At 43.5% G+C, this 880,533-nt stretch overlaps 1 protein-coding gene across 4 annotated transcripts; it reads right to left on the bottom strand.

Annotated features, from left to right (window-relative positions):
- Positions 1-17,847: 17,847 nt before the first annotated feature.
- On the bottom strand, positions 17,848-604,725 carry COBL (cordon-bleu WH2 repeat protein). Of its 4 annotated transcripts, XM_040433733.1 has the most exons (16): positions 604,571-604,725; positions 599,642-599,791; positions 414,328-414,528; positions 374,323-374,533; positions 362,426-362,654; positions 327,891-327,973; positions 320,165-320,251; positions 265,720-265,914; positions 211,557-211,674; positions 178,255-178,428; positions 116,771-117,038; positions 93,034-93,143; positions 87,675-89,791; positions 74,562-74,669; positions 68,892-69,137; positions 17,848-18,016 (listed from the first exon to the last, which is right to left on the bottom strand). In XM_040433733.1, the coding sequence occupies exons 2-16, from the start codon at positions 599,668-599,670 to the stop codon at positions 17,990-17,992; spliced, it is 4,203 nt and encodes a 1,400-aa protein (XP_040289667.1). In that variant the 5' UTR covers positions 599,671-599,791; positions 604,571-604,725; the 3' UTR covers positions 17,848-17,989. The 4 variants fall into 4 exon arrangements, with proteins under 4 accessions (XP_040289667.1, XP_040289665.1, XP_040289666.1 ...); XM_040433731.1 differs by lacking the exons at positions 599,642-599,791; positions 604,571-604,725 and adding an exon at positions 420,132-420,366; XM_040433732.1 differs by lacking the exons at positions 599,642-599,791; positions 604,571-604,725 and adding an exon at positions 420,132-420,366 and having other exon boundaries at positions 320,165-320,248.
- Positions 604,726-880,533: the final 275,808 nt, after the last annotated feature.

Here is an 880,533-nt window from a genome sequence, read left to right as displayed (position 1 = left end):
TTAAGAAAAAAGATGGTTCTTTAACCACCTCAGCCCCCAGTGCTTAAACACCCTGAAAGACCAGGCCACTTTTTACACTTCTGACCTACACTACTTTCACCATTTATTGCTCGGTCATGCAACTTACCACCCAAATGAATTTTACCTCCTATTCTTCTCACTAATAGAGCTTTCATTTGGTGGTATTTCATTGCTGCTGACATTTTTACTTTTTTTGTTATTAATCGAAATTTAACGATTTTTTTGCAAAAAAATGACATTTTTCACTTTCAGTTGTAAAATTTTGCAAAAAAAATGACATCCATATATAAATTTTGCTCTAAATTTATTGTTCTACATGTCTTTGATAAAAAAAAAATGTTTGGGTAAAAAAAAAATGGTTTGGGTAAAAGTTATAGCGTTTACAAACTATGGTACAAAAATGTGAATTTCCGCTTTTTGAAGCAGCTCTGACTTTCTGAGCACCTGTCATGTTTCCTGAGGTTCTACAATGCCCAGACAGTACAAACACCCCACAAATGACCCCATTTCGGAAAGTACACACCCTAAGGTATTCGCTGATGGGCATAGTGAGTTCATAGAACTTTTTATTTTTTGTCACAAGTTAGCGGAAAATGATGATTTTTTTTTTTTTTTTTTTTTTTCTTACAAAGTCTCATATTCCACTAACTTGTGACAAAAAATAAAAACTTCCATGAACTCACTATGCCCATCACGAAATACCTTGGGGTCTCTTCTTTCCAAAATGGGGTCACTTGTGGGGTAGTTATACTGCCCTGGCATTCTAGGGGCCCAAATGTGTGGTAAGGAGTTTGAAATCAAATTCTGTAAAAACTGACCAGTGGGATGCTTACTGCTAAGTGCACTACTGATACGTCTTGACCATCAATGACTTAAATAGGACAACCTTTATTGCTGTATTACACCTAGGCATTGTGATGTGTAATTGATTGTACTTGAATGTGACTGTTTTATTGCATTTCTTGCTTGTTACTTTTCAATAAAGCGAGTTTAAAAAAAAAAACTGACCAGTGAAATCCGAAAGGTGCTCTTTGGAATGTGGGCCCCTTTGCCCACCTAGGCTGCAAAAAAGTGTCACCCATCTGGTATATCCGTATTCAGTAGAAGTTGGGGAATGTGTTTTGGGGTGTCATTTTACATATACCCATGCTGGGTGAGATAAATATCTTGGTCAAATGCCAACTTTGTATAAAAAAATGGGAAAAGTTGTCTTTTGCCAAGATATTTCTCTCACCCAGCATGGGTATATGTAAAATGACACCCCAAAACACATTCCCCAACTTCTCCTGAATACGGAGATACCAGATGTGTGACACTTTTTTGCAGCCTAGGTGGGCAAAGGGGCCCATATTCCAAAGAGCACCTTTCGGATTTCACTCGTCATTTTTTACACATTTTGATTTCAAACTACTTACCACACATTTGGGCCCCTAGAATGCCAGGGCAGTATAACTACCCCACAAGTGACCCCATTTTGGAAAGAAGAGACCCCAAGGTATTCGCTGATGGGCATAGTGAGTTCATGGAAGTTTTTATTTTTTGTCACAAGTTAGTGGAATATAAGACTTTGTATGAAAAAAAAAAATATATAAAAAAAATCATCATTTTCCACTAACTTGTGACAAAAAATAAAAAATTCTAGGAACTCGCCATGCCCCTCACGGAATACCTTGGGGTGTCTTCTTTCCAAAATGGGGTCACTTGTGGGGTAGTTATACTGCCCTGGCATTTTCCAGGGGCCCTAATGTGTGGTAAGTAGGTAAATGACCAGTGAAATCCAAAAGGTGCTCTTTGGAATATGGGCCCCTTTGCCCACCTAGGCTGCAAAAAAGTGCCACACATGTGGTATCTCCGTACTCAGGAGAAGTTGGGGAATGTGTTTTGGGGTGTCTTTTTACATATACCCATGCTGGGTGAGAGAAATATCTTGGCAAAGGACAACTTTTCCAATTTTTTTATACAAAGTTGGCATTTGACCAAGATATTTATCTCACCCAGCATGGGTATATGTAAAATGACACCCCAAAACACATTCCCCACCTTCTCCTGAGTACGGAGATACCAGATGTGTGACACTTTTTTGCAGCCTAGGTGGGCAAAGGGGCCCATATTCCAAAGAGCACCTTTCGGATTTCACTCGTCATTTTTTACAGAATTTGATTTCAAACTCCTTACCACACATTTGGGCCCCTAAAATACCAGGGCATTATACCTACCCCACAAGTGACCCCATTTTGGAAAGAATAGACCCCAAGGTATTCGCTGATGGGCATAGTGAGTTCATGGAAGTTTTTATTTTTTGTCACAAGTTAGTGGAATATGAGACTTTGTATGAAAAAAAAAAAAAAAAAAAAAATCATCATTTTCCACTAACTTGTGACAAAAAATAAAAAATTCTAGGAACTCGCCATGCCCCTCACGGAATACCTTGGGGTGTCTTCTTTCCAAAATGGGGTCACTTGTGGGGTAGTTATACTGCCCTGGCATTTTCCAGGGGCCCTAATGTGTGGTAAGTAGGTAAATGACCAGTGAAATCCGAAAGGTGCTCTTTGGAATATGGGCCCCTTTGCCCACCTAGGCTGCAAAAAAGTGTCACACATCTGGTATCTCCGTACTCGGGAGAAGTTGGGGAATGTGTTTTGGGGTGTCTTTTTACATATACCCATGCTGGGTGAGAGAAATATCTTGGCAAAAGACAACTTTTCCCATTTTTTTATACAAAGTTGGCATTTGACCAAGATATTTATCTCACCCAGCATGGGTATATGTAAAATGACACCCCAAAACACATTCCCCAACTTCTCCTGAGTACGGCGATACCAGATGTGTGACACTTTTTTGCAGCCTAGATGCGCAAAGGGGCCCAAATTCCTTTTAGGAGGGCATTTTTAGACATTTGGATACCAGACTTCTTCTCACGCTTTGGGGCCCCTAGAATGCCAGGGCAGTATAAATACCCCACATGTGACCCCATTTTGGAAAGAAGACACCCCAAGGTATTCAATGAGGGGCATGGCGAGTTCATAGAATTTTTTTTTTTTTGGCACAAGTTAGCGGAAATTGATATTTTTTATTTTTTTCTCACAAAGTCTCCCGTTCCGCTAACTTGGGACAAAAATTTCAATCTTTCATGGACTCAATATGCCCCTCACGGAATACCTGGGGGTGTCTTCTTTCCGAAATGGGGTCACATGTGGGGTATTTATACTGCCCTGGCATTCTAGGGGCCCTAAAGCGTGAGAAGAAGTCTGGAATATAAATGTCTAAAAAATTTTACGCATTTGGATTCCGTGAGGGGTATGGTGAGTTCATGTGAGATTTAATTTTTTGTCACAAGTTAGTGGAATATGAGACTTTGTAAGAAAAAAAAATAATAATTCCGCTAACTTGGGCCAAAAAAATGTCTGAATGGAGCCTTACAGGGGGGTGATCAATGACAGGGGGGTTGATCAATGACAGGGGGTTGATCAATGACAGGGGGGTGATCAATGACAGGGGGGTGATCAATGACAGGGGTGGTGATCAATGACAGGGGGGTGATCAGGGAGTCTATATGGGGTGATAACCACAGTCATTGATCACGCCCGTGTAAGGCTTCATTCAGACGTCCGGATGCGTTTTGCGGATCCGATCCATCTATCAGTGGATCCGTAAAAATCATGCGGACGTCTGAATGGAGCTTTACAGGGGGGTGATCAATGACAGGGGGGTAATCAATGACAGGGGGGTGATCAGGGAGGCTATATGGGGTGATAACCACAGTCATTGATCATGCCCCTGTAAGGCTTCATTCAGACGTCCGGATGCGTTTTGCGGATCCGATCCATCTATCAGTGGATCCGTAAAAATCATGCGGACGTCTGAATGGAGCTTTACAGGGGGGTAATCAATGACAGGGGGGTGATCAATGACAGGGGGGTGATCAGGGAGTCTATATGGGGTGATAACCACAGTCATTGATCATGCCCCTGTAAGGCTTCATTCAGACGTCCGGATGCGTTTTGCGGATCCGATCCATCTATCAGTGGATCCGTAAAAATCATGCGGACATCTGAATGGAGCTTTACAGGGGGGTGATCAGGGAGTCTATATGGGGTGATCACCACAGTCATTGATCATGCCCCTGTAAGGCTTCATTCAGACGTCCGGATGCGTTTTGCAGATCCGATCCATCTATCAGTGGATCCGTAAAAATCATGCGGACGTCTGAATGGAGCTTTACAGGGGGGTAATCAATGACAGGGGGGTGATCAATGACAGGGGGGTGATCAGGGAGTCTATATGGGGTGATAACCACAGTCATTGATCATGCCCCTGTAAGGCTTCATTCAGACGTCCGGATGCGTTTTGCGGATCCGATCCATCTATCAGTGGATCCGTAAAAATCATGCGGACGTCTGAATGGAGCTTTACAGGGGGGTGATCAATGACAGGGGGGTAATCAATGACAGGGGGGTGATCAGGGAGTCTATATGGGGTGATAACCACAGTCATTGATCATGCCCCTGTAAGGCTTCATTCAGACGTCCGGATGCGTTTTGCGGATCCGATCCATCTATCAGTGGATCCGTAAAAATCATGCGGACGTCTGAATGGAGCTTTACAGGGGGGTAATCAATGACAGGGGGGTGATCAATGACAGGGGGGTGATCAGGGAGTCTATATGGGGTGATCACCACAGTCATTGATCACGCCCCTGTAAGGCTTCATTCAGACGTCCGGATGCGTTTTGCGGATCCGATCCATCTATCAGTGGATCCGTAAAAATCATGCGGACGTCTGAATGGAGCTTTACAGGGGGGTAATCAATGACAGGGGGGTGATCAATGACAGGGGGGTGATCAGGGAGTCTATATGGGGTGATAACCACAGTCATTGATCATGCCCCTGTAAGGCTTCATTCAGACGTCCGGATGCGTTTTGCGGATCCGATCCATCTATCAGTGGATCCGTAAAAATCATGCGGACATCTGAATGGAGCTTTACAGGGGGTTGATCAATGACAGGGGGGTAATCAATGACAGGGGGGTGATCAGGGAGTCTATATGGGGTGATCAGGGGTGATCAGGGGCTAATAAGGGGTTAATAAGTGACGGGGGGGGGGTGTAGTGTAGTGTAGTGGTGCTTGGTGGGACTTTACTGAGCTACCTGTGTCCTCTGGTGGTCGATCCAAACAAAGGGGACCACCAGAGGACCAGGTAGCAGGTATATTAGACGCTGTTATCAAAACAGCGTCTAATATACCTGTTAGGGGTTAAAAAAAACACATCTCCAGCCTGCCAGCGAACGATCGCCGCTGGCAGGCTGGAGATCAACTCTCTTACCTTCCGTTCCTGTGAGCGCGCGCGCCTGTGTGCGCGCGTTCACAGGAAATCTCGCGTCTCGCGAGAGGACGCGCCGGCGCGTCCAGGAGGAATGAATCAACCACCTCCAGGACGCGTCTGTGCGTACAGCGGTCCGGAGGTGGTTAAGACCATGTCTGGATTTCAGGGAGCTGAACTGTATCACAATTCGTGACCCTTATCCGCTTCCTCTGATCCCTGACCTGTTTAACCAGATTGTTGGGGCTAAAGTTTTTTCTAAGTTGGATTTAAGAGGGGCATACAACCTTGTCAGGGTCAGGGAAGGGGATGAATGGAAGACTGCCTTCAATACCCCTGAGGGTCATTTCGAGAATTTGGTTATGCTCTTTGGTTTGATGAATGCTCCAGCCGTCTTCCAACATTTTGTGAACAGCATTTTCTATAATTTAATTGGGAAATTTGTACTGGTGCATCTAGATGACATTATGATTTTTTCTCCTGATTTCAAAACTCATAGGGACCACCTACGTCAGGTCTTGCTCATTTTGCGGGAGAATAAATTGTACGCTAAACTGGAAAAATGTGTGTTTGCGGTTCTGGAGATTCAATTTCTGGGTTTTCTTCTCTCCACTTCTGGTTTTCGCATGGACCCTGAGAAGGTCCACGCTGTGCTTGATTGGGAGCTTCCTGAGAATCAGAAGGCGCTGATGCGGTTTTTGGGTTTTGCCAATCATTACAGAAAGTTCATTTTGAATTATTCCTCTGTTGTTAAGCCACTCACTGATATGACTAAAAAGGGGGTCGATTTTTCCTCCTGGTCGGTAAGGCCTTTTCTAGTATCAAAGAGAGTTTTGCTTCCGCTCCCATCTTGGTAAAACCTGATGTCTCTCTACCTTTCATTGTTGAGGTGGACGCTTCTGAGGTGGGTGTGGGTGCGGTCTTGTCTCAGGGTCCCTCTCCTGTCAAATGGCGACCGTGTGCCTTTTTTTCAAGGAAACTCTCCACCGCAGAGAGAAATTACGATGTGGGAGATAGGGAGTTGTTGGCCATCAAATTAGCTTTTGAGGAATGGCGCCATTGGCTAGAGGGAGCCAGACACCCTATTACCGTGTTTACCGACCATAAGAATCTGGCCTACTTGGAATCAGCCAAGCGTGTGAACCCGAGACAGGCCAGATGGTCTTTATTCTTTTCTAGGTTTAATTTTGTTGTCACGTTCCGCCCTGGGGTTAAAAATGTGAAGGCTGATGCCCTGTCACGTTGTTTTCCGGGAGGGGGGAACTTTGAAGACCCGGGTCCCATTTTGGCTGAAGGGGTGGTCGTCATGGAAAATTAGCCAAAAAATTGAAATTCGGAAATTTCATCTCCATTTGCCAATAACTCTTGTGTTAACCCTTGCTTCCCTCCTGGAAGTTGGGTCCTAAGTTTATTGGGCCTTACAAGATCTTGTCCGTCATCAATCCCGTTGCCTTCCGTCTTGATCTTCCTCAGATTTGGAAGATCCATAATGTTTTTCACAGGTCCCTATTAAAATCGTATGTCCAACCCACTGTACCCTCCTCTTTGCCTCCTCCTCCGATTTTTGTTGATGGTAATCTTGAATTTCAGGTCTCTAGGATTGTGGATTCTCGCATTATCCGTGGTTCTCTCCAGTACCTCGTTCATTGGGAGGGTTAGGGTTATGGTCCTGAGGAGAGGATGTGGGTCCCAGTGGCGGACATTAAGGCCACTCGTCTCATCAGGGCTTTCCATAGGTCCCATCCTGAGAAGGTGGGCTCTGAGTGTCCGGAGTCCACTCGTAGAGAGAGGGGTACTGTCACCGCCAGCTCTTTGAGAAGGTCTGGCAGACGTTCTTCTGTACCTCTTGCATGATGTTCTTTGTTTTGGTTTCACTTTGTCATCTCCTTTCCTTCTCCCAGCTGTCATCTATTTACACTGATTGCCTCCCTTTATATTCCCTCCCATACTGCCTCACTTTGCGGTTTATACTACTTCCCAGATTGTGTTCACTGCTGGAGACTGCAACTTCTGATTCCTCAGATAAGTCTTTTTCCCTTTATTTGTGTTTCCTTGCTGGCTTGATTCTAGGTGACCCTGACTCCTTCCGTATTAAGTGCATGGAGCCGGTGGTCGTGTCCCCTCACTATTATAGGGTTTTCAGGTGTCACACAGTCTAGGTACGAGGGCATGCAATCGTCTACCATAAAGACCTTTGCATGGGCATAGCAGTCAGGGAGAGCTCTAGGGGTTTTATAGGGCTCACCCATATGTTCCTTAGTTTGGGATCAAGTCAGTCGCATGTTTATTTATAACTTCCAGTTTTCTTCAACACCATCCATGACAGGTGGTTGATCCAGGGAGTTATTCTGATTGCCTGATTGGTGTCGGGGAGGAATTTTTTTCCCCTAAAGTGGAGAAAATTGGCTTCTACCTCGCAGTTTTTTTTTTTGCTATCCTCTGGATCAACTTTCAGGATAACAGGCTGAACTAGATGGACAGATGTTTTTTTTTGGCCTTATAAACTATGTTACTAATTAGATTAAAAAGAGCCCAAGGAGCTGTACTTTTCCATGCTGGAGCCCAGCTGTACCTATCAGCAGTGAACCCCGCTCCTTCCCTCCTTTTCTACTCTCCATCTCCTAGCTGCACAGAAAAATATGAAAATATGACAGTTATCCTTTAACTGAACTGTGCATGCGCCAACAAGATTTGCGCGAGATTTGTAGAGGCAGCACATGGGTGGTGACAGATTCCCTTTAATACTCTGCGGCTTACAACTTAGTGTTTTCATTAAACAAAAGCCAGATAGCATTATCAATCTTATGTACAAAATTCATTTGCAAAAGGCAATAATTGAATTTCAATCCCAATTACTATGCTTAGAATAAAAAAGAGTTAAAAGAAGCTTTAACACTTGTTTTCATTTTCTAATGTAATTAGTTCAACAATTGCAATGTTCATGTTGTAAAATGCTATAGATGTCAGCCAACCCCGTAGGGCCCTCTATAATGCGACCCAGGTGTAGGAATGCTGAGTGGTATAGTGCGGCCTAAAATGTCTCTTTATGTGTGTCATGGTGCTCCTACCTAGATATGGCTGGACCCCAGGCTTTGGCTCCGAAGAATAAATAGTGGGAATAATTGAGGGATGAAAGAATAACTGGAGTCCAGACAAATGAGATGAAGTTCAATGGCAGCTTTACTTTGCATAAACGTTCTCCAAAACGGTTTACAGGCTTTGTCTTGGTTCCAGCAGGCTTTATCATGAAACTGGCAGGCAAATTCCACTCTGCTATACCTGTTTCTCTCTGCTGTACTGACAGGCTGGCTGTATAACTCAGCTTCTTCTGTGTGCTGCACTCCTTCTCTGCAGTCTGATTCTAGGTTATGCCAGGGAACTTTCCTCCTGGCTCATGAGGCTTCAAGCTTTGGCCTCCATGGCCAGCAGAGCTTAGGGTGCTCTGGCTGGCTTGGGCACGTTCAGCAGAGACATGCCTTGCACACACTTTCCCTATCTGGGGGTAAGCTAGACTGACTAGAACTTCTGCCCCAACCTTCCTGCAGGAAGTAGGGCTGGCCCACTCCCCTACAGAGGGGGGTCAGAATGGAATGGTAAGTTTCACTCTCTCTAACTATAGCTCTGCCATATTTGCTGTCACCTGCTGGTGAACCAGGCACATTACATGAGCAGTTACATAACATTAGAAATGCACAGTGTGGAGGACCTGGAATAAATGCATAAGATGACATGAGGTTAGACCAATAAAGACAGTAGCAAGGTGCAGAAGTGGTTACACTACTCTGGGTTGTTACATGTGCACTGCACCTTCATTACTTGTGATATATAAGAGCTTTACAACAAGTGTGCTATTTCCTGTGGTTTCCTATACATGGGTGTCTGTCTGTGGAGATGATTTACTTGGCAGCATAGTCTAGTACCATAACAGTATTCATGTACAGGACGATAACATGTTCTGATAATACAACAGTCCAAATCAGATGTTCATTTCTGATTCCTTTATTTGTGGTACAACACAGAAGAAATGATTTATTTCCAATATTTGGCTCATATATTGTTTTTCTAGTCCACAGCCTTTGCAGTACAGATTTTACATTTAAAAATAATCTGTAAGAAATAATTGCAAAAAAAAATATATAATATATTTATAGATATATCTCCAGACCTCTTTTTCTAGTGTTTTAGTTTAACAAAAATAAGTCATATTAACATTTAAGTTATAAATTTAATTTAATGCACTTAAATATACACATCACTGTGAACAGCTTATTACAACTAACAGCAAATACTGTTAAACATTTCCTAGTATAAGATACTGTCTACATTAAGAATAATTGAATAGACATTCAGTACATGGACAGCTACCGTAAATACACTGACTGCATTAATACAGCCTCAGGTCAAATCTACTAAGTTAGTGGTATATCCAATTTCTAAGTTGGTATATTAGACGATTCAATGCTTATTGTGGATTAGTACAGGCATTTTGAAACGTGTTATCATTTACAAAATACATGTTCCTGCTTTCAGCCTCTTTTGGTTTGTTGGACAAAAGGAGAAAATGTCTAGTGAACACCTAGATAGCACTACAGCGCTTGCTGACAGCTCCAACCATCAGCAGAAACTATTGGTTTCATGTTCACACCATCTACCATCTCCACTCCCTTCACTTGCAGGCTATGGTGGGCATTTCTTGTTAAGGCTTGCCTTTCACACTGGCAAAACACAGTATAGACAATGGGGGTCCTAAGGTACTAAGGCTTTACGTCAAGTTTTTGGTGTAAAAGTTGCAAAATTTGGCACACATGTTGCAACTTTTTGTGTTTTCCATTGCTCATGATACTTTAAAAAAAAAAAGTGGTCAGAGCCTAGCAGAAGGGGCTGGGGCCACAGCTGTCGAACACATTTACGGGCTTAAGTCATAACTGAAATCTATTCCAGCTCATATCTGGAGTGGATTTCAGTTTTCTGGAGCATAGACAAAAGAAGACGCAACAATTTTTTTTAAGATGTGTGCATCACTTAATAAACTGGTCAAATCTTCCTCCAGTGGGGTTTTTAGTAAGACTGGCTTGCTAAACCTTGGTCTTTGGTAAATGACCCCCCACATATATACATTTGGGGCATTTTGTTTTTCTAAAATAATGCATACTAAGGCCTCATGTTCATGACCATAGCCACTATGCAGCCTGCAAATTGCAGATCTGCAAAACATGGATACCGGCCATGTGCGTTCCACAATTTCCTGTTCATCACATCCTGCATACAGTATGTTAAAAATTACTATTCTAGTCCACAAAACGGATATGAATAGGACATGTTTTTTTTTTTGTGGGATGAATATACAGATGCGGACAGCACACAGTGAAATGGATGGGTCCGCACCTGATCCACAAAAAATGCAGATTGGGTGCGGACCAAAAATATGCTCATGTGCATGGGGCCTTAACTGAGTGATCTGTGCTGAAGACTAGTGGATATGTCTTAGGGCTCATGCACACAAGTATACTTGACAGTTAAAAACTTGTGGCATGTTTTATTGGACATTATAGTAGAAGATTGCGCATTCACAATATTCCTAATTTCTAAATGTATACAATGCCATTGTTTTTCCTGCAGTCTAAAAGGACAAACTATTACATAGTCATCAATATACAGTTTTAAATAAACACAGTAGTCAGTATACAGATGTAGCATTGCCTAATTCATCAGTGAACTGTTTTGTACCTTGGAATCAGATGCTACACTGTATACTCGGCACTGCTACATCTATACAATTATAGCAAGAAAATCATTGAGAGTCTGGATATAGTTATTCCCTTATCATTCATTAAAAAGATCATTAAAAAAAATAACAAGCGAGGATTCAGCAAACATATTCTGAGATATGAGATACTTCATTTTCCTTCACTAATACGCACAACATGTACCTGAATATCACATAAGATGTGTCAGCATAATTTTATACTAGGATTATTTATGTGATTAATCTATAAATCAGATGACTGTAATTTTGTTTGTTAGTTTTCTTCCATGAGTTTACTTAAAGGGGTTCTACAGTTAAAAAAAAATGCCACACTGGTAGAAACTGGGGTAGAATGTAACTTTCTTATATGAGCCCCTTCACAATTCTGCCTTTGGGTAACTATTGCAAAGCTTGCATAGGAAGTAGCAGTGTAGATGTAGCAGAGTTTACCTTGTTTAACAAGGACAGATAATCGCCAAATATACAGCAAGTTGATCGGTTCCCATTTAGTACATTTTAATTTATTGACATGTCCAGGTTTTTGCTGTCTTGCATCTGCACTGCTGCCCTCTTCTGTGGCAAGCCATGCAACCAGTGTACAGTCGTGGCCAAAAGTTTTGAGAATGACACAAATATTAGTTTTCACAAAGTTTGCTGCTAAACTGCTTTTAGATCTTTGTTTCAGTTGTTTCTGTGATGTAGTAAAATATAATTACACACACTTCATACGTTTCAAAGGCTTTTATCGACAATTACATGACATTTATGCAAAGAGTCAGTATTTGCAGTGTTGGCCCTTCTTTTTCAGGACCTCTGCAATTCGACTGGGCATGCTCTCAATCAACTTCTGGGCCAATTCCTGACTGATAGCAACCCATTCTTTCATAATCACTTCTTGGAGTTGGTCAGAATTAGTGGGTTTTTGTTTGTCCACCCGCCTCTTGAGGATTGACCACAAGTTCTCAATGGGATTAAGATCTGGGGAGTTTCCAGGCCATGGACCCAAAATGTCAACGTTTTGGTCCCCGAGCCACTTAGTTATCACTTTTGCCTTATTGCACGGTGCTCCATTGTGCTGGAAAATGCATTGTTCTTCACCAAACTGTTGTTGGATTGTTGGAAGAAGTTGCTGTTGGAGGGTGTTTTGGTACCATTCTTTATTCATGGCTGTGTTTTTGGGCAAAATTGTGAGTGAGCCCACTCCCTTGGGTGAGAAGCAACCCCACACATGAATGGTCTCAGGATGCTTTACTGTTCGCATGACACAGGACTGATGGTAGCGCTCACCTTTTCTTCTCTGGACAAGCCTTTTTCCCGATGCCCCAAACAATCTGAAAGAGGCTTCATCGGAGAATATGACTTTGCCCCAGTCCTCAGCAGTCCATTCACCATACTTTCTGCAGAAGATCAATCTGTCCCTGATGTTTTTTTTGGAGAGAAGTGGCTTCTTTGCTGCCCTTCTTGACAACAGGCCATCTTCCAAAAGTCTTTGGCTCACTGTGCGTGCAGATGCGCTCACACTTGCCTGCTGCCATTCCTGAGCAAGCTCTGCACTGGTGGCACTCCGATCCCGCAGCTGAATCCTCTTTAGGAGACGATCCTGGCGCTTGCTGGACTTTCTTGGACGCTCTGAAGCCTTCTTAGCAAGAATTGAACCTCTTTCTTTGAAGTTCTTGATGATCCTATAAATTGTTGATTGAGGTGCAATCTTAGTAGCCACAATATCCTTGCCTGTGAAGCCATTTTTATGCAACGCAATGATGGCTGCACGTGTTTCTTTGCAAGTCACCATGGTTAACAATGGAAGAACAATGATTTCAAGCATCACCCTCCTTTTAACATGTCAAGTCTGCCATTTTAACCCAATCAGCCTGACATAATGATCTCCAGCCTTGTGCTCGTCAACATTCTCACCTGAGTTAACAAGACGATTACTGAAATGATCTCAGCAGGTCCTTTAATGACAGCAATGAAATGCAGTGGAAAGGTTTTTTTGGGATTAAGTTAATTTTCATGGCAAAGAAGGACTATGCAATTCATCTGATCACTCTTCATAACATTCTGGAGTATATGCAAATTGCTATTATAAAAACTTAAGCAGCAACTTTTCCAGTTTCCAATATTTATGTAATTCTCAAAACTTTTGGCCACGACTGTAGATGAGACTAAATGGGGATGGGCACATATTAAAATGTTGCCTCCTATCCTAATCGCTCCCTATGGACTTTTATTAACCTGAATCCCTTTAAAATAGCATATATGATCTTTATATAAAGGAGGCAGTGATCAAGAGATACAGTATAACCCTACATGATGAAAACCAATTGCATCCAGTAGAAAACAAAGAATAAAAGGTAAGAATCCAAGCCTTACATTTAAGAGAAATCGAAGCCTATGGCTACAAAACTAAAATAAAGGTACAGTATACAGTCAGGGGTGTAACTACCATAGTGGCAGACCATGCGACTGCTATGGGGCTCAGGGCAAAAGGGGGCCCATTTGGGATCATCCCCTCTTCTACTGGACTCTACCCTCTAAAGCAGGAAACAGCAACCTCCGGCACTCCAGCTGTTCTAAAACTAGAACTCCCAGAATCCTCCTTTCACTTCCATAGGAGTTACAAGAATAGCCAGCCAAGAAAGTTTGCATGCTGGGAGTGGTAGTTTCACAGCAGCTGGAGTGCCGAAGGTTGCTGATCCCTGCTCTAAAAAAACAACTTTTAGCAAATGAGGCAGTGGAAAAAATGGCCCAAGGGTCATTGAAAGGGGTTTAGGCAGAAACCCTTCTATCCTGTGTGGGGGGCCTGGTTTGATCCTAGCTATGAGGCCATTACTTCCCTATGTACGCCACTGGATACAGTGAAACGTCTTTAAAAAGTAAGTGCAACGGAAAATGGTCTTCTAGAGACATGATCATCTCAAAGAAGAGTGCCAATATAATATATGGAACCTGAAGTCTCCCTATTTTTCCTTATTATTGTGTCATCTAAAAACTGGGAGACAATCCAGGGTCCAGTGAATACAAGTTTTACACAATATTTTATTGGTCCCAAAATGCTACTTAATGATACACAGAAGACCCATTGTTTAAGTCACATTATCTGAATAATGTGTAGCATGCGTGGCTTTTATTCTTATCATATCAATCTACACAGGTTGAAATAGCCACTGAGGAACTTGCTGTTGGAAATTATATTGTGAACATAAGTTACTTCTACTGCAAGAAATTATTTTTCTGTTCAGTAAGTTGCATTTATCATGTAGAGAAAGTTAATACAAGCCACTTACTAATGTACTGTGATTGTCCATATAGCTTCCTTTGCTCGCTGGATTATACACTGCTCATTTCCATGGTTATAGACCACCCTGCAATCCATCAGTGGTGGTCATGCTTGCACACTATAGGAAAAAGCATCAGCCTCTGGTGGCTGGGACGATGGGAGCGCACATAGGCCAGTGCTTTTTCCTATATTGTGCAAGCACGACCACCACTGATGGATTGCAGGGTGGTCTGTAACCATGGAAACGAGCAGTCTATAATGTGATGGAAAAAGGAATCCAGCCAGCAAAGGAAGCAATATGGATAATAACAATACATTAGTAAGTGCCTTGTATTAACTTTCTCTACACGATAAATGCCACTTACTGAAGTGAGACAACCCCTTTAACCTTCAAAAAGGAGGTAATTTTCTTTCAGATAATTCTATGTCTAGAGACAATATGTCAAAAACCTAAGAATATGAAGGTTAAATAAAATACCATGAAGAACAAATTCTGCAAGCTAATAAACGGTTATGCCGCCTTCCATATCCAATTGTGAAGAAAGCCACAGACTTGCAAATATGTTGGGTCCTATATTTTACTGTAGTATTGCCACAAAAAGCTGAATTGTGGTAAAATTTACAACCATGATAAATGTCTGCAAATAATGGAAACATTAGATGCCTCTGTTGGCCTGTATTGTCTGTTTTCAAGATCTGAGACAATTCTTGGCTAAAGGCTCCTTTACATAGCCCAATGATCAGGGCAATTATTGGCAAGGAGTACTCCTTGTAATCCTCCTTACTAATAACTGCTCCGTGTATAGGTGCCCAGTGAATAGGTGCAAATGTTCATCCATCGGGTAAAAGCATTGTTGATGTAGACACCAACATCATCATATCTGGGCAGCAGATCATGCTGTGTAAACACCAACCTGCTGACCAAAATCACAGATTCTCTATGGGGACAAACCTTACGCAGGAGATGATTGCTGCATGCAAATGGAGCTCTCACCTACTCTGATGAGCAGGCAATTATTGGGAATTAATTATTTGTTCCAAATAATTTCCTGCTGAGTAAATGAGGGAAATGAGGCCTTAAGAATAGTGATGTGTTGTTACCATAAGTGTAACCAAGCCTCATTGAACACACATTGTAAAATAATCAACACTAGAAATTATAACCATTTACCAAAAGCAATGTAATAAGTAAGTAAATAATCACCCTCAAAATATCCCATGCAATGTGTTTTCTACTAACTGGCTGCCCTTAGTAATGTCCTCTGTAGTTCTGTTTTTAGCCAGCTAAGCATGTGTGGTACAGCACTGATATTACTACAGCAGAGCTCCCTGTCACTCACTTGCCCTATGTAGTGAAAGTGGGCAAGCACAGTACACAGCAAGGATGGACATGGGAGTAGGGGTTATGGGAATTGTGATTTACAACTTTAAAATGGCGGCCACTTGTGCTGCTCTGAAGGAACGCCCAGCAAAATGTAGTACTGATGAGTCCAGCAAACAGAATGGAGAAACCAAGGGCGAATAGCAAATTTAAAAAATGTAACTGTCTAAGGCCATGATGCAGTATGTAATTAAGTGGGTATCGGACTCTCAATAACAAATGGCTGATTGTGGAATATCAAACAGGTTTTACTGTTTTGTTGCTTTTTCTACTTAAAGATGGATCTGCACAGGCAGCTAGAACAACTGCAATGTCACTGCTATCGAGGATGGCTTTGCTAAGTACCATGCTGGTGCTTCTTGTAACTAAGTTTTATCAGTGTAATGTTAATATTGTAAGGCTGCTGTAACCATAGACAACTTCATTACAAATTACATTATACATAATGGTATTTTGTCACAACAACATTGCAGCTGCATGAGCATGGTACTTAGGTTGAGTTCACATCACCGTTCAGCCTTTCCGTTCTCTTGCTCCGTTATAGGAACAGGAGAATGGAAAGGACGGATTCGGCACATAAATCGAGTCGAAAGGAGCCTGCAGGCCCCATATACTATAATAGAGGAAGATTTATAATAGAGGAAGTGGAGACAAAAGTCCTGCATGCACGACTTTTGTCTCTGCTTCAAATATCCTTCTCTGAGTGGGAACCTGATAGACCCCATTATAGTCGATGTGGTCCTTAGGTTCCGTTCGGCTCAGTTATGTGCCCAATCCTATAATGGAGCAGGAGAACGGAAAGGCTGAACGCTGATGTCAACTAAACCACTCTGTTCATACTCCTTTATATAAGGATACAAGAAAATGTAATTGTGGGAATGCATCTTACATCATGTTCTTAGCATACTACATAATTTGACATATCTTCAGAATAGCACATCACTATCTGATCATGGGGATTCGACACCCAGACCCCAACGATCAGCTGTTTGAGATAGTGGTGGCCTTCTCGCAGCTTTTCCTATGCCAGTGATGACACGTTCATTGTCACATGGCCTAGGAGCAGCTCAGCCCCACAGAAGTGAATAGGCCTGAGCTGCGATACCAAGCACAGCCGCTCTACAATGTACAGCACTGTGCTTGGTAGGCTGCAGTGCTCACAGGAGGGCCAGATGGAGCCTTCTCAAAACAGCTGATCGGCGGGGGCCCCCGAGTGTCGGACCCCCACCGATCAGATACTAACGACCGTTTTTAGGGATAGGTCATTAGTATTAAAGTCTCAGAAAACCATTTTAAACTTTCAGATCCATATCTGTGTGAATTTATTGTTCTGCTTGTTTACAAGTGTGTATATTTGACCTGTAAAATTTTGCAGTGTACTAAAATTGGCAATTGAACAATTAATTCAGTACACCTCAATAATTCCAATTTAATAAGATATACAGTATATAATAAATATACAGCAAAATCTCATGCTTGAATATTTAGGAACTGCCTGATTTACAGGTGAAACTCGAAAAATTAGAATATCGTGCAAAGTTCATTTATTTCAGTAATGCAACTTAAAAGGTGAAACTAATATACGAGATAGACTCATTACATGCAAAGCGAGATATTTCAAGCCTTTATTTGTTATAATTTGGATGATTATGGCTTACCGCTTATGAAACCCCAAAGTCACAATTTTGAGGTACCCTTTGCTCAGGGGGTATGGATTAATTAGCTGACTAGAGTGTGATACTTTGAGCCTAGAATATTGAACCTTTTCACAAAATTCTAATTTTAAGCTGCATTAATGCAATTCCTTTTAATTTGCATTAATGAAATAAATGGACTTTTGCACGATATTCAGTTTCACCTGTACATGTTTCTCATTTGTTTCAATAGTTTGCTAACCACATGAAGACATTTGCCAATCGTGATAAAATCATTTTAACAGCGTTGCTTTCGGCAAAAGGTGTATTGTTTAATTTCTAAGATTCATCTTGCCAACAAGAGTATTTTATTGGCAATCTCTGAATGCATTTCAAGGCAAAGCACATTTTTCTTGGCACATATATTGCACAGCATAGCAATACATTATTTTCTTTTTCAAACATTATTTTGAAACAGCAAACCAAGTAAAAAATTTGGCCAGTTGACAACATTATCAAGACAGACTTTGCTGTTCTGGACTTCTCAAGTGTGTCATTGTCTGGGCATCGCAAAAGGGTACAGATGCTTTCTTCAATTATTTTGTCCTACAACGTACGCACTGAAGCAGAGACCTGGAACAAGGGAAATGCACAATTAAATCAGCATGTTAAATCTAAGATATAAAACAGGATATGGATCTAATGTAGATTATCATTAGACAAGGCAATTTACCGCACAAATTAGACATCTGTTACATCATGAAATAATTTAACCCCACCCTCTTCCCAACATCCCCCCCCCATCCCCGAATATTACACATTTCACTTATAGGAAGTTGAAGGGAATGTGTCATCAGAAAATGAGCTGCTGTTTAAATCACTTTTTTAATGTTTAACACATATATTGCTGCTCCTGCCTGTGCCCCCGTACATGGGAACTCTGTACCCATGTGCTATGCCAAGAATAGCTGAGCGGAGCGGGCTCCTGCTTCTGCCTGCTTCGCTAAGCTAAGAGCTGACATGCAGGACTCTTAGCTTAGTGGAGCAGGCAGAAGCAGGAGCACGCGGCTCAGCTATTCCTGGAATAGCACATGAGTACAGGGTACCCATGTGTTATGACAAGAGTTAGTAAACCTCCGGTGGGCATGGGCAGGAGCAGCAATATGAGCTCCTGCCCGAACTCACTGCTGCTGCGGCCCCATTCTTAAATGTCATGTCTGTACTCCATACAATGCTGAGCACTCAGTGGTGTACAGAGAAGAGAATTTTAAGCGCACAGTGAAAGTGAAGTGTAATAAAAATACAAAAAGCATTAATAAAGTAGAATAGAAAAAGTGTTACTATAGCATGAGGAACATCTTATTAAAATTGTATTAAAAAATTGAGTTACTCTTTAATTTTCCATCTCACTTTATATACTCAAACTAAAGCCAAAAATCCTGCAGTTTTCGCACTGACTATTATGTCAAATAATTGGCGCCACTTCTTGGTTTGTAGAGATCACTTTACTGCAGTTAACTCATTCTAATCCCGCCTGTAATGATAGCACCTCAGTGTACAGATAAGACAGGATTCACCATTCACAATAGGTGATTGTCAAATCGTATCTATTCTTTCCTTGTACAATGACCTCTGCACAGGTCACACAGCATGCCTAGAAAACTGTCCTATAGAAGTCAATAAGGTCCCCTCATGACCATTGTGTCTATGGTCCATAAAGCCATTTTTTTATGCTGTATAAATGCTGTTAAGAACAACTCAGGCAACATAGCAGTCCCCATAATAATGTTCCGAAAATAAAATATTAATAAAAAATTAAATAAAAAATCTACAAAATGAAAACAGATTAGAAAATAAGGATGTGTTACTATCTGGTTTTAACTGGCAAATAAAATTTTTGGGACACATTTCCTTTAAATAAGGCTGCCAGTTTGGTTTCTCTAACCCCAAATGATCTGCTGGGGAAGTTCCATGTAGGCAGGGTGTCCTGATGCAGGCATTTGTGACCATGTCATTATGCCACCTGAGAACAAACACAGAAAGTCGTGGTGATGTCATCAGGACTGCTTGCGCCAGGATGCAGCAACTTAGGCCGCAGACCAGAAGAGGTGTATGGCCTGCAGATGCATTGCAGACGGCAGCACATAGTGGGACACAGGTATTTTTTATTTTTTATTTATATATTAGCACTACTGGGGGCACTATGGACTAATGGCGGTGGGGCTGAAGGCACTATATATACTACCACTACAGGGATTCATTATACTACAGGGAGGAGAGCATTATATATGTTACCTTTACAGGGGGGCATTATAATACAGGGAGGAGAGCATTATACATGCTACCACTACAGTGTGGCATTATATATTACCATTACGAGGGTCATTATACTACAGGGGAGGAGATCATTTATATACTACCACTACAGGGGATGGGGGGGGGGGGGGGGGGGGGGGGGGGTGAGAGCATTATAATACTAGCCCTACAGGGGAGCATTATAATACAGGGGCACAACAAGAAACATTATAATACAAGGGGTACTACAAGGGTCATAACACATATGGACACTACAGGGGGCGCATTATACATTCTGGGGGGGAATTTTAATACAGGGGACACTACAAGTGGTCATTATAACTACAGGGGCACTGCAATGTGGCTTTTTAAATATGGGGGCTACTACAGGGGGCATTATAAATACAGGGGCCACTATGGGGGCATTATAACTGCTATTGGCTCTATAGGGGTACCTTATAGATCAACCTTATTAATAATGGGGCTATAAACGGGTGCCTTATAGAGGGGCCTTGTTACTGCTGTGGACACTATAGAGGGGCCTTACTTCTACTAGAGACACTATGGGGGCATTATTAATACTTGGGGTACTGTGGGGACATTATGATTGGGCACAATATGGAGGGCATGACTACTAATGGGTGCACTCTTGGTGAGTATTCTTGCTATTGGGGGTACTGTAGGGGGGCACTATTTCCATTCAAGGCAGCCTGGAGAACTATTACTAAGAGGGGGCTATCTGTATGGTACTGTTATTTATGCAGCATAGAATTTGGGGGGGGGGGGGGAGGGACTGCATGTACAGTATTGGGGGTACAGCAGGACATCAATGTTGGGTCACCAGGAGGGGGAGGATGTTGGAAAAGAGAGGAACCTAAAATGTCTGTGTGGCAAACTCTGCACAGATGAGACACAGCTGAAAGAAGTGATCAAGGTCTACATTCAATAAGACATCACTGGATGTAATAGGTATGTAGTTCTGTATTACCCTGTATCAGGGCCGTTTCTTGGACCAGTCGGCCGCCCGGGGCGCTGTCAGAAGGGGGGCACAGCAGGAGATGAGTGCTGCGCTGCGATTGTGGAAGCGCTGACTCATCTCCATAGTCATCTGTATCGCCGGGGAGGGAGAGGTGTGTCCCCTCCCTGTTCCTCTGATAGGCTGCCAGCACTAGGCCAGTAGCCTATCAGAGGTCGGTGCAGGCGGCGCGATGACGTCATCGCGCCGCCTGAGCCAGCGAGGGACACAGGCCTGAAGAGGAGGTAAGTATGGAGGAGGTAAGTATAATATATATATATATTTTTTATATATATGTACAAATAACAATACTGGCACATAAGGGGGGCTACTGGCACAGACATAAGGGGGACTACTGGCACATAAGGGGGACTACTGGCACATGATAGGGGGGGTACTGGCAAATAAGGGGGACTATTGGCACATAAGGGGGACTACTGGCACATGATAGGGGGGCTACTGGAACATAAGGGGGAATACTGTCACATAAGGGGGGCTACTGTCACATAAGGGGGGCTACTGGCACATAAGAGTGGCTGCTGGCACATAAGGTGAGCAGCTGGCACACAAGGGGGGCTGCTGGCACATAAGGGTGGACTACTGGTACATAAGGTGGACTACTGGTACATAAGGGGGACTACTGGCACATAAGGGGGACTACTAGCACATGATAGGGGGGGCTACTGGCACATAAGGGGGGCTGCTGGCACATAAGGGGGGCTACTGGCACATGATAGTGGGGACGACTGGTACATAAAGGGGACTACTGGCACATAAGGGGGACTACTGGCACATGATAGGGGGGACTACTGGCACATAAGGGGAGCTACTGGCACATAAGGGGAGCTACTGGCACATAAGGGGGGCTACTGGCACATAAGGGGGACTACTGGCACATAAGGGGGGCTACTGGCACATGATAGGAGGCTACTGGCACATAAGGGGGGCTACTGGCACATAAGGGGGCTACTGGCACATAAGGGATGCTACTGGCACATAAGAGGGGGCTACTGGCACATGAAAGGGGGGGTGACTGGCACATAAGGGGGCTACTGGCACATGATAGGGGGGCACTCTAGCTACTGGCACATGATGGTGGGGGGCTCTTATTACTGGCACATGATTGGGGGCATCTATGGGGGCTCTTATTACTGGCACATGATTGGGGGCATCTATGGGGGCACATCTTACTGGCACATGATTAGGGGGCATCTATGGGGGCACATCTTACTGGCACATGATTGGGGGCATCTATTGGGGCACTTATTACTGGCACATTATTGGGTGGCACTGTAGGGGCATCTACTGAGGCTAAAAAGAAGGGGTATTTTATATGGGGGGCTCTATATAGGGGCATTTTATACTGGGACACATTATAGTGGGTACTATGGAGAAGGGGGGAGAGGAGCACTATGGGGTCATCTACGGGGGCACTGAGAAGGGGTATTTTTTATTGGCACATTATGGGAACATTAGCTCAACTGGGGGCATTACAAGGGGGTATGTTTTGCACATTATAAGGCCTCCTGCACATGACAGTATTTTTTCACGGTCCGCAAAACGGGGTTCTGTTTGTCCGTGATCCGTGACCGTTTTTTCGTCCGTGGGTCTTCCTTGATTTTTGGAGGATCCACGGACATGACAAAAAAGTTGTTTTGGTGTCCGCCTGGCCAAGCGGAGCCAAACGTATCCGTCCTGACTTACAATGCAAGTCAATGGGGACGGATCCGTTTGACGTTGACACAATATGGTGCAATTGCAAACGGATCCGTCCCCTATTGACTTTCAATGTAAAGTCAGGAGTTAATATACCATAGGATCGGAGTTTTCTCCAATCCGATGGTATATTTTAATTTGAAGCGTCCCCATCACCATGGGAACGCCTCTATGTTAGAATATACCATCGGATTTGAGTTAGATCGTGAAACTCATATCCGACAGTATATTCTAACACAGAGGCGTTCCCATGGTGATGGGGACGCTTCAAGTTAGAATATCCTACGAACTGTGTACATGACTGCCCCCTGCTGCCTGGCAGCACCTGATCTCTTACAGGGGGCTGTGATCAGCACAATTAACCCCTCAGGTGCTGCACCTGAAGGGGTTAATTGTGCTTATCATAGCCCCCTGTAAGAGATCAGGGGCTGCCAGGCAGCAGGGGGCAGACCCCCCTCCCTCCCCAGTTTGAATATCATTGGTGGCCAGTGTGCGGCCCCCCCCTCCCTCTATTGTATTATCATTGGTGGTCATTGTGCGCCCCCCCAGCCCCCCCTCCCTCTATTGTATTATCATTGGTGGCCAGCGTGCGCCCCCCCCGGCCCCCCTCCCTCTATTGTATTATCATTGGTGGCCAGTGTGCGCCCCCCCGGTCCCCCCTCTATTGTTTTAATATCATTGGTGGCCAGTGTGCGGCCTCCCCCCCCCCCCGATCATTGGTGGCAGCGGAGAGTTCTGATCGGAGTCCCAGTTTAATCGCTGGGGCTCCGATCGGTAACCATGGCAACCAGGACACTACTGTAGTCCTGGTTGCCATGGTTACTTAGCAATATTAGAAGCATCATACTTACCTGCTGCGTTGTCTGTGACCGGCCGGGAGCTCCTCCTACTGGTAAGTGACAGGTCTGTGCGGCGCATTGCTTAATGATCTGTCACTTACCAGTAGGAGGAGCTCCCGTCCGGTCACAGACAGCACAGCAGGTAAGTATGATGCTTCTAATATTGCTAAGTAATCATGGCAACCAGGACTACAGTAGTGTCCTGGTTGCCATGGTTACCGATCGGAGCCCCAGCGATTAAACTGGGACTCCGATCAGAACTCTCCGCTGCCACCAATGATCGGGGGGGGGGGGGGAGAGAGGAGGCCGCACACTGGCCACCAATGATATTAAAACAATAGAGGGGGGGCCGGGGGGGCGCACACTGGCCACCAATGATATTAAAACAATAGAGGGGGGGGCCAGGGGGGGCGCACACTGGCCACCAATGATAATACAATAGAGGGAGGGAGGGGGGGCCGCACACTGGCCACCAATGAAATTAATACAATAGAGGGAGGGAGGGGGGCCACACTGGCCACCAATGAAATTAAAACTGGGGAGGGAGGGGGGTCTGCCCCCTCCTGCCTGGCAGCCCCTGATCTCTTATAGGGGGCTATGATATGCACAATTAACCCCTCAGGTGCAGCACCTGAGGGGTTAATTGTGCGGATCACAGCCCCCTGTAAGAGATCGGGTGCTGCCAGGGAGCAGGGGGAAGTCATGTACACAGTTCGTAGTATATTCTAACTAGAAGCGTCCCCATCACTATGGGAACGCCTCTGTGTTAGAATATACTGTCGGTTCTGAGTTTTCACGAAGTGAAAACTCCGCTCTGAAAAAGCTTTTATGCAGACGGATCTTCGGATCCGTCTGTATGAAAGTAACCTACGGCCACGGATCACGGACGCGGATGCCAATCTTGTGTGCATCCGGGTTCTTTCACGGACCCATTGACTTGAATGGGTCTGTGAACAGTTGTCCGTCAAAAAAATAGGACAGGTCATATTTTTTTGACGGACAGGAAACACGGATCACAGATGTGGCTGCAAAACGGTGCATTTTCCGATTTTTCCGCGGACCCATTGACTTTCAACGGCACAATGGCCACGGATGCACACAACGGTTGTGTGCATGAGGCCTAAGGAGAATTATTTCTACTGGGGGGGCATTATGGTGGGCTTTATTACTCCCCCATGGTATGACCCCCTAGTAGCAGCACCAGCCTCTCCCTGCTCTGCTATCCCTCTGCCCTTTCTCCAAATCCTTATTATAAAATCTTACTCATTAGGATAAAATACAACAACAGCTCCACCGAGCCCGCGGCCGAAGTGTTGAAGTGGTGTCCGAGATCCCCAAGGGCCAAGCCAAGTAATTGTAAGTTTTCATGTGGAGTATGTTTATGTTATACACATATAGCCTACACTGTGCCACACAATATGCAGTATACCTTTACACTGTGTAGGGGTTATACTGTTTATTGTACAGCATGCCACAGAGGTTATATTGTCCGGCATGGTGTAACCTCCATACATTTTATGTACAGTATACAGTAATCCACCTTGCCATCTATGCTTTGAATCTGGTTTTATATGTTACTTGGTTTTTGTACATTTACTTGCGTGTGCTAGTTGAGACCTGCTGTTATTGGGTTTTAGTTAGTTATTAAATGCTAACATGACAGTTTTTTGGTTTTGCACATTATTGATGATTGTATGTCATGACTACTCTTCTAAGGGTATTGCCTTCCTTTATACTGCAGTTCTCCTGTACCACTCTGCCTGCGACTTTTAACAGTTTAACCTCTTCAGGACACAGGGCGTACAGGTACGCGCTTATGTCCTGGTACTTAAGGACACAGGGCGTACCTGTACGCCCTGTGTATTTTAGATCACCGCCGGGCGGTGATCGGAACCCCGTGCCTGCTCAAATCATTGAGCAGGCACCTGGGGCAAATGCGCCGGGGGGTCCTGTGACCCCCCATGTATGCGATCGCAGAAAACCGCAGGTCAATTCAGACCTGCGTTTTTTTGCGTTTCCGGGTTATTCGGGTCTGTGAAGACCAGATAAACCGGAGCAGGATGGTGATGGTGGTGTGATTTTAGCCCACCAATCACCATCCTGCGATCCTGAGTGGTGATGGTGACATCACCTCTCAGGATCGCCTCTGATTGGTCTGTGGGCGGGCCGGCGGGAGATTCAAAAGATGCAGGCGTTCCTCTCCTCCTCCTTTTGTGTTCCGGAGCTGGAGGAGAGAGGAGCTGCCTGCACGTGTCGTCCATCGGTGCCAACATCACCCCATCTGTGCCCCCCAGGACCCAATCTGTGCCCCAGCACCCCCCATCTGAACTTCAGGTACAAACCGGATTCCAAAAAAGTTGGGACACTAAACAAATTGTGAATAAAAACTGAATGCAATGATGTGGAGATGGCAAATGTCAATATTTTATTTGTAATAGAACGTAGATGACAGATCAAACGTTTAATCCGAGTAAATGTATCATTTTAAAGAAAAAATACGTTGATTCCAATTTTCACGGTGTCAACAAATCCCGAAAAAGTTGGGACAAGTAGCAATAAGAGGCTGGAAAAAGTAAATTTGAGCATAACGAAGAGCTGGAAGACCAATTAACACTAATTAGGTAAATTGGCAACATGATTGGGTATAAAAAGAGCTTCTCAGAGTGGCAGTGTCTCTCAGAAGCCAAGATGGGTAGAGGATCACCAATTCCCACAATGTTGCACAAAAAGATAGTGGAGCAATATCAGAAAGGTGTTACCCAGCGAAAAATTGCAAAGACTTTGCATCTATCATCATCAACTGTGCATAACATCATCCGAAGATTCTGAGAATCTGGAACAATCTCTGTGCGTAAGGGTCAAGGCCGTAAAACCATACTGGATGCCTGTGATCTCCGGGCCCTTAAACGACACTGCACCACAAACAGGAATGCTACTGTAAAGGAAATCACAGAATGGGCTCAGGAATACTTCCAGAAACCATTGTCAGTGAACACAATCCACCGTGCCATCCGCCGTTGCCAGCTGAAACTCTACAGTGCAAAGAAGAAGCCATTTCTAAGCAAGATTCACAAGCTCAGGCGTTTTCACTGGGCCAGGGATCATTTAAAATGGAGTGTGGCAAAATGGAAGACTGTTCTGTGGTCAGACGAGTCACGATTCAAAGTTCTTTGTGGAAATCTGGGACGCCATGTCATCCGGACCAAAGAGGACAAGGACAACCCAAGTTGTTATCAACGCTCAGTTCAGAAGCCTGCATCTCTGATGGTATGGGGTTGCATGAGTGCGTGTGGCATGGGCAGCTTGCATGTCTGGAAAGGCACCATCAATGCAGAAAAATATATTCAGGTTCTAGAACAACATATGCTCCCATCCAGACGTCATCTCTTTCAGGGAAGACCCTGCATTTTTCAACAAGATAATGCCAGACCACATTCTGCATCAATCACAACATCATGGCTACGTAGAAGAAGGATCCGGGTACTGAAATGGCCAGTCTGTAGTCCAGATCTTTCACCTATAGAGAACATTTGGCGCATCATAAAGAGGAAGGTGCAACAAAGAAGGCCCAAGACGATTGAACAGTTAGAGGCCTGTATTAGACAAGAATGGGAGAGCATTCCTATTTCTAAACTTGAGAAACTGGTCTTCTCGGTCCCCAGACGTCTGTTGAGTGTTGTAAGAAGAGGGGGAGATGCCACACTGTGGTGAAAATGGCCTTGTCCCAACTTTTTGGGAATTTGTTGACACCATGAAATTCTGATTCAACATATTTTTCCCTTAAAATGGTACATTTTCTCAGTTTAAACTTTTGTTCCGTGATTTATGTTCTATTCTGAATAAAATATTAGAATTTGGCACCTCCACATCATTGCATTCAGTTTTTATTCACGATTTGTATAGTGTCCCAACTTTTTTGGAATCCGGTTTGTACATAGCGAAAGCATAGGGAAAGTTTGGGTTAGGCAGGAAAAAAAAAGGGAAAGTTAGTTTGTAAAACTTTTTTTGCATCACCCTAAGTTAGGGTGTCTGGGGTCCACAGCACAGCTGTGTGACCCTAGACCCCCCAGGGGGGCTGCCGCTTGCCCCCCCTGCCCCCCCAACTTTTTTGGGGTGCAGGATTTTTTTTTTTGTGTACGCTGACTGTGGCCGGCACTCTTAGCGTCCGGCCACTGTTAGCGCATCGCACACCCCACCGCTGATCAACTTCGGACAGTTGATCAGCGGTTTAGAATTATTTTTTTCACATTTTTTGCCCTTTTTTTTTTTGTGTTAGTTTTAGGGTGAGTTCGTGAACACACGTGCCCCCACACACACGCACACCAAATAAAGTTTTACACACACGCACATACACACGCAGACACACACTCCCCTATGGCCCGCCGGATGTTCTCGGCCGAGGAGGCATACGCCCAGCTTGCCTCAGACTCCGAGAGTCCCAGTGAGGACGAGGATGACCCCACATTCCTGTTGTCATCCGCATCCTCCTCACCATCTAGCGATGATGAAGAGCCCCCAAGGCGGCGGAGCAAGGGGACCGCCATGTTAGGGACCCTGTGGCCCAGCCTAGTACGAGCAGCTCTGGGGCTCGTAATGGTTTCCCGGCCCACCAGTTAAATCCACCGGAGCACCCTGCCGGTGAACTAGTCTGGTGTAGCCCAGAGCGATACGAGCCCGTGATTCCTGATTTTGTAGGCCAATCAGGAATCCAGATTTCCACAGTGGGCTACACTGAATATTACTTTTTTTGTAATTTTTTCAGTGACCCACTGGTAAATCTGATGGTGGAGCAGACGAACCTGTACGCCCAACAGTCCGTTGCTCAACACCCGGGCTCCTTTTTGGCCAGGCCCGGTGGCTGGACGCCGGTCAGTGCAGCCGAAATGAGGACATTTTGGGGCCTCGTGCTGCATATGAGCCTGGTCAAGAAACCCAGTGTCAGGCATTACTGGAGTGGGGACGTTCTCTACCAGGCCCCACTTTACAGTACGGCCATGACACACTCCCGGTTTGAGGCCATCCGGAAATGTCTGCATTATTCCGATAATGCAGCATGTCCCCCCCAAGGTGATCCTGCCTATGACCGTCTGTATAAGATACGGCCGGTCATCGATCACTTTGGGGCCAAATTCATGGAGGCCTATGTACCTGGAAGGGAGGTCGCGGTTGATGAGTCTCTCATTGCGTTCAAGGGGAGACTCATTTTCCGCCAGTATGTGCCCTCCAAGCGGGCGAGGTATGGCGTGAAGCTATACAAAATTTGTGAGAGTACCTCAGGGTACACTTACAAATTTCGTGTATACGAGGGGCAAGATTCCCGGATTCAACCCCCAGAATGTCCCCCCACTCTGGGTGTTACCGGGAAACTTGTATGGGACCTTATGTACCCACTGCTGGATAAGGGTTACCACCTTTACGTGGATAACTTTTATATCAGTATCCCCTTGTTTCAGTCCCTTGCCGCCAGATCCACGTCCGCTTGTGGGACCGTGCGCAAAAATCAACGCGGCCTCCCTGCCCACCCCCTCCAGGTACCTATCCCCAGGGGTGAGACCCGTGCCCTTACCACTGGAAACCTGTTGCTGGTCAGGTATAAGGACAAGAGGGATGTCCTTATGCTGTCCACAATTCATGGTAACGGCATCACCCCTGTCCCTGTGCGAGGTACCGAGGCAACGGTCCTCAAGCCCGATTGTATCGTCGACTACAATTGGTATATGGGAGGAGTTGATCTCTCGGATCAAGTCCTCAAGCCATATAACGCCATGCGCAAAACCCGGGCATGGTACAAAAAAGTTGCGGTCTACTTGGTACAGGTTGCCTTGTACAACTCTTTTGTGCTGTCCCAGAGCGCTGGCAACACAGGGACATTCCTCCAGTTCTATGAGGCAGTCCTCAAGGCCCTGATCTTTTCAGACCGGGAAAGAGCAGGCCGGAGTACCTCGGGAACTGTAGGCGCCCGGATCGTCCCTGGCCAACACTTTCCAGGTGTGGTCCCCCATACTGGAAAGAAGGGACGAACCCAAAAAAAGTGCAGAGTGTGTCGCAGGAGGGGGATACGGAAGGACACCACTACTCAGTGCGACACGTGCCCCGATCATCCGGGCCTCTGCATTGACGGTTGCTTCAGGGAGTATCACACTTCCATGGAGTACTAAATTTATATCCCAATTTAGCACTGACATCGGATAAAAAAAACTGGTTCTCAGACTTGAGACACCCAAAAAAACTAAAATAATTTATTAAAAGTAGACATATTAGGTATCGCCGCGTCGGTAATAATCTCCTCTATAAAAATACCCCATGACCTAACCCCCCAGATTAACACGGTCCAGAAAAAAAATAAAAAGGTGTCACCTTACATAATACAAAGTTTAATAGCAAGCGATAAAAAAAGGCATATAGCCCCCAAAATAGTGCCAATAAAACCGTCCGCTCATCCCGCAAAAAATGAGCCCCCACATAAGATAATCGGATAAAAAAAAATTAAAAAAATGACACTTAGACTTTAGAGATACCAAAAAAAAATTTTTGTATCAAAAAGGATAATATAGTCAAAAACCTAAATAATTGTAAAAAAAAGTTGACTTATTAGGTATCGCCGCATCCGTAAGAATCTCCTCTATAAAAATATCCCATGACCTAACCCCCCAGATTAACACGGTTTAAAAAAAAAAAACTGCCAAAACCGCTATTTTTGGCACTTTTCCATTTCAATCCGTTTTTTCCGGTAACAAAACAAGGGTTAACAACCAAAAAAAAGTTAATATTTATTACCCTGATACTTCAGTTTACAGAAACGCCACATTTGTGGTCGTAAACTGCTGTATCAGTAAAAGGGAGGCCGCAAAAGGAAAGGACCGACATGGTTTCTGGAAGGCCGATTTTGATGGCCTTTTTTATTGACACCATGTCCCTTTTGAAGCCCCCCTGATGCCCCCTAGAGTAAAAACTCCCTAAAAGTGACCCCATCTAAGAAACTACACCCCTCAAGGTATTCAAAACTTATTATACAAACTTTATTAACCCTTTAGGTGTTCCTCAACAATTAATGGCAAATGGAGATGAAATTTCAGAATTTCAATTTTTGGTAACCTTGCCTCACAAAAATGTAATATAGAGCAACCAAAAATCATATGTACCCTAAAAATAGTCCCCAAAAAAATGCCACCTTATCCCGTAGTTTCCAAAATGGGGTCACTTTTAGGGAGTTTCTACTCCAGGGGTGCATCAGTGGGGTTGAAACAGGACACGGTGTAAATAAACTGGTCCATAAAAATCAGCCCTCCAAAAACCAAACGGCGCACCTTTCACTCTACGCCCTGCTGTGTGGCCGTACAGTAGTTTATGGCCACATATTGGGTGTTTCTGTAAACGGCAGAGTCAGGGCAATAAAGATACAGTCTTGTTTGGCTGTTAACCCTTGCTTTGTTAGTGGAAAAAATGGGTTAAAATGGCAAATTAGGCAAAAAAAATTAATTTTCAAATTTCATCCCCATTTGCCAATAACTCTTGTGCAACACCTAAAGGGTTAACGACGTATGTAAAATCAGTTTTGAATACCTTGAGGGATGTAGTTTCTTAGATGGGGTCACTTTTAGGGAGTTTCTACTTTAGGGGTGCATCAGGGGGGCTTCAAATGGGACATGGTGTAAATAAACCAGTCCAGCAAAATCTGCCTTCCAAAAACCAAATGGCACACCTTTCACTCTACGCCCTGCTGTGTGGCCGTACAGTAGTTTACGGCCACATATTGGGTGTTTCTATAAACTGCAGAGTCAGGGAAATAAAAATACAGTCTTGTTTGGCTGTTAACCCTTGCTTTGTTAGTGGAAAAAATGGGTTAAAATGGAAAATTTGACAAAAAAAATGAAATTCTCAAATTTCATCCCCATTTGCCACTAACTCTTGTGCAACACCTAAAGGGTTAACAACGTATGTAAAATCAGTTTTGAATACCTTGAGGGTGTAGTTTCTTAGATGGGGTCATTTTTGGGTAGTTTCCATTATGTAAGCCTCGCAAAGTGACTTCAGACCTGAACTGGTCCCTAAAAGTTGGGTTTTTGTAAATTTCAGAAAAATTTCAAGATTTGCTTCTAAAATTCTAAGCCTTGTAACATCCCCAAAAAATTAAATATCAATCCCAAAATAATTCAAACATGAAGTAGACATATGGGGAATGTAAAGTCATCACAATTTTTGGGGGTATTACTATGTATTACAGAAGTAGAAAAAATTAAACTTTGAAATTTGCTATTTTTTCAAAAATTTTGGTAAATTAGGTATTTTTTTTGTGCAAAAAACATTTTTTTTTTTACTTCATTTTACCAGTGTCATGAAGTACAATATGTGATGAAATAACAATCTCAGAATGGCCTGGATAAGTGAAAGCGTTTTAAAGTTATCAGCACTTAAAATGACACTGGTCAGATTTGCAAAAAATGGCCTGGTCCTTAAGGTGAAATAAGGCTGTGTCCCTATGGGGTTAAGCACTAATTTATGATTTTCTTTTGCTCTCAATAAATCTTGTGTTAAGCATAAAAAAAAATAATCTGATATGATTTCATCGAGCAGTTTTGATGGGGGGGGGGGGGGGGGGGGGGTTACACTCGTCCTGAGAGAAATTTTACCTAGAAACTGCACTGCCCTGTATGTTTCATAGAGCTGTATATAATTTCCATCCAGCAAAGAAGGCAATATGGAAAATCACAATATATTAGTAAGTGCCTTGTATTAACTTTCTCTACATGATAAATGCTATTTGCTGAAGTGAGACAACCCCTTAACAGTTTTGCCTGAGCTCTTCTCGGGGTTTCAGAAGAGGATTTAACAATTCAGCCCAAGCAGGGTAAGGTGCGGTGTATTGGTTTAACCCCTCATATCTAGGAATAGACATGGATATAGATATGGGCCTGGTTTTGAAAGCTGTCAGTCTATGCTTTAAAATATGGCCGGAATCACATCATCATCTTCGGGAGATATAGCTGTTAGAAATTGGGTCAGGTGTGACAGCAGATGAAAGTGAAAGGTTTCAGCGGCTTTCACTCCTGACGTGATGTAGTGAACATAATGCTGTGATTCTTTCAAACAAGACTGGTCATATCCCAGCCCAAGATATGAAGAGTTAAAGAAATGCTGACATGCTGCAGAGAGAAGAGAAAAATAATAATAATAATAATAATATATATATATATATATATATATATATATAAATTTGGCAACATCATAATCATAGTGACCCACAGAATAATGTCAATTATTTATACATTCACACGTTGAAATCCCACAAATAATGTTAAAATTGCGTGTTTTTTTATCTTTATCCCTAAAAATAAAATAATAAAAGTAATTTAATACATTATATGAAACTCAAAATAGTTTAAAAAAAAGTACAACTAAGGCTTCTTTCACACTAGCGTTAGGTTTGTCTGGCAGGCTGTTGCGGTTGCTTCCGGCAGTGTGCTGCGGTTCTTGTCCAGCCGCCTCTCTGCATGTTTGCCGTGCTGCAGCCGCATTTTATGCCTGTACCCATTATAGTGAATGGGGCCGGGCTGGACTTCCGGCAGCACACGTGTGCAAATGTTAGTACGGATCCGGCAGGCTGTTTCCCTGCTGGACAAGCCTAAAGCCTAACGCCAGTGTGAAAGAAGCCTAACCCTGCAAAATTCAATGTCTCATGCAATTAAAATGAAAATAAAAAGGTCATGACCCCTGAAACACAGAGGGATAAAAATGTTACCGGTCATTAAATCTAAAATGTATTATATAACTAAGGGGTTAAAGATGCACTTCAGTCATCTGATTTGTGTGCCAGCTATATTTACTTCAGAAATAAATTCAAAATCTACAATAAAAAAAGTTACATTTCGGGAGAGTTTTTCCAATTTTAAGGTGGCTGTTAAGGGATTAAAGTGGTGTTTTATTCTATCTCATACCAGAAGGCTAAATTCAGAATGCCAGAGAACAATGGATTATGGGAGCTGTCAAGTCACAGGAGTATGTAATGTGTGGGTAAACTACATACTGTTTCTGTGAAATGTTGTTTGAAAGGGGTATTAGCATTATTATAATGTACACTGTAAGTGTCTGAGCAATTAGGAAAATACATTTGTGCTCTTCTGATCAGCTTTCCATGGGCCAAGACTCTGATCTGTCTATTCAACAAACACAGGACAATCTTATCATCTAATTGTAGCACCGTCTTGTCAGCATTCTAGTAAGAGCTAATACAGTTCCTATAATGGATACTGTACCTTAATCTTCTCTATTAAGCTTCAACCCTCCAATTACCTACCTACATCCATTACTGTCTTGAAACTCTACAGCCCTTTCCTCATAAACTTTTATTCAGTTTTATTCATTCACTTTATGTGATTGTAAAAGGAAGCAATGGAATCCTGACATTCTTAATTTTATTGATCTGGAAAAGTTGAGAGTCATCTTCATGGCATCTGAAGTAGACTTCACCTTAATAACTGTTGTCATCTTTCAATAGTTTTATCAGTCAAGCTTTCTTTGTGGCAAGTGTATTATAATTATTATGTACTATTTAGGCCAGGTTCACAAATTATTTGGGCACTACATTTAGCATATAGAGGTATGTTGGGAAATGCACTTCCACTAAATTTATTGGTCAGGTTTTCTTGATGTCTAAACGTTTTAAACAATTTCAAGCGTTTTGGTTGAATTTATATTTTTTTGCTATTTGTGACAAAAATATAATTACTATGCATTGTATAGACCAGGGTTAAAAAATATTTGGACACAACACACATAGGGAAGTAGTCTTATTATTTTTGGCAGGAGGAAAAACTACTACAAAGGTCTGCCTGAGCTCTGGATATATCATATATACTATATATTGTGATTTACGTGACTATGATTACTGTGATTTTGTATGTGTCCTGGCTCTTGTGCATTATGATGCTCAACGCTTTAATTAGTACTCCTGGTGAACTGACTTTAGCTTGTTTCTAGATTGACTCTTAGTTTGCTGATTTGTCTTCTATTTATTCTCATTTGGCCTGTCTCTGGATTAACCCTTTGTCTACTGAGTTGGCTGTATATGTTCCTCCTGGTTTTGACCCTGCTTGTCAACTACTCTTTTGTACCTCACTAGTCATTCTGGTGGGTTTTCTACTAGTGAGCTTGCACCTGTTTTCTGCTACCTTTCTGTTTCCCTATTTATTCCTACACGAGCCCCAGTTTCAGTTTCATAGAATTAAACAGAGGGACTGACTTCCTGTCCACACATAAGACATTGAGTCAGTTGGAGAGTCAGTGTCGGTCACATGACACAGCTGAGGACAGCAGTGACTGGATGCCTCACAACTGCTGCCACTGGTAAAAAGAAAACCTTTATTCAATTTCCATCATGCATCTTTCTAATGGGCCAGAGAATACAGATTTTTTTTGAGAGTGCTTTAAATTGTTTGCATATGACGCATTGTCAATAAATTGCCAATACATTTGTATAACCCTAGTACGTGATTGTAAAACCTATTTTTCTCATCCACCTTGATTATAAAGTAGATTTCACTCTTGCACTTTGTGGTTGTCTAGTAGTAATATTACAGAAATACTCCAGACATATATGTCTAACGTGCCCAAACCTTTAATAGTATGACACAAACTAACAGATGAAATATATTTGACAAGTAAACATTATGTGGGAGAATGTATCCTGAATATTTAAAGGGAGTCATCAGCATTTCACGTTTGTAACCCTTCCCATAGCTTTCAAGCATGCTTACAGTTAATAAAAAAAAACATTACCTTTAGCATCAATCCTGGACTTATAAAACCGTAAAAAAACATCTTTGTAGCATATGCAAATGAGGGCTTGCAAGTGCCCAGGGGCGGCGTTATGCCCGTAGGTGCCCTGCTAGCTCAGCCTTTTCTTCGCTTCCCCCCGCCCCTTCCTTCCCTCCGTCCGCCCATCCTTTCCCTCTGAGCACCTATCTACTAACTTGTTGTTTCGCCGAGATCCTGCGCCAGCGCAGTCAGTCCGTCGGCCGGCGCATGCGCACTGCAATGCACATTCCTTGTACGGCATCACAGTAACTATTGCGCATGCGCCGGCTAACGGCGCGAAGCCGGCGCATGCGCATTAATTACTGTGATGCCGTACAAGGAATGGTCATCGCAGTGTGCATGCGCCGGCCGACGGACTGACTGCGCAGGATCTCGGCGAAACAACAAGTTAGTAGATAGGCGGTCAGAGGGTAAGGATGGGCGGGCGGGCGGAGGGAAGGAAGGGGCGGAGGGAAGCGAAGAAAAGGCTGAGCTAGCAGGGCACCTACGAGCGTAACGCCGCCCCTGGGCACTTGCGAGCCCTCATTTGCATATGCTACAAAGATGTTTTTTGACGGTTTTATAAGTCCAGGATTGATGCTAAAGGTAATGTTTTTATTAACTGTAAGCATGCTTGAAAGCTATGGGAAGGGTTACAAACGTGAAATGCTGATGACAGACTCCCTTTAAAAACAGTTTTGCTTTAGTTTGCAATGGCATACTTAAGCCAAATTTACCAAATGTCACATATTGTTAAATTCGGCACATATTTAAATCTAACACTTTTGTCTAGAAATGCTACCCCAGCTTTTCTACTCCTCCCCTTACTAGAGTGAGTTTGCAACTTTTTTTGTGACTTAAAAAAAGTCACAGTGATCAATCAGGGATGACACTAACACCTACTTTTCAAAACTGGAGTGAGTGAGGTCATAATAGCCCTATTTTGCAACTTTAGGCAGAATTCTGGTCTGCAGGTCATAATAAATTCCCCCAATATTTTTTATTTCAGCAATATGTTAACTGTACTGTATTGAAATGTAAAAACAACCATGCTATATATGCAATTGTATAGGCAATGCCTAAACATGCCAATGTCCTATTTAGTAATTGGACAATGTTACAATTCTAGGCACCAGTGGATACAGACGTGGATAACCAAGGTAATGGACTGAGTGGATTGCAGTACAAATATGGGTTAACCAACTTGGGGTTGTTCAATTAAAGAGGGGTTAGTTAAGAGAGGATTTAATTACAAAATAAAATATTTAAATAAACAATGCACAGATATTTGTAATTATTTTTTACACCCATTGCTGTAACCATGACAAGCAGGCATCCTCTAAGCTTTAGTGGAAAGATTTCACCATCGTCCTAGTAAGTTACTGTAAAGACAGTGAGACCATTGAACTTGCTGCCACATGATATTATAATGGTTTACATTTTACAAATTATAGAAAGGCCTGGATATCTTTCTTGAAAAATATAATATTACAAAGTGGATGTGTATCTGTTGTGTAACAAAGTGGATATGTATCTGTTGTGTAATATAAACAGATTTGCGTTGGGGCTACTCTTAAGAGCCCTAAATAGCTAATCTTTCTTAACTTCTCTACAGGGATCTAGACTCTACAAGGAAACTACCAGGAAGCATACTACTGCCACTGAACTTCTCCTGGGGGTCAAGAGCCACTGCCATAACAGCCAACAAATTATGAAAACTTTTTTTTCTAACAAGATATAAATCATGTTCCTGAATGGTCATATTTTAAGGTCATATTTAGATGATCAAATAATAGTATCTTATTAATCTGTTCATAGCAAGAAGTATTACTCTAGTGATACAAGATTTATTTTCAATAATACACACTAGTCCTTTTGCTAAGACATTTATTTTACTGTATTTTAAATGCGTGCATATTTTATGTCTGTTGAGTATTTTTGACAAAGTAAGGGAGCACATAAACCATAACTAGAACAACAGAATATAATTCCCAAATTTACAGTATTTTGTGTTACTGATCTGCAGCCAGCGGCAAAAGTGGAGAAAAAAACTAACACAGGTCAATGATCAAATACTTTGTATGCAGAAATGAAAGCTAAGCAAACCTACAAAAATTACATTATACCTGGTTCCACAGGAGGCAAACAGGAAATATACAATAGGGCAACTAATGTAGCAAGAAGGGAAAGGTATTGATTAAATTATTTATAAAGGCATAGTTTTTTTAAGTCACCCCTTATGTGTCTTTTCAGTGACCCTAATTTTTTGGGTACTGCATCCACCCATTTCCTTACATATTTTGGTTCTGAACCTGCTCCATCTTTACTGTGTTTCTCATTGAGACTCAGTCCAGCTTAAGGCAATATTGTACCTCTTTGGTGCTACACTGGCCTCCATTATGTTCTGGGAATGCAAGTGCCACATGTATGCTGTGCCCACTCTGTATTCCACCTATCCTAGTGCCAAATGGCTTCTAATAGATACAGAGAGAGCAGGCTACAGCTTTATACTTGCACTAATTAAAATCAGCCTATGGGATGGACAGGTTAAAGAGGTTCTCCGGGAATTAAGAAAATGAAAATACCAAAATATTACTTTATTATAAATATATTCCCAAATACATTTCATTAGCTATATTGGTTCGTTTTGTCTAGGGAGCAATCATTGGGAAAAATAAAATGACCGCTGTCCTATCAGTACACACAGAACCTGTCCTAGACACACAGTAGGGCAAGTTACTTCACCACAATGAGCCATAGTGCTGCCTCATCCTCCTCTCTGCTCTGCTTGTCAGAAATGATAAGATCTTCAGCCGAGGATGGACATACAAATGCTACTGCTCATTACTCATTTCTCCACCATCCTCTCTGTAGTTCATATCTTCTCATGAACTCCATTCCTACAGAGATTCAGCTGAAGCTCATATTAAACTGTATTCAGGATCATAATCCCTGACAAGTATAGCAGAGAGGAGCATGAGGCAGTTCTTTAGCTCAGTGTTGTGAAGTAACTTGTCCTGCTGTGTTATTAGGACAGGTTTTGGTGTACTAAAAGGACAGCGGCCATTTTGTTTCTCCTAATGATTGCTCCCTAGACAAAACAAGCCACTATAACTAATGAAAGGTATTTGAGAATATATTTAATCAGGAGTGCACAACCAATGGAGTCAGTCCGAAAATGACCTATTGTTTAAATTGTATGTTAAAGGGGTTATACAGGAATTGATAATGATGACCTATCCTCAGGATAGGTCATCATTATCGCATCAACAGGGGGTCTTATCCCCGACACCCCACTAATCAGCTGTTTCAAGGAGCCGCCGTGCTCACCAGAGCTTTTGTGAGCACAGCTGGCTCCCAGCAGCTTTCTAAGCACAGTGCCATACGATGTATAGTGGCTGTGCTTGAAATTGCAGCTCAGCCCCATTGACCTGAATGGGGCTAAGCTGCAACTAGGCCGTGTTACTGATGTATGGTGACATGGCCTAGGAAGAGACATCTAACAGCTGATCGGTGGGGTTCCCTGGTGTCGTACCCATATAATAATAAAAAAAATAATTTATCAATATAAATTCCAGAACAACCTATTTAAAAATATTTTTAAAGAATATTTTGTGATGTTATATTTAATATTTTATGTCACGATCTATTGTTCTATATAAAATAATCATGTTAAGGAAACAATTAAAAAAATCTACAATCAGAAAATAAAAACAGATTAGAAAAAAAGTATGTGTGTCACTATCTGAAAAAATTATAGGTGACACATTCCTTTTATGTACAATATATAAAAAGTCTATTTATTAAGGTATTTCTTCCTGCGGAACAAGAAGCTTTATGACATCTGGGCTAGATGACTTTTCTAGTCTCCTAGCACCCCCGCCAATCAGTTGATTGCACAGCATACAGCACTACAGAACCAGGTACAACTCTGTACAATGTTTATGGATTAGGTAATAAATTATAGATTATGCTTTCAAGGGCCAACACTTTCAGTTTATCTTTACATTTTATATCACTAAAAACAATATATATATTTTTACTTTTCTTACCATCTCGGCCACTGTTCTGCACAACCTGTACCTGCTATACTAATCTTACTGTAGTAGAAGGTATTGATACCCCCTTAAATATAGCATTATTTATAGAATATATGTAAATAGTTAATAAGAATTGATTTTACACTTAATAATTTTTACTCTACCAATTTGCTCCACACTTCTTCAATGGTCATTGTACTTTTTAAGTAACTATCCGAATAAAAACAGTAATGGCAGATACTGACTTGAAATGCTGGGAATTGGCACTGCATATTATTTTCTGTGGAAATCTAAGGTATATAAGACTCCACATTTGTCTGATAAATAAAAAAGACGTGCAAACGACCAAGGCTAATTGATATTTTGTTCAAGGTTTTAGAGGTGGGAGAAGGACCATCTGTTGCTGAAAATAAACCTGAAAATTACCTGAATAAAACATAACATCCTATCACAGCAAATTTAGGTTTTGCTACATGTAAGTACTCAACAGAGTACGTGACAAGAAGAAGGAACCTAGGGTATTGCAAAATGTACAGATATAACAAGTACATTTTTTAACAGACATAAATACTGGATGAACATACACAGTAAAGGCTCTTTCAGTTCACAGTTTATTTGCAATGGACTTTGTTATGGAGATTTATTATATACTTTGCGATAGTAATTCCCAAGAAATTTTGTGATAAACTTTACATTTGTAAATTAAAATAGAAGAAATATATCATTACAATAAACTTTCATTGGGTAAAAATGCTCACTCTATGGGTAATTGTATCTTTTGAGCAGTACAAATGATCACCGCTTTCCAGTGGCAGATTGTGCTGTGTAAACACAATCTGCTGCTCGGAAACAACAAGACAGTATGGGGAAGAGCGATGACATTATACTCTGGAGGAGATTGCTGCATGTAAATGGTTTCCTCCGCTATCGATCAGCAGATTGTTGGGAAGGAACGTTTCCTTCACGACAATCTGCTAGATCGTCGTCCAGTATAAAGGGACCATGAACTTGAAGATCCAGCACCGATTGAAGTAGATCATCTGATGTTTATTGTACTTAAAACATGATGAAATACATTGTTCAGGGGCATAGCTACCATGGAAGCAGTGGAAGCAGCTGCTATGGGGCCCGATCTCAGGAAGGGGCCCAGGAGGAGGACAAATGGATTTATTTTCAGGGCCCAGGAAGCAGCGAGTATGGTGCTTCTAGCCCTACAACTGGTATTACTCAACACTCCCGGGTTTTCTTCTGCATTAAGTCCTGGCTGCGCACAGCTTCAGGATGGGACAAAGAGTGTGTAGGAGCGCATTATTACCTGATGTCAAGTCACAGTGCAGTGCATGTCTACACACAGTGCAGCATGAAGAGTGGAGGCATCCGTAGTAAGAGAAGAGAGTTTTTTTTGGGTGAGTCTGGTGTGAGGTCTGCATTAAGGGGATAGAGAGTGACCCAATTCAAATTGTTCATAACTGGCTTAAAGGGGTTGTTTCACTTCAGCAAATGGCATGTATCATGTAGAGAAAGTTAATACAAGCCACTTTCTAATGTGTTGTTATTGTCCATATCGCTTCCTTTGCTGGCTGGATTAATTTTTCCATCACATTGTCCACTGTTCATTTCCAGCAGCGGTGGTTGTGCTTGCACACTACAGGAAAAAGCGCTGGCCTCTCTGGCAGCTGTGGCTGCAGGACTGCGCATAGGCTGTTCCTTTTTCCTATAGTGTGCAAGCACAGCCACCATTGCTGGATTACAGGATGGTCAGAACCATGGAAAAGAGCAGTGTATAACGTGTTGGAAAAATGAATCAAGCCAGCAAAGGAAGCAATAAGGATAATAATAATACATTGGTAAGTGCCTTGTATTTACTTTGTCTACATGATAAATGTCAATTGCTGAAGTGAGACAACAACTTTAGGTTTTCATTAGTATGCCTTAGTCATAGCCCAGTAAATTAAACTACAGTAAAATATGTTTTTTACATTACCTGAAATCAATAGTACCACTAAAATGCAATATATTTAGTGCCCTTTTACAAGTTGTCAAAACTTAAAGGGGTTCTGTCACCCCCAAAACCCTTTTTTTTTTTTTTTTGAGCTTGTTAAAATCCTTTTATAACGACTATTCCCTACATAGGGCTCTTACCTTTGGCTGTGGCTTCTTTTCCTTAAAAAACGATCTTTTAAAATATGCAAATCACTTCACTATGACGTCACCGAAAGAGAAGATGTCATCGGCGCAGGCGCACTGAGGAAGTGCTGAGGAGGCGAGCCTCCTTCTCTCAGAGCACCTGCACCGAATGAAGACAGGCGCGGGATTTGAAATGCTGACAGGGCCAGCCGGAGGAGGAGAGCACTCGCTGGCCCTGTCAATCAACAGGACGAGGGGTCGGTTTTTTGCGGCGGCTACCAGCAAGTAGACGCCCTACTTGCTGGTAGTGAAGTGATTTGCATATTTTAAAAGATCGTTTTTTGAGGAAAAGAAGCCACAGCCCAAAGGTAAGGGCCCTATATAGGGAATAGTCGTTATAAAAGGATTTTAACAAGCTCCAAAAAGAAAAAGGGGTTTTGGGGGTGACAGAAGCCCTTTAAGTCTTAAAGTTCATGTTTACTAGTAGAAGAATGTTCTTTGGCATTTCTCAAAGTAAAAAAAAGGAAATCATTAATCTATTTCCATCTAGAGCAGGTTAGAATGTGAATAATTACAAGTTAATATATCACGGGAATAACTTATCATGAGAAATACAGCAAACATGTGAGTGCATTGTAAAATGTGTGCTTTTCTAAATATCAGTATAAAATATACTATATATATATTTTTCCATTCTACATAGTCCTAAATATTTGGTGCTACATTGCTTTAGTTATGAAACAAGACATTTAAAGAGGTTCTCCAGGAATTGAGAAAATTAAATGATTGAAAATACTTAATTATTATTATACCACACTGTGGAACATACATCCCACTCAGCAGACGCAGCGGGACCTGACGCTTCACATGTTAACATTACATAATCTGGCTGGGAGCGCCAGGAGTGCAGACTGCCAGTGCGGAGCAAAGCTCTGTAATAGGCTTTTGCTCCACCTCTCTCATACCAGGGCATCCAGGAGCCCTGCAGCATCAGGAAGAATCTGCGGAGCTCCTCTGCCAGGTGGGTGTTCATTGTATTTCTGACTGGGCCCAATCTGACTGAATGTACATAGATTCAGAGCAAGAAGCAGCCGCTTGTCCTGCTCTGAATAGAAGCCCCGCCCACCAGCCACGAGTCTCCTATAGATCAGACTGGCAGCTGCTCCACACTTGGAGAGTCTCCCCTCTGCAGTGCCAGTGTCCCTGTCTGCCCTCATAAACATGTCCCCTACACAGTGAACCCCCCACCTGCCCAGCAGCATTACCCTGCAGACCCTGCCTAACCCTCCACCTGCCCAGCAGCATTACCCTGCAGACCCTGCCTAAACCTCCACCTGTCTTTGCAGCTTTCAGCTAGTAGTCAGTGTGGACAGGAGGGGGAAGGAGTCTGTAAACAGTCTGACCTGTTCTGTGCTCCCCAGACACCACCTCATGACTGAAAGCCCACATAACATCTAGCCACTTGCAGAAATGATGAGTGTACTGTATGTGTGATGTGTGTACACTGTGTTATACAGTCAGGTCCATAAATATTGGGACATCAACACAATTCTAACATCAAAGTATAAGTATTTAGAGAGGGCTCACCTGTATAATCAAGAGTGGAAAAGGGTGCACCTACCGAGAGGATTCACCCAATCCTCTAAAAACAATGGTAGAATCAAAAGAAAGAATGGTAGGGCACACCAATATTCGGTACCACACGGATGGTTAATATACCAATATTATTTCATTAGTGATATACACTGTTAAATATACATACATAAAAATTGCACTCTTAAAAATAATAAAATAGTAAAACTATTAAATACAATAAAACATAATATAATTATATAAATCTGCAATATTGTATATATAAATTCTATGCTTTATGCCTGAAAAGTTTCAATAGTTCTACTATATTTGCACCAAATTACGTTGAATGGTAAATAATATCCTATCAAATCTAACATGTTTGGCTCTATACACCACCACAATGGATTTGAAATTAAACGAACAAGATGTGCTTTAACTGCAGACTGTCAGCTTTGAGGGTATTTACATCCAAATCAGGTGAACGGTGTAGGAATTACAACAGTTTGCATATGGGCCTCCCACTTGTTAAGGGACCAAAAGTAATGGGACAATTGGCTTCTCAGCTGTTCCATGGCCAGGTGTGTGTTATTCCCTCATTATCCCAATTACAATGAGCAGATAAAAGGTCAAGAGTTCATTTCAAGTTTGCTATTTGCATTTGGAATCTGTTGCTGTCAACTCTCAAGATGAGAACCAAAGAGCTGTCACTATCAGTAAAGCAAGCCATCATTAGGCTGAAAAAAACTAAACAAACCCATCAGAGAGATAGTAAAAACATTAGGTGTGGCCAATACAACTGTTTGGAACATTCTTAAAAAGAAGGAACGCATTGGTGAGCTCAGCAACACCAAAAGACCCGGAAGACCACGATAAACAACTGTGGTGGATGACCGAAGAATTCTTTCCCTGGTGAAGAAAACACCCTTCACAACAGTTGGCCAGATCAAGAACACTCTCCAGGAGGTAGGTGTATGTGTGTCAAAGTCAACAATCAAGAGAAGACTTCACAGAGTGAATACAGAGGGTTCACCACAAGATGTAAACCATTGGTGAGCCTCAAAAACAGGAAGGCCAGATTAGAGTTTGCCAAACGACATCTAAAAAAGCCTTCACAGTTCTGGAACAACATCCTATAGACAGATGAGACCAAGATCAACTTGTACCAGAGTGATGGGAAGAGAAGAGTATGGAGAAGGAAAAGGAACTGCTCATGATCCTAAGCATACCACCTCATCAGTGAAGCATGGTGGTGGTAGTGTCATGGCGTGGGCATGTATGGCTGCCAATGGAACTGGTTCTCTTGTATTTATTGATGATGTGACTGCTGACAAAAGCAGCAGGATGAATTCTGAAGTGTTTCAGGCAATATTATCTGCTCATATTCAGCCAAATGCTTCAGAACTCATTGGACGGCAACTTCACAGTGCAGATGGACAATGACCCAAAGCATACTGCAAAAGCAACCAAAGAGTTTTTTAAGGGAAAGAAGTGGAATGTTATGCAATGGCCAAGTCAATTATCTGACCTGAATCCGATTGAGCATGCATTTCACTTGCTGAAAACAAAACTGAAGGGAAAATGCCCCAAGAACAAGCAGGAACTGAAGACAGTTGCAGTAGAGGCCTGGCAGAGCATCACCAGGGATGAAACCCAGGGTCTGGTGATGTCTATGCGCTCCAGACTTCAGGCTGTAATTGACTGCAAAGGATTTGTAACCAAGTATTAAAAAGTGAAAGTTTGAGTTATGAATATTATTCTGTCCCATTACTTTTGGTCCCTTAAAAAGTGTGAGGCACATATGCAAACTGTTGTAATTCCTACACCATTCGCCTGATTTGGCTATAAATACCCTCAAATTAAAGCTGACAGTCTGCAGTTAAAGCACATCTTGTTCGTTTCATTTCAAATCCATTGTGGTGGTGTATAGAGCCAAAAATTTTAGAATTGTGTTGATGTCACAATATTTATGGACCTGACTGTATGTACTGTATGTATATGAATATGTGTCTGCATGTAATGGTTATTGATGTGTGGAATGTGTATGGTAAAGGTATACACTATAGAAACAGCATAACTTGTGCTACATTATTTACTTAGCTCCCATTTACTGCAATAGGAATTATGCAAACAGCAGGCGCCTGCGCACTCAGCTGTTTACATAATCCCAACCACCTAGGGCCAGCGCTACTTTCACACTAGCGTTAGTTTGTCCAGGGGAACAGCCTGCTGGATCCGTACTAACACTTGAGAGGCAGACGGACATATACCAATGTGCGCGGCATGCTGCGGTATTTGTCCGGGCAACTCTCGGCACGTTTACCGTGCTGCGACCAGATCTCCTGCCCATCCCCATTATAGTGAATAGGACCAGGCCAGACCTCCAGACTTCCGGCTGGATCAGCCTGCCAGACAAACTAACGCTAGTGTGAAAGTAGCCTTTGTCCAATCTCGTCGTAAAAACGGTAAGCTGGGACAACCCCTTTAAAGCAGATATAACTGCTTAATATGCTTCTCTATGGAAAGGCAGCATATCACAGCTAGAAGTTTGAACTACTAGTAACTATTTGGCTACAAAAAGAGAATACATCAGTCTCATAGTATGACCCTGAGTATATACCTGGGTGTATGAGGTATATTATGACAAGATCACTCAGGGTGGGGATTGACAGGCTGCTCAGTATGCACATATCCACAGCAATTATGCTGAATCATTGCAATCTGTGGAAGAAGTGATCGGACAAATTGCATGGTAAAAGTGTAAAAAAAAGTTTAAAATGTTTTTAAAAAAATGTCCTTGTGGAATGTAGATTAAATTACAGCATACAATGTCAATCAGCTGCTTATAAGGCCACCAGGTTATTGTCATGCATTAAACGAGGCATCGACTCGCGGGGCAGGGATGTAATATTACCACTTTACAAAGCGTTTGTGCGGCCTCATCTGGAATATGCAGTTCAGTTCTGGGCACAGAAAGGACGCACTGCAGCTGGAAAAAGTACAGATGAGAGCAACTAAACTGATAAGGGAAATGAAGGGTCTTAGATATGAAGAAAGATTAAAAGAATTGAAATTATTTAGTCTTGAAAAGAGATGTCTAAGGGGGGACATGATTAACCTATACAAATATATAAATGGGCCATACAAAAAATACGGTGAAAAGCTGTTCCATGTAAAATGCGCTCAAAAGACAAGGGGGCACTGTCTCCGACTGGAGAAGAAAAAGTTCAGTCTCCGGAAGTGTCAAAGCTTCTTTACTATAAGAACTGTGAAGCTGTGGAATAGACTTCCTCAGGATGTGGTCACAGCAGGAACAGTAGACAGTTTCAAAAAGGGATTAGACGAATTCTTAAAAGTAAAAAAATTAATGCTTATGAAAACGTGTATAAATCTGAGTCTCAATTCCATTTGGGATTCGCATCCCCACCTATCCCTTGGTTGAACTTAATGGACATATGTCTTTTTTCAACCGTATTAACTATGTAACTATGAATAATTGCAATCTGTGGAAGAAGTGATCGGAAAATCACATGTTAAAGTCCCCTAGGAGGGCTTAAGTGTAAAAAAAAGTTTAAAAATGTTTAAAAAAATGTAAAAATCATATGATGAATGAAAAATAAAGATCATTGGTATTGGCCACGACCAAAAATGTGCAAACTATTTTGGAGGGTATTTCTACTAATGGACGTGGTGTTGAGGAGCATTATCGCTAACGTATTCCAAGTATGTCTTTAACCCCTTAAGGACTCAGCCCTATTTAACCTTAAGGACTTGGCCATTTTTTGCAAATTTGACCAGTGTCACTTTAAGTGCTGATAACTTTAAAACGCTTTCACTTACCCAGGCCGTTCTGAGATAGTTTTTTCGTCACATATGGTACTTAGTGACACTGCTAAAATTGGGTCAAAAAAGTTATTTTTTTTGCATAAAAAAATCCAAAATTTACAAAAAATTAGAAAAAATTAGCAACTTTCAAAGTTTCAGTTTCTCTACTTCTGTAATACATAGTAATACCCCAAAAATTGTGATGACTTTACATTCCCCATATGTCTACTTCATGTTTGTATCATTTTGGGAATGCCATTTTATTTTTTGGGGATGTTACATAGCTTAGAAGTTTAGAAGCAAATTTTTACATTTTTCTGAAATTTTCCAAATCCCACTTTTTATGGACCTGTCCAGGTCTGAAGTCACTTTGTGAGGCTTACGTAATAGAAACCACCCAAAAATGACCCCATTTTAGAAACTACACCCCTCAAGGTATTCAAAACTGATTTTACAAACTTTGTTAACCCTTTAGGTCTTCCACAAGACTTCATGGCAAATGGACATACAATTTAAGAATTTAGATTTTTTGGAAAATTTTCCAATATAATCAATTTTTTCCAGGAACAAAGCATGGGTTAACTGCCAAACAAAACTCAATATGGGTTGCCGTGATTCTGTAGTTTGCAGAAACACCCCATATGTGGTCCTAAACTACTGTTTGGCCAAAAACAGAAGGACATAGAAGGAGGGGAACGCCATATGGCTTTTGGAAGGCAGATTTTGCAGGACTGGTTTTGTTTATACCATGTGCCATTTCAAGCCCCCTGTTGCACCCCTAGAATAGAAATTCCAAAAAAGTGACTCCATCTAAGAAAGTAAACCCCTCAAGGTATTCAAAACTGGGTTTACAAACTTTGTTAACCCTTTAGGTGTTCCACAAGAGTTAATGGCAGATGGAGAAACAATTTTAGAATTTCGATTTTTTGGAAAGTTTCCATTTTAATCAATTTTTTCCAGTAATAAAGTAAGGGTTAACAGCCAAACAAAACTCTATATGGGTTGCCCTTTTTCTGTAGTTTGCAGAAACACCCCATATGTGGTCCTAAACTACTGTTTGGCCAAATGGGAGGACATAGAAGGAGGGGAACGCCATATGGGTTTTGGAAGGCAGATTTTGCAGGACTGGTTTTGTTTATACCATGTCCCATTTCAAGCCCCCCGTTGCACCCCTAGAATAGAAATTCCAAAAAAGTGACTCCATCTAAGAAAGTACACCCCTCAAGGTATTCAAAACTGGGTTTACAAACTTTGTTAACCCTTTAGGTGTTCCACAAGAGTTAGTGGCAGATGGAGAAACAATTTAGTAACTTCTATTTTTTGGAAAATTTTCCATTTTAACCCCTACTTTATTACTGGAAAAAATTAGTTAACAGCCAAACAAAACTCAATATGGGTTGCCCTGATTCTGTAGTTTGCAGAAATACACCATATGTGGTTGTAAACTACTATTTGGCTAAACGGCAGGACATAGAGGAAGGGGAACGCCATATGGTTTTTGGAAGGCAGATTTTGCTGTACTGATTTATTTACACCATGTACCCTTTCAAGCACCCCTGATGCACCCCTAGAGTAGAAACTCCATAAAAGGGACGACATCTAGGAAACTACGTGATAAGGTGGTTGTTGTTTTGGGACTATTCTAGGGTAAATATGATTTTTGGTTGCTCTATATTACACTTTTTTGAGGCAAGGTAACAAAAAATTTAAATTCTAAAATTGTTTCTACATTCGCTATTTCGTTTTGTGGAACACCTAAAGGGTTAACAAAGTTTGTAAAGTAACTTTTGAATACCTTGAGGGTTGTAGTTTCTTAGATGGGGTCACTTTTTTGGAGTTTCTAGTCTAGGCTACATAGGGGGGCTTCTAATGGGACATGGTGTAAATAAACCAGTCCATCAAAATCTGCCTTCCAGAAACGATATATCGTTCCCTTCGTTCTATGCCCTGCCGTGTGGCTATATAGCCATTTACGACCACATATGGGGTGTTTCTGCAAACTACAGAATCAGGGCAACAAATATTTAGTTTTGTTTGGCTGTTAACCCTTGATTTATTACCGGAAAAAAAGGATTCAAATGGAAATTTTGCCAAAAAATTGGTGTTTTGGCACAGTTTTTATTTAATATTTTTAACGCTGTTCATCCGAGGGGTTTGGTCAAATGTTATTTTTATAGGGCAGATTCTTACGGACGCGGCGATACCTAATATGTCTACATTTTAAAATTTATTTAGATTTTACACTATATTATCATTTTAGGAACAAAAATAAATTATCTTAGTATCTCCAAAGCCTGGGAGCTACAGTTTTTTTTGTTTTTTTGGGCGAATATCTAATGTAGGGGCTCATTTTTTGCGGAAAGAGATGGCGGTTTTATTGGCACTAATTGGTGCATATGACATTTTGATCGCTCGCTATTACACTTTTTGTGATGTTAGGTGACAAAAAATAGCATTTTTCCCCTAGAGAACATAAAAAACTATGGCTCTCAGACTTTGGAGACACGGAAATATTTTTTTTTTCCAGAAATATTAGTTTTAGTGCAGGCATCCTCAAACTGCGGCCCTCCAGATGTTGTAAAACTACAATTCCCACCATGCCCTGCTTATAGCTGTAGGTTGTCTGGGCATGCTGGGAGTTATAGTTTTACAACATATGGAGGGCCGCAGTTTGAGGATGCCTGCACTAAAACTAATATTTTTGGAAAAAATATTTGTTTCCGTGTCTCCAAAGTCTGAGAGCCATAGTTTTTTATGTTCTCTAGGGGACTGTTGGGGATTATAAAAATTTTGTACTCCATGGAAGTGTGATACTCCCTGAAGCAATCGATAACGCAGAGGCCCGGATGATCGGGGCAAGTGTCACACTGAGTGGTGGTGTCCTTCCGTATCTCCCTCCTGTGACACACTCTGCACTTTTTTTTGGGTCTGTCCCTTCTTTCCAGTATGGGGGACCACACCTGGAAAATGTTGGCCAGGGACGATCTGGGCGCCTCCAATTCCCGAGGTACTCCGGCCTGCTCTTTCCCGGTCTGAAAAAATCAGGTTCTTGAGGAATGCCTCATAGAATTGGAGGAATGTCCCTGTGCTGCCAGCGCTTCGGGATAGTACAAAAGCGTTGTACAAGGCAACCTGTACCAAGTAGACCGCAACTTTTTTGTACCATGCCCGGGTTTTGCGCATGGCATTATATGGCTTGAGGACTTGATCAGAGAGATCAACTCCTCCCATATACCGATTGTAGTCGACGATACAATCGGGCTTGAGGACCGTTGCCGCGGTACCTCGCACAGGGACAGGGGTGATGCTGTTACTGTGGATTGTGGACAGTATAAGGACATCCCTCTTGTCCTTATACCTGACCAGCAATAGGTTTCCACTGGTAAAGGCACGGGTCTCACCCCTGGGGATAGGTACCTGGAGGGGGTAGGTAGGGAGGCCGCGTTGATTTTTCCGCACGGTCTCACAAGCGGACGTGGATCTGGCGGCAAGGGACCTGAACAAGGGAATGCTAGTATAAAAGTTATCCACGTACAAGTGGTAACCCTTATCTAGCAGTGGGTGCATAAGGTCCCACACGAGTTTCCCGCTAACACCCAGAGTGGGGGGACATTCTGGGGGTTCAATACGGGAATCTCGCCCCTCGTACACATGAAATTTGTAAGTGTACCCTGAGGTACTCTCACAAATTTTGTACATTTTCACGCCATACCTCGCCCGCTTAGTGGGAATGTATTGGCGGAAACTCAGTCTCCCCTTGAATGCAACGAGAGACTCATCAACCGCGACCTCCCTTCCAGGTACGTAGGCCTGCGCAAATTTGGCATTTCCGGATGGCCTCAAACCGGGGGCGTGTCATGGTCATACTGTAGAGTGGGGTCTGGTAGAGGACGTCCCCACTCCAGTATTGCCTCGACCCATGTGCAGCACGAGACCCCAAAACGTCTTCATCTCGGCTGCACTGACCGGCGTCCAGCCACCGGGACTAGCCAAAAAGGAGCCTGGGTGCTGAGCAACGAACTGTTGGGCGTACAGGTTCGTCTGCTCCACCATCAGATTCACAAATGGGTCACTGAAAAAAAAACTAAAAAAGTCAATTTCAGTGAAGCCCACTGTGGGAATCTGGATTCCTGGATTGCCAACAAAATCCGGAATCTCGGGCTCAAAATCCACTGTGGGAAACCAGCTAAGTTCACCGGTAGTGGGCTACCGGCTTATTTGGTGGGCCGGAAAACCAGTACGAGCCCCAGGGCGGCTCGTACTAGTGTGGGCCACAGGGTCCCTAGCATGCGGGGCCCCTGGCTCCGCCTGGCGGCGTCTCCGCCGCCTTGGGGGCTCACCGTCATCAGATGATGATGAGGAGGATGCGGATGACAAGATGAACGTGGGGTCATCCTCATCCTCACTGGGCGGGCCATGGATTTGTGTGTGTGCGTGTGTATGTGCGTGTAAAACTTTATTGTATGTGCGTGTGTGTGGGGGCACGGGTGTTCACCTACTTTTTAGTAAAAAAAAAAAATGGACAAGTGTTAGAAAAAAAATTAAAAGTTCAAACTTGCTGATCAGCGGTACGTCCTAAGTCCTTAAGGGGTTAACAGTAGGGCTGGAGGGAAGGGGTTATGTTGAGAATTTGGCATGAGGGGTGGGGGCACTGTTTAAATTTTCACCTCAGCCAGCAGAAGGGCTAGGTGCACTCCTGATCACACAGAAGGCCAAGTTACTTCGCAACACTGAGATAAAGAGCTCCCTCATCCTCCTTTCTGCTCTACTTGTCAGGGATTATGAGAATCAATACAGTTTAATAAGATTTTCAGTTGAATCTCTATAGGAAAGGAGTTCATTAGGAGACATGAAGTACAGAGAGGACGGACAGGACAGACTGTGGTAATGGAGACTGCATACAAGTGCTGCTGCGCATTAGCCACATCCCCACCCTCCTTTCTGTACGTCATGTCTCCTCATGAACTTTTATTTTCTTAATTCCTGGAGAATCCATTTTTTTGTGGAAAATATGTAACGGGAAATAGGAACAGATATGACTTTATTCCTTTTGTTGAATGTACTTCTGGTTTTGGCCTCAAAAACCACATCAAGAAACCTGAACGTGTGTCACTACCCTTATTGTCCATGTCATCCAAAATGTGCAGCAAAAGGTAAGGTCTGACTATTCTTAAAAATATCCAAACATGCCAGGCAACAGCAAAACAACAATACTTGAAAAGAGACTGGCAAAAAGCTCCTTACGTATTCATGTATTTTGGACCTTGAAGGGGTTGTGTCATCTCAAGCACTGGTGGCATATCGCTAGGATATGCCACCAATGTCTGATAGCTCCAACTCTGGGACCCACAGCTATCACTAAAACGGAGCCCGCAAAGTGAAGAAGGGTGCACTGCGCAATCGATGCAGTCTTCCATTCGTTTCTATGGCAGTGCCGAAAATAGCTGAGCACAAAGTCCCTTAGAATTTAATGGGAAGCACACCGTGCAAGTACGGACACTGCTCCATTTAGCTTTATGGGTCTCATGGAAATAGACAAGCTGCTTTGCTATTTTTGGCAATCCCAAAGAAATGAAAGGAGGACAGCTACACAAGCGCAATCTGCTCTCCTTTACTTTGAGGCTTCGTTCTAGAGACAGACATCAGACATAGATAGATATTGCGGCATACCCTAGCAATGTTCCACCAATGTATGTGGTGAAACAACCCCTTTAACCCCCAATTTCACCTTAAAGACCTGGCCATTTTTTGCAAATCTGACTAGTGTCACTTTAAGTGCTGATAACTTTAAAACGCTTTGACTTATCCAGGCCATTCTGAGATTGTTTTTTCATCACATATTGTACTTCATGACACAGGTAAAATGAAGTCCAAAAAATTTATTTTTATTTATTAAAAAATTGCAAATTTACCAATTTTTTTTTAAAAATTGCAAATTTCCAAGTTTCAATTTCTTTACTTCTATAATACATAGTAATACCTCCAAAAATAGTTATTACTTTACATTCCCCATATGTCTACTTCCTGTTTGGATCATTTTGGGAATGATATTTTATTTTTTGGGGATGTTACAAGGCTTAGAAGTTTAGAAGCAAATCTTGAAATTGTTTAGAAATTTTCAAAAACCCAATTTTTAGGGACCAGTTCAGGTCTGAAGTCACTTTGCAAGGCTTACATAATAGAAACCCAAAAATGACCCCATTCTATAAACTACACCCCTCAAGGTATTTAAAACAGATTTTACAAACTTTGTTAACCCTTTAGGTGTTCCACAAGAATTAATGGAATATAGAGATACAATTTCAAAATTTCACTTTTTTGGCAGATTTTCCATTTTAATATTTTTTTCCACTTACAAAACAAGGGTTAACAGCCAAACCAAACTCAATATTTATGGCCCAGATTCTGTAGTTTACAGAAACACCCCATATGTGGTCGTAAACCGCTGTACGGGTACACGGCAGGGCGCAGAAGGAAAGGAATGCCATACAGTTTTTGGAAGGCAGGTTTTGCTGGACTGTTTTTTTTTTACACCATGTCCCATTTGAAGCCCCCCTGATGCACCCCTAGAGTAGAAACTCCATAAAAGTGACCCCATCTAAGAAACTACACCCCTCAAGGTATTCAAAACTGATTTTTTTTTTTGTGTACTTATAATCCCTATCCTGCCATATTGCCATACATTATGTTATTAATAATTTTCGTTCAGTAGATTTAGCAAAAAATGTACTTTTATGACATGCTAATTACCTTTCTACCAGCAAGTAGGGCGTCTACTTGCTGGTAGCAGCCGCAGAAAACCGCCCCTCCTTCTGTTGATTGACAGGGCCAGCCGCGATCTCCTTCTCCGGCCAGCCCTGTCAGCATTTCAAAAATGGCGCGCCTGTGTTCATTCGGCGCAGGCGCTCTGAAATAAGGAGGCTCGCCTTCTCAGCACTCCCTCAGTGCGCCTGCGCCGATGACATCTTCTCTTTCGGTGATGTCATCGGCGCAGGCGCACTGAGGGAGTGCTGAGGAGGCGAGCCTCCTTATCTCAGAGCGCCTGCGCGGAATGAATACAGGCGCGCCATTTTTGAAATGCTGACAGGGCTGGCCGGAAGAGGAGATCGCGGCTGGCCCTGTCAATCAACGGAAGGAGGGGGCGGTTTTCTGCGGCTGCTACCAGCAAGTAGACGCCCTACTTGCTGGTATCATAAAAGTAAGTTTTTTGCTAAATCTACTGAACGAAAATTATTAATAACATAATGTATGGCAATATGGCAGGATAGGGATTATAAGTACACAAAAAAAAAAATGAGTTTAGTGGGGTGACAGAAGCCCTTTAACCCTTTAGGTGTTACACAAGAGTTATTGGCAAATGGAGATGAAATTTTAGAATTTCAATTTTTTGGCAAATTTTCCATTTTAATCCATTTTTCCCAGTAACAAAGCAAGGGTTAACAGCCAAACAAAACTCAATATTTATGGCCCTGATTCTGTAGTTTACAGAAACACCCCATATGTGGTCGTAAACAGCTGTACGGGCACACGGCAGGGCGCAGAAGGAAAGGAATGCCATACGGTTTTTTCTAGACTGTTTTTTTTTACACCATGTCCCATTTAAAGCCCCCCTGATGCACTCCTAGAGTAGAAACTCCAAAAAAGTGGCCCCATTTTAGAAACTACGGGATAGGGTGGCAGTATTGTTGGTACTAGATTAGGGTACATATGATTTTTGGTTGCTCTATATTACACTTTTTGTGAGGCACCATTTTTATTTTTTGTTATTTACAACATTCATCTGACAGGTTAGATCATGTGATATTTTTATAGACCAGGTTGTCACGGATGCGGCGATACCTAATATGTATACTTTTTTTTATTTATGTAAGTTTTACACAATGATTTCTTTTTTGAAGCAAAAAAAATCATGTTTTAGTGTTTCCATAGTCTGAGAGCCATAATTTTTTAAGTTTTTGGGTAGGGTATGATTTTTGCGGGATGAGATGACGGTTTTATTGGCACTATTTTGGGGTGCGTGTGACTTTTTGATCGCTTGCTATTACACTTTTTGTGATCTAAGGTGACAAAAAATTGTATATTTAGCACAGTTTTTTTTTTACATTTTTTATGGTGTTCACCTGAGGGGTTAGGTCGTGTGATATTTTTATAGAGCCAGTCGATACGGACGCGGCGATACCTAATATGTATCCTTTTTTCTTATTTATGTAAGTTTTACACAATGATTTCATTTTTGAAGCAAAAAAAATCATGTTTTAGTGTTTCCATAGTCTGAGAGCCATAATTTTTTCAGTTTTTGGGCGATTACCTTGGGTAGGGTATGATTTTTGCGGGATGAGATGACGGTTTTATTGGCACTATTTTGGGGTGCGTGTGACTTTTTGATCGCTTGCTATTACACTTTTTGTGATGTAAGGTGACAAAAAATTGTATATTTAGCACAGTTTTTATTTAAAAATTTTTATGGTGTTCATCTGAGGGGTTAGGTCATGTGATATTTTTATAGAGCCAGTCGATAAGGACGCGGCGATACCTAATATGTATACTTTTTTTTTATTTATGTAAGTTTTACACAATGATTTCATTTTTGAAGCAAAAAAAATCATGTTTTAGTGTTTCCATAGTCTGAGAGCCATAATTATTTCAGTTTTTGGGCTATTACCTTGGGTAGGGTATGATATTTTGCGGGATGAGATGACGGTTTTATTGGCACTATTTTGGGGTGCGTGTGACTTTTTGATCGCTTGCTATTATACGTTTTGTGATCTAAGGTGACAAAAAATTGTATATTTAGCACAGTTTTTATTTTACATTTTTTATGGTGTTCATCTGAGGTGTTAGGTCATGTGATATTTTTATAGAGCCAGTCGATACGGACGCGGCGATACCTAATATGTATACTTATTTTTTATTTATGTAAGTTTTACACAATGATTTCATTTTTGAAGCAAAAAAAATCATGTTTTAGTGTTTCCATAGTCTGAGAGCCATAATTTTTTCAGTTTTTGGGCGATTACCTTGGGTAGGGTATGATTTTTGCGGGATGAGATGACGGTTTTATTGGCACTATTTTGGGGTGCGTGTGACTTTTTGATCGCTTGCTATTACACTTTTTGTGATGTAGGGTGACAAAAAATTGTATATTTAGCACAGTTTTTACTTTACATTTTTTATGGTGTTCATCTGAGGGATTAGGTCATGTGATATATTTATAGAGCCGGTCGATACGGACGCGGCGATACCTAATATGTATACTTTTTTCCCCCCTATCCTTTACCAATTTTTTTTTACTTTATTTTGGGAAAATGACGTTTTGGTTTATTTTTACTTGAAACTTTTAATTTGGGGGAAAACTTTATTTTTTCAACTTTTTTTCACTTAATTTTTTGTCCCACTTTGGGACTTGAACTTTTGGGGGTCTAATCCTTTACAATGCATTCCAATACTTCTGTATTGGAATGCATTGGCTGTATGAGTAATACTGTGTGTATTACTCATACAGCTTCCGGCCTGTGAGATCTAGGGGTCTGGATCTCACAGGCTCGTCACCGGAAGGCAGCGCGATGCCTTCCTTAGGCATCGTGCTGACTTCCATGCCATCGGGTCCCCCCTACAGCCGCATGGGGACCCGATGGCACCACCCGCCGCCGCCGCAAACGGCAGGTAAAAGCCGCAAACCGCAGGTCTGAATTGACCTGCGGTTTGCGGCGATCGTCGACACAGGGGGGGGGGGGGTTACAGGACCCCCCCGCGCATTTAGCCAAGGTACCGGTACGTCATAAGTCCTTAAGGGGTTAAAGGCTATGTATACCTTTGAGGATTTTTTTTTTTTAATAACTGCATTTTATTCACTTTGGGCTAAAATTAATTTTTTCAATTGGTCTTTATTAAAATATTGAGCCTTTCTGGCACAAACTGTCTAGCTGTGTGAATCATACTTCTTACTTTCACTTTGTGCCTTTACACGGGACAATGTACAAGCAGATTGTCAGGAAGGAAGCGTTCTTATCCGACAATCTGCTGTTCGCTAGCAGAGGTGACCAGTGCATTTATATGCAGCGATCTCCTCCAGAGTATGGGGAGGAGCGATCGCTAATGCCATCACTCTTCATAGACCCGTGTAAAGGGCCCTTAATGGCTATGTACACCTTTTGGGGCAATTTTTTAAATTATTTTTTAAATTGGTCTTCATTAAAAATATGGAATCCTTTTTTGTGTACATAACTGAGATGCTGTAGTAGAAGAATGTGGATTTTCTGTCATTTGGGGAGCTAACGGGAATCTTACAGTATCTCTGCTCTCTATTATAAACACTCATTATTCTGTAGCTCAGTTCTTATCTTACTGATAAGAATGTGGCTTAAATAAGTGTTTATGACCTCTTATTAGTTTAGAGATAAGGTTTATTAGATGACCAGCACAAAGTGAAAGTAAAACTACCAGTCACACAGTTAGAAAAACAGTTAACAGAATGACTCAATATTTGTTAATAAAGGCCAACTGAAAATATGATTTTCAGCTAAAAAAAATTGTAAAATGCAATCATAAACAAAAATTGCCTCTGAAGGTGAACATAGCCTTTAAGCCAAAGTCTTATCGTAAGGTAAGCATCTCAGCCCTGTACAGAATATAGGGCTCTATATTTTTAATAAACACCTATTTAAAAAATGATTGTTAGCTAAAATGAGTACAATGGAATAATAATGCCCCAAAGGTTTATAGAGCCTTTAAGGAAATATCTCTCTGAGAGTTATGACTTTTAGAATGTTTATAATTAACATAACAATATGCTGTTTTAGCAGAACAAGTTGTATTTTAATGGCAAGATTATGGTGCACATTTTGTGTAATAAAAAACTTCTTTCACATACAACAGATTAAGGGCACTTTCACATGAGCGTATGCCGTGAGGGTAATCCACTGCGTGAAAGACAGCCAAGCCCCGCTCCGGGCAGCAGAGACACGGAGCATTAACATGATTGATAATACTCTGTGCCTCTCTGTGATCTTTTTACTACAAAATCACAGTGAGATAAAGTTTTCACCGTGATTTTGTAGCAAAAAGGTCACAGAGAGACACGGAGTATTATCAATCATGTTAACGCTCCGTGTCTCTGCTGTCCGGAGCGGGATTTGGCTGTCTTTCACGCAGCGGATTACACGCACTGCATCCGCTCGTGTGAAAGAGCCCTAACTTTTTGTCACGGCCTCTGTGGTGTGCGCCATGACATGGTTGCCATGCATGCTGTTGCCAGCAGCAACGTGTTGTGGTTGCAGCATGTAGGTGCCTCCTCCTTTCTCCTGGGGCCTTCCCTGTCTGGTGCCGGAGGGGTTAATTATCTAGCTGGTGGGGATGTAGGTGTGTCCTGGGTGTTGCCACGAGGTTTATATTGCCTGTTGGCTGGGTTCAGTGTTCCTCAGGCCTTGCTGTGTGCTGGAGCTGTGCTCCTGCCAGGCCTCTACTATCTGCCCAGTGCTTGAGGGCCACCTTGTGGAACATTAAGGTCACCATGATGTCTCCCCTATGTTCCCATTGTTCTCCTTCCCTTCACTACCCTTCCATAAGTTTGGTGTTGTTTATGTATGGGTGGTTGTTGCCTTGTCTAGTGGTTGTTACATGTCTGGTCTGTTGGTGTTTATAGTCCAGCATGTTTGCTGGACATGTTCCCTGTGTGGTGTGCCTCCGGAAGGGGGTGTCCGGGTTCCCCAGAGGGGGAACTTCAAGTCTGGATGCTGCTCTGCCTGGGGCCGCCGTGCGTCCATTTTGCATGGGGGTTTCCAGGCCGTAACTGGTGTGCTGGATACCTGCGTGTGGTTGTTTGTACTGTGTCCTGTATGGTGTGTGGGCACCAGTACTCATGCTCGGGTTCCAGTCGGTGCTGCTGTGGCAGGTAAATGTCTTGTATAGTGTACTTACCTGCCGATCCAGTTACTGTATTCAGTCTCCACTGTTTCCTTGCAGCTAGCCCAGTAAGGGACTCCTGTTCATCTGTGTCTGGGATGAACAGGTCGTCTCTGCCCTTTCTTTATTTGAGGGATTATCAGGGCGACTCAGGGTTCTAGGTTTCCTGGGTGTGAGCCGTCCTACCATCCAGGTCCACTCATACGGTGAGGAGTTAGGACTTTTTTAAATTTTTAACTTTTTTAATATAACGCTTTGACATTAGTTTTTGCTTCTATAATACATTGCAATACTCCTGTTTTACATTAACAGACAGCTTATTAGGCCCTGACTTCAGCTCGGCTCTTCACTAGGTGCCCTGAAATTGCATTGGGGGGGTGTTGATAGGGTTATAGAGTCCTCTGTCTGACCATTTAGATGCTGCGGTTGCTATCAACCATGGCACTTAAGTAGTTAAATAGCTGGTATTACATTTACCTACAATTTCAGCCATTGCAGCTGTGTCAGCTCTATGTTACAACCAGCTGCAATGCAGCCTGCAGGGATCCTGTGTTCATGTCATCAATAGCTGTAGCTGGCATTAACTACATAGTGCAAGGGATGTAAAAATACTATTTTACACCAAGGGGTTAAAGTATATAGGTAGTAACTTATTGACTTTTCAATCCTAGACATAAAAGCAATGTCATTAATTAGTTAATTTGACGTTTTTCCTTTGTTCATCAGGCCAGTATAAACAAAATGATGCCGTTGCCACACAGAAGGATTGTAAATGCTTGCTAAAAATTGCTACATATTTACAGAAGAACTATAACTAACTTCAAAGAGACTAATAGTTTGATTGCTCATGCAAGCTAAATGGAAATTCTAATCAAGCAGGTGAGTCCAGAATAGAGCTCAATGCCAAAACAAAAGATAAGGAATATGCTCCTCCTACAGTCCTACATCAAAGCAATGCCATACCATTCCTCTATCTAACTATATGAGGGTTATATGATGATTTTATACTACTCTTTAATTTTTTATAAAAATAAAGCATAAAATTTACCATGTATGAGAGCTCTTTACTAAAGCACTTGTTATTGGAATTTTCCTCAGCAGTGATGTAAAATAACATTAAGTGACCACCCATACACCTTTCTACAGTGGTTACTAAGGGGCCTTAGACTAGACGCCTATCTAAGTGCCGATCTGGCCGATTTAAGTTCAATAGTAACTGCAGCATTTAAGCGGTATACAGAGGGAGCGTACTCAGCATCCCGCAAATAATATCACCTAATGAAGGCCCCAGCTCTGCCTGCCATATATCCTAGCAGGCAGTGCCTCTTTTTCACAGCCTAGTGGTGATCAGTATAGCACTGACAGTATAGTTCTTTTGTACTGCATGTGCAGTACAAAAAAAATTATAGAAGCCATCATGTATACTAATGTCAGAAGCCACACTAATACAACTGTAGAACTGGAAGTTGTAATATCTGAGAAGGACTATGACATAGTTGGAATAACGGAGAGATATCTGGATGATAGCTATGACTGGATGGATGGTTAACGTACAGGGTTACAGCCTGTTTTGACAGGATCGTTAAAACAGGAGAGGGGTAGGAGGTAGTATCTAAAGCCCATACTCTGGGAAGATATAAGTGAGGGAAATGAACATGTGGAGTCACTCTGGGTAGCAATACATGGAGGCAAAAACAAATAATAAATAAAATACTAATAGGAGTTGTAAGCCACCTAATATACCAGAAAATCTACTAAGGAAAATAGATCAGGTGGCAAATCATAATGAGGTTGTTATTGGGGACTTTAACTTCCCAGATATACACTGGGAAACTGAAAGCTGCAGATCTAACAATGGAAACAGGTTCTTGGCAATAACCAAAGACAATTACCTTTCCCAACTGGTTCAGGACCCGACTAGAGGGATAGCCATACTGGATTTAGTACTAACCAATAGACCAGACAAAACAACAGATGTGCAGGTTGGGGGACACCTGGGAAATAGTGACCATAAAATAACAACCTTCCAATTGTCATTTAAAAGAGTGTTTCTTCAGAAAACACAAAAATACCAAACTTCAAAAAAGCGAAATTTGACCAGCTAAGAGAGGCCATTGGCCTAACTAACTGGGACAAAGTCCTCAAAAATAAAAATACAGCCACAAAATGGGATATTTTAAAAGCATCCTAAAATCTAATTGTGAGAGGTACATACAGTACAGACCAAAAGTTTGGACACACCTTCTCATTCAAAGAGTTTTCTTTATTTTCATGACTATGAAGGCATCAAAACTATGAATTAACACATGTGGAATTATATACATAACAAACAAGTGTGAAACAACTGAAAATATGTCATATTCTAGGTTCTTCAAAGTAGCCACCTTTTGCTTTGATTACTGCTTTGCACACTCTTGGCATTCTCTTGATGAGCTTCAAGAGGTAGTCCCCTGAAATAGTCTTCCAACAGTCTTGAAGGAGTTCCCAGAGATGCTTAGCACTTGTTGGCCCTTTTGCCTTCACTCTGTGGTCCAGCTCACCCCAAACCATCTCGATTGGGTTCAGGTCCGGTGACTGTGGAGGCCAGGTCATCTGGCGCAGCACCCCATCACTCTCCTTCATGGTCAAATAGACCTTACTTTCAAAGTTTTCCCAATTTTTCGGCTGACTGACTGACCTTCATTTCTTAAAGTAATGATGGCCACTCGTTTTTCTTTACTTAGCTGCTTTTTTCTTGCCATAATACCAATTCTAACAGTCTATTCAGTAGGACTATCAGCTGTGTATCCACCTGACTTCTCCTCAACGCAACTGATGGTCCCAACCCCATTTATAAGGCAAGAAATCCCCCTTATTAAACCTGACAGGGCACACCTATGAAGTGAAAACCATTTCAGGGGACTACCTCTTGAAGCTCATCAAGAGAATGCCAAGAGTGTGCAAAGCAGTAATCAAAGCAAAAGGTGGCTACTTTGAAGAACCTAGAATATGACATATTTTCAGTTGTTTCACACTTGTTTGTTATGTATATAATTCCACATGTGTTAATTCATAGTTTTGATGCCTTCAGTGTGAATCTACAATTTTCATAGTCATGAAAATAAAGAAAACTCTTTGAATGAGAAGGTTTGTCCAAACTTTTGGTCTGTACTGTACCTTATGGGAAAAATGCTCTTCTATTATATAAATGGTAAAAAGTATAAATATAAAGGTATCAGCCCTTTACAAAGTGATGAGGGGGGAGTTGCAGAGAGAAATGAGGAGAAAGCAAAGCTATTATTTTTTTCTCCGCTGTATTCACTGAGGAAAATAAACTGTCAGACGAAATACAGAATGTAAAAGTAAATTTCCCATTAAAAGTGGCCTGACTAAGCCAGAAAGAAGTGGAGCTGCGTATTAAAAATATTAAAATAGACATACCAGATGGCATACACCCCCGTATCATAAGAGAATTAAGTAATATCATAGACAGACCCTTATTTCTGATATTTAGGACTCTAAATTGACAGGGAGTGTTCCTGTCAAGGAATGACACTTAGCAAATGTGGTGCCAACAGGGGCGGATTGGCCATAGACCTTACAGGGAAGTTTCCCAGTGGGCTGATGGCCAGGGGGCCTCCAGAAACCTCCTTACGGCCGGCTAGTGGAAGTTTTTGGGAATGTATTTTTTTCTGCTGGTGGCTGTAGTTTGATGGAATGTGGTATTTGGCTCTGTTGGGGTGGTATAATGTGCCACAATATGTATTGCTGGCCCTGCCTTCCATCAATATTGACCCAGGTACAAAACGGGGCCAATTTTAGTTCCCAGTCTGCCCCTGGGTGCGTATATTCAAAAATGGGTTAAAACAGAGCCCAGAAACTATAGACCGATAAGGTTAACATCTGTAGTGATAAGATAAGATAAGATGCCTTTATTGTCACTGTACAATACAATGTAATACAATGTACAATACAATGAAATGTTGTTTGGAGCAATCCTAGATGCCATGGACAGAGGAACAAGAACTGACATTTAAACTAAAGCATTACACTAGAAAAAAAAAAAAAACATTGCACTAGAAAGCATTACTATTCACAGTTCACAGCATATATATAGCAAGAGCAAAGTAGGAAGTGCTTATGAGTATATATACACACTGATCAGACACCACTGCAGAGAAGAGATCATCATGGGTTCATGAATGCAGCAGTCACTTTCAGTCTGTGGTAGTTTCTATCCTAGGAAGGGGCAATAATCTCCGAGCATTTAAGATACTGATTGTTTTGGGGTAAAAGCTGTTCTTCAGCCTAGTGGTGCGGGCATGTAGGGCTCTAAGACGCCTACCAGAGGGTAGGGGAATGAAAAGGCTGTGGCCGGGGTGAGTTGGATCCCCGCAGATAATTTTTGCCCTGTTGCTGCAGCGAGCAGTGAAGATGTCATCCAGTGATGGTAACTGAGTACCAGTGATTCTGCCAGCCATTCTGATGATGCGCTTGAGGGTCTTCTTGTCCTCAGAAGAGCAGCCGGAGTACCACACTGTAATGCAGTATGTGATAACAGATTCTATGGTGCACCTGAAAAAATTTACTAGCAGCTGTTTTGGGAGTTGTGCTTTCTTCAGACTCCTCAGAAAATAGAGGCTCTGAAGGCCTTTTTTGGTAATTTCTGTTGTGTTTTTTATCCATGACAGGTCCTGACTAATATGAACTCCCAAGAATCTGAAACTTTGAACTATCTCCACGTTTGCACCATTAATGCTAATGTAAGGTGTCCATTTCGTTTTTTCTTCCTAAAATCCAGAATTAGCTCCTTTGTTTTCTTGGTATTGAGTATGAGGCTGTTGTTCTTATTCCATCTCTCTAGGTTCTCAACCTCTTTCCTATAGGCTGTTTCATCATTGTTGGAGATTAGGCCTATCACGGTCGTGTCATCTGCAAATTTTATAATGGTATTGGTATTGTGAATAGGTTTACAGTCATTTGTGAAGAGGGAGTAAAGGAGATGGCTCAACACACAGCCTTGCGGTACCCCAGTGTTTAGTGTTAAAGATTAAGAAAAGTGCTTGCCCATGCGTACGATTTGTGGTCTTTTTGTAAGAAAATCCAGTATCCAGTTGCAAAGGTGTGAGCTGAGACCCAAGTTGTTCAGTTTCGTTGCCAACTTGTTGGGAGGGATGGTTTTAAAGGCCGAGCTGTAATCAATGAACAGCATCCGCACATAGCTGTCTCTCTGCTCCAGGTGTGACAGCGCAGTGTGAAGGGTAAGTGAGACAGCATCCTCAGTTGACCTATGTGCTCTGTAAGCAAACTGGTATTGGTCCATGGAGGTGCAGATCTTGCTCTTCATGTGCCTGAGGACAAGTTGTTCAAAGCACTTCATAGCAATAGGAGTGAGAGCAACCGGGCGATAATCACTTAAGGTCTTCACCCCTGCCTGTTTTGGAATTGGGACAATTGTGGAGGACTTCAGGCAAGTGGGGACAATGGCCTGCTCTAGTGAGCTGTTAAACATACTGGTAAACACTGTTTTCAGCTGTTTAGTACAGTTTTTTAGGACTTTTCCAGGAACTTCATCAGGGCCAGCTGCTTTGTGGGGATTAATGTAGTTTAAGGCCCATTCTACCTCATGTGCTCTCAGCATCAGGGAACATGATGGAGCCTCTAGCTGGGCTAATTTGATGATAGGCAGCTCATTGTCTTTGTCAAATCGTGCAAAAAAATGATTTAGGTCATCAGGAGAGAAAGAATTTCCGGTGTTGATAGAACAGGTGTTGCTCTTATAATTCGTAATGGACTTGATACCCTGCCACATGCGTCGGGAATCAGAGCTTTTAAAATGATGTTGTATTTTTGTTTTGTAGCAGTGCTTTGCCTCCTTAATGCCCCTCTTCAGATTGGACCTAGCTGTTTTGTACTCCTCTGGGACTCCCTTTCGGAAAGCAATGTCACGTGCCTTCAAAAGGTTTTGGACATTTCTGTTTATCCATGGTTTCCTATTTGGGAAGGTCCGAATGATTTTAGTATCAGTGACATTGTCCATGCAAAATTTAATATAGGATAGGACAGAGGAGGCATATATGTTTAAGTCTGTGTGATTTTCCTTTGTAGCTGCCTGTTTAAACAAATCCCAATCTGTGTCCTCAAAACAATCCTGTAATCTCATTGTGGCTCCTTCAGGCCAAACTCTGATTGTATGCAAAGTAGGCTTAATCCTGGTGATAAGAGGTTTGTATGCTGGAGCTAAAAACAAAGAAATGTGATCCGACCTGCCAAGATGGGGGGCAGGTGATGCTGTATAAGCATTTGCTATGTTGCAATGAACACGGTCCAATGTATTTCTCCCCCTAGTTGGGAATTTAACAAACTGGTAGAATTTGGGGAGCACAGTTTTGAGATTGGCTTGGTTAAAATCACCCGCTAAGATGAACTCTCCATCTGGATGGATATTTTGCCGACTGTTCATAATATCATGCAATTTGGACAGTGCCAGCCTAAAATTTGCTTGTGGAGGAATATAAACTACGGTGAGATACACGACTGTGAATTCCCTCGGTAAGTAGAACGGTCTGCATTTAAGTGTCATAAGTTCTAAATCAGCAGAGCAATATTGTTCAGCAATGACTGTGGAGGTGCACCAAGCCTTATTGACATAAATACACACTCCACCTCCCTTATTCTTACCGGACTCAGCGCTTCGATCCATTCGGTAGACAGTCCGATCCGCAAGTTTAATAGCCTCGTCCGGGATGTTAGTATTTAGCCAGGTTTCGGTGAAAAATGAGGCGCAAGTGTTCATCCTATCAGATGAGATCCTCAGTCTCAGCTCATCGATCTTGTTCACTATAGACTGGGTATTTGCCACGAACAGGCTGGGTAGTGCTTGCTTGTTTGGGGGGTTCTTTAATCGAGTATTGATGCCGCCCCTCTTGCCCCGCTTCTGCTTTCTTTCCCGTCTCCTCCTGTGCCGTCGCTTCGACGGTATAATCATCCAGTCGGGCACCGATGTCCTTAGAATCTCATCCGAGATACAGTGGGATGCGAAAGTTTGGGCAACCTTGTTAATCGTCATGATTTTCCTGTATAAATCGTTGGTTGTTGCGATAAAAAAATGTCAGTTAAATATATCATATAGGAGACACACACAGTGATATTTGAGAAGTGAAATGAAGTTTATTGGATTTACAGAAAGTGTGCTATAATTGTTTAAACAAAATTAGGCAGGTGCATAAATTTGGGCACTGTTGTCATTTTATTGATTCCAAAACCTTTAGAACAAATTATTGGAACTCAAATTGGCTTGGTAAGCTCATGGACCCCTGACCTACATACACAGGTGAATCCAATTATGAGAAAGAGTATTTAAGGGGGTCAATTGTAAGTTTCCCTCCTCTTTTAATTTTCTCTGAAGAGTAGCAACATGGGGGTCTCAAAACAACTCTCAAATGACCTGAAGACAAAGATTGTTCACCATCATGGTTTAGAGGAAGGATACAGAAAGCTGTCTCAGAGATTTCAGCTGTCTGTTTCCACAGTTAGGAACATATTGAGGAAATGGAAGACCACAGGCTCAGTTCAAGTTAAGGCTCGAAGTGGCAGACCAAGAAAAATCTCGGATAGACAGAAGCGACGAATGGTGAGAACAGTCAGAGTCAACCCACAGACCAGCACCAAAGACTTACAACATCATCTTGCTGCAGATGGAGTCACTGTGCATCGTTCAACCATTCGGCGCACTTTACACAAGGAGATGCTGTATGCGAGAGTGATGCAGAGGAAGCCTTTTCTCCGCCCACAGCACAAAAAGTGCCGCTTGAGGTGGGCTAAAGCACATTTGGACAAGCCAGCTTCATTTTGGAATAAGGTGCTGTGGACTGATGAAACTAAAATTGAGTTATTTGGCCATAACAAGGGGCGTTATGCATGGAGGAAAAAGAACACAGCATTCCAAGAAAAACACCTGCTACCTACAGTAAAATATGGTGGTGGTTCCATAATGCTGTGGGGCTGTGGGGCCAGTGCAAGGACTGGGAATCTTGTCAAAGTTGAGGGATGCATGGATTCCACTCAGTATCAGCAGATTCTGGAGACCAATGTCCAGGAATCAATGACAAAGCTGAAGCTAAACCGGGGCTGGATCTTTCAACAAGACAACGACCCTAAACACTGCTCAAAATCCACTAAGGCATTTATGCAGAGGAACAAGTACAACGTTCTGGAATGGCCATCTCAGTCCCCAGACCTGAATATAATTGAAAATCTGTGGTGTGACTTAAAGAGAGCTGTCCATGCTCGGAAGCCATCAAACCTAAATGAACTAAAGATGTTTTGTAAAGAGGAATGGTCCAAAATACCTTCAACCAGAATCCAGACTCTCATTAGAACCTACAGGAAGCGTTTAGAGGCTGTAATTTCTGCAAAAGGAGGATCTACTAAATATTGATTTCTTTTCTTTTTTTGTGGTGCCCAAATTTATGCACCTGCCTAATATTGTTTAAACAATTATAGCACACTTTCTGTAAATCCAATAAACTTCATTTCACTTCTCAAATATCACTGTGTGTGTCTCCTATATGATATATTTAACTGACATTTTTTATCATAACAACCAACGATTTATACAGGAAAATCATGACGATTAACAAGGTTGCCCAAACTTTCGCATCCCACTGTATTAGGGGGTGGTGGTGGAACAGGACCTTTCATTCTGATGTCCAGTAGCTCTTGCACACTATACGCTGTGTGTGCTGTAGCAAACTGAATACTCGCTGTGCTTAAAATTAAGGTAATAACTATGTAAAAAATAAGAAATTGGCATCTAAATGGAGAGCTCCAGGCTGCTGCGTCCATGCGCGCTACCATCTTGAAGTGGGTAAACTATCTTGGAGTACCTCAATGAAAATAAGCAAATAACGCCGTATCAGCATGGCTTCATGAGGAATCAGTCATGTCAAACTAATTTAATCAGTTTCTATGAGGAGGTAAGTTCTAGACTTGACCGGGGTTAGTCAATGGATGTCATCTTGATTTCTCCAAAGCATTTAATAGGGTACCACATAAAAGGTTAGTATATAAAATGAGAATGCTTAGACTGGGAGAAAACGTCTGTATGTGGGTAAGTAACTGGCTCAGTGATAGAAAACAGAGGGTGGTTATTAACGGTACACACTCAGATTGGTTCACTGTCACCAGTGGGGTACCTCAGAGGTCAGTATTGGGCCCTATTCTCTTCAATATATTTACTAATGATCTTGTAGAAGTCTTGCATAGTAAAATAAAAAAAATTGCAGATTACACTAAACTGTGTAAAGTAATTAACACGGAAGAGGACAGTATACTGCTACAGATGGATCTGGATAGATTGGAGGCTTGGGCAGAGAAGTGGCAGATGAAGTTTAACACTGACAAATGTAAGGTCATGCACATGGGAAGGAATAATGAAAGTCACCCGTACATACTAAATGGTAAAACACTAGGTAACATTGACAGGGAAAAGGCAGACATAGCAGAGCTGGAGAGGGTTCAGATGGGGGCAACTAAAGTAATAACTGGAATGGATGGACTACAGAACCCTGAAAGATTATCAAAATTAGGGTTATTCAGTTGAGAAAAAAGATGACTGAGGGGTGATCTAATAACCATGTATAAATATATCAGGGGTCAGTACCCTTGTAAGCTGTAGGCCGGTAGAGACCTGTGAATTCTACCTACAGACCTCTAGAGCTGAAGCCATCACTAGAACTTAAAGGACATCTGTCAGACTTGTTCCTATGACACTGGCTGACCTGTTCCATGTGCACTTTGCAGCTGAAGGCATCTGTGTTGGTCCCATGTTCATATGTGCCTGCATTACTGAGAAAAATGTCAATGTAAATGTCATCACGCCTGCTTGGCCATGTCGATAAAGTGCAGGGAGAGCTGAGTCACTAGAAGTAACAGTGATGCCCCTGTAGTTCCTAGAGGCTCATTTGCATATATTAAAACTTCCGTCTCATGAATGGGGCCACATATGAACATAGGACCAACACAGATGCCTTCAGCTGCCAAGTGCACATGCAATAGGTCAGCCAGTTTCATAGGTACAAAGCTGCTGACAGATGCCCTTTAAGAGCTTACTGAATACTGTTTTATTGTTGAGGTCAGCGTATTTACAGCATTCAGCATGCTCCTACAATCCCTGGGGGCTACAGATAGCCAACAAGTCTTTGCTGATGATTTGATACAACAACCACTGCAAAAAAATATTATAAATGTAAACAGCGCTTTATTTGATACCTATTTAGAGTAAAAATACAAAATGGTATTTAATAGTGGTCATTCATTATTCTACTGTCACAAAGCTCATTACTGTGCCAGATTATGAGATGTCTTCTGTAAAGAAAATTATAATTTATATATAGTATATGTACCTTTTTCAATCTGGAAGCACCTGCGCCTGAACGAATGGCTTCCAATAAAGCACCTCTTGTATCCACTGAACTGTTTAATGAGACTGGTGGTGATTTTGGTGCTGCGTTTAGTACTGGTGGTGGTGGAGGAGGTGGAGAAAATAGTGGGGAAGGATTTAATGTTTTCGCTGTTACAAATTCATTATCGATCTGCAACATTTCTTTACTTCTTAATGTCTGGAGTTCATCGGATGCAGCAGAAGATACCTAGCCAAAGAAAACATACTCATTAAAGTTCAGAGCACCGAGGGAATAGAGTAAACTTTGACAAACTTGTATATCATGAAACCATGAAATCATGTATCATGAAACCATGGTTTTATTATGATGAGCTAATAAAATGATTTTGGACTGGTGACCATATGAATTGTGTTTCTCCAATTATTGTCCTTTCAGCTATTTGGGTGTTTATATTTCAGAAATGGCAGGTTAAGGCTACATTCACACAAACGTATTTTGTTTCCGTGTCCATTCCGTTTTTTTTGCGGATAGGATGCAGACCCATTCATTTCAACGGGTCCGCCAAAAAGGCGGACAGCACACCGTGTGCTATCCGCATCCGTATGTCCGTTCCGTAGCCATGCAAAAAAATATAACATGTCCTATTCTTGTCCATTTTGCGGACAAGGATAGGCATTGTTACAATGGAACCGCAAAAAAAAACGGATGCCATACGGACGTCATCCATTTTTTTGGGGGGATCCGCAATTTGCGTACTGCAAAACACATACGGTGTGAATGTAGCCTAATACTTTCTAGGACTGTATCCATTCATCTTCCACACCTTTGTATGAATTTGTCACTTACTTTATTTTTCCGTTCAACTCTTCCAACTCTTACTGATTACTTGTGAATTACAAGGAAGGATATATTTATTTTCCTTGTATGCATGACAAATTCAAAAGTATCAATATATTTTACAGTATATGATGAAAATCGATAAAAAGGGTGATTCAATAAGGAAGGTGCAGCAGTAAGGGTCTGTAGTTAAAATAAACCTATTTAAAGGAACGAACATTAGAGTGGAATTATTCCTAAAAGGAACATGAAAATTAACATTCGTCAGGTGTTCATTAAAATTCAGATGGGAACACCAGCAGGTTGTTCTATTTTATCCCTTTTGACAGGGGGATTGTCAGTGCCTATGGAAAAGATGGGATGGGAGTTGGTTTTATTAAATGGGTTGTTATTTTATTGTCCTCTTAAGGCCAGAATCAATGCAAATTTAGAATTAATAGAAAGCTTAAGTTTGTCCTGAGGTACAAGGCAAGGGTGCCCCCTCTCTCCAATGTTATTTGCAATATGTATGGAACCATTGGCTTGCTTGACTAGGGAGGATATAAGTATGTGTGGATTTGGAGGCGAGGGGGTGAGAGATAAAGTCAGCTTGTATGCGGACAATATTTTGTTATTCATTAGTGAAACTTCCTCCTTACTACCCAAGGCAATTGAGGTAATAGGAGAATTTGGTGACCTATTTGGCCTCGAGACCAATAAGCCATATTTTGGATGACAATCAACATTTTGGAATTAAAATTTCTACAGATATCAGGGAATTTGTTGTCCTAAATGTAACAACTATTGTTCATAATATCAGAAACAAAGTCGTAATAGGGGATAGACTCCACCTCTCAAGGCCTGATGGGATTTCTCTAGACAAGATGGTGGGTCTTCCCCAGTTGCTATATGTATTAACAACAGATCCTGTGTGGATAGATAATTCCATTTTCAAGTTTATTGAAAATATCACAAATGCTTTGATATGGGGGAGAAAAAGGGTGCATATTAAGCAGCGATATTTGTCTTGACCTTCCTTTTTGTCAGAGGTATTATAAATGAGAGGGATAGGGTTTGTTTCTAAACTTCTTGCTAAGGCCTCATGCACACGACCGTTATTGGCTTCCGCATCCGTTCTGCCGATTTTAGCGTTTCAGGTGCGGACCTATTCATTTCTATGGAGCCGTTGAAAATGCGGATAGAGCACCGTTTGCCATCCGCGTCCTTGATCCGTGGTTCGAGTCCGTCAAAAAAATATAACTTGTCCTATTCTTGTCCACGGAAAACGGTTCGTGGACCCATTCAAGTCAATGGGACCGCTAAAAAACGCGGAGGCACACAAGATTGTCATCCGCGTCCGTTTTATTACGATCATTTGCATGGCAAACCTGTCTTAGACATTTTTTTTTACCTTCCCTTATGTCTGCTTGTCCTCCAAAAATAAAGGAAGACACACGGAAACAAAAACGGAAACGGATCACGGAACAACAGAACCCCATTTTGCGGAACGGAACACAACAACGGTCGTGTGCATGAGGCCTAAAACTGATGGGAAGTTTGATTCCATTTTTGAGTTACTGGTTACTTGGTCACAAACCTAATTAAAATATGTCCTATATCTAGAATGCTACATTTAGTTGGGACTGCATTTAAAAAGATATTGGATATCAAGTACTCCTGTTGTCTCACTGATATCTGAAATAATGTACAGTTGCAAGACAAAGTATGTGAACCCTTTGGAATGATATGGATTTTTGCACAAATTGGTCATAAAATGTGATCTGATCTTCATCTAAGTCACACAATAGACAATCACAGTCTGATTAAACTAATAACACACAAAGAATTAAATGTTTCCATGTTTTTATTGAACACACCATGTAAACATTCACAGTGCAGGTGGAAAAAATATGTGAACCCTTGGATTTAATAACTGGTTGAACCTCCTTTGGCAGCAATAACTTCAACCAAACATTTCCTGTTGTTGCAGATCAGACGTGCAGAACGGTCAGGAGTAATTCTTGACCATTCCTCTTTACAGAACTGTTTCAGTTCAGCAATATTCTTGGGATGTCTGGTGTGAATCGCTTTCTTGAGGTCATGCCACAGCATCTCAATCAGGTTGAAGTCAGGACTCTGACTGGGCCACTCCAGGAGATGTATTTTCTTCTGTTTAAGCCATTTTGTTGTTGATTTACTTCTATGCTTTGGGTCGTTGTCCTGTTGCAACAACCATCTTCTGTTGAGCTTCAGCTGGTGGACAGATGGCCTTAAGTTCTCCTGCAAAATGTCTTTATAAACTTGGGAATTCATTTTTCCTTCGATGATAGCAATCCGTACAGGCCCTGACGCAGCAAAGCAGCCCCAAACCATGATACCCCAACCACCATACTTCACAGTTGGGATGAGGTTTTGATGTTAGTGTGCTGTGCCTCTTTTTCTCCACACATAGTGTTGTGTGTTTCTTCCAAACAACTTCTTCAACTTTGGTTTCATCTGTCCACAGAATATTTTGCCAGTACTGCTGTGGAACATCCAGGTGCTCTTGTGCAAACTGTAAACATGCAGCAATGTTTTTTTTGGACAGTAGTGGCTTCCTCTCTGGTATCCTCCCATGAAATCCATTCTTGTTTAGTGTTTTACATATCGTAGATTCGGTAACAGCGATGTTAGCATATGCCAGAGACTTTTTTGACACTCTAGGATTCTTCTTCACCTCATTGAGCAGTCTGCGCTGTGCTCTTGCAGTCATCTTTACAGGACGCCCACTCCTAGGGAAAGTAGCAGCAGTGCTGAACTTTCTCCATTTATAGACAATTTGTCTTACCGTGGACTGATGAACAGCAAGGCTTTTGGAGATACTTTTATAACCCTTTCCAGCTTTATGCAAGTCAACAAGGAGAGTAGCAGCAGTGCTGAACTTTCTCCATTTATAGACAATTTGTCTTACCGTGGACTGATGAACAGCAAGGCTTTTGGAGATACTTTTATAACCCTTTCCAGCTTTATGCAAGTCAACAATTCTTAATCGTAGGTCTTCTGAGAGCTCTTTTGTGTGAGGCATCATTCACATCCTGCAATGATTCTTGTGAAAAGCAAACCCAGAACTGGTGAGTGTTTCTTATAGGGCAGGGCAGCTGTAACCAACACCTCCAATCTCATCTCATTGATTGAACTCCAGTTGGCTGACACCTCACTCCAATTAGCTCTTGGAGATGTCATTAGTTTAGGGGTTCACATACTTTTTCCACCTGCACTGTGAATGTTTACATGGTGTGTTCAATAAAAACATGGTAACATTTAATTCTTTGTGTGTTATTAGTTTAAGCAGACTGTGATTGTCTATTGTTGTGACTTAGATGAAGATCAGATCACATTTTATGACCAATTTGTGCAGAAATCCATATCATTCCAAAGGGTTTACATACTTTTTTTTGCAACTGTATATCTGAAAGAGTTTCTTACTTTTTCAGAGAGTTCTTTCTGGGTAAATAGGCGAGTTAGGTTTCTTTCACAGATTTTTTTAAGGAAAGGGATATTCTATTTATAGAGTTATAAAAATATGGCACATGTACATTGATCATAAAATATTATTATCAGATATGTCAAGCATTTACATCAACTAAGGATAAGTCACTTTTTATGTTCATAATCATGATAGTACTACATTTTGTATGCAAGCACGGGTGGAATCAGTGTCACTGTCATTAGTATAAAAAAACATTATTAAAGCTATGGCAGACAACATGAACATTAAAAGATATTGGGGAATCAATCAGTGGGGGTCAACTTACAGATGTATTAAAGCCTCATCGCTTTGTAGCAATCAGAGAATAAGTCAATTTAACAAGGTATACCTTTTATATTATACTCCGGCATTAAAGGGAATGTGTCATCGGAAAATACGGTTATCTGCTGTTTAAATCACTTTTTGATGTTGTTTTCAATTTTCCATGTATTTATATATTAAAACAAAAAAGATAAAATCCTGCAGTTTTCGCATTGGCCACTGTGTCTAATAATGGACCACTTCTTGGTCTATACGGATAACTTTACTGCAGTAATATATTATTCTAATCCTGCTAACCACTGAACCACTTTGGTTCTGATTGGTGTACAGGCTCATACTTAGCCCTCTACTCCAAAATTCTGGCTTCAAAAAGTTGCAAGTTGCAACCATTCACTCAAGTTTGGAAAAATGGGTAGAAGGGGTGGATGTGGTTAGCTACATTAATTAGTTTCCCTCGAGATTTATCACTGCACCTTTTTTTTAAAAAGTCACAAAAAGTCATAAACTCACTCCAGTAGGGCAGTGGCTTAAAAAACTGGAGTAGCATTTCTAGACAAAAGTGCGAGGTTTAAAGATGTGCCAAATTTAACAATGTGCACCATTTGATAAATCTGGCACAACGCATGCCAACACAGACTCAAGCAAAACTTATTTCAAATATTACCCTCATGATAAATTCCCCCATAGGCTTTCTATGAGCCAGTACAGCACCTGCTTCACTCTCCGGCAGCTCATCAGGACTAAATGGGCATAGCTCTTCTGCCACTTCAGCGGCAGTTACTTTTGAAATTATCCAGTGAAATATAATTTGTTCCTTAGCCTTTTCTAAATTAAACAAGAACATCTGATGAGCTCTAGTTTGAAATGAACGATCTTAAAGGGAACCTGTCACCTGCACATGGAGGCAGTATTTTTGTTACAAACCGCCACAGGACAACACTAGGGCATTTATATATTAGATATTAAATGTTCTGCAGTTCTACAGATGTAAAAAAAAAAATAATATTACAGAAATGAATATTGTTGGTTACTGAGGCAGTCAGATTTAACACGTTTCCACTTGCCTTGTTCAGCCTTGAGTTGCCATTATGAGCTCGAATTGCTGAAAGTAATGCAGATCTTTCATTCTCTGGCTCAGCAAACTTCTTCTCATCTCCATCATTTGATGGGCTCTAATGTAAACATGCAACAATTCTGTTATAGATTTATATTATAAGCCCCGGTAATTAATATACAGTGGTTAAAATATTCTATTTACTGATATTCACACTGCAATACACAAATAAAACTAGCATACATACGTTTGTTCACAAAATTGGGTCAAAAATAAAAATTATTTGACCAACCAGTGGACCTTATGTAGCAATACTTGTTTCCCAAAGCAACCAGTCATATTTCCACATTAAGGCTCCCTGCACATGATCAAATCCGCAAAGTTAATATGCGGTCAGTGTAAGATGCACATTCTTTGTGGACCCATTGACTTCAATGGATTCACAGTCTGCATTTTGCAGTATAGGACATGCTCTAGGCTTTTATGGAACAGACACTCAGATGCAGAAAGCACACAGATCATCTGCAAAATGTGGTCCATGAACCCAATGAAAACAATGGGTCTGCAAAAAAAAAACCACTGACAGCACATGGACTGCATCTGTATTTTGCAGATCTGCGATTTGAGGACTGCAAAACGGATTTGTTCATGTGCATGGGGCCTTAACTTTTTAATTTCTCAGAATATATGACTGCTGTGGTGTAACTGGTAGCCACTTTGTATCTAAGACCATATAAAACAAGTACAAGTACTGTACAATCATTGATTCACTCAATATCATCTAAATAATCACAATCTGACTATACTGAAGAAATCCTTCTACATTCTCTACTGTCACATGTACTAATATCAGTAGCAGCAAATGGATGAACAGTGTCACAAGGTTTTAGTTCAAACTTAGTGCTTGGCCTGATAAAGGGGACAGCTCGCCTCCAAAAACATCAACCCTTGTCACTGAGACAGCACAACTGTTTCTGGTAAGCACAACAAAATTGTTGCGATTTTTGTTAACATTTAGCAGTGCTTTTTTCTTTGTATATTAATGTTTTAGTTAAGGTACATCTGAAATTTCAATGATATCTAGATACCACTATACATATATATATCCTTGTTCAGGCCGGCCGGCGCGGGCAAGTCGCGGGCAGGCGTGTGTTCCGGGGGCGGCCGCGGGTGCCGGTTGCTAGGCACGCCGGCGGCTCCGCCCCTGGTTACGCTCGCACTGTTTTGGTAACCCCGCAGCCGGCCGGGGGTCTGCGGTCACATTTGCAGAGGCGCATGTAAGCCAGCACGTGCACTTACTAGGCACGTGGCTGGGTTTCATGGGAGCTGTCGCCCATTTACCCTGTTCCCAGTTTCTACAACGTGTGTTATTATTTATAGGTGCTTACATTACTGAACTCAACCTCTTGCAAATCATAATGGGAAATATCATGTCTGGGATTTGGCTTACTTGCGTGAACATTCGCCCCAAACGTATTCCACTGTCTACCTACATATAGGCTGGTTTTGGTACACCTTTCCACATAGAGCTGCTATTTAGTTCCCTGTCTGTGATTGTCATATATATATACCCCAAGCTTCTAGAGATCTTCTACTTTCCCTGCTCTGGAGCAGTGTTGTGGGGCTCTCCGTGCGGGAGCAGCAGTGCCTGCGTGCTGTTGGAAAGCTGGGTTGGGACCAAAAAAAATAAATAAAAATTTTTACATTTACATTGTTGTCATGCATCATCATATTGCAGTGTCTGCTTCTGGTCGGTTATCTGACGCTCCACTCCATTCCAAGGATTCCTTACTTGCAGTAGGTGGTACGTCCTGTTTTCTATACGGGTATGGTATGTGTCACGGGGGTTTGGCCGCAGGCACATTCACACGTCCCATATGTGATGTCCGCCGCACCTGTGGCATGTGGTCCCTCTGGGCACGTCCAGGTTGTCGTACCCGTTTCTCTCCCTCGTTGCTCGTCTGCTTGAAACGTTCAGGCGCTATTCTGTCGGCCACCCCGGTGGCACATGATTCTGCCTGGAACGTCCAGGTTGTCACTTTGTCTATTGTGGTACGTCTGCTTGAAGCGTTTAGGCATTGTTGCGTCCGCCACTCTGGTGGCATGTAGTCCTGCCTGGAACTCCAGGTTGTCGCTTTGTTTATTGTAGTACGTCTGCTTGAAGCGTTCAGGCATTGTTGCGTCCGCCGCTCCAGTGGCATGTGGTCCTGCCTGGAACTCCAGGTTGTCATGTTGTTTATTGTGGTACGTCTGCTTGAAGCGTTCAGGCAATGTTACGTCCGCCACTTCATGGCACGGTGTCCTGCCTGGATCTCCAGGGTGTCTTGTCATCTCATGTGGTACGTCCGCTTGAAGCGTTCAAGCATTATTATGTGTGGTCCTGCCTGGAACGTCCAGGTTGCCATACTCGTCTCCTGTTGCACGTCTGCTTGAAACGTTCAGGCAAAGTAGGTCTGCCACGCCGGTGGCACGGGGTCCTGCCTGGAACGTCCAGGTGTCATATTCATCTCCTGTTGCACGTCTGCTTGAAACGTTCGGGCAAATATTACGTCCGCCACCCCGGTGGCACGTGGTCCTACCTGGTACGTCCAGGTTGTCTTACTCGTCTCTTGTTGCACGTCTGTCTGAAGCGTTCAGGCAATGTCGCGTCAGCTGCCCCGGCGGCATGGTGTCCTGTCTAAGTACGTCCAAGTTTTTTTTTCCCACCAATCTTGGCACTCATCCGCCCATAGCAGCATGCAAAACCCAGCAGCACGCCCGGGGGGCACGTCATCCTGGTTTGTTGGCTCTTCTGTCCTCTTCATTGTTGCCTAAAACGTTTAGGCCATGTTTCTCTTTTACCCTTAGGGGCAGGTTGTAGGGCCTGACGCAACCAGGTTGGTTATATTCCCAGTGCATTTAGATTTTCATACTTGTTCTTTGTTTATACGGCAGCACGTTGGGGTCTCGGTGCCTTCGGTTTACCATAAACAAGGCCTCCACCTCGGTGGGTGGTACGGGCCTCCAGTACGGTATCGTTATCATTTTCATCAAATTCCATAACCAGGTGAGTATCAATTCAGGTCCGTCAGGCCGGCCATAATCTAGGGGCGGTCTTTCTGGTAGAGGCCAAAAGTGGGAGGGGCCATCGGGATGTCCAAGTCACGCCTGGTGTCCGCACAAGTAACAAAGGTTTTGTCCTCAGGTGATATCCAGGGAGTAGAGTTATTGCAGCGCGGTCAACATGTCCCAGGCCTCAGACATCGACGATGCCTCGTCCATCTCCGGGTCCGTGGTTTCCGGTCTGGCTGGTCATGGATCCCTGAGGAACTGGATAATTCCGAAACTGGTGGCTGAGTTGAATAGAAGGGGCATCAGTCACCCGGCTTCGGCCAGGAAAGCCGAACTTTATAGGCTGCTGGTTTCTAGCCCGGTTCCATCCAGCGAGCAACTGGCAGTACCTACTATCCAGTCATCACTGGCTCAGTTGAATGCCACTATGGGGAGTCTGGCTGCCTCGGTAGCAGACATCCAGCACAGGGTCATGGAGCTGGAGTCCAGGGCCTCCACCTCTTCGCAGTCAGTGGCGCCCGTGACGGCGGTGTCAGGGCCGTTGGCGGGTTCCCCAGGTATGTCTTCTACTCCACCGGCCATTGTCCCAGCTCATTTTGTGGCGGAGAATATCAGGAGGGATATACTGGCAGGCAAAGAAGTCAACCTGGCATCTATCCTCATAGCATCCCACGATGCAAGCGAGCACAGAACCATTGATTGCGGGGAGGTGTCAGTAGTGATGAAGTCCAAAGATACCCGACTGAATCGCAAACTGTCCATACCCGAGTTTGTACTCGCTTTCAGTTTGTTCAGGGATGTCATCTGCTCGGCACAGCCGAATAGGAGGGAGGAGCTGGACGCCTATCTATATCAGGTCACCGATTTGGGCCACAAGTATGGGGGCTCGGCGTTTTATGATTACCATCGGTCCTTCGCGGCTAAAGCCGCAGCCTCCCTAGCACAGTTTAAATTCATGACCAATTGGGCTGTGCTAGACATGGAGCTTTTCTGCAGGCATTTTGCAGGGTTCCGAGCCCCCACTTGTGGTTCGTGCCAGTCCATTTTCCATGCCACGGAATGGTGCCCCAACGAGGCGGCCTCCCGTCCAGATAGAGCCCTTCCAGGTACATCAGGAGTCCCCAGGGGTCCGGCCCTCATGGACAAGTTTGGCAAGCCGATTGTGTATCTGGGCAAAAGCCAGATATGCAATAATTTTAACTTCGGTCACTGCATGTTCAGTGGGTGCAGGGCCCTCCACGTGTGCACAGTCTGCTTTCGTGCACATCCAAGGTCCACCTGTCCTAAAAAGTCATCTAAGCAGGCATGACTGACCGACATCAACGTTGATCTCCTGGGGGCACTCCTAGAAGGGCATGGTGATCAACAGTTTGTGGTACATCTGATTACGGGTCTGTCACAAGGGTTCCATACGGGGTTGGTGGCCCTTCCGCATGCCAACTGGGAGTGTGAGAATCTCCTCTCTGCCAGACAGGATCTAGAGGCTGTGCAAGCTGCGATTTCCTTGGAACTGGAAAAAGGGTTCCTGATCGGTCCGTTTGATTCTATTCCCTTTAAAGTCTGGAGGGTTAACCCCATTGGAGTGGTGGCTAAGAAGGGCTCAAATAAAAGAAGACTTATCCATGATCTCTCGGCTCCTCATTCTTCTCACATACCCAGTATTAACTCCCTCATACCATCGGAAGAGTTTAGTATGAAGTACTCCTCTATCGATGAGGCCATTCAATTTATTCTCAAGGCAGGCAGGGGGGCCTGGTTGTCCAAGACTGATATTGCTGACGCCTTCAAACTGCTCCCGATCCATCCGCAACTGTGGCAATACTACGGCATCAAGTGGGCAGGCAGGTACTACTTTGCCAATCGCATAACGTTTGGCTCAAAAAGCAGCCCATGGCTGTTTGACCGTCTGGCCCAGGCCCTGCACTGGATCCTGGTCGAACATGGGCAGGCGCCCATGTGCATCCATTACCTGGATGACTTCCTGCTGGTGCAACACCCTTCCCAGCAGCCCTCCAGCTTATCCTCCCTGCTGGAATTATTTTCGGCACTCCAGGTTCCTGTCGCCTCAGGGAAGACGGTAGGTCCTTCCAAGACGATCACCTTCCTGGGGGTCATCCTGGACTCGGTGAGGTTGGAAGAAAGGCTCCCCGAGGAGAAGTTGCAGCAGATCCGGTTAGCCATCCTGGAGGCGTCCAAGGCCTGCTTCCTGAAAAAGACGAACCTCCAATCGTTACTGGGCCGGCTGAACTTCGCCATGAGGGTCATGCCCCAGGGACGTACCTTTGTTTCCCGGCTCTTGATGCTCCTACCATCAGCCCCAGAACAAGACAGTGTTATTCGGTTAGACCAACAGGCCATGGCGGACCTGTCCATGTGGAGTACATTCATGTCTTCATGGAATGGGGTAAGGTTGTTCATTCCCCCCCGGGACCCGTCCTCTCCCACGATTTATTCAGACGCAGCCGCATCCAAGGGCTTTGCAGCTATATTTGGCAATCACTGGCTGGCCGGTGCCTGGCCGCACCAGATCACGGTGGACAGGGAGGCTCTTCGGTCATCTCCCCTGTTGGAGTTATATCCGTTGGTGGCGGTGGCCCATGTATGGGGCCACGAATGGTCAGACTCGAGGGTGTTGTTTATCACCGATAGTCAGGACTTGGTTTACATCATCCGTAGTGGCAGAGCAAAATCCCCTAAAATCATGGCCCTCATGCGCAGGTTGGTTTGGCTGTCAATGGTGCATAATTTTTGCTTTGAGTGCTCCCACATTCAGGGTTCCAGGAATACGGCTGCTGATGCACTGTCCCGGTTTAACGCTAATGTCTTTTTTCAGAATATGCCGCATGCAGATGCAACCGGGACGGGCATTCCAGCTAACAGCGACCTGGTGTGGGATTAACGTCATTGATCAGGAGAGCAAAAGATCTCTTGCACCAGAGCCTTTCTGAGAATACAGTCAGGAATTATCGCACGGGCTGGAACCTTTATAAGGATTTTGCCAAGAATCATCCACAAGGCAACGTTCATCCACAATTGTCATGCCAACCTCGGTCTCGCGCACAACACCATCCGCCTTTATTTGGCAGGAATTCAACATCAGTTCACATTGAACAACCCTGCCCGAGTATCTTTTTTCACATCGCAGGCCATCAAGGCCACACTCCGGGGCATTGAGAAAGCCGGTGCAAGTAGGCCAGTGGTCCGTCAACCCATGTCCGGCTCCTTGTTTAGGCAGTTGTCCTTGGCTCTGGATGGTAATCCTTTTGGGCCCTTGGTTAGCACCGTCATAAAAGCCGCCCTATACCTGGAGTTTTACGGGTTCCTCCGGCCGGGGGAATTCACCACTGCCGTCCGGAACAGCCGTCATCTCCAGAAGCAGCACTTGACCTGGCATCACGACCATTTTATACTGAGCATCTTGTCTACCAAGACCGCTCAAACAGGACCTCCAACACTGGTAAGGTTTTACCCCTCGCACAGCGACTGGTGCCCGGTCAATGCGCTGCAGCAATTGTCTTCAGGGCTGCAGGCGGCGGCCCCAGGTAGTCCTCTACTTCCCTTTAAGGGGGGTCCATTGTCCACCTCTCAGTTCATGTCCCATGTCCGCTCCTTGGTTGCAGGGTTGGGTCAGGATCCCAAGGCCACCTCGGGCCACTCCTTTCGTATTGGGGCGGCCTCAGCCGCTTCTAGGCACAAAATACCACCGCATGTCATCAGGAGTATGGGGCGTTGGAGATAGTCTTGTTTCTCCAGATATGTTCCAAATCCTCAATGCGAGACTCGTGATGCGTTCTGTTCACTTGCCCTGTAATGCTACAATAAAGTGTTTGACAGTATGATTATGTCTCCTTTTTGGCCCCTTTTAGGCCTACCCTCGCTCCAGGCTCCCGGCATTAACCAGCCTCCGGTAAGCTCCGATTAGTACGTTCAAGGGCCATCGCCCTGACCACAAATATATATATATATATATATATATATATACACACACACCGTATTTTTCGCCCCCATAAGACGCAAGTGGGGGAAAAATGCCCCTACATGAAAAGGGGTGAATACTAATGAAGCGCTTCCATTTTGGAAGCGCTCATTAGTGCAGGAGGACCGGGAAGCGGCGAAGGCTCTGTACTCACCGCTTCCTGGTCCTCGACTGTGAAGGCTGCGCACAGTGTGAGGTTGCGCTGTGACCTCACGCTGTGCGCGCTGGGTCACAGCACAGCTGACAGCAGGAAGAAGACTGGAGGTGAGGAGCAGTGGCGTCCAGGAGCAGGAGAGGCAAGTGGGTTTTTTATTTTATTTGCTCTGTGGCACTGGGGCTCATACTGGGGGCATAATAAATGACACTGGGGGCATAATAAATGACACTGGGGGCTTAATAAATGGCACTGGGGCATAATAAATGGCACTGGGGGCTCATAAATGGCATGGGGGGGCTGATCTGAGGCATGGGGGTCTGATCTGAGGTCTTACTGGGGTCTTATTAACATTGGGGGTCTGATTTGAGGTCTGATTAAGGAGCTTATTAACATTGGGGGGTCTCATTGGGGCTGTCAGATGAGGTCTGATTAACATTTGGAGTCTGATTGCTGGCCTGATCTGAGATCTGATGAAAAATATTTTTTTCTTATTTTCCTCCTCTAAAACCGTCTGATAAGCCGGCGAAAAATAAGGTATATATATATATGTGCCATATATGTAAGTATGGGTGCCAGCGTTCTAGATCCTGATCAGGTATCCAAAATAATATCAGAGGAAGACCGCAAAACTCCAATGGCTCAGTTGAAAGTGTGAAAGTGCAAAAAACTTTCATGTTCCAGCAAAGTTTGAGTCCTATCACAGGACCTTTCTCAAGCATTGCGATACTGCATACTCGTGATTTTATGCATACAGGAAGTGATGACATAATCAAATCAATGAAATATACATGTGCAAAATGTAGTGCATAAAGTGAATAGTGCTGATATATATCCAACATTAGCTTATTCCTAATTCAATAAAAATTGTGAAAACATTAAAAACATGCGCATTTAGTATTAAAAAAACACCAAGCCAACACTGCTAATTTAAAGGGGTTGTCTCACCTCAGACATTGGGGGCATATCGCTAGGATATGTGTTTAATTGTATATCATACCGTGCAGGATGTTTTTATCTTCGTTTTTTCTGTGATTTTTTTTGTCTATGTAGTATTTGCTTGAGGGAGTGGCACCTTCAAGTGTGAATGCGCACCTATTTTATCTTGGGAGTAGCATTCCTCTGCACTTTTGCCCTTCCTATCCAATAGAGCGCCTTGATTAGGTGGTACATATAGGTGTGCTTGCTCCTCCCATTGGTTGCTTGATGCACATGGAGGTGACTAGGTGCAGCACACCACATGTGCGGCGTCTGCGCTCCTGAACATAGAAGCCCAACGATTTAGGTAGGTTTAGCGTAGGACCCGCCTGACCTGAGACCACCTTGGCGCTTGGTAGGCGGGCTCAGATGTGTTTTGATCAAAATATATTGGCTAAGTGTCTCAGATATTATCATTTCAGAGTGAGGACTCTGTCCATATATAATGCTTGCATCTACTTTACTAAGTGCATTATTATCTTACTTCTGTGATTTTCTTCAATAATATGGCCAGGGACATCCGCACATTTGTATATCATACCGTGCAGGAAGTTTTTATCTTAGTTTTTTTCTGTGATTTTTTTGTCTATGTAGTATTTGCTTGAGGGAGTGGCACCTTCAAGTGTGAATGCGCACCTATTTTATCTTGGGAGTAGCATTCCTCTGCACTTTTGCCCTTCCTATCCAATAGAGCGCTTTGATTAGGTGGTACATATAGGTGTGCTTGCTCCTCCTCCCATTGGTTGCTTGATGCACATGGAGGTGACTAGGAGCAGCACACCATATGTTCGGCGTCTGCGCTCCTGAACATAGAAGCTCAACGGCTTAGGTAGGTTTAGCGTAGGACCCGCCTGACCTGAGACCACCTTGGCGCTTGGTAGGCAGGCTCAGATGTGTTTTTATCAAAATATATTGGCTAAGTGTCTCAGATATTATCATATCAGAGTGAGGACTTTGTCCATATATAGGATATGTGTCCAATGTCTGATAGCTGCTGGTCCCACCTCTAGGACCTGCACCTATCTTTAGAACGGAGCCCGCAAAATGAAGGGGACGCACGATGCCTGTGGGCCAAACTCCATTCATTGCTGTGGGAGCACTGAAAATAGCCGAGTGCCGCACTCAGCTATTTTCTGCAGTCCCATTGAAATGAATGTGAATCACACTGCCTAAGCGCGACCAATGCTCCATTCACTTCTGACGGAAATAGCCGAGCCATTGCTTGGCTATTTTAGGTGCTCTCATAGAAATGAATGGAAGGCAGCCGCACATGCGCCCTCCTTCACTATGTGGCTCCATTCTAAAGATAGGTGCAGGACCCAAAGGTGGGACCTGCACCTATCAGACATTGGGGGCATATCCTAGCGATATGCAGCCAATGTCTGAGGTGAGACAACCCCTTTAATGTTCTTCCCTTGAATTTCACTGGTGAGCTGTCCATATCTCTTCCCATGGACATTTGCATAAAACTAATTGTTTTTCATGTTTACATTAATTATATGTATTATTTATGTATATGTAATAAGGTGTTATAAAGGAATGAACTAATGTTGCATATATATCAGCACTATGCACTGATTTGATGATGTCATCACATCCTGTATGTATAAAATCACAAATATGCAGTATCACAATGCTTGAAAAAGGTCCTGTGATAGGACTGAAACGTTGCTGGGTAGGCAAATAAACCGTCAAACTAAGTCATTGGAGTGCTGCGATCTTCCTTTGAGATATATATATATATATATACAGTGAGGAACAGAAGTATTTGAACACCCTGCGATTTTGCAAGTTCTCCCACTTAGAACTAATGCAGGGGTCTGAAATTCACATTGTAGGTGCATTCCCACTCTGAAAGACAGAATTAAAAATAAAAAAATTCAGGAAATCACATTGTATGATTTTTAAAGAATTTATTTGTCTTGCACTGCTGAACATAAGTATTTGAACACCTGAGAAACAGCGAGAATTCTGGCTCTCAAAGACCTGTTACTGTGCCTTTAAAAAGTCCACCTCTACTCCACTCATTAATCTAACATAGTAGCACCTGTCTGAGCTCTTTAAAGACACCTGTCCACCCCACAGTCAGTCAGACGCCAACTACTATCATGGGCAAGACCAAAGAGCTGTCAAAAGACACCAGAGACAAAATTGTGAACCTCCACAAGGCTGGAAAGGGCTACAGGGCAATTGCCAAGCATCTTGGTGAAAATAGATAGAGCAATTGTTAGAAAATGGAAGAGGCTAAAGACGACTGTCAGTCTCCCTCGGACTGGGGTTCCATGCAAGATCTCACCTCGTGGGGTATCACTGAGAAAGGAGAGGAATCAGCCCAGAACTACAAGGGAGGAGCTGGTCAATGACATGAAGAGAGCTGGGACCACTGTTTCAAAGGTTACTGTCGGTAGAACACTACGCCATCATGGTTTCAAATCATGCATTGCACGGAAGGCCCTGCTCAAGTCATCACATGTTCAGGCCCGTCTGAAGTTTGCCAATGACCACCTGGATGATCCAGAGGAGGCAAGGGAGAAAGTCATGTGGTCAGATGAGACCAAAGTAAAACTTTTTGGTCCAAACTTCACTCGTCGTGTTTGGAGGAAAAAGAAGGATGAGTTGCATCCCAAGAACACCATCCCTACTGTGAAGCATAAGGGTGGTAACATTATGTTTTGGGGGTGCTTTTCTGCGAAGGGGACAGGACGACTGCACTGTATTAAGGAGAGGATGAATGCGGCCATTTATTGTGAGATTTTGAGCAACAACCTCCTTCCCTCAGTCAGAGCATTGAAGATGGGTCGTGGCTGGGTCTTCCAACATGACCCGAAGCACACAGCCAGGATAACCAAGGAGTGGCTCCGTAAGAAGCATATCAAGGTTCTGGAGTGGCCTAGCTAGTCTCCAGAACTAAATCCAGCAGAACATCTTTGGAGGTAGCTGAGATTCCGTGCTCAGCGACAGCCCCGAAACCTGACAGATCTAGAGGAGATCTGTGTGGAGGAGTGGGCCAAAATTCCTGTTGCAATGTGTGTAAGCCTGGTCAAAAACTACAGGAAACGTTTGACCTCTGTAATTGCAAACAAAGGCTTCTGTACCAAATATTTACACTGATTTTCTCAGGTGTTCAAATACTTAGGTTCAGCAGTGCAAGACAAATACATTCTTTAAAAATCATACAATGTGTTTTCCTTTTTTTATTTTTTTTATTCTGTCTCTCAGAGTAGGAATGCACCTACAATGTGAATTTCAGACCCCTCCATGATTTCTAAGTGGGAGAACTTGCAAAATCGCAAGGTGTTCAAATACTTCTGTTCCTCCCTGTATAAACAGTCAGGTCCATAAATATTGGGAGATCGACACAATTCTAACATTTTTGGCTCTATACACCACCACAATGGATTTGAAATGAAATGAACAAGGTGTGCTTTAACTGTAGACGGTCAGCTTTAATTTGAGGGTATTTACATCCAAATCAGGTGAATGGTGTAGGAATTACAACAGTTTGCATATGTGCCTCCCACTTGTTAAGGAACCAAAAGTAATGGCACAGAATAATAATCATAAATCAAACTTTCACTTTTTAATACTTTGTTGCAAATCCTTTGCAGTCAATTACAGACTGAAGTCTGGAATGCATAGACATCACCAGTCACTGGGTTTCATCCCTGGTGATGCTCTGCCAGGTCTCTACTGCAACTGTCTTCAGTTCCTGCTTGTTCTTGTGGCATTTTCCCTTCAGTTTTGTCTTCAGCAAGTGAAATGCATGCTCAATCGGATTCAGGTCAGGTGATTGACTTGGCCATTGCATAACATTCCACTTCTTTACCTTAAAAAACTCTTTGGTTGCTTTTGCGATATGCTTTGGGTCATTGTCCATCTGCACTGTGAAGCGCCGTCCAATGAGTTCTGAAGCATTTGGCTGAATATGAGCAGATAATATTGCCCGAAACACTTCAGAATTCATCCTGCTGCTTTTGTCAGCAGTCACATCATCAATAAATACAAGAGAACCAGTTTCATTGGCAGCCACCACCATGCTTCACTGATAAGGTGGTATGCTTAGGATCATGAGCAGTTCCTTTCCTTCTCCATACTCATCTCTTCCCATCACTCTGGTACAAGTTGATCTTGGTATCATCTGTCCATAGGATGTTGTTCCAGAACAGGCTTTTTTAGATGTCGTTTGGCAACCTCTAATCTGGCCTTCCTGTTTTTGAGGCTCGCCAATGGTTTACATCTTGTGGTGAACCCTCTGTCTTCACTCTGGTGAAGTCTTCTCTTGATTGTTGACTTTGACACACATACACCTTCTGTTCTTGATCTAGCCAACTGTTGTGAAGGGTGTTTTCTTCACCAGGAAAATAATTCTTTGGTCATCCACCACAGTTGTCTTCCGGGTCTTTTGGTGTTGCTGAGCTCACCGGTGTGTTCCTTCTTTTTAAGAATGTTCCAAACAGTTGTTTTGCTATCTCTCTGATGGGTTTGTTTTGTTTTTTCAGCCTAATGATGGCTTGCTTCACTGATAGTGACAGCTCTTTGGATCTCATCTTGAGAGTTGACAGCAACAGATTCCAAATGCAAATAGCACACTTGAAATGAACTCTGGACCTTTTATCTGCTCATTGTAATTGGGATAATGAGGGAATAACACATACCTGGCCATGGAACAGCTGAGAAGCCAATTGTCCCATTACTTTTGGTTTCTTAACAAGTGGTAGGCACATATGCAAACTGTTTTAATTCCTACACCGTTCACCTGATTTGGATGTAAATACCCTTAAATTGAAGCTGACAGTCTGCAGTTAAAGCACATCTTGTTTGTTTCATTTCAAATCCATTGTGGTGGTGTATAGAGCCAAAAATTTTAGAATTGTGTCGATGTCCCAATATTTATGGACCTGACTGTACATACATTTATTTATGTTTTTTGTAGAGAAATCCATATAATACGTGTAACAGATTACCTGAATTTTCCGAAGCTTCTCTTTACCTTCCCCAGACTGAATAGCTCCCATTAGGGCACTATGAATTGAGGTATTCTTTAGCACAGGTTTCTGCACAACTGGTCGGAATCTTGTCTTAGATCCAAAGATATTACTGCTACTAGGACTATCTGGTTCATCTATTACTGTTGAAGGTATAATATCAATATCATATTTTTCTTCATTCTTAGGGGTTACTACAGTAGCAGGAGTTTTTATGGGGACAACTGAATTGGCTTGTTCTATTTTAACAGACTTTTCTCTAACAGCTTTCAAGAAGGCATTTGACGGCAGGCCAGAAGCTGGTCGAGAAACACGGAAAGACTCAGCTGGAGCAGAAGAATATATGTTTGCACTTTTAGTTGCACTTGTGTTCTCCAAAACACTCTGTGATCTATTGAAGCCATTCTGTTCAGACAACGACTTTTCTTTTTTAACTTCCATAAGTTGCTCATAACCAGAAATTATTTTAGCTGCGGGTTCCATTTGGAGATTTCTATTTATAAATTCCCCATTACTATTGCTAGAACTTTTCTTTAGATGTACAGTTGCTTCTTTCATAGCTTTAATTTCAAATTTTGGCTCCTCTACAATGTTTCCGTTGCTTTTTGACTTTTTGTTCCCATTATCACAGATTAAATCCAGTTTGGCCTCTGAAGTTTTTTTATTTACAGGCTCTGTATACTTAGATATAGCAGATGCAACATATTGGCTAGATGTCCTCTTGGAAGATTTTAGAAATGGCAAATCTTTTCTTTCCTTGTTTGGTTGCTCAATAATGATTACTTTTCCTTGCAAAGTTGTTGATGACTGAACTGGTTTGGTCTGTGGTAATACATAAGGCCTTTCATTAGTTGTAGTTTGTAGGCCAGTTTTTTCCTTCATTATGCTTTCAATAATGGTCATGTTTTCATTTAGACCTTTTGTAGGTTTTGTTTGCTGTATTCCATAAAATTTGCTATCAACTGTAGGTTTTTCAAATGATGCTTCTGTTCTTCCCTTAATTGTATTTTCAATTATAATCATCTTTTCCTGAGGAGTTGATGATTTTGATGCTGATTTTGTCAGCAGCATGTGATTATTAGTATCCTTTAATTTATTATCAGGTATCTGATGGCTTAAACCCATAAATGGTGTTGAATTTAGTTTATTTTCTGGTACTTGATTTGGCTTATAACTTTTTATGGAAACTAACTTTTTGACAGTTTGTTCTTTTGACTCCACAGCTTGAGATTCCAAAGAATTTGATCTCCAGAACTCTTTAGCTCTTTCCAAAAGAGGCTTCTCAACGAGAGTCTCATCTGTTTCATTAATGAAAGAATCTTTCAAATGGTTTTTATCAAAAGAAGACTGTGGGCTTATTAGATTCCCCTGATCATCTATCTTAATGGCGCTGGCTGAAAGGGAAACCTCTCTATCATATTTTTTTATATCTGGTTTAGGTGGGACAACTGTAAAAGTAGTCATGCCTACTTTTGTTTCATATGTTTGTTGTCGCCATAGTACTGGTCTAGTGGACTTTGTTGTCTTATGGACATTATTTAAAGAACGGTTCTCTTTCATTTCAATTTCCTCTTTATGTTCTGGAACTATGTTAGTTACGTTGATGGGTGGTCTGGTTTCTGGTAATACCTTGGTGGAAGGAGCAGGTATTATTGTATTAGATGACAGATTTTCTTTAATAATATATTGCTTTTCAGATGTACTGATACTGGAATTATTTCTAGATATATCTGATGTATTGTGATTTTCCAAATGTTTTAAATATTCAACTTTAGATTTTCCTTCTTGTGAAATAGACCGATGAGTTTTATATGCTATATTATTTATTTTCTGTGTTTTGTCTACTTCTGGAGGCACACCAATGCTCTGGCTGCTAGCAATGGCCAAAGATTGCTGTATTTCACGGTATTCCTTTACTGGAACAATGTTGTGCGGATTGTACTTCAATGCGTTTATTTCTGGAACTTCATCTATTATTGTCACAGGAACAGCAGCACTGTGTTCACTGGATTCATTATAATGACTTGACTCTTCCCCTACAGGACTTGTTCTAGTACCAGTATGGTTGCTCTCTTCAATGTCTCCATCATCCATATCTGAAAAGTATATAACATGATTGTACTAGTCAATAAACCTAGATCAAAGGATAAATTATTAGAGGGGATCACTTAGTGATCTGTTGCTTCATTCTGCATTTAACTGCAAATAAGCAGTTAAGGGATTCTCTGGCATCTGCTTGAAAATTGGCCCATTAAATTAACCCATGGAGGCAAGAATATTAAATTAGTCTGATTGCTATGCTGTGGATGTCACTGGAAGGCACTTTGGATGTTACTGGGGGCACTGTGGATGTCACAGGGGTCCGTGCACTGTGGATGTCACTGGGGACACTGTGGATTGCACTAGGGGCACTGTGGATTTCACTGCGAGGCACTTGGCGACACTGTTGATGTCACTAGGGGCACTGTGGATGGCACTGGGGACACTGTGGATGCACTAAGGGCACCGGATGGCACTAAGGGCACTGTGAATGGCACTGGGGGCACTGTGGATGTCACTTGGTGGCACTGTGGATGCCACTGTGGACACTAAGGATGTCAGAGGGGGCACTGTGGATTTCACTGCATGGCACTTGGTGACACTGTTGATGTCACTAGGGGCACTGTGGATAGCAGTAAAGGCACCAGATGGAACTGTGGATGTCACTTGGTGGCACTGTGGATGCAACTGTGGACACTAAGGATGTCAGAGGGGGCACTGTGGATTTCACTGCATGGCACTTGGTGACACTGTTGATGTCACTAGGGGCACTGTGGATGGCACTGGGGACACTGTGGATGCACTAAGGGCACCGGATGGCACTAAGGGCACTGTGAATGGCACTGGGGGCACTGTGGATGTCACTTGGTGGCACTGTGGATGCCACTGTGGACACTAAGGATGTCAGAGGGGGCACTGTGGATTTCACTGCATGGCACTTGGTGACACTGTTGATGTCACTAGGGGCACTGTGGATGGCAGTAAGGGCACCAGATGGAACTGTGGATGTCACTGGGGGCACTGTGGATGGCACCAGGGGAACTGTGGATAGCACTGAGGATGGCACTGAGGCGGCACTGTGGATGGCACTTCGAACCCATAGAAGTAAATGGCTCTGTAAAAAAAGCGGGTCACACACAGACCGTATACTTGTTTAGCGGATCTGCGACTTGCAGACCGCAAAACGGATATGGTCGTGTGCATGAGGCTTTAGATACGCATATCAGTAGGCAGTATTGCACATGAGAATCTTTGATACAGGAACAGTAGATTGTACTTTTTATCCAGAATGAAGCAATGGATCGCTAAATAAAAAAGTATCCAGCTGAACTTGCCCTAGAATGCATTGTAACTGATTAACAATGAATTTCCTGGTGACTGATTCCCTTTAAATCCACATTTATTGCTGAAGAGAATTATAAGATTTTATGAAGGTGTATATTTCATGCACCACAGTTTTAGTACAGTACGGAGGTTCTTTTGTGTCCTCATGCAAAAATCACAACATTTTAGACAAATATGTTTTGATATATTTATCCTATATAATCATTTCCTTATAATTATCTAAAGATAGATACATAATTATTAATTAGTATTTATGTTTATCTCAGCCATATTTAAATTTGCTTATTGTGGATTTTCCAAGAACAAATGCTGTACGTTTGTTCCAAGCACTACTACTCTTTCAGTAAATGAATGGTTTATGACATTGTTTCAGATTCTGCGTCTTGTTCTTGTACTTACATTCTATTAAAAACACTTCCCTACTGAACCATATTTATCCCTATCTTTCAAAATATTTAAAACTTTCAATAATTTTGCCCCTTTTCCTTCTTCACACCAGGCTATGCAAATTAACACTGCATACAGTATAAGGCTACTTTCACACCTGCGTTCGGTGTGGATCCGTCTTGTATCTGCACAGACGGATCCGCACCAATAATGCAAACGCTGGTATCCGTTCAGAACGGATCTGTTTACATTATTCTTTAAAAAAAAAAAAAAGTCAAAACGATCCGTCCTGACTTACATTGATAGTCAATGGGGGACGGATCCGTTTTCAATTGCACCATATTGTGTCAGCGAAAATGGATCTGTCCCCATTGACTTACATTGTAAGTCAGGATGGATCCGTTTGGCTCCGCATCGCCAGGCGGACACCAAAACGCTGCAAGCAGCGTTTTGGTGTCCGCCTCCAGAGCGGAATGGAGGCGCAACGGAGTCAAACTGATGCATTCTGAACGGATCCTTATCCATTCAGAATGCATTGGGGCTGAACTGATCCGTTTTGGGCCGCTTGTGAGAGCCTTGAAACGGATCTCACAAGTGGACCCAGAAACGCCAGTGTGAAAGTAGCCTAAGTGTATCTTTGACACCTTCTATAATTTTGTGTATCCCATTTTTGGATCCATTCTATTCTATCAATGACTTGCCATGAACATGGTACTCCACAGGTGGTCTTACTAGAGCTCTATAGAAAGGGATCACAATCCCTCTTTCAACTGTTCAACCTCTAGCTACGAAATCTAGCATCCTATTTTTTTATCCCTACTTTTAACAAATTTTAAAGAGATCAGTAAAAAATTATTTTGTCTCAACACTCCACATGGTTATGTGTTCCAGTTCTTGTAATCTACAACCTGGTTGCAACGCTCAAGCACTGTAACTAGGTTGGAGATTACAAGGAACGAGACACATAACTATGTATAGTGGTGAGACAAAATAACTGTTTTATTACTAGTTTGCTGTGTTTAACTGAGTGAACTGTGCATCATTTACTTCATAGCTCCGAGTCCACCCAATATATTTACTTGCATTTTTTTCTATAATACAGGAAAGAGAAGAGTCTGGTGTGACATTATTATGTATACATGAGCAATGGAAGCAATGCATGGCACTATTATTCAGATATTTTATGTATTATTATGTGAGCAATGCAGGCACTATTTTTGGGCATAGTGGGTTCTTATTAAAAGGAAATATTTTGAATTATTTGGGAACTGAATGGGATCACTAAATTTTATCTACTGGCTCTAATTTTTATTCAGTCAAATTTGGAATGGGCTGGGATGTCAAGAGCAGGAATAAGAGTAATCTATGGTCACTATACAGAATGATAAAGGATATTGTGCTTTGCTAAGTTCTGTCCCTGTGCAGCTATAGTAAGTCAAGAGTAAAGAACCAACAAGTTTTTTTTATACTTTTTAGGTCAGAAAATTCCTGCGAGTCTAAATAGCCTGTTATAAATTATACCATGACCATTGTATCACTAGTGAGAACATTTAACATAGGCCAGTACCTTCTGAGTCTTCATCAAGCTCTGCCAGTGTCTGCTGGAATTGTGCAGCTATAAAATGTTCTTCATCCCCACTTTTAACTAGAGACACTTCATCTTCTGCTCTGATAGAACTGCAAAACATTTGTGTTCATGTTCATTTAGTTTAAAGTAACTGTAATGAAAACGTATGCTCAACATTATCCAATGCACAGTACAATACAGCCACAATAATGCCTAAGGTTTTATAGCTTACACATAGCAGTTATCTTCTTATGTACTATTAAGGTCTGTTTACACAGGTTGATGATAGGAGCAATTATTGGGAAGGAACGTTATGAGGAACACTTATTCCAGATAAGTACCCTATGTAAATGTAGCACTGATCACCTGATGAACAAGCTCACGTGAACACCAACTTCTTAATTTTTAAGCAGCAGTTTGTTCTGTGTAAATAACTATCTGTTGCCCAGAGAGGACAAATGGGTACGGGAGCAAGCGATGACAGGTGCAATTGCTGCACCATAAAGCAGAGGTGATTGCTGCATGTAATTGCAGCTCTCACTTATGTTCTAGATTTGTTCCTGTAACTTACCTGCACAGTCAGCCCGTGTAAAGGAACTTTAAGAATTGACAGGAAAGGTATGTCTGTTATTTTGCTGTTAATAAATAATTAAAAGACTGCACCCATGATTTTATATAAATGTACAAAAGTTTTCTATTGCTCTATTATTCTCTTCAGACCAGTCAATAACAAGTCAATGACAAGTCAATAACTCGTGTTTTTACATTTGCATTTTAACTTTTTTACCAGTTAGCTATTTAGGGAGCTGTTTAATAATTTCTGCTATGTGGCTTTAAAAGGGGTATTATGGTTGACAGAAATTACAACTATTGGGTGGGTCCTACCACTGGGCCCCCCACAGATCATGAGAAGGGGACCCTATACCCCTGAGGGCCCCCTGAAATTTCTGGACCGGCAGGTTGGGCATGCGCACTGCTGCTCCATTCATTTTTTGCGAGAGTTCCAGAAAATGTTTTCAAATTGACAAGTAAAACTTTTACAGTACAAAGCACAGTGGTGTCTTTTGTTCGCTTTGTATATTATTGGTTTGTGTATATGTGATATGTACACTATGCATCGATAACACTGGGAAAAAAGTGCAGAAAACCTTGTAAACAATTTAGTTTTATGTCTTTACACAGTAAGTGTAAGCAGAGTGTGTTAGTCTACAGTCTCAGAAAAGACGCCTTTTTAAAATACCAGCAGGCTATAAGGTGTCCCTAGAGGCAATACAGACAGTGGTGTAAATTAATGGGATTCTGAAACAGTCCCCGTATTAGTTAGCTATAGAAGAGCGTAAAACCCTACATTTGCATATAAGAAAAAATGGCAGAACACAAACTCTCTATAGCTTTTGCATCAGAACCTTAGAGCCTCAAATTAAATAGGTTTTCTGGCGGTTTACAATTCTTATTTAACCTCTGAAAGGGAAAGTATCATCGGAAAAAGAATTTTTGAGATTATTTTTAATTTCACAAACTCAATATCTATATTAAAATAAAAACATAAAATCCTGCAGTTTTCACACTAGCCAAAAAGCCAAAAATAGGCGCCATGTCAAAAAATACAAATGGGGAAATTGGCTTTCTACTAAATTGACCCTAGTGTGCGTTGTATATTGGGGTTGAGCGCCTAGAAGGCAGCCACTGACTTTCCAGGGAGTCTTCACAACCACACACCTATACCTGTGCTTTGAGTTCCTGTGAGAAAAGTGCATTACAAATGTTTGTCATTCTTGGTCTGTACAGATCACTTTACTACAGTAATCTGCTTATCATTAACCCCTTAGGGACACAGCCTTATTTCACCTTAAGGACCAGGCCATTTTTTGCAAATCTGACTAGTGTCACTTTAAGTGGTGATAACTTTAAAACGCTTTGACTCATCCAGGCCATTCGGAGAATGTTTTTTCGTCACATAGTGTACTTCATGACACTGGTAAAATGAAGTAAAAAAATTTCATTTTTATTTATAAAAAAATACCAAATTTACCAAAAATTTGTAAAGAATTGCACATTTCCAAGTTTCAATTTCTCTACTTCTATAATACATAGTAATACCTACAAAAATAGTTATTACTTTACATTCCCCATATGTCTACTTCCTGTTTGGATCAATTTGGGAATGATATTTTATTTTTGGGGGATGTTACAAGGCTTAGAAGTTTAGAAGCAAATCTTGACATTTTTCAGAAATTTTCAAAAACCCACTTTTTCAGGTCTGAAGTCACTTTGTGAGGCTCACATAATAGAAACCACCCAAAAATGACCCCATTCTAGAAACTACACCCCTCAAGGTATTCAAAACTGATTTTACAAACGTCGTTAACCCTTTAGGTGTTCCACAAGAGTTAATGGCAAATGGTGATAAAATTTCAGAATTTAGATTTTTTGGCAAATTTTCTATTTTTTCCAGTAACAAAGCAAGGGTTAACAGCCAAACAAAATGCTATATTTATTGCCCCGATTCTGTAGTTTGCAGAAACACCCCATATGTGGCCGTAAACTACTGTAGGGGCACACAGTAGGGCGTAGAGGGATAGGTGTGCCGTATGGTTTTTGGAGGCCAGATTTTGCTGGACTGTTTTTTTGACACCATGTCCCATTTGAAGCCCCCCTGATGCACCCCTAGAGTAGAAACTCCATAAAAGTGATCCCATCTAAGAAACTACACCCCTCAAGGTATTCAAAACTGATTTTACTAACTTTGTTAACCCTTTAGGTGTTGCACAAGATTTAATGTAAAATAGAGATACAATTTCAAAATTTCACTTTTTTGGCAGATTTTCCATTTTAATATTTTTTTTCCAGTTACAAAGCAAGGGTTAACAGCCAAACAAAACTCATTATTTATGGCCATGATTCTGTAGTTTACAGAAACACCCCATATGTGGTCATAAACTGCTGTACGGGCACACGGCAGGGCGCAGAAGGAAAGGAGTGGCATACGGTTTTTGGAAGGCAGATTTTGCTGGACTGTTTTTTTTTACACCATGTCCCATTTGAAGCCCCCCTGATGCACCCCTAGAGTAGAAACTCCAAAAAAGTGAACCCATTTCAGAAACTATGGAATAGGGTGGCAGTTTTGTTGGTACTAGTTTAGGGTACATATGATTTTTGGTTGCTCTATATTACACTTTTTGTGAGGCAAGGTAACAAGAAATAGCTTTTTTGGCACCGTTTTTTTTTTGTTATTTACAACATTCATCTGACAGGTTAGATCATGTGGTAATTTTATAGAGCAGGTTGTCACGGACGCGGCGATACCTAAGATGCATCCAATTTATTTATTTTTGTTTTAGTGTCTCCATAGTCTGAGAGCCATAGTTTTTTCAGTTTTTGGGCGATTATCTTAGGTAGGGTCTCATTTTTTGTGGGATGAGATGACGGTTTCATTGGCACTATTTTGGGGTGCATATGACTTTTTGATCGCTTGTTATTACACTTTTTGTGACGTAAGATGACAAAAAATGGCTTTTTTTACACCGTTTTTATTTTTATTTTTTTACGGTGGTTATTTGAGGGGTTAGGTCATGTGATATTTTTATAGAGCCAGTTGATACGGACGCGGCGATAACTAATATGTATACTTTTTTTTTATTTATGTAAGTTTTACACAATGATTTCATTTTTGAAACAAAAAAAATCATGTTTTAGTGTTTCCATAGTCTAAGAGCCATAGTTTTTTCAGTTTTTGGGCAATTATCTTGGGTAGGGTATGATTTTTGCGGGATGAGATGACGGTTTGATTGGTACTATTTTGGCGTACATGCGACTTTTTTGCTCACTTTTATTACCTTTTTTGGGAAGTAAGGTGGGCAAAATTTCAATTTCCTCATAGTTTTTATTTTTTTATTTTTATGGCGTTCACCATGCGGGGAAAGTAACATGACCGTTTTATAGATCAGGTTGTTGTGAATGATCATGGAGATCCCCTCTATGTCTCTACAATAAGGATCTAGCACTGGTTGATTTACCATTCTTTGAATATCCTAGATATCTTATAATTGTACTAACTGCTAAGGACAAACATGAATATTGCACTAACTGCTAAGCTCAAACATGAATATGTTTGCACTTAGCTTTTTCTGTTGCCTAATTAAACAAACTTGTTCATGTTCTAGTTTTGTTGGTGGAACTTGAGAATATGAGAACTCAAAATGTAAAAATGTACAAACCATTTCTGAAATCCCTGGAACGCTTAAAATAGAAGTAAGATAAATCATAGGAATGGATTTCCCATCAGACTGTGCATAAACATTTTCTCATGTGTCAGGCACACAAGGAAGGATAAGGAAGTATTTCTTTCCGATAATGAATTCCTGACATGCTGGGCATTTCTCCGAGCAAGATGTTTAACACTGGAGTTAATTGTATTGTTGCCAACATCTGCACTTTCACTGCAGGACACACACTAGAGATCTTGGGTAAAGTGGTTTGTTGAGGAAGTAGTGGCTACAGTGTGAAAGCATGATGGCTGGCGTTACAGATCAACTTCTTTATTTATACTGCCAGTGTGCCATTTAATACTTTGGCTAAATTAACTTCATACCTAATTCGTACAATTTTCTCCTTATTCATGCACAATACATTTTTTATGTTTCCTATAACCCTCATACAAAATAAATTTATGAAATAACTGCTAAAGTAAGAAAAGGTAAACGGCGTCTCATTGCTATAATTGAATTTTTTCCTTTTTTTTCGTTTTTATTTTTTTTAAACAAAGACAGTAAAGGATTCTTAAACCTTTACTGAAAGCACAAAAGGTGCAGGCTAAAAATCATTTTTTCAAATCATCTTTATTAAAAATAATGAGGCGTTATCTCACAAAAGGTTAACTGTTTGTCTAGCTGTGTGACTGGTACTTTCAGTTTGTGCCGTTATCGAATAAACCTTATCTTTAAATTACTAAACGTCATAAACACTTATTTAAAGGGGTTCTCCAGACTTTTAATATTCCTCAGAATAGGTCATCAATATCAGATCAGCGGGGATCCGATCAGCTGTATGAGGGGAAGGCACATGCCATCTCCTTTCTCTCTTCCTGCTTGCCATCGACATAGCAGCAGTGAGCTGATATTGACCTATCGTGAGGATCGGTCATCAATATTAACCACTTCACATCTGGGCCATAAGTTCCAATAACTTTGGAACGCTTTTACTTATCCAAGCCATTCAGAGACTGTTTTCTCGTGACACATTGTACTTCATGATAGTCATAAATTTGAGTCAATATATTTCACCTTTATTTATGAAAAAATCCCAAATTTACCAAAAATTTTGAAAAATTCGCAATTTTCTAAATTTTCATTTCTCTGCTTTTAAAACAGAAAGTGATACCTCATAAAATATTTATTACTTAACATTCCCCATATGTCTACTTTATGTTGGCATCATTTTGGAAATGTCATTTTATTTTTTTAGGACGTTAGAAGGCTTAGAAGTTTCGAAGCAATTCTTAAAATTTTTACGAAAATTGACAAAACCCACTTTTTAAGGACCAGTTCAGGTCTGAATTTACTTTGTGGGGCTTACATAGTGGATACCCCCATAAATGACCCCATTGTAGAAACTACACCCTTCAAGTTACTTAGAACTGATTTTAAAAACTTTGTTAACCCTTTAGGCGTTCCACAAGAATTAATGGAGATAAAAAAAAAATATTCACTTTTTTGGCAGATTTTCCATTTTAATACAATTTTTTCTTTAACACATCGAGGGTTAACAGCCAAACAAAACTCATCATTTATTACCCAGATTCTGCGGTTTACAGAAACACCCCACATGTGGTCATAAACTGCTGTATGGGCACACGGCAGGGCGCAGAAGAAAAGGAGCACCACATGGTTTTTAGATGCCATGTCCCATTTGAAGCCCCCCTGATGTCCCCCTACAGTAGAAACTCTCAAAAAGTGACCCCATTTTGGAAACTAGGGGATAAGATGCCAATTTTATTGGTACTATTTTTGGGTACATATGATTTTTTGATCATTCATTATAACACTTTATGGGGCAAGGTGACCAAAAAATTGGTTGTTTTAGCAAAGTATTTATTTATTTATTTTTACCTGAGGGGTTCGGTCAAGTGATATTTTTATAGAGCAGATCGTTACGGACGTGGGGATACCTAATATGTATACTTTTTCTTATTTATTTAAGTTTTACATTCATTATAACACTTTATGGGGCAAGGTGACCAAATTTTTTTTTGTTTTAGCACAGTATTTATTTATTTTTACAGCGTTCACCTGAGGGGTTCGGTCAAGTGACATTTTTATAGAGCAGATCGTTATGGACGTGGGGATACCTAATATGTATACTTTTTCTTATTTATTTAAAGGGCTTCTGTCACCCCACTAAACAGTTTTTTTTTTTTGGTAACTTATAATCCCTATACTGCGATTTATGCATACACACTGTAATTAATCATTTTGGTTCAGCAGATTCTGTTAAAAACGTACTTTTAAAATATGCAAATTACCTTGCTACCAGCAAGTAGGGCGGCTACTTGCTGGTAGCAGCCGCATCCTCCTATCCTAAAGACGCCCCCTCCGCATGTTGATTGACAGGGCCAGCGGACGGGATCTTTCTCTGCTGGCCCTGTTTGCATTCAAATTCTGGCGCCTGCGCCGTACCTGTCTTCAGTCGGCGCAGGCGCACTGAGAGGAGGACGCTCGCTCGGCCGCTCCTTCCTCAATGCGCCTGCGCTGGGTGTAGATGCGACGTCATCGGCGCAGGCGCATTGAGGATGGAGCGGCCGAGCGAGCGTCCGCCTCTCAGTGCGCCTGCGCCGACAGGTACGGCGCAGGCGCGAGATCTTGATAGCAGACAGGGCCAGCAGAGAAAGATTCCGTCCGCTGGCCCTGTCAATCAACATGCGGAGGGGGCGTCTTTAGGATAGGAGGAGGAGGATGCGGCTGCTACCAGCAAGTAGCCGCCCTACTTGCTGATAGCAAGGTAATTTGCATATTTTAAAAGTACATTTTTAACAGAATCTGCTGAACCAAAATGATTAATTACAGTATGTATGCATAAATCGCAGTATAGGGATTATAAGTAACCCAAAAAAAAAAGAACTATTTAGTGGGGTGACAGAAGCCCTTTAAGTTTTACACAATAATAGCATTTTTGAAACAAAAAAATTATGTTTTAATGTGTCCATGTTCTGAGAGCTATATATATATATATATATTTTTTGAGTGATTTTCTTATGTAGGGGTTCATTTTTTGTGGGATGAGGTGACGGTTTTATTGGTACCATTTTGTGGGACATACGCCTTTTTGATCACTTGGTGTAAGGTGACAAACCGGATTCCAAAAAAGTTGGGACACTATACAAATCGTGAATAAAAACTGAATGCAATGATGTGGAGGTGCCAACTTCTAATATTTTATTCAGAATAGAACATAAATCATGGAACAAAAGTTTAAACTTAGAAAATGTACCATTTTAAGGGAAAAATATGTTGAATCAGAATTTCATGGTGTCAACAAACCCCAAAAAAGTTGGGACAAGGCCATTTTCACCACTGTGTGGCATCTCCCCTTCTTCTTACAACACTCAACAGACGTCTGGGGACCGAGGAGACCAGTTTCTCAAGTTTAGAAATAGGAATGCTCTCCCATTCTTGTCTAATACAGGCCTCTAACTGTTCAATCGTCTTGGGCCTTCTTTGTTGCACCTTCCTCTTTATGATGCGCCAAATGTTCTCTATAGGTGAAATATCTGGACTGCAGACTGGCCATTTCAGTACCCGGATCCTTCTCCTACGCAGCCATGATGTTGTGATTGATGCAGAATGTGGTCTGGCATTATCTTGTTGAAAAATGCAGGGTCTTCCCTGAAAGAGATGACGTCTGGATGGGAGCATATGTTGTTCTAGAAACTGAATATATTTTTCTGCATTGATGGTGCCTTTCCAGACATGCAAGCTGCCCATGCCACACGCACTCATGCAACCCCATACCATCAGAGATGCAGGCTTCTGAACTGAGCGTTGATAACAACTTGGGTTGTCCTTGTCCTCTTTGGTCCGGATGACATGGCGTCCCAGATTTTCAGAAAGAACTTCGAATCGTGACTCGTCTGACCACAGAACAGTCTTCCATTTTGCCACACTCCATTTTAAATGATCCCTGGCCCAGTGAAAACGCCTGAGCTTGTGGATCTTGCTTAGAAATGGCTTCTTCTTTGCACTGTAGAGTTTCAGCTGGCAACGGCGGATGGCATGGTGGATTGTGTTCACTGACAATGGTTTCTGGAAGTATTCCTGAGCCCATTCTGTGATTTCCTTTACAGTAGCATTCCTGTTTGTGGTGCAGTGTCGTTTAAGGGCCCGGAGATCACGGGCATCCAGTATGGTTTTACGGCCTTGACCCTTACGCACAGAGATTGTTCCAGATTCTCTGAATCTTCAGATGATGTTATGCACAGTTGATGATGATAGATGCAAAGTCTTTGCAATTTTTCGCTGGGTAACACCTTTCTGATATTGCTCCACTATCTTTCTGCGCAACATTGTGGGAATTGGTGATCCTCTACCCATCTTGGCTTCTGAGAGACACTGCCACTCTGAGAAGCTCTTTTTATACCCAATCATGTTGCCAATTGACCTAATTAGTGTTAATTGGTCTTCCAGCTCTTCGTTATGCTCAAATTTACTTTTTCCAGCCTCTTATTGCTACTTGTCCCAACTTTTTCGGGATTTGTTGACACCGTGAAATTTTGAATCAACGTATTTTTCCTTTAAAATGATACATTTACTCGGATTAAACATTTGATCTGTCATCTACGTTCTATTACAAATAAAATATTGACATTTGCCATCTCCACATCATTGCATTCAGTTTTTATTCACAATTTGTTTAGTGTCTCAACTTTTTTGGAATCCGGTTTGTATTTTTGACACAGTTTTTATTTTTTATTTTTTATGGTGTTTATCGGACTGGGTGGATCATGTGATATATTTATAGAGCCGACGGTCACGGACGCGGCAATACCAAATATGTCTATTTTATAATTTTTTTCTATTTTTAACTTTTTTTTTAAATTCCTCACTTGGGGATTTTTTATTTTTTTTTACATGTGAAACCTTTTTTTTATTTTTATATTTTAACACTTTATTTTTTTATTTTACACTCTTCGTCCCCCATAAGGTCATACAAGACCTCTAGGGGACATTTAACTTAACTTTTTTTTTTTTTCCACTACTGATATAGTAGCCCCAGTTACAGTGGATATACACTCCCCAGAGAGGCTGTACAGCACTATACTGTGCTGTACAGCCTCAGTGCAGTAGTGATCGAGGTCTGTATAAGACCTCACAGCTCCTGAACTCTCCCGGCCCCGGTGGGCTCGGTGAGCGCTGTGTATACAGCGATCTAGAAGGCAGGGACATCTGGGAACTGTCCCTGCCTTCTCTAAGGGTTGCCCTGCTGTCACTGACAGCTGGCAACCAGATCAGCAGCTGCACGATTACCGTGCAGCTGCGATCTCTGAATGGACATTCTAAAACATCCATTCAGAAATAGAGAACCACCTCCCGGACATTTATAGTCTATGGGTGAACGGGAGGTGGTCAAAAGCCCGGAAAACCCCTTTAAGACACATCAGTAAGAGAAGAATTGAGCTATAATTAGTGTTTAGGAGGTCAGAAGTCTGAGATAAGGAGCAGTCAACTGAGCTGCCTGATGGAACAGAGTGAAAAATTAGAGCCTAGAGAAACTCAAGGCAGCACAGAGACAAGGGTTTGACATTTTTAATAAAGACCAATTGAAAAAATAATTTTGTTTCAAAAAGAGTATAATGCAATAATAAAACAAAAAATGCCCCCAAAAGTGCACATAGTTTGTAACATTTTTGTCCCTATACAATATTAAAAATAAACTGAAAAAGCTGTTACACTTTAAGCATATTTAAATGTTGTCATGTAACTTTTTGACATGCCATGGTATAGTTTGTAAACTGAGTTTTCCAGGAAATTATTTTAAAAATAGGACTGGAATGAGTTAAAAATAACCAATGCTCACCCCTATCGATCTTCCATTACTGCTTCAGTCCCTGCTGTCCTGGACTCTACCATAGAGAATTGCTTGGACTGCCTGCCACCCAATCACTAGCTGCAGCAGTGACCCACTTTAGCCAGTGATTGACCGAGTGGGCAGTCCAAGCTATTTCCTATTGTCACGGCGGACAGGATACAAGATACACAGAAAATAAACAAACAAGTGTCTAGGCAAGAAGCTGGGGATAAAGGTCACCTCCTGACAAATCCCTACCAGCTTTCCCTAGACTTCTATGCCCACGTTTAGACCCTGATGGTGGGAATAACGTGTCCTCGTGCCTAGGCTGAAGATACCCTAAAATCCCTAAGATGGTGAAAGGGGGAAAGAGGCAGCCTGCTCCCTCAGAACCTGGAGGGGGCAGGCGTCTCTCTAACAGCCTAGACAGACAACCACAAGAAAACAAAAACCAACTTAGCTTTACTGAGCAGGAACAGCTCCTTCCTTCCTCTGAGCCAGACAGAAGCTATAACCCGCAAAGGACACTGGGAGAGGGTGTAATTTAAACTCAAACCAACGACCACACCCAGTGCACCTGAAGGGAGGCAGATATAGCTCAACTCCAAAACAAAACAAAAAGGCTACACCCGAGCTGCTAACCTGGCAGACCTCCGCACATAACCTATGTGTCAAGCCCAGGAGCAGGAAGTCAAAAGCAGTAGAGAAGGAATGGCAGCGGCGGGGGATCAGTGACAATGTTATTTATTTATTTTTAACTCATCCCACAAACATTACAGCTGTATTCTAATGGCCAATGGGTTGCTGAAGCTGTTTTTTTTAACATTGATTATATTTGAAATATTCCAAACCACAGTTATAATTGTGGGTCTCAGAATATAGACCCCAACAAGTGATACTTTTTTAGAATGTCTTTTGTATTTAATTTAGCATTGGAGTTATATGTACTAGTACATGACTAGTCTTTAACGTGAATCCTGACAGACTACACTACAGCAAAGCATTGTTTTGGCTTCAAATTTCCACACATTTCATCAACACAATTTAACATTCCTTTTCATGCAAGTCTAGGCATAGATGGAAACCACAGAAAAGTATGTTTCCCTTCTAAGCAGAACACTTTGCAGTGGTTATCTTTGACGGTTCATCTTTGGTTTGCTCTCAGGAATAATATGTCCTTGACTCCTACCACATTTAACATATGAAATAGCAGAGATTATTATATATCAAAATATAAAAAATTAACTCCACTATGATCACATTTTCTCAAGTTACATTTGCCAAGTTCCTGGGAACTTGCTTTTTCACAGCTTAGTGGCAGTTTAGGGCATGAGATACTCTATGAGGGGGGCTCCATCTTCCTAGAGCATACAGTACTTCCACACAGATGTGAATATATGCCCATTACCCCTCCCTCCCTCCCTGAGTAAGCAAACAATGGAGCATCAGGATTTGGTTCCCACTACAATGTGGCCAAATTGATGTTCTACTACTGCAGGTGTTTAATAGGATTTATGGAAGAATGATTGGCACCTTAGACCGCTGTATGGACTGTACTATGGAATGGACAAACAACTGATAGATGATATGTTATAGTTGGTGATTGCTGGGACTATACAATTAACAGGCCGAACTGGAAAATGTCTTTTTTAGGCCTTATATACTATGTTACTATGTTACTATATGAACACAACTGTATGGCCATGACTACAGATGAAATGATTATGTAAGTAGTACTAAAATGGGATGTAAAACTAACACGTAGTTTGCTAATTTTTAGAGTCACTAACAGAACTAACTAAATTCTCATGCATTACATACTGAGTTATTTCAGATTTTGCTGCAGTTTTGACCATATGAATTGAAAACAGAAAGATTTGTGGTGGAAATCCCCACTGCAGTTCAATTTCTGAATTCATATGGCTTTTTTTTAGCGTGTATTATCTATAATATACAGATCAAAAAATCTGAACTCACTACCTCAAGGGGGGACGCTACTAACTAATTAGTGCTTCCATTGTGGATGCGCTTATAAGTACAGGACAAGAAGTCCAGGGAGTGGTGAGTATGGCACCAATTCTACCGGTACTGTAGAAACCAGTACATTGTGCATGAGAATACATTATACGTGCATATAATATGTGCGTAAAATACTTTTTAGTCAAATGTTTCTTTAATAACAGTTGGCTCTGTAGCCTAATGGTTAGAGCATTTGCCTCCAATATAAAAGGTCTTGGGTTTAAAACCCAGGTGACTCCACATATTGAGCCAGCCACAGGGCAGGGGTTGGCCAATCATAGACAATCGGGGGCATATCTCTAGGCTATGCCACCATTGTCTGATAGGTGGAGAGAAGATTAGGAAAGCCATACTTACCCCCAGCAGCAACATTTCCACGATCCTCTTCACGTTCACATGACTGCTCCTGCAGCGTTTCCAGGGGCACTGTGGATAGCACTAGGGGCACTGTGGAAAGCACCGGGGGCAACGTGGCATTTGGAGGCACTGTGGATGACACTGGAGGCACTGTGGATGGCACTGGGGATGCACTGTTGATCGCATTGGTGGGCACTGTGGATGGCATTGGTGGGCACTGTGAATGGCATTTGGGGTGGGCACTGTGGATGACAAACTTATGAGGGCACTGTGGAGGTCACTGTTATGAGGCTGCTGAGGAGGTCACTGTTATAGGGACATTGTGGATGTCACTGATATGGGGCACTTTGGATGTCACTGTTATGGAGGCGCTGTGGAGGTCACTGTTATAGGAGCAGTGTAGAGGTCACTGTTATGGGGGTACTGTGGATGTCACTGTTATAGAGGCACTGTGGATATCACTGTTATGGAGGCGCTGTGGAGGTCACTGTTATAGGAGCAGTATAGAGGTCACTGTTATGGGGGTACTGTGGATGTCACTGTTATAGAGGCACTGTGGATATCACTGTTGTGGGGGCGCTGTGGATGTCACTGTTATAGGGGTGCTGTGCAGGTCACTGTTATTGTAGCGCAGTGGAGGTCACTGTAATTGGGGCGCTGTGGATGTCACTGTAATGGGGCACTGTGGATGTCACTGTTGTGGGGACACTGTGGATGTCACTGCTATGGGGGCACTTTGGATGTCCCTGCTATGAGGGTGCTGTAGAGATCACTGTTATAGGGGGCACTGTGGAGGTCACTGTTATTGGGCGCTGTGGGTGTCACTGTTATGGGGGCTCTGTGGAAGTCACTGTTATGAGGGCGCTGTGGAGGTCACTTTTACAGGGGCGCTGTGGATGTCACTGTTATGCGGGCGCTGTGGAGGTCACTAATGGAGGAGCGGTGGAGGTCACTGTTGGGACTGGACATATATATATAAATATACTAGCATAAGGCTTTGCACGGGTATATTTCATCTATTTCATTTAATGTTTGTGTATGTCAGTTACATCTACAGTACCCCGTCCCTTTAAAGCTGACCTAAAGCAGTGAAGAAAAATGGCTGGGTTATGGAAACCTGGTGTAAAACTGTGTGTATGTGGAGACTAAGGGTCTGCGAACTTAATTTGGCTGATAAGGGTCATGTGACCAGGCTTCTATTGGCTAATGCATTTTTTGCAAATATCTCACTCAAGGGATGTCCTTTTGAACAGCTCATTCTCAGATAGCAGGACTGTGCTGTCTGAGCGTGAGTTGCAGGAAGAAAGTCGCCGTCACTCCCACCCCTAAAGCTGACAGAAATTGATTCTTACCTTCATTTTTTCAATCCCTGTCGGCTGCAAAGTGGGAGGGGGCATGGTCTAACCAAATTGGGGACGTGGCTTATCTGGTCCTGGGGCAGGGTTTTTAAGTCCGTCTTTTGAGGGTGGCCTGGCTGGCTACCCTACCTGTCCCCTGAACTGTCACCTCCACAGCACTCCACTCCCTTAACAGTGTCATCCACAACACCCTGCCCCTTTAAAGCTGACCTGCAGCAGTGAAGAAAAATAGCTGGATTGTTATGGAAACCTGGTGTAAAACTGTGTGTATGTGAAGACTAAGTACCTGTGAGCTTCTATTGGCTGATAAGGGACATGTGACCATGTGTATGGAAGTTAGGATATGAAGAGAAAGACCTGCAGGCTTCTATTGGCTAATGTAGGTCATGTGATGTGCCATATTTGCATTTTTTGGGGAATATCTCAAGAACGGTACGTGCTAGAGAGCTGTGACCACCACAAGATTTCTTTCCAGGTAGCAAGGGATGTGTATACCAAGTTAAGCTGAAATCGATGGTTGCATTTTTGGGTGATAGTGGAACATACACACATACATATATACATACATATACGGTATATGTCCTTCTTTATATATATTTTTATATATATATATATATATATATACATATATACATATACAGTTGTGTTCAAAATTATTCAACCCCCACTGAAATTGAGTGTTTTGGCCAGTTTGACATTGATTTTGATCATTTCAGTCATCTTGTTTACAATTAAATAAAAGAGGCACTTGTAAGTCAGACAAATATAACATAACATTTATAATGAAATAACCACAAATGTCTTTTCTGTGCTCACATCATTATCAGTTTTATTCAACCCCCAAGTGACATTCAATCTTAGTACTTAGTACAACATCCTTTTCCAGTTATAACAGCTTTTAAACGTGAAGCATAGCTTGACACAAGTGTCTTGCAGCGATCTACGGGTATCTTCGCCCATTCTTCATGGGCAAAAGCCTCCAGTTCAGTCACATTCTTAGGCTTGCGCGCTGCAACTGCTTTCTTTAAGTCCCACCAGAGGTTCTCAATCGGATTTAAGTCTGGTGACTGCAATGGCCACTTCAAAATGTTCCAGCCTTTAATCTGCAACCATGCTCTAGTGGACTTGGAGGTATGCTTGGGATCATTGTCCTGTTGAAAGGTCCAACGTCTCCCAAGCCTCAGGTTTGTGACGGACTGCATCACATTTTCATCCAATATCTCCTGGTACTGAAGAGAATTCATGGTACCTTGCACACGCTGAAGCTTACCTGTACCTGTAGAAGCAAAACAGCCCCAAAGCATGATTGACCCCCCGCCATGCTTCACAGTAGGCAAGGTGTTCTTTTCTTCATAGGCCTTGTTCTTCCTCCTCCAAACATAGCGTTGATCCATGGGCCCAAACAGTTCTAATTTTGTTTCATCAGTCCACAGAACACTATCTCAAAACTTTTGTGGTTTGTCCACATGACTTTTGGCATATTGCAGTCGACTCTTCTTATTCTTTGGAGACATCAAGGGGGTGTGCCTGGGAGTGGAGGCCTTCATTACGCAGTGTGCGCCTTATTGTCTGAGCTGAAACTTCAGTACCCACATCTGACAAATCTTTTTTCAGTTCCTCAGCAGTTACACGGGGACTTTTCTCCACTTTGCGCTTCAGGTAGCGCACAGCAGTCGAAGTCAGCATCTTCTTTCTGCCACGACCAGGTAGCGTTTCAACAGTGCCCTTTGCCTTGAATTTGCGAATGATGTCTCTTGGTATGGTGTCTCTTGGTATGTTTAACATCTTTGCAATCTTCTTATAGCCATTGCCCTTCCTGTGAAGAGAAATCACCTCTTCTCTTGTCTTCCTGGACCATTCCCTTGACTTCACCATGTTTGTAAACACACCAGTAAATGTCTAGAAGGAGCTGAGTATCACAGTCCTTTTAAATCTGCCTAATTGGTGCTTATTATGCTTGATTGCTGCTCCTTGACATCCACAGTTGTTTTCAATACCTGATCGAAAACACTTGAAGAAATCACAAAAAAAACATTTAATACTGTATTACAAAAACAATTGATGTCATTTTAGTTGCATTTGGTCCTATAAAAAGTCCTTGTAAGATTTTATTCTGAACACAATTACAAATGTACACTAAATTCCCTAAAACCCTTTACAGCACTGGGGGTTGAATAATTTTGAACACAACTGTATATATATACACTGCTCAAAAAAATAAAGGGAACACAAAAATAACACATCCTACATCTGAGTTAATTAAATATTCTTCTGAAATACTTTGTTCTTTACATAGTTTAATGTGCTGACAACAAAATCACACAAAAATTAAAAAATGGAAATCAAATTTTTCAACCCATGGAGGTCTGGATTTGGAGTCACACTCAAAATTAAAGTGGAAAAACACACTACAGGCTGATCCAACTTTGATGTAATGTCCTTAAAACAAGTCAAAATGAGGCTCAGTAGTGTGTGTGGCCTCCACGTGCCTGTATGACCTCCCTACAACGCCTGTGCATGCTCCTGATAAGGTGGCGAACGGTCTCCTGAGGGATCTCCTCCCAGACCTGGACTAAAGCATCTGCCAACTCCTGGACAATCTGTGGTGCAATGTGACGTTGGTGGATAGAGCGAGACATGATGTCCCAGATGTGCTCAATTGGATTCAGGTCTGGGGAACGGGCGGGCCAGTCCATAGCATCAATGCCTTCGTCTTGCAGGAACTGCTGACACACTCCAGCCACATGAGGTCTAGCATTGTCTTGCATTAGGAGGAACCCAGGGCCAACCGCACCAGCATATGGTCTCACAAGAAGTCTGAGGATCTCATCTTGGTACCTAATAACAGTCAGGCTACCTCTGGCGAGCACATGGAGGGCTGTGCGGCCCTCCAAAGAAATGCCACCCCACACCATTACTGACCCAATGCCAAACCGGTCATGCTGGAGGATGTTGCAGGCAGCAGAACGTTCTCCACGGCATCTCCAGACTCTGTCACGTCTGTCACATGTGCTCAGTGTGAACCTGCTTTAATCTGTGAAGAGCACAGGGCGCCAGTGGCGAATTTGCCAATCTTGGTGTTCTCTGTCAAATGCCAAACGTCCTGCACGGTGTTGGGCTGTAAGCACAACCCCCACCTGTGAACGTCGGGCCCTCATATCACCCTCATGGAGTCTGTTTCTGACCGTTTGAGCAGACACATGCACATTTGTGGCCTGCTGGAGGTCATTTTGCAGGGCTCTGGCAGTGCTCCTCCTGTTCCTCCTTGCACAAAGGCAGAGGTAGCGGTCCTGCTGCTGGGTTTTTGCCCTCCTACGGCCTCCTCCACATCTCCTGATGTACTGGCCTGTCTCCTAGTAGCGCCTCCATGCTCTGGACACTACGCTGACAGACACAGCAAACCTTCTTGCCACAGCTCGCATTGATGTGCCATCCTGGATAAGCTGCACTACCTGAGCCACTTGTGTGGGTTGTAGACTCCGTCTCATGCTACCACTAGAGTGAAAGCACCGCCAGCATTTAAAAGTGACCAAAACATCAGCCAGGAAGCATAGGAATTGAGAAGTGGTCTGTGATCACCACCTGCAGAACCACTCCTTTATTGGGGGTGTCTTGCTAATTGCCTATAATTTCCACCTGTTGTCTACTCCATTTGCACAACAGCATGTGAAATTGATTGTCACTCAGTGTTGCTTCCTAAGTGGACAGTTTGATTTCACAGAAGTGTGATTGACTTGGAGTTACATTGTGTTGTTTAAGTGTTCCCTTTATTTTTTTGAGCAGTGTATATATATATATATATATATATATATATACATATATACAGTATATATAATTTTCATACTACTAAGATATATAACTGGGTGTAATACAGTATATACAGTTGCAAGAAAAAGTATGCGAACCCTTTGGAATGATATGGATTTCTGCACAAATTGATCATAAAATGTGATCTGATCTTCATCTAAGTCACAATAGACAATCACAGTCTGCTTAAACTAATAACACACAAAAAATTAAATGTTACCATGTTTTTATTGAACACACCATGTAAACATTCACAGTGCAGGTGGAAAAAGTATGTGAACCCTTGGATTTAATAACTGGTTGAACCTCCTTTGGCAGCAATAACTTCAGCCAAACGTTTCCTGTTGTTGCAGATCAGACGTGCACATTGGTCAGGAGTAATTCTTGACCATTCCTCTTTACAGAACTGTTTCAGTTCATCAATATTCTTGGGATGTCTGGTGTGAATCGCTTTCTTGAGGTCATGCCACAGCATATCAATCGGGTTGAAGTCAGGACTGGGCCACTCCAGAAGGCGTATTTTCTTCTGTTTAAGCCATTCTGTTGTTGATTTACTTCTATGCTTTGGGTCGTTGTCCTGTTGCAACAACCATCTTCTGTTGAGCTTCAGCTGGTGGACAGATGGCCTTAAGTTCTCCTGCAAAATGTCTTTATAAACTTGGGAATTCATTTTTCCTTCGATGATAGCAATCCGTCCAGGCCCTGACGCAGCAAAGCAGCCCCAAAACATGATGCCCCCACCACCATACTTCACAGTTGGGATGAGGTTTTGATGTTGGTGTGCTGTGCCTCATTTTCTCCACACATAGTGTTTTGTGTTTCTTCCAAACAACTCAACTTTGCTTTCATCTATCCACAGAATATTTTGCCAGTACTGCTGTGGAACATCCAGGTGCTCTTGTGCAAACTGTAAACGTGGAGCAATGTTTTTTTTGGACATCAATGGCTTCCTCTGTGGCATCCTCCCATGAAATCCATTCTTGTTTAGTGTTTTACATATCGTAGATTCGCTAACAGAGATGTTAGCATATGCCAGAGACTTTTGTAAGTCTTTAGCTGACACTGAGGATTCTTCTTCACCTCATTGAGCAGTCTGCGCTGTCCTCTTGCAGTCATTTTTACAGGACGGCCACTCCTAGGGAGAGTAGCAGCAGTGCTGAAATTTCTCAATTTATAGACAATTTGTCTTATCGTGGACTGATGAACAGCAAGGCTTTTGGAGATACTTTTATAACCCTTTCCAGCTTTATGCAAGTCAACAATTCTTAATCGTAGGTCTTCTGAAAGCTCTTTTGTGCGAGGCATCATTTACATCAGGCAATGCTTCTTGTGAAAAGCAAACCCAGAACTGGTGTGTGTTTTTTATAGGGCAGGGCAGCTGTAACCAACACCTCCAATCTCATCTCATTGATTGGACTCCAGTTGGCTGACACCTCACTCCAATTAGCTCTTGGATATGTCATTAGTCTAGGGGTTCACATTCTTTTTCTACCTGCACTGTGAATGTTTACATGGTTTGTTCAATAAAAACATGGTAACATTTAATTCTTTGTGCGTTATTAGTTTAAGCAGACTGTGATTGTCTATTGTTGTCTATTGACTGAGATGAAGATCAGATCACATTTTATGACCAATTTGTGCAGAAATCCATATCATTCCAAAGGGTTCACATACTTTTTCTTGCAACTGTATATATATATATATATATATATATATATATATAAAATCATATATATTAGCAGACAATAATAATTACAGTGTAGTGTATACACTATGTATACAGGACTAGAGAATGATACTGGGCTTATTAGAAATTTTAGTAATTAGATAACATCTATGGGACATGTACTATAAGTCTACAACTTTTCACCTCCCCATATGTGTAGGTTACAAAGATCTTATGCATATCAATACAATTTCCCCTACTCAGGTACCCACTGCATCAGAGTACCTCCGAAACCATCATACTCTGTGCACTTAAAAGCATAGCATGAGGACACTAAGTATCACACGGATTCATGGTGTCATCCCCTCAGCTCTGTGAACCCTCTGTGCTTCCTTTTACACATTTTAAAGATAAAAGTTTGGTTTCCACTCTCACCAAAAGGAGAACATATATATTTTCAAAAGCCTGTTAATGCACAAATCCTATGTAATTTTTGCTGAGTCTGAATGCCCATACATCACAGAATGCAGATAATTTATTTACAGGTGCTCTTTTGAAATTATTTTGCTAAAAGAAAGAAAAACGTAATGTTCTGCTCAGTAACAAGAATAAGACATTTCAGCACGGCTAGAACCCAGTTTAGTCAGCTTGCAGGGGCCAGATAATAAGCTCAGTTTAGTGGTGCATAGCTTGGGTCAGAGCCAGGCCTGGCACCCAGCCATTGATTATGGTCTACTATACTGTTTGATAAACTTTCCTCTAGAATAGCTACTTCACAAGTGCATGTGCATGAGCATAAAGATTCTGGTAGCTAGTATTCTACAGCCACTAATATTTATTTGCAGCAGGATACAGCAGTATGCAGTGTAATGATTCTACTGCTCCACTTAAACTGAGTATTATATGGTATTGGCAAATATGCCACAGCACAAACATTAACTAATTTGTGCATATCCGTTAATTATAAAAAATACAGGTTTAAAATATCTCTTAAAACCCCATCAGAGTAAAATAAATTACAATCAGGGAAGATGCAATCCACGAATGTGACAGTACAAACTTCTGCTTGGCTGACTACCAGTTTGGATGTGGGCACAAAACAGATGGACATCCTAATAATTTACAGTATTAGCATGAATATCACCTGGGCCAGGTATTTAATGGATATTTTGCTTGCATAAAGGCAGGTGGTATTGTTCCAAGGAAAACATTGCTTTCACCATAATGGGATTTTCTATCTCCATGAATTTTACTGGTTGACCCTGTTGTTAAAGGTTAGTTGAAGAGTTGAGATGAGCCTATTAGTCATTTCTACCACTGATTGATCCCCCCAAAAAGGACACCCCAGCTAGGAACTTCTCGCTGTCTCTAAGAGGCCGTAATGGGGGGAGATACATGTACTCCAAGAAGGGTTGAATGGTTGGTACGTGTTTTCTTTGGCAATTGGTACTGAACTCCTCAATATAGGTCTAGTATGATGGTCTGCAGCACCTAGGAGTATTGCATATATTTCACTTTATCTACTGTCCAGGGAGACCAGTCTCCTCCCTTAACGGGCATAAAGGTGCTCTATTGCCGTCATACTACATGATATATATTTTAATACTGTAATGTGATTTTATTCCAATCTATACCGGTAATATTTAATTGGAGTGCCCCGAATTGTATCTTCTGTTTTAGTTTTTTAACTTTTTTTGTGTATTTTATGTGTGAAAAAAATACAGGCTTTTTAATAGATTAATGGTGGGTTTACACGGCCAGAGGAGCAGCGATTATCATGAAGGAAGAGTTCCTTCCCTACAACTGGCTGCTCGTTCAGTGGGAGTGAAGCCCTGCATTTAGATGCTCACACAGAGTGCTTCCCAGAAACAATAATTTACTTGCCTACACAAATGACAGTTTCACCTAATGAATGAGCATTCTAGTCATTCATTGGTTGATTGGCTGTACCTTTAGACAGGCAGATTGTTGGGAATGAGCAGACATAGGAATGCTTGTTCCCGATAATCTGCCCGACAATCGGGTCGTTTAAACCCCTTATAAGTAAATTTTAGGTTTTAATTATTGTTTGCATACAAACCACTGTCGTATACAGTTTGTCTCTTTTTTCTCTTAAAAAGGCTTCTGATAGTTTATTATTGACGTTAGGAGAGACTAATGGTAAGGTGACTGATAGAGAAAAAGACACAGGTAGTCATATGACAGGTTCTGTCAGAGGTTGTATATGTATATAAGCAATTTTGTGTACAATACACATTGAAATGTTAAAGCAATTCGAAAAGGTTAAGTTTTAATAATTTTTTCATACCAGTCATCCTGATATATTGTTTGTCTTGCATTCTGGTGGTTTGGCATCACTCTGTTGCTAATCAACCCTCATTTGTGAATAATATCATTAAAAAATATGGTATAAAGGAAATAAATGAACAGCCTTTACAGAATCACCTGATTTATAGAGCTGCAGGTCAGGCTTAAGAGCATGTTGTTCAGGTTCTGAAGCTATTTTCTCTTCTGTGCTGCAGTTTGCACTTACAATTATGTTATTGACTTCCAAAACTGGACAGAGTCAGAGAGATGTGTGTGCCAGACACAGACCTTCGCTAGGACAAGGAGAATATGTACAGTGCTCAATTTCTTCAGTGAACTAGTACAGCAAGTGTGTTGTTTTGTTAGGAGAACATTCTCTATCTGGTCAAAGCACAACTGATCAGTCAGTTGTGCTCTTCAGACTGCATCATGATTCCATTTTTGTTTGAGAAGAACGGGACATTAAAGTACAGTAAAAACTTTTGATATGTCATAGTGACATAGTGTATCAAAGGTTTGTAGCTGTGTGGGTCTGACTGCTGAAATCCCTGCTAATCACTAAAATGAGAAGTTAAAAATGCTGAAATAGAGTGCTGTCACTCCTGAAGATGGACTAAAGGAGGGCTCATAGGCTCATAGCACTCTGTCAGTGTCCCTCTATGTCCTAATTTTAGAGATCAGTGAGGGTTCTCTTAGAGAGGAAGCAAAGGCATTGATACAGGATGATTTGTCTCTGAAAGCTGTGACAGTTATAGGGACAGAGCTGCAGAAAAAATAGACACCCTTCGAGCTGCCAGTCTAATGAACATCTAGCATAGCAATTGGAGCAATGAATGGGGAGTTCCCTGGATCCATGTGAGGTACAGGGCTGGTTGTAGTTTTGTTCAAAAGAGTTTTGGCATGTTTTATATGATTTTCATTTTTTACATAAATCATGGGATAACCCCTCCATTCTCAGTATTGTTGAGATTCCAAAGGTCAGACTCGTACCAATCATAATGTAATGACATATCCTAATGATGAACCAGCATTCATAAAAATAGATAATATGAATATGTTTTCTACAGGATAAATAGGAAAAAAGATGGTGCTAAAATACAACATTATTATGTGTGTGTCCCTCTGAACACCTGAAAAACCTATATGGATGCCCATCCTTTCACAATTTCATTTAAAGTGGTTTTCACACATTGATGAGAAATAAATGTCTGATTGGTACTAACTGTCCAAAAAGCCAAGTCAACACTGTCAACAAAAAATTGATTTTTTTTTTTAACAAGCACTGTTATCACTTTGCTCTTGCACCAAGAAAAAGACACAATAGTTGAACCCCACTGTTTGATGTAATATCCGAATGATCTCTGGCAGGCTGTTCCGGCAGGGAGCAGCCTACCGGAGAGATGTCTTCACCCTGCAATGCCAGATGCTACCTAACACCTGCTGGTACTATTAACTATCATGGAGATCGATGGAGAACCGGCTGCAACCCGGCAAACATGCAGTTGCTTCTTGGAAAGCCGGAATGCAGAGAAATCCAGCAGGCTGTTTCCTGCCAGAACAGACTGTCAGAAGTGTGAACAACTCGTCAAGGTGCTTGCTGGGTTAGCTATATTTTTATAATGAATATAAAAACATTTGATTTTATATAATGTGCATAAACATAAATATATACTGTGTCATTAGTACCAACAGACTTTTTAAGAAAAGGTGCACTAAAGTGAACCTGTCACCATGAAAATGTTGTTTGTTGTAGTATGTTATAGAGGAGGAGCAGCTGAGTAGACTAATATATACTTTTATAGGAAAAGATTTAGTATAACTGGTATTTTATTCATGCAATTTTGGAGTCCAGTGCCCAGTCAGTAAATGACATCTTTCCCTATCTACGTAAGTTTGCAGAGAGAGATAGCTGCCAATCACTGAAAGGACTGCCCCTAGGCCCCCGAAGCCAAGGATGAGCATGGTATTTACATGAATAGATTACAGGTTTTACTGGATCCTTTCCCATAAAAATATATATCAATCTGTTCAATTCCTTCTGCTCCATAACACACTGCTTGCAGATTGAACTGCAACTTCATGGAGACATTTTGTTTAAACCCCCCCCCCCCCAAAAAAAAAAAAAAAAATTTAATAAGTGTTTATATTTGGTGGATATAAATACCTTGTATTTAGCCTCCATGAGTCCTCGCTGTTAAAGGATTCTGCTCTGGCAGGCTGCACATTGTCTGTAGATGACTTGCATTCATCCAATTGATTGTCAGCTTTATCTCTTCTTTTGCTGCTATAATTTAGCAAATCTAGAGAGGTGCTGTCTGATGGAGAGCTCACAATGCCCGAATCCTCTGTGTAACTATTTACAGATCCAGCATCATCAGTTGTCAAAACTTCCTCCGATGAAACACTGCTGCATCGAATTAATCGCTTTTCACCTGCATTTAATTATAAAAATTTTTTAGCAATACTGTTTGACATCAAATCTGTAAAGTATATAGTGTATTTGGTAAATGACATACTGTATATGGAGAAGGTGGCAAATTGTAGAATTATATGCAGAAATGTGTAACCTCCTTACCGCTTCTAAAAAGGGTTCACACAACTGCTAAAGGCTAGCCAACTCATTAAATACCCTATTAGTGAATTTTATGTTAATGGGGCTCCTCCTGAACCCTCATCTAGTACCAGAGTGAAGGTAGGGTACAAAGAGCACTCCTAGCTCTGGAGAAACAGGCACATCTGTTCATTGAACCATGAGCCACTGATGGATTTGTTTTTTAATCGATGATTGAAATCTGCAGCTGAAACTCTGTATTATGGCATGGACTGCCCACACATAATTTAAGCCCCATTTACACGTCGGCAATTTCGTTCCCGCACTTCCGGGTCCGCATTTCCATTCCCTAAAAAAATTTAACATGTCCTATTCTTGTCCGCAATTGTGGACAAGAATAGGCATATTCTATTAGTGCCGGCGATGTGCGGTCTTCAAAATGCGGAACGCACATTGCCGTGTCCGTGTTTTGCGGATCCGCGGAACACGTTACAGACATGTGAATGGGGCCTAGCAGGATTGTAATTTAATATGTAAACAGGAACTCAGTCTGTCCCATGTGGCTGACGTCCTGTAAACTACAGGATCATCACCACCAATAACATCCCTCCAGGCACCCCTCAGGCCCCTCCCCACATTCCTCTGTATATCTTTGTATTCAGTTGGAGATATAGAGGGGTCATTTACTAACCAGAAACACACCTATATTAGGCATATTTCTGGCGCAGATTGCAGCGCAAAGGACCTTTGCGCCGCAATCTGTGACTTTTCTCTGCCCACACCAGGTCTATAAAAGTGGGTGTGGCGTGGGCAGGGAAGGAGATGGGCCAGAAGGCCCGTCTCATTTACCATTTTCTATGCCTGGTTTAGGCATAGAAAATGGTCTAAGGCCTCTTGCACACGTTTTTTTTTCCCGTTTACTTTTTTGCGTTCCGTATACGGTCCGTATACGGAACCATTCATTTCAATGGTTCCGCAAAAAAAAACGAATGTACTCCGCATGCATTCCGTTTCCATATTTCCGTTATTCCGTTCCGTTTTAACATAGAACATGTCCTATTATTGCCCGCAAATCACGTTCCGTGGCTCCATTCAAGTCAATGGGTCCGCAAAAAAAACGGAACACATACGGAAATGCATCCGTATGTCTTCCGTTTCCGTTCTGTTTTTTGCTGAACCATCTATTGAAAATGTTATGCCCAGCCCAATTTTATCTATGTAAATACTGTATACTGTATATGCCATACGGAAAAACGGAACGGAAAAAACGGAACAGAAACGGAAACACAACGGAGGCAAAAAACGGAACAACGGATCCGTGCAAAACACTGAAAAAGCCATACGGTCGTGTGCAATAGGCATAAATGTAAGACAGCTAGGAATCTGTCTTACATTTAGGGTCCATTCACACGTCCGTAAGTGTTTTGCGGATCCGCAAATTGCGCAAAACACGGACACCTGCAATGTGCGATCCGCAACTTGCGGATCCGCACATCACAGACACTATGATAGAAAATGCCTTTTCTGGTCCGCAATTGCGGACAAGAATAGGACACGTTCTATTTTTTCCAGGATCGAAATTGCGGATCCCGAAAAAACGGATCCCGAAAAAATGGATGCAGATCCCGAAAATACGGATGCGGATCCAGGAAATGTGGATTTGCATCCGTTCCAGCCCCATTGAAAGTGAATGGGTCCGCAAATTGCGGAACGAATGCGGACCCAAATTATGGACGTGTGAATGGACCCTTAGAAGCACCGGTGGATCCGCCTAAATTACCCCCAGAATTTCTCCCCTATCTAAAGGACCAGTAGTGCAGATAATTAGTAGTAATATAAACCTCCTGACTCACATTGCCTGTCTATACTATCTGTGTAGTCTCCAGTGTAGTTCTATGACATGTAGCTTCACACTGGTTTCCCTGGCTCCTACATGTAAGAGCTCACAGGAGAGAGATGACAGGGCAGAGTGGGCAAACAGGCTCAGGCAGCATTACATAGGAGAACATGGAAACCCTGCCGTGTGAGGGAACAGCAGTTCTGATTCACTGATCTGTCATTGCTGCCTCAGAGCAATGCAGTGTGGTGAAACCGCCTGCTCTGTCTCTGCAAAGCCAGGCAAGATGGGAAATGTAGGATTCATTAGGAAAAACATATACATTACTCACAAAAAGTGGGGATATTTGGCTTGTAGGTGAAATTTCAGCATTAACCTAAAATGCACTCTAACCTTTATAGGTGAACTTAGTGTAACCTTCTTTAAACTTTTGAATGCACATCTCCAACTGTTCAATGTTTCAGTACATTTTGCACAACTTGCTGTTCTCTAACAAGGAGCTTAACGGCAAAATTCACAACAGGTGCTTGCTCCATGAATTGCCCAATAAATGTCATGGTTCAATTAGAATTGGTATTTAACAGTCCTCCTCATCATGCTGTTCATATTTTGACATCATGAGACCAAGATGACACCTAACAACTGATCAACAGTACCTTGCCATTGCGAGGCTTCAAGCAGGATGTTCTCAGTCAGAAGAGGCCCCTGAGCTTAGAGTGTCACAAAGTGTCATCAGCAGGTTGAAACAGAGATATAGAGAGACTGGAAGATTCACAGAAAGGCATAGAAGTGGATGACAATTTTAGCACTAGGTGGCAGGGCTGAATCGTGTGAGCACTGCTACGTAACACCCCTTGTGCTCTGCACACTCCCCCCACCCCCTTGATTGACAGGGCTAGACATGCTGAGGGCAGAGCTGTGTGCTACCATCTATCTATCATATACTGTACTATAGCTTCACCACACTGAGATCTGCTCAGAAAGCTAATCTACATATCACTTCTTTATTCACAGGCATAATATATGATTATACAGACACCAGTGATATGTGTTAGCTTATAAGCTTAGAAAAAACCTATACTGTATCTCTTTGTGGTGATTTTATAGCTTAGTGGTATAGTGGTCTTCTATACATATAGAGATCTTAGATTCAAATCCCAGAAGAGGTGTAAGTTTTCTTCCTGTAATTTTTTTTTTGTCTTATTCAAAACTATATTAAAGGGCTATACTATAATATACAATCATATCATCATCATAATAATAATAATAATAATAATAACGCCTTACTATATTGAGAATAGAGTTTTTTTTCTGCTAAAGCCTATTACCTATTAATTCACAGACTCAATATATAATTATAAAGAAACCAGTAATATTTATTAGCTTTCTAAAAAAAAATACATTATTCTCAGTATGATTAGGACATAGACTTTTCTTATGGGATAAATGTGGAAGAAATTTTTTTTTATGCTTCTCCCAAGATTCAAACCTGTGATCTCTACATGCAAAATCAATCACTTAACCACCAATCTACAACATTACCACATAGGAAAGTAAGTGACACATATTACTGGTGTTTTTATAATCATACATTGTATGGGAATAAAGAAGTGATATGTATATTAGTGAATAAAGCAGTAATATGTTTATTAGCTTTCTGAGCAGATCTCATTGTGGTGAAGCTATAGTAGATAGTGTATATGATATTTACATGCTAGCACACAGCTCTGGCCTCAGCCTGATGTCAAGTCCTGTCAATGAAAGGGATGGGAGAGTGTGCAGAGCACAGGGGGTGTTACAGAGCAGTGCTCAGATGAGTCAGCCCCGCCTCTGGGTGCTCAAATTGCTCATTTGCATATGAATAAAAACTCAGGTTTATCTGTAGCTGTTTAACATACAGACAAAAGAAAGGTACAGTTTTATTCAGCATGATGAGCCCTACCAGCCAGTATGTATGGTTTAATAGGGTTGATCGTGGTGACAGAGCCTCTTTAAGGATGGTGAGAGGCTCCAGGTGTCACGTCAGACCATTCAAAACTATTTACATCAGAGTGGTCTGTGTGCTAGATGACCTGGAAGGGTACCTAACTACAGGAGTCATCGTCTTGCATTGGCCAGGGAGCATCTGTGCTGGACAAGGGACCAGTGGGCCTCAGTGCTGTTCACTAATAAAAGTTGATTCACTCTGAGCAGAAATTAAGGCCGCCAACAATGTTGGAGACGTCATGGAGAGAAGCATGCATCAGCCACTGTTGACACCAGACAAGCCTTCAGTGGTGTTGGTATTATAGTGTGGGCAGGTATGTCTAGTCAATACAGAACTGCCCTACACTTTGTGAATAGTACAATGACAAACCCATACTACTTGACTAACATTATTAATCCAGTCATTGTGCCTCTGCATAAACAACTCAGGCCTAATTTCATCTTTATGCACGACAATGCGCCAGCTCATCGAGGTCGCATTTGGGAATGGCTGCTGGAGACTGGGGTACCTCAAAATGGAATGGCCTGCACTTAATCCAGACCTGAATCCCAGATGAGTCGCTGCGTAGAGACTCACCACTTTTTACCCCAGAACTTCAGTGACCTGAGGACCGCCCTTCAAGAAGAGTGGGATACCATGCCTCAGCAGACAATAAGTCGACTTGTGAATAGCATGAGGCGTCGTTGTCAAGCTGTAATTGATGCTCAAGGCCACATGACAAGTTTTTGAGACATTGACATTGTTTGTGGAGTTATACCCACCACTGTTGTTGGCTTTTGTTTCAATAAATAGTTTGAGATGAGGAAATTACCATTGCATGCTTCTACTTAAATGCCCTACTTCCATGATATATCACTGTAGCGTGAACTTCTTACGTTTTCCATAAGTTTCACCCGAAAGCCAAATATCCTTAACTTTTTGTAAGTAGTCTATGAGGGGAAAAAGGAATCAAGATTGCAGACAACCCACAAATTACACATCAAATAAAACAGGTATAGACAAGTCATACACAAGAGCCTCTACCTTATTTCTTAAATAATGGCCTATCCTGCACTATATAGGCAAAGAAAAAAAAACTGGAGTACTTCTTTAAGTCATACGTTTTCTGAAATTATACTTATTTCCAAGACCACGGTTTTATGGACACAGCCATATTAAGGATCACATAGGCTCAAACAGTTCTCTTTTTCACTGATTCTTACGATACCCATAATAAAAAAAATGGAGATGTGTTTTATTGCATGTCACAACGTGCTGTTATTATCTCTAGGAATAATTGCTTCCAAGGCAGAATATGGTGACTCCACAGAGGCACAGATTGCCTGAATGTTTGTACTACAGAACTGCAGAGACTGTGTGTACTTGCTGTACAGGGTCTGCACTGGCGGATTAAGGTTACCATGGGCCCTGGGTTGAAAGAAGAATGAGAGGCCCCCACCAGTCTAATACTGCACAGATACAGTACCAATACCACATACTACATAGACACAGACCCAAAACCAACTTGACTACATAGATACAGTACCAAACTTACTACATAGATACAATAACAGAACCAAGACAACTACACAGACGCAGTAACAGAACCACACAGACTACATACATGTAGTACGAGCACCAAGATTATTACACAGATATGGTACAAGACCACAGATTAATTCATAGATATTGTACCAACTCAAGCTACTGCATAGATATGGTACCAGAACCAAGCTGAAGGGCTGATTCAAACAACTTTGATGAACCCTTGAAACATCGTCCACTATTGTTCACAGTCTCTATTTGATGACAGGCTATTACAGTGTACTGACACAATGATACACACAGTTTGGGTCAGGGGAGCTGCAGTAGGCCAAGGAGATGTGGCTGACACACAGACTGATTCCTAGACTGAGCACTTTTGTGTGAATCAGTCCAAACCAAAAGCTTACTACATATGGTAGCAGAACAAGGCTTCCTATATACACTACATACAGTACCAAAGCCAAACTCAGCGCACAGATAGATACAAAGTATTGGAAAATAGAGTGTCTGGTTGGAAAATTGCATGCACTCATAGTTGTGCCGTATAAAAGTGGTTTTCGAGGGATCCTAAAAATTTAATTTAATTGTGTAAACCTGTAACTCTGTCAACTTTTCTGAGTCCTCATTTCAGTCTCCATGCTCCCGCTGTGCTCCATTGTTTACAACCCTCTGGGTTGTGGGCACAGATGAGCTGAAGCCAGAACACTTCTCATAGTGCTGTGCACTGTAAGATCAGGCAAAGATGTAAACACCTACTACACCCTTTTCTTGGCCAAAAACTCAGTCCACTAAACCTTCTTTCATCCCTTTGCTGCCTGCTCCTAATGTATCCTCCCACGCAGCGTTAATGTTTCCTCCTACACAGCCTCAATATGACAAGTAGTAGACTCTACCTACCCTGCTTGTGGCGCAAGATCCATGGGTCTGACAGACCCATTTAATTCAGTGACAGAGGGCACCATAGGAGGCCTGGTTGTCACATCAGAGGAAATCCAGTCTCCACAGTGGGCACAGTACATGACCCTTCTCCCTATCTCCGGAGCAAGATAGAAAAAGTAGAGCAAGTACATTAATAAGTTGCAAAGCCTGACAGGTGAAGCACAGGGAAAGGGAAAAATTTATACCCGGATAATCCCTTTAAACGGCATGAGTTGCACGGACATAAACTGTGAAAGCTACACTAAATGTATAGCTATATGTAGTATAAACAATGAGAATTTTCTGCTGCAGAATTCTGTGCAGAAAATCTGCAGCATTGTACAGTAGCATCAAAGTGTATGAGATTAAAATCTCATATACTCACTGTATAGGAAATCTACAGTAGATATTGACCTGCGGTGCGGATTTTAAGCTTTCAGTATGCCAATTTAGGCTATGGATTTTCACTGAGGATTTCACCTTTTGCAATGCAACTATGGCAATTACAGATTATGGATTTTAGCCCAGGCTTTGCTGCAGAAATGCACAGCACAGTTGAATGCACAAATGTCACTGTGTGGTTATACCCTAAAGTTAAATAGTAACTAACAGTTTTTTTAAATACTTTTTGAAACTCCTATTTTCAAAGGTATACATAAAGTATGACATTGTAAAATAATAATAATAATAATAATAATACCATGACAACTACAGGTATACAGTAAATTGTTAAATCACACCACACCAGATAATACCAATAATTGTATGAATAAACCATATATTGCTGCAATATAACCATAGCCATACTACAGTATATAACCAAATATACTCTCCTAAAAACTGAAATTGTAAAACCAAGAAGCAAAAGTCATTGAATTATGGAAATCACAGGATCGATAGACAGGTTAATAATATGCAAATGATAACAAATGGAAACAAAATTTTCCGATTTATTCAATACAGAGTATGAGTGACACACACAGAAGTACATGCAATTACAATCCTTGAAATGCTATCAATTGGGTTATTAATGGTTGTCTGAGGAATGTTCTGCTATGCTGAATGCACTTGAGCATGCAAATCATCAATATCTACTGGCAGTTCCCTTTACAATTGCTGACCAATGACTTCCCACATGTGCCTGATGGGAGACAAGTTTAGAGACACTGCACGCCACGGTAGCATGTTTAGGCCACCCAGGTTGTTCATAGTAGCACGAGCATAATGACTGGTTCACACAGCCCAATAGTCGGGGAGATTATCAGGCACGAACATTCCTCCAAACTTCATTCCCAACAATCTGTCTAAAGCTGTAGCTGATCAGTCGATGGGACAAGTAAAAAAGCTTGGAGCAAGTGAAACTGTCATTCATGCAGGCACCTAAATTATTGTTTCTGGGCAGCAGATCGTACTGTCTAAACAGCAATCTACCGCCCAGAAACAATGTAGGTGTATGAGGACGAGTGATAGCAACCGCTCGTCCTCGTACTGTAGAGGTGATCACTGCATGTAAATGCAGCTCTTCACCTCACTGAACGAGCAGCCAGTTGTCGGGAAGGAATGCTTCCTTCCTAATAATTGGCTGCTCCTCGCCCCATGTAACACCACCATAACCTTGCAGCTTTTCCTTCTTGATCCTGCAATTTCAATGTTGAATGAGGAGTGTCTTTGGTTATATTGCAATATTTCGTTACAGTGCAACAATGGAAAAACTGCAGCAATAAAGTTGCATGCAAAAGTTTTGGCACTCCTGGTCAAAATTACTGTTACTATGAACAGTTAAGTTAAAAATTACATGATCTCCAAAAGGCATAAGGTTAAATATGAAACACACTTTCAAAATATCGTATCAATATCAATGTATTATTTTGGATTTGTACAATTTTACAGTGAAAAAGGGAAAGGAGTACCTTGCAAAAGTATAGGAACCCAAGGAGATTTTGGTGCTCAGATAACTTTGACCAAAGTCTCAGACCTTAAATAACCTGTTAGGCTTGTTCACAATCGTCGTTAGGAAGGGTCAGGTAATGCACATTTCAAAGCTTCATAAATACGCAGAATCCTCTAACCTTTCCCCAAAAAACAGCAACCAAGGGTTCTTCTAAGCAGCTGCCTAACACTCTGAAAATGAAAATGGTTGAGGCTCACAAAGCAAGAGAAGGCTATAAGAAGATAGCAAAGCATTTTCAGGTTGCCATTTCCCTAGTTCAAAATGTAATTAAGAAATGAAAGTTAACAGGAAAAGTGGAGGTCAAGAGAAGTTCTGGAAGACCAAGAAAAATTTCAGAGACAGCTGCTCGTAAGATTGCTAGAAAGGGAAATCAAAACCAGCTGCTTGACTGCAAAAGACCTTCAGGAATTTTTTATACAGACTCTGGAGTTGTGGTACATTGTTCTACTCTTCGATAACACCCGCACAAATATGGCATTAATGGAAGAGTCATCAGAAGAAAACCTCTCCTGCATCCTCACCACAAAATTCAGCGTCATAAGTTTGCAAAAGAACATGTAAATAAGCCTGATGCATTCTGGAAGTCCTGTGGACTGATGAGGTTAAAATATAACTCTTTGGCCACAACGAGCAAAGGTATGTTTGGAGAAAAAAAGGCACAGAACTCGAACACCTTTCCAACCATTAAGCATGTGGGTGGATAAATTATTCTTTAGGGTTGTGTTGCAGCCAATGGCACAGGGTAAATTTCACGGGTAGAGGGAAGAATGGATTCAAAGACATTCCAGCAAATTCTGAAAGCAAACATAACACCAACTGTAAAAAAGTTGGGGTTGCAAAGAGGATCGCTTCTAAAAATGAATAATGATCCTAAGCACACCTCAAAATCCACAATAGAGTACCTCAAAAGGCATAAGCTGGAGGTTTTACCATGGCCCTCACAGTCCCCTGATTTGAACATCATTGCAAATCTGCGAATAGACCTCAAAAGAGTAGTGCATGCAAGATGGCCTAGGAATCACCCGAGACTTTTGCAAGGGAGAATGGGTGAAAATCCATCAAACAAGAATTGAAAGACTCTTTAATGGGTCATCTTTAAAGGCTATATACACCTTCAGGTGCAATTTTTTTTATGATTGTATTTTACTCATTTAGGTCTAAAAATCTTTTTTTCAATGGTCTTTATTAAAAATATTGAGTCATTCTGTCAAAAGGGTTAACAGTTTTTCTAGCTGTGGGACTGGCACTTTAACTTTGTGCCTTTCATCTAATAACCGCTAAATTACTAAGAGGTCATAAACACTTATTTAGGCCCATGGAAGATGAGCGTGCATCATGCTGCGAGTCCGCAGCACAGCTCCTGGCCTGACCTCCCAGCACTGATGGAGTCACATAGCATTATATTGATTTATGATGCTATGTAACCCTTACAGTTCTGGAATGTATTAGATGACACTGACATAAAGCTGTTAGTGTCATCTAATACATTCCAGAACTTTAAGGGTTACATAGCATTATAAATCAATATAATGCTATGTAACCCCGTCAGTGCTGGGAGGTCAGGCCGGGAGCTGCGCTGCGGACTCACAGCGTGACACACGCTCGTCTGCAAGGGGCCTTAAGGGCCCTGTACACGGGCTGACAATTGAATGGATTATTACTAGCGAAGGTCTGGCAGTGTAAATGCACCGCAGATTACCTGATGAACGAACAAAACGCTCAATCATTGGGTAATGGAATCTTTTGTGCAGCTCAAAAGATCATTGTTTACCAGTGGCAGATAGTGCTGTGTAAACGTGATCTGCTGCCAGGAAACAACAAGACAGTATGGGGAAGAGCAAAGGCATTAGTGAGAGGAGATCGCTGCATGTAAATGCTTACTTCCTGACAATCTGCTAGATCGTCGTCCCATGTAACATTTTTATCAGTAAGATAAGAATTGTGCTTAGATAAATGTTTATAAGGTCTGAGAGCATAGATAAGGAGTTAGTCGGCTCCATGTTTAACAGAACAGAGAGAAAATTCAGATTCTGCTAGTAGAGCATCTCAGCACTGTAGAGAGAAAAGGACTCCTTATTTTTAATAAAGACCATGTTCACGGTAACAATAATTTTGACCAGGGGTATCCAAACTTCTGCATGGCACTGTATATGTTTTTTGTTATGATGTAGCTTCTGCTCCACCACTATCTTTAGTTTTGCCCTTGAGAGCAGAGAATTGTCAGGTGGGTGGTTTCCAGCGCTCAGGTGCTCAGACTAAGGTGCTGTTGCATTGACACTGAGCACTTGGGACTGTCCACCTCACAATTCAATGCTACTGGGCATAGGGCATGACTCCTGCAGCGGGCACTTCAAGGGAAATGTAGTACACATGGTGGTAAGTCAGATGACAGTGGTTATTTTTCTAAGACAACCTCTTTAAATATAGATTTGCAGGCATAAATACACAATAAATACACATATATAAAGACTCAAGTACTCAATCATTCACAAATACACATGTATACATATACAAATGTATATGTAAGGTAATATTTTCGGGGTAGGGTCACATTCATGAGGAAAATGTAGGATAATCTTCTGCTCTGTTGGTAACCACCACTGATCATCTTTGTTTACTCTCATAGGCAAAGTAAGGTCATCACTCACTGCCCTACAAGCAATGAAGACTGCATGGAAAAGATATGATCTGTACCACTGCTTTGCACTTAATTTTTTTTTGTGGCTATGACTGAAAACCCGAGGTTGGTCAGCATAGCCTGTATCAGTGGGACCCTTTGTTACCGATATGTAGTCTATTAACATGCTGGGCGGTGACCATGAGCCCCTTAGGAGATTATGGCCCTGGGAGGCCGACAAACCTCACATATAATAATCTGCTATGGAATTTGTTGAGTCCTTAAGCCCTTAGAACGTATAATATTCACAGAAATTAGTGTTGTACTATGTGTAATAATTTCTAAGAAAAAAAGATGCAATCTCTGGCTTAAAGAGGACCTTTCATCTGGCAAAAAATTCTAAACTAAGTGTCATGATCTGTACAGCGGCGCCCAGGGATCTCACTGCACTTACTATTATCCCTAGGCGCCGCTCCGTTCTCCTGCTATGCCCTCCGGTATGTTCGGTCACTTGGTTATAGTAGGCGGAGACTTAGGGGACTTGGTTATAGTAGGAGGAGACTGCCCTTGTTCTCCTGGGCGTCTTCTTCTCCCAGGCTGTGAGCTCTGCCCTGCGATTGGCCAGTGCTACAGCCTCCTAGGAGAAGGAGACGCCCAGGAGAACAAGGGCAGTCTCCTCCTACTATAACCAAGTGACCGAACATACCGGAGGGCATAGCAGGAGAACGGAGCGGCGCCCAGGGATAATAGTAAGTGCAGTGAGATCCCTGGGTGCCGCTGTATATATCATGATACTTAGTTCACAATTTTTTGCCAGATGAAAGGTCCTCTTTAACCCCTTAAGGACGCAGGGTGTACCGGTACGCCCTATTTCCCGAGTCCTTAAGGACTCAGGGCGTACCGGTACGTCCTAACTTTAAATCGTTATGCCGGCGCCGCAGGGGTTAATCGGAACGGGATGCCTGCTGAAATCATTCAGCCGGCATCCTGTCACAACGCCAGGGGGTTCATGTGACCCCCCCCCCGTATCGGCGATCGCCGCAAACCGCAGGTCAATTCAGACCTGCGGTTTGCTGCTCTTTCTGCAGTTTCGGACCGCGGGGATCAGAAACTTTAGTGTCCCTAAAATAAAGATTTTCCACCCCCCCTGCACCCCTGCATGATTTTATGGCGGCGGGTGGTGCAGGGGGGGAGTTGAGGGCAGTGGGGGCGGTGCGGGAGGCGGGCGGTGCGGCAGGATGGATCGCGATCCCCCGCCTGCCTCCTCTTAAAAATTCGTTGGTGGACAGTGGTTATACCAGGGTGTCAGCACATTGCTGACACCCTGGTATAAGCGGCTGACATCTGTGCAGATGTCAGCCGTTTAACCCTTTCCATACCGTGGTCCGTACGGACCGCTGTATGGAAAAAGTTAACAGTAAGAGGGAGCTCCCTCCCTCTCCCATCGGGGGGCTGTTGTGCCTTTGCAGCCCCCCGATGGAGAGGGAGAGAGCCCCCAGACAGCCCCGTCCTTACCCTTCCCCGTCTGCGAAGTTCTGACCACTACTGAGAAGACGGGGAAGGTTCCCATGGCAACAGGACGCCGTCTCAGGCATCCTGCTGTCCATGGTGCTGAACAGATCTGTGCTAAAGGCATAGATCTGTTCAGACAAAGTGTAAGTAAAATACAGTACAAAACACTATATGGTGTACTGTACTGTATTATACAGACATCAGACCCATTGGATCTTCAAGAACTAAGTGGGTCTGGGTAAAAAAAAAAGTGAAAAAAGTGAAAAAGAATGTAAAAATCAAAAAACACATTCCCTATACATGTTTGGTATCGCCGCGTCCGTAACGACCTGATCTATAAAACGGTCATGTTACTTTCCCCGCACGGTGAACGCCATAAAAAAAAAAAAAAAAAACTATTAGGAAATTTACATTTTGCCCACCTTATTTCCCAAAAAAGGTAATAAAAGTGATCAAAAAAGTCGCATGTACGCCAAAATAGTACCAATCAAACCGTCATCTCATCCCGCAAAAATCATACCCTACCCAAGATAATCGCCCAAAAACTGAAAAAAATATGGTTCTTAGACTATGGAAACACTAAAACATGATTTTATTTTGTTTCAAAAATGAAATCATTGTGTAAAACTTAATTAAATAAAGCAAAGTATACATATTAGGTATCGCCGCGTCCGTATCGACCGGCTCTATAAAAATATCACATGAACTAACCCCTCAGGTGACCACCATAAAAAAATTCAAATAAAATCGGTGTAAAATAAGCATTTTTTTGTCATCTTACGTCACAAAAAGTGTAATAGCAAGCGATCAAAAAGTCATATGCACCCCAAAATAGTGCCAATCAAACCGCCATCTCATCCCGCAAAAAATTAGACCCTATTTAAGATAATCACCCAAAAACTGAGAAAACTATGGCTCTTAGACTATGGCGACACTAAAACATTTTTTTGTTTTAAAAATGAAATCATTGTGTAAAACTTACATAAATAAAAAAAATTGTATACATATTAGGTATCGCCGCGTCCGTGACAACCTGCTCTATAAAATGGCCACATGATCTAACCTGTCAGATGAATGTTGTAAATAACAAAAAATAAACGTGGCAAAAAATCTATTTCTTGTTACCTTGCCGCACAAAAAAGTGTAATATAGAGCAACCAAAAATCATATGTACCCTAAACTAGTACCAACAAAACTGCCACCCTATCCCGTAGTTTCTAAAATGGGGTCACTTTTTTGGAGTTTCTACTCTATGGGTGCATCAGGGGGGGCTTCAAATGGGACATGGTGTCAAAAAAAACAGTCCAGCAAAATCTGCCTTCCAAAAACCGTATGGCATTCCTTTCCTTCTGCGCCCTGCCGTGTGCCCGTACAGCGGTTTACGACCACATATGGGGTGTTTCTGTAAACTACAGAATCAGGGCCATAAATATTGAGTTTTGTTTGGCTGTTAACCCTTGCTTTGTAACTGGAAAAAAAATATTAAAATGGAAAATCTGCCAAAAAAGTGAAATTTTGAAATTGTATCTCTATTTTCCATTAAATCTTGTGCAACACCTAAAGGGTTAACAAAGATTGTAAAATCAGTTTTGAATACCTTGAGGGGTGTAGTTTCTTAGATGGGGTCACTTTTATGGAGTTTGTACTCTAGGGGTGCATCAGGGGGGCTTCAAATGGGACATGGTGTAAAAAAAACAGTCCAGCAAAATCTGGCTTCCAAAAACCATACGGCGCACCTTTCCCTCTACGCCCTACTGTGTGCCCGTACAGTAGTTTACGGCCACAAATGGGGTGTTTCTGTAAACGGCAGAGTCAGGGCAATAAAGATACAGTCTTGTTTGGCTGTTAACCCTTGCTTTGTTAGTGGAAAAAATGGGTTAAAATGGAAAATTAGGCAAAAAAATGAAATTCTCAAATTTCATCCCCATTTGCCAATAACTCTTGTGCAACACCTAAAGGGTTAACGAAGTTTGTAAAATCAGTTTTGAATACCTTGAGGGGTGTAGTTTATAGAATGGGGTCATTTTTGGGCGGTTTCTATTATGTAAGCCTTGCAAAGTGACTTCAGACCTGTAGTGGTCCCTAAAAATTGGGTTTTTGTAAATTTCGTAAAAATTTCAAGATTTGCTTCTAAACTTCTAAGCCTTGTAACATCCCCAAAAAATTAAATATCATTCCCGAAATGCTACAAACAAGAAGTAGACATATGGGGAATGTAAAGTCATCACAATATTTGGGGGTATTACTATGTATTATAGAAGTAGAGAAACTGAAACTTTGAAATTTGCACATTTTTCAAAAATTTTGGTAAATATGGTATTTATTTATGCAAAAAAATTTACTTTTTTGACCCAATTTTAGCAGTGTCATGAAGTACAATATGTGACGAAAAAATAATCTCAGAACTGCTTGGATAAGTCAAAGCGTTTTAAAGTTATCAGCACTTAAAGTGACACTGGTCAGATTTGCAAAAAATGGCCAAGTCCTTAAGGTGAAATAGGGCTGAGTCCTTAAGGGGTTAACTTTGTAAAAAAAAAATAATAAGAAAAATGACATGCTCATCCACTGTTATTCTGGCCAACTAAGGACAAATTACAGCAGGGAATTTAAAATTACATCTGTATTTTATAGCAGAGTTACCTTTTCTAATCCCTCATGAAATACTTTGTAAAACATGTGGTCACAAAGTGCAAGCTATGTAAAGAAAATATAATTGATGTAAATAATATGGAGTCTGAAATTTCACTAAGAAAATCTGAAAATTCAGTTGAGGTTTCTTGCATAATGCTTTTGGCAGCAAATTATTTTGCTAACATTGAAACCAATAAAATGTATTGAGTTACAAATCACTCCTACAGCTGTAAAGGCTGACAAGCATTGATATTAATGACTGAGGACATTAAGCAATTTCCATTGTGATTCTGGTTGTAAGAAGAGGTCATTATACATGGGTCGTTTCAGACCCTTTGAGAGTCACTGTGCCAAGTGAGAACAGTGTGTAGTGCAATTTAAAAGTGTGTATACACAAAACGCTTCAGTGAGCGTAGTGGTCACCATATTTTTCTAGTCAACATAAATCAACAAGTACTTATACTCTTTAAGGCCATAGTGTTGGTGTCTTGGTGGGGTTTTGGTTACCACTGATAACATTCCTAAGTAAAAAGGTTCTAGTATAAGGTACATCTTGAAATCAGGTAAAGTAAGCTGTTTATCCTGCTGTGGGGTCTGTATGATGGTTCTTTTTCTATACTGTTTCTGGCATCGCAGCTCAGTTCCTAAGTTAATATGTTGAGTGGTGTTGTATTTAATTACTTTAGTATTACGCTGACATAGTTGGAAAAAGGGTGAAAAAGGTCCAACCTAAGATTCTACCATGTTGATCACGAGGAAGGAGAAAAACCCTATGGTGTAGATACTAATTTCACCATATTATAGGAAAATTACTTGCTGGCACCACATATGGCAATTAGAATAAATCCCTGTATCAATGATCTATCTCCATCACTACAGGGAGTGCAGAATTATTAGGCAAGTTGTATTTTTGAGGATTAATTTTATTATTGAACAACAACCATGTTCTCAATGAACCCAAAAAACTCATTAATATCAAAGCTGAATATTTTTGGAAGTAGTTTTTAGTTTGTTTTTAGTTTTAGCTATTTTATGGGGATATCTGTGTGTGCAGGTGACTATTACTGTGCATAATTATTAGGCAACTTAACAAAAAACAAATATATACCCATTTCAATTATTTATTTTTACCAGTGAAACCAATATAACATCTCAACATTCAGAAATATACATTTCTGACATTCAAAAACAAAACAAAAACAAATCAGTGACCAATATAGCCACCTTTCTTTGCAAGGACACTCAAAAGCCTGCCATCCATGGATTCTGTCAGTGTTTTGATCTGTTCACCATCAACATTGCGTGCAGCAGCAACCACAGCCTCCCAGACACTGTTCAGAGAGGTGTACTGTTTTCCCTCCTTGTAAATCTCACATTTGATGATGGACCACAGGTTCTCAATGGGGTTCAGATCAGGTGAACAAGGAGGCCATGTCATTAGATTTTCTTCTTTTATACCCTTTCTTGCCAGCCACGCTGTGGAGTACTTGGACGCGTGTGATGGAGCATTGTCCTGCATGAAAATCATGTTTTTCTTGAAGGATGCAGACTTCTTCCTGTACCACTGCTTGAAGAAGGTGTCTTCCAGAAACTGGCAGTAGGACTGGGAGTTGAGCTTGACTCCATCCTCAACCCGAAAAGGCCCCACAAGCTCATCTTTGATGATACCAGCCCAAACCAGTACTCCACCTCCACCTTGCTGGCGTCTGAGTCGGACTGGAGCTCTCTGCCCTTTACCAATCCAGCCACGGGCCCATCCATCTGGCCCATCAAGACTCACTCTCATTTCATCAGTCCATAAAACCTTAGAAAAATCAGTCTTGAGATATTTCTTGGCCCAGTCTTGACGTTTCAGCTTGTGTGTCTTGTTCAGTGGTGGTCGTCTTTCAGCCTTTCTTACCTTGGCCATGTCTCTGAGTATTGCACACCTTGTGCTTTTGGGCACTCCAGTGATGTTGCAGCTCTGAAATATGGCCAAACTGGTGGCAAGTGGCATCTTGGCAGCTGCACGCTTGACTTTTCTCAGTTCATGGGCAGTTATTTTGCGCCTTGGTTTTTCCACACGCTTCTTGCGACCCTGTTGACTATTTTGAATGAAACGCTTGATTGTTCGATGATCACGCTTCAGAAGCTTTGCAATTTTAAGAGTGCTGCATCCCTCTGCAAGATATCTCACTATTTTTGACTTTTCTGAGCCTGTCAAGTCCTTCTTTTGACCCATTTTGCCAAAGGAAAGGAAGTTGCCTAATAATTATGCACACCTAATATAGGGTGTTGATGTCATTAGACCACACCCCTTCTCATTACAGAGATGCACATCACCTAATATGCTTAATTGGTAGTAGGCTTTCGAGCCTATACAGCTTGGAGTAAGACAACATGCATAAAGAGGATGATGTGGTCAAAATACTCATTTGCCTAATAATTCTGCACTCCCTGTATATAATACTTATAACTTGTAATATATTTTTCAAGAAAGGCATCCAGGCCCATGTTGAACTTGTCTAATGAATCAATCATCACAATGTCCTGTGGAATAGAGTTCCATAGTCTCACTGCTCTTAAAGTAAAGAATCCTCTTCTATGATAATGGTGAAAAATTCTTTCTCCTTTGTGTCCTAGGTATAAAATGAAAGATCTCTGTACTGTGCATTTACATATTTGCACATTGTAGTTAAATATATTTAGGCAGTTTTACTAACCCATATATGGTGTACAGTACATGTAGAGTCTGTCTAGACATGCACCAAATTTATCACAGTGGCTCATGCTGGATGATAAATTTGGTGCATGGCTCAAGCTCTGTACTCCAGAATTCTGGCTTAAAAATGCCTCAAAATAGGGCTTTGAGACCTTTTAGGCTTACTTGCTAAAAAATGTTGACACATTGACTCACTCCAGTTTTAAAAAGTAGATGGGAAAGTGGATGTGGGTTACTTGTAAAGCTGATTTAAGACATTCATCAACTGAGACTTTTTTAAAAGTCACAAAAATTTCCTTATCTTATACCAGTAAAGGGGTGGCATAGAAAGTTGAGCAACCTTTGTCAGAAGTGTTAAATTTAAAGATGCAGCAAATTTATCAAATATCCTGTGACATTTGATAAATTTGTCCCAAATAACGTTTAATGTAGACTCCAGCAAAACTGATTTAAAAGATTTCTCATATAATTAATCTTAAATGGCTTTTTTCTGCAAGACTAATTCACTAAAGTAAATGGGTCTACAAGAAAAATGGACAGAACATGGACATCATCTGTGTGCGGCCTGTTTAAAAACGTGTATGTGTTCACTGGCCGGAACATTGTTCATCTGAAAAAGGCCTTAATGAAGTTCAATGCAATCTACTGTATAATAGTTCAATGGTGAAATAAATACTGTACTGCATTGGTTGGTTAAAGTCTTTTAAACTGAACAATTTTAAAAACTTAATTTCGTGATCTTAAGTTGGCTTTCAGAGGAATTCTTGGGGGTTGATTATTGTATCACTAATGACAGGACACAGTACATTCACATAAATGTAGTAGTAAAAGCTCAATAGAGTGCAACATATAACTACATTATACTAATGATATCCTGAATAAACTACAGAGATAAGCCATTAAGCAACAGCATAGATATGCACAAAGGCTTGTTCAAAATAAGGCTACATTCACATGATCATGTATGGTCTGTGAAATGCGAGTCCGAGTAACAGCCAGATTTGCTTGATAAACTACGGCTCACGTGTGCAGAACTCATTTATGATGCTATAAGTTCCAGGCCAACTCACAGCATCATGTGAGCATGAAACTGGGCTAGAACTCCCAACATCATAGATCACTATGATCCAGTAAATTCGGCTGACATTTGCCGCAGTCGGTTGGGGAAATGTGGCCACATTTCACTGACTGCACACAGACATGTAAACACAGCCAAAACTTGCATATCACTGGAGAACCATTTTGCACCAGAAATGTTGCAGCCTTTTTAGGGTTGCATGCGATTTTTCTATGTGTTCTGTGTTGTTAAAGCTTCTATACAAGCTATGCATTGATGCAATTCCCCCTCAACTTAACATCTGAAGGATAGTGAGCGGTGTAAAAAAAAAAAACTCTGTCAGTATTTCGTTTTAATTGTGAATATTTTCTGTGGCCACCATTAATTTCCAGCACTGCCTTAACTCTCTTGGGCATGGAGTTCAGTAGAGCTTCACAGGTACTCACTTTTGTGAGATACAGTACATTCTTGTCTGCCTTTGCATCCAAAACAAAAAACATTTATATGTTTAATTTTAAGGATGGAATAATACAAGAAGTCCAAAGTAGGACAAAACAGAGAGATGAACTCGGGAGTCCACAATCCTGTTGATCTGAAATTCCAAATTGCCGTCCACCATGACAGGAGCGGGAGGCAAGGAGGACGACTCAACAGGTTCAACACATTTCTTTAACAACGATTTATGAAATACGTTATGGATTTTTAATGCCTGAGGAAGTTCAAGACGGAAGGCTACAGGGTTAACAATGGCAGTGATCTTATATGGACCAATAAATCTTGGTCCCAACTTCCAAGAAGGTACCATAAGTTTCATGTTTCTTGTAGACAGCCACACAGAATCACCCACTCTCAGGTCCGGACCACTCATACCTCTCCTGTCAGCCTCACTCTTATATCTGTTGCCCATCTTTTCCAGGTTATTTTGGATTTTCCGCCAAATAGAAGACAAAGAAGAGGAAAATCATTCCTCCTCAGGAATGCCAGAATTATGAGCACCAGGAAATGTACCAAACTGTGGATGGAACCCATATGCCCCAAAAAACGGCGACTTATCAGTGGATTCCTGTCTACGGTTATTTATAGCAAACTCAGCTAACGACAAAAATGAAGACCACTCTTCCTGATTTTCTTAAACAAAACATCTCAAGTAAGTCTCCAGATACTGATTAGTGCGCTCCGTCTGTCCGTTCGACTGAGGATGAAAAGCCGAAGAGAAGGAAAATTGTACACTCAGACGAGTACAGAACGCTCTCCAGAATCTGGAAACAAACTGAGTCCCTCTATCGTACACCACATCAGAGGGAATGCCATGTAGTTTCACGATGTTGTCGACAAACACCTGCGCAAGAGTTTTAGCATTGGGTAGACTAGGTAATGCAATAAAGTGCGCCATTTTACTAAAACGATCGACAACCACAGAATCACAGTCTTTCCTGAAGAATTTGGTAAATCCGTAATAAAACCCATGGACAAATGGGTCCAAGGTCTGGACGGGATGGGCAATAGAAGCAGAGATCCGGAAGGCCGAGTATGTGTCACCTTAGCATGTGCACAGGTACCACAGGCTGACACATAGTCTTCAATACACTTACGCAACCCCGGCCACCAGAATCTGCGAGAGATTAGTTCGATAGTCGATCTGCTCCCAGGGTGCACAGCAAGCACCGTACAGTGATGTTCCTCGAACACCTTGTGACGTAATTCGGGGGGGGAACAAAAAATTTCCCCTGAGGACAAGAGTCCGGAGCATCCTCCTGTACCTCCAACACCCTGGCATCGAGATCAGGATAAAGAGCGGAAATAACTACCCCTTCAGATAAAATGGGACTAGGGTCATTAGACTCACCCCCCCAGGAAAGCTACGTGACAAAGCATCCGCCTTGACGTTCTTAACCCCAGGGCGGTAAGTGACGATGAAGTTAAATCTGGTGAAAAACAATGACCATCTGGCCTGCCTTGGGTTCAGTCGCTCAGCCGACTCCAAGTAGGCCAGATTCTTGTGATCCGTAATTACCGTAATAGGATGAATTGCTCCTTCCAACCAATGCCGCCATTCCTCGAACGCCAACTTAATGGTCAGCAATTCCCTATTCCCCACATCATAATTCCTTTCAGCAGTCGAAAGTTTTTTAGAGAAAAATGCACATGCGCGCCATTTACTGGGTGAAGGACCCTGCGACAATATTGCTCCTACCCCAACCTCTGACGCGTCAACCTCAACAATAAATGGCTGAGACACGTCCGGTTACACCAGAATAGGGGCCGAAGCAAAACATTCTTTCACAGCAGAAAAGGCCTGTAATGCTGCATCCGACCAGATAGAAATATCAGCACCCTTCCTAGTCATGTCTGTTAAAGGTTTAACCACCAATGAATAGTTCGAGATAAATTTACGGTAGTAGTTGGTAAACCCCAAAAACAGCATAAGCGCTTTCAGATTTTCGGGTCGATCCCAGTCCAACACGGCACGGAGCTTCTCGGGATCTATACAAAAACCTGAGGATGAGATCAGGTAACCCAGAAATTGCACTTCCTGTACAGCAAATACACACTTTTCCATCTTTTTTTTTAAACTCGTTTTATTGAAGTATAAATATGCATTATCAAAGTACATGACATTACAGCATATCAATGGACTCAATAGAGAAGTATCTTGACATCGATGTACAGATTGGCATAAATACAAGTACAAAAAGTACAAAGAATAAATGGAATAAAACAATATGAAACATTAAACATTTGTGGTACATTATTCATGTTTTAAAGTGCATTTTCCCATGGACATGGCATGGCCTCTTGCAGAGAGCAGTAAGGATTCATAATCTTTTCCCCATCCTTTCTTGGCAAGAATGTTATCTCTAGTGGAAATTTATTATAAAAGCACCTCACATTTCCCTACACTATCTGTATTAGCATATGGAGTCTCAACGAGAACTTAGCGTATTTGCGGACTCGCACCATTCTCCCCAGACTTTCTCAAATTTCTGGGGGCATCCCCTATGAATGTATACTACTTTCTCCAATGGGATAATCTGATTTACTACTTGTTTCCAGTGGTTAACATTAGTCATTCTATCAGCCATCCAACGAAGGGCTATAGCCTTCCTGGCCAAAAATAAAGTTTCCTCCAGAAATACCCTATGGTGGTGGGACCATTGCTCTTCGTCCATGATTCCTAACAAACACATCTTAGGGCAAAGGGGGACACTACCCGGCACTAGATCTGACAGTAGGGACGTCACATCTTTCCAAAATTTTTGAATAAGTCTGCAGTCCCACATCATGTGCCAAAAATTGGCGCCAGCTTGGTGACATCTTAGGCAATTGTCATTCTCAGATCTGCCCATTTTAAACAACCTACTAGGAGTAAGATAACTTCTATGCAGTATATGTAATTGTATCATCCTATTGTTAACTGAGGGGGACACTCTTGTAGGGGCCGCCAACGCCTCGCACCACTCTGTTCTAGAAAGAGATGGAATGCAATCCCTCCATTTATCCTCCACAGTCAATGGAGGTGTGTCTATCTTCGTAGTTATGAGATGCGTGTAGATAGCTGATATAAGACCTCTAGGGCCCTGTGTGGAAAGCACTCCAATCAGGGGGTATTTAGAAATCCTTTTTGAGCCCCTGCCAAACTGCGCAGATAGGGCATGCCTAACTTGTAGATATCTGAAAAACATGTGTCTTGGGGTATCAAATTTTTCTTGAATCTGAGAGTAGGATCTCAAGGATCCTTCCTCATATAAATCTCTCAGTGTGAGAATACCATGTTCCTTCCACATCGAGGCTCCTTCATGCCCAATTAGATGCTGAAACATAGGATTCTCCCACAAGGGTATTAAGTCCGGGATGTCAGTGTAGTGTTTTAGCTTGGCTGCCTCCCAAACCTGATGGGCAAGCTTATGTATCGGGAGGGCTTTCCCATGGAACAGACTAATATCTTCCAGAACCGGCCATAGGGAGTGTAGTTGGAGGAAGTTCTGCAGATAGAACTCCGTATTGGGTAAGGGCTGTGAGGATACCCAGATGACAAGGTAGCGCAGCTGTCCCGCTAGGAAGTATAAAAACAGGTCCGGTAATGCCGCACCTCCCTGCAGTTTAGGCCTCTGTAAAGTGCGTATCGCCAGTTTCCTTCTGGCTTTACCCCAAATAAAAGCTGACATCATGGAGTGAAGGCGGTCAAAGAACTTTCTAGGAACGGTTGTGCTTGCATGTTCTAGAACATATAGTGCCTTAGGAAGGAGAACCATCTTAATGAGATTCAGACGTCCCATCATTGAAATAGGAAGGGACTGCCATGCCGCAAACTTCCCAGTAAATATGGAGATTAAAGGCTCCGTGTTCAAGGTGTACGCTAGAGGGGGGTCCCTAGTAATTATAATACCAAGGTATTTAAACCTGTCTACCACCGGGAGGTTGTGATATACCGTATGCCAACCCTCCGGCTTGAGAGGCATCAGTGCTGACTTGGACCAGTTAATGTGTAATCCAGAGAAACGGCCAAAATTTTCAATCAACTCGATCGCTCTAGGTAGTGACTGTTCCGCCCTGTCCATAAAAAGAATCAAATCATCAGCGTAGAGTCCCACCCTATCCTCTCTATCCTCTAAGGAGATACCCCTGTATACCTCGTCCTGTCTCAGTCTAATTGCTAGGTGTTCTATTGCGATTGCAAACAGGAGGGGCGATAGAGGACATCCTTGTCCCTCTAGCCAGATCAAAATAATCTGAGTGTGCTCCATTCACCAGTACATTAGCTCTAGGCTGTCTATATAACATCTGTACCCAATTGATGAAAACTGGACCAAAGCCGAAGCAATCCAGTACTTCCAGTAAGTATGGCCACTCCACCGAATCGAAGGCTTTGGCCGTATCTAGAGAGGCCAGCACCCATGGCTTATCTAGGGCCCTACCTAATTGCGTGATAACTTGCGCCCTTCTAATATTGTTGGAGGTGGATCTCCCAGGTATGAAACCGGATTGATCCAGGTGTACAACAGAGGCGACTACCCTATTTAGTCTATTGGCGATTATTTTTGTAAGGACTTTGTAGTCCAGGTTCAGTAAGGATATAGGTCTGTATGAACCACATTCCAGTGGATCCTTATCTGTTTTCAAGATTACCACTATGGTGGCATCATAAAAGGAGTCTGGTAGTTTCTGTTGGGTTTTAGCCGCTTGTAGCATGAGTTTCATTCTGGGGGCTAAAATAGCGCTATATCTGCTGTACACCTCGATCGGAATTCCATCCGGTCCGGGGGCCTTACCAGTCGACAATCCTCTCATAGCTTCTTGAATCTCATCTAAGGTATACTCCCCCTCCAGCATGTCCCTATCTTCAGCACTCAATCGGGGGTATGTCACCTCCCGTAGGTAATCTGTTAGCTCTTGGGATGAATACTGTGCCACTGAACTGTATAGGTTTTGATAGAATTCTTGGAATCTAGTGATAATATCTGGTAACTTTTCTTTTATCTCTCCATCTAACCCCTTGATACGGAGGACTGGCGGGGCCGAGGCATTGTTTCTAGCAATGTGGGCGAGTAGCTTACCTGCCTGTCCCCCCTGCTCAAATGATTGTTGTTTAAGAAAAAAAAGTTTCCGGTCACTCTTCACCTGTAGGTGCTGCATATATTGCCGCCCTTTAAGAAGCCAATCTAACCTGTTTGCCTCGGAGGGGTTATCAGTAAAAACACTCTCAGCTACCTTACAGGCCTCCTGAAGTCCAACCTCCGTGCGGTGAGACTCTTTTTTAATAAATGCTATGGATGACTTTATACACCCCCTCAGGTAAGCCTTCAATGTCTCCCAGATCAATAGCTCATCAGTGGTATCACCCTGCACTTCAAAAAACATATGGAGTTGATCCGGGATTCGGTCGTTAGAGCCCATCAGTGTTAGCCAGAAGGGGTGTATACGCATCTTATTACCATTCTCTCTTCCATCCGCGAGTAAGAGTTTAGCGACCAGTGGAGCATGATCAGAAGGCCCCTGCGGACAGTACTCAATGCTCTCCAAATCAGTGAGAGACAGTGCATTGCCCACGATATAGTCTATCCTAGACAAGGCACCCCTAGAGGGGGTGAAGCAAGAGTACTGCACCGCCAGGGGGTGTCTCTCCCTCCATAAGTCGAGCCAGCCCATCTCAGTAACTACTTTGTGAAGTGCCGATGTGGAGCTAGTGGACATCCCCACTCTTGCTGGGTCACGAAATCTGTCTAATTCTGAGTTCATTAGCATATTAAAATCTCCCATACACAATAGTCTAACATTCGGGTATTGTACAACAAAACTCACTATTGCCTGTAGGACAGATGTGCTGGCTGGTGGGGGATTATACACATTGATGATGACGTATGGAGTGCAATTGATATAAGCATACATAAATATGAACCGTCCGTCCGGATCCACGACAGACCTCTGCAGTTCCCACCTGAGGCTGTTATGTATCAGAACCGCTACCCCTCTTGAGTATGAGTTCCCATATGCGTTAGCACTCCACTGTACCCACGGCTTCTTTATTCTGTTACCCGTTTCTATTGTCAGGTGGGTTTCCTGCAAGCCCAGGATATGTGGAGCAAACCGACGCACATGTGAAAACACTGCTATCCTCTTCCTAGGTCCTCCCAACCCTCTAACATTCCATGACATGACTTTTAGAGCCGCCATGCTATTCTAAGTTCCATGAAATGCATATTAATGTAACTTTGAGGAAATTTACTGAGCTTTCCTCTCTGCCGCCCCTCCTGCATGTCTGCTTCAGATAGGACCATGAAAATAGTATGTACCACAACATAAAACATAAAAAGAAAAGAAAAGGAAAAATAAAAATAAAAGTATTTAAACATATAACCGCTGGTAATTAGCAGGTCAATAGCCTGCTTCTTTTTTTTGAAGCAGGAAGGGACTGCCATGCCGCAAACTTCCCAGTAAATATGGAGATTAAAGGCTCCGTGTTCAAGGTGTACGCTAGAGGGGGGTCCCTAGTAATTATAATACCAAGGTATTTAAACCTGTCTACCACCGGGAGGTTGTGATATACCGTATGCCAACCCTCCGGCTTGAGAGGCATCAGTGCTGACTTGGACCAGTTAATGTGTAATCCAGAGAAACGGCCAAAATTTTCAATCAACTCGATCGCTCTAGGTAGTGACTGTTCCGCCCTGTCCATAAAAAGAATCAAATCATCAGCGTAGAGTCCCACCCTATCCTCTCTATCCTCTAAGGAGATACCCCTGTATACCTCGTCCTGTCTCAGTCTAATTGCTAGGTGTTCTATTGCGATTGCAAACAGGAGGGGCGATAGAGGACATCCTTGTCCCTCTAGCCAGATCAAAATAATCTGAGTGTGCTCCATTCACCAGTACATTAGCTCTAGGCTGTCTATATAACATCTGTACCCAATTGATGAAAACTGGACCAAAGCCGAAGCAATCCAGTACTTCCAGTAAGTATGGCCACTCCACCGAATCGAAGGCTTTGGCCGTATCTAGAGAGGCCAGCACCCATGGCTTATCTAGGGCCCTACCTAATTGCGTGATAACTTGCGCCCTTCTAATATTGTTGGAGGTGGATCTCCCAGGTATGAAACCGGATTGATCCAGGTGTACAACAGAGGCGACTACCCTATTTAGTCTATTGGCGATTATTTTTGTAAGGACTTTGTAGTCCAGGTTCAGTAAGGATATAGGTCTGTATGAACCACATTCCAGTGGATCCTTATCTGTTTTCAAGATTACCACTATGGTGGCATCATAAAAGGAGTCTGGTAGTTTCTGTTGGGTTTTAGCCGCTTGTAGCATGAGTTTCATTCTGGGGGCTAAAATAGCGCTATATCTGCTGTACACCTCGATCGGAATTCCATCCGGTCCGGGGGCCTTACCAGTCGACAATCCTCTCATAGCTTCTTGAATCTCATCTAAGGTATACTCCCCCTCCAGCATGTCCCTATCTTCAGCACTCAATCGGGGGTATGTCACCTCCCGTAGGTAATCTGTTAGCTCTTGGGATGAATACTGTGCCACTGAACTGTATAGGTTTTGATAGAATTCTTGGAATCTAGTGATAATATCTGGTAACTTTTCTTTTATCTCTCCATCTAACCCCTTGATACGGAGGACTGGCGGGGCCGAGGCATTGTTTCTAGCAATGTGGGCGAGTAGCTTACCTGCCTGTCCCCCCTGCTCAAATGATTGTTGTTTAAGAAAAAAAAGTTTCCGGTCACTCTTCACCTGTAGGTGCTGCATATATTGCCGCCCTTTAAGAAGCCAATCTAACCTGTTTGCCTCGGAGGGGTTATCAGTAAAAACACTCTCAGCTACCTTACAGGCCTCCTGAAGTCCAACCTCCGTGCGGTGAGACTCTTTTTTAATAAATGCTATGGATGACTTTATACACCCCCTCAGGTAAGCCTTCAATGTCTCCCAGATCAATAGCTCATCAGTGGTATCACCCTGCACTTCAAAAAACATATGGAGTTGATCCGGGATTCGGTCGTTAGAGCCCATCAGTGTTAGCCAGAAGGGGTGTATACGCATCTTATTACCATTCTCTCTTCCATCCGCGAGTAAGAGTTTAGCGACCAGTGGAGCATGATCAGAAGGCCCCTGCGGACAGTACTCAATGCTCTCCAAATCAGTGAGAGACAGTGCATTGCCCACGATATAGTCTATCCTAGACAAGGCACCCCTAGAGGGGGTGAAGCAAGAGTACTGCACCGCCAGGGGGTGTCTCTCCCTCCATAAGTCGAGCCAGCCCATCTCAGTAACTACTTTGTGAAGTGCCGATGTGGAGCTAGTGGACATCCCCACTCTTGCTGGGTCACGAAATCTGTCTAATTCTGAGTTCATTAGCATATTAAAATCTCCCATACACAATAGTCTAACATTCGGGTATTGTACAACAAAACTCACTATTGCCTGTAGGACAGATGTGCTGGCTGGTGGGGGATTATACACATTGATGATGACGTATGGAGTGCAATTGATATAAGCATACATAAATATGAACCGTCCGTCCGGATCCACGACAGACCTCTGCAGTTCCCACCTGAGGCTGTTATGTATCAGAACCGCTACCCCTCTTGAGTATGAGTTCCCATATGCGTTAGCACTCCACTGTACCCACGGCTTCTTTATTCTGTTACCCGTTTCTATTGTCAGGTGGGTTTCCTGCAAGCCCAGGATATGTGGAGCAAACCGACGCACATGTGAAAACACTGCTATCCTCTTCCTAGGTCCTCCCAACCCTCTAACATTCCATGACATGACTTTTAGAGCCGCCATGCTATTCTAAGTTCCATGAAATGCATATTAATGTAACTTTGAGGAAATTTACTGAGCTTTCCTCTCTGCCGCCCCTCCTGCATGTCTGCTTCAGATAGGACCATGAAAATAGTATGTACCACAACATAAAACATAAAAAGAAAAGAAAAGGAAAAATAAAAATAAAAGTATTTAAACATATAACCGCTGGTAATTAGCAGGTCAATAGCCTGCTTCTTTTTTTTGACCGTGTATACGGGCACCTGCACGGTGTAAATGGATGTTAACCCAGTGCAGGTATTCGCCGGGTGAGACCCTCGGTCATGCTCTGCCAAACAGCCCAAAATTCACTGGTACTAATACAGGAATTAAACATTTCAGTCAGACGTTAACTCCGCATATCTCAACAAAGAAAACGTGGCATTTATACGATACCAAAAGCTTAATATCGAAAGGGGAGTCCAGCTTTGAATAACAACGCAGGGCAACGTCCTTCTCAGGCCCACTCAAGGTAATAAATCAGCACGAAGATCTCAAGGCTGCTCAGGCCTGTGTCTCGGCCTTCCAGCTGCCCACTCGTCAGCCTCTCTCGGATCCGTGAAGAACAAGGATTTCCCGCCATCTACAACTCGGAGCCGTGCAGGATACGACATGGAGTACTGAACATTCATCTCCCGTAATTTCCTTTTGACAGCCACAAAGGTAGATCTTTTTTTCTGCAGCTCCGCCGAAAAATCAGGGAACAGAGAGATACTAGCGTTGTTAAAGGAGAGGTTCTGCGCTGTTCTGGCAAGATTAAGCAGCATATCTCTGTCCTTCCAGTTCAGGAGCCTGGCTAGCAGGGGTCTGGAGGGAGCCCCCGGTGGGGGAGGTCTAGCTGGGACTCTATGGGCCCTTTCTACAGCATATGTCGCTGAGAACACAGCCTCTGGGAATGTAGATTTGAACCAATTTTCTATGAAGGACGACGGATCCATACCTTCAGCCTTTTCCGGAAGACCCAGGATCCTGATATTGTTGCGTCTCGATCTGTTTTCTAAATCGTCGCATTTTTGCTGCCATAGTTGAACTCTCTGTTCCAGATCTGAGAGTTTGACCTGCATGGGTCTGGTGATATCTTCCAGCTCAGACACCCTGTGCTCCGTTTCTCTCGCCCTCTCCCTCAGCTGCTGTACATCATGCCTGAGGAGTCCCACATCCACTTTCACCTCCTCTATCTTACTTGTGAGGGAGGTCTGGCACATGGAGATCGCAGTAAGTAGCTGTTCGTGGGCCGCTTTAGGCGAGAGTTCTGGCTCTTCCTCACTTTGAGGATCTTGCTGCAGTGACTGGTTTCCGCGGGTCGCATGAGTGCGGGCGTTAGAAGGAGACGCGGCGCCATGTTGTGTCTCGGCCCTAGCATATTCCTTGAGCCGCTCCGCTGCCGCCTGCCCCTTGCTTGGGCTCATTTTACTCCTCCGGGTGTTCCCCCTTCGTTTCTGGACCTGCCACTCTATGTTTGCGGCTGATTAGCAGTCAGGATTGATGAGGATTAAGAACGGGTCTTGGAGCGGCGCTCAGAAGCGTGCGCTCATACCGGAAGTTGGTCACGCCCCCCACACTTTTCCATCTTAGCATACAACTTATTCTCTCTTAGGATCTGGAACACCTGTTTCACATGATCTTGATGAGTCTCCATATTAGGCGAATAAATTAGTATGTCATCAAGGTATACAACGACAAACCTCCCCACCAGATGATGAAAGATGTAATTGACAAAGTGTTGAAAAACCGCAAGAGCATTGGTTAACCCAAAGGGCATGACCAGGTTTTCAAAATGACCCTCAGGGGTATTAAATGCGGTCTTCCACTCATCCCCCTCCTTGATCCTTACCAGATTATATGCCCCCCTCAGATCCAATTTAGAGCCCTGGCACCAACAATCTGACTAAACAAATCCGGAATCAAAGGAAGGGGGTAAGGATCACGGGCGGTAATACGATTGAGCTCACGGAAGTCCAGACATGGTCTCAGGGTACCATCCTTTTTCTTTACAAAGAAAAATCCAGCAGCCACTGGGGACTTTGATGGTCTAATATGTCCCTTTGCCAAACTCTCGGTGACATACTCTCGCATAGCCTTTCTTTCGGGTTCCGAAAGATTATACAACCGAGATTTGGGCAATTTAGCTCTGGGAATAAGATTGACGGGACAGTCATACTCCCGGTGCGGAGACAACTCCTGATTACCACTCTCAGAAAACACATCAGAAAATTCAGAAATGAACGTGGGTACAGTTTTAGTGGTAACAGAAAGGTCCAAATCCTTTGCATTAAGACAGTTGTCCATGCAAAAATCACTCCACTCGAGAATCTGTCTCGCTTGCCAATCGATGTTAGGGTTATGTTTGCGTAACCATGGTAAGCCCAACACCAACGGAGCAGGCAGACCCTCCAATACATAACAGGAGATAGATTCCTGATGCAAATCACCCACTCTTAAATGAATGTCATTCACTACCTGCGACAGGCATTTTTGGGCGAGAGGTGCTGAGTCAATTGCAAAGACAGAAATACTATTCTCTAATGCATTAGTAGTCAACCCGTGAATGCGTACAAACTGTCCATCAATCAAGTTAACTCCTGCCCCACTGTCGATAAAAGCTTCGATTTTCACAGTTTTGGACTCTAGCGCCACCTCGGCTGACAGGAGAAATTGGGTACTACCAGTAAAAGACAAAAGTATGTTTTCTTGCTGCCCACCCACACTACCAATAGTAATTTGGGGATTAAACTTTTTTTCCTTTGGTTTACACCTTGATGCTGCAAGTACGGACAAATATTCGCAAAATGTCCCTTCTTGCCACAACAAAAGCAGACCCAAGCATTTGCCAGTAGTTCCAGGAGTAGCTCCTCCTAACTGCATAGGCTCATCACAAGGCACAACCACCCGAGTCTCTCCACCATAAGTGTCAAAGAAAGCAGTACCCTTATTGGACAGTACGTTCTGAAGGTGAGGACCCCTAGATCTCTCCCTCAGGCGTCTATCAAGACGTACAGCAAGGAAAATAGCTGCTTCCAATGACTCAGGATTTTCATGAAAAGCCAATGCGTCCTGCAGTCTCTCAGAGAGACCCTGGCAGAATTGGCTACGGAGAGCAGAATCGTTCCACTCTGTATCCGTAGCCCATCTCCTAAATTCAGAGCAAAAGGTCTCCGCAGAACGTTCTCCCTGCTGCAAACCCCGTAACTTGGTCTCGGCCTGAGAGATCCGATCCGGGTCATCATAGATAAGACCCAAGGCTCTAAAGAATTTATCTACCGACCGGAGGGACGGTGATCCGGTCGGCAGAGAAAAAGCCCAAGATTGGGAGTCCTCTTTAAGTAATGAAATAATCATACCCACACGTTGACACTCATCCCCAGAAGATTATGGAAGAAGCCTAAAGTATAATTTACATGACTCCCTGAACCGGATGAAATTGTCACTACCCCCGGAAAACCTATCCGGGAGAGCTACCTTCAGTTCAGGGCAGGCCTGGAACCCACCACCGGAACCAGCAGCCTGTGGGCTCTGGATAATGTCACGGATGTAGTAGGGGAGAACACCAAAAGACAACAAGACTGAAGGGAAAAGACACTAGGCCTCACCGCTAGGGAAGGAAAAGGGTCATCACCTATGAAACCCTGCTCCTGGCCCTAACTCCTATCCGTATGGGCACCTCTCGATGGTAGAGATGCCCATACACAGGAACCTAGAAAACCCTGGTGGCCCTCAGATGCCCTAGACTTAATGACAGGGCAGAGACAACCCGCTCCTACCCTGGTGAAGGAACCAGCGTCTCACTGAGGCCTAGTAAACAACAGAGGGGAAGGGGGGAATACAAAAAACAACAAGCGGAACACTTAACTTCTAAGGATGATGGATGATGGATGATCAGGACTTCAACTAGAACCACACTCCAGCTCTTCCAACACCAAATGAAGCTATCCAGAGCAAGGAGTGATGGGTGAAGTCAAACTAAATAGGGGGAGGAAAAGGTCACATGATCCACACCTGAACAGGAGGTGTGGACATACAAGCAACACACAGACAAAGTGAAACCAAAAGATGCTGTCAGATCACTAATGAGCAGATAATCTTTGTGTGACACTTACCTGGGGAACGCTGTTACCAAAGCGGGATTGCGCGGCTTCCGCTTCTGGACTGCTCAGATGCAGTGGTCACATTTGTCCACGGCATCTGAGGGGGGAAATGTATGCGATCAGCCTTATGGTGGGTCTCTGCTGATTTATGTTTTAAGACACAAGGTCGTGAAGGGGTTAATGGCTGTGTGTTGAGTTATTTTGAGGGCACACCAAATTGACCTTGTATTAAAGCTGCACACTGGCTATTTTACATTGTATCAAAGTGTTATATCTTCAGTTATAATAAAATATTTACAAAAACAAGAGGCGTGTACTCACGTTTGTGAGATATTGTATAATGGAACCATTTTATTTAATGTGACCATTACAAATAGCCTCTTTACCAGAAATCCAAAGTTTTTGTTTTTTTAGGTTGCTTTTTCCATTTCAATAACAGAGAGCCATGTGTTGTGTTAGGCCGAATGCACACAGCCGTGGAACACGGACGTGAGCGGTCCGTGGTATCCCATCCTGGCATCCTGCTGACAGCAGGAGCGCACGGCGTCATTGGTTGCTATGACCCAGTGAGCTTCATGCCGCCGCTGCACTACAGTAATACACTCGTATGATCTATACGAGTGTATTACTGTACAGCAGCGGTGGCATGAAGCGCACGGCGTCATAGCAACCAATGACGCCGTGTGCTCCTGCTGTCAACAGGATGCCAGGCTGGGATACCACGGACCACTCACGTCCATGTTCCACGGCCGTGTGCATTCGGCCTTAGCCCGACTCTAAACATCATGGATCTCCAACATGTTGGGGTAAGGGACTAACAAACATTGCACTTCACAGAATGTAAGTTCCTAAGGCTGCTAATCACTATAATATACATATGATTTCTCCTTGTATATGGCAGGTTATATTTTTTTACCACAGAAAGACAATGATGCCAGTGTTTTATATTTATTGGCAAACATGTCCTTTTGTTTCAGTTAGGAAAGTACTATAGAACTCTCACCAGTACTATTTATTTCTTACCTGTCTAGCCAAGGGGAGAAATGTAATTTGTTGTCGCCTTAGATGAACTGTGGAACATGAATCAGAGACACAACAACATTGGTCACCATCTCTGAGTTGCTTAGCATCAACTAACAAATGTTAATTTGGTACTACTTAAGTATTACATTTCCTCTGTTTCTTTTTGAGAATACATTCTAATAAAAAATGTTAACACAGTTAAGCTTCACTAATTATTAACGCTTGCTCTTGTTTTTACAATAGAGAAAAAGACTAATTTTAACCTGTTTTATTGTCCTGCAAATGTGACAGTTTCTATTTGCTTCCCATAACAGTTTGCCTTTGCTTGACTCTTATACACAGTGACATTGTAAATGTTACAGGAATGAGAAATCATTTGGTAGCTTTTATCCACTTTATCTTCTATTTACCGTCTATTTACCAAACCCTTCTATTTAACTATACTAAATACGTTTTGTTCATTACAACAGCTATAAAGTGAAGCCACTATATTTAGTAAAAAGTTAGCATAATGTCCATTCTTGCACTTAACACCTTTCTGAGCAGTGCTGTACAGGCAGGCCTAATGTCTGAGACCGGCGGTAATTATGATCACAGATTGCTTGTTATAGTTCCCCATAGTTTCCTATGGGAACTATAAAAAAGTGTAAAAAATAAAATAAAATAAAAATTAAAATCTCCCCCCTTTTCCCAAAATGAAAATAAAAATACATAAACAATAAAAATAAATACATATCATGGGCATCACTGTGTGCGAAAACGCAAAAGTCAAAATGGTAGAAAAGTAAAAATGGCCAGTTCGTTGTTATTTTTGGTCGCTTCACCTCCCACAAAAAAATGATCAAAAAGTCATACACACCTCAAAATGGTATCAATGAAAAGTACAGATCGCCCAGCAAAAAATGAGCCCTGTACCCATAACTACAAAAAATTTATAGGGGGCAGAATATGGTGACAAAAGTAAAAAATAAATTTCAAGTTTTTTATTTGTTTCAATATTAAAACACAAAAAAAACTATACATATGTGGTATTGCCATAATTTCATTGCCTTCGAGAATGAAAGTAAAAGGCCAGTTTTACCATGTAGGGAACAACGTAAAAACAAAACCCATAAAACTTATGGAATTTCTGGGGCTGAAAGGGTTGGGGGGAGGGGTTTACATGTGACCACTGCAACCACCAATCTGCATTACAAATTCAACCTTTAGCTGAGGCCTCCTGCTGTGCAGCCCAATTTATGGCAATCCCACTCAGAAACTAGTTCACCCTGAGAGGTCCCTGCTGGTGGTATGGAAGGTATGGAATCCTAGGCTGCATTCACAGGGTAGCCTATAACAGGTGGAGTGAACAGGAAGAGTGGTCCTACTAGCTGTAGTCATAACAATAGGAGGAAATGTCAAAGCCAAATCGGTCACCAGTATCCACAACAGAGACAAGCTGGGTCAAACCAGGAGAAACAAACAACACAGAAACGAAAGGCAAGAGATTAGTGATGAAATGGTCTGACCTCATACACAGTAGCAAATACTAGGGAGAAGGTGGGTAAATGAGCTGGGTGAAAAAATACAAGAATACTCAAAAATACACAGAAAGACAAACCAGGATAATAAATACTGGCATCAAGCAAAGGGACAGAAAGTTTTAAGTAGAGCACAGGTCTAACTGATCTCTCAAGCCAAGCCCCTTCATGCCTCTCTGCTCCATCTCAGAAGCTAGAACAAGTGAGCTACGTAGTCACAGCCCTCAGTCTAAACCACCTCCTGCCTCTTTGCCTGGCTTCTGGCGCAAAAACAGGCACAGCTATTATATATCATTCATTAGTTGGTTTTCCTTTTAGATTTGAATTGTTATTCGAATATCATGTTTCTACCTTGTATCAGCTCCGTTTGCTGCCTATATGTCCCTGAAGCTGAAGGATACTCCCTCCCCTACAAGTCATCACCACTCTAAATGAACACAAGTAAAAGTATGTAGCTGGTATACTATTCACTGATATAAAGGGCAGTAGTGGTTTTGACCAACAGTGGAGCAATATAACATATAAAAAAAATATTTACCATGCACAAGTCAATATCATCTTATTGCATTTTTTTTTAATGTTAATTGTATCGCATTAGGAGGTGTTGACTTATTTTATGTGTTAGATTTGACCACTATTTCTTAGTTCTTTTAATAATTCAGGGCTTATTTTAAGTTTTATCAAGTGATGTATTTAGTAGAAACATTAGATTAATACTTTGCAAGAGAACATTATTTCAGATCCAACAAATGTTCAATATCTTCAGTTCATTGAACCTGACTACAAAAATGGTATGACACTGAAAAGAATGCCAGTGTAGCAACAGACTTTAACAAGCTGTTAGCTGATAAAAGGTAGCTGTCTAGTAAAAGCTTATAGAAACATAAACAGTTTGAGACTTTTATCTTAAGGAAATGTTCTTGCTATGGTGTGTAAAAGTTGGAAAGACTGTTTCTTTTCTAATAAAATGACAAACTAAGGACATATGACTAGCTATATATGGTATGACTATGCTGTCCATACTAAAACATGACATTCAGTCACACCCGTCTTGATGCTCTCAAAAAGATAAACATATAAAATATTGTAGTTTGATACCTTTTAATGGCTCGCTAAAATAAACTATGTTATAGGGCAAGCTTTTGAGACTCTGAGGTCCCTTCTTCAGGCCAGAAATGAAAAAATCTCAAGAAAAATGAGTACATCCATGTTTCTTTAGAAATTTTTTCATTTCTGGCCTGAAGAAGGGACCTCAGAGTCTCAAAAGCTTGCCTTATAACATCATTTATTTTAGTTAGCCATTAAACGGTATCAAATTACAATACAGTTACTCTTTTTGAGAGCATCAAGACTTCTTACTACTGGCTAGCACAGTACCAAACCTTTTTCTTTTGATTCTATCACACCATTTCGGCAGGTTTGAATGCTGCAGCAGAGATGGATTCCGTAAGGTTCCGCAAATACAAAATTGTGGCATGCTCCACTGCATATGATAGGGAATAATTGTGTAATCAGAAGAGGTTTGAATTCTGGAGTTCCAGCTATTTACTAAAATGGGGGTTTATGTTCCTGTTTGAATGTCGTGCCAGATACATATACATGTCCTCTGCTCCACTCAACTCTATGGGACTGCTAGAGATAGCTGAGAGCTTGAAACAGGATTAAAAAGCCCCTGTTCTAGAGATTGACGAGGGTCCCAGCCAGGGGCGTAGCTAAAGGCTCATGGGCCGTGGTGCAAGAGCTTAGCTTGGGGCCCCCCTTCCCTCAGAGCTTTGTGGCCAGGGGCAGGGAAGCACTTCGCATTGGTACTGCCTGAAGCAAAAATTTAAATAGCACCCTCACCCCTGCCAAATTCTTGACCTAACCCCTAACCCCTTCCCTCCAGCCAGAGGTGCACTTTCTACAATACCAGTGTCTTCCTATGCAGCACAAGGGTCTTTGGCCCCCCTCAGGCTCCTGGGCCCGGTAGCAACTGATACCTCTGCACCCCCTATAGCTACGCCCCTGGTCCCAGCAGATCCCTTGGATAGGAGAAAGGTTGTTGTCATTGGGCAACCCAATCCAGTCAATTGCCTATCCAATATGATGGAATCTTATTGGCATATACATTCAATAATCAACAGTTCAATAGGCACAGTTGAAGAACTCCAGCAAATATTTTGGATTTATGATTCCACCTCAGCACTAATATTTTTGTATGGTAAATTGTTTAATCCCAGTTTATTTGCATCCTCCCTTCCCCACCAACCTCTGCCCCCTTGTTCCACTCTCTGTCCTCCATGTATAGAGTGATGAAGATGTAATTTCTGACATCTCTAAGGGATCAGGGGTGCAGTGCGTAGGTGAGTCCATACAGTGACTGGCTACTGCCTACTGACTTACACCAACTGTCTTTACTATCTCTATGTGCAGAATCTCCAGTGCATTTTTACTGTTTGTACGAACTGTCAGAGAGATAAATATCACAACCAGGTAGCAAGAAAGACAGACAGGGGGACAGAATTTCTGCGCCTGTACAATCTAATAAAAGCAAAAATGACAGTATCTCACCTATGGGGGAGGGAGAGGACCAGTGAAACAGAAGGGCAGACACAATATAGACATGATTAAAAAGCTAGCAATGTGTTATATCTCACCACAAATGCTTCATTCACATCACTACTGTTCAGTAATTCTCTGTGATGTCTTTTAAGGTGGTGATCCTGAGTGACTGAGAGAGAATTAGGAGCAAACTCTTTTGTCTATATGTGTAGTTTGTGGGCAGATATGATAACAGCTAGTTTTACCCACCAGCTCAGGGACACCTGCAAATTGCATATGTAGACTGCTAAAATGGTAAATACAAGTCATGGCATGAGGCCTTCCTGGATATTGAATCCTCTGGGCCATCACAGATGTAAGTCAGCACCTCTCAAATGCAATCTGTGGGTAACAACTGAAGAACATGAAAATCAGGACATGGTGCAGTAGTTTCTCCGGCCCAAATTCTGGAACACTTGCCGGAATGCTGGCATTAACCCCTTAAGGACTCAGCCCTATTTCACCTTAAGGACTTGGCCATTTTTTGCAAATCTGACTTGCAAATCTGACCAGTGTCACTTTAAGTACTGATAACTTTAAAACGCTTTGACTTATCCAGGCCATTCTGAGACAGTTTTTTCGTCACATATTGTACTTCATGACACTGGTAAAATGAAGTAAAAAAAAAATAATTTTTATTTATAAAAAAATACCAAATTTACAAAAAATTTGTAAAAAATTGCAAATTTCCAAGTTTTAATTTCTCTACTTCTATAATACATAGTAATACCTCCAAAAATAGTTATTACTTTAAATTCCCCATATGTCTACTTCATGTTTGGATCATTTTGGGAATGATATTTTATTTTTTAGGGATGTTCCAAGGCTTAGAAGTTTAGAAGCAAATCTTGACATTATTCAGAAATTTTCAAAAACCCAATTTTTAGGGACCAGTTCAGGTCTGAAGTCACTTAGAAACCACCCAAAAATGACCCAATTCTATAAACTACACCCCTCAAGGTATTCAAAACTGATTTTACAAACTTTGTTAGCCCTTTAGGTGTGCCACAAGAATTAATGGAAAATAGAGATACAATTTAAAAATTTCACTTTTTTGGCAGATTTTCCATTTTAATAATTTTTTTCCAGTTACAAAGCAAGGGTTAACAGCCAAACCAAACTCAATATTTATGGCCCTGATTCTGTAGTTTACAGAAACAACCCATATGTCGTAAACCGCTGTACGGGCACACGGCAGAGCGCAGAAGAAAAGGAATGCCATGCGGTTTTTGGAAGGCAGGTTTTGCTGGACTGTTTTTTTTGACACCATGTCCCAATTGAAGCCCCCCTGATGCACCCCTAGAGTAGAAACTACAAAAAAGGGACCCCATTTTAGAAACTACGGGATAGGGTGGCAGTATTGTTGGTACTAGTTTAGGGTACATATGATTTTTGGTTGCTCTATATTATACTTTTTGTGAGGCAAGGTAACAAGAAATAGCTGTTTTGGCACCCGTTTTATTTTTTGTTATTTACAACATTCGTCTGACAGGTTATATCATGTGATATTTTTATAGAGCCGGTCGATACGGACGCGGCGATACCTAATATGTATACTTTTTTTTTATTTATGTAAGTTTTACACAATAACAGCATTTTTAAAACCAAAAAAATGATGTTTTAGTGTCACCATATTCTGAGCCATAGTTTTTTTTATTCTTTGGGCGATTGTCTCAGGTAGGGGCTCATTTTTTGCGGGATGAGGTGACGGTTAGATTGGTACTATTTTGGGGTGCGTGTGACTTTTTGATCGCTTGCTATTACACTTTTTGTGATGTAAGGTGACAAAAAATGGTTTATTTAGCACAGTTTTTATTTTAATTTTTTTACGGTGTTCATCTGAGGGGTTAGGTCATGTGATATTTTTATAGAGCAAGTTATTACGGACGCTGTGATACCTAATATGTATACTTTCTTTTTATTTATGTAAGTTTTACACAATGATTTCATTTTTGAAGCAAAAAAAACCCCATGTTTTAGTGTTTCCATAGTCTGAGAGCCATAATTTTTTCAATTTTTGGGCGATTACCTTGGGTAGGGTATGATTTTTGCAGGATGAGATGACGGTTTTATTGGCACTATTTTGGGGTACGTGTGACTTTTTGATCGCTTGCTATTACACTTTTTGTGATGTAAGGTGACAAAAAAGTGTTTATTTAGCACAGTTTTTATTTTTTATTTTTTACGTTGTTCATTTGAGGGGTTAGGTCATGTGATATTTTTATAGAGCCGGTCGATACGGACGCGGCGATACCTAATATGTATACTTTTTTTTTATTTATGTAAGTTTTACACAAAAACAGCTTTTTGAAAACCAAAAAAATGATGTTTTAGTGTCACCATATTCTGAGCCATAGTTTTTTTATTTTATGAGTGATTGTCTCAGGTAGGGGCTCATTTTTTGCGGGATGAGGTGACGGTTAGATTGGTACTATTTTGGTGGGCAAACGCCTTTTTGATCGCTTGCGGTTGTACTTTTTGTGATGTAAGGTGACAATTTTATTTTTATTTAGCACAGTTTTTATTTGACATTTTTTACGGTGTTTATCTGAGGGGTTAGGTCATGTGATATGTTTATAGAGCTGGTCAATACGGACGCGACGATACCTAATATGTCTATATGTCTTTTCCCTATTTTTTTCCCCCCTATTTTGTACCCATTTTTTTAAACTTTATTTGTGGAAAATGACGTTTTTGTTTATATTTACTTGAAACTTTTAATTTTTTGGGGGGGGGGAAACTTTATTTTTTCAACTTTTTTTTTCACTTTATTTTTTATCCCACTTTGGGACTTGAACTTTTGGGGGTCTAATCCCCTTTACAATGCATTCCAATACTTCTGTATTGGAATGCATTGGCTGTATGAGTAATACTGTGTGGGGGCTGGATCTCACAGGCTCGTCACCGGAAGGCAGCGTTGATGCCTAAGAAAGGCATCGAGCTGCCTTCCATGCCATCGGGTCCCCCCTACCGCCGCATAGGGACCCGATGGCGCCGCCGCAAACCTCAGGTAAAGCCGCAAACCGCAGGTCTGAATTGACCTGCGGTTTGCTGCGATCGCCCCTGGCGTTGTGACAGGATGCCCGCTGAATGATTTCAGCAGACATCCTGTTCCGATTAACCCCCGCCGTGCCGCAATGTAGTTTTAAAGTTAGGACGTACCGGTACGTCATGGGTCCTTAAGGACTCGGCAAACATGGCGTACCGGTACGTCCTAAGTCCTTAAGGGGTTAATTACCATTGAAATGTATGAATGCCAGATCCGGTACCAAGTGTTCTGGAAAACCGGATCCGGATTCCCTCTCTGCGCATGTGCAGACCTTTAAAAATGTGGACAACGAAGGGGGTGGAGCTTGCCGATGGCGGAGTAAGCAGCACGCAGCTTGAGCTCCTGAACACCGCCGGCTTATATCACTCAGCCATAGCACTAAGAGGACCGCAGGATCCTACATGGGTCGCAAGAGGGGTCCACCTTCCACCCCAGCACCTGCAGCACGTGAATCGGGCGACATTTCAAGATTTTTCGGCCCATCCAGCCAGCCCGGGAATCCAGGTTCCGGAGCCACCGCTTCTAAGATGGCGGAGCTAGCGCATGAACCCAGCGCCTCAACACCAGTGACCAGAGGGAAGTCCGCAGCCCTCAGTTCCCGCATCCAGGGAGATCTTCTCACCGGAGGGCCTCCGGCTTCATATGCTGCAGTGGTGAGTCCTGCCTTGGTGTCCATATCCATCTCGCCTGCGTCTAGAGGCTCAGAGGCCTACCCAGGCCCGCAGCTTTCCCAGCGTGGTTCCCCAGCCATGTCAGCGGCTTCAGGCATATCACCTACCACCCACTCTCAAGACGATGAGTGGGACTGGAAGATGCATTTAAAATCTCTCCCCACTACCACAGAAGTGGACGCCTTGCTTAGTAGGATGGAAGCCTCCCACAAGCAGGATATGGCGGCCTTACATAAAGACAACAAGCACGTAGGGCAGAGAGTGGAGGATGTAGAAAACAATCAGGAGCAGATCCTTAATACCTTGGACTGCCACCACAAAGTCATAAATGAGCACGCTGCACAATTGCAGGACATTTTGACCCAGATTGATGACATTGAAAACCATAATCGGAGGAACAACCTCCGGATCAGAGGGGTCCCTGAATCTGTGGATGATCTTGCCGCTTGGGCGCAAAGCCACTTTTCAGCATTATTGAAGGTAGCTCCTACCACAACCATTGAGATTGACCGAATTCATCGGGCTCTCGGCCCAAAGCCATCTGATCCGAACCGTCCTAGAGACATCATATGCCGCATTCATTTCTACAAGGAAAAGGAATCTATCCTCAGAGCGGCCCGAAATGCAGCTGGTTCTAATATGGACCCAAACGCCATTCAAATCCTCCCAGATCTCGCAAGACGCACCTTACAGCTCAGGAAAGCTTTAAAACCTCTCCTGTCCATGCTTAGGGACAATGAGATTTTATACAGATGGGGTTACCCCTTTCAACTTTCTGCGAGAAAAGATGGGAGATCTGCCGTCTTCAAATCTATCGCCGACCTGCCCAAATTCCTGGCCGCATTTGATCTACCCCCAGTAGACCTTCCAGAATGGCCCAGGCCCCTCATGGTTCCTCCTTCCAAAGGTTGCGAAGAATGGCAGATGGCGACACCGAAGTCCCAGAGGCACTCCAGACGTCATCCTGGACCACCTGCTTGAGCCTGAAAGGCTTCCGCGGGACTCTACACCCTTCAGTGCGCTCGTTAAGTGCATATTCTTCATGTTCAAGTGTTACATGCTATGTGTTCTACCTTATTGTATTCTTGTTTACATGCCGGAGGTCAGTAAGGCTGCTGTCTTGCCCTTGACCTCTCCTCCCCTCACTAGGGATATCGACACCTGGTGTCGAACGTGACCATAGTCACATATTAGCTTACAATTGAGCCACAGTTTCTGTCTCTCTCCTTTTGGAGTCTTGTTTGTCTTTGTCTGATAGTTATTTGTCTGTTTTTGTCTCCCTCCCTTTCTTCGCCTTAGTTTCCTCAACTCCTCTACGTCTTTCCCGCCCCCTAAGTCCTCAAGCGATTCACTCAGTAGATGAGTTGACGTCCCTTTCTTTCTGCACTTATAATGCCAGAGGCCTTAACAAACCAGAAAAACGTAGCCAGATCTTATATCGCTTTCACCGGAAGCGGGTCATGTTTATCATGTTCCAGGAGACCCACTTTAAATTTGCCTCGGTTCCCAGGTGTGAGCGTCGTTACTATACCACTTGGTTCCATAGTCCCAATCCTGTCAAAAAATCAGGAGGTGCTTCCATAGCCTTCCACAAGTCCTTTCGCCCTACGGTTTTGTCTTCAGACATTGATGGTAGGGGGCGCTACATCTACCTCAAGCTGTTTGATGGTCATCATGTGCATACAATTGCTAATGTTTATTTTCCCAACCAGGGGCAGATACCGTTTGGCTCTAAGATACTCAGGAAATTGGCTCGCTTTGCAGATGGTTCCTCTATCATACTGGGTGGCGACCTCAATATGGTGATGGACACTGTCATAGATTCTTCCACTGGTAAGTCCGCTATCTCTCCGGCATCCCAGCGCTGTTTTAGAGAAGACCTGTCCTCTCTTTGCCTCGTTGATTTATGGAGGGTGTTGCATCCGGGAGTCAGAGATTTTAGTTTTCACTCTCACGCCCATAATAGTTATGCTAGATTAGACCATCTATTTGTCTCACATTCTTTATTGGACGCAGACCGACTCTGTTCGATGGACGGAATCCTTTGGTCAGACCACACACCTGTGTATGGCCTGCTCAGGTTCCAACAGACACGCCCCCGCCCCTTCACGTGGAGATTGAATGATAACCTTCTAAACCACCTAGTCTGCATTACTGACATTCGCACTGATATTACGGAATTCACCAATATCCATTAAAATTACCAGTCCTCCCCTCTGATAAAATGGGAAGCTTTAAAATGTGTACTTAGAGGAATTTTTATATCCCACGGTGCAAGACTTAAGAAGGAACAATCCGCGAAACTTTCCTCTCTCCTGATAGCACTCGACAATAAAGAAACATCAAATAAGCTCGCCCCTTCTGACCAGTTGAACGCTGACATCTCTCTTATCCGGCAGCAAATACTCTGAATCCTTGATCAGAGAACTTTATGTCTCCGTGATAAGGTTAAATTTGGGTTCTTTGAATATGGAGATAAAAGTGGAAAGTGGCTTGCTAGGGCTCTTCACCACAGACGCAGGTTACTTCGATTAATTCGCCAAATAAGGGCATGACACATACTCCCTCCGGAATCTCATTGGAGTTCCAAACTTATTATAGCTCCCTCTATGATCTCAACACCGGGAGAGACCCGACCTCTGATTCCTATACACTGGAATCTAGTGATTATTTGAGCCAATTTGGCCCCACACGTATTCCCAGTGAAGACTCATTGGCATTGGAAGATTATTTCTCTTCCTCGGAAATCATAGGAGTTATGAAAGATCTTAAAAACTGGAAGAGTCCGGGTCCAGATGGCCTAACCCCACGTTTTTATAAACTTCTCGCGGAAGAAATATCCCCTTTCCTCCTCCAGACTTTCAACTCTATATATTCGGAAGTCCCATTCCCACTCCAATCCCTACAGGCTCATATAACAGTCTTACCCAAACCTGATAAAGATCTTTCCCATTGTGCCAATTATAGGCCAATATCCCTTTTAACCACTTCAGCCCCCCTACCTTAAACACCCTTAATGACCAGGCCACTTTTTACACTTCTGACCTACATTAGTTTCACCGTTTATTGCTCGGTCATGCAACTTACCACCCAAATTAATTTTACCTCCTTTTCTTCTCACTAATAGAGCTTTCATTTGGTGGTATTTCATTGCTGCTGACATTTTAACTTTTTTTGTTATTAATCGAAATGTAACGATTTTTTTGCAAAAAAATGACATTTTTCACTTTCAGTTGTAAAATTTTGCAAAAAAAACGACATCCATATATACATTTTTCTCTAAATTTATTGTTCTACATGTCTTTGATAAAAAAAAAATGTTTGGGTAAAAAAAATGGTTTGGGTAAAAGTTATAGCGTTTACAAACTATGGCACAAAAATGTGAATTTCCGCTTTTTGAAGCAGCTCTGACTTTCTGAGCACCTGTCATGTTTCCTGAGGTTCTACAATGGCCAGACAGTACAAACACCCCACAAATGACCCCATTTCGGAAAGTAGACACCCTAAGGTATTCGCTGATGGGCATAGTGAGTTCATAGAACTTTTTATTTTTTGTCACAAGTTAGAGGAAAATGATGTTTTTTTTTTTTTCTTACAAAGTCTCATATTCCACTAACTTGTGACAAAAAATAAAAACTTCTATGAACTCACTATGCCCATCAGCGAATACCTTGGGGTGTCTTCTTTCCAAAATGGGGTCACTTGTGGGGTAGTTATACTGCCCTGGCATTCTAGGGGCCCTAATGTGTGGTAAGTAGTTTGAAATCAAAATCTGTAAAAAATGGCCGGTGAAATCCAAAAGGTGCTCTTTGGAATGTGGGCCCCTTTGCCCACCTAGGCTGCAAAAAAGTGTCACACATGTGGTATCTCCGTACTCAGGAGAAGTTGGGCAATGTGTTTTGGGGTGTCATTTTACATATACCCATGCTGGGTGAGATAAATATCTTGGTCAAATGCCAACTTTGTATAAAAAAAATGGGAAAAGTTGTCTTTTGCCAAGATATTTCTCTCACCCAGCATGGGTATATGTAAAATGACACCCCAAAACACATTGCCCAACTTCTCCTGAGTACGGAGATACCACATGTAAGACACTTTTTTGCAGCCTAGGTGGGCAAAGGGGCCCACATTCCAAAGAGCACCTTTCGGATTTCACCGGCCATTTTTTACACATTTTGATTTCAAACTACTTACCACACATTAGGGCCCCTAGAATGCCAGGGCAGTATAACTACCCCACAAGTGACCCCATTTTGGAAAGAAGACACCCCAAGGTATTCCGTGAGGGGCATGGCGAGTTCCTAGAATTTTTTATTTTTTGTCACAAGTTAGCGTAAAATGATGATTTTTTTTTTTTTCTTACAAAGTCTCATATTCCACTAACTTGTGACAAAAAATAAAAACTTCCATGAACTCACTATGCCCATCACGAAATACCTTGGGGTGTCTTCTTTCCAAAATGGGGTCACTTGTGGGGTAGTTATACTGCCCTGGCATTTTAGGGGCCCAAATGCGTGCAAAGTAGTTTGAAATCAAAATGTGTAAAAAATGGCCGGTGAAATCCGAAAGGTGCTCTTTGGAATGTGGGCCCCTTTGCCCACCTAGGCTGCAAAAAAGTGTCACACATGTGGTATCTCCGTACTCAGGAGAAGTTGAGCAATGTGTTTTGGGGTGTCATTTTACATATACCCATGCTGGGTGAGAGAAATATCTTGGCAAAAGACAACTTTTCCCATTTTTTTATACAAAGTTGGCATTTGACCAAGATATTTATCTCACCCAGCATGGGTATATGTAAAATGACACCCCAAAACACATTGCCCAACTTCTCCTGAGTACGGAGATACCACATGTGTGACACTTTTTTGCAGCCTAGATGCGCAAAGGGGCCCACATTCCTTTTAGGAGGGCATTTTTAGACATTTGGATACCAGACTTCTTCTCACGCTTTGGGGCCCCTAAAATGCCAGGGCAGTATAAATACCCCACATGTGACCCCATTTTGGAAAGAAGACACCCCAAGGTATTCAATGAGGGGCATGGCGAGTTCATAGAATTTTTTTATTTTTGGCACAAGTTAGCGGAAATTTTTTTTTTTTTTTCGTTTTTTCTCACAAAGTCTCCCTTTCCGCTAACTTGGGACAAAAATTTAAATCTTTCATGGACTCAATATGCCCCTCAGTGAATACCTTGGGGTGTCTTCTTTCCAAAATGGGGTCATTTGTGGGGTGTTTGTACTGCCCTGGCATTTGAGGGTCTCCGCAATCATTACATGTATGGCCAGCATTAGGAGTTTCTGCTATTCTCCTTATATTGAGCATACGGGTAATGAGATTATTTTTTTTTCGTTCAGCCTCTGGGCTGAAAGAAAAAATGAACGGCACAGATTTCTTCATTCGCATTGATCAATGTGGATTAAAAAATCTCTGCCAAAAAAAAAAAGGAGGGGAAAGGCGTCTGCCAGGACATAGGAGCTCCGCCCAACATCCATACCCACTTAGCCCGTATGCCCTGGCAAACCAGATTTCTCCATTCACATCAATCGATGTGGATGAATAAATCATTGCCGGGATTTTTTATTTTTTTTTATATATACAAAGTGTTTGCCAAAGCATTGGAACACCGCCGCCTCCTCAGCTCATATGCCTCGGCAAACGTATCTTTTACTGCAGAGGAGAAATCTCGTCTTGCAGCGCCGCATACACCGACTTGTGTGTAATCTGACAGCAGCGCAATGCTTCTGTCAGAATGCACATCAGTGCTGCAGCTAGTCGATCGGTTGGTCCACCTGGAAGGTAAAAAAAACAAAACAAAAAAGAAAAGAAAAAACCAGGCCGCAACGCAATAAATTTTATTAACTTTATAATAACTTTTGAACAGAACATATAAACTTTTTTTTAACTTTTTGAACTGAAAGTTAACTTTTTTGCTTACTGGTGTTTTTTTTTACCTTTATAGGACAAACCTCTCCTTCCCCATGGGCAAAGCGCAAATCGCCCAAAGATGTGGCGAAGTACGTTATGCACTTTATCCCAGGTGAAAGGAGAGGTTTGCAGCAGCTGTGAGTAAAAGGGCCCTAATAGCCCTGTGTGCCTGTCCTGTGAGATGCCATCCCTATGCTAAGTGTACCTGTGTGTGGTAATTCCGGAAACACTCTCCAAAGCATAGGGCAGGGTGGTCAGGGCAGTCAGGACAGAAATAGCGGGTGTCACGCCTTATTCAACTCCTGCTACAGACACAACATTTTTTTCGGGGTGGCGGTCGGTTTGAGGTACCAGCAACGACACTGGGGAAATGTCGCTCGTGTAGACGGCTCACTACACTGGTGGTTGGGGACACAGAACCTCCTGGATACAGGAGGTTCACGATGATCTCTTCCTGAAATTTGAGGAAGGATCCTGTTCTCCCAGCCTTACTGTAGAGAACAAAACTATTATATGCAGCCAATTGAATTAAATATACAGACACCTTCTTATACCAGCGTCTGGTGCGTCGGGAAACTAAATAGGGAGCCAACATCTGGTCATTGAAGTCCACCCCTCCCATGAGCGCATTATAGTCGTGGACACAGAGGGGCTTTTCAATGACACGGGTTGCCCTTTCAATTTGGATTGTCGTGTCTGCGTGAATGGAGGAGAGCATGTGAACGTCACGCTTGTCTCTCCATTTCACCGCGAGCAGTTCTTCGTTACACAAGGCAGCCCTCTCCCCCCTTGCAAGACGGGTGGTAACGAGCCGTTGGGGGAAGCCCCGGCGACTAGGTCGCGCGGTGCCACAGCAGCCAATCTGTTCTAGGAACAAATGCCTGAAGAGGGGCACACTTGTGTAAAAATTGTCCACATAAAGATGGTACCCCTTGCCAAATAAGGGTGACACCAAGTCCCAGACTGTCTTCCCACTGCTCCCCAGGTAGTCAGGGCAACTGACCGGCTCCAGGGTCTGATCTTTTCCCTCATAGATCCGAAATTTGTGGGTATAGCCTGTTGCCCTTTCACAGAGCTTATACAATTTGACCCCATACCGGGCGCGCTTGCTTGGGATGTATTGTTTGAAGCCAAGGCGCCCGGTAAAATGTATTAGGGACTCGTCTAAGCAGATGTTTTGCTCAGGGGTATACAAATCTGCAAATTTCTGGTTGAAGTGGTCTATGAGGGGCCGAATTTTGTGGAGCCGGTCAAAAGCTGGGTGGCATCTTGGACGGGAGGTGGTGTTGTCGCTTAAGTGCAGGAAACGCAGGATGGTCTTAAAACGTGTCCTGGACATAGCAGCAGAGAACATGGGCATGTGATGAATCGGGTTCGTGGACCAATATGACCGCAATTCATGCTTTCTGGTTAGACCCATGTTCAGGAGAAGACCCAGAAAAATTCGAAATTCGGAAACTTGGACTGGTTTCCACCGGAAAGACTGGGCATAAGAGCTTCCCGGGTTGGCGGCTATAAATTGAGTGGCATACCGATTTGTTTCTGCCACGACTAAGTCCAAGAGCTCCGCAGTCAAGAACAGCTCAAAAAATCCCAGGGCCGAACCGATCTGAGCTGTCTCAACCCGAACTCCAGACTGGGCGGTGAAAGGGGGAACTACAGGTGCGGCTGAAGTTGGTGACTGCCAATCAGGGTTTGCCAGCACCTCAGGGACTCTAGGGGCTCTACGGGCCTGTCTGTGCGGTGGCTGCGACGGGGTAACTACTGCACATGCCACCGTACCAGCTTCAACTGCCCTTCTGGTGCTCGCCACTTCACCATGTTGTACGGCAGTGCTGGTACTAGGTCCATGATGGGCTGCGCTGCTGGTGTATGCCTCACCACGTAATCCGACAGCGCCAGCCCCACTCTGCTGTCCTTGAAACGGATCCTGCGCAACCTGTGGTCTAGCAACAAGGGGCCGGGTACGCCTGGTGCTATCAGGGACCTCAACCTCCTCGTCCGAACTTTGGGTCAGACTGCCACTGCTCTCTACAGGTTCATATTCTGACCCGCTAGATTCGTCAGATGAGGGTTCCCATTCCTCATCCGACTGGGTCAGAAGCCTGTAGGCCTCTTCAGAAGAATACCCCCTGTTTGACATTTGGACTACTAAATTTAGGGGTATTCCCTGAGACTACCCAAGAAAAAAAGCAAGCCTGTCTTACAAAGGGGAGGCTAGCGAAGTACCGGAGGCCGCTGCGGTTGATAAAAAAATATAAAAACATATTTTTTTTATCGCCGCAGCGCTTGGAAAGTGATTGTGCAGTGATCAAAAAACCAAAAAAATTTTGTCACTGCGGCGGGGCGGGTGTGGGTGAACGCACGTGTGGGCGACCGATCAGGCCTGATCGGGCAAACACTGCGTTTTGGGTGGAGGGCGAACTAAGGTGACACTAATACAATTATAGATCTGACTGTGATCAGTTTTGATCACTTACAGATACTATAAAAGTACAAATGCTGATTAGCAATACGCTAATCAGCGAATCAGGGACTGCGGTGCGGTGGGCGCTAAACGATCGCTAAACTACCTAACCAAGGGACCTAAACTATCCTAAAACCTATCAGTCAATACCAGTGGAAAAAAAAAGTGACAGTTTACACTGATCACTTTTTTCCTTTCACTAGTGATTGACAGGGGCGAGCAAGGGGTGATCAAGGGGTTAATTGGGGTGATGGAGGGTGATCTGGGGGCTAAGTGTGGTGTTGGTGGGTACTCACAGTGATGTGTGCTCCTCTGCTGGAACCAACCGACGAAAAGGACCAGCAGAGGAGCACAGAAGCCATTTAACACATTATATTTATAAATATGTGTTAGATGGCTTCTGATTTGTTTTTTTGAAAATCATCAACCTGCCAGCAACGATCATTGGCTGGCAGGTTGATGACGAACTTGTCTTTTAAATTTTGCCGGCCCGTGATGCGCATGCGCGGGCCGGCTTTGCCCGAAATCTCGCGTCTCGCGAGAGGACGCATCGGCGCGTCCACCAAGAGTAACAGGACCGCCGCAAAGATGCATTCCTGTGTACGGCGGTCCTGAGCAGGTTAACCACCTCAGCCCCCAGTGCTTAAACACCCTGAAAGACCAGGCCACTTTTTACACTTCTGACCTACACTACTTTCACCGTTTATTGCTCGGTCATGCAACTTACCACCCAAATGAATTTTACCTCCTTTTCTTCTCACTAATAGAGCTTTCATTTGGTGGTATTTCATTGCTGCTGACATTTTTACTTTTTTTGTTATTAATCGAAATTTAACGTTTTTTTTGCAAAAAAATGACATTTTTCACTTTCAGTTGTAAAATTTTGCAAAAAAAACGAGATCCATATAGAAATTTTGCTCTAAATTTATAGTTCTACATGTCTTTGATTAAAAAAAAATGTTTGGGTAAAAAAAAAATGGTTTGGGTAAAAGTTATAGCGTTTACAAACTATGGTACAAAAATGTGAATTTCCGCTTTTTGAAGCAGCTCTGACTTTCTGAGCACCTGTCATGTTTCCTGAGGTTCTACAATGCCCAGACAGTACAAACACCCCACAAATGACCCCATTTCTGAAAGTAGACACCCTAAGGTATTCACTGATGGGCATAGTGAGTTCATAGAACTTTTTATTTTTTGTCACAAGTTAGCGGAAAATGATGTTTTTTTTTTTTTTTTTTCCTTACAAAGTCTTATATTCCACTAACTTGTGACAAAAAATAAAAAGTTCTATGAACTCACTATGCCCATCAGCGAATACCTTGGGGTCTCTTCTTTCCAAAATGGGGTCACTTGTGGGGTAGTTATACTGCCCTGGCATTCTAGGGGCCCAAATGTGTGGTAAGGAGTTTGAAATCAAATTCTGTAAAAAATGACCTGTGAAATCCGAAAGGTGCTCTTTGGAATATGGGCCCCTTTGCCCACCTAGGCTGCAAAAAAGTGTCACACATCTGGTATCTCCGTACTCAGGAGAAGGTGGGGAATGTGTTTTGGGGTGTCATTTTATATATACCCATGCTGGGTGAGAGAAATATCTTGGCAAAAGACAACTTTTCCCATTTTTTTATACAAAGTTGTCATTTGACCAATATATTTATCTCACCCAGCATGGGTATATGTAAAAAGACACCCCAAAACACATTCCTCAACTTCTCCTGAGTACGGGGATACCAGATGTGTGACACTTTTTTGCAGCCTAGGTGGGCAAAGGGGCCCATATTCCAAAGAGCACCTTTCGGATTTCACAGGTCATTTTTTACAGAATTTGATTTCAAACTCCTTACCACACATTTGGGCCCCTAGAATGCCAGGGCAGTATAACTACCCCACAAGTGACCCCATTTTGGAAAGAAGAGACCCCAAGGTATTCGCTGATGGGCATAGTGAGTTCATGGAAGTTTTTATTTTTTGTCACAAGTTTGTGGAATATGAGACTTTGTATGAAAAAAAAAAAAAAAAAAATCATCATTTTCCACTAACTTGTGACAAAAAATAAAAAATTCTAGGAACTCGCCATGCCCCTCACGGAATACCTTGGGGTGTCTTCTTTCCAAAATGGGGTCACTTGTGGGGTAGTTATACTGCCCTGGTATTCTAGGGGCCCAAATGTGTGGTAAGGAGTTTGAAATCAAATTCAGTAAAAAATGACCAGTGAAATCCGAAAGGTGCTCTTTGGAATATGGGCCCCTTTGCCCACCTAGGCTGCAAAAAAGTGTCACACATCTGGTATCCCCGTACTCAGGAGAAGTTGAGGAATGTGTTTTGGGGTGTCTTTTTACATATACCCATGCTGGGTGAGATAAATATCTTGGTCAAATGACAACTTTGTATAAAAAAATGGGAAAAGTTGTCTTTTGCCAAGATATTTCTCTCACCCAGCATGGGTATATATAAAATGACACCCCAAAACACATTCCCCACCTTCTCCTGAGTACGGAGATACCAGATGTGTGACACTTTTTTGCAGCCTAGGTGGGCAAAGGGGCCCATATTCCAAAGAGCACCTTTCGGATTTCACAGGTCATTTTTTACAGAATTTGATTTCAAACTCCTTACCACACATTTGGGCCCCTAGAATGCCAGGGCAGTATAACCACCCCACAAGTGACCCCATTTTGGAAAGAAGACACCCCAAGGTATTCCGTGAGGGGCATGGCGAGTTCCTCGAATTTTTTATTTTTTGTCACAAGTTAGTGGAAAATGATGATTTTTTTTTATTTTATTTTTTTCATACAAAGTCTCATATTCCACAAACTTGTGACAAAAAATAAAAACTTCCATGAACTCACTATGCCCATCAGCGAATACCTTGGGGTCTCTTCTTTCCAAAATGGGGTCACTTGTGGGGTAGTTATACTGCCCTGGCATTCTAGGGGCCCAAATGTGTGGTAAGGAGTTTGAAATCAAATTCTGTAAAAAATGACCTGTGAAATCCGAAAGGTGCTCTTTGGAATATGGGCCCCTTTGCCCACCTAGGCTGCAAAAAAGTGTCACACATCTGGTATCCCCGTACTCAGGAGAAGTTGAGGAATGTGTTTTGGGGTGTCTTTTTACATATACCCATGCTGGGTGAGATAAATATCTTGGTCAAATGACAACTTTGTATAAAAAAATGGGAAAAGTTGTCTTTTGCCAAGATATTTCTCGTGAATGGAGGAGAGCATGTAAACGTCACGCTTGTCTCTCCATTTCACCGCGAGCAGTTCTTCGTTACACAAGGCAGCCCTCTCCCCCCTTGCAAGACGGGTGGTTACAAGCCGTTGGGGGAAGCCCACGCAACTAGTTCGCGCGGTGCCACAGGCGCAAATCCGTTCTAGAAACAAATGCCTAAAGAGGGCCACACTTGTGTAAAAATTGTCCACATAAAGATGGTACCCCTTGCCGAATAAGGGTGACACCAAGTCCCAGACTGTCTTCCCACTGCTCCCCAGGTAGTCAGGGCAACCGACCGGCTCCAGGGTCTGATCTTTTCCCTCATAGATCCGAAATTTGTGGGTATAGCCTGTGGCCCTTTCACAGAGCTTATACAATTTGACCCCATACCGGGCGCGCTTGCTTGGGATGTACTGTTTGAAGCCAAGGCGCCCGGTAAAATGTATTAGGGACTCGTCTACGCAGATGTTTTGCTCGGGGGTATACAAATCTGCAAATTTCTGGTTGAAATGGTCTATGAGGGGCCGAATTGCGTGTAAAATGAATGTGCAGTGATCAAAAAATATATATTTTTTGTCACTGCGGTGGGGCGGGCGTGGGTGAACGCACGTGTGGGCGACCGATCAGGCCTGATCGGGCAAACACTGCGTTTTGGGTGGAGGGCGAACTAAAGTGACACTAATACTATTATAGATCTGACCGTGATCAGTTTTGATCACTTACAGATACTATAAAAGTACAAATGCTGATTAGCGATACGCTATTCAGCGAATAAAAGTGACTGCGGTGCGGTGGGGTGGGCGCTAACTGACGCTAACTACCTAACCAAGGGGCCTAAACTATCCCTAAAACCTAACAGCCTATACTAGTGAAAAAAAAAAAGTGACAGTTTACACTGATCACTTTTTTTCCTTTCACTGGTGATTGACAGGGGCGATCAAAGGGGTGATCAAAGGGTTAATTGGGGTGCAGGGGGGTGATCAGGGGCTACAGTGAAGTGTTTGGTGTACTCACAGTGATGTCTGCTTCTCTGCTGGATCCAACCGACGAAAAGGACCAGCAGAGGAGCAGAGAAGCCATATAACAGATCATATTTATTAATATGATCTGTTATATGGCTTGTGATTGGATTTTTTAAAAATCGCCAGCCTGCCAGCCAATGATCATTGCTGGCAGGCTGGTGACGAACTTGTTCTTTAACTTTTGCCGGCCCGCGATGCGCATGCGCGGGCCGGCTTGGAGCGAAATCTCGCGTCTCGCGAGATGACGCGTATATGCGTGACTGTGCGCAGCGCTGCCACCTCCGGAACGCGAATCTGCGTACAGCGGTCCGGAGGTGGTTAAATGTGGACTTAAAAATTTATGCCAAACGAATCGCATTGTGGTTACATCCCCTTATTCCGAAATGTATCCATCAGGAACAGGTGGGTTTCGTCCCTGGTAGGAAAGCACGTGATAGTACCCTGAAGTCCTTGGGCATTATAGCCAGAGCTAGGTCTACCGGGTCTCCTCTGTGCCTGCTTTCTGTGGACGCAGAGAAGGCTTTTGATAGAGTCAACTGGAGTTTTCTGGCCCAAACGCTAGACTGCGTGGGTCTCGGCTCTAAAATGAGTTTGACGGCTATTGCAGTCCATCCCGACTTACCCTCCTCGATCAGAAACATGCCATCATTCCGGGCTTCTCCCCCTTCCCAGATTCTACTAAGAATTTTTTTTAAAGGATCAGGACTTCTACCCCTTAATGATCTACCCCACATTTTTCTAAATTCTCCAAGTCGTTGGTTTCATTACCTCCAACTCCGCAGCTTTATAGGATCTCTGGCCCCCGGACCGCAACTGTCCGCCCCTCTGACAAATTTTGAAAAGCTTTGTGTTACTAGCACGGGTCCAGGACATGGTATATGTTTGATTTATGGTCTGCTTGGTGCCGGGGAGATGGGGGATAGGTCGTTAACCGACACATAAATCGACTACATCATGTCGTCTACAAGAGTTGAAATTCTCACACGTTGGTATAGGATCCTGTCAAGCTACATCAATTCTATCCATCGGTCCCCAACACCTGCTGGCGTTGCCAAGCAGCAGTTGGATCTATGCTCCACATCTGGTGGGACTGCCTGAGGGTCGCCCCCTTGTGGCAGGATATCTTTGCTCTTTACAATGCTCTATACCGGACTGCTATATCACCATCCCCTCTGCGTTACTTTCTGTTTACTCGGGCAGAATCCAGCATGTCAAAAAAGGGGCCCTTAGAACATTTGTCTATGAGGCAGATTATACCACGCCAGTGGAAATCATCGGATAGCTTGCGGAGAGTCACGTGGGTACGTGCCTTGGACGCTTTGATCCAAATGGAGGAGCTAGGGGCCGAGGCCCACAACCAGACCCAAATATACACGCTGACCTGGGAGCCCTGGCTACAATTTAGGAGCTCCTCTCGCTTCCAAACCTGGTTAGATACAGGTGATTACACCTGAAGACATCTTTGACAATTTCTCCAGTTTTCCCTCTCCCTTCCCCAGCCCGCCTTTTCTCCCTCTCCCCCCCCCCCCCCGTCTATTGTCTGTCTTTGTCTTGTTTTTTTTTTTTTTGTCCTTGTTTGTTGAATTTTCGTGTTTCTTACCTTGAGCCACGATTTTAAAAGCACTGCTTTTGCCTTACTATTAATATGTAAATTAGGAGCCTGACGCGAGTGCTTGGTACATTGACTTCCAGTATATTTGGCTCTCATATCCTGCATTCTATGTCGCCTTTTTCGCCAATATAAGAGATTGCACAGTATAGAACCCGTGACGACACATTTCCACCAGTTAGAGAGTTACTATGTTTCCTAGTCAGGGTTTATCTTATTTGAACGCCCATTATGGTGTAGGGGCCTCAGCCCCACAATTCCTATTAAGATGGGTGGAATTTCCAGATTACTATGGCGCAAAATGTGCTTTGAATTGAGGATTATGTTGTAATGTATTACTGTTAATGCATAGAAGCCTTTACCCTAAAATGGAAAAGATGGCATTTAATGTCTATATTGTCTTTAAAGCTCTGTGTCAATTGCTTTGTCCTTACATGCAATAAAAAGAGATTTAACAATAAAAATGCGGAAAACACCAGATCCGTTTTTCCGGATGACACAGGAGAGACGGATTTGGAATTTCAATGCATTTGTCAGACGGATCCGTATCCGTAATCCATCTACAAATGAAACCCGTTTGCATATGGATTTCCAGATCTGGCAGGCAGTTCCGGCAACGGAACTGCCTGCCGGATCCTCACAACGCAAGAGTCAAAGTACCCTCAGGCAGACAATAATTGTACAATGCTATTTGACGCAGGTAAACTAGTTGTTTGCTTTACGTTTATATTTACCGTATTTTTCGCCATATAAGACACACCTGCCCATAAGACGCACCGACGTTTTAAAGGAGGAGAATAAGAAAAAATAAATTTTTTCATTAAGCCTCAGGTCAGACCGCCAATCTGACCCCTGGTATTATTCAGACCTCAGCTCAGAACCCCAATCAGTCCCCTAATGTTAATAAGACCCTAAATCAGACCTCAGCTCAGACCCCAATGTTAATAAGACCTCCACTCAGACCTCAGATCAGACTCCCAATGTTAATAAGACCCCAATAAGACCTCAGATCATACCTCCAATCAGACCTCAGCTCAGACCCCAATGTAAATGACCCCCAATCTGACCTCAGATCAGAGCCCCAATGTAAATAAGACCCTTTATTCAGACCTCAGATCAGACCCCCCATGTGAATGACCCCCAGACCTCAGATCAGAGCTTTGATATGAATAAGACCCCCCTCATTCAAACCTCAGATCAGACTTCCAATGTGAATGACCCCCAGAACTCAGATCAGACCCCCAATGTGAATAATCACCAGACCTCGGATAAGAACTCCATGCTCAGAGCAAATAAAATGAAAAAATCAACTTACATTTCCTGCTCCAGACGCTGCCAATCCTAGGATCCAGGTCTCTATTTCTTCTTCTTCCTGCCGTGCACTGTGCCGTGACCCAACGTGCACAGCGTGAAGTCACAGAGCACCGACATGCTCACTCTATGGGCAGTCACAGCACAGCGAGCGGCCGAGGACCAGGAAGCACTTGGGGGGGGGGTGGGGGGGGGGTGCGTCTTATAGGGCAAAAATATGGTACAGTATACTGGTCATTTACTCATTAAAATTCAACTTCAACTTTTCAACTTTACTTGTTCTTACATGTAAAGGGATTCTAAAAAGCAGCTTGTTGGTCTATCTTACATATTCTTGAAGCCCATCCAAAAGCCCATCCAAACAGTATAACTGTGCCTTCAAATTATGTGCTGTCTCCTAAACTTGAAAGAGAATATGTTTGAATGGACCACCTAATGGCATGATGTATTGTGATTTCATATATCTTTTCTGGCATAAAAATAATTTACACAGTGCAGAGAATCATGAGTGTGGAAGCAAACAAAACTTTGTATTTCTAATCTAGAATAAAAAAATAAGCGCTCAATGCTGTCTATTAGCATCATTCACTTGCAAGCTACACACACACACACACACACACACACACACACTACAGTATGGGGCAGAGTATGAGGGGACTTGTCTACAGTCTCTTACTTTCTTCCTGCTGAGAGGTAAATGAATAGGTAGATGGACAGATAGTGTGGCAGAAAGATATGAGTGAAATAAAATATATATCATACCCCAACAGTACATTTTAAGTTGCCTTTGTGCCTACAGATGGAATGCTAAGTGTAAAAGGCTTGCAGGGACTGTGAGCAGGTTAAGGCTCTACTGTATATGCAACATGCTAGATAATTATCTACAACGTCATGTTGTGAATCATAAAAGAGAATTCTAGAGTTTCTAGAGAATTCTAAAAGTTTTATATAAGTACTATACATGAGGACCAAAAACTAAAAGAAAGCAGTTTTTTTTTTGTGCAAAACAAATTTGGATGAATATATACCTAATTTTAGACACAAATCATGGATAGGTCATTAATATCAGATCAGCGAAGGTCTGACACCCGGCATAACCGCCGTTCAGCTGTTTGAAGAGGAGCGCCACTTCCTGTTAATTACACTGCACTTTGTCTCGGAAGTGCAGTGTAATGACAAGTACTCACTCCATTCACTTGAAAGGAGTGAGTACTTGTAATAAAACTACGCCACAGCTCCACAGGAGACGATGCATAGTGTAATGACCAGGAGGCTGTGCTCGCCTACAACGCCACCTCCACTCCAAACAGCTGATAGGTGGGGGTGCCAGGAATTCGACCCTCGCCGATCTGACATTAATGACCTATCCTGATGACTGGTCATTAATATATATGGTAGGACAACCCCTTTAATGTATCTACAAAACTATTTTAAATTGTTATCTCCCTTTCTAGCATGTATTCAAACAAAACAATAGCTGATCTTAGGGAGACCAGCTACAGAAAACACTGTGGAGCCTCATTTAAGAGTCTCGACACAGCAATCCAAAGTGCAAAGCTCCCTGGGAAACAGTGATATGCAAAATAACCGTGGAGCCCCAGTTATGGGTCTTCAACACAGTGAAAGCCAGATATCCCTCAAAGGAAGGAAAACCGAGCAAAGGGGTGTCCCCATTACAGAGATCACAAAATCCACCATATTAAGTGGCCTCTATGTCAAGATCCCGCTCTTTTACAAGCTTTAAGGATGTGACGGGTCTCCCTAAGATCAGCTATTGTTTTGTTTGAGTAGTCTCCAAGGCATTGCTCCGGGTTAGCCAGAATCCTACTCCACACTGATGAGGGGCAACACCCCGAAACAGCTGTCTGTGGATGGATAACTGGTTTAGGTTTTCCCCGTCACATCCTTAAAGCTTGTAAAAGAGCAGGATCTTGACATAGGGGCCACTTAATATGGTGGATTTGGTGATCTCTGTAATGGGGACACCCCTTTGCTCAGTTTTCCTTCCTTTGAGGGATATCTGGCTTTCACTGTGTTGAAGACCCATAACTGGGGCTCCATGGTTATTTTGCATATCACTGTTTCCCAGGGACCTTTGCACTTCGGATTGCTGTGTCGAGACTCTTAAATGAGGCTCCACAGTGTTTTCTGTAGCTGGTCTCTCTAAGATCAGCTATTGTTTTGTTTGAGTAGTCTCCAAGGCATTGCTCCCGGTTAGCCAGAATCCTACTCCACACTGATGAGGGGCAACACCCCAAAACAGCTGTCTGTGGATGGATAACTGGCTTAGGTTTTCCCTGTCACATCCTTAAAGCTTGTAAAAGAGCGGGATCTTGACATAGGGGCCACTTAATATGGTGGATTTGGTGATCTCTGTAATGGGGACACCCCTTTGCTCAGTTTTCCTTCCCTTGAGGGATATCTGGCTTTCACTGTGTTGAAGACCCATAACTGGGGCTCCACGGTTATTTTGCATATCACTTTCTAGCATGTATGAGATTTTACCTTTTGTATTTGTATACATTTACACACATACATATGTGTCAGTGTTTGTACACACTCAAATAGCAGACATCAACCAAGAATTGGTACTTGTGTATGATATAGCATGTGCCGTTAACTCTGGAGAAAGCATTGCATAGAAAAATAAAAGACAGAATTGTAAAACAGCTCTGATTAACTAAAGTGACTATATTTATTGTTTTTAGAACAAAATCCTGAAAATCCTGGTAGATAAATAATACAAGCACTTTACAGTGAGGAAAATAGTTAGCACCCTTAGGTGCAGACCAAATAACTTTAGTCACTGAATCCTTTAGGAGGTTCTACAATGTGGACACGGCAACAAGAAAATCATCATAACGTCGTGATGTGAAATTAGAAAAAAACTTGGTATATGAACTGGCAAACACATTTCAAACCTTTTACAGTACAAGAGAATTTGTGTCATGAAGTGAGAGAGGAAAAGTGTGATAAAAGAAAGGACACATTCATTCCAACAGATGCTTTGAAGTCCACTAATCAGAAAGACAAGGACAGGAACAGTGGAGATCAGATGAGAAATGAGAAGTGTATAGACAGAGCCTGTTCAACAGCGCTTGGTATGTGAAGGGAATGATGCACAACAGTAAACTGTGGAGAAGAGAAACAAAAAAAGAATGCAGAATGAGTAAGTGTAGCTTTAAAGGTCATATCAGGCCATCCTTACCACTCTGCCCACAGGAAAACATGCAAAGGCAATACAATCAAAAACAAAAAATTCTCAGCAAACCACTGATGGTTAGTTGGGCTTTGGAGGTAAAATTAGATCATTCCAAAAACACACAATGAGTTACATGGCTGAAATGCATGTATCAACTTTACAAAAGAAGATATGAAAGAAAGTTTCAGATTGAAAACATGGGGAAGCTGGATGCGGTCTAACTTTTGAAGCATATATGCGATATTTCCAGCGGTAAAGTGTGACTTTTGTCTCAGACTCGGGAAGTTATTGTTTTGTTTTTGTTGAATGTCAATTTACTTACAAACTCTGCTCATTTATATTAGATAAAAAATAAATGCAGACTATTTTAATACTTACCTAACACTCCTTCCCACAATGAGTCGGTTTTGGCATGATGCATTTTTTATGGTGAAAATTTTGGAGAAAACAGTTGATATATTTGGCACAAATCAAAACGCCATTCTTTTTGCCTCATTTTAGGCCATAATTCTGTTGCAACATACTTAGTAAATGCCCCCATTGAGAACTTACATACTGTACAAGAGAAAAAAACTGTAACGCAGACAGCCACAAATGACCAATTCTCTAGCTGCAAACACTGTCAACATTATGTACCCAATCAAACCAATAATTAAACCAATATTAATACCATAAACTGTCCTACTTTGTAAATATTACCAAAACTCCAGTATGTTGCAATTTTTTTTTCAATATGATTATTAAACTTTAAGGTATACTCTGATATTGACCACTGAGGGTGAATGTTTTCTGCCATATACTGTACACTTCATGATTAATATTTGTTGACAGGATTATTTTATAGCAATATATGTTATTACTCATTTTGTGTCTTGTTAGCATTCAAGACCTTATCTTTCTTTATAAATTTAATATATCCACATACAGTTTCAGTGTTTTAGAAATCCCTTGAGAAATCTGTTCAATCTTAAATTTTTCAGTACCTCCGATATTCATTCGTTGGTTAAACTTGTTCGAAGTAGACATAATACCCCAAATATATTTGGCTTTCCAAATAATAATGTACAAACACATAAAATATATTTAAAGAAAAGTATATAGGAAAGGGAATACTGTATATAAGGAAAGTGATACCAAGGAATAGAATGTAGACCCATTAAAGATCACTGTTAGGGCTATTGACATTTTCCTTGAAAGACGGCACAGCAATTACATATCTGTTCATCTTTTTCTATAAGAAATTTCAGTGATCTGTTAAGACCCCAGATTGAAAGAATGTGAGGGAAAAGAAAAGAACTCAGAGACTTAAAGGAAAAATAGGTCACACAGAAGTAAAAGTGGAGCTGACAGGAGCATATAAAATATAGACTTGTTTGGAACCTACGTTTAGCAGGTATAGGTCTAGTTGGTCCTGTTACAGCAGCTCCATTTTCAAAGATTGGTGGGTCCACAATGTCATTATCAGGAGGAGGGTAAGGAGGGGGTGGGGGAATCATTAACTGGGGTGGGCTTCGGGAGTTTCCTCTTGGGGGCTTTTGTGGTACCTGCCGTCCATTACCTATATGAAGATACACAAGTTATTTAATGTGGACTTTACTATGATATGATGTTTTATTACTATATGTAGATTAGAAAACCTATATCATTAACAATCTGGATCTAATACTACATTACAGTGAGGTAAATATCATACTGCAGCACCTGTAAACATTTATGCTGGTAAGGATATTTTTCTCAAAGTTTTTCAAGTGTAATGACACTTTTTTCCATGAATGTTTCCACCATAATTGTAATGTTAGTAGTTTCGGCAATAAGTGCGCAAATAGGAAGCTGGCAGTAACGTGAGTTTGAATTCCTACCACGTCTCATGAGCCAAAACATGACGTCAAGATAACTGTAGCACAGAGACTTCAGCTGTAGATTCCAGTAAACAATGGTGTTTTGATAAAAAGTCTAAGTAATATAAATGGAGAAGAAGTATAAAAAAAAATGGAAGAAAATCTACACAACTGAATATTTCAATGCCGAAGTGAAAAAAATGGCTAATTACTTAAATGACACATATGATTTTCAATTGTTTTTTTTTTTTTTTTTTCATATCTATCTTCTCTAATGGCAATGTTATGATTTACTGCTTTGGATTGTAAATCTAAGGCTCTGTTCACACTACTGCATCCATCCATCAAGTTGCGGCAATGATGTTATACAGCTTGCTTTAGAGACGATTAAAGTCTCTTCTTCAGGTATTATCCCAGAGGAAGAGGACTAAGATGTCTTAAAAGCTCCCTATGTAACATTATTGCCTTTCATTTTGTTAGACATTAAAAGGTATCATACCTGCAAGACTCTTATTTGTATTCTCTTAATGAGAACAATAAACCAGTTGTCTACTGGCTGACACAGTACTAGACATTTTTCTTTCCATCCATCAGGGTAACACTGGGGTTCTGTTATTTTTGACTGCAAGAATTGGGCTAAAACCTGAATTATCCTTGTAATGAAAAGTTAGTGTGAATAGGGCCTTCCTTTTAAAAGTCTAGGAGTAACAATGGCTAAACAAGTTGCCAATTAATCACACAGCTTACACTATCTTTGCAGCCCTGCCTTTCACAAACTTGATGATTAAAATGTATAAAAACATTGTAAAAAGTATATGTAAAGGTGACAAAACCATTAAAATCAAATGTAACATTTAGCCATACAACACCAAGTTGTTCAACAATGAGTGGCTCTCACCATGTTTTGTAATGAATATATTTAGTTTGTGGGAAGAAGTTCAATTAAGGATAGCATGGGTCATTTAATATCCAGATAATAATTATCTGAATCTACAGTGCAAATTCATGCTTCTATTTGTGGCCACTCCATTTATCTAAATAGGTCAGGGTTGTTTAGCGGGATACATATTCTTCAAATGCAGGGGTATTTCTTACAGATCCCTTTTTCTAAGTAAAGCCACATCTTAGAAGAGATGACTTACTAGTGCAAGCTATTTTCTTCTAGGAATTGTCTAGCAATATCTAAAATGAGAGGAAAGCAGCCTGCTTACTGTCACCGAATGAATATCGGGGGTTCGACCACTTGGACTCCCACCAATTACAAGAACAGGGGTTCCTGAATCCCCTGTGGTAATAGATCAGTAGTGCTCAAATCTGCACCAGCCCCATTATCTGTTTAACGGTTCGGTATTTGTGAAGATGTTCAATTCACTAATTATCACAAAACAACTTCTAGAGAGAAGTCCTCCAAGTAAGACTCTTAAAGAGGTTGTCCAATATTTCAAAAACATGGCTGCTGTTTTCTAAAAACAGACCACAGCTGTCCATGGGTAGTGAGTATTGTAAATCAACCTAATTCACTACAATATAGCTGAGCTGCAATACCACATACAACCCATTGACAGGTGTGGTGTTTTTGAAAGAAAACAGAAAACATTTTCTAATCATGGACTGACCTTAGATGGCATCAGTATGCGTCATGAAAAGAAGGCAAGCCAGGGGAGGCAGTGGGATAATTTAGCAAATGTTCTGATGGGAAACCTTGACCAAGTAAACACTTTTATGGCAATGGTATCATCTAATGGTAGTGGCCTCTTTCATCAGAATAAGGTGCACTGTTACACTGCAAAAACTGTTAAGAGATGATTTGAGGAACATGACAAGGTGGTTAATTGGCCTCAAAATTCATAGATCTCAATCTGATCTAGCAAATGTGGGATGTGCCAAAAAACAAGTCCAATCAGTGGAGGTCCCACCTTGTAGCTTACAGAATTAGAAGTGTAGCCGCCACTTTAAAAAATTTTTTAATGTGTAACATTACATAACTTTTTCTGGTCTAAGTGCCAAATTATCAGATTGAACCAATCAGAAGGGGTAGTAGAAAAACTTAAAGGGGTATTACCATCTGAGATATTCAATGCATAGCAAAAGTATATGCCATAAATGTCTAATAGAGAATGGTTCCACTCCCAGGACTCCCACCTCTCTGGAGAATGAGCGTTCTCTTTCACCCATTTACACTTTGGAAAGGAAGAGACCCAGTTTGTTTTTTGTTTTTTTATATTTGATCAAAATCAGTTAATAACATACATTATAAAAATGTTTTCATTTTTATAATGTACATTAAGTGATTTTGATCAAATATTTGAAAAAATGGTTCTGAAGTTGTCCATTAGAAATGCTCTAAATGAGCATTGCTAAGGAAATTCTGTCTTCAGCTTGTATTACACACACTTAAGACAACTGACTATACATGCAGAGGCATGCTTCTCAGCTTCTAGTCTCTCTGCTGCTACTTAAATACATATATGTATATAACTGTCCCTATGTCATCTAAAACGCTTTCTCCTTGTCTTTCTATTATACCACTTCTGAGCGCTGATTGCTGTCTCTCCTCTATCTTCTTGGCATGTCTCAATGGCTAATTAGTAAGTGAGTATGCCTGGGAGATAGAATCATTCAGTATTGACAGTCAATATAATAACAAGGGAGAGTGGGAAAGGACATAAGTACAGTACAGTATACACATATGTATATCGGCAACAGCAGTGAGACAAGAGACATGCTCACCTGAATCTCTTCCCACAAATACATGCATGAATCCGCTCAGCTTCTCCTGCTATATAACATGGTGCTTTCAGATCGAATTTTATTTTTTGGTGACAGGTCCTCTTTAATACCCAAGTCATGCCTCAAGGACTATCTAAAGGGTTGAATACTGACTTATAGGATAGCAGCCTTACATCTGGTGGCATTAGAGGCAGATCTTGTTAAGAGCTCATTTGCATCCCTTTCTTCCCAGAATTCCAGAGGCGCATGGGCGCATGTATGTCCTTATAAGTCTCCTCATGCCGATTAAGGCGCTCTCTCCTGAAGGAGAGATAGTACCTCTCAAATCCTTTCCATTATGGTGTTCAGCACATGCAATTAAAGCATAACTGCTGTTTATTTTTTTTTATTTTATTTTTAGCCAATGTGTAGGGATAGTGACAGGGAACATTTTTGTAATATACTTTATTTAGGGAAAACGTTTATTTTTAGTAGAAAACTGGGGCTGAAATGTCCCTTAGCCCTCTCAAATGAGCGTTACTAAGGGCCATCCATCTTCTATTAACATAGCAGATACGGGCTGTGCGGGAGCTGTGGGCTTCTGCCTGCCCTGCCGCCTCACAGACTTGTGGGCACAGGAGCCTTATGTGTTAAAATTAAATATACATTCCCACTTTTTATTAAATATAAATGCACTTGTACACTATGTAAGCTCACTGACCAGTGTGGCCAGAGCTGTCAGGGAGCTGCTTTCCCCCTGCACTCCCAACTAACTAATGAAGCGGTAAGCGCTCACCTCAGACAGTGCAGGGGGAAGCTCCTATACAGTATATAAGGACATAACTGTCCTCTGACTGTCTGCACTGCCTGTAGTGAGCGCTTACCGCTCACACAGGCATCGCTCCCGGCGGCTGCTTCATTAGTCAGCAGGGAGAGCAGGTGGAAAGCAACTCACTGACAACGCTGGCTACGCTGTGTGTAGAATTGCATTATATTTAATAAGGGGAATGTATATTTAATTTTAACACAGAAGGCTTCTGTGCCCACAAGGCTGTGAGGGAGCAGGGCAGGCATAAGCCCACAGCTCCCGCATAGCCCGTCTCTCCTATGCTAATAGAAGATGGATGGCCCTTAGCATTGCTCATTTGAGAGATCAAAGGGACATTTCAGACCCAGTTTTCTACTAAAATAAACGTTTTCCCTAAATAAAGTATATTACAAAAATTTTCCCTGTCACTGTCCCTACACATTAGCAAAAAATAAATTAAACGGCATTACCGCTTTAATATTTCAGTTTCTTAATAGATCGGACATTTTTAGATGCAGCAATACCAATAATGTTTACTTTTCTATTTTTTTAAATTTTTATATGTAAAGTTGTGAAAGAGGGATTTGATGTTTTAATATTTTAGTTTTTTGATATGTTAAACTTTTTTTTTTTTAGTACCCTGGGACTTGAATATACGATCTTGTGATCTCTTGTACCAAAAATGCAATAGAATAAAATTGCAGTCTTTGTTATTTTGACAAATATTGAGAAAGGGTGGTTGAGCGGCACTCCTTTAGATAGTTGGCGGTGCTCAGTGGTAAAGGTGCATATAATTTATATCAAAAAACCACGGCACTCTATAGCTGCTTTTAAGTTGCTTGTTTTATTTCATTATTTCATTATATATCTTTTTTCATTTTTGTATCCATCCAAAAATAAGCCACTGGCCAACGTTTCGGTCTAGTCTTAGACCTTGTTCACGGCCTAATATATAGACAAGTAAATGTTTTAAATTAATATTTAGATATATACAACAATAGAAAATGGTTCTTTCTCAAATCACATAATATAGTTGACAATGCATGGATAATAACGTCATTATTGGGAAGAAAATCTCTGTCATGTAGAGGAGAATACAAAAACGGACCAAAATCATATAAGAACGGACCCTAGATCATATAAGCATATATATCTCATTCAGGTGGTCTATCAATAGCATGGTATGCCGCAGGGTGAGAGCAGTGGTCTAAAATGGGATGCTGTAATAGGGATATCCAAATAGCGGTGATGTAGGGTATCTGTGGAATCCAAACAGTATAATATTATTAGGTAGATATTGGGATAGTGTTCTAGTCATATAGGTGATACAAATTATGTAGTTCAGACCACTTAGATACGATGCCAATAGACTTAGATATAGAAATACTGTCAAATGAAGGTAACATGAAGGTAGCATAACGGTAGCATGAACACAGATATTGGCAGGATCATTCGCCATCAATTTTAGAAGCGCACATACCTTAGTCTGCATAGTAGGGAAGTATCTGGGATGGTATAGGGACGCTACTAGTCTGTGTGGTTTATGAAGGTAGCGAGGAGAGGCGTGGAGGGGCGTGTCTAGTGCCAAAAGCGTGCGCATATGCTAGTCCACGTGACAAGCGTCACGAGCGGACGCATGTGCAGAGCGACTTGGGCGGAGAGTAGCTTGGGCCGGATGAGATGTGTGCGGGCGCATGCGCAGTAGAGAGCGCTGGTCTAGAAAGGGAACTGGTAGAACGTTCTACCAGTTCCCTTTCTAGACCAGCGCTCTCTACTGCGCATGCGCCCGCACACATCTCATCCGGCCCAAGCTACTCTCCGCCCAAGTCGCTCTGCACATGCGTCCGCTCGCGACGCTTGTCACGTGGACTAGGAAGTCACTTTGCATATGCGCACGCTTTTGGCGCTAGACACGCCCCTCCACGCCTCTCCTCGCTACCTTCATAAACCACACAGACTAGTATTGTCCCTATACCATCCCAGATACTTCCCTACTATGCAGACTAAGGTATGTGCGCTTCTAAAATTGATAGCGAATGATCCTGCCAATATCTGTGTTCATGCTACCTTTATGCTACCTTCATGTTACCTTCATTTGACAGTATTTCTATATCTAAGTCTATTGGCATCGTATCTAAGTGGTCTGAACTACATAATTTGTATCACCTAATTAGTGATGAGCGGGAGGTGCCATATTCGGTTTCGCGATATTTCGCGAATATTCGCATGAATATTCGTGTTATATTCGTCGAAATCGAATATTCGCAATTATTCCAATTATCGCGAAATTATTTTTCGCATATTGCGAAAATTTATCTTGATAGTATAAGGCAACGTTCCTATGCTAATGACTATGGCTAGGCTAATATGTGTATATTACGAAATTTCGTAATATTGCTCTAACTTCGTCTCTTAGAATATTACGAATATTCTAAAAGACGAAGTTAGAGCAATATTAAGAACATTTGCAAAAGTCGAAATTGCGATGCGAGTAATATAACACGAAATAGTCGCATGAAGATTTAAACTTAGCACTGCTATATTCCATATTCTAGCCTAATATGGAATATAGCTGTGTTAAGTTAGCACTGCTATATTCCATATTAGGCTAGAATATGGAATATAGCTGTGCTAAGTTGAAATCTTCATGCGACTATTTCGTGTTATATTACTCGCATCGCAATTTCGACTTTTGCAAATGTTCTTAATATTGCTCTAACTTCGTCTTTTAGAATATTCGGAATATTCTAAAAGATGAAGTTAGAGCAATATTACGAAATTTCGTAAAATACACATAGATTGTATTTAAGCTAATATACTGCTATAGTAATAATTTTTAATAGTGTACATATTTTACAAAACTTAAGTTCAGAAGAGGCAAAAAAAATTACAGGAAAAAAAAGGGATTATAGCACTATATTAGCTAAATTACAATCTATATGTGTATTTTACGAAATTTTGTAATATTGCTCTAACTTCGTCTTTTAGAATATTCGTAATATTCTAAGAGACGAAGTTAGAGCAATATTACGAAATTTCTAAAAGACGAAGTTAGAGCAATATTAAGAACATTTGAAAAAGTCGAAATTGCGATGCGACTAATATAACACGAAATATTCGCATGAAGATTTCAACTTAGCACAGCTATACTCCATATTCTAGCCTAATATGGAATATAGCAGTGCTAACTTAGCACAGCTATATTCCATATTAGGCTAGAATATGGAGTATAGCAGTGCTAAGTTGAAATCTTCATGCGAATATTTCGTGTTATATTACTCGCATCGCAATTGCGACTATTGCGAAATTTCGTAAAATACACATATAGATTAGATTGTAATTTAGCTAATATGGAATATAGCAGTAAGTTGAAAACGCCACTGACTGGAGCAGCCAGGAAGCCAGGAATCCAAAGGACAGGTAAGAACAACTTTAGGGAAGTGGGAAAGAAAAAAATATAATAAAAAAAAAAAAGAAAAAAAACGAATATTCTATTTCGCGAATATATAGAACGATATTCTAAATATTCGCGAAATCTCGAAATTGCGATATTCGAGAAAAAAAATCGCAATTCGAATATTCGCGCTCAACACTATCACCTATATGACTAGAACACTATCCCAATATCTACCTAATAATATTATACTGTTTGGATTCCACAGATACCCTACATCACCGCTATTTGGATATCCCTATTACAGCATCCCATTTTAGACCACTGCTCTCACCCTGCGGCATACCATGCTATTGATAGACCACCTGAATGAGATATATGTGCTTATATGATCTAGGGTCCGTTCTTATATAATTTTGGTCCGTTTTTGTATTCTCCTCTACATGACAGAGATTTTCTTCCCAATAATGACGTTATTATCCATGCATTGTCAACTATATTATGTGATTTGAGAAAGAACCATTTTCTATTGTTGTATATATCTAAATATTAATTTAAAACATTTACTTGTCTATATATTAGGCCGTGAACAAGGTCTAAGACTAGACCGAAACGTTGGCCAGTGGCTTATTTTTGGATGGATACAAAAATGAAAAAAGATATATAATGAAATAATGAAATAAAACAAGCAACTTAAAAGCAGCTATAGAGTGCCGTGGTTTTTTGATATAAATTATTTGTTATTTTGACAGGCTTTCTGTGGCATGGCTTAACAGGCAGTCTGCCATGGCAGGCTTGTGAACCTTAACAAAGCCCCAGGCTGCCATAACAACCAATCAGCGTCCTGCAATTCAGGGTTCAGAGGACATAGCGATCCCCTGCTATTAACAACAGCATTGGAGGGGTTAAATGACCAGGATCAGAGTCATCTCCAATCCTGTTCAATGCTAGTGGGTATCATACAGCCAGCACTAGCAGTGTATGGAGTGGGCTTAGCTCATGGGCCCACCCATACATTCCTTTGACGCAAATGATGTACATGTACGTGATTTTGCCTTAAAGGGAACCTGTCATCAAGTTTAAGATGCCCATACTAACGGCAAAATAAAGTAGTGACAGATGAGTTGATTTCAACGGTCTGTCATTTATAGGTTAAAAGTAAGTGGTTGCCGAGAACCAACATCACAATCATTGCAAACTGGGCCTGGAAAAGAGTCCCGGCCACCTGAGAAGAGTCATGGTTATACATGGATTCCTGCTCTCCCTGCCCACCTGCTGATGATTGACAGTCTTCTACCTAGTTTTCTCCCTTTGTCTCTAGGAGAGAACTGCCAATCATCAGCAGGTGGGCGGGGAGAGCAGGAGATTATGTATAACCAGGACTCTTCTCAGGTAGATTTGACTCTTTTCAGGGCCTGGGCTGCAATGATTATGATGCTGGTTCTCGGCAACCACTTTTAGCCCATGATTGACACACCGCTCAAATCAGCATTTCTCTCAGTGAGGTCAGCATAAAGTTGATGACAGGTTCCCTTCAAGGGGTTAAAGTTGTTAAAAAAAATGTAACAGAGATAGTATACCCTGCATAGGACAGGGAAAGCAACTGACAGAATTTTATGTATCAAAGCTCGCTGCCAAAACAGCTCTGACTCGTTAAGGCATGTACTCCACAAGACCTCTAAAGGTATCCTGTGGTATGCAGCACCAAGATGTTAATAGCAGATCCTTTAAACTGTAAATGCCAGCTTTTTTAATGTGTAGAGGAAGTGATTACAAGTATTTTTGTAATATTCTTTTTGACCTGATTTTGTTCACTTTTGTTAAAAAAATGTCTCTGCAGATTTCCATGAGCAACGCTCTAACTGGACATTGCTACGGAAAATCTGACTTCAGTATGCACTGAATACATCTCACTATTACAGGTAGAGGCAGGCTCCTCATTTTAAATGAACAAGTATGGTCGAGAGAAAGAAAAGAGAAGGAGGGAGATTTCTCAAACTTGGTTTAAAGTAGAACTGGCTTAGTTGCCATAGCAACCAATCAGATACCACCTATTATTTTTCAGAGCACCTTTGGAAAATTAAAGCTGGAATCTGATTGGTTGCTAGGGGCAACTAAGCCAGTTTTCCTTTACTCCAGTTTTGATAAATCTTCCCCCATGACTTCAGTTCCAGTAGATATCACCTGAAAGTAAGTGGATTTACCTGCATTGTACATGCTAGAACACCTTTGATATGTTAACCGGATTGCATAAATTAGTTTTCATTTTCAACTTTTGCTATATATTAAGAAAAAAAATCCAAACTACTTGCAGTAGTTTCATTGAAATCACTTGTATACGGTAGCTATATAACCCAATTTACAAACATCAGTTTGAGGGTTCCCGTACATGATGCAGTCCAGTAGCAATGTTACTGCTAATTGCTGTGCTTCATCAGTACTTCCAGGGCTGTATCGACACTGGCTCAAATTATAAACATTATCATTATAACAACAATACAACATTTCTTTTAGAAGAAAACATGAACATAGGCACAACTGTATGCTTTTTATGCTAATTGTCTTTTTTAAAGGGGAAGCAGAGGGATTTGCCTCCTGAAGCACATCAAAAGCTATACTGTGAAACTGTATTCAAACGTATGCATAACTCATACCTACCTGTCTACTGTAGACAATACAAATAGAATGCCATACAGAGAAATACATTTCTATACTGCAATGTGGTGGTGTAAAAAAAGACAGAGCTTTAAGGTGTATGCTGGATCTTCAGCAATATGACACCAGCTTTTTGTAGATCATACTACAGACAGATATCACTGTATCAGAAAGAGTATATGGACACCAAGAGAATAGCATCATGTACAGACCACTGATTCTCTGGGCTCCCTTGGACAATGAATGAATTTTTACTTAAAGAGGACCTTTCACCTGTTTTAACAGTACAGTATCAATATTTGGCACGACTAGTTGTCATATCGCAAATTTTTGTTCAGATACGCTTCTCCGTTGCGGCGCAGTGCCCCCCGTTCTGTTTTGCCTTCCTGTATGCTAATCAATAGCATCAGTACAGATAGAAGGAGACAGACGCATTTCTCAGGGGGTGTCTCCTTCTCCCTGGCTGTGAGGATGCCACTTCACAGCCAGGGAGAAGGTGAGCCTTTTTCTCAATGGCTGTAATGTGGTCCACTGTGACTGGACAGCTCACAGCCAAGGAAAAGGAGACACCCACTGAGAAATGTGGCGGACTCCTGCATAACGGATACCAGGCGGATCCGTTATGTGGCCCATAGACTTCTATTATGACGGAATGCAAAACGGAATGCCTCTTAAAGGCATTCCGTCAGAGAATTCTATTATGGCCCGTGGTATCGAAATCCATAACGGAATTGTAATAAAACCCGAACCCAAACTTGTAAAACACAAGTTCGTTCACTCCTAGTCCTCTTTAACCCCTTAAGGACCGGGCTCATTTTCACCTTAAAGAGGACCTTTCACTGATTCTTACCCTATGAACTAAGTATACAGACATGTGGAGCGGCGCCCGGGGATCTCACTGCACTTACTATTATCCCCGGGCGCCGCTCCGTTCTCCTGCTATGCCCTCCGGTATCTCCGTTCCCTAAGTTATAGTAGGCGGAGTCTGCCCTAGCGCTGGCCAATTGCATTGCAGAGCTCACAGCCTGGGAGAAAATAACCTCCCAGGCTGTGAGCTCTGCGCTGCGATTGGCCAGCGCTAGGGCAGACTCCGCCTACCATAACTTAGGGACTGGTATCTCCGCCTACTATAACTTAGTGAGCGGAGATACCGGAGGACATAGCAGGAGAACGGAGCGGCGCCCGGGGATAATAGTAAGTGCAGTGAGATCCCCGGGCGCCGCTCTACATATCTGTATAGTTAGTTCATAGGGTAAGAATCGGTGAAAGGTCCTCTTTAAGGACCAGGCCATTTTTTGCAAATCTGACCAGTGTCACTTTAAGTGCTGATAACTTTAAAACGCTTTGACTTATCCAGGCCGTTCTGAGATTGTTTTTTCGTCACATATTGTACTTCATGACACTGGTAAAATGAAGTCAAAATTTATTTTTTTTTTTTCCACAAAAAATACCTAATTTACCAAAAATTTGGAAAAATTTGCAAATTTCAAAGTTTCAGTTTCCTCTACTTCTGTAATACATAGTAATACCCCCAAAAATTGTGATGACTTTACATTCCCCATATGTCTACTTCATGTTTGAATTGTTTTGGGAATGATATTTTATTTTTTGGGGATGTTACAAGGCTTAGAAGTTTAGAAGCAAATCTTGAAATTTTTCAGAAATTTACAAAAACTAAATTTTTAGGGACCAGTTCAGGTCTGAAGTCACTTTGCGAGGCTTACATAATAGAAACCACCCAAAAATGACCCCATCTAAGAAACTACACCCCTCAAGGTATTCAAAACTGATTTTGCATACATTGTTAACCCTTTAGGTGTTGCACAAGAGTTATTGGCAAATGGGGAGGAAATTTGAGAATTTCATTTTTTTGTCTAATTTTTAATTTTAACCCATTTTTTCCACTAACAAAGCAAGGGTTAACAGCCAAACAAGATTGTATCTTTATTGCCCTGACTCTGCCGTTTACAGAAACACCCAATATGTGGCCGTAAACTACTGTACGGCCACACAGCGGGGCGTAGAGTGAAAGGTGCGCCGTATGGTTTTTGGAAGGCTGGTTTTTATGGACTGGTTTTTTGACACCATGTCCCATTTGAAGCCCCCTGATGCACCCCTAGAGGAGAAACTCCCTAAAAGTGACCCCATCTAAGAAACTACACCCCTCAAGGTATTCAAAACTGATTTTACATACGTCGTTAACCCTTTAGGTGTTGCACAAGAGTTATTGGCAAATGGGGATGAAATTTGAGTATTTCATTTTTTTGCCTAATTTTCAATTTTAACCCATTTTTTCCACTAACAGAGCAAGGGTTAACAGCCAAACAAGACTGTATCTTTATTGCCCTGACTCTGCTGTTTACAGAAACACCCCATATGTGGCCGTAAACTACTGTATGGCCACACAGCGGGGCGTAGAGTGAAAGGTGCGCCGTTTGGTTTTTGGAAGGCAGGTTTTGCTGGACTGGTTTTTTGACACCTTGTCCCATTTGAAGCCCCCCTGATGCACCCCTAGATTAGAAATTCCATAAAAGTGACCCCATCTAAGAAACTACACCCCTCAAGCTATTCAAAACTGATTTTACAAACTTTGTTAACCCTTTAGGTGTTGCACAAGATTTAATGGAAAATAGAGACACAATTTCAAAATTTTACATTTTTGGCAGATTTTCCATTTTAATATTTTTTTTCCAGTTACAAAGCAAGGGTTAACAGCCAAACAAAACTCATTATTTATGGCCCTTATTCTGTAGTTTACAGAAACACCCCATATGTGGTCGTAAACCGCTGTACGGGCACACGGCAGGGCGCAGAAGGAAAGGAATGCCATACGGTTTTTGGAAGGCAGATTTTGCTGGACTGGTTTTTTGACACCATGTCCCATTTGAAGCCCCCCTGATGCACCCCTAGAGTAGAAACTCCAAAAAAGTGACTCCATTTTAGAAACTACGGGATAGGGTGGCAGTTTTGTTGGTACTAGTTTAGGGTACATATGATTTTTGTTTGCTCTATATTACACTTTTTGTGCAGCAAGGTAACAAGAAATAGCTTTTTTGGCACGTTTTTTTTTTTTGTTATTTACAACATTCATCTGACAGGTTTTATCATGTGGTAATTTTATAGAGCAGGTTGTCACGGACGCGGCGATACCTAATATGTATACTATTTTTTTTATTTATGTAAGTTTTATACAATAACTTCATTTTTAAAACCAAAAAAATGTTTTAGTGTCTCCATAGTCTAAGAGCCATAGTTTTTTCAGTTTTTGGGCGATTATCTTGTGTAGGGTCTCATTTTTTGCAGGATGAGATGACGGTTTGATTGGCACTATTTTTGGGTGCATATGACTTTTTGATCGCTCGCTATTACACTTTTTGTAACGTAAGATGGCAAAAAATGGCTTTTTTTACACCGTTTTTGTTTTAATTTTTTTACGGTGGTCACCTGAGGGGTTAGGTCATGTGATATTTTTATAGAGCCGGTCGATACGGACGCGGCGATACCTAATATGTATACTTTTTTTTTATTTATGTAAGTTTTACACAATGATTTCATTTTTGAAACAAAAAAAATCATGTTTTAGTGTTTCCATAGTCTAAGAGCCATAGTTTTTTCAGTTTTTTGGCGATTATCTTGGGTAGGGTCTCATTTTTTGCGGGATGAGATGACGGTTTGATTGGTACTATTTTGGCGTACATGCAACTTTTTTGATCACTTTTATTACCTTTTTTGGGAAGTAAGGTGGGCAAAATTTCAATTTTCTCATAGTTTTTATTTTTTTATTTTTATGGCGTTCACCGTGCGGGGAAAGTAACATGACCGTTTTATAGATCAGGTCGTTACGGACGCGGCGATACCTAATATGTGTAGTGTATTTTATTTTTTTAATTTTTATTCAGTGATAAATGTTTTTTTTTTATCTTAACTTTTTTCACTTCTTTTTACATTTTTGTGACCCAGACCCACTTGGTTCTTAAAGATCGAGTGGGTCTGATGTCTGTATAATACAGTACAGTACAATATATATTGTTCTGTACTGTATTTTACTTACACTGAACAGATCTATGCTTTTAGCACAGATCTGTTCAGCACCATGGACAGCAGGACGCCTGAGCAGGCGTCCTGTTGCCATGGGAACCTTCCCCGTCTGCTCAGAACTTCGCAGACGGGGAAGGGTAAGCACGAGCTGAGGGGGGCTCTCTGGGGGCTGTAGGGGGGCTCTCTCCCTCTCCATCGGGGGGCTGCAAAGGCACAGCAGCCCCCCGATGGAGAGGGAGGGAGCTCCCTGACCGATGACAGTTAACTTTTTCCATACAGCGGTCCGTACGGACCGCGGTATGGAAAGGGTTAAACGGCTGACATCTGCACAGATGTCAGCTGTTTATACCAGGGTGCCAGCAATGTGCTGGCACTCTGGTATAACCCACTAGAAGCCAACGATCGTTCATGGGGAGGCGGGCGGGGGATCGCGATCCCGCCTGCCGCACCGCCCGCCTCCCGCAACGCCCCCACCGCCTGCGACACCCCCCCGCACCACCCGCCGGCATAAAATCGTGCAGGGGTGCAGGGGGGGGGGGGTGAAAAATATAGATTTTAGCCACTCTAAAGTTTCTGATCCCCGCGGTCAGGGCCCGCGGGGATCAGAAACTGCAAAAAGCGCAGCAAAACGCAGGTCTGAATTGACCTGTGGTTTGCTGCGATCGCCGATACGGGGGGGTCAAATGACCCCCCCCTGCATTGTTACGGGATGCCGGCTGAATGATTTCAGCCGAAATCCTGTTCCGATTAACCCCTGGGGCGCCGGAATACAGATTTTAAGTCAGGACGTACCGGTACATCCTTGGTCCTTAAGGACTCGGGAAATAGGGCGTACCGGTACGTCCTATGTCCTTAAGGGGTTAAAGAGGAACTGCCACCATGAAATGCAGTGCAATCTGAAGGCAGCAGGTTATACAACAGAAGGAGCTGAGCAAATTCACATATAGCTAGAAAAACATGCTGCTGTTTCTGTGTTCAAAATGGCCTATTTGGCTATTATCAGTGAATGATAGCATTCACTATCTTCCTCCATGTACAAATAAACTCAGAAAGTGCAGGGATTTAAATGTATAAATTATAAGTTTTACTAAGTCTTTTCCCATAAAAACTATATATCAATCCATTTAGCTTCTTCTACTGTATAAAATGATTCCTGTCAATGGCACTGCATTTTGTGGTGATTGGTTCTCTTTACCCCTTTAAAACCGGGATTTTTTTAGTTTTTTTGGTGCCGTTTTTTATTTCCAGCCCTCTCAAAGTCATAACTTTTTTATTTTTTCATTCTCATAGCAGTATGAGGGCTTGGCACCATTTACGGCTGCATACAATGTGATGGGAAGCAGGAACAAAAATTCCAAAAGAGGTGGAATTATAAAAAAAAAAACATTACAGTTTTATGGTTTATTTTTACACCATTTCCTATGTGGTAAAACTGACCTGTTACTTTTATTCTTCAGGTCAGTACGATTACGATACCACATATGTGAAAAAATATTTTATTCTTTGCATTGCCTTATTCTGACTCCCATAACTTTTATACAGTCAGGACCATAAATATTGGGACATCGACACAATTCTAACATTTTTTGCTCTCCAGTTGTGGCCAAAAGTTTTGAGAATGACAAAAATATATTAGTTTTCACAAAGTTTGCTGCTAAACTGCTTTTAGATCTTTGTTTCAGTTGTTTCTGTGATGTAGTGAAATATAATTACACGCACTTCATACCTTTCAAAGGTATGTCAACGTTTTGGTCCCCGAGCCACTTAGTTATCACTTTTGCCTTATGGCACGGTGCTCCATCGTGCTGGAAAATGCATTGTTCTTCACCAAACTGTTGTTGGATTGATGGAAGAAGTTGCTGTTGGAGGGTGTTTTAGTACCATTCTTTATTCATGGCTGTGTTTTTGGGCAAAATTGTGAGTGAGCCCACTCCCTTGGATGAGAAGCAACCCCACACATGAATGGTCTCAGGATGCTTTACTGTTGGCATGACACAGGACTGATGGTAGCGCTCACCTTTTCTTCTCCGGACAAGCCTTTTTCCAGATGCCCCAAACAATCGGAAAGAGGCTTCATCAGAGAATATGACTTTGCCCCAGTCCTCAGCAGTCCATTCACCATACTTTCTGCAGAAGATCAATCTGTCCCTGATGTTTTTTTTGGAGAGAAGTGGCTTCTTTGCTGCCCTTCTTGACACCAGGCCATCTTCCAAAAGTCTTCGCCTCACTGTGTGTGCAGATGCGATCACACCTGCCTGCTGCCACTCCTGAGCAAGCTCTGCACTGGTGGCACTCCGATCCCGCAGCGGAATCCTCTTTAGGAGACGATCCTGGCACTTGCTGGACTTTCTTGGACGCCCTGAAGCCTTGTTAACAAGAATTTAACCTCTTTCCTTGAAGTTCTTGATGATCCTATAAATTGTTGATTGAGGTGCAATCTTAGTAGCCACAATATCCTTGCCTGTGAAGCCATTTTTATGCAACGCAATGATAGCTGCACGCGTTTCTTTGCAGGTCACCATGGTTAACAATGGAAGAACAATGATTTCAAGCATCACCCTCCTTTTAACATGTCAAGTCTGCCATTTTAACCCAATCAGCCTGACATAATGATCTCCAGCCTTGTGCTCGTCAACATTCTCACCTGAGTTAACAAGACGATTACTGAAATGATCTCAACAGGTCCTTTAATGACAGCAATGAAATGCAGTGGAAAGTTTTTTTTGGGATTAAGTTAATTTTCATGGCAAAGAAGGACTATGCAATTCATCTGATCACTCTTCATAACATTCTGGAGTATATACAAATTGCTATTATAAAAACTTAAGCAGCAACTTTTCCAATTTCCAATATTTATGTAATTCTCAAAACTTTTGGCCACGACTGTATACACCACCACAATGGATTTGAAATGAAACGAACATGATGTGCTTTAACTGCAGACTGTCAGCTTTAATTTGAGGGTATTTACATCCAAATCAGGTGAACAGTGTAGGAATTACAACAGTTTGCATATGTAAATCCCACTTGTTAAGGAACCAAAAGTAATGGGACAGAATAATAATCATAAATCAAACTTTCACTTTTTAATACTTGGTTGCAAATCCTTTGCAGTCAATTACAGCCTAAAGTCTGGAATGCATAGACATCACCAGACGCTGGGTTTCATCCCTGGTGATGCTCTGCCAGGCCTCTACTGCAACTGTCTTCAGTTCCTGCTAGTTTTTGGGGCATTTTCCCTTCAGTTTTGTCTTCAGCAAGGGAAATGCATGCTCAATCGGATTCAGGTCAGGTGATTGACTTGGCCATTGCATAACATTCCTCTTCTTTCCCTTAACCCCTTAAGGACTCAGCCCTATTTCACCTTAAGGACTTGGCCATTTTTTCCAAATCTGACCAGTGTCACTTTAAGTGCTGATAACTTTAAAACGCTTTGACTTACCCAGGCCGTTCTGAGATAGTTATTTCGTCACATATTGTACTTCATGACACTGCTAAAATTGGGTCAAAAAAGTAAAAAAATTTTCATGAAAAATACCATATTTCCCAAAAATTTTGAAAAATTTGCAAATTTCAAAGTTTCAGTTTCTCTACTTCTGTAATACATAGTAATACCACCAAAAATTGTGATGACTTTACATTCCCCATATGTCTACTTCATGTTTGTAGCATTTTGGGAATGATATTTTATTTTTTGGGGATGTTACAAGGCTTAGAAGTTTAGAAGCAAATCTTGAAATTTTTCAGAAATTTACAAAAACCCAATTTTTAGGGACCACTACAGGTCTGAAGTCACTTTGCAAGGCTTTCATAATAGAAACTGACAAAAATGACCCCATTCTATAAACTACACCTCTCAAGGTATTCAAAACTGATTTTACAAACTTCGTTAACCCTTTAGGTGTTGCACAAGAGTTATTGGCAAATGGGGATGAAATTTGAGAATTTCATTTATTTGCCTAATTTTCCATTTTAACCCATTTTTTCCACTAACAAAACAAGGGTTAACAGCCAAACAAGACTGTATCTTTATTGCCCTGACTCTGCCATTTACAGAAACACCCCATATGTGGCCGTAAACTACTGTACGGGCACACAGTAGGGCGTAGAGGGAAAGGTGTGCCATATGGTTTTTGGAAGCCAGATTTTGCTGGACTGGTTTTTTGTCACCATGTCCCATTTGAAGCCCCCCTGATGCACCCCTAGAGTAGAAACTCCATAAAAGTGACCCCATCTAAGAAACTACACCCCTCAAGGTATTCAAAACTGATTTTACAAACTTCGTTAACCCTTTAGATGTTGCACAAGAGTTATTGGCAAATGGGGATGAAATTTGAGAATTTCATTTTTTTGCCTAATTTTCAATTTTAACCCATTTTTTCCACTAACAGAGCAAGGGTTAACAGCCAAACAAGACTGTATCTTTATTGCCCTGACTCTGCCGTTTACAGAAACACCCCATATGTGGCCGTAAACTACTGTACGGGCACACAGTAGGGCGTAGAGGGAAAGGTGCGCCGTATGGTTTTTGGAAGCCAGATTTTGCTGGACTGGTTTTTTGACACCATGTCCCAATTGAAGCCCCCCTGATGCACCCCTAGAGTAGAAGCTCCATAAAAGTGACCCCATCTAATAAACTACACCCCTCAAGGTATTCAAAACTGATTTTACAAACTTTGATAACCCTTTAGGTGTTGCACAAGATTTAATGGAAAATAGAGATACAATTTCAAAATTTCACTTTTTTGGCAGATTTTCTATTTTAATATTTTTTTTCCAGTTACAAAGCAAGGGTTAACAGCCAAACAAAACTTATTATTTATGGCCCTGATTCTTTAGTTTACAGAAACACCCCATATGTGGTCGTAAACTGCTGTACAGGCACACGGCAGGGCGCAGAAGAAAAGGAATGCCATACGTTTTTTTGAAGGCAGATTTTGCTGGACTGTTTTTTTTGACACCATGTCCCATTTGAAGCCCCCCTGATGCACCCCTAGAGTAGAAACTCCAAAAAAGTGACCCCATTTTAGAAACTACGGGATAGGGTGGCAGTTTTGTTGGTACTAGTTTAGGGTACATATGATTTTTGGTTGCTCTATATTACACTTTTTTGTGCGGCAAGGTAACAAGAAATAGATTTTTTGGCACGTTTTCTTTTTTATTTACAACATTCATCTTATTTACAACATTCATCTGGTTGTCACGGACGCGGCAATACCTAATATGTATACAATTTTTTTTATTTATGTAAGTTTTACACAATGATTTCATTTTTAAAACAAAAAAAATGTTTTAGTGTCTCCATAGTCTAAGAGCCATAGTTTTTTCAGTTTTTGGGCGATTATCTTAAGTAGGGTCTCATTTTTTGTGGGATGAGATGACGGTTTGATTGGCACTATTTTGGGGTGCATATGACTTTTTGATCGCTTGCTATTACACTTTTTTGTGACGTAAGATGACAAAAAATGGCTTTTTTACACCGTTTTTATTTTTATTTTTTTTACAGTGGTCATCTGAGGGGTTAGGTCATGTGATATTTTTATAGAGCCGGTCGATACGGACGCGGCGATACCTAATATGTATACTTTTTTTTAATTTATTTAAGTTTTACACAATGATTTCATTCATGATTTTTGCGGGATGAGATGACGGTTTGATTGGTACTATTTTGGCGTACATGCGACTTTTTTGATCACTTTTATTACCTTTTTTGGGAAGTAAGGTGGGCAAAATTTCAATTTCCTAATAGTTTTTATTTTTTTATTTTTATGGCGTTCACCATGCGGGGAAAATAACATGACCGTTTTATAGATCAGGTCGTTATGGACGCGGCGATACCAAACATGTGTAGGGAATTTAATTTTTTTCATTTTTAATCAGAGATAAATGTGTTTTTTGATTTTTACTTTTTTTCACTTTTTTTTTTACCCAGACCCACTTGGTTCTTGAAGATCCAGTGGGTCTGATGTCTGTATAATACAGTACAGTACACTATATAGTATTTTGTACTGTATTTTACTTATACTTTGTCTGAACAGATCTATGCCTTTAGCACAGATCTGTTCAGCACCATGGACAGCAGGATGCCTGAGAAGGCGTCCTGTTGCCATGGGAACCTTCCCCATCTGCTCAGTAGTGGTCAAAACTTCGGGGAAGGGTAAGGACGGGTAAGGACGGGGGCTGTCTGGGGGCTCTCTCCCTCTCCATCGGGGGGCTGCAAAGGCACAGCAGCCCCCCGATGGGAGAGGGAGGGAGCCCCCTCTTACTGTTAACTTACTGTTAACTTTTTCCATACAGCGGTCCGTACGGACAGCGGTATGGAAAGGGTTAAACGGCTGACATCTGCACAGATGTCAGCCGTTTATACCAGGGTGTCAGCAATGTGCTGACACCCTGGTATACCCACTGGCCACCAACGAATTTTCAAGAGGAGGCGGGCGGGGGATCGCGATCCCGCTTGCCGCACCGCCCGCCTCCCGCACCGCCCCCACAACTCCCCCCCCCCTGCACCACCCGCCGGCAAAAAATCATGCAGGGGTGCAGGGGGGGTGGAAAATCTATATTTTAGGGACACTAAAGTTTCTGATCCCCGCGGTCAGGGACCGCGAGGATCAGAAACTGCAGAAAGCGCAGGTCTGAATTGACCTGCGGTTTGCGGCGATCGCCGATACGGGGGGTCACATGACCCCCCTGGCGTTTTGACAGGATGCCGGCTGAATGATTTCAGCCAGCATCCTGTTCCGATTAACCCCCCGCGGCGCCGGAATTGCGATTTAAAGTTAGGACGTACCTTAAGGGGTTAAAAAATCCTTTGGTTGCTTTTGCAGTATGCTTTGGGTCATTGTCCATCTGCACTGTGAAGCGCCGTCCAATGAGTTCTGAAGCATTTGGCTGAATATGAGCAGATAATATTGCCCGACTTTGGAGACATTGATTCTCTATGGGGGGTTACGGGATACAAAATCAACGTAGCTAAGAGCCAGCTTTTACTTCTGGGACAGGTGTCATTTCGGGTTACTCAGAACCAATAAAAGGTAGAGATTCGTGAGGACTACCTGACCTATCTGGGGATAAAAATAGGTCGCACACCGAAATCGGTATATACTTTGAATTATCCTCCCCTTTTTTTTTTTTTTTAATAGAGAGGGAACTGGGAAAATGGAAGGATTTACCTTTGTCGTTGTGCGGGAGGGCACACCTGATAAAGATAGTCAGCTTCCCAAAGATGTTGTACCCGTTACAAACGATCCCACTACTACTGAAGCACAAAGACATTTCACGTGTGCAGAAGGCTTTTAATGCCTTACTGTGGAAATCGAAAAGGTCTCGTATAACCTATGCAAAATTAACGATGTTGAGATGGGAGGGGGGATTACAAATGCCAAACATTCGTCATTACAACTTAGCAGCTCTATTCCGTCATGCTAGGGACTGGATATGGGGGACGGGACATCATTCCGCGATACAGATAGAGCAAGAACTGGCCCTGCCGTGGAGTTTGAGTGCCTTATTGCACTCAAAACTGCGGGAAATTCCCACATCCGGCAAACATTCCATCCTCTTGAAAGATACCATCATGGCATGGAAGGCTGCTAGGAAGATTTATGGACTTCCTTTTTATATATCGCCCCAGATGCCGCTATGGACGCTACCCTCTTTCCCTCAGGGTAGAGAAAACAGACTGTTCCAGGAGTGGAGGAGTAAAGGTTTACTATCATGGGAACAGGTGAAGGAGAGATATCGCTTTTCGGATGCCCATTATCTCCACTTTCACCAAATAAAGAGCTACTATATGGCGCAGGTAGGGACTCTGGGGGATACTGAAAGACTCACATGGTTCGCAGCCATTTTGGGCAAGGAGGGTACCTTTCTTTCTTTATCAGAGCTATACCGTAAGATCCAGAATACACAGACTATAGGCTTCGTGAAGGAAGCTTTTAGAATATGGGAAAGGGAACTTAATGATCAGAACCTAGCCAAAAAAATGAGAGAATGTCTCGATTTAGTTAGACGAGCTATGTATAATGAACAATGGAGAGAGACACAGCTAAGGATAATGCATAGGGCTACTTACGCCTTTAATTTATCATACCGTGATGCCCCAGCTCATTACCTGAGGTACTGCCCTAAATGTGACCTTTCTAAGGCGGGCCTCTTACATGCTTTGTGGGATTGCCCGAGAGTACAACCTCTGTGGCAACGAGTGGTGGAAACCGTTAAAGAAATATGGGACGAAATTGTGGCACTAACACCACAGCAGTGTATTTTCCATTTCATACCAAAGAACCAAGAGGAGGAATTGGGGATGGTGGTATCGACGGGGGGGATACACATCCTATTTATGTCAGTCAAGAAGTCACTCCTACGACGCTGGTTGCAAACGGAGGCAACGACTTGGAAAGAGGTTATGGGGACTATGAAAAATAGAAAGACTGGAAATAGAGCGGGACAAAGAAAGGTTGATAGAGAAATACATCAAGAAATAGAGGAAATTTATTGAGGCTAATTTATCAAAAGATGAAATCCGGGAACTTATGGCCCCTTTCACAGCAACGAAATGGTATCTTGAGTCGCAAATTGTGAACAAACTGGGGAAACTGGCAGGAAGAAAAAGGAGGGGGTGAGGATTATGGTATAGAGATCGAGTACTGTACTACACGAGGAAGAAAAGGTCACTTTCGAGGAGGGGATTGGTGTTCACACTGTTATGATGGTGTTGGGGGGAAGGGATTGATTGTTATGGGGTTGGATAAAACTTAAAATGGAATTGAGAGTTATGTACAATTATCAAATGGATTACTGTATGTCGATATTGTTGGAAGCTTTGATATTATATATTGCTCCATGAGTTATATGTATTCTATGTGTGATGGAATCTCAATTCAATAAAAAAATATATATATATATATTGCCCGAAACACTTCAGAATTCATCCTGCTGCTTTTGTCAGCAGTCACATCATCAAAAAACACAAGAGAACCAGTTCCATTGGCAGCCATACATGCCCACGCCATGACACTACCACCACCATGCTTCACTGATGGGGTGGTATGCTTAGGATCATGAGCAGTTCCTTTCCTTCTCCATACTCTTCTCTTCCCATCACTCTGGTACAAGTTGATCTTGGTCTCATCTGTCCATAGGATGTTTTTCCAGAACTGTGAAGGCTTTTGTAAATGTCGTTTGGCAAACTCTAATCTGGCCTTCCTGTTTTTGAGGCTCGCCAATGGTTTACATCTTGTGGTGAACCCTCTGTATACACTCTGGTGAAGTCTTCTCTTGATTGTTGACTTTGACACACATACACCTACCTCCTGGAGAGTGTTCTTGATCTGGCCAACTGTTGCGAAGGGTGTTTTCTTTACCAGGTAAAGAATTCTTTGGTCATCCACAGTTGTTTTCCGTGGTCTCCTGGGTCTTTTGGTGTTGCTGAGCTCACCGATGCGTTCCTTCTTTTTAAGAATGTTCCAAACAGTTGTTTTAGCCATGCCTAATGTTTTTGATATCTCTCTGATGTTTTTTTTTTTTTTTTTTCAGCCTAATAATGGATCTCATCTTGAAAGTTGACAGCAACAGTGTCACGGCCACGGTTTTGGCCGTGACTCCTTGGGAGTCGCATACAGTTGCCCGCGGTTTGGGTTGTTGTTTCAACCGCAGCTTGAGGCTTGATGTTGTTTGCCTCAAGTGCGGTTGCCGCGGACAACAGGTATGTGTGCGGTCCCTTTGGAGTTTGTGTGCGTGTATGTATGCACTGTCGTTTGTCTGTGTGCACTCTGTGTAGTGTGTGGTGTGCACGGACACCTTTCCTGCACTGTGGTTGCCCGTGGCAACGTTTGTCGTTGTGTACATGTGGTGGCAGTGTCCCGGCCTTGGGGCTGACTCCCAGGACACGGTTGCCACCCATGTCGTTGCCTGCGGCAACAACCACAGTGTGTTTGTTGTGTTGGACACTGTTCCTTTAAGTTGGTGTTTTCCCTTTCCTGTGGTGCTGGAAGGGTTAACTCCCTTCCCAGTGTGTGTGATGTCACTGGGTGTGTCTGACCGTTGGGTGTGGTCTCTTAGGCCTATAAAGCCTCTCACTTTGGCATGGCTCAGTAGGTTGCTTCAGTCATGCTTTGCTGTAGCAGCCTCCTGTGATTTCCATCTTCTTGTAAGGGCCACCCTTCCGGTCATAAGTTCTAATACCTTGATGTGTTGTTGATGTCTTGTGTCTCTGTGTTTTGTGCAGCTATGGATGTCCTGGTCCCTGTGTGTCTTCATGTGTGTGCTGTTTACCTTGTCTGTGTGGACAGCCTTTCCTTAGCACAGGTTCCAGTCAGCAAGGCTGAGACAGGTTTGTGTGGAACTGTTTGGTTCACCTGTCTTATCCATAGTCCTGTTTATGTACCCCCTTCTTCATGCTGCTTGGCCAGTGAGACTCCTGCTCCTCCGTGCCTAGGAGGAGTGGGTTGTCTTACCCTGCTCCTTAGCCCAAGGACCGGTCGGAGGGTAAGTCAGGGATCCGAGGTTCCTGCGCATGGGTCCTCCTACCATCAAGGTCGGCCCATGCAGGTAGGAGACAGGGTCAGTGTTAGGGACGCAACAGGAGGTGACCTGCTCCCTGATTCTGTGTTCCTGGCGAGTAGCGTCTGGACATCTTCCGTCATCGCACGGCTGAGGATTTCCCCCATCCTCAGCCGTGACAAACAGATTCCAAATGCAAATAGTACACTTGAAATGAACTCTGGACCTTTTATCTGCTCATTGTAATTGGGATAATGAAGGAATAACACACACCTGGCCATGGAACAGCTGAGAAGTCAATTGTCCCATTACTTTTGGTTCCTTAACAAGTGGGAGGCACATATGCAAACTGTTGTAATTCCTACGTCGTTCACCTAAATTGGATGTAAATACCCTCAAATTAAAGCTGACGGTCTGCAGTTAAAGCACATCTTGTTCGTTAAATTTCAAATCCATTGTGGTGGTGTATAGAGCCAAAAATGTTAGAATTGTGTTGATGTCCCAATATTTATGGACCTGACTGTATTTTTATGTGTATGAAGCTGTGTGAGGGTTAATTGTTTGTGGGACGATCGGTACTTTTCATTGATACCATTCTCAAGTGTGTATGATTTTTTGATAATTTTTTATTAAACAAATTGTGGGAGGCGAAGCGACCCCAAAAAACTGTGAATTGGCCATTTTGACTATTTCTGTTTTGCGGTTTGCCATATGGGATAAATGTTTTTATATTTTTATAGTACAGGCATGTTTGCATGGGCATGCCCATGATGTTAATTAAAAAAAAAAATGTATGTATTTGTATTTTAAATTTGTGGAAAGGGGGTAACTTGAATTTTTATATATTTAAAAAATATATATTTTTAAAAACTTTGCGGCAGCCTCATACCACCAAATTTTCCTGGGGTGGTCAGGAAGAGGTTAATCCATATTTATTAGTAAAAAAAACTTGAAGACACCTACCCTGCTGTATTATAAAAAAAAACTGCCTGAACACAGAAAGAAAGAACCACAAATTACATCTCAAAATACATTTACAGTATGTCACTTATTGGGCTTATATTATATTATAGTTACATAGTTAATACAGTTGAAAAAAGACATACGTCCTTCAAGTTCAACCAAGGGATAGGTGGGGATACGAATCCCAAAAGGAATTGAGACTCAGATTTCTACATGTTTTCATAAGCATTAATGTTTTGTACTTTTAAGAATTCGTCTAAACCCCTTTTGAAACTGTCTACCGTTCCGGCTGTGACCACATCCTGAGGAAGTCTATTCCACAGCTTCACAGTTCTTACAGTAAAGAAGCTTTGAAGCTTCCGGAGACTGAACTTTTTCCTCTCCAATCGGAGGCAGTACCCCCTTGTCTTTTGAGGGAATTTTACATGGAACAGCTTTTCACCGTATTTTTTGTATGGCCCATTTATATATTTGTATAGGTTAATCATGTCCCCCCTTAGACGTCTCTTCTTAAGACTAAATAAATTAAATTCTTTTAATCTGTTTTCATAACTAAGACCCTCCATTCACCTTATCAGTTTAGTTGCTCTCCTCTGTACGTTTTCCAGCTGCAGTGCGTCCTTTCTATGTACTGGTGCCCAGAACTGAACTGCATATTTCAGATGAGGCCGCACCAACGCTTTGTAAAGTGGTAATATTACATCCCTGCCCCGCGAGTCCATGCCTCATTTAATACATGATAATATCCTGGTGGCCTTAGAAGCAGCTGATTGACATTGTATGCTGTAATTTAATCTACCATCCACAAGGACACCCTTCTCTATAAGTGACTCTCCCAGTGCTACATCACCTAGGACATATAAGACACAGAGATTATTACTACCAAGATGCAGAACTTTACATTTGTCCACATTAAACCTCATTTGCCAAGTAGATCCCCAATCACTCAGAGTGTTCAAGTTAGCTTGTAGTTTATGGACCCCTTCCATAGACTGTACAGTTCTACACAGCTTAGTGTCATCTGCAAAAATAGATATGGTGCTATTAATCCCCTCATCAATATCATTAATAAATAAACTAAATAATAAAGGGCCCAGTAATGAAACTTGGGTTACACCACTGATAACCTCGGACCATTCTGAATAGGAATCATTGATCACAACTCTCTGGACACAGTCCTTCAACCAGTTTTCATTCCAATTACAAACTATACTTTCCAAGCCTATACGTCTATAATTACCTGTGGAGGACCTTGATCCTTTTTTGAATATGCGCACCACGTTTGCCTTGCGCCAATCACTTGGCATATTACCAGTACCTAGAGAATCTTTAAAAATTATAAACAGTGGCACAGCAATGACTGAACTGAGCTCTTTAAAGAGGACCTTTCACCAGAATAAAACCTCTAAACTGACTAAACAGACGTGTAGAGCGGCGCCCAGGGATCCCCCTGCACTTACTGTTATCCCCAGGTGCCGCTCCGTTCGCCCGGTATAGCCTCCGGTATCTTCATAGTTAGGCTCCACCCAGGGGAACCAGACGGCGTCTCTTTCTCCTATGCTGTAGCGCTGGCCAATCGCAGCGCTCAGCTCATAGCCTGAGAGAAAAAAAAACCTCTCAGGCTATGAGCTGAGCGCTGTGATTGGCCAGTGCTACAGCATAGGAGAAAGAGATGCTGTCAGGTTCCCCTGGGTGGAGCCTAACTATGAAAATACCGGAGCCTATACCGGGCGAACGGAGCGGCGCCCAGGGATAACAGTAAGTGCAGGGGGATCCCTGGGCGCCGCTCTACACGTCTGTATAGTCAGTTTAGAAGTTTTATTCTGGTGAAAGGTCCTCTTTAAGCACACTTGGGTGAAATCCATCTGGACCCGGAGCCTTGTTCACATTTACCCTATTTAACTTGTCTTGGACCATATCTACAGTTAGCCAATTGAGTATATCACTAGATGTACAGTCATGGCCAAAAGTTTTGAGAATGACACAAATATTCGTTTTCACAAAGTTTGCTGCTAAACTGCTTTTAGATCTTTGTTTCAGTTGTTTCTGTGATGTAGTGAAATATAATTACACGCACTTCATACCTTTCAAAGGCTTTTATCGACAATTACATGACATTTATGCAAAGAGTCAGTATTTGCAGTGTTGGCTTTGCCTTCTTTTTCAGGACCTCTGCAATTCGACTGGGCATGCTCTCAATCAACTTCTGGGCCAATTCCTGACTGATAGCTGAATTAGTGGGTTTTTGTTTGTCCACCCGCCTCTTGAGGATTGACCACAAGTTCTCAGTGGGATTAAGATCTGGGGAGTTTCCAGTCCATGGACCCAAAATGGCAACGTTTTGGTCCCCGAGCCACTTAGTTATCACTTTTGCCTTATGGCACGGTGCTCTATCGTGCTGGAAAATGCATTGTTCTTCACCAAACTGTTGTTGGAAGAAGTTGCTGTTGGAGGGTGTTTTGGTACCATTCTTTATTCATGGCTGTGTTTTTGGGCAAAATTGTGAGTGAGCCCACTCCCTTGGATGAGAAGCAACCCCACTCATGAATGGTCTCAGGATGCTTTACTGTTGACATGACACAGAACTGATGGTAGCGCTCACCTTTTCTTCTCCGGACAAGACTTTTTCCAGATGCCCCAAACAATCGGAAAGAGGCTTCATCGGAGAATATGACTTTGCCCCAGTCCTCAGCAGTCCATTCACCATACTTTCTGCAGAAGATCAATCTGTCCCTGATGTTTTTTTTGGAGAGAAGTGGCTTCTTTGCAAGAATTGAACCTCTTTCCTTGAAGTTCTTGATGATACTTTAAATTGTTGATTGAGGTGCAATCTTAGTAGCCACAATATCCTTGCCTGTGAAGCCATTTTTATGCAACGCAATGATGGCTGCACGCATTTCTTTGCAGGTCACAATGGTTAACAATAGAAGAACAATGATTTCAAGCATCACCCTCCTTTTAACATGTCAAGTCTGCCATTTTAACCCAATCAGCCTGACATAATGATCTCCAGCCTTGTGCTCGTCAACATTCTCACCTGAGTTAACAAGATGATTACTGAAATGATCTCAGCAGGTCCTTTAATGACAGCAATGAAATGCAGCGGAAAGGATTTTTTGGGATTAAGTTAATTTTCATTGGAAAGAAGGACTATGTAACTCATCTGATCACTCTTCATAACATTCTGGAGTATATGCAAATTGCTATTATAAAAACTTAAGCAGCAACTTTTCCAATTTCCAATATTTATGTAATTCTCAAAACTTTTGGCCGCGACTGTACTAACAGCCACGACGCCACAGATATCAGCTCCTTTCTCTTCTTTTGTATATACAGAGCTAAAAAAAACATTTAGTAACTCTGCCTTTTCCTTATCTTCAGTGACTACCCCCCCTTTACCATTATTTTGTGGACCTACCTGCTCAGACTAGGTTTTTTTTAGCATTTATATACAGTTGCAAGAAAAAGTATGTGACCCCTTTGGAATGATATGGATTTCTGCACAAATGTGATCTGATCTTCATCTAAGTCACAACAATAGACAATCACAGTCTGCTTAAACTAATAACACACAAAGAATTAAATGTTACCATGTTTTTATTGAACACACCATGTGAACATTCACAGTGCAGGTGGAAAAAGTATGTGAACCCTTGGATTTAATAACTGGTTGAACCTCCTTTGGCAGCAATAACTTCAACCAAACGTTTCCTGTAGTTGCAGATCAGACGTGCACAACGGTCAGGAGTAATTCTTGACCATTCCTCTTTACAGAACTGTTTCAGTTCAGCAATATTCTTGGGATGTCTGGTGTGAATCGCTTTCTAGGGGTCATGCCACAGCATCTCAATCGAGTTGAGGTCAGAACTCTGACTGGGCCACTCCAGAAGGCATGTTTTCTTCTGTTTAAGCCATTCTGTTCTTGATTTACTTCTATGCTTTGGGTCGTTGTCCTGTTGCAACACCCATCTTCTGTTGAGCTTGAGCTGGTGGACAGATGGCCTTAAGTTCTCCTGCAAAATGTCTTGATAAACTTGGGAATTAATTTTTTCTTCGATGATAGCAATCCGTCCAGGCCCAGTTGGGATGAAGTTTTGATGTTGGTGTGCTGTGCCTCTTTTTCTCCACACATAGTCTTGTGTGTTTCTTCCAAACAACTCAACTTTGGTTTCATCTGTCCACAGAATATTTTGCCAGTACTGCTGTGGAATATCCAGGTGCTCTTGTGCAAAACTGTAAACATGCAGCAATGGTTTTTTTGGACAGCAGTGGCTTCCTCTGTGGTACCCTCCCATGAAATCCATTCTTGTTTAGTGTTTTACGTATCGTAGATTCGCTAACAGGGATGTTAACATATGCCAGAGACTTTTGTAAGTCTTTAGCTGAGGATTCTTTTTCACCTCATTGAGCAGTCTGCGCTGTGCTCTTGCAGTCATATTTACAGGATGGCCACTCCTAGGGAGAGTAGCAGCAGTGCTGAACTTTCTCCATTTACAGACAATTCGTCTTACTGTGGACTGATGAACAGCAAGACTTTTGGAGATACTTTTATAACCATTTACAGCTTAATGCAAGTCAACAATTCTTAATCGTAGGTCTTCTGAGAGCTCTTTTGTGCGAGGCATCATTCACATCAGGCAATGCTTCTTGTGAAAAGCAAACCCAGAACTGGTGCGTTTTTTTTATAGGGCAGGGCAGCTGTAACCAACACCTCCAATCTCATCTCATTGATTGGACTCCAGTTAGCTGACACCTCACTCCAATTAGCTCTTGGAGATGTCATTAGTCTAGGGGTTCACATACTTTTTTCACCTGCACTGTGAATGTTTACATGGTGTGTTCAATAAAAACATGGTAACATTTAATTCTTTGTGTGTTATTAGTTTAACCACTTCCCATCTGGGCCCTTTGCCCCCTTCCTGACCAGGCCAAATTTTGCAAAACTGACATATCTCACTTTATGTGGTAATAACTTTGGAACGCCTTTATTTATCCAAGTCATTCAGAGATTGTTTTCTCGTGACACATTGTACTTCATGATAGTCATAAATTTGAGTCAAAATATTTCACCTTTATTTATGAAAAAATCCCAAATTTACCCAGAAATTTGAAAAATTCGCAATTTTCTAAATTTCAATTTCTCTGCTTTCAAAACAGAAAGTGATACCTCATAAAATAGTTATTATTTAACATTTCCCATATGTCTACTTTATGTTGGCATCATTTTGGAAATGTCATTTTATTTTTTTAGGACGTTAGAAGGCTTAGAAGTTTAGAAGCAATTCTTCAAATTTGTAAGAAAATTGCCAAAACCCACTTTATAAGGACCAGTTCAGGTCTGAAGTCACTTTGTGGGGCCTACATAGTGGATACCCCCATAAATGACCCCATTGTAGAAACTACACCCCTCAAGGTATTCAAAACCGATTTTACAAACTTTGTTAACCCTTTAGGCGTTCCACAAGAATTAAAGGAAAATGGAGATCAAATTTTTAAATTTCACTTTTTTGGCAGATTTTCCATTTTAATAAATTTTTTTCTTTAACACATCGATGGTTAACAGCCAAACAAAACTCAATATTTATTACCCAGATTCTGCGGTTTACAGAAACACCCCACATGTGGTCGTAAACTGCTGTATGGGCACACGGCAGGGCGCAGAAGGAAAGGAACTCCACATGGTTTTTAGATGCCATGTCCCATTTGAAGCCCCCTGATGCACCCTTACAGTAGAAACTCCCAAGAAGTGACCCCATTTTGGAAACTAGGGGATAAGGTGCCAGTTTTATTAGTACTATTTTTGGGTACATATGATTTTTTGATCATTCATTATAACACTTTATGGGGCAAGGTGACCAAAAAATTGGTTGTTTTAGCACAGTTTCTATTTATTTATTTTTACAGCGTTCACCTGAGGGGTTCAGTCAAGTGACATTTTTATAGAGCAGATTGTTACGGACGTGGCGATACCTAATATGTATACTTTTTCTCATTTATTAAAGTTTTACACAATAATAGCATTTTTGAAACCAAAAAATTATGTTTTAATGTGTCCATGTTCTGAGAGCTATAGTTTTTTTATTTTTTGAGAGATTTTCTTATGTAGGGGCTCATTTTTTGCGGGATGAGGTGACGGTTTTATTGGTACTATTTTGTGGGACATACGCGTTTTTGATCACTTGGTGTTGCACCTTTTGTGATGCAAGGTGACAAAAATTGCTTGTTTTGACACAGTTTTTTTTATTTATTTTTTACGGTGTTCACCCGAGGGGTTAGGTCATGTGATATTTTTATAGAGCTGGTATTTACGGACGCGGCAATACTAAATATGTCTATTTTATTTTATTTTTTCTATTTTTTTTTTTTTTTTTTTTTATTCCTTACTTGGGATTTTTTTTTTTTTTACATGTGAACCTTTTTTTTATTTTATTTTTTCAACACTTTATTTTATTTTTATTTTATTTTACACTTTTCGTCCCCCATAAGGTCATACAAGACCTCTGGGGGACATTTACTTCACTTTTTTTTTTTCTTTTCACAGTTGATTTCTCCTGTAACTGGGGCTGACATAGTAGCCCCAGTTACAGGACAAATGCACCCCTATAGAGGCTGTACAGCAGCAATCCAGCGCTGTACAGCCTCAGAGCAGGGCTGATCGAGGTCTCTGAGAGACCTCACACAGCCCCTGCACTCTCCGGTCCCGGCGGTCACATGACCGCCGGGCCGGAACAGGAAGCGCACAGCGCTTCCTGCTCTGCAGACACAGCGCTCGGTGAGCGCTGTGTCTGCAGCGATCGTGAAGGCAGGGACACCTGGGCACTGTCCCTGCCTTGTCTTAGGGTTGCCCGCTGTCACTGACAACGGGCAACCCGATCAGCAGCTGCACGATTAGCGTGCAGCTGCTATTTCTGACAGGACGTTTTAAAACGTGCTGTCAGAAATAGACGTCCACCCATAGGACGTTTATATCCTATGGGCGGACGTGAGGCGGTTAAGCAGACTGTGATTGTCTATTGTCGTGACTTAGATGAAGATCAGATAACATTTTATGACCAATTTGTGCAGAAATCCATATAATTCCAAATGGTTCACATACTTTTTCTAGCAACTGTATTTAAAGAATTTTTGGGGATTTGTTTTGCTCTCTTTTGCTACCTGCTGTTCGTTTTGTATTTTTGCTAATTTTATCTCCTTTTTACAGATTTTTTTAAGCCCTTTGTAATCTTCAATGGCTACAGCTGACCACTCAGATTTGTATTTTTTAAATGCTCTCTTTTTGTCTTTTATTTCCCTTTGTACAGTAGCTGTAACCCATAGGGGGTTTAATTTTAGCCGCTTATACTTGTTACCTAAAAGGATAAATTTTTTAGGGCATTTATTCAATGTGGATTTGAAGCTCTCCCATTTATCCTCAGTATTATTTTGTGACAGTAGCTTCTCCCAGTCTATACCTTGAAATGCTATATTATATGTTTAGAGATGGGCACACTCTAGCAAGTTACATATTTCTCTGCATGCTCTGTAAGTTGAGGGCAAACCACACTGCAATTCATCATTCCAGCCAGTTGTTAAAACATGATGGGGTAAATTTATCAATTCCTGTGCCTGCACCAGAAATTAGGCACCAAAAAGTCACACATTTTTGCACAAAACAATCAATGTGCGACATTTGGTAAATCTGGCACATACTGCGCCGATACAGACTCAAGAAATGTTGAATAAAAAAATTCCCCTCAGGATGAAATTATCCCAGTATCTTCACAACTGTTGCTTCTTACCAATGGAGCTTCTCCTGTTCTCCAAATCTTCATGCTTCTCATTTGGCATCTGAGAGGTTGGCGGTGGTGGGGCTCTGCGTTTCTTTTTCTGCTGCTCTTTTTGAACTGCAGCATATAACTGAAAAAAAAGCAATACTAAATGAAATCTAATTTGTAATGCAAGTAATTCTATATTGAAAATTTTACATAAATATTTAATTAAATATTAAAAACATAGGGGATCATTAATTTATATGAAATACACCTAAATTAGGCGTATTTCAGGCGCAGATGGCGGTGCAACGGTTAGCCTGGTTTAGGTGTACGAAATGGTCCAAATGTAAGACAGCTAGGAAGCTGTCTTACATTTAGAACTGGCGCTGGATATGCCAAAGTTATGGAGAGGCCTGCGCCTGTTCATAACTTCAGCGGATCCATCTCCAGCTATGGGCCTTTATTAAGCCCAGCGTCTAAAACACCGGTTTTAATAAATGTTCCCCATAATATATATTTTATATCAATTTTAAATAGTTTTAATCCCTTACACATCTGAATAATCTGTTAATCTACAATATATAATACCTTTCCTTTGTCCTGGCATTTCCCTCTCTCTTGCTTACAATGTTGTCTTTTGCTCACTTTTTTTTTGTTTTTTAGTTTTAAACTCGACTAGAGATGTGTGTAGTATAGACCAACATTTTCCAAACAGGGCTCCCTGGAACCCCAGTCTTCCTTAGTACCTGGCCAAAGGTTCCTCAACAAACAGCAGCAAGGGCGGTGATTTTTACAAACTGATGTCAAGATTGCACAACATAACAGTCAACCTGTGTCAACCAGAATACACAGTAATCCTAGGTAAGAATTACATAATGCTTTAGCTCAGTTGAAAAAAAAATGCTCAGGGGATCCCCCATGGCAGTAATGTTGGAAATCACTCGGTTAGAACAAACATTATGAGTTTTACTGCTGTGTTGCTGTGATTTTCCAAAATGTGATTCTATTTTTATGGGTATGCACATGTGTGTAGGTTTGTGTATGCACTTGGATGTGCACAAGTCTGTACATCTGGCTATACCTCATGAAAATCAGCTTTAGGAAATATTCACACATTATGCTAAAATATGAAAAAAACATAGTATCTGAATACGTTCTAGCACCAATTTATATGAGGAACTAATGAGGTATGAATAGGGATTTCCACTATAAACATTTATGGCATATTCATTGGATGCATTTAATTCCATGCATTTCTGACTACCAAGAATCTGATCTCTGGAATCTTCACCAACTGTCAGAATAAGAGTGAGTCAACTGCTTTCCAGCAGAGATGGGGCAGAGAACCTATCATTTCATCCCTACTCATAAAATTACGAATAATCAAATTATGATAACTAATGGAAGATGTCTATAAACCACTAGCTGACTTGGACACGCTGTGTTTGGGCATCCACTTGGCAAATGAGGTTCAATGTGGATAAATGTAAAGTTATGCATCTTGGTATTAATAATCTCTGTGCATCAAATGTCGCAGGGGATGTAACACTGGGGGAGTCACTTATAGAGAAGGATTTGGGTGTCCTTGTAGATGGTAGATCAAATAACAGCATACAATGTCAATCAGCTGCTTCTAAGGCTAGTAGGAAATTGTAATGTATTAATAGAGGCATGGACTCAGGGAACAGGGATATAATATTACCAACAGGGATATAATATTACCAGGGATATAATATTACCACATAGAGCTAGTGCAGCCTCTATGGAATATGCGGTTCAGTTCTGGGCACCAGTCCATAGAAAAGATGCTCTGGAGCTGGAAAAAGTACAAAGGAGCAACTTAACTGATAAAGGGCATGGAGGCCTTAGTTATGAGGAAAGATTAAAAAGCATTAAACTTATTTAGTCTTGAAAAGAAACATCTAAGGGGGGGGCATGATTAACCTATAAAAATATATACTGTAAATGGGCCATACAAAATATATGGTGAAAAGCTTTTCCATGTAAAATCCCCTTAAAAGACAAGGGGACACTGCCTCCAACTGGAGAAGAAAAAGTTCAGTCCCCAGAGGCGACAACGCTTCTTTACTGTAAGAACTATAAATATGTGGAATAGACTACCTTAGGACGTGGTCATAGCAGGTACAGTGAATTCTTAATTTAAATAACATTAACCACTTAAGGACCATAGGTTTATACCCCCCTAAAGACCAGGCCCTTTTTTACAAATCGGCACTACACTACTTTCACCGTTTATTGCTCGGTCATGCAACTTACCACCCAAATGAATTTTACCTCCTTTTCTTCTCACTAATAGAGCTTTCATTTGGTGGTATTTCATTGCTGCTGACATTTTTACTTTTTTTGTTATTAATCGAAATTTAACGATTTTTTTGCAAAAAAATGACATTTTTCACTTTCAGTTGTAAAATTTTGCAAAAAAAACGAGATCCATATAGAAATTTTGCTCTAAATTTATAGTTCTACATGTCTTTGATAAAAAAAAAATGTTTGGGTAAAAAAAAAATGGTTTGGGTAAAAGTTATAGCGTTTACAAACTATGGTACAAAAATGTGAATTTCCGCTTTTTGAAGCAGCTCTGACTTTCTGAGCACCTGTCATGTTTCCTGAGGTTCTACAATGCCCAGACAGTACAAACACCCCACAAATGACCCCATTTTGGAAAGTACACACCCTAAGGTATTCGCTGATGGGCATAGTGAGTTCATAGAACTTTTTATTTTTTGTCACAAGTTAGCGGAAAATGATTTTTTTTTTTTTTTTTTTTTTTTCCTACAAAGTCTCATATTCCACTAACTTGTGACAAAAAATAAAAACTTCTATGAACTCACTATGCCCATCACGAAATACCTTGGGGTCTCTTCTTTCCAAAATGGGGTCACTTGTGGGGTAGTTATACTGCCCTGGCATTCTAGGGGCCCAAATGTGTGGTAAGGAGTTTGAAATCAAATTCTGTAAAAAATGACCAGTGAAATCCGAAAGGTGCTTTTGGAATGTGGGCCCCTTTGCCCACCTAGGCTGCAAAAAAGTGTCACACATCTGGTATCTACGTACTCAGGAGAAGTGGAGGAATGTGTTTTGGGGTGTCATTTTACATATACCCATGCTGGGTGAGATAAATATCTTGGTCAAATGCCAACTTTGTATAAAAAAATGGGAAAAGTTGTCTTTTGCCAAGATATTTCTCTCACCCAGCATGGGTATATGTAAAATGACACCCCAAAACACATTCCCCACCTTCTCCTGAGTACGGCAATACCAGATGTGTGACACTTTTTTGCAGCCTAGGTGGGCAAAGGGGCCCATATTCCAAAGAGCACCTTTCGGATTTCACAGGTCATTTTTTACAGAATTTGATTTCAAACTCCTTACCACACATTCGGGCCCCTAGAATGCCAGGGCAGTATAACTACCCCACAAGTGACCCCATTTTGGAAAGAAGAGACCCCAAGGTATTCCGTGAGGGGCATGGCAAGTTCCTAGAATTTTTTATTTTTTGTCACAAGTTAGTGGAAAATGAGACTTTGTATGAAAAAAAAAAAAAAAAAAAAATCAGCATTTTCCACTAACTTGTGACAAAAAATAAAAAATTCTAGGAACTTGCCATGCCCCTCACGGAATACCTTGGGGTGTCTTCTTTCCAAAATGGGGTCACTTGTGGGGTAGTTATACTGCCCTGGCATTTTCCAGGGGCCCTAATGTGTGGTAAGTAGGTAAATGACCTGTGAAATCCTAAAGGTGCTCTTTGGAATATGGGCCCCTTTGCCCACCTAGGCTGCAAAAAAGTGTCACACATGTGGTATCGCCGTATTCAGGAGAAGTTGGGGAATGTGTTTTGGGGTGTCATTTTACATATACCCTTGCTGGGTGAGAGAAATATCTTGGCAAAAGACAACTTTTACCATTTTTTTATACAAAGTTGGCATTTGACCAAGATATTTCTCTCACCCAGCATGGGTATATGTAAAATGACACCCCAAAACACCTTCCCCAACTTCTCCTGAGTACGGCGATACCAGATGTGTGACACTTTATTGCAGCCTAGATGGGCAAAGGTGCCCAAATTCCTTTTAGGAGGGCATTTTTAGACATTTGGATACCAGACTTCTTCTCACGCTTTGGGGCCCCTAGAATGCCAGGGCAGTATAAATACCCCACATGTGACCCCATTTTGGAAAGAAGACACCCCAAGGTATTCAATAAGGGGCATGGCGAGTTCATAGAATTTTTTTTTTTTTGGCACAAGTTAGCGGAAATTGATATTTTTAATTTTTTTTCTCACAAAGTCTCCCGTTCCGCTAACTTGGGACAAAAATTTCAATCTTTCATGGACTCAATATTCCCCTCACGGAATACCTGGGGGTGTCTTCTTTCCAAAATGGGGTCACATGTGGGGTATTTATACTGCCCTGGCATTCTAGGGGCCCTAAAGCGTGAGAAGAAGTCTGGAATATAAATGTCTAAAAAATTTTACGCATTTGGTTTCCGTGAGGGGTATGGTGAGTTCATGTGAGATTTTATTTTTTGACACAAGTTAGTGGAATATGAGACTTTGTAAGAAAAAAAAAATAATAATTCCGCTAACTTGGGCCAAAAAAATGTCTGAATGGAGCCTTACAGAGGGGTGATCAATGACAGGGGGGGTGATCAATGACAGGGGGGGTGATCAATGACAGGGGGGGTGATCAATGACAGGGGTGTAATCAATGACAGGGGGGTGATCAGGGAGTCTATATGGGGTGATAACCACAGTCATTGATCACGCCCGTGTAAGGCTTCATTCAGACGTCCGTATGCGTTTTGCGGATCCGATCCATCTATCAGTGCATCCGTAAAAATCATGCGGACATCTGAATGGAGCTTTACAGGGGGGTAATCAATGACAGGGGGGTAATCAATGACAGGGGGGTGATCAGGGAGTCTATATGGGGTGATCACCACAGTCATTGATCACGCCCCTGTAAGGCTTCATTCAGACGTCCGGATGCGTTTTGCGGATCCGATCCATCTATCAGTGGATCCGTAAAAATCATGCGGACATCTGAATGGAGCTTTACAGGGGGGTGATCAATGACAGGGGGGTGATCAGGGAGTCTATATGGGGTGATAACCACAGTCATTGATCACGCCCCTGTAAGGCTTCATTCAGACGTCCGGATGCGTTTTGCGGATCCGATCCATCTATCAGTGCATCCGTAAAAATCATGCGGACATCTGAATGGAGCTTTACAGGGGGGTAATCAATGACAGGGGGGTGATCACCACAGTCATTGATCATGCCCCTGTAAGGCTTCATTCAGACGTCCGGATGCGTTTTGCGGATCCGATCCATCTATCAGTGCATCCGTAAAAATCATGCGGACATCTGAATGGAGCTTTACAGGGGGGTAATCAATGACAGGGGGGTGATCACCACAGTCATTGATCATGCCCCTGTAAGGCTTCATTCAGACGTCCGTATGCGTTTTGCGGATCCGATCCATCTATCAGTGCATCCGTAAAAATCATGCGGACATCTGAATGGAGCTTTACAGGGGGGTGATCAATGACAGGGGGGTGATCAATGACAGGGGTGTAATCAATGACAGGGGGGTGATCAGGGAGTCTATATGGGGTGATCACCACAATCATTGATCATGCCCCTGTAAGGCTTCATTCAGACGTCCGGATGCGTTTTGCGGATCCGATCCATCTATCAGTGCATCCGTAAAAATCATGCGGACATCTGAATGGAGCTTTACAGGGGGGTAATCAATGACAGGGGGGTAATCAATGACAGGGGGGTGATCAGGGAGTCTATATGGGGTGATCACCACAGTCATTGATCACGCCCCTGTAAGGCTTCATTCAGACGTCCGGATGCGTTTTGCGGATCCGATCCATCTATCAGTGGATCCGTAAAAATCATGCGGACGTCTGAATGGAGCTTTACAGGGGGGTGATCAATGACAGGGGGGTGATCAATGACAGGGGGGTGATCAGGGAGTCTATATGGGGTGATCAGGGGTGATCAGGGGCTAATAAGGGGTTAATAAGTGACGGGGGGGGGGGGGGGTGTAGTGTAGTGTAGTGGTGCTTGGTGCTACTTTACTGAGCTACCTGTGTCCTCTGGTGGTCGATCCAAACAAAGGGGACCACCAGAGGACCAGGTAGCAGGTATATTAGACGCTGTTATCAAAACAGCGTCTAATATACCTGTTAGGGGTTAAAAAAAACACATCTCCAGCCTGCCAGCGAACGATCGCCGCTGGCAGGCTGGAGATCAACTCTCTTACCTTCCGTTCCTGTGAGCGCGCGCGCCTGTGTGCGCGCGTTCACAGGAAATCTCGGCTCACGCGAGATGACGCCTATTGGCGTTAGCGTAGCCTGGGGGAGCCGCCGCAATGACGCCTTTCGGCGTTACAGTTGCGGGAAGTGGTTAAAGGGGTTTCCAGGAGTTTTATACTATACCTATCATGTGGATAGGTCACCAGTGTCTGATTGGTGGGGGTATGATGCCCAGGACCCGCGTCAATCAACTAGAGAAGGCAGCAGCACTCGCAGTAGTGCTGCGGCCTTCTCTAGCTTTTCCTAGGCGATGCGACGTCACATTCACCAGTTACATGGCCTAGGTGTAGCTCAGCCCCATTGAAGTGAATGGGGCTGAGCTGCAATACCAAGCACAGCCGCTATACAAAGCTACTGTGCACTCCACTGCTTTCTGATGGGCGGGTCAGAATTCTGAGTCTCACTCCCCTGTTCTAGAATTCACATCCTTACATAAGCTTTTTTTGTACTTGACATGTCTAGTTAACTTTGTAACTATGTGAACTGAGTCCTCTTCATCTCTTTATTTGATCCAAATCCAATTATTTTTCTTAGAAGACGGAAAATATGTTATCATCTGCAATGACTACATGTTTTATTTAATTTTTAAAATTGGAAAACAATTCAAATTCTCGACTACGTTCAAATTTCAGTTGTCACGACCATGGTCATGGTCGTGACTCCTTGAGCCGCATGCAGTTGCCCGTGGTCTGGTCTTGTGGTCAATCACAGGTGAGGGCTGTTAGTATGATGCCTCACGTGTGGTTGCCGCTGGCAACATGATGTTATTTGGCAGTACAGCAGCCTGAGCTGGTTGCTAGCTAGCCTCTGCTGGAAGCCTGTAGCTGAGGGGTACTCCAGGCATGTTATGCTGGAGTCATCCTCCTGGTATCCTGATGCCATCTATCCAGTGAGGGCCACCCTTGTGGTCATAAAACTAATGTATTGATGTTATGCTTATGTTTGTGTGGAGTCACCTTATTGCAGTTATGGATCTGGTTTCCTGTGTGAGTTATGTTGTGTGCTGTGTCCTTTTGTGTTTGGTGTGGATAACAGCTATTGAGCACGGGTTCCAGTCAGTGTGTCTGTGGCAGGTAGGTGTGGAAGTGGTTTTACTCGCCTGCCATATCCATATGCTGTTGATGTTCCCCTTTCCTTGCAGCTTGACCAGGGAGACTCCTGTTCCTCCGTGTCTAGGAGGAACCGGTCATCTTACCCTGCTCCTAGTCCAGGGATCTCTTGAGGGCTAGTAGGGACTCGTGGTTCCTGAGTATGAGCCCTCCTACCATCTGGGTTGGCTCATACAGTTAGGAGTCAGGGTCAGAGTTAGGGATGCTTTAGGAGGTTACCTGCTCCCTAATTCTGTTGTCCAGGCCTAGCAGCTTCCTTATCCTTAACATCGCACGGATGAGGGTTTCCCCCACTCTCACCTGCGACTGTATGACCACAATGGCTCCTTGCTGCGATACCTTCGAAAGAGGGTGCAGCATGTATCGCCATCTGTTGATGGGGTGCATGCGCGTTCTCCGGAGGGAGAGCGTTATGGGGGTTTTCACTGTTAACGGCGCGGTGAGTGGCTTTTCCCGGCCATTCCATTCTCACCGTTGTCTGTATTGGTGCCCCCTTACTTGTTATTCCCCTCCCCCCCTCCCATTGTTTTTAGTGCCCCACCAACTTTCCCTTTTTGTGGTTGGGGGGGGCTTTGAGGGGTCATGGTCGTGACTCCTTGAGCCGCATGCAGTTGCCCGCGGTCTGGTCTTGTGGTCAATCACAGGTGAGGGCTGTTAGTATGATGCCTCACGTGTGGTTGCCGCTTGCAACATGATGTTATTTGGCAGTATAGCAGCCTGAGCTGGTTGCTAGGCAACTTGCTGTCAAGTGCATGCGGTTGCACCTGGCAACCTGTCTTTGTAGGTGTGCACTTTGTATGTTTGGTGTGCACGGGATTTTAGTTATGTGTGCATTTCCCCTTTAAGTGACACTTACCTTCTTTGGTTTTGGAAGTGTTAATTCCTTTCCTAGTATGTCTGTGTGGGTGTGGCTACTTGGGCTATTTAGCCTCTGCTGGAAGCATGTAGCTGAGGGGTACTCCAGGCATGTTATGCTGGAGTCATCCTCCTGGTATCCTGATGCCATCTATACAGTGAGGGCCACCCTTGTGGTCATAAAACTAATGTATTGATGTTATGCTTATGTTTGTGTGGAGTCTCACCTTATTGCAGTTATGGATCTGGTTTCCTGTGTGAGTTATGTTGTGTGCTGTGTCCTTTTGTGTTTGGTGTGGATAACAGCTATTGAGCACGGGTTCCAGTCAGTGTGTCTGTGGCAGGTAGGTGTGGAAGTGGTTTCACTCGCCTGCCATATCCATATGCTGTTGATGTTCCCCTTTCCTGGCAGCTTGGCCAGGGAGACTCTTGTTCCTCCGTGTCTAGGAGGAACAGGTCATCTTACCCTGCTCCTAGTCCAGGAATCTCTTGAGGGCTAGTAGGGACTCGAGGTTCCTGAGTATTAACCCTCCTACCATCTGGGTTGGCTCAGACAGTTAGGAGTCAGGGTCAGAGTCAGGGTCAGAGTCAGGGTCAGAGTAAGGGACGCTTTAGGAGGTTACCTGCTCCCTAATTCTGTTGTCCAGGCCTAGCAGCTTCCTTATCCTTAACATCGCACGGATAAGGGTTTCCCCCACTCTCATCCGTGACATCAGTAGAAATATTCTGAAAAAAGTTAATTATTTACATGAACGAAATCCTCTTTTATGCATATTTGGGACAAGATCCATGTGAATTTGAAGGGTTTGCCTGATAATTTATACTGAAAACAACCCTGCTATCTACATGGTAACATAGTTTGGAAGGTTGGAAAAAGAAATACAATGAGGAACAGAAGTATTTGAACACCTTGCGATTTTGCAAGTTCTCCCACTTAGAAATCATGGAGGGGTCTGAAATTCACATTGTAGGTGCATTCCCACTCTGAGAGACAGAATAAAAAATAAAAAAATCAGGAAATCACATTGTATGATTTTTAAAGAATTTATTTGTCTTGCACTGCTGAACATAAGTATTTGAACACCTGAGAAAATCAGTGTTAATATTTGGTACAGAAGCCTTTGTTTGCAATTACAGAGGTCAAACGTTTCCTGTAGTTCTTGACCAGGTTTTCACACACTGCAACAGGGATTTTGGCCCACTCCTCCACACAGATCTCCTCTAGATCTGTCAAGTTTCGGGGCTGTCCCTTAGCACGGAGTTTCAGCTCCCTCCAAAGATGTTCTATTGGATTTAGGTCTGGAGACTGGCTAGGCCACTCCAGAACCTTGATATGCTTCTTACAGACCCACTCTTTGGTTATCCTGGCTGTGTGCTTCGGGTCGTTGACATGTTGGAAGACCCAGCCACGAGCCATTTTCAATGCTCTGACTGAGGGAAGGAGGTTGTTGCTAAAAATCTCACAATAAATGGCCCCATTCATCCTCTCCTTAATACAGTGCAGTCGTCCTGTCCCCTTCACAGAAAAGCACCCCCAAAGCATGATGTTACCACCCCCATGCTTCACAGTAGGGGTGGTATTCTTGGGATGCAACTCATCCTTCTTTTTCCTCCAAACACGGAAAGTAAAGTTTAGAACAAAAAGTTATACTTTGGCCTCACCTGATCACATGACTTTCTCCCATGCCTCCTCTGGATCATCCAGGTGGTCATTGGCAAACTTCAGACGGGCCTGGACATGTGATGACTTGAGCAGGGGAACCTTCCGTGCAATGCATGATTTGAAACCATGACAGCGTAGTGTTCTACCTACAGTGACCTTTGAAACTGTGGTCCCAGCTCTCTTCATGTCATTGACCATCTCCTCCCTTGTAGTTCTGGGCTGATTCCTCACCTGTCTTATCATCAGTGATATCCCACAAGGTGAGATCTTGCATGGAGCCCCAGTCCAAGGGAGACTGACAGTCGTCTTTAGCCTCTTCCATTTTCTAACAATTGCTCCAACAGTTGATCTATTTTCACCAAGATGCTTGGCAATTGCCCCGTAGCCCTTTCCAGCCTTGTGTAGGACCACAATTTTGTCTCTGGTGTCTTTTGACAGCTCTTTGGTCTTGCCCATGGTAGTAGTTGGCGTCTGACTGACTGTTGGGTGGACAGGTGTCTTTAAAGAGCTCAGACAGGTGCTACTAAGTTAGATTAATGAGTGGAGTAGAGGTGGACTTTTTAAAGGCACAGTAACAGGTCTTTGAGAGCCAGAATTCTTGCTGTTTCTCAGATGTTCAAATACTTCAAATACAGCAGTGCAAGAAAAATAAATTCTTTAAAAATCATACAATGTGATTTTCTTTATTTTTTTTTATTCTGTCTCTCAATGTGAATTTCAGACCCCTCCGTGATTTCTAAATGGGAGAACTTGCAAAATCGCAGGGTGTTCAAATACTTCTGTTCCTCACTGTACGTCCACCCAGTTCAGCCTCTTATCCTGCAAAGCTGATTAAAAGGAAGGCAATATGCCAGGCATGGCCAACCTGCGGCTCTCCAGCTGTTGTAAAACTACAACTCCCACCATGCCCTGCTGTAGGCTGATAGCTGTAGGTACTCTGGGCATGCTGGGACTTGTAGTTTTGCAACAGCTGGAGAGCCTCAAGTTGGCAATCCATGCAATATGCTGATCACTGCAGGTCTGTCTTCAGTTGATTTTCAGTGAAAGCTCTAGCTTTAAATACATTTGTAGTTTTACATGCCAGCCACTCAACTATTAGGACCCCCGAGTTTAAGGTTTGTGGGGCCTCCCTCTAACATTTATTTGCCTTACCAGGGCATATAAACAGAGTTTGTCATAATGAGACAACCCATTTGACACCTTTTGACCACCCATAAAAGTTTTATGGTAACTTTTAAAGGGCTCAAGGCAAAAGTGTGCATCAATAGTTCATGTGTTAGAGATAGCAGGAATTCCAGTAAAGAAGGTTTAATTTTTTTTTTATTGTGCTGTGCTGTGGATGGATACAATACAGCAGAGCTTCTGAAACTTCTAATGGGCCATCAAGAGTAACCTGAAAACCCACCTTTTCAGGAAAGCCTATCATCTGCCACCACACACCCACAAGAGCAGCCTATACCCTCACCTACTGTGTTCTCCCGTTCCCTTATAGATTGTAAGCTCTCGCGGGCAGGGTCCTCTACCCCCTGTACCAGTCTGTTATGTACAGCGCAGTGGAATTGATGGCGCTTTAAAATAAGTAACTAATAATAATACTAAAGAACAGGGTGAAGCCTGGGTATGATTAATGCAAATGAGGGCTTCAGTTCACAGAAGGGGAATTTTATAGAAACTTTTTATGATCTGGTTTTAGACGATTTTAGATCAGTCGACAAACTACAAATTGAGAAACACAATCTCAGTGCAAAAGAGAAATTGGCTCCAGGATAATCCGGATCTAATAATCCGCAATGCGGACAAAGGAGGTGGCATTGTCCTCCAGGATAGGAATGACTATATCAAGGAGGCGAATCGGATTTTGTCCGACACGGAATATTATCAACAGTTGACCGAAAATCCTATCATGGAACATCAACAGTCGTTCAAAGCTCTTATCAACTCAGCTTCCCATATCCTGAGTAAAAAGGAACATAATTACATTCTTATCACAAACCCAGTTATTGCCACCTTCTATCATTTACCCAAAATCCATAAGAGCACCTCTAATCCCCCTGGCCGTCCTATTATCTCAGGAATTTCATCACTCACGTGCAACTTATCCCACTACGTCGATATCCTCCTACAAAAATATGTAGTACAATTACCATCCCATCTGAGAGATTCTACTACCTTAATACAGCTCTTACGGAATATCAAATGGAAAGAAACATACCATTGGCTGACCCTAGACGTTACATCACTCTATTCGAATATTAAGCACGAACTGGGTATCAAATGCGTAAAAAGCTTTTTAGATACCGACGACCAATTACCAGCGGAACAAAATGATTTTATCCTAAGAAGTATTGATTTTATTTTGACTCATAATATTTTTAAGTTTGAAGATAATCTATATCTACAGACTAAAGGAACCGCGATGGGTACGCGTTTCGCGCCCAGTTTCGCTAATCTTTTTATGGGGGCTTTCGAGGACACTTTTATCTATAAATCAAAATTTTGGACACAAAATATAATTTTTTATCGTCGCTACATCGACGATTTGATTTTAATTTAGGAAGGCGACATTTTAACAATAAACGATTTTATCAAGGACCTAAACTCCACCAATTGGGGTCTCACCTTCTCAGGCTCAAGCGATAAATCCAAAGCTGAATATCTTGACCTAGAGCTACATATAAATGATGGATCCGTTAATACACGAACATTTTTTAAAGAAGTGGACTGCAACAGTTATTTGGACTATTCAAGTGAACATTTCAAGAAGTGGAAGAAAAATATTCCGTATAGTCAATTTAAGCGAATTAGGCGTAATTGCTCCAAGGACGAAGATTTTGTCACACAAAGTAATATAATTCGGTCCAGATTCCTACAAAAGGGCTATCCGACGGATGTAATAGATACAGCTTTCAATAAGGCACAAGCACTTACACAAGCAGAATGTCTGGCAGGAAGCAAGAAACAAAACGATACCAAATACCACAATACCAACTTTTTAACCACCTATAATAGCAACCACATAGATATCCGTAAAATTCTGTCTAGACATTGGTATATTCTAAGAAAAGATCCCTTCCTGAACTCTGAGATAACAAAACAACTGTCTCTAGTATTCAGACGAGCAAAAACATTAAAAAATATTCTAGCCCCCAGTAAACTGAAGAACAAACGTGAAGAAGTAGGCAGCCAAGTTAATATTAAAACTCTGGGGAGCTATAGATGTAACCAACCAAGATGTCTCTGCTGCAGATCTATGAATAATACCACTTCTTTCATGGGCCGAAATGACGAACTTTTTAAAATCAAGGACGAACTAAACTGTGGATCATCCAACATCATCTATCTCATCACGTGTCCCTGTAATCTCCGTTATGTAGGGCGCACCATACAGACCTTGCGCAATCGACTTAACAAACACAGATCCAATGTGAAGAAAAAATTCCTCCAGCATAGTATCTCCAGACATGCTACCGTCCACCACCAAGGCTCTTTTTTGGGATTCACGGTTACCCCGATCGAGCAAGTCCGATCCAACGGATACAACATTATCCAGACATTGAGGAAACGCGAGATGTACTGGATATACAAATTAAACTGCCTCAATCCATATGGCCTGAATGAGGCTTTCGAAATCAATTTATAAAATCCACCACTCCGCGTCAAGTTCATGCAAATACCCCAGCCCCAACAAAACCCCCCCCCCTTCCCCAATCATGTCCCATCCTCCCCCCAAACCACCCGTGGACAAACCCCCCCTCCGCCCCCCACCCACAACATCCCTCGTCCATAGAGGTCCCTCCAAGGACCCTCCATTAGTCATTAAAATTCTGCCATCCTTTAAATCAGACATTTTAGCGACGTAGCAATCCCATTTAGTATCCTTTTCATATACCCTGCTTCTTTCGCCATCCCCAAGTAATGAATAGAAATGTCACATACATTAAATATTACACATTTAAAATAATCCAGCCCATGTGACTTTCACTCTCTGACCCACTGATTGATTATTTATTTCCATAATATAGCCCAATACAAGTTCCATTAGTTTTAAATGCTATCCACACAATAGTTTTAAATTAATTTTATTTATATATCCATCCATTCAATCCATCTATTTATCTTATTTTACTCTCTGACCCACTGATTATTTATTTCAACCCTTGGACTTTTACCCTCCTACCCATTGATTATTTATTTCCATAATATAACCCAATATAAGTTCTATAAGCTATTTACACATATAACACATTCCATTCATCTATTTATCTCATTTTAGTCCAAAACCAGGTTCTCTATAAAGGTTCCATTGTATTCCAGTCTGTGCAGTACGTATGCACTGCTCTTCAGCCAGCCCGATCCGACACTCCCCCTCTCTGACGCTACAGCTCGATCCGACACTCCCTCTCTCTGATACAACAGCAGCGTCTGGTTGCTATGAGACGGAGTGTGACGTCTCCCAGCATGTGACCAGTCGCGGCCTTATGCGACCGCCTTCGCTCCCAGCGGCCGCCTCCCCCTCATACCCACGATCTTCCTCAGATGGCGGTCACATGGTACAGCCATGTGACCGCTTTGCATGACATCACCAGGGCTTGCAGGAACGCCCACGATCCAACCCTGACGGTGGTCACATGGTATAGTCATGTGATCGGATCACATGACAATACAAGGTCCTGCACCACTTCAAACTTTCTTTTAACTTCCCCTGTACCCTAATCAATAAGTAGAAATCGCAACACTAGGAATGATCTGCCCTTGAACAGGGACACCAAGTCTATATATCAAAATAAAGTTTGATAGGTAGTAAAGTATTTTAACCCATTTGTTCACACAGCTCTGAGAGCCTGTTCAGTACCGCCTACTGACCCGCCCCTACCCCGCCCCCTGTGTGTTTTTGGCGGTTTTTTACTGTATTTAAATGTATGCAATTTTACCAGTATGTATGCAAGCCAATTGTACCTGAAGAAGGGGTTAAACCCCGAAACGCGTTGTACCACTTGCTCAAATAAATATTAACCAATATCACTCCAACTATTGGGTGTTTTTTGCGCCGCGGGACACCTTTTCTTTTATTTGAACCACTGGCTTTCTGCGGGATTCCAGGCATCCCTGAACAGAAGTATCCATCCCGGGCTGCACACCATCCGTTGTGAGGAGTTCATGACACTTTGATATACGTCCACATTAGAGTTGTGCCTAAACTAGCACAACTCCATCAGGTGAGCCTCCCCAGTGGAGATACCTTTTTATCTATTTTCTCTACGATATTACCCTATGGTGCGCCATTCTTTTTTGTTCTATAGTGGAACGACGCCTGTTTCTGACCCTCAGTTCACAGAGAGGCAGGATCTCATGCATCTTAGCTGCTTATCCTTCCAGTGCTGGCCACAGGTATAATTTAATCAGTAGGATCAACCCTACTATGTAGCATGTCTAGTTGTATAGGGTTGATCCTGGTAACAGGTGCTTATTAACTAAACCAAGCAGGGCCCAGTTGTTTCCCCTACACCTATTTATACCATGACTATATGCAGCCATGAGTAAGACAATGTTTGGTGGAAACATGTTTGGTTGATGTTTCGTGCATCTCAGGAGGATGTTTTAACCATGTGCAACATTAACTTTACATCCTGGTAAGCTGGCTATTTCTCTATATATTTTCATTGACTATAAGCGGTGTCAAAATTATACATATTGTTGGTCGGAGTTGTTTTTCATTGGTTTACTATTTTCGGTGTACAAGTTGTAGTACAAAAATGATAAAAAATAAACCATAAAATAATTTATTATGCATTGCTTCTCTCCTAGAAGCAATGTATTGGCCATCCCATTATTAGGAATTAATAAAAATAAATGGCATACTTTGAGTATCAGTAATATATGTGCACAAAAAAAAAAAAAAAAAAAAAAAAATTTTTGTTAACCCACTTTCTTATCACTGCATTAGCCCTTGACACGCCATATGTTTATTCAGTCACAAATGTTTTCAGATCAAAAGTAATTGCTATCAGAATTTCTGGACACCATATTAAACATTTTGTCTGCTTTCAAGTGACTGTAAAAACATTGTAATAATAAATTATTAAACTGTTTTTCAACTTGGCTTGCATGCACAATACCAACAAATGTGCTACACTAGCCAAACCAAGAAGCCAAACCCCAGTACACTTTGTAAAAGTTAAAGTCCATTCAGACCATCATAATTTATTTCAGAAATACCACCACACTTGGCAGTACAAATTAATAATATAACACCCCCGTAGTTGTGACATGTAGACATTAACATTTAGGACAACACAGAACCACAAAAATATTTTGGCCTCAAAAACTGCAATAATAGCATGTACTGTATTTTACTTACAAAAATAATCTTTAGCTCATTCACAAAATATATGTACCCTATAATGAAAAAAGCCTTTGCATCCTTTAACGTAAAAAAACTTTTATACAAAATACTACATGAAATAATAAAAGAAACCTATTTATCTGATAGTTTCCACAAATTAGCTGAAACAAAAAACTCATTGATGAAAAATAACGTGCCCAGTTTTTTGCAAAACTTGGCATGCAGTTATCAGGCACATATGTAAATGCTTACAGCGCTGACCTGATTAGACACTAGATATTGTAAAAGTGGGTGTAAAAGTTCTTCCCCGATGCCCAATAAAAAGGTTCTCACAGGTTACTTTTAGGTAGTGTACCTTAGGCCTCATGCACACAACTGTTGTTTGGGTCCGCATCCGAGCTGCATTCAATGGGGCCACAAAAGATGAGGACAGCACTCCGCGTGCTGTCTACATCCGTTGCTCCTTTCCGTGGCCCCGCAAAAAAAAAAAAAAAAAAGAATATGTCCTATTCTTGTCTGTTTTGTGGACAAGAGTAGGCATTTCTAACATGGGCCGCTGGTTCCGCAAACTGCCACACACAGCCGGCATGTTTTATGATGAGAGATTGTTGACTGCTAAACATGCCTCTCTCTATGATGCACTCAAAGACAATGGGGGAGATTTATCAAACTGGTGAAAAGTAGAACTGACTTAGTTGCCCATAGCAACCAATCAGATACCACCTTTCATTTTTCATAGCTCCTTTGGAAAATGAAACGTGGAATCTGATTGGTTGCTATGGGCAACTAAGCCAGTTCTGCTTTACACCAGTTTGATAAATCTCTCCCAATGTGCCCAGTTAACAGATTTCGAGAGGGTGTGCATCATTGGACTGAGAGAACAGAGATGGTCATTTTGACAAAGTACCCACCATCTAGGCCTTTCTGACCTAGCTGTCAAGAGGTTTTGGGAGCATTGGATATGTGAGGACATGCATACACAGTGAAGAGGCTCTAGATGGCCTGGACAGACCACCAGTAGAGAGGATTGCTTGATCTGCCAACAAGCATGAGCAACTCCCACAGTATCATTGTCCACCATTCAGACACAGGTTGCACCTTCAATACACTGCCCTGTTATTGTCTAAGCCATTTCCAGGCACTTAGCAGAAGGACATTTGGTATCAGGGCAGCCACAAACTGTCCTGCCATTGATAGTCTGCCAGTGTCGCCTTCGTTTGCAGTGGTGTCATAAACTTGAAACCTGAACTAATTTGGACTGGAACAGTATTGTCTTCAGTGACTAATTCAGATTCTGTCTGGGATCTAATGACGCTCAGGTTTGAGTGTGGTGGTCTTATGGTGACTGTATCAATTCTGCCTTTGCTGTGAAACGACATACTTCCCAACTGCTGGTGTGATTATCTGGGCAGCCATCTCATATGACAAGGGTTTCCCACGGATGTCTCGGCCAGAAAACAACACTTCCTTGGCCGGCCCAGTCACCATATTTATCGCCAATCAAATATTTATGGGACCTGCTGGACTTCCAGCTTTGTCAACCTACGAGTGTGCAGAATCTACAGGCCTAGCTGCAATATCTGCAGGCAAATGTGCCACAGGATACCATACGGAACCTGTATGCCTCAATACACAACCGTATTTTATCTTATATTCTAGCTAGAAGTTGCCCAACAGGGGACTAGAGGCTCCTTTCAATTGTAGTTTACCCCCAATAAATGTATCCTTTTCGCTCTAATATTGTAATCACCTACATCTATCATTATTACATTCACACATAAAAAGTTTCATTTGATTCTAACACCTCCTACTTGGTCTGCATTTTTTTTTCTCAATTAGTGTATATACACTACTCACAAAAAGTTAGAGATATTTGGCTTGTGGGTGAAATTTCAGGATGAATCTAAAATGCACTCTAACCTTTACAGGTGAACTTAAAGGGAACCTGCTGACCGTACTGAGGACAGTATAAAGTAGTACTGCAGGTGGGCAGGGAGAGCAGGAATTCATGAATAACCATGACTTTTCTCAGGTAGATTTGACTCTTTTCAAGGACTGTGCTGCAATGATTACCATGCTGTTTCTTGGCAACCACTTACTTTTAGCTGATGTGTGACACACTGCTGAAATCAGCATTTCTGTCACTATTTTATACTGCCCTCAGTACGGTCAGCATAAAGTTGATGACAAGTTCACTTTAATTGTGACTTTTTCTAAACTCTTGAATGCACATGTCCAGCTGTTCAGTGTTTCAGTACTTTTTGCACAACTTGCTGTTCTCTAACAAGCAAAGTTCACAACAGGAGTTTGATTTATGAATCGCCCAATAAATTCCCTGGTTCAATTAGAATTGGTATTTAAACAGTCCTCCTCATCATGCTGTTCACATTCTGACATCATGAGACCAAGACGACATCTAACAATTGATCAATAGTACCTCGCCATTGCAAAGCTTTAAGCAGGATGTTCTTAGACAGAAGTGGCCACTGAGCTTAGAGTGCCACAGAGTGTCATCAGCAGGTTGAAATAGAGATACATAGAGACTGGAAGAGTCACAGAAAGGTATAGAAGTGGACATCCTTTGGACACATCCCACACTGATGACCGCTTCATTGTGAACAATGCCCTGCAGAACCGGATGATGAATGCCAAACAACTACAGGCACATTTAAGGGAGGTGAGAAGCACTCAAGTGTCACGTCAGAACATTTGAAACCGTTTACATCAGTGTGGTCTGCGTGCTAGACGACCTGCAAGGGTACCTGACCACAGGCGTCATCATCTTGCATGGGCCAGGGATTATCTACGCTTGAAGAGGGACCAGTGGGCCTCAGCGCTGTTCAATGATGAAAGTCTATTCACACTGAGCAGAAAAGAAGGCCCCAATAATTTTAAAGAAATCAACGAGAGGACTATGCATCAGCCAATGTTTGCCTTTGGTGGTGGTGTGTCTAGGCAGGTGTATCTAGTCAATAGAGATCTGCCCTACACTTTGTGAATGGTACAGTGACAACCCATACTACTTGAATAACATCATTAATCCAGTCATTGTGCCTCTGCATGAACAACACAGGCCTAATTTATCTTCATGGGAAAAAAATTGCCAGCTCATCGAGGTTGCATCATTAGGGAACGGCTGCTGGAGACTGGGGTACCTTAAATGAAGTGGCCTGCTCTTTCTTCAGACCTGAATATCATTGAAAACCTATGGGATCAGCTGAGTTGTCGTGTAGAGGCCCGTAACTCTGCACCCTAGAACATCAATGACCTGAGGGCCGCCCTTCAAGAAGAGTGGGATACCATGCCTCAACAGACAATAAGTTGACTTGTGGACAGCATGAGACATCGTTGTCAAGCTGTAACTGATGCTCACGGCCATATGACAAGTTTTTGAGACATTGACATTTTTTTATGGGGGTATACCCTCCACTTTTGTTGGCTTTTGTGTCAATAAATTGTTTGAGATTAGGAATTTATCATTGCATGCTTCTACGTAAATGCCCTACTTTTACTTTTATTATATAATATCACTGTAGCATGAAATTTTTATGTTTTCCATAGATTTCAGCCAAAAGCCAAATATCCCTAGCTTTTTGTGAGTAGTGTACATATCGAATTTTAAACATGCATTACTTATGTCACACACTTCACTTTCATAAATAATCGATATCATGCTTATACTTGCAATGGGATTGTGAAGCACCATGTCCCTACAAACTGATACATGAATACATGGCAGAGAAGTGCAATTAATCACTGACAAAATCAAAAACACAGGTTTTTCTGTAACTTAGTACCACAATTATCTATATATTTGAACAAATCCTGGGGCAAATTTTCTGTTCATTATGAGCCACAATTCTAGCACAGTTTGCAAAAAATTGTCTTGTACCAGGTTTATTAAGCGTTTTAGTGACTTTTACGCATAGTCTGACAAAGGTGGGTGACTTATTAAAAAGGGGCTATATTTCACATGGGGGCGTAGTTTATAAAAAGGAACATTGGGGACATTTCTCAATAATGCCGTAATTTGCGCCAAAAAATACTAAAGTTAGGCTACTGTCACACTAGCGTTTTAGTTTTCCGGTATTGAGATTCATCATAGGGGCTCATTACCGGAAAAAACGCCTCAGTTTTGTCCCCATTCATTGTCAATGGGGAAAAAACTGAACTGAACAGAACGAAATGCTCCAAAATGCCTTCTGTTCTGTTTAGTTGCATTCCCATACCGGAGAGCAAACCACAACATATTGTAGTTTGCTTTCCGATCTGGGATGCGAAGCAAGACGGATCCGGCATGACCCACAATGCAAGTCAATGGGGACAGATCTGTTTTCTCTGCCACAATAGAAAACGGATCCGTCCCCTATTGACTTTCAATGGTGTTCAAAACGGATCCGTCATGGCTCTAGAAGACATAATACAACTGGATCCATTCATGACAGATGCATGCGGTTGTATTATTGTAACGACAGTGACAGATCTGCAAAAAACGCTAGTGTGAAAGTAGCCTTACAATTTAAAACTGGTGATTTGTTTCACCTCATATATCAAAAGGTGCACACCACTTGTAAAATGTTACTTTTTAAAATGTCAACTTGATTATCCGCCTATTTCTCTTGATTTGCGACATTTTAACACCAACAACTAACCCTCTAAACTTTAGACTTTTGAAACATAATTGCGACTTTTAAAGCATATTTTTGAAATTTCCACTGGCAAAATGCAACTTTTATTTCACACTTGGGATGTTTTTGTTATTAGTAACATAGTAACATAGTACATAAGGCCAAAAAATACATTTGTCCATCCAGTTCGGCCTGTCATCCTGCAAGTTGATCCAGAGGAAGGCCAAAAAAAAAACTGTGAGGTAGAAGCCAATTTTCCCCACTTTAGGCCTCATGCACACGATCGTTGTTGTGTTCCGTGTCCGTTGTTCCGTTTTCCGTGATTTTCTGCGGACCCATTGACTTTCAATGGGTCCGTTAAAAACTCGGATAATGCACCGTTTGTCATCCGCGTCCGTGATCCGTGTTTCCAGTCCGTCAAAAAAATATGACCTGTTCTATTTTTTACATGGACAACGGTTCGCGGACCCATTCAAGTCAATGGGTCCGTGAAAAAACACAGAGGCACACAAGATTGTCATCCATGTCCGTGATCCGTGTCATTTGCAAGGCAAACTTGAATTAGATTTTTTTTTTCACTTTTCATGTCTGGCGATCCTCCAAAAATCAAGGAAGACACACGGAAACAAAAACGGAAACGGATCACGGAACAACGGAACCCCGTTTGCAGACCGTGAAAAAATACTGTTGTGTGCAAGAGGCCTAAAGGGAATAAGAAATTCCTTCCCGACTCCAATTAGGCAATCAGAATAACTCCCTGGATGAACTCTCTAGTAGCTATACCCTGTAATATTATTACACTCCAGAAATACACCCAGGCCCCTCTTGAATTCCTTTATTGTACTCACCATCACCACCTCCTCAGGCAGAGAGTTCCATAGTCTCACTGCTCTTACCGTAAAGAATACTTTTCTATGTTTGTGTACAAACCTTCTTCCCTCCAGACGCAGAGGATGTCCCCTCGTCACAGTCCTGGGGATAAATAGATGATGGGAGATCTCTCTGTACTGACCCGATATATTTATACATAGTAATTAGATCTCCCCTCAGTCGTCTTTTTTCTAAAGTAAATAACCCTAATTTTGATAATCTTTCAGGGTACTGTAGTTGCCCCATTCCAGTTATTACTTTAGTTGCCCTCCTCTGGACCCTCTCCAGCTCTGCTATGTCTGCCTTGTTTACAGGAGCCCAGAACTGTACACAGTACTGCATGTGTGGTCTGACTAGCGATTTGTAAAGTGGTAGGACTATGTTCTTATCACGGGCATCTATGCCCCTTTTGATGCAACCCATTATCTTATTGGCCTTGGCAGCAGCTGCCTGACACTGTTTTTTGCAGCTTAGTTTGCTGTTTATTAAAATTACTAGATCCTTTTCCATGTCAGTGTTATCGAGTGTTTTACCATTTAGTATGTATGGGTGACTTGCATTATTCCTTCCCCTGTGCATAACTTTACATTTGTCAGTGTTAAACCTCATCTGCCACTTATCTGCGCAAGCCTCCAATCTATCCAGATCCCTTTGTAGTAGTATACTGTCCTCTTCAGTGTTAATTACTTTACACAGTTTAGTGTCATCTGAGAAAATTTATACTTTACTATGCAAGCCTTCTACAAGATCATTAATAAATATATTCAAGAGAACAGGGTCCAATACTGACCCCTGAGGTACCCCACTAGTGACCCAATCTGAGTGTGTACCGTTAATAACCACCCTCAGTTTTCTATCATTGAGCCAGTTACTTACCCACATACAGACGTTTTCTCCCAGTCCGAGCATTCTCATTTTATATACTAACCTTTTATGTGGTACAGTGTCAAATGCTTTGGAGAAGTCCAGATATACAACATCCATTGATTCACCGCTGTCAAGTCTAGAACTTACCTTCTGATAGAAACTGATTAAATTAGTTTGGCAAGTCCGATCCCTCATGAAGCCATGCTGATATGGCGTTATTTGCTTATTTCCGTTGAGATGCTCTAAGATAACATCTCTTAGAAAACCTTCAAACAGTTTACCCACAACAGATGTTAAACTTACCGGCCTATAGTTTCCAGGCTCTGTTTTGTTTTTGTTGAATGTCAGTTTACTGACAAAACCCTGTTTAGCTCATATTAGAAAAAATTATTGCATCCTGTGTTTATACTTACCTATCACTTTTTCCCACCACAAGTTGGTTTCATTTTTTATAAATGCAACTTTATGACAAAAAGTTGCATCTTTATTCCATAAATGTGAATTTTTACACAAACCACCAACACATAAGCTGGTTTAATTGTCTGCAACAATTTGAGCCATTTCTGCCCATAAGAGGATGATAAATAAGATGTAATATGCACCAGTTTCATAGCCTCGCCCACTTTGACATTTACAACTCATTTCTTGCGTGATGCCTTCTTTATGGTGAAAATTATGGAGAAAACAGTTGATATATTTGGTGCAAATCAAAACGCCATTCTTTTTGGTGCATTTTACACCATAATTCTGGTGCAACATGCTTAGTAAATTTCCCCCATTGTGTCCCCAAAAAATCTGTGCAATTTTCTTGTACATTCACTAAGCCAACAAATAGGTAGTGTAAACTTATCATCCAGTATCAGACACTGTGATAAATCTGGCACAGTTTAAAACTGGCTGACTAAGTTTACACTCAGTGTCTGTCTCAGTGTTGGATATCATTAATAAATCTGCACACAGTGGAAGTTCTCATATTTGTAAAGCCCTCTTCAGATGTTTTGTCATGATTTATATTTAATAAATCTGTAGATAATATTGATGACAAAATAACACTATTTTGTCTTATTTTATATATTTTTTTAGTTTCCTTTCATACAAACTCACCACTGTGTTGTAGCTATATACTGCCAACAATAATAGCACAAATCACCATTTCTATGTAATACACAATTTTCATATACAAGTAATTCTGCATATATTATAATTTTATACATCTTTTCCAGGTTTCCGGATACCTAAATAATTAATGTCAGCAATCAGATGCAGAGTTGACTGTGATTTGTACATGAACCCTCTGAATTGTCAAGTGCTTCGAAATATAAATAAAGATTATTATTCTAACAGAGACGCACAAACGGCGCCCTGCGGCCACATGTGGCCTGTGATGCCATTGTGTGTGGTCCCCAAACCATCTGGTCACATGTTTGTCTGTGTCTAGTGGCTGCTAATTTCTATGTATAAGAAGAATGGCCCATAAGGAAAGAGCAGGGACAGGCAAGTACTAATGATGCACTGGTCATCTCTAAGACCTACATATACTTGCATAATGGAGGTCTTCTGATCCATGTGTAGCACTCCAGTAAGGGGTAGATGAAGTGGAGAGATGGTCATTCATTGTAATTTTTAGAAATAGTGAAACCCTCAATTATTTCAAAGACTTACTTAAAATAAAATGGAGAGAGTCTCCTACTGGAGTGTGAACAGGGGAGAAGGGGACCCCCAACCTCCCAATAACTGGGTGTCCTGGAGATGGATCCAGTGTCTATTGTATCTGGCATTTATATCATATACTTTCAGATGGTAATACCATTTTCAGTTTTATTGCTGCCCTTGGGATTAGTTAAACCTGTCAATGTGGCCCTCGGACCAGAAAAAGTTGTGCAGCCTTAAGAATATTTAGCAGAATCTGGAGTTGTACATTGTTCTACTGGTCAGTGACACCTGCACAAATATGGCCTTCATGAAAGAGTCATCAGAAGAAAACTACTACTGCATCCTCGCCACAAAATTCTGTATCGGAAGTTTGCAAAAGAACATCTAAACAAGCCTGATGCATTATGCAAACAAGTTCTGTGGACTGATGAGGTTAAAATAGAACTCGATGGCCACAATGAGCAATGATATGTTTGGAGAAAAAAGGGCACAGGATTTAATGAAAAGAACAACTCTCCAACCATTAAGCATGGGGGTGGATCAATGATGCTTTGGGGTTGTGTTGCAGCCAATGGCACAGGGAACAATTAACGGGTAGAGGAAGGAATGGATTCAATGAAATTCCAGCAAATTCTAGAAGCAAACACAACACCAACTGTAAAAAAGCTGAAGTTGAAAAGAGTATGGCTCCTACAATTGGATAATGATCCTAAATGCACTTCAAAATTCAAAATAGACTACAGTACCTCAAAAGGCACAAACTGAAGGTTTCACCATGGCCCTCAAAGTCCCCTGAGCTATAAATATGTGGATAGACCTCAAAAGAGCAGTGCATGCAAGACAGCCCAGGATTCTCACAGATTTGAAAGATTTGGATGAAAATCCCTCAAACAAGAATTGAAAGACTACTGGTTGGCTACAAAACGTGTTTACATGCTGTGATACTTCCCAAAGGGGTGCTACTAGGTACTAACCATTCAAAGCGGGCAAACATTTTTTTTTCGCCCTTTTCCTTTTTTTTTTTTTTTGATAATGTAAAAAATTGTTTTTGCTTAACCTGTTCCCAACCGCCCGTTCACTATAAATGTCCTGGGGGTCAGGACTTCTCTCTGAATGGACATTCTAAAATGTGTGTTCAGCTATTGTAGCTACATCCTAATCGTGCAGCTGCTGAGCTGGGGACCCACTGTCAGTGACAGCAAGGCACCCCATAGAGAAGGCAGGGACCATTCCTCTGTCTCCCTGCTTCTGAATCCCTATATACACAGCGCTAAATGGGCGTTGTATACAGCTAAGAAAGCACTATGCCGCTTCCTGTTCTGGCCCGTAGACTGGACTGGGAGACTGCAGGAGTTGCCAGGTCTTCCTTAGACCTTGATCAGCCCTGCAGTGAGGCTATAGAGCACAACATACTGTTTTACAGCCTCTCTGGTGGTTGTATGCCCCCTGTAACTGGGGCTACTATGTCAGCCCCAGTTACAGGAGAAATCAATAGTAAAAAAAAAAAATGATGTTAGGTGTCCCAAAGAGGTCTTGTATGACCTTATGGGGGACACAAAATGTAAAATAAAAAATAAAAACAAAAGTGTTTTATAAAAATAAAAAAATAAGTTTCACATGTAAAAAAGTCCTTTGTCCCAATTCAGTCACTTAAAAATTAGAAAAAAATATAAAAAACAGATTTGGTATCATCGCGTTACGTAATGACCAGCTCTATAAAAATATCACATATTCTACCAAATTAGGTGAACGCTGTAAAAAATAAAATTACGCTAAAAGAGCCTTTTTTTGTTACCTCGCCTCCCAAAAAAGTTATCAAAAAATCTTACATACCCAAAAATGGTACCAATAAAAAGTACAGTCTGTCCTAAAAAAACGCAAGCCTTCGGACTTCTATGTTGGCAGAAAATAAAAATGTTATGGATGTCAGTATGTGGTGATGCAAAATATAACAGATTTTTAATAAAAAGGGATTTTATTATGCAAAAGTTGTAAAACATGAAAATAACTATAAATTTGGTATCGCCATAATTGAATCAACCTTCAGAATAACGTTATATTATATATACCACAGGGTGAACCTCATAAAAATAAATAAATAAAAGCACTGACAAAATTTCAATTTTTGCCCACCTCACCTTGCAAAAAATCAGCCAAATCAGCCAAAAAAGACCATTTGTCCGGAGAAAAAGCAAGCCCTCATATGGCCACGTTGCAAACAAAAACAATTTTCTTTACATGTGACACCATTATTAAGCAAAATATGTAGAAATTAAAGAAAGTCTATATGTATTTGGTATCGTTGTAATTGTACTGCCAGTCCAACCCTGGATTTATGTGACTAGATACAGTCAGGTCCATAAATATTGGGACATCGACACAATTCTAACATTTTTGGCTCTATACACCACAACAATGGATTTGAAATGAAACAAACAAGATGTTGCTTTAACTGAAGACTGTCAGCTTTAATTTGAGGGTATTTACATCCAAATCAGGTGAACGGTGTAGGAATTACAACAGTTTGCATATGCGCCTCCCCCTTGTTAAGGGACCAAAAGTAATGGGACAGAATAATAATCATAAATCAAACTTTCACTTTTTAATACTTTGTTGCAAATCCTTTGCAGTCAATTACAGCCTGAAGTCTGGAACTCATAGACATCACCAGACGCTGGGTTTCATCCCTGGTGATGCTCTGCCAGGCCTCTACTACAACTGTCTTCAGTTCCGGCTTGTTCTTGGGGCATTTTCCCTTCAGTTTTGTCTTCAGCAAGTGAAATGCATGCTCGATCAGATTCAGGTCAGGTGATTGACTTGGCCATTGCATAACATTCCACTACTTTCCCTTAAAAAACTCTTTGGTTGCTTTTGCAGTATGCTTTGAGTCATTGTTCATCTGCACTGTGAAGCACCGTCCAATGAGTTCTGTAGCATTTGTCTGAATGTGAGCAGATAATATTGCCCGAAACACTTCAGAATTCCTCCTGCTGCTTTTGTCAGCAGTCACATAATCAATAAATACAAGAGAACCAGTTCCATTGGCAGCCATACATGCCCATGCCATGACAGTACCACCACCATGCTTCACTGATGAGGTGGTATGCTTAGTATTATGAGCAGTTCCTTTCCTTCTCCATACTCTTCTCTTCCGATCACTCTGGTGCAAGTTGATCTTGGTCTTATCTGTCCATAGGATGTTGTTCCAGAACTGTGAAGGCTTTTTTAGAGGTCGTTTGGCAAACTCTAATCTGGCCTTCCTGTTTTTGAGGCTGAACAATGGTTTACATCTTGTGGTGAACCCTCTGTATTCACTCTGGTGAAGGCTTCTCTTGATTGTTGACTTTGACACACATACACCTACCTCCCGGAGAGTGTTCTTTATCTGGCCAACTGTTGTGAAGGGTGTTTTCTTCACCAGGGAAAGAATTCTTCGGTCATCCACCACAGTTGTTTTCCGTGGTCTTCCACCTCTTTTTATGTTGCTGAGCTCACGGTGCGTTCCTTCTTTTTAAGAATGTTCCAAACAGTTGTTTTAGCCACGCCTAATGTTTTTGCTATCTCTCTGATGGGTTTGTTTTGCATTTTCAGCCTAATGATGGCTTGCTTGACTGATAGTGACAGCTCTTTGGATCTCATCTTGAGAGTTGACAGCAACAGATTCCAAATGCAAATAGCACACTTGAAATGAACTCTGGACCTTTTATCTGCTCATTGTAATTGGGATAATGAAGGAATAACACACACCTGGCCATGGAACAGCTGAGAAGCCAATTGTCCCATTACTTTTGGTCCCTTAACAAGTGGGAGGCACATATGCAAACTGTTGTAATTCCTACACCGTTTACCTGATTTGGATGTAAATACCCTCAAATTAAAGCTGACTGTCTGCAGTTAAAGCACATCTTGTTTCTTTCATTTCAAATCCATTGTGGTGTTGTATAGACCCAAAATGTTAGAATTGTGTTGATGTCCCAATATTTATGGACCTGACTGTATAAGATTTATTATGACTATGAGGGGGTCTTCTGCATTATCAGTATAAATGAGTTCCCGCAGATTAAACTTTTTTTGCAATATGTACATGACTTCATCACAGTGATATCTACTGTGGCGGTCTTCTTGCTCTGTAGAAATAAAGTACTGGGAATGCAGGAATTGACTGCCTTCACATACACATGTCTATCCAAATGAAACCTATGATTCACAGCCTGTGGAAGGCAGGCATAGGTTCTTTTGAGAGCTGCTGCAACCTGATAACATCTTATGTATGCAGTCAAAACAAAACCTGAAATAAATATGTTTTTACCCTGGCCTCGAAAAACCCCTCATTTTATAGAGCAGTGGAGGCCTCAAAAGAAACTTAACTGTACATTAGAATAGTGGAAAATAGAAAAAGGATAATTCCCTCTGTTCTTAGCTTAGCAGACTTCTTTCACATTTATTTAATGCATTCATGTTTAACTACTTAAGGACCACAGGTTTATACCCCCTAGTGACCAGGCCCTTTTTTACAAATTGGCACTTCACAACTTTAACGGTTTATTGCTCGGTCATGCAACTTGGCACCCAAATGAATTTTACCTCCGTTTCTTCTCACAAATACAGCTTTCTTTTGGTGGTATTTGATTGCTGCTGACATTTTTCTGAAATTAATCTTGGGGTGTCTTCTTTCCAAAATGGAGTCACTTGTGGGGTATTTATACTGCCCTGGCATTTTAGGGGCCCTAAAGCGTGAGAAGTAGTTTGGAATCCAAATGCGTAAAAAATGCCCTGTGAAATCCTAAAAGAATTTGGGCCCCTTTGCGCACCTAGGCTGCAAAAAAGTGTCACACATGTGGTATCGCCGTACTCAGAAGAAGTAGGGCAATGTGTTTTGGGGTGTATTTTTACATATACTACTGTGTGTGAGAAATATCTCTGTAAATGACAACTTTTTCCCTTTTTTATTTATACAAAGTTGTCAATTTACAGAGATATTTCTCTCACCCAGCATGGGTATATGTTAAAATACACCCCAAAACACATTGCCCTACTTCTCCTCACATGGTCATCACATGGTACGTCACATGATCTTTTACCATGGTGATGGATCACGTGATGACCGGAGTGACGTCATCAAAGGACCTTTACCCAGGTCCTAAAGAAATAATACAGAAGGAGATGCTGGCTGCGCTATCAAGTGGACTAAGGTGAGTTAATTTTTTATTTTATTTTTTTAACCCCTCCAGCGCTATTTTACTTTTCATTCTGTATTCAGAATGCTATTTTCCCTTATAACCATGTTATAAGGGGAAATAATACAATCTACAGAACGCCGATCCCAAGCCCGAACTTCTGTGAAGAAGTTCGGGTTTGGGTACCAAACATGCGTGATTTTTCTCACGCGAGTGCAAAACGCATTACAGTGTTTTGCACTCGCGCGGAAAAATCACGGGTGTTCCCGCAACGCACTGCTGTGGACTGCCGGGGATAAAACGGCTATCAAGCTGACGTGTCTGTACTATGGACTTTTTCATTGTGTGAATTAACACCAAAACTGTAATGAGTTGTTTTTATTTTGCTTTTTGTGTGAATAAACACTGACATTTTGATTTACGAACTTGCTTTGACTCTGTACTGCGTCCGCTTACCCTGCCTACCAGAGCAAAGCCTCACAATTGGTGGCTTGGAGCAGGCACACACAGTGAGGCTGGCGTAAACGCCAAAATATTTTTGTTTTCGTGTAAGGCTAGATGTCCTCGATTAAACTAGCTAAATTCAAACCTGTGTCACGTGACAAAATGGAGGCTGTAAAGAAAGTTCTTGTGGAGGCTAACCAACACCAGCAAGAAACAAACCAGCTGCTGTAACAACACGTGATGGCTTTACAGACAGCAGGAGCGTCCCAGAGTGTCCATGATGTCCGGAAAGCGGTCCGTGCGGCGATCCCCAAGATGACACCATCAGATGACCTCGAAACCTACCTGGCGATGTATAAGAAGGTGGCTACAAGGGAGAATCTACCCCGAGATAAGTGGGCTGAAGTTGTCGCTCCGTTCCTGACATCCGATTCCCAGTGGGTGTATTTCGTCTTGCCGGATGATCAAGCGGCCAACTACCAGAAAGTCAAGGGTGAGATTCTGGCAAGACTGGGGGTGAATGTGTTGGTCCGGGCCCAGTGGGGGTTTAAGCCAGCTGAGCCCGTGAGACCCCAGTATTATAACTTAATTAACCTCTTGCAAAAGTGTCTACAGCCTGAGCCCCACTGCTATGCTGGACCGTCTGTTGGCTGATATGTTCTGGAGGGCTTTGCCACCCCCTCTCCAGCAATGGATCAGCCAGGTCTCTCCAGGTAATGCTCTCAAGATGGTCGACCTGGCAGAGCGCTATGATGCTACCCAGAATCTACAGGGGGGTTCTTTTAGGAGGGGGGTAGTCAAATCCTATAACGACCGGCGATTTGTGCCCACCAAATCCTCCCGAGATGTACCCCCTATGAACCCAGCTCCGATAGTCTGCTGGCGGTGTCGGGAGCCTGGCCATGTACGAGCTGACTGTCCACATCAGGTGGTACCCATGGACACAAACTATTGCTTCCGTCAGTCGTTATATGCTAGGAAGGTGTGTGCAGCGGGTGCCCCGGAGACTCTGAAACACCTGTGCCAGGTGGAGGTGGGAGACACTCCAGCGGAGGCTCTGTTGGGAGTCTGGTGACCCTGGTAAGGGCTCCCCTGGTACAGTCCACTGAGTTTACTGGCCTGAAAGTCGGGGTCATGTGTATTCATGGAGACTTAAAAGACTACCCCACTGCTATGGTGTCTCTATCCACGGTTGCCGGCAGGTGGACCCACGAGGTGGCAGTCACTATTAATCTACACAACGAACTTATAATAGGGAGATACTTCCCGGCACTGTGGCCTGCTACGAGAGTGACTAATACCCATGAGACAGGGGTAACCCTAGCAGAGTGGCCCGGCTCAGGGGGAGAGACCAGAACCCTGGGAACCTGGGGCCAGCAGTAGGGGTGACCCCAGTAGAAGGTTCTGACTGACCAGGGGACCCCTTTTATGTCCAAGGTCATGAGGAAACTCTGTAAGCTGCTGCATATCAGACAGTTACAGACGTACGTATACCATCCGCAAATGGACGGTCTGGTTGAAAGGTTTAACAAAACTCTAAAAACTATGTTAAAAAGGGTGGTGTCTAAAGATGGGAAGGATTGGGATCTTCTTTTGCCCTCTACTGGGTTCTCGCCCTTTGAATTGCTTCATGTCAGACATCCTCATGGTCTGTTGGTCGTGGCCAAAGAGGCATGGGAACAGCAACCCACTCCACATAAAAGTGTCCTGGAATATGTAATCAAGATGCAACAGCGGATAGAGACCGTTTTGCCTCTTTTCAGGGAGCATATGGAGGCTGCTCAGCGAGCCCATAGTCGGATCAATAATCGTCTGGCTCGGGTCCGGATCTTTAACCCGGGTGATCGGGTTTTGGTTCTGGTACCGGCCGTGGACAGTAAGTTCCTGGCTAGATGGCAGGGGCCCTACGAGGTACTCGAGAAAGTTGGAAAGGTAAATTACAAGGTACATCAGCCAGGGCGGTGGATGCTGGAGCAGGTTTACCATGTTAATTTACTTAAACCTTGGAAAGATAGGGAGACCTGTACTGAAGACAGCCCGCAGACGGGTTTTCTAGGGAAAGAGGTTCCGGCTCCTATGTCTGATGCAAGGGAAGCGGTTGCCACAGTAAAAATTGCTGACAGCCTCTCCTCTAAACAGGCTCAGGAAGCCAGGGAGTTCGTTAGTCGGAACACGGATGTGTTCTCGGACCTCCCTGGACGCACTTCCGCAATCCAGGATGACATTGTCACTGAGCCTAAGGCAAAAGACTGGTTAAAGCCATACCGGGTACCCGAGGCTCGGCGACAAGCCATCTCGGAGGAGGTGCAGCTCATGCTGCGGCTAGACGTCATCGAGGAGTCTAAAAGTGAATGGGCCAGTCCTATAGTCTTAATACCCAAGCCGGACAGAATGCTACGGTTTTGTAACAATTTACGTAAGCTGAACGTGGGTATGGTGTTCTTTTGGTGATGTGCAGTGTTGTTTTTGCACCAAACATATCTTTTGGAATTATGGCCAAAAAGTTCAACCTTGGTTTCATCAGACCATAACACCTTTTCCCACATGCTTTTGGCAGACTTCAGATGTGTTTTTGCAAAATGTAGCCTGGCTTGGATGTTTTTCTTCGTAAGAAAAGGCTTTCGTATTGCCACTCTACCCCATAGCCCAGAAATATGAAGAATAAGGGAGATTTTTGTCACATGTGCCACACAGCCAATACTCGCAAGATATTGCTGCAGCTCCTTTAATGTTGCTGTAGGCCTCTTGGTAGCCTCCCAGACCAGTTTTCTTCTCGTCTTTTCATCAATTTTGGAGGGACGTCCAGTTCTTGGTAATGTCACTTTTGTGCCATATTTTCTCCACTTGATGATGACTGTCTTCACTGTGTTCCATGGTATATCTAATGCCTTGGAAATTATTTTGTACCCTTCTCCTGACTGATACCTTTTAACAATGAGATCCCTCTGATGCTTTGGAAGCTGTCTGTGGACCATGGCTTTTGCTGTGGGATGCGACTAAGAAAATTTCAGGAAAGACCAACTAGAGCAGCTGAACTTTATTTGGGGTTAATCAGAGGCACTTTAAATGATGGCAGGTGTATGCTGATTCCTATTTAACATGATTTTGAATGTGATTGCTTAATTCTGAACACAGCTACATCCCCAGTTATAAGAGGATGTGCACACTTATGCGGCCACATTATTTTAGTTATTTTTTTGTTTTCTTCCCTCCACCTAAAAGATTTAAGTTTGTTTTTCAATTGAGTGGTACAGTTTATAGGTGACATTAAAGGTGGAAAAAGTTCTGAAATGATTTATTTTTGTCTATTTTTTTTACAGCACAGAAACCTGACATTTTAACATGGGTGTGCAGACTTTTTATATCCACTGTGTATATATATATATATATATATATATATATATATATATTTCATTATTTGATGCTATTCATAGATCATTTATTGATTTAACTGTATTCTAAAGCTGACCATGAGCACTTGTTCAGCCAACAGCTATCTCTCCCCATCCTCCCATACATTTGCATGCTCAGCTTGGTGTATTAAATGGGAAGAGGGAAAAACCTCCCTAAGAGAAAAATGATTGGACAATTGAAATCTAATATGCTTGACTCATATCTCCCCCAATATCAGCTGTTGGGGAGAGTCAGTCAGATGACATACACATTAGATGCTCATCCAAACTTTCTGAAATAGACATGTTCAGCTGACACAGATCAAATGTATGGCCACCTTTAAGAATACTTTGAAATTTTCTTGTATTCATTCTCTGAATGGCACTTATCATTGAATTGTTTGGGTTTGTTCGTCTTTTGTCACCATCATGTTGTCAGTTGGAATCTCTGGCTGGATCATATTTACAGCTGCCACTACCCTAGGCAGTAAAGTTGAATACACCCCCATACGGTTAGGTCTCCAGAGGGCGGCCCCAACTTTGCCTTTCCTACTAAGGACAATGGGTATACAAATTTGCAGGTTTATGGTGCACTCACACAACCATATGTATTTTGTGGTCCGCAAAATGCAGATCCGCAAATAATACAGATGATGTCCATGTGCATCAGTTTTTTGGTTTTTCGCACTCATTGTAACAATGCCTATTCTTGTTTGCAAAATGAACAAGAACAGGATGTGTTCTATCTTTTTTGAGGGACTGATGAACGGACATATGCATGAGTTGTCTGCATTGTTTGTGGCCGCATTGAAATTAATGAGTCTGCATCCAATTTTTAAAAACTGCAGATCGGATGCAGACCAAAAATATGGTCATGTGAGGCCTAACCAGAGGTATTACCTTTAAATTTGTGGGAAAGGTTATGGCTACCATATCACAGCTGCCTCGTGAAGACCCAGACTAAAGCTGGCCATACACACTGCACAGAAATTGGATGATGGTTGAAGACCAGTTTATCAAACAAACATCTGGCGAACATTCGGCATTTGTTTCAAAGACACGACCTTATACACTTTAGCTCATATTGGCTACTACAGTTGTTCAAAATGCTCTTACACATTCAATGAAGTTGGACGTTGGATGAAAGATTTTTCTGGGAATGTTCTTTCAAAGAAAGATTTTTCATTCAGAACTACTGTAACTTTCTTTGAACAAAAGATATTTCACCTGACAAAAATATTTAATGGGACCAACTTCTTTTCAAACTATAAACGATCCATCGTTGTTAAATTTCAACGGAAGAACATTTGCTTTAGTTGAAATTGTCCATTTTGATCAACTTTAGACTAAATGTGTAGGGCCACCTTTTGGCATAGTTCATACGTTAGTGTAAGATCAGTGATGGTGAGCCCAAACCAGGAGTGAAGCCTACAAAGAGATAAGGTATAATGGAAGATTTGTTTTTGTTCTGTGTTTTTCACTTGCACCTGGTTTTGGATCACAATCACTGATCAAAATCACTGACCAAACACTGTTGTGTGAATGAGGCTTTAAGGGCCATTTACATTCACCAGTTATTGCCATGATTCACTTAGGCTACTTTCACACTGGTGTTTCTGGGTCCGCTTGTGAGATCCGTTTCAGGGCTCTCACAGGCGGCCCAAAACGGATCAGTTCAGCCCCAATGCATTCTGAATGGATAAGCATCCGTTCAGAATGCATCAATTTGGCTGTGTTTGGTCTCTGTTGCGTTTTTTAGACGGTCACTAAAACGCAGATTGCAGCGTTTTGGTGACCATCTGACTATGTGGAGCCAAACAGATCCGTCTAAGTCAATGGGGATGGATCCGTTTTTCACTGACACAATATGGTGCAATTGAAAACGGATCCGTCCCCCGTTTTGACTTAGATTATTTTTTTTTATGAATAAGGCAAACGGATCCGTTATTAACGAACATAAGCGTTTGCATTATTGGTGCGGATCCGTCTGTGCAGATACAAGACGGGTCTGCACAAAACGCGAGTGTGAAAGTAGCCTTGTTTCTGAGCAATCGTGATAATAGTTGATCAGTGTTAACAAAGGAGAAGACCTCCAGTGTCATATGTACATGTACCATGATCAGTTTCAGAGGAGAAGCCAGGTTTACTGGCGAAATGGCGTTGGGTCAGGAGTCGGCCGAGAGATCTTTGCACCATTCAGGGTATGTTTATATTTTGTCCTTTTCATTTCAACCTCAATCTCCACAATCGCCTCCTTTGCACTTTGTTTGGGGCGTTGCTGCTATAAGGTTTTGAGGTATGCTCTTTCAGCTAGCATTCTTTTTTCCTTGTTATTTCGTACACTGATCTCCCGGCCTCTCCTTGGGTCCTGCTCCTCATCTGTGTGTCCCGCCTTGTGCTGCCTCTTTTATTATACAGTACAGACCAAAAGTTTGGACACACCTTCTCATTCAAAGAGTTTTCTTTATTTTCATGACTATGAAAATTGTAGATTCACACTGAAGGCATCAAAACTATGAATTAACACATGTGGAATTATATACATAACAAACAAGTGTGAAACAACTGAAAATATGTCATATTCTAGGTTCTTCAAAGTAGCCACCTTTTGCTTTGATTACTGCTTTGCACACTCTTGGCATTCTCTTGATGAGATTCAAGAGGTAGTCCCCTGAAATGGTTTTCACTTCTCAGGTGTGCCCTGTCAGGTTTAATAAGTGGGATTTCTTGCCTTATAAATGGGGTTGGGACCATCAGTTGCGTTGAGGAGAAGTCAGGTGGATACACAGCTGATAGTCCTACTGAATAGACTGTTAGAATTTGTATTATGGCAAGATAAAAGCAGATAAGTAAAGAAAAACGAGTGGCCATCATTACTTTAAGAAATGAAGGTCAGTCAGTCAGCCGAAAAATTGGGAAAACTTTGAAAGTAAGGGCTATTTGACCATGAAGGAGAGTGATGGGGTGCTGCGCCAGATGACCTGGCCTCCACAGTCACCGGACATGAACCCAATCTAGATGGTTTGGGGTGAGCTGGACCGCAAAGTGAAGGCAAAAGGGCCAACAAGTGCTAAGCATCTCTGGGAACTCCTTCAAGACTGTTGGAAGACCATTTCAGGGGACTACCTCTTGAAGCTCATGAAGAGAATACCAAGAATGTGCAAATCAGTAATCAAAGCAAAAGGTGGCTACTTTGAAGAACCTAGAATATGACATATTTTCAGTTGTTTCACACTTGTTTGTTATGTATATAATTCCACATGTGTTAATTCATAGTTTTGATGCCTTCATAGTCATGAAAATAAAGAAAACTCTTTGAATGAGAAGGTGTGTCCAAACTTTTGGTCTGTACTGTACATGTATGTATTGTTTATATGTATTTACAATAAAGTCTTTTGGATTTTCATATATACGAAAGTCAGACTCCTTGGGGGTCCGTTTTTTCGACATTATTCTGTCCGGTTAATATTGGTTGACATGTTACTGTGGTAGAAGACACAACTTGACTGGAGCCATAAATGTCATGAATAAGAAAAAACAACCACACACTTTTAACAGCAGATATCTAAATCAAATGTCAGTTAATGCTGAATGTCCACCATCAACAGAGACACAGTGGACCACATTTATTCACAATGGCATACTACGGAGTGTATAAATTTAGGGTAGTATACCCTGCATTTATCCAACATGTTGCATGAATGTTGTATCTGGCAACCTATTCTAAATCTAAAAGTGGTAAAAACTATAAATTAGTGGTACATGCCTCAATGGTGTCAGGAAAAAAGAGGGGTCCGATAAGTGTATGTGCAGTTTGGGAAAAACATATGGCACAGGGTACCTTAGAACACAAGCCCACTATCGGATGTTTTTAGACCGACCTTATGAACATTTGAACTGTTCTAGTCTTGGCCACTACCATGTTAGTCTCCTCACCACACAATCACACTAGAATTAAAGGAAAAGGTTCATTTCCTTTAAGTCACAAATGTTCTCATTACACGCACTTTTGCTGAAATGTCAAGGTCAGTGGCTGTTAAACATTAATAAAGGCGTAATCTTTATCAAACAATTCACCAAGTTCAAGTGGATGTGTCAGGTAGGAAGTTACCCATAAACAAGACAAGGCTATTAAATGACTAAAATAGCTGAGATTTCCCTTGCTTCATGCGTCCCACTATTTCCTCGCTGTCTCCATCTAGTTGAGGAAGTCAGTCTGTGCTTTCACATCCTTGTCGACAAGAAGTCATGAATGTTTGCTTTGACAACGATGCTGGCTTCCTTTTATGCTTCCAATACAATTAATTTAGCTTATTTTTTACCTGTCTGATAACCTTTCACACACATTCATGATGTCTACAAGAAATGGCATTCTTTGTGTGAATGGTTACAAATATATGTGCATCATATTCATTACCATATGTGGTTTAATATACAAAATAATGTAATATAATTTTGATTTTTACTTTGTATGTCTAGATGCACCATTTGCCCTTTGCTTATCCCACACCAATCTAATAACACTAAAACCTCAGTTCACTGAGAGGAAAAAGAAAGCCATATAGCATTAGCCTTCCAGAAGAAAACCTCATTTTCTTTCTATGAAACTATTTCATAGTCTCTCGTAAAGATGGTCTGCCTCCTGCTGAAGACAAGTGTGATTAACTGCCTGTCCATTTCCGTTTTCTTTTACACATTTCTTAGGTCAGATAATAATATATAAAGAGGGTAAATGGTTCTCCCGTAGACTTAAATGTGCTACAGAAAATGATCAATATAGTTTAAATACACATATTACAAAGATTTATGCATGATTACTTTTAAAAAAATTGGCAATGCTTCCTTTATCTTTCTATATCTGGAGGTTATTAATAGAGAATAAGATTACATCATGGTGCCCAACGGCACTGATCTCATCATAGAGTTTAAATCTGTATGCTGGGAATTACTCGTCCTGCACTGGGAATTCAGGAGAAGAGTCTAGAAATTTAAGCTCAGAACGAAATGGTAGAAAATTTGACTTTTCAATGCTATGGTCTTGTTGGTCTTGAAAGTCCCTGAAAGGACAGGATATCATAAGATACATCAAACAGTCACAATGTTTAGAAAAAAAACATTATTCTAATTTGAACTATGTCATATGTTTATAGTAGGTGTCTATAGAATAGACCCACTATAAAGTATTCTCAGTGGTCTCAAATATCTGTTTATTATTAACTGAGTATGCCTTATTATACTTATTATAAGATTAAACTTTTATTCTTTATCATTTAAAATAATGATGAGACGGCTGAGTTTAGGTGCTGAAGGCAGTGGCTCTCACCTGTATCGATCAGGTCACTGCCGCATGATCGATACAGGTGAGAGCCACTGCCTTCAGCACCTGAACATCCTCTTTATTCCCTGAAGAGCCATACCTGGCGAAACGCGTCGGATGAAAAAAGGAAATCAACCGCAGAGAGGTAAGAGCATAGGGACTCTTAGTACAGGCCCGAGGTTCCTGAGGCTGGGGGTCGTCTTTTTAAAGACGAGTGCCCCGACTACAGCCACTAAGGTTATCACCCTGACTAGACTAGGTCAAGTAGGGTAAAGGCATAGGGACTTCTAGTAAAACTAACTAGGCTCTCCCCTTATATGCAACAGGCCTTTTAGACAGGTACACTACTCTAAACCAGTACTATTTAATTGGTCCCTCTACTCTCTCTCTAATCTAAATAGCGCAGCAGTTTCACTAAACTCAGCCGTCTCATCATTATTTTAAATGATAAAGAATAAAAGCTAAATCATTTAATAAGTATAATAAGGCATACTCAGTTAATAATAAACAATTATTCTAATTTGCTTCACTTTATCAGTAAATTATTATGACTCCAGGGCATTCCATTGCAGATTCTGAAAAAAAAAAAAATGGAAAAAAACAGCAGAGTAGGGTTGCACCGGGTATCAAATTATCGATACCCAATCGATACTTTTGTATCTCAGCGAGCGCCATGTTCCCTCAGCAGCACAGGACAGAAGGAAGCAGTCTCTCCCTCCCCTCTGTGGTGCTACCACCAATGAGAGGAGAGAGGGGCAGAGGAGGGGAGGAGCTGTGGCCACTGCGCCACCAATGAAGATAAGTAATCCATCAATACAGATACAGAAGGCGGGTGTCGGCTTCAGAATCACATAGCCGGCACCTGGCCTATATGACAGGGAGCTGCGATCAGCGGCAGTTAACCCATCAGGTGCGGCACTCCTCCCCCTAGTATTAAAGTCATTGATGGCGCAGTATCCACAGGATAGAGGATAACTAAAAGATCGGTGGGGGTCCTACCGCTGGGACCTTAACCAATAATGGGAACGGGGGACCCGTATTTCTTGCAGCCCCCCTCAAATGAACGGAGCGACCTGTCGCAAAATGCGTTCCATTCACTACAGCGTTCGGCTATGTCTGGAATTCCCATAGAAATGAATGGAGCGGCCATACACGTGTGCAACCGGCTGCTCCGTTCATTTCAGGGGGTTTCAAGGAATACGGGGCACCTGTTCTCATTATTGGTTGGGGTCCCAGCGGTGGGACCCCCACCGATCTCCTAGTTATCCCTATCCTGTGGATAGGGGATAACTTTAAACAACCAGAATACCCCTTTAATAATCAGACCCGGCATTGACATTCATTCTTCTGTTATTATGAAAGAACAGAAAGACAAAAAAGAATGCAAATATGAACAGAGCCAACTGAAGCCCAATTCTAACTCAGGTATAGATCCTGTTCTCATGCTTTGGTGTTTCATCCTGATAATATTCTGACCTTTAACTACTCCTTAAAGGGGTTGTCCCACAAAAAATATTCTACAGTTTTCAAACCAGCACCTGGATCTGAATACTTTTGTAATTGCATGTACCGTATTTTTCGCTTTATAAGACACACTTTTTTCCCCCCAAAAGGGGGAAAATGGCCGTGCGTCTTATAAAGCGAATACTTCGCTGGCCGCTATGCTGCACAGCTTGGCCAGAGAAGTATCAGTGACAGTGTGGAGGGAGGAGGCGGGGCCCGGTGCAGTGACTCTACTCTAATACACCGGGCCCCGCAACTGTTAAACATTCAATCTAATAGTATATGCTCTGTATGGGCGGCTCTTACTATAGTACCGTAAGTATAGCGCAGAGCGGCATCTCCATCGGTCATGCGCCGCTTGCCGCACCTCCTTCCTCATGCGCCCTCTGCTCCAGCTCCCTCTGTCATGCGCCGCCTGCCTGTTCATTCATAAAGTGAGATAAGCAGGCAGGCGGCGCATGAGGAGGGAGCTGGGGCAGGCGGCGCATGACAGAGGGAGCTGGAGCAGACGGCGCATGACAGAGGAAGCTGCGGCAGGTGGCGCATGACCGATGGAGATGCCGGTCTGCGCTATACTTACGGTACTACAGTAAGAGCCACCCGTACAGAGCATATACTATCAGATTGAATGTTTAACAGTTGCGGGGCCCGGTGTATTAGAGTAGAGTCACTACACCGGGCCCCGCCTCCTCCCTCCACACTGATGCATCTGATGGGGGATCTGTAGATGACACTTATGGGGATCTGTGGATGACATAAGTGTCATCCACAGAGCCCCATAAGTGTCATGCACAGATCCCCCCTCAGTGTAATGCACAGATCCCCCCTCTGTCATTCACAGATCCCCCCATCAGTGTCATCCACAGATCCCCCATCAGTGTCATCCACAGATCCCCCATCAGTGTCATCCACAGATCCCCCATCAGTGTCATCCACAGATCCCCCATCAGTGTCATCCACAGATCCCCCATCAGTGTCATCCACAGATCCCCATAACAGTGCGTCATCCACAGATCCCCATAACAGTGCGTCATCCACAGATCCCCATAACAGTGCGTCATCCACAGATTCCCCCATAACAGTGCGTCATCCACAGATTCCCCCATAACAGTGTCATCCACAGATTCCCCCATAACAGTGCGTCATCCACAGATTCCCCCATAACAGTGTCATCCACAGACCCCCATAACAGTGCGTCATCCACAGATCCCCCCATAACAGTGCGTCATCCACAGACCACCATTAGTTCAAAAGCTACCAAAAGCACACCTTTTGGTTCAAAATATTTTTTTCTTATTTTCCTCCTCAAAAACCTAGGTGCGTCTTATCATCAGGTGCGTCTTATAAAGCGAAAAATACGGTAATTAAAATTTTTGTATGGCTACTGAGTTATTCAATAAAATGTATCTGTATACGGCCACTTAATTTCTTATTTCTTTGACCTGCTCACTGAGAGGTCCACACATGCTCAGTTTCATCTCTCAACCTCCTCCTGAGCTGTGATAGGGAGAGCTGAGACACGCCCCCTTAGCTGCAGCAGGAAAGACACTCCCCTTGAGCTGTCAGCTTGATATAAATCTAGCAGAGCAATGAATGGGGAGATCTCTTGATCCATGTGAGGTACAGGGCTGGTTCTAGCTTTGTTAGAAAGAGATTGTCATGTACTATATGATGTCTGATTTTCATTTTTCACATTATTCATGGGATAACCCCTTTAAGTGAAATATAATTAAAAAAAATCAAGACAGCACTACTTGAGCTTGATAAAGACCTATGTGGTCGAAATGTGGCTACATTCGGTGTGAATAAAATGTGAAGAATTTCTGTATCATCGGACTGCCGCAGTTTTCTACAACATTCCCTTTAAGTGAAATCTATAGTAAAAGGGTGTCTTAGAAATGAACAGCAAATTCACTAGCTTTGCTCCCAGTATTCTTAATCAAGTCCAGAGTCATTATAAATAGTTCATTAGTATTACAGAATAAAGATTGGTTTCCTAACATGTCATTGTTCCAATGTGTTTACAACAGTTATGCAATGCCTTCTTGAAATGTCTTTATTCATTGTGGTCTACATACAAGCTTTCCATTCAGAATGTTATACAGTTGCAAGAAAAAGTATGTGAACCCTTTGGAATGGTATGGATTTCTGCACAAATTGGTCATAAAATGTGATCTGATCTTCATCTAAGTCACAACAATAGACAATCACAATCACATCTTAAACTAATAACACACAAATTATTAAATGTTACCATGTTTTTATTGAAAACACCATGCAAACATTCACAGTGCAGGTGGAAAAAATATGTGAACCCCTAGACTAATGACATCTCCAAGAGCTAATTGGAGTGAGGTGTCAGCCAACTGGAGTCCAATCAATGAGATGAGATTGGAGGTGTTGGTTACAGCTGCCCTGCCCTATAAAAAACACAAACCAGTTCTGGGTTTGCTTTTCACAAGAAGCATTGCCTGATGTGAATGATACCTCGCACAAAAGAGCTCTCAGAAGACCTACGATTAAGAATTGTTGACTTGTATAAAGCTGGAAAGGGTTATAAAAGTATCTCCAAAAGCCTTGCTGTTCATCAGTCCAAGGTAAGACAAATTGTCTATAAATGGAGAAAGTTCAGCACTGCTGCTACTCTCCCTAGGAGTGGCCGTCCTGTAAAGATGACTGAAAGAGCACAGCGCAGACTGCTCAGTGAGGTGAAGAAGAATCCTAGAGTGACTTGCAAAAGTCTCTGGCATATGCTAACATCCTTGTTAGCGAATCTATGATACGCAAATCACTAAACAAGAATGGATTTCATGGGAGGATACCACAGAGGAAGCCACTGCTGTCCAAAAAAAACATTGCTGCATGTTTACAGTTTGCACAAGAGCACCTGGATGTTCCACAGCAGTACTGGCAAAATATTCTGTGGACAGATGAAACCAAAGTTGAGTTGTTTGGAAGAAACACACAACACTATGTGTGGAGAAAAAGAGGCTGTCACGGCCATGGCTATGACCGTGACTCTTCAACCGCATGCGATTGTCAGCGGTTTGGTTTTGTTGTCAATCACAGGTGAGGGCAGTGGTATTTGCCTCACCTGTGGTTGCCGCTGACAACGCTTGCTTGTGGCAGCTTTCCTGCTGTGCATGCGGTTGCACCTAGCAACCCCTATGTTAGGTGTGTGTGTATTGTGTTCACTGTGTTGTTTGTCTGTGTGCACTCTGTGTAGTGTGTTGCGTGCACTGACACTTTTCCTGCACTGTGGTTGCCCGTGGCAACGTTTGGCTGTCTGTACATGTAGTGGCAGTGTCCCGGCCTCTGGGCTATTCCCCAGGACACGGTTGCCACCCATGTCGTGGCCAGCGGCAACAACCACAGTGGGTTGCTTTCCCTTTTATGTTGTGTTTTCCCTTCCCGGGTGTTGGAAGGGTTAACTTCCTTCCCAGTGTGTGTGTGTGTGTCACTGGGTGTGTCCGACTGTGGGGTGTGGCTTCCTGGCCTATATAGCCTCACTGTTAGCATGGCTCTGTGGGTTGTTTCAGCCATGCTTGCTGGAGCAGCCTTCTGTGTTACTATCTGCCAGTGAGAGCCACCCCTGTGGTCATAAAGATATTGTCCTTATGTTTATGTCTGCTGTGTGTTGATGTTGTATGTTATGTTCTGTTGGGACCTTTCTATGTGTTTGGTGTAGCTTACGGTTCTGGATTCCTGTTTGCGCAGGGATCCAGTCAGCAAGGCTGTGACAGGTTGGTGGAACTAATAGTTCGCCTGTCATTCCCGTAAGGCTGTATGAGTTCCCCTTTTCCCAACAGCTTGGCCATTGAGACTCCTGCTCCTCCGTGCCTAGGAGGAGTAGGTCGTCTTACCCTGACTCCTAGCGCAGGGACCGGACGGAGGGTGAGTTAGGGATCCGAGGTTCCTGCGCATGGGTCCTCCTACCTTTAAGGTGGCCCATGCAGTTAGGAGTTAGGGTCAGGGTAGGGACGCTGTAGGAGGTGACCTGCTCCCTATCCTGTTCTCCTGGCCGAGTAGGCCTAAAGCACATTGCAGCGCACGGCTGAGGATTTCCTCCATCCTCAGCCGTGACAGAGGCACAGCACACCAACATCAAAACCTCATCCCAACTGTGAAGTATGGTGGTGGGGGCATCATGGTTTGGGGCTGCTTTGCTGCATCAGGGCCTGGACGGATTGCTATTATCGAAGGAAAAATGAATTCCCAAGTTTATCAAGACATTTTGCAAGAGAACTTAAGGCCATCTGTCCACCAGCTGAAGCTCAACAGAAGATGGGTGTTGCAACAGGACAACGACCCAAAGCATAGAAGTAAATCAACCACAGAATGGCTTAAGCAGAGGAAAATACGCCTTCTGGAGTGGCCCAGTCAGAGTCCTGACCTCAACCCGATTGAGATGCTGTGGCATAACCTCAAGAAAGCGATTCACACCAGACATCCCAAGAATATTGCTGAACTGAAACTGTTCTGTAAAGAGGAATGATCAAGAATTACTCCTGACCGTTGTGCACGTCTGATCTGCAACTACAGGAAACGTTTGGTTTTAGTTATTGCTGCCAAAGGAGGTTCAACCAGTTATTAAATCTAAGGGTTCACATACTTTTTCCACCTGCACTGTGAATGTTTACATGGTGTGTTCAATAAAAACATGGTAACATTGAATTCTTTGTGTGTTATTAGTTTAAGCAGACTGTGATTGTCTATTGCTGTGACTTAGATGAAGATCAGATCACATTTTATGACCAATTTGTGCAGAAATCCATATAATTCCAAAGGGTTCACACACATACTTTTTCTTGCAACTGTATCTAGATGACACTGACTGTACCCAACAATGCAAGATACTTTTTGTTGCATTGCTTAAAGGGGTATTTCAGGATATCAAATGGTTATAAGAAAACTAGCTGAACATCAAATATTTTAAAAAAATAAACTAGATTATAGTCACCTCACCATCCCCTTGCCACTGACATCCCGATGGTTCCTGCTGCTTTCTTGACACAGCAGGAAATGGATGGGAATGCCAATCAGCCAATCACTGGCTGTAGCTATGTCCTGCCTTACCCAGTAATTGGCTGAGCAATACTCCCAGACATTTCCTGCTGCGTCAAGATTCCAGCTGGAAGTGGAGCACAATGGTGACCTGGGCACTATCAGAACAGCAGCAGCAGGGGATTGTCAAGGTGTGTAAGCTACTTTATTTTTTATAACCCTTTAATGGCCATAACACATTTTATTTGTAATGCAATACCCTTTTGAGCCCACATAAGTGTTTAAAATGTTTTTCCGGTCATCTTCGAGTACAGGTTGGCAGAAGTGAATGATAAGATAATTCCATTGATGCACCTTAAAATTGTGCATTGTTTATATGTGAACCAGGCCTTATATTCTATCTGTAAGGTATGATATACTGCATCACCTTTCTGATTCTGGCAACAGGTTGCTATCAACTCCTCTAGAAGTACATGCACACCAGCGTATGCCAACTTTTGTATAGTACATTCACAAAATGAGAACAGCAACCTGGGAACATTTTGCATGTTTTTATACTTTGTTTGAGAGACAAAAAAATACTCTTCTGCCCTTGAAAAAGCTGGCTTTTCTCATGCGTCACTACAAAATATAAGCTTGTTGCTCTCTTTCAGGATCTTCCTGTTAGCAACAGAAGCAGTAAAATATACTAAACAAACATGTTATCTTTTTAAGGAAGCCCCACTAATGAGGAATTGACGTTCTTCCCTACTGATAAAAAAAGCATTTGACTTCCTATAAATGAAAAGTTAAATTTGGAATCTAAAGAACATATTTTATTAGTCAAAAAAATCATCAAAAAAGTTATTTATGACAATGACTATAATTCCACTCATTGTAACCAAGATTAAATAATGGATTATAGAATAATTGGCACTAATAGTCTTCTATGAGGTAGGAAACATTCACATTTGTACGAGTGATAGCACTTGTTTTCAGAAAATGGTTTGCAGGGTTGACCATACTCAACTTTTAGCATATGACCGTAAGTACACTGTACTTGCACTGCACGTACACTGCTTGGAGTTCTGGGGCACGGATAGTGCAGGACTGCACTCACACAGCAACAAGTGTAGACGATTTCCAGCCACCGGTATTTCATCCATTCCGTTTTACAAACCAGGTCTTACATCTCTCTAGCAAATGTGTATCTATGAAACTGTCTGACTTGTTACATGTGCACTTGGCAGCTGAAAACATCTGGGTTGGTGCCATGTTTATACGTGCCAGTATTGCTAAGAAAAATGAAGTTTTAATATATGCATATGAGCCTCTAGGAGCAACGGGCATATAGCCATTACACCTAGAGGCTCAGCTCTCATTGCAACTGCCACACCGTCTCCACTTTGATTGACAGGGCTAGGCAGTGAAAACATCATCACACCTGGTCCCATCAATCAAAGTGAAGAGGGCTCAGCAGTTGCAAAGAGGGCTGAGTCTCTAGGCGTAATGGCAACATCCCAGTTGCTCCTAGAATATAATTTGCATATATTAAAACATCATTTTTCTCAGGATAGCGATCACATATGAACATGGGACAATTTCAGATGTCTCCAGCTGCCAAGTGCACATGTAACAGGTCAGCCAGTTTCATTGGTACAAATCTGCTGACAGATGTCCTTTAACCCTTTCGCTACCAGCGCTGTACATGTATGGCGGAGGAGCTAAGTGCAAACATGACGCCCACTCCCGCATGCAGCAGGCATTATGACCAGCAAAGACCTGTGGCTAATGACCACGACTCGCAATAATGCCGATCACGGTCATTAAAGCCTTTAGATGCCAATCAAATGAGATCATGGCATCTAAAAGGGTGAAAAACCTGGAAGCTTGTGTTTCCGGGATTCACACCGGCATCCTCTGCGGCCAATGAGGATGCCAGTAATTGGTTTCAATACGCTGGGTCTCTATGAACAGACCCAGGGTATTGAAGCTGCAATTCTTATTTTGGCCAACAGGTGATAAGCCAACATAAGAAATGAGCAATTCTCCTCAAATCATTGGTCTAAAAGACCCATGAGGGTTCAGAATTTAAAACAATGGGTTTTGTAGGCTCAAATACGAGCTTCAAAATCATAAAAAAGTTATAAAAACTTACAAAATATAACAATAATGTTTTTAAAGATATAAATTTGTCACCCCTCTTTCTATAGAATAAAAAAATAAATACATAAATAACAAAAAATATAAACATCATGGGCATCACTGCATCAGAAAACACCTGTACTATTAAAATCTAAAAATATTTTTTCAATACGGCAAATGGCGTAACGGAAAAAAGGCCAATTTGCCATTTTTTTTATCACTTCTCTTACCCACAAAAAAGTAATAAAATGTGATCAATAAGTCACAGACACTCTCAAAATGGTATCAATAAAAATGTGTCCCCTCAAAAAATGAGTCCCCACACAGCAAAGTACATATAACTATAAAAAAGTTAGGGTGCATTCACATCACCGTTTAGCTTTCCGTTCTTCTGATCCACAAATTATGGCAAGAGAAAAAATAGGGAGAGTCACTCATAGGGTAGTAAGCAACAATAATCAGCTAACAAAGTGGATGAAATATGCTCACCTTTTGGTGTTGTGCTTGTATGGGCACAACATCCGTAAAAGCAAAAACACAAGGGGGGTCGGTGCTGCAGGTACCCGTTCAATCCTTTTGGATGGAGTTGCCAAGCCTCCTGAGGACTGTTTAGGAAGTGATGAATCGTTTGTGTGCTAGCAAACGGTGTGGGTACCTCTTTGGGGCACAAAGACGACCTGGATTCAGAGACTTTTGGTATAGATGCTATTTATTTGTTCAGTGGACAACGCGTTTCGGAGTTTAGAACTCCTTTTTCCGTCTAAAGAGATACAACAAAAAGGCCGAAGCCAAATAGATCCCCACACAGTTCCCTCAACCTGCCCAGTCAGGGAGCCCCTACCCCCACCCCTCTGGTTAAGCTATTAGGATATTTCTAACTACCCCCCCCCCTCCTCGCTCATACACTGACCCTTATCGCTTTATCCCTCTTATCCCTTGATTCTCACTCATTTACCCTACTCACAGGTCCACATTCTTCCTCCATTTCATTTGGATTTTCCCTATCCTTTCCATCCCTCCAACACCACCAATATCCCTACATCCACCCCTTCCCAACAAGCCGTACTCCCCTACATTCGGCATTACCTCCTTTAGCCCCTCCCCCTCGCTCCTCCCCTTAGTAATAACGCAATATTTCTTTCTTTAATCCCTCAGCCTTTCCACTAGCCACAGTATATTTCACTGCCATGTCTGGTAATGTGTTTTTTTCTGCTGCCAGCCATCAGTTTCTGATTTATATATCTATACATTTCCTTCTCCAGCCATCTGACCACTATTGCTGTTGGCATCCCGAAGGTAAACTCCACACCTTTTTTCCAGTACAAACTAAAAAGTAAAGGCACAGACCTGTCTAATGATCCTTAGAAGCACCACCAGTTTACCCTATCAATATCAATATTCATCCGCCACAATCTACTATAGCTCTATCAAGGCCAACTAACCCTCACTACACCTTGCTATATTATATCACATACAGTAATAAGTACCATGTAAAACCACACCAGGGACATTGTTTTTTTTTTTTCCTGTAATGATTTTAATATATATCATGGTCTAGTAACTGGACTTTTTATGCTACATATACACTCACCTAAAGAATTATTAGGAACACCATACTAATACGGTGTTGGACCCCCTTTTGCCTTCAGAACTGCCTTAATTCTATGTGGCATTGATTCAACAAGGTGCTGATAGCATTCTTTAGAAATGTTGGCCCATATTGATAGGATAGCATCTTGCAGTGGATGGAGATTTGAGAGATGCACATCCAGGGCACGAAGCTCCCGTTCCACCACATCCCAAAGATGCTCTATTGGGTTGAGATCTGGTGACTGTGGGGGCCATTTTACTACAGTGAACTCATTGTCATGTTCAAGAAACCAATTTGAAATGATTCGAGCTTTGTGACATGGTGCATTATCCTGCTGGAAGTAGCCATCAGAGGATGGATACATGTTCTCATTCTGTTTACGCCACATTCGGACTCTACCATTTGAATGTCTCAACAGAAATCGAGACTCATCAGACCAGGCAACATTTTTCCAGTCTTCAACAGTCCAATTTTGGTGAGCTTGTGCAAATTGTAGCCTCTTTTTCCTATTTGTAGTGGAGATGAGTGGTACCCGGTGGGGTCTTCTGCTGTTGTAGCCCATCCGCCTCAAGGTTGTGCGTGTTGTGGCTTCACAAATGCATTGCTGCATACCTCGGTTGTAATGAGTGGTTATTTCAGTCAACGTTGCTCTTCTATCAGCTTGAATCAGTCGGCCCATTCTCCTCTGACCTCTAGCATCCACAAGGCATTTTTGCCCACAGGACTGCCGCATACTGGATGTTTTTCCCTTTTCACACCATTCTTTGTAAACCCTAGAAATAGTTGTGCGTGAAAATCCCAGTAACTGAGCAGATTGTGAAAAACTCAGACCGGCCCGTCTGGCACCAACAACCATGCCACACTCAAAATTGCTTAAATCACCTTTCTTTCCCATTCTGACATTCAGTTTGGAGTTCAGGAGATTGTCTTGACCAGGACCACACCCCTAACTAAATGCATTGAAGCAACTGCCATGTGATTAGTTGACTAGATAATTGCATTAATGAGAAATAGAACAGGTGTTCCTAATAATTCTTTAGGTGAGTGTATATATATATATATATATATATACAGTACAGTACAGACCAATAGTTTGGACACACCTTCTCATTTAAAGAGTTTTCTTTATTTTCATGACTATGAAGGCATCAAAACTATGAATTAACCCATGTGGAATTATATACATAACAAAGAAGTGTGAAACAACTGAAAATATGTCATATTCTAGTTCTTCAAAGTAGCCACCTTTTGCTTTGATTACTGCTTTGCACACTCTTGGCATTCTCTTGATGAGCTTCAAGAGGTAGTCCCCTGAAATGGTCTTCCAACAGTCTTGAAGGAGTTCCCAGAGATGCTTAGCACTTGTTGGCCCTTTTGCCTTCACTCTGCGGTCCAGCTCACCCCAAACCATCTCGATTGGGTTCAGGTCCGGTGACTGTGGAGGCCAGGTCATCTGGCGCAGCACCCCATCACTCTCCTTTATGGTCAAATAGCCCTTACTTTCAAAGTTTTCCCAATTTTTCGGCTGACTGACTGACTTTCATTTCTTAAAGTAATGATGGCCACTCGTTTTTCTTTACTTAGCTGCTTTTTTCTTGCCATAATACAAATTCTAACAGTCTATTCAGTAGGACTATCAGCTGTGTATCCACTGACTTCTCCTCAACGCAACTGATGGTCCCAACCCCATTTATAAGGCAAGAAATCCCACTTATTAAACCTGACAGGGCACACCTGTGAAGTGAAAACCATTTCAGGGGACTACCTCTTGAAGCTCATCAAGAGAATGCCAAGAGTGTGCAAAGCAATAATCAAAGCAAAAGGTGGCTACTTTGAAGAACCTAGAATACGACATATTTTCAGTTGTTTCACACTTGTTTGTTATGTATATAATTCCACATGTGTTAATTCATAGTTTTGATGCCTTCAGTGTGAATCTACAATTTTCATAGTCATGAAAATAAAGAAAACTCTTTGAATGAGAAGGTGTGTCCAAACTTTTGGTCTGTACTGTATATATATATATATATATATATATATATATATATATATAGACGGAAACGGACAGCACTTCCAGTAGAAAAAGTTGTGGTTTATTAGGCCACAGTGGCACAGTGATGTGACGTTTCGGCTCAAAACACAGAGCCTTTCTCAAGCATCTGTGTTTTGTGCCGAAACGTCGCTTCACTGTGCCACTGTGGCCTAATAAACCACAACTTTTTCTACTGGAAGTGCTGTCCGTTTCCGTCTATATTTTGTGGGTAAGCAGTGACACCCTTGGACATAGCACCCGTTATTAATGCTGTGAATTGGTGCTGCCATACATTTTCCTTTTATATATATATATATATATATATATATATTTTATGATACTTCTGTTTGTTTATTCTATGCTACTAGGACCTATTGGAATACGCGTTTTACTGAGAATTCATTTTGGGCTAGGCTTACTAGCTGCCCATGATGTGTAATATTTAACATCCATTGACTCTATTTTAATTGATTGATTTATTTTATTTGCATTTTATTCTATTTTTTACCGTCTTTTTTCTTATATATACTTCTCTCCAACTGTGTCGGGATCCATTTGGCTTCGGCCTTTTTGTTGTATCTCTTTAGACTTGAAAAAGGAGTTATAAACTCCGAAACGCGTTGTCCACTGAACAAACAAATAGCATCTATACAAAAGTCTCTGAATCCAGGTAATCTTTGTGCGCCACTGAGGTACCCACACCGTGTGCTAGCACACAAACGGTTCTTCTGATCCGTCAGAAGAAAAGAGAGAGAAAAAAAAACAGGATCCTGTAAAAAAAACTGATCCTGTTGCAGCAGTAATGCATAGGATTTGAAATGGATGCATTTTTTTTACAGGATCCAGTAAAAAATGGATCCTGTTGCATCAGTTGTCATCCGTTTGAGCCATTTCAATCTGAGATCCGTTTTTTTAGACGGAAACAAAAGTACTGCATGCAGGACTTTTTTCCCATCTAAAAAGCGGATCTCAGACAGAAAAGATTCAAACGGATAACATCTGATGCAACAGGATAATTTTTTTTACAGATCTTGTTATATTTTTCTCTTTCTCTTCTTCTGATGGATCAGAAGAACGGAAAACTAAACAGTGATGTGAACTCAGCCTTCTGGGGGTCAGAATATGGTGATGTAAAAAATTTTTTTTTTTAAAAGTTTACATTTATTTTTACACTATTTAGACATAAAAACCTATACATATGTGGTATCATTGTAATCGTTCTGACCTAGAGAATGAGGGGCAAAGGTCAGTTTTTGCTGCAAAGGGAACACCGTGGGGACAAAACATGTAAAAAGGTGGAGGAATTGTGTTTTTTTTCCAATTCCACCCCATTTGGAATTTTTTTCCCGCTTCCCACTGCATTGTATGTATGGAATTAGAAAGTACAAATTGTCCCGCAAAAAATAATCCCTCATACAGCTATGTGAATGGAAAAATAAAAAAGTTATGGCTCAAGGAAGATAGGGAAGAAAAATCGAAAAAAACCTCTGCGCTCATCACATGGTCCATCATGGTGATGGACCATGTGACGGACCATGTGATGAGCGCAGTGATGTCACCAAAGGTCCTTTTCCTCCCAGGTCCTCAAAGAAGAAGAAAGAAGACAAGCCACGCTGCGCAAACAAGTGGATGAGGTGAGTTTAATTATAATTTTTTTAATTTTTTAACCCCTCCATCCATAATTTACTTAGCATTCTGTATTAAGAATGCTATTATTTTCCCTTATAACGCATGTTCCCGCAACGCACCCGCATCTTTTCCCGCAACGCCTGTGTGAAAGAGGCCTAAGGGTTAAAAGAGTTTCCTAGCCAAAAGGAACTGCATAGAGAAAATTGGCAATTGTTATGGTAAACATGGAATTTTACTTTTTAGCATTCCATCCTTAAAGGAGGTTGTCTCACTTCAGCAAATGGCAATTATTATGCAGAGAAAGTTAATAGAAGGCAGTTACTAATGTATTGTGATTGTCCACATATTGATTCCTTTGCTGGCTTCATTCATTTTTCCATCACATTATACACTGCTCATTTCCAGGGGTTTCGGACACAATACATTAGGAGGTGCCTTGCATTAACTTTCCCCACATAATAAATGCAATTTTCTGAAGTGAGACAACCACTTTAATATCTGTTAGTTTCCTAATAATGCAGACGTAGCAGACACGTAAAGTGGTATTCCTGTTAGAGAAAGTTATCCCCTTTCCACAGGTTTGGTAATAACTATTAGATTGGTGGGGGTCCTAATGCTGGCAACTAGGGATGAGCGAATCGACTTCGGATGAAACATCCGAAGTCGATTCGCATAAAACTTTGTTCCAATACTGTACTAAGCAGGAGCTTCGTACAGTATTAGAATGTATTGGCTCAGATGAGTCGAAGTTATTGCTTCAGAAAGTCTCGCAAGACTTTGCATAATAACTTCATAAATTAATTTGTACTGTAAAAATTAATTTCCCGAACTCGGGTTCGGTTCCAAGGTACCATTTGGAACCGAATCAGAGTTCGGGAAATGGTTTTTTACAGTACAAATTAACTTCTACAATACATTCTAATTCTGTATGGAGCTCCTGCTCCGTACAGTATTGGAACTAAGTTTTATGCGAATCGACTTCGGATGTTTCATACGAAGTTGATTCGATCATTCCTATTGGCAACCCTTCCAGTCAAGGGAACAAACCCCATTGAGCCCCCTTCAAAATGGACAGAGTGGCTGGTCGGAAATGCATTAGAAAGTACAAATTGTCCCACAAAAAAATAAGCCCTCATGTGAATGGAAAAATAAAAAAGTAATGGCTCAAGGAAGATTGGAAAGAAAAATGAAATAGGGAATAACTTTCTCTAACAGGAATACCCCTTTAAGTGACTTGTCTGTGCTCTATACAGTACTTCAAGATATTACCCAGTGGAGAGGGTATAGTGCATTGGACTGTGCAACAGAGGGGAAGGGGGGGGGGGAGGGTACTCAGGCACCTGCTGAATACTGAATATGCATCATGAGGAAAACATTAAAGCCAGGATAGTAGCCAAACATGTATTCCTCTCTTACCATAAAAATGTTTACTGCTCTCCAGTGAATTCATTTTGACGGGGAAACATCTTTAATGGAGAACTACCAGATGTATTATATGAGAACAGATTGTTTTCTATATTGGTATCAGTTCTTGAAGTTACAGGTCCGATGAACCACCTTTCTCATCTTTCCTTTACATGTTAATACATTAAATGGCTTAATATTTAGCAATAACTAGCTCTATAGTAAATAATAACATACCTGCTCAGTTGACATGTCTTCAGGAGTTCTCTCTACAGCAACTATTGGGTCAGCTGGTTTTGGAGGCGGCGGTGCTCTACGCTTCTTTATTTCACTTCTAGCACCAATCCCAGAAATATTGCTTAGTGACAATGATGCACCAAGTGCAATAGGTCGTGAATTCACAGATGGGGAGCTTGGAGCAGTTGAAAAGCCCTGTAAAGGCAAATGAAAACATAAGTACAACATGAACTATTCCTTCCTTTACAAAACAAATATTTCATTATAAAATAATCTGAGAAGTCACATACAAATACAAAGCTCCAAAACATTAAAAAACATTAACAAACTTTGTTAGCCAAAATTGAAATGAGACTAATATCTGTTATGCTAGCAGCCCATGCCTTCCACTCTCCAGCTTCCCCGACAGGGCATGAATGCAGCGTCACTTACCTTGCCCCATCTACTGCTTCACTGGTCGCTAATCACCAGCATTATATGTTGCTTGTCCTGCTGCAGGCTACAATTTTCTACTAGGCTCTCCTGCACTGCCCGTAGGGCACATGGGTGCTTCCCAGCTCTTAAAAGGCCAGCGTGCATATTCTAGTTTGCCCCAGCCAATGGCTGGACACTTCAGGTTATTTTAGGCACCTTTCCCTAGGGCAGTGTGCCTGATCTTTAGGCTTTCTAGAGTGCTAGTACCAATTGAAGGTGTGCTGTTCTGTTTGTCTGCTGTGTACTGACCTCTGCCTGTTTACCAACACTGACCCTCTGCTGCCTGACCTAAGGCTTTTCATCGTATTGACCGTTTGCTGCCTGCCCTGACCTCAGACTAGTTTCACTATTCGCACGTACTCTGCCTGCTGTGACCTCAGCCTGTTTCCTGACTACACGTATTGCTTGATCACTTGGTTCTTCATATTGGTGTCTCAGAGCCCAGTGGGTCAGCTGCCAACCACACCATGACTATTCCAAGAGGTAGAAGCCTGGTGAATTTCCTGAAGCAAAGACCAGATCCCTGTGTAGGGGTTAAAGGGTAAAAACCAGGGGGCTGCAAGGATAACAACTTAGCTGTAGCCCAAAGTCAAAACAAGTTGGTTGGTGCAGTGGCTCCACATCCACTGCCCATAACAATATCAATTACAAATTATTCTAATTATAATTTATGTTTTTTTCCATGGGACTACTACTTTGCACAATTCATAGTAACCATTATACATTTCTTTTTATACAATTTTTTATTGACCTCAAGGCTATGAAAAGATTTGGAGCCATTTTCTCATTGATTTAGATGTATCATGGTTTAAAAAACATTTTTGCAATGCGTTTATATTAACAAATTTGTTCTGCCTTGCTTCTGCAGAATGCCATTCTGTGAAAAATCTATAATCCAAGATAAGACAGCACTCTGTGCACTGTGAATGGTTGCTATGTACACTTTACGAGCTACGCATACCATAAGTTACAGAAACACCATAGCTCACTGTGCTACCCTGTTTGCATAACTTCCATTCACTTTCATAGTTACAGAAACAGTGTAGCACAGTAAGGTTGGCTGTTTCTGTAAAACTGGTCAGCTTTCACAGTCTGATTATGCTATTTACGGTCTATCCTATGGATATGCCATAAAGGTCTATAGTGAGAATGCCTCTCTAAATATACAGTATATTATGTAATGATTCACACATAATGCTGGAAAAAAAGACCTGCAGTTAAAAGACTAAGGCCTCATGCACACGACCGTTTTACGGGGGCCGCATCCGAGTCGCAGTTTTTGCGGCTCGGGTGCGGACCCATTCACTTCAATGGAGCCGCAAAAGATGCGGACATCACTCCGTGTGCTGTCCGCATCCTTTGCTCCGTTCCGTGGCCCCGCCCAAAAAATATAGCATGTCCTATTCTTGTCCGTTTTGCGGACAAGAATAGGCATTTCTACAATGGGCCGCCCGTTCCGTTTCGCAAATTGCGGAAGGCACACGGGTGGCTTCCGTTTTTTGCGGATCCGCGGTTTGCGGACCGCAAAAAATGGAACGGTCGTGTGCATGTAGCCTAACATGCACTTTAAGGTAGTTTGATTGTGCTTTCCTAGATTTTAACCTACAGATTGTCACTGATGGTCAAGCAAGCTCTGACTAGTACATACAAGTGACATATAAGTAGTGTTACCCATTTGAATTGATGCTGTTTAGTTATATGACCTTTACATTTTTTAATAAAAAGTATCATCCTGTACTGTTAAAGATTACCCATTTCAAGTGAGATCTATGGTTAATCATCAGCAATGCACTGATGCTTGTTCTGTTACTGAAGAACGTAAGTATAGCTCACCGGATATGAAAAATGACATATAACCCCATCACAATGTTTTGTACTTACATCAATATCCTACATGGACTTCAGTGGGTGGACAGTACAGACAATGTCCGATTGCATTACTAGCCAAGATCTGTTCCCAGCTCATTGTTTACTTAGGCAAAGACGGTATGTTACAGAGCCAAAAAATACTGTACAGAGTGTAAAGGGCTGGAGAACACAAATGTTCTTCAGCTACTTCCAAAGGTAAACCTGAACTCAAGATACAGGACATTAACGTAATTTGTCTTTAGTTGCCTACTGGGCTGTGTAAGGACTAATATTTATTGATACCATTTTGGGGTATGCATGACTTTTTCATCACTTTTTATTCAACTGTTTTTGGGAGTAGAAGCTACCAAAAAATTTCGACAATTCCAATATTTTTTTTCCATTATAGCATTCACCATATGGGATAAACACTTTAATATTTGAACCCCTTCCTGACACAGAGATTTTCCATTGTTGTGATTGATTTTTCACTCCTTGCCTTCCCGAAGCCATAATTAATAATTTTCTTGCGGGACAATTTGTACTTTCTAAGGCCCCTTTCACATGAGCGAGTATTCCGCGCGAATGCAATGCGTGATGCGAACGCATTGCGCCCGCACGGAATCCGAACGCATTAATTTCAATGGGTCTGTGTACATGTGCATTGGTTTTCACACATCACTTGTACATTGCATGAAAATCCCAGCATGTTCTATATTCTGTGATTTTCACACAACGCTGGCCCCATAGAAGTGAACTGAGCTGCGTGAAAATCGCATCTGCAAGCAAGTACGGATGCAATGCGTTTTTCACGGATGGTTGCTGAGAGATGTTTTTTGTATACAGTACCTTCAGTTTTTTATCACACGCGTGCAAAACGCATTAAATCGCATTGCACCCATGCGATAAAAACTTAACACGATCGCAGACAAAACTGAATGACTTTGCTTGCGAAATCGCGCATTTTTCACTGAACGCATTCGCAACGCATCCGGACCTAATCCGCACACGCTCGTCTGTAAGGAGCCTAATGGCACCATGTTATATTGCATACGATGTAGTGAGAAGGTGGAAACTAGGTTTGTTTCGGGTATCGAACTTTTGATACCCAATCGATACTTTTAGCCCGGTATTGATACGATACCAGGATTTGTCTTTTATCAATACTAGGCTGTTCTACTGCACAGCCCAGTATCAGAGAATATGGATCGGGCTGCTCTCAGTGCGCTCCATGTTCACTCAGCAGCACAGGGAAGAAGGAAGCAGTCTCTCCCTCCCCCATGTGCTGCTGCTGCCACTGCCAACAATGAGAGGAGAGAGGGGAGGAGGGGCTGTGGCCACTGCACCACCAATCAAAACTAACATTTAATACATTACAAATGCAGGCGGCGGCAGAAACACATTGCCGGCACCCTGCCTCAGACAGGGCGCTGCAATCCACGGCAATTAACCCCACAGGTGCCGCACCTGAGGAGTTAACTGCCGCTGATCGCAGCGCCCTGTTAGAGGCAGGGTTCCGGCAATGTGTTTCTGCTGCCGGCTGTATTTGTATATTAAATGTTAATTGTCATTGGTGGCGCAGTGCGCCCTGCCCCCCCCCTATACAGTATTAAAAATATTGGTGGCGCAATGCGCCCCCCCACAGTATTAAAAACACTGGTGGCGCAGTACGCCCTCCCCAGTATTAAAATCATTGATGGCAGTGGCCACAGAGTCCCCTCACCTCCTCTCATTGGTGGAGCAGTGGCAGCTTCTGATCAGAGCCACAGCAGTGTAATCCTGGGGCTCTGATCAGTTATCATGGAAGCCAGGACGCTACTGAAGCCCTGGCTGCCATTGTAATCTCCCTGCTTCTGTTAACACAAATCCCAGGGCAGCAGGAATGGTGTGAGATCCTATTCACCCTAATAGAGCTCTATTTGGGTGAATAGACAAGGGATTAAAATATCCCAGATTTTAGCCCCTAAGGGGGGAAATAGTTATAAAATAAACTGTAAAAAAAAAAAGTAAAAAAAAAACACACCAAAATATTAAGTATAAATCACCCCCTCTCCCAATTTTACATATAAAAGATATAAACAATATATAGGTGAAACTCGAAAAATTAGAATATCGTGCAAAAGTCCATTTATTTCAGTGAAGCAAATTAAATGGAATTGCATTAATGCAGCTTAAAATTAGAGTTTTGTGAAAAGGTTAAATATTCTAGGCTCAAAGTGTCACACTCTAGTCAGCTAATTAATCCATACTCCCTGAGCAAAGGGTACCTCAAAATTGTGACTTTGGGGTTTCATAAGCTATAAGCCGTAATCATCGAAATTATAACAAATAAAGGCTTAAAATATCTCGCTTTGCATGTAATGAGTCTATCTCATATGTTAGTTTCACCTTTTAAGTTGCATTACTGAAATAAATGAACTTTGCACAATATTCAAATTTTTCGAGTTTCACCTGTATATAAAATATTACATATCGCCAGGTCCAAAAAGTCCAAACTATTAAAATATAAAAAAAATCTCCTATGCGGTGAACGGCGTAAAAGAAAAAAAATGAAAAACTGCGCGAATCACCATTTCTTTTAGTCACCTTGTCCCCCCCAAAAATAGGATAGGACTGTTCGATTATGGGCCAGATGTTCCATAAAATGCGGAATGCACGCGGCTTTTTTTGGCGTTTTATTTTTTTCGCATAGTATCGAATGGTATCAACTATAGCAATACTTTTTTATGGTACCGAAACCGAATCCAAATTTTGGTATCAAAACAACTCTAGTGGAAACAAATTAAAAATTCAATTTCCCCAAATTCTGCCACAGTTCTATGTGTTTTGTTTTTTTACGGAGTTTCCTATGCAGTAAAACTGAAATACTGTTTCAACTTCATTCTCTGGTTCAATACAATTGATATCAGAGAGGATGGGCAGGACAGACTGTGGTAATGTGGGGCTGTGGTAATGGAGACTGCATACAAGTGCTGCTGCTCATTAGCCACATTCCCACCCTCTTCTCTGTACTCCATGTCTCCTCATGAACTCCATTCCTACAGAGATTCAGCTAAAGATCTTATCATCTGTGACCAGGATCACAATCTCTCACAGGTAGAGCAGAGAGGAGGATGAGGCAGCTATTGAGAAGTAACTTGTCCTCCTGCATGATTAGGACAGATTTTGTGTGTACTAATAGGACACCAGCCATTTTATTTCCCCCTGATGAATGCTCCCCAGACAAAATGAGCCATTATAACTGATGAAAGGTTTTGGGGAATATAGTTATAATAAAGTAATATTTAAGTATTTTCATTTTTTTAATTTCCAGAGAACCCCTTTAAAGAGGATGACTGGTCAAAATGTAAAAGTAAAAAAGTAAAGTGGTGTAAAATAATTAAAAAGAAAAAGAAGTCTCTCATGTTCCAAAAGCCTTGCTGTTCCAGTGCCTTGGCTCCTGTTCCCACCATTTCTTTGCCCCATCAGACCTAAAGTGATAATGTTCTGTTCCTATTTGGTGACCAATGCAGCCGCTGATTGGTTGTAGTTATCATGGAATGGCAACAGAACATTATTACTTCTGGTTCTGCACAGACCAGAAACGGTGAGGACAGAAACGTGGTACTGCAACAGCAGGAATTTCAAAAGGTAAGGCCAGGTTTACATCACCGTTTATTTTTCCATTCTTCAAATTCATTAGATTAATCAGAAGAACAGAAAAATACATAAAAAAATTTATCCTGTATTTTAAGCATCCCTTAGGGCTTGTTCACACGACTGTGTGAAGCCCGTGCTGTGAACCGTAAGTTGCAGTCCGCAATCCACAGGCACCGACCGTGGACCAGCCACATGGGGATCGTGGACCCATTCAAATTGGTTTGTGATCCTTCCGTAAAAAGATAGAGCAAGTTCTATCTTTTTGCGGTGCAGAGGCACGGAACGGAACCCCAGGAACCACTCCGTAGTGTTCTGTTCCGTGATTCCGTTCTGCATCTCCAGATTTGCGGACCCACTGAAGTGAATGGGTCCGCATCCGTGATGTGGAATGCACACAGAGCGGTGCTCATGTATTGCGGATCCGCAAATGAATAATAGCTCTCGTGCATAAATGAGCATAATGGATGCTTAAAATACAGAATCCTGTTCTTCTGATGGATCAGAAAAATAAAAAAATAAACAGTCATGTGAACCAGGCCTAATTAACTTAGTATTTTTTTTCAAACCTGCAAAAGGTCCTCTGCTTAATTTTACTTTCTGGTCAGACAGTCCTTTAAGCTTGCCCATTTTCCACATCCACTTCAAGTACTAACTTTTAGCTTCCTGCCTAATACATCCCACGCCTGGACAGGTGTCATTGTCATGGGCTAATCAATGTTATTCACTTCACCTGTTGTTGGTTATAATGTTATGACTGATAGACATATATTCATACAAGAGAAATCGTATGCCAACTGTACACACTTGGAAGGATATGTCAAAAAGGTATACAGTAGGTGTATTGCTTAGATTTGGCCTTCCTTGTCTTGATGGATTTTTATATTTTTTTTAAAGAAATTTGTTTTTATACCCTTAGGTTCTGAAAAAACTCCATTAAAAGAAAATATATACTTTAATTTATATACTGCTTGTGGTAAGTATTACAGCCAACATTTCTCAGTACAGGCAAAAAATGCATTTGATGTAAACCTAATAAAAGGCATGTTCCTTGTAACAGCGGCTGCTGTGCGCCGCTGTTCCCCTGTGTTCAGCAGTGATCTGCGGCTGGTGCTTCCCCCTCACTGTTGCAATCATGGGCTCTGTCTGTGTGGGTGCTGTTGTTCTGGGATCCGCTCCACAGTTTGCTCTCAGCCCTGGCCACAGCATGCTTGCTGCTTGTTTCCTGCAGCACTTCCTTAAGGACTGGTGTGCATCACTTCCTGGTCTTTATGGGTTAGGTCATGTGACCTCGCTAACCTATCCTAGCCCTCCTGCGCATATATAAGTGGCTCAGCCCCTTCCCAGATGCCTTAGTTTCAAGGTCCTTGTGTCCTTCTAAGGTTACTGTTTTCCACTAGTGTTCCTGTGTTCCTGACTCATATCTGTATTCCTAAATCCCTATCTGCTTGCCTTGACTCTCCTGTTGCCAACCTGGATTGCCTGACCTGTACCTGTACCTGTGCCGCCTGCCCTGACCTTTTACCCGTCTGACTACTGCCTCATCCTTTGGTTCTGCACCTCTGGTACCTTTCTCAGGTACCTCCTGGAACAGCTGCCTCGTGTGCCTATCCTCTTCAAGAGGTAGCGACCTGGTGTTTCCCTCGGAAAAGTCTATGCCCACCATCAGGGGTACTGTGAAGATCCAGGGGTTCACTTAGACAAAGTCCTTAGAGGAGGTAGGACACGTGGCACAGTGGGTTCACACCCGCTGGTTCGTGATATTCCTTAGTCATAAGTCAGCTCCATAAAAGGATGCCAATTGTATGTGAAAACACAGTGTCATCTGAGCATACATATTTCATAACTTTACTGCTATTACACAAGCATTTAAGACTCTGTTCACACTACTGTTAGTTCTGTTAAGTTATTACAAATTGTGCAAACACATTGATTTGATACATTTTGATATTGCAGCATAAAAATACATGTATTGTTGTTAAAAAAAAAGACAATTAAAAATAATTTACAATTTTAGAAAATGAAATAACTCTAATGTGAACCCAGCACAAAGATCATGAACTTTTAACCATTATCGTTATTGACTACTAGATGAAGTTTCTATATATCACAGTTAAAACAGAAAATGCAAAAGAAAAAAAAAATTCAATGCTGTTCAGAGAACTTTATTTGCTTATAGACAAGTAGTTCTGCGTATGGCAGCCAAAAATAAGCTCTGAAGAGAATTAGAAGTAAAGGAACTCTTGTTGAGATTAAAACAGTGACATTCTTGACAGACTGAACAACTCCTGAGAGTACTTGAGACTGAATGTAGGTAAACAGCTGCTGAATAAACTAATCTCTGGCTTAAGGCAATGTGCTCTGCACCCCTATTTAACCTGTGTCTGTCTCCCTTGCAGTTCCAAAGCAAAGCAACTTTGTCTGTACCCTCAAGTAGAGCTGCTTATACAGTGGGGCAGATTTACTAATAGTGTTGCACTTTATCTAGGAATACAAATCACAACCTATATATTAGAAAAAGTTTCTATTTTGGTGCATGCACATTTATAAATTTGAAGTATCATAAATCTTGCACCAGATTTCAACTAGAATTTTGTCTGACCACCAAAAATTTGTTTTACTGCTAAAATGCGACAACATTGTGGCACCTTTCCCAAGAAGCCACACCACTTTCCCGCGAAGCCATGCCTTCTTGTCAGGCAAGGGGTAAAAAGCTTAGAAAAGTGTGTAAAACAGATGGTAAATGTGATGCAAAGCATGCATTTCAAAATGTGACAAATCACTGGTGCATTTTCAATAGCAAATCTGCTCCACTACGTGATTTTACTTCTCAAATGCTACATTTTAAGCTATTCATACATTTTCTTCTCACCATGTTTGTGGCCAATATAAGATGTATGCGGAAGAGAGTATCCTTTTAACATGTTTAGGGAGGGTTCTCACCAGCGTTATAAATTCCGTTATAGGATTCTGTTAAAACATAGCTATAACGAAATTTTAGGACAGAGTGCAAAACGAAACCCTTTAATGAGCATTCCGTTTTGCTCTGTCCTAATACATTTCTATGGGCACATATAACAGTTCCATTTTATTTAGTTATTCATGACGGGAAAAAAAGTGCTGTCAACAGGATGTTATTGGGCAGATGATGAGCAGTGCCTGGTTTCGTCCAGACTTGACGCTTAGAATTGAGGCAACTTCAATCTTGGTTTAATTGGATAAGATAATCTTGTTTCTCACAATCTAAGAGTCCTTTAGGTGTATTTAACTGACAACAGGCGTCTTTCTGTCCACTCTGCCAAAAAGCCCAGATTGATGGAGTGCTGCAGTGATGGTTGACCCTTTGGAAGATTCTCCCCCTGCACACAGGATCTCTGGAGCTCAGTCAGAGTGCCAATTGAGTTCTTGGTCACCTCTCTTACCAAGGCCCTTCTCTCCTGATTACTTATATTGGTGGGGTGGACTCTAGGAACAGTTCTGGCTGTTCGAAACTTCTTTCACTTAAGAACTATGGAGACCACTGTGCTTTTGGGAATTTTCAGTGCAGAAATGTTTTGTGCCGTTCTACAGATCTTTGCTTACAGACAATCTTGCCTGACCTCTGCAGGCAGTTCCTTCCTCCTCATAGCTTGGATTTTGTTCTGATATCTATTATCAGTAGCATGACCTTATATAGACAGGGGTGTCTCCAATTAAGGTACAGAAACATCTCAAAGAAGATCAACAGAAATGGGAGGCCCCGAGCCAGCAAAGGGTCTGAATACTTATGTCCATGTGAAATTTTTGCTTTTCCTTTTTTAATAAATTTGCAAAAATTTCTACATTTCTGTTTTCACCCTCTCATCATTGGGTATTGAGTGCAGATTGATGGGGAAACAGATCAGAAATGTTATGTGAAGTCTACAGGCTCATGCATATTTCTATTATTTATATGCCAATTTATTTATAGACATTAAAGAATCCATATGTACACAGGATAAAAAAATGCTTACTCCTTTCAGGCGGCAACTCAGCACTTCTCTCCTGTGCAATATTCATGCTGTCTAATCAGCACCTTGATATGCCACACCTGTGAGGTGGGATGGATTATCTCGCAAAGGAGAAGTGCTCACTAACACAGATTAAGACAGATTTGTGAACAATATTTGAGAGTAATGGGTCTTTTTTGTATGTAGAAAAAGTTTCAGATCTTTGAGTTCAGCTCATGCAAAATGGGAGCATATATACACTCACCTAAAGAATTATTAGGAACACCATACTAATACGGTGTTGGACCCCCTTTTGCCTTCAGAACTGCCTTAATTCTACGTTGCATTGATTCCACAAGGTGCTGATAGCATTCTATAGAAATGTTGGCCCATATTGATAGGATAGCATCTTGCAGTGGATGGAGATTTGAGGGATGCACATCCAGGGCACGAAGCTCCCGTTCCACCACATCCCAAAGATGCTCTATTGGGTTGAGATCTGGTGACTGTGGGGGCCATTTTAGTACAGTGAACTCATTGTCATGTTCAAGAAACCAATTTGAAATGATTCGAGCTTTGTGACATGGTGCATTATCCTGCTGGAAGTAGCCATCAGAGGATGGATACATGTTCTCATTCTGTTTACGCCAAATTCGGACTGTACCATTTGAATGTCTCAACAGAAATCGAGACTCATCAGACCAGGCAACATTTTTCCAGTCCAATTTTGGTGAACTCGTGCAAATTGTAGCCTCTTTTTCCTATTTGTAGTGGAGATGAGTGGTACCCGGTGGGGTCTTCTGCTGTTGTAGCCCATCCGCCTCAAGGTTGTGCGTGTTGTGGCTTCACAAATGCTTTGCTGCATACCTCGGTTGTAACAAGTGGTTATTTCAGTCAACGTTGCTCTTCTATCAGCTTGAATCAGTAGGCCCATTCTCCTCTGTCCTCTAGCATCCACAAGGCATTTTCGCCCACAGGACTGCCGCATACTGGATGTTTTTCCCTTTTCACACCACTCTTTGTAAACCCTAGAAATGGTTGTGCGTGAAAATCCCAGTAACTGAGCAGATTGTGAAATACTCAGACCGGACCGTCTGGCACCAACAACCATGCCACGCTCAAAATTGCTTAAATCACATTTCTTTCCCATTCTGACATTCAGTTTGGAGTTCAGGAGATTGTCTTGACCAGGACCAGCCCCCTAAATGCATTGAAGCAACTGCAATGTGATTGGTTGACTAGATAATTGCATTAATGAGAAATAGAACAGGTGTTCCTAATAATTCTTTAGGTGAGTGTATATATATATACAGTTGAAACCAGAAGTTTACATACACTATACGGTATAAAAAATACACATTTGCATGTTTTATCAATATCTGACATGAAATCAGAATAAACCTTTCCTGTTTTTGGTCAATTAGGATTACCATAATTATTATTATTTGCCAAATGCCAGAATAATGAGAGAGAGAATGTTTTAAGGCATTTTTATTATTTTCTGCAATGTCAAAAGTTTACATACACTAAGATAACTATGCCCTTAAACAATTCTTGACTGCCCATATGATGATGTCATGTGTTTGGAAGCTTCTGTTAGGTTTGTTGGCAACATTTGAGTTAACTAGAGACACACCTGTGGATGTATTTAAATGCACACCTGAAACACACTGCTTCTTTGTGTAGCATCATGGGAAAGTGTAAAGAAATCAGCCAAGATATCAGGAAGAGAACTGTGGACTTGCACAAGTCTAGCTTAACCTTGGGTGCAATTTCAAGATACTTGAAGGTGCCTCGTTCATCTCTATAAACAATTATACGCAAGTACAAACAAGATGGGAATGTCCAGCGATAATACCGCTCAGGAATGAAACAGGTTCTGTGTCCCAGAGATGAACGTGCTTTGGTCCGACTTGTGCATATCAACCCAAGAACAAAAGCAAAAGACCTTGTAAAGATGATGAAGGAAGCTGGTAAGATTGTGTCAATATCCACAGTGAAACAAGTACTGTAGCTTAGGGATTATAGCCAGGGGAGTATACAGCGTATAGCATTCAGCAGTGTAGATGCAACCTTTCCCCCCACACATGAGACGAGACTCTATGTTGAGGGTAAAACAGGAACTCTTTATTGGGGCTTATTTTATGCAGGTCTTCCAGCAAGGGACACTCCACCTGGGGACGTTGTGGAAGACTGAGACAGTTTTTACATTAGCCAATCACATACATTTACAGTATTGAAACACTCCCAGATATTGTACACAACCCCCCTCTGTCTGTGATACAATTAACAAAATACAATGGGCATTGTCTGTGACGTAATCAACAAATACAATGGGAATTGCCTGTGACACAATTAACAAAATACAATGGGCTCTGCCTGTGATACAATTACCAAACACAATTAACTTAATCACTCACAGACAGAAAACACAAATTTTTCCCAAAACACAGAAAATACCTCAAAACCCCACATATCCAAAAATCACCCAGATCCGAGCAGGGGTTCCCGAATTCCATGGAAGTCACATTTGACCGACTGCAGGCTTTCCTGCCCAAAACAGTTCCACAGATTTAGGCTGTGCTGCCAGTCTATCTTCTCCTTCACAGTTAGTATATGGGCCATAATCCTGAGGCAAGAGGCTGGCAAACAGGCCCCTCCAAAAACCAGTGGCGAGGTTATTTTTGATATATATATATATATATATACATATATATACACTGCTCAAAAAAATAAAGGGAACACAAAAATAACATCCTAGATCTGAATTAATTAAATATTCTTCTGAAATACTTTGTTCTTTACATAGTTGAATGTGCTGACAACAAAATCACACAAAAATAAAAAAATGGAAATCAAATTTTTCAACCCATGGAGGTCTGGATTTAGAATCACACTCAAAATTAAAGTGGAAAAACACACTACAGGCTGATCCAACTTTGATGTAATGTCCTTAAAACAAGTCAAAATGAGGCTCAGTAGTGTGTGTGGCCTCCACATGCCTGTATGACCTCCCTACAATGCCTGTACATGCTCCTGATGAGGTGGCGGACGGTCTCCAGAGGGATCTCCTCCCAGACCTGGACTAAAGCATCTGCCAACTCCTGGACAGTCTGTGGTGCAACGGGACGTTGGTGGATAGAGCGAGACATGATGTCCCAGATGTGCTCAATTGGATTCAGGTCTGGGGAACGGGCGGGCCAGTCCATAGCATCAATGCCTTCGTCTTGCAGGAACTGCTGACACACTCCAGCAACATGAGGTCTAGCATTGTCTTGCATTAGGAGGAACCCAGGGCCAACCGCACCAGCATATGGTCTCACAAGGGGTCTGAGGATCTCATCTCGGTACCTAATGGCAGTCAGGCTACCTCTGGTGAGCACATTGAGGGCTGTGCGGCCCTCCAAAGAAATGCCACCCCACACCATTACTGACCCAATGCCAAACCAGTCATGCTGGAGGATGTTGCAGGCAGCAGAACGTTCTCCACGGCGTCTCAAGACTCTGTCACGTCTGTCACATGTGCTCAGCGTGAACCTGCTTTCATCTGTGAAGAGCACAGGGCGCCAGTGGTGAATTAGCCAATCTTGGTGTTCTTTGGCAAATGCCAAACGTCCTGCACGGTGTTGGGCTGTAAGCACAACCCCCACCTGTGAACGTCGGGCCCTCATATCACCCTCATGGAGTCTGTTTCTGACCGTTTGAGCAGACACATGCACATTTGTGGCCTGCTGGAGGTCATTTTGCAGGGCTCTGGCAGTGCTCCTCCTGTTCCTCCTTGCACAAAGGCGGAGGTAGCGGTCCTGCTGCTGGGTTGTTGCCCTCCTACGGCCTCCTCCACGTCTCCTGATGTACTGGCCTGTCTCCTGGTAGCGCCTCCATGCTCTGGACACTACGCTGACAGACACAGCAAACCTTCTTGCCACAGCTCGCATTGATGTGCCATCCTGGATAAGCTGCACTACCTGAGCCACTTGTGTGGGTTGTAGACTCCGTCTCATTCTACCACTAGAGTGAAAGCACCGCCAGCATTCAAAAGTGACCAAAACATCAGCCAGGAAGCATAGGAACTGAGAAGTGGTCTGTGGTCACCACCTGCAGAACCACTCCTTTATTGGGGGTGTCTTGCTAATTGCCTATAATTTCCACCTGTTGTCTATCCAATTTGCACAACAGCATGTGAAATTGATTGTCACTTAGTGTTGCTTCCTAAGTGGACAGTTTGATTTCACAGAAGTGTGATTGACTTGGAGTTACATTGTGTTGTTTAAGTGTTCCCTTTATTTTTTTGAGCAGTGTATATACCTACCAAACTTGTTATGCAAATCTGTTCTGGTAAGTCACAAATAATTGATTCAAGCTGCTGCTATCTAATCATAAAATATGCAAGAACAGTATAAAGAAATGAAGAGCAGCAGTTCCACATAAAATATTTATCAGTCTGCAGATAAGTTTTAGCATTGCTGACATCTGAAAACAGCCAGTATCATTATACCTTCATGCTAAACCTATCATAAAATGACAGAATGGTTTAGATTGGAAACAGTTATTCTAAAACTATATGCAACATTTTATATCTTGCACTATAAAAAACAAAACATGACATAAAATAATGCATTTATATTAAAGTGAATAAAAGCTTCATTCCCATTGCAGCTAGGCCTTCTGTATGCTGGATAAAATTTGTTCAGACCATAAGATGTATTACTGAATTGTAGTGCGTCACAGCAGTAAAGGTCAGGGTTATAGCTATTGGCTTGATGTAAATAATGGTGGTAACTGACATGAAAACAGTTTCTTCTGATGGTCATATAACAGTCAAATAGACATTTGGGTAACTTACAAGAAGATTATTTTATTGGTCTAATCTGAAAAGCTGAAATTCAAGCTCATTATGTTTCTGTTTTCTATTACATAATAGAGTACATTAGTGAATATTATTAAAGGGTTGTCCAGCCTTCAGGAGAGGCCATCACAAGCGAATTGGCCTGGGTCCAGCACCCTGCAGATAAGCTGTTCTGTGTAACCCCATCGCCAGAAGTCAGTGCCAGAGCTACACAGAATCGTCAACATTGTAGTGGACAGCGCTCGTCATTGCAGTGCAGCTCCAATTAAGTTCTTACCCTAGCAACTCTTTGAAATGAACTCAGAGGAGTTTGGTTTTCACTACAGCGGGGTGTAAAGTGCTGATGACCAAATGTACAGTATTAGTAGTCTAATATATAAAGCTGAGTGTATGTGTGTGTGTATGTCCGCTAAAGGAATCCGCAATGTCGCATTTACAATCCTGAAATTTGGCACACAGGTACATCAGGTGTCCGGGAAGGTTTTAGACCAGGTCTCAGCTCTCTAGGACATACCATTCCTGAGATATTACCAAAAAATGCATTAGCCAATAGAAGCTTGGTCACATGACCCTTATCAGCCAATAGAAGCTCGCAGGTCCTGCAGCCTCCACATACACAGTTTTACTCCAGGTTTCCATAACAACCCAGCCATTTATCTTCACTGCTGTAGGAGAGATTTAAAGGAAATCTGTCACCAGGATAATTGCTATTGAAGTAAAGCCATGGCCTAATGGCACTTAGTACCTTATTTCAAGATGTGCCTTTGTTCCAGCAATAGATGTTTTTATCCTCTGAAAATCCAGTTTACTTGGTATACTAATGAGCCAGTAAGGTGCCCAGAGAGGCGTCACTCTTGCAGGAAGGAGCCCAGACACGCCCCCTGCCACAATGTGTCCGCCTTCAAAAGACTTAAAACCCCACCCCAGGCCCCCTAAGCCAAGCCCCTGATCTGGTTAGGCCATGCCCCTCCCACTCCTCAGCCAACTGAGATTGACAAAATGAAGTCAAAAATCAACTTCTAGGTCCCGCTAAGCCATGCCCTGATCTGGTTAGTCCACACCCTCTCCACACATCAGCCGACAGGGATTGAAAAAATTAAGGTAAAAATCAACTTCTGTCAGCTGCAGAGGCGGGAGGGAGGGTGACTTTCTCCCTGCGGCTCACACTCAGACAGTACAGTGCTGCTGTCTTAGAGTGAGCTGTTCAAAAGGACACGCCCCCGATCCAGTGAAGGCCACTGTTAAGGGGGCGGGCCCCTGTGGAGGTCATTGTCAAGGGGGTGGTATGCTGTGAAAGTCACTGTTAAAGAGAAAGGCTGCTGTAAAGGTCAAAGTTAAGGGGGTGGGCTGCTGTGGAGGTCTAATTTTAAGGGACGGGGCACTGTGGGGGAGGGTTAGTGTTAAGGGTTGGGGGGCTGTGGAGGTCACTGTTTTTGGGGCGGGGTGCTGTAGATGTCACTGTTATAGTGAATAGTGTTCATACACAAACACACACAAACATTAAATGAACTAGTCATATTTTAGATCTACTTTTACAGGACCATTACAGGAAAGGAAGGGTATATTACTCCAAAACCTCATTCAAAATCTTTATTAAATTCTAATAAGAATACAAATAAAATGTATCTATTTTTTGACTTGTGTATGAAAAAGTACATCGCAGCCAAAACGCCCCACAAATAAGTGTATCAGCCAACAAACTCACAATCTTGTAAAATACACAATTTGGCCCAAGAACAGTACATGGACACCTGTACCTACATAAATTTGGTGGACAACCTATGTTAAAACCATGTGCGCTAACATGGAGTTCCCTTTTGCAGCTATAGTATAACAACCACTCTTCTATGAAGGCTTTGCATAATTTGTAATGCACTGCACTCCAGAATTTTGCCTTAGAAAAAAATATCACAAATAGGGTCTCTGAGACTTTTTGGGGTCACTTGCACAAAAATTTTGCAACTTTTAGCATTTTACCCTACTCATTCTAGTTTTGAAAAGTGGGTGGGGAAGTCAGTGGTGGTCATACTTGCAGGGTGATGGATTGCAGCGTGGCTGTAACATGGAAAAAAGCAATGTATAATGTGATGGAAAAATGAATCCAGCCAGCAAAGGAAGCAATATGGACAATCACAATACATTAGTAAGTGCCTTGTATTAACTTTCTCTACATAATAAATGCTATTTGCTGAAGTGACACAATCCCTTTAAGAACTATCGGGTCAGCAACATGTATATGGTCAATAAAGGATCAGCTTTTTCAGTATAATGGCAAAGCCCATGTGCACTTAAGTTTTAAGTCAGCAACTCAATTTATCTTAGAGTCACTGCAAGAAGTATGACAGTCATGCTTCTGAACAAACAAAAAACCTGAGAGCATATGAGGTCTCTGAATAAGGAAGAGACCTTACATGACTCCGAAATAAGTTTACTCCAGTATTTTCTTGAGCACATTTCTAGCCGGTATAATAACATTGAACCTTGAATATGGGTAGGAAAACAACCTGATTTTGACATGTCCCTAGTGAAACAATATGCCCAAAAGCAAGTAGTTCCTTTAAAGGGGTTGGCCACTTTCTGGCTACTGTTGATCAATACGTTTTTGATGACTACAGATGTAACAGAGTTAACAGTCACACTTCGTGAGTAATCACATCTAATTAACGTGTTATCACTAAGTCACTGTTAACTCTGCTGCATATGTTCCTCTTATGCAAGTCTATGCAAATGCAGCAGAGTTAACAAACACACTTGAAGAATTATCACATCTAGTTAACACGTTATAACTGTGACTGTTAAGGTGGACTTACATGATTCAATATTTGGGCAGATTATCGGGAACGAACGTTCCTACAAAAGCTTGTTCCCGACAATCTGCCCGTCTAAATGTGCCGCTGATCACCCAATAAACAAGTAAGATGCTTGTTCATCGGGTGATGCTGTTATTCTTACACTCACCTAAAGTATCGATTCTGGGCAACAGAATATGCGGTCTATACCGTATGGGGATGAGCGATCACAATAGCGATTGTAAGGGAGATCGCTGCATTTCCCGTAAATGAACTCCTAAAAGTCTCCTTTGCTGAACCAGCAGCTGACTTGGCAATTTTATGGGCCGAACATCTACGCAGACAGCACAGAAAATATGACCAACAAGGGGACACGGTTTATGAAATATAGTAAATGTCACAGAATCGAAAGGCAACATTAGTAAGTGTCATATAATGATCTTACATTTACTATACCACGGTACTATAATAATGTGCCTTGCTCTGGGGGTCATTATCAATTTACAGAGTATCTAAATTTTTTTTTTTTGATAGAGTGCAGATATATTATATCTACTGGGGATCTATTCTCCCCCATTGTTTTGCTGTTAAAAAATACAGGCATGTACTCTTTAGGCCTTTGAGGTAACCGTTCTTATAGCATAATTCTCATCTTTTTCCCGTTTTGGGAGATGTGTTTTTGGGAATATAGAAAATATAAATAATAAAGTTATTTTACTTGGGGGTAGTTTACCTCCATTTGTTTTTGTCTTGATGAACTTTGAAATAACAGCCACAGAGAAATGCATTGGCACACAGTTGTGTATCATATACATATCATATTTTAGATGTGTTGGTTTGTCGTCGAGTGACTATGACTTATGTCACATAACACTTTGTGATTATAGATACCTGCCGTTTTCGTGACATCGATATATAACATATTTTGGTGAGACACTTTTTATACTGACTATAATTGATACTAACTTCTATTGACGGACAGACACTCGCCTATAGGGGCGATCCCATGTCACACGGAATATACTTACCCTGCTCCGCTCCTGGTCCCCGCATCGCCGCCCCTTCTCCCGGTACACGGATGAAAACATCGGGTGTCGGCGGGGAGCAGCCAATGGTAGGCGGGGACGAGGATGAGACTCCCTAGCATTGCAGGTGCCGCTAGGGAGGCTCGTCCAGGTCCTCGCCTGCGATTGGCTGCTCATCCGCAACACCGGATGTTTTCATCCGTGTACAGGGAGAAGCAGCAGCGGTCGTACGGGGACCAGGAGCGGCACCGGGAGTGGGGTAAGTATATTGAGGGGCACATGGGAGGCTGTTTATGACATTGGATAACCCCTTTAAGGGACAGTTATTCGGGCACTGGCCCCTGCCCTGCCTCTTGATTTAACACAAACTGGGGATAATATTTGTTGTTTTAAATTACCTGATAAAGGTTATGTTTTATTGGAGGTGGTCTGTGATACACTTACATACACATAGGTCAACAGTAGCCAGAAAGTGGCCAACCCCTTTAACCCTTTCCGGACCCAGACATTTTTAACCTTAAGGAACCAGCTTAATTTTGTAAATCTAACATGTGTCACTTTATGTGGCAATAGCTTTGGAACACTTTTACATTTCCAAGTGAGTCTGAGATTTTTTTTCCTTGACAGATTGTACTTCATGTTAGTGGTAAATTTGAGTCGATATGTTTTACCTCTATTTATAAAAAAAAATCCAAAACTTACAGTAAATTTGGAAAAATTTACTATTTTTAAATTTGAATGTCTCTGCTTTTAAAACAGACCATGATGCATCAAAAATTGTTATTAACCCCTTGCCATTTTTCACCTTAAGGACCAGTAAATTTTTTTGAAAATCTGACATGTGTCACTTTAAGTGGTGATAGCTTTAAAACTCTTTTACTTATCCAAGCCATTCTGAGAATGTTTTCTCGGCACATATTGTATTTCATGACAGTGGTAAATTTGAGTCAAAATATTTCATTTTTATTTATAAAAAAAATACCAAATTTACCAAAGATTTGGAAAAATTCTGAATTTTTTTCAATTTCAATTTCTCTGCTCTTAAAACAGATAGAGACACCTTCTAAAATAGTTATTACTTTACATTTACCATATGTCTACTTCATGTTTGGATCATTTTGTAAATTACATTTTCTTTTTTTGGGACCTTAGAAGCTTAGAAGTTTAGAAGCAAATCTTGAAATTTTTCAGAAAATTTCCAAAACTTTGATCTCCATTTTCCTTTAAATCTTGTAGAACGCCTAAAGGGTTAACAAAGTTTGTAAAATCAGTTTTAAGTAAATTGAGGGATAAAGTTTCTACAATTGGGTCATTTATGGGGGTATCCACTATGTTAGCCCCACAAAGTGACTTCAGACCTGAACTGGTCCTTAAAAAGTGGGTTTTGGCAATTTTCTTAAACATTTTAAGAATTGCTTCTAAAATTCTAAGCCTTCTAACGTCCTAAAAAAATTAAATGACATTTCCAAAATGATGCCAACATAAAGTAGACATATGGGGAATGTTAAGTAATAAATATTTTATGAGTTATCACTTTCTGTTTTAAAAGCAGAGAAATTGAAATTTTGAAAATTGCAAATTGCAAAAAATGGCTCAGAATATGGAGACACTAAGACATCATTTTTTTTGTTTAAAAAAAGTAAGTAAATTTATAAAAGTATACATATTAGGTATCGCCGCGTCCGTAATAACCTTCTCTATAAAAATATCACATGACCTAACCCCTCAGGTGAACACCTTAAAATAAATAAAATAAAAACGGTGTAAAAAAAGCCATTTTTTGTCACCTTAAATCACAAAAAGTGTAATAGCAAGCGATCAAAAAGTCATATGCACCCAAAATAGTGCCAATCAAACCATCATCTCATCCCGCAAAAAATGAGACCCTACCTAAGATAATCGCCCAAAAACGGAAAAAACTATGGCTCTCAGACTATAAGACACTAAAATATGATTTTTTCAGTTTCACAAATGATATTATTGTGTAAAACTTAGATAAATTAAAAAAAGTATACATATTAGGTATCGCCGCGTCCGTAATAACCTGCTCTATAACAATATCACATGACCTAACCCCTCAGGTGAATACCGTAAAAAAAAAAAAAAACGGTGTAAAAAAAGGCATTTTTTGCCACCTTACATTACAAAACTGTAATACCAAGTGATCAAAAAGTCATACGCACCCCAAAATAGTGGCAATCAAACCGTCATCTCATCCCGCAAAAATGATACCCTACCCAAGATAATCGCCTAAAAACTGAAAAAATGATGGCTCTCAGACAATGGAGACACTAAAACATGATTTTTTTTGTTTCAAAAATGAAATCGTTGTGTAAAACTTACATAAATAAAAAAAGTATACATATTAGGTATCGCCGCGTCCGTAATAACCTGCTCTATAAAAATATCACATGACCTAACCCCTCACATGAATACCAGAAATAAAATTAAAATAAAAACGGTGTAAAAAAATGCCATTTTTTGTCACCTTACATCACAAAAAGTGTAATAGCAAGCGATCAAAAAGTCATACGCACCCGAAAATAGTGGCAATCAAACCGTCATCTCATCCCAAAAAAAATGAGCCCCTACACAAGACAGTTGCCCAAAAAATAAATAAAACTATGGTTTTCAGAATGTGGAGACACTGAAGAATCATTTAAAAAATATATATATTTGGTATTGTCGCGTCCGTGACAAACTGCTCTATAAAAATACCACATGATCTAACCTCTCAGATGAATGTTGTAAATAACAAAAAATAAAAACGGTGCCAAAACAGCTATTTCTTGTTAGCTTGCCTCACAAAAAGTGTAATATAGAGCAACCAAAAATCATATGTACCCTAAAATAGTACCAACAAAACTGCCACCCTATCCCGTAGATTCTAAAATGGGGTCACTTTTTTGGAGTTTCTACTCTAGAGGTGCATCAGGGGGCTTCAAATGGGACATGGTGTCAAAAAACCAGTCCAGCAAAATCTGCCTTCCAAAAACCGTATGGCATTCCATTCCTTCTGCGCCCTGTCGTGTGCCCGTACAGCAGTTTACGACCACATATGGGGTGTTTCTGTAAACTACAGAATCAGAGCCAAAAATATTGAGTTTTGTTTGGCTGTTAACCCTTGCTTTGTAACTGGAAAAAATGGATTCAAATGGAAAATCTGCCAAAAAAGTGAAATTTTATCTCTATTTTCCATTAATTCTTGTGGAACACCTAAAGGGTTAACAAAGTTTGTAAAATCAGTTTTGAATACCTTGAGGGGTGTAGTTTATAGAATGGGGTCACTTTTTTGGAGTTCATACTCTAGGGGTGCATCAGGGGGGCTTCAAATGGGACACGGTGTAATTAAACCAGTCTAGCAAAATCTGCCTTCCAAAAACCACACGGCGCTCCTTTCCCTCTTAGTCCTGCCATGTGCCCGTACAGTAGTTTACGACCACATATGGGGTGTTTCTGCAAACAACAGAAACAGGGCAATAAATATTGAGTTTTGTTTGGCTGTTAACCCTTGCTTTGTAACTGGAAAATATTGATTAAAATGGAAAGTTTTCCCAAAAATTTAAATTCTTACATTTCATCTCCAATTGCCAATAACTCTTGTGGAACACCTAAAGGGTTAACAAAGTTAGTAAAATCAGTTAAGAATACCTTGAGGGGTGTAGTTTATAGAATGGGGTCATTTTTGGGTGGTTTCTATTATCTAAGCCTCACAAAGTGACTTCAGACCTGAACTGGTCCTTAAAGAATGGGTTTTTGAAAATTTCAGAAAAATTTCAAGATTTGCTTCTAAACTTCTAAGCCTTGTAACATCCCCAAAAAATAAAATGTCATTCCCAAAATGATCCAAACATGAAGTAGACATATGGGGAATGTAAAGTAATAACTATTTTTGTAGGTATTACTATGTATTATAAAAGTAGAGAAATTGAAACTTTTTTTATAAATAAAAATGAATTTTTATGACTCCATTTTACCAGTGTCATGAAGTACAATATGTGACGAAAAAACTATCTTAGAATGGCCTGGATAAGTCAAAGCGTTTAAAAGTTATCACCACATAAAGTGACACTGGTCAGATTTGCAAAAAATGGGCTGGTCCCTAAGGTGAAAATGCGCCCGGTCTTTAAGGAGTTAAAACTTACCAGTAATTTTGTCTTCAGCTTTTCCATTTTAATCAAAGATTAACAGCAAAACAAACCTCAATATTGAATACTCTGATTCTGCTGTTTACAGAAACACCCCATATGTGTTAGTACACTGCTGCATGACCACATCAAAGTACTCTGAAGGGAAGGAGCACCATATGGTTTTTACAGAATAGATTTTGGTTAAATGGTTTTGGGTGCTATGTCGCATTTGAAGAGACCCTGAGGTACCCCTACATTTGACCCCCCCCAAAAAAAATTATAATAATGTAACCCAATTTTGGAAACTACACTCCCAAGAAATCTTTCAAGGGGTAATAGTTAGACAAAACAGGTGTTTCATAGAATTTAGAAAAACTTGGTAGCAAAAATGATAAATTATATTTTTTTACAATAAAATATTGCTTTAGGCCTACATTTTTCATTTTCACATAGGGCACACAGAAGGGTTCAGAAGGGACGGAGCTCCTTAAGACTTTTGAAAGGCAGATTTTGCTGGAATGATTTTTGGGCACCATGTCACATTTGAAGAGAACCTTAAGAAGCCCTATAGTGGAAACCCCCCAAAAGTAATCCATTTTGAAAATTATACCCCTTTGCAGCAAATATTTGGATGGATAGGTTTACAGGAGCCATGTTGATTTTGGACAGCCTCTGCGGTACCAATACAGCCAGAACCATCCTTTTTTTTTGTTTTCTCTCTAAGGAGATGTGTGAGGGCTTATTTTTTTGCAGGATGAGTTGCCATTATTACTGGTAATTTTTGGGTACATATGCCTTTTTTATGGCATTGTATTTCGCTTTTTGGGAAGCAGAATGAAGTAAATGCAACAATTCTGCCACTGCTTTTTTATTTTGTTTTATGGCATGCACTATGTGGGGAAAATGACATGTCAACTTTTATCTGCCGGTCAGCATCATTACAGAAATACAAATTTTATACAGTTTTTCTGCTTTTACACTATATAAGCTTTTTTTTTTTTTTATCATGGGGGACATTTTTTAAGACCACATTTTTCGTGCTGGTCTTAAGTCCATCTGTACTACCAGAGGAAGCGCTATGTAGAGGCGCTGGCCTTTATATAAGTCTGACACTTTGTTCAACAGGCTGTGCGACAGCCTTAACTCTATGCCAGCTCCCTTGCTGGCATTAATTTAAGTCATTTTCCAAGCCATAAACCGGAGTGAAAAAAGTTAAATGACACTGTGACGAATACCGCACCTCACGAGATACGGTATAGTCACTGGTTACCAAGACGTGACCTTACACCCTCCTGGAGGAGCAGGTAAGGTAAGATTAGTACAGTTTACACAGTTGCCTCCTGTCCACATGGGCACAGAGAGGCAGAGGGGTAGAGACAGTCACTCACAACCCTGACAAGCTGAGAGAGCCTTTTCACTACCGCAGTGAAACAGCGCTTCCTCAGCCCGGGTATACTGCCACCAGTTTCTCGTTTGATATAAGCCCGTTCCGCTAACGGGATTATATAGGGTGAGAAACCAACCCGCGGTAGCTTATAACTAGGCCTAAACATGGACGTGGGGATACGTGATCGAGATACAGGACAGCACAAGATTAAATTATATATTTAATCGCCTTAAGGGCTCACTAGACAATACACAATATAACAGAGAATACATAAAGTGGTCCGATGTGCAGAATACAGGTGGTATGGTACAAACAGGAATAAAATGAGCAAAAAGTCAGTTTACCAGATGGATAAGTCCTTTGGGTTGATGAATAATGGTTCCTGTAATCCTTGGCTGTCGTCACATGGGAGGCAGTGATGTCAGAAGTTTTAAAGGTCCCTCCAAACACAGCGTGAACCCCCTTCAGAGAAAAGACGCTGTAGTCGGCCACGCCCCTCACTGCCTCTGGGAGGGGTCCCCCTCCCTCCTGGTCCTGGCAGCAAAATGACCCACAAAACCCATTATGGCCCATAGCTCCAGACCAGAAGGTCACAGGGAGATGGTTCTGGGACCAACGGGTCCGTCTGGGTTCCGGCTACAGGTAGAGTCCACACATGGTACCGTTATTAGGTTTCTGTGGGGAGATCTCCGTATATATCTACCCTCCCTGGCATCCAACCACTCCAGAGCAGAAGCCTGTTCATCTTGGCCACAGGGTTGCAAATATATATCTGGTTTATGCCTGTGATGGACAGGCGATTTATAATTCCTTATGAATTGCTGGTTCCATGATGTCTGATAGTTGCTTTTTTTTTTTTTTATTGTATATTTTATTGTCATTTTTTCCATTTTTTTTGTCTTCCAAACAGAATTAGATCTCAAATACAGAGTATTATTAGCTCACACTATATATCCAATTTGATAATCACATGGTATGAAACATAATAGGTGAACAATAGTTACTGCAAGTGCATAGGTAAAAGAACCATAGCAGACAAAATAATTTTCAATCAATGGCTATGCATAGAAACATACAGTAAAACAGAAATGCAGTTATGCAACCATGAAAGATAATAATCCTTAAGGACTCAAAAATATCACACAAAGAGAAAAAAAAAGAATTAAGAAAAAATACATTTGGGGTAAAGATGCAAGACATGACACGGAGGGGGAAAGGTAACATATCTAGGCTTTAGTCGGCTCTTTGCTCGCAGAGATCCATGTAGTCAACCCATATTTGCCAGACTTTATTGAACTTATCCAACGTGTTAGAAACACTAGAAACACTAGCTTCCAGATACTCCATTTTTCTGACCTCTAAAACACTCGCGATAAGGTCTAGCTGAGTAGGCGAATCAGTCCTCTTCCTGAATCCCGCAATGAGACCTCTAGCCGCCGTCAGAACATGCAATGTTATAGACATGAAGTGTTTCTTCAATGTACTCGGCAGCATGTTTAATAGATAGAAAATAGGGTCTAATGGAAATCTAATCCCCAGCATCTGGAAGAGGACTGAACTCACCTCCCTCCAGAATGATCAAATCAACGGGCAGTGCCAAAAAATATGGATATGGGATCCTTCGCCTGTTCCACATCTCCAGCATCTATCAGAGAGAGCAGGGTTGAGGCGTTTCAGCAGTTGCGGGGTATGATACCAAAACATTAGGATTTTATAAGCATTTTCCCTATGAGTAATGCAAGATGATGTCTTCCCTATTCTATTACATATCATAGTCCATTCAGCAGACGATATTGAGCGCCCAAGAATGGTCCACCATTTAGCCATGTATTAATGCTGGGACATGGGAGTCGCTAGGAGGAGATATATCTCTGATATAAGACCTCGTGTGGTACCTGATAATTTACATAGTTTCTCAAAGGACATAGGAGTGGAAGCACTGCTCGAGTTGGATTTACTAGAGAATAGGTGCCTTATCTGTATATATATTGATATCTAGAATTTTCTGGCAAATGATAAGAGGATTGCAATCTATCTATTTTATAATCTATAACATCTGCAAAATGGAACAATTTGTTGGGAAACCATGACCTAAGGAAGGAAGCTTGCATACCCATCGGAAACAATGGATTGAATAGAAAAGAAACCATAGAGGACTTTTCTGACGCTAGAGAGAATAGACGATTGCAACACAACCAGATACGGTGTGTGAAGGACATTGGTCCTAACAAATCGGGCAACAAAGCAGGTGGGAGTGGAGACCAGAGCAGTGAATTAGGATGTACAGGTGCTATCCATAATTTCTCAATTTCTAACCATCTAGAATACGCAAATAACTTAGACCAATCAGGTAGTCTTCTAAAATGGGCAGCCCAGTAGTATTTTCTGATATCCGGGACCGCTAAGCCTCCCCTTAGGTGCTGTGAGGGTCGCACGCGATATTCGGTGCCTCTTCCCATTCCATATAAACCGTAGCATGCAAGACTGAAAGGTACGCAACTCCCTCTCCGGGACAGGGATTGGGAGAGTCTCAAATAAATAAAGCAGCTTCGGCAAGATAGTCATTTTGAGAGATGCTATGCGACCCAATAGGGATATGGGAAGAGGCATCCATTTCTGATAGTTGCTTTTGTTCTGAGGAATGACTTAGACCCCCTGCAGGGAAGTCTGAATGGAGGTGTGAAATGTAACCAAATGTGGCCTGTTAGGAGTTTTCTGCTATCTGGCTGCGCTTTGAAGCAGGGCCCCCCTGTGGAGTTTGATTTCCTCTGCCGCTCCTGGAGCAAATGGAAGGAATGAAATCATACTCCATATTCCTCACAGACACAGGTCTGCCTGCCGAACTCCTCCCCACCCACGCCACCTTTTGTCAGCCATATTTTTTTATTTTTCTGGTGATGGTCTTGTGTGATGATGTGATGCTTTCATTGGTACTATTTTGGGGTACATACAATTGCACAATATTATGCTTTTTGTCAGGCGACATGACCAAAAAATGGCTGTTATGGCATTATTTTATTTTTTCACGTTGTTCATCTGATGGGATAGATCATGTGATATTTTTTACAGAGCAAGTCAATATGGATGCAGGAACACCAAATAAGGTAAGTCTATTTGCTTTTGTTTTCAGTTTTAGACAATAAAAGTATTTTAGAAAAAATTAGCTCCCACACAACTTGGTAGACACAAGTATAAAAAAGTTTTGGGGGTCAGAATATGGGGATGTAAAAATTACGTTTATTTCAAAGTTTTTATTTTTTTTCATTATTAAAACACAAAACAACTATACATAAGTGGTATCGCTGTAATCATACTGATCCAGAGACTAAAGGGCACAGGTCTGCATAGATTTGTCACACAGGGAACACCGAAGGGACAAAACCTGTAAAAATGAGGCAGAATTGCGTTTTTTCCAATTCAACACCATTTGGATTTTTTTCCCAGCTTCCCACTACATTGTATGGCCGAATGCACACGGCCGTGGAACACGGACGTGAGCGGTCTGTGGTATCCCGGCCTGGCATCCTGCTGACAGCAGGAGCGCACTGGGTCATTGGTTGCTATGACGCCGTGCGCTTCATGCCACCACTGCACAACAGTAATACAGTACGAGTGTATTACTGTAGTGCAGCGGCTGCATGAAGCGCACAGCGTCATAGCAACCAATGACGCCGTGCACTCCTGCTGTCAGCAGGATGCCAGGCCGGGGTACCACGGACCTCTCACGTCCGTGTTCCACGGCCCTGTGCATTCGGCCTATGCCATATTAAATGGTAGTATTAGAAGGTTCAACTTGTCTGGCAAAAAACAAGTCCTCAGACGGCTAAGTGAAAGGACAAATAAAAAATATATGGCTCTGTGAAGAAAAAGAAAAATGCAAAAATGAGAAAAAAAAATCTTGTATCTAGTAACCTAAGGAAAGACAGTACTATGCTCCTCATTATAGTGATTGTGGAGGTCTCAACAAAATATATACAGTACAGACCAAAAGTTTGGACACACCTTCTCATTCAAAGAGTTTTCTTTATTTTCATGACTATGAAAATTGTAGATTCACACTGAAGGCATCAAAACTATGAATTAACACATGGGGAATTATATACATAACAAACAAGTGTGAAACAACTGAAAATATGTCATATTCTAGGTTCTTCAAAGTAGCCACCTTTTGCTTTGATTACTGCTTTGCACACTCTTGGCATTCTCTTGATGAGCTTCAAGAGGTAGTCCCCTGAAATGGTTTTCACTTCACAGGTGTGCCCTGTCAGGTTTAATAAGTGGGATTTCTTGCCTTATAAATGGGGTTGGGACCATCAGTTGTATTGAGGAGAAGTCAGGTGGATACACAGCTGATAGTCCTACTGAATAGACTGTTAGAATTTGTATTATGGCAAGAAAAAAGCAGCTAAGTAAAGAAAAACGAGTGGCCATCATTACTTTAAGAAATGAAGGTCAGTCAGTCAGCCGAAAAATTGGGAAAACTTTGAAAGAAAGGGCTATTTGACCATGAAGCAGAGTGATGGGGTGCTGCGCCAGATGACCTGGCCTCCACAGTCACCAGACATGAACCCAATCTAGATGGTTTGGGGTTAGCTGGACCGCAAAGTGAAGGCAAAAGGGCCAACAAGTGCTAAGCATCTCTGGGAACTCCTTCAAGACTGTTGGAAGACCATTTCAGGGGACTACCTCTTGAAGCTCATCAAGAGAATGCCAAGAGTGTGCAAAGCAGTAATCAAAGCAAAAGGTGGCTACTTTGAAGAACCTAGAATATGACATATTTTCAGTTGTTTCACACTTGTTTGTTATGTATATAATTCCACATGTGTTAATTCATAGTTTTGATGCCTTCATAGTCATGAAAATAAAGAAAACTCTTTGAATGAGAAGGTGTGTCCAAACTTTTGGTCTGTACTGTATATATTTTTTTTAATACAGCCAGATGCTACTTTACAGTCTACAGTCCATTATGAAACGCATTAAAAAGCATTTTGTCTCAGTTTTTTTTTGCATTGCATGTGTTTCTTTTTTTAACACAGTATGATCTACAGGGAGTGCAGAATTATTAGGCAAGTTGTATTATTGAGGATTAATTTTATTATTGAACAACAACCATGTTCTCAATGAACCCAAAAAACTCATTAATATCAAAGCTGAAGTAGTTTTTAGTTTGTTTTTAGTTTTAGCTATTTTAGGGGGATATCTGTGTCTGCAGGTACAGGACTATTACTGTGCATAATTATTAGGCAACTTAACAAAAAACAAATATATACCCATTTCAATTATTTATTTTTACCAGTGAAACCAATATAACATCTCAACATTCACAAATATACATTTCTGACATTCAAAAACAAAACAAAAACAAATCAGTGACCAATATAGCCACCTTTCTTTGCAAGGACACTCAAAAGCCTGCCATCCATGGATTCTGTCAGTGTTTTGATCTGTTCACCATCAACATTGCGTGCAGCAGCAACCACAGCCTCCCAGACACTGTTCAGAGAGGTGTACTGTTTTCCCTCCTTGTAAATCTCACATTTGATGATGGACCACAGGTTCTCAATGGGGTTCAGATCAGGTGAACAAGGAGGCCATGTCATTAGATTTTCTTCTTTTATACCCTCTCTTGCCAGCCACGCTGTGAAGTACTTGGACGCGTGTGATGGAGCATTGTCCTGCATGAAAATCATGTTTTTCTTGAAGGATGCAGACTTCTTCCTGTACCACTGCTTGAAGAAGGTGTCTTCCAGAAACTGGCAGTAGGACTGGGAGTTGAGCTTGACTCCATCCTCAACCCGAAAAGGCCCCACAAGCTCATCTTTGATGATACCAGCCCAAACCAGTACTCCACCTCCACCTTGCTGGCGTCTGAGTCGGACTGGAGCTCTCTGCCCTTTACCAATCCAGCCACGGGCCCATCCATCTGGCCCATCAAGACTCACTCTCATTTCATCAGTCCATAAAACCTTAGAAATATCAGTCTTGAGATATTTCTTGGCCCAGTCTTGACGTTTCAGCTTGTGTGTCTTGTTCAGTGGTGGTCGTCTTTCAGCCTTTCTTACCTTGGCCATGTCTCTGAGTATTGCACACCTTGTGCTTTTGGGCACTCCAGTGATGTTGCAGCTCTGAAATATGGCCAAACTGGTGGCAAGTGGCATCTTGGCAGCTGCACGCTTGACTTTTCTCAGTTCATGGGCAGTTATTTTGCGCCTTGGTTTTTCCACACGCTTCTTGCGACCCTGTTGACTATTTTGAATGAATCGCTTGATTGTTCGATGATCACGCTTCAGAAGCTTTGCAATTTTAAGAGTGCTGCATCCCTCTGCAAGATATCTCACTATTTTTGACTTTTCTGAGCCTGTCAAGTCCTTCTTTTGACCCATTTTGCCAAAGGAAAGGAAGTTGCCTAATAATTATGCACACCTAATATAGGGTGTTGATGTCATTAGACCACACCCCTTCTCATTACAGAGATGCACATCACCTAATATGCTTAATTGGTAGTAGGCTTTCGAGCCTATACAGCTTGGAGTAAGACAACATGCATAAAGAGGATGATGTGGTCAAAATACTTATTTGCCTAATAATTCTGCACTCCCTGTAGGTTTTCCTTTTTTTCTGGCCTTTTTTTTACCATAGGTATTTCTGGGGGGTTTGAAAAATGACAGAAAAAAACAAGTGTTTAAAGTGTTACAATAGAATTTTTTTTGAAAATACTGCAAAATACACAAAAAATGCTGAAAAACTGTCATGTAAAAATGCAAAAAATTTAAAACTATCTGTGAAGAAAGCCTTACCCTCACTTACGCACTGAGGGAAAAGGATTAGAACAAAGGGTCCTATAACTCTTATTGCTGATCATTAACCATTTACAGTTCAGGAAATGGCAAAAATATCTATCTCTGTGTATCCCTGATGCCAGGAGACAAGAATAAATAAAGGCAAGACAGGTTATTGAACAGATGATGGTGACATCATTCTTGACCCGAATAATAATGGCTCAATTTTCATAGCTGTAAAAATTTACTGTTCCTCATTACTATATTACAGGCATCAGGCAGTTCAATTTCACTCATGATGTGACTCATTACAGGCTACTTTATCTCACAGCCATTGACTCCCTGATGACATCAATCTATTATGCACAAACTGCACTGTGAATACTTTAGGCTTTTTAATCAAGGATCTCTAAGACTTATGTGGTGAATAGCTCCTTTAGAGTGATCAGAATTTCACATAACACTGCCATGGAAAGCCTCTTTGCTTAATTACATTGTGGCATGTTTTCTCATTTGTGTGATAGCTGATTTGTTGTTTGTAGTGGTTATGTTATATTTATGTTTTATGCTCTACACTGTTTACTTTTGACATTTTGCAATGCAATATTAAGATAAACAAATGCATATGTACTGTATCATATGCTAAAATCCGCCCATCTAAATAGTAGTCTCTATTTGCAAAATACCTGTAAGGCCTCATGCACACGACAGTATTTTTTCACGGTCCGCAAAACGGGGTTCTGTTGGTCCGTGATCCGTGACCGTTTTTTCGTCCGTGGGTCTTCCTTGATTTTTGGAGGATCCACGGAGGATCGTTTTGGTGTCCGCCTGGCTGTGCGGAGTCAAACGGATGCGTCCAGAATTACAATTGGTGGCTAGTGAGCGGCCTCCCCTTTCCCCCCCCGCCCCCCGATCATTGGTGGCAGCGGAGAGTTCCGATCGGAGTCCCAGTTTAATCGCTGGGGCTCCGATCGGTAACCATGGCACTACTGTAGTCCTGGTTGCCATGGATACTTAGCAATATTAGAAGCATCATACTTACCTGCTGCGCTGTCTGTGACCGGCCGGGAGCTCCTCCTACTGGTAAGTCATGGTAAGACAAGTCTGTGCGGCGCATTGCTTAATGATCTGTCACTTACCAGTAGGAGGAGCTCCCGGCCGGTCACAGACAGCGCAGCAGGTAAGTATGATGCTTCTAATATTGCTAAGTAACCATGGCAACCAGGACTACAGTAGTGTCCTGGTTGCCATGGTTACCGATCGGAGCCCCAGCGATTAAACTGGGACTCCGATCGGAACTCTCCGCTGCCACCAATGATCGGGGGGGGGGGGGGAGAAGAGGGGAGGCCGCACACTGGCCACCAATGATATTAAAACAATCGAGGGGGGGCCGGGTGGGGAGGCGCACACTGGCCACCAATGATAATACAATAGAGGGAGGGAGGGGGGGGCCGCACTGGCCACCAATGAAATTAAAACTGGGGAGGAGGGGGTCTGCCCCCTCCTGCCTGGCAGCCCCTGATCTCTTATAGGGGGCTATGATATGCACAATTAACCCCTCAGGTGCAGCACCTGAGAGGTTAATTGTGCGGATCACAGCCCCCTGTAAGAGATCGGGTGCTGCCAGGCAGCAGGGGGAAGTCATGTACACAGTTCGTAGTATATTCTAACTAGAAGCGTCCCCATCACTATGGGAACGCCTCTGTGTTAGAATATACTGTCGGTTCTGAGTTTTCACGAAGTGAAAACTCAGCTCTGAAAAAGCTTTTATGCAGACGGATCTTCGGATCCGTCTGTATGAAAGTAACCTACGGCCACGGATCACGGACGCCAATCTTGTGTGCATCCGTGTTCTTTCACGGACCCATTGACTTGAATGGGTCCGTGAACCGTTGTCCGTCAAAAAAATAGGACAGGTCATATTTTTTTGACGGACAGGAAACACGGATCACGGATGCGGCTTCAAAACGGTGCATTTTCCGATTTTTCCACGGACTCATTGAAAGTCAATGGGTCCGCGAAAAAAAACGGAAAACGGCCACGGATGCACACAACGGTCGTGTGCATGAGGCCTAAGGCTGTAACAGCTGATAAAGATGTAGGGCATGGATTGTGCTCCTCTACCTTTCTGATGTTTCCTTTCCTGGCGTACTAAGGAAGGGGGGAAGCTGGGGTCCGCCCCGGGTGCCTGCTCTTAGGGGGGTGACAGAGCCTAGAAGCAATGAGCGCTTCAATCAATACAAATGGAAGCGATCATTGCTGGAGCGCTGGGAGCTGCGGTCCTGTCACTCAGCTCCCGCACTCCTCCCCTCCTTCAGGCCGGTGGCGCACAGAATTTTGGTGGCGCGCGTTTCACGCTGCCAGCCGGTGTGGGAGGAGCCTGCAGCCCGGGAATCTGCAGAAGCTCCGCCCACACAGGGCTGCAGAGCGATCTGTGTCTGCAGGGGATAGAGAACTGTGAGCTTCAGGAATGGGACAAGGTAGGTACTGTGTTTTATTATTATTTTTTTTACAGAGGGCATTTCTACTATGGAGGGGGCACAGAGGGCATTACTACTACAAAGGGGGCACAGAGGGCATTATTACTACAAAGGGGGGGCAGAGGGCAATACTACTACAAAGAGGGCACAGAGGGAAATACTACTACAAAGGGGGCATAGGGGGCAATACTACTACAATAGGGCACAGAGGGCATTACTACTATGAAGATGGCACAATGGGTATTACTACTATGAAGGGTGCACAGATGGCATTACTACTGTGAAGGGGCACAGAGAGCATTACTCCTGTGAAGTGGGTGGGCATAACTGTTATGGGGCACTGAGTGGGCATTATTACTGTGAAAGGGTCACAATGGGCATTACTACTAGGAAGGAGTACAGACGGCATTATTATTACTGTGAGGAAGGCACAAAGAGGGCATAACTACTGTGAAGGGAGCACAGATAAAGCATTATTACTGTAAGGGGGGGGCACAATGAGGGTATAACTTCTGTGAAGGGGCACAGTGAAGCGATAAGTACTTTAAGGGGGCACAATGTGGGCATAACTACTGTGAAAGTTGTACAGTGAGGGCATAACTACCTTGAGGGGGCACAATATGGGCATAATTACCGTGAGGGGCACATATCTGGACAAAACTACTGTGAAGGTGGTACAATGAGGGCAATACTACTGTGAGGGGGTACAATTTTGAAAGTATTGGGGGGTAGTGCCAGAGAAAGGACCCGCCCCGGGTGCCAAACACCCTAGGAACGCCACTGTTTACTCCTTATGTAATAGAAGTTTATTAGTTGCATTATTAGTTACTGGTAGCAGTGGAGCAAAGCACAACGAAAGTTATCTGATATGACGGCAGTCAAATTCTGCTCACTGTCCGTTTACAATACCTGGCTATCTTCTATTTGCACTCTGATGAATCCCCATCTTGAGTGAAACACATAAGTGAACAGTCTTCGCGTCTGTCTGACGTTGCCACAGCTCCGCCCCCGGAGCAGAGAAGAAGAAGGAGTGAGCAGCGCCAGCGGCAGCCAGCCACAGCCCAGCCTCGGAACGTGCTGCGTCACAACAGGAAGTGACGAGGGTAGTGAAAGTTCCCCGGTAGGGAAAAAATTTGGCTCTTAAAATAAATTTTAATCGCGGTTTTGTTGATATTTGGCTCAGTTGACTAAAAAGTTTACCCATCACTGGCCTAGTTCATTGATGCTTCAATTTGGATGGCTGCAAAAATACCTCCCTATTCTACGGAAATGATTATCATCCCAGGAGCCTGCTTGAGTAGATCACTGAGTTCATATTATTAAATCGTTTCTGGTTACTGTTAATCAATGTATATGTAAGATGAGTGACTATATGGCACCTACTAATATAGCCTTTGTTGATACTCTGTGCCATATGCTATTTATCAGAAGGCATGTTTCCTCATTGGGCTAGCTTTCTGTATTGTCTGCATAGAGATCCTGCCCATAAGGTGGCCGCTGATGAAGGGTCCTGTGACCGGACACATCATTCAGCCTCACTCATTCAAACTGGACCTAAACTCCCAGCAATGCAAGTTCAGAAGGCAGGCACAGTTTATTTGAATGGAGTAGACAGAGTGATGTGTCTGGTCACATGACCCTCCATCAGCAGCCATCTTATGGCAAGGATGTGAATATGGACAGCACAGAAGATCTGTACAAGGGTGAATACATAATGAAATATAGAAAATGTCCGAATATCAACGAAGGCTATATTACTAAGTACCATAATATTATCTTAAAAACACATTGCTTAACAGTAACCAGAAAGTTGCCAACCCCTTGAACATACTACTCATGGGTGCAGTCGGATCTGGACTTGTTTACATTGATGAGTCTGTTTCAAACCTATGTGAGAGGATTCATTTGTCTATATATTATGGACTAATTGGATACTTGGCAAGTATCACTGGCCAGTCGATCAATCCACGTTGCATCTTTGTTCACATCACAAATGCACTTAATATGTTCTATATCCTATTTATTATTCCCACTTACTGCTGTGTTGTTGTTTTTTGTCTGTCTTTGGCAGTCCCATGGTCTTTGAAAGGAATGGTATCACACATGCTCAACCACTACTTCATTCAAAGGAGAGAGCAGGGGACTCCCGTTCTTGGTGTGGATCTCAGCAGCTAGCACATCAACAACAGATTGGGGAGGGGTGTTCAAACCCACAGCAGCCATGCTGATTAAAGGGGTTGGCCACTTTCTGGCTACTTGTAACCAATGTGTTTGTAATTATATAGCACTTACTAATATAGTCTTTGCTAAAATTCTGCACAATTTTCCATATTTCATTAGGTATGCCCCCTGGTTTGCCAAGTCTTTTGTGCTGTCCACATATAGGTACTGTCCATAAAATGGCCGCTGATTGTTGGGTCATTTGACCAGACAAATCATCTCCATGTGATGTCTCTTGCATTCCAGCACATTGCACCTCCACTAAACTGTGCAAGTGCAGATGACAGGTGCAGCGTAATTGAAAACAGGAGACATCACATGGAGGTGATCTGCCTGGTCACATGACTCTCCATAAGCAGCCATCTTATGGACAGGACCTCTGTGTGGACAGCCCAAAAACTTTTTGCAAACAAGGGGGCATATAGAAAATGGTGCAGCATTTCAACAAAGGATATGTTAGTAAATGTCTTATAATCATCTTACAAACAAATAGGTCAACAGTAACTAGAAAGTGGCCAACCCCTTTAACTGTTTTCAGACGCTACAATAGAACTACTAAGGATAGGTCATCAATTGTTAAATCTCAGAGAACCCCTTGTTGTGCTGCAGCCCTCTGAACAGTATACAGTATATAAGCTATTATGAAGAAAGTGTTGAGTGCCTGTTCATTTATTATTTTCATTGTTGATGCTACATCCTTATGCTAAGTTATCAAGTGACAATTTACCACTCGGAATATAAAATAATCCCTGATAAGGGTATGGTAGTAGTCGCATTTTCAGTTGCATTAAAAAATATAAGACCCTTGGAAGTTACAACATTAGTCCATTGCAGGGCCACTTTTACACTGCAGTGTTTTAGTCAGTATCTTGCACCATATTTGTAATGTGAAATCAGGAACGGACAAAGAGAAAAAGTTTAATAGAAAGATTTGTGCTTCTTCTGTGCTTTGGACTAATCCTGGTTTTGTTAAATACTAATGAAAATAGTGACCAAATAATGACCATGTGGTGGCTTTACAGTGATGCAACATAGAGTTCTCTGGTCACAGGGCAAAGTCAATTCTCTCAATCAGCATGGTAGTATCTATTCATGTCCATCTGTCCAACAATGGTTCTATTGAAAGCTCATCCTTCACCCAACTAGTAGTCTATATTCCTAAAATATGACAACCTAGCAGCCAATTTATAAATTTTACACGTCACATAGTAATATCAATAATTTTCACTGAAAACTAAGCAATTAAACTGTGCTAAGTACTGATTTCTGTCCTTATGCCTATGATTTCCTATAAATGGCTTATATGAAAACATAGAATTTGTGTCATTATTATATAAACAGTAACTGCTATCACAGATGGTAATTCTATGAAAGCCTAATTATTGAGTTAGCATGCCCATCTGATCTTCTATTCTACATAATGTGACACATTACTGCCATCTGATGGTTGGATACTATACCATAAAAAAGAGAAGCAGTGCACAGGTAAGTATTTTTATGCTTTTATATGTAACTGTTTAATAGTAACAATTATTATTTTATAAAATGTGTATTTTTCTGTATGTCCCCGATGATTTTACCTGAAGAATGAGCAAAACACGTGTTCATTGGGTGAAATTGTTTATGCCGACACCTAAATCATCTGAGGCACTTTCACACAGGCTGATTATTGGGAACAAATGTTCGTACTTAAAGGGTTTCTGTCACCCCACTAAAGTGCTTTTTTTTTTGGGCTAGTTGAATTAGTTATCGTCTCCTCAGAGCTCCCTCAGTGCGCCTGCGCCGATGACATCATCGAAATAGAAGACGTCATCGGCGCAGGCGCACTGAGGGAGTTCTGAGGAGACGAGCCTCCTCATCTCAGAGCGCCTGCGCAGATTCAACACGGGCGCGCGATTTTTGAAATGCCGACAGGGCTGGCCGGAGGAGGAGATCCCGGCTGGCCCTGTCAATCAACAAGAGGAGGGGGCGGATTTCTGCAGCAGCTACCAGCAAGTAGACGCCCTACTTGCTGGTAGAGACCGAATTTGCATATGATAAAACTTCGTTTTTTGACTAAACTGCTGGATCAAAGTAAGGAACACTATTATATTTTAATATATCGCTATATAACTAATTTAGGCTACTTTCACACTAGCGTTCGGAGCGGATCCGTCTGATGTTTCATCAGACGGATCCGCTCCGATAATGCAGACGTTCGCATCCGTTCAGAACGGATCCGTCTGCATTAAAACGTAGAAAATTTTCTAAGTGTGAAAGTAGCCTGAGCGGATCCGTTCAGACTTTACATTGAAAGTCAATGGGGAACGGATCCGCTTGAAGATTGAGCCACATTGTGTCATCTTCAAGCGGATCCGTCCCCATTGACTTACATTGTAAGTGTGGACGGATCCGCTCGCCTCCGCACGGCCAGGCGGACACCCGAACGCTGCAAGCAGCGTTCAGCTGTCCGCCTGGCCGTGCGGAGGCGAGCGGAGCGGAGGCTGAACGCCGCCAGACTGATGCAGTCTGAGCGGATCCGCATCCATTCAGACTGCATCAGGGCTGGACGGAAGCGTTCTGCTCCGCTCGTGAGCCCCTTCAAACGGAGCTCACGAGCGGACAGCAGAACGCTAGTGTGAAAGTAGCCTTAACTAGCCCAAAAAAAAAAAATCACTTTAGTGGGGTGACAGAAACCCTTTAAGTTCATTTCCCATAATCGTCCTGACAACTACCCCATGTAAATCCACTTTAGCATGTAGGAATATATATATATATATATATATATATATATATATATATATAATCCCAGGAAATATATATATATATATATACAGTATATATATATATACATACATACAGTACAGACCAAAAGTTTGGACACACCTTCTAATTCAAAGAGTTTTCTTTATTTTCATGACTATGAAAATTGTAGATTCACACTGAAGGCATCAAAACTATGAATTAACACATGTGGAATTATATACATAACAAACAAGTGTGAAACAACGGAAAATATGTCATAGTCTAGGTTCTTCAAAGTAGCCACATTTTGCTTTGATTACTGCTTTGCACACTCTTGGCATTCTCTTGATAAGCTTCAAGAGGTAGTCCCCTGAAATGGTTTTCACTTCACAGGTGTGCCTGTCAGGTTTAATAAGTGGGATTTCTTGCCTTATAAATGGGGTTGGGACCATCAGTTGAGTTGAGGAGAAGTCAGGTGGATACACAGCTGATAGTCCTACTGAATAGACTGTTAGAATTTGTATTATGGCAAGAAAAAAGCAGCTAAGTAAAGAAAAACGAGTGGCCATCATTACTTTAAGAAATGAAGGTCAGTCAGTCAGCCGAAAAATTGGGAAAACTTTGAAAGTAAGGGCTATTTGACCATGAAGGAGAGTGATGGGGTGCTGCGCCAGATGACCTGGCCTCCACAGTCACCGGACCTGAACCCGATCGAGATGGTTTGGGGTGAGCTGGACCGCAGAGTGAAGGCAAAAGGGCCAACAAGTGCTAAGCATCTCTGGGAACTCCTTCAAGACTGTTGGAAGACCATTTCAGGGGACTACCTCTTGAAGCTCATGAAGAGAATGCCAAGAGTGTGCAAAGCAGTAATCAAAGCAAAAGGTGGCTACTTTGAAGAACCTAGAATATGACATATTTTCAGTTGTTTCACACTTGTTTGTTATGTATATAATTCCACATGTGTTAATTCATAGTTTTGATGCCTTCATAGTCATGAAAATAAAGAAAACTCTTTGAATGAGAAGGTGTGTCCAAACTTTTGGTCTGTACTGTATATACAGTGGATATAAAAAGTCTGCACACCCCTGTTAAAATGTCAGGTTTCTGTGATGTAAAAAAATGAGACAAAGATAAATCATTTCAGAACTTTTTCCACTTTTAATGTGACCTATAAACTGTACCACTCAATTGAAAAACAAACTGAAATCTTTTAGGTAGAAGGAAGAAAAAATATAAAAATAAAATAATATGGTTGCATAAGTGTGCACACCCTTAAATTAATACTTTGTTGAAGCACCTTTTGATTTTATTACAACACCCAGTCTTTTGGGGTATGAGTCTATCAGTATGGCACATGGCACTTGGCAAGATTTACCCACTCTTCTTTGCAAAAACACTCCAAATCTGTCAGATTGCGAGGGCATCTCCTGTGCACAGCCCTCTTCAGATCACCCCACAGATTTTCCACAGATCCCCTCATAACACTGTCATCAACAGATCCCTCATAACAGTGTGTCATCCACAGATCCCTCATAACAGTGTGTCATCCACAGATCCTCCATAACAGTGTGTGATCCAAAGCTCCCTCATAACAGTATGTCATCCACGGATCCCCCATAACTGTCATCCACAGATCCCCTCATAACAGTGCCATCCACAGATCCCCTCATAAGTGTCATTCACAGATCCCCCATAACAGTGTCATCCACAGATCCCCATAACAGTGTGTCATCCATAGATCCCCTATAACAGTATGTCATCCACAGATCCTCCATAACAATGTCATCCACAGATCCTCTATAACAGTGACATCCACAGATCCCCTATAACAGTGCCATCCACAGATCCCCTATAACAGTGTCATCCACAGATCCCCCATAACAGTGTCATCCACAGATCCCCCATAAGAGTGACATCCACAAATCCTCCATAACAATGACATCTACAGATCCTCCATAACAGTGTGATTGCGCAGCATTATCTCCATTCACTGCTATATAATTTCGAAAAATAGCAGAGCCAGTGATCAGCTATTTTCAGAACAATCATAGCACAATGGAGGATGACCACGCATGCACATTGTGCTCTCCCTTCACTTCAGGGGCCTGGATGGGACAAACCCTTTTTTTCAGCGTGTAGTTTTATAAACTGCACCATGTCCAGAATTCCCTTTGAAAATGGGCAGAAATTAAAATCCACACCAAAAAGAAAAGCAATGGAGCGGGGCGCAGCTGTAGCGAAATGCGGCTTGACTTAGGGGAAAGTAAGTGGCGGATAGGGTTAATAAAGTTATGAGGGGAGTGTTCCGGTAGGAGAAAGGAAGGGGTGGAACAAGTTATGGGATGTGAGTTTAGAGGATATTGGGGTGGGGCTTATTCAGTCAGAGGATAGCGTGGGTAGAAGTTGCACGGCATCATGTCCACCCTAGAAATGTTATCAGAGCAGGTTAGGGCAGCCGCAGCGGATCGGGGGTCGCAGTGGGTTCAGGAGACGCTGCAGGCGGTGTTGCAGGGGACCAGCCCGGTCGCGGTTCCTGCTGTTCCTGTAGTGCGGGCGCGGAGGTCTCGGCCTCCGGAAAGATTGAGCCCGGAGATTACCCCTCGGACCCAGCGGCGCCCAGGGAGCTCCGTTAGGGACCCTCCGGTACCGCAGCGGGGTAGCGGAGCCAGCGCTGCTCGCGGCCGTGCGGGGAGGAATCCCGCTCGGAGTTCGGGTCATGCGGGAGAGGGAAGGGTTAACCCAGCCAGCGTTAGCAGTCAGGCCAGGAGTGACGGCGGGCCCGGTGCTGGAGTGCCTCAGCAGGGGACGAACCTTTGACTCACCTCGGTCTCCGGTGGAAGAATGGAGCCAGCAGCAGCATCGTAGCAGGGGAGTGCAGGCGGCCTTCAATGCGGTAGGCCAGAGCGGCAGGCAGCAGGAAGAACTGGGTGCGCTGAGGCCCCCTAGTGGGCGCCGGAGGCAATTGCAGCGTGGGAGCAGTGAGTGGCAGGTGGCTCCGCCCCCTAAGAGGGCATCTGCGGAGGGTGCTGCTTTTAGAGGACCTGTTCCTGGTGACGGCGGTGCGGCGGTTGGTGCGGTACGGCCACCATCCGGTGGGCCTGGACGCGGTTCGGATGACGTTGCGGCAATGGATCCTCGAGTACCTGCTTCCGGTTTTCCTGCGGAGGGGTCAGAGGAAGAAGGGGAGCTTGCTAAAGAGTCCACAGAGGATCAAGACGTCCAATTTGCGACCTGCGGGGACGCTGCTGAGTCGGTTGCGGCGGCAGTGGGTTCCGCGAGTGTCCGTGAGACGGAGTTCAGGCGTGCGGCGGCTGATGGGATCCATCCCCAGGGACGGCCAGATGAGAGGACGCCACGGGCGGGTCAGTGTGGGGGGGAGGGTGCTGCGGCGGGGATGTCTGTGAGTGACGGGGGTACTCAGGTAGTGCAGGAGTTGTTATCCTTTTTGTCGGCGTTGTTAGCGCGGGTGGGTTCTGGGATCGGACAATCGCCTGCAGCGGTGTGGTCGAAGGGGGTGCCGGCCTGCATGGGAGCGGCTGGGCCGGTCGCACAAACTGTAGCGGGGAGTGGGTCTGGGGATTCTGTGGCTGTGGCGGTGCCTGTGGTTGCGGTTTCTTCGGCGTCGGTTGCGGCGACCGGTAGTGGTGGTAAGTTGGGTACGGAGGATGTGGTACGGTTGGCAGACGCGGCTAGGGGGGAAGTGTATGTCTGTTTTGAGGGGCCTTTGGGGGCTCATCTGAAACCAGAGGTGAGGGAGAATATTTATAGGGACGAATATGTTGAAATTTTTTCACTTTTATCCCTAGAGAAGTTGAATTTAGATAGGGTCAAGCTGGATGTTTGCAAGAAGGATGAGGAGGAGCGTCGTCGGTATCGACTGATACCACGTATGTTCATTAATTGGTTACAGGCATTTGCAATTTTGGCAAGCGTAGTAGGGGAGAAGGCGCCGGAACATTGTTCCGCGCTTTTTGGATATATGGACTCTATTGGGGAGGCTTATAGGGTGTATGGTGGGGTGGCGTGGTTGCGTTATGATAAGCAGTTTCGTCAACGCAAGGCTATCCGCCCCAGTATTAGGTGGTATCACAAAGATATCAGCCTCTGGATGCGCCTTATGGCGGCCCAGAAGGTGGGTGGTCAGCCCTTTCGTGGCGCGTCAGGGGGTACGTCAGTGGCAGAGTCGCCCTCTGGCGGGAAGAAAGGGGTCTGCTGGCAGTTTAATGAGGGGTGCTGTAAGTTCCTGTCCGACTGCCGTTTTAAGCATGAATGCTCCGGGTGTGGGGGTGCCCATAGTTTCTCCCGGTGTTTTAAGAAGGGGAAAGGGAGAGGACAGGATGTTGTGCAGAAGAGGTTCGACACCGGTGAAGGTGGACGCGATGCTTCCCTTCCTAAATGAGTACCCCGATAGCGGCGGTGGCGGAGTTGTTGCGTCAGGGGTTTGTTGATGGTTTTCGTATTCCATGCTCTTCGGTTTGGGGGGGCGGTGTGGTTAGGAACCTGACGCCCGTGTTGGCGAGGCCTGGGGTTATCAGGGATAAGATTGAGAAGGAGGTTAATGCAGGGTGGGTTGCAGGTCCGTTTGCTGTCCCGCCGTTGCCGGGGTTGCGCGTTTCACCATTGGGGTTGGTGCCTAAGAAGGAGCCGAACAAGTTTCGGCTCATTCACCATTTGTCTTACCCGGCTGGGAGTTCGGTGAATGATGGGATTGGCCCGGAGTTATGTTCTGTGTCCTACACGTCCTTTGATGCGGCGGTGGCGTGGGTGCGTCGTTTCGGGCAAGGGGCACTGTTGGCTAAGACGGATATAAAGGCAGCATTTTGTTTACTGCCTATACATCCGGAGAGCTTTCACTTGTTGGGTTTTGTTTGGGAGGGGCAGTTTTATGTTGATTGCTGTTTGCCGATGGGTTGCGCGATTTCGTGTTCATTGTTTGAGAAGTTCAGTTCATTTTTGGAATGGGTAGTGAAGCGGGAGGCTGGTTGGAAGTCGGTGCTGCACTATTTGGATGATTTTTTGTTTGTTGGGCCGGCGGGTTCCCGAGTTTGTTCCATTTTATTACATACAATGGAGAGTGTTGCTGGTTCGTTTGGGGTCACGTTAGCTCCAGACAAGACGGAAGGTCCGGCTACGTCAGTAAAGTTTTTGGGTATCGTCATTGATACGGAGCGCATGGAGTGTCACTTGCCGGAGGATAAGCTGGCGGATTTGGTTAAGGAAGTGTCCGGTTTGCAGGGACTTCGGAAAGTGCAGTTGCGCAGGGTCCAGTCGGTCTTGGGTAAGCTGAACTTTGCTTGTCGGATCCTGCCAATGGGTGAGGTTTTTTGCCGTCGATTGGCAATGGCGACTGCCGGGGTGGTTGCTCAGTGTCATTTTGTGCTGTTGTCGGCGGAGGTTAGGGCAGATCTGGAGGTTTGGGGAAAAATTTTGACCCTGTTTAATGGGCGATCTGTGTGCATGGACGAGACGGTTTCTAATGTCGATATGGAGCTCTTTACGGACGCGTCAGGGGCGTGTGGTTACAGGTTTTTTTGCCGAGGTCAATGGAGTGCAGGGTCGTGGCCGGATGACTGGCATGGGGCTGGTTTTCTGACTAATCTGGCCTTGTTGGAATTGTTTCCCTTCGTGCTGGCGGTGGAATTATGGGGTGATTGTTTTCGGAACAAGAGGATTCGTTTTTGTTGTGACAACATGGGCGTGGTGCAGGCTATTAATGCCCAATCTGCTAGTTCGCCGCCGGTGATTCATTTGTTGCGGCATTTGGTGTTGAGGGGTTTGGAGTTGAATGCGTGTTTTGTGGCAGTTCATGTTACGGGTGTTGAGAATTCGGTGGCTGATGCTCTTTCTCGTTTTCAGTGGGATCGTTTTCGTCGACTGGAGCCGATGGCGGAGGAGCACGGCCGTCCTTGTCCTCAGTGGCTCTGGAGTGTGGCCTTGGGGTCTCGGTTGCGTTGCTTCAACGATCTGTGAGTACAGGTATGTGGTCGGCTTATGCTTCGGTTTGGTCCCAGTGGGAGTGGTTGATTGAGCAGGTTGGGGGTTGTAGTACTGTTGAGGAGTTTCGGGTGCTTCTGATTTATATGGTGGGATTGGCGTTTAGCGCGGGTTCGTCTTATTCAGTGGTTTCGAAGTGGGTGTCGACGATATTCTTCTGGTTGCGCATGAGGGGCATGGCGGACGTGTCTAAATGTTTTATGGTGCGGCAGGCATTGAAGGGTTATCGGAGACATGTGTTCACTAGGGATACGCGCCGCCCGGTTTCTTTTGAAATATTGAACTTGTTGTGGAGCCAGGTGGGGGTTACTTGTGTGTCAGGGTATGAGGTGTATCTGTTTCGTACAGTTTTTTCGCTAGCATATTTTGGGGCTTTCCGAGTGTCTGAGTTGGTGGCAAGAAATAGAGGCGGAGATGGAGGTTTGCGGCGTGGGGACGTGGTGCGCTGCCCGGAAGGATTGGATTGTTTGGTGCGTAGATCTAAAACGGATCCGGAGGGGCGGGGAGGGGTTTTGTGCTGCGCCCTTTGTGGGGTTCTGTGGTCTTCCCCATCAGGTATCTGGAGGAGTTCTGACCGGTTTGGCCTGATGTTGAGGGGGCATTGTTCGTGCACTTGGACGGGTCGGCCTTGTTCCGTTATCAGTTTGTGGCAGTTTTTAGGCAGTGTTTGGGGGCGGCGGGTTTCCAGGCCACGGAGTTTGCATCGCACTCCTTTCGGATTGGAGCTGCTACCGAGGCTGCTCGGTGGGGCTTGGGGGACGATGTCATTCGGCGTATTGGTAGGTGGGAATCCGCTTGTTTTCGTTCTTATGTTCGGCCTCATTTACTGTGACAGGGTGAGCTGTTGGATAGCCAGTTGGTTAGGCTCGGTGGGGGTTCAGGTATGATGGGTTGCACTTTGTTAACTGCTGTTTTGTTCATTGGTTGTTCTGTTCTGTTTTGTAGTGCCCACCGCGTGCCTGGCTTTGATTTTTGGCCACTCGTATGTTTATTGGGGAGCCCAGAGAGCGGATGTGCGGAGGAACGGCAGGCAGTTGGGTTTTGAGTCCCATGAGCTTCTGGTCCGCTTGATTGGTTTGCGAGGTTTGTTGTGGGGACGGGTGTTGCCAGAATTCAGTTTTTATGTTTCTCTTGATCAGCCTCACCCATATAGTGGTCATTCATGCTGCAGGGAATGAGTTGGGTGTTTGTCGTTCCAGAGACGTCATTAGGGACATAAAATTGGACTTGTTGCGGTTGTGGGCTGATTACCCGTTCTTGTTGGTGGTGTGGTCGGATATAGTGGCAAGGAGAGCTTGGCGGATGGCGCGGTCGGTAGAGAAGTTGAACAGGGCTAGGGCCAAGGTCAATAGGGAGGTGGGCCGATTTGCGAAGTGGCATGGTGGGTTTGTGGTTCGACATAAATATTTGGATGATGCTTCCTCTTTGTTTTTGAGATCTGATGGAGTACATCTTAATGACATTGGAATTGACATGTGGATGTTAGGCCTGCGCGATGGTTTGGAGACAGCTTTGAAGGTGCGGAGGGACGAGCATTGGTGAGGTGACACCTATGTCGTCTGGTGGCAGTAAAGAAGGGGATCCTGGGAGGCAATATTTTGGTATAGGTGCATGACTTTATCTTTACGGCGTGCATCTATGAGGTTTTGGTGGTAAATGGAAAACTGGGGACCCTGATGGGGCTAATAGCCTTGCAGGGATATAAATCGTGGATTTGGGGCCCTTGGGTCGGAGAGTGCGGCCGAGGGTAAAAAAGTGATTTAAAAACATGGACCGGATGCTGAGAAGTGGTTATAATATATGTTAAATGTATGGTTTTTTATTTATGGTTGTTTAATAAATTGCCGCTACGGCCTTTACACCAAGTACGGTTGTTGTGTTTTATTGATCAGGGTGGGGGGTAAAAGGGTAGAGGGTAGGAGCCAGGATCTCTTCCATCCCATGAAGTCAGAAAAGCAATGGAGCGGGGCGCAGCCGTAGCGAAATGCGGCTTGACTTAGGGGGAAGTAAGTGGCGGATAGGGTTAATTATGTTATGAGGGGAGTGTTCCGGTAGGAGAAAGGAAGGGGTGGAGCGGGTCATGGGATGTGAGTTTAGAGGATATTGGGGTGGGGCTTATTCAGTCAGAGGATAGTGTGGGTAGAAGTTGCCCACCCGCCCTCCCTTATGTGTTGCTTATTTGTCGCAGCGGGCAGTAAAGAAGGGGATCCTGGCAGGCAATATTTTGGTATAGGTGCATGGCTTTAACTTTACAGCGTGCATCTATGAGGTTTTGGTGGTAAATGGAAAACTGGGGACCCTGATGGGGCTAATAGCCTTGCAGGGATATAAATCGTGGATTTGGGGCCCTTGGGTCGGAGAGTGCGGCCGAGGGTAAAAAAGTGATGGACTGGATGCTCAGATTGCGTTCTAGGATCCCTCGGTGTCTTATGGTTATAATATATGTTAAAAGTATTAAGTTTAAAGTGGTTATAATATATGTTAAAAGTATGGTATTTTATTTATGGTTGTTTAATAAATTGCCGCTACGGCCTTTACACCAAGTACGGTTGTTGTGTTTTATTGATCAGGGTGGGGGGTAAAAGGGTAGAGAATAGGAGCCAGAATCTCTTCCATCCCATGAAGTCATACTCTGTGTGAACATACCCAAAGAGTCTGCAGGATCAGCAGCTTACAGTGGAAAGGCTAAAGAGAGAATATGGCATTCTAAGTCCTGTCAGACTTATGGTCCAATATTTCAGGATTTGGGGCCCACTTTCTAAAACCGGCCCTGCTTAGCAGATACTGTGCTTAAGAAAGTAAAGTTGGATTGCAGTTCTAAAGGGACAGAAAGTCACCTGCTTATTCGCCTTCTATATGTTTGATGCTGCATCTGGCATCAGAAAATCCGCAGTGAGGAAGGCTTCCTCCAAGCGTAGACACCTGAGCTGCAGGGATTGCGACATCACCATTCACATCAGCCCCTGTCCTCCAATTAATTTCCCTTATCTCAGGCACACACACCTAAGGCTACTTTCACACTAGCGGCACAGACCTCCGGCAGGCTCATCCGTCAGGTGAAAAGCCTGTCGGATCCGTCCTGCCGCTAGTGAACGTGTGCCCCTGGACTGCCGCACCGTGCTCAATGACTATAATGGGGTAGGGGGCGGAGTTCCGGCGGAGGCACAGCAGCGCACGACGAGAGGCTGCTGGAATAAAACTGCGACATATCCGACATTTATTCCGGCAGCCTCTCAAATGTTTTCAGCCACCAGTTTGAATGAGTATGTGACTTTATGGCCCTTTGAATATAGCTCAGGGTTTTTCAATGGGAAGAGGGTTGTGCATCTGTTTATATGAGTTAAAAGGAGTCTGCCACCTTCAGTAGACATTTTAAGCTTTTCCTGGTGTGCTCCGCTTCACGTACACCCTATCTCAGGCATACTTTTGAGTTTCTTTTTAGTTCTTTATGCCTCTTAAAACTAGCTTTATATTGGTATGCAAATAAACATAAAAGAGCCCAAAGGTCAGTACCTATTCACACCAGAGCCCCGCCACTCAACCTTTTAGCTGCCCCTAGAAGGGCCCAAACAGCGCAGGTGCAAACACAGTAAAAAGATGGTTTTCAGGGGCAATAAAGAACTAAAAAGGAACACAAAAGTATGGCATAGGGTGTGTGTGAGCTACAGGGAACCAGGAATAGTTTAAAATGTGTATTGATGATGCCAGATGTTTTCAATGTATCCACCATTCTGCCTGATGCACATAATTAAACATTTAATACAGTCTTCCAGAACATGCTGAAGAACTGAGGGCAGGGGCTGATTGGCTATATACCTTACAGGGAAATTTCCTGGTGGGCTGATGCCCAGGAAGCCGCTGAAGCCCTTCTTTATGCTGATGGCCAGGTACATAATGAGCTCTCAGTGGTAATTAACACTCTGAGAGAGGTACACAGCCAGCAACCGCACATGCCCCATATCTTACAAACAACAGGAGCAGGAACACAGAAAGTGGCAGCTATTGTGCTTCACTGTGGTATATGGTTCTGATGGGACAGTATTTTGCACTATGGTATCGCTGACTCCAACTACTTTTGTTGCCCCACCTTCTGTCAATTTGGGCCACTTTTATTATTTTTTCCAGGGCCACTTTAAGTTCCTAGTCCGCCCCTGACTGCGGGTAATACTTCTTCCCAGAATTGTAAGATTCACTATATCAAGTGAGCCATATTTCGATTTAAAAATGGCAGCTGAATATGCTTCCACCACCAAATAATGGAGCCTCCCTTCTAATTAAAGGGGTATTATCATCTTATTGATCATTCTTAATTTACCGTATTTATCGGCGTATAACACACACTTTTTCCCCCTGAAAATAGGGGGCAAATGATGCATGCGTGTTATACGCCGATATAATGTTAAGAAGCCATGTTTTTACAGTATTAACAAGTACCGTATACACCGCCGATATAATGTATATACCGCACAGCAGCGAGTGGACCAGTAGCAGCGTGTGGAGTGTGAGTAACGGCAATCAGTAGGCAACGGCAAGCCCAGGCAACCCGCGCCTTCCTCACGTCTAATTCTCGCGGCCGTCGGAGCGTAACCACGGTAACGCTCTGCACTGCGAGAGTTTGCAGACTCGCGAGAGTTTGCTGTCTGAGGCAGGAGAACTTGTACCCGTCAGGTACAAGTAAAGTAGTGAAGTAAACTGGAGTGGGGTTTTATGTACGGCGTAACAACTTAACGAATTAACAACTTACGGTATTAACAGATAAAATATATGGTAATTATAAAATAATTATACAAAGTGCTAACATGCTAATTCCCATATGTGCAAAAACTGGTGATACAATAGTGCCAGCATGCTGGATCCAATATGTGCAAGTAGATACTTTAAATTTTTTTCCTGAAATTTCCCTCTTAAAATGAAGGTGCGTGTTATACGCCTGTGCGTGTTATACGCCGATAAATACGGTAAATCTTTTGCCCCCACTGAAAGCTTTTACCTATACAGGTCATTAAAAATAACCCACCATTCTATTTAAAATTGCTTCTGTCTCTGAGTGTTGTTTATTGGCGCTTCCCATGGATACGGCCACATCTCGCCTGCCGCATCCATGGGTCGCGCCTGCGCACTGCATCGTCTGCGATCCTGCGGTCGGCGTGTTCAAGAACTTGTAAACGCGCACGTCTTTATCTGTTTTGGGCGGCCGCGCATGCGCAGAATATCCATCGCGTCTGAGATAGAGCCGCGCATGCGCGGCCGTCCGAACAGTTTGGGCGAGGCAGCGGAGTGTGCGGACGGACATCGGAGGACCTGGAGAGACTATTTCCTAATGGGTAAGTGTCATTTCTACTCGCCCCACTAAATCCGCCAACGATTACTGAAGATGGAGGCACTTGAGGGGGCAGATGGAGGCACTTGAGGGGGCAGATGGAGGCACTTGAGGGGGCAGATGGAGGCACTTTTGGGGCTATATGAAGCATATTGGGGCTGATGGGGGTCTGTTTGAGGCTGATGGGGACTATTTCAGGCTGATGGGGGCTATTTCAGGCTGATGGGGGAATATTTGAGGCATATGGGGGCTGATGGGGGGCAATATGAGGCTTATGGGGGCTGTATGAGACTGATGGGGGCTGTATGAGGCTGATGGGGGGCTATTTCAGGCTGATGGGGGAATATTTCAGGCATATGGGGGCTGATGGGGGCTATTTGAGGCTAATGGGGGGTATTTCAGGCTGATGGGGGGCTATTTCAGGCTGATGGGGGGCTATTTCAGGCTGATGGGGGAATATTTCAGGCATATGGGGGCAATTTGAGGCATATGGGGGGCTCTTTGAGGCATATGGGGAGCTGTATGAGGCTGATGGGGGGCTATTTGAGGCTGATGGGGGGCTATTTCAGGCTGATAGGGGGCTATTTCAGGCTGATGGGGGAATATTTGAGGCATATGGGGGCTGATGGGGGGCAATATGAGGCATATGGGGAGCTGTATGAGGCTGATGGGGGGCTATTTGAGGCTGATGGGGGCTATTTCAGGCTGATAGGGGGCTATTTCAGGCTGATGGGGGGCTGTTTGAGGCATATGGGGCCTGATGGAGGCACTTGGGGGCTGATGGATGTAGCAGAGCTGAATATGCTGCTATTCAGCCATAGTTCTAGTGGGGAAGGGAATAGACAGATGTAGCAGAGCTGTATATGTGTCGGGTCAGCATTAATGCTGGGGAAGAGAGAAACTGATGTAGCAGAGCTGTATATGTTGCGGGTCAGCATCAATGCTAGGGGAAGAGAGAAACTGATGTAGCAGAGCTGTATATGTTGCGGGTCAGCATCAATGCTAGGGGAAGAGAGAAACAGATGTAGCAGAGCTGTATATGTTGCAGGTCAGCATCAATGCTAGGGGAAGAGAGAAACTGATGTAGCAGAGCTGTATATGTTGCGGGTCAGCATCAATGCTAGGGGAAGAGAGAAACAGATGTAGCAGGGCTGTATATGTTGCGGGTGGGCATCAATGCTGGTGGAAGAGAGAAACTGATGTAGCAGGGCTGTATATGCGGCTGTTCTGACACAGTGCTGGTTGAGGAGATAAACAGACAGATGTAGCAGAGCTGTATATGTAACTTTTCTGACCCAGTGCTAGTGGGGGAGTAGAATAAAGATGTAGCAGGGCTGTATAGGAAGCCATTCAGCCAAAGTGATGTTAGGGGACTGGAGAAGACACATGTAGCTGAGCTGTATATGCATCTATAAATATACATAGTGTAAGGTTTATACACAACTGGAGTACAGCTGTAATGGAAACAAATCTGCATCAGTGCTGGTGGGTGGGGGTTGGTCAAGCTTTTGAGCTAATGTATAATATGGAATTATAGTTTTTGATGCACAGAATGGGTTTGTAAAAGATCAGACTGAGATTTTGTGTGTAAAACTGCAGAACAGCCACGTGTTACTGTACACCAGTGCTTCTCAAATAGTGGGGCGCGCCCCCCAGGGGGGGCGCCAGGCTCCGTAAAGGGGGGCTCGTTCAGGGCCGGCCTTTGGGGTGTGCGAATTTCTTCTGTATATTGCCGGCAGGCAGGCCGGGCGGCCGGCGCGTCCCTCAGTGATGTCACGGGCCTGCGCCGCCTGCTTTATGAATGAAGCAGGCGGCGCAGACAAGTGACGTCACTGAGGGACGCGCCGGCTGCCCGGCCCGCCTGCTGGCATTATACAGAAGAAATTCGGATATACGGTACTATTAGGAGTGAGGGGGGCATGTTTAATAACTTTAAACGGCGGCGGCGGCGGGCACACGGAATCTGTGGATGGCACAGTTAAGGTGTGGGGGTCTGTGGATGGCACATATATAACAGTGCCAGCCACAGATCCCCCTGTAACAGTGCCAGCCACAGATTTCCCCCATAAGTGTCCGTCATCCACAGATCCCCCCATAAGTGTCCGTCATCCACAGATCCCCCCATAAGTGTCCGTCATCCACAGATCCTCCCATAAGTGTCCGTCATCCACAGATCCCCCATAAGTGTCCGCCATCCACAGATCCCCCCATAAGTGTCCGTCATCCACAGATCCCCCCATAAGTGTCCGTCATCCACAGATCTCCCCCATAAGTGTCCGTCATCCACAGATCCCCCCATAAGTGTCCGTCATCCACAGATCCCCCCATAAGTGTCCGTTATCCACAGATCCCCCCATAAGTGTCCGTCATCCACAGATCCCCCCCATAAGTGTCCGTCATCCACAGATCCCCCCATAAGTGTCCGTCATCCACAGATAAGGAGGCATCTAAAACACAGCCCTATAAGGAGGTACTACTGTCACGACTGTGACTGATCCAGACAGGTCTGGGAGGAGAAGGTCGCAGCGACTTGCTACTCGCGATAGCTTGTGAGTTTGCTCCGTGGTTCAGGGTATGTCATCTGGGTTTTGCCTTGTGAACCTTTTTGTCCTGACTGGGAGTTTGTAGGCATCCTTCTCAGGTGAGTCCTGTCTGCCACTCCCAGCTACTATATTAGTTTCAGTTTCACTTGCAGTCATTGCCAGATATAGTCCTTACTTCCAGTTCTATTCTGACCATTGAAGGAGATCATTTGATGGTGTTGCTGTGGAGCTCTTGTCCGGCGTGGACTGTCGTGATTGGGATCGCCTTCTCTGCTCGTGACTGGATAAGTCTATCTCTGCTATAGTTTGTTTGTTGCTGTCTTCCCCTGCTGTTCTCCTAGACATGAGTGATGGTGACTAGTGCTCCCATCGGCCTTTCCCCACTCTAGGCTTGTTAGGGTGACTGAGGGTTTAGGCATCCAGCTCGCCGCACGGGTTCACACCCCGTCTAGGGTATCAGGGCAGACAGGTGCCAGCTTAGGGTTAGTCAGGGGTGGCCATACTATTCCCATCCGTAGATAAGGGTCCCCCTTCCCTTCCGTCTGGTGCGACACGACTGTTGCTGGGATAGCAGTCGTGACAACTACATACCAGCACATATTTCTAGCACATGACTGGTGTGGCAGTGCTTGGCAGCTAGTGTAGCACAGGTGAAGGGATGATGAAGCAGGCCTGGGAGACTGATATAGCAAGCTGGAGGTGTGATGAAACTGAGCTAAAAAGCCAATGTACTGTAGCAGAGCTTAAGGGACAATGTAGAATTGATGGAAGGCTGGAATACCATAACAACCTGAATAATCAGGTGGGTTCCTGCTGCCTGAGCTGAGTTTCTAAAACCCATCTGAATGATGTCATGTGTGGTGCTGGATCCAGGACAGGCGAGTAACAGCCAAAGAAATAATGCTGATGTGTTTTAGCAAACTGAATTATAATATTATGAAGGGTAACAAAATTGATTTTTACAAATGATAGCTTTAGGACAAAGGCACCTAGTCTTTGGTTTCTTTCTTTTTTATATGCATGATCACAATATATGGAGCCTAAAAAGTGGCACTGTATTACATATGTGCATCACCATATTCTCAGCTACTAGCAATGGTTCTGGGGGAAAATACAGTATTTTTCGCCCCATAAGACGCACTTTTTCCCCCCAAAAGTGGGGGGAAAGTGCCTCTGCGTCTTATGGGGCGAATGCTGGCAATTTACATTGCAGTCTGCGATGCTGCAGCATCGCAGACTGCGATGTATTAGTGAGAAGGGTCTGTAGTAGGCGGGGAGAGCGGCGGGGCCGTGCAGGCACTGTACTCTGGCCCGCCGCTCAGTATGTACTGTATACGTAGTGTTAATCATCATATCTAAACTGCGCTCCCCCTGCTCCGCATGTGTACCATACTTACCGGTACATGTCATGCTCCTGTAGTAAGCACTACATAAAGTAGGCGGAGCAGGCACGTGACCTCCGTGAGTTACGGCCGCCCGGCCTGCCTGCTAGTTGCTAGTGCTTACTACAGGAGCGTGACGTGTACCAGTAAGTCTACTACAGACCCTCCTTAGGGATCTGTGGATGGGATAATGATGGGGGAAGGTCTGTGGATGGCATTATGATGGGGGGATTTGTGGATGGGACTGTTTTGGGGGGATCTGTGGATGACACATATAGCAGTGTCATCCACAGATCCACTACCCCATAACAGTGCCATCCACAGATCCCCCCCATCATAATGCCATCCACAGATCCCCCCACCATCATAATGCCATCCACAGATCCCCCCCACCATCATAATGCTATCCACAGATCCCCCCCACCATAATAATGCCATCCACAGATCCCCCCACCATCATAATGCCATCCACAGATCCCCCCACCATCATAATGCCATCCACAGACCCCCCACCATCATAATGCCATCAACAGCTCCCCCCATAACAGTGCCATCCACAGCTCCCCCCCATAACAGTGTCATCCACAAATCCCCCACCCCATAACAGTGCATCATCCACAGATCCTCCATAATAGTGTCATGCACAGACCGCCATTAGTTCAAACCCACCAAAAGCACACCTTTTGGTTAAAAATATTTTTTTTCTTATTTTTCTCCTCAAAAACTTAGGTACGTCCTATGGGCCGGTGCGTCTTATAGGGCGAAAAATACAGTACCTCTGCAACATGGCATCTGTTGGAAATTGCGGATGAGCATATATAAGAATAGTCTGGTTGTCTGTTTAAGACATTTGGTGAATTTGTTAAGACTGGCATTTCTTTTCAGTTTTGTTGCACTTACCTCACATGTGTTACCACTGTTATCAGCAGTTCTGAAAATCTCCTCGCCATCATCACTATCGACATTTCCTATGCTTCCTTCATTCTGCTAAAACAAAAAGATAATAGATTTTTTTTTTGATTGTTTGTCCAACTACAAAAGTAATTATTTTGCAGAAAGGCTTTAGGATATACTTAGTTCATTTAACAGTTTCAGTGTTATTATATTCCAATATTTTAACAGATTTTATTGAAGGTTAAATACAAACATGTACAACAAGCATGGTCAGGTATATGAACATATCTGGTTACATATTGGACTGCTGTTTGAAAATGAGTAGAACGAATAGGAAACATTTACTACTCTTGGTGTGCCTGAATTCTTGTACAAATCTGTGACAAAATGAGGCAAATCTTTTGTGTAATTTCGATCTCTCTTCTGGTATTTTCCCCTCTTCTTTCAAACATTCTGTCAGTGTACTCTCGCCTCATCCACTATCTCTCCGCTAACTCTCTCCTTGATCTATTACAGTGTGGTTTTCACACCGTACATTCTACAGAAACTGCCCTTACCTAAGTGACAAATGACCTCCTTTATCTGAAGCTGAATCTTTCAAAAACTGATCTACTGGTGTTTTCTCCATCTACTAACCAACCTAAACCTGATATCTCCATCTCAGTGTGTGGCACCATCCGCATGCCCATTGTCTCTGTGCTAAGTTTAAGGGCTCATGCACATGACTGTGCCATTTTTTGTGGTCCGCAAACTGCGGAACTGCAAAAAACAGATGCCGCCCGTGTGCCTTCCGCAATTTGCGGGACGGAACAGGAGGCCCATTATAGAAATTCCTATTCTTGTCCGCAAAACGGACTAGGACATGCCTCATAATTTTTACGGGGGCCACGGAACGGAGCGGACAGCACACAGAGTGCTGTCCGCATCTTTTGGGGACCCATTGAAATGAATGGTTCCGTATACGGACCATTTACGGAATCAAAATACGGCCCATATATGGAACGCAAAAAACGTTTGTGTGCATGAGCCCTAACACTGATCTTTCCTTTATACCCTATATTCAATTCCCTTTATCCCCTATATTCAATCTCTTGGCCGCTCATGGCACCTGCACTTCAAAAACATATCTAGAATCCGCCCATTTCTAACTGTGGTAACAACAAAAACTCTCATTGTTGCCCTGATCCATTCCCATCTTGATTACTGCAACTCATTACTAATTGGCCTCCCCCTCACCAGACTCTCTGCTCTACAATATATCCTGAAAGCAGCAGCCAGGCTCATCTATCTGTCTAATCAATACTCCGATGCCTCCACTCTGTGCCAGTCATAGGAATGGTTGCCCATACAGTACAAGATTCAATTTAAACTTCTTATTTCCACTCACAAAGCCCTCTACAGTGCCGCACTCCTTACATCTCTTCCCTCCTTTCTGTCTACCATCCTACCCATGCCCTCCTTTCTGCCAATGACTTACGACTGACATACACTGTAATCCAAACTTCTCACTCCCGTCTCCAAGACTTGAGGTGAACCAATTCTCTGTGTTCAATGTGTCCATTGTTATTCATTTCGAAATCTAGATAGGAAAAATTCAGGTTCCTGAGGTACAGGCGCAGACAGGTCATCCAATAATTGGACTACCTCTCTCTAGAATGACTAAATGATGGAGCAGTCGCAGATCATGGTCCAGAAATTGAGGGTGGAATATCGATGATGTTCTAAAGCAGGGATTCTGCCATTTTGGTAAAGATGAATGGGGTCAGATAGAACTATTGAAATAATTTTCCAGCAGTAAAAAAAAGAATGCCTTATCCTCAGGATAGGCCATCAATATCAATATCTGATCGATGGGGGTCTGACTCACAGCACACTGTTGATCAACTGTTTCGACAGGACAGAGTGTTCTTGTGAGCACTACAGCTTTTTTTTAGGCTAGAGAAGAGGCGCCTGCATTTACATAACTTTGGCGCATCCACCGCCAGTCCCTTGCTGACGTAGATTTAGAACATTTTCTATGCCTAAAACAGTCATAGCAAGTGATAAATGAGGCAGGCCTGGCAGACTGCCCCCTTCCCCGCCCTTACCATGCCCCCTTTTTTATACCTGGCGTGACCGGGGAAAAGTCACAGATTGCGGCGCAAATAACTTTTGCGTCTCAGTCTGAGACAGATATACGCCATAAAACTGCCGTGTATCTTTTAGTAAATGACCCACTGCGTTTTCGAAAGTATAACAGGAATGGTGAGTTACTCACCAGAAGCTCATTGGGTTTCACTTACTTAAAATACAGGGGAGATATATAAATTTCACTGCACCTTGTAATGTGTCTTGATTAGCACTTGTGGTGCACGCTTGCTGCATCAAACATATGAAGTGTATGCCCCACATTTTTGTTTTATTTTTGACATGCTAGGCAGGCATGAATACTTTTGTCCGCTCCTATGTTGTGCCTTGTTTTGTCACAGTCTTAAGGCTGTATTAGACCTGCAGATTTCTCAGGCGATTGTCGGGAGAGAAGCATTCCTTTCTGGCAAATGCCTGCTCATTACTGGAGGAGTAAGCTGCATTTACATGCAGCGATCTCCTCCACAGTATGGGGAGAAGCAACTGCTAATGCCATTCCTCGTCCCCAATCATTGTTTGCAAACAGCAGATCGTGATTAGACAGCACGATTTGCATTGTGATTGCCCGATGAACGAGTGTTTTCTCGTTCATCGGGTAATTGGTGGAAGTATTACACAGGCAGATTATTGCTAACAAGTGTTCCTATGAACGCTAGTCAGAGATTATATACCCGACAATCGACTGGTGAAATACAGCCTGTAGACAGATTTTGGCGTTTGTCTGGACAAAAAACTATACCAGCACCAAGGTGGTCTAAAAAAGGGTGTACAATTCTGATCATCATCACAGAGGCTCATTAGCATATCATAAAAGATAATTTTTCTCAGCAATGCGGGCACATAAAAACATGGGACCAACACAGATGCCTTCAGCTGCCAAGAGCACATACAACAGATGCCCTTAGGGCTCATTCACACAAATGTTTTTTTTGCGTTCCGTATACGGGCCGTTTTTTGAGTTCCGTATACGGTCTGTATATGGAACCATTCATTTCAATAGTTCCGCAAAAAGAACTGAATGCACTCTGTATGCATTCCGTTTTCGTATTTCCGTTCCGTTCAAAGATAGAACATGTCCTATTATTGCCCGCAAATCACGTTCCGTGGCTCCATTCAACTCAATGGGTCCGCAAAAGAAACTGAACAGATACGGAATGTAGTCCGTATCCGTTTTTGCGGAACCATCTATTGAAAATTTTATGCCCAGCCCAATTTTTTCTATACAATTACTGTATACTGTATATGCCATATGGAAAAACAGACCGGAAAAACGGAATGGAACCGGAAACACTATTGAAACAAAAAACGGAAAAAATGGATCCAATAAAAACAGCCCGTAAAACAATGAAAAAGCCATACGGTTTGCCCCACAGTGTTTTCTACTACACACCTCCTATAGAATTAGTTATGTTTTTTGGCATTTGTTTAACATGTAAAGGTAGTGATTGCAAAGAAATGCTTTTAGAGTGAGAATTAAAGAAAAGACACTCCCTAAAGTTCCTGGAAATAACATTTACACGACTAGTTTCTTATCTTATTACTGACAAACATACTATTTCCTTTCCTGTCATATCTTACATTCAGGAATCAAAATGTATCTTTTTTAATGTAAGGCTAAGTTCACATATGTGGCACAATTCTGGCATTCTGTTTCAGAATATGAACAGAATACTGAAATTGCTGTATCGGGCATATGCCAAATATCACAGGCACCCGACTGATCAAACTTATACTAAACATTATATACTATAATGGGGTCTGCTGGGTTTCCAACATGGTTACACCCTTTGTTCTGCCACAATCTGAAAGGCTGGCTCCTGCCAGAACCTCGACTCCTGGATTAAATGGTTGTGCCACTAATATAAATGTATCCCGCCCAACAGATATCACTCTTATATGACTTTCCCCAAATACTACCACTTATCTTATTCTAAATTTATATGCGTACATTGCACCCTTTGGCAAATCTGTTTGCTATTCAGTTGCTGTAGGTTGTGCCCTGCATTGGAGCCTTGTAATGTAGGACGTACAAGCCTCATTGGTAAGAACAAGGGGCATGGGTAGTGTCACATGTCCTGCTGATGTCATCTCACTGCCCTAAGGCATGATGGGACAACCGACACATGACAAACCAGGAATTAGGATTCAACATCCAACTGCCTAACATTCAAATAGTACACACAGTAGAAACCACTGCCGGGCCATTCAATTCCCCCTAACTCACAACCCGATGGAGTAGGACAACATGAGAATTGAAATACTTCTATGCGTGCCTTTATTTAGCTGAAAAGCAATTTGAGCTAAAACACAAAGGGAGAAATTTATCGGTCAGGTAATATTTGAAGTCAGTTTTGCTTGAGCCTGCATTGGCATACTCTGCACTAAATTAACCAAATGTTGTACATTGTTTGTTAAATTTGGTGCAATGTTAAACCTAACACTTTTACTAGAAATCCTACTCTGATTTTCTACACTACCTCTCTACTAGAGTGAGCCTTCAACTTTTTTGTGACTAAAGGGCCCTCTACACGGGCCGAGAATCCTGAAGATAATCACTGAGCGTTCATAGGAACGCTCGTTAGCGACTATTGGTCAGTGTAAATGTACCACTCGTTCATCAGGTAATCCGATCGTTTGTGCGCACACACAAAACTTATCGTTTACTGGCAGCAGATTGTGCTGTGTAAACAGGATCTGCTGCCGCCAAACGAGTCTGTATAGGGAAGGGTGATGGTATTAGCGATCACTCCTCTCCACACTCTGGAGGAGATCGCTGCATGTAAATGCAGAGGTCTGCCCCACCAGCGATCAGCTGATTGTCGGGAAGGAACACTTCTTTTCTGACAATCTGCTGCTCTGTCGTCCCATATAAAAGAACCTTTAATCGATTGTCATAAAATTAACCCTTTCATGACCAAGGGTCATTGATACCCCCGTGACCACGTCTAATTTGACATGTGTTACTTTATGTGGTAATAACTTTGGAACGCTTTTACTTATTCAAACCATTCTGAGTTTGTTTTCTCCTGACACATTGTACTTCATGATAGTCATAAATTTGAGTCAATATAATTCACCTTTATTTATGAAAAAATCCCAAATTTACCAAAAAATGAAAAAAATTCACAATTTTTTAAATTTCCATTTCTCTTTTTTCAAAACATAAAGTGATACCACATAAAATATTTATTACTTAACATTCCCCACATGTCTACTTTATGTTGGCATCATTTTGTAAATGTCATTTCATTTTTTTAGGACGTTAGAAGACTTAGAAATTTAGAAGCAATTGTTAAAATTTTTATGAAAATTTCCAAAACCCACTTTTTAAGGACCAATTCAGGTCTGAAGTCACTTTGTGGGGCTTACATAGTGGAAACGCCCTATAAATTACCCCATTTCAGAAACTACACCCCTCAAGTTATTCAAAACTGATTTTACTAACTTTGTTAACCCCTTTAGGTTTTTCACAATTTTTTACCCTGATTCTGCGGTTTACAGAAAAACACCACAAGTGGTCGTAAACTTCTGTACGGGCACACAACAGTTTGTATGGTTTTTGGAAGGCAGATTTTGCTGGACTGGTTTTTAAATGCCATGTCCCATTTTAACCCCTTAGGGACGCATGACGTACCGGTACGTCATGGCTTTAAATCGCGATTCCGGCGCTGAAGGGGTTAATCGGAACAGGATGCCGGCTGAAATCATTCAGCCAGCATCCTGTAACAACGCCGGGGGGCCAGCAATGATATTAAAACAATAGAGGGGGGGCCGGGGGGGGCGCACACTGGCCACCAATGATAATACAATAGAGGGAGGGAGGGGGGGCCGGGGGGGGGCACACACTGGCTACCAATGATAATACAATAGAGGGAGGGAGGGGGGTCGGGGGGGGGGCCGCACTGGCCATCAATGATATTAATACAATAGAGGGGGGGGCCGGGGGGGGGGCCGCACTGGCCACCAATGAAATTAAAACTGGGGAGGGAGGGGGGTCTGAAGATCCGTCTGCATAACAGCTTTTTCAGAGCTGAGTTTTCACTTCGTGAAAAATCAAATCCGACAGTATATTCTAACACAGAGGCGTTCCCATAGTGATGGGGACGCTTCTAGTTAGAATATACTACGAACTGTGTACATGACTGCCCCCTGCTGCCTGGCAGCCCCTGATCTCTTACAGGGGGCTATGATATGCACAATTAACCCCTTCAGGTGCAGCACCTGAGGGGTTAATTGTGCGGATCACAGCCCCCTGTAAGAGATCGGGTGCTGCCAGGCAGCAGGGGGCAGTCATGTACACAGTTCGTAGTATATTCTAACTAGAAGCGTCCCATCACTATGGGAACGCCTCTGTGTTAGAATATACTGTCGGATTTCAGTTTTCACAAAGTGAAAACTCAGCTCTGAAAAAGCTTTTATGCAGACAGATCTTCGGATCCGTCTGTATGAAAGTAGCCTACGGACACGGATCACGGACACGGATGCCAATCTTGTGTGCATCCGTGTTTTTTCACGGACCCATTGACTTGAATGGGTCCATGAACCATTGTCCGTCAAAAAAATAGGACAGGTCATATTTTTTTGACGGACAGGATACACGGATCACGGAGGCGGATGACAAACGGTGCATTTTCCGAGTTTTCAACGGACCCATTGAAAGTCACCCACACAACGGTCGTGTGCATGAGGCCTTACACTGATAGATGGCAACACTGGACGCCTTAGCAAGGCGTCCGTTGCCATGGCAACCATCAGCGCTGCCATCGCAGCGCGGCAGTCCGATGGTTGAGAGAGGGAGCCCCCTCTCTCTGTTAACCCATTGGATGCCGCTGACAGCGGCATCTAAGAGGTTGCAGCAGAGTGTCAACATACAGGTGACACTCGCTGTTGATGGCGGCGGCTCAGGAACGGAGCCTCCACCATCACAAATAGCAGGGGCACGGAGCAGGGGGACCCAACCAGGGTGGAGTGTTGAAATGAGGGCAGAGCTGGCACAGATGGGGGCAGGGCATGGAGGAAACACAGCCACAACCTATGGACACCAGGGAAGACATCAAGGGGCAGACAGGCCACAGTAAGACATCAGGGGGCACAGATCGGGGTACACATATTGGGGGCACACAGCAGCCAGTGCCTGATTTCAGGCTCTGATCTGCCGCGTGCAGATAAGAGCCTGAATCCGGCATTTTAACACTGCAGCGATCCGATTGGTTAGTCTGCACAGATTAACCAATTGAAGTGATTGCCGACAATGGACCACTCTGATTGGTCCATTGCCTGCATTACTGCACTGTATGCTGTCCGTGACAGCAGCAGTCCAGGGGCAGAAGCTTTAATCCAAGCGTCTTGCAGCGTTTATACACGTGCTAGCTGAACGGGGTATGTACAAATAGTACGTATATAGCTGTATGGCAGTCGGAAAGGGGTTACATGGCTAACCACAGCCACTTTCCCACCCACTTTTCAAAACTGGAGTGAGTAGTGTAAAAAATGCAAAAGAAAGTAAGCCCAAAAAGTTGAACAGTCCCCTATTTGTGACTTTTTGAAGCCAGAATTCTTGAGTGAAGGTCTTTATTAATTTCCCCCAAAGAATTCATTTGTTTACCTTGTTTCCTTTCTTGTAGCTTCGAAAAAATCCAAAGATTCCCTTTCTCTCCTTCTCTGCTGTGTCACTGTTACGATTCCTTTCTGTAAAAAGAGTAACACAGTTAGCATTGAGGTACAGTATAACAATAGGTCGCCAAATTTTATAAACATATTTTTTTTAAATACGTGCAGTAAAGAGGCGACTATAACGCACTGTTGAAGCATACCTGTAGACCCCGCTTCCTACCTGCGTCTGCACCTTAAACGTTTGTTACAGACCAAATGAAATAAGAGATCTCATCGGAAACTTGCACTTTTAAAAGGTGGACTTTGCAAGGAAGATTAGCCACAACTGGTGCTTAGCCTAAGTGCAAGGTCCCTGAGCAATAATATACAAGTTTACAGCTCCCATTTATTGCTGCAGCAGGATTGACATTCTTTATATGGTAAAAATGACAGCTAACAATTTCAGATACAGTTCAAACACTGTACACATACCTGTGGGATTAATGGCACACACTAGGTCACACCTATAACGTCATACACTTTAGCCGATTTATAGGGCAGTGAATAACAGAGGTCTGTCGTACCATGTTTACAAACTACATAGGCCAGGGGTAGAAAGCAGAGCAAGTATGCATGTTGGGAGTTGTAGTTACACAACAGCTGGAGTGCCACAGGTTGTCCACCCCTGAATAGACCTTGTGGATTAGCCAAACTTTGAAAATTTACATAGTACGCTATGTATGCGGGTGAGGTGTATATACTTGAGGCCTGCTCTCTTTCAAAGACAGTGGGTAGCTCTGTTGCTGTAAATGGTGATTTGGGGGGAAGGGGCTGACTTTAAAGGGATTCTGTCAGTTAGTTTGAGCCTATAGAGCTGAGGACATGCACTGCTAGATCGCCACTAGCACGTCAACAACATTTCCCATAGCTCTGAGTGCTTTTATTCTGTAAAATGCAAATGAGGCTAGTAAGTAGCTCAAGGGGCTGTTACCAAGGTTTCAGGAGCCCAGCCACGCCCACTGTGAAGGAGCCCAGCACCGCCCGCCGCATCTGAATCTCCTCCTTGCTACCCCGACGTCACACAGTTAGAGCGCTGTAATCTCGCCCATGCCAGCTAGCGCATGCGCAGTTTGTTCCCTGAGGCTGATGCCAGCACAGGGAAGGAATACAATACCAGTATTGACATTCGCGCATGCACGAGATTATGGTGCTGTAACTGTGTGACGTCGGGAGAGCAAGGAGGAGATTCGGAGGATGCGGGGTGGTAGTGCAACGCTGTGGACAGCTGCCCATGTAGAACTTATCTTACCAGCCCTTGATTTTGCTATAGTATAGTCTTTACAGTGGATTAGGCTTCGACCCGTATTTGACTTTTATTGACCAAAAAAACCCATTCAAACACAATGGAAAGACCATAAAATATCAAATACATTTACAAATTGCAGCCTAATATAGTTAGTGGAAATAGCTTCTGAACCACTAGAACCTCTGAGAAGTTATAAACACCACTGCAATGGCAATCAAATAACAGGAACTAATTTAAAGGGGAAGATACCCCCTTATAACAGTGCCAGTATTTGTGCCCCCATAACCGTGTATGCCAAAGTACAACCCACAGTGCCCCTAGAAAACTGCTACTTTCAATACTTGAAAGTAAAATGTCAAGATGCCGCTTACAGTAACTTTTTTTAAAAACATATTTTTAATTAATCCACTTAAGAGCTTACGTCTGCAATACAAGTACTTTGGCAAAAGTAGAGCTATAACAGAATTATACAAAAATATATAAGAGAAGAAAACAGATTAAGGACAGTAATATAACAATAACATTAATCAAAATGATGATAAATTAACATTGACAAATAAAATGAACTGTAATATACAGAGGATGTCCAAATAGACCAATTAGTTTTGAAAGAGAATAATTGACCCAAGGAGGAGGCTTTTAAAGCCAGCATATTTTATATATACCCCTTATCACATTAGAAATAGAAGAAACTTTCTGTTTAGTCCATCAAAAGCTATCCCAGATCCTGCCACTCGTGGTTTTCTATAGAATGCAGGTTAAGTTATGTAGGATGCAAAAAGCAAGTGTTTGACCTCTGCCCCCTGCCCCCAACCCCCAGGAAATCCAGTACCCTAAGAATGAAAAAACCTCTAAAAAAGCAGTATACACTAGCTATGGTATAGTACTAAGGCTAGTTTCACACTAACATTTCTCAGATCTGACAGGCTGAGAACAGCCTGTATTCCGCATTGCCGGAAGCTACAGGGATGCCGCCTGAATGCATTAACTATAACGGGGAGTGGCGGAAATACAGCCGCAACCCGGCAAATATGCCAAGAATCGGATGCACAAATATCACTGCGCCGGAACAGCCTGCCGGATCTGAGGAAAGCTAGTGTGAAACTAACCTTACAAATACCACATATAACATAATGCATATAACAATTTATAGATAAAGTATACTTATATGGTTCATTAAAGCTATTCTTTCTATATCAATAGGCTCAGTACTTTTGTAATTGTAGACAATAATCAGGATGTCCTTGTTCAAAGTCCACATTATTGTTAGATGAATCATGAATGGTAACACGCTTTGGCTATATTTCAGGAAACAGCTTTAAAAGAATAAATTAAATCACTTCCATGCTTCAATGTGTCCATGTGATATCCTCTTTTGTGTTCATTTTAAATAACTCCTATCATCCATTTCTTATGTTAATGAATTTGAGGGTTACACAAAAAAAAACTATGCAAAATATATCAACACGTGGAGTAACATTGCAAAACCACACACCGTAAAAGTAGGTAAATGATAAGGACATTGTGAATCATAAATCTGTCCAAAAGAGTATATCTGAATCCTGAGTACAATCCATAGAGTTAGGGCTCATGCACACGACCGTGTGTTGGCCGGGCCCATGCTGCGGACAGCAATTTGCTGTCTGCAATGCACAGGCACCGACTGTGGGTCAGCCGCATGTGGATCGCGGACCCATTCACTTGAATAGGGTCCGCGATCTGCACCGCAAAAAAGTAGTGCATGCACTCCGTAGTGCTTCCGTGGGCTTGCGATCCGGGGTGCACACGGCTGATGCCCGTGTATTGTGGACCCCTTGTATGCGGGCCGCCATATGGCCACGGCCAGCACACGGTCGTGTGCATGAGCCCTTAAAGGGGTGTAGTCATCTCAACCAGTCAGAGCGGATATTGGAATACCCCTCAAATAAGATGGCCAGAGAAGGTCACCATTATGGAAACAGCCAGTTGGCTGTGCTATGCTGCTGCTGTAACTCCCATAAAGGTGAGTGGAACTTACAGAAACATAGTAGCACTGTGAGCTATGGAAACAGTGTACCTTGCTTGCTACAAGCTGCACTGTTCCTGTAGCTCCCACTGACTACTATGAGAGTTAGGGCTCATGTAAAACGGCTGTAGCCATTTTTGAGGTCCGCAAATTGTGGACCCGCAAAACACAGATACCGGCCGTGTGCCTTTCGTATTTTGCGGAACAGAACGTCCAGCCCATAATAGAATAGTCCTATCCTTGTCTTTAATGCAGACAAGAATAGGACAAGTTCTACATTTCTGTGGTGCCACAGAACGGACATGCAGATGCGGACAGCATACGGGTTGCTGTCTGAATTTTTTGCAGCCCTATTGAAGTGAATAGGTGCACATCTGATCTGCAAAAAAATGCGGATCGGATGTGGACAAAAAATACGTTAGTGTGCATGAGCTCTTAGTCAACCTCTGTAGCATCCTGACTAGAGTTGAGCGAACACCTGGATGTTCGGGTTCGAGAAGTTCGGCCGAACTTCCCGAAAATGTTCGGGTTCAGGATCCGAACTCGACCCGAACTTTACCCCGAACCCCATTGAAGTCAATGGGGACCCGAACTTTTCGGCACTAAAAAGGCAGTAAAATAGCCTAGGAAAGGGCTAGAGGGTTGCAAAAGGCAGCAAAATGTAGGTAAATCCCCTGCAAACAAATGTGGATAGGGAAATGAATTAAAATAAAAGAAAATAAATAGAAATTAACCAATATCAATTGGAGAGTGGTCCCATGGCAGAAAATCAGGCTTCATGTCACCCACCACTGGAACAGGCCACTGTCAGATATTTAGGCCCCAGCACCCAGACAGAGGAGAGAGGTCCCATAGCAGAGAATCAGGCTTCATGTCACCCACCACTGGAACAGGCCACTGTCAGATATTTTTAGGCCCTGGCACCCAGACAGAGGAGAGAGGTCCCATAGCAGAGAATCAGGCTTAATGTCATAGCAGAGAATCAGGCTTCATGTCACCCACCACTGGAACAGGCCACTGTCAGATATTTGTAGGCCCCGGGACCCAGACAGAGGAGAGAGGTCCCATAGCAGAGAATCAGGCTTCATGTCATAGCAGAGAATCAGGCTTCATGTCACCCACCACTGGAACAGGCCACTGTCAGATATTTTTAGGCCCCAGCACCCAGACAGAGAAGAGAGGTCCCATAGCAGAGAATCAGGCTTCATGTCATAGCAGAGTATCAGGCTTCATGTCACCCACCACTGGAACAGGCCACTGTCAGATATTTTTAGGCCCCAGCACCCAGACAGAGAAGAGAGGTCCCATAGCAGAGAATCAGGCTTCATGTCATAGCAGAGAATCAGGCTTCATGTCACTCACCACTGGAACAGGCCACTGTCAGATATTTTTAGGCCCCGGCACCCAGACAGAGGAGAGGTTCATTCAACTTTGGGTTGCACCGCAATATAATGGTAAAATTAAAAAAAGAGGATTGAATGAAGAAGTGCCCTGGAGTACAAGAATATACAGGGAGTGCAGAATTATTAGGCAAATTGTATTTTTGAGGATTAATTTTATTATTGAACAACAACCATGTTCTCAATGAACCCAAAAAACTCATTAATATCAAAGCTGAATATTTTTGGAAGTAGTTTTTAGTTTGTTTTTAGTTTTAGCTATTTTAGGGGGATATCTGTGTGTGCAGGTGACTATTACTGTGCATAATTATTAGGCATCTTAACAAAAAACAAATATATACCCATTTCAATTATTTATTTTTACCAGTGAAACCAATATAACATCTCAACATTCACAAATATACATTTCTGACATTCAAAAACAAAACAAAAACAAATCAGTGACCAATATAGCCACCTTTCTTTGCAAGGACACTCAAAAGCCTGCCATCCATGGATTCTGTCAGTGTTTTGATCTGTTCACCATCAACATTGCGTGCAGCAGCAACCACAGCCTCCCAGACACTGTTCAGAGAGGTGTACTGTTTTCCCTCCTTGTAAATCTCACATTTGATGATGGACCACAGGTTCTCAATGGGGTTCAGATCAGGTGAACAAGGAGGCCATGTCATTAGATTTTCTTCTTTTATACCCTTTCTTGCCAGCCACGCGGTGGAGTACTTGGACGCGTGTGATGGAGCATTGTCCTGCATGAAAATCATGTTTTTCTTGAAGGATGCAGACTTCTTCCTGTACCACTGCTTGAAGAAGGTGTCTTCCAGAAACTGGCAGTAGGACTGGGAGTTGAGCTTGACTCCATCCTCAACCCGAAAAGGCCCCACAAGCTCATCTTTGATGATACCAGCCCAAACCAGTACTCCACCTCCACCTTGCTGGCGTCTGAGTCGGACTGGAGCTCTCTGCCCTTTACCAATCCAGCCATGGGCCCATCCATCTGGCCCATCAAGACTCACTCTCATTTCATCAGTCCATAAAACTTTAGAAAAATCAGTCTTGAGATATTTCTTGGCCCAGTCTTGACGTTTCAGCTTGTGTGTCTTGTTCAGTGGTGGTCGTCTTTCAGCCTTTCTTACCTTGAGTATTGCACACCTTGTGCTTTTGGGCACTCCAGTGATGTTGCAGCTCTGAAATATGGCCAAACTGGTGGCAAGTGGCATCTTGGCAGCTGCACGCTTGACTTTTCTCAGTTCATGGGCAGTTATTTTGCGCCTTGGTTTTTCCACACGCTTCTTGCGACCCTGTTGACTATTTTGAATGAAACGCTTGATTGTTCGATGATCACGCTTCAGAAGCTTTGCAATTTTAAGAGTGCTGCATCCCTCTGCAAGATATCTCACTATTTTTGACTTTTCTGAGCCTGTCAAGTCCTTCTTTTGACCCATTTTGCCAAAGGAAAGGAAGTTGCCTAATAATTATGTACACCTGATATAGGGTGTTGATGTCATTAGACCACACCCCTTCTCATTACAGAGATGCACATCACCTAATATGCTTAATTGGTAGTAGGCTTTCGAGCCTATACAGCTTGGAGTAAGACAACATGCATAAAGAGGATGATGTGGTCAAAATACTCATTTGCCTAATAATTCTGTAGAGGGTGTATGGTTAAGGGGAGGTAGTTATAAATGTCTAATCTGCACAAGGGATGGACAGGTCCTGTGGGATCCATGCCTGGTTCATTTTTATGAACGGCAGCTTGTCCACATTGGCTGTAGAAAGGCGGCTGCGTTTGTCTGTAATGACGCCCCCTGCCGTGCTGAATACACGTTCAGACAAAACGCTGGCCGCCGGGCAGGCCAGCACCTCCAAGGCATAAAAGGCTAGCTCTGGCCACGTGGACAATTTGGAGACCCAGAAGTTGAATGGGGCCGAACCATCAGTCAGTACGTGGAGGGGTGTGCACACGTTCTGTTCCACCATGTTAGTGAAATGTTGCCTCCTGCTAACACGTTCCGTATCAGGAGGTGGTGCAGTTAGCTGTGGCGTGGTGACATAACTTTTTCACATCTCTGCCATGCTAACCCTGCCCTCAGAGGAGCTGGTCGTGACACAGCTGCGTTGGCGACCTCTTGCTCCTCCTCTGCCTTCGCCTTGGGCTTCCACTTGTTCCCCTGTGACATTTGGGAATGCTCTCAGTAGCGCGGCTACCAACGTGTGCTTGTACTCGCGCATCTTCCTATCTCCAGTGCAGGAAGTAAGGTGGGCACATTGTCTTTGTACCGGGGATCCAGCAGGGTGGCAACCCAGTAGTCCGCACACGTTAAAATGTGGGCAACTCTGCTGTCGTTGCGCAGGCACTGCAGCATGTAGTCGCTCATGTGTGCCAGGCTGCCCAGAGGTAAGGACAAGCTGTCCTCTGTGGGAGGTGTATCGTCATCGTCCTCCGTTTCCCCCCAGCCACGCACCAGTGATGGGCCCGAGCTGCGTTGGGTGCCACCCCACTGTGAACATGCTTCATCCTCATCCACCTCCTTCTCCTCCTCGTCCTCGTCCTCCAGTAGTGGGCCCTGTCTGGCCACATTTGTACCTGGCCTCTGCTGTTGCAAAAAAACTCCCTCTGAGTCACTTCTAAGAGACTGGCCTGAAAGTGCTAAAAATGACCCCTCTTCCTCCTCCTCCTCCTCCTGGGCCACTTCCTCTTCCATCATCGCCCTAAGTGTTTTCTCAAGGAGATATAGAAGTGGTATTGTAACGCTGATAACGGCATCATCGCCACTGGCCATGCTGGTGGAGTACTCGAAACAGGGCACACAGGTCTCGCATGGAGGCCCAGTCATTGGTGGTGAAGTGGTGCTGTTCCGCAGTGCAACTGACCCGTGCGTGCTGCAGCTGAAACTCCACTATGGCCTGCTGCTGCTCGCACAGTCTGTCCAGCATGTGCAAGGTGGAGTTCCACCTGGTGGGCACTTCGCATATGAGGCGGTGAGCGGGAAGGACGAAGTTACGCTGTAGCGCAGACAGGCGAGCAGCGGCAGGATGTGAACGCCGGAAGCGCGCACAGACGTCCCGCACTTTATGCAGCAGCTCTGACATGTCGGGGTAGTTGTGAATGAACTTCTGCACCACCAAATTCAGCACATGCGCCAGGCAAGGGATGTGCCTCAAATAAGCTAGTCCCAGAGCTGCGACGAGATTTCGCCCATTATCGCACACCACCAGGCCGGGCTTGAGGCTCACCGGCAGCAACCACTCGTCAGTCTGTTGTTCAATACCCCACCACAACTCCTGCGCGGTGTGGGGCCTGTCCCCCTAACATATGAGTTTCAGAATGGCCTGCTGACGTTTACCCCGGGCTGTGCTGAAGTTGGTGGTGAAGGTGTGTGGCTGACTGGATGAGCAGGTGGAAGAAGAGGAGGAGGAAGCCGAGTAGGAGGAGGAGGCTACAGGACGCAAAGAATGTTGCCCTGTGATCCTTGGCGGCGGAAGGACGTGCGCCAAAGAGCTCTCCGCCTGGGGCCCAGCCGCCACTACATTTACCCAGTGTGCAGTTAGGGAGATATAGCGCCCCTGGTTGTGCTTACTGGTCCACGTATCTGTGGTTAGGTGGACCTTGCCACAGATGGCGTTGCGCAGTGCACACTTGATTTTATCGGATACTTGGTTGTGCAGGGATGGCACGGCTCTCTTGGAGAAGTAGTGGCGGCTGGGAACAACATACTGTGGGACAGCAAGTGACATGAGCTGTTTGAAGCTGTCTGTGTCCACCAGCCTGAATGACAGCATTTCATAGGCCAGTAGTTTAGAAATGCTGGCATTGAGGGCCAGGGATCGAGGGTGGCTAGGTGGGAATTTACGCTTTCTCTCAAATGTTCGTGAGATGGAGAGCTGAACGCTGCCGTTTGACATGGTGGAGATGCTTGGTGACGGAGGTGGTGGTGTTGGTGGTACATCCTCTGTTTGCTGGGCGGCAGGTGCCAACGTTCCTACAGAGGTGGAGGAAGAGGCCAAGGCAGTAGCAGAAGAGGTAGCAGGGGGAGCCTTAGTGAGTTCCTTGTTTTTAAGGTGTTTACTCCACTGCAGTTCATGCTTTGCATGCAGATGCCTGGTCATGCAGGTTGTGCTAAGGTTCAGAACATTAATGCCTCGCTTCAGGCTCTGATGGCACAGCGTGCAAACCACTCGGGTCTTGTCGTCAGCACATTGTTTGAAGAACTGCCACGCCAGGGAACACCTTGAAGCTGCCTTTGGGGTGCTCGGTCCCAGGTGGCGGTGGCCAGTAGCAGGCGAACTCTCTTGGCGGCGGGTGTTCTGCTTTTGCCCACTGCTCCCTCTTTTGCTACGCTGTTGGCTCGGTCTCACCACTGCCTCTTCCTCTGAACTCTGAAAGTCAGTGGCACGACCTTCATTCCATGTGGGGTCTAGGACCTCGTCCCCTGCATCGTCTTCCACCCAGTCTTCCTCCCTGACCTCCTGTTCAGTCTGCACACTGCAGAAAGACACAGCAGTTGGCACCTGTGTTTCGTCATCATCATAGACGTGCTGAGGTGGCATTCCCATGTCCTCATCATCAGGAAACATAAGTGGTTGTGCGTCAGTGCATTCTATGTCTTCCACCGCTGGGGAAGGGCTAGGTGGATGCCCTTGGGAAACCCTGCCAGCAGAGTCTTCAAACAGCATAAGAGACTGCTGCATAACTTGAGGCTCAGTTTCCCTGATATGCATGGGGGTGATGTGAAAGACTGATAGGCTTGGTTTCCAGGCGCCATCTGTGCGCTTTCTGCAGAAGACTGGGTGGGAGATAATGTGAACGTGCTGGATGCACTGTCGGCCACCCAATTGACTAATGCCTGTACCTGCTCAGGCCTTACCATCCTTAGAACAGCATTGGGCCCCACCAAATATCGCTGTAAATTCTGGCGGCTACTGGGACCTGAGGTAGTTGGTTCTCTAGGACGTGTGGCTGTGGCAGAACGGCCACGTCCTCTCCCAGCACCAGAGGGTCCACTAACACCACCACGACCATGTCCGCGTCCCTTACTAGATGTTTTCCTCATTGTTACCGTTCACCACAATAAGAAAAAAATTATTTGGCCCAATGTATTGAATTCAAATTCAGGCCTTTTTTTTTACAGGCACCTAACACTATCTGGCTATCTATTTATGTACCGTATTACACTAATACAGGCACAGCAGTAACCACAGATTTAGCAGAATATAAATTGTAGGCCTCGTATTTAGGCCCTGGATGAAAGGATTCCTTTTACGGACAGAATTACACTTGGAGATGCACGGTAGCGTGTGAAGTTATTGAGGATGACCCTATCAGCACTTGAATTTGCACCTTGAATGTAATATACCCTTTTACGGACAGAAATACACTATGAGATGCACAATAGTGCGTGCAAATTTAAAGGCTTATGCTATCAGCAATTGTAATTTAACACTTTGTGTAATATACCCTTTTACGTAAAAAAATACACTTGGAGATGCACGCTGAGTGTGATATCCCCTTTTACGGACAGATTTACACTTGGCCTGCAACAGCAGAAACCACTGATTTAGGGTATTGCTATTTTGGGAATTGAATTTCAAGCCAGAACAAAAATTATGCTTTGACGGACACTATAAAACTTGTCCTGCCACAGCTGGAACACCAGATTTAGGGTATTGCTATTTTGGCAATTGAATTTCACCCTAGAAAAAAATATATCCTTTGCCAGACAGCAGACAGTATTACACTTGGCTAGCCACAGCTGGAACACCAGATTTAGGGCATTGCTATTTTTGCAAGTGAATTTCACCCCTCAATAAAATATAGAAAATTCTATCCTGAGTTTCTAGGGGTGACAATAAGCACAACCAAGCCCCTGATGTAGGGTATAGCAAAAAAAAAAAAAAAACTACTATTGATGGTTAAATGGACTTGGTGCAGCTTGTGCTGGCGCACCACAAGACACAAAATGGCCGCCGATCACCCCAGAAAAAAAAACGCTCTGGGCAGCCTAAAAACAGTGAGCAATTAACTAGCAGAAGTTGAATGATTCACAGCTGTAGATCGATCACTTCATTAAGTGTTTTTGCTGAGTTAATCCCTGCCTAATTTCGCCCTAACAGCAGCTGCATCCTCTCCCTACACTGATCAGAGCAGAGTGACGTGCGGCGCTACTTGACTCCAGCTTAAATAGAGGCTGGGTCACATGCTGCACTGGCCAATCACAGCCATGCCAATAGTAGGCATGGCTGTGATGGCCTCTTGGGGCAAGAGGCAAGCCTTTCAAAATGCGCCAAGAAAGCGCCGAACACCGAACCCGAACTTTTACGTAAATGTTCGGGTTCGGGTCCGTGTCACGAACACCCCAAAATTCGGTACGAACCCGAACTATACAGTTCGGGTTTGCTCATCCCTAATCCTGACCTCTTCTGGAAGCCTCACTTGTCACAAAGCACAAGCCTTACATATAGAGTGTTTAACTACTTGCTGCTTTAGGGCACATGCACATGACCGTATGTATTTTGCAGTCAGCAAAAACGGATCTTTAAAAAAATACAGATGACATCCGTATGCATTCCGTATTTTGCGGAATGGAACAGTTGGCCCCTAATAGAACAGTTCTATTCTTGTCCATAATACGGACAATAATAGGACATGTTCTATATTGTTGCGGAACGGAAATACGGACATACGGAAATGGAATGCACACGGAATAACTTCAGTTTTTTGCGGACCCATTGAAATTAATGGTTCCGTATACAGTCCGCAAAAAAAAACGGAGAGGACACGAAAAGAAAATACATTTGTGTGCATGAGCCCTTAATTGTTGTTAATGTAGTAACCCAGTTTACTCACATTTTTGTCATGCATGGATCATACACAATAAGGACAGCAGAGGGCAATAGCAGGCATATGCTTGTATATTGTGTATCATGTAGATTTGCAGAGACTCAATATTTACCTAGTGGGTATGTCTGCTCAGTATAAGCAGAGTAAATGATGTGGTGATGTCATGTCGCTGAATATGCCCAGCAAATAATTTACATATCAATTTGAATATTACAGAAAGAGAGAAATACTATATTATTACACTAAGTTAAATATGGTTGGTGGTTTATATTCAGATCAGCTACCACTCTATCTATACTCCATTACGTTTACTGTATAATCTTAATAATACATTTTCAACATGTTCAACTATTTTGTGAAATGGATATGTACATTTTCATGAAATGACAACAAGAGGAGCAGCCACTGAGTTTAATTTCCAAAGAAGCTTCACAAAAACAGTAAACCATCACATCAAAATACATCACAAATACAAACACAGAACGCAAAATGCAACGCCCCATATTGTTGATGAAGTTACGTTTGTTTTTTTCATTGAGCGGAAACAATTTTACTTTAAATTTTTTTATAAAAAGAATTTGTCCTTTGTGTCATCCAGGTGCTTCACAAATACAGTATGGCGCTTATTCTGAACAGCATATTTCTCAATGGATGTACACCAGACAACTGGCATCAATACTTTGAAAAATCTCTCCAATACAGCTCTAAATCACTGCTACCCTTCACTTAATATATTATATAACTGGCTACCTGCAGCCACTACTAGGAGGAAATGGGTGCATAAGGATTTATACAGGTAAGGGTACTTTCACACTAGCGGCAGGACGGATCCGACAGGCTGTTCACCCTGTCGGATCCGTTCTGCCGCTATTTCACCATGCCACCGCTCCGTCCCCATTGACTATAATGGAGACGAGGGCGGAGCACTGGCGCAGCACGGCAGTTCGCGGTGAGAGGCTGCCGGACTAAAAAATCGGACATGCAGTACTTTTAGTCCGGCAGCCTTTCGCAGTGCACCACCGTGCTGCGCCGGAGCTCCACCCCCATTATAGTCAATGGGGATGGAGCAGCGGTCCGGCGGCACGGCGAAATAGTGGCAGGACAGATCCGACAGGGTAAACAGCCTGTCGGATCCGTCCTGCCACTAGTGTGAAAATAGCCTAACCCCCTTAGTGACCAGCCTGTTTTGAGCCTTACTGACCAAGCGATTGTTTGCATTTTTTCATCTTCGTCTTTCAAGAGCTATAAATTTTTTATTTTTCCACCTATGTAGCCGTATGAGATCTTGTTTTTTTTTGCAGGACAAGTTTTTAATGGAGCCATTTTGGGATACAGATAACTTACTGATTAGGGGGGATAGAAAAAAGCAGCAATACTGCTACTGAGTTTTTGCTTTATACTCCGTAGTGCTTCCGTGGAGTTCCTTGCCTCAGTTCCGCACCACAGGTCTGGATTGCGGACCCACTCAAGTAAATGGGACCGCATCTGTGATGCAGGGAGCACACGGCCGATGCCCGCATATTGCGGGCCGCAATACGGCAACGGCCGTGTGCATGAGGCCTAACTCAGAAAAAGCATAGCTTGCTGTGCAAAATTGTTTCCGTAGCTCCTATGCACCACAATGCGCCGGAGTGCTCTGCTATTTCCTGGCTGGCTGGTGGTCGGAAGTGTGTCTCACCTTGTCTTAGTAACGGCTTATGCAAACGAAATTGCGAATCCACAAAATACGGATGACGCTCATGTGCATTCCGCAATTTGTGAAATGGAATGGGCGGCCCATTATAGAATTGTCTATTCTTGTCTGCAAAACGGATGTAGAACCAAACCACGTTCATGTGAATGCGCCCTAATAGTAGTGAGATGAGACAACCTCTTTAATGCTTTTATTTTTACTTTGTTTTAACCATTTAATAGTACCAAAAGGGTACCATAATAGTTGATATTTTGATAGCTTCTAAAATACATTTCACTATTCCTGTAATACGTTGCATTTTAATGTCAGTTCTATAATGACATTCACAAACAGGCTGCATAAAAAGGCATGGTCTGCTGCGACACTCTAGAGGCAGACCTGGGGCCTTCACTAGGCCCTGGCTAGCATGCACACACATCGGCACCCCGAAATCTCATTCGTGGGTGCCGATGGAAGACGGCGGGAGTCCACTTCCTCTATATCCACTTACATGCTGCGGGCACTATTGCCAGTGGCATGTAAGGGGTTAAATAGCCCGATTCAGGGATCCTGCTCTCCCTCATGTAGAGTCAAGCCCTACTCTCTGCTGCAAGGGAGATCCATGCAGCGCTTAGACTGGGCTGCCATAAAAAGGCGGCGGTTCGGCCTAGGGCCCCTTAGAAGCCACTGTAAAAAGACGTATTCGTGGACACTAAGGGGTCATAAAGGTGTTTTCCATCTCAGACAATGGGGGCATATAGCTAGGATATGCCTCCATTGTATAATAGGTGCGGGTACCACCTCTGAGACTCGCACCTACAATGAGAGCTCAACCGCCCTCCCTTCATTTCTATGGGGCCGCCGAAAATAGCCGAACTCTGGCTCGGCTATTTCCGTCTTCCGAATAGAAATGAATGGAAGCAGGGGCTGCGCATGCGCGATGCGCTCCCTTTCACTTCTATGGGAGCAGCGCTTGTTGGTGGACGGACCACGGGAAATCCGAGGTCCTCCAGCTACAGCTCTTCCCGCTCTGTTCTCGTTGTAGGTGCAGGTCCCAGAGGTGAGACCCACACCTATCAGACAATGGGGCATATTCTAGTGATATGCACCCATTGTCTGAGATGGGAATACCCCTTTAATGTGATAATCTGTTTGCATTGAGCTCCCCCTAGTGTCAGCTGCAGGAAAATGCAGTACTTTCTTGTCATAAAGATAGGATGTTCAGCCACCAGACCCGTAGCAGTTGCATGGACTGTCTACATTGAAGGCATGCCACTGGTATATGATCACTTTTAAGTTATGGGCTGATTTGTATTGTCATACAGTTGCGTACATTTTTTATGTGTACTAGAGCAGATTGGCTATTGCAAATGTGGCATAATTCTGAAGCTCATGCCATACACCACATTTAGGGTTTAGACACTTTTTTCCCCATTGCAGTTAACAAGAAAGTGTGGCTTGAATGGAAATAAGTGTGGCTTAGTGGGAAGGGGTGTGGCTTAAAATATTACAATATGTGTCAAAATTGTTTAGAATTTTGGCAAAATATTCTGGAAAAAGTAAGCCGACTAATAGGTTGTATAAACTAAACTAAAAGAGAACCACATTTATCATTCCACATCAGAGACTTTGATAATTTTGGTGCATCTTTAGTCTGTCTAATCTACGTTTACACTGAATATATCTTAGACACTGCTGTAAAAAAAGAAGAAGCAATAATACGTTAATTCTATGGCCCCAAAATTGTGTGAATATGAAAGCCACCATCAAAACCACTGACATCGCACATTACTAGAAAACATGACGCTGACATCACAAAATACATACATAAGAAAAGAAGTTAGATGGATTATGTCATGTCACTTTATAATTGTAAATGTTTTCAAATGTCTTCAACATCAGTTACTTTCAGTAGGCTTTGGTTTTCTGACATTCCACTGTCACAAGGCTATTTCTGTCCTGTTCACATTTGCCATTTCACTGTCTGCCATGAAATCCCTACCTGAAATGTTTGCTGCTATGAATATTTTGACCAGTTTTCTTCTTTTATTGTTCTCAACCTTTTTATTAAAACCAGAAATGCACCTTGGTCAAAAGCATCATCAATAAACTGGCTCATAATAGCTATTATTACTTCTACCATGCCTAGGGATTCCAGAATTGTAGGAGTTAATTTAAAGGGAACCTCTCCTGCTATAAACAATTTGTTATATAAGTGTAGCACAAAATTCAGGATAACTTTTATTTTTTCATTCAAATCCCAGCTCATGTGGGATCATGAGTACAGTGGGCAGCGCTAGTGAGTGACAGCTACAGTCATGTGAAAAAATTAGGACACCCTTTGAAAGCATGTGGTTTTTTGTAACATTTTTAATAAATGGTTATTTCATCTCCGTTTCAACAATACAGAGAGATTAAAGTAATCCAACTAAACAAAGAAAACTGAAGAAAAGTCTTTTCAAGATCTTCTGTAAATGTCATTCTACAAAAATGCCTATTCTAACTGAGGAAAAAGATAGGACACCCTCACATGTATTCCCTCTTAAATTGGCTCAGATCTCACACAGGTATATCACACCAGGTGCACATAATTAGTAGATCGTTACTCTGCATGTTGAATGAGGCTTGCCCTATTTAAACCTCAGACATTTAGTTTGGTGTGCTCCTGACTGTTGAAGTGAGAGTGAGCACCATGGTGAGAGCAAAAGAGCTGTCAGAGGACTTCAGAAAAAAGATTGTAGCAGCCTATGAGTCTGGGAAGGGATTTAAAAAGATCTCAAAAGATTTTGAAATCAGCCATTCCACTGTCCGGAAGATAGTCTACAAGTGGAGGGCTTTCAAAACAACTGCCAACATGCCCAGGACTGGTCGCCCCAGCAAGTTCACCCCAAGAGCAGACCGCAAGATGCTAAAAGAGGTATCCAAAAACCCTAAAGTGTCATCTCGAGAACTACAGCAGGCTCTGGCTACTGTTGATGTAGAAGTACATGCCTCTACAATCAGAAAGAGACTGTACAAGTTTAACTTGCATGGGAGGTGTGCAAGGAGGAAACCTTTGCTTTCCAAGAGAAACATCGAGGCCAGACTGACATTTGCCAGCGATAAAGTTGACAAAGACCAGGACTTCTGGAATAATGTTCTTTGGACAGATGAGTCCAAAATTGAATTATTTGGACACAACAGCAGAGGACATGTTTGGCGTAAACCAAACACAGCATTCCAAGAAAAGAACCTCATACCAACTGTGAAGCATGGAGGTGGAAGTGTCATGGTTTGGGGCTGCTTTGCTGCAGCAGGACCTGGTCAGCTCACCATCATAGAATCCACGATGAATTCTACTGTGTATCAGAAGGTGCTTGAAGAACATGTGAGACCATCAGTTAGAAAATTAAAGCTGAAGAGGAACTGGACCATGCAACATGACAATGACCCAAAACATACTAGTAAATCAACCAAAGATTGGCTGAAAAAGAAGAAATGGAGAGTCCTGGAATGGCCAAGTCAAAGTCCAGATTTGAATCCCATTGAGATGCTGTGGGGTGACTTGAAAAGGGCTGTACGTGCAAGAAACCCCTCAAACATCTCACAGCTGAAAAAGTTCTGCATTGAGGAGTGGGGTAAAATTTCCTCAGACCGATGTCGAAGACTGGTAGATGGCTACAAGAACCGTCTCACTGCAGTTATTTCAGCCAAAGGAGGTAACACTCGCTATTAGGGGCAAGGGTGTCCTATCTTTTTCCTCAGTTAGAATAGGCATTTTTGTAGAATGACATTTACAGAAGATCTTGAAAAGACTTTTCTTCAGTTTTCTTTGTTTAGTCGGATTACTTTAATCTCTCTGTATTGTTGAAACGGAGATGAAATAACCATTTTTTTTAAAATGTTACAAAAAACCACATGCTTTCAAAGGGTGTCCTAATTTTTTCACATGACTGTACATTATCTTTACATACACACATACACAGGTAAGGAAATCACTGTGCTGGATGGAGTCATAAGCGCAGAATGGTCAATATGAATGAAACCACGCACTCTCAAAGTAGTATGCAAAGGTAGATTTAATTTTAATGCTCCTTTATACCATACAGGTATGTATCTCAGGAATGCAATAAAAAAGATTATTTCGACATAAGAAAAAATTAAAAAGTAAAAAAAAATCTAAAATATGAACAAATTTCCATATGTGTTATAGACGAAGCATTTAACGTTGCGATTGCTTGAGGAGACGTTTCGGTCAGATAGACCTTTATCAAATCATCGCTGCAAAAATAGTACAAAAATAGAAATATATTAGTGCTAGGGTTTAGGAGTAAATAAACTTATAGGGAGAATAAAAGAAAACTCAATGGTAAACTAAATCTGAGAGAGTGAGCTATAATACCAGGGAAATAAGGAACGAGGTTCGTAAGACAAATAGAGTATAGGTAGTATATAGCTAGACGGCTGCACATATAGTGATCTATAGTTCCAGGGAAATAAGGAACGAGGTCCATAAGACAAATAGAGTATAGGTAGTATACAGCTGGACGGCTGAGTTCATGTCACAGGGCATGGGGTATACGAACAGCAGTAGAGGTGGAAAAGAGAGGTAATACAAGGCTGAGTACAGTGGTAAAATAAGATGCATGAGTAATATATAGTGTCGCAGACTGATGGTATGTGGGGAAACCAGTGTGGCAGGGAAAAAAAGAGAGACAATGCGATCGCATCCCACAGGTATAATGATAGTGCTGCTGGGATGCTGCAATTTTTATTTTATTTTAAAAATTCCAATAAAAATGAAACTTCTTTCTATTGAAAATATTCTATTTAAGAAAAAAAATTGCAAAGATAAAATCTCTCCCACATGTGTGGTATCGCCGCATCCGTAATAACCCACAGTATACAAATATCTTGTGAATTATCTCCTACAGTAAACGCTGTAAAAAAAATGGCAGAATTGCTCATTTATTCTTAGTTGCCACCAAAAAAAACAATAACAAGCGATCAAAAAACTTAATTTACCCCCAAATTATATCAATGAACACTACAAGTCGTCCCACAAAAGTCAAGACCTCACACAACTCCATAGAAAGAAAAATAAAAAAGTTAAAGTCTTGGGAAGCAGAAATGCAAAAAGATTTTCTTCCTTTTAAAAAACGGGGGTTTTATTGCACAAAAGTAGTAAAACGTAAAAAAAATTATACATATTTGCTGTTATTGTACTGACCCAGAAAATAAAGATACTATGTTACTTATACCGAAAAATGAACACCGTAAAATTAATAATTTAAAAACTCAGCAGCAGTATTGCTGTTTTTTCTCCATCTCCCTCCCAGAAAAAGTTAATAAAAGCTAGTCAGAAAGTTGTGTACCCCACAATGACACAATTAAAAACTACAACTTGTCCCATAAAAAACAAAAATATTAATTGCTCTTGGAAGGCGACGATGTAAAAAGGAAGAAAAATGCTTGTTCAGTAAGGCCTAAATATAGGGGATAAAAGTAAGTCATACAGCGCTGAAATCAGGTTATCTGTCACTACTTTATGCTGCCCTCAGATATTGCAGTTAGGGATGAGCGAATCGACTTCCGATGAAACATCCGAAGTCGATTCGCATAATACTTTGTTTGAATACTGTATGGAGCGAGCGCTCCATAAAGTATTAGAATGTATTGGCTCCTATGAGCCAAAGTTATTAACTTCATAAATAGCAGTGTATATAGCATTTCAAAGAGACTCGATCACCAAATTTATGCTGCCATTAGGGATGAGCGAATCAACTTCCGATGAAACATCCAGAGTCAGAGCTCCGTACAGTATTAACATGTATTGGTTCCTATGAGCCGAAGTTATTATTTCACTAAGTCTTGCGAGACTTCGCATAATAACTTCATAAATTTATTTCTACTGTAAAAAAACATTTCCCAAACTCAGGTTCGGTTCCAAGTGGTACCTTGAAGCCGAACCCGAGTTCGAGAAATGTTTTTTTACAGTAGAAATTAATTTATGATGTTATTATGCGAAGTCTCGCGAGACTTAGTGAAATAATAACTTCGGCTCATAGGAACCAATACATGTTAATACTGTACGGAGCTCTGACTCTGGATGTTTCATCGGAAGTTGATTCGCTCATCCCTAATGGCAGCATAAATTTGGTGATCGAGTCTCTTTGAAATGCTATATACACTGCTCAAAAAAATAAAGGGAACACTTAAACAACACAATGTAACTCCAAGTCAATCACACTTCTGTGAAATCAAACTGTCCACTTAGGAAGCAACACTGAGTGACAATCAATTTCACATGCTGTTGTGCAAATGGGATAGACAACAGGTGGAAATTATAGGCAATTAACAAGACACCCCCAATAAAGGAGTGGTTCTGCAGGTGGTGACCTGACCACTTCTCAGTTCCTATGCTTCCTGGCTGATGTTTTGGTCACTTTTAAATGCTGGCGGTGCTTTCATCTAGTGGTAGCATGAGACGGAGTCTACAACCCACACAAGTGGCTCAGGTAGTGCAGCTTATCCAGGATGGCACATCAATGCAAGCTGTGGCAAGAAGGTTTGCTGTGTCTGTCAGTGTAGTGTCCAGAGCATGGAGGCGCTACCAGGAGACAGGCCAGTACATCAGGAGACGTGGAGGAGGCCGTAGGAGGGCAACAACCCAGCAGCAGGACCGATACCTCCGCCTTTGTGCAAGGAGGAACAGGAGGAGTACTGCCAGAGCCCTGCAAAATGACCTCCAACAGGCCACAAATGTGCATGTGTCTGCTCAAACGGTCAGAAACAGACTCCATGAGGGTGATATGAGGGCCCGACGTCCACAGGTGGGGGTTATGCTTACAGCCCAACACCGTGCAGGACGTTTGGCATTTGCCAGAAAACACCAAGATTGGCAAATTCGCCACTGGCGCCCTGTGCTCTTCACAGATGAAAGCAGGTTCACACTGAGCACATGTGACAGACGTGACAGAGTCTGGAGACGCCGTGGAGAACGTTCTGCTGCCTGCAACATCCTCCAGCATGACCGGTTTGGCATTGGGGCAGTAATGGTGTGGGGTGGCATTTCTTTGGAGGGCCGCACAGCCCTTCATGTGCTCCACAGAGGTAGCCTGACTGCCATTAGGTACCAAGATGAGATCCTCAGACCCCTTGTGAGACCATATGCTGGTGCGGTTGGCCCTGGGTTCCTCCTAATGCAAGACAATGCTAGACCTCATGTGGCTGGAGTGTGTCAGCAGTTCCTGCAAGACGAAGGCATTGATGCTATGGACTGGCCCGCCCGTTCCCCAGACCTGAATCCAATTGAGCACATCTGGGACATCATGTCTCACAATATCCACCAACGTCACGTTGCACCACAGACTGTCCAGGAGTTGGCAGATGCTTTAGTCCAGGTCTGGGAGGAGATCCCTCAGGAGACCGTCCGCCACCTCATCAGGAGCATGCACAGGTGTTGTAGGGAGGTCATACAGGCATGTGGAGGCCACACACACTACTGAGCCTCATTTTGACTTGTTTTAAGGACATTACATCAAAGTTGGATCAGCCTGTAGTGTATTTTTCCACTTTAATTTTGAGGGTGACTCCAAATCCAGACCTCCACGGGTTAAAAAATTTGATTTGCATTTTTTTTTTTGGTGTGATTTTGTTGTCAGCACATTCAACTATGTAAAGAACAAAGTATTTCAGAAGAATATTTAATTAATTCAGATCTAGGATGTGTTATTTTTGTGTTCCCTTTATTTTTTTGAGCAGTGTACAAATTTAGTAGTGCTAGTTCTATTGAGAAGTGATATATTTTACATAATGAATCCTAGAGCCACAACTAGTTGATAACTGTATTCTTGGCAAGCTATTTAATGTTTACAGAGCAGCCACATAATGACAGCTGATTTGGCACATGCTCAATAAGTGAACAAGCATCAGAAATATAATGCCAGCCACTATCACAAAGGAATGCATAGAAAGTGCTCAGCAGCCACAAAGGAATTCTCATGCTGTCAGGATTGCATTTTCTGTATCACCAGACACATACTGTAAGAAGAAGATCTGAAAGAGAAAATATTAGGGGTCATTTATCAAAGACCAGCCTTTTAGGCCTCTTTCAGATGGGCGAGATTTCCGTACGGGTGCAATGCGTGAGGTGAACGCATTGCACCCGCACTAAATCCGGACCTATTCATTTCTATGGGGCTGTGCACATGAGCGGTGATTTTCACGCATCACTTGTGCGTTGCATGAAAATCGCAGCATGCTCCTCTTTGTGCATTTTTGACGCAACGCAGGCCCCATAGAAGTGAATGGGGCTGCGTGAAAATCGCAAGCATCCGCAAGCAAGTGCGGATGCAGTGCGGTTTCACGCACAGTTGCTAGGAGACGATCGGGATGGGGACTCGATCATTTTTATTTTCCCTTATAACATGGTTATAAGGGAAAATAATAGCATTCTTAATACAGAATGCATAGTACAATAGGGCTGGAGGGGTTAAAAAAAAATTTAATTTAACTCACCTTAAACCACTTGTTCGTGCAGCCCGGCTTCTCTTCTGTCTTCATCTTTGCTGTGCAGTAGGAAAAGGACCTGTGGTGACGTCACTGCGCTCATCACATGGTCCGTCACATGATTCATCACCATGGTGATGGATCATGTGATGGATCATGTGATGAGCGCAGTGACGTCATCAAAGGTCCTTTACCCAGCTCCTGAAGAAATAAGACAGAAGAGAAGCCGGGCTGCGCGAACAAGTGGATTAAGGTGAGTTAAATTATTTTTTATATTTTTTTAACCTCTCCAGCCCTAATTTACTAAGCATTCTGTATTAAGAATGCTATTATTTTCCCTTATAACCATGTTATAAGGGAAAATAATACAATCTACACAACACCGATCCCAAACCCGAACTTCTGTGAAGAAGTTCAGGTTTGGGTACCAAACATGCCGATTTTTCTCACGCGCGTGCAAAACGCATTAAAATGTTTTGCACTCGCTCTGAAAAATGGCGCATTTTCCCGCGACGCACCCGCATCTTATCCGGCCCAAAAACATGATGCCCGTGTGAAAGAGGCCTTACAGAGCCAGAGGATGCGCTTAATTTATGATTAGGTGCACACTTCATCATAAATTAAGAGTATCCTCTGTCATTTCTAGATTGAAATCTGCTCCAGCTGTAGATTTCAATCATTTATGCCAGTATACTGGCATAATGAGAGTAAATGTGGCCCCACCCAATACCCCTCACTCCCCCTTTTCAGAAAGTGACAAAAGTGTGCAAAATCATTTAAAGAGTTGCAAAGAGGATCCCATAGCAAAACCTAGAATGCCCCAGGCCCCAATGAGATTTCTGTAAAATTTATACCTTTTTATAAAAAAAATTGTAAATCAATGAATTTTATAATAAAAAAATAAAAGATTCCACTCTATCTCACCCACGTTACCTGAATTCTCTATGCCAGTAAATGTGGACCTGGTTCTTTATAAATATGGCGGTCATTCTGAGCACCATATTTCACATTGCGCTTAGCAATGTATACAGTTACCATTGAATTCAATCAAAGTTGTAAAATATCTCTGCAGTGGAGGTGGCAGGAAAATGCTGTTTTAATGTTGGAAACAGAAGAATTAGTTCAGCACTGGGCCCCCCTTTCACCACCGGTTTCACTGTTCGTGGCATGGTCTGTCTCCATGGCTGAACTTTCCAGAGCATGGAAAATAAAAAGACTTGCCAGTCCTGTTATACTGACAAAGTAATTTAAGTATGACATCAGTAGATACTAATAGTTATTTGTGTCCCATCTGTATTACTAAACTAATAATTATCCTGTTAACCCTATGCTGCATTCTAAAAATATGTCTGCTTATAATACAATTCTATTGATGCTCTCTTCCATTGTACATCTTTATTTCATTTAATTGCCAGTTTATAACTTACCACAGTATGAATTCATTTACATTAATTTATTACAAGTACACCTTGACACACAAAAAAATATTTTATTTCTCTTTGTAACAGCATACAAGGGAATGCTCCAAACTCCAAACGGAACCTCACGAATAGCTGCTAGCAGACGAATAGGAAACGCACCCAAGCGGCTTACACTCCTAGCAATCAGTCTCTAACAGCATACAGTGAATCCCCCCAAGAACGAGACAAGGCTCCGTGTTGAGGGTCAAGCAGTGATCACCCAGAGCTGTGCGTTTATTGATCTTATATAACATTGGTACACATTAGTACCACCCACAGGGTTTTGTAAAAACAACCAATAAACACGTACAATACAGTAAAACACTCCCACACAAAATCCTCCCCTCTGCCTGTGATACAATTACCTTACACAATGGGTTGATGTAATTATCACAGGCAGGAGAATACACAATGTCTTCTGTCCTGGAGACAACTGAGGAGTTATTCAATTATCTCTCAGGACAAAAGGAAATCGCCAATACACACGTGGAGACAATAGGACAGACATCACTATTTAAATATACAATGTCCCAACCATTACAGTAACATAGACATTTACATATCGCCAGATGGCTTGGATCTGAGCGCTCAAAAAATCCAAACAGCGCTCAGATGCCACAAACACAGTCAAATCGCCATGGGGTTTTAATTTAGCATGGGCTGATGAGAGGGCCCATAATCCTGGGGCAAGAGGCTGGCAACCAGGCACCTCCAAAACCCAGTGGTGAGGTTAGTTTCGCCACACATCTCCCCTTTTCCAAACAGACTAACTGGGTATCTGACCTTCTGCCGGTCAGTGCCCTTGTTAGTCCAGCAGCCCACCCACAAAATAGAAAGAGCAGTACAGCCCATCCACAATAAATGGTTACTACACTTGAGCAAGGGATAAACTTGTCCAGGTGCCTCACCACGGCTGTGTGGGGGACTGGTAGACTGCCTTGGTGGGTTGCTGAGTGGGCAGAGACCAGCAGTACTCTGCCCTGGTGCCAGCGCTACCACGGAAGTAGCCTGATTGGAGCCTGGTTGTTGGAGGGGGAGACCGACTGTCTCCCCTTTAGATACACCGCTCTGCTGTTGTAGGGAGAGACCGACTGTCTCACCTTTAGATAGACCACCATGCTGCTGTGGGGGGAGACCGACTGTCTCCCCTTTGGCTAAACAGCCCTGTTGCTGGGGGACAGGACCGACTGTCCCTACCCCCTTGTGCTGTGAGTGCAGAGACCATGGTCCCATCTGCACTGTTGTGGCTCTTACTGTCTCCCCCTGGTGCGTTAAACTGCCGCTGGGGGATGGAGACTGTGCTCCCAATTCCTTGAAGATCACACGGGCGCTGGGGAATGGAGACTGTGCTCCCAATTCCCTGCATATCACACTGCCGCTGGGGAATGGAGACTGGGCTCCCAATTCCCTGTACATCACACGGTCGCTGGGGAATGAAGACTGGGCTCCCAATTCCCTGCATATCACACTGCCGCTGGGGAATGGAGACTGGGCTCCCAATTCCCTGTACATCACACGGCCGCTGGGGAATGGAGACTGGGCTCCCAATTCCCTGCATATCACACGGCCGCTGGGGAATGGAGACTGGGTTCCCAATTCCCTGCATATTACACTGCCGCTGGGGGATGGAGACTAGGCTCCCAATTCCCTGCATATCACACGGCCGCTGGGGAATGAAGACTGGGCTCCCATTTCCCAATAACTCCCATTGCCTCTGGGGGACAGGACCGACTGTCTCTGCCCCCTGTAACTCAGCCTGCCGCTGGGGAATGGAGACTGGGCTCCCAATTCCCTGCAGGAGCAGTGGAGAGACCTCGGTCCCATCTCCACCGGCCACCTGGGGTTCTTCCCAGTAAACATCCACAGTATCCTCCCAGCTGAAGGGCTCTGGACCTGGGTCTGACTTCTTGCTGTCCTGCTGAGCCTTCCCAATGGAGTGGAAGAGATTTCGGTAGTCCTGCTCCAGTTCCCACTCCAGGGTTGCTAGGTGAGCCAGGTCTTTCTCTACCTCATGGGGGTCATCCCAATCCTGCCTAGCCTCCCTCTCGTAGAAAATGTCCTGAAGTCTGGACTGTGCAGGGCTCCCGAAGTCAGGCTCTGCAAAGGACTCCCATAACAAGCCAGGACCATCAAACTCCTCTCCCTCTGGCTTGTCATGCTCAGCTGTCCAGGGTATATACTGTGCCATATACCACCAGAGCGCCTGGTAGGCATCCTCCAGCCATAGCTCCTGCTATACCAGGTGCTCTAGTTCCTTCACCCATTCCTCCAGGGGCTGCTCTCCCAAGAAGGACATCCGCAGGGCCACTTGCTTCTGCAATCACTGCTCTTCACTGGGGAGACTCGCTTCACTGATATTGTACATTATCCAGGGCCTGGTACCAGATGCCTTTCCTTAATGCATCCCGGCCATCCAGGTCTTCCTCATCGTATGCCACTGCTGGTTCCATTCTGCTGCTGTCAGGGTCGCTGTACTGGGACATGCGTTGCCCTCAAATTGTAATTCCAAGGAATGATGTTTCTTTGTAGCTGTCCTTCTGGGCTGTAAAAACGATCCCGCCGCTTGCCACCAATTGTAAAAGATCTCCTGACACCCCGACTGCGTACCTCCGTTGATAGTTGCTCCTAGTGCTTCCCGAGGCCTCCAAGCACTCCACTCGACACCGATACCACCATAGGAACCAGGAACAGGAACAGCTCTTACAAGAGCTAGGAGTAATAGCCAGGGGAGTATACACGTATAGCAATCCCCATACACATGAGACGAGGCTCTATGTTGAATGTAAAATAGGAACTCTTTATTGAACACACAGCATTGACTTATATACACATTGGTACACATTAGTACCATCCACAGGGTTTTGTAAAAACAACCAATAAACACGTACAATACAGTAAAACACTCCCACACAAAATCCTCCCCTCTGCCTGTGATACAATTACCTTACACAATGGGTTGATGTAATTATCACAGGCAGGAGAATACACAATGTCTTTTTGTCATGGTCTTACCTGCTTGCTGCTCTCCTTCGTTTGACATGTGCTGGCGGCCATCTTGGGTCCTGGGTTTCTTGTAGCCTTCCACCCTGCGGCTCCTCCTTCCCCTGGGAGGAGCTGGATGCCTAGCTCATATATATAGGAGGTCTGTGGCTTCAGTTCCTTGCTTGGTCCTCTTGTGTTCACATGCTTCTAAGACTGCTGCTGCTGCTGGTTCCTGATCCTGGCTTCGTCTGACTACCCTTCTGGTTCCTGACCTCTGGCTTCGCAAAGACTCTGCTCGGTTTCACCATCCGTTTGGACTTTTGCTTTACAGCTTTATTTTCAATAAAGCCTTCTTATTTTCACTTATCTCTTGTTGTACGTCTGGTTCATGGTTCCGTGACATTTTTGTCCTGGAGACAACCGAGGAGTAATTCAATTATCTCTCAGGACAAAAGGAAATCGCCAATACACACGTGGAGACAATAGGACAGACATCAATATTTAAATATACAATGTCCCAACCATTACAGTAACATAGACATTTAACATATCGCCAGATGGCTTGGATCTGAGCGCTCAAAAAATCCAAACAGCGCTCAGATGCCACAAACACAGTCAAATCGCCATGGGGTTTTAATTTAGCATGGGCTGATGAGAGGGCCCATAATCCTGGGGCAAGAGGCTGGCAACCAGGCCCCTCCAAAACCCAGTGGCGAGGTTAGTTTCGCCACACTCTTCATCTCAAATCACACTTTTCCACTCTTAGGAGACGTCCACATGTAGAGCATATGCAGAGTTTTCACAGGGGAAAGTCTGTGGAAAGTCTGCAGAGTTTACATACAGTAGCAGTAAAGGGGATTTTAATAACACATTGTGGAAAATTTCGCCAACAAAATCCATACATAATTTGACGTGAGGCACAGATTTGAATTCTGCAGACCCATACCATGGATTTCACCCTTTGCAATGCAGAAAGCATTTCAGCGATGCTTTTGCACCGCTCAGAACCAGGACCAGTGTGTGACTACTACTTTTCCACCCCTCTAACTACGGCCCTGCATGATGTAGCAGCATGATTTAGTTTCAACTAGTATTGCTATATCAACTGCTTGTTGAGATTACTGTGTGTCCTGCACCAGGCTTTTGTGACAGGATCACATATGACCTATATAATAGAACAAGTCTCTTTTTCTTCATCTGTCTGAACCTGAATGGAAAAGTACCAGGATAACCCAACACTGTTTTCCTAGGCCTTATTGATATTTGCATAACCTTCTTAAACACTGTGTACTTTTCTGTCTGTGCCATATTAAAGGAGCATGAAAAAAAGGTTTAATATACTCACAAAAATACAGGAATAAAAACCTATTAAGTACAATCTGTGCTGCCCTGGGCAGCACAGATTGTTCTTAATACGTTTTTATTCCTGTATTTTTGTGAGTATATTAAACCTTTTTATCTGCAACATTGGTACGTACTTCACTATTCCTGCGCCCTCCTTTCTTTGAGATCTTTGGAAGTGTGAGTCGAATGATATCTTCTGAAAGTGGCACTCTACTGGTGGGATCGCGGTTTGGATAAAGATCTGCTGAATCGACGGCTCCTGTTTCATGCTTGCTCCACCAACAGAGCTCTCCTATTTAAGATACCTATGAGGTCTCTATCCACGCGGCTTACAAGTGGAGTCTTGTGAGTATATTGCAGTCACCCGGTGCGATAGGTGTTCAGAGCATATTACACCATAGTGCGTTTTGTTACTACATTTCAGGTTTCCATGCCATTGTTGAGAGTTATCGATTGCATGTGGTCCTTTTAACTGAAGATTTTTACGAATATAAGGGAAAGAGAAGAAACAAAAAAGAATCTTCTCCTGCAGCGCAATCCTTTTTCTTATCACTATATTTAGCGGACTTTTTTACCCACTTTGTCCTAGGATTTGCAGCGCTTGAGGGGACAAATATCCTGTACAGAGACTTTACTTTTTATTGGTATTCTGAGTCCTAGCAGGTGTACTTCCTTTTTGTTTGCAGATAAATGTGACTTGCCAGGCATGTGGCAAGTGTAGGCGAACAGCTGTCAATGAAATGTGCTCTGGACTTTGTATCTGAGGTGTGTCACTGTAGGCAGCCAACAGTCTGAGCCACCCTGGGTGTCTCCCTCTGGAATGTCAGCAAATTCCTGCTGCTGCTTTCATTTTTTTCATCATTGAGTGGGGGTTATAGTAATAGCAATGCCAATATAATGTAAACTTCTATTATCTATCTATCCATCTATCTACTGTAGCTGTCTCTAGTGGATTGTCTGTCTGTATATGAGCACTCTCTTACTGCGATAATAACCTATACATTTTCTTTTGTGTTTTATTCATTTTGTTGACTTTCTTTAAGTGCATATTTCATAATACTTCCAGGGGTTTTACAGTTTGCTTCAACATCCTTTAATGTGACGATTTATGAAGCTAGCTGAAATTTTGTAATGCATTTCTTTTACCTTCTGGGCTCTGGTCACATGTAGCTCTTTCTTATTTCTTGTGATGTTATGTCCAAGGTATTATCAAAGCAACAACATGGGCAGTGACTGCCTGGGTGGGAGGAGCTATACACTGGTTTGGCGTTGTTAGGGACGGTGCTGGAGCAGAAGTGCATCATGGGATTGGTTGGATACAGAAACAGAAAGTTCTACATATGGGATGTGACAATACCAGACCAATTTGCTTACACGGTGCAAGCGGGTTAGCAAAGACCAAATAGAAAAATAAAGGGTATTGGTAAGATTTACACGAGGAATTCAACTACATGAGCATGTCTGTTAAAAGGCATAGTAGTCCTGCTAACCCATTTAACATGAAAAGCATTACTACTAGGCAATGAGTAGGGCATTTCAAGTGAAGTATTATTGCATTATACATGGAATAAAAATATTTTAAAGCTTTTTTATGTATATTACATTTTTCTTTCTGGTAGCCCTACTGTTTATCCTTCTGGTCCACCTTATCCTGCAGGTTCAGTAGCTTCCCTGCTCCCTTCCCCTCCCTTCAGTGCTGCTGTAGTGCTCTTATAATGAAGCAGGGTAAGCAGGCCAGACATCTGTCCTTCATTTATTCTTCTAAAAGTCATAGTTCAAGTTCACAGCTATATCTCTCTCTAGGCAGTGAAGAAGGGAATTGTGGGGGCATTGCATCTTATGTGTATCTTTGGGGCTATATGTGAGGGACTATTTTTTATGTGGGGGAGGGGCTAACATTTGATTGTTCAGGGTGTCGGACCCCCATCGATCTGATATTGATGACCCATCCTGAGGATTGGGCATCGGTATCTCCGGACCAGAAAACTTTATGTTTGACTGTCATTGCTTGAAATGTACTGTATGATGTTTTACATTCTGGCATATTTCCTGTGCTGTTAAATGCCACAACAATAGTAAAAAGTGACTAGCAAACACTCTTGCCATATGTGAAAGACCTCCTATCTGCAACATTGGTACGTACTTCACTATTCCTGCGCCCTCCTTCCTTTGAGATCTTTGGAAGTGTGAGTCGGGTGATATCTTCTGAAAGTGGCACTCTACTGGTGGGATCGCGGTTTGGATAAAGATCTGCTGAATCAACGGCTCCTGTTTCATGCTTGCTCCACCAACAGAGCTCTCCTATTTAAGATACCTATGAGGTCTCTATCCACGCGGCTTACAAGTGGAGTCTTGTGAGTATATTGCATTCACCCGATGCGATAGGTGTTCAGAGCATACTACACCATAGTGCGTTTTGTTACTACATTTCAGGTTTCCATGCCATTGTTGAGAGTTATCGATTGCATGTGGTCCTTTTAACTGAAGATTTTTACGAATATAAGGGAAAGAGAAGAAACAGAAAAGAATCTTCTCCTGCAGCGCAATCCTTTTTCTTATCACTAGGACTCAGAATACACTGCAGCGACTCAATGCATTACTGTCTTTGTAATGTGAGTTGAAGTCAATGAAGAAATCTCCTAAACCACTTCCCATTATTAATGACTCTTTATAGTATGCGCTATTCCAGTGCTGCGGCAAAGGGTACAATAAATGTTCATAGAGAGAAAATACTTAGAAAAAGTAAAAGCTAGCCTTACATTTGGCATAACCTCCTCCCTCAAAACCCAGGAGAAAAGTTCAATAACTATCAGAGTAAAAACATGCAAGCCCACAACATTTGCTACACTGGTGTGGAGATCCTGCTCCACTGTCTCTCTGTAGCACACATTAAGAAACAGTGGCAGCATGGAGGGCATTATTCAGCAGTACTGAGCAGTGTAGCTGAAACTTTAGCAATGGGGTTAGATAGAAAACTTACTAGAAGTTGCAGCAGCAACTCTGTATGTCTCTCTGCCACTCCTAAAAGACTGAGATGGAAACAACCCTTTAATAATAATAATAATAATAATAATATTTATTTATATAGCGCCACCATATTCCACAGCGCTTTACAAATTCATAGGGTTCATGTACAAAACAAAAGACATCACAACTGGCTAATATACATCTGAGACACTAGGAGTGAGGACCCTGCCCGCAAGAGCTTACAATATATGAGGAAGTGGGGGTGACACAAAAAAGTGAATTAAACACAAAATGTTATGTAGTGGAAAAAATGTAATTAAGACACACCCTGAAACACCTCACACAGCAATGTCAGCTAAAATATTAGAAGTTATTGTTCTCAGAAAGAAAAAACAAAAATAATACGTGCTCACTAGGCCTAAATGAGCAGAATCCTTGAGGAGATGAGAACATGTTTTGGCTTAGTTTTTTCACATTCCAGGCATAACTTCTTATTTTTATGGTTATGTACCAATTATACTTTTGTTAGGTATAATTGTCATGTATAAATATACAGTAACATTTCATTAGTATTATACACTGCCTGTCCAAAAATAAAGTCGCCACCAAAAAAAAAGCCTTTAGCTTTGATTACGGCACGCATTCGCTGTGGCATTGTTTCAATAAGCTTCTGCAATGTCACAAGATTTACTTCCATCCAGTGTTGCATTAATTTTTCACCAACATCTTGCATTGATGATGGTAGAGTCTGACTGCTGCGCAAAGCCTTCTCCAGCACATCCCAAAGATTCTTAATGGGGTTAAGGTCTGGACTCCTTGGTGGCCAATCCATGTGTGAAAATGATGTCTCCTGCTCCCTGAACCACTCTTTCACAATTTGAGCCCGATGAATCCTGGCATTGTCTTCTTGGAATATGCCCGTGCCATCAGGGAAGAAAAATCCATTGATGGAATACCCTGGTCATTCTGTATGTTTAGGTAGTGCCTCTCTTCTTACCCTGATGCGCCCATCACTCTGGAACAGGGTAAATCTGGACTCATCAGACCACATGACCTTCTTCCATTGCTCCAGAGTCCAATCTTTATGCTTCCTAGCAAATTAAAGCCTCTTTTTCTGGTTTGCCTCACCGATTAGTTGTTTTCTTACAGCTACACAGTTGTTGAGTCCCAATCCCTTGAGTTCCCTTCGCATTCTGCGTGTGGAAATGCTCTTACTTTCACTTTTAAACATAGCCCTGTGTTCTACTGTAGTTTTTCTTCGATTTGATTTCACCAAACGTTTAAGTGATCGCCGATCACGATCATTCAGGATTTTTTTCCCGCCACATTTCTTCCTCGAATACGATGGGTCCCCACTATCCTTCCAGTTTTTAATAATGCGTTGGACAGTTCTTAACCCAATTTTAGTAGTTTCTGCAATCTCCTTAGATGTTTTCTCTGCCTGATGCATGCCAATGATTTGACCCTTCTCAAACAAACTAACATCTTTTCCACGACCACGAGATGTGTCTTTGACATGGTTGTTTAAGAAATGAGAAGCAACTCATTGCACCAGTTGGGGTTAAATAACTTATTGCCAGCTGAAAGATAATCGCCCATGCAGTAATTATCCAATAGGAGGCTCATAACTATTTGTTTAGTTAAATCCAGGTGGCGATTTTTTTTTTTTTTGGACAGTCAGTGTATTTTGTAATAGTGGATTGCACAAAAAAAAGAAATAATGCGGATGGTCAAGAGTTTTTTTTTAAATATTCACCTTAAAGAGGTGTGACCCTACACACATCCTGCCCAACAGATATTGCTGTTATATCACTGTTATACCATTTATCAAAACTGCCTAAGGCTACTTTCACACTCGCGTTTTGTGCGGATCCGTCATGGACGGATCCGTTCAGATATTACAACCGTCTGCATCCGTTCAGAACAAATCCGTTTGTATTATCTTTAATATAGCCAAGACGGATCCGTCTTGAACACCATTAAAAGTCAATGGAGGACGGATCCATTTTCTATTGTGCGAGATTGTGTCAGTTTGGCTCAGTTTCATCAGATGGACACAAACACAGAAATATAGTGGCAAATCTGGGGGAGCTGCTCAACCCCTAACACTGTAGCGTGTTTTTCATTGGGGGAGCAGCCCCACCGCATGTGGACCACAGCAAACGACTATCCCCAGCAAAAAAATGCATACGGTGGAGGATGTCGGCGCGGTCCACATGCACCACAAAGGCATCCTACACAAAACGGAGCATTGTGCGGATGAAAATATAATCATATAAATCACTGAAAAAATGCACCAAACGGATATGCCACTGACTATACTGGCTTGTCATAAATGCAGATATTAAAAGCTGAGACTTTTGCCAATATATTCCTGTCAGGAAAATATCGGAGCCCATCATGCACCACGTCACGGTCACTCAGCATGGCAAGGGGTCCTACCACAGCTACCTATGGTGTGAACAAGGTCTGAAGGTGATGTAATCCAGCTCACAGCCAAGCTTCCACACAACCGCCTAGCAGGACAACTAGTGCAATGTGAACAAAGCCAGACTGTAAGCCACACCCATATCAGACCATGTGATGGAGGTTACCAGGTGCAAAGGAGTGTTTAAATGCCAGGTAAAGGCACATACACTACATATAAAACAAGACACAAACACAGAAATATAGTGGCAAAAGTTTCATCAGATGGACCCAAAACACTGCAAGCAGCGTTTAGGTGTCCTCCTCCAAAGTGGAATGGAGACTAAACTGATGCAAATTGATGCATTCTGAGCGGAATATTTTCCATTCAGAATGCATTAGTATGCAAACTTATCCGTTTTGGACCGCTTGTGAGAGCTCTGAACGGATCTCACAAACGAAAAGCCAAAATGCGAATGTGAAAGTAGACTTACTCTAAAGTTATTAGCCTACCATTGCACCATGTGGCAAATCTGTATTCAGTTGCTGTAGGTTAGGCCCTGCTTTGGGGCTTTGCAATGTAGGACGCACAAGCATCATTGGAAAGAACAAGGGGGTTGGTTAGTATCACATGTCCTGTTGATGTCAGGGACAGCAGTCACATGACAAACCAGGAAGTAGGATTCAAACATGGGGGATAAGAAACAATTGCAAGTGAGGAAAATTAAAAAATAAAATCCAAGGAGGAATGGAAGCTAGAGTAACTGATGAAAATGCACTTTAGAGTGAAAAGTAACCACTGTATGGGTAAGTAAAAATATATGTGTATAATTAAAGGGGTTGTGCAGGCCATACATATTGATGACCTATCGTCAGGATAGGTCATCAATATGTGATCGGTGTGGTTCCAATGCCTGGCACCCCCGTTTGGAGAGGATGTAGCGCTCCATGTGAGCACTGCTTCCTGTTCGTTACACTACCTGTCTTTTCAGACGTTTGTACGGGCAGGAGCACATATTGCTGATCCTGCCTGTGCCCCCCAGATGGGGCTATGCCAGGATTAGCTGAGCGGAGCAGGATCCTGCTTCTGCCTGCTTCATTTAGCTGAGCTAACATGCAGGACTCTTAGCTTAGTGGAGCAGGCAGAAGCAGGAGTCCGCTCCGCTCAGCTAATCCTGGCATAGTACAGCTGTGTACTCCGTACACAGCTGAGCAGTCAGCAGTGTACAGAATTGTCAATTTTAAGCGTACAGGGAATGGTACGCTTTAGTGTATGAAATATACAAAATGCCTTAATAATGTATATTAGAAAAAGTGTTACTATGGCATTAGGAACATCTTATTAAAATTTTATTCAAAAGTTTAGTTACTCTTTAACTATAATGCAATGTCATACTTGTTACATGACATTACATTATTACTGCGTACCACCAAAGGGAAAATATAGCTTTGGTGGTAGATGATAGTCAAAGTGACCATCTACAAGGTATACATTTTACTAGGAAATAGGGGAGGCAAAAACAGCCCTGTGAACTGTGTAATATGCAGCTCTCTTCTGATTATAAAGTACATAGCTGATATCTGTTGATGAAAATAACATTAGACTATAGATTCACTTACAATGCATTTGAACAACTATATGATGATGAAAAGGATGAAAGCTTGGAATGGTTACCTTGCTTGCTGCTCCAGGCGTACAGCTCTCTAATACCTAGCTCATTCAGTGACCGAGACATGTCTAGCTCTTCTTTGTTGGTTACATCTCTTAAGAGAATCACATTGTCTTGGTTAAGTTCACATTTCTCGCATACAGCTGGAAAGATGTTCCTCAAGGGCACAGCAGGATTGACTCTGACAACCGCTTTCTGCGTACCAAGGAAGTTCACAACAAGCCGTATAGTTTTCTGCAGAAGACAAAACAAAAGGCCAAACCATTGGAATCTGTCCTCAGTGCCAAGCTACCATGCAGTGTAATGGAAGGCAGAATGGGTTTCCTAGTTTCACTTGATCTCTCTCATACAGATCCAGTGACTCATCAGCATTTTGCTTTGAAAAGGGGGCGGACAAGGTGACTTGTAAAAGGATCTGACTCAACACACCAAGCTAGGTGCTCAGCAAGCATCTGAAAAGTACAATCACACCTGGATTTTTTTCATCTGCTATACATGTCAAGTTGACAAAGGGTTTAGAAAGAAGATTCACTTGAGTGGAAGTGAAGCTTGACAAGATAATGGTTTACTGATTGTGAAGAATATAATAAACCAGAAGGAAAGAGTGACAAAGCATGATCTGGAAGGCAACTCTTGATAGGCATGCAAAGAAGCACATCGGTAGCTTATGCTCATATAATACAAGGAATCTGGCACATAATAGAGAATTACCTCAGTGGCAGCCTGCCATGGACTATATGGGGCTCCCAAGGCAAGCTATGGGATGGGACAATGGTCATACATTACATTAATAGAAAAAAGAAAACATACAGTATGGCAGACAATAGGTTATAAATTCAGTCTACACCTAACACAGCTTACAATGGACTGACCTATCCAGGCAAATCCTGTCAGACTTTAGCTCATGGTTCAGTTAACTGATGGTCTATGCTTAGTATAGGTCATGAATATCAGATCGGTGGGTGTCCAACCCCTGGCATCCTCCACCGATCAGCTGTTTCAAATAGCTGCTGGTGCCAGGAACTATACAGTGGACGGAAAGCTCCATCCAGTGTGTGGTCTCCAGAACCAGCTTACTGCAGCTTAGCTCCCGTTCACATGAATGCAGTCCCCCTGACACAACTACTACACAATGGATGGAACCTTATACTTCTGGCTTTGACACAGGTGGCTGCCCAGAACAGCTGATCAGTGGTTGGCGAGTGTCAGACCACCACTGATATAATAACGATGACCTATCCCCTTTAATAGTGTTTTAATAGTGTATATGAAAAAAAGAAGCAGCCATGTTGTTAACCTCTACTTAAATACAATTCTTGTAGCACCCGGTGCTTGGAGCAGGGTTCCCACCCCTGGACATATACCATGAAGAAAATTCCAGCACTCCAATGGATAAGAATGCAAAATGAGATTTATTTGTCAAGTGGCCTCTTGTGCACAGGAAAGAAACCTGCCAGTCATCATCAAGAGATGCGGGTAGTGAGACTCTTCAGACTCCTCTCCCTTGCATCGCTGGGCTCGCTGCAGAGTTTGGCATGTCAGTAATCCAAAAGTACTGACTGCCATCCAGGAAGAGACAGACCCCCGAAAGCAGCAGGTCTGTCACCGCACTGTGGGCAGCATAGTAAAGATGGCAGGTTCCTTTAAGTTTGCCTGTTGCACAGTCATGGAAGCTGAAAGCTGCATGGCCAATTATTGCTAATGTCTGCTACTTCCTCCTATGCTGGTAAACAGTACTAACACATTATTCATTCCTTTAATCAAAGATGCACATTATATTACCTTGTCATCTCTGGAAGAGAAGAATGCTAATAATTCCATGTTCATTACACAATTTAGGGATTTGGGAAGATGAAATGGCACAATATGCTTCAAGATAACTAATACATTAGAGCAGATGGGCAATGTAAGGCTTCAGGTCTCTTAAGAAGAAATTTATATCTTACATTACATTAGCAAAAAGTCAGTATCAAAAGATCCAATGTGAATAAATTGCATAATGAAATGTTCTGCAACTTTCTTTGTGTTTCAATACCTTGATTTTCTGAAGAAATAATGGAAACGCTCTTACGAGCATCCAGAGGTTGAAGACACAGGTATACAGCTCTAGAGTTTATTCACACAGCGTAAGAAACCGGAGAAGCACAATATGGATCTTTTTTCTTCTTTTTTACAATTTCCATTTCGGTTCTGCCATTGTGTTTTGGGTTGCTTGTCTTTCAACTATATTTGTTCCCTTATTTTTTTAAAAAAAGGTTAATGATATTTTTGCCATCTTTTTGTGGAATCAAATGCAATCACTGGGAGCAGGCAGTTCCGAGAACAGCCGCTGGGGGCCTTCATCGGGCTGTTCTCGGAACTGCATTTGATTTCAGACCGGCTCCCGGCACAGGCACAGGTAAGGGCTTACCTGTGCATCTCCGGACGGGTGAGTCTACCTTACTAAAGATGGCAGCCCGCATATGTTCGCTGGTGAACATTGCGAACTGACCAGCACTGTCTGTAATACCTAGTTTTTTTCAGAAAAATTCCACAAAGTTTTAAATAGTATTTTTGCAGTCACATGTTACTTTAAAGTGTAACTGGAAATATAACATGCACTACAACCAAAAAAAAAACTTATAGGTTTCCATACTTTTTTTCTTGCTACGCTATTCTGCCCTGCAAAAAAAATTACAGAAACATAAACAGTGACAGAAACATAGAAACATAGAATGTGTCGGCAGATAAGAACCATTTGGCCCATCTAGTCTGCCCAATATACTGAATACTATGGATAGCCCCCGGCCCTATCTTATATGAAGGATGGCCTTATGCCTATCCCATGCATGCTTAAACCCCTTCACTGTATTTGCAGCTACCACTTCTGCAGGAAGGCTATTCCATGCATCCACTACTCTCTCAGTAAAGTAATACTTCCTTATATTACTTTTAAACCTTTGCCCCTCTAATTTAAAACTGTGTCCTCTTGTGGTAGTTTTTCTTCTTTTAAATATGCTCTCTTCCTTTACCGAGTTGATTCCCTTTATGTATTTAAAAGTTTCTATCATATCCCCTCTGTCTCTTCTTTCTTCCAAGCTATACATATTAAGGTCCTTTAACCTTTCCTGGTAAGTTTTATCCTGCAATCCATGTACTAGTTTAGTAGCTCTTCTCTGAACTCTCTCTAGAGTATCTATATCCTTCTGGAGATATGGCCTCCAGTACTGCGCACAATACTCCAAGTGAGGTCTCACCAGTGTTCTGTACAGCGGCATAAGCACTTCACTCTTTCTACTGCTTATACCTCTCCCTATACATCCAAGCATTCTGCTGGCATTTCGTGCTGCTCTATTACATTGTCTTCCCACCTTTAAGTCTTCTGAAATAATTACTCCTAAATCCCTTTCCTCAGATACTGAGGTCAGGACTGTGTCAAATATTCTATATTCTGCCCTTGGGTTTTTACGCCCCAGGTGCATTATCTTGCACTTATCCACATTAAATTTCAGTTGCCAGAGTTCTGACCATTCTTCTAGTTTTCCTAAATCCTTTTCCATTTGGCGTTTCCCTCCAGGAACATCAACCCTGTTACCTATCTTTGTGTCATCAGCAAAAAGACAAACCTTACCAGCGAGGCCTTTTGCAATATCACTTATGAAGATATTAAACAAAATCGGTCCCAGTACAGATCCCTGTGGAACCCCACTGGTAACATGACCTTGTTTTGAATGTTCTCCATTGACTACCACCCTCTGTTGTCTGTCACTCAGCCACTGCCTAATCCACTCAACAATATGGGAGTCCATGCTCAATGACTGCAGTTTATTGATAAGTCTTCTATGTGGGACAGTGTCAAAAGCCTTACTAAAATCTAGATATGCGATGTCTACTGCACCTCCACCGTCTATTATTTTATTCACCCAGTCAAAAAAATCTATAAGATTTGTTTGACATGATCTCCCTGAAGTAAACCCATGTTGTTTTTCATCTTGCAATCCATGGGATTTTAGATGTTCCACAATCCTATCCTTTAATAGGGTTTCCATTAATTTGCCTACTATTGATGTCAGACTCACTGGTCTATAGTTGCTCGATTCCTCCCTACTACCTTTCTTGTGAATGGGCACGACATTAGCCAATTTCCAATCTTCCGGGACGACTCCTGTTACTAATGATTGGTTAAATAAATCTGTTAACGGTTTTGCCAGCTCACCACTAAGCTCTTTTAATAATTTTGGGTGTATCTCATCAGGTCCCTGTGACTTATTTGTCTTCACCTTAGACAGCAAACTTAGAACATCTTCCTCTGTAAAGATACATGCATCAAACGATTTATTAGTCATTCTTTCTAGTGGAGGTCCTTCTCCTTTTTCTTTTGTAAAAACTGAACAGAAGTATTCATTAAGGCAGTCGGCTAGCCCTTTATTCTCTTCTACATACCTTCCGTCCTTTGTTTTTAATTTAGTTATTCCTTGTTTTAATTTCCTTTTTCATTTATATATCTGAAGAATGTCTTATCCCCTTTTTTCATAGACTGAGCTAGTTTTTCTTCTGCCTGCGCTTTAGAAGTTCTTATAACTTGCTTGGCCTCTCTCTGCCTAATCTTGTAGATTTCCTTATCTTCATTGCTCTGGGTTTTTTTATAATTACAAAATGCTAGCTTTTTATTTTTAATGATTTGGGCCACTTCTGCTGAGTACCACAGTGGTCTCCTCCTTTTTTTGTTTTTACTGACAAGTCTAATGCAATTTTCTGTTGCCTTCAATAATCCACCTTTTAAGTAGTCCCATTTCTCCTGGACTCCATGTAATCCGTTCCAGTCTGATAAGGACTCATTTATGACTAATTTCATTTTTGAAAAGTCTGTTTTTCTAAAATCTAAAACTTTTGTTTTAGTGTGGTGGGACTCTTTAACAGTTCTTATATTAAACCACACTGACTGGTGATCACTAGATCCCAAGGTTTCGCCTACAATGACATCATATACCGAATCCCCGTTTGTGAATACCAAATCCAAAATGGCCTCCCTCCGGGTTGGCTCCTCAACCACTTGTTGTAGAGATAACCCCAGTAGGGAATTTAGAATATCTGTACTCCTGGTAGAACTTGCTATTTTGGTTTTCCAGTTTATATCTGGAAGATTGAAATCTCCCATAATGATAACTTCTCCTTTCATTGTCATTTTAGCTATTCCTTCAACTAGTAGATCATCTAGTTCTTTAACTTGACCAGGTGGTCTATATATCACACCTACACGAGTTACTGCATGGTTTGCAAACTGCAACGTAACCCAAACTGACTCTATGTTGGCCTCACCAACTTGTATTAGGTTAGATTTAATGCTATCTTTCACATACAGGGCCACTCCTCCTCCTTTCTTGCCTTCTCTGTCTCTTCTGTATAAAGAGTACCCTGGTATGGTTATGTCCCAGTCATTTCTTTCATTAAACCATGTCTCCGTAACAGCCACTAAATCTACATTCTCAGATGCCATTATTGACCCAAGTTCATTGATTTTTTTTACCTAAACTGCGAGCATTTGTAGACAGGACTCTGAGCTTATCATTTCTTAACCTCTGTGCTTCTGACCTGTTCTGGCATTGTTTCGGGGGGCAATTGGACTCTTTTATTTTCACTCTTTTGCCCCCCCTTCCTAGTTTAAATACTCTTCCGCAAATTCTTGGAGTTGTTCACTAAGTACATTTGTTCCTTTGAGAGAAAGATGCAAACCATCTTTTTTGTACAGTTCCTTTCTATTCCAAGTAGAGCTATCATGAGAAACAAAGCCAAATCCTTGCTCTTGACACCATTTACCAAGCCATATGTTGAACTCCTTTATGGGCCTCTGCCTATCATTCTGAACATTATGCACAGGCAGAACTTCAGAAAATGAAATGCTGGATGCAAAATCCTGTACGTCATTACCAAGTGTGATAAAAGTTTTTTTCACCTCTGACACTTCATTGCAAGCCAGGTCATTTGTCCCTAGATGGACAAGAACATCCACGTCCCCTTCCTGCTTTGCTTGCTTAACAATATTATGACAGAGTCAAAATTATGCACTTCTGAGCTTTGCTTGCCCAGTTATAGTCTATAGGTACATCAAGCCATATATTTATATACACTGTTTTCTGTTTACAGATGTATCCACTTGACGTACAGCAAAAATGATATGTGATCAGCCCCTAAAACTGTCTGAACTGCACCACATTTATCACAGTGGCTCAGGCTGGATGGTAAATGTGGTGCACGGCTAGATACTTTTGTCTACTTGTATAACAATTACTGGTTGGCTTAGTTTATGGCAGAATTTAACAACACAATTGTGGAGTACCGATGTAGTAGAGTTAAGGCTACTTTCACACTGGCGTTTTGGCTTTCCGTTTGTGAGATCCGTTCAGGGCTCACAAGCGGTCCAAAAAACGGATCAGTTTTGCCCTAATGCATTCTGTATGGAAAATGATCCGCTCAGAATGCATCAGTTTGCCTCCGTTCAGTCACCATTCCGCTTTGTTTCCGTCTGACGAAACTGAGAGAAACGGATCCGTCCTGACACACAATGTAAGTCAATAGGGACGGATCCGTTTTCACTGACACAATATGGCACAATAGAAAACGGATCCGTCCCCCATTGACTTTCAATGCTGTTCAAGACGGAACCGTTTTGGCAATGTTAAAGATAATACAAACGGATCCGTTCTGAATGGATGCATGCGGTTGTATTATCGGTGCGGATCCGTCTGTGCAGATCCATGACGGATCCGCACCAAACGGCAGTCTGAAAGTAGCCTAAGGCTACATGCACACAACCGTATGTGTTTTGCGGTCCGCAAATTGCGGATCCGCAAAAAAAAACGGATGACTTTCCATATGGCATCCGTTTTTTTTTTTTTTGCGGATCCGTTTTTTTGGCGGATCCATTGTAATAATGCCTATCCTTGTCCGCAAACTAGAAAAAAATAGGACATGCACTATTTTTTTTGCGGAGCAACGGAACGGACATACTGATGCGGACATTTAAATGAATGGGTCCGCATCCTATCCGCAAAAAAAAACGGATCGGACACAAAATACGGTCGTGTGCATGAGGCCTAACACTCATGCTTTCTGAGATTTCTGAGATGCGTTATCTAAACTAAGCAAATATCTTCAATTGCTTTTCAATAGCTTTTGTTTTAAGATAACACAATGATTTAATAAATTTGAGTTAAGAGTTTGAGTGCTAAACTTGCTACATCTGTAATTTGGCACATCTTAGGCTACTTTCATACTGCCGTTTCTGGGTCCGCCTGTGAGATCCGTTTCAAGGCTCTCACAAGCGGCCCAAAACGGATCAGTTCAACCCCAATGCATTCTGAAAGGATAAGGATCCGTTCAGAATGCATCAGCTTGCCTCCGTTCAGCCTCCATTCCGCTCTGGAGGCGGACACCAAAACGCTGCTTGCAGCGTTCTGATATCCGTCTGACGAAACTGAGCCAAACGGATCCGTCCTGACTTACAATGTAAGTCAATGGGGACGGATCCGTTTTTACTGACACAATATGGTGCAATTGAAAACGGATCCGCCTCCCATTGACTTTCAATGTAAGTCAAAACGGATTTTTATATATATTTTTTTTTCATGGTAATGCTAACGGATCCGTTCTGAACGGATACAAGCGTTTGCATTATAGGTGCGGATCCGTCTGTGCAGATACCAGACAGATCCGCACCTAAATGCAGGTGTGAAAGTAGCCTTAGACCACACCACTTTTCACTGAAGCCTTGACCCATTTCCACAAAGATATGCCCCCTTTTTGGACTAGGTGCAGATCTTTTTTCCAAACCTAGATGTGCCAAATAACTCCAGATTTTGGTGCAATTTATGACATCATTTAGGCGCATTCATATTAGCAAAATTGCGCCAATGCAGTTTTGTTTGCGGTATTTTTGTGTCTTTTTGGATCAGTGGTGTTTTTTTATGGTGTTGGAGATTTTCCTTCTGTATAGCACTTGAAAAATACCAGGAAAAACACATACAAAATTGCAGTTTTATGCTTTTTAAAACACAAAAAATTAAAAACGGATCCGTGAAAAACGGACCGCAAAAAAATATAAAAGCCATACGTTCATGTGAACTAGGCCAAGAGATGCTCTTTTCGATTGTGGTTTTAATGAGTTAATGATGTAAATGTTTAAGTACGTCTTCAGTTGGAAATGATCCAGCATTTTGCTTTAAAACTCTGCTTCCTTTTTTCAACAAACTAGAGAAACTTGGTACATAGCATTGTGCGTGTGTATCAGTTAGGCCTCATGCACACGACCGTTGTGTGCACCATAGCCGTTGTGCCGTTTTCAGTTTTTTTTCGCTGACCCATTGGAAAAATCGGAAAATGCACCGTTTTGAGGCCGCATCCGTGATCCGTGTTTCCTGTCCGTCCAAAAAATAGGACCTGTTCTATTTTTTTGACGGACAACGGATCACGGACCCATTCAAGTCAATGGGTCTGTGAAAGAACACGGATGCACACAAGATTGGCATCCGCGTCCGTGATCCGTAGGTTACTTTCATACAGACGGATCCGAAGATCCGTCTGCATAAAAGCTTTTTCAGAACTGAGTTTTCACTTCGTGAAAACTCAGAACCGACAGTATATTCTAACACAGAGGCGTTCCCATAGTGATGGGGACGCTTCTAGTTAGAATATACTGCGAACTGTGTACATGACTGCCCCCTGCTGCCTGGCAGCACCCGATCTCTTACAGGGGGCTGTGATCCGCACAATTAACCCCTCAGGTGCTGCAAGAGATCAGGGGCTGCCAGGCAGGAGGGGGCAGACCCGCCTCCCTACCCAGTTTTAATTTCATTGGTGGCCAGTGCGGCCCCCCCTCCCTCTATTGTATTATCATTGGTGGCCAGTGTGCGCCCCCCCGGCCCCCCCTCTATTGTTTTAATATCATTGGTGGCCAGTGTGCGCCCCCCTCCCCCTGACCCCCCCTCTATTGTTTTAATATCATTGGTGGCCAGTGTGCAGCCTCCCCTCTCCCCCCACCCCATTGGGGGGGATCATTGGTGGCAGCGGAGAGTTCCGATCGGAGTCCCAGTTTAATTGCTGGGGCTCCGATCGGTAACCATGGCATACTTACCTGCTGCGCTGTCTGTGATCGGCCGGGAGCTCCTCCTACTGGTAAGTGACAGATCATTAAGCAATGCGCCGCACAGACCTGTCACTTACCAGTAGGAGGAGCTCCCGGCCGGTCACAGACAGCGCAGCAGGTAAATATGATGCTTCTAATATTGCTAAGTAACCATGGCAACCAGGACTACAGTAGTGTCCTGGTTGCCATGGTTACCGATCGGAGCCCCAGCGATTAAACTGGGACTTCGATCGGAACTCTCCGCTGCCACCAATGATCGGGAATGGGGGGGAGAGGGGAGGCCGCACACTGGCCACCAATGATATTAAAACAATAGAGGGGGGGCCGGGGGGGGCACACTGGCCACCAATGATATTAAAACAATAGAGGGGGCGGGGTGGGCGCACACTGGCCACCAATGATAATACAATAGAGGGAGGGAGGCCGCACACTGGCCACCAATGATAATACAATAGAGGGAGGGAGGGGGGCCGGGGGGGCCGCACACTGGCCACCAATGATATTCAAACTGGGGAGGGAGGGGGGTCTGCCACCTGCTGCCTGGCAGCCCCTGATCTCTTACAGGGGGCTATGATAAGCACAATTAACCCCTTCAGGTGCAGCACCTGAGTGGTTAATTGTGCTGATCACAGCCCCCTGTAAGAGATCTGGTGCTGCCAGGCAGCAGGGGGCAGTCATGTACACAGTTCATAGGATATTCTAACTTGAAGCATCCCCATCACTATGGGAACGCCTCTGTGTTAGAATATACTGTCGGATATGAGTTTCACAATCTAATTAAAATCCGATGGTATATTCTAACATAGAGGCGTTCCCATGGTGATGGGGACGCTTCAAGTTAAAATATACCATCGGATTGGAGAAAACTCCGATCCTATGGTATATTAACTCCTGACTTTACATTGAAAGTCAATGGGGGACGGATCCGTTTGCAATTGCACCATATTGTGTCAACGTCAAACGGATCCGTCCCCATTGACTTGCATTGTAAGTCAGGACGGATCCGTTTGGCTCCGCACGGCCAGGCGGACACCAAAATAACTTTTTTTTCATGTCCGTGGATCCTCCAAAAATCGAGGAAGACCCACGGACGAAAAAACGGTCACGGATCACGGACCAACAGAACCCCGTTTTGCGGACCGTGAAAAAATACTGTCGTGTGCATGAGGCCTTATTCTCAGTGAGTGCACACACATTTTCTAATTGGGAATCCACTGCTCATCCAGCATTGGGGTCTTTGCCCTCACAGGGCCAAGGCTGCGATTTTCACTGAACGCACAAGTGATGCGTGAAAAACAACGCTCATGTACACAGACGCATTGAAATGAATGGGTCCGGATTCAGTGCAGGGGCGCAATGCGTTCGCATCACGCATTGCACCCGCGCGGAAAACTCGCTCGTCTGAAAGGGGCCTTAAATGTGCCCCTTTTTTAAATAAAACAGGCAAGCAGTCCAAGCTAAATAGGCTTAAAATATATTACAAAGCTGCAGAATTTTTTTAGCACACAAGTTTTATTTGCATAAAATTCAAAATGCCTTTAATAAAAGTCTAAGGCTACGTCTACACGACGACAATAACATTTTGTTGCACTAATGTCGCGCGACAATTTTTATATGGTGACATCTATGGTGTCGCACTGCAACATGCAACATCTCGAATGGATTTTCTGCGACTGTTGCGTCGCAGTCGCAGCATGTTGCAGTGCGACACCATAGACTGCAATTATAAAAATTGGCGCGCGACATTAGTGCAACAAAATGTCGCGTGACCAATGTTGTCGTGTAGACGTAACCTAAGGGTCCTTTTACGTTGGCGAATGCTGTGACAGTAACAAGTGGCATTCGACAATATTTGTTCAAAAGTTGATCAGTGTTCCTTTGAAGTGCTTTTCACAGGGCCCAATACAAGGTGGAAGGTGGCTCAGTGGTTAGCAGTGGTGCCTTGCAGTGCCAGGGTCCTAGGTTCGCATGGAGTTTGTATGTTCTCCCTGTGTTTGCGTGGATTTCCTCAGGGTACTCCGGTTTCCCCCAACACTCCAAAGACATACTGATAGGGAACTTAGATTGTGAGCCCCATTAAGGACAGTTGGATGCTAATGTCTGTAAAGTGCTGCGGAATATAGCAGCGCTATATAAATGCATAAAATAAATAAGGGGAATGAACAATCATTATTACAACTGTTCATCCCCAATTCACTTTGCATATTTTATTTGCAACACATGCCTTGGTTACTCAGGGTGATGTGCTCAGAATTATTTCAGGTGCCACAGGCTAGATGTTAACAACCAAGAAATGAGAATTTTGATAGTTTGTTGGGTGATCGGCAGCAGATTTAAATGGTTATGGGGAATGCTCATTCATGTTTGCAATAATTGGCCTGATCCTTGGCCCTTGTAAAATTACCCTTAGAATTTTTGAGGTTTAGGAGAAATATAGGTATATTGTAAGATGGAATATCACCTATAATTCTCATTACCAATCTTAGTAGCAGAAGAGTGAAATACTAAGCTTTTGAATTGAGATGTCTTAAAGGGGTTATGCAAGGGTTTTATATTGATGACCTATCCTCAAAATCAATATCTGACTGGCAGGGGTCAGACACTCGTCACCCCCACAGATCAGCTTTTTGAAGAAGGCGGCACTCCATGACGGGTGTCAGACCCCACCAATCAGATATTGATGACCTATCCTCAGGATAGGTCATCAATATAAAACCCCTGTACAAACCCCTTTAACATATACAGTTATTGAAAAAAATTTAAATGTTTTCTTTAACTAACCTCAGGAATCTTCGGAGGTGGCTTTCGTACTTTTACCTCTGGAACTTTCTCCTTCAGAAAAATAGTTTCTACATCTAAAGTTCCAATGAGGGTATTTGGCCTTAAAGTGAAGGGTTGCTGTGACATTCCGGAGCGCACCTCAAGAGTATGTTGAGCAGGATTCAAGTGATGTTGGCTGCACAGGTCCACCAATAAGTCCATCACTGCTTTACTAGAAAAATATAAAAAAGGTTTTTTAGCTATTTTACAGTAAAAATATAATTACATTTTAATGGGGTTTTTCGGGAGATTGACATTGATGACCTATCCTCAAAATACTGAAAGTCTTCAATATCTGATCTGCAGGACCACCACTGATCAGCTGTTTGAAGAGGTAATGGTGCTCTAGTGAGCATACCAAGCATATCACCGTACATAGCATAGTGACTGTACTTAATATTGCAGCCCAAGTCCATATATGTGAATGGGATTGAACTGTGCCTAGGCAATGAGACCAATGAATGTGAAGTCAATGGCCTAAAAAGAGGCTGCAGCGCTCACACAGCACCGCAGTCTTTTCAAACAGCTGATTGGCGGGGGTGCCAGGCGGACTCCCACTGAAGGGATATTGATGACCTATCCTTAGGACAAATCATTAATATTATACTCTGGGAAAACCCCTTGAAAAAACAGGTTTGTGTTTGAATCTCATTGACTCATAATGGATCCAACAATGTTCTGTTTTCATGGCAACATAGCACTGCACAGTATTGTTGCCATTAAGGCCTCCTGCACACGACAGTTTTTTTCCCCCGTTTACTGGCCGTTTTTTGCGTTCCGGATACGGTCCGTATACGGAACCATTCATTTCAATGGTTCCGCAAAAAAAACGGAATGTACTCCGTATGCATTCCATTTCCGTATTTCCGTTCCGTTTAAAGATAGAACATGTCCTATTATTGCCCGCAAATCACGTTCTGTGGCTCCATTCAAGTCAATGGGTCCGCAAAAAAACGGAACACATACGGAAATGCATCCGTATGTCTTCCGTTTCCGTTCCGTTTTTTGCGGAACCATCTATTGAAAATGTTATGCCCAGCCTAATTTTATCTATGTAATTACTGTATACTGTATATGTCATATGGAAAAACGGAATGGAAAAACGGAACAGAAAAGGAAACACAACGGAAACAAAAAACGGTACAACGGCTCAGTGAAAAACGGACCGCAAAACACTGAAAAAGCCATACGGTCGTGTGCAGGAGGCCTAAAAGGAATGGAAAGTCACTAGAATTGAGAAGGCCATTAGTGTGAATACAGCCTTAGACTACTTTCACACTAATGTTTTTGCTGGATCCGTCAGGGTTCAGCAAAAACGCTTCCGTTACTGATAATACAACCATCTGCATCCGTTAAGAACGGATCCGGTTGTATTATCTTTAACATGATGGATCCGTTATGAACACGATTGAAAGTCAATGGGGGACGGATCCGTTTTCTATTGTGTCAGATCGTGTCAGAGAAAACGGATCCGTCCCAATTGACTTGCATTGTGGGTCATGACGTCTTGCTCCGCATCCCATGACAGAAAGCAAACCGCAGCATGCTGTGGTTTGATCTCCGGTATGAGAACGGAACGGAATGCATTTTGGAGCATTCCGTTCTGTTCAGTTACGTTTTGTCCCCTATGACAATGAATGTGGACAAAACTGAAGCCTTTTTATTTCCGGTATTGAGCCCCTATGACGGATCACAATTCAGGAAAATATTAACGCTAGTGTGAAAGTACCCTTACTCAAACAGAAAAAAATAATCCAAATGTAATACATCAGTCCACTGATTGACACGCAGGGGGAGATTTATCAAAATGGTGTAAAGTAGAACTGTCTTTGTTGCCCATAGCAACCAATCAGATTCCGTCTTTCATTTTTCACAGCTCCTTTGGAAAATGAACGGTGGAATCGGATTGGCTGCTGTGGCCAACGAAGCCAGTACTACTTTACACCAGTTTGATAAATCTCCCCCTGAGTGTGTATAAGTGGACTGATGTATTACATTTGGATTATTTTTGGATTATTTTTCTGCACACGGCCGTTGTGGGTCCATGGCTGTATTGCGGCCCGCACACGGCGGGTCCGCAATACACGGGCACCGCCCCGTGTGCACTCTGCATCACGTATGCGGACCCATTCACTTGAATGGGTCCGCAATCACGAAGATGCGTAACAGAAGCACGGATCAGAACCCCACGGAATGCTTCCGTGTTGTTTCTGGCCGTGCCTCCGCACCGCAAAAAAATAAAACATGTTCTATTTTTTTGTGGTGCGGATGGATCACGGACCCATTCAGGTTGAATGGGTCTGGATCCGTCCCAGCAGTCGCATGAATGTTGCCCGTGCATTGGGGACCGCAAATTCCGGTCCCCAATGCATGGAACGGCACCACAACAGCCGTGTAGAAGAGGCCTTAGGGTCCAGATTGCTGTAGATCAGAAGTTTGAAGAGAGTGTTAGAAGGAGGTATATATTTATATTCACTGCCTCTTGATTTATCTATAATACTATCTGAAATCTATATGCAGAAATCATATTGCACTGTACTGTTTCCCCACTTTGATCCCTAACAGATTAGATCAAAGTAAGGCCACATGCACACTCCCGTATGTGTTTTGCGGTCCTTATAGCATCTTTTTTTTTTTTTGCGGATCCATTGAAATAATGCCTATCCTTGTTCGCAAACTAGAAAAAAATAGGACAAGCACTATTTTTTTTGCGGAGCAACGGAACGGACATACTGATGCGGACAGCACACGGTGTGCTGTCCGCGTTTTTTGCGGACCCATTGAAATGAATGGGTCCTCATCCTATCTGCAAAAAAACCGGATCAGACACAGAAACAAAATACGGTCGTGTGCATGAGGCCTAAGAAGATATTAAAGTACATAAAGTAGCCTCTTTAACATAATACAATTTTTTATAGAAAACCTAATCCAACAAATGTGGTTCAGTATACAGAAGTTGTGCTCCTGCATTACTGCGGTATTATTATTGGAATTAGGCCTCATGCACACGGCTGTTGCCCGGCCGTGGCTGTATTGCAGCCCGCATACACCCCACACCCGGGAGATGCGGTGCAGTGCGGGACGGAAGCACGGATCAGAAGCCCACAGAAGCACTACGGGGTGCTTCCGTGGTGTTTCTGTCCGTGCCTCTGCACCGCCCAATTTTTTTTTTTTTTACAGTGCGGACGGATCACGGACTTATTCAAGATGAATGGGTCTCGATCCGTCCTGGCTGCCGCACGGATGTTGCCCATGCATTGGGGACCAATTGGTCTTGTCTGTCTCTGGTTAGCTGTATGTGAGATGATGCACAGTGCTCTGAGACAGTGGGGGAAGTTATCTGCATTCTGATTGGTCTTGCTTATCTGCTAGTTCATGTAAGGAGAGCAACGGCTTATGGGAAGTGAGGGAAATACAGGATGGCCTCAAGGAAGGGCAAAGATCATCACAGGAAGTGCAGTAGAGGCCATCTTAGGAATATGCTGAAATAGAGGCACAGATAAATATGGGCCTAATACAGACATCAGAAAGGTAAAATTAACTGACAAATGCAGCTTCATGAATATCTTCCCTTCAGCGTCACATATGTTAGGAATTTCATTTATGGTAGTTAAATGGCAGTTACACTTTAACTATCGTATATTTTACATTCTTCAAAGTAGTCATACTTTGCATTGAGAAAGTTCAAGGGCGGACTGGCCATAGACCTTGCAGGGAAATTTCCCCAGTGGGCCGATGCCCAGGGGGCCACCCAAGCCCTTCTCTCTTCTGCTGACCAGGTACATAATGATCTCTCAGCGGTAATTAATGTTGTGAGAATCGACCGCACATGTCCTGCTGAACTCAACAGAATCTCACCTCCTAAGCCCCTTGCTTCATATCTTAAACAGAGACAACTGGAGGAGGACAGACTATGACAGCTGTTGATTGCCACCACAGAGGGACAGCTTTTGGGGCAATATATTGTGCTGCGCTGTGGTATAAGGTTCTGATAGGACGGTATTTTGCACTGTGGCATTGCTGACCCCGTCTACAAGTGTTGCCCCATCTTCTGTCAATTTGGACCCATCTACAACATGGGACTGCTTTTATTTTTATTTTTTTTCAGGGAAATTTAAGCCACCAGTCCACCCCTGAGAAAGTTGGACATACTCATGGTATTCTCTTAACCAACTTCATGAGGTATGGTAGCTACAAGAGACATATTTTCAATAGTCTTAACCACTTCACATCCGCCCATAGGATATAAACATCCAATGGGTGAATGTTTATCTTTGAATGGATGTTCTGGAACGTCCATTCAGAGATGGCAGCTGTACGCTAATCATGCAGCTGCCGAGCAGGGGGCCCACTGTCAGTGACAGAAGGGCAACCCAGAGAAAAGGCAGGGACAGTTCCCAGGTGTCCCTGCCTTCTAGATCGCTTTATGCGCATCCTGTCACGACACGGTGGTCATGTGGAAGCCGGGGAGAGTGCAAGAGCTGTCGAGTCATTCACAGACCATGATCAGCCCTGCACTGAGGCTGTACAGCGTTGTGTTCTGCTGTACAGCTTCTCTGGGGGCTGAATTTCCACTGTAAGGCTACATTCACACTAGCGTTCGGGGCTCCGCTTGTGAGTTCCGTTTGAAGGGGCTCACAAGCGGCCCCGAACGGATCCGTCCAGCCCTAATGCATTCTGAATGGATGCGGATCCGCTCAGAATGCATCAGTCTGGCTCCGTTTGTCCTCCGCTCCGCTCAGCAGGCGGACACCTGAACGCAGCTTGCAGCGTTCAGGTGTCCGCCTGGCCGTGCGGAGGCAAACGGATACGTCCAGACTTACACTGTAAGTCAATGGGGACGGATCCGTTTGAAGTTGACACAGTATGGCTCAATTTTCAAACGGATCCGTCTCCCATTGACTTTCAATGTAAAGTCAAAACGGAAATTTTTTTTTTTTTTGTTCATGGTAATGCAAACGGATCCGTTCTGAATGGATCTAAGCGTTTGCATTATAGGTGCGGATCCGTCTGGGCACATACCAGACCGATCCGACCTAAACGCAGGTGTGAAAGTAGCCTAACTGGGGCTACTATGTCAGCCCCAGTTACAAGGGAAATCAAGAGTGAAAAAAAAAAGAAAAAGAAGTTAAATGTCCCCCAGAGGTCTTGTATGACCTTATGGGGGATGCAAAGTGAAAAAAAAATAAAAAAAATAAAAAATAAAATAAAGTGTTTTAAAATAAATAATAAAAAAAAAGGTTTTGAAAAAAAAAAAAAATTTGGTATTGCCGCGTCCGTAACGACCGGCTCTATAAATATAATCACATGATCCACCCCATCTGAAAAACACCATGAAAAAAATGAAAACGGTGTAAAAAAATGCAAATTTTCTCACCTTACATCACAAAAAGTGCAACACCAAGTGATCAAATAGGTGTACCAATAAAACCGTCACCTCATTCCGCAAATAATGAGCCCCTACATAAGAAAATCGCTCAGAAAATAAAAAAAAACTATTGCTCTCAGAAAATGGAGACATTAAAACATAATTTTTTTGTTTCAAAAATTCTATTATTGTGTTAAAGTGAAATAAATAAAAAATAAGTATACATATTAAGTATTGCCGTATCCGTAACAACCAGCTCTTTAAAACTATCACATGACCCAACCCCTCAAGTAAAAAATATAAAAATAAAAACTGTGCAAAAAAAAGCTATTTTTTGTCACCTAACATCACATTAAGTGCAACACCAAGCGATCAAAAAGGCGAATGCCCCTCAAAATAGTACCAATCAAACCGTCACCTCATCCTGCAAAAAATGAGATCCTAACTAAGGCCTATTGCACACGACAGTATGGCTTTTTCAGTGTTTTGCGGTCCGTTTTTTACGGATCTGTTGTTTCGTTTTTTGTTTCCGTTGTGTTTCCGTTTCCTTTCCGTTTTTCCGTTCCGTTTTTCCGTATGGCATATACAGTAATTACATAGAAAAAATTGGGCTGGGCATAACATTTTCAATAGATGGTTCAGCAAAAACGGAACGGATACGGAAGACATACGGATGCATTTCCATAAGGCCTAGTTCACACGAACGTATGGCTTTTATAGTTTTTTGCGGTCCGTTTTTCGCGGATCCGTTGTTTCGTTTTTGAGTTCCGTTGTGCTTCCGTTTCCTTTCCGTTTTTCCGTTCCGTTTTTCCGTATGGCATATACAGTATACAGTAATTACATAGAAAAAATTGGGTTGGGCATAACATTTTCAATAGATGGTTCAGAAAAAACGGAACGGATACGGAAGACATACGGATGCATTTCCGTATGTGTTCCGTTTTTTTTTTGCGGACCCATTGACTTTAATGGAGCCACGGAACGTGATTTGCGGCCAAATATAGGACATGTTCTATCTTTCAACGGAACGGAAAAACGGAAATACGGAAACGGAATGCATTCAGTTTTTTTTGGCGGAACCATTGAAATGAATGGTTCCGTATACGGAACACAAAAAAACATCCCGTACACCCGCAAAAAAAACGTTCGTGTGAACTAGGCCTAAGTGTTAATTTTTTTTTGCGGACCCATTGACTTGAATGGAGCCAAGCACCGTGATTTGCGGACAAGAATAGGACATGTTCTATCTTTTCACGGTACGGAAATACTGAAACGGAATGCACACGGAGACACTTCAGTATTTTTTGCTGAACCATTGAAATGAATGGTTCAGTATATGTTCCGCATACTGAACTCAAAAAACGTCCAGTATACTGAACGCAAAATACTGTCGTGTGCATGAGCCCTAAGGCCTCTTTCACACGAGCGTGACAGATTATGTCCGAATGCGTTCAGGGTGAGTTCAGGAAAACTCGCACCACTTTGCAAACAAGTTCAGTCAGTTTTGTCTGCGAATGCATTCAGTTCTTCAGTTTTTTCCGCGTGGGTGCAATGCGTTTTGATGCCTTTTTTATGCGCGTGATAAAAAAACTGAAGGTTTACAAACAACATCTCTTAGCAACCATCAGTGAAAAACGCATTGCATCCGCACTTGCTTGCGGATGCAATGCGTTTTTCACGCAGCCCCATTTACTTCTATGGGGCCAGGGCTGCGTGAAAAGCGCAGAACATAGAACATGCTGTTTTTTTCACGCAACGCAGAACTAATGCGTGAAAAAAAACGCTCATGTACACAAACTCATTGAAATTAATGGGTCAGGATTCAGTGTGGGTGCTATGCGTTCACGTCACGCATCACACCCGCGCGGAAAACTCGCTCGTGTGAAAGGGGCCTAAGGGCTCGTTCACACGACCGTGCTAGTTTTATGCGGTCCGCAAATTGTGGATCGGCAAAACACGGATGACGCCCGTGTGCCTTCCATATTTTGCAGAACGGAACAGTAGGCCTATTATAGAAATGCCTATTATTGTCCGCAAAACGGACAATAGGACAGGATTCATAATTTTTGCGGGGTCACAGAATGGAGCAACGGATGCGGACAGCACACAGAGTGCTGTCCGCATCTTTTGCGGACCCATTGAAATGAATGGTTCCGTATACGGACCGTATACGGAACGCAGAAAACGGCCCGTATACGGAACGCAAAATACGTTCGTGTGAAAGGGCCCTAACTTTCCGGTCCAACTCATCCTACACAATCTCTAAGGTCCTTTCACACGAGCGAGTTTTCCGTGCGGGTTCAATGCGTGACGTGAACGCATAGCACCCGCACTGAATCCTGACCTATTCATTTCAATGGGTCTGTGTACATGAGCATTGTTTCTCACGTATCAGTTCTGCGTTGCGTGAAAATCGCAGCATTTTCTATATTCTGCATTTTTCAAGCAGCCCTGGTTCCATAGATGAATGGGGCTGCGTGAAAAACGCATTTCATCCGCAAGCAAGTGCGGGTGCGATGCGTTTTTCACTGATGGTTGCTATAAGATGTTGTTTGAAAACCTTCAGTTTTTTATCATGCGCATGAAAAACGCATCAAAACGCATTGCACCCGCGCGGAAAAAAACAGAACAACTGAACGCAATCGCAGACAAAACTGACTGAACTTGCTTGCAAAATGGTGCGAGTTTCCCTGAATGCATCCTGAACACATCAGGACCTAAGGCTACTTTCACACTTGCGTTGTTCTTTTCCGGCATAGAGTTCCGTCACAGGGGCTCTATACCGGAAAATAACTGATCAGGTATGTCCCCATGCATTCTGAATGGAGAGTAATCCGTTCAGTTTGCATCAGGATGTCTTCAGTTCAGTCGTTTTGACTGATCAGGCAAAAGAGAAAACCGTAGCATGCTACGGTTTTATCTCCGGCTAAAAAAACTGAAGACTTGCCTGAATGCCTGATCAGGCATTTTTTCCCATAGGAATGTATTAGTGCCGGATCCGGCATTCAGAATACCGGAATGCCGGATCCGTCCTTCCGGTATGCGCATGCGCAGACTGAAAAAAAGGTGAAAAAATAAATGCCGGATCCGTTTTTGCCGGATGCCACCGGAAAGACGGATCCGGCATTTCAATGCATTTTTTCGACTGATCAGGCATTTTTAAGACTGATCAGGATCCTGATCAGTCTTACTAATGCCATCAGTTAGCATACATTTTGCCTGATCCGGCAGGCAGTTCCGGCGACGGAACTGCTTGCCGGATCTCTCTGCCGCAAGTGTGAAAGTAGCCTAATCCGTCACGCTCGTGTGAAAAAGGCCTAAGGCTTCATTCACACAGTCAGTGTTTGCTCAGTTATTTCTATCAATGATTTTGAGCCAAAACCAGGTGCGGGTCTAACCACAGAACAGGTGCAGATCTTTCCCTTATATCTTATGTCTGTGGAGGCTTCATTTCTGGTTTTGGCGCACAATCACTGATGGAATTCACTGACCAAACAGTGATGTGTGAATGCGGCCTAAGGCCCCTTGCAGACGAGCGTGTCCGGATTAGGTCCGGATGCGTCCCGATGCATTGTGGCAGACCCGCGCGATTAGGTACACAATTGCAGTCAGTTTGCGTTTGCGAGACTGCGATTGCGTTCCGTTGTTCAGTTTTTATCGCGCGGGTGCAATGCGTTTTGCACGCGCGTGATAAAAAACTGAATGTGGTACCCAGACCCGAACTTCTTCACAGAAGTTCAGGTTTGGGTTCAAGGTTGTGTAGATTGTATTATTTTCCCTTATAACATGGTTATCAGGGAAAATAATACAAACCGGATTCCAAAAAAGTTGGGACACTAAACAAATTATGAATAAAAACTGAATGCAATGATGTGGAGATGGCAAATGTCAATATTTTATTTGTAATAGAACGTAGATGACAGATCAAACGTTTAATCCGAGTAAATGTATCATTTTAAAGGAAAAATACGTTGATTCCAATTTTCACGGTGTCAACAAATCCCTAAAAAGTTGGGACAAGTAGCAATAAGAGGCTGGAAAAAGTAAATTTGAGCATAACGAAGAGCTGGAAGACCAATTAACACTAATTAGGTCAATTGGCAACATGATTGGGTATAAAAAGAGCTTCTCAGAGTGGAGTGTCTCTCAGGAGCCAAGATGGGTAGAGGATCACCAATTCCCACAATGTTGCGCAGAAAGATAGTGGAGCAATATCAGAAAGATGTTACCCAGCGAAAAATTGCAAAGACTTTGCATCTATCATCATCAACTGTGCATAACATCATCCGAAGATTCAGAGAATCTGGAACAATCTCTGTGCGTAAGGGTCAAGGCCGTAAAACCATACTGGATGCCCGTGATCTCCGGGCCCTTAAACGACACTGCACCACAAACAGGAAAGCTACTGTAAAGGAAATCACAGAATGGGCTCAGGAATACTTCCAGAAACCATTGTCAGTGAACACAATCCACCGTGCCATCCGCCGTTGCCAGCTGAAACTCTACAGTGCAAAGAAGAAGCCATTTCTAAGCAAGATTCACAAGCTCAGGCGTTTTCACTGGGCCAGGGATCATTTAAAATTGAGTGTGGCAAAATGGAAGACTGTTCTGTGGTCAGACGAGTCACGATTCGAAGTTCTTTTTGGAAATCTGGGACGCCATGTCATCCGGACCAAAGAGGACAAGGACAACCCAAGTTGTTATCAACGCTCAGTTCAGAAGCCTGCATCTCTGATGGTATGGGGTTGCATGAGTGCGTGTGGCATGGGCAGCTTGCATGTCTGGAAAGGCACCATCAATGCAGAAAAATATATTCAGGTTCTAGAACAACATATGCTCCCATCCAGACGTCATCTCTTTCAGGGAAGACCCTGCATTTTTTAACAAGATAATGCCAGACCACATTCTGCATCAATCACAACATCATGGCTGCGTAGGAGAAGGATCCGGGTACTGAAATGGCCAGTCTGCAGTCCAGATCTTTCACCTATAGAGAACATTTGGCGCATCATAAAGAGGAAGGTGCAACAAAGAAGGCCCAAGACGATTGAACAGTTAGAGGCCTGTATTAGACAAGAATGGGAGAGCATTCCTATTTCTAAACTTGAGAAACTGGTCTCCTCGGTCCCCAGACGTCTGTTGAGTGTTGTAAGAAGAAGGGGAGATGCCACACAGTGGTGCAAATGGCCTTGTCCCAACTTTTTGGGGATTTGTTGACACCATGAAATTCTGATTCAACATATTTTTCCCTTAAAATGGTACATTTTCTCAGTTTAAACTTTTGTTCCGTGATTTATGTTCTATTCTGAATAAAATATTAGAAGTTGGCACCTCCACATCATTGCATTCAGTTTTTATTCACGATTTGTATAGTGTCCCAACTTTTTTGGAATCCGGTTTGTAGCAATCTGAATACGGAATGCATAGTACAATAGGGCTGGAGGGGTTAAAAAAATAATAATAATAATTTAACTCACCTTAATCCACTTGTTCGCTCAGCCGGCATTTCTTCTGTCTTGTTGTGTAAAGGAATAGGACCTTTGATGACGTCACGACGTTCATCACATGGTCCGTCACATGATCTTTAACCATGGTGATGGATCGTGTGACGGACTATGTGATGAACGTAGTGACGTCATCAAAGGTCCTATTCCTCACAAAAGAAGACAGAAGAGATGCCGGCTGCGCGAACAAGTGGATTAAGGTGAGTTAAATTATTATATATTTTTTTTTAACCCCTCCAGCCCTATTGTACTATGCATTCTGTATTCAGAATGCTATTATTTTCCCTAAAAACAATGTAATAAGGGAAAATATTAATGATCGGGTCCCCATCCCGATCGTCACCTAGCAACCGTGCGTGAAAATCGCACCACATCCGCACTTGCTTGCGGATGCTTGTGATTTTCACGCAACCCCATTCATTTCTATGGGGCCTGCGTTACGTGAAAAATGCACAAAGAGGAGCATGCTGCGATTTTCACGCAACGCACAAGTGATGCGTGAAAATCACCGCTCATGTGCACAGTCAACATACAAAAAGCAAAACCATAGAGAGGCTGTGGTGGGTTGTTATGGTCTACAGCAATGTAAACAACAGTGCGTTAAGGCTACGTCTACACGACGACATTTGTCACGCAAATTTTTTTTGTACTAATGTCGCGCCAATTTTTATAATGGCAGTCTATGGTGTCGCAATGCAACATGCTGCGACTGCTACGCAACAGTCGCAGAAAATACATTCGAGATAGATTTTTCTGCGACTGTTGGGTCGCAGTCGCAGCATGTTGCATGTTGCAGTGCGACACTATAGACTGCCATTATAAAAATTGTCACGCGACATTGGTGCAACAAAATGTTGCGCTACAAATGTTGCAGTGTAGTTGTGCCCTATCTGTTGCACGACAAATGTCGTCGTGTAGACCTAACCTAAGGCCTCTTTCACACGGGCGAGTATTCCGCGCGGATGCAATGCGTGAGTTGAACGCATTGCACCCGCACTGAATCATGACCCATTAATTTCTATGGGGCTGTGCACACGAGCGGTGATTTTCACGCATCACTTGTGCGTTGCGTGAAAATCGCATCATGCTCCTCTTTGTGCGTTTTTCAAGTAACGCAGGCCCCATAGAAATGAATGGGGTTGCGTGAAAATCGCAAGCATCCGCAAGCAAGTGCGGATGCGGTGCGATTTTCACGCACGGTTGCTAGGAGACGATCGGGATGGAGACCCGATCATTATTATTTTCCCTTATAACATGGTTATAAAAGAAAATAATAGCATTCTGAATACAGAATGCATAGTAAAATAGCGCTGGAGGGGTTAAAAAATAAATAAAAAATAATTAAACTCACCTTAGTCCACTTGATCGCGCAGCCGGCATCTCTTCTGTCTCCTTCTTTGCTGATTGCAGGAAAAGGACCTGTGGTGACGTCACTCCGGTCATCACATGATCCATCATATGATCTTTTACCATGGTGATGGATCATGTGATGGACCATGTGATGACCGGAGTGACGTCACCACAGGTCCTTTTCCTGCAATCAGCAAAGAAGGAGAGATGCCGGCTGCACGATCAAGTGGACTAAGGTGAGTTAAATTATTTTAATTTTTTTTAACCCCTCCAGCGCTATTTTACTACAAGCAAGTGCGGATGCGGTGCGATTTTCACGCACGGTTGCTAGGAGACGATCGGGATGGAGACCCGATCATTATTATTTTCCCTTATAACATGGTTATAAGGGAAAATAATAGCATTCTGAATACAGAATGCATAGTAAAACAGCACTGGAGGGGTTAAAAAAAAATAAAAAAATCATTTAACTCACCTTAATCCACTTGCTCGCGTAGCCGGCATCTCCGTCTGTCTCTTTTACTGTATAGGACCTGTGGTGAGCATTAACTATAGTTCAAGGACCTGGGATGACGTCACTCCGGTCATCACATGGTACGTCACATGATCTTTTACCATGGTGATTCACCATGGTAAAAGATCATGTGACGTACCATGTGATGACCGGAGTGGCGTCATCCCAGGTCCTTGAACTATAGTCAATGCTCACCACAGGTCCTATACAGTAAAAAAAAGACAGACGGAGATGCCGGCTACGCGAGCAAGTGGATTAAGGTGAGTTAAATGATTTTTTCTTTTTTTTTAACCCCTCCAGTGCTGTTTTACTATGCATTCTGTATTCAGAATGCTATTATTTCCCCTTATAACCATGTTATAAGGGAAAATAATACAATCTACAGAACACCGATCCCAAGCCCGAACTTCTGTGAAGAAGTTCGGGTTTGGGTACCAATCATGCGCGATTTTTCTCACGCAAGTGCAAAACGCATTACAATGTTTTGCACTCGCGCGGAAAAATCGTGTTCCCGCAACGCACCCGCACCTTTTCCCGCAACGCCCGTGTGAAAGAGGCCTAACATGTTTTTAAAATGGTAACAAGGTGATAAACACCTACCGAATACATTTACCTCAAGTTATCATTAGGCCTCATGCACACGATCGTATGTATTTTGCAGTCCAGCTGGCCCCTAATAGAATAGTACTATCCTTGTCCGTAATGCGGACAATAATAGGACTTGTTCTATTTTTTAGTGGAATGGAAATACGGACATACGGAAAAGGAATGCACATGAACTTCCGTTTTTTTTTTGCGGACGCATTGAAATGAATGGTTCTGTATACGGTCCGCAAAAAAAAACGGAATGGACACGGAAGGAAAATACGTTTGTGTGCATAAGGCCTTACTAAAAGTGGTTCTACATGTTATTGAATTATAGCCTTGAACAAACTGCATAAACATATAAACTATACAGTCTAAAGTACATGGACACTCCTCCTAATGATTAAGTTCAGGTGTTTCAACCACACCCATTGCAAACAGATATATGAAATGAAGCACATAGCCATGAATACTCCACACACAAACATTGATAGTAGTATGGGTTGTACTGAAGAGCTCAGTGACTATATGGCCCCTTACACACGAGTGAGTTTTCTGTGCGGGTGCAATGCGTGAAGTGAATCCGGACCCATTCATTTCAATGGGTCTGTGTACAAGATCATTGTTTTTAACACATCACTTCTGCGAAAAACGCATTGCACCCGCGCAGAAAAAACTGAACAACTAAACGCAATCGCAGACAAAACTGACTGAACTTGCTTGCAAAATGGTGCGAGTTTCACTGAACGCATCCGGACCTAATCCGTCACGCTCGTGTGAAAGAGGCCTATATGAGGCACTGTCGTCAGATGTCACCTTTGCCACAGGACAGTTTGTGAAATTTCTGACTTGCTAGATCTGCCCAGGTCACAACTACATATAAGTGCTATTACTGTGAAGTAGGGGAATCCAGGAATATCAGAACAGCAGCTCATCTATGAGAAAATGCAAAGGGTCACCTATTAATGAAGCATAGTGCAAACTGTAAAATTTGGTGGAGGGGGTATAATGGTATGGGTTGTTTTTCAGGGTCGGGCTAGGCACCTTATTTCCGCTGAAAGGTAATATGAATGCTACAGCATACAAAGGAACTTTAGACAATTGTATGCGTCCAACTTTATTACAACAGTTTGGGGAAGGTCCTTTTCTGTTCTAACATAAAACTTAGTGCCCCTTAGCAGAAAGTGATGTCCATGCAGACCTTTTTTAATGAGTATGGTGTGGAAAAACTTTAGTGGTCTGCAGAGAGCCCCGACCTCAACCCTCAGTCATCTTTGTGATGAAATGAAACAACCAATTTCTAGCCAGACCTTCTTATCCAACATCAGTGCCTGATCTTACAAGTTTTGGCTAAATGGGCACAAATTCCTAAACATACACTCCAAATATCTTGTGGAAAGCATTCCCAGAAAAGTGGAGGATGTAATAGGAAAAAATCCATATTAGTGCCAATAATTTTGGAATGAGATGTCCAATAAGCTCATTCAGGCGAGAGTCAGGGTGTCAAGGTAATTTTGTTCATATAGTGTGTTGTGGGGTTTCGCTAAAGGTAGACAGGATTAGCGGACGTAGTATAGAGGCAACAACAAGTTCTTTGGATCAAACAGTTCAGTGTTTTATTCACACTTTAGGCACGTGACAAAACAAGCAGTCATAAACAAGCAAAAAGTCACCTGGCCTCTTATCCCCTAGTTTCCAAAATGGGGTCCCTTTTTGGGAGTTTCTACTGTAAGGGTGTATCAGGGGGGCTTTAAATGGGACATGGTATCTAAAAACCAGTTCAGCTAAATCTGCCTTCCAAAAACCATACGGCGCTCCTTTTCTTCCGTGCCCTGCCATGTGCCCTTACATCAGTTTACGACCACATGTGGGGTGTTTATGTAAACCGCAGAATCAGGGTAATAAATATTGAGTTTTGTTTGGCTGTTAACCCTCGATGTGTTAAAGAAAAAAATTATTAAAATGGAAAATCTGCCAAAAAAATGAAATTTAGAAATGTCATTTCCATTTTCCTTTAATTCTTGTCGAACAACTAAAGCAGGCATCCTCAAACTGTGGCCCTCCAGCTGTTGTAAAACTACAACTCCCAGCATGCCTGAACAGCTTACAGGTATCAGCCTACAGCAGGGCATTGTGGGAGTTGTAGTTTTACAACAGCTGGAGGGCCGCAGTTTGAGGATGCCTGAACTAAAGGGTTAACAACGTTTGTAAAATCAGTTTTGAGTAACTTGAGGGATGTAGTTTCTACAATAAGTCATTTATGGGGGGTTTCCACTATGTAAGCGAACTGACTTCAGACCTGAACTGGTCCTTAAAAAGTGGGCTTTGGCAATTTTCTTAAAATTTTTAAGAATTGCTTCTAAAATTCTAAGGCCCCTTTCACACGAGCGAGTATTCCGCGCGGATGCGATGCGGGAGGTGAACGCATTGCACCCGCACTGAATACCGACCCATTCATTTCTATGGGGCTGTGCACATGAGCGGTGATTTTCACGCATCACTTTTGCGTTGCGTGAAAATCGCAGCATGCTCCTCTTTGTGCGTTTTTCACGTAACGCAAGCCCCATAGAAATGAATGGGGTTGCGTGAAAATCGCAAGCATCCGCAAGCAAGTGCGGATGCGGTGCGATTTTCACGCACGGTTGCTAGGAGACGATCGGGATGGAGACCCGATCATTATTATTTTCCCTTATAACATGGTTATAAGGGAAAATAATAGCATTCTGAATACAGAATGCATAGTAAAACAGCACTGGAGGGGTTAAAAAAAAATCATTTAACTCACCTTAATCCACTTGCTCGCGTAGCCGGCATCTCCGTCTGTCTGTTTTACTGTATAGGACCTGTGGTGAGCATTAACTATAGTTCAAGGACCTGGGATGACGTCACTCCGGTCATCACATGGTACGTCACATGATCTTTTACCATGGTGATTCTCCATGGTAAAAGATCATGTGACGTACCATGTGATGACCGGAGTGACGTCATCCCAGGTCCTTGAACTATAGTTAATGCTCACCACAGGTCCTATACAGTAAAAAAAAAAAAGACAGAGATGCCGGCTACGCGAGCAAGTGGATTAAGGTGAGTTAAATGATTTTTTCTTTTTTTTTAACCCCTCCAGTGCTGTTTTACTATGCATTCTGTATTCAGAATGCTATTATTTCCCCTTATAACCATGTTATAAGGGAAAATAATACTATTTACAGAACACCGATCCCAAGCCCGAACTTCTGTGAAGAAGTTCGGGTTTGGGTACCAAACACGCGCGATTTTTCTCACGCGAGTGCAAAATGCATTACAATGTTTTGCACTCGCGCGGAAAAATCGCGGGTGTTCCCGCAACGCACCCGCACATTTTCACGCAACGCCTGTGTGAAAGGGGCCTAAGCCTTCTAACGTCCTAATAAAATAAAATGACATTTACAAAATGATGCCAACATAAAGTAGACATATGGGGAATGTTAAGTAATAAATATTTTATGAAGTATCACTTTCTGTTTTAAAAGCAGAGAAATAGAAATTTTAAAAATTGCGAATTTTTCAAAATCTTTGGTAAATTGGATTATTTTATAAATAAAGATGAAATATATTGACTCAAATTTACCACTGTCTTGAAGAACAATTTGTCAAGAGCAAACAATCTCAGAATGGCTTGGATAAGTAAAAGTGTTACAAAGTTATTACCACATAAAATGACACGTGTCAGATTTGCTAAATTAAGCCTGGTCAGATGTGAAGTGTTTAAAGAAGCTGCATTTCCTTAAGGCCCCTTTCACACGAGCGAGTTTTCCGCGCGGATGCGTTGCGGGAGGTGAACGCACAGCATCCGCACGGAATCCTGACCCATGTCACGTACCATGTGATGACCGGAGTGACGTCATCAAAGGTCCTTGACCAATAATTAATGCTCACCACAGGTCCTATTCAGTAAAGGGGACAGAAGGAGATGCCGGCATCGCAAACAAGTGGACTAAGGTGAGTTAAATGATTTATTATTATTTTTTAACCCCTCCAGCGCTGTTTTACTATGCATTCTGAATTCAGAATGCTATTATTTTCCCTTATAACCATGTTATATGGGAAAATAATACAATCTACAGAACACCGATCCCAAGCCCGAAACATGTGCGATTTTTCTCACGCGAGTGCAAAACGCATTACAATGTTTTGCACTCACTCGGAAAAATCGCGGGTGTTCCCGCAACGCACCCGCACATTTTCCCGCAACGCCCGTGTAAAAGAGGCCTAAGGCCTCTTTCACACGAGCGTGACAGATTAGGTCCGAATGCGTTCAGGGTGCGTTCAGGAAAACTCGCACCACTTTGCAAACAAGTTCAGTCAGTTTTGTCTGCGAATGCGTTCAGTTCTTCAGTTTTTTCCGCGCAGGTGCAATGCGTTTTGATGCCTTTTTCATGCGCGTGATAAAAAACTGAAGGTTTAAAAACAACAACTCTTAGCAACCATCAGTGAAAAACGCATTGCATCCGCACTTGCTTGCGGATGCAATGCGTTTTTTACACAGCCCCATTCACTTCTATGGGGCCAGGGCTGCGTGAAAAACGCAGAACATAGAACATGCTGTGTTTTTTACGCAATGAAGAACTAATGCGTGAAAAAAAACGCTCATGTACACAGACTTATTGAAATTAATGGGTCAGGATTCAGTCCGGGTGCTATGCGGTCACGTCACGCATCACACCCGCGCGGAAAACTCGCTCGTGTGAAAGGGGCCTAAGGGCTCGTTCACACGACCGTGCCAATTTTATGCGGTCCGCAAATTGTGGATCCGCAAAACACAGATGACGCCCGTGTGCCTTCCACAATTTGCAGAATGGAACAGTAGGCCTATTATAGAAATGCCTATTATTGTCCGCAAAACGGACAATAGGACAGGATTCATAATTTTTGTGGGGCCACAGAACGGAGCCACGGATGCGGACAGCACACAGAGTGCTGTCCGCATCTTTTGCGGACCCATTGAAATGAATGGTTCCGTATACGGACCGTATGCGGAACGCAGAAAACGGCCCGTATACGGAATGCAAAATACGTTCGTGTGAAAGAGCCCTAACTTTCCTGGGCAACTCATCCTACACAATCTCTAATAGGTTTATGTCAAGGAATTTGGGAGGCCAAATCATCTGACACAGCACTCCATCAACTCCAGCAACTTAATCTACACCAAAATTGTGTCATTCAACGTGACAATGATTCCAAGCACAATAGTAAATTGACACAGATATGTAAGTCAACATACAAATAGCAACACCATAGAGAGGCTGTGGTGGGTTGTTATGGTCTACAGCAATGTAAACAACAGTGGGTTAAGGCTACGTCTACACGACGACATTTGTCGCGCGACATTTTGTTGCACTAATGTCGCGCGACAATTTTTATAATGGCAGTCTATGGTGTTGCACTGCAACATGCAACATGCTGTGACTGCGACGCAACCGTCGCAGAAAATACATTTGAGATGGATTTTTCTGCGACTGTTGCGCCGCAGTCGCAGCATGTTGCATGTTGCAGTGCGACACTATAGACTGCCATTATAAAAATTGTCACGCGACATTGGTGCAACAAAATGTTGCGCTACAAATGTTGCAGTGTAGTTGTGCCCTATCTGTCGCGCGACTTATTGTCGCGTGACAAATGTCGTAGCGTAGACCTAGCCTAACATGTCTTTAAAATGGTAATAAGGTGATAAACACCTACCGAATACATTTACCTCAAGTTATTATTAGGCCTCATGCACATGACCGTATGTATTTTGCGGTCCAGCTGGCCCCTAATAGAACAGTACTATCCTTGTCCGTAATGCGGACAATAATAGGAACTGTTCTATTTTTTTGCGGAATGGAAATACGGACATACGGAAAAGGAATGCACATGGAGTAACTTCCGAATTTTTTTGCGGACGCATTGAAATGAATGGTTCTGTATACGGTTTGCAAAAAAAACGGAACGAACACGAAAGGAAAATACGTTTGTGTGCATAAGGCCTTACTAAAAGTCGTTCTACATGTTATTGAATTATAGCCTTGAACAAACTGCATAAACATATAAACTATACAGTCTAAAGTACATGGACACTCCTCCTAATGTTTAAGTTCAGGTGTTTCAACCACACCCATTGCAAAGAGATATATGAAATGAAGCACATAGCCATGAAATCCCCACACACAAACATTGATAGTAGTATGGGTTGTACTGAAGAGCTCAGTGACTATATGGCCCCTTTCACAAGAGCGAGTTTTCTGTGCGGGTGCAATGCGTGAAGTGAATCCGGACCCATTCATTTCAATGGGTCTGTGTACATAATCATTGTTTTTAACGCATCTCTTCTGCGTTGCGTGAAAATCGCAGCATGTTCTATATTCTGCGTTTTTCACGCAGCCCTGGCCCCATACAAGTGAATGGGGCTGCGGGAAAAACACATTGCATCCGCAAGCAAGTGCGGATGTAGTTCATTTTTAACTGATGTTTGCTAAGAGATGTTGTTTGTAAACCTTCATTTGTTAATCTCGAGTGTTAAAAACGCATTGCATCCGCGCAGAAAAAACTGAACAACTGAACGCAATCGCAGACAAAACTGACTGAACTTGCTTGCAAAATGGTGCGAGTTTCACTGAACGCATCCGGACCTAATCCGTCACGCTCGTGTGAAAGAGGCCTATATGTGGCACTGTCGTCAGATGTCACCTTTGCCACAGGACAGTTTGTGAAATTTCTGACTTGCTAGATCTGCCCAGGTCACAACTACATATACAGTTGCAAGAAAAAGTATATGAACCCTTTGGAATGATATGGATTTCTGCACAAATTGGTCATAAAATGTGATCTGATTTTCATCTAAGTCACAACAATAGACAATCACAGTCTGCTTAAACTAATAACACACACAGAATTAAATGTTACCATGTTTTTATTGAACACACCATGTAAACATTTACAGAGCAGGTGGAAAAAGTATGTGAACCCCTAGAATAATGACATCTCCAAGAGCTAATTGGAGTGAGGTGTCAGCCAACTGGAGTCCAATCAATGAGATGAGATTGGAGGTGTTGGTTACAGCTGCCCTGCCGTATAAAATACACACACCAGTTCTGGGTTTGCTTTTCACAAGAAGCATTGCCTGATGTGAATAATGCCTCGCACAAAAGAGCTCTCAGAAGACCTACGATTAAGAATTGTTGACTTGCATAAAGGGTTATAAAAGTATCTCCAAAAGCCTTGCTGTTCATCAGTCCACGGTAAGACAAATTGCCTATAAATGGAGAAAGTTCAGCACTGCTGCTACTCTCCCTAGGAGTGGCCATCCTGTGAATATGACTGCAAGAGCACAGCCCAGACTTCTCAATGAGGTGAAGAAGAATCCTAGAGTGTCAGCTAAAGACTTACAAAAGTCTCTGGCATATGCTAACATCCCTGTTAGCAAATCTACGATACGTAAAACACTAAACAAGAATGGATTTCATGGGAGGATACCACAGAGGAAGCCACTGCTGTCCAAAAACATTGCTGTACGTTTACAGTTTGCACAAGAGCACCTGGATGTTTCACAGCAGTACTGGCAAAATATTCTGTGGACAGATGAAACCAAAGTTGAGTTGTTTGGAAGAAACACACAACACTATGTATGGAGAAAAAGAGGCACAACACACCAACATCAAAACCTCATCCCAACTGTGAAGTATGGTGAAGGGGGCATCATGGTTTGGGGCTGCTTTACTGCGTCAGGGCCTGGACGGATTGCTATCATCGAAGAAAAAATTAATTTCCAAGTTTATCAAGACATTTTGCAGGAGAACTTAAGGCCATCTGTCCACCAGCTGAAGCTCAACAGAAGATGGGTGTTGCAACAGGACAACGACCCGAAGCATAGAAGTAAATCTACAACAGAATGGCTTAAAAATAAGAAAATATGCCTTCTGGAGTGGCCCAGTCAGAGTCCTGACCTTAACCCGATTGAGATGCTGTGGCATGACCTCAAGAAAGCGATTAACACCAGACATCCCAAGAATATTGCTGAACTGAAACAGTCCTGTAAAGAGGAAGGGTCAAGAATTACTCCTGATCGTTGTGCACGTCTGATCTGCAACTACAGGAAACGTTTGGTTGAAGTTATTGCTGCCAAAGGAGGTTCAACCAGTTATTAAATCCAAGAGTTCACATACTTCTTCCACCTGCACTGTGAATGTTTGCATTGTGTGTTCAATAAAAACATGGTAACATTTAATTCTTTGTGTGTTATTAGTTTAGGCTACTTTCACACTACCGTTCAGAGCGGGTCCATCTGATGTCTGCTCAGACGGATCCGCTCATATAATGCAGACTTGGGATCCGTTCAGAAAGGATCCGTCTGCATTATATTGTAGAAAAATTTCTAAGTGTAAAAGTAGCTTCAGACGGATCCGTCCAGACTTTACATTGAAAGTCAATGGGGGACCGATCCGTTTGAAGATTGAGCCATATTGTGTCATCTTCAAACGGATCCGTCCCCATTGACTTACATTGTAAGTCTGGACGGATCCGCTTGCCACCGCACGGCCAGGCGAATACCAGAACGCTGCAAGCAGTGTTCAGGTGTCCGCTTGCTGAGCGGAGGCTGAACGCTGCCAGACTGATGCATTCTGAGCGGATCAGCGTCCACTCAGAATGCATTAGGGCAGTACGGATGCGTTCGGGGCCGCTGGTGAGCCCCTTCAAATGGAGCTCACAAGCGGACACCCAAACGCTAGTGTGAAAGTAGCCTAAAGCAGACTGTGATTGTCTATTGTTGTGACTTAGATGAAGATCAGATCACATTTTATGACCAATTTGTGCAGACATCCATATAATTCCAAAGGGTTCACATACTTTTTCTTGCAACTGTAAGTGCTATTACTGTGAAGTAGGGGAATCCAGGAATATCAGAACAGCAGCTCATCTATAAGAAAATGCAAAGGGTCACCTATTAATAAAAGCATAGTGCAAACTGTAAAATTTGGTGGAGGGGGTATAATGGTATGGGTTGTTTTTCAGGGTCGGGCTAGGCACCTTATTTCCGCTGAAAGGTAATATGAATGCTACAGCATACAAAGGAACTTTAGACAATTGTATGCGTCCAACTTTATTACAACAGTTTGGGGAAGGTCCTTTTCTGTTCTAACATAACACTTAGTGACCCTTAGCAGAAAGTGATGTCCATGCAGACCTTTTTTAATGAGTATGGTGGAAAAACTTTAGTGGCCTGCACAGAGCCCCGACCTCAACCCTCAGTCATCTTTGTGATGAACTGAAACAACCAATTTCTAGCCAGACCTTCTCATCCAACATCAGTGCCTGATCTTACAAGTTTTGGCTAAATGGGCACAAATTCCTAAACATACACTCCAAATATCTTGTGGAAAGCCTTCCCAGAAAAGTGGAGGATGTAATAGGAAAAAATCCATATTAGTGCCAATAATTTTGGAATGAGATGTCCAACAAGCTCATACAGGCGAGAGTCAGGGTGTCGAGGTAATTTTGTTCATATAGTGTGTTGTGGGGTTTCGCTCAGGTAGACAGGATTAGCGGACGCAGTATAGAGGCAACAACAAGTTGTTTGGATTAAACAGTTCAGTGTTTTATTCACACTTTAGGCACGTGACAAAACAAGCAGTCATAAACAAGCAAAAAGTCACCTTGCGGTGTAGGTGGTAAATCACACCATGCAGCAGCAATTCTGCCTCAAAGAGTCCTTGAGCATAGCAGAACCAACCTGTTTTTACTCCAAACAGGTAGCAAGTCTTCATCCAGACACAAGGCTCCCAGATCCCAACACAGACCTCGCTTCTGAGCCTAGCTGCCTATTTAAGGACAGCCAGGTGCTGCCGAAACCTGGACCGACACTTAAAATCCGGTCCGGTATTTGACCTCACCTGGCTGTAAATCAGCCCAGCAGCACATGCTGGGAGGAAAATACCTGTTTTCCCAGACCAAATCTCTCACTGCGTCACATACACCCCCCCCCCCCTTTGTACAACCCTGAGGGGGTGAACACATGCCAGACAGTGTACCCGGGACAGGGCCTGCCCTGTGTTCCACCAAAAACTTAAAGTTTTGTAGGGAGAGAAACCATGGGGTGACCCGGGCATTTCTGTCCTTGGCCTGGCTCATCCACTTGAGAGGGGAGTGGTCAGTCACCAGGCTGAATTTTCTCCCGAATAAATAATAGCAGAGAGATTCTAGTGCCCACTTGATAGCCAGGCACTCTCTCTCCACTATACTATACCAGGTCTGGCTGGGGTGAGCTTACAGGTGAGGAAGACAACTGGATGCTTCTACCCGTTGACTTCCTGAGACAGTACAGCACTGAGGCCTACTTCGGAGGCATCGGTCTGTACTATAAATTCCCTTTTGAAGTCGGGCATCACCAAAACTGGGGACTTCCACAGGGCCGACTTCAAAGCAAAGAAAGCCTCTTCCGCCCGATCATCCCAGCGAACCAACGTTGACTTGTGTCCGTTCAAGAGTCCTGTCAAGGGCGCGGCTAGAGTAGCAAAGTGGGGAACAAACCTCATGTAATAGCCCACCATTCCCAGGAATGACTTTATTTGCCTAGTGGTGAAAGGTCGGGGCCAATTCCGTATCTCCTCTATTTTGTACACTTGGGGTTTGATGACTCCGCCCCTAATGACATACCCCAGTCTCTTCTAACCCTATCGTACATTTTTTGGGGTTAGTGGTTCGGCCTGCTTTCCGAAGGGAGTCTACTACAACCTGGGCACCATTAACTGCCAGAAACTTATTAATACCCTACAACTAGCTCTTACCCCAATCACTTCTCTCCCCTGTCCAGACTTGGCTGCCAATCATTACAACTAGACCCTCAAAACCACCCTAGAAAAAGTTGCTCCAATATCAATCTGACCCTCTCGACACAGAACACGGCAACCCTGGCACACACCTGAAATAAGTTTTCTACAGCGCTGCTCCAGATGTGCAGAACACTTATGGAGAAAATCGCGAATATCAGGAGACTTCCTCCTTTATAAACTTATGCTACAAACGTACAATTCGGCTCTCAACATTGCCAAACAAAAGTACTTCGCCTCTCTCATCTCCTCACTCTCAAATAACCCAAAACGACTCTTTGAGACTTTTAATTCCCTTCTAAGCACTAAAGTTCTAGAACCTGTCACTGACCTCTGCGCTGATGGCATGGCCACTTACTTCAGAGACAAGATTGGCAGTATCCGCAGGAAATAATCTCCCAGTCCCCAAATAACTTCAATTCTCCCTCCAATTCCTCTAAATGCTCTCTCTCCTCTTTTGGCCCTATAACAGAGGAAGAAGTCTCCAGGCTTCTCTCTTCTTCTCGACCCACAACCTGTACCAGTGATCCTATTCCATCACACCTCCTCCAGTCCTTCTCTCCGGCTGTCATCACTCACCTAACTACAATTTTTAACCTCTCTCTCTCTTTTGGTATCTTTCCCTCCTCTTTCAAACACTATTATAACCCCTGTGCTGCTAACTACCGACCTGTTTCTAACCTCCCCTTCATCTCTAAACTCCTTGAACGTCTTGCCTACTCTCGCTTAATAAGCTATCTCTTTGCAAACTCTCTTCTTAACCCCTTACAATCTGCCTTTCACCCTCTTCACTCTACAGAAACTGCCCTTACTAAAGTGTCTAACAATCTCCTAACAGCAAAAAGAAATGGTGACTATTCGCTACTGATTCTGCTGGATCTCTCTGCAGCGTTTGATACCGTAGACCATAAACTCCTCCTTACCATGCTCCACTTAATTGGCCTTAAGGACACTGTTCTCTCTTGGTTCTCTTTCTATCTCTCTGGCCGCTACTTTAGTGTATCATTCGCTGGCTCTTCTTCTTCTCCTCTTCCTCTTGATGTTTGCGTTCATCAGGACTCAGTACTAGGTCCTCTACTCTTCTGCCTCTATACAGCCCCCATCGGACAGACTATCAGTAGATTTGGCTTTCGATACCATCTCTTTGCTGATGACACCCACTGTCACGGTGGGGAGTGGGGAAAAAAAAAACACCGTGCAATAGCTGATGCTGCAACACCAGATAGCAAGGAACAGGGAGCAGGTCACCTCCTAATGTAACCCTGAGCTCTCCCTAGACTCCTAGCGCATGAGCCACCTCAGAAGGTAAGGGGGCTCATGCTCACCAACCTAGGACCCTGCTATCCCTGCTACTCCCTAGGACTGATGACAGGGCAGAGAATACCTGTGCATCCATGACACGGATGACAGGCGTCTCCAGAGGCCCAGTAGCTGACAGGATGCAAGGCTATGGGTGAAGCAGTACGGCAGGTAAGACACACAGCAACATAACAATGCTATCTACACTTACCTGCCGCAGCCTATATGGACAGAGGCTCCAGGCTGGGAAACCCACAGTCTTGCCTTCGCTTAACCCCTCCGGGAAAGCACGCCCCTTCCGTAGCCGTCACACACCACAATCAAACCTCCAAGCAAAACCCACACCATAACTACATACACCAGGTGGGGGGAGGAATGACAGAAACACACCGGAGGGGACAACAGACACAGCAAAGGAAACAGAATAATAAATAAGGGTGACTCACACAGACATAATCACAAACAGCCCAGGAACAGAGCTCCACACCAAGCTGACAACCAAAATCAAACTGACCTTCAGGCTCCACCACACCAACATATAAGGAGGCCTGAGGTCACACCCACCACACCTACCAGACACACCTTAACCCTGTGCATACCAAAATGGGGAAAAGCCCCCTCCAACCGAAAAGGGGAAGTTGGTGGGGCCAAACAGGGAGGGGGAGGGGCAATGCCTTATAACAGCCAGTGTCTCCCTCCAGAACTACCGCCAACAAACCTGGACCGTAACAAAGGTCCCAGGTCGCCAGGCACCAAAGCAGACTGGAGGAAAGAACAACTGGAGGCACAGCCAGACAGGTGCCCATATCTCTCTCCAGAACTGCCGCCAACCTCCCTGAACCGACACCTAGGTCGCAGGCAGTTATCCACCAAAGCAGTCTGGAGGAGGAACACTGGACACCGCGTCCGACTCAGCAAAACGTTCCTACTCCAGGTCGCTGCCAGCTGACATTCCCAAACCAGCACAAAGCAGGTATACAAAGGAATACTGCCAGCAGACGACCAGAGCAAGGAACCCTGAGAGGGATGAGGGATCACCAACACGGACACGGTTAGCAAGGTTGCGGGGAATACGCCACCAACCGAGCTGTTAACGGTGAACCCCATAACGCTCTCCCTCCGGAGAACGCGCATGTATGCCGAAAACGTCTGCCAATACATGCTGCACCCTCTTTCGAAGGCACCGCGCCTGCGGAGTCATTATTTATTATTATGTCACGGCGGGGAGTGGGTAAAAAAAAAACACTGTGCAATAGCTGAGGCTGCAATGCCAGATAGCAAGGAACAGGGAGCAGGTCACCTCCTAATGTAACCCTGAGCTCACCCTAGACTCCTAGCGCAGGAGCCGCCTCAGAAGGTAAGGGGGCTCATGCTCACCAACCTAGGACCCTGCTATCCCTGCTACGCCCTGGTACTGATGACATGGCAGAGAATACCTGTGCATCCACGACATGGATGACAGGCGTCTCCAGAGGCCTAGTAGCTGACAGGATGCAAGGCTATGGGTGAAGCAGTACGGCAGGTAAGTCACACAGCAACATAACAATGCCATCTACACTTACCTGCCACAGCCGAGATGGACAGAGGCTCCAGGCTGGGAAACCCACAGTCTTGCCTTCGCTTAACCCCTCCGGGAAAGCACGCCCCTTCCGAAGCCGTCACACACCACAATCAAACCTCCAAGCAAAACCCACACCATAACTACATACACCAGGTGGGGGGAGGAATGACAGAAACACACCGCAGGGAACAACAGACACAGCAAAGGAAACAGAATAATAAATAAGGGTGACTCACACAGACATAATCACAAACAGCCCAGGAACAGAGCTCCACACCAAGCTGACAACCAAAATCAAACTGACCTTCAGGCTCCACCACACCAACATATAAGGAGGCCTGAGGTCACACCCACCACACCTACCAGACACACCTTAACCCCGTGCATTCCAAAATGGGGAAACACCACATCCAAGGAAAAGTGCCTCACATGCAAACCACGTTGCCAAAAGCAACCGCATGTGAAGACACAAAGTCACGACCTAACCATAAGTCGTGACACCCACCTGTACACTTCCTCCCCTGACATCACCCCTGCTTTACTCCAAAACACCAGTAATTGTCTGGCAGCTGTCTCTAACATCATGTCCTCTCTGTATCTAAAACTGAACCTCTCAAAAACTGAACTTCTTTTCTTTCGCCCATCTACTAACTCACCTAAACTTGATATTTCAATTTCGGTCTGCAGCACTATCATAACTCCTGTGCAACATGCCCGCTGTCTTGGGGCCACATTTGACTCTGATCTTTCCTTTGTTCCCCATATTCAATCACTTACACTCTCTTGTCGTCTGCACCTCATGAATATCGCCAGAATCCGCCCATTTCTTACGGTGGAAATGGCCAAACACTTGTTGTTACCTTGATTCATTCTCGTCCTGACTATTGCAACGCATTACTAATCGGTCTCCCTCTCACTAAACTCTCCCCCCTTCAGTCTGTTCTAAATGCTGCAGCCAGGCTCATCTATCCATCCAACCGCTACACTGATGCTACTAGTCTTGTCCAACCACTTCACTGGTTGCCCATCCACCACAGAATACAGTTCAAACTTCTCACCCTCACCCACAAAGCTCTCCACAGTGCTGCACCTCCATATATCTCCTCCCTCTTCTCCATCTACCACCCTACTTGTGCTCTCCATTCTGTTAGCGACCATAATTCGTACTTCTCACTCCCGTCTTCAAGACTTTTCTAAAGCTGCACCTACTCTCTGGAATACTCTGCCCCGGAATACTAGGTCAGTTCACAACTTCTCCACCTTCAAACGTGCCTTAAAAACACATCTTTTCAGGCAGGCTTATCAAGCTACCTAAAATGACTTTTCCAAGACTAAACCTTTCCCCCACCAACTCCTCTGGCCTAAACTCGATCCTCTAGTAGTCCCAAACCCGAAGCAGATCGGCCGGCACCACTTCTGTCAGTTCAATAATGGCTCAAATCCTACTTCACAATAAACTACCTCATGTGTCACCCACAATTCCTCATAGATTGTAAGCTCTTGCGAGCAGGGCCCTGACTAGTGTTTCAGTTGCATATTAGCCAGTTACTTTTGTTTTGTAAATGAACCCTATGAATTTGTAAAGCGCTGCAGAATATGGTGGCGCTATATAACATTTTTGTATTATTATTATTAGGTGACTTTCCCAGTTGGTCCTATGGATGACAGTATCGTCCAGGTAAGCCAAAGCGTACCGACGATGTGGACAAAGCACAATGTCCATTAGTCGCTGAAAAGTGGCGGGGGCACCATACAGACCAAAGGGTAAGACCTTATATTGATACAGCCCCTCAGCGTGATGAAGGCAGTTTTCTCTTTGGCATCCTCCATTAAGGGCACCTGCCATTACCCTTTCGTGAGGTCCAAAACAGAAAAGTACTGGGCTTGTCCTAACCTCTCGATGAGCTCATCCACCCGGGGCATAGGATATTTATTTTTTGTCTATGTACTCTTCTCCTAGAAAACCCGGCCGCGGGCTGTCTTCTGTACAGGTTTCCCTATCTTTCCACCGTTTGAGTAAATTGACATGGTAAACCTGCTCTGGCTTTCGCCGCCCTGGCTGGTGTATCTTGTAGTTTACATCTCCAATTTTTATCGAGTACCTCGTAAAGCCCCTGCCTCCTAGCCAGGAACTTACTGTCTACGGTCAGCACCAGAACCAAAACCCGATCACCCGGGTTAAACATCCGGACCCGAGCCTGCCAATTATAGACCCGACTCTGGGCTCGCTAAGCTGCCTCCATATGCTCCCTAACAAGATGCAACACTGTCTCTAGCCGATCTTGAATCTGGGTAACGTACTAAATGACACTTTTATGTGGAGTGGGTTGTTGTTCCCACACCTCTTTAGCCACGTCTAAGAGACCACGAGGGTGTCTGCCATATAGCAGTTCGAAGGGCGAGAAAGCAATGGAGGCCTGGGGTACCTCTCGCACTGTGAACATGAGATAGGGCAGAAGGAGGTCTCCAGTCCTTCCCATCTTTAGACACTACCTTTTTCAACATATTTTTTAATGTTTGGTTAAACCGTTCTACCAGACCGTCCATTTTTGGATGGTAAACAGACGTCCGAAGTTGTTTTATGTGCAGCAACTTACAGAGTTCCCTTATCACCTTGGACATAAAAGGGGTCCCTTGGTCGGTCAGAACCTCTTTAGGTAGTCCCACTCGGGAAAACATCTCCATTAACTCCTTAGCTATGAGTTTGGCCGAGGTATGTTGCAGTGGCACCGCCTGCGGGTACAAAGTGGCGTAGTCTAGAATGAAGAAGCTGTGTTGATGCCCTCTGGCGGACTTCAGTACTGGGCCTATGAGGTCCATTGCTATTCGGTCAAACGGTACTTCAATAATCTGGAGAGGTACTGGGGGACTACGGAAATGTGGCTGGGGGCTAGTTATCTGGAAGGTCGGGCAAGACTTACAAAACTCTTCCACTTCTTTGAATATGCTGGGCCACTAAAACCGCTGTAGAATATGATCCTGAGTTTTCTGCAGCCCCAGGTGACCCCTGAAACGCGCGTCGGGGTAGCGCCATCCTGGTTTGGGTACACTGAGCTTTGTAGGTGAGTCTCTCCTTTTTATTCGGTTCCTGGGTACTATCTTTTTGCCTTCAGCAGTCTACATGCTTTTGTCCCTGTTTTATGGGCATTACATCTAGTCTTGATATTTTTTTTCTAGGGCTGCTGGGAACATTTTGGAGACTTTTGTCCCTTATGCATATATTGCTGTGATATATGATTACAAATTGCTGTTTATTATAATACAAATATGTAGCCAGTGTCCCACTAGGATTGTGTTTTTCTTTGCTGCTATCTTCTTTTTTAGCTACAACGTCTTTTATATATGTACTATTGTAATTTCAATAAAGTATATTTTTGTATTGGTACTTTGTGAGCTCCAATCTTTGTTGGTTCCATGCCAGAAAAATGCAGAATACAAAAATATTGACGTTCACGCCAGCATCACTGCTCTTGCCATCATCCTCCACCAATTGTGGGGTTTCGCTCAGGTAGACAGGATTAGCGGACGCAGTATAGAGGCAACAACAAGTTCTTTGTATCAAACAGTTCAGTGTTTAAGGCTACTTTCACACTAGCGTTTTTCTTTTCCGGCGCTGAGTTCCGTCCTAGGGGCTCAAATCCGGAAAAGAACTGATCAGTTTTATCCCCATGCATTCTGAATGGAGAGTCAGTCCTTCAGGATGCATCAGGATGTCTCCAGTTCAGTCTTTTTGACTGATCAGGCTTTTCAGAAAAACGTAGCATGCAGTATTTTTACCTCCGGCCAAAAAGCCTGAACACTTTGACTGAACGCCGGATCAGGCCTTTTTTCCATTGACTTGCATTAACGCCGGATCTGGCACTGTGTGTTCAGTCAAAACGGATCCGGCTTTTGCATGTTAAACCCGAAAAATGTGAAAAAAAAGTTAAAGTCCATAAATGGCGGATCCGTTTTTTCCAATGCATTTTTTCATTGTGATCAAAATCCTGATCAGGATTCAAATGTAATCCGTTTTCACACGTTTTTCCGGATCCGGCGGGCAGTTCCGGTGTCGGAATTGAACGCCGGATTAAAACAACGCTAGTGTGAAAGTAGCCTTATTCACACTTTAGGCAAATGACAAAACAAGCAGTCATAATTAAAACAAAAAGTCACATTGCGGTGTTGGTGGTAATTCACACCATGCGGTAATTCTGCCTCAAAGAGTCCTTGAGCATAGCAGCACCAACCTGTTTTCACGCCAAACAGGTAGCAAGACTTCATCCAGACATAAGGCTCCCAGATCCCAACACAGAGACCTCGCTTCTGAGCCCAGCTGCCTATTTAAGGACAGCCAGGTGCTACCAAAACCTGGCTGTAAATCAGACCAGCAGCACATGCTGGGAGGAAAATACCTGTTTTCCCAGACCAAACCTCTCACTGTGTCACAGTGTGTATATAGGTAGAACAAATTTGTTCACACCGGGTTTTCTCCGCTGTGTATAGGGTTCCCACCCCAGAGTGTAGTATAACAAAAATCACAGCAGTGAGAGGTATTCTTTGATTTGCAATTTATTTTTGCAGGTAATATGCGACATTCATGTGAACGCGTTTTCGGCTGTATTAGCCTTCATCAGACACATTGCCGCTGAAGATTGAGGGAGAGAATGGAGGACACACAGGTGTAGATCAGGTGCTGTCAGCACCAGTGGTTTGCGGTGTGCACACCGCAAACCACACCGCAAACCACTGGTGCTGACAGCACCTGATCTACACCTGTGTGTCCTCCATTCTCTCCCTCAATCTTCAGCGGCAATGTGTCTAATGAAGGCTAATACAGCCGAAAACGCGTTCACATGAATGTCGCATATTACCTGCAAAAATAAATTGCAAATCAAAGAATACCTCTCACTGCTGTGATTTTTGTTATACTACAGTGTGTATATACACATACAAATATTACACTTTTCATCAAAGATACGTAGTGTCCTACACTGAAAATGTAACCCATGTTTGAACTGGCTATTGCAGACAGATCAAATTCTTTGTACCAGTTTAACGCAATAGCATTGTTTAGCTTTCAGAATTTTTATGTGTGATGAGGCAATAAAAATTCTTAAGTTTATTATGATTTTAAAAGGATAGCTGCACCTAACAATTAAAATTCAGGTCTGAGTAGTTACAGTGTTACAGAGATCTACTGTGACATATTTTAGAACTAGTTATCTACATGATGATATGGAAGATGGAACAAAGACTGAGAACAAGCAACCAGATGTGAAAGCTACAAAACAAAAGCCTCTGTTTTCATATAAGCCACAAAGGAACGTGATTTCACCGATGCCGGCGCATGCAGCAGGGGTCCGGCTATCAGTGACTGCCGGACCCCGGCCGCTGATCGGGCGGGCGCAGCACCTGCACCCGCCTGATCCCCATGAAGTACATGTACGTCATGGGTCTTTAAGTCCCACAAAGAAATGACGTACATGTACGTCATGGGTCCTTAAGAGGTTAAAGCATTTAAAGGGATTGTCCGAGGTGGTCAGCTGTTTGAAGAGACTGCGGCTTCTGCGAGCGCTACAGCCTTTTGCTAGGTCTGTGACATCATTTTTGCAGGTCACATGGCCTAAGCACAGGTCAGTCCCATTCAAGTGAATAGGTTCTGAGCTGTAACACCAAGCACAGTTGCTATCTAGTGGACAGCAATGTCCTTGGCAGATGATTGGTGGGGATGCCGGGAGTTACACCCTGCCGGTCTGATATTGCTGAACTATCCTGAGAAAAAGCCATCAATATTAAACACCCAGACAACTCCTTTAAGTTACTTCCAGCTGTAGAAGCTGGAGAACTTTAGGCAGCACAGAGCATGCTAGTTTTTACAACGTGCTGATACAGTGAAAACCTTCCAAAAGACCACCTCTTTGAGAAGACAATCCCTCATCTAGACCAGAATTTTCTTTGATGAATTTTCTATTTCCTAATCTCTTGTGTACACCAACCTCTACTTTAAGAGGATCACCTGCACAGAAGTTAGTGTCAAGAGGTATACTATATTTTTACATTACTAAATGCCCCACATTTAGGGAACAAACTGAAACGTGCCAGTCCGCAGGGGTAGAACATGTGAGGTGCACGGTGGGCCCGAATGTACATACAGTTCATCGGTTACTCACGGTTTAGCAGTCACCTCCCTGGGCCAGCAGTGCAGTGAAGGGGAGAACAGCATTGGATTCTCCGGGGCACACTCGGTTACAGGGGACACCGGCCAGGTGGTGGTTGAGGTGCCCTTGATGGTGAATGGTAGATGAGTGCTTGTGTGGCTGGACCCCTGGTTTGAATAATGTCGTGACGCCAGCACCTTTATGGTGCAAAAGGTTGAGGGTAATAGTGGTGTGGAGTTGGAAGAATGAGGTAGGTTTAAATCCAACGGTAAACTTTACTTTAACCAGGTTCTTGATAACAGTGTACATCCAGCAATAAAACAGTCTCTGATACACATGCAAGTAAGACGTGATAAATATTAGTAACAGGCTGTGCTGATGATATTGTGTCAGGCTAGGGTGGTGAGTTAGGTACTCACTGGGAAAACAGCTCTTGTCCTTGCTTCAGTCTTAGTTGAGGTAGTCCCAATCTTGAGCTTTCACACAAGTGATATGACAGAATCCTTATCTGTCTTTAGAATAACGGTGAGGCTGCCTGAAGCTATTAAGTCCTTCACTAAATTACAAAGGCGCCTAGAGCCTATAACAATGGCTTTGTCCTTCCTTTGTCTTGATCCACTAAAAATCAGAAATCCACTTGTTGCTCCTGAAGAATAAAGGTAGACTTCCCTCCGCCTGTCTTCCTGGCTTAGATCCTAAGGTGTATGATGGCTTCTCTGGACCATGAAGCTCCAGGGAGCTGGGAGGAGAGGGAACCTCTCCTTTCCCCAGTAGCTTCTCACTCCATTTCGATAGAGAGAACCCACAATCTCCCCTAACTAGGCAGAACTACACTATTTATACTGTGGTGCTACCCCCATCTAGTGGTGGATGTATGTAGTGCACCTGACAGCCTGGTAAATAGGAATATCACAGGATGGCACAATACAGCATGATATACAGATGATAACAAAAATCTTTTGCAGTTCCCACATTAGCTAGTGGGACACTGCAAAACCACCTTTCAGAGTACCGTGATCAGCTGTAGTGAGAGGTGCTGTGTGAGCTTTTAGGTTTTTTCCTAGGCCAAGGATGTCACCGTATATCGGTCACGGGGCCTAGGCACAGCTCAGCCAGATTCAAGTGAATGCGGCTGAACTGTGATACCAACCCCTGCCAATCTCATACTGATGACCTATCCAAAGTATAGGACATTAATATGAAAATCCCATACAACCCCTTTAAGGCCCCAAAAAAAACTTAGATTTACAGTGCTGTTCAGGTTTTGTCAATTAGAAACAGTATTAATATTAAAAATGGAAGCACATGCAAATTATAGACAACCGACAGCTTCTGGGTGATACCTGCTACATTTCCAACAACAACTGATGGGCTTGTATATTAGTCATTAGTGATTATTAGTGATTACATACTTATTTTGGCTTTTACTGGACAAAGTCTACTGACTAGAAGAGAAACCATATAATGATTAAAATCTTGATACGTCTGCCAGCTATTCTTAGCAACATTCTGTAATCAGTCTCCGAGACCTGCTTCCATTATTTACAGAATGATACTTAAAACTAAGACTGGAAATGAAAGAGCTGGCTGTGAAAATCAAACTGAAAGACCAAAGAACTGCCACGTGGAGTATGGTATTATTTTTTATTTTATTATTTCATCAAAAAATGTGTATTTTCACAAAAGTTAGGAAACTTTCTCACTAGCGTTTTTCTTTTCCGGTATTGAGTTACGTCACAGGGGCTCAATACCAGAAAAAAACTGATCAGTTTTATCCTAATGCATTCTGAATGGATAACAATCATCAAAAATACGTTTTTTGGCCAAAAATCCTGAACACTTGGCGGCTTTCCATTGAAATGTATTAGTGCTGGAAAAAAATTAAATTGCCGCATTGACGGATCCGTTCTTCCAGTCCACGCATGCGCAGACTTTGAATCTGTGAAAAAAATATATACCGGATCCGTTTTTCTGGATGACACCAGAGAGATGGATCCGGTATTTCAATGCATTTGTCAGATGGATCCGCATCCGGATCCGTCTGACAAATATCATCCGTTTGCGTCCGGAATCCTCTGATGCAAGTGTGAAAGTACCCTAAGCAGAAGACTTGAATTGTTAAAATTAGATCAGAACTGAAAGAGTCACCCAAGAAAACTTCTATATTCAAGGGTAATACAAAGAGAAAGAAGCCAGAAGTATTGAAGCCAAGTTGAAGATAAAGCAGGGCAGGGACGAGGTATTTTGGTGTCATAGGCGAAGCAAGCCTGCCCCCCTCCCCCCCCCCCCCCCCAAAAAAAGTGACCTCACTTACCTAGCGTACTAATAAAGATATTCAAGCACATTTAAGAGAAACAGTCCTGTTCAGTGACTTACAGCTGACGTCTACACAGATTTCATTTGTTCATTTCCCTTTTCTTCTCCATTTGGTCCAGACCATCACATGCAGATGTCTTTGGTTAGGGGTGTGCAGCCCCCTCTGCCACATAAGAAGACACCAGTATTACTACATGGGACATGGTAGATGGGGGCTGTTACAGATTTTTCAAATCAGCCCCCGAATCCATACAGACCCCAGATCAGCCCCCAAATTTACACAAGCCACTGTCATCCTGCTGCTACTCCCAATACTGTGCCCGCTGTGCTCCCCCATGCCACAAACACTATACTGTCAGAAATAACAGTGCCAAACAAATAGTCCCCCCCATACTAATAGTGCTCCCAGACTGCCATCATTAGCAATAGTGCCGTCAATAGTGATAATATTCCCAAAGAGTGTCCCCATTAATGGCAATAATAATAATGTGCCCGATAATTATGCCCCTAAAGTATCCTCAGTAGTAATAATATAACCATGGTGCTCCAGTATTTATAAAGCCCCTCCTGCAGTGCCTCTTGTAGTTCTAAGGCCCCCCTGCAGTTATAACTCCCCTGTAGTGCCCCCTGTATTATAATGATGCCCATAGTGCCCAGTATATATATATATCTCCACCTGTAATACCAGTAGATGAGCCCCCAGTAGTACCAGTACATATTGCCCCTCCATGCTCCCTGTAGTGCCAGCTATTTATAATACTTCCCCCTCTTGGTGCCCCCAGTAGATTATGACCCCCTCAGTGCCAGTTATATATAATGCTGCCCTCTCTTGGTGCCCCTTAGTGGAAAAAACAAAAACAAAAAACAAACACTTACCTCACTAGCGTTCCCCTGCCGCGGTCTGCGATGCGTAGCCTGTGTTGCCACTTCCCGGGGAAGGCGGTCCCAATGACATCACTGTAACGTCCTGTGACAGGTCTCGTGCAATGACATGATCACGCGAGACCCGGTGCAGTAGTTCACAGTGATGTCATCACGACCTCTTATGCCCATCTACTGCCTTATAGGCTTCAGGCATAGCGGCCTATGAGACTGAGCGGCCGCAAGTGCAGCCGTGATTGCGCCCTCCCCATTATGGGTAGAGAGTTGGTGCCCAAGGTGGGCGCCTAGCCTCGCCTACCCGTTGTCCCAGCCATGAGATAAAGTATTCCTTTCTTTTCATTGAATGATGTCCACTGCAGTAAAAGATGCAAATGTGCTTTTATATTGACTGAAATTTATCAATCCATACACAGAAAGCTTCTCTTGTGCAAGCCGGCTCATTTACTAACGAGTCAAAGAGGTTTTCCGAGATTTTTATACTGATGACTTGAATGGGGCTGAGCTGCTTCTACGCCATGTGATACAAGAACGTGTTGTCACTCGACCTAGAAAAAGTTGTGAGAAGACAATGGTGCTACTATGCCAGTGCCTTCTCAAATAGCCGATCAGCTGGGGTCCCTGGTGTTAGTCCTCCACCGTTTGGATACTGATGACCTATCCAGAGAATGGTATAAACTGGTATAAAAATCTAAGAACACCCCTTTAACTCTTTTTATTGCTAGAAAATGCTCTTCACTGTTTTTTCAGCGCAGGGACCATTTATGTATGCCATACCTCATATAAATACATGTATTTTTATTTTACTATTTATTGGTACCTCTTTTGAACTGATAGTCTCATCATGTCAATTAATAATGTCCTAAATTAAATTTCATAACGTAATACACAATCATAACGCTATAAGCAGTCATTTTAATACTCCCGTATTACAGATCCATGTCACATGAATCTGTATGATGGCGGCCATAACCATTTATTGGTTCATACTGTAACTTTGGGTAGCTTTGGATCTCCACTGCATGCTGTATTACAAAAGTATTCTCTAGTGGAGAATATGGGACCTCACAGAGACACTATACAGTGCACACACAGTGGACACCTTGTAAGGCCACCATGAAGAATCCATAGACGGAGTGATGCCGTGTGCATGGACCCATACTCTGATACCACATAAGGTTTCCGCATGTTCCTCACAACTGCCCCCAGTCTGTAAAATTTTTACTTCAAATGTTATTTTTTATAAAAAAGAATACAAATTAGAGTTTGTAGCTAAATGATCGTGTGAATAGTGTATAAAAGCTACAACTCCACCAAACATAAATATAAAAAATGATTAACAATGTTTAGCCATCTACTGACAGACTTGGCAATCTTAGGGGACATTTAGAGAAGGCAAAGGGGGGGGGGGGGGGAGTAGATCAAGCGGTAGGAAACTATTCACAAGTAATGGGTCAGTAGGATGCCACATTATCACCACATTCAAAAACAAGTTAAAACCTGCATGTTCATACGTACACAGACAGAGGGGCTGGTCGACCTATCAGGGGGCAAGGACGCCAGACCAAGTAGACCAAGTAGGCTCGGCACCGGAGTCACATTCTTTCTGAGGGCGGGCTATTTAAAGAGACAGCTGTTGGCCACAGTTGCCTGTGATTGGTAATCCTGCCTCACTGGCTAGTTTTGGTATTTGTTCCTCTGAATTGCTGACCTTTTTCCTGTTTCTCTGACTTTGCCATTGTATACTGATGTTGCCTCTTTGACTCTGATTTTGACTCTGCTAGTTATTTGATCTTGTTTGATCTTGGACATTGATTGGTATTAGACTCTGCTAGTTTGTGACCTCACCTTCGCCTGCTGACTTTGTCTCTGACGTTATCTCCTGGTTTCACTCTGCTATTTATTGGACCATCTTTTGGATTCTGATTCAGTCCTGCCTTTGCCTATCTGGTTTTGACCTCTTTTTGTCTGACTACTCACATTTCCCTATTAGGTTTAGGCCCCTGCAATTAGTCAAGTCAGGGACCATTGCCAAGTTGTGGGCCATCTGTTTGTCTGTCTGTCTATCTATCTAATCTCTTGGATGCACTTAAAATGGCAACATCCCAACGTTTCTCTACCTTATTTTTCCTAGCTCTAACTATATCCTGGGTGTGGTACAACTTGCCATACTTGTGGGGTGTCATGGCAATATACAGCTAATTAACATATTCATAGACTTTTGCCATATACACTGCACAGGAGTGACAATTGTCCAATGTGCCGAGACATGCCATGTAGATTAGTGCCTTAGCTACCAAATTAGAAATCCTTGGAACATTGCAATCTTAATGTACATTGTGTTTGCATTTAACTGGAACACATTATATACAATTATTATATTAAGAAACAAGGTGTGGTTTTGTAGCACCCATGCTCTAGATGACATAAACTGCTAATAAAGAAACTCTTTTTCCAGATTACCATGTATTTACATGTCACTGAATGGAATCAGGTGGAAAAGTTAGAACTGCCACAAATTAGATTTTCTCTTGCACTCCTAAATAGTGCAGCAAAATTGTTAGTTACATAATATTTTACATAATCAGATTTTTGAACGTATCAGACTTTAAAAGGGTATTTCCATTAAAGAACTTTATGGCATATCCACAGTCTGACAAGTATGGGTTCACCTCATCTGTTTCTGTAACACCACAGAAATCAATGGGAGGTGTATTCTGTGCAGATTTTGGTGCAGAATATTGGCAGAAAATTCCATCCAAAAAATGCAGTACGAACATTGCTTAAGAGTGGTTTCACGCATACTTTTTATGGCAGTTTTTCATGCAGTTTTTTTAACCAAAGCCAGGAGTGGATTGCAAAAAAGGACTGTGAAATATAAAGCAAGACCTTATACACTGTCATCCTGTTGGAGCCACTCTGGATCAAAAATTGCAGTAGCAAAATGGTGTGTGTGAAACCATCCTTAAAGGGGTTGTCCAGGTTCAGAGCTGAACCCGGACATACCTCCATTTTCACCCCGGCAGCCCCCTTGACTTGAGCATGGTAGCAATTCATGCTCCGATGCTCTCCTTTGCCCTGCGCTAAATCGCGCAGTGCAAAGGCATTTTTTGGAGATCCGGTGACGTACCAGGACTCTCCATGGGGCTGCCAGGAAGCCCGGTGACGTCACCGGCACTGATGGGCAGGATTTAGCGCTGCCCTAGCCAGTAAAACGTCTAGGGCAGCGCTAAAGCCCGCCCATGAGAGCCGGTGACGTCACCGAACACACTGCCTGGCGCTATTTCAGGAATTGCCATTAATATTTATGGTGTGAAAGAATCTTTACTTCGGGCCTTTTTTTTTTCACTGAGCATCTTATCTGAGAAAGTAACCTTTGTGGATTTGCAAATTGTGCTATTCTAAACAGTAACACGGTGTAGGTGTAGAACCTAAACACAATAACATAAGATTTCCGTCGTACTGTCCGTCGCTTTAATGGAATGAAACACCCACTAAATGCATGTGACTTGACCACATTTTCAAATGTAGCCTCTGACCCAAATTTGAAAAGACCATTATTATACTGATATTCATCAGTTTTCTAAAATACAATAAACACATTTGTACCTGCCATCAACAGTGACATGTTTTTCCTGCACATCTGGTAAACATATGGTGAGTTCCACTTTTCTATGGAGAAGATTTTCTTTAGACTCGTCTGAGTTTTGGTTTCCCGTTTCCTCGGACTCTGAAGATGACATGTGCTCCATTCGTGGTTTGGTAATAGACTGTATTGGCGGAAGAGGAGCTTGTGCTTTTGTTTTCTTACTGGAAGAAAATGTAATACAATGTAAATATTTTATTTCATAATAAATATAAATTCAGACCTTAAAGCCTCGCTAACTTTTCATACAACTTTTGATATGTCATAGAGACAATTTTGATCAGTGGGGGTCTAAGTGCTGAGACACCTACAATCTCGTCTAGAACAAGGGGAGAGAAGCGTGCATATTCTGCACTTTCTCTTCACTGCTGAGGATGGAATCGATATGTGCCCATAGACTTCTATGGAGCCCATCTCATGCAGTGCACATGTTTCTCTCCTTCCGTTCTAGAGATCGGTGGGGGTCTCAGTACTCAGACCCCCACAAAAATGTGCGTGAAGAACTTCCAGTTTTCATGTATAGTATTTTTGTAATATTTTGTTTCCTGTTTGAATTTTAGCTTTATGGATGTGCACCTGTGACTTTAGATGTGCTAGTCTAAAATTTCTGCCATTATCCTGGGCTGTGCGTACTCCCATACAAGTGTCACCGGGATTTTGGGTATAATTTAAACCAGTATATAACACATAGAATGATCACAGATGGCACTGCTGTACACAGAGATAACTTGCATGTGGCTTGGAGATGTATGCGTCACGGATGCAGGCTTATCAAGACCAAAAGTAATGCTCTATCCCAGATAATCCCAACAAAATCGCAAAATCAGGGAGTCTATATGGGGTGATCACCCAACTGTCATTGATCACCCCCCTGTAAAGCTCCATTCAGATGTCCGCATGATTTTTACGGATCCACTGATAGACTGATCGGATCCGTAAAAATCATACGGACGTCTGAATGCAGCCTTACAGGGGGGTGATCAATGACAGTTGGGTGATCACCCCATATAGACTCCCTGATCACCCCCCTGTCATTGATCACCCCCCCTGTCATTGATCACCCCCCTGTCATTGATCCCCCCCCCCCTCTGTAAGGCTGCATTCAGTCTTTTTTTTGGCCCAAGTTAGCGGAATTTTTTTTTTTTTCTTACAAAGTCACATATTCCACTAACAGGAGAAGGAGAAGGTGGGGAATGTGTTTTGGGGTGTCATTTTACATATACCCATGCTGGGTGAGAGAAATATCTTGGCAAAAGACAACTTTTCCCATTTTTTTATACAAAGTTGGCATTTGACCAAGATATTTCTCTCACCCAGCATGGGTATATGTAAAAAGACACCCCAAAACACATTCCCCAACTTCTACTGAATACGGAGATACCAGATGTGTGACACTTTTTTGCAGCCTAGGTGGGCAAAGGGGCCCACATTCCAAAGAGCACCTTTCGGATTTCACTCGTCATTTTTTACAGAATTTGATTTCAAACTCCTTACCACACATTTGGGCCCCTAGAATGCCAGGGCAGTATAACTACCCCACAAGTGACCCCATTTTGGAAAGAAGAGACCCCAGGGTATTCGCTGATGGGCATAGTGAGTTCATGGAAGTTTTTATTTTTTGTCACAAGTTAGTGGAATATGAGACTTTGTAAGAAAAAAAAAAAAAAAGAAAAAAATCATCATTTTCCGCTAACTTGTGACAAAAAATAAAAAGTTCTATGAACTCACTATGCCCATCAGCGAATACCTTAGGGTGTGTATTTTCCGAAATGGGGTCATTTGTGGGGTGTTTGTACTGTCTGGCCATTGTAGAACCTCAGGAAACATGACAGGTGCTCAGAAAGTCAGAGCTGCTTCAAAAAGCGGAAATTCACATTTTTGTACCATAGTTTGTAAACGCTATAACTTTTACCCAAACCATTTTTTTTTTACCCAAACATTTTTTTTTAATCAAGGACATGTAGAACAATAAATTTAGAGCAAAATTTATATATGGATGTCGTTTTTTTTGCAAAATTTTACAACTGAAAGTGAAAAATGTCATTTTTTTGCAAAAAAATCGTTAAATTTCGATTAATAACAAAAAAAGTAAAAATGTCAGCAGCAATGAAATACCACCAAATGAAAGCTCTATTAGTGAGAAGAAAAGGAGGTAAAATTCATTTGGGTGGTAAGTTGCATGACCGAGCAATAAACGGTGAAAGTAGTGTAGGTCAGAAGTGTAAAAAGTGGCCTGGTCTTTCAGGGTGTTTAAGCACTGGGGGCTGAGGTGGTTAATATAAATGTGCTAGTCCAAATTTTCTTGTAGTATATATTGAGGGGAGCGCCTCTTTTAGACTGAGCAATGCCCATCTACCTGGGACTTCTGAGCAGAGTATAAATGTAGCTGGTTCCTAGACTGCCCTCAAAATTGTAGGCTTTGGAAAGTCCAAGAGAGGCGGTATATGAGTGTTAGGTACCCGTCTGCGGAAGTCACCTTGACGCCTGGTGGATGGGCCCGACACACGTTTGATCAAAAATGTGCGCTAAGAGCTTCTATTTTTCCATTTATAGTAGGTATAATACCACTTTAATTTAGAATGATCCTGTTTTGGGTTTGACACATCCATGGACATAACATCACAGGAAATAAGAAAGAGCTGCGTATATATATATATCCTGACAAATTCTGGTGAACCCAAACGATCTATAATTGGGAATATCAAGCTTTCTTCAGGATTATGGTATCGTTGACGGCAAGAATAGCACTGCAGGCTGTGTTCGTTCTCCCATCAAACGTATCAATGACCCTGACAAAAACGACGTAATACAGATTTGTCTAAGTGCAAAACTACACTGCTTGAAAGTCAGTCCTAATTCATAGCTCATATAGTCAGCTATCCTTTATTTGATGATGGACTATAGAACTATAGCCACTGATATCTGAAACACAATTCTGCAAAAAAGTATCAATCACTGAAATACATAATTTATAGTACTTACTCAATACAAGGTATGTAAGTCCCATGGGTGATTATACACATCATGAACAGACTATGTCATTGGTCACAAGCAGCTGTTAAAAATGATCCTTGCGGATGAAGCTCATGTTAGCAAACCATAAGACAGTACAGTGCTTTATTATATCATTTACTTATACAGAATGGTATATATTAATGATCAAATGGGGCTGTACAGATATTAATTGTAGTAGGAGGACTGCAGAATTATGATTTGTCATGTTATCATATTAACTGCACACAATTTCAATAGATTATCATAATAGCTTCATCTTGTAGTGAACTGCCCAGTTCAACCCTTGGTCTGCCGTTTTTTTTTTCATAAACAGCATCGCTCTTGTCCATGGGTAAGCTAAGCCCTATTTAGTCTAGGGCATGAAAGATTGCATTATTTAACCCAAAAGGGCAGATATACTGACTGGAGTTACACGCTCCAGTCTTAGTATAAAGTCCGTTGGCGCAGAATGCACTTCATTTATTTAGAGGCACTAGCATCTTACATTTGAATAAATGCCGCTAAAATGTTGTTTATTGGCTTGTGTGGTTTAAAGGGAATCTTTCACTGAGCTTGCTATAGTACAGGGGTCAGCAACCTCCGGCACTACAGCCTTTGGGAAATTACAACTGCCAACATCCATACTTGCTCTGTTCTTCTCAGAACTCCCATGGGAATGAATGGAGCACGCTGGGAATTGTAGTTTCACAACAGCTGGCGTGCTGAAGGTTGCTGACCCCTGCTATAGTAGATAAAAGTGCATCAAGGGCACAACTGCACCTGCAAGTGGTGATCATGGTGCCAGAAGGTGAAGCGAGCTCTGTTCCAATGACTTTTGCCTCCAGTGACTGTTGCAGATGATTCTTAAAGAAGCACTCTCACAAAAAAATGTATTCTCTGACCTGTTAGAAAGGTTTATGATGTAATCTGTAGTGCTGGTAATTTTCTTACCAATGACTGTATTTGTAAGTTATAACCTCCGTTCTGTTACTCAGCTGTGTCATGTGACCAACACTCTGACTCTCCGAATAACACTGCATCTTATGTGTGAACAGGAAGCCAGTTTCTCTATGTATTCTTATGGGAGCCTCAATGTCAGTCTCATATGAAGGAATAGAGAAGCAACTGACTTCCTGTGTCAATTGGAGAGGCAGAGTGTTACTGGTCACAAATACAGTCACTAGGAAGATTACCTTCACTACAGTTTACATCATGCACCTTTCCAATGGGCCAGAGAATAAAGATTTCTTAGGTTTTCACATATTCCGACCCTCTTAAAGAAGAACTCCCTATCAAGATTTCTTTTTACATGTCATCACACCCTGTGGACAGTTTGGTGACATACCTATTGGCTTAGTTATCAGAGCATCTTACATCTGAATTTAAAGTAAGGCTATGTCCTTATGATAAGTTCTCTTTAAAAACATAGAAACATAGAATGCGTCGGCAGATAAGAACCATTTGGCCCATCTAGTCTGCCCAATATACTAAATACTACTTTCGCCAGGCTGCGCCGGAGCTCCGCCCCCGTCCCCATTATAGTCAATCCGTCCTGCCGCTAGTGTGAAAGTAGCCTTAGGAGGTCATTTATTAAGACCGGCGATCTGATATTGATGACCTATCCTGAGAATAGGTCATCAATATTAAAAGCCAGGAGAACCCCTCTAAGGGTAATGAATGAACATAGGTATATAAGATATAAAACACTGTACCGAAGATACTGCCAGAAAGGATACTGAGAAATGACACAGAAGTTGTCCAAAATCCATAGGTTGGTTGAATCTTTTTGCAAACACTTGTTATGTATGGAATTTCTTTAGCGTTATACATTCACAAGCGGAGTCTGTGCTGCACAGAAGGGTGCACAAAGAAGGGTGACCTGGCTATACTTCTTTTAGCTGGTACACCCCTTTAATAGTACCATTTGAGAATAGAAAGTATCAAACATACATCAAGTTTATTGTAGTCAAAACTATTCAATAAGCTCATGTACGGTAGCTGAGAGGCTTCTGCTGTACAAAGTTTAAAATCACCCATGACACAACCTAAAGCTCGATGAACTCTCACTTTCCTTGAAATTGTGCACCCAGGCCAACAAAGATAGATACTGAGCAAATTATATCATCCCTACATCCATATTCCAAAGCAGGGTCTGCATTAGTATAAGTAGGACTCAGCCAGAAAAAAATGTATATGGAATCCTTTGCTTGGACTGATATAGAATTTACAAACTCCTGGAATATACATTGATGGTGGCATGCAGAAGCTCGCTGTTAACAGGTCCAAGGTAACCGATCTAAATCTTATCACACAACATGTCATGTATACTTATTGTAGTTTGTCTGCCACTAATCCCTGCTGTCTGTCCTTAGCATTATAAAGCAGTTACATCATTTATAGCAACTACTATACACATGCTTTGGAGACATCATGTTCAATTGATAATGTGAATAGGAGATAGACTATATGTGACACCTATCTAGACATCACCATCATATAAGAAATAATAAAAGAATAATCCACACATTTTCATCACATTAAATGAACCTATTCGATGCACTCCATTCATCGTGAAATAACAGCAAAAACAAAGAACAAATAAGGAATAATAACACCACATTAATAATGGCAATAATATAAAAACATAGTAATAAGTGATACAAAGCAATAATATAGAGGGTTGGACGTATAGAACATTGTTCCCTATTCATTAAAACGCATTACTACAAATATCCATCACTGTTCTGATAAAATATACAGTATATACAAATACCTGGGAGTGACAATATAGGTTCCTAGAGTAACTCCTATGTCCCGTGTCTTCTTTGTTTCCTTAGTCAAATCTCCCAGTGATAAAGAAAGTTTTTTGGCTCCAGATAATCCAGGCATGGCAGGATCTACATAGACATAGTCCTGTGCAGGCTGCCAAAGTACCACACATGACATTTCAGCGGTGTGTTGCCTTAGGAAAGTCAAAGTCCTCGGAGTGGTTGTGTCAGATAGTTACTCATTAATGCCAGCCTTTAAATGATGTTACTGCAGTCCTCCTCATGGCAATAGCAGAACTCTTATGTAACACTATATGAGTAATTTGTTTAATTTTAATTATTATTATTACTTTGCAGTACAGAAACTTTTCCCAACCCACAGTTTCTCAAGAACTAGTAAAAGATATTGTGGCAATGAAAACCATAGAGTGCTACTAATCTACCGGTTATAAGAATGGGCATAGAGTATGGTGACCCTCAGTGTGCTAAGCATGAGTATAGGGGTTTTTACAGACAACATTTTCATGTCATAAAACTCACACTGGTGAAGGAGGGGCGGCTATCAGCTGAAGAACGTGTCCCCAACTCTGCATATAGAAAATATAAAAATGCAGACATGCTGAAATAAATGATATGTAACCAGATACATAGGTCACATGACAGAGAAATTAAGGAGATTAGGGAAAGTTAAAAGCAAAAAAAGATGTAAAAAAAAAAAAAGTAAAAATTCATTATTTTCTATTACAAATCTGCAAAATATTTCTTTTCCAAAGTTCAATCCTTAGATTTTTGATAAAACACTACAATTATAAGACTGGAAAGGTAAGTGGTACTTTCTTCCTGATTTCAGTCCTAACGCTGCAGATATAATCACATCCTGGACTCCACATTTCTAGTTTCAAAAAGTCAAGAGTTTTGTGACTCTTTGCCCTTATTAGCACAAAAATTGTGTGACGTTTTGCATTCATACCACTCACTCCAGTTTTGAAAAGTGGGTGAGAAAGTGAACGTGGTTAGCCTATCAAACTGATTAAAGCCAGATTTGTATCAACAGCAATTATTTCAAAAGTCCCGAAAATTGCCACAATCTTATTCCAGTAAACTTAGTAAAGGGTTGGCACAGAAAATGGAGTAAGTAGAATAAGTGCGGTTAGACTGTCAGCAGATTTGTACCTATGAAACTGATGGACCTGTTGCATGTGCGCTTGGCAGCTGAAGGCCTCTGTATTGGTCCCATGTTCATATGTGCCTGCATTGCTGAGAATTTTTTTTTTATGTATGCAAATTAGACTCTTGGAGCAACGGGGGAGTTTCCATTACTCATAGAGGCTCAGCTCCGTGTGCAACTGCAATTCTACACTTTTATTGACAGGGCCAAGTGTGATCATTTTTACACTGCTAGGCCCTATCAATCAAAGCGCAGTGGATACGGCAGTTGCAGAGAGAGCAAAGCCTCTAGGTGTAATGGCAACACCCCCCATTGTTCCTAGAGACTCATTAGCATATATTAAAACTTTATTTTTCTCAGCAATGCGGGCACATATGAATATGGGACCAACCTTCAGCTGCCAAGCGCACATGTAAAAGGTCAGTCAGTTTCATAGGAACAAATCTGCTGACAGATGTACTTTACCCCCACCAAATTTAAGAAACATCACACGACATTTGATTAATTTGGTGCAACTTGCAGCAACGCAGACTCCTATAAAACTGCCTTTAAAATTCCCCCTCTAAGTATCTTGCTTTGTCATCAGAGCAACCTTTTTTCTAAATGCACTCTGGGCATTACAGGAAAAATGTAAGGCAAAAGTAATATATGGTCACAACCAATCCTTAAGTCACTCTTTGTAGTCACTCTCTGCTATTATTAGGGGTTCCTGGGCAAGACCATCCCTTAAAAACTGATAACTTTCTTGTAATGAAATGTGCCCTAACATTTATGGAATAAGAGTGTAAGCCATAAGCAATGCATAAGTACTTATCACTGACTTTTTACCTCAATAGCCCAATAAACACATACAGTTGCAAGAAAAAGTATGTGAACCCTTTGGAATGATATGGATTTCTGCTCAAATTGGTCACAAAATGTGATCTGATCTTCATCTAAGTCACAACAATAGACAATCACAGTCTGATTAAACTAATAACACACAAAGAATTAAATGTTACCATGTTTTTATTGAACACATCATGTAAACATTCACAGTGCAGGTGGAAAAAGTATGTGAACCCTTGGATTTAATAACTGGTTGAACCTCCTTTAGCAGCAATAACTTCAACCAAACGTTTCCTGTAGTTGCAGATCAGACGTGCACAACGGTCAGGAGTAATTCTTGACCATTCCTCTTTACAGAACTGTTTCAGTTCAGCAATATTATTGGGATGTCTGGTGTGAATCGCTTTCTTGAGGTCATTCCACAGCATCTCAATCGGGTTGAGGTCAGGACTCTGGGCCACTTCAGAAGGTGTATTTTCTTCTGTTTAAGCCATTCTGTTGTTGATTGACTTCTATGCTTTGGGTCGTTGTCCTGTTGCAACACCCATCTTCTGTTGAGCTTCAGCTGGTGGACAGATGACCTTTCACCATAATAAAACCTCTAAACTAACTATACAGACGCGTAGAGCGGCGCCCAGGGATCCCCCTGCACTTACTGTTATCCCCGGGCGCCGCTCCATTCTCCGGTTATAGCCTCCGGTATCTTCATAGTTAGGCTCCACCCAGGGGAACCTGCCGGCGTCTCATTCTTCAATGCTGTAGCGCTGGCCAATCGCAGCGCTCAGCTCATAGCCTGAGAGAAAAAAAAACCTCTCAGACTCTTAAGTTCTCCTGCAAAATGTCTTGATAAACTTTGGAATTAATTTTTCCTTCGATGATAGCAATCCGTCCAGGCCCTGATGCAACAAAGCAGCCCCAAACCATGATGCCCCCACCACCATACTTCACAGTTGGGATGAGGTTTTGATGTTGGTGTGCTGTGCCTCTTTTTCTCCACACATAGTATTGTGTGTTTCTTCCAAACAACTCAACTTTGGTTTCATCTGTCCACAGAATATTTTGCCAGTATTGCTGTGGAACATCCAGGTGCAGCAATGTTTTTTTTGGACAGCAGTGGCTTCCTCTGTGGTATCCTCCCATGAAATCCATTCTTGTTTAGTGTTTTACGTATCGTAGATTCGCTAACAGGGATTTTAGCATATGCCAGAGACTTTTGTAAACCTTTAGCTGACACTCTAGGATTCTTCTTCACCTTATTGAGCAGTCTGCCCTGTGCTCTTGCAGTCATCTTTACAGGACGGCCACTCCTAGGGAGAGTAGCAGCAGTGCTGAACTTTCTCCATTTATAGACAATTTGTCTTACCGTGGACTGAGGAACAGCAAGGCTTTTGGAGATACTTTTATAACCCTTTCCAGCTTTATGCAAGTCAACAATTCTTAATCGTAGGTCTTCTTTTGCCCGAGGCATCATTCACATCAGGCAATGCTTCTTGTGAAAGCAAACCCAGAACTGGTGTGTGTTTTTTATAGGGCAGGGCAGCTGTAACCAACACCTCCAATCTCATCTCATTGATTGGACTCCAGTTGGCTGACACCTCACTCCAATTAGCTCTTGGAGATGTCATTAGTCTAGGGGTTCACATACTTTTTCCACCTGCTCTGTGAATGTTAACATGGTGTGTTCAATAAAAACATGGTAACATTTAATTCTTTGTGTGTTATTAGTTTAAGCAGACTGTGATTGTCTATTGTTGTGACTTAATTGAAGATCAGATCACATTTTATAACCAATTTGTGCAGAAATCTATATCATTCCAAAGGGTTCACATACTTTTTCTTGCAACTGTATATCACATGTCCAGGTTTGTTGAGATTGAAAATATAAAAAAAAAAACATTAAATCCCAAATATCATTTTAGTATGTGCTGTAATTACAACTAAAAACCTATTGAAGGCACCCTACTAGTATATATTTTGTGCAAAAAACAATGTAGAAAGTTAGATAAGGACATGCAATAAAAATGTTATATAACCTAACATTTTATAAAGAAGTTTCCCACTTACGGCATTTGTTTCTTAAATTTTATTTATAAGCCAAGCCACATCTAAACAGATTCAACGCCTTTCATTAGGTTTGTGTCACACAAAAAAGTTGTCAAGCAGGTTTCCAACACGTGTGCAAGTATCCAAGACATTATAAAAGTATATAACAGGAGAAAACAAGTATATTTACTATAACAGGATGTGAAGTAATTCATGCCAATGCAAATTATGATGGAACTATAAAACTGCACAAAAATAGAAATGTCATCATGAAGAGTTAACAAAACAGTATTGTGCAGCCAGTTATAAATGACCAATTATACACAAACTGAATATAAAAGTTGGTTTTATACATATGGATAGATTAACTATTGCAATACATTTATTATCACATACAGTATTTACCTCTGCCAACAAGAGGATGGAAAGGAGGAGCGGTTTTATATGTTCTAAATTGCACCAAAATTCTGGCATAAAGTAAACTACCCAATAAACTGTCTACAGGTGCTCCAGATTATCATCCAGCATCAGCTACTACGGTAGATAAAATTGGCCAATTTTTTGACTTTCTACTCTAGGGTAGGACAGATGTGGCCATTTACTAATCCAAAAGATGGTGTAAAATTAAACAGGCTGTCTAGACTGGTACCGGATTCATCACAGTGGTTCAGGCTGGATGATAAGGGTACAGCCACATGGTCAGTTTTCTGCATGCAGTTTTGGAAGCCAAAACCAGGAGTGAATTATTAAAAGAGAAGTCATATTTGTCCTGTTTATTTTCTCTCCTTTTATGATCCACTCCTGATTTTGGCTTCCAAAACTGCATGCAGAAACTTGAACATGTCGCCGTACCCTAAGGGAATGACCAAACGGCAACACTAATTAAACTAATACGTTTTCCAGTATGCTTTGCTGAGGTATTGCAGGGGCCGCACAGCCAGTAATAATGAAAATTGGCTTAAAGGGGTTGTCCAGCCATATATATTGATGACCTATCCTCAGGACATGTCATTTCTTGGAATAGTCATAGTAATTAACTGTAGCCACATGTACAACAGTGAAAAAAAAATTGCTGCACAGCTGCCCATCAGACTCCACCTCACATTCAGCCTGCAAAAAACTCTGCATGAACAGACCCTGAGAAAGTGACTGACAATCAGCTTTTATCATTCTACAGAAACAGTTGCTGCTTAAATAGCAGCCACATTATAGACACACCTCAAATGCCTGTCAACACCTTTATCTGGTCAGTAGCCGGCCAGCTGAGACACAGTATGTTCACCACTGCTGTTTTGTTGCAAGCAAAATGTACAGAACCACACATTGACAATAAGCAAGCAACAATTAATTCTGAAAAATCTAACAGAAAACATCTGCATCTTGCAAGGGCCCACAGTTTAGTGTTTGGTCACATCAGTGCTGTGTCTCAATTGTTTACCAATTATCTAGTCCCTTACTTAGAGTCCAGAGTTGTTCCTTTCATCAGAAGTAGCAGGTTATTATTTACAGTAAAGAAATTGTCTTTTTAGCCCTCTTCAGTGGCATACCGTCTGGACCTTGAGGGAAGGAGGCCCGTCTAGATACCTGGGCAAGTACCGCTTTCAAATGGATTCACATATTTAGGAGAAGAATTCAGATGAAAACTAGGAAACTATGGGTCCAGTTGGAGCAAGAACTTTCCCCACTGGATTAACTGGTGGCCCCATGGGTGTCACAAGACATCAGACATCCAATGGAGGAATGGCCCTTCTTAGTGAGTCACACTCTTACCCAATGGGACAGCTGGGTCTCATGGTTCCGGATATCGCATAGACCGGGCCCCATGACCCCTTTTATGGGCAACCCCGCATTTGTACCTGGGTACCGGGTAGATAAGTTCTTGACTTGGCATAGCAAAGAGTATTCTAGAATCTGAGAAGTAATGGAAAATATAAGGGTGACACCATATGACTCTCTTGTCCTGGAAGAAAGGCGACAGGGCTCAATGTGGTTCGCATTTGCTCAGCTAAGATTATACTTAGGTAGCCTGTTTGAGCGGAAGAAATGCCCTGACATGACGGACTTTGACACCCTCTTTTTAAAACCGGAAACACACTACAGACTGTTATCACAGCTATATAGAACCTTATTAGATCAATGCAATCCAGATATGGCTCCCTATTTTCGGAAATAGGAAATAGAACTACAACTCATCTTCTTACCGGAGGATGTCCTGAAGATGTGTACGTTCTCTCATGGACTATCTATTAAAGCACATGCAAAAGAAAAGAACTTTAAGATCCTATCCAGATGGTATTACTGCCCATTGAATGTTTCCTAATGTTTCTAATATGTGTTGGAGATGTGGAGAAGAGAATGGCACTATGTTACACATCTGGTGGTCCTGCCAGCCCATAAAAAGATTTTGGGATCAGGTGATTCAGGTATATGGCAAATTCTCAGGGAAAACAACAGTCAACTAACCCAAAGTAACCCGTCACTAACAACAGGAACTTTGACCCAGATGAAGAAAAACGTATTGAGGTTCTTCCTTACTGCAGCACGGTTGGTAATACGAGGCACTAGGGGTCGAGCGATGCACCTCTCTCGGTGAATGGGCAGCGAAAATCAGACATTTACTTAGGATGGAGGAACTGATTGCACACTCCCACGATCAGAGGGATAGGTTTTACGCTAGGTGGAATTCCCTCTCTAAGTTCATTTATTCTGCAGAATTCTCTGAACTTCTTAGAGAACTGTCCAGAGGATAAGTCTTGACAAGAGAGTAGCAAAAATAGGTTTGATACTTACCAAGTACCCTCCCTAAATATTTCTTGGTGTATATACCGAACAACTATGATTGGTATAGGTAGAACTAACTGGCACAATAGAAACAGTTGGCACAATAGTACGGATTTCAATGTACAGTCGTGGCCAAAAGTTTTGAGAATGACACAAATATTAGTTTTCACAAAGTTTGCTGCTAAACTGCTTTTAAATCTTTGTTTCAGTTGTTTCTGTGATGTAGTGAAATATAATTACACGCACTTCATACGTTTCAAAGGCTTTTATCGACAATTACATAACATTTATGCAAAGAGTCAGTATTTGCAGTGTTGGCCTTTCTTTTTCAGGACCTGTGCAATTCGACTGGGCATGCTCTCAATCAACTTCTGGGCCAATTCCTGACTGATAGCAACCCATTCTTTCATAATCACTTCTTGAAGTTTGTCAGAATTAGTGGGTTTTTGTTTGTCCACCCGCCTCTTGAGGATTGACCACAAGTTCTCAATGGGATTAAGATCTGGGGAGTTTCCAGGCCATGGACCCAAAATGTCAACGTTTTGGTCCCTGAGCCACTTAGTTATCACTTTTGCCTTATGGCACGGTGCTCCATCGTGCTGGAAAATGCATTGTTCTTCACCAAACTGTTGTTGGATTGTTGGAAGAAGTTGCTGTTGGAGGGTGTTTTGATACCATTCTTTATTCATGGCTGTGTTTTTGGGCAAAATTGTGAGTGAGCCCACTCCCTTGGATGAGAAGCAACCACACACATGAATGGTCTCAGGATGCTTTACTGTTGGCATGACACAGGACTGATGGTAGCGCTCACCTTTTCTTCTCCGGACAAGCTTTTTTCCAGATGCCCCAAACAATCGGAAAGAGGCTTCATCGGAGAATATGATTTTGCCCCAGTCCTCAGCAGTCCATTCACTATACTTTCTGCAGAAGATCAATCTGTCCCTAAAGTTTTTTTTGGAGAGAAGTGGCTTCTTTGCTGCCCTTCTTGACACCAGGCAATCTTCCAAAAGTCTTCGCCTCACTGTGCGTGCTGATGCGCTCACACCTGCCTGCTGCCATTCCTGAGCAAGCTCTGCACTGGTGGCACTCCGATCCCGCAGATGAATCCTCTTTAGGAGACGATCCTGGCGCTTGCTGGACTTTCTTGGACGCCCTGTAGCCTTCTTAACAATAATTGAACCTCTTTCCTTGAAGTTCTTGATGATCCTATAAATTGTTGATTGAGGTGCAATCTTAGTAGCCACAATATCCTTGCCTGTAAAGCCATTTTTATGCAACACAATGATGGCTGCACGCGTTTCTTTGCAGGTCACCATGGTTAACAATGGAAGAACAATGATGTCAAGCATCACCCTCCTTTTAACATGTCAAGTCTGCCATTTTAACCCAATCAGCCTGACATAATGATCTCCAGCCTTGTGGTCGTCAACATTCTTACCTGAGTTAACAAGACGATTACTGAAATGATCTCAGCAGGTCCTTTAATGACAGTAATGAAATGCAGTGGAAAGTTTTTTTTGGGATTAAGTTAATTTTCATGGCAAAGAAGGACTAAGCAATTCATTGATTACTCTTGATAACATTCTGGAGCATATGCAAATTGCTATTATAAAAACTTAAGCAGCAACTTTTCCAATTTCCAATATTTATGTAATTCTAAAAACTTTTGGCCACGACTGTATGTATAAAATATGTTAGAAAATTTTGGTTTAGGCCTCATGCACACGGCCGTGTTCCACGGCCGAGAGCGGTCCGTAGTAACCCGGCCGGGATTCCTGCTGACAGCAGGAGCGCACAGCGTCATTGGTTGCTATGACGCCGTGCGCTTCATGCCACACTACAGTAATACACTCGTATAGATCATACGAGTGTATTACTGTAGTGCAGAGGCGGCATGAAGCGCACAGCGTCATAGCAACCAATGACGCCGTGCGCTCCTGCTGTCAGCAGGAATCCCGGCCGGGTTACCACGGACCGCTCTCGGCCGTGGAACACGGCCATGTGCATGAGGCCTTAATACATGAACTTAACATGTTTGTATATTAGACAACGAAACAGTTTTATAAGATAACATTTTTGCTCAATAAAATGAGAGTAAACACAGATGAAAACTATGGTGGTACAGAGAGCCATCAGACATTTGGCCACTTTCTGGTTACTGTTGACCAGGGGTGCACTTAGCCTTTCTGCTGTCTGAGGTGAAAACTAAAACGGCACCCCCGCATGCCAATTTTTAACCTAGCCCCTGTGCTACAATGAAAGCTCTCACTGCCCATGGCCCTTCCGCTGCCGCCCTCTTGCCCCTACCTGGTGCTGCCTGAGGTGATCGCCTCACCTGGCCTGGTGTTACAAACACATTTGGTCAACAGCAGGGGTGCAAGATGATTATCTGGCACTGACTAATATAGCCTTTGCTGATATTCTGCACCATTTTTTTTAATAATTCATAAGATATGCCCCTTGTTTGCCAAGACTTTTGTGCTGCCCACACTTAGCTAATGTCTATAAAATGGCTGGTGATGGAGGGTCATGTGACCAGGCAAATCACCTCCATGTGATGTCTCCTCCATTCAAATACACTGCATCTACCATGTTGGGAGTTTAGTAGAGTGCAGTGTGTCTGAATGGAGGAGACTGGTGTTGTGTCTGGTCACATGACCTTTTATAGAGGCCATCTTTTAGACAGGAACTTTATGCAGACGGCACACAATATTTGCCTAACAAGGGAACATGACTTATGAAATATAGCAAATGGCACAGAATATGAAAGAAAGGTTATACAGTATAATAGTGCTATTTAGTCATCTTACATACACATTGGTCACAAGTAAGGCTACTTTCACACTTGCGTTCGGGGTTCCACTTGTGAGTTCCGTTTGAAGGCTCTCACAAGCGGCCCCGAACGGATCCGTACAGCCCCAATGCATTCTGAGTGGATGTGGATCCGCTCAGAATGCATCAGTATGGCACCGTTTGGCCTCCGTTCCGCTTAGCAGGTGGACACCCGAACGCAGCTTGCAGCGTTCGGGTGTCCGTCTGGCTGTGCGGTACCAAACGGATCCGTCCTGACTTACAATGCAAGTCAATGGGGACGGATCCGTTTGACGTTGACACAATATGGTGCAATTGCAAACGGATCCGTCCCCCATTGACTTTCAATGTAAAGTCAGGAGTCCCTATTAATATACCATCAGATCGAAGTTTTCTCCAATCCGATAGTATATTTTAACTTGAAGCGTCCCCATCACCATGGGAACGCCTCTATGTTAGAATATACCATCGGATTTGAGTTAGATCGTGAAACTCAGATCCGACAGTATATTCTAACACAGAGGCGTTCCCATAGTGATGGGGATGCTTCAAGTTAGAATATACTGAGAACTGTGTAATAACTGCCCCCTGCTGCCTGGCAGCACCTGATCTCTTACAGGGGGCTGTGATCCGCACAATTAACCCCTCAGGTGCCGCACCTGAGGGGTTAATAGTGCGTATCATAGCCCCCTGTAAGAGATCAGGTGCTGCCAGGCAGCAGGGGCCAGACCCCCCTCCCTCCCCAGTATTATATTCATTGGTGGCCAGTGCGGCCCCCCTCCCTCCCTCCACAGTATTATATTCATTGGTGGCCAGTGCGGCCTCCCCTCTCCCCCCCCCTAATTAAAATCACCCCCCCATCATTGGTGGCAGCGGAGAGTTCCGATCGGAGTTCCAGTTTAATCGCTGGGGCTCCGATCGGTTACCATGGCAGCTGCAGTCCTGGCTGCCATGGTTACTTAGCAATTTTAGAAGCATTATACTTACCTGCGATGTCTGTGACCGGCCGGGCGCTACTCCTACTGATAAGTGAAAGGTCTGTGCTATAAGCAATGCGCCGCACAGACCTTTCACTTACCAGTAGGAGGAGCGCCCGGCCGGTCACATACATCGCAGGTAAGTATAATGCTTCTAAAATTGCAGAGGGGTTAATTGTGCGGATCACAGCCCCCTGTAAGAGATCAGGTGCTGCCAGGCAGCAGGGGCCAGTTATTACACAGTTCTCAGTATATTCTAACTTGAAGCGTCCCCATTACTATAGTAACGCCTCTGTGTTAGAATATACTGTCGGATCTGAGTTTCACGATCTAACTCAAATCCGATGGTATATTCCAACATAGAGGCGTTCCCATGGTGATGGGGACGCTTCAAGTTAAAATATACCATCGGATTGGAGAAAACTCTGATCCGATGGTATATTAATAGGGACTCCTGACTTTACATTGAAAGTCAATGGGGGACGGATCCGTTTGCAATTGCACCATATTGTGTCAACGTCAAACGGATCCGTCCCCATTGACTTTCATTGTAAGTCAGGACGGATCCGCTTGGCTCCGCGCGGCCAGGTGGACACCCGAACCCTGCAAGCTGCGTTCGGGTGTCCGCCTGCTGAGCGGAACAGAGGCCAAACGGTGCCATACTGATGCATTCTAAATGGAGTGAAAGGTCTGTGCGGCGCATTGCTTATAGCACAGACCTTTCACTTATCAGTAGGAGTAGCGCCCGGCCGGTCACAGACATCGCAGGTAAGTATAATGCTTCTAAAATTGCTAAGTAACCATGGCAGCCAGGACTGCAGTAGCGTTTTGGCTGCCATGGTAACCGATCGGAGCCCCAGCAATTAAACTGGGACTCCGATCGGAACTCTCCGCTGCCACCAATGATGGGGGGGTGATTTTAATTAGGGGGGGGGAGAGGGGAGGCCGCACTGGCCACCAATGAATATAATATTGGGGAGGGAGGGGGGCCGCACTGGCCACCAATGAATATAATACTGGGGAGGGAGGGGGGCCGCACTGACCACCAATGAATATAATACTGGGGAGGGAGGGGGGGCCGCACTGGCCACAAATGAATTTAAAACTGGGGAGGGAGGGGGGTCTGGCCCCTGCTGCCTGGCAGCACCTGATCTTTTACAGGGGGCTATGATACGCACAATTAACCCCCTGAGGGGGCAGTTATGTACACAGTTCTTTTAGTATATTCTAACTTGAAGCGTCCCCATCACCATGGGAACGCCTCTGTGTTAGAATATACTGTCGGATCTGAGTTTTCACGAAGTGAAAACTCAGATCTGAAAAAAACAGTTATGCAGTCGGATCCGTTCTGAACGGATGCAAGCGTTTTCATTATAGGAGCGGATCCGTCTGTGCAGACACCAGACGGATCCGCTCCGAACGCAAGTGTGAAAGTAGCCTAAGCAGAAAGGCTGCTTTAGGTGAGGAACACGCAGAGGACACTAGGTGGTGCCATGACATCACTGCGTTGTGCGGCCTCTGCCAGGCCAAAGACAACAGGGTCGTGGCAGTGGACTGCTTGTCCAGTCAGTTGTCAAAGGAGCGAGGTTAGGTAAGTTTAGGTTTTTATATTTTTATTTTTACAAAAGAAGCATGAAGTGGAACAAGCCAGTATCGTGGCTTTATTCAGTCACTATATGGTAGTAAATTGTGTTTATGTCTGGCGGTATTATTTAGCCCTTATATAGTGTTAGTAATAATAATATTGGGCTTAGCACACTCTTTTTTTCTTTAGTAACACTATTGTGATATTTTCTGTACCACACGTATAGTAGTGTTATATGTTAACTGTGCAACTGTACTAGTCAGAGGTCTATTTCCAAATATAGAAAATTGTCTTATAGCTAAATATAAATACGAAATCTTGTGTGTGGGGGGCATATATCTATTTTTGATAGGGGGCATATATCTGAGCAAGTTTTTTTGTGGGTGGACATATAACTTTATGGACTGAAGCAACACCACTGGGTCCTGTGTATTTGAGCAACACGGTGGTGGTGGTACGGGGGAGGGGCCGAGGGAGTTCTGGGGTCAATACAACTCTAGTTAGGCTACTTTCACACTTGCGGCAGGACGGATCCGACAGGCTGTTCACCATGTCGGATCTGTCCTTCTGCTATTTCGCCGTGCCGCCGCTCCGTCCCCATTGACTATAATGGGGACGGGGCAGAGCTCTGGCGCAGCACGGCGGTGCACGGCAAAAGCCGACGGACTAAAAAGTTCTGCATGTCCGACTTTTTAGTCCGGCGGCTTTCACCGTGCACTGCCGTGCTGCGCCGGAGCTCCGCCCCTGTCCCCATTATAGTCAATGGGGACGGAGCGGCGGCACGGCGAAATAGCGGAAGGACGGATCCGACATGGTGAACAGCCTGTCGGATCCGTCCTGCCGCAAGTGTGAAAGTAGCCTTACAACAATGGCAGCGCTATTTATGAAAATTTAGAGAGATTTTCTATTGCATTACTTCCACCTGAAAAGTATATTAAAAAGGAACTTGTTACCAGTTTTGACCCCACCCTCCCCAAACCACTAGCACTGCTGTATAGGGTCTAGAAAGACATTAATGTGTTTCTGCAGTAATATCACTTGTCTTAAAAAAGAAAATGTTAGTAACTTCTGTGCCATATGCAAATTGCTTTCACAGTGTCCGCTGGACACCGCTTCAGCAGGCAAGTGTCCTTTGATCTTGGAAGAAATCCTGCCCTTCTAAGCTTCATTGATGTCTTTGCAAGAAAGTCTAGAAAGTAGTGTGTGCCCTACAGATTGCCACCCAGTGGACACTTCTAAAGTAATTTCTGTATGGTGCAGGAGCTGCTAAAACCTCTTTTTTTTTCAAGTATTATTTATCACTGCTAACACACGGGGACATTATCATGGACGTTCCTAGACATACGGTCATCCCAGCGACAGTGAGTGGCAGGAGATCTTTGAGACTGACAACACGTGGTTTGATTCGACATGTTTACCTTGTGGGTTAAAAGGCTTCTGTGTTGTTTCTGGTACTGGCCACACCCTTAACCTCCAGGTGTTGCTAATGTGGTCATTTAGCTTTCCCTATTTATAGTTGTTTCTCACACAATGCTGTGTGGTTTATAGCTTCAGTTGGACCTGTGAATAGCTGGTGTTTGGATCTCAGCTGAGTTCCTGGTGCTGCCATAGCTTCTTGGAAGTTAAGTGTTACCTTTCCCTTTGTATTTTAGCTTTTCTGTGTGTTGCGTTTCCTTGTTGTTTGGTATTAGGCTTTAGGGGGACTCCCGTTCAGCCTTCCTTTTGGAGGAACAAGATGTCTCATTCCTGTCATTAGTACCAGGGTCCTTTAGGGTTAGACAGGACTTTAGGTATTCCTTTGTATGAACTCCCCTACCTCTGGAATCTGTTCATACTGGTAGTCAATCAGGGCTTTGATTAGGGTTTTCACTAGGAGGTGTCCATCTTCCTTCCCTAGTTTTCAGGCCTTATTTACTTTTCCCCTCTCCCTCCTATGTTCGGTGTGGGGTTTCCCTCCCACACTAGAGCGTGACATTATAATCCGCCCAAACCGTAATTTTATTTTTGGTTGTTCGAGTGCTGCCATGGATCCAATTGCTGCACAGTTGCAAGGGCTGTCTTTGGAAGTTGCTGATCTCTGCACGACTGTCTGGCAGATTCACAGATTCAGAGACCACAGGCTGTTGGTCCTGGTGGTGGTGGCGGAAACCAGGCCTATCTGGAGCCTAAAGTTGCCCTCCCGGACAGATTCTCTGGGGGACGTGATCATTTCATTTTGTTTAGGGAGGCGTGCATACTGTATTTTAGGCTACGTCCACACTCATCTGGGGATGAGAAACAGCAAGTCGGTGTGGTGATTTCATTACTTAAGGCGGATGCTGCCGACCGGTCTCTCCGGTTGGTTGATGAATTTTTCAAAGCCTTGGGTCTTATCTATGACGATCCGGATTGGACATCCCTGGCTGAAACCAATCTGCGTTGCCTTCGTCAGGGAGATCGTTCTGTTGAAATTTATTGCTCTGAGTTTAGGAGGTGGGCTACAGATACTGAGTGGAACAATCCGGCTTTTCATAGGCAGTTTTGTCAGGGTTTATCACGGAGGCTGAAGGACGCTTTGGCCTTTCATGAAACTCCTGTGTCTCTGGAGGCTGCTAAGTCTCTTGCCATACGCATTGATAGACGCCTGAGAGAAAGATCTAGGGGCCCCCACTCTCAGGGCGTACTATCACATGATGTATCGTCCTCCTATGACACTCTGGGTGAAGATACTCCTGAGTTTAGGTCTGGGGACAAACCAATGCAGTTAGGGGGAGCTACTCCTACTCACTACTACTTTTAAGCATCCTGGTCGTGCAGGACGTTTAATTCCCATCTGACTCTTGGGGAGGAGAGTCAGAAAATGTGCATTTGTCTTTGACAGGTAGTACCCGATTTCTCCTGACTGCTGAGGTGGCGCTAAAATCAAAAACTGTGGGGATTGAGGTGTTTATTGACAACGGGGCAGGGGTGAACCTGATTGATGCGCAGTTCGTCCGTATGCACGGGTTGTCACCGAGTGCATTAGAAAAAAATATTTCCATTTTTGCTATTGATTCTGCACCTCTAGCTCAGAAGTGTTTATTGCAAGTGGTGCATGATATCAGATTAAGAATGGGTGACTTTCATCAGGAATTTATCTCGTGTTTTGTGTTGGAGGGTCTCCCTACTTCGGTCGTTCTGGGTTTGCCGTGGTTGAGCAAGCACAATTCAACCATCGATTGGCAAGCTAGACAGATTCTGGATTGGGGTGATTATCGCATTGACAATTGTCTTAATACATATGTTTTTGTTTTAACTACTAAGACATTGCCTTTATTTATATCTGATTTTGCTGACGTATTTTCTGAGAGTGGATGCCAGGATTTACCTTCACATCGGGAATATGATTGTCCTATCAACCTTATTCCCGCAGCTGTTGCCCAAATTTAGGTTGCATAACTTTTATGGACCTGAAAGACTGGCCATGAGACAGTATATTACTGAGATTTTGGCTAAAGGACACATAATACCTTCCAAATCTCCAGTGGCAGCATTTTTATTTTTTTTAAAAGACGGAGGTCTTTGGTCATGTCTGGATTTTCGTGAACTCAATCGGATTACTCTCCATGATCCTTACCCCCTTCCTTTGATTCCTGATTTGTTTAACCAGATTGTTGGTGCCAAGGTGTTCTCCAAGTTGGACTTAAGGGCGGCATATAATCTGTTCAGAATCAAGGAAGGGGATGAATGGAAGACGGCTTTCAATACTCCTGAGGGTCACTTTGAGTACCTGGTCATGACTTTTGGGTTGACCAATGCTCCTGCGGTTTTCCAGCATTTTGTGAATAACATTTTTCATCACCTGGTGAAGAGGTTTGTAGTCGTATATTTGGATGACATACTTATTTATTCTCCAGACTTTGAGATACAGTACAGACCAAAAGTTTGGACACACCTTCTCATTCAAAGAGATTTCTTTATTTTCATGACTATGAAAATTGTAAATTCACACTGAAGGCATCAAAACTATGAATTAACACATGTGGAATTATATACATAACAAACAAGTGTGAAACAACTGAAAATATGTCATATTCTAGGTTCTTCAAAGTAGCCACCTTTTGGTTTGATTACTGCTTTGCACACTCTTGGCATTCTCTTGATGATCTTCAAGAGGTAGTCCCCTGAAATTGTTTTCACTTCACAGGTGTGCCCTGTCAGGTTTAATAAGTGGGATTTCTTGCCTTATAAATGGGGTTGGGACCATCAGTTGCGTTGAGGAGAAGTCAGGTGGATACACAGCTGAAAGTCCTACTGAATAGACTGTTAGAATTAGTATTATGGCAAGATAAAAGCAGCTAAGTAAAGAAAAACGAGTGGCCATCATTACTTTAAGAAATGAAGGTCAGTCAGTCAGCCGAAAAATTGGGAAAACTTTGAAAGTAAGGGCTATTTGACCATGAAGGAGAGTGATGGGGTGCTGCGCCAGATGACCTGGCCTCCACAGTCACCGGACCTGAACCCAATCGAGATGGTTTGGGGTGAGCTGGACCGCAGAGTGAAGGCAAAAGGGCCAACAAGTGCTAAGCATCTCTGGGAACTCCTTCAAGACTGTTGGAAGACCATTTCAGGGGACTACCTCTTGAAGCTCATCAAGAGAATGCCAAGAGTGTGCAAAGCAGTAATCAAAGCAAAAGGTGGCTACTTTGAAGAACCTAGAATATGACATATTTTCAGTTGTTTCACACTTGTTTGTTATGTATATAATTCCACATGTGTTAATTCATAGTTTTGATGCCTTCATAGTCATGAAAACTCTTTGAATGAGAAGGTGTGTCCAAACTTTTGGTCTGTACTGTACATCAGGATCACTTTAGACAGGTGTTGCAGATATTAAGGGATAATAAATTGTACGCAAAATTAGAGAAGTGTGTTTTTGCTGTAAACGTGGTGCAATTTTTGGGATAACTGTTGTTGTCTTCGGGCTTTCGAATGGATCTGGAGAAAGTCTGTGCTGTATTGGACTGGGATCAGCTCGAAAATCTGAAGGCTCTTATGCAGTTTTTGTGGAAGTGGACGCGTCCGAGGTGGGAGTAGGAGCAGTTTTATCGCATGGCCAGTCACCTGGTAAATGGCATCCATGTGCCTTTTTCTCTAAAAACTCATTTTTAGAAGGTGCGATTCATCCGATCACGGTGTTCACAGATCACAAATACCTGGCTTACCTGGAGTTGGCTAAACGACTGAACCCGAGGCAGCACAGATCGTCTTTGTTTTTCACCAGATTCAATTTCACTGTCACTTATCGTCCTGGGGTTAAGAATGTCAAGGCAGATGTCTTGTCACATAGTTTTCCTGGAGGTGGTGATTTAAAAAATCTGAGTCCTATTCTATCGGAAGGGGTGATAATGTCCGCCCTATACCCTGACCTAGAGGTGAAGGTGTTAGAGGCCCATGGAGACGCATCAGATTCTTGCCCCTCTGGCAAATTGTTTGTGCCATCGGAATTGTGTTACAAGGTGTTTGAGGAACATCACTGTACGGTTCTTACGGGACACCCTGGGAGCAGATCCACTGCCGACCTCATATCTCATAGATTTTGGTGGCCAGGGTTACGTAAGTGTGTTGAGGACTTTGTGTTGGCCTGTAGTGTCTGTGCATGTGCTAAGGTGACACATACTCAGCCTTCCGGTTCCCTACTTCCGTTGCCTGTCCCATCCAGACCATGGACTCATTTATCTATGGATTTTATCACTGATCTGCCTAATTCGTTAGGAAAGACAGTTATTTTGGTGTTGGTTAATCGTTTTAGTAAAATGGTACACTTTATAGCGTTGTCTGGCCTACTTAATGCTAAAACAACTCCATGGCATTCCCTCTGATGTGGTTTTAGATCGTGGGGCTCAGTTTGTGTCCAGATTATGCAAGGCGTTCTGTACTCGGCTGGGGGTACAACTGTCTTTTTTCTTCGGCTTTTCATCCCCAGTCGAGCGGACAGACGGAGTGCACTAATCAGAGCCTGGAGACTTATTTAAGATGTTTTGTCTCTAAGAACCAGGAGGAGTGGTCCTCGTTTTTGTCTTTGGCAGAGTTTACCATAAATAATCATAGACAGTCCACTGGTAAGTCGCCATTTTCTGGTGCATATGGGTTTCACCCACAGTTTGGCACTTTTTCTGGTTCAGATACTTCTGGTATATCTCGTCTATATGGTGGAAAATTCAAAATAACTTGATGAATATGGCAACAAGTATAAACGTGTGGCTGACAGGAAACGTATGAAGGGTCCAGACCTAAGAGTGGGTGATTTGGTGTGCCTGTCCACAAGAAACATTAAATTGAAGGTACATTCTTGGAAGTTGGGTCCAAGGTTTATTGGTCCATATAAGATCACGGCCATTATTAATCCTGTAGCTTTTCGTCTTGAACTTCCTCTGGTTCTGAAAATATATAATGTGTTTCATAAATCTTTTTTGAAGAGATATGTTGAACTTTTGGAGCCGTTTTTCTTGCCACCCACTCCTGTCATGGTGGACAGTAGTTTGGAATTCCAGATTGCAAAGATAATTGACTCTCGAGCTCTCAGTAGATCTCTTCAGCATCTTGTTCACTGGAAGGGTTATGGACCTGAGGAGAGGGTGTGGGTACCGGCATGTTCTTAAATGTCTCTTTGGCACTTATTGCGGGTTAGGAAGGTCAACACTGATGACAGGCTGCATTTATGGTGTATCTGAAATTCAGGCTCAACTGGACTTGCTTGGAATAATGGATATATCCCATGGAATGCCATGAAGCAAGTGAAATAACCTGGCACAGTTTTAGCTTTTGGAGCTCTGTGCAGATCTAAATGGCATTCTTTCTTGAAAAACAGATAAACAATGTTGATATCCTGGTTTACTATGAGTGCAAGTATGTGCAGGTAAGCTTAAATGTACATTGCACAAATGTTTATTTTTACAAAGCAGCTTCTGTATGAAGATCAGTACTTAAGGCTTTGTTTGCATATGCGGTTAATGCACTTGGGTTCAACACACTTCCCATCCAATATTAATATCTTGATTTAGCTATTTAGCTAATACCATTACATAGTATTTTTTTTATTTATTTATTTAATTTGTTTTAACATATTTTATTAAGGGAAAAGCAGAAGTATACAAGTTGACAAAGAGCAATGAATTTATATGGTCATTGAGAGTACAATCTTATCACAGTATTCGGTAAAAACCACCTGCAATAATTCAATATAAGTGACAACCCTCTGCTCCCTTTTTACCCCATAAAATTCCCCAACCTATCCAACCAAACCCAAAATAAAGTCTGCTTCATAGGTGAACCCAGATCTAGTCCTCCATACATTCTCTATCTTCTATAATTAGCTCCTTTCCCCGCTCGGGATTAGTCTTCCCAAGGTGCCCCTAGCCTTTTCCTCAAGATACGACGTGGTGTCTCGAAACGTTACCATCAATTCCTTTAGTTCTTCCCCTGTCAGAGAATACATCATGAATCTCCTCCACTTATGGCAAAAACTTTTGGTAGCCTTTTCCTTATGTTTTTCTGTGTCTAATCTGTGCATGTATAAGAGATATTTCATGGTACTAATTACCTCCTTTAAGGTTGGAGAGGTGGGATATAACCAATGCATCAGTAAATTCTTCCTAACAGTTAATAATAAAAGATGTATGCCCTTTATACCTGTCACATTTGAGAAGTCGCCATTTGGATCTGTTGGAATATAATGAAAAATACATTGCTGTGGGGTAAGTCGCAACTCTATGTCCCACACCTTCTTGATAATAGTCAATAGCTTCCCTCCACAACTGAGTTAAGTTAGGGCATTCCCATTATCCGTGTAGCAGTCGACACTTTGGGCACCACCGAAGGTAATGTGCCAGGGCGTCCCTGCATGAAAGGTCGAAGGCATATGTGGTCTTGTGTATTATCCTGAACTGCATTTCTCGCCATACCTCACTGTTAATAGCTTGTCTCACTTTTTCCATACCCGCCCCAATCTTGGGTGTTAAAGAAGTGTCTCCCAACTCCCACTCCCACCTTCTAAATACTCTGTCTCCTAGTGGGATTGAATATGTATTTTGGATTTTCAGGTAAAGGTCCGATAAGGAGCCCAAGGCCCCGAACCACGCCAATTTTTTACGGACTCCCTAGGTGTGTTTGTCTGTGCTTTAAAATATGATACTATCTGTCTGAAAGCCAAAAAGGGGGACGTCGGGAGCTGGTACTTATTCTGTAACTCCTGCCATGAGAGCAGTTCGGTTCCAGAGTTCGACAGCAGCTGTCTTACCGTTTTGATACCTTTTTCTCTCCTCCTCCTAAACATCTTAGATTTTCTCCCAGACGGGAAGGCTGGGAAGGACCACAGTGGCATATATGGCGTGAGGTACATGGGTAACCTGTAAAGTTTCCTAACCGCCCTCCATGTCGCAGTTGTATCTTTTACCAGGGTATAATTCTTGCCCAAGGGTGGTGTATCCTTGATTTTTGTATGTAAAAGAGCCGTTAAGTCCCAAGGGGCCACCAAGTCTCTCTCAAAAGGTGTATTCGAAGAATATGATGTAAACCAAACCCAATCTCTTGCATGTCTGACAAGAGCTGCTAAGTTGTATCTCCTAATGTTGGGTAACTGTATCCCTCCCTCCAACCTCAGTAGACAAAGTTTTTCATAAGCTATTCTAGGTCTCTTCTTCTTCCATAGGAAGGAGGTAAAGGCCATTTGTAATATATTAAGATCTGTGTGTCTTATTAGTAGGGGTATTTTTTGCATGGGATAAAGTAAATTTGACCATCTCTCTAGCTCTTGTTGTATTTTCCTCAATAGTGGTAGATAGTTTAACGTGTACAGGGATAAGGGTTGTTTACCTATCCTGATGCCCATATACAGTACAGACCAAAAGTTTGGACACACCTTCTCATTCAAAGAGTTTTCTTTATTTTCATGACTATGAAAATTGTAGATTCACACTGAAGGCATCAAAACTATGAATTAAGGCTACTTTCACACTTGCGGCAGAGATATCCGGCAAACAGTTCCGTCGCCGGAACTGCCTGCCGGATCAGGCAAAATGTATGCTAACTGATGGCATTAGTAAGACTGATCAGGATCCTGATCAGTCTTAAAAATGCCTGATCAGTCGAAAAAATGCATTGAAATGCTGGATCCGTCTTTCCGGTGTCATCCGGCAAAAACGGATCTGGCATTTATTTTTTCACCTTTTTTCAGTCTGCGCATGCGCATACCGGAAAGACGGATCCGGCATTCCGGTATTCTGAATGCCGGATCCGGCACTAATACATTCCTATGGGAAAAAATGCCTGATCCGGCATTCAGGCAAGTCTTCAGTTTTTTTAGCCGGAGATAAAACCGTAGCATGCTACGGTTTTCTCTTTTGCCTGATCAGTCAAAACGACTGAACTGAAGACATCCTGATGCAAACTGAACGGATTACTCTCCATTCAGAATGCATGGGGACATACCTGATCAGTTCTTTTCCGGTATAGAGCCCCTGTGACGGAACTCTATGCCGGAAAAGAACAACGCAAGTGTGAAAGTAGCCTAACACATGTGGAATTATATACATAAAACAAACAAGTGTGAAACAACTGAAAATATGTCATATTCTAGGTTCTTCAAAGTAGCCACCTTTTGCTTTGATTACTGCTTTGCACACTCTTGGCATTCTCTTGATGAGCTTCAAGAGGTAGTCCCCTGAAATGGTTTTCCCTTCACAGGTGTGCCCTGTCAGGTTTAATAAGTGGGATTTCTTGCCTTATAAATGGGGTTGGGACCATCAGTTGCGTTGAGGAGAAGTCAGGTGGATACACAGCTGATAGTCCTACAGAATAGACTATTAGAATTTGTATTATGGCAAGAAAAAAGCAGCTAAGTAAAGAAAAACGAGTGGCCATCATTAAATGAAGGTCAGTCAGTCAGCCGAAAAATTGGGAAAACTTTGAAAGTAAGGGCTATTTGACCATGAAGGAGAGTGATGGGGTGCTGCGCCAGATGACCTGGCCTCCACAGTCACCGGACCTGAACCCAATCGAGATGGTTTGGGGTGAGCTGGACCGCAGAGTGAAGGCAAAAGGGCCAGCAAGTGCTAAGCATCTCTGGGAACTCCTTCAAGACTGTTGGAAGACCATTTCAGGGGACTACCTCTTGAAGCTCATCAAGAGAATGCCAAGAGTGTGCAAAGCAGTAATCAAAGCAAAACGTGGCTACTTTGAAGAACCTAGAATATGACATATTTTCAGTTGTTTCACACTTGTTTGTTATGTATATAATTCCAAATGTGTTAATTCATAGTTTTGATGCATTCATAGTCATGAAATAAAGAAAACTCTTTGAATGAGAAGGTGTGTCCAAACTTTTGGTCTGTACTGTATGTCAGGTGGTGTGACATCACCTCTACCCGGTGGGAGTGTGGTGGACCAGTTGCTGGGCCTTGGAAATATAGGAGTTGGCTCTTATTTACATTGATTATATATCCTGTTAGTTAGACTTTTCCTAGGTGTGTGTCTGGGGAGTTCAAAAACAGCAGAAGGTCGTCTGCAAAACAAGTAAGTTTTACTTCCCTCTGTCCTACTTGGATTGCTTGAAAAATATCCGATTGGATCAGGAAAAGCACCAGGGGTACTAGAGCAATGTTGAAAAGAAGGGGAGAAAGGGGACAACCCTGACTGGTTCCTTTTTGGAGATGAAAGGGTTTCCACAGAAAGCCTGGGGCACATACTCTCCCCTGGGGTCCTCTATACATGCTATTCAGAAAGGACATGAATGGGCCCTGGACGCCAAATGCATCAAGCCACTCCCAGTTTACATTATTGAAAGTTTTTTCCACGTCTACTAACAGGAAAGCTGGGTGGCATCTTCTATTTTGGTTGTGAACATTATAGTCCTTGTCCTTATATTTGTCACCGCTGCTCTCTCCCCTTTGTGAATCCTACCTGGTGTGGTCCTATAAGCTCTGACATAAAATCTGTGAGCCTATTCGCCATCAGTTTAGACAGGATCTTTAAGTCCTGGTTAATAAGCGAGATTGGCCTATAAGAGCTAGCTAAGGTTAAGTCTTTGCCTGGCTTTGGGATGACCTTTATGTGGGCCATATTTTTTCAGAGGTCATTATTTCCCCACATTCTAGGCAGGAATTGAATATGAAAGTTCCTAACACAAATATACAAAATTTGTATAAAATTTTTTCCCAAACCACACTTTCCATAGGAGCGTGGATGAATAAGGTAGGTGGATGGTATCTTTAGATGCACTCGATCACTGGATTTAAGGTTCCCTTCAGATTCAGATTTCTCACCTCCTGGATGTTAAATTAGAGGACTGAATATAGTGAGGTACCGCAACAATTCATTAAACAATTGGTTTTATTATACTCACATAGATAAAAAGTCTCATGCATATAAAAGTATAAAATGATGCTCAGAATCGTATGCCCAACCCGGGTTTCGCCTTCGCTTGCTTCGTCAGGGGCTGCTCAGGGGCTGATTCTGTGTAATTGAATCACTAATTGAATGGGGCATGTTCAAAATAATAGCAGTGTGGAGTTCAATTAGTCAGGTCATTCATTCTTTGAAAGACAGGTGGCAATTATTGCCCTTATTTAAGGAAGGAAGGAAGGCAGCAAATGTTGTACATGCTGGTTACAGTGCATTTCTCTCTGAAATTCTGAGGAAAATGGGTAGTTCCAGACAATGTTCAGAAGAAGAGCGTACCTTGATTAATAAGTTGATTGGGAGGGGAAAACATATAAAGAAGTGCAGAAAATAATAGGCTGCTCAGCTAAAAGGATCGCAAATGCTTTAAAATGGCAACCAAAACCTGAAAGACGTGGAAGAAAGCGAAAAACTACCATTCAAATGGATAGGATAATAGCCAAAATGGCAAGGACTCAGCCAACAATCAGCTCCAGGAAGATCAAAGAAGGTCTAAAGTTACCTGTGAGTACTGTTACAATTAGAAGACGCCTATGTGAAGCCAAGCTATCTGCAGGAAGCCCCCGCAAAGTCCCACTGTTGAAAAAAAGACGTGCTGAAGAGGTTACAATTTGCCAAAGAGCACATTGACTGGCCTAAAGAAAAATGGCGCAACCTTTTGTGGACTGATGAAAGTAAGATTGTTCTTTTTGGTTCTAGTGACAGTTTGTCAGATGACCCCCAAACACTGAATTCAAGCCACAGTACACTGTGAAGACAGTGAAGCATGGTGGTGCAAGCATCATGATATGGGGATGTTTCTCATACTACGGTGTTGGGCCTATTTATCCATACCAGGGATCATGGATCAGTTTGAATACATCAGAATACTTGAAGAGGTCATGCTGCCTTATGCTGAAGAGTAAATGCCCTTGAAATGGGTGTTCCAACAAGACAACGACCCCAAACATACCAGTAGACGTGCAACATCTTGGTTTCAGACCAACAAGATTGACGTTATGGAGTGGCCAGCCCAATCCCCGGGTCTTAATCCAATAGAAAACATGTGGGGTGACATAAAAAATTCAGTTTCTGAGAAAAACTGAGAAATAGAGAAGAACTGTGGAATGTATTCCAATCATCCTGGGCTGGAATACCTGTTCACAGGTGCCAAAAGTTGGTTGACTCCATGCAATACAGATGTTCAGCAGTTCTCAGAAACAGTGGTTATACAACTAAATATTAGTTAAGTGATTCAAAGGAAAGCAAAATCTTCAAACAATTTTCAGTTTATATAGTGAATGTTTGAGTTTGTAAAGAAGAATACAAACACTGCTATTTTTTTTGAACAGTCTAAATATTCACAAATTTTATATATTTTCTTCATGTTTTGATTTGGAATAGAATGTGTGTGTTTATGTTCTATATTGTTATCAGAGAATTCCCACCACCACCCCTTCAGTCTGGCTATGAACTCCTTGTCGGCTGCCAAATAACTTGGAAGATATATAATCAGTTCCCCTAGGTGTATTCTCGGCTATGTATATGACCACAGGAGCATGGTCTGATATGAACAAACCATTATCTCCGCCAAGTCTGTTCTCCGCATGAGTTGTGGTGAGGCCAAGACATAGTCCAGCCTCAACCATGACTGCTGAGTATGGGAGTGTGTATTCCATTTCAGTTGGGTTATAGAACCTCCAGACATCTGTTAAGCCTGTAGAGTCCAAAAAGGTTTTGAGGGTATATAGTCCTGAGGGCCTAGTGTGGGGATCCTGTCTGTGGTGGCAGCGATCCTCCTGTGCATCATGCATGAAATTAAGATCCCCTGCTACTAATACTTGGCCCGATCCCTCCTGTAGGATTGTTATCTCCAAGTCTCTGAAGAAGGTCGCCTGAGCAGAATTAGGCCCATATACATTAAATATAGTGAGCAGATCAGCATCGGTTTCTAACTTCACCTTTAACAGATTAACTTTTCAGTCTTGGTCTACTGAAATTATCTTAAGGCGAAGCCGTTTACGAACAAGCATCAGAACTCCTGCCTTTCTAGCCTCTGAGGGAGAACCCAGCACGAATCCCACCCAAAGGCGTCTCATGCACCAGAAATCAGTCTCCTCCAGGTGTGTCTCTTGTAATAATGCATTTAACCTTCTGAGGTGGCGGATAACCATTATCCTTTTTTGCGGGGCCCTCAGGCCTTTCACATTCCACGTCACTACTTTCATGTTTTAATATTTGTATGTGATGTTTTTAGATACACACCTGGAGGACACTTCCACCCCCCTTGCACTACCTCTCATTTGACAATAGTACACCCATGGAGCATAACAAAACATAAACCCCCCCCCCCCCCCCCCCCACACACACACACACACACACACACACACACACACACACACCCTCTCCCCAAAGCCAAAAACCTGATTCCCCTGTCTGGGGGCTAACAACCAACATATCAACCATTTGGCCTTCAATTTTTTCGCACTCTTCCGGGCAGAGTCGTCGTCTTCTCCTGCTTCAAAATTTCTCATTATTCTCACAATATCTCTCTATCTAGCATCGCTCACTTGACTTCAGGTTGCTCTTAATTATATGCTCGACAAACCCCTCCTCTCTCACTTGATATCTGCCCCATACTGCCAGAGGGAGGAGAGGAAAGGGCAAAAAGAGAGAAGGAAAAAGATTTTAAAAATATATATTTTAACCTGCATCAAACCCCCCCCAAAAAAAAAAAAACACGATAGCCAAAGGCATTTAGATACACATAACTCCTATGCATCTTAGTTCCCACACTAAATGTTGTCTCATCAACCCATATCATTTAATGCATCAAAAGACTTCCGTCTACTCCAATAGAGTCCAGTTGAGGCTATGTCCCTCCAATTAAGTTCACAAATGTAATCCCCTCAGTCCCACTCCGGACTCGAATCCTGGTTCGGTTCCGATTTAGGCGGGTTGAGGTAGAATCCATGGGACCGTTTGCTGGATAGTCCTTGATGGTGACTTCCTCTCGGCGATAAGTTCCCTCTGGATGTTGAATCCCTTCTAGTGACTGTAGACAGAATAACCCTCCATGGCTGCCATGGCATCCCCAGGAGATAGTTATTTGTCTATGACACCTCCCGGTCTAAAGACTCGCAGGACAGCAGGGTATATCAATGCAAACTTAAAGTGGTTCTCCAGGCTTTTAAAAAAACCTCCCTGGCTCTGAGCTGCGATTGGACAGTGCAGCTGTCAGGGAGAAGGAGAGACACTGGCATCTCCTCCTCCTTGCTCTGAATGTTGAAAATACCGGGGGCCACATCGGGCGAACGGAGCGGCACCCAGGAATAATAGTAAGTGCACTTAGATCCCTGGGCGCCACTCTATGTAGCCTGCTACTTAGATCATATTTGTCACGACCGCTATCCCAGCAGCAGTCGTGTCGCACCAGACGGAGGGGAAGGGGGACCCTTATCTACGGATGGGAAATAGAATGGCCACCCCTGACTAACCCTAAGCTGGCACCTGTCTGCCCTGATACCCTAGACGGGGTGTGAACCCGTGCGGCGAGCAGGATGCCTAAACCCTCAGTCGCCCTAACAACACTGGACTGGGGAAAGGCCGATGGGAGCGCTAGTCACCATCACTCACGTCTAGGAAAACAACAGGGGAAGACAGCAACAAACAAACAACAGCAGAGATAGACTTATCCAGTCACGAGCAGAGAAGGCGATCCCAAACACGACAGTCCACGCCGGACAAGAGCTCCACAGCAACACCATCAAACGATCTCCTTCCAAGGTCAGAGTAGCACTGGAAGTAAGGACTATATCTGGCAATGACTGCAAGTGAAACTGAAACTAATATAGTAGCTGGGAGTGGCAGACAGGACTCACCTGAGAAGGATGCCTACAAACTCCCAGTCAGGACAAAAAGGTTCACAAGGCAAAACCCAGATGACATAGCCTGAACCACGGAACAAACTCACAAGCTATCGCGAGTAGCAAGTGGCTGCGACCTTCTCCTCCCAGACCTGTCTGGATCAGTCACAGTCGTGACAATATTCTTTGGACCCATGAAAGGTCCTCTTTAACTCATTTATACAAGTATCGGCAGCGGTATCACGGACCCGGCCTCAATAACAGGGCATGCGATCGGCGGCAATTAACCCCTCAGATGTGGCACCTGAGGGGTTAATTGCTGCATATCGCATGCCCTGTTATTGAGGCCTGGGTCTGTAATACCGCTGCCTATACGTGTATTAATATGTTTTACATTCATTGGTGGCGCAGTGGCCACAGCTCCTCTCCTCCTCCTCCCTGCTATCTCCCCATTGGTGTCAGTGGCGGACGCGTCACAGTGGGGAGGGAGGGACTTCCTCCTTCTCCACTGTGCTAGTGAAGAGAACATGGCGCGTGCCATGTTCTGTAACTGATACTAAGCTGCGCATCAGTGCGGCGGTCTAGTCGCAAATGGCGACAAGACTTAAAAGTGTTGTCGCATTCTGCAAATTTTAAGGCGCATTGGCGACCGTTTTGGTCGCCATCTGGAGCCCTGATAGGGCCCACCCAGTGTGCTCTTTGAACCGTATGGGGGCCTTGAATTCCTAGGGCCTGGGGCAGCTCCACTGCACACAAATGGGTGAGCTGGCTTGGTAATATCGATTCTGGGAGACCCACAATCCTAAGATTGTTCCTCCTGGAACGTTTTTCCAGGTCTTCCACTTTGTCCCTTAGCGCTTGCTTCGTCCTGAGCACCTCCCGGACCTGCGTCTGTGCCCCCTCTAGTTCATCCTAGTAACGGACCGTTCAGCACACAACTCCGTTCAGACAATATCCTCCTTTCAATGCACAGGCAGCTACTGCAAGCACCAGTCTGCCGAACTGCAAACTACACGAACACTGGAAACCGCGGAACAGGAAAAGCATACAATCGGCTTACACTCCTGGCAATCAGCATACAATCCAATTCCCCCAAGAACGAGATGACACTTCGCTTGAGGGTTAAGCAGAACTCACTGTCCTGGGGCATACAGCCTCTTTTATTCACAATCCACAAACATAGTACTGCCCCCAGGGTTTTGAAATACAACCAATCAATCCGTACAATACACACAGACACTCCCACACAAAATCCTCCCCTCTGCCTGTGATATGATTACTGAACACAATGGCGAATATAATTATCACAGGCAGAGAAATACAGTTTTTTAAAATATATCACAGGAACCCCAAGACATGCAATAACCCCATAACAAGTATATCCTCGGAACCGGGGGATCTGGGTGAACAACATATCCAAAATTCACCCAGATCCGTTCAGTCGTTTGGAAGATACAGTTTAATGCAGATTCAGCAGAACATATACAGGCTATATAAAAAATAATTACTGTATAATGTGTCCCCTGTTGTATAGTTTAAAACTACTGCCCGATGTCTTTATGCACCAAATACCGGCGAGATGGCACCGTGAAGAAAAGTCCAAACAGTGTCTGTGAGTTAAAATGGCAGCCATCCATTGTTCTCACCATGTGCCTCTGATACATGAAATGGTGGCCATCCAGTAACTCCACAGTATGTCCCCAGATGGTTCTTAAAGGGCCGTAATCCAGAGGCAGGAGGCGGGCAAGCAGTCCTCTACAGGCACAAGTGGCGGAGCTGGTTCTGCCACAATCCTCTATGAGACCAACTCTTTGTTCCAGCTCATGGATCTGCACTGAATGGTGAGCCACCTCGGTTTGCAGTTGTCCCATGGAGGAGGTGACTGTTGCCTCCAAAGTGGCTAGTATATCCAACGCTAAAAGGTTGGCCACTGCTATTGCCAGTTCTTTGCACGGGATTGCTAGCCCCTGTAGCTGCGGGGGAGCGTCCGTCTCTGTGGTGTCAGACTCAATGTCTACTGGTAGCAGAGGGGTTGAGACAATGAACGTGTGAGCCTCTGCCCCTTGTCGGCCATCTTGCCTCTCGGGTGGTTGCTGCTTTCTCGCTGTGGGAGAGGAGATTTGGGTAGCGGGAAGCCGCTGCACACTATGAATTTCTCCATGAGTATCCACACACCTGCGGGTGATGTTCTGGGGGTTGATATTCCCCGTTTTGCGGCCGAAAGCCTGGGTATTTGGCCTGAAGTCGCAGAGCTCTTTTTCCTCGCATCCTCACATGTGCACGCCGGAGACGGGAGTCTCTACATAGTATTGTTTTACAGTGCAAGCTATCCTAATGTTCAATTTAAAGGGGTTCACCCATGATTGATGTAAAAAATGAAAATCAGACATTATATAGTACATGACAATCTATTTCTAGCAAAGCTAAAAACCAGCCCTGTACCTCATATGGATCCAGAAATCTCCACATTCATTGCTCCATTGCTAGATTATCTTCAGCAGGCAGCTAAGAGGGTGTCTCCTTTCTGCTGCAGCCCTCTCCCTGTAACTGCCACAGCTTCTAGGAGAAAATATGGCTGGTGGCACTTGAAGATTTAAACTGAGCGGTGGTGCTACACAGATACATTTTATTGAATAGCTCACTGGCTGTACAACATTTTTTATTACATGGAAATATAAAAGTTTTCAGATCCAGATGCTTGTTTAAAAAATGTGGAATATGATTCATGACACAACCCTTTTAACGCATCATCACTTGGCCTGTTGTCGACCAAAAAAAAAACAAAAAAAAAAAAAACGACTTAACAGAAAGGGCTATTCTCATCCACAGAAATGGTTAAGAATAGGACCTGCGATGAGATTCTCGGGCGTGAAAAAAATATGTGTTAATAGCTCAACTGACTTGTATGGGTCAGTGTGCTATACATTTTTATAAGCAGACAGCACACTGAAGAAAAATACAGTTGTGTGTATAAGGCTTTAGCCTTGAAGATGAGAACTTTCTTCAGTTTTGCAGTAGTGTCTTTATTGTTAACCCATGGTTACTACTCTTTTACATAATAGTATACATTAAAGTAGTCAGTATATATTAAATATTAGTTATTATTGTCATATAGACTTATAAAAAAACACTTTATGTCATTCTATTTATTCTAAAAAAAAACACAATGTATTTATTTTGTAAATGTAAAACCCTTTACTTGTGTGGTAACTAGAGATGAGCAAATTTTAAAAAAAATTAAATTCAGCCGGTTCGCCGATTTTCCCGAAAAACTTTGCTTCGATCCGAATATATTTGCGGTCAATCGCAATAAAAACTGCTTTTTCCAGGCTGCATAGAGCCTTTATATGGACGTAGAACACTGTGCTTTGCAGTAACACGTATAGGGAATGTGCTGGGGTAGTAAAATAATACTGTCAGTCAGTATGACATGCAGATGACAGGCGTCACTCTTAGAATCACTGCACACTTCACTTATTTGGGCAGTCACGGGGCCAAAACTGACCAAATAACTCAAGTATTAACTCAGCCTTAAAGGTCGATGTTAGCGTCCAGAAGAAGTGCACTCCTTTTACACCCTCGTCAGCTGATTCCACATAGATGTCTACAGAACCTGTTCTATTAAATGCTTACACAAGTAGAGCCCCCCCGACAGAGTGGAGAGGGTGTCAGGAGTAAGTTTGTGTTGACGTCACTGATTATTTTGCCTTTCCTCTGATCCATCAGAACAATAACCCACAAAAAACAGATCCTGTCTGGGGAGCATACGCCTTCACTCGGTCAGCATTTGCTCAGTAATCCATGAGTATTGGTAATGCCCAAAAAAAACAGGAGTGGATCTAAAACAGAGATGACACGTGAAGGTAATATTTGCATGTCTTCTGTGTTTTGTACCCACTCCTGCTTTTGGCTACCAAATTAAAAGCCAATTCTGATGCGACCATACAGGCCTTACAGCTGCTACACAGACAGGATCGGTTGTGCATTTCATTTTTCCTTTCTTCTGACCGATCAGAAGAAAGGTCAAATAAATGGTGATTTCAAGAAGGCCAAACAAGGACAATAGTGACCCCGTCATGGAGTGGGAAGGGTGGTAACAGCATGAGAAGTCCACAGAGTGGCCTTATGACATAGTGGTGAGGTGGAAGCAGCATGAGGAGACCACCAAGTGGCACAATGACAGGGTCTGGAGGTGGCGGCAGCATCAGGAGGCCGAGTAGCACAATGACAAAGTGTGGAGGTGACAGCAGCAGTATGATTAGGCCACAGAGTGGCACGGTGACATAGTGTGGATATGGCTGCATCAGGAGGCCACAGAGTGGCAAAGTGACATAGTGTGGAGATGGCAGCAACAGCAGCATGATACCACAGAGTGGCAAGGTGACATATTGAGAACATGGCAGCATCAGGAGGCCACAAAGTGGCAAGGTGACATAGTGTGGACATGGCAGCATCAGGAGGCCACAAAGTGACACGGTGACATAGTGTGAAAATGTCAGCAACAGCAGCAGCATGATATAGTGTGGACATGGCAGCATCAGGAGGCCACAAAGTGGCAAAGTGACATAGTGTGGAGATGGCAGGAAGAGCATGATACCACAGAGTGGCAAGGTGTCATAGTGTGGACATGGCAGCATCACGAGGCCACAAAGTAGCACGGTGACATAGTGTGGAGATAGCAGCATCAGGAGGCCACAGAGTGGCACGGTGACATAGTGTGGAGATGGATCATCTAATCTGATGCATCAGACATTGGTGGGTGGAAATCCTGGTTGATCCACGCCTGATTCCTCTTGACAAAAGTAAGTCTCTACACATTTTGGGGTAACTATGGCCCCAGCCGCACTAAACACCCGCTCTGATGCCACACTACTGGCCGGGCAGGACAGCTTTTCCAGGGCAAACTCGGCCAGTTGCGGACACAAATCCAGACTGGCAGGGTGGTGTCAAGGTATGCCACCACCTACTGGTTCAGGTCCTGCTCCAGGTCTACCTGCTGCTGCTGGTCAATAATTCCTTCACTATGCGGGTGAAGAAAGCTGCTCATCAGCGACTCTAGACTCAGGCTGTTGGTGCTGCTGTTACTTGGGACGAAGTCGAAGATCCAGTCAACCGATCAAGAACAGCTGGGTTGCTGGTCAAGACACGCTAGCTGACATGTGGAGCTGAGGCCTCGGGAAGAAACCCCTGCTGCCACACCCCCTTACTCTGCTGCGACCTGTGCCTGCGCCAGAATCATTTAAACATCTGACACTCCCCTGTGCAGGGCCTGGCACTTCTCTGTGACTTTTAGCTGAACTAATTAAAATAAAAGCAAATTAAAACACCCCTAAAAGCGCCAAATATATTTTTCTTTTTTTTACTGAGATAGGCAACTAAAGGATTTGAAATTGGCAACAAAACTATTTCAGCGTATTTCTCGTATTGTATTGAAATAGGCAATAAATGCTTTTAGCACAGTTAACAGCAAAAGTGACCGGCGTATATATTTATCTTTTTCCACAGATAAAAGCCACTTAAAGGCTTTTCAACATAGCAATTGCACCCCGATAACTAATTGGAATGACAGAGCTGTATTATGAGACTATCTAGATCCCCAAGTAATGTTTCCCTGCACTTGTAAGGCTACTTTCACATTTGCGTTCGGGGCTCCGCTTGTGAGCTCCGTTTGAAGGCTCTCACAAGCGGCCCCGAATGCATCCGTACTGCCCCAATGCATTCTGAGTGGATGCAGATCCGCTCAGAATGCATCAGTCTGGCAGCGTTCAGCCTCCGCTCCGCTCAGCAAGCGGACACCCGAACGCTGCTTGCAGCGTTCTGGTGTCCGCCTGGCCGTGCGGAGGCAAACGGATCCGTCCAGACTTACAATGTAAGTCAATGGGGACGGATCCGTTTGAAGTTGACACAATATGGCTACATTTTTAATCTGTCTGAACAACTTTCAGACTTAGAATTTTTTCTAAACTATAATGCAGACGGATCCGTTCTGAACGGATCCAAACGTCTGCATTATAGGAGAGGATCCGTCTGTGCAGACACCAGACGGATCCTCTCTGAGCGCTAGTGTGAAAATAGCCTAAATCGCTTCTTTTCACAATGAGGATTTCCCTATGACTCTCCCTAGCATCTGCACACTTCTCTCCCTGTCTGTGAAATGATTCCTCTCACTATCCTTTCCCTGTACTAGTAAATCGCTTCTTTCCTTTTTTTTTTTTTTTATTCATTTTTCTTTCACTCTCCCCAGCGCCTGCATACATGTCTGTCCCTGAACAAAGTACGATAGTGAATGGCAGACTCTAAGATGGCCGCCGTATTTATAGGGCTGTGACATCACAGGGCTGGCTGGCTGCTAATTGGCTGCATGCATGGCATTATGAGTCATCCCGCCTTCCCAGAGTTCCTTGCCCCATGTCCTCACACGTGTAGCCGCTATTGTAGCCGGCTAGCCACCATGTTAGGAAAAATTGCGATTCGTTAACATGAAGCGTGAGGAAATTCGCATTAGTTTAGAATAAAATTTTTCCTGAAATTAGGAACAAATTCGACTTCGTCAGCTTCGATTCGCTCATCTCTAGTGGTAACCAGAAAACAAGATTATGACCCTGATTTCTCACCTTCACTCCAGAATTCTGGCATCAAAAAGCCACAAAAATAATGCTTTTGCAACTTTTTGCACGCACATGCTCAAAATGATTGCGGCTGTGCAAAATTTTGCGACTTTTTTTTCCGTTTTTACACCACTCACTCCAGTTTTGTAATTTGGGTGGGAAAGTGGGTGTGGTTAGCTATGTTAATGAGTTTCACTCCACATTTATCATTTAGACTTTTTTTTTAAAAGACACAAAAAAGTCGCAATCTCACTCCAGGTCCAGGATGAGGGTAGAGTAGGAAAACTGAAGTAGTTCTCTAGACAAAAGTGTTACATAGAAACATAGAATGTGTCGGCAGATAAGAACCATTTGGCCCATCTAGTCTGCCCAATATACTGAATACTATGAATAGCCCCTGGCCCTATCTTATATTAGGTCTAAGGGAAAGGCTACTTGTACACTAGAGTTTTTGCTGGATCCGGCAGGGTTCAGCAAAAACGCTTCAGTTACTGATAATACAACCATCTGCATCCGTTATGAACGGATTCAGTTGTATTATCTTTAACATATTTTTAACACTGCCAAAACTGATCCGTCATGAACTCCATTGAAAGTCAATGGGGGACGGATTCATTTTCTATTGTGTCAGATTGTGCCAGAGAAAATGGGTCCATCCCGTATTTGGCAGTATTAAAAATATGTTAAAGATAATACATCCCCAGGACGGAAAGCAAAATAAAACATGCTGCGGTTTGCTCTCCAGTCCGGGAATGCAAGTAAACGAAACGGAATGCATTTTGGAGCATTCCGTTCTGTTCAGTTCAGTTTTATCCCCACTGACGATGAATGAGGACAAAACTGAAGCGTTTTTTTTTTTCCGGTATTGAGCTCCTATGACGGAACTCAATACAGGAAAACTTTAACGCTAGTGTGAAAGTACCTTAAGACAAATTAATCAAGAACATAAGACCATTGCTAAATATGGTATAAAGTACTTCAACGCACCCGCACTGAATCCGGACCCATTCATTTCTATGGGGCTGTGCACACGAGCGTGATTTTCACGCATCACTTGTGCGTTGCGTGAAAATCGCAGCATGCTCCTCTTAGTGCATTTTCCACGCAACGCAGGCCCCATGGAAGTGAATGGGGCTGCGTGAAAATCGCAAGCATCCGCAAGCAAGTGCGGATGCGGTGCGATTTTCACGCACGGTTGCTAGGAGACGATGGGGATGGGGACCCGATCTTTATTATTTTCCCTTATAACATGGTTATAAGGGAAAATAATAGCATTCTTAATACAGAATGCATAGTACAATAGGGTCCAACGAAGCTGCTGCCAGGAGTCCGCGGCACATCAGGCTGAGCATAGTGCGCAGGCGCTGGATCTGGCAGAGGGCCGGCCGGATCTGGCAGAGGCGGCGCTGAGGTGAGGAGGGCGGCGATTAAGACTGGGAAGGAGGCACTGGGCACCAGACGGCCGGGCACCCTGTATTAACTGACGTCCCCTTGGGCACCTTAGGTAGGCGATTGACCGGTTATAAAAACCTGTTTTTTGGGCTAATAGAGCCACAAGCAGGTTTAATAAGGCCAGTTTAGGATTCATGTTATTAGTACGGACATGGGCATATGTATAGCTTATAGGGCTAAAATCTCATGACAGAATCCCTTTAACTCACCTTAATCCACTTGTTCACGCAGCCCGGCTTCTCTTCTGTCTTCATCTTTGCTGTGCACAGGAAAAGGACCTGTGGTGACGTCACTGCGGTCATCACATGGTTCGTCACATGATCCATCACCATGGTGATGGCTCATGTGATGGACCATGTGATGAGCGCAGTGACGTCATCAAAGATCCTATTCCTCAAAGAAGAAGACAGAAGAGATGCCGGCTGCGCGAGCAAGTGGATTGAGGTGAGTCAAATTTTTTTTTTTTTTTTTTTTAACCCCTCCAGCCCTAATTTACTATGCATTCTGTATTAAGAATGCTATTATTTTCCCTTATAACCATGTTATAAGGGAAAATAATAAAATCTACACAACACCTAACCCAAACCCGAACTTCTGTGAAGAAGTCCGGGTTCGGGTTTGGGTACCAAACATGCCGATTTTTCTCACGCGCGTTACAAATGTTTTGCACTCGCGCGGAAAAATGGCGCATTTTCCCTTACTAATAATTTTGTACAACCATCTGCATTCGTTATGAACGGATCCGGTTGTATTATCTGTAACATACCCAAGACGGATCCGTCATGAACTCCATTTAAGGTCAATGGGGGACGGATCCGTTTGCTATTGTGTCAGATAGTGTCAGAGTTAGCGTTTCTATTTTCCGGTATTGAGATCCGTCATAGTGTCTCAATACCGGAAAAAAAACGCTTTAGTTTTGTCCCCATTCATTGTCAATAGGAACAAAACGTAACTGAACAGAAGGGAAACCTCCAAACTGCATTCCGTTCCGTTTGGTTGCGTTCTCATACCAGAGAGCAAACCGCAGCATGCTGCGGTTTTCTTTCCGTCATGGATCTGTCATTACCCACAATGCAAGTCAATGGGGACGGATCCATGACGGAAATAAAACCGCAGCATGCTGCGGTTTGCTCTCTGGTATGAGAATGCAACCAAACGGAATGGAATGCAGTTTGGAGCTTTCCGTTCTGTTCAGTTACGTTTTGTTCCTATTGACAATGAATGGGGACAAAACTGAAGCGTTTTTTTCCGGTATTGAGACCCTATGACGGATTTCAATACCAGAAAATAGAAACGCTAGTGTGAAAGTAGCCTAAGCCATCCACACTTCATCAAACTCTTGGGGACAGTGTCCATTTTTAAACACTACTCTCTCATAGGAAATAACAGTATTCACCAAAGCTTTCCTATGGTCTGACCCTAGGAGGCTGCCTGGCCACGGATCCCATAGGTGCTGTCTTGCAGGTAAGAAAGAACGCGATTGTTTTTGCTAATCCTACAGAGGGTACAATGTTAGACAAGCTGCATAGTCTTGCACTAGATTTATCACAGGGGCTCAGGCTGGTGCATGGAGAGACTTTTGTCTAACTCTATACCAACTATTGGTTGGCTTAGTTTGAGACACAATTTCCAGCTTTCTAGGAACCCAAGAAAATGCATTCTCTGATACCTCCATATGACTGAGCCTCCGTCTAGTAAGTGGAAAACAGTGGGGACCAGAAAATCATCAGAACAGCAAGGGATTGGTAAGGTTAGTAATGCTTATTTTTTATTTTAACCTATTCAGTCCCTTTAATAAAAAGTTATGCCCCTGAACAACTCCTTTAATTGCTCTTTGTATATTGACATCTTAAAGGCAAGTGGTCATGAAATGTGCCACTGATTTAGCAGCGGACGATGGCATTTTATGCTGCTAAATCCGCCAACAGTTACCCTCTTGACTTTAATGTTAAAAACTCCACCTTGTGCAAATAGTGTAAAAATTTTAGGTTTTTTTAGTAGTTGATCTGAAAAATGCTTCAGAAGTGACATGTTACTTCTTTGAAGCAGATTTGATTGTGGATTTCAGGAAAACCTCAACCAAAAATTCTTATAAAGTGCTTCTAAAGCCACCACTAGGGGCATACATAGAAATCATTGGGCCCCATAGCAAGTATCTAAATTGGGCCCCCATGCCCCATCCATAGTCCCTCCTACTACCCATTCCTGGCCCCTCCCCTTGCTCCATGAACTATGCTTGCTGCTACGTATTACATAGTGTGCCATCAGGGCTGGACTGGGATTACAAAAAGACCCTGAAACAAAAAACGCAGCAGCAAGATATGATATTACATAAAAATAATGGTGCGCAATGAACACTGTGGAGGTGAATTTTTCTCTACTTGGTCATGCCCCTATGTAAACCATCAGTACAAGAAAGAAAATAAAAGTGGAGCAAAAAAAAAATCTAGTCACATAAAATACCTCTGAGCAGCATCTGATACCAGTGTGCATTGCCAAATTACCTCCCCAACTTCACCTGGTAGAAGGAAAAATAAAGTGGACAAAAGGAGGTGTGACATCAGAAGTCACATGTTGCCAATGGTCAGATAGTAAGAGATATAATAGATGTGTCGAGATATATAGTATATACAGCAGTGTACTGATATGTGAGGTACAAGGTAAAATATATGCAGTGTGTACAGATATATGTGGTTAGTTATACATTATGGTCGCTGTGTGAGGTACATGAAGTATTAGGGGTTGTATATGTCTGCAGTACTATATATGAGTTAGATACAAAGTACTTCACAGTTATAATGTACAATGAGGCACTTTTGAAGTATGAGAATAAATGAGGCATGAATTCATACTTCTGAGTAAAAACAGGGAATGGGGAGCACGTGGAAAGAAAAGTGTGGTCCTCCTTTTAACAGTCCATACTAGTCTCAAAGGAGATCTTATCTTGCAGTTCTTCTCCATGCTATTGGAGATTGAAGGACCTGTTATCATGTCATCACAGGTCCTGGCAGATGCACCTTTCTAACCTTGGAACTATACCATTCTCAAAGCCAGGGATGCTCAACCTGCAGCCCTCCAGCTGTTGTAAAACTACAACTCCCACGATGCCCTTCTGTAGGATGATAGCTTTAGGCTGTCAGGGAATGATGGGAGTTGTAGTTTTGCAACAGCTGGAGGGCCGCAAGTTGAGCATGCCTGCTGTAAGCAGTTCCTTTTCTAGACAGTAAAGGACCTGTGATAACAACAGGACCTTTACCATTCTGCACTGATGAAAGGGACTCTGGACGGAAGCTTGAGGGGAGCCTGTATTGAATGTAAGGCCCCCTTCCTCATGGGTCCCATAGCAGCAGCACGCCCTGCCTCCATTGGAGGTACACCACTGACCACCACTAAATTACAAATCTGCCACTAAAAGCAACCTGGTTTCAGCTACTGATTTGATACTTTTTTTTCTGCAGTGGATTTTAGCCATTTGAACATAACCTGACAAACCCAGCTATATTAATAGTCATACTGGAAATTGGGTTTATCCTAAATATAAACAGGGTAAAAATACATCACACGCCCAAGTTTAAATATAATCTGTGATCATGCAGGAATATGATCCCAGTATATGCAACATATAAATCATTCTTTGGATTGCTGGTATCAGTTTCCGCAGAAATAAAACATGCTCTGAATTTTATTAGATGCTGCACATAGTAGTGTGATGAGAGATGTAAGATGGTTGAACCATGAATCAGAGCATTCCCTGGCATATAAATTTATAGCTGTGGGTGTGACTACTGCAGCAGTTCTACAATAGTGCTGCAGTGTATGAATTCTGATAATATTATAACAGGCCCTAGTCTCTGGTTCCACATAATATGTTTTTTTTTGTATGTGGAATTTGGAAATATAGAGGCAGCTGGGCCCGGGTGTTTGATGAGACTCCTGTGCCACATAAGAGGAGAGACTACTGTAGGGTCTGACTCAGACTAGCGCACTAAAAATCTTCCATGTTATGGCCACTATGCATGAACAATTTTTAATACTGAATAAGGTCCGCATGTCCACATAAGACACAGATCTGGTGACCACGGAGACAACTGTCTGAAATAGTCTCAAGGTCTGAGTTCCATGAGACACAGACCAAAGAAGTGCATGTCCTCCTCAGTCCATGTGGAAAAATGGAGGAGTAAAAAAAATTTGCCTCTATGGGTCAATTTGCTGTCCAATTGCAGACCATTGCATACACGAATAGCGCATGGACGACAACAGGTGTACAGTCAACTGATGATTTAAAATTTTGCATATGATGATCATATTAGCTAAGTGTACTCTTACACTAGCGCAGTGCTTCTCAATTATTTTCTGTCATGCCCCCCTAGGAAGAAGAAAACATTTTGCGCCCCCCGCGCGACTGTAAATAGTATCATTTGTCTATAAAATTGTTATAAGTACACCTCTGCATAACACTGTATCCTTATTAACGTATAAGAGAATAAAAAAAGAAAGAAATGTGTATCGGACACACACTTATGGGGGGATCTGTGGATGACGGACACTTATGGGGGGATCTGTGGATGACGGACACTTATGGGGGATCTGTGGATGACGGACACTTATGGGGGGATCTATGGATGACGGACACTTATGGGGGGATCTATGGATGACGGACACTTATGGGGGATCTGTGGATGACGGACACTTATGGGGGGATCTGTGGATGACGGACACTTATGGGGGGGATCTGTGGATGACGAACACTTATGGGGGGGATCTGTGGATGACGGACACTTATGGGGGGATCTGTGGATGACGGACACTGTTACAGGGGGATCTGTGGCTGGCACTGTTATATATGTGCCATCCACAGACCCCCCACCCCATAACAGTGCAATCCACAGTGCCCCCCCCAGCCCATAACAGTATAATGCCGGCAGGCGGGCCGGGCGGCCGGCGCGTCCCTCAGCGACGTCAATTGTCTGCGCCGCCTGCTTCATTCATAAAGCAGGCGGCGCAGGCACGTGACATCACTGAGGGACGCGCCGGCCGTCCGGCCTGCCTGCCGGCATTATACAGAAGAAATTCGCACATCCCAAAGGCCGGCCCTGAACGAGCCCACCTTATTTCTTTGAGTTACAGGTTAGTAAAACCTGTTTTTTAGCAAAATAAGGCTACGGATCACATTTAGAAGCCCATATTAGGAATCCTGATGAGGCCCTGAACATCAGCATATGTTTAGCTGACAGGGGTGAAACCTGGTGACAGAATCCCTTTAAGGACTTGGCCATTTTTTGCAAATCTGACCAGTGTCACTTTAAGTGCTGATAACTTTAAAACGCTTTGACTTATCCAGGCCATTCTGAGATAGTTTTTTCGTTACATATTGTACTTCATGACACTGGTAAAATGAAGTAAAAAAATTTCATTTTTATTTATAAAAAAATAGCAAATTTACAAAAAAATAAAAAAAATAGCAAATTTACAAGTTTCAATTTCTCTACTTTTATAATACATAGTAATACCTCCAAAAATAGTTATTACTTTACATTCCCCATATGTCTACTTCCTGTTTGGATCATTTTGGGAATGATATTTTATTTTTTGGGGATGTTACAAGGCTTAGAAGTTTAGAAGCAAATCTTGAAATTTTTCAGAAATTTTCAAAAACCCAATTTTTAGGGACCAGTTCAGGTCTGAAGTCACTTTGCGAGGCTTACATAATAGAAATCACCCCAAAATGACCCCATTCTAGAAACTACACCGCTCAAGGTATTCAAAACCGATTTTACAAACGTCGTTAACCCTTTAGGTGTTCCACAAGAATTAATGGAAAATAGAGATACAATTTCAAAATTTCACTTTTTTGGCAGATTTTCCATTTTAATAATTTTTTTCCAGTTACAAAGCAAGGGTTAACAGCCAAACCAAACTCAATATTTATGGCCCTGATTCTGTAGTTTACAGAAACACCCCATATGTGGTCGTAAACCGCTGTACGGGCACACGGCAGGGCGCAGAAGGAAAGGAATGCCATACGGTTTTTGGAAGGCAGGTTTTGCTGGACTGTTTTTTTTGACACCATGTCCCATTTGAAGCCCCCCTGATCACGGGCGTAGGAAGAAGGGGGGACGCCGGCCGATGACGTCATCGCGCCGCCTGAGCCGTACAGCGCTGGAGTCGGGACACAGGCCGGAAGAGTCCTGCATCGCATCGCTCCTATCATGGTCGGCGTGACTATCACATACGTGACACAGAGGGAGGGAACAAGGAAGGCCCTGCCCAAGTGAGAGGGAAGGTGGTGACCCCTGACTCACCTAGCGGCTGGCACCTGGCTGCCCTGACGTCCCTAGACGGGTTCCTCCCCCGTACGCCGATCACGTGCCTAAAGCCCTGGCTTTCCCTAAGCTGAGCCCTAGATAGTGAACAGGGCGGTGGGAACACTAGTCCGCACCACTAGCTCTAAAGGAAAACACCAAGGGAAGGACAGACAATACAAACTCAACATATAATCCCAGGTGGGCGACAACAGGAGACAACAAGAAGCCCAACAGGGATCCGGAGGGTAGCACTCTGGAACGACAACCAGGATTCACAACTCCAGTGGGTCAGTATAGATGTCCAGGCAGGAAGCTCTATAACTGGCAACTAGAGAAGAGTGAAGGGAGAATATAAGGAGGTTGGGAGTGGCAGACAAGAAACAGCTGAGGAGGAGAAGCTACGGATCCCTGATTGAGACAAAAAGGATAGCAAGGCAAACACAGAAAACAATCACTAAGAAACAACGTGATCTTTAGATATAGAGCGCGCAGCCACCCGCTGCGACCTCCTGACCCCGGGTATAACGGAGTCAGACGTGGCTCTTGATACCCTCGTGACAGCTCCAAAGAGGTAAGTATAAGTGTTAATTATTTTTTTACTGGCACATAATGGGGGGGGCCCTATTACTGGCACATGATTGGGGGGGCGGCCTGTTATTACTGGCACATAATGGGGGGGCCTGGTTATTACTGGCACATAATGGGGGGCCTGGTTATTACTGGCACATAATGGGGGGGCCTGGTTATTACTGGCACATAATGGGGGGGCCTGGTTATTACTGGCACATAATGGGGGGGCCTGGTTATTACTGGCACATAATGGGGGGGCCTGGTTATTACTGGCACATAATGGGGGGGCCTCTGTTATTGCTGGCACATGATTGGGGGGGCCCTGTTATTACTGGCACATAATGGGGGGGCCCTGTTATTGCTGGCACATGATTGGGGGGGCCCTGTTATTACTGGCACATGATTGGGGGGGGGGGCTGTTATTACTGGCACATGATTGGGGGGGGCCCTGTTATTACTGGCACATAATGGGGGGGCCCTGTTATTGCTGGCACATGATTGGGGGGGCCCTGTTATTACTGGCACATGATTGGGGGGGGGGGCTGTTATTACTGGCACATGATTGGGGGGGCCCTGTTATTACTGGCACATGATTGGGGGGGGGCTGTTATTACTGGAACATGATTGGGGGGGCTGTTATTACTGGCACATGATTGGGGGGGCCCTGTTATTACTGGCACATGATTGGGGGGGCCCTGTTATTACTGGCACATGATTGGGGGGGCCTGTTATTACTGGCACATGATTGGGGGGGCCCCTGTTATTACTGGCACATGATTGGGGGGGGGGCTGTTATTACTGGCACCTGATTGGGGGGGCCCTGTTATTACTGGCACATGATTGGGGGGCCCTGTTATTACTGGCACATGATTGGGGGGCCCTGTTATTACTGGCTGATGAGAGGCACTGGGGGGCTGATGAGAGGCACTGGGGGCTGCTAGAGAGGCACTGGGGGCTGCTATGAGGTATGGGGCTCTTATCTGAGGTGTGATTGGGGGTCATTCATATTGGGGTCTGAGCTGAGGTGTGATCTGAGGTCTTATTAACATTGGGGATCTTATTGGGGCTGTTAGCTGAGGTCTGATTAACATTGGGGGTCTGATTGGTGGTCTGACCTGAGGTGTAATGAAAAATATTTTTTTCTTATTGTGCCCACTTCCAGCCCGGAGCCCACAGCACTGATCCGGAGCAGCTTGGAGAAAAAGGCCTCACCGTCTCCCACACTCCTTCTGCCCGGCCAAGCCAGCACCCCTGAGTCTTCAGAACTGCAAGTTTATACCCGGCGAGCAAAAATGCTGTCCCCCCCAGATTTTTGGGGGTTCCTACACCCATGCCCCTGATGCACCCCTAGAGTAGAAACTCCATAAAAGTGACCCCATCTAAGAAACTACACCCCTCAAGGTATTCAAAACAGATTTTACAAAACATTGTTAACCCTTTAGGTGTCCCACAAGAATTAATGGAAAATAGAGATACAATTTCAAAATTTCACTTTTTTGGCAGATTTTCCATTTTAATAATTTTTTTCCAGTTACAAAGCAAGGGTTAACAGCCAAACCAAACTCAATATTTATGGCCCTGATTCTGTAGTTTACAGAAACACCCCATATGTGGTCGTAAACCGCTGTACGGGCACACGGCAGGGCGCAGAAGTAAAGGAATGCCATACGGTTTTTGGAAGGCAAGTTTTGCTGGACTGTTTTTTTTTTACACCATGTCCCATTTGAAGCCCCCCTGATGCACCCCTAGAGTAGAAACTCCATAAAATAGACCCCATCTAAGAAACTACTCCCCTCAAGGTATTCAAAACAGATTTTACAAACGTCGTTAACCCTTTAGGTGTTCTACAAGAGTTATTGGCAAATGGAGATGAAATTTCAGAATTTAAATTTTTGGGCAAATTTTCCATTTTAATCCATTTTTCCCAGTAACAAAGCAAGGGTTAACAGCCAAACCAAATTCAATATCTATGGCCCTGATTCTGTAGTTTACAGAAACACCCCATATGTGGTCGTAAACTGCTGTACGGGCACATGGCAGGGCGCAGAAGGAATGGAATGCCATACGGTTTTTGGAAGGCAGATTTTGCTGGACTTGATTTTTTGACACCATGTCCCATTTGAAGCCCCCCTGATGCACCCCTAGAGTAGAAACTCCAAAAAAGTGACCCCATTTTAGAAACTACGGGATAGGGTGGCAGTTTTGTTGGTACTAGTTTAGGGTACATATGATTTTTGGTTGCTCTATATTACACTTTTTGTGAGGCATGGTAACAAGAAATAGCTGTTTTGGCACCGTTTTTATTTTTTGTTATTTACAACACTCATCTGACAGGTTAGCTCATGTGATATTTTTATAGACCAGGTTGTCACGGATGCGGCGATACCTAATATGTATACTTTTTTTTTTATTTATGTAAGATTTACACAATGATTTCATTTTTGAAGCAAAAAAAAATCATGTTTTAGTGTTTCCATAGTCTGATAGCCCAAATTTTTTCAGTTTTTGGGTGATTACTTTGGGTAGGGTATGATTTTTGCGGGATGAGATGACGGTTTTATTGGCACTATTTTGGGGTGCATATGACTTTTTGATCGCTTGCTATTACACTTTTTGTGATGTAAGGTGACAAAAAATGGTTTATTTAGCATAGTTTTTTTTTTTTTTTTACGGTGTTTATCTGAGGGGTTAGGTCATGTGATATTTTTATAGAGCCATTCGATACGGACGCAGCGATACCTAATATGTATACTTTTTTTTATTTATATAAGTTTTACACAATAATATCATTTTTGAAACAAAAAAAATGATGTTTTAGTGTCTCCATATTCTGAGCCATAGTTTTTTTATTTTTTGGGCGATTGTCTTTTTGAATTTTTTGGGCTCATTTTTTGCAGAATGAGGTGACGGTTAGATTGGTACTATTTTGGTGGGCAAACGCCTTTTTGATCGCTTGCTGTTGTACTTTTTGTGATGTAAGGTGACAAAAAAATGGTTTATTTAGCACAGTTTTTATTTTTTACGGTGTTCATCTGAGGGGTTAGGTCATGTGATATGTTTATAGAGACGGTCGATACGCGGCGATACCTAATATGTATACTTTTTTTCCCCCCTATTTTTTACCATATTTTTTTTTACTTTATTTGGGGAAAATGACGTTTTTGTTTATTTTTACTTGAAACTTTTAATTTTTGGGGGGGAAAACGTAATTTTTTCAACTTTTTTTTTACTTTATTTTTTGTCCCACTTTGGGACTTCAACTTTTGGGGGTCTAATCCCTTTTACAATGCATTCCAATACTTCTGTATTGGAATGCATTGGCTGTATGAGTAATACTGTGTGTATTACTCATACAGCTTCCGGCCTGTGAGATCCAGGGGGCTGTATCTCACAGGCTCGTCACCGGAAGGCAGCGCAATGCCTTCCTTAGACATCGCGCTGCCTTCCATGCCATCGGGTCCCCCCTGCAACCGCATGGGGACCCGATGGCACCGCCGCCCGCTGCCTGCCGGATAAGGTAAAAGCCGCAACCGCAGGCGTTGTGACAGGATGCCCGCTGAATGATTTCAGCGGACATCCTGTTGCGATTAACCCCCGCCGCGCCGCAATCGCGATTTAAAGTTAGGATGTACCGGTACGTCCTGAGTCCTTAAGGACTCGGGAAATAGGGCGTACCGGTACGTCCTAAGTCCTTAAGGGGTTAAAGGGGTAGTCCCATAAAAAATATTTTACAGTTTTCAAACCAGCACCTGGATCTGAATGCTATTGAGATTGCTTGTTATTAAAAATTGTGCTTAGCCGCTGAGGTATTCAATAAAATGTATCTGTATAGCGCCACCTGCTGTTTCTTCTTTTTCTTAGTTCTTTGTCCTGCTCACCGAGATGGCCGCACATGTTCAGTTCCATCTGTCAACTGCCTTCTGCGCTATGATAGGGAGAGAGCTGCTGCAGAATAGACACGCCTCCTGAGCTGCGATAGGGAGAACAAGGACACATCCCCTTAGTTGCAGCAGAAAAGACACTCCCCTTGGGTTGCCAGCTTGATATGAGGTACAAGGCTGGTTCTAGCTTTGTTAGAAAGAGATTAATTGATGAAACTGGATACAAGGAAAACTGTCATTGTTGCCCATAGCAACCAATCACAGTGCAGCTTTAGGGTCCATTCACACAACCGTATGTGTTCTGTGGTCCGTAACTTGCCCATCCCTCAGATAGAAATGTTAATTCTTGTCCACAATTGTGGACCAGATTAGGACATGCTCTATCTTTTTTAGGGGGCTGCGGAATGGAAGTAGGGATGCGGACAGAACACAGTGTGCTGTCAATCTCTTTTGCGGCCCCATTGAAATTAATGGATCGACATCCAATCCGCAAAATTGCGGATTGGATACAGACCCATAAATACAGTCGTGTGAATGTACCCATAGCGTTCTGGAAACATTCTTACATGGAAATATTTTTCATGAATTTAAGTCTAATGAAACTTAAAAAAGTTTTTTTAAAATATAAAAACGCATAAATTCAATCATCTCACTTTCCCCATAATAAAAAATAAAATAAAATTTAAAAAATTATTTGTACCACCATGTCTGAAAAGGTCTATGCTATTAAAATATGTATTTATGGTATCTTGTATGGTGAACGCTTTAACGGGGAAAAAAATTTAAATGTCTGATTGACCTTTCTTTTGTCACTTCACCTCCCCCAAAAATATGTAATCAAAAGTGCTCACCCTGCAAAAAATGAGCCCTCACACAGCTCCATAGAAGAAAGTGTAAAAAAGTTAAGGGGAATTTGGCAATGCAAAAAAAAGTTTTTAGTTTTTGTGCATTGTTAATAAGAATTTATATGATTTATATAAGTCATGTTTACTATACTGGGAACACCGTCAAAACAAAACTATGACATAATTGTATTTTTTTTCCAATTCCACCCATTTGAATTTTTTCCAGCTTCCTATTACATCGGATGCAATATTAAATGGTGCCATTTGAAAGTATAACTTATTCCGCAGCAAACAAGCCCTCATAGGGCTTGTAAACGGAAAAATAAAAGACACAAAACTGCAAATAATTGCTCTGTCCGAAAGTGGTTAATAGTAGCCTCCACATATGACTATGCATTTTTATTGCAGCTTACATGTGAGGCTGATGCACCAAATAAGGCTTCATGCACACAACTGTATTTTCTGTCCGCATCTGATCCACATTTTTTTTATGGGATCACAAAAGATGTGGGCAGCACAGTTTAAGCTGTCTGCATCCATATGTCCAGCTGGCCACCAAAAAGATAGAATATATCCTATTCTTGTCCGTTATGCAGATACCATTAGTTTGTCACAGGGCTAAACAGCATTTACAGGCATTGTCTGTGTCACATAGCACAACAGCTGACACATTTAGTGATCTCAAACACTACTGTCAAAAACATTTATACTTGCAGATTGTTATGGAGAGCGTTCTTCTAACGTGTATCACAAGGTGATTGTCACACCATTGTCACACCTTACCTTAAACTGTCGGAATTCTGGCAGTGAAAGCAGGGTGCTAGGAGTATAATACAGCTGGCACTTGCGGGTGCTGGTGCAAGCACAGCTGCTGAGCTGGGCCATCACTTCGCCGTAACAGTATAACGGCACCTTATGTCACGTCATATGTGTTTGAGGTCACATGGTAAACTGCTGCGTTATGTACAAGTTGTCTGATTTTTACACTGCCAGTAGTGGATAGACACAGTATGATGTAGAGCCAAGTCTGGAGGCAGGAAGAAAAGTGACAAATACAGGCGAAACTCGAAAAATTTGAATATCGTGCAAAAGTCCATTTATTTCAGTAATGCAAATTAAAAGGAATTGCATTAATGCAGCTTAAAATTAGAATTTTGTGAAAAGGTTCAATATTCTAGGCTCAAAGTGTCACACTCTAGTCAGCTAATTAATCCATACCCCCTGAGCAAAGGGTACCTTAAAATTGTGACTTTGGAGTTTCATAAGCTGTAAGCCATAATCATCCAAATTATAACAAATAAAGGCTTGAAATATCTCGCTTTGCATGTAATGAGTCTATCTCATATGTTAGTTTCACCTTTTAAGTTGCATTACTGAAATAAATTAACTTTGCAAGATATTCTAATTTTTCGCTTTTCACCTGTACATACTCTGCTAAAATCTCTGACTAACATTTCTATCACAAACTTCAATATCTCAGAGATGAACAGAAGTGACAAAAATGACCATCAGTTTACAAAGCCAGAATTGTTTGTTTTGGCTCAAAACAATCTTACCCCGTAAAGGACATCTGTCAGCAGATTTGTACCTATGAAACTGGCTGACCTGTTACATGTGGTAGGTAAAGGTGTCTGTGTTGGTCCCATGTTCATATGTGCCCACATTGCTGAGAAACATGAGGTTTTAATTTATGCAAATGAGCCTCTAGGAGCAACAGGGGCATTGGTATTACTGCTAGAAGCTCAGCTCTCTCTGCAACTGCCATGCCCTCTACACTTTGATTGACAGGGCCAGCCATTAAGATGTATTCAGCATCGGCAATGCCCCGCGTTGCTCCTAGAGTTTAACGGCAATGCCCCGCGTTGCTTCTAGAGGCTCATTTGCATACATGAAAACTTCATTTTTCTCAGCAATACTGGCACATATGAACATGGGACCAACACAGATGCTTTCAGCTGCCAAGTGTAACAGGTCATCCTGTTTCAGGGCTCATGCATACAAACATATTTTTTGTCCATGTCTGTTCATTTCAATGGGGCCGCAAAAAAACTGAAATATCTCCGTTTGCATTCCGTGTCCGTGTGTCCGCATATCCACAATGTCCTTTTTGCGGACAAGGACAGGCATTGTTACAATGGATCTCCCAAAAAAACGGATGCAACACGGACATCACATGGATGTCATCCTTTATTTTGAGGATCCATATTTTGTGGACCACAAAATACATACAGTCGTGTGCATGAGCCCGTATAGGTGCAAATCTGCTGAGATATGCCTTTTAAAGCAGTTCTCCAGTCCCAAAATGTTTTTTCTCTGCATTCATGTAAGATCCTCACCTGCTTTGCACTCCAGGGGAACCAAGAGGGGTCCTCGTGGAGTTGCGGGACAGGTTATGCGTGTCTCTGATGCACCAGCGCTGACCCCTTTGCGAGCCAGTGCGGGGATGCGTTCGCGTGGACATCGGAGGGGAGGACCGTCGGAGTCCCGGGGACAGAGTGGCCAGGCGAGTGACAAGACGCCGCGGCCAGGGTTGTCTCCGGTGTCTCCTGCGACTTCCGTTTCCGCATCTGGGTCCACGCGCTCGCATACTCGCGCTGAGTCAATCATGCGTCCATGCGTACGCACGAGGGCAGGTTCGCAAAGGGATACACGGTCGCGAGTACGCGCTTCTTATGCGCTTCGTCGACCAGTGGCGCATAATATACTGACTCACAAGAGCAAAGTGGATTAGGGAGCCAGCCATGGGTTAATCAACTTGTGATTGCCTTAGGCCATGTACTCAGGTGCAGGGCAATTTGTTCACCAATGGTAGTGGACACTTGGCACCCTGGGATTGGTCAGCAGGCATTTAAAAGGAGGTCTCTCAGGGTGATCAGTGCCCACTGTTATTTTCCTTCAACCAGGTATAGGTCACAACTGCTAGTGACTGAAGACTGCCAGGAACTTTGTCCTTTGCAGCGGACCCAAGATCTGGAGTGACTCGACTGCCAAGTGCACAGCATCATTCAGCACTGGTTGGGACTATTCCTGGAATCTCCTTGCCTGGTTTTTGTTATTATTCCTTGTTACCAGCAAGTGTCCTGGACATTTATGTTTCTGGTGAATAAACACCTTTTTGCTTTCATCACTGGTCTGTTTGTTGGTGCCTTGCATTACAATTCAGTACCCCAAGCACTGCGGATTTCTGCCCCATATACTTGTTTTCTTCAGCTTTACGTTGGGTCTGCTAACTAAACCAACCCAGCATGCTTTGCATTGTAATACTTGGCAGAGCAAGTCCTGAGATACATTACAGAGCAAAGCATTCACCAAACAGTATAAGTGACGCGATAACATTATTGTGCGGGTCAGAATTTTTATGGCAATACCAAATTTATATATCCTGTATATATTTTAAATTTTTGTTTTTTTTACTTTAAAGGGGTTATCCGGGTTCAGAGTTGAACCCGGACATAACCCCTTCTTCACCCAGACAGCCCCTCTGAGATAAGCATCAGAGCATTTCATGCAAAAAATGACCTATAGCTTAAATCATGTATTTATGTTAAACATATTTAGAAAGATTTTGGTGATGTTATTTTTAATTTTCTATGTCAATATCTACATAAACACCATAAAATCCTGCAGTTTTCACTCTGGCCACTAAGCCAAATAATAGGCACAAACTTATTGGTCTGTACAGATCACTTTACTGCAGTTATCTGCTTATCCGTCATTATAATCCTGACTGTAATGATATCACCTTTGTGTATAGATAAGACAGGATCCACCATTCACAATACCTGATTGTCAAAGCTTATCTATTCTTTCCTTGTACAATGACCTCTGCATAGGTCACAGAGCATGCCTAGAAAACTGTCCCAAAGAAGTTAATGAAGGCCCCTCCTGACCATTGTGTCTACAGACCAGGTGACTGCCATAAAGCAACTTTCTTAATGCTTTGTAAATGCTGTTAAGAACAGCTAAGGCAAGATGGCCGCCCCCATAATCATGTTCAGGAAATAGAATAAATAAATCTACAATCAGAAAATAAAAACAGATTAGAAAAAAAGGATATGTGCTACTATCTAATGTTAACTAGCAGAAAATATTTGGGTGACATACCCTTTAATAGCCAATTGCATTGAGGGTTATAATAAATCTGACAATTTGTAATGTATAGTTGATTGATGAAAGTTGAATTTGATGGATCTGTTTATTTTAAACCTATGTAACTAAATGTATGGCTGCTTATAGTGGGCGGAAGAAAGAAATGTAAACAGACAATTCTAAATTCCCCAGATTTATTAAAGGGGTTGTCTCATCACAGACAATGGGGGCATATTGCTAGGCTAATCCCCCATTGTCTTATAGGTGCGGGTCCCACCACTGGGACCCGCACCTATATCGGGAACAGAGCCCCGAATGGTGGTGGCTGGAGGACTCTGGTCCGGCCACCAACAAGCGCATTTCCCATAGAAGTGACCAGCATGAGCGACCACCACTCCCATTCATTTCTATGGGCTCAACGCAAATAGCCGGCCCCATAGAAAGTGAATGGAGGGCGGCTGCGCATGCTCAGTGTGCCCTCCAACACTTTTGGGGCTCCGTTCTCGATATAGGTGCAGGTCTCAGACAATGGGGGCATATTCTAGCAATATGCCCCCATTGTCTGTGATGAGACAAACCTTTTAAGAGGTTTGCATCTTTGAGTAAATGAAGCACTATTCTCCCCAACTACTCATCAATATCACTGGTAAAAAATATGCTACTATTATAGCAAATATGCCATTTTGCCCTGTTAAGAGTATGCTGTATTTATGAGGGGAGCTCTATTCCTGCCCCTCTAAAAAGTGGCAGATGGCATGTACTAATATATTACTGCTGACTGGAGTGGGGGGAGACCTTCCCTTATTAAGGGCTCATGCATATGAATGTATTTTTTGTCCGCGTCTGTTCGGTTTTTTGGGGGGGGGGGGGGGGGCGGTTTTGCGGCCCGTCATTAATTTAAAAAAAACTGAAAGGTCTGTGTGCATTCCATATCCATATGTCCGCAAGTCGATTCTGCAAAAAAATAGAACATGTCCTATTCTTGTCCGTTTTGCGGACAAGGACAGGCATTCTTACAATGGATCAGCAAAAAAATTATGTAACAGGTTGTGTGCATGAGCTCTAATACAGCAGACTCACCACTGGTTTGGGTATTTTTATTAGCCAAAATGCCCATAATTTTGGCTGTTTGGGCTAAAAGTTCACCAGACCTGTCTCTACTCTAACCTGCTCTTAAGCAGGACAATATAACATTGTGACAGCTCCTCTTTGATGAATGTTGGCCATTGGGTCTGGATTTGTTATCACAGCTTTACTGTAAGTACGTATCAATAACTTCCCAGAAAGTGCTGTTTCTACCCACTGTCACCAGAAGACAATGTGGACTATGAGTGCTTACTATTGGAAATAAGGTCATGAGATCCACTGTGTATCAGTAAAGTTGTGTCCCTGATTCACTTGCACTAGTTCATTAAAGGGATTTTCTCACATCAGACAAGGATATGCCCCCAATTTCTGATAGGTGCAGGTCCCAGCGGTGGGACCCGCACCTATCTTTAGAACAAAGCCCACAAAGTGAAGGAGAGTGCACCACGCATGTGCAGCTGCTCTCCATTCATTCTTATCGGAAGTGCCGAAAATAGCTGAGCGCTGGCTCGGCTATTTCCGTCAACTGCATAGAAGTGAATGGGAGCGGTGGCCGCGCTTGCTATTCATTTCAATGGAACTGACAGAAATAGCCAAGAGCGCCACTCGGATATTTATAGCACTCCCATAGGAATGAATGGAGGGCAGCTCCGCATGCGAGAGGGACTGCACCTATCAGATATTGGGAGCATATCCTAGCGATATGCCCCCCATGTCTGAGGTGAGACAACCCCTTTAAAGGGGTTGTCCGATTTACATAGATATAGGCCAATCGGCATTATAACATATCTACTATTACCTTTGTAAATCACTCTCTTTATCTATAATGTCTTGTTTCTTCTGTGCTGATGCAGGTCACGTGACCCGCGATGTCATCCAGCAAGCTCCCTGTGCTGACGTTTCATGTACAGGCTTATCCCTGCCTTAGGGAGTGGCCTGGCTCTGTACACAAAACCTCAGAGCCTTGTATGGCCGCCCCCTCCCTCTGCGTCTGGCTGCTGTGGCTCCTGTGAGGGATTGTGCATGCGCGATCCATACCATTGCTGGCAGCCTTGTGAAAAGATTCACTGGACTTGTGTGCCCGCTCCCCTGTGATCAACCGGTGTGCCCGTTCCCCTGCCTCTGCGTCTGGCTGCCGGCCGGCTTCTGTGCGATCCTTCCTTGAGCAGGAAGAAAATTACAGAACCAATACATATTTCATAGTCTATGCTATTATAAAAAAGTTCACATACTCCCTATTCAGTTCCACAGTGTATTGAACTCAGATCCCCCACTGTCGGTCAAAACTTATCACCCATAGCCCCCCTCCCCCCCATGATGGTCATCTCGGTGGGCTCCGCCCCCCTCTCCGGGCGGCAACGGCGCTCATGTAGCGCCAGCCGTATATGCTTCATATCTCTCAATCCTTGCCAGAAGGTTTTTCCATTCCCTAATGCTAGGTGCTCTGTTTGCTCCCCACTCTCTTGCGATACTGACTTTTGCCGTCATTAGGCCTCTTATCCATACCCTTTGTTTCTCTTTTTCCCTGATTGATGGCGAAAAAAAACCCAGGATGGCAACTTCCGGTTTGTATGGAAGGGATATTAATGACTCTGCACTTAAGAAGTCAAAGACCTCTCGCCAGTAAATTTGCATACTTGGGCAAGTCCATATCATATGGATATAGTCGGCGGGCTCCTCACGACATTTCCAACATTTTGGTTCTCGTTCTTTATAGATCTTACTAAGCAACATTGGAGTCAAGTATATTCTATGAATAATATTAAAATAGATGATCCTGAAGTTACTAGATATCGTTGTCTTTTTTATATTTTTATATATGCTACCCCTTGTATTGTGTTTAATCCTATCTCCTTTACCCATTTTTCCTCACTATTAAACTTTTGTGTTTTCCCCAATCCCTGCCTTATTATCCTATACACCTGAGAAATGGTCACCCTTGTTGTCGTGTATTTGTGACAAAAATTTATAAATTCATGATTTATTGTAATAAAATATCGATGACCGATATTGGGTCATTAGATCTATATTTATTCCAGGACATAATTCTTTTAGTGCTCTAACTGTTCCGTTTTTTATTAACTGTGAAACATAAATAATACCATACTTTACCCAATATTTATAATCAGTGATTAACTGAAACTCTACTATATTACTATTACACCACAAAGGTGAAAAGTTTACAGTGTTCGAGATCCCCCAATTTTTTTTTTACTTTTCCCAAGACAAGTCCACCATACGACATATTGGGCATTTTTTCCCTTTGTTTTTAATAAATCCAGTCTCCAAAATATTAAATATGTCATATTTTGGGCCATTAAAGCCCGGCACCAGAAATTCTTTTATACTATTTCCACCTGACTTTATCCATTGAACTTGAGAAGCCAAATAATTTCCCTGAAAAAAAGGGACAGATAGTCCTCCATCCTCTTCCGCCAACCAGAGATATTTTTGCTTAATTTTTACCCTTTTTCTTCCCCAGATTAAATCATTCAGCAGTTGCTCCAAATGGCTGAAAAAGCGATCCTCTATCCAAACTGGACAGGCCGCCAAAATGTACAAAATCTGGGGAAGCAAAACCATTTTTATCAATGCAATTCTATCCGCCTGTCCAATAGGTAGCTTCTGCCAAACGCCGATTTTACTTTTACATCTAATCAACAGGGGGGTGACATTTAATCTCACAAAATCTAGTATGCTTGCACCTAGCTTTATACCCAGATATTCCATAGATTCCATGGTTTTTAGTACCCTAATAGCAGTACTGATTTTGCCCAGTTAATTTTATATCCCGAGATCTCGCTAAACTTATTTATTAATTCCATAAGATGAGGGAGCTGCAATGTTGGGTTCTCCAAGAAGATCAATACATCGTCTGCGTACATACTTATCTTATCAGCGGTCCCCTTCATACCAAAACCGGAGATCCCCTCATCAGATCTAATTTTAACTCCCAGTGGTTCTATGAACAAAGCAAACAGTAAAGGGGAAAGGGGACATCCCTATCTTGTACCTCTAAGCAGCTCCATTTGTTCCGACCATACTCCATTGATGTTAATTTTGGCTTTGGGGTGGTTATAAAGGGTCTGGACCCATTTGATAAAGTAGTTGCCCATATTCATCCTATGCATCACTTTCCAGAGATATTCCCACTCCACCCTGTCAAATGCCTTCTCCGCATCTAATGACAGGATGGAGCGGGAACCACCCCCCTGACCAACCTGGATATTCAAAAAAGCTCTACCAGTCTCTTAGGAATAAATCCAGTCTGGTCTGGGTGGATTAGCCTATCGATAACTCCCTTTAGTCTGTTAGCAAATATTTTTGCACAGATTTTATAGTCTGTATTTAAGAGAGACATTGGGCGAATAAGGGTGATAATTAGAATAAGGGTGATAACTGCTTCAGATAGAGATGCAGGTAGCTGACCTGTCTGATAGGAGTTATTTATAACCTGCAATAACATTGGCAGGATTGTATCCCCATGTTGACGATAAATTTCAAATGGGAGCCTGTCGGTCCCTGGGGAAGAATTTCCCCGAATGGTCCCGATAGCCTCAGATAGTTCCTTTAAATCTATAGGTCGATTTAATATTTTAGACGCCTACTCTGTTAATTTTGGGAGAATGATATTCTCCAGGAACTTATCAATATCTCCATCATACTGGTTTTTGTTATTTGTATATAAGATTTTATAATACTTGACAAATTCTCGCTCGATCTCCTCCGGGCACGAGATCATCTCTCCATTTCCCATTTTGATATTTTTTATTCTCTTAATATTTTTTTGATTTTGAATCAAAGATGACAAAAGGTTTCCTGGTTTCCCTGCTTGGGAGAAATATTTAGCTCCTGTAAAGAAGACCCTGTGTTGTGATTTTTCATATAAATAGTTTTTATACTCCAATCTAGCTTCCTCAAAAAGTGATTTTACAGTAGTGTTATTATTAAATAACTCTCCCTGTAAGTGCTGGACCCTTTTTTTAAGAGCTAGTTCTTTTGCTGCATATTCTTTCTTTTTCCAGCTAATTTTTGCTATATAAACTCCGCGCAGGAACGCTTTAAAAAAGTCCCATACTATATACATGGGTGCTGATGGAGCGTTCAATAGTCAAAATTCCCAGATCTCCCTTGTGATATTTTCCTGGTAATTAACTAACTTAATACAATAGGGTTTTAATCTAAAGTTCCTTGTTTTCTTTTTGACATTCCCCATTTTTATCGTAATAACCAATGGGGAGTGGTCAGATATCGTATGTATTTCATATTTCATTTTTGTTACACAATCTATAAGATCAGAGTTAGCTAATGCCAAGTCTACTCTGGACATTACAGTGTTCGCCCGACTAAAACAAGCAAATGCTTTTTTTCCCCCGTATAAATATCGCCAGATGTCTATCAGTGCCATTTCCCGGGAGATCCTTCTTAACTCTTAAGGGTGTTAATTTATCCTTATCTGCTTTATAGAGATGGTCCTTGGAGTATCTATCTCCCTCCAGGTCCATGACATCATTAAAGGGATTCTGTCATGAGATTTTACCCCTATAACCTAAACATATGCTCATGTCCGGAGTAATAATAAGAATCCTAAGCTGGTCTTATTATACTTCACTGTGGCTTTATTTGCCCAAAAAACTGTTTTTTATAACCTGTCAATCACTGATATAGGGTGCCCAAGGGGAGGTCTGTTAATACAGGGTGCCCGGCCGCACCCCTCGCCATCCGGTGCCCAGCGCCTGCTTGTTCTTGGGGCATTTTCCCTTCAGTTTTGTCTTCAGCAAGTGAAATGCATGCTCAATCGGATTCAGGTCCGGTAATTGACTTGGCCATTGCATAACATTCCACTTCTTTCCCTTAAAAAACTATTTAGGTGCCTTTGCAGTATGCTTTGGGTCATTGTCCATCTGCACTGTGAAGAGCCGTCCAATGAGTTCTGAAGCATTTGGCTGAATATGAGCAGATAATATTGCCCGAAACACTTCAGAATTCATCCTGCTGCTTTTGTCAGCAGTCACATCATCAATAAATACAAGAGAAACAGTTCCATTGGCAGCCATACATGCCCATGCCATGACACTACCACCACCATGCATCACTGATGAGGTGGTATGCTTAGGATCATGAGCGGTTCCTTTCTTTCTCCATACTCTTCTCTTCCCATCACTCTGGTACAAGTTGATCTTGGTCTCATCTGTCCATATTATGTTGTTCCAGAACTGTGAAGGCTTTTTTAGATGTCGTTTGGCAAACTCTAATCTGGCCTTCCTGTTTTTGAGGCTCACCAATGGTTTACATCTTGTGGTGAACCCTCTGTATTCACTCTTGTGAAATCTTCTCTTGATTGTTGACTTTGACACACATACACCTACCTCCTGGAGAGTGTTCTTGATCTGGCCAACTGTTGTGAAGGGTGTTTTCTTCACCAGGGAAAGAATTCTTCGGTCATCCACCACAGTTGTTTTCCGTGGTCTCCCGGGTCTTTTGGTGTTGCTGAACTCACCAATGCGTTCTTTTTAAGAATGTTCCAAATAGTTGTTTTGGCCAGGCCTAATGTTTTTGCTATCTCTCTGATGGGTTTGTTTTGTTTTTCAGCCTAATGATGGCTTGTTTCACTGATAGTGACATCTTGAGAGTTGACAGCAACAGATTCCAAATGCAAATAGCACACTTGAAATGAACTCTGGACCGTTTATCTGCTCACTATAATTGGGATAATGAGGGAATAACACACACCTGGCCATGGAACAGCTGAGAAGCCAATTGTCCCATTACTTATGGTCCCTTAACAAGTGGGAGGCACATATGCAAACTGATGTAATTCCTACACCGGTCTTCTGATGTGGATGTAAATACCCTCAAATTAAAGCTGACAGTCTGCAGTTAAAGCACATCTTGTTCGTTTTTTATTTAAAATCCATTGCGGTGGTGTATAGAGCCAAAAATGTTAGAATTGTGTCGGTGTCCCAATATTCATGGACCTGACTGTATATTTTCCAATCGATATCTCTATATACATATACACTGCTCAAAAAAATAAAGGGAACACTTAAACAACACAATGTAACTCCAAGTCAATCACACTTCTGTAAAGTCAAACTGTCCACTTAGGAAGCAACGCTGAGTGACAATCAATTTCACATGCTGTTGTGAAAATGGGATAGACAACAGGTGGAAATTATAGGCAATTAGCAAGACACCCCAATAAAGAAGTGGTTCTGCAGGTGGTGATCACAAACCACTTCTCAGTTCCTATGCTTCCTGGCTGATGTTTTGGTCACTTTTGAATGTTGGCGGTGCTTTCACTCTAGTGGTAGCATAAGACGGAGTCTACAACCCACACAAGTGGCTCAGGTAGTGCAGCTTATCCAGGATGGCACATCAATGCGAGCTGTGGCAAGAAGGTTTGCTGTGTCTGTCAGCGTAGTGTCCAGAGCATGGAGGCGCTACCTGGAGACAGGCCAGTACATCAGGAGACGTGGTGGAGGCCATAGGAGGGCAACAACCCAGCAGCAGGACCGCTACCTCTGCCTTTGTGCAAGGAGGAACAGGAGGAGCACTGCCAGAGCCCTGCAAAATGACCTCCAGCAGGCCACAAATGTGCATGTGTCTGCTCAAATGGTCAGAAACAGACTCCATGAGGGTGATATGAGGGCCCGAAGTCCACAGGTGGGGGTTGTGCTTACAGCCCAACACCGTGCAGGATGTTTGGCATTTGCTAGAGAACACCAAGATTGGCAAATTCGTCACTGGCGCCCTGTGCTCTTCACAGATGAAAGCAGGTTCACACTGAGCACATGTGACAGACGTGACAGAGTCTGGAGACGCCGTGGAGAACGTTCTGCTGCCTGCAACATCCTCCAGCATGACCGGTTTGGCATTGGGTCAGTAATGGTGTGGGGTGGCATTTCTTTGGAGGGCCGCACAGCCCTCCATGTGCTCGCCGGAGGTAGCCTGACTGCCATTAGGTACCGAGATGAGATCCTCAGACCCCTTGTGAGACCATATGCTGGTGCGGTTGGCCCTGGGTTCCTCCTAATGCAAGACAATGCTAGACCTCATGTGGCTGAAGTGTGTCAGCAGTTCCTGCAAGATGAAGGCATTGATGCTATGGACTGGCCCGCCCGTTCCCCAGACCTGAATCCAATTGAGCACATCTGGGACATCATGTCTCGCTCTATCCACCAACGTCACGTTGCACCACAGACTGTCCAGGAGTTGGCAGATGCTTTAGTCCAGGTCTGGGAGGAGATCCCTCAGGAGACCGTCCGCCACCTCATCAGGAGCATGCACAGGCATTGTAGGAAGGTCATACAGGCAAGTGGAGGCCACACACACTACTGAGCCTCATTTTGACTTGTTTTAAGGACATTACATCAAAGTTGGATCAGCCTGTAGTGTGTTTTTCCACTTTAATTTTGAGTGTGACTCCAAATCTAGACCTCCATGGGTTGAAAAATTTGATTTCCATTTTTAATTTTTGTGTGATTTTGTTGTCGGCACATTCAACTATGTAAAGAACAAAGTATTTCAGAAGAATATTTAATTAACTCAGATCTAGGATGTGTTATTTTTGTGTTCCCTTTATTTTTTGGAGCAGTGTATATCTATATATTACATAGAGAGATAGATCAGTAACTATATACATACTAGCTGAAGGACCCGGCTTCGCTCGGGTATATTTAATCTATTTCATTTAATGTTTGTATGTGTCGTTAAAAGATATCAACACTATCCACTATAACAGTGACATCTACAGCACCCCGCTCCCAAAACAGTGGCCCCCCCACAGTGCCCCGTCCCTTAAAATTGCACCTTCACAGCAGCCCACCTCCTTAACTTTGACCATTATAGCAGCCTTCCCCTTTAACAGTGACTTTCACAGCATACCACCCCCTTAACAGTGACTTCCACAGGGGCCTGCCCCCTTAACAGTGGCCTTTACTGGATCAGGGGCGTGTCCTTTTGAAAAGCTCACTCTAAGACAGCAGCACTGTATTGTCTGAGTGTGAGCTGCAGAGAGAAATTCACCCTCCCTCCCACCCCTGCAGCTGACAGAAGTTGATTTTTACCTTTATTTTTTCAATCCCCGTCGACTCAAGAGTGGGAGGTGGCGTGGCCTAACCAGATCTGGGTGTGGCTTAGTGGTACCTAGAAGTTGCTTTTTAACTTCATTTTTTCTATCTCATTCGAATGAGGAGTGGGAGGGGAGTGGCCTAACCGGGTCAGGGGCGTGTCCTTTTGAACAGCTCACTCTAAGACAGCAGCACTGTGCTGTCTGAGTGTAAGCTGTAGGGAGAAAGTCACCCTCCCTACCACCCCTGCAGCTGATAGAAGTTGATTTTTACCTTCATTTTTTCATTCCCCGTTGGCTCAGGAGTGGGAGGTGGAGTGGCCTAACCGGATCAAGGGCATGGCTTAGCTGGACCTGGGGCGGGGTTTTAGGTCTTTTGAGGGTCGACACATTGTGGCAGGGGGCATGTCTAGGTTCCTTCCTGCAAGAGTGACGCCCCTCTGGGCACCTTACTGGCTCATTTGCATACCAAATAAACTGGATTTTCAGAGGATAAAAACATCTAGTGCTGGAACAAAGGCACATCTTGAAATAAGGTACTAAATGCTATTAGGCTATGGCAGTGCTTCTCAATTATTTTCTGTCATGCCCCCCCTAGGAAGAAGAAAACATTTTGCGCCCCCCGCGCGACTGTAAATAGTATCATTTGTCTATAAAATTGTTATAACTACACCTCTGCATAACACTGTATCCTTATTAACGTATAAGAGAATAAAAAAAGAAAGAAATGTGGATCGGACACACACTTATGGGGGGATCTGTGGATGACGGACACTTATGGGGGGATCTGTGGATGACGGACACTTATGGGGGGATCTGTGGATGACGGACACTTATGGGGGGATCTGTGGATGACGGACACTTATGGGGGGGATCTGTGGCTAGCACTGTTATATATGTGCCATCGAATAGATGTCTTGGAAATAGCTCACCGACCCCACAACCACAGGAGGTGCACAATCTGATGATTCACCCTTCAAATTGAAATAACTGTTAATATAAGATTGGCACACTCATACATGCGGAGCCCCAAGGAGTTTGAACAATTTATTATAACTGTACTTGGTTAAAATACAATAAAATACCTTTATAAATAAAATATATAAGAGAAAATTAAACAGTATATTCAGCTATTTCTATATTGCTCTAGTATACTTATTGCAGATACTGATATTATCCGAAATAAGTACAAATGCCCTGGATATAACTTGGTTACATATATATCTCTTGTGGACCTGGATCATATAATCACATATCAGGCTTGATAGTAACTATCTGCTGAGTTTCAACAGTAAATCACCAACATACATATGTAACACTTCTTATTTGCCTAGTCCATACACTTCCCAAATAGTCTGTAATCAATTTCTCATGAGAATCCTCTCATGGGCTTTAATTTGAATTTTCAAGAGTGTCCGAAAATTTTCTTTAGAAAATGTCCAAAAAAAGGGTTTTATCCGAAAGATTTTTCTATCCAGACTTTCATTTATATTGGCACGTGAAAAAACGACATCACAGAATCAATGTAAAAGATCACATGTGAAGATTCTCTATAAACAGAAATTGTGCAGATGTTTTTCGCAAGATGTACGTTAGAGTTATAGTCGATACCAATAACCCACAGGTGTGGGCTTACCTTTCCTTTTTATTCAGCTGTTTTTTTTCGAGTACTTAGTTCCGATTGCAGGCCGGCGTCCCGGTCTTTACTGTGTCGGTTTTTCAGTACTCTATATTTTGCATGGGATGTGTTCCCAGTAATCACTTTCAGCTGATTGAAGGTAGGTGTATGCAAAAAGCCTCTTTCTTGAATCCTCGATATTCTTTGTTGTTAACAGTGCACCGTTTGATCGGGGTTCAAGTCTTTCAAACAGTGCACTGTTAACAACAAAGAATATCGAGGATTCAAGAAAGAGGCTGTCCGCCGCCCGGCGCCCCTGTTGCTATGACACCCTGTGCGGCCGCACAGCCCGCACACCCCAAAGGCCGGCCCTGAATAAGCCCCCCTTTACGGAGCCTGGCGCCCCCCCTGGGGGGCGCGCCCCACTATTTGAGAAGCACTGGGCTATGGCTTTACTGCAATAGCGATTATCCTGGTGACAGATTTCCTTAAAGCTCTCCTACAGCAGTAAAGATAAATGGCTGGGTTGTTATGGAAACCTGGAGTAATACTATGTATGTGGAGACTGGAGGACCTGCGAGCTTCTATTGGCTGATAAGGGTCATGTGACCAAGCTTCTATTGGCTAATGTATTTTTGGGGAATATCTCAGGAACGGTACGTCCTAGAGAGCTGAGACCTGGTCTAAAACCTTCCCGGACACCTCATGTACCTGTGTGCAAAATTTTGTGATTGTAAATGCGACGGTGCGGATTCCTTTAGCGGACATACACACACACGCACATACACTCAGCTTTATATATTAGATATATAGATGATATTTACTGATCTATATCTCTATATACATATATGATATATCTACATCTTTCTCTCTCTCTCTCTCTCTTTCTATATATATATATAGATATATATTGCAATGTGACAGGAAGATCTTCTGCCTGTGTGAGCTAGGAGATGATCATGTGACTGTGTTTGTGTTTGTATGCAAGATTAGGTTGTGCAGTGCAGGGGCAGATTATTCACACCCACTAATATTCATGAGAGAGAGCTTAGTCATTGTTGTTACTCACCCCCACAGCATGTAAACAAAGCATGAATAACAGAACTATGCAAAGGTATAAGTATGTTTTTTCTCTTAAGAAATTAAGCTTTACTAATGTATATATATGTCCTGATGAGTTTTATACGTTTTTTTTCCCATAACTCGGATAACCCCTTTAAGAATTCAGTCCATGGTAAGACTAGATATAAAGAATAGACTTTGAGGGCTAGATGTGGTGGAGACTTAACCCATTGTGAATAAAAATTGTGCAAAAACAGCCATTTGTGGGTCATTTTGCCTAACAAAAAGTGTAATGCCAAGCGATCAAAAAGTCATATGTACCCCAAAATGGCACCAATCAAACCCTCACTTCCTCCTGAAAAAAAATGAGCCCCTACACAAGACGATCATCAGAAAAATAAAAAAAATATGGTTTTGGGAATTTGGCAACACAAAAACAATATTTATTGTTTTCAAAAATGCTTTTACTTTGTAAAACTAAAGAGAAAAAAAAAATCAACATTAGGTATTTTTGCATCCGTAACGACATGCTCTATAAAAATACCACATGATCTACCCCCTCAGGTGAATGCCATAAAAATTGGAAACCAATTTTTGGTCACTTTGCCTCACAAAAAGTATAATACCAAATGATCAAAAAATAAATAAATGTCTACTCTTCCCGTAAAAAACACAAGACGATCGGCAGAAAAAAATATATATATTATGGCTTTCTGCAGAATCACGGTAATAAATATTGAGTTTTGCTTGGCTGTCAACCCTTGCTTTGTTACAGGAAACATGCGTGCGCTTCATGCCGCCGCTGCTGTACAGTGATCTATACGAGTGTATCACTGTACAGCAGCGGCGGCATGAAGCGCACGGCGTCATAGCAACCAATTACGTCGTGCGCTCCTGCTGTCAGCAGGAATCCCGGCCGGGTTACCACGGACCGCTCTCGGCCGTGAAACATGGCCGCGTGCATGAGGCCTTCACCTGCATTTTCATTCTTGTGGAACACCTAAATGGTTTACAAAGTTTGTAAAATCAGTTTTGAATAACTTGAAGGGTGTAGTTTCTAAAATGGGTGGTTCCTACTATGTAAGCCTGACAAAGTGACCTTATGACTGAAATGGTCCTTAAAAAAATTAGGTTTTGGAAATTTTCTTACAAAGTTTAAGAATTGCTTCTAAAATTCTAAGCCTAACATCCTAAAAAGTAAAATGACATTTACAAAATTACGCCAACATAAAGTACACATAAAACATTAAGTACAAGGTAAAACATATTGCCTCAAATTTATCACTAACATTAAGTACAATGTGTTCTAAGAAAACAATCTCAGAATGGCTTAGATAAGTAAAAGCATTCCAGAGTAATTACCACATCCAGTGACACATAGTGTCAGATTTCTAAAAACTGTCCTGGGACTCAAGGTGAAAAGTGGCTCAGTACTGAGGGGGTTAAATAGTTGCAAGTCAATATTACTAAAAGAGCATATTTATTAGGAATGTTAAACTGTAATGTGGTAATCCTTGAATATGACAAGATTAGTTTAACTATTTAAAGGGCTTCTGTCACCCCCCATTGTGCAATTTTCATTAGCCGACATTAGCCATTTGCTAATGTCAGCTGAGTGCAATCATACATGTCCTACATGTCTGTAGCTTATTTCTTGTAAAAATCATACTTTTATTATATGCAAATTTCTTCACTACCAGCAAGTTGGACGTGTACTTGCTGGTAGCCGCCGCATCTGCCGCTTCTAGACACGCCCCATCTCCTCTTGATAGACAGGGCCAGCGAGCGCTCTCCTCGTAACGTTCCTCGATCGGCGCAGGCGTACTGAGTGAAGGACGCGCGCTTGCCAGCTCCTTCCTACACCCGGAAGAGAAGACTGCCGATTATTGCTGATGCCGGCAGTCTTCTCTTCCGGGTGTAGTGTGACGTAATCGGCTCAGGCGCACTGAGGAAGGAGCTGGCAAGTGCGAGTCCTTCACTCAGTACGCCTGCGCCAATCGAGGAATGTTACGAGGAGAGCGCTCGCTGGCCCTGTCTATCAAGAGGAGATGGGGCGTGTCTAGAAGCAGCAGATGCGGCGGCTACCAGCAAGTACACGCCCAACTTGCTGGTAGCGAAGAAATTTGCATATGATAAAAGTATGATTTTTACAAGAAATAAGCCACAGACAAAGGTAGGACATACACTCACCTAAAGAATTATTAGGAACACCATACTAATATGGTGTTGGACCCCCTTTTGCCTTCAGAACTGCCTTAATTCTACGTGGCATTGATTCAACAAGGTGCTGATAGCATTCTTTAGAAATGTTGGCCCATATTGATAGGATAGCATCTTGCAGTTGATGGAGATTTGAGGGATGCATATCCAGGGCACGAAGCTCCCGTTCCACCACATCCCAAAGATGCTCTATTGGGTTGAGATCTGGTGACTGTGGGGGCCATTTTAGTACAGTGAACTCATTGTCATGTTCAAGAAACCAATTCGAAATGATTCAAGCTTTGTGACATGGTGCATTATCCTGCTGGAAGTAGCCATCAGAGGATGGATACATGTTCTCATTCTGTTTACGCTAAATTCGGACTCTACCATTTGAATGTCTCAACAGAAATCGAGACTCATCAGACCAGGCAACATTTTTCCAGTCTTCAACAGTCCAATTTTGGTGAGCTCGTGCAAATTGTACCCTCTTTTTCCTATTTGTAGTGGAGATGAGGGGTACCCGGTGAGGTCTTCTGCTTTTGTAGCCCATCCGCCTCAAGGTTGTGCGTGTTGTGGCTTCACAAATGCTTTGCTGCATACCTCGGTTGTAACGAGTGGTTATTTCAGTCAACGTTGCTCTTCTATCAGCTTGAATCAGTCGGCCCATTCTCCTCTGACCTCTAGCATCCACAAGGCATTTTTGCCCACAGGACTGCCGCATACTGGATGTTTTTCCCTTTTCACACCATTCTTTGTAAACCCTAGAAATGGTTGTGCGTGAAAATCCCAGTAACTGAGCAGATTGTGAAATACTCAGACCGGCCCGTCTGGCACCAACAACCATGCCACGCTCAAAATTGCTTAAATCACCTTTCTTTCCCATTCTGACATTCAGTTTGGAGTTCAGGAGATTGTCTTGACCAGGACCACACCCCTAAATGCATTGAAGCAACTGCCATGTGATTGGTTGACTAGATAATTGCATTAATGAGAAATAGAACAGGTGTTCCTAGTAATTCTTGAGGTGAGTGTATATGATTGCACTCAGCTGACATTAGCAAATAGCTAATGTCGGCTAATGAAAATTGCACAATTGGGGGTGACAGAAGCCCTTTAGGACCTCTTGTACACGAACATGTGCTGCCCGTGCTGCCCTGTCTGCGGCCAGAAAACTCGCGCAGGCGCAGTACCGCCTGCGCGATCATCAACGTCCTGAGGGTAACAGCGCTCAGGTCACATCACTGGGCTCGGCGCATGCCCAGTGAGACTTTTGAGGCTGTTGCCCTCAGGAGGTTGATGATCGTGCAGGTCGCTGGCAGTACTGCGCCTGCGCGAGTTTTCTGGCCGCAGACAGGAAGAAGGACAGGGCATTTCTATAAGGTAGACTATGACGTGGGGAGGGGGCGGAACCGTTTGCCGGGGCTGTGGGAGGTTATTTGATGATCAGGAGGCGTTCTTGGGCACTGCAGGGGGGCGTCACTGGGCTCCGGAGAGTGAAAAAAACGCCCCTCTGGGCACCTTGGACCCTAATTAGCATAACATAAAAATCGCTTTTATATCAAAACTACAAAACGAAAATAAGTAAAAAGAAGACTGCTGGAAATAAGGTACTTTAGTCAACATAGCGATGGTGCCAGCTTAAAATGGTAAAAGCAGGTGACAGAATCCCTTTAAACAGGCTTTCTGCTCACCGAGGATCAGGTTACATAGAAGTCCATGAAAAGGGAAGGAGAGGAGAAGGGAGGGGTGGACACAAAACCAGCTAGTCTCCACCCACTAGCGCAGAAAATAACTAGAATTACAGACAGATTACAGAGCTGCTAAAAATGGCTGGTACAAGTTATATAATTGCCAAAAATACTGTTATATCCTCCATCTTATTTGCAGCTTATTCTGAAAAATTACATGAAATGATAGCTGCACTTTAAAAGTATAATTTCCTGGTTGGTGGTTGATTTATAATTACAACATCATAATCACTAAAATAACATACAACTATGAAAATGTTGCAAAAGGATATTCTACATATTGTAGTAAGCAATCAGAGTTGAGACATATTGAAATTTCTTGCCATACATGGTCTCTTGTGTATTATCGTAATAACTACTCCATAGGGATATACAAAGGTAAGCATTAAATGTCGCAGAGGTCTCTGAAGGAGGCATAAAACTGGGAATTAATACCTTGCTCATTTGCTGTCCATGAGGAGAACATCTCCACAACATGTGCATATTTCCTTTTTTCCCTTTCCAGATTATCTTGCTGTGTTTCTGCTTGAAATGAAAACTGCGCTGTACATAATTAGATATAAGAAAGCAACTACCGAGGATGGTTGTCTTTATGGGCCTGTCTAAGTGTTGGTGGGGGTTTAAAGCCCGAATCCCCTGCCAATCAGCTGTGTGAAGAGGCTCTGGTGATCTGGTCCATTGGATAGCAGCTGTGCTTAGCACTGCAGCTCAGCCCCATTCACTTGAACTTTCTCTAGGACATGACTGGTCATGTGACCAATGAACATGACATCACTGGCCTAGGAAGACTGGAGTGCTGCGGTCTCTTCAAACATATGATCGGCGCGGGTGCTGGGAGTAGGATCCCCACTGATCAGAGGATAGGACATTAATATTAAACACTTGTACAACTCTTTTAATGTAGGACTTATAAAGTGGGCCTTTCTATTTCTTGACACAAGCATAAGCTCTACAACAATTTCCAATTTCCACTACAATAGTTCTGCTCTTCTGTTCTGCTGCACTAATACAATGCTTTTTTACCTATTTAGAAAATATATTATAGTATTTTATTATGTATCTATTGAAGTGTTTTTCATAGAAAGTATATATACTGTATGTACTTATATAAGTATGTCACATGGATGGACATGTGTGGGGGGGGGGGGGGGGTTAAAAGGACACTATGTAGCTTTATCCTCAAAAGCCCTGTTGAATTGTTAGTGTACGCGAAAACGGTCGTAGACCTATTCATGTGTGTTTCAACCTACCTGGATTTTGAACCTGCTGTGTAGCCAATAAAGACAACGACTTGTTATACTGGCAAGTGCCCTGATTTTCTTTAATTGTGGAAAAAAACACTCGCTGCACTTGTAACAACTCATTTAATAAATATTATTTATACAACATGGAAAAAAAAACACTTGCTGCACTTCTAACAGCCCATATGATAAATGTTATTTGCACCACATGTTAAACATGGTAATCAAAAAGTCATATGTGCCCCACAATAGCATCAATGAAATAAAAAAAGCTGTAGATCTCAGAATATGGCAAATTTTCGTCATCCTTATATGGCTGTGCTGAAGGAAATACAGTATGTAGCAATCATGATTCTTGAAATGCGATGCTGCGATGATGAAAAAAGCTGAAAAAAACTTGCATCTCAAAGGCCAAAATCAGCCACGTCTTTAGGGGCCTACATTAAAGGGGTTGTCTCACCTCGCTATTTCAGGCTGAGGCTGCTGACTAGCTGTGTACTTTCTGCTCTGTAGGGGGGTGGTGACTGGGAGGTTGATTCATGGCACAGGCAAGGAGCTAGGATGATGTAATCCCACCTTTTTCCTGAGCGTACAAGCTCCTGAGGCTGCTAATGAATCATATTCACTAGCAGCTTCAGCACTGAGGGACCTTTTCCTGATCATGACAATCAGCTAGCTATAGTAAGCCTGGTTGCGATGATACTTTCCTTGCTTTACCATGCTCTCTCCCTACCCTTTATACCATGAAAACATTCTACTCATGTCATGCGGCAAAGTGGAAAAAGTTCTTATTGTGCTCCCTTCCTCTGGCTGCAAAAACACATTAATATTCTATCCCTTCCCCCCTGCTACCTATTCACCAGAAAAGATAATAACCAGTACAGCCAAACAGAACTGAAAGCAGTATTACACTGGCCGATATTTTGGCCGCTAATCGCTAATGATTGTTCGCATGAACGCTTGTTAGACATCATCTTGGGGTGGTAAAGCCTCATTCACACAACAGTGTTTTGGTCACTGATTTCCATCATTGATTGTGAGCCAAAACCAGGTGCAGCTCTAAACACAGAACAGATGCAGATCTTTCTTTTATACAGTACATTATGTGTGACCTTATGGTCTGGCTGGTTTTGGTTCACAATCACTGATGGAAAACACTGACCAAAACACTGACATGTGAACAAGGCTTAATACTGCCGCCGATGCAAAAGCTCATTCATTGGTCAATTCTGATTTTTAAGCATGCTTAAAAATCAGCGCTTGCCGGCAGCAGATTAGACAGTATGGGGAAGAGCGATGGCATAGCAATCGCTCCTCCCCATGCTGCGGAGGAAATCGCTGCATGTAACAGCAAAGATTGCCGGGAGTAAACGCTTCATTCCCGACATTCGCTTGTTGATCTGCCTGTCTAATACAGGCTTAACATGGAGCTTTCTCCAGGAAGGCTACTTCCACACTCGCGTTTGGCGCAGATCCACCATGGATCTGCACAGACAAATCCGTTCAGATAATACAAACGTCTGCATCCGTTCAGAACGGATCCGTTTGTATTATCTTTAACATAGCCAAGACGGATCCGTCTTGAACACCATTGAAAGTCAATGGAGGACGGATCAGTTTTCTATTGTGCCAGATTGTGTCATAGAAAACGGATCCGTCCTCATTGACTTACATTGTGTGTCAGAACGGATCCATTTGGCTCAGTTTCGTCAGACGGACACCAAAACACTGCAAGCAGCGTTTAGGTGTCCGCCTCCAAAGCAGAATGGAGACGGAACGGAGGCAAACTGATGCATTCTGAGTGGATCCTTTTCCATTCAGAATGCATTAGGGCAAAACTGATCCGTTTTGGACCACTTGTAAGAGCCCTGAACAGATCTCACAAACGGAAAGACAAAACGCCAGTGTGAAAGTAGCCTGAGGCTGGGTTCAGACCTGAGCGTCTTTGATATGCGCGTTTAACGTGCGTTTTTGACGCGCGTTTTTTGCAATAGTAAACGCGCGTTTGTGTGATTGACTGCAATGTCCTATGGCCACAAACGCGCGTCAAAACGCCCCAAAGAAGCTCAAGTACTTGTTTGAGCGTAGGGCGTTTTACAGCGCGTTTTTCAGCGCTGTAAAACGCTCAAGTGTGAACCCAGCCTGAGTGTGTTTGCTGAGTGAGCTGTTATCTCTGTATTTGCATAGAGATAACAGTGGCTCCCAGCAAGCGCACTGCCTGACCTACTATGTTATCAGGGGACAGCTATGATCTCTCCGGCAACTATTTGGTAGTGTTTCAAAGCTTGAGTAGCAGCCCAGAAGCCTTGCTAATTGTCATCTATCAGACAGCTAGCAGGGATTGGAGCTGCCCTAGTTGTGTAGAACAGCTTGAAGTCTACGCCTGCCCTGGAGCTGTTTTACTGCAGACTATAAAGCCAATTTTTTAGCAGATGATCGCTAACGAGTGTTTGTATGAACGCTCGTTAACGATCATCTTGCAGTGTAATACTGCAACAGATTTTGACATGTTATAAATGATCGTTTGCCAGCGGCAGATCCTGGTGTCTAATAATGATCTGCCACCGGCAAACCACTATACAGCATGGGGACGAGTGATGGCATTATGATAGCTCCTCCCCATGCTGTGGAAAAAATCACTATATGTAATAGCAGTGGTCTCCTCCGCTAGCAAGCATGCTATTGCCAGGAGGGAACGCTTCCCTCCCGACAATTGTTTGCCACATCAGGCTGTATGATGAAGCCTTAATCCTTTTGCTACCAGTGCCATACATGTATGGCGCTGGAGTGATGGGTATATATGGCGCCCGCTCGCATGTGCAAAGGGTGCCATGGCCAGCAGGTCTCCTGGACCTACGGCTAATGACCACACATGACTAATGACCACAACCGGCAATAATGCTGATCGCGGTCATTAAAGTCTTTAGATGCCGTGATCAAGTGTCATCACAGCATCTAAAAGCTTAAAAACCTGAAAGCGTCTTCTTACCGGCATCCTCTGCGGCCAATTAGGATGCCGGTAATTGAATTCAATACGCTGGGTCTCTCTGAAGGTGGCAGGCCAACACAAAAAGTGAGCCATTCAGATAATATCATGGATCCTTATGAAACATGATAATATAGAACCAAAAAAAAAGTGAGTCTTGTAGCCTCAAACACTGGCTACAAAACCATAAAAAAAGTATGAAAATTAGGGATCGACCGATATAGATTTTTTAGGGCCGATACCGATAATTTGTGAACTTTCAGGCCGATAGCTGATAATTTATACCGATATTCTGGGAATTTTCATTTTTGAAGATTTTTTTTTTTACACAAATCTGCTGAAAATTTATGTTTATTGTTAACGTGTATTTTTTTTTTTGTAAATCTTTCTTTTTCATTTATACTTAATATTATTATTATTTTTTTTTAAGACTTTTAGCCCCCTTAGGGACTAGAACCCTTGTCCTATTCACCCTGATAGATCTCTATCAGGGTGAATAGGATCTCACACTGTCCCTGCTGCTCTGTGCTTTGTGCACACAGCAGCAGGGAGCTGAACATGGCAGCCAGGGCTTCAATAGCGTCCTGGCTGCCAAGGTAACTGATCGGAGCCCCAGGATTACACAGCTGGGGCTCTGATCGGAGGAGCAGGGGAGAGGGGATCCTGTGGCCACTGCCATTAATGATACTGGGGGGCGCACTGCGCCACCAACATTTTTAATACTGGGATGGGGGTGGGGGGCGCACTGCGCCACCAATGAAGAGAAATCTCTCATTAATTCATATACAGGAGGCGGGAGCTGGCTGCAGAATCACATAGCCGGCTCCCGACCTCTATGAGCGGTAGCTGCGATCCGCGGCACCTGAGGGGTTAACTACCGCAGATCGCAGCTACCGCTCATAGAGGTCGGGAGCCGGCTATGTGATTCTGCAGCCAGCTCCCGCCTCCTGTATATGAATTAATGAAAGACTTATCTTCATTGGGGGAGCGGTGGCCACAACCCCTCCCCTTCTTTTGTCCTCTCTCCTCTAATTGGCGGCAGCAGCAGCACAGGGGGAGGAGACACTGCTTCCTTCTCCCCTGTGCTGCTGAGGGAACATGGAGAGCGCTGAAAGCAGTGCGATCTGTGTTCCCAATACGTTATCGGAATATCGGCAAAATAGATGCCGATACCGATAACGGTCAAATTACTGAATATCGGCCGATAATATCGGTAAAACCGATAATCGGTCGATCCCTAATGAAAATATATAAAAAATGTAAAACATTTAAATTTAAATCACCCCCCCCCTTTCTGTAGACAAAAAAAAATACATAAATAAAAAATATAAACATCATGGGCATCACCGTGTCTGAAATCACCCGTACTATTAAAATATAAAAATATTTTATTTTAAATACAGCGAATGGCGTAAAGGAAAAATGGGTAAAAATGGCAGATTTGCAATTTTTTCATTGCTTCTCTCACCCAAAAAAATGCAATAAAATGTGATCAAAATGGTAAATGATAAAAATTACAGATCATCCCGCAAAAAATTAGCCCCCACACAGCTCAGATGACATAACTATAAAAAAAAAGTTATGGGAGTCAGAATATGGTGATGTAAAAAAAATTTTTTTTCAAAGTTTTCATTTATTTTTACACTATTTAGACATAAAAAAAAAAACTGTGGTATTGAATGAAGGACACAGGTCAGTTTTGCCACAAAGGGAATGCCATATTTAATGCTGGCATTAGATAGTACAACTTGTCTCATAAAAAACAAGCCCTCATACTTAAATGGAAAAATAAAAAAGTTATGGCTGAAGGAAAATAGGGAAGAAAAATGAAACCGCAAAAATGAAAAAAACCTCAGGTATCCAAGGGGTTAACCAGATACGAAGGGAGCTATCTTGCATGTTAGCCAATGCGTGCTCCCGTGATCCCAGCCACCAGAGAGGCCGGATCTGTTTCTTACTGTGCGCAAACGACAAGTGGCTTATAGTAGTGTTTTAATTAGAATAAAAGACACTTAATGAGATGAGACAAACCCTTTAAGGGGGTTTTCCGGGATTTTAATATTGATGAACTATACTCAGGATAGGTCATCAATATCAGATTGCCGGGGTTGGACACCCGGCACTTCCACCAATCAGCTGGTTGAAGAGAAGGCTGGGCTTGTGCCAGCGCAACCTTCCCTTCATTATTTACCAGTTCGCCATCGACATTGCAGCGTTGATCAGTCGCAATTACCAGAAGCTATCCCATTCACTTCAATGGGACGGCTCATTCCTATACACTTAAATAGGAAGGAGCCGACCCATAGAAGTAAATGGAATGGCTTCTTGTAATTACACCTGCTCATCGCTGCAAAGTCAACGGCGAGCAGGTAAACAATGAAGGGAAGGCATTGCTCGCAGTGCTCGTGTGCTTGCAGGTCCGTGCCTCCACACTGCAAAAGATAAGACAAGTCAATGGGTCTGCAACTGCAGCACGGGGGGCACACAGCCAGTGTCCATTCATTGCAGACTGCTATTTGCGGTCAGCCGCACGGGCACGGAGCCCTTACGTTCATGTGCATGAGCCCTTATCGCGTAAAATTCTGTCTCAAAGTAAACTGACCAATATCTGGTATAAACTTAGGCCCCTTGCAGACGAGCATGTCCGGATAAGGTCCGGATGCGTTGCGGGAAAATGCAAGATTTTTCCGCGCAAGTGCAAAACATTATAATGCGTTTTGCACGCGCGTGAGAAAAATCAGCATGTTTGGTACCTAAAACCACTTCACAGAAGTTCGGGTTTGGGTTCGGTTTTGTGTAGACTGTATTATTTTCCTTATAACATGGTTATAAGGGAAAATAATAGCATTCTTAATACAGAATGCATAGTACAATAGGGCTGGAGGGGTTCAAATAAATTAATTAATTAATTAACTCACCTTAATCCACTTGCTCACGCAGCCCGGCTTCTCTTTTGTCTTCATCTTTACTGTGCACAGCAAAAGGACCTTTGATTACGTCACTGCGCTCATCACATGGTCCATCACATGATCCATCACCAGCCCTATTGTACTATGCATTCTGTATTAAGAATGCTATTATTTTCCCTTATAACCATGTTATAAGGGAAAATAATAATGATCGGGTCTCCATCCCGATCGTCTCCTAGCAACCATGCGTGAAAATCGCACCGCATCCGCACTTGCTTGCGGATGCTTGCAATTTTCACGCAGCCCCATTCACTTCTATATAGAAGAATATAGAACATGCTGCGATTTGTGATGCGTGAAAACCAACGCTCATGTGCACTGCCCCATAGAAATGAATGGGTCCGAATTCAGTGCGGGTGCAATGCGTTCAACTGTCACCGCCAGTTCCGTGAGAAGATCTGGCAGACGTTCTTCTCTACCTCTTGTATGATGTTCTTTGTTTTGGTTTCACTTTCTCATCTCCTTTCCTTCTGCCAGGTGTCACTTATTTCGACTAATCGTCTTCCTTTATAATCCCTCCCATACTGCCTCACTTTGCGGTTTATACTACTTCCTGGATGAGGTGTTCATTGCTGGAGGCTGCTTCTGCTGTTTGTTCAGATAAGTCTTTTACTTTACTGTGTTTCCTTGCTGGCTTGATTCTAGGTGACCCTGACTCCGTCCGTATTAAGTGCAGGGAGCCGGTGGTCGTGTCCCCTCACTATTATAAGGTTTTCAGGTGTCACACAGTATTAGGTACGCGGGCATGCAATCGTCTACCATACAGAACCTTGCATGTGCAGGGAGAGCTCTTAGGGTTTTATAGGGCTCACCTATAAGCTCCTTAGTTTGGGATCAAGCCAGTCGCTCGTTTATTTATATGTTCCAGCTATCTGCTAACTTCATCCATGACATCAACTCACACATTGCACCCGCGCGGAAAACTCGCCCGTGTGAAAGGGGCCTTAGAGGACCTTGCGCTTTTCTGTTTTTGTTTTTCACTCTCCGTCTTCCCAGAGCCATAACTTTTTTATTTTTCCGACCACACAGCCTTATGAGGGCATATTTTGTGTGGAGCAAGTTTTACTTTCTAATGGCACTATTACCGGTAGATGTTGCATATTATGTAGTGTGGAGCTGGAAAAAAAAAATTGAAAAAACCCACAATTCTGACACAGTTTTATTTTTTTGATGGCATTCCCTATGCAGTAAAATTGACCTTCATTCTACAGGTCATTACAATTAAAACAATACCACACTTATATAGTTTTTCTTGTGTTTTGAGAAGAAAAACCTTGAAAATGTAATATTTTTTTCTTTTCTACACCATATTCTGACCCCTATAACCATTTGGCTAATTTTTTGCGGGATGATCTGTACTTTTCAGTGATACAATTTGGAAGTGTGTGCGATTTCTGATTGCTTTTTAATACTTTTTTGGGGGAGGTGAAGTGACAAAAAACATCCAATTGGCAATTTTAATTATTTTTTTTCCATTACACCATTTGCCATATAGGATAAATAGTCTTATACGCTGCTCAAATAAATAAAGGGAACACTTACACAACACAATGTAACTCCAAGTCAATCACACTTCTGTGAAATCAAACTGTCCACTTAGGAAGCAACACTGAGTGACAATCAATTTCACATGTTGTTGTGCAAACGGGATAGACAACAGGTGGAAATTATAGGCAATTAGCAAGACACCCCCAATAAAGGAGTGGTTGTGCAGGTGGTGACCACAGACCATTTCTCAGTTCCTATGCTTCCTGGCTGATGTTTTGGTCACTTTTGAATGCTGGCGGTGCTTTCACTTTAGTGGTAGCATGAGACGGAGTCTACAACCCACACAAGTGGCTCAGGTATTGCAGCTTATCCAGGATGGCACATCAATGCGAGCTGTGGCAAGAAGGTTTGCTGTGTCTGTCAGCGTAGTGTCCAGAGCATGGAGGCGCTACCAGGAGACAGGCCAGTACATCAGGAGACGTGGAGGAGGCCGTAGGAGGGCAACAACCCAGCAGCAGGACCGCTACCTCCACCTTTGTGCAAAGAGGAACAGGAGGAGCACTGCCAGAGCCCTGCAAAGTGACCTCCAGCAGGCCACAAATGTGCATGTCTCTGCTCAAACGGTCAGAAACAGACTCCATGAGGGTGATATGAGGGCCCGACGTCCACAGGTGGGGGTTGTGCTTACAGCCCAACACCGTGCAGGACGTTTGGCATTTGCCAGAGAACACCAAGATTGGCAAATTCGCCACTGGCGCCCTGTGCTCTTCACAGATGAAAGCAGGTTCACACTGAGCACATGTGACAGACGTAACAGAGTCTTGAGATGCCGTGGAGAACGTTCTGCTGCCTGCAACATCCTCCAGCATGACCGGTTTGGCATTGGGTCAGTAATGGTGTGGGGTGGCATTTCTTTGGAGGGCCGCACAGCCCTCCATGTGCTCGCCAGAGGTAGCCTGACTGCCATTAGGTACCGAGATGAGATCCTCAGACCTCTTGTGAGACCATATGCTGGTGCGGTTGGCCCTGGGTTCCTCCTAATGCAAGACAATGCTAGACCTCATGTGGCTGGAGTGTGTCAGCAGTTCCTGCAAGACGAAGGCATGGATGCTATGGACTGGCCCGCCCGTTCCCCAGACCTGAATCCAATTGAGCACATCTGGGACATCATGTCTCGCTCTATCCACCAACGTCACGTTGCACCACAGTCTGTCCAGGAGTTGGCAGATGCTTTAGTCCAGGTCTGGGAGGAGATCCCTCAGGAGACCTTCCGCCACCTCATCAGGAGCATGCACAGGCGTTGTAGGGAGGTCCTACAGGCACGTGGAGGCCACACACACTACTGAGCCTCATTTTGACTTGTTTTAAGGACATTACATCAAAGTTGGATCAGCCTGTAGTGTGTTTTTCCACTTTAATTTTGAGTGTGACTCCAAATCCAGACCTCTATGGGTTGAAAAATTTGATTTCCATTTTTTTATTTTGTGTGATTTTGTTGTCAGCACATTCAACTATGTAAAGAACAAAGTATTTCAGAAGAATATTTAATTAATTCAGATCTAGGATGTGTTATTTTTGTGTTCCCTTTATTTTTTTGAGCAGTGTATTTTAATAATATAAACCAATAGTGTTGTTAAACAAACAACAAAAGAATGCCCAAAATATTACAAAAATATATTTTGTTTAATTGTAGTAAGCATATCATGATTTATAAAATATTCAAGAAAACAAAAAAATATGAAGAATCAGCAGGAAACTGGATGTCGCAATCCACTGGCCAGTGCCGCTGCTACCCACCAGAAGATGGAAAACATGTCAAGTGTGCCAATGATATATATCAGGGTGATTCACCACATAGTAGCCCAGATAATGTTACTATTTTGAAGTGTAATGCATGTGGTCATTACCCTGGTACATAACCACTAGGCAGAGCTCAACTCAAAAGTGCAGTTGAAGAAAAATAATAAAACAAACGCTAGAGTCTAGAAATGGAGGGAAAAGGTGAGAACCCTCACAAAATAAAAAAAAACACAAAACCTTATAGTAAAGGATGTAGAGGAGCTCATCTGTGGACTTCAGATAGAGAACAAAAATATACCATGAGACATGATGGAGGGTGAAAGGCAGCAGGCACAGGACAGGCTAGGAACCTCGACGCGAATTTCGCCTCAGCTTCGTCAGGAGGTGAGTGAAAGTGTGGCCATATCCCCCTATTTATATCTCCCATATAGTCTCAATGAACAATCAGAGCAGTTGATACCTACTATCGAGCGCTCCATACCTGATGATGCACGCCGAGCTCACGATGTCAGCGCCGCGCTCGTGCGTTCCACCCAGCCTCCCAAGGAGACGTAGCGGCGTCCCAACGTGACCCGGCACGCAGCGCATCACAGCAGAGCGCTGCATCAGTAAACAAGTAAACAAAATATCTGAAATATGTCTGATGCATTAACCCCATAATGGGGAACCCTGCTTACGGAATCTATATGGGAGATATCGATCATTCAGAGGGCGCGAATATAAAGCTAGATAGGTATAGACATCGATATTATCAATTATATTTTAATAATACGGGTGATATCGCATGCGGCAATGCCCATGATGTGTATTTTTTTTATTAGTTATGTATTTGGATTTTCGGGTAAGGGGGTGCTTTGAACTTTCATTTTTTGTATTTTTAAAAATATTTTTTTTTACTATTTTTTAAGTCACCCAGGGTGAATATAACTGGCAATCAATAGATTTCCCATTGTGTTCGGTGATGGCTAAATAGCACTCATAGAACACTCTATTTGCAATATACCAATACAGTGCTGACACCTGCTGGCCTGTATTGGTATATTCTAATAACAGCTACCGAAGCCTGCTTGAGGTTTCCGGCTATTACTATACGGTAACAGGTTCCCCATCATTTCAGCCTGGGAATACTGTACGGGCACAGGAGTGTGCGGCTCCTGTAAGCTAGGGCAGCGCTAAAGCACGCCCATCAGAGCTGGTGTCGTCACCGAACACACTGCCGGGCGGAAGCTTCCGCCCGGCAGTGTTATTGTAAACAATATTGTAAACAATCTAGCTCAGGGCAAGGGAGCGCATTGTAGCATGACATGCTCCGATGCTAACATCAGGGGGACTGTTTGGGTGAAAATATGGGTATGTCCGGGTTCAGCTCTGAACCCGGACAACCCCTTTAAATGTATGCAATCAGCGGTGGGGCAAGTGCCAGAACACAATGTGTAGTGAGCCCTTATCCCCCTTCCATGCTGTTCTGCAAGTGATAGCAACCAGTCTTCCTCACATTCTGTCTTAAAGGGTAACTGTCATATTTTTTTTTATTTGCTAGTTTATTAGAGCTAGGCATGTATACCTGAGTTAGTCTGTCAATGATTGTCAAAAGATCTGTAATTACCTTATAATAACAGCTTTCATTAATGTCCTCTGTCCCTTTCCACTGCTCCCTTAAAAGACCGTTGCTAGGGCTTGTCTGTCTTCCTTTTAGTATAAACGGAAGACAGAGGGGAGGTCCTTCACACTGCATGCCTGCATTAGGCTTCAGAGTGAGGAGGCGTGTATCTCAGTAATTCAATCTGATTGGCTGTCAGGGAGCTGCTGGCTACAGCAAGTGTGTATGGGAAATGAGGGAAGGCAGTTTTGTCCTCAAAGAACTGGCAGAGCAGCCATCTTGTTTAACCCCTTCCCGACTGCAATCTCTATATATATGTGATAACTGCACATACCCCGTGCAGCTACCACGTATATAAACGTTCTGGCAGCTCTTTAATCCAAGCGCTGCAAAGTGCTTGGATTAAAGCTTCTGCCCCTGCCCTGCTGCTGTCACGGACAGCATACAGTGCAGTAATGCCGGCAAGGGACCAATCAGAGTGGCCCCTTGCCGACAATCGATCCGATTGGTTAGTCTGTGCAGACTAACCAATCGGATCGCGGCAGTGAAAAAAATGCCGGTTTCATGCTCTGATCTGCGCTCTGCGAAAACAATTGAACATGGGTCCGGATTCCGTGCGGGCGCAATGCGTTCGCATTACGCATTGCACCCGCGCTGAATACTCGCTTATGTGAAAGGGGCCTTAAAGTTTTCAAATTGGCATTTAAAGAGGACCTTTCACCACTCCTGACATGCCCGTTTTAATAGCTTCATGCATTCCCCATGTAATAACAATTCTGGAACATTTATTCTTCTGGCTCTATGTTGTGCCGTTCCTTTATTATTTCTACTGGAGGTTATGAATGAATTGCTAGCAGTGTGCACTAAGGGTACAGAGGGGTGGTAACCAGTTAGGGGTGTGTCCCTGCACAGACTGACAATGGCAGCACTGACTATTTAGAGTCAGACTGTGAGGGAACCCCCCCCAAACTGGTTTCCACACCTCTGTACCGTTATTGCAGACTGCTAGCAATTCATTCATAAGGGTACAGAGGAGTGGTAACAGTTGGGGGGGGGGTGTCCCTGCACAGTCTGACTCTAACCAGTCAGTGCTGCCATTGTCAGACTGTGCAGGGACACACCCCTCTGTACCCTTACTGCAGACTGCAGTAATAATAAAGGAATGGCAACAGAGTCATTTAAGTTTTTTTGCAGATTCTAACCACCAGCTCCGTTCATTTCAGCGGGCTCCACATGGTTTGGGGCCCCTATTCTGATTTAATAGTTATTCTCCATCCTGTTCATATAACTGGAATACACCTTTAAGTAACTCAACATAGCACTAAGACACTGACAGTCATCCAAAATGATCATTATCACTGAGACCAAACACTTAAAATACTCAATGAATGTCATGTAATACTGCAAAGCAGTACACACTTTGGATGCTAAATCTACACCAGACAGATCATATTTACTGCCTGTGGTCTGTCAGTGAATGACCTTAGTTTATGCTTTGATGAATGTTACAACCAGATACCAAATTCACATTCCAAAACTGTCTGTACAGTATGACCTGGAGTCTGAGTAGGTGAAGCACTGGAACCAGGCATAGTGGTAGCAGAACTAGAATGTGGTGCTTTTTCTTGTTTCTAAGGCTACTTTCACACTAGCATTTTTGCTGGATCCAGTTGGGATAGCAAGGATGGGTCTGTCATGAACACCATTGAAAGTCAAATGGCAAAAATAGAGACAGAAAAGAAGTCGCTGGGGCACCGTTCGTACGTATTCCAACCCGAATCAATCTGACGACCCTTGTATCATGCAGTGTACGTGGTGCTCAGCCCCTAGAAACACATTACTAGAGACAACTTGATTGTAGAAAACAGAAGAAACAAGCGGCACTCACCAATGAACGATTCAAACTTCTTTATTCTTTGACAAACCTTTCATACAAAGGTGGGGCTGGGGCGGACTAACATCTCCCAAAAAGTAAAGTATTTTCTATTGTGCCAAATAGTGTCAGAGTAAACTGATCCGTCCCCATTGACTTGCAATGTAGGTCATGCTGGATCCGTTTAGCTCCGCATCCCATGACGGAAAGAAAACCGCAGCTTGTTGTGGTTTGCTCTCCAGTATGGGAACGCAACCAAACGGAACGGAATGCATTTTGAAGCATTCCTTTCTGTTCAGTTACATTTTGTCCCAATTGACAATGAATGGGGACAAAACAGAAGCGCTTTTCTCCGATATTGAGATCCTTTGCCAGATCTCAATACCGGAAAATAGAAACGCTGAAAGTAGCCTAAATTTACTTTTGGGCCAGTTTCACACAGTCAGAATTTTGCCACAATACAGGATTCTTATTACAGCCACAACAGCCAAACTCAACACTTCTATTGAACCCAACATAGAATCAATAAATGGTCACTGCATTTTCAACAAGCATCGCATAAATGAATAGTATAGCTGAATATAAAAACACTCTTTAATATATCTTATGAAACAAAAATGCATCTTTCTTTAATTATCAAGTGCTTCCCCCCCCCCCCCCCCTTCCCCACACACACACACCTAAACTGTCCACTTACTTTATATCCTCTATTAGATATGTCTTGGTCTCCCAAGACGGACTGTCAGTTCACTGAATAAAATTACATGTTGTCCATAAATGTCTATGGAGAAGATACAGGAAATGGAGAGAAGAGCTGCAGCTGGATACACACATGCTGCTCAGAAAAATATATGGAGATGGGAGTAGCTATGAGGAAGAGGAGCTGGCTGAGACATAAGTAGAGAGAGGTTGCTGCTAATATTGACACATTGATATATTCACATCAACACTGCTCAGGACTTCTCTACAGTTTCCTACATGGTGCCTTTACTGCTTCTGAGTGAGAAAGAGGATTAGGGAGCAGAGTCACCTGTTTTCGGCAAGATTATGGAAGGCATGGACATGTGTTGAACATGTATTGTAGAGATGTCAAAAAAGAAAAACTAAAAAAACACTTCACTTTCCCTTTACCCACTTAAAGAGGATCTTTCACCAGAATAAAGCCTGGCTATGAGCTGAGCGCTGCGATTGGCCAGCGCTACAGCATAGGAGAAGGAGACGCCGGCAGGTTCCCCTGGGTGGAGCCTAACTATGAACATACCGGAGGCTATAACCGGAGAACGGAGCGGCGCCCGGGGATAACAGTAAGTGCAGGGGGATCCCTGGGCGCCGCTCTACACGTCTGTATAGTCAGTTTAGATACTTTATTCTGGTGAAAGGTCCTCTTTAAGGACATGCACATTTTGAGATCCATGGGAGTTCCCTGTGGTGGGACACGCACCGCTCAACAAGTGATTGCATAAATTATTTATATGCCATCACTTGCAAAAATAGGAACACTCATTTAATACTGTTTTTATTAAAGCACCTGGATGATTTTAAAGAAATGTTTTTGTTGTATAAGGCCTCATGCACACAACCGTTGTACTGGTCTGAATCCGAGCCACAGTTTTTGCGGCTCGGGTGCGGACCCATTCACTTTAATGGGGCCGCAATAAAAGCATAAAAAAAAAGCATCCCATTCACTTTAATGGGGCCGCAAAATATCCGCAATTTGCGGGCCGCAAAACACATACGGTCGTGTGCATGTAGCCTAATACAGTATTTTATAATTGTAACATTCTCTTCTGTCTGCCTTCACCTTTTGACACATTCTATACAAAGAAAAAAAAAATAAACATTGAGCCGAAACCAACAGGGACATCAAATGTGCTGAATCTTCCCTAGCTGGGCTGTTTTAGTCATGTTCGTTGAAATGAGAGAGCCATTGCAGAATACAGCAATGATTTGTATTACATGATCTAAAGCAAATTCTTGCATTGCTTATATAATCCTTTCAATCCTATGGCTTTACAAGTACCTGAATGTTGTAATTCTTGTTACATAAAACTCCCCATGGAATTTCTGTTTCAAGCAAGATCGGGTTATTCTCGGCGGACAGCAGGATCAGTAAGGATGTCTAAAAATACACCTCAAACGGTAGTTACATTGTATCTCGGAAAGCTATTTGTGATGCTTTTATTTGGTCCCTACGACTGGGTTCACATCAAGTTTTTGCTAAATGTTTAACATGTAGGTTGGGAAAAAAAGGATGCAACAGTGTAGTATACTACACTTTCCTATCCTGCAGAGTCTGGCCAAAAACGTACACATTTTTTTACAATGGAATTCTATGGTTACGGATACCACTCTATGGCATTAGTCTGAGAAATTCATTTAACGTATATGTTTTTTTATGCATTAAATGTTAGAGAAAAACATTATTTGAACCCAGCCTAAGTTGTAAGAGAATAAATGTTTAACTGATATTGTCTACAAGAGACGCCTACCTGGTGATTGTACAGCGGGAACTGGAAACTACAGGCCATTGAACTAAAAGAGGGCACCAACCTAGGGCAACTCACTTTCCTGAAGCATGTGCCCTGATGGTGAACTGATCATGGTAGTCTAGAACTTCTAGTGATCACCTGTTATCGCCAAAAGAAGATTCTTACAAGCAGGGAAGTACCTAAAAAAGGCTGGACCCATAGCAAACTTAGGCCCTCATGCTCACCATGTAAAATAAATAATGTGTTATTCTCTGTGTTGGTACAATTACAGAGATACCAAATATGTGCAGTTTTTTACGTGTTACTACATTTGTATAATAGCAAATCTCATGGCAGTTGGTCATTAGTGATGGACGAACATCGTCTGGGATTGAACATCGGCAGCGATCAAATGTTCGCGAACCGAGCGTTCGCTGCCGGCCCCATTGACTTTAATGGCAGGCGAACCTGAAAAACCTTCAGGTCATATTTGCAGCCACCAAATACTTACTAGAAGTGCACAAAAAGTCCCACAACATGGACAGTGACATACCAGAGGGGGATCATTGGCAAATATTCCCACAAAAAATATGTATTTTAATCTGGGGCCATTTTTATGCGTCTTAAAGGGAAACTCTCAAAGATGTGCCCTGCTGGAGCCTAGACAATTTTTATTTTAGGCCATGGGAGTACAGGCCCCAAAAATTAGGCATTCACCTGACAGAAAAGAACTTGTGATGATGTGGCTGGAAGTACATTAGGCAGTCACTGGATAAAATTTTACTGTAGGCCACTGGAGTACAGGCCCCAAAAATTAGGCATTCATCTGACAGAAAAGAACTTGTGATGATGTGGCTGGAGGTACATTAGGCGGTCACTGGATAAATATTTTACTGTAGGCCAGTACAGGCCCCAAAAATTAGGCATTCATCTGACAGAAAAGAACTTGAGATTATGTGTCTGGAGGTACATTAGGCGGTCTCTGGCTAAAATTTTTACTGTAGGCCAGTACAGGCCCCCAAAAATTAGGCATTAACCTGACAGAAAAGAACTTGTGATTATGTGGCTGTAAGTACATTAGGCAGTCACTGGATAAAATTTTACTGTAGGCCACTGGAGTACAGGTCCCAAAAATTAGGCATTCACCTGACAGAAAAGAACTTGTGACTATGTGGCTGGAGGTACATAAGGCGGTCACTGGATAAACATTTTACTGTAGGCCACTGGAGTACAGGCCCCAAATATTCGGCATTCACCTGACAAAAAAGAATTTGTGATTATGTGGCTGGAGGTAATAGCTGATCCGGGACGGCTCTTACTGGGAGTAGTGAAAGTGCTGGGTGGGTGACTACTCCCCATGTTCCAGGCCGGGTTTTGCCAGGCATAAAAATCAGCCAGGTGATGAGGATTACCTCCGTCTGACAGTGAAGCTCAGGAGGTCGGTGTGCTGTGATCTGAGGGCTGTGATCTGAGGGCTGGAGGGCTTAGACCCCTGTGAGGGCGAACAGGCCGCCTAACGCATACCTGTGGACTTGACAAGGCAGAACTTCCAACAGGGTGTGAAGTAACACCCAGGAGAAAAAGTGACTGTTTTTTATATGAACGATTCATGTGTGTGAACCATCACCAAGCAAACTTGCGTTTTTGTTTTGCTTTCACGTGTGAATAAACACTGACATTTTAAACCAAGAACTTGTACTTTGCCTCTGTGCTGAACCCGCTAATCCTAACTACCAGAGCGAATCCCCACATTTGGAGCATCATATTTTTGGGCACGGTTGTATGTCATACATAAAACCAGCGGTATTATAACCCGTACCCCACGACAAAATGGAGGCTGTTGTGAAGGCCCTCGTGGAAGCTAATCTATAGCAGCGAGAGACCAACCTGCACCAACGGGAGGCTAATAAGCAGCAGCAAGAGACCAACCAGTTGCTGCTACAACACGTGATGACTTTGCAGACAGCAGGAGCAACCACAAGCGTCCATGATGCCCGGAAAGCAGTTTGTGCAGCGATCACTAAGATGACACCCGCACACAACATCGAAACCTACCTGGCGATGTACGAGAAAGTGGCCACCAAGGAAAAGCTGCCTCGAGACCAGTGAGCTGAGGTCATCGCTCCTTTCCTGGCATCAGAGTCCCAGCGCATATATTTCGACTTGCCGGACGACCAAGCGACCGACTACCCGAAGGTAAAGGGTGAGATTTTGGCAAGACTGGGGGTAAATGTGTTGGTCCGGGCCAAGCGGGTACATCAGTGGGGGTTTAAACCAGCTGTGCCCGTGAGACCCCTGTATTATGACTTACTCCACCTTTTGCAAAAGTGGCTACAGCCTGATGTGCTGAGTCCCACGGCTATGCTGAATAGACTATTGGCTGACATATTCTGGAGGGCGCTGCAACCCCCTTTCCAGCACTGGATCGGCCAGGTGTCTCCTGGAAATGCCCTTGAAATGGTGGATCTGGTGGAACGCTATACGGCCACTAATAATCTAAAGGGGCATTCTTTCGGGAGGGGAGCAGGTAAAACCCAGAACTCCCCACCACAGGCCCAACGGTATGAGCCGGTGAAACCCACCTGGGAGGTTCCCACCATGGGCCGGACCCAGGTAATCTGCTTGCGGCATTAGAAACCTGGCCATATAAGGGCTAAGTGTCCCAATTGGGTTGAGCCCATGGACACTAATTGTGGTTACCGTCAGTCACTGTATGCTATGAAACCGTGTACCACAGGTACCCCGGAGGCTCTAGACCACTTGTGCCAAGTGGATGTGGAAGACACTTAAGCTGAGGCGCTGCTGGAGTCAGGGAGCTTGGTGACCCTAGTAAGGGCTACCCTAGTGCGGTCCGCTGAGCAAACTTGCACTACGAACTCATAATAGGGAGATACTTTCCACGTTTTCCAGCCCTATGGCCGGTTGTGAGAGTGACTGGTACCCCTGAGTCAGGATATTGGCCTTGTTCAGGAGGACAGCCAGAACCCTGGGAACCTGAGGTTCTGGCCGAGGGGGAGATAATACTGCGTAGGGTAATGGTGGTAGACGTGGGGGAATTGCCAGAGGGACCTGAGTTGGCAGACCTCAACGTCTCCGGGGAGAATTTCGGTACAGCCCAAAGCCGAGACCAAGCCCTATCCCGGGCTTGAGAGAATGTGGTAATAGTTGATGGGGTATCGCAACAACCTGGGGCCGAATCTGTTTCCCCGTTTTGTGGTCAACCAGAATATGCTATATCGGGTAAACCAGCTCCGGGGTGAACCCATTGAACAGTTGGTGGTGCCCCAGGCTTATCAAAAACTCGTGTTAGAGTTAGCCCACTAACATGTTCTTGGGGGTCATCTGGGACTGCAGAAGACACAGAACCGGATACTACAACGGTTTTACTGGCCCAGTGTGTTTAGAGAGGTGGATGACTTTTGTAAGTCTTGCCCGAACAACTAGCCCCTAGCACCTGTTCCGCAGTCCTTTAGTGCCTCTCCCGATTATCGATACTCCATTTGAAAGAATCGCTATGGATATCATAGGCCCAGTACCCAACTCCGCTAGAGGGCACCAACATATTTTGGTTGTACTAGACTACGCCACTCGGTACCCGGAGGCAGTGCCACTGCGACATACCTCGGCCAAACTCAAAGCGAAGGAGTTAATGGAGATGTGGGGCTACCTAAAGAGGTTCTGACTGACCAGGGGACCCCTTTAATGTCCAAGGTCATGCGGGAACTCTGTAAGTTGCTGAACATCAAGCAGATACGGACGTCCGTCTATCACCCACAAACTGACGGCCTAGAAGAAAGGTTTAATAAAACTCTAAAAACCATGTTAAAACGAGTAGTGTCTGAGGATGGAAAGGACTGGGACCTCCTTCTGCCCTATCTTATGTTTGCAGTGCGAGAAGTGCCCCAGGCCTCTACTGGGTTCTCGCCCTTCGAACTTCCATATGGCAGACATCCACGTGGTCTGTTGGATATAGCCAAAGAGATGTGGGAGCAACAACACACACCATATAAAAGCGTTATTGAATATGTTACCCAGATGCAGGAAAGTATGGAAACAGTGTTGCCGTTGGTAAAGGAGCATATGGAGGCAGCTCAGCGAGCTCAAAGTCGGGTGTATAATCAGCAGGCTCGGGTCCGGATCTTTAACCCGGGAGAGATCGGGTTTTGGTTCTGGTACCGACAGTGGACAGTAAGTTACTGGCCAGATGGCAGGGACCCTACAAGGTACTCGTGAAGGTTGGAGAAGTAAACTACAAGGCACACCAGCCAGGGCGGCAGAAGCCGGAGCAGGTGTACAATGTGAATTTGTTCAAACTTTGGAAATATAGGGAGACCAGTACTGATGATAGCCCGCGGCTGAGTTTTCTAGGAGGAGAGGTTCCGGCCCCTCAGTCTGATGTAAGGGAAGCGGTTGCCACAGTGAAGATTGGTGACAGCATCTCCTCTAAACAGACTCAGGAGGCCAGTGAGTTCATTAGCAGGAATACGGACGTGTTCTCAGACCTCCCTGGACGCACTTCCATAATCCAGCATGACATTGTCACTGAGCCTCAGGCCAAAATCCGGTTGAAACCATACCGGGTACCTGAGGCTCGGCGACAAGCCATCTCGGAGGAAGTACAGCTAATGCTGCAACTAGACGTCATTGAGGAGCACAAAAGTGAGTGGGCCAGTCCGATAGTCTTAATACCAAAGCCAGACGGGTCGTTACGATTCTGTAACGATTTCCGGAAACTAAACAAAATATCCAAGTTCGATGCGTATCTCATGCCCCGGGTAGACAAGCTCATTGAGAGGTTAGGATAAGCCCGGTATTTTTCTGTTTTGGACCTCATCAAAGGGTACTGGCAGGTACCCTTAACGGAGGCGGCCAAAGACAAAACGGCCTTCATTACACCGGAGGCGCCCCCGCCACTTTCCAAGGGCTAATGGACATTGTGCTGCGACCACATCGTCGGTACGCTTCGGCTTACCTGGACAATATTGTCATCCACAGTACCGACTGGGAAAGTCACCTGCCCAAAGTGCAGGCTGTAGTAGACACCCTTCGAAAAGCTGGACTAACTGCTAACCCCAAAAAATGCGTGACAGATCTACAGGAGACAAAATAACTGGGGTATGTCATTGGGCGCGGAGTGATCAAACCCCAAGTAAATAAAATAGAGGCGATAAGAAATTGGCCCCGACCTGTCACCACTAAACAAGTAAAGTCATTCCTAGAAATGATAGGCTATTACATGAGATTTATTCCCACTTTGCTAGTAGGCCTCAGTGCTGTACTGTCCCAAAAAGTAAACGGGGAGGAGCATCGCGTTGTCTTCCTAAGCAGTAAGCTTACCCCAGCCGAGACCAAGTACAGTATAGTGGAAAGAGAGTGCCTGGCTATCAAGTGGGCACTCGAGTCTCTCCACTATTATTTGTTGGGGAGAACATTCCGCCTGGTGACTGACCACTCCCTGCTGAAGTGGATGAGCCAGGCCAAAGAGAGAAATGCCTGAGTCAGCAGGTGGTTCCTGTCCTTACAAAACCTTAAGTTCTCCGTAGAACACAGGGCAGGCCGGTTGCAGGGAAACGCGGATGCCCTGTTCCGAGTATGCTATATGGCATATGTTCACTCCCTCAGGGTTGAACAAAGGGGGGAGGTATGTAAGAAGGTACAAGGAATCATTGTGGATGATAGGTACGTGTCACCAAGTTTCCTGGCCTCGGTGGAGTAAGAGCCGGTTTTTATGTGTCAGCAGCAGTTGCTGTTTGACACCTTGATACTTAGTATGGCTGTAATAGCTGATCCGGTACGGCTCATACTGGGAGTAGTCAAAGTACTGGGTGGGTGACTACTCCCCATGTTCCAGGCCAGGTTTTGCCAGGCATAAAAAACAGCCAACACACTGCCAGGTGATGAGGATTACCTCCGTCTGACAGTGAAGCTCAGGAGGTCTGTGTGCTGTGATCTGAGGGCTGTGTTGGGATCCGCGGCTTGAGCCAGGCTGGAGGGCTCAAACCCCTGTGAAGGCGAACAGGCTGACAAACGCCTGCCTGTGGACTTGACAAGGCAGAACTTCCAACAGGGTGTGAAATAACACCAAGGAGAAAAGGTGACTGTTTTCTATATGAACTTTTCATGTGTGTGAACCATCACCAAGCAACTTGCGTTTTTGTTTTGCTTTCACGTGTGAATAAACAATGATGTTTTGAACCAAGAATTTGTACTTTGCCTCTGTGCTGCACCCTCTAATCCTAACTAACAGAGCGAATCCCCACAGCAGTCACTGGATACAAATTTTACTGTAGGCCAGTACAGGCCACAAAAATTAGGCATTCACCTGACAGAAAAGAACTTGTAATTATGTGGCTGGAGGTACATTAGGCGGTCACTGAATAAAATTTTTACTGTAGGCCAGTACAGGCCCCAAAAGATAGGCATTCGCCTGACAGAAAAGAACTTGTGATGATGTGGCTGGAGGTACATTAGGCGGTCACTGGATAAAAATTTTACTGTAGGCCACTGGAGTACAGGCCCCAAAAATTAGGCATTCACCTGAACGAAAAGAACTTGTGATGATGTGGCTGAAGGTACATTAGGCGGTCACTGGCTAAAAATTTTACTGTAGGCCAGTACAGGCCCCAAAAATTAGGCATTACCCTGACAGAAAATAACTTGTGTTTATGTGCCCTTACCCCTGAAGACGCCGTTACACGGCGAAACATGTCGGGGGGCAGTGTGAGCCTCTAATTTTAACTCAGCATACCGCTGAAGCCTCCTACTACTGTGTTCAGTAGTCACACAGTGTCTACAAGTTAAACTGGCAGCGCGCAGCCAGTTAGACACTAGTGTGGAATCACACAGTAGCATATAACCCTGGTCAGGTGACATCCTGACAGTGTACTTTAAACTGAGATTGAAAGGCCAGCGGACGCTGGAAGTTTTAACCATTTAGTTTAGTTAGTCACTTATTTAAGTATTAGTAGCAGTATCAATTAAAAGTTACGTCTTAGCTATTGGTAGGTACAGGATCAATAGGTGTAATCTAGCCCTAACAGGCATTAAAAGTAAGAAATTGTTGCACAATACACCTTATCCTTGTACTTAAAGGGAAAAGTTTAGTTATGTGGCTGGAGGTACATTAGGCGGTCACTGGATAAAAATGTTACTGTAGACCACTGGAGTACCGTTAACCCGATGTAGTGGGACACCTGTCGGTCTAGGCGTTCCCTGAGGCTGGATCCAGAGGGCGGCTGTCAATGGGTTGGCTGCAAGAATGATCTCATATCCGAAGTGACCAACACATCTTCAAACGGTGTGCCAATGGCCATAAATTTTCTAAAAGACTCAGAGTCCACCAGTTTATATGGCAGTATTTGGCAGGCTAGCAGTTCCGACAAGCCAGCAGTCAGCCGTTGGGCAAGAGGGTTATCCGGCGTTATGAACTATATATACGCAACAACGGCACGATGGAAGGTGGAGTGGAGGACAAATGGGAGGAGAGAGTAGAAGGAGAAGAGGCAGGACGTGGAGAGCCGGGAAGTGTGGCTTTGTGGATTCTGACGGCATTGCTTCCACTGGGCTCAGTGGATGGCTAGCTCCAGATACATTTGCAGTCTGCTTTTTGCCTACTGTGCCCTAAGAGCTCTGCCTGCTTCTCCTCCCTCTCTGCTGCTCCGTCTCTCCCTCTGGACTTCCCTCCTCTTCCTCTCTTGTGGGCACCCACGTGATGTCCATCGACACGTCATCATCGTCACCTTCACCACCACTGATAATTCAAATCTAGGAGTAGGCAACAACTGCGGGGACCTCCCTCCTTGGGCTGATCTGGGTACTGTCGTCAGACCGCTGGGTGGCGGCCATTGCTACCTCCTCTTCCTCATCCGATGTCAAGAATGGCTGCGCATCAGTAAGGTCTGGGAATGGATGGGAAAATAATTCCTCTCACTTGAGTAGAGAGGCTATGGTGGTGGTGTTGGTGTATTTGGGGTGCACACAGCAGAGAGTGAGGAGGGTGCAGATACAGAGGATGAGGAGGGTGCAGATGCGCCTTCTCCAACTTCCCACTAAGGCTCCGGCCTGGTGCACCTGCCCGACCCCTACCACCCCTGTGGAACAGCCTGCCTCTTCATCTGCCTGACATTTTCAAAATTACTCTGTGCCTAAGTCCCTAGAGAAGAGCAGTATTTGTGGAAGCAGGAATATCGAAGGCCTCAATCAATATTTGGTGGAAGCCGGTATATCAAACCCCTTAATCAGTATTTTGTGGAAGCAGGTATATCGCAAGCCTCAATCAATATTTGGTGGAAACAGGTATATCGAACCCCTTAATCAGTATTTTGTGGAAGCAGGTATATCGCAGGCCTCAATGAATATTTGGTGGAAGCAGGTAAATCAAACCCCTTAATCCGTATTTTGTGGAAGCAGGTATATCGCAGGCCTCAATCAATATTTGGTGGAAACAGGTATATTGAACCCCTTAATCAGTATTTTGTGGAAGCAGGAATATCGCAGCCCTCAATCAGTATTTTGTGAAAGCAGGCATACCAAAACCCTTAATCAGTATTTTGTGGAAGCAGGTATATCGCAGCCCTTAATCAGTATTTTGTGAAAGCAGGTATACCAAACACCTCAATCAATATTTTATGGAAGCAGGTATATCAAACCCCTTAATCAGTATTTTGTGGAAGCAGGTATATCGCAGGCCTCAATCAATATTTGGTGGAAACAGGTATATCGAACCCCTTAATCAGTATTTTGTGGAAGCAGATGTATCGCAGCCCTCAATCAGTATTTTGTGGAAGGAGGTATATCAAACCCCTTAATCAGTATTTTGTGGAAGCAGGTATATCGCAGGCCTCAATCAATATTTAATGGAAACAGGTATATCGAACCCCCTTATCACTATTTTGTGGAAGCAGGTATAACACAGGCCTCAATCAATAAATTGGTGGAAGGAGGTATATCAAACTCCTTAATCAATATTTTGTGGAAGCAGATATATCACACCCCTCAATCAATATTTGGTGGAAAGAGGTATATCGAACCCCTGAAGACTTTTTTTATCCACTGTATATCGCAGCCCTCAATCAGTATTTTGTGGAAGCAGGTATATCAAACCCCTTAATCAGTATTTTGTGGAAGCAGGTATATTGCAGGCCTCAATCAATATTTAATGGAAACAGGTATATCGATCCCCTTAATCTGTATTTTGTGGAAGCAGGTATATTGCAGGCCTCAATCAATATTTGGTGGAAGCAGGTATATCAAACCCCTTAATCAGTATATTGTGGAGGCAGGTATATCGCAGCCCTCAATCAGTATTTTGTGGAAGGAGGTATATCAAACCCCTTAATCAGTATTTTGTGGAAGCAGGTATATCGTAGGCCTCAATCAATATTTGGTGGAAACAGGTATATCGAACTCCTTAATCACTATTTTGTGGAAGCAGCTATATCACAGGCCTCAATCAATAAATTGGTGGAAGGAGGTATATCAAACTCCTTAATCAATATTTTGTGGAAGCAGATATATCGCACCCCTCAATCAATATTTGGTGGAAAGAGGTATATCGAACCCCTTAATCAGTATTTTGTAGAAGCAGGTATATCGAAGCTCTCAATCAATATTTGGTGGAAGCAGGTATATCAAACCCCTTAATCAGTATTTTGTGGAAGCAGGTATATCGTACCCCTCAATCAATATTTGGTGGAAGCAGATATATCGAACCCCTTAATCAGTATTTTGTGGAAGCAAGTATATCACACCCCTCAATCATTTTTTTTGCCACAACAGTTATATCACACCACCCTGTTTATTTGGGGTAACAGGTATATCGCAGCCTTAAATCAGTATTTTGTGGAAGAAGGTATATCACACCCCTCAATCAGATTTTCTATCACACCCGTTGCAATTAGTTGCTCCAATAGCATTTGTCCCTCTATATAGCTGCGGCATCGCAACAGAACCACACACAACTGCTGCACAATACAAATGCACTGTAATATACTTTCTATGTTAGAAAGCATATTATAAGTATATCACACGCCTCAGTATATCACACCTATCGATAGCACACCTATACTAGTCCTTAAAAGGACTTTTGTGGCCCTATTAGCTAGCGTTTGGTGTCCCTAATAGCCTGTCCCTGCTTCTTTTATAGGGTGGGGGGGGGGTGTCCATGTGCTGAAACATCTCAATTGGCAGTCCTGTCCCACCTGATGATGTCTCATTGGTCAAAGTTCTGCGCAATGCAAAAGAATATGGCGCTGGCGGACATCGCCATATGTACCCATGCTCCGCAAATCCCAAACACGCAAAGTTCACCGCGAAACAACCACTGGGCGAACCGCAAGGCCATCTCTAGTGGTCATGACCATTACAGAAAAAGTATGTTTATGGGATGAGATAACATGCATAGAAGTTCAGGTTACCCTTGCCCATGGACAATGCGCAGTAGTTTCACAGGAAGATGATAATCCCTGCAGTCTTTTTGAACAACCCCACTAGCCCCACCTCTCCTCCTCCATGCTGGCTGAGACAATAGCCAGTTGAATTGCGGGTCTGCTTTACTGAGCAATATCTCAGAATGTATTGCAGCTAGAAATTTGAGCCTTGTTTTCAAGCTGACAGATCTAAGCTTTAAAGAGGACCTTTCACCATAATAAAACCTCTAAACTAACTATACAGACGTGTAGAGCGGAGCCCAGGGATCCCCCTGCACTTACTGTTATACCTGGGCGCCGCTCCGTTCTCAGGTTATAGCCTCCGGTATCTTCATAGTTAGGCTCCACCCAGGGGAACCTGCCAGCATCTCATTCTTCCATGCTGTAGCGCTGGCCAATCGCAGCGCTCAGCTCATAGCCTGAGAGGAAAAAAAAACTCTCAGGCTATGAGCTGAGCGCTGCGATTGGCCAGCGTTGTTGGAAAATGTGTATATAAGTCAATGCTTGTGTGTTCAATAAGTAGTTCCTGTTTTACCCTTCATCATGTTGAGGCTGGTGTTTGGGTAACTGATCGACACTGGGGAATGCTATACGCTATATACTCCCCTGGCTATAACCCCTAGCTCTTGTAAGAGCTGTTCCTGGCTCCTGTGGTGGTTACGGTGTCGAGTGGAGTGCTTGGAGTCCTCGGGAAGCACTAGGAGCATCCATCAACGGAGGTACCCAGTCGGGGTGCCAGGAGATCCATTACAATGTATTCCAGGAAAAAATTTATTAAAATGGAAAATCAGCAAAAAAAGTTACATTTTGAACTTTCACCTCTATTTTGCTTTGATTCCTGTGAAATGGGTTAACATTCCTAAAACCAGTTTTGAATAGTTTGAGGGGTGTCGTTTCCAAAATGGTGTCATTTATAGGTTGGTTCTATTATGTAAGCCCCACAAAGTGACTTCAGAACTGAACTGGTCCTTAAAAAAGCTGACTTTGGAAATTTTCTTTAGAATTTAAAAATTCTAAACCTTCTAACATTCTAAAAAAAAAAATATGACATTACCAAAATTATGCCAACATAAAGTAGACATATGGGGAATGTTAATGAATATTTTATGGAGTATCACTATCTGTCTTAAAAGTAGAGAGATTCAAATTTAGAAAACAGTGAATTTTTTCACATTTTCATTAACCACCTCAGCCCCCAGTGCTTAAACACCCTGAAAGACCAGGCCACTTTTTACACTTCTGACCTACACTACTTTCACCGTTTATTGATCGGTCATGCAACTTACCACCCAAATGAATTTTACCTCCTTTTCTTCTCACTAATAGAGCTTTCATTTGGTGGTATTTCATTGCTGCTGACATTTTTACTTTTTTTGTTATTAATCGAAATTTAACGATTTTTTTGCAAAAAAATGACATTTTTCACTTTCAGTTGTAAAATTTTGCAAAAAAAAACGAGATCCATATATAAATTTTGCTCTAAATTTATTGTTTTACATGTCTTTGATAAAAAAAAATGTTTGGGTAAAAAAAAAATGGTTTGGGTAAAAGTTATAGCGTTTACAAACTATGGTACAAAAATGTGAATTTCCGCTTTTTGAAGCAGCTCTGACTTTCTGAGCACCTGTCATGTTTCCTGAGGTTCTACAATGCCCAGACAGTACAAACACCCCACAAATGACCCCATTTCGGAAAGTAGACACCCTAAGGTATTTGCTGATGGGCATAGTGAGTTCATAGAACTTTTTATTTTTTGTCACAAGTTAGCGGAAAATGATGATTTTTTTTTTTTTTTTTTTTTTTTCTTACAAAGTCTCATATTCCACTAACTTGTGACAAAAAATAAAAAGTTCTATGAACTCACTATGCCCATCACGAAATACCTTGGGGCCTCTTCTTTCCAAAATGGGGTCACTTGTGGGGTAGTTATACTGCCCTGGCATTCTAGGGGCCCAAATGTGTGGTAAGGAGTTTGAAATCAAATTCTGTAAAAAATGACCAGTGAAATCCGAAAGGTGCTCTTTGGAATATGGGCCCCTTTGCCCACCTAGGCTGCAAAAAAGTGTCACACATCTGGTATCTCTGTATTCAGGAGAAGTTGAGGAATGTGTTTTGGGGTGTCTTTTTACATATACCCATGCTGTGTGAGATAAATATCTTGGTCAAATGCCAACTTTGTATAAAAAAATGGGAAAAGTTGTCTTTTGCCAAGATATTTCTTTCACCCAGCATGGGTATATGTAAAATGACACCCCAAAACACATTCCCCAACTTCTCCTGAGTACGGAGATACCAGATGTGTGACACTTTTTTGCAGCCTAGGTGGGCAAAGGGGCCCATATTCCAAAGAGCACCTTTCGGATTTCACTTGTCATTTTTTACAGAATTTGATTTCAAACTCCTTACCACACATTTGGGCCCCTAGAATGCCAGGGCAGTATAACTACCCCACAAGTGACCCCATTTTGGAAAGAAGACACCCCAATGTATTCGCTGATGGGCATAGTGAGTTCATGGAAGTTTTTATTTTTTGTCACAAGTTAGTGGAATATGAGACTTTGTAAGAAAAAAATAAATAAAAAAAAATCATCATTTTCCACTAACTTGTGACAAAAAAAAAAAAATTCTAGGAACTCGCCATGCCCCTCACGGAATACCTTGGGGTGTCTTCTTTCCAAAATGGGGTCACTTGTGGGGTAGTTATACTGCCCTGGCATTTTCCAGGGGCCCTAATGTGTGGTAAGTAGGTAAATGACCTGTGAAATCCGAAAGGTGCTCTTTGGAATGTGGGCCCCTTTGCCCACCTAGGCTGCAAAAAAGTGTCACACATCTGGTATCTCCGTACTCGGGAGAAGTTGGGGAATGTGTTTTGGGGTGTCATTTTACATATACCCATGCTGGGTGAGAGAAATATCTTGGCAAAAGACAACTTTTCCCATTTTTTTATACAAAGTTGGCATTTGACCAAGATATTTATCTCACCCAGCATGGGTATATGTAAAAAGACACCCCAAAACACATTCCTCAACTTCTCCTGAATACAGAGATACCAGATGTGTGACACTTTTTTGCAGCCTAGGTGGGCAAAGGGGCCCATATTCCAAAGAGCACCTTTCGGATTTCACTGGTCATTTTTTACAGAATTTGATTTCAAACTCCTTACCACACATTTGGGCCCCTAGAATGCCAGGGCAGTATAACTACCCCACAAGTGACCCCATTTTGGAAAGAAGACACCCCAATGTATTCGCTGATGGGCATAGTGAGTTCATGGAAGTTTTTATTTTTTGTCACAAGTTAGTGGAATATGAGACTTTGTAAAAAAAAAAAAAAAAAAAAATCATCATTTTCCACTAACTTGTGACAAAAAAAAAAAATTCTAGGAACTCGCCATGCCCCTCACGGAATACCTTGGGGTGTCTTCTTTCCAAAATGGGGTCACTTGTGGGGTAGTTATACTGCCCTGGCATTTTCCAGGGGCCCTAATGTGTGGTAAGTAGGTAAATGACCTGTGAAATCCGAAAGGTGCTCTTTGGAATGTGGGCCCCTTTGCCCACCTAGGCTGCAAAAAAGTGTCACACATCTGGTATCTCCGTACTCGGGAGAAGTTGGGGAATGTGTTTTGGGGTGTCATTTTACATATACCCATGCTGGGTGAGAGAAATATCTTGGCAAAAGACAACTTTTCCCATTTTTTTATACAAAGTTGGCATTTGACCAAGATATTTATCTCACCCAGCATGGGTATATGTAAAAAGACACCCCAAAACACATTCCTCAACTTCTCCTGAATACAGAGATACCAGATGTGTGACACTTTTTTGCAGCCTAGGTGGGCAAAGGGGCCCATATTCCAAAGAGCACCTTTCGGATTTCACTGGTCATTTTTTACAGAATTTGATTTCAAACTCCTTACCACACATTTGGGCCCCTAGAATGCCAGGGCAGTATAACTACCCCACAAGTGACCCCATTTTGGAAAGAAGACACCCCAATGTATTCGCTGATGGGCATAGTGAGTTCATGGAAGTTTTTATTTTTTGTCACAAGTTAGTGGAATATGAGACTTTGTAAGAAAAAAAAATATAAAAAAAAAATCATCATTTTCCACTAACTTGTGACAAAAAATAAAACATTCTAGGAACTCGCCATGCCCCTTACGGAATACCTTGGGGTGTCTTCTTTCCAAAATGGGGTCACTTGTGGGGTAGTTATACTGCCCTGGCATTTTCCAGGGGCCCTAATGTGTGGTAAGTAGGTAAATGACCTGTGAAATCCGAAAGGTGCTCTTTGGAATGTGGGCCCCTTTGCCCACCTAGGCTGCAAAAAAGTGTCACACATCTGGTATCGCCGTACTCGGGAGAAGTTGGGGAATGTGTTTTGGGGTGTCATTTTACATATACCCATGCTGGGTGAGATAAATATCTTGGTCAAATGCCAACTTTGTATAAAAAAATGGGAAAAGTTGTCTTTTGCCAAGATATTTCTCTCACCCAGCATGGGTATATGTAAAATGCCACCCCAAAACACATTCCCCAACTTCTCCTGAGTACGGCGATACCAGATGTGTGACACTTTTTTGCAGCCTAAATGCGCAAAGGGGCCCACATTCCTTTTATGAGGGCATTTGTAGACATTTGGATCCCAGACTTCTTCTCACGCTTTAGGGCCCCTAGAATGCCAGGGCAGTATAAATACCCCACATGTGACCCCATTTTGGAAAGAAGACACCCCAAGGTATTCAATGAGGGGCATGGCGAGTTCATAGAAATTTTTTTTTTTTTGGCACAAGTTAGCGGAAATTGATTTTATTTATTTTTTTCTCACAAAGTCTCCCTTTCCGCTAACTTGGGACAAAAATTTCAATCTTTCATGGACTCAATATGCCCCTCACGGAATACCTGGGGGTGTCTTCTTTCCGAAATGGGGTCACATGTGGGGTATTTATACTGCCCTGGCATTCTAGGGGCCCTAAAGCGTGAGAAGAAGTCTGGAATATAAATGTCTAAAAAATTTTACGCATTTGGATTCCGTGAGGGGTATGGTGAGTTCATGTGAGATTTAATTTTTTGACACAAGTTAGTGGAATATGAGACATTGTAAGAAAAAAAAAATAATTCCGCTAACTTGGGCCAAAAAAATGTCTGAATGGAGCCTTACAGAGGGGTGATCAATGACAGGGGGGTGATCAATGACAGGGGGGTGATCAATGACAGGGGGGTGATCAGGGAGTCTATATGGGGTGATCACCACAGTCATTGATCACGCCCCTGTAAGGCTCCATTCAGACGTCCGTGTGCGTTTTGCGGATCCGATCCATCTATCAGTGGATCCGTAAAAATCATGCGGACATCTGAATGGAGCTTTACAGGGGGTTGATCAATGACAGGGGGGTAATCAATGACAGGGGGGTGATCAGGGAGTCTATATGGGGTGATCACCACAGTCATTGATCATGCCCCTGTAAGGCTCCATTCAGACGTCCGTGTGCGTTTTGCGGATCCGATCCATCTATCAGTGGATCCGTAAAAATCATGCGGACATCTGAATGGAGCTTTACAGGGGGGTGATCAATGACAGGGGGGTAATCAATGACAGGGGGGTGATCAGGGAGTCTATATGGGGTGATCACCACAGTCATTGATCATGCCCCTGTAAGGCTCCATTCAGACGTCCGTGTGCGTTTTGCGGATCCGATCCATCTATCAGTGGATCCGTAAAAATCATGCGGACATCTGAATGGAGCTTTACAGGGGGTTGATCAATGACAGGGGGGTAATCAATGACAGGGGGGTGATCAGGGAGTCTATATGGGGTGATCACCACAGTCATTGATCATGCCCCTGTAAGGCTCCATTCAGACGTCCGTGTGCGTTTTGCGGATCCGATCCATCTATCAGTGGATCCGTAAAAATCATGCGGACATCTGAATGGAGCTTTACAGGGGGGTGATCAATGACAGGGGGGTAATCAATGACAGGGGGGTGATCAGGGAGTCTATATGGGGTGATCACCACAGTCATTGATCATGCCCCTGTAAGGCTCCATTCAGACGTCCGTGTGCGTTTTGCGGATCCGATCCATCTATCAGTGGATCCGTAAAAATCATGCGGACGTCTGAATGGAGCTTTACAGGGGGGTGATCAATGACAGGGGGGTGATCAGGGAGTCTATATGGGGTGATCACCACAGTCATTGATCATGCCCCTGTAAGGCTCCATTCAGACGTCCATGTGCGTTTTGCGGATCCGATCCATCTATCAGTGGATCCGTAAAAATCATGCGGACGTCTGAATGGAGCTTTACAGGGCTGTGATCAATGACAGGGGGGTAATCAATGACAGGGGGGTGATCAGGGAGTCTATAAGGGGTGATCAGGGGTGATCAAGGGTGAATAAGGGGTTAATAAGTGACGGGGGGGGGTGTAGTGTAGTGTGGTGCTTGGTGCAACATATTACTGAGCTACCTGTGTCCTCTGGTGGTCGATCCAAACAAAGGGGACCACCAGAGGACCAGGTAGCAGGTATATTAGACGCTGTTATCATAACAGCGTCTAATATACCTGTTAGGGGTTAAAAAAAATCACATCTCCAGCCTGCCAGCGAACGATCGCCGTTGGCAGGCTGGAGATCCACTTTCTTACCTTCCGTTCCTGTGAGCGCGCGCGCCTGCGTGCGCGCGTTCACAGGAAATCTCGACCATCGCGAGAGGACGCGTATATGCGTCTACGAGGAATGAATCAACCACCTCCAGGACGCGTCTGTGCGTACAGCGGTCCGGAGGTGGTTAAAGGGGTTGTCCGGGATCAAATATATATATTTTTTAAAGTGTACTCACTATTAACAGTTGATTAAAGTTCCCCCCATATGTGTTGAGGTATTTTCGCCACTTCTACATGGCTCCGATGGCCCCCCACGCATTGTTTACATATATGTTTATCTTTGCCTAACTTCCTGCCGCACTGCACTGTGGGTTCCAGCGCAGCGCGGCATCACGTGGTTACAGCTAACTATCATCTCCGTCGTAACTCCGCCCCTCATTAATATACCGCCTCCTTCATTCATTAGAAAGTGCCATGCCTGGTGACGTCATCGGACTGGAGGGGCGTGGCTTAGTGCGATATCTTCCAGCCTAGTCACCGCCCCTCCCTGCGATCTGCATAATTACTGAGGCTGATGGTGACGTCACTGGGCTGGAGGGGCGTGGCTTAGCGCAATGTCTTCCAGCCTAGTTCCCGCCCCTCCCTGCGATCTGAATAATTACAGAGGCTGTTGGTGACGTCCCCGGGCTCCCTGCGAAGCGGAAGAAGAGGCTTTGCTCTGCAGCAAGGGACCCGGTACGTAACTGACTATGAGAAAATAGGCACTTCCGGCTGAGAATTTGCAATATGGAAACGGGGCATCAGACATGTGTGGCAAAGGTAGGATAGTCATGTGTGTAATATTTGTTTTACTGTTGTACACTTAGAACAATGTCCCCAATCCCGGACAATCCTTTTAACTTTTGGATTTTTTTTTATAAATAAAGGTAAAACATATTGATTAAAAACTTACCATTAACATGAAGTACAATGTGTCAAGAGAAAACATTCTCTGAATGGCTTGGATAAGTAAAAACGTTCCAAAATTATTACAACATAAAGTGACACATGTCAGATTTGCAAAATTAGGCCTGGTCAGGAAGAGGGCAAATGGCCCAGTCTGGAAGTGGTCAATGGAATTTTTTTTAAAAGTATTTTAGAACTTTTATAACACAATACAAAAATCTAACTAAATGGTTAACATTTACATAAAACTAACAGTCACATAGGTTGTCTCAAGAAACATCACCCTTGCAAGCTATAAGAGCATATGTGCACATACAGAAAATAATTCCTAATGCGGATATGCCCTGAAAATTTTACACATTTTGTTCATGGTACAAAAACACAGATTTTGCAATGTATAAGTTAGATTTATGGCAAGTCCAGAAAAAAAGAAGTAGATTTATCTCCAATTGTCTTTTTTGTGAAACCATATTTACATTCATTGTACTGAACTTAATGGCCCCCATTCACATTTAATACACATTCGATATCTGTCGGCCAAAAGATCATTCATCAGACAGCTATCTTTCCCTACACCCTCTCAACTCCCCTATACACATACAAGTTTGGTTCAGCTAAACATGTATATGTATTTATGGTAATGGGCAAAGTGGAGATCACATCTACAGCAAAATTCCACTTTTCTGTCCCAGAATCACCTAATCGGGCATAGTCTGGACACTTCCCGTGCCCAAAGAATTCCATGGACTATAATGAGGTCTGTCGGCTATCGGGCATTGATACCATCTTTTTGCCTGACAAAATATCACTGCATGCAGTGTCCGTTTTTTGCCGGAATCTGCGATGGAGGCTCTGCTGTAAACATGAACCAGGCTTAACAGATCTGGTGTAGGGTTAAACCAATGAGTTGTTTGATTTTGAGTCCATTAACCATAACACCCCACAATAGGGTACGAACTTTATCACAGGGAAACCTCTGGTTGCCAGAGTAGTCTCCAGTAGCAACTCATGCATCGATAGAAAACACCAATTTGGAGTACCAAGACATTTCTGAAAATACTGTAAGAAAGATCCCCGCATGGTATAGAGCAGAAGAATATGAACAGATAGCTTATTATTATTTTTTTTTGGGAGGGGGGGATTCTGTAAAACTTGTAATTTATACATTTATATCTTTGCATTTTCTAACTTAACGCTACCCCTGGGAACAGCTCTAGGTACACAGGGGAGGTGTGATCAGTGAATTATAGTATTCTCTGTGTAAGTGTGTATACAGTTGCAAGAAAAAGTATGTGAACCCTTTGGAATGATATGGATTTCTGCACAAATTGGTCATAAAATGTGATCTGATCTTCATCTAAGTCACAACAATAGACAATCGCAGTATGCTTAAACTAATAACACACAAATAATTAAATGTTACAATGCTTTTATTGAACACACCATGTAAACATTCACAATGCAGGTGGAAAAAGTATGTGAACCCCTAGACGAATGACATCTCCAAGAGCTAATTGGAGTGAGGTGTCAGCCAACTGGAGTCCAATCAATGAGATGAGATTGGAGGTGTTCGTTACAGCTGCCCTGCCCTATAAAAAAAACACACACCAGTTCTGGGTTTGCTTTTCACAAGAAGCATTACCTAATGTGAATGATGACTCACACAAAAGAGCTCTCAGAAGACCTACAATTAAGAATTGTTGACTTGCATAAAGCTGGGAAGGGTTATAAAAGTATCTCCAAAAGCCTTGCTGTTTATCAGTCCACGGTAAGACAAATTGTCTATAAATGGAGAATGTTCAGCACTGCTGCTACTCTCCCTAGGAGTGGCTGTCCTGTAAAGATGACTGCAAGAGCACAGCGCAGACTGCTCAATGATGTGAAGAAGAATCCTAAAGTGTCAGCTAAAGACTTACAAAAGTCTCTGGCATAAGCTAACATCCCTGTTCGTGAATCTACGATGCGTAAAACACTAAACAAGAAGGGATTTCATGGGAGGATACCACAGAGGAAGCCACTGCTGTCCAAAAAAAACATTGCTGTATGTTTACATTTTGCACAAGAGCACCTGGATGTTCCACAGAAGTACTGGCAAAATATTCTGTGGACAGATGAAACCAAAGTTTAGTTGTCTGGAAGAAACACACAAGACTATGTGTGGAGAAAAAGAGGCACAGCACACCAACATCAAAAATCTCATCACAACTGTGAAGTATGGTGGTGGGGGCATCATGGTTTGGGACTGCTTTGCTGCATCAGGGCCTGGACGCATTGCTATCATCGAAGGAAAAATGAATTCCCAAGTCCACCAGCTAAAGCTCAACAGAAGATGGGTGTTGCAACAGGACAACGACCCAAAGCATGGAAGTAAATCAACAACAGAATGGCTTAAACAAAAGAAAATACGCCTTCTGGAGTGGCCCAGTCAGACTCCGGACCTCAACCCGATTGAGATGCCGTGGCATGACCTCAAGAAAGCGATTCACACCAGACATTCCAAGAATATTGCTGAACTGAAACAGTTCTGTAAAGAGGAATGGTCAAGAATTACTCCTGACCGTTGTGCACATCTGATCTGCAACTACAGGAAATGTTTGGTTGAAGTTATTGCTGCCAAAGGAGGTTCAACCAGTTATTAAATCCAAGGGTTCACATATTTTTTCCACCTGCACTGTGAATGTTTACATGGTGTGTTCAATAAAAACATGGTAATATTTAATTATTTGTGTGTTAATAGTTTAAGTAGACTGTGATTGTCTATTGTTGTGACTTAGATAAAGATCAGATCACATTTTATGACCAATTTGTGCAGAAATCCATATCATTCCAAAGGGTTCACATACTTTTTCTTGCAACTGTACAAAGATAGTTGAGAGTCACTAATAGCTGTACACAGGGGAGGTGTTATCAGTGATTGATAGCATTCTCTGTGTAAGTGTGTATACATAGATAGCTGAGAGTCACTGATAGTTGTACACAGGGGAGGTGTTATCAGTGGTTGATAGCATTCTCTGTATCAGTGTGTGTAATGGAACACCTAGCACCCCGGCCAGGTACCTCCATCGATAGTTGCTCCTAGTGCTTCCAGAGGACTCCAAGCACCCCACTTGACACCGTCAGCACTGCAGACCCCACGAACCGCCGAAGCTTCGTGGAGGTCTCGCCGTCTCCTACCCACCCTGGACCTACGACAAGGCTCCAGGCTCCAGTGGGTGAACCTCTCCTAAATGCAGAGAGCAGGAACCATGAACAAGCTCTTACAAGAGCTTATACTCAGGGGAGTATTGTGATATAGCAATCCCCAAGAGTGTAGTTATCCCATTCCCCAAACATGAGCCAAAACTTCATTAAGGTATAAAAATAGGAACTCTTTATTTAAACACCCAAGCATTGATTTATACACATCTTCCAACAAGGTTACCACCCACAGGGTTTTGTAAAAACAGCCAATCACATGCATTTACAGTATTCAAACCTTCCCAGCAATTGTACACAAAATCCCCTTCCCTCTGTCTGTAACGCAATCAACAAAATACAATGAGCATTGTCTGAGACGCAATTAACTAACACACTGCATTGTCTGAGACGCAATCCCCAAAATAGAATTACCAAACATAATGGGCTAACTTAATGTCACGGCGGACGTGCACTCAGACTAACAGTTAAACCACCAACCAGGCTCTAGGCGAGAGGCAGGGGAAGGGTCACCTCCTAACTTATCCCTGACCTCTCTACCTGCACTGCTCAGCCCACATGCAGACCTTTGTGGTAGGTATGATGTGTCCTCGTGCCTGGACTGAAACACCCTAAATTACCTGAGATGGTGAAGAGGGGAAATAGGAGCAGCCTGCTCGCACAGAACCTGGATGGGAGAGATGACACCAAACAATCAAACAAGAAACCACACTTATCTCTCTGCGCTGGAACAGACAACCTTCCTTTCTAGCTTCCAAGACCAAAGTGATTAATATAATCTGCTCAGAGCACTGGGGTGGAGTGCTATTTAAACTCATAACCCCACCCAGTGCACCTGATGGGAGGCGGATCCAGCACAGCTCCAAAACAAAACACTAAACTCGTGCTGCTATTCTGGCCGACCTCCGCACACCATCAGGACGGGGCACGACAGTACCCCCCCTTCTACGGGTGACCCCCGGACACCCCGGACCAACCTTATCCGGATGGGACCTATGAAAAGCCCTCACCAGTCGGCTGGCGTTGACATCTAGAGCCGGAACCCACGTCCTCTCCTCAGGGCCGTATCCCCTCCAGTGCACCAGGTACTGAAGGGAACCCCGAAGAATTCTAGAGTTCAGAATCCTGGAGATCTCGAACTCCAAGTTTCCCTCGACCAGAAGAGGAGGAGGAGGCAATGGCGATGGTTCCACTGGTTTCACATATTTTTTTAGTAACGACTTGTGGAACACATCATGGATCCTCCAAGTCTGCGGAAGATCCAGCCGAAACGCTACAGGATTGATCACCGCAGAAATTTTATACGGACCAATAAATCTTGGACCCAGTTTCCAAGATGGCACCCTCAACTTGATATTCTTAGTGGACAACCATACCAGATCACCCACACACAGGTCCGGACCAGTCACACGTCTCTTGTCAGCCATTCGTTTATACCTCTCATCCATCTTCTCCAAATTCCCTTGAATCCTCCGCCAGATGGAGGATAAGGCAGAAGAGAATCTCTCCTCCTCTGGCATCCCAGAGGAACCAGTCCCAGAAAAGGTACCAAACTGAGGATGAAAACCGTATGCGCCAAAAAATGGCGACTTACCCGTGGACTCCTGTCTACGGCTATTCAACGCAAATTCTGCTAAGGACAAGAATGAGGACCAGTCCTCGTGATTCTCAGCCACAAAACACCTCAAGTAGGTCTCCAGGTTTTGATTAGTACGCTCCGTCTGACCATTCGACTGCGGATGAAAAGCCGAAGAGAAAGAAAGTTGAATGCCAAGCCGAGAGCAGAACGCCCTCCAAAACCTGCAGACAAACTGCGTGCCCCTATCAGAGACCATATCCGAAGGAATACCATGCAATTTCACAATATTATCCACAAAAATCTGCGCCACAGTCTTAGCGTTAGGCAGACTAGTTAGTGATATAAAGTGAGCCATTTTACTGAAACGGTCAACCACCACCAAAATCACTGTTCTCCCGGAGGAACTTGGCAGATCCGTAATGAAATCCATAAACAAATGCGTCCAAGGATGAGACGGAATAGACAATGGAAGAAGTGAACCAGCCGGTCGAGTATGAGCAACCTTTGACCGAGCGCAGGTTTCACAGGCTGTCACGTAATTCTCAATGCTCTTACGTAACCCTGGCCACCAGAACCTCCGGGACACCAGATCACAGGTGGACTTACCACCAGGATGTCCAGCAAGGACAGTATCGTGATGTTCCTTGAACACCTTGTATCGCAGGCCCTCAGGAACAAACAACCTCCCTGGGTGACAAGAACCTGGAGCCCCCTCCTGGGCTCCCAACACCTCCATCTCCAATTCAGGGTATAGAGCAGAGACCACCACCCCATCCGCTAAAATCGACGCCGGATCCTCTGAATCACCTCCCCCAGGAAAGCTGCGAGACAAGGCATCTGCCTTGACGTTCTTGACCCCTGGGCGAAAGGTAACCACAAAATTGAACCTGGTAAAAAACAGTGACCATCTGGTTTGCCTAGGGTTCAGATGCTTGGCAGATTGCAGGTATGCCAAATTCTTATGGTCTGTATATACCGTAACGGGGTGAACTGCCCCCTCCAACCAGTGGCGCCATTCCTCAAAGGCCAACTTGATAGCCAACAACTCTCCAACATCATAATTCCTCTCGGCAACCGAGAGCTTCTTGGAGAAAAAGGCACACAGGACCCTCTTGCCCAGGGATGAACCCTGTGACAGTACCGCTCCAACCCCCACCTCTGATGCATCAACCTCCACTACAAATGGCTGACACACATCCGGCTGCACCAGAATGGGAGCAGACGCAAAACGCTCCTTAATAGCCGAAAAGGCCTGCAATGCCTCATCCGACCAGACAGAGACGTCGGCGCCCTTCTTGGTCATATCAGTGAGAGGTTTTACTATGGTAGAATAGTTTAAAATAAATTTTCTAGAATAATTCGTAAACCCCAAGAACCGCATCAAGGCTTTCTGATTCTCTGGTCGGTCCCATTCCAGAACCGCCCGGACCTTCTTGGGGTCCATACGAAAACCAGAATCAGAAAGCAGGTATCCCAAGAACGGAAGCTCTTGCACCGCAAACAAACATTTCTCCAATTTAGCATATAATTTATTCTCCCGAAGGATCGTCAGAACCTGTCTCACATGATCCTGATGGGTCTTCAGATCAGGAGAATAAATTAAAATATCATCCAGGTAAACTACTACGAACCTCCCCACCAAATGATGAAAAATGTCATTGACGAATCGCTGAAATACTGCTGGCGCGTTCGTCAACCCAAAAGGCATAACCAGGTTCTCAAAATGACCCTCGTGCGTATTGAAGGCCGTTTTCCACTCATCCCCCTCCTTGATTCTGATCAGATTGTAGGCCCCTCTCAAATCCAACTTGGAGAACACCTTGGCTCCAACAATCTGATCAAAAAGGTCAGAGATCAAAGGCAGGGGTCTCAGTGATCCATCCTTTTTCTTCACAAAGAACAAACCCACTGCCACTGGAGACTTAGATGGTCTAATATGCCCTTTTGCCAAACTCTCGGCGATATACCTTAGCATGACCTCTCTTTCGGGTTGAGAAAGGTTATAAAGCCGAGGCTTTGGCAACTTAGCCCCTGGGACGAGATTGACTGGACAATCATAGTCACGATGAGGGAGCAATTCCTGAGCCCCACCCTCCGAAAAGACATCAGCAAAATCTGAGAGATACGGAGGTAAAGCCGAAGTGGACACACCAGAGATAGAAGTGCCAAAACAATTATCCGAACAAAACTCACTCCAACCGATGATTTGTCTCGCTTGCCAGTCTATAATTGGGTTATGTTTAGTCAACCATGGCAACCCCAACACTATAGGAGCTGGCAAATCCTTCAAGACAAAACAAGAAATAATTTCCACATGTGAATCACCCACCCTTAAGTGAATACCATGAACAATGTGAGTAAGGCTTCTTTGAGAAAGAGGGGAGGAATCAATTGCAAAAACACAAATCTCGTTCTCTAAAGTGCAAGTACTTAGTCCTAAATCTTGAAGGAAAAGAAAGTTTACACCAGCACCACAATCAAGGAACACCTCTAAAAAAACATTTCTTGACTCCAGCGCCACCACACCATTCATGCTACCAAGTGTCAGGAAAGTTTTTTTTTTCTTTTTCTCTACCACCTGTGGTTTAACATAAGGACAAGCAAAAATAAAATGACCCCTCTTTCCACAATAGTAACATAGTTTGTGCGATTTCCTAAAGTCTCTACTATCCGAATGGAAAGAAATCTGACCCAATTGCATGGGTTCCTCCGCTACCCCCGCGTTACCTGTAACATCACCCAGGGAGGCAGTAGAGACGAAACCACTCACAGAAGGGATACCTCGTGCAGGAGAAGCCCTATACCCCTCTCTGATACGTCTGTCTAGCCGTACTGCTAACGACATGGCGTTCTCCAAAGAGTCTGGGTATTCATGAAAAGCAAGGGCATCCTTCAGTCTTTCAGATAACCCCTGACAAAACTGGCTACGTAATGCAGGATCATTCCACTCTGATTCAGTAGCCCATCTCCTGAATTCAACACAATAAGCCTCTGCAGTATGTTCCCCCTGAAATAAATTACGTAATCTCGACTCTGCCATCGAGACACGATCTGGGTCATCGTAGATCAATCCCAGAGCCTTAAAAAATTCCTCCACCGACCAGAGGGCCCGAGAACCAGGCGGCAGAGAAAAGGCCCAGGATTGCGCGTCCCCTTTAAAGAGGACCTTTCACCAGAAGAAAGCCTCTAAACTGACTATACAGAAGTGTAGAGCGGCGCCCAGGGATCCCGCTGCACTTACTGTTATCCCCGGGCGCCGCTCCGTTCTCCGGTTATAGCCTCCGGTATGTTTGTAGTTAGGCTCCACCCACTTGATCCTGCCGCGGTCTTCTTCTCCTATGCTGGAGCGGCGCCCGGGGATAACAGTAAGTGCAGCGGGATCCCTGGGCGCCGCTCTACACTTCTGTATAGTCAGTTTAGAGGCTTTCTTCTGGTGAAAGGTCCTCTTTAAGCAGAGAAATAATTATTCCTATCCTCTGACCCTCATCACCTGATGAAGATGGATGCAGCCGAAAGTACAATTTGCAGGACTCTCTAAAACGGACAAAGTCATCCGTACCCCCTGAAAATCGATCAGGAAGAGCCACTTTAGGCTCCACACAAACTTGACCTCCTCCTGATGCCAGAGCACTCTGACACCGTGCGACCGAACCACGCAGCTCCGCAACATCTAGGGATAGCCCCTGCATGCTGTCAACTAATGCTTCAGTTGACGCCATTACAAAAACGCTGAGCAAAGTTTTGGGCGGATTATAATGTCACGGCGGACGTGCACTCAGACTAACAGTTAAACCACCAACCAGGCTCTAGGCGAGAGGCAGGGGAAGGGTCACCTCCTAACTTATCCCTGACCTCTCTCCCGGCACTGCTCAGCCCACATGCAGACCTTTGTGGTAGGTATGATGTGTCCTCGTGCCTGGACTGAAACACCCTAAATTCCCTGAGATGGTGAAGAGGGGAAATAGGAGCAGCCTGCTCGCACAGAACCTGGATGGGAGAGATGACACCAAACAATCAAACAAGAAACCACACTTATCTCTCTGCGCTGGAACAGACAACCTTCCTTTCTATCTTCCAAGACCAAAGTGATTAATATAATCCGCTCAGAGCACTGGGGTGGAGTGCTATTTAAACTCATAACCCCACCCAGTGCACCTGATGGGAGGCGGATCTAGCACAAAACAAAACACTAAACTCGTGCTGCTATTCTGGCCGACGTCCGCACACCGTCAGGACGGGGCATGACACTTCCAGACAGAAAACACACATTTTGCCCAACACACAGAAAACACCTCAAAACCCCACACATCCCCATAATGTATACATCCATGGATAGCTCTGATCTGGGTGAACAACATATCCAAAAATCACCCAGATCCGAGCAGGGGGTCCCGAATTCCATGGAAGTCACATTTGGCCAGCCGCAAGCATGGCTTTCCTGCCCAAAACAGTTCCACAGATTTAAGCTGTGCGGCCGGTCTGTCTTCTCCTTCAAAGTTAGTATGGGCCATAATCCTGGGGCAAGAGGCTAGTAGCCAGGCCCCTCCAAAACCCAGTGGCGAGGTTGGTTTCACCACACATCTCCCCCTCCCAGGGAAGACTAACCAGATACCTGACCTCACGGTCAGTACCTGAGTTAGTCTGGCAGTCCAACCACAACACAATACTGGACCTGTTGAATTTTGGGGCCTGGCTCTGTTCTGTATGTCCTCAGCTGTTGAGTGGGCATCTGCGACTCCTTGCTTCCTTGTGGTTCTCTAGCTTGGAGCTGTAGGTACTTGGTGGGCAGAGGTCGACTGCACTCTGCCCAGATGCCAGCTCTTCCGCTGGGGTAGCCTGTGGGAGGTCCGGCTCTGGAGAAGAGGATAGGGGAGGGCAGAGGCCAGTGGCGCTCTGCCCTGATGCCAGCGCTTCAGCTGGGGTGCATGGTGCCAACTCCTGCTGGGTAGTAAATGAACGGTTAGGGCAGAGGCCAGCGGCGCTCTGCTCTGATGCCAGCTCTTCTGCTGGAGAGGGGTCAGTTGGGTTTAAAGCCTTACCCACTACCCTCAGTACTGGGCTGGGAGAGAGCTGTGGAGGGGGGCTATCACTTACCCCCTCCTCTGGATACCCCATCTGCCGCTGGGGAGAGAGACCAACTGTCTCCTCTCCTTTAGAGTATACTGCCGCTGGGTAGTGAGACCGACTGTCTCCACTACCAGTGATTCTGGTTGTTGCAGAGATGAGGGACCGACAATCTCCTCTCCCTGTACTCCCAGTGGCAGTTGGGGATCTGGGCCGCCTGCCCAGCCACCCTGTTGGGCCGGTGGAGTGACTACGGTCCCATCTCCACCTGTCGACTGGGGTTCCTCCCAGTACCAGTCTATGAAGTCCCCTACCTCCACAGTTGGTGAGGAAGTAAGGGATACCTCAGCTGTGACTTGCCAGGGGAAGGGCTGCAGGTCTGGGCATGGTATCCAACTGTGTTGTATCTTGCGCTGGGCTTGAATAGAGCGAAACAACTGTTGATAATCTTGCTCCAGCTCCCACTCCCTTTGGACCAGAAAGGTCAGATCTGCCCTCACCCCACTAGTTGTAAGCCAATTGTGCAAGTTCCCCCTGTAGTCAGTAATGTCCCAAAATCTAGACTCTTCTGTGCTCCCAAAGTCAATGTCTTCAAAAGACTCCCACAATAAACCAAGGCAATTATATTGCTCACCTTCGGGCTTGGTGTACTCCTCCATCCATGGAGACTGTCGTACTGTGTCCCACCATAGTGCTTGGTAAGCGTCATCCAGCCAGGTTTCCTGCCATACCAGTGTCTCAAGCTCTGACACCCACTCCATCAATGGTTGCTCTCTCAGTAGAGGTAGTCGCAGCGCCAATCGCATTCGTAATCTCTGCTCCTCACTGGGAAGACTCTCCCCCCTCCGACGCTGCAAGTCCTCCAGGGCCTGGTGCCATATGCCTTTCCGCTCGGCATCCCTGTAATCCGGGTGATCTTCCTCATGGAATGCTGTGCAGGAACCAACGGCATCCATATTGCTGTAGCCAGGGGCGCTGTACGGATACTAGCGTTGCCCTCAATTGTAAAATCCACGAATGGTGTCTCCGAGCTGCTTCTCCTCTAACTAGGACGCCATCCCACTGCTTGCCACCAATGTAACGGAACGCCTAGCACCCCGACCGGGTACCTCCATCGATAGATGCTCCTAATGCTTCCAGAGGACTCCAAGCACTCCACTTGACACTGTCAGCACTGCAGACCCCACGAACCGCCGAAGCTTGGTGGAGGTCTCGCCGTCTCCTACCCACCCTGGACCTACGACAAGGCTCCAGGCTCCAGTGGGTGAACCTCTCCTAAATGCAGAGAGCAGGAACCATGAACAAGCTCTTACAAGAGCTTATACTCAGGGGAGTATTGTGATATAACAATCCCCAAGAGTGTAGTTATCCCATTCCCCAAACATGAGCCAAAACTTCATGAAGGTATAAAAACAGGAACTCTATTTGAACACACAAGCATTGATTTATACACATCTTCCAACAATGTTACCACCCACAGGGTTTTGTAAAAACAGCCAATCACATGCATTTACAGTATTCAAACCTTCCCAACAATTGTACACAAAATCCCCTTCCCTCTGTCTGTAACGCAATCAACAAAATACAATGAGCATTGTCTGAGACGCAATTAACTAACACACTGCATTGTCTGAGACGCAATCCACAAAATACAATTACCAAACATAATGGGCTAACTTAATCACAACCAGACAGAAAACACACATTTTACCCAACACACAGAAAACACCTCAAAACCCCACACATCCCCATAATGTATACATCCATAGATAGCTCTGATCTGGGTGAACAACATATCCAAAAATCACCCAGATCCGAGCAGGGGTTCCCGAATTCCATGGAAGTCACATTTGGCCGGCCGCAAGCATGGCTTTCCTGCCCAAAACAGTTCCACAGATTTAAGCTGTGCGGCCGGTCTGTCTTCTCCTTCAAAGTTAGCATGGGCCATAATCCTGGGGCAAGAGGCTAGTAGCCAGGCCCCTCCAAAACCCAGTGGCGAGGTTGGTTTTGCCACAGTGTGTATACATAGATAGATGTCAGTTACTGATAAAACCTCCCCTATGTACAACAAAACCAGAAATGGTAGAGATATAAATGTATAAATTACACATTTTACTGAATCTTTTCCCACACAACTCTATTTGAATCTTCTCAGCTCATCCTGCTCTATAACATGGTGCTTTAAGATTGCATTGCTTTTTGAGGTGACAGATCCTCTTCAAACTACAGCACTTCCACTAAAGTCGAGGGGGGATCTGTCGTAAAGGTTATATCTGAATTCAATTTTGCTTGGGTCTGTGTTGGCGTATTTTATGCCATATTTATCAAATGTCACATGTTTGATACATTTGTCTTATCCTTAAAGGGGTTGTTCAAGTTATTTTTATTGTTGACCTATCCTCAGGATAGGTAATCAATAAAAATAACTTGGATGGCCCTTTTAAACTTAACACTTTTGTCTAGAAATGCTACTCCAGTTTTCCTACTCCACCCTCCTACTGGAGTAAGAAAGCAAATTTTTTGTGACTTTTAAAAAAAAGTCTCAGTAATAAATCTGGACCAAGACTCATTAACATGCGCACTTTCCCCCCATATTTTAAAAATGGAGTGGTGTAAAAATGCATTTTTAAGCCTGAATGCTGGAGTAAAGGCATGATAAATCCGGGCCATGGTCTCAAAATTTTATACAGTATTTATACATTGATAAAACAATGGAACTCCAAGACCGTTTCAAACACTTTAGTATCATGGACGAATACTAACAGATCATTTCTAGACAGTTCCCAGTTCTGTTCCACTTTCAGGAGCACGTAATGAGCAAGCAATGCCACTGCACATGTATCTCTCTATAAGCTACCCAAAAAGGGAGTAAAACAAAAAAGAGGTAGTGATTGGTAAGAAAGGCTAAAAGATTGGGAATTCTTATAATTGTCATCATACATACATACTATTATCTCTGCCTGATTTCACCCGAGATATATCTATTTTTGGGGAGCTATAAACTGCGGAGTGTCTCTGCTCCCCCACTTTATCCATTGATTTTTCTTTATCTTCCTTTTCTCTGACTATACTCGTATTAGAGAAAGTTAATTGTCTTAGAATACACACGCTCACAAAGCGTGCCAAGTCCAAAATACTGCGGTCAGGTTTACACTATTAAAGTACAGGTAATGGTGCTTAATAATAGCTCGGGTGTAAAAAGAAAAAAAGGAGAAAAAACAGAAAGCAAAGTATCTTCCAGAATTGTTACAAATGATCACGCTTCAGCTGAAGCTCTCACACAGTCCAGACTAGGTATATATAGAAATCCTCAGCACTCCTCCAATAGTGATAAAAATCCCAGCATGGGAAAAGCAGCACTACAAATCCCAGTATGGGAACAAGAAAAATACCTTTGAGAAGGGTGATGGTGCTCGCAGATAGAGATCCTGGCCATGGGTCCCAGCATGAAATAGGTATATATAGAAATCCGCAGCACTCCTCCAATAGTGAAAAAAATCAGGTCTTTAATTTAAACCAACAGCATAATACAGCGACGTTTCGACCACCTCTGGTCTTTATCAAGCAGTGAAATCACAATACACAATGTTCCTTTTAGATAGTGCAAGTGGGGGTGTGTCCCGCACCTTCCCTCTAACGGGTGTGTGAACCCAAAAAAAAAAACAGATAAACATACAAATAAACATTTCCTTTTCACTTCATTCATATACTTCCCAAGATACTAACATTAATACATAGATAATGGTATAGTAAGGACCAGCACTCGCTTCAGTAATGATTTCAAATAGATTTAATGGTCACATACAAATGATAAGTGACGCGTGCGTTTCGGCTACTGTGAGCCTTTGTCAAAACATAGTGTGTACAAGTTACAGACAATTTAAATAGCCCGCGATAGAGCAGGAAATGACATCAGGTTACCATGGCAACATTGTAAACAAAGGACACAAGAATGCAGAGATAGTGATAGAACAAGTGGATGAGCAGCTGACACTAATTGCTTGATAGGGCACCAGGCTAGGCACTGCTGCAAGCTGTTAATCATATAATGCTGAGGATATACTATAACATGCTGGATGCTAGTTATTATAACAAACTAATTCAGAAGAAAAAAGAGGAAAAAAGAGCATAATTAATTCACAGTACACCATGCTTTACACTGCCACATTTTGCTAAACCTTGTTATATGATGCAAAATACTGAATGCAGCGGTGCTGCTATTATGCGTGGTAAACTTACGCTCTGATCAAGCACTGAATGATATATTTCCAAAGATATAATATAACATGCTGGATGCTAGTTACTATAGCAAACTAATTCAAAAGAAAAAAGAGGAAAAAGAACATAATTAATGCACAGTTCACCATGCTTTACACTGCCACATTTTGCTAAACCTTGTGATATGATGCAAAATACTGAATGCAGCGGTGCTGCTATTATGCGTGGTACACTTACGCCCTGATCAAGCACTAAATGATATGGATTGGAGTCAAGTTCTCTGTGGAAAAAAAAGGGAAAGAGGGAACATGTTGAGAGGGTCACTGCACAATAAAGTTTATAAAAAACTATTTAAGTCATAATCACGATTTAATCCCTTTGGTTCTAGGGTTTGGAGGCGATGGATCCAGAAAGCTTCTCTTTTTTTGAGCATTTTACACCTGTCTCCTCCTCTCCTGGGCAGTGATACGTGCTCTATAATCTGGAAGCGTAGCTGGGAAATGGCATGTCGGTGTTCCTCAAAATGATGTGGGATGGGGAGTAGTACATTTTTCTTTCTAATAGTAGATTTGTGTTTACAGAAACGGTCTTTCATCCTCATAGAGGTCTCACCGACATACACAAGACCACAGGGACACTTCAGGAGATAGACAACGAAATTACTATTACAAGTGAAGAAGCCATTTATTTTAAATTTTTCCCCTGTGTATGGGTAGGTGAAGTGTTCTCCTTTAATGACACTAGAGCAGTGTATACATTGAAGGCATGGGTATGTCCCATTCTTGGGTGTTGAGAGGGTGGCCTGGCGCTGGGTATGTCTGTCACTACCTACATCAGCCCTGACTAGGATGTCTCGGATGTTTTTGCACCTTTTGTAGCATATCATAGGTGGAGATTGAAATTCCGTGACATTGGGGTAGGCTCTGCTGAGAATACTCCAATGTTTGTTGAGGATAGTCCTGCATTTATTGACCCAGGGGTGGTATTTCACCACAAAAGGGACCCGTGGCTGTTTAGCACTAGTAGTGGTACTGTCTTTAGGCGGTTTCGCCTGTTGTGTATTTAATAGATCTCGCGGATAGCCTCTGTCACGGAATTTGTCTAGCATTTCCTCCTGACGTGCTGTTTTCATATTAGTGTCAGACACTATCCTATTCACTTGCAGCAGTGCCTAGCCTGGTGCCCTATCAAGCAATTAGTGTCAGCTGCTCATCCACCTGTTCTATCACTATCTCTGCATTGTTGTGTCCTTTGTTTACAATGTTGCCATGGTAACCTGATGTCATTTCCTGCTCTATCGCGGGCTATTTAAATTGTCTGTAACTTGTACACACTATGTTTTGACAAAGGCTCACAGTAGCCGAAACGCACGCGTCACTTATCATTTGTATGTGACCATTAAATCTATTTGAAATCATTACTGAAGCGAGTGCTGGTCCTTACTATACCATTATCTGTGGATCTTCCTCCCGGGACGCGCGCACCGCACCGCTGAAAGCAGAAGTGCCGCTTGTATCTTCTCTTGGATTAATACATAGATATCAGTATTCCTGGCACTTATGGCATGCATTCAGTAAAAATATACATCTGACATATATGAATAATATCCCCTATGTAACTGTTATTTAACTTACATGCGGTAGTCTTCTCATGTGTAATCCGGCACTGCACTGAAAAAGGCGTGCCACTGCCCAGCCTACTCAGATTCCGACTGCGCATGCGTGGAGCTCAGTGCGATACTGGAGCGCACATAACCAATAAAAAAAGGGAGATTGATGACGTCTATTTTTGCTAGGACAAGGGAGCGGACCCATAGAAAGCTGAATTGCTCCCCAATCGTAGCTAGAAGCCACTGTAGCTAGAAGCGAAAAGAACCCCCATACTCCTGCCGGTTAGGGTTTTAATGAACAATATAAATAGCTGTAATCAAGCTAAGAGGGAGCTAAACACATAGTTGGGTGCTGAAATATATTATAGAAGGGGATCTCAATCTGACTGGTATCGTCGTCATTGGACGACTCCCAGTCATATCATAAGTCCCCTGAAAGTGCCATGACCTCTAAATGGACAAGATCAGCAATCGTCTGACCCTCAATCCATGAAACAAGGGGCCTCAGCTCAGTTTCTCTGTGCACACCGTGCAGACAGCGTACAGTGTTAAACTTGTCTGCATTGTAGTGCCAAGAGGGTCGCACCCCTGCAATCCCATATAGCGGAAATAGGGTGCACACCCCATGATTATAATCAGCAGTTTAAACCAACCAAAAGGTGTAAAACTCACCCCTAAGATGCTTGCAGCAGTCATTATGCTTTCCAGGAGGAATAATAAAGGGACCCACTATCAAAAAACTATCAAGTTCAGCGCAGGCGCAATCGGAAGAGTTGATGGACCTAAGTAAGATTTTCACATGGAATACCTCCTAAAAAAAAGGATATAAAAATTTTAGTCCATTTGTGATAAAACAAGGATAAAAACACAACAAAACTATTGTTGGGCACCAACTTAGGCTACTTTCACACTAGCGTTCGGGGCTCCGCTTGTGAGCTCCGTTTGAAGGCTCTCACAAGCGGCCCCGAACGGATCCGTCCAGTCCTAATGCATTCTGAGTGGAGGCGGATCCGCTCAGAATGCATCAGTCTGGCAGCGTTTGTCCTCCGCTCCGCTCAGCAGACGGACACCTGAACGCTGCTTGCAGCGTTCGGGTGTCCGCCTGGCCGTGCGGAGGCAAACGGATCCGTCCAGACTTACAATGTAAGTCAATGGGGACGGATCCGTTTGAAGTTGACACAGTATGGCTCAATTTTCAAACGGATCCGTCCCCCATTGACTTTCAATGTAAAGTCAAAACGGATCCGTTTGCATTATCATGCATTGTTCATGGTAATGCAAACGGATCCGTTCTGAACGGATCTAAGCGTTTGCATTATAGGAGCGGATCCGTCTGTGCAGATACCAGACGGACCCGCTCTGAACGCAAGTGTGAAAGTAGCCTTAGGCTGCAATATCATATAGCACATCTATACAGGGAAGAAAGTAAGGGCCGGAACCAGGGAATAAATCACTAGATGAAGATACTCAAATTAAAATCCCTGTTAAATCCTTTAGGTTCCAGGGTATTTAGTCTGTGGATCCATTTGAGTTCAAGTTTTTTAAGTAGGATTTCTCGATCGCCACACCGTCGGGGTAGTGGAATCCCATCAAATTACCCAAAACCGTAGTTGGGAGATATTATGTCCACATTTTGAGAAATGTTCTGGAACAGGAAGCTCCAAGGCTGAATTACTTATCTTAGATTTGTGTTGTGTTATCCTCTTTTTAACCTCTTGTGTGGTTTCACCCACATATAAAAGTCCACAGGGGCATTGTAAAATGTAAACAACATACAAGGAGTTACACGTGAAAAACTGTTGGATGTAATACCTCTTCCCTGTTTGGGGGTGTACAAATGATCTTCCCTTAATCATGCTGCTGCAGTGGCAGCAGCCCAAACATGGAAAACAGCCTGTTTTTTTGCTCTGCTGTTGTCGTAGTGGCATGGAATCAGCATGGACCAATTTATCTCTCAGGTTAGTACTTCTCCTGTATGAGAGTAGCGGGGGGTTCTGGAATTCTGATATATTTGGAAAAGTCTGAGTGAGTAATTTCCAATTTTTCCTAATGATGACAGCAACTTTAGTACTGAGGGGAGTGTATATAGACACAAATGAAATCCTGCATGTCTCTTTTTTTACTCTGTGTTTTCCTTGTCATATTTTGAGCTTTGGTTTGTTGTCTTTTGACCAGATGTGGTGGGTAGCGTCTTTTTATAAATCTGTTGTTCATTTCCTGAAGCCTAATCTGGGCCTTCTGTTCTTCGCTAACCACCCTTCTAACCTGTAAAAATTGACTATATGGTAAAGAATTCATCATACCACGTGGGTGTGAGCTGTCAAACTGGAGCATGTTGTTCCTGTCTGTTGTTTTAATGAAAAGGCCAGTATTTAAAGTATCATCTTGTACATAGGTGAGTATTTCAAGTATCATCTTGTACATAGACTAATGTGTCAAGAAATTGTAATTTCTCAGTGGAATATACCTTAGTATATTATTAATCGTTAAACTCCTGTAGCTTCAATTCCGTTCCTGTCCATACAAAGAAAATGTCGTCAATGTATCTTATCCAGCCCCTCACAAATTGGAAGAGGCTGGATGGATACACATACCCTTATGGTTTTTTTTTACTCCGTGTTTTTCTTATGAGTGTTTCTCTTGTCATATTTTGAGCTTTGGTTTGTTGTCTTTTGACCAGATGTAGTGGGTAGCCTCTTTTTATAAATCTGTTGTTCATTTTCTGAAGCCTAATCTGGGCCTTCTGTTATTTGCTAACCACCCTTCTAACTCATAAAAATTGACTATATGGTAAAGAATTCATCATACAACATGGAGGTGAGCTGTCTGTTGTTTTAATGAAAAGGTCACTATTTAAAGTGTCATCTTGTACATAGACTAATGTGTCAAGAAATTGTAATTTCTCAGTGGAATGTACCTTAGTGAACTGGAGTTCCTGATGTATATCATTCAAGTAATCGTTAAACTCCTGTAGCTACAATTCCGTTCCTGTCCATACTTAGAAGATGTCGTCAATGTATATTATCCAGCCCCTCACAAATTGGAAGAGGCTTTATGGATACACATATACATCCTCAAAGTATGCCATGTAAATATTAGCATAAGATGGGGCCACATTTGACCCCATCGCGGTCCCCCTGCATTGTATATAAAATTCATCCTTGAACAGAAAGTAATTGCAAGTAAGGATAATTTCAAGGAGTGATAAAAATTAATTGTACTCTCTGAGGGGTGTGGTCAGATTCAGCTAGTCTGTGTTGGACTGCCTCTAAACCCTTATCATGTTCTATACTGGTGTATAGGTTTACAACATCAAAGGAGACAAGTGTGTTGCCGTTGGTAAATTCAAATTCCTCTAATTTAAGTAGAAAATGTGAGGTATCTTTAAAGGATAACTGTAATTTTTTATTTATTTTCTTGCTAAAGTGTAGGGCAAGTGATAGGTAACAATTTTGCAATAGACTTTATTTAGCCAAAACGTTTATTTTTGGTAGAAAACTGGGGCTGAAATGGCCCATAGCAACACTCTACAAAAGAGAGTTGCTAAGAGCCATCCGAAGTGCTTCTACTTCCGGCGGCTGCTTCATGAATTAGTATCACAGGGATCGCAGGTCAGTGAATGTAATGGAGCATTAGATTGCATAGAAAGGGGGAATATAAATGTAATTTTAACTCCTAAGACTCCTGTGCCCAGCCTTCTGTCTCCCAGGGAAGCACGAGGCAGAAGCACAGCGTCTGCACAGCCTGTCTCCCCTTTTCTAATCGGAGACGGATGGCCCTTAGCAACACTCTTTTGAAGGGCCATTGCAAAATTGTTACCTATCACTTGCCCTACACTTTAGCAAAAAAATTAAAAATATGACAGTTATCCTTTAACAAACGAGACCGCTGAGGTGGCAAAATCTTGAAGAATTTTATCCAGGAACATGGCAATTGGGGAAAAAACAGAATTGATCCCTGAGACAATCGGGCGTCCCGGCGGATTATCCCTATCTTTATGGATCTTTGGTAGGGCATAAAGAACCGGGGTGATAGGGGATGACATAATCACATAGTCATGGAGAGAGCTGTCAATGATGTCATCAGCATATGCGTCATTCACAAATAACCTAATCTTATGCATCATTTCAAATTTTGGGTCATGGTCAATCTGTCGGTATACTGATGAGTCACTAAATTGGCGCAGAATCTCCTGTTCATATTTTATCGTATCCATAATTACTACGGCCCCTCCCTACCGACAGATTGACCATGACCCAAAATTTGAAATTATGCGTAAGATTAGGTTATTGGTCGATTACGCATATGCTGATGACATCATTGACAGCTCTCTCCATGATAATCTGACTATGTCATCCCCTATCACCCCGGTTCAAGATACCCCACATTTTCTACTTAAATTAGAGGAACTTGAATTTACCAACGGCAACACACTTGTGTCCTTTGATGTTGTCAGCCTATACACCAGTATAGAACATGATAAGGGTTTAGAGGCAGTCCAACACAGACTAGCTGAATCTGACCACACCCCTCAGAGAGTACAATTTATTTTATCACTCCTTGAAATTATCCTTACTTGCAATTACTTTCTGTTCAAGGATGAATTTTATGTACAATGCAGGGGGACCGCGATGGGGTCGAATGTGGCCCCATCTTATGCTAATATTTACATGGCATACTTTGAGGATGTATATGTGTATCCATCCAGCCTCTTCCAATTTGTGAGGGGCTGGATAAGATACATTGACGACATCTTCTTAGTATGGACAGGAACGGAATTGAAGCTACAAGTGTTTAACGATTAATAATATACTAAGGTATATTCCACTGAGAAATTACAATTTCTTGACACATTAGTCTATGTACAAGATGATACTTGAAATACTGACCTATGTACAAGATGATACTTTAAATACTGACCTTTTCATTAAAACAACAGACAGGAACAACATGCTCTGGTTTGACAGCTCACACCCACGTGGTATGATGAATTCTTTACCATATAGTCAATAAAATTTTTACGGGTTAGAAGGGTGGTTAGCGAAGAACAGAAGGCCCAGATTAGGCTTCAGGAAATGAACAACAGATTTATAAAAAGACGCTACCCACCACATCTGGTCAAAAGACAACAAACCAAAGCTCAAAATATGACAAGAGAAACACTCATAAGGAAAACACAGAGTAAAAAAAGAGACATGCAGGATTTCATTTGTGTCTATATACACTCCCCTCAGTACTAAAGTTGCTGTCATCATTAGGAAAAATTGGAAATTACTCACTCAGACTTTTCCAAATATATCAGAATTCCACAACCCCCCGCTACTCTCATACAGGAGAAGTACTAACCTGAGAGATAAATTGGTCCATGCTGATTCTATGCCACTACGACAACAGCAGAGCAAAAAAACAGGCTGTTTTCCATGTTTGGGCTGCTGCGACTGCAGCAGCATGATTAAGGGAAGATCATTTGTACACCCCCAAACGGGGAAGAGGTATTACATCCAACAGTTTTTCACATGTAACTCCTTGTATGTTATTTACATTTTACAATGCCCCTGTGGACTTTTATATGTGGGTGAAACCACACAAGAGGTTAAAAAGAGGATAACACAACACAAATCTAAGATAAGTAATTCAGCCTTGGAGCTTCCTGTTCCAGAACATTTCTCAAAATGTGGACATATCTCCCAACTACGGTTTCGGGTAATTGATGGGATTCCACTACCCCGATGGGGTGGCGATCGAGAAATCCTAATTAAAAAACTCAAATGGATCCACAGACTAAATACCCTGGAACCTAAAGGACTTAACAGGAATTTAAATTTGAGTATCTTCATCTAGTGATTTATTCCCTGGTTCCGGCCCTTACTTTCTTCCCTGTATAGACGTGCTATATGATATTGCAACATAAGTTGGTGCCCAACAATAGTTTTGTTGTGTTTTTATCCTTGTTTTATCACAAATGGATTTTAATTTTAATTTCCTTTTTTTTTAGATGGTATTACATGTGAAAATCTTACTTGGGTCCATCAACTCTTCCGATTGCGCCTGCGCTGAACTTAATAGTTTATTGATAGTGGGTCCCTCTATTACTCTTCCTGGAAAGCATAATGACTGCTGCAAGCATCTTAGGGGTGAGTTTTATACCTTTTGGTTGGTTTAAACTGCTGATTATAATCATGGGGTGTGCACCTTATATCTGCTATATGGGATTGTCATGTAAATAATGACCCCTGGGTGTTGCAGGGGTGCGACCCTCTTGGCACTACAATGCAGACAAGTTTAACACTGTACGCTGTCTGCACGGTGTGCACAGAGAAACTGAGCTGAGGCCCCTTGTTTCATGGATTGAGGGTCAGACGATTGCTGATCTTGTCCATTTAGAGGTCATGGCACTTTCAGGGGACTTATGATATGACTGGGAGTCGTCCAATGACGACGATACCAGTCAGATTGAGATCCCCTTCTATAATATATTTCAGCACCCAACTATGTGTTTAGCTCCCTCTTAGCTTGATTACAGCTATTTATATTGTTCATTAAAACCCTAACCAGCAGGAGTATGGGGGTTCTTTTCGCTTCTAGTTACAGTGGCTTCTAGCTACGATTGGGGAGCAATTCAGCTTTCTATGGGTCCGCTCCCTTGTCTTAGCAACAATAGACGTCATCAATCTCCCTTTTTTTATTGGTTATGTGCGCTCCAGTATCGCGCTGAGCTCCACGCATGCGCAGTCGGAATCTGAGTACGCTGGGCAGTGGCACGCCTTTTTCAGTGCAGCGCCGGATTACACATGAGAAGACTACCGCATGTAAGTTAAATAACAGTTACATAGGGGATATTATTCATATATGTCAGATGTATATTTTTACTGAATGCATGCCATAAGTGCCAGGAATACTGATATCTATGTATTAATGTTAGTATCTTAGGAAGTATATGAATGAAGTGAAAAGGAAATGTTTATTTGTATGTTTATCTGTACGTTTTATTGGGTTCACACACCCGTTAGAGGGAAGGTGCGGGACACACCCCCACTTGCACTATTTAAAAGGAACATTGTGTATTGTGATTTCACTGCTTGATAAAGACCAGAGGTGGTCGAAACGTCGCTGTATTATGCTGCTGGTTTAAATTAAAGACCAGATTTTTTTCACTATTGGAGGAGTGCTGCGGATTTCTATATATACCTATTTCATGCTGGGACCCATGGCCAGGATCTCTATCTGCGAGCACCATCACCCTTCTCAAAGGTATTTTTCTTGTTCCCATGCTGGGATTTGTAGTGCTGCTTATCATTCAACTTCCAGTCCAGACTAGTACATCTTGTTTTCATCTTTAACAATATTATGCGGGAACAGGGCCCGACCTTGCTCTGGTGGTTAACCTTGCTCCCATAAGAAGTAAAGCCTGCATAAACAGCTCACAGCACCCTGGCTAAGAGACGTATCATCCAGTAGCAAGCTTCACACAGCCCTCCTCACAAGCAATCTAGACCGCTCCTCAGTTCAGGCTGCTGTGCTCTCCAGCTGGCCACTCTCTGCAGCTCCCGCCAGCAGGTCTCACACTCCAACCAAGCCAGATGCACATCCGGCAATGATGGGCACTCCTCGCCACTGATGGCTGGGTCTCTCACCCCACTGCTCACTCCTCAGCTCCACCAGATCACGCCGGGGGCACAACAAGCAGACTCCCGGGTTGAGGCTAAGCAGAGCTGGTTCAGGCCACAACCTGTCTCATGATCAGATGTGCACGGGTCATGATGGGTGGAGCCTCAGAGCAGAGTGTGCACATCACACCACGTTGACGTCCCACGTCCTCATACATATACACTAATGGGGTCATTTATCAAACTGGTGTAAAGTAGAACTGGCTTAGTTGCCCACAGCAATTAATCAGATTCCACCTTTTATTTTGGACAGCTCCTTTGGAAAATGAAAGGTGGAATCTGATTGGTTGCTATGGGCAACTAAGCCACATCTGCTTTACACCAGTTTGATAAATGACCCCATAAGTTTTGGGTTTTTTTTGTTTGTTTTTTATATAATTCTATAAGAAATCTTTAAAGAGATTGTCAGGACAGCCATCAATATCAGATTGGTAGGGGCCCAACATCCCTCACTCCCACTGAACAGCTCTTACCTGGTAGCTCCAGTGCTGACTGTCAGCACCAGAACCATACACCTCCATTATGTTGTGGATGGAGCTGGTAACTGCAGCGCTGCTCCCGTTCACTTCAATATTTAAAGGAGAATATCAATACGACAAGTTCTGATTCCTGGCATCTCTGCCCATCTGCAATTTTGCAGTAGCTCCAGTGGAAAAAACAGACACTGGAATTACACAGCTCCTTCCACTGGGCTGAATCTGGTCACTGTAGGGCTGCAATAGCCAGCTCCAGCCACTATACTGTAGATGGATCTGTGTAGTTCAGGGCCTGATTCCACCATCGGAGCTACTGCAAAATAGCTGATAAGCAGGGTGCCAGGAGTTGACCTGATCCTACCCTAATGATAGGTCATCAATATTTCAGTGCCAGAGAACCCCTTTAGCAATGCACAAATATGGATGTTACTGCTACAGAGAGAGATAGGGTGTGCGCTGCTCTCCAGACATCTCACTCTATCACAATAGATAAGCAGGCATAAAAATTCTGCTTCGCTGATCCTCCTTTTTCAGTTATTAAGGTCTGCTTGAGCTTATTATACACATTTGATTATCAATAGATCCTGCAGAAAGTGATCTGGAAGAACAGATTTAAAAGGACCAACAACTTAAAGGGAGTTTCATACCATTCCTTATTGGTTGCCATGGGCAACAAAACCTATTTTTTTTTGTTCAGACTTTCTTTTTGATTTCCACTGGAGGTATATGTCAGGACAAAAGGCCCCAATGTATGACACCGTGTAGGAATACGGCAGTATGTGTAGCCAACAGGACCACATTGTAAAAAGACATTTACTACGCTATTCCATACAAGAAAAAGATATCTTAATGCATACTTGCCTGAGGTTTGCCAAGAGGATACACTTTTGGTGGTATATGCCAGGAAAGTGAGGCCCTATATACTTGGGAAATGCACCGGGAACTTTCCTGGCACCGACTAATGCAGTTCAAAAACTATGTGTGAACAGCCCTAGACTGCTGTAATTAATAAGCCCTATGTAATCTAATAAAATCATCTTTAGAAAAAAGTAAATTCCAGAGTGTTTAGTAGAAGGTAATCATGGCTACTTGTCTCAGGTTTAAATTGGTTTCTCCATGGCACCCAAAAAGTTGGCAGGGCAGAAGCTCTGGCATTTACATGTACAGATGTAAATACTGCTGTGTACTGCAATAAACCGGATAATAAAATATGGGAATACGCAGCAAAAATGCTGATACAGTAGAAAAACAGGTGTTACACTGAAATAAGATCTAAAGCTGACGTGGCCATATCATGTCACCGACTGTAATATAAGAACGCCTTCACACACGGTAGATTTTGTTGTAGAAATTTTCTGCAACTGAAAATCAGTTCCATTCATCTGAATGGGGTTGTTTTGCTTGCAAACACATGGTTTTCTGCAAGCATCATTTAGATAAATGGAACAGATTTTCATTGGCAGAAAATGTCTTCAACAAAATCTGACCATGTGAAGGTGCCCTAAGAAGTCATAAAGCATTTATTAGTACTAAGGAAGGAAATGAAGACGATTTTATTTGGCATTAGGGTTACTTAAAGGGAACCTGTCACCGGGATTTTGGGTATAGAGCTGAGGACATGGGTTGCTACAGGGAGTGCAGAATTATTAGGCAAGTTGTATTTTTGAGGATTAATTTTATTATTGAACAACAACCATGTTCTCAATGAACCCAAAAAACTCATTAATATCAAAGCTGAATATTTTTGGAAGTAGTTTTTAGTTTGTTTTTAGTTTTAGCTATTTTAGGGGGATATCTGTGTGTGCAGGTGACTATTACTGTGCATAATTATTAGGCAACTTAACAAAAAACAAATATATACCCATTTCAATTATTTATTTTTACCAGTGAAACCAATATAACATCTCAACATTCACAAATATACATTTCTGACATTCAAAAACAAAACAAAAACAAATCAGTGACCAATATAGCCACCTTTCTTTGCAAGGACACTCAAAAGCCTGCCATCCATGGATTCTGTCAGTGTTTTGATCTGTTCACCATCAACATTGCGTGCAGCAGCAACCACAGCCTCCCAGACACTGTTCAGAGAGGTGTACTGTTTTCCCTCCTTGTAAATCTCACATTTGATGATGGACCACAGGTTCTCAATGGGGTTCAGATCAGGTGAACAAGGAGGCCATGTCATTAGATTTTCTTCTTTTATACCCTTTCTTGCCAGCCACGCTGTGGAGTACTTGGACGCGTGTGATGGAGCATTGTCCTGCATGAAAATCATGTTTTTCTTGAAGGATGCAGACTTCTTACTGTACCACTGCGTGAAGAAGGTGTCTTCCAGAAACTGGCAGTAGGACTGGGAGTTGAGCTTGACTCCATCCTCAACCCGAAAAGGCCCCACAAGCTCATGTTTGATGATACCAGCCCAAACCAGTACTCCACCTCCACCTTGCTGGCGTCTGAGTCGGACTGGAGCTCTCTGCCCTTTACCAATCCAGCCACAGGCCCATCCATCTGGCCCATTAAGACTCACTCTCATTTTATCAGTCCATAAAACCTTAGAAAAATCAGTCTTGAGATATTTCTTGGCCCAGTTTTGACGTTTCAGCTTGTGTGTCTTGTTCAGTGGTGGTCGTCTTTCAGCCTTTCTTACCTTGGCCATGTCTCTGAGTATTGCACACCTTGTGCTTTTGGGCACTCCAGTGATGTTGCAGCTCTGAAATATGGCCAAACTGGTGGCAAGTGGCATCTTGGCAGCTGCACGCTTGACTTTTCTCAGTTCATGGGCAGGTATTTTGCGCCTTGGTTTTTCCAATACGCTTCTTGCGACCCTGTTGACTATTTTGAATGAAACGCTTGATTGTTCGATGATCACGCTTCAGAAGCTTTGCAATTTTAAGAGTGCTGCATCCCTCTGCAAGATATCTCACTATTTTTGACTTTTCTGAGCCTGTCAAGTCCTTCTTTTGACCCATTTTGCCAAAGGAAAGGAAGTTGCTTAATAATTATGCACACCTAATATAGGGTGTTGATGTCATTAGACCACACCCCTTCTCATTACAGAGATGCACATCACCTAATATGCTTAATTGGTAGTAGGCTTTCGAGCCTATACAGTTTGGAGTAAGACAACATGCATAAAGAGGATGATGTGGTCAAAATACTCATTTGCCTAATAATTCTGCACGCAGTGTATATGGCCGCTAGCACATCCGCAATACCCAGTCCCCATAGCTCTGTGTGCTTTTATTGTGTAAAAAAAACGATTTGATACATATGCAAATTAACCTGAGATGAGTCCTGTCCGAGAGATGAGTCAGGGACAGGACTCATCTCAGGTTAATTTACATACGTATCAAATTGTTTTTTTCACACAATAAAAGCACACAGAGCTATGGGGACTGGGTATTGCGGATGTGCTAGCGGCCATCTAGCAACCCATGTCCTCAGCTCTATACACAAAATCCCAGTTACAGGTTCCCTTTAATAATACTGCATGCTTTGTCTAGGTAGAGGTCCCTATTAACAGAAGCAATTTCTGCATGTATTTAGGATATATGTATATATGACGAGTGTGAGGAAGATGGATTATTATTTACTGGCAGCCCTGATTGTCATTTGATTCACCTTTTGGCATGTACATCAGTGTACATGCTAAATAAGTTCCCACCCCCCCAGCCATCTGTTAGTCAGCTAGCAAGGAAGAAAGCCCCAGGGGTCCAGGCTTCAAGGAGGCCCCAGGTGGAGAATGTCACACCTCAATCAGCCAGTTTGGAGGCAAGCAATATCCTGCATGAAAAACCCCCAGCAGGAGGTATCAGCCCTTGCCAGGATCAAGGATACCTTCCAGACATGTGTGCACCTACATTTCATAAGGAATTATGAATCGCCCGGCCATCGCAGGCGCAAACCGGATACATATTTGTGTCCCGGTGGCCACGATGTAGGTGTCCATGGTCTTTGTTTGATGGGGAGATGTCAGGGAAGGGAGATATCCATATCTCCCCACAGAAACCAAATACCGGTACCATGTTTGAACTCTAGTTGTAGCCGGAACCCAGGCGGATCAATTGGGCTCAGAACTATCTTCCTGCGACATTCTGGTCTGGGGCTATGAGCCCTATGGGTGATTTTCTCCCAGCACCAGAGAAGGAGGGGTGGACCCTACCCATAGGCGGGGAGGGGAGCGGCCGGCTACAGGTCATAAGCCCATGCAAGCCAGAGGGCTGTGTCTTTCTCTGAAAGGGGGTCACATCGTGCAAATGTAATTGGAGAGACCTGGAAACCGCTGACATCACCGCCGCCCACGTGACTGAAGCTAAGGACTATTCCACCATCATAGAACTTTCAACTAACCGGTAACTGACTTTTGCTCTGCTTAACCCTGTTGTACCCATATAACCTGTATTTGTAACCTCAGACCACTGTATATATTCTCTGTGTATATTGTGTTATATTTAGTGTGCCCTTACTGCGATTAAATATATAATTTAATCTTGTGCTATCTTGTATCTCGATCACGAATCCCCATGTCCGTGTTTTGGCCTAGTTATAAGCTACCACGGGTTGGTTTCTCACCCTATATAATCCCGTTAACGGACCGGGTTTATATCAAACGAGAAGCTGGTGGCAGATTATCCGAGCTGAGACAGCGCTGTTTTCACTGCGGCAGTGAAAAGGCTCTCGCAGCTTGTTGCCTCTCTGTGCCAGCGTGGACAGGAGGTGTATGTGTAAAATGTACCAAGCTGACCTTACCTGCTCCTCTGGAGGGCATAACGTCACGTTCTTGGTAACCCGTGACCATACCGCAACTCGTGAGCTCGACGTAGGCGACGTCAAGCGGGCACGAGGTGTGGTATTCGTCACAACGAGCCATTTATTTATATATGATTTATAGAGTAACATCAATCTAAATAGGCAGAACAGTAGTGTAAAGCATGAAGGAAGGAAAGAGCAGCATTCTGAGACCTTGATGATACAGGAGGTAAGATATCAGACTCCCTTTGCCTAGGTAGGCAACCTGTAAAACCTGTATAACTTGAACCCCAGGTCTGCTATCAGTCTCCCCCTGTTGGGCTATTCCAAAGAAATCAAAGGGAAAGGAAGCAGTGCTGTAGTACCATTTATGGCCACTACTCAGTGTATGTAGCTGTGCTGCTCCAGAGACTAGTGGCCTGTTCAAATAGCTAATCGGTGGGAATGTCGCGAGTAAGACCCCCACCAATCTAACACTGACAACCTATCCTTAGGACTGTTCATCAATATTACAGTTCCAAAAAAAACTTTAAGCCTCAGACTCCACGCCTCTACATGCTCATGTAGCAGTACAGCAGACACATTTCTGATGCACACTAAAGGGCGACATAAATTTCTCTTGAACTGGCAGCTCCTAACTCAATTACTGAGGTCCACTAATCTTGTAGACCAGTGGTCCTCACCTCCAGTCCTCAGGGCCCACCCGCCGGTCATGTTTTTGGGATTTCCTTAGTATTGAGCAGGTGATATAATTGGTGTCAATGCATGAGGACTTACCACAGGTGTACATTCTGTGGGATATTCTCAAATCATGACCGGAAGGTGGGCCGAGGACTGGAGTTGAGGAGCACTGTTGTAGATGGTGTAACCTTCACCTGGCTGTCTACACCCCCACTACATTTATCACGCTGGCTCAGGTTGGATAAAAAAAAGTGCAGGGCTAGACGATTTTGTTTACCTAACACCAATTATTGGTTGGTTTAGTTTCAGTGGAATTCTAAGCCAGAACTGTGGTACAAAATGTTGCATCTTAGGCCACACCCCTTTGTGTTAAGACATGCCCTATTTCTGGCAAGCCACACACCTTGGCAAACTAGACGCAGAGTACTTCTCTAAGGTTAATTTCAGAAGAGGATTACCACTGAGGTGGGAGCGTGATGGACACTGCTCCTGGGACAATGACTAATTGCCATCAGTTCAAATCATTACAGAAGAGGTCAGACAAAGACACACAGCATTATAATGCCGTGTGCTCAAGTCACAGAAGCAGTGTCCACACAGAGCGTGTTTTCCGCAATGGACGCACTCATCGGAATGAGCATAAAACTAGATGCACAATGTGTTTGTGCCACATTTTTGGTGCAGTTTATGACAACAGATCCTCGCTCCCGAAGCTAAGCAGCAGGTCTGTGGCTGATGGGAGACCGAGTGCGCCTTCGGCACCCCGTTACACCGCCCCCATAAATCAGTCTTTATTCTGCTCTTAACTCAGACATGTGAGATCATTTTAGGTCTGGACACAGTGGCATTTGCTAATGCCACTCACATTAGCAAATGCCACTGTGTCCAGACCTAAAATGATCTCACATGTCTGAGTTAAGAGCAGAATAAAGACTGATTTATGGGGGCAGTGTAACGGGGTGCCGAAGGCGCACTCGGTCTCCCATCAGCCGCAGACCTGCTGCTTAGCTTCGGGAGTGAGGATCTGTGTTTGGCCTTGTTCCCAGGGCAGCTTTGTTAGCTGGGAGGCTCCCTGCTCCTAGGTCTGCCTTGAGCGCCGAGCTGATCACTCGGTGCTCGACTTGTCGCTGGCCATGTCACATGACCCTCACTCCCCACTATAAATACAGGCGGCCTGCTGGCTACAGGTTGCTTGTGATTTTCGTCTCTAGGGCTGTGTGTACTATTTTTATTGCTTCGTGCTTGACCTCTGGTATTGACCTTGTTTGTTTCCTGACCTCGCTTTGCCAGCTCCCTTGGTACCTACGCTATCTCTCGGATTTGACCTCGGCTCATTCTCGGATTTCGTCTCCTGCCTCATCCCTTGTATTGACGTGACCTCCCGGACCGACCTCGGCTGGTTGACCCGCCATTGCCTTTCCCATCACTGGGTACTGTTGTCTTGTCTACCTTCCTGTCTATCCGTTTGCCTTAGTCTTGTGTACCGCCTTCTGCCTTGGTTGTCTGTTCCTCTCTTTCTCTGTTCGCTCTGCTCTACACTTACGTAGGTCAGGGACCGTTGCCCAGTTGCGCCCCGTCACCTAGGGCGGGTGGTGCAAGTAGGCAGGGACAGAGTTGAGGGTGGCAGTTTAGGGGGGTGCACTTCCTCTCTACCTTCCTTACCCGTGACAGGCAGATACTGTCTGTATTTGATGACTCCTCAAAGGGGTATCCCAAAAACAGAGATTAAAAGGAATCTGTCACCAGCATCCTCCCTATCCAACTGTGTGCATAGACACAGAGCTGTGCTTAATATGTTCTTTGTTAATATGCAAATCAGGCATTTGGCGCAACCACCATTGTTCTTGTTGCACACAAGCTTCACCCATTTCTGTGGCTTGAGGAGACGGCGACAGAAACAAGTGGAGTTTGGGTTCAACAAGTGCAAAGCCCTCATTACACCAAAGGCCTAATTTGCATATCAAGAAAAATTATAATTCAGGAACGGAGCCTTGGATCAAGTAAATAAAAACAGCATTTTTATTAGGTGAACCACAGCTATGTCTCTATACAAACAGTTTCATATTGAAGCCGCTGGGTACAGATTCGCTTTAAAGGGATTCTGTCACCAGAATTAACCCTATTAAGCTAGCAGCTGACATTAGTGATGTGCTAATGTTAGCTAAACCTAACTAGCCTATTCCTACTTTTATCTATGCCCGTTAGGCCAGAAATCAAACTATTATATTATGCTAATTAGCCTCTAGGAGCAGGGGGGTGTTGTTACTGCTCCTAGAGGCTCCGTTCTCCCATCTTTGTCGCCTCCCTCCAAGTCCTGATTGACAGGGTCAGGCAGCGCTCGCATCTGTCTGCCAGCCCTGTGCTCTGGTGAAATCTCGCGCCGTTCAGTATTCGGCGCGGGCGCGGTGAGGAAGCTGGCAGCCTGCGTGCGTCTTTCCCCCACCACGCCTATGCCGAAAGCTGAACGGCGCAAGAGCACAGGGCTGGCAGACAGATCCGAGCGCTGCTTGGCCCTGTCAATCAGGACTTGGAGGGAGGCGACAAAGGTGGGAGAATGGAGTCTAGGAGCAGGAACAACACCCCCCCCCCCCCTCTCCTAGAAGCTAATTAGCATATTATAAAAGTTAGATTTCTGGCGTAACGGGGGCATAGATAAAAGTAGGAATAGGCTAGTTAGGTTTAGCTGACATTAGCACATCACTAATGTCAGCTGCTAGCTTAATAGGGTTAACGCATGCGCTGAAGATAGCCGGGGACACTAGTAGCCGCCCAGCGCCGCCCAGCGAAGTGAATATTGATGAGCTGGGCGGCGCTTCAAACGGCAGTTGTGGCGAGGCTGGCTGGGCGCAAGCTGAGGTGAAACACCGCCCCTTGGGCAGATTGAACCCGATTCCAGCAGGTTATAAAACTTCACATTACTGTAGTTATAAGGTGGACAGGGGGGATACTTACATGATTCTTATACACTTTATAAGACCTGTACGGTCATATATATACCTTAATATGCTTTTTGGCCCTGTCAGTGTCCCTTTAATAGGGTTAAATCTGGTGACAGAATCCCTTTAAGGACACATCAACATCACTTCATCTAGAACTGGATCTTTTTACCCGATTATTGGAGAAGCCATCAGCCAGCACCCAGAGGTATTCTCCTCCCCATAGCCACTGCCCAAATTCAAAAACACTCTCACAGCATATCAGGACTATACAAAACCCAAACATCACAGCAACTCGAAAATCGGTCTCAGCAAGTGAATGTTGCTTCCTGCACTTCCTTCATTCAGCACTGGACACTTCTTAGAAAGGCGGTGGGCTGTTGGGACAATCCTGTTATGGCCACTGAGAGGTTAAAAGACCAACTGTGACAGTCAACTGAGGAAGGGGGTGTCCTGCTGTAGTAAGCAGCAGCAGGGCTAACTTGCTGTTACTAGTGGGTATAATGAGAGGATGTTTTGTGGTGCAGAGCATTGGCTGACTTTTTTTTTCATTTGCATCAGTCACAATGGGGTTGCACAACTTGGCCCTACAGCATGTGCTTGCTGGCTCCGAGCTTTAGCTATTTGTCTGCACCTGGACGGGTTGTTATTGTGTAAAACCAGAAAGCATAGTCTGACAGATATGCAAGAAAAGTATATGTGTGGAGGGAAAAACATTATAATCACAGCACTGTATCTTAGACAATTTAGTAAGTGAATTATGCTAACCTTTCTACTCTAGAGTACAGGAGAACCAAAAATGCACAATAGTTACCAACAGTAAAACTAGAACAATTATACAGCACAAGTTACATAGGGGATATGTGATAGCAAAATCACAAAGCAAGATCACTAATCACAATGTCCTGCATGGTAACTAACAGAAACGTCAGCTCTATGGGGGGAATTTATCCTTTTGCTTGAGTTTGTGTTGGAGTAATTTGTACCACATTTATCAAATGTCACATGTTGTTTGAGAAATTTGTCTTATGCTTAGACCTAACACTTTTGTCTAGAAAAGCTACTCCAGTTTTCCTACTCTACCCTCCTCCTGGAGTGAGATTGTGACTTTTAAAAAAAGTCTCAATGGTAAATCTGGAGTGAAACTCATTAACAAAGCTAATCACACCCACTTTTCCACCCACATTACAAAACTGGAGTGAGGTGTGTAAAAATGCAAAAAGTCGCATAATTTTGCACAAACTAGTGCAAAAAAGTCCTAAAAGCCTATTTTGTGACTTTTTAAAGCCAGAATTTTGGAATGAAGGCCTGACAAATTAGAGCCTATGGGCCAGATTTATCATTACTCTGACAGCTCACTCCACTTTCACATATGGCTAAAGTCAGTTTTAGCCAAGTCAGATTTATGATCGGCCCTTTAAGACTGTAATAAATATGGTTTGACGGTAGCAGTTTAGGCTACTTTCACACCTGCGTTCAGGTGTCCGCTCGTGAGCTCCGTTTGAAGGGGCTCACAAGCGGCACCGAACACAGCCGTCCGGCCCTAATGCATTCTCAGTGGAGGCGGATCCACTGAGAATGCATCCGCCTGCCAGCGTTCAGCCTCCGCTCCGCTCAGTGAGCGGACACCTGAACGCTGCTTGCAGCGTTCGGGTGTCCGCCTGGCCGTGCGGAGGCGAGCGGATCCGTCCAGACTTATAATGGAAGTCAATGGGGACGGATCCGCTTGAAGATGACACCATATGGCTCAATCTTCAAGCGGATCCGTCCCCCATTGACTTTCAATGTAATGTCTGAACGGATCCGCTCAGGCTACTTTCACACTTAGAAATTTTTCTAAGTTATAATGCAGACGGATCCGTTCTGAACGGATGCAAACGTCTGCATTATAGGAGCGGTTCCGTCTGATGAAACATCAGACGGACCCGCTCCGAACGCTAGTGTGAAAGTAGCCTTATCCGTCAGTAAGCAGCTTTACAAAAGTCGCACGTTTTTACGAAAAAGTCGCACGTTTTTACGAAAAAGTCGCATGTTCTATTAAAAAGTCTCATAAAATAAGCATGGTCCTCACTGGAGTGAAATTGCGCATTTTTTTGCGACTTTTTTGAGACTTTTTAAATAGTCCCAATAGTAAATCTGTCTAGAGATTCATTTACATAAGAAAACACGCCCACTTTCAGAAAACTGGCGAGCATAGTGCAGAGCAGAAAAAAGTCGCAAATTTGTGCGCAGTTTTAGCGTTTGCGCATTTTTATGCGACTTTTTCACTCCATTATTCTGACTTGAGCTAATGATAAATCTGGCCCTATATGTTCACTGACCCTTGAGGGCTAATCAGCAGAGTCCAGATTATTAATGTGAATAGTTTCGCTCCTGGACACATTGATTTGCTGAGTTACCGTATTTTTCGCTTTATAAGACGCACCTAGGTTTTTGAGGAGGAAAATAAGAAAAAAATATATTTTGAACCAAAAGGTGTGCTTTTGAACTAATGGTGGTCTGTGGGTGACACTATTATGGGGAATCTGTGGATGACACTGTTATGGAGGGGATCTGTGGATGATGCATTGTTATGGGGGATCTGTGACTGACACTGTTATGGGGGATCTCTGGATCACACACTGATATGGGGGGATCTGTGGATGACACTGTTATGGGGGGATGTGTGGATCACACACTGATATAGGGAGATCTGGGGATGACACTGTTATGGAGGATCTGTGGATAACACACTGATATGGGGGATCTGTGGATGACACTGTTATGGGGGATCTGTGGATGACACTGTCATGGGATCTGTTGATGACACGCTGTTATGGGGATCTGTGGATGACACTGTTATGGGGAGGATCTGTGGATTACACTTATGGGGGATCTGTGGATGACACTTTTATGAGGGATCTGTGGATGACACTTATGTGATTATAACCCTCATCATCCTAAAGAATACACTGATGTACTGTAGGTACTGTACATTGGTGTATTCTCAAGGATGAGGGGAGTTATAGTCCGATTAAATATAAACACTGTCCAGGAACTGTTCTGTAATTGGCATTTGTTTATATTAAATATGACTATAACCCCCCTCATCCATAGGAATCCACTCATATACTGCAGTACATGGTTGGATTCCTATGGATGAGGGGGGTTATAGTCATATTTAATATAAACACATGCCAATTACAGAACAGTCCCTGGACTGTGTTTATATTAAATATGACTATAACCCCCTGCTGAATAGAGAATCCTTTTGGATTTTTACACTGAACAGGAGAAATCCGAAGGGTATGAAAAATCGATATGATTTGATTTATGAGTACTGACTCGCTCCCGTTTTGTTTTTTGTTGTGTTACAATTGAGTAGCATTTTGCATGCATTTTAAGAAAGCCATTGGAGGCAGCTCTACCTTGGAGCTGATTATTATTTGGCACCTGGCTGGGGGCATGCCTCATGGCAACAGAGGATTTTTAAGCCAGAGTATGTGATAACACAATGTGGTCACGATTAAGACGTACAGTTGAAACGTATAGACCTTACCAGACAGGTCAGCCTATGAATTTTATAATGAAGAAATAAAGAAATTGGATTTTATCCTGAGCCTGCTGCTGGATTTTTTGTACTGTTTTATATTGATTCCTGGTCCGGGAACTGTGCACGGCGAAGGAGGGCGGTGGGTGAGCTTAAATCCCTTTTTTCTTATAACAGGTGGGCTGCATGTCTTGGATCTCCTTAAGTCAACATGTGCTTGTTTGTCCTTCATTGCATCTTTTATGTGTTCTTACTCTGGAGACTCTGCTATGTCTATGTTTATACAGACAGCTCATAGATTTCATTGGGAAGTGATATAATCGTTAATTTCTAACGATAATTTGTTTTCCCTTAGTCCTAACAGCAGCACAGATGAGGTTAACCACCCCCAGTGGACTGGTAGGACCGGCGGAATTTTAATGAGCCCAAGTAATAATTAAACACTTAAACCTCCCCTATAAAGGAGGGAATCACCTCCAGCCCATTGTGTTATAGCAAGAAAAAAACTAGTCTTACTAGGGTGGGAAATTTGTGTGCTGCTGTTAGGACTAAGGGAAAACAAATTATCGTTAGAAATTAACGATTCCCTTACGTCATACCAGCAGCACAGATAGACTCCTCTCGGCAAAAGAAGTAGCTACAGCCCTCTTAGAATGGGCTTTTACAAACCCCTCAGGGTCTAGAGATTGGGAAACAAAGGATTCCCTAATAGCCTCCTTAATCCATCGACTGATGGATGGTTTAGACGCCTTACGGCCTTTAAACTTACCGGCAAACAGGATTAGAAGATTTTAATCTTTCCTGAACTCCTTTGATCTATCCACATAGATCCGGAGGCATCTCGAGACATCCAAAGGATGTATAGCAGGTTCCTCGGAGGAGGTAGAAGGTCTAGAAAGAAACGGGAGGGATATCACTGGTTGATATTCTGGAAAGAAGGAATCTTAGGCCTAAAGTACGGGAGAAATCTTAAAAGGACCCGGTCTTACAAAAAAATGGTATAGGGCTCGTGTGCTGATAGAGCTTGAAGCTCAGAGACCCTCTTGGCCGAAGTAACAGCAAGGAGTAAGACAAGTTTCTATGTGACAAACTTGAAATCTACCTCCTCCAGAGGCTCAAAGGGGGGAGATGCTAACCCCTTGAGAACTACTGATAAATCCCACTGAGAAATGGGTTTCAGTACTGTAGGCTTTAATCTTTCAGCTCCTTTAAGGAACCGTTTGATGAGCGGGTCCTGAGAAAAAGACTTGTTGAGACAAGCTGAAATGGCTGAAACTTGAACTCTCAAGGTAGATGGAGCAAGGCCTTTGTCAAGGCCATCTTGCAGAAACTGAAGGATGATAGGGAGGGGCGGATCTGCAGACGCCACCTCCTTTGAGGAACACCAAGAAGAAAATATCCTCATAATCCGTGAGTAGGCTCTCTTAGTAGAGTCTGCTCTTGAATGAGACAGCGTTCTCAGGACCGACTCTGAAAGCCCTTCTATTCTGGGAAGGGACTGATCATCCTCCAGGCTGTCAGGCTGAACCTGTGCAGATCTGAGCAGAGGTGAGTGTCCCACGACACCAGGGTCTACTGAGGGGGGAGTCTCCAAAATTGCCCTCAACTAATTTGGGTGAGCTGGGTAAACCAGGATCTCTTCGGCCAAAATGGTATGATGGCTATCACCGAGGCCTGATCCTGATGGATTTTCATCAATACCCTCGGAATCATGGAAAATGGAGGGAAGATGTAAGCCAGCCTGAAACTCCAGGATATTGACAGAGCATCTATCACCAGGGGGTTGTCCTCCCTGTAAAGGGAGCAAAACCTCTCCACCTCGGCGTTGAACCTTGTTGCAAGACGATACACCTCTGGCATTCCCCACTTGAGGACTATCTGCTTGAATATCTCCGGATATAAAGACCACTCCACTTTTGGAAGACCGCGGCTCAACCGATCCGCTATCATATTGAGGGAGCCTCGAATGTGGATCGCAGATAAGTGGGAAAGGTTCAACTCTGCCCAATCCAAAATAACGCCGATCTCTGATGAGAGGGAAAGTGATCTTGTGCCTCCCTACTTGTTGATGTAAAGTACCGCAGTCATATTGTCTGACTGGACTTTCACCGCTTTGTCCCGGATCTAAGGGGCGAAGTGAAGGAGGGCTAGCCGGATAGCTTGAATCTCGCGGAGATTGGATGAGAGGAGCCGCTCCTGAGGAGACCAGGATCCGTGAACTGGAGAATCATCTAGATGAGAGCCCCAGCCTACTTGGGACGCATCTGTTGTCAATATGACCCAGGTTGGCTGGGTCATAGACTTCCCGTCTAAAAGATGGCTCCACCATCTGAGGGAATGCTGAGTTTGCCAAGACAGGGAACACAGGGAGTTCAGCCAGGCGGGGCTGCCATTCCATTTGGAGAGGACCTCCGACTGCAGTGGCCGGAGGTGACCTAAAGCCCAAGGGACTGCTTCCGAATTGGAACTCGCTGAGGCACGGATAGGAATTCTGCCATGTTCTGTATTAGGGATCTTCGTTCTGGAGTCAACTGGAGAGACAGCCCAACGGAGTTGATTATGAAGCCTAAATATCTTACTGAAGTCGACGGGCTCACGTTCGACTTCTGCCAGTTGATGATCCACCCTAGGAGGAACAGAAAGGAAATCGCTACATGAAGATGGTGGGTCAGGACCACAAAGGAAGAAGCTTTTAAAAGCCAATCGTCCAGATAAGGAATGATGGTCAGTCCTTGGAGTCTTAGAGACGCCACCATAGAAACTACTACCTTGGTGAAAGTGTGAGGGGCAGAATAAATGCCGAAGGGAAGGGCAACGAACTGAAGGTGTCTGGTGACACCCGACACCTGGACCGCGATCCTGAGATATTTCCTGGTAGCAGGATGAAACAGGATTTGCAAATATGCATCCTTGAGGTCCAGGGTTGCCATCACATCTCCAGGATTGAGAACGTGAACCACTGACCTGATGGTTTCCATACGGAACCTTACTTTCCTTACGTATCGATTGAAGAATCTCAAATCGATAATCATCCGGAGATCCCCTGACGCCTTGGGAACCAGAAACACTGGTGAGTAAATCCCTAAGCCTCGTTCCCCTGCCAGAACCTCCTCCAGAGCCCCCTTGTGGATGTAATCCTGAATGTAAGCCTCCAGAACCGACTGCCTTGCGGCCTGTAGAAATTTGGTTCGGATGAACCTGTCCGGAGGCAGAGAAAAAAGATTGATTGAGTACCCCTCTGAGATGACATTCAGGACCCAGGGATCCGACCTCCGACGGGAAGATGAGGCAGGGGAGTGGGGAAGTCTTATGGCAGGACGGCAGGAGTAATGGGAGTCATCCAAGAGCCTCGAGGAGGCCCGTAGTCAGGAGGTGGATTTTTTAACCTTGGCTCCTTCACGGGAGCGCCTTGAACCTCTTCGCTGCGCTCTCCAGTCCCTCCGGGCTCTTGACTGCTGGTCAGACCTACCACCATGGTTTTGTCTGCCCCGCCCCCGAAAGAACTGTTGGGCAAGACTCTTCCCCTTTTTTTCTGACAGGCCTTCTATAATCTTATCCAACTCTGAGCCGAACAAACGGTTGGGCTCAAAGGGAAGGCTACCTAAATGTCAGCGACCCAAGGCTTAAGCCACAAAGGCCTGCGGGCCGGTGATACCAGGGCCATGGTTTTGGTCGCCAACTTCAGCTGTTGTTGCGCTGTATCAGACAGGAAATCCATCGCCAGGTTGACAGTCTTGAAAGCCGCCAGAATGTCGTCCAGAGACACTTTCTGATCCACATCCATCTGGATCTGGTTTAATCGAGACATGAGGAAGGTAGAAACTTCTGTAGCAGCGATGGCCGTAGACGCGGAAGCTGCAGCTACCGTATAACCTCTCCTGAGTGTGCACTCTGCTCTCCTGTCAAGGGGATCCTGCAGACTCGATCGCAGGAACCAGAGTGCGCTTGGAAAGTTTGGCAATAGCCTTGTCCACCTTGGGAATGGAACCCCACAATTCCACCAAGGGTTTAGCCATCGTAAACATGGTTCTGAATCTTTTAGTTAGAATCAGACCTTTTTCGGGTTTCTTCCACTCTGTGCGCATGACAGAGAGGAGGGTCTCATCCGCTTTAAAGACACGAAGTGCCCGACTAGCGGGATCAAAGTACTCCCCCAGGTCAACATAATGGTCCCCCGACCTGAGGGACTTAAGTAACTTTTGCATCTTATCAGGAGGAAAGAAGCATGAAGTAAGCTCCTCCTCGTCCGAGGAGGAGGAACCCAAGGAGACTACGGAAGGTCTCTCTACTGGAGCAGAAGACTCTATAGAAGTGTGAGTAGGAAGCCTCTCATCCAGCAGGCTTAAAACCCCTTTGATGGATCAATCAACATAGGTCTTCACCCACTGATACATATCCTGCATCGTAGGTTCGGTGGAAGGTTGGACCCTCGGACGGCAGCCGTCACACCTGGAGTAGGGACAGCTATCCTCCAAAAGCGCGCTACATCATAGCACGATAAATGCTTCCGCTTGGAACCCGCCTTTCTGCCATTTGAATCCCGTGGAGGCGACATCACTGCGGGGAAAAAAGGACAAGTAAAACATTTGTAAACAACCAATAAATCTTTCAGGAGAAAGGTAAAAGAAAGGCAGACCGGCGGAAGCTGAAAATGAGGACCAGAAATAAGGCACCAATAAGTGGAGGAACACCAGCTTATAGGACTCTGGGAGCTAGCCTAAAAAGCATGTGCAGCCAGAGAACGACCTAGTGCACAATGCTTCCTTAAATAGGGGAGGGGATGGGCTCAGAACCGAGTCCCCGCCACCAGAGGAGAAAACACATATCAGTAAATAAAAAGTTTCCCCCCCAGGAAGGAATCCAAAAAATCCTCCAACCGGAGGAAAAATCCCAAATTATATATAAAAAAATTGCAAAAGGACGCGAAATCACGTCGCTAGGAAAAATTCCGGAAGTGACGTCAGAGATTCCAACATCACTTCCGGAAGATGGTGGCACCCAGCGGCCGCAAGGAAGAGGACCGAGGACGCCGAAAAACGCACCGCAGCGAAGCACCGCTGAGCAGTGCCGGCAGCAGGTAAGCTGCCGGACAAACCATCTAGTAAAAGCAGAGGCAAAGCCCGCAGATAAAATGAAAAAAAGATTCCCCCCTAAGAGAGGGGGAATCACCGCCTAGTCCACCTGTCTGGAGGACAGAAAAAAACACAATGGGCTGGAGGTGAATTCCTCCTTTATAGGGGATAAATGTGAAAACAGAATGTAGAAATCTTTGCTAATTTACTGAAAATAATATTAATATATATATATATATATATATATATATATATATATATATATTGCATTGACATAAGTATTCAGACCCTTTACTCAATTGAAGCACCTTTGGTAGCAATTACAACCTCCAGTCTTCTTGGGTATGATGTCATAGGGTTTGCAGGGAGGGAAGAAATGCAAATGAGCTCTTAACAAGCTTTGCCTCTAATGCCACCAGATGTAAGGCAGCTATCCTATTAGTCAATGTTCAGCTCTTAAAATAAGCCTTGAGACATGACTTGGATATTAAATAAGCCAGCACCTCATCTGCAGACAGCTGTTTCGGGGTGATTGCCCCTCATCAGTGCAGAGCAGAGAGTACTGGCTTAACTGGCTAGGAGGCCTGTGTCCAAGCAAGGGGGAACTAACTCTCCTTAGGGAAAGAGCACCTTAATCAGTGTGAGGAGACTTATAGGCCATACATGCTCCTCTGGAATTCTGGGAGGGAAGAAATGCAAATGAGCTCTTAACAAGCTTTGCCTCTAATGCCACCAGATGTAAGGCAGCTATCCTATAAGTCAATATTCAGCTCTTAAAATAAGCCTTGAGACACGACTTGGATATTAAATAAGCCAGCACCTCATCTGCAGACAGCTGTTTCGGGGTGATTTCCCCTCATCAGTGCAGAGCAGAGAGTACTGGCTTAACTGGGTAGGAGGCCTGTGTCCAAGCAAGGAGGGAACTAACTCTCCTTAGGGAGAGAGCACCTTAATCAGTGTGAGGAGACTTATAGGCCATATATGCTCCTCTGGAATTCTGGGAGGGAAGAAATGCAAATGAGCTCTTAACAAGCTTTGCCTCTAATGCCACCAGATGTAAGGCAGCTATCCTATAAGTCAATATGCAGCTCTTAAAATAAGCCTTGAGACATGACTTGGATATTAAATAAGCCAGCACCTCATCTGCAGACAGCTGTTTCGGGGTGATTGCCCCTCATCAGTGCAGTGCAGAGCAGAGAGTACCGGCTTAACTGGGTAGGAGGCCTGTGTCCGAGCAAGGGGGGAACTAACTCTCCTTAGGGAGATAGCACCTTAATCAGTGTGAGAAAATCCCCAAATTCAGGTTTGCAGAGGCCCGCAGAGCTAAATTTCAAGTGTCACAGCAAAGTCCATGCCAAATTTTTGTTTTTCTTTTTAATAAATTTGCAAAAATTCCTAAAATTGTTTTCACTTTCTTATTACGGAGTAGTGAGTGCAGACTGATGGAAAAAACTTTTTTGCTGATTTTAGCACAAGGCCACAACATAACAAAATGTAAAAAAAATGAAAGGGTCTGAAGACATATGTTACCTTAAATTCAGTAATATAGTTTATAAGGCTACAAAATGACATACTGTAGGTCCATCGAGTTCAGCCTTTTAACCTGCAAGCTGTACTCCTTGGATAAAAATATTCCTTAACAGGGTTGTCCATTCCTTTACAAGGATAGGATAGGCCTCAGACCTCAGCATAGGCCATCACTTTTTGACTGGCAGGGGTCCGACACCTCACACCCACTTTGATCAGTTGTTTCAGGGTAGCTTTATCGCTAGAAGTCGACAACGAAACTACACAGCTCCATTCCTTATGCAGTGGACGAAGTAGCGCGGTAACCAGCTCCTTCCACTACACAACAGACAGAGCTGTGTAGTTCCGTTGCTGGAGGTACTGCCAAACAGACGATCGGCAGGGGTGGACAACTCCTTTAAAATGGTAAAAGGAAGCATACATTTCAGGCATTCTGCAACATACAATTCTTTGGCGTTAGAATGAGGTGTGATAGCATCTGCTAATGAAATACTTTTTATACCTTTTATCTTGTACTAATGGCATTTATTGTGTGCTGCACTAGAATGATATGGTAAGCACACTGCTGATAAAAGCAGACTGCCACAAGCACAATGTATGAAATCTTTCATCTTGGCTAGAAGCTTTGCTTTACATGACCTTGCCTACTAAATAAAAGTTAGGGTGTAAACACTAACTGTAATTATAATATTGTACATGATGTATATCAATGCCTGGGCATGTGTGTACAAACATAAAAGCACCTCAGCACCCAGGAAGCTCTTGATTACTCATTGTCACAGGGCCTGGCAGAGGCCTGAGGGAAGCATATTAAGGAACTATTGCCCTCATCTGTGCTTATGGAGGAGTATAAGAAAAAAAAAAATCAGAAAGCAATCTTAATCTGTAAGTACCAATGACAGTCATATTGAATGTTGCATTATGAAGTCCTAATACCAGAGCTTTAAAGGGTTTCTACCACTTTGTTTTCACATAATTAGCTTTCAGACACTAGCGATCCGCTAGTGTCTGCTCTCCCAAACAATCCTAATATAACTGTTTATTGTCCTGCCGCTTTGCTAAAAATCGAACTTATATAGATATGCTAATGAGCCTCTAGGTGCTATGGGGGCGTCATTAGCACCTAGAGGCTCGGTCTACCTTCACAAAATGCCGCCTCCCAGCGCGTCCCTCCAGCCCGCCCATCTCCTCCGGAATGCGATCAAGCGGACGAATTCTCGCGCATGCGCCGTGCGCGTCTGTATTCGGCGCATGCACAGTGAATGGCTGACCGCTTCCCTTCTCAGACATCTCCACTGCGCCTCCGCCGATGACGTCATAGTGCTCCGAGGAACAGGCGCAGTAGAGATGTCTGTGCAGGGAAGCGGTCAGACATTCACTGCACATGCGCCGAATACAGACGCGCACGGCGCATGCGCGAGAATTCGTCCGCTTGATCGCATTCCGGAGGAGATGGGCGGGCTGGAGGGACGCGCTGGGCGGCGGCATTTTGTGAAGGTAGACCGAGCCTCTAGGTGCTAATGACGCCCCCATAGCACCTAGAGGCTCATTAGCATATCTATATAAGTTCGATTTTTAGCGAAACGGCAGGACAATAAACAGTTATATTAGGATTGTTTGGGAGAGCAGACACTAGCGGATCGCTAGTGTCTGAAAGCTAATTATGTGAAAATGAAGTGGTAGAAACCCTTTAAAGGGAACCTGTCACCAGGATTTTGTGTATAGAGCTGAGGACATGAGTTGCTAGATGGCCGCTAGCACATCCGCAATACCCAGTCCCCATAGCTTTGTGTGCTTTCATTGTGTAAAAAAAAAAAAATTGATACATATGCAAATTAACCTGAGATGAGTCCTGTCCCTGACTCATCTCACGTACAGGACTCCTCTCAGGTTAATTTGCATATGTATCAAATCTTTTTTTTTTACACAATAAAAGCACACAGAGCTATGGGGACTGGGTATTGCGGATGTGCTAGCGGCCATCTAGCAACCCATGTCCTCAGCTCTATACCCAAAATCCCAGTGACAGGTTCCCTTTAACAGACACTGGGGGTCATTTATTAGTATATTGTTTTGCTCCTATTTTAGTCTAATTTTTCCTATTTTATACTTTTTTTTAGGCTTTTCAGTTTTGAGATATGGCAGAGGATCTCGAAACCAGGCCAAAACAGATCAGTTTTGTCCCCATTTATTACCAATAGGGACAAAACTGATCAGGATGCATTCCATTCTGTTGCCTTTTTTGACCGGACACAAAACCGGTGCAGGCTGCATTTTGTGTCCGGTCTCCAAAACGTAACAAACTTACAATGATTTTCATGTCGGATCTGGTTTGTTCCGTTTGGATTTAATACAACCGGATCCGTCCGAAAACGGATGCATCCAGATGTATGAAATGGCACGGATCAGTTTAATTCAGGTTTTAAGATCATCTGCCGGATCTCAAAACTGGAAAGCCACAAGGCAAGTGTGAAACAGGCCTAAGGCTACATGCACACGACGCCCTTGCAAAAAAGCTGAAAAGGGTTATAAAAGTATCTCCAAAAGCCTTGCTGTTCATCAGTCCACGGTAAGACAAATTGTCTATAAATGGAGAAACTTCAGCACTGCTGCTACTCTCCCTAGGAGTAGCCGTCCTGTAAAGATGACTGCGAGAGCACAGCGCAGACTGCTCAATGAGGTGAAGAAGAATCCTAGAGTGTCAGCTAAAGACTTACAAAAGTCTCTGGCATATGCTAACATCCCTGTTAGCGAATCTACGATACGCAAAACACTAAACAAGAATGGATTTCATGGGAGGATACCACAGAGGAAGCCACTGCTGTTCAAAAAAAACATTGCTGCACGTTTACAGTTTGCAGAAGAGCACCTGGATGTTCCACAGCAGTACTGGCAAAATATTCTAGGGACAGATGAAAACAAAGTTGAGTTGTTTGGAAGAAACACACAACACTATGTGTGGAGAAAAAGAGGCATAGCACACCAACATCAAAACTTCATCCCAACTGTGAAGTATGGTGGTGGGGGCATCATGGTTTGGGGCTGCTTTGCTGCGTAAGGGCCTGGACGGATTGCTATCATCGAAGGAAAAATGAATTTCCAAGTTTATCAAGACATTTTGCAGGAGAACTTAAGGCCATCTGTCCACCAGCTGAAGCTCAACAGAAGATGGGTGTTGCAACAGGACAACGACCCAAAGCGTAGCAGTAAATCCACAACAGAATAGCTTAAACAGAAGAAAATTCTGGTGTGGCCCAGTCAGAGTCCTGACCTCAACCCGATTGAAATGCTGTGGCATGACCTCAATCTGAAAAGCGATTCACACCAGACATCACAAGAATATTGCTGAACTGAAACAGTTCTGTAAATAGGAATGGTCAAGAATTACTCCTGACCGTTGTGCACGTCTGATCTGCAACTACAGGAAACGTTTGGTTGAAGTTATTGCTGCGAAAGGAGGTTCAACCAGTTATTAAATCCAAGGGTTCACATACTTTTTCCACCTGCACTGTGAATGTTTACATGGTGTGTTCAATAAAAACATGGTAACATTTAATTATTTGTGTTATTAGTTTAATTATATGGCACAACTATATATACATAAAAACACTTTAGTAAATGTGCCCCTGTGTGTAAATGGGTTTTTTGCACCAATGGCCGGTACATACTTTCCTATAAAAACAATAAAATATATAGTTACATAGTTAATACGGTTGAAATAAGACATAAGTCCATCAAGTTCAACCAAGGGATAGGTGGGGACGCGAATCCCAGAAGGAATTGAGATTTCTACATGTTTTCATAAGCATTAATGTTGTTTACTTTTAAGAATTCATCTAAACCCTTTTTGAAACTGTCCACTGTTCCTGCTATGACCACGTCCTGAGGAAGTCTATTCCACAGATTCACAGTTCTTATAGTAAAGAAGTTTTGACGCTTCTGGAGACTGAACTTTTTCTTCTCCAGTCGGAGGCAGTGTTCCTGTAATGACCGGCGTCACGCACAGGGAGGGAAAAGGGAAAGCCCTGCCCAAGGGAGAGGGAAAGGTGGTGACCCCTGACTCACCTTGCGGCTGGCACCTGACTGCCCTGACGTCCCTAGACGGGTTCCTCACCCATGCGGCGATCACATGCCTAAACCCTGGCTTTCCCTAAAATGAGCCCTAGATAGTGAACGGGCCGGTGGGATCGCAAGTCCGCACCACTGACTCTAAGAGGGAAACACCAGGGAGAGCACAGACAATACAGACAAACACATACACCCAGGTGGGCGACCACAGCAGACCACAAAGGTCCAACAGGGATCCGGAGGGTAGCGTTCTGGACCAACAACTAGAGAACGCAGCAACACAGCTCCAGAGGGTCAGAATAGATGTCCAGGCAGGAAGCTCTATATCTGGCAACCAGAGAAGTGTGAGAGGGGAATATAAGGAGGTTGGGAGTGCTGGACAAGGAACAGCTGAGGAGAAGGAGCTACGGATCCCTGAGTGAGCCAAAAAGGGTTGCAAAGCAAACCCAGAAAGCTACCATAAGGAAACAGCACTATCTTACATAGAGCGCGCAGCCAACCGCTGCGACTTCCTGTCCCCGGGTATAACGGAGTTAGGCGTGGTTCTTGACACCCTCGTGACAGCCCCCTTGTCTTTTGATGGCATTTTACATGGAACAGTTTTTCACCGTCTTTTCTTAAGACTAAATAAATTGAATTATTTTAATCTTTTTTCATAACTAAGACCCTCCATGCCCCTTATCAGTTTAGTCTCTCTCCTCTGTACTTTTTCCAGCTGCAGTGCGTCCTTTCTATGGACTGGTGCCCAGAACTGAACTGCATATTCCAGATGAGGCCACACCAGCGCTTTGTAAAGTGGTAATATTATATCCCTGCCCCCCTGAGTCCATGCCTCGTTTAATGCATGACAATATGCTGGTAGCCTTAAAAGCAGCTGATTGACATTGTGTGCTGTAATTTAATCTACCATCCACAAGGACACCCAAATCCTTCTCTATAAGTGACCCCCCTCCAGTGTTACATCACCTAGAACATATGATGCACAGAGATTATTATTACCAAGATGCATAACTTTACATTTATCCACATTGAACCTCATTTGCCAAGTTGATGCCCAATCACTTAGAGTGTTCAAGTCAGCTTGTAGTATATGGACATCTTCCATAGACCGTACAGTTCTACATAGCTTAGTATCATCTGCAAAAATAGAAATCCCATCCTCGATATCATTAATAAATAAATAAAATAATAAAGGGCCCAGCACTGAACCTTGGGGTACATGACTTATAACACGGGACCATTCTGAATAGGAATCATTGACCACAACTCTCTGGACACGATCCTTCAGCCAGTTTTCAATCCAATTACAAACTATACTTTCCAAGCCTAAAGACCTTACTTTACCTATTAAACGTCTATGAGGGACAGTATTAAAAGACTTTGCAAAATCCAGAACCACTACATTCACAGTCGCCCCTCTGTCCAGGTTACTATTCATCCTCCTCATAAAAACAAATCATGTTAGTCTGACAACTTCTGTCCTTGGTAAACCCATGCTGGTTATCACTTATAATATTATTTACAGTCACATACTCCTGTATATAGTCCCTTAAGAGTCCTTTAAACATTTTTCCCACAACAGAAGTTAAACTAACTGGTCTATAATTACCTGTGAAGGACCTAGATCCTTTTTTGAATATGGGCACCACGTTTGCCTTGCGCCAATCACTTGGCACTGTACCAGTACCTTGTGAATCTTTAAAAATTATAAACAGGGGCACAGCAATGACATTTACCCTATTTTTTTTTTATCAATTGTCTTTTTATTGACGTTTTTTCCAAGAATAAACATGTACATACAAAAGAAAGCATGACTTTGGAGTACATTATTCCTGATACAAAGATATAACTAAGGGCATTTGATCAAAAAAAATTAGCATACATCATATTTTTGTGTATATATATCTTTACATTGAATAAGTCTGAGAAAATACATACACAATGGTCATGGATGAGTAGTACTGTAATAAGAGCCTACAGGCTACTAAAGTAACAAAGTATCTATTTTCGCGCTAACTATGCAGAGTTATACAAAATTTACTGTAAGAAAGATTCGGCCATACAAAGGGGAATGACAAGACTTGACACATTAGGGTTAGGATGGGTGGGGTAAGGTGTAGATTCATTCAGTCTGAGACATCAAACACCATGTCCCATTGCTTCCAAACTCGGTCAAATTTATCCACCGAGGCAAGCAATGTAGCCGACATATGTTCGAGGCGTCTGACTTCTAATACACTATTTATGAGTTCAGCCCGTGATGGGCAATTTATCCTTTTCCAGAATCTTGCCAGCAAACGCCTAGCCGCAGTCAAGATGTATAACATTAACTTTAATAGGTGTTTCTTCAAAGGTATGTGTGGAATATTCAAATATATGTAAGGGTCTAAGGGAAATCTTACTTCAAACAAGCTGTATAGAACTTCTTGTACCATAATCCAGAATGGGGTTAGAATCTGGCATTCCCAGAAGATATGAATATGTGAACCCTCCTCCGTGTTGCATCTCCAACAACGATCCGAAATATCAGAGTTAAACTTATGCAATAACTGTGGAGTGTGGTACCAGAACATCATTATTTTGTAAGTGTTCTCTCTGTGAATAGCACATGTTGACGTCATCGCAGCTCTCTGCCAAATTGTCCTCCAATCATCTACTGAAATAGAACGGTGTAAGAGCGATTCCCACTTAGACATGTATGAATGACGGATAGATGCAGGAGAGGCTGGGGAGGAGAGGAGCACATATATTTCAGATATAAGACCCTTAGTAGACTCCGAGAGCTTACATGTATTCTCAAAAGACGTGGGGACAGATACCTGTTTTGAGTGAAACAATGTAGTAAACAAATGCTGGATTTGCAAGTACTGATATCTAGTAACTTCCGTAAGTGACCTAGAACTAAGTTCAAAATGAAAGTAGTTGTAGCGTTCTATAATCAATCATATCCGCAAATCTAAACATTTTCTTGGAAAACCAAGGTTTAAAAAAGGAGACTTCTGACCCAGCATTGAAAAGCGGTGTAAACAGAAAAGATGTCATGGAGGATTTCTCGGAAACCAGAGAGAAACAGTGTTTACAATATTGCCATATTTTGTATGTATGTAGCATTGGTCCTAACAATTCTGGTAATTGAACATGGGGAATTGAGGACCACAACAAAGAGTTAGGATGTATCTGAGCAATACACAATTTTTCAATTTCCATCCACCTGGAATAAGCATAGAGTTTAGACCATGCCGGTATCCGTCTAAGATGTGTGGCCCAATAATATTTGGCAATGTCTGGAACTGCCAATCCCCCTTGAGATTTCAGGGCTATAAGGGTACTACTAGCTATCCTATGTAGTAGTTTTGGCAAAATAGACATTTTAACTGCCGCTATGCGGCCGAACATGGATATGGGAAGAGACATCCATTTAGCCATCAGACGCTTAAGTTCTTGAAAAAGGGCGGGGAAATTATGGGAATATATAGAAGAATACGTTGCCGCCAGATTCACACCTAAATAGCGCAAGGCAGCATCTTGCCAACGAAAACGATAGTTAGACCGTAACGTAGCTAGAACGGCTGCTGGCAAATTCAAGGGAAGGGCTTCTGTTTTCGAGGAGTTAATCTTATATCCGGAAAGCCAACTATATAGTGTTAACAAACCAAATAAGTTGGGTAAAGTAATATGTAGGTCTGATAAAGTAAGTAGAACATCATCTGCAAATAATGATATTTTATATTCAACTTAGTTAACCATGATTTCATGAATGTCCGGGTGGGACCTGACTGCTGCGGCTAAGAGTTCAATGCAAAGCACAAACAAGAGAGGGGAAAGCGGACATCCCTGCCTGGTGCCGTTTTTAATCGAGAATGGAGCTGAGTTTGCATATGGTAATTTAATTGTCGCTGTAGGATGGCTATATAATGAATGGAGGGCTGAGAGAAAGGGACCAGAGAATCCAAAGGCCTGCAGGGTGGAAAACATAAACGGCCAGCTTAAGCGGTCAAACGCTTTTTCAGCTTCTAGGCTCAATAGTAATGCCTGTTGATGCTGCCTATTGACAATATCTATCAGATTGATAAGTCTTCTTGTGTTATCTCCACCCTGACGGCCTCTCACAAAGCCAACCTGATCTGAGTGTATCAATTGCGGGAGCCAATACGCCAACAGCTTGGTGAATATTTTCAGATCAGAATTTAGAAGAGCAATAGGGCGGTAATTTGCGCAATCCAGGGGGTCTCTTCCCGGTTTCGGAATAAGAGTTATATGGGAATGAAGCATGGTATCTGGTATAGCTGTACCTTGTAAGAATGAGTTAAAAAAGCGTACACAAATGGGGTATGAGAAGAGATGAAAAAGTCTTGTAGTAAGAATAGGGTAACCCATCCGGCCCAGGCGATTTGCCATTAGGTAACTGGGATAATACATCTTGAATCTCCTCAGTCGTGATCTGGGCATTAAGCGCAGACCCTGCTTCTGATGATAGTTTGGGTATACTACTCTGAGCCAAGAAAGAGTCAAATAATGTCTGGCGATCAACTGGGTCGGAGGGTGTCTGTGGTGTAAGGGAGTATAAAGAAGCATAGTATTTCTGAAATTGGTCAAGTATCGCTTTGGGGTCGTACACCATGCCTCCATTGCTCGTTCTCAGGGACATTGGGGTAGTAGTCGCGGTTGACTCCCGCAACTGACGGGCTAAAATAGTGTGCGATTTATTCCCCCACATATAAAACCGTTGACGCGAATACAATAGGAGTTTACCAGTTTTTTCAAAAGCCATTTCACACAATCGAACACGGAGGAGTACTATACGCCGTAGCAAGTGACAGGAGCGATGAGTCCCCAGACGGGCTTCTAACTGTTTTAACTGGGCAAGGGTGTTATTATAACGGAGATTATAATCTCTTTTCAATCTAGTGCTTACACTAATACACTTGCCTCTAAAAACAGCCTTATGCGCTTCCCACAGTATAGCTACAGACGGGGCCGAGGGTTGATTAAAGGCAAAATATTCCTCCAAGGAACTTCCTAATTCCTGCCTAGTCGGCAATTTAGTTAGTAGAGATTCATTAAATCGCCAGTGGCATACCCTAGGACGAGCATCCCCTGGATTAAACGTGACAGAGATTGGTCTGACCACGTAATATTTCCTAACTCAGCATCTGTCAACATCCTAAGGGCAGGTGTATTCCCAAAGAAATAGTCTATACGAGTATGAGTCCTTTGAGGGTGGGAATAAAATGAATATGTCCTAGCCGAAGGATTATTGACCCTCCACAGATCATACAGAGCATATTGTCTGATGAGCTTTCTAAAGAGGCATGATAATTTCCGTTGGGCTCTAGACGGTGGTGTGTTTCCGGGGGTCAATCTATCCCAGTGCTCTGAAAAAGCGACATTAAAATCTCCGCCTATAACAAGCGCTGCCGGCAAATATTCCTCTAGTTCCCGAAAGACCCTCTTCAGGAATGGGATCTGATTCGAATTTGGGGCATAAATATTGCATAAAATGAGTGGGGTACCGTGGAGAGAGGCCTGGAGTATTACATATCTACCATGACCATCAATCCGTGTGGATTCAACTTGTATAGGGCAGGTAGCAGATAAAAGAATAGCAACCCCAGCAGTTTTTGTGTCAGCACTGGCTGAATATATTCGTGGATAGGATCGGGCCGCAAACTTAAAGGAGCCCTCTCTGTCAAAATGTTTCTCCTGCAGAAAAACAACGTCTGCCTTTTGAGATTTACATTCAGTGAGAGCTAGACATCGCTTTGCGTTAGAGTTGAGACCTTTAACATTCAAGGAAATGCACTTAATCATGAGTGTACATGGTGTAACAATACTTGCCAATGACCAGAGAGGGACCCTGTAGTGAGCATCCTTCTCCATATACTGAAACTCATGTCAGTGTAAGATCATTAAGGAACCTAGGGGGAAGAGACATAAGGGAAGAAGGGAAGACAAAGGACAACATATACGACAAAGAACATGATATACAATTCTGAACAATGGGTGTGACCACCCAGTCAAGACTCAATATAACGTGAGCAAAAATGAAAAATAAAGCCCACGTCTGTCCCACCTAAAAATCTAGAGTGAAGGAAAGAGAGAGGGCAACAAATAGAGTCCCGTCGGTAGGGACCTGACTGGACGCCATAACAGGCGAGGCAAGAATGGTAGCTCAGGGAACACCTGAGACAAAATAGGTCAAAAAGAGAGAAAAACAATGCAATGAAAACAATTGCACTAACTCTAAAAGCTGCTGCTCAGAATAGTCATCTGAAGGCCTCAGAGGGGTCCAATCCCTCAAAAATAAACTTTCAAGGAGGCGCGTCACGAAGGGGAGATCCAGATGCTTCCGTTTGGGATGGAGGTCGGTTTCTTTTCCGCTGGACTGTGTGCCATGATGGGGCAGGAGCTGAGGGAGGGTCCGGGATCTCCCAATTATCAAGGACCGGAGTGTTAAGGCCCAAAGAGGAACAAAAACGGGATAAGTCCGCGTGTGTGCGCAATACTGAGGATTTGCCATTCTTTGTAGCAATTAAGGCAAAGGGAAAGCCCCAACGGTATGGGATTTTGAGATCTTTCAAACATGCTAAGAGAGGTTGAAGGTTTCTCCTTTTCTGTAGGGTCAGCCAAGATAAGTCCTGGAATAGGTGGACACTTGAGCCTTTAAAAGAGATTGTACATAAGGAGCGCGCTTTGGCCATAATGGATTCTTTCAGGCGGAAGTCATGTAGGCAACAGATCACATCTCGTGGTTGTGACGTAGTGTTTTTCGGCCGAAGCGCTCTGTGAGCCCTATCAAGTTTAATGGCCAGCAGTGTTTGGGGTGCCAAAATCAGATTAAACAGTTCGTTCAATATAATGTCCAAGTCCTCATCAGATTCCGATTCCAGCAGACCCCTAACCCGTATATTATTACGGCGTCCTCTGTTGTCCAGATCTTCCAGATGATTAGTATTCTCTTTAATAGCTTGGGATTGAGTGGCTATAATAGACTATAGTTTAGACACATATCTTCTGGTGTCATCATGCTCCGTTTCAATTTGATCTACACGAGCAGACACTTGTTGAAAGTCCACTCTTAGAGAGGAAATTTCTGCTTTAAAGGCATCATGCACCCCAGCCACCATTACTTTAAAATCCTCTTTTGTGGGCATCTGCTGCAATGATTGCTGCAGAGATTTCATATCTTGGGAGGCACAAGGGAGATCATCCCCATTCTCATCCCCAGAAGCTGTACATTGGCTCCAAACATTTATTTCTTCAGGGGGGTGTAAAGGGACAGAAGCTGTGTCCGCCTCAATATCAGGGCTGTCTCCCCATTCTCGGCGGCGTGCACTGTAATGGCGTCTGTGACGAGTTGCTGGAGAAGGCCGCTCTGGGAAGACGGGAGCTGGGAGCCGCGGGTAAGGTAAGTATCCAGGGTTCTTTCCCCTCGGAAGGATGGGTGGGTAGTGGGCTTCTTTAGGGGTAACTTTTTCCCCATGTGACGCGCCGCTGTAAGCGAATTTGGCCCGAATTAGAAGCAGGAGCAGCGGAGCTCAAGGATCACGCTGCCATCTCTGTAGACGTCCAGGCCACGCCCACATTTACCCTATTTAACTTATCTAGACCAGGCATGCTCAACCTGCGGCCCTCCAGCTGTTGTAAAACTACAACTGCCACAATGCCCTGCTGTAGGCATGCTGGGAGTTGTAGTTTTGCAACAGCTGGAGGGCCACAGGTTGAGCATGTCTGATCTAGACCATATATACAGTTAGCCAATTGAGTATATTACAGGATGTACTAACAGCCCTAGCACCACAGATATCAGCAACTTTCTCTTCTTTTGTATAAACAGAGCTAAAAAAAAAAACATTTAGTAACTCTGCCTTTTCCTTATCTTCAGTGACTACCCCCCTCCCCTTTTACCATTATTTAGTGGACCTACCTGCTCAGACCCAGGTTTTTTAGCATTTATATATTTAAAGAATTTTTGGGGATTTGCTTTGCTCTCTTTTGCTACCTACTGTTCATTTTTTGCTAATTTTATCTCCTTTTTACAGATTTTTTTAAGCCCTTTGTAATATTTAAATGCTACAGCTGACCCCTCAGATTTGTATTTTTTAAATGCCCTTTTTTTGTCTTTTATTGCCCTTTTTACAGTAGCTGTAAGCCATGGGGGTTTTAGCCGTTTATACTTGTTACCTAAAGGAATACATTTTTCAGTGCAATTACTCAATGTGGATTTAAAGCTCTTCCATTTATCCTCAGTATTATTATGTGACAGTAGCTGTTCCCAGTCTATGCCCTGAAATGCTGTCCTCAACCGAAGGAAATTAGCCTTTTAGAAATTTAGTGTCTTTGCTCTGCCTGACAGAGTTTGCTTCTTATAGTGTAGGGGGAATATAATTATATTGTAGTCACTATTACCTAGTGTTTCTCGAACAGTAACATTTCCAACAAGCTCTGCATCATTAGAAATTACCGGATCCAACAGTGCATTGCCCCTAGTGAGAGCTTCTACAAACTGGCCCATAAAGTGGTCCTGCAGCAAGTTGAGGAATCTTCTCCCCTTTGCGGATGAGGCAGAATAATGTCCACAGTCAAGGTCTGGGGAGTTAAAATCTCCCATTATGACCACTGTACCAGCTAGTGCAGCCTGCTCTATATCCGGGATTTTTTGGTTACCTTGGTTGATATTTGTATGTAACAGTTCTTGTTACCAGCAGTTCTATTTTTCATAAGTGTATTGTTATGCCCAATCTTCTCCCTACTTTCCTCGCTGACCCCAGCCCCCACTAAATCCCCACTGTCCCATTCTATATCCCACTCTCTATCTACACTATCTACTATATAAAAAAAAATCAGCAGAAAACAGCAGATGCTAAAAAAAACCCTGGGGGTCAGTTCTGAACATTTTTATGCCAGCTTTTAGCATAAAAATTTTCCACAACCCTCTACTTTGCACCGCATTCGACTCATAGGAGGAGACATAGGAGTGGATGGGGTGGCGGTGGTGTGCCTAGGGCAGGGACTTCGAGCTGCAGTAAATTATTTTAGAAATCGAGCATTCAATCGATTATTTTTACGATTAATTGAGTATTCTAATAAGAAAAAATGAATTAATGGACTGTTTTCCTTTATAAAAACTCATCAGACCCCCTGCCATCAGTCCCCAACACCCTTCGTTCCCCCCTGTGTGATCAGCCCAAGTGTTTCAGTTCCCCCCAGTGCCATCGGCTCCACTATCCCCCAGTGCCATCATCTCCGTTCCCTCAGTGCCTTCAGCTCTCCCCCACCCCAGTGCCATCAGCTCCACTCCCCCAGTGCCTTTAGCTCTCCGCCGCCCCAGTGCCTTCAGCTATCCCCCACCCCAGAGCCATCAGCTCTCCCCCACCCCAGAGCCATCAGCTCTCCCCCACCCCAGAGCCATCAGCTCTCCCCCACCCCAGAGCCATCAGCTCTTCCCCACCCCAGAGCCATCAGCTCTCCCCCTTTATGCCAGCAGCTCTCCCCCTTTTGCTAGCAGCTCTTCCCCCCTTGTGCCAACAGCTCCCCCCCCTTGTGCCAGCAGCTCTCCCCCCCTTGTGCCAACAGCTCCCTCCCTTGTGCCAGCAGCTCTCCCCCCCTTGTGCCAACAGCTCTCCCCACCTTGTGCCAGCAGCTCTCACCCCCCCCCCCTTGTGCCAGCAGCTCTCCCTCCCTGTGCCAGCAGCTATCCCCTCTTGTGCCATAATCTCACCCCCTTGTGCCAGCAGCTCTCCCCCCTTGTGCATCAAGGATTTTTTTTGTGTTGAATTACTCGATTGAATCGAGTAATTGTTTCAGCCCTACTTCGGCCCTGAATAATTTCGGCCTGTAAGCAGGCATAAATGTTGGCAAAAAAATAATCCAGCCAGGGGCCGATCTAGTTTTTCCACCAGACTGCTGAGGGTGTGCCTAATTTATGAGGAGGCGCAAGCCTCCTCATGAATTAGATGCATCTCCCACCAGCAAAGCCAGCTCAAAAGGGGAGTAAAAGAGTGGCGTAAAAAGCCAGTCTTTGTAAGTGACCCATACTATTTGGCAAAAAATGGCACAAACCATAAAACCGTAACAAAAATTCTGCAGAAGTTAGATGTTTTTGTATGTGTTATTTGGGCATAAAATAAACACCATGACAGAAACACAGTGTAGCAGCACCCTAAGACAATGTGTTCAGGATTGACCTTGTTCCTGTATGGAAAGCTTGGTAGGCGACCCCCCCTCCCATTGGCTGCCAACAGACTCAGATATAAAGTTGCTACACTGGCTGAGGAATAAAGGAGCCTTGTTTAGTACAACAGGTGGAGAGGTGTGTTGCCATCATCCATTCTGCAATGGAGAAAACCTTTTTTAATTTATATTTGTTTTTATAGACAGGAAGCCAGAATTTTCCTGGAGTCCCTTTCATAAAATTATTAAACACCTTTTGAGTTTCATGGCACAGGACCAGATGCCTTTAATGTGCACAGTGGAAAATGGCACAGTAACTGATCATACTGATGTTAAAGAAGAAACTGCCCTCAAACTGTAACAGCTTATTTACTAACAACGCTATGCCAGTTTTTGGCGTAAAAAAGTCAGAAGACCCCTTTTTGTGACTTTTTAAATGCCTGTGCAACAATATTTTTATGCCATTGTCGCCACTTGGGAGTGGTGGGGGCTGGGCCTGGATATCGGCCCCAGCAAATTACTAACATTTCCATCTGAAAACAGGCGTCCCCCGTACCACCCTTCAACATCATTCTTCTGAACCTGATCCATCAGTATCCACCACACCCCTTGCACTCAGAAGCACTACAGGTATCGGCTGATGACGATGGCTGGACTATTGTACAAATCAAACACTTGTTACCTTTTGTGTCATCCCTATCTCCTCATAGATTGTAAGCACTTGTGAATCGGGCCCTCGTTCCTCTTGTTTAAGTTGTTGACCTGTTTGCTGCTATGTTATTTATGTCTCTGTTTGTACATGAACCCCCTGATTGTAAAGCACTGCGGAACATGTTGGCACTATATAAATAAAGATAATTATTATTATTAATGTAACTCTATTTTTCAATTAATGTGATTCGGTTTTGCTGTGTGTTTTCCTTTTCCTGGAAGTAAACACACCATAAACACATGTATGTTGTTGCATAAACCGTATATGTTTTTTGGTGCATTTTTTTGCTGCACCGAAAACGCAGCTTTTTTATGACATGTGGCAGCGCCCTTAAAAGAGGAATGGTAACACCCAATTGTCAATTTATTCATACATTTACTGATGGCCTACCACTGGGATTTGTTCAGCCCGCCCCCTACACACATTCGCATAAACACAGTAGTAATTTTACTAAAGTTCTCAGAGTGGAGGTACCATTTTGTGCATTTTTAAGCCAAAAAGTGGATTCTAAATCTAAACCTATAATGAAATACTTAAAAAAAACGTATAGGAAATAGCACTAGGACAGTTTTAACCCTCCATGGTATGCTATGGTCATAATTTTAATTTGCGCTTGCCTGTCAGACCACAAACCACAGAACATCATTCCCTGCTTGTCAAAACAGAATAGTAGCAGAAAATAGAAAGCAGTTGCTTGCAGCTCGAAAGCATCATCTTCTTTTACCAATGCAGTGGAGGTCATTCATCATGCTCGTCAGTTTTGAGAGTGCGATAAGACAGGCGTACTCAATTAGCCTTTCATTATTTAGCATAGTATTTATAAAGCCACACAGAAGGTAATTTTCAGACAGCCCTTTTTTAGAACCATTGCAGTCTATTGGACCATTCACAAGGCCATGTTTTAATGTAAATAGAGGCCGTGAAAAAATAAGACAGGTCATATTTTTGGCCGTTTTCACGACCAGATGGACCCTATTGAAATCAATGGGACCGTTTTTAAAGGCCGCTTAGACAGGAGAGCACCCATCTAATGGCTATTAAAAACTGATACACTAGTAGAAAATGGTCATTCAGAGGTTAAAAGAAATTATAAATACCTCATTACAGGAGCCGAGACACTCGCTCCTCACAGGACCTGATGCTTCAGGCGTCATGATGTCATAACTGGTCCTTTCAAACGTCATCATGTGTGTAAATATCTCTTTCTCTGGATGCAGCAGGACCTGCGATGTGTCATCACGCTGGGAGCGCGTCCTGTCCTGCCATCCAGTGAGGAGCGAGTGTCAGCACTCTTTCAAGTGAATGAGGTGAATATTTCTTCTTATTATTTTTTTTATTAATGTCGACACTAGCGGTGATGTGAGGGAAGGTGGGGGCACAACTGGGGCCATTATATATGTAAGAAGGCACAACTACACTCACCTAAAGAATTATTAGGAACACCATACTAATACGGTGTTGGACCCCCTTTTGCCTTCAGAACTGCCTTAATTCTACGTGGCATTGATTCCACAAGGTGCTGATAGCATTCTTTAGAAATGTTGGCCCATATTGATAGGATAACATCTTGCAGTTGGAGATTTGAGGGATGCACATCCAGGGCACGAAGCTCCCGTTCCACCACATCCCGAAGATGCTCTATTGGGTTGAGATCTGGTGACTGTGGGGGCCATTTTAGTAAAGTGAACTCATTGTCATGTTCAAGAAACCAATTTGAAATGATTCAAGCTTTGTGACATGGTGCATTATCCTGCTGGAAGTAGCCATCAGAGGATGGATACATGATCTCATTCTGTTTACGCCAAATTCGGACTCTACCATTTGAATGTCTCAACAGAAATCGAGACTCATCAGACCAGGCAACATTTTTCCAGTCTTCAACAGTCCAATTGTGGTGAACTCGTGCAAAATGTAGCCTCTTTTTCCTATTTGTAGTGGAGATGAGTGGTACCCGGTGGGGTCTTCTGCTGTTGTAGCCCATCCGCCTCAAGGTTGTGCGTGTTGTGGCTTCACAAATGCTTTGCTGCATACCTCGGTTGTAACGAGTGGTTATTTCAGTCAACGTTGCTCTTCTATCAGCTTGAATCAGTCGGCCCATTCTCCTCTGACCTCTAGCATCCACAAGGCATTTTTGCCCACAGGACTGCCGCTTACTGGATGTTTTTCCCTTTTCACACCATTCTTTGTAAACCCTAGAAATGGTTGTGCGTGAAAATCCCAGTAACTGAGCAGATTGTGAAATACTCAGACCGGCCCGTTTGGCACCAACAACCATGCCACGCGCCGCCCATCCGCCCTCCCGGCCTGCCTCCTCCCTGCTCTCTGCTATGGAACTTAATGCTGTAAGTAATACAGATGGATTACACATAATTATTAGATCTAAACAATGCAGGTTAGATAAGATTATACTACAGTGAGCGGGGCCGATGCATTAGAATACAGAGACTGCACCGGTCCCCGCTGTCATTCCTAATCTAGATGCCGTACCTGAACCCCTCCTCCCTCTGTTGATACCCCCGCCCACTGCGCTGTGCGGCATGGCGGCGGATATCGGGATTCGTCGGATTTGAATTTGACTAAATTACGTCAGGATTCAAGTCCACGAATCCCACGAATCCAACAAGATTCCCACCTCTAGTTATAAGGGAAAATAATATCATTCTTAATAAAGAATGCTTAGTAAAATGTCCATTAAGGGGTTAAAAATAATAAACAAATTGAATTCACCCCATCCACTTGGTCGCGTAGCGTATCTCCTCTTCTTTCTTCAGGACCTGGCAAAAGGACCTTTGATGATGTCACTGCGCTCATCACATGGTCCATCATAATGGTGATGGACCATGTGATGGATCATGTGATGGACCATGTGATAAGCGCAGTGACGTCGTCAAAGGTCCTTTACCCAGGTCCTGAAGAAAGAAGAGAGGAGATCCGCTACGCGACCAAGTGGATGGGGTGAGTTAAATTTGTTTATTGTTTTTTAAACCCTCCATCCCTAATTTACTTAGCATTCTGTATTAAGAATGCTATTATTTTCCCTTATAACCATGTTATAAGGGAAAATAATATCGATCGGGTCCCCATCTCGATCGTCTCCTTAGCAACCATGCGTGAAAATCGCACCGCATCCGCACTTGCTTGTGGATGCTTGCGATTTTCACGCAGCCCCATTCACTTCTATGGGGCCTGCGTTGCGTGAAAAACGCAGAATATAGAGCATGCTGCGATTTTCACACAACGCACAAGTGATGCGTGAAAATCACCACTCATGTGCACAGCCCCATAGAAATGAATGGGTCCAGGTTCAGTGCGGGTGAAATGCGTTCACCTCACGCATTGCACCCGCGCGGAAAACTCGCCCGTGTGAAAGCGGCCTAACTTTTGTGCCTAATTTCTGTCCTATTTATGTAGGTGTGCCTGATTATGCGCCAGATTTTGTCGTAAAAACTGTCTTACTTCTACGCCACCCCAGGGCTGGTGCACGTTTCTGTCTCTCTTTTGAGTGGTAAGTTGTGCCACAATTTCCCTACTTTCATTAAGATGATGCCAAAATTCAACTCATTTGCGCCACATTTTCATGTGCATACTATTTAGACCAGTTAGTGAATTTGATTCTGTCTTACAAAAAAACGACCATTAGATGTCAGACTTAAGGAAGGACTGGATCCACTTCTGACTTTGGCTTTAAAAAAACTACTTTAAAAACTAACTTGTGCAGCATTTTTGTTGCCTTTTTTTTAGATGGTTTGTGGCATTTTTGGACAGATATTGGGGCACAATTATTAAAGGACTTACAACTATTATAGTTGAGAAATAGTCACAAGAAGTCCCCTTTTTAACTGGCCGCGCAACAATGTTTAGTCGTACAGCCAGTTGGGCAGGACAGAGGCGGGAGTGCGTCGGGGGCCGTGCCGGGACTCCAACCCTGGCTAATTTACTAACATTTATGGTGGGAAACAGCTTTATCGACAAGCAGAAGGACTGCCACAGAGGCACCTAATTTATGAAGAGGTGAATGTCTCGTCATAAATTAGACGAATATTAGGGCAGGGGGAAACTAAGACAGGCGTATGTAAATGTGCCTCAGTGTGTTTTAACACCAGTTGTTTTTAAACCACTTAGGCCACATTCATATCTCCGGTGAAAGTCTCCAGCATTTGTTAAAGATCAGACAGCTGGATCCTCATGCTGCTGCTGCTGATGTGAACACGGCCTTAGTGACCAAGCAATTTTTTTTCTTTGGTGCATCTTTCAATATGTATACAGATGTTACGCCACTTTTTAAGCCACCCCCTGGTGGTGTGAACTTGTGACATTGTGCAACTTTTGTAATTTCCTAAATCTGACATACATTACCCTAGCTAATCACTATGCTTCTCTTCAGTTCATGATAAACTGGCTACACAAGGGGGGGCTCAGAGCATAGGAATTTATACAGTTACCTTTGAATTCAATAGCAGCTGTAAAAAAATCTTTACATTGAGCTATCTCTAGTGGCAGCTGCAGGAAAAAATCAAGGATCTATGTTGGAAGGCAGAGAGAGTCCAGTGCCAGGCCTCCTCTCGCCACAGGCCCCATGGCAGTCACATGGTCTGCCTCCATAGTAAGTATGCTACTGCTGATAGGTTAATTGGGGTTCTATGAAATTAGCCTAGTAAGTTTGTATCCAAGAAAGCGAAGGTAGAGAGAAAGTAGATTGTGAGTCCTAATAAGGACTAATGTGAATACAGTCAGGTCCATAAATATTGGGACATCGACGCAATTCTAACATTTTTGGCTGTATACACTACCACAATGGATTTGAAATGAAACAAACAAGCTGTGCTTTAACTGCAGACTGTCAGCTTTAATTTGAGGGTATTTACAGCCAAATCAGGTGAACGGTGTAGGAATTACAACAGTTTGCATATGTGCCTCCCACTTGTTAAGGGACCAAAAGTAATGGGACAGAATAATAATCATACATCAAACTTTCACTTTTTAATACTTGGTTGCAAATCCTTTGCAGTCAATTACAGCCTGAAGTCTGGAACGTATAGACATCACCAGACGCTGGGTTTCATCCCTGGTGATGCTCTGCCAGGCCTCTACTGCAACTGTCTTCAGTTCCTACTTGTTCTTGGGGCATTTTCCCTTCAGTTATGTCTTCAGCAAGTGAAATGCATGCTCAATCGGATTCATGTCAGGTGATTGACTTGGCCAATGCATAATATTCCACTTCTTTCCCTTAAAAAACTCTTTGGTTGCTTTTGCAGTATCCTTTGGGTCATTGTCCATCTGCACTGTGAAGCGCCGTCCAATGAGTTCTGAAGCATTTGGCTGAATATGAGCAGATAATATTGCCCGAAACACTTCAGAATTCATCCTGCTTCTTTTGTCAGCAGTCACATCATCAATAAATACAAGAGAACCAGTTCCATTGGCAGCCATACATGCCCACGCCATGACACTACCACCTCCATGCTTCACCGATGAGGTGGTATGCTTAGGATCATGAGCAGTTCCTTTCCTTCTCCATACTCTTCTCTTCCCATCACTCTGGTACAAGTTGATCTTGGTCTCATCTGTCCATAGGATGTTGTTCCACAACTGTGAAGGCTTTTTTAGATGTCGTTTGGAAAACTCTAATCTGGCCTTCCTGTTTTTGAGGCTCACCAATGGTTTACATCTTGTGGTAAACCCTCTGTATTCACTCTGGTGAAATCTTCTCATGATTATTGACTTTGACACACATACACCTACCTCCTGGAGAGGGTTCTTGATCTGGTCAACTGTTGTGAAGGGTGTTTTCTTCACCAGGGAAAGAATTCTTCGGTCACCCACCACAATTGTTTTCCGTGGTCTTTGGGTCTTTTGGTGTTGCTGAGCTCACCGGTGCGTTCCTTCTTTTTAAGAATGTTCCAAACAGTTGTTTTGGCCATGCCTAATGTTTTTGCTATCTCTCTGATGGGTTTGTTTTGTTTTTTTCAGCCTAATGATGGCTTGCTTCACTAATAGTGACAGCTCTATGGATCTCATCTTGAGAGTTGACAGCAACAGATTCCAAATGCAAATAGCACATTTGAAATGAACTCTGGACCTTTTATCTGCTCATTGTAATTGGGATAATGAGGGAATAACACACACCTGGCCATGGAACAGCTGAGAAGCCAATTTTCCCATTACTTTTGATCCTTTAACAAGTGGGAGGCACATATGCAAACTGTTGTAATTCCTACACCGTTCACCTGATTTGGATGCAAATACCCTCAAATTAAAGCTGACTGTCTGCAGTTAAAGCACATCTTGTTAGTTTCATTTCAAATCCATTGTGGTGGTGTATCGAGCTAAAAATGTTAGAATTGTGTCGATGTCCCAATATTTATGAACCTGACTTTATGTGTACAGCGCTATGGACTATGTTGGTGCTGCTGACCACAGTATTCTTTAATGGGATAACTGACAAAAAGTAATGACAAATGTCTGCCAGCATACAGGGGCGAATGTAGACCAGAGGAAGGCCCTTAGGTAGGTGATTGGTTAATCCAACCACCACCAGTTGACAACAGGACTTAGCAATTTGGTGTAAATGTGCAGTCTGAACTGACCTCCATCTCATAGCAGCTGCAAGGGAATCCCTTTCTGATATGTACACAGTTCTCACATATCTACATTTCTGAGAACATCTGCAAATATAGAATATATAGCATTATATCAGTTGTCACTTTAAATCATTTACTTTTATTGGGTAATATTTTCTGACACATTTCAGTATTTTCCACTACTCCATATGGAGAAACATAACTGCTGTGAATGTTACAGAACCTACACCCTGCATTCTTACGTGGCGTCTCTGACATATCAGTTCTAAATTTAGGGCAGGCGAGGAACTGACAAAGTGTGGAGATCAGGTGCAACTGTTGTACTCCTTACAATGTACTCTTTGTTTCCTAAAGAGCTTCAAGTTATTTTGGTATTTTAGTCAATGTGCAATTCAAGCATTGTGAATAGTCTCAAAAAAGCTAAAAAAAATAATCTATTGTGCTAAAACACAGCACTGTAACGCACTAGTAGTAAAAAACTGAGCAGGAAATGTTGAATAGAACCTACAAAATAACTGCAGGGAATGGCTGGTAAGGAAGTAAGGTTTGGTCAGGGGTGTACAGACCATAGACCTGCCAAATTCAGTTTCATAAAGGTTCATTCATACTTGAGTATCAAAATACAAATCAAATGCAGATTCACAGGTTGTTTTTTATGATTTGTTCTGGGTTTTTTGTGGACTAAAGGAATAATTATTTTCTATGCTGCTGAAATCCATGTGATAAAAACTTACTAATATGCATATGCATGCAATCTATGCAAAAGCAGAAGACACTTTTTTAATTTCTACCCATTGGCCTTCATTTACTAATGAAAGTGCATTTATATTCTGGCATAAATTGATTAAAAATAATGAGGTGCAATTTGGCACATCTATGTTTACAGAAATTATCTGTGCCTAGCCCAACAAAAGAGTCTGACTGAGGCCTCATGCACACAAATGTTGTTTGGGTCCGCATCCGAGACGCATTTTTTGCAGAACGCACACGAACAGCGTCCGAGTTTTGCAGATCTGCAATTTGCGGACCACAAGACACTGCGCTGTCGTGTGCAGGATCCCTTACTGGAAAAGAGCTTGGCTTCAGCAGAAAGAGAGTGTGGCCTAACATGTGGCGTTTACAGCAAAAATACATCATCAAAATTCAACTCCTCCAGACCTCTACTGTATATGTACAGCAGAAGTCCGGTCTTCAAAAATGGTGCCTGCTTGAAAGTGGGCGCTATAGACGATGGGTTTCAGCTGTTTTAAACAGTAGACTCCTGGGACTAATTTCTGTAATTGGTGATAAAGCCACTTGTAGACATTTAACCCTTCTGAAGTGGCTTTCCCTGGGAGCAATAAAACACAAGAAAAACTACATAAGGCCACGTTCACATTTCCATGTCAATATTACGTACGTGAAAAAAAGTGCCCTTACTTAACCCCTTAAGAACTCAGCCCTATTTCAACTTAAGGAACAGGCCATTTTTTTCAAATCTGACCAGTGTCACTTTAAGTGCTGATAACTTTAAAACGCTTTGACTTATCCAGGCCATTCTGAGATAGTTTTTTCGTCACATATTGCACTTCATGACACTGGTAAAATGAAGTAAAAAAAATTCATTTTTATTTATAAAAAAATACAAAATTTACCAAAAATTTGAAAAAGATTGCAAATTTCCAAGTTTCAATTTCTTTACTTCTATAATACATAGTAATACCTCCAAAAATAGTTATTACTTTACATTCCCCATATGTCTACTTCATGTTTGGATCATTTTGGGAATGATATTTTATTTTTTGGGGATGTTACAAGGCTTAGAAGTTTAGAAGCAAATCTTGAAATTTTTCAGAAATTTAAAAAAACCCAATTTTTAGGGACCAGTTCAGGTCTGAAGTCACTTTGCGAGGCTTACATAATAGAAACCACCCACAAATGACCCCATTCTATAAACTACACCCCTCAAGGTATTCAAAAATGATTTTACAAACTTTTTTAACCCTTTAGGTGTTCCACAAGAATTAATGGAAAATATAGATACAATTTAAAAATTTCACTTTTTTGGCAGATTTTCCATTTTAATAATTTTTTTCCAGTTACAAAGCAAGGGTTAACAGCCAAACCGAACTCAATATTTATGACCCTGATTCTGTAGTTTACAGAAACACCCGATATGTGGTCATAAACCGCTGTACGGGCACATGGCAGGGCGCAGAAGGAAAGGAATGCCATACGGTTTTTTGGAAGGCAAGTTTTGCTGGACTGTTTTTTTTTTACACCATGTCCCATTTGAAGCCCCCTGATGCACCCCTAGAGTAGAAACTCCATAAAAGTGACCCCAACTAAGAAACTACACCCCTCAAGGTATTCAAAACTGATTTTACAAACGTCATTAACCCTTTAGGTGTTCCACAAGAATTAATGTAAAATAGAGATACAATTTCAAAATTTCACTTTTTTGGCAGATTTTCCATTTTAATAATTTTTTTCCGGTTACAAAGCAAGGTTTAACAGCCAAACCAAACTCAATATTTATGGCCCTGATTCTGTAGTTTACAGAAACACCCCATATGTGGTCGTAAACCGCTGTACGGGCACACGGCAGGGCGCAGAAGGAAAGGAATGCCATACGTTTTTTGGAAGGCAGGTTTTGCTGGACTGTTTTTTTTGACACCATGTCCCATTTGAAGCCCCCCTGATGCAACCCTAGAGTAGAAACTCCATAAAAGTGACCCCATCTAAGAAACTACACCCCTCAAGGTATTCAAAACAGATTTTACAAACGTCGTTAACCCTTTAGGTGTTCCACAAGAGTTATTGGCAAATGGAGATAAATTTCATCCAGGGGGCTGGATCTCACAGGCTCTTCACCGGAAGGCAGCGCAGATGCCTCAGGAAGGCATTGCGTTGCCTTCCATGCCATCGGGTCCCCCCCACAGCCCCATGGGGACCCGATGGCACCACCGCCACACCAGGTTAAAGCCCCAAACCGCAGGTCTGAATTGACCTGCGGCTTGCGGCGATCGCCGACACGGGGGGGTCACAGGACCCCCCCGCGCATTTAGCCGATGTGCCTGCTCAATGATTTGAGCAAGCACCTTGTTCCGATCACCGCCCGCCGGGCGGCGGTGATCGGAACAACACATGACGTACCGGTACGCCATGTGTCCTTAAGGACTTGGAAAACATGCCGTACCGGTACGTCATGTGTCCGTAAGGGGTTAATCAGGGAAGATGTCCGTGAAGGGTCCGTGGATGGTCCATGTCTCTTTTTATCCTCCATCTGTCATCCGTAATACAAAGACCCTGGTCAGCTGAAAATAATTTCAAGAGCATTTCCTATCTGTCTTTCATGAAAAATGGAGGCACCATAGATGCCATGATTTTCACTGACCCATAGACTTCAATGCACGTGGTTGGTTCCGCATCACGGACCAAAGTAGTACATGTCTCCGTGATTTTTTTTATTGATCCATTGTCAGTAAGAAAGTACTGATGTGTGAACAACGGAAATGTGAATGAGGACAAAATGTGGTATCCTACTGTCCAGTGATTGAAGGTAATAAGTCATTTTTCCTGCACAAGAACTCCGTAAGGCCTCATGCACACGGCCGTGTTCCATGGCCGAGAGCGGTCCGTGGTAACCCGGCCGGGATTCCTGCTGACAGGAGGAGTGCACGGCGTCATTGGTTGCTATGACGCCGTGCGCTTCATGCCGCCGCTGCTGTACAGTGATACACTCGTATAGATCAGCAGGAATCCCGGCCGGGTTACAACGGACCGCTCTCGGCCGTGAAACACGGCCGTGTGCATGAGGCCTAAAAACAAAACTCGTAAAACTGTGGCGGAATTGCATTATTTTTCCAATTATACAACATATGGAATTTTTTTCTTTCAGCTTCCCACTACACTGTATGCAATACATGGTGCCATTTTAAAGTACAACTTGGCAAAATCACTGATGGAAATCACTGACCGAACACTGACTGTGTGAATAAGGCCTAAGGCCCCTTTCACACGGCCGAGAATTCCGTGCGGGTGCAATGCGTGAGGTGAACGCATTGCATCCGCACTGAATCCGGACCCATTCACTTCAATGGGGCTGTGTACATGAGCGGTGATTTTCCCGCATCACTGCACAATATAGAGCTTGCTGCGATTTTCACACAACGCAGGCCCCATAGAAGTGAATAGGGCTGCGTGAAAATCGCAAGCATCCGCAAGCAAGTGCGGATGTGGTGCGATTTTAACGCATGGTTGCTAGGAGACGATCGGGATGGGGACCCGATCTTTATTATTTCCCCTTATAACATGGTTATAAGGGAAAATAATAGCATTTTTAATACAGAATGCTTAGTAAAATAGTGATGGAGAGGTTAAAAAATATTAATAAACTCACCTTAATCCACTTGAATGCTCAGCCTAGCATTTCTTCTTTCTTTTTTGATGAAAAGGACCTGTGGTGACGTCACTGCGCTTATCACATGGTACATGGGACATTTTACTAAGCATTCTGTATTAAGAATGCTATTATTTCCCTTATAACCATGTTATAAGGGAAAATAATAAAATCTACAGAACACCGATCCCAAACCCAAACTTCTGTGAAGAAGTCTGGGTTCGGGTTTGGGTACCAAACATGCCGATTTTTCTCACACGCGTGCAAAACGCATTAAAGCGCTTTGCACTCGCGCGGAAAAATCGTGCATTTTCCCGCAACGCACCCACATCTCATCCGGCCCTCACACACGACGCCCGTGTGAAAGAGGCCTAAAGGTATAGGCCTGCATATGTTTGCACAGTATAAACAAAATCTGAAAATTAAGACAGATACTTAAAAAAAAATACAGCTGCCAAAGAGTTACATTCTTTTTTTTGCAATATATTGTTTTTATTTTTATTTTTTTATGTTTGAAGAAGGAAAAACAGTGTTATGCATCCAGCCTAAATGCCAAATCATCCACATTTAGGTAATAAGATTACAACAATCAGTAGTAAAGGGAAAATGTTCTTATCTGTATGGCTGTTTAACACCTTAAGAACCTTGCCATTTTTCACCTTAAAGGGAACCTGTCACCTGGATTTTGGGTATAGAGCTGAGGACATGGGTTGCTAGATGGCTGCTAGCACATCTGCAATACCCAGTCCCCATAGCTCTCTGTGCTTTTATTGTGTCAAAAAAACTATTTTATAAATATGTAAATTAACCTAAGATGAGTCCTGTCAGAGATGAGTCCAGCGTTCTCTGACTGAGTCCAGCCACGAACACTGTGAAGGAGCCCAGCACCGGCCCGCATCCTCCGAATCTCCTCCTTGCTCCCTGACTTCACAAAGCTAGAGCGCCGTAATCTCGCGATGCGCGAGCTAACGCATGCGCAGTTCGTTTCCCTGAGGCTGATGCCAGCACACGGAAGGAATACTATGCTGACACTGCGCATGCGCAACCTCGCGTATCGCGAGATTACGGCGCTCTAGCTTTGTGACTGGGCTCCTTCACAGTGGGCGTGGTTGGGCTCAGAGTCAGAGAACGCTGGACTCATCTCTGACAGGACTCATCTAAGGTTAATTTACATATCTATAAAATCGTTTTTTTGGCACAATAAAAGCACAGAGAGCTATGGGTACTGGATATTGCGGATGTGCTAGTGGCCATCTAGCAGCCCATGTCCTCAGCTCTATACCCAAAATCCAGGTGACAGGTTCCCTTTAATCCCAGGCCGATTTTTTCAAATCTGACCAGTGTCACTTTATGTGATAATAACTTTAAAAGGCTTTTACTTATCCAGGCCATTCTGAGACTGTTTTCTCATCACATATTGTACTTCATGATAGTGGTAAAATTGAGTCAAAATTATAAAAAAAATAATAATAAAAAAAAATACCAAATTTACCAAAAATTTTGAAAAAGTTGCAAATTTCCAAATTTCAATTTCTCTACTTTTATAATAGATAGTAATAACTCCAAAAATAGTTATTACTTTACATTCCCCATGTGTCTACTTCATGTTTGGATCATTTTGTGAATGCTATTTTATCTTTTGGGGACGTTAGAAGGCTTAGAAATTTAGAAGCAAATCTTTAAATTTTTCAGAACATTTCCAAAACCCACTTTTTAAGGACCAGTTCAGGTCTGAACTCACTTTGTGAGGCTTACATAATAGAAACCACCCAAAAATGCTTACAAAACAAGGGTTAACAGCCAAACAAAACTCAATATTTATTACCCTGATTCTATAGTTTACAGAAACACCCATATGTGTTCGTAAACTGCTGTACGGGCACACGCCAGGGCGCAGAAGTAAAGGAACGCCATATGGTTTTTGGAAGGCAGATTTCACTGGAATAATTTTAAACTGCCGTGTCACACTTAAAGACCCCCTGATGCACCCCTAGAGTAGAAACTCCCAAAAAGTGACCCCATTTTAGAAACTACACATCTCAAGGTATTCAAAACTGATTCTACAAACTTTTTCAACCCTTTAGGTGATCCATAAGAATTAATTGAAAATGGAGATGACATTTCAGAATTTCAAGTTTTTGGCAGATTTTCCATTTGAATCCACTTTTTCCAGTAATAAAGCAAGGGTTAACAGCCAAACACAACTCGGCCACACGGCAGGGTGCAGAAGGAAAAGACCCCATTTTGGAAACTACAGGATAAGGGCTCGTTCACACGACCATTGTTGTCCCGTGCCCGTGCTGTGAACCGCAAATTGCAGTCCACAATGCACGGGCACCTTTCGTGGGGCAGGCGCATGGGGATCGCAGACCCATTCACTTGAGTGGGTCCACGATCCCTCCGTTCCGCAAAAAGATAGAGCATGTTCTATATTTTTGTGGTGCGGAGGCACGGAACGGAACTCCAGAAAGCACTCCGTAGTGTATTGCGGATCCACAAATGCGGTCCACAATACGGGAACGGGACACCAACGGTCATGTGAACGAGCCCTAATGTGGCAGTTTTGTTGGTACTATTTAAGGGTACATATGATTTTTGGTTGCACTATATTACACTTTTTGTGAGGCAAGGTAACAAAGAATAGCTGTTCTGGCACCGTTTTTATTTTTTGTTATTTACAGTGTTCATCTAATAGGTTAGATCATGTGGTATTTTTATAGAGCAGGTTGTTACGGACGGGACAATACCAAATATGACAACTTTTTTGGTTGTTTGTTTCAGTTTTACATAATAAAGCATTTTTGGTGAAAAAAAAGATTTTTTTAGTGTGTCCATATTCTGAAAGCCATAGTTTTCTTAAATTTTGGGCGACTGCCTTATGTAGGGGCTCATTTTTTTCAGTATGAGTTGATGGTTTGATTGGTACTATTTTAGGGTGCATATGACTTTTTGATCACTTGGTATTACACTATTTGTGATGTAAGGTGACCAAAAAATGGCTTTTTTGACACACTTTAAAAAAAAATTCACCTGGGGGTTAGGTCATGTGATATTTTTATACAGTAGGTTCTTATGGACGCGGCAATACCTAATATGTATACTTTTTTATTTATTTAAGTTTTACACAATAACAGCAACAAAAAAAATCATGTTTTAGTGTCTCCATATTCTGAAAGCCATAGTTTTTTTTATTTTTTGGGTGACTGTCTTAGGTAGGGTATCATTTTTTGTGGGATGAGATGACGGTTTGATTGCCACTATTTTGGGGCGTACATGACTTTTTGATCGCTTGCCATTACACTTTTTGTGATGTAAGGTGACAAAAATGGCTTTTGACACCGTTTTTTTTTTTTACAGTGTTCACCTGAGGTGTTAGGTCATGTGATATTTTTATAGAGCAGGTTGTTACGGATGCGGGGATACCTAATATGTATACTTTTATTTATTTATTTAAGTTTTACACAATAATATCATTTTTGAAACAAAAAAAAAATCATGTTTTAGTGTCTCCATAGTCTGAGAGCCATAGTTTTTTTTATTTTTTGGGTGACTGTCTTAGGTAGGGTATCATTTTTTGTGGGATGAGATGACGGTTTGATTGCCACTATTTTGGGGCGTACATGACTTTTTGATCGCTTGCCATTACACTTTTTGTGATGTAAGGTGACAAAAATGGCTTTTGACACCGTTTTTTTTTTTTACAGTGTTCACCTGAGGTGTTAGGTCATGTGATATTTTTATAGAGCAGGTTGTTACGGATGCGGGGATACCTAATATGTATACTTTTATTTATTTATTTAAGTTTTACACAATAATATCATTTTTGAAACAAAAAAAAAATCATGTTTTAGTGTCTCCATAGTCTGAGAGCCAAAGTTTTTTTTATCTTTTGGGTGATTGTCTAAGGCTACTTTCACACTTGCGTTAGGAGCGGATCCGTCTGGTGTCTGCACAGACGGATCCGCTCCTATAATGCAAACGCTTGCATCCGTTCAGAACGGATCCGTTTGCATAACCATGAACAAAAAAAAAAAAAATAATATTTTTTATTTTTTTTTATTTTTTTATGATAATGCAAACGGATCCGTTCAGACTTTACATTGAAAGTCAATGGGGGACAGATCCGTTTGAAAATTGAGCAATACTGTGTTATCTTCAAACGGATCCGTCCCCATTGACTTCCATTATAAGTCTGGACGGATCCGCTCGCCTCCGCACGGCCAGGCGGACACCCGAACGCTGCAAGCAGCGTTCAGGTGTCCGCTCACTGAGCGGAGCGGAGGCTGAGCGCTGGCAGGCGGATGCATTCTCAGTGGATCCGCCTCCATTGAGAATGCATCAGGGCTGGACGGCTGCGTTCGGGACCGCTCGTGAGCTCCTTCAAACGGAGCTCACGAGCGGACACCTGAACGCAGGTGTGAAAGTAGCCTTAGCTAGGGGCTCATTTTTTGCAGGATGAGATGATTGTTTGGTTGGCACTATTTAGGGGTGTACAGGGGGGGGGGTTTACAGTGTTCATCTGAGGGGTTAGGTCATGTGGTATTTTTATAGAGCAGGTTGTTACGGATGTGGGGATACCTAATATGTCTATATGTCTACTTTTTTTTAACACAATAAAAGCATTTTTGAAACAAAAACATAATGTTCTAGTGTCTCCATAGCCTGAGAGCTATAGTTTTTTATTTTTTAGGCGGTTGTCTTAGGTAGGGGCTCATTTTTTGTGGGATAAGGTGATGGTTAGATTAGTACTATTTTGGGGGGGCATATGCCTTTTTGAACGCTTGATGTTGCACTTTTAGTGATGTAAGGTGACCAAAAATGTCTTTTTTTAGCACAGTTTTTTATTTTGACAGTGTTCATCTGAGGGGTTAGGTCAAGTGATATTTTTATAGAGCTGGTCGATACGGACGCGGCGATACCCAATATGTCTACTATTCTTTTTTTCCCTATTTTTTACAAAAATGTTTTACTTTATTTTGGGAAAAGGACTCTTTTTTTATTTACTTGACTTTTTTTTCACTTTATTATTTGTCCCACTTTGGGACTTCAACATTACAGGGTCTGATCCCTGTTTCAATGCAGCACAATACATCTGTATTGTGCTGTATTGAACTTTTAGATGCTAACAGTTGCCTGGGGGCTGGGCCTCTTAGGCCTCCGTACATGCCGGGCCCCAAGCCTTGGAATGGCTTGGGGCTTCTATGGCAACCATCGAGTCCCTGCCACAGCAGCGCGGGGAACCAATGGATGAGGTGAGGGAGTGCAAACCTCCCATATGCCGCAGTCAGCGCTGACCGTGGCATATGAGGGGTTAATCCACCGGCAACAGCGTTATCACTGATGGTAGTGGATGCAGCAGGCATCCGGCTGTCAGTAACAGCCGGATCTCTGCCGCTGATCGCGGCACCGCACGCAAGGGGGAAGAAGGACCGCAGGACAAGAATGCTTGTCCTGGGGCACTAAGTACCGGCCTTTTAGGACTAGCATTCTCGTCCTGGGTCCTTAAAGGGATTTTCCCATCTCAGACAATGGGGGCAAATCGCTAGGATATGCCACCATTGTCTGATAGGTGCATGTCCCACGCTGGGACCCGCACCTACAATGAGAACAGAGCAGAAATGAAAGGAGGGCGCAGCTGTCCTCCATTTATTTCTATGGGGCCGCCAAAAATAGCTGAGCGATGGCTCGGCTATTGCCGTCTTCCCCATAGAAATGAATGGGAGCATGGACCGCGCATGCGCGGTGCGCTCCTATTCACTTCTATGGGAGCAGCGCTTGGTGGTGGACGGACCACCCGGAAATCCGGGGTCCTCCAGCCACAGCGCTCCCTGCTTCGTTCCTAGCGATATGCCCCCATTGTCTGAGGCTACTTTCACACTAGCGTTCGGAGCGGATCCGTCTGATGTTTCATCAGACGGATCCGCTCCTATAATGCAGACGTTTGCATCCGTTCAGAACGGATCCGTCTGCATTATTACTTAGAAAATTTTCTAAGTCTGAAAGTAGCCTGAGCGGATCCGTTCAGACTTTACATTGAAAGTCAATGGGGAACGGATCCGCTTGAAGATTGAGCCATATAGTGCCATCTTCAAGCGGATCCGTCCCCATTGACTTACATTGTAAGTCTGGACGGATCCGCTCGCCTCCGCACGGCCAGGCGGACACCCGAACGCTGCAAGCAGCGTTCAGGTGTCCGCTCACTGAGCGAAGCGGAGGCTGAACGCTGGCAGGCGGATGCATTCTCAGTGGATCCGCCTCCACTGAGAATGCATTGGGGCCAGACGGATGCGTTCGGGGCCGCTCGTGAGCCCCTTCAAACGGTGCGCACGAGCGGACACCCGAACGCTAGTGTGAAAGTAGCCTTAGATGGGAATACCCCTTTAACGTGTTAACCACTATAATTCATAAAGCAGCTAGTTTACATTAGGGCTCATTCAGACGGCCGTATGCTGTCCGCAAAAATGCGGGTCCGTTTTTTGCGGACAGTTCGGCATGTCCGCAAAAAAACGGATAGCTTTCCGTTTTTTTGCTGATCCATAGACTTCAATAGGGCCATGTTCTGATTTTCACTGACAAGAATAGGACATGTTTAATTTTTTTTGCTGAGCCGTGCAATGTAAGAAGTGAATGGGACAGCATCTAATCCGCAAAAAAACGGATCAGCATTTTTGTGGACAGCATACGGCCATCTGAATGAGCCCTTAGTCATAGATCAGGTGCCTCATTTCACACCTGCAATTAAGATACTGATATAGCGATACTGTAGCATAATCACCCTGATATCAGTTTTCTGAATCCAATGCCAACACCTTTTACAGCGGATGTGAGAATCAACATCACCAAGGGCTCATGCACACAAACGTATTTTCTTTCCGCTTCCGTTCCGGTCTTTTACATTCCGGTCCGCAAAAACAACGGAAGGTACTCCGTGTGCTTTCTGTTTCCGTATTTTCGTTCCGCAAAAAAGTAGTGCATGTCCTATTATTGTCCGCAAATCACGGTCCGAGGCCCCATTCAAGTCAATGGGTCTGCAAAAAATACGGAACGCACACGGAACACATCAGTATGTCATCTGTATTTATCTGTATTTTGCGGATCCGTACTGTATAAATGCTATGGCCAGCCCATATTGCTCATGTGTTTGGTGATTAAGTCACTGTTTCCGTTTCCGCTCTGCAAAAAATGGATCGCATACGGAAACCATACGGATATGTTTTGTGGAATAACGGAACGGAAGAGGACGTAAATCAGAGGAAAAAAAAACTCAGATACGGAACAACGGATCTGTGAAAAACGGACCACAAAACAACAACGGTCGTGTGCGGGCCGCAATGCACGAGCACAGTCCCTGGGGCAGCCGCATCGTGATCAAGCCGTTCCAGCAAAAAGATAGGACATGTTCTATCTTTTTGCGGAACGGAAGTACGGGACGAAACCCCACGGAAGCACTCCGTAGTGCTTCCGTATGGCTCCGTTCCGTGCTTCCGTTCCGCACCATTCCGCATCTCCGGATTTGCGGACCCATTCAAGTGAATAGGTCCGCATCCGTGATGCGGAATGCCCACGGAACAGCACCTGTGTATTGCGGATCCGCAAATGCGGTCTGCAATACAGCAACGGGGCGCACACGCCCGTGTGAAAGAGGCCTAACACAGTATCTGAAGATTCACACATTTATACACAGCAGTGCATAGAATTAGTGAGGTGGATGAGACAAGTGATGTAAAGCAGATCAATGTGAGTGGAGGAGGAAACAAACAGTTGTAGTAGTAAATTGTTGTAGCAGTTATAGATAAGGAGGAGCCCATGAGGTCTGAGGGGCAAATTCCTTAAAGGGAACCTGTCACCTGGATTTTGGATATAGAGCTGAGGACATGGGTTGCTAGATGGCCGCTAGCACATCCGCAATACCCAGTCCCCATAGCTCTGTGTGCTTTTATTGTGTAAAAAAAACCGATTTGATACATATGCAAATTAACCTGAGATGAGTCCTGTCCCTGAGATTATTCCAGCGTGAAGGAGCCCAGCACCGGCCCGCATCCTCCGAATCTCCTCCTTGCTCCCCGACGTCAGAAAGCCAGAGCGCCGTAATCGTCATGGCGTTCCTTCCCTGTGCTGGCATCAGCCTCAGGGAACGAACTGCGCATGCGATGGCTCGCGCATCGCGAGATTTCGGAGCTCTAGCTTTCTCACGTCGGGGAGCAAGGAGGAGATTCTGAGGATGCGGGCCGATGCTGGGCTCCTTCACGCTGGACTCATCTCACGGACAGGACTCATCTCAGGTTAATTTGCATATGTATCAAATCGGTTTTGACTTTGAGAAGAGGTTTTAGAAAATGTTGTGCCCATTTAAAAGATGTAGAGGGGCATAAATCCCTGCAACACATTAATTCCTGATCTGAGTGTGTCAAAGGTTGTCATGAACTTATACTCCCCAGCCTCTCCTGTCCTATGAGATTTGAAATTCCCTTTTAACCCCTTCCTGACTTCCATCGGACATATACGGTAGAAGTCGAGACTTTAAACATGGCGCCTGCTAAGAAGATGAGCTGGCGCCATAGCAGCCAAGTTTTGCAGACACCGGGGGCTAATGTCTGTGATCTGCGTTATTTAACCCCTTAGATGCCGTGGTTAATTGTGACCATGGTGTCTGAGTGCTTTTCTCCCAAAGCCTGATCAGCCTCTCATACTATTAAAATATAAATGTATTTATCCCGTACTGTGAATGCCATAACGGGAAAAAAAATCTAAATGGCTTATTTACTGCTTTTTGATGCTTCACCTTCCAAAAAAACGGAATAAAAAGTGATCAAAAAGTCATACACACTGCAAAATGGTAACAATAACAACAGATTGCCCGGCATTCAGCTCTGTATACGCAACTGTATAAAAGTTATGGGGGTCAAAATATGACATTTTCACAAAGTTTTACATTTTTTTATATTAAAACACAAGAAAAACTATATACTGTATTTCAATACCGTACTATATATCCCCCAGGATTAGACAACATAAAATTGAAAAAAAAATGAAACTTATTAAAGCTTCTGTGTTGGTAGTGGGAGGCTAAGGTCACATCGCTGGGATTTGCTATTGGACGTACTGCCAAGCTTCTGCCAGCCACCCGTGCACCAAGGAAAATCCTTTTTAGGCCTCCTGCACACGACCGTATGGCTTTTTCAGTGTTTTGCGGTCAGTTTTTCACGGATCCGTTGATCCGTTTTTTTGTTTCCGTTGTGTTTCCGTTTCCGTTCCGTTTTTCCGTTCCGTTTTTCCGTATGGCATATACAGTATACAGTAATTACATAGATAAAATTGGGCTGGGCATAACATTTTCAATAGATGGTTCCGCAAAAAAATGGAACGGAAACGGAAGACATACGGATGCATTTCCGTATGTGTTCCATTTTTTTGCGGACCCATTGACTTGAATGGAGCCATGGAACGTGATTTGCGGGCAATAATAGGACATTTTCTATCTTTAAACGGAACGGAAAAATGGAAATACGGAAACGGAATGCATACGGAGTACATTCCATTTTTTTTGCGGAACCATTAAAATGAATGGTTCCGTATACGGACCGTACACGGAACGCAAAAAACGGCCAGTACACGGAGGGAAAAAACGGTCGTGTGCAGGAGGCCTTATGTGGAGGTGAGCTGGACTTTTCGTTGCATTCCTCTATTAGTGTTGAATCCCACTGTATTCCTTTGTCGTAGAATCGGTCATAGCCTTCCATTGGAAATATATGTTGGGTCAGCCTCCTGACATATGCCTCCCACAACGGCTGAGCGTGTGACGTGAACACAGCTTATAAATAATAGTGCTATAGGGCGGTACAGTTACAACTCCTCACAGTCCACACGCAGCAATGAGTGCAGTGACAACAGACGTGCTACTCACCTAGTGGGCTGCTCGTGTGACATTTCCATGGCGACTTCTTGTCAAATTTTCTTATAAAATCCTTTATTCAAATCGAGGAGCACACAACCACCATAGTATTCCTTCTCAGCGCCTGTGTTTTGTTACCTGATACCAGAGGACATCCCTCAGCTGAAAAAGATGGAGTATACAGAACGCTGTAAGTGTTTCATCTTTCAGCACACAGAAGACAAAGCCACATTCAGTTATATAATCTTTGCGCAAGTTGAAATAGTCAATTTGGCACGCTACATTACCCCTGCTCCAAACTCACAAGGCCATGACCAGTATCACACATCACATACTTTACCCAAAATACAGAAACACATGCCAATAATTCAAGTGCAGCACGTGTTTTCTGATCTGGACAGATCCCATCACCCAGCGGCATTCCCCAAAATACCCCATGAACAGATTATGATTTTAATATGGGGAGGGGGCATCAATTAGCTGGAAGGGAGAATGTGTCTCTGGAGGGTCAGCACGTTCCTGCATTACACGGATGGCCTACTGATCTGCACAGGCTTCATGTAATGCTTCATTTCCCCTGTGATGGCGCTGCAAAGGATTTAAACAGAGATTACTGATGGTCTCTGGGGTCACGAAGCAAGTCAACGCGTAGATTAGGTTGTCCCTTCTAACAAAAAGGAATAGTCCAAAGTTAAAGGGGTTTTCCAGGAATTTATATTAATGACCGATCCCCTGGATACCTATTCCCAGGTATTGGACCCACACCAATCAGCTGTTAGAAGAGGCCAGTGCTCCACGAGCAATGCGGCCTCTTCCTTAGCCATGTGATGTCACCGAACGCTGGTCACATGGCCTAGTTGCAGCTCATGCCCATTGAAGTCACGCCCTGTGTTTTACACACATTTTTATTTTGCCCATCAACGTTAGGCCTCTTTCACACTGGCAAAATGCGGGCCGCAATACACAGGCGCCGTTCCGTGGGCATTCCGTATCACGGATGCGGACCCATTCGCTTGAATGGGTCCGCAAATCCGGAGATGCGGAATGGTGCGGAACGGAACCCTACGGAAGCACTACGGAGTGCTTCCGTGGGGTTTCGTCCCGAACTTCCGTTCCGCAAAAAGATAGAACATGTCCTATCTTTTTGCGCAACGGCCGGATCGCGGAGCCATTCAAGTGAATGGGTCCGCGATCCGCTGCGGCTGCCCCACGGACTGTGCTCGTTCATTGCGGCCCGCACACGCCAGTGTGAAAGAGGCCTTAGGCCTCATGCACACGACCGTTGTGTGCATCCGTGGCCGTTGCGCTGTTTTCCGTTTTTTTTTTGCGGACCCATTGACTTTCAATGGGTCCGTGGAAAAATCGGAAAATGCACCGTTTTGCAGCCGCATCCGTGATCCGTGTTTCCTGTCCGTCAAAAAAATAGGACCTGTCCTATTTTTTTGACGGACAACGGTTCACGGACCCATTCAAGTCAATGGGTCCGTGAAAGAACACGGATGCACACAAGATTGGCATCCGCGTCCGTGATCCGTGGCCGTAGGTTACTTTCATACAGACGGATTCGAAGATCCGTCTGCATAAAAGCTTTTTCAGAGATGAGTTTTCACTTCGTGAAAACTCAAATCCGACAGTATATTCTAAGGCCTCTTTCACACTTGCGTTGTCCGGATCCGGCGTGTACTCCACTTGCCGGAATTACACGCCGGATCCGGAAAAACGCAAGTGTACTGAAAGCATTTGAAGACGGAACCGTCTTCCAAATGCGTTCAGTGTTACTATGGCACCCAGGACGCTATTAAAGTCCTGGTTGCCATAGTAGGAGCGGGGAGCGGGGGAGCAGTATACTTACAGTCCGTGCGGCTCCCGGGGCGCTCCAGAGTGACGTCAGAGCGTCCCATGCGCATGGATGACGTGATCCATGTGATCACATGATCCATGCGCTTGGGGCGCCCTGACGTCACTCTGAAGCGCCCGGGGAGCCGCACGGACGGTAAGTACACTGCTCCCCCGCTCCCCACTACACTTTACCATGGCTGCCAGGACTTTAGCGTCCCGGCAGCCATGGTAACCACTCTGAAAAAGCTAAATGTCGGGTCCGGCAATGCGCCGAAACGACGTTTAGCTTAAGGCCGGATCCGGATCAATGCCTTTCAATGGGCATTAATTCCGGATCCGGCCTTGCGGCAAGTGTTCCGGATTTTTGGCCGGAGCAAAAAGCGCAGCATGCTGCGGTATTTTCTCCGGCCAAAAAACGTTCCGTTCCGGAACTGAAGACATCCTGATGCATCCTGAACGGATTTCTCTCCATTCAGAATGCATTAGGATAATCCTGATCAGGATTCTTCCGGCATAGAGCCCCGACGACGGAACTCTATGCCGGAAGACAAGAACGCAAGTGTGAAAGAGCCCTAAGGCCTCTTTCACACCTGCGTTATTGTCTTCCGGCATAGAGTTCCGTCGTCGGGGCTCTATGCCGGAAGAATCCTGATCAGGATTATCCTAATGCATTCTGAATGGAGAGTAATCCGTTCAGGATGCATCAGGATGTCTTCAGTTCCGGTACGGAACGTTTGTTGGCCGGAGAAAATACCGCAGCATGCTGCGCTTTTTGCTCCGGCCAAAAATCCGGAACACTTGCCGCAAGGCCGGATCCGGAATCAATGCCCATTGGAAGGCATTGATCCGGATCCGGCCTTAAGCTAAACGTCGTTTCGGCGCATTGCCGGAGCCGACATTTAGCTTTTTCAGAGTGGTTACCATGGCTGCCGGGACGCTAAAGTCCTGACAGCCATGGTAAGTGTAGCGGGGAGCGGGGGAGCAGTGTACTTACCGTCCGTGCGGCTCCCCGGGCGCTCCAGAGTGACGTCAGGGCGCCCCAAGCGCATGGATCATGTGATCACATGGATCACGTCATCCATGCGCATGGGGCGCTCTGACGTCACTCTGGAGCGCCCCGGGAGCCGCACGGACTGTAAGTATACCGCTCCCCCGCTCCCCGCTCCTACTATGGCAACCAGGACTTTAATAGCGTCCTGGGTGCCATAGTAACACTGAAAGCATTTGGAAGACGGTTCCGTCTTCAAATGCTTTCAGTACACTTGCGTTTTTCCGGATCCGGAGTGTAATTCCGGCAAGTGGAGTACACGCCGGATCCGGACAACGCAAGTGTGAAAGAGGCCTAACATAGAGGCGTTCCCATAGTTATGGGGACGCTTCTAGTTAGAATATACTACGAACTGTGTACATGACTGCCCCCTGCTGCCTGGCAGCACCCGATCTCTTACAGGGGGCTGTGATCCGCACAATTAACCCCTCAGGTGCTGCACCTGAGGGGTTAATTGTGCATATCATAACCCCCTATAAGAGATCAGCGGCTGCCAGGCAGCAGGCACACTGGCCACCAATGATATTAATACAATAGAGGGGGAGCGGCGTACACTGGCCACCAATGATAATACAATACAGGGAGGGGGGGGGCCTACGGAGGCCGCACACTGGCCACCAATGAAATTACAATAGAGGGGGGAGGGGGGCCGACGGAGGCCGCACACTGGCCACCAATGAAATTACAATAGAGGGGGGAGGGGGGCCGACGGAGGCCGCACACTGGCCACCAATGATATTCAAACTGGGGAGGGAGGGGGGTCTGCCCCCTGCTGCCTGGCAGCCCCTGATCTCTTACAGGGGGCTATGATACGCAGGTGCGGCACCTGAAGGGTTAATTGTGCTGATCACAGCCCCCTGTAAAAGACCGGGTGCTGCCAGGCAGCAGGGGGCAGTCATGTACACAGTTTGTAGTATATTCTAACTAGAAGCGTCCCCATCACCATGGGAACGCCTCTGTGTCAGAATATACTGTCGGATATGAGTTTCACGATGTAACTCAAATCTGATGGTATATTCTAACATAGAGGCGTTCCCATGGTGATGGGGACGCTTCAAGTTAAAATATACCATCGGATTGGAGAAAACTCCGATCCTATGGTATATTAACTCCTGACTTTACATTGAAAGTCAATGGGGGACGGATCCGTTTGAAATTGCAGCATATTGTGTCAACGTCAAACGGATCCATCCCCATTGACTTGCATTGTAATTCAGGACGGATCCGTTTGGCTCCGCACGGCCAGGCGGACACCAAAACGACTTTTTTTTCATGTCCGTGGATCCTCCAAAAATCAAGGAAGACTCACGGACGAAAAAACGGTCATGGATCACGGAAAAACGGAACCCGTTTTTGCGGACCGCAAAAAAAACGGTCGTGTGCATGAGGCCATAATGCGTTAAAACTACAGCATGACATGTAAAAAACACAGCTGTGGAAATGGTACATTGCCCACAAAATGCACTCATTCAGATGACTGTATATTAGTGTCCGCATCTGTTCCGCAATTCTGTGTGCTGTCCGCATTCGCACGTACGTTCTGCAGCCACACAAAAACGATAGAACATGTCCTATTCTTGTCCGTTTTTGCGGATAAGAATAGACATTTTCTATCATTGGGCTGGCATCCGAATGAGCCCTTACTTTGGTGGATTTTTTTGAATATGAAAAACACATGCAAAATACTTGAAAATTAAAAATGTACCCACAAATAATGCCATGTAACCGGGAACCAGAGCCAATTTATAGCTTCAATATTTCTCCTCATACAGAAGCTGCCAGCCAGGGCTGGAAAACTTTCATAAATCAGTCACACTTGGCTTTACCGTGTCACTGAATAGAATTGAGATTGGTCAGTAAGTGCCCCCCAGTACCCCCGGTTACTGTACATAGGGTGCCCTAAATCACCCAGAAACATATGAAGTACCTGCCCCCAGCAACCCTGCCAGAGACAACACAAGCACATGGTAACAGGACACCCAGCACAAACGGCCGGGGGCACTGCCAGCAACAGGTGGCTGCGCCCTGAACAGGGTGCCGTGTGAGGAACCTACCTGCCAGCAGCACAAAGGGTTAAGCGCTGCTTCCCGGTAACTCGAGTTCCCCTCAGCTGTCAGTCGGCCGGTGACTGCTCGGGTGTTGTTATCTACCGGGCTCGCACTGTCGTCTCCCTGTAATCTCCAGAGACTGTATCCCTTCCCCGCCCCCTGGCAGCAGCTGCCAGCCCTGTGTGAGAGCAGCTTACTCTCCCCAGCCCTCCCCTCCGTGTTGCCCTCCAGCAGGGTGTCAATCAGGGGAGGGCTCAGGCGGCCAGTGCTGGCTCTCTACTGAGGTCCTCTATTCCCCTGGCATCACTGGGGCTGGCAGTTTTCCATAGTTGCCAACTTTTTAGAAGGCACATTAGGGAGATATCTGAAGAGGGTGGCGACTATAGACTCCAGCCACACTATATAGAGACCCCCTAAACTAAGGCGACTTTCACACTGGCGTTTCTGGGTCCGCTTGTTAGATCCGTATCAAGGCTTTCACAAGTGGCCCAAAACGGACCAGTTCAGCCCCAATGCATTCTGAATGGATAAGGATCCGCTCAGAATGCATCAGTTTGGCTGCGTTTGGTCTCCGTTGCGTTTTTCTTAGACGGTCACTAAAACGTAGCTTGCAGCGTTATGGTGACCGTCTGACGATGCGGAGCCAAACAGATCGTCCTCACTTAAAATGTAAGTCAATGGGGACGGATCCGTTTTTCACTGACACAATATTGTGCAATTAAAAACGGACTTAGACTTTTTTTGAATGAATAATGCAAACGGATCCGTTCTGAACGGATACAAACGTTTGCATTATCGGTGCGGATCCGTCTGTGCAGATACCAGACGGATCCACACCAATCGCAAGTGTGAAAGTAGCCTAAGGCAGAGGGCTTCAGACCCCATAAATAAACCCAGGTTTGCAAATAAATACAGATTTTCCCACAGCCTCTAAATAGATGCATCTTACCCATTAACCCATAACTAATAAAGACCCTCAGACCACAATACAGACCTCAACCCCTCTTTAAGAAAGACCCCAGACCAGACTCCACCATATCCTCCCAAGAATCGGGCCAATTGTTGTTTTTGAGCTTTCTTTTATTTCCAACCCGCCTTCCAAGGCCCATCACTTTTTACATTTTCTGCTCACATAGCCATATGAGCACCTATTTTTCGCAGGACAAGTTTTTTTTTTAATGGCACCATTTAATTTACCATATTTTGTATTGGAAAACGGGAGAAAAATTCTTTGTGTGATGAAATAGAAAAAAAAAATCCAATTCCATCATGGTTTCCCTGGGAACACTGATAGGCGGAAGCCTCCACCTAGCAGAGACCTGGTACGTCACCAGGGGCCTACATAGTAATCATGGGGCCCCATAGCAAAACTCAGAATTGGGCCTCCCCAAAGGGTTAAAATGGCAGAACTGGAGCTAGTTCACACCTGTCAGTTTGAGCAATGCATCAGCTATATAGCTGACACCAAAAGGTGATCACTGTACTACATATCTACATAGCAGAACAGGAAACGGTTAAAAAAAATTGGTGTAAAGTAGAACTGGCTCAGATTCCTCCTTTCATTTTTCAAAGGAGCTGTCCAAAATGAAAGGTGGAATCTGATCGGTTGCTATGGGCAACTAAGCCAGTTCTACTTTGCACCAGTTTGATAAATAATATATATATATATATATATATATATATATATATGTGGGGGATTGGGTCAGCACAACCTGTATGTAGGTGCACATCACTATGGCGAAATACATATACAAATGAAAAATACAAATGTGATAGCACTCTACATCCAGCATTCCTCCATGCTGGATGAGGCATTGGTGTACATTTTGGCCAAAGCGTAATAAGCCACTCACCACGTCAAGGTCGCCTCTAATGAGTGGTCCCTAACACTAGTTCCTACCTGTTCATGGGCCATGACAGCCACACAAAGTCCAGGGAATGCAGGTCAGCATACACGCAAGCACACTCTGCTTTTAACCCCGTCCGGTGCCATTACAGCTTTCATCGGATCCAGGGATGCAAGTACCAACATGCACGCTGAGCCCACCATATACTTCTCCTGGAGCCAAATGGCTACTGGTAGGTTCTATATAAGCAGACTCAGTTTTATACTGACTTTAAAACCAGCCTCCAGGACAGATTGACTGGTCAGGTGTGCATGACTCCAAGGAGATCGCCACGCCTCCAATATATACTACAAAGAAAAAATGTGGGGGATTGGGTCAGCACAACCTGTATGTAGATGCACATCACTATGGCGAAATACATATACAAATGAAAAATACAAATGTGATAGCACTCTACATCCAGCATTCCTCCATGCTGGATGAGGCATTGGTGTACATTTTGGCCAAAGCGTAATAAGCCACTCACCACGTCAAGGTCGCCTCTAATGAGTGGTCCCTAACACTAGTTCCTACCTGTTCATGGGCCATGACAGCCACACAAAGTCCAGGGAATGCAGGTCAGCATACACGCCAAGCACACAATGAAAGCTGTAATGGCACCGGACGGGGTTAAAAGCAGAGTGTGCTTGGCGTGTATGCTGACCTGCATTCCCTGGACTTTGTGTGGCTGTCATGGCCCATGAACAGGTAGGAACTAGTGTTAGGGACCACTCATTAGAGGCGACCTTGACGTGGTGAGTGGCTTATTACGCTTTGGCCAAAATGTACACCAATGCCTCATCCAGCATGGAGGAATGCTGGATGTAGAGTGCTATCACATTTGTATTTTTCATTTGTATATGTATTTCGCCATAGTGATGTGCACCTACATACAGATTGTGCTTACCCAATCCCTCACATTTTTTCTTTGTAGTATATATTGGAGGCGTGGCGATCTCCTTGGAGTCATGCACACCTGACCAGTCAATCTGTCCTGGAGGCTGGTTTTAAAGTCAGTATAAAACTGAGTCTGCTTATATAGAACCTACCAGTAGCCATTTGGCTCCAGGAGAAGTATATGGTGGGCTCAGCGTGCATGTTGGTACTTGCATCCCTGGATCCGATGAAAGCTGTAATGGCACCGGACGGGGTTAAAAGCAGAGTGTGCTTGGCGTGTATGCTGACCTGCATTCCCTGGACTTTGTGTGGCTGTCATGGCCCATGAACAGGTAGGAACTAGTGTTAGGGACCACTCATTAGAGGCGACCTTGACGTGGTGAGTGGCTTATTACGCTTTGGCCAAAATGTACACCAATGCCTCATCCAGCATGGAGGAATGCTGGATGTAGAGTGCTATCACATTTGTATTTTTCATTTGTATATATATATATATATATATATATATATTTAATCTATTTCATTTAATGTTTGTGTGTCGTTAAAATATATCAACAGTATCCACTATAACAGTGACATCTATAGCACCCCGCCCCCTCAACAGTGACCTCCACAGCCCCCCACCCCTTAACACTGACCCCCCTCACAGTGCCCCATCCCTTAAAATTGGACCACACCCTTAACTTTGACCTTTACAGCAGACTTCCCCTTTAACAGTGAGTTTCACAGCACACCACCCCCTTGACAGTGACCTCCACAGGGGCTTGCCCCCTTAACAGTGGCCTTTACAGCAATCTGCCTCTTAACACTGACCTCAATTGCGGACCATCCCCTTAACTATGACCTCCACAGCAGCCTGTCCCTAGGGTGGCCAGAGGTCCAGTTTTACACAAGACAGTCTGGCTTTCAGACTCCCTGTCCTCTGTCTGGCACAGAGCCTGGACGACACAAGGATGTCCTTTTGAACAGCTCACTCTCAGACAGCAGCAATGTGCTGTCTGAGTGTGAGCTGCAGGAAGAAAGTCACCATCCCTCCCACCCCTGCAGTTGACAGAAGTAGATTTTTAACTTAATTTTTTCAATCCCTGTCGACTGAGGAGTGGGAGGGGGCATGGCCTAACCGGATAGGGGGAATGCCCTTTTAAACAGCTCACTCTAAGGCCTCTTTCACATGGGCGTCGCTTGTGAGGGCCGGCAAAATGTGGGTGCGTTGTGGGAAAATGCGCGATTTGTCCCCGCGAGTGCAAAGCGTTTTAATGAGCTTTGCACAAGCTTGAGAAAAATTGGCATGTTTGGTACCCAGACCCGAACCCGGACTTCTTCACAGAAGTTCGGGTTAGGTGTTCTGTAGATTTTATTATTTTTCCTTATAACATGGTTATAAGGGAAAATAATAGCATTCTTAATATAGGACGCTTAGTAAAATGTCTATTGAGGGGTTAAAAATAATAAACAAATTTAACTCACCCCATCCACTTGATCGCGTAGCGGATCTCCTCTTCTTTCTACTTTCTTCAGGACCTGGCTAAAGGACCTTTGATGACGTCACTGCGCTCATCACATGGTCCATCACCATGGTGATGGACCAATGGATGGACCATGTGAATAGCGCAGTGACGTCACCACAGGTCCTTTTCATCGAAAAAGAAAGAAGACATGCCAGGCTGAGCGTTCAAGTGGATTAAGGTGAGTTTATTAATTGTTTTTTATTTTTTAACCCCTCCATCACTATTTTACTACGCATTCTGTATTAAGAATGCTATTATTTTCCCATATAACCATGTTATAAGGGAAAATAATAAAGATTGGGTCCCCATCCCGATTGTCTCCTAGCAACCATGCGTGAAAATCGCACCGCATCCGCACTTGCTTGTGGATGCTTGCGATTTTCACACAGCCCCATTCACTGCTATGGGGCCTGCGTTGCGTGAAAAACGCACAATATAGAGCTTGCTGCGATTTTCACGCAACACACCAGTGATGCTTGAAAATCACCGCTCATGTACACAGCCCCATTGAAGTAAATGGGTCCGGATTCAGTGCAGGTGCTATGCGTTCACCTCAGTGCTGTCATGCCCTGCTCAGGCTATGTGCGGAGGTCTGCCAGGTTAGCAGCACGTGTGTAGCCTTTTGTTTTTGTTTAGGAGTTGAGCAATATCTGCCTCCCTTCAGGTGCACTGGGTGGGGTCGTTGGTTTGAGTTTAAATTACACCCACTCCCAGTGTCCTGTGCGGGTTATAGCTTCTGTCTTGCTCTGAGAAAGGAAGGAAGGATTTGCTGTTCCTGCTCAGAAAAGATAAGTTGTTTTTTGTTTTCTTGTGGTTGTCTGTCTAGGCTGTTAGAGAGACGCCTGCCCCCTCCGGTCCTGAGGGAGCAGGCTGCCTCTATCCCCCTTTCACCATCTTAGGGATTTAGGGAATCTTCAGCCTAGGCACGAGGACACGTTATTCCCAGGGTCTGAACGTGGGCATAGAAGTCTAGGGAGAGCTGATAGGGATTTGTCAGGAGGTGACCTTTATCCCCAGCTTCTTGCCTAGACACTTGTTTGTTTATTTTCTGTGTATCTGGTATCCTGTCCGCCGTGACATTGTAACCCGCCCATACTTTGACTGCCATTGCTCAGCTGTTTTGAGATGGAGTCAATTGATGCGCTAGTTGATCGCATGCAGGGATTATCCCTAGAGGTTGCGGATCTGCGTAATTCGGTCACACAGTGTCAGAATGCTCTGGCATCAGGTGCAATAGGAGGAAGTCAAATTTATGGGGAGCCTAAGGTCGCTCTCCTTGATAGATTTGCAGGGGGTGTGGATGATTTTATCCGCTTTAAAGAGTCATGCAAGTTGTATTTTCGTCTGCGTCCATCTTCGTCTGGTGATGAGAGTCAGAGGGTAGGGATAATCATTTCCCTGCTTAAAGGGGACACGCAATCCTGGGCCTTTTCTCTGCCGTACGGTTCTCTGGCCCTCCGGTCGGTGGAAGAATTTTTTAAAGCCTTGGGATTCATTTATGATGATCCAGATCGGGTCTCGATGGCGGAATCTAAATTGCGTAATTTATTACAAGGTGAACATACTGCAGAGGCTTACTGCGTTGAGTTTTAGGAGATGGGCTACCGAGTCAGAGTGGAATGACCCCGTGTTACGTAGTCAGTTTTGTCAGGGGTTATCTGAGAGATTGAAAGATGCCCTTGCTTTTCATGAGTACCCGGATACATTGGAGAATGCTATGTCTTTGGCGGTACGGTTAGATAGACGTATTAGAGAGATTTGTAAGGTTCCCTCCGCGCAAGGGATCCCTTCGGTGAGTGGTTTCGTCTCACCTGCTCCCCAGGGTGATATGACATGTAACTCTGGGGTAGGGGAGGAACCCATGCAGCTGGGTCAGGTATCTTGCCGTTCTGGTAGTAGGAACTTTAGGAGGTTGCATAAACTATGTTATTACTGTGGAAAAAGTGGTCATTTTATTTTTGCTTGTCCTTTTGTTAAACCGCATGTTGATGAGAAAGAATCACAAAGAGGTGACTCTTGGTAGTGTGAATGAAGTGGTGGAGCAAGCAGGTATGCAAGCTCCCTGTAATACTCGTTTTCTCCTTCCAGCTATGGTGGCGCTAGACTCAAGAATTTTTTTTGTTGAAGTATTCATTGACTGTGGTGCTGGGGTAAACCTTATTGATTTTCTTTTTTTTCAAAATGTGGGTCTAAGTACTTGCACTTTAGAAAGAGAGATTCCGGTTTTCGCAATTGATTCTTCCCCTCTTTCTCAAAGGAGTCTTACTCATATTGCTCATGGTATTCTGAGATTATGTCTTGTTTTGTCATAAAGGACTTGCCCGCTCCTATAGTCTTAGGGTTACCGTGGTTGACAAAACATAACCCAATTTTAGATTGGCAAGCAAGACAGATCATTGGTTGGAGTGAATTTTGTTCTGACAATTGTCTTGGCACATCTATCTCTGGTGTGTCTACTACGGCTCTATCTCAGTATCTCTCAGATTTTGCGGATGTCTTTTCGGAGAATGGGGCTCAGGAATTGCCCCCTCATCGTGACTATGATTGTCCAGTTAATCTCATCCCAGGGGCTAAGTTGCCAAAGTCTCGGCTTTACAATCTTTCTCAACCTGAAAGAGAGGTCATGCGGAAGTATATTGCCGAGAGTTTGGCAAAAGGTCATATTAGGCCATCTAAGTCTCCGGTGGCAGTGGGTTTATTCTTTGTAAAGAAAAAGGATGGATCGCTGAGACCTTGTTTGGATTTCCGGGAATTGTACCGTATTACGGTCCGGGATTCGTATCCCCTTCCTTTGATCTCCCTTTTTGATCAGATTGTTGGAGCCAAGGTGTTCTCCAAGTTGGATTTAAGAGGGGCCTACAATCTGATCAGAATCAAGCAAGGGGATGAGTGGAAAACGGCCTTCAACACGCACGAGGGTCATTTCGAGAATCTGGTTAGGCCTTTTGGGTTAACTAACGCGCCAGCGGTATTTCAGCCATTCGTCAATGACATTTTCCATCATTTTGTGGGGAGGTTTGTGGTAGTTTACTTGGATGACATTTTAATTTACTCTCCTGATCTGAAGACCCATCAGGATCACGTGAGACAGGTTTTGACGATCCTTCGGGAGAATAAATTATATGCCAAATTGGAGAAATGTGTGTTTTCTGTGCAGGAGCTTCCGTTTCTGGGATATCTGCTTTCTGACTGGAATGGGACCGACCGGAGAATCAGAAAGCTTTGATGCGGTTTTTGGGGTTTACTAATTATAATAGAAAATTTATCTTGAACTATTCTACCATTGTAAAACCTCTGACCGATATGACTAAGAAGGGCGCCGACGTCTGTCTGGTCGGATGAGGCATTGCAGGCCTTTTCGGCTATTAAGGAATGTTTTGCGTCTGCTCCCATTCTGGTGCAGCCCGATGTGTCTCAGCCATTCGTGGTGGAGGTTGATGCATCAGAAGTGGGGGTTGGAGCAGTGCTGTCGCAGGGAGGAATTATGATGTAGGAAATAGGGAATTGCTGGCCATCAAATTGGCCTTTGAGGAATGGCGTCACTGGTTGGAGGGGGCGTCTCACCCCGTTACAGTATATACGGATCATAAGAATTTGGCTTACCTGCAATCTGCCAAGCGTCTGAATCCTAGACAGGCCAGATGGTCACTGTTCTTTACCAGGTTCAATTTTGTGGTTGCTTTTCGCCCGGGGGTTAAAAACGTCAAGGCAGATGCGTTGTCTCGCAGTTTTCCTGGGGGATGTGATTCAGAGGATCCTGCTCCGATTTTGGCTGATGGGGTGGTGGTCTCCGCTCTGTACCCCGAATTGGAGATGGAGGTGTTGGGAGCCCAGGAGGGGGCTCCTGGTTCTTGTCCCCCAGGGAGGTTGTTTGTTCCTGATGGACTGCGATACAAGGTATTCAAGGAAAATCACGATACTGTCCTTGCTGGACATCCTGGTGGTAAGTCCACCTTTGATCTTGTGTCCCGGAGGTTCTGGTGGCCCGGTTTACGTAAGAGTGTTGAGGATTACGTAGCAGCTTGTGAAACCTGTGCACGGTCAAAAGTTGCTCATAATCGACCCGCTGGTTCACTTCTTCCTTTGTCTATTCCGTCTCGTCCTTGGACGCACTTGTCTATGGACTTTATGTTTAAACTGTTTTTATTCAGTTAATTTATCAAACATTTAACATGTCCACATTTCATCCAATGAAGTACATAGTATACATATGTATCAACATGAATATATGTCAGCAAAAGTATCTCTGCAATGTGACACGTTAGTATGACGTGGGGGCCAACCCCAACACTTTCTTTGAAAAGATAACACTAAGTATACAAGAAGGAACTAACAAGAGAAGGAAGAAAAAGTGGAGATAAAGAGAAGAAAGAGGGGGGGAAGGGGAAGGAAGAGGACAGGAGGGAGAGCATATGAAGAGAATGTCAGATATTTACGATGTGAGTATTGATAAAAGTTCTGGAGAATCTTGAAACTCGATCCATTGTGACCACACCTTATGGAATTTGCTCAAAAGGTCGGAAGCCTCAGCAGAAATCTCTTCCATTCTATTTATATGCAACATTTCTTGATACCATTCTCTAATGTTAGGCGCATGTGTAGTGCGCCAATGTCTAGGGATCACAGACCTAGCCGCAGAGATAAAAAATCTCAATATGTTACGCTTCTGAGATGCAATGGAGCCTGGTAAGATGGAGAGGAGCGCCACTTGAGGTGTATTTTCTATTGGCTTCCCAGTCATCTTTCTATATATATCAAAGACTTTGTTCCAGAAAGGTTTTACCTTATTACAACCCCACCAGATATGCAGCATAGTTCCTTTCTCCGTACCGCATCTCCAACAGGATTCTGGGACTGAAGGAAAAATCCTATGTAGTCTAGCTGGGTACCTGTACCACCGAGCCATAATCTTATAATTTTTTTCCTGTGCTGAACAGGCCATTGATAATTGAGAGAGAATATAAACGCTTTCTGTTGGTCCTTTCTGTTTGTTATAGAGGTACCCAAATCCTGTTCCCAACCTGAGATAAAACTTGGTCTGCCCTTATGTGTGTCTTTCATCAGATTCCTATATAGCGAAGAGATCAGGTGAATCAGCGGAGATGGCAACATAAATAATTTCTCAGTTTCAGATAAGGACGTTCCAAAGGAACAGTTCTCACCTTTTGAGGAGATATAAGATTTCACTTGTTCGTATTCCAACAATGATATACGGACATTCAAGTGTTTTGCGGACAGGTCCTGAAAAGACGGCAAGGGAGCTCCTTATAGGAGGTGATGAAAGCGTGGGTCTGTAGAGGCCTGCATCCCCAGGAAGGAATCTCTATTGGCACTAGCTGGGAAGGCTGGATTGTGGAAAAGTGGAGTTAGGGGACTAAATTTTCTGGAACAAATGCCTTTCCGTGCGAATGAGTCCCATAATTTCAGTGTTTGTTGTGTCATTTTGTTATGGTTTTTAAACTGGGGGCGAATCTCCGTGTCAATCCAAGGAGCGTGATTAAGGGGAGAGGAGTAAAGGGACTGCTCTAGTTGGACCCACTGTTTAGATCTATTATGGTGTTGCCAGTCAAGTAGTCTGAGAAAAGAGGAAGCTGCGTGATATAGTTTAAAATCTGGTAAGCCCGCCCCCCTGAGGATTTAGGTCTATTCAATGTGGTGAGTGCGATTCGAGGACTTGAAGATATGAATCTGGTAATTAAAGCCTGCATAGAGCGAAAAAATACCGGAGGAGGTGTTAGCGGTACTGTTTGCAAGATGTATAGGAATTTTGGCAAGATATCCATTTTTAAGACATTCATTCTTCCAAACCAAGATAATCCTTTTTTATTATAGTTGGATAGTTCTTTTGTCGTCCGCTCTAATAGTGGGAGATAATTTAATGTATACAATATGTCTGAATCTACTGGAATCTGTACTCCCAAATATTTTATTGATGAAGTTTGGTGTTTAAATTGGAACGACGTGAGTAAAATGCTAAATTCTTGTTGTGGAATAGATATGTTAAGGATATCTGATTTCGTATAATTAACCTTAAAGTTGCTTAAGTGTCCAAAGCGTTCAAACTCCTTCAAGATTGAAGGGAGGGAGATATGTGGTTGAGAGACATATTGCATTAGATCGTCAGCATATAGGGCCGCCTTATATTGTGTTCCCTTTATTGTGGTTCCATGTATTGAAGAATTCATGCGGATTGCTTTGGCCAAGTGCTCCATCACAATAACATACAGTAGGGGCTATAGTGGGCATCCCTTTCTGGTGCCATTGCATATTTTTATTGAAGGTGACAATAGTCCATTTACCTTCACCCTCGCCGTAGGGGTAGAATATAACACATGGATTCTACTCACAAATTTCGAACCTAGCCCTATTTGTCTCAGGGAGGCGTCCATGAAACTCCAATAGACGCGGTCGAATGCCTTTTCGGCGCCAATCGATAGTAAGCACAAAGGAGAGGAATTGCATTTTGCCACATTAGTTAGTAATAGGGTCTTAATTGTGTTATCTCGTGCTTCCCTGCCTCTTACAAAGCCCACTTGATCCGAGTGTATTATTGATGGGAGTAAAGGGGATAGTCTATCCGCAAGAATTTTGGAGTATATTTTGATATCTATGTTAATTAAGGATATGGGTCTGTAGTTGGAGGGAACGGAGTGATCTTTACCAGGTTTAGGTAAGATGCTAATGTGAGCTTCCAAGGATTGAGTGACGAATGGCGAGTTTGTATCAATGCTATTAAAGACCTTCGTCAAGAAGGGAGACAGGAGGTCCTTAAGTTGCTTGTAAAATGCTTGTGTGAAACCATCGGGGCCAGGGCTTTTCCCTGTGGGGGATGCAGAAATGGTATTTGTAACTTCAGTGACTGTAAAATCTGAATCAATGGCCTCTTTATCCTGTGTTGGTATTGTAGGAAGTGCCGTTTCCTTTATGTGTTCATCGATACGGGTGTTTAGAGCCGCAGGAGGTAAGTCTGCGAATTGCCCTTTTATGTTGTAAAATTGGGAATAATATGAATGGAACACTTCCAATATTTCCGTGGGATTATGAGTTTTATGGCCATTAGTTTTTTTTATGAAAGGGATAAAATTTTGAGTCGACCTAGGGTGTATAAATCATGCTAACGGTCTGCCGCATTTGTTGGAGTATTCGTAAAAGAAGCTTTTCCCTTTATCTGTGTATCTTTTATATTTTTGGTCAATTAGAGACTTAATGGAATCCCTGACTTTTAGTAGCTCTATATGTGTTGTTGGAGATAAGGTTCTTTTATGTCGTATTTCTAAATCATGAGCCTGTTAGTAATGTGGTTAATTTGTGCGCTTTCTCTTTCTTTAATCTGGCCCCATGTTTGATAAATGTTCATCTCAGAACACATTTTAATGCCTCCCACTGTATTGGTAAGGAAGTGTCGTCTGTGGAGTGAATATGAATGAATTCATTCACTGTTTTTTGGACATCTGCGACACAAACTATGTCCTTGAGGAGATTATCATTCAGCCTCCAATTCCACGGTTTGTGGGCAGAGTCGGGAAGGTCTATAGAGACATAAATGGGGGCATGGTCTGAAAACAGAATGTCTCCAATGGATGCTTTAGGCTTCCATGCCAGTGTGTGATGACTGACCAGGAAAAGGTCAATGCGGTTGTATGATTTGTGAGGAGTTGTGTAAAATGTGTAATCTTTACCTTGTGGGTATAGAATTCTCCATATGTCCACGAGTTGTAGAGAATGAAGCTGTGAAAGTAAAGATCTCAATTGCCGTCTGGAAGAGGAGCCCTGACCCGCACTGGAGTCCATAGCTGGATCTAGCGTGAAGTTAAAATCTCTGCCGATCAACACCTGACCCTCCGCGAACTCAGACATCTGATCCAAAAAAGATCTACAAAAGGAAAGCTGTTTTTGGTTAGGCAAGTACCAATTGACTACAGTGAATAGGTTGGAGTGTACCCTTAATTTGATGAAAATGTAGCGCACCTCTCCATCCACTTTGACATCCTCCACTGACCCCTGTACGTATTTGTGCAATGCTATTGAAACACCCTTGGACCTAGAGTCCGGACTTGGACTGTGGAACCATTGAGAATAATATCTATCTCGGATAAATGGGATATGGCCTTTTTTTAAATGCGTCTCCTGTAATAGTAATACCTGAACTTTCTACTTGTGCATATGGTAAAGAATCTGTGACCGCTTCTGAGGAGTGCTGAATCCTCGGACATTTAGAGACCCTAATGTTAGGGTAGCCATCTCTCTTCAATACTGGGAAGGGGAAGGAATGGGGAAGGGCAAGTAGGAGTAGAGAATTAGGTTAGAAAGAGATAGAGAAAAAGGATTGAAGAAGAAGAACAGTAGAGATAAGATGAGGTAGGGTACTTAACACGTCTAGAGCACACACAGGAGAAGTGTGACCCCGCAACTATGAGACATGATCCCAAAATGGGGACGGACTTTCAACAGAGGAGCTACTCCCCTCTGAACATCATGGAGAGACCAAGAACAAATATTCTAAACATATTATGTATAGCAACAAAAACATCACATGTAATGTAATAATTAAATGTAACGGACCTGTGCTACACTAACAATAGAGCAGGATAAAAGTTAACGAGCTTACTTATGAGTAACTAGACCCACATGCCCTGAATCCCTGAACTAGCTTTGGCACAGCACGAAATAGCGAACATAAACTAACGTGCCTGATGTTGATATACTAACTAGGATGATACACATTGAATATAATGGAATCCCTTTCATCTAATATTCCACCCCTAACCACAATCACGGGAACCCCCCCCGGTGGTCCCCCCAGAATGATCCGAGGAGAGCCCAGGGAACAGATCCCTGCGAGGCGGTCAGAGATGGAAGATCTGCGCCACAACAAAAAGGAGGGAAAACGTATGCCATGTCTCCGACCCAGCTGTCTATAATTTTACATTAATGCCACCAGCCGTCGGTTATTAGCGATCTACGATATGACAACCCTCATACACATTTCAGAAAGGCCTAAGCTTCCAGTGTCACCGTCCAAGCATCTACTGATGCCAATGAGGAAATTCCCCACAATGAAATGTGATCACACATGAAAGGTCAGGCCAGTTGTATAACTAATGCTATGCATTGGGCAAGAATTCTAATGTTTCATGACATAATGGTGTGGAGCTAGCCTCCATACTACATAGCACACTCAGTTTGTCTGCAAACATCTACGGCTATTATACTAGATATAAGTGCCATCTAATATAGTCAGCTGAGGCGCCTGGGAGTTATATATAGACTTTCATAAATCAAACTAACATATATCCGTATAACGGGACAATCATAGGAAGCTATGGCCTAACCGTCAAATCTTCTGTATGGCCTTTTAGGATTACGCAATCCTGTGAGGGTGTCCATTAAATATTTAGGTCAGTCTTATAGGCGGCATTTTAGCTAACAAGTGGCCTCTGGTGGAATATGACTACAAAACCAGAAAGGAACCGAAGAACTGACTGTATTCAGCCTGTACTAAATAGAAAAGCCAGCGCTCTCAGATATCGTGCCTGTAGGATTCGTGTCCCAGAGTTAGTTGTTTTGGGTCATGCTGTGCAGGACCAGTGGGTCTTGTATTAGGTGATACATCAAACATGGCGTGGATCTATTCTGTGTGAGATCCGTCGTCCGCGTCCAAGCTTCTGGATGTGCGGTGCTTCTTCTGACGAGGCGATCTAGAAGATATCGCTTCCTTCATGGGGCCAGTTGGTAGGGATGGCCAATCATGTACCCTCACCGGGGTAATATCCAAGGTTGCCGCAAAAGATGGTATGTCTCTGGGGTGACACAGTGTCATCATTTTGCCATTCAGGCGGGTTTGTAGGCAGAAAGGAAATCCCCAGGTATATGCAATCTTGTTTTGTTGTAAAGAATCCAAGAGAGGACGTAGAGCTTTCCTTTTCAGCAGGGTAACCCTGGATAAGTCCGCCAGTATTTGAATTGGCGTGTCATTATAAAGCACTTGACCGGCTTGTCTAGCCTTATTCATAATGGCTTCTTTCAGCTGGTATCGATGGACGCGGCATATGACGTCTCTGACCCTATCCGTATTATCTGGTTTAGGTCCTAGGGCTCTATGGGCCCTATCCAACTCCAACGGATTATCAGGTGGTGCTTGTAAAATATTATTAAAAATGAGGCGCAGGGTAGTGTCCAAATCTTTAGAGGCCACAGATTCAGGTAGCCCCCTCACTCTGATGTTATTGCGGCGCCCTCTATTTTCAATATCATCAAGTAGGTCTGCAAGGTATTGCTGTTGGTATGTGTGGGACTCCATCTTGGAACCCTGTTGATCCTGTCTAGCGGTCACTGCCCCAATGTCCTGTTCCACACAAGCCACTCTCTCCCCCATAGCGAGTATTTCACTCTTGATGTTATAGACCTCATTCCTATATCCTGTTTCTAATCTGGACACGTAAGTTTCCATGTCGTCCTTTGTGGGGATGGAGGAAACTCTGATGAGGAGGTCTCTCAATTCAGCCAGGGTAGGTGAGCCCTGGACGGGTTGAGGGGTTGCTAGTGAACTGTTAAAGTCCCCAGGCATGGGGGAGGCTGAAGGCGCTTTAGGGGATGGAGGGTTGGAGATGACATTTCCCCGTATTGGGACATTTTCCCACTCTCCCTCTCCCCATGAGTCAGATGGCTCCTCTGTTATGGCGGTTTCCTGCTCTTCCTGAGGCTGGCGCTGATGGCGGGATAGTGCCATGGGTGATTCCCGCGTCTCGCTCCCTCCCGTTACCTCTGAAGCCATTGTTGTGCTGTATCGAGGCGACGACTCCGCTTCACCAGGCTCCCGGATCGCTGACTTTTCAAGCGGAGACCCGACTCTGCAAGTCTCCGTCTGTCTATCCTGATGAGGATCCCAGGAAGATGGCGCCGGTGAATCGTGCTGTGATCCGGAGGTTAAGAACTTCTCGATCGCCTGTGGGGTGAGGTGCTCAGATTGGCTGGATGGAGCAGCCCCACTCTTCTTTGCTCTTTTAGGTCCCATTCTGTTAAGATTTGCGATGCTTTGGCTGTATTAAGGTCTCTCTAGAGATCCAAGAGCAGGAGCTGAAGTAACGTGCGTCTCTACTCCTCCATAGCCAGGCCACGCCCCCTGTCTATGGACTTTATTACGGATCTGCCGAGTTTCTCCGGGAAAACAGTAATTTTGGTGGTTGTTGACCGTTTTAGTAAAATGGCTCACTTTGTATCGTTAGCCAGTCTGCCCAATGCCAAAACTCTTGCTCAGATTTTTGTTGATAATATCGTAAAATTGCATGGCATTCCCTCGGATGTGGTTTCTGATAGGGGCACACAGTTTGTCTCCAGGTTTTGGAGGGCGTTCTGCTCTCGGCTTGGCATTCAACTTTCGTTCTCTTCGGCTTTTCATCCGCAGTCGAATGGGCAGACAGAGCATACTAATCAAAACCTGGAGACCTACTTGAGGTGCTTTGTGGCTGAGAATCAGGAGGACTGGTCCTCATTCTTGTCCCTAGCAGAGTTTGCTTTGAATAACCGTAGGCAGGAGTCCACGGGTAAGTCGCCATTTTTTGGCGCATACGGTTTTCATCCTCAGTTTGGTACCTTTTCTGGGACTAGTTCCTCTGGGATGCCAGAGTAGGAAAGATTTTCTTCTGCCTTGTCTTCTATCTGGCGGAGGATCCAAGTGAATTTGGAGAAGATGGGTGAGAGGTATAAGCGAATGGCTGACAAGAGACGCATGACTGGTCCGGACCTGTGTGTGGGTGATCTGGTGTGGTTATCTACTAAAAATATTAAACTGAGAGTACCATCTTGGAAACTGGGTCCAAGATTTATTGGACCTTACAAAATATCTGCGGTGGTCAATCCAGTAGCGTTTCGTCTGGATCTTCCGCAGACTTGGAGGATCCATGATGTGTTCCACAAGTCTTTACTGAAGAAATATGTGAAACCGGTGGAACCATCGCCATTGCCTCCTCCCCCTGTTCTGGTTGATGGAAATTTAGAGTTCGAGATCTCCAGGGTTCTCGACTCAAGAGTTCTTCGGTGTTCACTTCAGTACCTGGTACACTGGAGGGGATACGGCCCTGAGGAGAGGATGTGGGTTCCGGCTGTGGATGTTAGTGCCAGCCGACTGGTGAGCGTTTTTCACAGATCCCACCTGGATAAGGTTGGGCCGGGGTGTCCGGAGGTCACCCATAGAAGGGGGGGGTACTGTCATGCCCTGCTCAGGCTATGTGCGGAGGTCTGCCAGGTTAGCAGCACGTGTGTAGCCTTTTGTTTTTGTTTTGGAGTTGAGCTATATCCGCCTCCCTTCAAGTGCACTGGGTGGGGTCGTTGGTTTGAGTTTAAATTACACCCACTCCCAGTGTCCTGTGCGGGTTATAGCTTCTGTCTGGCTCTGAGAAAGGAAGGAAGGAAGGATTTGCTGTTCCTGCTCAGAAAAGATAAGTTGTTTTTTGTTTTCTTGTGGTTGTCTATCTAGGCTGTTAGACGCCTGCCCCCTCCAGGTCCTGAGGGAGCAGGCTGCCTCTATCCCCCTTTCACCATCTTAGGGATTTAGGGAATCTTCAGCCTAGGCACGAGGACATGTTATTCCCACCTTCAGGGTCTGAACGTGGGCATAGAAGTCTAGGGAGAGCTGGTAGGGATTTGTCAGGAGGTGACCTTTATCCCCAGCTTCTTGCCTAGACACTTGTTTGTTTGTTTGTTTATTTTCTGTGTATCTGGTATCCTGTCCGCCGTGACAAGTGCGTGGCTTAGTGCGTTAACCTCAGCTGGACCTGGGGGCGGGGTTTTAAGTTCGTCTTTTGAGGGTGGACACATTGTGGCAGGGAGCATCTCTAGGCTCCTTCCTGCAAGAGTGACACCCCTCTGGGCATCTTACTGGCTCATTTGCATTTCAATTAAACTGTATTTTCAGAGAATAAAAAAAATAAATTGCTGGAACAAAGGCACATCTTGAAATAAGGTACTAAGTGCTATTAGGCCATGTCGTTACTTCAATAGCTGGGTATCAGTACATATCAGTTCCTGTTACCCCTAGTGTTCCACATTTTCTGAGTAAATCTGGACACAGTTGCTACCATTCTCTCACAGCCCCCTCCAACCCCGGGGAAGTGGAAAACGGTATTGTGTATTCCGCTCCTTTACGCACACGTGGTGCCGGCATACACCTATTGCCGCCGCCCTGCTCTCTTGTGCATTTCAGGTACTGGTGCATATCAGCTCTTGTTACCTCCTGTGTCCGACACTGCTTGAATAAGTGTGGACACAGTTGTCACCGTTTTCATAAGGCCCCCCTCCTTTGTTTGTGGGGCATTGGAAACGGTTTTGTGTATTCAGCTTATTGTTATTTTGTATTAAAAAGTATTTTATATTAAAAAGTAAAAGTTAAGTATTAAATAATCCAGATCACTAATTACTAATTTCCATGTCTTTACTTCAATAGCTACAGGGCCGGTGCAAGGATTTTTGCCGCCCTAGGCAAGATAAAAATTGGCGCCCCCCCCCCCCCCCCCAGGCTTCACTGAGATCTGTGGATGACGCACTGTTATGGGGGGATCTGTGGATGACGCACTGTTATGGGGGGATCTGTGGATGACGCACTGTTATGGGAGGGGATCTGTGGATGACGCACTGTTATGGGAGGGAATCTGTGGATGACGCACTGTTATGGGAGGGGATCTGTGGATGACGCACTGTTATGGGGGGATCTGTGGATGATGCACTGTTATGGGAGGATCTGTGGATGACGCACTGTTATGGGAGGATCTGTGGATGACACTTATGTCATCCACAGATCCCCATAAGTGTCAACTACAGATCCCCCATCAGATGCATCAGTGTGGAGGGAGGAGGCGGAGACACTCATGGTGGGGCCCGTTGCAGTGATTCTACTCTAATACACCGGGCCCCGCCGCAGCTGTTAAGTACATTCAATCTGAATGGGTCCGCAATTACTGTACTTACTGTAGTACCTTATGTATAGCATTAAGATGGCGCAGACCGGCAGCTCCCTCCTCATGCGCCGCCTGCCTGCTTATCTCACTTTATGAATGAACAGGCAGACGGGCAGGCGGCGCATAAGAAGGGAACTGCGGCAGGCGGCGCATGACTGAGGGAGCTGACGGTCAGCGCCATCTTAATGCTATACATAAGGTACTACAGTAAGTACAGTACAGTAATTGCAGACCCATTCGGATTGAATGCACTTAACAGCTGCGGGGCTCGGTGTATTAGAGTAGAGTCACTGCACCGGGCCCCGCCATGAGTGTCCCCGCCTCCTCCCTCCACACTGATACTTCGCTGGCCGCGCTGTGCAGCATAGCGGCCAGTGAAGTATCCGCAATCCGCTTTATAAGACACACAGCCATTTTCCCCCCACTTTTGGGGGGGAAAAAGTGTGTCTTATAAGGCAAAAAATACAGTAAATAATAAACATATTGCATTGTCTACTGACTACTTACCAGTCCAGGACAATAAGATGAGCTGGTCTCTCGTCTCTGGCTGCAGTCTGGCTCTGGGGACTGGTCCTGGAGACAAAAGTAAGTACACCATTCACTGTGACCAATGTCGCCCTGGGGTCCGTCCTGGGGAAGAAGAAAGCAGCTGCACGCACCTGTCCTGCACTCCAATCCAGGTAGGATGGTCTGGAGCCCACTTCTGTTCTGTCCCAGAACTAGGAGAAGGCAATTTAGGCACTGCCGACGCACTGGGGGTCGGGGGAGGCAAATTGCTGGTGGTGGGACTGCTGGACCGTGGCCGTGGCTGGCTGCTCGGCTGCTGCTCAGTGTGCGGCCTGAATCGCTCCACCCCTCTCTCTGCGTCACGTGACGTGCTCAAGGTGGGAGGGGTCAGGGGGTTCAGTCCAGATCAAGATCATTCAGGGAGGGCGGCAGAGCTCCGCCTGCGCTCCACCTCCGCTCCACCTCCGCTCCACCTCCGCTCCACCCTCAGCAGCCCAGCAGCCACAGCCAGCCAGGTAAGCTAGCACAGCAGCAGACGGAGTTAGTCACTCAGTCAGACGACAGCAGAGCAGTCAGCACTGAGCGGCGCCGGCGGCCGGAGATTCTTAGAGCGGCAAAGCGCTCAGCCTCAGCCGCTCAGGCAGCGCAGCAAAGCATGAGGGGCGCCGCCGGCCGGCCGCCTGAACCTATATTATAACCAACGTTTTTTTTTTGTTTTTTTTAACCGCAACGGGCGCCCCCTGCTAAATGGCGCCCTAGGCGACTGCCTAGTTCGCCTTACTGGTGGCGCCGGCCCTGAATAGCTATTATCCTGGTGACAGATTTCCTTTCAAGCTCTCCTACAGCAGTGAAGAGAAATGGCTGGGTTGTTATGGAAACCTGAAGTAAAACTGTGTATGTGGAGACTGGAGGACCTGCGAGTTTCTATTGTCTGATAAGGGTCATGTGACCAAGCTTCTATTGGCTAATGCATTTTTTGGGAATATCTCAGGAACGGTATGTCCTAGAGAGCTGAGACCAGTGTGCCAAATGTCGTGATTGTAAATGCGACGGTGCGGATTCCTTTAGCGGACATACACGCACACATACACTCAGCTTTATATATTATATATATATATATATATATATATAGAGAGAGAGAGAGAGAGAGAGAGAAAGAGATCTCATTCTTTCTGTCTCTATATATCTATCTATAGAAATATATATAGAGGGTTTATTCTCTGTCTCTTATTAGAAATACGCTATTCGTAATAGGGCAATGAGGGGCAAAGACTGAATTCCCTGAATTTCAATCATGTGTCTGTGAGTGGTAGAAAGCATATGGAGGCAGTAAGCAGTGTGTGTCTGTATATATATATATTTGTGGTCAAGGCTGCAGGGGACGAGGAACCTGACTGGAGGCAAGTTGCCTATCTCACTTACCGATACCGAACCTATCTAAGGGCTCTTTCACACTTGCGTTGTACGGATCCGTCGTGCACTCCATTTGCCGGAAGTGCCCGCCGGATCCGTAACACCGCAAGTGAACTGAAAGCATTTGAAGACTGATCCGTCTTCAAAATGCGTTCAGTGTTACTATGGCACCCAGGATGCTATTAAAGTCCTGGTTGCCATAGTAGTAGTGGGGAGCGGGGGAGCAGTATACTTACCGTCCGTGCAGCTCCCGGGGCGCTCCAGAATGACGTCAGAGCGCCCCATGCGCATGGATGATCCATGCGATCACGTCATCCATGCGCGTGGGACACCCTGACGTCACTCTGAAGCGCCCCGGGAGCCGCACGGACGGTAAGTATACTGCTCCCCCGCTCCCCACTACACTTTACCATGGCAAACAGGACTTTAGCGTCCTGGCAGCCATGGTAACCATTCAGAAAAAGCTAAACGGCGGATCCGGTAATGCACCGAAACAACGTTTAGCTTAAGGCCGGATCCGGATTAATGCCTTTGAATGGGCATTAATTCCGGATCCGGCCTTGCGGCAAGTGTTCAGGATTTTTGGCCGGAGCAAAAAGCGCAGCATGCTGCAGTATTTTCTCCGGCCAAAAAACGTTCCGGTTCTGAACTGAAGACATCCTGATGCATCCTGAACGGATTTCTCTCCATTCAGAATGCATTGCGATAATCCTGATCAGGATTTTTCCGGCATAGAGCCCCGACGACGGAACTCTATGGCGGAAAAGAACAACGCAAGTGTGAAAGAGCCCTAAGATGGCTGGTGGTGTGCCCTTAGCCATGAGTGAGGGTATGCCTATAAGGGGGCAAAAACCAAACCATTTAGTATGTAGCAATTTATTGAAAACAACTTACAATGCCAGGCTGGAAAAAGCTTTAGATATCTCCGCCTGTGGGTTCGGAACGTAACGAGCAAAACAGGATGACTGCCAGCGGCCCATTTTACGGATAATGTGGGCAGGAACCCCATGTCTAGAAGCCGAAGATGCAGCTCCAATGCGGAAGGAATGTCCAGAGATGAATTTGGAGTTGAAACCTAAACCTGAGGCCAGTGTGCGAATGTGGGTGATGAACTGCGTGGAAGTGAGAGGTCGGTTTTTAAAAGGTAATAACGGGCTATCTGCTGAGGAGTTGCCCAAAACTGTAACTTTTTAAAGACCCTGACGGGGAACCACTCGTTGAACGTCTGAAAATAATTCATTTGTATCGGGGGCCCTGCTTGGGAAGTTTTTGTGGAAGATAGGTATAAAGTGAAATGATTACTGTGCCGTACCAATTGACTTATGGACAAGCCTTTGACCCTGGGAGAGATGCAAGTGAACTCCCTGGGTCTTAAAAAGCCGTAAAAGCTGAGATACATCGCTGCTTTAATGATTGTACTGGTATAGGGCCCAAAAGGATTGCCATCTAGGGAGGTGGACAGTTTTCTAAATAGTTCTCCTGAAACTGGTTGTCTACCTGGGCCTGGATTCTTGGAACTCTTCAGTATGCCCCTTAAGGTTGCTTTGATTGCTTGTGAAGCAAAAAATGACCTGCTGTCTGGGTGTCTTAGCATATACTGGTGCTGTACCCCGGCCAAATATAACCTGATTGTGTTATGGGAAAGTCAGAGTTCTTTGTGACAGTAGGCTAGAAAAGCCATAATGTATGTGGTTCTGTTGACGTTATTCCTGGGATGACAGTTTGTGAATTGGATTAAGGTATTCCAGCCCGATTTGAATGATACTGGTGTTGAATGATAGTGATTTGTGGATGAGTGACTTGGCTGCTCAGTTATGACTCATTAATCCATTATCAGTGCTGTGAACGCTGGCGGGAATAGTCCTGTATGTTCTGCCTCCGGCATTGCCTGAAAGAAAGCGGGGAAATTGAAACCTGATAACGCATCCGCCGCCAGATTTTGTGCCCCCTGGATGTGCTTACATGAGAAATGGAAATTGTAATGTAAGGAGAGCCACACTAATTTACGAACGAAGGGCATGATTTGCGGAGACTTTGACTTGCCTTTGGTGAGAATGTCAACTACTGCTTGGTTGTCTGTGATGAAGGCGACTGGGGAGTTTGTCCAAAGCTTACCCCAAACTTGAGCTGCCGCCACTATTGGATATATTTCAAGTAACGGGGAGGATTTTAAAGATTCCTTGACTAACAAAACTTCTGGTGGCCATGAACCTGCAAACCATTGACTACCGTATATTGCTGTGAACCCTCCGGATGCAGCTGCGTCAGTGAAGAGTGTTGGTGAAGTGGGGCTCCATTATGGGATGAACAGGGAAACGCTGTTCCAACTAGACAAGAAGAAATTCCACATGGATAGATTGGCTAAGGCCTCGCTGTCTAAGTGAATGAGGGAATCCTGTGCAGGGGCTGTGGGGAGCAGCTGGAGTAGTCTAGCTATGAAAGCCTTGCATTGTGGCATGACCTTGGAAGCGAAATTTAACATCCCCAATAATGATTGCAGCTCCAATTTGGTGAGTGTCCTGGAAGTCGCTGATTTGACAATGTTTTTTTTATTTTGACTAATTTGTCTTCCGGAAGCCTAGCCTGCATTGTATCGGTGTCTAACACAATTCCCAGAAAGGTTACCAAAGTGAAGGTACTTTCGACCTTTGAGGGTGCTACGGGAATTTTTAGCTCAGAGAAAATTGTTAAGAGGTTGTTGAGTTTGTCGGGACTATGTTCTGGATGTTCTATTAATAAGAAATCATCCAGATAATGAATAACCATGGAGCAGCCGGCATGATTTACCAAAATCCAGTGGAGGGCCTGGGCGAGTTGATCGAAAAGCCACAGGCTGCTTTTGGACCCAAAGGTTAAACGATTTGCGTACAATTTCCATAGCTGTGGGTGAATGGGTAGCAACTTAAAGGCGTCGGCAATATCGGCTTTGGACAACCAGGTTCCCCTGCCCAATTTAATGATAAGCTGAATGGCCTCGTCTATGGAAGAGTATTGCATGGAGAATTCTTCAGAAGGAATGAGGGAGTTGAGGCTGGGTGTACCGGAAGCATGAGGCGCTGACAGATCGTATATTAAGCGTTTTTTATTTGTGAATTTTTTGCTTACGAGCCCGATGGGACTGACCCTCCAAGAATCGAAAGGGGGCGTGGAAAAAGGACCTATAAGGAAGCCCTTTTGTAATTCAAATTGGATTAAGTTATTGACTGAATCCGGGTCTCTGAGTGCTAAAAGGAGATTAGGGCCCTCCCAGGTGGATTGAGGCAGAGCTACCAACCCTGTATGAAAACCCTTCCTGAACCCGGACGCTAGGAATTGGGATTGTGATGGTCCTGTAAGAGGACTGTTAACAGGTCCACGTTGACTCCGCCTAGTCATGTATTCCTAGATGACCTTTGAGGACAGGTGGATTGAGGATGGGCCCTCAAAACAGACCGAGCAGACATGGAGGGCCCTACATTTGCTGTAATTACAGATCGACAAATTATAATTATTGCATACCTGGGTTTTGCCTAGGAAGACTATGGGTCTGCCTAATTTGTCTACTGCTGGGACGGGTTTAGGTGGTCCGGGAGGACCAGAAAAATCCTGAGGGGCGGAACTCAGGTTGGGACACCATTCAGATGAATGAAGTATGGACTGACACGTGGCGCATGCTGGGGCCTTAAGCCCTGCGAAATGCCTGCAAAACAGCTCCATATCCATGGTTGCCCAATTGGTGACATGCTTAAACTGGGCCAATGCGGCGGCAGCTTTTGCAGAGAAAGAACAATGGTAATCGTAAAAAGTATGGCCACCGTATTTGTGCCCCAGATCCGTGACCCCGTATAAATAAGCATCCAGTTCCTCCCATCTCCCTGGCTGCGCTGAACATATGATGTCTCTGAAGAGACTGAACACCAGTACGAACTCTGGAATGGTGAGTTTCCTATTGAGACGGACATCTTTGGACTTGAGCACTATGGAAACATCGCCGCAGGCGATGGTCCTGCTGTCTAGCGAGTCATGGGTGGCGATAAGGATGGATGCAAGGTTTACATCCTTGCCCGCCAAGATGTCCCTTTTAATATTGTCAAGGACAAAATGTGACGGGGCTACGTCGGGTGCCCCAGAGAACCTACCTGGGGAGAGTGAGCTGGAAGTGGAGGGACCTGGGATGGGTGAGGCTGGACAGCTGGAAGCAGGGGCCCTAGCTTCCACTGCAAGCAGTCTGTTCTGTATGTCGGTGAACGAGCTGGAGATTTTGTTAATGGCAGAATGCAACTGCACCAGAGAAAGTTGTATTGTGGACATAGGAACTTGCTCAACCACTGGAACAGTTGGGTCTGTAACCAGAAGCCTGTATAACTCGGCCTTCCGGGCGGATGCTGGATGACGGATCCCTCTTCTATTCAATTCGCGATCAGTTTGGGGATCGTCCAGCTCCATAAAGACATGTTGCTTGCGGGTTGTGAAACTGCTGTTGTGACATGATTACACTGCGAAACGAAGCCAAGCGATTATTGGCAAAAGAACCCGAAATGTCAAAGCACCAAAACGTGAAGAGAAGAATTGAAAAGGTGATTCTGACAACGTAAGACAGGGAGCCAGCAGCGTAGAAAGGTGGTAAATTTAGCAGGACGTGCCAGCGAGAAGGCACGGTGTATGAACAGGTAGTAAAAACTACTGTCTTTTTAAATTTTTAAATTTATTTTATTATTTTTTACCTGGATCCGGATTGCCTAAACCTGAAAAGCACGGATGACGTAAGGGAAATGACCGTAAGCCTGAAAGACTACAAATGTGGTCTGGACGTGCCAGACGACAGGTAATGATGAGGTAGCTTGAAAAGTACATAATAGGAGAAACAACAATGTCATGAACAAGAGCATAGTCTTAAAAAAGGTGCCCGGCGACCTACCTTACTGGGGTGATTGGATTCAATAAACTGAACATGAGTGACAACACTGGCTGTGATTTTCCTTGAATGAGAATGGGGAGTGGAACGAAAACAGCCGACATGCATAACCCTGGTTAATGATGTACCTAAGGCGGGGCACTAGGTGGATAGAACGTGACAGTGAAAGTTAAATGATGAGCAAGGGGTCCTGAAAAATGTGACAGGCGAAAGGCTTTGAAATAAACAAACGTGGGCTGCGTAATGAAAACGGGCCGAAGGAGGTAGATTTGACAAAAAAAGGGAGCCATGTGAACGTGACCGTAACTTGGTGTTTTTAAGCGACATGAGCCTGGAATGTGACTGGCTAGACATTGACATGACAAACATGAGCACTGGAAAAAAACGTGACCGACTAGACATTGATTTTAACAAACGTGAGCCTGGAAATGTAACCGGCTGAAACAGCGATTTAACAAATGTAAGCCTGAAAACGTACCCGGCTGAAACATTAATTTACCAAACGTAAGCCTGGAAACGTGACCGGCTAGACATTGGTTTGAACAAACGTAAGCCTGGAAACGTACCCGGCTGAAACATTGATTTACGGCTAGGAATTAAACTTAAACAAACGTGAGCCTGGAAGCGTAATAGGCTAGACATGATTTTAACAAACATAGGCCTGGAAACGTACCCCGCTGAAACAAACGTAAGCCTGGAAAACGTGACCGGCTAGACATTGATTCTAACAAACGTAAGCCTGGAAACGTAGTCGGCTGAAACATTAATTTACCAAACGTAAGCCTGGAAAACTTGACTAGCTAGACATTGATTTTAACAAACGTAAGCCTGGAAACGTACCCGGCTGAAACATTAATTTACCAAACATAAGCCTGGAAAACGTGACCGGCTAGACATTGATTTGCGCAACGTGAGCCAGGGATGTGACCGGCTGGAAGTAATTAAATTAACCTGTTCCGTACACATGACGTGCCGGTATGGCATGTTGTCACAGTACTTAAGGACACATGACGTACCGGTACGTCATGTGTAGTTCCGATCACCGCCGCCCGGCGAGCGTTGAGTCTGAACTGGGTGCCTGCTCAAATCATTGAGCAGGCACCCTGGGACAATGCGCCGGGGGTCCTGTGACCCCCCCCCCCCCCCCCGTGTCGGCGATCGCAGCAAACCGCAGGTCAATTCAGACCTGCGGTTTGCTGTGTTTCCAGGTTATTCGGGTCTCTGATAATACACCACCAATCACCATCCTGCGATCCTGAGAGGTGATGGTGACATCACCTCTCAGGATCGTCTCTCATTGGTCGGCTGGGGCGGGCGGGCTATTCAAATTACAGCAGCGCTTCTCTCTTCCTCCTTTTGTGTCCGGGAGCCGAGGAGAGAGGAGCGCTGCAAGTCGATCCTTCAGAGCTGCAGGGATCATCAGCCAGCACCCCCATCTGTGCCCCAGCACCACCAAGGTATTTAGCGAAAGGTTAAGGAAAGGTTGGGTTAGGCAGGGATATATTTAGGGAAAGTTAGTGAGAAAAAAGAAACAAAACAGTTTTTGTTGCATCACCCTAAATCGGGTGTCTGGGGTCCTAGACCCCCCCAGGGGTGCTGCAGCTTGCCCCCCTGCCCTTCCCCCCCACAACTTTTTTTGGGGCGCAAGCAGTTTTATTTATATTTTTTTCTGTGTACACTGACTGTGGCCGGCACTCTTAGAGTCTGGCCACTGTTAGCGCATCGCACACCCCACCGCTGATCAACTTCGGACTGTTGATCAGCGAGTTTGAATTTTTAAAAAATATTTTTTCAAATTTTTAGTCCTTTTTTTAAATAATTTTGTTTTTTGTCTGTTAGGTTTAGGGTAAGTTCGTGAACACCCGTGCCCCCACACACACGCACACCAAATAAAGTTTAACACGCACACACATACTCCCCTATGGCCCGCCGGATATTCTCGGCCAGGGAGGCATACGCCCAGCTTGCCTCCGAGTCCGAGAGCCCCAGTAAGGAGGAGGATGACCCCACTTTCCTTTTGTTATCCACGTCCTCCTCCTCATCATCTAGCGATGATGATGAGCCCCCAAGGCGGCGGAGACGCCATCAGGCGGAGCAAGGGGACCGCCATGCTAGGGACCCTGTGGCCCACACTAGTATGAGCAGCTCTGGGGCTCGTACTAGTTTTCCGGCCCACCAGTTAAGTCCATCTGAGCCCCCTGCCGGTGAACTTGTCTGGTGTACCCCAGAGCATTTTGAGCCCGCGATTCCTGATTTTGTGGTCGTAAACTGCTGTAAGACCAAACGGCAGGGCGCAGAAGGAAAGGAACGCTGTATGGTTTCTGGAAGGCAGATTTTGATGGCCTTTTTTTTTTGGCACCATGTCCCATTTAAAGCCCCCCTAGAAACTCCATAAAAGCGACCCCATCTAAGAAACTACACCCCTCAAGGTATTCAAAACTGATTTTACAAACTTTATTAATCCTTTAGGTGTTCCTCAACAGTTTATGGCAAATGGAGAGGAAATTTTAGAATTTCTATTTTTGGTAACCTTGCCTCACAAAAATGTAATATAGATAAACCAAAAATCATATGTACCCTAAAAATAGTCCCAACAAAACTGCCACCTTATCCCGTAGTTTCCAAAATTCGGTCACTTTTATGGAGTTTCTACTCCAAGGGTGCATCAGGGGGGCTTCAAATGGGTGTAAATAAACCAGTCCAGCAAAATCTGCCTTCCAAAAACCACACAGCGCACCTTTCCGCCCTACTGTGTGCCCGTACAGTAGTTTACGGCCACATATGGGGTGTTTCTGCAAACTACAGAATCGGGGCAATAAATATAGCATTTGCTTTGGCTGTTAACCCTTGCTTTGTTACTGGAAAAAATTGATTAAAATTGAAAATTTGACAAAAAATTGAAATTCTCAAATTTCATCTCCATTTGCCAATAACTCTTCTGCAACACCTAAAGGGTTAACAAAGTTTGTAAAATCAGTTTTGACTACCTTGAGGGGTGTAGTTTCTTAGATGGGGTCACTTTTATGGGGTTTCTACTCTAGGGGTGTATCAGAGGGGCTTCAAATGGGACATGGTTTAAGTAAACCAGTCCAGCAAAATCTGCCTTCCAAAAACCACATGGCGCACCTTTCCCTCTACGCCACGGGTGTCAAACACAAGGCCCGCCAGACCTCGTCATGTGGCCCGCGCAGCGAGCGAGCTGGCGGCGGTGGCTGGGCACAGGGAGATGAGCGCTTCCATTGTGGAAGCGCTCATCTCCAGTCATCTGTATCGCCGTCCTCAGGACAGCGATACAGATGCCTGCCTGTGCTGCGGTAGGGGAGGGAGAGGCGTGTCCTTTTCCCTTCCTCTGATAGGCTACCGGCCTAGTGCCTGCAGCCTATCAGAGGCCGGCGCAGGCGCCGCGATGACGTCATCGCGCTGCCTGAGCCATACAGCGTGGGATACAGGCCAGAAGAGGCCTGCATCGCATCACTGACATGGAGGTAAGTATGTGTTTTGTTTTTTTTTTTTATTATGTACAATACTTTTACTGGCGGGGGCTGTTATTACTGGCAAAGGGGGGGCTGTTTGTTATTACTGGCAAAGGGGGGGCTGTTATTACTGGCGGGGGCTGTTATTACTGGCAAAGGGGGGGCTGTTATTACTGGCAAAGGAGGGGGGCTGTTATTACTGGCGGGGGCTGTTATTACTGGCACAGAGGGGCTGTTATTACTGACACAGAGGGGCTCTTATTACTGGGGGCTGTTATTACTGGCACAGAGGGGCTGTTATTACTGGGGGCTGTTATTACTGACACAGAGGGGCTCTTATTACTGGGGGCTGTTATTACTGGCACAGAGGGGCTCTTATTACTGGGGGCTGTTATTACTGGCACAGAGGGGCTGTTATTACTGGGGGGTGTTATTACTGACACAGAGGGGCTCTTATTACTGGGGGCTGTTATTACTGGCACAGAGGGGCTGTTATTACTGGGGGCTGTTATTACTGGCACAGAGGGGCTCTTATTACTGGGGGCTGTAATTACTGGCACAGAGGGGCTCTTATTACTGGGGGCTGTTATTACTGGCACAGAGGGGCTCTTATTACTGGGGGCTGTTATTACTGGCACAGAGGGGCTGTTATTACTGGGGGCTGTTATTACTGACACAGAGGGGCTCTTATTACTGGGGGCTGTTATTACTGGCACAGAGGGGCTCTTATTACTGGGGGCTGTTATTACTGGCACAGACGGGCTCTTATTACTGGGGGCTGTTATTACTGGCACAGAGGGGCTGTTATTACTGGGGGCTGTTATTACTGGCACAGAGGGGCTCTTATTACTGGGGGCTGTTATTACTGGGGGCTGCTATTACTGGCACAGGGGGGCTGCTATTACTGGCATAGGGGGGCTGCTATTACTGGCATAGGGGGCTATTATTACTGGCATAGGGGGGGGGCTGTTAATACTGGCACATGATTGGGGGCCCTATAGGGGCATCTACTGAGGCCACAAAGAAGGGGTATTTTATATGGGCTCTCTGTACAGTACAATTTTATACTGGGACACATGGTGGGTACTATGTTGAAGGGGGGAGAGGAGTACTATGGGGTCATCTACGGGGGACACTAAGAAGGGGTATTTTATACTGGCACATTATGGGGGCAAAAAAAAGGGGGTCAGTCAGCACATCCCATAGCACCGCATTATTGCAAATGCTATACCAGCAGGTTAGAGATATTTGGCAAATCATTTTGTACAAAATTATCTGAGCCCGTCTGCCGAACGTCAAGGCAATCTCTAGTTAGACGGGTTCCTAACACTATATACCTGTTATGTGCCATAGCGGCTAACATACAATTCAGAAGGTGTAGGTTCCACTCACATGCTGGGCCCACCTGAATTTCTGTCATTTTCGGTGCCAAAATGGCCTCCATTGAATCCAGGGAAGACATGAACCAGCATGCACGCTGGGCCCACTCCACACCACCCCCGGCGCCACATGGTCACCAAGGACTGCAATGAGAGTCCACACACTATCTCTCTCCTGGTGCCATATGGTTTCAGTGAGTGAGGGGGAGTGGGCCAAGCTATATACTAACACTAATTAAAATCAACCTGTGAGACAAACGAGCTGGTCAGGAGTGCACGACTGGAGAGGCGGCCACGCCTCCAGCAAATTGTGAAGTAAAAAAAAGGGGGTCAGTCAGCACATCCCATAGCACCGCATTATTGCAAATGCTATACCAGCAGGTTAGAGATATTTGGCAAATCATTTTGTACAAAATTATCTGAGCCCGTCTGCCGAACGTCAAGGCAATCTCTAGTTAGACGGGTTCCTAACACTATATACCTGTTATGTGCCATAGCGGCTAACATACAATTCAGAAGGTGTAGGTTCCACTCACATGCTGGGCCCACCTGAATTTCTGTTATTTTCGGTGCCAAAATGGCCTCCATTGAATCCAGGGAAGACATGAACCAGCATGCACGCTGGGCCCACTCCACACCACCCCCGGCGCCACATGGTCACCAAGGACTGCAATGAGAGTCCACACACTATCTCTCTCCTGGTGCCATATGGTTTCAGTGAGTGAGGGGGAGTGGGCCAAGCTATATACTAACACTAATTAAAATCAACCTGTGAGACAAACGAGCTGGTCAGGAGTGCACGACTGGAGAGGCGGCCACGCCTCCAGCAAACTCTCACAGGTTGATTTTAATTAGTGTTAGTATATAGCTTGGCCCACTCCCCCTCACTCACTGAAACCATATGGCACCAGGAGAGAGATAGTGTGTGGACTCTCATTGCAGTCCTTGGTGACCATGTGGCGCCGGGGGTGGTGTGGAGTGGGCCCAGCGTGCATGCTGGTTCATGTCTTCCCTGGATTCAATGGAGGCCATTTTGGCACCGAAAATGACAGAAATTCAGGTGGGCCCAGCATGTGAGTGGAACCTACACCTTCTGAATTGTATGTTAGCCGCCATGGCACATAACAGGTATATAGTGTTAGGAACCCGTCTAACTAGAGATTGCCTTGACGTTCGGCAGACGGGCTCAGATAATTTTGTACAAAATGATTTGCCAAATATCTCTAACTTGCTGGTATAGCATTTGCAATAATGCGGTGCTATGGGAAGTGCTGACTGACCCCCCTTTTTTTACTTCACATTATGGGGGCACTATGAGGACATTAGCTCAAATGGGGGCATTACAAGAGGGTATTTTATGCACTGTCACATTATAAGGAGAATTATTACTACTGGGGGGGGGCATTATGGTGGGATTTATTACTCCCCCATGGTATGACCCCCTAGTAGCAGCACCAGCCTCTCCCTGCTCTGCTATCCCTCTGCACCTTCTCCAAATACTTATTATGAAATCTTTCTCAATAGGATAAAACACCTCATCAGCTCCACCGAGCCCCCGGCCAAAGTGTGGAAGTGGCGTCCGAGATCCCCAAGGACCAAGCCAAGTAACTGTAAGTTTTCCGGCCCTTTGAGGGTGACCAAACTGCTGATGCGGCCCCCGATGAATTTGAGTTTGACACCCCTGCTCTACGCCCTACTGTGTGCCCGTACAGTAGTTTACGGCCAACATATAGGGTGTTTCTGCAAACTACAGAATCAGGGCAATAAATATAGCATTTTGTTTGGCTGTTAACCCTTGCTTTGTTACTGGAAAAAATGGATTAAAATGGAAAATTTGCCAAAAAATCTAAATTCTGAAATTTTATCCCCATTTGCCATTAACTCTTGTGGAACACCTAAAGGGTTAACGAAGTTAGTAAAATCAGTTTTGAATACCTTAAGGGGTGTAGTTTCTAGAATGTGGTCATTTTTGGGTGGTTTGTATTATGTAAGCCTCACAAAGTGACTTCAGACCTGAACTGGTCCCTAAAATTTGGGTTTTTGAAAATTTAAGAAAAATGTCAAGATTTGCTTCTAAACTTCTAAGCCTTGTAACGTCCCCAAAAACTAAAATGTCATTCCCAAAATGATCCAAACATGAAGTACACATATGGGGAATGTAAAGTAATAACTATTTTTGTAGGTATTACTATGTATTTTTGGTAAATTTGGTATTTTTTTATAAATTTTTTTTTTTACTTCATTTTACCAGTGTCATGAAGTACAATATGTGACGAAAAAACAATCTCAGAATGGCCTGGATAAGTCAAAGCATTTTAAAGTTATCACCACATAAAGTGTCACTGGTCAGATTTACAAAAAATGGCCTGGTCCTTAACCTCCTTCGGACCGCCTAACGCAGGATCGCGTTCCGGAGGCGGCAGCCCTGCGCACAGTCACGCATATATGCGTCATCTCGCGAGACGAGATAAGGTAGGTAAGGTAAGCGAGTGGATCTCCAGCCTGCCAGCGGCGATCGTTCGCTGGCAGGCTGGAGATGCGATTTTTTTAACCCCTAACAGGTATATTAGACGCTGTTTTGATAACAGCGTCTAATATACCTGCTACCTGGTCCTCTGGTGGTCCCTTTTGTTTGGATCGACCACCAGAGGACACAGGTAGCTCAGTAATAAGTAGCACCAAGCACCACACTACACTACACCCCCCCCTGTCACTTATTAACCACTTATTAACCCCTGATCACCCCTGATCACGCCATATAGACTCCCTGATCACCCCCCTGTCATTGATCACCCCCCTGTCATTGATCACCCCCCTGTAAGGCTGCATTCAGACGTCCGTATGATTTTTACGGATCCACTGATACATGGATCGGATCCGCAAAACACATACGGACGTCTGAATGGAGCCTTACAGGGGGGTGATCACCCCATATAGACTCCCTGATCACCCCCCTGTCATTGATCACCCCCCTGTAAGGCTCCATTCAGACATTTTTTTGGCCCAAGTTAGCGGAAATTTTTGATTTTTTTCTTACAAAGTCTCATATTCCACTAACTTGTGTCAAAAAATAAAATCTCACATGAACTCACCATACCCCTCACGGAATCCAAATGCGTAAAATTTTTTAGACATTTATATTCCAGACTTCTTCTCACGCTTTAGGGCCCCTAGAATGCCAGGGCAGTATAAATACCCCACATGTGACCCCATTTCGGAAAGAAGACACCCCAAGGTATTCGCTGAGGGGCATATTGAGTCCATGAAAGATTGAAATTTTTTTTTGTTTTGTCCCAAGTTAGCGGAAAGGGAGACTTTGTGAGAAAAAAATATAAAAAATCAATTTCCGCTAACTTGTGCCAAAAAAAAAAATAATTCTATGAACTCGCCATGCCCCTCATTGAATACCTTGGGGTGTCTTCTTTACAAAATGGGGTCACATGTGGGGTATTTATACTGCCCTGGCTTTTTAGGGGCCCTAAAGCGTGAGAAGAAGTCTGGGATCCAAATGTCTAAAAATGCCCTCATAAAAGGAATTTGGGCCCCTTTGTGCATCTAGGCTGCAAAAAAGTGTCACACATCTGGTATCGCCGTACTCAGGAGAAGTTGGGCAATGTGTTTTGGGGTGTCATTTTACATATACCCATGCTGGGTGAGATAAATATCTTGGTCAAATGCCAACTTTTTATAAAAAATGGGAAAAGTTGTCTTTTGCCGAGATATTTCTCTCACCCAGCATGAGTATATGTAAAAAGACACCCCAAAACACATTGCCCAACTTCTCCTGAATACGGCGATACCACATGTGTGACACTTTTTTGCAGCCTAGGTGGGCAAAGGGGCCCACATTCCAAAGAGCACCTTTAGGATTTCACAGGTCATTTACCTACTTACCACACATTAGGGCCCCTGGAAAATGCCAGGGCAGTATAACTACCCCACAAGTGACCCCATTTTGGAAAGAAGACACCCCGAGGTATTCCGTGAGGGGCATGGAGAGTTCCTAGAATTTTTTATTTTTTGTCACAAGTTAGCGGAATATTATGATTTTTTCTTTTTTTTTTTTCTTACAAAGTCTCATATTCCACTAACTTGTGACAAAAAATAAAAACTTCCATGAACTCACTATGCCCATCAGCGAATACCTGGGGGTGTCTTCTTTCCAAAATGGGGTCACTTGTGGGGTAGTTATACTGCCCTGGCATTTTAGGGGTCCGAATGCGTGAGAAGTGGTTTGAAATGAAAATCTGTAAAAAATGGCCGGTGAAATCCGAAAGGTGCTCTTTGGAATGTGGGCCCCTTTGCCCACCTAGGCTACAAAAAAGTGTCACACATCTGGTATCACCATACTCAGGAGAAGTTGGGCAATGTGTTTTGGGGTGTCTTTTTACATATACCCATGCTGGGTGAGAGAAATATCTTGGCAAAAGACAACTTTTCCCATTTTTTTATACAAAGTTGGCATTTGACCAAGATATTTCTCTCACCCAGCATGGGTATATGTAAAATGACACCCCAAAACACATTGCCCAACTTCTCCTGAGTATGGTGATACCAGATGTGTGACACTTTTTTGCAGCCTAGGTGGGCAAAGGGGCCCACATTCCAAAGAGCACCTTTCGGATTTCACCTGCCATTTTTTACAGATTTTGATTTTAACCACCTCAGCCCCCAGTGCTTAAACACCCTGAAAGACCAGGCCACTTTTTACACTTCTGACCTACACTACTTTCACCGTTTATTGCTCGGTCATGCAACTTACCACCCAAATGAATTTTACCTCCCTTTCTTCTCACTAATAGAGCTTTCATTTGGTGGTATTTCATTGCTGCTGACATTTTTACTTTTTTTGTTATTAATCGAAATTTAAAGATTTTTTTGCAAAAAAATGACATTTTTCACTTTCAGTTGTAAAATTTTGCAAAAAAAACGAGATCCATATAGAAATTTTGCTCTAAATTTATAGTTCTACATGTCTTTGATAAAAAAAAAATGTTTGGGTAAAAAAAAAATGGTTTGGGTAAAAGTTATAGCGTTTACAAACTATGGTACAAAAATGTGAATTTCCGCTTTTTGAAGCCGCTCTGACTTTCTGAGCACCTGTCATGTTTCCTGAGGTTCTACAATGCCCAGACAGTACAAACACCCCACAAATGACCCCATTTCTGAAAGTACACACCCTAAGGTATTCGCTGATGGGCATAGTGAGTTCATAGAACTTTTTATTTTTTGTCACAAGTTAGCGGAAAATGATGATTTTTTTTTTTATTTTTTTTTTTCTTACAAAGTCTCATATTCCACTAACTTGTGACAAAAAATAAAAAGTTCTATGAACTCACTATGCCCATCAGCGAATACCTTGGGGTCTCTTCTTTCCAAAATGGGGTCACTTGTGGGGTAGTTATACTGCCCTGGCATTCTAGGGGCCCAAATGTGTGGTAAGGAGTTTGAAATCAAATTCAGTAAAAAATGACCTGTGAAATCCGAAAGGTGCTCTTTGGAATATGGGCCCCTTTGCCCACCTAGGCTGCAAAAAAGTGTCACACATCTGGTATCTCCGTACTCAGGAGAAGGTGGGGAATGTGTTTTGGGGTGTCATTTTATATATACCCATGCTGGGTGAGAGAAATATCTTGGCAAAAGACAACTTTTCCCATTTTTTTATACAAAGTTGTCATTTGACCAAGATATTTATCTCACCCAGCATGGGTATATGTAAAAAGACACCCCAAAACACATTCCTCAACTTCTCCTGAGTACGGGGATACCAGATGTGTGACGCTTTTTTGCAGCCTAGGTGGGCAAAGGGGCCCATATTCCAAAGAGCACCTTTCGGATTTCACTCCTCATTTTTTCCTGAATTTGATTTCAAACTCCTTACCACACATTTGGGCCCCTAGAATACCAGGGCAGTATAACTACCCCACAAGTGACCCCATTTTGGAAAGAAGACACCCCAAGGTATTCCGTGAGGGGCATGGCGAGTTCCTAGAATTTTTTATTTTTTGTCACAAGTTAGTGGAAAATGATGATTTTTTTTTTTTTTTTTTTTTTCATACAAAGTCTCATATTCCACAAACTTCTGACAAAAAATAAAAACTTCCATGAACTCACTATGCCCATCAGCGAATACCTTGGGGTCTCTTCTTTCCAAAATGGGGTCACTTGTGGGGTAGTTATACTGCCCTGGCATTCTAGGGGCCCAAATGTGTGGTAAGTAGGTAAATGACCTGTGAAATCCGAAAGGTGCTCTTTGGAATGTGGGCCCCTTTGCCCACCTAGGCTGCAAAAAAGTGTCACACATCTGGTATCTCCGTACTCAGGAGAAGTTGAGGAATGTGTTTTGGGGTGTCTTTTTACATATACCCATGCTGGGTGAGATAAATATCTTGGTCAAATGCCAACTTTGTATAAAAAAATGGGAAAAGTTGTCTTTTGCCAAGATATTTCTCTCACCCAGCATGGGTATATGTAAAATGACACCCCAAAACACATTCCCCAACTTCTCCCGATTACGGAGATACCAGATGTGTGACACTTTTTTGCAGCCTAGGTGGGCAAAGGGGCCCATATACAAAAGAGCACCTTTCGGATTTCACAGGTCATTTTTTACAGAATTTGATTTCAAACTCCTTACCACACATTTGGGCCCCTAGAATGCCAGGGCAGTATAACTACCCCACAAGTGACCCCATTTTGGAAAGAAGAGACCCCAAGGTATTCGCTGATGGGCATAGTGAGTTCATGGAACTTTTTATTTTTTGTCACAAGTTAGTGGAATATGAGACTTTGTATGAAAAAAAAAAAAAAAAAAAAAATCATCATTTTCCACTAACTTGTGACAAAAAATAAAAAATTCTAGGAACTCGCCATGCCCCTCACGGAATACCTTGGGGTGTCTTCTTTCCAAAATGGGGTCACTTGTGGGGTAGTTATACTGCCCTGGCATTTTCCAGGGGCCCTAATGTGTGGTAAGTAGGTAAATGACCTGTGAAATCCTAAAGGTGCTCTTTGGAATATGGGCCCCTTTGCCCACCTAGGCTGCAAAAAAGTGTCACACATGTGGTATCGCCGTATTCAGGAGACGTTGGGGAATGTGTTTTGGGGTGTCATTTTACATATACCCATGCTGGGTGAGAGAAATATCTTGGCAAAAGACAACTTTTCCCATTTTTTTATACAAAGTTGGCATTTGACCAAGATATTTCTCTCACCCAGCATGGGTATATGTAAAATGACACCCCAAAACACATTCCCCAACTTCTCCTGAGTACGGCGATACCAGATGTGTGACACTTTTTTGCAGCCTAGATGCGCAAAGGTGCCCAAATTCCTTTTAGGAGGGCATTTTTAGACATTTGGATACCAGACTTCTTCTCACGCTTTGGGGCCCCTAGAATGCCAGGGCAGTATAAATACCCCACATGTGACCCCATTTTGGAAAGAAGACACCCCAAGGTATTCAATGAGGGGCATGGCGAGTTCATAGAAATTTTTTTTTTTTGGCACAAGTTAGCTGAAATTGATATTTTTTATTTTTTTCTCACAAAGTCTCCCGTTCCGCTAACTTGGGACAAAAATTTCAATCTTTCATGGACTCAATATGCCCCTCACGGAATACCTGGGGGTGTCTTCTTTCCGAAATGGGGTCACATGTGGGGTATTTATACTGCCCTGGCATTCTAGGGGCCCTAAAGCGTGAGAAGAAGTCTGGAATATAAATGTCTAAAAAATTTTACGCATTTGGATTCCGTGAGGGGTATGGGGAGTTCATGTGAGATTTTATTTTTTGACACAAGTTAGTGGAATATGAGACTTTGTAAGAAAAAAAAAAAAAAAATTCCGCTAACTTGGGCCAAAAAAATATCTGAATGGAGCCTTACAGAGGGTGATCAATGACAGGGGGGTGATCAATGACAGGGGGGTTGATCAATGACAGGGGGGTTGATCATCGACAGGGGGGTGATCAATGACAGGGGGGTGATCAGGGAGTCTATATGGGGTGATAACCACAGTCATTGATCACGCCCGTGTAAGGCTTCATTCAGACGTCCGGATGCGTTTTGCGGATCCGATCCATCTATCAGTGCATCCGTAAAAATCATGCGGACATCTGAATGGAGCTTTACAGGGGGGTAATCAATGACAGGGGGGTAATCAATGACAGGGGGGTAATCAATGACAGGGGGGTGATCAGGGAGTCTATATGGGGTGATCACCACAGTCATTGATCATGCCCCTGTAAGGCTTCATTCAGAAGTCCGGATGCGTTTTGCGGATCCGATCCATCTATCAGTGCATCCGTAAAAATCATGCGGACGTCTGAATGGAGCTTTACAGGGGGGTAATCAATGACAGGGGTGTAATCAATGACAGGGGGGTGATCAGGGAGTCTATATGGGGTGATCACCACAGTCATTGATCACGCCCCTGTAAGGCTTCATTCAGACGTCCGGATGCGTTTTGCGGATCCGATCCATCTATCAGTGCATCCGTAAAAATCATGCGGACGTCTGAATGGAGCTTTACAGGGGGGTAATCAATGACAGGGGGGTAATCAATGACAGGGGGGTGATCAGGGAGTCTATATGGGGTGATCACCACAGTCATTGATCATGCCCCTGTAAGGCTTCATTCAGACGTCCGGATGCGTTTTGCGGATCCGATCCATCTATCAGTGCATCCGTAAAAATCATGCGGACATCTGAATGGAGCTTTACAGGGGGGTAATCAATGACAGGGGGGTGATCACCACAGTCATTGATCATGCCCCTGTAAGGCTTCATTCAGACGACCGGATGCGTTTTGCGGATCCGATCCATGTATCAGTGCATCCGTAAAAATCATGCGGACATCTGAATGGAGCTTTACAGGGGGGTGATCAGGGAGTCTATATTGGGTGATCACCACAGTCATTGATCATGCCCCTGTAAGGCTTCATTCAGACGTCCGGATGCGTTTTGCGGATCCGATCCATCTATCAGTGGATCCGTAAAAATCATGCGGACGTCTGAATGGAGCTTTACAGGGGGGTAATCAATGACAGGGGGGTAATCAATGACATGGGGGTGATCAGGGAGTCTATATGGGGTGATCACCACAGTCATTGATCACGCCCCTGTAAGGCTTCATTCAGACGTCCGGATGCGTTTTGCGGATCCGATCCATCTATCAGTGGATCCGTAAAAATCATGCGGACGTCTGAATGGAGCTTTACAGGGGGTTGATCAATGACAGGGGGGTAATCAATGACAGGGGGGTGATCAGGGAGTCTATATGGGGTGATCAGGGGTGATTAGGGGTGATCAGGGGCTAATAAGGGGTTAATAAGTGACGGGGGGGGGGGGGTGTAGTGTAGTGTAGTGGTGCTTGGTGCTACTTTACTGAGCTACCTGTGTCCTCTGGTGGTCGATCCAAACAAAGGGGACCACCAGAGGACCAGGTAGCAGGTATATTAGACGCTGTTATCAAAACAGCGTCTAATATACCTGTTAGGGGTTAAAAAAAACACATCTCCAGCCTGCCAGCGAACGATCGCCGCTGGCAGGCTGGAGATCAACTCTCTTACCTTCCGTTCCTGTGAGCGCGCGCGCCTGTGTGCGCGCGTTCACAGGAAGTCTCGCGTCTCGCGAGATGACGCGTATATGCGTGACTGTGCGCAGGGCTGCCACCTCCGGAACGCGATCCTGCGTTAGGCGGTCCGGAGGTGGTTAAACTACTTACCACACATTAGGGCTCCTAGAATGCCAGGGCAATATAACTACCCCACAAGTGACCCCATTTTGGAAAGAAGAGACCCCCAGGTATTCGCTGATGGGCATAGTGAGTTCATGGAAGTTTTTATTTTTTGTCACAAGTTACATTTTCCGCTAACTTGTGACAAAAAATAAAAAATTCTAGGAACTCGCCATGCCCCTCACGGAATACCTTGGGGTGTCTTCTTTCCAAAATGGGGTCACTTGTGGGGTAGTTATACTGCCCTGGCATTCTAGGGGCCCGAATGTGTGGTAAGTAGTTTGAAATCAAAATCTGTAAAAAATGGCCGGTGAAATCCGAAAGGTGCTCTTTGGAATGTGGGCCCCTTTGCCCACCTAGGCTGCAAAAAAGTGTCACACATGTGGTATCTCCGTACTCAGGAGAAGTTGGGCAATGTGTTTTGGGGTGTCATTTTACATATACCCATGCTGGGTGAGAGAAATATCTTGGCAAAAGACAACTTTTCCCACTTTTTTATACAAAGTTGGCATTTGACCAAGATATTTCTCTCACCCAGCATGGGTATATGTAAAATGACACCCCAAAACACATTGCCCAACTTCTCCTGAGTACGCAGATACCACATATGTGACATTTTTTTGCAGCCTATGTGGGCAAAGAGGCCCACATTCCAAAGAGCACCTTTCGGATTTCACCTGCCATTTTTTACAGATTTTGATTTCAAACTACTTACCACACATTAGGGCCCCTAGAATGCCAGGGCAGTATAACTACCCCACAAGTGACCCCATTTTGGAAAGAAGACACCCCAAGGTATTTCGTGATGGGCATAGTGAGTTCATAGAAGTTTTTATTTTTTGTCACAAGTTAGTGGAATATGAGACTTAGTAAGAAAAAAAAAATCATCATTTTACGCTAACTTGTGACAAAAAATAAAAAGTTCTATGAACTCACTATGCCCATCAGCGAATACCTTAGGGTGTCTACTTTCCGAAATGGGGTCATTTGTGGGGTGTTTGTACTGTCTGGCCATTGTAGAACCTCAGGAAACATGACAGGTGCTCAAAAAGTCAGAGCTGCTTCAAAAAGCGGAAATTCACATTTTTGTACCATAGTTTGTAAACGCTATAACTTTTACCCAAACCATTTTTTTTTTTATCAAAGGCATGTAGAACAATAAATTTAGAGAAAAATTTATATATGGATGTCGTTTTTTTTGCTAAATTTTACAACTGAAAGTGAAAAATGTCATTTTTTTGCAAAAAAAATTGTTAAATTTCGATTAATAACAAAAAAAAGTTAAAATGTCAGCAGCAATGAAATACCACCAAATGAAAGCTCTATTAGTGAGAAGAAAAGGAGGTAAAATTCATTTGGGTGGTAAGTTGCATGACCGAGCAATAAACGGTGAAAGTAGTGCAGGTCAGAAGTGTAAAAAGTGGCCTGGTCATTAAGGGTGTTTAAGCTAGGGGGGCTGAGGTGGTTAAAGGGACACTGTCAGGCTTTCTGAGCATATTTTGATCTTTATATGCCCTCCTAGGTCTTGTAATAAGTTTCCAATTCATATAAGTATTATCCCTGTGCGCATTGTAAAATGTGAAAAATAATCTTTATAATCACCTGTCAATCAACTGTCCTTTGTGCCCAAGGGGCGTTCTTTGCGGCGCATTTGTGCCCAGCCGCGCCCCAACTGCCGGATCCTTAGAGACGCCCAGATTATTAGAATTCACTTCGCTGGGCGGTATTTTCCTGTCCCTGACATTCGGATATCCCGCGCATGCCCAATACGAACTTACGGTCATCGACCTCAATAGCATCATCTGCGCATGCGCCCGGCACCCTCACTTGCCAGGATCGCATCGCGCCTGCGTCTCCTATGTTTCTATGAGGCCGCTTCAGCCTCTCCATTCTGCGCCTGCGTAACTGCGCCTGCGGTAACTTCGTATTGGGCATGCGCGGGATCTCCGAATGTCGGGGAGAGGAAAATACCACCCTGCGAAGTGAATTCTAATGAGATGGGCGTCTTTAAAGATCCGGCAATTGGGGCGCGGCTGGGCACAAGTGCGGCGCAAAGAACGCCCCTTGGGCACAAATGACAGTTGATTGACAGGTGATTATAAAGATTATTTTACACGTTTTACAATGCGCACAGGGAAAATACTTACATGAATTGGAAACTTATTACAAGACCTAGGAGGGCATATAAAGATCAAAATATGCTCAGAAGGCCTGACAGTGTCCCTTTAAGGACCAGGCCATTTTTTGCAAATCTGACCAGTGACACTTTATGTGGTGATAACTTTAAAATGCTTTGACTTATCCAGGCCATTCTGAGATTGTTTTTTGTCACATATTGTAATTCATGACACTGGTAAAATGAAGTAAAAAAATAATTATTTATAAAAAAATACCAAATTTACCAAAAATTTAGAAAAATTTGCTAATTTCCAAGTTTTAATTTCTCTACTTCTATAATACATAGTAATACCTACAAAAATAGTTATTACTTTACATTCCCCATATGTGTACTTCATGTTTGGATCATTTTGGGAATGACATTTTAGTTTTTGGGGACGTTACAAGGCTTAGAAGTCTCTAAAGATCCGGCAATTGGGGCGCGGCTGGGCACAAGTGCGGCGCAAAGAACGCCCCTTGGGCACAAATGACAGTTGATTGACAGGTGATTATAAAGATTATTTTTCACGTTTTACAATGCGCACAGGGAAAATACTTACATGAATTGGAAACTTATTGCAAGACCTAGGAGGGCATATAAAGATCTAAATATGCTCAGAAGGCCTGACAGTGTCCCTTTAAGGTGAAAATGAGCCAAATCCCTAAGGGGTTAAAAAAAATATATTATTTTTTGTTTTGTATTTTGGAGGACGCATTCCCCGACATGTCCACTAGGTGGCGATAGAAGCCCTTTTTTGAATCTAGGACACAGAGGGGAAGCATTCTGCGGCACTTCTACTGGGTGGCGATAGAAGCCTCTATTGTGCTCGCTGATGAGACGAGGCTCCGCCTGAGACGTACGCAGCAGCGGTGAGTGGCACTACCGGGCTCTGGGAATGTGATGACGCGGGCAGCGGCGCAAGCTAAACACAGCGGGGAAGGGGCGCCTGTCACTATTGGAGGAGAGAGCAGGGTGGGACCTTAAAACCTGCCCCGCTCCTCATGGACAGCTGCAGCCATCGGATGAACAGGCTGCTGCCACTTCTATCTCCTGGATCGGGGCGGTCTTTGGGCGGGTAGGTGATGCTGTCCAGGACTCCGGGCTGGAGCTGATGACTGATGTGACTGTGTGACTGCGAAGCGGGAGTGCTGCCTGCGCTGGGACGGGAGTAGGATTCGTCTGGGGGTGCGTGGTATGAGGCTGGGAAGTTTCCCTGCGGACAAGGACCGAGCCGGCGTCCTGAAAAAAGGGGCAGACTGCGATGCATGGCCGCTCTGTTTGGCCCGCACCACGGGTAAGGAGCTGGTGGCGTGTGTAGCGGCACTTACCCGTATGCTGGCTGCAGGTCGGATCGTATTGCGGTGAGGTAGGGAACTTACCCAAGCAACTCCTGGAAGCTCGAAGCAGCGCGCAGATTCAGCTCAGGAACGCCCCTCGCACCGGAAATGCACGTTCACAGGTGAATGGTAGGTGGAGAGTATTCAGCCTTCCCTATATATATACAGTCAGGTCCATAAATGTTGGGACATCGACACAATTCTAACATTTTTGGCTCTATACACCACCACAATGGATTTGAAATGAAACGAACAAGATGTGCTTTAACTGCAGACTGTCAGCTTTAATTTGAGGGTATTTACATCCAAATCAGGTGAACGGTGTAGGAATTACAAAAGTTTGCATATGTGCCTCCCACTTGTTAAGGGACCAAAAGTAATGGGACAATTAGCTTCTCAGCTGTTCCATGGCCAGGTGTGTGTTATTCCCTCATTATCCCAATTACAATGAGCAGATAAAATGTCCAGAGTTAATTTCAAGTGTGCTATTTGCATTTGGAATCTGTTGCTGTCAACTCTCAAGATGAGATCCAAAGAGCTGATACTATCAGTGAAGCAAGCCATCATTAGGCTGAAAAAACATAACAAACCCATCAGAGAGATAGCAAAAACATTAGGCATGGCCAAAACAACTGTTTGGAACATTCTTGAAAAGAAGAAACGCATCGGTAAGCTCAGCAACACCAAAAGACCCGGAAGACCATGAAAAAACAACTGTGGTGGATGACCGAAGAATTCTTTCCCTGGTGAAGAAAACACCCTTCACAACAGTTGGCCAGATCAAGAACACTCTCCAGGAGGTAGGTGTATGTGTGTCAAAGTCAACAATCAAGAGAAAACTTCACCAGAGTGAATACAGAGGGTTCACCACAAGATGGAAACCATTGGTGAGCCTCAAAAACAGGAAGGCCAGATTAGAGTTTGCCAAATAACATCTTATAAAGCCTTCACAGTTCTGGAACAACATCCTATGGACAGATGAGACCAAGATCAACTTGTACCAGAGTGATGGGAAGAGAAAAGTATGGAGAAGGAAAGGAACTGCTCATGATCCTAAGCATACAACCTCATCAGTGAAGCATGGTGGTCGTAGTGTCATGGCGTGGGCATGTATGGCTGCCAATGGAACTGGTTCTCTTGTATTTATTGATGATGTGAGTGCTGACAAAAGCAGCAGGATGAATTCTGAAGTGTTTCGGGCAATATTATCTGCTCATATTCAGCCAAATGCTTCAGAACTCATTGGTCGGCGCTTCATAGTGCAGATGGACAATGACCCAAAGCATACTGCAAAAGCAACCAAAGAGTTTTCTAAGGGAAAGAAGTGGAATGTTATGCAATGGCCAAGTCAATCACCTGACCTGAATCCGATTGAGCATGCATTTCACTTGCTGAAGACAAAACTGAAGGGAAAATGCCCCAAGAACAAGCAGGAACTGAAGACAGTTGCAGTAGAGGCCTGGCAGAGCATCACCTGGGATGAAACCCAGCGTCTGATGATGTCTATGCGTTCCAGACTTCAGGCTGTAATTGACTGCAAAGGATTTGCTACCAAGTATTAAAAAAGAAAGTTTGATTTATGATTATTATTCTGTCCCATTACTTTTGGTTCCTTAACAAGTGGGATGCACATATGCAAACTGTTGTAATTCCTACACCGTTCACCTGATTTGGATGTAAATGCCCTCAAATTAAAGCTGACAGTCTGCAGTTAAAGCACATCTTTTTCGTTTCATTTCAAATCCATTGTGGTGGTGTATAGAGTCAAAAATGTTAGAATTGTGTCGATGTCCCAATATTTTTTGGACCTGACTGTATATACACACACAGTGTATATATATATATATATATATATATATATATATACACATACACACAGTTTATATACACACACAGTATATAAACACACACATACAATATACAAACCGGATTCCAAAAAAGTTGGGACACTATACAAATCGTGAATAAAAACTGAATGCAATGATGTGGAGGTGCCAACTTCTAATATTTTATTCAGAATAGAACATAAATCACGGAACAAAAGTTTAAACTGAGAAAATGTACCATTTTAAGGGAAAAATATGTTGAATCAGAATTTCATGGTGTCAACAAATCCCCAAAAAGTTGGGACAAGGCCATTTTCACCACTGTGTGGCATCTCCCTTTCTTCTTACAACACTCAACAGACGTCTGGGGACCGAGGAGACCAGTTTCTCAAGTTTAGAAATAGGAATGCTCTCCCATTCTTGTCTAATACAGGCCTCTAACTATTCAATCGTCTTGGGCCTTCTTTGTTGCACCTTCCTCTTTATGATGCGCCAAATGTTCTCTATAGGTGAAAGATCTGGACTGCAGACTGGCCATTTCAGTACCCGGATCCTTCTCCTACGCAGCCATGATGTTGTGATTGATGCAGAATGTGGTCTGGCATTATCTTGTTGAAAAATTCTTCCCTGAAAGAGATGACGTCTGGATGGGAGCATATGTTGTTCTAGAACCTGAATATATTTTTCTGCATTGATGGTGCCTTTCCAGACATGCAAGCTGCCCATGCCACACGCACTCATGCAACCCCATACCATCAGAGATGCAGGCTTCTGAACTGAGCGTTGATAACAACTTGGGTTGTCCTTGTCCTCTTTGGTCCGGATGACATGGCGTCCCAGATTTCCAAAAAGAACTTCGAATCGTGACTCGTCTGACCACAGAACAGTCTTCCATTTTGCCACACTCCATTTTAAATGATCCCTGGCCCAGTGAAAAGGCCTGAGCTTGTGGATCTTGCTTAGAAATGGCTTCTTCTTTGCACTGTAGAGTTTCAGCTGGCAACGGCGGATGGCACGGTGGATTGTGTTCACTGACAATGGTTTCTGGAAGTATTCCTGAGCCCATTCTGTGATTTCCTTTACAGTAGCATTCCTGTTTGTGGTGCAGTGTCGTTTAAGGGCCCGGAGATCACGGGCATCCAGTATGGTTTTACGGCCTTGACCCTTACGCACAGAGATTGTTCCAGATTCTCTGAATCTTCGGATGATGTTATGCACAGTTGATGATGATAGATGCAAAGTCTTTGCAATTTTTCGCTGGGTAACACCTTTCTGATATTGCTCCACTATCTTTCTGCGCAACATTGTGGGAATTGGTGATCCTCTACCCATCTTGGCTTCTGAGAGACACTGCCACTCTGAGAAGCTCTTTTTATACCCAATCATGTTGCCAATTGACCTAATTAGTGTTAATTGGTCTTCCAGCTCTTCGTTATGCTCAAATTTACTTTTTCCAGCCTCTTATTGCTACTTGTCCCAACTTTTTGGGGATTTGTTGACACCGTGAAAATTGGAATCAACGTATTTTTCCTATAAAATGATACATTTACTCAGATTAAAGGTTTGATCTGTCATCTACGTTCTATTACAAATAAAATATTGACATTTGCCATCTCCACATCATTGCATTCAGTTTTTATTCACAATTTGTTTAGTGTCCCAACTTTTTTGGAATCCGGTTTGTATATACTGTGTGTATATATATATATATATATATATATATACACACACACACACCTTGAGTGTGAAGGGCCCCATAGCAACTGCCTAGTCTGCCTAAATGGGCGGTACGCCAGTGTATGTCACCGGATCTGCGATTCAGTACAGAGCAAGGGGCTGTCTGGGTGAATAAGGGGATATGTCCGGGTTCAGATCTGAACCCGGAAAACCCCTTTAAAACAGACCCCACTTTATATAGCCCCCAGACTACCTCCTTATAAGAACACAGACCAGACATGCAGATACTTATCGCTATCATTCCTGCAGTCCCCTATACTTCTTGGAGCCACCATAGACAACTCTCTAAGGGCTCATGCACACAACGGAACAGCTGGCCCCTAATAGAACAGTCCTATCCTTGTCCGTAATGCAGACAATAATAGGACATGTTCAATTTTTTGGCGGAATGGAAATACGGACGTATGGAAACGGAATGCACACGGAGTAGCTTCTGTTTTTTTTGCGGACCCATTGAAATGAATGTTTCAGCATACGGTCCGCAAAAAAATCAGAACGGACGCGGAAAGAAAATACGTTCGTGTGCATGAGCCCTAACAATAAGATTTACTAATGAGTAATGTGGCACATCTTGAGTTTGTGCACTTTTCTCTGACATACTCAAAAATGGGGCAGAGCTTAGCAAAAAGTGGGCAGAGCTTTACAGGAAAGGGGCAGATCTAAGATGTTCCATATTGCACCAATATTTTTGCACAATTCTGGCAAGAATTTCTCAAATTAAGCCAGAGAAAAGTGTCTGTCCCTGCAGCACATTTATCACCCAGCCTGAGCCCCTGTGATGAATCTGATGCAGGACTAGACTCCCTGTTTAAGCTGACACCATCTTTAGGATTAGTAAATATGGGCCATTGTCTGAGCCCAGGAGTGGAGAATGGAGAGGAATGTTGAATAGTTGAGTATAATTTAAAATATGCAGAGAACCCAGGAAATTTGCATGCTCTTCCAAGAGTATGGGGGGAACTCCTCCTCTTGCGGGAGTCTACAATATGCAGTTTTCTTATTGTATTTATTATCACAATAGAGGGCTGTAAGGCTCCTTTCACACCTACTTCCACACTGCTGGATGTGTAGACGGGGTTCAGCAGACAAGCGGAGAACCAGACGCTGCATGCTGCAGTTTGTGTCCGGCTGATTCTCTGCTTGTCTGCCGCAACAGCCATGCCAGAGTTTCACACCTGAGGTCTGAAAGTAGCCTAACCTGTAGCTCTTCAACTGATAAAAAACTACAATGCCCTGCTAGGGTGTAGTTATAAAGGGTGCAGATGGTTCCTGAGAGGGTCCCAAGACCCCACTGCCACATAATAAGATACCAGTAATAAAAATAGCACGGCAGGAGGGGGGCTGTTACAGGCTTTGTAATAAAGTCCATGGTATTCAAGTTACACCTCTCTCTCATGCCTTGAGAGCTGTAGAGAGTCACAGGTTGTAGCACTAGTAAAGGGATTTTTATGTGCTCTTTCTTGACTTGTAGATCTTTAGATCTTTTACTTTTTACTCTCAAACTATTTGGTGTCTCAGAATTATTGGTGTAGCGACTGGGCCGCAGGGCCAATATGTGAGTGTTGGTGGGCCGATGGGGGTAGTAGTTGCTTACTCACTGTTCTGTAGAGCTTCCTGGGCCGGTGTGCAATAATTTGGAAGGACAGCACCAGTTCCTTCGGGGCACACTCTGTTGTCCAGGGACTCCCGCCAGATGGTGGTTGAGGAGCCCTTGGTGGAATTGCTTAAGGTGTCGGGGATACAGGGTCCCTGGTGTTCGTGACGCCAGCACCGTTAGGTGCAAAAGAAGGTGGTAGAAAGGATGAGGAGTCAATGGTTGCAAACAACAGAACTGTTACTTAATCAATTGCCTTGAGGTAGTTAGTGCAGTATATTTACATGGCAAGGATGACAACCCATATGATGCATACACGAGTGGCTTAGCTGCAATCCTAGTAACAGGCTTGACAATAGGTGCATTGAGATTTTTCTTTGGCTGGGATGAGAGAGTTCCTTTCTAACTGTCCTCACTTTGTCCACACTCTAGCCGCCAGATACTGGATATAATAATGACTCTTACTTGTGTTTGGCAACCCACAGGGCAGTCTCCCTAACGGCAGGCATGAATCCTCTGCTCTATTGTTTGCACTGGTTGCTTTCAGAAACACTAGTCTACAATATCCATAGAGGTATGTGGTAATGGACAACCTTGCGCCTAAACGTCCGACTGTGTCCAGGTGCTTTTAGGCTCTCCCGGTCACTGGTGCTGTGGAGTCCATAAACTAATGCTGCTTCTATCTCCACTAAACTTTCTCTATATCCACAGTTTACTCTGGTCTGTGCTAGGTAGCTGTAAGGATGTCCTCCCTACTCTATCAGGTTTGCCAGGGCCAAGGGGCTCAAATAACAGCTACATATTGGACTTTACTTCTCGTGCTCCTCACACATCACTACCTCTCTCCTTAGCTAACTTCCTTTCTTCTACACAGAACTGACACACCCTAAGGTATATGTATGTATATATATATATATATATATATATATACACACACACTCACCTAAAGAATTATTAGGAACACCTGTTCTATTTCTCATTAATGCAATTATCTAGTCAACCAATCACATGGCAGTTGCTTCAATGCATTTAGGGGTGTGGTCCTGGTCAAAACAATCTCCTGAACTCCAAACTGAATGTCAGAATGGGAAAGAAAGGTGATTTAAGCAATTTTGAGCGTGGCATGGTTGTTGGTGCCAGACAGGCCGGTCTGAGTATTTCACAATCTGCTCAGTTACTGGGATTTTCACGCACAACCATTTCTAGGGTTTACAAAGAATGGTGTGAAAAGGGAAAAACATCCAGTATGCGGCAGTCCTGTGGGCAAAAATGCCTTGTGGATGCTAGAGGTCAGAGGAGAATGGGCCGACTGATTCAAGCTGATAGAAGAGCAACGTTGACTGAAATAACCACTCGTTACAACCGAGGTATGCAGCAAAGCATTTGTGAAGCCACAACACGCACAACCTTGAGGCGGATGGGCTACAACAGCAGAAGACCCCACCGGGTACCACTCATCTCCACTACAAATAGGAAAAAGAGGGTACAATTTGCACGAGCTCACCAAAATTGGACTGTTGAAGACTGGAAAAATGTTGCCTGGTCTGATGAGTCTCGATTTCTGTTGAGACATTCAAATGGTAGAGTCCTAATTTGGTGTAAACAGAATGAGAACATGTATCCATCATGCCTTGTTACCACTGTGCAGGCTGGTGGTGGTGGTGTAATGGTGTGGGGGATGTTTTCTGGGCACACTTTAGGCCCCTTAGTGCCAATTGGGCATCGTTTAAATGCCACGGGCTACCTGAGCATTGTTTCTGACCATGTCCATCCCTTCATGACCACCATGTACCCATCCTCTGATGGCTACTTCCAGCAGGATAATGCACCATGTCACAAAGCTCGAATCATTTCAAATTGGTTTCTTGAACATGACAATGAGTTCACTGTACTAAAATGGCCCCCACAGTCACCAGATCTCAACCCAATAGAGCATCTTTGGGATGTGGTGGAACGGGAGCTTCGTGCCCTGGATGTGCATCCCTCAAATCTCCATCAACTGCAAGATGCTATCCTATCAATATGGGCCAACATTTCTAAAGAATGCTATCAGCACCTTGTTGAATCAATCCCACGTAGAATTAAGGCAGTTCTGAAGGCAAAAGGGGGTCCAACACCGTATTAGTATGGTGTTCCTAATAATTCTTTAGGTGAGTGTGTGTATATATATATATATATATATATATATATACATGGTGCCAGCAACACCTAGGGATGAATGGATGTAATGCAACTAACAGCCTGTTGTAGGGAATTTGCAGTCTAATACATAGAAAATACAATGGCATAAAATGACATACATGAGATTTAAGGGGCCCGCTTCCAACACGGAGTGCATTCCCCCCTACTTTAAGATAAGCCGTCCTTGCTTGTGGATCTCTACGCCGTCACCTGAAAAATTTAAAACATGCGCCGCAAACACAAATATGCATAAAATCATCATTGCAAAGTACTATTATGTCACTTCGATAACCTCATATAAGCAAAGGGTTATGCATAACAATACACATTATGGAATATCACTTATATATGTCTTTCCTGGTTCTCATGGTGCAAAAGGAAATTGGGCGTTGTCACTTCGGTGCTTGACGGTGACAAAAATGGGCGCAATTCACATAATGGGGTATGCAGTCCATGGCAAAGTCCTCTAAAGGCACATTAGGCTCTGTTCATACAGTGTCTGGTGTATATATGCCCAGCATATATGCTGGAAAAAACTCCCAATGTATATACTGAACATACAGTACTGTGAAAAAGTTGTGGGCAGATGCTACAAAGTAAGGGCTCATGCACACGAACGTATTTTCTTTCCGTGTCCGTTCTGTTTTTTTTATACGGAACCATTCATTTCAATGGGTCCGCAAATAAAACGGAAGGTACCCCGTGTCCATTTTCGTTTCCGTATTTCCGTTCCTAAAAAAAATAGAACATGTCCCATATTGTCCGCATTACGGACAAGGATAGTACTGTTCTATTAGGGGCCAGCTGTTCTGTTCTTCAAAATACGAAATGCACACAGACGTCATCCGTATTTTTTGCGGATCCGTTTTTTGCAGACCGCAAAATACATACGGTCATGTGCATGAGGACTAAGAATGATTTTCAAAAATAGAAGTGCTAATAAAAATAAAAAAAGGTCACCTTCTCTCTGGCTGTGACGCTCTCCGTTGTGATTGGACCGCGCTACAGCCAGGGAGAAGAAGACACCCATTGAGAAACAGGGCAGTCTCCTCCTCCCTGTACCAATGATATTAATTTCCATACCAGGCGGGAAAAGTAAAAGTGGGGCACAGCGAGGTAACAGAGCGCCAGACAGATAAGCTAGTAAGTGATCTAAGATGCCTGCACTAGGCCCTACACAACCCCTACTTATTTCATAATGTCTGGACCCATGAAAATGTCCTCTTTAACTGAAACATAAACAGCTATGTAGGAGGCGTAAAATTGGGTGAGGAACAGCCAAACTCTGCTACAAAGGTTAGGTTGTAGAAGACATGTGGAAGTTTCATGTCACAGGTCATACACCATGGCAAGACTCAGCACAGCAAAAAGATGCAAAGTAGTTATTCTGCATCAGCAAGGTCTCTTCCAGGCAAAGCAACCTGGCGTTTCAAGATGTTCTGTTCAAGCTCTTTTGAAGAAGCTAGCAATGTTGGGGACTGTAGGCACAGTGATTAGCAAAGGAAACTTAGTTCAGCTGTACTTCCCTTCAAAATTGGAAGGTGTCCAGCAGTGCCATCAGCTTAGAACTAGCAGAACCCAGTGGGCCCAGGAACACCCACCTTACTGTTTAGATCTGGCCAGAGGTGGTCTTCCTAGAAGAATTACGGCCAAAAAGCCATAACTACTATGTGGAAACAAGGCCAAGCAACTCAACTATGTGCAAAAACATAGGGGTGCAGAAAAATGGCAGCAGGTGCTCAGGATTGATGAATCAATAATTTTAATATTTGACTTTAACAAAAGGCAGTTTGTTCTCTAAAGGGCTGTAGAACAGTACAATAATGAGTGTCTGCAGGCAACAGTAAAGGATGGTGGAGGTTCTTTGCAAGTCTGGGGCTGCATTTCACTAAATGGAGCTAAGGATTTGGTCAGTATTGCAGAAGAAACTATTGCGGTTTCGAAACGCGTCTAGTGATACCACATCGAATACAGGAGCTGCATTTTCTTGAGAATTCTATTTTGATTACAGAGCGACATAAAATAAATAAAAGTTACTATTTGGCATTTGGAAATCTCTACCACACATGCGCTAAGTGCCGACATGAACGCAGAGACTGCCTGTGAGACCGTCAGCGGACAAACAGCACAGAACATAAACTCCGGACCTACGCATTGTGATATAGCAAGGGGTTTTGTTTGGGAAGGCAGGTATTTTCCTCCCAACGTGGGCGGCTGGGCTGATTTCCAGCCAGGTGAGATCCAATACCGGACCGGAGTTTAAGTGCCGGTCCGGGTTTTGGCAGAACCTGGCTGTCCTTTAAATATGCAGCTGGGCTCAGAATCAAGGTCTCTGTCTTGGGATCTGAGGCATGGTGCCGTGCTAGAGGGCTGAGAGCCGCATGCGGGGAAACAGGCCCCCTAAAGCCTGTTGTGGACGCTGGAAAAACCGGCTAATAAGGTGACTGTTTTGTGCTTTGGACTTTCCTTTGTGTGAACAAACACTAAGACTGAAAATTGTTGCTTTGTTTTTTTTCCGGTGTGAATAAACACTGAAGTTTTGTTTTACAAACTGTTTCTTTTGCCTCTGTACTGTGTCCGCTTACCCTGCCTACCAGACCGAATCTTCACAATTGGTGGCTTGGATCGGGCACACGCAGTGAGGCTGGCGTAAACGCCGAAATATTTTGTTTGGGTACGACTGGATGTCCTGGATTAAACCAGCTAAATTTAAACCTGTGTCTCGTGCCAAAATGGAGTCTGTAATGAAAGCTCTCGTGGAGGCTAACCAACACCAGCAAGAAACAAACCACCTGCTGTTACAACACTTGATGGCTTTACAGGCGGCAGGAGCATCCCAGAGTGTCCATGATGTCCGGAAAGCGGTCCATGCTGTGATCCCCAAGATGACACCAGCAGATGACGTCGAAACCTACCTGCCGATGTATGAGAAGGTGGCCACAAGGGTGAATCTAACCCGAGATCAGTTGGCTGGGGTCATCGCTCTGTTCCTGACATCCGACTCCCAGCAGGTGTATTTCGACTTGCCGGACGATCAAGCGGCCGACTACCAGAAAGTCAAGGGTGAGATTCTGGCAAGACTGGGGGTGAATGTGTTGGTCCGGGCCCAGCGGTTGTATCAGTGGGGGTTTAAGCCGGCTGAGCCCGTGAGACCCCAGTATTATAACCTGCTTAAGCTCTTACAAAAGTGGCTACAGCCTGATGTGCTGAGCCCCACTGCTATGCTGGACCGTCTGTTGGCTTATATGTTCTGGAGGGCTTTACCACCCCCTCTCCAGCAATGGATCGGCCAGGTCTCTCCAGGTAATGCTCTCGAGATGGTCGACCTGGTGGAGCGCTTGTCACGGCGGACAGGATATAAGATACACAGATAACAAAACAAACAAGTTTTCTAGGCGAGAAGCTGGGGATAAGGTCACCTCCTAGCAAATCCCTAACTGCTCTCCCTATTCTGCTTTGCCCACATTCAGACCCTAAAGGTGGGAATAATGTGCCTGGGCTGAGAATACCCTAGAATACCTGAGATGGTGAAAGGGTAAAAGGGGCAGCCTGCTCCCTCAGAACCAGGAGGGGACAGACGACACACAAACAGCCTAGACAGCAGACCAAAGAAATCAGAAACCAACTTATCTTATCTGAGCAGGAAAAGCCAATCATTCACTCTATGCTTCCACAGCCTGACAAAAGCTATAACCCGCACGGAACACTGGGAGGGAAGTAATTTAAACCAACGACCCCACCCAGTGCACCTGAAGGGAGGCGGATCTAGCGGATCTAGCACGACTCTAAAACAAAACAAATGACTAGACACGTGCTGCTAATCTGGTAGACCTCCGTACATAGTCTGAGCAGGACATGACAGCGCTATGAGGCTACCCGGAATCTACAGGGGGGTTTCTTTTTTGAGGGGGGTAGTCAAATCCCGTAACTCTCCACCCCAGACCCGGCGGTTTGTGCCCACCAAACCCGCCCAGGATGTACCCCCTGTGGACCCAGCTCCGATAGTCTGTTGGCGGTGTCGGGAGCCTGGCCATGTACAAGCTGACTATCCACATCAGGTAGAACCCATGGACACAAACTATGGCTTCCTTCAGTCATTATATGCTGTGTGCAGCAGGGGCCCCAGAGACTCTGAATCACCTGTGCCAGGTAAAGGTGGGAGACACTCCAGCAGAGGTTCTGTTGGACTCAAGGACCCTGGTGACCCTGGAAAGGGCTCACCTGGTACAGTCCACTGAGTATCCTGGCCAGAAAGTCGGGGTCATGTGTATTCATGGAGACTTAAAAGACTACCCCACTGCTATGGTGTGTCTATCCACGGTTGCCGGCAGGTGGACCCACTACGAACTTATAATAGGGAGAGACTTCCCCGGCTACGAGAGTAACTGATACCCATGAGACAGGGGTAACCCTAGCAGAGTGGCCCAGCTCAGGGGGGAGACCAGAACCCTGGGAACCTGAGTCCAAAGGGCCAGCGTTAGGGGTGACCGCCACTTTGGTGGAAGAGGGGGAGACAACCCCGCTAAGTGTGATGGTGGGAGACATGGAGGACTTTCCGCCGGGTCCTGAGCTGGCAGACCTCAATGTCTACGGTGATAATTTTGATAGCGCTTAACACCGGGACCTAACCTATCCCGAGCCTGGGAAAATGTATTAATAGAAGATGGTGAACCACAACAACCAGGGACAGAGTCGGTGTTTCCCCGTTTTGTGGTTCATCAGGGTATGTTGTAGCTGGTAAACCAGCTGCGAGGTGAATCCATTGAACAGTTGGTAACTGCTAACTGCATACTGCAAGTGAACTATTAGTTAGACCTCAGATTTACCTCTCAGAGAGATCATAAAGTGCTTAAATAAATAATAAAGTGAGAGTACAGATACTCAAGAGAGAAATATATCCACCATTTTATGTTGAATGACAAGATTGAAGAGTTGAACCACCAGCTTATGCATACCGCCATTTTGTGATATCTTTTCAACACGTGTTATATACATGGACTATCTGCTGCGGAGGCGGCAGTGTTATATGAAGAAAAGTTGAAGTTAATAAAGAAGTTATTTCAAGCATTTGGTGTGCTCTTTAAACCTACTGTTTCCATAGAACGGCGCTAGAGGAATTACAGAGTAATAGACAGTCTGGTTAGACTAAAAGTCAGAGATATCAAAATTCTTCTAATGCCACAGCGGAAAAGGCACTTCATAGTGCTGCGCTGCCACACCAAATATTTCAAAAGAGATTTTAGCGCATATTAGTGCAGCGCTTAATGCAGAATACAAGATTTTTTATGAAGTGAATGAAACGTAGCGGAGGAAGTAGGTCCGCGCTGGAAGAGCGAGAAGCAGACCTCATGCGGTTTCTGTGCTGCAGAAGAGGCCCCGTAGTGTCCAGTAAGCAATACCGTAGATAGATGCAGGGTGGTGTGAATTATTTAGCATTTTTGTACAGGGTTAGTGCATCGTGTTGTGCATTTTCATACGTATACAATATTATCTAATGACATTATAATCAAAATGAATGCTCATCTCATTGCCTTTAAGAATAAGATCAGCCTGAACCGAAGTTATATTACAGTGGGATGCGAAAGTTTGGGCAGCCTTGTTAATCGTCATGATTTTCCTGTATAAATCGTTGGTTGTTACGATAAAAAATGTCAGTTAAATATATCATATAGGAGACACACACAGTGATATTTGAGAAGTGAAGTGAAGTTTATTGGATTTACAGAAAGTGTGCTATAATTGTTTAAACAAAATTAGGCAGGTGCATAAATTTTGGCACCACAAAAAAGAAATGAAATCAATATTTAGTAGATACTCCTTTTGCAGAAATTACAGCCTTTAAACGCTTCCTGTAGGTTCCAATGAGAGTCTGGATTCTGGTTGAAGGTATTTTGGACCATTCCTCTTTACAAAACATCTTTAGTTCATTCAGTTTTGATGGCTTCCGAGCATGGACAGCTCTCTTTAAGTCACACCACAGATTTTCAATTATATTCAGGTCTGGGGACTGAGATGGCCATTCCAGAACGTTGTACTTGTTCCTCTGCATAAATGCGTTAGTGGATTTTGAGCAGTGTTTAGGGTCGTTGTCTTGTTGAAAGATCCAGCCCCGGCGCAGCTTCAGCTTTGTCACTTATTCCTGGACATTGGTCTCCAGAATCTGCTGATACTGAGTGGAATCCATGCGTCCCTCAACTTTGACAAGATTCCCAGTCCCTGCACTGGCCACACGGGCCCTACAGCATGATGGAACCACCACCATATTTTACTGTAGGTAGCAGGTGTTTTTCTTGGAATGCTGTGTTCTTTTTCCTCCATACATAACGCCCCTTGTTATGGCCAAATAACTCAATTTTAGTTTCATCAGTCCACAGCACCTTATTCCAAAATGAAGCTGACTTGTCCAAATGTGCTTTATCCCACCTCAAGCAGCACTTTTTGTGCTGTGGGCGGAGAAAAGGCTTCCTCTGCATCACTCTCGCATACAGCATCTCCTTGTGTAAAGTGCACCGAATGGTTGAACGATGCACAGTGACTCCATCTGCAGCAAGATAATGTTGTAGGTCTTTGGTGCTGGTCTGTGGGTTGACTCTGACTGTTCTCACCATTCGTCGCTTCTGTCTATCCGAGATTTTTCTTGGTCTCCCACTTCGAGCCTTAACTTGAACTGAGCCTGTGGTCTTCCATTTCCTCAATATGTTCCTAACTGTGGAAACAGACAGCTGAAATCTCTGAGACAGCTTTCTGTATCCTTCCCCTAAACCATGATGGTGAACAATCTTTGTCTTCAGGTCATTTGAGAGTTGTTTTGAGACCCCCATGTTGCTACTCTTCAGAGAAAATTAAAAGAGGAGGGAAACTTACAATTGACCCCCTTAAATACTCTTTCTCATAATTGGATTCACCTGTGTATGTAGGTCAGGGGTCACTGAGTTTACCAAACCAATTTGAGTTCCAATAATTAGTTCTAAAGGTTTTGGAATCAATAAAATGACAACAGTGCCCAAATTTATGCACCTGCCTAATTTTGTTTAAACAATTAGAGCACACTTTTTGTAGATCAAATAAACTTCATTTCACTTCTCAAATATCACTGGGTGTGTCTCCTATATGATATATTTAACTGACATTTTTTATCGTAACAACCAACGATTTATACAGGAAAATCATGACGATTAACAAGGTTGCCCAAACTTTCGCATCCCACTGTATATGGCTGAGGAAGCCAAGATGAGTTCATGGCAAGTTCAGTTTATATTTTAAAAAAAATAATTGTGAACATAAACGGACATTGTATTAAAAGTTATTGCTAAAGATATGAGACCATCTGTTAAGGAGTAAGTCAACTCCCCAAGAGATGTATGTCTGGAGGGAACAAGGTTACTTGATAAGGGTTCATATCCTTGGGGCACACCTGCTGTATGAGGTTCAATTTATATATTCATAATTATATTATATATATATCTCTGCATGGTATATTTAGTTTACAACATATGTTAATCAATAATTCATATAATATGTTATCTATGTGTAACAATGTATCGATTTATATATATATGTTATACCATGTATTTACCATTTAGAAGGTACAGAAACAAGTAAGTTTAAGTTAATTGGATTTCAAAACAATAGTTATTCATGGATGTAGATAAATGAAATGTACAAGTTCCGATGCCCAGCATCAAAGCCTCTATATAAAATTTTCATCAAGTCAACCTATATTTCAAAAAGATAAGGAGAAGACAGTCAACTCCAACAAGTCCAGGATATAGGTAATTAAAAGTGTCAGGAAAAGACCTTCCTCAATGATTTATGGTAAGAAAGGTCAACAAGTTCATGTAAACATATTATTAGATATTAAATTTTATGCTTAAAAGTTGGGATGTTCATCTACAGTACCGCAGTGCCATCTGGAGGCAGATGGACAACATTATATTATTTCATTATTTGTTCTATACCATATTAGGAGTTGATATAACGTCATGATGTTATTAGTATGCGAATACACCCACCCTACCTGATTGGGAATCCCTAATCTAAAGGGGATGATTCTTAGATAAGGGGGGGAATAATTACTCGTGTGCGGAGTAGCATGGGAAGTTAGCAAGAAGAAAAAAAGAGAGCTAGAGAAAAAGATCCATATATCCATTGAGCCATCCATTCATTCAATCAAAAAGAAAAACTTTACCAGAAGAAACTTGGATTATTCTTTTTGGATTACTAGGAAAGTTCTTCAGAACTGGTCCCATCTGAACTCTGTCTACCTTTGACCCGGTAACGTATATTTTGTTCATTACTCGTGATATTAAGATATTTCTCTCGGTATATAGCCAAGAGTTCCCATATTGTGGGAATATATAGTGTTAGGTGCCTCCATAATGCTGATTATTCTCTTAGCAAAGATGCATATTGTTAATGGAAGATCTGACATTATTTGAAAAGAGGACTAAACCCTTGGAAAGTTATTTTCCCTAGTCTGATTGCCGAGTTGAATATTTTATCATATTAATATCATATATTTTTGATTGGTAATAGGAAAACAGAGTCAAGGGATAACAGTTAATTTTCCTGTAAATCCGTGTTTTATTGTTATAGCCTGTTTGATAACAGAAGATCCTAAGTTTCTCTTGGTATATGAGTCCATTTGACACTGGTTGTCATAAATCAATAAATCATGCTGTGCTGATCAGATAGGGGTGTGTTAACACCACCGTGTGGTACATTTTGGGTGTTACGTTGTAACTTCATCATTTGTTTTGCAATCGTATTGTTTTTATATTCTTTGTTTTTATAATAAACGATTATATATTTTTGCATACATATGTTCCTTTGTTTCACTGCTTGCACAAATCAAATTAAGATACTTGATAAAAAGAACTTAAAGGCGTTTTTTTTTATGTCCGCCTGATAATATATATATATATTTTTTTATCCTCTCTTTTATATGAAGATTCTTTTTCATATAGAAGATATACGACAATCGTGTATTCGCCTGTATTGGTGCGCTGCTCTTATGGACGTCGTCACATAAGTGTGCAGTGTGTGAAACGTTAATACAAAATTTCATCACAACGTAATTCAGTCCATACCGCAAAAAGGACTTTCCCACATATAACTGCAGCGCTGAACGCTGAATATATCTTGATTTTTGTACAGAAATGCGCCAGTAAAGGCTTTACCTCAAATAACTGCAACAGTGAAAGTTGAATATATTTTTATTTTTCTACTGATATACGTCAATAAAGGTTTTTCTACATATAAGTGTACCAGCGAATGGTAAAAGTATATTTCTTTTTATACTGCAACACGCAAGTAAAGGCTTTACCAGATATAACTGCACCAGTGAACTGAGAATATATTTTTCTTGTAGTACTGAAATACACCCCTATACGCTTTCACCAGAAATAACTGCAGAAGTGACCTCAGAATATATATTTCTTGTTGCACTCAAATAGGCCACTATACGCTTTCAACAAAAATAACTGCAGAAGTGAACTGAAAATGTATTTTTCTTATTGGACTGAATTAGGCCCCTATACACTTTCAACAGAAATAACTGCAGAAGTGAACTGGGAATATATTTTTCTTTGTTTACTCAAATACGTCCCTATACGCTTTCAACAGAAATAACTGCAAAAGTGAACTGAAAATATATATTTCTTCTTGGACTGAAATAGGCCACTATACGCTTTCACCAGCAGTGCGTATGTATTTAATTTTTTTAAATGAAATAAGCCTCTATACTCTTTCACCAAAAATGAATGCAACCGTGCAGTGTGTTTAAATGTTTTGTGTATTACTGAAATACCGCCCTATGCTCTTTCACAAGAAATTACTGCAAACGATTTTAGCCTAAATAACAACAAAAGTGACGTGCGTGTGTATTTTTTGTATTGTATTGAAATAGGCCACTAAATGATATCAGCGCATTCAACAGCAAAAGTGACCTGTGTATATATTTATCTTTTTCCACAGATAAAAGCCAATAAAGGTTTTTCAACATAGCACTTGCACCCCAATAACTAATTGCTGGAATGACAGAGAGGTATTATGAGACTATCTGGATCCCCATGTAATGTTTCCCTGCACTTATAACTCTATAACTCTCCCTAGCATTCCCCATATCTCTCCCTCACTGTGGGGGAAGGGATGCAAATGAGCTCTTAACAAGCTCTGCCTCTAATGCCACCAGATGTAAGGCAGCTATCCTATAAGTCAATGTTCAGCTCTTAAAATAAGCCTTGAGACATGACTTGGATATTAAATAAGCCAGCACCTCATCTGCAGACAGCTGTTTCGGGGTGATTGCCCCTCATCAGTGCAAAGCAGAGAGTACTGGCTTAGGGAGCATTCTCACGACCGTATAAATGGATCCGCATCCGTTCAGCAAATTTGCGGAACGGGTGCGGACCCATTAATTTCAATGGGGCAGCAAAAACGTTGTTCCTTTCCATGGCACCGCAAAAAAGAGAGAGCATGTCCTATTCTTGTCCGCGGTTGTGGACAAGAATAGGCATTCTCTATATAGCGCCGGCCATGTGCGGTCCACAAAATGCGGAACGCACATGGCCGGTTTCCGTGTTCTGCGGATCCGCAATTTGCAGACCGCAAAACACTTACGGTCGTGTGAATGCTCCCTTAAACTGGGTGAGAGGCCTGTGCCCGGGTAAGGGGGGAACTAACTCTCCTTAGGGGTGAAGCACCTTAATCAGTGTGAGGAGACTTATAGGCCATACATGCTCCTCTGGAATTCTGGGAGGGAAGGGATGACCCATAATGCCATGTATGCAGCCAATAAGCAGCCAGCCAGCCCGGTGATGTCACAGCCCCATAAATATGGCAGCCATCTTAGATGCTGCCATTCACCATCATACATTGTTCAGGGACAGACATGTATGCAGGCACAAAGGAGAGTGAAAGAAAAACTGTTTAAAAAAAAAAGGAAAGACACAATTTACTAGTGCAGGGAAAGAATAAGTGAGATGAATCATTTCACAGTCTGGGAGAGTCATCGGAATTTCCTCATTGTGAAAACCAGACATTTACAAGTGCAGGGAAAGGACAGTGAGAGGAATCATTTCACAGTCAGGGAGAGGGGGGAACTAAATCTCCTTAGGGAAAGAGCACCTTAATCAGTGTGAGGAGACTTATAGGCCATACATGCTCCTTTGGAATTCTGGGAGGGAAGGGATGCAAAGTTCTGCCTCTAATTCCACCAGATGTAAGGCAGTTATCCTATAAGTCAATTTTCAGTTCTTAAAATAAGCCTTGAGACATGACTTGCATATTAAATAAGCCAGCACCTCATCTGCTGACAACTGTTTCGGGGTGATTGTCCCTCATAGCTGAACATTGACTTATAGGATAGCTGCCTTACATCTGGTGGCATTAGAGGCAGAGCTTGTTAAAATCTCATTTGCATCCCTTCCCTCCCAGAATTCCAGAGGAGCATGTATGGCCTATAAGTCTCCTCACACTGATTAAGGTGCTCTCTCCCTAAGTAGAGTTAGTTCCCCCCTCTCCCTGACTGTGAAATGATTCCTCTCACTGTCCTTTCCCTACAGTTGTAAATTGCTGGATTTCACAATGAGGAAATTCCGATGACTCTCCCTACTAGCATCTGCACATGTCTCTCCCTGACTGTGAAATGATTCATCTCACTTATTCTTTCCCTGCAGTAAGTAGTAAATCGTGTCTTTCCTTATTTTTTTTAAACAGTTTTTCTTTCACTCTCCTTAGCGCCTGCATACATGTCTGTCCCTGAACAATGTACGATGGTCGTATTTATGTGGCTGTGACATCGCTGTCTGGCTGCTGATTGGCTGCATACATGGCATTATGGGTCATCCCGCCTTCCCAGAGTTCCTTGCCCCTTATCCTCACACGTGTAGCCACCATGTTAGATGCCATTTTAGGAAAAAATGCCATTCGTTACCACGAATCGTGAGGAAATTCGCATTCCTTCAGAATCAAACTTTTCCTGAAATTAGGAACAAATTCAATATCGTCAGCTTCGATTTACTCATCTCTAATCACAACAGTTTAAATTAGTTGTTCCAATAGTGTTTGTTCCTCTGTGCAGCTGCGGTATCTCGGCAGAACCTCACACAAATGCTGCACAATACAAATGCAGTATATAGAAAGTATTCTATAGGTATATCACACCCCTGCCTCAATCAGTTTTTTGGGGGGGCAACTGGTATATCACACCAGTAGAAATTATTTGTTTCAATGGCGTTTGTCACTCTGTGTAGCTGATGTAATGCAGCTAAACCGCAAAAAAATTCTGCACTACCCAAATGCACTATATAGAAAGTATATTATTTGTATATAACACCCCTGCCTCAATCAGTTTTTTTGGGGGGCAACTGGTATATCACACCAGTAGAAATTATTTTTTTCCAATAGCGTTTGTCACTCTGTGTAGCTGCGGTAACGCAGCAAAACCGCAAACAAATACTGCACTACCTAAATGCAGTATAAAGTATATTATTGGTATATAACACCCCTGCTTCAATCAGTTTTTTTGGGGGGGCAACTGCTAAATCGCACCAGTAAAAAAATTTTGTTCAAATAGTTTTTCACTCTGTGTAGATGCGGTAACGCAGCAAAACCACAGACAAATGCTGCACTACCTAAATACACTATATAAAAAAGTATATTATTGGTATATAACACCCCTGCTTCAATCAGTTTTTTTGGGGGGCAACTGGTAAATCACACCTGTAGAAATGATTGGTTCCAATAGCGTTTGTTACTCTGTGTGGCTGCAGTATTGCAGCAGAACTGCACACAACTGCTGAACAATACAATTGCACTATAATATATTTTTTGTGTTAGAAAGTATATTATAAGTATATTACACCTCTCAGTATGTCACACCTATCGATAGCACACCTATATCACTCCTTAAAAGGACTTTTGTGGCCCGTTTTGTGTCCCTAACAGTCTGTCCCTGCTCCACACAGCAACCTCTCCGTACACTGGCAAAAGAATGAATGTAAAATGGCGCTCAGATCAGGTTTATTTATAAGGTAGGAGGAATGTCCATGTGCTGAAACATCTCAATTGGCTGTCCTGTACCACCTTATGGATGTACTGACAGTGCCCGTCACAACCTTTGTGGTCTGGCGAGCTGGTGGATGTGAAGCGCAAATCACAACCGGATTAGACAAGTACGGGTTTATTGAGAGACAACGCGTTTCGGGGTGCGCATGACCCCTTTATCAAGTCTGGTGTGCTGCAGGTGCAGCTGGATGTTTGCTGTTCGTTTAATACTTTTAGTGACCGGGGGGCATTAAACGAACAGCAAACATCCAGCTGCACCTGCAGCACACCAGACTTGATAAAGGGGTCATGCGCACCCCGAAACGCGTTGTCTCTCAATAAACCCGTACTTGTCTAATCCGGTTGTGATTTGCGCCTCACGTCCACCAGCTCGCCAGACCACAAAGGTTGTCACGGGCACTGTCAGTATTTCTAGCAATTAACGAAGTGGCGACTTGGCCCTCGCCCTTGGTTCTTTTGGACACGGCAGCTCCAACCTGATACCTAACTAATCCAGTGGACCTTCATCACGGTTGCACCCAATCGGTGCAACCCAAACAGGTGAGCAGAACATATTCACCTTAAATTGAAGAACGCTGTTTCATCTTTACCTATTTACCCTATGAGCGCCTTTCTCATCCTGTGGCCACATATTTACCTTATGGATGTGTCATGGGTCAATGTTCTTCACAATGTAAAAGAATATGGCGGGCGTGAATATCGCCATAAGTTCGCACATTTGGCGAACAGCGAACAAGCAAAGTTTGCCTCAAAACAATCGCCGGGCGAACCGCAAGGCCATCTCTACTCCTCAAAGTGACTTCAGAACTGTACTGATCCTTGAAAATTTTGATTTTGGATTTTTTTTTGTAAAATTCTAAACTTTCTAACCTCCTAAAAATATAAAATAACCAAAATGATTCTAGCATAAAGTAGACATATGGTGAATGTTAATTAATAACAGTTTTATGAGGTATCACTATCTGTCTTAAAAGCAGTGAAATTCAAGTTTAGAAAACAGGTTATTTTTAGGAAATTTTTATAAATAAAGTTAAAACATATTGACTCAAATTTACCATTAATATGATGTACAATGTGTTACAAAAGACAACCTTAAAACGGCTTGGATAAGTAAAAGCTCATTACCACATAAAGTCAACTATGCAAAATTGGGCTTGGTCAGGAAGGGGGAAAATAGTCTGGTTTGGAAGTCGTTAAAGTATTATATCAGTTACAGTATAATTGGCTTATGACAAACACATTTAATTAAGGGTATGTCAAGACCGAGGCAAATTTTGTTTTTGAAATTGTACCTGACACAGCTATGTGTCAGCCTGACATGAAATCACTAGGACAGCATGCATTTTCCTATTGATTTCACATATTTTCCTGTGGGAAAATCCAACACCTTTGTACACTGTATTGTAAACTTTCAGCTTTATTAAATGAAATATTTAATGAAATGTCCTGTAAGTATAATATTTTTGTCTGTAGAACTGTACATTTATTAGTGTATTTAATATTGTATATAGTGGTGGTGATTCCATTGCCCTTAATTTTAATTCTAGATATTTACATTGGGGTTGAAATTTGCTTTTCTTTTCTTTTTCTTTTTTAACCACTTAAGGACCACAGGTTTATACCCCCCTAAAGACCAGGCCCTTTTTTACAAATCGGCACTACACTACTTTCACCGTTTATTGCTCGGTCATGCAACTTACCACCCAAATGAATTTTACCTCCTTTTCTTCTCACTAATAGAGCTTTCATTTGGTGGTATTTCATTGCTGCTGACATTTTTACTTTTTTTGTTATTAATCGAAATTTAACGATTTTTTTGCAAAAAAATGACATTTTTCACTTTCAGTTGTAAAATTTTGCAAAAAAAACGAGATCCATATAGAAATTTTGCTCTAAATTTATAGTTCTACATGTCTTTGATAAAAAAAAAATGTTTGGGTAAAAAAAAAATGGTTTGGGTAAAAGTTATAGCGTTTACAAACTATGGTACAAAAATGTGAATTTCCGCTTTTTGAAGCAGCTCTGACTTTCTGAGCACCTGTCATGTTTCCTGAGGTTCTACAATGGCCAGACAGTACAAACACCCCACAAATGACCCCATTTCGGAAAGTACACACCCTAAGGTATTCGCTGATGGGCATAGTGAGTTCATAGAACTTTTTATTTTTTGTCACAAGTTAGCGGAAAATGATGATTTTTTTTTTTTTTTTTTTTTTCTTACAAAGTCTCATATTCCACTAACTTGTGACAAAAAATAAAAAATTCTATGAACTCACTATGCCCATCACGAAATACCTTGGGGTCTCTTCTTTCCAAAATGGGGTCACTTGTGGGGTAGTTATACTGCCCTGGCATTCTAGGGGCCCAAATGTGTGGTAAGGAGTTTGAAATCAAATTCTGTAAAAAATGACCTGTGAAATCCGAAAGGTGCTCTTTGGAATATGGGCCCCTTTGCCCACCTAGGCTGCAAAAAAGTGTCACACATCTGGTATCTCTGTATTCAGGAGAAGTTGAGGAATGTGTTTTGGGGTGTCTTTTTACATATACCCATGCTGGGTGGGATAAATATCTTGGTCAAATGCCAACTTTGTATAAAAAAATGGGAAAAGTTGTCTTTTGCCAAGATATTTCTCTCACCCAGCATGGGTATATGTAAAATGACACCCCAAAACACATTCCCCACCTTCTCCTGAGTACGGCAATACCAGATGTGTGACACTTTTTTGCAGCCTAGGTGGGCAAAGGGGCCCATATTCCAAAGAGCACCTTTCGGATTTCACAGGTCATTTGTTACAGAATTTGATTTCAAACTCCTTACCACACATTCGGGTCCCTAGAATGCCAGGGCAGTATAACTACCCCACAAGTGACCCCATTTTGGAAAGAAGACACCCCAAGGTATTCCGTGAGGGGCATGGCAAGTTCCTAGAATTTTTTATTTTTTGTCACAAGTTAGTGGAAAATGATGATTTTTTTTTTTTTTTTTTTTTTCATACAAAGTCTCATATTCCACTAACTTGTGACAAAAAATAAAAACTTCCATGAACTCACTATGCCCATCAGCGAATACCTTGGGGTCTCTTCTTTCCAAAATGGGGTCACTTGTGGGGTAGTTATACTGCCCTGGCATTCTAGGGGCCCGAATGTGTGGTAAGGAGTTTGAAATCAAATTCTGCAAAAAATGACCAGTGAAATCCGAAAGGTGCTCTTTGGAATATGGGCCCCTTTGCCCACCTAGGCTGCAAAAACGTGTCACACATCTGGTATCTCTGTATTCAGGAGAAGTTGAGGAATGTGTTTTGGGGTGTCTTTTTACATATACCCATGCTGGGTGAGATAAATATCTTGGTCAAATGCCAACTTTGTATAAAAAAAATGGGAAAAGTTGTCTTTTGCCAAGATATTTCTCTCACCCAGCATGGGTATATGTAAAATGACACCCCAAAACACATTCCCCACCTTCTCCTGAGTACGGGGATACCAGATGTGTGACACGTTTTTGCAGCCTAGGTGGGCAAAGGGGCCCATATTCCAAAGAGCACCTTTCGGATTTCACAGGTCATTTTTTACAGAATTTGATTTCAAACTCCTTACCACACATTTGGGCCCCTAGAATGCCAGGGCAGTATAACTACCCCACAAGTGACCCCATTTTGGAAAGAAGAGACCCCAAGGTATTCGCTGATGGGCATAGTGAGTTCATGGAAGTTTTTATTTTTTGTCACAAGTTAGTGGAATATGAGACTTTGTATGAAAAAAAAAAAAAAAAAAAAAATCATCATTTTCCACTAACTTGTGACAAAAAATAAAAAATTCTAGGAACTCGCCATGCCCCTCACGGAATACCTTGGGGTGTCTTCTTTCCAAAATGGGGTCACTTGTTGGGTAGTTATACTGCCCTGGCATTTTCCAGGGGCACTAATGTGTGGTAAGTAGGTAAATGACCTGTGAAATCCTAAAGGTGCTCTTTGGAATGTGGGCCCCTTTGCCCACCTAGGCTGCAAAAAAGTGTCACACATGTGGTATCGCCGTATTCAGGAGAAGTTGGGGAATGTGTTTTGGGGTGTCATTTTACATATACCCATGCTGGGTGAGAGAAATATCTTGGCAAAAGACAACTTTTCCCATTTTTTTATACAAAGTTGGCATTTGACCAAGATATTTCTCTCACCCAGCATGGGTATATGTAAAATGACACCCCAAAACACATTCCCCAACTTCTCCTGAGTACGGCGATACCAGATGTGTGACACTTTTTTGCAGCCTAGATGCGCAAAGGTGCCCAAATTCCTTTTAGGAGGGCATTTTTAGACATTTGGATACCAGACTTCTTCTCACGCTTTGGGGCCCCTAGAATGCCAGGGCAGTATAAATACCCCACATGTGACCCCATTTTGGAAAGAAGACACCCCAAGGTATTCAATGAGGGGCATGGCGAGTTCATAGAAATTTTTTTTTTTTGGCACAAGTTAGCGGAAATTGATATTTTTAATTTTTTTCTCACAAAGTCTCCCGTTCCGCTAACTTGGGACAAAAATTTCAATCTTTCATGGATTCAATATGCCCCTCACGGAATACCTGGGGGTGTCTTCTTTCCGAAATGGGGTCACATGTGGGGTATTTATACTGCCCTGGCATTCTAGGGGCCCTAAAGCGTGAGAAGAAGTCTGGAATATAAATGTCTAAAAAATTTTACGCATTTGGTTTCCGTGAGGGGTATGGTGAGTTCATGTGAGATTTTATTTTTTGACACAAGTTAGTGGAATATGAGACTTTGTAAGAAAAAAATAATAATAATTCCGCTAACTTGGGCCAAAAAAATGTCTGAATGGAGCCTTACAGGGGGGTGATCAATGACAGGGGGGTGATCAATGACAGGGGGGTGATCAATGACAGGGGGGGTGATCAATGACAGGGGGGTGATCAGGGAGTCTATATGGGGTGATCACCACAGTCATTGATCACGCCCCTGTAAGGCTTCATTCAGACGTCCGGATGCGTTTTGCGGATCCGATCCATCTATCAGTGCATCCGTAAAAATCATGCGGACGTCTGAATGGAGCTTTACAGGGGGGTAATCAATGACAGGGGGGTAATCAATGACAGGGGGGGTGATCAGGGAGTCTATATGGGGTGATCACCACAGTCATTGATCACGCCCCTGTAAGGCTTCATTCAGACGTCCGGATGCGTTTTGCGGATCCGATCCATCTATCAGTGCATCCGTAAAAATCATGCGGACATCTGAATGGAGCTTTACAGGGGGGTAATCACCACAGTCATTGATCATGCCCCTGTAAGGCTTCATTCAGACGTCCGGATGCGTTTTGCGGATCCGATCCATCTATCAGTGCATCCGTAAAAATCATGCGGACATCTGAATGGAGCTTTACAGGGGGGTGATCAGGGAGTCTATATGGGGTGATCACCACAGTCATTGATCATGCCCCTGTAAGGCTTCATTCAGACGTCCGGATGCGTTTTGCGGATCGGATCCATCTATCAGTGCATCCGTAAAAATCATGCGGACATCTGAATGGAGCTTTACAGGGGGGTGATCAGGGAGTCTATATGGGGTGATCACCACAGTCATTGATCACGCCCCTGTAAGGCTTCATTCAGACGTCCGGATGCGTTTTGCGGATCCGATCCATCTATCAGTGCATCCGTACAAATCATGCGGACGTCTGAATGGAGCTTTACAGGGGGGTAATCAATGACAGGGGGGTAATCAATGACAGGGGGGGTGATCAGGGAGTCTATATGGGGTGATCACCACAGTCATTGATCACGCCCCTGTAAGGCTTCATTCAGACGTCCGGATGCGTTTTGCGGATCCGATCCATCTATCAGTGCATCCGTAAAAATCATGCGGACATCTGAATGGAGCTTTACAGGGGGGTAATCACCACAGTCATTGATCATGCCCCTGTAAGGCTTCATTCAGACGTCCGGATGCGTTTTGCGGATCCGATCCATCTATCAGTGCATCCGTAAAAATCATGCGGACATCTGAATGGAGCTTTACAGGGGGGTGATCAGGGAGTCTATATGGGGTGATCACCACAGTCATTGATCATGCCCCTGTAAGGCTTCATTCAGACGTCCGGATGCGTTTTGCGGATCGGATCCATCTATCAGTGCATCCGTAAAAATCATGCGGACATCTGAATGGAGCTTTACAGGGGGTGATCAGGGAGTCTATATGGGGTGATCACCACAGTCATTGATCATGCCCCTGTAAGGCTTCATTCAGACGTCCGGATGCGTTTTGCGGATCGGATCCATCTATCAGTGCATCCGTAAAAATCATGCGGACGTCTGAATGGAGCTTTACAGGGGGGTGATCAATGACAGGGGTGTAATCAATGACAGGGGGGTGATCAGGGAGTCTATATGGGGTGATCACCACAGTCATTGATCACGCCCCTGTAAGGCTTCATTCAGACGTCCGGATGCGTTTTGCGGATCCGATCCATCTATCAGTGGATCCGTAAAAATCATGCGGACGTCTGAATGGAGCTTTACAGGGGGGTAATCAATGACAGGGGGGTAATCAATGACAGGGGGGTAATCAGGGAGTCTATATGGGGTGATCAGGGGCTAATAAGGGGTTAATAAGTGACGGGGGGGGGGGGTGTAGTGTAGTGTAGTGGTGCTTGGTGCTACTTTACTGAGCTACCTGTGTCCTCTGGTGGTCGATCCAAACAAAGGGGACCACCAGAGGACAGGTAGCAGGTATATTAGACGCTGTTATCAAAACAGCGTCTAATATACCTGTTAGGGGTTAAAAAAAACACATCTCCAGCCTGCCAGCGAACGATCGCCGCTGGCAGGCTGGAGATCAACTCTCTTACCTTCCGTTCCTGTGAGCGCGCGCGCCTGTGTGCGCGCGTTCACAGGAAATCTCGGCTCACGCGAGATGACGCCTATTGGCGTTAGTGTGACCTGGGAGCGCCGCAGAAATGACGCCTTTCGGCGTTAGCGTGGCGGGAAGTGGTTAAAGCATGTTGTACTTCATGCACATACTTCAAACACTTAAAAAAAAAAAAGACCAAACACTTGATTTGGAGAAAGAACTGCATAATTTGGATGCCTTTGTACTTGTGGTTAATCATTTCTAGGAGCAAAGAATATTGGTGGGAATATTTTTCCATTAACATGGCCCTTGTGTGAATATGTGATAAACATGGCCCTGTGTGATAATGAGAATGAGACAACTAAAAACCCTGTTAATTGTTAACAATTTTTCCTGTTTGAGGGTGAGAATGTTTCTTCACTGTATTCACCGAAGAAAATAAACTGTCAGATGAAATGCAGAATGTAAAAGTTAATTCCCCATTAAAAGTGCCCTGTCTGACCCAGGAAGACGTACAGCGGCATCTTAAAAGGATTAAAATAAATCACCAGGACCAGATGGCATACACCCCCGTATCCTAAGAGAATTAAGTAATGTCCTAGCCAGACCCTTATTTCTGATATTTAACCACCTCCGGACCGCTGTACGCAGATTCGCGTTCCGGAGGTGGCAGCCCTGCGCTCAGCGACGCATATACGCGTCATCTCGCGTGAGCCGGGATTTCCTGTGAACGCGCGCACACAGGCGCGTGCGCTCACAGGAACGGAAGGTAAGAGAGTGGATCTCCAGCCTGCCAGCGGCGATCGTTCGCTGGCAGGCTGGAGATGTGTTTTTTTTAACCCCTAACAGGTATATTAGACGCTGTTTTGATAACAGCGTCTAATATACCTGCTACCTGGTCCTCTGGTGGTCCCCTTTGTTTGGATCGACCACCAGAGGACACAGGTAGCTCAGTAAAGTCCCACCAAGCACCACTACACTACACTACACCCCCCCGTCACTTATTAACCCCTTATTAGCCCCTGATCACCCCATATAGACTCCCTGATCACCCCCCTGTCATTGATTACACCCCTGTCATTGATCAACCCCCTGTAAAGCTCCATTCAGATGTCCGCATGATTTTTACGGATCCACTGATAGATGGATCGGATCCGCAAAACGCATACGGACGTCTGAATGAAGCCTTACAGGGGCGTGATCAATGACTGTGGTTATCACCCCATATAGACTCCCTGATCACCCCCCTGTCATTGATTACACCCCTGTCATTGATCAACCCCCTGTAAAGCTCCATTCAGATGTCCGCATGATTTTTACGGATCCACTGATAGATGGATCGGATCCGCAAAACGCATACGGACGTCTGAATAAAGCCTTACAGGGGCATGATCAATGACTGTGGTGATCACCCCATATAGACTCCCTGATCACCCCCCTGTCATTGATCAACCCCCTGTAAAGCTCCATTCAGATGTCCGCATGATTTTTACGGATCCACTAATAGATGGATCGGATCCGCAAAACGCATACGGACGTCTGAATGAAGCCTTACAGGGGCGTGATCAATGACTGTGGTTATCACCCCATATAGACTCCCTGATCACCCCCCTGTCATTGATTACACCCCTGTCATTGATCAACCCCCTGTAAAGCTCCATTCAGATGTCCGCATGATTTTTACGGATCCACTGATAGATGGATCGGATCCGCAAAACGCATACGGACGTCTGAATGAAGCCTTACAGGGGCGTGATCAATGACTGTGGTTATCACCCCATATAGACTCCCTGATCACCCCCCTGTCATTGATTACACCCCTGTCATTGATCAACCCCCTGTAAAGCTCCATTCAGATGTCCGCATCATTTTTACGGATCCACTGATAGATGGATCGGATCCGCAAAACGCATACGGACGTCTGAATGAAGCCTTACAGGGGCGTGATCAATGACTGTGGTTATCACCCCATATAGACTCCCTGATCACCCCCCTGTCATTGATTACACCCCTGTCATTGATCAACCCCCTGTAAAGCTCCATTCAGATGTCCGCATGATTTTTACGGATCCACTGATAGATGGATCGGATCCGCAAAACGCATACGGACGTCTGAATGAAGCCTTACAGGGGTGTGATCAATGACTGTGGTTATCACCCCATATAGACTCCCTGATCACCCCCCTCTCATTGATTACACCCCTGTCATTGATCAACCCCCTGTAAAGCTCCATTCAGATGTCCGCATGATTTTTACGGATCCACTGATAGATGGATCGGATTCGCAAAACACATACAGGCGTCTCCCTGGAGCCTTCCAGGGGGGGTGATCACCCCATATAGACTCCCTGATCACCCCCCTGTCATTGATCACCCCCCCCCTGTCATTGATCACCCCCCCCCTGTCATGCTGCATTCAGATGTCCGTATGATTTTTACGGATCCACGGATACATGGATCGGATCCGCAAAACACATACGGACATCTGAATGGAGCCTTACAGGGGCGTGATCAATGACTGTGGTGATCACCCCATATAGACTCTCTGATCACCCCCCTGTCATTGATCACCCCCCTGTCATTGATCACCCCCCTGTCATTGATCACCCCTCTGTAAGGCTCCATTCAGACATTTTTTTGGCCCAAGTTAGCGGAATTATTATTTTTTTTTCTTACAAAGTCTCATATTCCACTAACTTGTGTCAAAAAATAAAATCTCACATGAACTCACCATACCCCTCACGGAATCCAAATGCGTAAAATTTTTTAGACATTTATATTCCAGACTTCTTCTCACGCTTTAGGGCCCCTAGAATGCCAGGGCAGTATAAATACCCCACATGTGACCCCATTTCGGAAAGACACCCCCAGGTATTCCGTGAGGGGCATATTGAGTCCATGAAAGATTGAAATTTTTGTCCCAAGTTAGCGGAACGGGAGACTTTGTGAGAAAAAAATAAAAAATATCAATTTCCGCTAACTTGTGGCAAAAAAAAAAAATTCTATGAACTCGCCATGCCCCTCATTGAATACCTTGGGGTGTCTTCTTTCCAAAATGGGGTCACATGTGGGGTATTTATACTGCCCTGGCATTCTAGGGGCCCCAAAGCGTGAGAAGAAGTCTGGTATCCAAATGTCTAAAAATGCCCTCCTAAAAGGAATTTGGGCCCCTTTGCGCATCTAGGCTGCAAAAAAGTGTCACACATCTGGTATCGACGTACTCAGGAGAAGTTGGGGAATGTGTTTTGGGGTGTTATTTTACATATACCCATGCTGGGTGAGAGAAATATCTTGGTCAAATGCCAACTTTGTATAAAAAAATGGGAAAAGTTGTCTTTTGCCAAGATATTTCTCTCACCCAGCATGGGTATATGTAAAATGACACCCCAAAACACATTCCCCAACTTCTCCTGAATACGTCGATACCACATGTGTGACACTTTTTTGCAGCCTAGGTGGGCAAAGGGGCCCATATTCCAAAGAGCACCTTTAGGATTTTTACAGGTCATTTACCTACTTACCACACATTAGGGCCCCTGGAAAATGCCAGGGCAGTATAACTACCCCACAAGTGACCCCATTTTGGAAAGAAGACACCCCAAGGTATTCCGTGAGGGGCATGGCAAGTTCCTAGAATTTTTTATTTTTTGTCACAAGTTAGTGGAAAATGATGATATTTTTTTTAATTTTTTTTTTCATACAAAGTCTCATATTCCACTAACTTGTGACAAAAAATAAAAACTTCCATGAACTCACTATGCCCATCAGCGAATACCTTGGGGTCTCTTCTTTCCAAAATGGGGTCACTTGTGGGGTATTTATACTGCCCTGGCATTCTAGGGGCCCAAATGTGTGGTAAGGAGTTTGAAATCAAATTCTGTAAAAAAATGACCTGTGAAATCCGAAAGGTGCTCTTTGGAATATGGGCCCCTTTGCCCACCTAGGCTGCAAAAAAGTGTCACACATCTGGTATCTCTGTATTCAGGAGAAGTTGAGGAATGTGTTTTGGGGTGTCTTTTTACATATACCCATGCTGGGTGAGATAAATATCTTGGTCAAATGCCAACTTTGTATAAAAAAATGGGAAAAGTTGTCTTTTGCCAAGATATTTCTCTCACCCAGCATGGGTATATGTAAAAAGACACCCCAAAACACATTCCCCAACTTCTCCTGAATACAGAGATACCAGATGTGTGACACTTTTTTGCAGCCTAGGTGGGCAAAGGGGCCCATATTCCAAAGAGCACCTTTCGGATTTCACAGGTCATTTTTTACAGAATTTGATTTCAAACTCCTTACCACACATTTGGGCCCCTAGAATGCCAGGGCAGTATAAATACCCCACAAGTGACCCCATTTTGGAAAGAAGAGACCCCAAGGTATTCGCTGATGGGCATAGTGAGTTCATGGAAGTTTTTATTTTTTGTCACAAGTTAGTGGAATATGAGACTTTGTATGAAAAAAATAAATAAAAATAAATCATCATTTTCCACTAACTTGTGACAAAAAATAAAAAATTCTAGGAACTTGCCATGCCCCTCACGGAATACCTTGGGGTGTCTTCTTTCCAAAATGGGGTCACTTGTGGGGTAGTTATACTGCCCTGGCATTCTAGGGGCCCAAATGTGTGGTAAGGAGTTTGAAATCAAATTCTGTAAAAAATGACCTGTGAAATCCGAAAGGTGCGCTTTGGAATATGGGCCCCTTTGCCCACCTAGGCTGCAAAAAAGTGTCACACATCTGGTATCTCCGTACTCAGGAGAAGTTGGGGAATGTGTTTTGGGGTGTCATTTTACATATACCCATGCTGGGTGAGAGAAATATCTTGGCAAAAGACAACTTTTCCCATTTTTTTATACAAAGTTGGCATTTGACCAAGATATTTATCTCACCCAGCATGGGTATATGTAAAAAGACACCCCAAAACACATTCCTCAACTTCTCCTGAATACAGAGATACCAGATGTGTGACACTTTTTTGCAGCCTAGGTGGGCAAAGGGGCCCATATTCCAAAGAGCACCTTTCGGATTTCACTGGTCATTTTTTACAGAATTTGATTTCAAACTCCTTACCACACATTTGGGCCCCTAGAATGCCAGGGCAGTATAACTGCCCCACAAGTGACCCCATTTTGGAAAGAAGAGACCCCAAGGTATTTCGTGATGGGCATAGTGAGTTCATAGAAGTTTTTATTTTTTGTCACAAGTTAGTGGAATATGAGACTTTGTAAGAAAAATAAAAATAAATAAAAAATCATCATTTTCCGCTAACTTGTGACAAAAAATAAAAAGTTCTATGAACTCACTATGCCCATCAGCGAATACCTTAGGGTGTGTACTTTCCGAAATGGGGTCATTTGTGGGGTGTTTGTACTGTCTGGGCATTGTAGAACCTCAGGAAACATGACAGGTGCTCAGAAAGTCAGAGCTGCTTCAAAAAGCGGAAATTCACATTTTTGTACCATAGTTTGTAAACGCTATAACTTTTACCCAAACCATTTTTTTTTTACCCAAACATTTTTTTTTTATCAAAGACATGTAGAACAATAAATTTAGAGCAAAATTTATATATGGATCTCGTTTTTTTTGCAAAATTTTACAACTGAAAGTGAAAAATGTCATTTTTTTGCAACAAAAATCGTTAAATTTCGATTAATAACAAAAAAAGTAAAAATGTCAGCAGCAATGAAATACCACCAAATGAAAGCTCTATTAGTGAGAAGAAAAGGAGGTAAAATTCATTTGGGTGGTAAGTTGCATGACCGAGCAATAAATGGTGAAAGTAGTGTAGTGCTGAAGTGTAAAAAGTGGCCTGGTCTTTCAGGGTGTTTAAGCACTGGGGGCTGAGGTGATTAAGGACTCTATACTGACAGGGAGTGTTCCACTGGATTGGTGCATAGCAAATATTCAAAAAGGGTCCAAAAACTGAGCCTGTCAAGGGTAAACTGTTTGAAGGTTTTCTAAGGCTACTTTCACACTAGCGTTCGGAGCGGATCCGTCTGATGTTTCATCAGACGGATCCGCTCCGATAATGCAGACGTTCGCATCCGTTCAGAACGGATGCGTCTGCATTAAAACTTAGAAAATTTTCTAAGTGTAAAAGTTGTCTGAGCGGATCCGTTCAGACTTTACATTGAAAGTCAATGGGGAACGGATCCGCTTGAAGATTGAGCCATATTGTGTCATCTTTAAGCGGATCCGTCCCCATTGACTTCCATTATAAGTCTGGACGGATCCGCTCGCCTCCGCACGGCCAGGCGGACACCCGAACGCTGCAAGCAGCGTTCAGGTGTCCGCTCACTGAGCGGAGCGGAGGCTGAACGCTGGCAGGCGGATGCATTCTCAGTGGATCCGCCTCCACTGAGAATGCATTGGGGCCAGACGGATGCGTTCGGGGCCGCTCGTGAGCCCCTTCAAACGGTGCGCACGAGCGGACACCCGAACGCTAGTGTGAAAGTAGCCTAAGAGATGCTATCTTGGAGTACCTCAAGGAAAATAAGCAAATAACGCCATATCAGCATGACTTTATGAGGGATCAGTCATGTCAAACTAATTTTATCAGTTTCTATGAGGAGGTAAGTTCTAGATGTCGTATATCTGGACTTCTCCAAAGCATTTGACACTGTACCGCATAAAAGGTTAGTAAATAAAATCAGAATGCTTGGACTGGGAGAAAATATCTGTATGTGGGTGGTTTTTAGTGTGGATCACGAATATTCGAATTTCAAATTTTTATAGCGAATATAGGTAATTTGAAAATTCGCGAATATTTAGAATATAGTGATATATATTCGTAATTTCGAATATTCAAGATTTTTTTAATTGCGAATTTTCGTAATGCGAATTTTTATCGCGAATTTCAATTGCCGAGTAAAAACATGATTCCTCCCTGCTTCTTGCTTGTGGGCCAATGACTCATTGGCCCACACGCAAGAAACAGGGAGGAATCATGACTTTAAATGGGAAAAATTATGAATATTCTAAAAAACTAATATATAGCACTATATCGAATATATATATTTTTTTTTGAATATTCGTAATATTCTAAAACAAGATTATATAGCAATATAGCGAATATTTGAAAAAAACAAATGTAGAGCAATTTAGCTAATATAGTGCTATAATCTTTTTTGTCTAATAGTTGTAATTTTTTTCTCATCTGAAGTTCAGATTGAAAAAAATTCCAACTATTAAAAAAAAATGATTATAGCACTATATTAGCTAAATTGCTCTACATTCGTTTTTTTCTAATATTGGCTGTATTGCTATATATTCTTGTTTTAGAATATTCTGAATATTCGAAAAAAAGGAATATAGTCGATATAGTGCTATGACTCATTGGCCCACAAGCAAGAAGCAGGGAGGAATCATGTTTTTGCTCAGCAATTGAAAAATTTGCGATAAAAATTCGCATTACGAAAATTCGCATATTACGCGATCACTACCTTGTCGATTTTTTCGAGTAAAAAAAATCGTAGAATATAACGAATATTCGAATTTGCGAATGTTCACCGAATATTCTACAAAATATTCGCGAAATATCGCGAATTCGAATATGACGACTGCCGCTCATCACTAGTGGTTATTAACGGTACATACTCAGATTGGGTCACTGTCACTAGTGGAGTACCTCAGGGGTCAGTATTGGACCCTATTCTCTTCAATATATTTATTAATGATCTTGTAGAAGGCTTGCACAGTAAAAAATAAATTTTTGCAGATGGCACTAAACTGTGTAAAGTAATTGACACGAAAGAGGACAGTATACTGCTACAGATGGATCTGGATAGATTAGAGGCTTGGGCAGATAAGTTGCAGATGAGGTTTAACACTGACAAATGTAAGGTTATGCACATGGGAAGGAATAATGCAAGTCACCCATACATACTAAATGGCAAAACACTGGGTAACACTGACATGGAAAAAGACTAGGAATTTGAGTGAACAGCAAACTAAGCTGTAAAAAACAGTGTCAGGCAGCTGCTGCCAAGGCCAATAAGATAATGGGTTGCATCAAAAGGGGCATAGATGCCCGTGATGAGAACATAGTCCTACCACTTGACAAATCACTAGTCAGACCACACATGGAGTATTGTGTACACTTCTGGGCTCCTGTGAACAAGGCAGACATAGCAGAACTGGAGAGGGTACAGAGGAGGGCAACTAAAGTAATAACTGGAATGGGGGGACTACAGTACCCTGAAAGATTATCAACATTAGGGTTATTCACTTTAGAAAAAAGATGACTGAGGGGAGATCTAATTACTATAAGCACACAGCAGCTCTCACCTTCCCCTTCACCAGTCGAGCACGGATGATGCGTAATAGTGGATTCAAGAAAAATATGAAAATCCAGCTCAGAAATGGTGGAATTTTTTTTGTGGCTTTATTGCGGCATAAAATCTTCGACAAAAACAGGAATTGTTTGGTTACGTGTTTCAGACCACAAGCAAATATCGGTCCTTCCTCATGACATGAACAGCTGACCCGTAATAGAGCAGTACTATCCTTATCCGTAATGTGGACAATAATAGGACATGTTCTATTTTTTTGTGGAACGAAAATACGGACATACGGAAACGTCATGCACACGGAGTAACTTGAAATTAATGGTTCCGCATACAGTCCGCAAAAAATACAGAATGGACACGGAAAGAAAATACGGTCTTGTGCATGAGCCCTAAGGGGTAGGTTACATGATCGGCAGACAGGATGTCTTGACAATCAAAGAAGTCCAGTATTGCACTCTGCGCTTACTTCAAAATACATAAGCTATTAGTGCAGGAGGTCACATGATTGACAGACAGAATGCCTTGCTTCATCTTTGTTTGATAATTGTTGCCACTTATGACCATCTTATCCAGATGCTTGCAATAGAAAGACCAGCACTCCGTGATTCCAATAATGAAGAAAAGGCTTTCTTTATTCGTCACCCATATGTGACGCGCGTTTCGACACCAGTCTGTGTCTTTGTCAAAGTACAGCTGTTATCACCTGTACTTTGACAAAGACACAGACTGGTGTCGAAACGCGCGTCACATATGGGTGACGAATAAAGAAAGCCTTTTCTTCATTATTGGAATCACGGAGTGCTGGTCTTTCTATTGCAAGTACGTATCTGAGGTATCAACCTTTTGACCGTGCACCTGGACCGCGACTGAAGCACAGTGCCGCCCATTTGTTTCTAAATTGACATCTTATCCAGATGGTCAGAAAGGGGTGTGGAAGCCAAGACTAAAATAACGTTATTATTAGGCCTCTTTCACACGACCGTTTTTTTTCCCCGTTTTTTGCGTTCCGTATACGGAACCATTCATTTCAATGGTTCCGCAAAAAAAAAACGGAATGTACTCCGTATGCATTTCGTTTCCGTATTTCCTTTTTTCCGTTCCGTTGAAAGATAGAACATGTCCTATATTTGGCCGTAAATCACGTTCCGTGGCTTCATTAAAGTCTATGGGTCCGCAAAAAAAATGGAATGCATACGGAAATGCATCCGTATGTCTTCCGTATCCGTTCCGTTTTTTGCGGAACCATCTATTGAAAATGTTATGCCCAGCCCAATTTTTTCTATGAAATTACTGTATACTGTATATGCCATATGGAAAAACGGAACGGAAAAACGGAATGGAAACGGAAACACAACGGAAACAAAAAACGGAACAACGGATCCGTTTAAAACGGACCGCAAAACACTGAAAAAGCCATAAGGTCGTGTGAAAGAGGCCTTAGGCTCCATTCACACGTCCGCAATTTTCCTTACGGTCCGTTTTTTTGCGGATCCGTGTTTCTTCAGTTTTTTTACAAAAGTGCATCCACATCCGTTCCGTGTTTCCGTGTTTCCGCAGAAATAAAAAAGGAAGGAGGAATACATGCTGCTAGGGTACCAGCAAAAAAAAAAATGATGTTAAGGGCTCTTTCACACTTGCGTTGTCCGGATCCGGCATGTACTCCACTTGCCGGAATTACAAAAACGCAAGTGTACTGAAAGCATTTGAAGACGGAACCGTCTTCAAAATGCTTTCAGTGTTACTATGGCACCCAGGACGCTATTAAAGTCCTGGTTGCCATAGTAGGAGCGGGGAGCAAGGGAGCAGTATACTTACAGTCCGTGCGGCTCCCGGGGCGCTCCAGAATTACGTCAGAGCGCCCCATGCGCATGGATGACGTGATCCATGCGATCACATGATCCATGCGCTTGGGGCACCCTGACGTCACTCTGGAGCGCCCCGGGAGCCGCACGGACGGTAAGTATGCTGCTCCCCCGCTCCCCACTACACTTTATCATGGCTGCCAGGACTTTAGCGTCCCGGCAGCCATGGTAACCATTCAGAAAAAGCTAAATGTCGGCTCCGGCAATGCGCCGAAACGACGTTTAGCTTAAGGCCGGATCCGGATCAATGCCTTTCAATGGGCATTAATTCCGGATCCGGCATTGCGGCAAGTGTTCCGGATTTTTGGCTGGAGCAAAAACCGCAGCATGCTGCGGTATTTTCTCCGGCCAAAAAATGTTCCGTTCCGGAACTGAAGACATCCTGATGCATCCTGAACGGATTTCTCTCCATTCAGAATGCATGGGGATAATCCTGATCAGGATTCTTCCGGCATAGAGCCCCGACGACGGAACTCTATGCCGGAAGAAAAGAACGCAGGTGTGAAAGAGCCCTAAGCCTCTTGCACATGGTCCACAATGCATGGGCACCGACCGTGGGAGAGTCGCATGCGGATTGTGAAACCATTCACTTGAATGGGATCCACGATCCGCATCCAACGGTCCAAAAAATAGTTAGTTTACATTAGGGACTCACAAGAGATTGAGGACCCTTGACGTGGGCTTGTGGGCTGAGCTATTGTGTAAAATCCAATAAAAAAAAAAAAAATGGTGTAAATACCTTATAATACATCATTTTTAATTACCGTACATCAATTAACATTTTTTATAACAACGTCTAGTAAAAAGAGGCTACCCTGAGGAGGCTTTAAATAAGGATATGGAAAGAGTGGAGGAGAATTTCTCACAGGAAATTCTTTTAAGGGGTGATAACCGGAAAAAAGGTAATGGTGCGGATCCGATTAAGGGCAACAGATTTGCGTTCTCCTTCAAATACAGCCCTATGGCTGATCGTATCCGATCAGTCATATTCAAGAACTGGGATGTTTTGAGGAGGGACGCAACTCTGAGTGAGCTGACTGGACAGAGACCTCTCGTCTCATTCAGAAGGAGTCACACTATTAAGGACAAACTCGTCAGGAGTAGGCTCCAAAAAGATAGCAGCAAGAACTGGCTTAAGAGTAGTCTACCCAAAGGCAATTACCGGTGTGGAAACTGTTCACTGTGCACTAATAATTCGCAGAAGAAGAGCATCGAATTTGCCGGTATCCGGCATACAGTCAATGCCTTCATTAACTGCCGTAGTACTTATGTAGTTTATTTATTATTGTGCACATGTGGACGTTTCTACATCGGTAAAACTATCAGATGTCTCTTTGAACGAGTGAGAGAACACTTTAATTCTATCAAGACAGGTAAAGGTTGTCCTAGATTGATAGAACATATTAGAAGTTTCCACAATGGTGATACCAGCTGTATCTCTTTCTCTGGCTTGGAGATTGTGTCTGCCCCCCCCCCAAGGGGGAGACAGACACCGCCTCTTGTTGCGGAGAGAAGCTAATTGGATATTACGTACCCATGCCCTAGGGGAATTAGGACTCAACGACAGAAACGATCTGAGTCCTTTCCTGTGATGTCCTCATATGTACATTTTTCTACTACACAATCTATGTTCATTCCTTGAATATTGCATTTGTATTGTTTTTATATTGTTTTTATATATGTGTTTCGCTTTAGCCACCTCCTCTTTGCTGATGCGGCCCGGGTTGTCAGTCTCCATGGCAACGGTCCACGCCAGCATTTAAAAGGAGCGGTGTGCCAGCACGCATTGACGCACAGCCAGATGAAGCGCATTTAGCGCGAAACGGCCGCCGCTGATCAATGCGTGTCTTGAATCGTCTGCCCCCTGCCTGATGTAACCTTGGATTAAATAAAGCTGAATATCCTGACTACAAACTGGTGAGTGCCGCTACTTTCTTCTGTTCTACTTAAATTGTGGTCCCCCATGCACGGAACAGATTCACAATTTTCTTGTGCATGAGGCCTTATTTAATAATAATTACCTAATTACATAATTTGTAATCAAAATTAAAAACAAACATAATTTAAAATTTAGAAATTAGAACTTTTTTTTATTAATAATTTGTAATAAAACATTAAAAGTATACTTTTTTTTTTATTATTAACAATAATAAATTTTTTAAAGGTTGTACAATTCCCTCATAAAAGGGCCCGGTGCTTGCACAATTGGGGGATCAGGGCGATGACGGGAAGGAAGATTAAACTGTTCTTTTCTAGATGTGTTGAGATATTCTTCCAGGTGATGTGGCTCCTGGGGGGCAGCGAACCGATCAAGAACTTGAGTCATAGCAGAAATGCACTGTGCATATCGTTTTTCTGGCACACGACGCAAGAGGTAACCTAGGCCTTTTAACAAAGTTTCCTCTTTTGCTTCAGAGCGATTCCGGGTTAGATATTCCATCACCATTGTATCCACCTGGGTTCGCAGATCTACACCGGGATCATTCTGTTGCTGTCGCTGTCGTCTGCCAGAAGAACGAGACACTGGAGCATTAGCTGCTGCAGGAGTTACTTCTTCTGGACGAGGAATTTCTTCTGGTCTTTCCTCAATTCCTACAGAAGGCTGCAGTGGTGGATCTTGTTCTGTAGCCTCCTGGTTATCCGCTTGAATTATTACCTCCATCTCGGCAGACATTTGTTCGGATCCGTGTGCTTCTGACAGAGCTTGAGATTCTGCAAGAGCCTGTGATCCATGAGATTCTGACTGAGATTCAGATCCCGGAGCTTCTGACACTGCTTGATGAGATCTTGGAGCTTGGGAAAGATTGTCCACGGTTCTGTTGAGAAAATATTATAATTAATACACTTTATATTTCATTTTTTAGGACTCATGCACATGACCGTTGTTGTCCCATTCCCATATTGCAGATAGCATTTGCGGATCCGCAATACACGGGCACCGTTCCATTGTTGCTCCGCATCATGGATGTGGACCTATTAATTTCAATGGGTCTGCAAATCCAGAGATGTGGAATGGAAGCACGGAACGGAACCCTACGGAAGCGGTACAAAGTGCATTCTGGGGTTCCGTTCTGTGCCTCCGCACCGCAAAAAGATAGAGCATGCTCTATATTTGGGCTGAGTTGAGGGATAGGGAAGCTATTCAAGGGAATGGGTCTGCGATCCCCATGCGGCTGGGCAACGGAAGGTGCCCTTGCATTGTGGAACGCAATTTGCTGTCAACAGCACGGGCACGGGCTTCACACGGTCGTGTGGACAAGCCATTTTTATGTAATGTTTAAAATTCATAAATAAACTTTACTTACACTCTCATTTCCATTATTGGCTTTAAAAATCCAAGAAGTCTGGTATACATGTATGGTTTCTTTTTTTTTAAACCTTCTCCACTCTTTTGTTTCGCATTTATTTCTCGCCGGTATTGGTCCCGACTGGTGTTCCACCGCTTTTTAAGTTGCTGTACTATAAAAAAAATATATAGATATATTATATGCATTACAGTATATATATATGCAAATATATATTCTATAACGGAAAGCCATAACTGAATCCCTAACGCTAGTGTGAACCCACACTTACAAAACAACATATGTATTGAAAGTCCAAAGGCAATGATATTTATTAATTATTTTTTATTATACCTTGCCTCAAATACAGTGTAATATAGAGCAACCAAAAATAGTACCTACAAAATTGCAACCTCATTCCGTAAATTTCAAAATGGAGTCACTTTTCTGAAGTTTTTACTGTAGGGGTGCATCAGGGGGGCATAAAATGTGACAAGGTGTCATAAAACCAGTACAGCAAAATCTGAATTCCAAAAACAATATGGCGTTCATTTTTAGTGCCCTGCTGTTTGGCCACACAGCAGTTTACAACATCACATGGGGTACTTCTGTAAACTACAGATTCAGGGAAATTTATAGAGTTTTATTTGGCTGTTAACCCTTGCTTTGTTACAGTACAAAAAAAATGCCCAAAATTAGTTTTCACACCATTTTTTTTTTTTTCACTTACAAGGCTCATCTGACAGGTTAGATTATATGTAATTTTTATATAGCCTTTTTTTATTTTATTTAAAATAAGAAGGCATCTTTGAAAAAAATTTAATAAATCCACTTTTTATGGATTTATTTTTTTGGCAACTGTCTCATGTAGGAGCTCATTTTTAGGTGCACGAAAATGATGCATAGCAACCAATGACGCCGTGCAATCCTGCATTCTGCAGCATGGCAGGCCCTGTTTTCCTGACAGTGACATGGTGCAGCAGGTGACTTTACACTGCATGAACCAACAGAAGCACACGGTGTCATTGGTTGCTATGACACTGTGCAATCCTGCACTCAGCAGCATGGCAGGCCCTGTTTTCCTGACCGTGACATGGTGCAGCAGGTGCCAAGGTGACATTACACTGCATAGGCCACATGCAGTGTAATGTAACCTTGGCACCTCTGCACCATGTCACGGTCGCAGTGTAGGAAAACACGGCCTGCCATCCTGCTGAGTGCAGGAGAGCACGGCGTCATAGCAACCAATGACGCCGTGTGCTCCTGCACTTACCTCCACTGTTGGCCGGGTTTTCACAGACAATTAAAATACAGATACTATCAATTTTTAATACTCACAGATTTTCTCCTTTTTTGCTGTTGATGCAGCAGACCATGCTGTCGGCAGCAATTCCTTTGCTATTTCCTCCCAAGAGCGGTCTTTTTCTAGCCGTTCATGATACACCTCTGCACGTGTATCCCATAGTGCAGGGCGCTCTTGAATCAGAACAATAAGTTTTTCAACATTGATTTCTGACATTTCAGACATTCTCCTCTTCTTGTCTTCTGCCACACAACTTTCTCTGGCTCAGAAAGTCTCGACAGGACAGGAGGATGTGCTAATTTTTTTCAACTTCCTGTGGATCTTCAATAACGGACGTGTGAATCACGGATGATATGCGGATGACATGCGGATGACATTTGGTGTCTTTCCGCATGTCATCCGTTTTTTTGCGGACCCATTGAGTACAATGGGGCTGCGGACGGAAATTTGCGGCCAAAAGTAGGACATGCTTCATTTTTTTTGCGGAACCGCATCACGGAAGTGATGATGCGGACAGCAATTACTCCCCCATTGAAATGAATGGATCCGCACTTGTTCCGCAAAATTGCGGAACAGATGCGGAAGGAAAATTGCGGACGTGTGAATGGAGCCTTAGTGTGTTGTTTTGTGACAACATTATGCTGATATACTTTTATATGACTGCACAACCTATTTAACCTATACATTGTTGTCTTCATCATAAATAAGCTAACATCTACCGGTAGTTTACACCTTATATAATGTATTTGGAAAGTCTTTAGGCCCTTTCGCTTTTTTCACATTTTATTATCTTGAGGACTTTTACTGAAATTTTAACTAAAAATAGTTGTTACCCCTCAATCTGCACTGAACACCCCATAAAGAAAAAGTTAAAATATAATTTTAGGAATTTTTGCTAATTTATTAACCCCTTCAGGACCCTGACATTTTTCACCTTTAGGACCAGGCCATTTTTTGCAAATCTGACCTTAATTAACTTTAAAGCGCCTTTACTTATGCAGGCCATTCTGAGATTATTTTCTCGTCACATATTGTACTTCATGACAGTGGTAAAATTTTGAAAATTTTTTTTTAAAAAAATTATTAAAAGAATTCCAAATTTACCAAAAATTTAGAAAGATTTCCAAATTTCAATTTCTCTACTTTTGTAATAGATAGTAATACCTCCAAAAATAGTTATTACTTTACATTCCCCATATGTCTTCTTCATGTTTGGATCATTTTGTGAATGCCATTTTAATTTTTGGGGACGGAAGAAGGCTTAGAAGTTTAGAAGCAAATCTTAAAATTTTTCAGAAAATTTCTAAAACCCACTTTTTCAGGACCAGTTCAGGTCTGAAGTCACTTTGTGAGGCTTACATAATAGAAACCACCCGAAAAAGACCCCATTTTATAAACTACACCCCTCAAGGTATTCAAAACTAATTTTACTAACTTTATTAACCTCTAAGTGTTTCACAAGAATTAATGGAAAATAGAGATAAAATTTGAAAAATTTCACCTTTTTGGCAGATTTTCCATTTTGATCCATTTTTTCCAGTTACAAAGCAAGGGTTAACAGCCAGACAAAACTCAATATTTATGGCTCTGATTCTGTAGTCTACAGAAACACCCCACATGTGGTTGTAAACTGCTGTACGGGCACACGGCATTGCGCAGAAGGAAAGGAGCGCCATATTGTTTTTGGAAGGCATATTTTGCTGGACTGTTTTTTTGACACCATGTCCCATTTGAAGCCCCCCTGATGCACACCTAGAATTGAAACTCCAAAAAAGTGACCCCATTTTGGAAACTACGGGATAAGGTGGAAGTTTTGTTGGTACTATTTTAGGGTACATATGATTTTTGGTTGCTCTATATTACACTTTTTGTGAGGCAAGTTAACAGGAAATAGCTGTTTCGGCACCGTATTTATTTTTTGTTATTTACAATATTCATCTGACAGGTCAGATCATGTGGTATTTTTATAGAGCAGGTTGTCACGGACGCGACAAAACCAAATATGACTACCTTTTTAAGGCTACTTTCACACTAGCGTTCGGAGCGGGTCCGTCTGATGTTTCATCAGACGGATCCGCTCCTATAATGCAGACGTTTGCATCTGTTCAGAACGGATCCGTCTGCATTATAACTTAGAAAAGTTTCTAAGTGTGAAAGTAGCCTGAACGGATCCGTCCAGACTTTACATTGAAAGTCAATGGGGGACGGATCCGTTTGAAGATTGAGCCATATAGTGTCATCTTCAAACGGATCCGTCCCCATTGACTTACATTGCAAGTTTGGACGGATCCGCTTGCCTCCGCACGGCCAGGCGGACACCCGAACGCTGCAAGCAGCGTTCAGGTGTCTGCCTGCTGAGCGGAGCGGAGGCTGAACGCCGCCAGACTGATACATTCTGAGCGGATCCGCGTCCACTCAGAATGCATTAGGGCTGGACGGATGCGTTCGGGGCCGCTTGTGCGCCCCTTCAAACGGAGCTCACAAGCGGACGCTAGTGTGAAAGTAGCCTTAGTTGTTTGTTTCAGTTTTACATAACAAAGCATTTTTGAAACAAAATAACTTTTTTGTGTCTCCACATTCTGAAAGCCGTAGTTTTATTTATTTTTTGGGCAACTGTCTTATGTAGGAGCTATTTTTTTTCAGAATGAGATGACGGTTTGATTGGTCCAATTTTGGGGTGAATATGACTTTTTGATCGCTTGCTATTACACTTTTTGTGATGTAAGGTGACAAAAAATAGCTTTTTTTTTTTACAACATTTTTTTAAAGTTTTTTTTACGGTATTCATCTGAGGGGTTAGGTCATGTGATAATTTTATAGAGCAGGTTATTACGGACGCGGTGATACCTAATATGTAAACTTTTTATTTATTTATGTACGTTTTACACAATGATTTTATTTTTGAAACCCAAAAAATTATGTTTTAGTGTCTTCATAGTTTGAGAGCCATAGTTTTTTCAGTTTTTGGGCTATTATCTTAGGTAGGGTATGATTTTTGCGGGATGAGAGGACGGTTTGATTGGCACTATTTTGGAGTGCGTATGACTTTTTGATTGCTTGCTATTACACTTTTTGTGATGTAAGGTGACAGAAAATAGCTATTTTTTTACGGTGTTTACCTGTGGGGTTAGTTTATGTGGTATTTTTATAGAGCCGGTCGTTGCGGACGTGGCAATACCTAATATGTATACTGTTTTTTTTATTTATTTAAGTTTTACACAAAAATATAATTTTAAAAAATAAAATAAAATCATGTTTTAGTGTCTCTATATTCTGAGAGCCATAGTTTTTTCTGTTTTTTGGCGATTATCTTAGGTAAGGTACCATTTTTTCGGGATGAGATGACAGTTTGATTGGCACTATTTTAGGGTGCATATGACTTATTGATCGCTTGCTATTACACTTTTTGTGATGTAAGATGACAGAAAATGTTTTTTTTTACACCGTTTAAATTTTTTATTTTTTACGGTGTTCACCTGAGGGGATAGGTCATGTGATATTTTTATCCAGCAGGTTCTTACGGATGCAGCAAAACCTAATATGTTTACTTTTTTTATTTGCTTAAGTTTTACACAATAACAGCATTTTTAAACAAAAAAAACAACAACAATGTTTTAGTGTCTCCATATTCTGAGCCATAGTTTTTTTTTATTTTCTGGGAGATTGTCTTAGGTAGACTTCGTATTGGAATGCACTGGCTGTATGAGTAATACAGTGTGTATTACTCATACAGCTTCCTGCCTGTGAGATCCAGGGGGCTGGATCTCACAGGCTCTCCACTGAAAGACAGCCCCGATGCTTAAGTAAGCCGTGGGGCTGCTTTCCATGCCATCGGGTCCCCATCACAGCAGCACAGGGACCTGATGGCAGCACCGATCCCCGCCCGACATCGCACGTGCCGCGGTCAGTGCTGATTTCACAGATGCCGGCGCATTCAGCAGGGGTCCAGCTATCAGTATCTGCCAGACCCCTGCCGCGGATCAGGCGGGCTCAGCTCCTGCACCCGTCCAATCCCCATGAAGTACATGTACATCACGGGTCTTTAAGTCCCGCAAAGAAATGACGTACATGTACGTCATGGGTCCTTAAGCGGTTAAACAAAGAAAAACAAAAATTTTGCATAGGCATAAGACTCTTTGCTATGACACTTGGAATTTATCTCTGGGGGCCTCCCATTTCTCTCGATCATCTTTGAGATGTTTCTATACCTTGATTTGAATCCACCTGTGATAAATTACGTTGATTGGACAAGATTTGGAAAGACATACCCATTTTTAAATAAGGTCTCACAGCTGGCAATGCATATCGGAGCAAAAACCAAGCCATGAAGAGGAAAGAACTGCCTGCAGAGCTCAGAGACAGGATTATGTGGCAACAAATATCTGGAGATGGGTGCAAAATAATTTCTGCTGCGCTGAAGGTTTGCTAAGAGCACAGTTCTTTATTGGAAGACATTTAGAACAACCAGTACTTTTCCTACAGCTACCCACCCCACCAAACTAAGTAATCGAGGTAGAAAAGACTTGTAAGAGAGTTGACCAACAACCCAATGGTCACTCTGACTGAACTCCAAAGATCCTGTGTGCAGATGTGAAAAACTTTCAGGTCAACCATCACTGCAGTACTCCACCAATCTGGGCTTTAGAGTAAAGTGCAATAAAAGATTAATTGATTAAACCTATTATATAGTTGTTATATAGTATGATTAAAAAAAATGAATCAGAACATGGTCAGACATTGTGGTCAGACATAATTTGGATGATAAAGGTAAGGTCCACAACGGACCAGCAAATACTTGTCGCAAACATTCAGACACCATATATAGATTTTTGTACCCGCTAATATACAAATATTTGTGTCTCCTACAGATGTAAGAAGTATATGGCTGCTGTGACATAGTGAGCAGAAGGGTCTGGGAAAACAGGTATTTTCCTCCCAGCGTGTGCTGCTGGGCTGATTTGCAGCCAGGTGAGGTTGAATACCGGACTGGATTTTAATTGCCGATCCGGGTTTTTGGCAGAACCTGGTTGTCCTTAAATAGGCAGCTGGGCTCAGCAGCTGAATCTCTGCGTTGGGATCTGAGGCTTGGTGCCAGGTTGGAGGGCTGAGACTCATGGGCCGAGGAAACAGGCCCCCTAAAGTCTGCCGTGGACTGCTGGAGGCAGAACTGACATCAAGGTGACTTGTCTTATATGAACTTTCCAATTAGTTTGAAGTAACACCAAGATGTACTTTCTATTGTGTGTGAAGTAAACACCAAGACTTCAAATTAACGCATTGTTTTGTGCATTTGCCTCAAGTGAGAATAAACAGTGAAGTTTTACGTTAAGAACTTGTCTTTTGCCTCTGTACTGCATCTGCTTATCCTATCTACCAGAGCGAAACCCCACAATTGGTGCAGGATGCTGGCAAGCGCAGTGAGGCAGGCGTGATCGCCAAAGTATTGTTGTTTTTCATGTCTTGCAATAAACCAGCTAAATTTCAACCCCTGACCCTCGACAAAATGGAGGCCATAATGAAGGCTCTTGTGGAGGCTAACCAGCAGCAGAGAGAAACCAACCTGCAACAACGGGAGGCTAACAGTCAGCAGCAAGAAACAAACCATCCCAAAGCGTCCATGATGTCCATAAAGAGGTCTGTGTGGCAATCCCCAAGATCCACCCTTAAATTACGTTGAAACCTATCTGGCGATATACAAGAAGGTGGCCACAGGGGAGAAACTACCCCGAGACCAGTGGGCTGAGGTCGTCGCTCCGTTCCTGGCATCCGATTCTCAGAAGGTGTATTTCGTCTTGCCAGACGATCAAGTGGCCTACTACCAGAAAGTAAAGGGTGAAATTCTGGCAAGACTGGGGGTAAATGTGTTGGTCTGGGCTCAGCGGGTACATCAGTGGGGGTTTAACCCGGCTGAGCCCGCGAGACCCCAGTATTATGACTTATTTCACCTCCTGCAAAAGTGGCTACAGCCTGATGTGCTGAGTCCCACGGCAATGCAGGATAGACTATTAGCTGATATGTTCTAGAGGGCTTTGCCACCCCCTCTCCAGCACTGGATTGGCCAGGTGTCTCCTGGTAATGTCCAGGAGATGGTGGATCTGGTGGAATGCTATGAGGCTACAAAAAATCTACAGGGGGGTTATTTTGGGAGGTGGGCAGTCAAACCCCGGAAATCTCCACCCCAGGCCCGGAGATTTGAGCCGATGAAACCCACCCTGGATATACCCACTGTAGGCCTGGCTCCGTTAGTCTGCTGGCAGTGTCAGGAGCCTGGTCATGTAAGGGCTGACTGTCCGCATCGGGTTGATCCCATGCACACTAATTGTGGTTACCGTCAGTCGCTATATGCCATGAAACCGTGTGCAACAGGTACCCTGGAATCTCTAGACCACTTGTGCCAGGTGGAAGTGGGAGACACTTAAGCGGAGGCGCTGCTGGACTCAGGGAGCCTGGTGACCCTAGTAAGGGCTACCCTAGTGCGGTCTACTGAGTATACTGGCTGGAAAGTCAGGGTGATGTGCATCAATGGAGACTTAAAAGACTACCTCACCGCACTGGTGTTTAGCCACCATAGCCGGCAGGTGGAACCACGAAGTGGCAGTCGCCACAAATCTACACTATGAACTCATAATAGGGAGAGACTTTCCGGCTTCCCGGCCCTATGGCCGGTTGTGAGAGTTACTGATACCTGTGAGTCAGGGGTAAACCCAGGAGATTGGCCTTGTTCAAGAGGTAGGCCACAACCCTGGGAACCTGAGGCCAAAGGGTCAGCAGTGGGGGTGACCGCCACTTCCGTGGTGATGAAGACGCCCTAATTCGGGCATTTAAGATACACTCTGGTGTTCCAAATCAATGTAACCCCCAGGGGTTAATATCCACGCGTGGCTGAGAGACTAGACGCTGACACATAGATGGTCAATGCAATCTCTAACTTTTATTACATGGGGTAAGCGTATATACATCTTTAGAAGAGGGCAGTCCTCACTGAGGCTTAAACATTGTTTCATTGGTCAAAAAGGAAGAAGAGATAAGAGAGAGGAGATAATACACCTGCATCTGCGCACTGGGCCCTACTTTGGAATGTGAACTAATGTAAACATCTGGTTACCATCGCCATTTTGTAATGGCTTCTATTCTAACAATAACACTGCATACGTCATATGTGACACTTCAAAGAGGTGCTTCTCTATAGGCAGTGAATAATATATACATATCATCGAGCCATATAATTGGCTTATGCACTCCTTCACACTCAATATATGCCTCCCTTGTTGGGACATCTGTACAAGGATGAGAAATCAGACGCTGCCCACAGCACAGCTCTTTGCCCCCCCCCCCCCCCCTCTCTTCTCCAGTCTTGAAACAAAGAGGGGGTGGGTGGGCACTTGGAGAAGAAAAAGTTAACTCATTACAATCCTAGATATACAAAAATATAGAATAAAATTCACACATCTTTAACAGTGGAAGAGGGGGAGACAACCCCAATGAGTGTAATGGTGGGAGACCGGGTCCTGAGATGGCAGACCTCAATGTCTCCGGGGAAAATTTTGGTTGGCTGTATCGGGTAAACCAGCTGCGGGGTGAACATATTGAACAGTTGGTGGTGCCCCAGGCTTATCGCAAACTCGTGTTAGAGTTAGCCCACCAACATGTTCTCGGAGGTCATCTGGGAATGCAGAAAACACAGGACTGGATATTACAACGGTTTTACTGGCCCAGTGTGTTTAGAGAGGTGGACGAGTTTTGCAAGTCTTGCCCGACCTGCGAAATATTTAGCCCCCAGCACCTTTTCCGCAGTCCCTTAGTACCTCTTCCGGTCATCAAGGTACCGTTTGAGCGAATCGCTATGGACCTCATAGGTCCAGTACCGAAGTCCGCTAGAGGACACCAACACATCTTGGTCGCCCTAGATTATGCCACTCAGTATCCGGAGGCGGTGCCACTGCGACATACATCAGCCAAACTTATAGCTAAAGAGTTAATGGAGATGTTTTCCCGAGTGGGGCTACCTAAAGAGGTTCTGACTGACCAGGGGACTACTTTTATGTCCAAGATCATGAGGGAACTCTGTAAGTTGCTGCACATCAAACAGCTACAGACCTCTGTTTATCATCTGCAAACTGACGGCCTGGTAGAAAGGTTTAACCAAACAATAAAAGACATGTTAAAAAGAGTGGTGTCTAAGGATGGGAACGACTGGGACCTCCTTCTGCCCTATCTTATGTTCGCAGTACGAGAGGTGCCACAGGCCTCTACTAGGTTCTCGCCCTTCGAACTGCTATATGGCAGACATCCTCGTGGTCCGTTGGACATAGCCAAAGAGGCGTGGGAGCAACATCCCACCCCATATAAAAGTATTATTGAATACGTCACCCAGATGCAGAAACGTATGGAAACGGTGTTGCCTCTTGTAAGAGAGCATTTACAGTCGGGTCTATAATCGGCAGGCTCAGGTTCGGATCTTTAACCCAGGAGATTGGGTTTTGGTTCTGGTACCGACCATGGACAGTAAGTTCCTGGCTAGGTGGCAGGGACCCTATGAAGTAATCGAAAAAGTTGGAGAGGTAAACTACAAGGTACATCAGCCAGAGCGGCAAAAGCCGGAGCAGGTGTACCATGTTAATTTACTCAAACCTTGGAAAGATAGAGAGACCAGTACTGACGACAGCCCGCCACCGAGTTTTCTAGGAGAAGAGGTTCCAGCCTCTCGGTCTGATGCAAGGGAAGTGGTTGCCACAGTCAAGATTGCTGACAGCCTCTCCTCTAAACAGACTCAGGAGGCCAGGGAGTTCGTCAGCAGGAACGCGGATGTGTTCTCAGACGTCCCTGGACGCACTTCCACATTTCAGCATGACATTTTCATTGAACCTCAAGCAAATGTCCGGTTAAAACCATACCGGGTACCCGAGGCTCGGCAACAAACCATCTCGTGAGTGGGCCAGTCCTATAGTTTTAATACCCAAGCTGGATGGGACGCTACGGTTCTGTAACGATTTTCGTAAACTAAAGGAGATTTCCAAATTCGATGTGCATCCCATACCCCGGGTGGATGAGCTTATTGAGAGGTTAGGACAAGCCCGGTATTTTTCTGTTTTGGACCTCACCAAAGGGTACTGGCAGGTACCCTTGACAGACGCTGCCAAAGAGAAAACTGCCTTCATCACACCAGAGGGGCTGTACCAATATAAGGTGTTACCCTTTGGTCTGCATGGCGCCCCTGCCACTTTTCAATGACTTATGGACATTGTGCTTTGTCCAAATCGTCGGTACGCTTCGGCTTACCTGGACGATATTGTCATCCACAGTACCAACTGGGAAAGTCACCTACCCAAAGTGCAGGCCGTAGTGGACCCCTTCGGAAGGCTGGACTAACTGCTAACCAAAAAAAATATGCAATAGGGTTAGAGGAGACTAAGTGAACAAATTACAGGCGATACGGAATTGGCCCCGACCTGTCACTACTAGTCCAGTAAAGTCGTTCTTGGGAATAGTGGGCTATTACATGAGGTTTGTGCCCCACTTTGCCACGGTGGTCACGCCATTGACACGGCTCTTGAAGGGACGCAGGTCGGTGATGGTTCGCTGGGATGATCAGGCGGAAGGGTTGGCCCTGTGCGGATCCCCGGATTTGGTGACGCCCAACTTCAAAAAGGAACTTATAGTACAGACCGATGCTGTACCTCGGTGCTTTACTGTCTCAGGACATCAATGGGGAGGAGCATCCCGTTGTCTTCCTCAGCCGTAAGCTCACCCTAGCCGAGAACAGGTACAGTATAGTGGAGAGAGAGTGCCTGGCTATCAAGTGGGCACTCGAGTCTCTCCGTTATTATTTATTGGGGGAGAAAATTCTGCCTGGTAACCGACCACTCCCCTCTCAAGTGGATGAGCCAGGCCAAAGACAGAAATGCCCGGGTCACCAGATGGTTCCTTTCCCTACAGAACTTTAAATTTACAGTGGAACACAGGGAAGGCCGGTTGCAGGGAAACGTGGATGCCCTGTCCCGATTACATTGACTGGCGAGTGTTCACCTCCTCAGGGTTGAAGAAAGGGGGGGTATGTGACACAGTGAAGGGAATGGTCTGGGAAAACAGGTATTTTCCTCCCAGCGTGTGCTGCTGGGCTGATTTGCAGCCAGGTAGGGTCAAATACCGGACTTGATTTTAATTGCCGGTCCGGGTTTTTGGCAGCATCTGGCTGTCCTTAAATAGGCAGCTGGGCTCAGCAGCAGGATCTCTGTGTTGGTATCTGAGGCTTGGTGCCAGGTTGGAGGGATGAGACCCATGGGCCTAGGAAACAAGCCCCCTAAAGCCTGCCGTGGACTGCTGGAGGCAGAACTGACATCAAGGTGACTTGTCTTATATGAACGTTCTAATTTGTGTGAAATAACACTAAGATGTACTTTCCCATTGTGTGGGAAGTAAACACCAAGACTTCAAATTAACACATTGTTTTGTGCATTTGCCTCAAGTGTGAATAAACACTGAAGTTTTGCATTAAGAATTTGTCGTTTGCCTCTGTACTGCGTCCGCTTTTCCTATCCTACCACAGCGAAACCTTACGTTGCATAAAATATAATGGCTGCAAGTTCTCTTTAACCGATGCACTGTTGAGGAGAATCAAGAGATGGCAGCAGTATAATAGTAAAAAAAAGCGCCTCAGTGACATCAGGTGCATTAAACCATAATACTCTGAGTGAAGCTACAGCATATTCATATAAAATCAGATAACAGGTGGCATTAATGATAATATCATTTATGGTAGGTGCCTGGTACTAGTTGTGCCATGGTATCTTCAGGTCAGGATGCAGAATGCTGCATTTATATTAAAGCTTTGGCACTTGGAAGGTAGGGAAGGAAAAACTAAATTAAAAAAATTAAATTCGGCTCTGTCCCAAAAGGGTTAATTTGTACTGGCAATAATAAAGGGGTTATACAAAGTCTAAAACATGCTCCCCAATGGGGTCTGCTATTCGCTGCTCTCCCCATCACCGGAGAGATTTAGCGGCGGCTGTTCAGGGAACAAGAGCGACGTGGGTGCCATGGAGCGGGGTAATTATAATCTATATGAGGGGCCTGGCATTGGGGGGCATGTTTTAGACTTTGGATAACCCCTTTAAAGGGGTCAGAAACTACTTTTTACTCTAAACTGTATTTTCATAAGTTACTTGTTGTTATAGTTGGCTTCTACCTCACAGTTTTTTTTTTTTTTGCCTTTCTCTGGATCAACTTGCAGGATGACAGGCCGAACTGGATGGACAAATGACTTTTTTCGGCCTTATGTACTATGTTACCATGTTACTCTAGCTCCCATTCCTCCTTGGATTTTTTTTTCTTTTCAAATTTACCTCATTTGCAGTTTTATTTTAACCCCCGTACTTGACTCCTACTTCCTTGTTTGTTATGTGACTGCTGTGCTATCATGCCTTAGGGCAGTGACGTGTCCTGACATCAGCAGGATATATGACATTAACTATGCCCCTTGTTCTTACCAATGATGCCGCCTACGTTCTACATTACAAGGCTCCAATGCAGGACATAACCTACAGCAACCGACTATCAAAACATATTCACCACAGGGTGCAGTGGCTAATAACTTAGGAATAACACAGTTTTGAAAAATAGTATTTGGGGAAAGTCATATAATAGCGATATCTGTTGATCGGGATACATTTTATATTGGTGGCAAAACCACATACAGCTTCTCCTCTAGTTTAGCACAGACAAACTGTGAAGCTAGAACTGCAGCTCAGTTGAATAATAGCAAACACACACATTGAATCTCAAAAAAGTATTAGGCTGTATCTAGAGGAAGGAGGATGTCTGCAATTAAAGACACAGTTGTGGAGGTGAGAGCTGTAGGTGAATTTTAAATGAGGGCTTTGATTATAACAATGTGTTTTTTTTTAAAAGCAAAAACAAACACAGTGTTATGCAAGTGTGGACCCACTGCGCCACTGACTGCCTATACTCTGGAGGGGCGTGACTAAGCAACTACCTGGTCTTCACTAGAGCCTTTGATGGTGAGGATAGGCTTGGGCCGTTAGGGTAGTTGCCAGGTGCCACTCCAGAGCAGTCCCCGAGTCAGTGGCAGCTGACCAGGGGGTCAAAGATTCCGGTGCAAGCGCAGAGGGGAAGTACATGGTCAGGAAGTCCAAAGTCAGGGCAGGCAGCGATCAAGAAAAGTCTGTAAACGAAGACCAAGGTCAGAGGCAGGCGGCAAACAAGCAAAACACGATAAATCCAAAAGCAGGTTTGGTACACAGAAAAGCAGAACTTCAAAAACACCTTCACACTAGGAACTAGACAAGCCAGTGACCATGAGTTGCTCAGGCATCTTCCTGGGGCAGGAAGCGCCTTTAAATACTTCCCGCAATCCAGCCATAGGCTGGGGAGACAGAGGGCATGTACCTGCTGCCTTACAAGGGAGGAGAGACACACCCATGCAAGCCCTAACAAACCAGTACAGGACTCAAGCAGGAAGTAAGCTCTGGAATGGAGCACAGATACAAAAGTTAAGCTACATGCTGCCCACGCTTGTCAGCACAGCGCATGGCAGCAGGAGGGAAAGAGGTAGACCGGCGCCCGTGCCCTCGGGCAGCAGTTCCAGCACGGACTGCTAGGCTAACACACAGCGCAACAGCACTCTGTAAACAGAAATGCAAAGTAAATACACTAGTGCCATACTCACTATAGAAAATGTACTAATGCTACGCTTGTACAAAATTATTTGTGCCTGTCCACCAACGACAAGGTGATCTCTTTAGGAAAGAAATCTACACTAAATACTACCTCCTCTGGTGCAATAATGGCCTGCATTGAATTCAGGAAATGCAGGTTCCACACCATATTTTACCTCTTTTGGTGCCACAATTGCCTCCATTGAATTCAAGGAATGCAGGTTCCACATGCTTGTTGAGCCCACACCATATTATCAATAGAGATGTCCCGAACTATTCGCGAACATATGTGATGTTTGGTCCACCCCCTATACGTCATCATTGAGCAAACTTTGACCCTGTACCTCACAGTCAGCAGACACATTCCAGCCAATCAGCATACCCTCCCTCCCAGACCCTCCCACCTCATATCAAAAAGCAAGGACAGCATCCATCTTAGATTTATTCTGAAGCTGCAGTGTTAGTTAGAGCAGGGAGAGTGCTGCTGCTGCTGAATTAATAGGGAAATCGTTAGCTAGGCCAGTGTTCTGTGTCCACTCCAGTCCTCAAAGACTCATCTGCTGTAAGGACAGCATCCTGACAGCACCCCAAAAAGCCCATTTTAGGGCTGGTACATCAGTCTGCTTTTTTCATTTTATATATATATATATATATATATATATATATATATATATATATTGCAGTTGCCTGCCCGTGTGTGAGAGGCCACAGGCCCACAGACTGTACTGTGTGCACACCACTCATATCGGGTGGCACAGTACCTTGCAGATAAAAAAGTCATTTAATTTTTACCCTTTAATATAATTGCAGTTGCCTGCCAGTGTGTGTCAGGCCCACTGACTGTACTGTGCCCACTGCCAGTGCCCACCACTCATATCGGGTGGCACAGTACCTTGCAGATAAAAAAATAATTTCATTTTTACCCTTTAATATAATTGCAGTTGCCTGCCAGTGTGTGTCAGGCCCACTGACTGTACTGTGCCCACTGCCAGTGCCCACCACTCATATCGGGTGGCACAGTACCTTGCAGATAAAAAAGTTATTTAATTTTTTCTCTGTAATATAATTGCAGTTGCCTGCCAGTGTGTGTCAGGCCCACTGACTTTACTGTGCCCACTGCCAGTGCCCACCACTCATATAGGGTGGCACAGTACCTTGCAGATAAAAAAGTCATTCCATTTTTACCCTTTAATATAATTACAGCTGCCTGCCAGTGTGTGTCAGGCCCACTGACTGTACTGTGCACACTGCCAGTGCCCACCACTCATATCGGGTGGCACAGTACCTTGCAGATAAAGTCATTAAATTTTTTCTCTGTAATATAATTGCAGTTGCCTGCCAGTGAGTGTCAGGCCCACTGACTGTACTGTGCCCACTGCCAGTGCCCACCACTCATATCGGGTGGCACAGTACCTTGCAGATAAAAAAAGTCATTTAATTATTTCTCTGTAATATAATTGCAGTTGCCTGCCAGTGAGTGTCAGGCCCACAGACTGTACTGTAACCACTGCCCACCACTCATATCGGGTGGCACAGTACCTTGCAGATAAAAAAGTCATTTAATTTTTACCCTTTAATATAATTGCAGTTGCCTGCCAGTGTGTGTCAGGCCCACTGACTGTACTGTGCCCACTGCCAGTGCCCACCACTCATATCGGGTGGCATAGTACCTTGCAGATAAAAAAGTCATTTAATTATTTCTCTGTAATATAATTGCAGTTGCCTGCCAGTGAGTGTCAGGCCCACAGACTGTACTGTGCCCACTGCCCACCACTCATATCGAGTGGCACAGTACATTGCACGGCGCACGCACAGTGCCCCAAATTGGAAGTAAGAGGACCGACCAACCATCTTTTTCATCTCCCGGTTCCTAAAATCTATTCCATACACCGGCCCCTGATAGGGGACATAACAGGGATTAAACTGATAGGAATACAGGGAGTGCAGAATTATTAGGCAAGTTGTATTTTTGAGGATTAATTTTATTATTGAACAACCATGTTCTCAATGAACCCAAAAAACTCATTAATATCAAAGCTGAATATTTTTGGAAGTAGTTTTTAGTTTATTTTTATTTTTAGCTATTTTAGGGGGATATCTGTGTGTGCAGGTGACTATTACTGTGCATCATTATTAGGCAACTTAACAAAAAACAAATATATACCCATTTCAATTATTTATTTTTACCAGTGAAACCAATATAACATCTCAACATTCACAAATATACATTTCTGACATTCAAAAACAAAGCAAAAACAAATCAGTGACCAATATAGCCACCTTTCTTTGCAAGGACACTCAAAAGCCTGCCATCCATGGATTCTGTCAGTGTTTTGATCTGTTCACCATCAACATTGCGTGCAGCAGCAACCACAGCCTCCCAGACACTGTTCAGAGAGGTGTACTGTTTTCCCTCCTTGTAAATCTCACATTTGATGATGGACCACAGGTTCTCAATGGGGTTCAGATCAGGTGAACAAGGAGGCCATGTCATTAGATTTTCTTCTTTTAAACCCTTTCTTGCCAGCCACTCTGTGGAGTACTTGGATGCGTGTGATGGAGCATTGTCCTGCATGAAAATCATGTTTTTCTTGAAGGATGCAGACTTCTTCCTGTACCACTGCTTGAAGAAGGTGTCTTCCAGAAACTGGCAGTAGGACTGGGACTCCATCCTCAACCCGAAAAGGCCCCACAAGCTCATCTTTGATGATACCAGCCCAAACCAGTACTCCACCTCCACCTTGCTGGCGTCTGAGTCGGACTGGAGCTCTCTGCCCTTTACCAATCCAGCCACGGGCCCATCCATCTGGCCCATCAAGACTCACTCTCATTTCATCAGTCCATAAAACCTTAGAAAAATCAGTCTTGAGATATTTCTTGGCCCAGTCTTGACGTTTCAGCTTGTGTGTCTTGTTCAGTGGTGGTCGTCTTTCAGCCTTTCTTACCTTGGCCATGTCTCTGAGTATTGCACACCTTGTGCTTTTGGGCACTCCAGTGATGTTGCAGCTCTGAAATATGGCCAAACTGGTGGCAAGTGGCATCTTGGCAGCTGCACGCTTGACTTTTCTCAGTTCATGGGCAGTTATTTTGCGCCTTGGTTTTTCCACACGCTTCTTGCGACCCTGTTGACTATTTTGAATGAAACGCTTGATTGTTCGATGATCACGCTTCAGAAGCTTTGCAATTTTAAGAGTGCTGCATCCCTCTGCAAGATATCTCACTATTTTTGACTTTTCTGAGCCTGTCAAGTCCTTCTTTTGACCCATTTTGCCAAAGGAAAGGAAGTTGCCTAATAATTATGCACACCTAATATAGGGTGTTGATGTCATTAGACCACACTCCTTCTCATTACAGAGATGCACATCACCTAATATGCTTAATTGGTAGTAGGCTTTCGAGCCTATACAGCTTGGAGTAAGACAACATGCATAAAGAGGATTATGTGGTCAAAATACTCATTTGCCTAATAATTCTGCACGCAGTGTAGTACTACTTAACACACCACTCATATAGGGTGGCACAGTACATTGCACGGCGCACGTCCAGTGCCCCAAATTGGAAGTAAGAGGACCGACCAACCATCTTTTTCCATCTCCCGGTTCCTAAAATCTATTCCATACACAGATAGGGGACAAAACAGAGATTAAACTGGTAAGAACAAATTTTTTTAATAAAAAAGGACAGCCTCTGCGGAGCTCGGTATTTTTGGGCTGCGTTACTGAACGCTCATGCACAATGGCTGTAGGCTCATGCGTCCTTTTGCGGAGGTGACAAACCTGGTCAGTCAAACCCAAGGTAACATCATCGACCTCATCCCATATGCGTTTTTTCTGGAGCGTGCACTGCGAAGAGTGCTGGATCAGGCCGTAGATGAGCATGAAGAGGAAGAGTTGTGGTCACCATCACCACCAGAAGCAGCCTTGTCGTCGTCGATTGCTGGACCTGCGGCAACAAAGAGAGAGGAGTCTGAAGAAGATGAGTCAGAGGAGGAAGGTGGCTTTGAGGAGGTGGAAGACCAACCGCAGGCGTCCCAGGGGGCTTGTTGTCACCTTTCGGGGACCCTTGGTGTTGTACGTGGCTGGGTGGAGGAAGAGACCTTCAATGACGTCAGTGAGGACAAGGAACTGGACATGGCTAGCTTGGTATCCAACCTTGTGCAAATGGGGAGTTTGCGGTTGTGCAAATGGACTGTTTGCGGTTGTTTGCGGTGCGTTAAATGGGGAGTTTGGTCTGTCACTGTGAAGCGGGCGTAACCCTTACACTACCTGATCGATACAACATCATACCTGATCGTATACACACACTGGATGTTTTAAAGCACGTTATTCCAAAAATTTAGGAATGTTAGGTGATTTATGCCCTTTATGGATTAAAATCCGACTCGGCGTCAACTACGTAATTTTCCATGGGAGTTTTGCCATGGATCCCCCTCCGGCATCCCACAGTCCAGGTGTTAGTCCCCTTGAAACAACTTTTCCATCACTATTGTGGCCAGAAAGAGTCCCTGTGGGTTTTAAAATTCGGCTGCCTATTGAAGTCTATGGCGGCTCGCCCGGTTCGCCCGTTCGCGAACATTTGCGGAAATTCGCGTTTGCCGTTCGTGAACGGAAAATTTTATGTTCGCGACATCTCTAATTATCAAGCCAATGAGAGCATATGTTGGGGTACAATGGCTAGAGGGGTAAACAAGTACCAGTCAGTTGGATACTACTTTTAGAAGTAGGCAGGAGGAGAGATGGGTTTCTAGTATTTTCCTAGCTCATAGGCTGCGCTGTGTTAGGTAGATGTTAAATGCAGTGATCATTCCTACTGACTAGGAAAACAGATTTAGGCTACATTCACACGTCAGTATTTTTCTATATCCCGATTTTCGGTCCGTTTTTTGCGGATCCGTTGTTCCTGAAAATGTTTCCGTATGTCATCCGTATGTCATCCGTTTTTTGCGGATCCGCAAAAAACGGAAACATGTATAAATTTCAATAAGCAAATAAAGTTGTTTGGATTTCTTTGAAAAAAATAAAAAATAAAAATTAAAATGTAATTTCCAGGAACGGAATCCGCATAAAACGGATGACATACGTAATGACATCCGAATGTCTTCCGTTTTTTGCGGATCCATTGACTTTGTATTGTACCAGGATACGATTTTTGCGGAAAAGAATAGGACAAGTTTTATATTTAATCGGACATGCGGAACGGAACAACGGAAACGGACAGCACACATTGTGTTGTCCGATTTTTTTCCAGGACCCATTGAAAATGAATGGGTCCAGATCTGGTACTGATCTGTTCCGCAAAAAACGGAACAGATCAGGAAAGAAAAAACGGACGTGTGAATGGACCCTAATAGAGACCCTGTAAGTACTTTTGACTGACAGCCACTCTTCCAATGAACGGTACTGGGATGTGGCTATTAGTGATGAGCGGCATAGGCAATATTCGTTTTCGTGATATTTTGCAAATTTTTTCGCATAATATTCGCAATAAATTTGTGAATTCTAGAATTTGTGATCTCCAGTCATTATTTTCACAATTGCGCAAATTGGCACTAATGATGCGCATATTTTTTGAGCAATACATGCAACTTCACATTTCATCAGGTATGAGTAGATATTACTGATTGGTGCACTAAGTATTGTTGTGACATGTATGTATGGACAGCAGAGAAACAGTAATTCCTATTACACTACCTAAAACCCTGCACAGCTACACTATATCACTATCTAACCTGCGCTGACTATCTCCCACTAACAGTCTGTATTATATATATATGAGATAACTAACTATCTAATGTAATTGGATAAGGAATAGGATCCAGATGAAAGCACAGAGCACAGCAAAGTCTCTCTCTCTCTCTCTCTCTCTCTCAGAACTGCAAAAAATGGCTGCTGGGGAGTTTCTTATATAGTAAAGGGGTGGGCAACTTTCCTATTGGTTGCTAGAGATGTTGCTAAGCTCTGACAAAGATCTTGCAGCCTTCTCATTGGCCCACAAGCAAGAAGGGAGGTTACCGATTAAAAAAAAAAATATCTAGAATATTCGCGATTACGAATATATAGCACTATATTCTAAATCTTCGCAAATTCTCGAAGTGCTGATATTAGCAATAACAATTCGCGATTAGAATATTCGCGATCAACACTAGTGGTTATTCAGGTAAAGTACTGCACATGGTTGGGGTTCCAGATGCCATTGAAAGCCAAAATCAGGAATGAATTAAAAAAAGAGAAGTCATATCTGTCCTTAATCATTTTCTCCTTTTATGATCCACCTTTAGCTTCCAAAACTGCATCAGGTAATCTGGCTGTGAAGCTGCAATCTTAGGCAAAAAAATCACTTGCTACAAGGCCGATAACATCACAGAGGAGATAGAAGCTCAACTGTATAACAAAATACAGTGGGTTGCACAGGCTGGTACTTCCTCAACTTGCTGCAGGACCACTTTATGGGCTAATTTGTAGAAGTTCCCACTAAGGGCCAATGCACTGTTGGATATGGTAATTTCTAATGATGCAGAGCTTGTTGGAAATGTTACTGTTCGAGAAACACTAGGTAATAATGACCACAATATAATTATATTCCCCCTATACCAGGTGTCTGCAACCCGCGGCTCCGGAGCCACATGCGGCTCTTTTGAACCTTTGCTGCGGCTCCGGCGGCGGGGCAGGCACTGTGCGGCGGCGGCGGGGCAGGCACTGAGATGAGCGCTTCCATTGTGGAAGCGAAGCGCTCATCTCCATAGTGATCTGTTTGTATCGCCGTCCTCAGGACAGCGATACAAACAGAAGGCTGTGCGGAGGAGCAGGGCAGGGAGGTGTGCCTTTCCTGTTCCTCTGATAGGCTGCCGGCACTACTAGGCCGGCAGCCTATCAGAGGCCGGCGTAGGCGGCGCGATGACGTCATCACACCGCCTGAGCCGTACAGCGCTGGAGTCGGGACACAGGCCGGAAGAGGCCTGCATCGCATCGCTCCAAAGAGGTAAGTATAAGTGTTATTTTTTTTTTTTTTTAACTGGCAGTCTGGCACATAATGGGGGGGCCCTGGTAATATACTGGCACATGATTGAGGAATTTGGGGGGCCCTGGAATTACTGGCACATGATTGGGGGGGGGTCTGGTATTACTACTGGCACATGATTGGGGGGGTCTGGTATTACTACTGGCACATTATTGGGGGGGGGGGGGGGGTCTGGTATTACTACTGGCACATGATTGAGGCGGTCTGGTATTACTACTGGCACATGATTGGGGGGGTCTGGTATTACTACTGGCACCTGATTGGGGGGGGGTCTGGTATTACTACTGGCACATGATTGCGGGGGGTCTGGTATTACTACTGGCACATGATTGGGGGGGTCTGGTATTACTACTGGCACATGATTGGGGGGGGGTCTGGTATAGTGACACATGATTGGGGGGTCTGGTATTACTACTGGCACATGATTGGGGGGTCTGGTATTACTGGCACATGATTGGAGGGGGGTCTGGTATTACTGGCACATGATTGGAGGGGGGTCTGGTATTGCTGGCACATGATTGGAGGGGGGTCTGGTATTACTGGCACATGATTGGAGGGGGGTCTGGTATTACTGGCACATGATTGGAGGGGGGTCTGGTATTACTGGCACATGATTGGAGGGGGGTCTGGTATTACTGGCACATGATTGGAGGGGGGTCTGGTATTACTGGCACATGATTGGAGGGGGGTCTGGTATTACTGGCACATGATTGGAGGGGGGTCTGGTATTACTGGCACATGATTGGGGGGTCTAGTATTACTGGCACATGATTGGGGGGGGTCTTGTAAAGGTAAATTAAATATTTTAGTTAGCTATTAATTTGCAAAAATATATTTTACATTGTTAAGTGAAAAAGTCCTTTTTTTCTTCAGATTGACAGCTGACTGCACGATCCTGTATATAGCATTAAGGTAAGAAACAATATATGCAGTGTTATATTTGTTTTAAATGTCGCAATGGTTTTGCGGCTCCCAGTTTTTTTTTCCCTTTGGAAACGGGTCCAAGTGGCTCTTTATGTCTTAAAGGTTGCAGACCCCTGCCCTACACTATAAGAAGCAAACTCTGTCAGGCACTAAAAATGTATTCCTTCAGGTAGCAAGTATAAACGGCTAAAATTAAACCCCCCATGGCTTACAGCTACTGTAAAAAGGGCAAAAAATGACAAAAAATTGCATTAAAAAATACAAATCTGTGGAGTTAGATGTAGCCTTTGAAGTTTACAAAGGGCTTAACAAAATCTGTAAAAAGGAGATAAAATTTGCAAAAGTACAAAATGAACAGGAGGTGGCAAAAGAGAGCAAAACAAATCCCAAAAAATTCTTTAAATTTATAAATGGTAAAAAAAACAAGGTCTGAGCAGGTAGGTACCCTAAATAATGGTAAAGAGGGGTTAATCACGGAAGATAAGGAAAAGGCAGAGTTACTAAATGTTTTTTTTAGCTCTTTATATACAAAAGAAGAGAAAGTTGCTGATATCTGTGGTGCTAGGGCTGTTTGTACATCCAGTAATATACTCAATTGGCTAACTGTAGATATGGTCCAAGAGAAGTTAAATAGGGTAAATGTGAACAAGGCTTCGGGTCCAGATGGATTACACCCAAGAGTTCTTAAAGAGCTCAGTTCAATCATTGATGTGCCCCTGTTTATAATTTTCAAAGATTCTAAAAACTGGTACAGTGCCAAGTAATTGGCGCAAGGCAAATGTGGTGCCCATATTCAAAAAAGGATCTTGCTCCTCCGCAGGTTATTATAGACCAGTTAGTTTAAATTCTGTCCTGGGAAAAATATTTGAAGGACTCCTAACCTGTTGGGGACACAGGGCATACAGGTACGCCCTGATGTCCCGGTACTTAAGGACACAGGGTGTACCTGTACGCCCTGTGTATTCCCGATCACCGCTGCGTGGCGGGCAGTGATTGGAACAGAGTGCCTGCTGAAATAATTCAGCAGGCACTCTGTGACAATGCCAAGGGGGGTCCTGTGACCCCCCCCGTATCGGCAATCGTGGCAAACCGCAGGTCAATTCAGACCTGCGGTTTGCTGCGTTTCCGGTTTATTCGGGTCTCTGGTGACCCATAACCCGGAATAGGATGGTGATCGGTGGTGTGATAATACACCACCAATCACCATCCTTAGATCCTGAGAGGTGATGGTGACATCACCTCTCAGGATCGCTTCCGATTGGCTGCATGGGCTGGCGGGGCGGTTGACTTCCCCCAGCTCTGCCTCCTCCTCCACACTGCATCCTGGAGCATGGAAAGAGGATCCTCGTGGAGCCCAGCACCCCCAGCACCCCTCATCTGTGCCCAGCACCCCCCATCTGAGCCACCACAGGTACCTAGGGACAGGTTTAGGGACAGCCCTGCTTGCCTCCGACTCCGAGAGCCCCAGTGAGGACGAGGATGACCCCACTTTCCTCTTGTCATCTGCGTCCTCCTTATCATCTAGTGATGATGATGAGCCCCGAAGGCGGGGCTAGAGGACCCCCATGCCAGGGCCCCTGTGGCCCACACTAGTATGAGCAGCTATGGGGCTCGTACTCGTTTTTCGGCCCACCAGATAAGTCCACCTGTGATCCCTACCGGTGAACTTGCATGGTGTACCCCAGAGGATTTTGAGCCCGTGATTCCTGATTTTGTTGGCCAATCAGGAATCCAGATTCCCACAGTGGGCTTCACTGAATATGACTATTTTATTTTATTTTTTCAGTGACCACTTTGTGAATCTGATGGTGGGGCAAACGAACGTGTTCACCCAACAGTTCATTGCTCAACACCCGGGCTCCTTTTTGGCTAGGTCTGGTGGCTGGACTCTGGTCAGTGCAGAGATGAGGACGTTTTGGAGCCTCGTGCTGCACATGGTCCTAGTAAAAAAAAAACAGTGTCAGGCAGTACTGGAGTGGGGACGTCCTCTACCAGACCCCACTCTACTGTATGGCCATGACACATTACCGTTTTGAGGTCATCCGGAAATGCCTGCATTATGCAGATAATGCAGCATGTCGTCCCCCCCCCCCCCCCCCCCCCCCCCGAGGTGATCGATCACTTCAAAGCCAAATTTTTGGAGGCCTATGTACCTGGAAGGGAGGTCGCTGTTGATGAGTCTCTCATTGCTTTCAAGGGGAGACTCATTTTCCGCCATTATGATCCCTCTAAGTGGCCGAGGTACGGCGTGAAGCTGTACAAACTTTGTGAGAGTTACTCAGGGTACACTTACAAGTTTCATGTGTACGAGGGGCGAGATTCCCGTATTGAACCCCCAGAATGTCCCCCCACTCTGGGTGATAGCGGGAAACTTGTGTGGGACCTTATGCACCCACTGCTAGATAAAGGTTATCACCTGTATGTGGATAACTTTTATACTAGTATCCCCTTGTTCCAGTCCCTCGCCAGCAGATGCACGTCCACTTGTGGGACCGTGCGGAAAAGTCAACGCGGCCTCCCTACCCACCCCCTCCAGGTACCTATCCCCCGGGCTGAGACCCGTGCCCTTACCAGTGGAAACCTGTTGTTGGTCAGATATAAGGATGAGAGGGATGTCCTTGTACTGTCCACAATTCATGGTAACGGCATCACCCCTGTCCTTGTGCGAGGTACCGCGGCAACGGTCCTCAAGCCCGATTGTATCGTCGGCTACAATCGGTATATGGGAGGAGTTGATCTCTCTGATCAAGTCCTCAAGCCATATAACGCCATGCGCAAAACCCGGGCATGATACAAAAAAGTTGCGGTCTACTTCTTACAGGTTGCCTTGTACAACTCTTTTGTGCTGTCGCGGAACGCTGGCAACACAGGGAAATTTAGTCAACACAGGGAAAGGCAGTTCTCAAGGCCCTGATCTTTTCTGAACGGGAAAGAGCAGGCCAGAGTACCTCGGGAACTGGAGGCGCCCGGATCGTCCCTGGCCAACACTTTCCAGGTGTGGTCCCCCATACTAGAAAGAAGGGACGGTCCCAAAAAAAGGCAGTGTGTCACAGAAGGGGGATACGGAAGGACACCACCACTCATTGTGACACGTGCCCCGATCATCCGGGCCTCTGCATTGATGGTTGGTTCAGGGAGTACCACACTTCCATGGAGTACTAAATTTATAATCCCCTTCTCCAATTTTAATTCTAATTAGCCACTGACAATCGCCCAGAAAAAATAAGTAAAAATATGGCTCTCATGACCTAACCCCCAGTCAAAAAAATTTAATAAAAACGGTGTTAAAAATTGGATTTTTACAAAGTTTTTATTTTATTTTTTTGACTGTGTTCATCTGAGGGGTTAGGTCATGTGTTATTTTTATAGAACAGATTCTTACGGACGCGGCAATACCTAATATGTCTACTTTTTTAAATGTATTTAGGTTTTACACTATAATATCCTTTTTTAAACAAAAAAAAACTTTTTAGTATCTCCATAGTCTGAGAGTCAGTTTATTTTTTATTTTTAGCCAATTGTCTTAAGTAGGGGCTTATTTTTTGCGGGATGAGAGGACGGTTTTATGGGCACTATTTTAGGGTGCATATCACTTTTTGATCGCTTGCTATTACACTTTTTGTGATTTAAGGTGACAAGAAAATGGCTTTTTTGTCACCTTACATCACAAAAATTGTAATGGCAAGCAATAAAAAAGTCATATGCACCCCAAAATAGTGCCAATAAAACCGTCCTCTTATCCCGCAAAAAATGAGCCCCTACTTATCTGGTATCTGATATTACTGTAGGGGAAAGCTTGGGATCTAGTGATCGCCAGTCAGTGTGGTTTACTATAAGTACAGTGACTGATTCACACCACACAAAAACAAAAGTTTTAGATTTTAGAAAAACTGACTTTTCTAAAATTAGATTAGTGGTATACGAGTCCCTATCAGATTGGAACAGTTTCAATGGAGTCCAGGAGCAATGGGACTACTTAAAAGTGGCACTATTGAAGGCAACAGAAAATTGCATTAGGCTTGTCAGTAAAAGCAAAAAAAGGAAGAGACCACTGTGGTACTCAGCAGAAGTGGCCAAAATCATTAAAAACAAAAAGATAGCATTTAGTAATTATAAAAAAAAACTAGGATGACAGGCAAATTTATAAGATTAGGCAGAGAGAGGCCAAACAAGTTATAAGAGCTTCTAAAGCGCAGGCAGAAGAGAAACTAGCTCAGTCAGTGAAAAAGGCGATAAGACATTCTTCAGATACATAAATAAAAAAAGGAAACTAAAACAAGGAATTGCCAAATTAAAAACAAAAGGAAAGTATATGGAAGAAGATAAAGAACTAGCTGACTGCCTCAATGAATACTTCAGTTCAGTTTTTACAAAGGAAAATGAAGGATAGGACCTCAGTTAGGAAGGAAGACTAATGAATCTGTTGATGCATGTGTCTTTACAGAGGAAGAGGTTCTAAGTCAGCTGTCTAAAATTAATACAAATAAGTCACAGGGGCCTGATGGGATACACCCAAAGCTATTAAAAGAGCTCAGCGGTGATCTAGCAAAACCATTAACAGATATATTTAACCAATCACTGGTAACAGGAGTCGTCCCAGAAGATTGGAAATTAGCAAATGTTGTGCCCATTCACAAGAAAGGTAGTAGGGAGGAATCGGGCAACTATATAGGCCAGTAAGCCTGACATCAATAGTGGGGAAATTAATGGAAACCATACTCAAGGAGAGGATTGTGGAACATCTAAAATCCCATGGATTGAAAGATGAAAAACAGCATGGGTTTACTTCAGAGAGATCATGTCAAACTAATCTTAGATTTTTTTTGATTGGGTGACTAAAATAATAGATGGCGGAGGTGCAGTAGACATTGCTTATCTAGACTTTAGTAAGGCTTTTGATACTGTCCCACATAGAAGGCTTATCAATAAATTAGAGTCTTTGGGCTTGGACTCCCATATTGTTGAATGGATTAGGCAGTGGCTGAGGAACAGACAACAGAGGGTTGTAGTCAATGGAGTATATTTAGACCATGGTCTTGTTACCAGTGGGGTAGTGATACAGTCCTAACCTCAGTATCTGAGGAAAGGGATTTAGGGGTCATTATTTCAGAAGAATTAATGTCATAGAGCAGCAGGAAATGCTAGCAGAATGCTTGGGTGTATAGGGAGAGGCATTACCAATAGAAAGAGGGAGGTGCTCATGCCGCTCTACAGAGCACTAGTGAGACCTCATTTGGAGTATTGTGCGCAGTACTGGAGACCATATCTCCAGAAGGATATTGATACTTTGGAGAGAGTTCAGAGAAGAGCTACTAAACTAGTAAATGGATTGCAGGATAAAACTTACCAGGAAAGATTAAAGGACCTTAACATGTATAGCTTGGAAGAAAGACGAGACAGAGGGGATATGATAGAAACTTTTAAATACATAAAGGGAATCAACAAGGTAAAAGACAAGAGAATATTTAAAAGAAGAAAAACTGCTACAAGAGGACATAGTTTTAAATTAGAGGGGCAAAGGTTTAAAAGTAATATCAGGAAGTATTACTTTACTGAGAGAGTAGTGGATGCTTGGAATAGCCTTCCTGCAGAAGTGGTAGCTGCAAATACAGTGAAGGAGTTTAAGCATGCATGGGATAGGCATAAGGTCATCCTTCATATAAGATAGGGCCAAGGGCTATTCATAGTATTCAGTATATTGGGCAGACTAGATGGGCCAAATGGTTCTTATCTGCCGACACATTCTATGTTTCTATGTCTCTATGTTTCTACTTAAGACAATAGGCTAAAAACAAAAAAAACGGACTCTCCGACTATGGAGATACTAAAATGTATTTTTTTTTTGTTTAAAAAAGGATATTATAGTGTAAAACCTAAATATATTTAAACAAGTAGACATATTAGGTATTGCTGAGTCCGTACGAATCTGCTCTATAAAAATAACACATGACCTAAACCCTCAAATGAACACAGTCAAAAAAATAAAAAATAAACGGTGCAAAAGCAGCAATTTTTTGACAAATTTTCCATTTTTATAAATTTTTTCCATTAACAAAGCAAGGGTTAACAGTCAAACAAAACTCTATATTTATTGCCCTGATTCTGTCGTTTTCAGAAACACCCCATATGTGGTTGTGGAATGGCCAAATAGCAGGGCGCAGAAGGAAAGGAGCACCATATAGATTTTGGAACGCAGATTTTGCTGGACTGTTTTTTTGGACACCATGTCCCATTTGAAACCCTCTGATGCACCCCTAGAGTAGAAACTCCATAAAAGTAACCCCATCTAAGAAACTACACCCCTCAAGGTATTCAAAACTGGTTTTACAAGCTTTTTTTTTAACCCTTTAGGTATTCCACAAGAGTTATTGGCAAATGGAGATGAAATTTCAATTTTTTTTTAACCTTGCCTCTAATATAGAGCAACCAAAAATCATATGTACCCTAAACATAGTCCCAACTAAACTGCCACCTTATCCCGTAGTTTCCAAAATGGGGCAAATTTTTGGGAGTTTCTACTCTAGGGGAGCATCAGGGGGGCTTCAACTGGGACATGGTGTAAATAAACCAGTCCAGCAAAATCTGCCTTCCAGAAACCATATGGTGTTCCTTTCCTTCTGCACCCTGCCGTGTGCCCGTACAGTAGTTTACGACCACATATGGGGTGTTTCTATAAACTACAGAATCAGGGCAATAAATATAGAGTATTGTTTTGCTGTTAACTCTTGCTTTGTTACTGGAAAAAATTGATTAAAGTGGAAAATTTGCCCAAAAATTTAAATTCAGAAATTTCATCTCCATTTGCCAATAACTCTTGTGGAACACCTAATGGGTTAATAAGGTTTGTAAAATCAGTTTTGAATACCTTGAGGGGTTTAGTTTCCAAAATGGGGTCACTTTTGTGGAGTTTCTACTCTAGGGGTGCATCAGGGGGGCTTTAAATGGGACATGGTGTAAATAAACCAGTCCAGCAAAATCTGATTTCCAGAAACCATATGGTGTTCCTTTCCTTCTGCGCCCTGCCGTGTGCCCGTACAGTAGTTTACGACCACATATGGGGTGTTTCTATAAACTACAGAATCAGGGCAAGAATCAGGGCAAAAAATATTGAGTTTTGTTTGGCTGTTAACCCTTGCTGTGTTACTGGAAGAAATGGATTACATTGGAAAATGTCAAATTGCCCCAAAAAATTAATTCTGAAATTTCATCTAAATTTGCCAATAACTCTTGTGGAACACCTAAAGGGTTAACAAAGTTTGTATAATCAGTTTTGAATACCTTGAGGGGTGTAGATTTGCTTCTAAACTTCTAAGCTTTGTAATGTCCCCAAAAAATAAAATAGCATTCCAAAAATGATCCAAACATGAAGTAGACATATGGGGAATGTAAATTAATAACTATTTTTGGAGGTATTACTATGTATTATAGGAGTAGAGAGATTGAAACTTGGAAATTTGCAAATTTTTCTAAATCTTTGGTAAATTTGGTATTTTTTTATAAATAAAAATAAAAAATTTTTTACTCCATTATACCAGTGTCATGAAGTAAAACATGTGATGAAAAATCAGTCTCAGAATGGCCTGGATAAGTAAAAGCGTTTTAAAGTTATTCACACATAAATTGACACTGGTCAGATTTGCAAAAAATTGCCTGGTCCTTAAGGGGAAAATGAGCCCGGTCCTTAAGGTGTTAAGGGACTATATACAGGAGTATGTGACTGTAAATAATATTCTAAGTGATAACCAACATGGGTTTACCAAGGACAGAAGTTGTCAGACTAACCTGATTTGTTTTTATAAGGAGGTGAGTAGAAGCCTGGACAGAGGGGTAGTGTTTGTGGATTTTGCAAAGGCTTTTGATACTGCCCCTCCTAGATGTTTAATAGGTAAAGTAAGGTCTATAGGCTTGGAAAGTATAGTTTGTAATTGGATTGAAAACTGGTTGAAGGACTGTGTCCAGAGAGTTGTGGTCAATGATTCCTAATCAGAATTGTCCCAGGTGTACCCCAAGGTTCGGTGCTGGGTCCTCTATTATTTAATTTATTTATTAATGATATCGAAGGATGGGATTAATAGCACCATTTCTCTTTTTGCAGATGACACTAAGCTATGTAGTACTGTGCAGTCTTTGGAAGATGTCCATAAAATACAAGCTGACTTGAACACTCTGAGTGATTGGGCATCAACTTGGCAAATTAGGTTCAATGTGAATAAATATAAAGTTATGCATCTTGGTAGTAATAATCTCCATGCATCATATGTCCTAGGGGATGTAACACTGGGAAATTCCCTTATAGAGAAGGATTTGGGTGTCCTTGTAGATGGTAGATTAAATAACAGCATACAATGTCAATCAGCTGCTTCTAAGGCCACCAGGATATTGTCATGCATTAAATGAGGCATGGACTCGTGGGGCAGGAATGTAATATTGTCACTTTACAAGGCATTGGTGCAGCCTCATCTGGAATATGCAGTTAAGTTCTGGGCACCAGTCCATAGAAAGGATGCTCTGCAGCTGGGAAAAGTACAGAAGAGAGCGACTAAACTGATAAGGGGCATGGAGGGTCTTAGTTATGAAGAAACATTAAAATAGTTAAATGTATTTAGTCTTGAGGAGACGTCTAAGGGGAGGGACATGATTAATTTATACAAATATATAAATGGACCATATAAAAAATATTGTGAAAAACTGTTCCACGTCAAATGCCCTCAATAGACAAGGGGGCACTGCCTCCGACTGGAGAAGAAAAAGTTCAGTCTCCAGATGCGTCAAAGCTACTTTACTGTAAGAACTATGAATCTGTGGAATAGACTTCCTCAGGACATGGTCACAGAAGGAACAGTGGACAGTTTTAAAAAGGGTTTAGATGAATTCTTAAGAGTAAAGTCTTCCTTCCTTCTGGGATTCGCATCCCACCTATCCCTTGGTTTAACTTGATGGACTTATGTGTTTTTTCAACCGTATTAACTATGTCACTATGTAACTGCCAGGAATAACATTACACATGTAGGCGTGTAAACATATTTATTTCTATGTGCGTAAAATGCGTGCCTCTAGGTATTTAAGTGGGCTTCAGTGTGTGTGTGTGTGTGTGTGTGTGTATATATACGTGTATAACCGTACCCCTGTGATTGTATATACTGTATGTAAAAGAAAGCCTCTGTGTATTTAATTGTATGTTGCTGTGTGTATAAAAATGGGCCACTGTTTCATCAAAATTGTGCCTCATTTGTGTATGTGTACTGCTGTGTGTAAAGTGAGTGTTCTGGTTTGTGTATATGTAAACATGTACTACTAAGCATGTGAGTGTCTGTAAAAATGTACCTCTGTGTGTATCTGTAGGTAAAAAAAGTGCCACAGTGTTTGTATCTAAAAGTGTACTACTGTGTGTGCATGTAGGAAAATGTGTGCTGCTTTGTTTGACTACATATGTAAAAGAGGACGTGTGTGTGTGTGTGTGTAGATAGGATGCCATTGTTGGTACGTAAAAGTGTACCGCTGTGTGTGTGTGTGTTGAAAAGTGTGCTATTGTATACAGATCTAGCAGTCACTAACATCAGTGGGTGAACTGTTTAACCTGACAGTGTAACTCGATACCAACTTTATGCTACATTCATACGATCATATGTGCTTTGCTGTCCGCAAAACACGGATCCGCAAAAAATACGGATGAGGTCCATTTGGTATCCGTTTTTTTTGTGGATCCATTGTAACAATGCCTGTCCTTGTCCACAAAATGGACAAGAATAGGACATGTTCTATCTTTTTTGCGGGGCTACAAAACGGACATACGGATGTGGACACCACACAGTGTGCTGTCCGCATTTTTTGCGGACCCATTGAAATGAATGGGTCCACATCCTATCGGCAAAATTTTTTTTAATGAGCACGGAAACCAAATACGTTAGTGTGCATGTAGCCTTTAGGCCTTAGAAGCTTTGCCCATTGTTAAACTAAGGCCACTAAGCCAGTGTGATAAACTTGTGTGCTAACGTGCCAGGAATTACTTTAACACCTATATACATCTGTATATATGTAAAAGCACACTGGATTGCGTGTGTAAAACACACCATATTTTCAATTGTATTTTTTTTGTCCTTTTTTATAGACTGAAAAACAGAGACACTACTGTATGTTAACTGTATGCTGTTGCAGTTGACTTTTTTTTAATAATACACTGAACAAAAATATAAACGCAACACTTTCGGTTTTGCTCCCATTCTGCATGAGCTGAACTCAAAGATCTGAAACATTTTCTACATACACAAAAGACCCATTACTCTAAAATATTGTTCACAAATATGTCTGAATCTGTGTTAGTGAGCACTTCTCCTTTGCCGAGATAATCCATCCCACCTCTCAGGTGTGGCATATCAAGGTGCTGATTAGACAGCATGAATATTGCACAGGTGTGCCTTAGACTGCCCACAATAAAAGGCCACTCTGAAATGTGCAGTTTGATCACACAGCACAATGCCACAGATGTCGCAACATTTGAGGGAGCGTGCAATTGGCATACTGACTGCAGGAATGTCTACCAGAGCTGTTGCCCGGGCAATGAATGTTCATTTCTCTACCATAAGCCGTCTCCAAAGGCGTTTCAGAGAATTTGGCAGTACATCCAACTGGCCTCACAACCGCAGACCACATGTAATCAAAGCTTCCCAGGACCTCCACATCCAGCATGCTCACCTCCATGATCGTCTGAGATCAGCCACCCGGACAGCTGCAGCAACAATCGGTTTGCATAACCAAAGAATTTCTGCACAAACTGTCAGAAACAGTCTCAAGGAAGCTCATCTGTATGCTTGTCGTCCCCATCGGGGTATGGACCTGACTGCAGTTCACCGTCGTACCTGACTTGAGTGTCATGTGCTCTATGCCACCCAGGTGACGGGAGGAAGGCGGGTTACTACATAGTTTTTTTTTTTAACTACTTCATATTAGGTTCATACCTGTCCAGGCAGGTTAGTTAATACTATTGTTGGATAATTTTGCTAAATTAGAATAATCCAGGTTCAGGGATGGTGGGTAGCCGAGTCTCTTCGTCTGGGCCTTCACGTCTCCCTTTTCTTATACAGGGTAGTTGGGTTCCCCCAATAGCTAATGAGTTACTTGATTAGTGCGCCATAAGTAGATGGCTCACAAGAGTTATATGGTTTGTGTGTCTGTTTCCCCTGTTTTGTTCTGTCTACCCTCTTGTTTTTCCCTTCCCAATCCTTTTCCTGTGCTGAGAAGTATATGGCTAATCACCCATATGTTGCTCTATGGCTTCTATTAAGATTAGTTCTTATAATGTAAACTGCTTGAATGACCCTGCTAAGAGAAACCAAATATTGTATAATCTTCATAAACAGAGGATTTCTATAGCCCATCTGCAATATGGAGGCCATATTTTACCCATCAGCTGATTATACATGGCCTATGCGTCCATCCCTGACCGTAGAACTACACTGCGTGCAGAATTATTAGGCAAATGAGTATTTTGACCACATCATCCTCTTTATGCATGTTGTCTTACTCCAAGCTGTATAGGCTCGAAAGCCTACTACCAATTAAGCATATTAGGTGATGTGCATCTCTGTAATGAGAAGGGGTGTGGTCTAATGACATCAACACCCTATATTAGGTATGCATAATTATTAGGCAACTTTCCTTTCCTTTGGCAAAATGGGTCAAAAGAAGGACTTGACAGGCTCAGAAAAGTCAAAAATAGTGAGATATCTTGCAGAGGGATGCAGCACTCTTAAAATTGCAAAGCTTCTGAAGCGTGATCATCGAACAATCAAGCGTTTCATTCAAAATAGTCAACAGGGTCGCAAGAAGCGTGTGGAAAAACCAAGGCGCAAAATAACTGCCCATGAACTGAGAAAAGTCAAGCGTGCAGCTGCCAAGATGCCACTTGCCACCAGTTTGGCCATATTTCAGAGCTGCAACATCACTGGAGTGCCCAAAAGCACAAGGTGTGCAATACTCAGAGACATGGCCAAGGTAAGAAAGGCTGAAAGACGACCACCACTGAACAAGACACACAAGCTGAAACGTCAAGACTGGGCCAAGAAATATCTCAAGACTGATTTTTCTAAGGTTTTATGGACTGATGAAATGAGAGTGAGTCTTGATGGGCCAGATGGATGGGCCCGTGGCTGGATTGGTAAAGGGCAGAGAGCTCCAGTCCGACTCAGACGCCAGCAAGGTGGAGGTGGAGTACTGGTTTGGGCTGGTATCATCAAAGATGAGCTTGTGGGGCCTTTTCGGGTTGAGGATGGAGTCAAGCTCAACTCCCAGTCCTACTGCCAGTTTCTGGAAGACACCTTCTTCAAGCAGTGGTACAGGAAGAAGTATGCATCCTTCAAGAAAAACATGATTTTCATGCAGGACAATGCTCCATCACACGCGTCCAAGTACTCCACAGCGTGGCTGGCAAGAAAGGGTTTAAAAGAAGAAAATCTAATGACATGGCCTCCTTGTTCACCTGATCTGAACCCCATTGAGAACCTGTGGTCCATCATCAAATGTGAGATTTACAAGGAGGGAAAACAGTACACCTCTCTGAACAGTGTCTGGGAGGCTGTGGTTGCTGCTGCACGCAATGTTGATGGTGAACAGATCAAAACACTGACAGAATCCATGGATGGCAGGCTTTTGAGTGTCCTTGCAAAGAAAGGTGGCTATACTGGTAACTGATTTTGTTTTTGTTTTGTTTTTGAATGTCAGAAATGTATATTTGTGAATGTTGAGATGTTATATTGGTTTCACTGGTAAAAATAAATAATTGAAATGGGTATATATTAGTTTTTTGTTAAGTTGCCTAATAATTATGCACAGTAATAGTCACCTGCACACACAGATATCCCCCTAAAATAGCTAAAACTAAAAACAAACTAAAAACTACTTCCAAAAATATTCAGCTTTGATATTAATGAGTTTTTTGGGTTCATTGAGAACATGGTTGTTGTTCAATAATAAAATTAATCCTCAAAAATACAACTTGCCTAATAATTCTGCACTCCCTGTAAAGCAGACAAGGTTTTCTCTACCGATAACAAGCAGCTCCAAGATGGACTGGATTTGAGAAATAAAATGTTGGAGCTGGAAAAACTAATGTCACCTGAAATCAGACTATGGTGGGACCACACCACCCTGACTAAATATATGGAAAAAGCTATGATACGCATGGGATTAAGATAGAAAAAAATTCCCACCATCGTTTTTTCAGACACATTTATGGAACGTTGGAATGAGATTCTGTCAGCCAGTTCTATGAAACTGATGTCTTTAATCGTTGAACAAGAGGGAGAGAAACTCACAACATTACAAATGCAAATTGAACAAGTCAAGGATAGTCTCAAACAACATGAATCCTCTGCAGAATTTGAAACCAATTTGTACCAAAAAATTACATCTTCGGTACAGACACTGGAAGAGAACATAATAGAATTGAAACATACCAAGTTACAACAAGATCTCTTTGACTATAAACATAATCAAGTATATGAGTGGGGCAGCAGGGAGAAAATACGGCATACTTTGAGGTCTATTTAAAAAAAAAAAAAAAGAGCAAACTTGGGTCCAAGATCCCCACAGTAAGCTTTAACTCTTCAGAGTCTGATTGCCCTCAAATAACAGCCGACTTCCAAGACTCTTTGGGACATAAATCTTCCATGGAGTCGGATTATGATTCTCCTCCTGGAAAAGTGTCATATTATAAAAAACAGAAGACAAAAAAGGACAGACAGTCAAAAAAAGATTTAGACGCCGCGGAGGGCGCCAACACAAAAAAGCCATATACCATGGCTACCTGACACCAGAGAAAATAAAGGAGGACACATCATGTACAGTTTTTGATGTACTGTAGTTAATTTATCCAATACTGTACTAACTTGTGATCAAATTAATTTGCTGAAGTTGGGTTTAAATTTTGCACCCACCAATGAGTTTGACCTGTTCTTTACCCTGATTGATACAAACAAATTTGTCCGGGACCTTACGGTCTTAGGACATTTCCAGGGTGTGGAGGACAGTTCAGACCCAGCGGTTTCTTTCACTGCTCCAATTAATGAATTTAGTAACCTGTCTTATGCTGAACAAATGTCATTGGTCAATTTATGTGAACTCCAGTCTGAACATAGAACTGCGGTTTCTGCAACACAACAATTCAAAATCCAGAATCCGCCCTTCTATCCTCTAACAGCGCGAACGTCAGGGATGGATATCTTCCAGGAAGTCCTAGAGAAGCGTCTTCTCTCTATCCACAGAAAATAGCACAACAAAAACCACACAATTTAACCAAAAAACAGAAAGTTGCCTGGGATGAGTTAAAAAACAGAGAGGACATTATTATCAAAATGGCAGACAAGGGGGGCGCAGTGGTGGTATTGGATAAATTAGTCTATCAATAGCAAATGTATCGAACACAATATTTGGATCTCTTATGTGAAGGTAGAGACCAAGGCTTTTTTTTTGCAACAAGCAATACACCTATTTGAATGTGGAATCGTCCGTTACTCCCATCATACATGCACTACTCAAAATACATAAGGGGTTAAAACCCCCACCACTCCACCCCATAGTGTCTGGTATTGGCTCCCATACTGAAAGGCTGGGAGAGTGGTTAGATGTGATTCTGCAACCTTTAGTCAAGCGAGCTCCAGGTTATGCTATGATGATTTGCTCATTATTTGGAGCGGCGATATGCCTGCCATTCTCTCCTTCATTGATTATTTAAATGACAATCCCTATAATCTTAGTTTCGTCAGTTTACATTGTAAGTCTTCCATTAATTTTCTGGATTTAACCCTAAAAGGTGTCCCAACCAGATCATACACACTGCCAATTTCCATAAATCCACTGCGGGGAACACAATTCTCAGAGCAGATAGCCACCACCCGATCCATATTATTAAAGCCATACCTGTAGGCGAATACATCAGAGCAAGAAGAAACTGTAGTGATAATGTTTCATATACTGCTGAATGCAGCAATATTGCTGCACGCTTGTCAACCAGAGGATATCCATTATGGATGATTACTAGAGCAGAAACAATAGCTCGCAATAAAAACCGCAAGGACCTCCTCTTTAAAAATAGTATGCAGTACAGCAAAAAGGGTAACATTAATAATATTAATAATAGTAACATCAATAATAAAAGAATACCGACTCTTGTACTCACCTATAGCAAACAATTCAACCTTATCAAACAGGCCGTCTCTGACAGTATTTCAATCTTGTTTGAAGATGACGCCCTGTATGATCTATTAAAAGATGGATATAGAGTGGTTCCCAGATGTTCTCCTACACTAGCGTCCTCTCTTTCCCCTTCTCTATTTACGTCTATGCCCAAAAAAAAACAAAAAACAGTACCTGGTTAAAATACGTTGGATTTAGTTGATGTGGCAGCAATCCCTCTAGGACGTGTAACTGTACTGTATGTAGTGCCCACACAAATCTTCAATGATTCGAATCATAGCACAAGCTTTGCCATCAAATCTTATATAAATTGTAGTCACAGATGGTGTTGCAGAAAGCTGGAACTTATAAATAAACATCCGACTGGCTTGATCACAAACTAAGGAGCATATGGGTGAGCCCTATAAAACCCCTAGAGCTCTCCCTGACTGCTATGCCCATGCAAAGGTCTTTATGGTAGACGATTGCATGCCCACGTACCTTATACTGTGTGACACCTGAAAACCCTATAATAGTGAGGGGACACGACCACCGGCTCCCTGCACTTAATACGGACGGAGTCAGGGTCACCTAGAATCAAGCCAGCAAGGAAACACAAATAAAGGAAAAGGACTTATCTGAGGAATCAGCAGTAGCAGCCTCCAGCAGTGAACAACTAATCCAGGAAGAAGTATAAACCGCAAAGTGAGGCAGTATGGGAGGGAATATAAAGGGAGACAATTAGTGTAAATAGGTGACAGCTGGGAGAAGGAAAGGAGATGACAAAGTGAAACCAAAACAAAGAACCTCATGCAAGAGGTAGAGAAGAACGTCTAACAGACCTTCTCACAGAACTGGCGGTGACAGTACCCCTCCCACTAGGGGTGGACTCCGGACACTCAGAGCCCACCTTCTCAGGATGAGACCTATGGAAAGCACTGATGAGACGAGTGGCCTTAATGTCCGCCACTGGGACCCACATCCTCTCCTCAGGACCATAACCCTCCCAATGAACGAGGTACTGGAGAGAACCGCGGATAATGCGAGAATCCACAATCCTAGAGACCTGAAATTCAAGATTACCATCAACATCAATCGGAGGAGGAGGCAAAGAGGAAGGTACAGTGGGTTGGACATAAGGTTTTAATAGGGACCTGTGAAAAACATTATGGATCTTCCAAGTCTGAGGAAGATCAAGACGGAAGGCAACGGGATTGATGATGGACAAGATCTTGTAAGGCCCAATAAACTTAGGACCCAACTTCCAGGAGGGAACCTTCAGTTTGATATTCTTTGTAGACAACCACACCAGATCACCCACATTCAGGTCCGGACCAGGCACACGTCTCGTATCCGCCACACGCTTATATCTCTCACTCATCCTCTTCAGATTACCCTGAATCTTTTGCCAAATAAATGACAAAGACGAGGAAAATCTCTCCTCATCAGGTAAACCAGAAGACCCCTCTCCAGAGAATGTCCCAAACTGTGGATGAAACCCATATGCACCAAAAAATGGTGACTTATCAGAGGACTCCTGGTGACGGTTATTTAAAGCAAACTCAGCAAGGGACAAAAAAGAACACCAATCCTCCTGATTCTCTGCCACAAAACAGCGCAGATATGTCTCCAGATTCTGATTGACGCGTTCGGTCTGACCATTCGACTGCGGGTGAAAATCAGAAGAGAACGACAACCGAACCCCCAAGCGAGAACAGAAGGCCTTCCAGAATCTGGAAACAAATTGCGTGCCCCTATCAGAAACGATGTCTGAAGGAATGACATGCAATTTAACAATGTGATCAATAAACGCTTGCGCCAGCGTCTTAGCATTGGGTAACCCAGGAAAGGGAATGAAATGCAGCATTTTGCTAAAACGGCCCACTACTACCAGAATCACAGTCTTCCCCCGAGGAACGAGGCAGGTCCGTAATGAAGTCCATGGACAGATGCGTCCAAGGACGAGAAGGAATGGGTAACGGGAGAAAAGAACTCGATGGCCGTGAATGAGGGACCTTGGCACGAGCGCAGGTCTCGCAGGCTGCCACAAAACCCTCAACCGTCTTACGAAGAGCCGGCCACCAGAATCTCCGAGCAATAAGATCCACTGTGGCTCTACTCCCCAGGTGCCCAGCAAGGACAGTATCGTGGTGCTCCTTAAAAACCTTGTGTCGTAAAGCGAAAAGCACAAACAACCTCCCAGGGGGACAAAGATCAGGAGCCTCTGCCTGGGCTGCCTGAACCTCTGCCTCCAAATCAGGATAAAGAGCAGAGACGACCACCCCTTCAGCCAAAATGGGACCCGGGTGTTCAAAGTTCCCCCCTCCTGGACAAAGTTCCCCCCTCCCGGAAAACAACGTGACAGGGCATCCGCCTTCACATTTTTAACCCCAGGGCGGAACATAACAACAAAATTAAACCTAGAAAAGAACAAAGACTATCTGGCCTGTCTCGGGTTCAGACGCTTGGCCGATTCTAAGTAGGCCAGATTCTTATGGCTGTAAACACGGTAATAGGGTTCTGGGTCCCTCTAACCAATGGCGCCATGCCTCAAAAGCTAATTTGATGGCCAACAACTCCCTATCGCCCACATCGTAATTTCTCTCTGCAGAGGAGAGTTTCCTTGAGAAAAATGCAAAAGGTCGCCATTTGGCAGGAGAGGGACCCTGAGATAAGACCGCACCCACACCTCAGAAGCGTCCACCTCAACAATAAACGGTAGAGAGACATCAGGTTGTACCAAAATGGGAGCGGAAGCAAAACTCTCTTTGATAGTAGAAAAGGCTTTAAGCGCATCTACCGACCACGATGAAAAATCTACCCCGTTTTTAGTCATATCAGTGAGTGGCTTAACAACAGAGGAATAATTCAAAATTAACTTTCTGTAATAATTGGCAAAACCCAAAAACTGCATCAGCACCTTCTGATTCTCAGGAAGCTCCCAATCAAGCACAGCGCTGACCTTCTCAGGGTCCATGCGAAAACCAGAAGCGGAGAGAAGAAAACCAAGAAATTTAATCTCCGGAACCGCAAACACACATTTTTCCAGTTTAGCGTACAATTTATTATCCCGCAGAATCAGCAAGACCTGACGTAGGTGGTCTCGATAAGTCTTGAAATCAGGAGAAAAAATCAAAATGTCATCTACAGTCGTGGCCAAAAGTTTTGAGAATGACAAAAATATTAGTTTTCACAAAGTTTGCTGCTAAACTGCTTTTAGATCTTTGTTTCAGTTGTTTCTGTGATGTAGTGAAATATAATTACACGCACTTCATACGTTTCAAAGGCTTTTATCGACAATTACATGACATTTATGCAAAGAGTATTTGCAGTGTTGGCCCTTCTTTTTCAGGACCTCTGCAATTCAACTGGGCATGCTCTCAATCAACTTCTGGGCCAATTCCTGACTGATAGCAACCCATTCTTTCATAATCACTTCTTGGAGTTTGTCAGAATTAGTGGGTTTTTGTTTGTCCACCCGCCTCTTGAAGATTGACCACAAGTTCTCAATGGGATTAAGATCTGGGGAGTTTCCAGGCCATGGACTCAAAATGTCAACGTTTTGGTCCCCGAGCCACTTAGTTATCACTTTTGCCTTATGGCACGGTGCCCCATCGTGCTGGAAAATTGTTCTTCACCAAACTGTTGTTGGATTGTTGGAAGAAGTTGCTGTTGGAGGGTGTTTTGGTACCATTCTTTATTCATGGCTGTGTTTTTGGGCAAAATTGTGAGTGAGCCCACTCCCTTGGATGAGAAGCAACCCCACACATGAATGGTCTCAGGATGCTTTACTGTTGGCATGACACAGGACTGATGGTAGCGCTCACCTTTTCTTCTCCTGACAAGCCTTTTTCCAGATGCCCCAAACAATCGGAAAGAGGCTTCATCGGAGAATATGACTTTGCCCCAGTCCTCAGCAGTCCATTCACCATACTTTCTGCAGAAGATCAATCTGTCCCTGATGTTTTTTTTGGAGAGAAGTGGCTTCTTTGCTGCCCTTCTTGACACCAGGCCATCTTCCAAAAGTCTTCGCCTCACTGTGCGTGCAGATGCGCTCACACCTGCCTGCTGCCATTCCTGAGCAAGCTCTGCACTGGTGGCACTCGGATCCCGCAGCTGAATCCTCTTTAGGAGACGATCCTGGCGCTTGATGGACTTTCTTGGACGCCCTGAAGTCTTCTTAACAAGAATTGAACCTCTTTCCTTGAAGTTCTTGATGATCCTATAAATTGTTGATTGAGGTGCAATCTTAGTAGCCACAATATCCTTGCCTGTGAAGCCATTTTTATGCAACGCAATGATGGCTGCACGTGTTTCTTTGCAGGTCACCATGGTTAACAATGGAAGAACAATGATTTCAAGCATCACCCTCCTTTTAACATGTCAAGTCTGCCATTTTAACCCAATCAGCCTGACATAATGATCTCCAGCCTTGTGCTTGTCAACATTCTCACCTGAGTTAACAAGACGATAACGGAAATGATCTCAGCAGGTCCTTTAATGACAGCAATGAAATGCAGTGGAAAGTTTTTTTTGGGATTAAGTTAATTTTCATGGCAAAGAAGGACTATATTCTGGAGTATATGTAAATTGCTATTATAAAAACTTAAGCAGCAACTTTTCCAATTTCCAATATTTATGTAATTCTCAAAACTTTTGGCCACGACTGTAGATACACCAGTACAAATTTCCCCATTAAATGATAAAAAAATGCTGTTCACAAAATGTTGGAAGACGGCCGGAGCATTCATCAAACCAAAGGGCATAACCAAATTCTCGAAATGACCCTCAGGGGTATTGAAGGCCGTCTTCCATTCGTCCCCTTCCCTGACCCTGACTAGGTTGCATGCCCCTCTTAAATCCAACTTAGAAAAAACTTTAGCCCCAACAATCTGGTTAAACAGGTCCGGGATCAGAGGAAGTGGATATGGGTCACTAATCGTGATACGGTTCAGCTCCCTGAAATCCAGACAAGGTCTTAAAGAACCATCTTTTTTCTTAACAAAAAAAAAAACAGCGGCAACAGGTGACTTCGAGGGTCGGATGTGTCCCTTTTCTCCGGCTCTCAGAGATATAAGTACGCATAGCGACTCTTTCAGGTTGGGAGAGATTGTATAAAAGTGATTTTGGCAGTTTGGCGCCTGGGATGAGATTAATAGGGCAGTCGTACTCCCGGTGCGGGGGCAACTCCTGGACACCACACTTGGAAAACACATCCGAAAATTCAGAAAGAAAAGATGGCACAGTCTTGGTAGATACCTCTGAAAGAGACGCCGTGAGGCAATTCTCTCTGCAAAACTCACTCCAACTATTTATTTGCCTTGCTTGCCAATCAATGGTGGGGTTATGTTTAGTGAGCCAGGGTAGCCCCAACACTAGAGGAGTAGGTAATCCGCCTAAGACGAAACATGACATATCCTCAACATGAGCGCCTCCCACAGTCAAACGGATATTGTGAACTATGCCCTTTAACGATCTTTGAGAAAGTGGAGCGGAATCGATAGCAAAAACAGGTATATCCTTTTCCAAAGTGCACCTGGAAACCATGCGTTGTTGCAAATTGATTATCAATGAGATTGACAGCTGCTCCACTATCTACAAAAATCTCACAAACAATGTTCTTGCTGTCTAGCGCCACCCTGGCAGGTAGGAGAAAACGGGAACTACAAGTAAACGGCAAACCTTCAATTTCCACATCAACCTTGCCAATAGTAGCAAATAGAAAGTTTTTAGAGGTTTTTTTTCTTTTTGTTTTTCTTTTATTACCCTCAGAAAACTCCATGAATCTCCTAGAGGGGCAAACATTAGCCAAATGATTTATACCCCCACAACAGAAACAAACCCTCCTCTGAGAGCTGAATCCTCTACTATCAGAGGCAAGCAAACCCAGCTGCATGGCCTTCTCCTCAGAGGGGATTGAGAGAGACTGAGACCCCTGCGCACTGAATTGGACTGAATATGACAGGAAGGAGTAGTCTCCTCTCTCTCTCTAAGACGCCTGTCAATACGAACAGCTAGAGACATGGCAGATTCTAATGAGGCTGGTCTCTCATGAAAAGCAAATGCATCTTTCAATCTTTCCGAAAGACCATGGCAAAATTGACTTCGGAGTGCAGCATCATTCCAACCAGTATCAGCTGCCATCTCCAAAATTCAGAACAATATATCTCTGCGGACTGTTTACCCTGGCATAAAAGAGGCAGTTTAGATTCAGCCAGAGCAATACGATCCGGGTCATCATATATCTGCCCCAGGGCTACAAAAAATTCATCCACCGATCGGAGGGGCCATGCCCCCACCGGCAGCGAAAAGGCCCAAGACTGAGCGTTATCCCTGAGCAGCGAGATGATGATCCCCACCCTCTGCTCCTCATCACCAGAGGAATGGGGAAGTAGGCAAAAATGGAGTTTACAAGCCTCTCTAAAGCGAACAAAATTCTCACTACCCCCGGAGAACATATCCGGAAGCGAGATCTTAGGCTCGGAACAAACTCCATGAACGCCAGCAGAACCGGTCACCTGAAACTGAGACACAGTTTTACAGAGATCTGCTACCTCCAGCGAAAGACCTTCCATGCGGTCAATCAAGGCTGAAAGCGGATCCATGCTTAAGACGGTTATGGCGGTTTATAATGTCACGGATGGTGTTGCAGAAAGCTGGAACTTATAAATAAACATCCGACTGGCTTGATCACAAACTAAGGAGCATATGGGTGAGCCCTATAAAACCCCTAGAGCTCTCCCTGACTGCTATGCCCATGCAAAGGTCTTTATGGTAGACGATTGCATGCCCACGTACCTTATACTGTGTGACACCTGAAAACCCTATAATAGGGAGGGGACACGACCACCGGCTCCCTGCACTTAATACGGACGGAGTCAGGGTCACCTAGAATCAAGCCAGCAAGGAAACACAAATAAAGGAAAAGGACTTATCTGAGGAATCAGCAGTAGCAGCCTCCAGCAGTGAACAACTCATCCAGGAAGAAGTATAAACCGCAAAGTGAGGCAGTATGGGAGGGAATATAAAGGGAGACAATTAGTGTAAATAGGTGACTGCTGGGAGAAGGAAAGGAGATGACAAAGTGAAACCAAAACAAAGAACCTCATGCAAGAGGTAGAGAAGAACGTCTAACAGACCTTCTCACAGAACTGGCGGTGACAGATGGGGGTCATATATGTAAGCAAATCACTGTGATTTATTATATGTGGGCAATACAACAAGAAAACTTAAAACAAGAATCGTAGAACATCTCAACTACATTACAAATGCATCCTATACCAACATCTCCAGTGCAGCCAAACATTTTATCACTAAACATAATAGAAGTTTACAGTTTTTTGTGATTACGGTATAGAGAAGGTCTGCCCTTCCCTTCGCGGAGGCAACCTGAAAAGACTCATTTTACAGAGAGAAGCCTTCTTGATCTTCCGTTTGAAAACCAGAAGTCTTAATTTAAAGAAAGAGCTCATGCATGTTTATTGAAAACAAACATGAAGCTTTTATTGCATTATATATATTTCAAACAGTAATCTTGGTGGACTAACCTAGCCTTGTATATTTTAGGAAGAAGAAACGAAATGGACACCATCCCATTAGCATTAATGGTGGAAACGTGGAGATAGTTCAAAGTTTCAGATTCTTGGGAGTTCATATTAGTCAGGACCTGTCATGGATAAAAAACACAACAGAAATTACCAAAAAAGGCCTTCAGAGGCTTTATTTTCTGTGGAGTCTGAAGAAAGCACAACTCCCAAAACATCTGCTAGTCAATTTTTACAGGTGCACCATAGAATCTGTTATCACATACTTCATTACAGTGTGGTACTCCGGCTGCTCTTCTGAGGACAAGAAGACCCTCAAGCGCATCATCAGAATGGCTGGCAGAATCACTGGTACTCAGTTACCATCACTGGATGACATCTTCACTGCTTGCTGCAGCAACATGGCAAAAATCATCTGCGGGGATCCAACTCACCCCGGCCACAGCCTTTTCATTCCCCTACCCTCTGGTAGGCGTCTTAGAGCCCTACACGCATGCACCACTAGGCTAAAGAACAGCTTTTACCCCAAAGCAATCAGTATCTTAAATGCTCAGAGACTATTGCCCCTTCCTAGGATAGAAACTACAACAGACTGAAAGTGACTGCTGCATTCATGAACCCATGATGATCTCTTGTCTGCAGTGGTGTCTGATCAGTGTGTATATATACTCATAAGCACTTCCCACTTTGCTCTTGCTATATATATATATATATATATATATATATATATATACTGTGAACTGTGAATAGTAATGCTTTCTAGTGCAATGTTTTTTTTTTTTCTAGTGTAATGCTTTAGTTTAAATGTCAGTTCTTGTTCCTCTGTCCATGGCATCTAGGATTGCTCCAAACAACATTTCATTGTATTGTACATTGTATTGTACAGTGACAATAAAGGCATCTTATCTTATCTTATATCAAATGTTTTCCAGCATATGCCAGTATTCAGACCTAGCGGTTTGCTAGCAGACTCCAGCACTACCATATATGGTATATTTGGTGGTTCATTGGTGGTCTCTTTTTGCAGACAAATTTGTGTGGTCTGAATTGCATTCTATTCCTATTTTAATCACATGATCACTATGGTTTTATCTTGTTTTGAATAATAGTTTTTGTATAGCAACTTTTGTATGCTTCAGAATATATATCAAAACTCTTGGGATTTCTCCCCATCTGCTGGATTAGTGATCACACATGATCCCTTTTTCCAACCCCCATTCAGGGGAGTAGCCTAAACAGAAATTTTCTTTATAAGCCCAGCTGAGGAGAGATTTCCCACAAGTCACGCATAAGAACAGTTTTGTTTGAAACGCATTGACTTTAAGATGGATGTTACTGGATGTTGTTGAATTGCTGCCTGAATTTTACCACTACAATAAAGGAACGCACAGTATCTTTATACAGTATCTTTCTCTGTGCTGGATTCATTTTCATTAGCCATGTTTCTACAAACAGTCATCCCTGGTAATTGGCCTGATTATCGGTCGGTGTAAAATGACCTTTAGAGCATTTTGCTCAGCATTTTCCCTGTGTTTATCTCTTTTTACTTTACTTCATTAACAGTTTATAATATATATTTTTACATTTCTTATTTCATTAGGAATCATATGTAAGTATAGACAATGTACAATCTAGCAATCAGTCCATGTTCAAAACTTTCTTTGTAAATGTCTTTCTGCCTTCAATTCAATTTGCTTTTATTTTTTGGACAATGAATTGAACTTGGGAACAAACCATTGTTCACTCTCATTACAGTGTCAGGTTGACCTACTCACTCAGGTAAAGATCCATAACTAAACTTGAAAGGGTTGAGACAATTAAAATATGTCCTTATGACCAATAGAAATTATGTGTCAAAGTTAGTAAATTTGGATGAGTCAATAGTGAAGAAAGCAAAGAGGCATCACTGCATTAAAACATTGAGCGCTATCTGTAGACTCTTCCCACTGTTGGTGCCTACAACTTTACTACCTTAGTAGTATATACCAGATTCAACTCCCTGAGTAGTCTTCAACATTTGGGACAGAAATGTTCCATGCAAAATTTAAGGGTGGTCAGTTTATTTTAGGGGCATCTTAGAGTTATTTAGCATCAGGTCATGGTTGCAATTTTGATTGGCCTTATGAAAGGGTTGTCTCTTATAGATTAGGGTTGCTGGAAGTGATAGCCCTCCACCAGAACATATTTAAGAGGTTATCCTGCCCGGCTGAGATGTAGTGTATAAGTCGCTGTCACCACTGAGGGCTGTGATTGGCCTCAGTGGTCATGGGACCAAGACGCTTGAATCATAAGCAGATGGAAACAGAGCAGTGGCGAGTGTTTTTTTTAATACTCAGGGGCACAGTTTAGGAAAAGTCTGGACAAACCCTTTAAGGACTGTAATCATCCCTCCTACTGTACCTGAATTTCTCCCTTTAAACTCACATATGGCTGTTCTGGGTTTTGCAGGTTTCCTTCATCTGAGCGCCACCACCTCTTCAGAAGGGTGGTGAAAGTTAAACCCCTGCTGATTTATATTGATGATCATAAGTTGTAAAAGCCTGATCTTACTATACAGTATACACAATATCACTCTCAATACACCGACCAGCCATAACATTAAATCTGCTGACAAGTGAAGTGAATAACATTGATTATATTTTTACCTGTGAATGCTAGTTGACTGGATGAGAACACCTCTTAATGGTAGGTATTGTGGAATGTTCCCCGTATACAGTGGTTCGTACTGTACCAAGTGCCCATAGAAAGGTGAACCAGCAACAGTTGAGATGGGCTAACCCTTATTAGTACACACAGGGAGTGAAAGCTAGCCTAGTCTAATTGCACATAAGAGCTGCTCTAGCATATATTGCAGAAATTATTAACGCTGACTATGATAGAAAAGTGTCAGAATTCACAGTGTACTGCAGCTTGCTGCCAGTCATAGTGCCCATGCTGACTCTGTCCGCTGTTGAAACACTTACAATGGGCAAGTCAGCATCAGAGCTGAACCATGAACCAATGTTGGCAAATGTGATGGTCTGATTAATTATGTTGTCTTTTTTTTCTTTTTTTAACCCTTTCATGACCAAGCCATTTTTCACCTTTCTGCCCAGGCCATTTTTAGCAAATCTGACATGTGTCATTTTATGTGGTAATAACTTTAAAACGCTTTTACTTATCCAGGCCATCCTGAGATTGTTTTCTTGTCACATATTGTACTTCATGACAGTGGAAAAATTTAGTCAAAAAATGGCATTTTTATTTATAAAAAAAATACCAAATTTACCAAGAATTTGGAAAAAGTTGCAAATTTCCAAATTTCAATTTCTCTACTTTTATAATAGTAATAACTTCAAAAATAGTTACTACTTTACATTTTCCATATGTCTACTTCATGTTTGGATAATTTTGTGAATGCCATTTTATGTTTTAGGGACGTTAGAAGGCTTAAAAGGTTAGAAGCAAATCTTTAAATTTTTTTGAACATTTCCAAAACCCACTTTTTAAGGACCAGTTGAGGTCTGAAGTCACTTTGTGAGGCTTACATACTAGAAGACACATTTTAGAAAATACATTCCTTAAGGTATTCAAAACTGATTTTACAAACTTTGTTAACCATTTAGGTGTTCCACAAGAATTAATGGAAAATGAAGATGAAATTTCAGAATTTCATATTTTTGGCAGATTTTCCATTTCAATCAATCTTTTACACTAACAAAGCAAGGGTTAACAGCCAAACAAAACTTAATACACTGCTCAAAAAAATAAAGGGAACACAAAAATAACACATCCTAGATCTGAATTAATTAAATATTCTTCTGAAATACTTTGTTCTTTACATAGTTGAATGTGCTGACAACAATATCACACAAAAATAAAAAAATGGAAATCAAATTTTTCAACCCATGGAGGTCTGGATTTGGAGTCACACTCAAAATTGAAGTGGAAAAACACACTACAGGCTGATCCAACTTTGATGTAATGTCCTTAAAACAAGTCAAAATGAGGCTCAGTAGTGTGTGTGGCCTCCACGTGCCTGTATGACCTCCCTACAACGCCTGTGCATGCTCCTGATGAGGTGGCGGACGGTCTCCTGAGGGATCTCCTCCCAGACCTGGACTAAAGCATCTGCCAACTCCTGGACAGTCTGTGGTGCAACGTGACGTTGGTGGATAGAGTGAGACATGATGTCCCAGATGTGCTCAATTGGATTTAGGTCTGGGGAACGGGCGGGCTAGTCCATAGCATCAATGCCTTCATCTTGCAGGAACTGCTGACATACTCCATGAGGTCTAGCATTGTCTTGCATTAGAAGGAACCCAGGGCCAACCGCACCAGCATATGGTCTCACAAGGGGTCTGAGGATCTCATCTCGTTACCTAATGGAAGTCAGGCTACCTCTGGTGAGCACATGGAGGGCTGTGCGGCCCTCCAAAGAAATGCCACCCCACACCATTACTGACCCAATGCCAAACCTGTCATGCTGGAGGTTGTTGCAGGCAGCAGAACGTTCTTCACGGCGTCTCCAGACTCTGTCACGTCTGTCACATGTGCTCAGTGTGAACCTGCTTTCATGTGTGAAGAGCACAGGACGCCAGTGGCGAATTTGCCAATCTTGGTGTTCTCTGGCAAATGCCAAACGTCCTGCACGGTGTTGGGCTGTAAGCACAACAACCACCTGTGGACATCGGGCCCCTCATGGAGTCTGTTTCTGACCGTTTGAGCAGACACATGCACATTTGTGGCCTGCTGGAGGTCATTTTGCAGGGCTCTGGCAGTGCTCCTCCTGTTCCTCCTTGCACAAAGGCGGAGGTAGCAGTCCTGCTGCTGGGTTGTTGCCCTCCTACGGCCTCCTCCACGTCTCCTGATGTACTGGCCTGTCTCCTGGAAGCGCCTCCATGCTCTGGACACTACGCTGACAGACACAGCAAACCTTCTTGCCACAGCTCGCATTGATGTGCCATCCTGGATAAGCTGCACTACCTGAGCCACTTGTGTGGGTTGTAGACTCCGTCTCATGCTACCACTAGAGTGAAAGCACCGCCAGCATTCAAAAGTGACCAAAACATCAGCCAGGAAGCATAGGAACTGAGAAGTGGTCTGTGGTCACCACCTGCAGAACCACTCCTTTATTGGGGGTGTCTTGCTAATTGCCTACAATTTCCACCTGTTGTCTATCCCATTTGCACAACAGCATGTGAAATTGATTGTCACTCAGTGTTGCTTCCTAAGTGGACAGTTTGATTTCACAGAAGTGTGATTGACTTGGAGTTACATTGTGTCGTTTAAGTGTTCCCTTTATTTTTTTGAGCAGTGTATTTATTCCCCTGATTCTGTAGTTTACAGAAACACCCCATATATAGTCGTAAACTGCTGTACGGGCACACGGCAGGGCGCAGAAGGAAAGGAACACCATATGGTTTTGGAAAGCAGATTTCACTGGGATAATTTTAAGCTGCCATGTCACATCTTAAGACTCCCTCATGCACCCCTAGAGTAGAAACTCCCCAAATTTTTTTTTTTAAAACTACGGGATAAGGGGGCAGTTTCGTTGGTACTATTTTAGGGTACATATGATTTTTGGTTGCTCTATATTACACTTTTTGTGTGGCAATATTAACAAAAAATTGCTGTTTTGGCACTGTTTTTATTTTTTGTTATTTATAATGTTTATCTGACAGGTTAGATCATGTGGTATTTTTATAGAGCAGGTTGTTACCAATGCGGCGATACCTAATATGTATGCTTTTTTATTTATTTATGTTTTACACAATAACAGCATTTTTTCAGTGTCTCCATATTCTGAGAGCCCTAGTTTTTTTTTATTTTTTGGGTGATTGTCTAAGGTAGGGTTTCATTTTTTGCAGGATGAGATGACTGTTTGATTGGTACTATTTTGGGGTGCGTATGACTTTTTAATTGCTTGGTATTACATTTTTTGTGATGTAAGGTGACAAAAAAATCGCTTTTTATGACACATTTATTTTTTTTATTTTTTTACGGTGTTCACCTGAGGGGTTAGGTCATGTTATATTTTTATAGAGCAGGTTGTTACAAATGCGGCGATACCCAATATGTATACTTTATTTTTTTATTTTTTTTACATTTAACACAATAAAAGCATTTTTTTTTAAAAAAAATCATGTTTTAGTGTCTCCATGGTCTGAGAGCCATAGCTTTTTAATTTTTTAGGCGATTGTCTCAGGTAGGGGCTCATTTTTTGCAGGATGAGGTGCTGGTTAGATTCGTACTATTTTGGTGGGCATATGCCTTTTCATCGCTTGGCTTTGCACTTTTAGTGATATAACGTGACAAAAAAATGGTTTCTTTAGCACAGTTTTTTTTTTTTTTTTTTTACTGTATTCACCTGATGGGTTAGGTCATGTGATATTTTTATAGGGCCGGTCGACACGGACGCGGCGATACCTAATATGTCTACTTTTATTATTTTCCCTATTATTATTACTTTATTTTGGGAAAAGGGCGCTTTTTTTTTTTACTTGAAACTAAAAACAAATTTGAAAACTTTATTTTTTTAACTTTTGTTTCCACTTTATTTTTTTTGTCCCACTCTGGGACTTCAACTTTTGGGGGTCTGATCCCCTTTACAATGCATTACAATACTTGTGTATTCTAATGCATTGGCTGTAAGTGTATTACTCAATGTAGTTCACTTACAGCCTGCTTCCTGTATGATCCAGGAGGCTGAATCTCACAAGCTCTTCCGGAAGGCAGCCACAATGCCTAAGGAATTCATCGGGCTGCCTTCCCTGCCATCGGGTCCCCGTCACAGCAGTGCGGGGACCCGATCGACTCCCTGAACACATCTGAAGTCCGCACGTGCCGCAGTCAGCGTTGACCGCAGCCGTGCCAGGGTTAATGTGCAGACATTGGTGATTTCACCGATGCTTGCGCATACAGCAGGGGTCCCGCCATCAGTGACTGCTGTACCCCTGCCCCGCATCAGCACATCAGTACATGTAGTCATGTCTGGTTGTGAAGGGCGTGAAGGGGTTAAACGTTTTATTTAACAGATGCAATAAACAGAGTAATATCAATAAAGAGTGGGTATACAAACCCAAGCCAAATATATAGGCATGCACTGACATCAATGTACAAAATCATACTAAAACTGTGTTTATGCAATAGAAGCTAAGGTAGCATGCAATGATTAAGCAGACTATAAAGTATGCAGAAAGGAGCACCATGATCCCCATATCCCCCAGAATTTGGTGGGACAGCCTCTATGTTTATATACTATGTTTTCATATGGAATGATTGTATTCACAAGGGTTTTCCATTGAGACAAGGAAGGGCCTCTCTCACCCATTCATCTTAGAGTGATAGCTTTGCGTGCCAAAAATAGGGATTCAGAAATATCCGGACATAATGAGGATATGTAGTTTCATCTAAAACACCAAATAAACATATGATAGGAAGAGAAAGGCTCAAAAGATCTGAGAGAAATGTAACATCTTCCCAATACTTGTGTCTATATGGTCATGCCAAAAGGAGGTGCCAGAAGTCTGCATCCTCTCTAGTGCATCTGTGGCACCTTGTATGTGCTAACCTTCCCATTTTATATAGACATATGCAAAATAACCGTGGAGCCCCAGTTATGGGTTTTCAACACAGTGAAAGCCAGATATCCCTCAAAGGAAGGAAAACCGAGCAAAGGGGTGTCCCCATTACAGAGATCACCAAATCCACCATATTAAGTGGATCCTATGTCAAGATCCCACTCTTTTACAAGTTTTAAAGGGGTTGTCCCACTTTGCTTTTTCAATCTTATGAGCAGTAAATGTCCTGATAACTTCCTGGTTTGGCTCAGGCAGTTGAGTGAAGGCCGGCCACGCCTCCTCATGACTCACCCTGAGAGCTCAGTCCTTGCGTGCTCGTTCATGTGGATGAGTCATCATTCTGGAGCCTGCAGAGTATGTAAAGCCCATCCCCCTGCTGGGGAATCACTCAGTGACCACTGACCAATGCTAGTGAACTAATGTAGTAGTAACTTGTGGCTGTCCTGCATTCTTATACACTTTTACATATAAAACCTGTGTTACAAACCCATTCTGTGCAGCAAAAACAATAAATCACTACAGCCCAAATGCATGTTAGCTAGTAGCCATATTATCACTGACTTATTACCCAGCTTTCCCGGTATCAGATATTATCACTGACTTAGGCTTATTGCACACGACAGTATATTTTCACGGTCCGCAAAACGGGGTCCCGTTTTTCCGTGATCCGTGACCGTTTTTTCGTCCGTGGGTCTTCCTTGATTTTTGGAGGATCCACGGACATGAAAAAAAAGTCGTTTTGGTGTCCGCCTGGCCGTGCGGAGCCAAACGGATCCGTCTTGAATTACAATGCAAGTCAATGGGGACGGATCCGTTTGACGTTGACACAATATGGTGCCATTTCAAACGGATCCGTCCCTATTGACTTTCAATGTAAAGTCTGGAGTCCCTTTTATACCATCGGATCGGAGTTTTCTCCAATCCGATGGTATATTTTAACTTGAAGCGTCCCCATCACCATGGGAACGCCTCTATGTTAGAATATACTGTCGGATATGAGTTAGATCGTGAAACCTCATTTCCGACAGTATATTCTAACACAGAGACGTTCCCATGGTGATGGGGACGCTTCAAGTTAGAATATACTACAAACTGTGTACATGACTGCCCCCTGCTGCCTAGCAGCATCCGATCTCTTACAGGGGGCCGTGATCAGCACAATTAACCCCTCAGGTGCCGCACCTGAAGGGGTTAATTGTACTATCATATCCCCCTGTAAGAGATCAGGGCTGCCAGGCAGCAGGGGGCAGACCCCCCCCTCCCCAGTTTGAATATCATTGGTGGCCAGTGCGCCCCCCCCCTTCCTCCCTCTATTGTAATAATTTGTTGGTGGCACAGTGTGCGCCCCCCCCTTCCTCTCTCTATTGTAATAAATCGTTGGTGGCACAGTGTGCGCCCCCCCTTCCTCCCTCTATTGTAATAAATCGTTGGTGGCACAGTGTGCGCCCCCCCCTTCCTCCCTCTATTGTAATAAATCGTTGGTGGCACAGTGTGCGCCCCCCATCGGCCCCCCTCCCTCTATAGCATTAACAACATTGGTGGCCAGTGTGCGGCCTCCCATCTCCCCCCCCCCCCCCGATCATTGGTGGCAGTGGGTTACTAGCAATAGTACAATAGTAAAAGATTCATACTTACCTGGGAGCTGCGATGTCTGTGTCCGGCCGGGAGCTCCTCCTACTGGTAAGTGGCAGTTCATTTAGCAATGCGCTGCACAGACCTGTCACTTACCAGTAGGTGGAGCTCCCGGCCGGACACGAACATCGCAGCAGCCACCAGCAGGTAAGTATGAATCTTCTACTATTGTACTATTGCTAAGTAACCATGGCAAATCAGGACTGTAGTAGCGTCCTGGTTGCCATGGTTACCGATCGGAGCCCCAGCGATTAAACTGGGACTCCGATCGGAACTCCGCTGCCACCAATGATGGGGGGGGGGGGAGATGGGAGGCCGCACACTGGCCACCAATGTTGTTAATGCTATAGAGGGAGGGGGGGCCGATGGGGGGCGCACACTGTGCCACCAACGAATTATTACAATAGAGGGAGGGAGGGGGGGGGCTGATCACAGCCCCCTGTAAGAGATCGGGTGCTGCCAGGCAGCAGGGGGCAGTCTTGTACACAGTTTGTAGTGTATTCTAACTAGAAGCGTCCCCATCACCATGGGGACGCCTCTGTGTTAGAATATACTGTCGGTTCTGAGTTTTCACGAAGTGAAAACTCAGCTATGAAAAAGCTTTTATGCAGACGGATCTTCGGATCCGTCTGTATAAAAAGTAACCTACGGACACGGATCACGGACACGGATGCCAATCTTGTGTGCATCCGTGTTCTTTCACGGACCCATTGACTTGAATGGGTCCGTGAACCGTTGGCCGTGAAAAAAATAGGACAGGTCATATTTTTTTCACGGCCAGGAAACACGGATCTCGGATGCGGCTGCAAAACGGTGCATTTTCCGTTTTTTCCACGGACCCATTGAAAGTCATGGGGTCCGCGAAAAAAAACGGAAAACGGCACAACGGCCACGGGTGCACACAACGGTCGTGTGAAAGAGGCCTTATTACCCAGCTTTCCCGGTGTACAATATTATTACAGACTTATTACCTAGCTTTCCCGGTGTCTGATATTATCACTGACTTATTACCCAGCTTTCCCGGTATCAGATATTATCACTGACCTATTACCCAGCTTTCCCGGTGTACAATATTATTACAGACTTATTACCCAGCTTTCCCGGTGTCTGATATTATCACTGACCTATTACCCAGCTTTCCCGGTATCAGATATTATCACTGACCTATTACCCAGCTTTCCCGGTGTACAATATTATTACAGACTTATTACCCAGCTTTCCCGGTGTCTGATATTATCACTGACCTATTACCCAGCTTTCCCGGTATCAGATATTATCACTGACTTATTACCCAGCTTTCCCGGTGTCTGATATTATCACTGACCTATTACCCAGCTTTCCCGGTATCAGATATTATCACCGACTTATTACTCAGCTTTCCCGGTGTACAATATTATTACAGACTTATTACCCAGCTTTCCCGGTATCAGATATTATCACTGACTTATTACCCAGCTTTCCCGGTGTACAATATTATTACAGACTTATTACCCTGCTTTCCCGGTGTCTGATATTATCACTGACCTATTACCCAGCTTTCCCGGTATCAGATATTATCACTGACTTATTACCCTGCTTTCCCGGTATCAGATATTATCACTGACTTATTACCCAGCTTTCCCGGTATCAGATATTATCACTGACTTATTACCCAGCTTTCCCGGTGTACAATATTATTACAGACTTATTACCCAGCTTTCCCGGTGTCTGATATTATCACTGACTTATTACCCATCTTTCCCGGTGTACAATATTATTACAGACTTATTACCCAGCTTTCCCGGTATCAGATATTATCACTGACTTATTATCCAGCTTTCCCGGTATCAGATATTATCACTGACTTATTACCCAGCTTTCCCGGTATCAGATATTATCACTGACTTATTACCCAGCTTTCCCGGTATCAGATATTATCACTGACTTATTACCCAGCTTTCCTGGTGTACAATATTATTACAGACTTATTACCCAGCTTTCCCGGTGTCTGATATTATCACTGACCTATTACCCAGCTTTCCCGGTGTACAATATTATTATAGACTCATTACCCAGCTTTCCCGGTGTCTGATATTATCACTGACCTATTACCCAGCTTTCCTGGTATCAGATATTATCACCGACTTATTACCCAGCTTTCCCGGTGTACAATATTATTACAGACTTATTACCCAGCTTTCCCGGTATCAGATATTATCACTGACTTATTACCCAGCTTTCCCGGTGTACAATATTATTACAGACTTATTACCCTGCTTTCCCGGTGTCTGATATTATCACTGACCTATTACCCAGCTTTCCCGGTATCAGATATTATCACTGACTTATTACCCTGCTTTCCCGGTGTCTGATATTATCACTGACTTATTACCCAGCTTTCCCGGTATCAGATATTATCACTGACTTATTACCCAGCTTTCCCGGTATCAGATATTATCACTGACTTATTACCCAGCTTTCCCGGTGTACAATATTATTACAGACTTATTACCCAGCTTTCCCGGTATCAGATATTATCACTGACTTATTATCCAGCTTTCCCGGTATCAGATATTATCACTGACTTATTACCCAGCTTTCCCGGTTTACAATATTATTACAGACTTATTACCCAGCTTTCCCGGTGTCTGATATTATCACTGACTTATTACCCATCTTTCCCGGTGTACAATATTATTACAGACTTATTACCCAGCTTTCCCGGTATCAGATATTATCACTGACTTATTATCCAGCTTTCCCGGTATCAGATATTATCACTGACTTATTACCCAGCTTTCCCGGTGTACAATATTATTACAGACTTATTACCCAGCTTTCCCGGTGTACAATAATATTGTACACCGGGAAAGCTGGGTAATAAGTCAGTGATAATATCTGATACCGGGAAAGCTGGATAATAAGTCAGTGATAATATCTGATACCGGGAAAGCTGGGTAATCAGTCTGTAATAATATTGTACACCGGGAAAGCTGGGTAATAGGTCAGTGATAATATCAGACACCGGGAAAGCAGGGTAATAAGTCTGTAATAATATTGTACACCGGGAAAGCTGGGTAATAAGTCAGTGATAATATCTGATACCGGGAAAGCTGGATAATAAGTCAGTGATAATATCTGATACCGGGAAAGCTGGGTAATAAGTCTGTAATAATATTGTACACCGGGAAAGCTGGGTAATAAGTCAGTGATATCTGATACCGGGAAAGCTGGATAATAAGTCAGTGATAATATCTGCTACCGGGAAAGCTGGGTAATAAGTCTGTAATAATATTGTACACCGGGAAAGCTGGGTAATAAGTCAGTGATAATATCTGATACCGGGAAAGCTGGGTAATAGGTCAGTGATAATATCTGATACCAGGAAAGCTGGATAATAAGTCAGTGATAATATCTGATACCGGGAAAGCTGGGTAATAAGTCTGTAATAATATTGTACACCAGGAAAGCTAGGTAATAAGTCAGTGATAATATCTGATACTGGGAAAGCTGGGTAATAGGTCAGTGATAATATCAGACACCGGGAAAGCTGGGTAATAAGTCTGTAATAATATTGTACACCGGGAAAGATGGGTAATAAGTCAGTGATAATATCTGATACCGGGAAAGCTGGGTAATAGGTCAGTGATAATATCTGATACCGGGAAAGCTGGGTAATAAGTCTGTAATAATATTGTACACCGGGAAAGCTGGGTAATAAGTCAGTGATAATATCTGATACCGGGAAAGCTGGGTAATAAGTCTGTAATAATATTGTACACCGGGAAAGCTGGGTAATAAGTCAGTGATAATATCTGATACCGGGAAAGCTGGGTAATAAGTCAGTGATAATATCTGATACCGGGAAAGCTGGGTAATAAGTCTGTAATAATATTGTATACCGGGAAAGCTGGGTAATAAGTCTTATAGACTTATTACCCAGCTTTCCCGGTGTCTGATATTATCACTGACCTATTAGTGGGGGGGGGGGGGGGGGTCATCTGTGGATGGCACTTATGGGGGGGAGCATCTGTGGATGGCACTTATGGTGGGGGCATCTGTGGATAGCACTTATGGGGGGCATCTGTGGATGGCACTTATGGGGGGGGCATCTGTGGATGGCACTTATGGGGGGGGCATCTGTGGATGGCACTTATGGGGGGGGGCATCTGTGGATGGCACTTATGGGGGGGGCATCTGTGGATGGCACTTATGGGGGGGCATCTGTGGATGGCACTTATGGGGGGAGCATCTGTGGATGGCACTTATGGGGGGGCATCTGTGGATGGCACTTATGGGGGGGGCATCTGTGGATGGCACTTATGGGGGGGGGCATCTGTGGATGGCACTTATGGGGGGGGCATCTGTGGATGGCACTTATGGGGGGGCATCTGTGGATGGCACTTATGGGGAGGGGGGAATCGGTGGATGGCACTTATGGGGTGGGGGGATCTGTGGATGGCACTTATGGGGTGGGGGGCATCTGTGGATTGCCGCCTGGACTCCTTCTGGGCACCAGAGAGCACGGCGTCCTCGGTTGCTATGACGCCGTGCGCTCCCTCCTGCCGCCGGAATACAGTGATACTCTCTTATAGATCATAGCAGTGTATCACTGTATTCCGGCGGCAGGATGGAGCGCACGGCGTCCTCGGTTGCTATGACGCCGTGCGCTCCCTCCTGCTGCCGGAAAACAGTAATACACTGCTATGATCTATAAGAGAGTATCACTGTATTCCGGCGGCAGGAGGGAGCGCACGGCGTCCTCGGTTGCTATGACGCCGTGCGCTCCCTCCTGCTGCCAGAAAACAGTAATACATTGCTATGATTGGGCGCCCGCGCATGCGCAAAACTATGCGACGTGCGCGCTCACAGTGTGAGTGAGAGGCCGGCTGCAGGATCGCAATAGATACCAGTGCGCAGGTGCGGCATGGATGCGGCCGGCGAGATGTGGCCGTATATCCATGGGATACCAGCACAAACAAAGGCAAGTGAAAGGAGCGTTTTTAGGCTGAATGCTATGTTTTTTTTAATTAGATGTATTATAAGAAATGTTCAGTGGGGGGCAATTAATTAATGTAACCCTGTTTAATGAAGTGGTACAACCCCTTTAAGGATGTGACGGGGAAGACTTAAGCCAATTATCCATCCACAGACAGCTGTTTCAGGGTGTTGCCCCTCATCAGTGTGGAGCAGGATTCTGGCTAACCAGGAGCAATGCCTTGGAGACTACTCAAACAAAACAATAGCTGATCTTAGGGAGACCAGCTACAGAAAACACTGTAGAGCCTCATTTAAGAGTCTCGACATAGCAATCCAAAGTGCAAAGCTCCCTGGGAAACAGTAATATGCAAAATAACCGTGGAGCCCCAGTTATGGGTTTTCAACACAGTGAGGCCTCATGCACACGACCGTTGTTTTATTCCATGTCCGTTGCGCCGTTTTTCGTGATTTTCTGCGGACCCATTGATTTTCAATGGGTCCGTTGAAAACTCGGCTAATGCACCGTTTGCCATCCCCGTTCGTGATCCGTGGTTCCAGTCCGTCAAAAAAATATAACCAGTCCTATTATTTTCACGGAAAACGGTTCGTGGACCCATTCAAGTCAATGGGACCGCTAAAAAACGCGGAGGCACACAAGATTGTCCTTTTTTTTTCCTATCATTTGCATGGCAAACCTGTCTTAGACTTTTTTTTACTTTCCTTTATGTCTGGTGGTCCTCCAAAAATAAAAGAAGACCCACAGAAACAAAAACGGAAACGGATCACGGAACAACGGAACCCCATTTTGCGGAACGGAACACAACAACGGTCGTGTGCATGAGGCCTGAAAGCCAGATATCCCTCAAAGGAAGGAAAACCGAGCAAAGGAGATCACCAAATCCACCATATTAAGTGGCCCCTATGTCAAGATCCCGCTCTTTTACAAGCTTTAAGGATGGGATGGGGAAGACCTAAGCCAGTTATCCATCCACAGACAGCTTTTATATAGTCGGGAGGGTGACAGATAGCTTTGATGGAGAATGCATACTTGAATTATTCTTTATTTATCAAGTGCAGAAAATACAGATAAACAAGAAACAAGTTTTGTTTTTAGTAAGAGAAAGTAGATATCGCAGATATCTGTTTCATAGATGCATGTAGAATAGTGCAAGATGCCACTTATAGTATGATAAATTAAATCAACATCGGTCTTATAGGATGTTTATCTAGATGAGTAGGTAGGTCCTAATCGGTTAAGCCACAATGCTTTAAACATCTCCTTCCAAATAACATTGAAAGCTATACTTTAAGGTTAGAATGTATCCACAACTAACAGCATTAGAGGGGGGAGACAAAAGGTAGGGTGGGGGGGGGGGGGGGGAAGAGAGGTAGAGTAATATAGGACACGAAATCATGTCAACAAGGTCTGGTATTCTGGAGTACTTTGGAACATGAACCATGGGGTCCAAACAGTATTGAACCCAACAAGGGAGTTTTTCAGAGTAGCTGTCGGCTCCCCCATTCTCCAGATATCTTCAACTTTGTGTATCCAGAGGTCCATAGACGGTGGGATGGGCGACTTCCATCTATCTGGTATACATGCTCTGGTCGCAATTACCAAATGGCGGACTATTGACTTATTAAAGGGTTTCTATCACTTCGTATGACATAATTAGCTGTCAGACACTAGCGATCCGCTAGTGTCTGCTCTGGCCAACCATCCTAATATAACAGCTTTTGGGGCAACCGTTTTGCTAAAAAAATAACTTTTATAAATATGCTAATGAGCCTCTAGGTGCTATGTGGGCGTCATTAGCACCTAGAGGCTCCGTCTACCTTCATACACAGCCGCGGCCCTCCAGCCCGCCCATCTCCTGCTAAATGCGATCCTCCGTGTGACGCAGCGGACGAATTCTCGCTCAGACATCTCCACTGCGCCTGTTCCTTGGAGCACTATGACGTCATCGGCGCAGGCGCAGTGGAGATGTCTGAGCAGGGAAGCGGTCAGACATTCACTGCGCATGCGCCGAATACAGCCGCGCACGGCGCATGCGCGAGGATTCGTCCGCTGCGTCACACGGAGGATCGCATTCAGCAGGAGATGGGCGGGCTGGAGGGACGCGCTGGGCGGTGGCTGTGTATGAAGGTAGACGGAGCCTCTAGGTGCTAATGACGCCCACATAGCACCTAGAGGCTCATTAGCATATTTATAAAAGTTATTTTTTTAGCAAAACGGCTGCCCCAAAAGCTGTTATATTAGGATGGTTGGCCAGAGCAGACACTAGCGGATCGCTAGTGTCTGAGAGCTAATTATGTCATACGAAGTGATAGAAACCCTTTAAGCAAGCGGTTAGGTAGGTCTGAGTGTAGCAACAAGAAGAAGCCCGGATCGTTTAAGATGGAAAATGAGAAGATAGAAACCAAGGTCTTATGTACCGACTCCCAGAACTGTCTAAGTTTGTTACAGTGCCAGAAAATATGAATTTGAGATCCTTGTGCTGAGTTACAACACCAACATAGCGAGCTGGACGTCGAAAACATTTTATGAAGACGAGTTGGGACATAATACCATCTAGACCAGGGATGGCCAACCTGAGACTCTTCAGCTGTTGCAAAACTACAACTCCCAGCATCCCCAGACTGCCTACAGCTATCACCCTACAGCAGGGCATGGTGGGAGTTGTAGATTTACAACAGCTGGAGAGCCACAGGTTGGCCATCCCTGATCTAGACAATAATTTATAAGCTGCTTCCTGGAATTTGTTAGCGATCGATAACCTATGTGTGTAAAGATGTCACGGGTGTATGTGAGCAACGATAGTAATTCACAGTACAGAGCAACTGACTGGACCCAGAACTAGGGAGGATAAAGGGTGACCCCTGTCCGACCCTCAACGCTTTCCCTATTCTGCTAAAGCACATGCCCGGATCCAAAAGGCGGAACGAGGCATGCCCACGTGCCTAAGACTAATGACCCCTGTAACCCCTACAATAGTGGAAGGGGCACGGCCACCAGTGCCCTACTCAGTATATGGAGGGAACCGTGGCCACCTCAGATCCAGTCAGAAAACAAACAGGAATACAACAATGTCTGCAGACTTAGCTGAAGGTGTTGTAGCCGCAGAGAAGACGGATCCAAGGACAGGCTGGCAAAATCCGGAGTGCTAGCTGCAGCAGAAGATAGGTCCAGTGGACTGATAGCTACAAGTGAAGAAACCAAAGCAAGAGCCACAACTGAAGTGAGAACTATAATCCACATCCTATCATAGGAGGAGGGGTGATATAAAGAGAGGGAAATCAAACACATGAAGGACAGCTGTGGTGAAAGAAACCAGAAGTAAACAGAGTAGTGAGAACGCCTCCCAGCTCTAGTAGTGACATCATCACAGGGGTGGAGAAACAGAGCTGTGAGAACGTCCCAAAGCTCTGGTAGTGACAAAAGGTATATTTTGGGTCATTGGTCAGAGGGGATATCCACCCAATTATTCACGAATGAGGGGCAGAAACCCGGGTTTGGAACCACTAGCTCCTTATAAAATTTGGAAAGGGAGTGTCGGTATATACCCATGCCTATGCATGCTTTTTCAAAAGATGTGAGGGATCAATCAAAGTCCTGTGTTGAAGGAATAGAGGAAAGAAAATATGAGAGTTGTGTGACCCCACATGAACCCAAAGAGCACGATTCTGATTGATTTAATAGTTCAGTCTGCGTAAATCATCTTCCTGCTGTTCTAAAAAATGGGGCTCGACACTTACCCCCCACTCTCCATTGTGTGAAAGGGCCAGATAACCAGCCCGCCGGAAAATCTGGATGACCTAGGATCGGGAATAGAGGGGAAGGGGATGTGAGATCCCACTCTTAGTAGTGTTAATATGCTATTGGTGTAGAGTCAGCCCTATGGTAGGATGAGTCGATAGCGTCTGTGGAGTCTTAGTCATCGCCCAAGGCAGTAGAGCAAGAGGGAGCATAACTGTTCAATGGTAACCCATTGTTTAAAGGGGGCATGACGGCACCAGTCCAGAACGCACTGTAGCATGGTAGCCGCATAGTATTTACGGAGGTCCGGTAACCCCAATCCCCCTTGCTCTTTTGGAACATGTAGTAAAGGGTGGGGTAGTCTCGGCTTACGTTCCCCCAGATAAACCTGAAGAGGTCGCGATTAGCAACAACAAGGAAGTTTCGAGGGCAAGTGTAGAGGGAGAGTCTGAAAAAGATATAGCAGACGTGGTAGAACATTCATCTTATAGATGGCACACCATCCAAACCAAGTATATAGGCCTTTGGACCATCTATTCAGATCTTCTTGGAGAGGGGTAAAGTTTCTGCTATAGACCTCTCTCAGGTCTCTTGGAATCCAAGATCCCAGGTATTTGATTGCTCCCGTTGACCATCTAAAAGGGAAAGCAGGAGGAGGTCATGCTTCAGTGAGCTCCGCTCCGCGAGTTGAGCTAACCCTGATCTTAGCGCCTTTTACCGGGCTCCACTAAGCCATGAAACTAATGCAAGGGACCCCGAAGATGACCCGCACAAAGGGGAGACCTAAATTACCGGGTACTCCGGCTCCTTCACAGACTTTACCAGAGCTATTCCGGCAGACCAGACAAACTGTCATGGTGGACGCAACCACAGTACCCGCTAGCCCTGCCTCCTCGTGCCGGACATGGCTGATAGCTGCACAGGTCAGGATGACTTATATAAGAATATAGCAGCCCTGTTCCGAGCGGAGCTATCCCAGGCGGTCTCAGAATTCTCCCGCCAGATACGAGATCTGGGGAACAGAGTCTCGGACTTGGAGACGAGGACCGATGATCTTTCCGACGCCTTGGGCCGTGACAGGGAAGACATTAATACCCACGAGACCCAGCTGGCAGCCTTGGAACTTAAAATAGAGGACCTTGAGCACAGGTCCAGGAGAGGAAACCTGCGTGTCAGAGGTCTCCCTGAGTCGTATCTTGATCTACAGTCCACCCTATCCACCCTGTTTGCAACTTTAATGCCACAAACGGAGTCGAATCTCCTGAAGATGGACTGGGTTCACAGAGCTCTGGGGAAACCCCGCAACTCGGTTCTCCCAAGAAATATAATAATCAAGTTCCATCACCCAGAAACGAGGGATAAAATTTTAGCAGTAGCAAGAGGACTCCCTGACTTACCTGGACTCCCTGCTTCAGTCCACCTTTATGCGGACTTAGCTCCATCCACGCTCCGCAGGCGAAGAGAGATGAGGCCGGTCACTCAGGCCTTGCAGAAAGCGCAAATAAGGTACAGATGGGAATTTCCCTTCAACTTAACTTTCCAATTGAATTCCCGCTTCCATACGGTCCACTCACCGATGCCGCAACGACCGGCGAGAGTTTGGACCAAAGTTCCTCCAGCCTCTAACGGTCCGAACAGAACAAGGATCAACTGAACCACATGTACTTTTTGCACTACATCCAGTGTGGTAATGGTGTCGTTCAGCTTTATTCTATTCCGTATTTAAAGGGTTTCTTGTAATATGACCTAGAAATGTTTATAGGGCCAGTTCTATTACTACAGGGAATCGACAACGCGGATTTTCATGTTGACCCCAACCCTGGAATTAAGTGGGAGTGTGTTGTCAGCTATTGTATGGCTGAATCTCCCCCCACCTATTCCACCTACAACTGTTATTTGTTCTGAGCTTAACAGCTCACTATACCATTTTATGTTTATTTCTGTCCTTTTAATGTTCATCTGTATTGTTGTTCTTTTCTTGGAGACTATCGCCTGGAGTACTGTGATGGACTGGAATTGGATTGGAGGCGGGCCTGAGAATGGATGACGTTTGGTGTTTTCCCAATAGTAAGAGTATTTTCTCCCACCTTCACTATGTGTAAACTATTAACTCATAAGGTGAGGGGTTTAAATTCCCCTAGAAAGACAGCTTTCTCTATATATCTTAAACATACACCCAACGTCATCTGTTTGCAGGAAACACATTTTACCCCTACCTCCCACCCAAGATACTTCCATCCACAGTATACAAGCTTTTATTCATCTACTTTCACATCAAAATGCAGAGGGGTGATTACATTGTTGAAAAACTCTTTTCCTTTAACTGTCACTTAGTCCTATATTGATCCAAATGGGAGATATGTTATTATTGTGGGGAATTATAGGGAGGAGTCCCTATGTTTGATTAATGCTTACGCCCCTACTGATGATCCTATTGCCTTTTTTGAAAACATGAACCGTGTAATTGAACCACTCTCATTCTACAAATTAATTTGGTGCGGGCACTTCAACTTTGTTCTTCATCCTGTACTGGATCGCTCAGCTCCCCCCATAACCCCATGTCCTATAGCTCAGGTAAACAAGATTAAACACGTCCTACAATCCATTTCCTTAGCTGATACCTGGAGGGAACACAATGGCCATCATGACCTTTGACAGAGCTGCGGCTGATATTAGAAACATCCTTCAGAGAAATTGGGCCATCCTTCAACTAGACCCAGACTTGAGAGCAGCGGTAGGAGACTATCCACACGTCACCTATCGTCGAGGACGCAGTCTCCGTGACACACTTGTGTCTAGTGAATTCATGCCCCCCATTCCGTCGGGCTCAACCTGGCTTAGATCTGACGTGAAGGGCTGTTACAGGTGCAGTGGCTGCATTGCCTGTCCCTACATAAAAACTGGGAAAGTATTCAGCAGTGCGACCACAGGCAAGGAATACCGTATACACCATTTTATTAACTGCAGGACTAACGGGGTCATCTACCTCCTGTCATGTGAGTGTGGCAGGGGGTACGTGGGTAAAACCATACGGGAACTCCGCAGACGTATTGGGGAACACCTCAGCGACATAGCGAAAGCTAAGGACACCCCTATCGCCAACCATGTCCACAGTGAACACAACGGTAAAGCCCGCATCTCTGTGATGGGGATTGATCGCATCCTACCCCCAAAATGTGGAGGGGATTGGGACCGCGCAATATTGCAGCGTGAACTACGCTGGATATACTACCTGAAAACCATGACCCCCATGGGTTTGAATGAGCAGCTCAATTTTAGCTGTTTTATTTAGACATTCCCCTTTTCTCCTCTCTTGCGCTTTCATTATGCCAGTCACTCTTCTCCTGCGGCTGGTGTCCTGTGAGAGCCTGCCTCTAATAGTCTGGTTCACCAAATGATTACTCGTTACCATGGGAACCCTCTAACTATGGGTCCCTCCTGCAATTACGTTGGTTTGCATTCACTTTGCATCAACATCATTGCCTGATGCTTAATCCCGCCCCCTGTGTAAACCACAGACCGTCCCCACCCTGGGGCACGAGCGGTGGGCGTTCCTTCCTTGGTCCGACACAGCCCTTGGTCAGCCTCCTGCTCATGCGATCCCTGCATGAGGCGTGACGTCACTCCTGGGCGCTGCGCACCACGGCCTGTGTCTCCCTTGGAACGCACGCTCACTTCCTTGCGTTCCACCGCACATGTGACTTCCTTTTACCCTAGTCACATGACCGGAAGTGGAGCGGTACAGGGCAGACTGGCGCGATTCTCTGCATCTTTAAAAGACGCTGACAGGTGAGCAAACTCTGCTGACAGCCCCCCTGGATTCTGACCATCCTGTGGTCATTCTCTGTCCAGAATAGCTGGCACCCACTGGTGCAGCTATATCCCAAACAGGAGGTTCTTGTTGTGGCCATTTGGGTGGTTACGTCTGACTGACCCTACACCCTTGTCTGATTATTTCTGACATATACTGACCACTATACTGCCTCCTTTACCATCTATTTCTTAGTTATGGTTATACAAGCCCCATCCATAGTCTTGTTATCTCCATATTCTCCCCTGATGATTTTCCTTAACGAATTGAAACGTGACACGTAGGGAGCACCCTCTTTAGGGTTTATTAGGGATTCCGCCCCAACAGGGTCAGGTATCCGGACGGGGACGCTCCTTGCGGGGCAAGTTCCCCGTATAGATAGGTAGGGCGTACTAGCCCCTGCCCCTTATTTAGGGTTGTTTAGGGTTATTTGACCCCACCACCCTACTACATACAGGGGCACCAACGCCTGTTTCCTCCAGTATGGCAAATTATCTACACAGGTCCGTCCTCTTCCTCAAGAACTTTTGAGAGAACCCTTGATCCACATCCACAACCGGGTGAGAACGTTCCTGTCTTCTATTTTTACCACCTTGGCCATACTGATTGTTTGTTGTTCAGTCTAGGCCCGTAGGGCTGTTATGTATGTATATGTTGCAGAGGCTCCTCCTCCAAGTGTCTACCTATTTTAGATTCGCTCACATTAAATGTTAAGTTTTACCCCTCTGTCCCCTAGGGGATCAGTATATAACTACTACAATTTTTGGGAGTAAATAGGTCCGGTCGTCAAACCCGGCCTCTTTGTGTTTTTCTTATTTTGCTTCCTTTGCCAGGCATGGCAGGCTTCCTTGCCACTGGCTTCAGTGCAGAGAACTGGCTGAGTGAAGCTAAAGAGATTTTCTCAGAAAAGGAATTTTTCCAGAAAAAATATACCCCGTCATTCAACGCAGCTTTCAAAGAATTGACTGACACCTATAAGGACCAAATTCTGTCCTGGTGGGAGGTGCAGAGCTTGGAAAGCTACCTCAAGCACAACATTGTGCCCAGAGGTCTCAGGATTGCACTCCTACCAGGAGTTAGATTTAGGAACCCAAGCTTCCTCAGTAAATGGGAAAAAGAAGCTACCGAGAGTTCCCTGAGACTAATGCGTCTCCTTCTCATAGAAGAAAAGTGCAATCTAGAAAACTTAACGAAAAAACTAAGCGCAAGTATTGAATCAGCCCAGATCTTCTCACAGGAAGCCGAGTTTGTGAATAAAGAGAAACAGCTCCACAGTCTCCTTGAGAAATACCAATATCATCTCAAGGAGCGCAAACATCGGCAGTTTGTGAGGGATCTGGCTGATTTCAAAGACAATAAAGTCTATTCTTCTATCGCTAACAGGAGGGACATCACAGGAGCGCCAACTGACCAGCCATCGACCGAGACCGACTGCTCTGACTCTGACAGTACATCCAAGAGTTCCAGACCGTCATCTCGGGGAGGCAACCACCGCGGGCGACAAAGAGGGGGCCCACGAGGGCGGGGGCAATACCAAGGTACTCCCAAACCTCGTTTTTTAGGGGGGACAGGCCAATACCAGGGCCCACCCAACCCCCAGCTGACATACCCGTTGAGGAACCGTATGCAACCATCTCAAAACCTCTAGGCCCTCAAGTAGTCAATCTGTCATCCCGTACTCTCAATTCTACCGAGATAGAGGTCCTCCAATTAGGTCTCTCCTTTGTCCCCACCCCGTCCTTTAACCACTTTGACACCTATAAGGACCTCAACCTTTTTGCCAGAAAGCTACGCTGGCACAAGTTCTATAAAATACAGGAGAAAAAGCAGTGCCGCGAACTTGGCATACCTCTGGACATCCTAGCAGATGTCCGTCTCCTGTACGGACTTGACGGTGAGCTTGACAAACAGGAAGGTCAGGGGCCTTTTACCAACCTTAAGTTGAAAAGTAATAAAATGCCCCCTAATTTAGGTGAGCTATCGTGTGTGGATGTCTTCTTCAGCACGGTCTCGCAGGAGATTGAGAACCTACGTCCCTCACATTTCTCCAACATTGATCAGGTCCATGCCAGTGCTATTTCTAGCCTTGAGACTGATCGCTCTATAGTGATCAAGCCCTCCGATAAGGGGGGCAACACTGTGATCATGGACCATGACCCTTTCACTGACATGTGCGAGGCCTTGCTGAGGGATTCATCCACATACGAGGTTCTATCATCGAACCCGTTGAACAAGTTCAGGTCACAACTTAAGAACATCTTGGATGAAGCTAGGACTGCGTCTATCATCTCTGACGAGGAGTACAGATTTATGCTGCCGACTCATCCCCGCTTGGCAACGTTTTACTGCTTGCCAAAGCTACACAAGGGGATACGTCCACTTAAGGGACATCCCATTGTATCGAGGGTAGGTAACTTATCCCAAAATGTGGGGATTTATGTGGACCGTGTCTTGGCCCCATTCGTTACCGCCCTGCCCTCGTACACTCGGCACACCACTCACTTGCTCAAACAGCTGGAGGGCATTCATGTCGACAATGCTGGCATTTTGGCTAGTGTCGACGTGGAGGCCCTCTATTCGAACATTCCCCATGCCTTGGGCATTGGGGCGGTCGAACACTTTTTGAGCACCCGTGGTTGTCAGTACCGCGCCCACAGCCTATTTGTCATTTCTCTTCTGGAGTTCACCCTGACCACCAACGTCTTCTCCTTTAATGGGAAACTCTACCACCAGCTCAGGGGCTCCGCGATGGGGAGTTCATGCACCCCGTCGTATGCTAATTTGTTCCTGGGCTGGTGGGAGGAGACCCTGGTGTTCAGGAATGAACGCTCCATTCTCATGGACCAGGTTGGCATGTGGGCGCGGTACATCGATGACATCTTCATCTTATGGAGCGGGAGCGAATCCTCGTTCCGCTCCATGGTGGGGATGCTCAACGATAACCAGATCGGCATGCACTTTACCTGTGAGGTTGGGGGCACCTCGTTACCCTTCCTCGATGTACTCATCTCCAAAACATCATCTGGTGAATTGGAGACGTCGATTTATCGCAAACCGACGTCTACCAATACCTTGCTTAGGTGGGAGAGTAGCCATCCTCTGCCACTTAGGCGAGGTATTCCCAAAGGACAATATCTCAGGTTAAGGAGAAATTGTTCAACAAAACGGGAATTCATCAGACAAGCGAATGATTTACGCACTAGGTTTCAGCAGCACGGCTACCCCGACAGTGTCCTGAGGAGGGCGTTTGAATTTGCCCTACACTCGGACAGAACATCTCTACTCTCCCCCAAACCTGACAAGGTGTCACCTGCTAGTATCATCCGCCCCATCATGACCTTTGACAGGGCTGCGGCTGATATTAGAAACATCCTTCAGAGAAATTGGGCCATCCTTCAACTAGACCCAGACTTGAGAGCAGCGGTAGGAGACTACCCACACGTCACCTATCGTCGAGGACGCAGTCTCCGTGACACACTTGTGTCTAGTGAATTCATGCCCCCCATTCCGTCGGGCTCAACCTGGCTTAGATCTGACGTGAAGGGCTGTTACAGGTGCAGTGGCTGCATTGCCTGTCCCTACATAAAAACTGGGAAAGTATTCAGCAGTGCGACCACAGGCAAGGAATACCGTATACACCATTTTATTAACTGCAGGACTAACGGGGTCATCTACCTCCTGTCATGTGAGTGTGGCAGGGGGTACGTGGGTAAAACCATACGGGAACTCCGCAGACGTATTGGGGAACACCTCAGCGACATAGCGAAAGCTAAGGACACCCCTGTCGCCAACCATGTCCACAGTGAACACAACGGTAAAGCCCGCATCTCTGTGATGGGGATTGATCGCATCCTACCCCCAAAACGTGGAGGGGATTGGGACCGCGCAATATTGCAGCGTGAACTACGCTGGATATACTACCTGAAAACCATGACCCCCATGGGTTTGAATGAGCAGCTCAATTTTAGCTGTTTTATTTAGACATTCCCCTTTTCTCCTCTCTTGCGCTTTCATTATGCCAGTCACTCTTCTCCTGCGGCTAATGTCCTGTGAGAGCCTGCCTCTAATAGTCTGGTTCACCAAATGATTACTCGTTACCATGGGAACCCTCTAACTATGGGTCCCTCCTGCAATTACGTTGGTTTGCATTCACTTTGCATCAACATCATTGCCTGATGCTTAATCCCGCCCCCTGTGTAAACCACAGACCGTCCCCACCCTGGGGCACGAGCGGTGGGCGTTCCTTCCTTGGTCCGACACAGCCCTTGGTCAGCCTCCTGCTCATGCGATCCCTGCATGAAGCGTGACGTCACTCCTGGGCGCCGCGCACCACGGCCTGTGTCTCCCTTCGAATGCACGCTCACTTCCTTGCGTTCCACCGCACATGTGACTTCCCTTTACCTTAGTCACATGACCGGAAGTGGAGCGGTACAGGGCAGACTGGCGCGATTCTCTGCATCTTTAAAAGACGCTGACAGGTGAGCAAACTCTGCTGACAGCCCCCCTGGATTCTGACCATCCTGTGGTCATTCTCTGTCCAGAATAGCTGGCACCCACTGGTGCAGCTATATCCCAAACAGGAGGTTCTTGTTGTGGCCATTTGGGTGGTTACGTCTGACTGACCCTACACCCTTGTCTGATTATTTCTGACATATACTGACCACTATACTGCCTCCTTTACCATCAATTTCTTAGTTATGGTTATACAAGCCCCATCCATAGTCTTGTTATCTCCATATTCTCCCCTGATGATTTTCCTTCACGAATTGAAACGTGACACGTAGGGAGCACCCTCTTTAGGGTTTATTAGGGATTCCGCCCCAACAGGGTCAGGTATCCGGACGGGGACGCTCCTTGCGGGGCAAGTTCCCCGTATAGATAGGTAGGGCGTACTAGCCCCTGCCCCTTATTTAGGGTTGTTTAGGGTTATTTGACCCCACCACCCTACTACATACAGGGGCACCAACGCCTGTTTCCTCCAGTATGGCAAATTATCTACACAGGTCCGTCCTCTTCCTCAAGAACTTTTGAGAGAACCCTTGATCCACATCCACAACCAGGTGAGAACGTTCCTGTCTTCTATTTTTACCACCTTTGCCATACTGATTGTTTGTTGTTCAGTCTAGGCCCGTAGGGCTGTTATGTATGTATATGTTGCAGAGGCTCCTCCTCCAAGTGTCTACCTATTTTAGATTCGCTCACATTAAATGTTAAGTTTTACCCCTCTGTCCCCTAGGGGATCAGTATATAACTACGAACACAATGGCCCACAAAGAAGTTATACATATTACACGCCAGCTCATCAACTGTATTCCCGTATTGACATGATTCTAGCATCCACAACTCTCCTCCCCTATTTGTCTTATTCCAGACATGTTGTGTCTTCATGGTCAGACCATGATATGGTCATCTCTGATTTTACAGCTGCCAATCAAAGTTGCACTCCGTTTTTTTGGAGGCTAAATGAGTCCCTCTTGACTCACCCTGCCCTGCTCACCCAGCTACAGGATGACCTTTCAAACTTTTTCACGGATAATGCAACCTCTGAAATCGACCCTATGACATTATGGTTAACCCATAAATCTTACATGAGGGGTTAATTGATAAGTGTAGCTTCCAGACGAAAACAGGAACGAACCCAGGCCCAGATTGGTCTAGAAACCAAATTGAGCAAATTAGTATGGGCCCATCAACGAACCCTGACGTTGTATCTCCTTAAAGCTATAAAAGATGTTAAACAACAACTAAATATGCTTCTCACTAATGATACGGAAAAAGCCCTCCGCTGGACAGGCTCCTATTATAGGTACGCCAATAAGCCAAACTACTAGCTAGCCAACTCAAAGCTAAACAACGGATTAACTACGTTTTCAAAATACGTACGCGATCAGGTCAAATCACCTCTAACCCGGATACCATCTATAAAACATTTCGAAAATACTGAAATCTATTCAGCCCCTGAAGGAGATTCTGGATTACAGAAGAATGATTTCCTATCATCAATACATCTACCAGTATTGACCTCAGAATCTCAGTCAGAATTAAGTAAACCAGTGTCAGTGGAAGAAGTGGAACACACCATTAAGTCCCTAAAATTAGGCAAAGCCCCAGGCTCAGATGGTTACTCCACTCTTTACTATAAAAAATGTGCCCCCTTGCTTATCCCCCATATTACAAATTACTGCAATCAACTGATGCAAGGATCTGCACCCCCAGAGGAATTCCTTAAAGCCATAATTACGGTTATACCCAAGCCTAACAAAGACCCTTTACTCCCATTTAACTATAGGCCAATATCATTACTAAATATAGACAACCATCTTTTCACCTCTATTTTAGCAAGTCGACTCAACAGATTACGCCCGGATCTTATCCACAAAGATCAGGTAGGATTTATACCGGGAATAGAGTCACATCGCCTTACCTCTATAAAGTCCTTTCAACTATGGGAATAAGGGGACCCTTTCTGATGGCTATTCAAGCACTCTATTCCCAACCAGAAGCCTGTCTTAAACTTCCTACCACACTAGACTCTCCTATTCCAATTGGAAGAGGAACGAGGCAGGGATGCCCACTCTCCCCAGCATTATTTGCATTAGCCATTGAGCCACTAGCAATCCACATAAGATCCCACATTGATATCAAAGGATTATCAGTTGGGGGGACCGAGTTTAACCACCTCAGCCCCCCTAGCTTAAACGCCCTTAATGACCAGGCTACTTTTTACACTTCTGCACTACACTACTTTCACCGTTTATTACTCGGTCATGCAACCTACCACCCAAATGAATTTTACCTCCTTTTCTTCTCACTAATAGAGCTTTCATTTGGTGGTATTTCATTGCTGCTGACATTTTAACTTTTTTTGTTATTATTCGAAATTGAACGAAATTTTTGCAAAAAAATGACATTTTTCACTTTCAGTTGTAAATTTTTTTTTAAAGAACGACATCCATATATACATTTTTCTCTAAATTTATTGTTCTACATGTCTTTGATAAAAAAAAAATGTTTGGGTAAAAAAAAAAAATGGTTTGGGTAAAAGTTATAGCGTTTACAAACTATGGTACAAAAATGTGAATTTCCGCTTTTTGAATTGTACTTTTTATTTTTTGTCACAAGTTAGCGGAAAATGATGATTTTTTATATATATTTTTTTTTCCTTACAAAGTCTCATATTCCACTAACTTGTGACAAAAAATAAAAACTTCCATGAACTCACTATGCCCATCACGAAATACCTTGGGGTGTCTTCTTTCCAAAATGGGGTCACTTGTGGGGTAGTTATACTGCCCTGGCATTCTAGGGGCCCTAATGTGTGGTAAGTAGTTTGAAATCAAAATGTGTAAAAAATGACCTGTGAAATCCTAAAGGTGCTCTTTAAAATGTGGGCCCCTTTGCCCACCTAGGCTGCAAAAGTGTCACACATCTGGTATGTACTCAGGAGAAGTTGGGCAATATGTTTTGGGGTGTCATTTTACATATAACACATGCTGGGTGAGAGAAATATCTCGGCAAAAGACAACTTTTCCCATTTTTTTTATACAAAGTTGGCATTTGACCAAGATATTTATCTCACCCAGCATGGGTATATGTAAAATGACACCCTAAAACACATTGCCCAACTTCTCCTGAGTACGGCGATACCAGATCTGTGACACTTTTTTTGCAGCCTAGGTGGGCAAAGGGGCCCACATTCCAAAGAGCACCTTTAGGATTTCACAGGTCATTTTTTACACATTTTGATTTCAAACTACTTACCACACATTAGGGCCCCTAGAATGCCAGGGCAGTATAACTACCCCACAAGTGACCCCATTTTGGAAAGAAGACACCCCAAGGTATTTCGTGATGGGCATAGTGAGTTCATGGAAGTTTTTATTTTTTGTCACAAGTTAGTGGAATATGAGACTTTGTAAGAAAAAAAAAAAATCATCATTTTCCGCTAACTTGTGACAAAAAATAAATAAATTCTAGGAACTCGCCATGCCCCTCACGGAATACATCCAGAATTGCGACTTTCTCATCTTCCTGCTCCTGCTCCTTGATGGCTTGATCAATTACACAACGCAATGCACGCTCCAGAAAGAAGGCGTAAGGTACGATGTCACTGATGGTGCCCTGGCTGCGACTGAACAGTTTGGTGATCTCATCAAATGGTCGCAGAAGTCTGCATGCGTCGCGCATGAGCAGCCACTGGTGCGGTGAAAAAAAACCAATCTCCCCAGAACCTGTCCTGCCGCAGAGTTCGTACAGGTAGTCGTTAACTGCACGTTTCTGCTGGAGCAGCCTATCAAGCATGGTGGAGTTCCATCGCGTCGGGCAGTCACAAATCTGACGTCTGACGGGCAGGCGGTGTCGCTGCTGAATGTCAGCAAGGCGGCCATGGCAGTGTAAGATCTTCTAAAATGGCCAGAGATGGCGTGGCTTGGCTGCCGAGTCGGATGGACGCTTAGCTCAGCAGCTCCTGCACCATAGCGACACAAATCAAGCATTATACCCGCAATTCCACTTGATTTAAGCCGAAAAGAGATTCATTCAAACCAGCACACGATGGGGAAGAATAAAAGGCTACTCCCAAGGATGAATAGCGAAAATATGGAGAGATACTTTGAAAGAGGGAAAATCCAAGATGGCGCCCGGAGCCCTAAAGCTGCATCGGCTCCCGCCTCACCACCGCTGAGCGCTCTGTCTCCGTCGCAGATGCCAGAAAATTTCCCCTCTGCTTCATCCCCTATCTTACCGGACCCCTCTCACCTTGCTACACCTCAGTTCCCCGCTACTCCGGAGGACGTCAGAGCGGCAGGACCGGGATACAGGGACATTCAAGATGGCGTCGCAGGCGCCTCCAGCTCTCCTTCCTCAAGCCCACAGAAGAGGAGACAGAGGGTAGAACTACCGGAGGACATCCAGGTTAGTCCGGTTTCCTCTCCCCAGGAGACTGAACTTTTTACTAATTATCCTGTCTCTGACAAACCAGTGTCAGAAGATTCGCTAAAACAAATGCTGTTAGCTTTAAAATCCGCAATGCAGCAAGATTTAGCAGCTTTAATTGCTCCCATGTCTGCTACACTTCATAAAGTTGAACAAAGGGTGACGCATATTGAGTCGAAAATGTCGGACTTTGCTACATCCCAAAATGAAGTAATCGACGCACATAATGAAATGGCGGACGAAATGGAAAGCATAAAATTGAAAATGGCAGACCTAGAGGATCGTTCGCGACGGAACAACATTAAGTTCCGCGGCATCCCAGAGGATATATCTAATACGGAGCTGCCTTCCTATATTCAAAAGCTTTTTGTGTCCCTTATCCCTAAGCTCTCCTCTCATGATTTAATTGTAGACCGAGCCCATAGGGTCCCAAAACCGAAACACCTGGGCCCAGATATACCTAGAGACGCTCTAGCACGCATCCATTTTTTCTCAACAAAAGAAGCGGTAATGGCTGCAGCCAGAAAAATAGGCACTCTCCCGGCTCCTTTCCAATCTGTTAGATTATTTACAGATCTCTCAGCAGCCACCTTGAAACAACGTCGTGAGCTTCTACCTATTACACTCTCCCTGCGTAAACACGAAATTGCTTACAAGTGGGGATACCCTATGAAATTACTAATTTCAAAAGATGGACGCTCTCATTTGGTCCGTTCCCTTGAGGAAGGGAAAACCTTACTAAAAGGCTGGCAAATAACCATCTCTACCTTGGTTCACAGCAACTCATATACTCCTATATATCAAAAATGATTTACCCTGTTGTCTCTTCAAGGACATTTCCTGTTTTAGTACCACATTTAACAGTCACTTAATCTACCCTCGTGGCGAAAAGAAAACCGTTGACTCTTCGTGGGCAAGCGGCGAAGATTCCTAAAGAGAAGACACAAATTCATCTCTCTCTTTCTTCAATGGTCCCTTCAAGTGTTTGTTCTCTACCAAATGTTTGTTTTTGTTCAATTTTATACCACAGGTGGTGAAATGCGTTTTACAACCAAATACTTACCTATACCTACCATAGGTGCATCCTAGGTTATGATATACCTCTCAAAGGCTGAATAGACACCTATTCTTAGGTTCAACATGGAACTTTTGCCCCTACTTGTAGACACATTGCTATGTCTACTTTTGTTTTTTCCGTTATTTTCTTTTAATTCACTCAGAAATGTTGCATTAATGCTTCACCTTGCATTGTTTTTAATTTTGTTTATGTCTCCTTCAGGTCCTTTTGAGCAGTGTGGTGGTCATCTCAGGCGCCATGGTTTAAGATCATGGGACTGACAATTATTTCCCTCAACTCCAGGGGACTAAACTGTCCATAGAAGAGAGCTTATCTTTGGAAAGAGGCGATGTCTGGTAAAGCTGATGTACTGTGTATTCAGGAATCTCACCTTTTACAGAAGGATGCATACAGGATTAGACACCGCTTGTTTCCAACTATAATTCATTCTCACAATACACAAAAAAAAGAGGAGTATTTATCGCTGTTAAAAACTCAGTGTCCTTTTCTCTACTCTCACAGGTGATAGATCCTTGGGGCAGATACGTTGTCTTGGTATGTATGGTGAACAATATCAAATATACACTGGTGAATATTTATGCGCCAAACGAACACCAAATTTCCTTCCTACATAGAGTTACGAAGAAAGTCCACAAAATTAAGCAAGGTAAACTAATCATATGTGGTGATTTTAACTCAATAGTGGATCCCTCTCTTGACTCAACTAATCCTTCTAGACGTTCTCCTATAGGCTTAGCAGCTTTTCTTCACTCCGAAGGCCTTATAGACGTCTGGAGGGCTCAGCATGGCCAAGAAAGAGACTACACTTTTCTATCCTCCTCGCACCTTTCTTATTCTAGGATAGATATGTTTCTAATAGACCAAACGTCCCTTTTCCACATCCTAAACTCATCCATCGGTATTATTAAATGGTCCGACCACGCCCCTATTCTACTCCAATTGGCGGAACAGTTCCAATCATCTCCCCCTCCAGTATGGAGGAATAATTCATTTATCCTTTCTCACCCCAAACACAAACTTGAAATTACAAAATCTCTGCAGGAATACTTCCATTTGAATGCGAACTCCATTCCTGATCCATACATAGTATGGCAGGCGCATAAAGCATTTATAAGAGGCATCTTGATACAAATAAATCACATTGAAAGGAAAAAAAGGAAAAAGAATTAATAGATACTCTAGCACGGATCTCATCTTTAGAATCTAGAAATAAGCAACTTCCAACAGCAGAGATAACCGCCGAACTGCGTGGTGAAAGGGACAGATTAATGTGTCTCCTTAATAATGACTTTACTAAATCCCTCATGCGCACTAAAGCCAGATACTACGCCCAGGGAAACAAAGCGGGGAAACTTTTAGGCTCAAAACTTAAACATCAGCAAGAAAAATCTAGAATCCCCTTCCTCTTGCACCACACAACTAAATCAAAAATTATTGACCCTAGAGATATAGCAGAGCAGTTCCGCCTTTACTATAAAGACTTATATAATCTTAAAGACAGCTTAACCCTTCCAACTGATTATGAAACACTTGTTCAGGACTTTATAGAGAAGGCTAAATTGCCTAAATTATCTCAATCTCACCTATCACAACTAAACACCCCAATTACTGACTTTGAATTAAATAAGCTAGTCTCCTCCCTCCCTCTAGGAAAATCTCCAGGCCCAGACGGGCTATCAAATGAATATTACAAACAATTTTACCCTACTCTAGCCCCTTTCCTGCTCCCATTGTTTCAAAAAACGATGTCTGGATCCTCCTTCCCCTCAGACATGCTAATGGCCTTAATTGTCACCTTACCCAAACCTGGTAAAACCCTGGACTCACCCCAAAACTTTAGGCCAATATCCCTTTTAAACTCTGATATAAAAATTTTCGCTAAACTAATTGCTTCCAGGCTTGCCACAATCCTTCCCAAATTAATAGGTGATGATCAATCAGGCTTCGTAAAAGGCAGACAGGCATCTGACAACACCAGACGCTTATTCAACATTATTAATGTTGCAGAATCACGTAATACTCCAATGGTTGCGGTTACCCTGGACGCAGAAAAGGCGTTTGACCGCCTCCATTGGCATTATGCTTTTTCTGTTCTTGATTCCATGGGTTTTACTGGTCCCATTATCCATGCAATCCGTGACTTATACTCAGACCCTATAGCGAAGATTTTTGTCAACGGAGTTCTTTCACAAAGTTTTCATATCACTAATGGTTCCCGACAGGGTTGTCCTCTTTCCCCCCTTTTATTTATCCTAGCCCTAGAACCCCTTGCCCAACACATTCGCCTTTCGCCCGACATACACGGTCTGAAAATAGGTCCAAAATCCCATGTGATATCACTATATGCTGATGATATTATTCTGACAATGACGAATCCCACCCAATCACTAACTCATGCATTTTCCATTATCTCCCATTATGGAGGTCTTTCATATTATAAAATTAATAACTCCAAATCTCAGGTACTCCCTATTAACATTCCACTACCAGAACTGAGAATCTTAAAAAACATGTTTCCATTAGATTGGCAAACATCACATCTCCCATATCTGGGAATCAAATTGTCATATCCTTGTTCGCTTGCATACCAATACAATTACGCTCCATTACTCTCCACTTTGACTAAGGATTTCGCTTCATTCAACATGCAAGAGATTTCCTGGGTTGGTAGGATAGCGGCTTTCCAAATGATGACTCTACCCAAACTCATTTATATTTTCAGAGCTCTACCCGTTCCAAATTCTGAATCCTTTTTTAAGGATGCTCAAAAGATTATAAACAGTTATATATGGAAATCTAGTCGTCCTAGAGTGGCTCAATCTATTATGTTTAGAAGGAGACAAGTGGGTGGGCTAGGCCTTCCCTCTATTAAGGATTATTTTATATCTATCAATCTTTCTTTTACTAGAGAGTGGTGGAATCCTCTTTCAACAAAACCATGGGTTGAGATTGAATCTTCTCTCACCCCTAAGGGATCGTTGAGGGATTTAATCTATCTATCTCTATTAAAACCTAAACAGATAGATCACCCCCTGATTATGGTAAAACAAGCTATTACACTATGGTCCAAGTTTCATTTATCGCAAGGTTCAGCTAACCTCAACATTTTACCGCAAGTATCGATGTATACCCTAAGTTTATGCATAAATAATATTGATCTTTCAACCTGGACTACAGCTGGCATTTCATCAGCTGCCCAACTGGTGGAAAATTCTGCCATGATCTCCTTTGACAAATTACGCCAATTATATTGCTTACCTTCCTCCCAATTTCTCTCCTATATGAGAATAGAACACTTCCTTAGCAATTTCCTTCTCTCACCGCCTAGATCACACACAGAAGTGATGAGGATTTTCAAGGCACCTTCTTTATTTAGGTATCATACCACTCATCACTTATACAATATATTAAATGATAAAGCTAATTTTAGTAAATCTCCTCCCATATTGAAATGGGAAAAAGAACTAAAGTTATCTTTCTCCGAGGAGAAATGGGCTGCGGCTATCCTTTTTTTTTTGGATCTACGTTTAAATGTGTTACACATTATGAAGCCGGGATAAAAACCCTCCTAAGGTGGTACTACACGCCTCATCGTCTAAGCATCATCTACCCTGGTACCTCGGCTTGTTGCTGGCGTGAATGTGGTAACACCGGTTCTCTCCTACACATTTTTTGGGCTTGTTCAAAACTGACTCCCTTTTGGAGCACGACATTTGATCTAATAGCTCATACCACAGGTATACGATTACCTCCTTCTCCGACGTTAGCTCTTTTGTTTCTCAATATAGAAGATCTACCGTTTGATAATAGACGTATAATAGGACATATCCTGCTTAGTGCCAAATTGGTCATCACTAGACACTGGAAAGCAGTAACTCCACCAGTTATCTCTGAAGTAATCCAAACTATAAACACTACATGTAGACTTGAGAGTCTACTCCCAGACTCAATGTTAAACCAGACTGTAAAGATAAAAACCTGGTCCCCCCGGAAGTTGAGCTCCCATTACTCACCTTGAATCATATATTAGCTACTGGATTGGCTGCCGCATTGCTCAGGAGACCTTAAATGTTATAATTATTAATTTTATTTTGTATTTTCTTGCTAAAGTGAAGCACTCAAAACTTAGTTCTTCTGTCAATTGTTCTCAAATTCAGTGACAATTTTACTACTTGTATTGTTCCTGACTTTCTGTCATCACTATGAGGCAAATGGAGGGTTTGTGCCTCACCCTCAACTGTATTGTTTCACTATGTTATTGGTGTTATACCAATTGTTCTTTATATAATAATTCTTTGCATAATATACAATGTCTGTATACATACGCTATGCAAAACCAATAAAAACGATAAATCATAAAATGGCCAGAGATTTTCCTGCCCTGCCGCAAGACGTCCTGGACCCCAGGGTATTTGGCAATGAATCGCTGAACGACAAGTGTCATGCACGGCACATGTGTCATTGTGCCCTGTTTCAGCGCGCTCAGCAGATGGGCACCGTTGTCACACACCACTTTACCAACTGTCAAATTGAGAGGGGTTAGCCACAGATCGGCCTGTGACTGGAAAGCTGAAAGGAGTGCAGGACCGGTGTGGGTCTTGGCTTCCAGGCACAACAGACACAGCACAGCATGGCAACGTCTCACCTGGCATGTCGAATAGGTTCTGGGGAGCTTGGGGGGTGCAGCAGAAGAGACGGTAGCAGCGAAAAAGGAGGAGTCAGCCGAGGAGGAGAGGGAGGATGGAGTAGGAGGAGGAGAAGAAGAGGCAGGCATGCATGCAATCCATGGCGGCACTGGCGTACCCAGGGGGGCCGGGGGGGCGGTCTTCCCCGGGTGTCGGCTCTCACGGGGGTGCCAGCAGGCTCAGAAGCAATGAGCGCTTCCATCAATACAGATGGAAGCGCTCATTGCTGAAGCGCTGACACCCACATACTGCGGCGGGGAAGGGAGCAGAGCGCATAGTTCCCTGCCCCGCCGCCGATCACCGCCATAGGCTTCAGGCCTAGTAGGCCTTAAGCCTATGCGGTAGTGAAATCCCGGTGCAGGCGCGCCTGATGAGGTCATCGCGCGCGCCTGTCCCGGGACTCAGCAGCACAGTGTAGGGACTCTGCGAGCAAGCACAGTTAAGTATTTAGCTTTTAGTTTTTTTTTTATTTAGTTTTTTTCTTTTATGGAGGACTTGAGGGGGCCGGGTACACACAGGAGGACGTGTGGGGGGCAAATTATTATGAGAGGGATTACTATGTGGGGGGAAAATTACTATATGGGCAATGTGTGGGGGGCAGTGTGGGGGACACTACTGTGTGGGGGACACTACTGTGTGGGGGACACTACTGTATGGGGGCACTGTGGGGGACACTACTGTATGGGGGCAGTGTGGAGGACACTACTGTATGGGGGCAGTGTGGGGGGTCACTACTGTATGGGGACAGTGTAGGGGACACTACTATGTGGGAGGCAGTGTGGGGGACACTACTGTGTGGGTGCAGTGTGGGGGACACTACTGTGTGGGGGCAGTGTGGGGGACACTACTAAATGGGGGGCAGTGTGGGGAACACTAATGTGTGGGGGGCAGTGTGGGGGACACTACTGTGGGGGGGCAGTGTGGGGGACACTACTGTGGGGGGGCAGTGTGGGGGACACTACTGTGGGGGGGGGCAGTGTGGGGGACACTACTGTGTGGGGGAAATTACTATGTGGGGGCAGTGTGGGGGAAATTACTGTGTGGGGGGCAGCATGGGGGCCTTTCTATTGGGGAGGCACTGTAGGGGCCATTCTATTATTTCTGGGGACACTATATAGGGATTATTACCTGGAGCACAATATAGGGTGTTATTATTACTGAGGGCACTCTAGGGGACATTATAACTGCTGTAGACATAGGAACATTTGGGGTAATTTATCAAACTGGTGAAAAGTAGAACTGGCTTAGTTGCTTATAGCAGCCAATCAGATTCCACCTTTCATATTTGACAGCTCTTTTGGAAATCCAGTTCTACTTTACACCAGTTTGATAAATGACCCCAATTATGTCTATTAGGGTCACTATTTCTTCAGCAGTATAGTACCTGGGACATTGAGGAGCACAACGGGCACAATATTGGGAGTGGCACAGGATGACACTGTTGGGACACCAGGATTGGGAGGTTGATGAAAAAATTGAGAAATCTAACGTGTCTGTGTTACAAACTCTGTAGAAACGAGATGCGGCTGAAAGAATTTCTCATGGCGGTCTAACGGAGGAGAAGAGGAAAGAGAAGGTCTACATGACAGGAGATGTACCTGGATGTAAGAGGTATGTGGTCAAGTATTGGGGGAGGGGGGTGCCAGAGAAATTACCTGCCCCGTGTGCCACTGGGCATGCCACTGCATGGCGGTAACACCAAATCTACACGGGTGCCATGGGTTGCATGCTTGACGGCCGTCAGAAGGTTCACCCAGTGGGCAGTAAAAGTTATGTACCTTCCCTGCCAGTGTTTGCTAGACCACGTGTCTGTCGTCAGATGTATCTTGGGTTATCCGGCGTCATCAGCTCTTTTCGCTCGAACATTTGGGGCAAGGAAGCCTGCCTTTTGCCAGATGAACACATCGACGGCTTGGTGGAAGGTGGAGTGGAGGACAACTGGGAGGAGAGAGGAGAAGGAGAAGAGGCAGGAGTGTGGCTTTGTGGGTTCTGACGGTGTTGCTCCCACTGGGCTCGGTGATGGGAGGCCAGGTGCCTTCTTAAGGCAGTCGTCCCTAGGTGAGTGTTAGGCTTACCGCGACTTATGTGTTGACAGCACAGGCTGCAGATGGCAACACTATTGTCAGCAGCAGACACGTTTAAAAAAGCCCACAATGCAGAGCCATGTGCCGGCGTCCTGGGAGCGCCAGATGTGACCGTGCATGGTGGATGGCTCTTTCCAGATACATTAGCAGTCTGCTTTTTGCCTCCTGTGCACTGTAAGTGCTGCCTGCTTCTCCTCCTTCTCCTCCCTATCTGCTGCTACGTCTCTCCCTCTGAATTCCCCTCCTCTTTCTCTCTTGTGGGCACCCACGTGACGTCCATCGACACGTCATCATTGGATTCGTCACCTTCACCACCACTTACATTAGAGATCTCAGAGTAGGCAGCAACAGCGGGGACCACCCTCCTTGGGCTGATCTGGGTTCTGTCGTCAGATTGCTGGGTGGCGACCGTTGATACCTCCTCCTCCTGATCCGATGCCAATAATGGCTGCGCATTGGTAAGGTCTTTTAATGGATGGGAAAATTTCCTCTGACTCGAGCGGATGGGATATGGTAGTGGTGGTGGTGTCTTTGGGGGTGCACACAGCAGAGAGTGAAGAGGGTGCAGATAGAGAGGAGGAGGAGGGTGCAGAAGTGGAAGGCTGAGCGAGCCACTCAACCAAGTCTGGTGCGTCCTTTGACGTAATCGCACGCACCTTCTGCAACTTCCCACTTAGGCTGCAGCCTGGTGCACCTGCCTGACCCCTGCCAACCCTGCGGAATGGCCTAACTCTTCCTCTGCCCTTCATTTTCAAAATGACCCTGTGACAAAAGTCCCTATTGAAGAGCAGTATTTGTGGAAGAAGGTATATCACACCCCTGACTCAATCAGTTTTTTGGGGGGGCAACTGGTATATCACACCAGTAGAAATTATTGGTTCCAATAGTGTTTTTACTCTGTGTAGATGCGGTAATGCAGCAAAACCGCAGACAAATACTGCACTACCTAAATGCACTATATAGAAAGTATATTATTGGCATATAACAACCCTTCTTCAATCAGTTTTTTGGAGGGGCAACTGGTAAATCACACTAATACAAATTATTTATTCCAATAGCGTGTAGATGCGGTAATGCAGCAAAACCGTAGAGAAATGCTGCACTACCTAAATGCACTATATAGAAAGTATATTATTGGTATATAACACCTCTGCCTCAATCAGTTTTTTGGGGGGGCAACTGGTGTATCACACCAGTAGAAATTATTTGTTCCAATAGCGTTTTTCACTCTGTATAGATGCGGTAATGCAGAAAAACCGCAGAAAAATGCTGCACTACCTAAATGAACTATATAGAAAGTATATTATTGCCATATAACACTCCTGCTTCAATCAGTTTTTTGGGGGGGCAACTGGTAAATCACACCAGTAGAAATTATTTCTTTAAATACTGTTTTTCACTCTGTGTAGATTCGGTAACGCAGCAAAACTGCAGACAAATGCTGCACTACCTAAATGCACTATATAGAAAGTATATTGTTGGTATATAACACCCCTGCCTCAATCAGTTTTTTGGGGGGGCAACTGGTAAATCACACCAGTAGAAATTATTTGTTCCAATAGCGTTTGGCACTCTGTGTGGCTGCAGTATTGCTGCAGAACTGCACACAACTGCTGCACAATACAATTGCACTATAATATACTTTCTATGTTAGAGAGTATATTATAAGTATATTACACCCCTCAGTATGTCACACCTATCGATAGCACACCTATACCAGTCCTTAAATTGACTTTTGTGCCCTATTAGCTAGCGATTTGTGTCCCTAACAGTCTGTCCCTGCTCCACACAGCAACCTCTCCCTACACTGGCAAAAGACTGAATGTAAAATGGCAGCCAGATCAGGTTTATTTATAAGGTAGGGGGTATGTCCATGTGGGGAAACGTCTCAATTGGCTGTCCTGTACCACCTGATGGATGTGTCATGGGTCAAAGTTCTTCACAATGTAAAAGAATATGGTGGGCGCGAATATTGCCATATGTTCGCCCGTTCAGTGAACAGCGAACAAGCAAAGTTCGCCGCAAAACGACCGCCGGCCGAACCACAAGGCCATCTCTACTTGGAGTGTGTTACAAGTGTTGTGCTTCGTCAAATCATATGGCAAAAGACTGTAAAGCTAACATCAGGTGTGCAGAATGCAGCAGTGACAAGCATGTTACACCAATGCATCCTACTTTGCCTCCAGACAACGCACCATCTCAAGCTGCAACCAACGCCGTCGCACTTCATGGAGGGGAGCCACCAGCTCAACTGTCTCCTCTTTCTGTATGGAAATATGTGGCAAGGAGACTGGTTCCAAGTGCTGTGCAAAGGTGTGTTTGGTCAACGTCTACCCAGAAGGGAAATCTGAAAAGGCCACCAGAATGTACTCCATTATAGATGAACAAAGCAATAGGTCTCTGGCGAAAGCTAAATTCTTTAAGATCTATGGCATAACGAGAGAAGCAACACCATACACCATAAACACTTGTTGTGGTCGTGTAGAGACTTATGGTAGTGGATACCTTATCTCCTCCATTAAAGGGAATGTTCATATACTATTGCCTACTCCAGAAGCTGCATACCATCATTCCCACTTGAAACATCTAGCTAGTAAGATTCCTATTATGGGCATGAATGCTGACGTCCTACTCTTGCTCGGGAGAGACATTCTGGGAGTCCACAAGGTGCGGCAACAATGCAACGGTCCTAACAACGCCCCATATGCAGAGACTCGACTTAGGCTGGGTGATTGTGGGTGATTTGTTTATAGATAAGAGCCACAAACCATCTCAAGTGAACTCCTTCAAAACTTTTGTGCTCAAAAATAGTCACACAACTCACTTTAAGCCATGTGTTCATCATTATGAGGTAAAGGAAAAGCTTTCTAACCTCCTTAAGGCACCAGAAATCATTCCTACCCTTCATGACAACTTAGGAAGATCAGTGTTTTGTACTACTGTAGTGTACGGGAACTGTAATACCCGTCACTACCAAAGTGTCACTTGGTGTGCTGTCGTCCCTCCTAATTATGGAGAAGTTGTTATATGTCAGTTTTATAAGATGTCATGTCATGCAATGCTATGTGTTTCCCTGTTACTATGACACTTGCATGTACAGGCTTGCTAGGGGTGTCATTCCAGCTTCTAGTCACTAGAGGGAGCTAGAGAGCCCTAGTCTATATAAGGCCCAGTCAGGGAAGTGAAAGGCAGACTGAGTCTAGTGTCTGTAATCTACAGTTGGAGATTAGACAATGTCTGAGACAAGTCCAGGCCTGAAGCCTGCTGTCCAGGAGAAGATTCCCTCCTGAATTCCCTATGCAGAAACAGGAATATCTTAGCTAAAGAGTCTGAGAAAGCTGAGAGGGACCGAGGCAAAGATCAGGAAAGCAAGAGGTACTAAGAATAACAGAGGAGGTACTTTGATAAAGCTACAGCCAAGGATATAAAGCCAGAACTAGGTTATTGGGCCTTGGTGAAGATATGCTATATTCCAGGATCAGACAGAATTAGAGTGCAAGCTCCTGTACTGCAAGTCCTGTGTTCAACACTCTGTAATCACCTTGCTAAAACTGTAATTGCCTGCATCAACCGTATTGCAAGATCGACTGTATGCAAAGGAACTGTGATTCCATTAATGTCCCTGTATTGATGATGACTACTAAAGTTGGAGTTTGGTTTTAATACCACGTGTTCCTCAATTTATTCCTGCTATCCGCAAACGGCGTGCCACCGTCTAATTGGCACTGGCGTCACGAACAGTTATATACCATCACCTGCCCTTGCAGAGAGTCAGCCGTACCAGGTTAGTGTATTTTGCGCTACATCACCCAGAAACACCTACTGCACACAACTTGAGTACGCTGCACCTCTCTTTTGGCGTCACGAACAGGATTCGCACGCTTTCCAGTGCAAGAAGCGTGAACTTTGTGCCTTATACAGTTGCCCTGTGACCAAAGTGACAATTTGCCTGTTTATTGAAAGTGGACTTTGTGGACTGAAAATCATACCCAAAGTGTACTCAAAACCTCTAAAAAGCGCTGTGCAGTATTGCGCTATCCAGAGGAAGAAAATCGCCACATTGGAGTGTGGTTTTGTGGACTTTTTACATTCCTGCTTGCTGTCAGTGAATAGACAGCGTTTCTTGCAAAGATGGCTGCTGGGCTTGCTGAATTTATTGCTGCGTCACCTTCATCCCGAAAAGGCGGGAAAAATTGGCGCCTTTCTGAGGAAAAAGCGGGAAGGAGGTCAAGGTCAGGCGCCACGGCTTATCTGGATATTTGCATGTCTGCCAGCATGGACACCGCCTTCCATATACTGGAATACCTGGGGGGCGGCCTCCCAGTGCAGTGGGAGGAGCTGGCTACTCTAATCGACGCGACCCTATCGCTCTCCTCAGAAGGATCGAGCATGTTGGATAGTGAGCAGAGTGTTACTGCAGCGTCCGCACCTGAAATTGCAAAGATGACTGATATCGGTGTAGAGCCAGAAGAGGCTCCACCGGCCTACTCTCCAGGACCGGAGCAACCCGCCTGCCGCCCAAGGGAGAAAGAACCCGAGCCCTGCTATGGCTCGTGGAGGGACTTTTTCCAACCATCTTTCAAATGGTCCTCCCTGATGGCGGAGATCCGAGAGGCCGCTATAAAGCGGAATACAAAGACCAAAATCATCTATGAGGAACTAACTAAGACAATACATGAGAAGCATACGCACACCCAACCCCGCCTGGAAAGGAGAAAGGGAGTGGTGCTGTCATTTGACAAATCCCGTGGCTACGGGTTTATCCAGGACTATCTAACTGGCAGAGACCTCTATCTGAATCGAAGGTCTGTCAAAAGAGACTACCTCCCTTCGTACCAGCACAGCCTCCGCGAGGGAGAGGAAGTGGAGTACACCCCTGCCGAGAGCCTGCGAGGCCCTTATGCGACTGCTGTGACCCGTCCCAAGCGAGCACCTGAGGACTGGGAGGCAGAAGAAGGAGAAGACTACTCTGGCTTCGAGCGGGAACCTGAACGCTCTCCAGAGCCGGCCCATCACGCGTTCCAAGAGCGGAGCTCCTTCATTGGGCCTAATGTCTTCTGGCAGCCAACCGTGTTGGAGAAATGGGTGAGCCCCTATCCTTCCCCCGAGCTGCCTCATCGGGAGAGGACCATATCAGAGCTGGAACAGTTAAAAGGACTTAGGGCTACCTTTAAGAACATCCGGATGGGTCGGAGACCAGACGCATCGCCTGAACCTGCAGAGGCCGAGTCCGCGCCATCGGTGACTGTGCCTGCGCCGGCGGCGCCAGCAGAGGACAGCGACTCCGACACAGAGAGCATCGGTGAGCAGATCGTCCGGCTGGAGGAGAAGTTGCAGGAGTTACGCAAGATACACACCGCCAGGATCCGGACACCGCCAAGGAAGGATGAGGTAGAGATTCCAGTTGGGCGACCCATGATGGAGTACGAGGTCGTACTCAGCTTAAAGCAGTGGGGTATGTAGTGTACGGGAACTGTAATACCCGTCACTACCAAAGTGTCACTTGGTGTGCTGTCGTCCCTCCTAATTATGGAGAAGTTGTTATATGTCAGTTTTATAAGATGTCATGTCATGCAATGCTATGTGTTTCCCTGTTACTATGACACTTGCATGTACAGGCTTGCTAGGGGTGTCATTCCAGCTTCTAGTCACTAGAGGGAGCTAGAGAGCCCTAGTCTATATAAGGCCCAGTCAGGGAAGTGAAAGGCAGACTGAGTCTAGTGTCTGTAATCTACAGTTGGAGATTAGACAATGTCTGAGACAAGTCCAGGCCTGAAGCCTGCTGTCCAGGAGAAGATTCCCTCCTGAATTCCCTATGCAGAAACAGGAATATCTTAGCTAAAGAGTCTGAGAAAGCTGAGAGGGACCGAGGCAAAGATCAGGAAAGCAAGAGGTACTAAGAATAACAGAGGAGGTACTTTGATAAAGCTACAGCCAAGGATATAAAGCCAGAACTAGGTTATTGGGCCTTGGTGAAGATATGCTATATTCCAGGATCAGACAGAATTAGAGTGCAAGCTCCTGTACTGCAAGTCCTGTGTTCAACACTCTGTAATCACCTTGCTAAAACTGTAATTGCCTGCATCAACCGTATTGCAAGATCGACTGTATGCAAAGGAACTGTGATTCCATTAATGTCCCTGTATTGATGATGACTACTAAAGTTGGAGTTTGGTTTTAATACCACGTGTTCCTCAATTTATTCCTGCTATCCGCAAACGGCGTGCCACCATCTAAATGGCACTGGCGTCACGAACAGTTATATACCATCACCTGCCCTTGCAGAGAGTCAGCCGTACCAGGTTAGTGTATATTGCACTACATCACCCAGAAACACCTACTGCACACAACTTGAGTACGCTGCACTACACCAGAGGACAACAGATTAGCCATAGATGACTTAGAGTTTATTAAAATAATAGACAATGGATTTTTCAAAGATGCATCTAACCACTGAGTTGCACCTTTACCTTTTCGTGCTGTAAGAGACAGACTTCCAGACAACCGGGAACAGGCACTATCCAGATTCATCTCCTTGCAATGTACGTTAAAAAACAAGCCTGAAATGAAAAATCTTTTTGTGGCCTTCATGGAAAAGATATTTCAGAATGACCATGCATAGCCGGCTCCACCTTTGCAAGAGCATGAAGAATGATAGTACCTTCCCTCCTTTGGAGTATATCACCCACGGAAACAAAACCAATAAGGGTGGTATTCGACTCAACTGCCAAACATAATGAACGAGGTCCTTCTTACCGGTCCAAACCTGATCAATAATCTGGTAGGAGTACTTATGAAATTCAGAAATAAGTCAGTTGCCATTACTGCAGACATTGAACAAATGTTCCATTGCTTTATCGTACGGCAAGACCAAAGAAATTATCTCAGGTTATTTGGCAGAGAAACAATGACACGAGCAAGGAAATGGTTGAATACCGCATGAAGGTGCATGTGTTCTGTCCTTCGCCTGTTGTTGCTACATATGGCCTACGTAGTGCTGCCTCTGATGGTGAGTCAGAGTTTGGGAAAGATGTGTGAAACTTCGTTGAAAGAGACTGCTACGTGGACAACTCACTGAAAATCCTTTCCCACAGAGGAGGAAGCCATAGATCTACTCAAAAGAACAACAGGATATGATGTCACCAAAAGGAAGGAGTAGACAGTACATTCAAGAAACCTATAACAAGAATGGTAGGAAAATAAATAAGCAGGCACACTCTAATTTGGGTCAATATATTAATTTATTTATATATATGGTCGATGTAGGGTATTTTAAAATGGTATAAAATCAGGCAAAGGTGGGGTAAAATTTTTTCTTTTAGATAGGTAGAAAAAAATGAATGTCATTCAATGGTAACCAGCTGGTATTGCAAGTATTGATGTAATAACATATAAGAATGATAAAAAATAAAAAAGATGAAAAAAGATGAGAAATTGTAAAAATAGTATAAAAGTGCGCTGATAATGCGCTGAAAAAATTGTCCTTTTATAAAAAAATGTCTTTTCATAAAATAGTCTCAAGAATAATGCGTTTATATTCCTATATAGGATAATATGCTTTTGTGTTGATTGGTATCATATAAAACAGGATAAAATAATAGGGTCCATCATTACAGACATTCCACTAATCACATTCACCAAAGCCCCAAATTTAGGCCTAAAAATTGCCCCCACCATCAAACAAACCACAAGACAGTCCACAACAATTCAAGAATGGGCAGACATTACAGGCTTCTTTAGATGTGGAAAATGTAAGAACTGTCGGACCACATCCTTTCCGAAAAAAACAACATGCGTCATATCCAAAACAAACTCCCACAAACAAGAAATTAAAGAATTTTTAACATGCAGCTCGACAGAAGTCATATACGCCCTAGAATGCCCATGTCAAAAACTATATATTGGCCGTACAAAAAGAACACTCCAAAAACGAGTATCCGAACATATTGCAAACATAAGAAAAGGCAACGACAAACACACAGTATCAAACCATTTCAGTATAACCCATAACAAAGATCCAAGTGGACTCAAATATATGGCACTTGAAAAGGTAAAAAAAGATTGGAGGGGGGGAAATTTCATACACAAAATGTCAAGAATAGAATCCAGGAGGATCTTCGAATTCAACTCTGTGTTGCCAAAAGGATTGAACGCAGAGATGGAGATTTTCGGTTTCCTCTAACGGGGGGTTGCCGCCCGCCGACGGGCAACCGGAGAGGCTTCTATTACTTCCTCCGGTTGCTCCTTGGCGGACGGCCGCCCCTTACTACCTCACTACTCATTCTTGATGTTGTTACATATTTGATGCTCACCCTCCTGTAGATGCACAGGGATGATAAATCCAGAATAATCGCTGGGTCTTTATACTACGGACCAGCGACATATTGGGTACACCCGTCTGTGCACTTACAACTAGGATCCATCAGTAACATCATGGGAAAATATATCAAATACCCACAACAACATGATATACACAGATAAACCAATATAATATCTACACCTACATAACCAGGACCCCTATATACTACATACTGGATTTTACACAAGTAGCACCCTCTTTTGTTATAGCATACCTACCCTCCTAGTTAATTGTACATATTCCTACTTCATCTAAAACATATAGAGATGACGAACCAGTGACAGAAAGGACAAAACCTTACTATAGACTAATTACCAGTATTGACAAACAAAAAAAAAAGAGAAAATCTTTGTCCCTAACCTATATAATATTATTAATGATAGAATAACATCTATCCTTGCTGTTGCTATGGTATATAACACTCATCCTCTTTGGGTATTGCACGGGGAGGATGGACCCAAGCAGTCGCTGGGTCTCTACACTACGGACCAGCGACATATTGGGTGCATCCGTCTGTGCACTTAAAACCAGGGAACATCTGGGGAATATCTACCACAAGAAAACATTTGGTGTGTATGTGTACGTGTGTATACACATGTACGCACGAATATACCTATACACAACACCCACACCCATAAGCACCTCCCTCTACTACACTATATGTATCACTGCCCCACTTTACCCCCTCACTTAAATGTACAAGGATGAGAAACACAAGATATACACATAAAAATCCCCATCCACTAAATATGGATCAATGATCTTATATTGTGCCACACAGGCTGACTCACTGCCTGTATGTAGGCCCTAAAGCAATGAACGCATATCACAACCTATGTGTAAACCACTAAGTAATGAACCTACAATTATTATCATTATCCCATGCACCAAAGAAGAGAATCCTAATACCCAGCACAATAGGTTAAAACAAAACAATCTATTTCATTTATTCCACTTTATTTGTATTTCTTCCTAAATATTTTTCATATATACATTCACCAATTCATTGTATTCATCCATCTCCCTTTTCCACACTTTTATTTGCGTAATAAACTAAATGTGCCATGCTAGACCCCAATAGGACAACCAGTACAAAATATATACAATGAAAAAGTTAATCGACTCATAATTGAGCTAATTGCCTTTGTCCTATAAATACTCCAGTATTCACTACAATCCTCCACTTACTGATGAAGGGAGAGTCTCCCGAAACGCGTTTAAGGAGCAGAGGATTGTCTGAATACCCATTACTTGGAACGGAGCTAGAAGAATAGGCTGGGACCATTTAGCACAAGCCGGGAAAGATCGCGATCACGTGACTACACACGTCACCTCACAGACGCGCAAACCACGCCTCCCGGCGTCCCTGGCAACGAGATACACCGCCGACTCCTGGATTCAACACAGCCGCCCAGGGAGAACTGAGCAATGCCAGAGGACCAAAGACAGCAGCGCCGGGTGAAGGGTAAGTGATCTCTGTAGCCAGAGACAGTGCGGGACGCCGCACTCAGGCATAGAGCGCCCCTTCCTCCCACAGCATCCGCATACAAGCGTTACATTTACTAACTACTGCAAAGTATATGCCTGCGGTTTACTCACTACTGCATTCTAGTAATGTATATGCCTGCGGTTCTTTGATAAATTACCTACCTACATATACCAAAAAAGGCACATCACGTACCCTCCATTTACAGCGGGAACCACATAAGGAGTCATAAGGCGCAGTATCCACTTATCTATCTCTCACCCAGAGGACATCAACACAAAAGCATATTATCCTATATAGGAATATAAACGCATTATTCTTGAGACTATTTTATAAAAAGACATTTTTTTATAAAAGGACAATTTTTTCAGCGCATTATCAGCGCACTTTTATACTATTTTTACAATTTCTCATCTTTTTTCATCTTTTTTATTTTTTAGCATTCTTATATGTTATTACATCAATACTTGCAATACCAGCTGGTTACCATTGAATGACATTCATTTTTTTCTACCTATCTAAAAGAAATTTATTTACCCCACCTTTGCCTGATTTTATACCATTTTAAAATACCCTACATCGACCATATATATAAATAAATTAATATATTGACCCAAATTAGAGTGTGCCTGCTTACTTATTTTCCTACTATTTATCCACTCTTGACTGGGTGAGTCAGTTTTAGCAGCCTGCATCTCGACCATTTGCCTGAGCAGTAGAGCCGTCTACTACCCCTTTTTCTCTATAACAAGAATGACCACAAGGTGGCAGCATTACATAACGTGGTAATGATATGATAACACAAATACAGCAATTTATCTTAAATAAAAGAAATAAATGCTGGAACAGCACACTCCCCATCTGAAATCCTAGGATTTCACACTATATACTAAACATAAATGTCCATATTGTAACGGGGAGCCGGCGACGCGCTTACTCCTTGCGGCGCAGCCAGGATCCTGCATCTGTGCAGGAGCACATCCCATTTGTGTCCTGGATGGGCAGGAAAAATATTCTAAAAACATTTATCCTCCCCAAAATCCTTTACCTATTACATATTCGTACCAGAATCCTTCTTTCTGGCTATATGCAGAACTTTTTCAGCTTTCATTTGGAAGCAGGCGAAGTGGCCAAGACTGGCTTATTCCTCACTGGTCCTACCCAAGCACAAAGGAGGATTTGGACTACCAGACATTAGTGTATACTACCAGTCCATTCAACTAAGACTTCTTGTCGAGTTAGTTAATCCTCACATTGCCAAATTGTCAGATAGCATGCTTTCTGTTGTCCCCCTCTGAACACTCACCTTTGGAGTGTTCAGTCCAACCCGGTCATAGGTGCAGAAGTCCCGCCAACCCTTAAGGGGGGTCCTCAATACTTGGATTAAAGTGTTGACTACCTTTAACTTCCCTCCCAGCCCTTCACCTTTCATGCCTCTGCATCTTCTGCCGTACTATCTAAACTCATGCTATTCAGATGAAGCAGGTATTTGGTCTTCCTTTGGTGCCTCCTCTGTGGGTGACGTACTGAAAAACCTTCAGATTCCTTCTCTGCTGGACCTCCAGGTATCACATCAGGCTACAAAATGGACGCCATTTCATTACTCTCACTTTCGTCTGATATGTCAAAAATATCTACTTATGGCCAATAAGAATTTTCTTCCCTCTTGGTATGAGGTTCTTGTTGACTCCCCCAGTCTGGTGAAAAAATCCATCTCACTTTTTTATAATAAGATACTAACACATAATTGTCCTGTCCTGTCAAACCACCATTTATTCAGCAATGGGAGAAGATGCTGGGTCTATCGATATCTGACAAAGAGATCTCCTTGATCCTTAGGAACTCCCATGGTTTTTCGAGATGCATAAGGGTACAAGAAAATTAATTTAAATTGACCACAAGGTGGTACCGCACTCCAGATTTACTCCACAAGATAGACCCATTGCTCTACCCAGTTTGTTGGAGATGCCATGAAGAGAGAGGCATGGCACTGCATATTTGGTGGTCCTGCAAGAAAATCTCCACTTTCTGGTCCTCCCTTTTTAGTACTATACAACAAATTTGCCCCTAATAGGCCCCTCTTTCTCCGTTATTAGTACTCCTGAATGTGCCCAACCAACACTTTTACCTTCACAAACACACTTTTCGGGCCCACCTCCTGGCGGCAGCAAACCTTTTGGTTCCTCTCCATTGGTTGTCCGAATGTGCCCCTTCCATGGAAGAATGGACCTTGAAAGTCCATGAGTTATGCAGATTTGAGGAACTCTCTAGTTGGGAGAACCTATCACATGACGTATACCTAACCCTGTGGGAATCCTGGTTTTAATAGTACAATAACTCTAACGCTGCCACTCGTTTATCATCACCCCAGGATCCTAAAAACACTCATTCACTCTTTCTGATTTAGCATTGTTGCCTCGTTTAATCCTGTTTTTTAGTCCATCATATATGCTCTTGTTGTTATACACTCAACTTAACTTTGTACTAGTCTTCATTGCTGACTCTTGGCTGTACTAATTGCCTTGTCCTCATGATATTTGGGCATGTTGCCCCCTTTATTGTTTGGTGTTACTTTCATCAAAATGACAAATTAAGATTTGATTAAAAAAAAATACATGTGGGGCGAAGCCTGCGCTTGAGCCGGATGGTCGTGTGAAGAGCTGCTCTCCTGCCTGCATAACCCTCACAGCTCTAAAATTGTTAAAATCGGGGGCCAGAAGCCCACAGAACAACTGGGTAACAATCGCTCCCAAAATCAAGCTGGGGAGATGGAGAGATTTAGTAAAAAAGCAGCTGCTGCGGCAGTGAGCCGCGAATCCAAGATGGCCCCCTGGCACACCACGCTCAGCACACAATCTATCAGCAGAAACCGGCGGTGACAAGGTAGGGGATGATCTCAGTGATGCAGACTGTTTGCCCATATCCAGAGCTTTCCTAAAGGAGGCTCTTGCAGAATCCCTGGGCCCCCTTAGTCTGGACATCTCTTCAAATAAAATAGGATGTTAAACACATAGGCCGGAGGGTGGAGGCTTTAGAGGAAACCCAGGCCGCGATCCTGCAGCACCAGAGCGAAGTGTCATCTAGCCTGTCTCTGGCTCAATGCCATATTAACTCTCTATACACAGCCATGGAGGACCAAGAGAACAGGAGCAGGCGCAACAATTTTAGTTTTAGAGGCATTCCTGAAACTGTCTCAGCCATGGACATCCCAGAAACAGTAATCCAGATATGCCTGAAAATTCTAGGCCCTGACTCTGCGCATGAGGTCCTGCTTGAATGGGCTCATAGAGCTCTTAGACCTAAACCGCAAGCAAATGAGCCCCCCAGGGATGTAATTTGCAAATTCCTGCACTTCCCTGTAAAAGAAGCCATACTGGCAAACACCAGAAATTCTAATTCCGTGGATTGGGAGGAAAACAATATCACCATTTTCCAGGACTTGGCGCAGTCAACTCTTAAAAAGCGTAAAGCCCTGAGACCTCTCACCGAATGGCTGCGACAGCACAGAATTATTTACAGGTGGACATTCCCGTTTGGTTTATCTTTCCTGCATGATGGTCGACGTATCCACATTTCCTCTTTTGCAGATCTGGATAAAGCTTATGACCTCCTTCAGCTTTCCCCACTGCCCATTGAGAACTGGGACATGGTCCAGAACTTGAGCTCCTTACCTAACCTCCCTATGGTGACCCCCTGGGAACCTCTAAGTACCCCAAAGCCCCAAATAAGCAGAAGGGGGAACTCCTTCTCCACCCCCAAACGTCTGTTATGGATAAGTAGTCTGTTATGCTTTCTCCTCTTCTAGATTAGGTGGACTATGAACAACATCGTATGGGACTTACTAACTCTAAGTTACTGTTACACTGCTTACCATGTGGCGACTTCCTATATACTGAGTAGAGAGCCCGGCTTATATTTTTTCATTTCCTCAGGTCATGCTTTGCTCTCTTCCCAGTATTAGACGTCGAGACAGTAGGGATCTCTCCCCTGAGTTTCCCATCTGTTTTAAGGTTAGGCCAGTCATGTTGCTAATTACCAAGATCAAGCTACCTCCCGTATAAATGTAACCTCCCATACCTATGATGCCGTGTGAGACACATAATCTCCCTCACCTATATCTTTTAACACTCCGCACTATCCTCTCCACCAATTGGTGTAGACTGGCCCTTCCCCCCCACCATTTGTCCCTTGCTTGTTTCGTACTGGGCAAAAATTACAAGGGTTCTCTTTATAACCTTGCAGACTCCCTGATTCTTCCACTAATACTACCTGAGTCTAAATATTCCAGTATAAGTGGCATTACAGAGGGTAATGCTTCTGGGTATTATACCCTTTCTCCCCCTACATGCTGCCTAATCAGAAAGGCACAATTGATATGACTTACCTCGTTTGGATGATATTTACTCATCTTTTGTCTTTATTCACTGTTTTATTTTGTGTTTCATATTGTTATTGTTTTGACAGGTATTCTGAGACTCCCCCAATACTCTCTCAAATGGGTAAACAGGTGTCAAGTTGGGATTCCCCCGAATGATTGGATGCTCCTGGGCTCCCCTCATGGCCGCACTCTCTCCTCCACCTTGCTGCTGGTTGGTCAGATTTCTTTTGCTACACCACTTAGACCCTTTACAACTTCCCCTCTCTCTGAAGAGACATGACAGATTTTAAATTAGCTTCATATAATGTTAAGGGACTGAGATCCCCTTCTAAGAGATCCCAGATTTTCTCTCTCCTGCACAGAGAGAAATGCTCAGTGGTCTTTTTGCAGGAGACACACTTCAAACATGAGAATTACCCCAACCTTTCTCACTCTAAATTTCCTAGCTGGTACCATTGTGGTGCTGGGGGTGCGGCCTCGAGGGGAGTCAGCATTAGCTTTTGTAGAGGGCTACCTTTTCAATATAAATCTCACGTTCAAGACCCGGAAGGTCGATACTTAATCCTCATAGGCCATGTGGGACAATCCATGTTTACTTTTGCAAACATATACGCCCCAAATGTAGACCAAAATAGCTGGTTCACCCCAGTCCTTTCTTTGATAGAGAAACATAGGGAAGGTTTTCTGATTGTGGCAGGTGACTTCAATATAGCTTTGAACCCCTCAATAGACACCTCTTCCAAAAAATCCCCAGCCTCGGCGAAAACTCTCAGATTGTTGCATACGAAATTACATAACCGGGGAGTTTTAGATATTTGGCGCTGCCACAATCCTGAAACAATTGATTACTCCTTCTATTCCCCTGCTAATAATTCATACAGTAGAATTGATTATATTTTAATCCCGAAAGAAAAACTGCAATTCTGCTCATTCCCAAAAACTGGAAATATTACCCTGTCCGACCATGCCCCGATTTACTGTGAAATACGCTCAGACCAAAAAACGAATAGACATACCAACTGGAGATTTAACGAATCCCTACTAAACAACGCAAAATATACCGCTCTCATATCCTCTTACCTTGAGGAATATTTCCTAATAAATAATACCTCTGAGATATCCCCCCAAGTCCTCTGGGACGCTCATAAAGCATACATCAGAGGCAGGTTGATTGGTCTCTGCTCCTTTCCGAAGAGAGAATCAGAGAAAAAACTCAGTGATTTGCTGTCAAAAATTCACATGGCAGAGAAAGCTCATAAACAATCCCTGACGGATCTACAACTAGCGGAACTTTCTTCCCTCAGAGCTCAATTAAAAAACTTTTTAAATGAACGCTCAGCCAAGTTTTTCTTGTCTGTTCAGCAGAAAATTTTTGCCCACGGCAATAAAGCCTCTAAATATGTGATGAATCGCATTAAGCAGAGAAGAAACTTCCGCTACGTTCAATCTCTTAGGTCTCAGCAGGGTACCCTACTGTTCAAGGCTGAGGAGATAGCTGATCAATTCAGGTTATTTTATAATTCCCTTTACAACCTTCCAGTCCCTGACCTACCTAATCCTTCTTTGTGCAGGGAATCCAACATTAACTCCTTTCTAGACACGCTTGACCTCCCAGCCTTAACTTTAATACAACGAGAGTCCTTAGCCAAACCTTTCACTGTTTCGGAACTAGAAGCTGCCATTAAATCTACCCCCAGAAGTAAATGCCCTGGCCCGGACGGTCTCCCCATATCTTACTTCTTAACCTTCAAAAACACACTCTTACCCTATCTGCTCCCTGTCTGTAATTTGGCTATGTCCAACCTCCCACTTTCACCCGATATGACTAAGGCCACTATAACAATAATACCCAAAGAAGGCAAAGACCCCACATTGTACTCCAACTATCGCCCAATTTCCCTACTTAATGTAGACCTTAAACTTATAGCCAAGATGTTAGCTACTAGGTTATAGAGCTTTTTACCTGAACTAATCCATCCGGACCAGGTAGGTTTCGTAAAAGGGAGAGAGGGGAAGGATAATACCACAAAAATATTAGACTCCTTGTACTATGCCTCTCATAAACACACTTCCTTGGTCCTGATTGGCACGGACGCCGAGAAAGCATTTGACAGGGTGGATTGGACATATATCAGATTGACTCTGTCAAAATTTCAATTCCCAGAACCATATATCAACGCAGTATTTGCAATGTACACGTGCTCCTCGGCGTCCGTGTCAGTCAATGGATTACTATCCTCCTGTTTTTCCATTAGAAATGGGACGAGACAAGGGTGCCCCCTCTCACCCCTTTTATTTGTACTAGTGATGGAATCCCTCCTACAAGCCCTTAGACAAAGTGGTGATATTGGAGGTCTGAAAGTTGGAGCACGAGAATTTAAGTTAGCAGCATTTGCTGATGACTTATTAATCATCACCACCAACCCACATAAATCCATGGCCAAGATCCTATCAACACTTAGTCTTTTCGGTTCCCTTTCTAATTTCAAGATTAACCCCTCCAAGTCCCAGGTGCTTCATATAGGCCTCTCTTCTGCTAGCATCTCCTCTCTTCAAGCAAATTCCCCATTTAATTGGCAAACCCAACAATTAACCTATTTAGGGGTCAAACTATCCCCCCATTTACCTGACCTATTCCGACTAAATTACAATCCCCTCTTAGCATCTATGCAGGCCCAGATGGACTCCCTAGACTCTCAATATCTCTCGTGGTTTGGTAGAAAGAACATCTTTATGTCCCTGATCATGCCGAAACTCACCTACCTGATGCAAGTTCTCCCTATTGAAATACCTAAATCATATTTTGCCTCTCTGAATAAAACTATTCGCAAGTTTATTTGGCAAGGTAAAAGCCCCCGCATCTCCTTTGACACGCTAACCAAGTCTAGAGCTACAGGTGGTATTGGTCTCCCCGACCCTGAGACCTATATGAATGCAATCCAACTCTCCAGAGCTATAGATTTGATCAGAGAACCGGCTCACAAATTCTGGCCCAAATTAGAGAATGCATTACTCCCATACCCGATTTGGGCTCTTCTGCTGGCTAATAAGCCGCTTCCATCACTTGGCTCGATAACCAATCCTCTCACTCGCAACACCCTAAAGGTTTGGAGGTGGTTCACATCCAGCCCTGAAGGTCCTACACTTCCTTCCCCCCTTTTGCTTATTAAAGACATCATTGATTTGGCGCCCAAGGAACTAAGAGAGAGCTGCCCAGTTACCTTAAGATCTTCATGGATTGCCACCTCACAACTACTTGATAAGGAGGGCTGTGTTCTCTCTGACCCTGAAATATGCTCGTTACTAGATACACAGATTCACAACCCTATCCTACAGCTCTTCCTCAAGACAGAGGCTCTTCTCTGGGCAAAAAAATGTCTCCCAAACAAGGGAATCCAGCTGGTTTGAGGTAATGCTGGGTAGTAGGGTATATCCATCCAAAACGATTTCTAAAATATATAAACACCTGAAGTCACCCTCCTCCCTTCCTAAACCTGCAATTGTGGGCCTTTGGGAAAGAGACTTACAATGTAGTCTGTCACCCCAAGAGATCACCAAACCTTTAATTTCTCCTCACAGGTTATCCAGGTGTATACGCATACAAGAGAATAGCTACAAAATTCTTATGCGTTGGTACAAGACCCCAGATAAAACATGTATGTACAGCTCAACAGCCTCTGATGTTTGCTGGAGATGTCACGTATCGAAAGGTACGTTCATGCACATCTGGTGGTCTTGCGACCTAATTAAGCCTTGGTGGCACAAGATACTTCAACTTTGCAACCAGATATGTCAGACATCTCTCCCCTGTTCACCTGAGCTAGCCCTGATATCCCTGGAGATGGGTAATATAGGACCACACAAATCATCCCTCTTCTCACTCTTACTGGCAGCTGCTAGACTACTCCTACCAACGCACTGGCTGTCCTCTGACACCCCCTTTATTGACCATTGGATAAATAAAGTAGATCAGATATATAGGCTGGAGGAAATCTCCCATTGGGAATCACATTCTAGACCTTCTTTTCTGAAAATATAGTCACCATGGAAAAAATATAGAGGATTTGTATAACAAACTATATCAATATGTACCCATTTGAAGATGATCACCTGTCCATTATCTGTTAGTAAAACCTGGTGAACCCGCGCGGCCCCTTCCTTTCATCTCAGGAAATAAACTCTAATATCCCTGGCACTTTGTTTAACCAGAATCTTACCTATGCCTAATAATAGCTAATACCTGTCAATGTTGGGCCTAATCGCCCGTTACTTGAACCTGTGACAATTTTTCGAATGTATATGCTGCCTTCTTTTATGTCACTTGTATTGTTGTTACAATTTGTCGTCAAGCTTGTACTTTGCTATGATAAATACAAAACAATAAAAATTGTCAATATAAAAAATAAATAAATAAATACATGTACATTATATAGACGTATTTACATATACAGTATAGCGCACTATCAATTATCTGTACATTATATAGCTGTATTATTGGTGTGTATAGTGCATAGTGACTAGAAAATGTATAATTCATGTGCACAATGTGCATGTGCCTGCTTCATGTGTACATGTATGTATCATATATATGTGCATATTTTATATACAGTATTCAGAAGGGAATATACTGTGTGCATGTTTATAGATGTTTACATTATGTGTAAATGCATGTTTAACCCCTTCAAGACCCTGCCATTTTTCACCTTAAGGACCAGGCCATTTTTAGTGACATTTATGTATTCACTTTATGTGGTGATCACTTTAAAACGCTTTTACTCATCCAGGCCATTCTGAGATTGTTTTCTCGTCACATATTGTACTTCATGACAGTGGTAAATTTGAGTAAAAATATTTCATTTTATTTATAAAAAAATTATAATAATTACAAAAAATTTGGAAAAATTAGCAAATTTCCAAATTTCAATTTCTCTACTTTTATAATAGATAGTAATACCTCCAAAAATAGTTATTACTTTACATTCCCCATATGTCTACTTCATGTTTGGATCATTTTGAAAATGCCATTTTATTTTTTGGGGACGTTAGGCTTAGAAGTTTAGAAGCAAATCTTTAAATTTTTAAGAACATTTCCAAAACCCAATTTTTTAAGGACCAGTTCAGTTATAAAGTCACTTTATGGGGCTTACATATTAGAAACCACCTATAATCAATCATTTTAGAAACTACACCCCTCAAGCTATTCAAAACTGATTTTACAAACTTTGTTAACCCTTTAGGTACCCCCCGAGAATTAAAGGAAAATGGGAAATGAAATTTCAAAATTTCACTTCTTTTAGCAGATTTTAAATGCTAATCTATTTTCTCTGCAACACATCAAGGGTTAACAGCCAAACAAAACTCAAAATCTATTACCCTGATTCTGGAGTTTACAGAAACACTCCATATGTGATCAAAAAATGATGCATGGGTGGAAGGAGCACCATATGGCTTTTGTAGAGTGGATTTAGCTGGCATGGTAATTGGGAGCAATGTCACATATGAAGTCACCATGGAAACCCCCAAAAAAGTAACCCCATTTTGGAAACTACACCCCTCAAGAAATCTTTCACTGCCAAGTGTTTCCTAATTCTAGGAAAGACCTTTAAGGTCAAATTGCATTTATTTCACAAAAAAGTTGCTTTACACCCACATTTTTCACTTTCCCAAAGGGTAATAGGACAAAATGCACCCCACATTTTGATCCCCATTCCCTCCCCCCCCAAATACGCCAACACCCCATATGTGCTCAAAAAAATTATGTATGGGCGTACAGCAGGCTTCAGAGTGGAAGTAGCACCATATGGCTTTAGAAGAGCAGATTTAGCTGGAATGGTACTTGGGAGCTATGTTGCATATGAAGACATCATGAGTTGGCCCTACAGTGGAAACCCCCAAAAAGTGACCCCATTTTTAAATCTACACCCCTCAAGGAATCTTTCAAGGTGTGTAGTGAGCACTTTTATCTCAAAGGTCTTTCCTAGAATTAGGAAACACTTCGCAGTAAAAATGAAAAATAGCATTTTTTTCACAAAAAAGTTGCTTTACACCCACATTTTTCACTTTCCCAAAGGGTAACAGGACAAAATGCACACCACATTTTCATCCCCATTTCCCCCCGAATACGCCAACACCTGATATGTTCTAAAAAAATTATGTATGGGCGCACAGCAGGGCTCTACAGTCAAACAGCAAAATATGGATTTTGCTGACCCTAATTGGCAGACATTGATTTTAGGTGTCATGTTGCATTAAAAAAATTCCTGAGGTCCCCAGAAATTAAAAACCCCAAGAAATGACCCCATTTTGTAAAGAGCACCACCGTACGAACATTTTAAGGGATTGAAAGGGCACTTTTGACCTAGGTGTTTTACGGAAATAAATATGTAGTGGTTGGTGAAAAGTGGATCTGTAAGCTATGCGGACTAAATCAGAGTTGGTAAAACTACAGGGTACATAATGGATGAAATTAAATTAATACTCCATGGATGAGTGGTATATTTTAAAACACTCCTGCATGCATAGGCCAGGTTTTTCAGGGAAGGTTTTGCAGTGGTAAATTGTGTCTTTTCTTATCCCCCTTTTGTAACACACCCTGCATCTTTTTTGGGTCATACCCTTCCTTGTAGTCTGGCTGATTTGACCTGGAAAATGTTGTCCTGGTAAAAAAAATGGGCACCATGACTTCCAGAAGTACTGGGACTCTCCCCGGCCTGGCTTTGAAAAATTAGGGCCTTGATAACCACCTCTTGGAACTGAAGGAAAGTTCCTCTGTGTCCTGAAGATTGAAATAGCACGTACGCATTGCACATTGCTATCTGTACAATGTGTATGGCTAGCTTTTTTTACCACAGTTTTTCGTGTGGCACTATAGGGCTTCAGTAGTTGTTCTGAAAGATTCACCCCTCCGATGTGCCTGTTGTAGTCCAGGATGAAAAAAGGTTTGGGGTTAGTGGTTGTGGTTCCTCGTACAGGAGCAGGGGAGCTGGTGTTAGTGTGAAAGGTGGTCAGTACAAGGACATCCCTCTTGTCCTTGTACTTAACCACCAGCCTGTTCTCATGGAGGAGAGCCCTACTTTCACCCATTCACAGTGGTTGCCCTACCAGGGATCTAGGGATGCCTCTCTGATTTTTGCGCACTGTGCTGCAAGCCACAGTACCTCTGGCAGTTAGGGACATAGGGTATACTGGTATAATAGTTATCCACATAGAGGTGGTAACCCTTATCCAGCAGCGGGTGCAGTAAGTCCCACACGATCTTCCCACTAACTCCTAGGATGGGAGGCATTCTGGGGGTTCTATCCGGGAATCTTTCCCTTCGTAAATGCGGAACTTGTGGGTGTACCTGGAGCTACTCTCACAAAGTTTGTATATCTTTATGCCATACCTTGCCCGTTTGCTAAGCAGGTACTGCCGAAATCTAATTCTTCCTTTGAAAAGTAATAGGGAATCATCTAAACTGACATTTTTATCTGGGTTATACACCTCAGCAAACTTGGTGTTAAAGTGGTCAATGACAGGCCTAACCTTGAACAGACAGTCAAATGTTGGGTCGTTTTGGGGTGGGCACTGTGCATTGTTGTTGTAGTGTAAGAATTTCCTAATTGACTCAAATCGCTTCCAGGTCATGGTCTTACTGTAAATTGGAGTCTGGTAAAAAATGTCTGAACTCCAATATTGTCTAACGTTTGGCTTCTTTACAATGCCCATATGCAGCATGAGTCCCTAAAACTTCATTATCTCTGCTGCACTTACTGGATCCAACCAAAGGGTCTACCGTATGCCGATGTAGGGTTCTGATCAATGAATTGTTGGGCATAAAAATTGGTTTGGGCCACCATTAAATTTACAAAATCTTCAGAGAAGAAGATTTTGAAAAAATCTAGTTCAGTGAAGCCTGCACAGTCTATCTGTATTACGGATTTGCCCTCAAAATCCGAAATTTGGGGCTAATAATCGTCAGGGGGTGGGGTCCATAAGGGTTCACTCTGGGGGGCTGGCTCCGTTGCTACCCTGGGGTGCCTTCTAGAGGGTCCCTCATCAGCGGATGATGATGAGGAGGAGGAGGTAGAGGAGTATACGAAAGTGGCATCCCTTTCTCCCTCACTGGCAGACTCAGTATCAGAGGCAAGCATGGCGTATGCCTCTTCAGCTGAGTATACTCGTTGGGATGGACGGGCCATTTTTATTGGGGTGTGACGTATGAAATGCGTAAACCTTTATTTTGTGTGAGGGTGTAAATGTTGTGTTTTCACACGTGAAGGGGCTTGTAATACATTTTAAATAAAATGTAGAAGAAAAAAATAAAATAAAAATTATTTTCTGTAAAAATAGGGACAGAGACGGAGGGTGGTTTAGGAATCTGTAACAGCTGCAAATGAAAAAAAAATCTGTGCAGCAATTCCAGATGTTCTTCTTTACTTCTTTTTTTTCAGTAGGAAAAGTTGAAATCGCAGTGGTGGTGCACCACAAGTCCCAGCAAGCCAACAAGCAGCACAGAAAAGCACAGAACCTCTCTGTATGCAGTCACCAGCTAGAATGGCTGCATGCAGGGAGGTTCAGCCCTTTTCTGTGCAGCTATAGCGCTGTCATTGCCTGGAGCATTGTTCCAGCCAATCGCAGCACTGGTAGGGGACGCCAAATACTGTTGTACCCTGCCTCACCTCAGGGGAGACCGTTGCTTACCGATTCAGCACTGGTCACCTCCCCCTGTAGCTAGCCAGCTAGGACCTGTCCTAGGTTGCTAGTATAGCATATGTGTATACAGCTAAACCTGCTAATAACCTTAATACAGTTCCTATGTTTATGTGTTAAAGACAGAAGCAGAGTTATTTACTGTGACATCATTTTTTGGATGTCATATAACTGTTATATATTTTGTGTTCACAGAAGCAGAAAAAGATAATATGCCTTTAAGATTCATTTTGTAATGAAAGGTAAGCTCAGTGACATAGCAGAGACAACAGAAAGTATAGTGTTAATCTGTTGTTGCTGGGCAGAAGTCTAGACCAATCACAGCCAGCTTCTCATACAGCAAGAGTTTTCACCAATCACAGCCAGGCTCACACACAGCCTGTCTGGGAATTCCCCCAGCTCCTGCTACTAGAATCATTATTCACCAGAGACAGGAGCTGAAAAGACATTCACTCCACTGAGAGCTGAGTTTTATGGGAACAAGAGGCCAATATAGGTATTTAAAACAGTTATATAATGTTCATATTGTTAGTATTGTGTTTAGAACTGTATACTGAACTAGATATATATGTGTTTACTTACAGTTCCACCAATTGCAACTATACAATTGCAAATACAAATTGCAAGCATACAAACCAGATTCCATGCAAATTGCATATAAACTGAGAACTGCTCATACCAGATCATATGCAATTGCATACTGCAAACCAAGTTGATCAAGCAGAACTATTAGTTGGACCTCAGATATACCTCTCAGAGAGATCATAAAATGCTTAAATAACTTAAAGTGAGAGTACAGATACTCAAGAGAGAACTATATCCACCATTTTATGTTGAATGACAAGATTGAACAGTTGAACCACAATCTTATGCATACCGCCATTTTGCGATATCTTTTCAACACGTGTTTTGTACATGGAATATCTGCTGCGGAGGCGGCAGTGTTATATGAAGAAAAGTTGAAGCTAATAAAGAAGTTATTTCAAGCATTTGGTGTACCCGTTAAACCTACTGTTTCCATAGAACGGTGCTAGAGGAATTACAGATTAATAGACAGTCTGGTTAGACTAAAAGTCAGAGATACCAAAATTCTTCTAATGCCACTGCGCAAAAGGCATTCATAGTGCTGTGCCTGCCACACCCCCTAAACCCCCCTATCCCACCCCGCAGCCTACTTCTGCTTCCGGCGCTGCCATGTGCCGGTCTTCATTCACCGGCCAATGACAGCGCTTGGAGCTGCAGGGCGGCGGTGCTACACCATGCTGCCATATTATGGCATGGATAACTGCCGGTAAGAGCAGGATTCCCTCCCAGCACCCGGCGGACCTTGTGCCGTACATGTATGTCACTGGTCCTTAAGTCTGATCCAGCTGTGACGTACATGTACGGCAAGGGTCCTTATGGGGTTAAATAGCATCTGTCAGCAGATTTGTACCTTGATTGACAGTGCCAAGCATGATGATGTTTTCACTGCCTGGCCCTTTCAAAGTGCACAGGGCACAGGCAGTTGCAGAGAGCAGAGTAATGGCAATGCCCCCATTTCCCCTAGAGGCTCATTTGCGTATATTAAAACTTCATTTTTCTTAGCAATGTGGGCACATATGAACATGCAGCAGGTCAGCCAGTTTTATAGATAGATGCCCTTTAATGTTTTGTGTATTTTATATAAACTTGTGTATGTGTGTATAGATGCATGCGTGTTTATAGATGTTTAATTTATGTGTAAATGTATGTTTAATGCATGTGTATATTTTATATATATGTGGATATGTTTATGCCATTTGTGTAGGTTATATAATGTGTAAATGAGTACAGAATTTATATGCATTTATATATTTGTATTTTATGTATGTGTGTCTATATAGTAGGAGGGCATGAAGGGAGGGACCCAAAAACACATTCTGCGCAGGTGCTCTCTGCTGTCAGGGTCCGCTCCTGTGGAGATTACTATAGGATGGTAGTCATAAGGAAGGAATTGTTCTATTTTAGATTCCTATCTTCAGGAACAGCAAAGTGTTCATTCCATATTAATAAAATTTAGATATTGTAGATGGACCCTGGATAGTGGCAGGAATATAAGTATAGAACTGAGTGGATACAGTGGAAGTACACTGCTCAAAAAAATAAAGGGAACACTTAAACAACACAATGTAACTCCAAGTCAATCACACTTCTGTGAAATCAAACTGTCCACTTAGGAAGCAACACTAAGTGACAATCAATTTCACATGCTGTTGTGAAAATGGGATAGACAACAGGTGGAAATTATAGGCAATTAGCAAGACACCCCCAATAAAGGAGTGGTTCTACAGGTGGTGACCACCGACCACTTCTCAGTTCCTATGCTTCCTGGCTGATGTTTTGGTCACTTTTGAATGCTGGCGGTGCTTTCACTCTAGTGGTAGCATGAGACGGAGTCTAAAACCCACACAAGTGGCTCAGGTAGTGCAGCTTATCCAGGATGGCACATCAATGCGAGCTGTGGCAAGAAGGTTTGCTGTGTCTGTCAGCGTAGTGTCCAGAGCATGGAGGCGCTACCAGGAGACAGGCCAGTACATCAGGAGACGTGGAGGAGGCCGTAGGAGGGCAACAACCCAGCAGCAGGACCGCTACCTCTGCCTTTGTGCAAGAAGGAACAGGAGGAGCACTGCCAGAGCCCTGCAAAATGACCTCCAGCAGGCCACAAATGTGCATGTGTCTGCTCAAACGGTCAGAAACAGACTCCATGAGGGTGATATGAGGGCCCGACGTCCACAGGTGGGGGTTGTGCTTACAGCCCAACACCGTGCAGGACGTTTGGCATTTGCCAGAGAACACCAAGATTGGCAAATTCGCCACTGGCGCCCTGTGCTCTTCACAGATGAAAGCAGGTTCACACTGAGCACATGTGACAGACGTGACAGAGTCTGGAGACGCCGTGGAGAACATTCTGCTGCCTGCAACATCCTCCAGCATGACCGGTTTGGCATTGGGTCAGTAATGGTGTGGGGTGGCATTTCTTTGGAGGGCCGCACAGCCCTCCATGTGCTCACCAGAGGTAGTCTGACTGCCATTAGGTACCAAGATGAGATCGTCAGACCCCGTGTGAGACCATATGCTGGTGCAGTTGGCCCTGGGTTCCTCCTAATGCAAGACAATGCTAGACCTCATGTGGCTAGAGTGTGTCAGCAGTTCCTGCAAGACGAAGGCATTGATGCTATGTTCCCAAGACCTGAATCCAATTGAGCACATCTGGGACATCATGTCTCGCTCTATCCACCAACGTCACGTTGCAGCACAGTCTGTCCAGGAGTTGGCAGATGCTTTAGTCCAGGTCTGGGAGGAGATCCCTCAGGAGACCGTCCGCCACCTCATCAGGAGCATGAACAGGCGTTGTAGGGAGGTCATACAGGCATGTGGAGGCCACACACACTACTGAGCCTCATTTTGACTTGTTTTAAGGACATTACATCAAAGTTGGATCAGCCTGTAGTGTGTTTTTCCACTTTAATTTTGAGTGTGACTCCAAATCCAGACCTCCATGGGTTGAAAAATTTGATTTCCATTTTTTTATTTTTGTGTGATTTTGTTGTCAGCACATTCAACTATGTAAAGAACAAAGTATTTCAGAAGAGTATTTAATTAACTCAGATCTAGGATGTGTTATTTTTGTGTTCCCTTTATTTTTTTGATCAGTGTATAACAAGTGAAAGGATCTGTCACTTTCTGTAATTTTCCAAGGTGATGCACTTAGATACCTTACATTGATAGATGGATGTAAATTTACGACAAACAGACTACCTAACTTGTGGTCAAAATTGTCACTTAGTCTCATTCAAAATAAAGCAGGGGTATTGCATTCCAAGGCCCCAATATACTTGTCCTCGGGACTGCAATAGAGTTGAATCACTGAGGGGGGACATGAGCCAAAAGGTTTAAATTTCAGAACAGATTAGATTTTGAATGACTAAAGATATCATAAACTGTACTTGCTGTAATAACTCCATTATATGATAAACAGATAGCATGTTACACAACTCCATCTATAATGACAATATGTTCTGATAAAAAATCTATCTGTTCTTTTTATCCAGCACCTAGAAGAGAATTAGGGGATTTAAGGTACCTTTATACAAGCCGATTATCATGTAAATTATTGTTAAATTGAGCAAAACTGCACGATCATCGAGCATTCTAAAAGCAATGAATGATAGAGCGGCAACCGACAATCGGTAGATTGTTTGCTGGTTCGATCGTTTGTGTGGGCACAAAAATCATCATTGGATGTTAACAATTTCATATGTGTAAACAGAATTCGTTCACTGCACACCACTCAAATTTAGCTTTGTGTAAAGGTATCAGTCTGCTTTACAAATGATTGAATATGCAATCGAAATTAAGATTTTGTGAATGATAATTGGCGCGTCTAAAGGGTCATTGTTGAAACGTTCACTACACCAAGAAAGACTCATTTGTTGCTCAATCGTACCGATCATCATTCATGTAAATGTACTTTCAGTCTTCAGATGATTTGCTCTGATTTTATTTTAATTTTTTAATAGTGTAAATATTATGTTTTTTGTCTCCGCTTCAAAAATCTTCTTCTGAGCAGAAACCTAACGGACCCCATTATAGTCTATGGGGTCCTTAGGTTCCGTTAGGCTAAGTTATGTGCCAACGAAAAGGCTGAACGGTGATGTGAATGAAGCCTAAGCCTGATCTTAAGGGTCAGGAGGCCTCTCACAAAAGGGGTTTACTCTAACAAACCTACCTGTCTGCACTCCCAAAATGTCTGTCTCTGCCCGCTGCTCAGTGTTCCACTTAGAAGTGTCAGTCAGCAGATAAATCAGTAGAAAGGACAGTGCAGCCAGCCTGAGAGCCTGGCAGGAATGATCTGCTCTGCTGGTCGGACATGGCCGTTAGGCCTTATTTACACATCTGATTATTTAGCATCTGATTATCAGAGTTTTATTTACTATGGTTGGTCTGTTTATTGCATTCATGGAAAACTACATGCTTTTTTTTGTAACAAGCTTTGTATGAATATTCTTGTCACGGTCCCTCAGGTGACTGATGTCAGGAAATCAAGGAGATTGGCTGAGCGTGCAGGAATCTAACAGCCTCCTTGATTTCTCTTGATTCATTGTTGATAGGGTTAATGACCACTTCACTTTTCTCAGCTGTTGCTCAGTGGTCATCACTTCTACCCTTTATAGTCTCACCCCACCCTTCTGACTATGCAGTTGATAGCTTAATTTGGGTTTGGCTGAGCTGGTGCGAGATCTTCTCTGGTGTTCCTGTTCTTCCATCTCTGCAGAAGTTAAGTGTTGCATTTGTTTGTATTTGTTATATTCGCTGTTGTTGTATCTGGGCCTAAGACAGAGACTTCCATTCGTCCATCTGGGGAGAAATGGGTTGTCTCTGGTCCTATACTTATTCCAGGGCCTTATAGGGAAATCAGGGCATAGGTATCCTGCTTATGAATATTCCTACCTTCAAGGTCTATTCATATTGATAGGTAGTCAGGGCCCGGATTAGGATTATCTAGGAGGTGACCTGTTTCTTCCCTAGTTTCCCACCCCAATTACTGTTCCCCTTCCCTCCTGTGTTCAGTGTGGAGTTTCCCCCCCACACTAATCGTGACATTATAAACCGCCACAAAAACCGCCATTTCGTTCAGGTTAGTGCAGCTATGGATCCTATGTCTGTAATGGTTGAACAGCTGCAGGGACTGTCTTTAGAGGTAGCTGATCTCCGCACGAGAGTCTTACGGATTCAGAGACCACTGGCGGCTAGTTCCGATGGTGGGTACCAGGCCTGCCCTGAACCTAAGGTGGCCCTCCCGGACTGATTTTCTGGGGGTAGTGACAATTTCATTTGGTTCAGGGAATCATGTAAATTGTACTTTAAGCTGCGTCCATACTCTTCTGGGGATAAGTGTCAACGTGTGGGTATGATCATTTTTTTGCTTAAGGATGATGCACATGATGTCTTGGGCTTTTTCTCTGCCGACCGGATCAGTAGATGAATGTTTTAGAGCCTTGGGTCTTATTTATGATGACCTGGATCGGATCTCTCAGGCTGAGACCAAGTTACGTGGTTTACGGCAGGGAGAACGCTCTGTGGAGATCTATTGCTCTGAATTTAGGAGATGGGATACGGATACGGAGTGGAATGATCCTGCTCTCCGTAGCCAGTTCTGTCAGGATCTATCTGAGAGGCTGCAGAACGCATTGGCCTTTCTTGAAAAACCTGAATCATTGGAAGCAGCCATGTTCCTTGCTGTACTTCTGGATAGACGCCTGAGGGGGAGATCTAAGGGTCCTCATCCTCAGGACGTACTGTCAAAAATTGTAGCGGCTTCCTTTGACACTTATGGTAAAGAGACACCTGTGGTTACGCCTTGTGAGGAGCCTATGCAGTTGGGGGGAGCTACTCCTGGGACTTCTGGTAAGAGCTCTGGGTATATAAAGGGAGTCTGTTTTTGTTGTGGAAAGAAGGGACATTTTGTGAATATTTATCCATACATTCAGCGTCAAGGTGTAAACAAAACAAAAAAATGCTTAATCCCCAAATTACTATTAGTGGTGTGCGTGAGGAGCAAGAAAACTTACTTTTGTCATTTACCGGTAGTACCCGATTTCTCCTGTCTGCCGAGGTGGCGTTAGAGTTCAAAACTGTGGAAATCGAGGTATCTATCGACAGTGGGGCTGGGGTTAACCTGATTGATGGACAGTTTGTTCATATTCATGGGTTGACTACTAGTGCACTAGAGAGAAGCATTTCTGTCTTTGCAATTGATTCTGCACCTCTTACCCAAAAATGCCTGTCGCAGGTGGTAAATGACATCCATTTAAGAGTGGGTGATTTCCATCAGGAATCTGTCTCGTGTTATGTGTTGGAAGGTCTGCTCCGATGGTTTTGGGCTTACCATGGTTAAGCAAACATAACCCTACCATCGACTGGCAAGCGAGACAGATGCATGGACAACTGTCTTAATGCATCTTTCTCTGTGGTCACCACTAAAACTGTACCCTCGTTCATTTCCGAATTTTCTGATGTGTTTTCTGAGAGTGGTAACCAGGAGTAACCCCCACATCGGGAGTATGATTGTCCCGTCAATCTTATTCCTGGAGCTAAACTGCACAAATCTCGGTTGTATAATCTTTCGGAGCCCGAAAGAAAGGCTATGCGAGAGAATATCACATAGAGTTGGCGAAGGGTCATATCAGACCATCCAAATCCCCAGTGGCTGCTGGGTTGTTCTTTGTAAAAAAAAAAGATGGTACCCTTAGACCATGTCTGGACTTCCGCGAGCTCAACCGTATTTCCGTCCGTGATCCTTACCCCCTTCCTTTGATTCCAGGCTTGTTTAGTCAGATTGTCGGTGCCAAGGTGTTCTCTAAATTGGATCTGAGGGGGGCATATAATCTAGTAAGGATCAGTAAGGGGAATGAGTGGAAGACCGCATTTATTACCCCTGAGGGTCATTTTGAAAACCTGGTCATGCCCTTTGGGTTAAACAATGCTCTAGCATTTTTTCTTTCAAATTTCTTTTTATTTAAAAGGCATAGATAAGTACGAAATGGCTGTATGAGACACACAGTGCCCCAGAACAGCAGGCAATATAAAAGTACATTTTCGCCTACTTATGTAATATGTGACATAACATTTGAGTAACCGAAATCGACGGTAAATTGGTAACATAACTAGTCACTTTTATAACATGTTTTAACAATTCTACTAAGCATAATGACAAAGTATGCAAGAATTGCAGACAATTTCAGAAGCCTTAACCAGAAAAAAAAGGGAAGGATTATAGGGGAAGTGTCACGGCTGTATGTGAGCAACAACAGTATACACAGTAAAAGAGCTACTGACCGGACCCAAACTAGGGAGGATAAAGGGTGACCCCTGTCCGACCCTCAAAGCTCTCCCTATTCTGCTAAAGCACATGCCCGGATCCAAATGGCGGAACGAGGCATGCCCACGTGCCTAAAACTGATGACCACTGTAACCCCTACAATAGTGGAAGGGGCACGGCCACCGGTGCCCTACTCAGTATATGGAGGGAACCGTGGCCACCTCAGATCCAGTCAGAAAATAATCAGGTACACAACAATGTCTGTACACTTAGCTGAAGGTGTTGCAGCCGCAGAGAAGACGGATCCAAGGACAGCTGGCAATATCCGGAGTGCTTGCTGCAGCAGAACACAGGTCCAGTGAACTGATAGCTACAAGTGAAGATACTAAAGCAAGAGCTACAACTGAAATGAGAACTATAATCCACGCCCTACAATAGGAGGAGGGGTGATATAAAGAGAGGGAAATCAAACGCACGAGGAACAGCTGGGAGGAAGGAAACCAAAAGTAAACAGAGCAGTGAGAACTCCTCCCAGCTCTAGTAGTGAAATCATCACAGGGGTGGAGAAACAGAGCTGTGAGAACGTCCCAAAGCTCTGGTAGTGACAGTACCCCCCCCTCTACGGGTGGACTCCGGACACCCAGGACCCACCTTCTCAGGATGAGCCCTATGAAATGCCCTGATGAGGTGAGTGGCTTTAATGTCCGACACCGGAACCCACATTCTCTCCTCAGGACCATAACCCTTCCAATGAACGAGGTACTGAAGAGAACCGCGGACAATGCGAGAGTCCACAATTCTGGAAACCTCAAACTCCAGATTGCCATCAACCAAAATCGGAGGAGGAGGCAAAGAGGAGGGTACCGTGGGCTGGACATATGGTTTTAAGAGAGATCTGTGAAATACATTATGTATCTTCCAAACCCGTGGAAGGTCAAGACGGAAGGCAACAGGATTGATGACTGACAAGATTTTATAAGGCCCAATAAACTTGGGACCCAATTTCCAGGAGGGAACCTTCAGTTTAATGTTTCTTGTAGACAACCACACCAGATCACCCACATTCAGGTCCGGACCAGGCACACGTCTCTTATCAGCCACACGCCTATACCTCTCACTCATTTTTTTAAGATTACTCTGAATCTTTTGCCAAATGGTAGACAAAGACGAGGAAAATCTCTCCTCCTCAGGTAAACCAGAAAGAGCCCCTCCCGAGAATGTCCCAAACTGCGGATGGAACCCATATGCACCAAAGAATGGTGACTTATCAGAAGATTCCTGACGACGGTTGTTCAGAGCAAACTCAGCAAGAGGGAGAAATGAACACCAATCCTCTTGGTTCTCTGCCACAAAACAGCGCAAATGTCTCCAGATTCTGATTGAGGCGCTCAGTCTGACCATTCGACTGCGGGTGAAAAGCAGAAGAGAAGGACAGCCGAACCCCCAGGCGAGAACAGAAAGCCTTCCAGAACCTGGACACAAACTGCGTGCCTCTATCGGAAACAATATCAGAGGGAATGCCGTGCAATTTAACAATATGGTCGACAAAAGCTTGCGCCAACGTTTTAGCATTGGGTAAACCAGGGAAAGGTACGAAATGAGCCATCTTGCTAAAACGGTCCACCACCACCAGGATCACCGACTTCCCCCGAGGAACAAGGAAGATCCGTGATAAAGTCCATGGACAGGTGTGTCCAAGGACGGGAAGGTATGGGTAACGGGAGAAGGGAACCTGGAGGCCGTGAACGAGGGACCTTAGCGCGAGCGCACGTCTCACAAGCAGCCACAAAACCCTCCACCGACTTACGAAGAGCCGGCCACCAAAATCTCAGAGCAATGAGATCCACCGTGGCTCTACTCCCGGGGTGACCAGCAAGAACCGTATCATGATGCTCCTTAAAGAGTTTGTGACGTAGCTCAGGAGGCACGAACAACTTCCCAGAAGGACAACGGGCAGGTGCCTCAGTCTGGGCAGCCTGGACCTCGGCCTCCAAATCGGAATATAGAGCAGAAACAACTACCCCCTCCGCCAAAATGGGACCCGGGTCCTCGGAGTTTCCTCCTCACGGAAAACAGCGAGAGAGAGCATCAGCCTTCACATTTTTTATCCCAGGTCGGAATGTAACAACAAAATTGAATCTGGAGAAGAACAGAGACCATCTGGCCTGTCTTGGATTCATACGCCTGGCCGACTCCAAGTATGCCAGATTCTTATGGTCGGTACAAATGGTGATAGGGTGCCTGGCCCCCTCCAACCAATGGCGCCATTCCTCGAAAGCCAACTTGATGACCAACAACTCCCTATCTCCCACATCATAGTTTCTCTCTGCCGGGGAGAGTTTTTTAGAGAAAAAGGCACAGGGTCGCCATTTGGCAGGAGAAGGGCCCTGGGACAAAACCGCACCCACACCCACCTCGGAAGCATCTACCTTAACAATAAAAGGTAAGGAAACATCGGGATGCACCAAGACGGGAGCAGACACAAAACTCTCTTTAATCTTAGAAAAGGCTGCAAGCGCCTCCTCCGACCAAGAGGAAAAATCCGCCCCCTTTTTTGTCATGTCAGTGAGGGGTTTGACAACAGAGGAATAATTCAAAATGAACTTTCTGTAATAGTTCGCAAAACCCAGAAAGCGCATCAATGCCTTCTGATTCTCAGGAAGCTCCCACTCAAGTACAGCACGGACCTTCTCCGGATCCATGCGAAAACCAGAAGCAGAGAGGAGAAAACCCAGAAATTGAATCTCCGATACCATAAAAAGACATTTCTCCAGCTTGGCGTACAATTTATTTTCCCGCAGAATCTGCAGAACCTGAAAAAGATGATCCTGATGGGTCTGAACATCAGGGGAAAAAATCAAAATATCATCAAGATACACCAATACAAATTTCCCCATTAAATGGTAGAAAATACTATTAACAAAATGCTGAAAGATGGCCGGAGCATTCATCAGGCCGAAAGGCATAACGAGATTCTCGAAATGCCCGTTAGGGGTATTAAAGGCCGTTTTCCATTCATCCCCCTCTCTGACCCTGACCAGGTTGTACGCGCCTCTCAAATCCAATTTGGAAAACACCTTGGCCCCAACAATTTGGTTGAAGAGGTCCGGGATCAGAGGAAGGGGATAGGGATCGCGAATCGTGATATGGTTCAGCTCCCTAAAATCTAGGCAAGGTCTCAGAGAGCCATCTTTTTTTTTAACAAAAAAAAAACCCGCGGCCACAGGTGACTTTGAGGGACGAATATGCCCCTTCTCGAGACTCTCGGAGATATAAGTTTGCATTGCGATTCTTTCCGGTTGTGAGAGATTGTAGAGGCGTGCTTTTGGCAGCTTGAGGTTAATGGGACAGTCAAACTCCCGGTGAGGAGGTAGCTCCTGAACACCGCTCTCGGAAAACACGTCCGAGAAATCAGAGAGAAATGATGGCACAGTTTTAGTAGACACCTCTGCAAAAGTCGCTGTGAGACAATTCTCTCTACAAAAGTCACTCCACTCATTTATTTGCCTTCCTTGCCAATCAATAGTGGGGTTATGTCTAGTGAGCCAGGGTAACCCCAAAACTAGAGGAGAAGGCAATCCGTTAAGGACAAAACAAGATATATCCTCCACATGAGTGTCACCTACAGCTAGCCGGATATTGTGAACAATGCCCTTCAGAGATCTCTGTGAGAGTGGAGCAGAGTCAATAGCAAAAACAGGTATATCCTTTTCTAATGTGCAAACCTGAAAACCATGCATGGCTACAAATTGAGTGTCAATAAGATTGACGGCCGCTCCACTATCGACAAAAATCTCACAAGAAATGACTTTGCTCTCTAGCGCCACCCTGGCAGACAGGAGAAAACGGGAACTGCAGTTTAGAGGAAAAGCATCAATTCCTACATCAACTTTGCCCAAAGTAGCAGATGAAGCAGAACTTGATGATTTACCTTTTGAGGTTTTTCTCTTATTATCGCTCTTAGTACAGTTCAAGAATCTCCTAGACGGACAAACATTTGCCAAATGACCTATGCCCCCACAACAAAAACACACCATACTCTGAGGACTAAATCCTCTTTTATCAGGGGCAAGTCGACCTAGCTGCATGGGCTCCTCCTCAGAGGGGAGCGAGACAGGATGAGGCCCCTGCACACTGAATGAGTCCGCACCACTGCCCCTAGACTGACAATGGCTGGACAGAGAGGTCTCGTATCTTTCTCTTAGACGCCTGTCAAGGCGTACCGCCAATGACATGGCAGACTCTAAGGACGTTGGTCTCTCATGGAAAGCAAACGCATCTTTCAATCTCTCTGAGAGACCATGACAGAACTGACTCCGGAGTGCAGCATCATTCCAACCCGAATCAGCTGCCCATCTCCGAAATTCAGAACAATAAAGCTCCGCAGACAGTTTGTTCTGGCATAAAACACGTAAGTTAGATTCGGCCAGAGCAACACGATCCGGGTCATCATAAATCTGCCCCAGGGCCACAAAAAATCTTTCCACGGATCGAAGGGAGGGATCCCCTGATGGCAGCGAAAAAGCCCAAGTCTGAGCATTACCCCTGAGCAGGGAGATGACAATCCTCACCCTCTGCTCCTGATTACCAGAGGAGTGGGGACACAAGCAAAAATGGAGTTTGCATGCCTCTCTGAAGCGAACAAAATTCTCACTGCCCCCGGAGAACGTTTCCGGAAGTGAGACCTTTGGCTCGCAACAGACTCCATGAGCCGGAGCAGAGCCCAATGCTTGAAGCTGAGTCATAGATTGACGGAGATCCGCTACTTCCAAAGAAAGACCCTGCATGCGGTCAACCAGGCCAGAAAGCGGATCCATGTCAAAAAAGGACGGTTTTGGTGGATTATAATGTCACGGCTGTATGTGAGCAACAACAGTATACACAGTAAAAGAGCTACTGACCGGACCCAAACTAGGGAGGATAAAGGGTGACCCCTGTCCGACCCTCAAAGCTCTCCCTATTCTGCTAAAGCACATGCCCGGATCCGAATGGCGGAACGAGGCATGCCCACGTGCCTAAGACTGATGACCACTGTAACCCCTACAATAGTGGAAGGGGCACGGCCACCGGTGCCCTACTCAGTATATGGAGGGAACAGTGGCCACCTCAGATCCAGTCAGAAAATAATCAGGTACACAACAATGTCTGTACACTTAGCTGAAGGTGTTGCAGCCGCAGAGAAGACGGATCCAAGGACAGCTGGCAATATCCGGAGTGCTTGCTGCAGCAGAACACAGGTCCAGTGAACTGATAGCTACAAGTGAAGATACTAAAGCAAGAGCTACAACTGAAATGAGAACTATAATCCACGCCCTACAATAGGAGGAGGGGTGATATAAAGAGAGGGAAATTAAACGCATGAGGAACAGCTGGGAGGAAGGAAACCAAAAGTAAACAGAGCAGTGAGAACTCCTCCCAGCTCTAGTAGTGAAATCATCACAGGGGTGGAGAAACAGAGCTGTGAGAACGTCCCAAAGCTCTGGTAGTGACAGGAAGGGGATGGTAGGTGGGGGGGGGAGGCAGGAGAATGGGAGTAAGGAGAGGTAGAGAGATACCCTAATCTACTATTAAACAGAGTATCCCAATTGTCTGAATAGATCAATCATGTAAAAGAGGAATGTGGGTTGGTATGGTTTATACCCTTGGATGGACCACATCTAACGTATGAAAGTTTCTCTCTTGGTGTGTATACACATATTGCTACTTAAGAAGATCACAGGTAGTTGTCGTAGTGTTGGTCACCTCTCAAAGGTCCCTGAATCTATAGTATTTCCATTTACCCCATATTTGAAGGAATTTGCTATGGTCTCTGTTCTCCCAGCTTGCCAGTTCCTCCAGGCAGCAAATCTGATCAACTTTGTCTTTCCATTGATCTATTGTGGGACCTTCTTGGTTTAGCCATTTCAGCGGGATTAAAATTCTCGCTGAATTAGGTAAGTGGTCAAATCTCTTTTTGATGGTTGCCAATCTGTCTGTAACGGTCACGTCCACACACACACAGGGGGAAGGGTAGTGACCACTGCGCTCCACCCTCACCCCTGGCCCTGCCTACTTGCCTCACGAGTCCTGATGACAGGGGACAACTGGACGGCAGTCCCTAACTTAGGATATGTGCAGGGAAGACAGACAAGACAAAATACGGAACATGAACGGACCGGGTCAGAACCAAGAGAGCTATGCAGTACAACGGATTAAGCAAAGAATGGTCAGGAGAAGCCGGGGTCAAATACCAGGAGAGTAGCGAAGTACAAGAGGAGTCCTAAGAGAGTAGTCAGGTGGGAGCCGAGGTCACAAAACCAGGATGGAAGCGCAGTACAGGAGGAGCAGGCAGAGGATCGTCAGGGAACAGGATCAGGTAAATATTCAGTAGTCCAACAAATAGCCAGGAACCTAGAAATTAACAGGCAACCTGTAGCCAGCAGGCTGCCTGTATTTATAGTGGGGAGTGAGGGTCATGTGACGTGGCCAGCGTCACATGACCGACAGACCAACCAGTCGAGCACCGAGTGATCAGCTCGGCGCTCAAGGCAGACTAGGAGCAGGGAGCCACCCAGCTAGTAAAGCCGCCCTGGGAATGAGGTCAAACACAGAACCTCATTCCAAAAGCTAAGCAACAGTTCTGCGGGCAATGGGGGACCGAGTGCACCTTCGGAACCCCGTGACACTGTCATAGGCAGCCAGAGGAGAGCACTCTCAGGGTGTATAACTATGGAACTAGCTGTTATACTATTGATGACTCTTGTGATCCCATCCCAATAAGGTCTTATCTTGGGGCAGAACCAAAAGATATGACTCAGTGTGCCCACACCGGTGTCACCAGGGCCGCTGATAGGCCAGTACAGCTGGCCCAGTTGTACTGGGCCCGGCTGGCAGGGGGGCCCGGGCTGCCGACTCCCGAGCCATTTTAATTTTTTTGCTGTCAGTGGGCTGGCTCCAGTAACAGCAGGCAGTGTGGGGGCGGCGCTCACTCACTGACGTCACACGCCTGCTCCTCCCACTAGGCGGCGCAGGCGCGTGACGTCAGTGAGTGAGCGCTGCCGCCCACACTTGTTACTGGAGGCTGGAGGGTGGAGGGAGGAGGCAGGAGCTGAATGTAAGGTAGTATTTTAGTAAAGAGATGAGCGCTGTGCCTGTGCTAAAATTAAAGTTACTGTCTGCAGCCTTCACGGCTGCACCGATTTATTAATGTATACTACTGTGAGTGGCGGGGGGGGATCTATATGGATGACGTCATGACGGCACTGTTATAGGGAGGGCGGGGGATCCGTGGATGGCACTGTTATGGGGGGGGGTCTGTCATGTGGATGACACTTATGGGGGGGGCCGGGGGGTCTGTTGATGACACTTATGGGGGGGATCTGTGGATGGCACCATTATGGAGGGGGATCTGTGGATGACACTGTTATGGGGGGGATCTGTGGATGACACTGTTATGGGGGGATCTGTGGATGACTGTTATGGGGGGGATCTGTGGATGGCACTGTTATGGAGGGTATCTGTGAATGGCACTGTTATGGAGGGGTATCTGTGGATGACACATAGCATAAGATGCTATATACGGTATGTGTCATCCACAGATCCCCCTCTATAACAGTGCCATCCACAGATCCCCCCATAACAGTGCCATCCACAGATCCCCCCATAACAGTGCCATCCACAGATCCCCTCCATAACAGTGCCATCCACAGATCCTCTCCATAACAGTGCCATCCACAGATCCCCTCCATAACAGTGCCATCCACAGATCCCCTCCATAACAGTGCCATCCACAGATCCCCTCCATAACAGTGCCATCCACAGATCCCCTCCATAACAGTGCCATCCACAGATCCCCTCCATAAAAGTGCCATTCACAGATCCCCTCCATAACAGTGCCATTCACAGATCCCCTCCATAACAGCGCCATTCACAGACGACCCCCCAGCGCCATAAATATCACTTGTAGACAAATCTGCATGTTGTTTCAAGGCGGCGTCTGGGGAGGGGCCAAGGGCGGGGCCAGGGGTGTGGCTGAAGGAGGGATCAGGGGGTGGAGCTGAAGGGGGCCCCGTCATGTATGCTGTACGGGGCCCCATGATTTCTATCAGCGGCCCTGGGTGTCACATCTCCAACAACTATCCGAGCTTTGAAGACCTCTAATGTACATCTGTCTAGGGGTTTTATACAATTGTGTCATCACCTTGTAAGAGTGCTCCTGTATCCGAGTGCATCGTGAGAACCCGTGGGAGTGAGAGTGGATGCGGAGTATATCAGTTTCTGTAAAGTCTCTACACAATTCTTTGGCCCATTAATATATTGTGGTATACTTTTATCTTTAGGAGCTAGCAGAAAGAGGTAAAGTTGTGATATTAACTTTTTTGGTATGGTCTCATTATTATGCATAAGCTTCTCAAACCCTGTTTTCTCTCTATTTCCCCCCAGTTTTTTTCTCTAGTAACTTCCTAGAGGTGTTGAGTTCGGAATGATCCATAAAGTTGCTTCGCTTGAGGGGAAGTAAGTTCGGAAGCGAGCTATCTTTTGTGTTCAGAGGGTCCGCCAGGAAGGCATTAAACTGTCCCAAATTGGTGCTACATCCGAGATACCCGCTCGTATCGCAAAGGGAACTAGGTCAGCAGACATGGCCAGTGATGGTTTGTTAAAAAGATTAATTGTCTGGTGAAGCAGCAGTTAGGTCCCAAAGTCCTGCTCTTTGTTCAGAGGTTAGAGATATCTCTATTTCATTGCCCAGGGCCCTGTATTGGGGAATTAGAATTTGGAGCCAACGCTTCAAGTGAACTGCTCTGTAATATGTGAGGACATCTGGGAGACCAAATCCTCCATGCTCTTTTCTAAGTGTTAGTCTGTGACAGGCAATTCTGGATCTTTTCCCATCCCACAGGAAGTTTCAAAAGATTTTCCGTATTTGGGAGAAGAAGGATCTGGGTAGGAAAATAGTTAGCATATGAAGGACGTACAGCAGTTTAGGCATTATGACAGCTTTTAAAAGTTTTTTTCTCCCCATCCACAAGATGTATGGAACTTTCAAAGCTCTTAAATGTGTCTGGATATCTTTGAGCAAGGGAATATAGTTAAGGGTAAACAGCTTCCCAGGTTGTCAGGGGATTTTGATTCCTAGGTAAGTCATATGAGATTTTTGCCAATTGAATGGGGTGGAAATTTATGGGACTGTATCACAGCATCTGGTGCTGAGATATTCATTGCCTCCGTTTTGGAGTGATTAACTTTAAAGTTAGAGTCTTCCATAAGACTCAAAAAGGTCAACAAGATGCGGGAAGGCCTCAACAGGGTTTGTTAGCATGATTATCAGATCATCTGCGAATGCTACATTCGTATATCTAGTTACCTTATTGTCTACTAGCAGACCGAGAATGTGTGGGTGATCTCTAATGGCTTGTAGAAGAGTCTCCATAACCAGAACGTACAGGGAGGGTGATCAACGCTCTAGCGGTTTTTCAACACTTTATAAATGACATATTTCATCATATGGTGGGTAGATTTCTTATTGTATATCTGGTGGACATACTAATTTATTCTCCAGACATGGAGACTCATAAGGATCGTGTGAGACAGGTGTTACAGATCCTAAGAGAGAATAAATTGTATGCGAAGATTAGAGTTGAGCGAACACCTGGATGTTCGGGTTCGACGAGTTCGGCCGAACTTTCGAAAAATGTTCGGGTTCGGGATCCGAACTCGACCCGAACTTCATCCCGAACCCGAACCCCATAGAAGTCAATGGGGACCCGAACTTTTGGGCACTAAAAAGGCTGTAAAACACACCCGGAAAGGGCTAGAGGGCTGCAAAAGGCAGCAAAATGTAGTTAAATCCCCTGCAAACAAATGTAGATAGGGAAATGATGAGTTAACATAAAATAAATAAAAATTAAACAATATTAATTGGAGTGAGGTCCCATAGCACAGAATCAGGCTTCAAGTCACCCACCAATGGAGAAGGTCACTTACTATTATTTTGACCACAGCACCCAGACAAAGGAGAGAGGTCCCACAGCAGAGAACCAGGCATCATATCACCCACCACAGGAGTAGGCCACCATTTAGTTACTTTGACCCCTACACCCAGACGGAGGAGAGAGGTTACACAGCAGAGAATCAGGCATTTAGATCACCCACCACAGGAGTAGGCCACCATTGAATCAGACCCCGGCAACCATGTCAGATGGCACAAGCATAAGCTTTATATCAATCATCACAGGAGAAGGCGACTTTGACAGACTTTGACCCCTACACCCGGACGGAGGAGAGAGGTTTCAAAGCAGAGAATCAGGCATTTAGATCACCCACCACAGGAGTAGGCCCCAATTTAATGGGACCCCGGCAACCATGTCAGATGGCACAACCATCAGCTTCATATCAATCAGCACAGGAGAAGGCGACTTTGAAAGACTTTGACCCCTACACCCAGACGGAGGAGAGAGGTTTCACAGCAGAGAATCAGGCATTTAGATCACCCACCACAGGAGTAGGCCCCCATTGAATCAGACCCTGGCAACCATGTCAGATGGCACAACCATCAGCTTTATATCAATCAGCACAGGAGAAGGCGACTTTGAAAGACTTTGACCCCTACACCCAGACGGAGGAGAGCGGCACCACAGCACATATTCTGGCATCATATCAGCCACCACAGGAGAAGCCACCATTGAGTTACTTTGACCCCCGCACCCAGGAAGAGGAGAGAGGCACCACAGCACATATTCTGGCATCATATCAGCCACCACAGGAGAAGCCACCATTTAGTTACTTTGACCCCTTCACCCAAACAGAGGAGAGAGGTTCCACATCAGAGAATCAGGCATCATATCAACCACCACAGGAGTAGGCCACAATTTAATGGGACCCCGGCAAGCATGTCAGATGGCACAACCATCAGCTTCATATCAATCAGCACAGGAGAAGGCGACTTTGAAAGACTTTGACCCCTACACCCAGACGGAGGAGAGAGGTTTCACAGCAGAGAATCAGGCATTTAGATCACCCACCACAGGAGTAGGCCCCCATTGAATCAGACCCTGGCAACCATGTCAGATGGCACAACCATCAGCTTTATATCAATCAGCACAGGAGAAGCCACCATTGAGTTACTTTGACCCCTGCACCCAGGAAGAGGAGAGAGGCCCCACAGCACATATTCTGGCATCATATCAGCCACCACAGGAGAAGCCACCATTGAGTTACTTTGACCCCCGCACCCAGGAAGAGGAGAGAGGCACCACAGCACATATTCTGGCATCATATCAGCCACCACAGGAGAAGCCACCATTGAGTTACTTTGACCCCTGCACCCAGGAAGAGGAGAGAGGCCCCACAGCACATATTCTGGCATCATACTAACCACCACAGGAGAAGCCACCATTGAGTTACTTTGACCCCTGCACCCAGGAAGAGGAGAGAGGCCCCACAGCACATATTCTGGCATCATATCAGCCACCACAGGAGAAGCCACCATTGAGTTACTTTGACCCCCGCACCCAGGAAGAGGAGAGAGGCACCACAGCACATATTCTGGCATCATATCAGCCACCACAGGAGAAGCCACCATTGAGTTACTTTGACCCCTGCACCCAGGAAGAGGAGAGAGGCCCCACAGCACATATTCTGGCATCATACTAACCACCACAGGAGAAGCCACCATTGAGTTACTTTGCCCCCTGCACCCAGGAAGAGGAGAGAGGCCCCACAGCACATATTCTGGCATCATATCAGCCACCACAGGAGAAGCCACCATTGAGTTACTTTGACCCCCGCACCCAGGAAGAGGAGAGAGGCACCACAGCACATATTCTGGCATCATATCAGCCACCACAGGAGAAGCCACCATTGAGTTACTTTGACCCCCGCACCCAGGAAGAGGAGAGAGGCACCACAGCACATATTCAGGCATCATATCACACACCACAGGAGAAGGCCTCTTTCAGTGATTTAGGCCTTTGGACCCAGACAGAGGAGAGAGGCACCACAGCACATATTCTGGCATCATATCAGCCACCACAGGAGAAGCCACCATTGAGTTACTTTGACCCCTGCACCCAGGAAGAGGAGAGAGGCCCCACAGCACATATTCTGGCATCATATCAGCCACCACAGGAGAAGCCACCATTTAGTTACTTTGACCCCTGCACCCAGGAAGAGGAGAGAGGCACCACAGCACATATTCTGGCATCATATCAGCCACCACAGGAGAAGCCACCATTTAGTTACTTTGACCCCTTCACCCAAACAGAGGAGAGAGGTTCCACATCAGAGAATCAGGCATCATATCAACCACCACAGGAGTAGGCCACAATTTAGTTTATTTGACCCCTGCACCCAGGAAGAGGAGAGAGGCCCCACAGCACATATTCTGGCATCATATCACACACCACAGGAGAAGGCCTCTTTCAGTGATTTAGGCCTTTGGACCCAGACAGAGGAGAGAGGTCAGAGATTAGCTTCATATCCCCCAGCACAGCAGAAGACCGCTTTATTTGACTTAGGCCTCAGCACCCAGACAGAAGACAGAGGTAGCATGGCAGAGGTTATGGCTTCATGTCACCCGTTAGTTTAACCGGCCACTTTCATCTGGTTAGGCCCCGGCGCCCAGACAGAGAAGAGTTTCATTCAACTGTGGGTTTCATAAAATTTGTATCAAATAAAGAAGTGGCCCGTAGCACAACAAGACATGTTTTAGGCAGTTAATAAGGACTACTCTGCACAAGGGAGGGACAGGTCCTGTGGGATCCATGCCTGGTTCATCTTTATGAAGGTCAGCTTGTCCACGTTGGCTGTGGACAGGCGGCTGCGCTTGTCAGTAATGACGCCCCCTGCCGTACTGAATACGCGTTCAGATAAAACGCTGGCCGCCGGGCAGGAAAGCACCTCCAAGGCATAACATGCTAACTCTGGCCACGTGGACAATTTCGAAACCCAGTAGTTGAATGGGGCCGAACCATCCGTCAGGATGTGGAGGGGTGTGCAGACATACTGTTCAACCATGTTAGTGAAATGCTGCCTCCTGCTAACACGTTCCGTATCAGGTGTCGGTGCAGATAGCTGTGGCGTGGAGACAAAACTTTTCCACATTTCTGCCATGCTAACCCTGCCCTCAGATGAGCTGGCCGTGACACAGCTGCGTTGGCGACCTCTTGCCACTCCTCTGCCTTCACCTTCCACCTGTTCCCCTGTGACATGTGGGAATGCTCTCAAGAGCGCCTCTATCAGCGTGCGCTTGTACTTGCGCATCTTACGGTCGCGCTCCAGTTCAGGAATTAAAGTGGGCACATCGTCTTTATACCGGGGATCCAGCAGGGTGGCCACCCAGTAGTCTGCACACGTTAAAACGTGGGCAACTCTGCTGTCGTTGCGCAGGCATTGGAGCATATATTCGCTCATGTGGGCCAGGCTACCCATGGGTAAGGACAAGCTGTCCTCTGTGGGAGGCGTATCGTCATCGTCCACCGTATCCCCCAAGCCACGCACCAGTGATGGGCCTGGGCTGCCACCCCGCTGTGAACTTGCGTCATCCTCGTCCCCCTCCACCTCCTCCTCCTCATCCTCCTCGTCCTCCAGTACAGTGCCTTGGCTGGCGACTTGTGAACCTGTCCTCTGCTGCTTAAACAAACCTCCCTCTGAGCCACTTCGAACAGACTGGCCCGAAAGTGTTAGAAACGAGCCCTCATCCTCCTCCTCCTCCTCCACCTGGGCCACCTCCTCTAACATCATTGCCCTAAGTGTTTTCTCAAGGAGACATAGAAGTGGTATTGTAACGCTGATAACAGTGTCATCGCCACTGGCCATGTTGGTGGAGTACTCGAAACAGCGCAGCAGGGCACACAGGTCTCGCATGGAGGCCCAATCATTGGTGGTGAAGTGGTGCTGTTCGGCAGTACGACTGACGCGAGCGTGCTGCAGCTGAAACTCCACTATGGCCTGCTGCTGCTCGCACAGTCTCTCCAGCATGTGCAAGGTGGAGTTCCACCGGGTGGGCACGTCGCATATGAGGCGGTGAGCGGGAAGGCCGAAGTTCCGCTGTAGCGCAGACAGGCGAGCAGCGGCAGGATGTGAACGGCGGAAGCGCGCACAGACGGCCCGCACTTTATGCAGCAGCTCTGACATGTTGGGGTAGTGGTGAATGAACCTCTGCACCACCAAGTTCAGCACATGCGCCAGGCAAGGGATGTGCGTCAAACCGGCTAGTCCCAGAGCTGCCACGAGATTTCGCCCATTATCGCATACCACCAGGCCTGGCTTGAGGCCCACCGGCAGAAACCACTCGTCGGTCTGTTGTTCAATACCCCGCCACAACTCCTTTGCGCTGTGGGGCCTGTCCCCCAAACATATGAGTTTCAGAATGGCCTGCTGAAGGACGGAAGGACGTGCGCCAAGGAACTGTCCGCCGGGGGCCCAGCCGCCACTACATTCATCCAGTGTGCAGTTAGTGAGATATAGCGTCCCTGGCCGTGCTTACTGGTCCACGTATCTGTGGTTAGGTGGACCTTGCCACAAATGGCGTTGCGCAGTGCACACTTGATTTTATCGGACACTTGCATGTGCAGGGAAGGCACGGCTGTCTTGGAGAAGTAGTGGCGGCTGGGAACCACATACTGCGGGACAGCCATGGCCATCAGCTGTTTGAAGCTGTCTGTGTCCACCAGCCGGAATGACAGCATTTCAAAGGCCAGCAGTTTAGAAATGCTGGCGTTCAGGCCAAGGGCTCGAGGGTGACTCGGGGGGAATTTGCGCTTCCTCTCTAAGGTTTGAGATATTGAGAGCTGAACGCTGCTGTGTGATATAGTGGAGACGCTAGTTGACGGTGGCGGTGGTGGTGGTGTCGGTGGCACATCCTCTGTTTGCTGCTCGGCAGGTGGCAACATTCCTCTCGAGGCGGAAGCCGAGGCAGCAGCGGTAGAGGGAGCAGGGGGAGCCTCAGCGAGTGCCTGGTTTTTAAGGTGTGTACCCCACTGCAGTTCATGCTTTGCATGTAGATGCCTGGTCATGCAGGTTGTGCTGAGGTTCAGAACGTTAATGCCTCGCCTCAGGCTCTGATGGCAGAGCGTGCAAGTCACTCGGGTCTTGTCGGTAGGACATTGTTTAAAGAAGTGCCATGCCAGGGAACTCTTTGAAGCTGCCTTTGTAGGGGTGGGTCCCTGTTGGCGATGTCCAGTAGCAGGCGAACTCTGGGGGCGGCGGCTCGTCTGCTTTGGCCCCCTGCTCCCTCTTTGGCTTCGCTGTTGTCTCGGTCTCACCACTACCTCTTCCTCTGAACTGTGAAAGTCATCGCCACGACCTTCAGTCCATGTGGGGTCTAAGACCTCATCGTCCTCTGCATCGTCTTCCACCCAGTCTCCCTCCCTGACCTCCTCCTGTTCAGTCTGCACACTGCAAAAAGACGCGGCAGTGGGCACCTGTGTTTCGTCATCATCAGAGAGTCGGTGACTCTGCTGTGGTGGTATTCCCATGTCCTCTTCATCTGGAGACATAAGTGGTTGTGCGTCAGTGCATGGTATGTCTTCCTCCACTGGGGAAGGGCTAGGTGGACGCCCCTGGGAAACCCTGGAAGCAGAGTCTTCAAACAGAAGAAGAGACTGCTGCATAACTTGTGGCTCAGACCGTTTCCCTGATATGCTTGGGGGTGATGTGACAGACTGATGGGCTTGGTTTTCAGGTGCCACCTGTGCGCTTTCCGCAGAAGACTGGGTGGAAGACCATGTGGTGAACGTGCTGGAAGCACTGTCGGCCACCCAATCGATTAATGCCTGTACCTGCTCAGGCCTTACCATCCTAAGAGCGTCATTGGGCCCCACGAGATATTGCGGTACATTCTGCCGGCTAGTTGAGGGAGTTCGTTCCCTACTGTGTGCGCCTGGGGCCGAACGGCCACGTCCTCTACCAGCAACAGAGGCTCCACGGACACCACCACGACCGCGTCCTCGTCCCTTAATAGTATTTTTCTTCATTGTTGTGATTCAACTCGCACCACAATGAAATATATTATTTTTTATAAGCAAAATCCCCTCACTGGAATACTTTCAGTCTTTTGACTGTATGGATTGCAGATGGAATGACTGTTATATGTGAGTACCGCTTTCTTTGACAGATTCTAGTATGGGTACATATATGTTTTCCCAACCCCAGCACATTAGTTTGCTAATTCCAGATGTATGAAACGCAGGCCTAACTGTATCTAGTATATTGAACGCCAGATAAACTAACTTGGCCTTTTTTAAATAAAAAAAATCCCCTCACTGGAATACTTTCAGTCCTTTGACTGTATGGATTACAGATGGAATGACTGTTATATGTGAGTACCGCTTTCTTTGACAGATTCTAGTATGGGTACATATATGTTTTCCCAACCCCAGCACATTAGTTTGCTAATTCCAGATGTATGAAACGCAGGCCTAACTGTATCTAGTATATTGAACGCCAGATAAACTAACTTGGCCTTTTTTAAATAAAAAAAAAATTCCCTCACTGGAATACTTTCAGTCTTTTGACTGTATGGATTACAGATGGAATGACTGTTATATGTGAGTACCGCTTTCTTTGACAGATTCTAGTATGGGTACATATATGTTTTCCCAACCCCAGCACATTAGTTTGCTAATTCCAGATGTATGAAACGCAGGCCTAACTGTATCTAGTATATTGAACGCCAGATAAACTAACTTGGCCTTTTTTAAATAAAAAAAATTCCCTCACTGGAATACTTTCAGTCTTTTGACTGTATGGATTACAGATGGAATGACTGTTATATGTGAGTACCGCTTTCTTTGACAGATTCTAGTATGGGTACATATATGTTTTCCCAACCCCAGCACATTAGTTTGCTAATTCCAGATGTATGAAACGCAGGCCTAACTGTATCTAGTATATTGAACGCCAGATAAACTAACTTGGCCTTTTTTAAATAAAAAAAATTCCCTCACTGGAATACTTTCAGTCTTTTGACTGTATGGATTACAGATGGAATGACTGTTATATGTGAGTACCGCTTTCTTTGACAGATTCTAGTATGGGTACATATATGTTTTCCCAACCCCAGCACATTAGTTTGCTAATACCAGATGTATGAAACGCAGGCCTAACTGTATCTAGTATATTGAACGCCAGATAAACTAACTTGGCCTTTTTTAAATAAAAAAAATCCCCTCACTGGAATACTTTCAGTCTTTTGACTGTATGGATTACAGATGGAATGACTGTTATATGTGAGTATCGCTTTCTTTGACAGATTCTAGTATGGGTACATATATGTTTTCCCAACCCCAGCACATTAGTTTGCTAATTCCAGATGTATGAAACGCAGGCCTAACTGTATCTAGTATATTGAACGCCAGATAAACTAACTTGGCCTTTTTTAAATAAAAAAAATCCCCTCACTGGAATACTTTCAGTCTTTTGACTGTATGGATTACAGATGGAATGACTGTTATATGTGAGTACCGCTTTCTTTGACAGATTCTAGTATGGGTACATATATGTTTTCCCAACCCCAGCACATTAGTTTGCTAATTCCAGATGTATGAAACGCAGGCCTAACTGTATCTAGTATATTGAACGCCAGATAAACTAACTTGGCCTTTTTTAAATAAAAAAAATCCCCTCACTGGAATACTTTCAGTCTTTTGACTGTATGGATTACTGATGGAATGACTGTTATATGTGAGTACCGCTTTCTTTGACAGATTCTAGTATGGGTACATATATGTTTTCCCAACCCCAGCACATTAGTTTGCTAATTCCAGATGTATGAAACGCAGGCCTAACTGTATCTAGTATATTGAACGCCAGATAAACTAACTTGGCCTTTTTTAAATAAAAAAAAAATTCCCTCACTGGAATACTTTCAGTCTTTTGACTGTATGGATTACAGATGGAATGACTGTTATATGTGAGTACCGCTTTCTTTGACAGATTCTAGTATGGGTACATATATGTTTTCCCAACCCCAGCACATTAGTTTGCTAATTCCAGATGTATGAAACGCAGGCCTAACTGTATCTAGTATATTGAACGCCAGATAAACTAACTTGGCCTTTTTTAAATAAAAAAAATTCCCTCACTGGAATACTTTCAGTCTTTTGACTGAATGGATTACAGATGGAATGACTGTTATATGTGAGTACCGCTTTCTTTGACAGATTCTAGTATGGGTACATATATGTTTTCCCAACCCCAGCACATTAGTTTGCTAATTCCAGATGTATGAAACGCAGGCCTAACTGTATCTAGTATATTGAACGCCAGATAAACTAACTTGGCCTTTTTTAAATAAAAAAAAAATTCCCTCACTGGAATACTTTATGGCTTTTCACTGTATGGATTACAGGTGGACTGGTATTAGTAGGGGTGACACAAGCACACCCAAGTCCCTGATGTAGGATTTCTATGGCACAGACCACTATTACAAGTGATTAATGGACGTTGGGAGAGATTGTGCTGCAGCACTAGTCCCAAGATGGCCGCCGCCTATCAGCCCAGTAACATGTGCCACAAAATGGTCTGCACAACCTTTAAAAAAAATAGCCTTGGACTGTGCTGCTAAATCGCTATTGGTCTGAATCCCAGGTGTAGATGTCTGACTTGTTTGGAGCTTTGGAATGCACACTGTGGCAGCTTCTGCTGCAGCACTACAAGTCGCAAAATGGCGGCCGGCGGTCAGCCCAGGTACATGTGGATGGAAAAATCACTCTGGCCACTCTAAAAATAGCCAATCCCTATCAAAAAAGCAGCTCAGCTGCAGTTGTTCAGATGAATCACAGGTGGAGGAGAGAAATTTGCTTCCAGTTATTCAATTATCCCTGCCTATTCTCGCCCTAGCATCAGCTGCGTCTATCCCTGTTCTATTCACATCGGGAGTGAGCACGTCCCGACGTGCGCACAAGCTTATAAAGAGGCTGAGTCACATGCTGCACTTGGCCAATCACAGCCTTGCCAATAGTAGGCATGGCTGCGATGGCATCTTAGGGCAAGTAGTATGATGCATGTTGATTGGCTGCTTTGCAGCCTTTCAAAATGCGCCAAAATACATGCCGAACGACGAACCCGAACCCGAACTTTTACGAAAAAGTTCGGGTTCGGGTCCGTGTCACGAACACCCCAAAATTCGGTACGGACCCGAACTATGCTCGAACTGTTCGCTCAACACTAGCGAAGATGGAAAAATGTGTTTTTGCTGTTCAGAAAGTGCAATTCCTGGGTTACCAGCTATCACCCTCAGGTTTTCGTATGGAGACCGAGAAAGTCTGTGGCGTGTTGGACTGGGATCGACCCGAAAAATCTGAAAGCGCTTATGTGGTTTTTGGGATTCACCAACTTCTACTGTAAATTCATCTTGAACTATTTAACTGTAGTTAAACCTTTAACAGACATGACTAGGAAGAGGGACGATTTATCTAAGGCGGCATTACAAGTCTTTTCTGCTGTGAAGGAATGTTTTGCTTCAGCCCCTATTCTGGTGCAACTGGACGTGTCTCAGCCATTCATTGTAGAGGTTGACGCATCCAAGGTAGGGGTGGGAGCAGTTTTGTCGCAGGGTCCTTCACCTAGTAAATGGCGCCCATGTACTTTTTTTCTCTAACAATTCATCCTATTACGGTAATTACTGATCACAAAAATCTGGCTTACCTTGAGTCGGCTAAACATCTGAATCCAAGGCAGGCCAGATGGTTGCTGTTTTTAACCAGATTTAACTTAATTGTCACCTACTGTCCTGGGGTTAAGAACATAAAGGCGGTGCTTTTTCACACAGCTTTCCTGGGGGGGTGATTCTAAAGATACTAGTCCTATTTTGTCTGAAGGGGTAGTCATATCTGCCCTATATCTGGATCTTGAGGTGTTGGAGGCCCAAGAGGAGGCTCCGGACTCTTGTCAATTGTTTGTTCCTTCAGACTTACGTTATACGGTATTTGAGGAACATCACTGTACTGTTTTGGCTGGACACCCTTGGAGTAGATCCACTGTCGATCTCATCTCGTGCATATTTTGGTGGCCGGGGCTGTGTAAGTGTGTTGAGGACTATGTGTTAGCCTGTTGTACCTGTGCTCGTGCTAAGGTGACACATACTCTGCATTCTGGATCTCTTTTTCCGTTACCCATCCCGTCCAGACCTTGAAAGCATTTGTCCATGGACTTTATCACGGATTTTCCGAATTCTTCGTGAAAAAACGTGATCCTGGTGGTAGTTGATCGTTTTAGCAAAATGGAGCATTGTGATGTGGTGTATGATCTGTTTCCAGATTCTGGAAAGCGTTCTGTAGTCGACTCGAAGTACAATTGTCCTTTTCATCGGCTTTTCATCCTGAGTCGAATGGACAGATGGAGCGCACCAATCAGAATCTGGGGACTTACTTGAGATGTTTTGTTTCGGAGAACCAGGAAGAGTGATCTTCATTCTTCTCATTAGCTGAGTTTGCCATTAATAACCATAAACAGGAGTCGCCGTTTTTTTGGGGCATATAGATTCCATCCACAGTTTGGCACATTTTCTGGTTCTGAAACTTCCGGTATTCCTGAGGAGGAACAATTTTCCTCTTCTTTGTCTTCGATTTGGCGGAAAATTCAAAATAGCCTGAGAAAGATGGGCAACAGGTATAAGCGTGTGGCTGACAAACATATGAATGGTCCGGACCTGAGAGTGGGTGATTCTGTGTGGCTGTCCACAAGAAACAAGATTTATTGGTCCATATAAGATCACTGCCATTGTTAACCCTGTAGCCTTCCGTTTTGAACTTCCTCAGGCTTTGAAAATTCATAATATATTTCATAAGTCGCTGTTGAAGAAATGTGTCGAACCTGTTGAGCCGTCCTCCTTGCTTCCCGCTCCTGTCATGGTGGATGGTAATTTAGAATTTCAGATCAGCAGGATTGTGGACTCCCGAGTTCTCAGTAGATCCCTCCAATGTCTCGTCCACTGGAAGGGTTAAGGACCAGAGGAGAGGATGTGGGTTCCAGTGGCCGATGTTAATGCGAATCGTCTGGTGAAGGCCTTCCACAGAGCCCATCCTGATAAGGTCGGTCCTGGTTGCCCACAGGTCACCCGTAGAAGGTGGGGTACTGTCACTGTCCCTCAGGTGACTGATGTCAGGAAATCAAGGTGATTGGCTGAGCGTGCAGGAATCTAACAGCCTCCTTGATTTCTCTTGATTCATTGTTGATAGGGTTAATGACCACTTCACTTTTCTCAGCTGTTGCTCAGTGGTCATCACTTCTACCCTTTATAGTCTCACCCCACCCTTCTGACTATACAGTTGATAGCTTAATTTGGGTTTGGCTGAGCTGGTGTGAAATCTTCTCTGGTGTTCCTGTTTTTTCATCTCTGCAGAAGTTAAGTGTCGCATTTGTTTGTATTTGTTATATTCCCTGTTGTATCTGGGCCTGAGACAGAGACTTCCATTCGTCCATCTGGGGAGGAATGGGTTGTCTCTGGTCCCATACTTATTCCAGGGCCTTATAAGGGAAATAAGGGCATAGGTATCCTGCTTATGAATATTCCTACCTTCAAGGTCTATTCTTATTGATAGGTATTCAGGGCCCGGATTAGGGTTGTCTAGGAGGTGACCTGTTTCTTCCCAAGTTTCCAGGCTTAGTTACTGTTCCCCATCGCTCCTGTGTTCAGTGTGGAGTTTCCCCCCCCCCACTGATTGTGACTAGGGTTGAGCGAACCCGAACTGCAAAGTTCGGGTTCGTACCGAACTTTAGGATTTTTGGACCCCGGACCCGAACCCGAACATTTCAGTAAAAGTTTGGGTTCGGGTTCGGTGTTCGGCGATTTATTGCCGCTTTTTGAAAGGCTGCAGAGCAGCCAATCAACAAGTGTTTAACTCTGTGCCCTTAGAAGCCATCACAACCATGCCTACTAATGGCATGGCTGTGATTGGCCAGTGCAGCATGTGACCCAGCCTCTATATAAGCTGGAGACACGTAGCGCTGCACGTCACTCTGCTGTGCTTAGTGTAGGGATAGGATGCTTCTGCTGTGAGGGAGAGAATAGGAAAGAAACTTTAATCAGAACTGCAATTGAACTCATAGATCTACATAGATTTTGTTGTGTGGGTGCAGTGCACAATATTTTTGCCATTTTATGCAAGCTCAGTGCACCAGCACTGCATATGTGCTTTTGTGACATTGAAATCCAAGCTTGAAATACTGCAATAATAATCTGGGTTTAAAAAACACCCATTTTTGGCAATATCCTACATCTGGTGCCTTTGCAGCATTAGTCAGTGTGCAATTTAAGCTAGAAATACAGCTATAATTTTCTGGGTTTTAAAAAACACCCTTTTTTGGCAAAATACTCAATTTTACAGCCCTTGCTGCAGCTGTACGTGTGAAATCCAAGCGTTATATACTGCTGTCATATTCTGTTAGTAAAAAAACACGCATTTTGGGCAAAATACTTAATTTGTGGTCTTGTCTGCCTCTGTCAGTGTGAAATTCAAGCGTTATATACTGCTGTCATACTGTGTCATTAAAAAAACACCCTTTTTGGGCAAAGTACTTAATATTGCAGCCTTTGCTGCATCTGTTATTGTTAAAACAAGCTTTAAATACTTCAATAATTTTCTGGGTTTTAAAAAACACCAATTTTTTGCAATATCCTCCATCTGGGGCCTTTGCCACATTAGTCAGTGTTCAATTTAAGCAAGAAATACAGCTATAATTTTCTAGGTTTTAAAAAACACCCTTTTTGGGCAAAATACTCCATTTTACAGCCCTTGCTGCATCTGTACGTGTGATATTCAAGCGTTATATACTGCTGTCATATTCTGTTTTTAAAAAAAAACACCCATCTTGGGCAAAGTACTTAATATTGCAGCCTTTTCTGCATCTGTGATTGTTAAAAACAAGCTTGAAATACTTCAATCATTTTCTGGCTTTGAAAAAACACACATTTTTGGCAATACCCTCCATCTGGGGCCTCTGCCAAATTAGTCAGTGTGCAATTTAAGCTAGAAATACAGCTATAATTTTCTGGGTTTTAAAAAACACCCTTTTTGGGCAAAATACACAATTTTACAGCCCTTGCTGCATCTGTGCGTGTGAAATTCAAGCGTTATATACTGCTGTCATATTCTGTTATTCAAAAAACACCCATTTTGGGCAAAATACTTAATATTGCAGCCTTTGCTGCATCTGTGATTGTTAAAAACAAGCTTGAAATACTTCAATCATTTTCTGGCTTTAAAAAAAATAATTATTTTTGGCAATACACTCCATCTGGGCCCTCTGCCAAATTAGTCAGTGTGCAATTTAAGCTAGAAATACAGCTATAATTTTCTGGGTTTTTAAATATACCCATTTAGGGAAATATACTTAATTTGCAGCATTGTCTGCATCTGTCAGTGTTAGATACACGCTTTAGATACTGCTGTGCTATTCTGGTATTAAAAAAACACCCATTTTGGGCAAAATACTTAATTTGCGCCTTGTCTGCATATGTACGTGTGAAATTCAAGCGTTATATACTGCTGTCATATTCTAATATTAAAAAAACACACATTTAGGGCAAAAATCTTAATTTTGCAGCCTTTGCTGCATCTGTCATTGTGAGATACACCTTTTAGATACTGCTGTGCTATTCTGGTATTAAAAAACACCTATTTAGGGCAAAAAACTTAATGTTGCAGCCTTTGCTGCATCTGTCATTGTGAGATAGACCCTTTAGATACTGTTGTTCTATTCTGCTATTAGAAAAACACCCATTTAGGGCACAAATCTTAATTTTGCAGCCTTTGCTGCATCTGTCATTGCGAGATACACCCTTTAGATACTGTTGTTCTATTCAGCTATTAAAAAAACACCCATTTAGGGCAAAAATCTTAATTTTGCAGCCTTTGCTGCATCTGTACGTGTGAGATACACCTTTTAGATACTGCTGTGCTATTCTGGTATTAAAAAAACACCCATTTAGGGCAAAAAACTTAATTTTGCAGCCTTTGCTGCATCTGTCATTGCGAGATACACCCTTTAGATACTGTTGTTCTATTCAGCTATTAAAAAAACACCCATTTAGGGCCAAAATCTTAATTTTGCAGCCTTTGCTGCATCTGTACGTGTGAGATACACCTTTTAGATACTGCTGTGCTATTCTGGTATTAAAAAAACACCCATTTAGGGCAAAAAACATAATTCTGCAGCCTTTGCTGCATCTGTCATTGCGAGATACACCCTTTAGATACTGTTGTTCTATTCAGCTATTAAAAAAACACCCATTTAGGGCAAAAATCTTAATTTTGCAGCCTTTGCTGCATCTGTACGTGTGAGATACACCTTTTAGATACTGCTGTGCTATTCTGGTATTAAAAAAACACCCATTTAGGGCAAAAAACATAATTCTGCAGCCTTTGCTGCATCTGTCATTGCGAGATACACCCTTTAGATACTGTTGTTCTATTCAGCTATTAAAAAAACACCCATTTAGGGCAAAAATCTTAATCTTGCAGCCTTTGCTGCATCTGTACGTGTGAGATACACCCTTTAGATACTGCTGTGCTATTCTTGTATTAAAAAAACACCCATTTAGGGCAAAAAACATAATTCTGCAGCCTTTGCTGCATCTGTGATTGCGAAATACACCCTTTAGATACTGTTGTTCTTTTCAGCTATTAAAAAAACACCCATTTAGGGCAAAAAAATTAATTTTGCAGCCTTTGCTGCATCTGTCATTGCGAGATACACCCTTTAGATACTGTTGTTCTATTCAGCTATTAAAAAAAACACCCATTTAGGGCAAAAATCTTAATTTTGCAGCCTTTGCTGCATCTGTACGTGTGAGATACACCCTTTACATACTGTTGTGCTATTCTGGTATTAAAAAAAAACACCTATTTAGTGCAAAAAACAAAATTTTGCAGCCTTTGTTGGATCTGTCATTGTGAGATACACGCATTAGATACTGTTGTTCTATTCTGTTATTTAAAAAACACCCATTTTGGGCAAGATCCTAAATTTGAGAAATATGAGGAGAGCGTCAAATAAGGGACGTGGCCCCGGTCGTGGTGCTGCTGGTGGAGCTCCTGTTGCAGGGAGAGGACGTGGTCGATCTGTGCCAGCTACACGCACAAGTGAAACACCTTCCTCAGGTGCGAGTAGGCGACAGAACCTTCAGCTGTATTTGGTGAGGCCTAATGCGGCTCTACAAATGGTGAGGCCAGAACAAGTACAGGCGATAGTAGATTGGGTTGCTGACAGTGCCGCCAGTTCCTTCACATTGTCTCCCATCCAGTCTCCTGCTGAAAGATCAGAGTTGGCACCTGCAGCCGATGTCCATCAGTCTTTCACCTCACCCCCTTGCAAATCAGCCAAGCAGTCTGAGCCCCAAGTCATGCAGCAGTCTCTTCTGCTTTTTGATGACTATGTTAGCAGGGTTTCCCAGGGCCATCCACCTAGCACTGCCCCAGATGTGGAAGAGATTGAGTGCACCGATGCCCAACCACTTATGTTTCAAGATGAGTATGTCACATCTGTGACAGGTCTCAGAAGGTCTGAAAGATTATCTACGCATTAGTGATCTGACAGCCTTTTTCTGTTTCACTTTGTCTGTGTGTTGCTGGTATATCCACATCTCCTGTTCAGGTGTGGATCATGTGACCTTTACCTCGCCCTATTTAGTCTGACTTTACCCATCACTCCTTGCTTGGGATAGCTTCATTTGTTTTTGGAAGAGCTGGAGTGTGGTTCGTGTTGAAGTCCTGTTCATCCATCATCCTCAGAAGTTAAGTGTTCCGCTTGTTGTGTTTTGTATCCCCCCCCCTCCCCGGTGATTTACTAGGCCTCAGTGAGACGCTAGTTCCTTCACCAGGGAAGGAATGGGTGGTCTCTGCCCTGTCATTATCTTTAGGGCATCCAAGGGTCACCAGGGTTTTTTAGGTTCCTGTGTATGGGTATCTCTACCATTGAGAGGTGCCCATACAGATAGGAGTTACGGCCAGGAGCAGGGTTTTATAGGTGGTGACCATTTTCTTTCCCTAGCGGTGAGGCCTAGTGTCTTTCCCCTTCCTTCTTGTTGTCTTTTGGTGTTCTCCCCTACTACATCCGTGACATTATCCCAAACCCATACCGCCATTTTTGTTCTAATCTGTGCAGCTATGGATACTATGTCTGCACTGGTCGAACAGCTGCAGAATCTGACTTTGGAGGTAGCAGACCTCCGCGCAACTGTCTTGCAGATTCAGAGTCCACAGGCTGCTGGTTCCGGTGGTGGGTCCCAGGCCTGTCCTGAACCGAAGGTTGCTCTCCCGGACAGGTTTTCCGGGGGTAGTGACAATTTCATCCGGTTCAGGGAGTCATGTAAATTATACTTTAAGCTGCATCCATACTCTTCTGGGGATGAGTGTCAACGTGTGGGTAGGATTATTTCATTGCTTAAAGAGGACGCCCAATCTTGGGCTTTTTCTCTGCCGACCGGATCACTGTCCCTCCGGTCGGTAGATGAATTCTTTAGAGCCTTGGGTCTCATCTATGATGACCCAGATAGGATCTCTCTGGCCGAGACCAAGTTACGGAGTTTGCGGCAGGGAGAACGTTCCGCGGAGACATATTGCTCAGAATTTATGAAATGGGCTCCCGATACTGAGTGGAACGATCCTGCTCTCCGTAGCCAATTCTGTCAGGGTCTCTCTGAGAGAATGCAGGATGCGTTGGCTTTTCATGGAAATCCTGTGTCATTGGAAGCACCTATGTCCCTTGCTGTACGTCTAGATAGACGCCTGAGGGAGAGATCTAGGGGTCCTCACCTTCAGGACGTACTGTCCAATAAGGGTACAGCTTTCTTTGACACTTATGGTGGAGAGACACTGGTGGTTGCGCCTTGCGAGGAGTCTATGCAGTTAGTAGGAGCTACTCTAGTACTACTGGCAAAAGTTTGGGTCATGTGAAAGGAGTCTGCTTTTAATGTGGCAAGAAGGGACATTTTGTGAATATTTGTCCGTACTTGCAGCATCAAGGTGTAAATAAAAAGGAAAAAACATTTAATCCTCAAATTACTATTGGTGGTGTGGATGTGGAGCAAGAAAACCTACTTTTGTCTTTTTCTGGTAGTACCCGTTTTCTCCTGTCTGCCAAGCTGGCGCTAGAGTCCAAAACTGTGAAAATCTAAGCATTTATCGACAGTGGGGCAGGAGTTAACTTGATTGATGGACAGTTTGTACGCATTCACGGGTTGACTACTAATGCATTAGAGAAATGTTTTTCTGTCTTTGCAATTAACTCAGCACCTCTCACCCAAAAATGCCTGTCGCAGGTAGTGAATAACATTCATTTAAGAGTGGGTGATTTGCATCAGGAATCTATCTCCTGTTATGTATTGAAGGGTCTGCCTGCTCCGTTGGTGTTGGGCTTACCATGGTTAAGCAAACATAACCCTAACATCGACTGGCAAGCGAGACAGATTCTCGATTGGAGTGATTTTTGCATGGACAACGGTCTTAATGCATCGTTCTCTATGGTTACCACTAAAACTATACCCTCGTTCATTTCAGAATTTTCTGATGTTTTCTCTGAGAGTGGTAATCAGGAGTTGCCTCCGCACTGGGAGTATGACTGTCCCGTCAATCTTATTCCCGGAGCTAAATTGCCCAAATCTCGGTTGTATAGTCTTTCGGAACCCAAAAGAAAGGCCATGCGATAGTATATTACCGAGAGTTTGGCAAAGGGACATATCAGACCATCCAAGTCCCCAGTGGCTGCTGTTTTTTTTTTTGCAAAGAAGAAAGATGGTACCCTGAGACCATGTCTGGACTTCCGTGAGCTTAATCATATTACCGTCCATGATCCTTACCCCCTTCCTTTGATTCTGGATTTGTTTAGTCAAATTGTCGGTGCCAAGGTGTTTCTAAATTGGATCTGAGGGGGCATATAATCTGGTAAGGATCAAGGAGGGGGATGAGTGGAAGACTGCATTTAATACCCCTGAGGGTCATTTTGAAAACCTGGTCATGCCCTTTGGGTTAACCAATGCTCCTGCGGTTTTTCAACACTTTGTCAATGACATCTTTCATCATCTGGTGGGGAGGTTTGTCGTTGTATACCTTGATGACATACTAATTTATTCGCCTAAGGGCTCTTTCACACTTGCGTTGCTCTGTTCCGGCATAGAGTTCCGTTGTCGGGGCTCTATGCTGGAAGAATCCTGATCAGGATTATCCCCATGCATTCTGAATGGAGAGAAATCCGTTCAGGATGCATCAGGATGCATCAGGATGTCTTCAGTTCCGGAACGGAACGTTTTTTGGCCGGAGAAAATGCCGCAGCATGCTGCGCTTTTTGCTCTGGTCAAAAATCCTGAACACTTGCCGCAAGGCCGGATCCGGAATTAATGCCCATTGAAAGGCATTAATCCGGATCCGACGTTTAGCTTTTTCTGAATGGTTACCATGCCTGCCAGGACGCTAAAGTCCTGTTTGCCATGGTAAAGTGTAGTGGGGAGAGGGGGAGCAGTATACTTACCGTCCGTGCTGCTCCCGGGGCGCTTCAGAGTGACGTCAGGGCGCCCCACGCGCATGGATGACGTGATCGCATGGATCACTCATCCATGCGCATGGGGCGCTCTGACGTCATTCTGGAGCGCCCCGGGAGCCGCACGGACGGTAAGTATACTGCTCCCCCGCTCCCCACTACTACTATGGCAACCAGGACTTTAATAGCGTCCTGGCTGCCATAGTAACACTGAACGCATTTTGAAGACGGATCCGTCTTCAAATGCTTTCAGTTCACTTGCGGTGTTACATATCCGGCGGGCACTTCCGGCAAATGGAGTACACGACGGATCCGGACAACGCAAGTGTGAAAGAGGCCTAATATGGAGACTCCTTAGGATCATGTGAGACAGGTGTTACAGATCCTAAGAGAGAATAAGTTGTATGCTAAGATGGAAAAGTGTGTATTTGCTGTACAGGAAGTGCAATTTCTGGGTTACCTGCTCTCATCCTCAGGTTTTCGTATGGATCCCAAGAAGGTCCGTGCCGTGTTGGACTGGGATCGACCCAAAAATCTGAAAGCGCTTATGCGGTTTTTGGGGTTTACCAACTACTACCGTAAATTTATCTTGAACCATTCATTGGTGGTTAAACCTTTAACAGACATGACTACGAAGGGTGCGGATATTTCTGTCTGGTCTGATGCGGCATTACAGGCCTTTTCTGCTGTGAAAGAATGTTTTACTTCGGCCCCTATTCTGGTGCAACCGGACGTGACTCGGCCATTTATTGTTGAGGTTGATGCGTCCGAGGTAGGGGTAGGAGCAATCTTGTCGCAGGGTCCTTCACCTAGTAAATGGCGCCCATGTGCATTTTTCTCTAAAAAACTCTCTACTGCTGAAAGGAATTATGATGTGGGGAATAGGGAATTGCTGGCCATTAAGTTGGCGTTCGAGGAATGGCGGCATTGGTTGGAAGGAACAATTCACCCTATTATGGGAATTATGTCACAAGGTGTTTGAGGAACATCACTGTACGGTGCTTGCTGGGCACCCTGGGAGCAGATCGACTGTCGATTTCATCTCTCTTAGATTTTGGTGGCCGGGGTTGCGTAAATGTGTTGAGGACTATGTGTCAGCCTGTGGAACCTGTGCACGTGTTAAAGGGATTCTGTCACCAGGTTTCACCCCTGTCAGCTAAACATATGCTGATGTTCAGGGCCTCATCAGGATTCCTAATGTGGGCTTCTAAATGTGATCCATAGCCTTATTTTGCTAAAAAAACAGGTTTTACTAACCTGTCACTCAAAGAAATAAGGTGCCCAAGGGGATGTCAAGGGATGCAAGGTGCCGGCCGCACCCACCGCCGTTTGTGCCCAGCGCCGCCTTTCCAGACTTCTGCACCGCCTCCTAATCCTCTGTGCCGCCTCTCGCTCTCCCTCCATCCCCCCTCCTCCTGCTGTAAGATCTCGCGCGTGCGCACAGGGCTCTGCCTGATGCGCCCGTGCAGACTTCTCGATTTGGCTTCTTAAAGCGAAGTGCGCATGCGCCGGCACTTCGCTCAACCCAGGTATGACCTGCACTCTGGCGCCAGCCTCTCAGAGCCCTGTGCGCACGCACGATATCTTACAGCAGGAGGAGGGGGAGGGAGGGAGAGCGAGAGGCGCACAGAAGGTTAGGAGGCGGTGCAGAAGTCTGGAAAGGCGGCGCTGGGCACGAACGGCGGTGGGTGCGGCCGGCACCTTGCATCCCTTGACATCCCCTTGGGCACCTTATTTCTTTGAGTGACAGGTTAGTAAAACCTGTTTTTTAGCAAAATAAGGCTACGGATCACATTTAGAAGCCCACAGTAAGAATCCTGATGAGGCCCTGAACATCAGCATATGTTTAGCTGACAGGGATGAAACCTGGTGACAGAATCCCTTTAAGGTGACACATACTCGGCCTTCCGGATCTCTGCTTCCATTGCCCATCCCGTCCAGACCTTGGACCCATTTGTCCATGGATTTTATCACGGATTTACAGAATTCTTCTGGAAAAAACGTGATTCTGGTGGTTGTAGATCGTTTTAGTAAAATGGCACACTTTATTGCATTACCTAGTTTACCCAATGCTAAAACTCTTGCACAGGTGTTTGTCGACAACATCGTGAAACTACATGGCATTCCCTCTGATTTGGTGTCTGATAGAGGGACTCAGTTGGTTTCCAGATTCTGGAAAGCGTTCTGTACTCGTCTGGGTGTACAATTGTCCTTCTCTTTGGCTTTTCATCCTCAGTCGAACGGACAGACGGAGCGCACTAATCAGAATCTGGAGACTTACTTGAGATGTTTTGTTTTAGAGAATCAGGAAGAATGGTCTTCATTTTTGTCGTTAGCTGAGTTTGCTATAAATAACCGTAGACAGGAATCCACTGATAAGTCGCCGTTTTTTGGGGCATATGGGTTCCATCCACAGTTTGGTACATTTTCTGGTGCTCAAAATTCCGGCATTCCTGAGGAGGAACGATTTTCCTCTTCTTTGTCTTCTATTTGGTGGAAAATCCCAAATAACCTAAAAAAGATGGGCAACAGGTATAAGCGTGCGGCTGACAGGAGACGTATGAGTGGTCCAGACCTGAGAGTGGGTGATTCTGTGTGGTTGTCTACAAGAAACATTAAACTTAAGGTACCTTCTTGGAAGTTGGACACAAGATTTATTGGTCCATATAAGATCACTGCCATTGTTAACCCTGTAGCCTTCCGTCTTGAACTTCCTCAGGCATTGAAAATCCATAATGTATTTCATAAATCGTTGCTCAAGAAATGTGTCGAACCTGTTGAGCCGTCCTCTTTACCTCCCGCTCCTGTCATGGTGGACGGCAATTTAGAATTTCAGATCAGCAGGACTCCTAAGTTCTCCAGAGATCCCTCCAGTATCTCGTTCATTGGAGAGGGTACGGACCAGAGGAGAGGATGTAGGTTCCGGCGACCGATGTTAATGCTAGTCGTCTGGTGAGAGCATTCCACAGAGCTCATCCTGATAAGGTCGGTACTGGGTGCCCGGAGGTCACCCGTAGAAGGGCGGATACTGTCACATCTGTGACAGGTCTCAGAAGGTCTGAAAGATTATCTACGCATTAGTGATCTGACAGCCTCTTTTGGTTTCACTTTGTCTGTGTGTTGCTGGTATGTCCACACCTCCTGTTCAGGTGTGGATCATGTGACATTTACCTCGCCCTATTTAGTCTGACTTTACCCATCTCTCCTTGCTTGGGATAGCTTTATTTGGTTTTGGAAGAGCTGGAGTGTGGTTCGTGTTGAAGTCCTGTTCATCCATCATCCTCAGAAGTTAGGTGTTCCGCTTGTTGTGTTTTGTATTCCCCCCCAACCCGGTTGTTTACTAGGCCTCAGTGAGATGCTAGTTCCTTCACCAGGGAAGGAACGGGTGGTCTCTGCCCTATCATTATCTTTAGGGCATCCAAGGGTCACCAGGGTTTTCTAGGTTCCTGTGTATGGGTATCTCTACCATTGAGAGGTGCCCATACGGATAGGAGTTACGGCCAGGAGCAGGGTTTTATAGGTGGTGACCCTTTTCCTTCCCTAGCAGTGAGGCCTAGTGTCTTTCCCCTTCCTTCTTGTTGTCTTTTGGTGTTCTCCCCTACTACATCCGTGACAGAGTACATGGGAGGACCATTGCAGGACATCTCGGATGATGACGAAACACAGGTGCCAACTGCTGGGGCTTTTGAAAGTGTGAAGACCGACAAGGAGGGCAGGGGTGAAGACTGGGTGGAAGATGATGCGGAGGACGATGAGGTCCTTGACCCCACATGGAATCAAGGTCATGCGAGTGACCTGTGTAGTTCGGAGGAAGAGGCGTGGCCGCACAGAGCCACCAGCACAGCAGAATAGGGAGCAGGGTGCAAAAGCGGAGCGGCTGTCCCCTAGACAGTACGCCTGCTACTGCCCACCGCAGCAAGGGACCGAGCACACCAAAGCCAGCTCCAAGGAGTTCCCTGGCGTGGCAGTTCTTCAGACAATGTGCTGATAAGACACGAGTGGTTTGCACGCTGTGCAATCAGAGCCTGAAGCGAGGCATAAACGTTCTCAACCTGAGCACAACCTGAGCACAACCTGCATGACCAGGCATCTAAGTGCAAAGCACGAGCTGCAGTGGAGTAGACACCTCAAAAACCAAGAAAGGTCTCTGGCTCCTCCTGCTTCCTCTTCTGCTGCAGTCTCGGCCTCTTCATCCACCTCTGGAGTGACAGTGCCACCTGCCACAAACAGAGGATCTGCCAGCAACACCACCTTCTGGGTCACCAAGCATCTCCACAATGTTTCACAGAAGCGTTCAGCTCTCCATCTCCCAAACACTGGAGCAGAAGAGGAAGTACCCCCCTACCCACCCGTGATCCCTGGCCCTGAATGCCAGCATTTAAAAATTACTGGCCTTTGAAATGCTGTCATTCTGTCTGGTGGAGACGGAGAGTTTTAAAAGCCGGTGGCTGTCCCACAGTACGTTGTGCCCAGCCACCACTACTTTTCCTGGCGTGCCATCCCTTCCCTGCACAACCAAGTGGGGGAAAAAATCAGGTGTGCACTGCGCAACACCATCTGTGGCAAGGTACACCTCACTACAGATATGTGGACCAGTAAGCACGGTCAGGGATGTTATATCTCCATAACAGCACACTGAGTAAATGCAGTGGCGGCTGGGCCTGAGGCGGATAGCAGTTTGGCGCATGTCCTTCCATCACCGAGGATTGCAGGGCGCTTCAGTTTGCCTCCTGTTGCTTCCTCCTCCTACTCCTCTTCCTCATCCTCTACCGGCTCCTGATCAGCGTAACACCTTTACCACCAAATTCAGCACAACCAGGGGTAAACGACAGCAGGCAGTTTTAAAACATATATGTTTGGGGGACAAACCCCACACCGTGCAGGAGCTGTGGACGGGCCTTGAACAACAGACCGATGAGTGGTTGGTGCCAGTGATCATCAAGCCCAGCCTGGTGGTGTGCGATAATGGGCGAAATCTCGTAGCAGCTCTGGGACTAGCCGGTTTGATGCACATCCCTTTCCTGGCGCATGTGCTGAATTTGGTGGTGCAGAGATTCCTTAAAAATTACCCCGATATGTCAGAGCTGCTGCATAAAGTGCGGGCCGTCTGTGCGCGCTTTCGGCGTTCTCACCCGGCTGCTGCTCGCCTGTCATATCGCGCTTCCTGCTCACTGCCTCATATGCGAGGTGCCAACAAGGTGGAACTCCACATTGCACATGCTGGCCAGTCTGTGCGAGCAGCAGCAGGCCATAGTGAAGCTTCAGCTGCAGCACGCACAGGTGAGTCGCTCTGCGGAACATCACCACTTCAGCAGCAATGACTGGGCCTCCATGTGAGACCTGTGTGCCTTGTTGCGCTGTTTCAAGTGCTCCCCCAACATGGCCAGTGCCAATGACGCCGTTCTCAGCGTTACTATGCCACTTCTATGCCTCCTTGAAAAAACGCTTCGGGTGATTATGGAAGAGGATGTGGCGCAGGAGGAGGAGGAGGAAGAGGGATTATTTCATAGGGTTTCAAGCCAGTCATTCACAAGTGGCTCCAAGGGTGGGTTCCTGCACCCACAAACGCCAGGTACACAATTGTCCAGCCAGGGCACAGTTCTGGAGGATGACTAGGTGGAGGATGAGGAGATGGAGGAGGAGGAACCGTGTTCACAGCAGGGTGACACCCAAACCAGCTCATGGCCATCACTGGTGCGTGGCTGGGGGGATACAGAGGACACAGACGATACACCTACCACAGAGGACAGCTTTTCGTTGCCTCTGGGAACCCTGGCACACATGAGCGATTACATGCTGCAGTGTCTCCGAAATGACCGCCGAGTTGCTCACATTCTAACTTGTGCTGATTACTGGGTGGCCACGCTGCTGGATTCCCGTTACAAGGACAACGTACCATCCTTAATTCAGTCACTGGAGCGTGATCGTAAGATGCGCGTAGTACAAGCACATGCTGGTAGACGTGCTTCTGGTGGCATTCCCACCTGACAGCGGGGGCACAGTGGAAGCACAAGGCAAATGCAGAGGAGGAGGAAGAGGTTGCCAACGCAGCTGGGGCACCACCAGCACCTCAGAAGGCAGGGTTAGCATGGCCAAATTGTGGAAAAGCTTTGTCAGCACGCCACAACAACTAGCACCACCAGCTGATATGGAAAATCTTAGCAGGAGGCAGCATTTCAGCAACATGGTGGAGCAGTATGTGTGCACACACCTACACGTACTGAATGATGGGTCTGCCCCCTTCAACTTCTGGGTCTCCAAATTGGGCACATGGCCTGAGCTTGCCCTTTACGCGTTGGAGTTGCTGGCCTGCCCTGCAGCCAGTGTATTGTCTGAACGTGTGTTTAGCATGGCAGGGGGCTTTTTCACAGACAAGCGCAGCCGCCTGTCCACAACCAATGTGGACAAGCTCACGTTCATTAAAATGAACCAGGCGTGGATCCCACAGGACTTGTCCGTACCTTGTGCAGAATAGACATGTATGGGTGGAAAGAAACATTTTGCTGGAACAAGAAGCCAAGCTCATTTTTAATACCCAGAAAAGATTAACAATGTTCTACTGCTACTGCTACCTAGATGGCTGTAAAAAACAGTACGTAGGGAGAACAAAAAGGACACTGAAAAGGTGGATATCAGAACATATTAATAATATAAAGAATAGGTATGAACAACATTCCCTGTCGAAACAATTTTTTACGCTATTTCACAACCAAGATCCTAAGGGCCTATCGTTTGCGGCAATTGAAAGAGTTGAGGAACATTGGAGAGGAGGAAACCACATCATGAGGATGTCTTGTATAGAATCAAAATATATATTTAAATTTAACACACTCATACCGGGAGGACTAAACGCAGACTTTGAGTTGTTTGGCTTCCTATGAACCCACCAGGGATGGGGGCGCCTCTGGCCGATGGAGGGTCGGCGTTCGGCTATTTTCCAGCACCCTGACCTTCCCTCAGTGGGAGGCCCCCTCCCCTTTTCTCCTATCAAACACCCAGGTCGTCTGAACAGATCTCTGCAAAAACACACACAGACATATAGGCATATGTAGATACAATGATACATAACTATATGTTTTTATTTGCGTCTATATACATATATCATGAATTCCTAATATAATAGGCATGGTCTAATCCCCCACAAATCGAAAATACAAAGAAGGAAGAGAAAAGGAAGAAAATAATAAACAAAAACGCTGCGTTACCGCAACAAAAACGCAACTCGTTAACCTCAAGTTTATTAACCACATTTTGTGAGAATGGACATTATGTATTTCCATTTAAGAACAAATGATAGCCTGGAGCATAAATATGGACATTTGATAATAATGGACATTATGGAAGAATCCATATATAGATTTAATCCACCCCATTTCTTATGCACACTCCAAGATGGTATATATAGGAGCCCCATGGGTAAATGCGGGTTAGCCACTGAGGAAGGAGTCAGTCTCAGACTCCGAAACGCGTCTGGTGTGAATAAGACGATACCCGCATCCCATATGTGAACAAGTGCGCACAACTTCTCACCAAACAGATTAGACACTGCTTTTTTATATACAGTTGCAAGAAAAAGTATGTGAACCCTTTGGAATGATATGGATTTCTGCACAAATTGGTCAAAAAATGTGATCTGATGTTCATCTAAGTCACGACAAGCGTTAATTTTAACGTAAATTTGTTTTCCCTTAGTCCTAACAGCAGCACAAGTGTGGAGTTCTCCCCTGTGAAACTGGTAGGACAGGTGGAATTTTTATTGATTAAAATTGCTACCAAGACAATTAAACAATTAACCCACCCCCTATAAACCAGTGCTTTATCAGCAAGTACACAAACAAAAATAGGGTGGGAAATTTTTGTGCTGCTGTTAGGACTAAGGGAAAACAAATTTACGTTAAAATTAACCCTTCCCTTACGTCCTAACCAGCAGCACAAGTGGGGACCTAGCAAGGAGCAACAGACAAATTGGGAGGGTTCCCGATTCTCTTTTTTTTATTTTTTATGAGAGGGCGGCACTGAGAATGGTACATCCAAATGCCACTCCCTCAGAGCGCCTAGAGTCTAGGCGGTAATGCTTTATAAAGATGTTGTGGGAGCTCCAAGAGGCAACAAAGATTTGTTCCAGCGGAACCAAACTTTTCTCTGTGTACGAAGTAGATACTGCCCTTGTAGAGTGGGCAGTGACAAAGGATGGAGGAGCCAACCCCTGAGCTAGAAAAGCTTCATGGATTGCCTCTTTTACACATCAACTCAAAGAGCGTTTAGAGGCCTTTAGACCTTTGTTTTTCCCCGACAAGGGCAGCAGGAGGTGTTCAGATCTTCTGAAGCAGTTCTGTTCAGATAGATTCTGAGATTTGAAATGTCCAAGGAATGGATGGCTTCTTCCTCTGGAGATGAGGGAGAGGGACATAACGATGGTACCTTGGGGACAAAGGTCGGTAGAAATCTCAACAGAACTCTGTTCTGGAGGAAGAGGGTATAAGGCTCAGCGGCCGCTAAGGCCTGAAGTTCTCCAATCCTCTTATGGCCAGTTATGGCCAGTAGAAATGTGACCTTCAAAGATAAAAATCTAAGGTCCACATTTTCTAAGGGTTCAAAGGGGGGAGAGGATATCCCCTTCAGAACCACAGATAAATCCCATTCAGGGATAGGTCTCAGGATTCTAGGTTTTAATCTTTCGACTCCTTTGAGGAACCTCCTGAGTAGGGGGTCTTAAGCTAAAGGTCTGCCTAAAAAGGCAGAAAGCGCACTGGTATGAGCGTTGATGGGCTTAGACCCTTGTCCAGGCCGTCCTGCAGAAACTGTAGAATCGCTGAAAGAGGAGGATCTGAGGGTACAACCTCTTTATCAACACACCACTGAAGGAAGATCTTGTATATCCTTGAGTAAGCTTTGTTTGTAGACTCCGCCCTGGAGTGTGAAATGGTTCTCAAGACCTCCGCAGAAAGCCCTCTAGCTTCTAGTAGGGACCTGTCAATCTCTAGGCTGTCAGACTGAGTCTCCTCAGATCTAGGCAGGAACCTGTGTCCTGATACACAAGGTCCTGCGTCAGGGGAAGTCTCCAATATGTGCCCTGACTCATCTTCATGAGCTGGGTGAACCAAGACCTCTTCGGCCAGAATGGTATTATCGCAATGACCGGGGCCTGGTCTTGCTTGATTTTCGTCAATACCCTTGGTATCATGGAAATTGGAGGGAATATGCAAGCCAGCCTGAACCTCCATGTTATGGACAGAGCGTCTATCGCCAGAGGATTGTCCTCCTTGTAGAGGGAGCAGAATCTTTCCACCTTGGCGTTCACGCGGGTCGCCATCAAGTCGATCTCTGGAACATACCATCGGAGTATGATCTGGGTGAAAACCTTTCTGTTCAATGACCATTCGCCTGGAACTGGCAGACCCCGACTCAGCTGATCTGCAACTATGTTGAGATTCCCTCTGATGTGAAGAGCCGAAAGGTGGGAAAGACTGGTTTCTGCCCAAGCAAGGATTAAACCAACTTCCTGGAGGAGAGGTTGAAATCTTGTGCCTCCCTGTCTGTTGATGTAAGCGACTACTGTTGTATTGTCCGAGCAGACTCTTATCGCCTTCCCGCGGATAAGAGGAGCAAAGTGGTAGAGAGTGAGACGAACTGCTCTCAATTCTCTCAGATTGGACGAGAGAAGCCTCTCCTGCGGACTCCAGGTACCTTGTACTGGATTGTCCTCCAGATGGGCTCCCCAACCTAGACGGGAGGCGTCTGTGGTCAACATGATCCAACGAGGTTGAATCAAGGACCTCCCATCTGATAGGTTCCTCCACCACCTGAGGGAGGAACGGACTTCGGTAGACAGGGAGTGCGTCTTGTCCAACCCCTTGGGGTTGCGATTCCAGACTGCTAACACTTCTTCCTGAAGGTGCCATAGGGCCCAAGGAACTGCTTCCGCAGATGCTGACATGTGACCTAACATCTTCATGAGTGTTCTGATGGACACCCGCCGAGGTGCCATGAGGAACTGCGCGGCTCTTATCACTCAATCCTTCCTCTCTGGAGAGAGGGAAAGAGTCATCCATTCGGAGTCTACAAGAAAACCCAGGAACATCCTGGAAGTAGATGGAACGATCTCCGATTTTTCCCAATTTATGAGCCAGCCCAAGCGCTGGAGAGACTGAAGAGCCAGCTGAAGATGATATAAAAGAACGTCTAGAGTGGCGGCTTTTAGAAGCCAGTCGTCTAGGTATGGCACGATTTCTCGCCCGACGGCTTCGGGACTAGAAAAACGGGTGACTATACTCCCAGCCCTTGTTCGTGAGTAGGAACTTCCTCTAGGGCCCTTTTTTGAACATAAAGGAGGACAGAATCCTGTAAGATAGACTGTTTGGTCTGGTTTAGGGTTCTGGTTAAAACAAACTTCTCTTGGGGAGGGGACAGAAAATCTATTTTGTACCCCCACATAATTATTTCTAGGACCCACTGGTCCAGAATATTTTGCAGCCAGGCCTGCTGAAATAAACTTAGACGACCTCCAACCGGAGGGGAACTGAAATTCTGAGCATCGCACAGACGATTTGGAGGGGATGGGGGAAGATAAGCGGGAGAGTCATAGATCCGCTTCCTTTCTATGGTCCTTTCCACGACCGCGATCCCGTCCGTGTCTGGACGACTCCTGACGTCTCTGAGACCTGGAGGGCCCCTGGGTTCTAGAAAGGATTGTTGGGGGAGGGACTTCCCCTTTTTATCCGCCAGGCTCTCCATTAACTTATCTAATTCTGAACCAAAGAGTCTTCCTCGTTCATCTGGTAAGCCACACAGATTGAATTTAAAGGCGTTATCGGCAACCCAGGGACGCAACCATAGGGGCCGCCGACTGGCGGTAGAGAAAGCCATGCCCTTGGCGGATAATTTCAGGTGCTGTGTGGAAGCATCACACAAAAAGTCAGTTCCAAGGAGCAAGGTCTTGAACTGGTCTAGCACGTCAGTTCTGAAGACTCCAGATTCCAGGTCCGCCTGGATTCTGAGAACACGGGACCAAACTAAATCCGCGACTTCTGAGGAAGCAACTGCAACTGAAGCAGAGGCTGCAGCTGCGGAATAGCTGCGCCTCAGAGTGCACCCGGCCCTTCGATCTAATGAATCCTGAAGGTTGCTTCCGTCATCAGAAGGAACTAAGGTCCTCTTAGACAACTTGGAGATCGCCATATCGACCTTCGGAGGCGGTATTCACAGTTCTAATTCCGACTCTTGGAGAGGAAACATCAGTTTGAATCTCTTCGTGAGAACCGGACCTTTTTCAAGATGCTTCCATTCAGTTAACATAAGCTTTTTTAAATCTTTATCCATTTTAAAGGCCCTTGGCCCCCTAGAGGTGGACGGTGGAGCTTCCCCTTGCTCCCCCTAGCATAGCTCCGCATCCCCGGCGGAAGTGATCACTGTCACTACATTATTTATTTATAAAAATCAAACAGAAGGCCCCCCCACCCCCGATTATATAAATAAATATGGGGCGAAAATACAGAATAGGCCCACCAGGGGCCGAAGTGCAGCTAAAATAGCCGCAGACTATACGTGCGCCGCTGAACCGGAAGTCGTCATCTGCCGCACTTCCGGGTATGGCGCGCGAAACGCCGGGCTCAGCAGCCGAACCCAAAGGGATATCGCCGGGAAATAGAGGTGCTAACAGGCCCTCCGCTCCATGTAACTGCGGCAGAGGCCGCAACCCAGACGAACTTGGGAAAAAAACGGCCACAAGGACCAAGACTTGGCAGCAAACAAATCTGTAAGGTAACAAGCAGCGCCTGAACCTGTCCTCAGTCCACAGGACAGATAAAAAAGCACTGGTTTAGGGGCAGGCGTCCCTTTATAGGGGGTAGGTTAATTGTTTAATTGTCTTGGTAGCAATTTTAATCAATAAAAATTCCACCTGTCCTACCAGTTTCACAGGGGAGAACTCCCCACTTGTGCTGCTGGTTAGGACGTAAGGGAATAGACAATCACAGTCTGCTTAAACTAATAACACACAAAGAATTAAATGTTTCCATGTTTTTATTGAACACACCATGTAAGCATTCACAGTGCAGGTGGAAAAAGTATGTGAACCCTTGGATTTAATAACTGGTTGAACCTCCTTTGGCAGCAATAACTTCAACCAAACGTTTCCTGTAGTTGCAGATCAGACGTGCACAACAGTCAGGAGTAATTCTTGACCATTCCTGTTTCAGTTCAGCAATATTCTTGGGGTGTCTGGTGTGAATCGCTTTCTTAAGGTCATGCCACAGCATCTCAATCGGGTTGAGGCCAGGACTCTGACTGGGCCACTCCAGAAGGTGTATTTTCTTCTGTTTAAGCCATTCTGTTGTTGATTTACTTCTATGCTTTGGGTTGTTGTTCTGTTGCAACACCCATCTTCTGTTGAGCTTGAGCTGGTGGACAGGTGGCCTTAAGTTCTCCTGCAAAATGTCTTGATAAACTTGGGAATTCATTTTTCCTTCGATAATAGCAATCCGTCCAGGCCCTGATGCAGCAAAGCAGCCCCAAACCATGATACCCCCACCACCATACTTCACAGTTGGGATGAGGTTTTGATGTTGGTGTGCTGTGCCTCTTTTTCTCCACACATAGTGTTGTGTGTTTCTTCCAAACAACTCAACTTTGGTTTAATCTGTCCACAGAATATTTTGCCAGTACTGCTGTGGAACATCCAGGTGCTCTTGTGCAAACTGTAAACGTGAAGCAATGTTTTTTTTAGACAGCAGTGGCTTCCTCTGTGGTATCCTCCCATGAAATCCATTCTTGTTTAGTGTTTTACGTATCGTAGATTCGCTAACACGGATGTTAGCATATGCCAGATACTTTTGCAAGTCTTTAGCTGACACTCTAGGATTCTTCTTCACCTCATTGAGCAGTCTGCGCTGTGCTCAGGGGCGTAACTATAGGGGGTGCAGGAGCCTGAGGGGGCCCAAAGACCCTTGTAGTGTATAAGAAGACACTAGTATTATAGAAAGTGCATGCTGGTCAAGTTACACCTCTGGCTCAAGGGGGTGCCATTTAAATTTTTGCCTCGGGCAGCACGAAGGCCTTGTGCTTCCTGCCCCTGGCCACAAAGCACTGAGGGAAGGGCTGCCCCAAGCTGAACTCTTCCACCAGGGCCCATGAGCCATTAGCTACGCCCCTGGCTGTGCTCTTGCAGTCATCTTTACAGGACGTCCACTCCTAGGGAGAGTAGCAGCAGTGCTGAACTTTCTCCATTTATAGACAATTTGTCTTACCGTGGACTAATGAACAGCAAGGCTTTTGGAGATACTTTTATAACCCTTTCCAGCTTTATGCAAGTCAACAATTCTTAATCGTAGGTTTTCTGAGAGCTCTTTTGTGCGAGGCATCATTCACATCAGGCAATGATTTTTGTGAAAAGCAAAGCCAGAACTAGTGTGTGTTTTTTATAGGGCAGGGCAGCTGTAACCAACACCTCCAATCTCATCTCATTGATTGGACTCCAGTTGGCTGAAAGATGGTAACATTTCATTATTTGTGTGTTATTAGCTTAAGCAGACTGTGATTGTCTATTGTTGTGACTTAGATGAAGATCAGATCACATTTTATGACCAATTTGTGCAGAAATCCATATCATTCCAAAGGGTTCACATACTTTTTTCGCAACTGTATTTATACCTTTTCATATTATTATTATTATTTTTTATATTTTCATTCCTTTTAAACATAACTATTGCACCTTTTTGCACTTTTTTTGCACTACTGTTTGCACTATTCTGTACCTCTATGCCAAATTGGGGCAAGATTGAATTACATTTATGTGTCTCTGATTATATGGGAAGTACTACTATCAACTGAATATTTAAAGTAACTGCCATACCTTTTGATCACGCAATCTATCTATTTATAGATTTATTTATTTATTTATTTACATGTACTTGTCTATATTCCTACTATTTTTAGTATCAAAAATTTTTAGAACTCATTTTAACTAAATAAATACTTTGCTCTGCGTAAATCCAGATGAGGAGCGCTCGTCTATATAGATATACTAAATAACATAACTGTGAATCATCTGCAGATCTCCTATAACAGTGTGTCATCCCTAGATCCCCATTGGTACAAAACCCACCAAAGCACACCATTTGGTTCAAAATATTTTTTCTCTTATTTTTTTTCCTCTAAAACCTATATGCGTCTTATCATCAGGTTTGTCTTATAAAGCGAAAAATACGGTAATTGGTTTTTAACAAGTAATTGAATAATAACTTATTCTCACATTATAAAAAGTTTAGGTACATATTTAATGTATTATATATATTTATATAAAGTTAATTATCAAAAACACATTAGATTAATTAATGAATAATCATTAAATATAAATGGGCACTTTTTGCACTTTATCCCACTTAGCACTTTATAATCATGATTAGAATTGGACATTCAATTAATTTAATATAATAATAATATACTTAGCTATCCCCTTATTTTACCGCAAAGTATATAGTTACATTGTAAAGTACATTGATTTTAATATATTAGTTTCTAATATTATGATCTAGGTCATGTGCGCATGATGGTCCCCACAGCCACGGCACTTACGCTGATCTCCAAGAAGACAGGACACCGCGGGGATATCAGCCTTCCACATTGACATGCGGCGGGTTGCCCTCCTTGGAGTCAGTCTCAGGGGAAGGGCGGAAGTTGCAGTTACGTGGCAGGCAAGGATTGGTCATGCGCCGCTCATATGACCATAACTACGTAAGTGTCACATGCAACCCTCCGGAGCATTGGATAGGCTAGTACTCCTTTAAAATACACCTCGTCATTTCCCTCCGCCTCTCCTCCTGAAGAAGCGAAAACGTGAAACGCGCGTTGAGGGACAGGGGCTAATCTTTACTTCCACTACTTGGTATGTTATAAATTGGTAGATTTGTTCATTTGGTGGCACAATTCATTATAGATATCAGTGGTTGTCTCACAGCTATTTATCACAAAGGGCAGGCAGCATTACAGTAGATTAATACTATTACCATATTTTTGGCTTTATAAGACGCAACTAATGATAAGATGCACCTAGGAGGAAAATAATAAAAAAAAAAATTTTGTGCTATTGGTGGGTTTTGAACTAATGGTGGTCTGTGGATGACGCTATTATGGGGGATCTGTGGATGACAATGTTATGGAGGGGATCTGTGGATGACGCACTGTTATGGGGGCATCTGTGGATGACGCACTGTTATGGGGGCATCTGTGGATGACGCACTGTTAGGGGGATCTGTGGATGACACTGTTATGGGGATCTGTGCATGACACACTGATATGGGGGACCTGTGGATGACACTGTTATGGAGGGGATCTGTGAAAGGCGCACTGTTATGGGGGCATCTGTGGATGACGCACTGTTATGGGGGATCTGTGGATGACACACTGATATGGGGGGAGCTGTGGATGATACTGTTATGGGGGATCTGTGGATGATATTGTTATGGTGGATCTGTGGATGATACTGCTATGGGGGAATATGTGGATGACACAGAGGGTATATAGCATCTTATGCTGGTCCCCTCTGTGTCTTCTCATGTCCCTGTGTAAATAGTGACTCCCATTACACCAGGCTCCGCTCACAGCAGTCTTCATATGTAAAGATTAGTCATGTAGTCCTCAACAAGTGGCTCTGCTTTGTTAAACTACTGTAATCATCTGTAGTAGTACTCACTATCAAGCTAGCAGGTAGGCCGGCAGCGTAACTTCAGTCAGTCATGCTGCTCCCACTTCATTAATGAAGCTGGCAGAGCAGGAGCATGACGGAGTGAGTGACGTTACGCTGCCAGCCTGCCTGCTAGCTTGATAGTGAGTACTACTACAGACTTACAGTAGTTTAACAAAGCAGAGCCACTTGTTGAGGATTACATGACTAATCTTTACATATGAAGACTGCTGTGAGCGGGGCCCAGTGTAATGGAGTACAGTGACTACACCGGGCCCCGCCACAAGTGAAACAGCAGTTGCTGGCCTCCAGCCCCTCCTCCCACCATGCGTGATAGAGCTCTGATACATCGCAGGCCGCACTGTACAGCATAGCGGCCGGCGATGTATCAGTGTCAGCAATGTAAAAATTGCAACCTTCTCTTTATAAGGCTACTTTCACACGCGTTTGGTGCGGATCTGTCATGGATCTGCACAGACGGATCCGTTTAGATAGTACAACTGTCTGCATCCGTTCAGAACGGATCAGTTTGGCTCAGTTTCATCAGACGGACACCTAAACGCTGCAAGCAGTGTTTTGGTGTCCACCTCCAAAGCGGAATGAAGACGGAACAGAGGCAAACTGATGCATTCTGAGCGGATCCTTGTCCATTCAGAATGCATTAAGGCAAAACTGATCCATTTTGGACCGCTTGTGAGAGCCCTGAAATGGATCTCAGAAACGGAAATCCAAAACGCCAGTGTGAAAGTAGCCTAAGACGCACTGGAAAAAAGTGCGTCTTATAAAGAGGAAAATACGGTATCTTGTTCATATTGTGGCATTCATCTAGTCCCTTTTTCTTTACTATTATGAGCCTCTTTCCCCCCACATTCCCCCCCCCCTCCATTTTTTCTACATTATGGTACTGTATTTCTTTAATAAGCATGGCACCAATATATTGGTATCCCTTCTAATTACTGTTTGATTATTTTAATCATGTTAAATAAAAGTGATGATTTTTAAAGGAGCATAGTATTACTCATACTTTTTCGGATAGATAATTTATTTGAGTATTCCTAATAATTCAGAGTGAGATATTTGGTGACCTGAAGTAGTTTAACCATTTAGGTATCTGTAGCTTCTCCTTTCAGCTGTCAGCCACTCTCAGCTACCATATATTCTCCCTTTCTGCTTCCCTTGTTGCCAGATATAGAACTTCCTTCCAGATCTTTTATCCTGACTTCAGGTGGACAGCTGTTGCTGTGGAGCCTTTGGAACTGGAGCTGTTGGATCTCCAGTTCACTCCTGTTGTTGTCTCCTGTTGTTGTTGTCTCCCTTCGGGGATTGTTTGTGGTGTTTGTGTTGTTTGTCCTTTCCCTGTTGTTACCCTACAGCCCTATTCACTACCTAGGGCTTATTTCAGGGTAAGCCAGGGACGATGCACGTGATCGGTGTACGGGTTAGCAGCCCGTCTAGGGATGTCAGGGCAGCCACATGCCAGTGCCAGGTGAGCTAGGGGTCACCACTCCTCCCTCTCCCTAGTGGAAGGGTACTCCTCTTCCCTCCCCTCTGCGCCACAGGTCTGTTACCTGCCATATCAGACATGATATTATATCTGGCCCTTATTTATTTATTTTTTAAAGGAAAAAAAAGTCCACTATGGATTCTATTGCTGCTTTGGCAAAGCAGTTACAAGGTCTTTCTCTTAAAGTGGCAGGATTGAGGGCGTCGGCCCTTCACCAGCAGCTACAGCAGACCTGGAGTCCAGTGGTTGCTATGTGTAACCAGGTCAATCTGGAACCTAGAGTTCCTCTCCCAGGCAGATTTTTCGGAAGGGAGAGACAAATTTGTGGTGTTCCGAGAAGCCTGTAATTCATATTTCAGGCTGCGCCCAAATTTCTCTGATAATGAGGAAAAGCGGGTGGTGATTGTTATCTCCCTTCTCCAAGGGGATCCTCAATCCTGGGACTTTTCATTACAAGCTGGTACCCAGGCCCTCCGGTCGGTAGATGAATTTTTTGAGGCCCTGAGTCTTATATACGATGATCCTGACCGAGTCTCCATAGCTGAGTCTAGATTATGGATTACTGTTCCGAGTTTCGAAGGTGGGCCACGGATACTCTGTGGAATGACTCTCAAGAGCCAGTTTTGCCAGGGGTTTTCAGAGAAAGTAAAAGACGCACTTGCGCTGTATGAGATTCCTATATCCCTTGAAGCCGCTATGTCGCTATCTATAAGAAGTGATAGACACCTTAGGGATTGGCTGAGGAGTTCTTGTCCTCCAGAGAATTTTCTCAGGCAGGAGTCTGTTTGTTCTGAGTTGGTCCTCTTGTGGTTCGCAGTAAGACAAGGGTTTGTTTTTTCTGGGGTCGGAGGGGTCATTTTATTAGAGCTTGTCCATCCGTTCCCAATAAGAAACAACCGCCGGAACTACTGACCCCAGGTTGTGCTGAGGATGACAACCTGGGTGTATATATCTCCTATATCTCCTTTGAAGTTTGTTTTGCCAGCTATGGTAGTCTCGGGTAATAAAACTGAGTCGATCTCTGTTTCTGTTTTTTTGGACAGTGGGGCTGGGGTTAATATGGTGGATGCTCTGGGTTTGTCTTTTAGTCCTTTATCTAGATCAATCCCTATAATCGCTTTCGACTCTGCTCCTCTAATCAGGGGAAACTAACACACATTGTACATAACATACATGTTCGGGTGGGGGCCCTCCATAATGAGTCTATTTCTTGCTATGTCCTTGAAGGTCTTCCCACTCCTATGGTATTAGGTCTTCCCTGGTTGGTAGTGCATAATCCTGTTGTTGATTGGCAGGACAGGGAGATATTGGAGTGGAGTGAGCATTGTAGGGACACTTGCTTAAGTAGCAGTTGCTCAGTCACCTCCATTACAACCTTACCAGCATTTGTGTCCAATTTTGAGGATGTTTTCCCTGAAAAGGGGTGTCTGGAGTTACCACCCCATCCTCTGTATGGTTAACCTTCTCCCTGGAGCAAAGTTACCTAAGGCCAGGTTATATAATCTTTTTGGCCCCGAAAGACAAGCCATGAAGGACTATAATTCCGAGAGTCTTCTTTACCCGTAGAAATCAGAAAAAGGAGTTCCGGCACTGGATAATTATTTGTTGCGTCGTCTTTATTTTCCATTTCACATTAGGTTACATATGATGGACACCACCTCCTGCCACCTCTGGTTAGGTCGACATATTTCGAACTGCAATGTTCTTAGGAGGTTATGATTAGGAACATGCAGTTCGAAACATGTCGATCTAACAGGAGGTGGCGGGAGGTGATTGATGTCCATCATATGTAAAATAATGTGAAATGGAAAAATAAAGACGACACAACGAATAATTATCCTGTGCCAGAACTCTTTTTTCTGATTTCTACATATGGAGAGCTTGCCTTGGCTCATCTCGTGCATGGAGGATAGTTGGTGAGCTGGATTTATTTCATATATCTGGTCTTTTTCACCCATGGATGCAGGGTTCTTCTTTGTGAAGAAGAAAGATGGGGGGCCTGCGTCCTTGCCTAGATTTTCGTGAACGAAATCGGATAACTATCCGAGACCCCTATACTCTTCCTCTCATTCCCAACCTCTTTAATCAGATTGCGGGTGCGAAATGGTTTTCCAAAATGGATTTAAGGGGTGCAGCTGGCCATCTAAGACCTGTCCTAGGTTGCTATTATAGCTTATATGTGTATACAGCTAAACCTGCTAATAACCTTTTATTTTTTATTTTTTTTCTCGTATAGTATATAAAGATATATCACATATCACGACCATGTACATAGCATAGAAAACATACACTTTCCTTTACCCCCCCCCCCCCCATTGGCTGTCGTTCCCCTCAGTTCAGTCAAAAAAAGCGCAAAACACAAATAGCTTATTTCTACGTGGCTCTGCGTCCATCTCTCCGATTCCTTTCAATCTCTTCATGCATTTTCACTTGCTGAAAGTATAAAGCCCACTCCCTTGATGAGGGCGGGGCGGCCGCGCCCCAATACCTGACCAGTATAACCTTTGCTACCATCAATCCTCTCATCCAGATCCGTCTGACATACGAGGGAACTTCTGTTTCTGAGCCATAATCACCAAAGATTACTATCAAGATCCCGGGGTTATAAATCATTGAGGATTCCTTTTGTAAAGCAAGAAAAACCTCATCCCAAAATTTCCTGACTTTGCTGCAGCTCCAGAGCAAATGGACATAATTCGCATTCACATATCCACATTTAGGGCAACAACAGGCTCGACCCCTATTCTGGGGAAATTTTCCCTGGGTTTTAGGCGTATAATACAATCTATGGAGAATCTTAAATTGGATTAATCTATGAGCACTGGAAACTGTCGCCCTTCTCACGTTCCTATAGATAGTTGGCCACTGTAAAGGAGAGCAATTAAGCTCTTGCTCCCATCTACTTGGGCTTTTAAAAGGCGTTACAGTTGCCAGTGCTCTACGGAATTTAGCATATAAGCTAGATAGCTTCACCTTCACATCCTTCTGGGCGTCACAATAATCAAAGAAAATATTCTCTTGTGGAAAAATACGGCCCCTATTCCTAGAGGCTTTGAATATATGTTTCAAGCGTGCATACATAAATAAGTCTAGTGGTGAACTATCAGTTAAACCAAATTCTAAAAGTGACTTAAACTGACCTAAATAAAATAAGTGAGACACCCTACTGATGCCTTTACGTGTCCAATAACCAAAATCAGTAATTTTGCAAAATTCCTCTAGCCCCTCGTTTCCCCACAAGGGGGTGAAAACAAACGGGCCGGGAACTTTAAGTGTCTCCTTTAACCTATTCCACACCCTCTGTAGTGAATAAGGGATCAACAACGACTTCCTCATTCCCATAATCCCTGTTTCCAAACATGCAAATATGTTATCTATTGGTTTATTAATAACTTTATTCAGAAAACGTATAAGTAGGTTCTCTTTCGAGTTACAACACCGTTGAATCTGTGCACATAAATAATAACCCTGAAAAAAGGGTAGTGACAGCCCACCATCCACCTCTGACAGGCATAAATATCTCTGCTTTATACGCACCCTCTTTCTGCCCCAAATTAGATCATTAATGGAGGTCTCCAATCTATGAAAAAAGATGTCATCAATCCAAATAGGAGAGGCACATATTGGGAACAGAACCATAGGCAAAATAATCATCCTAATCAATGCGATTCGATCTGTCTGTGCCAAATTCAATTTGCGCCAAGTACCAGTCTTGGTCCTTACTTTATCCAGAACTGGGGCCAAATTAAGCTCATAAAACCTACTTATTGGTATCCCGATCTTAACCCCCAAATAATCTAAAGTATCATCAGGGGCCAAAACTCTAACTCGCGTCCCTACATCTACAGCTTTCCGGCTCAGCGGGAGGAGCGATGACTTTAACCAGTTAATCATATACCCTGATAATTTACCATACTGTTCTATTACCTCTATAACATATGGAAGGATTTTATAACCCTGGTCCAAAAACAGAATCACATCATCTGCATATAGACTTATTTTGTCGCTCACTCCCGCGAGCCCAAAGCCCTCTATGGACTTATCAAGACGGATCCGACAAGCCAGCGGTTCTATAAAAAGAGCGAAGAGGAGAGGAGACAGGGGGCAACCCTGTCTCATCCCTCTCCGCATCATAACAGGAGAAGTACCGATACCATTGATCTTAATATATGCAACCGGCTGTTCATATAGCATTTGAGTCATTACCAAAAAAGGTTTCCCAAAACCAAAGCAAGACATTGTACCCCAAAGAAAAGACCACTCCATCCTGTCAAACGCCTTTGCGGCGTCTAATGACAGGACGGAGTGGTCCACACTGCCCCCTACAGACAGATTCAGATAGACCCTATATATACTCGTGTGTATTTGGCGACCCGGGATAAAGCCCGTCTGATCAGGATGCACCAGACCGGCTATAACCCTCTTCAAGCGAGTAGCCAGGATTTTTGCGAAAATCTTATAGTCGGTATTTAGGAGCGATATAGGTCTATATGACCCCACATCGCATGGGTCCTTATCCTTCTTCAAGACCATAACAATCACGGCTTCTCTAAATGAAGGGGGCAAAGAACCGAATGCACAGGATTCATTAAAAACCCGAAGATAGGATAGGCAAGAGTGATTTAGCATGATACCTATAGATTTCAAATGGCAGACCATCTAAACCTGGAGATGAACTATACTTTAGGGCCGGGAGAATCGCCTAAAGTTCCTCCAAAAGAATGGGGGAATCCAACATTTTTCTGGCTTCAATAGATAGCTGGGAGAGCGACAGTTGTTGAAGATAGTAATCAATGTCAGAGCGACTAACCATAGACTCAGATTTGTATAAAATAGAGTAATATTTCACGAATTCCTCTCTAATCTCCTCTGCTGATCTCACTCCAATTCCCTGTGAATTCCTAATTTCTTTTATAGTAGTGTCCTCTCTCTGATTGGCCACCAAACGAGCCAAGAACATGCCCGTTTTACCAGACTCGCAAAAACTATTTTGGCCCTGAAATAGAAGCTTGTGTTGTGCCTTTTTATATAAAAGTGTCTTAAGCTGAAAGTTAGCCTCCTTTATTTGGGTAATAAGTTGCTCACTATGGCAACCAATCAATGCAGCACATAAGCTCCTTATTAGGTCTGTGAGTTCTTTCTCCCTTCGTCGTGCTTCCTTTCTAAATCTATGGATCTTATTAAAGTACAAACCCCGAATATGGGCCTTCAACGCGTCCCACACAAAGTGTATGTGTGTCGAACCAACGTTGAAGCCCCAAAATTCCTGAATATCCTGATCTACTTGGGACTGCTCCCCTATCACCTCAAACCAGTGCGGGTTCAATTTAAAAGTTCTTCCGGAGGGTAGATCCTCCGTAAACGTAATCAGAACTGGGGAGTGGTCCGAAATTCCGTGCGGTTCATACCTCATCCTCAGGACGCGGCCGCACAGATCCCGACTTGCAAAGGCCAAGTCAATACGGGACATAGACCCGTATGACTGGCTAAAGCAAGAAAAGATTTTTTTGTTGCCATAGAGGTGGCGCCAGATATCCACCAGCGCCAGCTCTTGGCACACAGCGATCAAAGGAGATCCACTGCGACCGCGCCCGGACGCAGAGGAAAACCGATCCAACTCAGGATCTAGTACTGCATTAAAATCACCTGCCACCAATAAGGCACATTGATTTTTGGTAATTATATATTGGGCTAGATGAGAAAAAAACGTTAGTTTAAATGGCGGGGGGACATAGATAAAGGCGAGTATCACCTCCTGCCCTTTCCAGTGCCCATGGAGAAATACATATCTCCCTTCCTTATCAATGACACTATCTAGTGGTTGGAAATCCAGCCCACGATGGATATATACACTAACACCTCTTGCATAAGAAGAATAACAGGCATGATACTCAAAAGAAGCCCATTTCCATTTCAATGTAAAGATCCTATCTTCTATTGCATGGGTCTCTAGTAGTGCCACAATCGCAGGCAAATGACGGACCACAAGATCAAAAACCACCGTCCTCTTCACTCTATCTCCCAGCCCTCTCACATTCCAACATAAAATGTTACCTACCATAAGAAATAAAAGGGAGTAGCCCCCATCTCAGCGGAGAGGCACGCACAGCCACAAAGAAAGAGAGAACGACAGCCAATCCCTCCCTCAAACCCACCCCCAAAAAACCCCCCTGCATGGTTGACAGGGCATAATGCAATACCCATCAACCTCTCACCTTCCACCAAACCGCCCCCCCGCCCCCTCCCCTCATTAACCTCCCCCCTCACCCCCTCTTCATTTTATTTCATAAACCCCTAGAATCCAACCATTGCGCCGCCTCGACATGTGTGGGGAAAAAGCAAACAGAATCATTGTGTACTACTCTTAATTTAGCAGGGTATATCATTGAGTACTTAATTTTGGCTGAAATCAGCCTTTTTTTAACCTCAAAAAAAGATCTTCTTTTGTTTTGAGTCTCTCGGGAAAAGTCCGGAAATATTAATATCAAGTTACCATCAAAATAAATTTCTGATACCTCTCTTTTGCCTCTAAGAACCCAATCTCGATCTTTTGAACAAACAAATTTTGCTAGAATGGCCCTAGGGGGGGCACCTGGAGGGGGTTTTTTAAAAGGGATTCTATGGGCCCTTTCCACACAGAAGGAGGCTACGTCATAGTCTGGCCCCAAACTTTCTATCAACCATTTCTGGATAAATTTTGACGGATCATCCTGTTCTACCCCTTCTGGAAATCCTACTAATCGAAGATTATATCTACGGGATCTATCCTCCAACTCTATTACTTTCCTTCTTAACCAGGTACGATCTTCATCTACTTCTACCAGTCTGTTCTTTAATACCCCGTTCTCTGCAGTGACAGATTTAACTGCGGTCTCCAATTCCTTAACCTTTACTCTCAACTTCGTCACTTCATCTCTTATTATAGTAACGTCCCCTTGTACTACCGCCAGAGAGGAAATCAACTCTGCAACCGAGGTACTAGTGGCGTTTACCACTCCCAGTATATCCTGCAATTTATTATTTATACTCTCAAAGCCTTCACTATGAGAGGAACCGGTCTTTGATAAGCCCTGCTCTAACCGGTCCGTATTATATGAGACTGACTCAGCCTGTGGGCCGGATCTCTGTACCCCTCCTCTAGTTTTAGGTGGTGGTGACTTCAAAAACTTATCTAGTCGAGCCTGTGGGCTCCCCCCTGAACCACCTTTTGGGGAGGTCAGACCACCGGATTTACGGTATTTCGGCGGCATTTTTTATACAAAACAATATATTGCGTCTACCTACAAAAAAGAAAAAAAAACCACTCGGCAATATCTCATGTATACAAATCACCACCTCTCAATAGATTGGGAAAACCTATATAGAAAAAAAATAAAAAAATAAAACAAACAATGTCGAAATGTCCAGGAATTTTCCAATTGGCAACTGAGATTGTCAGGAGGGCCAGTCCCTGTATCTTACCAGCTCCGATACCCAGCACCTCCGGGGCAGCCAGAGAAAAAACAGCTGATCACAGCGAAATGGGTCAGGCGAGCCGAGATAACCTGGCAGCCCAAATCAGAGCGCAACTCCAGCGCCCGGCGCCCAGCAGCTCTGCAGCAACGGAGCACCACACGACCGGTCCCAGCAGAAGTGCAGTAGCAGGTCAAAACAAGCGGCGTTCGGCGCACGGCATTCACTCGGAGGATCAGTGACCCTGGGATACTTGTAATGCTGCTGTCTATTTTACAACGAAGAGTAGTCCTCCAGCAGGGTTCTAATTACCACTCAGGGTTCATTCCTCTGGACACTCTCTCTCAGATATGATACAATCGCCAAAGCCCCAGCCGGATCCAGACCCCCAGAAAGGGCAGAGGAAAAACGTGTCAGCTCCACCAAATGTGAAAGTCACTGCCCACCTATCACAGGCGGGCCTCCCCAGAGAGGTACCACAGATAGCTCAACTGGTGCAGCTGCCACAATGAAAAGCAAACACCACCAGACTGTGTGTCCCTGTGGTATTGCATAAAATAGAGGAGGGTTTAAATCACCTAGCGAACACTCGCATCCCTTCTTTACTACTATGGCATAGGCTTATCACCACAGTCCATACAGTTCAATCCTGCAGAGCGATCCAAACAATTTCCGCCTCCATCCACCTGTACAGAGAACTATCACTCCACTCCACTCTTATTCCATCGGCACTATCCGCACAGCCCCCAAACATAGGGAGCGCATTGAGACCACCAACCTCTGGCTTCCTTGTCAGTTATCCAGGGATTAAGTGCACACACCAAAGCTTCCTTCCTCCCCTCCCGTTTGTTGCAGCCACAGTCCAGGTGGGGGAGGATGCCACCGCCGGGCCAAGGCAGGAGCAGCAAATCCGCAGGCAAATAGAGGGACGCCAGTACAGGGTGAGGACCTGAGGCGGCAGGCTAGGAGAGGATTACCGGCATGAGTCCACAGCTTGAGGCGCTCAAAGCGGCGAGGTCAGGTCAGCGTTCGCATGGCATCGCTGAGGTCCGGGAGCCGGGTGGAGGAGGAGGGCGGGAGGAGCCGCGGCACGCCTACGTGCTTACGTCATGCCGCCCTCACTGCTAATAACCTTAATACGGTTCCTATGTTTATGTGTTAAAGAGAAAAGCAGAGTTATTTACTGTGACATCATGTTTTTGATGTCATATAACTGTCATATTTTGTGTTCACAGAAACAGAAAAAGATAATATGCCTTTAAGATTCATTATATAATGTAAGGTAAGCTCAGTGACACAGCAGAAACAACAGAAAGCATAGTGTTAATCTGTTGTGTCTCGGCAGAAGTCTAGACCAATCAAAGCCAGCTTCTCACACAGCAAGCGTTTTCACCAATCACAGCCAGCCTCACACACAGCCTGTCTGGAATTCCCCTAGCAGGAGCTGCTAGGATCATTATTCACCAGAGACAGGAGCTGAAGAGACATTCACTCCACTGAGAGTCCAGTTTTATGGGAACAAGAGGCCAAAATGGGTATTTAAAACAGTTATACAACGTTCCTATTGTTAGTATTGTGTTTAGAACTGTATACTGAACTAGATAAATATGTGTTTACTTACAGTTCCACCAATTGCAACTATACAATTGCAAATACAAATTGCAAATACAAAGTGCAAGCATACAAACCAGATTGCATACAAATTGCATACAAACTGCGAACTGCTCATACCAGATCATAAGCAATTGCATACTGCAAACTGCAAACTAAGTTGAGCAAGCAGAACTATTAGTTAGACCTCAGATATACCTCTAAGAGATATCATAAAGTGCTTAAATAACTTAAAGTGAGAGTATAGATACTGAAGAGAGAAATATATCCACCATTTTATGTTGAATGACAAGATTGAACAGTTGAACCACCATCTTAATCAAACTGCCATTTTGTGATATCTTTTCAACACGTGTTATGTACATGGACTATGGACTATCTGCTGTGGAGGCGGCAGTGTTATATGAAGAAAAGTTGAAGTTACTAAAGAAGTTATTTCAAGCATTTGGTGTGCTCTTTAAACCTACTGTTTCCATAGAACGGTACTAGAGTCATTACAGAGTAATAGACAGTCTGGTTAGACTAAAAGTCAGAGATACTAAAATTCTTCTATTGCCACAGCGCAAAAGGCACTTCATAGTGCTGCGCCTGCCACAAGGGGAGCGTTTGAAGAATGGTGTCACTTTTTTGGAGGGGGCAGCTCATCCCATCACGGTGATTACGGATCATAAAAACCTGTTATACCTTGAATCTGCTAAATGTCTTACCCCTAGACAATCTAGGTGGTCTTTGTTTTTTACCAGGTTTAATTTTATCACCTATCGTCCAGGGGCATAAAATACCAAAGCTTATGCGCTGTCCCGAAGTTTTCCTGGAGGGAGTGATGTTGATGATCAGGTGCCAATTTTACAAAAGGGGGTGGTTGTCTCTGTGTTACACTCAAACCTTGAGGGGATGGTGTTGGAGGCTCGGGGTACGCCCCAGTCTCCTACCCCCCAAAGAAAGTTGTTTATGCTTTTTGAATGTGCGCCTAAAATATTAAAAGAACACCATAACTCTGTACTCCCTGGGCACCCAGGTAATAGGGTAACCTCTGATCTTTTGTCTCATCGCTTTTGGTGGCCGAGGTTGCACCAGGATGTAGTTGAATTTGTATCTCCTCCCTCTCCCTAGTGAAAGAGTACTCCTCTTCCCTCCCCTCTGCGCCGCACGTCTGTTACCTGCCATATCAGACGTGATATTATGCTTTATTCTTTATTGGACCATCTTGTGTATTTTGGGCACTAAAGGGCCTAATGTGACAGCTGGACCTGTAGGCCCCTTGTACTATGAGGCCAATCTTAAATACAACTGCTGAGGCCCCTATAGTTAAGCTACTGCCTCAATTCCATCCTAGATGCTGGCAAAAAGGGCTGTTGTATTTGACTTGTTATCCTAGTTTTCACCAGGAGGTGGTACTGTGTTACTAGAAACAAGCAACCTGTACTGTACATCAAATCCAGTTTTACATGGTGTTCATTTCTAAGATATTTTGATAAATATTTGTACAAACTCATTGACTGCAATTGGAACTTATAACTCTTTACAAGATATATGTACATATATACAATAGTGTGCAAAAATTTCATGCATGTGTGAAAAAATTCAGCAAAGTAAGAATGGTTCAAAATGAGTGTTAGTTTATTATTATAATTAAACAAAATGAAAAGTGAATGAACAAAAGAGAAATCTAAATCCAATCAATATTTGGTGTGACAACCCCTTGCCTTCAAACCAGCATCCGTTCTTCTAGGTACTTGGACACAGTTTTTGAAGGAACTTGATATCTTCTGTGGGCGTAGACTTATTGTTTTTTCAAGTAAACCCAGGCAGACTGAATGATGTTAAGATGATGGTATTGTATAATGGATAAGTATGTGCATGTATTTCTCAGTGTTGAAGAAACTATTAACCCTGACCAAATCCCCAATGCCATTTGCTGAAATGCAGCTCCAAACTTGCAAGGAATCTCTACAATGCTTCACTGTCACTTGCAGACACTCATTATTGTACCACTCAGGGCCGGATTAACGTAGGGGCTGATGGAGCTGCAGCTCCAGGCCCCTACCATAAAATAGGCCCATCCGCCAGCCAAAAGGCCGTCGGGAGCGGCCCGCGCTAAAAGTCCTCTGTTGTACACAGCGCAGCGTCACACAGCACACAGACAATGCAGAGACGCTCACCTCAGGCTGGCAGCAGGGAGGAGCCTGAGGGAGGGACTCGGGAGGAGCGTAATATGATCCTAGAGTGGAAGCTGCTTCTGCCAGCCCCTCCCCTCCCCGCCCACCAACCAATCAGAGCTGAGGCAAGGCAAGCACTAGCAGCTCTGAGTCGTCTGAGTAGTACAGGGAGTCTAAGAATAGAAATTAATCGAATGAGTCTCAAGTTAAAAGAATCTAAAGATCTGATTAGTTAGAGACTCATTCGATTCTTTGAGTTAAAAGAGCCGTGAGTCAGAGTCTAGAACAGGTTACACTGAGGCTGTCGGCTGCTTTTGTTGCAGCAGTGATAAGATTAAGGGACAGGAGCAGAGAGATAAGAGAAGTGACAGATGACACAGAGTTTAGATTACAGGTTGAATTAACCCTTTAGGATCAAATTGGCTTCTCAGGAGATATATATGTTAAAGGCATCTCATTCAGTAGCTATATAACTAAGGGTGGGATCACATCTCCTTTATGGATTCTGTTAAGTGGGGACTATTTTATTATCAGCCAGTGACTGTGTTACTGTAATACTGTTATCAATTCAGCACATAGTTTTCCCTGTGCGTGCATTCACATTTCACTTCACTTGGTTCGTTGTACTACTGTCAGTGTCAGACTGTTGTCACTGTGGGTAACAATGCACAACAGACAACAATGCACACCACAGTGACAGCTCCTGACTCCTGTCCTGAGTCCTCCTGTCCGGTGTCAGCCTCAGCTTCCCTTCACTATCACTATAATCAATCACTCTTCCTGATCCTGACTCACTCATTAGAGAGCTGAAGAGCCGACTGAGTCAGCAGCAGCAAGTGAATCGAATGGATAGCATCTGCGCATGAGCACCGGCACCTAGAGTCTTCGGTTCACTTGCGAGTCAGCTCAGCAGTCAGTGACTCAGCAAGTGAACCGAAGATCTGATTCATGAACCGATTCATCTGAAAGATCCGAACTTCCCATCACTACTGATGTCATATCCGGCGGGCCGCGTCATTACAGGAACAGCACCAGCTGCTCTGACGTCCTGCCGCCGGATATACATCACAGGATATCCGGCGGCAGGACGTCAGAGCAGCTGGTGCGGTTCCTGTAATGCCGGCCCGCCGGATATGACCTCAGTGCACCCACGGTTATCCCTCCTGCGCTGCCGTGTGTACAACCTGCTCAGCAGTTTCGACCAGCACACGGCCCACAGCGCTCAGCCACACCAGCCCGCGAGACAGCAGGAGCTTCTGGAGCAGGGCAGGTATCAGATAAACTCATCCAGTTGGAAGGGAGGGCAATCATAGTGCTGTTATGATTTATGGACACAGCTCTCAGCATGCTTAGCCAGCCTTCTATCTGGCTGTTTCTGGGCCTGTGGACTGTGACTCTCAAGAAGCACAGCCAGATAGAAGGCTGGCTAAGCATGCTGAGAGCTGTGTCCATAAATCATAACAGCACTATGAAAATTACTGACTGGCTAAGCATGCTGAGAGCTCAGTCTAAATAACATAACACATTAAAGAAATTACTGTTTTCTAGCTGCTAGTCCACAGCAGCTAGAAACAGTAATTTCTTTAAAGGGATTCTGTCACCAGGTTTCACCCCTGTCAGCTAAAAATATGCTGATGTTCAGGGCGTCTTCACGATTCCTAATGTGGGCTTATAAATGTCATCTGTGGGCTTATTTAGCTAAAAAACAGCTATTACTAACCTGTCAGTCAAACAAATAAGGTGCCCAAGGGGATGTTAATGGATGCAAGGTGCCGGCCGAACCCGCCGCCCAGCGCCGCCTTTCTGGACTTCTGCGCCGCCTCCTAATCCTCTGTGCCGCCTCTCACTCTCCCTCCCTCCCCCCTCCTTCTGCTGTAAGATCTTGCGCTTGCGCACAGGGCTCTGCCTGATGCGCCCGTGCGGACTTCTCCATTTGTCTTCTTACAGCGAAGTGCGCATGCGCCGGCACTTCGCTCAACCCCTGTATGCGCGAGATCTTACAGCAGGAGGAGGGGAGAGGGAGGGAGAGCGAGAGGCGGCACAGAGGATTAGGAGGTGGCGCAGAAGTCCAGAAAGGCGGCGCTGGGCACGAACGGCGGTGGGTGCGGCCGGCACCTTGCATCCATTTTAACATCCCCTTGGGCACCTTATTTGTTTGACTGACAGGTTAGTGAAAGCAGTTTTTTAGCTAAATAAGCCCACAGATGACATTTATAAGCCCACATTAGGAATTGTGAAGACGCCCTGAACATCAGCATATTTTTAGCTGACAGGGGTGAAACCTGGTGACAGAATCCCTTTAATGTGTTATGTTATTTAGACACAGCTTTCAGCATGCTTAGCCAGCCTTCTATCTGACTGGCTAAGCATGCTGAGTGCTGTGTCCATAAATCATAACAGCTCTATGAAAATTACTGTTTCTAGCTGCTGTTGTCCACAGTCCACAGCATCTAGAAAACAGTAATCTTCATAGTAATGTTAAATGATCACTATAGTGTCAGGAAAACAAAGCGGTTTTCCTGACACTATAGTGCCCTGAGGGTGCCCGACTATACTCTAATGGTCTGTGGGACCATAAATCCCTATAGGGGTCCCTAAATAATATTTAAAATCTTATCTTTATTGTTTCACTTCAAAAAAACACACAAGAAATATAGGGGGAAAAAAGTGGAATGTGAGATAATTATTATTGCTACTGGTTGCTAACTACAACCAATGATCGCATATTAATGTCTGTGGAATGCAGAGTGCATGGGGATGTTTATTCCATATATAGTCGTGATGTATTCACATTTATTCTGTGAGGGTCACAGGTTAGTGTTTTGCATCCAACTCGTCCTTTAATTAATATAAACGCAAGTGTTTTAGTTTCACTTGTGCACTATGGCGTATCCTAGTCACAGAGTCACAATTCCATGGTGTCCAAAAATGCAGAGAGCTACCACTGTCTAGCCCCTACACTGAGGGCAACAATTTTGTTGACAGTGTTGCCACCCCTTAGGGCTGACACTATTGTAGCAATCCGCAGTTAGACACACTTTGCTTATGTGGTTATACTGTTACCTCCATTTGTGTTTATGGAGGTCAGTATAACATCACTCTGTATCCAATCCCTTATTGTATGCGGCTCTGTCTCACTATACTGCTGTTGGAGCACTGGAGATCAGTGTGACGCCACTCTGTATTGAATCCCTCACTGTGTTCAACTCTAAATCCCCACGCTACTAATAAGACATCCACTAGACTTTTCTCACTTGCTCCCCCTCCCGTGGTCCCCCTCCATGTTGCCAAGATAGACGCCAAATGAAGGGGTAGTTGCAGGAACAAAATACTTTAATGGTATCGATAAAATATATATGTAATTAAGACACTGAGTGCAGTTCCATAAAAAGGCCCAGCAAAATCCTCAGCACCAGGCCCATGATGCTCTTAATCCGGCCCTGGGAACTCCCCTCTTCCAGATCAGGTCCCGGAATACAGCATTAACCGTGACAAAAAATCGGGCAGGAACCCAGATAGGTGCATTATGTAGCAAGTATAGGAGCTGTGGCATCAAAATCATTTTTATAAGATTAAATCTTCCAATTACTGAAAGTGGTAACTTGGTCCAAGTCTGCACCTTCTGTCGAAATCTCTGTAACAACAGAGTCAAATTCAACTTTTCATAGTCCGCTACATCAATGGTGACCTGAACGCCATGGTATTTAAAGGACCTGACTAGTTGCAAGCCCTCTGTAGAACATTGACCTTGCCTCTCATCAGCCGAAAGCGTCATAAGTGCAGACTTGGACCAGTTAACACATAGACCCGATAGCCTACTAAACCCATTTATGATGTTCATGGCTGCCGGAAGGGAGGAGCTCCAGTCATCAAGGAATAGAAGCATATCATCAGCATAGAGGGCTACCTTTTCAGTTACCTCCCCATATCTAAAACCTTGAACCTCACGCGCTTCCCTCAGTGCCGCTGCCAACAGCTCAATTGCTATTGCAAAAAGTAAGGGTGATAGAGGGCACCCCTGTCTCGTCCCCCTGTGTAATGGAAAAGAGTGAGAAAGAGCCCCATTAACCCTAATCCTAGCAGTAGGGACTTTATATAAAAGCTTAATCCTTTGGATAAAGACAGGCCCAAAGCCCATCCTCCTGAGTACGGCCCACAGATAACCCCATTCCACACTGTCAAATGCCTTGGCTGCGTCCAGAGACGCAACCGCCGCATTCAACCCATGGAACTGGCCCGCTTGTATATTTAATAAAAGGCGTCTGATATTAACAGCCGTCGACATATTGGGCATGAATCCAGCCTGATCCGTATGTATTAGTGTCGTGATCACGGTATTGAGCCTAATCGCTAACACTTTGGCTAATAGCTTCACATCCACCTGCAGTAGTGAAATAGGCCGATATGATTCAGCTAGCAGAGGATCTTTGCCCTGCTTAGGGATGACGACTATAATCGCCTCGTTCATGCTAAGAGGCATCCCACACTGGCGCTGCGCCTCCTTAAACACTTCCAACAACTGGGGAAGCAGAATAGGGGCAAATGTTTTAAATACTTCCGCAGGTAGTCCATCACTCCCTGGGGCCTTGGTATTTGACATCTCACTCAGGGCCATTTCCAGCTCTGTAATTGTAATGGGTCCATCCAAGGCTGACACTTGATCAGCCCCTAACGTGGCAAGCTGTATCCCATCTAAGAAACCTGCAATTTCTGATTCCCCTGCATCGGTTTTGGACTCATAAAGGGACGCATAAAATTCATGCATAATTTCCACCACCCTATCTTGAGCAGTACAAACAGCCCCCTCATTATCGCAAAGAGCAGTGACATATGCAGAGGGCTGTTGCGCTTTGGAGAGTAGTGATAGCAGTCTACCTGTTCATTCCCCTTCTTCATAAAATGATTGTTTTTGGAAGAAACGTTTGTTCTTTGCCCTGAGAAGAATCTTATCATTTAGTTTATGTTGCGCTTCCTGCCACTGTTCCCTGTGCAATTCCGTGGGCTGCCGGACATACTGGGTTTCCGCATCCACCAATAGGCGCTCTAAATTCCTAATTGTTATTCGAGACTCATTCCGTTTTTTATTGAACTCCGCAATCAGTACTCCCCGCAAAAACGCCTTCATGGCATCCCACACTATCAATGAAGAGGTTCCCGTAAGATTAATGGTAAAAAAATTCTGTCAACGCCGTCCCAATGTTTGAACCCGTAGGTATCACTGACAACCAGAACGGGTTAAACTTCCACAATGGCCTCCCACTGTTCAAAGGGGTGAGGAAATTAGCAGATACCAAAATGGGGGAGTGATCAGAAATTTTCCTAGGTAGATACTCAATGTCACAGACACGGCACCCCATCGCTTCATTCCCCAGTGCTAGATCTATTCTCGACAGTGTCTGATAAGTACTAGAACAGCAAGAATACTGCTGCGCAGAGGGATTGCGCAGCCTCCAGAAATCCAACAACGATGCTTCCTCCAGAAGTCTCCCAAATGGTGTAAGTTGCCCCCTCGATTGAACCTCAGAGGTCAGCAGCCTATCCCATTCAGTACAGATCACATTATTAAAGTCCCCCAAAATCAGTGCAGGTACATCAGGATAGTCTGACAAAAAGGCTATCAGTTTTTTAAGGGCAGTCGGGGAATATGGCGGTGGTATATATATCCCACAGATAATACATTGCACATTAAAGAGTTTTCCATATAAAAAGACACAGCCCCCATTCGGATCAATCCTCTTGTTTATACAGCAAAAACTCAGCTGCCTATGAATCAGAATACTTAACCCCCTTGCATATGAGGAGTAAGTAGAATGATAACATTGAGACGCCCATCTAGGAGATAACAAGTGGGATTGCTCCGGAAGGAGATGTGTCTCCTGCAGACAACAGATTACAGGATGATATGACTTTACTATTTCCATTACTGCCTTCCTTTTGATGGCATCCTTAACCCCTCTAACGTTCCAACTCAGGAAATTCACTGGATTAGCCATATTCAAGTATGAGAACCCACACATGTATCGGATACTGTAAATCACATTTCTTCAGTAACTGTCTCCCATGGATCGCACCTATGGACCTAGGACCCCTCTTCCCCAACTCCCCCCTTCCCGCCCCATCCCTGAACAACCCCTCCCTCATTACCTAATTAACCCTGGAAGTCTAGCCTCCTGACAGACCCCACTAATACACCTTAATATTAAGGCCCGTGGGTAAACCTAAAATCTATCAGCAGAGCTGGCCTCCCAAACCCGTGATACCTGGCGAAATCAAGAGCTTCTATATTACGGCAGGTACAATCACAACCTGTCAAGTAACTAGAACGTATAAAACTGGGTATCTTCCTGCACTAACCCCAATTATAACTCTAAAAAATAGGCATTGGCAGTATCGCTTATCAGCCTAGTATTGCACATAATCAGCTGGACCTCCTACTAAGCCATATATAACATGTAAAACGGATAACAACACTCAGCAAGATTTAACTCTGCATTACTACACAGATCATATTCACCCTCCAGAGGGTGTAATGTCCCTTCTTCCAAGTGGACCTCTCAATCGCCTTGGTTCCCTTCCGCCCGAAGCTGTCGCTCATGTCGATCTAGCCACCTGGATGTCTCTTTCGGGTCTTCAAAGAAGCTTGTGGTTCCAAGAGCCACTATTCTGAGCTTCGCCGGATACAGCATTGAGTACGATGCTCCAAGTGCCCCCAGTCGTCGTTTTACATCCAGGAAGCGGGCACGCCTTTTCTGGACCTCCATAGAGAAATCAGGAAAGAGCGAGACTCTGTGACCATCTATGGAGAGATCAGGCATATCCCTGGCCTTGCGTAAAATAGAGTCCCTATCCCTGTAGTGTAGTACTTTCATAAGGACGGGTCTTGGTGGCGCCCCTGGTGGCAATGGCCGCGACGGAACTCTGTGCGCCCGTTCTATGGCAAATAGAGGAGATAGTACGCCCTCTCCAAACTGATCTTTGAGCCATTTTTCAAAATACTCGGTGGGATTTGGGCCCTCCACCTTTTCAGGCACACCCACTAAACGCACGTTATTTCGCCTCAGGCGATTTTCCATGTCGTCTTGTTTGGCAGAGATAATATCAAGCCTACGAGAATGTTCCGCTGTTTCTCTTTTAAGCGGGTGCACCTCATCCTCCATATCACCCATGCAATCTTCCAGGGACGTAGTGCGATCTGCCAGCTTCCTGATATCGTGTCTAACAATAGAAATGTCCTCCTTGATAGCCCCCACCTGAATAGTCAGGATGGTAAGTGATTTGCCCCACTTAGAAATGGCATGGAGAACGTCTTTTATAGTGTGCTCTTCCACATCTGAATACGCTGCATCCGAATCCCCAGCTCCATCTTGATCCTGCATGGCTGCGAATCTGTTAGGGTGCTGTTTCAGGCCCATCACCTCCTCAGATCCTTCCCCCTCAGACTCCAGTCCCGCTCTAATCAAGGAGGACTCATTGTGCACGGTGCCGGAGGCGCAGCTCTCTCTGAGAAGCTCCGGTGTATGCGCAAATTGACTCAGCCTCTCTGCTACCTCCTGCTGCATATCCGCCACTCGGTCCCTACGCCGTGGCGTGGCACTCCCGGCGCCATCTTGTGAGGCCTTGCCGACTCCTTTCCCGGTCCCCGTTTGGACATGGCAGCCGCTGAAAAGTTGCTGCAAGTAGCGGAATCTATTCCGACAGTACTACCGATGCTCTGAGCGCTGGTTCCCCGGTATAGCAGCAATAATCTACTGGGTTAGGCGGATAAAAGTTCGGGGTAGTGCAGGAGCTCCGGAGATCACGTCCGCTCACATGCCTGGCAGACCACGCCCCCCCAAAATTCACTCATCTCTAGTTGCCAGGGGAGAAAGGTCAGCCTTTCAAATGGGACACTATTTTGTTGCTTTCCAGTCTTCTGGACTCACAAAGGAGTGTCTTCGACTCCTATACACTGGGCATTCCATGGCTGGTTTCATGATCCTCCCATCAATTGGTCCAGCAATTTCATTAATTCCTCTTATTAAAAATGTGATATAGCAATATATATGTTAAATTAAAAATATCAATGTTTAATACCCTGAAGCACAAAAACACTTTTATATTGATTCATCCAAACAAAACTAAATAAAAAAAATAACAAAAAGGAGGACAAAATTTTCTTTGGGCAAAAACACTTGTCTCACTTCAGCAAATGGCATTTATCATGTAGAGAAATTTAATACAAGGCAATTACTAATGTATTGTTATTGTCCATATTGCCTCCTTTGCTGTCTTGATTCATTTTTCAGTCACATTGTACACTGCTCATTTCCATGGTTACGACCACCCTGTAATCCAGCAGCGGTGGTCGTGCTTACACAATATAGGAAAAGGCACTGGCCTATGTGCACTCCCACAGTCCTGGCCACCAGGTGGTGAGGTGACAGGTTCTCTTTAAGTTCTGTTGAAATTAAGGGGCACATTTATTAGGACCGGCGTTTTAGACGCCGGTCATAATAAAAGCCTGTAGCTAGCGGGGTATTTACGCCTAAAACAGCAACTAAGCATTGACCCGCCATCTGCGCCTGAAATAAGCCTAATTTAGGAGCATTTCAGTATAGTAAATGAGCCCCTAAATCTGTGCAGCAGCTCTAGCCATTCTGACAGCTCCCTGACCGAATGTAGCTGCTTGCAGAATCTTTATATGTAATGTACATTCCAGGGGCATAGCAAGTAACCATGGGGCTTCATAGCAAAATTGACTTGGGCCCCACTCTATCATGACCACCTTCTGCAGCAATTCCAGTACATGAATTTTTTGATTATTATGGTCTCCCTGATGCACAAGGATAATGTAAAAGTTGAAGTGACTTTATTGTACATATTGTAGATAATTTACACAGTTATGTCACAAAATAGCAATAATGCACACAGTGATGTCACTAGTAGGAGAATATACGCAAATAGGTCTGTGGCGAAACCAACCTCGCCACTGGGTTTTGGAGAGGACTGGCTGCTGGCCTCTTGCCTCTGGATTATGGGCCATATACTAACTTTTAAACCCCTGAACCTATTCAAGTGAATTTTGGATAGGTTTGTCCCCAAGTTATACTGTTTAAATTGATGTCAGTTATATGTATGGCCAATGTAAACTCACAAAGTTGTAACAATTTATAATAAGTGTAACTTGTCAGCTTGGGAGGAAAATGCTGGGTGTGTTTCTATTGTGCCATTGTCCCATTGTGTGTTTAAATGGTGATGTCTGTTCTGTTGTCCTCACATGTGTATTGGCGATCTCCCTTTGTCCTCAGAGATAATTGGATTGCTCCTCAGGTTGTCTCCGGGACAGAGAGGAGGAGACCATGATGCATTGTGGGGATATGTTGTATCGGTCCTATGTCACAAGTCTTCCTTCTGGTCCCCTAGGGGCGTGTACTTACATTGTATGTGTTGTAACATATTGATTGGCTGTATTTCAAACCCCTGTGGGCGGACCTGTATTTGCAACAACTGTAATAAAAACCAGGCTGGGTGTGCCAGCACCTCAGACCACTGCTTGACCCTCAACACGGAGCCTTGTCTCGTTATTGGGGGGAATTCACTGTATGCTGTTAGAAGACCGATTGCCAGAAGTGTAAGCTGATCCCTGTTCGTCTGCTAGCAGCTGTTCGTGAGGTTCCAGTTTGGAGTGCTATTTTGTATCCAGTTCGGGAGTTTGGTGTATCCTGCAGTAGCTGTGCCTGTCTCTCAGAAAGGGGCTTATCGCCTAAACTGATTTTAACCCCTTGTCTGCTGAAACGGTCTGTTACATTGGTGGCAAGCAGCGGGATCGTTCCTACAGCCAGAAGGACAGCTACAGGAGACACCATTTTTGTGGATTCTACAATTTAAGGACAACGCATGTCCCAGTACAGCGTCCCTGACAGCAGCAGGATGGAACCAGCAGTGTTATACGAGGAGGAGGACCTGGATGGCCGGGATGCATTAAGGAAAGGCATCTGGTACCAGGCCCTGGATAATCTACAATACCAGCGGGGTGAGAGTCTCCTCAGTGAAGAGCAGCGGTTGCAGAAGCAAGTGGCCCTGCGGATGCCCTTCCTGGGAGAGCAGCCCCTGGAGGAATGGGTGAAGGAACTAGAGCACCGGGTATGGCAGGAGCTATGGCTGGAGGATGCCTACCAGGCGCTTTGGTGGTATATGGCACAGTATATACCCTGGACAGCCGAACATGACAAGCCAGAGGGAGAGGAGTTTTATGGTCCTGGCTTGTTATGGGAGTCCTTTGCAGAGCCTGACTTCTGGAGCCCTGTACAGTCCAGACTTCAGGACATTTTCTATGAGAGGGAGGCTAGGCATGAGTGGGATGACCCCCATGAGGTAGAGCAAGACCTGGCTCACCTAGCAACCCTGGAGTGGGAACTGGAGCAGGACTACCGAGATCTCTTCCACTCCATTGAGAAGGCTCAGCAGGACGGTAAGGTGACAGACCCAGATCCAGACCCATTCAGCTGGGCAGATATTGTAGAGTGTTACTGGGAAGGACCCCAGGTGGCCGGTAGAGATGGGACCGAGGTCTCTCCACCGGTCCTGCAGGGAATTGGGAGCCCAGTCTCCATTCCCCAGCGGCAGTGTGAAATGCAGGGAGAGGAGAGCAGCGTCCTCCCTCCCCAGTGGCAGGCTGAGTTACAGCGGGCAGAGGTAGTTGTTCCTGCCCCCCAGCAGCAGAGTGATATGCCGGGAAAGCAGTGTGAAGTGCAGAGAGAGGAGAGCAGCGTCCTCCCTCCCCAGCGGCAGGCTGAGTTACAGGGGGCAGAGGTAGTTGTTCCTGCCCCCCAGCAGCAGCATGATTTTTTGGGAATTGGGAGCCCAGTCTCCATTTCCCAGCGGCAGAGTGTCCAGCAGGGAATAGAGAGCCCAGTCTCCTTTCCCCAGCAGCAGGACACTGTATTGGGAGCGGAGACGGTCGGTCGCCCTCCCCAGCGGCTGGAAGTATGTATGGGAGAGGAGCTCGTTACCCCCCTCTCCCCAGCGGCAGCTTAACGCACCAGGGGGAGACAGTAAGCCCCACAACAGTGCAGATGGGACCGTGGTCTCTGCACTTACAGCACAGGGGGTAGAGACAGTCGGTCTCCCCCTCCAACAACCAGACTCCAAGCCAGGGAGCAACACAGAGACCGGGAGTACCAGCTTCCAACATAACCTTGGTGGACTCACTGGACAGAGACAGGCTACCAAATGCAACTGGTCCAGTATTGGGTTGTGGGTGGGCTGCCAGACTAACTCAGGTACCGACCGGCGTGAGGTCAGCTACCTGGTTAGTCTTCCCTGAGGGGGGGGGGGAGATGTGTGGCGAAACCAACCTCGCCACTGGGTTTTGGAGAGGACTGGCTGCTGGCCTCTTGCCCCTGGATTATGGGCCATATACTAACTTTTAAACCCCTGAACCTATTCAAGTGAATTTTGGATAGGTTTGTCCCCAAGTTATACTGTTTAAATTGATGTCAGTTATATGTATGGCCAATGTAAACTCACAAAGTTGTAACAATTTATAATAAGTGTAACTTGTCAGCTTGGGAGGAAAATGCTGGGTGTGTTTCTATTGTGCCATTGTCCCATTGTGTGTTTAAATGGTGATGTCTGTTCTGTTGTCCTCACATGTGTATTGGCGATCTCCCTTTGTCCTCAGAGATAATTGGATTGCTCCTCAGGTTGTCTCCGGGACAGAGAGGAGGAGACCATGATGCATTGTGGGGATATGTTGTATCGGTCCTATGTCACAAGTCTTCCTTCTGGTCCCCTAGGGGCGTGTACTTACATTGTATGTGTTGTAACATATTGATTGGCTGTATTTCAAACCCCTGTGGGCGGACCTGTATTTGCAACAACTGTAATAAAAACCAGGCTGGGTGTGCCAGCACCTCAGACCACTGCTTGACCCTCAACACAAAGCCTTGTCTCGTTATTGGGAGGATTCACTGTATGCTGTTAGAAGACCGATTGCCAGAAGTGTAAGCTGATCCCTGTTCGTCTTCTAGCAGCTATTCGTGAGGTTCCAGTTTGCAGTGCTATTTTGTATCCAGTTCGGGAGTTTGGTGTATCCTGCAGTAGCTGTGCCTGTCTCTCAGAAAGGGGCTTATCGCCGAAACGGATTTTACCCCTTTGTCTGCTGAAACATTGCATAGGAATGAGACACATAGAAAGGTCATCATGTATCCCTTCTCTATGTTGAGAAGGGGCAATACATGGTGGCCCACGAAAAAGTAGACAGTCTCCAGCAATAGTAGGACAAAATGAATGAGCAAGTGGATGCTGTGGCACATGCCACACGATGCAGAAAGTGGTCCACATTTATATCTATGCTTTTTTGGGCACGTCGGATTATGTCGGCTGATACTACTTGTAATGTTGCGGATAGTGTTTGTGATATTTTCCTTCAGTTCATCCAGGGATGTGGATTGTTAGCGGACATTTTCTGTTTTGAATTTCCCAACAGATAAAAATTGCATGAGGACAAGTCTGAGGAACGTGGTGGCCATAACCCCTTGCTCACAGTTTGCTCCTACATTAACAGTTCATGAATCCGTGCCAGTGAGGTGTGGCATGTTGTCCCATCTTGTTGGAAAGAGCAGGACATTTTTGCTTCTGCAGCATCACTGCTGTAGAGCTGCAAGCAGTATCGGCCAACATAATCTCATGTGCCCAAAGATGCATAGACCGGAATAGGGACCACTTTCAGTATCTTTTGTGACTTGTGGGTAATTAAAAAAATAACAATCCACTTGCTCATTCATCCTGTCATACTATCGCTGGAGGTGGGCTACTTTTTCGTGGGCCACCCTGTATATAAGATAGGGATAAACGTGGAGCCCAACAGTCATTATTTGCTGCACCTTATGTCTGAATGAAAATGCATTTCTGGTATTTTACAGTAGAAACCCATATTCTTTAAAAAGTCTCCCAAAGTTTCCAGACCAAATTTATTTATTTATTTTATGCATTTATATAGCGCTGCTATTTACCGCAGCTCTTTACAGACATTAGCATCCAACTGTCCTTAATGGGGCTCACAATCTAAGTTCCCTATCAGTATGTCTTTGGAGTGTAGGAGGAAACTGGAGGAAACCCACACAAGCACAGGGAGAACATACAAACTCCATGCAGATGTTGTTATTGGTCAGATTCGAACCTAGGACCCCAGCACTGCAAGGCACCAGTGCCAACCAGTGAGCCACCGTGCTGCCCACTCATGGTGTAGCCTTAATAAAAATAAATGATGCCATCTATCTCTATGAACGTATCTATGCTTCAAGAGGGACAACTGATTAATTCCTTAAGATATGGAAGCTCAAAATCTCTCAGAAGAATCTTGTCACCCACACTTTTAAAAATATGAGGTTCTTAGCACACAATCTGATGACATTGTGTGAGCCCATCTGCCACGTCAAGGCGACCTCATTCAGATAGGTCCCTACACTAAGACTCTTTTTTTTTAATAACATGATTTACACTATTAATTTGAAAAGCCAAACTGATAAGCAGTATATTGGTCTTTCTCTATAACAACTGTTTACTGTATATAAAATAATGTAAAAGCACACTGCAAGTGATAACACCAGTTACACTCAATATATCCTGTTATATGTAAAACGTGTTAGTGTAGGGACCCACCTAAACAAGGAGGGATTAAGCACTGCAAAAGGGCTAACAAAACTGATGTGAATTTAATATATGAAATAGAATTCAACCCATGTAATGTTATAACAATATTGATTGCAACTGGTACACCATGCAATGTTTGTATAGTCAGTCACTGCAGAAGAAAAGCTTTTTTGTTTTTGGTGCATTATGTGGCGGAGGCCAAGCTTTGATTTTTCTAAAATGTAAAATTTAGAACAGAACTTTTCTCCTATTACTGTGTAACATTTTATGTATATCACGCAGGAAGTGATATCATACACTATGTACACTACACGTAACCTATATACAGACACTATATAAATTACACTGATCCTATATACACACTGCATACATTTACCCTATACATATACTACACTTACCTTTCACATACACTATATACACCACACTTACCCTGTGTATGCACAGTATATATATACTACATTACACTTACCTGATATACATACTATATAGACTACACTTACCGTAAATATACACTAGACTATTATTACAATATATACATTACATAGAGTGCATGTACCCTAAATATACACTATATACAATATACTTGCCTTATACATACACAATATACTGTACACATACCCTATACATACAATATTGACGACACTCACCCTATACAAGCACTATATACACAATATATACACTATATACTCAACACATACTCAATATACAGACTAAGTATAAAGATTACACCTATATACACACTACAGAGACTACACTATACATATACTATATACACTACATTAATCCTATACGCTAATCCTATATAGATTACTTATCCTATATACACACTATATACACTACACTTACCTTTTTTACAGACATTAAATAGATTAGACTACACTTACCTTACACATAAACTGTATACACTACACTTACCCTATACACACACTATATACACTATATATACACTTAATATACTACACTTACCCTATATACAGGCACTTTATAGATTAATTATCCTATATATACACACACACACTATATAAACTACACATACTGTATGTAACACTATAATGACTACACATGTTAAATACATACACTATATACACTAATTTTACCCCATATACAGAAACTATATAAATGACACTTATCCTATACATACAATATATACACACACACACTACACATACCCTATATACAGATAATATATAAATTAAACAACACTTACCCTGTGCAAACACTATATACACTATACATTTACTATATACTCTACACATACACTATGTAGATTAATTATCATATATACACATTATATGCACTACACTTACCGTATGCTCACATTATATTAACTACACATATCATATACTTACACTATACACACTACACTTACCGCATATACAGACACTATAAAAATTACACTTATACTATACATACACATACACTATATAGACTACACTTATCCTGTGTATGCACAGTATATATATATATATATATATTTTTTTTTTTTTATATATATATATATATATATATATATTATATTACACTTACCTGATATATATACTATATAGATTACACTTACAGTAAATATACACTAGACTATTATTACTCTATACATACATTACATAGAGTACATGTACCCTAAATGTACACTATATACATTATACTTTCCTTATACATACACTATATACTGTACACAAACCCCATACACACAATATTGACAGCACTTACCTTATACAAGCACTACATACACTATATATACACTATATACTCTACACATACTCAATATACAGACTAACTATAAATATTACACTTGTATACACACTACAAAGACTACACTATACATATGTATATGCATCCTATATGCTGACACTATATAGATTGCTTATCCTATATACACGCTATATACACTACACTTACCTTTTTTACAGACATTAAATATATTACGCTTATCCTATAAGCACACTATATAGATTACACCTATCCTATGTACACACTATTTAGACTACACTTACCTTACACATTCACTATATACACTACACTTACCCTATACACACACTATATAGACTATATAGCCACTATATATACTACACTTACCCTATATACAGGCACTTTATAGATGAATTATCCTATATACACACTATATATACACTACACTTACCATATGTAACGCTATAATGACTACACATCATATACATACACTATATACACTAAACTTACCCCATATACAGAAACTATATAAATTACACATATCCTATACATACAATATATACATTGCACTTACCCCACATATAATATATATATATATATACTACACATACCCTATATACAGATAATATATAAATTAAACAACACTTACCCTGTACAAACACTATATACACTATACATTTACTATATACTCTACACATACCTAATATACAGACTAGTTATAAAGATTACACTTATCATATATACAAAACATTAATACTACATTTATGCTATATACATACTACATAGACTACACTATGCAGATATACTATATACAATACACTTACCCTATACATAAACTATATACACTATGTTTATCCTATATGCAGACACTATATAAATTATTTATCCTATATAAACACTATATATACTACACTTACCTTATATACAGACATTAAATAGATTACGCTTATATATATACAGAACCTATATAAATTACACTTATTATATACATACAATATATACATTACATTTACCCTAAATATATAACATATATACACTACACTTACCCTATATACAGACACTATATAGAATAACTATCATATATGCACACTATATGCACTATTCTTACCGTATGTACACACCATATAGACTACATATACCATATACATACTATATATATATATATATTACACTTAGCCAATACACAGGCACTGTATAAATTACACAACACTTAGCCTATAAAAACACTATATATACTATACATGCACTATATACTCTACACATACCCAATATACAGACTAACTATAAAGATTACACTTATCTTATATATAAAACTTAAAGACTACAGTTATCCTATATATAGACTACACTATATATATATGCTATATACAGTACACTTACCCTATATATAAACTATATACACTACATTTATCCTATATGCAGACACTATATAGATTGCTTATTCTATATAAACGCTAAATATACTACACTTACCTTATATGCAGACATTAAATATATTACGCTTATCCTATAAGCACACTATATAGATTACACCTATCCTATGTACACAGTATGTAGACTACACTTACATTACAAATACACTCTGTTCACTACACTTACCGTGTGTACACACTATATTAACTACACATACCCTATACATACACTATATACACTACACTTACACTATATACAGACACTATATAGATTACACTTATCCTACACACATGCGCTATATACACTACGGTTATCCTATATACACACTATTACACTACACCTTATTCATACGCTATATACACTTACTCTATATTCAGACTAACTATAAAGATTACACCTGTCCTATATACACAACATAAAGGCAACACTTATCCTATCCTGTGGTCCGTGAGAAGGTTCTCTGTGAAGACTGCGGAGACTGAAGATTGTGTCTGAATTAAAAAGAAAACATGACATAAATATTGGAGCAGTTGTTGGACTCTTTAACACATACTGTCTATCAGGATGGACCCCGTGTCTCAATCTTGTATCAAACAACGAGTGACCCCGAAGTCCATTGTAACTTGTCACACCTCACCTTTCATTTGCTAAGTGAACTGGACAACTGCAACTTCTGATACTCACTCATTTCCAACATTCTGTCATTTTCTGTGATTTTGTTGATGTCGTCACATAAAAAAATGTACATGTAGTCTCAGCCCAATGGAGATTCTTAAAGGGTTGCAAAAAGAAGTATAAAAAGTATTCCCAAATCGTGCACCGAGACCCTAATTAGCATATTCATTAAGATATCTCTGCAACAGCAATTTGAGCAATTTGGGTAATAAAAGTATCAAGCATATTTATATTTTTTATTCACATAGCTGTATCAGGGCTTGTCTTTTGCAGTACAAGATGTACTTTCTAATGGCGCCGTTTATAGTTGCATACAATGTGAATGGGAAGCGGAAACAAATTTCAAATGGGGTGGAATTATAAAAAAATAAACAATTCTGCAACATTTATATTAGTTTTTTTTAACACCGTTTCCTATGCATTAAAACCGACCAATTATTTTTATTCTTGGTCATTACGATTACATTAGTCCCAGGTGCCTGCAGTTTAAAACAGAAGGCACCCGATATTTATATGACTGTGCCTGTACTAATAGAGCAAGATTTGCATTTAAGGGTTCAATCCAAAAAAGCTGGTTTCACAAGCTAAGGCCTCATGCACACCACCGTGACGTTTTTTGCGGTCCTCAAACCGCAGATCCGCAAAAAACGGAAGCCACCCGTGTTGCCTTCCGCAATTTGCGGAACGGAACGGGCGCCGGCAATATAAATGCCTATAACAACGGTCGTGTGCATGAGGCCTAAAGCCGCAATGCGTATGAAGAACCTAACTTACAGGCAACTACATGAGATGAGTTTAAAGATGCCAAGAATTTTCACATTTTAAGTCTTCATTCACACAGTCAGTGTTTGGTCAGTGATTTCCATCAGTGATTGTGAGCCAAAACCAGGAGTGGATCCTACACAGACATAAGGTAGAAGGGAAAGATCTGCGCCTGTTCTGTGTTTTGGACCCGTAACTTGGTTTTGGCTCAAAATCACTGATGGAAATCACTGACCAAACACTGACTGTGCCAATAAGGCCCTAATGCAATCATCTGCACTGTCTTTATACTTCACCGTTCTTTAGGTAACTTCACCACAAGTGTTGTAGACCTGACCAAAAGTCCTATTTTCCCTAGACACATAATAAACCGTTCAAATTTAGGGAAAACGCTAAACATCTTACCCTGTTTTATTGTATTTATTGTAGCTTACTAAAAAACACACCAGTGTTATACGGAGATATCCCGCACCTGAATATAACAGTTAGATATATCTCAGTATCTTACCCCAGAAATCCCATCGTGAGCAGTGGGCGTAAAAGCAGCTCCTCCGGGTGTCTCCGAAATTCATCACTAACCATAAAATCAGTTTCATCTCCCAAGGAGCCAACTGATGATTTTTAGATTCAAGCCGACCAACAGCTGTTTACTACAGTTGCCATGGTGATGTCAACATCAGAGTTAAAAGGGACATTACCTTCCTGATCACTTTTTCTTTTCAAATACTAATCTTGATGAATTCCTGCACTTATGTCAAGTGTGAATAAAATCCAATAATCCTGATTTTTTTTTAAGTAGTGGCAATCTCCAACGGGATCTTAGTGCTGGAGTGCCTGTTAGGCCAGGTTCACATCACCGTTTAGCTTTCCGTTCTTCTGTATTTTAAGCATCCGTTATGCTTAGTTATGCACGTGTTGCATCCTTTTTAGCCATTTCCGTCTGGGATCCGTTATTTTAGAGGGAAAAAATTCCTACATTTTTTTAAGTCTAAAATAACGGAAATGGCTAAAACGAAGGCAACGTGTGCATAACAGATGCTTAAAATACATGTGAATTCAGCCTTAGGCCTCATGCACACGGCCGTTGTGCGGTCGTTCCGTGCATTTGGGGACGGCAATTTGCGGTCCCTAATGCACGGGCAATGTCCGTGCGGCGGCCATGATGAATCGAGACCTATTCAACTTCAATTCCTTTGCTGTCTGGATTCATTTTTCCATCACATTATACACTGCTTTTTCCCATGGTTACGACCACCCTGTAAACCATCAGTGGTGGCCCTGCTTGCACACTATAGGAGAAAGCACCAGCCTATGTGAGTTTCCACAGTCCTGGTCACCAGAGAGGATTACAGGGTGGTCATAACCATGGTAACGAGCAGTGTATATGTAACGCCCCTGAGTGGCATTACCACTTCTTCACGCCGCTACTATCTCTAATGTGCTAATATCATGTCATCTTGTGTATTTATTTCAGGTCCACTACACTGTGCATTTCTAATGTTTGCAACTGTTGTGTTTAAATGCAATTTGCCTGGTTTACCAGCAAGTGGCAGCAAATACGGCAGAACTATAGTTAGGTAGAATGGAGCTTTCCATTCCATTCTATACCCCCTCGGTGGAGGAGTGGGCCAGTCCCACTTCCTGCATGAAGGGTGGGGATTAGTGAGAGTCAGTTCTAGCTTACCCCCTGCCAAGGGAAGGGTGTGCTGGGCACGTCTCTCCTGAACATGCCCAAGCCAAGCCACCCAGAGCACCCTTAGCTCTGCTGGACATGGAGGCCAAAGCTTGAAGCCTCAGGAGCCAGGAGGAGTATTTCCTTGCCAAACATAGAGTCAGACTACTAAGTGTTGTGCAGCATAAAGAAGAAGCAAAGTTATACAGCCAGCCTGATAGTACAGCAGAGCCAGAGAGCAACAAATGTAGCAGTGATGAGTTTGCCTGCCAGAGTCTTAATGCTAAAGCCTGCTGGGACCAAGGCAAAGTTGGAACTGCATCTCAAGATCTGGACTCAAGTTATTCTTTTATCCCTATTTGTTTGCTTCGGAGCCAACGCCTTTGGTCCAGCCGTATACAGGTAGGAGCACCGTGACACTCACACCTCATATAAAGGGACATTTTAGGCCACCCTTTACCACTCGGCTGTTCCTACACCTGGGACGCGACATAGAGGGCCCTGTGGCTCGGCCGCCCATTGCATATACTCACCTCATCCACTTGCACACAAAGAGACAGTAACTCCACTTTTGATTAAAGAGGTTCTGTCGCGCTGGGAGCGTGCGATGACGTCATCACGCTGAGCGCTGGTCCTTCGGCAGGTCCTTTTCATTCAATAGAGGAGCAAGAGGATGAGGTGAGTATATATATTTTTTCTTCTTTTTTTTGCTGAAATGAAACATTACAGCAGGGAGCCACTATGGGGCATTATTACTGCAGGGGTCACTATGGAAAACATTATGGGCCACCATGGGGAACATTAGTACTGCTAATGGCCACTATGGGAGACATTATTTCTGCCGGGGGGCACTATGGGGGATATTATTACTGCTGGGGGCCACTATAGGGAACATTATTACTGCTGGGGGGTATTATGTACACTGAGGGCACTGCAGGGGTTGGGATCTTTGTTTAAAAGAAAAAAGCCATTTTTAACAGCCGTGAATAACAGATGCAAAACGGGCATTAAAAACGGACAGACAGACAAAAAATGGATGCACAAATGGTTGGAAAATGGCCACGAAAAACTGACAGTGTGCCTTAAGCCTCATTTACACATCCGTGCTTAAATCTGTGAAAAGGAGGTCAGTGATGCCTCAATGAAGATATCTGTGAAGGATCCATGTGTGGTCCGTGTGTGCATATTTTGCTGTCCGTGTGTCATCCGTGTTTCAATGACACTGCACAGCTGAAAAATAATGTTCAAAGCATCTCTTCCTAATGATCCCTGAAACCCTTTTGGATCCGTGTCGCATTCGTGGTTTTCACAGGTACATAGACTATAATGGGCATGATGGATCCGTAAACACGGACAAAGTAGAGCATTTATCCGTGCTGAAAACACAGACCCACGGACCGTGCTAAAACTCTGAGTGTTAATACACACATTAAAATGAATGAGGACGTGAGCTGTCCGTGGAGAACATGTACAGCGCACATACGTGGAACACTGAGGTGTGAATGAGGTTTTATAGAGCTTAGATACATAGACTAT

This window comes from Bufo bufo, chromosome 5 (assembly GCF_905171765.1).
Source record: "Bufo bufo chromosome 5, aBufBuf1.1, whole genome shotgun sequence".
NCBI lineage: Eukaryota > Metazoa > Chordata > Amphibia > Anura > Bufonidae > Bufo > Bufo bufo.
The sequence above is the reverse complement of the archived record's forward strand: the minus strand, read 5'-3'. Positions and strand labels throughout refer to the sequence as shown.

Bases quoted from the DNA above. Each gene is read 5' to 3' on its own strand.
- COBL (XM_040433731.1), bottom strand. From the start codon at position 420,304: ATGTCATGTGTGGTACTTTGGCAGCCTGCACAGGACTATGTCTATGTA. The intron at 374,534-414,327 runs GTACAAATGTGT...ATATTTTTCTAG, and splicing joins CATGTCACTGTTGATGGCAG to TAAAGCAGTGATGGACTTAT. The intron at 74,670-87,674 runs GTAATCTGTTAC...TGTTTACATTAG, and splicing joins AGAAGCTTCGGAAAATTCAG to AGCCCATCAAATGATGGAGA.